General features: G+C 40.1%; 135 protein-coding genes, 20 long non-coding RNA genes, 1 other non-coding gene and 1 pseudogene across 276 annotated transcripts in view; 78 read left to right on the forward strand and 79 right to left on the reverse strand.

Annotated features, from left to right (window-relative positions):
• The window catches only part of LOC116917548 (regulator of G-protein signaling 17), a 24,928-nt gene extending 19,920 nt beyond the window's left edge, over positions 1-5,008 (forward strand). For both annotated transcript variants that reach the window (XM_032923054.2, XM_032923056.2), the window contains exon 5: positions 1,214-5,008. In XM_032923054.2, the coding sequence (XP_032778945.2) occupies positions 1,214-1,408 (195 nt within the window). In that variant the 3' untranslated portion in view covers positions 1,409-5,008. The remainder of the gene's footprint in view (positions 1-1,213) is intronic.
• Positions 5,009-5,753: 745 nt separating this feature from the next.
• On the reverse strand, positions 5,754-7,082 carry LOC116917550 (cytochrome b-c1 complex subunit Rieske, mitochondrial). Its single transcript, XM_032923057.2, has 4 exons — positions 6,789-7,082; positions 6,304-6,632; positions 6,098-6,239; positions 5,754-6,035 (listed from the first exon to the last, which is right to left on the reverse strand). The coding sequence occupies exons 1-4, from the start codon at positions 6,997-6,999 to the stop codon at positions 5,896-5,898; spliced, it is 822 nt and encodes a 273-aa protein (XP_032778948.1). The 5' UTR covers positions 7,000-7,082; the 3' UTR covers positions 5,754-5,895.
• A 647-nt stretch (positions 7,083-7,729) lies between these two features.
• Positions 7,730-9,866, reverse strand: LOC116917551. Its single transcript, XM_032923058.2, has 2 exons — positions 9,775-9,866; positions 7,730-9,620 (listed from the first exon to the last, which is right to left on the reverse strand). The coding sequence occupies exon 2, from the start codon at positions 9,065-9,067 to the stop codon at positions 7,964-7,966; it is 1,104 nt and encodes a 367-aa protein (XP_032778949.2). The 5' UTR covers positions 9,068-9,620; positions 9,775-9,866; the 3' UTR covers positions 7,730-7,963.
• Positions 9,867-12,322: 2,456 nt separating this feature from the next.
• On the forward strand, positions 12,323-12,896 carry LOC123470211. The gene is made up of 2 exons (XR_006643849.1): positions 12,323-12,696; positions 12,792-12,896. It is a non-coding gene; the product is annotated as an uncharacterized LOC123470211 (long non-coding RNA).
• Positions 12,897-14,649: 1,753 nt separating this feature from the next.
• On the forward strand, positions 14,650-15,571 carry LOC116917552. The gene is made up of 4 exons (XM_032923059.2): positions 14,650-14,809; positions 14,889-14,970; positions 15,057-15,133; positions 15,332-15,571. The coding sequence occupies exons 1-4, from the start codon at positions 14,795-14,797 to the stop codon at positions 15,440-15,442; spliced, it is 285 nt and encodes a 94-aa protein (XP_032778950.1). The 5' UTR covers positions 14,650-14,794; the 3' UTR covers positions 15,443-15,571.
• Positions 15,572-17,045: 1,474 nt separating this feature from the next.
• LOC116917554 lies at positions 17,046-17,889 on the forward strand. The gene is given in 5 exon segments (XM_032923062.2): positions 17,046-17,260; positions 17,358-17,428; positions 17,486-17,588; positions 17,651-17,736; positions 17,738-17,889. Coding segments are annotated over 5 exon segments (456 nt in total). The 5' UTR covers positions 17,046-17,164; the 3' UTR covers positions 17,838-17,889.
• Positions 17,890-18,284: 395 nt separating this feature from the next.
• LOC116917553 lies at positions 18,285-18,789 on the reverse strand. Its single transcript, XR_006643850.1, has 3 exons — positions 18,775-18,789; positions 18,433-18,675; positions 18,285-18,337 (listed from the first exon to the last, which is right to left on the reverse strand). It is a non-coding gene; the product is annotated as an uncharacterized LOC116917553 (transcript).
• A 1,306-nt stretch (positions 18,790-20,095) lies between these two features.
• Positions 20,096-20,879, reverse strand: LOC116917555 (keratin-associated protein 19-2). The gene is made up of 4 exons (XM_032923063.2): positions 20,730-20,879; positions 20,535-20,634; positions 20,379-20,461; positions 20,096-20,316 (listed from the first exon to the last, which is right to left on the reverse strand). The coding sequence occupies exons 1-4, from the start codon at positions 20,742-20,744 to the stop codon at positions 20,215-20,217; spliced, it is 300 nt and encodes a 99-aa protein (XP_032778954.2). The 5' UTR covers positions 20,745-20,879; the 3' UTR covers positions 20,096-20,214.
• Positions 20,880-23,096: 2,217 nt separating this feature from the next.
• Positions 23,097-23,887, reverse strand: LOC116917556. Its single transcript, XM_032923064.2, has 5 exons — positions 23,752-23,887; positions 23,583-23,679; positions 23,480-23,515; positions 23,359-23,405; positions 23,097-23,293 (listed from the first exon to the last, which is right to left on the reverse strand). Exons 1-5 carry the CDS (start codon positions 23,764-23,766, stop codon positions 23,264-23,266), a joined length of 225 nt encoding a protein of 74 aa, XP_032778955.1. The 5' UTR covers positions 23,767-23,887; the 3' UTR covers positions 23,097-23,263.
• A 1,721-nt stretch (positions 23,888-25,608) lies between these two features.
• Positions 25,609-27,532, forward strand: LOC116917557 (bridging integrator 3). Its single transcript, XM_032923065.2, has 4 exons — positions 25,609-25,767; positions 25,852-26,488; positions 26,545-26,649; positions 26,716-27,532. The coding sequence occupies exons 2-4, from the start codon at positions 26,481-26,483 to the stop codon at positions 27,410-27,412; spliced, it is 810 nt and encodes a 269-aa protein (XP_032778956.1). The 5' UTR covers positions 25,609-25,767; positions 25,852-26,480; the 3' UTR covers positions 27,413-27,532.
• Positions 27,533-61,434: 33,902 nt separating this feature from the next.
• Positions 61,435-67,278, reverse strand: LOC116917195 (T-box transcription factor TBX20). The gene is given in 8 exon segments (XM_045170325.1): positions 61,435-62,287; positions 62,289-62,520; positions 63,722-63,798; positions 64,046-64,210; positions 65,911-66,220; positions 66,310-66,335; positions 66,337-66,725; positions 66,831-67,278. Coding segments are annotated over 8 exon segments (1,827 nt in total). The 5' UTR covers positions 67,060-67,278; the 3' UTR covers positions 61,435-61,888.
• An 18,546-nt stretch (positions 67,279-85,824) lies between these two features.
• LOC116917194 (T-box transcription factor TBX20) lies at positions 85,825-94,186 on the forward strand. The gene is made up of 6 exons (XM_045170326.1): positions 85,825-86,454; positions 86,585-87,071; positions 88,876-89,323; positions 90,757-90,921; positions 91,157-91,233; positions 92,856-94,186. Exons 1-6 carry the CDS (start codon positions 86,235-86,237, stop codon positions 93,625-93,627), a joined length of 2,169 nt encoding a protein of 722 aa, XP_045026261.1. The 5' UTR covers positions 85,825-86,234; the 3' UTR covers positions 93,628-94,186.
• A 14,880-nt stretch (positions 94,187-109,066) lies between these two features.
• Positions 109,067-109,754, reverse strand: LOC116917198 (uncharacterized protein KIAA1143 homolog). The gene is made up of 2 exons (XM_032922574.2): positions 109,558-109,754; positions 109,067-109,465 (listed from the first exon to the last, which is right to left on the reverse strand). Exons 1-2 carry the CDS (start codon positions 109,666-109,668, stop codon positions 109,106-109,108), a joined length of 471 nt encoding a protein of 156 aa, XP_032778465.2. The 5' UTR covers positions 109,669-109,754; the 3' UTR covers positions 109,067-109,105.
• A 5,332-nt stretch (positions 109,755-115,086) lies between these two features.
• On the forward strand, positions 115,087-117,666 carry LOC116917197 (otolith matrix protein OMM-64). 2 transcript variants are annotated; one of them, XM_045170328.1, is made up of 5 exons: positions 115,087-115,393; positions 115,462-115,753; positions 115,821-116,450; positions 116,514-116,644; positions 116,711-117,666. In XM_045170328.1, the coding sequence occupies exons 1-4, from the start codon at positions 115,232-115,234 to the stop codon at positions 116,591-116,593; spliced, it is 1,164 nt and encodes a 387-aa protein (XP_045026263.1). In that variant the 5' UTR covers positions 115,087-115,231; the 3' UTR covers positions 116,594-116,644; positions 116,711-117,666. The 2 variants fall into 2 exon arrangements, with proteins under 2 accessions (XP_045026263.1, XP_032778464.1); XM_032922573.2 differs by having other exon boundaries at positions 115,088-115,393; positions 116,727-117,666.
• Positions 117,667-139,531: 21,865 nt separating this feature from the next.
• On the reverse strand, positions 139,532-155,437 carry LOC116918038 (homeobox protein aristaless). 5 transcript variants are annotated; one of them, XM_032923696.2, is made up of 6 exons: positions 144,223-144,681; positions 144,009-144,025; positions 142,478-143,000; positions 142,150-142,195; positions 140,616-141,293; positions 139,532-140,381 (listed from the first exon to the last, which is right to left on the reverse strand). In XM_032923696.2, exons 3-6 carry the CDS (start codon positions 142,945-142,947, stop codon positions 140,109-140,111), a joined length of 1,467 nt encoding a protein of 488 aa, XP_032779587.2. In that variant the 5' UTR covers positions 142,948-143,000; positions 144,009-144,025; positions 144,223-144,681; the 3' UTR covers positions 139,532-140,108. The 5 variants fall into 5 exon arrangements, with proteins under 5 accessions (XP_032779587.2, XP_045024761.1, XP_032779584.2 ...); XM_045168826.1 differs by having other exon boundaries at positions 144,009-144,047; XM_032923693.2 differs by lacking the exons at positions 144,009-144,025; positions 144,223-144,681 and adding an exon at positions 155,009-155,437.
• A 4,804-nt stretch (positions 155,438-160,241) lies between these two features.
• LOC116917891 (GPI mannosyltransferase 3) lies at positions 160,242-162,294 on the forward strand. The gene is made up of 7 exons (XM_032923493.2): positions 160,242-160,640; positions 160,702-160,924; positions 160,982-161,123; positions 161,189-161,470; positions 161,527-161,613; positions 161,677-161,850; positions 161,986-162,294. The coding sequence occupies exons 1-7, from the start codon at positions 160,395-160,397 to the stop codon at positions 162,272-162,274; spliced, it is 1,443 nt and encodes a 480-aa protein (XP_032779384.2). The 5' UTR covers positions 160,242-160,394; the 3' UTR covers positions 162,275-162,294.
• A 315-nt stretch (positions 162,295-162,609) lies between these two features.
• Positions 162,610-164,060, reverse strand: LOC116917892 (2,4-dienoyl-CoA reductase [(3E)-enoyl-CoA-producing], mitochondrial). The gene is made up of 4 exons (XM_032923494.2): positions 163,700-164,060; positions 163,284-163,642; positions 163,165-163,224; positions 162,610-163,101 (listed from the first exon to the last, which is right to left on the reverse strand). The coding sequence occupies exons 1-4, from the start codon at positions 163,896-163,898 to the stop codon at positions 162,781-162,783; spliced, it is 939 nt and encodes a 312-aa protein (XP_032779385.1). The 5' UTR covers positions 163,899-164,060; the 3' UTR covers positions 162,610-162,780.
• Positions 164,061-169,470: 5,410 nt separating this feature from the next.
• LOC116917647 (inactive tyrosine-protein kinase transmembrane receptor ROR1) lies at positions 169,471-272,499 on the reverse strand. Of its 2 annotated transcripts, XM_032923197.2 has the most exons (19): positions 272,088-272,499; positions 225,282-225,362; positions 178,708-178,843; positions 178,077-178,138; positions 175,402-175,704; positions 175,216-175,303; positions 173,511-173,728; positions 173,209-173,362; positions 172,923-173,112; positions 172,636-172,735; positions 172,312-172,560; positions 171,846-172,222; positions 171,588-171,779; positions 171,451-171,516; positions 171,239-171,380; positions 170,896-171,164; positions 170,538-170,823; positions 170,357-170,472; positions 169,471-170,289 (listed from the first exon to the last, which is right to left on the reverse strand). In XM_032923197.2, the coding sequence occupies exons 1-19, from the start codon at positions 272,146-272,148 to the stop codon at positions 169,936-169,938; spliced, it is 3,444 nt and encodes a 1,147-aa protein (XP_032779088.2). In that variant the 5' UTR covers positions 272,149-272,499; the 3' UTR covers positions 169,471-169,935. The 2 variants fall into 2 exon arrangements, with proteins under 2 accessions (XP_032779088.2, XP_045025877.1); XM_045169942.1 differs by lacking the exons at positions 225,282-225,362; positions 272,088-272,499 and adding an exon at positions 210,252-211,221.
• Positions 198,579-199,101, forward strand: LOC123470154. The gene is made up of 2 exons (XR_006643674.1): positions 198,579-198,892; positions 198,949-199,101. It is a non-coding gene; the product is annotated as an uncharacterized LOC123470154 (long non-coding RNA).
• On the reverse strand, positions 229,274-247,963 carry LOC116917646. Its single transcript, XM_045169941.1, is given in 3 exon segments — positions 229,274-238,232; positions 238,234-239,528; positions 239,531-247,963. Coding segments are annotated over 3 exon segments (3,771 nt in total). The 5' UTR covers positions 241,217-247,963; the 3' UTR covers positions 229,274-237,442.
• Positions 272,500-275,485: 2,986 nt separating the features above from the next.
• Positions 275,486-276,009, reverse strand: LOC116916226. Its single transcript, XR_004390541.2, has 3 exons — positions 275,846-276,009; positions 275,728-275,786; positions 275,486-275,610 (listed from the first exon to the last, which is right to left on the reverse strand). It is a non-coding gene; the product is annotated as an uncharacterized LOC116916226 (long non-coding RNA).
• A 4,538-nt stretch (positions 276,010-280,547) lies between these two features.
• On the reverse strand, positions 280,548-283,049 carry LOC123470155. Its single transcript, XR_006643679.1, has 3 exons — positions 282,539-283,049; positions 280,969-282,469; positions 280,548-280,913 (listed from the first exon to the last, which is right to left on the reverse strand). It is a non-coding gene; the product is annotated as an uncharacterized LOC123470155 (long non-coding RNA).
• Positions 280,988-306,298, forward strand: LOC116916012. Of its 2 annotated transcripts, none has more exons than XM_032921187.2 (9): positions 280,988-281,359; positions 289,068-291,153; positions 302,137-303,166; positions 303,477-303,716; positions 304,224-304,353; positions 304,448-304,618; positions 304,680-305,234; positions 305,307-305,419; positions 305,491-306,298. In XM_032921187.2, the coding sequence occupies exons 1-9, from the start codon at positions 280,988-280,990 to the stop codon at positions 305,753-305,755; spliced, it is 4,962 nt and encodes a 1,653-aa protein (XP_032777078.2). In that variant the 3' UTR covers positions 305,756-306,298. The 2 variants fall into 2 exon arrangements, with proteins under 2 accessions (XP_032777078.2, XP_045025878.1); XM_045169943.1 differs by lacking the exon at positions 280,988-281,359 and adding an exon at positions 286,538-287,224.
• A 461-nt stretch (positions 306,299-306,759) lies between these two features.
• Positions 306,760-309,763, reverse strand: LOC116916016 (kinesin heavy chain-like). Its single transcript, XM_032921192.2, has 11 exons — positions 309,460-309,763; positions 309,188-309,385; positions 308,918-309,114; positions 308,677-308,848; positions 308,508-308,620; positions 308,304-308,399; positions 307,660-308,220; positions 307,490-307,594; positions 307,246-307,402; positions 306,994-307,177; positions 306,760-306,925 (listed from the first exon to the last, which is right to left on the reverse strand). The coding sequence occupies exons 2-11, from the start codon at positions 309,193-309,195 to the stop codon at positions 306,908-306,910; spliced, it is 1,611 nt and encodes a 536-aa protein (XP_032777083.2). The 5' UTR covers positions 309,196-309,385; positions 309,460-309,763; the 3' UTR covers positions 306,760-306,907.
• Positions 309,764-309,820: 57 nt separating this feature from the next.
• Positions 309,821-311,640, forward strand: LOC123470156. Its single transcript, XR_006643680.1, has 3 exons — positions 309,821-310,418; positions 310,484-310,954; positions 311,018-311,640. It is a non-coding gene; the product is annotated as an uncharacterized LOC123470156 (long non-coding RNA).
• A 283-nt stretch (positions 311,641-311,923) lies between these two features.
• On the forward strand, positions 311,924-315,239 carry LOC116916017 (coatomer subunit delta). Its single transcript, XM_032921193.2, has 11 exons — positions 311,924-312,078; positions 312,583-312,622; positions 312,682-312,917; positions 312,973-313,152; positions 313,218-313,402; positions 313,464-313,646; positions 313,710-313,839; positions 313,904-314,087; positions 314,155-314,266; positions 314,349-314,553; positions 314,628-315,239. Exons 1-11 carry the CDS (start codon positions 312,076-312,078, stop codon positions 314,715-314,717), a joined length of 1,548 nt encoding a protein of 515 aa, XP_032777084.1. The 5' UTR covers positions 311,924-312,075; the 3' UTR covers positions 314,718-315,239.
• A 78-nt stretch (positions 315,240-315,317) lies between these two features.
• LOC116916018 (porphobilinogen deaminase) lies at positions 315,318-317,097 on the reverse strand. Its single transcript, XM_032921194.2, has 8 exons — positions 316,946-317,097; positions 316,785-316,857; positions 316,497-316,680; positions 316,349-316,434; positions 316,200-316,287; positions 315,925-316,143; positions 315,687-315,849; positions 315,318-315,620 (listed from the first exon to the last, which is right to left on the reverse strand). The coding sequence occupies exons 1-8, from the start codon at positions 316,994-316,996 to the stop codon at positions 315,414-315,416; spliced, it is 1,071 nt and encodes a 356-aa protein (XP_032777085.1). The 5' UTR covers positions 316,997-317,097; the 3' UTR covers positions 315,318-315,413.
• Positions 317,098-317,314: 217 nt separating this feature from the next.
• LOC116916014 (vam6/Vps39-like protein) lies at positions 317,315-323,970 on the forward strand. The gene is made up of 19 exons (XM_032921189.2): positions 317,315-317,475; positions 317,613-317,777; positions 317,840-317,940; positions 318,010-318,213; positions 318,282-318,459; positions 318,528-318,775; positions 318,857-318,986; positions 319,074-319,216; positions 319,275-319,641; positions 319,700-320,098; positions 320,154-320,302; positions 320,367-320,525; positions 320,590-320,724; positions 320,795-320,889; positions 322,629-323,029; positions 323,085-323,251; positions 323,332-323,460; positions 323,521-323,637; positions 323,694-323,970. The coding sequence occupies exons 1-19, from the start codon at positions 317,403-317,405 to the stop codon at positions 323,859-323,861; spliced, it is 3,528 nt and encodes a 1,175-aa protein (XP_032777080.2). The 5' UTR covers positions 317,315-317,402; the 3' UTR covers positions 323,862-323,970.
• LOC116916019 (phosphatidylinositol N-acetylglucosaminyltransferase subunit H) lies at positions 321,028-322,003 on the reverse strand. The gene is made up of 4 exons (XM_032921195.2): positions 321,652-322,003; positions 321,432-321,559; positions 321,237-321,317; positions 321,028-321,174 (listed from the first exon to the last, which is right to left on the reverse strand). Exons 1-4 carry the CDS (start codon positions 321,908-321,910, stop codon positions 321,085-321,087), a joined length of 558 nt encoding a protein of 185 aa, XP_032777086.1. The 5' UTR covers positions 321,911-322,003; the 3' UTR covers positions 321,028-321,084.
• A 432-nt stretch (positions 323,971-324,402) lies between the features above and the next one.
• Positions 324,403-325,723, forward strand: LOC116916020 (lactoylglutathione lyase). Of its 3 annotated transcripts, none has more exons than XM_032921197.2 (7): positions 324,403-324,521; positions 324,567-324,689; positions 324,750-324,823; positions 324,879-325,102; positions 325,175-325,242; positions 325,310-325,399; positions 325,467-325,723. In XM_032921197.2, exons 3-7 carry the CDS (start codon positions 324,752-324,754, stop codon positions 325,544-325,546), a joined length of 534 nt encoding a protein of 177 aa, XP_032777088.1. In that variant the 5' UTR covers positions 324,403-324,521; positions 324,567-324,689; positions 324,750-324,751; the 3' UTR covers positions 325,547-325,723. The 3 variants fall into 3 exon arrangements, with proteins under 3 accessions (XP_032777088.1, XP_032777089.1, XP_032777090.1); XM_032921198.2 differs by having other exon boundaries at positions 324,409-324,485; XM_032921199.2 differs by having other exon boundaries at positions 324,411-324,521; positions 324,580-324,689.
• A 323-nt stretch (positions 325,724-326,046) lies between these two features.
• LOC116916013 (zinc finger FYVE domain-containing protein 9) lies at positions 326,047-331,056 on the forward strand. Its single transcript, XM_032921188.2, has 8 exons — positions 326,047-326,752; positions 326,825-328,494; positions 328,554-329,154; positions 329,341-329,597; positions 329,666-329,921; positions 330,008-330,254; positions 330,314-330,605; positions 330,666-331,056. Exons 1-8 carry the CDS (start codon positions 326,695-326,697, stop codon positions 330,816-330,818), a joined length of 3,534 nt encoding a protein of 1,177 aa, XP_032777079.2. The 5' UTR covers positions 326,047-326,694; the 3' UTR covers positions 330,819-331,056.
• A 413-nt stretch (positions 331,057-331,469) lies between these two features.
• LOC116916015 (myb-related protein B) lies at positions 331,470-338,828 on the forward strand. The gene is made up of 14 exons (XM_032921190.2): positions 331,470-331,688; positions 333,377-333,613; positions 333,701-333,850; positions 334,665-334,897; positions 335,051-335,213; positions 335,324-335,631; positions 335,716-335,918; positions 336,479-336,620; positions 336,685-336,841; positions 336,913-337,149; positions 337,215-337,304; positions 337,370-337,636; positions 337,696-337,857; positions 337,922-338,828. The coding sequence occupies exons 2-14, from the start codon at positions 333,389-333,391 to the stop codon at positions 338,054-338,056; spliced, it is 2,472 nt and encodes an 823-aa protein (XP_032777081.2). The 5' UTR covers positions 331,470-331,688; positions 333,377-333,388; the 3' UTR covers positions 338,057-338,828.
• A 758-nt stretch (positions 338,829-339,586) lies between these two features.
• On the reverse strand, positions 339,587-340,081 carry LOC123470157. The gene is made up of 2 exons (XR_006643681.1): positions 340,037-340,081; positions 339,587-339,971 (listed from the first exon to the last, which is right to left on the reverse strand). It is a non-coding gene; the product is annotated as an uncharacterized LOC123470157 (long non-coding RNA).
• A 7,134-nt stretch (positions 340,082-347,215) lies between these two features.
• Positions 347,216-350,933, reverse strand: LOC116916023 (innexin inx1). 3 transcript variants are annotated; one of them, XM_045169948.1, is made up of 8 exons: positions 350,915-350,933; positions 349,437-349,600; positions 349,225-349,363; positions 348,761-348,889; positions 348,424-348,657; positions 348,125-348,353; positions 347,987-348,059; positions 347,216-347,915 (listed from the first exon to the last, which is right to left on the reverse strand). In XM_045169948.1, the coding sequence occupies exons 2-8, from the start codon at positions 349,572-349,574 to the stop codon at positions 347,769-347,771; spliced, it is 1,089 nt and encodes a 362-aa protein (XP_045025883.1). In that variant the 5' UTR covers positions 349,575-349,600; positions 350,915-350,933; the 3' UTR covers positions 347,216-347,768. The 3 variants fall into 3 exon arrangements, with proteins under 3 accessions (XP_045025883.1, XP_032777095.1, XP_032777094.1); XM_032921204.2 differs by lacking the exon at positions 350,915-350,933 and adding an exon at positions 349,863-350,183; XM_032921203.2 differs by lacking the exon at positions 350,915-350,933 and adding an exon at positions 349,973-350,182.
• Positions 350,934-355,400: 4,467 nt separating this feature from the next.
• On the reverse strand, positions 355,401-358,550 carry LOC116916022 (innexin inx2). 4 transcript variants are annotated; one of them, XM_032921202.2, is made up of 5 exons: positions 358,398-358,550; positions 356,594-356,934; positions 356,291-356,528; positions 356,025-356,199; positions 355,401-355,931 (listed from the first exon to the last, which is right to left on the reverse strand). In XM_032921202.2, the coding sequence occupies exons 2-5, from the start codon at positions 356,929-356,931 to the stop codon at positions 355,537-355,539; spliced, it is 1,146 nt and encodes a 381-aa protein (XP_032777093.2). In that variant the 5' UTR covers positions 356,932-356,934; positions 358,398-358,550; the 3' UTR covers positions 355,401-355,536. The 4 variants fall into 4 exon arrangements, with proteins under 4 accessions (XP_032777093.2, XP_045025881.1, XP_045025880.1 ...); XM_045169946.1 differs by having other exon boundaries at positions 356,594-356,937; positions 358,398-358,518; XM_045169945.1 differs by lacking the exon at positions 358,398-358,550 and adding an exon at positions 357,076-357,217.
• LOC116916026 lies at positions 357,375-359,433 on the forward strand. The gene is made up of 2 exons (XR_004390373.2): positions 357,375-358,105; positions 358,262-359,433. It is a non-coding gene; the product is annotated as an uncharacterized LOC116916026 (long non-coding RNA).
• On the reverse strand, positions 359,281-361,620 carry LOC116916025 (innexin inx2). The gene is given in 3 exon segments (XM_032921205.2): positions 359,281-360,624; positions 360,688-360,801; positions 360,803-361,620. Coding segments are annotated over 3 exon segments (1,080 nt in total). The 5' UTR covers positions 361,379-361,620; the 3' UTR covers positions 359,281-360,234.
• Positions 361,621-364,455: 2,835 nt separating this feature from the next.
• Positions 364,456-368,110, reverse strand: LOC116916021 (nuclear cap-binding protein subunit 1). Of its 2 annotated transcripts, none has more exons than XM_045169944.1 (14): positions 367,950-368,110; positions 367,610-367,887; positions 367,354-367,547; positions 367,023-367,194; positions 366,723-366,944; positions 366,540-366,640; positions 366,270-366,441; positions 366,038-366,205; positions 365,714-365,966; positions 365,521-365,654; positions 365,122-365,446; positions 364,913-365,061; positions 364,742-364,855; positions 364,456-364,670 (listed from the first exon to the last, which is right to left on the reverse strand). In XM_045169944.1, the coding sequence occupies exons 1-14, from the start codon at positions 367,978-367,980 to the stop codon at positions 364,557-364,559; spliced, it is 2,427 nt and encodes an 808-aa protein (XP_045025879.1). In that variant the 5' UTR covers positions 367,981-368,110; the 3' UTR covers positions 364,456-364,556. The 2 variants fall into 2 exon arrangements, with proteins under 2 accessions (XP_045025879.1, XP_032777092.2); XM_032921201.2 differs by having other exon boundaries at positions 364,913-365,064.
• A 1,989-nt stretch (positions 368,111-370,099) lies between these two features.
• Positions 370,100-371,034, forward strand: LOC116916033 (protein SYS1 homolog). Of its 2 annotated transcripts, none has more exons than XM_045169949.1 (3): positions 370,100-370,550; positions 370,610-370,654; positions 370,722-371,034. In XM_045169949.1, exons 1-3 carry the CDS (start codon positions 370,366-370,368, stop codon positions 370,960-370,962), a joined length of 471 nt encoding a protein of 156 aa, XP_045025884.1. In that variant the 5' UTR covers positions 370,100-370,365; the 3' UTR covers positions 370,963-371,034. The 2 variants fall into 2 exon arrangements, with proteins under 2 accessions (XP_045025884.1, XP_032777110.1); XM_032921219.2 differs by having other exon boundaries at positions 370,134-370,530; positions 370,587-370,654.
• A 361-nt stretch (positions 371,035-371,395) lies between these two features.
• On the reverse strand, positions 371,396-374,849 carry LOC116916029 (mannosylglucosyl-3-phosphoglycerate phosphatase). Of its 5 annotated transcripts, none has more exons than XM_032921213.2 (15): positions 374,627-374,849; positions 374,307-374,505; positions 374,216-374,233; positions 374,024-374,092; positions 373,637-373,731; positions 373,513-373,566; positions 373,364-373,457; positions 373,148-373,296; positions 372,909-373,080; positions 372,726-372,844; positions 372,515-372,659; positions 372,190-372,440; positions 372,007-372,125; positions 371,840-371,895; positions 371,396-371,767 (listed from the first exon to the last, which is right to left on the reverse strand). In XM_032921213.2, exons 2-15 carry the CDS (start codon positions 374,488-374,490, stop codon positions 371,562-371,564), a joined length of 1,731 nt encoding a protein of 576 aa, XP_032777104.1. In that variant the 5' UTR covers positions 374,491-374,505; positions 374,627-374,849; the 3' UTR covers positions 371,396-371,561. The 5 variants fall into 5 exon arrangements, with proteins under 5 accessions (XP_032777104.1, XP_032777102.1, XP_032777103.1 ...); XM_032921211.2 differs by having other exon boundaries at positions 374,307-374,561; XM_032921212.2 differs by having other exon boundaries at positions 374,579-374,849.
• Positions 374,850-375,004: 155 nt separating this feature from the next.
• On the reverse strand, positions 375,005-379,885 carry LOC116916028 (mannosylglucosyl-3-phosphoglycerate phosphatase). 2 transcript variants are annotated; one of them, XM_032921209.2, is made up of 14 exons: positions 379,837-379,885; positions 377,967-378,164; positions 377,879-377,896; positions 377,692-377,760; positions 377,412-377,508; positions 377,288-377,342; positions 377,134-377,227; positions 376,918-377,066; positions 376,678-376,849; positions 376,496-376,614; positions 376,285-376,429; positions 375,958-376,208; positions 375,769-375,896; positions 375,005-375,628 (listed from the first exon to the last, which is right to left on the reverse strand). In XM_032921209.2, exons 1-14 carry the CDS (start codon positions 379,868-379,870, stop codon positions 375,262-375,264), a joined length of 1,896 nt encoding a protein of 631 aa, XP_032777100.2. In that variant the 5' UTR covers positions 379,871-379,885; the 3' UTR covers positions 375,005-375,261. The 2 variants fall into 2 exon arrangements, with proteins under 2 accessions (XP_032777100.2, XP_032777101.2); XM_032921210.2 differs by lacking the exon at positions 379,837-379,885 and adding an exon at positions 379,438-379,744.
• Positions 375,548-376,258, forward strand: LOC116916034. Its single transcript, XR_004390374.2, has 2 exons — positions 375,548-375,686; positions 375,746-376,258. It is a non-coding gene; the product is annotated as an uncharacterized LOC116916034 (long non-coding RNA).
• Positions 379,886-380,201: 316 nt separating the features above from the next.
• Positions 380,202-382,192, forward strand: LOC116916032 (putative serine protease K12H4.7). The gene is given in 7 exon segments (XM_032921218.2): positions 380,202-380,479; positions 380,541-380,722; positions 380,780-381,012; positions 381,071-381,520; positions 381,606-381,796; positions 381,798-381,906; positions 382,004-382,192. Coding segments are annotated over 7 exon segments (1,440 nt in total). The 5' UTR covers positions 380,202-380,284; the 3' UTR covers positions 382,084-382,192.
• Positions 382,193-383,446: 1,254 nt separating this feature from the next.
• LOC116916030 lies at positions 383,447-386,343 on the forward strand. 2 transcript variants are annotated; one of them, XM_032921216.2, is made up of 8 exons: positions 383,447-383,583; positions 383,955-384,216; positions 384,273-384,427; positions 384,484-384,630; positions 384,702-384,867; positions 384,931-385,134; positions 385,221-385,370; positions 385,430-386,343. In XM_032921216.2, the coding sequence occupies exons 2-8, from the start codon at positions 384,010-384,012 to the stop codon at positions 386,039-386,041; spliced, it is 1,641 nt and encodes a 546-aa protein (XP_032777107.2). In that variant the 5' UTR covers positions 383,447-383,583; positions 383,955-384,009; the 3' UTR covers positions 386,042-386,343. The 2 variants fall into 2 exon arrangements, with proteins under 2 accessions (XP_032777107.2, XP_032777108.2); XM_032921217.2 differs by lacking the exon at positions 383,447-383,583 and adding an exon at positions 383,767-383,785.
• A 109-nt stretch (positions 386,344-386,452) lies between these two features.
• LOC116916027 (A disintegrin and metalloproteinase with thrombospondin motifs 16) lies at positions 386,453-391,803 on the forward strand. 2 transcript variants are annotated; one of them, XM_032921206.2, is made up of 19 exons: positions 386,453-386,604; positions 386,676-386,983; positions 387,059-387,618; positions 387,685-387,845; positions 387,906-387,998; positions 388,060-388,247; positions 388,334-388,387; positions 388,465-388,617; positions 388,741-388,857; positions 388,916-389,048; positions 389,121-389,290; positions 389,355-389,533; positions 389,602-389,723; positions 389,795-389,927; positions 389,995-390,248; positions 390,313-390,596; positions 390,651-390,969; positions 391,033-391,182; positions 391,241-391,803. In XM_032921206.2, exons 1-19 carry the CDS (start codon positions 386,545-386,547, stop codon positions 391,664-391,666), a joined length of 3,864 nt encoding a protein of 1,287 aa, XP_032777097.2. In that variant the 5' UTR covers positions 386,453-386,544; the 3' UTR covers positions 391,667-391,803. The 2 variants fall into 2 exon arrangements, with proteins under 2 accessions (XP_032777097.2, XP_032777099.2); XM_032921208.2 differs by having other exon boundaries at positions 391,244-391,803.
• Positions 391,804-391,894: 91 nt separating this feature from the next.
• Positions 391,895-392,527, forward strand: LOC116934779. Its single transcript, XR_004400942.2, has 2 exons — positions 391,895-392,236; positions 392,299-392,527. It is a non-coding gene; the product is annotated as an uncharacterized LOC116934779 (long non-coding RNA).
• A 1,283-nt stretch (positions 392,528-393,810) lies between these two features.
• Positions 393,811-394,333, forward strand: LOC116916132. Its single transcript, XR_004390442.2, has 2 exons — positions 393,811-394,100; positions 394,175-394,333. It is a non-coding gene; the product is annotated as an uncharacterized LOC116916132 (long non-coding RNA).
• Positions 394,334-394,951: 618 nt separating this feature from the next.
• On the reverse strand, positions 394,952-397,580 carry LOC116916127 (kynureninase). The gene is made up of 9 exons (XM_032921327.2): positions 397,422-397,580; positions 397,201-397,351; positions 397,010-397,133; positions 396,730-396,949; positions 396,478-396,652; positions 396,268-396,413; positions 395,767-395,979; positions 395,466-395,690; positions 394,952-395,404 (listed from the first exon to the last, which is right to left on the reverse strand). Exons 1-9 carry the CDS (start codon positions 397,473-397,475, stop codon positions 395,285-395,287), a joined length of 1,428 nt encoding a protein of 475 aa, XP_032777218.2. The 5' UTR covers positions 397,476-397,580; the 3' UTR covers positions 394,952-395,284.
• A 1,249-nt stretch (positions 397,581-398,829) lies between these two features.
• On the reverse strand, positions 398,830-400,879 carry LOC116916130 (uricase). The gene is made up of 8 exons (XM_032921329.2): positions 400,741-400,879; positions 400,183-400,245; positions 400,002-400,115; positions 399,679-399,945; positions 399,533-399,622; positions 399,380-399,473; positions 399,190-399,313; positions 398,830-399,125 (listed from the first exon to the last, which is right to left on the reverse strand). The coding sequence occupies exons 2-8, from the start codon at positions 400,214-400,216 to the stop codon at positions 398,958-398,960; spliced, it is 891 nt and encodes a 296-aa protein (XP_032777220.1). The 5' UTR covers positions 400,217-400,245; positions 400,741-400,879; the 3' UTR covers positions 398,830-398,957.
• A 228-nt stretch (positions 400,880-401,107) lies between these two features.
• Positions 401,108-406,039, reverse strand: LOC116916128 (protein RRNAD1). 2 transcript variants are annotated; one of them, XM_045169955.1, is made up of 5 exons: positions 405,928-406,039; positions 402,475-402,696; positions 402,185-402,394; positions 401,537-402,113; positions 401,108-401,477 (listed from the first exon to the last, which is right to left on the reverse strand). In XM_045169955.1, exons 2-5 carry the CDS (start codon positions 402,682-402,684, stop codon positions 401,131-401,133), a joined length of 1,344 nt encoding a protein of 447 aa, XP_045025890.1. In that variant the 5' UTR covers positions 402,685-402,696; positions 405,928-406,039; the 3' UTR covers positions 401,108-401,130. The 2 variants fall into 2 exon arrangements, with proteins under 2 accessions (XP_045025890.1, XP_045025889.1); XM_045169954.1 differs by having other exon boundaries at positions 401,108-401,480.
• Positions 402,722-406,003, reverse strand: LOC116916125 (presequence protease, mitochondrial). Its single transcript, XM_032921322.2, has one exon. It carries the CDS (start codon positions 405,886-405,888, stop codon positions 402,832-402,834), a length of 3,057 nt encoding a protein of 1,018 aa, XP_032777213.2. The 5' UTR covers positions 405,889-406,003; the 3' UTR covers positions 402,722-402,831.
• A 188-nt stretch (positions 406,040-406,227) lies between the features above and the next one.
• On the forward strand, positions 406,228-412,581 carry LOC116916124 (E3 ubiquitin-protein ligase HECW2). Of its 2 annotated transcripts, XM_032921321.2 has the most exons (6): positions 406,228-406,451; positions 407,166-407,343; positions 408,895-411,161; positions 411,232-411,345; positions 411,417-412,168; positions 412,237-412,581. In XM_032921321.2, the coding sequence occupies exons 2-6, from the start codon at positions 407,169-407,171 to the stop codon at positions 412,346-412,348; spliced, it is 3,420 nt and encodes a 1,139-aa protein (XP_032777212.2). In that variant the 5' UTR covers positions 406,228-406,451; positions 407,166-407,168; the 3' UTR covers positions 412,349-412,581. The 2 variants fall into 2 exon arrangements, with proteins under 2 accessions (XP_032777212.2, XP_045025885.1); XM_045169950.1 differs by lacking the exons at positions 406,228-406,451; positions 407,166-407,343 and adding an exon at positions 407,388-408,773.
• Positions 412,518-413,600, reverse strand: LOC116916131 (progranulin). The gene is made up of 4 exons (XM_032921330.2): positions 413,312-413,600; positions 413,083-413,237; positions 412,833-412,988; positions 412,518-412,732 (listed from the first exon to the last, which is right to left on the reverse strand). Exons 1-4 carry the CDS (start codon positions 413,469-413,471, stop codon positions 412,616-412,618), a joined length of 588 nt encoding a protein of 195 aa, XP_032777221.2. The 5' UTR covers positions 413,472-413,600; the 3' UTR covers positions 412,518-412,615.
• Positions 413,601-413,765: 165 nt separating this feature from the next.
• On the forward strand, positions 413,766-416,794 carry LOC116916126 (protein ERGIC-53). 2 transcript variants are annotated; one of them, XM_045169952.1, is made up of 11 exons: positions 413,766-414,130; positions 414,207-414,263; positions 414,334-414,431; positions 414,533-414,702; positions 414,772-414,871; positions 414,939-415,062; positions 415,124-415,274; positions 415,346-415,560; positions 415,654-415,774; positions 415,834-416,121; positions 416,189-416,794. In XM_045169952.1, the coding sequence occupies exons 1-11, from the start codon at positions 413,962-413,964 to the stop codon at positions 416,223-416,225; spliced, it is 1,530 nt and encodes a 509-aa protein (XP_045025887.1). In that variant the 5' UTR covers positions 413,766-413,961; the 3' UTR covers positions 416,226-416,794. The 2 variants fall into 2 exon arrangements, with proteins under 2 accessions (XP_045025887.1, XP_045025886.1); XM_045169951.1 differs by having other exon boundaries at positions 413,800-414,130; positions 415,651-415,774.
• A 9,589-nt stretch (positions 416,795-426,383) lies between these two features.
• Positions 426,384-452,392, forward strand: LOC116916133 (talin-2). Its single transcript, XM_045169956.1, is given in 35 exon segments — positions 426,384-426,452; positions 427,485-427,766; positions 434,909-435,122; positions 435,233-435,330; positions 435,400-435,529; positions 435,724-435,894; positions 436,002-436,272; positions 436,350-436,518; positions 436,596-436,853; positions 436,931-437,007; positions 437,099-437,196; positions 437,446-437,534; positions 438,766-438,909; positions 438,979-439,087; positions 439,162-439,223; positions 439,225-439,368; positions 440,867-441,425; positions 441,491-442,701; positions 442,764-443,516; positions 443,608-443,998; positions 444,078-444,460; positions 444,526-444,696; positions 444,765-444,932; positions 444,991-445,089; positions 445,163-445,432; positions 445,499-445,852; positions 445,916-446,041; positions 447,838-447,954; positions 448,029-448,214; positions 448,285-448,507; positions 448,847-448,909; positions 449,851-449,978; positions 450,281-450,406; positions 450,496-450,842; positions 450,925-452,392. Coding segments are annotated over 33 exon segments (8,445 nt in total). The 5' UTR covers positions 426,384-426,452; positions 427,485-427,766; positions 434,909-434,986; the 3' UTR covers positions 451,739-452,392.
• Positions 452,393-452,469: 77 nt separating this feature from the next.
• On the reverse strand, positions 452,470-454,186 carry LOC116916134 (reticulon-4-interacting protein 1, mitochondrial). Its single transcript, XM_032921336.2, has 5 exons — positions 453,730-454,186; positions 453,277-453,671; positions 453,083-453,195; positions 452,741-453,014; positions 452,470-452,656 (listed from the first exon to the last, which is right to left on the reverse strand). Exons 1-5 carry the CDS (start codon positions 453,914-453,916, stop codon positions 452,549-452,551), a joined length of 1,077 nt encoding a protein of 358 aa, XP_032777227.2. The 5' UTR covers positions 453,917-454,186; the 3' UTR covers positions 452,470-452,548.
• Positions 454,187-454,858: 672 nt separating this feature from the next.
• LOC116916136 (zinc finger protein 423) lies at positions 454,859-476,651 on the forward strand. Of its 2 annotated transcripts, XM_032921338.2 has the most exons (7): positions 454,859-455,100; positions 455,856-456,014; positions 472,030-472,232; positions 472,406-472,548; positions 473,001-473,427; positions 473,534-473,765; positions 473,846-476,651. In XM_032921338.2, exons 1-7 carry the CDS (start codon positions 455,052-455,054, stop codon positions 476,473-476,475), a joined length of 3,843 nt encoding a protein of 1,280 aa, XP_032777229.2. In that variant the 5' UTR covers positions 454,859-455,051; the 3' UTR covers positions 476,476-476,651. The 2 variants fall into 2 exon arrangements, with proteins under 2 accessions (XP_032777229.2, XP_032777230.2); XM_032921339.2 differs by lacking the exons at positions 454,859-455,100; positions 455,856-456,014 and adding an exon at positions 470,186-471,942.
• A 684-nt stretch (positions 476,652-477,335) lies between these two features.
• Positions 477,336-479,436, forward strand: LOC116916139 (esterase OVCA2). Of its 2 annotated transcripts, XR_006643686.1 has the most exons (6): positions 477,336-477,673; positions 477,729-478,119; positions 478,174-478,314; positions 478,384-478,479; positions 478,852-479,177; positions 479,240-479,436. XR_006643686.1 is itself a non-coding variant. In XM_032921343.2 (5 exons), exons 1-5 carry the CDS (start codon positions 477,665-477,667, stop codon positions 478,893-478,895), a joined length of 681 nt encoding a protein of 226 aa, XP_032777234.2. In that variant the 5' UTR covers positions 477,336-477,664; the 3' UTR covers positions 478,896-479,436. The 2 variants fall into 2 exon arrangements, 1 of the variants encoding a protein (XP_032777234.2); XM_032921343.2 differs by having other exon boundaries at positions 478,852-479,436.
• Positions 478,486-481,530, reverse strand: LOC116916137 (probable G-protein coupled receptor B0563.6). Of its 2 annotated transcripts, XM_032921340.2 has the most exons (4): positions 480,999-481,530; positions 480,005-480,909; positions 479,708-479,909; positions 478,486-479,639 (listed from the first exon to the last, which is right to left on the reverse strand). In XM_032921340.2, the coding sequence occupies exons 2-4, from the start codon at positions 480,255-480,257 to the stop codon at positions 478,883-478,885; spliced, it is 1,212 nt and encodes a 403-aa protein (XP_032777231.1). In that variant the 5' UTR covers positions 480,258-480,909; positions 480,999-481,530; the 3' UTR covers positions 478,486-478,882. The 2 variants fall into 2 exon arrangements, with proteins under 2 accessions (XP_032777231.1, XP_045025892.1); XM_045169957.1 differs by having other exon boundaries at positions 480,005-481,530.
• Positions 481,531-481,656: 126 nt separating this feature from the next.
• LOC116916140 (protein slowmo) lies at positions 481,657-483,090 on the forward strand. The gene is made up of 5 exons (XM_032921344.2): positions 481,657-481,817; positions 482,004-482,169; positions 482,242-482,328; positions 482,426-482,608; positions 482,677-483,090. Exons 1-5 carry the CDS (start codon positions 481,786-481,788, stop codon positions 482,800-482,802), a joined length of 594 nt encoding a protein of 197 aa, XP_032777235.1. The 5' UTR covers positions 481,657-481,785; the 3' UTR covers positions 482,803-483,090.
• LOC116916138 (haloacid dehalogenase-like hydrolase domain-containing protein 2) lies at positions 482,003-484,569 on the reverse strand. Of its 2 annotated transcripts, none has more exons than XM_045169959.1 (5): positions 484,335-484,569; positions 484,034-484,198; positions 483,837-483,971; positions 483,501-483,770; positions 482,003-483,369 (listed from the first exon to the last, which is right to left on the reverse strand). In XM_045169959.1, the coding sequence occupies exons 1-5, from the start codon at positions 484,442-484,444 to the stop codon at positions 483,198-483,200; spliced, it is 852 nt and encodes a 283-aa protein (XP_045025894.1). In that variant the 5' UTR covers positions 484,445-484,569; the 3' UTR covers positions 482,003-483,197. The 2 variants fall into 2 exon arrangements, with proteins under 2 accessions (XP_045025894.1, XP_032777233.1); XM_032921342.2 differs by having other exon boundaries at positions 483,554-483,770; positions 484,335-484,568.
• A 76-nt stretch (positions 484,570-484,645) lies between these two features.
• Positions 484,646-491,631, forward strand: LOC116916135 (maestro heat-like repeat-containing protein family member 1). Its single transcript, XM_032921337.2, has 12 exons — positions 484,646-484,829; positions 484,999-485,117; positions 485,203-486,680; positions 486,762-487,437; positions 487,510-487,923; positions 487,991-488,062; positions 488,125-488,629; positions 488,694-489,072; positions 489,134-489,457; positions 489,520-489,912; positions 489,980-490,819; positions 490,889-491,631. The coding sequence occupies exons 2-12, from the start codon at positions 485,030-485,032 to the stop codon at positions 491,360-491,362; spliced, it is 5,643 nt and encodes a 1,880-aa protein (XP_032777228.2). The 5' UTR covers positions 484,646-484,829; positions 484,999-485,029; the 3' UTR covers positions 491,363-491,631.
• Positions 491,632-492,076: 445 nt separating this feature from the next.
• On the forward strand, positions 492,077-493,972 carry LOC116916141 (dnaJ homolog subfamily C member 22). Its single transcript, XM_032921345.2, has 7 exons — positions 492,077-492,515; positions 492,591-492,644; positions 492,702-492,795; positions 492,856-493,051; positions 493,131-493,246; positions 493,307-493,458; positions 493,523-493,972. Exons 1-7 carry the CDS (start codon positions 492,276-492,278, stop codon positions 493,730-493,732), a joined length of 1,062 nt encoding a protein of 353 aa, XP_032777236.2. The 5' UTR covers positions 492,077-492,275; the 3' UTR covers positions 493,733-493,972.
• A 455-nt stretch (positions 493,973-494,427) lies between these two features.
• Positions 494,428-496,125, forward strand: LOC116916142 (polyadenylate-binding protein 2). 2 transcript variants are annotated; one of them, XM_032921346.2, is made up of 7 exons: positions 494,428-494,581; positions 494,781-494,916; positions 494,990-495,098; positions 495,169-495,236; positions 495,295-495,489; positions 495,581-495,711; positions 495,787-496,125. In XM_032921346.2, the coding sequence occupies exons 2-7, from the start codon at positions 494,785-494,787 to the stop codon at positions 495,818-495,820; spliced, it is 669 nt and encodes a 222-aa protein (XP_032777237.1). In that variant the 5' UTR covers positions 494,428-494,581; positions 494,781-494,784; the 3' UTR covers positions 495,821-496,125. The 2 variants fall into 2 exon arrangements, with proteins under 2 accessions (XP_032777237.1, XP_032777239.1); XM_032921348.2 differs by having other exon boundaries at positions 494,480-494,581; positions 494,759-494,916.
• A 1,504-nt stretch (positions 496,126-497,629) lies between these two features.
• On the forward strand, positions 497,630-498,631 carry LOC116916144. Its single transcript, XM_032921349.2, has 2 exons — positions 497,630-498,010; positions 498,100-498,631. Exons 1-2 carry the CDS (start codon positions 497,727-497,729, stop codon positions 498,461-498,463), a joined length of 648 nt encoding a protein of 215 aa, XP_032777240.2. The 5' UTR covers positions 497,630-497,726; the 3' UTR covers positions 498,464-498,631.
• A 5,633-nt stretch (positions 498,632-504,264) lies between these two features.
• LOC123469598 (syntaxin-17-like) lies at positions 504,265-505,681 on the forward strand. 2 transcript variants are annotated; one of them, XM_045168621.1, is made up of 4 exons: positions 504,265-504,554; positions 504,617-505,018; positions 505,083-505,474; positions 505,534-505,681. In XM_045168621.1, exons 1-3 carry the CDS (start codon positions 504,432-504,434, stop codon positions 505,452-505,454), a joined length of 897 nt encoding a protein of 298 aa, XP_045024556.1. In that variant the 5' UTR covers positions 504,265-504,431; the 3' UTR covers positions 505,455-505,474; positions 505,534-505,681. The 2 variants fall into 2 exon arrangements, with proteins under 2 accessions (XP_045024556.1, XP_045024555.1); XM_045168620.1 differs by having other exon boundaries at positions 505,083-505,681.
• Positions 505,682-509,185: 3,504 nt separating this feature from the next.
• LOC116916488 lies at positions 509,186-539,689 on the reverse strand. Of its 3 annotated transcripts, none has more exons than XM_045168618.1 (8): positions 538,484-539,689; positions 533,992-534,094; positions 515,650-515,983; positions 514,415-515,528; positions 514,271-514,331; positions 512,135-512,288; positions 510,734-510,873; positions 509,186-510,330 (listed from the first exon to the last, which is right to left on the reverse strand). In XM_045168618.1, exons 3-8 carry the CDS (start codon positions 515,854-515,856, stop codon positions 510,096-510,098), a joined length of 1,911 nt encoding a protein of 636 aa, XP_045024553.1. In that variant the 5' UTR covers positions 515,857-515,983; positions 533,992-534,094; positions 538,484-539,689; the 3' UTR covers positions 509,186-510,095. The 3 variants fall into 3 exon arrangements, with proteins under 3 accessions (XP_045024553.1, XP_045024552.1, XP_045024554.1); XM_045168617.1 differs by having other exon boundaries at positions 533,992-534,097; XM_045168619.1 differs by lacking the exons at positions 533,992-534,094; positions 538,484-539,689 and adding an exon at positions 523,737-524,070.
• Positions 539,690-542,683: 2,994 nt separating this feature from the next.
• LOC116916485 (solute carrier family 12 member 4) lies at positions 542,684-571,460 on the reverse strand. Of its 7 annotated transcripts, XM_045169925.1 has the most exons (20): positions 564,832-564,954; positions 564,576-564,696; positions 552,687-552,772; positions 552,119-552,379; positions 551,415-551,600; positions 551,115-551,350; positions 548,530-548,765; positions 548,295-548,456; positions 548,060-548,216; positions 546,595-546,827; positions 546,298-546,457; positions 546,107-546,226; positions 545,794-546,023; positions 545,587-545,719; positions 545,318-545,510; positions 544,964-545,179; positions 544,788-544,901; positions 544,621-544,632; positions 544,043-544,493; positions 542,684-543,970 (listed from the first exon to the last, which is right to left on the reverse strand). In XM_045169925.1, exons 2-20 carry the CDS (start codon positions 564,685-564,687, stop codon positions 543,879-543,881), a joined length of 3,390 nt encoding a protein of 1,129 aa, XP_045025860.1. In that variant the 5' UTR covers positions 564,688-564,696; positions 564,832-564,954; the 3' UTR covers positions 542,684-543,878. The 7 variants fall into 7 exon arrangements, with proteins under 7 accessions (XP_045025860.1, XP_045025863.1, XP_045025861.1 ...); XM_045169928.1 differs by lacking the exons at positions 564,576-564,696; positions 564,832-564,954 and adding an exon at positions 570,991-571,460; XM_045169926.1 differs by lacking the exon at positions 564,832-564,954 and having other exon boundaries at positions 544,797-544,901; positions 564,576-564,783.
• Positions 571,461-571,602: 142 nt separating this feature from the next.
• On the reverse strand, positions 571,603-573,157 carry LOC116935010 (TBC1 domain family member 31). Its single transcript, XM_045169934.1, has 6 exons — positions 572,770-573,157; positions 572,551-572,695; positions 572,452-572,479; positions 572,224-572,364; positions 571,943-572,156; positions 571,603-571,881 (listed from the first exon to the last, which is right to left on the reverse strand). Exons 1-6 carry the CDS (start codon positions 573,155-573,157, stop codon positions 571,775-571,777), a joined length of 1,023 nt encoding a protein of 340 aa, XP_045025869.1. The 3' UTR covers positions 571,603-571,774.
• A 286-nt stretch (positions 573,158-573,443) lies between these two features.
• On the reverse strand, positions 573,444-578,494 carry LOC116916484 (polycomb protein Asx). Its single transcript, XM_032921733.2, is given in 3 exon segments — positions 573,444-575,698; positions 575,701-578,227; positions 578,301-578,494. Coding segments are annotated over 3 exon segments (3,978 nt in total). The 5' UTR covers positions 578,334-578,494; the 3' UTR covers positions 573,444-574,280.
• Positions 578,495-578,674: 180 nt separating this feature from the next.
• Positions 578,675-581,458, reverse strand: LOC116916490 (zinc transporter 2). Of its 3 annotated transcripts, XM_032921740.2 has the most exons (13): positions 581,369-581,458; positions 581,148-581,289; positions 580,613-581,045; positions 580,495-580,541; positions 580,323-580,427; positions 580,105-580,251; positions 579,994-580,030; positions 579,657-579,934; positions 579,522-579,595; positions 579,347-579,452; positions 579,230-579,286; positions 579,081-579,158; positions 578,675-579,019 (listed from the first exon to the last, which is right to left on the reverse strand). In XM_032921740.2, exons 3-13 carry the CDS (start codon positions 580,939-580,941, stop codon positions 578,874-578,876), a joined length of 1,404 nt encoding a protein of 467 aa, XP_032777631.2. In that variant the 5' UTR covers positions 580,942-581,045; positions 581,148-581,289; positions 581,369-581,458; the 3' UTR covers positions 578,675-578,873. The 3 variants fall into 3 exon arrangements, with proteins under 3 accessions (XP_032777631.2, XP_032777632.2, XP_032777630.2); XM_032921741.2 differs by lacking the exon at positions 581,369-581,458 and having other exon boundaries at positions 581,148-581,307; XM_032921739.2 differs by lacking the exons at positions 581,148-581,289; positions 581,369-581,458 and having other exon boundaries at positions 580,613-581,141.
• A 113-nt stretch (positions 581,459-581,571) lies between these two features.
• On the forward strand, positions 581,572-583,277 carry LOC116916491 (39S ribosomal protein L38, mitochondrial). Its single transcript, XM_032921742.2, has 7 exons — positions 581,572-581,799; positions 581,863-582,215; positions 582,271-582,389; positions 582,453-582,611; positions 582,672-582,808; positions 582,880-582,967; positions 583,029-583,277. Exons 1-7 carry the CDS (start codon positions 581,664-581,666, stop codon positions 583,228-583,230), a joined length of 1,194 nt encoding a protein of 397 aa, XP_032777633.2. The 5' UTR covers positions 581,572-581,663; the 3' UTR covers positions 583,231-583,277.
• Positions 583,278-583,359: 82 nt separating this feature from the next.
• Positions 583,360-588,411, reverse strand: LOC116916486 (FACT complex subunit spt16). Its single transcript, XM_032921735.2, is given in 18 exon segments — positions 583,360-583,764; positions 583,910-584,338; positions 584,398-584,567; positions 584,628-584,759; positions 584,816-584,908; positions 584,910-584,999; positions 585,093-585,474; positions 585,559-585,757; positions 585,824-585,926; positions 585,987-586,079; positions 586,318-586,494; positions 586,564-586,899; positions 586,980-587,094; positions 587,162-587,310; positions 587,367-587,520; positions 587,588-587,736; positions 587,815-588,081; positions 588,155-588,411. Coding segments are annotated over 18 exon segments (3,270 nt in total). The 5' UTR covers positions 588,224-588,411; the 3' UTR covers positions 583,360-583,601.
• Positions 588,412-588,649: 238 nt separating this feature from the next.
• On the forward strand, positions 588,650-589,761 carry LOC116916494 (histidine triad nucleotide-binding protein 3). The gene is made up of 5 exons (XM_032921747.2): positions 588,650-588,861; positions 589,093-589,210; positions 589,274-589,340; positions 589,406-589,532; positions 589,589-589,761. The coding sequence occupies exons 1-5, from the start codon at positions 588,781-588,783 to the stop codon at positions 589,637-589,639; spliced, it is 444 nt and encodes a 147-aa protein (XP_032777638.1). The 5' UTR covers positions 588,650-588,780; the 3' UTR covers positions 589,640-589,761.
• Positions 589,762-589,854: 93 nt separating this feature from the next.
• On the reverse strand, positions 589,855-593,093 carry LOC116916487 (polycomb protein SUZ12). 2 transcript variants are annotated; one of them, XM_032921737.2, is made up of 10 exons: positions 592,651-593,093; positions 592,398-592,444; positions 592,148-592,331; positions 591,990-592,081; positions 591,818-591,931; positions 591,360-591,757; positions 591,017-591,293; positions 590,623-590,912; positions 590,374-590,559; positions 589,855-590,314 (listed from the first exon to the last, which is right to left on the reverse strand). In XM_032921737.2, exons 1-10 carry the CDS (start codon positions 592,778-592,780, stop codon positions 590,041-590,043), a joined length of 1,992 nt encoding a protein of 663 aa, XP_032777628.1. In that variant the 5' UTR covers positions 592,781-593,093; the 3' UTR covers positions 589,855-590,040. The 2 variants fall into 2 exon arrangements, with proteins under 2 accessions (XP_032777628.1, XP_045025865.1); XM_045169930.1 differs by having other exon boundaries at positions 592,398-592,575; positions 592,651-592,792.
• A 112-nt stretch (positions 593,094-593,205) lies between these two features.
• LOC116934534 (uncharacterized protein C16orf52 homolog A) lies at positions 593,206-594,224 on the forward strand. The gene is made up of 4 exons (XM_045169935.1): positions 593,206-593,223; positions 593,294-593,515; positions 593,612-593,824; positions 593,893-594,224. The coding sequence occupies exons 2-4, from the start codon at positions 593,413-593,415 to the stop codon at positions 594,078-594,080; spliced, it is 504 nt and encodes a 167-aa protein (XP_045025870.1). The 5' UTR covers positions 593,206-593,223; positions 593,294-593,412; the 3' UTR covers positions 594,081-594,224.
• Positions 594,203-597,531, reverse strand: LOC116916492 (WSC domain-containing protein 1). Of its 2 annotated transcripts, XM_045169933.1 has the most exons (6): positions 596,683-597,531; positions 595,836-596,373; positions 595,589-595,736; positions 595,361-595,488; positions 594,871-595,259; positions 594,203-594,794 (listed from the first exon to the last, which is right to left on the reverse strand). In XM_045169933.1, exons 2-6 carry the CDS (start codon positions 596,106-596,108, stop codon positions 594,653-594,655), a joined length of 1,080 nt encoding a protein of 359 aa, XP_045025868.1. In that variant the 5' UTR covers positions 596,109-596,373; positions 596,683-597,531; the 3' UTR covers positions 594,203-594,652. The 2 variants fall into 2 exon arrangements, with proteins under 2 accessions (XP_045025868.1, XP_045025867.1); XM_045169932.1 differs by lacking the exon at positions 596,683-597,531 and having other exon boundaries at positions 595,836-596,675.
• A 3,976-nt stretch (positions 597,532-601,507) lies between these two features.
• On the forward strand, positions 601,508-602,296 carry LOC123470175. The gene is made up of 3 exons (XR_006643754.1): positions 601,508-601,700; positions 601,762-601,847; positions 601,931-602,296. It is a non-coding gene; the product is annotated as an uncharacterized LOC123470175 (long non-coding RNA).
• Positions 602,297-605,281: 2,985 nt separating this feature from the next.
• On the forward strand, positions 605,282-607,728 carry LOC123469933. Its single transcript, XM_045169282.1, has 2 exons — positions 605,282-605,638; positions 605,755-607,728. Exons 1-2 carry the CDS (start codon positions 605,282-605,284, stop codon positions 607,726-607,728), a joined length of 2,331 nt encoding a protein of 776 aa, XP_045025217.1.
• Positions 607,729-608,700: 972 nt separating this feature from the next.
• Positions 608,701-610,087, forward strand: LOC123470177. The gene is made up of 2 exons (XR_006643757.1): positions 608,701-608,923; positions 609,869-610,087. It is a non-coding gene; the product is annotated as an uncharacterized LOC123470177 (long non-coding RNA).
• Positions 609,688-611,472, reverse strand: LOC116933415 (WSC domain-containing protein 1). 2 transcript variants are annotated; one of them, XM_045170041.1, is made up of 5 exons: positions 611,044-611,472; positions 610,826-610,973; positions 610,632-610,741; positions 610,089-610,477; positions 609,688-609,990 (listed from the first exon to the last, which is right to left on the reverse strand). In XM_045170041.1, exons 1-5 carry the CDS (start codon positions 611,305-611,307, stop codon positions 609,852-609,854), a joined length of 1,050 nt encoding a protein of 349 aa, XP_045025976.1. In that variant the 5' UTR covers positions 611,308-611,472; the 3' UTR covers positions 609,688-609,851. The 2 variants fall into 2 exon arrangements, with proteins under 2 accessions (XP_045025976.1, XP_032797079.2); XM_032941188.2 differs by having other exon boundaries at positions 610,632-610,747.
• Positions 611,473-612,070: 598 nt separating this feature from the next.
• LOC116916499 (procathepsin L) lies at positions 612,071-614,214 on the forward strand. The gene is made up of 12 exons (XM_032921752.2): positions 612,071-612,232; positions 612,300-612,443; positions 612,513-612,663; positions 612,932-613,019; positions 613,081-613,136; positions 613,223-613,299; positions 613,373-613,484; positions 613,569-613,614; positions 613,683-613,716; positions 613,789-613,860; positions 613,922-613,955; positions 614,020-614,214. The coding sequence occupies exons 1-12, from the start codon at positions 612,116-612,118 to the stop codon at positions 614,094-614,096; spliced, it is 1,008 nt and encodes a 335-aa protein (XP_032777643.1). The 5' UTR covers positions 612,071-612,115; the 3' UTR covers positions 614,097-614,214.
• On the reverse strand, positions 614,185-619,203 carry LOC116916497 (dynein axonemal intermediate chain 1). The gene is made up of 17 exons (XM_045170042.1): positions 618,963-619,203; positions 618,625-618,734; positions 618,399-618,559; positions 618,044-618,330; positions 617,403-617,435; positions 617,244-617,324; positions 617,128-617,187; positions 616,866-617,061; positions 616,488-616,792; positions 616,045-616,420; positions 615,783-615,986; positions 615,442-615,713; positions 615,325-615,353; positions 615,107-615,258; positions 614,822-615,047; positions 614,502-614,735; positions 614,185-614,436 (listed from the first exon to the last, which is right to left on the reverse strand). The coding sequence occupies exons 1-17, from the start codon at positions 619,035-619,037 to the stop codon at positions 614,310-614,312; spliced, it is 2,928 nt and encodes a 975-aa protein (XP_045025977.1). The 5' UTR covers positions 619,038-619,203; the 3' UTR covers positions 614,185-614,309.
• On the forward strand, positions 616,235-618,034 carry LOC123470176. Its single transcript, XR_006643756.1, has 4 exons — positions 616,235-616,367; positions 616,572-616,807; positions 616,881-617,600; positions 617,682-618,034. It is a non-coding gene; the product is annotated as an uncharacterized LOC123470176 (long non-coding RNA).
• Positions 619,204-619,261: 58 nt separating the features above from the next.
• On the forward strand, positions 619,262-630,139 carry LOC116916496 (protein transport protein Sec16A). 4 transcript variants are annotated; one of them, XM_045170038.1, is made up of 14 exons: positions 619,262-619,279; positions 619,865-622,133; positions 622,223-622,481; positions 623,127-623,255; positions 623,639-623,716; positions 623,790-624,354; positions 624,430-624,655; positions 624,732-624,958; positions 625,026-625,305; positions 625,377-626,512; positions 626,690-626,989; positions 628,349-628,633; positions 628,721-628,943; positions 629,036-630,139. In XM_045170038.1, the coding sequence occupies exons 2-14, from the start codon at positions 619,871-619,873 to the stop codon at positions 629,380-629,382; spliced, it is 6,318 nt and encodes a 2,105-aa protein (XP_045025973.1). In that variant the 5' UTR covers positions 619,262-619,279; positions 619,865-619,870; the 3' UTR covers positions 629,383-630,139. The 4 variants fall into 4 exon arrangements, with proteins under 4 accessions (XP_045025973.1, XP_045025972.1, XP_045025975.1 ...); XM_045170037.1 differs by lacking the exon at positions 619,262-619,279 and adding an exon at positions 619,359-619,520; XM_045170040.1 differs by lacking the exons at positions 619,262-619,279; positions 626,690-626,989 and adding an exon at positions 619,359-619,520.
• A 3,842-nt stretch (positions 630,140-633,981) lies between these two features.
• LOC123466463 lies at positions 633,982-639,822 on the forward strand. The gene is made up of 3 exons (XR_006643755.1): positions 633,982-634,887; positions 636,994-637,234; positions 637,312-639,822. It is a non-coding gene; the product is annotated as an uncharacterized LOC123466463 (long non-coding RNA).
• Positions 639,823-642,850: 3,028 nt separating this feature from the next.
• On the forward strand, positions 642,851-652,378 carry LOC116917804 (transforming growth factor beta receptor type 3). Its single transcript, XM_045169283.1, has 13 exons — positions 642,851-642,897; positions 643,371-643,548; positions 643,621-643,922; positions 644,063-644,490; positions 644,888-645,019; positions 645,316-645,563; positions 645,647-645,826; positions 645,907-646,072; positions 646,150-646,313; positions 646,400-646,498; positions 646,568-646,706; positions 646,794-646,988; positions 647,126-652,378. The coding sequence occupies exons 1-13, from the start codon at positions 642,851-642,853 to the stop codon at positions 647,479-647,481; spliced, it is 2,634 nt and encodes an 877-aa protein (XP_045025218.1). The 3' UTR covers positions 647,482-652,378.
• Positions 652,379-668,301: 15,923 nt separating this feature from the next.
• LOC116917815 (nephrin) lies at positions 668,302-708,664 on the forward strand. Of its 7 annotated transcripts, XM_045169535.1 has the most exons (15): positions 668,303-668,793; positions 673,477-673,710; positions 673,781-673,903; positions 689,815-689,950; positions 696,479-696,690; positions 699,303-699,416; positions 700,999-701,202; positions 701,916-702,070; positions 702,251-702,398; positions 705,096-705,226; positions 705,300-705,459; positions 705,536-705,838; positions 705,999-706,325; positions 706,921-707,497; positions 707,564-708,664. In XM_045169535.1, the coding sequence occupies exons 3-14, from the start codon at positions 673,861-673,863 to the stop codon at positions 707,061-707,063; spliced, it is 2,076 nt and encodes a 691-aa protein (XP_045025470.1). In that variant the 5' UTR covers positions 668,303-668,793; positions 673,477-673,710; positions 673,781-673,860; the 3' UTR covers positions 707,064-707,497; positions 707,564-708,664. The 7 variants fall into 7 exon arrangements, with proteins under 7 accessions (XP_032779300.2, XP_045025470.1, XP_045025466.1 ...); XM_032923409.2 differs by having other exon boundaries at positions 668,302-668,793; positions 673,477-673,903; positions 705,999-706,313; XM_045169531.1 differs by having other exon boundaries at positions 673,472-673,903.
• A 7,971-nt stretch (positions 708,665-716,635) lies between these two features.
• LOC116917810 (membrane-bound transcription factor site-1 protease) lies at positions 716,636-721,436 on the reverse strand. The gene is made up of 16 exons (XM_032923405.2): positions 721,039-721,436; positions 720,665-720,984; positions 720,481-720,598; positions 720,192-720,412; positions 719,949-720,133; positions 719,763-719,879; positions 719,665-719,700; positions 719,506-719,607; positions 719,266-719,442; positions 718,960-719,198; positions 718,691-718,887; positions 718,529-718,612; positions 718,024-718,471; positions 717,734-717,961; positions 717,467-717,669; positions 716,636-717,391 (listed from the first exon to the last, which is right to left on the reverse strand). The coding sequence occupies exons 1-16, from the start codon at positions 721,277-721,279 to the stop codon at positions 716,978-716,980; spliced, it is 3,330 nt and encodes a 1,109-aa protein (XP_032779296.2). The 5' UTR covers positions 721,280-721,436; the 3' UTR covers positions 716,636-716,977.
• Positions 721,437-724,627: 3,191 nt separating this feature from the next.
• Positions 724,628-726,640, reverse strand: LOC116917485 (nucleoside diphosphate-linked moiety X motif 19). Of its 3 annotated transcripts, none has more exons than XR_006643448.1 (5): positions 726,415-726,640; positions 725,722-726,357; positions 725,457-725,664; positions 725,236-725,328; positions 724,964-725,047 (listed from the first exon to the last, which is right to left on the reverse strand). XR_006643448.1 is itself a non-coding variant. In XM_032922949.2 (4 exons), exons 1-4 carry the CDS (start codon positions 726,448-726,450, stop codon positions 724,830-724,832), a joined length of 1,098 nt encoding a protein of 365 aa, XP_032778840.1. In that variant the 5' UTR covers positions 726,451-726,640; the 3' UTR covers positions 724,628-724,829. The 3 variants fall into 3 exon arrangements, 1 of the variants encoding a protein (XP_032778840.1); XR_006643447.1 differs by having other exon boundaries at positions 725,388-725,664; XM_032922949.2 differs by lacking the exon at positions 725,236-725,328 and having other exon boundaries at positions 724,628-725,047.
• Positions 726,641-727,268, forward strand: LOC116917486. Its single transcript, XR_004391157.2, has 2 exons — positions 726,641-727,060; positions 727,120-727,268. It is a non-coding gene; the product is annotated as an uncharacterized LOC116917486 (long non-coding RNA).
• Positions 727,269-727,762: 494 nt separating this feature from the next.
• Positions 727,763-730,243, forward strand: LOC116917483 (homocysteine-responsive endoplasmic reticulum-resident ubiquitin-like domain member 2 protein). 2 transcript variants are annotated; one of them, XM_045169537.1, is made up of 4 exons: positions 727,763-727,862; positions 728,185-728,340; positions 728,398-728,568; positions 728,931-730,243. In XM_045169537.1, exons 2-4 carry the CDS (start codon positions 728,212-728,214, stop codon positions 729,783-729,785), a joined length of 1,155 nt encoding a protein of 384 aa, XP_045025472.1. In that variant the 5' UTR covers positions 727,763-727,862; positions 728,185-728,211; the 3' UTR covers positions 729,786-730,243. The 2 variants fall into 2 exon arrangements, with proteins under 2 accessions (XP_045025472.1, XP_032778838.2); XM_032922947.2 differs by having other exon boundaries at positions 727,787-727,947.
• Positions 730,244-730,304: 61 nt separating this feature from the next.
• On the reverse strand, positions 730,305-746,409 carry LOC116917481 (ATP-dependent RNA helicase DHX30). Of its 6 annotated transcripts, none has more exons than XR_006643439.1 (18): positions 746,163-746,406; positions 745,933-746,107; positions 745,650-745,861; positions 745,360-745,582; positions 745,214-745,301; positions 744,507-745,151; positions 744,204-744,434; positions 743,844-744,143; positions 743,641-743,787; positions 743,517-743,566; positions 743,255-743,459; positions 742,716-743,172; positions 742,436-742,655; positions 742,259-742,371; positions 742,046-742,202; positions 741,041-741,975; positions 740,824-740,962; positions 740,411-740,755 (listed from the first exon to the last, which is right to left on the reverse strand). XR_006643439.1 is itself a non-coding variant. In XM_032922946.2 (16 exons), exons 1-16 carry the CDS (start codon positions 746,395-746,397, stop codon positions 741,807-741,809), a joined length of 3,627 nt encoding a protein of 1,208 aa, XP_032778837.2. In that variant the 5' UTR covers positions 746,398-746,406; the 3' UTR covers positions 740,411-741,806. The 6 variants fall into 6 exon arrangements, 1 of the variants encoding a protein (XP_032778837.2); XR_006643441.1 differs by having other exon boundaries at positions 740,824-740,984; XR_006643440.1 differs by having other exon boundaries at positions 740,824-740,991.
• LOC123470029 lies at positions 732,482-734,095 on the reverse strand. The gene is made up of 6 exons (XM_045169541.1): positions 733,862-734,095; positions 733,631-733,806; positions 733,347-733,558; positions 733,057-733,279; positions 732,911-732,998; positions 732,482-732,849 (listed from the first exon to the last, which is right to left on the reverse strand). The coding sequence occupies exons 2-6, from the start codon at positions 733,672-733,674 to the stop codon at positions 732,502-732,504; spliced, it is 915 nt and encodes a 304-aa protein (XP_045025476.1). The 5' UTR covers positions 733,675-733,806; positions 733,862-734,095; the 3' UTR covers positions 732,482-732,501.
• Positions 734,132-748,474, forward strand: LOC116917484 (RAB11-binding protein RELCH homolog). 2 transcript variants are annotated; one of them, XM_045169536.1, is made up of 6 exons: positions 734,132-734,273; positions 734,462-734,509; positions 746,800-746,962; positions 747,070-747,160; positions 747,280-747,635; positions 747,712-748,474. In XM_045169536.1, the coding sequence occupies exons 2-6, from the start codon at positions 734,466-734,468 to the stop codon at positions 748,297-748,299; spliced, it is 1,242 nt and encodes a 413-aa protein (XP_045025471.1). In that variant the 5' UTR covers positions 734,132-734,273; positions 734,462-734,465; the 3' UTR covers positions 748,300-748,474. The 2 variants fall into 2 exon arrangements, with proteins under 2 accessions (XP_045025471.1, XP_032778839.1); XM_032922948.2 differs by lacking the exons at positions 734,132-734,273; positions 734,462-734,509 and adding an exon at positions 746,426-746,575 and having other exon boundaries at positions 746,752-746,962.
• LOC123470028 lies at positions 737,290-739,082 on the forward strand. 3 transcript variants are annotated; one of them, XM_045169539.1, is made up of 5 exons: positions 737,290-737,522; positions 737,590-737,809; positions 737,861-737,932; positions 738,098-738,231; positions 738,294-739,082. In XM_045169539.1, the coding sequence occupies exons 2-5, from the start codon at positions 737,614-737,616 to the stop codon at positions 738,861-738,863; spliced, it is 972 nt and encodes a 323-aa protein (XP_045025474.1). In that variant the 5' UTR covers positions 737,290-737,522; positions 737,590-737,613; the 3' UTR covers positions 738,864-739,082. The 3 variants fall into 3 exon arrangements, with proteins under 3 accessions (XP_045025474.1, XP_045025475.1, XP_045025473.1); XM_045169540.1 differs by having other exon boundaries at positions 737,291-737,522; positions 737,590-737,718; positions 737,861-738,231; XM_045169538.1 differs by having other exon boundaries at positions 737,301-737,522; positions 737,861-738,231.
• Positions 739,499-741,691, forward strand: LOC116936302 (geminin-like). Of its 3 annotated transcripts, none has more exons than XM_045169542.1 (4): positions 739,499-739,559; positions 739,716-740,381; positions 740,441-740,655; positions 740,713-741,691. In XM_045169542.1, exons 2-4 carry the CDS (start codon positions 740,324-740,326, stop codon positions 740,782-740,784), a joined length of 345 nt encoding a protein of 114 aa, XP_045025477.1. In that variant the 5' UTR covers positions 739,499-739,559; positions 739,716-740,323; the 3' UTR covers positions 740,785-741,691. The 3 variants fall into 3 exon arrangements, 2 of the variants coding, with proteins under 2 accessions (XP_045025477.1, XP_045025478.1); XR_006643450.1 differs by lacking the exon at positions 739,499-739,559 and having other exon boundaries at positions 739,652-740,381; positions 740,713-741,088; positions 741,280-741,691; XM_045169543.1 differs by lacking the exon at positions 739,499-739,559 and having other exon boundaries at positions 739,632-740,381; positions 741,475-741,691.
• A 409-nt stretch (positions 748,475-748,883) lies between the features above and the next one.
• LOC116916146 (geminin) lies at positions 748,884-749,909 on the forward strand. Its single transcript, XM_032921350.2, has 4 exons — positions 748,884-749,072; positions 749,145-749,391; positions 749,451-749,644; positions 749,702-749,909. Exons 1-4 carry the CDS (start codon positions 748,977-748,979, stop codon positions 749,771-749,773), a joined length of 609 nt encoding a protein of 202 aa, XP_032777241.1. The 5' UTR covers positions 748,884-748,976; the 3' UTR covers positions 749,774-749,909.
• Positions 749,910-752,138: 2,229 nt separating this feature from the next.
• Positions 752,139-760,898, forward strand: LOC116917873. Its single transcript, XM_032923477.2, has 5 exons — positions 752,139-752,458; positions 753,533-754,144; positions 757,966-759,311; positions 759,388-759,790; positions 759,855-760,898. The coding sequence occupies exons 2-5, from the start codon at positions 753,907-753,909 to the stop codon at positions 760,091-760,093; spliced, it is 2,226 nt and encodes a 741-aa protein (XP_032779368.2). The 5' UTR covers positions 752,139-752,458; positions 753,533-753,906; the 3' UTR covers positions 760,094-760,898.
• Positions 760,899-762,845: 1,947 nt separating this feature from the next.
• LOC116917711 (extracellular signal-regulated kinase 2) lies at positions 762,846-767,854 on the forward strand. 2 transcript variants are annotated; one of them, XM_032923303.2, is made up of 10 exons: positions 762,847-763,038; positions 763,109-763,501; positions 763,933-764,002; positions 764,162-764,311; positions 764,368-764,498; positions 765,041-765,210; positions 765,369-765,508; positions 765,598-766,335; positions 766,398-766,650; positions 766,767-767,854. In XM_032923303.2, the coding sequence occupies exons 2-9, from the start codon at positions 763,430-763,432 to the stop codon at positions 766,610-766,612; spliced, it is 1,686 nt and encodes a 561-aa protein (XP_032779194.2). In that variant the 5' UTR covers positions 762,847-763,038; positions 763,109-763,429; the 3' UTR covers positions 766,613-766,650; positions 766,767-767,854. The 2 variants fall into 2 exon arrangements, 1 of the variants encoding a protein (XP_032779194.2); XR_006643444.1 differs by having other exon boundaries at positions 762,846-763,501; positions 766,398-766,671.
• An 850-nt stretch (positions 767,855-768,704) lies between these two features.
• Positions 768,705-770,904, forward strand: LOC116917712 (ras-related protein Rab-2). Its single transcript, XM_032923304.2, has 5 exons — positions 768,705-768,866; positions 768,936-769,007; positions 769,068-769,135; positions 769,200-769,375; positions 769,432-770,904. The coding sequence occupies exons 1-5, from the start codon at positions 768,821-768,823 to the stop codon at positions 769,706-769,708; spliced, it is 639 nt and encodes a 212-aa protein (XP_032779195.1). The 5' UTR covers positions 768,705-768,820; the 3' UTR covers positions 769,709-770,904.
• Positions 770,905-773,151: 2,247 nt separating this feature from the next.
• On the forward strand, positions 773,152-774,872 carry LOC123470030. Its single transcript, XR_006643452.1, has 2 exons — positions 773,152-773,759; positions 773,837-774,872. It is a non-coding gene; the product is annotated as an uncharacterized LOC123470030 (long non-coding RNA).
• Positions 774,873-790,917: 16,045 nt separating this feature from the next.
• Positions 790,918-794,269, reverse strand: LOC116917980. The gene has a single exon (XM_032923605.2). It carries the CDS (start codon positions 794,125-794,127, stop codon positions 791,719-791,721), a length of 2,409 nt encoding a protein of 802 aa, XP_032779496.2. The 5' UTR covers positions 794,128-794,269; the 3' UTR covers positions 790,918-791,718.
• Positions 794,270-806,404: 12,135 nt separating this feature from the next.
• LOC116917130 (homeobox protein Meis2) lies at positions 806,405-817,412 on the forward strand. 4 transcript variants are annotated; one of them, XM_032922502.2, is made up of 5 exons: positions 808,575-808,699; positions 814,520-814,848; positions 814,929-815,340; positions 815,432-815,568; positions 815,634-817,412. In XM_032922502.2, the coding sequence occupies exons 2-5, from the start codon at positions 814,588-814,590 to the stop codon at positions 815,997-815,999; spliced, it is 1,176 nt and encodes a 391-aa protein (XP_032778393.1). In that variant the 5' UTR covers positions 808,575-808,699; positions 814,520-814,587; the 3' UTR covers positions 816,000-817,412. The 4 variants fall into 4 exon arrangements, 3 of the variants coding, with proteins under 3 accessions (XP_032778393.1, XP_032778392.1, XP_032778391.1); XM_032922501.2 differs by lacking the exon at positions 808,575-808,699 and adding an exon at positions 812,427-812,726; XM_032922500.2 differs by lacking the exon at positions 808,575-808,699 and adding an exon at positions 813,689-814,025.
• A 34-nt stretch (positions 817,413-817,446) lies between these two features.
• Positions 817,447-820,225, reverse strand: LOC116917131. The gene is given in 8 exon segments (XM_032922503.2): positions 817,447-818,064; positions 818,191-818,242; positions 818,301-818,553; positions 818,617-818,841; positions 818,953-819,039; positions 819,104-819,640; positions 819,643-819,886; positions 819,955-820,225. Coding segments are annotated over 8 exon segments (1,689 nt in total). The 5' UTR covers positions 820,042-820,225; the 3' UTR covers positions 817,447-817,860.
• Positions 820,113-824,073, reverse strand: LOC116917129 (RING finger protein B). The gene is given in 9 exon segments (XM_032922499.2): positions 820,113-821,786; positions 821,788-822,329; positions 822,422-822,571; positions 822,636-822,803; positions 822,864-823,017; positions 823,087-823,235; positions 823,309-823,372; positions 823,446-823,553; positions 823,631-824,073. Coding segments are annotated over 9 exon segments (1,965 nt in total). The 5' UTR covers positions 823,823-824,073; the 3' UTR covers positions 820,113-821,348.
• Positions 824,074-825,334: 1,261 nt separating this feature from the next.
• Positions 825,335-828,618, forward strand: LOC116917132 (actin-related protein 3). Its single transcript, XM_032922504.2, has 7 exons — positions 825,335-825,680; positions 825,789-825,975; positions 826,172-826,486; positions 826,562-826,879; positions 826,948-827,166; positions 827,280-827,363; positions 827,449-828,618. Exons 1-7 carry the CDS (start codon positions 825,637-825,639, stop codon positions 827,542-827,544), a joined length of 1,263 nt encoding a protein of 420 aa, XP_032778395.1. The 5' UTR covers positions 825,335-825,636; the 3' UTR covers positions 827,545-828,618.
• A 2,462-nt stretch (positions 828,619-831,080) lies between these two features.
• On the forward strand, positions 831,081-844,190 carry LOC116915327 (Krueppel-like factor 7). Its single transcript, XM_032920406.2, has 4 exons — positions 831,081-832,016; positions 836,633-836,895; positions 837,049-837,740; positions 843,183-844,190. The coding sequence occupies exons 1-4, from the start codon at positions 831,915-831,917 to the stop codon at positions 843,356-843,358; spliced, it is 1,233 nt and encodes a 410-aa protein (XP_032776297.2). The 5' UTR covers positions 831,081-831,914; the 3' UTR covers positions 843,359-844,190.
• Positions 844,191-857,604: 13,414 nt separating this feature from the next.
• On the reverse strand, positions 857,605-860,206 carry LOC116933258 (chitin-binding domain protein cbd-1). The gene is made up of 10 exons (XM_045169870.1): positions 859,906-860,206; positions 859,774-859,841; positions 859,201-859,305; positions 858,906-858,975; positions 858,776-858,820; positions 858,608-858,660; positions 858,467-858,539; positions 858,238-858,389; positions 858,013-858,153; positions 857,605-857,921 (listed from the first exon to the last, which is right to left on the reverse strand). The coding sequence occupies exons 1-10, from the start codon at positions 859,955-859,957 to the stop codon at positions 857,820-857,822; spliced, it is 861 nt and encodes a 286-aa protein (XP_045025805.1). The 5' UTR covers positions 859,958-860,206; the 3' UTR covers positions 857,605-857,819.
• A 141-nt stretch (positions 860,207-860,347) lies between these two features.
• On the reverse strand, positions 860,348-863,856 carry LOC116917076 (chitin-binding domain protein cbd-1). 3 transcript variants are annotated; one of them, XM_045169868.1, is made up of 13 exons: positions 863,289-863,856; positions 863,113-863,198; positions 862,794-863,031; positions 862,569-862,693; positions 862,427-862,502; positions 862,209-862,333; positions 862,023-862,092; positions 861,833-861,927; positions 861,691-861,766; positions 861,447-861,616; positions 861,264-861,341; positions 861,128-861,187; positions 860,348-861,054 (listed from the first exon to the last, which is right to left on the reverse strand). In XM_045169868.1, the coding sequence occupies exons 1-13, from the start codon at positions 863,317-863,319 to the stop codon at positions 860,977-860,979; spliced, it is 1,308 nt and encodes a 435-aa protein (XP_045025803.1). In that variant the 5' UTR covers positions 863,320-863,856; the 3' UTR covers positions 860,348-860,976. The 3 variants fall into 3 exon arrangements, with proteins under 3 accessions (XP_045025803.1, XP_045025802.1, XP_045025804.1); XM_045169867.1 differs by having other exon boundaries at positions 862,569-862,711; XM_045169869.1 differs by lacking the exon at positions 861,128-861,187 and having other exon boundaries at positions 862,569-862,711.
• Positions 863,857-863,994: 138 nt separating this feature from the next.
• Positions 863,995-866,761, reverse strand: LOC116933575 (mucin-2-like). Its single transcript, XM_045169866.1, is given in 13 exon segments — positions 863,995-864,185; positions 864,263-864,312; positions 864,395-864,467; positions 864,561-864,916; positions 865,005-865,077; positions 865,144-865,283; positions 865,348-865,420; positions 865,493-865,617; positions 865,742-865,784; positions 865,786-865,815; positions 865,931-866,041; positions 866,292-866,374; positions 866,457-866,761. Coding segments are annotated over 13 exon segments (1,353 nt in total). The 5' UTR covers positions 866,611-866,761; the 3' UTR covers positions 863,995-864,143.
• A 7-nt stretch (positions 866,762-866,768) lies between these two features.
• Positions 866,769-869,174, reverse strand: LOC116917077 (chitin-binding domain protein cbd-1). The gene is made up of 11 exons (XM_032922441.2): positions 869,013-869,174; positions 868,896-868,942; positions 868,521-868,776; positions 868,301-868,446; positions 868,146-868,224; positions 867,974-868,066; positions 867,850-867,905; positions 867,725-867,791; positions 867,477-867,661; positions 867,307-867,396; positions 866,769-867,021 (listed from the first exon to the last, which is right to left on the reverse strand). The coding sequence occupies exons 1-11, from the start codon at positions 869,059-869,061 to the stop codon at positions 867,007-867,009; spliced, it is 1,083 nt and encodes a 360-aa protein (XP_032778332.2). The 5' UTR covers positions 869,062-869,174; the 3' UTR covers positions 866,769-867,006.
• Positions 869,175-871,141: 1,967 nt separating this feature from the next.
• On the reverse strand, positions 871,142-873,211 carry LOC116917078 (chondroitin proteoglycan 2). The gene is made up of 14 exons (XM_032922442.2): positions 873,056-873,211; positions 872,921-872,988; positions 872,742-872,794; positions 872,631-872,682; positions 872,484-872,559; positions 872,291-872,405; positions 872,159-872,210; positions 872,017-872,086; positions 871,891-871,938; positions 871,757-871,809; positions 871,578-871,647; positions 871,459-871,506; positions 871,336-871,388; positions 871,142-871,248 (listed from the first exon to the last, which is right to left on the reverse strand). Exons 1-14 carry the CDS (start codon positions 873,105-873,107, stop codon positions 871,177-871,179), a joined length of 882 nt encoding a protein of 293 aa, XP_032778333.2. The 5' UTR covers positions 873,108-873,211; the 3' UTR covers positions 871,142-871,176.
• A 168-nt stretch (positions 873,212-873,379) lies between these two features.
• On the reverse strand, positions 873,380-875,186 carry LOC116917080 (probable endochitinase). Its single transcript, XM_045169284.1, has 9 exons — positions 875,093-875,186; positions 874,973-875,010; positions 874,768-874,860; positions 874,607-874,673; positions 874,313-874,527; positions 874,148-874,217; positions 874,019-874,066; positions 873,901-873,953; positions 873,380-873,770 (listed from the first exon to the last, which is right to left on the reverse strand). The coding sequence occupies exons 1-9, from the start codon at positions 875,184-875,186 to the stop codon at positions 873,699-873,701; spliced, it is 750 nt and encodes a 249-aa protein (XP_045025219.1). The 3' UTR covers positions 873,380-873,698.
• Positions 875,187-875,588: 402 nt separating this feature from the next.
• Positions 875,589-878,731, reverse strand: LOC116917075 (chondroitin proteoglycan-2). 3 transcript variants are annotated; one of them, XM_045169865.1, is made up of 16 exons: positions 878,577-878,731; positions 878,143-878,443; positions 878,021-878,070; positions 877,791-877,901; positions 877,647-877,722; positions 877,416-877,555; positions 877,246-877,315; positions 877,112-877,156; positions 876,973-877,025; positions 876,838-876,910; positions 876,531-876,742; positions 876,333-876,440; positions 876,024-876,270; positions 875,847-875,962; positions 875,672-875,767; positions 875,589-875,615 (listed from the first exon to the last, which is right to left on the reverse strand). In XM_045169865.1, exons 2-15 carry the CDS (start codon positions 878,225-878,227, stop codon positions 875,696-875,698), a joined length of 1,458 nt encoding a protein of 485 aa, XP_045025800.1. In that variant the 5' UTR covers positions 878,228-878,443; positions 878,577-878,731; the 3' UTR covers positions 875,589-875,615; positions 875,672-875,695. The 3 variants fall into 3 exon arrangements, with proteins under 3 accessions (XP_045025800.1, XP_032778329.2, XP_045025799.1); XM_032922438.2 differs by having other exon boundaries at positions 875,589-875,767; positions 878,179-878,443; positions 878,577-878,730; XM_045169864.1 differs by having other exon boundaries at positions 875,589-875,767; positions 878,577-878,730.
• A 1,504-nt stretch (positions 878,732-880,235) lies between these two features.
• LOC116917086 lies at positions 880,236-887,310 on the reverse strand. The gene is made up of 32 exons (XM_045169285.1): positions 887,267-887,310; positions 887,150-887,202; positions 887,001-887,073; positions 886,496-886,926; positions 886,357-886,434; positions 886,064-886,262; positions 885,149-885,189; positions 884,961-885,068; positions 884,795-884,867; positions 884,605-884,705; positions 884,446-884,515; positions 884,318-884,365; positions 884,201-884,253; positions 884,028-884,100; positions 883,824-883,931; positions 883,691-883,746; positions 883,519-883,591; positions 883,264-883,424; positions 882,629-882,671; positions 882,476-882,513; positions 882,292-882,366; positions 882,124-882,234; positions 881,854-882,033; positions 881,676-881,745; positions 881,560-881,607; positions 881,437-881,489; positions 881,294-881,366; positions 881,079-881,215; positions 880,899-880,997; positions 880,663-880,815; positions 880,512-880,575; positions 880,236-880,351 (listed from the first exon to the last, which is right to left on the reverse strand). The coding sequence occupies exons 2-31, from the start codon at positions 887,150-887,152 to the stop codon at positions 880,516-880,518; spliced, it is 2,889 nt and encodes a 962-aa protein (XP_045025220.1). The 5' UTR covers positions 887,153-887,202; positions 887,267-887,310; the 3' UTR covers positions 880,236-880,351; positions 880,512-880,515.
• A 24-nt stretch (positions 887,311-887,334) lies between these two features.
• On the reverse strand, positions 887,335-889,493 carry LOC116917085 (peritrophin-48). The gene is made up of 8 exons (XM_032922447.2): positions 889,434-889,493; positions 888,794-889,359; positions 888,384-888,514; positions 888,266-888,303; positions 887,984-888,088; positions 887,792-887,858; positions 887,547-887,635; positions 887,335-887,462 (listed from the first exon to the last, which is right to left on the reverse strand). Exons 3-8 carry the CDS (start codon positions 888,430-888,432, stop codon positions 887,385-887,387), a joined length of 426 nt encoding a protein of 141 aa, XP_032778338.2. The 5' UTR covers positions 888,433-888,514; positions 888,794-889,359; positions 889,434-889,493; the 3' UTR covers positions 887,335-887,384.
• Positions 889,494-891,922: 2,429 nt separating this feature from the next.
• Positions 891,923-896,368, reverse strand: LOC116917082 (DNA topoisomerase 3-alpha). The gene is given in 16 exon segments (XM_032922445.2): positions 891,923-892,146; positions 892,205-892,764; positions 892,832-892,875; positions 892,877-893,302; positions 893,374-893,634; positions 893,697-893,784; positions 893,842-894,119; positions 894,196-894,348; positions 894,406-894,606; positions 894,667-894,825; positions 894,891-894,975; positions 895,044-895,248; positions 895,386-895,536; positions 895,599-895,984; positions 896,047-896,107; positions 896,192-896,368. Coding segments are annotated over 16 exon segments (3,216 nt in total). The 5' UTR covers positions 896,315-896,368; the 3' UTR covers positions 891,923-892,111.
• A 92-nt stretch (positions 896,369-896,460) lies between these two features.
• On the reverse strand, positions 896,461-898,356 carry LOC116917083 (sedoheptulokinase). The gene is made up of 2 exons (XM_032922446.2): positions 896,984-898,356; positions 896,461-896,909 (listed from the first exon to the last, which is right to left on the reverse strand). Exons 1-2 carry the CDS (start codon positions 898,180-898,182, stop codon positions 896,714-896,716), a joined length of 1,395 nt encoding a protein of 464 aa, XP_032778337.2. The 5' UTR covers positions 898,183-898,356; the 3' UTR covers positions 896,461-896,713.
• An 871-nt stretch (positions 898,357-899,227) lies between these two features.
• Positions 899,228-902,129, reverse strand: LOC116917089 (MAPK regulated corepressor interacting protein 2). The gene is made up of 6 exons (XM_032922452.2): positions 901,839-902,129; positions 901,297-901,390; positions 901,032-901,174; positions 900,434-900,481; positions 900,310-900,360; positions 899,228-900,215 (listed from the first exon to the last, which is right to left on the reverse strand). Exons 1-6 carry the CDS (start codon positions 901,888-901,890, stop codon positions 900,145-900,147), a joined length of 459 nt encoding a protein of 152 aa, XP_032778343.1. The 5' UTR covers positions 901,891-902,129; the 3' UTR covers positions 899,228-900,144.
• Positions 902,130-904,520: 2,391 nt separating this feature from the next.
• Positions 904,521-926,566, forward strand: LOC116916918. 2 transcript variants are annotated; one of them, XM_032922224.2, is made up of 19 exons: positions 904,521-904,672; positions 904,736-905,017; positions 916,097-916,789; positions 917,287-917,499; positions 921,400-921,583; positions 921,666-921,845; positions 922,205-922,320; positions 922,484-922,670; positions 922,793-922,909; positions 923,072-923,220; positions 923,875-924,103; positions 924,355-924,480; positions 924,626-924,741; positions 924,819-924,997; positions 925,057-925,209; positions 925,276-925,435; positions 925,502-925,636; positions 925,703-925,850; positions 925,909-926,566. In XM_032922224.2, exons 3-19 carry the CDS (start codon positions 916,561-916,563, stop codon positions 926,159-926,161), a joined length of 2,874 nt encoding a protein of 957 aa, XP_032778115.2. In that variant the 5' UTR covers positions 904,521-904,672; positions 904,736-905,017; positions 916,097-916,560; the 3' UTR covers positions 926,162-926,566. The 2 variants fall into 2 exon arrangements, with proteins under 2 accessions (XP_032778115.2, XP_045025806.1); XM_045169871.1 differs by lacking the exon at positions 904,521-904,672 and having other exon boundaries at positions 904,694-905,017.
• Positions 926,343-929,051, reverse strand: LOC116916919 (COP9 signalosome complex subunit 1). Of its 2 annotated transcripts, none has more exons than XM_032922226.2 (11): positions 928,863-929,051; positions 928,708-928,794; positions 928,422-928,606; positions 928,078-928,363; positions 927,938-928,015; positions 927,629-927,867; positions 927,463-927,568; positions 927,298-927,386; positions 927,096-927,225; positions 926,865-926,999; positions 926,343-926,784 (listed from the first exon to the last, which is right to left on the reverse strand). In XM_032922226.2, the coding sequence occupies exons 1-11, from the start codon at positions 928,893-928,895 to the stop codon at positions 926,707-926,709; spliced, it is 1,446 nt and encodes a 481-aa protein (XP_032778117.1). In that variant the 5' UTR covers positions 928,896-929,051; the 3' UTR covers positions 926,343-926,706. The 2 variants fall into 2 exon arrangements, with proteins under 2 accessions (XP_032778117.1, XP_032778118.1); XM_032922227.2 differs by having other exon boundaries at positions 926,848-926,999.
• A 1,083-nt stretch (positions 929,052-930,134) lies between these two features.
• On the forward strand, positions 930,135-932,594 carry LOC116916921 (parafibromin). Its single transcript, XM_032922228.2, has 9 exons — positions 930,135-930,393; positions 930,449-930,874; positions 930,943-931,195; positions 931,264-931,468; positions 931,532-931,778; positions 931,852-931,950; positions 932,016-932,146; positions 932,222-932,363; positions 932,427-932,594. Exons 1-9 carry the CDS (start codon positions 930,263-930,265, stop codon positions 932,461-932,463), a joined length of 1,671 nt encoding a protein of 556 aa, XP_032778119.1. The 5' UTR covers positions 930,135-930,262; the 3' UTR covers positions 932,464-932,594.
• Positions 932,595-933,859: 1,265 nt separating this feature from the next.
• Positions 933,860-935,795, forward strand: LOC116916922. 7 transcript variants are annotated; one of them, XR_006643634.1, is made up of 7 exons: positions 933,861-934,027; positions 934,110-934,227; positions 934,307-934,470; positions 934,530-934,555; positions 934,640-935,177; positions 935,323-935,577; positions 935,642-935,795. It is a non-coding gene; the product is annotated as an uncharacterized LOC116916922 (long non-coding RNA). The 7 variants fall into 7 exon arrangements; XR_006643635.1 differs by having other exon boundaries at positions 933,863-934,027; positions 934,530-934,849; positions 935,041-935,177; XR_006643637.1 differs by having other exon boundaries at positions 933,860-934,027; positions 934,089-934,227; positions 934,530-935,177.
• Positions 935,796-936,763: 968 nt separating this feature from the next.
• Positions 936,764-938,471, forward strand: LOC116915311 (annotated as a pseudogene).
• Positions 938,472-939,756: 1,285 nt separating this feature from the next.
• LOC116916923 lies at positions 939,757-941,320 on the forward strand. Of its 3 annotated transcripts, none has more exons than XR_004390914.2 (8): positions 939,757-939,810; positions 939,875-939,996; positions 940,063-940,219; positions 940,278-940,402; positions 940,463-940,535; positions 940,596-940,681; positions 940,742-940,818; positions 940,913-941,320. It is a non-coding gene; the product is annotated as an uncharacterized LOC116916923 (long non-coding RNA). The 3 variants fall into 3 exon arrangements; XR_006642797.1 differs by having other exon boundaries at positions 940,316-940,402; XR_006642796.1 differs by having other exon boundaries at positions 940,084-940,219.
• Positions 941,321-941,971: 651 nt separating this feature from the next.
• LOC116916924 lies at positions 941,972-946,437 on the reverse strand. Of its 10 annotated transcripts, none has more exons than XM_045168634.1 (12): positions 946,280-946,437; positions 945,993-946,212; positions 945,870-945,941; positions 945,572-945,705; positions 944,160-945,510; positions 943,899-944,004; positions 943,583-943,832; positions 943,511-943,524; positions 943,395-943,431; positions 943,046-943,328; positions 942,447-942,968; positions 941,972-942,381 (listed from the first exon to the last, which is right to left on the reverse strand). In XM_045168634.1, exons 2-5 carry the CDS (start codon positions 946,186-946,188, stop codon positions 944,722-944,724), a joined length of 1,191 nt encoding a protein of 396 aa, XP_045024569.1. In that variant the 5' UTR covers positions 946,189-946,212; positions 946,280-946,437; the 3' UTR covers positions 941,972-942,381; positions 942,447-942,968; positions 943,046-943,328; positions 943,395-943,431; positions 943,511-943,524; positions 943,583-943,832; positions 943,899-944,004; positions 944,160-944,721. The 10 variants fall into 10 exon arrangements, with proteins under 10 accessions (XP_045024569.1, XP_045024568.1, XP_045024567.1 ...); XM_045168633.1 differs by having other exon boundaries at positions 942,447-942,590; positions 942,902-942,968; positions 943,511-943,832; XM_045168632.1 differs by having other exon boundaries at positions 942,447-942,641; positions 942,902-942,968; positions 943,511-943,832.
• Positions 946,438-946,767: 330 nt separating this feature from the next.
• Positions 946,768-948,408, reverse strand: LOC116925634. The gene is made up of 5 exons (XM_032932380.2): positions 947,897-948,408; positions 947,721-947,825; positions 947,532-947,660; positions 947,056-947,462; positions 946,768-946,984 (listed from the first exon to the last, which is right to left on the reverse strand). Exons 1-5 carry the CDS (start codon positions 948,204-948,206, stop codon positions 946,790-946,792), a joined length of 1,146 nt encoding a protein of 381 aa, XP_032788271.2. The 5' UTR covers positions 948,207-948,408; the 3' UTR covers positions 946,768-946,789.
• Positions 948,409-952,381: 3,973 nt separating this feature from the next.
• LOC116916925 (regulator of nonsense transcripts 1) lies at positions 952,382-957,405 on the reverse strand. The gene is made up of 13 exons (XM_032922230.2): positions 957,086-957,405; positions 956,775-957,026; positions 956,537-956,709; positions 956,072-956,457; positions 955,795-956,002; positions 955,571-955,730; positions 955,227-955,510; positions 954,905-955,163; positions 954,358-954,846; positions 953,935-954,294; positions 953,435-953,872; positions 953,185-953,370; positions 952,382-953,107 (listed from the first exon to the last, which is right to left on the reverse strand). The coding sequence occupies exons 1-13, from the start codon at positions 957,269-957,271 to the stop codon at positions 953,099-953,101; spliced, it is 3,390 nt and encodes a 1,129-aa protein (XP_032778121.1). The 5' UTR covers positions 957,272-957,405; the 3' UTR covers positions 952,382-953,098.
• Positions 957,406-959,349: 1,944 nt separating this feature from the next.
• On the reverse strand, positions 959,350-962,286 carry LOC116934705 (annexin A4). Of its 5 annotated transcripts, XM_045168640.1 has the most exons (12): positions 962,104-962,265; positions 961,989-962,026; positions 961,661-961,813; positions 961,394-961,452; positions 961,194-961,311; positions 960,832-961,039; positions 960,728-960,763; positions 960,619-960,662; positions 960,461-960,548; positions 960,218-960,397; positions 959,969-960,150; positions 959,350-959,810 (listed from the first exon to the last, which is right to left on the reverse strand). In XM_045168640.1, exons 5-12 carry the CDS (start codon positions 961,299-961,301, stop codon positions 959,691-959,693), a joined length of 966 nt encoding a protein of 321 aa, XP_045024575.1. In that variant the 5' UTR covers positions 961,302-961,311; positions 961,394-961,452; positions 961,661-961,813; positions 961,989-962,026; positions 962,104-962,265; the 3' UTR covers positions 959,350-959,690. The 5 variants fall into 5 exon arrangements, with proteins under 5 accessions (XP_045024575.1, XP_045024574.1, XP_045024572.1 ...); XM_045168639.1 differs by lacking the exon at positions 961,661-961,813 and having other exon boundaries at positions 959,350-959,781; positions 962,104-962,283; XM_045168637.1 differs by lacking the exon at positions 961,661-961,813 and having other exon boundaries at positions 962,104-962,266.
• Positions 962,287-962,484: 198 nt separating this feature from the next.
• On the reverse strand, positions 962,485-967,561 carry LOC116916928 (annexin B10). 6 transcript variants are annotated; one of them, XM_032922233.2, is made up of 12 exons: positions 967,420-967,557; positions 967,312-967,343; positions 965,653-965,711; positions 965,424-965,541; positions 964,616-964,645; positions 964,145-964,352; positions 963,999-964,078; positions 963,866-963,935; positions 963,632-963,805; positions 963,383-963,564; positions 963,151-963,165; positions 962,485-962,924 (listed from the first exon to the last, which is right to left on the reverse strand). In XM_032922233.2, coding segments are annotated over exons 1-12 (1,026 nt in total). In that variant the 5' UTR covers positions 967,421-967,557; the 3' UTR covers positions 962,485-962,867. The 6 variants fall into 6 exon arrangements, with proteins under 6 accessions (XP_032778124.2, XP_032778125.2, XP_032778128.2 ...); XM_032922234.2 differs by having other exon boundaries at positions 964,145-964,349; positions 967,420-967,556; XM_032922237.2 differs by lacking the exon at positions 964,616-964,645 and having other exon boundaries at positions 964,145-964,349; positions 967,420-967,561.
• Positions 967,562-967,909: 348 nt separating this feature from the next.
• LOC116916927 (MAU2 chromatid cohesion factor homolog) lies at positions 967,910-971,055 on the reverse strand. The gene is given in 11 exon segments (XM_032922232.2): positions 967,910-968,719; positions 968,787-968,989; positions 969,061-969,266; positions 969,336-969,586; positions 969,643-969,807; positions 969,873-969,984; positions 970,046-970,075; positions 970,077-970,175; positions 970,240-970,362; positions 970,433-970,612; positions 970,674-971,055. Coding segments are annotated over 11 exon segments (1,848 nt in total). The 5' UTR covers positions 970,905-971,055; the 3' UTR covers positions 967,910-968,471.
• A 73-nt stretch (positions 971,056-971,128) lies between these two features.
• Positions 971,129-972,587, forward strand: LOC116916930. Its single transcript, XM_032922240.2, has 5 exons — positions 971,129-971,333; positions 971,455-971,567; positions 971,623-971,758; positions 971,830-972,273; positions 972,342-972,587. Exons 1-5 carry the CDS (start codon positions 971,261-971,263, stop codon positions 972,512-972,514), a joined length of 939 nt encoding a protein of 312 aa, XP_032778131.1. The 5' UTR covers positions 971,129-971,260; the 3' UTR covers positions 972,515-972,587.
• LOC116916931 (AN1-type zinc finger protein 6) lies at positions 972,588-975,650 on the reverse strand. 2 transcript variants are annotated; one of them, XM_032922241.2, is made up of 6 exons: positions 975,493-975,650; positions 974,794-975,325; positions 974,276-974,480; positions 973,996-974,190; positions 973,751-973,910; positions 972,588-973,658 (listed from the first exon to the last, which is right to left on the reverse strand). In XM_032922241.2, the coding sequence occupies exons 3-6, from the start codon at positions 974,381-974,383 to the stop codon at positions 973,510-973,512; spliced, it is 612 nt and encodes a 203-aa protein (XP_032778132.1). In that variant the 5' UTR covers positions 974,384-974,480; positions 974,794-975,325; positions 975,493-975,650; the 3' UTR covers positions 972,588-973,509. The 2 variants fall into 2 exon arrangements, with proteins under 2 accessions (XP_032778132.1, XP_032778133.1); XM_032922242.2 differs by lacking the exon at positions 974,794-975,325 and having other exon boundaries at positions 975,493-975,641.
• A 1,736-nt stretch (positions 975,651-977,386) lies between these two features.
• Positions 977,387-981,722, forward strand: LOC116915978 (sec1 family domain-containing protein 2). Of its 4 annotated transcripts, XM_032921152.2 has the most exons (12): positions 977,387-977,569; positions 978,570-978,653; positions 978,737-978,818; positions 978,887-979,120; positions 979,192-979,338; positions 979,794-980,006; positions 980,063-980,458; positions 980,521-980,643; positions 980,708-980,909; positions 980,973-981,075; positions 981,137-981,292; positions 981,363-981,722. In XM_032921152.2, exons 2-12 carry the CDS (start codon positions 978,616-978,618, stop codon positions 981,571-981,573), a joined length of 1,905 nt encoding a protein of 634 aa, XP_032777043.2. In that variant the 5' UTR covers positions 977,387-977,569; positions 978,570-978,615; the 3' UTR covers positions 981,574-981,722. The 4 variants fall into 4 exon arrangements, with proteins under 4 accessions (XP_032777043.2, XP_045024571.1, XP_032777042.2 ...); XM_045168636.1 differs by lacking the exon at positions 977,387-977,569 and having other exon boundaries at positions 978,384-978,653; positions 980,717-980,909; XM_032921151.2 differs by lacking the exon at positions 977,387-977,569 and having other exon boundaries at positions 978,385-978,653; positions 979,797-980,006.
• A 356-nt stretch (positions 981,723-982,078) lies between these two features.
• Positions 982,079-983,812, forward strand: LOC116915979 (cyanophycinase). Its single transcript, XM_032921153.2, has 5 exons — positions 982,079-982,298; positions 982,357-982,677; positions 982,739-983,038; positions 983,105-983,246; positions 983,339-983,812. Exons 1-5 carry the CDS (start codon positions 982,176-982,178, stop codon positions 983,647-983,649), a joined length of 1,197 nt encoding a protein of 398 aa, XP_032777044.2. The 5' UTR covers positions 982,079-982,175; the 3' UTR covers positions 983,650-983,812.
• A 611-nt stretch (positions 983,813-984,423) lies between these two features.
• LOC116915312 lies at positions 984,424-985,579 on the reverse strand. Its single transcript, XM_045169286.1, has 2 exons — positions 985,134-985,579; positions 984,424-985,081 (listed from the first exon to the last, which is right to left on the reverse strand). Exons 1-2 carry the CDS (start codon positions 985,577-985,579, stop codon positions 984,502-984,504), a joined length of 1,026 nt encoding a protein of 341 aa, XP_045025221.1. The 3' UTR covers positions 984,424-984,501.
• A 597-nt stretch (positions 985,580-986,176) lies between these two features.
• LOC116919527 (zygotic DNA replication licensing factor mcm6) lies at positions 986,177-989,243 on the forward strand. Its single transcript, XM_032925544.2, is given in 11 exon segments — positions 986,177-986,361; positions 986,427-986,570; positions 986,630-986,858; positions 986,860-986,895; positions 986,954-987,102; positions 987,164-987,419; positions 987,488-987,784; positions 987,842-988,726; positions 988,729-988,819; positions 988,893-989,023; positions 989,085-989,243. Coding segments are annotated over 11 exon segments (2,418 nt in total). The 5' UTR covers positions 986,177-986,269; the 3' UTR covers positions 989,193-989,243.
• Positions 989,244-989,739: 496 nt separating this feature from the next.
• On the reverse strand, positions 989,740-992,154 carry LOC116919528 (urea transporter 2). The gene is made up of 9 exons (XM_045168642.1): positions 992,052-992,154; positions 991,888-991,944; positions 991,746-991,832; positions 991,551-991,670; positions 991,293-991,453; positions 990,971-991,217; positions 990,743-990,890; positions 990,489-990,673; positions 989,740-990,372 (listed from the first exon to the last, which is right to left on the reverse strand). Exons 1-9 carry the CDS (start codon positions 992,088-992,090, stop codon positions 990,199-990,201), a joined length of 1,218 nt encoding a protein of 405 aa, XP_045024577.1. The 5' UTR covers positions 992,091-992,154; the 3' UTR covers positions 989,740-990,198.
• A 1,168-nt stretch (positions 992,155-993,322) lies between these two features.
• On the forward strand, positions 993,323-995,294 carry LOC116915984 (protoheme IX farnesyltransferase, mitochondrial). 2 transcript variants are annotated; one of them, XM_045168644.1, is made up of 7 exons: positions 993,323-993,437; positions 993,508-993,680; positions 993,745-994,200; positions 994,264-994,344; positions 994,404-994,579; positions 994,654-994,833; positions 994,891-995,294. In XM_045168644.1, exons 3-7 carry the CDS (start codon positions 993,773-993,775, stop codon positions 995,199-995,201), a joined length of 1,176 nt encoding a protein of 391 aa, XP_045024579.1. In that variant the 5' UTR covers positions 993,323-993,437; positions 993,508-993,680; positions 993,745-993,772; the 3' UTR covers positions 995,202-995,294. The 2 variants fall into 2 exon arrangements, with proteins under 2 accessions (XP_045024579.1, XP_032777049.2); XM_032921158.2 differs by having other exon boundaries at positions 993,346-993,680.
• Positions 995,295-995,972: 678 nt separating this feature from the next.
• On the forward strand, positions 995,973-998,117 carry LOC116915987 (thioredoxin, mitochondrial). 3 transcript variants are annotated; one of them, XM_032921162.2, is made up of 4 exons: positions 995,973-996,398; positions 996,475-996,598; positions 996,683-996,842; positions 996,903-998,117. In XM_032921162.2, the coding sequence occupies exons 1-3, from the start codon at positions 996,226-996,228 to the stop codon at positions 996,797-996,799; spliced, it is 414 nt and encodes a 137-aa protein (XP_032777053.1). In that variant the 5' UTR covers positions 995,973-996,225; the 3' UTR covers positions 996,800-996,842; positions 996,903-998,117. The 3 variants fall into 3 exon arrangements, with proteins under 3 accessions (XP_032777053.1, XP_032777054.1, XP_032777052.1); XM_032921163.2 differs by having other exon boundaries at positions 996,683-996,820; positions 996,891-998,117; XM_032921161.2 differs by lacking the exon at positions 996,903-998,117 and having other exon boundaries at positions 996,683-996,852.
• LOC116915985 (TM2 domain-containing protein almondex) lies at positions 996,840-997,835 on the reverse strand. 2 transcript variants are annotated; one of them, XM_032921160.2, is made up of 4 exons: positions 997,464-997,835; positions 997,186-997,401; positions 997,048-997,122; positions 996,840-996,990 (listed from the first exon to the last, which is right to left on the reverse strand). In XM_032921160.2, exons 1-4 carry the CDS (start codon positions 997,833-997,835, stop codon positions 996,877-996,879), a joined length of 777 nt encoding a protein of 258 aa, XP_032777051.1. In that variant the 3' UTR covers positions 996,840-996,876. The 2 variants fall into 2 exon arrangements, with proteins under 2 accessions (XP_032777051.1, XP_032777050.1); XM_032921159.2 differs by having other exon boundaries at positions 997,048-997,401.
• On the reverse strand, positions 997,872-1,000,758 carry LOC116915982 (sorting nexin-29). 4 transcript variants are annotated; one of them, XM_032921156.2, is made up of 8 exons: positions 1,000,253-1,000,758; positions 1,000,114-1,000,190; positions 999,780-1,000,025; positions 999,205-999,694; positions 998,989-999,145; positions 998,632-998,892; positions 998,296-998,573; positions 997,872-998,114 (listed from the first exon to the last, which is right to left on the reverse strand). In XM_032921156.2, exons 1-8 carry the CDS (start codon positions 1,000,483-1,000,485, stop codon positions 998,081-998,083), a joined length of 1,776 nt encoding a protein of 591 aa, XP_032777047.1. In that variant the 5' UTR covers positions 1,000,486-1,000,758; the 3' UTR covers positions 997,872-998,080. The 4 variants fall into 4 exon arrangements, with proteins under 4 accessions (XP_032777047.1, XP_045024578.1, XP_032777046.1 ...); XM_045168643.1 differs by having other exon boundaries at positions 999,205-999,697; XM_032921155.2 differs by having other exon boundaries at positions 999,205-999,724; positions 1,000,253-1,000,756.
• A 979-nt stretch (positions 1,000,759-1,001,737) lies between these two features.
• LOC116916002 (60S ribosomal protein L10) lies at positions 1,001,738-1,002,988 on the forward strand. Of its 3 annotated transcripts, none has more exons than XM_045168652.1 (6): positions 1,001,738-1,001,840; positions 1,002,000-1,002,030; positions 1,002,094-1,002,292; positions 1,002,354-1,002,460; positions 1,002,522-1,002,684; positions 1,002,741-1,002,988. In XM_045168652.1, the coding sequence occupies exons 2-6, from the start codon at positions 1,002,008-1,002,010 to the stop codon at positions 1,002,906-1,002,908; spliced, it is 660 nt and encodes a 219-aa protein (XP_045024587.1). In that variant the 5' UTR covers positions 1,001,738-1,001,840; positions 1,002,000-1,002,007; the 3' UTR covers positions 1,002,909-1,002,988. The 3 variants fall into 3 exon arrangements, with proteins under 3 accessions (XP_045024587.1, XP_032777071.1, XP_045024588.1); XM_032921180.2 differs by having other exon boundaries at positions 1,001,770-1,001,889; XM_045168653.1 differs by lacking the exon at positions 1,001,738-1,001,840 and adding an exon at positions 1,001,911-1,001,934.
• On the reverse strand, positions 1,002,979-1,006,281 carry LOC116915993 (golgin subfamily A member 2). Of its 2 annotated transcripts, none has more exons than XM_032921171.2 (11): positions 1,006,140-1,006,281; positions 1,005,289-1,006,065; positions 1,005,024-1,005,218; positions 1,004,712-1,004,945; positions 1,004,507-1,004,653; positions 1,004,346-1,004,444; positions 1,004,170-1,004,276; positions 1,004,037-1,004,109; positions 1,003,810-1,003,966; positions 1,003,579-1,003,746; positions 1,002,979-1,003,493 (listed from the first exon to the last, which is right to left on the reverse strand). In XM_032921171.2, the coding sequence occupies exons 1-11, from the start codon at positions 1,006,182-1,006,184 to the stop codon at positions 1,003,057-1,003,059; spliced, it is 2,439 nt and encodes an 812-aa protein (XP_032777062.2). In that variant the 5' UTR covers positions 1,006,185-1,006,281; the 3' UTR covers positions 1,002,979-1,003,056. The 2 variants fall into 2 exon arrangements, with proteins under 2 accessions (XP_032777062.2, XP_032777061.2); XM_032921170.2 differs by having other exon boundaries at positions 1,003,579-1,003,749.
• An 18-nt stretch (positions 1,006,282-1,006,299) lies between these two features.
• LOC116916008 lies at positions 1,006,300-1,011,851 on the forward strand. Its single transcript, XR_006642805.1, has 4 exons — positions 1,006,300-1,006,612; positions 1,007,935-1,008,048; positions 1,009,791-1,009,900; positions 1,011,546-1,011,851. It is a non-coding gene; the product is annotated as an uncharacterized LOC116916008 (long non-coding RNA).
• LOC116915997 lies at positions 1,007,251-1,010,879 on the reverse strand. The gene is made up of 12 exons (XM_032921175.2): positions 1,010,657-1,010,879; positions 1,010,238-1,010,573; positions 1,009,958-1,010,145; positions 1,009,780-1,009,888; positions 1,009,589-1,009,721; positions 1,009,231-1,009,527; positions 1,008,817-1,008,914; positions 1,008,400-1,008,735; positions 1,008,119-1,008,306; positions 1,007,924-1,008,032; positions 1,007,732-1,007,864; positions 1,007,251-1,007,671 (listed from the first exon to the last, which is right to left on the reverse strand). Exons 1-12 carry the CDS (start codon positions 1,010,783-1,010,785, stop codon positions 1,007,361-1,007,363), a joined length of 2,367 nt encoding a protein of 788 aa, XP_032777066.2. The 5' UTR covers positions 1,010,786-1,010,879; the 3' UTR covers positions 1,007,251-1,007,360.
• Positions 1,011,852-1,012,296: 445 nt separating the features above from the next.
• On the reverse strand, positions 1,012,297-1,014,452 carry LOC116916000 (cyanophycinase). The gene is made up of 7 exons (XM_045168651.1): positions 1,014,296-1,014,452; positions 1,013,983-1,014,155; positions 1,013,582-1,013,917; positions 1,013,284-1,013,471; positions 1,013,115-1,013,223; positions 1,012,910-1,013,042; positions 1,012,297-1,012,840 (listed from the first exon to the last, which is right to left on the reverse strand). Exons 3-7 carry the CDS (start codon positions 1,013,834-1,013,836, stop codon positions 1,012,530-1,012,532), a joined length of 996 nt encoding a protein of 331 aa, XP_045024586.1. The 5' UTR covers positions 1,013,837-1,013,917; positions 1,013,983-1,014,155; positions 1,014,296-1,014,452; the 3' UTR covers positions 1,012,297-1,012,529.
• On the forward strand, positions 1,013,115-1,020,494 carry LOC116916007. The gene is made up of 4 exons (XR_006642807.1): positions 1,013,115-1,013,242; positions 1,014,988-1,015,097; positions 1,018,976-1,019,072; positions 1,019,141-1,020,494. It is a non-coding gene; the product is annotated as an uncharacterized LOC116916007 (long non-coding RNA).
• On the reverse strand, positions 1,015,769-1,018,012 carry LOC116915996 (NAD-dependent protein deacetylase Sirt6). The gene is made up of 6 exons (XM_032921174.2): positions 1,017,652-1,018,012; positions 1,017,454-1,017,581; positions 1,017,136-1,017,378; positions 1,016,862-1,017,035; positions 1,016,676-1,016,799; positions 1,015,769-1,016,619 (listed from the first exon to the last, which is right to left on the reverse strand). The coding sequence occupies exons 1-6, from the start codon at positions 1,017,715-1,017,717 to the stop codon at positions 1,016,068-1,016,070; spliced, it is 1,287 nt and encodes a 428-aa protein (XP_032777065.2). The 5' UTR covers positions 1,017,718-1,018,012; the 3' UTR covers positions 1,015,769-1,016,067.
• An 81-nt stretch (positions 1,020,495-1,020,575) lies between the features above and the next one.
• LOC116915994 (protein disulfide-isomerase A5) lies at positions 1,020,576-1,023,868 on the forward strand. The gene is made up of 10 exons (XM_032921172.2): positions 1,020,576-1,020,735; positions 1,020,805-1,021,034; positions 1,021,096-1,021,300; positions 1,021,360-1,021,435; positions 1,021,493-1,021,640; positions 1,021,699-1,021,930; positions 1,022,061-1,022,403; positions 1,022,468-1,022,667; positions 1,022,730-1,022,919; positions 1,022,993-1,023,868. Exons 1-10 carry the CDS (start codon positions 1,020,715-1,020,717, stop codon positions 1,023,250-1,023,252), a joined length of 1,905 nt encoding a protein of 634 aa, XP_032777063.1. The 5' UTR covers positions 1,020,576-1,020,714; the 3' UTR covers positions 1,023,253-1,023,868.
• A 2,158-nt stretch (positions 1,023,869-1,026,026) lies between these two features.
• LOC116915989 (collagen alpha-1(V) chain) lies at positions 1,026,027-1,037,948 on the forward strand. The gene is given in 25 exon segments (XM_045168645.1): positions 1,026,027-1,027,383; positions 1,029,386-1,029,574; positions 1,029,662-1,029,875; positions 1,029,947-1,030,106; positions 1,030,220-1,030,441; positions 1,030,536-1,030,739; positions 1,030,843-1,030,917; positions 1,030,987-1,031,097; positions 1,031,168-1,031,287; positions 1,031,289-1,031,744; positions 1,031,819-1,032,169; positions 1,032,248-1,032,292; positions 1,032,374-1,032,580; positions 1,032,674-1,032,925; positions 1,033,005-1,033,166; positions 1,033,270-1,033,431; positions 1,033,493-1,033,870; positions 1,033,949-1,034,380; positions 1,034,450-1,034,665; positions 1,034,742-1,034,841; positions 1,034,920-1,035,103; positions 1,035,233-1,035,408; positions 1,035,592-1,035,914; positions 1,036,047-1,036,127; positions 1,036,212-1,037,948. Coding segments are annotated over 25 exon segments (5,082 nt in total). The 5' UTR covers positions 1,026,027-1,027,265; the 3' UTR covers positions 1,036,356-1,037,948.
• Positions 1,037,949-1,038,648: 700 nt separating this feature from the next.
• Positions 1,038,649-1,056,685, forward strand: LOC116915990 (nuclear hormone receptor FTZ-F1 beta). 3 transcript variants are annotated; one of them, XM_045168647.1, is made up of 10 exons: positions 1,038,649-1,039,076; positions 1,047,668-1,048,281; positions 1,049,841-1,049,954; positions 1,050,042-1,050,803; positions 1,050,874-1,051,377; positions 1,051,473-1,051,799; positions 1,051,906-1,052,516; positions 1,052,629-1,052,881; positions 1,052,991-1,053,145; positions 1,053,277-1,056,685. In XM_045168647.1, exons 2-10 carry the CDS (start codon positions 1,048,011-1,048,013, stop codon positions 1,053,361-1,053,363), a joined length of 3,084 nt encoding a protein of 1,027 aa, XP_045024582.1. In that variant the 5' UTR covers positions 1,038,649-1,039,076; positions 1,047,668-1,048,010; the 3' UTR covers positions 1,053,364-1,056,685. The 3 variants fall into 3 exon arrangements, with proteins under 3 accessions (XP_045024582.1, XP_045024584.1, XP_045024583.1); XM_045168649.1 differs by lacking the exon at positions 1,038,649-1,039,076 and adding an exon at positions 1,046,165-1,046,300; XM_045168648.1 differs by lacking the exon at positions 1,038,649-1,039,076 and adding an exon at positions 1,046,311-1,046,483.
• Positions 1,056,686-1,057,086: 401 nt separating this feature from the next.
• Positions 1,057,087-1,058,036, reverse strand: LOC116916004. Its single transcript, XM_032921182.2, has 2 exons — positions 1,057,538-1,058,036; positions 1,057,087-1,057,474 (listed from the first exon to the last, which is right to left on the reverse strand). Exons 1-2 carry the CDS (start codon positions 1,058,034-1,058,036, stop codon positions 1,057,335-1,057,337), a joined length of 639 nt encoding a protein of 212 aa, XP_032777073.1. The 3' UTR covers positions 1,057,087-1,057,334.
• Positions 1,058,037-1,058,565: 529 nt separating this feature from the next.
• LOC116916003 lies at positions 1,058,566-1,059,281 on the reverse strand. The gene has a single exon (XM_032921181.2). It carries the CDS (start codon positions 1,059,279-1,059,281, stop codon positions 1,058,640-1,058,642), a length of 642 nt encoding a protein of 213 aa, XP_032777072.2. The 3' UTR covers positions 1,058,566-1,058,639.
• Positions 1,059,282-1,063,467: 4,186 nt separating this feature from the next.
• Positions 1,063,468-1,065,364, forward strand: LOC116916001 (galactosylgalactosylxylosylprotein 3-beta-glucuronosyltransferase I). Its single transcript, XM_032921178.2, has 8 exons — positions 1,063,468-1,063,750; positions 1,063,827-1,063,909; positions 1,063,986-1,064,116; positions 1,064,192-1,064,351; positions 1,064,418-1,064,561; positions 1,064,678-1,064,844; positions 1,064,911-1,065,037; positions 1,065,115-1,065,364. Exons 1-8 carry the CDS (start codon positions 1,063,654-1,063,656, stop codon positions 1,065,208-1,065,210), a joined length of 1,005 nt encoding a protein of 334 aa, XP_032777069.1. The 5' UTR covers positions 1,063,468-1,063,653; the 3' UTR covers positions 1,065,211-1,065,364.
• Positions 1,065,365-1,066,713: 1,349 nt separating this feature from the next.
• The window catches only part of LOC116915991 (homeobox protein prospero), a 40,471-nt gene continuing 11,195 nt past the window's right edge, over positions 1,066,714-1,095,989 (reverse strand). The window contains 5 exon segments of the mRNA XM_045168650.1: positions 1,066,714-1,067,255; positions 1,067,397-1,067,541; positions 1,070,113-1,070,954; positions 1,070,956-1,074,291; positions 1,074,348-1,074,547. Of these exon segments, the coding sequence (XP_045024585.1) occupies positions 1,067,076-1,067,255; positions 1,067,397-1,067,541; positions 1,070,113-1,070,954; positions 1,070,956-1,072,671 (2,883 nt within the window). The 5' untranslated portion in view covers positions 1,072,672-1,074,291; positions 1,074,348-1,074,547 and the 3' untranslated portion in view covers positions 1,066,714-1,067,075.

The following is a 1,095,989-nucleotide window of genomic DNA, read 5'->3' on the forward strand; positions in this document are numbered from 1 at the left end:
GAGATCTAGATAATGTCGGTCGAACTAGAAAAAAGATTGAATCAAGCTACGAGCTAAGGAAGTCGATGAAAAATTAAAGGAGCACGTCCGGAGAAAGGAACGGCAGTTTCCGGTACCTGTCACACCTTGTTATATGGTATTTGGTTATTTTTTGAGCTGAACAAAGTTTTGTAGAAGAGTCAGAGTGAAACCGAAATAAGAAAAATAAAAGCGATAGAGAAGAAAATGGAAGAAGAAAGGGAAAAACGTCAGCACCATCTATCTTGGAACGGTTCGGTAGAATCGATTTTTCCCTTGTCATTTGAGCCAGAAAAGCAGCCAAGCGGGGCAATAATTTTCCAAAAGCATTACGCAGGTCTCTTGCCACCCCGTTTCTCCCCGAACTTCCTTTCCGACATGCCCTTCAACCACACCATTTCCCCCTCTTTTCCCTCCCTCCTCGTCTTCGATCCACATCTTCTCTTTGGCTAGTTTTCCTCATCTTGTTTATTCTATCTTGATCATCAATTTTTATGCCCACAATGATCGCCTTGACTGCTTTCGTACTTGGCTTTGGTGGTTCCGTTCGGGACTTTCTTCCATCGGAACTTTTTGCCCGTCGCGTTGATGTCAGTTGTCCGCGTCGGGCGACGAGTTTTGCTTCGCTCGGGTTGCCATCTATCCCTGCTGGAGCATAACTTTAAAATGCCAGGCAGAAATGGAGAGCAAAGCAAGATGGAAGGTAGTTTATATATATATATATGAAACGGGAGGATCGATGATCCGATTGTGCTGTTTTATTGATTTCGCCCAGCGAAAAGAGAAAGGAAGAAGCAAGGAAGGAAGAAGGGTTTGTAAATGGAAAACAAAAGAAAAGGAAGAGGTCTGTTGCCTCTCTCTCTTCGCATACAAAAAGGGCATACACAGTTTACACAGCCACGGAAAGAAAGAAGAGAGCCAGACGATGGAATTGTTTTATGTTTTTTGTTTGAGATTCTCTTTGGTCTCTTGCTGTCCGTGCCAAAATGGAAACCTGACTCGCGCACTTCTGCGGCTGGCCGGCTCCGGCCAGTGGAACGGACAGCACTTGCGTAGAATAGGCAATGAGACTGCGACAGTACACAGAGCAACCTATTTCATTTGTATATGTGTCATATGTGTTTTTTTGTTGGGAGGGGGGCTTTTTCGTTTAATATATAAAATCTAATTATTTCTTCTCCGCTCATTTTTGCAGGTCAGCCTGGATTCGCGGGTACGCGAAATCGTCAATCGAAATATGGTCGATCCTACACCGCACACGTTTGATGAGGCCCAGCTGCAGATCTACACTCTGATGCACCGAGACTCATATCCGCGTTTCGTCAATTCGACTTACTATAAGAAACTAGCCCAGTTAAGCAGTACCAGCAGGAAGGAGAGCTCCGCTTGAAGGTCCGCCAATGGGGGAGGTCGATTAACGAATTTTGAAGAAAACACGTAAAAGAATATCTAACGATAAAAGACCAACCAACTCCAACCCCATACAGACAAACATGCACACGCTGAAAGAAAAAAAAAAAAAATGCAAACCACACCAGATAAAAAAAAAAAGAAAGAAAAACGATAAAAATTTATTATATAGACGAGAGGGAAAAGCCGAAAGTCGAACGAGCATCAAAGGCCAAAGTGAAACGAAGAAGAAGGGCTGGTCGGTTTGGTGAACGGAAAAGGACGTCAAGTATGAAAGATATACCGCCTAGCAAAACATGGACGAATGATCAAGCAGCGAAAGTCTATCTGCCTGCCCGCCGAAAGTACGATGAAGAAATAGGCCAAGTTTGTTCATTCTCCTCTTCTAGACGACGGCCGTGGAGGCGGTCGGGACGATCGACTGCTGCCGACGCCCACGCCACATTAAGTTGATTTATTATAGGAGGACGTTGAGGGGCCAGAAGAAGGAGGAAATGATGTAGAAAGGGGGGGAGGGGGGTGGTTGTAAGAAGTTCATCTTGTCGAGGTTGGCGAGTTGCCCGGCAGGCTATCGAAGAGAATAGCGCGTGCGCACGCGCGGCTAAACGCGAGGCAGGCAATCGTCCAAAACGAAAATCTCCTTCTTCTCTTTTACAGGCACCGATTTTTTCCACCTCCTCCGTCTCGTGACGTCGCCAACAAACCGTTGTCGTCGCCTTCTTATTCCTTTGCCTATTGGAGTAGTAAATCCTCCTCTCGTCCTTCTTCATCTCTCTCCCCCGCTGGCGCACCATTTTCAAACGAAATCGAAATCAAAGAGCAAAAAACATATAGGACGCTATTGGGAACGAACGGAGATGGGTCGATTGCTTCCTAGATAAATTTTTTTTTTTTTCTTTCTCTCTTTCTCTTGCTATGGTCTTAAGATAAGAAAGCAGATTTGGGTGTGGAAATTAAAAAGAAAAACTAAAGGGAAAGAAAAAAAGGTGCACAAATATTTTCTTCCTTTGTTCTCTACTGTTTTCTGGCTCATTTTCTTCTTCTCTCTTCTCCCTTACGCTCTCAAACTCACTGAATTAAAAAAAATAAAAAAAAATCTCATTGGTGACGTGGAGATGGACTCGATAAACGATGGCACAGCTATTACGCACCGAGCGGTTAAGAAAATAGTCGCAACTCTTTGATCTCAATTCTTTTTTCTATTTTGATACGCAATGTTTTATACGGTTTTATATGATCGGAAGCCAAACACAAAGCAAACGAAACACGAAATCCCTCCTTTTCCCTACCATTCGTACGTTGAAAGAACAAAACTATACGACACGCCATCTGACCCACGTTTTTATGGATAACTCTTGTTCTCTAGTTATCTCATTTATCGAGGAAATTTGAACGAACCTGCACCACCATGTAGTAACAATCCACCTTCTAATAGTTAAGGCCACCCATACGGGATTTCTAGTTAAACGGTTATTCAAATTCAAATTGTTGCGCTAAAAGCACTTTGATTCCGTTTTATCTAAATTTTGCATAATTAACAGAGAGGTAAATATTTTATTCGAAATCTTAATAAAGTTATAATAGGTTAGATTTCATCGAATTCTAAGCCAAAACTTTTAAGCCCGGTTTATTGCACAAAAAGTCGGGCTTATAATTGGGCTTATTTTTTGTTTTTTTTTTGAAGGTCTCAAATTCGGCTTCTCAAGTGGGTGGTGCCTTAATTACTGGAAGGTTAGACTGTCACTAGAAGGTAGTGCAGGATCTCTATAAAATTACCGAACTAATTGGTAACCCAGAGAACAAGGTTTGTCAATAAAAAAGTGGGTCAAATGGCGTTCCGTAACAAACAGGTAACACACAGCTAACAAACTAAAATTTAGAAAACAAGAACAAAACAAACAAGACGAAAGAAAACACGTTTCATTACCAATCAAACAAACGTAGCAAAAGTCTAGTCCAAGGAAAGAACCTATGCCCCTTCTGTTGACGGACGGACGGATGAATCGTTTTATCTTGATAGGACACGGCCTGATTTTTGTGAAAAGCTAACGAATCTGTACACCCCAACCCCCACCATCACAGTTAAAGATTTCCTCACAAGTCAACATTTTGAAATGATTATACGATAAATTTTTTATTTGTATGTGCATTAGGAAACGATGCTCGTCTTTCCCCGGTGTTTCATGCGAGCACGGCTCCGTGATTCTCTTCTTTCAGCTAAAATAAAATCAGTTGATTAATCAACACAATAGTCCCCTCATGCACATCAGCCGTGTGTACACGATGATCCATGAAATCCAGTCCGTCAGTCAACGGATTTTGCTGGGCAAGTGTTGTTGCCGACGAAAGGCGTAGATAGTCAAGGAAAACTCTCGTCACTCCAAATTCATTTTTCGTACACGCACGCACTCACGCACAAAACAAATACATAAACAAAAACTCCCAAACTATCTATCGCATGAAGGTCTTTTTTTTTATTGTTATGATTTTGAAGTGAATAAGAATGTAATGTACTGTCTCAAATGATGAAAAAAAAAAACTTTGGAAAAACAAAAATAATTTCTAAACAAATAAACTTTAGGAAAAGATAATTTATGAATTGAACCGCTTCGATGTAGCGCGTGTTCACCATGAGTCGTTGACGACTTCTCATTTGTTTTGATTTCTTTTTGTTTTTTGACATTTCCTTGTTCGCTGTTTGTTCGATCTTTGTTTTCATATGCGACTGCAATTTTTCAGTCGAAATCTTTCTATTGGCATATGATAGTGAATTAGACGAATGATCGACTGCGTGCGTTTGTCCATGTATAATGTACTGTAAAAATGAAATCAACAAGAAAAAAGCAAAAAAAAAAAAAAAGACACATAAAAACAAACAATACCAGCCACAATTTAGACGACCATGATCTGAAAGTGCTCATCCGTAGAGCGTATGTTCTTTCATTAAATTTACTGTGAGTTATTACCCAATCCACTGAATGTTTCCCTATAATAATTGTTTTTCTCTCGCCTGGTCTCCCCTTGTCCAGCGACATCCCTATTGGTGCACCTGTATTGTTTGTTTTTGTCGGTAACTTTGAAAACTTTTTTCACGCCATTTTTGTATTTACGCTCATCAGAGTGTTGAAGAGTTGTGTCCGTTTTCGACTTCCTTCGTCATCAACTTCTTCTTCCTGCATTCTCATTCTCCAAGTTTCTTTTAAGTCCCACAATCTTGCTCCTAATCCGAATCCGGCTCCTGTTTTTAATGACATGTATCGATGTAAAACCAAGAGATAAATCCTTGGGCGTTTCGAAAAGGAAATCAAGTCTAGAAGTTATCACCGTCTGTTCGACTTGCATCGAACTCTACACATTTTACATCCTTTTTTAACCCTCCCTCTTCGCGTTTTATTTTGATTTCGTTTACATTCACGATGCGTGAAAACCAAAGAAGTGTCTAACCTAGTCAAATGATCTTTCTCTCATCTTCGAGTGTAATACCTGTATCGCTGCTGTGTTCAACCTACTAAGAAAAAGAGCTAAAAAACAAACAAACAAAAAAACAAAACAAAACAAAACAAAAAAACAGACAAACAAACTCATTTTTTACGTGTTCTTTCATTATCACAACATTTAAACGAGAAATAATTACCACGAAAATGCAGATTGTGAACAAATATTCCGTTTGTCCTCTATAATATAGTCCTTATCTTTGCCTTTTGCTGAACAGAAATATTCATACTGGTAGACAATAGGATTCATCAATTTCTTCAGAGAAAGCATTAAACACTGTGGGGATTCAAACTTTAACACAAACAAAAAGTAAGTCTCTAGTAAATGCTTACGTCACTGTCCTACCCCAAAAGTCTTGCTGCAGGACGTTTCCGTGGCGTGATAAACACCACATTTTATTACGCAATATTAACTCTTCTTTCTAATGCTTTTCAACTCTTCTCCTTCAGTGGCTCCGTCTTCTTGCTGTTGGGATTCTATATATGCGTATACCTCTCGTTTTTTTAAAATTATATACAAACGATTAGAACATCCCAGACAACTTGGAATTTCCAGACTGTAGATAAGCAGTACCATCCAGTCACTCGCATAAAATTTTCTAGAATGGTTCACAAAGATAAGAATCCCTTTTTTCCACATCATTTATGCTCTGCCGTGAGGATTGAGGATCTCGTGCAGCCAATCGCAACTGCCGAGGAAGAAGACGATGGTAGAACAGAACAATGAAGATCCAAGTTTCGCTCAGATCCTGATCGCCAAATGCGTGTTAGTCTCCCATGGACCGTTTTTCATTTGTCTAAACCTATACTTAATAAAGACATTTTTAATGGTACATTTACCGAACCCCGTCCCTTTCTCAGCTACAGGGTCGTTTATTTACTGAATCTGTACAAAGGAAGAGGGGGATTGATACTAATAAAGTGTTGATTTTCCTAGAAAGATTTCACCAGAAGTGTTCGTCTTTGAAATGATTTAACCAACTACTAGGGTGTTTTCGTCCACAAAAGTGTGAGTCGGGATCTCCAAGTTCAAGGGAGCCGGACCTTTACGAATGCGACCAGAAGAATCGTAGTGAGAGCCATGGCATGGACAATAATAACCTCCAAAATCGCCTGTGAGAGAAAACAGAACTAGTTGCAGCATACTTTCATCAGAAAAATTTTGAAAAACATACCTGAATTTGCGATAGGTACACAACCCAAATGGGTGCAGACTCCAAGTAAGACCAGCCATTCAGGGCGTTGGGCACGATCTGAGTCTAGTTGTGGATCACGCAATGAAGACAGATCAACGTTACTTTCTGCATCGATTTCGGCCTTTAAAAAATAAAAATAAAGTAGTAGTTACAAAACAGGTAAATCATAAAAGAATAAGTCATACCGCAGTACGATGCCGAATGAACAGAGGCTTTCCACGCCATTTGAAAGTAACGTTCTTTCCCTCAGGGATGTCGTTAAGTTTGACTTCAATTTTGGCCAAAGCTAAAACATCAGCTGACGCACTCATGGAACTAACAAATTCACCAACTACTGATTTGGCAGCATAAGCACCGCCAACTGCTCCACTGCCAACAATGAGGTATGAAAACCCTTGTCGGCTAGCTGCACTAGACCTCGTATCAGCAGTGTTGTCTTTAACACTGCTGCGTCTGTAGGCAGAGAAATCTGGAACTTGGATATCAGTGTGTGCAAATCGCACCTGAATAGGACCTAAAGGAAGGAAAATTAGCAATGGTTTTTATGTTTCTTAACACAGGAATTAAAATAAAAGACATAAAAACATAGGTAATGATATGGTCAAGGGAACTGCAAAATTTGATCTTTAATGATTATTGTTAACCTCCCAATTTTAGAAATATAAATTACCACCAAGCGAAGCAGCGGCTCTTATCGGATTTTTCGGCAAACTAGCCGTTAAGGAGTTGGTCGTTAGTTTTTGGGGTGCTGGTGGAACCAGCGTACGTTCAATTTGGATTGAAACAGCTGGGCACAGAGCTTTAGTGCCATTAGCTACCGTTTGCGTGGCAGCCACGGTTACAGAGGATGCATTCGCCGAACGAGCAACAAAACTCAACATTTTTATGTCTTTAGCCGTATCACGAATTACAAGAATCTGACCAGCAAAATGGACGAAACGGTGTCTGCAGAATGAAGATTTCGGCAGCGTTGCCAATTTGCTAATGGAAACGCAGAAACTATTTTCTTTAAATATGTTTAAATTTTCTATTTTTCCTTTTTCTTTTATCGCATAAAATGTTTAAGCTTATTCTAAGTTTAATCATAAAAAAAATGAAAAAAAATTAACAAAGAGATTTTGTTTCACGTTCAGTAATCGTGGAAAAGGATTATTCTTTCATTCTGTAGTCTAGTGGTAATAATAGGAATCACTATTTTTTCGGTCCCTTTTTTTAATCAATCAATTAAATCAACTTTTCCCATGACATAATTAAGCTAAAAACTAACTAGGTAACTAAGCTTAAAAACACTTGGTAACGTACTGTAGTAATTGTTATGTATACTTAAGTTAAATTTAATGTTGCAAAATAATCAACGAATTTTGACAGTAGTCTACCGCTGACTATATAGGCGATTATTGTTGGTATTACTTATAATTTCCGAATTCTTTCCTCGTACAAGAATAATTTTCCACTCGATCCAAAGTTAGTCTTTGAATTCATTGAAAGAAGAAACAAACAAAGAAAAAAGAACAAAATAGGAAACGAAGTATATACTCGTTGTTAACACCTTTAGTATGAAGGAATAAATTAAATCGCATCAAATCACAATGAAGAAATAGCTGTTTTTATTACAGATTATAACTATGTATTTATTTAGATGAAAAACTACAACCTACAAATTTGCCCATAGTCCACTGAAATCCATGACACAAAGCCTATTGCTAAAAAGCAAAGAGTTAAAGGAAAGCAAGTAATTGTTTAAATTTGCTGTGTTGCTGTTAATCGGTGTCTCCATCCAAATTTAGAATGCGAAACATGGGACATGAATTGACGAGCAGTAATCACGATAAAAGTGCTCTTGTGTTAAGCAAGAGGCTTCGCAGTAGAATCAGAAGCCTGTTCCTCACGTACAGCTGGTGTTTTTTCTTTATTGGGAACGCCATCACGAGCCCTTGCTGCTGAAGCATTTTTGGCACCAGATTTTACGTTTTTAGGACTTGCAGTAGCAAAATTGTTGGATTTGTGTTTTGCTTGATGAATTTTGGCGTGGATCACTTCTTCTGATCCTACCTTCCCCATGTCATCAGACTTCGGTGCAGGTGTCTGCTTGACGGTAACACGAACGTTAGTGCGATTGTTAGCACCACCATTTTGTGCTGCCTTAACAGGAATGTGTCTGCCAACCGTATGTTCTGGTTGTTCATCTTTCTTTTGTGGCTTCGTTTTCTTTTCTTTGCCTTCCTTTTCATCGAGATGTGCTTTTTTTGTTGGAAATCCATGTTTTCGACTAACTCGGTCTTCTTCTGATGTTTTGTTCTTGTGTTCGATGTTTGATTTCTCCTTCCGGGGGACATCAGACTCCGTACTTGCAACCGAACGATCCGAAACAGTTGTAGGCTTACGTTGTTTCTGTTTTTCTGTCCTCTTGTCTATTTTGCTTTCGACCACTGTATCGTGTCGTTTAAGGCGAGCTTGACCAATATTTATCGCTTGGGAAAGACTATCTGTAATTTCCTCATGAGCAACATCATCAGATACTCCAGTGGAGGCAATAGTAGTGGGATCCGCAGGGGTGACAGTAGCGGAATCCGTTGAGCCGACAAGAGCGGAATCTTCAGTAGGGACAGGAGCGAGATTCTCAGAAACGAAAGGAGCAAGATCCTCAGAAGCGACAGTAACGGGATCTGCAGCAGGGGACGGAGGGACGGAATCAGAAATAAAAGATTCCTCAGGAGCATCCGTGATCGGCTCACTTTCTACCGTAGCAGGTTCTACAGGAGCCGATACCTTACGAGGCTTAACGGTAGGTGAATCTTCCGGAACACTTGTGGCAGAATCAGGATCCTCGTCTGATTCTTCTTTTTTATGGTGCTTAGTGATTTTCTTCTTGTGGTTTTCGATTCTGTGATGTTTCCTTTCTCCAGCCTTCTCGATGTTGTGGTTTAGTATCAGCAGGCTTCTCTGCATCAATGGGATCTTCGTCAGAATTTACTTCGTCTTGCACAGCCGTGGCGGTTTTCCGATTGTCCTTCTTTCCATCTTTCCTTCCGTGCTTACTTCTCTCAAGTTTCCGTCTATCGTGAGTGTACTCGGATGTGGATGTATTTTCAAACCGAGGATGTGACACTTTTTTTCTTGGTGTTTTGACCTCTGGTTCTGTGTCGTGCTCTTCCTTTTGTTCAGTAATCGGTGCATCTATTGCGGCCTCCCCATTTGCTTGTTTTTCTTTATCGGCCCAAAGTTTTTCCACAAGTGCATCAATCTCTACTAAACGCGCTTTTTCTTTTTTCTCAACCGAATTTCGTTTAGAGCGGTGCGCTAGTGGCGCTAACACAGCACCCGATGCTTCTCTGACAATTTTGTCTGAGTCCACTTCGTCTCCTTCTTGTTGCATTTCTTCCTCTAGTACGCCGATTTCTTCAAGCAATTCCTTCATTGAGCGGTCTGTGTCGCATTCGCCGTATCGCTTTGGAGGATTGTCAACGGCATAAACAGCCGCAACAATGATCAAAACCAGAACCTAACAAAAAGCAGAAACACCCAAGTGAATGTCAACTAATAAAATAATACTAAAGAGAATCCCAAACAGCTATACATTAAAAAGACAAACACTAATAATTGATGCAAAGGAATACCGTAGAATGAACGGAAATATTTATAGCCATTGAACTTACGAAAGATTTCATTCTGAAGATTCTTGGATACGCAGGCTATAAAGCAGTAGCCTGCGAAAAATTTTTAAAAATATGTAATTGAAGCACCAGCTAAGAAAAACAATTATTTTAATCAAATGGTGTTATAAAAACTAAAACAAGTTGCTTACCTTTTCTTTCTCAGAACTAGAAAGCCACAAACCATAATTCACAGAGTTGCTGTTAATAAAGGTTGATAAAATCACGTGACAAAACGAATTGAACCAATCAAATGTAGTCGCTACGTGGCAATGTTTATTTTTTTTGCAGGTGAGCTCATCAACCAGTTAATATTGTTTTATAATGCGACGCACACAGAAAGGTCAAGTAAGTGGCAGGAAATGGCTAGAAGTTTTTGCAAAATTTTTGGTTCAATTTTTATCACCTGAAATCAATACCTATTGATTTCATTTTGCTGGGGAAAATCAAGTTTTGTGATGACGACGATGAATGAATTTACACGCTAAACGCACGAATAAGTGAATAAAGTTCATATACGATCGTAGAGTTCGGATGAATTATTTCTTTCAATTGCGCTTGGATCACGTAGGTGTCAGGTAATCTCAGGTTTAAGTGGGAAAAGACCGACAAGGCGGACGTGTTTTTTGGTGAAATATTTACTCGTCTTGCAAGATTGCAATCCAGCCGTTTCGACCTTTGTTTTATGAAAACACCGTAGTCTGTCCTGTTTTCGTTTCAAATTTGATGCTATCAACGATTACTGTGTATAACATACTGTATAAACTGAGTTGACGTTTTTTTTCCATCAATAAAAATTAGTAATTTGGATGATCATTTTACATATGGATCCTAAAACATGATTTTTGTTGCAGAGCAAATTATATTCAATTCAGATATTAATCCATTCGTTCAGTCTCTTATCATACCGAGATTTCGAATGCTTTCAGACGCAGTAAGGATGGGGTTTGTGATTCCTGAAGCGGAATGCATTGGCAAGCTATAACGAATGATCTAAAGACTGATCTAATTGTTATATAAAAGAAAACCTTAACAAAGACCATCAAAACTTGCCCTGTTGATTACGGCACCTGTTCTATCGTGTAAACCAGCTCTTTACAAGAAATGCTATTGATGAATTTGAATGAGCAACCCTTTTTGGCCATTAGCCGTGTCTGAACGACGCGGAGACGTTTCCCGAAACGTTAATTTATCTATGGAACTATTGACTTCGCCTTGGGCTGTTGGGTCTTACGCAAAGTCACGTGTCGAATTTTCTATAGCAGGAAGAATCGAAGGTTGCTGTTATGGAACGTTTTGAAACATTGGCTTTTCATACCGAGTTCCAAACCACTAGGCCGAACTTTAAGGTTACCAGCTTTCCTTCGTATTATAGGCTATATGCTCTGATGCAATTCAGGTCTTTTTTTATAACTGGGACAAGGTAAGGACATTTTCAAAATCATTTGATCGTAGCTAATTTTCCGTTGTTCAAATCAACGGACTTGATCTATTTATGACTTCTTTACAGCTGCTGGTGATGTTAAAGACTTGGGTATACTTTGATATACGATTTTCAACTTATTTTTAGGTTAAGGAAAAAGAAAGTGAAACGTTTCTTTTTCTTCCGAAAGTCTTGGCAAGTAAGCGTTTATTTTCCCTGGCCTGTTTCCCTAAAGAGTTCAACCACCGTTTTATGATAGTTGGATATTTCGCATCCTTTCGTTAACTATATATGTTATTATCGTAAGAGGCGTCACGTCAAACTCTCCCTAATACTTAGTTGGGGAGAAAGCGTGTTATTCCCCTTCAGATAAGAATATTTGCAAATTGGCTATCATCGCACACGCCATGCTTGCAACAACGCATCGGGCCCTTGCGATTTCTTTTGGTATTATGAATTTGTTTTATCGGGAAAATTTTGTATATCTACGGGCTTCCCCAGATAATAGACTATATCACGTCACAACATACACAGTGTAGCCTATATACCAAAAGCTAAGAAGCAAACACGAGTAAAAGTGCCCAATTATTGGACTGCAAAGTCCTGGTATTCCTACATAATGTATTTTTCTTTATGACCAGATACTGAACCTTTAAATGTTCTGACGTTAGTTAAAATAACTTTCACCGAAGAAAATAAAAAGCAAAAATACGCTCCCAGGGTTCAGTGGAGTGAAAAACAGTGGTTTTCTTGCTGAGAAAGAAAATCGCAAGATTTGTTTTGTTTGCCATTCAATGATGATTCTTGGCACATTCGGTCATAGTAGATTGAATGAAGCATTTACCTAACCGCCCGACCCCCTCCACCAACAAATGCTGTGGGAAAGATCACTTCCTCTTTTTTTTTACCTGCTTATCGGGTTTACTAGTCGAAACAGTTTTCTGATCCAGTTAGAAAAAAAAAAAAAAAAAGAAAAATCAGCGCTTTTTCGGCCCGAGTGAGGATGACCTAAAAATTGAAAATGTAATAACTCCAAAGTCAAAAGTTTTTCTACCATAAATAGAAAGAAACACTTCCTCATTACTTTTATAATGCGTTCGTGACCGTTCTTTTGGAAAGGATGCAGCAGGTGCAAAATGGATGGCGCCTGTTTTCAGGTCTTCTTATACCAGAAACGCAGAATGAATATAACTATCGCTAATTTAATATAGAGAGTGGTGGCAGCTTGACTACCGCTGGACCGTTGCACTGACCCTCTAACCTCAATATCAGTTAACTTACAAGAGTTACCGTTCGTGTGTTCTAACAATCTAGATTACTGATATTTTTGGTAACAAATAAGTTAAACAAATCTTCACGTCACCTAAAGGCATCTTTCGGAACTTAAGTGGGCCGCCACCATTGGGTTTCATAAGACGCTAAAAGGAGCCTGACTCATTCACTCGCTCATCTTTAAACTTGCAACAACTACGGAAATGCTGGACGTCCATCACCGTGTTCAAGTAAACCTAAAATTTAAAAAAATGAAACTCACTGATTATTAATGTTTTATTCTAAAAATTGGAATAGATTTATTGTAGAATCTTATCTTTTACAGTTTCTTGGTATCGTGACGTTGTTGTTCCTGATGGTGATTTGCGTGATTGTAACGCCCGCATATAGTCAGCAAGGAGTACGTTGACAAGTGGGAGCCTTTTGACATCAAAAATAATCCTCATGTAGATCGATATGAATCAAGCTACAACAAATTCGGAGTGCCTTCGGACTCTCTGGTCGGTACCATTCACCATTTTATCGCTCCCCGTCCAGCCCGTGAAATAAAGCGCAATAAGCTTCATAAGAAATTTCACAATTTCGCATAACCCATGAATTTCTATATGTAACCTGATTCAGATTTTACGTCGCTGTTTAGTGCTTGTTACTTGTCTCGGCGACACTGATCTTGTGTTGAGCAAATGAAGAATAATGAACGAAATGTTTATTAATATGTTTTACTGTAAGAAAAAAGAAACGCTAAAAAATGTTGTACTTGAAATCATGAAATAAAAAGAGAAGAACTAATGTTGTTGCTTTCTTTTTTTATTTTGTCAACTTACAAGTGAGAACGTAGGATAGCATATTGTATTTTCACGACTTTCTCTGCACCTGCCCTCTTCGGCGTCTCTGATTAATGCAATCGGCTTTCACATCGGGACACCGCTGTGTCTCATGCTCAGGGACCCAAACCTCTGAAAAATATCTGTTTCTCTGACCATTCTGTTTCAGATACTTTGAAAACCGAAATTTCTGTTTTTGATTTCGGTTCTCACCTTAACACAAAGAGAATTGGCCGCTTCTTTTCGGATATCGGGGTTTCAGTAGAAGGATAGGAAGAGTGGCGTTTTTTTCATGAAAAGTGGGGGGTAGGGCCTACAACATCCCTGTAAAAAACAATAACAGAAGGCAGAGATAGAGGTAATACGGGCTTGCGGTATATAAGAAAAATAAGGGAGGTATAAGGCAAGATCGTTCCGATGAAGCCGTTTCTTACGCCATTTCCTTAGCCGTTTCTTAAGGTGACGCAATATAGACCTATCCTTAAAAAACAGCTGATAGTATTGTATGAAACAGAAAAAAGGGGTAAAAAACGCTTCTCTTTCTGTGGTCTATTTGCATATTTTTCGATTTTCTGTTTGGGTTTTTCTTTGTGGCCAAAACAGGGGAGCGGGTTAAAATACCGGTATTTTTCTGTTGTTTTTTCATCGTTTTGATACGCTGCTCATGCTAGAAGAGCTGTAAGGAATCCTGGCCCCAGACTGTGATATAGAGAATAGACACAATGGTAGGTCTATACAATCTACGAGACCGTGAAACCAAAGCCAAGATTCAACTTAACACGCTGAACGGTGCAGGGTGTACAACAAGTTTTGTAACCCACAGTATGACGTAAAGCTCACCGATAATGTTTATTGTATTATAGAATATACCCACGTAAAATTTATTTCATATCCTGGCTGGTTGAGTCTCAAAATAAGAAACGTCATGTTTGAAATGTATGTCGTTATTTTCCGCAAATTAACGAAATTAGCAATGCATTTAGTTCTTTTGTTGAACGGTTTGTTATTTTATCCAAGTATGACTAAAGCCCACGGAATAACTTTTAGGAAGTGTGATGGGCTAGAAATTACGACTGAGATGTCTGCATTGCAGAACTTCTGTCAAATTTAACTGAGACGTAAATGCTGAAGAATCCGAACTCATTTGTTTTTTGTCATAAACGAGAACTTTCCCAAAAGCCGTAAGCGAATCAACAGCTGCCAGGAATAACCCTCGAGACTTCATGGACAAACGATTTCGAACTGTATACCCTGAAAGCTGAAAAATGGTAGTAGACCGAGAAGATCTATCTAAATGCTCCCCGTAAATACGGGACACATGAAAAGGAACGCTATTTAAGCACCTAATACGATTTCTTGTGCAATTTCTTCTGAAAAGGAAAGTTAGGGTGTTAGACTGTCGACAGATAAAAAGGCACTCGCTTGTTGCTGTAGCTATCTTACTTTCATCCAACATCGTGAGCCAGTCACAACTCAGTTATTCTTCTTCTTATATCACCAAAAAATGAGCAAGCTTGCTGTAGGTGTAATTCTTTTTCCATTTTCTTATTTAATAAATAATGTAAAAAAATATTAATTTATTTATATTTTACGTATAGGCGACCAGCCTAGTTATCGGAATCATGATTGCACTCTGTTCCGCTTACCCATCGTCGTACGAGAGCTACGGAAAAGGATACGGTAAGTGGATTGCCTTTTCCTTGTATATAACATCAGTCCTTTTGCTAATGTGTACCACATTTTTTGCATTATAACATTGCTAATAGGTTTTGAACCTGCGTATGCACCGCATTTCGGATCTGGATACGATACATATATTTACGGTTCATACGTTGGACATCCGGTATTCGTTACAAACTTTTTCAGTAACTTTTGAACACTGTGTGGTTTTCGGTGGCTTAAGTTTGCCTGAAGGCCTACGTCCAATTACGTTTTACAATTACGTACACAATCTTGGGCGTGATAGATAACATTTTCTTTGATGAAATTCTATACGAAACCGACCAACAGGATTCATTTTCTGTGTCTTTTCTGTTTATAGGGGCCTTATGACTCCTATGGCAAATCTTACAACGATTACAAAGGAGCAAGCTATAACAAAGACTATCACAAGACCCCACACGCTTACGCAGAGTCTTACGGAAGATATTGAATGTGTGTCACATAATTCCAAAACAGATAAATTTCTCTCTACAAGTAACCTCCCGATTTGTTTATTTTTATATTTTTGCTACTTCTTTTTGTGGCTTCAGATTGATAAATATATGCTTTATCAGACCAATTACAGAAGTTTTCTTGATGTTACTCAGTTGTTTTAGATCTAAATGATTTATTTCTGGTTGCAAAAGAAAAAGAAAATGGACAAAAAACAACAGTAGGAAGCATTCTAGGGCAACACAATGTAAGCAATATCCGACCCTCTTGTATTTTGTGCAAAATTCTTTTACAATTCTGTATAATTCCTTCCCAACTGTTAAATTTAGGGATGATAATTAAAATTTTTATCGCAAGTTATGCTATATTTGTGGCTTACTATAGAAGGTTTTTAGGTTCAAGATTCCAAATGCCCCCACTGAGGGCGAACGAAGGAACGATTCGTGTGACGAGGCCGATGTGCCTAGGACAAGTTCCACCTGGTTATATTAGGCTTGCCAAACACATTCCAACAAGAGGTACCGGTTTATACCTTTTGTGTATATTCTAAGTGTGTGTACATGTGGGAGAAAGAGGAGAGAGCTGACGTGATTATAGAACTAGTGGAAAATGAGTAGAAGAGCGGGAATTAAAAATAAAAACAAAAACGAAGGAAAAACAAACAAAGAAAAGGAAACACAAAAAAAGCAAACCATCGGACAGCGAAGGAAGATAACATTTGAGAAACAAGAGCGAGCAAAAGAGGTCCTCTCTTTTGCTTGGTTGTGTATTTGTTTTTATCGCTGATGCTTTTTCTCTGACATGTCGTTATAGACGACAAGCTCTGAAGTATAGTTTTATACCCGTATTTTTATCGCTAGTAGTAGGCCTATAGACGCTAAACGTATAATTTTTGAAATATTCTAAAATGTCAATAACAATTTAGTCAGACCTTACCCCCCTTTGATCAATTCGAGCAATAGCTACATCTTTAACAATGATATTTTTTTGGTGCTAATCAGTTCGAATTATCAAGAACAATAAACTAAATGGCAGTGAACTATTGCTAGTAACGTTGGATGTGCAAGCTGGCGGACTCCTCGGTCAACTAAAGCGAAACTGATGTAGGTCCTACAACAATTCACAAACTATTTTAATTTTTTCTATACGGTAAGTATGAGTGCCAAGTAGATTTCAAGAAAATGGAAACGTTTATCTTTCCGGTTTAGTGAATTAGGTTTGAGACGACGGAAACAAGAGACAGCGTGCATATAACTTTAAATTCATTTAATGGTAGCTGGCGGTAGCTGGTTTACTATTTGCAGCTAATGCATCAGTGCAAAAGTCCCTAGATTATTATTGTCTTCACAATGACACGGCCTTAAAATCTCTTGTCGCACGTAATGTAGGAGACTGATGATGGAACATGAAAAGCATCGCCCGAGAAATGTATAGGCTATAGACGCCTGACTTTTGGATTATTATTATTCTTTATATTTGCAGTTTCAAGCATTTTGTTGTCATTGTTAAAAAATCAAAACAGTGTTTCATCACGTTCATTTACAGTCTGCAGATGGCAGAAAGCAAATCATGCGTAGCCATAGGTGTACACTGTACGTACACAGTACTGTAATTTCCTAAATCAAAAATAGCGGCTGTCGACGCAAGCCGTGATCGAAGTTCTAGGCACTTCTCTAGGTGGCGTTTACCAATTGTTAAGGTAAACACAACTACGGAGAAAATGAACACGGAATCCCTGTTGAATCATAGTCCTCCAAAAAAGGACTACCGACAATTGCACAAGATTCTAAAAAGAAGATGTGAAGAAATTTCTAAGGTTAGATTACCTTTACTTTATTTTTCTGCTGTCTACCAACCTACTTTTATGTTTTCCCTCTTGATTTGCAATTGATGCCGTATGTTACAAAACGTAGGACAACGATGCCCTTTCTTCTCGGCTTATTAATTTGAAGCTTCTCATTTATAAATCTGAAAATCAATGCAGGTATAGTTCACATGTTTAATGCCTTTATGAATTTTAATCCTTATGAATAATTTCCAGAAAGCTGAAAGACCGGCTTGAGTATCATGGAGTTGATTATCATGCAGCTGCTATCGCTGCTGCCAATAATTATACTGAAACTCCTGACTTTTTAAATGAAAAAGTAAAAAATTTCAGTTCACCAATACTTTTAAATCTTATTGTTATCCCGTTACTGTTTAATAGGCAGAAAACAATGGAAAATCACGCCAGAAGCATATCAGGAGGAAACGAAACAAAACAGCTACCCAGAAGAATTCATCAGCTCTTCCTAAATTCTAGTTTGTACTCTATAAAGACATCTACTACAGAATTTGATGCAGAGTTATCAAATGGCTTTACCATTGAAAAAGATAACCTTAATTCATTATGATCTCATTTTGTTGTATTTTCTACCTTAATGTAACATGAAATGTATCAAATTACCACATTTTTTTTTTCTCCAATAAAACATATTAGTTTGAGGGTAATGAAAAAACTTGTGGGGTGGGGTGTCCACAAATTAAAAGTAAGTGATGGGGTCCTCTTTGGTTTTGTTTTCTTCAATGGAATGGACAGAGACTTCACGCTGGAGATTTCTATAAATCCGAGCATGGATGCATTGATCATTACCAACATGAATCTATATAAGTGAAAACAATTAACTAGTTGTTTACAGATGCAGTAAAATAAAGAAGTGTTAAGATTTCTTGCCTTGACAAAATAGTTTCGTCCTGCCACAACTTGTGTCTTGTAGGAGATTGGTTCAAATACATTAAATGATGCATTCATTTTACCAGTAATTTGGTCTTTAACTTCTTCAACCAAGGCCTGGATTTCAGCATTGGCTGGCTCTTCTTTATCTGAGATTCCTCCTGTCATCTTTGACATTTTCTTTAAAGTAACAAAGAATTAAGTAATTTGCTTAATAAAACTTCAGTTAGTTAAAAGATGACAAAGAAATTCCCTATGAGAACAATGTAACTTACACAAGTTAATTAAAATTGCTGCTGAACAACTGATGAAGCTGTTGGCTGTTGGTAAGAATATGAATACGTACTAGAGTTTGCTTGAAAAGCTGATGACGATTCACCAACTGTTCGTCGTCCAACGTTGTGGAACGATGACAGGACAAGCCTAGCAAATATAGCAACAATGAGTCAACCAGCTTTTGTTGTTGTTGACGTATGCTTGATCAGCTTGAACGAAGCTAAGCCTGGATAACGGGAAAACTATAAGCCCGAAAAAAATAAATTTCATCAGCAAAAATAGCTCTCATCGAGAGCTATCCATTTCTGTAGCTCTTTCTGTAAAATGTATCTATTTCATACTTATATTTTTACCGATAAAATATATTGTAATTTCGTTTCGTTACACTGCTTTCTGACCCGATTACCCGACTTTTGCCCCGATTCCTACCCAGAAATTTTATTTAAGTACTAGTCCCAGTAGTCAGTAGTACTCGGCCCCGATCTCAATCTAATCGGGGACAACGCAAACCCTCACCGAAAAAAGAGAATCGGGGACGTTCGGTGCGGTGAATTTTTTTTTTTCGGTGTGGTACGGTGCTATTGTCGGTGCTCACGGGAAGTCTGCGCTTCAACTGACCCTGTTTCAATTGCCCCGAACTCTAGGCCATTGAAACATTTGAAGTTTTTTTACGTATGACGTCTGTTTACCTGTGCGACCCTCCCCTAAAAAAAAAATTATATTTGCATAGCTTAGCTAACTAGCTACAAAACCAAAGATTTTTAAAATCTTACTTTGACAACTTTTTTACTCGGGGGGACACAAATTATTTGTGTGTTCCAACTACCCCCACTCTCCTCTAGCTCTGTGATTGGCGGACTATGCTGAAATAAAAAAAAAAATACAAAATAAACATTTAGAAGATGGGCACGCAACTTTTTGTAAAATTAAAGCATATTTTAACAAATGAAGACGCAATTCTGTGTTCCAGCGGCGGTGTTCTGGCGTAGAGCTAGCAGTGTTCTGGCGTAGAGCTAGCAGTGTTCCTATCTGTGAGCTGCAGACACCCATTAGGCGACAGAGATATCATCAAGTCCAAAACCATAGGTCTATCATCGATTCGAAAAGTATCATTACGGCGCGCGCGGATCATCATTCGATTTGGTCGGTACATTTGGCTTGCCATAGGCTAGTTTATTTCAAGTGAGTATTGGGCATACTCGGGCATAGGATCTACTATAGCATCTACTGAAAAATCAGAATATTTTTAATTTTTCGTTCATGTTTGTGCTAAACGCAACCACAATCGCTGTGTTTTGGTTAGTCTGATTCTCTCCCTAAACCCTTCCAAAGATTTACAGTAAGTGTTGATTAAGCTGAGCTACTATAGTGCTGGTAGCCTATCAGAGAAAAAACCCCGCCAGATTGTCTTTTTATCGAATTCGAATTGTTTAGACTACGTTAATTTCAGCCTTTAATTTTCTTAGCTGTTCGTTTTGTTTTCAACACGGTAGTAAATGGGAATTAACTATTAAAGGAATGGCTAAATTGCCTAGTCAGAATGGGAACAAAAGTTAAAAAACTATACTTTCATTCATGGTGAGTTCCTCAAATCGATGGAGTAGTTCCAAAATCTTAAATAGCAAAAACCCGAATTTGCTAAAAACTATTTCAACAAACGTATCATAGAAAATATGAATTTTATTAAACAAGCTTTTTAACGATATGTCTCTTTTAACTGAAATAGTAGTCTATGTTATCATACATTTACATGCAATTTGCCATATTTATTCTAAGCAAAACTAATATTTTCCGTACGTTTCACCATAACCATATGGTGTTTGGAGGTAGCCTTTGTTTCCTCCGTGATAGCTGTTCAGGATTTTGCTGTAGTCATAGTTTCCCTAGAGATCAAATTGAAAATCACGAAAAAATGTGTAACAATCCAAATCCTATTTTAACTTACCGCATGTCCCTCATAGTTTCCGTAGATATATTTGTTATAGCCGGAACCATATCGAGGAACCTGGTAATCGATAAACCCATATCCTTATGGATTGCAAAATAGTTTAGAATTTGACGAAACAAAATGTCATCAAAACTGAATAGAAATACAAATTACCTCCATACTCTGCTCCAGCATAGTCTTTCCCATAACCATATACTGATGGACGAGCACTGCTCATCACTGCCATCAAGGCAATGACTAGGAAGCTAATAATCTAATATAATGTGACGAATGTGGTTAAATATTAGGATAGCCTAGATTGTTTTTAAGTTTGCTATTCAGTGTCACATAGGCTTTAAATGTTCTTACAGTTATCCTGTCCATGCTAAAGATATGTAGAGTGGAGTGAATGGAAAGAGAAGTGGTTGGCTGAAACTGTCAAAAGAAACTAACCTACCATCTGCAAGTGGTCAGTTCCTTTTATCTGGAACTGAAAGGACGTAACTTTCCATTATTGTAAACAGTCTGGGCGAACGTATGTGTAGTTGTGTACTGTGCCATAACTTACAATCGCGTACACTATCGTAATGTTTTCAAATGTTTTCTCCCGACTAATACCATTTTAAGTTCAGTCATTATTGTTCCGTCGCGTTTCTCGCACAAGCCATTTCAATCGATTTCTCTACTTAGAACAAAGTAAATTAGTCGTTTCACTAATGCCTATTTGGAGGGAAAAGTTTAGTTCTGCTTTGGATTAGTATACTGTAGCATATTCTCATCTTTGTAAAGAAATTAATAATTTAGACTTTCACTACACTCACAATTTTTTAGGGTCACCGAAGGAAGTGGATAGTCGCTTCGGAGACCCTTTCGATGACCATCGCATGCTTCAAAGGCTTCGTAGCACCATGTTCGAGCTTCGAGGCCCTAATTCGTAGATCCCTATGCTTCGAACGACAATCCATTTTGTAAGGTCACCGAAGGAAGTGGATAGTCGCTTCGGGGTTTCGATGACCATCGCATGCGTCGAAGGCTTCTGCCCAGTTCGAGCTTCGAAGGGGGCCTAATTCGTAGACCCCTATGCTTCGAAACGAGCTATTACTTCAAAGTTCGTAGACGTATTCATCGTAGGTCCATTTTATACCACAACAAGTCCGAGCTTGTAGCAATGTTATTGCGAAGCTACAAATTGAAGCTATGCTATAAATAGTTTCATCTGGCAACCAATATGGCTAAAGTATATATTCTTTTCTAATCTAATAAAATCAATTTCTTTATAAAGATGTGGATTTTTTTAATTTCACCTTTTTTTTCAGTTTATAACACGCACCGTTGTCCATTAGATCTTCTTTGTGTGGTGTTTATGATTGGGGGTAGGAAGCGATTGGAAGTGTGTTCGATTTTCGGAAAATTTCGTCCCAACGCCTATCGTCTAATACCATATGATTGTGAAGACAAAATAATATGTCTAGATTAGCGCGTGGATGGTATCCGACTGCGACCCCGTGTTCATACCGTCCTCCAATTTTTTTTCATTCTCCTTCTTCGACAAATGCATCGAAGGGGTCCGATACTATCATCATGTTAGTTGATGGTCTTCAGTCTTCCTTTTCAAGCATACCCTCAATTCACGCCTCTTTTTCATTTCGTCTTCGATGACCCTAAAAAATTGTGTAGAACAGCAGTTTGTGACATGCATAAGTTACAATCATGAAGTAATCGTTGCTTTAGCGCATGTTGTAAGGAGCACGTTCACTGTGCTACCATTTTAATCATGTAGGCTACTGTAAACCTAGAGAATTACCGAGCCTATAAAAAAAAGCATCGTCTTTGTCGTAAGGTTGTTGCTCTCCTTGCCTTCACTTTTTATGTTTGAAAAGGCATCGTTAATTATAACATCTAGATGATTTTGGCGAATATTTGAGAATAGAATGAAGCCGCCAAAACATGTGCTTATAGCTAGCGAGAGATCCTAGACAGCCCATAAGGGATGGCAGCATAAATTCTTAACTGTCGACTCTTTGTCGAAGCCAGTGGCAACAACTTTCCATGTGGGAGCTATCAAATGTGTGTGTAAGTTCCACGTTTGCTACAGACATGACAGCTCTCTCTTCTCTGTCCTACTTATTGTCTCCAACTCTTGCTTAGGGAAAATTCGTCCTCCTACTTAGGCTACACGAAGAGACCTTGCGGAAGACGTAGGCTACGCACGGCGATAAAAATGAAAGTGTTCTAAGTTCCTACATGCGTCTTAACCTTATCTTTCGGTCATCTTTTTTTTTATTTTTGTTGTGTTTGCGTTATACTTTGCTTTCCTTTTTTTTAAAATGTAAGATTTCCCATTGCTGTGAGAATTTGGTTGGCAAAACAGTTAAAATTAAACTTATTTCATAATTATAGCCACAGCCCGTTTATTGTTTCGTTCAGAACTTTTTCACACGCAAAGAATTCGATGAGAAGTAGGGAGCCTTAGGCTAACCGAAAGCGATTGAGTGGTCGATTTTCCATTTTAAGAGGCTACAGCAAAACGAAGTGGTAGGAAGAGAGATTTAAAAAATAAATTTAAACGGATCGTTAAATATCGTGTTATTAAATGGAGAAGTGAAATTAATTAACAGTAGACCCAGCCTAGTCGTATTCACACGAGCACTTTTACTGGTGTCCGTATATAGAGATTTTTTATTTCCGTCAGATCAAAATACTCACCTTATTCGCGTAAATGACAAAAAAGTCGAATTTAATAATATAAATGGGTGTATTCTGTTACTGCTCAAAACCAGAGAGAACCCGAGAGAACCTCAGAACTTTTCGCATCGATGCGTAAAAAGGCATGTTTACAAATCCCGGGTAGTGGTATAGTGTTATCTGAAGATTTATAAAATAAAATTTGCCAGCATAAACCTCTAGTAGCCTTTGGTTTCTTTGTAGAGTCCCTAAGATTTAGTGTAAACCCAAACTTTATTACTGAAAAAATTTACAAAATTCTTTACGAAATTACCGGATGGCCTTCGTATTCCCCGTAAATTGTCTTGTCATACCCAGAGCCTATATTAGAGAGAAAAACAAAATAGAGGCTATAGTTAATATTTGTTTCAACAGTTAGTCAAAGTTGTCTTCACCGTAAACAGGAGCAGGTGAAGCGCTATATTCATAACCTGATTTGAAGAATAGAAAAAAACAATTATACGTTAATGATTCTTTATTATTTTTAACATGTTTTACCCTTAGCGTCTCTTCCTTTCTGGGCATTGTACTCATATGACGATGGATGCGCGAAACTCAGTGCTATCATGGCAAGAACAGTCATCACAGCAATAATCTAAATGTAAAAAACAAATGGAGTAAAAAAGTATGGCAACTACATTTGCAAATTTTCTTGAAGGATACGTACGGCGATTTTAAACATCTTTAAGAGTTAGGGAGAACGGCTTTTGCTGAAATGGATTTCCTGGGAAGTCGCAAGGAACTGTTTATCCAAAAAGAATGAGATCCCCTTTTTATACTTGTCGTATGGAACGGTACGTGCGATTTCACAAGTGTAATTGCACGTCATGTTGAGTTACTTTCGCAAACTTTTCTTTAGATACAGTGAGATTTACAAGTTTTAAATTTGCTCCACTGGTTCCATTCAATCTATAATTCTGTCTGCGTTATCATTTTGAAGGCTTCAAGAAGCATTTATAAAATGGAGTAAGGCCGCACGGAAGAGAAACTTCCAAAGAAAAATTGGAAAACGCCAGTTTCGCAATACTTAGAGGAGAGTGGGCGTAAATGGAATACGGGGCAATTGAAACAAAAATTCTACCTCTTGAGGTATGAGAGGGATTTTGTTAAAAAAATTGGGCTAATAGGAATAAGGTTTAGCTACTTATTTTTAGAAAAATTTTAGACTGTTAAAGTCTTAAAGTTATCCCAAAGAGTTCTTTTTTACTATCCACTTGTAGTTTTTGCCCAGACAATTTTTTTATTTTCACCCCTAAAACGATAGAACGCTAAAACACCTTCCCACTTTTTTCTAAATTTTAGATTTAGTAAAAAAAATACATGATTTTGATTCGTAAATAAACCACAATCACGATGCGCAAGTTCTTTTAACGTGAGGCTTACACTTTTTTAAATAAACGTTGAAAACTGAAGGCAGTGCTGGCGCGCCAGCAACGCGTTGGTCCAATTTATTTCCAAACAGCTAGTTTGATAAGAAAACTAATATTTTTCCGCATTCAGTGATAAGTTTTGATTATGACGTGTAATTTTGAGAAAATTTCAAGAGATTGTTTGAGCAAATTTTGAGAATTAAAAAGTTCAGCCCGACAAAATAAGCCCAACTTTTTTCATTTTCTTTCAAAATACTATAAATTAAGGTCCTTCACTCCGTTCGAGAAGTTCCCGATAGGGTTGGGCTGTAGTTGCTCTTGAATCGCGGCAATCGTATATGCTCTGATTATACTAAACGGCTCCCGCTGTTCGCGAAGTTTTCGATAGCGTCGGAGAAAAAAGAATACACGGTATAATCAAAACTGACCGCTAATTTCGATTAAGTAAATGATTTCCTCGTTAAATTAGCCGATTTTAAAATAAACGAAAATAAAGTATTGTTACCACCCCATCTTTATATTTTGTTGTTTAAGTTAAATTTTAAAAAAAGTATAATGGCCAATTGAAAAATAAACTTGATTTCCGTGATTAGCATTCGATTCTGAATTGAAATGATGTATTTTAATCAAAAGTTGAAATTTGGCCAAAAACGGAAAAGTGGGAAGGGTATACCCTTCCCACTTTTGTAAAAATCTGCGAAAAACGACATCTCATGGAATTCGACAAAAATCACACGGAATAATCCAAATTGAACGCTGAATTCGATTAAGTTGTTGGTTTTCTCGTTAAACCACTGTAAAAAAAAGTGCTGCCCTTTTTAAAACTTTGTTTTGGGGTTTTTCTGATTCCAAGTGTTTGCTACTCTGGATCCGTTTCATCCAAAAATCGATTAATTGAGTGGAAAACTAACATTTTATTCGGAATTAGCTTCTCATTTTGGTTGCAATACGTTAAGTTTTATTGAATTCCAAGTCAAAATTCTAAACCGAATTTTGATACAGTAAGTCGGTCTTAAAATGTCGGGCTTAATTAATGAAGTAAAACTAGATATCTTATCAATAGCTGGCTACACTGTTTAGTGAATCGTCTGCAATAGAAATTCATGGTTCATCAGATGTGGCCTAGTTAGGGATTCAAAATGTGTTCAGGGGGGGGGGATAATAAATGTTCAGTGCGTTCCGTTTTAAACTTTCTTTTGGCTACTGGCTAATACACTAAACTTTGCCATTTTTTCGTACCAACTTAAGGGACAATTGTTTCACACAACCCACGATTGTTTGAAGGTTGATTTTCACTAGACGTCATTTGAACGGTACAGTACAGTGTATTTGCTATTTTGCATGTTACGTCTTTCTGTTTTTATTTGCTGTGTCAGACAATGTTTTCATATCTTTAGGTGCAGTTCCTATCCGCAGGCCTGCAGTGTGCAAAAATATGACCTATCAACAGTAATTTTCTTGTAATGTGGCTTTCACATGCAAATCTATTTTAAGTATATCTATAGAGCGCAAAAACTCCTAAAAAATTCTTGTCTTCTTCTTGTCTGGCTTCCGCCCGGTGGGAGTGCCTCTTGCGGGTGTGTTGTTTCATTCCACGCAGAAAAGGCATTTGTCGACAGATGGCAGTCCGCCCGGGCGGAAAATCACTCATACGCCCCGACCATGCCCCGACCCAAACCATTGTTTTTTTTGTATAGTAATCCCCGCAAGAGGGTACCGCTTTTCTGAGAGAGAAAATAGCCATAGTGGAGGAACCAGGGGTCTATGACTCTGGTAAAACGTATAAAAGATTAATGGAGGACCCCGGGAGAAATCTCAGAAAAAAGTGGGGTCGGTCGATACCTCCCTCCCTATCCTTCAATCGCTATCGGGAAATTCTGACACATCTTGTAGTCATTGAATCATACTTGCACTCACTAGATGGCGGAAAGGATGACAACAATATTTGGATGATAAATTGTTCTCGAATGTTTTAAATTTTTTTAGTTTCAAGATAAGACAATCATTTTGCAATATTATCTTCATCATGAACTGGTAAAAGTCTTCTTAAAGTAATATTGATAATAAATCTAAGACATTTTTATTTGCAGGGGCTTGAAGAGAAATCAACTTCATTCCAGGCCATCCCCTTCAGGTGGGATGTGCACAATAGCTGAGGAGGCTGACATAGATTACGCATTTCTCCGACTTCAAAAGTAATCAAACTAGGTTCCTGCATGCTGATAACTACTACTTAATTTAACATTTTTCTGGTCTTACAGATTAGAGGAAACTAATAGGACTGTTCAAAAAGAGTGCAAGAATTTAAGAGATTCCTTTTCAGCTTTAGCCCGCTCTGAGCAAAAGCTAACTGCAGGTCTATCATCATGCAACCAAGTATATGAAGAAGAAACTTTCAGAGCCCTGGTTGAAGAATATCACTCAGTTGCTAAGCAGATGAGTGATTCATCCAAACAGTTTTCTGATATAGTACAAATAACTGTGAACGATCCCTTAAAAAAACTTGCCACTGAATTTGGAAGTGCTCAAGGAGCTATTAAGAAACGAGATCAAATGATAACTGATTTACTCCCTGTTCGAAGGCAACTAGAAAAGATGAAAGACAAGGAGAGAACAGGGACTAACATTGCAAGAACTGAACAGCTGAAACGTTCCTTAGCCGTAATGGAGGGTGAGTTTAAAGGAACAAACAAGCAGCTATTGAATGATATGAACACCATGTTGGAACTGAGAGCGGATTATATTGAGCCATCTCTGTTGGCGTTAATACGAGCCGAAACTAATTACTACGGGGAGTGCACGAAACTGTTCAATTCTTTGGTCCTACACAGTGATACTAGTCCTTATAGAACTTCTCCAAGAGTGACGAAAAGCGAGCCTGCTGCGTCAGAGCTGGAAGCCCGATTCAATCAAGACATGCAAGCTATACGAGCACTCTCGATCGTTGCTGATAAATAAAATATGTATTCCCTGAAATGTAACGGTCCATCCATTGTATCCGGTATATTAATGTTTCATAGAATTTTAATCTTCAGAGTTGATTATGAAATTGTTTTGAAAATATATAATACGATTGTAGACTTTTCTACATCATTAACCAAATTTACCTAAAAAAACGTTCCTCAACATGTAGCGTTACAGACTGAAACATGAGATTTTTCCATTTTAGTTAACATAGCTTTTAAGCAAATAAAATTACTCCAATAGGTGACCTAAATGAATTCGCTGATAAATAAAGCTCAAATGGGTCTTTTGATTATTTGACTACAAAGCGATGGATATACTTGATTGGGATAGATCTTGCAATTTCCTGATCTCACATAGAAACTTCTCATTGCATGCACTGGTGTATCTTTTCCTTGTTAGATGTCGTTGCAAATATTGAAGGAAAAAAAAAGGATAAAAAATAAAACACTAGAAACCCCGTACTCATTCCCCTCTATGTGAATATTAAATTGTGACATGCAAGTTAATGTTACGAGCGGTGGCGGCAGGAGTGTGATACCAATCTCGTTTCAAATACCAGAGTCGAGATGGGAGAACGAAGAACCTCGTCGCATGTATCTATGAGAAGTGATGTTTGACCCAAAGGGAGGCTCCGGCTTCCTGGCCTGATCGTGCTGGGCAAACTGGCAGTGTGCCGGCCGTCGCATGACGTTTACCACGTTTAAACTCGATATGCAAATGAAAGTCGTGGGGTTTAGAACCAAAAGTTATGACAAGTTTCAAAAGCGTTGCTTCCCTTTGTGCCCATAGCCACTATAGATGACCTCGTCATCTCGCAGCACTTCTTCCTTTCTCGGGAGTTTCGCCTCCGCTATCCATCAAGGCGTGTAAATACAAAATGCTGGTATCATGCCTTCGTACTGTACCCAACTCTCTACAATTTACAATGATTCCCAATGGAAACAATAAATATAGAAATTTTCATGGAATGGAATGAAACAGTAACCTAAAGAAGAAAAATCGACTTAGAATATTAAATAGCATCTTTTTGTCGTTATTTGAATAATTTTGTTTAACGCTAAATGTGGTACATTCGAAATGATTGCCAAAGTTAACCACATCTTATTCTCTAAAGCCTCGCTTACACTAGAGGTTTTTCTTAAGCTTTTAGTTCCTTAATCTTTTAATAATATAATATACTTAAATAATATCTTATAATAAATAACATTACATATATAATATTTTATAATAATACCTTAAATTATTAAAAAAAAAAAAAAAAAAAAAAAAAAAAAAGGTGGGTTAAGATGTAGCAATAATAAAATCTGATCCAAAAATGACACTAATTTTCAGTTTACTCAACGCCTAGAAGATGTAGCATATTAGTGTATGTTTTGATTGAAATGAAACAGCTGCAATAAAAATATTGAGTGTAATTTCCTCCAAGAGGCTATAATAAAGAGGGAACGGTGTAGCGCGGACAATCAAAATAGAGCTGCGCAACTCGTTACTGTCGTGCCAAGCGTTAAAGTGAATCTTTTTAATACGGAACTACGGACTAAAAAAATAAAAAAAAAAAAATGCCGCCGCCTCTGTGCGTTGTTCACTGAACTGTGTTGAACTTTTACCGCCCGCCCCTACTGTAAAGCTGAGCCGTTAACGCGCAAACTGGAAAGAAAAAGAAATGCACGGTTAAAAATGAGAAGGGTGCGCTACTCAACCAAACCTTTAACCGGTGCTCTAGTCACATGTAAGCTACAACTGTAACACACTACTATTCCATCCATATTGTACAGGCGAGTATTGTCTTAACCTCATCATATAGTAGAGCAATCCCAACTGAAGAGTGTGACCGACATTTCGACTCGTTAAAACGTTATACCGTATACCTTCGTAGTCGACATGTGTGTTTGTGTAGACGTCAAGTCATTGCTAAGCAAAGGCTCGATCCACCAATCCGTGTATTCGTTTGAATGTACACGCATGTACGTCTGCGCAAGAGTAACAGGAAGAAAAAGCTTCGCGGATGCAGTTTGAGGTTGTTTATATACGCACTGTAATTTCCGGCCCCCCCTCCCTTTCTTTTCTTACAGCCGCTGTGACCGAACAACACCGGCTTCCGAAAGAGTGTATAGACGCTTGTCTTTACACGGTTTAGAGTTTTTAGTTAGAAGATGAGCGCCTAGCTGTTTCATCGATTGTTTCTATTGATGGATATAAGTGGGGGAGAGGGGGGAGGAGTGATACTAACAATCTGTCAGAAGTGATTAATAACAAGCCCGGTCGTTAGAGTTGAAGTTTTATATTGTTTTACGCAGGTAATAACGCGTATGAATTCTCCGTGCATTTCGGTCAGCTGTCGGCTGTTTATTTTTCCTTTGACATCAGAAACCAGTAGTTGGGTATTAAAAATACTAACCTTTCTATCTGAAAATAAATGGCGAAAAATGTTTTCAAACGGCACGTACTTGCTGGTGAGATTATAATATGTAGGCTAATCCATTATTGTAGAAACTAGAATGCAAATTTTGATTTCAAATCGGTTCTCCATTCCATCGCTTTATGCATCATTTTCCGAATTTTACATATTCAGAAACTACGGAACCAATGCGCTCGGTTTTCTTTCGTGTAAACCATAAAAAAAAACAAAAAAAAAAAAAAAAATATATTATACATTTGCACTTTTATGGCGATACACCTACTTAGCTGGTGAGTTTCAATCCATTTTTTTAAGGATAAAAAGGGAAACAAAATTCACTGGAGAGGCGAGGAATTGTTTGAAATGTTCCTGATATTAAATCGAACAGTCAACGGCGTAATGAACAATAAAGAAAGAAAATGGATGGAAAGGCGAACCAGAAAACGGGGCGTTTACATCGCATATAAAATTCATAAATATTCAGGTAAATTCAATAACGCGGTTATATTCAACAACAGAAAAACACACACACTTTTTGGGGGTTTTTCCTCTTTCCCACCTTATGCAATGTTTACTTAGCTTCTACAACCGCCTTTTATCTAATCCTTCGTTTATATTAGATCAAGAATAAAATTGATTGGAAGTTTTGGGGTTTTTTGTTTCATTTTTCCTCCTCTTCCTTTTTTTATTTCTCGTCTCTTGTTGTTCTCGGTCACTTATAAACGGAACGACGGTGCGACCTTCCGCACGCGCAATAACCCGTTTAAATATAGTGCAGCCGACACACGGGGGTGGAGGCGTGTAGGAGGGGCGGCCTTTTCTGCTTATCAACGAATGAATTACGGCGGATTGGCCTGTCGGCCGGCTCAAATTCATTTGACAGTGTTTTTTATGTGTATTTTTCTAGACTTGTATATTATACCACCGAAACTTGATGGTGCTCCCAAACAGGAAGGACTGTATAGTACGTACAGACCCTATTAGATCGACGCAACTCATTGAGAGTGTGGATCTCGGGGGCGTGTCCGACACGTCTAAATATCTCCCATCCCTTCTGTCTTTCTCCGACAGGAACCAAAACAAAAAAGGGATAGAAGGAAAAAAAATAATAGTATTAAATTTATTTTTAAAAAAAGGGAGGGAAAGAGCGTGTAACTTATTAAAGCGTAGCCTCCGTTGGGTTGCCTGTGAAATCCATGGTCGCCCGATAGACTTGAATCTATATATACTCTTTACCTGATAGGACGTTACGTCTATAAACAAACTTGTTGGGGAAAAAACAAAACAAAAGAAGGACATATATCTCGCCTGTAACATATATTTAAAGAAAACAAAAGGTGATAGTCGTGTTGATGATGCTCGTCTTTCATTTCAAAGTGAATCCTTATAGAAAAGTAGATATACACAGACAGTGAGCCGTTATTGCTTGCACAGCCAGCCGGAAGTAATTACAGAAGCTTTCGAGTAATTAAAAATTAAGAAGAAGAAGAAAAAAAAAATGAGAGAATAGACAAGGAAATAAATAAAAACTCGTAAAAAGAAGAAACAAAAGTTGATATTTTCAAGACAGGTGTATATATAGAAAACAAAAAGATTTGCGCTGTTATAATGTGATGTGTGCTGGCGTGACGTATCCTGTTTGATGAAACTTAATGGTTTTCTCTGCGTTATTGTTTTGGGGGCCTATTGTCGTGGGAAGAGTCGATGGCTTTTCGTACGTGTAGAATCGTAATAGCACGACGTCACGATGATGAACGATACGGGGCACTACGGTCGCGCGTCCTATCGTCATCGCGTGTCGCATTGACATTCCTATTTATTTATCTTTTCATTTCATTTCTTATTTTATTTTCTTTGCTATGTCTGCGGGACAAACGACTATCCTATCGTCCACAATCAGCCCGTTTCATCATTGGTCTTTTTTTTTCTTTCCTCTCTCACTCTCCTTTTGCCCGCCATCACCAAGAGAAAAAGAGGGGCCTAACCACCGCCTGCTGCGCAGCTCAAACCCCGGCTGACTTGTCACACTTTTTCGAAAATGGTCATCGGGAGGGGGTACTGTACATGTATACATCAACGTTTGTATATATATATATATATACCATGTGAGGGTTATATGGTCAACAAAAAGGAAATATAATGTATATACATACTGAGTATTAGCTATATTTTTTCCTTTTAAAATGCAAAAATGAAATGTTTTAAAATGTTTTAAAAGAAAAATGGCGAGAAAAAAAAAATGGAACCATCGATGGTCTAAACGGAGCTCCTCCTGCTGATCTAACCTCTGACCCGGGGGTTCTCTACCATCTATACGAATAACAACAGCTGCTTCTTTGCTGCAAACATCCCTACATATGCAAATGATTATTCAGAACACCTCTGATGCTGGTACTATATAGGAAAAGAATAGACTACATATAGGTAGACTATAATAGCCAATAGAACAACGATTATGGGGGCGTTTTCATTCTTGACCTCCCGTGCTGACTGTTGGCTGCTGTTGTGGTTTTTTAAATTTTTGGTGGTCCACTAGCTATACTCCCATCACACATAACCCCACTCCATATCTCTGTTCCCATGTCTGCTGTACACACAGCACGTAGGAGATTATATAGCCTACGCTATAGGTTAGTGTATTTTTCCTTCCTCATCAGCCTTGTGACAATCCAAAGTTTCGCGCTGGCCCCCTTTTTTCAAATGGCAGGAACCCATGCTGGACCCTGCTGGTGCTCGGCAATTTGTTATTTGATGGCTAACTTTGATACTATACTCTCGTATATGTATATACATAAGCGCCTTGTTGGGAGGGGGGGGGTGACTCGACACATGTGAGACTGCGTGTTTCTCTGTGTTGAACCCAAAGCATCGCGACAGGGCAGCTCATTCCGTCCCCAACAATTTCCATTTTGTTCTACCAGCACCTTTTTTTTTTCTTTTTTCTTCCTTCTTCTTCTTGATTTTGCTGCCCTGCTGGACGGTATAGGGAAAAACATAAGGCAGGAGTATACATCGATAGACTGCTGGAAGGACCAGTAACTGCATGAGGCTGATTGCTACCGAGATTGCAGGCGACATTCCAACAGGATCATGAATAGTTTATAGATGTATCGGCCAGCAGATGCTTTCCCTGTGTTTGTGTCTATGTTTTGTGTACATGTGAGCGAGCCAGTGATTTGTAGTGTGGTTCGTATAGACTGAAAAAAATGAATAGAGTTTGTTGCCTTGTACGACCACATAACAATGACAGCGACACTTTTTTGCCTTATTGTTTGTTGAAGAAAAAAAAATATGTATTTTAAACATTTCGATAAATCTTTTGGCTAAAACTTTTCTTTGTCGTTTTATTTGATATTTTTTTTTTTGCTTTCTAATACGTCCCGCGATGGATTATATGGCAACAGCAGGCGAATAATCAAACGGTTCTTCAAATAAAACGTCAAAGTTTTTTTTTCATTTTTGAATAATAACCACATCTCCCTATCCGGTATTTGAAACGTAAAAGAAAAAAGGGACGTTGGAACTGTGAGAGAAAACGATGACAATCAAAGTTGGCGAAAAAATGAAGATTCGATTTTTGCACATGTGGGTGAAAAAGACGAAAGATGTCTTCGACGAAGGAACCGAATAAAGACTGAAAGAACAAATCATTCACCAACGAAAGATTCTATTCTCGTTTTTATTTTTTCAAGGGGGAAAGAAGCAAATAACTATGACGAGATTCGGTGAAAATTCATTTGACGTTGTCTAAAATCAAAGTAAAATCAACAAAAGGAGATTGGTGACTCTACTGCCATATACAAGTCACACACAAGATGACGAACGAGCAGCGCGTGATGAAGGTTCACCATTCGTGGTCGCAATCTGTGTAACAGCCAGCGCACGCTCTCGTCCAAAATACAAGAGATAAGCCAAAGTGGAGGGGCAAAATAAAACAATTCCAAATAGAAACAAGAAAAGGGCAAAGGAAAAGAGTGTAAAAAATGACACGAAGAAACGTGAAAATGCTAATGGCCGTCAAGTGATAGCCATCAAACATGCTCAGCGTCCGTCTGAATGTATTATCGCTTTCGAACTGACAGAAGAAATGATAATACATGCCCATAACGCAGCATAGAGTATATATATATTTATACACACAATCATACATTGTATAGTCTATAATAAGAGATAGATGAAGATGGAGAGAGAGAAAAACTGTGTACGAATAATAATATCACTTGGGTGGTATAGGCTATATCCACCGAAGGGAAGAAGAAAAAAGAGGACGGTATATATTTTGTATTATAAATCAGCTCTCTCTCTCTTTCTTTATGTAAAGCTAAGAGGAAAATGTTTTTTTTTTTTTTTTTTTTTGCCAATTGTTTGTGACTTGTCTGTGGGTTCAGGAGCAGCAGGAACGAAGGGGGGCAGACGCCTCAGCTGGAAATGTCACAAGGTGCGGTTGGTGATCAGCCCACCGTGACAAGCCAATGAAGTCAACGTCACTCTCATCTCCCTTATTTTTTTTTTTTGCCTTTTATTTTCTCTTCTTGCTCCTTTTTTTTTTTATCATGTTGTTTTTTTACCCTGCTGTGTTTTGTCCCTCCTGGTTGGTTGCTGCTGCATGTCGAGTCGATATCGTTTTCTTATCTCTTTATTTCCCTCTACCAAACACATAACAGTAGGAGGTCAAATGAAATGATTTTTCTTTTCTCTTATTCTTTTCTCCCCCTCTATATATCGAGTGGTGTATAATATTACGCTTTTATTCTCCAATCTCTGCCTTCTGTTTCGTTTAAAACGCCATTTTTTCTTTGGTTAAATACATAGACCTACGTATAGGAAAAAGGGAAGGCCCGATTGTTATTACAAACTTTTTTTTTTTTTTCGATATGGGGGGTGAGATTGTGTTTGTCAGTTAATGTGTAAAGTCTACCAAGTGGACATGGTCGATGGGGCTCAGCAGGAAAATGACCAGTGGCTTTGATACAGTCCATATGTCTACATCTATATAGATAGGCACGATGATACGCTATACACAAACAATGTAGACTATAACCTTGTGGTAAATATAATGCGCTTTGATGTATATATAATAGTACATCTGCAGAAATCGTATTGTATTAGCCTGTCCATTATCATACACTTCTTTTAGAAATCGCTACCCTCTTTTCTTATTATACTGTATATTTTCTTATATAACAAACTGTGAGATTAGCCAATTACTTTTGGGTGGGGGGTTTTTCAGGAAAAAAAAGGAGGGCGCCAGCTTGTCCAGAAGTCTTTTCAGTATCATCAAATGTCTGTGTTGCTTTATTTATACTCGACCGGTGTAATGCAGACAGCAGTAAATAGGCTTCTACTGATGTTATATATAAGTTTCTATATACACGGTGGACTGTGTATGTACGTATATGTAGTGCAATAGACACCGATAGAAATGTTTTGTTTGGGATATTTCTCTCTCTCTTTTTTACGTAATAATAGAGGAGTTTCTCAAGGGGTTGAAGGCTTTAGGAGGTGGTCTATTCTTTGGCTCGTATAGCCGAGGGTGGTCTACCATTTTTATTTCTCATCTATACCTTTTTTTTCCCCCTTTTCTTTCCATGTTTCTCGTTTAACCTTAAACGTATCATGCAGCTCTTCGCGGTTTTTCTTCATCAGTCTGTTGGGTAAACGGTATAACAGTCTATTAGGCTCTCTCTTATAACTCGGCAAAGACGTAATATACGCTTGTATAGGAAAAGTACAGAAGGTCGTGGTTTTAAAAAATCCATCAGAAAAGATGGGCAGATGTTGGGCCGTGCCAATAACATGGACGGCACCACGTCGGCTCTGGCCGTGAAGATGTGCGACCCTCAGAAAAAGAAAAAGGCAACAATCGCCATGAAGAAGCGAATTGAAAATGTGAACAAATTTTAAAAGGCGCGAAATTACTTGGCTTCAATTTAAACAATAGCCTGAAAGTTAAGAGATTTATTGTCTTTCTTGCTTTGATACGTTGTTGTTTTTTTTGTTACAGCGTTTTTACAAAGTGAAACCGAATCCAACAGTCAATTATAAAATTCCCCCCCGCACGATTGAGATCCCCCTGTGGAGACGCCAAGCGCCCGAATGTCTTGTATTATATCTCACGCCCGTTTAAAAATTCCATTTTCCAATTCTCGTAGAGCCTATATTATTGCAACGAAGTTACAAAACTTTCCCACAAGAGTTGTCTATAATATATAGATTGGATCATGAAAAGCCAGCCATTTTCTCTCTTGCCAATGACATTTCCGAGACCAGATGGTGTCCGCGCTCATGTGTTGCCTTGTCAAAAAGAAGGGGCCTACAAACGGAGGAACTCAAAGTTCTTTGATGCTACATAAACACGGCACACACACAGAAGTGTACACAGTTCGTGTTACGATCCAGTCAGCAGGGCAGAAGGTGACGTCCCGAGAGAATCAAAGAGAGAGATCGCTTTTGACTTGACCGAGTTTTCCTATATAGGCCTATGCAATAGATGGGGATTGGGGATGTAATGGTACGTGTATATGTGTAACTTCCTTTTTCCTAGTTTCAATGACAAGGACCCACACTCCATTCATCTGCATCAGCTGGTCGTGTGCGACAGTTGACAAGACCAGACGTTGCAACACCGTGTCGTATATAAATGGCAGCGAGGGTGTCACATGACTTTGAAATTGAATTACATTTATCGATTCGACTAAGTTGTCTTTTATAGGGGAGAAGGCCAACGAAACAGCATTAAGGAAAAATGGTCACTGTACATGAATTGTTTTATTTCTTCGTCTTTTCGTGTAGGCCTGATGTGCATTGTGTATAAGATGAGCCCATTTTGGAAGTAAATTCGGGAATGTATTTGAAAATCCCCCTTTATTTGATCGATCTAAGATGTTTGTGTTGGCAATGCTGTGCAAGGGTCTAATATGCTGGTGTATTAAAAACTCGTAATGGAATCTGCTTGAGTACGTGTGAAACATTTGTTTTTGATTATTTTTAGCAGCTATATAAAACACGCTATCAAACATTCTTTCGCTAGAGCATTCAAAAAATATTTAAAAAAATAAAAAGGGAGGCACGGAATTCCAATGCCGTGTATGTGCTGTGCGACGGCTGCGAGAAAACGAAAACGATGAAACAATCCAACACTCTATAAATCGAGCAGCTCGTTACAAATATAAATATAACTAATGGCCAGCGGTTTGCGTTGAAGAGACGCAAAGAGGTGAGAGAATAGAAGGTATATATGTATATGTTATACAAGCTACAAAAAACAAAAAACAGAAAAATAGAGAGCGAAAAGGCGCCATCGGCTTCATTGCACGTCAAAGGCGACGGTTGCGGGCGGCACTTTGATAAGAAACAACGAAAAAAGAAAGGGGTCGACGGGGCCAAGATTGTTGCTCATCTATCTGCCGTAAATTAAAATGCCGCAAGAGAGGAGAGAAATGAAACCAAAATAAAGAAGAATCTTCTTAAAACAAAAAAAAATAAGAAAAAAAAAAAAATGGTTTCACACCCGCTGACAAGTGGTTAAGTGTGAAGGGGGGGGCCCCTTTGGCGGCGGGTATACGGCGGCAAGCGGCGGCGGCAGCGGCGCATCTCCAAGACCACACCGCCGCCACCGCCGCCACGTAATGAATTGCACCGGCATCATCAGAGCTGGCCGAGATTTATGGATCAAATAAAAACGTTGGCTAAAAATAAAAGGAGGAGAATAAAAATAACAACAACAACAAACTACCAAAAGAATTTCTTTGTATTAGAAGAACAAAAATCAAAACATTCCGGACGATCTTTTGTTTTTACAGACTCTTCTGTTTACATACACTGGGCAGGTATTTTTTGTTTTTTTTTTTTTTTGGTTAGCCTAACTTATTTGGGGCTTGGATTACGCCGTGTTTTTATATATAATCAGTGCATCATCGCGCGGTCCTAACCTCAATTAACGCAGCAAGTCCTTACCCTGCGGGATTGACCATCCGTGTATATGCACACACACACACATACACGCGGATAGAAACACAGACACACCTTTTGGCGGCTTAATGGAAGACAATAAATCATCGCTCGGTCGACAGCGGCGTGACAACACCAATCACTGACGTCATCACCGCTCTGATTTACTAATCGATTTTTGTTCTCTCCCCCCCTTTCCTGGAAACTCTACGTACCCACCATTTTGTGTTTTTGTCTCGTACTACTCTTTTCTTCTTATACCTTTCATTTTGAGAGTCTGTGATGGCGTTGATTCTTTTCCGCCTCCTTTTTTCCTCCCATTTTAACTGGCCACCGGCTCTCTCACTCATCATCCCCCCCCCTTTCCATTTGACGGCTATTGAATGGCTTATATCGCTGTGTTACTCCATCGACACAAAGTCATGCTGACTGAAGGACGGGGGTCCCTACTTTACTCTCATCGGAGAGAGTATAGTCAAAAAACGAAGGAAAGAATGATATAATAAAACAATGGAGTCTATTACAAATCCTCCTTCTAGTAGCCAATTTAATTTTAGTATTTTGTTTTTCGTTTTTGTTTTTTTCTTTTCGAAAAATCTCATTGCTGTAGCTCGCGGTGAGCAGCATATACACACCTTATAATTTGAAAGAAACCGCTGCGGCTTAATCGTCAATTTAACGGCGGGCCCACGGTGCCAAAAAAACGGACAAGTGTAAAACGGGTTTCCAATCTTTTCTTTCTTCTTTTGTGTCTGCCCTTTTCTCTCTCTCTCTCTCTCTATTACCAGTGTGTTAAATACTAGTGATGGGAGAGGCGGAGGAGGGTTGGTTAGTGGTAGACACGAGTACTTTACATCACAAGTTAGATACCTTCTGTGTATATATGTATATGTAGATGCTAGTCTTTTTGTTTTTGTTTTTTCTTTTTAAATAATTGGTTCTTTTTCTTTTTGTGTTTAGCTCGGGGTGTGTATGATGATGTTCATTTTCTTTTCTTTTTGTGCGTTTTTTTTTTAAAAATAAATATTATGTAATAGTGCTTGCATTTCAAGTGAACAAAAGTTAGAACAATCGACACACGTCCACCATTTTGAAACGAAAAGGGAGAACAAGAATAAAAAAAAAAAACTAAAAGGTGAGAAATGTTTACATCCTGTTGTATTTGAGTCTAAACTTCAAATGGAAATCTAAAAAGAAATTGCAGGCAGGAGCAGCAGCAATGTAATATAGTGACGGGAATATAACACAGCAGACTTTAGGTAAAAGTAGATAACAAATAGCCCTCCGGGTTACACCAAAGATAAGACAACAGATCCCCCCCACCCCACCCTCTTTTTCGAAAAAAAAAAAAAAGAAAAGGAAGAAAAGTGTATCGGCAAGTTTGAAAATGATGAAAATTACAGGTCTGGGCGTCATCACTTCACCACACCTCAACTGGCGCAACTTATCGTCGACAGGCCAATTTTATTATTTTTTTTTAAACCCTCCCTCCTCTTTTTCCTCTAATACAATCTAAACGTGTATACACACACACACACAGAGAGAGAGAGCAAGCACACACAACAGTATTGTATATAACAAGAGAAAATGAATGGTTGGGGGGAGTAAGGGATATATACATACATACATACATATATATAGATAACAAACGATTTGTGTTAGATGGAAAGGTGATTGCTCCGGGGGATTTCAATTTGTCTGTTCACCTGCTAATGACTAGGTAACATACACATAGACAACACATATATATATACTACACCACAATAATGTGGCACACGGCAGTCACTTGTTTCTTACCTTTTTATTTATTTATTCTTTTTTTTTTTTTTTTTCAAAGGGATTAGATATACAAAACGAGGGTCTGTCGAGGGTTTTTGCTGGTTTAGTTTGTAGCCGAGATCCGCCCACTATTATTTTATTCCCTTCCCCCCTTTTTTTTTAAATAAAAGAACAAAACGTTGACTTGCTTCTCTTACACCTTTTTGTTTTTCTTTCCCGCACCTATCCACATCGAGGAGTCAGTTGGTTGTCTATCGGGGCCGTCTATATAATGACAGGGCGCTTCGCACGCGGCCATCATCCGCGGCCATCCAATCAAGCCTTCGCCGTTGCGTCGCTGATTATCGATCGTTACGCATATAAACAACCCGTTGTGCCTTATTACATCGTCCAGCCCCCTTTTTTTGGTTCTCTCTTTCTTCTTTTCCATCCTTTCCATGCCCAATTCCATAATTCGCCTTGTCTCCCCCCCCCCATATTTGGCTAAATTGATTTCCTATATATGCTCCTTTCGGAGAAGCAAATTTATACGTTTTCGTGTCTGCCATTCCGCTGGTTTTAGTTCTTGAGGAAAAATTTCGTTTTTAAATCAAATAGAAATTGCAATCGAGTGATGATCTAGCGGTCCCGCAGCGACTCGTTCAATCGTTCCGTGACGATCTTCTTCGAAGCAATCGACGGAAATGGCGGCAGGGAAATGAGCCACAACTTTTTCCTTTGAGGAAAAAAATAAATAAATAAAAATAAATAAATAAAGGGAAAGACAGCCAACGATGTGAACTCGGTTGAATGAATGTTGGACGTAAATCAGCGCTAGTTTAGTACCGGCAGTTGGACTGCGATGATGTGACACATCTGAGAAGGAAAGAAGAAAAAAACTAAATCTAAAAAGGATATCGTTTTTGTTTTTGTTTTTTTTTTTTTGTTTTTTGTGTGGTTCCATCAGAACGAAGAACGGGCACACGCCATCAGCTTTACCTCAAATACCACCATATCGTCCCACAAGCAACAACAACAAAAAACAGTTTGAAAAGAAAAAGGAAAAAAAAAAGGGAAAGAGGCCTGGACAAATGTTTAAATATCTATCGTATAACGTGTCTCTTTCTCTATATCTACCGTGCATCAGCAGTTCTAGACACACACACACCCCAAAGAGGGGGGGGGGATATAATACACGACAGTTTGTATATATATATATATATATAAACAAATAGCTTTGGGTTCTTTATTCTTTAAAACTCTCTTCTTCAATATCTCCAACTGAGATATATATTGCCTCTGAGCGTGTCACATCAGCGAGTGGGCTTGACACTTCAGCAGCCATCAGACCTTTTTTTTTCATCTTCCTTCTGCCGATTTTTTTTTGTTTATTTATTTATTTTCACGGCGTGACACGACCATCAACATATTGGTTTCGAATCTACGTTGTGTCACTGTGGCCCTAGCTACATCTATCTGTTAGATATGCTATGCGTGCAGCTATCACGCTGTGTGTGCATGCCTGTTTATGGAAGGCTCTTTTTGATTTATTCACGTCATTGCTGGCGAAGCAGATTGAAGTTGAGCTATCTATCCATCATCCAGTCGAGTGGAATGTGTCCTTCCATCAGGAACGGAATGAGTGTGTTATTAAACATTGACAAAAGTTTCTATCAACTTTTTGTTTGTTTGTTTGATTGTTCTGATCGTATCGCACAGTGTCATCGTCCTCGACTTTATACCAATAGGTTGGTTGTCTAAAAAGAAATAGTCCGGTCGCATCGATAAAGAATCAATATAAATGTATAAAGAAAAATAACTGTCAATATTGTTGTATATCCATTGGATTCTATTGTTGTTTGATGTGTGTCTTGTAAGAAGCAAAATAAACAGGTACATCAATCGTCAATCGGCTTCACGGACGATGCATAGCTTCCCTCTTTGTCCTGTTCTATACGAGTTAAGGTGTCAAACTCGAGTCATCAACAAGCGTTGCGGCCATCAACAGCGAAATGGTTCAAAGCTATTGGGTACAGGTCCACGTCAGGAGAGCGACATGTAGGACCACTCAATGGCGATCTAATAATTGACATTGTGCAAGTATGGACGGGTCATTTCTCCCAAATTGCTGGGCTTCGTAACCATTCAACAACAAAAAAAAGCAAACCCTCGCGCTGTTGGTTGTCCCAGCTTCTATACTTTAGTCTTTTGAACCTCTCTATCACCTGGTATACACCCCTCCAGAAAGAAACATGATAATATGGTCATGTATTATACAGTTTTGGCATGGATATATACATCTACTGCCTTGCTATATCATTTCAAACCACCTCCTCTGTGTGTTGTGTTACGACTACCATACGAAGGGAGTAGCTTTAACCTCTTGTGTGATGTACAATAAAGAGAAAGACGAAATAAAGAAGGACCCACATTACCACTGGGACTTGGTCCAGAAATTGATATCCCATCTTGGACCTTTTTATTGCCCAGACAGAGACCCCCTCGATTATACACATGGACGTATAGCCTTCGAGCCTATCGCACTGTTTTCTTGTTTGCAATTGTGACAATCTCGCGTTGCGTTAGAGAAATGAAATAGAAAATGAAAAGGCCAGAAGAAAAGAGAGCAAAGAAAAAAAGTTGTTTTTTTATTTTGCACACTCCAACCCAAATGATTGTGGGAAGTAAAAAGAAGAATACACACTTTCGCAGAGTCAATTGTCCTTTCCCCCCCCCCCTCTTCTTGTCCTATAGTCCCTTTATGGGAAAATATGGCCAGGCTTCTATATAGAAACGATTTGACTAACTACCTAAAAGTTTCAAAATTAAGTGTGATAAATGATGAAATAAAGAATGCTTCGCTTTTGTATATATTTGCCTACACAACAAAGAGAGAGAGAGAGAAAAAAAGGGGGAATTTGATGAGTGCGAGACGGAGGAGGTGCCAAAAAATGAAATTATTTTTGACTTTTTACCTGACAGCCTCCCGTCGAGCTATATAGCCAGTCATCTCTCCAACGTGTGCATGTATATATATACCCACTGCTCATGGGATATATACAGACACGCTCAACGACCCCCTCTGACACCTCGCTGGAGGTATTAAACAAAGTAGTCCCACTGTTGTCCATATACCTGTCCTGCCAAAAGACAAATTTTCCAAAGAGGAGAGAAGAAAAAGGGAAGAAAAAGAAGAAAAAGGAAAAGGCCATTAGAAAAAAACGTTGGGCCTTGGAGTGTATGTTGACGTTATAAAATATGACATCCCCACAATCTGTTTTGTTTTGTTTTAATTGGCCCGCAGGTGAGCGATACCTGCACTTTGGCACGTTCAAACGAATTCGAATCTAAACAAATCTGTGTAGATGAACAGCAAATCAGTTTAGATGAAGATGGCGGTTGATTTTTAATTTTGTCTTGATTTTAATTTTACATTTTGGGTTTTGTCGTCCCTTTTATTTATTTTTTTTTTTTTTTGAAGGGAAGTTTGTGGGGTTTACGACTTTGAATGCGAAGAGCCAAAACAAGAGGTATATAGAATTTGTAGGTGGAGTCGTGATAGGAGATTGTCTTAAACTGAGGTGTTTCCAGGGGACTGGGTGTCGGCCTAACCAACTCAATCACCCCGTAAAACAAAACCATCAACTGCAATGGCTATTATACGACCTTTAAACAAAATTGTTTGAGAAATAAAAAAAGAAAGAAAAGAAAAGGTTTCAACCTGTTTTCCTCTTTTGTTGCTGGGCATGTCCACTTCCGATCATTTCTTTCAAAAAACAAACAAAACAAGTAAAGATAAACAACCAGCCTAATCAAAGATGCCATGCAGCATTCACTAACTTGACTTTCAACCTGGTAAACATCAAAAGAAAGTTTGTTTTTAAAGCTCTAATCCGCATTTTCTGTTTGACAAACAAAAGATGTAATCAAATATGATTGGAATGGGCATCCAAATCCCACGCATATTTGATTGAACTTCAATAAAATTATGCCATTGTAGGCTATACATCTATACTTATATAACAAGCCCAGTGAGCCTCTATAGTATATACGAACATGCGAGCTCAATCAACTGTTCCATTGTGTGTATATACACAATACCCACCAGTGAAACGCAATAAATTACAAGCCTATAAGGATAAACACTGAGCGGAGGTCCGAGTTGTCACCAATCGCTTCATTCGTCGATGGCTATATAGGCCCTGATTCTATACATACACACTTACACAGTTATCCCCTTTTATTTATCGCACAACAAGCCGTTTTCCAATGGCCATTCCTTCCTTTTGAAGCTAAACTGCACAGATGAAAAGCGATATTGTGTGTACATCCTCCACACTTTCGCGTGCAGGGACATTTCTTACAGATGAAACAAGCCGTAAAACTTGGCTTGAGAACATGAATGATAGCCATACCTGTTTTATATGCTCGATTCTTTTACAGCGAGGAAATATTTTCGAAGAAAAAAAAATTAAATAATAAAGAAAATGATAATAATAACGTGAATATACACGGGTGTTGTACACGCAGTCTGTCATAGCCGATGCGATGATGGTCAAAGTTCTTTAGAAACGAGAAAAAATGCGGGCCAAAAGAAAAGAAGCCCAATAAAGGATATAGAATGTATTCTAGTTGCAAATGGACTGTGAAAGTGGTGGCCACTTGAATGGAAGCGTATATAATTTGTTTCCATTTTTTTTTTTTTAAAGAGAAACTCTACTTGGCCAGCACAAGAGTTATTGATAGGTATTCCATTGAAGCTTTGAAAAATCTCAGCTTCTTTTCAATGCTACCTTATATTCTTCTCCACTCTGCTGCTGAAATATATGTATATATAGACAGAGAACATAGTCCCAAACTGTATCGTATAGTGGAATTTCAAGCAATGGGAGGAGGCAGGTCAACTTGATTGTAGGAGTCAGAAGATGGGGGAGGGTATAGCAAGGTGTATTTATAGCTCTATAGGTGACAATAGTCTTGATTATATATATATATGTATATACCAGAATGGGTGAAGAAGACCCTGAAAAACTCTGGCGTAGGTGCCCTTTTCGTGCCTCTTTTCTTATAGATATTTTATTTTTACACGTTTTCAGATGTGTGTGTGTATACCTCTTTTGGAAAAACCCTTCACATCCGTCAGTGTCAGACACGATGGCCACCCACAGCACGTCTCCCCTTCCCTCAACGTGTTTCCATTCAAGTAGTTTGGGGTGGCCCTATGCAAAAAAATATTTAAAAAAAGAGAAGAAAACAGGCACGACAAGGATAGGAAAGAAAAAAATATATATACATCACAAGTTTTGGTGTCTATTTATGCTGTGCATATGTATATCGACATGGCTGAATTCGTGTGGGTTATAACTGCTACCCAAAGTGGAGAGATAGAGAGGGGGGCTCCCCTATTGAGCTATATAGTAGTCCTATGGAAATTTTTGGAGTCGTTAAAGGGCTGTGTGTTGTATGAATGCGCCCATGTAGAGCTGGAGCACTCTTCAGGAGCGATTCTTCGACTTCTATTCAGCTGCTGAAGTAGGCGCCCCCCCATCACTTTTCTTCTTCCATTTTTTTTTTTTATATTTTTCTTTCTCCATCTATTTGTGGATTATCCCATTTTTTTTCTCGAGGTGAATGTCTCTCTATGTACGTGTCACACACAAAAAAAAATATAATTTTTTAAAAAGGGGGAGGTTTATGGAATTGCTCATCGAGTATCACTTTGACCTTTCTCCAGTGGTCGGCTTATAGTTGCACATTTCATTTTTTTTTATTGACTCTCCTGGTCGTCCCTGACGGAGCTCATCGGGGTTTCCCGAATCAGAAAAAGTCAAAGAAAAGATTATGGGCCTATACAGTAACGCCATTGTAATTGTGTGTGTAGGCCGTGAATTACAACTATGTCACTGAAAATCCTTGTATTTCTTTTCTAAAGGCCACACCTCGTTATGCGTTTCTTTGCCCTCCGCAGCACATTTTCATCTTCGATTGTTCAAAATCGTGTGTACGGAATTTCATTTTTCAAAAAATTCTAGCGTAATTCATAATTAATATCAACGTACTAGCGTAATGGAAGCGATACCGTATCGTTAATGGTCGTCAAAGATAAATAATAAAACGTTGAGGTGATGGGCGACGGAGGGGGGTGTGGTCAGAGGGGCGGCGGCGTCAGCGTGTTTATGTCATCGCGTTGAACACACCCAATCAAAAAACAGAGGAAAACAGACAGTTAGGGCGATATGGTAAGAAAAAAATAAAATAAAATAGAAGGTGGAGATATGGAAGGGGGAAAAGAGAGAGAGGATGTTATAACTTGACGTCTGTGTGACGGTTTGCCTACACGGACCTCCCCGCTCGTTTCTCATCCGTGTATGCACAGAGACGCATGAGCGCTTTACGCCCTGTCAACTTCCAAATCGATGGACTTGTCCATATGGACATTGAAAATTGAATCACCTTCGTGACTCGTGCCACTTAGAAAACGGCCACCAACTGCTCGTCGTGCTGCCATTACGTCGATATGATGGATTGCAATGACTCGTGGTGTGACCGAATAAAAAAAAATAAATAAATAATAAACAGATATTATTATGCATGGGCTTTTATGATCTGCACGCAGAAATATATATACGACCTATTATACGAAAAATAAAGTTTTTTGGGCCTTGAATCATTTGCTTCGGATGAAGATTGACTTTGTCGTTATCTTATTATGAATTTATGAATTTTCGAGTCTACAAATTGACGCGTTCAATTCAATGGAAAACTTTGTTTAGAACGACCTGCTGCCAAACTGCGCTATAGTCAAATTATATTAGCGCCTTCAGAGATGTGCACGCACTAAACGCTTGAAGTACTGCATATATAGGGTCTTTCATCTGTTTTTGATGCGGTTCGTTCTGTTATCGAATTAGCCGATTCAGATGCTCACACGCGGAACCAGTTGAATAGTGGCCTAAAAAGGAAAATGGCTAGTTCGTTGAATTATCACGCTACCTTTTCGTACAGGATGAATTGTGAAAACGTTTCAGTTCTTTATAGCGCGTTGTTGCAAATGCACTAAAGACTATCGAATTGCCCGTTTGCATTTCTCTATATATGCAACGCACGAAAAAACGAATCATGAAATCAAGCACGACTGAACAACGTGAATCGAGTTAACGATATTTTTGTGATGTATACTACACACAAAAGCTGCCTTCATCAACTTTTGCCAGTCAATTTTTGCCACCTTGTTGTCGCTCTATATGCGTATACACACAATGGCGGGTCTTATGGTGTTGTATATCATACACCCAAAAAGAACGGCCAACTTCCATCAAAATACCTGCATCACTTTGAGCAATTCGTTCTCTTATTATATATATGTACAATATTTTTCATTTTTCATTTTTCGCTATAGCTGAGCCTCTTTGGATCATAAATCAGTTCAGATTTGGCCTATATAGGCCTTTGTTGCATCTGGGCTTGCATTGTGACCATTCTTCGTTGCTCAACAGTTTGATAGCGTCTTGTTAGACACACAATAGCGGCCCTTTTTTTTTATTATCTCTGAGTATATATAAGAAAAGAAAAATACATTAGACCGTATACACATACATCAAGTATCGTATATATATACATAGAAAAGACTAATTTTCAATAGTATTTTTATTCACCCATATAGGTGAGTGCATTTGACAAGAAAAACACACTCCCCCAATCGACTTGTCTATACCCTCCATTTTTATACAGGCGGGCCTTTTCTTTTTAATCGAAAAAAATAAATAAATAAATAAAAGAAGAATGAATTATGATCGGTGGGTTGTGAATGAACGCTTGCTGTCCATGACGAACGATGTCATGCTACACTCTTTTTCGACTGTTTGGAGAGTGCACGGCGAAACGGGGACGCTTGCGTTACATACATTACACACGTACATACACATATCCAATGCTGTTTTGACTCTTTTCAGGGTCTATATAGGCTCTCGAACTGGTAATATATAAGAGAAATTGGTTCGATTTGAAAGTGGGGGAGAGGAGGCCTATAGACGTGCACAAGGCAACGTTTCTTTTTCCAATTATCGATATGGATGTTGGACACGCGTCCTCCCGATGGAGAAAGAGGCGACACTTGGGTTGAATGGTCGAGTGCTCAGGGCGATCCTGTCGCAAATCATCGGAACAGATGAAGGCAGAGACCAAGAAAATTGAAAAAAAGAAAACGCTCTCCAAACGATGAGACTCTGAAGGGAAATAGCCAAAAAGTTTGGACGGCTCTGGCGGGTATATACATAAAGGCCACGCAACTTTCCCGCGGGAATGTGTTGACTGACGGCACTGGATATAAACACATAAAAAAAAAAAAAGAAAAAAGCGCGGACGTCTCGCATGATTGGATACCCTGCAGGGTTTGTTTTTTTGTTTATTTTCTTTCTTACTTTTTATGATCTACTTATGCTGGTTTGCTGTTTATTTATTGATGGCAAACTGCTGCGTTCTGTATGGGTTCCTTTAGAGCTACTCGGGACTAGAACTTATTTATCATATTCGTTCATTTTCTTGCCGTATTCGGTCAGCTTTAAATTAGGAAAGTGAGTTGTTATTGTATCAATATGCGCGTTATATATGAGGCGCATTTGGCTGGAATGGTAGCATCCACAGTTGCGCGCCTTCGTGACCTAACGAGTTATATACGATAATAAGAATCGAAAAACCCCCTGTAGGAAAAATGTGCTCTTTTCAGAAAGGAAATTTCAGAATTTTGATTAAACAACTGTCTGACTGTTCTTTCGGTCGAATAAATCGGAATGTTGAACGAACCCGTTACGAGAAATCCAAGGAATTTCATTCCTTTTTCGCAATCGTCTTCGGAAAATGATGAAATTCTTCATCAATATGCAAAAAAAAATAAAATGTATCGACGCTAAGTTTGTTCACGCTTTGGGACGGCGAAATGAAATATTTAAAAAAAAATGGACGTTTCAAGACCGTCGCTGTGGCATATTCTAATAAGGACTTGACACGGTTGACAGCTAAAGGCAATAGTCCTTGCATGGGGCTCTTTGAATCTTATAGCCAGTTGGGGATATCTTTTTGTACATACACATCCATCTCTAATCACGAACTTCGTAAGCGATGAGTCTTCCGAGGCGTGAGGAAGGATTGCCTATCTCCAACCTAGAATCTTAATTATTATTGACACTGCCGTATGTTCATTGGAGCGCGAGCCAGTCTCGACGTTATTTTAGAAAACGTGAAGAGAAAAGCGAACACGCTACGGATGGCATATCCAATGTTGCATTGCCAATTTGTTTAACTATTTTTAATTCGAAACAAAAAAAACACTAGAAAAGACTTTGGTTAGCTCGTCTCAATTTCCTTATTTCGCTTTGCATAGAAGAGTACATCCCCTCCCCAAAGCAATTGACTGTTGTAAAAAAAATAGAGAGGGGAGTAAAAAAAAAAGAAAGAAAGAAAGGTGTTCTTAACTTCTTATTGCCGGAAAGTGGCGTGGTGTCGGTTATATATGACCAGGACATGCGGAGGGATGGAGGAAATGGACTGTTTTGAAAAGAGATCCTTCCTTAACATCTCCTCGCCACTAAAAGTAATAAGAAAAAACAAAATAAAACAAAAAAAAACATGGAGGCCCCACACACACGCGCCCTATTCGACCATTGCGACCAAAGAAGGACAGTATCTGGTCGACCAATCGACCACGGAGCCAATGCCATTCGGTTTCACTGATGATGGTGACCGTTTGCTGTTAACGCATACGAACAGTTGGGTGGGCTGGAGAAAGACACCCAAACCCACCAGGTCTTTCAATATTAGGTCCATTCCTATATACTCAAATTTGGACTTTTTCTTTTATTTCAGAGGAGTTCAAATGTTGGCCTCTGCCACGATTACATGGGCATGTCGCCAGTCTATAGAAGGGACGCGACAGCGCAGTAGCCAACGCCATCGTTTTTTGGAGGGGGGGCTATTCCATGCAGAACGAGAAGAAGACAACACAAAAACGCAGGCATATCAAGTGGACCATCCCCTTTTTCCCCCCAATCTGATAGGACCATGTATAACTCACCAACTTCCTTCTCTGGGCGTCATCAACGTCAACAGCATTTAAGGCTTTTTTTTGTTTTGTTTTGTTTCGTTTTTTTTCTATAGAGGAAAAGATATGCCCTGTACCCACACGAGCATCTGTATCTTTATTTTATTCCCTATTTTCTCTTTTTTTTTTTTAAAGAAGAAAATCAAGCAGATTAGCATCGAAACTTGTACATAGTTGGAAAATACGGTCCACCACCCTGAAATTTAACTCTTTAAAACTGTAGTTGACGTAACAGTTATAAGAAATAGGTACTACATTTCGGAGCCCAAACTGAAAGGCACAATCATGCGCATTAGCTCGGTGTAGGCTATATAGCCTACGTGGCAGCATTATAATTAGTCGCCTCCCTCCTCCACCAAAATAAGTCATTCACTCTTCTACGCATATATAGCCGAAGAAAAATGGGAAGCATTTAAGGAATATATATTTCCAAGCGATTGCGTCCGACTCTCGGCTCAGCAATTAGATTATGTAGAGTATATATATACACAGCAGCGTTTGCCGTAAATGAAGCCTTTTGTTGTAACAGAAAACGGAATGAAGTCAGCGACGAATATGTGTAAGAAGAAGAGAAAACGGGGAAAATAACAGCGCAAATATAAGGCCGTTAAAGAGAGAAGAACCATTTCATTTTAAGAGTCCCCAATTTATATGCAACAGCGCGCAATTTGAGCAGAGTAGGCTACGTCCTCTGCATGCACAGATCTTACGTCGTGCATCAGAAGCGGCTGCAGTGTAGTTGTGGACTTCAAACTTTTCGTTGGCTCCCGAACTCTCCCCTCTTTTCAACGTTTCACGTTCAGATCTTCTTACGATCCAACACGATTTCTTTTGTTTTGTTTTCCGAGTGCTTATGGGTCTTTTGAAATGACTATGCCAATCAACATGCAAATGGGGCCCTGTTCTCCAATCAAAACACGTCGTGCACGTGCGCCAATTTACCAACTGGGCAGGTCATTTTGCCTTTTGTTTGCATACAATACCTTATTTAGAATCGGCTCAGCTGAAAACGCCCTGCTCTTCAAACAAATCACCGTTTCGTGAAAAGCCGTCTGTCGTTACGGCTTTGATCTGCTGAAGACCTAAATAGCACAACATTTTCAATAGTGTTCGTTCGAATAGAAATCGGTTCTCTTTTTTTTTTTTTCTATTCAAATATCAAATCCCGTAGTCCCGTAGTCTTCGTGATCTTATGTACAGACTGTTGCGTCTTTCTTCCATTTTCATTTTGTTCTTTTTTTACTCAAACGGCACCCAGCGAATGATTCACGAGTGCCGTTTGCTGGGAAAAAGCCCAGCCGGGTTCACATTGGTTCACATTCCTAACGTTCTCCTTTGCATGTTTTTCCTCATAACCAATGGGAAAGTCAAGAAAAATTCCTTTTAGAAGAAAAAAAAATTCTAATAAAAATTCCGGGCAATGTGTGACGTTCAATTTTATTTATTTATTTTTTAACGAGGGAATAAAAGTCATAAATAAAAGCAGGACTGATGGCGTATAGCGGCTATGAGAATACATATAGAGTCGCTACATCACTGCAACGTCCGCGAATTACACGAATTAGATGTATCCATCTATATAGATGGAAGGCTGATGTTTTGGGGCTGTCGGGGGCGAGGCACATCATCACGTCTATATACAATAGACGTGACACGTACTGTATATAGTCAGTACTCGAAAAAAACCAAAATCAAAATAAAAAAGAAAGAGAGAACTAAAGAAAAGTGGTCTATTATGGCGCAAGTCTAAGCGAAGAGGGGGTGATGTTGGTTCAGGACAAAAAAACAAGAATAAGCCACCGTCCTTTTTCATGTATATAAACGGTGGAAGGCCGCAATTCACAGCGCTGATTGTAGCGATGGCAGTTTGACGTCATAAAGTGTTACACGCCATATAGAAGTAAAAAGCTAGAAAGGAGGGACACGCAGAGAGAATAAATAAGAAAAATAGATAAATAATATCGAGTGCGCTAGTGCGTCAATGAGAGAATGAATCAAAAAAGAAAAAGAAAAAGAAAAAAAGGCCAAGGGTAAAAATGGAAACGTGTCAAGAGTGTATACTATATGTACGATGCTATATAGCTGTCACGGGCTGTACATATATGTGTGTGCCGAAGCGCTGACGAAGTCTCCCTTTTTTCTTTGCCTTTTGATGGTATAACGAGCTCTATTCAAAGAAGGGCCGACGGGACGAGTGTGGGACAGGCACGTTTCGGCGTGATGACGGACACCTTTTTTTTCTTTTTCTTTCTTTTTGGGCTAGCGTCAACGGCCAAAAGACCAGCCCAGGTGAGAATATACTACCGATGAAAAGTGGCCATCAAAAGGCGAAAGAAGAATGAACGAATAAAATAAAAAAAAAGAAGAAAATATGAATGAATGGATGATGAATAAAGAAGAGGGACCCTTTTTTTTCTCCTTCCTTATCATACACACGATAACTTACGCTATTCCTTAATAAATTGCACTGTGCTGCTGCTGCTGGCTTCTGGCATCTATACCATTTTTTCTTGGATGGGGGAGGGTCTATTTAGGTGCGTTGCAGGACTGTAACTGCACACTTGCACAGGCAGTAACAGCCGGGACGAACGAGTCAACGAGCCAGCGAGTGACAGTCGAAAAAGATTTTTGTTTTGTTTTGTTTTTTTTTTGTAAGAAAAAGAGAGAAAAAAAGGAGTGAAAGAGAGAGGCACGACAGAGGGCAAAATCACGTGATTACTGGCCTATTCAACAGCCACAAAAACATCTTTCACCAAGTTTTGATACGCAGCTTGACGCACCACTGTCCAACACAAGCGTCCGTCCCTTTAGAAAAAAACAAACAGATGATCTTCTCCAGTCATTTTCTTTCTTTAATTTTCGATTTTCATTTTCTTCTCCTCATTCGTTTGACTGGATATCTCTCGGCTTATTCGGTAATTCCAGCTGGTAGTTTCGTAATACGAAAGGAAACGAATCGTGAAATGACGGGCGCCATGAATTTGAATATTTAAAATTGCCCAATGGCCAAAGTCTCAATATTTCCCCGAAAGCACAAGCCCGTTTTCAGCTTGTGCCTTGAACGAGGCGATAAAAGAGCCTGCGGTGAGTCAACATACTGAAAATCCAGATGTAACTCATGACAGCACTTGAGGTGATCCAGCAGAAAAAGCAAAACATTCTCCATTAGAATTTCAAACACACTAACACAAAATGAAAGGAGAAAAATGTTTTGAAAACAAAAAAAAAATAAGAAATAAATAAATTGGATAAATTGTTTCTTCTGAATTCCTTTTGGCTATACATACGAGGATTGCCATTCTTCTGGTACTGTTTATTGACTTCATTTCGAATTTCGATTGAATATACAAACGTTGAAAGGCGAAGCGTTGAAGTGTTTGAAGCTCGAGCGATAGGCCGCTCCGCCCCAAATGCTCGTCATGTTAAAGAACTTCCAAGATTGGAAATTTAAAAACAAAAAATGGGGCCAGCGCACGCCAGCACCTTCTTTTTTTTTTTTGCTCGCTGACAAAAACGAAAAAAGAGATCCCCTCCAAACAAAAAAAAAACCAAAGAGAAACAGTCAAGTTGATAGACAAGATAAAAAAAAAAAGAAGAAGAAGAAGAAGAAAAGAGACAAAAAGGAGCGTAGTGTGTGCGGTCCTTGAGGTCTGTTTTCTTATGTATTTATTATCGCAACGGAGGGAGGGTTCTGCGTGATGGTCCGCGCGCGCGCGCCCTCACTCCGAATGCAACAGGGTAAAAATGCCGGCCCCAGAAAATGTCTCTCTTTTATTTTTACGATTGACGCCAAGAGGGAGGGGGTCCGTGGCGATAATTCCTTCAGCTAGTGTCAACCGCGCTCGTCTTTATTCTGCAATGCTGGCCTCATAGCCCTATACGCCGAGAGGGCATCTAGTAATAGAAGAGACGAGCCTTTCACTTAATTGGGTCCTCTTCTCTGGACCTCACAGACTCTTTCACCTTTTTTTAGTTATCTTTCTCTTTCTCTCCTTTTTTTTTATTTTTACAACGTAGAGGTGGTGTGTTGTCCAGGCCCAGTTTCTCTTAGAGTTTCATCGAACTGCAGACACACACACACAAAAAAAGGGAATTTGAAACCCCCCACTCACAAAATAAAGGAGATGACCGTGTGGCTCACGTATTGCCCTTTTTTGGGTTGCTCTTCTCTTTATTTCGTGTTCTCTGTCTCTCTGTTGTGCACATAGAGAGAAAAAGAAAGAGAGACACATCCGACTAGTCAAACCATTAACGGGTTGTAAATCAACCGCTCCGCACAACGCACAGGAAAAATCGAACACTATACGGCCTTCTACAAGTTGAAGAGCCCTTCAGCTGTTGATTTAAAAACAAAAAGAAAAAAACAAAAAGAAGTACTACATCGACAGTATATACACACGTTCCATTCTGTGTCCAGGACGTAGACGATGCTATTATATAATAATACAGGCCTATATACAGTACAACGTTATACCCTTAATATAATACGGCCACAAAACAAGGTCATGCTGGCTTTATGTTTCTTATTGTTACTTGACTCGCGCGCGTCCCTCCTTTCGTCAAAGTGAAACCATACGGCCTGTTGGCCGTCTTCTTCTTCTTCTTTTTTCGACAGCATCAGGACGTTTTGAGTGGACATCTCACTTTAGACACTCCATAAGCCGTCATATACTTGTATATATGCCAAAGGGAGACGGAGTTAAAGAAAGAAGATGAATATATACGTCTACTTTTTTTAATGGTCAACATTCCATACTCAGTTCCAAAAGAGTATAAATGAATGGCGGGTTTTAAACGGTAAAAATGCGACAACTCTTGCTAATATATCACAAGTGGGTCTTTATATCTTTTTATTTTTTTATTCAATTTCGAATCATAACGCGTGCATGATTTACAAGCGGACCCAACAGTTCAACGACTAGCCAGAAAATTTTCTTCCTTGTTTCTTTTTTTTTGTTTTGGCTTCTTCCGACGTGCGCCTCCAATAAAAATAAAACTGAAAGCGGCGGATGAAAAAAAGAAACGAATTTTTCAAAAATTGAAACGATCCAATTTGTATAATATATTATAAAAACAGAAAAAAACCGAAAAACCAAAAAGAAAAAAGTACTGGACAAGTTGAGAAGCCGTTAAAGAGAAGTGGCGGTGTCGGCGAAGCCGCACAAGGGCAAAAGAAAGAGGAAATGGACTCGTTAATGTTTCATAACTGCGAGCGCACATTATACACCCACATTGATACACATATACTGTACAATAATATTTATCATTGTATATAGCTTTACGTAATAATGCACTGCTGCGGTGAATATATATATATTTCCGTTTTCAGAGCGCAGACGGTGTCGCCCGGCATATACATACGTATAGACTATATACTGTAGATGGCGGGCAGGAAAGTCACAAGCGCTTATGGCAGCTGCATTCTCAAAAGTGCTGGACATAATATTTCAAGGTGACCGCAACGTCTTTCCCATCACGTATTGCCGGTAAATTTCATGATGTATTGTTCTACAAAAAGGGAATAAAGGCCCGGTTTCGAGCGTGTATATATTTCTCAAAAAACTATGGATGACTGTCGGCGCTTGGCGTAAAAAGAAAACCCATTCCGTTTGCCGAGATTGAGCGTTAAGGGCTACACGTATATAGCGCGGGATTGTGCGTGTTATGCTCCGTACTGCTAATGACTCCATTTTTGTGTGTGTATGTGTTAGTTTTATTATTTTTCAGGGCGATGCCCGTCGCGTTTTCGCTGCGCTCTTCAACAGTTTGCGCCGCCAGAAACTGTGTTTTTGATGTATTAAACGAAAGGTTTCTCATTAAACAGTATAGCCAAAATGGTTTTCGCGAGAATATAATGAAGGGACTAACTTATAATTCTATACACACCATTTAAGGATGATGAGGGGAGGGGGGGGGGGTAGTAAATAAATTTCATCAAAAAAGAAAATCAAAAAATCCTTTTGAATTTTATTTAAATTTTAAAGTGGTTTTGATTTATCGTCACGGTGTAAATACTCTGAATAAATGGATCCCTTTACCGTGTGTGGCCCATAATGTATAGTTTTTGGTAAACTATATACATTAACTCATTTTTTGCGCGTTTTGTGAGCTTTATTAACGATTCCTTTTCCCAATTTAAGAAGACAAAATAAAAATTTGTCTTTTTATACTTTGCACTGCGGAAAAAGCAATTAAAAAACTAGAAATTAAAAAAATAATAATAATAAAAAATAACCGGAATGGAAGAGATAAACGAAAAATCTTTTGGCACGGTTGAGTTGTCCCTAATTGGTTAGGCGTATTTGGTTTCCTGTCTTCTCGTTGGCCGTGAAAGCATGCACCACTCTAGATGATTAAACCCCTCAGCATTATATGTATATATATACTGTATATAGTCTATATACAGTTTGCGGTTTTTAGTTGCACGCATAAAGCCATAGCTCTCAAATAAAACAGCAATAAACAATATATTCATATTCAACCCAAAAACGACGTGCCTACAAGACTCTTTTCTATCTCATTTCGGAGAATCTCTTTCTTTTCTTTTTTTAATTCCAACTCTCCTATATTACAATCGAACCCGGCGTGATTCTATAGTGAAAGATATCCAGCACGATTTTATTTTATTATTTTTAAAAAATAAATATCTAGAGCGAGAGGAACGTTTGTAATAAAAGAAAATCAAAAATAAAGGCGAGCAAAAAAAAAAGCCCGAGCGGCAATTTGTGAGGGCTCAGTCTTCGTTGTTGTGTGAGTTTAATAATCACCACACGCAAAGACGTTGTCGGAGAGAGCCGAAAGAGAATGAGCAGAAAGAAAGAGGAGATAAAAGAGATGGTTGATGAGTGATCAAGGAATTTTTCCATTATATGTGAATATAAGCGGAAGAGCGCCATGTTCTTGTTGCTGCGTTGCCTTTTTGTCAGCGCCATGATATATATATGTATATACATATGTGTGTGTATGTACACCAGCACACAAACTGAAGCCGCCATCTACTATAAGAAATATAAGAGTTTTTATTATTACGTGGCATATCTAAAAGATATAGAAGAAAAAAAGAGGGACGAGGTGCGGCGATGAAAAGTCGATTGGGACTCGCCGGTTTGACACGCCCATCGTGTGATGCGCTACGGAGAAAGAAAACAAAAAGAAAGGAGACACACGAAATAACTCGCCACCTTCCCAATCAAATCGTTGGGTACATATATAAAAACAAAGACGAATATTTAAAAAAATAATTTTGTTTGTTTTGTTTGTTTTTTTTCGCCATCGTTTTGCATGAATAATAGAACTTGGAATAATTTGAAAGACAGTCCACACACACAAAAAAAAAAAAAAATTATTCGCTATTGTATTCGGGTATTTTTTTTTTCCTTTTTTTGCATTTTCTCTGCGATAACTTGTTTCGACTGCCTCCAGCAGGAGCTGTTTCTATTCAACTTCTTATAGTTGTGTGGTGTTTTTTGTTTCACGCAACGCCGCCTGTATTGATCGATGCAAAAAAGCCACAAGGGAGGAACGTTTTCCCTGCTGCTGCAGATTTATATTTTTCGGCAAAATTCCATGTCAAGACACATCGACGCGTTTTGCATATTAGTATACCGTCGCCACCACTACCACCGTCGTTTCGTCCATCTTTTTTCATTTTTTTTTCAAACCAGAAGTTGCAATGAGGGGGGAAGAACCTCTCAGAAAAAAAAAAAGAGCTGGTGTGTGTGGGTTTCTAGTCACGCTAATCAAAGCGCCTCTCTTTTCTCTTTTTTTAATAATAAAGAACGAAAAAAAAAGAAAAGAAAAGAAAAGCTCATTTGCCGGACTAGAAGGAACCTCCCAACTCACTCCCTCCTGGTTCTTAAAAAGCCCACACACGCTCATTTTCTCTCGCTCACTCTCTGTCTTCCCTCTTAAAGTATAACCTATATACATAACACACATGTTAACAGAGCATCCATCACCAACTGGGCTGGCCGGAGCGCAAGTATCGATAGCTCCAGCCCTCAAGGCATCGGCCTCCTTATTAATATTGGAAGGGGGATTGTGTTTTTCTTTACTGTTTCTACACCTGGTTACCTTGTAAGACAGGATTACTTCTATTTCTTTCTTTCTTTTTTTTTTCAGTTATTATTCTTTGCCTTCAATTTTTCGTTGTTGTTGTTGTTGTTCTCCGGCTCATTATGTCCCTGTTTCATTTATGTAATCAAAAGTCGACGGTACCGCCAGCGAAAATCTCGAGAGTGTGTACAGCAGTGTACATGCAAATAAAAAATAGGCCACAGGACTTTCAAAGTGCACTGCTATGTAATCTATACGAGAGCAGCCGTAAGCATGACGCACAATGTTGCTGGCTCTTGATGACATCGGCATTTCGAAATAAAACAAAAGAAAAAGCTAAAGAAAATGTGATCCTCAGGCTGTTTGGGTAGAAGTCAAGAGGGCCGGCATTCGGTTATAATACAGAGTACGACCTCCACTCTAGAAAAGAACAAAAAAAAAGGGACTTGCTATTGATGGATTGGCAAGAGAGCGGCGGCGGTACGTACTGTCGTCGGTGTATCAGGTTGCCCAAACCCAAAAGGGAGAGAGAGAGAGAGCCAAAATAAGAGGAAGGGTCATTCTAAAGTGTCGGAAAGACCACAGTTCTAAAAAAAAATTTTAAACTGTCAAAGTGACCGCTCGTCGACGCCGGATAAGTTTCCTCTTAGATTTCTTTCAAAAATGCTCTGCGCACATATCTGCATAATGTATACGTGCATGGAGAGTGTCGTACACTTTGCAAGTTTGCGTGTAGTACCAATCTATAGGAAAGAGCGGCACAATGCGCTATATGTGATGCGAGCTCATGTATTTTGGGAAAAGAAAAAAAAAAAAGAGAGAAGAGAAACACGAGGGTCCCGTGAACAGGGCGGCGCACTTTGAGAGCAAGTCATCCGAGACTCCGGTTCCGTGCTCCTGCGCTGTTTAAGAGCGTCCGCCCGCCGCCGTCGACGCTTGGCTTTCATTATTCAGTCACCCCTCTCTTCTATTTTTCTAACGAAGCAAAGAAACCAAAAAAGAAACAACAAATGCTGTGTGTATGTGTGTGTATATATGTCAACTAACTTCTCCAATTTCGCGAAGAGGTCAAACTATCTGAGTTCTTGATGTATATAATCTTTCAGATCTTATTCCTATAAAGGGTCTCTTCTGGTGGTTCTCTCCGGCGCTCTCTCTCTCTAACATCAATTGTATGGAAAAATTCAGTCTGCTATAGACATTGGCTGATTTTGTTGTTGTTGTTGTTGTTGTTCCATTTTCCTATATTTTTCTTTTTTTTTTCAGGCGACGTGTGAAGTCCTCCTCTTTTTGTCCTGGGCCAGCACTTTCTATTTTTTTCTTTTTTTGCGTATCTATAGATGTCTGCTCTCTACTTCGAGTCCGGAAGGCTCTTTGCACTCTGGGGCGCACGATCACTTGACGAAGATTGACACTTACGAGTCTAGTCACCATGTTTTTTCTCTTTTTGGTTCCTTTTGGCTGAGTCGATGGTTATATGGACCACTGACGTCTTTACCAGTTTTTCTGCTTACCGATTTTGCGCGTGAATTCCTCTCCACGCATTGATTTTTGTTTTGAAATCGCGCTAACTAACGATTGTTTTGCATCCTTTTTTTCGTTTTCCCTCTCTCCGTCTCTGCTGTCTATTGAAACCTTCGGACAGCCTTCGGACAGCCGGACAGGTTGAAATGCGGATTGATTCGCCCACAATGTCTTCACTCTTCGATGCAAAATGTGCGATAAGAAAGACGACAAGCAAAAACGGTTTGTCTGGCCACAATAACAATGTTTTCATTGCTGTTGATGGTTGATTCTAATTCCATAAGAAAAGAACGACGTTTTGGGAAAGAGAAAAGAAAGGAAAAAAAAAGGCAATTCGTGTTGTATTTTCTCGTGAAGCTGATGACGTTGACGTCGATGACGCGACCAGCGACGACGTCCGCCTCCTTGATCCATCATTACGGCCGCAATATCTTTCTTCGACTATATCGTTAATCTCACAAGTTTTTTTGTTTAGTTTTTTTTTTGCTTTTCCTTCTTTCGATTTTCTCCTCCTCTTCATCAATTTCTATTCATTATTCATCAAACGGGGGTTATATGCCAAGAAAGGCGGGGAAGAAACCCAAAAAAAAATAAAATAAAATGAAAACTAAGAAAAGCAACTTGTAATAACAATTTAAAAATAAAAATGAGACTCTGCCAGTTTCTTGTTGGTGTGTTTGGCTCCAAAATACTATTTAAAAAAAGTCAATGTACAAAGCTTAGCCTACCGTTGTTTTAAACTATTTTGTTTTTTTCAGGGGTGGTTGGTGGCTTTATACGTACAGTCTGACGCGAAAAAAGAAAAAAAGGGGGGCGAGAGAAAAGGGAGGAGGCGGCCTCGACTGATGGCAACTCTCACCTAAAAGCTCATCACCTGTAGCAGTTTTGAAAACACGGCGGAAAACAAAAAGAAGAGAAAAGAATAGAACAAGAAAGAGCAGCAAGCGCGCAAACACACACAGCACAGATTCTATCGAAAGAAAATCACAAGGGTGGCGCGAGAAACGAGAAGCCACAAGATACAAGGAGGAAGATGAACGAGGCTTGTCATTAGGTATGCACCGGCGGCGCCCTCATCTGCGCGCACTGCCGAGAACTTGCGTAATAACAATAATCATGTTAATAACATATATGGCGCGCGGTTTGAACACAAGAGGAAAACCACCGTAAAAAGAAAAAAAAAAGACAGGCGCAAGACAGAGAGAGAGAAGAGAGAAGGTTACACCCCAGCATCCGCGAGATCTCATTTGTTCCAACGCTCAAATAGGCCAACCAGCAGCACTTGTTTCGATACTGAACGTATACACGTAAGACTTTTTTTAGGGGGAGGGAAAGAGGAGATGTGAGGCACCGTTAAAAACATATTCAGTCTCGCTAGATAATGCAGCACTGAGCGCTTCCTTAATTAAAAAGGCAAATTGACAATCAAGCGGCTGATGATATCAATCAGTTTTTTTTTGTGGGGGGTAGTTGAACGTCTAGCAACTGGGAGGGATTCGATTTAAAGGCCACCGAAAAAATAAAAACCGATGAAGGAAACAAGAAGAATCTAAACACTGTGTGCAGTCAATTTTTTTTTTGTTTTTGTTTTTGTTTTTTTTGTGTTATTATTTAGTTTTATTTTTCACGTCGGCCACAAGAACACAGACAAGACCACACGTGCTGTAATTATGCGCGTATACACCGCGCCGCGTCTATATGAATGCAGTACATAAATAAATATCCAGGCAAATTGCGCCGCCGGCACATTCTGGCGCGCTAGACTGTACAGACAATTCAAACTCGCACAGCGCCGGCCCAGAAGGCAATTATGTACGGAGAAGTGATGATAACAAGTCGTTAAAAAGAAAATAACAACAGATATATATATATATACATACATACCCGTATTATGAATAAAAATAGGAGCGAAAGAACATGAAGAGGAGAGCAGAGAACGTGAAGGCACTTCACTCGAGCGTATATAGATAGAGAACTCTTTATAATGCTGTATGTACTAGTTTATACATTTCTTTTTCTTTTCTCGCGGGTGGCCCTCTCTACTTTTTCCTTCCTCTCGCCACACCGACGTTTGTTGTTCCAGCCGCGCCGACTGGCGGAAACATTAATTTCGATCATTTATCTCACCAAAAAAATAAAAACGAAAAGGAGGGGAAAATATTTTTAAAAAAAAGGGTGTTCGAAAATATCGAATAGGGGGGGATGAAAAACAAAAGTAACACAAGCCGCTCATTTGTTATTTCATTGTTGAACATAGTTTATTATGATTTGTTTTCATGCTTTTTTGTCTTTTGTTTTTTGTTTTCTTTGTCGATACATTCAGCGTGATATTCAAATTTCTTAAATCGGACAAAATTCAAATGAAACGAAATCTGTCTAATTGGCAACATAACTGTACATAGTGTTTACTACATCGATTAGCTATAATCGAAAAGTGAGAAGAAAAAAAAACAAAAAATGAAAACGAGAAAAATACTGCTGTAATAGAAGGACGCATATAAACACGGGCAAAAAAAAAAATAGGGTGATTTCATTGAAATGGATAGGACGTGAGGTCGTGCATGGCCAGTCTTTATGTACTATATATGTACAGTTTGACGTATCGAAAGACAATAAACGCGCGTTATGTACAATCGTGAACATGTAGATCGGAAACGATCATTTTCTTCTTTTTCCTTCTCTTAATTCACTTAGGAGATGACGATGGAACGGCCATGGAGACGCTACGTGGCGACGGAGTGCGGAGTTGGCCTTTGGCACCGTTCAAAGGATACGGAGAATAGCGATGGTGTTGCTGCTGTTGGTGACTGAATCCGTTCGGACTGCTGGAAGATGCCGACGATGGAGGTGGTGATCCAGCGCAAGATTCACTTCCGGCGGCAGCCGAAACGGGGAATCCACCGGCTAGGCCGGATAGCAGACCGAGTTGGTGGTTGAGTCCGTAAAATTGCGACCAGAAGTGCGGAGGCGGAATCATTCCGCTGGCCGCTGCCGCCGCTCCGCGCGAGTACAACTGCGACATGGCGGCCGCCGTGGCCGCCGCGGCCGATGGATTCATGAACTGCTGATACGACGATTCTAAGGGGGTTCCTCATGCGCTGCTGTTGCTGTTGCGCCGGATGCTGTTGCGGCTGGCCGTTGGCCGTCCAGAAAGCCGACGGTGGCAAACCGAGCGCGCTGCGGGCCTTTTCCGTTAACATGGCGGCAGCCGCAGAAGAGGCCGTATCCATTTCCGACGAGTCGGGAAACAGCCGTAAAGGATTGTTACGCATGTACTGCTGGTGATGCTCGGCCATGATGCCTTCCATTGAATCTCGGCTATTCAAAAACAAATCAGAAATGGTTAGTCGTCTGGTGAAATGGGTTATTTCAAAAAAAAGGGAAACATTTGTTCAAATGAAAATTTACAATGCCATTAAGGCCTATACACGAAGAAACTGTGTATATACTGTAGATTCCGTGCTTCAGAAGATAACGGACAAGTGCTTAATGTGAAGAAGAAATTGCCGTACGTCTCACTGCGTTCTCCGTAGACTAATAAAAGCGCAAAGCTTCTTCATTTAAAGCTATATGGCCGTTTAAGCTTAATTACTGTTTTCTATGCAAATAATTATCATCTCCATTATTCGGAGGGGGATAAGCAGAAGGGGGAAACGCTCTTTTTCGTCGCTTATTACATAAGCACTAATGTTCACACAGCCGCTGAATAATTCAGCGTTTATTTTTTTATTTTTTTTCTCGAAATAAAAATATTACTTCTCGTTTTTCCTCAACTATAGACAACAACTCGTGATGGTTTTGATTACCTGGCTCTCTTTTTTTTTTAAAGACGCACAAAAAAACAAAACAAAAACAGGGGCGAGAATGAGAAAAGAGAAGAGGGAGGTGAGATTGTTTGGTGGTGGTGAGAGAGAGATGCCCGAGGCCTAATTGCTTGGCTCCGTGTTGGCGGGCGGCGGCGGCAGCGTCATCATCAACGCACGCACATAGCCCTATACGCCAGCTCACAGTCTCATTTGCTTTTTTTTTCTTTAAATTTCCCTTTTTTAAATAAGGAAAATAGCAAAATGAGCAAGACAAAGGTGCCTGCTCATTGTTGTGTAATCGTTTTGTACAGGTATAATATGGCTGCAGCAGGGCACCACTTAGTTGCTCCGTAATGGACTCTGATGTTCACTCCTCGGCAACCGATGCGGCAAAAAAAAAGGCCACACAACCAACCCTCTATATAGTCTTCTTTACCTTCCCATCTACTATATAGTCTTTCTTTTAGGCCTATACTGTATATATAGTCGAGGAAGTATATACCTGTTCCTCTTTGCCGCTTCAGAGCCTCTTCCCGTCGGTGTCATCAAATCACAAATTGAATGCCTGTGGCTATCCCCACCCCCACTTTTTTCTTTTTAAAAATCATATGATTTCCTCCTTCAAACCTATTTGTTGCTTGATATCTAACGCTTAGCTTAATTGTAACATGTCAACATTTTTTGTGTGTGCGCGCGTTATTTATGAAGCTCACCTTTCGAAATCACTGAGCCGAGAAGAGTCACGAAAGCCTTTGGCGAACGGGTTGCTGTCGATCTTTAATTTCGTAATCTGTATCAATTGAGAATAAATCAAAAAGGGAGAAGCAAAACAAAATCAAAAATTAGTATACTGGTTTCTCTTGTTCTTATATTCATTTCTTTAATGTTCTGTCACTTTAAGTCATTGCCACTCAACTATGGTTGAAAGGCAAAGAAACATTTAAAAAAGGAAAAATCCAAAAAAAAACCAGTTCATCCATCTTTTTCTTTTTTCTCTCTCTCTCTCTCAATTCTTTTTTTTAAGGACTCACACTTACCAACTGATTCTGATAGGCTGTCACGGCGGTGAAGACGGTCTCCGGGAAAACGTAGGTGCGGAATTGTTCGCGTTCCAAGTCGACGATTGGCCGAGTCGTGTCACCTTCCATCCGCCTAACGATGTGCACTCGCGGCTGGTAACGATGCATCGAATTCAAGACAATCTGTTTCAAAAAAATAAAATAAAAACAACAATAAAATACACGTATGACAAGAGAGTATTATATTATGCAATTAACCCACGATAGATGGCTTACTAACAGCTATACAAACGATTAATTTATGCGATACACGTCGGCCTGTTTTTTTTTGCGGTCTATAATATTCAATTTGTGACGGGAAAAATGTTCGAGATTTTTTAGAGGACGGAAGAGAATGGAAGGGAGACATATGGTCGATTTGACAAACGATTTGAAACCCGCTGCTGTGGTAAAAACACCAAAGCGAAATAAGAATAAAGAAAAAAAGAGTTGCCGGCGTATTACAAGGATGACCATTATGGTTAATTGAAAAAACAGTGCCGCCGCTGTTGTTTTCGGGGGGGTATATTCGCCTGCTGTCTGCCATCCCTAAGGGAGTCGTCGCACAGGATTCAACGCACGAGCCTTTCAACTAAATCCCGTTGTATCGGTAGGCCTTCGCACGAGCCGCTCCGTGTCTGCGTCTATCTGTTGGCGTGATGGGGACGCGTTAGACGAGTGCCTACGTTGATTGGAGGGGGAACTTAGCCGCCGACACGGCAAAAGCTCATCAACAATCAAACATCTGGGCCCTTTACAAAAGTTCTCGTTTACTCCTGAAACAGCAATTGAACAGACTCGGCATTGTCTGCGCATTCGAGCTGCAGGCTCAGTTTCTAATTAATTACAAAATATTTTCTCCTTTCCTCGTGTAAAAGAGCGTGCATTTGCATATCGGCATTGTATATTAACCCTAATGGGTTGGCAACAAATTGCGACACCGCCAGCGGAAATGTAATCCATACACACGGAAATCTTTTGATTTTCTCTTCTGCTGTGTGGTCTTTCCACTAACGAACGTCTGACCTCTTCGAATTTCCGAGTCAACTTAGCGGACCTCCAGAGTCGAGAAGCGAAAATTTAAAAAAATGTCGTTCTGTTTGTCTTTTGGCAGCAAAACACTTGCAGAAGAGAGGGGCGGAATGCAAAGCGTAACGAACAGTAGTAGACTATCCACTTGCGGATGGCACTCAGATGGATACAACAAACGTCTGGGGTGGTATATGGGTGGGCTGATGGGTTATTCATAGTGACGGCAGAGGATTTAGAAGAGAACTTGAAATGCGAAACCCTCAGCAGCTTCAGAAGGCTCTTATAGTTATATATGGTATATAACATACAGGAGACGGATGCAAACACATGGCGTCCGTATAAAAGTCAGCGCAAAGTTACACGAAGTGAACACCATCAACTTGTCTTTGATTCCACACTCTCACCGACGGCACTTCTCCTTTCCAATTTGCCTAAAGTCTTATATTATATACATATACTGGTCGCTTCGATCAACTTTAAGCTCACAAGTGTAGACCTCTTTTTTTTCTGCTGAAATTCTCTGCGTTTCGAAATCGAGAAACTAATTTGATTAACCCCCTGCGTCTGTCACGTACGCCATCCCAAAAACCAAAAACAAAAAAAAATCCAGCCGCTGAAATCAACTGGGACTGCGCTCCTTACGCGAAGTGCCCGTAACACGATGGAAAAATAAGAAGAGTTTCTAACATATCTGGGTGTATACGTGATGGTGCGCTCATAATAATTAGTGGCAGAAAAGCTGGATGATTACAGTCTACAAGTGCCAATTGAAGTAGCGCCAAGGATGAATGAAAGCTGCTCGGTTTGCTCACCTGTCCTTGTTTGTCCATTTCGTTGTTGGTCAGTTTGACTTTCTCGAAGGAGATCACTTGCTTACGTAGCTGGTCGGGAGTGAAAGGCGAGTCGGGATGAGTGTAGAGACGGGCCGGTGCCGGTGGGTCGGCTTTGCCGGCCACCAGCCACGAAGAGCGATGGTAGGCGTAACGATAGCGTTTGCTATCCACTGGCACAACGTCCAGCAGAACGAAGTAGCGCACTCGATTGGCTCCGTTGTTGCTCACGTCACGATGGTCGCCGAACAGCGAACCGGAGAAGGTGATGCGGACCGTTGGGAACATGCGTCTATAAACATGCCAGTCAAAAAGGATTAACTCAAGAGAACTGGCTTATTGAATATATTTGAAGAGAATTCAAGTTGATGATGAACCGACCTGCCCGTTTTCGTGATGATCATTTCAGGTTCCCAATTCGTGGAACTTGTCCCACAATTCCTTGGTCTCCAATTGGCAGTCGACGGTGGCGAGTTCGTCGCAATTACAGCGCGGCTTGATCAAATGGTTCACCGGTTCTGAGCGGTTCTTCTTCTTGCCGTTTCCGCGAACTGGACGCCCCGATTTGCTCCTGTTTCCGTTGCTGCTCTTGCTCTTGTTGTCTTCCTCATCTTCTTCCTCGTCGGCTTCCTGCTCGTCTTCGCAAGACAGAGCCGACGGCGACGAAGCCGAGACGTTCTCGGCATCAGAGAATTCTTCAACGTCCACATCCTTCTCGATGTCAACATCGGACTCTTCCGATTTGCATATCTGTGTCGTCTCTTGTTTAGGCAACACGGCCTTTGTCGACACCGGATCTGCTAACACCACAGCAGTTGTTTATACTCGTTAACATTTTGATTTGGGAACCAACCCCAACGAACAGAATGAATCAGAATATTTCGCCGAAAATCAAAACTTACCGAAACGGAAAATGGGTTTGCTGTTGGCTGATTCGGGTGATGACGGTTTGACGTAGAACTCGTGATGCGATGTCGGTTTGCTGTTGCTGCTGCTACTACCGATGATGGCTGCGATGGAGAAGTCAGTGGCTTTAATAGCCCGGATGGCGGAAGCTGGCGGAGCGGCCGCAATGTGCTGGTGAAGGCTGATGCGGCAAGTCTCGTCCTCCATGATTCCGGCGGGCAACATTTGTCTCACTTCAAAAACGGCTTCGGAAATGTTCGCAATTCTGCGAAGGAGTTCACACTTTCGTTCGGTCGACACTGTTGTCTTTGATATAAGAAAGTTGAATGAGTCTCAGCTAAATTTTCGGTTTGGTTGTTCTTCTCAATTTGAAACGGGGATGAGCGTTGGAGCACTGCCTTCTTCGCTCGAGTCGAGTAGGCGATCAACTGAACAAGTTGGCCACTTGGACGTTGCATTTGGGTGTTTTGGCTGGCTGCTGCCTCGGCCGTGTCAAAACAGCCGACTCCTCCCCGTTTGGAACTTGGAGGGGCGGAGTCGTTACTCTCGCCAGTGACGAGCGGGGCCAATCCGACCCTCGTCGTGGGCGAGAAAATGGGAGGGAGCTCCTTCACTCTGCCACTCTCTCTCTCTTTTAACTCTCGCACGCATAGTGAAGCTATCTCTCTCTACCGCGTCGTAGCACATTCCCTGCATTCCATCGAATTGATTTTCTTTTTTTTTTCCCTTTTCTTTTTATCTTGTACATTTTTGTTTTCCGCCCTCTAAAAACAAAAATAAATTTCCGGAACAGCTGGAAGTTAAAAAAAAAAGAAAAAAAGAACAAGACTATACAATATAGTTCCACGACATTTATTGTCAAGTATGCATTACATCCGTCGGTAGGTTTGTTTTTAGGCCTATATCAAATAATATGTTCTGTCTTAAAAGTTATTGTCTTTGAAATGAAAGGATTTGCATATTAGCATGTCTCGTTTCCGGCCTATATAGGATCTGTGCGATCCTGTGATGTGTTATGTTTTAAAAAAAGATAGAATTCGGAACGTGTGGGATACGCTACCTGGTGTCCGATATGCATCAGCTCGAAATCAATAGATGGATATCCCCCATATGCATAGCCAAATTTAGATAGTAGAACAATTGTTGACTTGATTTTTGACGAACAGCTGAATGAAGACTGACACGTTGTTTGTGTACCCATCCACCTAAAAAATCTTTTCTTTTCTTTCCTTTCATATTTTGCTTCTCGTTTTTTAAATTTTTTGTTTCCATTTCCACTACGACAAAAAGGGAGAGGAAAGAAAAAAAAAGACCCAGGAGGTCGGCCAAATATTTCGCCAGGTCCCTGAAAAAAAAATTAACCCTTTCCAATTCCGATCCGTTGTCGAGAACTTTTCAAGTTTTGACTTTGTGGTGAAAAGCAACCGGAATATAGAAAGGCACTAAGGAAAAAAGTGAAAAGAAAACAGGCCGATGGAATTAAAAATTGTTCTCTTTTTGACTTGTATATATTTGCTTGTACAATGTCAATGTCACAGCAAAACGGTTTCCATGTATGTCACTATACACAAGACGTGGCTCGTGATTGACGTGGACATGATTGGAAACAAGTTGGAATTCGCTACGCGACTTGCCATCGAGTTATTCATCGCGTTCCCAATATTTTATTTTCGAGTTTTCCTATTGTCCACTAACCGGATGAAGAAACCGCAATGCGGCCGTGTGCAACTGCCCGTCTACGGTTGCCTGACAAGGCCGCGAGTCGTGGCAATCGCCAAGCCATTCAACGGCTCTTGATTGTCTCTTTACGGCTCGAAAAAGAGAAATAATAAAAGTCAGTTGGCCGTTTTCTGGCACGCCTCTTTATTATGCGCATAAGACACAAATATTATTCGTCAATCGTCGAGATAATCGCGAGTTGAAAGATTTCCATCTCCTTCGGACGTGGCCATCAGTGTTTCAACATTTTCGGATTACATCAGTTTTACGACTTTGTAGGGCCGTCCGGTTTATTATGCAGTGTACGGTTGTTTGTTTTTTTCATTTCATTCGTGTTTGTATTTTTAAAAAAACCAAACAAAAAGGGGTGGGGAGGAGGGAATGTGTTTCTACTTCTAAAATAAGAGTCATGAATCAAAGGACTAACGCCTGACGGCCAGCAATCAACGCACCGTGCAGCGTGACATCCGGTGTATATATTATTTATAACTCTACATCCAGTCTACAGATGTTAACAAAAAATATAGGAAGGACAGAAGACACACACACACACACACACAAAAGGAGGAGGGTTTGATTCATGAACAACTATATACTATACGATAACTGCACGCACAGCACAGACCCTATAACCAAATGATGGCCGTGAGGTTCATCAACATCGTCACTAGTCGGCAGCATTTGGTTCGTCATCAGCTGCTCCTGCCGCGCGGATTGGACGACGTGTCAAAGGCGGACTGACAAGCGAGAAAAAAGTCCGACATTTTTTTTTTCTTTTTTAGATTTTTCTTTTAAATAATTTTATTTCATTGTGCGCGTGTATATTTCTACACGTATACGTGTAGTTGTCCTCTGTTCTTCTGTCTGTCTGTCTGTTTTTCTTTTCTCTCTAAGTTGATGCTCCGTCGAGCATCAAGGGGGCGCGGAAGACTTTGACATCGAAGCCTTGCTCGCGCACTGCCTGCTCCTATGAAGAGATGCTGGAACACAGTCACAACCGGAGTCAAGGAGGTTAGGGTGGGTGGGGTGACAAACAAGTCATTGATCCTCTTTTTAAGGACTCTCTTTTTTTTTTTCCTTTTTTTCTTGTTCTCTTCAGCGATGTGCTATGTGTATATGTGTGTGTGTGTTTCTGTATAGCAATGCCCCCATATATAAATACGGGTGTAGGCTGTGACTCCTCCGCCCTCCCCGTGCCCTGTGTAAACCCCCTAGCGAGCCATTGTCCATAATCCGGTCGCGCTTGTTTCTTCTATCTTTTATATTGTGTGTAGTTGAAAGACAACACGGAATGAAAATGGCCTCCAAACAACAATATAACTGTATAGTATTCCCTTTTTTTTTTCTTTTTCTTGTTTCTCATTTTCTCTTTCGTCTTACATGCACCGCCCTCCGAAAATAAGATTCGGCTAAATGAGGAGGCCTCCTCCCGACTTGTATATATAGAATAGGACCTTGTTTGTAGCGGTTGTACGCCTGTGTGTAGTTATTTGATTTTTGTGATGTTCCAGCCTTCTTTTGGTCGGGGGTATATAGCCCCATTGAATTGCACACAAAACAGATATCCTTTAATCGCATTACAAATCCTTGTAATCCATTGGACGTTTCGTCTGCATGCGAAACGCTTGTTCTGTGTGGCTGGGTTATAGTGCTATAACATTTGCCTTGTTGTGTTATCTATATAGGCTCTTTTGAAACGAATGTGGACATTAGATTCAGGAAGTCTGTCTATACATAAGGGGGGGGGGGGCTTTTAATCTATTCGGATGGGCTAATGCCCCGTGATGGAGAGGAAAGCCGGCCATCTTCTTTGGCTTTATAACTGGTGACGAATAGCGACTTCCAGATGGCTGGTGGGGTGCTCTACTTTGATGTCGTCCTCGACATGCAACACTAATACAGTCCAACACTTCCGCCTGTTCACTGGGATATATTTTTTTTTTCTTTTCGGCTGGCTAATTGGGAAACACGACGCGACAGGTTCTTCGCCTCCCAACGTCATATTTTTGGAAAAAGAAAAAGAAAAAAAAAAGATTTTAAATATTATTTATTTATTTTTTTCAAAGTTGATGAATGAACGAGCGTGGTGAAAATAAACGACACGTTAGTTATTTTATATATTTTTTTAAATAATCCTATCTTTGGTAAAGATGTGCAAACAAAAAACGTGATTCTTCCCGGAATCGAGTGTTTTTTTTTGTATTTTTTATACACATAAAAAATGAATCTTGATTTCGTGTAACGATCCAAGAGGTGACGTAAGCCCGTAGCAAGGTGCGACACCTATTTCGCCAAAGAAAATATCAAAACAAATAAGCGAAAATAAAAAGAATAATAAACAAATCAAAGGTGACGTCAGAAACCCAATCTCTTGGCATTGGCAGTTGTTTTGCCGGCTTGTTTTTTTTTTTTTCATTCCGTTCGGTATATTCACAATAAATCGTCTTCGCACACATCCCGTCTCTATCTCGATGATTGAAAACAAAAAGGGCCCGTTTTGAGGGGCCAAACAAAACAGAAACAAAAACAAAAATATAAGAAAACACGAGAGAAAGTTATTATAAACGGCTGTGTAAAGAAGAAGAATGAAATGTACAAATCGTGAGAGACGGGCAAGGTGGCTGCCTCGGCAGCTATAGAAGTCAGAATTTTTGTTTTAAAGACGAAAAAAAAAAAAAAAGAAAGAGATAGGAGGCGAGTTGACATTCCTGACGCTGCAAGTGGCCCTTGCTTGAGCTATATGCCGTCTCAGACGGGCATATATATCCTTATGTTGTACGGTCAACGAGAACTGGCACTGCGGGGAGCTCCTTCTCTGTTTCTCAATCTCAACAGCCACCACAAAACAAAACAAAACAAAAAATCAAAAGAGTAAGAAAAGAAGAAAGAAACAGAGACATACCATCACTCTATTGCAATATGAACTGCCCCCTTCTCAGTGCGTAGACTTGAAGAAATTATAACGATACCGAAATGTAGACAGGCCATTTTCTGTTTCCTTCTGAAGCGGCTCCTCCTCCGGATGCCCTCCCACAACGTGCGACTCTCTACGTCCTAAGTCGTAGGTTAACGAATTCATTACGCATGGATACAGCCATCCACCCCGTCAACAGTTTGACTTGATTTCTTTGTTTTCATATTTAGCGATTTCAGCTGACTGTTTTTTTTTGCATACGATCGAATTGATGCTAATACGAATTATAGAGTCATTATATATTCGCCAGTGGATATAAAAGACCGAAGGCCCGACCTTTTATTCCGATAGGTACAAACAAATAAAAACAAACAAAAACAAATAAGAAACAAACATTTCTCTGGTTTCGTGTTGTACATAAGTTCTAAACACGAACGCGGACAGCGTTTCCAGCCAATGAGGGGGCGAGCAAGAGACACATTGATGGAAAAAAAGAAAAGATGGATTCCTCCAGATAAAAAACCTTTACTAGAAAAGAAATGAATAAGAATAGAAAGAAAGAGGAGTCCTCGATGTCCTGTTGAGCATTTTTTTTTCTTACATGTTTCTTTCATTTCCTCCCTTCATCTGCGCATCTCTCTCTCTCTCTTTCATATACTATATACATATAATACAGTTTTGTCTTGTTGAATCTCTTCTTTCTTCAACTATTTCTTCTTCTTCTCATCCACAATCTGTTCCCACGTGCAGCTCCAGCATCCTGAATCTTCTCAAGAGTTTGCCGCCGCCTTCTTCCATCGCTGCCCTTTTTCTTCTTTTCCCTTCGGAAAAGAAGAGAAGAGAGAGAAACCGCCGCAGCCGGCACGCCACACCAACGACCAACGACATGTTACGGCGACATCTGATTAGCAATGCCGAGTGATGACAGTCCTTCGGCGCATACTACATCATCATACCTTACAGGCTCGCAGCCACACGAACAGACGGCCTTTTCTTTTCCTTTTGGGACATTTTCGAGTAGGGACGGATTTCCTTTTTTCTTATAAAAATCTTGTCGCTGATGGGGCAGCAAGTTGCTCTACGCAGTGGAGACACGCATCGTATAGAGGTGCGTTGGTATATGATCATCGCAGCAGTCGAAGCCACACGTCACGCGACTCTAACACGAGATTTCTGTTTATTATTCTATACGATTCACACAAGAACTCTCAACCGCACCCCCATCTGTTGACTTTCCCTTCGCTTCCCCCCTTTTATTTATTTATTTTATATTTTTTACCGTTGATTGTGTCGCCTACACCTTGGCAGGAGATGGAAAAGGGAAGAAAGTTTGGAAGAAAAAAGAGGGGAAAGATAATGTACCAGAGCAAATGGTTGTATTTTATAGATTTATGAGGTACATACGTATATAATAACTATTTTATTTGGCTTGATTTCCTTTTGATTGAACATTCGACCTGAAGTGCCATACCCATTCAACGCACTCGATGCGATGAGTTGTCATTTCCGCAAAAGCGGATGTTGCGTTCTTTCAAAATTCTAGTGATCAGACTGTGTTTCGTAGTGGATGGCTGGTTGGACGGATGCATTGCAACCTCTTGAAAAAAATGAAAATAAATGAAATTGCCTGAATTATTCATGGAGAAGTTGAGGTCAGCAGCTGTTGACAGGATGACGTCAGCCAACGATATGAGGCATTTTCGTTTCATTTTGTTTCAGTTTTTTTTTAACGCTTTACCTATTTTTTTTTGTGTTGTGTGTTAGATTCTAATCCGGCAACTTGTATATACGCAGACTTTTGTGGGCATGGCGTTAAACAAAAAAAATTTGATGTACGACACATTTTGTTTTTGTTACGTCTAAAATAGGAAAGAAACGAGAGAGGCCATCCAGCAAACCCGCTCACATATACGGGACAACATATACAAGATCGACAAGCTTTTATGAGCTCTGACATGAGGTTGTTCTTCTTTTTTCTTTCTTTCTTTCTTTTGGTCCACCTGAAAGAGATGGGCAGAGAGAAGTTTTCTTTCGGGGGGGGACTTGTGGTGAGGAGATTTGAAGGTGGCAACCATGTGTCGATATAACGGGCTGATAACACACACACACACACACACAGAAAAGAACCTGCTCCGCACTGGAACAACAACAACAACATCCAGAGAAAGAGAAAAGGGAAGGAATAAAAATAAAAAATAACACCTACAACCGAACAAAAAGAAAAAAGAAATCCTTGAATAATGGCGTACAAAGTGCATCCCCACAACCACAAACGGACGAACGCACTGTCCAGCCTTTGCGCTGGCCTCAACAAAAAAAAAAACAACCAACATTCCTCCAAAGTGTTTCTCTTTCGCCCTATTCCCCCCCCCTTTCTTTTTTCTTTTTTTCTTTATCTTATCGGTCCTTTTTGGATGTAGATAAATATGAAAAAATATATTGAGACACCTATACCGAGGCCTAGATAGGTTTACACTTGTACGGGTTGCGAGTAAAGCTGAAAAATCCTGAGATCCTATAAGGCGACATTTAAAGCGGGGAAAGAAGAAGAAGATGGGGAGACTTTGACGTTGTCATGGCAACCGCGTCTAAAGCTTCGGTCTGGACTGTTGTTGCGTCGATCAGATAAAAAAAAAAAGCAAAGGGAAAAAAACTGCTGCGCTGTCAGGTGATCAAGATGCATCGATTGGAGGCAGCAACGGAGCAAACGAATGGGGAAAGACATTCCTCGGAGCGGAGCGCTCGCTAATTGACATCCATCGAAGAGACGAGAGAAGAGAAAAAAAACTAAAAGGAAAGGCAGGAAGAAAAAAAATAAATACGCTCGGATATATTTTATGTAGTCAACTCTTATCTTATATAAATATATAAAGGTTTCGGGTTGTTAAGGACTTGTGGTCGCGTAGGGGTGTGAACTTGACAACCTTGTCAGATCGAACCTTATATTTCTAGCTGTTCTATTCCGAAACACACAAGGGCTGACTAACAGACCATATACATTTTCAACGAGATAGAAGAAGAAGAAGAAGAAAAAATAAAAATAATAATAATAATAAAAACAAAAACAAAAATAAAGAAGAAAAAAAAAGGGGTCCATCCAGAAAGGCGTCAACTTGTCTCCCTTCTCTATGGTCTTTAATGACCGGTGACGCCCGTTATTTTCCACGGTCTTTTTCTCCCTCTCTTTTTCTGATCTCTGTCGCCGATAATCATGTCCCTCCGAGGTCAATTTATTGTCATTTAAGAAAAAAGGGAAATAGCTTTATTAAGAAGCCAACTCGATGCGTCCTTTTGTTTGTGATCCTATTCATCTGATAAAACTGCGCAAGTGCACAGCTACCCGGCCACTATAGTATACCCTAACAGTTTGTCGCAAAATGCGCGTAATGGACTCTGCATTCGGTGAGTAAATACTGCGTAACGTCAAGACAAAGACCGTTGGCGTTATAAGGTCACTGGAGGCGATTGAAGACTGAACAAACACGGACCCAATGCCCTAAATGGCATAGGCGATGGTGTCGCGCACGGTTCTCAATAAAAAACGCCGGTCGTCCCTCAAAAAAAGGAAAAGAAAAAAGCGCTCAACTCAATCAAATTTATCTCGGTCTTTTTATTTTATTTTATTTTTTATTATTGTTTGGCTCCTTGGAAAAAAATATGGGAAAAATTCGAGGACTTCTTTATTTTTCATTTTCCTATTTTTTTTTTAAACCCCTGACGTGCGTGTGCGTGTGTCGACTGAATTTGTTACGTTACGAGGGAATCTCGGACCGATTCCGGATCAAATTTCCTAAAAGAATAGACGGAGAAGAACAAAAAAACAAAGAGAAGCGGCGGCAAACGAAACCGATTCGAAACCGCCGATTTATCAGCGCTCTCTTGACCAGCTCCCATCTGCCCCCCCGCCCCACTCCACACACGAAAACAAAATTCGAAACCGCTCCATATAGGCACGCAGCCCGCGCGATAGCGCATTACGTATGCAGTCGATGCATGCGCACTAATCAACACGTCGTCCTCGGACAGAACGGAAAGGAAAAAGCGCACGCTAAAAAAAGGAAAAAGAAAAATTGAGGTCACATTACAAAGGCTTTCGAATTTCATGTAGTTTACAACTATACGTGCGGTGCTAAATTTCTGGTTGCGACTTTTTTTTTTTAAAAAGAGCCAGTCGTTTTTTTGTTTGGTTTTAATATTTATGTTTCTTTAATATGCTCACCGTGTAGAGTATAAACATACGTACGTATAATATAACGCCAGCCCGGTGCGTATATTTGTTTTGGGCTGCATGTACGACATCTTTTGATAACAAGGCCTATTCTTTTTGTGGCTTAAACAAAATAAAACATAAAAAAAAAAGACTTGATTAGCCGTGTAAGAAAATTGGAAGATGAACCATGAGACGTGGGATATGAGCGTCGTCACGCTGCCATAATAGCCCGATGTCTATAGTTGTAGACAAGAGGCTGTTGGAGTTAGCAAGAGAGAGAGAGTGGCGGTTGAGAACGGAACAACAACAGCAACACACAACAACAAAAAAAAGACGTTGTTGATTCAACGTTTTGAATTCCCCGCCTCGACTGATGGCGAAGCGAGTGCATTATTATTTTAGCCCGACCACCAAGGAAGATATATACGCTGACCATAAATAATGTTATAGTCAGTTCTCTTCTGTTCACCTCTTTTTTTTTTTTTAAACTTTATTTCTATTGCCGTGTTCCAGCGGCATTGTTCATATTGGTGTTGATTAACATTCTTCTCGGGGCGTCACATACATGATTCCCCCCGTGGTTAATAACAGCAGCAGCTATTTAGCGGGAAACGAGTTATTCCAACCTGCGCATTTATGGCCTTTCACTTGCTGTTTGTTTTACAAGAAGTTTCTTTTTTTTTGTTTGTTTTGTTTAAATAACATAATAGGTCTATTATATCGCTATTGCGCCCTATTACCGTTTCATCTTTAACGTCTCGTTGAGGCCGCATTTTAAACCTCTACTCATTTCTTTTTTATCTTTTGGGAAGACGATTTTTTGTGTGTGTCTTGTTTCCGCGTATTATCCCCGCTCCGTTCTGATGGTGGCGGAGAATGAGAAAATGCTGACTCTGCAAAGCCCGCAAGTTGATTTCGAAATGACGGCCGTCGACGTATGTGGAATGCGCCAAGCGAAATGCAGCCGCACAGTTTCTATTCAGAAAAGAAAACGTATGAAAACATTTCTAATTGGCATCCTTTCACTAGCGCCATCCAGAGGTATTGTGTACGAAGCGTAGTACACACACAACACATAGGGAAAAAGAAAAAAGAAAAAAGACACAGGTATATGGAGGCGTTTTCTCTAATATCGACAACTGCAGCCGTACACGGGCGTATATCAAAAAACGTACCACACGGAACTATAGTATTGGCCTAATTGACTGTGACGGTGTGTTGTCAGCCGGATTTGCACGCCACCTTGCCCACCGACAGCGCCATCTATTCAAACAGTCGATTCCTCGCTCCGTTCTATGCTCGCACCTTCTCTTTCATTTCCCTTTTGATTTGTTTGGCCGAAAGGATCCGACTTCTATCCAAGTTCTACCGCCTCTGTGGTGCTGCCACCGCGTGTGTCTAATTCTTTTTCGATTCCCGCAAAGCCGAGGGGGAAAAAAAGAGACGGCCAGTCACAGCATCGATCCCACGACAATTATCAACGCTTCTACATCAAAATATTCCCTTTTTTTTTCGAAGAATTTCGAAGGGGGGGCTTTAATGGCGCTACTTACGCGGACTGCTAGGCCTTAAATTGTTGAGGCCCAACACTTTTCAATTCCGTCCTTTCTTTTTTAAAGAAAATAAATGTCTATTGACTACCGATCCATTCGTTTCCTTGCCTTCGTAGTCCGTTTTTTTCTATATACTTTAATGTTTGCATTGTTGTATTTGATTTTTTTTTTTTACACTTCTTCTTTTCCTGGACGGTCTCCGCGCGGTTGAAGCCTAAAAACTTGTGTACAATCGATTCACACGGCGTCGCCGACTTCATTCATCTTGCGCCACCTGTCCTGATGCTGTCAGGGAAAAGCCAACGCTGGGGATCACCACTCGAGCTGGAACAAGAGGGGAACACAAAAATGGCAACCATCCACTTGTCGCGGCTCGAGACACTTACCATTTGTCACACGCTGCTAGAACCCTCTAGCGGACTACGTGAATCTCCTCTTTTCTCGACTAGTTGCCTGCACCGAAGCGGCAAACAAGAAAAACAGGCTATGTGTGTTAAAAAATAAATAAATAAATAAATAAATAAATAAAAGGGAGAACAAAAAGAAAAGAAAATATAAAAAAGAACGACGAGGGATGTGCATTCTTCTTGTGCCTCTTTCACTATGTACTTTGACAAAGTGAAGATACCTCGGTGGGGAGTCTCCACTCCCATCATAGAGAAAAGAGCAACAGAACCATCGAATCAAAATAGTCTGTCTCTCCTCTTCTTCTTCTTTCGTATGTCCTTAACGGGCGCCGCCATTTTGCGACGGTACATCAAACCGGCCAGCGAAAAGATGAAGAAACTGTATGGGCTTAAAGTGTCAACGACGCCACACACACGCAAACTCGTATGGCGCTATATGTTCCATCACTTTTAAATAGGAGAAGTAGATACACTCGTTCGTCGTGACTTAACATTCAAATACCAACAACATGTTTTGTTTTGTTTTTGTTTCTTTGTCCTTCTTTTACATTGATATGAGCTTGACGTATGTCTTCACAAAGACGAAGAAAACGCTCATGCCTTTATTATTAAGCCATTGTTGATTAACAATTTGGACGTAATGGCCATTTTAAAAAATAAATTGCTGGCGCAATGATGCGTTCCCGGTAATTGCTGTTCGACCCTGTTATGTTGTAATTGTGTTGGTTTAGAAAAAGAAAAAAAAAAAAAGATGGAGAGAAATAATGAATAGGGAAATTGTATAGACATCAGTTTGTATATTATGTATCTACAAACACACAGTGGATGCGTCGAGAAGAAACCACCGGAGAAGCCGGGGATCGTTTAAGCCGTTAAACAAGAATGTGCTCCCATCAGCGAAGACCCCCATTTAGAGGCTCGCTGTTTTCCGAATGGGTTTTTCATACAGGTTAAATACACACGGACGGTTGGAATGAAAAAAAGAAGCAGTTATAGCAGCGCTTACAGGTAAGCCATGCACAGCACAAACATAATACGCTGATGGATCAGTTTCGGTGCGTATCAAGTGTATCTATATATAAGAAAAACACGGTCGTTTTGGCATGGATGGCCAATGTTGTGAAAACATGCAAGTCTTCTTCTACGTTAACCTCTTTTTTTTTTTTTCGCCTGTCAATTGCGATGCTAACGGCAATGATGGTCCGTATTCGTTGTATGGTTCTATGGTGTCCCTATCTCCTGCATCGGAATAGAATGGCAAAGAACGGACATTATGGGAGGTCTGCAAAGATATGCCAACTATACAGGATCCCCTTCCCCCTTTTATATATATATATATATACATGAATATATTGTCTGTTTGTGCTATCCGTGTGAAATGGTAGGAGAGAAAGAAGAGTTTTACCTTATAATATAAGAGAAGGGTTTCCTTTTCGCTCCTGTGAGGTCTTGTAATAATATGTGCTTTTGAATCTAAACAGACAGACGAGGGGGGGTAAGAAAGGAGGAGGAGGGAACGAAGAAGCTCCGGAACAATTAGCTATGGATAACACCTTTTTATCCTGGATCAACGCGTCCCCATTTAAAAAAGAAGAAAGAAAAATCCCTTCTTCCGAGCCACTAGCGCACAGGTGTTGTGTGTGTGTATTCGCATTGTTGTTGATCTCTGACAATCTACCGAGTCAACAACATCCTCCGTTGTGTTGATCGTCTTGTCAGGGTCAGCCATTAAAAGAAATGCGCTTAAACTTTTCGCAGTGGAATTATAACTTTAGAATTTGTTTAAAATGCGGGGATATGTAAACACAATGGTGGCCGAGTTCTGATGTGTCCAGCACGTCGCTTCAACGAGATTTCAATTGATCATTGTAATTCTTTTATTTTTTATTTTATTTTATTTTTTCTCACTTCCTTCGAGATCGTGCTAGATGCTAAGTGTGTGGTCTCTTGTCGTGCACGAAAAAGAAAAAAAGAGAAAAATAAAAATAATAAGGTGTTTGATCGGATTGCCGATTGAACCGTGTTAACATATGCACACACACACACACACACAAACCATGGTTTATACAGACCGGTCCTATTTTTTCTTTTGGTTCGTTTCAAGTGGGATGAGGGAAAACACGAAAAACATTGAAATGTCGTCGGGCTGCGAGTGTTTATCCATCATTGATAACCGCTCGCGCTGGATATCAAGGTATTTGTCCGCGTCTTGTATCGGAGACGTAAATCTCTGGTGAAGCATCGAGTGATATTTTTCTTCTAGTTTTTTTTTTTCCTTTCTGGAATTTCTGCGTGTTTTTCTATTCACTTTCAAAAGTTGACGCGTGAAGCCATCGGTCTCTTCACCATGACCTTGCCAATACGTGAGAAGTTGCTCGCGCTCGCACCTCGAAGACTGATTTCAAATGCTTTCAATAGATTGTTTTTAATTATTTGTCGCGAGTTTATAACAGATGGCATCCTGTACTTCAAGCAACGGGGACAGTGTTCAAATGATAAATGCCAACGAAATTATTTAATCAAACAGCTGTAAAGATGAAGACGACGAAAGAAAAAAAAACAAAACAAAGTCGACGCTACATTGAATGTTTTTGGTAGAATGTCGAAAATTTCTTACCGTGGGTGGCTTTTTTTGATATACAAACTGATAATTTGGAAACTGGTAATAACGAAATAACACACCCGTGTCAGAAAGCAACGCTTCGCGTAAATAATGGATTCTTATACCAGCATATTGACTTTGACATTGACTGTTGTGAAACCCCGTACTTGTTTTCTTTTTTTTTTGGGTGGGGGGATGGATGGTCTGTAGAGTCATTTGAAACATTTGACTGCGGCAGTTGCGGTTATTTAACCGATTTCAAGTGACCAAGTTTCGTCCGTGTTGTCGAGATTCTCAACAAGTTTTATCTGAAATCTTTTTAACGGCGTCCGAGTCAACCAAAATAATCAGATAAAAACCCCCAAAAAATATATGTATACGAGAACCGCTTTGTTGACAAAGTTGTTGAATTTTCCTATAGGCTACGGTGATTTTGGAGTGACCTGACCGATGAGGGTAGAACCCCCCCCCTCCAAAAAAAAAAGAAAAGAAATTACAGCTGACAGTTCCTTGGCCATCGGAGGCTATTCCGGTGCGCATCGTTTTCTTTTTTCGACCTTTATTTTACATGGGACCTTGTGTAAATAAACCAACAAAAGTGTGCGGAGTATATGCTAAAACCCGCGAGAAAAAAGGGCAGAAATAGACTCAGAGAAACAATGACTAATTGATTGCTAATAAATCGCCGAGAGGTCTTACATTTTATTTCATTTTGACCTGGAAGGGCAATGAAAAATTGGAAAGAAACGATTGCCAGAATAATGAGCTGTCACCACCATGGTTGGAGGAGACACTGGGAACAGAAACAAAGCTCAGTGAAATAAGGAAAATAATAAATCGAAGAAAGAAAGAAAGAAAGAAAGAAAGAAAGCGATTGTAGTCGAAATGGGAGAGTGCACGACCATTTAACTTGTCTTTCTGTCCAGTCATTAGAGACAAAGCCGAGGACCTGCGGAGCTCGTAAATCACCATCGGTATACATGTATCTCATGAGAAGAGCGGACGACGACATCGAAGAGAATGAAGAAGAAATATATACAACAAACATCGTCCATGCTGAGAGAAAAAGACGCAGCAGAAAACAAAAAACAAACGCCAACTATTGTCAGCGTGATGATAGGAACTCGTGTCGCGTGAGTCCCACAACTCTGCATGTCACGCACGAGCTCCATCCACGTCTATTCTGAAAAATATCTCGCGTCATATTTGATTTGATTTGTTGGTTGTCGTTTTCATTTTTCGTGTGTGTCTCCTTGCTGTCGATTATATTAAGATGGCCGCGCATCAATCCGCTGCTTGTCTCACGAGCGCATCTTTCCCGACATAACTCACCAACTATTGGCATTTAAAAAACACAAAAACAAAACAAAACAAAAAACAACTAGTGTTTATACTGGTAGGCTTCATAAGCCAAGTTCGAACTATAGCCGTGCCAGGGATATTGGAGGGTTTGTCTTCAGCAGTGAGGGACTGCCGTGAGAAAATCCAACGTCACCTGATCCCAAACTTTCGTGGCATCTAAGCGCAAACGCAGGGGGCAAAAGCTGGCCCAGAAAAATAAAGGTGAAAAATCAAAAAGATAACACGGCATCCATCGCTTGTGAAGAGGACGAAAGAAAGGAAAGAGAAAGATGGAGAATGTAGGCCTGTATATAAGGTCTTGCGTCTAAATGCGCGTCGCGCAACAAGCGGACGGACATTGTGTGTCATCCATTCAACACCTGATATGTCTGCGCGATTCTTCGCTTTTCATATCCATCCAGATTGAATAATAGCGGTGCAACATTGTGAAGGAAGAGGTTCGTAGTACCTCTTCCTTTTCTTCTATGTGATATTCAACTGCTGGTGAATTCAACGTGTGATGCAATGTACCGTGCATTATATAGATTGAGAACGAGAGTCCTGGAAATTTATTGATCTCTTTTGTCCTTTTATCTTTTCTTTATTTCGTTTTCTTAGCTCTTCTGGCCTCTTCCGTCTTCTTCCCTATTTTGTTTTGCTCTTTTGATTTGGCCTTTTTTTTCGGGGGGGTTAGTTTGGGAAGGAAGAAAAGACTGCGTGGCGCCCTCCTGGTGCTTGGGTGATGACAGCCCATTCATTCGTCGTCGCGTCCTCAGGTCGAGCTGATCATCAAACTCCTTTCTCCTCCTTCATATACACACATACCATATCTCTCCACCGTTTTTTCTCGTCCTTTTTCTTCTGTCTGTCTCTCACCCAGAGAAACGCTCTCTTTTGTTTGTGATACAGCCAACTTGTTCAGTCGCATGAGACCTATGAACACATCCTCTTTGATCGGTGAATATGTGTACATGCACCAGAGAAACTCTCCATCATCAGCTTGCTGGCTCGTATAATTCCCCAAAAGAAATATTTTAATAAAGGCCGAGACGAAGAAGAGATTTTCGTTTTAGAAACGTTTTTTTCTCTTAGGCCACAGTCGATTCGAAAAAGCACAAAAAAGAAAAATCACGATTTCAGATATATTCGGGAGATTCACTTTTTACCCCTCTCTTGTATGAAGGAGGATGGTCAGCTTCAGTCCTCGCCCCTCTTACCAAAGACGATTCTTTGTTGAGGATGACATGTATATGCGTAATAGCACCCCACTTTTATTAGATACGTGCAGCCCTCCATGAGACAAACGGCTATCATTCTTGAAAAAATCAGAGCTTTACAAATAGTGGAAAACTATTTTCTACTAGATACATCAAGAACTTTGGATGTAGAGGGTCCTACCCCGAATAAAAATAGGGAGGAAATTTGGGGGTGGGGGGAATGAAAACATCAACAAGCAAGGGCATCGAGGTCGACTAAACATCTAACCAAAAATTGGAAAATTGAACACAAGCGCAACAACAACAAAAAAAAAAAAAAAAATAGAAAAGAACTTTGTAGACTATGGGGAAAGAAATGTGTTCATCCCCATTTTGCCTCCTGCTGATGTGTTTAATAATTCATTTGTTGGGTTGCGAGAGAAAGGGTGAGATAGGCATAGGCCTAGCGATAGAAACAGAGTCATTACATGGGAAATGCCTGACATATTTCCAGACAAATTTCCCACTTTCCAAACGACAAAATCTATGCAAGAAATTTGGCTATTCTCTTTCTGAAATATAAATCACAACAAACAGAGACAAATGTTCACGCATTTACAAATTAGCCCGTAATCTGTACAGTACATTTATACTATACTATTCAACATTTCGACTTAGTCAATTAAAAAGAAATGGATTTAAATTGGCGCTGTCTGTGCAGCGAACTGACCAATGCAATACTCGGAGAGCCACATACGACTTATTTTTATGGCTGTTGTACATTTTGCATCTCGCGGCATATATGATATATTCATGTACTAAAAGTTTGATGGCGACCATTCTCTTGTAGAACGCCCTTAATGCCGAATTGCTGATTGCGCTAGAGTGTAATACCCGCTGGGTATATACATATAAAATGATTCCTGTTGTCTAAGCGAAATAAAATTGGTGATAAGGGGAAAAACGTATTACAGCAGAAGTGTGTGCTGTGCCACACACGGCGAATCTTGTGTCGCTCGTAATGTAATCAAGAACGAAAACAGTTTGTTTTTAAATAAAAAAACAAAACAAAAAACTAACCTGCTCTATAGCATAACAGAAAACAACTATAACGAAGAGAAAACAAGTGGGCACATCACATCAGTGTTTGTTTGTTTTTTATGTGTAGGATAGTTTCGTATAAAATGATGGGCGGGCGGCAACTTCCAACTTTCCAAAATTGATGGCCGTACTACGTCTATTATATAAGGCTATATTATATATGTATAAATACGACGTGCGGAACCGTTGGAGCGTCTCATTACGGCCATAAATCGTGGCGCCCTCATCTTCACGACTTGCAGCTCTTGAAAATCTTTTAATTGACTTAATTGACCGACGCCGTTGGTGGTATATATATACGTTCTGTCTATTTTGCTTTTGTTTGTTTTTGTTCTTTATTCATTTTGGGGTTTTTAAGACAAATTCGGGATAAAACAGCCATCAACCCGTTCTCCCCCAAACAGCTATTAATGCGCTTTTAAATCCCGAACTGTTGGTGTAGGAGTGCGTGAGCGTCTGCTGTTGATTAAGAAACAAGCCAAATGTAATGAGAAAGAAACGTCGCCGCGCAACTGTTGTGTCCAACTAACTATGAAGGCTCAACTAAATTCCATTCTTTAAAAAAACAAAAAAAAAAAAAAAAACGGGGGAATTAAATTTAAAATGGAATTTAAGTAGTTGAAAAACCGCAGGGTGTTAGAAAGTGGAATACGATAATGCTAAGCAGTTGCTAATATATTCAGTTTTATTCTATTCTTCTCGCCTGTTTACTTTGGCCCCTTCAAGTTGAAAAAAATAAAAATAAAATCATAAACTGTAAACGGTTTTCAAGATGAATGAGAAAATCAGCAAACAGTTCGTTTTTGTTGTGGTGCGCTTTTTTCAACGACACCATTGACTGTTCTGCTATATGGAACATTTTAAAAAGCTGGAGCACGATGAATGGGAAAACTATTGAATTCAAGTATTTTCCTTTCTTCTTTTATTCCGCCGAGGATATGGCACTCACACTGACTGACTATGGCGACTCGCCATCCTCCAATCGTTGGCAAGGGATGCCTGCTGCTGCTGTTGATGTTGCTCTTCATAGTGGGTTGCCATCAGACGCGGTGTCATCGGTCATGTGCGATCAAAAGACCCAGTGACGGCAGCATTGACATCCAAACGTCAACCGTTTTATACATAAATAGACGTAGAGAATGAGCATCTTTTTTTTATTTTGATTTTTTCCATGCGGGTGTGTGACCTCCCAATAACATGCCACACACGTTTATATACAACACACGCGCTACACGCCATCAGATGACAAGAAATCAGCTGGCAGTTTTTCCAGTTTCTTTTCTCGACAATTGAAAAACCAATCCTCCTTCCACAAATATATATATACACGTATAGATTTTTAAGTAACGCAGAAAATAGTTGCAGTCTTGTGTGCTGTATGTATTTGCATTTAGACCTCCTACAGTTCCGCGATGGTAGCAAACGCCGAGCGTTGGGATAAGGCGTCAAGGAGACATTCAAATGTCAACGCGCGCCATCTGTTTGCAGCAGTGGAATGTCTTCGAGCTCAACGACGTATACAAATGAGGCACACGACCAGAAATGGACAAAAAAAAAAAAGAAGAAGTGTTTGTGTGTAGACATCAACAGAGATGAAGTATGTATTTTTCGTGCGCTTATATGTATATGGCCGTGCGTGCGGGGTTCGGTACTAGGCGAAGCGAGCGATGGTGGGGGCCGATGCGATAATGCGACGACCGTCATCATTCAGCATCAGCTGGAACGGTGCGGCGCGTCGGTGGCATCGACCTATCACATCATCACTTTAGAGTGTCGGGCTGCCGATTGGTCGACGGCCAAACCCCTCCCATACGAGTCCCGTGCCCACCTACCGTCCGTCACCTTCTACCACCGTTTTTTGTTTTTCTTTTCTTTTTTTACCTCCCCTATGTTCTTCCTCTTACACAGCCCCGCCCATCTTCTCCCTCCTTTCGTCCCTCTTCCCCATTCTCTCCGTGCGAACCTACCTATTTTCAAAGGCTCCCGGACTGGTCCCGCGGACGGCCCAAGCTCAGCAGTCTCGGCTGTCGCAGTAGCCGTGTCAGTTCTGCACGTCGTTCAATCCCGTTGCCCGGTTGTTCGTTCTCTTTCGCTCCGGTTTTAATTGTTTCCCGTTGATTCCTTTCAAGCAAAAGTTGTGTCGCAATTTTCGGGAAAAAAAAGAAAAGGAAAATTGGAATCTTCGCTAGAAATTTGCATAAATTGCTGGCAGGTTTGACGGTTATTCAGCCGTCGTCGCGTGTTAGTCCACCGTTATTGCCTGTGAGACTTCCTCCAGCCGAATTTCAATAGAAGACAAAACGATTAACGATTCAAATAAGAAACAAGGAGAATCTTCGTATTTAAACCGCAACGACATGTTGCCAGTGAGTGCCAACGACGACGTTGGCGGCAGTGCCATTCAGCAACAGCAACAGCAGTTCATGAACGGCCAACATTCGAGGGCAAAGGGTAATTTCTCAATTGCCGCCATTATGGGCCATCACATGACTCACGAATCGCGTCCGTTCGCCATGGAAAAGCTCTCCCCATCGCCACCGCGAAGCATCCGCCGTTCGTCTGTTGATCCATCGCCAGGTAAAGAGAAATAAGCCTACATTTCGGAAATACCTTTAACTCTGATTTTAAGCGATAAAAATTCAAGTTGATCACGACCGTTAACAGACAATTAAAATGATGCAAATACCTGTGGTTTACATTATCACAGATTCGGACAGGGCCATGAAAGAGGACGCGGTCGAGGACGAGGACGGTGAGTCTTCGTTGACGGATCACGAGATCGACGTCGAGGACATTGATGAGGCCGACGATGGTCATCATGTGACGGTAAAAAATGGTGGCGCCCTTCTACATCGTCATCGTCAACAGCAGGGGAGTCATGCGACCATCCGATCGTTCAAAGAGGAAGAAGATGACGACGAAGATGAAGTGTTAGATAAAGACGAGATCATCGACGATGATGACGTTGGAGGTCCACCTCTTGGCGCAGTCAAGTCGAGGAAAAAGTCCGGCAAGAAATCGGGCAAATCGGGTGGAAGCGGTTCTGGCGGATCGTCGTCCAGTTCAAATCCACAAGTGAAACCCAAGTGCAACTGCGAGCAGCTGCAGCACGTCGATTGCCACCTGGAGACCAAAGAATTGTGGGACAAATTCAACGAGCTGGGCACCGAAATGATCATCACCAAAACCGGCAGGTCAGTTCTTGCCCGTCGCATTTAAAACAAAACAAAAACAGACAAAACAAGGACTTAAAAAACCCCAAAAACAATCGCTTTCATGCAACAAGAATTGAGCATTCCGTATCGTTGTTGGGATCGTTAGCGTTATTCTATAGTATGTCGGTCGCGTCATAGAGAAATTTCGCCTCCCCCGACTGTATACGATGTCTGTCTAACTATTTGTTTCCATTGCCCCCTACACACTGTAAATCTCAGAAACCACATGTGTAGCATGCCTCAACGTCACGCTTCGTATTGAGACTGATCGCTTGCTACGGTAAATGTCAACTCGATCAAACTGTCATTTCGGGGGGGAAAAACGCAAACAAACCGGAATGATGTATACGTATAGCCTACTACTAGGAACCTATACACACACATCCGTATCTTGCGCACGACAAATCAAAGAGCTAACCGGATCGAGGCAGCATTCATAGACAAAAAAAAAGTTCAATTACATTTGTTTGGTTTGGTTTGGTTTTTATCAGTTGTTCACTGTGTTATTCTTTTGTTTTTGTTCTGGAGCGAATTTCTGTTGTCTCTCGTCGATTTGGGTTAGAACGCAACGATCGAATAGTTGGCATTCCCGGGATAAATTCAAACATTGCGACGCTCGACCTCTGTAGTCTGATGTACACCCTGACTTGTTATAGCTATAGGAAAGGTATTTGGGGGCCGAGTGCCAGACTGCCAGCACAAAAGGCTCCAACAGCTATACGGCGGCGATGATCTATCTATGATTGATAGCTTTCAAACGGCGTGGTAGGTCTCCAAGTTCCTAGCGGCTAACGAGTAGACAACGGCGTCGTCGGTGTCTCATGTCTGAAGCGCAAACATTTCAGCCGAGCCGGAAAGAAACAAGCATTTCTTCTACATATATTATTACACACGCTGCTGCGTTGCGAGAGCTCGGAGTGCTCCGTCTCTGATGACAACAAGTGTAGAATAAGGTGTATGCGACAAAAGGTCCTCACCTCTCATCCATCGCTCTACAGAGAGGAGAAAGACTCTCCTCTATAGCTATTTCCGCTTGTTGAAAGATGACTGTCGTTGCCAGGTCTACCGGATGATGGCATTCTGTTTAGCCCCGGCAAACCTCCAGACGTGGGGTGAAAAAAAAAAACAAAAACAAAAAATGGGCAATAGTTTATTATTCTTTATTGTGATGGCTTAAATAACTCGGAAACTATGCGCTTGGTGCAAACGTTAGTAGAGTTTCGTGTATAGATATGCGGGGGCTATATAGTCTGAACATCAACCCATCATCTGGTCGTGCCGACACACAGAGACGCAGTGAACTTTTTCGAGAGCTCCAAACTGCACGATAGGTTTGTCGCCAGTCGTTTCGCTCCATCTCCATCCTATTTTGACACCATGCCCAGATCGCACCGTCAACTGCCCACGGTCTATATGGGCCTATTTCTTTTTCTTTTTTTTTCTTGTTTTTTTTGTTTTTTTTAAGAATATATACTGACAGTGTGCAACATACCTCTGAACTGCTACATACAGGTCACCACAAAAAGAAAACGAAAAAGGATCCCCCATTGTTTTGTTTATTTGTGAGCGTCTGTCTCGATGGGTTGGGTTCCTCCAATGGTTGCATTCAACAACACTCAGCAGGGTACGCCACGTATGGCAACACCTCTTATAGGCCCCACCATTAGGAACATGTTTGGCTTTGAAAAAAAAAAAAAAATTCATGTTTATGTCGTAACGAAAAAAACATTTTAATGGTATTTCTCCATATGGGTTTATATCCATGGCGTGACCCGACTAACAGGCGAATGTTCCCGACCGTACGCATCACATTCTCCGGGGCGGTCCTGATGGCGGAAAGCTCACAACTTCAGCAACAACAACAACGTACGACGGCCGATTTGCTAATGACTCATCCGCATCATCCGTTGGCCTATCACCATCATCATATGCAGCAACAGCAGCTCACGGCGTCACAACAGCATTTGCATATACAGCATCAGCAGGTCGGCCATCCGCAGAGTCGGGTGCGCTACTTCGTTCTGCTGGACGTTGTGCCAGTGGATAGCAAACGCTATCGTTACGCCTACCATCGCTCTTCATGGCTAGTGGCCGGCAAAGCCGACCCACCGGCACCGGCCCGTCTCTACACTCATCCTGACTCGCCTTTCACTCCCGACCAGCTACGTAAGCAAGTGATCTCCTTCGAGAAAGTCAAACTGACCAACAACGAAATGGACAAACAAGGACAGGTGAGCAGCGAGTATACATTTCATTCATCTTTGATTCAAACATTCTATGGTATTCGTATAGTTTGGAATTAGATGGCCTACCTTATATAGGCTCATAAAACTGTGACTACGTACAACATCATTTTTACGAGACACGGCACGCGTTACTAGACTAGAATTTAAAAAAAAATGGCCTCTTATATTGAGAAACAAGAGAAGGGAGAAAAGGAAAAGAAAAAAATCCCGCTTTGTATTTCATCAAGTGTAATGAACGTAAAAAATAGAAGGGTGGCAGACTGGAATATACAGGCAGTTGGCCTTTTTTTTTTTCCTTTTGTACAAAATAGATATGCCCATTCAGTAAATTACCGTACATGTATCCAGTCTTGACTGTAAACGAATCCTTTGGCGCGGAAACCTAATAGCTTCAATGGGGTTTGAAAAAAAGAAACTATACTAGTACATAACATGTGGGGGCTGATGGCAACGACGCCCCTAACCGTAAAGCGAAGGGTGGCCCGGAGGAGGTGACGGGAACGGACGGAACGAGCTGAAGTGTCACGTCATCCGGAATTGTCTTACCTCCCCACACAACCCAGCCGAGAAACTCCCTCGTCAGGGGCCACCCTAACTTCCCCTGACGGTCTCACTTCCCTGCTCGTTTATTCTGTTCCTGTCCGACAGCCGAGAGTGTCACAACTTGAAGCCAAAGACACCGGATGATGAAGTGTCACTTCAGCTCAACGGAGAACCTCATTACTGGCGGGGTTCTGTACTCTCGTTTGTAGCCTCTTTTGCAAGGGGAAAAAAAAGGAAAACGCATGAGGTCCAAATGAGAGAAGAAGAGAAAGAGATAAGTTGATGACCGGACACACATTGCAAAGCAGCAAGTGAGCGGAAAATAACGAGCTGGTCTCTTTAACCGGCCGCACAGGGAGACGCCACAACTTCACTAGCACAGCGATATAGTTTCGTGTACATTCTAATGCTTTACAAGTCGCACAGTCAATATATGCATGTGGCTGATGTGGGTGTTTATAAATAGGCCCACCCTGAGCTGCTGGCGCTCTTCAACACGGGTGGTCCTTTCTTTTACGTTCCTTCTCCCATTTTTTTCTTTTTCTTCTTCCCTTCTGTTTCCCCTCTTGGCTATAGCTTTAACCTTTGAACCTCGGCAGCAACTTCATGCCCTGCACGACGGGCTATAGCTGCAACGGCCCCAACAAACTCATTCCTTGTCTCATTCACCAGTTTCTCCCCCTTTTTCTTTGAATTTTAATGTGACAAATTATAGGCAAACCGTTATAGGCCTAATGCGCGTAACTTCCGGTGCTTTTGACGAAACAATTGAACACACACACACACACAATAATAATAATAAATCGAACGACAAACCAAATGCGACGCGTGTAAAAACGATCGTTAATTGGTGTCCGTCTCTCCTTTCGTTTAAGATTGTCTTGAATTCGATGCATCGTTACCAGCCGCGAGTGCATCTCGTCAGACGGATGGAAGGTGACACGACTCGGCCAATCGTCGACTTGGAGCGCGAACAATTCCGCACGTACGTTTTCCCGGAGACGGTGTTCACCGCCGTGACAGCCTATCAGAACCAATTGGTATGTTAGAACCCATTGGCAAACCGGTTTATACTTGGTCATCTGCCATTCTTTTATGCTCGGCTTGTTTGTTATAATATATCTTCACCTTGTTGGGTTTTTTTTCTTTCTTTTTTTTGTGTGTGTGTCCCCCCCCATCCCTCTTTTTTTTTTGCGTATTGACAAAGTCACGAGCTGAAACACGATTCTGTACTAGCATACATATTCAATTGGATATCGTTGGGCGCTATTTCAGATAACCAAGCTGAAGATTGACAGCAACCCGTTCGCCAAAGGCTTTCGCGATTCTTCAAGACTTAGCGACTTTGACCGGTGAGTTTCCCCCTTTTTATATTTGAATTTTTTATCCAGACAACTAGCGACTAATGCTAGACATATTATCGTCTACGCACTTCGTTTTTGTTTTCTTTTTTTTGTTTTTGTTTTCAAAAAGAATTTGAAAGAAAAAAAAACACGAAATGAACACGCACGGCGTCTGATTAAAAGAGAGTGGCTCGCCACCAACGGTCTATATAGTCAAGCGAATCAAATGTACTCAAAGTTCGGCGTTACGAGTAACTGTGTAACGATCGTCCGACACGATACCAATTCATTACCTGTCGCCGCGTGACCCGCTCGGTTTCCGCCACTCATTTTTTGTTTTTTGTTTTTTAGTTTGATTCTAAACTACCCAATAACACTACATCGGTACGTTACTATAAACCTGCATAGATGCTTGTTAGCGTGCCAAACAGCGCCAGTTCGGCGTCTGCGTTATTTAGTTAGACCTAACTGTATATCGTTCGTTTTCGTTTTTTTTTTACGTCGGTCGGTGGTATAGGCTAATGAAGCGGCGGCGATTCGGGTCGCTTCAGCGTCTTGCAATTGCCAGGGCGTTTATGAGTCCCAAGAATTTCAAATGCATCGTGAAACGGCACCCACACCTGCCGCCCCCTGCGTGAGACGTCTACGGTCCGAGCCTTCACAACTCGACCTGGATTATTTTTTTTAACGCATTTCATTCGGTGGATGGCCGGTACGGTTGGGTGTAGGGTCAAGAAGCATAGGTGGTTAATGGTTAATTAATTGAAACCTCCTTCTTTTTTTTTTTTTTTGAACTCGCATTTCAGCTGTTGGAAGGATGAAACAAACAGTCATATTTTTAATAACAAAAATAGGAACACATTTCCTATACGTTATGTATGTGTATATGTGAGATGATGAGCGTAATAAAAAATAAAAAAACATGGGCCAGGAGAAAGAGAAGGCGCGGGAGGTCTGGAACGATGTTATATATAGATAATCGAGCGGCGTGAAGAGAGAGAGGACAAGACGCTTTACACGAGCACCAAACTAAATCGCGAGGTGGGCAGCGATGGAAGAAACGAATAAGATGACGATGGCTATACGACTGTGTGGTGCTGTTAGAAGAAAAAGAAAAAAAAAATGGGCTGTGTGTTGCGGGACCGCCGACACGGAACAGCTCATAAATTTTCATCTCCAACCTAACCCTAAAATCAGAGAATTAACAAAGGAAAGAATAATGAAGGCAAAGGCGAGCAGATTTTTCAATTATTAAAGTAGGCGAGAATTCTGTAGGAGATGCGCCAAACAAATCCAAGTAGCCAAGACACTACCGTCTATAAAAACAGCATATCATCTACGGTGGGGGAGGGGCAGTCGGCAAAGGCGGTTTCACTGCCCTGTAATTAAGTCACACACTGGTAGGGCCATAGATCTTGCTGTGATCATCGCCGCAAAATTAGTTAGAACGTTATAGAGAACAACAGCCTCAATGTCGGCTTCATTTCCTTTTTGTTTTTTTGTTTCTTCTGATGTTGGCGGCATAAAAAGCCTGCATTAAACGTGATTATTCTTAGCTTAATCAGATTTGGAAGTGACGAAAATGCCACTGAAACTTCATTTTTAACTCTATTATTTTCGAATGAAAACAGGGACGGAATGGACGGCATGGCGGACTACATCCGAGCGCCGTCGCGAATGTTCCCCGACGTGTCCGATTTCGAAGCGGCTGGATTTTTGAACAGCGAGAAAATGCGCAGTCTCGGCCTGCATCACGCGCACAATCAGCACCCGTTTGGAGCGTCCATTCACCCGCAAAATTCGAACAATCCTCGCCTACCGCCAATGCCACTGGCCACCATCCAGCAGCATTTGTTCGCCATCCAGCAACGCACCAACGGCTACCCTATCATGCCGTCGCCTTCTTCCGCCGTATCGCCAAACGGGGGCGGAAGTAACAACCAATTATTGCCCATGCCGTTCCCGCATCATTTGCTATCGCAATGGACGCTGGCCGCAGCCGCTGGATTCGGTTTCAATCAGCTGGGATTGTTCGGACTGGGCGGATTACCAAGCGCCGGACTGACAGGTCTACAGCAACCGAGCGTGAATCCTAGTTCGTCAGTATCACCTCCTCACTCGACACGACAGCCGAGCCCGATGGCAACGCCGCCGTCGGTTACGGCCACTGTCACCGGTTCTGTCGCTCACCTGCCTTGCCTGTCTGGCGAGAGGAGCGATCCGCTGACCGTTGCGAAGGGCCACAATTCATCGCATCGCCAACACCACCGATTCAGTCCCTATCCGGCCATCAACATGACTAGCAGCAAGATGATAACGCATGGCAACGGTGTGAACCACACGGATGACCCGTCGGATCGTTCACCTGCCTCGGCCGGTTCTAAACTGACTTTTGAGAAGTGAAAGGGGCGAGAGGGGATATGCAACATTACAGATGCACACCTGCATCAGTGTATTGTATCGCAGATGAATAAACAAAAGGTGGACATTTTATACAGTAACGTGGCATGACAGCACGTCGTTTGCTGATCATCTTCGGACCGGCTTTGCTCGGCTTTTTTTTTTATTTCTGTGACTCGTTGTTTTTATTTATTTTTTATTTTCTTACCATTTTCTTGTATTGGCATATTCTTATACCCTCTATATGACTTTAGTGTTCATTGTTTGTTTGTTTGTTTGGTTTTTTTTTTTTTTCGTTTTGGTTTTGCAAGTTGGACCGCTCCCTGTTGACGCGTATATACACAGTCTAAGTTGAAAATAGAGTATTTTGTCGTGGCATTTTTTTTTTTTTTAAATCTTGTTTGTTGGTTGGATTTCTATAACGTCGTGCTTCCCCACTCCAGTCCCTCACCTTTTTGCTTCCCTTTTTTTTTTTCGTTAGTCTTCCTCGATCTGTTTTTGGCTTTTTTACCTGCAACGCTGTACAGTCCTTAAATACTTTATATACACTGAATGGACCGTCTCGATGTTATTTATTCGAAATATTTATTACTTTGAAAAATCAATAAAAAGATCGAACAATTATTCTTGAAACTATAATGACAGAAAGAAAGAAAAAAAGAAGCCACGTACTCAATCAAATGAAACCAGTCCAATCAATTATAACTCGAAAACTGTGGATCTATAACTAAAACTTTCTATCGTAAAAGAAGAAAACAAAAATGCGACAATAAGAAAATAGGAAATTGTTTCCCTTTCTAATCGCTTTAGTGTGCCCAAAGCCTTTCGTTTTTAGCTCGTATCAAGCGCCGTTGGCCAAGTGAAACTCTCAGTGTTTATTCTCAACCACACGTACACCATTTTTGTTTGATTGCAGAAAGGCAAAAATGGGATTGTTATTACGTTTTCTCACCGTCGTGGTTGCTCTTGCAAAGCCTAATCAAGACATTTTGTGGTTGAATTCCCCGTCTATGAAAGAAAAAGAAAAAGAAAAAAACATAAAATAAAGCAGCTTGGTGATCACAAATCAAAGAACGAAGCGTTTCGATCGCAATGTCATGGGCACACAAAGAAACGTCCGATAGTCACCTCCCTCCGCCATCATTTTCAGAAAGAAAAGGGAGTCGCCTAAATGTATTATTACGCATCGTATATCCATTGTGCATTTGCCATCTCACGAATTGGGGCTCGGCTTCTAGAAAGCCGAGAGATTCGTATATCGATATAGGCGGTGAGTGTCAAGAAAGAAGATTAGAAAATCACAGAAATTTTTAAAACGAAATAAAAAATTAAAAAAAAAAAAAAACATACGCCCAAATGACATGGAGATATTCTATAGTAATTTCATTTGAGTATGTACTGTAGTTGTACGTAAACACACGTATACGTTTGTAGATAAATTGTGTACGATATCTTGCTGTAGGGGTGCGATAGCCTATCACAATTAACCCTGCTATTGTGTTGAAGCGCAAACGCAGCATGCCGGAGCACATCGCCACGATTTTCCGATCCGTTCTCGTGTTGTAAAATACTCGGACAACAACCACAAACATTAGAATCATAGACTGTCATATGTGGGGGGGAACGCGAAAACGAAGAAACATTTCAGCTGATTCACTGTCTAAGCGATATCGCCATGAATCCAACCGCTCCCACCCAGCCCCAGCACACCTACAGCCCTACCAATCAATTACTTCAATCTTCTTTCTATATAGCGTCTATAGCTGCGGGTGCCAATTAGAGCCATTGTTAAAATGTTACAAGAAATTAACCGTGGCATAGGCAATAGAGAAGAGATAGGCGAGGGTTGCGCTTCACTCGGTCGGATCTCATCCGGTAGATAATTTCCGTTGCACTAATACGTGTCTACTGTAAAATGCTGATGGCAAGTATTTGCTACCTACCAGCACTAAACGCCGTCTATTACATATTACAGCAGAGTGCATTGATACAGACGAAATTGTTCGTGGCGATCGACAATATAAAGGATGGAAATGGAGAAGAAAACATGAAGAAAATGAAAATATATTAAGTCTGTAATGGTGTAAACTTTCACCAGAGAACTTTGTGGTATCCATTAACGAACACTGCGGTTGTTGTTGTTGTTTTTTATTTTTTTCTAGCAAGCTTCCCTTACGCTCTGCCACAACAACAACAATCAACTCATCACCACCCAATAAAGCAGCTCGTCCAGTCTCATTACAACGCTTTTGTATACACTAAACAAAATATGAAGTAAAAGTAAAAAAAAAAAAAAATTAACAGAATATACCGACGTGGGTGATAGCTCCAATGTGATGGGATCGACCGTCACGCAGCACTTCCTCAGTCTCGTTCATTTTGTTTAGACCGCCAATTGTGTGTGTGTGTGACAGCACGCACCGGTGTTGATTGTGTTACATACACCTCGGCAATGATTGAAGAGAGAAAATGAAATCATCTGATCCATTGTTGTCGTGTGAGCGTATCATTTATCCGCTCCTTCGTGTTGCTGTAGATTGCGCTGCTCATGGACTCGGTTCGACCCTCCTTCGTCTAATGATCTTTAATAGCGCAGAGGGAGGCGGAAGCTGGTGCTGCGAACTCCGGAAGTCATCCGAAACCTCTTCTTTAAAAAAAAAAAAAAAAACAAAAAATATAAACAAAACACCCACAGTCTCAGTAGGTAAGTAATAGACCGAAAAGAGAGCGGGGGAGAAAGAACACAGAGAGGTATTCAGAGTCGCGCTTGTTCTTGGTATCGCTACAAGAGGAAAAAGAAAAGAAAAGAAAAAAATAGAATAAGTATGTAAATATAGCCCGTTGTGTCGCGCGTGTGTGTGTGGTGGCTTAGACGTCGGCGGTCGGTCGAGTCTTGACACTCTTTGTCAAGCGTGACGCGCGCATATTTTGTCACGCTCACGCCATACCTTCTCATTTTTTGTTGTTGTTTCTTTTTCGTCTTGCTCGGGTATTTCAGCATATATACATATGGAAGCCCTCGACAATCATTCTGTCGCCTAACGGGGAAAGACGACGCCGACATCGCAGTCGCCCAACAAGCGCCCACCCAAATACACAGAGCCAAATCTATGGGAAATTACAGTAATAAATGGATATGTTAAAAATGCGCTATGAATTATGGTGACCACCGATAGCGCCAGGGGAGCCCATTGCCTGATTTGGCCCACATCATCAAGACATGCTCGTTATGGCACGAGCAGCGATGGATAAGGGCCAAACTTAACTGCTTAGAAATGTTAGAGAAAAAGACGTAGAAGACAATCCGAGAGCGTAAAAAATGACGTCACACGCAACAATAATTGAAGAGCGTGTCAAAAGAGAATTGAGGTATTTTTGGGATACCTAAATATTGGTGCTAGATTGAAGGATGAGGAAGCCACCAGCAAGAGAGGGTGCTGGTGTCATTGATTAACAAAAAAAAAAAAGAGGAAACGCCGAGTTGTTGAACGACATCTTCCTGAAACTGGCTGTCTATTTGGCCCTTTCTCTTATCTGCTACTCATGCTGCTCTGCCGTCGTCGCTAACGAACTCTGTGTGTTGGCTGATTACGACCTCCTAGCTGGTCGTATATGCCTTCAACTTGTGTGTCTCATATATAGAAAACAATTCAAGGAAGGAGAAACAAAACTCAGCTCGACTGGTGGCGCGCGGTCGTTAGTCGCCCGATGACAGACAAACGATTCCTAATTACATATCTCTCTGAAAGGCAGGAAGAAATCAAGACGAAAAAGAAGAAGAACAAAAAAAAAAACTAAAAGAATGGCGACAGTAGATCTAAATATGTGCCGGGGTAGGTGGAGGGGCGAAAAAAAAAAAAAAGAGCATTCCTTTACTCGTGTATTTATACATACATATATGCGTGTATAAATATATGTGTATATGCGTGTTGTTTCGGATGCATTGGGTGCCTTCTGGTGTGGCTGCTGCTGACTTTGGCACGTCGCAGGTCGCATGTCGTCAAACTAGCGCTCCGTCTCACACTCGCGGAGAACGCGGTCGCGCCCCAAGCTCGACACGACGACACGACCCAACCGTAGCCATCATCAAGGCATCTTGGTCATTGCCAAGAGAAAGAACCTGTCCAACCATCCACCGTAGATATATAAATATATACGATGCACCATTATTCAAAATTGCGCAGAAGGAACGAGCGCCGACTCGTTCCTCATCCTTGTTGTGGTTTTTTTGTTTTCTTTTTTTTTTTTACAACACTCTTTTCTCAAACAGCTTTGACGTTCGTTAATCAAAAGCATCGAAATGTGTGTTCTTTTCGTTTTCTCTATTTATTTTTATTTATATTTTCTGTTTTGTTTGTTGCTTCTTTCTCTTTCTTCAGTACACACATCATCCGCTCTAGAAGCAGCGGACGTGTAAATCATTGCATCTGATTTATGTGAGCCAATCTAATATTCAAAACTAAGAGAAAAAAAAAGAAACGAAAATAAGAAAACAAACAAATGGATTACAAAACTTTAGGAAATCGGCTGGACAGTTGGAATAGGAGACGTGACTTGTAGTGAACACATGATCTGGCCTTCGTGTCAAGAAATGATTATCTACCAAAGATGAAGGGTGTCGCATCGTAACAGGTGATACGAACACATTCTCGTGACATAAGGTTATCTATTCTTTTATTAAATGAACAGGCAAAATAATTGATCTTGGGAATACCTGCATCCAACAAACAAAAATATGCAACCGAATTCTTCAAAATCCTTTAAGATCGCCAACAGCAGTCCGTCCCGTGTTCTTTATTAATAATTCAAGTTTTCACGTTTTTTATTTCTTTAAATTAGATTTAAACCTTGTTTTGTAAGGCATTTTAAATCGTTAGATGGTCCGCCTTAATCTGATTTACCAGACGCTGAACTGGGAATGATTACAATGTAACGCATAATTGGGGGAACAGGTATGCCGTGTTTGCTCCGCCCGACTACTTTTGCGCTGTTCTTCTCAATCTGAATATTTGTTGTGATGTCTCCGGTTTTTTATTTAAAGCGGAGATTTAAAAACAAAAATGGGGAAAAGAGCTGGCGCTTATTCAAAAAAATGATCCGCTCTGCACTGCCTCTCGCCACCGCCGCAACTCACAATGAGTTCCATTCATTCCTGGCGAGAGATATATATGTATTTATGTCGTCGTCTTCTAAGAGTACGAAACGGAGACCAAAAAAAAAAAAATACAAACATAGTTGATGCTAGCAAGAAGAAGAAGAAGAAGAAAAAAAAGGGCGCATAGCACGGACGTAATTTAAAGAAGAAGAAAAAAAGAAGGAAGAAACGAGACAACAAAAAACATGTAGTTGGAAAGAGTTTTACCAGCAGACGGAAGAGTTAGAATAGCAATGGAAAATAGACGAGGATAAACTCATTTGACAGCGTCGTCACATGTTGATTTAGAACGGTCCTTTTTTTTTGCTTTTTTTTTTTTGCTTTTTCTTCTCGCCATATCCTTTTCGAAAAACCCATTCACAAAATATTTAGATGTACATAAGCGAGACGTGAGACGACGGAAGGGCGGACAACACATTGCCCGTTTGCTGGCACGTGCGGCCGTCACTTTCAAAGCCATTTCGCTCACATATATTTTTTTTTTTGTTCCACTCTTGTCATTTCGTATTTTTCAGCTGCTAGCTCTTCTCCAGAAAGATGAGCACTTCATTCACATTATTTCATACCAAATCGAAACATTTTTTTTTTTTTTGAATTCATTCATTCCGATCGGATATTTTTATAACTCAGGCTCTATCTGGCAGCCATTTAATGAATGAACTCCATTAGTTACGGTGAGCGAATAAGATTGCTGTTTGTATTTTTCCAGCAATAGATACAGTAAATATACTTCTATCTGATGCTTTTCTCGTGGCCATCGGCTTCTGTTCAACAAACCGCCCAACTATGGTACATAAAGCCAACTGTTTTTCCCACAATCAACGACTTGGCCATCAAGTTCATAATGCTGCATTTATAGGCCTGAATTACTGAAGTTCTATGCGCTGGATTCTTTTGAAAGGCGGCAAAACCAATGAGAACGCCCAGGTATTATAATCGCAAAATCCTCCCCCCAAAAAAGCAATTGTAAGAAGCAAACACTGAATTTCGATTCATCGATTTGACCAGCTTGCAATACACTCAAACCATTCAAGCACCGCCCAAAACTTAAAGAACCTAAACAGCATTTTAAAATAAGAAAAGAAAAAAGAAATAGAATAAAAGGCTCTCGATACTTTTCAATGTTTGACAATAGAGGCAGAACTATAAACTGATCCATTGCGATGGATGTGTATACAAACTCTTGAGTTGAGTGTCTCTCTCTCTCATTCTAAAGCGGCCCACGGTGCTCTCCAGCCACGACGGCCAACAATAGGGGCTCACCGCCCCTCTCAGCAAGAGCTAAAGCAGCAGCAGCAGCTAACAGCAGCAACTTTTTAGTAGTTCATGGTGGTATGTGTTGTACCGTACCACGTGTCATGCTGTTGCTTCCCCTTTTTTTTTTGTTTTCGTGTTCTTCTACATCTACTTTATTCTACTTGGGATTCCTCCGGTCGTTCTTTTCTGCTTCTTTTCTCTTCAAAAAAGAAAAAAAAGAGATAAATTGTTGCTGGAGAATGGAGGCCGTGCCGTATTGCTCTCTGCTGGCAAACAACAATAGAGTGTCACGACGAGGGGGCGTTGTTACTGTCTGTTCCAGCAAACGACGAGGAAGCTGCGTGAGGTCGCTCGGCGCCCTCCCAGCTATTCGACGAAGAAGAGAGTGCGAGAGAGAGAAACAGCCCCCACAAAAAAAGACAACATGCACAGCTGGGGTTGGTGGGTCAGGCGCGTGACCTTTAACACCGGCCCGTATACGTATACCTGATATGAATCTCTTCTCTCCCAGCCGTGCGTTTTCTTTTTTTATAAATCTATATTTTACGAGCTATGCGCGTACAAATGTCACCTATACTAAAGCCAATCTCAAAGCAAATTCATGCTATCATCCAACGTCTAGACCAGTTGAAAGGCACACGAGTATTAGCCATTAAAAGACATTCGTCCGTTAATAAACTGAAAAAATGCAGTTGTATTTCAACCGATTTCAAATCAAAACTAAGTAGCAAGCCTAGAGTGTTAAGGTGTGTAAATTAGCACATGTGTCAATTGGTAAGATAAAATGTGTGTACATTCACTTCTTCTTTTTTTTTCCGCCTTCAGCATTCAGTCGATTTGTCGGACACGTTTCAGTTCATTTTTTCAAGAGGAGATAACACTGGATTATGGAATTAATTCTTTGCTGCGTTCATGAACTACCGGACGAAAAGACCCTCATCCGAAATGCCATGGTTGTTGCCATAATACAAAGTGCGGTGCATCCTTCTCGGGGTAGCCTATACATAGTAGACCTCTAAATACCTGTGCGGATTTGTTGGAGTTGACTGCCAATCCATCACCGAAGATGGATGGACGTGGCTCTGATTGTAAAGCTAGTGGGGAGAGAGAAAAGAGAAGAAAGGGGAGATAAAGAGAGACAGAGGGAGACAGAGAAAGCCCTAACGGGCTGATTGGCCCGACCGCGAAACATCCATTAGCTCCGGTAACGGGCAGCCGAGTCGCGGGTGCTGCCTTGTGTCACACAATCATTGATAAATCAGTGACACGGTGCCACTACGGCCGTTCCATCAGTCCCCCCCATCCATGCCCCATTCTAAATATATAGAAAGTTTAGGGCTAGTAATGTACTTTTGTACACACACTGGCCTACACGTTGGGTCATCTAATAATCATGGAACAATTTCCCCCTTGTCTTGTTGCGGTGTTCACACCATCACTCTTTCTACCACTTTTTTTTTTCCTTTTTCTATACCAAACCCTAACTGAAGGGTCAGAAAATTGTACCGTCTCACCCCCTCTCCCCATCACTAAAAGATCGAACGACGTTCCATTATATAAATATTTAGATGTCCAACGCTCTTTTCGGTTATTCCAATCGTTCGTTAGATGTATACATCGTATTACAATAAACGAAGGCGTTCTTTTTGTAACGGACCACCTCAATTGTGATGTCGTCATATCTCGTAAAGATAAACAATATTAAACGTGCGTAAAAATGTTAACTAAACAACAACAACAAAAACAAACAACCGACGTACTGTACGTCATGGTGGTTGTGAAGAATTGCGCACTGCACCAATTCTATTTAGATCGCATGCCATTCTTCTAAGGTTCTAAACATTGGCCTATATATTTTTTAAGGATCGGCTGTAAATGACTATGATTCTAAATTCGTTTTGACAAACGAGAAAGGTGACTGTAGATGAATTATACGGAATGGAATAAGCGTGACAGAAACACTTGGGTCGTCCAATACATTAACGGCAAAGCACTGGTCGACTTGCCACCGTGGTGTAACATATACTGTTACATAAGACTAACTGGTACAACTCTCCATTGGTTAATGGACAAAAGACAAATGGTCGACCCTGACAAATAGGTCCTTGTACGTCGTCTAACATTCTCGTTATACGAAAATATGCCGACAACGATTCGCCTTATGCTTTCCTAATGTCAATCGAAAAGTCCTATCGTGACTGTAGCCGATCGGCAGTTTGAAATTTTCCGCTCTTTTCGAGTTTCAACTTAAATAACGTTGCGTCCCCGTTTATCTATATATGGTTGCATTTAAAAAATACGTAGTAGGTCTACACATAAATCAAGAAGCTATTTTGCTGATAAAATGGAGGCGCGTAAGCACTTCAGACGTGTATATAAGCTTTGCCGATAAACTTCAAGAGTAAAAAGCTTCCGGAACATTAAAAAATACGGGCTGTAACACACATACGATGTACAGTCGGAACAACAAGACATAATAGGAGAGACTCTTTTTTCTTTCTTTCTTTCTTTCTTTCTTTCTTTCTTTCATTTCCATTTTGTGAATGGCTAAGAGATCGGGGTGTGGGTGGAAAGAATGAAGAGGAGGAGGACGCACAAATATTTTTTCCAAGCAACCAGCAAAGAAAAGCGGCTCAGAAATGAAGAAAGGACCAGAAGAGAAGGGAGAGGATAAACGAAAACAAAAATATTTAAAAGAAAAGTGAAAAGAAATAAAGGAGAATTCAGACGGAAAAACGAAAACAGCTCCGTGAGTCGATCGGATAGTTGATGGAAGTTATTTGTCTGTTATCGGGTCGAGAGATCAGGTGCAGCAAGTCGACGCTGTGTACAAGCAAGAGCATCAGAAGTATATAGCCAGTCAGCCAAAAGAAAAGAGCCAGGATGAGCCGTTGCCAAGTCACAGCCATTTGCTCTATAGTGTCGTCCGATGCTATACACAACGTACATGGGGCTACATAAATATATATACGAGATGATAAGTTTCTCTTTCTGACAGGTTGACAGCTGACTGACTTGCTCAGCGTCAGCAACGAGAAGGTGCGGAGTCGACAAGGTGAGCTCGCGCGGGCCAAATCTTCGATGAATATCAACCGTCGTGCCGTCCGTTTGATGCGAGCGAGAAACGTCTTTTATCAGCTGTATGGATGCGAAAGAAATGAAAAAAAAAAGGGGAACAAATCTCTTTTTCTCTCGTTTAACTCGGGATACATTTTCTCCCCTTCCAGTTCGATAATACGCGGCAAGAGTTTCGAAGCGGCCGTATACACACACACATACACTATCTAGGCCCCTATCTGGCATTCCTACAGCTATATGAATATCTGATGGATGGATGTGTACACCAACTTGGTACGTGTTTTTTTTTTTGGTTTTTTTTCTTCTTTCCAGACCGTGTTTCAAGTCACTTTACTTTCTATACCATACGCAGGAGAGTTTATCACTCAGGTGACCTTTATACAAAACTGTTTTACAGGTGCTCGAACCCCTTTACATGGGTTGTTTTGAACACACAGAGCGATATCATACGTAAACTGATAATCCCTGAAATTCCTTAAACTTTATCATCGTATTACGCCTATCCTTACGTATACACATCAACATCAAAAGCCAACGAATGTGAAAGGCCTTCTTAGTTATAGAGGACATCACATTTGTTACACATAACCGTTTTGAATGAGCATTTAAGTTATTATTTGATCAACGCATTTTCATCCAAATCAACTGACTTAGAGAGTAACGACGGAGCTCTTAAAGAGTATAACAGTGCAGTGATTATTGTCATATGTTTGAAGCCGAGGGAAAAGAAAAACTATAGCTGTTGGAAAACTGGCCATGTCAAATGACCGATCGCAAAATGATTTCGTGCACGTCACATATAGAAATGAATGCGTAAACTACGCAAGTTGAAAAAGAGCGAAAAAGGAGATCGCGGAGACGTGAAATGACCAGCAGTTGGGCAGTCGGGCTGTTTCAACATTAAAAGGGAAACCATCATCTCAGTTCAGCGAACCACGTAATGAAGTTTTCGGCCTCTCTTTTACGGTAGTGCCTCCACCCTCTCTAGCTATATTTAATACGTTCTTATATTCTAACGCTAACGGTGGGGGGGCATTTCTGTTCTGCTGTCGACTTGCGAAAGGATCAGCTGCTGATGTGTATCGCTAACATAATGTAACACGCCACGGCAATGCATCAAATAGGAAACATTCTGTGCGGGAATGTCACCGTATTTGAATAAATGGCCAGCACGTTTATACATCCCCTCCAGCTGTACACGCGTGAATGGAATTCAATTAGAATTTATATTGCCCCATAGGCAATACGGTACGATCCGACAGCAGGAGCTGCTGGATAAATGCTTGCGTTGCTGCCGAATACGTTAACGTTTGAAAAAAAACCGCCAAAGATGCTGGCGGGTTGACACGTCGAAGGAAGAATTCATCATCGCTGTTTTTCGTGTTCCATGAAGTTTGGAAGTCTGATGCATACTTGCATAGCCTCTGTCTAAAAAAGAGGCTTATCGTCCCTTGTTCATCACAATCGACTGTTTATCAAGATTGGGGGGGCTGTTCTTTTCTGACAATCGACCTATGACCTCCTCGGTGAAGTCCGCCTCTTCGTCATCCGATTGCTCACCTCAGATAGCCATCGCAAAAAAAGAACCCCTCTATGGATATTACTAATCGATTTATCTAGTCATACCATCTAGAGGAGAAAGGCGGACTGCCTTCAGTCTCGTCCGAGAGAGAGAGAGAGAGAGAGAGAGAGATGCCTTTGAATTGTTTCGACGATCCAGCCAATACTTTGACAAGTCTTCGGGAAGAAGAAATAGACAAATTCTTATGTTTACAAGGCTATTTAACCATCGACGTGAAAAGCAATCATTCAACTTCACCCTTTTATTATGTAGATGATGAGATCGAAGGAGATTATGCGCTGACGTCGCTCAGAGACTGCAACACAACTAAGTAAAAGGTGGGGGGGACAAGAAAACGAGGGAAATAAAAAGGCTCCGCCTAGCAGCAAAAAGCGCCAGTCTCGTATAATTGCAGTTTCCGGAGCCAATTGGCGTGAAATGGACCCGCTGTGTTGCGTGTCGTTTATTTATACAACACCATAATGTATATATCGTCTATATATCCTCGTGAGCATCAGCGCACGCACACACACACACACACACACACACACACACACAACAGCAGGCTCGTAAAAGTCTGCGGGAACAAGGAGGGAGGAAAGAGCTGGAAAGGCTGGATGAGTCCAAACTGAACAGATTTACCAAAGGAAATTACCCAAGGGGAATAGATCGTTTTGTTCAACCATCTCCCTCAGCTCCAGTATACGTTACACTGCACGCCAAGTAGATCGGGGCCGTTCTAGCTGTCGAGGGGATCTACGCGCAAAGATGCGCGACCGTTCAAATCCGGAATAATCCAGCAAAAGTCGACAAGAGAATAAAGTAAATGATACCGTTTAGATGGGCGAAACACACTGGTCGCCTTTTCTCCCTTTCCTCATCGTCGCTAAAGCAATTTGCATTTCAACTTGCTACCAGTTTGAGAGATAGGGCCGTACGCGGGAGTCATGCTCAACACTTTATTAGCATATATATAGATCAGTGAAACTCTCGTTGATCCCCACTGCCGCGCTGGTTCCTACTATTTTGCTGATACTCGCCTCAAGTCACCATAACCCATCGGGCTTTAGTACGGTCGTAATACTTTTTTTTTCTTCTTACGCTATATGCCCAGCAAATCCGTTTTCTATATCCAGGACGTGGCATTTGGATTCAATCAAAAACTCTTTGCATGAACAAAAGAGGCTACTTTTCTTGTTGCCAAGCTATTTTCTAAGCCTTATTTGATTATAAGAGACGATGGCTACGTCTTAATCTCGTCTCTAGCTCACGCTAAAATACGCGTTTTGGAAGTAGAGTTTTTTAAGCAAATCTCTCGTCGACTTTCAAGTGTACTGTACTCGCAATGAGCGTGCGAACTGAATGTATAATACAAATATGGAAGCTTGTCTGTGTCCATATTGATGATGGAAATGTTCTTCTTTGTTCTTTTAATGAAACAATTGATTTTGGCTAAGAATTAACAGATAATGATCAAATTAACGTATCAGAAGCGGAATCACACCAAATTATTGTTCTAGTCTTATTTACAGAGCATCATATACCCACAAGGAGACCATGGTTAATGATGATTATTAAGGTTAATTAAGTTTCGATAAAATCATAAAGAACTTGAAGCTTCTCTATACTTGTCTCGACACCAACATCGTTTATGAAAACACACATACCCAGTTACTCGCTGTGGTGGGAATGCAGCAGCTATTGGATTTGGAAGCAGAGCGAATGGTTAGCGGCGGTGTCGACCGTCGTTCTTTTATAGGGTTGTTTCTTGTGGCGCCGACTGACAAAACATGACCCATGCCATCGTGTTGACTTATAACTGTTGCGACTAATTCAGCAAGAGGGATTGGGGCGACCATAAGCTTGATTACATGATTATCTCTCACATCGCTCCCCTTTCCTTTGTGTGCTGCCAGACTGTACCCTTCACGCTATGATACGCTGTTTGTGTCGGTAGGCGTTGGCGAGTGTAAGTAATACGCGGAAATCCTTTCGTGAGTCTTACTGAGAAACCATGGGGAAAGAATGAGACAGTACAATGCAAGTCTTTCGAATCACCTTCTCCGAGTGGTACAGTAGACAATTATTATTGTCTGTGATGGCGGTTTATGTTAGACGGTATGGTAGAAAGTATTATAACATGGGTTAGCCAATAAAAAGCTCCAGCTGGTGAGTTTGGGTATTAAGTTGTAAAAACACATTTTTTTTTCCAACTAGTCATTAAAAAAAAACACAAAAAAACACAACAAAACAGAAAGAAATGATGAAAAAGAAAAGTGAAAAATTTATGAACGGGTTGAATTTCATGTTGCAGTGCTTTGGTTTGTAAAGCTACGCTTGAACTATCAGCAAACAAAAAAAAATACTTTTTGAGTTTTGCAAGGTCAATGACCGAAGCACAATTCAATACAACTTAGTGTTAACTTTTATGTAAACAATTATGGCCAAAGAACCGCACAGTTAGGCCTGTTTGCAATAGTACTTAAGATACTAAAGTACAGATAAAATCTTGAATGGATTTCAATTCTATGTGAACCGTATGACTAGGTCATCTGGTAAGTCCAGATTCTTCTTACTTAAAAACAAGTTTACAGTTTAGATGAATATCTACTGGCGGCCTGCCGCTCTGACGGCGTCAAATAAAAGAAAAATAGTAAGCACGGCAGAGTTAAGCGTAGTGGAAATGAAAGAATGGAACGAGAGCCACGTGCTGCACTTGAGAAACTCTGCCGGAACTGGATGGTCTCTTTTGTCTTGTATTTCATTGCGATGATATTGAACAGCAGCCAAGTCTTGAAAGAGATTGGACAGCGGGTTTAAAGAGTTGGCATTCGGTTATATCGACGAACTGTGCCCCTCATGGAAAACAGTTGCGCGAAGGCACACGCCGTCGGCTTTTCAATGGATAACAACGGCGCCGCCGACGCCTCTCGTGCTTGCAAACACGCACCGCCTTCACTGTTGATAACGAAATCGCTACGTCAATATCAGGTCAAGTTTCACTCTTTTTCGTAGCATTAGACGAAGTTGTTACATTTCGGAATCTAGAATTATAGGCCTAGACTATTTATGAAGACTTGCCATAGAAGTTGTGTTGAATAATGCGAATTCCGTTTAATGTTTTATCCAAAACATACGCAGCTTCAAATAATGCATTTCTATTAGTTAATTTTCCAACAGTCACCTAACAGATATAATACGCATATATTAGAGCATGAAAAACGTTAATTTTCGACTCGAAAATTGAAAAGCTTTGTACGATCCATAGAAAGCGTAGCTCAGGAAAGGTGTGTGTGTTTTCTTCTGATGTGTATTTATGTGCAAAAAAAAAATTAACCCAGGTCTTTCAAGTTTTTCGTCGTGGGAAGTTTAACGTTTCACACACAAATTTCTGTGTATCAAAGTTTTCTTATGATTCTAAACTTAGAAGAAAAGGATTGAAAAGAAAACTGATTATATGCAAAACAAGTTGGTAATAAACTGGAAGGGTTCATCAAATGGTTTAGGCGCGGACTGCAGAATAAGGATATACTGAAATCCAGTGTTAATTTTATTGCAACCTAATGAAAATATTCAAACACTTCAGCAGTGCAGGATATCGAACTCTTTATGATCTATCGATAATATTCGCCAAATGTGCCATATCGCATATTGTTAAAACTGCCGAAAAAATGCACTATGAAATAAACGAGAAGCGAAATGCGTAAATGTCAGTTGTTTTGCGTGGGAGGACAAGAAAAAATGGCCGGTTTTGACTACTTGAACAATTATTTTTAAAAAACATCTCAGATGATGGTAATACCATGCTGCGGGAAAGTCCCCCTTTTGTGAAACTGTGTCTAGTTCATGTTTCTTCTAGAGAATAGGAATATCCGAAAGTATATCAATGGGGGCATACTAATCTGATTCAAACTTGTTCTTACGCTCGTGTTTCTCCCTGTCTGACAAACTTCCTTTTCCCATGTTATACTGATCTCAATGGGTTTCAGTGCGCACTTTCAGCTCAACTTTGCAGAAGGAGGAGACAAGTTGAGAGCAGACCTGGGTGCCTTCACCCGCCTGCTCTATTTTCGGGCCTGACGTTTTGGCATTTCAACCGGAACAAATCGTCTCTCACTCTCCATCTTTTCCTCCACTCCCTCTCGATCTCTTTCCTTCACTCTAACTCGGCTTCCTAATCTCGGCCTGTCACGCGGATCGTCGCCTCTTCGCGTTTTATGTATAGTGTCGTTCGTCGTAAGACAAACTTTTCATCCGTCCAATTTCAAGATTTCAGTCGATAAACCTTTGTCACTGGCTGGTTTGCCATGGGTTTCGAGATCTAAATCTCTGATTGCAGCTAGCATAGTTAATTTCATCATTTTCCTAGATCAAAAATAAGAAAAAGCATATTTCTAAAAATTCAGTGTATTCATTTTTTTTTTTTTACACTATTGTTCTTCATCTTCTTCTTCATCACAAAAAGAAAGCAAACTAGACTTCTTAGCAGAACTTTGGACACTTTCTTTTTTTTCACTAGGTACAGAATCTTCTTTCTTTGTTTTTTTGCTGTTTGAAAGATCATTGTCACTATGAAGATTTGAGGTGTGAGTTCTTTTTTTCTGTGGCTTGAAAGTTATTTTCCCCTTCTCAATGAGTTCTTTTTCTTCTTCTCGTTTCAGCTCAACCTCTTCCTTTTCTGCCTCTTCGGCAGTTAGGTCACCTGTTCGTAATACCACTACAATTGGCTTTTCATCCTCTTTTTCTTCTGGATATTCATCATCTTCACTATTATCAACATAAGTTTCTCTCTGAAGAATAAATAATTTGAAGTGCAATTGTTCTAAATAGCCAAATGATGATGATGGCATAAGACACTATGAAGAGCTATACCAATATTTACCTTTGTGTCAATATCTGGTCCGTCCCTGTAACCAGCTTCTTGTTTTAGACGCCTTAAGAAGGCTGGTTCATTCGGCTTAATATATGAGACTTGGTTTCTTTTTGGACCCATAATGACTTTCTTAAAAACTTGAGCACACCTAGGAGGCAAACATTTGAAGTGTCAAAACAGCCCACCGTAAAAACACTAGAACTATACAGTTATGCCATCTAGTGAAGATTATTGGAACTCAATGTCGCATGACAAATGGGGTTTCGTATTTTCTGCTGGGAGCTGGTGATAGCCAAACTCTTAACTGCTCTAACCGTAGTTTTAGGCATTTTATTATTCACATAAACATTAATTAAACATTTCAGCATCACCAATGACGACAACGCCTAGAATGCAAAAGATTCCCCGCCTGCTATTTCCTCATGTAATTCTGGCAGAGACCTGAAACGTATCAGGATTTTCCGTCGTAGTTTGCCTGATATGGTTAAGGCGAGATGGAGTTGAATTTTCTCTATGTAAAATTCTCATATCACATCGTTACCGGAGGTGTGACTAGAGGAATATTATTTTATTTATTTGGTTTGACGTTTGATTTATGCATTTGAAGATATTCCTAATCATTTTTAGGCATAATTTACTAGTTTATTTGACAAACCGCGTGAGTATTCACCGACATTTTGATTGGTTTTATACAGTTATAAAAGAAGTAAAAAACTCGTCAGAAACGTCTGAGGTCTGACCGGCGTCAGAGTAATAGATTACATGGTTTGAGTACTCCATGTAAAACGCCTGTAAATAAGCCACACCCCACGTCACCTTTCGCGAACCAGATTTTTTACAACTTGGTCTCCGCGAGACGGTCTCGAAGGGTCGAGACCGTCACCCGTACATCCCAGTGGGACTATCCCGGCCCTCTGATTGGCTCTCTCCCTCTCCTCACCCTATAGCCCCTCAACCCCTTCTGCTTGTGGTGTGTGGCCTGTGGGGCTGTGGCGTGTGTGGAGTAGTCGGGCTGCCGCCTTCATTTGTTTGTTTTTCATGTTTATTTATTTATGATTATTTATGTTTATATTTATTGTTTCTAACTTACTATTTTGTTAATAAACTATTTGTATCTTCATTATATCGTTTTAAATTTTATAGCACAGGAATAAATTAAATATTGGTGTGTTTTCATTATAACTATTGTTAATTGTCATCCATGGGCAATTGGGTTGGTGCGGGTCTGAGAAAAAAGGTTCAAAACCCGATTTTGGGAGAATCGGGAAAACTATATGTCCAAAAGTTTTAATACTTATAGGAATGGATAAATCTTGATAAGGTCTATCCAATTCTGCAAAAATTTTGCTTAAGGTGTACTAATTAGGAAAGTAAACCGCTTCGCCATTTTACGGGTAGGTCGGTGCGGTTTAGCGGGGCTAAGGAACCCCCTCATAAAAATACGTCATATTTCAATAATTTATTGCGGGAAAACTATAAGGAAAAAATTAATAAATTTTGCAGAAATGGATAGCTCTTAGTAAGCGCTATCCATTTCTGTAAAATAATTAACATAATTTTCATAAACAAACAAATTTTGGACAAGACGTTGTTTGTAGTTTTTGCGCTCTAGATATATATACTAGATCCAATAGACTTAAGTAACAATATAAATTTTTTTTAAACTTTTTTGTGTATGAATATTTTTTCGTTATCGTTGGATTTTTGTTTTTAATTTATTAATTTATGCTATTACACTACTTATACCTTTATTAAATCGCTTTTCAATTTATAAAACAGGAATGAATTAAACATCGGTGTGTTTCCATCAGAATTATTGTGAATGAACTCTCATGGGCAACTGGGTTGGTGCGGGCTGGAGAAAAACGGTTTCAACACCCGATTTTGGGACAATCGGGAAAACTATAAGTCCAAAAGTTTTAACAATTATAGGAATGGATATATCTTGATAAGATCTATCCATTTCTGTAAAAATATTGCTCAAAATTTCCTTATTGGAGAAGTAAACCGCTTCGGCATTTTTCAGGTAGGTCGGTGCAGTTTAGCGGGTCTAAGTTAACCCTCATCTCCCAGTAATACGGGAAATTTAAATAATTTTTTTCGGGGAAACTATAGGACCAAAATTAATAAATTTTATATAAATGGAAAGCTCTTGATAAGGGCTATCTATTTCTCTATAATTTATGAAAAAATATTCATACACTAAAAAGTTTCAAAAACAATGAAAATTATTACTTAAGTCTATAGGATCGAGTATATCTCTAGAGCGCAAAAACTACAAAAAAGTTCTTGCCCAAAATTTTTTTGTTTATGAAAATTGTCTTAACTTTTTTACAGAAATGGATAGCTCTTGATAAGAGCTATCCATTTCTGTAAAATTTATTAATTTTGGTCTTATAGTTTTCCCGCAAAAAATTATTTAAATATTAAGTATTATTCGGGGGTGGGGATTACCGGATACCCGCTAAACCGCACCGACCTACCGGAAAAATGGCAAATCGGGTTACTCTTCCAATAAGTAGTTTTTAAGCAATATTTTTGCAGAAATGGACAGATCTTATCCAGATATATCCATTCCTATAAGTTTTTTAAGTTTTGGACTTATAGTTTCCCCGATCATTACAAGATCGGGTTTTGGAACCGCCAACCCAAGGCCCATTGGATGACAATTTACACTTATTTAAGAAAACACACCGGTAATTAATTCAATCTATTATATAAAATGAAAAAAACAATTAATGTAAGTAAAAATATTGTATTTGTAAAACTTAATAAAGAACAAACAATAAATGTAAATAATAAAAATACACGAAAGAAACAAACAAATCAAAGCGGCAGCCCCACGGAAAACCACACTGTGTACATCAGGAAAATGTGGGAGCGGAAAGCAGAAAGACATAGAAGGATGTAAGGGTGAAGAGAGCCAATCAGAGGGCCGGGATAGTCCCACTGGGATGTACGGGTGACGGTCTCGACCCTTCGAGACCGTCTCGCGGAGACCAAGTTGATTTTTTACACCATCAGCATAGGTTCGCTCCCTCCGACAGTGCTGTGGCATGCGGAGACCTAACACACTACAAAGCAAAAGGCTATCCTTTCCCATTCAAAATCCGCTTGGTGCAGCACTTACGGAGGGAGTGAGGTTCGCAAAAAGTGACGACGGGCGTACAGGAGTAGTTTGACCATCTAATCTCAACACAGTCTTCACCAGTGAACTGATACTGATCCGATTCCGTGTCGTTAAAAAACGGATTTTTTGAGGGCCGTAGAACGGATTGGTTTCCGTTCTCTAACGCTAGAGTCGCATGAAGGCAATAACGTTATGCCTACCCCCTAGCGCCTCTAGCTGATTCATAATCGGATTCGTTTCAGTTAACCGATTTTTGACAAAGCAGCGCGTTGTTCAAATCAGTGAGCGGACCCGTTTCCGTTCACAGATCCGTTTCAGTTTATTATCAACTTGTTTTTATAATAAGAAGCGCTAAATAATAAAAACGCTAAATAATTCCCGCCATCGTGCTCGACGGCGATTGGTTGATTAATTTTTACATATTCGGGAAACAAAACCTTATTTCTAACATTTCCGTGGGCATCAGCGTAATCTTTGTGATCTGAGAATCACGAAAATGGTATACTATTTAATTGATTTTATCAAAGATAAGTAATCGAACAGTTAGCTTAAAGTTTGGGTGTGTAAGCTCAGCCCCCCTCCTCTTTAAGTCTGAAAATGGAATAATAATAATCTGAAAAAGAATAAAGCGGTAGGCTGCATAGCATTAGGCCTGTGCGCGTGAAAAAGCGTTCGCGTGAAAAAGCGTTCGCGTGAATCATACGGGCATAGACAGAAAAGTGATTGTTTTTCAATTCATATTCGGATTCAGCGTACAAAGTTGAATACAGACTATAAATTTTAATATTATCGAAGGTAGTTTGTATAGTATAATATGCGTTTGCGTGATAAAGTGTTTGGCGTGAATTACACGTACATGCCTTTATAACGGATTGTTTTTTAATTCAGATATAAATTCAGCGTAAAAAGTTAAATAAATGCTATTAATTTTAATGTTATCGAAGGTAATTTGCATTGAGTAATATGCGCCAGCGTGAAAAAGCGTTCGGCGTGAATTACACGGATATAGATAGAAAAGTGATTGTTTTTGAAATCATATTTGAATTCAGCGTAAAAAGTTGAATATTCAGCATTAATTTCATTGTTTTTGGTGTTAGCGGGGGGAGTTATTCGTTTTTGACAAAATTTTTCATAGAAACCAAACGACCCAATTCTCTTTCCTTATCTAGGCGACTTTTTTCGAGATTTTTTTTCGTCACAAACGGCAAACTCCCGCCAAATTTATGAAACCATTAGATGTACTCAATTTTTTACACTGAATCCGAATCTGAATTCAAAAACAATCACTTTTCTATCTATATCCGTGTAATTCACGCCCGAACGCTTTTTCACGCTGGCGCATATTACTCAATGCTAACTACCTTCGATAACAATAAAATTAATAGCATTTATTCAACTTTTTACGCTGAATTCAAATATGATTTCAAAAACAATCACTTTTCTATCTATATCCGTGTAATTCACGCCGAACGCTTTTTCACGCTGGCGCATATTACTCAATGCAAATTACCTTCGATAACATTAAAATTAATAGCATTTATTTAACTTTTTACGCTGAATTTATATCTGAATTAAAAAACAATCCGTTATAAAGGCATGTACGTGTAATTCACGCCAAACACTTTATCACGCAAACGCATATTATACTATACAAACTACCTTCGATAATATTAAAATTTATAGTCTGTATTCAACTTTGTACGCTGAATCCGAATATGAATTGAAAAACAATCACTTTTCTGTCTATGCCCGTATGATTCACGCGAACGCTTTTTCACGCGAACGCTTTTTCACGCGAACGCTTTTTCACGCGAACGCTTTTTCACGCGCACAGGCCTAATGCTATGCAGCCTACCGCTTTATTCTTTTTCAGATTATTATTATTCCATTTTCAGACTTAAAGAGGAGGGGGGCTGAGCTTACACACCCAAACTTTAAGCTAACTGTTCGATTACTTATCTTTGATAAAATCAATTAAATAGTATACCATTTTCGTGATTCTCAGATCACAAAGATTACGCTGATGCCCACGGAAATGTTAGAAATAAGGTTTTGTTTCCCGAATATGTAAAAATTAATCAACCAATCGCCGTCGAGCACGATGGCGGGAATTATTTAGCGTTTTTATTATTTAGCGCTTCTTATTATAAAAACAAGTTGATAATAAACTGAAACGGATCTGTGAACGGAAACGGGTCCGCTCACTGATTTGAACAACGCGCTGCTTTGTCAAAAATCGGTTAACTGAAACGAATCCGATTATGAATCAGCTAGAGGCGCTAGGGGGTAGGCATAACGTTATTGCCTTCATGCGACTCTAGCGTTAGAGAACGGAAACCAATCCGTTCTACGGCCCTCAAAAAATCCGTTTTTTAACGACACGGAATCGGATCAGTATCAGTTCACTGGTGAAGACTGTGTTGCTAATCTATGACTCTGTCGGCGTCTTTTTCTGTTGGCGCGCCAGAACGTTCTCTTTTCTACTGTTGTTATTGTCGTCTGCATTTTTTAAGCTCGTGATCACGAACTAAAGTTTTTTTTTATTCGCTGGACATGGGGAAAAAACGAGCTCTTAAAGCGTCAAAGGAAAAGGTGGTTGTAGAAAAAACGGTTGTATTTAAATGTAACAAAAAACGTAAAAGATTCAGCCAACCTTTGAAAGAATCGAACAAACCATCAACCGTACGAGACCGTAAAAATTCCCTTACAAAACTGGTATTTTTAAAGCTTTGCTTGTTTTCTTACATAGTATTCCTATGATTATTTTACTTTACTCCCTACAGTTGAAAGCCCTTGAAGCATTTAGTGGAGTCAATGCAATGCTGTTCCTTCACTCACCAAATTGGAAAAAGTCCTCAGTAAGAATCCGAGTTTATGGGAAACTAGGAAGAAAACTGAAGAAGACTCCAGCCTTTAAATTAATCCAAAAGACTTTTTACAAAGAAGTTTCCTTATTCAATAAGACTCGTCCTGCTCCGGCTGCAGATAAAAATGCTCTTTATGTACACACAGAGGATGAACCAGATCAAGTTGAAGATGAAACACTTGCTGAAGATGAAAAAGTTCTTGATGATGGTGAGTTTTGTAATTAAGATTTTCCATTTTGAACAATTTGTAATATTTTTTATTTTTTTTATTTTAGCTCTGCAGGCTATGCCTAGCTACAGAGGTGAACATCTAAATGATGACATACCTAGTGAGTTTGAAAGTGATGATGATGAAGGTGACAAATCAGATGAAGACCTTATCTACATGTCAGATGAAGATGACGACGAAGTTGTTGCCACAACGTCTATTCTCACTCCAGTGAACACCAAGTCTGAGAAGAATCCTATGGTTATCTTGCCTGGATTAAATGCTTTGACCACCTTGCTTAATCTCGCAACGGTTGCTACCTCGACTAGTCCCGCTCCAATTACTACCTCTTCTACTCACACTCCTGTTACTGTCTCGTCTTCTCTCGCCTCAAAGGTCAAATCGTCACCAGCCCATACTCCTGTTGCCACCTCTTCTAGTCTCGATTCTAAGGCTATCACACCAAGTTGTCTTGAAACCGCAACGAAGAAAATGGAAGAAGAAACAATGAAAAAAAGGGAACTATTAAATAAAAAAAGAAGAGAAAAGTATCAAGCCAGCGATAAATTCAAACATGGCAGCCGAACAATATATGCCAGCGATGATGATGAACGTCCGTTGAAAAAGACCAAAACGAGCCATGATAAAAGCGTATCGAATTGTAGGGACGAAATTGGCAGTGCAAGCCCTTCAACAGGTATTGTTTTAAAAAGAACGATTATTCTATTTAAAATGCAGGTATTATAATTGTCGTTATTAGATTTATCTAATGCTTCCAATACAAATGAAAAGCCCGATGAAGTAAGTGTGGCAAAGCGGCTTGAGGCAGAGTGGCAGTGATTGAGCTTTAAAAAGCTCTTGAGTAAAATGAGAAAGACAATGACTATTCAGGTTTGTCAAATTCCTTTGTTATTGCATTAATACCATTCAAACAATATATGTGTGTATTTCATAAAGGTTTTCTGTGAACTAGGAAGTACGTGCCACTTGGGGGGAATGGGGTTGTAAAGGAGGTTTTCAAAGGCTGTGCACGCAAGGAAACGGGAGAGGTGAAACAGCGTGATTTATTTTCTATGGACCAATTGCATCGGTATTGTCGAGTTTGAGGCTTGTGGGTGGGACGTGACACCGAGTGTTGCATGGGATCTCCCCCTGAACTTGCAGCATCTTTCGTAAATGCTTAACACCGGGCAAGCATTAGTCTTCAGGAAAAGAAGCCATTGTTTTATCTTGCTTACAAAACGGCCATTACGAAAGATAATCCTAAACGCGGACTCCTTATGCAACGCTCGTTTGGAAAGCACCTCCAGCCACGAAGCCGGGCATATTTTTTCCAACCACTGAAGCGGGTGAAATAAATTCTTATCGTTCCACAAAGAATTTTGACTCAATTGTATTGAACTCCTAATGGATTCAACACAGAATTCGTATCCGAAGTACACAACAAAAGTTCTAAGGAAGATAATCATTACAACAAATTTGACATCCTGTTCTCGTTTAACGATTCAAGACGTACAACAAAACCTTTTTTACCCAACAGCCTAAACGGCTGGGATAAATAGAGATGTGAGAGAGTGAAAAAAAAAGAAATACTTGAAATTACTTACAGACTACTCGTTAAGAAATTTTTACTGCAATTGGATGTTTAACGAATATCTGAATTCACATCATATTGAATGCTAGAACCGACGCGAGATGGCACCACCACGGTACGGCCGCGATTTCTTTCCCTCTATTCTCTTTGGTTGGCAATGGGACCGTCCCGCGACAAATCCAACCTATTGTGTTATCACGGCCCTGTTTAAAAAAAAATCAATTTCTCTCTGTGATTTTCCCTCAATTTTTCTGTGGCTTTCCTCAGTTTCCCATTGGTTGTCAGTCTGCTCTCGTTTCCAATAAATTAGTAACTTGTGTTTGATTTCTCAATCAATAGACCATTTTCACGTTGCGAAAAGCAGTATTCATGTAGTCCGGCAACCCTGCAAGCCGCCATTTGTAGTTTTACTTAGCCTTGTTTAGGTGGATTTAACATAGGCTAACGACTTTGAGGACTGATTTCTCCCATTAATTTTGCTACCAGGAGCAAAATTATTGTGGCACGTTGTACGTCAGAATATTGCCAACATTTCAAGTGCCAAATTTTCAAGAATTCGCTACAACTAGTACTTGAAATCGTCGTTACAGTGAAGGGCTATCAGCATTTGAAACAATAACAAACAGTCAACAGCAATGGTAACTTTAAAAAATGTGTAATTTTCTTATAAAACTTAAATTTCTTGGTATAATTAGGAATGTAAATGTCTTCTGAGGATGCAGAAGATCTTTTACATGATTCAGTTATTGAATTATTTGACTTATCTGATTATTCTTCAACTTTGCCAAACGATACTAAAGAAAGATATGTTGCTAAGCTTAATGAAGTACAGTGTGACTGTCCTTACGTCATAGAAAATGGCCTACTTAATGGTTAACCTGAATACCTCCTATGGCGGTGTTGCGTTACCGGGCAACAACCAATCAGAGGAAAAAAAAGGGTTACGACCACGCTATCTGGCGCTTGCTACTGCTACTGCTTCGAAAACCTAAATACAAGGTTGAGCAATAACAGGATTCCATGTATTTTTTACTAGGGGCCCTCACTCCGTTCAGGAAGTTCCCGATAGGGTACGGCCTGGTCGCCAATTCGCCATAATATCTCGGAAACCGTTTGCTCTTCCGGCAAAACAGACTCCGTATACATGTCCTATGAGGCGTGCGATGATCATCAACGCCTTCATCCCGCCTTCCCACTTTTGTCAAAATCGGCCAAAAACGACATCTCATGAAATTCTCCAAAAATCAGACGGCATGATCGAAATTGAACGCTGATTTCGATTTAGTCATTGGTTTTCTCGTTAAACTAGCCGTTTTAAAAATTAACGAAAATAGTGCTGTTGGCGCACCAACTTAATTTATGGTTTTTAAGGTTTAAATAAAAAACTAAAAGACCGATAGAAAAATAAACCTGATTTCCGTGATTTTCATTCCATTCTGAATCGAAATCATGTATTTTAAGCAAAATTTGAAATTTGGCAAAAATTGAAAAAGTGGGAAGGCCAATAGGAAAAAACCTGATTTTCGTGATTTTCATTCAATTCTGAATCGAAATTATGTATTTTAAGCAAAATTTGAAATTTGGCCAAAAATGAAAAAGTGGAAAGGGTATAGCCTTTCCACTTTTGTCAAGATCGGCCAAAAATGACATCTCTTGAAATTCTCCAAAAATCAGACAGAGTAATCGAAATTGAACGCTGATTTCGATTGAGTCATTGGTTTTCTCTTTAGACTATCCGTTAAAAAAATTAACGAAAACAGTTCTGTTAGCGCACCAACTTCATTTATGGTTTTTAACATGTAAATGAAAAACTATAAGACCAATAAAAAAATAAACCTGATTTCCGGGATTTTCATTCAATTCTTAATCTAAATCATGTATTTTAAGCCAAATTTGAAATTTGGTCAAAAATGAAAAAGTGGGAAGGGTATAGCCTTTCCACTTTTGTCAAAATCGGCCAAAAAGACATCTCTTGAAATTCTCCAAAACTCAGACGGCATAATGGATATTGAACGCTGATTTCAATTTAGTCATTGGTTTCTCTTTAGACTAGCCGTTTAAAAAATTAACAAAACAGTTCTGTTAGTTAGCGCACCAACTTCATTTATGGTTTTTAACATGTAAATGAAAAACTATAAGACCAATAGAAAAATAAACCTGATTTCCGTGATTTTCATTCAATTCTGAATCTAAATCATGTATTTTAAAATCTAAATCATGTATTTTAAGCCAAATTTGAAATTTGGTCAAAAATGAAAAAGTGGGAAGGGTATAGCCTTTCCACTTTTGTCAAAATGGGCAAAAAACGACATCTCTTGAAATTCTCCAAAAATCAGACGGCATAATGGAAATTGAACGCTGATTTCAATTTAGTCATTGGTTTTCTCTTTAGACTAGCCGTTTAAAAAATTAACGAAAACAGTTCTGTTAGCGCACCAAATTCATTTATGGTTTTTAACATGTAAATGAAAAACTATAAGACCAATAGAAAAATAAACCTGATTTCCGTGATTTTCATTCAATTCTTAATCTAAATCATGTATTTTAAGCCAAATTTGAAAAAATGCCAAATTTGAAATTTGGCAAGTCAAAATGGAAAAAGCTTTGGAAATTCTCAAAATCAGACGGCATAATGGAATTGACGCTGATTTCAATTTAGTCTTGGTTTTTTTTTAGGCCTTTAAAATTCAAGTTTATATAGTAATGAAAACAGTTCTGTTAGCGCACCAACTTCATTTATGGTTTTTAACATGTAAATGAAAAACTATAAGACCAATAAAAAAATAAACCTGATTTCCGGGATTTTCATTCAATTCTTAATCTAAATCATGTATTTTAAGCCAAATTTGAAATTTGGTTGAATTTCAAAAAAGAAAAAAAGTGGGAAGGGTATAGCTTTTCCACTTTTGTCAAAATCGGCCAAAAAGACATCTCTTAAAATTCTCCAAAAATCAGACGGCATAATGGAAATTGAACGCTGATTTCAAATTAGTCATTGGTTTTCTCTTTAGACTAGCCGTTTAAAAAATTAACGAAAACAGTTCTGTTAGCGCACCAAATTCATTTATGGTTTTTAACATGTAAATGAAAAACTATAAGACCAATAGAAAAATAAACCTGATTTCCGTGATTTTCATTCAATTTTGAATCTAAATCATGTATTTTAAGCCAAATTTGAAATTTGGTCAAAAATGAAAAAGTGGGAAGGGTATAGCCTTTCCACTTTTGTCAAAATCGGCCAAAAAGACATCTCTTGAAATTCTCCAAAAATCAGATGGCATAATGGAAATTGAACGCTGATTTCAATTTAGTCATTGGTTTTCTCTTTAGACTAGCCGTTTAAAAAATTAACAAAACAGTTCTGTTAGCGCACCAACTTCATTTATGGTTTTAAACATGTAAATGAAAAACTATAGAACCAATAGAAAAGTAAACCTGATTTCCGTGATTTTCATTTAATTCTGAATCTAAATCATGTATTTTAAGCCAAATTTGAAATTTGGCCAAAAATGAAAAAGTGGGAAGGGTAAAGCCTTTCCACTTTTGTCAAAATCGGCCAAAAAGACATCTCTTGAAATTCTCCAAAAATCAGACGGCATAATGGAAATTGAACGCTGATTTCAATTTAGTCATTGGTTTTTTCTTTAGACTAGCCGTTTAAAAAATAGCTAAAATAGTTCAGTTTTTGTTTACTTTCTGTAGCAGACAAAAACTGGCGGGCTCCCTTATCAGCCCGCCAGTTTCCTCTACAACATCCATTTTTGTCTGCTACAGAAAGTAAACACGTCTACAAAAAAATTAATAATAAATAAAGTACAGTCTATATCGAGGTCAAATAAAAATTACAAGATTACCTGATAACGAAGGAATTTCGTGATCCAATTATGAATGGAAAGAAAGATAATTTCAATGGAAAAAATTAAAACTAAAACTACAACGGGCGAAACTCCGTAAGCCGCCATGCAAGAACTGTTACTAGTTCGTGTCCAATTTTTTTTTCACAATTTTATTGAACTGGCAACTTCGGACGTTAGCCAACTCTATTGGAACGATGAAATCGATAAAAAACTTTAGAGGAAAATCAAAATTGATAGTAATTCTAAATTGGTATTGATAGATGGCGCTGGTGGTTGGTGACTATTTATTTCCAGTAAAAAAAAATGAATGGTGCTTCCAGGGGTGCTGAAAATTTAAGAGGTAATTTGGTGTTCCGTAGGTTTGACGAGAAAACCATTAACTTAAGCAAAACCAGTGTTCAATTTTGATAGTACCGTGTGATTTTTTTTCTCCAAGGCTTTCGGGAACTTCACGAACACAGAGAGCCGTTGAGTCATTCGCCCTACAAAGCCTCCAACAGCAAGCGGCATCTAGTGACATACAAAAAAGATGCAGCAAACCTTGAACTCGGGATTCCGGTGCTTCCTGTTCCTTATGCAAACGAAGTAAGCCGAAAACCAGTGCCCTGTGTCGAAACTTAAGCAATTAAAAGAATGATTGTAGAAAAAGCGTTTTTGTCGCTGTTTTACTTAACAATAGAACGGATGACATTAAAAGCACAGTTAACGTAGCCTAATAGTTTGATATTTGATTGGTAGGTGGGACATACCTAAATTTCACTGACGCTGGTGTATGTCAAGATAATTAAAAATCCCGAATTCTGGCACGGACGGTTCAACTGGCACTTTTACTTAATTTGTTAATTATTTTTTAAACCGAAGAAAAGCCAGTCTAAAACTGATTTCAGTTTTAGACGAACAACAGCTAATTGCCTGGTAACGATACAACTCTGCCCACACGAACAGCAATTATGCGACAAACCATCATCAGAAAGGTAATGCTTACATTTGAATAATTTCACCCGTTGATTAATACACGTTTTCAACGCATGCAACCTTCTGATTTAATTTCTTGATTTCAACTGCGTCTTGATGACTTCCTGCAGTGGGAATGTGGTATTTAACGCAAGTTTCCTAGAATGAGAGAAACAACTGCGCAGCTCGATGAGTAAAGAATTGTGACAGGCAAGATGGATTCAAAATTCTAGCTGTCAACTTGTTTTCTTTCGTCATCTTTCATGTATCATATATGCATCAAAACGACCACCTTTGTGTGATGACGTGCTGATTTCTTACAGACCTGTTTGAGATTATGAGTCAAATTTGAAGCGCTATAGGATTTCGTAGTTAAAAAGTGGGCCAAAGCTTTTTAAGTTAAGCTTCATTACTGTCTTTCTCTTTTTTTTTTATTATTTCTTATTAATATATTTGTTGTCATTTCTTTTCTCTGTGTGTTGCGCAATTTACCTTGAAGCTTTTCGTTTGTCCAACAAGTTTAGTGTTTTTTTAAGTACAAAGATAAACCACTCGATAACAGTAAAACTTTCTTGTGGTGATTAAGATTTTTAAATCAACAAAGCATTGAAATCATGGTTAGGTCAATACCGACGATAACTTTATTTGAACTCAATTGATGCAATAGTCACATCATCACAAGCTTGCAAGGATTCTACGTCAAAAGCAACAAACAATTTTAAAAAGAATATGTATGTTCGTTCACGTTCGTTCATCAAAGCATTGTTGATTTTGTTCCATAAATTTTCTTCAATCAACACACAGTAAAGAGGGATTTCCCCGCTCAAGTCTTTTGGTGACATTGATCAATTACATACTTTTTCATCGCCATCTTTTCCTTCGTTCATTTCTTTCCTTTGACTTCCCTGAAAACAATTGCTTAAAAAAATTTTTTTTTACGGGTTAGCGTATCACGCGCTGATTCCCTTAAAACCTTTTCTAAACATTTTGAAAGCACAGGGACGCGCACACACAAAAAATTGGGGGTGCTTAAAATTTTCTTTTGAGATTAACGTCATTATAAAATAGATCGAACCCTGGGAGTATTATAAGCTTTCCGTCTATGTGTCCAGGAAGATGCGAAATGAAACAATAACAAATCTTTACGTGTTGCTATCGTTAACATATACACAGTATAGTATCGTAATAATGTACCTTTCCACGATGCATGTTTTTTATGCTTAAATGTCGTGGATTATAGTTATTCGTGATTGGTATGTGTGTGTGGCTTTGGAAAAATTAAAAAAAAAATATGCGTTTTAATTCCCTATTATTAAATACGACCCCGGCGTTTAGGGTTAGTTTGCTATACGCACTTAAACAAAAAATGCACTGCTGACTTTATAATTTTCCCGTCCATCTCATTGGTCATCGAACTCTCACGTGCTGTGCGTGCAGCTCGAGAAATGAATGGGCCTAATCTACTGGAGTTCTTTTTTTTTCTGTTTTCTTTCATTTAACGTATCCCTCACTCTCTTGTGTCGACATCTTAAAAAAGGTCACGTGCACCGGACGTGTTATATTCTCCTAGTTAACCTATGTGCGGTTACCTATAGGTTTAACGCATGTTGAACTCAACTCTGACTCTATCCAATCAACCACAATGACGATAAAGTGGCCTAGCTATAGCGGATAAATAGTGAAATGGAATTACGTTGCGGATCTACTGCTTTGCTTAAAAATGAAAAAAAAAATGGCTTTCAGTAAATTCTGAATTTGCATGTAGGTTTGCATTTTCCTTTTTTTTTAAATTCTTAGCGACAGCGGCTCCATATTATTACAGACTACAAATAGATCGAACGGCATCGAGATCAATGGTATAGACCCTAATCATGGCTGGTAAATCCATACTTTAGCCTATAAAAGTTTATAAGACTACGATAAAGTTAATAACAAAACCTCATGTAGACTAGTCTATATTGTCGAAGATTTTGACTGTATGCTAACGAATTAAGTAAAATGGGGAGCTTATATTTATTCATACCGTTTTCTTCTATCTCAGTTAGCTGAATGACTTGCACGACCTTACCTGATGATGTTTATTGGCTGGCACCGCAGGCATCCTGATGAACGAATTTGTTCGGTTTTTACGAAAGCATAGCACACGGCGCTGTACAGCAACAATCTTGTTTTCGGGTCTGTGTGCACAGAGTAGTTGTACAAACCAAACTAGTTTCAAAAAATTCTTCTTCGACGAAATTAAAAAACAACAACAAAAGAAACCATATTTGAATAAATTTATTTGAAGATAATTGCCGTACTACAAATACTTAGCAAATAATAAAACAAGATTTTTAATAGGTATGCGAGCCCTTCGCAAAGAATTTCAAGCAATTTTCTTTATACAGAGAATTATTAAATATAGCAGAGGTGATTAGGTGGTGCTCACACTAACCCTTTCTCCGGAAGGCTAAGCCTTTAGGCATTTAAAACTTTAATCTTCTTGAAATTAAAGGTAAACGTTTAGTTATTTATTTTTTTTTTACAGCCGAAAATAACAATAATTCACTACTTAATAATAGCGTGTTCACCTCCTAATACCACCAGCTGGCTCGTAAACACTAAGTTTTCTCTGTTTCTTTTTTGTCCTTCTATTGTAAGTAGGGCACAATTTTGAAAATTGTTTCTTTCTTTTTTTTTTTTTTTTTTTTGCTTTCTTTCTTTGTTGGTCTTGTAGCAAAATAAAAATAAATGGATACTTTGAATTTGAAAAGAAACACTAATGAGAGAGGTGGGAGGTCGATTATTAATATCGTATAGCTAGAGGCGCTTAATTAGCTTAAGATGGAGTAAACAACAGGTGTAGAAATCGCATTATATAGACTACCTTGATCGGTTGATTAAATCGCAGAGATTGTTTCAGCGACCAATCAAAAGAAGGAAAACGGTGCCAAAAATAAGGTAGACTAATTCTTTTTTGCTTTTCATATTCATTTAAACTTCATTTTTTTTTTTCCATGAAAGAAAGGGGTTTCCGTTCCCAACTGAAGATCGAGGCTTATAGGCTACTATATACACTCGTTTCGTTTAAAGAAACGGTGGACCACGTAGGGAGTTGGAGGCTAATGAAACAGCAAGGGTCAATTAACCTCTCGTCTCGACCGCAACCCCTTCGTGGTCTTCATGCTTCAGGCAGACATTAGTTTTGTTTTTTACCAGTTGTAGATTTACAAGCACGACATAGCCTATATTGACTCTTGAGGAAGGGAGGAGGCATGTAAATGTAAAGAGCAAATAAAACCTCCCTCTGCTGCCCTTAAACCCGTAAGAGAATAACCGCATCTCTGCTATCTTTATGCAAAAGAAATGTGAATAGCAATCGAAAGGAAATTATGCTTGATTTGCATACATTCTACCCGCCCTTTTTCCCTCCTGTAACACAAGACAGGACGTCCTCATTTAATTATAGTGTACAGTAGTATTTCCGAATTTCTTAAACGGATGTATATAATACAATCAGTAGATGTTTAATATATGCAGCATCGACGCATTTCGAAAAGAAAGAAAAAATGAGGTTAACTCTTGTAGTTTGAACGTAATTGCTACCAACAATCTGGTTATTTATAACCTAACAATTTTTTGCTGTCGTTAATTGCAATACCACCTTGAACTATTCGCTACCGATTTACCCTTAAAATGCGCGATTATATATTAGTTGGTCGCATATATGGGTTCGATTTGACAATCAAATCTTGAAACAATATAAGTTAAAATGGTTCACGACACCTTATATAAGAGTTTCACCAGCAATATTATGTTTTATTCCGTTTGATTGACGATCTAAAATCTATACGTATATTTAAAAAAAAAAGTCCTTGTGTACTTTCCGGTTGTTAACTGTTTTACTTTTGTGCTTTTGATGGCAATCAAACTTAATTGGTCACTTCCGAAAGACGGTTCATTGTTTAAACATTTAGTTTCAGTTGCTGCGTTGGTTTCTGTATACAAGAATTGCATCTGTAATGATTGCTGTAAAAAGATTTAGTTAATTTTTTATTTCATTTTTTTATTATTATTGTTTTTTTGTTTTGTTTTTTTTTTTAAATATTTTTTAACCTGGACAATTTCGGCTACCATTGATTGTTGTCAGTTCAATCACAATGGAAATCCTCGTATATTTAAGTCACAAAATCTAATTACCATGCGGGATCAGTAGCTCGATCAAGTTAGTTGAACGCCAGGCGGGACAAAAGGCCATTAAGCCAAGTGTTTTTTTTTTTTTAATACTATAAAAAAAATTACCTGTGCATCTTGATGATTCTTGCTCCATAGTAGTTTTTATTGTTGCTTATCGTTAGAATCAGTTTGCATGACGACCGAAAGGCCTGAAGCCAAACAAAACGCGCTCACTCGTGCACGATTGCGTGAGACAGACTTAATACATTTTCAAGCCCCCCCCCCTCCTTCTTCTCTCTTTTTGATCATGATCTTGTCAAACTCTGGTAAGTCATTCAGCCTTTTATAAAGCAGGAGCAGTGTAGCAATCGAAAATCCTGTTTATGTGTTGTGCGTATCACTGATACGCCCATTTCTTTATGCACGAGACTTGTAATATAATTGAAGTTTTCATTTCATTTATTTTGACTGACGACCGACCAACAGCAGTCCAAACTTCAGCACACGTCTTCTTATATCGTACGTGCACTGACGATTAGATCTATATGCTTATATGTGCAGCTATACAATGTCTTTAAGAGCCAGAGTCATTCTTTCGATATTCTTTCCTCAAATAGTTGTAAAATCTAACGTAATATATATAATATGGCAATGTAATTTTGCTTTCTATTTTAAATAAAAAAGGTGCCTTCCTCAGAGTTTATTCACACATCGATTCAATCAAGAGGTGTAACACACCTGAATAGCTACAACCGTCATTTATCATTCAAAACTAACGGCGTCAAACGCGATTTGATTCGAACGATCCTTTTGAAGAATTAAAGCTTCAACAACAGCATAATAGCTGTACTTCATCCCATCGATTTTTATACAAGCCTATACACTATATTGTCGCACGCTGTTGTTGCAGCAATTCTGTTGAGATTGAAACCCGTCCTGCTCGCGGCAAGAATGAAACGTTTAGACCTTGAACATGAACACTCTTTTCATGCCACTAACGCGAGACAGAAGAAAGCACATCAAATAAAAAAACGGAGGCTAAATTATATGTCATACGACAGGTTAGGAGAAATTAAACATCCCGAGCATCAACGTTGACATCCTACACATTTATTATTTTTTTTCACCTAATGGTGTCAATAGCGGAATCGTGCTAGATTTAGCGTGGTGGTCAAGATACACCTGGGCTGCTATAAAACGTATATAAATGTACACGTATATACACTTTATTCTTTTCTCCTTTTCTATCACTGATCTTTGATGGGACAATAAGCAATCGTTTATTTTATTTTAAGAAGAAACAAAAAAAATGTATCGGGAGAAAAGCCTACAGGATGTGGGAGGAAAATAGGGCGGCGTGGACGAGTTTCTGCTTTTTATATTGTATTATATAGTTGGACTGTGTTTAGCCCCAAGCTGCAACCTGTAATCACTAAGCGATAATCGTAAATCCCTGACGCCCCGTCGTGCATCTGTTATTTCAAGTCGAGCTTTTTTACGACCGACTAAACGCAATAATCATCCTTTGATTAAAAATTTTATTGGATATATACATTGAGAGAGCGAGAGAGAGAGATAGCGCTCAGGGTGCGACGCAGACTGCTGTCATCTAATACGACTATTATTGCGCCCAAATTTTATTCGACTATTTCATTGTGAAGAGAGAAGAAAAAAAAATCTGCGTCAATAAGAGGTAGTTAGCGAAAATTGAAGAAAAATCCACGCAATGAAAAAAAAAAATGGTGATAAATTGTTTTTTGTTTTTGTTTTGTTTTTTTTCTTTTGGTACCACAGTCAGTTGAAGGTCGCATAAAACGACCATTTTTGTTGTAACAGATTTTAATTTTGGATTTGATTTTTTGCGGTCGTTGCCTATAGAATTAAATTGTTTGCTGCCTCCATTTCTTCTGTTTAGAGGCGAAAGGTTGCACACACCCACCAGATAAATGCTTATAGGGCCTAATCTCAATTGCCAGAAGAGAAAACAAGTTTTTTTGATCGGTCAGCTTCTGTGCTGTCGGTTGACTTTCCACTGATTTCTCAGAGTTCAAACAAAAGGAGCTCATTCCGCACACCTGGTCACACCTGGTCAGCATTGCATATATATAGGCAGACGGTAACACAAGCTGACGGACGAATCGAGCAAGAAAGTTTCTTATTTACACGAGAATTACGCGTGCGTTTTTACAATGGCAACTCAAACGGCGTGTCGCATGTTTGGAACAGCGCACGCACAATCCTGTTTTCGTGTAGTGAACAAAGTATAAGGAATGTTCACTAAACCTGGTCCGACCACCCAGAATAATTCATTTTGCCACCAGCAAAATTACAAACAAAATGTTTTCAAGTTGTTTCATGGTATTTTGGTATAATAGGCAAAAAAAAAAATAAATAATAAAAAAAATGAATAAGTTTAGTCAACGTTCTATCAAAAAATGTGTGTTCCACATATATATACAGCCATTCGTGTGTACAATCTGTCTGCTGGGCGGTTGCTGTTTGTATAAATATACATAGTATAGACCTTCGATATCGAGTTATAGAATAGAACTGGAAGCTATACTATACACCGATTTCCACACTGCCATAACTAAGTAATTGGTTATGGAGCGTATTATCACAGGCACAAAAAGTATGTTCACGGCATCCCGCGGCAAACCGCTTTTTAAATAGTTTTTATCGCCATGGGAGGTAAATCAATATCAGGAAGCTAACTTCAGCAGGGGATTGAATAAAAAAACAAAAAAAAAAAAACGAAACAACTATGGCATTCCAATACACACACAAAAAGGGACGGGTTATCGCCTTGAACGTATAATATACACAGATGGCCACTTTGTTATTTTAGCCCATTTCTTATATATACATAGTGCTGTGTAATAATATTCACTTTTAGCGGGGACCTTCAAATCAGCGCAAAGAAAATAATCGCTTGAGGCAGAAAATAATTTTTACACACAAAAATAAAGAGCTTCACCCAACATTTATTAGTTTTTTTTTTCTCTATCTCTTATTGATTGATACAGACAATGGTCTTTGCTTGTAAAAAAAAAAAATGAGAAAACAAAAGGCAAAACGGTGTCTTGCCCATGGGCGAGTTGTATAAGATAGCATGCTGGCCGACGGTTAAAATAAAAATAAAATAAACAGTTCATTTTTTTTTTTTTTTGTTTTATATTTTTCTAAACATTTAAGACGACTGAAGCGAAAACCGCATATGAACACCCGAAAAACGTAAGGTAGGCTATATATATGCTGCTGGAACACATATAATTTTTTTGTTTTGTTTGTTAATTCTCTTTCCGGTGAAATAGCTCCCAACTATTTAGTAAATAGCTTTTGGCCTCCCTTTAGAAACACACCTGCCTCGAGGGTTTCAAATCTGTTTATTATTTTTGTTTTTGTTTTTTTCTAGAGAAATTACGACGAGTGTAACAGCCCAGCTAAACATTTCGTCGGTTGGTATGGTGCGTGTGTATAGACACAGCCCCTAATAGGCGAAGGAAATAACCGGCCTCTGCGGTATATCTACGTATATAACATTTGGCTCCCAGTTTTTATACTTGACACTTAATCGTGAGCCATCAGCATACCGGCACAATTGGAGCAGAGCATTTTTTGTGCTGTGCTTTATTACTTCCCATATATATATTGTTGGATGTGTAGTAGTGTATACATTTAGTTATATAGACGGAGGCGTGGTGGACTTTATGACGAAATACCTATATGGTCTTCCCTGCGTAACGTTCGTGTTTGTATACCACTTCTCACGATGGTTCCATGGGAAGACACGATCCCGCACCTAAAAACTGTACACGAGAATTCTTGTGTGTGTGTGTGTGTGCATAACCCGACTATAGCCGTTCGTCATAATAGATGCTGCATATCTTTGTTGCCTCTTTTGGCTTTTATGTTTGATTGTTTTCGAAAAACTCATTCCTCTTTTTCCCCCCTCCCAATCCGTGCAAGGTGTGAGAATCAACCTAAAACGATTACACTTGTCTCTAGCGCATCATGTAGGTAGTACAGCATACGAAGGCAATCTTGATCACTTGTATATGCGTATATAGTCTAATAATTTTTTTAATCCATTTGCATTGCACAATAATGATGAGTATATATGAATTTTTATTTACAGACATTTAGGACGCCCTCGTTATACTTAACTGGGCTCAAGCAAATTATAATGTTGGTGTCATTGCAAAACACGTCTGTCATTGTAATTGAATACTAATGGACTATAGGCTACACAGGGAGAAAATGATTCATCCCGAATAATATACGAGTCGTTCATGCGTGATGTCATATCGTGTAGCATCTGGTCATTGGTAAAAAAAAATAAAAATGCCTAAGGCAACACAGTCAAATCAGTAGATGACGACATGATCCCGTATATTATAAAATATATACAAAAATTCTGCAAAACCAAAGGGAAAACAAATATTTTATTCGGCACCGGAGTCGAATTTGGTTATCACAAATCAGGTCCAAACAAGCCCGACAAACATATTATAAGCCAGACTTTATCACTCCTGTCAATTTATTTTATTTTTTTATTTTTTCAAAAATCTGGATGGTGATTTCGTAAATAGGCGAATGGATATATTTTGGAGATTGGAATTCTTTCCATTGTTGATGTTTTTTTTTAAACGCTCGTTTTTATTGGCGTCGGTATACATTTCATCATTGTAAACCGGTTTGTATATTGCGGCGATTATTGTCAATCTACTACATCACGAATTCTGTATAGTTGAGAAATAATATCGCCTTAATCGTAGGCTACACATATATAATAGGCACTGAAACAAAGGACAAGCATCATCGGTGTATAAAACATGATTTTATTAAACAAAAACATGCTGTAAAACGAGAGGAATTTCATTCATTTCCGGACTTTCATCGATATTAGCCCGATCGACAGGAATCATTTGATACATTATTCCTTTGTAGCCTCGTAAACACCCGAAATTATCAAATCTAGCAATCTAGCGGATGTTTTTTTTTGTTCGCTTTCTTTTTATGTTAATTAGTTACATACCTTTATCATCGCCCTATACACTTTTTGGGTTTTTTTTTTTTTTTTGTTTTTTTAAGTTTTTCCACCGTTTTATTGCCTATATTTAATGCTGGAATTCTCAATGAGAGTTTTTGCTTCCTGATAATAAATCAGTGGCAGAGCTTCTGGTTTCGAATTCTCCTCGTCTTCATGACAAATAGGAATGCTCATCACCTTTCGCGATCCCATGTTATTTTACGGTTAAGGTCTATCTACATATAGGAATAAATCGACTTGCTTTTATCCTATATTATTATATACAATTTCTTTCGGTCGACAGATTACCGCAGCCATCGCGCCAGGAGTGAGACGGATGTGCGCCTTTTCTCTTTTCTTTTTATCTATACGAGATTCAGCTACTTGCATCTGACACGATCCATCACAGCCCGCGATCTCATCGGGCTCCTGAAGGATTACGCTGGCAGTAGCTTCGAACTTTGAACTATAGCTGTCGACCATTTCGATTGTTTGGAAGGCAAAACCTGTGAGCAAGCGAGGCATCATGAATGGATTTTGAGAGAAAATTGACTCTCAGCCTTGTTGGGGTTCCATCCATTTCTGTGCCACAAGAAAAAGAAAAAAAAAGAAAAAAAAAAGAAAAACTGTGGGAGCATGTCTGCATGCATAATCTTCTAATTCAAATTCAACTGTTTTGCCTGCAGAGAGAAATATAAAGGTTGAACCGGTGGAGGGCCGAACGAGCGCGGGTCAGCCGAGAGGGAGCTAAACGTTGTGTCTAGTGTATAAAGTAGCAGCAACCGCAAGCTACCACCAACCGCGGCAGGTATACAACAGATAAGGAAACGAAGAGAAAAACCAAAAAGAAGAAGTGAGGATAGATGAAGATGAGGGGGGAAAAGAAAAGAAGTTAGGAGTTCTCTCTTTCTCTTTCTCTTCGTCTGTTTATGTGTAGGCCGGTTGCTGCTGTCTATTTCATTAGCCTGATGGACAGTTTCAATTTATTTCATGACTGCTCATGTCCCTCCCCTTAAGCAGTGCTGACACACTAACAGACTGAACGCTTTGTTAGCAACTGCCAGGTACCACACGATGGATTGATCCAATCATTTTTTTTTCTTCTTTTTTTTTTCATTTCTCCGTTTACCAATTTCAGTTTCAAATAAACATTCCTCTGCATTTTTTATTTTATTTTATTTTATTTTTTTCTGTTCTTTTTTTTTTTTTGTTTTTTTAATAATTTTATTCTTGCTTCTCGTTTTGGATGCGTGACTCGTTTTTTTTCCCTTTTCTGAATCAATTTGTGATTTTTATTTCAACTTGTCTTGCACGAAAGCCTCTTTTATACCTCACCTTCGTAGAGTGAATCGTGAAAGACCAAGAAGGGTTTTTTTCTTCATTTAATTTTTTGTTTTTTTCTTGACCCGGAAAAAGTCAAACAAATTCCCATAAATAATGTACTAGAAAAACGCTTCAACTGATTGGATATTTATTGCAAATGAATTATTCATTTCGAAAGAGAAGGGAGCGCAAGGTCACACAGTTCGCTTCTTCAACGCAGCTTATATCTATACTCCTGGAACACACACACAAAAGAAAAAAAAAAAAAAATTTGGATTTTGAAATATACGAACTAGGCCTCTTCTGCTGCAGGCCTTTAGTCATCCTGTAAAAACCAATAAGATCTATGTCTATACGTACGTAAATTAGGGTGGGCTCCCACCAGTCCCACGCTCACCTTTTCTGCATATTATTTACAGCAACCAGCAGGAGAAATCGAAGCGCATATACATTTGTATATGCATTATTTTGCATCACGTGTGAATATCCTGTATAATCAATAGCATCGCCTCTATATACACAGCCAACGATTTTATATATAGGAATTGACTTTCTCATCATTACGTAAGGCACCAACAATAGCAGATAGATGTGGACATATGTATGCGAAGGGTGGATTAATTACGAATTTCTTTGATTGGACGCTGCTGGCTTATCTAATAACGGACACCACCTAATGGAATAATTATATACGTTTGCAAAGCGTATAATAAATGTAATAGGAAAGCTGTATTATAGATACAGCTGGTGGTATGTACAAAAAGGCAGGCTATATGTCAACTCGGATTGCCTCTTGTTTGGTGTTTTTTTTTGCTAGTCAACGTATGTGAACGTGTACAACAGCAAGTTGAATACGAGTTTTGATGATTTATGATGGATCGATGTACTATGGTAGTAGCCAGCTGGATTTAACACATGTAATAATCTATGCTGGTCTAGTCTCTCTCTCCTTTTTCTCTTATAGACCACACCAGTCATTTTAAATAATGCTGAGCCATAGCCAAACGCAATCTCCATTTTTTGTTGTTGTTCTTTTCTGTTTTGTTCGTAATTATTTCGTATTATTGAACTGCTGTGTGATGGTGGTTGCGTCTATACGCTAAAGGTTGGAGTGTATTATATAGTTATTCATATGCGGTGTGTGGGCTCAGCGCATCACAGTAAAGCCCGGGACGGACGCCTTTCTACGTGATTGGTTCGGTAGTTGGGTGGCAAGACTTCTTGGATAGCAGCCCAAGCAAGATGGATGAAGATTGCAAGACATACGAGCCATCTTACCATATTCCAGAAAACATCATCTCCACATCAGGCAACGCTTTATCTAGTGGAATAATCAGGTCTGTCAGAGGAGATTGCACAGCAGATTACCATCCGTGGTTCTCATTCCACGCCTTCCTTTCCTACTGTTCTTCTTCTTCTATTCTTATTCATTTTTGTTTTCTAACGTTCTCGTGTGTGTGTGTGTGTGGTTTTGATGCAAGTCGTCACGGCGTTGAGATTTTGATTCTTCCAAACACGAGACCTTAATGAACACGAATAAGAATGTTGGTATCGGATATATAATGTTGACTATTATATGAAACAATTGTGTATAGCTGCGTCCCAATGGCATTTAGCTACCTGAAAAAAAACAAGAAAACAATTCGAAAAATTGAGAGCCACGTTCGCCTAAAGGCAAGCGTGGCTTTTTCTACTGATTGATTGTGAATTTTCATCAATTCACAGCAGTCGACAGTGATGCGTGTGTGAAAACTATTTCCGTATATAGGTCTATACGTTCCAAATGCTGGAAAACAAGATAAAAATAAAGAAATGTCGTCATTCAGAAACAAATCGTTTTTGTAATGACCTAAAAAAAAAAAGCGCAGAAAAAATGTATTTAAAAAAAAATAAATAAATAACTGAACAATGGAATTACGCTGTAACTTGGCTGAACAATTTTCTTTACGTTATTAGCCGGCAGTAAAATGAAAAAAATAGCATTTATTGAATTATATAGCAACGATTTGACCTGGGCGCATGTAGTAATAAAGAATTACTATACGGCCCTATAGTGAGCGGAGCTCGTTAAGAATATTATTATCAAACAATTTTGTGATGGCATTAGAGCAACTAAATAGTTAGTTTACGATTCGTGCAACGCCGAGTGGCTTGCTGACGTAATTCACTTGGCTAACTAAATAATACTTTCACTTATCTACCTTTGAAAAAACAAAACAAAAAAAAAAACCACTTCCAAAAAATTGTGCTGCCCACCCGTGCGTTTCCTACATATAGCCGTGAGCTTGGCATTCCGTTATAATTTGCAGAGGAAAACAATAAATAGACGAACTGCTGTTCAAACGACGTAATTGTCCCTGGACAACTAAAAAATAAAATAATGTATAAAATAAAATAATTCCGACCTGACTACCGAGAATAGAACAAAAGGACAGTTTATATAGAAAAATGTGTTTCTTCTTTCTTCGTCTTCGAGGTCTGTCCAATTTGCTTCGTTCAAAATAAAAATCGTTATTTCCATTGATTCTATATATACCAATTAAACAACAGCACCGGTTTAAGACAAACTTTCTGTTGCTACACACGCAATCGTTCTAATAATTTCTCTTTAAATGCATCCATTTTCTATATATGTTATATGCGTCATCAACTCGACCAGCCTTTTTTTTTTTTTTCAAAAGGGCGTCCGAAAGATTAACAAACTATAAACTCACATATATATTGCTGCCAATCACGAAATAGCCTTTCATATTTTTTGTTTGACTTTTCTACGATACATTAACGTTGACGCCGGCAATTATTTCAGTTAAATGGTGAGGGGAGTGATGATGTATAATACAGATGACTATTCTAAATAGTCACATAAGCGCTAATCATAGTTATAATGATTATGCACACATAGTTTTTATTTTATATTTTTTTTTTACAGCTGCAACATAATTTCCACATTCCCCCCCCCCCCAAAAAAAAATGCAACGACCAAATGGGGCTCCAAGGGCTTTTTCGCTTCCGTCGGCATTCGAGAGTCCATTTTCAAATGGTCAGACATTAAATGTTATCAATTTAAAAAAAAATAAAATAAAAAAAAAGTTCTTAGTGAATTAGAGTGAACGTCTATAGATTCTATATATACAAGCACTCGAAAAAAAAAAAAAACAAAAACGAATTATTGGAGCGTCTCGTTTTGTCCTGGGTGATGAAAGATATCGGTGTCCTAACGTGCTGTCCTAATGCTTCTGGTGCTATGGCGCATATGGCCATCAGCCCGGTCTGAAAGGGGGGAAAACAAAACAACAACAACCATAAGTTGCTCTTTGTAAGCAATGTATTTTGTTTTTGTTTCTGTATCAAAACTCGTGCCTTTTGTTAGGTGAAGCTCTCAGAATCACTCAAGCGGGATGAAACATCCTAATGGCGCCTGGAAGGCTTGGAATTTTCAAGAAAGCTAAAGCGCTCTCTATCAGCAATTGATAGCCGAAAGTGAAGGTAATGAAGTCAGATAAGGGCCACTTCGAAAAGCATGTATATATTCTAATATTCCCTGCTTCAATGTGTGTATATACCTATATGTGCTGTATATATAGATGGCCGGTGATGTACAGTGATACATCCCGTTAAATGTGTTTAGCTTTCGCTTATTGTATATACAGTTATTATGTATATAAGCTATATAGCAGCTGTTTGTAAGATAGATCAGCCAAAGTGTTATTGATTTAGATAAAGTCTGCAAGCCACTCGCCAAATCTCGGGGACCAGACCGACGTGTCCGAGGTGGTATAAAAAGGATGGAAACACCATTTTTCAATTAAGAATCAGCTATCGTTCCCGTCTTCTTTTTAAATGTTTATATAATTCTTACAGATTAAAAGACTGAATCACAGCACTTTTTTCCTTCCCTCCCCGTTATTCTACTCTAATAGCTTCGCACTTAAAAAGCTATAAACCAAAAAAAAGAAGAAGAAATACCACCTTTAAACCAAAATGTAATTGAGTATAGATGTCCTAATATGCCTTGAACAATAAGGTACAATGTAATTTAAACCCTGTACGAAAAGAAGCCCGTCAACACTGATCGTTCATCACCTGGAAGATATGCCACGTGCTCTATTATAACCATCCTCCCTTATATATATATATATATGTATATACTTGCACTCGTTTTCTTCTTATAGGCTATATAGTTAAGAAGAGCAGGTAAACTCTGTAAAGATGGCCTGAATGCTCTCACATAATCCTCATTCTTCAGCCCCCATTCTTTCTTTCTTTTTCTTTTTATTTTTTTGGCTCATCTTTACCTTTTCGCTCCCCTTTCTTTTTCTCCCGAATCGAAATTTTCCAATTACCCCATCCAATATGAGGTTGGTGGATCGCCGTGGTCAAATTAACAATCAATCAACTCTAAAAAAAAAATGAAGCATCCAGCAGGCTCGTGCATTCCCAAGAGCTATATACTTTTTTTGTTTTTTGTTTTAACACTCGCTTTGTATTCTTCGAAAGTGGGTTCGTTTCATCATCGCATTTTCCTCCCCCCCTTTTTATCACAGTGTGATCTTTCTTTCTGGCAGCAGCTCCACGATTTATTCTTTTTAATGCAGAAAAGAAAAAAAAAATTAATTTTTAAACGTCAAATGTTGTTATCTTTTGTCTTTGTGTGCATCGCCATGAATTTGCGCAGCACAATCAAGATTTTTGATATAATATAAATATAGGAAAAAAGGCATGGCGGAATTATTAATTCACCACGATGCGTGCGCTTATATCAAGCAACACTGTCACCTAACGAGTCCATGAGAATGTTTTGCATAGTCGAGCAAAAAATTTAAAAAAATGGTAATTTAAATCCCCCTTCCTTTTTTTTAAACCAGAATTTTCAAATAGCTAAAAAGAACAGACAACAGGTTTCTTGTCAAGCTCCCGAATTTTTAATTTCTTACGTAACGCTGTGCTCGCGATGTAGACCTACTCGTCTGCAATAGATGCCAAACGAATTTGGACTAGCGTTTTGAGTCGGGTCAAAAAAAAAAAAAATTACAAGACAGACAAGACGAATGAAAAGAGGGCATATATAAACTTAATAAAGTATAGATATACTTTCTTGAAAGAAATAAAAGCCCCCAAACTCTGCGCAAACTCTCCCCCCCTGTGGAGTGACAAAGCGAGCGGCAATCGTTGTAATGAAAAGAGAGAGAGAGCTTTCCGACTTGACTAAGGCAATGAGATGATTGAAGTAAAGTTTTTTTTTAAAGGGGGAAATTGGGAGAGGAAGAAGAAGAAGAAGAAGAAGGAAAAAAAAATGAACCTCGACCTGGAAATTCGACCGCATACTGTGAGCGAATTGAGAGGGACCTTGTATCGCGTATCACAACAAACCAAAGCGTAGTAATAATGAACCTTGGATTTTGTGGATGAAAGAGAAATGTTATTACCTTAAGTCTCCCCCCCCCCTCCCTGAATATCGATTACAATGTATATTAGGAGGGAAGCTTGCAACACTTGGAGAATGCCAATTCGTCTTAAGGAAATCATATAAATATCCCGTACATATACGAATGATTTCATGAATTTATTTTGCATAATGATTATTGCAGAAAAAGATTTCAGATTTCTCTTTTTAAATCAACAATCAATTAAACAATCGCTCAAATGAAAGCATCGGGAAAGAAGAAGAAGAACAAGAAAAAGAAAAAATTTGCGCAAAACCGGTTGCAATTAAGTAACAGGACTAATTAATTATTCAAAGGTCTGATGGTGGCTGATGTCGCAACATTGGACTGCCCGTGTCTGGCTTCAACTTTGGTATGGAACTGCAAACGTTCTTATTAGGCGGAGGTGAACGATAATGAATACTGCTGGAATCTGTCGTGCTGAATTGCCGAATTCGATTGCAAACTGGACAACTCTTTACTTTGCAGGGATAAAAACAATGTGAGAATAAAACGAGTTGGTGACAACACGGTATATATACAAGGAAGTCACTGCGCGAAAGAAAGGTAGACAAAGAGGAGCAATATAAATAATAAAAGCAAAGACAAGCGTAAAAGCTGACAACAAAAAAAAGGCGAAAAAAAGAAAGAAAGAAAGAAAGAAATAGATAAAACAAAACAAAAAGTCGAATAGAAACGGAAAGGAGAGGATAACAGAAAGAAAGAGAACAACCACACACACAAACACACACACACACACACAAAAAAAAGAGATGGCAATGGCGCCGCTTCCATATAATGCCAGACTTCTTTTTTGATAAGGTGAAACGACCGAAACCGGACTTTGGCTACAGCATCAGCAGACACATCCTCGCCGACAAGTGCACGCATCTGCGGCCTTTTATTTCATGCAGTGATGCAGACAAACAGACTTTCTCGGAGGCCAGCAGCGCGCCGTACTTTTTCGTCTCTTCACTCAGCTCTTCACTCAAGTCTGCCCCATCCTATATCAGATCTTCTCTGCGCGCAGACTTCCCATCCTTGTTATTTCATAATTGCATTTCCTCGTTCAAATAATCGAACGACGGCGACGACCCAAGATGCATAAAATACAACTCGATTACTTGTCAGCGAAAACAAACCAAAGAAACACACGCGCAGACATAAAGCAAAACGAAAACAATTCTGAAATAAAATAAATCAATTGAATCCTTAAAATGTTTTTGTGTGTGTGGGGAAGGGGGAGATGACGCCTAGTCATTCCATCAACCCCTTTTGCGTCACTCAAAAAAAAATGAATATGGCCGAACAAACGCCAGTACGCACCGGTGTCGATATGCTCCGTCTCTTTTTTAAAGCGTAGCACATCGAACTTTTTTTTTTCTTTAATCAAGGCAATCAACAGAGTGGCCATTTACCGTTCACTTTCGAGAAAAGGAAAAAAACAAAACAAAATGTATTGAGAAAAACGTTTATCAAAAGGAACATGAGTGGCGAGCAGGAAACGAGACGATGACAAACTTTGAAGAGAAAAAAAAAATTAGAGGAAAGCGCTGCAGCGATTCTAATTCTAATATTCATGTGAAATAAGGTTCAACCGTTAATAACTCGCCTTCTGATTACGAAAATCGGGAAAGGAGACACAACGAGATTTTCTTTTCTATAAAGTCCACTGTACAGGAAGAACACGCGGAAATCGGTAGGAGACACGCAATCGAACACAAAATTATAGTTTCAATTGAAAGAAACACACACACAAGAAAAAGGGACACGAAAAAAATTATAAAAATAGATAAACCAAAAAGCGTAGATTTTTTTTTTTTTTTTTTTAAGGTTTTGAGCTAATTATAATATTTCAAAAATAAAAAAGAAATACTTTAATGGAAAGATTAAATGAAAAAAATGCAACTGTGAGCAAATGGCTTTAGGCGATGCGTAGCTCGTGTCAAAAAGGCGATTTTCAAAATGCTCCCCCCCCCCCAGAAAAAAATAAAAAATAAATTGTGTGTGTGTGTCTTCAGCTGAGCAAGTCTGTGCCGTTCTTCCGCATCATCTCGATGCGGAGTTCGTGCTCCCGGGCTTTGAGACGCAAAGCGGCTATACTGGAAGCCCTGCGATCCAGTTCGCCACCCAGGGGAGAACTGGCTGCTGGCGGCAATTCGACGTTGCCGCCACTGCTGCTGTTACTGTTGCCACAAGCGCTGATACTCTGAGGAACAGGAGAGCAGCTACTGGCGGCAGCGCTCGAAGGGCTAACGGAAGGCGCCGCACCCGCTTGCGCAACCTGTGGCTGTTTCGAGACAAAGAAAAACAAGTGAATACCTTGATCATCTCAAGCGATAAATTATGTCAGACTAGTTTGTCTCCATCAAGCGCGATGTGTTTGCTGACAATCCAAATATTTAATCACTTAACAAACATCACAACTGCGAGTTTGCAATGTTGACAACGTTCCGACTTCATTTCTTAATTTTCCCACGTGCAAAAAGTCAAATGAAAATCAAAATGAAAAAATAAAAATTACCTGCTGAAGAGAAACCGGGTGGTGAGACGGAGGTGAAGCCAACGATGTCAAACCAGTTGGCGACGTTGACTGATGGAGTGTTGACAGTCTGCACAGCAGCGATTGGTAATCGTTGGGACACAATTCGGTGGCTAGTTTTGGTCTTTGATTGGAAAGCGAAGCCAAAAGGGCCTGGAACGAGTGGGCCGCCATCGATGGGTTGGGTTGGCTGTAAACCGAATTCACCAGCGGATGGCGGTAGCCATGAAGCGCCGATCCGAAAAACGGGGAACCGATGCCGGGGGATAAATAGCCCGGAGGCATACCGGACAGGCCGTGCAAATTAGCCATCGTTACCGGAAGGCCGTGCACCATCGGTGAGGTCGGCAAATTGGGTAGACGAGTTAAGAAATCCAACGATTTGCGCGGCATGTACGGATGATTCGAGCCGAGATGAACCGGGAATGGATGCGGCCCGCCAAGCGAAACCGGAAGAGGTAAAGAACTGCTTCCGCCGTTGGAGCCAGAAGCCGAGACACCGGTGCCGAGTTGATGAGAGTGATGGTGATTATGCAAAGTTGGCATTCCATTGGCTCCTCCAGCTCCGCTAGCTGCGCCGCCGTACGGACTGTAAGGATGACCCTGTGGCCCCACTTTCTCCTGTTTCCTCCATTTCGCGCGCCGATTTTGAAACCAAACCTAAATCAGATTTTTGAATATGTTAATTTTAAAAATGATTTTTTGATAGCCTATAAAGAAAAACGTTTATGAATTTGTTAATCAGTGGGCATATGAGGCTCTCTTGAACAGCTGGTGGATTTATAGATACAGAATTCTTATACGCACACACGAAGAAGTTGTTCAGGAAATTATCTACGAGAGTCGACATGAATTAGATCAAACACTATATACATCGCATAGTTGTCTTCCGAGTTCATTGGAACCCCGGTTAGATAAGAGTCGTGTTTGGCTCGTTAAAAACAATCAAATTGGAATGCGTGCGCAGGAGGCTATACCGCAAGAGAGCTATTCTATTTATCTCTTCTATTTGATTACTCCCTTTCGTTTAAAGTGAACAAATTGGTCCTAGAATTTAAAAAACAAAAAACCAAAAAATCACTCCAACCATGACCGCTGTGTTTTAAACCGCGCCTTTTGATAAAACCGGAAAAACAAAAAGTTGCTGATCATGCTGGACCAATTATTAGGCGGATCGCGACGTAAAGCCCTTAGAACATTCCGAAAGTCAATCAAAGTTTTTCTTTCGTCTTTTTTTGTTGTTGTTATTGTCTTAGCATTAAAGAAAGGGAAAAAAAGAACTAAAAATCAAGATGATCGTGAAAATGAAAAAAAAAAAAAAATCCGTATCTTGTTATTCGATATTAAAGCAGCTGCACGTCAGATTGAGAAAGCAAGCGTACATAACGTAAACATCGACTTTTTTTTTTGAAAGTACATTTTACATTAGGGATAACGCAATGGCGATGGTTACATGTAGATAAAAAAAAAATATGTAAAGAGAGACAATAGGAAAATAAAAACAGGCTTTTCTTACCTGAATTCTAGCTTCGGTGAGCCCAATCTTCATCGCTAGTTCTTCCCTGTAACACGAAAAAAAAATGATTAGGTAACCCTTTTTTTTACATACGTCGAGACCAGTAATTCTGTTAATGGTCATGTTTGATTGCCACTTATTAGCCAGCGTCAAAGAGTCAAGTGATCGAATTTCCCATTTATATATAGACGATAGATTGACATGATAATTGACACGCAAACACGACCGGATGGACAATGCCAACTGCCATTTGTGTAAAAAGAGAAAGGCGGAAATAACAAAAACGAAAAAAAAAAAAAAATAAAATAATAATATTAAATTTGCATACCTTGTGAATACATCCGGATAATGAGTGCGAGAAAAGGCCTTTTCAAGTTCCTCTAATTGATAGCTAGTAAAAGTGGTACGGTAGCGTCTCTGCTTCCGCTTAGGTGTAAACTCATCCGGATGATCGCCGTCACTTCCGGCCGCTTCACCATCGCCATCGCCATCCCCGTGGCCCAATCCTCCTTTGCGTGATTCGTGATCAGCGTCGTTGACGTCTTCGTTGGACGCCGTGCTATTCAGATCGTCGCTGGTGACATCGGAGGAAATGTTTCGCTTGCCGGAATTGTTCCTCGACTCTTCCGATTGCAAAGACTGATGTATCCGGCCGTAGCTGGTCGAAGAATGATGAGCCTTGCCGATGAGCCCCGAAACTCCCGACATATCGTCACGCAATCGAAAATCAGGAACTGATTCAGCTCGTACGGCAGAATCTTCCATGGAAGTTGGTGCTGATTTGTCGTAAATTCCCATGTTTCTTGACGAACCGGCTAAAAATGGCCTTTCGCAGCCTTCGTCACTCAAACCTAAACATTTAAAAAAATTTAAAAAAAAATTTACATAAAATTTGCATATTATACGTCAAGATCATCCGCCTTTACAGCCCTTAAAAGTATGTCCACAAACCGCTAACACAACGAGAAATGACATTTAAAAGACGAAGATCGGTATACAAACTAAAAGGGTTTGTAAAACGTAAAAGAGTAACTCAAAGAGCCGTCTAATCAAACAAAATGACCCCACAAAAAATAAAGAAAGAGAAACACGGGGGGGTGAAGAGGCAACGGCCGTGGAAGATTAATGTGGGCCGATGAGGAGAGGAGGAATCAATATCTGTGGCGCCACATCCATTCAAGGCGACATGCTGATAGGTGACGGACTGATGGCCCCCACTTTTGATGGGCCGCTTTAGCCTTAGCTCTTTGATACTATCGCCCATGACGATGGCACCGACCGACACAAGAAGCCTTTTTTCTTTTTCCTTCCCCCGACTGAAAGAGAAAAAAAAAAAACTAAACAACTTAACACATTTGTTAAGCAATAAATCACTTTTCAGCTTCAATTTTTGTTCTTCTCTTGTTCTTTCGAATAACCTACTTTCATTTTACCTTGAAAATGAGGTGCTAATAAAGCGCATGCAACTTGATTATAGGCTCGCTGTTTGCCAAAACTTTCTTTCTCACGTCAACATTAACGATGAAGCAGACCGCAAAATGACAATAAAGCAAAGGCACGTGGCATACTAATCGCTAACCCGGTATATCTCTCATTCGAATGGTTACCACGTTGCACGTAAAAATAAACCCAAAATGGTTTAAGTAGATGCCGCTTTTTGAAATATTCCTTGCAAATCCCCGACACATTTTTTTTTTCTTGATCGTATTGTAGAATACACATTAGGCCCTTTACATTCTGTTCGACACACAACGTCACATTTCGAATAGTATATAATAAATAGTTGGGATTAGGCCTAGGCCCATTTTTTGAATAGAAACACACACAATCAATCTTATTAATGCATTCAATCTAAATACCTGTTTCACGAAACTTGCTGATATTCAACGTAGAACCAACTTGAGAGAGAACACGAACGGGAGTAAATGTAGAATTTAAAAAAATAATAATAATAATAAAAATCAATCGGAAATCGTTCACGTTTCAATTGTCGAGAAGGTTTGCCTCTCACAGAGCTTCGAAAACAAATGCCTATCTGACGGTGGCGAGATACCAAGACGGACTGAAGCTCACCTGAAAAGCTTGCAAAGGTTGCCCGTTCGAACGAGATAAGCCCACAAGACTAAAACGGGCGGAGCTTCCAAAACTCGAGCTGATTGTCGATTGGTTGCGTTCAGCTTGCCTTCGCAGGAGCCAGCCAGGCACTAACACTTATTGGGGACTGCCGAGTTGATGATTGTTTTCCATGTTAAACTCCCCTCCTCCCCCCTCTATTTTTCTTTCTTTCTTTTTTTTTTTGTAACAAGAAAACTATATACACACGAGCGGCGGAAATCCAACAAATGTCTTTTTTTTTTTCTATTTCGGGCTATTACGAAAAAAGTAAGTGACAAAATCTTACGACGACAAATGCTTAAGTATTTGGTAAAAAAATAATAGAGGCGTTTAAGAACCCCCCTTTTTTTTTAAAAGACTTGCACAAAGAAAGCGGGAGGCAAAGAGATGTATGAAGTGTGCTACTGTCGACGGTCAGCGACACAATGACAAAACGGAACTGATGTCTGCCTCGAATTGCGGTAAAAAGGAACGGAGGTAAAGCCAGCAAAAAAAAAACAAACATAAAAACGGTTGACAAAAATCAAATCCAAGGTCGATGAAAGTAGGTAGGACCGGTGAAATTCGTTTCGCAACCCTTTCCTTCGTTGGTCACTAAACCTTAAAAACCAAGCCGTTCCCTCTCTACATAGCCTACTGTATATGCAAACTCAACTCTTTTTTCAAACCTGTATAGACCTATACTGTACAAATTCTTCTTTGATATGATTACGTCATTGTTATTGGCCTGCTCTCCACGACACCTCACTAATGATTTGATTTCCATTCATTCCTACAAGAATATACATTTAAAAAAAAAAATCATTTTCGAAAAATGAATCGCTTTTATAAACTCGTCAGGTGTTGGCCTTCCTTCTTGGGAGGCGTTTTTCTACAATCCTATTAAAGCGATGACCATCAACATGCCCCGTGTTTTTTGTTTTTAAATGCCTATGTTTTAAACGTACTCGATGGCTTCCGTTGATTTCATAATCCTTTTCATAGGCCTTTTTTTTTATTTATTTCATTTTTTATTAAACGTCGTCAATTCGTAAGAACACAACAAAGATGCTGTAAGAGACACCTGTTTGCGAGATAGCCTATGCGTGTGTATTTTCATTCTATCGGCGGCGAACCACATAATAGTTTCGATTGTTAACGAATTTCTGTTGTTGTCGTCGCCGTTGAAAAAAAGGACCGCCTTTTCAAAGAGCAGGTGCAACTTAAGCAGGAGGGAATTTTTCAAAAAAAAAATATATAAAATAATAATACGAAATAAAAAGCCCCCTCCTGGAATCTTGGCCGCTTTTATATAAGAAAAGAACCTAAAGCCAATTACTCAGCAATTATTGTTGCATTAAGGACGAAACACAGAAGTGCTTTGTCCATCTGCCTCTTTGTTGGACGAAGACGCACAATCCTTTAACTTGATTACATCTATTGTGGCCAATCTGTTTGTTGGCTCTTCCATTCAATCGTCTTTGAACTTTTTCCTTTTTTTTGTTTTTTTCCTTTTTTCGCTCTAAATTTGATGTTTTGGAAGCTACGGTATTTCATTATTGCTGTGGGTGTTGGCTCTTAATTTTTCATCTTCTTTCCGGCATAGGGTTTTTACCGAGAATTTGATACTCTTCGGTTAAACGTTCTCCAAATATTATCAAGTTTGAATAGCCTCACTGAACTACGTTGATTCAATTGATTGTCGCATTTTCTTTCTTCTTCTTCTTCTTCTTCTTCTTCTTTTGTGTACCGTATATATAGTTGTTTTAGAAGCGGATCTCAAGCTTATCGGACGGTGGCAACGATTTGCGATTGAAAGCTCTAGTTTGCTGAGTAAGTCAATTGCAGACAACGGTGAGCAGTTAATGATGGAAAGAAAGGGGGGAAAGAACATCGGGCGATTCTTGGTATTTCGCGGGCTGAAATGTTATGCTATTGTAACTATATAACCTTCTTTCCAGGAGAATTGGCTCTCATCAAATCTCAGTATTTACACAAGATTCTTTGATGTTTTGGAACGATCACCTTTTGCGCAATAACCGAAAAGTCTTTTATTCGCTTGACATTTTTTGTTTGTTTTCTAAATTATTTATGCTGTTTCCCTATACAATGCGAAGCTCTACTATATATTTCCACTTTAGATACAATCACCCTGACAAAACTAACAGCAAATAAAACAGGTATGAATTTCAACGCGATTTAAAACATAAAAAAAAGGAATGGCCTCTGAGAAGCTAAAGGGAAAAGGGGGTGAACATGCGCATCACTATAAACAATGGCCGTCCATTTACATAAAGGTGTAAATACTCTGAAGTGCAGCTGACTTGAAAAGATAACCATCGGGTCCAGTCTTTTTGTTTTTACAGTGCGAACCCATCAAAGCGAACAGTTCCACTGTTTATTCATTATCCCCCTTTTAATTCTTTTATTTTTGGGTTCTCAAATGTGATGTTTCACTATAGGCTATATAGTCAAAGAACTAACGAAAAGTATAGTTATTAAGAGACTATATATATAGCAAAGGGTCGTTCATTGGCGACCGTATAAGCCTCACCACTAATACTTGGCATGATATTTGGCAGTGATTGAAAGAATTTTTGTTCGTTTTCCATTCACTCGCCGCATGTTTCATAATTACCCGGTTAAAAATAGCTTACTTAAGGGGCTGGACTGAAGGAAAAGTCATAACTTTTTGTCGAGCCACAATAACAAACACGATACAAGCCCTCGGCTTGGACGCCATCAGTTTGCTCTCTTCTGCAGAGGAATCACGCCGCAAGGGATGTTAGTCTCGCCTTTTGGACCCTTCCATAGCACTGTCCAGACTGGAGAGCTACTTCATGGCGGGCTCCTCCCCATTTTTGTTTTTTTTTCTTTTTCCCTGGCAGTTGAGAATCATCGACCTACTAGGTATAATTCAGTATTTTTTCTTTCTTTTCTTTCTTTCTTTAAGAGAGAAAGGCTAAATGGTGGCTTTCAATGGAAAATATGACTGCTGCGTTTAGTGCGTGCTGTGCCTAGCCCTTTCCATGTCAATAGGGTAATTAGTCGGTTATTATTTCCTACAGCTTTTTTTTCTTTTCCTCTCGAACGCAAAGCAAGCTATTTGGGAATTTCCGTGTTATCCGAACATTGCTTCCCCCCCCTTCTTTGAAGCCATATTCACTATTCATGTCGGTTAACACTTTTTCAAGGAAATTTAGTAATGACAACAGCATATATCAACAATTGTACGCATTAGTTACGGTATAGATATGGGGCATCTTCCTAAACAAAGGCCTGGTTTGTAAAAAAAAAACAAAAACAAACAAAGAAAAACACATAAAATAAAGTACCCTGGAAACCAACACAAAAATGAATAGAGCAACTCTTGATTCATAAATCTTCGTATAACGTGAGTTGTTTTTTTTAACACAGCCTTTTCCTTAATAAGCCAAAACATTTCAACACACACACAAAAAAAATATTTTTTTTTTTAAGAGCACAAAACGGCGATGAATACATCTAAGGTTTTGCCAGCCGGTTATAAAAAATAAAATAAACTAAGTGGAAAAGCAAACACACAAATTATGGGTTGACGTGTTTCGTGTGCAGCAGATTGGGTGTGTCGTATTATGAGCCAAAGTGTTTTCTTCCAAACTTTTTGTTGTTGTTGTTGTTGTTGTTTGAAACTCTTAAATTGTAAAAATATCATTCGCAATATGGTTGGCGCACGAAAGAATGCCTGTTGGCCATTTAGTTGAATCGTTATACGCACACAGATCAACTTATTCAAAAGAACTAACCTTGGAAACGTACTTATAGATATATAAAAATAACAAAAGGATTGGACTTGGTCGTTAGCAAATCAAGTCGTTTAGTAATCTTGTTTGTTTCCATAGTAGAATGTTGATTAGCTAGTGAATCGTGAAAAAAAGGAAAATTCCAAAAACAAAAGGTATATCGGCTCTAAACGCCCCCCATTTTGGTTAGCTCTGTTATTCTTCATTGGTAATATATACGTAATCGTTGGGTTTTTAGTGATGTACCGTGTTGAGCGTGCAGTTTGCCTAGATTACAAATAGCCAGTCTGTCGTTTAGATATCTGTCAGCAAGTTCGGCAAGCGACTCCAATGACATGATAACCACATCAAATAGACATTTGGAAAGAGAGGCAATCACATCACGTCAATTTTTATAGAGGCCCGAAAAAGCAACGAGAGACAAGGCATTATTTTAATAGTATGTATGTATATATATACGCTCGGTCATCGGCTGATAGCGGCAACTCTTTTCCAAAGATTTCTGGCGATTGTTCTCGCTGTATATAGGATATGTAAAAGGGCTATACGACGGATATTATAAAATCCATTTCAATGTAATTAGTTAGGCCTAAGGGTTCATTGATACCGCAACAACAAAAGATTGGAAAGTATGCGTCGTGCAGCAATTGACTTGCCCGTCGGATTGAAATTCCCGATAAATTAAACACAACAGAAAAAAGAAATCAAATTTAAAATGCACACCAACAATTGGCTCTAAATCCGGAAACTCTTTCTCTTTTTTTTTTTTTTTTGATATGCAAATTGTGTAGTCTTAACTTTTTTTGTTTTATATTTACCTGTTAAATAAGAAGCAAAAAAATGCGATTAAAATTTACAACAAATTATAGAATTTTCTAAATACTAAACCCACTTGGAATAAGGGACACATGTAAAGCTTTTTTTAAAATCTAAAGTGGATGTGCTGTGTATTACATGCCGCAATTGCATATAGACTATACCATATACAATTCTTTGGCACAGCTGAAATTTGATCTGACTGAAATAGGCTTCTGAAAGTGCGCTCGTTTCGATCCGTTATCGATGCACAAATATATTCAACTTTCCAATGTTATACACTAGTTGGGCTGAAGCGGCAACGAGCTCTTTGAGGGAGTTAACGAGCCGACACGTTGAAGATAAAAATCTGAATGCATGAATGAAATTACTCATCAGTTTCATTAGAAAAAAAAAAGGTAGGCATCGACAAGGGAAGCAACGCCCGTCGTCCAATGAATAATTTAACTTTGCTTTTTCGGGAAATAAATTCATCAAAAGGCGTTTGTTAACGAAAAAAAAACAAAAAAAAAAGTATCAATTGTATAAATATACATCGACTGGAACAGAGGTATTCAGAGTGTCGCCGTTTGCTTTTTTTTCCCCTGTATTTATATATCGTGACTGCATCTCATTGTTGTATGGTTGTTCAGGTGGTTGTTGAAAAAAAGATGTGCCAACAAATCATCATTGTGTGACAGTTTTGACAGCTAACTCTGCTGAAATTAACTCCCTTTTAATGGGCTCAACGTTGAGGATGAATGGGTCGACTGTTAAAGCGGTATACCGTTCATTTTTCTGAGTCGACGCACAAACTTCCTCGCTCTTTCTCCTCCCCCCTCACCAATTAACAAAAAAAAAAAAAAAAAAACAGAAAAAAAAAAATGTAAATAGAATGGAATGGAACTTGCGAGTGGCTTTCAGCCGTAGAACATAAAACGTAAACGTCCGGCCGTTAATTGCTCACATATAAAGAAATCAGCTAATTAGCAGGGACTTTGTCTACCGCTCGTTCATATAACTATAGTCAGAATACATAATAAGCATCCCATGTCTATTGTTTACTCGTACAGCTTTTTTTTTTCTTCTTCTTTTTTCTGAATCCCTTCGCCACATCCGCTGACGAGAGACTTCTGTAGCTCTCGCACTTGCCTTTTGTTTTTTGTTTTTTTTAAACTCTATATTACATGAATGTTGAACAAGGCCACAGTCATAGATCAAAAACACAATCGCTCGCTACGTCTTCTACCTGCCCTATAGAACGCAGCTGATGATATACATAACAAGGAAAGCTGATTTGCTTTGATGCCAACTGTGGCCATATATACAAGAGGTCAGACCATACAGATCTGCAAGCCAAAGGAATTAATATATAGAAAAATGAATAACAATCGACCAGATATATATAATAATAACTTACAAGGGCAAGGCCTCTTCTTCAGCAGCACTGATTCATTGGCCTCCCTGTTGAGTAGCCAACAGGCCAACAAAAAAAAAAAAATAGTCGCCTGCTGCTTTGGCTTCCGAAACAACTGATACTTGATGGCCCTATAGCTAACAGTGAAAACTTGGAATGAGTCAGCAAAAGGAGCACAAATGCCGACAGCACGGTAAACTGAAAGAGCAATTGCTTTTCGACATCGATTGAAAGAAATTCACGATCTGTTTTAGGGACCAGGGGAGTGAACATTTCCATTGTAATATTCATCAAGTTCATTGACGGGACCATTTCCTTTTCTTTTCTTTTTTTTTACGATTTTCTATTTTGCTTCAAGTATAGACCTATAATAGCTATAAATTAAAATGAATGAAAATATTACATGAACGACGATTTAAAAATGACGGAGGCTACTAGAAATGCGCAGGCTCCATTGCAGCACATTTGAGGCCGACAGAGACAATTGCTTGGTCATCAGACCAACACGATTAGACATAGATAATAAAATATTATACCTGGCTGCTTTGAGACGGTTATACAATAATGCTTGACATTTTTTTGAGAGGTTTACTGGCATACAATCACTAGATATAGAGAACAAAACAAAAAATAAAAAAAGGACTTCCGATGACACAAGCGTTGGTGATTCCGAGACATTTTCTTTATCGGTAGACAGTATATATTAGAGGTCTATGGGAGAAGGGATGTATATACACGGTATATAGGAAGGTGGGCGTACAGCAGGCTTAAAGGTATATATACACCCAAAAGAAAAGGGAAAACTTAACCTATTATTTTGAAATGCTGATATGAGAAACATGGAGAGAATGGCTCGATGATTTTTATGCATCGGTCATCGCACTGACAGAAACCTGTCGTGGATTTTTCTTCGATTTTGATGGTAATAGACCACCCATTATTTCGACTATCGGCTCCTGCATTGAATTCCTTTAGCTTTTTCTTTCGACCCTTAGGCTGCAGCCTTTTTTTTCTTTTTTGCCCTCTGTGGGCCCACAGACCATTGGCGTTCAGTTTCAGATGGGTGAGGAGTTCATCACTCAAATGGATCGAGGGAGTTTATCTATTTGATTTAGACGAGTCATTGTAGCTTTTTTTTTCTCCCATATTCAAAACCACTAAAATGACGTAATCATGTGCCCTCCTCCCCCCACTCCCTCCCCCATTTTTTTTTCTTATATAACGTGACCACATATCGGGTGGTCAAAGGAATCTTCACAAATTCAATTCGTGAGCTCAATGCCTTAATCCATCTGCTTCCTTAATGGGCTCCCAATTACCATAAGTTTTTTTTTTAAATAGTTACTTTCGAATGAATGCAATCTTGCTGGCTTGATTTGTGAAAGAGATATACTCACTCTCCATTGCGTATATCTGCTTTTAAATATATTGCCCGAAGCGCTCACACACACAAAAAAACAAACGTGAAAACAGACTGGTGACGGGATATTAATCTTTTTTTTTCCCATTGGCTCCTCTGGCCGAATTGAAAACGGCAAACGAACACACACTAAAACAACATCTGTAGACTTAAAAAAGTTAATCGAAACCCTTTTCTCCCAAAGTGATATTAGCATAATGGTTACATTTCATCTTATATAGCTTTCCATTTGCTACTCCAAAGTGACTTCACACAATATCAAGGAAATTGATGCTTTTTATCCGAAGTCGTCAACGTCGATAACACATAGCCTATACGATGTATTTTATTTTAACTGTGTCTTGGCTACTGTTGATTGCCATAATATTAGCGGTCCAAAAAAAAAAAAATGGCGACTCCCTCCCCTTTTTTTAAGAGAGAAAAAAAAAGGTGAAATAAAAATCTTTCCAACGAGGGAACCGCGTTCGTTTGACAAAACACCTCGTCGAGTGTAGCAGCGCGTAAAGCTATTCCTTTTTTTTTAAAGATTATGTTCTTCCACTTGTTCTTGTTTGTTAAAAGAAGAGTGGACAACAAGACTTGTGGCTTCTGCTTGTATAAGGATATATATGGCCATCACTCTCTTGATAGCTATAGCTACACTATACAATAGCACCAAAGTACAAAGCACGCAGAACACAAAGAAATTTCTACATTCCGTTTGTAGGAGGATTGTTTCCTACATATGCGGCCATCATTGGTAGGCTATACCCATTTGTAATAGTATAATGCTAAGTCAACTATTAAACAAAACTTTGAGGTAAAAAAAAAGGCGTATACATCTATTAAATGTAACAGCCAGAAAAAGAAAACGGGCTATCGCTGTATAGAGCCATCATTACAAAAAAACGTATGAGCAGATCGCATGAGACACTCGTGTGCCCCCCCTTAACAACAGCCGATGCAGCGAGGGTAGGTTTATTTCAATGTCTAACATGTTTCAGCCATGGCATGACCGATAGCAAAAAAAAAAAAGTCGAGTTGGTGGGTGGTAACGTGGGGGCAGGTTATTAGAGCAGGAAAAAGGTGGGCTCCATGCCTTGTTTATTGAACTATTAGGAACAGTTGGGGCAATGTGACGCGAGGATTGTTATTAAGATGCCAGACGATGATTGGTCTTTTCTTTCATGAGAAATAAGCCAACATACCAAATAAGCAGCACTGTCAAGAAAAGGTGGAAAAAGGGAAAGAAAAAAATAAAGGTATATAAGCATTACAACTTCACCAACGTCAAATATGATATGTTGTTGTGGTTTCTAAAACCATCTTTAGCTCATCACTTGGTCTGACGATCTCCTCGGGAAATGAACAGTGGTGTAACCTATTCTTTTCGCTATTACTTTGTTCCAAACGATAAACTGCGGTCACTTTTTAATCACAAATAAAAAGGCAAATTATACTGCTCCGACAGGCGGATGTATATGCTACTATGCGCTGTTGCTGTAATACACAGAACGATATTTGCTTTTCATGTCTTACAATTTGGGTGCAAGGCAAACTCTGCGATTTATTTACTTGCCTTGCAGTCTATATACGTCACAATTGGGAATATGCACCACGCGTAAAGACCTAATATGCTAACTGCGGATATTTACGATGAGAAATATATACGGTTTCCGGTTATTTCGTCAGGCAAACTATAAATGAAGCACAAAGCGACGTTATGAAAAAGGTGTTTTTTTACTTATAACTTACGGTGAATTCTTTAACTGATAATTGGCGACAATAATGATAGCCGCACCTAAACATCATCCTTGACGATTAAATTCAATTGCTGATGCTTTTGTGCATCTGAATAGGCCTCTAAAGCCTTACGGATATAGCTGCAATCCGACGTTATTGCGTTGATTTATAATAACGGTGGTATATATAATGAAGATAAGCGAAGGCTTTTTAAATGCCTCTCTCCTTCGCATTAGAGTAGGATATAGTCTATCCCTTTCTTTTGCCTCTAAAAAGCTATACAATAACGCAGCTAAATTGATTTAAAAAAATAAGAAAGGCTGTTCCGTGCTGAACGTCTTATTTTCAATCATCATTAGGCTAATAAGAATTCTTCATTCTGGCCGATAAAGCTATACGAGAATTTTTATTTTACACTAATTTAAAACGTAGAAGCATTTTACTTTAACCCGGTTTATATACAGCTCACTGTAAAGACACAGAGCTATTACCGTGGGCCTATAGGTATACTATTTACCAATAATATCAATTTGGAACATAACGTGGTAAATGAAAAGGAATTCCGTGATTAGCTATATCTTATATATTACAGCAGCAAAGAAGTTTATTAGGTAATATTATTTTACTGTGGATTATCGTAACGGATGCACAAATATGCCAATGTTTCATAGAATGCCATCGATTGACGTGGCAGCACGTTTATCTCGTCAGGTTTGCGACATTTTTTTTTTTACTGATAAAGCCATTAGCGTTTCGGCAACCAAGCGTAACTTGCGTAAATCGGAATAGTTTCTTAAATTTTTCTCCAGCTCATGTATCTGATGTAAACAAACTGAAGACAGATCCAGACTGATGGTATTAGGTTCGGAACAACGGGTAGCCTAATACAATAGCTTTTGTAGTGAACATTAGTTCAAAGCAAACAAAAAGGTTAAATCCTATAGGCCTGTCATACATTACTAAACAATAGGCCTATATGTCGCGATTCGGGGTATATTTAAACACGATAAAGCCCTACGTTAAATATTTTATTGGAAAACAGTAGGCTATCTCATTTTCAGTGGTAAAAATAGTAAACGATTATTTTAGTGCTACTGGATTGCCATGTATGGTATCGAGCAGTAAAATAAAATTATAGCCGTCTGGTTTAGGCCATTTCTCTCCGGTATATAATATAGAAGAGAAATGGCAGTAAACTCATTGCACTGTTAACGGCATAGTTATTTCTTTTCGCTGGTGTGATGGCACACAAGTTAACATATATACGATTGCTTCGAATGACACAGCCAAATATGTGCTTCGGTTAAATTACGAATTTAACTAGTGAAAAGGCCGGGTTATTGGAAAAAAACTGTTTGTTATGAACCATCGAAATTGCCCCACATGCTGGAATTTTTTAAAATGTATGACATTATATAGGCAAGATACATCATCTCGGTCAAAATGATGTTGACAAATACGTCTGACGTAATAGGTTGTACTGGTCAATCAAGGCGATTGTTCTTAGACTATAATCATTCCGCTTCCACTCTTTTCACTAAAATTTCAATACCAATACGTTCTGAAAATGATTTGCAAGCTCATGAAACGGAAAACAAAATCTTGATATAGGTGCTGCCTTTGACTCACCCGATGAGGAAGAAACTCCGTTTTTATTCTCTTCAACAATGCTGCGAATTGAGAAGACGGATTTGGCTGCCCGAGGACCGGGAGCGTTGCTCACACTTGGAGAAACATAATTCCCGCCTGTAACACAAAAGTTGTCTCCTGAATGGTGAACCGCGGAAATATCAGGTCGATGAGTTGTAAGATCCATTGCTCAGACGGCTTCAACGGTTATAGTCCACTGGTAAACAATTTCACCGTAAAATATCAACAACAGAAACAGGCAGATTTATTACTGCAATATATAGGCTATATATATATATTTTTTTCAATTTGTACCAACGAGGATCACTACGACGAAGATAACACACCGAGTTGAAGGAAAGAAACAAAAAATCTTCTTGCAAGCGTGAAAACCGTGCGACTCGATTACCAACGTCAAGGAACGAACTGGAGTCTGGTAGACTTGGCAATAACAAGTCGTCGAGCTTACGCTTATCTGCCATGAAAAGCAAAGTAGACTTTTTGGGCGGAGTTCTCTGTAATCCCGCCTCCCCTTGGAAGCGCTATAGGTTAACTATATAACCAATCGCAACTTAGGGACTCTGCAAATTTCGAATCTTATCTGGTAATAAATTAGAAAAACAAATTTAGCCAGTTATATCAGTAATATTAAAGTCGATTCCATTTTACCCATTATGCGTTTATCAGTAGAAATGCCCTTGGGAAATTTGAGGTTGCGTCAGGAATGCAGCAGGCAATGAAGGTTTCAAATTAGATTTCAATGCTAAAATTGTGAGATTTAAATTGTTGTTTAGGCGATGTAAATAAAGTAGCCTATACTTCTGTTTTTCAATATATCAAGTAACACACGTTAGCCAACCTGCTATATGTGTGGTTGAATATTGTTTTAAATTGTATAGACTACCTCGACTAACACGTTCTTATTATAGGCCTATCGATATTCAAATGTGGTTTTTTTGTGTGAAGAAGTAACACTAGACAAAGGAGAAGTGCAAGTTTAAATTTACAATGCTGTGTTTGGCGAGAAAATTTTATCAGTAGATGCTTATCATACAACGGAGCTTATAAGGTTTTACTCATATGTATAGCCTAGACATCTGTGCTGAGCTTCTTAGGGATGCATGTGCAATTGGTATTGGATTTAAATCAGAGATTATTTTGAATTATTAATTGCTGGCCCCCTTTGTAATAGCTGTACTATAGGCCTACTCATCGCTACCACTCCCAGAGCCATGTAGTACATTTTATTAGCTATTTATCATCCAAAGAATACTTGCAGAACAGTAATTTAATAAGGTAATATACGAGTTAACAAAAGATCAAATGAATAAATAAACTGTGGATATGCTGGAGTACACTAAATAAGCGACACCTTTGGCCTTTTCGTGCGCCGGAAAAAACAATATCCGTTTTCTTAAAACTTCGTGACTATACACACAAATGGATTAATATACCTTCCAAAAATCAGGAAATCTAGGTAGCTTACCTCTCCAGCTTAAACGTCTTTTTCAGCTAATCCACATACATCAGACAGTAAATTTGTCCAACCGGCCGTTGGGTTAAGTAACAAACGTTCACATCCGACTTAATATGAACATCGCAAAATCCTGATTGGCATTTTGTCTGCAAAGCAATAGTTTCCCAACATGCCCGTCCTAGTTGCAAAAACTGGATCTAGATAGGTGTAATGGAACATCTAGATTGACCCTCGCCACCCCCCCCCCCTCCTTCCTGTTTTTATATTCAAGAGACTTCGTCAGTAACTATATGTCTTCATTTATAGAACCTTCGCGCAAAAAAAGAATTGTTGCGAGATCCATCGTCATAAATTTTTAAAATTAGACCCAATTAACTTCACAATTATAATTTAAAAAATCTAATATACAAAAAGAAGAATAATGAAGGAATTCCGCTACATCTTTTTTTAAAAATCACGAAATCTTTAGTGAGTACAACATTTAGTTGGCGCGGAACCTGTTTCAGGGGGGAAAAAATATATTTCTTCATAGATGAACACAAAGTACACGGAGCTCACTAATAGTGGGAATCGAAAGCAAACGTCGTGTTCTGTTATTAAGTTTCTTGGAAAATGGTTGACCACAAGTTTCTCCGAAATTCCGTTTCCTATTAGTACACAACCTTGGGTAACTGTTTAGCAATTTCGCAACTTCATGAAAGCTATTGTACGGCGGCATTTGCAACCAATAAGTCAACGACAGTATAGTTGAAACAGAAAGCGCACTCTTTTTCTCATCACCAACACTTAGGTGTATAGAAATGGAAAGATCTTCCAAATCATGAGACCAAGAAAGGAAAGAATATGCAACTGCTATATTAACAGAAAATAAATCTAAACGAACGGCCGGAAAACTCCGTTATCGTACCACCGTCTAGGCTACTACATTCTAAATGAAAACCGTTGTTTGAATGCAATTATTCCACAATTCAATCTACCGAGAGTGGACAATATATACTTCGGGTGTTGATGAGAACGTTCGTGTCCGCTATACTATGCCAATTATCTCAATTACGTTTAGTGGTTGCCTTTTTCTTTGACGAAAGTAAGTTGATTTCGTCCTACGACTTAATATCTGGTTATTCGAATAAGATGCTGCATGTATTCCGTCACTATAATTAATCAGAAGGTGCCACTCATTTCTTAAAAATGTATATATATGACCCATCATGGATTCGGATTATTGTTGCATATTAAGCAACAGATTCAAGAAAATTATAAACGATCACAAAACTTGACGAAAAACGGAATGTATAAGAGCAAACATTCTTTCTGGCAGATCTCGTTAACTGTCGGAATATCTTTATTTTTGGCAAAGAAAAACTCTTTCATTAAAGTCGAAGAAAAGTTTCATACAATTCCAATATGTTATGCATCAGCTAATTTGTCCACATAAGTCAATTGTTGAAATCAAATAAATAAGTAAATACTTGAAATGAAACGTTTTGCATTCCCCCCACCCCCGATTTACTGGCGTGACACACGTATTTATTGTAATTTTTTCAAATGTCTCGTCAGTATCTTCTGGCAGTAGCAGGATTTCGGGTAACCTGGAGGTGAACCCTACACACAAAAGAGGCGATTTTTTAAACAGATAATAATTGTATCTATTAATTGTATCTAATAATTGTAATTGTATATAGTCTACGTTTCGCCAACAAGGTTTAAAGATGGCTGGTTTATTAATCCATAGATTTTTCGTTTCGCTGTGTGATCTCGATCGGCGAGGTGAATTGAGGGTCTTGCTGATGTTGCCATACCAGTGAAGTTATTAAATGAATTAATACGCTTCACTGGAACAGCATTCTGGTAATTACGTATTACGGTTGCTTTCACGACCACCGTGAAAGTTTTTACCGGATTGGCAATGCCTACCAGAGTTGCATTTAACTTAACAAGGCCCAAGCCTCTTAAATAAAATTTACAAATTACCTGATAGGCATTCTGTTTCTCTGACATATCAGGGAATAACATCAGTTTTTTTCGTATAAATCATTCTAAACAATAGACAATGTAATTCCTTGCTATATTTACGTTAGTTTGTATCGCGGTTAGACATGGTGCCTGCCGGTCGGGTAAGATTCAAGTCGAAGAAAAGTTAATACAGCCACTAGAGTAAATGATTGGTGAAGAAAAGCTGGTTGGTCAATGAAAGCCAGGGTCGTATAGGCTGTATTTCGTAACTATGGACTCCCAAGGCATGTTTAAGAACCCAACCAGTGCATAGTAAAATTACACGATGAGTTAACGACGTTTGAAACGAGAAGAGGTAACCCAACACTATAGCTACTGCCCACCAAAATCCTCAAAGCGTTCGTGACCTAGAGCTAAACAATACAAAAAATATGCCAATTGAACTAAAGAGAAATGTGCAGATGTACGTAAAACCTATTGCAATGGACCATGGACCATGGACAAATGGACCATCATGCATAGCCTATAGCCTTATTATTATTGATGGCTGATCTTTTTATGCCCGTGATGCTATAGTTGACTTTCAGTAAAAATCCAATATTATATGATGAAATTAACTCCATTAACTACTGCAGCCCCGTCCAGCGCCAAGAGATAGTCAACGGTCAGTGAATCAATACCATCGAAGGCTTACGTTCGGAGGAGGAATTGTAAATGGATTTTTTCCACATAAGGCAACAAGGCGCTTCGGACATCATCTGTGTATCACTAGGAACCGGAGTAGGGATTGGGCTCTATATATATTTAGGCTTCGACTTTCACTATAGCGTGGTTGATCAGAATAACGTTGGAAAAAATATGCATGAAAAGCTACAACACCTGATGCTGGATGGAGGGCGTCATACATAGCTAAGGATATTTCCCACACAGAAAGTAAGGGATGAAAAACAACATAAATATTTCGCTGTACGCAAGTATAAAACGTCAGGCAAGACCCGGCAAGCAATCGGAGGTATGAACTCCGAGTCTCCGACTATACACGCACACCACCAAAGGTGTTAGCAATTGCGTACCTTGCTGATCACTGAAAGGTTGGATTCCGATAAAAATGATTGCTTTGGACAAGGCAAGCATGCCTGGATAAGACCAGTGCGGTGTCTTCCCTATGACAACAAGCAAAGGAGGAAGCATAAAGATGAATTTCAATTCACCATTCTGTAATATAGTCAGCTGAAGACAGAGAATAAAAAGAATTTCGTATACAACAAAGTACGGTCAACAGTAATAAAAAGTTTGTCAATTCACTGAATGTTTATTGTTCATAACTCGATTGGTAAGAGGCCTAGTACATTTTTCTTCAAAACAAATAGCTTGTTAACAGAATTGCTTAAGCTCAAAATCCATTAAACGAAGATACGAAACTTGAAGCGTCTAGCATTTCATTGAAAGGTGATACCAGAACATAAAGTTGCAAATATGGCTTTATTCGGAAGCATTCAATGTGATTTGATGAGAGACAACGTTATGGTGACAGGTCATAAGGAAAGCTGGAAGAAATGGGGTAAAACCTGCGTAGTAGAACTACTCATAAGAAAGAACTAGTAATTTTTTTTTTTTTTTTTTATATTTTGAGGAATATATTTCATTCACTTCCCGAATTCGGGAAACCTCCTTTAAAAAAAAACCTTCTTCTCCTGCGGTTCGAAATTTTACGCCATCTAGCGACTCATTTGAATTTTAAGCCAGTCCAGGAAAAAATCTGGAACATTCCACAATGTTTTCCACAATTTACAAGAATACCGTATTCACTTACACGATTTACCGGTGTCGTGTTTACATCTACTTTTGAATTGTCAAATTCTGTAACATCCAAGTTTGCTTTAGTTTTGAATCGTTCTTTGGTGAGAGGAATGGTTCATTTTGGTTTACGGATCATCGATGTAGTTTTGAAAAACGATGCGAAATCTAAAGTTTCTCTGTCTATTCCTAATAACTCGGTTAAGCTCAGTTCTCGTGGTTCAAACTTGGTTCGTGCCTGACGAGTACTGGCAAAGTCTTGAAGTTTCTCACAGATTAAGTTTTGGCTATGGGTATTTAACTTGGGAATGGTTTGAAGGGATAAGGTCAATAATCTATCCTGCTGTTTTTTGTATTCCATATAAGATTTTGGCATACTTGGACTTAGATTCTCGGCAAGCATTGGTAAGTTTAATGTTTGATCTTGTGTAACGTAAACTTATACACACTATTTTGTATTTTCAAGATCTATGTTCCCAGAGTCATTCAGGCATTATTCAGTGGATGGGTAGAATGGAGCTTCATGAAAGAAACCAAAAGTGTTCTAAATGGGTCTCAAGTTTCATGGTTTGTGTTGCTGGAACTGGGAAACTATTTCCTGTACTATGTCACATCACGAACTTTGGCCAACACACTTGAAATGAATTTGATCCTATTAGGTATTTCAAACTTTCTCAGCCAGTGTAAAGGTAAACAATTCAGGAAATCAACAAAAGCTTGCAGTAACACCTAAGAATGTGTTTCAGGTTCATTTTTACTGTGTGTGATGATTTCTTGTTACATACGACCTACATCTGCCCCCATATGGCTTCCTTTTCTATTGCACTTCTTCCAGCAAGAAAAGCGTTGGATTTTTTCTAAAACTTTTCTTAAGGTTGTGCTTAAATGGTAAATTTGTGTTTCTTGCATACAAAGCTGATATACCATATTCCTAAACAATCTGCTTCTTCTAGTTCATTAGTTCTAGGTACTGTACTTGGCCTAGACTCATGGTGGTATGGAAAACTGGTTCTTGTACCGGTTCAGTTCTTACTGTTCAATGTAGTGAATGACCTATCCCAGTTTTATGGTGAACATTCATGGCACTGGTATTTTACAAATGCCCTGCCTTCATTAATGGGCCCGACCCTCATCCCTTTAGTGTTCACATTTAGTAATAAAAAAACGTCAAACTTCATTGGAAGCAAAGTCATTACAGTTCAACTCTCTGCTCTTCTTTACATTTTGTGTCACAGGTATTTTACCTCATTAATTTACTTGATGTAGATATCTAATTCGTATTTTTTTTTAGTTTCGTGGGTCATAAAGAGATTAGATTCCTAACTCCAATAATTCCGCTTCTTAATTTTTTGGCAGCGATTAAACTACAAACTTTAAAGTAACCATTAAAATGATTTTGATATGTTTGGATCATGAAAGGCAAAATATTTTCGTGGAATAGGTGGCGGAAAACTTTTCTTGTACTGTTTTGTACTTGGAATATTTCTTTGATGTGGTATTTAAGCGTAAGGCATCAACGTGGTGTGTTGGACGCAACCAATTTTATCGGATTATTCGTCAATCCAGAGGATAAAGTTTTGTATTTAATGCCATGTCATTCTACGCCACTGTACAGGTACTAAATTAATAATTTTATTACCTGGTAGTTATCAGTTTATTCAAAAGGCCTACAAGCTCAAAAGGATCATATCCAGTATCTTTGTTGATTCTCACAATTTACTTTTCTCTCTTAACATTTTTTTCCTACTAGCCATCTACATGTTAACGCATCCCTGCAGTTCCTGACCTGTCCACCAAATTTACAGCACCTAAAGCATTATATTGACGAAGCCGACAGATTCTACGAGAATCCAAGCAAGTGGTTGGTCGACAATCCATCTTGGGCACTTGCGAAATACGTTGTCATTTTTGATGCTTTGCTCGATAGTATTTCATCACATCTCGATTCCAACGGCTTCCACCTTATTCGTAATTTCTTTCACGCGGACATGGACCAGGGACGTGTAGGGCGCCGTGTTCTCGTTTTTAAAAGAGAATAATAAACATTTTCAGCTCAATAGCTAATACACGGACAAATTTATTATGTCATTAAAAGACTGAAAAACATAAGTAAGTAACTGTTAATTTTAACTGCAAACTTCCATATTTCATGACCGGTGATATCGGCTTTATTGTTCATATTTTTCGCTTTTTGGTAACGTATTCTCTGTTCACATTTTTTAGTGGAGTTAATGGCGAATTTACGTAACCATCAGACCATACGTATATGACGCGTGCTACTGGCCTTCTGGGTGTCCAATTTTTGCCTTTCATTTTCACTAAATTTTCAGGGTTGGGTTGATAAACTTAATTTTAAGAATGAACGAATTTAGAGTTTGTCTAACTTAGCTCTCTGTATTTAATTAGCTACACTAATGTAGCCTCGTAAGAAAAATATTTCAGATTTATTGCCGGCATACTTTAAGGCTATATGCTTTCTGACGATAAAGTGGATCATAATAATATCGAGCAACAACAAATTTCTACTGAAACTCGTAAGTTAAAATTACAACTTAGACTTCGATTTTTCATTAGCACCTCGAATAATCTTCTCCATCAAATTCCATTGTTCTTCTTCTACTTGTGTTAAAGCATTAAAATCGCCGGCTGTAAAAGGAAGCTTTCCTCCATCTAGTTGAATTACAGCTCCATTCAGCCAATTGGAAAAATCACTCGTCATATACAAGGCCAAGTTTGCCACTTCTTCTATATCCCCCATTCGCCCCACAGGTATTTGATCCTTCAGCGCGGAACGAAACTGACCAGTCGGATCCAAACGGCTGAAAGCTCCTTCAGTTTCAAAAGGTCCAGGGGATAAGCAATTAAACTGCAAATGAATAGATATAAGTCTGGTGGCAATTGCTTTAGTAAATTGCTTATGTTTACTTACTCTCATTCCATATCTACCCCATTCAGCAGCTAAAGATTTGCTCATGGCTTCTACTCCAGCCTAAACAGAGAAAATTTTATTGTAATTAACAAGTTGCCCATTTTAAACATTTACTTTACCTTTGCTGATGCACTTGGGCAAACAAAGCCTGAACCATGTGTAGTATATGGAGTGGTAACAGCCAAAAATACAGCCCCTTTCCCTGCTTGTATCAGTCTTTTTCCAATATCAAGAGTTACATTAGCTGTACCATTCAGCACAATGTCAATGATTGTTTTCCAAGCATTTGTTGATAGTCTTTCAGTTGGAGATACAAAGTTTCCAGCAGCATTGTTTATTATAATATTTGGAAGTCCAAACTCATTTTGGCAGGTATCCACTGCTTGTTTGACTGAAGCAGGATCCCTAATATCTAGTTGTATAGGAAGAACTCTGTTGCCAGAGGAATTTGAGATTTCCTCAGCAGTTTTCTGAAGAACTATATAATTCAAGATCAAAAATTAAATTTTTTTTGGCTATTTCAATTAATAACTACCTGGAAGTTTTCGACTTGCGATGGCGACCTGTGCTCCTAGAGTACTCAGGTACAGCGCAACACATCTTCCCAGCCCAGTACCTCCACCAGTAATGAATGCAATTTTTCCATCAAATGTTCCAGGCGTAAACATAGGACGTCTAATTGATTTGAAATGTTTGGATTGGGGAGCACTCTGGAAAGCTGAACCGTCCGACATTTTCGTTCCTTTTTCAAATGTGTTCGTTGAAAATGAAAATCCTTTTTTTCCCAAACGTCTGCCTTTTTCTTTAATGCGATGCTTTTGTTTTCTGTTCGCTTTTCAGTTTTTACGTTGACAGTAGGAAGTTCAGCTGTTTCCCGATAGGGATTCTGTCTAGATGAGATTCTAGATGAGATGATAGGGCCAGAATAAAATGCGGACGCGGACCGCGGACTGCGGACAGGAGAAACTGCGGACTTTCACCTGCGGACTGGCCCAGAATTTTTTGACAGATTTTTCGTGGACTTAGGGATAAAATGCGGACCGTTTCGTGCATGGATCGATTGAAAGTGCGGACCGGACAGGATAAACTGCGGACTGGTATCTGCGGACTCCATGCCCATATCTGATATTAAATTTCAAACTAAAAATAGTATTTAAAAGTCAACATATGCATTATTCAAAATATGAAAGTAAAGGACAGTTTATATAACATGGTTACTTCTTAACTAGGTAAACTCTTGGTACAACAATGCAAATAAAACATGTAATAAACTTAAAAGGATTTGGGGTATTTCCAAGGGGTTTTTAAAAACTCCTGACGATTGCTGTAATAGGAATTCAATTTCCCGATAGGGATTCTATCAAAACTCGCATTTCCCAACCCCCTGATACAGGCACCCCTACCCTTCTACAACGACCGGTGGATTCACCGACACTTTTTCTGAGACTTTACCCCAGAGATGGCGCTGATGGCGTGGCGATTTCAGGGGTGTCCGCACTAATCTTTCGTTCGTTTTTTTTTTAGATGCTGTGCCGCTGAGATTGGTTCCATTTGTAAAGGAAATAACGCAGCAGCTCCCGGTCGAGTCCCCGTTTTTATCGGCTGAACGACGAAGGAGTGTGGAGCAGTTTAGTCAGCCAACTCGAGTAGATTTCAGGGTCTCGTACGTATCCTTTATACGTTTTCTTATTTTAGACGCTGCGTCGCAAAACTTAACGTCGTGTTGTAGAGGAGATAACGCGGAGATTAACGAAGGGGTCCTGTCAATTATCGGCTCAACAATAAAGGAATGCGGAGCAATCTAAGAGCGACTCGACATTTCTGGAGATTTTTTTTCAGAGAGATGGCGCGTCGGTCATGAAGATAGGAAAAAATCAGGCCAAGAAGTTATTTTTCAAGGCGAGGCTTTGTGCGTCGCCCGGAAACGGACAGGTTTTTTCACAGGCCGTGTGAGCTCCATTGTTTCGATCATGGTCGTCTACTAGGAGCCCTCACTCCGTTCAGGAAGTTCCCGATAGGGTACGGCCTGGTCGCCAATTCGCCATAATATCTCGGAACCCGTTTGCTCTTCCGGCAAAACAGACTCCGTATACATGTCCTATGAGGCGTGCGCTGATCATCAACGCCTTCATCCCGCCTTCCCACTTTTGTCAAAATCGGCCAAAAACGACATCTCTTGAAATTCTCCAAAAATCAGATGGCATAATCGAAATTGAACGCTGATTTCAATTTAGTCATTGGTTTTCTCTTTAGACTAGCCGTTTAAAAAATTAACGAAAACAGTTCTATTAGCGCACCAACTTCATTTATGGTTTTTAACATGTAAATGAAAAGCTATAAGACCAATAGAAAAATAAACCTGATTTCCGTGATTTTCATTTAATTCTGAATCTAAATCATGTATTTTAAGCCAAATTTGAAATTTGGCCAAAAATGAAAAAGTGGGAAGGGTATAGCCTTTCCACTTTTGTCAAAATCGGCCAAAAATGACATCTCTTAAAATTCTCCAAAAATGAGACGGCATAATCGAAATTGAACTCTGATTTCGATTTAGTCATTGTTTTTCTCTTTAGACTAGCCGTTTAAAAAATTACCGAAAACAGTTCTGTTAGCGCACCAACTTCATTTATGGTTTTTAACATGTAAATGAAAAACTATAAGACCAATAGAAAAATAAACCTGATTTCCGTGATTTTAATTCAATTCTGAATCTAAATCATGTATTTTAAGCCAAATTTGAAATTTGGCCAAAAATGAAAAAGTGGGAAGGGTATAGCCTTTTCACTTTTGTCAAAATCGGCCAAAAATGACATCTCTTGAAATTCTCCAAAAATCAGACAACATAATCGAAATTGAACGCTGATTTCAATTTAGTCATTGGTTTTCTCTTTAGACTAGCCGTTAAAAAAATTAACGAAAACAGTTCTGTTAGCGCACAAACTTCATTTATGGTTTTTAACATGTAAATGAAAAACTATAAGACCAATAGAAAAATAAACCTGATTTCCGTGATTTTCATTCAATTCTGAATCTAATCATGTATTTTAAGCCAAATTTGAAATTTGGCCAAAAATGAAAAAGTGGGAAGGGTATAGCCTTTTCACTTTTGTCAAAATCGGCCAAAAATGACATCTCTTGAAATTCTCCAAAAATCAGACGACATAATCGAAATTGAACGCTGATTTCAATTTAGTCATTGGTTTTCTCTTTAGACTAGCCGTTAAAAAAATTAACGAAAACAGTTCTGTTAGCGCACAAACTTCATTTATGGTTTTTAAAATGTAAATGAAAAACTATAAGACCAATAGAAAAATAAACCTGATTTCCGTGATTTTCATTCAATTCTGAATCTAATCATGAATTTAAAAAAAAAAAAAAATTAAAAAAAAAAAAAAAAGGTTTTTCCAAAAATAAAAAAATGACATCTCTTGAAATTCTCCAAAATCAGACGACATAATCGATTGAACGCTGATTTCAATTTAGTTTGGTTTTTTTTAGACTGCGTTTAAAAATTAACGAACAGTTCTGTTAGCGCACCACTTCTTTATGGTTTTTAACATGTAAATAAAAACTATAAACCAATAGAAAAATAAACCTGATTTCCGTGATTTTCATTCAATTCTGAATCTAAATCATGTATTTTAAGCCAAATTTGAAATTTGGCCAAAAATGAAAAAGGGGGAAGGGAAAAGCCTTTCCACTTTTTTCAAAATCGGCCAAAAATGACATCTCTTGAAATTCTCCAAAAATCAGACGACATAATCGAAATTGAACGCTGATTTCAATTTAGTCATTGGTTTTCTCTTTAGACTAGCCGTTTAAAAAATTAACGAAAACAGTTCTGTTAGCGCACCAACTTCATTTATGGTTTTTAAAATGTAAATGAAAAACTATAAGACCAATAGAAAAATAAACCTGATTTCCGTGATTTTCATTCAATTTTGAATCTAAATCATGTATTTTAAGAAATTTGAAATTTGGCCAAAAATGAAAAGTGGGGGGTTAGCCTTTCCACTTTTGTCAAAATAAAAATGACATCTCTTGAAATTCTCCAAAATCAGACGGCATAATCGAAATTGAACTCTGATTTCGATTTAGTCATTGGTTTTCTCTTTAGACTAGCCGTTAAAAAATTTACAGAAAACAGTTCTGTTAGCGCACCAACTTCATTTATGGTTTTTAACATGTAAATGAAAAACTATAAGACCAATATAAAAATAAACCTGATTTCCGTGATTTTCATTCAATTCTGAATCTAAATCATGTATTTTAAGCCAAATTTGAAATTTGGCCAAAAATGAAAAAGTGGGAAGGGTATAGCCTTTCCACTTTTGTCAAAATCGGCCAAAAATGACATCTCTTGAAATTCTCCAAAAATCAGACGGAATAATCGAAATTGAACGCTGATTTCGATTTAGTCATTGGTTTTCTCTTTAGACTAGCCGTTTAAAAAATTAACGAAAACAGTTCTGTTAGCGCACCAACTTCATTTATGGTTTTTTTAATGTAAATGAAAAACTATAAGACCAATAGAAAAATAAACCTGATTTCCGTGATTTTTATTCAATTCTGAATCTAAATCATGTATTTTAAGCCAAATTTGAAATTTGGCCAAAAATGAAAAAGTGGGAAGGGTATAGCCTTTCCACTTTTGTCAAAATGGGCCAAAAACGACATCTCTTGAAATTCTAAAAAAATCAGACGGCATAATGGAAATTGAACGCTGATTTCAATTTAGTCATTGGTTTTCTCTTTAGACTAGCCGTTTAAAAAATTAACGAAAACAGTTCTGTTAGCGCACAAACTTCATTTATGGTTTATAACATGGAAATGAAAAACTATAAGACCAAAAAAAAAATAAGCCTGATTTCCGTGATTTTCATTCAATTCTGAATCTAAATCATGTATTTTAAGCCAAATTTCAAATTTGTTTGTTCGTTTTTGGCCGATTTTTACAAAAGTGGGATGGCGGGATGAAGGCGTTGATGATCAGCGCGCGCCTCATAGGACATGTATACGGAGTCTGTTTTGCCGGAAGAGCAAACGGTTTCCGAGATATTATGGCGAATGGGCGACCAGGCCGTACCCTATCGGGAACTTCCTGAACGGAGTGAGGGCCCCTACAGGTTAGAGGTGGTTCAGAAATGTTTTTAGACGTTTTGCGTTTTTCCGGTTGTCGTGGAGCCGCTCCCGAACTAGTGTTTTTGCAAAGCTAACATAATGGCAGATTCTCACGTCACGTTTCTTGATTTTAGATGTCTTAGTTACGAAGACCAAGCAAAGAAACTCAGCTTTAGGTTTGCCATGTTTCTGTGCGTCGCCAGGCAGCGTTTAGCTTGAAAACTTTGTCTCACGTAAAGAAACTCTGGTAAGCACCAGTAAGAGCTATAAGAGAAAGAGTTTGTATACCTGTAACATGATTTTACATAACCCATTATTTATTAATGAAATGGTCTGTTGATTGGAAGGGGAAAGGTTTTTATAAATAACTCATCTGTCAACCAAAAAGTCGCCGAAAACATCATTTTGTTTCCGTTTAATACAAAAATAGCTGGTTTGACAAGATAACCACCACTTTATCCAAATCAGCGTTCAATTTTGATTATACTGTGTGACTTTTATCGATTTCCAAGAGATGTCGTTTTTTGCAGATTTTGATAAAAGTGGGAAGGCTATACCCTTCCCACTTTTTCATTTTTTGGCAAAATTTCAATTTCGCTTAAAATACATGATTTCGATTCAGAATTGAATGAAAATCACGGAAATCAAGTTTATTTTTCATATGGCCGTATAGTTTTTTAACTAAACGTAAAAAAACCACAAATTAAGTTGGTGCACTACAGCACTTTATTATATTTTATTTCAAAAACCGCTGATTTAACAAGAAAACATATCATAGATTCGAAATCAGCGATCTATTTGGATTATGCTGGCTAAAATTCCACAATAGTTGTACTGGATGCCGATTTTCAGGATTTAAAAACTATGGGCTCTTACTCCGTTCGTGAAGTTCCCAATAGGGTTCTGTCCTGGTTGCTATTGAAACACGCGGCAACCCTATGCTCCTGATTAGACTCGATGTTTAATTGTTTTGATGCCTTGTTCTACTAGCAATGGGACTTCGCATACTGGTTTTCAAGCAAAATCTGACAAAAAGCCTTAGTTCTGAGTACTCCCGTGGCCTGTGACTTGTCGTCCATAAAATTCCGTGTCACCCTCTATCTGAGTCCAATTTCTGGTTATCTCTGATTAGCGTCTAAGTCTTCAAAACTTATTATTACTATGGTTTGTGTAAAACAAAATAACTTTACAAGAGGGCAATCCCTTTATAGGCTCTTGTGCAATCTATTACAAACATTGGGATCAGCAGTAATTTTACAGCAAATATTACCATAGAACTGAACAGTTTAAACATGGGCAACGCAACGGTCGATAGCCGTTGCAATACACGAACGCATTTTGTTTTTCTTAAGATATGACCGATGTTAGAAAATAAAATAGTAGAACAAGGAGCTGTCGGCACAATAAAGGTAAACAAAGTTCGCATCGATGGCAAAATAAAAATGACAAAAAAAAAGACAAAAACACTTTTAGTCCGTTCTGTACATAAATACGAGTTGATACGCTGCCTTATATTTTCTGCAGTGTTGTTTCCTTCTCTTCAAATAATGTAGGGGACTAGTTCTTTCTTTTCTCCGTAAAACTTGTGCCGAATTCGTCAACGATTCACTGAGACAAGGGTTGGGTCATTTGTTATTTTTCTATTATGGTTTAGAGGTTGCAAATTTTGCCGCCATCAGAGCTTCCGCTGTAAGCCGCGTTAGACGTGTTAAAACGACCCACCCATCCGTTATTGCCATTATTGGAACCGTGAAGTATGACCGATGGCGGTCCGCTTGGTCGAATGCCATTCATTGCTGAATGGAAGCCTGGCACGATGCTCTGGGCATAGCAGACGGGATATTGTTGTTGTTGTTGTTGTTGTTGTGGTGGTGGTTGGTGAGCTGGATGGCAGCCGAGGCTGGACGTAACACTGGATGTGCCTCCGTACGTTGAACTGGCGCTATTTCCGCCAACACTTGGCACGGGACTCATGACAGGTCCTCGAGAATAAGGCGGTCCTGGCTGGTAAAAAAAAACAAACAAAATATTTGATCGGCATCCGAATAGGATTAATATAGCAATAATTTACCTGGTGGTAGAAATTGCCACCACTAATGATCGGATGAACCGAAGCGCCGCTCAAATTGGTCGATCCCGTGTTATTACTTGGGCCGGTGCTCGAATGCTGTGATCCGCTGTGGCTACCTAATAATGCAAGTTTTGGTAAACTTACGATTTTTTAAAATCAATGGAGAAATAAAACAACTGACCTGAATGACTCCGACTGGTGAGCATAGCTCCATTTGTAGGGGGCAGAGTGGCCGGGATTGGAGGTGGCCCTCCCATGGAACTGGTAGGAGCTCCAACTGAAGCCAAACCTTCCCACGAACGCAATCTGTTGTGGACCTCTGTGAATGTGGGTCGTCTAAGAGGAACCTCAGACCAACACTCTACCATCAAGGAATATATCCGTGAAGGACATTCCGATGGACAGGAGAGCAACTGTCTAGAGCGCACCATATCGACGACGTCTTGATTATTGTATCCATAGTACGGCTAGATCATTAAACCATAGTGAACAACAATTAATTCCTGGGAACATAAACAATCAAAACTTTCATTTTATACCTGTAATGCGTAGCTGTATATCTCCCAGAGAACCACACCAAAACTCCAAACGTCCGATTCAATCGTAAATTTACCGTACAAAATGGCTTCTGGTGGCATCCAGCGAACAGGCAACATTGATTTGCCCTGGACACGATAGTAATCAGACGAATAAATGTCCCGTGATAGACCGAAATCAGATATTTTGACGATTAGGTTGTCACTAATTAAACAGTTTCTGGCTGCTAAATCCCGATGGACATAGTGGTGGCTAGCTAAATATTCCATTCCTAAAAAAATAGAAATTGAGCATGTATTTTTCTTAGTTTCCAAGATAACATACGAGAGAATGGTAAATGTATACCTGCAGCGATTTGAATTGCAATGTAAAGGAAATCCGATTGCTCCAGTGTGCTCGTTGTTCCGTCATCACTTCCAGGACCGATTCCGGAAACCGATCCATCCCCGGCCGGTGAGTGAGCCACCAGAAATTCGTGCAAATCTCCCTATAATTGAAACATTAAATTGTTTGACTGAAAATTAAAATGTAACTGGAACATCAAAAGCAAGACTTACCTGCGCCATATATTCAAAAAGCATGCACTGCGGTTGATCGCGCGTTACGACGCCTAACAAACATACCTGAAAGATTTCACACGTAATTGTTTAATTATTCAAAAGGAAATCAACAAAGCAGATCATTTAATATTTACGATATTGGGATGACGCAATTCAGACATAAGTTCTACTTCCCGACGAAAATCTTGTTGAGTCTTGACCGAAGCATTAGCTTTTAGCGTCTTGATCGCAATGGGCATTACACTGCCTGGACTTATGAGGTGATCATTAACATAGCCGCGGTGGGACGATCCCGCCTCGCTGTGCATCAGCTCGCCCTTATATACCTGAAATCAGTGCAAATAAACAATCAGTGATGAAAGACAAATGAAACCAAATAAAGTTTCATTTACTTTGCCGAAAGCTCCTTCACCGAGGTCGTGTTGAAATCGAACAGCGTGTAGAGAAATCTCTGGTACGTGAATGCGGCTAGGCGTGGATTGGCCTTGCAACGTTGACACCATACTGTTGTTGCTGGGCGGCAAGAGCGCGTTCATTTCCATTTGCTGATTTGACTGTCCACCAACACCAGCCAGACGGGCCATGTTGGAACCTGTCCCATTGGGAATAGGTGCGCCACAACTGTAAGGACCTTTGATCATTACTGACGAATTTTTCGCTTTGCATTTCGACCGACGGACGCAGCAAACGACAAGAATTACAATCAGTAGAACTCCGACTGCAGCGGCCGGTACAATTATATACAGCCAGTTGATGTCGTAACCGGCGGCTGTTGAATATTACGCGCATTCATTCATACAAATTAATACATATGTAATTAGTATAGGGGGAACAAAATTAATCTCCATAATATCTTACAGCATTTGGACAAGGAACAGAATTCTCTGCGTGGCCGGGAGTTTGGTCCGTCCACACCGGCAACAAAACACCAGGGCTGAACCTCAACACCGCCAGGGTTACGACAATAGTTATGGCCACCGATTAATTCAGGATGGTCGGCTGTTTTGACTGCCATCTGGCTGTTCCATGGGAGGCATTCATGTTTGCTAGATGTGCGACTGGCTATTCCACGGTAGTCGCGTCCATCCTCGTTATAGCAGCTTTGCTCTAAAATAAAGAAAATCAATGTAACATACACAATCCTTCAGTTTAGTACGTATAGTGTGCTAAAACTATTCCAACCTTCAACAATCTGCGCCATATGAGGAATCCCAATGCGAAAACATGTGTCACTTCCTTTGGATCCGATCGGTGGCAGCTTTTCACAATCAGGAAGCATGACCTGCATCAACAGATTCGTAAAGAAAACAATCATTTACGATGCTGACAAGAAAGACATCAGTTGCATTCCAATAGCAAGCCCGAGAAAAGCTGTTAATTACTACGAAAGGCTACATTTTAGCCAATGGAGACTTGGTGTTACGGGTTTAGTCAACAAATAGAATTTAGACAGTGGAAAACAGTGTTACCTGTTCTCCAATAAGCGGATGCTGCTTGGCAACGGCGTATTCCATTCGGCAGATATCGTTCTCTAAAACCTCGCATTCGTCACGGCAAAGCTGACGGGGTACGGGTTTACCACCTTGGTCATCGCATAGAGGGAATGCAGCAAAGCAAAGCGACGGTACTGCGAATTCAGCACAGCTTTGAGATAGATCCCTGTTTGATTGATTTCAAAAGAAGTTGTTAATGACAGGTTGAATTTGGTGCTGATATATTCATGTAGAACGGCGGTGAAACGTGTATCGTTCTTACCCCGAATGTGCGATGACGGTGAAAGCAGCCGCTAATTTTTCCTCGACGATGCCTTGAGTGAGAGATGACTGGACAAAGATGGTACGATTTGCTAGAAATTTAGAACACGTCGAGCCGCGGTAGACCTGACAAAATCCTTCGAGCGGGGCTTGTCCTATTTAATTGAGCAAAATTCTAGCTGGTGAAATTGAAGTTAAACAGACAAGACAATGCTATCTCGATAGTTTTGTCTGATTTTGTTATTAAAAACCAGAGTCCCTCGGTCAGAAATGTTAGGTGAATAAATCGGTGTAAATGCTTACCGTGTCCAACATTGGTACGCGGCAAAGAACCCGGCATAGACGGAAACGAGTTAGGGTGATCAACATCATCATCGCCCTCTTCGCCGTCACCATGGTCGTCATCTTCGTCTTCATCTTCGTGACCGATCTTAGGGTGAAACTCCTTGTTCGGTTGGAAATCTTTTGGAAGAAGAAGTTTGGGATCTTTGGGCACGAAATCCTTGGGCAAACCGGGCAAACTGCGGAAGACGGATACACATTCAAACTTGAGTTTTCTCTTCATATTCTTTTTTTATATATATATATATATTTTTTATTGCGGCGATCTTATATATACACCAACGAACGAGATGATGGGGTGTGCATGGGGAATAGTCTATGACGAGCCGAGATGGCGCGCAAGATAGCCGAACAGACCTTATATAGGGGGGAGGAAATCGTCCCCCGCAAGTCGGACCGGCCAATGTTCTTTTTTACTTCCTCTTCTCCCGTCCATCGCCTCCTTGACTTCCTCCCCCCGTTTTTGACTGTCGTTGTCGTTGAAAGCCTCGGCCATTTCCGCTCGTATCTCAACAAACAAGAGCCGTATATATAGCAGCCTCTTCGTACTTATCTCTCTGATGGTCTTGTTTCTTTTCTCTTTTTTTTTTTAACGAGACAGTCGGCCGAATGTAAAGCAGTTCGTTGCAACATTATAGCCTACTCTGTGTGTCTAAGAAATACAACAATGAAAGCTTCCGGCCTAATGCTCTGTTAACGTCTTTCAATTGTCGAAGAGGACTGGGTGTCATCGACTCTCAATGAGGAACCTCTTTGGAGTCCCTATGGTGAAATCAGTGCCTATTCCTAGGTCTGAAAGTGGAGAAGGGACCAATGGAGTCCAGTTTGTCTTAGGCTAGCCCTGTCGTTGCAGCATCGCAAAAAAGGATGGAAGAAAAGTTTAAAATGGGTAACAAGAAAAGTGAAGTACGCAGAGGGGAAACATAGAGAGGCTAACTAGTTTCTCGGGGGAGGATGTATACACGTAGGGAATGATATGAAAAAGAAAAAAAACGAAACAAGAGTATGCGTAAAAGGAAACGAAAGAAATAAACCTACGCACACAGTTTATATGGAAAAAAGGGGGAAATTATGCACGTGAGATATCACAGGAATAGGACGAGTGTTGACGCTCGGTCGCATTGCGATTCGATTTGATGATGCGTGAACCTTCGTTCGGCAGTCGGCATGCCGTCTTCTTCTTCAATAGATAAATACATATATTTTTTTTTTCTTTCTTTACTTCCTTGTCTGTCGGTTCTCCCCGCTTTTTTTCCGCTTCAAAGTGAAGGGAATCAGATGAGATCATAAGGAAGTATATGCCCTATGCCTATAGTCAACGACTGCGACTCTGTTCAATTGAAAATCAAGTTTGTTGGAAGACGTCCAACAAAACTACCAACTATAGGGTGGACTTTTGAGCTCTTATTCAACTCGCTCTACTGCATGCGTGCATCTAGCATTTAAAAAAAAAAAGAGTTTTCAACTCGCTTTTGTAAAAGCATTTTCTTTCCTGTAAAAGAATGTACACATCGATGTCTTTTAGCCATTATATGTAGCCATCGACATCGTTCTCACGCAACGGTTGAAAGACACTATGTGGTTTTTAAATTTCGATTTTCCTCCAGATGAATTCATTAAATGTGATATTCGGTCACTTAAAAACTAAAAATTATAAACAACTTACTTGACAGGAAGGCCTCCAAAGGAGGGGAAGGACGGCTGCTGGAAATTGGTGCCAGGTGGAATTGGACCTGATTGGCCGACTGGCGCGCCTGTTGATTAATTATTAGAAAATAGTTGATCATTAATTGTGGGTGAGGCCATATTTCGTCTAACAATACATTTATCTATGCATCAAAACCAAACTTACCCATGCGAACGATGACGATACCAGTGGAATCGACACGATCGACGCCATTGGAAGCTTCGCATTTATAGTAGCCGGTATCGTGCGTGTCGACATCGGAGATGCGTAGTCGACTGCCATGGATGGACGATCCCGTACGGTACTTTCTGACCACAACACGACCTTTCTCCTCCAAGACTGGCGCTTCGTTTTTGTACCAGCGGAAGCGGTTTGGTGGCGGGTCGCCTGACACCTCGCACCGCAGTTTGACACTTTCGCCGCTCTCACGCGTTATGTTGCCCAACGCTTTCAACATCCGCAAGGTACCTGTATTGTTGGGGAGGGGAAAAATTGCGGCAACGTTAAGTCGTTGTTTAAAAAATAAAGCGGCACATTTGAATGAAAATGAAAAGATAAACGCGAGTTTTAAAAGAGTCTAAAGCAACTTGAGAATACATTTGTTTTTGAAAACAAACCACTTTTCGTAACGCCCACAGCTTACACATTCGAAGGATTTGACTGTCTAATCAGTCGCGCAAGGTTTTGAGAAACGGCTATCTGCCTTTTATGATCTCTTCGGAATAAAAAGGAAACCGAGATTTCGAGCTTTGTCTCGTCATAAACAGTTGTTTTTTAAAGCCAAGAGTTGGTTCACCGACAACATCAAAACAAAATTTGCAAGCACGGCTGCACGCCTTTTTCTAGCTTTACTTCGCTAATGGATGGCTCACGTCTTTTGTTTCGTTCCCTGTTTTTTTTTTTTACTCTTAAAACTGTTCACGCGACTGCGGGATCCATAACACACGTAAAATATGCATGAAAAAACAAGTACACCTGGACGATGACGTTTACCGATGTTCATTTGCATCCCGTTCCGAACAAGGAAAACGATAATCTTAGCATCGTTATTATTTTTCAAGATAAAAGGAGTCGGCCGTTCATCGCCACATGACTGGCCGTCGTTCAAGCTCGAACATTACCGTCAAAATGAATCAAAAGAAAAATGATGCCGGAATAGTGGGGGTGCCTTTAGGGACGCGGTGCCACGCGAAGGGCAAATCGATTTGCACGAAGAAGAAAAACAAAAACGAGAGCAAAGGAACCGTTCAAAAAGAATACGAAATGGAGAAACCATTGCAGGAGGGTGAAGCAGAAAAGGAAAAGAAAGAGTTCAACTAGGTCATAAACTTGTGCGATAAAGAGAGTTGGACAAGGCGAACGAAACGTCGAGCATAATAGTCGGTTATAACCTATATCGATTTTTTCTTTGACTTGATATAGACACTCAACAATATCAAACCTTATTGGTCCGTTTGCGTTCTGATCCCCCCCCACGCGTTTCCTCTTTTTATTCCCCTAGCCTAGTCGGTTTATTCTCTATTTTTTAACTCAATTACTCGTGTGTGTGTTTTTTTTTCTGTAACTTTTGTTTGAAACTGGTAAAATTGAAGATTGCATTAAAAGAGGTCAAATGCTTCAGTGACGAGTTGAGGACGTTGAGTAAACGCTTTCTATCGTGCCTGACATTGCCAACTGAGCTGGCATAGAACCTTATCCGTCATGTGTATACAACAGAAAAAGGAAAATATAAAAAAAAGAAATTGCTTGGAAGTACGCACGACTACAACCAAACATAACACGATGCTAAAGGTATATAGAAGAAGACGGAGAAGAGGGAAAAGCCAAAAGAAACACAAAAGCTGAAAATGCGATTTAGCCAAGTAGAGTGGGCGTCGGTACCAAACGGAAACAACGGGGAGACCTGCCGCAGAGAAACATGTTTATCCACAACTTAGCGCAATGGTCGTGGCCGCCAACGGCGATGACACCGAACGGACTATAGAACGACGCCTTTTTTCAGTTTTCATCGCCTTTTAGAATATTTTATCTAATCATTAAGAGCCAGCCCGCCTGATTTTCTTGGATTTTTTCGTTTCACTAGCTTCTTTTGCAGCTGACAAAGGGCGCGTTGCAGTGAAGAAGATTGGCACTTTAATTGCGCCAGTATGTGCCCGTCTCGGAACACAGAGAGAAAAAGAGAGAAGACTTTAAGTTGAAATAAATCGTCGCTATCTTTCTCTCCATTGCGTAGTAGTGTCGTATAAATGTAACGGAAATCCAAAAGCGCATCGCCCAAAACGAACGCTCCTTTTGACCCAACTGCCACTATCTCTTTGACGAACACGACACTTCCATTTCATTTAACGACGTTCTACCGTTCACTTTTCGTTGGATCACGCGCTCAAGCGCCAAGGAAAAAGCGAGTCCCGAAATGCTTGCTGCACTCCATTTGGTGAGTATAAAAGCGCAACTGAGTTCGTGTATGAGTCGAGCTGATCTTGATGGAAGAAAATGGGCTCCGTGACCGATGATAAACAGCTTCTTGAGAAACGAAAGGAGCGTCGGCCACTCACGACACTCTCTTCCGCCTACGTGGGCCACCTGCCACCGCCCTGAAGCTACAAATCCATCTCTTCCATCATGAAGCATCGCAACACTTTAGAGGGGGTAAAAAGAAAGAAAGGGCCTTCTAAACTGACTTCATTGTCGACACGCGAATCACGATCGTAATCAAAAAGAATAAACTTAAGGGCGCACACATACGTAAGGCAGCCTCTATTATTTACATTTACATTTCTTCAGGCTGTCGTGCAGCCGATGCGATCCTTAATAATTGGTTGTGATTTTGAATAATTTACCTGGTTTGCCAGATGGCGTTTCGGTCGTCGAACTACTAGCCAGCGGTCGCGCACTCGTGCTCCTGGTCCCAGACAAAAAGAAATTATTTAAACCAATAGGATATAGGCAAGCGGTTGCATGTACGAATAAATATCAAGTATTGATAAAGGGAGAAGACGGGCTAGTGGCGCAATGGCTGCCAGAATCGATGAGTTGATCGATTGTTATCATCGTAAATAGGAGAACAGCTATACCATAGGTGGACAAGTTGATATAAAAAAAAAAAAAGGCAAAAATAAGGAACTCGATCAATACCATGTAGGCTATACAACACAGAGACTCCCGTATACGGTACATCAACTACATATAAACAAATATACCATGACGTCTGCATCTACTTGAATGTTAGGCCTATGCATCGTATTTTTTTATAGGTCTGCGTTTTCCTTTCATGTGGTAATGGTCAATGGTAAATATTTACTGTTTATGTACATTGTAATATCCATAGAGAGCGTGTAGAAGGGGAAGAAAAAAAGGACACACAGAATGGAAAGGTATTTTTAAAAAATATATATATAAAAAAAAAAAAATGGTGGGGCAACAAGAAAAGAAAAAAAAAAGGAAAGTTTAGTGTCGAACGCAAGAGCATACCTTGTTGAGTTGGTGGTGGCGCTCGTCTTGGGATTGCCGTCGTAATCGTAGCTGGCTTCATAGTCGTAATCCTCGACAGCCGGCGCTCCCCCCGCCGACGAATCCGAATGGCCCGGCACTAAACCTTGCGCCCACACTGTTTGTGTTGCATGTGTGTGTGTTCATCAACGATAACAGCACACGCGGAGCCCGTCGTGTAGTAGAAAGAGATGAGACGAGTTTTGCAGGCATCAACAGTAAGGCCATGTCGGTTGGATCCCAGCAGAAGAACAAATACAAACAAAAAGAGGGAAAGAGAAAAAAAAACAAAACAAAAGAACTTTTAGTTTTTGAGCCGGTCATTTCAGAGGACGAAACATGGCCGTCCATCCTCATATAACTATTGTTACGCGACGACTTATACTACACACATCGCGTATATAGTACTCTATACAATAATGGCATTACGGGCGTAGAAAGAGAGCGGGAAAAGAGAGATATATACTTTGTACGGTCGTGTATATACGCTACGAGAATATATAGGTTTGCTAATAAAAATCCTGAATCCCCTGGTCGGGACCCTCAGGCGGCCACGGCCATTAAGCCTCGACTGTAAAGCATCCAATTAAAAATCGAATAGGTCTTCCTCATCCCGAACACGAAGCAAAACGAAATAAAACACAAAAAATGGGCCCAGCTCGACGCCATATATGGCCTAATGTGATGTGCACGGCTCGAGCCCTGCATTCAAGATAGGCCATTAAGTTGATTGATTCGATTTTTTTTTTTTTTTTTCTCTTTTTTTGGTTGTCTCTTTCGCTCCTTTTTCATTTCGCGTCGTGATGCTGATGCATTTACAGCTATAAAAACTGACGAATGCAAGGATGACGTTGTTCAATTCTTCACCAACGCTTTTGTCTCTTGCAAAAGTCCCTTAAAAGTAGAACGTCAGCCTCTGTAAGAACATCAACCGCCCGAGCGGAAAATGTTGAATCGATGGTGGAATAATTCCGGCCTACGTTTTTTTTTTTTTTTTATAACAGGTCTCGGGAGTCTAACGAAATCGGCAACATAACGTGACTGAACCCCTCTGGACCCTTTTTTGCTATAAAATCGTACAGACAGGAAAAGAGAGGAAAGCAAATGGCCACGGTCAGTCCTGTGTGTATTACGTGTCTTTTCCGACACACACAACAGCACGGCAACTGAGTACATTGTATAGTAAGCCTATATAGTATATATACATGTGCGATGGTCACGCTGTGACGAAAGGTGGGGTTTGGCAGGCCATAATGGTCAAAGCTAAAGTCACGTCAGCCAGTTCCTCTTCCCGTCCACTCTTTTTTTGTCTGTCTCCGCACTGGATACATGCAAATAAGAACACTATACTTCTGTATATCGTGCACGCTTAAACAGTTCTACACAGTAGACGTAATGGCCGGGACAAGCTCGTTATTACGTACCGTCTATATCGCGTTATGACAGGGAACTATACTTGTGTATGCACTAGCGACCTCCATGTCCTCGATATAGCATCGCATATTTCTCTCTATACATAACAAAGGCGTTGTGTGTGTTATATATATTTCTTCCGGCATTGATTGGACTAGCCGAGGAAGTTGATATGGACGACGCGTGAATGATATTCCTCTAGCAACGTGATTGGATGAAACACGTCAACCGTGAATGCAAACCCTCCGTTTTTTCTTTTCTTTTTAGCCTCTTTCCTCCCCTTCTTTGTCTCTCGTAACGCATTACGCCGGTGCGGCTAACATCGGAAATATACTCGGTGCATTGATAGCCAAAAAGAGATGTCGACGCCCCCCAAAAAAAAAAAAAAAAGAAAGAAAAGAAGAAGAGATTGGCAAGATGGGGGGTTGCCATAGTAAATGAAAGGATCCATACGGCCGGACTGCACATGTTCGTAGCGGATTTAGCTCTTTCGGATTGGGTTTTATTAAGCAGCTTGCTTGATTGAATCTCTACGTCCACACGACAACTCATCGCAACACGACAAGCGACGGTACAAAGGCTATATAGGGAAGAAGTTTTACAAGAACACAAGACCCAACCCATTCACTCCTGAATTGATTGCGGTCGTCGGCTCTACTTTTCTCTATTTGCTTCGAGCTCGCATTTATTGACGAAGCGGAGAAACGCTTTGATGTCAATATGAAGCATGCGTCTGCAAAAAAGAGGGGGGGCGGGTATGTCATGCGTCCCAATTCATTACAAACAAACCGGTTTAGGCTCACTTAATACAAAATAGTTTTTTCAAAAAATAAATACGCAGGGACGAAAAGGAAGAGGTAAAAGGTTAAATCCTCCCCCCCTTTTTGTCTCTCTCTCTCTTTCGTTCAATTTGACTGATTTCCTGTGGTTATATTCGGATATGATTCAATTCTATTGATTCAAGTGATGATGTGCATCCGCAGCCGGGGACCCAAAAAGCCACAACCTTACGTCAAAAAGCACAGTCATCCATCTTGGCGCATCATCCCATCGGATGCGAAGGAGAGAAAAGACAACATGTCGCTGTTTGTGTCCCCCGTCCCTCCTTGCGAGTGCATCACTCGGCCGGAGACATCTGTCGCCACCAACCGATGCTTCCTTTAAGAGTAAAAAAACACAAAAAAAATGGCTCAAAAAATTCTACGTGAAGGAGAGAGGGCGGAAACTGTGAACAACCGTCAAGAGGCTGCTCTCAATTTGCCTAGACACGCGCGAGAAAGCTGCCTGTTTGCATTCTCGCCATTGATTCTTGGACATTCTTTTCTCTCAGTTAAAACTGGGCCGTGAACGAAAAAGATGGAACGCGCTAAGACAAGGAGCGGTTCAACCGTTGGAGACATGTTGGCTCTCCTAATTGGCTCAGAAATATTGTAATAATCTCGCAAGGGGGGGACCATGTAACAGCGGGGCTGACGTCTCTCTTTTCTTTTTTTTTTCCTCCCTCGTTCACTCACCCAATAATTTTCATAAAAACGTCCCGCGGGATCGCGGCTTACGCTTCTCGTCAGTCTAACATTCCCCCGGCAGTGCGTGCGTCCCTCTTCGCCTTTTTATTTATTTATTTTTTCTTTTTAAATCTCATGTCTCTTCTTTTCTGGTATGTCTTTGTTTCCCTTTTTTCTTTTTGTGGCATTCTTTGATTACGTAGCCACCGTTCCGCGTGTTACAATGTCTTTTCTGTTGTGATTTTTAGAGCCCTAGAGCGTTCAACCGTTGCACTGGCAAAATAAAAAGAAAATACGCTCACGACCAATTACGATGATATAGTCTCGTTTGAAACCGGCGGTATTTAGGATTCGTTCGACTGGCGAATAAGACAAAAATGCAACGATGCGAACAAGCCAAACGATTCGCCGTCTCTCTCTTTTTTTGACAGCCGTTGGTCATCAAAGAGGAAAGAACATTAAGAACAATGTCTTTCGGGATCGATAGAAGCTAAAAAGAAAATTCTACTGTAGAAGAGAAGCCACTGTGACAGCCAACGAGTAAATGTCTTGCTGATGACGTGACCAATGCCCGTAAGAAAAAGAGGAGGAATCTGACACTTGACCTGCCTTCTATCATTTTTTTCTTTTGGCAGAGCTTGAACCCTTCCTCTCGCCTCACCCCTTTGCGAGAGTACCTTGTCGACTCGATGTAAAACAAGCGACATTACAAATTGGAAAGAAACCTTAGAAACAAAGTGGAAAGACACAACAGCTGACGAACCAAACACGTATCGTAACATCTACACTTCGTAACATTAAAGCGCGGCGAAAAGCACGACCCGTGTCTTTTTCGACGAATTTCGGCTTGGTTGAAGCTTTACCTAGAACATGCGTATATATGTATATATCTATTTTTTCTTTTTTTTTTAACAGAAAGCTTTGCTTGTTATCTCTTCTCTTTTCCACCTAATGCTTATACGCACACACCGTAGGGCTTCGATGTAAATGAAACCTTTCGCCTTCAGCACACACACACACACCGGCTCTCTCTCTTTCTCTCTGCTTTCTCTATATCTTCGCTCGTCTGTTGTCTGTTTCACGTGTGTCATTTACCACCGCAGCGGTAGTTTTTTTTCTGCCCCGACAAAGTCTATTTTTTTTTTGTTTCGTCTGATATCAAGACGCAATAGTGCTAAGCGCACACAAAACACGGGCGGATGCATCCGCTATTTTACGAACGTGCTAAAAGAGAAAAAGAAAATGAAACGATAAAAGAAAAAGAAAAAACGTTTCTGTCGCTACGTCTAAAAAGCCGCCCCCGTCTTTTGCGTGTGCGTGTCAAGGGAACGGTTTTGACTTGAATAGTTGGCAAACACAAACATATAGACACACTGGCCAAACTAGGAAGACGGACGCTAAAGTTGAAGACCTCTTTTTCTTCTATTGAAATTGGGCTATTTCTAGCGGAAATGGTCCGCACTTTCTCGTCCACTGTGTACACACTTGCCAGCACACACACACACCCAGTACGATTATGTATATGTACACGTACAAGAGTCCGCTTCTATTTGAATGCAGTAAGTGTTCCATACACGTACACAAAAAAAAAGGACATGCTGTTATACATACTGGACAATTGGACGGAGCTGAGGGCGAGATCATGGGGAGGGTGTCTGTACAAGTGCGAACTTGCACAGCAAAGAAGGATAAAAAAAAGCAATTGGAACTGACACAAAAGTACATTGTCTGTGAGCCAGTTGGCCGACGAGGGAATGACAACAAGAGCGTTGATTTTGTTTGTTTTGTTCTAATCTTCTTTTCGCCGTAGAGTATCTTCTTTCTTTATTCGACTCAGCTCAAAGGAGTTAACAAAATCACATCACATCCAAAATCGTTATCCAAAGAGGCCGGCACAAGCTTCATGAGAGAGGGCAATGGCAGGAACTATATGGAAGTCCAGTAGACTGGACCAAGTTTTTCTTATTTTGTGTGTGCGTGTGTCTTGCTTTGGCTGTTGTTTTCCATGTTACTGGATGAGGCTGTAAAGAGATTTAGAGAACGGAAGGCGAACGTGATTCGAATGGCTAAAATCGTTTCCTCTCTTAGCTCGTTCCAGCGTTCCTCGTCTGCGTTCGTGCCTCCCTTGTCTCTCTCTCTCTCTCTTTCTATTTTATTTATACAATCAACTGCCAATCACGGGACCTTCCATACGAGTTGATGGAAATAGTTTTTTTTTTCTTTTCTTTTTCCTATAAAAAGATTGCAGCCGCACGTATCCAGCCGCTTGCCAAATAGAAATCGAGTGAGAATGAGAGAATAGGAACAAAAATGAGGCAGCGGTAGCAAAATGTCATCAAAGAGGGATTAGTCTGATATTTGGCGTACGTCACTTAGATCGACGTAGCCTTCCCTGTCCTATGCACCTCCCCTTCACTCAAACTGCCATCAAAAAACGGGACCCAGCCGAAGGGTAGTAGTAAAACTGACAGCCGAATGTGTGCCACCGCATAGAAGGGAATACTACGTCCACAATCAGTGCAAAAGAATAGGGAATTGAAGGGGGAGAAGGCACAGAGAATAGCTCCAAACAGTTTTTCATCACTTGTTCCAACACCGAGGGTGTTAGCTAGTGGGGGGATTCATCGATTGAAAAATAATGTTTAAAAAAAAAAAAATCCTTTCTCCCCTTGTCTTTTAACACTCGAAAATGCGACTACTACTAGCCCCTTGTTACAGTAGTGAATAGACAGCTACGAGCTACCCTATTGGATATAGCGAGTGGCCTACCATCACCCCCTACCATTCGAATGGCTTCGCATCAATATGTACCTATTCATCCGCGCACTGTATTATCTCGAGTGTCGTACACGTAGAAAAGCACAAGAGCACAGATGTGCATTGAGCAGAGTAGACAAACAAAAATGCCTACCCACACATACACATTGGGTCCAGGACGAAAATAAGAACGTCGATAATAAGAATATTGCAAATGGATAAATAGGAAAGAAAAAAAAAAGTTGAGTGAAAAGAGAAGGGGGGAAGTTTGGAGTGACGCCGTGGTATAACGAGCAGACGCCAATGACAGGAAAGGGTAAGTATATGGGGTAGCGGAAATCGTTACGAGCTTGTGACACGGTTTTGTGCCTTTCGAGACGTAAAACGCGTACACATCATCTAAGGCAATCTTTCGCAACAAGTATCCATTAACAAACTTGTATATTCTCACTTTCATTTCTTTGCGGTTTCGTCTTCTTTTTTTGCTACTCGATATCCGCTCATTTCGTTCTATACACTGCGTGATTCGTTTCAGCAACAACAAAAAATTGCAGCACGAAAAAGATGGCCGCGCCCTTTTAACACACACAGCCTTGACGTCTCGAGGTGTTCCAGACGGCTGGCAAGCGCTTTTCAACGCCAACTGGTTATCACTGTAAAAGATATTCCCCCTTCAAAACTGTGGCTGTATATTTTCCAGTCTTATGTGGATAGAGCAGCATATTCATAAACGCAATATTTAGCCTCACGTGGTTCCCTTTTAACAGTCAACGAGCTTTACAAAAGAGGGAGGGCCATAAAAATAAAGAATAAGAGAAGATCAAGTTTAATTATTGGCTCAGCAATAAGATAAGGGGCCGAAAGGGGTTCTTTTTTTTTTTTTTTGTGGAAAGAATATGAGTAGTATACTGTCTTATGGTTATTTAATCCTTACAGTCGGCATTTGATGCGTATGTTGCGCACTAAAAATGAAAAGAAAAAGTCCTGCATATGTAGGAGGATGCCTCGGTTGCCCTTGAGGACAACTGTCGAAGTGACGGAGACGACACAAGTAAGAGTAGTAGAAGCTAGTGAAAGAAGGGGGCAAAAAGAAGAAAAAAACAGCCATCAACTTGTCAACTGTCAACGACAAGCGACTCCGGCACCATCAGGCAACAGCCGAAAAAAGTTGAAACATTTTTATTAAGCGAAAAATAAAGAGAAACGGAAGGGTGGAGGACGTGGGTTGAACGAAGACCTCCGATTATCGTATGAAAATATGTCCAATCCTTTCACTATTTTCGACTGATAAATCATATAGAAAACAGAAAAGAAGAGATGAAGAGAAAGGCTTCTGCTGGACGGGGATGCTGGAAGGGACACATGATTTCCTCCCCCCCCCTGGTCGGTTGTCGCTGTTCTATTATGCGTTATGTATGTGCGATGTGAATAGAGAACGACGGGCTATATGCAATCAGAAATGTGTCAATCAGGCGTTTCGGCCAACGGGTGAACTTTCCATCTATGGAACTCTAAAAGTGCACAGCAGCCCCAACTGATAGAAACGCTCCCGGGTTCTCTCCAATGACCATAATCGACAACATCGCTGTATGCAAATTTTCGTGTTTATATTCAAGTGGTTATTGTATCGTTGAGAAAGCCAACGCTTCGATGATGATGCAAATCGAAATCGACAAGATTAGCGCCAGCCATTTTTTTGTTTGTTTTTTTGTTAGCAAATCGGACAGGCATTATAAGCAAATTGAGTCACGAATTTCACACAGCATCTTAGATGGTAAGACGTGACTTTCTCGTCATTGACATGTCACGACGTTCCGAGGTTGACACTCGAGGCTTCTCGATGTATATACTATCCATCAATCTATCTCTTTCGCAAGAGGGGCGAAATTCGACAAGTATACGCCAAACGTTGAGGCCCTTATTGGCTCGCTGAGTCGTTGATTTAACAGCTGATAGGGGCTATCGCTTTATTTCAATCAATCCATAATTCCGTCGCGTAAGTAAAGCCCAGTATGACCTAGTTCAAGTTTTAAAAATAAAAAATAGTCGATAATCAGCCTCGCTGCTCGTCCTGTTTTGTTTTTTTTTTGGCTGAGCGTGACTGGAAACAATACTTTTTTACTCGTTCCCAGACCATCACTTGAATAAGATTTGAAATCTGATAGAAAAGAATGGACCCCAACAACGACAAGCACATCGGAGAGAACTGATATTGCAAAAACACACTGCAGAACAGAATCGGTGGCACCATTGTACGCACGTTGTGAGTGAGCGTCTAAAGTGCACTCGAATCTATAGTCGCTTATTGAAGACGAAGGATAACGCAGCAACAATACAAGTCGATAAAAATGATATAACGTCCCGTGCTTGGATGACCCTCTCCAATTGTCCGCAGCAGCCAAAGATATTTTTATTTCACGTTTCTAAAAGACCCCCATGGTCGTGTTTATACACACGGACCCAACGCGTTTGAGTTGCATTTTTTTTTTCTAAAAATATCGCAGATCACCAGCGGAATGCGTGTGCATTTTTAATGAAGACTAATGATGTTTGTCTAATGTGCGCACTTGGTTAGTTCAGAAGCGTGAATCAACGGATCTTTTATTCCCCCGTCTTTTCATTGCTTTTTTTTCAGTAAGAGAACATGTCACCGTTCACCTTTTTTTTTCTTAGATTTTATTATTATTGTTACTTCCTTTCCTCCCCTTTTTTTTTTACTAAAAAAAACCATTCAGAAAAAAAAATAGAGATAGAAAATCAAAAGAAGAAAAGCAAATGACTATTATAATCCAGCTGGTTGTCAAAACATAACAAATTCACCATGTCATTCCGTCGTTAAAATAAAATAAAAATGCAGAAGAAATCACGACAACCAAGGCAGCGGCGTGTAGAAGGCCATTACCCTCTCTCCCCATCGTCATAAATCGTGGCTCATTCCGAAAAATGCCTAACCGTTTTTTTTTTTTTTATTTGTTTTTTTTTTTATTTATTTTTTTGCAGTAAAGGGTGCGAGGATGATGGAAAAGGTACTGCTGGCCGCCATCACGCTCATTTAAATACATCACACATCAAATCCTCTTACAAGCGACCCTGTACTCAAGGAATCATGCCCGACTGGGCTTGGCATTATTCTATCGGATGATGGACATTGGTCGTTTTTTTTTTTAAATCTAAGAGAACGCTTTTGAATTTACATTGAACAACCGTTCACATTTTTTTTTCTCCATAGCTAAAAAAAAAATCGAATTGCCAAGTAATTTTTTGTTTTGTTTGTTACTTTTTCACGAATGAGTAGACATGGAAATTTACGTAGGAATTGCTGACGCTACGAGGCCCAGGCGCCAAGTCGGTTCGAATCGACTGTCTGATCTTTTCGGCATTTTCCCGACTATCAAATAATATTTTTTTTTTTTTTTTGGGGGGGGCTAGAAACTAGACGCCAGTTGCCAAGGCAACAGCATATCAACATTTTTCGTGCTACTTTTTTCTCTTTTTTTTCTTCCATTTTCGCTTTAATAAGGAAATATCTGGGGGGCTGAATTTTCTTTCAGTGTAATATGTTTTGAGTCGTGTTTTCTTGTTGTTTTCGTTGTTGATGATGGTGATTGTTGTTTTTTCTAAGACCCTTTTTCGTCTGGCTGTACGAGCGAAGAAAAATAGAAGCGCACGCGCAACAAGAAACAAAAACAAAAACAACATGGACAGCAAGGAAGAGAGATGTGAAAATAAGAGACGGTTCTTGTAAAGCGAGTACAGGTAATAACAGAGCGCAACTTGCTTTAATCAAAGGAGCCAACAACAGTAGTGGTGATGGTTGAACCTCTTTTCCTTTTTACGCTCTTTTTTCCTTCGTTAATCATCCCCCTACTGCGTACATGCTTGACCCAAGCTGCTAATGCAAGACCAATGATGACAACAACAAAAAAATAATATAAAAACTCTTGAAAAATACGATGGTAATAAATTGAGCAATCATATCTCTAGCGGGTACTTGAGCTCTGTGTGCACAGCGCACAACACCTTTGCGCTAGTATTCGTTTTTCTCGGGGTAATCGAAACGAAATTTCGACTAGACACGTATAATCTTCGTTCGAATTTTTGATATAACAACGGTATTTCTCTGAAGCGCTATAAAAAATAAAGATAAATACGTAGACTACATAATTTAAAAGAAAAAAGAAAGATGAAATTTTGCAGAAGGACGAGAGAAAGCAAACTGGTAAATAGAACAATCTGCCCCACGGTGCCAGGTCAAATATGGACTACCTTTAGCTAAAAGTGGGCATGTAAATTGAATTAGAAAGATGGACTTTTAAAAAGATCACGAACTGGCGATATATATACTTAAAAAAAAAAAAAAAGTCTATTCCTTATAAACTTGTACGCCTACTGGAGGTTTAGAAATACATCTGAGCGTTTTTGTTTTTTTGTTCAGTTTTTCTTTTGTTCCGCGAGAACAAACGAGAGACTTAACACGGGCTCTGCTAAGACAGGCAATAAGTAATAACCAAGTGGTTATGGATTGGAGTGGAGAAAAATGTTTATTTTGGCTATTGGCTACTGTCGGTTTCTCCTAAAGCGAAGGTTACAGAAATTCGGCGCAATCATCCGTCATCATCTGTCATTGCAGTTGGCCGAATAGGGCCAAACTGGCGGATGATTGCAGACATCCAATAGAGCCGGAACTCACGACAAGAAAAAAACAAAACAAGAAACAACCAAATGAAACGGCCAATGCATGCCCAAAAAAAAAACAAAAGAAAAGATAGAAGCACAAAACTTTGAGGCGGGTCACGAAGGCGAATCGAATAGATAAACGAGATGCGTGAACCGATGCACCGATTTCTGTTGCTATCTGAAAGATTTACGATCCAACTGACACGAAGATTATAAAAAAAGCTGAGTATAAAAGCAAAGAATGATGGGGGGTAAAGAAGTTCAAGAGCATTGTCTGATGGTCGTTTGGTCAGTACTCAACGGCCCCCCAAGAGTTGGAATAAAACGTGCATCAATTTGAAACGGGACACGCCCAATCTCCCAATATCCTCGTTCGAAAATCAGGCACCAAAAGAAGACAAAATAAAAGGAGAAAAACACAAAAAAAATAAAGAAATAAACGAGCACACCTCGTATAGTGAACGATTCAACGAGCAGTTAATCAACGGAAAAAGTCTTGACGATCTGATCATTGTCTCGTGTCTCTTAATCTTTAGTTTCCTTGTTCAGCCGAGCACCGTCAGCACCTTCACACCGTTCAGTCTGAGTCTCACGTAGATTCAATCCCCTTTCGAAACGCCATTGTTGGATGTATAATATATTACAACATCCCCACAAACTACTGGCGAGAGTGATGGCCGTGCTACTGCTCCGACTCACACCGATTACCGTCGTTACAATGTTCAGAAAAGGAAATCACGATGGTGGATATTTGGGAGTGGTCCAGGGAATCAACAGCTACCAACCAAAGAACAAACTATTACTTGTTATCACTTCTTGTTTCTTCTGTTTTGTTTTTATTTTATGTTTAACAAAATAAAAACTCGCATCCATTCGATGCAACGATGCGCGTGATTTATACATTTCAACGATCAGTTGACATGAAATCTCAACATCTCTCACCATCTGCACAAAGAGGGGGGTAAAAAAAAACAGGAAGAAAGACCAGTTGGAAAACATACGATTGTATCGCCACCGATGAGAACACGACAACAGTAAGAATTATTTCAATTCACTACACTGGCATTTTGATAACACACGCTGTGTAGTCTGGTTATAACGTTGAAAAAGAAAAAAAAAAAGAGAGGGAAAATTCAATCCTCCCCCAATCTTCCACTGATGAAGAAAACCCAGGGAAGGTGGAGGGGAAACAAAATCGAATCAAAAGAATGAAACGATCGTAGCTGTGTCGTGAATTCAGTGATGAAGTTCCAACCCTCCACTAACTTTGGTGATAATATATTCAGGAAGCGAGTTCATCAAGACGAGGAGGGGCAACTACGAAAGGGAGAGAAAGGAGAAACGTTTGTTAGGGACTTTTTTGTCGATAAGCCGATTAACGATTTCGTTCTCGATGATAATACGAGATCGTCAGAGGGGGGTAGCTGATGTTGCTGTCGCTCATGTCGTCTGCACACACAACGAACAAGAAATCGACGGTGGTTAGCGCACGAACGGACGTACACACACACACACCCAAATCAGACATAAGAGAAGAACTAGGGGTCGGGATAAGAAATACGAAGAGACAAGGGTTGGATGTTATCCTACCCCACCAAAAAAATATAGTAGCATATATAAGTATATTCTATATAGTATATACACTAGGTAATGAACTGCTGATTCTTTTTGGCTGAAAAGAAGAGAGTCAGTCAGCTTTGTGCTCGCAACAATAGCGAGGAAGATTGCCAAAGAGGATGCACAAAGAAGGGGGGAAAAGACACATTGGAGAACGCGGGATTCGAACACAAGGACAAGGGGCTATGTGTCTACACGGAGCCGAGATTGGTTATCCCCCCCAACTCTTGGCGGTTTATCAGTTCTCTCCATCTACGTTGATGCATCTTCGAGCGTCACCTGCATGCAGATGTTTTAGATTTATGTACTAGAGTATAGGACTGTATTACCTGGTTGGGCTTTAGTCGTGTCAATCAGCCTCCTCTCCTATCGCTCTCTTTCTTTACTCGTCTGATTTCTCCATCGCCTTGTACGATTTGTGTTAGGCAGTCATGTCATTCTCAGCCAACACCAATATCTTAGATGCTTCACTGTGTCGATCGCTCTCGTGTTTCCAAACTTTTCTTTTTTGTTGTTGTTGTTTATATCTACGAGTCCGATCGTCATATTTTCCATTCGTTTTGTCCAGAAACGCGTTAGAGTGTACACACAAAAAATTCTTTTTTTTCTTTCTCTCTCAAATCCATAGAAGTAAGTTTAATCATCAACAACAACAACAACAAAAAAGTTCCAAAAAGAGAAACATCACGACACAATACCGTGTATATGTGCCCCCCTCTCAAAACTCCACCCAAAAAAGGATTGCAAAATGATCGACACGATTATCAGTTAAACAAAACCCCAAAAAATGAATAAAATAGGTCGATGGTGCTATCGGCAGCTAGTAATTCCTTATCAAAAATGATGGAGTCTACAGCCATAAATAACTTGGCAGCGGGAGGGAAGCAGGCGAGTAACCTGAATCGATTTTGGTAGCTCATTCCGTATCCAGTCGATTTCTATACCCACCGCAAAACGAACTTCTTTTGTTGTTGAAAACGTAACAGGTGGAGGTGAGACTGAATACGTTTGTGACCCCCAACCTGTTTCTTTTTTTTGTTGTCCAACGTCAGATAGAAATTCAAAAGATAAAAAATTCAAATAGAAAAAGGCAAGAGAAATGTTTTTATTTTTAAAAGGCGAGAAAAGAAATCGAAGGAATGAAAGCTGAAAAGATCATCGATCATTGTCAAGTATTGATTATCTCAATGAGTCAATCAGCACGCATCCATCTTGTAATCAGTTGAGTTTCCGATTGGCTATATATGTTGTAGCCTCTCGAAAAAGAAACTAAGAACGAGAAAAAAAAAGAATAAAGAAAGAATAACACTTAATAGAGTTATTATATATTTGTTTTTGTTTTTTTTTTTGCCCCCGTGATTCATTGCATGTTCTTTATAACGATTCTTAAGTGGTTTCTACACATCGTAACGCGATGGCGAGTCTGACGGATGAAAGAACCGCCAGTACTCTACGTGCTGATATGAAGAAGAAGAAAAAAATTATGTAGACGAAAAATGTTAATTGATTGTTTTGAAAGATGATTTAGTAGTTGGGGCTGCTTGAGAAATTTCCCCTGCCTCGACAATCGACGACTACACGCAACACAGACCGTCATCAACCTCCATCCTTCCCTCTCATGACAACAACACAAAACTATTTCTTCAAAAATATATAAATAGATAAAAGCTCTATAATAATATTTAAAAAAAAAAGATGGCAGAGAAAATCCATTAGGGTCCACGCCATCACCAGCACTCCTATATTAGCGTCTTTCTGTCTGTCTGTGTTCTTCTCTTATAGCCTGCGCTATACTCTCCCGTTTCATTGTGAAAAAAAAAAGGGCAAAGCCGCACATCAGGGCCAAACCAAGTTTCATATAGCTACTGATGTTTGGCTGCCGTTTTTTTTTTTGGAAGCGTGAGAACGAACGCAACTAGCGCCCGATACGACCCATCGTCAGTGTGTAGGCACGGCCGCCTCAAACAGACGCCTCTTTAGCGCGCCAGCTCAATCATAATTACTTAACCAAGGGAACGAGAGGGGAAAAAAAAAAAGTTATACATGCGGTGTCTATCGTCTATTAAGACTGTAAATTGATACATTACAGAATGAGTATATATTAGAAGAACTCTGATGAGGACAGAGATAAATAATCGCCTTTTTTTAAATCAAAGAAATGGAAAATGATTTGCTTAATGACTTGTTCAAATCCATCTATAAAAAACGATGATATAAACGCAAAAAAAAAATAAATAATAATAATAAAGACACGAAAAAGAATTACCATGGCGCAGCGTAATCATGCGAGTTACTAATTGAGCTTGGCTAAATGAGGCAGACGAGTGTGAATATGAGTGTGGGAGTGCGTGAGAGTGGTTGAAAAAGAAGAGGTAAGTTAGTAGTCTAATCAAGACCGCCCACCGCTTTGTTCTTACCACCGCATAGAAGAGACTCGTTATTGTTGTTGTCTTTTTCATGTGTGTGTCCTTCTACTCCAGGGACGAGGCTGCTGATGTAAATCGTAATCACACTTGCTTTACAAGTTGCACAACAAGCCCGCCGTGGAGTTGTCCTTTCTTTATTTTCCTTTGCCAAAGCTGATTGCTATTAAAGATTCGTTTCGATTCTCGGGTGGTCCTTAATTTCGCTTGACAAGCCGGAATAACGGCCAACCATTTACGGCGCGCCAGCTTACTTCCATACATGTTACACCAAGAAGTGGAGGATGTGAATAGGCCTTAATCCAATATCATCGCATCGGCCGCATCATCATCAAAAACAGCAAACTACAAAAGCAACACAGGATGCCCTCGTTTCGTTTGAGCCTCCGTAACGAGACACACGAATAGACGAACGCTGACGATGGCAAACCAACATAATGAATCTACCGATGTGAAAAGAAGGCCGCAAGAAAAGGAAATGAGTCGTCTTAGCTTTTATTTTTTGTTACTGACCAACGAACGTTGCCGATGATAGGGAGCATACAAACAAGCCCAAAGTTCGTTGTCAATGCGAGACTATTTCCCTGTCGGACGACGGAGACGACAAGATTTCGGAGCTTTTTTTATATATTTATCTCTTTTGTGTGGCGCGTCTTGTCGTCCGAAAGGGATCGTCAAAAGAACACACAGACAAAAAAAAAAGAACGGAACGCGAGGCGGTTTCTCTTGTCAACACGTTGCCGAGTCTGCGCAATAAAAACTCCCAGGGATGTATACATTTTGACGACTGACAACTAGTCTCACGAAATAGGGGAAACGATAGCATGTAGAACTGCGTTTTGGAGTCGAGCGTCTGTGTGACGGGAGGGCGGCATTCGCCTAATGGAACTGACAGCCTTTTTGACACATACTGTACACACACACACACAAAGTCGAACTGTCAAAGAAAATGAAAATAAGCAGGGGGGTTAAAAAAACAAAAAATCTAGAAAAGTAGACGTGGATTGATATAGTAAATGGCTCAAATTGCAACTGTGAAACGGGTAGATAGACATGCCCGTCTATTACATACGTATCAGTTCTCCTCATTTTGAATTTTTGGTGTGAATCCAATGCTAATGAATTCACGCCGTATCTGACCAAAAAATAAAAAATAAACTTGGAGCTGTTTCAAAGTGGACAGCGAACGATCTTTGGCGGCGTTCACCATCGCATAAGACTTTATTATATGTAAAGAATTTTGACGGAGAATGGGCCGTTTAAACATCCAGCCAAAAAGACGTTTACCGTAGCTCTCAGCATATCTCTTTCGTTGTTGTGCCTATATGTTCGTAAACTATAATGCCGACTTCCAAGTTTATTTTTTTTTTACTGAATAGAATCAAAAGATAAATCTTTTTTTCTTCTTTTCTTCTCCATCTTTTCAACCGAAAAATAAACAAGCCAAAAATAAAAAAACGTATAGATAACAAAACACGGCGGATTCGATGACGCTATCTCACGTATACTGTGTGTTACATGAATCATTGAAAACTGTTGACGGATGAAATGGAGAAGATTCCTCCGCCAAAAGCAAGAAAAACAAATCAAAGAAAGGGAGAACAACATTATACATCAAAAGATAAATTGCATGTGAATATTCAACCGATTCCTCTTGGCTTCCTTTCGTTTGTGATTGTATTTTCGTTTGTTATGGGTGTTTGCCATAGAGTGTGCAAATTGATTGATTTTCACATATCCGTTTTTTTTTTTGTTTTGTTTATTCCTTTCGTTTCCGCCCATTTGTTTCTTTGATGCATTCTTATCATTTTCCTCGCTTCCATGGCTGTGTCAATAAAAGTGTACAGATGATGTGTTGTCAAACGTTTCCTCCCTATACCTGCATAGGCGGTCTGGCACGGTTCCACGGTACCAGCCCTATTTCACGAACAAACAGCCGAATTACACAACACACACACGACGCAGAGAGAGGCGAGTAAAAGGGCAGACTATGTTGTTCGTTGTGTATTTGTTTGACGATGACCTAACAAGGCCAACGGCTATTAGTCTGTCGCACGACGAGCCTCTCTCTCTCTCCAGTTGCGTGGTCCCTGTGTTTACCGACGTAATGTGAAACTTTCCAACAGGATCAGGCGATGCCCTCGTTGAAGACGGAGAGAGTCGTTCATCCGTGGCCGTTTCTTATACAAAAGACTTCAAGATCTAGTTTTCTTTTCGATCTGTATAAGCTATTTCTTAGACTTTCAGCACGGCGCGCGGTGTGTGTACATAGTCTTTTAGTACTACTCCCCCTTTTTTTTTTTCCTTATTCTCTTTCTATTTCTTATTGAAATTGTTAAGTCAGAAAAGAGCGCGTTTTGACACGCTCGATTGACTGGCTTCTCTTTGCTGGGGTCACGTCGGGTGGCACGCCTCACAGAAACAGTTAATAGATACAAGGGGGGGGCGTCGACCCCACCAGTGCGACTCGACGCTACATTAAACCTCATTCTTCCCCTCTTTATCTGTTTTTTTTTTCTTTCTTTCTTTCTTTCTTGAAGTAATAATGTACTATTTTTCTGTCCCCGTCTAAGAAGTTAACAATAAATTATAGGAAATATTTAAAAAAACGAGTACAAGTCTCAGGCAATGGATATTAATGATGCGATTGTTATACACACCGGTTCTTATATGGCTGGCACCTATTTTGCGCTCCCACTTCCCACTTCCCATAAAATAAATATAAAAAAAACGAATCTAATATTAAAAATACCCGTGCCGAGAAACCACGAAGTCGAGCCCAGATAACAAACGAGCCAAGTAAAAAATAAATAAATAAATAAAAATAAAAAAAAAACGCGTTAGATTTGTTGACGTTGTTGTCGCTATTGTTGTTCCTCGTCTTGTTGTCGTTTCCTTTTTCGCTATTGACCATTTATCGCAATTGCTGATGAATTGTGTCAACCAGCGTGACTAAAATGGTCGTGACTGACATTTTGTCGGGAAAAAAGAAAATGTTTTTTTATTTTCAAATTTCATTGACTATTTTTTTCTTTCTTTCCTTCTTTATCGTCGTCTTTCTTTTTCACCTCATTTTTATTTATTTTCAAAATAAAAACGAATCAAAAAATAAAAGGGGGGGGGGAACGATAAAGATGCGGCGAGAGCAGCTCAAAGTCCCTTTTTTCCCGAAAAGACCTATACGATTCTTTCAGATACGATCTATCCTACCATTCTTTATTGCACGCGGTACTATACACTACGTATATTTACACGTACAAAAGAAAATATATAAATACTCTGTGTGTTGTATATCGTTAAAAAAAAAAAGTCCAATACGCCGCCAAGAAAGGGGTGCGGAAGCAAAAAAAAAAACAGGGTTGCGGCTTATTCAAAAACAAAATCTTGAGGGAAAAAAAACAAATGGGCTGATACCGGACGCGCTCACGCAATCCCGACATATCCACACGTACAAGAAGAAACGAAGGGTCGTAAAATAAGAAAAGAAAAAAAAATAGCCTCAAATAAGTTTTCCTACCTACATAACACTTGAATGCTTTGAAAAATGTTGTTTGCCCACCATCATTTGATTTTCATTTTTTTTTTTCGTTCATCTTTTCAACTCTTTTCATCTTTTTCTTTCATCTTTTTTTTTTGCTATGCACTCCCTACTAAACGTATACCGACTTTGTCGGCTCGTCTACAAACTGAGCGCTTATTAGATAATGTAGCAATTAAAAAAAGAAAAAAAAATTTGAAAATAAGGAGCTTTTCAAAGACGTCACGAAAAGAGGAAAACGGTAACGGACTTGAATGTGTGTGTGTGTGTTCTATTGATAGTTTTCAGTGACGCTTTTCGGCGTGTTGAGGTTTAACCTTACAGCCCTGACTCGATGCGCGTTAAATAGAGAGGCAATCTGCGACTTAAAATCCAACTGAAGATGAATGCAAAACAAAATGAAACAAAAATAAAGCCTTCCGTTTGTATCAGCTTGTTATATACGCTTGCAAGCGAACAAATTACATTATTTCGTATATTCAATTCAGAACGAAAAAGAGAAACGTCTGAACGGAAGGCAGCCAAAAAATGAAGCGGACATCGCATTTTGTCTAAATAGCAAGTTGGCTAACTTGCGTTCGGCTGCTAACGAACAAAGATGGCGGTTGTCTGAGAGATAGAGAGATAGAAACGGAAATGAAACGAGACGACACGGCGTATTTATCCCGATCAACATCCGGCTTGAATCGGATACAAACTGCGCCGTCGGGCTAGACGCGCACATGGATAGAAACGAGAGGGACCTATAACAAGATTCCGGGCATGCCGGAATCGTTATACAGTCCATCATCTGTATGTAAGCAGAATAAACGTAGATGGCCAATTGATGACGTGTGGAAGAAGAAGAAACGAGAGTCTATAACCCCCCACCGCCCCCGAACGTTTTGTGCAAACGCAGGAGATTGGATATAAAGAGATTTGCTGTTTGTCGGTTATTGCAACGCCAATAAATAACAAGAAAGACACGTCAGAAAAAAAAAAATGCTCTCGCTGCTTAAATGGCGGATATTGCGTCGTCATCCGCTCCGTCTGCTGGCTGCTGTCGCTGACGTCTTTTAATCGATTTCAATCAAGATAAAAAAAAAATAATATGAAAACGACAGAGTCGAGAGGACGCGAAGATTTTTCTTTGAAAGCGTGTTATTTTTCAGCCACAAATGGCCTGTCCTCTTTTGACTCATTACCGCAAAAGAAATAAGAAAAAGAGAATCCCGTGAAATGAACGTTAGGAGGAGGCACTGACGAATCCTTTTGTCATCCATCAACTGCCTCGTTCTCTCAATGTCTCATTAGGGAACAAATAAGCAACAATAGATTGTCCTCACGAGAGCCATCTTTTTTAGTTTTCCGCTTTCGTGAGCAAGGCCAAGAGCGTCCGTTGTCATCTTTACATTGGGCCTTTATATACTGTGATTGCTCTCGCTCGTTCTTCTCCGCTTTCTTTCTTCGTCTCAGCATCACGTTTTCGCTGGTCTATAGGTCTATATCTATTTCCCTTTTTCTTACGTGCCTGTCTCAAATCTCTTAGCCGTCGAGGAGGCCCATATCTTCCATTCGAAAGGCAACTCGTGACGTCCAGCGGCAAACGGTAAGCACACTCCGGCAAGAAGGACAACGCGGACTGAAGGCGGGTATTTGCAATAAACACGTCAATCGTCAAACTGTTTGAGCTTTCGGCGCGTTAGAGCAGAAAATAATGCCGAGGGCTATTCGATATATTATTTGGAAAAATAATATATAGATCTTGTCAATATTCTGTATGAAAAATAGAAGGCGGGGAAAGAAAAAAACAAAAAACAAAACAAAAAATATTTCCGACACTTCCGGCCGTGTTTGCTTACGGCGCTGTTTGCGAGATGAGGAGCTGCCAAGAGACGAGGAAACGAGGCACTTAAATTGTTCGCAGCTGAGCGATGAGGCCCGTTAAGTTGTCGTCCAACGACGACGACATCGTCTTCTCACTATCTTTTCGCTTGCCTTTCTTTCAACTACTCTCCAGGGCGTCATCATCTTAGCTTTCAGTTAAAGCTCTTTCTTTTCCTTTTTTTCAAATTTCCTATTGTAAATCCAGCTCCATCATTCTTTGTTGTTTCTTCGTTCTCGCATGCCTCTCTCAACAACTCTTTCTCTCTCTTCATTTTTCCAAATAAAGCGTATGTATATGAATCTCACTAATCAGCCGAGAGTTGATTGCTGCACGCTCTAAGCCCCTGGACAGGCCCTGTGGACAGCTTCGGGTGAGTCGTGAAAATAACTTTGAAAAAAAAAAAAAAAAATGATCGCCCATTTAAAGGTCTACTCCTGCCGGGATAATATTCACGCGTGGTGAAATATTTGAAGAGCCTCCCGTGCTGCCTCAATTCCAAAGCGCCTCACCATTAGCTTGATGGAAACACGACCATGATTGCGATGGGCGTAGTCCCGAGCAATATACATATATATACAACTTTATTTTGTTGATATTTTATTTTAAATTTTTTTTTTGCTTCTTTTCCAATTCGAGAGAAAATGAGAGAAAAAAAAAAGTGGAAGGTTCCGGGAAGCCGACATTGAAATTGAGTAAAAGGGCAGTTACTATAAGGTTTTACCTATCGGGGCATATTGGCCTCTTCAACAGCCTATAAAAAAAAAAGTTATATGAATGTTCAGTCGCCGGTTGTTGTTGCTGTCGACGGTACAACGTCTCGTATACCGACTCTTGTTGTTGTTGTCGTCGGGGAAAAAAATAAAATTTAAAAAGGACGCGGCGACCCTTTTTTAAAATTCCTCTATCCTTCCCGCCGAAAAATCTATAGTCTGCTGTAAATATTTTCCCCTTTTTTTTTTCGTGTGACGTGGAAACAACAACAGAACATCCGAGAAAGACACACAATGTTGGCTTTTTTTTTCTTCACCCGACTCGCTGAGCTGCTTTTTTTGCGCCCATTCGTCGAAGGATGACGCGCTACATTGTCGCGCAATCACGGCTGACTACGCACAACGCACAGTGCGTTGTTTGTATTGACGACTGCGTCACGTTCTGCCACGTTCAGCGCATTATTCAAAATAAAATCGTGCCTTCCCCAACAAACTGGGAAGCCGAGAAGCGTTGCAGAAAAAGAAAGAAAAAAAAAACTCGTCAAAATTTGAACGCCATTTTCTATTGGGGCTTCTGTGTGTAATGGGGAGCAGACACTATTGAAAAGAAATGAAAATCAAGTGGTGTGCCAACTCAAAAAAAAAAAAAACGGGGTTCTGGCCAATGAGTGTAGGCTGTGTACAATTTCAAAGCTCTTCGTTCTTAAGAATACATTAACGCTGTTTGAAAATCACTTTGAATGCTTCCCGCGAAGCGAGCCATCACCGCCCCCCCCAGTTCTATCAGCCTCCACCCCCGTCTCGTGAAGTCTGGCGTCAGGGATGTTGATGGTTCTTCAATAGCCATGAGTCATGGAATCAGTAACCCTCCCATCATCCCTTCGTCAATACTATGTAGAACTGTATTTATTCGTATCTCCGAAAACAGTTGCAAAGAGAGCGCGCGGCCGTTCTAGCGCAACGGCGTCTGCTAGCGGCAACCCGACGATGCCGAGTGTAGGGCAAAAGGCGTCGCTCCAGGGGCGCTTTCCCGTCTAACTCCGGAGGGAGCGCGATTTGAGAATACGGAAAAAGGAAGAAAAATAAAAAAACTAGATTTGCACCGACTTGTGTGTGTTATAGTCAACTGTTGTTGAGGACTGATGGATAAACCGGTTAAAGACACAATAGAACTAGTTCCATCTCTGCCGTGGCTCACTTGGCATCAGCGCTTGCACCCCCCTCACGTTTCTTCTTTTATTTTTTTTTTTGCTTTACCAAATCCCAGGATAAATTAGGTCTTGATTGATTTAGAACGAGGAAGGGACGGGGGCTTGGTTGTATCTATTTAGGTTCTTCTCTTGTTAGCTTTGAAGAGATCCGAGTCGTTGCTATTTTGCGCTCATCCGAATGACATTTGAGCATAACAAGACGAAATCAAACGTGATTCCCCCCTAACTTCAAAGAAATACATTTAAAATAAAAATAGATGCATATTAAAAAGCTATAAAAATCCAAACAAAACAAATGGAACAGAAATGCGTCTGTAAATAATAAAATAAGATGAAGAGGCTGAAATAAAAAAAAAAAAAAACTGTTTCAAGTGGGCATCGCGTTTCAGAGCAGAAGCGCTGTCGATTCAAAGAACTATTTGGCTTCCGATAACTTCTCGTTGATGACGGAACAAGAGTCCGCTTTTCTCTATCTCATTTGTTTTGTGTGTGTGTGTGTTTCTTTGGGAGGGGATAGTCTTTCATAGCCTTCATCTATACATTACATTTGTGATTTATTCTTCTTGGCTCTCACATATTAAAATATAGTATCTATACTGCCTGTTCTTCAAATCCATTAACAGGCAATAAAAAACGAACGAAAAATAAATAAAAGCGCAGAATATACATATATTATAGTGAATGCTCTGCTCTTTCAACTCTCTCTCTCTCTCTCGATGTTGCATGTATTTAAAGAGGCAAACCCGCGGAAGGAGCAAGATGCATTGCTTCTCTTTGGCAGTAGGGAAAGGAAAGGGCGGCATATACGAGATTCCTTGTCTTTTCATCTTTGAGAAAAGAAAATAAAAAAAAATCGGAAATGATTTTTAAAAAAATGAGAAGGGAAGAAAAGAAAATATAAGAAACTGTATATACCGTAAGCTATTCAATAAAAACGACTCGTATGTTGAAATATTTGGAAAGGTTTATGGAACGATACGTTTCACCCTTTTTCTTTCTTTGGCTCTCTACAGGAAGGCAAGAAAAAAAGGGGGAAAAAAATGATGAAGGATAACGCAAAAATGGGTTCCAAATGGGCATTCCACTGGTTGGTAGGGGGTCCAACGGGGGCTGCCCGTCTCAGTTGTCGTTTTAGCCCACCAGCCTTTTTTACCAGCCCATCATGCCTACGTCTGGAACTTTGAGTCTTCATAGTGTTCTTCTCTATCCACTGTGCACACATTCTTTTTGATTTATTTATTCTTTTTTTTGTTTTTGTTTCCTTTTCTTTTTCTTTCTATTATTTATCGTATACACTGGCTATTCCGTGAGGACCTCTCTGTACCTTCAGTGGTCGGCCTTCTAAAGATGAGGGCTCACATACATACAACAGCACAAAAAAATGGAGAGAGAGAGAGAGGAATCGAGGGCGAAGATGGACGGTGTACCCTGGAACCGGGGGGGTATATATAAGAAAACATGGGTCAACTTGTGTCTACAACCCCCTACTGTAAATCCGTCAGGTTTCCAGGGCTTCTTATTTCCCCTTGTTTTGTTTTGTTTTTGTTCTTTTCCTCCTCCTTTGCCCTTCGCTTGTTCTTGTTTTCATATTTGTCTGCTATTCAAAGTCTTCCGCATTACATACCCCTCCACTCGTCTCGGGCTGACTGTTCCTGCGTTTACGTTGCGGGGGCTCGTGTGTGTGTGTACTGTACGTTGGACACAGTATGCGTGCGTGCTGTATAGCTTCGTTCTCGTCGTCTGTACAACACCAACAGTCTCAATAAACAAGGAAGACGAGCTACAGCACCTTTCTCTATTATATACGAGGGAAAACTATCCGTCCGACCACACGGGCACACGGGGGAGGCAGAAGAAAAGAAAAACAAAAAAAATATGTGGAAGAGACAAAAGCGGAGGATCGTTGTAATAAATAAACATAACTTTTAGGGCCATATTTTTCTTTTTTTTGCTTCTCATTCCGACCCGGAGAAAAAAATTTAAAATAAAATAAAATAAAACAGATAGTATAGTAGAAAACTTGGCATCAGTGTCACACGACGCGGGGGAAACATCTGCGAAGAATCATTTTGGAAAAAAATATATATATACGTATATATTCATTTAAAAATAAATAAATAGCCAACAGCTTAAAGTCAAATGATAAATTTTGATGAAGTCCACCGGTGGGCCGAGAATTCCGACGATGGACGAATCGTCCGGGAAAAATCGAATTAAATTTTTTTTTTGGAAGGCGGGGGGAATTTTTTGTTCTGTTTAGTTTGTCACCGGGTCGTTTTAAATAAAACGTCGGAAAAAAAAACGTAGAGAGCCTGTTGAGGTCAAAGTGGGTCCGTCGGTTAGTGGCCACAGGACCGCAGTTTTTCTTTTATAATCTTCCGTGTTTTTTTTTTTTTTGGACCCAAAATATTTTCCAGGATTGTAAAACCATAAATTAAAAAGAAAAGAAAAAAAAGAACGGGACAAGGAAAAAATCCAAGAAGATATTCTTCCATAAAAATGTATGCGCAGTGCATGTGGATGGACACCACCGAAAAAGAGGAGCAAAGTTAAACAAAACAAAAAAAACTAATGGAGAAAAGGTGGCTGGGCAAAAAAAAAAAAGCAAAAAGAATTTCGAGGGATTCAACTTGCATAGTCAACAGCAAACACGCACAAAAGAAAACGGTATATACAACGACTTGCGGCTTCCTCGAATTTCTTCTCGATTTTGAGGGACACGTTCACACACACACACATAGTCAGAGGGTACCCCCTCGGTTAGTTGGTGGGGCTCCTTTTTCCGTGGGTTGGAAAGCCATTGAAGACCAAAGACTTGAAGAGTAACACGAAACTGTGGGTCATTGCTTGAAAGACGAGTAAACTTAATCTTCAAGATCCTTCAACTGCAACACACATTTCTTATTCCTTTCTTCTTCTTCTTCTTCTTCCTTTCACTCTTTTTTTCGCCCTCCCTTCACTTGATCGACTGCGTCTCTACGTTTGAGCTTCTTCTTCTTCTACTGGGCACAGCGCGCTCTGTTTAACAAAGAACACGCACGTAAGCCCCCAACAGCCAAACGTTTTTCTTTTGGCTTTTTCTTTTTCTTTTGGATTTTTTTCATCTTTCTTATTTTCTTGTAAGGAAACCTCGGCATGACGATGCCACGGTAATTTACTACTTCTCAACTGGTGGGACACGTTTTCCGGCTGTACTCCGGCACCCGAGCCCCGCTGAAAATAAACGGCTCCAATGCGCGCTGATTGAGATCGTTTTGGAAAAAAATAAAAATAAAAATAATTCTTTCGTTTCTCTTCGTATTTTTGTGTTTGTTTGTTTCCCCGCCGTCTCGTCGCTTTGATGTTTGATTTTAAAAAAAAACTATAACTATATAACTTCTATTTATAATGCGCAGTGCAGTACAGTATATATGTACACATTGTGTTCTGTGTATATATATATTATATATATGGACTAGGATGTATGTATAGATAGACATTCATATACAACATGTCAATAAACAAAACAAAAGAAGGCTGACATTTTTCGAGTATGTTCCTATGTGCATGTCGGGGAAATGTTGGCCTTTGAAATAAAACAGAGTTGTCCAAGGAGAGAGAGAGGGGCCCATTTTCCTTTCCCCAAAATGACTTGATAAGGTGCCTCAAACATTTGACAGGTCAAACCACAAAAAGTCATTAGCCCTGGCAGTAGGAGCTTGATCTTTTTCCAAGAAAAAAAAATACCGTAGGCCTTCAGGAGGGAAACACAAACAAAAACTCAAAAAAAAAAGCCCAAAAGAAAACGAAAAAAAAAAAAGAACTTGAAGCATTTTGACGTTTGCTTCCTGATTGACAGTCATTTTTATGCATTCTTTTTTTGTTTTTTAGCAGCACTTTGCATGGAAATATGCCCGTCATCGTTTGTATTGTTTTCTTGTTATTACAATTCCTTACGTATCCCCCCTTTTATTTCGCCATGGCTCCTCGTTTTCCGACAGGTTACTCGCACGCACATCAAATTTGCATACTACTGGGGCGGACAACCTATTAGACAGAGTGGGTCTTCATCTTTTCCAAAGAGACTTTTCATTTTCTTTCTATTTTGCATTTCTTTGCAAGGTCGACGAGCGAATGGCGCCATTGTTCGAAATGCCAACTCGTAAGTCAGCTGGGCATTGATTGGCCGCCACATCTCTATTGCACAAGTTGATACGAATGAAGAGAGCAAGTTTCGGGTGGAGTGCAGCCCTCCACCGAGTGGCACTGATGGGGAAACAAAAGAGAAACGAGATGAGCAAAGAGAAAAGAGCTCATCTCAGTTTGGTTTTGCTTTACTTCAAAAGTCGCCTATAATATATGTATTGCCATTGCTTCTCTGTTCGGACACGACGTTCATCACGTCATTTGTTTGGACAGAGAGTTGCATGTGTGTGTGTCTCGTTTGCTATTCATTATTCGTGCGGTCTCATCCGCAGAGGATTGAGGATGTAACCAGGACTGAAGGGAACGGATAAGGTGGGAGGGGAGGGATTTTCAGTCGTCGAACGTGACGTCACTACATCCTCGTTACTCGTTAAACCCGTCATTGTCCGACGTGAAAACCATCTGACAAAAGCTTCCCGCTGCCTCGTTTTCTTTTGTATATTGTGTATATCTCTTCCGTGCCTGCGGATGCCAGTCGCGGCCAACTATATCACTCGATACGTGATTGACTCCTCAGTTAACGGAAGAAAAAGAAAAGAAAAGAAAAGCGGATGGGCCATTTTTTAACGTTTCCTTTTTTCGCTGTTCAGAAAATTTCGAAGAAAATGTTCGTCCGTGTTCTAGTGGCATATTTAATGTTTCAATAACAAGAGGTCGCAACGAGCTCTTCTGCCACTTCATCTTGTGCGATGATAGTTTGGATATTTTACGATCGTGTCCGGATAGACAAACCATTCCTTCCCCCCCTCCCTCTCTTGCTATTCATTCATTTTGCTCCACGTCACGTTGTTGTTGTTGTTGTTGTGTTTTTTTCTTCTTGTTCCTTCGTTAGTCTCTTTTTTTGTGTGTGTGTGTTGTTTGTTACCAAAATGGGGCTCTTCGATCGCACCAATTTTTTTTTTGCTTCTTCTTTCCTCTCTCTCACTTGCGCGCACACAAATACACACAACCCAAACTGAGCTGGCAACTCTCTGCTGTGTGTTGACCAAAGGAGATCCATCACAAACATTGACATCCTCTCAGGCCTGTTCGGGGGCTGTATGATGGATCAGGTCTCTCTCTCTCATTCTCTTCGGCATCTCTCTCTCTCTCAGCTCTCTTTTTTATTTCGGTTCTACTTCACCCTGTGTCTGGCTGTTGGGGGAGTTCCCTCCCGTTGATCGGGGCTAAAGCTGACATTGCCCCCCAACCCAATGCACACGGAAACAGCAGCGCCAGTATCCGCCCACTGCGTGTGATATCGAATCGATCGAATCGATGGACGTTCGCGTCTCCCTTCTGTCTCTCTCTCTTTGTGCTGAGCCACAAACTACTTGCAGGGACGCATCGCTCAACCTGAGATGGAAACCCTACATGGCGATTGACACTGCCGACGAAAAGAGTTACCCCCCCCAAATAAAGTAACTTTCGTTAGAGGTTATATCGCATACACTCGTTTGAAATATACGTATGTATTAAAAATAAAAACAAGGCGATGTTGTTATCCTCGATATCTGACGTGAAGCAGCTGAAGAAAGTCGAGTTTCTCAGGTGGACAAAAGAGAGACAAGTCCACGTCAAAAGTTGACGAATGTCGTCCGACTTTTTCAACAAAACTTTCATTAAATGTCAGTGGAGAGACAATGTTTTCTAGTTGCTGCGCAAAACTCGTTATAGAGTAGCCTCCTGTCCCCCCCTTTGAAAACCGGACGACATTGCGGATTCCTATTTTCATTTGGGATGTGAAAAAAATAAAAAAATTTTGTGGGGCGTGGCACGTTGCGGTTAACGTCACCTAGACGCTTCAGCCTTGATGCAATCAAGGAGTTGTAGGCAACAACAAACAAAAAAACAAATTTTTTTTTAGGCTACACAAGAAGAAGAAAGAAAAAAAAAGTACCACGAGAATGGGGCGTCGGGTAACCGCCAACTTCTCGTTCAGCCAATCAATTTCCCGAGGCTAACAAGACGCTCCCGTTCAACACGTACCAACAAGTCCACCTGTTGTTCCCGTTTTCTAACTCGAACTAACCATCAAGGAAAATGAACCCAAAATCAAAGCCCAACTAAACAAACAAAACAAGCAGAGCAAAAAGAAAAAGGGACAGGCAGAAAAAAAAAAGAGTCTGGAACAAGAGTCATTATGGAAAATGGTTTTAGGAATGACGAAATTGGGCGTACGTTCTTGTGTACACAGTTCCACGGATGTGCAACGCGAGAAAAGATGCGCGTGGGTTTCTTTCTTTTTTTTCAAATACACGTAGACAAAAGAGGTCCTCCGCCCCAAGTCCCGTCTTCAGCCTCCGCCTTCTCCTTTTCACTCTCGAAACCCTCCCGACTTTGAAAAATGTTTTCTCCTTCTTTCGTGTGTGTGTGTGTGTACCTTTTTGGCCACTGGGTCGTGCGCGAAGCCCGTCAAATAAAAACAACTGGGTGGACGGAGAAAAAAAAAAGAGGGAATGAGTTTGGTGACTGGCAGTCAGACGCAAATGACGAGCTCGCGTCGAACGCGGGCGTGAAAGAAATGTAAACGAACTCGGGGCAGCAACAGCGCGTTGCAAACACGCGTTCCTATAACGTCTTGCACACGTCTGTGCAAGAAAGAAACCATAGAGGCCGAGTCATCAGACAATATCGGGAAAACACACACAAAAAAAAGGCCTACACGAAAAGGGGGAAAGGAGGGGTTTCTCATTAGTGAACTGATGATAGACTACGTAACAAAATGGTGGGCGATTCCAGCTTACCCCCCCTTCTGTCTCACTCTCTTCGCTGTTGTATACAGACAACGCCAGATGAGTTGCTCGTAATGCTTAGCGGAGGTTTCTCTCAGACTGAATAGCACTTTTTCAATGTTAGCAGGCAAGGAAGGGACGCGCAGAACGACGTTGGCGACGACTGGAACGGCGTGTGTGTAAGAGCCCTCAGTTGGCTATAGCGAGACGGAGAAAAGACCTACGCATCCATAACGGCATCGTTTGCCATGGCGGCCGAAAACCGACGTAGATGAATAACCTTCACACTATCGTCTTGCAGGCAATGGCTCAATGATGGATGCGAATATGGTGAGACGCTCGTTTGCTTAAAATTATTATTGCCGGAGAAATGCATATCTCGACTAAAAGATCTCGAGAAAAAAGAAAAAAAGGAAGGTGTTGTAAATTATTTAAAAAAAAACAACTCGTGGCTAGAAAGAAAATTGTCGTTATCGAAAATCAAAGATTTAAAGAAAGAAAAAAAAATTATATTTTGAGTGGGCGACAGGGTAAGAAGAGTCGAATGGGACAATCCCCGACATGTATACGTGATACTCAAACAAAATCGATACTCAACTAAAATCGGTTGGCAGAATATCACATCGTCAACGGTGAGATATTGGAAGCGATTTGTGAAAGGGGCTTGGCACTGTAGGAGGCCTTCACAATTTACGGCATCCAATAATCAGCTGAGAGGGGCCCAAAGAAATTGTTGTTTTGACTTGGGCTTTAACCGTGATAGAAAATAAATAAAATATTTTAAAAAAAGGAAGGAAAAAAAAATAGAAGTGATTTGATGTCAGAGTCGTCCGTGTCGAGACAAATGCGCAACGCACAATCTCGTAGAGACCGTGACGAACCGTTTTGTCCCGGGACGAGAAAAGAGAGTCAAGGGAGAGAGAGAGAGAATGATCACGCGCTGCGGGCGTTTGGCACGAACGAAACGATCCTTTTCCTCTTCCTAAACTCGAGCCCCCCCCTCTCTCGTGAATAAATAATGACATCAACATTTTTCCTTCTTCTTCTTGTCTTGTTGTCGGTTGCGTGTATTAGATCCCGTGTTTATCCAGTGTAACCGCCCCCTTTCAGGATCGCGTCCGTCTGGTAGCTTTTTCTCGTGAATCAGTAGAAGAAACTAACCAACCAAGTTAACTAAATAACTCACTAACTAACCACACCGTCATAATCAATTCATGTGGCGGACTGGCACCGAGCGAACCCAATCCGTCACAATAACTCTGCGTCAGAAATGTGTCTACTAAACCCCGAGGAACGGAGCACAAAGATCGGCTCTTCCTCCATCTTTGTCCGGGAAACAGACACACAGACACACACACACAAATTAATAACAATGTCAAAGAAAACAAGAGGAAGATTCTCATCTAGGACTAGACAATTGTGTTCGACACTGGAATCGCTTTGTAACGGCTTCCAGCGTCAAAGCTGCTGGGCATTGCTGGAACTGTACCAACAAAAAAAGAAAAGGACGGAAAAGAAAAACTGATTTCACTTCGGAGGAATTGTTTTCTAGCAAGAGGGCAAAACACATACGCCAGTGGTATACAAGACTTTCAAAGATGGAGCTTGTCAGCAGCGAGAAAGATGGAGAGACCTGTCATCATTTCTCTCTCTTTTCCTCTGACTCCACGAGCTGCTTTATTTTTTTCTCTCCAAGCTGGCTCCTCTCCCTGGAGGTTTTTTAATTCCGTCTTTTGTGTGCTGAATGGATACTGTTTTGGAAGGAAAGGAAGGACAGGAAGGAAGGAAAGAAAAAGACAAGAGAGAATTTTCATCGCACCGGAACGGAAAGACATGCCATTTGTTTTCGACCTTCTTTCGTCCTGCCTGATTTTTCAAGTTCCACGCTGGCTATTGCCAATTAACGTGCGCTAGCTTATTATTATTTTTTCTCTTCCTATTTCGACGATGATCAATCCAAAAATTGATCCTTGGCTGTGCTCTTCGTCCAACGCCATCTTTTCTGACAGCTAATATGTATATATATATACAGATAGATAGAGATATATGCAGAAGATACGGAGACATATTCCAGCAGGTCTGTCTACTCGACATTCTTCGTCCATCACAGCCGAAAAATCATATATATACATTCCATAACTTCACAGCAGCCTTTTCTCTCTTTTTCTTTGTCACCTTTTACCAGTGCGATCCAATCGAACGGTTGCCTACATACCATTGCCTTCTGCCCGTTTGACCTTATTAGACCACTGGATCACCAACTTTTTTCGTCGTTCGATATTATGTAATGTATACATCTATATTTCTTTTTTTTTTTGTCCTCGTGTCACCCGTCAGAAACATCGTGCGGTTGTGCCCTTCAGGGCTGACGGGCTTCTCGAGGGCTACTCGATACGTGTGCACACCCAAAAATAGGGAAAATATTTTTACATTTTTGTTCCTAATTTGATTGACAAAATCTCGCTTTTTCTACCCTGCAGGGAAGATCGATCGGCTTCCAATTCACTTGAATTTTTTTGGAAGGGAAAAAAAAAAAAAAAAATCTGGACGCGAACTAGAGGTGCATAAAAGTTGGCCAGTGTAACGCACAGTGGATGAGCTGCACGTCAACAGCCATATCATGCTTTATATGGAGTCAATCCAATTATGGTGCCAAGTAGCCAGCTCTGACCATCTCTCTCTCTTTCTTTTTAGATGCTTTCAAGTTTTGTTCACTCTCTTCCCAATAGCTAATGCTTTTTTCTTCTTCTTTCGTTCGATTGTGAAAGAGAGAAACATCAAAGAGCAGCATATAGAAAAAAAAAAATCAAAAAAAACAAAAAAACAATTTGGCTGCTTATTGGATGACGTACCGTTTGTTGACACTAAGTTTAAAAGGGTCGAGAAGAAGTGTTATGGATTGCTCTTACCGTTTTCGTCGAAAATAGGTACGCCGCCGAAGACGGTGGCAAAGCAACACCAGCGGAAAGCGACCGTGATAAATAAGACGGCGACATAACTGGTTGATATCCTCATTTTATTATTTCTGCTTGGATGGCTATATTTCCTTTTACTTCGTTTTGTTTCCCCTTTTTTTTTCAATTGTTTGTTCACCTTTTGTGGCGTTCGCGACGCAAAGGTGAAAACGTTAAGTACTGGCGTTATTGATTTGTTTGTTCCGTGCCAAGTCGGGAGAACGAAAAAGCAAGGCACAATTCAATTACCCAGTTCAATCAATCACCATCGGTCCACACAGTCACTGTTGCTCCTTCAGGCCCGTGTCAGAGGTCATCGGCAAGTCATTATGACGAGCTTTTCAACGATGGGACTTCTGATCAGCAGCCCACAACAACACTGGCCGTCTGGCTGGAGTCAAATATAAAGATATTCCAAAAAAAAAAGAGCCCTAGACTGTAATGCTCGTTGCGACTATTGTCCTCTTGTTATTGTCAGAGCCGAGAAAAATGGTAATGATGCGACACAGACTCCAGTAAAGCTCGTTAAGAAGCGAGTCAAGCTTTTTGATTGGTTGACGATGACAGAACGCCTAACTTCTTTCTTTCGCCCTTTCGTTTTCGAACTGGCGCTAGTCTGCACAACTGACACTCACCGCTTTTCACGGCCACACTGACTCCTGTTAATCGATCTTTTATTAATAATTTCGCCACTCAAATATATTTATTTACGAAGATTCTTTCTCATCTGTAAGACACGAACGATTCGTTAAACGCTGCTGCAGACACTGTCAACTTTAAAATGAAACCCAAAACAAACAAACAAACATTCGACGAGGTATTTTTCTCACACAGGTAAACACGGAGAGTAAAGAAAAGCGCTGCGAGAGGAGCGCAGCGGTACTTCCACACGGGCCGAGAGGCGAACCCAGACTGTTTCAAATACTGAAACCGTCGAATGGAAAAAGGAGGGGGATAGAAAACCAAAGAGAGAGAGAGAGAGCCAAACTATACACAGTGGAGCCCATCCGCAGCTGTACTACGTATGCGTGTGTGACCGACTCCGCAGGCAACCGCTGGCTCTACCTCCCCCTTCTCTTCTTCATCTCTTCTTTCCTCTTCTGTGCTTCTTCGTAGCTGCACGGTAGGCCTTCTTCGACCAAGAGTGATTCAATTGTAACAACAACTGTCTCCGACAAGAAATTAGAGAAGCCTTTTCTGAACCGACTAATCCTTCCATTTCTTTTTTAATTTTGTACCAGCGCCAAAAACCAAAATGAAATAAAAAAAATTTAAAAAAACAGACTTGAGATGAAGAGAAACCGTAGAAAAATTCAACAGGCAAAAAAAGAAAAGGTGGGCTTCAAAACTGAATGTGAATGGTGGGCGGTTTATTAGAGGTCAACACAAAGTGATACGATCAAAGAGGCGGGGGTCGCAACTTGGCATACACAGTCGCCGATATGCCGTCTGGCTGGAAAAAAAAAAAACAAAATCGTGTGCAACTGTGCACACACGCCCGACAAGGGCGTACCACGCATCAATTTTTTAATCCGATTTTCTAACTTTTATGCTTCGGAAAATAAAATAAAATAAAAATTCAACACAAAAGAAGGACACGAAAGCAATCAAAATCTTACAAGGAGCATTACGAATGGATAGAAATCGACTGCGATTATATCACTCAGCCAACTATTAACGTATTCCCAATTGAATAATGTAATAAACTAGAGGCTAAACGCCCGAGAAGAGAAGAGGGAGGGGACGAAAGAAACAAACAGAAAAGAAAAAACCAGATTGTGGAAAGAAAACATTCTCAGGCTGAGTGAGTGTCGATTGCGCGTGCACCATTTCACCACACAAGGCTCTAACGTGCCAGAATATCAAGATGTAACCTGTTATTTTGATTTTTTCTCTTTTTTTTTCCCCTCTCTTTTCTTGAAAGCTTCTTTTTGGATAGATTTATTTTTTCTCGGCCCTTTCTCTTCAGCTTGGCTGATTCTTTTTTGGGGGATCTGACACGAAGTGTGGAAACCACAAGTAAACAAACAAACGCAACAGAGTTGAGAGAAAGGCAGATCCGTGTGTTTGTAACAGGCCAATGCGACACTATACGAGCTTTCCTTACTTATATAGTAACATACAACTTTTCTGCTGGGAACGAGTTTTTTCAGATCAAAAGAAAAAAACAAAGAAAAATAAAGAAAAGCAAGTCCGGCTGCATTCCAAACTGTCGTGACCGTGCGCGCACACACACGGGGTTCCTCCCTATTTCTGAAAACACGGAAGAGAACGATAACTGAAGCAACTGCCCCGATCTCGAAAGGCCTTGCTCGCCACTACCTGCTCCAGGTACACTAAATATTAAAAAAAAAACAAACAAACAAAACAAACCGGTTGGTGACCAGCGCCATCTCTTAATTAGACGAAATGTTTGTTTTGTTAGTTCAAGGCGCCAACAGATTTCATCGCGATTCAATTCATATTGTCACCTGACGCTCGTGTGGAATCGTTAGTCCTCCTGGCTTAACCTACAGCCCAAACATCCCAATGATTCATTCGTGTATATCCGAGTCTCTTATCTATTCTGTTACTGGGTGGTAGCTGGAATATCGGATAGCATTCTCCTGTGACCGAGGCATTGAGCGCGCTACACAATCAATAAAATTGGGAACAGGTTCGAAGAATAATTCGTTTTCAATTCAAAAAAAGGAAAAAAAAAAATAAATCTGATAAGAGGGACGAAAGAATACAAAAAAAAAAAGAAAAAGAATGGAATGAAAAAAAAAAAAAAAAAGAGAGAGATCGGAGAGCTCACAATCAAAAGGACGGCTACACTACAATCAAACGATATAACGGTTTGATGCATTGTACGCCGCCCGGTGACGTATGGGGAGGGAAGGCGAGCCAACAATGATGACAATAGTGCGGATAAAGAATAAGAAAATAAAAAAAAAATAAAAGGAAAGAAGAGAAACGAGAGAATCATCATAATAATAACCATAAAAAAGTAGGTGGGAGGTGAATATTTTTGTCGCACACACACACAGACAGACGCACAAGCTACGCCCATATGACGCGATGCGGACACACAATAACCAATGGTATGACAAAAGATCTACCAAAAACCACTCGGTCCAAACACATGCTTAACTGAACGTTTGCCTGTTTATAATTGATGACCTCTTTCGGAGTCAGATGACCTTACGTGGCAGTCATCATCGTCCACGATCTTTAAACTCTTGAAAATGAAGTTCATAGGAGAAAGACATCTGCCCTTGTACGATGGCAGGAGATTCTAATTGAACCCACGTTTGCTCCAAGGGCATCTTTACAATCCTGAAGCAGTTTGAAATCAAGACGCATCGTTTCTTTAAACGAATAATAAGCTGTTCATTTCCACCACATGTGCACACATGAGGCATCGTTTTGGAAAGATTCGCTAAACAAACTCCACGTCAACCAAATAAAGGGGACGCTAGAAGTTTGTTTAATCAAGCCGGGCAACAAACCGTAAGAAATGGAGTCACGAACTACCAGATATACGGATGATGTTCTATATATTCATATAATATTTTATTTATTTATTTATTTTTAAAAAATCTGTTTTGAATACCGGTTAAACCTGTTCAAAGGGAATCTCATCAACAGATCTGAATTTTTGATTAAATCCACATTTTGATATCTGCTGCAGATTGAGCGTCTCTGCAAATTCAATCAACCGGTTGCTGAGGAATCCTTGTTTTGTTTTTTGTTTCGCTTATCTCCTATTTCTGCTTCTTCTTTAGTAGAACCAGAAGCGACCGAAAGAATGTGTTAATCCAAACGGAACGAAAACGCTGATCGAAATCATCCAGTCGATGTCACAGTAATAAGAATCGTTGACAGACCAGAGAGAGAGAGAGACTGGTGAACTGATTATATTCGTATAGTAGTATCTTTAGATAGTCTTATCGGATCTTGGGATTCAATCACGTTCTCCGACTTATATATACAAGCTCGTAAGGACATGATATAACGAAAGCAGCAACGCAACAAAGTGAGCAACCGACGATATCCCTTTTGATTTCAACGGGCATTTTTGTTTTATTTTGCTACAAAGGTATACTGTATATATACGTACACACAAGAAGAATGCAACCGATCGTCTTATTGAAAGTTGGATAAAATTTTCCGTTCTGTCAAGGGCGGAAGATTTTGATAAATCGAGCGTGTAAACGGAGCCACGTTAAAACGGACCGAGAAAAGAAAACCATCTAAGAAATGGTAAAGGAAAAAACAAAACAATCCATGTCTTTGTTTCTATTTTTCCATTTTAAAAAATCAACAACTTTTGTCTTCAAAAAAAAAAGGAAAAAGAAAAGGGCGAAACAACTGTTTCCAAGTGGCAGTTCCAGATGAATTCCAGGCTACACACATTCCGTCTCATTATTATTCGCAGCCGGTAAGCTCTCTCTTTCTTTCTTTCTTTCGTCTCTGTTGTATGGCGATAGCTGCTGGTGCTACACACAAGGAAAACATCTCGTTTCTCTCATCAGCACGCACGCCATGTGCGCATAGTGCCACACTGTCGTCTATATTTCTCCCTTTATTTTTTATATATTTTTTGTCGTGTCTTTCTTTCGAGTGAGCTCTTGTTTCCCGATTTCTTATGAACACATTGACAGATATCTTTCTCATATTTTCAGCATTACTTTGGCCAATAGATTCGTCGACGCTGATATTTCTTGTCAGTTCCAAAACAAGTTGTCTATTCAATCGCTCTTGTCGACGGTTTTTCGCTTTTATGGCATTTCGGTCATATACTGTTGACGTTCGATTTTTCCTTTTGTGAGTTCTTGCTCACGCAGACCTGAAGTATGAGCGAAGAAACTGACAAGAAAAAAAAAGAAAGAAAAACGAGAAAGATATGCTAGAAAGCATTTCAATTAAATACATTCTCTCCTCTATTTCTCGTTTCCTTTTCAAAAAGTAAACTTTCAATATCTCCCCCTGCATCCCCCCCCCCCGCTCCTTGTCTGTGACGTGAAGGATTTTTTTATTATTTTTATTGCTTTTCTTTTTTCCTCTGTTCAACGCTGGGGTGGCTTATAGAAACATATGGAAAAAAGAGAGAGACTTGGAAAGAAAAAAGGAGGAGGTCTCGTTGGACCATTGATTGAAAGTGTCTCAGCTGGAGATCGCCAGCGACTTCATCCTCTTCTACTTCTCTGAATATGAGGGTACCGAGGGGGGGGGATGCAATAGGTTATTTCTTGGTCGGCAACACGCCATCTTCAGCTGACTCTTGACACAATAGGGCTTGTGTTCCTATGTAAAACCAATCGTTCATGATCAGTATTCAACAACCGGGCATGTCGTGTTGCTTGTGCATACTCTATCAAGTGTACAAGAACGTCTAGTGGAGACGCAACGTCAACTAGGTGTCGTTGCCTCACAAGAGGAGGAAACCGGAAAAAGAAATGCATATGAGAAGGGTGTCAAGCCTGTGAATGATTGCCGTTAGTCACAACCTCGTTGACGATGGACGCACGGTCTCCCCGATTAACCTTCAAATCAATTCTACGGCAGAGAACTTATTCTTCCGCGGCTTGGCAACTGCAACGTAAAAACTGCAAGTGACGTTCAATTTGTGGAAAACCAGAATTGTTTTGGACGATCTTGAAAAATGAACGAATGCAATGACTCGTTAATGATCGAGTTCATTACTGGTAACGAATTCGGAACGTTGTCCGAAATGATCAATAAAAAAATGCTAATTGGCCTTGCCATTTTATAGGTGACTTTGCAAAAAGCGAAGAGGCCAACAAAAGAAGGGCAAAGGCAATAAAAATAACAAGATGTAAGCGAACAACACAAAAGACGGTGCGGCTTTCGATCGGCGGCTATGAATTCTTAAGGCAATGAAATGCCAAAAATGTAATATCGTTGGTTTGTTGTGGCCTGACAACCCTCCAGGCCCACAAGCCAAACCTACACACATCTATACGGCTGAAAGTAGTATGAGGCACTGCGAGTTCGGACTGAAGATATTTGTGTAAAAAAAATATATATATATATTCTTTATTTCGAACAAGTAAGTCCAACAATGTCCGTTTCTTTCCTATTGCTTTGCTTTCTTCTAGAAATTCCTGTTTAAGATGAATAATCGTTCAGCCTCGTATAGTCGCTTCTTTGATTGTACGTTTTGATTTGTTTTCGCCAACTATATTTAGGCTAACATCGCAGAAACAAATGGAAGCGGCAATCCATTGTTGAAGACAAGCATTAAGTATCCTCATAACTGTCATTCCCCATTTTTCAACGGGTTGTCGGATACGGCAACGAAAACGTAACATTCAGCCCACGTTGTGCAGACTCTATTTGGACGCAAAGAAATAACCGAAATAAAAGATTGAAAATGGTAGCAAGTTTTTGTGATAGTCGGCGTCTCCCAAGACACGTGTCGCACGCTTACCAAATTATGCGATTCGACACAAATAAACTGCATACTGATGTGACGCAATGAATACCAAAGGATATCAAGGGCCAAGGAGAGAACAAAGTTCCTAAACACGAATTCGTCTAAATGGAATGTCTGCGAGGAAATAAGTACAGCGAATACCGCGGTGTTCTCTTATAGGTCTACATTAGCATAATTGCATCAAAGGTTTACAAGCAGCTTATTTTACGACACCAAAAGACGGGCGAAAATCACAACGCACATCGCACGAAACCACGCGGAAACCTGATTGTGACGTACTTTGAAGAAACCCCAGACTTGTCGTTCTTAAATTGCAAATCTCTTTATAGCTACAAAAGGCAATAATATATAATCGTACAAGTTTTCTCTTGGTCTTAAACGGACCGAAAGTTTTCCCCGTTATTCTATCAAATGGATGACAAGTATATAGGCCTTTTCAGCTTAACTCTCGGTCACAGCACGAACGGTCGCGTGACGGATAATTTCCTTAATCGAATTCCGAACGTTCTTTTCTTCTTCTCAGATATACTTATATGTTAATTTACTTTTCAAGACCTAAAGTAAACATTGAAAATTATGGGCATCGCGTAGGGAATGCAAACTGGCAAATAACAATTCGCTACATGCTGCATTCCACAACGATATACTTTTAACGAGAGCTTCAATTAACATAACATTTCTAATTGCGCAAGAACATTCTTTCTGTCACATTTTTTCTGACTACAAGAACGTGATTGAACATTTGGGTCAGGTCAGAAAAGTTATTATAAATATACTCTTATACGTTGAGATCAGGATGCATAGCTTGGGAAGTCCTAGAATGTTAACGTCCGTTTCCCTGGGTAATGAAATGCATCTTACACACGTGATTCTTTAACGGACTATACTCGATTTCTTCCCGCGTTTTCATTACAATATATATATTTTTTTCTTTTACCGTAATAGCATTTTCAATAAGGCAGATCAGTCACAAGACGAACCCGGGAGGGTAGAAAAAAAAATAACAAGTGAATACAGTTGAGACCGTGGCAACAGTTTGACCGGCATGCGGGAAATGAAAGTCATCTATCACGGGAAGAGTCGGCTTTTCTAAACGGACAACTCTACCGATTCTTCGTTTATTCCTTACGTAAAATGCGAGTTTTTTTGTTTTTTTTTATTCACGTTTTGAAGGACGAAAACGGTTTTTCAATAAGCACTGCATTTGTTTGTTGCAGATGGATGTTCCAAACTTTGCGTCATTTGCCTAAAGGAAATTATTTTCTTTTATTTTTTTCTTTAACTTTACCGAAATTAAAAAGTCTTCTTTTCTTTTTTGGCGGCATCGAGTTTTATTATGAAAAGAACCGGAGGACGACCGGAAGGTTGGAGGACAATCTCCACAAATCTTTTTCTTTTTTTTTTTTTTCCCTTTTTTCCCTCGCTTGTTTGGTTCTCACAATCTAAGTTGATGGATGACTTGGTATATTTTTGTGTGGCAGTTGAGGCTCGCGATCAAAATGGCGCCCTGATAGTCACCGCAACTCCAGACACACACACCCATAAATATATTCATTTTAATCCCTGAATCATTCCCGCATTTTGAAATACTACCTATCCGTAAACACTAAAGGACACGTTTCATACGTACAATAAAAACAGTAAAAAAATAAAAAATAAATAAATAAAAAAAGAACAAAGCAAAAGAGAAACCGGATGATCATTCTGTCATACAAGTTGCATATAGTCAGACCCGCATGAATGTCTTTACTACGCACTGCAACATAAACGAAGGGAAATGACCATTAAAAACGAAAAACACATTGAAACCAATTAGGAACTTGCATTACATATAATTACGGTGCACAAAGGACGTACAATGAGCAGCACTCTTGGGGCTAGAAGGCTGGAAATCCCTTTTATCATGCCGGCTCTCGGCTTGGCTGTGGGGGGTACGTGCTGTTATACGACGTTGGCACGGCAAAAGGGAAAAGACTGAATCAACAAATAATGCACCGATGGTTCGCTCTCGATTCGACCGTATGTTTATTGACAGGGCGGCGAACGAGGAGAGAGGGGGAGAGAGACAGATAAAAGAAGGGGGGGAGGAGAGAAAAAAAAGAGAGAACGAAATGTTTAGGTTTGAAATTCCCGCTTATTGTTGATGTCGATCCTATACTGGCCGATCCTGCGTGCGTACATCTTACTTAAGCCATTTAAAAGGGGCACCTCGCTTTGTTCGCTTGCCACCAACGATATTTTTAGGCTACGTTTAATTATAACCTCTTGGTAGATCGGACGCAACAATGTCGTTTCGTTTGCTGTCTTTACCACGTAAGAACAATGCTCGCTTCACCTTGACAGTATACGCGCACGCAATGCGCTATCGCTACCGAATATCGAACAAAAGTCACGTTTACCACAGCAAAACTCTTCTCTGCCAAAAACAAAACAAAACAAACATAACCGAATGAATATTTAATAAATTCCAGTTTGTTCCTCGCGTCAGACAGGTGACAAGATACATACTGACGATTACTTTGTGTTGGCTAAGCCCAGTGGATAAGCAGAACAAGACGAAAATAATGTCTTAAAGATAATTAACATAAGGGGACACGAAATCGATTTTGTATGAGTTTTGTTAACATTGTGAAAGGCATTGGATTCAGGTCCGAATCCGGTATTCATTTTTTGTTTTTTATCCAATCAGCCATTAAGATTAAGGTGCGAAACAAATCGGTTACCAAACTATGACGTGATTGACAGCAGGGTGTAAAAATAGGGAACGGGGCAAAAGAAAACGGAAGGAAAAAAAAAAAAGAAGAAGACAAAAAGAGAAAACGAACGGATATCAAGTAAAGCCCAAGTTGTCAAAAAGCAGCTCCGATTCCGGCGGGCGAGAAAGTTCCGGCCTAGTTCAGACGTGGACCCCTCATTTTGGGGTCTCTTCTCCCCTCCCCCCGCCTCCCCCCACCCCCCCCCTCTAAAAGCGCAAACAAGAGTGGAGGGTGGGGGTGATGGAAGAGAGGTGTCCGGACGCAGCTGTGAAACCCAACAGAGCCGATCCGGCAGAGGTGGCGTAGCAAAGCGCCAGAGACAAATAGACGGCATATAGAGAACTGCGGCCAAGAAGGGGCGGAATGGTGGAAGGATCAACGGAACGTTTGACGGACGGAGAAAAGATTTCGGTTGTGTACATAAAGCGTTGCAGACTACCGGCTGACTGACAGTCGGGTGAGAAAACGAGTGATACGACGAGATAATGGGCAGAGTGAGGAAAACGGTACACTCGGCTCGATGCGTGTCGGCTAGTAGAGAGAAAGACTGTAAAAACAAACGTTTCTTTTGTTCCGTAATTCCAGCAACCATGAAAAAAAAAAAAAAATGCCCAGTCGTCTTTCCAACGCTTCATTGGCTGATTAAAAGGACTGCCGGAAAATGAAACGAATTGTGTCACGTAACATTGCGGATTTCGGATTAAAAATGTGTTGCTATCGTTTACTTCTTCTTCTTCAGTGTGTCCATATGATAAAGAACACCGTTATCTCCGGGAGACGCTTGCAGAGTGTGATTGCGTACACGCTTTATGGATCAAATGGTTTTCTCCGATTCGAGACGGACTCTATAGTCTCTTTGCTACGCACGAATTCGCGTTCGAAGAGCTCAAATAGCAAAGTTGTCGGAATCACCAACCGCTTCTGATTAGACGTTTTCGAAAAAGTGCTGAAGGCGTCCAGGAAATCCTTCGACGCATTATTTACTTTTGCTGAAGAAGACAGACGGGCAAGAGCGAGTGTAAAACTCATTAGAGCTAGTCGAGGGTGAAGAAGGAGAGGACAAGCTCAGAGAAAATGGGAGCAAGGCACGGAGTGAGAGAAGAAGACGGCGACTCGAGAAAAGCATTTCAATTGCAAAATGATCCGATGACATTTCCATCACACACACAGTTGAAAACACATGGCGCCTTCAGACTGGGGAACGAACTGGACACCCACGCCGCCCCGCACACCGTTACTACTAACATACTACAAGCTCTTTGAAAGCAAACAGATTCCCCCCCCCTCTCAAAAAAAAAAAAAGAAAAAAATAGAATGAAAATAGAAAATCCATCCAACAGGCTTCTCGGGATCCTGGTGCAAACTGGAAGTTCGTTTGCCGGGCAAAATGTGCCCAGGAGATCCAACATCGAAAAACACGTAATTTTTGAAGCGATGGAAGATCGTTATATTTTTTTTTTAAACGAGGATCATTTAAGAATGAGGTGGTGTGCCTAGGGGTTCCAGTTCCCACGAATTGACAAAACAAAGCAAAATGACTAGCCTTTTTTTATTTTTAAGTTCCAGTTGATGGCCCAATGGACGCATTTGTGAATTAGAAATGATCTACCTGCTATGGGAGTTAATTGGACAAGAGCCGAAAAGGCAGTGAAAATGGCAGAGAAATGTGTTCCAGGGAAAATTTGAGACTAATCCCTGCGTTTTCTTTTTCTAGAGGATTAAATGGTTCGCTACGAAATTCCAAATAATCCGTTCATTTGTCTATCGTGTTGGCCAAAGCTCTGCCTCCTATATTATTACTTAGGGGAGAGATTGAGTTCTTGCGACCAACGGCAGGCGCCTAGGATCACTACGGATTAAGAGCTGGATATACAAGCCCCGATGGGACTAGGCGGAACCTAAGTCCTATTATTTGATAGCTACCTTAGATTTGCACACCATCGTCAGCTGGCCACTGCTTTTCCTATAGAGAATTGGGCCTAGTCAATCGCTTCCAGAAAACAAATCAATCAATGACACCCTTCCGCTGCCCAAGTGTCTACCGTAAAATTATTTTGGAGGTTGTTAGCAGCAACACAAGTTATAACGCATGTACAGAAAGCCATGTCAATCAAGTGAATTTTCGAACAAAATGTTATATAATATACACAAAAACTCCTAGAAAAATTGACTCCCTCACTAAAAAGAACAAAAATAAAGCCTGCATCCGGAAACTCGCAAACGCAAGTAAGTCGCTTAAATATGTTGGGAGGAATTGCAACGCCACCTATTCTTGAGTTATCAAACTTCTACGGCCCCAGCGGGAAATTTTGTATTTTAAAAAAGTCAGGCTAAAACGCCATCTGACGAATGAGTCCTAAGCTAGAAAAAGCCTTTAAGAAAGTGAGACATCTAACGGGCGGATAAGAAACTAAAAAAGAAAAGAAAAGATCAATCAACAGCAACATCAATCTCAAAGGATAAACCATAAGTGCCAAAATAGAAACCCATACAGTAAAATAAAACAGAATTAAGAAGATAATACAAAATGTCTTTCACTCGATTAATGTAACACTGGAGAAAAAATTTAATACACGACGCTGATGACATCATTCATCAGCTAAAGAAAAAAGAAGAAAGAAGAAAAAAAAAGAGACAGACAGCTTGGCTTGTCTGTTCGTCCGATCAGTCATCACATCGCAACATCAGCTAACAGAGAAGCATAAGCACAGAAAAATGTACCTTAAAAGAGTATTAATACAGATAGAGAAATAGCCTAGATCATTATATGTACTGTGCGGCAAAAGCCTTTTCCATTAAAAGAAAACTGACTGTTCTATTTAGACTATTTAGAATATACTGCATGTTTTTGATGAAACACGTGGTAAGCGATAAAACGGGAAAAAATAAGAAAAGCAGAGACATCCCGACGGGCAGCCAAGTCCCTCATCACCACGAACGCTGGTCATATTTTATCTAAACGCTCACGTCATAGACTACACGCGTATATATACAGCTGTTTGAACCGAAATATTTAGAGCCACTATAAGTAACGGGACGCATGTGAATCCCGGGAGTTTGCAGCAACCAAAAGGTGCTGCACTGCTCAGAGAACACGCTATAAAAAGAAGAAAAATATATAAAAAAAAAAAAAAAGACCGAAAAAAAGGAAGGGACTTCCGTAAATATTTACAATATCTACCGACCACCAGTTCCAAATTGCTGCCTACCCCCATCTCCCTTTTGGTCTTGCTCTACGTCTACCGTCTCTTTTTTTTTTCTTTCTATACTTTGTTTATTCGTGTACGATGACCAAGCACCGTCTAAAGATAGGCCAATCCCCTTTTTTAGTACACTACTCTATATTTTTCGGAATTTTGGTTTTTCTAGTAGAATTAAAGTTTTTTTTTTGTCTGTCGGAATAAGGGACTTTGGAGACTTCAAAGGGAAGTTTTTAGTTTAGCGCCATCTGGGTAGGCAAGTGTTAAGGTATTTCACAAGACTTTAGAATTTCACTAGTCCCGGTCATCGATATGTTTGAGAGATTCCACAAAGCTGATCAGCACCTGACCTTTGCCAATTTAGAATTTACCAATTGTTGATATGGGACATGTAGAGAAAATTCACCAAAGGAGAACATTTACGCAATCAGAAATTTCAGAATAACAAATCAGATTACGTAATGTGCCATACCAGCATCGCTAGTTTTGTACGATCTGTACGATCTGTCTTGATTATATCTCTTTGTAACGACCAAAGTCTTTGAAAAAATTCCTTGTAAGCAGCCTTTATGTTGTCCTTCTTCAACGATATCTCTTTCTCTCACTTTTTTCATTCTTTCTCTTTCTTTCTTCTTCTTCTCTCTCTCTCTTCCTCAAATGTAAGAGAGTGAATTCGGACACACTGACTTTGAAACGACCGACGCAAAGGGCGCCCGTCCATTCAATTCCTTATAATGGATTGGCATCCGGCGGATCGGATAGCAATCCGAACGGAACGGTATCAAATGATTTGGAAATGCAGCAGGGGTGGCAACAGTGGCCGAAGAAACGGTGGTACATCTACACACAATGAGCTGAGCCGCTCCGGTACGCTCGGCTTTTAGCCTCTGCATTCAAGATGAGCAAGGCTCTTTTTTTTTTTTTTTTGTGAAGCTAACTCTTGAATCGACTGATTGAATGGTGGTGCTATCGATAGTATGGCTTGCTCCTTCTTTTTCTTCTTTTGTATTGTGTTGCATGTCGACCGAAAACGATTCGTCTAGATAGTTGAAATTGTAAACTTGAAAGCAGTTAGAGCCTCCTCTCTCCAAGTTCACTGTCTAACTTCAACTTTGAACCCTTGCTCCCCCCCCGCAAGAGCAACGTAAAAAACAGAACCCCCCCTCAACAAATCGACTCTGTCCGTTGATGCAATTACCAGCGATGGATGGCGAGACTTGGCTCGTCGGCCATCACGAACGTCTAGAACGGGCTTTTGAAGAAGTAAGAAACAAGTCAAAGGCAGTCCAATTCGTGACGTGAGGACTGTGCGTCGATCAACGAAGATCGTTTGTCAACCTAACGTAAGAAACCAAGGACGTGGGACGACCATTAGACACGGCACAACGATGGAAGAGCCCATCAGCGTTTCGAGCCCTTCGGCCTTAATGCTGAGTTGAATTGATTTCGGACTGATAGTGGCGGGATTACGGGTGGACGAGGCGAGGTTAGGACGAGGTGGGCAGGCTTAAGATTAATTGGCTGCGTCTCCATTAGGACCGATCACTATTATCACCGCAATGAGACAAGTACTGAGACGACGAATAGACGAAAGAGAATTACATTGCTAACGACGCCTATATATGGATAGGCTAGACGAGTATTGTTACACGAAAAGTTGATGATGCAATCAACGCTTCCCGCTGCTGTGACAGGACTCAACTGGGAGGATAGCGGATGAGATTACTATGCCAAAGGCTTCTAACTGACTTTGGTTGCCACACTATTTCTTTTCTTTCCGTCTAGCCACGTACGATGTACGTACATCATTTAACGAGATAGAATTTAAGTTATACCTATAGTGTTCGTGGTTCTATATACATTCTTTCCGCCCTTCTCCCCACTGTACTGGTGTAGTCTTTCATCTAGAACCCTTGGCTTCTTTTACCGATGGAGATTTAAAAAAATAGGCACAAAAAAGGCAAAAAACAAAAAAAGAAATGAACGAAAATCAGAATCGATCAAGTTTATACCATTCACGTTCGCTTAATTGGTTCCGGCCTCATCAACGCTATCCAGACTTTCCACTTAAGGCAAAAACGTTCGATTACGTCACGAGCTTGCAAATTCTATTTCACCGTTCGCTGTTCATACTTCGAAAACCACAAAACCATACAACGAATAATCATTATACGGACATGAACGTCCGTCTGCGCTAAATGGTAATATCTTCACGTAAAAAGGCTTTTCCCATTTTTAGCTCTTTATTTGTTACTCTTCGATAACCGGATTGGTCCTAACCGGGATTTGGGTCGCGAAGCCTATGCCACTGAATCACGAAAGAGTATTCAATGATCGATGGAAGAAGGCACGGTGCTCTATGTGCGATTGTTCCTACAGCCCCTATTGCAAGCCTGCTGGCAAAAAAAGAGATCTTCAACAAAACAAAAAAAAATGCGGAAAGCTCTGGAATCCATCACTCTTTTCTCTACATGAATCAATCATTGAAAATGGGATTTGCCAAGATGCTGAAGAAAAAGTGAAGCTAAAAATAAACGAAAACAAAAGAAGGACAAAACAAAAACAAACATGCAATGAATAATCTTACCGCTTTCGGTGTCGGACGACGTCGCCGTGTCGAGCGCGGATTTCGAAGCAACAGCATCCGTGGCTCCTTGGGCGGCTATACCTAAAGACGAGATGAGTATTAGTGTAAATATGTGCTGGTATCATTGGGAAGGAAGTCCCGCAAATTCCCGTGTCGTGACCGAAGAAATAAACTCGTGTCTGTACAGTAAATACCCCGTCAAATACAAACTCGGCACAAAAGTTTCCCATCTAAATGGTATAAACGCAGTCTAATACCAAAAGTTCTTCTTTCAATTGTCTTGTACGCTCAACCTTCTTGTACCCCTCCCCCCTTCCTTCCCTGTATAATTGAAAGAGTCAATCAGGACGTCGGGTAGGGTTTTCTAACCCTAATTGAGCTACATTCTTTTGAATCCGTTTGCCATCCAACACACAGCACAGCACACACAAATAAATTAGAGTAGAATCGAACCCGATCAAGTTGAAGAAGACAGTTGAGGATGAGAAAGAAAAAGAAAAAAAACTATAGGTGAAAGGGTCATCAAACGAGTCTGTCTTCGAAAGTTCACTGTTCCGACTGACTTCTTTCTTTGCTGTCTTTCTTTTCTTTCTGCCGTCCTTTCTTGTCTTTTCTTTGTCGAAAACAAAGACGCACACAACGATACCAATCAGTCGAAGCTGCCGGAACTATCCGTTTTAAACAAATCGAATGACAAAAGAAAAAAAAAAAACAAGAAACGAAATCGGTAGAAAACGCAAAAGCAGAAACAGCTCTTCCGAATCCAAATGGCGGAAACAAGCACGCATTTCACAAATCTTGCAATTCTGATTTTCCAACAAGCCACGCTCATCATCTACACCATAACTTTATTAACATGACCAATTGGAAAGAGCACAATTTTTCATGACAAATCAAACGGCGGCGGTTATTCACCACGAGGAAGAAAGTAACCGATTCGAAGCCATGAAAGTCATTTATTAGCGCGTTATAACTCTTGAGCAACATAATTCAATTGCTAGTCGATTTTCTTCGTCACATCATTAGTTGAAAATCCACAAGACTATCTGCACCACCGTGAAGCGAGCAAGCAAAACGAGAATCCCTTTTCGCGACGTGATGGATTACCACTCACGAGTGCATTGAATGTCGTGGCTAGGGCAGCCGAAAACCCCACGGAACAGTCTATAGCTAGAACATGGACGGAGAGGAAAGATAGAATAGAGAGGTGAGCCATGTCTCCTATATCTGTTTCTACTCGACTCTGGCTCCCGCTGTACAACAACGTCTTGGAGAAAGAGAAGGAAAAATAAAAAATAAAAAAGAGGAAACGTATCAGCGTGTGTCGCTGCTGCCTCGTGATCAAAGGGACAAAGCGAAAAGAAAAAGCGACGAGAGACGGAAAAGAGGTTCATTATCGATTACCTACTTCTCTCTTTCTTTTTCACGTCTTTTTCTTTAACTGTTGGGGGTTTCCACGCGAGAAGAAGAAGACCGAAGAAAGAAGAATTTATAAAGAACGAAGCGAGGTCATGTCGGCTACTCTGACTGGGAAAAAGAGACGTGCCACAAAATTGACCAATTGACTATAGCAGTTGGCGGTGTTTTCACGTTCACCGACAAGACTTGTGATTTCTTTTTATCTTGTCTAGCCATCAACGGCAATGAATTATTGCATTTTGGTAAGTGAAAACGATTGGAGCTAAGAGAAAGGTCAAGCGGGGCGTGTCTCGTAGTGAGTGATAAACTGAGAATTGAAACGATGGAAAACAACTCTTTTGACATTTATGTAAGGTCCATAGCCATAGATATTGTCTGGCTGACAAACATTGTCGTTTTTATTCCTTAGGCCAAACACCCACCCGTCCATGCAATTGTGGCTGGAACAAAAAATAGTATCGTCTCTGCGCTCCTCCCACCCGGCGGCGTTCTGACGGCAAGATATTTAGTTCTGATCCCGCGCCAAAACTCGCTAATGAGCTATCAAAACATAAATCTTAAGAATGAAAAATAAAATAAATACGGCACATTCTAAGGCTAAACACGCTATACAGATGCCTGTTGTTTTTTCGAGTCGATTTATTATTATGAACAAGATGAAAGAAAAACGGGAGTTGATTTGTACCGGATTTATCACGGACTATGAGGATGTCCAGGGTCGAAAGAAAATGAAACCATCCAACTGTGTGGTTTCTACACATCCGTAGAATTACTGGGCGTGGCGATCGGGGTCTGGACCCATTCGAAAACATCAACTCGGGACTTCTGGTTCTTGTCGGGACGATTTACGGTTTGTGGCGGAGAAGGTACCCCCCCGCAAAAATGATTTCGTAACGGTGCTGGGGTGAACACTGCCGGCATTGTCTCATCCACGTGTTTGGCATTGACCGTACCCTCTTCTCTTTAGTTTGTACACATGTACACAGAGGCCATCAAACTATTTGAAAAACTTGTCTTTTCTTTTTTTTTTTTTTTTGTTGATCAAAAGTTGAGGCTTTTGTTAGTGTTTATCGTGCCGTATGCCCGGACACGCGGACGTGTGTATATATACAGGCAAAATTGTGTTCATATACAAAGTGGGATTCAGTATGGGCTCCAACCAACAGTCAATGGCATGACGTGGATGGGCTAAAACGAAGAAGAAGATGGCGGAGAATAGAATAGAAATGCTTCTTTCCATTTCGAATATACAAAACATTTCCAAGTTCCCATTGAAGGAAAATACAATGAACAAAAAAAAAAGAAAAGGCTGAATGACACGATTTGAAAAAAAAATAATAATAATATCGCCACTAGTATGACACAGTCACGTTATCCGCTAAACACTAGCAATTCAGGTCTTACGGGAGCGTGAGCTGGCTCGGCGCTGCACGGCATGTGTACGCTGTATTATGCTAGCGTAGCGGCTAAACAAACAAATGGTCCAATTTGGACGTGAGAAAGAGCGTGCTGAAGAGCCTTTAGAAAAACAACGACCGATTGCTTGCCGTTTTTTCTTCGACATCGTTCGCCCGTTTGCTAACAGCCGCCCTTAGACAGCGTCGATCGAACGCAGCTTTATTCCTCTCTCTTTCTCCCGACTCTTTTTCTCTTTCGGCTCTGCCTTCTATATCCATTTGATCGTTGCATCGTCGAACAACATACATATATATATAAAGAGTCGAGAAAGAAAACAGAACTAAAAAAGATAGCGCCAGCAATGGATGACGAAAGCAACAAATTCACGCAGGGCCGAACCTTCAGACCCTCCCCCGTTTTCGGCCAATGTTGTCTGCACTTTGCAGCCGATGTAACAAAATCTAAGTGTTCAGCTCAAACAGGGCAACATCCTATACCTATGGCGCGCTAGAAGAACGTCGAATTCCGCTTAGAATCTAAACACAATGTATTCCATCTTGATTATTTTAAAACGTCTGTCTTGTCTCTCGAGAACGAGCCAATTTTTCCTTTCGTTCTCTCCGTTGCCCCGTCTCGCCAAGCGGGGACGATTCGACGGCAAATATAGTTTTGGCAATGGCCTGTTTGCCTTTCATCGCTCAAGGTATTTTCACGCTTTTTCGAGTGTATGACATCACATAGATGGATTGAAAAACGCGCCCTTTCCCACACCCAGATGGGCCAATTTAACTACTAAAAGTCTATTTCAACATTCGCCCGAACGGCACTTCTATCGCCGCAAAGGGCGTCATCATTCAAACGCGTTTTCCGCTTCGCGTTCGACCTTAACAAACGCATAAATTTTTTTTAAAGATATTTTTATTCTTTCATCGCTGTTTTCTGTGTTATTTTTTTCCCCTCCTTTCTTTGTGGTTTTTTTTTTTTTTGCTATTGACAAACGGAATCGATACAAACAGACTCTTCTATGCCGACGAGAGATGTCGACAAAGTTGTAACTCAATTTCCCTGCAAATAAGCTGATGCCAAGTTCCATGAATTGAAGAGACATTCAACGCCTTCAACGCATCAAGTTGCGTGATTCCGTTAGTCGCTTGTCTGTGTCTATTCGTATTTTATGTTTTTTTTTGTTTTTGTTCTTCTTTTTGAGTTGCCGCTTTTAGTCCGTTTTTTGTTGTACTTCGTGAACAAATCGTTGTCGAATTCTAGTCAGCTAAAATAGGGTCACTTGTCGACAATGTTGAGGCTTCAGTAAAATATGTGCATCTCAATGATTGAACTACGGCGAGTTTTTTTGTTTTGTTTTTTTTTACAAAAAAAAAAGATTAAATTGTGAAAAAAAAGAGTCAACTGCAAGCAACATACATTGGAATGTCGACGCTTGATCTTGTACTTGCTACTCAAATATTTTTGGCCAAAATTCCTGGCGATCACGAGACCAAAGAAACAAAACAAAACTGTCGACAGCGATAACTAAACTTGGAAAAATAAAACGAATCCCACAAAAAAAATTGCAAACAAATTCTTTAGCAGGAAACTGATGAAATGATAAGGTTGACCTCAGACAGGGTACGCGAGTAACTCAGACATTTGTCACGTAACGCATTCCTAGCAGTATATTTTAAGTTCGCATCGGACGGGCGCATTCTAAACGCTGCTTACCTGATTATCTCGCAAACACGGATCTAAGTTTAAAGTTTGGACTCAAAGATATCGAATGAAAGACACTTTCAAGGAAGACTTCCCCCCTCCACCATGTATACATATCCACGCCGTCAAACGACATAAATCCTTCGGTCGTCCGTCATCGAGGACAATCTATGACCAACTCGTTGCCAAGTATCGGAATGGCTGTGTTTACTAGCGCGTTATTACCCGACGCTATCTCATATTCCTGGTCCAAGTCAAGCACATCGTCGACGTCGTTCGGCTGCATCATCACCGTCGTGCAACTCTTTTTTCTTCTTCTTCTTTTTTCCCCCTCGTTTCCTTTCATTTTGGAGTTTAAATCCCCCCCTGAGTGTGAAATAGACGGACCATGGAGCACTAGAATAGCCGGACGTTTCAGCTCAACACTTTGCATAAACAGACTCTGTTCAAAGTTTCTTTCTTACAGACGCTGGAACGACCGACTGCGCTGCGGGCAGAATGTTTAATTCATCTCCACCTCACAGATTGCGCGTTGGGCATTCATGGCCACTCCCTTCTTTTCAAACGTAAATACTTTCGTCAAATAAAACATATTGGGCTCGATAGTGTGATTGGTTAGAAAAGAAACCAGCTCAGTTCGAAATTCTTTGATTCTCCTCGCTCTTGACTTTGTAGTCAACGAAAGAAAAAAAAATGGCGTCGCCATTCTATTTGATCAATAAAACGGCCAACCGCCGTTGCCAATCGCCCAAAGGCTTTGCTTTTTAAGGCTTTAAATCCAGTCATCGTCCTGTGTGCACAAACTGCTCACCAGATCATCGTAATGCATCACGAGTAAACAGTACGCGACTCACGGCTACCCACGCAAATCAATGTGCGGATTTCTTATAATATACAAGCACACACCAAATGTCTCCTTGAAGATTAACGATATGAAGTTTAAACAATTGACTGGATTTCCTGTTAAATACTGCCAGATGCATTGTTGGCCAGCTGTCTCGCTGAATCGCTAACAAAATGAATTTTTTAAGGACTTAATGTTCTTTCCATTCTAGCACGTAATTTGCAGGGAGTGTTACGCTGAAGAACCGGATCGATCGCGGGTGTCCGTTACAAGATGGTATCAAGTGTAAAGCTATATGTAGGTATAAGGTTTACACTTCCGTTCGTCCTTTTGCCGGGCCAGGAAATGCTACCACGACCATTCGGTCCGCATGCATAATATTTGAAATGTCGGCAGTATGTTGAAAAGCCAAGTAGAAAATCTGCATTTTTATTAATTTTTTTGCATTTTTATTTTATTTCGAAAAAAAAAATAATAATCAAAAATACACGCACGCCAATAACTCACTACAGATTATTTGTGTACAACGCAAGTGCATGTATCGCAAACGTCGTGACAAATCAAGGACGTAGGAACGAATGTCAATGGTACTCGGTATCATCGTTAACAGTTGCCTCACTAATACGTATGTAACATGTTATCCATTTGTTGGCACAGAAGTGAGAAAACCAAGTAAAGCTGACATAACTTGGATACGTTACGTCTGATCGCTTCAACGAGGTGCGCAAACTCCTCCAATACGACTCTCATCAGTATATCGCTAATACGAGCGCTTTCGGGGCAACACATCGAAAAGAATAATTGAAACGACAGGGGGGGAGGTGAAGAAAGAAAAGAAAAAAGCAGAAACATTAACGATGGATTTGAATTGTTCCGTTCGCTCTTCCCGAAATCGGCATCCCCGACAAGCGTTCGTGATACGATGAGACGTGAATGGCATGACGAACGGGAATCGCAATAAAGAGGATCGAGTTATCCTGCTCCACCTCTCGTTGCCTTCAATCGAGTGTTATGTGTGTTTGCGCGGACGTCAGTTTGGGATTTGTGAAGATGTGCGAACGTTAGTGAAGGAGAAACGGGTTGGAGCGGGAATGGCGGAACGGCATGTAATTGATGCATTTTTTTGTGTGCCCAGAATGGAGGACTATCCGTCGCCCTGAGATACTCAACGGCTCGAATTGGGACAATGGCGCAACGTCGGAATCTAGGCGGATATTATCCGGCAATAAGTACACAGACCGGCAAAGACCAAGGAGAAGAGACGCGTTGATGACATTAGCAACGTGTGAGCAGCAATCTTGTAACCAGCCCTCCCCTGAGCGTGAGTTTTCGTGCTAGTCGGTGAGTGAGTGTGTGTGTGTGTGTGTGTGTGGGGAAGAGAGGGGTTATGAACTATGAACGCTTGAGTCGAATAACCAGACGGGGAAAATCCATCATACTGGGTTATTTTCCTGCTATTCTGGCATCCACACACGCCCATTCTACGCTCGTTTCTCTCTTTTTTTCTGCCTTACCCCCCCTCCTTTTTTTTTTTTCTCTCTCTTAATTTCTTACCCCTTTTTTTCTTATTCTTTTTGGTTGTAACTCATTTATATATATCAGGAGGGGTTCCTTTTTTGTCGGCGTGACGTTCTGTAGAGTTTGGTAGGATCCACGGACTCGGCTGTTATTCGCGTTCTACTTCTTTTTTTTTTTTTTTTCTGTTTGCCCTTTTATTTTATTTTTTTTATTTTTCCATCTTTTCTTCCTCCACGGTCGACCTTCTTATGGCGAATGGCATTTCCGTTCATGTCTCACCCGTTGACGTCGCACGCCAGCTTTCATTAAAAAGCCAACAGTAGCAAAGAGCAGCGACGCGCGCGGGGATAGAAGAGAGTTAGCATCGGGTTGCTGGCACACACTGTATAATAACTACCTACTACGCTTTACATAGTATAGGGCCTACATCAATTATGTGAAATTGGTGAAACGTCTCAGAATCGATGAGTGATTATTCAAATGAAGTTCGGAGCTCGTTGCCTATTCGATTGGGTGAGAAGCGTTCTTTTGTTCGTGACGAGCACGCCATTATTAGAAACCCGTTTGAAACCAACACGGAAAAAAATCGAATTTCAGTTTATTCCCCCCTTTTTTTTTCGTCTGACATTTCACTCAGACTATAGTAAGCTGTATATAACGTTGACTGCTGATTGAATCGTTTGCCCGAGCCGAAACGATCGATCAAGATGGACCAACGTGGTTGAGTTGACTACAATTGCGATAAAATTTGCGTATAGGCGATAGATAATTAGAATACGTCAAGAAAATAAAATACAAATACATGGAAGCGGAAAACGAATTGACGTGATCAGAATAAGATATCTCGCCCGCTGGATGAACACGTATAGCTGTAAAAAAAATAAAAATGCAACCCCAAAAAATAATATTAAAAAATAATAAAAAGGCGAGAGGTGGGGTGAAACGCGATCGATCGGATGGGCAAAGTCCTGAACAGCCGGCGAACAGGCGGAAGAAGTGACGAGCAAATCGATGGCGACAACAGAACGACATCGAAAGATGTAATAGAAAAAGCGGTGGCCAACATTTCAATCTTGCCACTTTGCATCTGGTTGGCTGTTTGACGACCTTTCGGTCAAAACCTGTGACCATACCAAACTGGATTCGTTTTAAGTGCAGACTCGATTCGGCCGCTGTATAGGTTTGCCATCCGTTTTTCCCGACATTTCGGGCACGTCCTCGCTGCTCTTCTATGTAAATGAAATACGGTGCCATTATTTCACCTAGACGTCATCTGACCAGATCACATCCTTCACTTCCGCCAGATTTTGAATTCACGCTTTCTCGGCTCTGAGTTTTTCTTTTTGCGTGAACATAAAAGGGTTTTTAAAAAGAAAAAAATAAGCTAAGAAAACATGACCAACATCAGGCAATAGAATCGGAACGATCGAAGGAGCGGTCGATTGCGGTTTCTGGGTTCATTTGGATGATATTATCCAATCACGACTAAAGGCTGAACGGAGAGCTTTTTCATAATTTCAGATACTCAACAAGAAAAAACAAAACAAAAAACCCTTGCCAGAATTAACGAGACTATGATTATTGGATTCTTTCAATTTTCAAGATTATTGGTGCATCGACATTTGGTGCGTGCCTTCGCAAAATAAAATTGTACAAAGACAAAGAATATTGCTTTGATAATGTAGGCGGTTGAGACATTAGGCAGAACCAAGATCGTGACTCTATGCGGCACACTTCACTCGCACTTGTCCCTCATCCAGGCTCTAACGCGATTAGCATCGCACACAGCATAATAGGCTTATAGTATCTTATTAGCGAGGGAAAGAGAAAGTGGACTCATGACCATGCGCCGCAAAGACCCAAACAAGCAAGAGAAAGTAATAGAAGGATGAACAAAAAATGTATGTATGTGTTTTTAAAAATGGCCACAAAAATGGGCCATTGGGACCCTATATATCCGACCTATGGGTACCGGTGATATTTAGGCAACCGATACTACTAACTCTAGTAGTGTCTTCTAAGCAGTTTCACGTACCGTTTTCAACAACGGCAACGTCGGAAAGAAATAAAACAAAACAAAAAAATGAAGAAGGAAGGAAAAAAAGTCAAAGAAGAGGGGGGAAAAAGGAAAGAGAAAAAAAAAGACATGATGGGAGTCGAATAAGAATCAATGAAGAAAGGAAAAAAAAATATATAAAAACAGAGACCAAATGGGGGAGATATATTTCATCATGGCCGCGCCAGACCAAAAAAACTGACTTATTGCTGGATGCCTTCCCATTTTCGTTGATGGCAATCTTTGGTCTTTATTTATATTTATATGTTTTTTATTTCTATTCACTCTGTTTTTTTTCTTTTCTTTTCGCTTCTTGAAAGAGTACTTTATAAGCATATACAGTAGATCTTATCTGGAATGTAGATATCGGTACATTTGTGTGTGTGTGTGCCGCTTGTGCGTGCGCTCGCGTATGCGTGTGACATAATCACATGGAACAAGGTAAAGGGGGGGAAGAAAGCACCAAAGGAATCGATGCTCAACAATGGCCATATATAGTGCTGCTACATTCTTTTAACAAATGTATTGTTTGTTTCCGTTTTTATTCGTTTTTGTTTGTTCTGTAATCGATAAAATCAGATCGAAAATTGTCTCAAAAATACAAAAACAAAAAGAGCGAAAACGACATATTTCAGAACTGATTTCGATTTTTTTTTTTAAATCGTTTCATCCTATTCCATGAACATGAGAGGGACATGGTTGATCCATACGAAATTTTAAAACAAGGTAAACAAATAAATAACAAAAAGTTACATATTATGCGTATAGCCACAACGGTGAAGGGGGAAATCAAAAATAAAACGAGATGCGTAAATGGACAGATGGACGCAGATCGTAGGGAGGCGTTCGGCGGACAAACTGTCAAAACACGAATTGAATGTTACCGGATAATCGAAACCACCAGAACCCAATCAAAAAAAAAAAAAACCTTGAGGGGGAGAAGAGGGGAAAATGACAGGAGGAATCATACATCGGCGTATATATATATATACACACACACTCTGATCAAAAACTGACACGTCTAGCACAGTATTTATTTGTAATGTATCAAATACAAAATTTAAAAGAAATGGAAGGGAAAAAAACAAACAAAAGACGGTGTATAGAATATTGAGAGCGAGAGTCACCATTCGAAATGCCAAATCATCGGGGGATGATGGAGTTAGAGATCCATCCACTTAATTTTTCGACTTTTGACGGCTTCGATCTTGAGGGGAAACGTCTACCCGTTTCCTGTCACACTGTACACACTGTATTATAGAAAGTGGACACGCTCTACTGGCTACTAGGTGGGTGTGTCAGCGTTCGTACGCGTTGGGCCCAGCACGGATCAGCTCGTCGGTGCACGCGCATGGAGCGTATGTTTTTAGCTGTGACTGGGGGATGCCAGGCAGCAAAAATGTCTACGCTTTTCAGCCTACTCATATATAGATAAGGAAGTGGAGATGGAAAAGAGGTAGAGCGAGCAAAAATAAAAGGGAGAAAGAGAGAGAGTAGAACACGTTCAATAAATCACGAACCGAATCAAAATCAAATAAAAAAAAAACTTTACAGTTCCAAGTGTATAGAGGTCGCCCAGTAAAACGCCAATAACAAGAGCGCGCAGAGATGATGGCTGAAAAAACAAACAAAAGAAACGGTTGCAAAGAGAGAGTCGCAGAAAAATGCGTCACAATTTTTTGAAGACATTTTCGAGCAACCAAAAAACGAAACGTGAGAGGAGTCAACAGAAGCAAGTTGACTCTTTCGCTTCCACTTGATTCACTTTTGCCTGTTTTCCATCTCTCTCTGTCTTCGCTCGGCATCGTCTTTAAGGACTTCTTTTTCAAGTTTTTAGATATCACACTTAATATGTACAAAGAAAAAAGGCCAGACGATAGATACAAAAGGAGAGGAGAGAGAGGGGGAAAATAAAATAATAATACAAAGCAAACGAAAAGGATTTTCTTTTTTAAAAAAACGAAATTGGGGAAGCCACCGGAGCGGATTACTGCTGGCCCTCTCTTCGAAAATAGTGTTAACGTATGAAAAATAGAGGGAGTTATTTTTTTATTATTTTTATTTTGTATTTGTGTCATCCTCTTGGTCGACTTTGATTTCTTTCAGCCTCTTCCCCCCTTTTGTTTTTGTTCACGTCCTCGGCAGTTGTCCACACGGATAGGATGTTTTGTTGTGTTTTTATACCTTCCATGCGCTTGTCGCTCTTTTCTCGTGCCGTAGCGTGAAATCCGCACGTCTACAATTGAATAGATACACACACACAATTCTCGAATGTCGCTAGAAATGACGTCTTACGGCTGATGCTGTTCGATCTCGAATTTCCGCTGCCTTGTTTATCTGGCTTGGGCTTTTTTGTCTAGACTTTCTTGAAATATGGATGCATCCGACTGGAGAATGAAACTGTCGGATTCAACATGAAATTGCAAGTCAGAAAAGGGATTCGACGGCCGGTGGACTATGTCGACGGTGGCGGCCCGTTCAAAATTCCGTGACACCTGCCACCATTGGGAATTTCACGCTGCGGTGGAATTTGATGGATCCATCCTTTTTTTTTTCTCTCGTTTCTTTTCATGATCATTGGTCGATGTCTTTTTACTGGCCTCGTCCGATCAAAGATGTACTGCTGAATTTTTTTAAAAGGCAGTTTCTTTACATAAGGATGGTCTTTCCTTTTGCTGCTGTACGCACAATTTTTCCCCTCTCCGTCCGCTTCGAGTTGTATATTCCGCTCTCATCCGTTCCTGATAACCATTTTCTTATTTATTTTGATTGATTTTTTTCCCCTCCCTTGCCCCTGTTTATATATATACGTAGATATTTTATTTTAATTTTTTTTCTTTTGCCCGCTTTTGTTGTCGGCTTTTGACGTGTTTGAGTTTTGCCGCCCGATACCCGCCAGAGCGCCACACCAGGCCCTGCTTTCATATTGACTATCCAATCAGCATTCCGCCAGCCAGATGATGGATAAGAGTGTACCACCGTGCCAAAAAAACATTGGAACGCGGGACTCGGTGTGTTTTCATTCGTTTCTATTTGGATCGGTGTGTGTGTGTTCCTTTTGCTTTCCGCCATGGACGTCACATGATTTCGTTCCCGAACTCTCTCTTTCGTTTTCCTCTGGCAAGAATATTGCTCCCTTTTTTTTTTTTCCTCTTAAAAAAAAAAAAATTAAAAACCCAAAAAAAGAGCCGAGTCTGTGCAATAAGAAGTTGGATTGTTTTAGAGACACCCGTTGCCCCAACATCCGCACCAAGGCAGTTCGTTGCTCTTGCGGCTGCTCCGGCTACTCCGGCTGCTGCTTTCGGTCGAATCCCGTCGAACGACGAGCGTCCGTACGCCTTCCTCCGGATTGGCAGCCGACGTGTTTTCGATGACTGTTTCGACGCGGACGACGGGCTTGCGACGCTCCTTATTGACGCGGAAGGTGTCGACTAACGAGAAGCTCCGCGCCGTCTTTTTTGCAGCGGCCAGCCGAAGTCCGTTCTTGCCTTTGGCTTGGCCGCTTTCACCGAATCCGGTCGCTGAGTTGCTTCCGTCATTTCCGCTCTCAGTCGAAGGCTCTTCGCCAGATACGCTCTTTCGTAGGATCCCATTAGACGATGTCGACGTGGATGTTTTCGAATTACTTGGACGACCGGTTCCGGTCCCGGAGTTGATTCGACTTCCGGACGATATGGCTGCCGTCTCGTCAAAGTTGACGGACACACGCGACTTTGGTGGTGATTCGCGATGCACTCGACCTTCAGCCGGTGGCACAGGGGCAGCTGCCGCCACTGGAACGCCCTGTCCAACTGGAGAAGATACAGCGGGCGATTCGTGATGTCGGCATCGATGGATGACCATCGTCTGCGATGTTGAAGGTGGTGCCAGTTGCGGCCTTATCTGTGGCTGTAAACCGGCTGGCGTTGAAAGCGCAGGGGCCGTCTGCTGTTGCTGCTGTTCGCACAACAGGCAATTGGGCGTCGGAGGGACTCGACTGGCCGCAGCCACAGAGGCACGATGGCCCCGGTGACGACGCCGGTTCGTCGTTCAAAAGAGAAGGGACAGGCACTTCAGCCGACATCCTCAAATCAACTCGCAGTTGACTTCTGTACTCGAATGAACGGCCGATTTTCGGCATGTACTTTCGTCCCATTTCCGCCGACGCCGATTGTATAGTTCCGTAATGGCTCTCGGCCGCCATCGCCGACGACGTCCCTGGCTCGGGCGCCGTGGAACTGAAAGCGAAATCCGAGTTCTCCGCATCGTTTTGCGACTCGAGTTGGACGCGTCGGTTCATTCCGGTCGGAAACGATGTGTTGCCGCAACTCGATCCGAAACCGCCGCCACCGGAGTGGTCGCGCTGCGACGCATTCGGTGCCGGCGACATGCGGCGCACTTGAATCCGACAACCTCCGACGGTGATGTGTTTGGGCAACTTGGCGTGCGCTTTCAAACGGAACCGGACGAGCCGCTCGCCGGTGTCGACACCGTGAAAGAAACGACGCTCGACGTCACCTATAATGGTCCCGAAGGCAGCCAAGAGCAACGAGACGGTGGCGTCGCTGATGTAGTGCGGCACACCGCTAAGTGAGACAATCCACGTCTGGGCCGAAACGTCGGTCAGACGGACCCTGTGACCCCTGAGGCGAAACGAATGGCGCAGCAGATATTGGAGTGAGCGGACCGAGTCGAGACTAATAAAGAAAAGCGATCCAGCCAACATGCGGACACCGCGCACATGACAACGAGTCGGATCCAGCTGCTGTTCCAGCTGATCGATCACCTCCTGAACGGTGATGGACCGCGCCGCCGCCACGTCCTTCAAATCGAAGCTGACCGTGTGAGGATCGACGGCGTGGAGGCGGAGCAGCGATGCGGACGCATCGCCGTCCGGCAGTGGGTAGACGCTCAAACAGTTTGCATCGCCAAGGCCTCGGTTCGTTTCGTCCGCTCGCCGTCGGCTCAACGCTCCGCCGAAGGGATGGCCGTGATTGGTCAGCGCCATCGGCGGTTGCAGCGCTCGAGGAACGTCGTAACTGGAAAGGGGCGGCGGAACAGGTAAGACGCGCGGCGGATGAACGATGCGGATGGGTGATGTGCTTTTGCGGCTCGATGTGACGACAATGCCGTCAATGGTCGTCGTCGTCGTCGTCGAGAAACTGGCGGCCGTAACGGCGATGGTTGTATCGGGACCTTGAACGACGCCACCACGCCCCAAATAGCCGCTACTTCCGGCCAATTTCTTATTGTTGTTGATGTTGTGGGTGTTGTTGTTGTTGTTGTTGAGGAAGACGACCGTGCTGGAATGGATGGCCGTCGGGGAGAGCCGGAAGCCGACGACGACGACGAAGATGAAAAGGAATTCCGGCGTTGCGGCATCGACGACCATCCAGCAACTCTTCCGGCCTGTTGTGCGTAGGCTGACGATCCGCCGTTATCGCCAACGCCGATATCCGTCGAACTCGATTCCGCTATGGCTCTTGATGGACGTATTGTGCCTGAGGCCGCATCCATTGCCAACGGGCTGGCCGGCTCTTTTTCGACGATGGCCATCTGCCGAAGTCGCTGCTGTTGCTGCTGTTGCTGCTGATTGCCACCAGAAATGGGCCGACGTTTGATAGTGGCCATTCCACTCGTTCCAGGACTGGAAGAGTAATTGCTACCCGCATCATCCTCGGCCTCCTCCACCAAGACGTCTGGCGTCGACGGCGTCGGTGGCGAGCCCGAACAGGTGGCCACCACCAATCCGCTCTGGTGCAGCTGCTGTTCCTGCTGGAAGCTCCGGACAATATTGACCAGATGATCCAAATTAAATTCCCCATCCTCGCTGGGCGTATCCGGTGGAATGCCTCCTGCCTCGCTGACGTGAGCCGAAGGCTCGTCGTCTGCTTCAACGCCGCTGCTTTCACCTTCCTCAGCCGCCTCCTCCATCCCTTCTCGGCCGTGCACCGGGTGGTGGATGGCCGTCGTGATGATGGTGGTGGTAGCCGGGGACGGAACGGGCGGCGGGGGAGTGTTCGGAGGCATCAAACTCGTACTCGCTTCCATCGAAAAATGATTGGCACACTCGGACGGATGATCGACAGGATGAAGGAAATCACGCAAGTCGACGCGCACCGGATGCGAACAAGCCGCGTATCCGTCCTCGTCTTCCATGCCGCTCGTGCTGTACCGGCTTTTCACCGCCGACAGGCTCTCGTAGCACACCCGACTGCTGGCGTCCACCGGCGACGAAGCGGCCGCCGTCTGAGAAGGTACGTGCGGATGAAAGTGCTGAGTAGCCACGTACACTTTAGCACCGGCCGAACTGCACCGGCGCGGCATTCTTCCGTAAGCTTTCTGATAATTCTCGATGTTGTCCTTGACTGGATTGCCGCACTCGACGTAAACAGCTCCGCTCAGTCCGACCCGATGACGGTCGCAATTAGCCGTAGCCAGCGCGGCTTCATTGCAATAACAAGCGGCATCCAGATCGCAATTGGAAGCTGTCGGAGCTGATGTCGAATGTCGGAAGTCACCTGTCATGGCCGTTTGCGATTTGCTTCGACTTATAGCCATCGCTACTCCTTCGCCCGGCTCCTTTTCGTCCGCATCCCTGTCGTCATCATCGCTAGCTTCCGAATTGCTATGACGACCATTGATACTTGGACTAGCTCGATCATCATCATCACCGTCATCGTCGTCTTCCCTTTCTGTTCCACCTCCGCCCTCACCATCGGACGCATGCTGACTGTGATGATGATCCTCCGATCCTGTGCCGGCCAGATCCAGGTGTTTGATGAGTTTCTCCAGCCGTTCGTACTCGTCGCGCAGAGCCCACATCTCACGCCGAAGATGGTCGTTCTCCCTGCGCAGTTTTTTTATGTCCGTCTGTCCGCGCTCCACTTCGGCGTTGATCTCGATCGTGCGGAGGCGAAGCTCTTCATTCTCGTAGAGCATGCCACGCGACGAACGCTTGTCCAGCTTCCGGTTGGGCTTGATACGCACATCCTTTTTACGGGCGCGTAACATGGTCGATTACAGGAAGCCACGGGGCTTACTGATTAATGATTTTTTGTTTTTGTATTTTTTGGCACAAAAAGGCACGGAAGAAAAAGAGAAAAAAAAGAAACACAATAAAAACTAGCAACGTTTTCAGACACCTCGTAGGGCGGGGGGCTGACTGATGGAATTTTGAGATGGATCTTGGTGGTTTTACATTGTCACTGTTGGATGCATCACCATTTTCTATTGTGGCTCGCGCTTCTATGCTGTTCGAGGAAACATGCCACTGCGATTGAAGATATTATTCCAGTCACGGCGAAGCGTTTTTTATTTTTTTTGTTGTTGTTGTGGACCTCTTTTGTCGTAGATCTTTGCCCACTTGATGGATCTTGATGTATTACACACACACACACACAAAAAAAAATGCGGCAATTCGGATGCCTTTGAAAGGAGAGGTCAGTGTGGTTTTCCCACCGGAGCGCTACTTTAGTGGGGGAAAAGGAAGAATAGGCCGACCTTTGAGTATCGTTGAGTTCTTACGTTCGAGAAAAGACGGAATTTATTTTTCGTGTTTGGCTTCTCTTTTGGCTCCTTGTCCGCATCCTTTCTTCTCAACGAAGAAACTGTTTTCACATATGCAAACGGCGTCTACCCGACATATTGCGTCGTCGGCAAATCGACAGCCGACGTCCTCCGAGATTTCACCTCCTTGATTATTCCAGACGAGGCATTGGCCTATTCATCCGCAGAAAACGACGTGCGACCGCTACCTTCAAAACGAGCGCACCGGAATGAAATCACACATATGTGCGAGGTCAAGAAGAAGAAGAAAGTCAAAGAATGTCGGTCACAGCCATGGGACTAACATATGGAAAACAAGAGAATTTTGCCCAGCAAATGATTTTGTAGGACTGGCGCAGAGATGCGACGAAATATCCAACCGCCACCGCCCCCCGCCAAAGATTCAAACACTTAAGCACGTCCTACAACTTCACGCACATGGAATGCTATTCAATCACTTCCGTGATCGTCCATTGCGAAGGACAAATTGGATCGATTTTTTCGATTTTTCTATTTTGTATGTAAATTATTTTTGGTTTTCTTTCTCAACTCAGGTTTTGTTCAGTAAAGGTGAATAGTAATTATTTCCCAGTTGGTCTGCAGTGGGAAGCGGAAGCGGGTGAGCTGTGGGTTCGTCGTCTTATTATTGCTATTTTTACTTCGATGACGTTTTGAAAAATAGCTCAGATTGACGTAGGATGGTGAGTGGTTGACACAGTCAACACACACAAACACAGGCAACAACAACGCAAGCGGAAAGAGAAGAATAACACACAGCGCGGATGGGTCGGGGGCATCTGGCCCTCCTTTTTTTTTTTTTCGGATGGCGTTTGACTTTTGATGTGGAAACGGCAGCAAAAAAAACTTGCGCAACCCAATGCGTTGGCCGGACTTTAAAGCTCAAAGCTTTCAGAAAACAGTGTCGAAAGCAGACCGGAATTTGAACGAGAAGAACAGACGCAGTTTTTCCCTTTAAAAAACCAAAAGTAAAATAAAGAGACCCACGTCAAATCGATTCGCACATTGGGGGAGAAACACACGCACGCCGCACGCTTTTGTATACATACACACGCACCGGTACACACAGAAGCGTTTAGAATTCTCTACGAACTCGTGTTTGTGCGGCACACGCTCGTCGAGACGATGTCGAACGAATTTCGAGACAGTACCGCCCTAACTATCGGTTCTCCTTCCACGAGATTAAAGACGGCAGCTTTTTTTTTCGTGGTCGAATTCGACCCCCGTTTTCATCCAGCACTCGACGCCATGTTTGTCGACAATATTTTCACTGACACAATCCAAATGTTGTTTCCTCAATCGTCAGCCTTTTTGTTTTCCTTCGATGATTTTAACAGCAGGTCGGTTTAAAACCTCGGCAATGTTTCGTGAAGAACAACTTCCAACGACCTACACCCCCCACCTACACAAAACACATTGGTTCGTTTTGTCGATGTTGGTGTTTGCCCTTTCGTGAATTTTTGGCACGTCGTCTGCCTTCCCTATTTGTTTTTTATCTTCGATTTTTTGGAAGGACTACGGTTTACTTTTTAAAGCTGTGCGGATGGAGTCGCCAGACGCGTCCGCCGTCCGACGAGTCGTCAGTGAAACTGATGCTCATTGCTGGGTGCGTGCCGAACCACATCCCGGGGTGTGAGCTAACCGAGCCAACAGAGATGGACGACGGCAAGAAGTTGGGTGTGTTCAAATGGGAGGCACGGAGGGTGGTGGATCGTCAAGAAAGAAAGAGAGAGAGAGAGAGACATACATATCTAGGCACACACGCACATAGACACACACATTCTGTTGGCCAGATCCGACGCCGACGGTAGGGGCCACCTTTGGGGCGCATCACGCTCCAACGTCTATAGAGGCTTATAACGCCCTCACCTTGAGCGCACATCCGTCAGATGGCGAGTTCGGGCAACCGCTGAGACTTGCGCACCTCTCCAATCGAAGCTCTACATTATTATTTTTTATTTTTTTTGCTCAATCAAATGCGTTTTGCCTGGCTACGGGTTTTTGGCCATACCGACATTTGATAAACAAAAAAGAAAATTGAAAATTGAATTTCAATTCGAATTTGTGTTCACTATGGGACGACTGGATACATGACCGCGTGATCACGTTACCGCACTAATAAAGACAGATGGATATAAAGAGTTAAAGACGTCGATATCGTTTCAAGAATGATGTGAAGACTTTGATGAAATCTAGGCTGTTCGTGTCTCCAGGCGAACGGCAGAGTAACATTCAGTCGCATTCAGTCAATATTTAGAGCCATCCTGTTAAACGTATATATATGTCTACCTCGTCCATCTGCGACTCCATTAAGATAATTGGTCTCCGATGTGGCCTGGCTCTCGTTCTCTTGATTCTTCTTCTCTTGTCGGCCCAATACGTTGGCAGACGTACTCTAGCGCTCTAGGGGGAATTCGCTAATGAATCGAATGAGCGACGAGCGAGCAGAGATGTAACCGCACCCCAACTATTCTCTACATGTCGTATAAACGGCGTAGCACCGCCTCTATTCGTTCGGTAATGGTATATAGCCATTCAATCTGACTGATTGGAACATCGCAATCTCGTAAAACTGAAACGCTTTTGACTGCAACATTATTTGATATGTCATCGCCGATGTGCATGGAACTGACCGAAAATATATCAGCGGATTGTTAATCCAACTATTTGTTCTGCGAAACTGATTTAGAAGAAGAAAAAACGTAATCCATCGTGAGAGGTGAGTTAGAAGTTGGACTTTCGAATCAAAACAGCCGGAAATAAGGAGTAACATCTTCGTAGGTGCGGTAGGGTTAACAGAGGTACGGATCGGAATAGGATTCCGGGAAGGGGCGCTAGATAAAGGAACCTCGACCAAAGAGTAAATATATATATATATGTGGTGTTTCGGTCCTTGCTACGGAACACACGTTTGTCACCATGATAACAAACAGGCACCAACCAAAAAACGACAAAAGGGTGTCTCTCAGTGTCGTATTCAATACAAGAGAGAGAATTCGCAGATGGTTCCGGTTCCGGATCACTCGATTTTTTTTTCTTCTTCTTCTTCTCACACTGATTCACTCAAGACAATGCAACTGGCCTGCCGCGCCGACTCATTTATCCAACCGAAAACAAAACAATAACAGCATCTAACAAAAACAAACACGACCGCTGTACAATGCACACGCATACGTACAGCATATAGCTACCTTATATACGTATACACACAACACGTCTCCACTCCAAAATTAAAACTACCAAAAATTCTAAAGGAATCTGGTCTGGATATTCAATCGGTGTGTAGAAACCACGCCCTTTATCTCGGCAATGGTCTTTTTTATTTGTCGATCTCCATTTTCATTCCCGATTGTCTTTGCTTCCTTATTCGTTTCGAATTGTCTTTGTTATTGCTGCACCTACATGTACCATCTAGCCATCTCTCTTGTAGCCCTTTTCTCCACGGTCTTTGAAAGGCACGAAAGGCAGCGCTGAAGTGGGTCGCGCATGGAGAGAACTGAGGGAGTTGGCACGCAGGGATTCAACTGAAACGCGCGCGCGATTCAAATCAGCCAAAACCGTTGGAGAAGTTACAAAAGAGAGAGAGAGAAAAAAACAAAACACGTTTGACATCATCAAGTAATCGATTTTTAAAGTCATCGCCTGACTGCGAATAGTCGAATTCGATAATATTGCTACGATTGATCGATTTCTTCGATCTGCGCTACGCCGTGCCGGTGGATTGCGACGTGATCGAAGAATGCCGGCGAAACAGGTCGACCAAATCGCGCGCACTCGACACATCGTTCATTCGACTTTCATTCCCCGTTGTCTATCCCTCTTCAGGACAAACAACAAAAAAAGACGTCAGTAAACAGAAACGAAAAAGGCAAAACAATAAACAATCAAAAGGAAGTCAAAAACAAAACAAGAATTCGATCTTTTTATTCAATAAATTGATGATTTCACTCGATAGTTCATCGATATTCCTAATCAACCATCTCCAAACTGAAGCGATTGATACACAAACTATGTCCGCTTGGAGAATCAACTCGAAAGAATACGTTCCAGTAGGACGAAAGTGTTCATTCACCCCACGTCTAAATGAAACAGTTTATTGCCATATTCTTTTTTATTTTATTTTTTTTTTTTTGCTTTGTTTTCTCCTGTTATTGTTTCTCATATCTTGTTGTGCTGGCCATCGTCAAGAAGTGTTTGTTTTTTTCTTACTTTGTTGGAGGCTATATGTCTGCTATATTATCCTCGGCCTTGTATACATTTGAAAGAGGGGGGAGCAAAAGGGGGAGGGCAAAGGAGGTAAGGTGGCCAAGATCTTCGTCCCGTCCGACTATTATTATTTATCCGTGGTAGTTATGGATGTAATGAACATGCGCAGTTTTTTTATGGGCAGAAGAGCCAAAAGTCTCTGGACTGCGGAAGCTTGTCGTCTGATGGCACTTTCCACTTTGAATGACGGAAGACGTAAGAGGCGCTCGTATTGTCAATCATTAAACGAGAGCCAGTCGAAGGGAAAGAGCAGGCGGGGATGAATTGCGAGTACACAGCATAACGGTTGGTTCGCTTTTGTCGTTCTCCTTCCACTCGCCAGGTTCACGAGAACTTGGCGGCCATACCGATCCAGTCATGGGGAAATAAAAAGAGAGCCCGTATACAGCAAAGTAAAAAGAGAAAAACGGGAAGAAAGTGACGACATTAGTGATGTAAAAGAAGCTCAACCATCCGAATGCGGTAATAAATGGATACTTTAGATATACCTACAATAGAGCGCAATTTCATGTTGATTATTATTATTATTTTTTTTTTTTTTTGAACTTTGATTTGAAATTCGTTTTCTTTTGCTTTACTCTGTCGGGGTCTATTTTTGATTTGTGGTCATCATCTAACAGTTCATTCAATAAGAACATTTCTCGATCGACTTATTCATACGTTTTAATTCATTAGAATAAATTTAAGGTTCCATCTCACTTCAAAACAATTTTGGCCTAATCGAAATGACAAAACAAAAAATGCAAACCTTCCTTTTTAATGTATTCCCGATCGTATTGTTGTTGTTTTTCTCTCTATTGAATGTCGATCGTATCTCATTTATTTCAGTGATAGGATTACGTCGCCACAATTACTGAAGCCCATCGATCTGCAAAGCTAATCATCGGATTACGCACACAATATTGATTGCTCATTTTTTTTTTTTTTTCAGGATTTTTTTTTATGCACATCCGTGGACCCTCTTGAAACACATTCCCATCGTTTTCTCTGATTTCTTTTTTATCTTCTCAGGCTTTTGATTTTTATTTCTTTTTGTTTATTATTTTTTTGCTGTGCTTTTTTTTTTTTCCTTCTTCTTGATTTTTTGTTGTTGTTGCTCTTGGCTTCTGCCTTCCCTCCCACTCTTGCCTAGTCTCGATCGTGATTTCGCCGTACGAGGCAGTATGGGCGGTCACGAGATACTGATGTGTTCGGTTGATTTTGTTGAATATTCAGTAAGAAAGCAAACGCATAGTGTAGAAAGCACAGAATTCAATCTATCTATCCATCTCTCTTCCTATTTTTTGTTTTTTGTTTTTGTTTTTTTTCAGGCGGAGGGCTTGCTTTTCTATTGGCTTTCCAACATCCGATATTCTGTTTCCCGATTTTTGTTTTGAACGCCAGGGGAAAACCCGTGTCCTGGTGCCTATATACCGACAGATGATGCCACAGCCTATACCGTATCTCCAGTAGTAGCTTAAAAAAAAAAAATTATAATAAAAAATCAAAAAAATAATAAAAAGCCAACCAACTTGCCGACTCCCACGTATCATTATGCTCCAATGCTTTGCTTTGCTCGCTACGATGATACCTATACTATAGAGCAATGCCGTATAATTCGGTTATTCCTCTCCAGGAGACATGTGATCGCAACAAAGAGTTCCTTCTGCTTATTCTGATGTTGATAAATAGTAACAGTATGCATTTTCACAGCGCATCGGTCATGCAAGCTTTCCTTTTTTTTCCCCCCCGTTGTATGAATCGCATTTTTACGCAGATGTATAAATACATTGGTACAAATTTAGGATCGTCTATATGCCCGGCTGATACGCCGTGTGTCTGCCTGTCTGCGTGTGTGTGTGTGTGAAAAGAAACGATATACCGTTGAGCTGGATAATCTAAGCGTGAAAGATGAAAAAGTGCTCAAGTTTCTTTTTTTTTCTTTCGGAAGGGCCCTTTGCCGCTTGTAGAAAACGTCCCGTTGCTCCCGTTAACCCTTTTCGTATTTTCTTTTTCTGTTTTATTGGGTTGTGCCTCGCGTTTCAAAACAGGAACAACAAGACGTGCTATTATTGAAACCCGGATCCAGCACTGATTACGAAAAAGGTGATTCATCACTAAGTCGACGTATAGTCATATATTTTCCGATATTCGAACGTGCTAATTAGTTGATAGCTCGACCGTTAATTTATGCGTCACCGTTCGACGCAGACGAAAATTGACATATTCAGAATCATGGCAATTTGTTTTTGTTTTTACCGACAATTTAAAGAATAGAGTTGGGACGGGGGGGGCTATGCTGTCGGTTGAGCAGGAACAGCTGCGTGATTCAAAAAGGCGTCAAATATAAAAATAAATGTTTAGTCATCAGAACGAATGAACCGTGACGGCCACTGGAGCGACTAGAAACAGGTGCCCCCCTATATGCAGCATATCTATCTTTCAGTAGGTGAAACTTGCAGTTAATTTCCTGATTAATCATAGCTGTCTTTAATTTTAGCCAGTTCAAATTTTGGTTATTTCAATGACTGTTGAAAAATACCACTCAAATATCTTTTGCTAAATATTTGTTTTGTTTTTTCAAAAATTCTTATTTTTCTGCTCATATAATCACAAGTCTTTCCAGATCGTTACTGTTTTATTATAAGAAACAAAACAAAAAAAAATTGAATTGTTTTAGTTTTCTCGGTTTTCTTGCCATTTTTTTTTTCCCATCCCGAACGGAATTCAGTGCTCTTGCGTTAGAAGAAAAACAAATGCCGTTCAAGAAAAAAGAAGAGGTAAAGGAGAAACCGACTGCCCAATGCCGAAAGAAGTTGGCGCGAGTGATAACCACTACATCTAAGCAACTACACGTGAGGTCTTTGAACAACATTGTTTTTGGACGCAATGAAAAAGTCAATAGCATCAGCAGCAAGCGCAGCCCCCGGTCTTGAATAAATAAACAGAAAGTGAAATACAATGTATTTTGCGCTGTTGGAGCTTTTCTTTTTTTTTTGTGTGTGTCCCGGAATAAACTTTTCTCATTGTGTTTGACAACGTTTTCCGCGCCCTCTCTCCTTGCGTAAATCGCCCCTGTATGTTATGGTTGCAACGAGACGAATCTCCCGGCCCGATGACGTTGTGTCATACACTCCAGCATAGCCTGGCTACGGGAAAACTTAATGGGCCTCGGCGAAGAAAAGGACCTCACCCTCGGATGAAAGAACCGACAAAGATAGTGACGATAGCTGCCTCACACGAAATTGGCTCGGCTACAGCAATAAGCAATCGGGTGTTTGTCTGTTTCTTCGCAAGCCACCAAGAAAAAGAGCTCGAGAAAAGAAGCAGTGGCTTTCGATAGGACGGCGGAAAAGCGCTACGTCACTTTGCCAAGACGACGAGTGAATAGGAGAATAGAACCGATACCCTCCCGTCTCTTCACTGGAACGGCTAATGACGGACGCCATAGATAATACACGGCCATCTCTATGTCGCCAATGGTTGGACTATATATCGAACGCCCTATAGTCTCTTATATAAAAGACCCGCATCTCATTAGACTTTGCGCTGTTGTGTACTTGTTCCACACACAAAAAAGCTGGCGGGCGGGCCAGTAAGATGTCGAGACCTCTTTTGCCAAAGCTAGGGGAGCTGTTGGGATGGTCTTGGAGAGACAATACTGCGAGTAGAGAATGAAAAATATACTATATATCTTTTTTTCTTTTCGATCCAATCTCAACTTAGTTCTCCTCCAGCAGCTCTTTAAATTTTACATGATTCCGATCTTGTTTAAGCCTTTAGCTTTTCACTTCTTCTGAAACCCCCTTTCTGGTCTGTTCTTCTGCCGGCTATATTATAATTACAAGACACTCGCCTCCCCCCACTACTGGCAGTAACGTACTCATCAATTGTATCAATTGGCGCGAGACAAGTTCAACGTCGAGGAATGGCGACAATAACAAGCGAGGCGTGCTCAATCGACATTTGAATCATTTGGAAGGGGGGGAAAAATGCCTTGGCTTTTGTATAGCTGCTCACGCATGAACATCGGAACAAGTTTGGCGTTCCGTTGGCAACCTCGGTACCTTCGTCACCATACTTTATTGGGCAAGGCCAACAATACGGAAACATTTTTTAAAAATTTCAATTTGACATCTGGTTAATGAACGAATAGCCTTGGCCACAAGTTGGATATGTTATAGGTGCATGCCATCCAACAACAGTCTTACACCTTGCACCGTGTGATCCAAGAGGATCGATGAGTGATAGGCGTATAAGATGTACTAGTATCAGTCCCAAGAAAAAAGAAAAAAATGTTTGACTTGCCTGAGTTATATGACACTGAATAACGAAATGCATATCTACGGTACTGTATAGTACATACACTGTCAAAAAAAGATGAGAGGGGAAAAGACGAAGCGCAACTTTCACGGGGGGGAGACAGCCGGCCTGTCGGGGATATGTCAAACTTGTGGTCGCATAGCAAAGTAGAAGGTAGACAATGTACTTTCAATGAGAAAAATAAAAGAGAAGAGGAACTAGAAGAAGTATAAGTTTTATGTCGCATTCATTAACAGCGTTGGCTTATACGTGGCGATAGAAGACTACGGCGGGACAATACACAAGTAATAACTATATCAAGAACAAATAGACAGCTGGTCAACTCTTGTCAACAATCAACCGGCGTGAAAGTACACAGATAAAAAGTTCAACAAAAGAAAAGTTTGAAGAACATAACGAGCTGACAAAGAGGCCCTGGTGACTAGCAAGGTCAGCGTCGTTATTGTGTCATTCAAGACTTTCGAATGGAGTCTGATAATTCCAAGTCCAAGATCCAGGGCATAACATCTTCCATAGTCCCAACTGGATGTAAACCTTAAACTGTAATTGAATCGCTCGACGGGCCGAACGAATCGGCATCATCATTCGACAACACGATGGCAGAATGTCCCACCGGTTACCTCGGACGACAAACGATTGATGATGACGACTATGTTCTTTGCAAAGCATTTCGCCTCACCTTACGGCAACTTGGATCTCTTTTCTCTTTCTCACTATCTCTCTTCGACCCTCTCAGAGTTGTAGAGGACACAAAAAGGACACCAAAAGAGACGGAGAAGAAAGGCCGGAAGGAACGGCCGGAACAAAGAGGCCGGATAAAAAGCAACTCGACGGATAAAAGTGTGAGGTGTATGTGAAAGAGAGAACGGACAAACCACGTCTCCAACTGAAAAAAAAACAAACAAAAACAAAACAAAAAAAGGAAGAGAATAAAAACACAGGAGGGGTCCAGTGGAAGGCAAAAAAAAATCTAGAAAGGATATAACCTCATCACCGCAGCAACACAGCTCGGCCAGCTCAGCCAGCTCGACAACATCTTAGACAATACAACACAAGCGGAAGATTGATTTGGGCATCGGTAGGAGGAGCCCCATGACAACCAGACGTGAAAGGGTGGAGGCAAGCATACTCTCTCTTTCTCTCTATACTAGGCAGACGAACAACAAACAGAAACAGAAGAGAAGAGGAAGAAGACAACAACCAAAAACCAAATACATACACAGAGCGAAAAAAAACAAAAATGGAGATGAAACAAAAAACAAAAACTCAAGTTGGTGAGGCTGCCGCCGCTTCCAAAACATCCAGTGCGCCCTCCCAACAAAATGCCCGACTCTCCGTATATAGGCGCATAGGCGGATGATGGACGCGGGCCAACAAATGGGAGACACGGGCTAGGGAATCTTGCCAGCCTTTGCCAAAAAGTAGAGAGTTTTTAGTCCGGCATCACCAGCGACCCCGAAGTAAAGACGTGGGCAAGACGAAGAAGAAGAACAAAAACAAGACCCAAAGTTCTGGTTACTCTGTAGTATATTCTGTAATTCAGCACCATCCTGGATATAACAAAGATATATATACCAGGACTCTTTTTCCCTTATACATTTCTCTCCTTTCGTCCTTCAACGAACGGACATTCCTTACTTAACATTCTATTTTCTGAACCATACAAGCGAATGGACGGTTATATGGCGAATCGCTGTCTTCCCATTTCTCGAGGAATATTTTGACAGACTGCTTCTTCATTTCCGCCCGCTTTTTGAAAGACGTTCTCATCGAACGTCAGTCGACAAATTGGCTCTTCGCTTTGGTCTTTTTTTTTTTTTTTTTGCCTTTCAATTGGTTAAACATTGTATCGCACAAAATCACATGAAGGAGCCATCAAGTACGCCAAAAAAAAGCCTCAAAAAAAGAGCGATGCTCCCATAATTTCCGCGAAACTAGGCGCTCTGAACCTAATCTGAATGTAGCTTTTCCTTCCGGTTAGAAATGGTACGTCTTGTTTCAAAGGATGAGACTCCATCGCGCCTTGACGTCTTCGTGCCGCATTAACCGATGTAATGGCCCGGCCTTAAGCCACTTGATTTATGGACATCGGAGATCATTTATTTGACCATTTATGACATACCAATATTGAGGCAATATCTTTCCACATATTTATTGGAAGGTATTGTGAGTTATCCTGCCATGTAAGGTGAATTCTCACCATCTCCCTTCTTTATATGTTTTTTTTTTCGGATAAGCACAAGGTCGATCAATGTTGAAGTTTCTTCGTGTCGGAGTAAACGAATCAGGAAGACTAAAAGTTATTGAATCCTATTTCTCCAACCCTTCCGCCATTCTTCTTTCGCCCCCCCTTTTCCTTCCCGGAAGACAATTGCCTACGCAATTGCTTGCTACATTATACTGTGTATACGGTTTGAAGCGGAGGCGGAACTAGTGTTAAATAAAACAAGCCGCAAAAGTCCAAAGTCCAACACTCGATTGGCCGGCTGGTTTAGCCAAAGCAATGTCGTCAAAAAGCCTGGTCAGGACCAAGACAGAGGTCGGCAATGTGGGCCACTATGTATACAGGCATAGAGGGGACTGGGAAGTTGCCATAACGACCTGGATAGGCTCATTTAGATGGCGCAATAGTCATATTTCTTCTCAATCAAAATGGCCGGATTCACCCTCCTTCTTTCGTTGCCGTGCCCTTTGCCTCCGCGGTCGTCATCGGCCATCGAAGCGAACAAACCACATCGTCTCACAGCCGTTAGAAAAGGCAAGACAAGCCGCAAAATCACGGACCTAGAAGTGGCAAATAGTCGACCAAAACGCCAAGCATGCCAAACAACTTTTACGAGCCTGTTTCAACTGATTAACTTGTATTTTCTCTTGTCAATTGCAAAGTCGATTCCATTTATTTCCCGTGCTTTCGTGCCACCTACTTCTTTAGCCATTGCGAAAAATAGTGTTTTGCCTACATTTTTTTTGGTTTTTTTGTTTTAATTTTATTTCATACATCGTGAGTGGTAAAAAAAAAACACATCAAAGCGACAATCGATACGAATCGGGTCACATTCCTATTTCTGGCTCTCTTCTGGCTCTTTCAAAATATACACCATAGAGCTGTTCTGCAGGCCTCCCTCTTGTCACGACTACATACATTTCGTATTGGCGGAGAAAAGAGGGGTCCGGCATCCACCCCGGCATCGAAAGAAAAAAAAAGAAAAAAAAATCGATGAATCAATGTAGACTGCCTATATATAGTATATAGTACTCCGTGTAACATTCTAAAACCGCTATTCGTCCACAGATGGATATATAGCCAACTCTTTGAGACCCTAGTTAAGTGGCCAGTCGTGCTGCGGTGATCGTCATTCAAACATGCCGTCCGCGCATTTCAAATGACACGTAGAAAGCTTCTTAATTTATTTGCCTTTGAAAAGATCCTTAATGGATCCAAAAGCTATTCGCCGCCCGCATTTTATGCCGCATGCGTGTACACTATACGTTTTAGGATTTTTACCTGGAAATAAAAGATGCATTCCAAATGCAGCTATCGATGGGAAAATATTAAGCAACGCCAAATTCCATTTTTGTTTTTTACTCTCTTGATTATCGATTATATTCTATTTTAAATTCTCGTGAATTTCACGGGAAGTCAGAGACTCAAAAGCATCGATAATCGGTAAGTTTCCTTGTCAAAAAAAGGGAAAACAAAATCAAATTCAGCGTTGCCCAGAAATGTATTGGGCTATTGGCTTGCCGCGCAGAGTTACTCTTATGGTACTACTCATCCTGTTGATAAGATAACTGGATGACACTCGGCGACAGGAGACACGTTGAGGGTTTTTCGAGCTTAAACACACACGGCACGCGTGACCTAGCCTCGTAAGATGGGCTTAACATTGTGACTCTTGCTTATACATCTTTTTACTTGGTTGAACTGGGCAAGGGAGAAGAATGACTCCAAAGTGCCTCTTTTTATTTGTATAATATTGGCATATTCTTGGTTTTTTTTTTTTTGTTTTTTTTTTCCCTGATTGTTAAATAAAAGATTACATTTTTGGGGACAGGAAGAAGAAGAAGGCAAAAGAAGTCTAGCAACAGAAAGAAAAAATGGGAAACCTTGTGAGAAAGAGAGAGAGAGAGAGAGAGAGAGAGAGCGAAGGGAAAAGAAGTCTGCTGTGGAAGCGAAACGATAAGACCGTGACGATTCCGGCCAGATGGAGTGATTTGAAATTCCGCCGGATGAAGCGACTCGCATTCAGAGTCGTGCATGGCCACTCGCCGCTGTTTCTTCGGCCAATCTTCGCAGATCCATCTTTATATTAACAGTTAGTCTGTAGGAGACGTTCGAGTCGTGTTTTCGCAGCGTGTGGATAGATAATGTGAAGCAAAATAAAAACCGATAAAAACAAACAAAAAACAAAAAAGTAAGACAATACCAATAGCACAAAGGAAATGAGGGCGTACCTAATAGGCCTACCACCCGGAACAGTAAACAATCAAATCAACAACAGCCCCGCTCTTTATTATTATTATTTTTTCTGTTGCTGTTTCCCTTGGTGGCAATCAGGCATGGGATACGAAACAGATAAGAAAAAGTCGACAAAATAGACGCAAAAAGTTAGATTCCGGCCAGGGGAGGGTGTCCAGAGTTATTTCTCCTTTCGTCTGATTGGTCTCGATCAAATCAGTAGCAACAACACAGGAGCGTCTCCCCCAACGTCTCAATCGAAAGAAGTAGCTAACGGGCTAGCGCCGCTTCGTGTTTGAAGCAATGTCAGAGAGCGTATAATGCGCTTCATTGGTCAATCAGAGCGGCGGTTAGCTATATAGAACAGGCCGTTGTATCGATTGAACGGCAAGGAAAAAGGCAAAAAGCAAAGAGACGCCATGTTCATCTCGGCTGCCAACTCAAACGACAGCGTCCCCAGCGCTGCCCCTGTGGCGCTCCAGGCTTTTTTGGCGTTGACTATTTATAAAACTCTAATTACCATAACGATATTGATGATAATGACCCCTCCTATTCTCTTTTCGTCCCCCTCATCTCTAACAACTACACCCGCTCTTCTTTTTTTTCTTCTCCTTTTGTCGCACTCCCGCAACACTGCAACAATAGTCGTAAAACAAAAGTGACTCGAAGGCCAGTCGACGATGTTTGGAGCCCAGCGGCCTATACATAAAGAGACGGACACTGCACGCATACATACACACGCACATACAAATACGCACGGGGTACATACCAACTCCGTCCAGCTGCCAATGCCAAATGGTCTTTCTTGATCGTAACAATAATCATAATCATAACAATAATTTCTAAACAATGAACACATTTTCCTATTCTTGATCGAATCGATAGGAATTATTATTCTTTTTTATTTATTTTTTTTTGTTTTGTTTTGTTTTAATCACATTCTGGTTGACCTCTAAACAGTATAAACTTTATCTTGTCTGTGTGCGCACATTCAAACTGTTTCGGTAAGCACAAAAGGATCTCGTACTTGGTATACATTGTAGGCCACAATGTGCTGTCGAAGCTTGTCACTATTGCATGGTCCACAATTTTAATGGCTCTTTCAGTGTCCGTCAATTTAAAACCGCCTTTCGGCATAAAAAAGAAACAAGAAGCTGCCATTCGTTTTCAATATTGTTGAACAGCGATTTTAAATATCTGTCCATTTTTTGACTTTCATTTCGAACGGCACTGGAGCGTTTCTGTCCGCCTGAACGCTGAATTGGCAATCGCTAAGAAAGATGTACATGCAAAAACAGTTTAGAAGACTAGCGGGGAAAAAAATTGGGGAAAAAAAAAATGTTTAATAATAAATATTTCCAAGCAATTTTCTTTAGGACAGCAAGACATGTCCATCCTGTTGGGACGTCCACAAAGAATTTCGAAAAAAATTTTAGTTGCCAACGCCATCTAGCGATAGTCACCAGACTACAAAGACATTCGGATGACACCATCCATAGGTGGCTCTAGCGACAAGACCATTTCCCAAACTAACCGACAATGTCTCAAATTTTATCCACCAGCATCCAAAATAGTCATAAATTTCGTCGAGATCGATGCAAGGAATGCTGCGTTCAATTACCTAGAAGACTTGGATAGACGTGAAATTTTCGAGAAAGTACAATGAACAATGCAAAAAAAAAATAAAAGATTCGCCATGTCTTACAGACATGTATCTAGAAGGATAGAAAAAATAGAAGTCATGCTGAGCCCAACCTTTTTTGTAATGACACGGTCAATCCTAGCGAATCGGCATGACGAAACAATACATTCATTTCATTCTTTTACAAGCATGTGAAACGAGCACGCGGGACAAACGGCCAAAAGAATGCCAAACCTTAGCTCTTTCTCTCTTTCTGCGTAAAAATTACTTATGCTTAAATTATACTTCTTCTGGACTTATACAAAAGAAAGAAAATAAATGAACGGAAAGCTATTCCATTATTCTTGTCGACACACCTGCTTTCAACTCCCCGGTCGATGGGCAAGCGTTCGTTGTTGTTTAGCGTGTTGCAATATGTTGTGTGTAACGAAACGAAGTCTCGTTTTAGAAAACAAGGTCCTAACAACTTAACATGACTCGATTGGCCTCTACGCAGCTAAAACATGCGACGATCGACGAAAGCCAAACGAAAATGGTTTTTTTTTCCTCCTCCAGACAAGGACTCGGGGGAGGGTAACGAAAGTCAAAAACTCGACTAACGAAACGCAGCCGATGAATGGGTTCTTTGCATGTCAACGCCATCTTTCACGGCGATCGTATAACAGTCGAGAAGAAGTAGGTGAACAAACCTATAACACACGTCAGACGGCGGCTGAGCAGAAGCACTAACGTAAACTGATATTCAGCGTAGCCAATCGGTTTCCGAAAGTCGCAACCTTTTTGACGGTATAGGACAACGAGTCACGCATCCCATCCAATTTGATGATAGGAACGAATATGTATAAATGACGAAAACTCCCCCCTTTAAAAAGAAAAAAAGAAAACAAGCAGAGTACACTGCGAATGAGTCACTGTTCATGTATGTTCCTTCAAAGACATCCATGAATGGATACTAGTTGGAATATGCCGGTGGAATGGTGTTGATGAATTTGTTCCGAAATAAGCGCCGCCGATTGGCAGCGAATCAAAAATCAAAAGAGTTACTCTTGGAAGATGCAATCCGAGATGAACAATCAAACATCGTCAGCGTTCGTCATTCACGGTATGCGCTCTACAAGTCTCTTCTGAAAAGTCGGAACGAACAAGAGCAACAAAAAAAAAAAAAAAAAAAGAAAGAAAAGTTTTGTTTTTTTGTTTTTTTTTTCGGTTGCAAGAGGCACTCGAAAACACCACGTTCCATTTTATCTGAACTGCAATCAGCATCTCGAAATAGAACAACGACGAGAGCTGGATACGGACGGTCGCCCCGTCGTAGCAAAACAAGAAAAAGAGAAATATAAATAAGAAAATAAATAAAAGCTCAGCAGCAGTTTCCCGAAGGGAGACGAAAGAATTTATAGGGCAGCTTCGGCAACATTCTAATAAAAGAAAATAAAAGTCAGTGGCCCGCAAACTACCGGCGACTTTATTTTATCGATGAGCCGTACCATTCCAGGTTTCTTTTTAAAATTTTGCTCGTTGTTTATTTGTTTAAATTTGACATGAGAAATGTCATATATCAAAGCAGACGAAAGAAGAAGAAAAAAAAAACCGCATGTGAACGCGACGTTTGTTGTGCCGTATATCAACTGGATGTTACCATATGATGTAACTAAAGAATGTAAACCCTTGGCTTGCTCTTTGTACCTCTTGAATTCTTTTCAGTTTTCCCCCTTATTTTATTTAATTAAAAAATTATTATTATTATTTTTTTTTTACTTCACAACAATAAAAAGCCGATAATGATTCGAACAATGTTGAGTAGTTTCCTTGAAACCACGTACAGAGGGGATAGCGAAGCCATAGATAAAGCACATACAGGTCCTATAAAACATGCGGGGCTGGGCACTCGACCAAGAATGGAAATATTAGAAGATAAAGGGTAAAGAGCGTGACGAAATGAAATCAGAATTTATATACGAGCCATTCACACGTCTCGCCAAACCAGCAACTCGATAATGGCAATGGGTTCTTTCCACCATTCATTCTTATAGCTGACTGTCTGGAAATTAAAACTGTGCATCTAAGCACATATTTGAGGACGAAAGAACCCCTACATTTAAAAAACAAAAACAAAAAAAACAGGAAAGAAGAAGAACATTCTTCGTGCCGACTGAGTCAATCGTCGAACGACATTTTCTATTAAAGGCGACATTAATTTCATCTAAAAAAAAAAAAAAAAAAATTAGTCACATCATGAAGGACAAGTGTTGCTCTGGAAACTGTAAGTAACGACAGCCGATGCTAATTCACGGTGTATTTCTATTCATGGAACCGTGATGCTGTGCTCGCGTTTCTCTGCCAAAGCGGGAGGACCTTTTCGTGATCGATCATGAGCTCTGCCACAACCAAAGTAGTAACTCCAGAGGAATTCCCAACAAAAAAACAAAACAAACCCCAACGTCAGGTAGAAACGTGAAAAAAGGAAATATACACACGCAACACAACAGAACATAATGGTAATTATAACAGACCACTATACATGTAATAGTAGAGTTCAATTTTCCAAATATTCGAAACTCGTGCAAGTTAGACAATATGCATGGGAAACGGATAGCATTCCAAGAACAAGTCCATTTTCGGGTAAGCAAGGAGTTGACTTCAAACAACGTCCATGTATAGATGTTCTTGAAACGTATTTGCGCGTGTCGGGTTGCTTTCGTTACGCGCGAACAGCATCTGTCTTTCATTGCAAGGATCGAAACGCAGCCGACCTTCGTGGTTTAATATCCTTAAACGCATAAATCAATCTTATAGTGATGAAATGTGTATAAAACCATGATCCGATTCAACATTTCTCGACCTGGGATCTGGCAAAAGAGATATCGAAACTCTAACAACCGCAATGAGGTTACGCTATTTACAAATACAAGACACTACTTAAATAGAATGCGCAAGTTGAGGGATGAACTAGTTTAAATTCGTTGCGTGAAAAACTCGGATAGGAACACAAGAAATGACGCATCAAATAGAAGAAAGGCCTTCGACTGACATTCACGAAAAACTACTTGACGAATCCATCATTTTTGAGTTTCACCGAAACGCCACAATTTCATCGTGATGTCGAAAATTGAGCCGTTGTTGGCTTCTAACGTAATCCACCCGACCCGATTGCGCTGCTAGGACGAGACGACAGCACCAATCAAAGCGTCATCCAGTGGCTGACGTATAAACTGATGAATATCATTCTCAAATGGCCTTCTGTCTGCCGTGATTTCCATCACACAACCATGACGAAAAACGTGGGACACGTTACGTCACCTTTGATCTTTTTGCTAAATTCGTGTGCTGTTCCGCGCACACGACGTGCCTTCACGTACCAGAAATGACGAGTTCACGCCACCCTTTCTCACACGCCTAGGTTTGCGTTGTGTGAATGTTTGTGATGATTCCGTTTTCCAAAAGTTTGTCTTTGCTTTGTGTCGGAAAAATAATAGAAAAAAACAAAACTGACGAACACCCGAAAACAAAATGGAGTCTTTTACGCATTCATGTTTCTCTTTTCAAAGGAAATGGCGAAACGTGTGTGTGTACCGTTCGTGTTTTTGGGGTCTGCTAACGCGTGACGACCAGCATAAAAGAAAATGAAAGAGCCCGTCCCTTAAAAAAAAAAAAGTGAATAGAAATAAAACGCAATATTCCACTATAGACAGTGTGTTCCGAATAAATACCACCGACATAAATAGAGGATGACCACAAACGAGCAAAAGTCAGTGCTTTGGAAAAACCAGTGCTTTTGGGGGTTACTGGTCTTCCCTTCTATTATTCGGTCGCGTCGCGGTCACTTCCGAAAAAAGTTCTTTAATGAATAATTTCCCTTCATTTTATCTATTTCTAGGAAAAAAAAAAAAAAAAACGCATCCGAAATTTGTTGCTGGGGCGTTACGAGCATAAGATGGTTATTATTCTTTCTTAAAGAGAAGAGCGATATTACGGGCAATGAGCATCAAAAAATGGCTCTTAAATATTTAAAAAGAAAAAGGTGTCCAAACTGTCGTGGCCTTCCGCTCAAGAAGTGTGCTGCAGGGACCGACATCGTCAGGAAACGAAGGAAGTGGTCCATTAAAATGAGAGCGTCACGCTCAATTGATGATCATTTTCGAAACGTTTGCGGCTGCCGGGGCGCGTGACTTTAACGATTGAATCACGAAATGGACACACGGGGGCACAAACAGGGACGTCCACAAAGCAGGGGGGAGGAGGAATAACGTGACAAACCACCAGGTGGCACTGCCAAAAATATTGAGCAGCGGGAGACGACCGGCCCGCGTGTGGCCACACGCGCTCACGTTAAAAGAAGAAGAAAAAAGAGAGAAAAAAAAAAAAAGAAAAGCCGACCGTCGCAATACATTCAAGTTAAAATGCCAATAGCGTAGGATGTGCAAGCGGCGCCATTTTAAACGGTCGTCCTAGTCTTCGCACTCCATTACAATGAGATATATACACACGTTAGTTGAATGTCAGTCGATGTAGCATTGCAGAGATGCTGTTCCGTGTTGCATTTCTTTTCTTTTCTTTCTTGAAATGTTTTATTGCAAGTTTCTCATAAGAAGATAAAGCTCGGCTGGGTACCTATGCAGTTCGGTGTGTTCCAGCATCACCTAGGCCATTATCCGTTGCCCATTTCTCTTATCGATTTTCCAATTCAAATAGCCATTCTTCAGTGTCAGATGTTATAGCTGTCCGGAGGATATCCAATCGACGATGTCCATTACGATTAGGAATTTTTTATTTTTTATTCTTTAAACTTGTAACTGTGCCCTCGAGTGCCACGTTGGCTTGTATATACTAAACAATAAGAAAAAATCGGGGGTTTTGTACGGGTCAAGTTCCGGTTCATGCCCCCAAAAAGAAAAGAGAACATGATCGTTAATAATAGCTAATCATCATTGGTGTCGAGGATAATTTGAAGACCACCTATTACGAGCACACACACACAACAACAGCAAAAACGAGAAAAAATTGGGAAAATACGACGTGTTCTAGAGTTTCTGTCTCACCGAAACCGCGACATTGTCGTCTGTGCCAGTAAAACCGAAAAACACCTTTTCTTTTATACTTGTTTTGTGTTGTTGTTCTGTTGTTTTCGGTTACATACAATATAAGAGTCCTCTTTCCGGATGTTTATATACTGCGCACACACACCGACACTAACAAAAGAAAACAAGAAAAAAACGATCACCGCTGCAGGCTACTCACGTTGAAATTGATGGTAAGGCAGCCTTTGTTTGGGGTTTGCCTCTTTTTTTTCATGTTGACGGCGCTCACGATGTCAAAACATTGAAAAAAAATATGACAATCAAACAATTGGGCCACTTGTAACTACAATCCAACTTTAAACGAGCCCCGACATTCTGCAATCGACGTGAATTCGGATCAGAAATCAACGTGAACGCAGAAGGATGAAAGCCGAAACAATTCAATAAGATAAGCGCACCAATTGAAAACGTTGCATGTCCTTCATTTTTTCCTTAAACGTCTAGAATGAATTTTTCAAAATAAACACGGCCTCTACTACCCGGTCGGTTTTTGGTTTCCCTCCACAAGTTGGGAGACGATGTGGAGGAAATATGAGAGTTCCCGCACGGCGTGCGTGTGTTCAATGCCTCACACATTTAATATTTCACGGCTGAAGACCACCGGACAAGTCACGCGCGTCTTTTCTTTTCTTTTTTTTTTTTTTCTTTTTACACACATTGGTAGGATTTCTACGAGTAATTTTTAACCCGTGTTCACTATGTATATACTTTTAGGCCTTGTGTTGTTAGCGTTGTTTGTTGTTATTGTTGTTGCTGTGTTATTTTGTCTGCGCCAGATTGCCAGTTATTGCAACGGAAATCACAGGAAAAAGCAGAGACCGCGCATTCTCAGGTGCATCAAAGTAGAAAGGGCGTGACTACATCCTTTTACGCCCGAGGCAAAGAGGAATCAAGTTCCGCTTCTCTTGCCCCATCTCCCACCAACCACTTGAGTCTTACAAAACAACAAATATCAAGTTATTCCTTTGATCGTCACGGTGTTACCGTTTGCCACCCTTTGTGACACACACACACACACAAAGTCTGACGATCTGAGTTGGTCGCACAGGGTTTCAAACATCAAACGAAATTTAGGGGAAGGAGTGAGGATATCAAGACACATTAGACGAGTCATGCTCTGCTGCCCGGCTCATTTGGAAAAAATAAAAAAATCAGCCTCAAGAAAAGCCGGCAGTCAAATGGAACTCGATTGCAATTGAAACGAAACGGACGTAGAGCAAAGCTAGGCCTATAGGCTTACTTTTCTTTTCGAAAATATCATATGACTCCTTGCTGCCACCCTAAAGGGATATCAAAAGACTTGACGGGCGGATCTTCCAGCTGTCATGTCCCCCCCTCCGTAGCCACATGAATATACATACAATATATATAAAAAGATAGCCATTTTATCTTTTTCTTTTTTCAGAAAATCTCCCCGTCGAGCTTTTTTTTTTCATCCATAACATGCAGGACACTCTTACGCTTCTTTTTTAAAAGGTAAAGTTTAGGGTACGCACATACACCATTCTTCCCTATCTATGACGCTAACTCTCCCCCCCTTTCAACGGTGTATGTGATGCAATAGCAGCAAATGTGGGGGATTTAGTTTAAATGGTATGTGATGAAACTGTGACAACCGAGACGGACATTCAGTAAGCACATTTCCGTCCAGCCGGCGTGTGTCATTCTTTTTTTCTTTTTGAACGCATGTGTTCCCATTACTTTACTGCGAATCGCGATTCGAGAATATTATGGTTGCCTTTGTAAGCGGCCAGGTATGTAGGACGTTGTGTGCGTGCAACATTATCTCGACAACGACAACAATGGTCAATGCGTGGCATGTTTCTATATCCCCAAATATTGGCAAAAACACAGGTTCCATTTCCCACTAACGCGAAGCCATTGATCGACTCGCATACCACGTCACTTTGCATTCTTCTTGGTATACTTTGGCACGCACCACCTCGGCGCGAACAAAGTATTAACATCGCTATCGAAAGGCCATGAAAAAAGAAAAAAATAATAATAATAATACAATGTCGTCTTCACTTTCACGGCGCTGCCAATGATCTTGTGTTTATATAATATGGCGGCATAAAAGAAGAGGTGCCCCAGCGTTGTTGACTAATCGGATGACAAAATACACGGGACGCCCACTTGGCTCGCTATGTTTATGGCTTCATTAGCTTTTGTCTTCATTGACACAGAACATGTTACGACGCTTCTAGGCCTATCGGGTCAGGTCGCAATCCAGTTAGGACAAAAACTATTTTGTAGTAACCAACACACACACACACAAAAGCCATGGATGAAAAATGAAAAATTTTCATTGACATTTATGGGGCATCAAATTACGAAGAAGGGGATTACAGTTAACTTGAGCGATAACTTTGTGTCTTTTAATTGCCTAGTTTGATTCATTCGTCGAATAGCGCAGCAAGCTTATTAAGCAGTCTTTAAATGGTCAACGCTATTCCAAGTGTGTATGGCTCCATATGAATAACAACATCAGTTCAAGCTACAAGGAAAATATGATCGCGGGAAAGACAACAACAACAAAAAAGAACGACGAGAATGATGATCTCACTTTAGAAAGCAATCCAATTAGGTAAATGCAGCGGACGGGCGCCTAGAGCGCGGGCAGACCACCCCCCCCTTGTTTCCCCTTTGATCGGCCAAGCGTGAGTGAGCAGGATGGGTAAGAAGAGGAATCTTGTTTGACTGGCTTCAACAATATGCTTCGGCTTACTCTCGTTGGCCAGCTCACTCATTACGTCGATTTCACTAAAGGAACACCCCGATTCTGGAACACATCAGGGTTCACTAATTTCTCTATAGCATATGCAGTTGATCAAGAGTGGACGTGACCTGAATCTCTGAGGTATAAACTCTGTCCCATTTAAAAGCAGGAAAAAAAAAATCCTCTTTGTGCCTAATTATAATACGCCGATTGTTGACGGTGAGACATACTAATATATCATTATAGTTAAAACATTTCCCTTTTTTTTTTTCGAGCCATATCACATCCATTATTGAAAGAGAGCTTTGAAAACGGAAACGATAAGGAAGACGTGGGGGTGGGGGGGAGGTCGTTTATTTATTTATTTATTTTTTCGTTATATAGCATCGAAACGACGAGGATAACGAGATGCACGTGTCGTAGAACCTACACCGGCGATACAGAGGCATGACATGTTGCCGGAATCATTAGCTGAGAATTCCGGTCTACATGCTATATGTATTCTATTTATGACACGACTCAATGGAAATCGCTACTAAGGGTGTGTGCGTGTGTGTGGGTGTGTACGAATGTGGAGCACCCACCGCTTTATTCGAATCGAATGTCATAGTCTCATAACGAGGAGCTGTACACGCTTGAACTTGGATATATATCCCCTGATATAATTGTAATGTCACACTAACAACTTGAACTGCGTCCTTTGCTTCATTCTATGCAGAGCTTTCAATGGCAAATCAATAAAACCAGTCAGCAAGGCAATCAATTTCCCCCTTTTTTTTGTTCTCAACAAAGTTGTGTACTCACTGCTCCCTCATTCACACACTTCAGCGGGTATAATATCTGGTAAGTTATTGATGGCAGTTAGTTGTTTAAAAAGAAAAAAAGGCATCTGTCAGAAATTTCTTGAATAGCATTTTAAAAATGGTCAACTATATTCAGGTGCCAGTTTATGCCGTATCGCGGGATTGGCATCGTCTGAATACTTTCACGTGTATGCTAATGCCATCGTTGTTTATCACAACAATAAAACAAACAAAACAAAAAAAAACGTCTACGAAACAGGTCTGTGGCTGTTTTTCTTTTGGCTATCTCGAGTTACCTGTAGGGCGTGATGCTGAAGGAAATAAAAAAAATAAAAAAACATAAACAAAAACAAAAAAAAAAAGTCGTGATACACCATTCCGATCGTGGCACGGGCAATCGAGCATCGCTCAGTCATCCAAACTCGAACCCGCCCGGACGCGATTTACGATGCCGATTTGAGCTCATGTACAACCAGTGGATATGGTCGGCCAACAGGTATTTAAAAAAAAAAAAAAAAAGACGCAATCGAAAAAGTCTAGAAGGAATTAAGAGAAAGCTGTGGCTTTTAAGACTACGGATGCGGCTTTGGTGGTGGCCGCCATCAGCTCCACCACCGCATTTTGAAAATGAAACGCCGAACCCGAAAGGAAGTCTCATCCATCACTTGACACGTTAGCTGTTCCTACTTCAAAAAAGGTTATCAAACGGACTTTTGGTCATACATGGTAAATAGCTATGCGTGAAGAATATGATCAGCCATGCATTCATATTTGTGTGCGTTTCAAAAGCGATCCTGAATGTCGGCCTCATCCATTGCATTGGCATTCGAATCATCGGCATTTTCAAAGAAAGAAGAAAGAAAAGCAATCAACATGAATGGCCAGCTTAATTATCATAGTAGAAATAGAAGCGAAAGCGTCGGTTCTGTACATTAGCTGGGATAAATCAAAGCGATGCAGTGACAGTCCATAAGCAAGATCGGATAGCTATACTCTGTCAATCGTAAAGTGGAAATCCATCGTTCCGGATGAACTGAGAAATCTCGCAAAGGCCGTCTTACTTAGACGGCCCTTTTGGCTGGCACAGCAATTTCCTTTTGTTATGACGACGTGCTGTATTTTCGAACGAGTGTGAAGTGAACATCTGTTGGTCCATCTGGACAGGGCCGAAAAGAGGCCCATCGCACTCCTCCCCATCACTCCATCTCTCATTCGGCGCGTATTACCATCCGCCTTCAACAGCTTTTGCTTGTCAATAGAGTGACGGCCTAACACTATCTGTCTAAAGAGGGCAGGGCGTGAGTTCACTATGCACTGTACGTGGAAACAGAACTGAATACAAAAAAGAAACGAGGGGGGGAGACTGCCAAATATCCGTAAGTCCAGCCGCCCCTATGGTTCGTCAAGTCGTCCATCACAGCGTGTGAAAGTCCCGAGCCGCGCTAAGCATTCTCTTATCTTCGTTACAATACATAGAAGACCCAGCTCGTCATGGGGCTGCCCGGTGTGGCTATTTTGACTATTTAAATTTAGAATTCTCATGTATTGGCTGTAGACAGCGAGCCAGAAAAATAAAAGGGACTCTTTTCGGACTCCTCTTGCCGCTTTGTTTTGTCTGTCACGCACGAACTTGATGATCATTTCTTTTATCCTTTTCTTCTTCTTTTTTCGCCATCAAATTTCTTTTATCAGTTGGAGATGACCTAGTGCTGACGGAACCGTAGAGGCAACTTCCGCGTTCGTTACATCTAGCCATCAACAGCTACTCATTATATATAGAAAGGAAAAACCGTTACTTTGTCAAAATGGTACACCCCCCACCTTTACAAGACGTTAGTTGTTTATTGGGACGCACGTAGACACGGCAGTAGGGGGTAATTCAAATGATTTGACTATTCAAAAAAAAAAAAAATACTAAAGGCGATGAAACTGACACGAGCAAAGAGGAATCCCAAGTTATACGACGTGTCCATCTTTCGACATCTCAGCCAACACCTTGTACACACGAACACGGAATAAAACGGCTGGCAAAATAACTATAAATAATCCTCATGAAAGAATCGTTAAAAGACAAAAAACAAACACCAAGTCTTGTATTGCATTCTTCTTTAAATTGTACGCTACGCGGCGTTCTTTTTCTTTTTTCTTATATATTTAAGATCGTCGCCTTACCCCCCGTGGCACAGCCGTTTCATTTCTCTTTCTCTTTCGCAACAGTTTTTTTCTTTTCTTTCAACATTGGAAAACTGCGTGTTTCGCGTATATTTCGTGTGTGTTGTTAGTCATCGTTGGAAAGTTAAGGATAATTTCTTTTTTTAATTAATTATTGATTTTTCGCGTTTAAAAGTAACGGACACCATGATCATGGCAGCACACTCCAATAAATAAAATAAAACGAACTGATCGATTATTTCCATCAGAGCTTCAAAGTGCGGATCCGATTGCGAGTTTCGAAACAAAAAAAACACAAACGCCAATCGAAGGACATTTCTATTTCATTGGGGGAAAGTTGAGTCAAACGATTGGGAAATCGGTTGGTTTCTTGCACACACACACACACACACACACACACAAACAAAAAGGAGAAACAAAAAACAAAACTTACTAAAACCCCAAGAGAAAAAACAAAACGGTTCACGATTCATTTTTATCTATACTATACAGCGAGTCGTGATATTACATATTGGTTATTGGGCAGCAGCTGCGGGGTAGAAATCGCTCGCTGCTGGAAGCCATCAGTGCACACACACAAGCTAACCCTTTCTTTTTCTTTTACGTTTTTCTTTCTTTTTTTTTTCCATGTCTTCCCTATTTTCCCCGACGATTTACCTGTATCCCATATGTATGTATGTATATAAGATGGTCTTTTCCACGACCATTTATAATGCATGTTAGAGAAATCTCCAGGACCGAAAAGGGGAAAGAAAAACCAAAAGAAGTTGAGGAATTTTTCAGAGTCGGGCTGTCTTTCATCTTATCATACAGCCGACTGCATCGGGCTCCCGTCATCAAGACCCCCTTTTGCCTTTAATATATACACACAAGCAAATCGAGAGAAGAAGAAAAAGAAGAAGAAGAGATGGAGGTTATGTTTATCTTCATATCTTTCCTTCCAAAACAGAACGGACTACCTTATGCTGGATAACTACATGTAGACTGGGCCGATGAAGCACCTGTCAAACAAATGCTGATCAACGAGACGTTAACAAGGTGATGGACCCTTTCCACCCCTCTAACATTCACGCAAGACGCCACCGTTTTTTTTTTGTTGTTTTGTTTAGCTATGCTTGTGTTTTTCTTTTCTTATTGGCTTGTGGAATTTATTTTTATTTTTTTAAAACACGATTTTTTCGTCTGTCGCATCCGAAAAACAAGGGATGGAACTACTTGTTAAGCCATCAATGTAAAACAACAAAAAAACTCGCTGACATAAAAAAAAAAAAGCAAGAATTTTCTATTCAGAAAGCACGATGAATAGAATTCTAAGAAAAAAGGCAGTCCATGAAATCCAACGGGAAATCAGTTTTTTCTTATTATTTCTATTTTCAATTCCCCCCCTCAAGTTCAAAGATGTTACCCCTCTGTACATGCGGTGAGGTGGATTGAATAATTATGCAGGTAGATGTACAACAACAACACGGATGGAAGAAGGTTAAAGAAAGAGAAAAAAAAAATACTTAAAATAATAGTAAAATGACCAGTTGGGCTCCCCCCCCCCTCTAGCGTCCACTCCTTATTAGGCAGTCCTCTTTTGTAGGTAAATGTTTGGCCGTATATACAACATTACCATCTACAGAAAACGGTGCAGGTGGATGATATATACGTATATATGTATTTGGTTTTTCTTTGGGTTCTTCTTATTACCTGCGTGCTGAGCGTCCAGTCGACTGGATAAAAACAACAAGCGATCGGAACGTTTTTCTTCAGAACCTACCGTCACAAAACTTCGAGATCGTATTTTTAAGGTAAACGTGATAGATTAAGACGAGTTTTGCGGTTTATAGTTTCCTATTTTGGCGGTTGCATGCGCAATCGGTTCAATTCGAAAATGTTTCAATTCTTTACAAACCAAAGCTATCTAACTCTCGAAAAGCAAGAACATTCGCCTATCTGATCAGACTGGCGACCTAAATAATTATACCTTTTTCAGATTTTCAGCACTGAATTAACATGTTCCCATTTTTCTCTTTTTCTTTCTTTCTTATATTTCCAGACACGTACGGTGCGATGAGCCCACGCATGTAACAAGCCGTGAGGGTTGTGGAGGAGTAGACCAAAGTAGTTTCCAAACATCTTCATCAGTAGTCGAGGATGGGGTCTAATTGTCTCACTTTCTTCCTACTCGAACTCCCCCCTCACTCTTTTATGTTTGTGAGGTGGCAATAATCATTCTTCCTTCTTCCTCCTCTACCACCCCCCATTCTCGAATCTGAAATCCGTGGGAACCCCACGCGCAAAATAAAAAGGTGGTAACGTCGGGAACAAGCTGACGAGGAGCCCCACAGAACAAGAAAAAAAGGGAAATTCAAATTACGGCATCTTCCAGTCTTAAGGTAATGGGAATAAGAAGACTAGATGAGTTGAAGGGGGGAAAAGAAAACGAAGCTCCAAGTCGAACCCTATAGGCAACATACACAGTGGATGATAAAAAAAGGGGAAAAAAAAAGAACTAGAAGTTGGTAGTGCTATATAAAAGACAATAGAGACATCACTGACAAGCCCTCGGAAAACCATGGAAGCTAATCCGCTAAACACCAAGGTAAAGCGAAGGAGAAGCAGGTAAGAAATTAAAACGAGACTCTTTGCTGGATGGCATTATGTTATGTGTTTTTTTCCCATGCACGCCACACAGGATCTATACGAGACGAAACCGCAAGTTTCTCTTTTACTTTTTTTTGAGCCTGACGTTTAGTTCCTGTTTCTTTTTGACCGTGATCAAGCGGTCATTATTTTTCATTTTGTGTATTTTATTTTTATTTCGTTTTCTTTGTTTATTGTTTTCTTCTTCTTCTTCTCCTTCCAGTACAAAAATGGACTGTTTTGTTCGAAATTCTTTTCCTTCCGTGTAAACAATGGAGTAATTAGGCAACAGCAACAACAACCCCGGAGTCAGTTCATCATTTTTCTGTCCCGTTTTCACGGCTTTTGTGGACAGCAGAAGGAGCGAAGGGGGAGAGAGAGAGAGTCACGTGACTCGAAGTGAGCAACAAGCCAACAACACACACAACACGGGTTACAGGGCGAAAAGAGATGATGGGCAGAACACCGGAGCGTATAGAGCACTCTATCATACAGCGAACGGAAGTGACGGTCAAACACACAGCCCCTCATTCTCTCTCTCTTTTTTCCGTCTCTAACAGTGCGTAGAGAGAAAAATAGAGAGAGTATGCACAGACAGAGAGACAGACAGGCCTGCTGGTGGCAGCTTGGAAAAACATGCGTGCTTATATACAAGATAATTGACATCCGCTCTCGCTAGAAATTACTCCGTCACAATAATTAGTTGCCCCCCCCCCTACTCCCCCGCTAGCGCTAAACATATGTGTAGTCCTATACTGCACTTATATAGTTGGCAATGTAAAAGAACACCAGCACACCGATCGTAATCGCATAATCATCCAAGATATGGTACCAACGAAGAGAGGAATCAATCAAATTTGCCGCCCAATCATGAATCACGCGTCGATAATGTCGAAGCTTTTCAAACATCCATTAAAGATTAGCTGTGACATGAATGTGTTCTTTGGCCTTAATTTATGACCGGAGGACACGCTCGAACTGTCGTTAAAAAATAAACAAACAACAAAAGAAAAGAAAACCGCCAGTGTCAACGTTTTTTTTTCCCGGAGCTTTGGGTGAGGATTACCAGCATCCATCAATGGTTCTTCGGTGCACGGAAGTTTGGAAGAAGAAAGACTGGAAGCATTTTTTTTTTTTTTTTGTATAACCAAGTCGGGAATCCCGCGAGTTGTTGGGCCTGAACGTGACGTTGACAAGTGGCTGTGCAGTTTCCAGCAATGAAACGTTAAGCAAGCGGCTTGTTTGGCTGACATGGAAGAATAGAATGAAAGAGCGAAGACGAACGATCGACAGAGCGGGACGGAATGTTCTGCTACTGCGTGTTTTCAGGTGTTGAGCAGCATGGCTCACTCTATCTCAATTGAAAAGAAATAAATAATCCTTTTAAAGAAAAGAAAAGAAAAAACCAAGATGGGTGGATAAGGACAGACAGATTGAGATAAAGAGATAAAGCGAGAGAGAAAGTGGAAGAAGAAGAAGAAGAACTGGGTGTCAGAAAGGCAACATTTTGTCACGTTCGAATCGTGAGAGCTGATTCACCTGATGGCCATGGGATAAGGACAATCATCCAAACGCGTTTTTACCTTTCACCCCCTCTGTGTTTTCGTTTCTTTAAAAAAAACTTGTGTAAACTTTTTGCACATATTTTGCTTTTATTTCTTCCTTCTGCTTATACGCAGGAATGAAATGTTGCATTCACTTGGCATTCCCTGATTCTTGGCTCCTTCTTTGGTATTCGATTGTTGAGCATTTGATATCAATAACAACAAAAGAGAAATAGCGTGTCAGCACGTAAACCAACCAACAAATCTAATTCTCAACTAGGGCAGTATTTTTGCGTGCCAATAAGAAGTTTGATGATTGTAAAAAAGTTTGTTCTCAAATGGGTTTCAAAAAAAAAACTTGGTTCTAGGCGGAGCAACAAAACAGGCGCCAAACTGATTGCGCAGATTGATTGCTGACGAAAAGGGAAATAACAAAAACCCAAAACAAACAGTGGTAATCAATCAGTGAACCAGGTTGCTTGGTCGGCTTTTGTCTTAGTCAGTAAAAAACGAAAAAACAGTCCAAGAAAAAACGCATTAAACTCTGGCTTCACAAGAAAGAAAACAAATCCGCCATTTGAACGGATTGATTGCATCGTTAGCAAGTCGCCTAGTACTTCAAGCTTCATTAGCATATCACCCCGTGAAGAGATGAATAATACCAAAAGAATAAGGTGGCCAAATAATGAATGATGTTGTGTCCTACCTGATGCGAGGAGGAGAACCACAGCTGCGTATCCGGTAATGAAATAACTGCGACTTTCCATCTCGTCACAGTTAGATTTGTTGTATTTCTTAAAATGAAATACAACTAATTGCTCACGAAACGCACTAAAGGTTAAGAAAATACGTATATAATCCGCCGGAACAATCCAGATGGCAAAATTGAGTAAAAAAAACTCACAACGATAAAAATTGAAAAAAAGAATGATAATTGATCACAAAATCAATACGTTTTCACTTTAGTCAATAATAAAGTCGATCAAGAAAAAAGAACGCATTAGAGAAAAAGCACGTGTCACAAGATTCCGGTTCGGAATGGCGCGCGCGCGCGTGCGAGTTACGAGAGTCGATGAGAACGAGATCCGTCGCCTGATCCGGTCGGCACACAACTGACTGCAATACCAGTCAACGGGTGTTTCCGTACGTTTTGCCTTTCCAACCAACAACCCCCAGCGATTCGCGGCCCTGTAAGGTAGGTAGGTAACGCAGGGAGAGGGAGAGAGAGAGAGAGAAAGAGCATGTTGTTTTCGGGCGGCTGGAAAAACACGTTCGCCTCGGGTGAGTGTATGTACATACGGCGTCCAGCGCAAATCGCAGCGATGGTAATAAGCGGCGTTTGTTTTGCGTGAAATGGGAAACCTAGTACAAGTGTACTGGGTGTTCTTGCTTTGTTTTGAGTCCAAGTATTAAAACTTAGGCTGTTATGTTTGTTGAACCTTCTACTGCCATCTGGCGGTGTAATGTCAATTTCACACATCAGTTCCAAATGGCGGCGTGTTTACAGTGAACTGAACGAATGAGTCAGCTTTTTCTTTTTTGTCTATTCCCTTGGTCCTATTAGAATGCTCTTAGACACTCCGTGTCATCTGAGCCTCTTCAGTCAAAGCCTTAGCAATCAGTGGATGAGTTACCAATCGGCATAAATTTTGCTGACAGTGTCTGATCAAGCCAAACAACGTGTCGTCAGAAACCCTGGGAGATTGCTGATGAAAAGAAAGACGAGAAATTGGGGCTACAGTTATGAAAAATAGATCCAACAACGTAACGACGTAGAAAAGATGATGATATTTCATAGTACGAATGGCGAGCCAACTAGCTGCTTAGTCAGTCTACCAAGATAGGATGATGGCATCTCTCCCATGGCCATTTCGGGCTGGTTTCTAACCGGCAGAGACGATGGGCTAATTTCATTTCCACGGAATTATCAACAACTTGCAAAGTTTACGACAGTGCCGTAAATATTACAACGGGTCTCGTGACACGGTTAGTCCTGAGCTTGCCTTGCGTGAACGCGCGTCAAGCATATATTCTGGTCCAAAGACAGTTTCATATGAACTTTCATTCTACCTGTCAAAATGGCTGCTGGGGTAAACATAGCAGACGACGATAAAAGTAAAATAGCATAAATGATTGCAAGTGGCCACAAGCGGTACTTAAAATGAATCATTTGCTTCCGTCTTCAAGGCAAGACACTTGAAAAACCGTTATTCTTCTGCACATTTTTTTCCTTTCAAATAACAAACTAATAAAAAGCGATAAGAATAAAAATGATTATCAGCGAACAAGTGGAACCGAGTTGAACAAAAACAACGCACGTTTTGAACTGAACCATCGAACTCGGAGTAATTGTAATGGATTTTCTCTTATCATCGAAAATCGGGATCGAAGCAAGCCATCTGACCATTTTCGTCCTTCAAGAATCTCAGCTTTCAAATCATGAAATATTTGTCTTTCCATCCAAGTCTCAGCTCAAACTATTTTCCGATGCTACATTTATTCTTTTTGATTTAAAGTCTTCAATGATGTATTTATTTCATTGGCATAAACGGAGTGAAACCAACTAAAAATAAAAGGAAAGAATTTGAAGAGAGAAAAAAAGAACGGTGCTGTTTGAGGAGAGCGCGATGCGGATGGCTGGCCACCGCTCCATAATTATTCAAATGAGCCACGAGCGACAGATAACCCTTTTCACCGCAGAACCCCATCGTTTGGTCCGCTAAGTTTTCCTCGACATAGAATACGTAATAGGAAATAAGGAAATAAATTAATTAAAGCTCTTTATCTCATCCAGCACATCAATAGAACCACACATAAATTTATATTATTTACCAAAAAAAAAAAGGAATATCAAGAGTCATTTTTTTAAACAGACATGTTAATAAAGGGATCGAAAAAGACAAAGAACAGTCATTGCACGATATATAATAGAGGTAAACTTATATGATCAAGTTATTAGCGTCAACCTAACAGCTACGTAATAACGGCACTATAACTCACTAACCTCACTATTCCATCCTTTACGTTCTAAACTGAATGGAAGCATCAAAACGAAAATGAAAACCAACAAAAACGAGGAAAATGTCGACAGAGCGTGATATTGCGCACGAGCAAACACGGGTACTACAAGCGACCACGTATATACAACCGCTTGTTCTCTCTATACATATTCTTATTGAAAAAATCAATAGGTGAACATTATAGTTGTTGTGTACACAGTGTGTCCGGTGCACGAGAATTTGCTCATAAATTGTCACTGATGGCGAAACTTCAATTGCATCACTGCGTACAAAGGCAGACATTAACCAACAACACCTGCCCAATGCAAAAACATCACCGATGGTCATCGGAAACGGTTTCGGATTTCCCCGCCCTTACGAAAGCTCATATGGTTTATGAGTAAAATTTGGTTGCGCCGATCAGTGTTTGATTGAATGAAGCCATCCGTTACGATGATTCAATAAAAATTTTAAATGTGTTTGGACGAATGGTGTTCGTCACCACGCTTACTGCAAAAGGCTTTTGAGTCTACAAAAACATGGAGCTGCAAACCTTTTATGAAAATTTTAATTCAAATTGGACGTTTTTTCGTCAACCGCTTGATTTAGCATGGATAAAAAGGGGAGATTACTATCTTGTTACACAGCAGATACAAAGAATTAAAGAATGCGAGTGTTTCTAACATCTATATATGTAAGGATTTCAGTTATGAACCATATCACACGCTATGACGAACGCATGGCAAGCGGTATGCGTTCATACCGTTAGGAAACGCTCTGAAACTCGTTCGTGCAGTTGTCACAATCACTGTCAGATGCGTGAAAGACATGGAATGCATATCTCTGGTAATGTGTAACAGAAAATGAGCATATACATCTTTTGATGTATAAAGCCGGTGGATGAATTTTGATTTTGTCTCAACGTTTTCAATTTTGTGACGGCGTTAAAATGGATAAACCACTACGTTTTTGATTACCTGAAGCACTGATGTCAGAGACATGTTGGTATACAAGAATCATTCCGTTCTTGACACATTTAAGCAAACGCATCGGCTCATTGGAACTTTGTTCTTCACTTGCCTCCCGGTTTTAAGCAGAAATCTTCAAAATTTATCGATTTCTTAATATTGCGGAAGTACAATACAGGTGTAAAATGCTCCACAAGTTGTGATCCAATAAGTTATACGCGGCTATCACGCAAATAAAATTGTCCATGAAATCTTGCTCCATCTGGATGACATTTTAGAAAACGATCTTTTAGATTCTACCTTACCATTTCTAAAATATCTTGTTTTTCCCGTATACAGCAAATAACAGGAGGAGGTTATGGAAAATACAATGACATACCATGAAAATTGCACGGATAAGACAAAAAGTTTAAAGAGTGCGAAGCAAAAAAACGCCCCCTGAAATAGTTAAGATTTTTTAAAATGCAAATTTGTTGACGCAAATAAAAAAAGTTAACCGTAAGTGGTTGTTCAAGTAAATACTTGAACAGGTGAAAAAGGAAACAGCACTTTAGCATTTTGGTTTGTTTGCCTGAGACAAAAAGTTCTTAGTCATATACGTCGCTGCATAACGTTTCTCACACTTTTTAAAACGTGCTAAGCAGAAGAAAAATAAGCCAATGCCATCTAGGGCTGATCTAAAGAACGAAAAGAGAACAGAATTTATTTTTGAACAGCTGCTTCTAGATTGAAATTTCCCCACGTGATTGCTGATCTAAAACAAAGTCCAAAATAACGGTAAACGAATATTCTACTGTGATGTAATGGCCATTTGAAAAAGAAAAGCTGAAACGACGATTCAACAAATAATTGGGAAACAAAAGTTTTCCACGTCATACTAATCGATTAAGGAAGGCAAGAAGATGATCGATTCTTACTAAAGTCTAAGGATGGGTGTTCTTCACACATTGAAACGTCCATTTCCATTATCTACCGTGAGGCGATCAGAGATTACTCGTCGCGCACGAGGGGAGCCGTAGCCTGCTGTGTGGCGTTTGGTGGGTTTTCAATTGTTACCCGTTTGGCCGGCAGCTGCAGTCGAGTCTGTTATTGGATCTACGCAAATTTATTTCTGGAAAATTGGAAGGTGATTTTGGCAAAACTGTGAAGGAATCGCAGACTACACGAGCAAAAACAGCCCTCCATCTATTCCTACATTTCTGGTAAGCCCACGTTGTACTTAAATTTGCCCATGATTACGTGAAACTATGAGTCAGATTATGAAACCATGCGGTTTAATTCTCGAGTGAATGAAACTTAACTATGTCCTTATCATAGTAATGGTTTGCAGACAGGAATTATCGTTCGCACGTTACTTGTGATACATTTCTATGACGTTTTGTTGTAAAAATTGAAATCGGGGCAATTGAAACTCCATTAGTCCATTACGGCCACAAGAAAGGCCCAGAAGCAAGGCCCAGAAGCAGTTTGTGCTTCTGCACAAAACATTTGATCGTTTCACAGCTGATTTTTGAACACAGAATATTTTCAATCTTTGAATCCTCTTTGATTTGCTCACTTTTTGAATTCCTAATTAACTGTCGAGATCTTTGTCCACCATACTTCTTGTCGGTAATTTCATCAGGACTAACTCTCGGTTGTAACCACATGACCGTTGTCAGAGAGAGCGTCTGCGTGAGAAAACAACCCAAAGTAGCATAAGGAAAGAGAAAAAGAACCGTGAATTCTCAATACGGTACTTGAAAGGGCGTAGTAAACAGGTGGTTTGTGCTTCTGTTATTGAAATTTGATCTTGATCGAGAAATTGTTCACTCGGAAGGGCGACAAAATCGAGAGTTTGGAAGAATGTTAATTTTTGGATTATCAAATCAGTTTTTAGCTGTTTCGAATGTAACATTTTCTTTTCTCTAAAGATCAATTGTTTCTATCTTCTACAATTTGTTTTAAAAAAACAGTTGTTTTTGAAATTCCGCAGGCCTTCAGCCATTTATCCATTTATATCGAGCACGAAGTAATAATTAGCCCAGTTTTTTTTTCATTCTGCCTAATTGTTTCTTAGAACCTTGGGGTATCACGATAAATGTATTGTACAATTAACGTTATTATGCATTTTTGGCCGAGTCTTCTTTTTTTATTCGCCCAGATGAGCTAATCACGCAGATGATTTCTGGGATCGTGAAAACAATTTTTTTTTCTACTCGGTTTTTTTCCACACAATCTTGTGCGAAGGCTACAGCGTATCAGATTATCACTATGGCAACCTTAGCAAGATGCCTGTTGATTTCTGTAGCCGACTATCAAATTCACGACGAACAAAATAACAAAAATATTTGGGTTAATCCGTCTCCGTCTTGGACTGTTTTTGTTGATTGAGTAGCCTAAATTCACAAGAATTGTTAGCCTTGGAAATTCCGCCTGCCCTTTTTTTTTCTTTCTTTGAATTATTTTGTTTTACCACGTTTTGTACTTGCGCCGTTAAAATCAAACGTAATCCCATTGAAGTAAAGGCCCATTAAAAGAAATCTCAAGTGTTGATGTCGCAAGCTTATAGCTAGTTGTGTCACGTAGTCTTGTTTACGTGGTCGTAGCTAAAAATGCATGACTTTTTCCCTCTTGTCGAATTGATTCACGAATGCGGTAACCTTCAGAAATCGTAATGTTATCGACAGCGTGATAAAACTAGTTTACTCGACACAAGGGTATCGTGCCATTTACCATGACGAAAACCTCACTGTATTTGATTTTGTAATAAAGGGATGTGTATTTATCAAATTAATGATTTCAAACAGTTCGACCTTCCTCTTATCTTTTACGCGGAAACACTTGTGGACTTACGTATTTTGTGTTTATCGTTATTTCTCTGGCTAACCGTTTTAGGTTTGTTCAAGACAAGTTTTGCACGTTTACGCAATGCACGCAAACATGACTAGTAAAAAACGAAGGAAAATGCAAGTAATGCAATTCGATTTCGTAGTTTGTGCAGTTAACCATAGTGGGACTATGTTTTTTTTTTTTTTTTTTCGAAACATCCGTGAGTTTACGGGGTACAACTTAAACGTGCAATACGATACAATGTATTTATTCTGGCGTAGATAAACTGAACGTTATTTACCCAAATAGCAAAAGAGATAAACGAGTTTAGGCGATCCCTCATCTCAGTTATGTCCAATCCCTTTTGTCACGACGATTAACGTTTCACACTACTATCGTACACTGCTAATACTTTGTTGTTAAACGTCTTTGGCTTTGCAAATGCTTTCCGTTATCGAAAAGCTCTCACTACACAGGGAAAAAATTCTCCTACGTACGACATGAAATAAGGCCGTTATTTTAAGGCCAGGAATTTCATATTTTTCGTTATTGTCTTGGTAATATATATACTTTTTTTAATAATGTCTTGTCGGTGATTGCAAATTGTACTCCGGCTCTAGTTACCATCTCGATCTGATGCCTTGTCTTTGAGCAATTTTACTTCGTGGGAGACAGCGTCCGCCGAGTTCTGATAGACGCAATTCAACGTTTCGTAAAAGAAAAATTGCAAGTAGACTGAACTGTTACTACGATCCATTGCAAGCCCGTTATGCAGACTTCTTTTTCCCAGCAACATAGATGATGATTCGTCACGGTAAACAGCTTGCGATGGGTGAAGGTGTGGTAAAGTAAAATTATTATTGTCTCGCCCTCTAAATGACGATACGTCCAAGGGATGGGTGGGTTTTTTCGCAAAGGCGGAATTCAGCCGGCCGTTTGAGTATTCCACTTTGTTTCGGCCACTGCGAAATTGTAACACAATTGTGTACTGCAGTGAACTGCGAACAGAAGTAAAAAGGTGCCATTTTGTGAACACAATAGGTAGCTACTCAAATTTGCGATGCTTCCATTTGATTTTTGCCTTGATTTTTTACACAAGTGTTCACATTATCGGTAAAAATAAAACAAATGCTGCGAGGTAGTCCAATGAACAAGTTATCATTTCCTTTATTTTCTCTTTTCGACCTAGCAATTCAGCTAGTTAGCTTTATTACCCGCCGGGTATCGTTTGCCGCACACATTTTTTGTTTCCTGTTATCGTTTAATGTTTGTTTTTTTTCTAGCCACAAAAAATTGATTTTCCCAGGCCTCTTTGCTCAAGCTCAATCGTGCTTGTTACCGCTTTCTTTTATTGGGTATTCTGATTTTATTTTTTTTTTGTCGTGCAGTAATTCATAGAAGATTGCTGTGACGTCGATATTCGACAAGTATTTAAATGGTGTCATAATTTTCGCCCACTTGCCTCTCAAAATGCTTTTTTTTCTGTGTCTTCGGCCATCTCCATCTAAGATTTTTGAAACTAGAAAGCAATTGATTGCGATCACGAGGTGACTAATTTGTCACCTGGAGATTTCAATGGTTTTGCTCTCTAGCGATTCGTTTACATTGCGGGCAATACTAAGAAATTTCTCAAAGCCGTTAGAGGGTTTGGACAATCACTCGGATTTTTCTTTTTTTTTACTTCTCCGCTTCAGTCACTGCGAAATGGCTGAACGGATGCGTTCCATTTGATTTGAAGAAAAGAGAAAAAATCTTGACCAAAATTGTTTATAATAGGAAAAATACCGTTTTCTGCATAGAACGGGCTCGTGGTGGGAGGGGAGTCGATGACTTCGACCTACTTGACTGGTCAATATTTTTTGTTACGAGTCGATTGAACCCCGACGAGAACCCGATAAATCGCTATCGAATGGCAAACAAATAGATGGTCCTTCTGTCGATGCTTCTAAAGTCCTAACGGAAGAGCTTTTCTTTCTTTTTTCGTTTCACAGCTGTAAAATGCAATGACGAGGGCGAGCACAAGGGAAATTCTTGATTTAATTTTCGTGAATTGTCAGCTCGAGCGCATCGCCATGGAGCTGCAGTGTCTTCCATGTTGCGGACCGATGATTAGCGTTCGGACGCGCTCTCGTTCACTCATCGGCATGTAGCCAGACACATTGGACAAAGTATAAAGCGCGCTCAAAGATCACGTTTAAACTGCCGCTTCAACTATGTCAAATCGTTTATTGGTCTATTTTTTTCGAGGGCTTGGCAATAGTTCTAGATTACTATGTGTGTTAAGGCGATTAGCGCTGTTTTAGCACGTTAAACAACATTGATTGTTTCAAGCATTTACTTACACGACAGTATCCATTCAAATGATCGGGTCCAAAAACAAAAAGTAAATAGGTAAGCAAACCGTTTATTCAGTGCCTCTGCATTCGAATCGGTGCTGAGCTTTGAATAGCCGTTGAGCTATGAACAGACGATCGAGGTCAATCACGATTCGAAGCGCTATAGGATTCGATGATGCAACGATTATTTCTCGTCGGGGTGATCTCCTTTTGTATCCATCCACCCAACGGGAGTCGATTAACGGTTTACTGACGTTCTTTTAAAGGGTTTTTCTTTCGAAGAAGACATTCCTTCGACTCCTCTATAAAATGCTTATGGAACGCCGATCAAAGCCGTCAGTCAAATTCAAGTAACAGTCGAGGGAAATCCACGGTCTTCATCGTACAATCGAGTTTTTTTGTTTGTTTAACTCTTCCACTGCGATTGGCGATTGATTGAATCAAGTGTACATTTCTAGTTTATCATTCTTTACCTTTTATTTCTTACGCGATATGGAGCAATCCTTGCTCGAGGTGTACAGTCTGGAACTGGAAGTCCATGAAGTGTCGGAGACTATGGACAGTGAGGAAGACTACGATGTGTGGCCTATTGAGATGGACGACTATCTCGAGTGGCTTCTCAGTTTTCACAGTTTGTTAGACTCACTTCAGCTGGAAAGCGTAGACACGAACGAACAAGAACTAGAAATCTCTCTGCCACCACTTCAGAGTAGCGAAGACAACTTTGCTTCTTTGACAACGATCACGTCGGATGAAAGTTTCCATAACTGGCTTTCTTCTTTGGACAATAACTCCGAGCTCGGTCAACAGATGGCCGATGGTGAAGTGTTGTTTTGCGATTTCGTTGCGGCGGGAATTGCGGCGGTAAGATTTAAACCGACTCTCTGATTTTTAAATTCATTGTAAAGCTGCATTTTCATCAAAGCTTCAAAATATTCAAGGATTTTCTTCAAAGAATTTAGATCAAAATAGTAGTCAACGTTGACTTTTGAAACTTCGTTTTTATCATCAAATTAAAGTTAGACATCATTGGCTATCTCGTTTACTAGCGGATTTCTCCTACATAGGAGATAAGACTTTATTGTCTAAGATATTATGAGTAGCCAATGGTGTCCAAATTTTGTATATGTTAGCCTACTCTAATTCCGAAAGTGTAATGATACCAAAGATCATTACACCGAATGTAATGCCACTGTTTTTTTGTTTTTTTTTTATCGAGTTCGTTTCGGTTGCAGTTTTCAATAACTTGAAAATGCGTTTTTGTGTCAATAGTCAAAGAAATAAAACTTTGTTTCGCAGTGTTCAATGTTTACGTAGGACGAGAAGGAAAACATTGTTTGATTGTTTAGTACATCTGTGGGAAAGGTTCCGTGTAGAAAGCTGGCGAATGATGGTGTTACGCAGTCAGCTACAGGCGCAATTTTTTTAAAAGATGTCTCATGTTTCGAGCGTGTAACAATCTAGCCCGATTCCGCAACACCTGAGGGGGTAGAACAAAAGCAAAAAATGAATCCCGCCGTCTATTTTTCCTCACCCGATTTCTCCCGTCTTGCACCGTCGTCAAGGGTCAAACCGCACATCAGGCACTTTGGATGCAAAGGGATGTATACACGTTTCTTGCTTCCCGTCTGCCGGTTGAGACTGTCGATTTTCTTGTTCCTGCAACACTTCCCGCGCCCTCAATGCCATTTCCAACAAGACACACACCGAGATGTAAATTACGTCATTTCGCGGTCCGTTGCTGCCTCGATATTTTTGAAACAATGACAGAGCGGGGCTTCCACTGCTGTGATGGGGCTATTACTCGAGACCTCATTTGGCAACATCTTTGTCTTAATTTTGGCCTAAAAAATAGCCGGTTTGCTTGTGATTTCTTTACATAAGTCACCAAATAAAACTGGCAGGAGTTATTCATTTTTTAAAATCCTCTATGATATTATTTGGTAGCACTGTAGTAAACCGTTGACGCCGTGTCTATTTTTTACAGAAACGTTAATTTTTTAAATTCATGTACCAGATAACGAAAGTAAATATTTCGACTACCTTGGTGGAATTTTGAAACTGGCGTTGTATGCATTAGGTGTTCCAATGTTCAGGATATATTTTGTTGTGTGACGCGAGTGATAATCGTTAGAAAGCGAAACAATTTCGTTGGCCGTCCTTGATTGATAAGGCGATTCACGTATCACTCCTATAGAGTCCGCAGCAACAACAACAAAAAAAAAAAGGTATTTGATGACGACAGATTAATGGAAACATGTTGAACAATGGCTGCCCACTTGTTCTCGTTCACTGTTTGCTAGTCGGATTTCGACGCTGCGTATAGTTCATTGAAATATTTCTGCAGCGCCTTTCTCTTGGCTCGATTTATGCTTCCTGACTTTTACGACCTGCAGCTGCGATGCGGACAGGTTGGGCACGCACACGGCTCATTCCTTCCTAATACTGCCCGCCGGGAGGTGGAAAGAGAAGACAGTTGATTGCATTTTCACCTCCTTTCTCTCTCATTTCTCTTTCCCTGCAGCACACAGTGCTTCGCTACTCTAATCAGTTGGTAAACGTCTCTTCTTTTTTTTTCTTCTTCTCTTTGTCTCTGTCTTTTGTCTATTTAACTCACTCTGCATCTTTTGTATTTTTGCCTAATGTTTTTCCCAGACACAGCCCGGTTCTGTGGGATTTGAATGACTTGGCAGACGTTGTTCCAGTGATTGGTTTTCATGCGAATCGTGTTATGTAGATGCTACCGCGAATGAGACCAATTTTTTTTGTTTTGTTTTAAATAGCCACCGAATGCCAGTAGAATTTTTTAAAAAAGATTCGACGCTAAACCAGCAGGGAGGGGGTCTATTTTCTTTGGCCATCTGTTGCGACCTTCTTGCGCAAAAGGCTGGGTCCCTCTTGTTGTTTTTCCACATTTTTAAGCGTAAGATGAAGTAGTATAATGGTTGAAAAGAAACAGTGCACCTCAAAACACAGCGAGAGCCGATACCGCACAACGGCAGCCGATGAGAATCAGGTGAACCAGCAAGGTTTGAATCTATTCTGACCGTAACATGTGACTAAGGAAATAGGCGCTATAACGACGACACACAAAACGTAGAAACAAACGCAGCAACGACTAAACGCAACAAGTTCTACTTGCTGGGTATTTTTTAAAAATCCAGCAGGTGACGTCTTGTGCGAACGCGCGCGCGCGTGGATTGCGGCTACCTGTGACGTCCAGCAAAATGCATTGCTGTTTCCTTATTTCGAATTCTATGTTATTCTTTTTTTCTTTTTCTTTTTTTTTGAATGAAGACCAAGTTTGTTTTGTTTTTTTTTTCCCCTTTTTTCGGCTTATTTTTGTTGTGCGTATTTTGAAGTAGCGCACGCCAGATGGACCGTGAACACCCATTGAGTTGACGGTTAATTAGGAACGATCTGAAAAGTTCTTTTTTTTACATTTGCATTTGATGTCAATATTTGCGGGCTATAAAGTGGGAAAACCAAGCAGATTGTGCGATAGGGAGGAGGGATCGAAATACTTTTCTCATGGAAAGGACTCGCTTGTTTACCTTCTGTCATTTTTTATCGAAAACTCTCGTCCACAGCGGGAATTAACATTCAATATTGTCGAAAGGAAGTCAGTTAATCGGAACGGACTTGTATGTTGTAACGGGAGAGAGACTTGAGATGGAAAAAACTAAAAAAATGGCTGTAATATTCTCATACGTAACATCTCCAACATGAATCTGGTGAGCCATCGAGACGATCAGTGATGCGTATAGACATAATTTTTCTTTTCTCGTTTTTGCACTATCACTAATGGAAAGCAAAAGGAAAGTTGTCTGAACAAGACTTAATAGCTACATTTTCTATAAAGACTGTAAGTTATCCATCAGATCAAATCGCTTCGTAGATGATTGAAACTACAGAGTAGATGGAAGGCGGTGCCATCTTATTGATCATGTGCGTAGAGAAAGTCTGATCAGTTTTCACGGAGGACGGTTACAAAAAATGATCTCGATTCGTGATGCGTTTAATGTCGTTGTGTTTTCTTTTATTGTTACCTCGAGGGCAGTATATATATATTTTTTAAACCAAAGAATTTTGACGAAATGAGACTGTGAGAATTTTAGTAACTGAATGATGGGTCCGACAAGTTGTCTCCTACCACATGGATGATCGGAGACCGTATTACATGAGACGTCATTGTCCTTCTGAATAAATTGAAAAAAAAGAGGAAAAAGAAAGGCAAGTCTGCAATTCTGTGTGCAGATGCTGCGCTAACGGCGGTTGGAAGTAATCAACAAAGCAATCGAAGCCATTTTTCACGGACGCCTAACCCACTTTCCTCTTTTATTCAAAATGATTTTCTCACGGAGCGGCCAAATCGGCTTGGTGCACTGCTTTTGTTTATAACCAACTATATACGAGAGATTGTGTGCTCCTTCTTTTGACTCTGAATCAGCAATTGCCAAATTTGCTTATTCTACTTCGGGTTTTCTTACGTTTTCTATGCCGCTCGTCAATTATTATTTTAAATCGTATCTTCACGCCGATTGGAATTCTCCAATAAAATCCGAGTAGAAAAGTTCAACGTAGAGCGAAGAATATTCTCGTTGTCGTTACGCCACGCCTTTCAAAATATATCGATGGCCTCGTTGACTTCAAAATCGCAAAACATGATCGCTCTCTATTGGTATTTCTTTGAGTTTCATTGGCCACCAGCCACCTGAGGTCATTACTGCGCTACAAAACATCGTCCACGTGCCGTTTGAAGAAAAAAAAAGAACCTGCCCAACAAAAAGCCACTTTAAATGTTTATGGTGTACGTTTCACGTCTTTTCTTTTTCCGGTTTTTATTTATTTAATTGCGCGTGTGTTCTATGAACATTGCGGATGCAACCACTCAGGAAAGAAAAGAGTGGCATCTCCATTCTTTTTGACAACAAGTTTTCCCTAACTGTCGTCACAAACAATGGACGTATTTTTTTTGTTTTGTTTGTTCCAAAGCGTGTGAAACGGGTGCGTATAGTCGCTCCATTTTTCCGCTATGCTGATTTTTTTTTCCTTCTGCCTTTTTTTTTTTTTTATTTTGAAACAAAGTGGTCGAGATTAATTACCGCAACGAACGGCACAATTTTTTTTTAATTATTATTATTTGAATGATGAGAAGCACGATGACCCATCGTCAATAAACTAATGATTATACTGGTTTATACCAATTGACGAGAAAGCCAGCCGTAAGCTGAACAGGCGAAATGCCTTTCTCTCTTCCTTCCTGACTCGCCCCAAAGGCTTTGAATATGCCAGTCGGATGGGTCTGTCTGAACGCGCACTTAATCCTCCAGACTAGGGTAAATACCAATCTCTCGCAATAAGCACATACAACGCGCTTCGATGGTGGTATGGCTGCGTTTAACTTCCGAGGAGAAAGTGCATCGCCCCGGAGGATCGCAACGAAGCGACGTGAGAGAAGCCTCTCTCACAAGTTGAGCGTAAAACGAAGAGAAAGTTCTGCCAAAGATATGATGGAAACAGCTGGAACAGTCAGCGCCATAACTGAGATTTATTTTTCGTTTTATTTTCTTTTCTTCCCGCTCTGCTCTTTCGCTGGCCATTTGCGATCGACACATTTTATACGCGGCCGCTTACAACCACACTGCGCCCCTTCTTTCTCTTGTATTGCTGATGATTGTGGCGTATTCACCAGTGGCTGTGTTGTTACACAGTACCTTTCACTCGATATACAGCCGTTTGTTTGAAGGAACTGGAGCTACTGGGCCGCCCATCGACGGCGAACAAGAAGTGGAGAATTATTAGAGAAGAGACTTGGCGGTGCTCGTACGAAATTGAGCGACCTACTTTTTTCTTTTTTGATTGGGAACTCCCGACTGCTCCCGCCTTTTTTTTTTTCTCTCCCTTTCTGGATGTGCACACTACTATACACATAAAAACTCTCTAGGCCCCGCCTGCCCACTCTTTCCTGCGCATAAGAATGTTTGTTCCAAAGGGGTTAAGTGGAGCTTGCCATCGGTCGGTTGTTCCAGTCACTACGGCGACGTAGAGTAGAGAAAGGCATCAGTTGTAGCGCGTCGTTCGTTCATTTCACCTGTGCATTTTCCACCGTGCGCGTTTCTTACCTGTCCCGTACCGTCTCTTTTGTTAGTCTCGTTGGCGTATATTGTTTTCTTTTTCTTTCATTCTTTTTTTGTTGTTGTTCGAGAGGGAATTCTTTTATTGCTTACTTGTCTTGCTTGATTACCGCGCACACACACATATTGACGGGTGAGTCGATTCACACGGCCGGTATAGAAGAAAACAAGATGGGCCAGGTTGGTTGTTTGTCCGCTGTGCCGTTACCATCGCACCCCACTGTAGCATAGGCTCGTACTCCATTTGAAGCGGTGCTCTGTTGAGCGAGTCGACGACCAACGATCCAACGGGATAGTCATCTTCGTTTTCATTCTCTTTGTAGTGTGTTACGTGCCCAGTTATACCATGACATTGCGTCTAGAAAAAGTGTTTAGTTCAATATCGATCAGCCGATCAGTTTGGTGGATTTAGTTTTTGTTTTCACGACAACCGACTTTGCTTCTCGTTGTTGAAAACTTGACAATATAAAAAAAAAAGAAAAAAGAAACGAATACGATTGACATCATGTCGACAAAGTCCGGCTTAAAGAAAACGTTCTCCTGGCGTTTTGGCCCGTCCAAATTTAGCCGGAAGAGCAAACCGCATTCAGAGGTATGAATTGTATTGACTTTCTATATTACCATTGTATATCTGTGGGCGACCTGGTGATCTTTGGCATCCAATGTGTTGATACTAAAAGGACTGATGTTGCATCGTTCGCTAAAGTTTGGGTTTTTGAATCTTTGGGAACCGGTATTTCCCACAGCACCGACACTTTATTCAATATTTAATGGTGTGTTACCTATTTTTTTTTTTCTATCGCCGAGAAATGTTGGCATTTTGTTACGCAGAACGGGAGAGAAATTGAACTATTTATTTTTTTCTGTGGCCCTAAAAGGAAAGCCACGGCAATAGAATAGTCTTTTTTTTTATCCTTTTCGGTTCCTACTTTACTTTTTTTCGTGTCTTGCTGGTTTGCTCGTGGCAATCATGCCGTGAAGTCATCACATCTGTTCTCCAACTAGAATTAATTGTTCTGAAAAATACCAGCATCATGTAGCCAATTTTCTTGCTGTGTGTTGAGAAGAATCATTTGTCATTCAATTTTGCGACATATATTTCAATTTGTTGTCTAAGCATGTGACAAAGCGACAGTTGCATTCCGCTACGTTTGCGTACCGGTTTTCAAAAAAAAATAAAATATTTATTTGGTCCATTTTGACCGAGAATCGTGTCATGTTTGACGTTCTGTTAGTCAAATAATCCATCATTCATCCCACGTTAGGGTTGAAGAAAGCCGCGCGGATTTTGTAATGTGTCATGTTTGCATGACACTCTTACATTTCTAACTGGAAACTTGACAATAAGCCAGTAATTGACATGCATTTCGCGCTTGCATCCAGCCGGTGTGTAAAAGAGGTAGAACCGTGTACTGACGCGAAAAGGAGGCCATGACGCGGTGTAACTCACTCACCGTCTACTCTGGTGGTTACGATGGGAAGGTTGTTTTGTTTGTTTTTTTTAGGTATTTTTTGGAAAGTCCTTTCGACTGCCAAATTATATGATATAATATGATGCTGTAACCATTCCTTCCATCTGCTTTATTTATTGTTTATTTATTTATTTTTGATATGCTTCAGATGCGCAAAACACCATTCTGGTTTAGTGATCCGGTCAGGTGGTTTGATAGCTAAAGAATCGTAAATGTGAAAGAGATTACGCCTGGAATGATATCGTGGAAATGGTGTAATCCGTCCGTTGAAGAGTTGATTTGTGTTAGTTATGACGGGTTGTGACAACTCGACCCCATTAAGATCAACAGAAGCTGATTTTTCTCTTCTTCTTCTTCTTCTCTCTTTTTCGATAGTTTATTTGGCATTGATTTCTTCTTGCTATGCTGGTATTTGCTTTTTTCTCTTCCCGTTCACGTGCGCTGGTTTTGTTCCACGTGAAAGAAATCGCCGTTTCCTGCCTCAAATCATTACGACAAGTTTCTTCTTTTTTGTGTGCTCATTTTCAAGACGTTTTTTTTGTTATTCAAGTCGATTGCAAAATTTTGCATCGTTAATTTCTTTCTTTATTATTATGGCAATCATAGATATCCATTATGGATATCACTGTACGCGGCACAGCTTCAAAATGAATTAATCATCATTATTAGCAATTATTACGCTGTATCTATTTGGCTACATAACAAAATACGCTACCTTTCCCAATTCGGCTAAAACCAGTTTCTCTCGTTTGTTAAGGAAAACAAGCCTATCACTGTCACATCCCCATTACTCGTCTTTGAGTAGAATGCGTGATTTTCTCTCAGTTTTATCTGGTTGGGAAATAAACTTTGTTCAGTCGGTCAAGAGACGTCGTTCGATTCAGTTGCTCTATTAAGTGTGCTCATAATCACAGTTTCTCATTTATCTGTTACTTTAATTCGTCAATTGTTTTAACTTTTCAGGCAGAGGTTGAAGAACCCGAGAGTCGAAGGCACACGAACGCTTTTGCGTTTCACGGTCAGCTTCAGCAATCCGGCCCCGGCTTAGACGTTGAAAGAGACTCTAACGGCGATAGCAACAGCAGCGGCCCCAGCAGCTCTGTCGGCTTCATTTCTGACATTTTGGACGGTGTGGTCTTCGCGCCGGTTGGTTCGTCTGAACTACCGCGCCCATCACCCGACACTCGATCGCGATCGACTTTGTCTTCGTTCCGCCCAACACCGGAATCTGAAGAGCAACCCAATCACCCGGTAACAGCACCAGCACCGGCAATAAGCAGTGTCAACCAGTTGGAGCCGATCAAATTGATTCGAGCCAAGTCGCCTCCGTTAACGGATCTCGAAACACTATTTCAGCGCGAATTAGCGGCAAAGATCAAGAAGCGCTGTCAAGACACCCAACAGCGCCAACTGGACAAATCTCCAACTTCCCCCGTTAGCGCGTCGACAATTGTACGGTCGCAATCGTCCGCTTTGCCCCCTATTCCGAAAATCATCGAAGATCCAGTCACTTCAGTCGTAGCTGATGTAGTTGTGGCCGAATTTGAAAACCCGCTCTACCAGACGCTGGACGAGTGTTATTCCGGATCACCTACATTACTTCCACCGCCTCCACCGCCGCCACTTCCTCTGCCGTTGCAATCTGATAACGACGAAGAGGCCACCTATGCTGTTATAGAAGAGCGCAACGGGTCTCATTATCAGACAGTAGTCCCTGCCACTTCATCCAGCCATAACGGAGAGGAGCAAAGAGTTTACGCTCAGGTCAACCACAACGACGAGGAAGAGCGAGTCTACGCCCAAGTGGCCGACGGCCTGGTAGAAGAGAAGATCTACGACACGGTGCAGCAATCAGAAGACACCGGCGTTGATCCAAACGCCATCTACGAGAATTTGGAAGAGCTGCAGGAACGCGAGCAAACTTACGCCAATATCTGTCCGCCTTCGGATTGTACCCCACCATCGCATCCGGCCAACGTGCTAACCGCATTAATGTTGGACGTCGAAGCCACCTCCGCTGTCACCCCAGCTTCGTCGATCAGCCGTTCGAGCGACGGTAGCAGTTCGGGCAATTCATCGAGCAGTCCGCAACAATCGACTTCGTCGCCCGAACAGCTTTCGCCCACCGATTCGTTGGCCAACGAAAGCATCGGGTCCGTCCGCAACATCGGCAGCCCCGACTCGGGCGTCTTTGGGCTCCTCCAACCTGCCCATTTTTCATCTGACTTGTCGCCTCCCGCCGACGCGCTGAACAACAACGTGAAAACGGAACGGACATCGGGCGGTCAGCAAGATTTTTTGGATCAAACACTGAAGCAATTTGAAAGACTGGAACAGCTGAGTTCCGGAATTTTTGAGAACTCGCAAAAACAGTCCAACAAGATGGAAGATGACTTGCTGTCGAACGGAATGGAAGAGAAAGTTGCAACCTCCGAGCAGACGACACAACCTGTTTTGCTGCCTGTCGTGATGGCCGAAGATAAGATCTTGCCCATTTCGGAGATACCCATCGAGACACTTTTGGATCTGGTCGGCTCTGTTGAGCCATCTGAAGCTAAACGACCTGAATCTGAATCAGAATCAGACGAGGAACGTGTCGTTCGTCCACCGCAAATGCCGATGTCACCGCCCCCTGGCGAGCCGTTCCGCACGTACGATCCGGCTAATGAGGATGGTCTTTTCCAGGCCTCACTGGTCAGCGTTGATTCGCAAGCGTCATCTTCAATGAAAGAAAGTGACGTCAGCGACATGGAAAGTCTTTCAAAGGAGACTATTCGATCTCCCGAACCAAAAACCAATTTGGGGGCGCAGATCGTTGAGGACGACGTGAAAAGGATGCAGGAGCGAGACCGAGCTCGCAACGAGAAACTCGGCCTGGATAATGTTGGTCCATCATTTGACAGACTCAGCTCGAGCCGCTACGACGTCATTAGTGAAATGACTCCCAAGACCACCAAGCGCAAAAACTGGCTTCCGTCAACAACCGTGGATGCGACTTCTACTGATCAGTTGGAGCCTCCACCGCTAGATGGCAACCGTCGCCTATCTGGTAAGTTCCCAAAGCCCACTCATTCATTCCATTGTTTATTCTTTAACGATGATTTATTCGATAACGCGTAAATCATAACGGGAAGCTTCACACCTGTCGCACCTTCTGGGTGAAATGCGTAACAATACCAGGAAAAAAAAAAAAATTTATTGAACCGGTTTTCAATAGCTTGGTTAGTAGACTATCAATCCTGTTTTTCAAAATTCTGTTCTACAATCGATTAGATGACACAAGGAGCCCGCGCTAGATTTTTCCCTGATTGCATACACAAATACTTTTTTAATCAGTTTCGAGACCACCACGGCAAGTGTTTATTGGCTGTTAATGGTCCAGTTGAACGGAAATCTGCTGACGCGTTGACACGTCGTTAAGAATGTCTGAGCCGACAGGGAAAAAAAGAAATAAAACCTACGTCTTGGCTTGCTTCGTCATTAAAAATGTCGACATTCGTAGGAGGCCGGTGACCTGATAGTGATATCTACAACAAGCTTATCATATGCCGGTTGGAATGTAGAACACTAGTTTTTACTCTTGTTTATTCACCTCAGAGGCGGAGGTAAAAAGACAAGAGAGCAAATGATAGAATAAAAAAAAAGAAAAGAAAACCCTTAAAAGCCCTGATCCCGCTAAGCCCGTAAGCTGTTGACGCCGTACGAGGCCAAATGGAAATTCCTTTCGGGAATGGAAAAGCTGTGCGGGTTGCAGGGCCTAGTTCAAACAGCTATGGCGGTACTCTGCAACAAATTTGGTTATCACTGTCAACAATCTCATAACAATTTTCACCCCCTTTCAATCCCTCTCTAAAAAAAAAAAAACTTTCCCTAGCTTTTTATCTTTACGTAAGTACAGGGGAACGCTTTTCTCTTTACTTCTCGAGGTAATTCACTAGTTTATCTCAAAAGTGACGATGTTTTCATTTCCTTTGACAAACGGGACCAGGGCTAAGTGCGCACCTAGTGACCTGGATGCGCTGGCGCGTCTTTGTTTCAAGCAATGCCTTAGGATTCATTGAAATAATAATGCGAAAAATGTTTGTAAATTGAGCCTCGTTGTTCACCAAGATCATAGCCGTCATTCTAAAAAAAAAAACTGGGGTCGTTTGAATCAGGACAAGGAAAATAATGTGGTGTTATTTTGTTTTGTTTTGTTTTTTTTGGGGGGGGGGAAGGGGGGTATGTTTTGCTGTTGCCCTTGTTAATGTACTGAAGTTGCCGAGACCGGCATTGGCGATTGTAGGTCGTGAGGTCTCTTTGCATACGACTCGACGACCTTTCGTGAGTTGTGTGCCCACGTTCGTCCTCCTTCCCTTTCTCGCATTTTACCAGCCGACGGAAACTATCGCATGGAACCTCGCTGGTTTTATTTTTGTTTGCTTGCTAACGGTGAGCGTAATTTTGTATAGCCGCCGCGCTGTGTGTCGTTTAAAAGTTGAATGACCGCCCATTTTTGAGCGACAATGAAATTCTCCAAAGATGCTGCGTCCGTGTGTGTTAATAGAAATAGTCTTTTCTCGTCGACTTTGATAGCCGAACGGCGCCACGGACTCGTATTTTCCTGCACGGCAAATAGGAGAACTTGTATAGTAAAAATTGATATGACGTTTCGCATTTTTTCAAGTCCTTTTTTTTTTTTATGTTGCACATGGCCCTCCCGTATAAATCAAATCAATTTAATGTAAACACCGTTAAATCAACGTCCACTAAGAATGTTTTGATCCTGCTGGGATTTTTTAAGATGATCAAAAGGCCGTAAAATGAAAAACAGAGGCTTTAGAAGTTACAGGAAAGCCGGGGTGGAGAGCCTACAACATTAATTATACGTACGTTGTTTGTTTTTGTTTCTCATAAACTGGCATTCAATGGCCATCCATAACTATCCCTGAGTCAAACGAATCACGAGACAGCAGGTACATTTTTTTTTTTTCTTTTGGACATGTGATAGCATCGCCTTGGGGGCAATATACTCTTAAGTCGTTCATCCGTGCATCTGAAAATGCGTTTTGCCATCTTGAGTGGTACTGTTCTGCCTTCTTCTTTTCCTATTTTTTTTTTTCTCTCTCTGTTGATCCTTGTCGTGTTTACTTTTGCCCACCCGCTACTAACTGCTGGCCGTCCACATATTTTAACCACCCAACCATCTACCGATCACCGCCTCTAGCGCGCAGCCGATGCCTTTGGACGCTCCGCTCCAGCAACGACGACGTGCATTGATCACGCTGAGTTGCGTTGTCCAAAGTAAAAGAAGAAGAAGAAAAAAAAAAAGAAGGCGCGTCGTCAAGAGCTAAGGAGCGGGCATACTGGTGTGTATCTTGTTATACGCGTGTGTATGCGTGCGTGTGTGTGTCGGCTAAGAGGTCTTTTAAAGCGCGGCCGGGAGAGTCGACCGCAAGTAAGGCTGTAAGAAAGAGACAGAGCGAAACAGTTGAGCTGGAATCGTTCATCGAGGCGGACGTATGCCGTCATCTTTCACGTGCAAGTGCCCCGATAACAGTTGATAATTGCAAGCGTCTTGTACACTATTATTGGGCGCTGAGTTTTTGACCGCGCATTTGTGCAACCGACATCCGCATTTCATCATTCGATTGGAAACTCGCGCGCTTTTTGAGAGACACTTGTAATGACGTCTACGACGGCCGTTGTCTCGGCTTCTTCTTGCTGCGACGTCTATCTGTCCAATAGACACAAGCTTTTCAATGGTTTAACACGCACTTTCAAAGCCGCTAGTACTAGCTGCCTCTTCTACGATGACTCGAGTAAGTCTTTTGTTGGCTATCCGTTTCATCTTTGTGCAGCAAACAAGTCCACAGATAATCATAAGCAAACGAGGAAAAGATAAACGCCGCTAATTTCGGTTGTTCTTCTCAGCGGGTAAGCAGACAAAGCTCATGCAGTCATGACAGGAGGATAGAGCGTTTCTCGTCTGTTGAATAATCAACTATGGCATCGCAAATAAGACGGATGGACAACAACAACAAAAAATGCGCCCTTCTTTTTTTTTTTTTCTCTCTCCTCTTTTGATTCGGGCTGCGGGCAGAGATTCCTTACAGCAAAAGGGTTGGAACCGCTATGTTTTGAAGTTAATGTTTCAACTCCCCATCCGGCTTTCTCGTCTCCATGCCTGAGTTGTTGATCGTGCGCGAATCAGTATTCTTTTTGGGAGCTTTTGGCATCAAATGTCCCGGTGACGTCTCCTCTCCTTTCAAGGAATTCCTGACTCACCATCGTCCCTCGTTTTTGTCCTCTGCGAAATCATGTTGAAAACTCTGTTGCTGTGTCCTTGAGAATCTCACAAAAGACGTGCGTTAACAATAGCACACAATAAATATTTGAAAAAAAAATCAGAACTGGGGTTCATAAGAAAAAGAGATTCGAACAATGTCTATTCGATCGTGACGCGGGGCCCATGATGACGTTCGATCATGCGTGCGTCCACTTGTATTGTTTCTAACGGTACACGATAGGGCGAAGAAGTTCATCCGATGACTGACAGCTCGAAGCGTAGAGTCTTTAGCCGATAGCTACCTGAAATTTAATATTTCTTACCTTTGCGGCGAAACGATTAGATTGAAATTCTTGAGAAAATTGAACGTGATATTTATTTATTCATTTTTTTTTCTTTGTTTTTATTTTTCTTTCTTTATTTTATTTTTTATTTTTTTGCTTCTTCAATGTTTTTGGGGCTCTGTTCGCGGGCAAATGTGAATGAAGCCATAAACAGCCGGACAAATCTGACACACTTGGCTAAAGTCGAGGTCCTTCAGTAGGAGCATCCGGCCCGTTGCGGACTGTTTGCTCGCCAGTCAGGGATTTTTGAGGCGAAGCGAAACCCGTTAAATGTCGATGTCGGCCGTATTCAAGAGAACGACGCGACAAGACGTGCAACAAATAGCAAACCACGTGTCATTTTCCCATTTATCCCTACAGCAGACGAGAAGAACAAAACAAAAACTACGCGTCAGTTTTATACCGTTACTTGTCGATGATTGCATTCTATCCCTAAAGGCTCTCCCCGTTCCCCAGGCGACTAGTTAAAAGAAATATTAACGATATATTATACGACGCGAGGACTTTTTATTTAGGTGAAAATAATGTGTCGAAATGGCTGAACGTTAATAACCCTGTGTCAGGGAGGGACGGCGCTCATTTGGCATGGCTATTATTTACTTGTTTTTGTTTTAGTTTGTTTTTAGTGCGTAAGACTTTTGTGTGTGTGTGTGAAACCTCTTAAGGTGCATAGCTAACAAATTATCCACTAAGTTGCGAGCTAATTATTGTCATTCGAAGGCTCTGCTGTAGTGATTACAAAGAATAACGTACTATTTCGGGTTGACACTTGAATTTCTTTACGATTAAAACCAAAATGCCAATAGTCGAGACGTGGATGTGATGAAAATTAATTCGTGATGTTTATCGAGACTTTTTTTTTTTTTGCCGACGCCGATCGACTTGTCGTTCGGTTGGAGGAAGTTCACGTGGCCCATCGACTATCGGCCATTTCAACCGCACCGAATAAAGGCAAATTTATTTTCTACCGTAACGTGCGTTGTCAATTTTCTTTTTAAGGTGTGGAATTAAGAACACGCATTCTCAATGTAGCTAGAATTATTATTATAAAAAAAAAAAAAAGAGAGATAAAATTGGGGAATAGGAGCGGTTCATTTGCCTTTTTGAACTGACTGGCCTCACTAAAGTAAAATTCGTGCGATATGTAGGCCGCCCGTTATGCAAACTGTATCATTATGTGAAATAAAAGAACAGAATTTTATTCGCGACCCCAACACTATTCTAATTCCAGAGCATTATTCATGCGGTGATGAGATCGATGAACGCTATAAAAAAAAAAAGAAAGAAAAAGAAATGCATGTGCGTTTTTGTGTGTGTGTTTGATAACGATAATTTTTGAAAAAGAAAAAAATCATGGCATTTCGAGGCGAAACGTACAAATTTTCGCCGCACTTAACCTTTGGCTATAATCATATGCGCAAATGTAAGACTGAAGAAAAGAATGGATGGTTTACTTGCCGTTACAAGTCTCGCCACACAGACACACACACACACACACACACACACATAAACAATCACACAGAGACCGCCCCTTCCTTCCATATCGACATTGTCGGAATTCATCAAAGTAGAGAAGGCCGACCCTGGTGACCCACCATTTCCCATGCTATTAAAACAAAAGAAAAATACTAGATAGGAAAGAATCCACCTCGCAAGGAGGTTTTCGGCACATCAAACCATTTGACGTCGTTTTCCAGTGATTCTCATTCTCCTATCACGTTGAATCGTTTTTTTTCCCTTTTTTAAAATCACGTGTTTTGATGTTGTCAGCCGCAATCATTCGATTTTCTCCCCGGCTTGTGAAGAACATGATGACGATGATGTACACGATGTGGGATCGAATAGCTTCTTTTGTTCTCCGTTTCTAATCTCCGCTACGGTCGTAAAAGAAAATAAGGAAAGAAACAAATTCCTTAATCTTTTATTTCATTTCCATGGTGTTGGCCACACGTAACATTCGTATATCGAGTCACTTTGGCTAGCCTGTAGTTAAAGGGAAAGAGGGAAAAAAGAAAACGATTGGTCAGACAATTTATTTTATTTCAAATCGCTTTATCTACCAAAATGGGTGCTCAGTAAGAATCATAAAAATTAAAATTGCCTCGAGTTATTTCGTATACTCGCTAGTGCCGCTCTATTGACGCACAGAAATCCGTTTGATAAAAGACGAATTGAATCAATGCAATGATATATAGACGCAATCGTTCAGACATTTTTTATTTAACTTCTAAAGAAAAAACGTAATTGGGATTCTGTAGCCGGTCCGCTACGATGTTCAACAACCTTGACTTTGTCCCTAACATCTTTTCAATGCAAAATTGCCGTATGACTATTTTGCCTCGCTCTTTTTTCTTTTTAAATTCATTTCGAGCTTGTCGAATAAATGCACGCACGACAATCTAGTACATAGTAAGCCTTGATATCAGTTCAACTATAAATTCCAAACGTCTCGCTTCTGATAGTACATGAATTGTCTCGATAACTGGAGGCGTTGCTCCGTGCGTTTTGTTTCGTTGATTTATCCGTAACTCCCGCAGCTCCCGGCTCCGTTCTTTTCATCTCATCCTTTTTGTTGTTAGATTTTCATTCTCTTCCCTCTCCGCCTTCCTTTTCATCTGATGTCTTGAGTCAAGATGAAGAGGGGTAAGGAGAGAGATCATCGGACTTTATTCTATGCATACTTATATTATACATGCACGCGTGCTGTATATTTTTCTTGTCTTTTGTGTTTGTGTAAATCACGAACGGCATACCCAAGTTGTTGTTTTTGTTCACCTTGTGCCCCCTTTTTTTGCTTTTCTTTGTTTCGATTAATTTTTTTTTTTTTTTTTTGTAATTCATTTCTTTGCTGGGTTGCGACGTCGTTGAACGACGACAACTGGAACGATCTAGCGTCAAGGGCTTGCGTGTTTAGTCCTCTGGGGCGCCATGAACACCCATGAGCGAACGGTGTGAGAAAAAAAAAATCGAGGGCCGAGGTGGACGACCGACCGAAAAGGAGTTGAAAAAGAAAAAGAAGCAAATAGCAAGAAATAGAAGCTCTTGGCGCTACCTTGCGTTTATCGATGTGTGTATACGCTAGTAAAGGACGTTTGCGGCGGGGGTTGATGATGATGATGATGTGGAACCCTGGAAACGAGCTTTTTGCCCAGCGCAAGACCCGGATCCGATTCAATTTTTTTTTTTTTTCCTACCCACGATGCTCAATTAAATCAGCAGGAGGAAAACGCAGAAAAAATGACACGAAAAGAGAATTCAAACGACCCGACCAGTGCGGCAGAAGGAGGTGAAAATCAGATCACGTTCTCTGTCGTTTGGTTTAACAGTTTAGACAATTAAATACGAAAAAGAAAAACGAAGAAAAGTAAACATTTTTCCTTGCTAGTGAAACGGAATGAAGAAAAAAAAAAAAGCGTTGCTCCGACTGCAGCCAGTGCTGCGAGCGTTGACGGAGAGTGTAGGCTCTTCGTGGGATTATAGACTACGTTACATTGCTCTAAGCTCAAGTCTTGGTTCTTAGTTTTCCTTCTTCTCTTGCTCCCCCCCATTCGTTTCGCCCTCCTCCTCTCGCTTCTTTTATGTGTACACCTGGCGGGACTTTCAGGTGAGCAGACTCAGTAACGAAACTTCAGTCGTGCCGGACGGTCTTGTTTGCCATTCCATTCCACTTCGTTAAATTTTTTTTTTACGTACGACATTTGCATACGTTTTTTTTTTCCGCTTTGTTATTAATGTTATTCAACAGTGAGTCACTTTTCGTGTGCAACAGCGATTGAACAACTTTACCGCCAAAAGAATCCCTTTTTTTTTTTGTTTTTGTTTTTGTTTGTTCAATCAAAAAATTTTGATTGTTCGTCAAAAGTTCTTCTCGCCCGGATTTTCTCACACACACTGTTCCAGGTGCATATTCTATATTTTCTCTTCACGTTTTCAGAATGCTCATCACGGGCTCCGGAAGTTGTTCGGGAGGTATAAGGCTTTTATTTTGTTTTGTTTTTAATTTTTACTGCAAATGATTAGTTTCGTTGTCTTTTTATTTCAAGACTTTCTTTTTGTGAAAGGTGCGGCGTGTTGTGTTTTGTTTTTTCTTCTCTCCCTTTCTTGATCGTTTATTTCACAATGTTAGCCAGTGTGTGTCTGTAGTTGTGGGCTAGGTTCAAGACAAAGATCTATCAGTTGTTCTGACCTTCCCATTTGCCATTTTCGCGTAATTATCTCTTTACTAAAAGGGGAAAAAAATGTATAAAAAAATGTTTGGAAGAGGGCAGATGATAACTAGCGAAACATAGTCGAAGGAGCTGAAAAGGTTCTTGGCTTGTGGCCTTTTACGGCATTGCTTTAGGAACGGCCGATGTCGATGTACGAAAGGGAGATGTTGTGTTTTTTTAGTCTGTGGGTGTGTGTTACCATGTCGGCGTGTCCCGACATCACGAAGCAGATGGTTGCGCTCTACTCTTTTTCTACGTAAAAGGGAAAACGTGCGATGGCTTCGAGTATACATTTGTCTTCTGTGCTGACCCGAACTCGGCATGTCTCACTCGATTGCCAGACCCACTCGCTAAACTTGTTTGTTTTGTTGGTTTCTCCTGTCGAAATTGGCCCACATCCTCGTCAAAACTAGGTGATCCTCCCATCTACCAGTTTACCACGACCTCAAAACAATAGAGATTCACTCCATTTGCGCTAACCTTTTCGAATTTGGTTTTTTGGGATTTCGCCCTTCTCCCATTGAGGTTAACATAAGAGATAATGTGGATTTCCTTAGTCTAATTCTAAAAAATTCACGTGTTCCATTTTTGTTTTTCTTCTGTTTATTCGTCGCCCCTTTTTTCGCTGCCAGGGATTTTGGTCTCTGCCGGTCAGAGGAAACGATTTCCTCCTTGTCTCCTGCAATTCATTGACGATGGAATCGTCCTCACCAACCCCCACAGCCCTCCATTAAACAAGTTAAAATAATCGTTCGAGTTCCTCAATCTCCCCCTCCCCCCTGAAAAATAAAGTAATACGCCCTACGCTCATCCGCACTTGAACTGGGGCCTTCCTCCCCCCTCCACTTCCCGGCATCCGTTAGTTACCTTACCACATGTGTTACCTTCTGTAATAAACACAAACAAGAGCAACTGCTAGAGACATGGGGTAGGATGGGTCAAACCAGGTGTTGCTCTCCCCCTCTCTTTACAGAAACCGTCTGGTTCCGGTCCACAAATCGAAATGAATAACGACAATTTTTTGAAGCTGGAACATCAGCCCACCTGTTTATTGTAACCCTCTATTTTTGGGGGTTGGGGGAGAGAACGTGTGCGACCCTTTCAGGTGCTTCATCTGTCGATTGAGTTTCTCGATGACCCGTGTACCACATTCGAAGGTTGCCGTCTGTTTCTTTATGGCGCCCTTGATTCTCTAGTCAAGCCCAGTGATGCCTTTTCCTTGTACAGTATGCCATCCACGAAAAGCTTTCGATTTCGTGTTTTTTTTTTTTTTTTTTTTTTTCGGTTTCATTTCCCTTTTTTAATTCTCTCCCTATTTCCTGTCCTTCGCTGCACACCTTGGCGTCATACGTTTCCGCTGTCGAGAGAACAAAGGCAGATCGCCCTTGTAAGCCGTTTGTGACATCTGCTACTGTCTTTAGACGAATCTGTTTCCCAGCAGATAGTGTACTATGTGTGTTGTACATTTTTCTGACTGCAAACACTAAAGTTGATTGTAGACCACTGAAATTTTTTATTTGATGGCGTGAGCAACGACTAAGAAGACGGTAGGGGTTCCAGTTTTACAATATTTCTTTCGACTTCCCACCGCTCCCGTTTGCCGTCCTGCTTGATCAATCAAGCTCAAACGATCATTGGCTTCCATTTTTTTTTACTTTCTTGGATTGGCCACATACCAGACAATGGCGATGACACTAGAAACCCCAATGGTGTTTCATCGTCTTAGCTTTTATTTCCAGCCGTCTTTCGTTTTCGACAGTGGCCGCTTCGCTCTGTTGCAACGAAAATCCTCGACGACCATTCAGCCGCCTCCGGAATTCGAAAATTTTAGATGAAATGATGTTCAATAGCCAACATTTTCATTTGATTTGTTCGACTTTCTTGCAGCTTTCGCTGTAGCAACAACGTGAAGAAAAACCGTCGGTTTCTAATTTGTTTGAATTCTATTTTTCCGCTCTAAATGAATTGCGTCCTTTTGTTTAATAGGACATTGTAAAAGAAAGAGAGCTACATTATAAAGAAGAGATAAAGACGAAGAATTTGAACTGATATGATTGTCGGTATACAATATAATAAAAGGCGAGGAGGGAAGGGAAAAACAAGGACGGCCTCGTGTAGTTTCCGGGGAAGCTATTTGAACGTCCTGTTTGGCGGATGCGTACACAGGGAACGGCTGAAGTTTCCTTCCTGCTAGTCGCTCATTAAACACAGCCGTTCCCTTGTTGTTCTCCTTTTCTTCTCGAGAAATGAAGACAGCGGCCTTGATTGCGTTTGGTTTTCTTGCAAAAAGTATGTCAGTTCGTGCATCTATTCTGAGTTTTTCGCCACGAAACTATAATGGAAATGGATACGTATGGAAGACGTCAAAATTTAAGACGGCGTAGCCACGTAATTTCCGCTTTAATTTTCAAAAAATCAGTTCACACCGAGTTGCGTCACCGACCATCACGAGCGATTCGCTCTATTTTTATTGAACGTCAGCTGCTTTCCCTTTTTTTTTTTTTTTGCGGTTCTCCGTATTATGTTGCCTCGCATTAGAAACCACGCGTTGTGATAATGAAACATCTCACATTTAGAATCAAATAAAAATAAAAAATCCCGATCAATCTATGCCCTTCATGCAAATATTACCGGTTATATGCTACGATTGTTTTCCGATGTACCGGTAGACCATCTGTTTGGGCTTCTGTTTGGCTTCGTTCAGAAAAAGGGAAAACGGTTTCGGTCAAGCTGTTTTGTTATTTTTCCGTTCACGATGACTTACCTGAATTCTACAGTAAAAAAAAAAAAAAAACACGCACGCTATAGTGAAATGGGATTTGTCAGAGAAATAACATAACCATCTTTATGGAATAACTCGTATCATGCCCTTGGAAGTCGAATCTCCAGTTTTCCGCCCTGAAGGTTCGATTCAACTCTAAGAAGAAACGACAAACCACCAAAGGCCCAAAGTCTTAACAGTTCTCCGTTTCCTAGTTGGTATTTTCGTATTCATTCCCTCCTCCTCCTCCTCCTCGTCTGCCCTCCGTTCTTCCTGCATTCTTACAGTTGGCCGAGTCATGACGGGTAACAAAAGACGGAGCAGGAAAAAATTACGATAAAACTCTTAGAAAGATATCATCAGACAGTATACACCGATAGCTGGAACATTCCTACCCTTACGGCACCTTTGAGTTCTAATACTAAACGTTTTTTGCTTGAATAAATTCTAGGCGGTGTCAATAGCGAGTCTATTCTGGTCAAAAAGGAGGAAACGAAAGCCTTTTGGGAAGGCAAAATGCAGTCCGAAATGGAGGAGCCGATTCTGCTGACACGCAACAACCGGACCAAAACGGAATCGCAACCGCTTCAGCGTCAACAGAATACTCTGTCGCCTCCGCCCGGATTCGACAATGATTTCTTTGACAGCGAACAAAACGAGACGCCTGAACAAGAGGATGAACCTATTTTAAGCAACATGGAATTCACCGACGTGGCTTCCATCACGTTCAAAAGCGACGATTCCGCACTGGATATGAAACCTTTCGTCATTTTTGGCAGTTTCGAAGACGGTGGCTCTATCGATGACGTCGATGCTACCGCACCCACTACGACTGCCATCGCTCCCGCGCCTCTTTCGGTCGCTATCCCCAACGAACTGAAATCTCAGACAAGTCACGACATACGGCCAAAATCGTTGTACTTCGAACCGGACCGTGATTCATCCTGCAGCGACGATGAATTGGAAACGGAAGTCGGTGCAGCATCGTTTTCGGCCAACAAAGGCGTTCATTCCATCAGTCCTCATTCAAATCCAACCGAGACGCTGATCGAGCGGGAAATACGGCTTCAGCGCGAACGCGAAGAGGCCGTGCTTCTCGAACGTCAAAAGGCTCTGCAAATGTTGGAGGCGACGCGCAAACAAGCGAAACTGCCCGAAGCGGCGCCGAGGAAACCTCACATGGCCGAATCCAATAAGAGGGAAGGACACAAAGTAAGCCAGCCTGGTGAAGTCGTCAAAAAGGCGGAGTCGAAGAAACCCATGGAAGTGTTGGTCTCGCCGGCGGAGATCCGCATCTCGGAGGAGATCCGCGAACTAAAGCGACGCGAAGAGGAGCTGCGCCAACTGAGAGAGTCGAACGTTCGCAATGTGCAGAACGGTTGCGAGGATCCTTCGTCGTTCACCACCAATGGCGTTACAGACGACGAAGGACTTTATTCGGATGCCGAGCGTGATGTCAGCAGCAGCGAAACTAACAGCAGGTTTGTGTTGTTTGCGAAATTTTGCGTTGGGTTTTTTTTTTTTCTTCTTCTTCAAGGGACTTGACACCCCCATATTTAGTCATGCGTTTGGGTGTTGTTGCCCTACTTGCAGCATTAAACTCGGTTTTAGACTTGAATCTATCATTTTGAATGAAATATTTCAATGAATTTCATACCCCAATTCCCATTTCATTTTGATTGTTTAAAAACAAAGTAATTTCTCTGTTATTTTTTCTTTTTTTTTTCTTGTTTTGCAATTCATTCTTTTGATTTGATGTGGTTCTCTGATTTTCATTTGCTTTGGACGCAGTCGAGTCGAGAGCCCTGAAGCTGGTCTGATTTCCAGCGAGTATTCGAAATTTCCACACCAGCGGACGCAGTCGATGGATTCGATGAGTTCTGGTCACAGTTCGGGCGATCATGTCTTGACCCACACGACCAATCCGAACAGCAGCACGGAAACAGTGAAGCGGGGTGGTCGTTCCGGCAAGCCAATCGTCATGCCGCTAGACGATCTGTCGGATGAGGATGAAGCCCCAGCTTATCTAAGGTATGCTTCTATTCCAAACGGAGTTTCAATACATTTTTTTACCTGAACAGAAATTCTAAGCAGCTACTACTACGTGGAAAACATTTAATGTCGACCAACTTGGCCGAAATGAATTTCATCAAATATTTGTTTGTTTTTCTTTTCCGGGATCGGTGATTTACCGCTGCATGGTTATGTGTGGCATTGAACCAACTTGCTTTATAATCCGCGCTTTGTTGTCGATTTTTGCACGGGACAAATTAAGCCATAAAAAAAAATATTTGGAAACGAAGTAATTGAATAATTTGACTCGCTACCGAACGGCACTAGGTCAACCTTTGATGAGTCAGTAAGCCATTCAAATGCTATCGACTTTTTCGAGTGCTTCCACGATTCATCGACTGGCTGAAGTGGTTCGGAAAATCGATCGAATTTCTTGCATTTTTTTTTTTTTGTTGGAAGTTGTTTGTTGGGATTCTTTACAATCATACAAATGAATGAACTCGCTTTTTTTAACAAAATATTTAGCAGGTCTAAAGAGACTCCCATTGAACGCGAAATTCGTTTGGGTCGTGAGCGTGAGGAAGCCCTGCGCAGAGAAAAAGGTCTTCAACCCGGAGGGCTGACGGTGTCTGTAGCTAAACAGAATGAGAAAGAGGTCAACTAATTTTTGCCAAATTATTCTTTTTTTTTAAATTATTACTTAATGTTTTTTTAAATGTGAGACCCTTTGACTCTCTTTCCGTTAACAGAATCGCCAGGGTCAGAGGTTCACCAATTTGAACAGCGACAAACGTGACGTCCAGCATCGTTACGCATCGTCCGTCATTCAGCGCGAAATGGACGAGATTGTCGAAAGGGAAAATGAGCTTGTCCGCGATGGAAAAATTCAAACTACGTCTCTCGAGCGAGCTGGTTCCAAGGTTAGCATACCTTTCAATAGTTTGTACCACTGCAGCAAATCTATAAGGACCCGCTTTACAGGCTTCCAGCTTAGCTGATTATTCAAGAAAAAAGGCTGTCATGGGATCAGCTAAGCCCGTGTCATCCATTCAATCCCCTCCCACGGTGGAACTCTCTCTGCAGCGCTCAGAGTCAGTTGTCGAGGATCGAGAATCGCCATCCGAACCGCAGCAAATTAAGAAAACGCCGCAAATGAAGGTGGTGTATGGCAACCGCGGCTACGGCAACACAAACTTAACGAGCGCAGCTGCCAATGGCGGCCAGCCTGCAGCCGCGTCGGCGACGTGGCGCAATTTCAGCAATCCGCAAGGTGGCCAGCGTGGTTTGATGGAAAAGTTTTTCTTGTCGCGCGGACGTTTGAACAGCCCTGCTACTTTCAATGCCCCTACACCTTCGGCATCCACGGCGCTTTCTTCCTCATCACCGTTAACACATCACAGCGTCGTCACCCCAGGATCATCGGCCGGTGATCCTGTTGGTGTGATCAACCAGAGCAATAAAACGACACCGGCTCCTGCCCGTTACGTTGCGCCCGCAGTCAAACCTGTAGAGTCGCAAATAGCACGAAGAGACGAGGTGAATTGTGCCACTGAAAAATTAACATTTATTTAAAAATGAACACTGGGAGATAATTATGTTCGAATACAGGAGGATAAACAAGTACGCGACAAAGTTGGGCCTCCTCGCCGCCACTACGCCACGACAGAGGAGAAAATTCAGCAAGAATTTCGTGAGATGCAAAAACGGGAGGAAGAACTCAAGTAAGAAAAATGTAATTGCGGACGAGAGTTATTGGCTCGACTAACGAAATTGGCTATGTTTGGCTACGTAGATTGAATCGGAGCAAATTTTTTGCCAAATCGCAACCCAATTTGCTTGACATTGACGATCAAGGTGTTTGCGAGCCAGAGCAGCGCTTGGAGGGACAGCTGCGAAGTGCCCACTCCATTTCTGACCTGCTCGCCGATGAGACACAATCAGTGGAAATGAGAGAGGAATTGCCTCCGAAGTCATCTTCCTCAACAGTCAAAGGAGCTCGCCGTAAAAGTGCATTGATTGCCCAGTGGGAAAATAGGATTCACCAGCAAGACTTTTGAAAGATTTGGGCATGATTTTTTTTTTTTTTTTTTTACGAAACAGCTTCCATAATATATGCAACACGCTTCTTCATCTGCAGCCGGAATAACGGACAATTCCAAAAACAGTATATGCCCCTTAAGTTACCCGCATTTTCTCGCCTCTCTTGGAATTCGGTTGTCTGTCGAGATGCTTTCTCCCTTCTTTCAACACATTTTTTTCCCCAATTGTTATGAACGTATTCATGGCCTTAGCACTGTTAGCACAGTGAAACTTTCCCGTCAAGTGCCCTTATGTTGCTTATGAATTTATTTTTGTTTTTTAAATATCTTTTCCTATCTTTTTGTTTCCTTTGTTATACCGTCATCAACTACTTTACCTAAAAAAGTTGAAATATTCAGCGAATCTGTGTGCCAGGCTTGTAGACTGAAATTAGTTAATTAATCGCATTATATCGTATGAAGAATTAAAAACAGATTTTCTCGAACTGGCTTCGATGTATAGCCCATCAACGGAGCAATGCGGTGATTCATGAAAAAAAAATACATGGTTTATCTTGGAAAGAGTACAGCTTTCGTTTTTTTTACTGAGCAGCTTTCTCTAGCTCATTTATTAGAACAATAGTGGCTTTCAGATACACAGATATCGTGACAATAAATTCCTGCCATTTCATGGCTCCTTGTGATGATTATTTCTTCAGCGTGATACCACCCATATGGATGAAATTAAGTTTTTTTTTTCGATTCAAACTTTTGATTTCCCCGAGAACAAAATGAATTATTCTACAATTGGGTTTCAGCGGTGAAGGGAATGAAAAACTATGCTAGATTCGGCAAATAAATAAAAATTCCTTTATACTGCTTAGAAAGTTCATCGTGGCATGCAACACTTTCTGTGCTATCCGTATTGAAGGATTATCTTTCCAAATCAAAAGCACGCTTGTTTCCAGTACCCAAATAATTCCTCTACTTTAGTCCCATTTGCCGACTGTTGGCAACCTCCTAAGTTACGCGTTTAATTGATGTTTTCTGAGTTAAAAAGTTTATTTTAAAAACCAAATGATAATAAAAGAACAAACAAAAAATCAATGTCTTAACCGTATTGCTGCGTTGGATGCTTTAGAAGAAGAAAACCGGAATACTGGCAAAACAAAAACAAGGCATTTTCCGAGATCAATCCAAAAAGTTTACCTGCAAAAAAAAGAACTGATATTAAACAAACATCGAAAGACTTTCAGCGTTCATGACTTTCTTTTTACCTTTAGGAAATTTCCATGAAAATTCTTTCGTAAGCCCGGAACTAGTTTTAGCGTCTCGAGATCATTAAACGACCCATTCAGATTTCGATAAGTAATAATGCTGTGTCCCGCTTTCGGGCCGATGGAGGGTAATTTCTGCATCTGGGATTGTGATGCTCTATTCAAATAGTCTAGCATGTCTTTCCTTTAAGTTCAGAAATTACCTTTAATAACAGGTGATATCAAATTGATAGTTAGAAGTGAATATATTACTTATATTTAGCGATGTTCTGTTCTGATTTTCCTTCAGGAATTGGCAGTGACAAGGTGGATGCACGTTTTACATTTTTTCTGGTACTGGAACTACGTGGTGTCGGAACCACCAATTTCGAATCATTTTCCTTCGTGGTAACGTTGGACAATGTCTGTCCTAGATACATGAAAACAAAAGAAAATAAAAACAAACGTATTAAAGCCAAGTGTTCAGGTAAAATCAATTTCTCTTGCTAAACAATACTTTTCTCAGCCAAACGTGTGCTACGGCGGCGTCCATCGTTTATCTGAGAAATACTATCTGTCAGAACAGAAGTCAAATTCAGCGCATCTGGTTCGCTGCCATAAGCTAATAAATTAAAATATACTGAGTTAAGATAAATAGTCAAATCACTAATACGAAAATAGGCATACATGTAATTTGGTAGGAGTTGCTCCTGGCATTCTCTCCTAGTAGACTCTGGCAACTCAAACGTTGAGAACAGTTAACCAGTAGAGAATGTGCTAGTTTGTCTTTGAATCCTTCTAAGAAACTGTCAACTCTTTCCATTACGGCTTTTTGGATACGATTCTCAATATCCTCCGAATCAGACAGTTTTGATAAATTTCTCTTAAAGGATCCCGACACAAGAACTGATTCATCAAGATTTGGGCACTTTTCGGACATTGCTAATTGTTCCGGAACAGCGAATGATGATCCACCAGGCGTCATCACTTTTCTGTTTCGTTCAATTGTTGCAAAGGGGGTCCTCCACGGAGTACATTTTGGAGTTTTGAAATGCGTTTTGCCCGGAGTTTTGAACTGAACTTGAACCAATGCCGGTTTCAACGGTGTTTTGAACGATGATTGAACTTTTGTTTTAATAGCTCTAGCTTTCGATGCGAACTGCAATGCGGCAGATGTAGTTGGGATGCTCTGAACATCTGCCTTTACGCAGCAAATAAGAACAGTCAAGCTGTTACCTGAAAGCGAATCTATTGGTTTTACCAGACAGAAAACAAGTTTAAAGAAAACTAGAGATAACGTACAATATTAATAGGAACAATTAAATTATTACCTTTTAGGGCACGGGTTAGTACAGATTCACGATGTGGAATATGGGAGACATTTTTGCTATTCAAAGCATTAATCACTTTTCCTAAAGCCAACAAACCTAAGAAAAATTAAATTTCAAAAAGGTGTATAAATAAAATCCTTTAGGGCATCGATATATGTAAATAGAAACCACCTTAACCTTAGAAACAAATGAACCTTAAGATACCTTTATTAATGAAAATTCCTTCATTTTTTATCTCTCCCGTTGTTCCATCCTTAGCCACGGCCTCCGAACCCGCAAGATCAACGATTTTGAAAACTGCATGTCGAATTTCACCACTTTGAAAACAAAACAATCAGAATTACGCGATTCTAAAACAAGCTGCCACTCATACTTTCTCTGAATCTCCAATTTTAGGCTAATTATGGCATGGGATCGGCTCGACGAATCATTTGACTTCGTCTTTTTAACTTGTCGCCTCAAATTCGCCTTCCGTATGAGGTGTAATGCTTTTTCTTGGTTATGAACTTCTACGTCAGTAATGTTTTCCATAATAACATTTTCGACTATAACAAAGAACGTTACCAGATAATCTTATGCATTGTATCTAGATGGTGAGACTTAAAAGATACTACCTTTGTCATTTTTCACTTCAATTTTAGAAACCACAGGGGAAAGCAAATCAAAAATTTCTTCTTTGTATATTTCTAAGAATGATATTTGAACTTTGGAGATCTGGTATTGTTCTTCAGAAACTATCAGTCTTCTTGGAGAAAATCCATGTAACGATTTGAGCCAACAGACCAGCATCATCATGGTTAGAGCACGCAAGCTATGTACAAGATTTTAAATGTCCAAAGATTAGTGGCTTACAACTAGGACTTTTGATTTAAATAAGGTTATACCTCCACATTGGAATTTGCAGTTCCTAGTGTATAACTTTTGCCTGAACCTGTAGGTCCATAAGCCATAACAGTTACATTATAACCAAAAATCAGTTGGTTTAAAAGAGGTAGAGTGCTCTTTTCAAATACTTCTTTCTGGTTACAATTGATATCATAAACATGATCAAAATGGAATTCTTTTTCTTGATTAAATTCAACCTAAAAATTCATGTAATATGTGTGTGAATAAACAATATCAAAAATATTTCCTAAAAAATAATATTATTCTCTACTTTTGTAGACGATAACTTCACAAGGATGGAATCCTCGTCATTTAAAAGGTCGTCATTTGAATATGGAGGCAAATTATTCCATTTTGATGATGGTTTTATACGAACTTGAACTTTCACAGGAGCATCCATTTGCGACTTCTCAATTCTACAATAACACTAAGCAGTACGTCCTAACCTAGAAAGCAATACTAGGGCTGCCAGTAACCATTTTTAGCAACATAAACAACAAAACTTTGAAGAAAAAAAGCTATGCAGTGTTTCGATTTTCAAACATACTCTGTAAAATGTTAGTCTGACGGTTAATAAGAATCGATTTCAAATCGATCAACCAGTCATCGGATAAACGAATAATCGATGCAACATACAGCTCAAACCTAATATTACTCTTTGTCTTATCTTGAATTTCGTTTGGTTTTTTTATAGTTGGTTCCCATATTGTAAAACCCAAGACGACCTCAAGTAGTTGTTTTTATTTTGGTAAGTAGTCGCTTCAGCAGCGGCTGTTGGGTAGACATGCTTGTTCGATTGTTCCTGCCGGTGGAGACGCTCCTAGGGCTCAGCCCCCGCCAATCGGTTGGCTTTTTGGCCGATCGGTTAGGTCGTTCCGGTTTTCGGTGCGGTTCTATCGGGTTTCGGGGGGCCATTTTTCTTGCCCATGGGCATTTGGGTCAGCTTTGGGGTCAAACCGGTGCAAGGGAAAGAAGCCAATCGGTTCCAAGAACCCAGTTCCGTACCCCAATTACATCGCTTTATGGCCCGATTACCCGACTTTTACCCCGATTCTTACAAAGAAATTAGATTAAAATTCAAAATTCGGGTAATTCATTGATTTTTTTTTTAAATTTCGCGCCTTTTATCTGAAACTCACAATTGACCGATGACTTTGAACTAATTTTGATAAGAAGAAGAATTCGCCACCCAGTTGCTCAATTACTCACCAAAAACCATCACTGATTTGGGTAAACCGGCTTACAGATACAACACTTCCCCTATAATTAAAATCAAAATTTAACTTAACATTTAGTCCTCAGGACACTGGATTAATCTGTTACAGAGTTTATGGATGTGATGGAAAAATCATTGTTGGAAAGCTCCGTCTTTGAAGATATTTAAAAAAAAAAATATCTCGAAAGGGGTAGATCTTCTAAGATCAAGATTTTTGAAAAAAATATTACCTATCTGCAGCAAGCTTGAAGTATGCATTATTTTCCAATTTTCAAGAGAAATCATCATCTTAAAACACACAAAAAAAAACATGAAATAATTGAACACCACAACTTCAGTACTCATGTATACATCCATTGTTTGTTTGTAAACTTCAAACAGAGGTTTATGTCTGAGGTGATTTTTAACTTTCCTGACCATGTACTCTTACAGATGCAGCACAAACAACCAAACATAGTGAAAAAGAGCACAAGAAGATTCTCAAAGAAATAGGGAGCATCAAGAATAAATGGAAATAATATATCCATTTATCCATCAATGGATCCAAATGGTATTACATTTTACATTTGATACTTTTCCGATGAATAAATTGTTGTTTTGGGGGAAAATACAGAAAAAGTAGTTTTTAGAGGAAAATTAAAAGAAACAACTGAGACTCACGAAAATCTTAAAGCTGTGGCCTTTGAAATTGAAACTACTTCCCAAAAGATTTTACGGGAAAACAAAACCAAGAGTTTCAAAGAAAATTCATTTTTATCCTTCTTCCTTCTAAATTTTGCGAGGTGTAGAGCTCAGCTAAAGGATGTGCAAGAATCGGCACCTCCGCCATTGACGAAGGACAAAGATAAACTCTACCGCCAAAAAGAAAATGACCTTTTCAAATAAAATTAATATCCGTTCAGACTACTTTTCGTGTCGTGTGGGAAATTATATCTCAATCAATTATCGATCTCCTATTTTTAATTGGTATTTGTCACATGGTCTTCGTTTGCAGGAATTGGGCATATTTGCCATTGCCACAATTATTTGCCAGTGGATTTGCAAATGTCCAAGAAAATGTTTTGAAATCCACAATTGTTTTCTTTTTAAGGAGAGAAAAATTAAATGAAACACATATCAGTTAAAAATAGTCTCCAGTATCTTAGCGCAATTTGTGGACCCAAGAAATAGTTTACGTTACGGGCGACGCACAAGGCGCAACGATCTATTGGGTATCCAGTCTAAACATGAAGCCGTTATGCCCTGTGTCGGGATTCTCATTTGGGCTTACGTATTCAGAGAGTTGAATTGAAGCAACTAATGTGAAATTCTTTTCTTATACAATAGTTGAATCAGAGTCATAGATTACACAAACTTTAATCTATGAAACCATCCTGTGAGTAAATGAGTCTATGACTCTGGGGCCTGGGGTGGGGGGCCAACCGGCCACGGGCCAGCTCTGCTCTACAGAGTACAGATGGTACAGACTACAGCCAGTCAGCCACAGCTCTAGCTTGAAAACCACGCAAAAACTGGCAACGTTGCCCCTCGCTCATTGGAAACACAGGTTGGTCTTGGTCGACCGATCCACGTCATCTTCGCCGTCACTTCTTCGTGTCGTGAATCCTCCCTTTAAAGTTTTGTAAAAAAGTGTCCGATTAAGTCTTTTTGGAGCCTTTAACCTTCGCAATTATGGTATGGTTAGCTAAACTACGTGTTTCTTAAGATGTACGGTAGTGTTTACCATAGCGTCTTTGATGTGCTCATTGGGGGTTGGATAGCCGGCCCATTTGACATTTGGGTTACGTTCGTCTACGTGGATTTTTTATTATGATCGGAATGCGTTTATGAATCGTAGTTGTCAATTTCCATCAACTGAAAGTTAAATATTTTTGGTTTTCATAGTTTTAAAACATGTTTTAAAAAATTGAGACACAACATAAAGATTTAATAAAATAGGAGTTAGCTTGTGTTAAAATCTGGTTTCTTAGTATAGTAGTGTAATAATTGTTTTCAGTTACACATGGTATTGCAGCTGACTAGTGGTTATATTGTTTATCAGAACCATGCTGTCACCATGTCCTTTTGATAATAATATTGGCAAGAGAAATTACTGCATCTTTTTGACATGTTATTGAAAGACTAAAATCCAGCCACACAAGCTTTGACCATTTGTTATTCTCCTTATTTTATTTTCAGGTTCTCATTGCAGCTGCTGTTTGCACCAAGGGTGGTAAAGGTATGAATCTTTACGATTCTTTAAAAGTAAAAAATATGTCTTACAATTTTTGTTGGCAGCCTTGGTGTCAAGACAGTTTGTGGAGATGACAAAATCCAGAATAGAGGGACTCCTAGCTGCATTTCCAAAACTGATGTCTTCAGGAAAAGCAGCCCAACAGCAACACACTTTTGTTGAAACAGAATCAGTGCGCTATGTCTACCAACCTTTAGACAAAGTATATGTATTACTCATAACAACTAGAGCTTCAAATATTTTGGAGGATTTAGAGACTTTACGTCTCTTTGCCCGTGTGGTACAAAATTCGTAGGTTATTCAGTTTCCGTAAGTTAATATTTGTTCCCCCTTAGGTTCCTGAATATTGCCGCACTTTTGAGGAATCGGAAATCCGAGAAAATGCCTTCAATTTGATATTTGCCTTTGACGAAATTGTTGCGCTGGGCTATCGCGAAAACGTTAACTTGGCTCAAATTCGCACCTTTGTCGAAATGGATTCGCACGAAGAAAAAGTTTACCAAGCTGTTCGACAGGTTTGGAATATCTCCTCTAAATTGAAAAAATATGCTTAGACTTATTAGAAATTTTTTCGACACAGACGCAAGAACGAGATGCCAAGATGAAAATGCGAGAAAAAGCCAAAGAATTGCAGAGACAGCGAGTTGAATCTAACAAAAGAGGCATCAAGTCTCCTATGTCATCTTCGGGAGGCTATGGCCCGTCTCCGGTCGCTGCTTCAATTCCCTCCGAGCCCTCTAAGCCAACTTATCAGCCTGCCGTTGTGTAATTTGAAATCTGACTAATTTGCTCATTGATCTGTTAAAACAAATATTTTGGTTTTTAGAAAACCTAATGGTCCAAGCAAAGCCCTCAAACTTGGAGGACGTCTGAAGGATGCCGAAATATTTGTTGATCAGTTAAAATCAGAGGGTGAAAATGTTAACTCGTTTCAGTCCCCAGCTTCCGTTGTTCAGGGCGGCCCAGTGAGCTCTAGCAAACTTCCACCTTCGACCATTGCCACTGAACCGTACAAACCGACCTGTCCAGTACCATCTCAAATTTAATAACCAACTTACTTTCTCCTCTTTAGGGTTCAGCTCCGAATAGAAGAAAAACTTAGCCTTAGCTGTGGCCGTGATGGTGGGCTACACAACTTGGAAATTCATGGGTTACTGACTTTATTTATTACTGACGAGGCTTACGGTCGAGTCCGCGTTCAGGTAAATTGCATACCGCGTGGTTCATTTTTTTGGATAGCTTATTCGTTATTCTGACTTTTGATAGGTTGAAAACCGAGATAACCGTGGGATTCAGATTCAAACCCATCCCAACGTAGATAAGGAACTATTTCGCACTAAGCAACACATTGCATTAAAGAATGCCACGAAGCCGTTCCCATTGAATACGGATGTTGGCGTCCTCAAATGGCGTTTTCAAACGCAGGATGAAAATATGATTCCATTGAACAGTAAGGAATTTCGTTCTTTGGAAATTCACGGAGAAAACATTTTTACGACTTTAAACAATATCAATAGTTAATTGCTGGCCGGCTGAAAACGGCCGTGGAGGCTGTGACGTCAACATTGAATTTGAACTTCAAGATGATCGATTGGAGCTGAACGACGTAGTTATTGTCATTCCATTGCCGTAAGGCTTGATTTTTTTTTATTTATTTTTTTTTCTAATCATATTGCCAACCTGTGGTAGTTAAATTTTATTCATTTTGTAGTCATGGTTGCGGAGCGCCAAATGTTTCCGAGTGTGAGGGCGAGTATCAGTATGAAGCACGGAAAAATCAGTTGACATGGCAACTTCCTGTTGTGGATTCGTCCAATAAGAGTGGAGCCATGGAATTTTCATGTCAAGGACATGCAAATGATTTTTTCCCGATCAATGTCAGCTTTTATTCTAAACGCTCCTATGCTGAAATATCGGTGAGCTTGCTACAATTTACTACTTTCGTTCTTCGCATTTTTATTGAGACGTCCGATTGTAATGCTCATTTCAGGTAAATGACGTCGTGCTAGTAGACGACGGCACATCCGTGAAATATGCGGCAGATTCAAATTTTTTTACGGAGAAGTACGAGATCCTCTGAAGATTTTGCTTCCAAAATCCTTCAAAGTGGCAAAGTGTTCGTTATTTTGTCAGTTACCCCTCCCCCCTATCGTTAGCGTCAACACAAACAAACTGATGAACTCCTTAACTTTCAACTGGGGTAATGAGAAAGAGAAAGATTTTAGGTTGCCATCTGTGGTTTGTATTAAAAGTCGGCGTGCAGATCGTTTTTGCCGTCTTTGAATCGATTAATTTCCTCTAATTCCCTTTTTCTTCACCCACCTTTCATAACAAAGCAATTTAAAGCGCTGAAGTTTGTTAAGCCGCCCAGTAAATATGATCTATTGAAAGATAACTTTTTTTACGTGCATATATCTTTGAATCAGCCGCGGCACTCATATTTGAGCGTATTTCTTTTCTCTTTTCTGTCATCTCCTTTTTTCTCCGTTTGTTTATGTTTTCGATCTGGTAAGAGTTCAGATAGCTCTTATCTTGTGTTGTTCGTTGAACAGTGTACACTGCTGGGGTTGCATGGCATACAGTATATCAAATTACGACTGAATAATTTCAAAATCTTCTTGACTCCTAGTATTTTCTTATCAGCCTAGTTTTTCTTCTGGTATAAACATGAAGAGAAAAATTTTCACCAGGAGGCAAATTCTGTATTTCAAAGCTCACCCAAAATTTTACTCATTATAACTACGAAAGTTTGACTAAAGATGGAATAAATCTGCATCTATTTAGACGGGCGCACGTTAGCAGCAACCAAATTACGCTGCTCCGTTTCCTTCTTGGCTTCATCAAGTATAATCCCTCCCCCTAATGCCACGATTTTACCGGCCAAAGAGACACCCAGCCATTCAGCTAGGGCCAACCGGGAATTGTTCAGGTGAGAACTTACAACAGCGGTATAGGATTGAGCTGGCGGAACATCGTCAATATCCTATTGATCAACAAAAGTAATGCTGCGATAAGAATATTCGTGTAAATGTCCATACATCAAGCTTACAGCAAGTTTGACATCCAAAGACTGGGTGATGCTTCGTTTCCCGTCCAAGCTCCATACACCACCTTTTAGGTAGAGAACATCGTCTAAGAATCGAGATTCCACTGCAACTGGCGCTGAACAGCCTCCCTCAAGCGTTCGAAGAAACGCGCGTTCTGCGACACAACTATAGAGGCATTTTTTTCTTCTTTGTTATAACATATTTTTTGTTGTCCTTTAGTACGTTCACATCTGAACATACCATAGTAGCGTTTCAGCATGGCTGAATGGTGCTAAAAGTTGTCGAGTTGCCATATCGTCTTGGCGACATTCAATTCCCAGTGCGCCTTGGCCGATGGCATACATGCTTACGTCCGTGTTGAGGTGTTCAGAAATCCGTGATTCCCAGTTCATCCGCTTCACTCCAGCAGTTGCTAATATAAGAGCAGCATATGTTCCTTCTTCGTCAAGTTTGCGTAACCTGTTAAAAAAATTCCCTAATTTACGAACAAGTTCTTCGTCTCCAACCTTATTTACCGAGTATTTAAATTGCCTCTAATGTCTTGAATTACAAGATGAGGGAAATGCCGTTTCAACTGTGCTGCTCGGCGTAATGAACTTGTTCCTAGGAAAATATTACATTTTATAATAAAACATTTTGAAATTACATGTTATTGCGAGCTTACCTACGACGCTACCTGTTGGTAACGTTGCTAACGTACATTCAAAAAATTTAGGAGACATGATGACCGCGTCTCTAGGATCTTCTCGCCTAAAACATTACTGTTATATTAAAGGCCGTTTCGTGATTTCTCAACGTTCCTAAAATCTTACTCTAGAATGGCACCGATCACCATCCCTATGGGAAGCGATGTTGGCATGTCTTTAAGTGAATGCACCACTAAATCCACTTTATTATGCTCTAGGGCTACCTCCAATTCACGAGTGAACAAACTCTTTTCACCAATTTGCGACAAAGCTCTGTCAAGAACTTCGTCCCCAATGGTCGTCATCGTTTCTGTTGACGATTAAAATTTCCATTGAATTATTAAAGTGATTTGCCGTCTGGATGACGCGGGAAAACTCGGTAAGAATTGTAAATTTAAGCTAGAAAATAATTACCCAGATGAAAATTTTTGTCCTCATAGCGCTGCGTGAGAAGCTCGAGCACGTGTTTGCTTTGAATAAGTGCAAGCTAAGATAATATTTAATTATTGCATTTTTCAATTCTTAAATTTAAAATTTATTTGCGCTAGCGAATGATAATTTTGTCAAAATGATACCTGACTTTTACGCGACCCAACTCGAATGGTAGGCTTTGTGATTTCCGACATCTTCTTCTTAAAAGAACGCTTCTTTCTTGGAAAGAGAGCTAAGACTAGCAGATCTGATTAGAAATTTGATTATGAATACATGATACGCTTCTTTAGATGACCGAGCAGAGATGGGCCGGCGTTGCATGAAAATAAATATCGTGATTATTAAATTAATTCCCATGGAAAATAATAATAATAAATTTTAATCGCTAGCGGATGTGAACTAAAGTTTTATATAATTTTTAAAAATCTTTAAAACAACCGTTTAAGAAAATATCAAAACCTGTTCTTCGTTGGTTCGTTCTAAACTGCAGACGAAAGCGTTGTTTGTTGTCTGCTAGGAAAAACAACCTCTCCCCCACCCTACGTTATCATCTACGATATGCCAAATTAAATCAGAAACAAACAAATAGTGACCTAAAAAATGTATGACGCCTATGAGGCGTTACCAATTCTGGAAAAATTACCTTTACAAATAGAGTCCATAGCTGCTTACGGTAATGTTACTTGGTTAGAACTTTAAAAAATGTTTCTTCTATTGCAATTGGCAGCCATTGAAAGCATAAATACAACTCCCATTCCTTGTTTGTTTCACCTTGATTTTACATTATAATTTACAAACATTGTGTCATAGATGAGCACTTGCTAGTAGGGACCCATCAGGGGCACCTGTTGATGTACAGTGTTCTGCAAGGGGCAAGCAACGTCCATTTGCTGAGATCCAACAAGTATTTTGCCAAAAAGCCAATACAACAACTAGCTGTTGTTCCTGAGCACCAGATTCTAATTAGTCTTTCTGGTAACATCAATTTCTCCATTACTTAGGAATTCATCAATTAATCACCTTTAATTTCTCTAAAGATTACCTTGTGACTGTTCATGATCTGACAGTCTTTAATTTTCCAGTCATAACATCACTCACAAAATCTAAGGGAGCTACATATTTCACTCTTGATGTCAAAGTAAGCTTTGAGTATCTGCTGCAATGCATAGTGGAAGTAATATAATATATATATATTTCTTTTTTTCAGAGACAAACTTCCTTGACTGGGGAAATATCAGTAGCAGTTAGACTATGTGTTGTAGTGAAGAAAAAACTGCAACTTTTTTATTGGAAAAATCGGGAGTTCCGAGAATTAGGACCTGATTTAGCTCTTTCCGATACTCCTCGAGGTATTGGTTGGTGTAGAGAAACACTGTGCTTAGGTTTTAAAGGAGAGTACTGTTTACTAAAGGTGAGACGTGGGCTTCGTAAAAAATTTATACAAAATTAAGTTAAAATATATCTATCTGTTGCGTATAGCTGGAAGGAGAGCAAAGAGATTTGTTTCCTACCGGAAAACAACCTGAACCTTTGGTTTGCGCCTTGCAAGGTGATAAATTTGCTTTAGGAAGAGATGAACAAACTATTATGATCGACATTGATGGCAATCCGTGTACAAAATATACGCTGACATGGTCAGAGAGACCGCTTCTACTAGGTAAAGCGGTTTTTCCAATGGTTTTTAAAATGGAAAATATGTTAACCCTTTTAGTAACTTTTAAAAAGTCGAGGACTCCCCATACATCCTTGGTGTTTTAACTTCCTGCATTGAAATACGGGCAGCAGAACCTCGGCTACTTGTCCAGCGATTAGAATTGCCAAGAGCTAGGTTCATGACGCCAGTGATATCGAGCAATGGGCAGATATACGTGGCTTCTCCGTCTCACGTTTGGTGCCTACATTTGGTACCTGTGCATTTACAGTTACCTCGCTTGCTGGAAGACAAACATTTTCAGTTAGCCATTCAACTTGCGGTACGTGGAAAACAAACTAGATATTCAATTCATAATTTCAGACCGTATTGCCTTATACAAGAATTTCCTGTGAACATTCAGAACTTGTCCAGCGAGCCACAAGATATCCGGACCCAACAAGTTCAACATATCCAATCATTGTATGCTTTCAGTTTGTTTCAGAAACATAATTTTGACGAATCGTTGCAACTCTTTTTCAAGCTTGCCACTGGTGAGTAAAAGACAGAATATCTCAATCAAATGTACCCTATCTCACAATTATATCTATACAAAAACAAAAAAAATGGTTATATTGCAGATCCTTCTTATGTCATTGGACTTTTTCCTGATCTACTACCTGTGGAATTCAGGAAAAAAGTGGAATATCCTGAAACCGTACCTATTCTGCAGGGCAGAGATCTTGATCTCGCTGTGTTGGCCTTGATAAAATATCTTACTGAGGTTATTAACATTTGATTATTTTTGTAGCTTGCAAAGAACTAATTGTATCTATCCTTAGGTTAGGAATGACCTAATGAGCCAGAATGTAAAAACAGGAACCAACATTATGGATGTTGGATCTAGTTTGAAGTTAAGGCGCCAATTGTTGGAAATAGTTGACACTACCTTGTTGAAGTGCTATTTGCTGACCAACGACGCTCTGGTAGCATCTTTGTTAAGGTTGCGGGATAACCATTGTCATTTAGCTGAGAGCGAACGGGCGTTAAAGCGCCATCACAAACATGCCGAGCTTATAATCCTATACCAAACTCGGGGTCTTCATCGAAAAGCACTTGAATTGCTGAAGAAACACGCCAATAGTCCAGAAGATTTCGGATCCCCACTTGCTCACCATGATCGTACCGTACAATATCTCCAACACCTAGGTATTTCGTGTTTTCTTTTTGCGGAATAAATTTCTAAAGGAAAAATATAATTTCTTAGGTTCGGAACAAGTAGACCTAATTTTTGACTTTGCCTCATGGGTTATACAAAGCCATCCAGAAGACGGACTCAAAATTTTTATTGAAGACTTGCCTGAAGTCGAAGAACTACCACGTGCTAAAGTCTACGATTTTCTTTACAAAAACCACCGTTCTTTAGCTCTATCCTATCTTGAACATGTCGTTTACGAATGGCAAGATTCAAACGCCCTCTTCCATAATGCCTTGGCTGTTCTCTACAAAGATAGAATTCTCCGTTTAGAGACGCAACTGCAAGTCGACAGCAGTGACCCAACACTTCGCTGTGAATACCAAGATTCCAAGGCAAAGCTAAGATCGTTTCTTGAAATTTCGCGGCATTGCTCTCCCGAAGCCATATTGGTTCAATTTCCTTATGACTGTAAGCAGATATTTCTATGGTTTTGTTTCGTTTGTTTTATTTTGTTGTTCTATAGGTTTATTCGAGGAGAGAGCTATACTATTGGGCAAAGTTGGTCGACATGAACAAGCGTTATCAATCTATACGAACATTCTCAAGGATTTACCTGCAGCCGTAGACTATTGTAATGTCTGCTACCGATCTGAATCTTCATCAAATAAAGAGGTTTCCATCGTTAAAAAAAACTTGTTTTGAAAATCTAACGTAGAATGGTATGTATTGGGTTTAGGTCTATTTTTATTTGCTAAAGCTGCTGCTTCGACCTGATGATGCCGTCAAAATTCCTGGTCTAGCATATCCTAATGAGGAACCGCAGCAGCGGCAACCTGATGTCGAAAGAGCTTTGGAAACTTTAGACCGGTACCCTTCGCGTATAGATCCAATCAAGGTAAACGATTATTTGTTGTCTACCTAACTTATTTCTGAAATTTATTGATTGTTTCCTTGAACAGACGTTGCAGATATTACCAGCAAGTATACCGCTGCTTAAACTGAAACGTTTTCTTCAGAGAAGCTTAGAATCTTTTGCATCCCAACGTCGAGAGCTCCAGCTTTTGCGTGGTCTGCTTTATGCGGAACATCTTCAAGTACCTTATATCGATATTAAACGAATACCAGTCTTGCTGTTCTTGACACTGAATTTTCCCCCATTTTTAGGTTCACGAGCAGCGTATTGAATACCAAAACCAGAAAGTCGTGATAACCGAATCAAACATCTGCCACGTCTGTAAAAAACGCTTTGGAAATCAAAGGTGAAGCGTACTTTTTTTTTTTTTACAATATTGACTTCGAATAACTTAACATAACAGATTTTTTTGCAGTGCTTTTGTTCGATGTTCCAGTGGAGAAATCGTCCACTTTTCATGTCAAGAAAAACTCATTTAAAAACATATTTTTAAAAATTTATTTCGGCACAATTCTTTGCGCTTTTGCCCCGTTATAATACATCAATCAATCACTTTGCACTTTGTAGTGGTTACTATTTGGTGAATACTTTTATAAATTTTTCTCAGACAGTCTAGCCTAGGAAGTGTGTGCTGTTTTGATGAAAAAATCCAATATAGTTTCCATAATTTCACAACAAACAACAAATGCTTACTTGGAATATGGGGAGAATTTCTGTTTTTTCACATCCTTGTCCATACTTAAGTAAAATTGCTAAATAAAACAAGACCTGATGCTGCAATAACAAACAAAAATAATAGCATAGAAACAACAGTATTATTTTTTCTTGGCTGTTTTTTTAAATCCTGTTCTTTTGTAAATCTAGAAAAAAAATAGTTTCGATTCATACCATTGTTATGGTTTCATTGATGACAACTCCCTGGACTCTTTCCCATGCAACAAATTTTGCTGACTTTCTTCCTGAGGCAAATATTGTAGTAATCTGCAAGCCAACTGTTTTCATGATGAGCAATGACTCTTAAAAAAATAATAAAAAATCAAAACAAATAAAATTAATAAAATTAATTAATTTTTATACAGAGCTCACAAGTTCAGTTTGCTGCACATACCTTTTTTCACTTTAGTATGTAGTTTAATCAAGGCTAAAATAGCTAATATAAAGCAAAGAATTGACAGGACGTGTGTATGATGATTGTGCAGACCAAGATGCAGAAATATAGCTGTAAAACAAACTGTACAAGATAGCCATCTCTCAAAATGAAATGGTTGGCTATCAATCACATATTCTTCAAAAATAGTTCCACTGTGATATTTAACTTTTAGCTGGTTTCCATAAATGTTCAAATATCTTGTATTATCGTCAATCATTTGAAAAAACAGATCATTTGAAAAAAATTACACTTAACAACTTTGTAGACCATTCAACTTCTTTTTTTCATCTGTTAGTTTTTCAGGAGGTTGAAAGCTGGAAACGTTGCAATATTCTCAAGTATAATTTCAATTAATTATATTCATTCAATATTTTTATTAAATATTTGAATTTATAGCTACGTTTTTAATATAGTAAAATATGAATATACATTTATCAATTTAAAAATTAAACTGCAACAGTGAAAACCTGCTGCTACTATGGGTGCTCTTTAGCTTACACCTTCGAGATAGACATAGAAACCAGAGACTTACGCGACTGCCAGTGAAAGCATTTGGACTGAACCACGTGGAGAGTGCGCAAAGCGTTCTCAATTTTTGGCAATCGAAATATTTTTGAAAAAAATTTTTAATTATGGGTTTTCCAGGTATGTCTTTCTATTGTGTAATCCTTAAGAAATTCGGTTTTTGTATTTTAATATTGTCTACGTAAACCAATTTTCTTTACCGTTAGAAGCTATGTCAATCTGTGTACCATGCTTGTTCTGAAGATTGGTGTACATATTTCCCAGTCATATCAATTCCCATGTTGCCCTAGCTTGTTTAAGATTTCTGACATAAGTATCTAGGAATACTAATACCTACCTGATAAAACAAAACTTGAATTTTCAAACAATTAAATGCCCTTTCAAAATATTTTTTATTTAATAGCATTTAGCCCACGAGGAGGTGGTGGCAGAGGTGCTGGAGGAAGAGGTGGTTCAAGAGGAGGATTTGGTGGAGATCGTGGAGGATTTGGTGATCGTGGAGGATTTGGTGATCGTGGAGGTGGCAGAGGTCGTGGAGGATTTGGTGACCGTGGAGGGTTTGGTGGTCGTGGAAGAGGAGGTGGAGGTGGCAGAGGTCGTGGAGGATTTGGTGATCGTGGTGGTCGTGGAAGAGGAGGCCGAGGTGGCGGTGGCAGGGGAGGTATGGGTGGGGGAAAGAAAGTGTTTGTTGAGCCCCATCGTCATGCTGGAGTATTTATTGCCAGAGGTAAAGAAGATGCTCTAGTCACAAAGAACATGGCTATTGGTGATTCAGTCTATGGAGAAAAAAGAATAGCAGTAGAGGAAGAAGGTAGTAGTAAAAAATCTTTCATATTATGCATGAGTTCTAATGTTCTGAGCTTTAGGAACTGAAAAGATTGAGTATCGTGTCTGGAATCCTTTCCGTTCAAAGTTGGCTGCAGCTATTCTTGGTGGTGTTGATCAAATCCACATGCCTCCTGGAAGCAAAGTGTTGTATTTGGGTGCTGCCTCTGGAACGACAGTCTCCCACGTATCTGATATCGTTGGACCGGTGAAGTTTTTTACCATACTTTGACTTAATATCTGAAAAGAAATTCTAGAGGTTTTTTGTCTGTCATTGATTTTTTGTAGGAAGGACTGGTCTATGCTGTTGAATTTTCTCATCGTTCTGGTCGCGACTTAATTAACGTTGCCAAGAAACGCACCAACATTATTCCAATCATTGAAGATGCACGTCATCCACATAAATACCGGATGCTGGTAATTTGGCATTTTCTTGCTCCGTATTAAACAAAATAACATTTTGTTTAATTTTGTTAGATTGGCATGGTTGACACAATTTTCGCAGATGTTGCCCAACCCGATCAAGCACGTATTGTAGCTCTTAATGCGCAATATTTCCTCAAAAATGGTGGACACTTCGTCATTTCTATTAAGGTATGGTTTGTTAGTTAAATTTGCAACTAAGGAAATTACCACAACAACACATGCAGGCTAATTGCATCGATTCAACTGCTGCGCCGGAAGCTGTTTTCGCTGGTGAAGTAAAAAAAATGCAAGCCGAAAAAATGAAACCCATTGAGCAGTTGACGCTTGAACCATATGAGCGCGATCATGCCGTGGTGGTTGGCATATACAGACCACCAGTAACTAAGAAATGAATTTGTTTTACACAGTAAATTTGACAGAAAAGAATGACTGCAATCTTATGTTTGTATTTTACTGTGAGCATCGTCCGCAATTAATACAGTTGGAACCGTTTTACTTTTACCACCAATTCTTTGAAAACGTAAAGTGAAAGTTAAAAAAAAATACGAATATAGAAGTCGAAATGCGTTTCTTTTACAAAAGCTCGTTATTCTTTTTCAAACTTATAAATAATGAAGAAATGGATTGCCCTAACCAAGAGCTATCCATTTCTGTAAAATTTATTAATTTCGGGCTTATAGTTTTCCTGATAATAAATATTTTAATTTCATATATGACTGGGAGGAGGAGATCACTCACTACCCGTCAAACCGCACCGACCTTCCCTAAAATTGGCTAACCGGTTTACCATTCAAGTAATATCTTTTTAAGCAATATTTTTACAGAAATGGATAGAAATTATCAAGAGCTATCCATTTCGTCAATTTTTTTAAATTGTTGACTAATTTTTTTTCCTGATTATGATTTTTATTGACCTTGTTGCATTTATCGTCGCCGTAGTCTGAATAGAAATTTTGGAATCGATATCGCGCAAGCGATTCAACAGCTACATCAATAATCGTTTTCGCAACGTCAACGTAAGGTCAAGGTCAACATTCAGGGCACAGATTCAGGTTTGTTAACTGATAAGTCCATCGATCTTATTTATTTTTCTGCAGCGGCGTGAAACAGGCAAACAGCAGTCGATTTATATTTTTGACTTGTCTGGAAAACCGATTTTGTCCAAGGAGATTTGAGTCCCTTCTTCAACGAAAGAGAGTAAATCTACTTCCATTGGAAAAGTATTAGAGATTTTTCGTTGATATTGTAAGGTGTAATAACTAATAAGACGTTTTTTAAAGGAATGGCGGAATGTAAACCTCTGAGTCCTGAGGAAGTGAGTGCAGCCTGTGCACAGGCTTCACCTGACACCAAAGTAAAAACCATTTATGTTAGTTTTAAATACACTTACTGCATGATATTTTTTTCAGGACTTTCTTTTTCAACAAACAATGTATCGAATTAAAGATCCTAAAGCCAGCCTAGATTTTTATACCAGAATACTGGGCATGTGCTTACTGAAACAATTTCACTTTGATGAAATGAAATTCTCATTGTTTTTTATGGGATATGAAAACCCAAATGATATACCTGGGGATGAGAAAGATAGAGCTAAGTGGGCTTTATCTAGAAAAGCAACTTTAGAGCTCACACAGTAAGTATCTTTTATAAGTAATATTAGTTAACATAACACTATCTAAATCTGAATCTTAATTTTCTATTTCAGTAACTGGGGAACTGAATCTGATCCAGAATTCAAGTATCATACTGGAAATTCTGAACCTAAGGGATTTGGTACTATGGATAAAGTTAAATTATGCAGTTTGAAAAATGGATTTACTTATGTTATGTTCTGATAAAGGCCACATTGGAATAATGGTACCAGATGTTGATGCTGCATGTGAAAGATTTGCAAGTCTTGGGGTCCAATTTGTCAAAAAACCTAATGATGGTAATGTTTTTGCTCTTTGGGGTGCACTCATAATTGTTTAATAATAATTTTTAAAATCTGTATGTAGGTAAAATGAAGGGCATTGCTTTCATCAAGGACCCTGATGGCTATTGGATTGAGATATTTAATAATAACCTTGATATCTGAATAACTCTCAGCTTTAAGCTGTGGAAACACAGTAAATTATATATCGCGGTTGGTTATTGTGTGAGGATCCATGTATTTAAAGAATATTGAAATGACCAGCATGCAACTGATTTTGTATTTCTTATATGTCTTAATGAAACTCTATATGATAGGCGGAAAATAGAATTTAGAAAGGGATCGCCAAGTACATATCTATGTGAACGCCTCAAAAACTTAACACGTGTGTTATAGGCTACATATAAAATATTAAAAGAAATATCTAACGCGCCCTAAGCTTAATACTGGAAGCCTATGCGCTGGCCCAACAGCCTGCCTTTAGGTATATTTTGGAAACAGAAGTTGCTTGAATGTACGTGAGTGCTAGTCCCCCATTTATAAGTGACTGAAAGTCTTCGCTCAATAAAGTATGACAAAGTGTCATAGAATATTCCATCGATACTGGAAATCTTCATCGTAGTTAACAAGTAAAATGTATTTTATCCACTGCAACAGTAACGATAATTCGATTGCATACTTAAATGCTCTACATTTTCTATGCTTATTTTTCAAGTACTTCCGTTTTTGCTGGAAATTCCAGACGTAACGTAGTTAGATAATCCAGTACGTTGTAAAGTAAGTTGCTAGGCAACGCTCGGTCGCAAAGCTGAATTTCCGATTGTATTTATTCCGCAGTTTGTTGAATTATCTTCACGACAAAAGCAGAGTCATAGATTAGATGGTTCAAGTACCCCATGATAAACACCTGTAAATAAGCTACGCCCCACGTCACTTCGCAAACCAGATTTTTAAGGCTTTTCCATTCTATGACTGACAAAAGTAACAGTTTCGTTCAGTAGCTTCCGCAGATTTATTGTGATTACCCCACATTCCAATTCCCGCGGTTTACCACCATTGTAAACCGTTCCTGTGCGCCGAAAACACCGCACCGATATAGTACGTGACACAAGTTATAATATGAGTGCGCCTGTTTAACACTACCGTCGGATTACGACAGCGAATCGTCCGATCGGGAATCCTTAATTTAATCATGTGCCAGTTACACCGAGAAATGACGTCTACCAATTGAAAATTTTAGTGAAACTTTGAAGAGTTTTTTAAGCTTTCTTGTGGAACGTAGGCTACGTCGTCAACACCCACTTTTTTAAAGTATGGAAAAATTTGCTGTGGATCTAGATAAGGTCTTGGATGACTTTGAATTACAAGAGGGTAAAAATGTTCATTACGGTCTGTCTTTTTAATGAATTTAAAGGAATGTTGTTGTTCTCTTTGTTATTCTAGACCAGGCAGAACAGTTTGTTAAGAATGGTGAAAAACATGATTGCTTGGAAACTGAAGAATCTCGGGAAAATTTTCCTGGATTATTAGATTTTATAACAACAGAACCACTTGCTGATTCTGCCAATCATCAAAAGGAATTTCCCCAGTTCTCAAACCTTGTGGGTTGTGAAGACATCGAATCCAAATCTCCTTCTTCAGATGCCCCACAATTAAAACAGACTGAAACATCTGACTGCCTAATAAAAAATGAACTTCTGGATTTAAAATCTAGTGTGGATGAAACCACCAATGAACATTCCAACCTGAATGAGCTACTTCTTGATTTAAGTGAAGCCTTGGACAGTGTTCTTGTCACAGAAAAATCTGTTAATTTGGAGATTGAAAGTTCTTCTTTGCTGGATCAGTCATTCACAGAGGATGCTGTGGCTCAACCATTGTTATCTAACATTATAAAAGAACAAGCCTTTAATCCATCTCATCCTGATGCTTTAACAGATGATGAACTTGAAAGCTATCTTGCCGAGTTGGAAAAAGAAGATGAAGGGGAAATATCACAGCCCACACTTAAGGCAAAATTAGGTAGTGAAGAAGAAAGTAATCATATACCGAATTGTTCATTGGGAATACTTGAAGCTGACAAAGAAATTGAATGTTCCAATATTGGTGATGTCAATGAAAAAACACTTATGGTTCTGCCTTTGGCAGAAGAAGAGGAAAGTGTACCACTATCTGACAGTGAAGTAACATCAACAGAGGAATCAAACAGCTCATCCTTTAGTGATTCAGATTCTTCAGATGCACATCCTAATTTGCATGAAGACTCATTCAGCACTGAAGAAGAAATGCCTCAGTTGATAGACGATCCTTGTTTATTAAACACTGAAAATGTCGTCGAAACTGTGCTGCCCCAGATCATGGTGGATCAAATAGTCGATGGCGGTGAATCGAATCCTTCTCACATACCAGAGGGCAACCTTGATAAGTCGTCGTCTTGTGAAGTGAATGAACCAGCAGGTGGGGTAGTTATGGAAGATATAACTGCGCCGCCGTTAGATGTTAATACGGAAAACAACGTGACGTCTGTGATGTCGGAATTCTCACATGAAGACAATGCACCTTTAGAGCCTTACAGCAGCTTGACTGAAGATGAACGTCTACTTGGAGTACTGAAGCCTGTTTGGATTCCCGATGAAGAAGCTCCTCAATGCATGAATTGCAGTCAGCGGTTTACAGTCATTAGGCGACGACACCATTGCCGTGCATGCGGAAGAGTCCTCTGCAATAATTGCTGTTCCTCACGTGCTCGTCTTGAGTATATGGAAAGCACTGAGACTCGGGTATGTTTACCATGTCTTCAAGTCCTTAGAAAAGTTGAGGCATACAAAAAATGGGGTAGCGTGACCGAGTCCCAAACATCAACTAATACAGTGGATAGTGGTAGTCAGAGTAGTTTTGACTCTACTCCCACGTCTAGTCCATCCCCACATCTTCCTAATCCTGTTGCCAGAGTCAATGTCAATAATCCTGCTGAGTACTGCTCCACTGTTCCACCTGCACTCCAAATCGCAGCTGCTGCTGCACTGCCGACTCCAACTGTGATGGTCCCAGTTGGAGTCTTGAAGAAAGAAGGAACTCCTTCACATCCACGAACGAAAAGCGAACCCAAGCAGGTTCGTTAATCTAGCTCAACATTAAAATAAGCTTTTATACTACTATATTGGTTTCTCAGGTAATTTTTAGTGATGGAATTCGACCTGGAGGCGACTTGGCTGAATTAGATGCATGGCGTGCCCCAGCAGCTGATTCTCAGTCTGGTATTCATCGGTCGGTGTCGCGTCGAATCCCCAAAAAAGTATCTATTACCACACCCACGCCAGAAAACAGTACTCCTGAAGCGAGTAAAAACCAACAGATGATAAAGCTCGTCCCTTCTCTACCTCCAGTTGTTAACGGACCGGAATCAATCGAGCAGTTACAATGTGCGTTAGCCGATCCCGTTGCTCCTTCAGTGGTCTTTGCTATGCAGCCTAGTCAGCCTGGAGTTGATAGACACTTACTATTGGTGCGAGTAAAACTACTCCAACTTGATTGTTGTGTTCGAAGGAAATGCTGGTCATTTACTACATGTGGAATGCGATGGGTGGCCCAAGACGAAATAGTAATTCTACTAGAACAGCAGTCCGACGCTTCCACAGAAAATAGCGTCATGGACGAATTGTTGCCTCCTGAAGATATATTTTACCACCTTCTTTCCATTTACGAAGAGGCTATGAACAAACATCACGTTATCATCAATCTAGGTCATACAGTCACTCCTGGAACATTTCTCGGTACAAAAAGATTGTATTATAATTTTTACTGTTTAGTCCTTTTTTTGTTTTTTATTTATTGTTTAGTTTTATTTATTTATTTTTTATTTATTTTTTATTTATTTTTTATTTATTTTTTATTTATTTTTTATTTATTTATTGTTTCATACCTTCAATTTAAAAAAATATATTCCACAATTTTATTAGGTTCAACCGAGCATGGTGGTTTCTTGTTCTTCCGTACAACTTTTCAATGTGTACAGCAACTACCCTTACCACCTCCTCCTTATCTGGTTGGAGTGCTACTACAACGTTGGGAGATTCCTTGGGCTAAAGTGTTTCCACTGCGCCTTCTATTACGACTGGGTGCCGAATTTCGTTATTATCCTTGCCCGCTGTTTAGTGTCCGCAAACGCAAGTCAGTTTTTGGCGAAGTTGGACATACTATCGTCAACCTTTTAGCTGTAAGAAAGGTTTGCATCGACATATTAGCAAATATTTATCTTAAATCGTTTATATCTCCGCATTTCAGGACATGAGGAATTTTAGCTACAGTTTACCGGCAGTCGCAGGGCTTGTCGTACATATGGAAGAAAAAGAAACTAACATTTTGCTGCCCAAATCGCGTTATCAGCAAGTGTGCAAAGCATTGGCCCAATCGAATGATCACGTCATTTCACTTGCGGCTTCGTTTAGTCCACAAGCGGATGCCCACCTGGTCTGTCTTCAGTTGGATGACGGATCTTACCAGACTCAAGCTATTAACATACATACACGGCCACGAAAAGGTAATATATATGGTACTCTGCCGTTTAAGTAGGTTTCACCACTTACCTTACCTTCTTTTTTTTCCCCCTTTTTTTTTCTCTCTAAGTTACGGGTGCAAGTTTCTTAGTCCTAAATGGCGCCTTGAAAAGCTCCAGTGGCCTTAGTGGTCGTTCTTCAATCGTCGAAGATGGAGTGATGGTGCAACTTCTTCCTGACATGCTAAGTAATTTAAAACAGGCACTTATTCGGATGGAAAATTATACTATCCAATGTGGAAAAATAATCAACGAACAACCGGAAGAGACGGTTACGCTTAAGTGGGTGGATCAGGAACCTTCTCCTGTCAATTCGGGGTAAATAATTGATTCGGAATGTTAAGGAATATTACTTATTTAGAATCTGTTCGACACAGAGTCCAATCACCAATCGATAGTCGAAGCTTTACCGGGATATCGTCGATCCGTGTCATGCAGCCACGTGATTTTAAGGGCGAGGGGCAAAGACTATTGCGTTGGACGGAACTGTTCATTATTAAAACTGAGGATAGTGCGCACTCATCTTCGAACAGAATAGAGGATAACGGAGACATAACACGTTTTGCTGAAACTGTCGCTAAGGCAGCGTCAATAGCTCTGGCTGCCAAGCTCGCCAGCCTAGATCCTCATACTTTAATTGGGCTACGTGTTTCACTGGATGGAGATTCGGTATAATTTCAAGTTCCCTAAACATCTATTTAATCGATAAATATTTTCTGCGTTGTCTAGGTGGAATATCAAGCCGGAGCTGGTCATGCTCCCCTTCCTAATACGTGTGTCGAGGAACTGGACTCATCGCTTATACCAATCTTGCATCGAGAATCTTCAGGACAAGGTGTTCCGTGTGTAGTGGAACTTTGGTTTCAAGTTGTTCATCCGTAAATGGCGATAGCGATCGCCGATACTGATGCAACAGCTATAATTGAAATGTGATGGCTTTGTAATATTTGTATAACAATCAAGTAGTGGGTCTTCTTGCTGCTGCTACCCAACAAGTTTTGTTACTCTGTTGTTATCACGAAAGGTTCTATATACTGGTTGCCATTCCCCATTTCCTTATCTTTTGAGAGAAAACATTTTCCCTCGTCTAAATACCAATAAACTACGTTTAGTCATCTTATCTTTGCATCTGTAGTGAAGTCGATGTGTTCTATTTCATATTGTTGACCATTGCAAGTTATACGTCATGATTCGAGTCCGTTATTCAGCATACATTCGTGAATTCATGCAAGGCCAAAAAAAAAACTCGACCACTTATCACTATATATTGTTTTTAAGCTCGGGATTGCACTTTGACTTGAATATGCTCGTGTGATTATATACATTTCTAAAGGAAGTCAATTCGGTGGGAAAATATCTTAATTTCTAATCGCTCCATGCCATCTATGGTTAGATTTTTGCATTTGATTCCACATGACCCAATCACAAAGTGGAGTTTGACAGCCAATGGAAAGCCTTTTTCACCCAAGGCTTGGGCGCCATTTTTTTTAAAAAGGGGGAAGGGAACTGACAACAGCTTCCCGCCTCGTGCTGCTAGAGCAGACCACTGTGGCGCTCCCAAAAGACTGTTCATGGTCGCCATTCCCTAGTCGTGCTTCTTGCGTTATGTTCGCTTTCTGAAAACAGTGCTGTATTATTGACGACACAGTTGTGTTCTACGCTTTCTCTGGATTTAATAGCAGTTTTTCACCATGGTGAGATAAAATATCACCTGTCGAATTTGACCTTGTCGACGTCGATTCAATATTATAGGTAAGTCGTGAAGTCTGTTTGCTGTCTTTTTTCCCTCCACAAGTGGTAGTAGACGATTATAGCAACAAAGCAAACTTTTCGAGTCGTCTTTCTAGCATCTGTAGGTTTTTTTTCTTTGCCGTTGTTCCCTTAAAAGAAGGCATTTACAGAGAAATCTTTGAAACATAAAAAACAAAACAAAAAAATAAGTCAGGTCTGTTTTCAACTTTTGACGAATCCCTAGCCCTACAGGTATGTCCCTTTTAAATGTTTGAATTCCCTAATGGAGACACAAGGTTTAGACTCTTGTCTACCTCTCTAAACAATGAGTTTTACCTCCATCAAGCCAAACCGATAGAGGTGTATGGATTCCATTGTTTAGCGTTTGAGTGCAGCGAGAAAAAACACCGATTGAGTATTCCGTGGTTTGAAGTCAAAGATAAGGAAAATGCCGCTTTTCTGCAAAACCATGGCATTTATCTCGAAATCTTTCACTTAAATTCCAAGACTTCTCTCCACGGGGACTGCTTCGTTGTCCGTCGAGAAAATTAAGTCAAGCCATTTCCTTGATTACTCTGCAGTTGGTAAATAACTCTGTGGCAAGTTATGGTTTCGGCATGGAACTTCGTTCTTTGTAATGGCGGAAATGGAAAGCAGGCGACTGTACGTATTTGCTTAAGGCGTTAAAGGTTAGTCGTCATTGTTCATTGTCATCTGGCACGGGTCGTACTTAAACATCGAAAGCACATCTTTCGTGCGGATCATAATTGGTGAATCGGTTCATTTCTGTGCTGACCACCTGCCTGCTAATTGTGTTAGACCTGGTCTCCCCTCATCGTGGGTTGATTTCACCAAGGGGGGAGAGTGACAGCAGCTGCTTGATGGACAAACACAGACACACCCGTATTGTCTTTAGCGCTGGGCAAGTCGGGGCAGCCCCATCGACAAGTTTGAAATTCAAGTTAGGTTCACTGTGGCCTATCAGGAAAAGTGGTCAACAAAACAGAGCAAGCGTCGCCGTCGCATTTTTTTCTTTCTTTCTTTTTTAGGTGGGAGGCGTCGAGATGGCCCCAAAATGGAAGTTGCTCTCTTTTGTCGGAACACGAGGGGTTTGCAGTATCGAAGGGGGGGAATGTTTGAATCGTGAGGGGAGAGGGCTAAATTCAGAAGGGGGCAGCTGTAGCAGATGTTCAATGCCGGCGTGTGTATAGCTCCGTAGTAGTAGACTTCCTCTCTTGCTTTCACTCATGGCCGATTATGAAAGACCTTATGCCTGTCCCACGGTTATCGATCCGTCTCCCTCAGTTCCCTTTCTCTCGGGAGATTCTTCGAGGCTGCAGACCGCGCCACCCACCGTAGGAAAATATTCCTTTATCATCGAAAGAAATGTGAGAACGAATAAGAGCTAGGGTGAATTTGGAGACGGAAGAAAAGATTCAAAGACTTGGTATTGGAGCCAGTCCTTTTTTTATTTTATTCGTCTTTAGTGTGACGGAGCTTGATGTATTCTGGGTCATGCCCCTTGATAATCTCTCATGTAACCCTCGTACCATACACGATCGTGAACTTTCCCTCTTGCTTTTTCCTTCCATTCATTTTCCAGAAACTCTACAATTGAGAATTCGAATGGTGGATCAGGAGCTATCGTTGACGCATACCTGTATCTTAAGACGTGTCATAATAGTCGTAAAATGGTGTGATTCCCATAGGTCTTAAAAAGAATGAACGACTTCGGAATGGACGTTGACAGCAACAGTTGGGGCTCAGATTATGGCGAGGACTTTGGATCAGATTTTTCGGATGTCGAATATCAACCGAACGGTACCTCCAGCAACGCACAACACCACCAAACAAGCTCAACGCCCATCCCCCGGGTTGCTTCCAAAACCAAAGGAGGTTCCCAAGCCCGAAAAATGGTGAACCGCGGGAGGTGGACTAAAGACGAGGTTGGCTTGTCTCCCCCGCCCACTACCTACCCCTTCAACTAACATTCTTCAAGTTTCTTAATGATTTTATATTTTGCTCTTTCTAAGGATGAAAAACTCAAAGGAGTAGTGGAACGCACTGGTGAAGTTTGGGAAAATGTCGCGTCCTTCTTTGAGGATAGATCGGACGTCCAATGCCAACATCGATGGACAAAGGTTGTCAATCCCCAGCTGGTTAAGGGTCCTTGGACCAAGGAGGTAACAAAGGCTACTTGTGTCGCTTTATTTCTCTTTGCAATTTCTTTGCGTGATTCAATGTAGACCTTATTTCCGGCTCATCTGTCTCGCATTTCCGGTTGACGATTACGTTGTCATTGCCAAGAATAGTGTCCTATCGTAGATCGTACGGTCAGATAATTACCACGAATGTTTTAGTTGTTCATGAAAAGAAACGATGTCAACACAAAGAAACGTAAAAAAAAAAATGGAGGGGAAAAATACAAAACGGAGGGAACCCGGCAAGCAGAGAATGCCGGGTGCCAGAGGGGGTAGAAAAGGAGGGTTTCGAAGAGGGAGAAAAGTGTTCTTGAACAGGAAACCAAATTTCTATAGGAGGTGAAACAGCAGGGAATTGTCCAAAGTAAAAGATGAAAAGAGCCGCAAGGGCTTAGGCGGCTGGATGGAATGAAGAAACCCGTGAAATTATAGTCTAAAGTAACCCGAACTTTCCCCTTTCTGTAAAATCTATAATGGTAGGATCTGCTGTTGTTTCGAAACGAAAATACCTTAAAATATCTGTTTAAAACGAAAAGAAGAACAAGAAAAAAACAGTACGAACTATTCTATCGTATTCACACTTCATTCTATACGACTTATATGGCTTTAAAAGTTGTTGTATGTATACCGGCTTTGATATATCTGTGCGCTTTATTTTATTTTCTTTCATTTTGTTTTCTCTAGTCCTAAAAGGTGGGATGCCGTTTGGAAGTTTAGGAGTCCTTTTTTCTTTTGCTTCTAAATCATTAATCTCTTCATGTTTTTGGGTTTTTTTTTTTTTTTTTTCTTGCTACAGGAGGATGACTTGGTGGTCCAACTGGTACATCGCTATGGTCCTAAGAAATGGACGCAGATTGCCAAGCATCTGAACGGTCGCATCGGCAAACAATGTCGAGAACGATGGCACAACCACCTCGATCCCAACATCAACAAGTCACCGTGGACGGAGGAAGAGGACCGGCTGCTAGCTCAAGCCCACGAACAATATGGAAATCAATGGGCAAAAATCGCCAAACTTCTACCTGGAAGGTATTGTGATAAAAAAAAGCTTTTCTGGTTTACGGCAAACCAATCATCCGTCACATGGGGTGTGACAGCAACTTTGACACTTTTCTCTATGATCCTCTTTGACATACCCATACACCCGTTAACTTTTGTTTGAATTCTTTATCCTTCATTCAGAACGGATAATGCCATCAAGAATCACTGGAACTCTGCTATGAAAAAACGGTACGAAACCGATGGATCAAGCATCATTGACACAGGGAAACGGAGGGGCCGGAAACGGGTTCGTCCGCCCGTAGACGACCACCCACAGCATCCTCACCCTCTTGCCTCAACTCCGGTTAGAATTCCATGATAGGTTCAAAGAGAATTTTAACTCAGTTTTCCTTTTTTTTTTTGTTTTTTTGCGTGTTTTTTTGCGTGTTTTTTTTTTTTTTTACTTGAATTTAGCAATCTTGTTCCATCGAGTACGGATTAGAGCATCCATCACCCATGTTCGAGCACCAATTGATGTCAAGGCCGTGTAGTCAAAACAGTCGCATGTCGGTAGAGCTAGTGCCCAACAACTTTGAGCCATCACCAGCATATAGAACCCAACAGCATTCGCACATGGGCATGCAACAGGCTAAACAAAACTGCCCTGATGTCTTCAATGGAGGAAGCTTGTCAAACAACATAGGTGGCAGTGTTGGTAGCCAGTCAAGAGCCCCTTCTGCTTCATCGCCCGAAGACTTTGCAGATATCTTTTCCCCTCTCAAGTATGTTGACAGCAGCTGCTTTCATCGCATCATGGAGAAAAATTGGAACTGACGTTTTGGTTTCTTTGGGTTTCTTTTCAATAGATACGTCAACATGGATGAGATGAGTAACCCGGAGAGTTTGAGCCCCAATCGACTGAACCAAGCTTTGATCAGTGAAACGTTGTCCGAGTTTTCACATTTTGAATTCGGTTCTGCCAGTATGCCAGCACAGCCTGCTGTCAGCCACACAACCGACACTAACGATCCGAGTGAGATGATAGACATCTATGAGACAAACAAACCAGGTACTGTTAATCCAGCAATTTGAGAAAAGCAAATCCAGCGAGTTGGATAATGTTCAGGAATTCCATTGTAACAGCGAACTTGTTCAAAGAATCGGTCAGCATCCTTAGCTTTAAAACTATTTTTCTTCTGGGGTCAGTGAATCGCGGTATAACTTTGATTGCATATAAAGTACCCTGCTTTAGTTTAGGGATCCAACAAAGAGAAGCGTTTCTCTATTTCTTATTCGTTTCTTCCTAAGATAGTTGTTGTTTTGCCGCAATTTCCCAAACGCGGTGCACATCTTTAGTAAGCTCTTTTGCGACGCGAAAGGCATTGGCACGCATTGCTCATTTGTAAGGCATTTTTTGTTTTGTTGTGTGGCCTGAAAATTTTCGCCCCATTCTTTCGTCTGGAAATGCCTGAAAGACAAGCTTTGTTAGCCGACGCCTTGCAAAAGAATATGTCAAATACGTATCAATGCGGCAGACTTAGAAGCGGGACTGAAACTTGATAGGCGAAAGCACGCATTCTTTGGAGCAACTGTTCAACATATTCTAATTACTGCTTTTAATCAATCAAGGAAATACTTCAAAGTACAGTAAAAACGGGTCTTCAGACAACAACACATCGACGATCAGCATAAAACAGGGCACCCCGCCCATACTGAGACGTGGCAGCCGTCGAAGAACAAGAGCCGATTCCAGCGGATACGACGGAACTTCGTAAATTCGTTTTGTTCTTAACCCCTTTGATTACATTTTATTGAACAACTATTACTTTTTATAGTGAATGGATTGGTACTTCTAATGAGGAGGCCGTTCCGTCAGATCTAGATCTGCGCTCAGAATGCGCAAGCCTAAGCAAGCCGTTCCAGGAAATGCATGTCACTCCACGAAAGAATGCCCATACCCCGATGAAAACGCTACCGTTTAGCCCTTCCCAGGTATTTCTGTTTTGCATAGTATTGCAATCTACACCAAAGTTTCACATAGGTTTTTTTTTTATTGTACTTAGTTTCTGAGTAATTCGATGTTAGCGCATACGGAAGCTATCATGTCGACACCAGTTTGCCCCTCAGCTCCCAAACCGTCTGCACTTTTGACTCCAGTGACACGTGGAGGATGCGTTGCAGATTATGTTGCATTACGAACTCCTTCGCGGAGGAATCAAGAACTCATCACTCGTACTCCAACTCCTTTCAAAGATGCTTTGGCAGAAATGGAGAAAAAGGGTGGACCTATAAAATATACTGTGAGTTAATCTATTTAATTTTCCCCTAATTATATGATTTTTACACGTCTTCTTTGGTTTTTCAGTTGAACACTCCTACCAGATTTGACGACTTGAACGACATTATCGGCAAGGATACTGACCCATCCAATTCAGCACTCCATACGCCCGTCCAGGTTTGTCAAAAATTTCTCTTCTTGTTCAGTGCATTATCGCTAACGTTCCTCATGTTCCGTTGTAGAATTTACATCAAGATAGTGGCTATATGACAGATAAGAGACAAAAAACAAGTGGTGACAGCTCGGCACCCAGTATTTCTTCCTCCTCAACTACGGATAAAGAGAATATTCCAGGAACTATACCCGCGGCCCCAGCCACAAATAGTTTAGTACCAAAATCCCCGAGCCGCAGAGCTCGCAAAGCCTTGCATGCTACTTGGAGTACGCCTGGAAATATCCAAGTACCGGGTATTGGTTGCGACTCCATTAGTTTCTTACCCGAAACACCTGTAAGTCATTACAATGTGATTGTTCCAGTACACGCATAATTATTTCCCATTATGTACAGAGTAAATCTTTGATCGGAGATTCGTCGGTCTTGTTTTCTCCTCCGTCCATAATACGGGAAACGCTTCCAGAAACTCAAGATGGTGACGATGCATTTGGACACCCACCACATCGTCCCAATAGCAGCATCGAAAGCACTGGTTCTCGGAGTCCGTCAGACAAGGTTTGTCTTGTGGAACAAAACTGAGATAACAGATCGCAGCAAATCATCGTCTTCTATATGGCAGGTGGACGTGAGATGGGAAATGGTGGCGTGTGGGCGTACCAGAGATCAAGTCGAATTGACGGAACGAGCTCGCTCCTATTTAGTGATGGATCGGCGCGGAGGGCAACTTGCATGCAAAAAGAAATGCACATTTTAACACAATTTCCCGCTAGATGGCTAGTATTTGACACGGTTTTTTTTTTTTTTTTTAGCATTTAAAATTGGATTTTTGGAAATTTAACATTTCCATCGATGTGCATGAAATTCCATTGTATTAATTAGCGAACTCAGCCTATTCCAATTGGGGAAGTTTAGGGTAATGTCTCGTGTAAATTTCTCCGCGAATGATGGAGCATAATCCGTTGAGAGCAAAACCACTCGGCAACGAAAATGACGGCGATCAATTTCGAACATGACTTGAACAGTGACCTGTGCCGTTTAACCCCGGCATTGTTTCTTTTTAACCTCTGGTATAGATTACCACTGCGAACAAAATTTGTGAACGATTTTTTTTAAATGGTACATTTCGCTAATAAGCTTTAAGAACGTGTAATAGCTCCTTGGAAATTTCGATGTTTCGTTTATTTTATTTTATTTTATTTTTTTTTTTTTGCTGAATCCCCCCTCCCTGGTATTATTATTTTTACATTGAACGTCAGATATTAATCGATATATACCAATGCTTGATTCCGTAGCTTAAATAACTATATAATCACAAAATTTTCACAGGAAAAAAAAATCGGCTTTGGTGGAAGAAAAACAAAAATCTGTGTCGAACTGAAATGAAATGTGTCGTATTTATCGTTTATTTTTACCATGTGTTTCCTGTGTAATTTGCTCATTGTCACGACATTTACTCTCAAAATTAATTTTTTTTTTGTCAGTAAAATTCCATGGAAAGTCCAAAAAAATACATTATATTAAAACCATCTGAGTCAAACTGGCAATTCAATTTCCATTTGGCAAATTTCAATGGCAATTTTCAATTCACCCGTGTTATCAGTCACCCAATTGTAACCCAGAAATATGATTAATCCCCCAGATACTGCTATTTGGTAAATGATTAAATCCATTGCTACGATGGGCTGTTGCATGACCGCCAAAACTGAATATTGCCACGACATCTTTCGTGGTATGTATAGAGGCAATTCACATCGCGGTTTCGCTTGTCAATTGTTTCGATGTCCGCCATTTTCTCTGGTTGTTTATGTCATGTTTTGCGTTGTTTGTATTGGCTGAAAGTGTTATTTCCCAATACAAAGTGGATTTTGTGAATCATTGTTCAATTTTTTTAAATTTTTTTTTGTGTCAGGTAATTGCTACGTATCTTGGTTAGTATGTGTAGCAATTTCTGTTTCCAGATCACATTTCTTGTATTTTTAAAAAAATCTTTTCTGTAGGGCTTTCATGGGTTTTCAATATTGTTGTGCCCCGGGTTGCAAAAACAAATAACATTAGAGTTTGTAATGCACATTTTGTTCTAGGTAAGTCTCGACAAATTTATTAATAGTGAATGTGTCTATCTAATTCTTCTATTTGAAATCACACAGGAAAACCTTTTTAGTACACTGGAGAAACACACCCAGACTGGGCCCCATCCCTGAATCTTGACAAAGTGTATGTTAACGCTAAGTCAGCCATGGATAGAGAGTCAAGAAGAGTAATTTTAAATGTTCAAGAGGTAATACAAATTATGAAGTATAATTTATTCATACGTTATGACAACAAAAAGTTATATGTTATAGTAATGTTACAAATAAACAAATGAAGAGTAATAACCTTCGCTTTCATCAACAAATTTTTGTTTAAAAGACTGATTGCACAAAATGATCCAATTCCCCCATCGATAAATCTCTTGTAGGTCTCAAGGCCCTTGTAAGCCTTTAAATTTTCATGCGTGTATGGAGACTTGGAACATAGCAGGTAATTTACCAAATCAAGATTGGTTACCAGTGGCATTTTTCCTGCGATGCTAAGTCCATTGCACCAATACTCTTCGTGAATTGTATAGGGGCAATCACAACCTACTATTAATAGTTTTGCTGCATACTTACGTTTATCTTCTGACAGCCCTACAGAAAAGATTTTTTAAAAAATACAAGAAATGTGATCTGGAAACAGAAATTGCTACACATACTAACTAAGATACCTAGCAATTAACTGACACAAAAAAAAATTGAAAAAAATTAAACACTGATTCACAAAATCCACTTTGTATTGGGAAATAACACTTTCAGCCAATACAGACAACGCAAAACATGACATAAACAACCAGAGAAAATGGCGGACATCGAAACAATTGACACGCGAAACCGCGAGGTGAATTGCCTCTATACCACTGGTTCTTCCCACTTTTGTAAAAAAAAACGACATCTCATAGAATTCGACAAAAATCACACCGAATAATCCAAATTGAAAGTTGATTTCGATCAAGTTGTTGGTTTTCTCGTTAAAAAACCTGTAAAAAAAGGTGCTGCCTTTTTTAAAGAAGGAAACGTCTTATTTTGGTAATTAGGTGCACTGCTGCCATTCTGGCAGCAACTGACCCCACATCGAAGGCTATACCCTTCCCACTTTTTCATTTTTGGCCAAATTTCAAATTTTGCTTAAAATACATGAATTCGATTCAGAATTGAATGAAAATCACGAAAATCAGGTTTATTTTTCTATTGGTTTTATAGTTTTTGATTTAAACGTTAAAAAGCCTAAATTAAGTTGTTGCTCTAACAGCACTGTTTTCGTTAATTTTTGAAACGGCTGGTATAATGAGAAAACCAATCACTAAATCGAAATCAGCGTTTAATTTCGATTATGCCATGTGATTTTTGGATAATTTCAAGAGATGTCGTTTTTGGCCGGTTTTGACAAAAGTGGGAAGGCAATACCCTTCCCACTTTTTCATTTTTGGCCAAATTTCAAATTTTGCTTAAAGTACATGAATTCGATTCAGAATTGAATGAAAATCACGAAAATCAGGTTTATTTTTCTATTGTTCTTATAGTTTTTGATTTAAACGTTAAAAAGCCTAAATTAAGTTGTTGCGCTAACAGCACTGTTTTCGTTAATTTTTGAAACGGGTGGTATAATGAGAAAACCAATCACTAAATCGAAATTAGCGTTTAATTTCGATTATGCCGTATGATTTTTGGATAATTTCAAGAGAAGTCGTTTTTGGCCGATTTTGACAAAAGTGGGAAGGCTATACCCTTCCCACTTTTTCATTTTTGGCCAAATTTCAAATTTTGCTTAAAATACATGAATTCGATTCAGAATTGAATGAAAATCACGAAAATCAGGTTTATTTTTCTATTGGTTTTATAGTTTTTGATTTAAACGTTAAAAAACCTAAATTAAGTTGTTGCGCTAACAGCACTGTTTTCGTTAATTTTTGAAACGGCTGGTATAATGAGAAAACCAATCACTAAATCAAAATCAGCGTTTAATTTCGATTATGCCGTATGATTTTTGGATAATTTCAAGAGATGTCGTTTTTGGCCAATTTTGACAAAAGTGGGAAGGCTATACCCTTCCCACTTTTTCATTTTTGGCCAAATTTCAAATTTTGCTTAAAATACATGAATTCGATTCAGAATTGAATGAAAATCACGAAAATCAGGTTTATTTTTCTATTGGTTTTATAGTTTTTGATTTAAACGTTAAAAAACCTAAATTAAGTTGTTGCGCCAACAGCAATGTTTTCGTTAATTTTTGAAACGGCTGGTATAATGAGAAAACCAATCACTAAATCAAAATCAGCGTTTAATTTCGATTATGCCGTGTGATTTTTCGATAATTTCAAGAGATGTCGTTTTTGGCCGATTTTGACAAAAGTGGGAAGGCTATACCCTTCCCACTTTTTCATTTTTGGCCAAATTTCAAATTTTGCTTAAAGTACATGAATTCGATTCAGAATTGAATGAAAATCACGAAAATCAGGTTTATTTTTCTATTGTTCTTATAGTTTTTGATTTAAACGTTAAAAAGCCTAAATTAAGTGGTTGCGCTAACAGCACTGTTTTCGTTAATTTTTGAAACGGCTGGTATAATGAGAAAACCAATCACTAAATCGAAATTAGCGTTTAATTTCGATTATGCCGTATGATTTTTGGATAATTTCAAGAGATGTCGTTTTTGGCCGATTTTGACAAAAGGGGGAAGGCTATACCCTTCCCACTTTTTCATTTTTGGCCAAATTTCAAATTTTGCTTAAAGTACATGAATTCGATTCAGAATTGAATGAAAATCACGAAAATCAGGTTTATTTTTCTATTGGTTTTATAGTTTTTGATTTAAACGTTAAAAAGCCTAAATTAAGTTGTTGCGCTAACAGCACTGTTTTCGTTAATTTTTGAAACGGCTGGTATAATGAGAAAACCAATCACTAAATCGAAATCAGCGTTTAATTTCGATTATGCCATGTGATTTTTGGATAATTTCAAGAGATGTCGTTTTTGGCCGATTTTGACAAAAGTGGGAAGGCTATACCCTTCCCACTTTTTCATTTTTGGCCAAATTTCAAATTTTGCTTAAAGTACATGAATTCGATTCAGAATTGAATGAAAATCACGAAAATCAGATTTATTTTTCTATTGGTTTTATAGTTTTTGATTTAAACGTTAAAAAGCCTAAATTAAGTTGTTGCGCTAACAGCACTGTTTTCGTTAATTTTTGAAACGGCTGGTATAATGAGAAAACCAATCACTAAATCGAAATCAGCGTTTAATTTCGAATATGCCGTGTGATTTTTCGATAATTTCAAGAGATGTCGTTTTTGGCCGATTTTGACAAAAGTGGGAAGACCAGTCAGCAAAATGTTCGAGAATGCAGCCAATACAGCTCAGAAGAGCAAAGCCAAAGAGGCGGTGATTTCGCTTGTCTCTGGGTACCTGCTTTTCTGAGCTGTGAGACTCTTCTTGATCTCGAAGGCGTCCTCGAACGTTGCACTGCTGACTGGATCCCCAAAGCACAGATTTTAGAAGACCCTAGCCCTGAAAAACCCCGAGGAAACCCTAATGGTAGAAAAAGAAACCAAAACCGGCAGATGCAGAAGGCCCGGCGACAGATCAAGGCGTACGAAGCGAGGAAGATTCAACGGCTCTTCAATATTTACCCAAGAAGAGCCGTTTGAGAGGTGCTCGGAGATCGTTCACCCTCGTACGATGGCACTGTTGAAGCTGCGGAGGAATACCTCGAGAGGACTTACCACCGCTCGAGTCTACCTTCGCAACAGTGCCAGAGTGCGAGGGTACTCTACGACACCTGCGACTGGTCCCATCCATCAAGGGACCAGATGGACTTCGTCAATCGTGCGCCTAGCCAAAAAGAGCTTGAGGCTACACTTCACCGGGCTACATATACATCACCAGGGGTCGATGGCCTAGAATATCGACATCTAAGGGCCCTCGACCCCGACTGCATTTTGCTGAAAATAGTTTGTAGAATGGTTTGGAAGATTGGGATTCCTAACTGTTGGAAAATATCGCGAACAGTCCCCGTCTTTAAGAAAGGGGACACTAGCGATTATTCCAACTTTAGGCTCTTATAATCTTTCCCGTTTATTTTATTTATGTAATTTTAGTAATATTTTAAAATGCAACTACCTCATACATGTTTATTCCCCTTCCGGAAACCCCTCCATAAACTTAACCATATATGCAAAATTCATTACTATTATAGGCATGTTTAGACTGACAAATTATAAAGTGAAATATTTGTTGCTTCCATCATTAGGAAATGAGTTTTGAATAAAATATAGCATTTAATAAATCGACTTTTTGCGCTTTTTGACCAACATACCAGAGGAGAAACATAAATATTATGAGTTTTGACCATTGGACTCCCACATCATAGACAGAGCTTCTTCTTTTTTATGTTAGATATTTTGTATGTAAATGTTGCAGATAATATAAAGGGGTCAAGTTCTCGTATGCTAGACTCATTTGGAAATGTTCCGAGAAAAGCCGTAAAGATTAAACAAAACCGAAGAATTGTATTTTCGTCGAAATTCGTATGTCTAAAGGGGTCAGGTTCTCGTATGCTAGACTCATTTGGAAATGTTCCGAGAAACGTCATAAAAATTAAACAAAAGCGAAGTATATAATTTGCTGTCATGTTAGCCACAGAAAATGAAGAATTTGAAATTTGACTTACTTAGTGGAAAAAATTTGAAATTTGGCCAAAAATGAAAAAGTGGGAAGGGTATAGCCTTCCCACTTTTGTCAAAATCGGCCAAAAACGACATCTCTTGAAATTATCCAAAAATCACATGGCATAATCGAAATTAAACGCTGATTTCGATTTAGTGATTGGTTTTCTCATTATACCAGCTGTTTCAAAAATTAACGAAAACAGTGCTGTTAGCGCAACAACTTAATTTAGGCTTTTTAACGTTTAAATCAAAAACTATAAAACCAATAGAAAAATAAACCTGATTTTCGTGATTTTCATTCAATTCTGAATCGAATTCATGTACTTTAAGCAAAATTTGAAATTTGGCCAAAAATGAAAAAGTGGGAAGGGTATAGCCTTCCCCCTTTTGTCAAAATCGGCCAAAAACGACATCTCTTGAAATTATCCAAAAATCATACGGCATAATCGAAATTAAACGCTAATTTCGATTTAGTGATTGGTTTTCTCATTATACCAGCCGTTTCAAAAATTAACGAAAACAGTGCTGTTAGCGCAACCACTTAATTTAGGCTTTTTAACGTTTAAATCAAAAACTATAAGAACAATAGAAAAATAAACCTGATTTTCGTGATTTTCATTCAATTCTGAATCGAATTCATGTACTTTAAGCAAAATTTGAAATTTGGCCAAAAATGAAAAAGTGGGAAGGGTATAGCCTTCCCACTTTTGTCAAAATCAGCCAAAAACGACATCTCTTGAAATTATCGAAAAATCACACGGCATAATCGAAATTAAACGCTGATTTTGATTTAGTGATTGGTTTTCTCATTATACCAGCCGTTTCAAAAATTAACGAAAACAGTGCTGTTGGCGCAACAACTTAATTTAGGTTTTTTAACGTTTAAATCAAAAACTATAAAACCAATAGAAAAATAAACCTGATTTTCGTGATTTTCATTCAATTCTGAATCGAATTCATGTATTTTAAGCAAAATTTGAAATTTGGCCAAAAATGAAAAAGTGGGAAGGGTATAGCCTTCCCACTTTTGTCAAAATCGGCCAAAAACGACATCTCTTGAAATTATCCAAAAATCATACGGCATAATCGAAATTAAACGCTAATTTCGATTTAGTGATTGGTTTTCTCATTATACCAGCCGTTTCAAAAATTAACGAAAACAGTGCTGTTAGCGCAACAACTTAATTTAGGTTTTTTAACGTTTAAATCAAAAACTATAAAACCAATAGAAAAATAAACCTGATTTTCGTGATTTTCATTCAATTCTGAATCGAATTCATGTATTTTAAGCAAAATTTGAAATTTGGCCAAAAATGAAAAAGTGGGAAGGGTATAGCCTTCCCACTTTTGTCAAAATCGGCCAAAAACGACATCTCTTGAAATTATCCAAAAATCATACGGCATAATCGAAATTAAACGCTAATTTCGATTTAGTGATTGGTTTTCTCATTATACCAGCCGTTTCAAAAATTAACGAAAACAGTGCTGTTAGCGCAACAACTTAATTTAGGTTTTTTAACGTTTAAATCAAAAACTATAAAACCAATAGAAAAATAAACCTGATTTTCGTGATTTTCATTCAATTCTGAATCGAATTCATGTATTTTAAGCAAAATTTGAAATTTGGCCAAAAATGAAAAAGTGGGAAGGCTATACCCTTCCTTCTTCTTCCCTTCCTTCTTTTGCTTAAAGTACATGAATTCGATTCAGAAGTGAATGAAAATCACGAAAATCAGGTTTATTTTTCTATTGTTTTTATAGTTTTTGATTTAAACGTTAAAAAGCCTAAATTAAGTTGTTGCGCTTACAGCACTGTTTTCGTTAATTTTTGAAACGGCTGGTATAATGAGAAAACCAATCACTAAATCGAAATTAGCGTTTAATTTCGATTATGCCATATGATTTTTGGATAATTTCAAGAGATGTCGTTTTTGGCCGATTTTGACAAAAGTGGGAAGGCGGGGTGAAGCGGGGATGATTACTTCACACTTCGTCTTCATCTTACATGGATACGTTGTCAGTTTTGCCGTAAGGACAAACGGTTTCCGAGATTCTATGGCGAATTGGCGACCAGGCCGGACCCTATCGGGATCTTCCTGAACGGAGTGAGGGCCCCTAGTTTAAAAAAACGAACGAGAGATTAGTACCAACACTCCGAAATCGCCGTGCCATCAGCGCCATCTTTGGGATAAAGTCTCAGAAAAAGTGTCGATCGGTCCACAGTTCGTTGTAGAAGGGTAGGGGTAAATGTTGGGTACCAGAAGAGTTTTGATAGAATCCCTATCTGGAAATTCCGTTTTGCAAGAATTCCCTATCGTGGAACTATGAAATTGGTTCGCCACTTAGCGGGAAAAACCGTACCGATAGAGGTCCTTTTATCCAGACAGAATCCCTCTCGGGAAATTCGAATAATTATTGATTGAGACCAACCAATTTCATAGCTATCGGTAAAATTAGTTATCCTGTTTTTCACGGATTTTTTAATTACAAACCCACAAAAATTGCGTTTGCTGTTTTATCTGTGGAAAATGTCTCATTTGCATTAATAATAACAGTGCAAATGTCATTATCCGCTGGGCGTAATCTTTTGATACTTTCTCGGGGAGCTCCATCCACCATTCAAGTTGAGAAATAGCTTTCCTAAGTGGACCATGGTGGTTTTCCGTCTGACGAGAGTTTTGAAGAATTAATTTTTATATTGATGTGAACGTCTACAAGATACACTTCATGTTGTCCTCGCCATAAAGCCAAAGGAGTCCTTTGGGTAATCTGTTTCCTGAAATAGTTGTTCGATAGGATCCTTGTAGGTCGATCTTTCCCTGCTGCATCGCAAAAGTCTCAAGATACAGAAAGAAGCGCAAAAGACGCCTCTTATTAGATAATATATGCTTTGTATGATACTACTATATGCATTAGTATCAGTAGTTGCAGACTTTCAAATTCTGAATGTCACCTTGGCCCTTATTCAACTTGAGAAAACAAAAGAAAAACCTTGAATTTTTATGCTTTTGATTTTTTGTTTTCTATTCTTATCAAATTGCTTGATTCAGACTATTGAGAACTAATGGTCCAGTTGCGTAAGAAACTTCCACGCCAAATTCACAGGAACGGTACAGCCTCAACAGACGATTTCCTTCATGGCTCAAATGTCTTGGCAACTTGATCATATTAGGAAAAGAAGCCGATTTATTGCATCCTCTTGTAAACAAATCTGAACGCAGGACACATCCGCCCACCGATAATTGCAATAAACGCATCGACGATATAAAGAACTAATCCCAAAGATTCAGTCAACGATGATTCGAAAAAGAAAATGATGAAAAAAAAGACAGAAAGTTCACACACAAAAAACAAAAAAAAAAAAAAACTAAAAGTGAGAAGTTGGATGCAGCTTATAAAAATATCGTCAATTGGAAGAATTCAACTCAAAATGAACGCTATGTGCACTCCTTGTGCAATGCAGTTCTGGAAGAAAAACAGATCTGGTCACATTCCGATTGTTTCCGAACCTGATAAAAATTCGTATCGGACATTCTCTACATGGATCATTTTTTTTTTAAGCCTTCATAGGTAATGATATGAAATAGAATTTGAATGGTCAGTGTTGCAAGTGTCCAAGGCCCGACTAAACCAATGTATCTTCAGAAGCCTCAGCCACAGCGGCACGTAGATCTTCATACGGTCCCGTATTAGTGGAGGTGGTTGAGTCGGGGCGTGCTAGTCACGCATTATTACTTTCATTCGTTTCAATCTTCTTGGAAAGCTCAGAAACTACTTCGCGATACACAAGTGGTTCCAGATTGCGTCCGAGCATGTACAGGACCCACCAGTCACCGACCTCCAATTTGCTTGTAATTCCATCAATAACCTGAATATTTGTAATATAAATGATAGCATTACTTTGGTGCCTAGATGTTACAAAGTTGACAATTTATTAACCTCAGAAGGAACAAAGCGATTGCGGGCGTGGAGAATCAATGGCCTAACACGAGGAACTGCTAACAGGATGGCTCTAAAAATATCGGATAATTGGTAACCGAATAAACATTCCACAATTCAAAAAATAATTTGACGTACCTGTAGACGACCAGCAATGAGAGAAGAGTTGCCATGATGATGAACCAAAACCACAAAAAGATGTACGTTTTTTCGTTGATAATGTTTTGGGATAGAACGCACATGGAGTCATGTCGACTAATGGTACCGGACGAACCGAATTTATGGAACGTGCACTTGGTAATGCGAGGGAAGACATAAACCATAGGGTCAAAACGGTCTTCTTGATCAGCATTGGCGAATGATAGAACTGAAGGGAAGTACCATTTAAAGTTATTTTCATTTTAAACAAGGATTTGTGACTAATTAAGATTTCTTACCGTTGAGACCATACGAGAAAAATTCTCCGCCAGTAAAGCGATTCATAAGATAAAGTTGGCCAATAATATTGACAAGGCAGAGGACTTCGCAGAACCAGTAGCGTATGGCGTACATATTATGCTGCTTGAAGTGAAGCAAAAGATAGTCGATCAAAATTCGTTTCTTGATCGTACGCTCTTCAACCGTCTTCAATCCAGAGTTCAAGCCCAGGACAATGGTTTGCATCAAACCGCCTAAAAAGAGAAATAATATCGTTTTTAGGTTGAACCTCATCTATTGATCATGATTTTAAAATATATTTATTTTTATTGAAATTATTGAAATGGTAAATCAAACCTTCCCAAGCAGTCCAGAGCCATCTAGGGATGTAACACAAAATGGCCTGGAAAAATAGGATGAAACAAACCCACTGGTAGTAGGCGTAGTGTTTCTGATCTTTGCCCTCGAACAGTCCAGCACCGAGACCTATGACGTAAACATAACCATAAGTCTTTACACCAAATTTTCATTTCTCACGCAATCATCCGATTTAATTAATTATTTCAATCCAAAAATTGCCAGTTAAACTTTCAATAAATACTCCCACATGATCTACCACAATTATTTTAGATACAGTTGAGGCTTGTACTAGTCTTGGCCCAAATTACACATGCCTAGATTAAACACTCCCCCTTCTGAAATTTAATGTTGCTAAATAAGTGCTAAGGCATCCAGTGTGAAAACTCTTATTTTTGTCTACAAAAGCACTGCGCTTGAAAAAATGGCTTAAATTAGCGTTTTTTGTTTTTGTTTTTTTTTACCTGGGTGAGGAACTTCACTTCCGACCGACCTCATAAATGAAGACGGAATGGTGAAAGTAGTAGAGATCCAGCAGTATGTATTGATAACATGGATAGGAATATCATTATCGTTGATGCACTGAATCGGGTTGCCTACGTACTGCAAATAAATTCAAACGACACAAGTAGGTTTCAGGTAAAATGCATTCTGGGCAATCGTGTTAAGTGTGTACCTGAGTGGCGGTCACAAGTAGCGAAAAGGCGATGAGAAGTACGGTGGTGAAAATATAATGAAGTCGAAAGACAACATTATCCGTTACGATCTCCTGGCGGCGAAAGTATTCCTTCAATCCAGCCAAAATGTTATACATGGCGGAGTCGGAAAGTTATCGACGATCTGTTAACAACAATGACACAATTAAATATACAAGCGATACATTGATTTACGTTGTATATGGTTTAAAAAGCTGAAAATAGGCCTGTGTTTCTAGCTAATTAATTGCAGTAAACTTGAATAAAACATTCTTTTTGAAAAAACGAGTTTTAACCAACGTGAGTTAATGGCTCGTATCCATAAATTATATTCAAAAAGAAGCACGGTGTTATGTTAAAAATCGTCGTTCTGTGCATATGGCTTATTTTTGCGAGCTTCAAATTACCTCAAGGAAAATGAAACGAAAAAGCAACAGGAAGTTCCCAACAGAAGACCACTAACCCCACCTGTGACGCAGATAAAAGAGGCTCATGGCAGAAAGGTTCAAATATTTACCGTGCGTCGATATCACCGAAGAAACAAAACGACACGAGGAACCAGCTAGGCCTAATCTGATAGGAAGCTGATGAATCCTTCCTTGTATAATTGTGGAACTGCGACAGCCGACGGAAATGTACCACAAAAGAATTTGCTATACCAGTAACCAGTGTGTTACGCAGAGCTACGGCAAGCTAGCCTGACTTTGGTAGACTGAGCAGCCACCGACTAGCGACGGCTTCACGTTCCACAAAACCAAGGACTGTTGATGAGCGCCACTTGCGGTATGCACATCAACTACGTCATACAGAAGGAGAAATTGAGCCTTCAATAGAGGTAAGAAAAATTCATTTTTTAAATATCGATGGCTGGAAATTTAAGTTTTTTTTTCTAATTTATTAAGCAGCATTTGAATTTATTCATTGAGCCAGGTTCTTTTGTTGGGAGAAATGAACTAATTTATCAGTTTAATGGATGTTATGACATCTCCAAGAGAGGCACAGGCATTATAAAGTGATATTGTTTTAATGAACTCGCAAAATCAGTTCCATATGAGTTGTGGTATCAAAAATGCGATGGTTTTGGGTTTCGATTTGGCAAAGTGCTTTCCGAATACTGGTAGAAATTCTGAGAAGATTGATAAATTTAAAGAAAAAGAGGGGATAAAGAAGAAAAATCGTCATCCACCCTCTTTGGCGTACGTGGTGGAGCGTGCTGTGCCCTCCAGGAAAAACAACCATTTCCTTTTATTTCCCTAACACTAGAAATCATTTACATTTTTCGAAAAGCTTTCTAATTTTTTTTTCAACCCTTTTATTACATACGAAGTGGTAAACTGAAACGAAGTAAAATATTTAAAAAAAGACGGTGTCACTGACGCAATTCGTTCATGTGTAAAAAATTAAACTTTATATTAATTTATTATATGCTATATCATACTGTGAAAAGAAAACACGTTACCAACAGAAATTCTTCTTGAGATCTTGGTGTATGCAACAATTTCAGGGCCGAGTCAAAATTCTTGGAACTATTGAAAGAAAGATGCGTAGACTTGAAAGAAAGATATCGTCGGCTGTTTTATGCCTTTAGGCAAAAATCTTCTTGTCTGTATACACTCACTACAGGTCGATGGCCTCCTTTTTTTTCTTCCCTCCTCCAGAGACATCCTCTTTTCATATCTAGTCAGCCTCTTCTCGAGTATTTGTCTTCTTTCTTTACATAGATCCATCCAACCGCTAGTTGGCACTAGCTTCCAAGTCACTGTCCCAGACAGTCTGCTAGCCTCCGACTAGGGTAGAAAAATGCTCCGTGGCAAAACAAAACGAAAGCTGAGGGGAGGTAAAGTTGAAAGTCACCTTGGTCTGGTGGTAAGCCAGCCAACACAACACAGATAAAGACGAAATTCCAATATCCCTGGGCTTTTGTTTGCTCGCTTCCCATACTTACTAGCAACAACGAAAACTAACCAAGCCATGTAACGGGATACGACTTCAAGTTATTAATAAGGAAAAGCGTACTATATACACATTGGGCGATTCATACTCTATACGGTTTGAGAACGAGAGGTTTTAATAAAAGAATTACAATGTTACATGAAACGCGATGTATAAACCGTTAACACCGTTTTCCAATTCAAAGTGATGTACGCGATTCGAACAGCAATGCTTGAATCAGATTAAAATTTCTAGGCACGATGAACACATCGTGTTCGTTTTTTTATTCAACAGTTGTTAAAATTCATAGTCAGGCACCATCTCTCGCTGCGGAATCCTTTGTTTCTTGTTTACGTGAGAAAAATGGGGAATTACTGAAACCAAGCTAACTTGCTGACCAAACTGTTGCAAAAAATGGTGACACTATTCTATGTTTCACGTCACAAGTATTTCGTAACCATTTCAGCATAATATTCTCGTTCGGTATCCTACTGGCTGTAATTTATCCATGCTTGCTAAATAGCTGCAAATTAGTGAGTCACTACCTGTGCTATGTTGACTGTGCAATTTTAATCACGTGGTATTTAATACGAGACCTGGTACGAAAATTTCCCTTGCTGTTTGGATGTGAATTACAGACCCAACTAATAAAATAAAGATCGAGTGACGTTTTTATGTGCTTAAGAGAGTAACAGCTTTAATATTTCCAATAAAAACGAATATCAAACGCCCCTACAGAGGACACTGTGTTACGCACAAATGGTAAAGCAAAACACATCCATTTTACGCCAACAAAATACAGCAGCAATGCAAACTTTGTGTTATATAAAATATTGTTGTGACTAGATATGATTTTTACCACACGTTTCGTCCTTCCCAAAATACATTAGTTACTAAAAATACTTTCCATTTGCAGTTGCCCCAAAATTTTAAGCAAGTACCAGGAGGGAAATGTGAGCATTCCCGATGTTAATTGGATTTCCTTTTATTACTAATTCCCACGGCTTATTCAGGGAATGAATTTACCTTGACACCGATTCTTACTCCGACTGAAAATTAAAAATTAACGTAAAATGAAGAAAGGAAATTGAAAGGACACAAGTTTTAAGGGAAGCACAAACTAGTAGCTTTCGATACGTTCTATATAATTTCTTGGCCGGTCAAAAAACCAAACTTTGATCCAGCGTCATTCCATCGGAAAATGAATAAATAAAATTTATGGAAATTGATATAAAGGTAAACAGGACGATGAATTTGTGTAGATGCTACGTACTCGCTGTGCAGAATATTATTTATCACGGAGAATTAACGCTGCTGCCCAATGGGTTGAAAAGTCAAAACAAGTTGTCTGCTTCAAAGTGCATTGTTCGGAAAATCACATAGCCGAAATCGGATTGGAAAAAAAAAGAAAGGTTTTAGACATACTCATTAAATTGCAATCACGATTTTCATGAGAAGAAGTAATGAAACAGACGATCTTCTACATTATTCTTTTCTCTCGTTCCATCGTTATCAGCTTTCACGTCAATTAGTTTTCCAATAATCGAACACATAAAATCCACAGCTGTGTAGAACGTTAAAACTCACCAAGTTGTACTGTAATAGAAATTCGATTCAACTTTATCCCTAAGTTTTAACATTTCGTTATTGTAAAATCAAAATTTTTCTGTCGCTCACCCATCACAAATTCAACTCGTTCGTGAAACAAGCATTTTATCTTTTCATCGTTTCAGCATTGTGTATTGGAAAAGTTAATTCTGGCTATAGCCTTCAAACCCACGTGCTGCATTCAATGCCGTACTTTTTCAACTTGGACGCTTTCTCTTGTATGTAGCTCACGACTTCACGCTGCATGCATTCTTTTTCCTTCGTTGAAATGGGTTCGGCAACGAACACGCCTTTGAACGAGAATAGTGCAGAGTCACCTTTGTGAATAGATCCCTCTACGAAAAAGCGAACGCCCAGGGTTCAAACAAAAGAGAGGCTTATGCAACCTAGGGTTCATTAAACTAGGTTATTTTTCTACCTGCAGGCTAAGTCTATTGCCAGTCAGGTTTGATCTTATCATTCGTTGGAATTATTTGACGAATGCTTTTAATGACTGGTATTCTATTCAAAATAGAGAAATCTGTTTCATTGTAACAAACAACCGACTACACGCAATTATTCGTGAAATGGAGAAACGATAACACGTAATTGATTACGGTTTCAATTGCGTTCCATTTTGCGTTCAAAAAACCGTTGTAGAAAGAGTAAATAAGGACATATCTAAACAGGGCACTCTCCTATCCGTATATGAAACGGCTAGACAGCAATAGGTCCGCTTTTATTACAGATAAATTTGAACATACTCTGCGAGCGTGACACGTTCGCCAATTGATTCTAAATAGTTGAATCAAATTGTGCATTCGTTTTCAAGTCGTTAAATTCTTATTTACCTGGTAATTAAAAATGTGGATTTCCCTACCGATTCGTTTCCATTTAAAGAGTAAACTCTTAATAAAGGAAAATGAATTAAATTATTTAATAAGTGACTTTTGTTACACAACCGGATGTTCTCGTCGTGCAAAAATGTGACAATGCACTTTTGTCATTTAGCTGAATTCCCTCCTTAAAGTTCCATCCTGTCTGGGTAGTTATTAAAGGCAAAGAAAAGGGTCTCGACAAGTTACCGTTAGATTGTAAATAGCTTTGTGTGTACTGTACGTGTGTGCACATTGGACCGGTCGGCATCAATTTATTTTATCGGCAAGTCGGTCAGGTCGGCGGGACTAAGAAAACGAAACTGTAATACAGTATGATTGATCGATTTAAAAAGAAACTAAACGCCGTTTCCTTTTAAGTCAGTCAACCAGTTTTACCCAAAAAGTCGTTGTGAACTAAAAACCAGTTACAAATAGGTGTGGTCATTTTGGCTTAGTAAAAAATATTGGGGTTGAAATAAAGCCCTTGATAACGAATACTAACCCCTGCAACTATCTGTATCCTGAGCTAAAAAGGAAAATGTTTATCGCAGTCTATCGCTTGAATAACGAGTTTTCCGTTTGAAAATAATTTTATAATTTCAGTTACAGATCCATAATTATTGTAAAACAACACGAAAGCAGACGCCTCGTTATAAATCGAAAAATATAAAAATTATTTTAAAAAAACCTCACATAATTCTAACGAATTTAAGTTGAACGAACATTAGTTTGAGGAGGAGGCATTAGGCTAAATGGGGATGCATCTGTCAACTGTAAGAACGGAATGCGGATAAAGTATTCTTTCAACGAACCGTACACAGATGGGCCTTTCACGCAATGATAGGTACCTCTAAAAGTAGCTCAAATTGTCGTTCCCCAGTTGTACACGTGCGTGCAGTTCCCCTCTTCATTACACGTATGGCAGTATGCACAGTATTTCGGAGAGACGTGACGTCGTTTACTTCCGCCAACGATTGTTGGAAATACTCTGCACTGACGTCATGTTTAAAACTGATGCCTGGAATTCGTTTGCATTTGGCCTGAAAAACATTTACTTTCAGACAAATATCCGCCCTTGTTTTTCCGTTTTCAAAGGGCCTTTTTTTGTGAAAATGTTTGATATTCAATCACAATTTTTCCTTGTTAAAACTGAATTGGACTTTTCCTCTTTAACCGGCTCGAAACCGTTGTCAATCAAATTGACGGATGTTGGCACTTGAAACGCTTCTCAAGCGGACAATTTCTCCCCGTCATCAATATGCAGAACTAATCTTAACCTAGGAGGTCATCCAGACTGGTGTACCTCGCTCGTAACGGTCACGAGCCACACCCAAAAGGTTTGAAAAACGATTTTGTTTTTTACTAAAACTGTTTATTGTGTATAAGAAAAAAAATAAAACATGTCACCACACACATAGTCGACCAGTGTTGGTCTTTGCAGGAGAATAAGAAAAGAGTCGCACAAAATAAGTTGATGTGAATTGCTATTGTTCATTCATTATTGTACGCAGTGACTTGAATTCGTTCGTTGACTAAACCACTCAAATCTCAAAGACTGGAAATTTTTTTATTTTTAAATCAAAAACTATGAGTTCTAATACGAGAGACCATGACGAAAGAGCTCACGGTACCCACAATCTTGATTAGAAAAAGAAATCGCTGGAATAAAAAAAAAGGGGGGGATTTAAAAGACTTTTGAATCAGCCCTCATCATTGGAGTTGATTCGCTTATATGCCCGGGATGTCCTCTGCCGTATTCGAGTTCCTTGGCCAATTTGCCGACAACGTTCGAGAAGACCATCGTATCCATGTTCTTGGACAAGAAATCGACGAGGAGCCAATCACCGATAGAGCAGCGTTGTGTTATGACGTCAGCATCGTCCTTCTGAGGGGCTGAAAGGCGGCTCCGCAAAAGAAACATTCTCACGGGAGGCATCATGACGATAACAACTCGAACAAGGAAATCGATGCTGGTGATGATGGCCAATATAATGAACCAAAACCAGAGAAAGGTATAGATTTTCTCATTTATAATATTCAAGGCCAATATGCAAAGGGCGTCGTGTCTCTGAATTGTACCTGTATTGCAAAAGATTATCATACATGACTCAACCGGAAGCAACATCAACGCAATAGGTAAATGAAAGATTAGTAGTAAAAATTATCTTTTACCGGAAGATCCGTACTTGTGAAAGACGCATTTCGTGAGCCTGGGGAAAACCCTTGCCATAGGATCAACACGAGTTTCCGGATCTTGGTCCAAAAATTGAACAACTTCAATGCCGTAACGTAGAAATTCACCACCCAAAAAACGGTTGGTCAGGAAAATTTGGCCAATGACGTTTATCTGAATAGATAATTCATATCTGTTACCGCTATTTTTCCTCAAGGTAGTTATCATTTTTATGGCCATGGGAACTGACAAAAACAATTCTTACCAAATTCATAAGTTCACAGCAAAAAAAGCGAATGGCCCATCCATTGTGTTCGTGAAGATTCCTGACGATGTATTGGGTTAAAATCTCTTCCTTTTCATCTAGGACTTCTACCTTTTCTTTTATGGTGAAAATATGCATTCCCTGGATAATGTTGCGAACTTTGGTCCCTTCCCACATTTTCCATAGATAATACGGCGTGTAAAACATCAGTGCTTGGCCGAACAAGACGAATGGTACCCTACACTTTCACAAAATTATTGATGTAGTCACCGTAGCACAATATATAATACAAATCAGACTTACCATTGATAATATGCGTGATATGTGACGTCGTCTTCTTCAGTGTAAGGACCTAATCCGAAGAGACTAACTTCTCCTTTTGCTATTGGCGTTGTACGAGGAATGGAGAACGTAGACGATATGAAGCAATAATTGTTGAGGATTTTAACTGGCACAGCTACGGCATCTTGTATACATTGAATGTGCTCGCCGATATATTGCCGAGACGTGACCAATATTGAGCAAGTCAGCAAGATGAGGAACGTTAGTCGATAATGCAATGTGAAGACTGGTGTGGTGATTTTGACTGACGTCGTCTTCAGCTTGACGGCAGCCTTCAACTTGGAAAACGTTCCCAACATTTCCTGCTTTGTTCAATAACAATTTAGTCACTGTATATCAAATAACTATTCAAAACGAGCAATCATGCAGAATTTTCAAGTTTAGGCGACAGAATCACACAGCAGACGACATCCGTTGTCGCAACGTCGGAAATAATGAATCACCTTTTGCTAGGTGGCGTAAGTACAGAAGGTAATCGTCGAGATCAAGAAAACCGAGAAAATGTTCTCGGAAGCGTGGAGAAAACACTGGAGTGTACAAAGTAGAGCCAACACTTTGACTGTTGGGTGCTGCAGCCACGCCATGTGCGACTGGGTGACGAATGCCCTTCTTTCTTTCCACCCCCATCTGGTTCTCCCATAACCTTCATCGTCCACAAACATTTTAATTTGTCCTTGCCGATATTAACGGAATTAAACAATTATTTCACTATTCCAAAAAATGAGCTTTAATCTACGTTCGTTAAATTATAGTATTCATTTCTCTTTTGCGTCATCAGGATCTTAATTTCTGCGATCTCAAATGAATTTCCTAACTGAGTCAAATAGTAGCTGGTTGCGATCCTCTTTCAGTAGCTATCACGTCTTTGTTGGATTTCCCTATACACTTAACGCGATGGGAAATGCGTTGCCTGGAACTGCCAGACCCGGGCCTTCAAATCTCCCCCTCGGTTAGTCTCCTCCCCTTTCCTTTCTCTCTCTCTTTCTCTCCATTCCATGCGTATCATCTTTCCTCTCTGTGTTCCCCCCCCATTCGCTTTTTTCTAACATTCGGTTCATCTTAACCAGACAGACATTCTCCATTTTCTCTGTTTCGAATGCTTTTAATTTTAATACGCAGTTTCAACCATTACAACGTGTTCGACACCCGACATTTTTTTTGTTGAATTCGAGGCCTGGAAGGTGCCATAGTAATAAACATGTTCGTGACAGGCAAGTCCGACATTCTCGACTTTAACTGTTATATGGCTTTAAACATGTTATTAAACGATAAATATATTTTTTTTTTGTTTCTCGGCCAAAGTCTAAAAATCAGAGTCGAAGAATTTCCAGGATGTTTTTCATTGACTAAATGAAACATTTTAACGATAACCTCCTTTAATCGACCTCATCAATTGCCCGGACGTTGCCTAGTAAAAACGAACGTTGGACTGCATCACCCGATGCTATTACGTGTACATAAAAACTTCCCAAGGTTTGTTTATTGGAAATTTGATTCGTCGAAACAAAAAACTAAATTTTCCGGCTATTGCTTAATGATAAGAAATTTTCTTCAGTTCGAAGAACAGTCTTGGCTGAGATGACTACATAATTACCCGCAAGTTATGTACACATTTTTTTTTCTATTTAGAAAGCATCGGGGTCGTCACCCAATACACACTGATCGATCCATCAAGGTGTAGTCGAGCTCTTTTTTTTTTTTTTTATAATTTAAGACAGAGAAATGACTCGGTAGAATAGAGTGAGTGAAAGTTTCTTTTTTTTACCTTACGGTGGTAAGTGTTTGCCGACGGGAAAAAGAAAATAAGATTCCAACTTGAAAATGTGTTTCTTTGACTGTGCCCAGACTTTAGACGACTGGAATCACTTTAGATATGTAAAATGATGGGCGTAGTTTTATTTTTTTGCCCCAGAGAAGTGTTATCTTATCTTCTTTTTTCTGTTCGTGTCTTAAATATCTATCTTCCAGTTCCTTGTGTTTCTCTGCCAATCAGCGTAGCGTTTACCTCCCCCCCCCCCACATGGAAATGGAGGTTATCCGAGAACGGACAGAATGGAGGGGGAAACATTTGAAAAATACATCTGTATTTTACCCCTCAAGGGTGTCATTCACCCTCTCAGCTGTTTCGGCAAAATACGTTCTGAAAAAAAAAGAGGGGAGATGGGTGTCTACGTGCTTAAGTAGGGGGTTGAAAACAAGGTCACGGCCTTGTCCGGCTAGCAACTGCATCTCCCCTCTATGTAAAAATCACAAAGGAAATGCAATTTAACATCCACTTGGACCAATTGTTTCTGTTGCCGAGGTCATTTAGCCACCAATATTTGTTTCTGCTTTTGGTCAAGATAATATACCACTTACACAGCATTTATTCTTGTAGCAACGACTCATGTCCCTATCGGGACTAATCAGGTGTTTCTTAATTACTTTGATCTCCTGAGCTTTACTTTTGTTCTTATCCCCTCACTATGACGTACAGCTTGTTACATCGTACATTTAAAAATTATACCGTTGAGACACTAATGCTGATATGCCACGTACAATGTCAAACTGAAAGCCAACAATGAAAATCTTTAAATGATGATACGTCTTATCTCTTATCTTCGTTTTATGTTTGTTGTCTAACTAAAACCCAGAAGTTGGAAATGTTATACAATACAAACTCACTGTATTTTGCCGCCCACGAATCGAGACACGCAGTTTTCGTATAAAAAATAATCAAAGGAAAGAAAACACACACCAGAAAAAAAGGGAGTCTTAAAAAATCACACGCAGAGAATATTTTTTCTCCGTGAACTAATAGTTAAAAAAAAACACACACAATCGTGTAAACAAAATATGCATTTCCGATTCTGGACCTTCATGGAAAGTTTTTTTTTGACAAGCTTGCAGAGAAGTAGAGAATAATCAAACAGAAACGGATCAAACAAAAGGAGAAAAAAAAACTGTCACCCTTAAAATGTGGTGGAGAGAATATTGCAAAGAAAATCAGAAGGTAAAAGAAAAAGTATGCAAATCTAGATTTGGAAATCCGGAAGGAGTGGAAAAGACTATTTCGGGGACTACACACCTGTGAGATGAAACTCATACACTACCAAAAAAACCTAATGAACTCATAAGGAGAAGAGGAGACATTTTTTTTAAAGAAAAACCGTCGGTGTACTTTTTCAGTCCCTGCTTAAAGTATATTCGTCAACAAACAATTCATTCCCCACGGAAAAAATATCTACTGAAAGGCATGTAAGTAGAATACCAGAACGCGCAAATACATGTACGAGGGGAGAACGGTGAGCCCCGCCCGATATCAATTGCAAAAAGGTGTTATTTTATTACCGGCATGGAAGACTGATTGATTTCATTGGTCCCAAAACTCGTATTTCTTAGTTTTGTCTTATTCTATTTTGAGCGCTCTCTAATTGGATTTTTTTGTTTTGTTAGATGAGTGGGCGAAAATGTAGGGAAAATAATCTAATCAAATTTGCTGGGAGAAAGAGATGAGGGGTAATAAAAAAAAAAAGATCGCTAATAACATTGGCCGAAGACAACTCTTATGAGTTCTGATCAAGCTGAAGGGGGTCCCACCAATGGCGTCTTGAATATGCTGGTTAAACTGGTTCTTTTCCTTCGAATCGGCGTGCCAGATCGCAGATCAATTCTTTATAGACGAGAGGGTCAATATTCTTTCCAAGGAGAAGGAGAACAAACCAATCTCCAATCTGACATTTGCGAGCCACCAATTCAACTTCATTGCGAGGTGCCAAGCGGGCCTGAGCTCTCAACAGGTACATGCGGGCTTGAGAACCCAAGACAACAGCTAGACGGTACAGCAGCGCCAAACCGCTCACAACCGCCAACAAGATGAACCAGAACCAGAGGAACACGTAGATCTTTTCGTTGACAATGTTCAGAGGAAGAACGCACAGACCATCGATACGTGTTGTCGTACCGGATGGACCGAATTTGTGGAACGTACATTTGGTTACTTTAGGGAACACCTATGCAACAAAAGAATTATTTAATGTGAGCACAAAAGGTTACACTTGAATAATTATGTTTACCTTGGCCATGGGATCAACACGGTCTTCGGGTTCCATTTCAGTCATGCTGATAACATCTCTGCCGTATGTGGTGAATTCTCCACCGAGGAAGAAATCGACGAAATAAATCTTGACCGATGACGTTGATAAAGTTGAGTACTTCGCAGATAAAGAATCGGATAGCGTAGAAATTGTGGTTGTGCAAGTTAGAGGCGAAGTATTCGACCAATAGTTTTTTTCGTTCATTTTTCGTCTCTACAGCGATGATGGGACAGTTGAGGTCTAGGACAAGCATCTTCATCTTTCCGGCTTCCCATGTCTTCCACAGGTAGCGGGGAATGTAAAACAAAAGGGCCTGGAAGAAGAGGACGAAGCAAACCCACTGGTAGTATTTATGGTATTTGACTTGATCGCCTTCCTGATGAGGACGAACTCCAGGGTGAGGAACATCTTTTCCAATCGTTTCGGATGCCAACCGATTGGGGATGGTGAATGTAGAATGGATCCAGCAGTACGTGTCCATAACATTGCCAGGTACGCCCTCCACGATGCAGTCGATAGGGTCGCCAATGTACTGGCGTGACGTTACCACCAAAGAAAATGCAATCAGCACAATCACCGTCGCTTTGTAATGCAGGCGGAAAATGTTGTTGTCAATATTGACAGAATCGAGCTTTAGCAAGCCCTTCACCGATCCGAAGACGTCAAACATTTTCGACGACTTGGTGGTGTCTTTGTTTCAAAAAAATTTAACTATGCCTTTACAATCGGAAAACAAAAAGTGGCGGAATGAGGTTTTCACGCCACAGCAATTCACTCGTATGCGTTCACCACAAAGGAAAACGAGGCCAGAATTTCACTCGATTTAAACGACGGGTCTAATGTACGACGAGCAACGTGCCACGCGAACCGACACAGCCTACAGCTCAGCTCAGTCTGACAACGATGGCACAGTAAAGCGATTATTCACCGGTAGAGGCGCTATTTACCCTGAGGTTGTCTGCAAGGGGACACGGAAATAAAGTCTCGCCACGGGTAGAAGGAAAAGTCACGTGATCTTGAATTTTACGTCCAAGTCCTATCCCCCATCTCTGAAACAGATGGCGTCAGTGCAACCACCTATTCTCTGGGACTTTCCGAACGAAGCGTCAGATCATGGTTTTTCTTTTCTATCTGGATTGACGCAATACTGTGGCAACCGTAACCTATGCAAATGAAGAAGCGACAGAAATAGGGACGAACCCAAAACATACCTGTTGTTTTTATTTATTTATGTTGGTCTCTAGACGGTATTACCCTATTTGGAAGGCTCGTATCAAAAGATGGTTCAAGACAAACCCTTGAAAAACGAGAAACCGCCATCTTGGCTCTCATTCTGTTTCTTTTTTATTTTATTTCGTTATCGTTCTCCATCGAACGTGACGAAACCTATAAGATTCCCACGTTTTCTATTCTTTGAAGGCTCACGCGGTTGAAATTGTTGGAAACATAAGTACGGTCTTGAGTCGTTAAGACAGGCATTCTTTTTTGACGGAGCCACCACCCAGCGCAAACAAAGAAGAATATTTTGAATTGCCAGTCCTTCATCTTTCACCCCAATAGTTCTTACGAAACTTACAATAACTAATTTTGAAACCATAAAAGGAGATTGTCGTAGTACAAGGCCAACCTCAATCGACGCCAGTAATACAAAATATCGTGGTCGATTCATCGTCATTGGGTTTCCTGCTGTGGCGAAATAATAAATAAAACACTCGAATGCAATCCTTATTAAGTGGGACGGGAACGGAACATAGCTTTGACTACTTTTGTTTTGAAGCTGATAAATTATAGCTTAATCTGAAATTTCCATAAAAATAAAAAATAGATTTCGAATGGCGCCAATCTACAGACGTGGAAAGCTGACGTGGATACTGGGCAAGAAAAACCTGTCGCCAGAAAACGGGTTTCTTCCTATTGATTGTTAACGTTGGGGGCGAGTCCTTAAGCAGGGCCGGGCTTTTCCCGCTAGTGTAATCTTTTAAATACTTCAATAGCCTCGGGGTTGAACTGTTAAACAGCAAGAAGCTAGTGAATTCCTCCAGACACCTGCCGACCATTGACTCTGCAATATTTGAATATGAAGTAAATCACGGCATGAATACAATCGTGATACATGACGGCTTCAGTGCTACGTTGCATCAGAGTTAAAACTAGTACAGAGTTCCAAAGCGAAAGAAACAAACCGAGGGATAAAAGAAAAAAAAGGTGCAACGGTCACACAATCCTATGGCATACGTACCTACATAGCCCGAGGCTTTCAGTCTGTTCGCCCTTCGAATTCTCCCCTCGAGGACGCTCTCGTAAACAAATATAGGAAACAGACGTGAATTCTATGGCATCTGCTGTAAAGTTGGTCACACCATAGAATATTTAGAAGTATAAAACGATGAGGTTGTCGTGGCGTTTAAAGCCATCTTCTTCTGTAGCTTTTTCTACAGGTGAGATCATGATTATATCAAGGTTATTCGTCTCGTTCCATGGAAAATGGTCGACCCCCCTCGTATACGTTAGAAACACAGCCCATGCTCAGTCTAGTAGATGATGGTAGTTCAGCAAAGAAGAATTCTCCACTGACAGAACTCATCTATCAAACGTAAGAAAACAAAAAGCAAAGCAGAGAATGTTAATTTCCTTTTAAAACTTGACTCGCGAGGGAAGGAAACTCGGTTTTCGAGCCCTGTTGGCACAAAACCTGGGTGTGACGTGGCTTTAGCTTAGCCACATCCCCAGTGCGTTTCATTCGACTGTAATTTTTATGTCTCTAGTCGAGAAAATGCAGATTTCAGTACTATTATTTTTCGATGGTCTCAAACAAAAAAAAAAAAAAAACAACAACGATGGAATCATTTTGTGCTGTTGCAAAAAAATGGTTGTAAGAAAATTATCGATTCACTATGCACTGAAAGTGGATTCCAAATTGAGCTTGGAGTAATGTGGACATTTTCAATTTATTTAAGCGTTAGAGCTTTTGAGCGAGTCAAACCCGCTTTTTAAATATCAGAGAACAAAAGAATTTAAAATAATTTCATGCGTCACCGCCATCTAGGTAATAGGTTATATACTTTCGACACTGAAATTCAAAATAAAGAGCAACAATCACAAGGATCTGGGAAACATAATCTTCGAAAGGCGAGATCTTGAATTCAAGTTGGTAACTCTAGAAAGGACAGCAAGCTGTCGGCATAAAATTCATAAAATTAATACTATCATGCTTCACTTGGATCTGTATGTCTTGAGAGCGTTTTGAATTCGTGACCGAGCTGAATTCGTGCTTGTCAAGTGATAAACAATAGAACGATTTTTATCAACCTCTTGTATTCGGACAAAAAGAAAGTTCATGGCTCATTTGCATTAACGCACTCTCATCTTGTGGTACTTGACAAGAAGATTAGAACTGGACAGTTCCCCTTCCATTTCGTCTTTAAGTTAGGATTTACGTTCACCTGTCACTTTACGTTTAACTTTACCATTGGGAAAATTGCACGAACTTTTCAAATGGAGCTACAACCCGTAAATGTAACGTATTCCTATCCTCACCTCGTAAATTGTTGACTGAAATCGTGATCATCATGCTTAACATCGTATCGTAGCGATACATTTTGGTACTCTGCACTTCATCGTTGATAACGAGTAGTAGTATGTTGTTTCGAGTTTTAAGGTAATCCCTATTTCACACCAGTGACCAAGTTAATCAAATTATGGCGTTTTAAGTGTAAATACATTTTTGGAGCAATGTAGAAGACTGGGTCTGGATTACAAATTTGTATTCGCATTTCACAACATGTCAAAATAAAGAAAATCCATTAAGAAAAGCTTCACCATTGGCCACGGCATGAGGGACCTTGTCATTAACTGCGAAGGGCTTGAAACTGCCTGAAAGTGTCGAGAATATTGCTATCCAAATCATGCGTGAAGAGAAGAGTTTCCAACGTCTGACTGTATTTCTCGACCTGTTCATGATGCTATAGGATTTTTCAGCAATCGAATGAATTTTTAGTTGTACACAGAAAGAAAACGGTAAAAAAATATTTACCGCCATAAAAACTTGCTGTAGCCGACCAACGGTCCACTGATACCAAAACGTATTGAAATCCTTGCCGTCTGTATCGCAACGGACGACATGCTCCGACAATATCATGATGAAACGCTATAACATAAAAGATTAATATCAAGACTCACATCAACAGAATATGCCGATACGAACTTGAAAGACGATCAGGAACAAGTTCTTCTGATCGGACTGGGCGGCTTCCAAACGTTCCTCCATGCGTTCAACCATCTCCTCCGTAGGCTGTTCCTCACCATCCTTTGGCGTGTCTTTATTACTGATGGTTCGGCGACGTTTCTCCCCGGCTTCTATAAGTAATAACCATGACGTTATCGGGTCATTAGAATTTCTTCTACGATACGTACCTCTATTTGGATCATCATCAGACGATTCGGAATCAGAAGGAGCAGCTCTAAGCTTGGCGCGTGCATCAGCCACCTCTTTCTCTAAGCGGACAACATGCTTGTTCATTTTGCGAATGGTCAAGTGCAAGATCTCCCAGATATAAGAGCGAGTAAATTCAGGTGCCATGTCTCGTGAAAAAATCCAATTTGCTACAGCACAACATTCGACTATTTGTGTCTTTAGCATCTTATCAACCACTACGCCTAAAAATTGTGGATGGTTTTGCCATAATTCATAGACCTGACGAAGCATACAGATTTGAGCTTCCTCATTCTCGCAGATAGTCTACATAAATTTATGTAAACAAGTTCCGTTTAATTTCCATTAGATGTCTGAGTAAGTTTTTTTGATGAACGCACCTTGAAGACTGAATGATATTTAGCAAGCCCGGCAAATGTATGCGTGAAACTTTTTGATCCTAAATGTAGTAAAGTCTGAACAAATACTTCAATAGCTAGGGGATTGTGTGAAGGCTCCATATCCCCGTCATCGTCTAAAAACAGGAATCGATAACTAAAACTTTCGAATGAAAAGACGATTCATTATTCTCACCTTTAAGGGGATTCGGCAACTGCTGGATTAGCTCAAGTACCTCTTCGGGCGTTGGCTTCTTTCTCAAAAGCTCAGTTAGAGCCTGCACTTGAGTTGCTCCCGGAAGACCGTTTCCTCCTTCAGTTTGGTATTTGAAGTATGGTTCCGGTTTTGGAGGTAATAGTGGTGAATAGCATTCCGGAACCATTTCGTTCACACGTTTATAATATGAGAGTCTCAAACATTTTCCAAATACTTCGGATACGAATTTTGCCTAAAAAGAAATGCTTACTGTTATTGAAAAGTTTTTCTGATTATCAAGTTTTTGGTTTGTTTTGTTTTTACCTTGGGATGATCTTTCTCAAGCGAAAGGCAGTTTTGCCAATCATCCCAACTCCACCGGAATTGAAAATTACTCAGATGGTACGAGAACCAAGAAACGAATCTATCAAAGCATGTAGCATTCATGGTATCAATTCTTTCGTAGAGCAATTCCGTAGCCTGCGCTAAAACCTGGTTAAAATTTAAGAATTAGATTCAGCAATTCAATTGCGTCGGAGAAGCACATATTGCTTACTTGGGGCATAGTACTAGGCTGTAGTTTGCACAGTTCTATCAGTGTGCAGCCATAAGAGATTTCCAAATAACGTGGGGATGGCATATTGAAAAGCTCTGAGAAGAGAACTTCAACGATCATGTATTCTAGGGGGATTTTATTTCTCTGCGGAAATGCCAACAACTGGGTGGCTCTATTAGAAAGAGAAAGACAAAGACAAAGATAAAGACAAAAAAAAAATATATATAAATATTAAAATATGGTCAAATATTTCTTATCAGGGATACTCACAATTCCTTGCGTTCATTATGATGTCGAGTGACGATCTGATGTAAATGCTCCTCAATCAAATACCGCTCCACTGAGTGGGTTCCAGGTAGAAGAGGACCGGCCTAGGATAGAAATATAAAAGCGATTAGCCAACGTTAGGAGCGTATTTAAATGGATAAATATTAATATTAGAGTTTGATCTACCTCTGGGCAGTCTGTGTAATCAAACATTCTGAACACAACCCACGGCAATGGGTATTGAGTACTGGCCGTATGTGGTGGAGGAAGAATAACGGGGAGATTATGTTGCAAAGCTTCAGACAAGATGGAATCAAACGCTAGGTATGGTCGATAAATATGTCTTTCCTGCCATTCATCCGTTCGTAATTTCCGTACTTGTGCCCAAATGCATTCCAAATATTCTTCCTTAAAAAAATAATAGTAGACAAAATAATTATTTCACATGCTTCTAGAGTGTTTGCTTGCTAATTGTTGTTATGTTACCTGTGGGTGCGGAGTGTCGCAATTCCAGACGCGAAGAGCAGCCACGTGAGCAGTATTTCTTCGACGAAGATAACCTTCCATGGCCGCCATGATACGTTCAAGATCATTTTCTTTTTTCTCGAAGAGTTCTCGTCCTACCCACGGAAGCGCCGTTAACAATGCATACATGTACCTGAAGATGCAAATGGTTTTTCACACTTATGCTTTATAGTTAACTAATAAGAAGGAGGCAAGTAAACAAATATATAAAAGCAAAAGATAAAATAAGATAAAATAAAATAAAACAAAATAAAATAATTAAAAAGAAATGAAAATAATAATAATGTGTTACCAGTCCCGTCGAACCTGTGGAACCCCTTGTTCCATGGCAGCATCGATAAAACTGTCATACAGTTGTAGAAGGGATGAAGCAGAAACTATGTGACAGTTGACCATGTCTGATATAAACCGCACAATCAAACGAGCAGATTCCCATTGTCCCTCACGAAGAGCTTCTTTGAGGTTCCTCACCATTTGTTCAACAAACTTGAAACAGAAACAAAAGTATTAAATTTTGTGGCAACCTACAATTAGAATAAATAACAAACCTCTCCTCCAAAATTATAATTTTTTGCATTTAGCAGACCAACTAAGGTGCTGTAAATGGTACATTTTTCTGGCATCTGGATAGGACATTCTGACAAAATACGTAATATTTTGCTTTTGTATGTGTTCATATCAGCTTCCAAAACAGATGCAAGCCCTTCTAAATTGCTTTCTAACGATGACGAAGTTTTGTCTCCAACTCGTATGATGAGCGACTCTAGCCGATCTTCTATTTCAGCCTGTTCCGAGACAACTCTACGTCTTTTACGATAGCCATGCTCTGTAAAATTTTGCAAGAAAACTTATGTAAAATATCAAAAGACGTTGTATTATATCCCTTACCATATCCATCATCACGCTTTCTGCGACTCATTCTAAAATTTTAAAGTTTGGATTTGTCACTTATAAATGAAACCAACTATACTGCAACATAAAACGAAAAACCTTCTTTCCACAAATCATTAGACGTTGCCGGAAAACCTAGAAAAGCCAAAAAACCAAATTCAGTGCCCCGGCAGTAGGGCTCGGCCCCGTGTCCAATGGGTAGGTATTTGGGCGAATGGGTAGGTCTTCTCGGCAAAAAAATTGGATCCGATGGGTAACGGTTCCTAAGACTTTGTGCCCACTACCTACCCGGGTACCATGTGGGTAACACAATTTCGAAAACCGTTTCCATTACCCGGGTTCAAAATCCGGTTATCCCCGATTTCCTACCCGATTACCCGAGTTTTTCCCTGAAATCAAGTGACGCCCTTTGAATTTCCCGCCACAAAAAAATTTTTTTTGCTACCCTCCCTTTTAATTTAACTTGGGGCTTTGCAAGCCGCCATTTTCCAAGATGGCGGTGGGTATACCCGGTTTGCCCATCAAATCCGCCCAGCCTACCCACTTTGGCAAATAGACTGCCCGGATTGCTCATGGGCGACTTTTTTTGGCGACGAACTGCGGATAAACCGGGTTTTCGAGAACCGGGGCCGAGCCCTACCCGGCAGAGTAATAGATAGCAGAGTAATAGCAGAGTAATAGAATACTGGTGTAGCCGCCACGGCCATGTTAACTTCCCCTCTCAGATTTTTTCCCAAAAGTTGTTGCCAATTTCGTGTATCGATTATGAGAAAAAGGGGAAGATATCGATTTAAGTGTCCCATAACCATAATTTCCACCCTGAATTGATTTTTAAGGGTTGTTATTGTTATAACAACCCATATGTTTATACATAAATTTTTTAAAAAAAAAAAAAAAAAATTTTTTTTACTTTGAGTACAACAAAATGAGCGAAAACTAGCGAAAATAATACATCCAAGTTCACAACACAGCCGTGGGTTGGGCAGAAAGACTTTCAGGCCAAAATGGGGCATAGCGTGGCTCACCTATTCTTTACCAGGTAATAGGTTTTACATGGCCGTGGTCACTTTATTACTCTGGTAATAGCTACCACGATGTACAGGAGAGGTGAGCAAACGCAGTAGGGCTTCCCCGCTTAAAACTGTGCCAACTTTCGGTACTTGTTCTCACTTCTGCCGCTAGGTTCTCTAGTGTGAGTGGCCCTCAGATTTGGCGCGAATTATCAGAAGTAAAGCGTCTGCCATCTTGTCGATAGTAGATTCCATTTCGTTGTTTCATTTGATCATTTCGTACTTTAACTTAGGGTAGTAATGTGTTTTTAATAAATTGTGTTGCGAAATGGTTAAATGCTTCGTGGTTGGATGTTCTATGGGATACAAATCAGCCAAAGAAAATGATGCTAAGGTATTTAAACCACCCAAAGAAGAAAGGCAATTCATTTTCTGGGGTAAAAAATTGGAAAGAAGTGACAGAAAATTTTCTAGAAAAGATCATGTGTGTTCTAGACATTTTAAAGAAGAATTCATCATCAAGAACTCTTTAAATGGTGGTGCCCCATTGAGTCGCTGGAAATTGAGAGATGATGCCATAAGGGTGGGCTAAAAAAAGTTACCCAGAATTTTTTTTTTTTAATTTCTTGTGTGGAGAATTTGCTGATTAAACATTTCGATGGAAATGACAGCTATATCAGGGATTCTTTTGAGTCGGTTATTGAAAAGGTGTCAAAATTCAGCTTCTACTCTGTTTGCTGCGAAAAACATCAACGTGTGACGATTCCATTTCTAGTCTATGAATACATTGTCCTTCGTTTTCGCTTTCAAGCTAAGTGGGGAAAAAATGAGATGGATGTGGCCAAAAAGTCGAGTATGCGACACAAGTCAAGAAAACTGTCCAAATTGTGATCAAAATCGTAATTTTTATTGCATTTTTTGTTGTTGTTACATTTCAAAAGTGATAAAAACAAACAAGAATTAACAATTATTCTGAAAAAAACAATAAATTGTAATTGATTTTACGTTATTAGAAACTAGCATTGTGTTAATTTTATTGTTACTGAACTAAAACACCCTTAAACCACGATGCTTTATCCACAATGGTTAGACTTGGCGCCAGATTTGAGGACCACTCACACTAGAGAACCTAGCGGCAGAAGTGAGAATAAGAACTGAAACTTGGCACAGTTCTTTCCTCTGGCGTTTGCCCACCTCTCCTGGTACATCGTGCTCTGGCTGAGGCGCTGACGGCCCTTACGGCTAGCGAACGACCTAAAGGATGTTGTTTAGCACCCAGCTATTAACCTATCACATGAAATGTCATATTTCAGAGCAAACATTATTACGTCACCCACCGTTCCTTTCTGCAACTACGAGTTCCCCTCGATACCTTCTTTTAAACAAATTTGTAACGAAAGAAAATGAGCGGCTCATTTAGAATAGCGATCTGGGATCCTCCATTGATTATATCTCAGATCGTCGCTGTGCAATGCATCATGTATGTTTCTCTTGGACTATGGATCATAATACTCTTAAATGTTCTTGCTGGACACCCTGTTTCTATTGACTATATTTTTAAATATCAGGTATTTTATTTACTTTATCAGTTCAAAACATGTTTTTAATGTCTTAGTTCATTTAGGAAGTAAACGTAAAAGATGTTAGTGGACGTCTTGTTGTTGCTTGTTTCCTGTTAAATTCTCTTATCAGGTAATTTGCTGTTAGAATTATTTCAACAGTCAATTCAGTAAAGCAAATAATGAACCTAATTTTCTAGTGCTACCTCTCTTTGGGCTATTGTTCAAAGGACAAAACTATGCCTGGATTTCAGCATCACAGCATTTTTTGTGCATTTGGTTGCCTCCTTAATTTACAACTCAGGATGGCCTTATTCAGCATCATGGTGGGTCCTTCAGTTTTCCTGTGTAACTATCACATGTGTCCTAGCAGAATTTCTCTGCATGCGCTCTGAAATGAAATCAATTCCTCTGGGGATGTCTGCAAGAGTAGATCTGTAAAAGGAATGGGCAAGGTTGGTCTGACGTAAACTGTAAATCTGTAAATAAATATTTGATGATTTTACACCTTAACATTTGGTGATTACATTCATCCACCACATCTTCGCATACTTAATCTGTTCAACATTGAGCTTGCCCGCGGCAGGAAATTAAAAAGGAGTTCGAGCAATTTAAAAATTTAGATCAACGAGGAAAAGAAAAAGTAAATTGTACTAGGGCAAAAGCAAGAAAAAGAATGGAACTGGTTTTAGAAACAGAATTTTTGTTCAAGGGCAAGATTGTATCGCTGCGAACGGGGGTTACCCGAGGGTGACTGCTGGTTTGGAGTTAGGTATGTGGCAACCATTGAGATGGGAACAATGCAAAATACATCTTATTTTCAATGTAACTCAACAATTTACCAGTGTAGGAAATATAAAATAGGGTTGATAGCTATGTAATCAAATACATTTTATATTGCCCAGCTTAATCGGGTATACATGTGGAATGAAACCTTTAGAAATCAGCCAGATAATTTGCTTAAACAGAACTTAGTCCTTGATGTCAGAGAAAAACGATAGTTAAGGCCAATATCAAAGAGAGAAAAAGAATAAATAGCTTTAAGTAGTCAAAATCTCCCATAACTGACGTTCACTCAGTAATTTGGGAAATGTCTCTTCATTGATAATGACAATCCTACCTTCAATGCGCGGCTCCAGTTGGCAACAAACTTTCTCTATCTCTTCAATACTGGATTGCCGCAGCAATTTAGTTGCTCCCTGCTTGGTGGTGAGGTGCACCATTTCTGCAGTCGCATCCTCTTGGACTAAAAATGAAAAGTAGGCTAACTTATCAGCACCGTACTTCCGGGGGAGAACAGATCAATTTTCCGAAATACCTGAATCGCAAAAATTTGATTCCGGATGCAATTCGTGGTCTATCATGCGCTTCAAACTAAATTTTTTTAAATGAAAAATTTAGAAGTACGTACATGATTTACAAAAAAAATGTTAAATGTTAAAGAAAATTCGGTATTTCCTAGGATAATTAATAATCGCGAACTACCTGCTTGTAAAAGGCATTTGATTTTGTCCATGGTGTCCAGGACGCTTATTTTTAGCACGAAGCTTTTGGAGGTGATTTTGCACTGCAGTCGTGAGTGGCATATTGTCTTCTTGATTGACCTTTGTTCAAACAAAAACATTTAATTAATGTTTTCCCCACCCTAAGATAAGTAATGTGACTAACCAATATCTTCAACTTTTTCAAGACATCGAAACCATGTTTTCCGGCCATCATGTATGCTTTAGTAACCATCCGGTATTTAGAATGTATATCCAAATACCGATTGCCTATACGGACAAATTGTGAGTCTACACGCTGAAAAGGTAGTTTTTTTGGATCAAATGCGAAACTCATCCCGCCAACTTGTAGAAAACGGGCATCCAATTTTGGATACATACAAACCCCGTTCTCCAGCGCGGCGAGTAAATCTTCACCTTCATTAATCAAGTTTAAGACTTTAAAAAATGTAGGCAAAAAGCGAAAGTTCGTTGCGTTGTTTGTTTCTTACCAGAAATTTCAACTACGATGAGGGGATCCAACATAGGAAGAATTTGACTTAAATCGCGTATTTTGAACGGACCGGGTGGATGGATTCTGTCAGAACGCAGAGTTCCTGAATTCAGCAGAGCCAAATCTGAGTCAGTTGCAGCCACCTGGCCTCCATCGAACAATAACAATATTGATATGTACACATAACACGAAACAATTTGATATGTCACCATAACATCACAGATAAAATTTCCTAAATTTGTTTCAGAGGTGCGTAAGGAAGAACAAAGGCCGTCAAGGGGAACACTAAATTCTCCTAATACGTCCTCCATTTTCGTTCCAATCACACCTAATAGTAACAAAAAAACGATGAGTTTAACGATTATGAAAATGTAGTCCAATAAAATGCTAACTTGTAAAGCTATCAAGAGCTAATTTGAGGTCAGCGTCCTCTTCATATTCAGCTGTAACGTCCACTAGTTTCACGCTAATTAACGGTTTTTCCTCCTCGCCCAAAAAGCGAATCGTGATCTTAGAAAATTGGCGAAAATCTGTTCCGCTCTTGATGATGCATCGGTTTTCAACCTAGACGTGTCATTTCACCATGCCTTTAAATAAAATCTAAGATTAACTTTCTTTTACGAACGGTTACCTCAATAAACTTTGAAACATGATCGTGTCCTCCGAGGATCAAATCGATCTCATCTACTTCCTTTGCCAACCTGAGATCATTCGGTATTCGCATATGGGTTAGAGCGATCACAATTTTGCAGCCCTGGATATCCTTCAGGTTCCCCGCAACTGCAAAATAACCACGATAACGTTATGTTGAATCAATAGCATGATAGGAGAATTTCCCCAGTTTTACGTAATCGACCGCATTCGATGTAATCGGTATACGTAACATGCTCAAGATTAACATCCGCAAGAGTAGGCAACCATTCTTTCTCGACGAGTCCAATCTAAGTAGCGTTATATCAATAATCTAGAAATAAATGACGGTTTTTTTTAAAATACCAGTCCAACGCGTATCCCGTGCCAGTCAATAACTAGACTTATTTTTCCGTCTGCCTGAATAAATCAAAATAATATAAATTAAGTCATCGCTGAAGGATCAATAACAATTTTGTTTTGCTAATACTAGAGGGCGTCGTGTCTTGTTGTCGATCACGTTGGACATCAGCCAAGGAAATGTAGTGGCTTGAGCCCTTTGCATCAGTACCTCAATGCCGAAATCTAAAAGGAGATTAAACAAACCAATCTGTTCAACCGCGTTTATTTGCATTATTTTATTTTATTTGCCCCTCAATACCAAAATCTAAAAGAAGTCAGAACTACCGATTCAGAATTGCCGATTAGTAGCCCTTGAGCTGATAGCAGTTCAACCTTTTTTTTTTCCTTTTAATAATGTGCACTTGTATTTGCATAGATTAGACCTTGTTTAGGGATACACAAACCAAATATCGTAGCCGTCAAACGTGGCATGAACATTCTTACCAAGTTCATCGATGAAACAATCGAATCTTACCGAAATCGTGGTTTCCATAGACTGCACAGTGGATTCCGCAGGCGTTCAGGACCGGGACCATGTGCTCGCCTGTTTCAGTTTAAAATGTCTTAGTTCAAATTCATAAATCAAATATGAATTTTGGTAAGTACAACGATAAAATACGTACTACAATGATAAGCCTAAAATTTGATAAGGATAAGTACAACTTACCTTTGGTGAAGGTGCTCACTGATAAATAAAAAAAAATTTCTGATTAAAAAAAAAACATGTTTGTTCTGCCCTAAAATACTGAATTACTCACTGAACGAAGGGGCTAATACGTCGCCGCTAAATAAGATCAGCGGATTCAGGTGAGAAAACGATTTGAGTGCTGTGCTAAAACGAGTGGCTCCACCCACAGGCTCTTTGTCGACCGATTCGATATTGTATACATCGTTGAAATGTAGAATGGTTAAGGTTTTGTTTTCAGTTAAATGTGTCGCCATTTGATGTCACATCACCTAATTTTCAAAGTAAGAAAGTGTATTTTACACTTCTTGAACAATCGAATCCTACTCTGCGAATGAAACGTACTTGATCACAACCGAAAGTTCTGCTAACTGAAACGAAATAAATCCTTACTGCGTTTTACATTTTTGTGTTTCCCATTTAGAGTTCTTGACCTAGATGACAGCCACCCAAATCCTAAAACGAACCAAGGGCACATCAAAATCAAGGCATAAAAGTTGTAGGTGCGAAATTTTAGAACAATCTTTCGATCTGCGATTGATTTGAACACGTAATAACAATAATCTGATTAGTTTGTGGTAAATAAAAGGAAACATTTCGGGGGAAAAAGGAACACCACAGATAGCCAGCATGCGTCTGCTTTCTAGACTAGCAGTCGCTTTTTGAGATAAACCTTAGTCTTATGCTTATTATGTCACATTGCTAGGGAAATCAATTAAATAATCCAGTGAAAAATTTGGAGTTTGGATGTTGATCATTTTATCATAGCAGTTTTAAAAAATGAAAAAGAAAGTGTATTGCTGAGATTAAACAGTTATATATATGGGTTATATGGATGAATCAGCCAGATAATTTCGCTTTGCAAAACTTTGCGTCAACGTTGGAGTTGGAGAATAACGACATTAAAAGCTAGATTTCCAAAGAAGTAAAAGCAACGAGTAGCTTAAACGGTCAAAATTCTTTTAAAGAAACAGTAAATTCATGCTTTGAATTTGATCTACTTATAATGTAAGGCCGTAAAGAAAGCATCAGTTTTCGCTAGACTCCCGTATGGTGTGCACAGCATGAATGTCCCATAATTGACGGTCACTTAGTAACTGGGGCAGCGTCTCTTCGTTGATGACGACAATCCGACCTTCAATGCCCGGCATCAGTTTGCAAGAAGCTTTCTCGACCTCTTCCATACTGGATTGCCGCTGCAGTTTAGGTGCTCTCTGCTTAGTAGTGGGTTGAACAGCTTCTGCAGTCACACTCTCTTCGAATAGCAAAGCAACGTTGGCCGGCTCAACTGTACTGCACTTTCGGAGACGACAAGATCCACATTCCGAAATAGATTTATCGCAGTCAGTTGATTCCGGATGTAGCTCATGGTCTATTGTGCGCGCCAAACTATGTCTGTTTTTTTTTTTTATAAAGTTCGGAATTAGAAATGGAAGCACTTGTAATAAATAAGGTAGACAAAGCGAAAACTAAAATTTCGTACAATTTGTATATAAATACGGATTTTCCTAGGAAAATGGACGATCGAAAATTACCTGCGTGAAAGAGTAACCAGACTTTGTCTGTGGTGTGAGGGACGCTTCGTTTTAGAGCAAAGCTTTTGGATAGCTTGGAAATGATTTTGCACTGCACAGTTAAGTGGTAAGCTGTCTTCTTCATCAACCTTTGCACAAAAGAGATGATTATTTTTGCTCTTCAAACTTAGAACAAGTAACGTGACTAACCAATATCTTTAACTTTTTCAAGACATCAAAGCCATCTTTTCCGGCCATCATGTATGCTTTAGTAACCATCCGGTATTTAGTCTGGAGGTCCAAATACTGATCACCTACACGGACAAATTGCGGGTCCACACGCTGGAGAGGTGGTTTAGTGGGATCAAACGCAAAACTCATCCCGCCTACTTGAAGAAAACGGCCCTCCAGCTTTGGGTACATGCAAACCCCATTCTCCAAGGCGGCGAGTAAATCCTCACCTTCATTAACCAAGCTTTTTACATTTGGAAAATACAGACAAAAGGCGAAAGTTCTTTGCGTTTTGTTTTTTCTTACCGGAAATTTCAACTACGATGAGGGGATCCAACATTGGAAGAATTTGACTCAAATCCCGTATTTTGAATGGACCTGGTGGATGAATTCGATCAGAGCGCAGAGTTCCCGAATTGAGTAAAGCCAAATCTGAGTCAGTTGCTGCCACCTTACGAACATTCAATAATATTATCGCTTATTACACATAAAATACGAAACGACTTGATCTCTTTACCATAACATCACAGATAAAATTTCCTAAATTTGTTTCAGAAGTGCGAATAGAAGCAAAAAGGCCGTCAAGTGGAACGCTAAATTCTCCTAATACTTCTTCCATTTTCTCTCCAATCACACCTTAAAAAAGAAAACATCGTTAAATAAAAAAATTGTAGAATAGTAATTCAATACAGTACTTACTTGTAAAGCTATCAAGAGCTAATTTGAGGTCAGCGTCCTCCTCGTATTCAGATGTGACGTCCACTAGTCTCACGCCAATTAACGGCTTATCTTCCTCGCCTAAGAAGCGCATCGTAATCTCCGAAAATTGGCGGAAATCCGTTCCACTTTTGATGATGCATCGATTTTCAACCTGTGCGTTTCAGTTCAATACTCCATTTAATAAAACCATATCTGAGCCTTCTTTTTAAGGACGGCTACCTCTATGCACTCTGAAACGTGATCATGTCCTCCGAGGATCAAATCGATCTCATCCACTTCCTTTGCCAATCTGAGATCATTCGGTGTTCGCATGTGAGTTAGAGCGATCACAATTCTGCAGCCCTGGATATCCTTCAAATTCCGGGCAACTGAAAAATAACCGGAAACACGCCATGTTTAATCAATATCATGAATGGGAAATTTTCACAGCTTTACGTAAGCGGCCACATTCGACGTAATCGGTATAGGTTACATGCTCGGGATCAACAGCCGCAAGAGTGTCCAGCCATTCTTTCTCGACGAGTCCAACCTAAGAAACCATCGATCAATACCCTAGGTAGGGGCGACGAATTCGATTTTGAAAAAATACCAGTCCGATGCGTATTCCATGCCAGTCAATAACTAGGCTGCATTTTCCATTCCGCCTGAAATATTTAAGATTTAAAAGATTTATTCATTGCTGAATGACAAATAAAAATATCCATTGATAATACCAGAGGACGTCCGTGTCTCGTTGTCGATCACGTTGGACATTAAGCCAAGGAAATGTAGTGGCTTGAGCCCTTTGCATCAGTACCTCAATGCCGAAATCTAAAAGGAGATTAAACAAACCGATCTGTTCTTCCGCGTTTGTTTGCATTATTTTATTTTATTCATATTTTATTATTACTGCATATGCTTTACCCTTTGATTCAGGAGTAAGAAAAGCATACCCATAAAGCTTTGCACAAAACTTTGACTGCAAAGTTTATTAATAAAACTAGGGAATCTTACCAAAATCATGGTTTCCGTAGACTGCACATTGGATTCCGCAGGCGTTCAGAACCGGGACCATTTGCTCGCCTGTCCCAATTAATAATTGTTAAGTTCAAATTTAAAAATAAATTTTCATTGCGATAGGCAACAACGATTTACTGCGTACGTAAACCGTACGTCGTATAGGAAAAACTGTCGTTCTTACCTTTAGTGAACGTGCTCACTATGAAAAAAAAAAAAACGATAAAAAGTTAGTTTCAGTATAAATTCTCAAACAAATTAAATTTACTCACTGAATGAAGGGGCAAATACATCGCCGCTGAATAAAATCAGTGGATGCAGGTGAGAAAACGATTTGAGTGCCGTGCTGAAACGAGCAGCCCCCCCTACGGGTTCCTTGTCGACCGATTCGATATTGTACACATCGTTGAAATGTAAAATGGTAAGGGTTTTCTCTCCAGGTAAATGTGCCGCCGTAGGTGCCATGTCACCTATGTTCAAACAAAGTAATGTATTTTGCACTTCTGGAACGATCGAAGCCTCCACTGCGAATGAGAATTTTGAGAACACGACCGATAGTTCTGCCTAAACAAACAAAATAAACGCTTTCTTCCTTTCGAGAATTTGCCGTAATGGAGAAATTCGATCTACTAGTTTTTAGCCGTTTCAGAATTATTTGTTTTTCTATTCGGGGTTGTTGTCCCAGACAGCCATCCAACCGCTTGCCAGCATCATGTTCGTTCTCGAAAGCGTAAAATTTCGGCAAAAACTTTCTAACTAGGTGGTCGTGATGTTAACTACTTTTTTTCCTTTGTATATGTAATAACAATTATCTAATCTATTTGTGGTAAATAAAACGGGAACATTTCAAGGGAAAAAAGGAACAGCATGAATCAGCTAGTCAGCATGCGTCTGCTTTCTAGACTAGCAGTCGCTTTTTCATATAACCTTGTTCTAAAGCCTATTACGTCACACACCTAAAGGAGGTCAGTTGACATATCCACTTTCTTAGGAAAACTTCAAAAGAAATTATAAGTTTGACAAATTTTCCGTGGCAGCTTCCTGCTATACCGATATTTTATTGCTTGATTGGTCAATTGAAGCCTATTTTTATTACAACTCCCCCCCCCCACCAAGTTAGCAACAAAATTGTAGGGAAATAATAACTGTCGTTCAAGTAGTTAATTTAGTGACTCAACGATTAAGGGAGGAAGAAGACGACAGCAAGATTCACGTACAGTTAGGGGGCAGGCTAACTATCAGCACAGGAGAAGCCACTAACGAGGAAAATCCGTTGATGGCCGACCTAAAGGAAACGGGGTCACAGCTGTTCGCTAGACGGTGTATCGATCCGCAAGTCTAATGCATGAAAATTGGCGGGACACAGCAGTATGGTACAAGAAAAGCGAGGACAGGATGTGCTACATAGTATTAATCGAAAATTCTATATTTAAAAAAAATACTTCTTTTCTTTTTAAACGCAGTTCTTCACATTTGCAATGTTAAGAGACAAGAGGGAAAAAGCCCCACGTCAAATTTTTCAAGCTGGGTCCCGTTTTTTAGATACAGTACTCACATCCTGTCCAAAACAAAAGGCTGGTTCTATTTAAGTCAAATCTATAGCCACCTTATCTTTAGAAGGGTACGGTATGGAAAATAGCGATCTTGTTCCAATGTCCCACACGGTGTCCCACTTACGGAATACTTGCATAACCCACAAAACAAACGGAAAGGAAACCATATTAAAAAAAATACTTTCTCTACCTTGGAAATTGCGGTGATCTCTGTAGAAGAAAAACTTCGCTTTACGCAAGCAGTTTTGTACGACGCTCCTGAACAGTTTTTTTGTTTTATGAGGGCGTTTAAATGTTAACGAAGCAACAAAATTTCAGAAGTGAAGATCAAGCAAGGGCATGTAGCATAGCTTTGTTTGCACCGTGATCAGCCACGGTGTTAGTGCTGAGAAACAGGACAGAACCCGTTCAGTACGTAGCTGAAAACGTAGTGAACGGGACTGCCATTCTACGGCGCATGCGAGTAAAAATATCTATTTGCACGGGATTCGACCTTCAACGGGCGGTACCATCTACCGTTGGGCGTTCAAACACGACAAGCATAGTCTTGTACACGACAACTTTCATGGCATTATCTAGCCTACCCTACCTAAAATTTCGGTGTCCCCAATGGGCTGACACATTTGAAAGTTTTAATCATACAGCTGACCTTGCAGCAAAATTTACATGGACATTCAGACGCAGTTTTGAAGCTCATTCTCGCATTGCAGAGAAAACGTTGCCAAGTGTTATTTAAACATTTTTTTGAAATTTACTTTTATTTATACTTGTTGGGAATTGGGATAGGATAATCATTAATACAGATGGTTTTATGTTTTTTTCCTTTATAATAGCTGTTGGTTTTTCATTTAAAATGGTTTTCTGCACTTCTCAAAATTTGCATATTTGACATTCACATTATGGCAGCATAGGAAAACAGAGTCATCTGGTGTGATAAACAGAAAAAGCCTTTTAAAAAATTTCTTCTGATCCTGTTATCTCGGTTTGTTATTATCGAAAATTCCGCCTTCTGCAACAGAAGTGAAAAAATTTAAGTGATGTGTCGAATTACTTGCATAGTCCTAACCATTTTACTTGCAGTTAATCATGCGGTGGCTTGGAAACATTTTTGGCGAGGAAAATGGATTCAGCGAAAAATCGAGCAAGCGGACAATTCGCATTTTCCGCCTGATCAATGGTTCGAACAAAAACTTGACCACTTTGATGTTGTTAACTCGATAACGTGGAAACAGGTAATAAGGCTGATTCAGTGATTTAGTAATTACTTAGAAAAGCTTGTCCATGCTTTATTAGAGATACCATACCAATGACACCTTCTTTGGAGGAGATGGTCCAGTCTTTCTGATGATTGGAGGTGAGGGTGAGGCAAGCCCTAAATGGATGGTACAAGGCATGTGGATAGAATGGGCTAAGAAATTTAATGCCTTGTGTTTTCAGCTTGAGCATAGATACTATGGCAAAAGTCATCCAACAAAGTATATTTGTTAGAACATAATTCTATTTGGCTTTATATATTTAATTTTACCTCTTAGGAACATGAGCATCAAAAATCTTAAACACTTAAGCAGTGAACAAGCTCTTGCTGATTTGGCCTATTTTATAGAAGCAAAAAAGAAAGAAATGAAGCTACAACATAATAAATGGATTGTGTTTGGTGGTTCCTACCCAGGTTCATTAGCAGCTTGGTTTCGATTAAAATATCCCCATCTTGCTTATGGTGCTGTTGCATCTAGTGCACCTCTCTTTGCAAAAATCAATTTCAAAGGTAATATACCTTCCAATTTTAGAGTAGCACATTAGTAATATCCCCAAAAATTGTGTAGAGTATCTGGGTGTTGTAACCAAGGCGTTGCAGACAACGCAACAAAGCTCGCAATGCACTGGCGCTATTGAGCAAGCAACAACTGCCCTCGAAGATGAAATTCAGTCAACCCGTTGTTGTCAAACAATGGAGAAACTTTTCAGCTTGTGCGATCCACTTGATGTCACAAACAAACTGGATGTCGCAAACTTGTTTGAAACATTGGCTGGTAATTTTGAAGGAGTTGTCCAATACAATAAAGACAATCGTGATTCCAAAGGGGCAAATATCACGATGGACGTCCTTTGTGATACGATGACTGATCCTAAAATCGGTTCTCCCCTTGCACGTTATGCGGCAGTTAATAACATGTTATTGAAGGCTATAGGGGAGAAATGTCTCGACTTCAAGTACAGTAAAATGCTTAGAGACATGCGTTCTACCGACTGGAACAGCTCTGCTTCTGAAGGAGGTAGTGGTTTGATTCATAATCAATATCTTAAATTTTCCTGGAGCTTGTATATGTTCACTAGTCTTGTCAAAAACTTTTACTTTAGGTCGCCAGTGGACATACCAAACCTGCACTGAATTTGGTTATTACCAGTCATCAGACCTTGCAGATCAACCATTTGGGAAACGATTTCCCATCGAATTTTCTATCCGCCAGTGCAGCGATATATTTGGACCGAAATTCAGTTATAACCTTCTTAAAAACGCCATCGCTCGAACCAATTTCATTTACGGTGGACCTGGGTTTGAAACTAGACCGAACTGTTTTTCCTAATGGTTCTGTGGATCCTTGGTCTGCTTTAGGGATCACTAGCAACACAACGGGCAATGTAGCCATCTTTATTCAAGGTAATCATGAAGATTTGAATTACAAAATTAGTCGATTCATTTTCTTACCTAACTTCATGGTTCACTGTACAATGCATATTTTTGTTTCTACATATAGGCACCGCCCATTGTGCTGATATGTATCCGCCGTCACCTAAGGACTCCGCACGAACTTACGGCAGCAAGGAATGTTATTGAAAGCCATCTGAATTCTTGGGTGTCAAATGAAAAGGCTTGAATCTCATAGCTTATCAGTTGTAAGAAGTACCGCTTGATTTCCTGCAAAATAAATCGATTAGTAACCGAACATTTGCGCCCACTATTTTCGAAGACAAAAAAAAATTGTTATTTGCTTAAGCCTTTTCTTCTTAAGCTATCGTGCACACCAAACGGGACCTGTATTTACATTTTTCGACACCATGTCCTCGTCTTTGGGCACGTGCTGTTCCATACTGTTTTCCGTTTACAGTACGAGACCGGCGTACTCCGAAATATTGGATTCACCATAGTCCTAGAAGAAATTGTTTTAAAATGAAGATATTTTCATCCGATTTTCGGGGATATTTACGGGGTAGGGCGCGATGGGTGAATGTGTAAAAATAAAGGATGTAATTTATTTATCCCTTCTCTGATATTAAAATTTCTGTAGAAAGTGAAAATTTACTATACATTTTATTTTTTTAACATTTTTTCTAGTCGAGTAGTAGAGGGGAAAATCTTACACTTAAAGAACTATCGGTCAGCAGTCAGCTGTTCTGCTGATCTAGCCCTTGTATGAAATTTAGCTGACATAGATCCGTTAACGTAGTTAATTGAACCATACATGGGTATTCATTCAAGTTTGTTAGTGATCCAGAAGATCCTGCACAAAACATTACATAGTCATATATGGGTAACTGGGTTATATGTTATACATAACAAGGTTTATTTAACATTATTATTATTATTTAACTATAGATTAGTATTGCCAAGGCTATTCCCCTGGGTATTTTCCCCGCCCTAGGGGGGGAAAAAAAAAAAATTTTTTTTATTTAGTTTTTTTTTTTTTTTATAAAAAATTTTTTTAATTTTTTTTTTTTTTTTTTAAAAAAATACAAAAATTTTATAAAAGGTATTTCCAGGAAACTTTTGAAAGGTACTTGTTTACCTTTCCACAACACCCCCTCCCCGTATTACAACTGTAGACAGAAGCAGACGTTTTTCTAGTAAATTTCTTTTCCTTATGAATAAATCCTTTAGCATAATCAGAAACTTAAAAAAATAATTGAGTCAAATAACTCATTACTGACATCACAAACTACACTACTGTGACATAAAAACGAAAACAGTTTGAACTACGTACTGTCCGTCAATCACTTTACGTCTGCTACGTCTTTATACAATACCTTTCAAAAAGTTTCTTGGAAAATAATTTTGGGAAAAAAATTTTTTTTTTTTTTAAAAAAAAAAGGGAAAAAAAAAAAAATTTAAAAAAAAAAAAAAAAAAAAAAAAAAAATTTTAGAGATAAAAATTTAAAAAAAAAAAAAAAAAGGAAAAATGGGGATTAGTGCTCACTCCATTCCCTTTAATGCTTCTTCTAGCTAGATATGTAACGCCATCTACTTGTCTTCTGAGGTCTTAATTATCTCAGTGGTACGTGACTGAAAACACTTGCTAATCTAATATCACAACATATTGCAAAGATATTTTTCTTATACGTAAGTAGTTTCTGAATTGGTTTCGTTCAATATAAGTATAAAGAATCTCTTATCGTATTACCTATTTTATCTTATTTCCTTTATCTTTTTGTTTTCTATCCTACATAAGAATTTAAATGTCGACCTACTTTCTTTTCCGTCTTGTTTTGGTTTGTTAAACCATGGTTAAACAAGCCATTTCATCAAAACTTACATAACAACAGTAGGCAGTTTCTAATCTTAGTGCATTCATTGATAAAATGTAGTGGCTGAAAGAAATCATCTTTAGCATGTTTGTTTATTCACTAACTGGGAGGATCCTAAATAAGTTCATGGAAATAATTTTACAGTATAGTAAATGGGCTAAAGTTGTTATCCAATATTTCTTCTAGGTGTTCTGCTGGTGATCTGAGTAGGTTTGTTTGTGAATTAGCCACAATACTTAAAATGGCGCAGTCAGTTACTAGCCAAGGAAAATCAGAAACCGTTGAACTAACCAGAGCACTGGAACATATTGAGAGTGCTCTCTCTGGAGTTCTTACCAGAATTCAGCAACTAAATGATGAATCCCAACAGGCCAAAACTGAAATATCTCAAACATTTGGAAGGCAACTGTCTCATCTTCATAGCCGCGAAACTCAACTTCTTAGACAGGTAAGATTCACAGTCAAATTAGCTCTCAACATTTTCTTCATTGAGTTTTTGTGCAGGTGGATGTCATTTTCCGTTCCAGAGGTGAGCTGCTTCAGAAGCAACTAGCCTATTGTTATCGCTTCCTTGGTGCTCTGGAAACATCTAGAAAGTGGTCAGAACAATTGCACAAATATAGCTGTGATTTGGCGATCGATAATAGAGAATTCGAAGAGTAAGTAGAACTAGAAATACTTTTACTTTATGCCGCTAAAAGCAGGTTTTTCTCAGGATGAAAAAGTGGGCGACGTCCATCCCTCTAAACTGGACCCTGGATGAAAACGCTTTAAGCGAAGCAATTGCAAACTTTGGTAATGTAGACATGGATGGGGTTCTCTTGTTACCGAATTCGGAGCAATCTAGTTGTCTTCCGAGCAGGTATAGTAATACAATTTTATGAACTAAACAGCTATTATAATATCATTGTTTATTTATTTTTTACATGAAAGGGTGGAAGAATATTTTGAAGAGGAACACCAGGTTTTAAATAAACCCTTGCATTCGAATGTAATAGACATTAAATTCCCTAAGCTACCCAAAGATTATTCGTATTGGCTCTCTCGCCCAGCACAACAAGAAGAAAAACCAGATTCTGGTTATGGACCATATCGTAAAGTAATTGGCTATTTGAGACATGTTAATTCAAGTCCGATCATAAACCAAAATTTTTATACGTAGGGTACAGACAGCTATAAACCATGTGACGTTCAAACTTGGCTGGGTTGTTTGCAATCCGAAACTGCCCCTGAGCCTATGGATAACGTGTCTGAATCTTCCACCGAGTTAGTTATGCTAGCTGATACTGCATCTTTGAACAGCAAGGACTCCGATAGCATTGAAATAGTGTCAGTTTCTAACATGTGCCTCAAGTTCGCCAATGGCGTAAGCAAACATTTAGTATTCTTCCACCAAACAAATTTTTTAATATATATGTATAAATTTCTGTCTTGGTTTAAAAAAAAAAACAGCACGGGGAAAGCGGTACTGCTTGTCGTCAAGTGTTGGGGGATTTTGAGATCGAAAACTTGGCGGACAACTTTAGCTCCTGCCTAAAAACCGACAAGCAACGCTGGTTGATATCAGAACCAAAAGAAATTCGTGACATTCCAATCGCTAAGGTACAAAAAATATATATTCTTTTTAAAAGAACGTTGTCAGTATTCTTGTTTTCCTATAGGCATGTCGTGCCAACTCCGTGTGCGATTCTTACGACGCATGCATCTGCGAAATCAACTGTCACGATGTGGCTCAAAAGAATCGTGAAGAGAAAGAAAAGCAAGAAAATAAAACAAATGATTATCGCCTTTGGCTACACACAGCCAGTCCGTTGGCAGCTCCTTTGGCAAACAACAATATTCCGCAACTTTCGCTGTTCTCTGACGATGACTATACCATTTGGCTTCATCCCGACTCCTTAGCTTGCATGACCAAACCTGCTTCGAATAAGATTGCCGAATTTCCATCTGTTTTCTCCGAAGAGGATTATCGTAAGTGGTTGCATCCTGAGTCGTTGGCTGGAGCACGTACATCAAAAGATTTCGCCAATTGTTTGTTCAAATATCAAAATCTCAACCCGGACGCTTCGGAAACCGGAGTCAACTTTATGGACGGGATAATGACGACCTCGTCCTCAAATTGCGGCAATGTTTGGTTGGCTAGTAGCTCGGTTAACCAAACATCGACACAACACTCAGGACTATCTGTCAGCGATGCGCTCAACGAAATGAGGCAAACTAGCAATAAGCTAGCACACATACAGAATAACTGGGCCCAATGGTTGAAACGTTAAACCATCTTGCACAAACCCATAACCTGAAAAAGGGAGGGTTAAAAGTTTTGTTGCACTTTTAGTTCGTGCACAATTTTTCATTTGTTTTAAAACCGTTCTCCGCCACTGCATCGGGATGTAGTTGCGGAAGCTTATAAATGCATTATAAACGTAATCTTCATCAAAAGCATTGACGTAGAATTTCAGGGCGTGATGCAACGCCTTTTGGTTAATTCCCTTTGGTTCTTATTGGCTGGTCTACTCGAAAACTTTTGTTTTGACAACTTGTTGAATACATGCGACCGCGTATCGCATTGGCTTTATATCTCTGAATCATATTCTTGTCGGAAAATTCTTGTTCCAGGATCTCACCATTACCTCACCCGGAAAGCCGGAAACTAAACAGATGGCCTCTTCATCAAGACTAAAGTTTGTTTACATAGGGACGGCATGACGTCTTCCCCCTTCTGAACCCAAAACTTGCAGTTATCCTCAAGGTCCGAAGACCAGTAGAACGCAAAAAAATGATTTGCTTCTATAAAACTAGTATAGTGCTGTTTATTGCGGTGTTAGTTATTCAGCAGGTAAGTTTATAAGTGCCATTGGATTGGAAAATTACAGAACTCGATCTTGTTTCCCTATGACGAAAATTCAGAAAATGGTACAGTCGGCTGAAAAATTTCCTGTTCAAGCCTTTTTAGTGCGAGGTGAAACAAAGATTCCTTGGCGATGGGGCACGCATCAGACAATATCCAATAGCTATCAACATCGACGTAAAAGAAATTCGGAACATCCGACTAGTCAGGAATCCATACGGATATCTCTTGATGCATTGCCCAACGCTGTTTGGAATCTGAATTTACGACGTAAGAGCCACCCCGTTACGCCCAACACGATTGTCGAATGGGTGGCGGAAAACGGAGAACGCACCCTCACGCGTGGTATCGATACCGAAAATTGCTGGTACGATCTATTTCTATGTCTGATCATAATATTTTTTTATTTCATCCTAACGTGTATCGAATTGCTTCTATAAAGGTATACGGGTGCAGTAGAGAATGAAACCGATTCCGTCGTCTCGTTGGGTATCTGCCAAGGACTATCAGGATTTATACGCACCAATAACCAAACTATGCTGCTGGAACCCGTTCAGGGCAATCCAGGCCATCCGAATCTAACTCATGTCATTTACCCATGGACGCTTGCCAATAATTCAGGCCAAATTGTGTTGCAAAACGATCAGGATTTTGGTATCGGTCGTAGACACAAACGAAGTCTCATTTCAAATCAAGTCGACTACGACGAAGAAGGCAATGAAGTCATCGATACCATCCGTTTCGAAGAAATGGAAGAATACAGTCAGAGTGTCGATGAAGAAATCGACGAAGAAAATGAACTGAGCAATTCGATTGACGATGATGTTGTGATCTCTGACGTGTATTCGGAAATCGAGGATTATGACGTTCACCTGTCACCAGTGGTGACGGAAGCAAAATCACTGGAAGAGGCCGAAGAAAGCCCTTTAAGTAATCGTACGACTTTGGAACCTGAAAACACAATCGATATTGATGGGTTTTCGGTCGACAAGTTGTGGGAAGGTTTGTTTTTAATATCTTCTTTAGCTTGGCACTCTTTTCAACGCATTTCTTTACAATCGTCATTAGGTGAATCACAAGCTGTCAAACGGAAAAAACCAGTAGCAAAATCAACTTTGGGTGAGGATTCGGCCAAGTTTCTGGAATTAGCATTGGCTGTCGATCACACGGTCATAAAATTTCATGGCAAACAAAGAGTTCAGCAATATGTTTTGACACTTTTGAATATCGTAAGTTGCATGCTAAGTGAGTGTCGTGGACTCCTTGAATTACTCTTTGTGCAATTGCAGGTCAGCGCAATTTATGAAGATACTTCACTAGAAGCAAATCTGCGTCTTGTTGTATCGCGGTTAATCTTTTATGAAGACAGGAAACAAGGCCAGGTAACATCAAAAGTCTCAATAGCTTTGAATGAATCAGCATTTGGACATCTTCATGTTTTAGGTTCGAGAGGGAAATTCCAAACGATCATTAGAGAACGTGAACGCTTGGAATGCTGGGCTTCTGAGAAACGCTGCTTCTGAATGGCCTCACGATATAGCTGTCTGGCTTACCCGTTATGATTTGGGTGGACCTTCAGGCTATGCTCCTGTTGCAGGAGTTTGTGATCCAGATCGTAGCTGCTCTCTCAAGTGTTTTCCTTTCTATATTTACGACTTTCCATGCTTTCTTTTTGGGTTTAAACGTAGTACTTTAATGCGTTTATTTTTAAATGCAGTCGAGACGAAGGTCTCACGTCGGCCTTCATTATTGCTCACGAAGTGGGACACGTGTAAGTTTTTCAAGGGTTAAGTCACGCAAAATGCCAGATCAGCTTTTTCTAATTGCTCGATTGTTTCTGATTCTCAGATTAGGCTTTTCTCATGACGGAGACGTATCAGCTGGGAATGATTGTCACGATGAAGCACTTCAAGGCTCCGTTATGGCACCTATGGTTGCAGCGACTTTCAGTCGTTTTCATTGGTCACGTTGCACTCATTGGGAATACCACTTTAAACAACAGTAATTTGTCACATTCTCGATCCAAACTATAATTCTAAATCCTCCCTTTCTCTTTCGAGAGGGACGATTTTTTTATTCCACTGATAAGTAGGCCCTAGAAAGTTATTTACCTTTATTGTATAGCAATTGGAAGTGTTTGAAAAATCAACCCAGCGTAAATACCAACGCAACGATTGTCCAATCTGCCATCCAGTACAGTTACAGTTTAGACGAACAATGTCGTATGGAATTTGGTGAAGGGTATCATCTTTTCAGTCCGTATTTTGTTATTATGTCATTATCAGCTTATTTCTATCAGGTATTTTCTGTGCCGATCTTTTGCTTTGAGCGATCCGTGCACTCATCTTTGGTGTGGTCACAAGTCGAGCCCTCAGTTGTGCAAAACTAAGAAAGGACCACCACTTGAGGGCACTCCTTGTGGACAGGATAAGGTACAAAATTAATTCCCATTTATGTCTTCGTCCGGCATTTCATTGAGGAAGGCACATTTTATTCTTTCGCAGTGGTGCATTAAAGGCTTTTGCGAGGCGATCGGCAAGCGAAAAAAAGTTGTTGGTCCTGTCGTTAAAAATCCCCGAGACGGCAATTGGAGCGTATGGTCCGATTGGAACACTTGCTCACGAACCTGCGGTGTGGGCGTCCGTTTCCGCACACGTAAATGCAATAATCCCACGTGAGACAGAAATATCAGTTTCTTCTCCACATATGCGTACTTTAATTATTGCTTACAATACTAGACCTGCGAATGGAGGCAAAAATTGTCAAGGAAAGAGCGAAGATTCGGAACTGTGCAACACAAATCCGTGCTCCGAATGGACAGATTTCAGAGGCGAGCAATGTGCTACAATTCCATTATTATTTTCTACAAACGAGTCTCTTTTTTCTATGACTTGGCTTCCATGGGAAGTAAACAATCGTAAGTTCTGAATTCCAAATCATTAACAAATGCATTGGAATTGTTTTTGAATCTTGTGATATTTTTAGAATCCGCTCTTTGTCGTTTGACGTGCGTTGCACGGGAAACGGGAGATATTTTCGAATCTCCGGAGAATGTCGTTGATGGTACGGCTTGCTCTTATGAACGATCTAACGGCATTTGTATACAGGTATTTCTCTTACCAATTACCGAGATTCCTATACTGTGTCCTGTACTACATCTTGATATTTTATTTCAAAGGGCCAATGTCAAATAATGGGCTGCGATAGACGGCTTGGCTCTCCAGCCGTGGAAAATGAGTGTGGCGTGTGTCAAGGCAAACCGGGCGATTGTACAGTAGCCAGTAGACATTACAGTGGGGCTCCACGTCTTCGTAAGAATCACAATGTTAAATTAGAATTTAAAACAAGACAGAGTTTTAAATTATCAATCAATTTCAGCTCATCGAAGGGTAGTGGTGATTCCGCGAGGAGCGAGAAATATCCGCATCAAAGAAGAGCCCAATAGTTCTAATAGACTAGCCATTAAAGCCCGTAACTCACAGAGCTGGATCTTGAATGGAACCTTCCCAATCACGGAAGATGTTGCTACATTTTACGTAATCGCCGCAGGTACTCGTTTTACATACAATTCAGTCTTTGGATTGGAAACGATGCGAGCGAGAGGACCACTTCTATCAGACCTCACGCTTATGGTATATGGTCATTTAAATTCTTTATAGGTTTTTTTGTTCTAAAAATTTGTTTTATCGAATACAGATCGTTCCGGGACCTGTACGAGAACACGCCAACGTAACAGTGACATGGAGTATGCCACCAAAATCTCACCGCAAAAAGAATCCTGGTCCTGATGTTAGCAATCGACAGAACCAACATTTCTGGGAACTGGCCGGCTGGTCATTGTGTTCACGTTCATGCGGTGGAGGAACGCAGACTCAGGTGTGGTATTGCCGTGACCGTCAAACTGGTCACGTTGTTCGACGTAAGCATTGTAACAATCTGAGCGAACCGGAAATTCTGACACGACTTTGCAACACGTTCAGGTACATTCCTATCTAATATTAGATTTTTATTTGCTAATTTTTTTCGTTCTCCAGCTGCGATTTCCGATGGGTAACTGGACCCTGGGAAGGATGTTCGCAAATGTGTGGAACTGATGGCGTACAGATGCGTATGATTTACTGCGTCCGCACCGCCATGGTCACTTCATCGCAAAGCAATAACACAGCAGCAGCCATTTCAAAGCCAGAACTAGAAAAGAATGTTTTGATTGACGAACATCTCAGCGAATTAAGCGGTCCTGTCAATGAAGCTCGAAGACTTCCGGAGGTCACAGACGATGACATTAGTTCCACATCGGATAGCCTTCTCCATCCTACCGTTGATGCCTGGAAAGCGACCATCAAAGATAACAAGGTAGATACGATTAGATGTTTTGGTTTGCTTTCAAATTTCGCCAAGATTCTTTCTTTAATGCAGAAAAAATTGGCTATTGAAAATGAAATCCTTCATTGGAATCCGAATGCTATTACAGACCCGGCTCTATGCAAAGATAAGCCACCGAGTGAAACTCAGCCTTGTTCCAGGATTCCATGCAATGGGACGTGGATAGAGAAAAATTGGACAAAGGTGATAACGTGACATATAATGTAATAGAGATTTATCACATCGATTTTTGGTTTGATAGCAGTGCTCGACTACGTGTGGAATTGGTCGTCAAGAAATGCAATTCATTTGCATGTCATCCAAGAGCAAATCGAAAAAAGAAATGGGAGGCATTTCGGCCTTTCATGAAGAGGCAGCTTTTGTTGAACAAGCCATCGATTACGAAGAAGACTTCCACGAAGGAGCTGCCTATGGTTTCAATAAACGTCAAGCAGAGGGGAAGGGCAACAACAAGTGGAAGAATTTTTTATGCGGACCTAGGCCCACATTAGTCCGTTCGTGCGTGAATCAAGAATGTCCATTGGCTCTTCCGCCGAATGACCAGGACACGGAGAAATGTAAAGATCTGTCCAGGCATTGCAATCTGCCCGTGTTGCAACGTTATTGCGCATTAACTTCGTTCCAGACGTCCTGCTGTCATTCTTGTTCCAATTACTTATCTAAATAACTTAAAAACGTGAAGCAGATATTCTCTTTTCATCTTTAAAATTTCGCATCGATTCATTTTTAGAAAATTGTAAGCTCTTTCTCATCATTTTTGTATTTCAAGTTAAAGAATGCGATTAAATAAAACTTCCAAAACGCGCTTCTCTATTTGACGCGGAATTAAATGTTGCAGATCGTAGTATGTCATAGATGCCGAAAGATGGCCACATCTTCGACGTGATTACTCGTCTTCGGCATGCGCGCCAATTCACGATAGTTTTTCGTCCGTGTGTGCCGTGAGCCGGTTGAAAGGTCGAGGATTCATTCTAGTTTCTTCCTTAGACAAGCAAACATCTTCCACGGCGATTCTTCTGTTCGCAATCAGGATGCAGTGGCGCATTTTATTACTTTTCGCTTTAGCTATCGTTTGTTGTTTCGTGATTGAACCAGGCGAAGCTAATCGTCAACCGATCTTTGTCAAACATCAAACTACTACGCCTCGTTACAATAGGAAGCAAGTAGCCATGGCTCCCAGTCGTAGTTGTCCTACGGGACATTTGTTGGATAAAAACGGCATCTGCAGAATGATATGGTATATAATTCATCTTATATTTCTAGTCTATGCTTTGTGTGTGAAAATAAAACATTGTTTAGGCTTGGGTGAATATAATAAAAAGCGAACAATCAATCAGCCGTCTGCGGCTACGCTCGATTGTTTGAAAAAAAAATGCACACACGCCCTCATGCATAATGAACGCCCGAGACTTTCGCCAATCTAAAAATACCGAAGAGGAAAGACCTACATAATCGTATTGGAAGCTGTTCGTCCTTGATTTTTTTTGCGCAAGTTGAAAATACACGATAAATATACTATTAATAAAAACAAGTTCTTTTGATCTGTCAATCTTCAACTGCGGACGTGCATTTTTTCTCCTCAGCTTTTCAAGTCCAGGAACACAAAACATTTTGTACATTTTGAATTGCTTTTTTTTTTGTGTGTGAAGCAGACCTGCCAAAAAGAGACGTTTTTTTTTTCTTATGATGCGATGAATGATATGGTTTGTAAAACCCATCCAAAACAGATGCGCGTATCTTTCGTTTAGTACGTATACTTTATACGTCGTCGGCAAAGCTCACGCAATAAAAACGAATGGCAGTGATACAGCTACCGCGATTGTTGTAAGCGCAGGCGGTTTCTATATTTAATAGCCCCATTTGTATACCAAACCACCGAGGACGTTTATTTGTTGTTGCTTGTATATACCCACCCTCCCTTTTGTATAAGAAGCACTTCAGGTCTGAATCGTTATTCTTGATTTCTTCCCTTTAACGTTGATACGGAGAGGCAGGGCTATTAACGGGAAATGAAAGGTTGGATAATAAAAACGGAATATGTTCCGTTAAAGTAAAAGTCATCGTACTGTTTGGTGTTACGTGACAATTATTGGTCGCTCGGTACGGCCTCTTATTGGTTTACGAACATGGTGCTGAATCGCTTTCCATAGTTTTTGCTTCGTTAACAGCTAATAATTATATCCTTTCTGAACGAGAAAAAATTGAAAAGAAGGTCCAGTAGATTGAATGTTTAAATCTTAAATACCATTTCAATGAAGATTGTCCACGTTGGATACAGAGCAATAATATTTCAATCACCTACAACAACTAACAAGTTTCTCAGAGAGGTCAGTCCGTCGTCATAGTTTCGTGTTTCACATCGTTAATAGGGCGAGATCATACCTGAATGTTACTGCTCGGAGTTTTGGTTGACTGAATCGTCTTTAAGAGTTTTACCTTGACGTCTTTTGTGTGCTTCACTAGCTGCCTTCTCGCTCATAGTTACCTGACATTTTCTATTGAGGTGAGTAACAAAAGCTATGTTTCCCTTGAACGATTCATCTGCTTATGCAATTACAATAAAAGGATATTTATCCTCACAGGAATAACAGGTTTAATAAGCATCTACTAGATGAAACTTTTACGAAGGTACGTCATTAACAAGAGTAGGTTTCTAGAGAACGAATGGCCAAAAGAGATTATGAAACGTATAATAGGTTGCCTTGAAACCAAACCTATCCGGCGACAAACGATATATGAGAAAAACCACATCCGACTACCACATCCGCATGTTCTCGTTAATGATTTTCAGCCCTCTACAATTGAGTTCATGAATGCTAATTGTCGTTCTTTTTTATTCAGTCTGATTTGTGCTTCAGTTGTACGTTGGAGTCGTTAATCGAACCCGAACCTACAGTGAAATTCATAATGCAATCCCGTTCTGTTTTTAAAATGGTCATCGTCCTGGCTTTCTTGGTCAGCTCCTTTGAGGCCTTAACCACGGAACCTCGTGTACCTAGATATTCAAGTTATTTTAACGCAATAGGTGCAGTTGGGGTACGGCAAAAATGTCCCGAAGGACAAAAGTTCAATTTCATACTTAATCGGTGCTTACTTGTTTGGTAATCTGTCAATCGAAATATGTTTTTGTGCATACGTTTTTTTTTTTACTTAATTTTCCATATTTTATTTTTAGGGGTTAACGTGAAATTTATGCGGGACCGCTAAAAGGTCTTGGTTCTTAATTGTGACATGAGGCTTTGTTATATGGTCGGTAATCCCAACATTATTTACTTTGTGTAGTCTAGTCTTGTCATTCCATAACGAAGAAATAGAACATATGTCACCTTTCTTTTCTTAAGTTTGCCCATTATTTGTATCACGCAGTGAAATGAGACAGCACGGAAAATAATTTCACATTAAATTGTACGTTGCGTCCTATGGTACCCCTTTTTTCTTTTGGCGCTAATTTGGTTTTAAACCGACATTCTGCCAACCCCGAAAGTTGGCGAGCAAATCAAGAAAAAATATGTCATATCCTGCATGGCTCCTCTGGTTGCGTTTGGCTCACTTTTAAATAAATAACGACATGTTTTCTTTTTAACCTTTTAATCTCAAACTCTTTCGGGTAACGTTAGGTACTAGGAAACTTTTGATCAAAATAATAAACTTGTATTGATCTCAGCTGTTATAGAGCACTAAGCCATCAGCAAGATTTATAAGAAATTTATGGAACCCAATGCTAATAGCATAGCAAAGAGCATAGTAAAAAAAAAGAGCCCTGACAATTAAACCAAACTTCTTTTTCCTCAACTCCTTTGGCTACGTAAAGAGGCACTTCAAATAACACAAGTTTGCACTAGTAAAAGATGATATTGGCAGTAATTCACTTATTCAATTCTTCGTTGCCTCGCTGTAGGAATTCAAAGAGTAGTACAATCCTATATGCTCTGGAACTTTGCATTATTAAAAATTTGTAATAGGCTTTATATTATCGTCGCTCGAGTATTTATGGGCTTATTTTTATTCGTTAAAAGGCATGCACAAAAGAGGATTGTAAACATGAAATGAAAAAAAGTTGGAAAAAGTTCAGTAGTTCGTTAAAGCGCATTACGTTTCAATCAAAACACTTTTTGGATCGTCGTTCGTGGACGCGTGTCAAATTTAGATGTCACATTTTTATCAGATTCTTTTTCATTTATTATTATATTTTCTAGTTGTATTACATGTTTTTTTTTTTAAAGAAAGCACAGGCCATAATATTAGTTGCCATGGTTGTCAATGAAGCGAAGTAACGTCACTGGCTTTACATCTTGCACTCTATCATCACCTGCTTGAGTACCGTAAAAAATCGATAAACATCTGTGAACGTGTTGTACGAAGCCGTTGGAGCTAAACGCATGACGCTCGGAAGACGTACATCGCACTGACAGAAATTTAATACTTTATTAAATAAAATTTGATCTAATAAGAATTTTTCTACGTACCACGACTCCTCTTTTTTCCAATCTCTCGTGAATATCTTTCACTGAAAATGGAAACATGACCGACAGCTGAGTGCCTCTTTGTCGTGGATCGCGTGGGGTAATAATCTCGACGAATTTATCCTCTCCTGCGTCAGACAGAGCCAGGTGATCCATTAAATGTTCCAGGTAACCAGTTAGCAAGTATTGTTTAGCCAACAAACGATCCATCCCTGCTTCCTCAAAGATCTGTTTCAAACAGATGTTGTTCATGAACAAACATATATTGTTTTTAATCTATTCCATTTGTTGGTTAATGAACTACCTCAAGACCAGCTATGTGTAATGCAACGAGGGCTGGTGGAGGATTGCACAAACGGTAAGAATCAGCCCCAGCAGCCGCATCGACACTGTGCTGCATTTCGAATCGCGTGTCTTCGCGGTTGCTCCACCATCCGCAAAACTTGGGACGATTGTCGTGATAATGTTTTTGGTGAATAAAAACTCCGGCAATGCCACCCGCCCCTGAATTTAAATACTGTGCACAAAATAAAAAGACATCATAGTAGTTACGTACGAAGCTAATACCATGGATACTACGATCAATAGGGAATGCTATTTCATATACGTAAGCCGTATCGTCTAGTTATATCCGAGATGCTAGCTCCCCTTGACAGTTTTGAAAAGCAGTTGGAAAATCTCTTATCAAAGTTCTAAAATAGAATTGGTTTGAATCTCTGGCTTATTGGGGGAATGAGTGTTTGGTATCAGCACATTTCACAGTAAGGGTTACTTTTTCGAAGAGTATTTATAAACGAGAATATACTTTATAAGTGCACCAGCAAGCGAAATCCACGTTCCAATCGTGAATCTTCAACTCGACATTGCCCACAGCGTGAGCTAAATCCCATCCGACGAGACAACCTTGAGCTTGGCCGCTCTTTGTGATTGTCTCAATATCGAACTTTTGTCCTGGAAAACACAAAAACAAGCTTGGATTACAGAATTAAACAACGCGAATGAATGACATTCTTACCTGTATAGTAATGAACTCCCGATAAGAAGATGACGGCAACATGTTCTCCGTGTTTTTCAATGGATGCTAAAATATCTTCGGTGCGCAGAATGTGTTCACCGGGTCTAGTTTGTAGAATAATTAGTCCGTCCTCCTCCGTATAGCCATGCAAATTCAGTTGCGATACAACTGCGTACTAATCAAACAAAAAATGTATTGATTAAAAAGGTAATTAAATTGGGAAGACCCGTGATTGAAACGTATTGTTAATACTCGATCGGATGGAAAAGCGTGTCCTTCAATCATGATCTTGTAACGAGTGGCTGTCGGTCGGTAGAAAGAAATTAAAAGCAGATGAATGTTGACAGTGAGACCGTTCATGCAAACTACTTCGTCTGTGTTCTCGGCGCCTACCAGTTTCACCAGCGAATCTTTGACAAGTAAATCGCATTTGGCGGCTGGGAAACGACCAGTGAAATGCGTGAAAACACCTCTGTCAAATCACGACAATTATTAAAAGGGTAAAGTGTTAACATATGGATGAGAAACTTACAATTTAGCCCAACTGTTTAAAACTTCTTGTTGGTAAGCATCGGCACGTTTGGGTTTGAGGCCAAGAGAATTGCCACACAGGTAAATGCATTCTTCGTCCGGCTTTTCGATTAACGATAGATCCACTAGCTTTTACCCATCAAATGATTAGAACTTCTCATCGAGGGAAAATGAAAATCCAAACAATTTTACCACACGGTAAATCTTTCATGGTCGGAAAAGTGAAATTGCTTCGAACTTCTCGAAGGGGGTCAGCTAAATCCATTTGAGCAGCGAATTCCGAGCTTTCCAAGGTGACACCGAAACTGTCGGCCCATTTTCGTAGACTATTGGTTAGGTCTATCTGAAAATGTTGCACACAGTAAACAAGTGTCATCAAGAATTTAGAAACACAAACAGAATGAAAAACTTACATCTTGGTCATGTTGTATTCCGTTGGCGATGTCCGAATTGTGAGACTTGTTCATTTCTGTACCAACGAGACACTGTTCTATTCACCTGTAGCCGAAGATTTGATTGCCGCGCATAACAACAACAACTCGTCCTTCGAAAGTCTGGAATACCTTTTCTAGAAGTGAACTACCTCAGGCGAAAATGCAGCGTAGATGAGCATTTCTCTTTCGTTTTTCAAAAATTTCACTACCTACTTTTGCTAACCCTCCCCCCCTGTCCTCTGCGGACCTGCTCCATTCCCTAAAACATTTCAGCTTTTTACGAGCTTGATTTATTCAAATTTCCATAATTTTCTTTCCGTTTTCTGACCCCCCCTCCCAGTGAAATTCGAGATCAACCAAGAAACAATGTGTCACTCTGTAATATCCTGTGGTACATTGTGTATTTACTCGGAAACTGCCATGCCATAATTTTTTTGTTTTTAAAGTGTGTCCCCATATTAGTTCCAAGAATGCCATTAGTTTTCTCAAGGTTACACCAGGGTCAATTTGAACGAAAGAAAACATTTGCCTTTTGGGCAATTTAAAGAAACGATTAAAGAAAACTTCTTTCGCAAAATGTGAAAGAACGTAGAGATCCCTCTGCATAACGTTACCGATAGGATAACAACGATAGGTCACAAAAAGCACTAATGCGGCTCAGCATTAATAAATTTATCCAATTTACCATTTCCTTTGACTATTGGGAAATTAGCCAATAGGTTAAAAAGAACGATCAATCGATAGACGGATGACCGAAAAAGACCGCATTTCCAGATTTGTAAAAATACCCAACGGAAAACGTAGGCGGATCGTCACTTTTAGAATGCCCCATAAAATTCGGGACAAGATTATGTCTTGCTTTTGGCGATGCTTGGGTTAGACTGCTCAAGCGTGTTATTGAAAAAGAAGGGAGGTAGCAAACTGATTGGGATATATAGCCGACCCACGAATCAACTTTTTTAAAGGACTTGCGGACGTATCGATCTGATGGCGGCCTTGCTGTAAAGTTGTTGTACAATCGATTTCTTTTAGCACGATTTTCCGCTGACAATCACAGCCATTCACAGTTGATTGGATGTCAAACAAGTTTTCTTTTTTCGTTCAAAATTGATCAATAAATAGCACGCAAGACCTCCTGTCACTAGGTAGCAGTGCTAGCCGTCAAGTTACCACTCTTTTTCTATGTATGAAGCCAGAAACTTGATAACATATTCTGAGAACCTCTGGACAAGGTATTCACAGCACTTTTAGTCTTAGATCTTTAAAAACGTTCAAAAACTGGTTTAAATATCTCTTTTGCAAAAGAATATAACATGAGGAGCAAAAATGATTTTAATTTCTGAGCAATTAAAGAAACGTATCGTAAGAATAACAAGTAGAATGCGCATTTTGCGATGAACGGAGAGTGTATTGTCCATCGAAACGGCACGACTAACAAGATGCCTTTCAAAATGGCACCACTTTCTTACATTCAATTGAGCTGTTGCGCCCTACGTCACCACAGATTTGTTACGTTTATAATTTAGAGGGCAAAGTGCGAGTCAAAGCAGCTCGAATATTTCCTGATGGCTTATCGAGTGGTTGCAGAACCGTATCGTTGTGTGCAAATCCAACGTTCTTAAATTTCGACAAGTCTACATTGACGTAGTGCTTGTTTGGCAATATCATTTCAATGTAGTTAATCTGAAAACATTGAAAAATTTATTAAATCGACAAAGGTAAAATAAGACATTCGTAGTTGCTGTACCTCAGGGATGGAATCCAGAACTAATTTCTCCGTCAGATGTAAAGTGTTTTGTACTGATGGTGAAAAAATACCTTTATCCGCTGGTCCCGAAAACACTGAAAGGATCGAATCCTTAACTGTGTTCCTGCATGTAACATTGAACATTAGCATAATTGTTTAAAAATAGCTCCGTGTAATCGCAAATTGATACCAAGCTTTGCAGTAGTCGACATTGGTGGTCGAATACACCCAACGCGAAGTAATCACCGTACTGAATACACGATCACTGGCATCAGGCAGGCTGCCTATAAATCAAGGTAGAATTTAAACAAATATTAACTGAGATTTAATCAAATTTATTTACGGTAATCATCGGCAACGAAATTGACAAAAGCCGATTGGGTAGTTTTCAGTACGCGCAGATCTTTTAATCCCGATTCGACAACCGGTACTCCTGCACGAATGTTCAATCAAATATTGAAGGTGAAGAAGCCACAACAATTGACCAACCGTTTCTTTCCATGCGAACAGTGCAAACACGAACGGCAACAGGTGTAAACACGAACGCGTGGTTGTGTTTCTTTCCATCGATTTCCGCCCTCTGCCAAGGGTACAGCTCAATATGGACTTGTACTTTCAGTACGTGATTATACGTGTTGAGGAAATGGCGACTGAGGATAATGGCGAATTCTTCGGGACTGTTGACACCATGTTTCTTAGCCAGCAGGTAGACCGTGTTCTTTTGCGAATCGGTGGCGACGATATCAGAATTATCACCTGCACATTAGTCGTTTCAGAATTCGAAAGATTTAAAATCAGATTCAATTGTTTACCTGTGGTGTAGTCTTTCTTAGAGGACAGCGTCAGCTGAGTATTTACCTCCAATTCACGAATAGAATGGACAGGGCCCTCGCGTTTGATGTGGAGCAATTTCACACCAGACTTACCTATCATGTTAAAAGAATACATTTAAAGTTACATCAATCAACGAAATTGAAGAACAGAGTTCCTTACCGTAGGCGTCATCCACGATTTTGTAAGTCGACATTCTTCAGTGGTTGTATAGCTCGGACTAACCTTCTCAAAACGCAAAGACCGAATAAAGGATAGAGAAACAGTGGTGCTACGTGACTTTTACATAACATTTTATGCAGATGAGAAGCACGTAGGCCGTTGTAAATATTATTAAAAAATTTGGAAAGCTTTACTCGCAATGCTTAATGCAATGTCCCTAAAAGATATCGTTCACCACCTAGGCCTAATATAATTATTACATATTTTCGTCCTAGTATTTTACATATCGATTAAGAAAAAAGAAAAACAGCTGAAGGCCAATGGACTTGACTAAATCACCCATGTATGTTGGTGCCTTGGGGATAAATGAAGGCTGTTGTATGCACTGTCAGAACACTACTAAAAACAACCACACATTTTCTTAAAAAATAAATAAATAAAAAATAAATAAAGTGAGATATTTTAAAGACCAAAAATTATGTCATTCACTCGAGATCGTCAAACATGTGTGTCACTGTCAAACAAAGACATATACGTAGTTTAGTATAATATGTTTACCTTTAAAGGAAAGCAAAGTGAATTCAAATCTGTACTGACAAGTTTAAACAACCACGGTAGAGGTCCAATGGAACTTTAGTTGACAACAAGTGGAAAGTATCTGAGATTCGATCCGATTTCCACTCATTGAACTTTGAAGTTTGTCCTCCCCATAGCCGCAGGAAGAAAAAGGAGAAGAGGTAAGGGCAATATTCCCGTTATCAAGTTCCTTAGTTATTCTTATTCGCATATGAAACGTAGCGCGCGCTAGACGAAACTGGGAGGGGTTTAAAATGGGCTGTAACCTGAAGGTTTCGGCAACCCATTTTACTATTTTCCCTCCGCTTATTAGCCTTACTTTACATGAATATGCGCTTTGAATAAAGAATTAGATTTATGAAAAATTTATGATTATTTTGATTTCTCTGCCAGGGTGACAAAACAACGTGGAGATATGCGATCATCAAATATTTGTTGCAGTGAAGCATCGATTCCGTTCTCTCGTAAATAAACCACTCGATCGACGAGAATCAACGCTTCAGCAACCGGTTGAAGTAGCACTTGCAACACAATAAGAGTCTCCAGTGCCGCTAAAAGATGCGCGTTTGAATGGTAAATGTTTAAAAGTTTCTGTCGATGATCTGCTACTTGTCCTGGTAAGCCGAATCCGTGGATAGCCTGATCGACGTACTCTTCAAAACCATCGGATGTGTTTTGCATTTTGACTGGTTTCCTTTGCTGTTTTAGCAGCTGAATTCCTTCTGAAAGAATCAAGTAACATAATCACGAGCGTGAAGGAATTAATGCAAAATTTAACCTCGATTAGCATAAAGTTGGACTAGAGATCGGTAAAAGGTGTGTTGTGCTTGGCGTTTACAGTTTAAAGTATTCTGCTGCATCCAGTGATTTGGCGTTTCCTGAGCGGCCAAACGGAAGAGATTTTGAATGCCTTCCGGCTCACAATGTTTGCTTTTAAGGCTATTGCTGAGAGGAAATAAGTTATCATCGACCGGCTCCTTTTTCCAATCCATACGATGATAGCAGCACGACACTAGCAGGAGAGAATGGAAGTGCCGGATGTTCATAAATAATTTCATCATGATAGGGCTCAAATCGCCACAGGAATGTAAACCAATCATGCAGAGAGGCGGGGATGGCTCGTGCTCGACTTTGAGTTCACCGAACCAGTTGGCAACAACAGATTCTATTTGGTCTTCTAAAGTATCTTCGGATTTTACTGCCAATTCTTTAAAAATGGCACGACATCGAGTTGGCACATTTTCCGGTGTGTCGGCAGTTGCACGTTGACTGGCCGCCAAAACTCGATAAGCATCTCGTTCCAGTCCTAGGACGTGGAGGTCACAACGATCAGATAGTTCCTTATCTAAATAGCCCTGAAAATCGATATAAGAACGGTGAATTTCTTAACTTTTTTTATGCAAAATCGATCCCTTTTTGAACATACCAGACCAGCTCCAATGTCAACAACATGTTTGATTTCTTTTTCTGCACATTTTTTGCCGATAAGTTGAGAGAAGTTCACGACCTCGTGAATTTTTTTCGGATTAACTTTTTTCCATTTTGAAAGGGCTTCTTCTTTTTGAGCCAAGTTTATTCTTAAAGAAAGACGCCAGCAACTTATCACAAACTTCGTAAGATCCAGCGGCCATGAAAGCTAAGCAAACAAAACGATATGATCTCGAGTAAATTACTTTGCAAATTTGGACGATATACTTGTACAAGTTAGCAAATTACATTGATTTCACCCTTGATGGCCATTTGGATATTTTCAAAGCAATTCAGTTGTAAAATGGGAATCCAATCGGCCGGAATGAAATGTAAAATGCCATCGGCTATAATGTCAGTATTGCGACACTTGTAGATCCAATTAAAGTCTGACAAAAGTTGCATCGTCTCGCGAAAATAGACGTCATCTCGTTCAAACTGCCCATTCAAGAATTCCATGACGAACGATACCTAATAAAAGAATGACAAGATCATGCTCGAACATCAAGAGTTTATTTTGGAACAGTTCTCAAGAATAGAACACAATATACGTTTAAACAAAAAAACTAGGTTATGTTTTCTAATTCAACAAATTTCACTAAGAAACTAAGAGAATTCCACGTTCCACGAGGAATCTCTGGCTGTTGTGTCGTTGGGTGGGCCGATTATGGTGACACCCTGGACGGCTGGTTGACGAAGATACTCTTGGCAAACTCGGACCAGGTCATCTTTGGTTACATTAACCAATTGCTGGCGATGAGCAGCAAATTGCTCGTCACTGATATGACTGAGGAAGAGACGCATTCCTTTGCCAGACGGTGGAGTTGGGGCATCGATTTTTTGGAACACTCGAAGTTTGGCTTCTTTAATGGCTTCATCGTTGTAGTCGGCCTTTATGGCCCATTCGACAGCACGATCGAATGTGTCGATGGTTTCGAAAGATTTCGGATCGCGATACGAATAGAAAGAAAAGAGTCCAGTAGCGGATGCGCTGGCTCCACCTCCGTAAGCTCCACCCTTTTCTCGGATTTCAGGATGCAAGAATTTAGACGACATGATTCCAGCGAGTACCCGGAGCGGAGCGAAATCCGGCGACAAGTACGAAGCACCAGGGAGAACTTTAGAGGTAAAATTCACAGGAACGGGCAATACGTAATGGCTGCGCTGGACACTGGGTTGGAATTCATTATCAACGGTCCACACATCTTGGTCGACAGGTGATCCCTTGACTGAAGACACAAATCCTTCTAATTGCTTAACAGCCTCTTCTCGTGAATCGGACGTCACGTTCAGGGCACATCTCATATTGTTTTTAACTAGTAAATGACTGGCAATGTCACGCATGCATTCGAGCAGCGGTTCAAACTGATTGGTTTCAGCTATGGCTTTTACCCTCCTGATGTACGTCACTCCTTCGTCCAACTCTTTGAGGTGGGCTGTTGGCGTGAGGGAGGATGCAGCGTGAGTCATGGCGTAGTGATGCCCAGAGTGGGTAAGACTATTACCCAAGTCTCCTACTAAATTTCGGATGAGAGTCTCCAATCGATTCTCGTCTACTAGGCGAAGTCGGTTAAACACGGACTGCCATAACTGGAACATGTCGGGAAGATTTCGATCTAGGCAGTGGGACGAAAATTGAATTCCCTGTTCAAAAGAGCGGACGGAGCCAGGCCCTTCAGTTAGGTGCATGCCGAAACAGAGTCCGCCAGTTTTATGTTCGATCTGTTGATCCAGCTGACGATAATCCATATCTCCAGCACCCATTTTTGTGGCAGCCATAGCGAACAAAGGCAAATGAATTTTCAACTTGTCCGGCAAGTCTGCGGTGTTTAACACGCCATGAAAGTATGTTATGCCGTTAGTTGGCTGCACAGCTACTTGAAGAGGAACTCCAAGTATTTTCACATGATCCAACTTCACTTGTTCCGCTTGACTGGAAATATCGCTGAGATGGAGTGTTGGTAAACATTCAGTGTCATTCACTTTGCTCTGCATGGCAAGAAGCTCTTGATTTTTGGTGAAAATGGAAGCCTTGTCTTCATCGGTCAAGGTGCCACATTTGGCCTCGAGTATAGTTTTTTCTTGTTGTTCCAATTTCGTTTCAAAGTCCTTGTCCGGTTGCATAACTGCTACTAGCTTATGCGTGTTGTCGACGAAATACTGGCGGACTTTGTTCTTCAAATAGTCGGGATTGTCACGCAGATTTTGACGGAATTTTTCCACTTTTGAATTGATATACAACGCTTCAACAGGATCACTTCCATGGTTCCAAAGAGGTGTCAGATTCATAGCCATCGAAAGACCAAAGTTTGAAGTTTGGTGCTTCACGGCCAGCTCGATTGAATGAAGAACAGCGTCGATTCGTTCAGCGGGGAAACCAGTTCGGACAACCTCTTCAAATGTAGAGCGGATGATCGCCAATACTTTTTCAACGTCGTTGGTGTGAACGCCCTGCAAGCCAATAGTAAAAGTGGTATCTTTTGTGTGACTGTCAAATCCCGTGACGGGCGAGTAACCCGTACCGATATTCGGCTCAAGCAAATTGCGGTAAAAGGGCGAGTTAGGTCCTCCGGTGAGAAGTTCGCTTAAAATTTGTAACACGAACGTCTCGTACAAATCGTTGATATCTGCAAGAACGTAACTAACAACAGCTGAGGCTTGTTTCTCAGGGTTCGGTGCGAACGGATCTTCTCGTGCGTCGACACTGATTCGCCGAGGTTGGACCCAACGTTTCTCGTTTGGAACTTCTTCGCTGGGTGAGATTTGCTCAAAGCTTTTTAAGTAGTTTTGATTGATGAATTGCAAATGGTCTCTCAGAGGCATGTCACCATAAGTGTAAAACCTAGAGTTGCTGGGGTGGTAATGTTTTGCATGAAAATCTTTTAATTGCTGCCATGTTAAATCCAAGATTTTGAGAGGATCACCTCCAGAGCAATTTCCATAGGTGTGGCTTGGTAGCAGGTTTCTTACAAGATGTTGATTTAGTCCATATGAAGGGTCAGAGAAAGCTCCTTTCATTTCATTAAAGACAACTCCTTTAAATTGTAGAGGGGTATCTTGCGATAGAGGATTCTCATTTTCAAGTCTCCAACCTTCCTGAAGAAAATCCAATTCTCGTAGCTTGGGGTAAAATACAGCATCCAAGTAGACAGACAAAAGGTTCTTGAAATCTTTTGAGTTTTGACTGGAAAATGGGTAAATGGTGTAGTCAGGCCCAGTCATGGCATTCATGAATGTTGACAATGATCTGTTCAACATTTTAAAGAAAGGATCCCTTGCTGGATACTTTTTGCTTCCACACAAAGCTGTGTGCTCAAGGATGTGGGAGACTCCTGTTGAATCTTTAGGGGTAGTTCGAAATCCCACGCAGAAAACATTATTAGAGTCCTCTCTAGCAATGTGCAGGTAATCTGCTCCTGTTTTCTGATGAGTGAGTCGGACAGCAGTCAGGGCAAGATCTTGCACTTCTTGAATTGATTTAACCTCAAAACCTTCATACTCTGAGCCAACTGAAATATCATTTATTCCGACTTTTACTTTGGCTTCATTTGTGTTGGTTAAAACGGAAGAGACGGCTCGCTTGTTTGAGCTAAAACATTTTAATACTCGATTTGCTGGAACTTTGAGACGGTTTAACGAGTTAAGCAAATGACTATAACCCATGTTTAGGTATAATAAGATGGTTAAAGTTTAGTATCTAACCTGTTTCCTCTTAGAAAATGACACGGTAAATTTTTTATTTGTCTGATTGTCTCACGTTTGCTTACAATTAAACTCGTCTGCTTGTAGTTAGCTCCAAAAACTGTAGGCAAGATTGCCGACCGCTTGCGTCATTTCTCATTATTTCTTAACATTTTTGTGTTATCTTCTCAAAATATAAAAAAAATTAAAAAATAAATCTATTTTGATACAAGTAGGCTTTGTTAAAAAAAGAAATAATAAGGAAAAAGTTAACGCAAATTAGCCAAGTTCACTCATGAGTCATGACTCTCCGCCAGATGACTCTTTCGTCAGTTAAAGTTTGGCATCTGAATCTGATTTCTGAATGTTTCGTATTCGACAGTTATTTTCTATTATACTTTGTGCTCACTATTTGTGTTTTGTTTGATTCCAATGTCGTGATACGTTTAGCCAATTCTCTGTTTAAACGAGCCCTGTAGCTGTCAACAACCAATATTTCAAGTTCGTGTCAAAAATCGTAACAGGGTGTGCCAAGACGCCCTTCTGTAAGTTCAAAAGAAACATATTCCTTACAATAACCAGCTTTCCAATAGCTTAAACAAAATAACTTTTTATAATCTCGTTACTTTTTGGCTTTTATTACCCATGTTATAATTCAGAGTTTTTTCCTTGACGTAAAGCTACGCGTTCTAACATCAAATCCTCTTTCGAGATCCTCCCCCTTCTGCGTACAGTCGCCCTCTCCACCATTACCCTCACGTTAAAAGCTTAAAAAAGGGGGTACAAGTGTCCAAACTAGAAAAAAAAATAAGACAAAAAATCTTTTTCAACATTATTTAATCAGCAAGATTTTCTTATCTACTGCTGTGTGCCTGTTGTAACCAGTAGCGCCGTAAATTTTGACAAGATGTAATTTTTAATCACTTTCTTCACATCTTGTAAATCAACTATTAGTATCTTTAAAAGTTATTCATATCATTCATAAAAATCACGATAAATTTTGCTTACATTTATTTATCTACAAAAGAGTTGCATTTTCATGGGTAAACAAGAGAAAAAGAATAATTCAAAAACGTTGACACAAACGAAGATGGAGTGTTATACCTTTAGGATGTGTAGAATTGCCATTTAAGGAAAATTCCTGGCCACTTTCTAATATCGGTGTTTTAGCAATGCTGTTCGTAACGTGACTGGAATTTACGCACGTTGCTAAAGGGGTCATTTCTAAATAATTTTCCTGAATTACGACATTTCAACAGGAAATGATCGAATGCGATGACACGTATTTGAGGATACGATTCTTGGACTACGGTTCGTACCCGCGCATTCGTAATGTTGACCCACCACCGGGCGTTCAGTATAACTTCATGCTTTCGTGGAACATTCACGACCATCATTTAGTCCACGATACTGATTTCATCGCCGTCCACGTTGAAGGTAAAAATATTTTATTTGCTATCGCATCATTCTTTAGCCATATTTCCGCAACATCAATTGTTTTTATTACTATTTTTATTACTCTTCAAGAAGGATGTGGGTTTTTTTGTGTCCGTCACGCATATCTTCTCGTTATATCGGTCATACGGGAACAAGAACTTATTATGGGACTCTGCCCGACATGGGACGTTGACTGTAATGGTTTTTTGCAAGTTAGCCCATCCGTAGATTCTGGAAACTGGGCTGCACCGTATATATAAATAAGATCATTTCCGTTCTCCCTACATAAACAGTAGACAAATTGAACTGGGGAAAACTAAAAGGGAAGTTATTAGTTTCCCTCGACGAAACTTCCGCTGGTCCGGAAGTGTGCTTCTGCGCAGCCGGAAATGGAAACTTCCCGTTTCCACAATACTGCACTGCTTAACACCTGGCCCCCCTGTGCAATGGCCGGTTCTTTCCCTTTCCAAATGCTACCCGTCATTCATGACAAACCCTAGCTTGTCGACCGGAAACGGATTCAGTCGTCAAAAATAGGAAAGAGAAAAAAATGGAGACAAAGCTCTATGATGGGCGAAAGACAGCTACAAAACAATGGATTGTCGACCCGTTTTCTTTTTCCTATTCGCGAAGCAACTTGTCAAGCCATTGTAAAGTCCAATCTCTCCCTCATTAGCGTCGATTTATCGTCTTATTGTTCTTTTTGAAAAAATCGCACCTTCTGGGAGCGTTTTAAGCTTGCCCGCGGATATTTCCTTTCAGTTGTGTTGAAAAGATGGGAAAAACGATTGCCAAATTTTCGGAATTGAGCGTTATCACAGTTTTTGATTATTATTGAACCATAAATGTGTAGCATAAATTTTATAAAAAGTTGTGCTATTATTCGAGAACTGCCCCGCTGTTTCGATTTGACTAAACATATTAAAACCTCTTTTTTTCTTTTCCGAGAGAGGCTAATAGGATTGTAGGGGAAGGAAGCGGATGGAGGGGGGTTGAAAGTGGGAGTGGCTGAGCGGAGGTAGGCACGGAAGAGTTTCCATCTGTTTTTCTTTTACTAGTTCATGGGTGAATATCCCATGTGGTTCTATTCGTCGGTTTCTTTGAAAAGATATGCTTCGTCAACAATCTCAGCTTCCTTTAGTTAAGTTTGAATATCCCCTCCCACAGCAGTGGGCGCTTCAATAACCGTGCCCCCTCGTCCCACCTCCTCCTCCACCGTGTATGTGTGTTGGCAACATTTTTGGGTACGTTTTAAGCCATACTTTTGGAAAGTAGTGTTTAGTCTTCTTCCACCGTTAGCCTGAAGAGCATTCGTATGAAAGGGTACACAGAAGCCCCCCTTTCCAATGTTCTTGTTATTTATTTCGTTTGTTCATCAGTATGCGACCTCAACTTGACAACTAGTCATTGCTGAGTCATTCCACGTTCAGGTAAAACTTGATTCAACTTCCGTTGATAATGGTCAACTTTTGTACCCCGTTTCATTATGTTTGGAATTAAAAGAGACATAGTGTATAATGTATTAAAGATAATTTGATAATTATTCCACAGATGACCTTAAAAGTTTCGACCGAATGAGTTGCCAACAAGCCACACCACGAGGTCACTTGCTGTGGTCCTTCAATGTCAACAAACTGGATCGTGCCGTCCATTCCATCCAATTCTTTTACGTATCCGGAGAGACGAAAAAGCCTCTTGTTGAATCAGAGACTTTATGCATTAGCGATTTTTTTGAATCGATTCAAAGTAATCCGGATGTGGACAAGGAAATGGCTCGCGTGGCTGCCTCGTATCTAGGCGATGACCAACATCTGTATTCACCGTTGTGGATGAAAATCACGGGTGAAAGTGTCTATCATTTCGATCGAAGCGGATGTGAGCCCATTTATGAAACCCTTTATCCGCGTCCGTGTGGTCACCAAGAGACCGTTAATGGTGCTCAGCCTCCGCCTCTTCCGCCTCGCAACACGCCCACCACCACGAACAATTCGCACAAGCCTTTGACTCGAACCAATGCGTTGCTCAGCTACAGTAGCAGTAGTTTGATTCAGAGTAGCAGTGAATCATCATCTCCGCCGACGCAAGCGGAGACTGACGATGTATTCAAATTGGAGGCGATCCAATGCTCGGCTTTTTCTCCCTCGGATGAAGAGCTTGTCAATTTGAGCTCGTGTCCGCCACCACCTCCACCACCTCGAATCAAAACATCAGACACAGATGTGAGTGATAATCAGCCAATCGAAGAAAATCAACATTTACCTCCGCAGTTGCCTGCTCGTTGTGTAAGCCATCAGCTACTTCCTCCAGCCCTTCCGAAACGAATTGCATCCACTAGTCCGGAACTGAGCATTCGTAACAGTCAGAACAGAGCCGCATCGATGACAACGCTGCTCACCGATGCTAGTTCCTCCTCATCGCAGATTGTTCGGCAGCAATTATTGCCGACCATCTCCACTCTTCCGCATCGTACGCGCTTCCAAAAAATTCAATCCAACAGCACGGATGAGGAGCCGTTACCGCCAATGTGGGAGGCTCGTACGGACAGCCACGGAAGAGTGTTTTACATAGACCATCGTACCAAAACGACTTCTTGGCAACGGCCAAAGGCGACCGATGAGTCCACAGTCGCTGAATCAGCTACCGCAGAGGCCAGCAATGATATTTGGCGTCAGCAGCTGGATCGACGATATCAGAGTATCCGCAGGACAATCAATCGACGCCAAAGAGAAGAAACAAATGCAACTCCGGCAGAAGCCGAGCCTCAGCCAAGACCACAAGTGCCAACGGAAACTGCATCCGCTACGGTTGCCGCAGCGGATTTGCCGAATTCGCCGGCATTGCGGTTCGTCACGAGACCGGATTTCTTTTCTCTTTTACATAACAACGAAGAAGCGTTACGACTGTACAATCGCAATCCAGCCATTAGGCAATTATTATCTAAAGTGTGGAGGGATCCCTCGTGCTTTGAACGTTATCAGCATAACCGTGAAATAGTGACGCTATTGAATTTATTCGCCGAGGCTTCACGACCGCTTCCGTCCGGATGGGAAGCTCGACTCGACAAGCACGGTCGACCTTTTTATGTGGATCATCAAAACAAATCGACATGGTATATTGATCCGAGATTGCCGCAATTGATCAGCGCTCCATTGCAGTCTGTGACTGCCGACGATCAATCAGATTCCGGAAGAGCTCCCGTACCACCTCCTCGACCTCCTTTGCCGTTGCCAACAGCCACAGGAAGTCAAGGGGCAGTTGCTACGGCTCCGCCGTTCGAGCCGACCATTCCAACAGCTTATAACGAGAAAGTTGTAGGATTTCTTCGCCAACCAAATATCGGACACATTTTGAAAGAGAGATATCCGGATTTCAGTCGGAACAATCGATTGCGCGATGCTGTCAATCGTGTCAGATCTGAAGGCACGTCGGCATTAGATCGTCTCGTCGGGGAAGATCTTGTCGATCTTACGATTGTTTTGAGTTTGTTTGAAAATGAAATCATGTCTTACGTCCCCCCGAACCCTACGGCCAGCAGCAATCAGGAGATGAACGCAACGAGTTTCAACGGGTCAGCATCTTCTTCACACGACTCTCCTGCCCCCGTTCGTTCTGTTCGACTACCAGCCCGTCAGGGCCAACGTGATTTCGAAGCCAAATTGCGACAGTTTTACCGCAAACTTGAATCAAAAGGCTATGGCCAAGGCCCAAACAAATTCAAAATTCCTGTCAGACGAACTCATCTGTTAGAAGATGCATACACGAAAATTATGTCAGCCTCCAAAAAGGAAATGCAACGATACAAACTTCAAATTAGCTTTGTAAGCAATTCATTTTATTCTTTCGATGAAAAACTCAACTAACATTGGAATTTTTGTTTTTGTTTGATAGCTTGGAGAAGAAGGTCTCGATTACGGTGGACCATCCAGAGAATTTTTCTTTTTAATCTCTCGGCAAATGTTTAATCCTTATTATGGGTTGTTTGAATATTCAGCCAATGATACGGTATGCAAAAACATATTTTGTTCTCATTTTTACAAAAAAAGCACGTCTCATTTTCATTTTTCTTGATACAGTACACTGTGCAGGTGTCGCCGATGTCTACTTTCGTCGAAAATCATCATGAATGGTTTCGATTTTGTGGCCGAATTCTAGGATTGGCTTTAGTTCATCAGTACCTTTTAGACGTATTCTTCACCCGGCCTTTCTACAAGAGTCTTTTGCGATTGCCAGTCGATTTGAGCGACGTGGAATCGCTCGATTCCGAATTCCACCAGTCCCTTCAGTGGATGAAAGAAACAGACCTGAACCATCTTTCGTCTGATCTGGAATTGACGTTTGCAGTTACCGAAGATATTGGTGGGCAACATGTGGAACGCGAGCTAAAAGCCAACGGCCGTAACCTTCCTGTGACGGAGAAGAACAAGAAAGATTACATAGAACGCATGATTCGATGGAGACTAGATCGAGGTGTAGCCGACCAAGTACAATCTCTAGTCCGAGGTTTCTACGAAGTCCTTGACCCTCGGTTAGTTTCAATTTTTGACGCTCGTGAAATGGAACTGGTACTTGCCGGAACAGCGGAAATCGACGTGACGGACTGGCGAAAGAATACCGAGTATCGTTCAGGTTATCACGATCAACACGATGTCATCAAATGGTTCTGGGAAGCCATCGACCGCTTCACCAATGAGCAGAGACTTCGCCTTTTACAGTTTGTAACGGGTACGTCAAGCATTCCATTCGAAGGATTTGCGTCATTGCGTGGAAGTACAGGACCTCGCCAATTTTGCATAGAAAAGTGGGGGCAACCTGTCAGCCTTCCAAGGTAGGGTATTGCAAGAATCAAACCATTCATTTATGGTAGTCTAACTTATGTTTTTCCTCGCTATTTAGGGCTCATACCTGTTTCAATCGATTGGATTTACCTCCATACGAGAGTGCAGAAGTACTGTACGAAAAACTACTCCTCGCAGTTGAAGAGACCAGTTCATTTGGAATTGAATAATAAAGCACATCTGTTCTCCTTACTCCTATTTACGTCCATTTTTGTTTATGTTGTAAATAACATGCAGTGCCAAGACCCAGTACCAACAGCTGTTAGCGATGACCGGTACCGTCCTAGTCAGCGCTCCATGTTTATTTTCGACACCCAAGAAAGTTGTTGAGAAAGCTGGTGTCATTTGAATGATGGATTTATTCCAGTGCCGAAACAATACATTGTGAATTTAAATGCATAAATATGTTCTTGAGTAGGTGTCTTTATTAAACAGATTCAGTTCAGATCATAATTTGGGAATGACATAGTAGAATTGCTACGGATACATGTAGCATCAGAACTACATACAAATCCTTTTGGACAGCAGTGAAGTTCATCAGGACAACACAAAGCCTTGGTTTTTTAAAAATCATAATATATGTTAAAAAGAAACAATGAATACAATTTGAAACATATTGGAAATTAAGAATTAAAAAAAATACTAATTACGTACCTCCTCAAAGGGGCAACACCCATACAACTTTCCACCAGAGAGCTTGCAGCAAGTTGTTTCCAGAGGGCATTGAAACTCATCCCCTGGACAAATGGAACGTTTTGTTTGCTGAATACTGTTTGTGATGATTTCCACCGAGTTTGAAGTTGAAACATCCTGGAACCAGCAGGTATTTTACTCATGAATAAGACAGTTCCTCATAAACTGTCATGTGAAACTTGCTAGTGCATTATTTAAATACATGTCATACTTTTTTGCATCTGCCAGCATCACAGGAAGAACCCTTGGGACAACAATGGATGTGGTCTGTGCAACATACTGCATTTTCATGTGGACAACAAGCATAATCACCAGAAGGGCTCACACAGCAGGTGTACCCATCTGCACAGGTTTGGTTGTTTTCTCCTAAAAATACAAAACACATTAGAAGCAAATTACATATTTGAAAACACTGAAAACACATGTCAGCAAGATTTCACCTGGGCACACAACTCTATTTCTTAAGAAGTCCGTGCTCGCATGTTCCCACCCATTATGCATACCATTGGTTAGGATAAATTCTTTATCGTATGACTGTACGGTCACCGTATAAATCGCGATCAGACAACAAGACAACAAAACACCTAATTTTCTCCCCATGTCAATAATGCTTGTGACAACTGAATGATAACTTTTATCTATCGAATTCCAACTCTGAATGACATTTACTTCTTTTAAAATGTTTCAAGAGAATTTCAAAAACAAGAAGGCGTTGCCAGACAGCGGAAATCGGGATATTCAACAGATCACACGTCATCCGTATAATAGCCAGAAAACAGTAGAAAAGGGAAAAACTTCCCTACTTCTTGAAGCAGCGCGCAAACACCAAAAACTAATTATTTCTGTTTTACATCAAAAGAAATCGCAAAGCCGTTTACAAATTTAAATAAAATTCAAATATTATTTTTCGAAGAAAATATTTTAAACGTTGTTTTAGTCTCATCTTAAAAGAACTTTCTATCTTAAGAAAGGGTCAAGACATCGGTTAGACATTTTTCCCTCTTTCACAGATTCTGAGTCTGGTACCTGTCATTTCGAAGTATCTTTTCGGCTGATCCCGAAGTCTAAGGGGATCTCACCGAGTTCCAACATGGCACTACCGGCCAGATGGAAACTACTTGTTGGTTATGCTGTAATATTTTTAGTTAATTGTATCAATGCTCAAAACCCTTTCCGGAGCTTCCAGTACAAGTATAGTTTCAAGCCGCCTTACTTGGCGCAAAAAGATGGAAGTGTTCCGTTTTGGGAATACTCAGGAAGTAAGACCAGGTTATTTTACCGACGACAATTGTTTTTCACATTTTAATAACTTATTTTGTTTCTAAATGTTTAAAGATGCAATTGCCAATGAGGAAATGGTCAGAATCACGCCATCTCTTAGAAGTCAGAAAGGTATGTGAGTCGAAAACAGCAAACCTGAATCAAATTGAACTCATGTTGAATGTGTATGATCTAAATTTAGGTCAAATTTGGACTAGAACACCAACGGATTTCGATTGGTGGGAGGTTGAACTTGTATTCAGAGTAACTGGTCGTGGCAGAATAGGAGCTGATGGCTTGGTACATTAGTTGTTGCTTGATTTCTAAAATCTCTACTGTGTTAATTGCTATTCCTTCCTTTATTTTCTTTGTTTCTGAACTATATAATTGTTTTTGTATAGGCATTGTGGTATACTGAGAGCAAGGGTGTTGAAGGACCTGTTTTTGGGTCCAATGACAACTGGAAGGGTTTAGGTCTTTTCTTTGACTCATTTGATAATGACAACAAACACAACAACCCCTTTATTATGGCAATGACAAATGATGGCTCTCAAAGCTATGCCCATCAATTGTAAGAAGTGTTACTGTAATTTTCGCGATGATCCTGATATTAATACCATTTTAAAATAATCATTTATAGAGATGGTTCCACACAGCAACTTGCTGGATGTTTGAGAGATTTTCGAAACAAACCTTTCCCTGTGCGGGCCAAGATTGAGTATTACCAAAACACTTTTTCGGTATGAATAACTGTTTTTCTTTTCCGTCATCTTGACACAGTTTTTCTCAACATCGGTCTAAATGCAGGTAATGTTTCACAATGGAATGTCCAACAACGAACAAGATTATGAAATGTGCTTCAGGGTAGAAAACGTTGTTTTGCCAAAGCATGGTTACTTTGGTGTCACAGCCGCCACCGGAGGACTTGCCGGTAATAATCCAATAATAAAGCTGTTAAAACGTTGCGCTGAAAACAAAATATTCTTAAACAGATGACCACGATGCGCTGAAGTTCCTTACTTACAGTTTGCAAAGTCCTGATGCTTCCGCCACAGATGAGGCTCATATAGCCGAAGATGAACGTGCTAAGCTCTCTAAGGAATACCAGGAGTATCAAGATAAATTACAGAAACAAAAAGACGAGTAAGCATTCCTTTGTTTCATTTCACTTTCTGCTTTTCCTGTGATTTTAAGCGATTTTCCGTGACATTCAGATACCGACAAGCCCACCCAGACGAAGCCGACACTGGCAAAATGGAAAATCCAGAGGAGTGGTTTGAAACTGACAACCAGCGGGAACTGGGTCAAATCTTTGCCGGCCAGAGCAAAATGTTTGACGCTTTACGTGATATTCAGCGCAAGATGGATGACCTTGTGGGCCGCCAAGAGCGAACGCTTAGCCTAATGTCAGCTATTCAAACTAACCAAGGTTTATTTTTATTTTCGACACGCTCCCTCTGTCATATCGCTTTGGTCACGTAGTCAAATGAAAATAATGCACAACGTTTATTTCCTGCAGTAGCAGGAACCGTGCAAACGGGTGGAACAGGACCAATTCCAGGCGTAGATACGATTCGTCGTCACGAAGTTGAAACAGCTTTGGCCAATCAGCGTGAAATCGTTGGAGCAGCTCGTGAGATAAAGTAAAATTAAAATGAAATTGTCATCAAGTGGGTTCGCTAACCAGCTTACTGTTTTTCAGAGCTTACGTCACCGAAATTCACCAACGGACTGCAACCATCGTTCAGAATCAGGGCAAACAGGTGGGGGGTTCTGCACAGCCCCTCGGTTACGATCATGTCCAAAACAGTTTGAATGAAGTCAAGGAAGGTCTTAATATGATTAAACGAGATATTAGTGTAACGGCCCAACGCTTGGCCGCGCAACCCGTCACCTCTTGTCCTACCAATCAACCTTGTGTCAGCACTACCATTTTCGCCGTCTTTATGGTCATTCAGATGGTCATTATGATTGGTTATTTCATATACAGGTTTGACTTTAAAGTCTTAATCATGTCTGGTTAACAACTAAAAGTAATTGGATTTTATCTTTTGCAGGGATACTAAGGAGGCTCAGGCCAAAAAATTTTATTAGGAATGAAAGAGAATCACATTTCCAATTGTTAAAAAAAAAGTTTTATGTGGAGACCAATGGTGTGAGGTAGTGGGTTATCCCTCCTGGTGAAACTAAGATGTTGGTAAAAAAATTCCAGCGCAACTATACACATCACTATCTTTTTTTCTTTTTTTTTCTCATTCTTGGGTCCCTTAATGCATAATTTGGTGCACGAATGCAAATAAGTGGCAATACTTAGTTCGCTTAAAAGGATACAAACGGGTTAATTGACTACGTTGATGCATATTTGCTCTCTAATGTCATTTTCCTTGTCCGCAAGAAAAAGCAAAAATCGATTTCTTAAAAAAAAAATCATCTTAATTAAGAAAATTTGATTTTTTTTATGGTTTTCATTTTGTGATGAATGTGTTTTAAATTGCGTAGTGAATGGATGTGTTCTGCCTTAAAGGCGAATATTTCTTTATTTTTCATTTATTTTTATGTCTTGCGGAATCATTATGGTACATATTCCTCCCCCATGAGTTTCACACCCACGATTTTCAAAACAAAAACGTATCAGAGAGAAATACACTGCCTTCGGTACCACATTTCACTGCACTCATCTCCTGAGTATCTTATACTATGTTGAATGAAATCCATGTCTTATTTTATCGCACGATTGACTTCTAGCTGCTCAGACTTAGATTTAAAAAACAGCAAGTCCATGTTTTGCCACCATAGTGTGTGCCATTTAATAGTAGGTTGAATTTGCATATCGATGACCTAACAAGTTCGATCTCCACAAGACTGAGATTATGTTAAGCATTTCAGAAATGCGATTCATAGCTCGAGTTGTCCAGTTTTAACAGAATAGCAGCTAGAGTAAGTCAATTTATGGCTAGACATTTAGGTAGCTGTCGCAATTCAAGAGCCTGAAGCCGAGACCGTACATTTGCATAGACGAGTGTTCATTTATATGTAGTTGTTTATTTTTTAGTCTGTGGTAATAGAATCCTTGTATAATCTGGCTAATAAGGCATTTCTCATAGGAGATATAGATGAGATAAATACTTTGATAGATAAGCCACCATTTTGCAGCCAATCTTTCGAAATTGTTTAATGTTTCATCGTTCTTGTATCGTGCTTTGTCTACTACTATACCATATCAGCCTAGCTAAAACAGAGGAAGGGTGAGATTCTGTGGCGCGAATTCACAATAGAGGTAAGAGATGGTACAGTAAAAGAACAGTGAAAAAAAGCAACTTTGGAAGGTACTTTCGCAGACGACTGTATATCACGAGCCATTAGAATAATATAGTTTATCTCGTGATCACGTTTTGTGTTTTTCAGCAAGTGTTTCTGACTCTCTCTCTGAAACGTTAAACTAGTGCGTAATAACTATTCAAACCGTTTGTTTGTCTTTTTCTTCAAAATCGTGTTCGACGTGGGTGGACTTCGAGAATGCTGAAGGCCATTACTTGGAAATCTGTTCCACTTCAATAACAGGTTAGTGCTGCACTGCAATATTTGCATCCATTTGTCGCCTTAACTGCCTTAACTCTACAATAACGAGGATTTGCTCTTGTCGTTCTGTACATCGCCATAATGGATATTGTGTATTTTAGTGAAACGTTTTTACTTTCCTTTTAAAGTTTGGAAGGGGCTTTGAATGATTTCATTTTTGGAAATCTGTAAATGTTGTCAGTAATCTGTGCTGGTGCAACGCAGCATAAACCTACAGAATCATTTCGGCAGTATTAGCACCAATCACAGTAATTTCACAGTTTTCAAGATAACAAAAAATGTCCCATTTGAAACGACTCGATAAGAATTGCCATACGAAATAACAATATGAAACATGACGTACAATTAAAAATTTTTTTGTGTGCATCAGTTCTGATCTGGCAGAGAAATAATGGTAACATAACTTGGAGGATAAAGTTAAAACTTGACGAGGTGATGGATTGAATGGAATGTACCGATACTGACGGACGTACACTTGAATGATGGACATTTCAATCGATTTACGAACTCGGTACGTTCTTTCTTCTGAACAACAGAGTGCATAAACCTTTTAAAGGAAGGTCGGGCTTTGATCCTTCTTGTTACTTTGGTCAAAATGAATTCCAGTTTTGAATTAAGGCTGGACAGCTGATGAGAGATTCTTCTTTACTACTCCCAACTAAAATTTCTCGTCTTTTGTCAGTTGAGTCGATTCAGACAACTTTTACGGATGATGATTTTTTTTTCTCAGACTGGAAATCAATAGGAATAAAAGGGAAAATTACAAGATCTTTTTTAAAGAAATATTCGACAGAGTTTGGCAGGCAGCGTAGATCGAATTCGGAATAAAAATGGGGTTTCCTGGCTGGCTATATCTAAGCTGTATATGAAAGCATGCTCAATCATTGGGCGAACTGACTTGTCATAACACGTGGAAAGAGGGTGGAACAAGAAAACAATAAATAACCCCCTCCTCAAATAACAAAAACGATAATGGTTCTACTATTCTTTCGCAAGCTCTTTGTTATGTTCGATCATGATGGAAAGCCTCTATCTACTTGCCGAGCACGAAGTAGTAGTAGACTCTAAACTATAAAATTCATGAGGATAAAAAGAAACGTCGTATTCAAATTACCGTGATGAATAGTAAAATAAATACTAATCGTTCAAATTTACCCCCCCCCAAATAAAATGCATTTTTTTCATGAGGAATTGTCATTTGCTTTATAGTGATTAATCAAATTATGTATTTTCTATTTGCTGCCCTTTTGATTCTAGATTTATAATAGAATTCGTGACTAGACCGAGACGCACGTAGTTTATGTAATGCAGTTTGCTCTAATCGTATCGGGTCATACGGCAAGAGTTGTGACACACATAAAAAAAGAGGAGGCGGCTATATAGCAAATCACGGATCACGCAGTCTTTGTTGTCGTCCGTGTTTTATAGCCGAGCTTTTTGTAATCCGATTATGTTCTACACATCCAGTATAGACTATCTATGTGCGTAGCCTTGTATTATATGTGTCTACTTTTCTTGTCGTCCAGGCAAAAGAGTTTGCTACATTTTTCACGATGGGGGTGTTCAGTTTTCTTTTATTCAGTGCAGAGACAGGATGACGGATCAGTGTGAAATGTGAATCTCTTGAACGATATCAAGGTCCCCTCCATAAAAAGGGCTGAATTTTGAAACTGTTCCAGATGTAAGAAAAACGCCCTTCTTATTGATTGGGGACGATTCGCGTGTACAGGCAGAGAAAAAAAAAATGCCGTGTTTAATCGACTGAAAACTTTTAGATTCTTTCATTCGTCCCTAAAATGCGTTCGGTGAACTGAAATAAGAAAATGGTATTCATAGATATGCGGCGACTCGAATCGTATCAGTAGGGGGATCAAAGGGATTGAAATCAAATCGTTGAAATTTGTTTAACGGTCTGGGTGTATTAAATATTTGAAACAGCGAACCGGCACGTTAAAGTCACCGTAGAAATAATTTGACCCTAATCCGTTCAATAAACATCGCCTAACCGGAAGCGCCAAATTCAAATTTTATCTTGAACTTTTATTTCACAAGTATTTCAAGGCGAAAAAGTAATTATCGTAAAATGCCGGTATTCATTGTGATGACGTGAAAATAAAAATATTCACTGTAACGAGACTGGGATGAAATTATCGTCAAACGGTGGATGATAAATCAACGTCACGAATCTTCTCTGTTGATCGAATTATCTATACACTTTTTTCGGAGCACAAGGGGCATATTCCATTTGGTGATATGTACATGTAGAACGGTTAGCTTTGAATGGGTTACACATTAAGTTCATCAACTATACCCGACTATACCCCCTTCCAAGAAAAGGGAATATAATTGACGAGTTGGCCTGAATATTTGTTCTTTTACCAGCTGGGATTTCGTAGGGACGGACCAACAACTCTACTGATGATGGGTCAATCTTGATTGATTGGATTCGGTGACGGACCAACTGGGGCGTTACATCAGCTATTAATCTCCAGTTTTTTTGTTTTTTTTTCCTCGAAAAAAAAAAAGGATGTCAGCTTATACTGCACTTGTTTTGCGAGCATCCATTTAATCACGCTGGCTTTAGATGCCCTTCATAAAGAAATCATTGTGTTCTTATCTCGATCAATATTATCAGCATCAAGTTCTAGGACTTTCCACCCTGACATCTCTATCGATTGTTGCCCAGTTACATCTTGTTCATTTGTCTTAAAAAATTAATAAAAGTTGATTGAAATGTCGAAAGCAAATTTCTTGTGAGCTGTGACTCATTTTTCACAATTTCCTGGCAGAAAACGCAAATGAGAATCAAAGTATATTTTCATTTGCTACAGCCTGGAATTATTCTTTCATCTTTTATTGCGTACACTGAAAAGTGTACCCAACGATCTATATCCAAAGGCTGGCGTCTTGCCTTTTCTTATACAACCAACAAAAACATAGAAAACTAAAGCCAAAAAAAAAAAAAAAGAAAAGAAAAATCAGTGGGCACCAATCAGGATCGAGGGCACAACTTCTACGCAACTGTTTTCTTCTTTCTCTATATACTGCAGGCCATAATAAAGAGATGTGCCTAAAAGATTCCTCTAGAATATACGCTTTGAATGGATATATACTATAGTCATCCAATAGGAATCTAGGATTCATGCGCTCTTTTCACTTTGCTCTTGACTGCGAAAAATATATAATGGCTCGTTCGGAATAAAAAATGACCTTCTCCCCCGCTCGTTGTTATATCCTCCGGATAGACTTTTTATTGCAAACGGACTAAAAAAAAAAAAAAAAAAAGACCCTCACAGCAAATAGCTACCGAGTTCGATCTAGTGTGTAACAGTCAGTATTATTGTCATCCGCTGGGCCAGCGTGCGTCCCTGCGCGTTTTTTGGCGTCCAACTAATAAACATCAATCTGCAAAAGATATTGGAATAAGAAAAAAATATCTTAGTTTATAATAGAGATAGATTTTTATAGAGGCACATCAATTGTGCAGAGATTGCAATCTCCCATTTGTTATGTGGGCCTTCAACAAGAATTATTTCGTACATATAGAGGAAGAACACAAAAGACATCTATAAAGAAGTAGCGATCGGCTGGAAAGATATGTGCCCGCCCTTTTGAGAAATCTTATTAAGAAGGAACACTGTTGTCGTATACATATACATATATTCCATCTACTAAATATAAAAACAAATGCATAACACGCAGTATATAGAGCAGAGCCATCGTACAGAGTGGCAGTTGACAAGACTGTGAGGCTTTGAGCTACTACGTCCCGCCGAGCTTGAACAATCTCGACGATGTGAAAGTCGCGGGCGACTCAATTTGTCATGGAGGAGATGGCCTGTGCAGACAAGGGAATATCTATCACGCTGATGGGAGACTCCCCCCCTCCCATTTTTTCTTTTTCTCTCTGATGTATGCGGGACTAGTATATTCTTTTAGAGCCTCTTTTTCTATTATACACACAAAAGGATCGTTGCACTTTTGTTATTTCGGCGGCCATGACAAACCCCCCGCTTCATATCTACAACGCGATAGTGTGTCATAAATACGCGTCTCTAAAAGAATTCACTCGGTCTAGTATATATTGAGAATCGCTTGCGTTAGAAAATTTGGAAACCCTCCTCTTCTGTGTAAATCAAGAAGAGCTTTTTATTCAACCTTTAACAAAATCGACAGTGACGCACCATTATAATACATTTTCGGGGATATGATGAATTATACAGCTATGAGAGAGACACTCAATTTGCAAGTCGGCAATTAAATCCTTTCTGTGTCTCTCTTAGATCTGATATCAATTTCATTCCTGAATATAGCGATCCACTATTTTTTGTTTCTTTATTCTCATGTCAACATAAACAATCCCGCTGCCAATATCTCCCCTCCTGTGCCAGTGAAATGAGCTGTGCAGTACACAGCAAAAAAATGATTGCTTTTATATCGCATGTCGTTATCTTCTATATATTTATCGAGTTATAGAATAGAGAGGTTCATCCTTTTTTTATATACGCCAGCCAGTATAACGTATGCAAATTGCGAAACATAAATTTTTTTTATTATTATTATTGCTTTCCCCTTTTTAAATACCAATGCACTTGTTTATGTTTTAAAGTAATGAAAAATGAAACTGTTCCCTTAAATTTCAAACGAAACGAAAAAATTGTTGGTGTTCATCATCAAGATTTGTTTCTTACAACCGTAATGGATTGATCAATATACGAGCCATTGCCGTTTGTAAATTATAGCTGAGAGAACTTCTTCGTCATCATTATTAAAGCTAGATTTGGTTTACTAATTATTATCCGATAATCAACATTGCCAACGCTTGTTTCACTCACACAAATTTCATGTCGCTTTCTCATCTATTTTCACATCAACCTTCAGGTTTTATAAATCCGTAAATGAGGAAGATATCGCGTTCCCGTCTTTAATTCGACGCTGCTATCGAATTAAAAATTTCAAAATATACGTCTGACGAAAGAAAAGAAAAATTTAACCATGACCTAGATATTTCCTGTGTTACTCAATATGTGGAATCTGTTGGATACAAGATTATTTGTAAAAGGATTTATAACATTGCGCGCCGAGCATTTACTATTTCAAACTCTCAAATATCCTCGCGTGAACTTTGAAATCCCTTATCTACGTAGCCTAAATATTTTTCTACAATTACTTCATTTCCGGACGGATCTCAACGTGAAATAGATTGGATTATATGTTGAAAGACAGGGCAGATCCAATTGCCAATCCATTTTTTCCCAACAACATCTTTGATGCTTTGAAACAAAGATGGACTTTTTGGCAACGAGTAATTGGAGAATTGGGGAATAGATATACGCTAGAAGTAATTGTCGTGTTGTTCTCGTGCCAATAGAGTTTTTTTTTTTTGTGTCGTTTCTGTTTGTTTTTTTCCTCTCCGCGTATCCAAACTTGCTGCCGGAAGTGATGCATGCTGGCGCTTGGTCTTGTTTTAGTAATACACCAAAAATCGACTGCTTTCTACATCTTGTAAGTAAACAGTAGTAGATAACAGTGAATTACTGTATAGATTTATTATTATTATTTTTTTTTTTACTATATGTGTATATTCTCCATCGTGGGGCAGGAAGATGGAGGTCGGCCGGAAACTCTGCCGACTCCGGAAGGAAAAAGTCTGACTTGCCTTTGCTTGCCATGCAAGTCCCAACCAAAATATAAAAGGGAGATGAAAAACATAGTCGATCTTTTTTTTTATTATTTTGGCTTTGATCGAACTTCCCTCTGCTGATGTTGCCATCCTCCTTCGTCTATATGATCGTTTCATCCTTCACGTATATCCGGCCTGCCTCCGTCAGCGTATCCCTCCCCTCTTCAAGTCGTTTTTGTTTCCTTTTATTTCTCTCCAAAGGATTCGGTTGAGAAAACCCGTTGCACAACAGACTTTAAATTATGGACTTCCAATCAAACCTCGAAATTATTTAACTTTTTTTTTAGCTGCACACGACAGGGGTTAGATTCAAAAATGTATGCAATCCCGTACGCAACTGGCGTGGCTACACATCTAGAGAGATGTGGATTTGCATATATTGACGGATAGAGATCGTCAACGTGATGCATTTCCAAGTCTCGTGCGGAATCTACGGAAGTTGATCAAAGAGACGAGATCAAAAGACAAGAAACGTACATCTCTTTTTGTCTTTCTGTTTGCTACATATATTGATGTCTAAAAAAAAAAATAGAAAGACACACGGGGTGTATAGATCATCCCCGTGATCCCGGAAAAAAACGACCATGTTGATCTTTGGTGACACTAGAAAACAAGGAAGTCTTATTGCCGCCAGAGAATTTTCTATTCGGAACTTTAGTTTTTATTCGATTACGATATATCAGCAGCTAGTATATCGTATACTGTATAAGGTGAAATAATGTATGCAGAATTGCAGTATGTATACATATACTCATTTGGAATGGAAATGAGGACGGAATTTATTATGGCGAATACAAAAGAGAGCAAGCAAAATAATTTCAAAAATATCAAAAGATTGTTCAATTCTTTTCATCTGCATTGCAAGAGAACATGGTGAATACGCAATTCTTCAAATGGAAAAGTCTCGGCAAACGAGCGACTGAAAAGAATAGTCTTTTTCTTTTCTCGGTTCATCGATGATCGCTCTACTACACGCGCCATTAAGTCGGGCAGAGGAGTGCCATCATCAACGAGGAAGAGAGCAGCAGCCAAATAGATTGAGGGTTATCGACTATATAGCAAATATTTCTCTACATGCACAGTCAAACTTGTTCTTCTTCTTCCGCGCCGTTCGTTTCCATCCGCGCAGATCCGGTTCGCTCTCCGCCTTTTATATAATTTTTTTCCCCCTCTTTCCTACATTTTTTGTTATTGTCTTTTTTATGCATTGCTTGTTTGAGAATTTGGTTTCATTCTTAAAATTCATCTAAGATTTTTGGGAAACTTTTAGATTTGTCTAATATTCTTATTGCCTTTGATTCGATGAATGATACGAAGGGAAGCACTGATGACTTAACGCAATCCGGATGAATACTCAAATTTGTTTTTATTTTAAAAAAATAATAAAATCTGTTGGGGTCCCGGATGAGAAAAATCAAACGAGCTCCACTATCGGAACACATTTCCATATCAATTGTTTATATTATAAACAAGATCCACGACATGCACACACAACGTAAACAAGTAAAAAAAAAAAAATGAATGTAACGTGCACATTGACAGCCGATTGGCACCGGATTGGCCCCATAGACTGGGAGGAGGGTGGGTGGATTTCAGCACTCTTTATTATTGTTATGATGATGACTAGAGTGTGGGTATATATGCAGCTGGCTCATTTTCCTTTTCGTCATGTGGATTGTTATTTATCTATTTTATGCCTTCCCGACTCATCGTCCCTACTCCGCTCGAATTTCTTTTTTTTTTTTTTCTTTACGGATATCCGGCAAGTAGAGCTTTATACCCCCCGCGCATTTGGGCCTTGGTCCTCTTGCAGCAATTGCGACAATAGCGGTGACGCATAGGGACTTGGGAAGGGACGAATACAATCACGGGATGGATTCATAACACTCGTCGGAGCAATACCAAAAATACGATACATTGGCTATAAATGTACTATGTATATACATCCCCTCTATGTGTGCAGCGCACAACAATGTCAAGTCGCATATATTCTTCGACTGCTTTTGTACAAGTGGAGGGGTTTATAGAGAGGGGATTGGTGTTTTTTTTCTCTCCTTTTTTGCTCAAGAGGCTCCCTCTTTTTTTTTTTTTTTTTTGACCAGATATTGCGTGTTTAGTGGAAAGAGTCTGGGGTGCCCTTGTTAGTTTTAGATATGTAGGGCTGTTGCCTTTTTGGCTGTCGATTCTACACACAGAAGCTGAAATGGACTCTCAAGGTTCCCTTTTTTTCTATTTTATTTTTCTGAATGTTGATGTGCTCCGCCCTCTCTGCACCACTCACACGCGTTCGCTTACTTTGGTGGCTGTTAAAGTTGAAAACCCTTTTTTCTTTTCTATTTATTTATTTTTTTTTTTCGTCATCGGGAAAGCCGCAGACGATTTGCGTGTTCAAGAGATTCTGTTTAGGCAGCAGACGATTCGCCGAATCAGCTGTTGTCGAACTGAAAAAAAATTCAATTGCGAGAAATACAATTTTCCTGTGGTTTTTAAAACATTTTTCGTTTGTGATCTAGGTCTTATCATAATTGAATGCGTGAAATCTAAGATTTTGCATTAGGACTAAATAATTCTGAGTGTTTTGCTAATTTGCTGGAAGAGCAATAGAACTAAAACAAACAACGTAAGCGGAAATGAGACGGGGAAAACAATGCATTTCTTCCGCAAAAATCCATCAATCACTTACATGCAGACAAACTGGACTTTGAATTGAAACGCGAACAGAGTCTCGTTCACGATTCGGTCGATGGTAGTATGCACTGAACTTAATCATGATAAATGAGAATACATTGTAAACAGTGTAAAGAACTGGGTGTGTTTTGTTATTGGTTTATTTCGCCTGATGCCTGATGTGCAGTATGCCTAGCAGTGCTAATGATGACGAAGTAGTGAAGGAAAAAACAAAAATCGAAATGAAAAAAAAAAATAAATAAAAAAATAGAACAAAACTGAAAAGTAGGTGTTGCCGTTCGCTCAAAAGAATCATATTTGAGTACGGTCTGGCAGCGTAGCTTATTTCAGTATCAACAGGGGCGTGTCGGTGTAAAGTGCTGTCGTTGATTGTAAGTTCTAGTTATTTCGTTCGTTTAGCAGTTAAATCGACGAAATCACGGTCATCGGTGTGTTGCGGGATCCGTTTTTATACATTAGCGTCGCCTACTTGATCGTTTGAAACAATTTAGCTCGTTGATGGGTCGTTGCTGAACAGACGAAAAAACAGCTGTGCGGACTACACACAGGCCCCACCGCATAGTTCTTTCTCTCGCTTTCCCCTAGGCTTCTGCTAGTCTCTTCGTATAATACGCGTATATACACAGCACACCACTAGTTTGCCTTCTCTCTCTCTGTCTAGCTCTCTGTGGGGTACAAACCCGAGCTGGATGCCTTTATAAGGAAGCGAAACGAAGATTTTTTTGCATTTTTTTTTTCTGTTTTTTAGTTGACGCGAAAAAAAAAATTGTCTGAAAACGTTGATTTTTCGTACTAGTTTCGCATTTGTGTCGTTTTCTTCCCTACCGTTCTAGTGTGATCAAAGAATCTCTGGAAATTAACTTATCTGCACATCAGTTGTCCACAGGCATGCCGATTTGTTGTTATTTTGTAATTGTTTTTGTACAGTGTGTGTGTGTGTGTGTATCAGTGTGTTTGGGGATTTAAATCAACCGATCAAATGTCAATAACATTCGAGTGATTGACATCTCGTTTTCGCGTCGTCTGCTTCAATATTTCATAAAAGGGTTAGTCGTCAAGCCGTTCGTTTGCAAACCAGGAGATATAGGCTGGTAATGTCCGAAAATAGCCAAATGATTATTTCGAGAAAAGAGTCCCTTTTTTGCCTAGTGCTGACTAACTAGTTGGGCAACGAGATCCTTGAGCCGAAAATTTGTAGGGCAGCAGTGACGTCATTTCTCCCTTCCTCGATTCGAAACTCCATTATTCAAATCAAAAGAAGTGTAGGCGAAGACACTGACGTTTCGTAGGCTTGTGCTGTTATTTATCTTTTTGTTTTTGTTTTTTTAATATATTCACTTGTATTTGATGTGCAACATTTAATTCAAACAACTCATTGCGTTTTATCCTTTCTCAACGTCTAGGTCTTTTTTGTGTGGTATCTTCACCCCCCGGGTTTGGTGAAGGAACCTCCTTTGGAAACTCCTTTTTTGGCCTTTTGGAAATCATCAGCAAACAAAAGCAGCGACTAGCAAAAACAAAACAAGAAGGAAGATAAGCAAAGGAAAAGGAAACACTTTTCACATACACAGCCTTTGCTCTTTTTATTTTCTCTCTCCTTCTTCCCGTGGACGAAGACGCTGTTGTTGGAAAAACAATCGCCCAAGCAGCTCGACACAACCGCCCACACTCGTGAAGTGAAAGAGGTAAAGCTTCGTCCCTTTCATGTTTTCGTTTTTCTTTAGTTATCCCGAGACTTTGGAGCATAGTGTCGCCCGGGCACGCTCTATAAAATACCTTTTTCTATTTTCGGTTTTCCGATACACAAGCGAAATTAGTCTCTCTGTCGCTGGGCGAACTGTTACTAACGGTACGCCTACGGTTCGTCTCATTTTGGTCACCTTGTCGATTGAAAAAGAAAAGTTTATCGACAAAAACTGAAAGAGATTTCGAAAAGAAAAACACCCTACGGACGGGTACAGGTGCCTTTTTGCTATTCCTAGGTTGTTTTTCTACTAGGGAACGTGTATTGGTCTGTCAGTTTGCTGGTGAAGGCCGCGTCCGTTGGCGCGCAACACATCCATATACATACAGGCAAATGTTACATGGGCGTTAACCGACTTTTTCTCTCTCTCTCTTTCTCGTGAGTTTGAACGTGACACCAAACTACTACTTGCCTGCTCTCTGCCCACTTTCGTATCACCATTTCTGGACATGTTCATACGCACGCACAGCGAAGCAGTGTGTTTCGCCCTTTTTCGTCTTCTTTTTTATTATTTGTTTTTAATTTCTTTTGCGATCTTCCAAGTCGTTGGCCAAGCCCTTGAGGCTAACCAATTGACGTTTCTCCATTGGAGCGGAATTAGAATGAATTTCTTTTCGAGAATCGCCGCCCATGTTTTATTCCTTTGCAAGTGGCTGTTTGTGTGTCATGTCCCATTATTTAAAAAAGAAATAAATAAAGAAGGAGAAGACAAAAAAGTCTTCTCCTTCAAAAGAACTTTAAAGAAAATGATTTTGGATAGAGATTTTCTTTTTTAATGGGCATATCGTTCGTGTTACGAGGGCGCACACAATCCGTCCAATTCCGAATTAGGGTTTTTTTTTTTTGTTGTTTTGTTTGTTTTAGACACGACTACATGCCACCATCTTTGTTCTACTTTTAAGGCTGACCAGTGCCGTATACTTGGGAGATTGACGGGTCGTGTGGGTCAACATGTTTGATCCATTTGGACATGTGACGGAACAAGCGAGACATACTCCCGTTAAATAAGGAATTCATATGCGTGGCACCATGCCGTTCCAAATCACCTGGGTGGGGTCGCCGTCATTTTTCCCCTTTTGCTCATAGCTGACGATACACACGCGATTGTGATGTTTGTGTGCGTGTGCTTTCAAAATTCAACCGGATTATTACGGCATACAGTGTAGGATCAGACCGCCGTGACTGCGGTTTTTTTTTTCTTTCTTTTTTTTTTTGTGGATGTGGGATATCGACCAGGCACTCCGGAAAACAATATCCCCCCCTTTTTTTTATGATAACACAACGGGTTGTTGATTAAAACAAGTGAACATTTTTTTCATCAAGTCTTTGTTGTGTTGATATTTTCCATGAAACTAACAAAAATTTTATTAAAAAGAAGCGAAAAAAAAAAAGAAAAGAAAAAGATTTTTTTTTGAATTTCTACATATCCGGGGGGTGGGGTAAAGAGGGTATCATATTCCGGATGGTTTCTATATTTGTACCACATTTTCATCTCTCTTTTGGATCCCAGAGTCCTTCACTTTCCTATGGTGTACCCCTTTCTTATTTTTTCTCCGCCTGATGCAGCGCAGATGTTGTCATTCACCGCATTACCTTCTCACATTCTCAAGGGGAGTTACTGTGGGTGTCTCTCGTCCACCACTTGTACAAACATCACAGAACACACACAAGCCCTCGAACAAGAGAAAAAAAAAAAATCTTTTCCATTTCCCGCGAATGTAGAAGAAAAGGATGCCGATCCATTTGGGATCCCCCTCCGCCTACTGTCCTCTAACAATCACAAACGAGTTAATGCTCATCAGAAATAAAAAAAAGATTGGCTTTTATACAAACAATCTGATGGAATAGCAGATGACGGGTCGCACAAACATTCACCAATCATTTCCTTCTGCTCCAAAAATAGTGACGATCCTACCCCCCCGATAACGTTCGTCGCATTGCTGACTAATTGTGTTGATATCTTTCCCATTTTCGGCTTTGTTCTGAGAGCGTGTGAAAGCATCGCTTTCAAGTGTCGAGGTGAGAAGGAGCATCGTCGCGCATAACGACGTTTCAAAACTTCTCGGTGGCATTAAGTGTAAAGACTATTGCACTTTGTCGGAGCATTTTGGGCTTTTGTCGGCTTCCGTATTCACATTTCGATGTTTTTGAAATGAAAGAGTTGGGAAGATTTGATGTATTTCGAATGGTGGGGTTGCGTTTCTTTTTTTTTTTTAGAATTCGTCTCTGGTTAGAGTGGTTGGTGCGTTAGTCATCTTATTTTTTCTCATGCAATCGTCTGGTTGGCAATAGAAATGTGGGCTTTGCTTCAAGAATCTTTGGGTGTTGCATCCGCTTGACATTTCCCGGTAATAGTAATCAAGTGTAAAACTAGTTAGCAACGAAGCAGTGACACTTTTATTTTGTGTTATGTTCCCTTCTTTTTGAAGATGAAATGACATGCCAGTAGAAATCGGGTACTCTAGTAAGTTGGGCATCAACACACGACGTGTTTGACGATAGGGGAAAGTAACGGAGAATCTGCAAACGACACCACCGTCTCTGTGAGACACCTGGACGTGATGCTGGGCATTGGTTTTGCGTAGGTTCCCTCTTACTTAGTTTTCTGTTTACACAGTTTTTTTTTTCCTTTCATTCGGAAGTAGGCTATCATCTTTCTGACTTTTTGTTTTAGTATGACACAAAATAAGAGGGGATGTAGAGTGTCAGGTTGGTAGATTGTAAAGGTGTACATTCATCGATCCGACAGTCAGCAGTGGCCATCGATTTCCGGGTGTGGACCCGAAAAAAACAAAAAACACACGCGCCTTTGCTAGTAACGAGCCCCACCCTCATTTCTAAACGTTTGTTCTATACCCTCATTTTTATAGCGAGACCTCATCGAAATTGATTGGATTGATTGCCCTGTCTATTAGTTTGAACGTATTACAAAAACGCTTTTGACTGAATGCAATCGAGTCTCGACTAAATGAATGACTGTATTGATTGGCTCGTGCAACTCGTTGACGTGAATCATCGCGTTCTACAAGTTTTTTGGCAGCAAAACGTTACAATTATAGCAAGGAAAAAAACAAACCCGTGAGTTTCTTACTACTAGTAGTAAGCGGCCATTGGGACGGGCTATGTTTAGATCAGCGGTGCTAGTGTTGCTGTGCTCGGTCCAACACCTACGATGCCGTTCTTTAATGGCCGTATTTGTTTTGTTTTGTTCTCTTTTTTTCATTATGGGTTTAGGGAACGAAGAAAAATGGAAAGAAAACCTCTGTAACTCTCTGACCTAGCGCTATCAAAAAAATTTACACTCCCGACCGCTATATCCGGCACGCTAGCGCGCGCACACCGGAACTCCCGTCTCTCCAACGGTTTTGACTCGCGTCTAGCTTCTCCTATTGGTGTTCTATTTTCAGGCGTGCCTTCTGCTTTTTTTTTTCTATTTTTTTTTTAAAGAACTCATATCTACTGATATGTTTTCTTGAAAAAAAAAAAAAAAAAGATGACTGAATCGTTCAATGAAAAAGAAATTCCAGTCCGTTTGACATTTGACAGGAGATTTTAAAAAAGCTAATTTTCCCACCCACGTTTCTGTCTGCATCGGGGCTTTTGATTTTTATCGCACCCCACTTTTCTTCGTAGAAAAAAAAAAAAAACACGATGACGTCAGACTAGCGTAGATAGTTGCCGATACATCCCCCTCCCACCCCTCATTCAGAAATGTTGTCTCTAAATCACAAACAGCGAAGGCAGAAATGACTAGGGCAATCTATACGGAGAAAATAATGAAAGATAGTCTATCGCTACTCGGCTATTTTACGTATATACTTGTCAAACAGCTCCCCAGATGATACGTCAGTTGGTGGGGGGATACCATTTGGTATAATTTACGAAAGATTGCATCGATTGCGCGGTCTGTCGTAATACTCTATTGCTTGGCCTTGCATCAGAAAATTGGAGGGAATGATATCCGCTAGATACGCCAGTTTCAAACGTGACTTTGAAGCGGAAGAAACGATTGGACACTGTGGGACTCGGAAGGGGGTTAGATACGATCACGAACAATATCTTTGCCCATTCCGTACTACTCGGGAGGGGGGGATAAAATACAAACTCGACGGTTAGTATCGATTCAATGGGATAGACCTTTTTTTTTTAAGTTTCTGATCCAAGTCCGGTAACTTATACAGACGGGCGGGGGTAAAGTCCAGTCAAAAGAAAGTCTACGCCCAATTTTCACCGTTTCTTTTTTCCCTTCAAAGAGCTGACAAAGGGTGAAAGAAAAAAAGTGGGTGTGCATACATGCATACGTAACACGTCTTTTTACCTCCCTGGGCGCTCACGAAGGTTTTCTTTTCCACCTTCTACCACATTCCCCCCTTTCAATCGATTCACTTCTTTTGTCCAACTGCCAAACAAAAGACAAACACCCATTCGTATGTACGATGTTGTTTTTTTTTTTTTATGCCGCTCGTTCCTTCGCTTTACACATACAAATTCAAAACAAAATAATTTTTTTTTTGTGTGCAATAAGTTATGCGCCAGTCCCGAGTTCCGGTGATGACATATCCACCGCAGCTCGGGGTAGGCAATGCACAGTGGTTAAATTTCAAACGCCGGAAAGAAAATTGTTAGTACGTGGAGGAGCATGTCGTCGTGCTATCCAATCGAAAAAAAATAAGGGGGGCCAAGAGTGAAAACCACGCCTTTATCCGATCGATAAATAATTCTTTGTTTCCCCTTCTTCTTCGTTATCTAAACGCACTGCTGGAGCAACTGACTTTACCTATTGCTGCGTCATGCTTGCGTACCCTATCGAACCGCACCGTCGAGTTCCCGTGGTGGTACATGTGAATTTCAAGTTTAAAAAAAAACCTATCGACCGCGCTCGAATATATTTGAAGGGTTTAATGTTAAAAATAAGAATTAAATATGGGGGTCAAACAAAACGCAATCGTCAATTAAATGAACGTATAATTTAATACGTTATGTAGTCGATCTATCAAAATAGCGAAAGAAAAAAGAGTCCGCCCACACGCATGTCATAAAGGCATCATGGGGGGAAAATGATGGCGGCAACATCTACCATGATCAACTACTACACCCTGTATTCAATCTCCCCCCTTTTGTGCGCAAAGGCTTAAGAGAAAAAGGGGGGGGGGGATAAATAACTTTTTTTTTTTCTTTTTACACCTCAAGTTGATGACGAAAAAAAATAAATGGATATAAAGCCGATTTTTTTTTTTTGCCGTAAAGGCCGACTGTAAAGACGTGCCGCTGACGTGTATTTGATTGAATCATTGTAGAAAGGGGAACAAAGAGGCTTTTTTTTTTTATATTTCTTCCTTGTACGCAGGGAACATTATCGTCTTCATCATTGTGTGTGAGTATATGCCGCTAGGGAGAAAATGTGAAGATAGTTTTGTTACAAGTATTCGATTTCCTTGTCTCCGGTAAGCATCAAATAAAAAGCGATTGATTTTTGGAACACGGGCACTGGGAAAGAGAGGCATCATTTTGAAAACATATTTTTCCATCGGTAGAAACCCCTGCATGGGAAGTAAATTCAATCACTATGTTAAGCTTCTGGCAACGCATTATGGTTTCGTTCATGGTAGTGATGCGTAATATTTCTAAAAGTGATTTCTCTTTCCAGTTTTTCTCTATTGCGTCACGGGTACTTGTGTGATATAAGATGATAAAATAAGAACAAATTGCCGTGGTGATTGACTCTTCATGTTCTTCGATGGTTAGAGGATCTCAACTACTGGCAACGTTGCCATCGCCGTTTGTTTTGCTTTGGCTTGCGTTAGCTTGACGGCCGGCAATCAAGCCCCTCGTAGCAAACGAATCGATCCAGCCGTAGAGAAATTGGGCAGGACGAACGAACAGAAATCATTGCGGATGGATCGTTTCTTATCGGTTAGATCATCCAGTAGCATCTCGTTCCTAGTCATTCCGGACTTAAGAATTTATTTTCTTACAGTTTTCCCTCTTGAATTTCTAGGTAATGTTATTTGTTATTTTTAAAGACTAGATTAGGAAGTATCGCAATTCGATTTTTTTCTTCTTGCTCGATGCGAAGCACCAACCGAAAATTGAATTGCTCTATAATTTTTGTTTTTTCCCTTCATCTTTGCGGAGGCAAAAAGCCCACATTCTAATTGAATTAGACCTTATTTACCTCTACGGCGGTCGTCTTTTTCTCTTGCGGTTGATGCCTCGCTGGCAAACATGGAACTGTGTCAATACGACATCCGCAGCAGGGGGGAAAAAAAAAAGGGAAGGAAGACTGGATTCGCAGAGAAAAACCGGGGAACGGAATCGAACACAGAAAGAAAAGGAGGAAATAAAATCAAAAAAGGAGGGGAAAACGAGAGAGAGAGAGAGAAGGAGAGATGTATTGAATGATCTGTATGGGTAAAGAGGTCGAGAGAAGGGTGTACAGCGTTTCTACTTGCGCCTGGGCAAGTGGAACGAGGAAGACGAAACTACAAAAGGAACAAGCACGAGCCGGAATTGACTCGTAGGGAGAGAATGAGGAAAGTTGGAGGAAGAGAAGTTTAGGAGAAAGACGGTGGTGCGCGGCGCATGACTGAGATGAAGGAAGCTGCACCGTCTGTGTACATCGAGCAGAGAGAGAGAGGGGAAAAAAAAAGGATCAAGTCCAGCCGGCTTGGCATTCAGTGACGCGCCAAGTGTTGACCGACTGAGGCCTATGGATCTTTCGGTCCGGTGTCCCATTTTAAGTTTAGACCCGACTGCGAGGAATCTCTTTCGCTTTGCCAGAAAAGACATTTGTCGTTGGCAGAAGCCATTCCACTCGATGGGCGATGACACTCGTCCTGCAAAGGCCACTGATTGGGTCTACGATCCTATCGGGAAGCAGCCACGTACACGCGACGGCCAAGAAAAAAGAAAATGTATATTTTTTTTTCGAGGAAGAGTGAGCGGCCTATTACTACTGTCTTTATTTTTGTTCTTCTCTTCTTTTCTATGGAATTGCGAACTCGTCTTTCTCGTTGACCCATCAATTCGGAGATTGAGCCTCCAACTGATTAACTTTAACCATTTGATTTTGGGTTTTTACAGGAATTGGGTTTCTGGAGAAAAGAGACGAATCGGAAACCGGACGAAAGAAAAAAAAAACACCTTTGAGAATCCGGCGCCATGGCGTCGATATCGCTCAAGATCAGCATCGTCGAGAAAGATGTGGTCAAGACGATGCAGTTCGATCCCAACACGGCCGTCTACGACGCCTGTCGCGTCATTCGAGACAAGATTACCGAAGCTAATCTCGGACAACGTAAGTCCGCGTACATTCTACTTACGTTGTTTGCGCTTTCGCCCGTCTTCTCGGGATGGACCGTTTTTATTATTCATTTTCTGACTTTGAATTTCTTCATTTTATGATAGCCAAAGATTATGGACTTTTCCTCGCTGATGAGGATCCCAAAAAAGGCATTTGGTTAGAACCTGGACGTAATCTAGGCTATTATGTTTTACGCACAGGGGTATGTAAGAGTTTATCCGGTTTTACGCAACATTTTTTAAATATTATTTCATATTCAAAAATTGATTAGGATCTGCTGGAGTACCGACGAAAGATGAGGACTCTGAAAGTGCGCATGTTGGACGGCACAGTGAAAACAATGTTGGTCGACGATAGCCAGCCCGTCACAAATTTAATGGTGGTCATTTGCACCAAAATCGGTACGTTATGACGCATTCCTTCACATTTTTTGATTTTTATTTCATTTCCATTTATTATCCTGGAATTTTTTTGAAAAAAATTATTCCCTCGTCTTATTCGTTACTAAACTCCCTGGAGAGAAAACGTAGCGTCCTACAGCGAGGGCAAGCTGATCCGACACTGAACTCATGTCATTGCCTGTCTGTTTTTGCAGGAATCACCAATCACGACGAGTATTCGTTGGTGCGTGAGAACCAGGAGGAGGAGGCGGCGGAAAACAAACCCAATTTCGGTACGCTGACCCTGCGGCGTAAGAAGGAAGAAAAGGAGCCACGCGATCAGAAGATGGAACAACTCAAGAAGAAAATCAAAACTGACGACGAACGTGAGTGGATTCGTCTTTTTCTTTTTTTTTTTTAGTTTTTAGGCCGTATGTTATTTTCAATTTTTTTTTTTTTTTTCATTTCGTGCATGTGTTCATGACCTGAATAGTGAATTGGGTGGATCATTCAAAGACGCTGCGCGAGCAAGGCATCGACGAAAATGAAACAGTGTTGTTGCGTCGCAAGTACTTTTTCTCCGACGGAAACGTGGACTCGCGCGATCCTGTCCAGCTGAATTTGCTATTTGTCCAAGCGCGTGACTCGATTCTCAATGGCACCCATCCCGTCACGCTGGATAAAGCCTGCGAATTCGCCGGCATCCAGTGCCAGGCCCAATTCGGCGACTACATTGAATCCAAACACAAGCCCGGCTTTTTAGAGTCAGTCGTTGCACGTCTTTTGTTGCCCCTGATTGATTGAGTTTTTCATAACCTATTTTTTCTCTTTATTGGCTTAGCTTGAAAGAATTTCTACCGCAGTCGTACATGAAAGTGAAAGGCGTCGAGAAGAAGGTCTTTGGCGAGCACAAGAAACACAACAGTTTGATGGAACTTGAATCGAAAGTGGCCTACGTCAAGACGGCCCGTTCTTTGAGCACTTACGGTGTCACCTTCTTTTTGGTCAAGGTACCATCAATCGATAATCGATTGTTTTGGTATTTCTTTTTCACAGTTAACCTTGTTTTTATTTTCGGATGTTGTAGGAGAAAATGAAGGGCAAAAACAAATTGGCTCCTCGCCTTCTGGGCGTGACAAAAGACTCTGTCCTGCGCCTCGACGAACGAACGAAAGAGATTCTGAAAGTGTGGCCGTTGACGACTGTACGCCGTTGGGCCGCTTCTCCCAACACGTTCACGCTCGATTTTGGAGACTACTCTGATCAGTACTATTCCGTTCAGACGACCGAAGGTGAACAAATTTCTCAACTGATTGCCGGATATATCGACATTATTCTTAAAAAGGTTTGGTGTTTAGAATTTGACTGTTTGTTTTTTTTTTTAAATTTTCTATTGTTTTATTTGTTTATTTATTTTTACAGAAACAAGCCAAAGATCATTTTGGGATCGAAGGAGACGAAGGATCGAATATTGTGGAAGACAGCGTCTCTCCTTTCAAGTAAACCATTGTGCATATTCGAAAATGATAATTTTTTTTTGTGTGTGACGAATTCCATGAATATCAAATGTAAATCTTTCCCAAAATGTAGAGCGACAATAGTACAACATACAGCCGGTTCCGGCATTAAGAGCGGCAAAGTGCAGACGGAATCCGTGGCCAAACCTGCCATTGTTCGAGCAGCTGATGGTAAGTCCCTTTAAAGCAATTTAAAAAAAAATAGCCTTTTGCTAGCACGTTCGCGCTCCATCTTTTATTTGCGACACCTTTCATTTTCCTCTTACTATTGATGATGGTAAAAAATTTGAATAATTTAAACTTTTTATCATTTTATAATTTGATCTGTTTTTTTTTTTCTTCTCATTTTTCAATCCACAATTTTTTTGTGTTTTTTTTTTTTCTTTTGCCCGTTTTTGCGAATGAATCACGATATCCCAGTGCCCCAAAAATACGGTGTCGGCCAGACACAGGCGCCCCAATTGCCCACATTGCAAGGCCTGGCTACCGTTGCTCACGCACCACCTACGGTGAGTTGTAGTTTTATTCAAGATTATCGCAATTATTGCTTTTTTTTTTTCTTCTCCCTTTCTGTTGTTATTTTTCCCCTTCTGTTCTGATTGCGCCCTCCGTTCTTCTAGAAAAAAAAAGAAAAAAAAAGTCGGTTTTGAGTTTTTTGTTTTTCAAATGAGTAGAAAGTATCGAATTTTTTTTTTCTGGCTTTCAATGTGGCGTGTGGTTGTTGTTCTGCTATGTCCTCGAGTGTTTCATCTCGTTTCTCTCCGTTATCCAATGATGAGAGAGTGTGAGATTTGGACCGACTAATTGGAGTGTGTAACGCTACTATTGTCTCTCTTTCTTCCTTTCACGCGGCTCGCTCTTCTCTGTCCGTGTCTGTTCGTTATTCGCGATCGACTGGATCAATCGCCATTCCTCTTTCCTCCTATTTTTCTAACCGAACCAAACAACAAACAAAGTAGGTATACCCTGCACTTATCCCCCGGGTGTATTTAATTTTACTAGTCCAATCTTTCGTTAGTGTCCTACGTGTGCGCGTAACCCAAAGGCTAGTGCAATAGTCAAGAATGTCCCCCCTTTTCAATTCTATTAATTTTAATACAAAATCGTAGTCGAAATTCAAAAAAAAAAAAAAAAAGAGGGAAAGTGCAACTTGTAAATATGTTTGTCTTTAATCTTCATGTTGCCCTTTCGCTTCTATTAACTGTACATATCATTTCATTGAGGGGAAAGTGTTATATTATACATTATATTATATTTGTAGAAGGTCAATAGTACCCCTGTGAAAGGCTCTCAGAAATGTCTGAAGAGTTGCTCGGCACGCAGGTGAAATGGCCTACTACTACAGCGCCGAAAACACAATCGCTCAATTAAAGAGCTTCAACCTAACAGAGGAGAATGGCAAAAAAAAAAAAAAAAAGGGAAAATGAGAAGTTGCTGATCAGCCATTGTTGTTAATGCTGTCGAGACTGGGGGGAAAAAAGAAAGTGTGTGGAGTATCTGACCTAGTGGGTTCTTGAGTTTAGCGTACAATACAGTTCAGTAGACGACGGGTGGGGGATAAGCCATTGTCGTTAAGGTTACGTGTTTTTTCCTTCTTAAAAAAAAAAAGGGGGAAGGTCTTTTCCCTACCTTTCTCTATCCCAACTTGTGTGCATGTGTGCAGACGACGAGTTGATGACTAGTATTGTCGAATAACCAATTGGATTGTGTTGTGTTTGCGCGGAACTCTTTCAACTATAGGTCCAGCAGCCGAAAGTGACGAGCGTGTTGACGGAGCCCCAACGGGCGCTCATCAGTACCATTAGCGAAGGTCAGAAGGCCGTCGAAGAGGCCGAACACATTCTCGATACGAAACTGCAAGTGCCTGACTTGGGAAGCGATCCGGTAAGTTGTTAAAAAAAGACCCGAAACGAGGAAAGTACTTAACAATTCCCCTTTGCTGTTTGATTGCAGGCCTCCCTGAAGTGGAAACAAAACCAACTGGACACGAACAAGCAAAATGTCTCGTCCCAGATTGCCGCCATGAACGCGGCAACGGCCAGCGTCATTACACTCACTTCGGGTAAGTTATCGAAGAGTTCCCATTCGGGTAGTTCGCGGTTTGTATTCAACCGAATTTTCCGTGAATGTGTGCAGGTCCACCGGAGGACGTCGACCACCAGGCGGTAGGTGCGGCGATTTCGACCATCTCGTCCAACCTTGCCGGAAATGGCCAAAGGCGTCAAACTCATTTCTGCTCTGATGGAGGGCGAGGAACACGACGACCGGCTCATGGATGCCACCCGCCGACTCTGCAAGGCATTCTCCGATCTACTAGATGCCGCCAAGCCGGAGAACAACAATGTGAGTCTATTTCTCACCCGTGTCTCTCTCCGTTTCGCTTTGCCATCCGCTTTATTTTTTAATTGTCACATCTGCGAAAAGCTTCGGGAGCTATATCAGTTGGATGGCTCATTAGGCTCGTCCGTTCGTCATCATCATCAATGTCGGCCTTTCGACAACGTACGATAAAGGAGGGTCGTGTGTTACAGCCCCGTGACTCTGTCGCGTTGGCCAGTCGAGCGTAAACTGTTCGTGTAGGCAATAATTAACTGGTCGCCGTAGTCGGAACCCTGACAGCATTTCCATAACCAGCTGTTCGTGAAACAATCCGATAATCCCATTTTTACATCAACGTCGTATTCTTGATAGCGTAGTTACACGCGACGATTACCGTCTTTGATGAATAGTTGATGTAAACCTACATCCACCCCCCTACATTTAAAGATGATTGAAAATGATGGTAATGGAGTCGCTAGCCAAGCGGAACTCATTAGTCTGGAAATGAGGTGAGCAGAAGGTTGGAATAGCATTCGCTCGGAAGAAGAAAACCTAGGCAATGAAATAGACTTGAAAACGAAATTATTAGTAGTAGTGATGCCGCCGTTATTAAACCTTAAGACGAGTATCGAAAATTGATTTTTTTTTTTTGCATATTTAAAAAATTCATTCTCATTTGACTCGAGGGCATTTTGAAGAATCGCTCCCCCCCATTTAACTACTTTAACTGTAAACAGCGCTCGTGTATCTATGGATTCGGATTTTTTAATGCCACGGTTAAGTTTCATTGGTTAACGATAAATTCTTACGACGCTATAAAAAAAAAAAAAGGGAGAGATCGGTGCGAAGAGTTGCGCGCGCGTTTCGAACGCAATATCGACAATTGTCAGACAAGGAAGAAAACCGAATTGAGCGGACTCGGCTTTGCTAGTGCCACATCGTTGCGAGTGATGTTAACCAATTCCGGCAGCCGGCCGAACAGAAGTGCACTTACCGTTAACCATGATTCCCTACAGAAGCAGAAATTGTACAAGTACCTCTTTTCTTTGTGTGTGCTTTTCTTTACGTCTACTCCGTCGGGTACGACTAGGGACGTGTCAAACATTGTAACGGGGACGAATGGTACTGAGAGACGTAGAAGAGCAACGCGAATAGAATGCGCTGTGAAATCCCAGAGGTTTTATTCGTTCGTTCCGAACGTTATCGTCGAGAGAATCCCACGTCGCACGTAGCAGAAATTGAGAAATGCGCTTTGTCTTTGGTGTCTCTCGTTCCACTATCGATCCCTGTTACGTACTCGCACTGTCGAAACTCGAGTTTTTGAGCGATTTCCTAGAGACATTTGCTTTTTATAGGTGACACAGGGTGGAGGAGGGTTTTTTTTTCCCCCGAACAGCGCGACACTTAGTAAGAGAATTGCGTGCCCGTCTCGTTCATAGTTTGAAGACATGTCAACCCCTCGTTGGTGATTACCATCTTTTATTGATTTCGATTTTTCTCCCTTTGAAAATGGCTGAAACAGATGCGACAAAACTTGCTGTCTGCTGCATCTAAAGTGGGCGAAACAACGTACGACTTGCTGAAACAACTGGGCGAGGCTGACAATTCGAGTCGCGAGCTCCAGGACATGCTTCTCGGATTGGCCAAAGCTGTGGCCAACACGACGGCTGCCTTGGTTTTGAACGCCAAAGCCGTTGCGGCTGCCTGCCCTGACGAGACGGAACGTCAGCAGGTGATCGCCGCAGCGACACAATGCGCCCTGGCCACATCGCAGTTAGTGGCCTGCGCCAAAGTCGTAGCGCCCACTATTAGCGACCCGGCTTGTCAACAGCATCTGGTTGACGCGGCCCGCGAAGTGGCCCGTGCCGTCGAAGGCATTTTAGCTCTTTGTCAGCAAACGTGTCGCGACGAGAAATTGATTACGAATCTGAGGAAAGCGGCCGGAGATGTCGCTTCGGCTCTTAATGATCTGTTGGCCCACATCAAAGAAGGTACAGGCCGCAATCGAGCCACGGAAAGCGTCCACGAAGGAGCCGTTGATAACATTTTGGCCGCTTCGGATCGACTCTTTGCCGCACAAGGTAATTTAGGTCAATCCCGTTTTGTGATTGGATTAGTATAACTTTGATTTCGTTTCGGGGAGCAGGTGATGCTGCTGAAATGGTGCGCCAGGCCCGCGTTCTTGCCCAGGCTACAGCTCAACTGATTCAAGCTATTAAAGGCGAAGCGGAAGCTCTACCCGATTCCGAATTGCAACAGAGACTGTTGGCTGCTGCCCGCTCCTTGGCCGAGGCTACCGCTCGGATGGTGGAGGCCGCTAAAGCTTGCGCCAGCAGCCCCAACGACGCGAATCAACAACAGAAGCTGCGTCAGGCCGCTGAAGAGCTTCGTGGCACTGCCGAATCCGCGGCCGGAGAGGCAATCAAGAAAAAAGTCATTAAACGCTTGGAAACGGCGGCCAAACATGCGGCCGCTACGGCTACCCAATCCATCGCCGCCGCCCAGGCAGCTGGACCTCATAATTCGAATCCAACAAGCCAAGATCAATTGCTCGCCGCTTGTAAAGCTGTGGCTGATCAGATTGCTAAATTGGTTCAAGGTGTCAAAAGTACCCTGGCCAATCCGGAATCACCAGCATCTCAACTGGCACTGATCAGCGCTAGCGAAGAGTTCATTCAAAGTGGAAATCCAATGGTGGCAGCGGCTAAGACGGCCCTACCGACTGTCAATGACCCGTCGTCTTCGATGCAGTTGAACAACAGCTCCAAACAATTCTCGACGGCACTGACGGATCTGCGGACGGCTGTTACCAAAGCCCGTGATACTTGTGGCCCACTTGAACTTGATTCAGCTTTGGATATGCTTTACGGCCTCAAAGAGGAACTGGATGCCTTCAGCGGAGCGGTTGATGCTTCCAAATTGAAACCGTTGCCGGGCGAAACGGCCGAAAGCACGGCCCAGCAGTTTAGCGCTACTTCTAAAGCCGTAGGTTCCAACATGGCGCAGCTGCTGACGGCTGTCAATCAGGGCGATGAGAAACATACGGGCATGGCGGCCCGCAGTACGGCCGTCGCCCTCCAAGATTTGACTGATGCCGTCCGTGGAGTGGCTGCCACTTCGGACCAACCCGAACAGCAACACAAGATAATCGACAGCGCTAAAGAAGTGGTTGAACAAGCCATCACTTTGATTGAGGAGGCAAGATCGGCCGCAACCAATCCGCAAGATGTGGCCACTCAGCAGCGCGTCACTCAGATTGCCCGCGATGTCTCGCAATCGCTGAGCAAATGTGCCGGATGCTTACCTGGACAGAAGGATGTTGACGAAGCCATCCAGTCTATTAATTCGGCTTCCGAGGTGAGTGACAGAGAACTTTAGTTCAATATGTCTGACTAACTGAGCTGTTGTTTCTCCTGCAGATGTTGAATGGTGAACGATATCCCCGCAGTGACAAATCGTATCACGAACTGCAAACGATGCTGGGCTCGGCCGCGGCCGATTTGAACGATGCCGCAGGTGAAGTCGTCGGAACGGCCCGAGAATCGCCCACACGCCTAGCCTGGGCATCCAAGACTTACAGCACTTCATTCTGCTACGTCATGAACGTCGGTATGGAAATGGCTGGCCAGACCAAAGACACGGAAACACGATCGCAAATGATTGTTTCTCTCAAGAACATAACTCTCGTTTCCGGCAAATTGCTTACCGTTGCCAAGACGGCCAACGCTGATCCATCGGCTCCCAATGCAAAGAGCAACTTGACGGCTGCCGCCCGAGCTGTTACCGAAGCCATTAACGGCCTCGTCGATGTCTGCACGGCCAGTGCGCCAGGCCAGAAAGAATGTGACAATGCTGTAAGAGCTATACAGTCAACCCGCTCGCTCCTGGAGAAGCCCAACGAGCCGGTCAACGACATGTCTTACTTTGAATGCCTGGACACTGTTATGGAGAAATCCAAGAGTCTTGGCGATGGTATGACGGGCATCGCTAATAATGCAAAGAAATCTGAACACGAACCGTTTGGTGAGGCCGTTAAAGATGTTTCAAACGCCATCACTGGGCTTGTCGAAGCTGCTGCTCAAGCTGCCTATCTAGTTGGTGCTTCTGATCCATCCAGCGTAGCCGGAAGATCCGGTTTGGTTGATCAGGCGGCCTTCGCCAGAGCATCACAGGTAAAAGAATTTTCCCACTTGTCTAATCTTTGCTCTTTGATTTTGCAATAGGTTTCCGAAAAACCTTTTAAATGATTTATAATTAATGTAGGCCATTCAATCAGCTTGTCAAGCATTGTCCAGCCCGAAAAGCACCCAGCAACAAGTTCTGTCTGCTGCTACCGTTATCGCCAAACACACGAGTTCTCTGTGTAACGCGTGCAGAGTGGCTTCGTCCAAGACGACGAATCCGGTGGCCAAACGACACTTTGTTCAATCGGCTAAGGATGTTGCCAATTCGACTGCCAAATTGGTCAAGGAAATCAAAGCCCTGGATCAGGACTACAGTCAGCGTAATCGCGACAATTGCGCCGCCGCCACACAGCCTCTCATTGAAGCCGTGGAGAACTTGTGCACCTTCGCCAACTCACCTGATTTTGCTTCCATCCCTGCTAAAATTTCGCCAACCGCTCGGCAATCTCAAGAACCCATTACATCCGCTGGTAAAAATCCAAATCTTAATTCCTTTCCGAGACACAATCTTAATCCTCTTTTTTTAAGTTTTTATTATTATTATTTCAGGCAAATCTATTATTGATGGTTCGTGCTCAATGATTTCGGCCGCCAAGTCTCTAGCGCTTAATCCCAAAGATCCGCCCACATGGCAAGCCTTGGCCAATCACAGCAAGAGCGTGTCTGATTCGATTAAGAAACTTGTGTCGTCCATCCGTGACAAGGCGCCTGGACAAAAAGAGTGCGACGATGTTATCTCCATCATGTCGAATTGCGTCCGCCAGCTGGATCAAGCTTCGCTTTCGGCTATTTCGCAGAACCTGAGCCCACGCCGCGAAAAATCTGCACAGGCTTTTGCTGAGCAGACAACCAATTGCGCCATGGAAATCGCGGATCGCATCGATAGCGTCCGCACTGCCGCCAAGGGAGAGGCCGAAAAACTGGGACATGCTGTAAGCGTCTTTCGCATTCCAAAGTTTTAACGCATGACGGATGTATCACCGCATTTCCTGTTTAGGTTACACAAATATCCCACTACTTTGAGCCAATGGTGGTGGCCGCTACCGGATCCGCTTCCTATCTGCTCAATTCCAAACAGCAAATGATGATGCTTGATCAATCCAAGACTGTCACGGAATGTGCTATCCAACTTGTTCTGGTCGCCAAAGAAGCCGGTGGAAATCCTAAGGTAATTTCCATTTATATTTCGCTCTTTCCGATTTTTGTTTAATTATTTGGCTTTCTGTATTAATTTAGGCTGTGCAAGTCCACACGGATCTGGACGAGTCGGCCGAAGCCATGAAAGAGGCCCTGCGAGACTTGTTGTCAACAGTCGAGACGGTTGCTACAGAAGCCGGTGTGGTATCTGGCCTTGTCGATTCAATTACTGCATCCATGAACCAGATGGAAAGCAGAGCACAGACGGTAATTCAATGTCGTCAACCTATCGCACACACATTTCTGCAATCTGATCTCTAATTAGGCCTCTGCTGGGGATGATGCCGATGGTTCAAGTTTCGTGGATTACCAAACACGGATGGTCCAAGCAACGAAAGAGATCGCTCGTCTATCACAGGATATGGTAAACAAACAATTTTCTGAAAAAAAAAAAAAAACGTGAAAAATAAATTATTCTACCACTGGCTTGAAAATAGGTTGCCAAATCTGGTTCGGACAATGTCAGTCAGTTGGGTCAACTTGGTGCTTCCATTACCCATCTGTACACGCAACTGGCGACCGATACCCAAGGTGCTGTGGCTAAAACTTCGAGCGTTGAAATTGCTATGCGCATTAAATCGACTGTCCACGATCTTGGTCGGACCTGTATCGATTTGGTTAAAGCTGGTGGTGCTAGACAGGGTGCCCCTGACGACGTCTTTACCCAGCGGGATCTTTCCGATGCTGCACGTCTAGTTGGAGAAAAGGTGAAGAAGAAAAACGACGCATTACGGAACGTTATTTAATTCTTCAAATGTTATGTCAATTTCCAGGCATCGCAAGTATTAGCCGCTTTGCAGGCCAGCTCACGCGGAACACAGGCATGTATTAATGCCGCCAGTACAGTGTCCGGTATCATCGGCGATTTGGATACTACCATTCTGTTTGCTACGGCCGGTACTTTGCACGCAGAGAACGAAGACGAATCGTTCGCTGATCATCGTGAAAATATCTTGAAAACGGCCAAAGCCTTGGTGGAGGACACGAAAACATTAGTGGCCGGTGCTGCCTCGTCGCAGGAACAGTTGGCTGTGGCCGCTCAAAATGCTGTGGCTACTATTGTCCAGCTGTCCGACGTAGTCAAACTGGGTGCTGCCTCCCTTGGCTCCAACAATCCTGAAGCCCAGGTATTGCAATCTTTGCGTCTTGAGTTCACAGTTTCTGATGGGCTGTTGTTCCAATGTTTGCAGGTGATGTTGATCAATTCTGTCAAAGACGTGGCGTCGGCTCTCGGCGATTTGATCCACGCTACTAAATCAGCTTCGGGCAAGAGCATCAACGATCCGGCGATGATCTACTTGAAAGATTCAGCCAAGGTAAGTTGTTTTACGCGTCCAAATTTGAAAACGAGTCCCTTCTCTTTTCCTCTCCTTTTTTCCTAAATAAAATCCAGACAATTAGCGATCAACAATAGCGAACGAATCGTTTATCGGGTATTTAAATATGACACCCGATGGTTTGTTGATTGTAAACAATCTTGCACCATGCAGTTTCCCTGGCTGGGGTGGACTTTCCCTGTGATTTGATTTTAATGCTTTCATTGTAGTGGTGGTGGTGTTGAGTGGAGGCTGCTTTCTTTGTCTGGAATTTTCGACACTTGCGCCGATGATAAATCACCTATAAAGTCTGCACGCCCCTTTCACTGACTGAGCTGTTTGCCCCTCAACCCTCTCCACTATAGTTGATTTCCATCATCGTATCATTTAGCCTTAGAAGATCGATAGGTTATCTTCTTCCCGCTTTGATGGCTGAAAATGTCAGCTATTAAGTGCACCAAGTCCACCCTGCCTACCTCAGGAAACAGCATAGTCATATCGAAATTCAAAGAATCCAGGCATGGATTTGTTCCGCACATCTGCTCTTACGAGCAGCAACTAACAAAACACAAAACCAATCCTGGATTCTGTTTAGTCTCGTCATTCAATCGATTCAAAACATTTTTAGATCCGTTAAAAGCGGATTTTTTTTTTGCGGTTATGTCTAATCAAATCTGGAACTGTTGCCCTCTTTAAAAAAAAAAAAAAAAGAAAAACGTCTTCGCCTTCTTTCCCTTTTTATTTTCTGAGTGGAAATGAAAAGCTGAGTTTTGTGGTTGTATGTGTGCTCTTCCACAGTATCCAGCGGATGACGTTGAACCCGTGCCTTCGGATTGGCTCATATCCGACCAGGAAGAGGAGCTCATTCGACTCCTCATTATTGACTCGGATTACGCCGAACACTGACAGTTTCGTCATAAAATGAAAAATTATCATAAAGAAAAAACATTTAAAAACAAAACAAAAACGTGAAAACCAAATTTAGTTGGAAGGAAACATGTGCGGCGCGGCCATGTTGAAACACGCCTCCCCAAAAAAAAAAAAAAGAAAAGATCCAGCTACTTTTTTTTTAAAAGACTTCTTTACCTCTTGTTTTGACTTTTTGAAACCCTTTAAATTTTTTTTATTTTATTTGCCTGCCCTCTTTTGATTGATCGCTATCAAAATCAGTAATTTTGGGTTTTGAAAAGAACAAGCCAATCTGTAGTAGTCTACAACCAACTAACCCGGGAAGTATTTATTATTTGAATTGACGTTCGAAAAGGGTCAATAAAACACTTGAAAAGAAAAAGAAAAGAAAAATCAGCAATTCGTTACTACATCGTTTTAGCTCCAGATTTCGAATTCATTTGATTTTTTAGGATTCGCATCTCCCCTTGTTTTGTTTTTTTGCGATTTCGTTTTGGAATGATTCATCCACCTCGTCTAAATTTTCCCCCTTACTATTCGTGCCTGTCCGTATGCATCCGCAATCCATTTTTATACGCATGGTCTATGAATGACGACAAAAGACGAGTCAAATCAGAGACACACAAAACGTCGATGAAATTTTATGTCGTGGACTTCAGATTCCACGAAAACAAAAATTTTCTTGTTTTTGTTTTGTTTTTGTTTTTGATGACGAGACTAACATAGATTGTCTAGTTACCGATATCGATAACGTGTAAACGAGCGTGCTGTTGTCTATTTGAGCCCTATAGTCCTCTTCCTGTGTGCTATTATCCAACAGACTTTGCCTTGCCTGCCATTTCATTTTTCGCCTGTTGTTTTTGTCCGTCCACTTTCTCTGCATCTAGGTGATGGTGACCAACGTGACGTCGCTATTAAAAACCGTGAAAGCGGTCGAAGACGAGCACACAAGAGGAACACGCGCTCTGGAATCGACCATTGAAGCGATTGCGCAGGAAATTCGGGTATGTGCATTTTTCCTACAATCGTTGAAATCAACTCATTGCGAATGTTGATTGCTGATTCTTATTTCCACCAGGCGTTCGATTCGCCGGAAGTGCCACGTGTCAAATACACGCCGGAAGATTTAGTCCGAGTCACTAAACCCATCACGTTGGCAACGGCCAAGGCAGTTGCGGCGGGTAACAGCTGTTTCCAGGACGACGTTATTGTAGCTGCCAATGTCGGTCGCAAGGCAATTTCTGACATGTTAACAACTTGCAAAGTACAGTATTTGATTGAAAATGATTGTACTACCTTTAATTTTATTAATGGATTTCGACTCATTTGTTTAGGGTGCCGCTTATTCGGCGGAGACGAATGACATTCGAGCCAAAACGTTGCAGTCCGGCCGCGAGACGGCCCTGCAGTATCGCGAATTACTTCAACTCGTGTTGCACGTTTTGTCACGACCCAATCCAGCGGCCAACCTCGAAATCAAGAACAACTTCCCGGTTGTTTCACGAAAGATTGCCCAGTGCGTCACCGGCCTCGTATCCATGGCCGAAATCCTTAAAGGTGAGTCCAATTGTTTTGACACTTTCATTGCAAAGTTTTGTTTGATTCTTTGATCTTTGATTGTTTTTCGTCTAATGTCATTTAAAATGATTTGAGTTGATTTTGAGTTTGCTCGTCCCCCACTGCATACGCGAGCATGTGACTAAAAAAACAAAATTCTTGCCGTTTCCATCCTCCTGTTGTTACAAAAAAGCGCCACTTCAATGGTTGCCCTCTAGCAACGAAAGAATTTCACCACACTGTGGAAATCCGCAGTTTTTCTTCTACGATTCTTACGCTGATGATCGTCTCTAATGAAAATCGGTGATTGGCAATTGTTATCTATACTGTACCTTGTAGTGACATCATCGGGTGAAGACGGTTATGGCCCGTGGAGAACGAGCCAGAGTCTTTACAGTCTGGGTGAGTGTGTCGCAGAATGTGTGTAGCTTGGGTGCTGAATAAGGGAATCTACTGAGCCACACATTGTCAACGCGCATCAGTGGGACTTGCACCGCGGGGAATTGTCTTTTTCTTTCTTGTTTCACAACTGTCGGGATTGCGTCTTTTTTGCCGGGGATTCGGGATTGATTACCTATATCGTCATTGTGTTCTACTACTAAGCTAGGGGATTTCGTGCTTTTGATAAGATTTTGGGGGCGGATGGCTCTAGTTTTAACTCCACCGTATTTTCACACTCGGCAGTTCCCCCCTCCAACATGTACTGCATGCTGACGGCATGGAACACGCCACGCTGAGCCAGACTTACGCACCAGTATCATTCGGCCTCCGCATGATGACGCCATTCTTTTCTTACACGTGCATGCATGGATTTTGTTTTTTTTCTTCCCTGCTTTCCACTTTATTTTTTTTTTGTTGTTGTCTTTGTTTGGTTCCTTAAATAATGCATGGGGTTTTCGGGAAATCGGGAGAAGACTGTGTATGGGCATAATGTGTGCGTCGTGTTTACTAGCATTGTGTTATGAGTTGCCGTCCCAGTGTGTAGTTTACCGGCTTGCCGGATATCTCCCGGCTTTCAGTATCCAGTCAATCGATCCGTCGGGCGGGAACTTTCGTATGGGCCTCGGTCGTCGCACGCAATCATAAAGGCCGGGGAACAAAAACACGTACGATCCAAGGAGGGCAAAAAAAGATACACGAGCCTACTGGCATGGTGGAATGTCGCGTCGTATTTTCAGTGTTGTTAATCTAAACATTGTGTGCCTATATATTTGTCTGCGTATAAAGCTTTGTCTTGATTGAACGTTGGGGATGCACTGCTGGCCTTTTGGGTCACCATTGCGATTTTGCTGTTGGGTGTTATCTGACGTTTTTCTTTTTTTTTTTTTTCTACGCGTGAGTAGGAACGGATTGGGAAGATCCCGAAGACCCTACCGTCATTGCGGAAAACGAGCTATTGGGAGCGGCTTCTTCTATAGATGCTGCCGCCAAGAAATTGGCCAACCTACGCCCTCGCATCAGTTCCACAAAAGTAATTCACTTTTTATTTTTTATTGTGTTATTAATTTTGTTTCAAATCGTTGAATCGAACAAACACGTTTCAATTGTTGGATCGACATTTCCTCAAACGCTTGTTGGCTGTAAGATATGTTTGATATTCTTGGTTGTTCCATGTTCAGCCTACAACCAGATGTCAGACATATTATTACAGCTATGAGCCATCACTACATCGCATCACTCACGAAATTCAAAGTGACAAGATATGGTGACATTTTTTAAAAATCTCATTATAGTCGGAACTAATTAGTGTTGTTTCCTCTTTTTCTCGAAAAGGAAACGGATGAAAGTCTAAGCTTCGACGAGATGATTCTTGAAGCCGCAAAATCGATTGCCGCCGCAACGTCAGCACTCGTCAAGGCCGCTTCGGCTGCTCAGCGTGAATTAATTGACATTGGCAAGGTAAGCCTTTTTTTCAAATTCCTTTCAAATGGGGAAAAAATTAGTTCGTATTCATACATCGCTAAACAATTATTGTGTGATCAATATAGATAAGTCGCCGCCCACAAGTGGATTCAGATGATGGTCAATGGTCCGAAGGATTGGTATCGGCTGCCCGTCTTGTAGCAGCAGCCACTCATAGTCTGGTAGAATCGGCCAATGCTCTGGTCCAGGGCCAGTCGTCTGAAGACAAATTAATTTCTGCTGCTAAACAAGTAGCAAGCTCAACCGCCCAGCTTTTGGTAGCGTGCAAAGTGAAAGCAGATCCCGACAGCAAGTCGACTCAGCGCCTTCAGGCGGCCGGCAACGCAGTGAAACGAGCGACCGACAACCTGGTCAAGGCTGCCCAGCAAGCCATCGCTCAAGAAGAAGAGCGTAGTCTAGTGGTTAATCGCAGGTATTTTATTCTGCCCTTTGACTGAGTTATTTATTCATTAAAGAAAATGACACCTTCTCACATCAATGATTCGATTACATAGAATGGTGGGTGGAATAGCGCAAGAGATTGATGCTCGTTCTGAGGTATTGCGAATCGAACGTGAACTGGAGGAAGCCCGCAGTCGATTGACTGCCATCCGGCGTGCCAAATACCGTGGTGAGGGCGATTCGGACGCCGAAGGTTACATGTCCGGCTACGATTCCTCAATGGAGACCTCAGGCTATCGAACAAATCTGAATGGATCCGATATTGAACGTAGTCCTGCTCCACCTCCTCAACAAACGCTGTCGACATTTCAAGCTGAAAGCAGAGTCCGTCAGGTCTATCAGGTTCAACAGTCGAATAGTCCGCATCAATCGAACAGTCCACAGCAGCAAATGTATCAGCACCTCCAACGTGACCAAAGATCTGTTTCACCTGTGCCTCCGCCAAAGAAGCAACCACCCGCTACACCGCCACGTCTGTCTTCGACCCAAAAACCGCAACAGCAACAACAACGTGACAACGAGTCTCCTCTGATGATCCTGCAACGCCAGCGCCATTTACTGGAATCGACAGCCAATAGCGCCAATAATTCGATGGTTGAAGACCACACACCTTCGTTCTCTGAGTCGAGACAAAGATTCAACAACAGCAGCACCTTTAATTCATCAGTATCGATGTCGAGTTTTCAAAGTCCTGTTCATGTACAACATGGAGCTTCTGCCGGTGGAGATGCGTCTTATTACTCGGCTACATCCAGTGTTCGCAGCAGCACGGAGCAAATTCATCACAGCCAGGTGACAACACAGAGATCCGAGAGGGTGAGCATGTCCTCTACGAGCAAAGTCTATCAACAATTGCAAGAAAAATAGGTAAAATCTCGAGAGGTGCCTTAGTGGGAAAAACACAAGACACAAGACACAATATTGGTGCTAAGTTAATTGGTTAATTTGGCCTCACATTTAGATTTGTCGGCCATTTGTTGAATTTTCATATTTCTCTATCTTGATAATTTTTTTTTTTTTTGCACCCATCAGCAATTTTCCGGCTTCGATCAGTAATGTGCCTTTCGCATAACACAATCACAAAGATTAATATCTTAGTTGCCAAGTACATAAAGAGGTACGCGTTTGTTTACATAGGGGAGTTAAGGTTTCGAAATGAAAAAAAAAAACAAAAACAAAAAGAAAAGAAAAGAAAACTTACAATTATAATTGAAAGCTTGAATCGGCGTGTGCGTGTATTGAATATACTATAATCTTGCGTCACATCCTTCTAATTCGCCTCGCCACGTGGTTTCCACTGTTTACTACTTCCAATCGATCGCTGTTACTTCTGCCCATTATTCGCCTTTTCTGAACAAAGTGCCAAAACAAGATGCTCTTCCCCTCCAACAGATATCACACATTTTTTTCCTCTTTTCTTGAAACAAGATTTATTGGAACACTTTTCTTGTTAAAAACATTCTTAATTTTCATCTATATATAATCAGTCTCCTCTAATACACTATCAGTAACTTACTCTGATGCAATTTGTTCTACTACATTGATTTATCAAATATCTTAAAATTATGTGAAAAAAAAAACAAACAAGAAATCAAGACTTTCCCGATAAACACCAGTTTATTTCCTTTTCAAAATAGAATATAAAAAATTTTAACAAATACCGAGAAGGCTTTCACGTTATGCCATCTCAATCACAATTTTACCTCTCGCGTGACCAGACTTCATTTTGTGATAAGCTGCTTTCAGCTGATCGAAAGTGAAAACACTATCAATCAATGGTTTAAGCTGAAAATCAAAATATAGTTAATTAAATAATATTTTAATTTGTTGGAAAAAAGCAAACAATTTAAAGTAAAATGAAAACAAGACCTGGTCGTTCTGAGCGTAGTCACGAAGTTTTCGCAGGGCAGATGAATTCGGTGAAAACAACACCCATCGAAGAGTTTTGAATCTCAGAATAAGTGATGCATTAGCGGCGATCAGATCGTAAATTGTCTTGAAAATTCCACCAATCACGCCATAATCATTTAAATTATTCAATATGGGAGGAACAAGAGTAAGATATTTGGCATTGGCGCAAGTTTTCAACAACTTGTAGTCGTAACCATCCCATTTGCCAGTACAGTCGAGGATGAGATCAAAACTAGACAAGTCATTGGAACATTTGAAATTGAAACAATTGTCCTACTTCTTTAATTTTAATCATCATACCCTCCAAAACTACGCAATGTAGAATCGGCATCTGGGGATTTGTAGTCAACTATGAAATCAGATCCCAAATTTTTGATGAGTGGAACAGCATCAGTGGCACATGTTGCAACAACCTTTAAGACCACAATTATTTAATGAATTAAGGTACTTACAAGCCCCTCTTTAATATTTTGTTGGCTACAATTGAGTTTTACCTTTGACCCCCAAAGTTTACAAAGTTGGGTAGCAAGTGATCCAATTCCACCTGCAGCTCCCATGATGAGGACTTGTTTCCCATTTGAAACTTCACCTAACCCACCCATGCTCCTCAGACCAGACCAAGCAGTCAGCCCAGCATATGGAATCGATGCTGCTTCTATCATTGTTAAGTTTGGTGGTTTCATGACAACTAAGGACTCTGAGACAACCACATACTGAGCATGAGAACCTGTACCAGACTGTGGTGGAACTACACCCATACATTCATCCCCTGGTTTCAACTCGGTCACCCCTTTGCCAACTTCCCTGACGATTCCAGCAAAGTCTCGACCCAAAGTAACAGGTAGGTGAGCCCGAAACAATTGTTCAAACGCCACTTTACCATATCCATCTAGTAATAAAAATAAGGTTATGAAGCATTTGGTAAAAGATCTATATGTCACCCTTACCTGGCATCCAAGCATCTAAAACATTGACAGATGCAGCTTTTATTTCTATTAGTACATCTTTACTTGAAGTAATCTTCGGGATAGGCAAATCTTTCACTAGTTCCAAACTTTCAATTCCGCCATAATCACGAAGTTGCCAAGCTGACATGAGGCCTTCAGTAGAACAAATATCACCGTGACTCGTCATTTCCTGGGAGGGATGAAACTGGAAATATGCGATAGATCTGTAGAATTGTAGGCTGACAGACGTCGATGGATCTCTGATCTGTTGCTCTTATCGAATGACTCTTATTGGATAATATTTTTTTTAGCACAGTTTCCTTCAAGTGCACATCAAGTATGCGGTAATGCAACAATGTAGATAAGATGACCATGCTAAGACTGGAACAGAATTCAAACAGGAAAAACCTGTTTTGGTTTTTAATTTTTCTTTTTCTTTCTTGCTTTGTTGTGACATTAACACCAGACATCTATTGGTGATCATAAGAAATAGTGCACTTCTCGTTCACATTTTTATTTCACGCTAGTAGAGAATCTGCATTGACAGAAAACGTAGGAATTAGCCAGATTGTTGTTCATGATTTAAAGCACGAATGGCAAAAATTGCATCCTGTTTATTTGGAAATTGATGATTAATTCAAATATCTCGATTCGATACATTAAATAGCGAAACCAGTAAGAATTTTTCTGGTTCCACCGTTTTGTGAACTAATTTGATCACCGAAATACTTGTACAATATAATTTGCTACAAATCAAATTTCAATGTCTCTAGACCCCGATTTGGCTTTGAATAGTCAATCTCATTCACTGTGGAATAGATACCGAAATTTCGTTCAAATTTTCCATGATACTATCCAAAACAAAATTCTAACTATTTTGATGCTAAAGAAATAGCCTCGCTTCTGGTACTTACAGCGTAAACTACAGTTAACGTTTAATAAATTGCTTTATATTAATGCAAGTAACTGGATTAAGGCTGCAACAAGTTGGGACGGGGCAGCTTACCTAAACGAAATTCAGTGCGCCTGCGTTAACGACGTGGGTGAGACGAAGGCCACAAACGACCTCGTGGCTGCACGTACAGGCAATTCGCTATTCCGCCTAGTCGAAAACTGTACTACTTCTATATAGACGCGCTTGTTTCCCTCTCTTCATTTGACTTGAGTGGGACGACCATTTCAATTAAGCCCTAATTTTTATTTCAACATTTTCAGGATTTGAGCCGCTCCAAAGCTACATCGAAAAATCTTTATTTCTTTGCTGACCTTGCTGTTCAGATCAATCACGCGCAGAGTGGTGAACGGCGAATTTCCATTTGAAGATGACTCGCCGCAAACAGCCACAACCTCGTCCGTGTTACTTGCACGTTGGTGAGTCATGATTGATGATTAATTCAAACTTCAAATATCACAATTTCAGGCTATTTGTCTAAACGGTACCCGCTGTAGCCGTATCAATCAATAGCGGGACAAAGTCCGTGACGTACAACGCGTCTATCAACAGGGGGAGGGAAAAAAAACGGGAAAAAAATAGCTATAAGAAGATTTTTTTTTTTTTTGGTTTTTTATATATTTCCGTTTCACGTCTTTTTCTCTTGCTCCCGTAGCTATGGAGCGTCCTAGAGAGAAAACGAGGGAGAGAGAGAGAGAAGATATTAGGCGTGTCCCGCGGGAAGGACCCTGCGCTCAAGTCCCGCGATGGGAATTCGACTGCTGCTCATCTATGGCTGCCAAGTCTGGTTGAGGCCCTTTTTTTTTGCCTTTTTTTTTTTTTTTTTACATGGACTCCATAGAGCTGGAGACGTCGACGTCGACGTCGAAACAAGAGTGCAGCAGAGCGACTTTAGGGGTTTGAAATGGGGGACTTTGTTAGACCTTTCTCTCTCGTTTCTCTACTCCTTCCATAACCCTCATGGGAGATTTTCTAAGTTGACTAACAAGAAAACTTGAATCTGCTTGAAGCTGTTCCCTTCTTCTTACACGTAGGGACCTCCCAAAAACCGGCATTCAACTCCAAGAGTCTTGTCACCAACTTTAAACTATCTCTTCTAAATTAAGAAAAAGAAAAAATTAGAAAATTGTATTACAATCTTTATTGATTCTACATTTTTTTTGTGTGTGGTTAGATCCACCTAATGCCAGCGATGATAAAGAAGATGGTGAATTGAGTGACACTTTAAGTGAAGGCAGCGGAAGTTTCACTTCCGAAGAAGGTCTCATTCTTCTGGAACTAGATGAAGTTGACGACGATTTGATGGAACAGGACAATCAGCCATCGACATCAGGTGAGCTCCACCTTTTTTTTTTTCAATAATCCATACGCAGTTGGTTGTTCCAACCCTTTTTATCGCATATACGCATCTCTCGCATCGAGTCGAGATCGTTATCCGACAATCCCTGAAGTCGGCTCGTCAAAAATCTGCCACTTCATTTGTCGAGTCCTATTAGTAAACTTGTCCCCCCCCCCCCCAAACAAAAATGTTTTTTCGACTTTCCCCGAATGCTACAAAAACGATCTTTATCTACGGTCGTAGGTAGAAGCTTTTTCGTTATTAAAGAGTTGCTTAAAAGCCTTAAAGATATTTCCCCGTTAATTCTGGATGGTGAATCCTTAAATCATCCAAGTCTCTTTTTCGCCTCGCTCGATAAAATTAAAGAGGATGATTGATTGGCTAGACGATGAAAAGCTTTTTGAAAAATGAAAATGAGAGAAGCTGCGATTGTACAGGTTCCTTTTTAACTGTCTTGTTTAGACACGGCCAGCATTTAACGATACGATGTGTGTTGCATGACGGACGAGTTCATTAAAAGAGGATTGTTCACACACTCTTATGACGTTCCTTTTGAATGTTTTTTTCTAGTCTGTTTTTTTTTCCTACGAGATGACGCAACTTTTTCGAGAATTAGAGTCGCTAAGAAATGCGTTTGAACATGTCATTCCGTCTGCGATTGGTAGCCTCTTGGAGGTCTTAAATTCAGAGCCATGACTCGTGCAATTTATTGGTCCCTCTCTTTCATTTCTGTGTTTAGATTGTTGTTTGCTTTTGTGTAGGCATTTTGTTGTATCTTTTTTTCTTTTTGACCTTTGACTGTTCGGCATTGTGTGTTGTCTGCTCTTGTGCAACAAGCCACAATAACATTCCGCACAGTTATGTATAGCGCTTACTATACTAGACGAATGCCATTTTCAGTAGGCGTTGATGGTCGCCATATATCTGCGCTTTTCTTTTGTTGACTCAACGGGTGTGGCGTCTATAAAGACATGGACTTTTTTTTTTCAAGTTTTGGTGTTCATGTTGTTGTGATTTTTTTTTTTTTTTTCTTGCTGGCCCCCTTTTCTTTTTCTTAGTGGTACCTTTTATGCGGTGAAGGTGACTTTTCTATACGTGTATAGGAGATGTGAAATCACAGTCGCGATCAAGTCCCGCCAACAAACAGAATGGGGATCTTAAAAAAAAAAAAAATGCCAAGCTTGGAACCCTTGGCATAACACACACTCACAAGCCGTTAAAAGAAATGTTAAGAAAATGAAGGAAAAAACCTTTTTTTTTATTTTCCCTTTACTTTAAATAAAGAGAAAAAAAAAATCTCTTTTAAGAACGTGCGTTATTGACAGTTAAATGCGTTGGGTGACTTGGTTCGTGTCCCCGGTCGTTAAATAAAATCAAATAAGATGGAAAAGACTAGAGGAGTTAAGAAGTAGTAGGAGGAAGAGGTAAAGCCTTTTTTTTTTTCTTTTTGTGAATGTACGTTTGTATTTAAAAAAAAAAGAGGTGCAGTGACACGAGGCGAAAAGATCTTATCCGATTTTAAACGAGACTCCCACCTTTCGTTCTTTTTTTTTCCCTTATTCTTCCGATGTGTGTATTTTGTATCTCCCCGAAGCAAAAGAAAGAAAAAAAAAGCCAGCAGGTCAAAAATGATTGCCATCTCTGGAACAGTGCGAAAAGAACAACCCTCCTCACACACAACTTGCATTAAGAAGAAGAAAAAAATATAAACGAAGGGGGGGAGGAAAGAGATAAATTAGATAGTGGAAGGTTTTCTAAAGGAAATCAAGTAGAAAAAAAAAAAAAAATGAATGAGGGCAGGGCAAAAAAGACATACGGGACAGGTCTGAAGAGCCCGGAAAAGACTATACTCGAAGAACCAATCTACCTCATGCTGCGGACTGAAAACACATAGGCAAAAAATCTATAGGGAAAACAAAAAACAACAGCGAGAGCCACAGGAGAGAAGGTGGGGGGACCACCTTCTGCGACAGGCAAATGCTGGTTTTTGTATTGTGTCCAAGTCGAGCTAAAATCGCTTTAAAAAGCCATTCAACTTTTGTTTTGTTTTTTTCCCTTCGTCTTGCTTCTTTGTTCGTTGACCAACACTCAGGGCCTTAAACACATCTGCATCTTCTGCCCGTTTTTCTACCGAGACATAATCTCACCTTGCGTGTCGTGATCGTTACAGTGTTAGCGCCAATCGAATAAAACGCAAAGGCCCTCATCCTTTATAAGGAAACTGGGGAAAAAAAGAGAGTGTCTAAAGTCTCCTTTTTTTTTTTTAAATGTAAGGACATCAAGCAGAAAGGCAGTGGAAAGAGCATTAGGTATTCTGACAGTTTGTTGCCTTGCTCGTCTCGCGAAGACTGTTGAAGAATGTCTAAATGCAGTACAACCTGTATAGAACAGTTAAAAAGATCCTATTCCATTTCCCCTTTTTTTTTTAAGTCAAAATGTCCTGGCAAAAAGAGTTGACACGGCCCTAAGATCTTGATACAGCCACACACACAAAAAGCCTGTTTAGATTCAAAATGCTCATATCGATGCTTACTTTTTGATGCAACATTGAATAGATTTTAAATGGAAGACAACAATGTTTGAATAAGGGAGGAAGAAGAAGATGCGGGAGAGCATTATTCCCAAGTCTGAGGATCGTCCAGGCCTCTGGAGAATCGAAGGCTGAGCAAGTAAGAGTATAGCATGTAGAACGACTTTGCATTATTGGGTGTGTCTGTCTCAGACGGAAGACTATGTCTACGTTTCTTTCCCTAGACGCCCTATTCCAATTTGCATTCGAAATCGTCCACGACGCGTGCAAGAAAGACTTTCACTTTTTTTTTTTTCGAAAAAAAAAATAAAATGAAAGATAAGCGTTGAGTTGTGTTTCAACTGCAACCTGTTCCGTTCACGTCTAAGGCGTAAAAGCCTCCATTTTGTTTTAAATCGTAAATGCGGTGAATATTGATGACAAGTTTGAACGATTTTGAAATCACGTTATGGCGTCACAATTGACGTGTAAAATGAGAAAAGCGGCCAAAAAAAAGGGGGGAGGGGGGATGAACTAAAAGCTCTTTCAAGTCATCAACTCATCTGTGTAAAGATGCATGCCCTTTTTCTATCCCGTCCGCCATCAGCGCACGACCGAACTCACCAACGGAAGCGGACACCCCCGCGAGATTTGAAAATCTCTAAGAAAGAGAATTAAACAAAAAAAATGGTGGGGAGATGTGAGTTTTTTTTTTAGGAGGGGTTTGAAAATGAAAGCACACACAACGAATGCGATAGAAGTGGATGATGGGAAAGAGGGCGACTGCGTGCAAACTACTTTTGGTTGGATCCTTAAAGTCGCATGCCGTTTGCTCTTGGAGCTTGGCCGCTTCTGCTGCGTGTTGGCACAACCGGGTTTTCTGATGTGCGCGCTCGAGATGTGATTAATATGAAAATTCCCTCGAGTGTTTATAGTGTGTGCGCACCGAGCCCGGAGCAGTCGTAGACTTATGTATATAGAGCAAAGTTGAAACTTTTGCCGGAGTGGCGGGGGCAAAAGAAAAAAACTGTTTTCCGTGTAGACAAGCAAAGTTGTGGCGCCGGCAAGCGGGGGATTCAAAAATGCACGTGAAAGTATTAGATTCTTCGTAAACGCAACGGACGTTGCATTTATATATTTTTCATGTTGCACAACGCACTCTCAGCCTCTCTCTCTCTCTTTTTTTTAAAAGGAATGTTGAGAAAAGAAATTTTACTCGTGGGACAAGGTGGGCCCCGGGTGAACGCACGAAAATGGCGCCTTCATTTAAAAAAAAATGACTAATCTCTGCGTATATATCAACGTCAGCGTTTGACTATTCTCTTTTCTTTTTCTTTTTTTTATTTTGCATGTTTTTATCTGAAGAAAGTGTCCAATTTTGTTTCTAATTATTATGTGCGATGGATGGAGAGACAGGTGCCAAACAAGAGATAATTGGCTGACAATGGGAGCTGGGTATACTCGTGTGTTATCTTGATTCTTATTCGATTTAACTTCTTCACATTTTCGTTGCACAAGTTTTCTTTTTCGTGAGTGCATTTGGACCGAGAGAGTTTCACGTCGCTAGAGGGTTCTCTTTTTTAAGTCCCAAGTGGATGAGAACTATATAGCTCTCTTCCTCCTCGCATCCGCTTTCACGTTGCTGCCAAGTCTTCGTCGTCTCTTCTTATATTCGCTATACTTTCTACTCGATACCTCAGCAGACAGCGCCACTAGATGAGTGGGAGTCAGTGTCGTCCCGAGAAATCCCGCGGACGCTCGAGAGGGTCTGAAAAAAAATAAAAGTTGTTCCTTTCTTCTCCTTATTTTCTAATACCATCCGCTTCCCATACGAACGGCTAGATTCTTTCCAACTTTTTTTTTTTTTTTAAAACCTCCTTTTTCCCGAGTCAGGTTTTTAATAGCCACTAGGGGGCCAGGGGGGTGGTGGTAGTGGTGATGGTGAGGGAGTTTTACTTCTCTTTTTTCCCCCCTATTCGAAGACGGGGGTGCATCAGATTCCCCAGCGTCCCTTTCACCTCTCACCCAAAAACATCTCGGTATAGTTCCCTCTTGATATTAGTGGCCAGCTCTCGGCTGAGTTTCCGCCCGTCCATAAGTCAGACTTGGCCTGGATCTCTCACCGGAGGGAGTCATCGGCGGCTCCGCCCCATTTGGTTTTTCTTTTTTTGTGGGGGGGTAACCCGCAGACTTCGGGAGTCTTTACAATACGACGAGTGTATCTTGAGCCCTTTTCGCCCAAGGTGGATCTCTCCGGGGGAAATGGAATGGACGGACAGATGGACGGAAAATGTATCCACGTGAGACAAGTAAAGAAGAAAAAAAGAGTCGGGAGGATAGAAAGGCTTCCATCTTTGATATGAGTCAAGAGAGTTTCTTGCTCATGTAGTTCAGTGCACGCGGGAAAGAAGAAGAAAAAAAAGGAAAAAAGGAAATGAGTGGACGAAGACGACGTCATCCAGCAGCATCTTTTCTCTAGAGAGAACGTGCGCCCCAAAACTTTGATATTATATCTCTTAACTGCGTTCATGCAATTAACTGGTATGCAGCTCCGAATGGGGGGGAAATACAAAGAGGACGAAAGGAAGAAACGATGAAAAAACTTGGCCATTGCTGGCGATCCAGGCCAATAAGTTTTTCTCCCTGGAGTTTGTGTGTCAATAGACTTCCGAGGAATCTTTTTTTTTTCTTTGCGATTGACAGGTGACATTTCGCTCTAGAGAGATCTATACTACTTAGCGAGCCTCCCAAAACACCTCGGAAGTTAATAGGGGTATAATTATTAAATGATTATTTTCTTCTTTTTTTTTTTAGAAGGGGGGGTGCATTTCCGTTTTTGTATGTCTAAATGTATTGAAAATCAAAAAGAATAGAAAAGGGCGGATTAGTTTGATGGGACCCCCTTTTTTTTTCAACTTGGTGGTTAGTGATCTACTCTTTACCTGTCCACAATGACTTTGTCCATACTACTTCATAATCTATCGACATTTTTTGGGGCTGAAAAAAAAATAAATTAAAGGCTCTTTCTGAATGGCCTAAAAGGAATAAAGAAATGATTGAAAGAATAAGCTTCTTATTCATGTTGTTCAGGGAGGGGGGGACTGGGAATGGAATATTGAAAGGGCAAATGGTTTTGTTTGTCTCTCACACCATCCATCAAAACTAGCAAATAGGTTTGGAAAAAGAAAATGAAAATATTCAAAGCCGGAAGCTTTTTTAAGATGCTCTAATATCATTGACGTTTCCCCGTCTTCAATGCAAAACTGAGAATATTTCCTTCAAAAGCGAATAATCGATCCGTTTTTTTTTTTAAATAAAGAGTACCCGATAACCTTTGGTTCCGCTGCTTATGTAATAAATGAAGATCCTAATAAAGTCTACGGAGGACCCATCCCAAATGGTTTCGTTACGCCATTTGTTTTCTTCCCCTCGCTGCGGCAATGCTCCATTTAAATAAAAAAATCAAAAAAGGAGGAGAGAAATCTGTGATTGAAGGCATGTCTGAATAGGCAAGGAAATGCGTTTTTGTTTTACCATCGAGACATGATATTATCACGCGCTACATTGCCGCACCGAAAACAAAGCCACTCTTGTGTGTGCAGGATCGCAGGGGAGGTTCGGCTAACACAGCAGACAGCGAACAAGAAATCCAAGATTTCCCATTGGGGGACTGTATACATGTCCTCCCCTCCTCTTGTCCCTGTGTGTGGCTAGGCGTTCGTGAAGTAAAAAAAAAAAAAAGCACAGCTGATGCGTTTGGATGTCGTTGCGGAGGAGGAATTTCGAAAGCAACGATTAACTAAACGAAATTGGAAGGCAATGATTTCGGTGATGGTACCCCGAGGAGCGCCATCTCGTTGCGTCAATTACATCGCTGAAGATTTCTTCTTTCTCTCTTACGATTGCGCAATTTTTCTTTTGAAAAATGACGTGCGTTTCACATTTGCGGTTTTGTTCGAATTTAAAATTTAAAAAAGAAACATTAAATAAGGATGACCACGATGTAATGTAACAGATGGCGCGCAATTAGACCTTTTGCCGGACCCTGTTAAATGCGCAACATGTTCCTCGAAGAAAAAAGAAATCGGAGAATTTACTTAATTTCCACGCTCGGTCGTAAAGAGATTGGATTTTCTATCCTCCCCTCGATTCCTGAAAAGAAAAGAAATGGCAGTCTTGAAAGTGTAAAGGGTGGACGGTTGACATCTTGATATTCGATTCCCAATTGAAAAAAATGAAGGAAGAACCCGTTCAGGTGTATGCTGATTGGCCAGGACGTGTATTTTTATATTCTGAATAAAACACGTCCCTTTTCAAAGAGAAGAAAAGGGGCGCCTCATTGAAAGACGATAGGCTACTTATATTATTTTTTATTTGAAAATGTCTTCTTTCTACCACGTCAAAGTCGCATCTTGGTGCTGTTCGCTGTACAGCTGAAGGGATTCGGCCGAGGTATATACAAAATAAAGCTATCGGCCCAGCCCCAAACTCCCCGAGCAAGTTCCAGTACCGATGGGTGGTCGGCTCTAACCTTCGATACCTGGGTGGGCCGCGCCCTCTCTTCTTCTTCTTCTTACCTTTTGCTGCTATCTCGTAGAAACGAGTCCGTTTTTATATCTTTTTCGTCTTCCTTTATTTTCTTCTTCTTTTTTGTGTGTGTGTGTGTGTGTTGATGTTGTTTTCTTTATCGTATAGTAGCAGTCGTACCTTTCTTCCACCTTCTTGAACATCACGATTCGCTCCTCCCCCCTCCATCTGACTCCCCCCTCCAATCATCTCTTCTCCCCATACTTTTCTTTCTGTCTTATTGCCCATTTTTTGTGTGTGTGCGAGTTCTTCTTCCAGGGGTTGCAACAGCAACACCCACTCATTATGCGCGTTGGCCTCATCAAGCCAACGATTATCCGCTTCAGAGTATCCCAACCGGAATGGCTTTTCCCCCCTCCCACGAGGTATCTCTACGTCTATATCTGATCCTTTTTTTTTTTCGTTGTTTCTCTTTTCTCTCTCTCTTTAATGCCTCTCCATTTTTTTTTTGTGTGTGTGCCTGGCTCTCTCCCCCCTTCCCCTCAAGTCCGGTGTTAAAGGTGAACTCGTGTAGCTCGTTCGGAAAATGGCCAGGTGGCGCGCCATTTATTTTTATATATTTTTTTTTTCCCAACTATCTCAAAAACATCTTCATCATCTCCTTTCTTTTCCTTTTGCTCGGCTTTTTTTTCCTTTTTTAAAAGAAAACGACCCCGATGAAGTCGTCAAAGTCTTAAAAAGTTGCGAGGTTTCTGCACCGACTGCGAGGCTTCTGCTAACTGCGACAGGTGTTCGGCCCTTATTATTATCCACGTTTTGTTTTATGCGCGCGTTTTGAAAACGAATAGCCAAGAAAAGAAGAAGACAATTTGTGTTCCTTTTTATTCGCCGTAATTTCTTTCTCTGTTTTGTTTTTGTGTGTCTGTGATCTAGTGTGTGTTGGTGTTCTCACGATCGATGATTGACGAGAAAAAGAATGCGACCAATTTGCTCGTTCGACTGAGCCATTCATCGGCCTACTTTTTAAATGCTTTGTCGCAACCTCCGCACGTAGACGGCCGAGGGGCTTCTTTTTCAAAAGAAATTCCTTTAACGCTGTAAATGGAATGAAAATTTATCGGATGTTCATCCCATAAAAGTGGCGTATCGTCGGTGAGCCTTGAATGAGGGCTCGCGCTCGTTCCTTCCTCTGGACGGCGAGTGAAGGATAACGACACCATTGGGAGTCTGCGAAATAAAGAAAGAAAAAAAATGGGCAGAGAACAAAAGCTCAACAGTTGCGTTTGTGTAGGTTTTCAAATGTGACGGGAGGTGGGTCGAAAACTGGTATTTTTTTTTTCTTCCATCGGACCAGCACCCGAATGGATATCCAGCAACGTCGTGCTCAACACGCGATAGAACGGGCGCGTTTAGTTCATAACAATGGGGAAGAAGAAAGAAAGAAAGAAAGAAAAAAAGAGAAAATGGACGATGTCTCAATTCATTGGGTGGTCCTTCTTATTTTGGGGGTCTCTCTCTCTCTTTTTTTTGTGTGTGTGTTTTCTTGTCCACCTTTTCTTTCCAGGGGTGATTATGAAACTAGGAAAAAGAAACATTCTTCTTCCATCTGACTTGAGAAATGGTACACAAAAAAACATTTTCGGTTTCGTTTCTTTTTTGATCTCTTCTTCTGTTTCTTTTTATCGTCTTCTTTCATCTTTTTTTTTTTCGCCTTCTTCCGATGTGTGTTGAAGTTACACGCAGCGGTAGTTCGGCAACTGTTAACGTATTTCTTCATAACGAGACATTTTCCCATGAAAAAAAAAATGAAGAAGAAGAAGAAAAATGGTGGTAGACGATTCATTCGACTCCGGGGAGGTCTTTTTTAACCAACAGCAACAACAACGATAGAAAATAACCTGAATTTTCTCGGATAAATACCCGCACTGTCGAAATAAGTAAAGAACTTTTCCTAAAAAAAAAAAAATGTTCTTCTAGTTCTGCGTGTGTGCGTGTGGGGTGGTGATTGGTGAAAGGCAGCACACAACCTCGACATTCTTTACCTTCTTATCATTCTTATGGCTGATGACTTGTATTCATGACATCGAGAGAAAAAAAGGAGAGGGGAGAACCTTTCTTTTGAACACCCCTCATCGATCGATATAAAGTAACGCATTTGACATTTGTCGAAAAAGAAAGAAAGAAAAAAAAAATGTCTTCGTTTTCACAGTGTCATTTCCTGTCCAGCTTGTACTTTCGTTGCTCTCTCTCTCTTCGTGTTTTGGTTCAAAGAATTATAAACTCGAATCTGTTCCTTCCCTAAAAAAAAAAACCCTTTCGTTGTCCCCAAAAGAAAACGTGTCCTACGGGCTAACAAATCGGACCTACCAAAATTCGGGGGGGTCGTAGGTCGAGGCACATTATCAGCTTTTAGACGTCAACTGCTTGCCCAGCTTGTCTATCAAGCTACCGGTTCCGACTTTTTACAGGCAGAAAGCAAGTACAAAAGAAAATGGGCAATCCTCCAGTTGTTATTTTTCCGTCGACGACAAGTGCGCAGAGATAACAAACACAGTCAGAAATGTTGAAATAGCAAAAAGAGAGGGAAAGACTTTGGCCCTTTTTTTTCGTGTCCCTTCTTTGCAGTACAGATTGTACTGTGTATAATAAGATTCTTCTTCTTCTTTTCCCTTTTTCTTGTTGTTATTGTCACGGACAATGGGATTTTTCGGGGGGGGGAAACACAATAACAAATGTGGTAGAGGGGGGACTGCTGACTGCATATATCTCTGGCATCTTAGCAGGGCTAGGAGAAAAGAATTTTAAAAATAAAATGTGAGGGACCATCAATATGTTTTTTAGCTCGTTCGTGCCCAACTCGGCCAGTCAACGACTTTATAGTCCTGATTTCTTTTTTTTTTTTACGAGGCCTTGGCATCGCGTACAGAACCCCCCCATTTTTTTTCTTTCTTGCGCGATGATGTGTTGTTGAGTTTCTTCAACTTCAGCCCCGAATGTAAAAAAAAAAAGGAAAAAGACCCTGCCTTGCATGCGCTGTATAGACTTGTAAACAAAAAATGGAGGATACCTAGGCGCGACACGAACTTGGCCTCTCGTCTTCTCAATCAGATCCTCAATCCTATCGGTTTCTTTTTTTTATATTGGCCCTATTGGTTGAAGAAATTCAGTTTTTAAATTTTTATTTTGGCTTTGCCGCCTGACCGAATGATTCCCAGGAGGGTTAAATGGAGTGCGCGAGATGGTACACGGAAAGGTGTATAGCACACCGGTAAAGCGTCACACAGGTGTGTACGTATATCTTTACCACCAATTTGTCGGATTTATTATCGGCTAGCTCGTGTTTTATTGCTTTCAGAAAGGCCATCGATCCCGATCGGCATTTTCTTTTTCGCTTAAAAAAAATCCCTTTTAACCTCGTCATAAAAAAATCAAATCAATGTTTAACTTTGATCAGATTTTTTAAAAGAACACACAACTTTAATTTTGATTTTTGCTACCGTCTCAACTTGCAAATCTGACGAAGCGCAAAGAAAAATGGTGTAGGCCGTCATCTCGAATCTATGCTATACGCGCTGTTCGCTAAAAGGCAGTTGGCTGTAACCACCGCATGAATAGCCTTTTTAAAGGTACAGCATAATCCTCCTTTCTCTGCCCCCACTCGTCCGTGTGTTACACGCTTCATTAAACCTTATAACAACGGCAAAAGGGAGATAAGATGCAAGTGGTACGCCATAAGTGTATAGTCATAGTAACAGTAAATAGCCATTTAGCTCTTATTTCTTTTCGTTCTTTTTTTAAGAAAATCAGTTTGAGAATCTAAGAATTTCGTGTGCCATGAGATATCCATTGGTCGTGATGTCGCTACGACTTGCCTGAGTTTCAAAAAATAACAGAATTTTTTGGGGGAGAAAATGAAGTCATTAAAAAAAAAGGGACCTAGAGCGTCTGGTCTGAGACGACTCTGTTATAAGAGCAACAACAATAACATGAAAAAGTAAAAGAGAGAGAGGGGAGGCAGAAAGATATAGGCAAAACATTTTTTTTTTTTCTTTTCGTATTTCGTTTAAAAAAATAAAATGCTGTCAGACGGAAAAGGAGATAGAGTAGTACGTAGACAAGAATGGGGCGGAGCGGCTCAGCTTGTGACTCCCATCACCGTTTCTCAGCGGGATGTCTTTTCCAGCCCGGCGGAGGAAGAAGAGAGAGGGGGGACTTGTTGCTTTTCTTCCTCCTTTCTGGCTATTATTCTCTGTATATCTTACCTATCTAGCCTTTTATATTTTTCTTACCTTAGCCTACCTAGCAAAAGCTTATGATGAAAAATGAGAGGGTGCTCCACATGTTGCCACCCCACTCTTAGCTCCCCTTGCCCACCCCCTACTGCTTCTCAGACTACAAACATCTTCTTTTTCTTCATGTCGCTTCATAATATCAACCGGCCCGACGGTGGCCGACTGTGAGACCTTTCGAGCTCATTTATTTACAACTTTCATTTATTTTTTATTTTTTAAAATATTTTTCTCTTAAGATTTTTTTTTTGAGATTTTGTCGACGCATCGGCAAGACATTGAAAGTAGTCGCTTAGGATGACTACTATATCTTCAATCCCATCATTCCTCTCTACTCCTCTGATTTTCGGGTTTATTTGTACCGTCCGAGTGGCCCTCGTTTTCTTTCTGAGGGGCAAGTAGATTCTTCTTTGTATCCAATTGTATAAGCCGTCTGTAACCACTGCCGCCACCACCATCATTATGCCCAGGTGCTTCATCTGCGTACACGTCGTGTCGGCCTGCCGGCTTGTCATCAAAGTATTTTGACCTTTCATTTTTTTTAAGGGGGAAGTTGCCCCCTTTTTTTATGTAACGTAGTTAAAGGTACTTATATAATTCTATCAACGGAGGCATATGTATTTGCAAAGACATGACATCTGTGGTCGGCTTATGACGTAAGACATTATTGAGGCGATATTCTACGAACGTATCGACTTGAACTTTGAAGATAATTAATTATTTAAAAATGTCATTTAAAGGCTTCTTTTGGTTTGTTTGTTGTTGTGTATTTTTGATGTGCGGGTAAGACACGGTAAGATAGGAATGTTTTCAGCAATTCAAATATTCATAACTGGGAAGGATGTGTCATTTGCAAGTCAACGTCGTTGGAGATGAGGAGAAAAGAGCGAAGTTGCCAGTGATTTAATTTTAATCGGCTCCGAGGAATCTCGGATTAATGCCGCACTGAAACTTGTCAAATCCTTTTTGTTTTCGTCAATTTCTCCATCGTCCGGGATTAACGACTCGCCTGAGCGATGCGAACGTAAAACTTTTAAGAGACATGTTTGATGAAACATTTCTCCGATCGTCATAGACACACGCAACCGACAAGAAAACAAACAGAAAATAAACTCCCCTTGTGAATAGATTTAATAAAAATAAAGAGAAAAAAAAAAGACATTTTTTTATAAGAACTATGGAAAGCCGCAGGATAAAGGCAAATGAAAATGTTATACCTATAAACAAAGAAAGGAGAAAAATAGAGAAGGATCTTTACGATCCCGATGACGACCACCCGCGCATAAATATTTCCTTTTGTTCTATCGATTTTGGCCGGTTGTGTTGTTTTCGACTTGTTGCGTGATGGAAATATCAACACAACACTATCGAAAGAAAATGGAAGAAGATGTTAAATGTCAAGAATAGGGAAAGATCGCATACATTTAGCGGATCGCCAGCAGAGCGCTAGTCGGGGAAGAAGGGTCCTGCTTTAGGACGACGGCGTTAGACTTACAAACACAACAGAATGTATGTTTTTAATGTCTTTATCTTTTCCACTTTAAAAGTCAAAAATAAAATAAAAATTTCGGTCTCTCCCACGTTTCCAGTTTAGGGAAAAAGAAAAAGGGGTTCCGCGCGCGTAGACAACAGACGCGGCAGCCAGAAAAGAGCAATCACGCGCATTCCCAGTTTTTTTTTTTCTTTCTCTTTTGCTGACAGACAGGCAGATTTTTTTTTTTTTCGAGGGGGGAGGGAGACATGGAGAAAAAAAAAGCGACTCTTGGATGTACCGCGATATGCTGGAACTCCCTCTCATAATAAAAAGAAAAGAGCATTTCTATTTTGCCGCTCTCTCTGAAGGCAGAAGAAGAGCCAAAGAGAAATGGTAATAATAATAAAAAGAAAAATATTTAGATATAGTTGTAGTACATGTGTGGTGCGTACAAGAGAGCGGACGAGAGAGATTGTCGGTGTATAACAAAGAGGCTACAAAAATATGGAAGATGGAGGCGAAAGAGGAGGAACTTTAGATGAGTTGGAAGGAGGGTCTATTTTCTTTTATACGTGCATATAGATGTGTGTGAGTAGTATATTCATTTTTCTTCTTCTTCTTGTCCCGAGACGAGCTAATCTAGATGACCCACAGGTTCTTTTTCGAAATGCCCGCAGACCTTTTATTTTTTATTTTTTGCCCCTCTTCATTTTCTTTCTGTTTTTTGTTTTTTTTTTTACTCTATACATCTTATTTCATTTTCCTGGCCCTCTCGTCGGGTCTCTTTTTCAAACTGCAGTCCTATCGGACTGTGTGATGTCTTCATCATCGCTCCTCTCCGCCTCTTCTTTCTTTTTTTGGTGTTGTTAGTCGACGTGGGGGGAAAGGTAGTTTTCAACCGGTTTTTTTTTTTTTTCTTTCGAATAAATTTATCTCCGTTGTTTTCTTTTTTTTTTTTATATTATTATTATTATTTAAAGCTTTTTCCTTAAAGGAATGAAATTGCGGCCCGCCGCGTCTCACACAAACAATCGGGTTCTCCCATTTTCATCGGTCCTTGGTTCAACGTGTTGTATATCTTTTGCTCGCCGCCCTGTGGTTTTGTTTTTGTTTGTTTGGATGCTGAAAGATTCTCTCAGATGTGCAACGACCAACTTCATCATACGTTTGTTTTATTAAGTGCGCGCTCGACGGCGATATGCTCCTTAACATTCCTGGCCGATCATGTGAATTTAGCTCCCCAAAAAAAAACGGATAGGACCACCTCTACCTCTGAGGGAAAGTAAATGATTCAACAGTTTTCAAACGTGCAATTTTTAGTTCCCACTTAAAAAAAAAAAAAATTCTGTTTTCCATTCAGATATTTCGTTTTTATTAAACCCAACACGAAAAATGAAATATCGGGTGAGGACGTTATAACAAGATAGCGAAAAACACATTTTTGCATGCACACCTATTAATATTAAATAATCATCGATTAAAAAGAAACTGTTTTCACCTTTCACTTGTGCCGTTACATTTCTAACGCTCCCATCATGAAAACGAACAAGTTTTTTTAAAAAAAGAAAAGAAAAGAAAAGAACGACAAAGGTATAGACTAAGATGGAGTGGAATATACGAATATAGAGATGCAGGAGCGCGCGGTGTTTCTTTTATAATGTCAAAAAGGAAGATGTCTGGGTGTTTTTCGCTGCTGCACTGGTCTACGACTTATATAGTAGTTTGTATGTGAGTAGATGGCTCTATCTTAGTTCTATTCCTTGACTCAGGTATCTCCGCTCATTAAAGCCACGCGTTTTTTTTCCCTCTCTCTCTTTTCTTTTTTGACTCTCTTCATTTGAATGGTTGATGTCTTGTTTCCAGTCCTGGAACCGAGGGGAGCACACACAAATTTCAACAACAAAATAAAAAAATGTGGTTGAAAGAGAGAGAGAGAGAGAGGACTCCCCCTGGGCTTATTTGAACCTTCTTCTCTTCTATTTTCTTCTTCAATTCTTGGCCCTCTTTTCGATTCCGTAGTCCCGCCCAGCTATACTATACTCTGACTGGGCACGCTAGCGTGTGTAGGTTTTTATAATAGCCGAGAAGGAAGAGATGAAGGAACCCGACCGCTTTGGTCATCGTCCGCTTGGCTTGCCGACGAAATTGTGCGAGATCTTGTTGAATCACTCTTTCAACAACGGAATCAAAAGCCATTTTGAGGACGTCACAGCCGTACATGGACCTTTACACACATTGAATACGGTTAAATACATAACCGGAATGGCCGAAAGATGTGGAGGAATCATGTTTGCCTCGAGTGACTTTCACAGTCGGTGCTATTCAACAAGTGGGCAGACTTTGAAAATCATCAGTTGGATTCTTCAAAAATAAGAAAAGAAGGAAAAAATGTTTTTTTTTTTATTCTGATTGAGTGTTCGAGCGAGAACGCGAGCTGAGGGTGCCTGGCATGATGTCTTGGGTGGGGGTCTTTTCTTTCAAAAAAGTTCTTCTTCGATTTTTTCTTCTACTTCTTCCTTTCTTCTCTTATCTGATATGGCCACTCCTTCGCCACCCATCCGTTTCTCGGTGGAGTAGGTGGAGGAGGAGCACAAGGAGGAGAGAAAGGTTCCCCGTCGAGATTGAAAACTTCTCCCAAGCCACCACAACACAGTGGACGAGCAGCCAACAAGTGAGAGAAGGAAAACGAAGCAAAAGAGAAAGAGAGACGGAACATAGAAGAGACCACAAGACGACTCAACTCGGTCGAGTCAACACGTACCGTGAAACGGCAAGAGTCTTTTGCGCTAGACACTCGGTTGCCCTTTTGATGACTTCTCCTCCATCTCGAGTTACACGACATCTGTTTCTTCTCCGGCTTGATTCCAGTGTGTGTTTGTGTTTTAACTACAACATCTTTCGGCTCGAAACTGAACGATTCCAAAGGATTATTTGACACATTCCACACCTACCCCCCCCGTCCCTCAAAAGAGCCTCAATTAGCCAACACTTGTGGTTTAGTGTACACGGCTATTTTACAAATCAAGTGGACAGTGTTTCTGACTAATCGTTTTTGTATTTGACTCAAACTTGTTTGTGCAGTGGTTTCGTTTGTTTTGTTTTTGCTCGTGAATTACGTTGTCGGTAATGATAAGAATTTTGTCTTTGGTTTTTTTTCTGTATTAAATAATCGACAACAATTGAATTAAACAGTTCATTATGCATTGATAGAATTGCGGCGACAAGAGGAATTCGATAAGATGCCGCCTACCGACGGCCAAGTTGTCCTGTCGGCGCCTCCGACCAGCACCAACGGCCCACCTGGCGATTCCAACGCCGCGTTAGCCGCCAACTCTGCCCTTTCCGTCCCGTTCACGTGCAATTTTTGCCAGCGATCATTTCCGCGGTTATCTCTCCTCAAAAAACACGAACAGGTATTTAATTACCCTTTTCGTATGTTGTTGTTGTTGCTCAGTACTTAATCTTCGGTATCAATTCATTCGTCAATGTCAACGCGAAATCGTTTTGATCTTTCAAATTCATCGCGACGAGAGCCAAAAAACGAGAACGAGAATAATTGATTTTCCTCTCTTAATTGGTCAAACAGGCTCATAGTGACGAGATGCCCTTTCGCTGCGATTTCTGCTTGCGACTCTTCAAGCACAAAAGATCTCGTGATCGTCACGTCAAACTCCACACGGGCGATAAAAAATATCGGTGCCAACATTGCGAGGCCGCCTTTTCTCGAAGGTCAGTTCCTTTCCGTTTCTGTCTCTTCAAATACCTGATCCACACACATTTCTTGTCGCCTGATGATTTCATCAACATGTTCGAACTCCATAAAGCTGGTCATTTTTTTGGGGGGGGGAAATCAGTTTTGACTTGACGAATTATTCCGGTTCTGTCACGACTATCTCCTTAGTTGTATCTGAAATCTTATTCCAACTTTTTCTTTGTTGGCCCGTTTTGGTTAACGCGTTTGACGGCCAACCCATTGGAAATCACATTTCAACGTTGTATCAGATTTTGAAAAATTGAATATCCACGTTGAATAATTATTGGGTCACCTTATTCGGGCGAAAGAACTTGGTCCCTTTGAAAGTCAAAAAAAGAAAAGAAATATTAGCATTTTATTTTGAAGGAAAACAAAAATATATTTTTTTTTAAATCAATCAAACAACGATTTTGTGTCTGTTTTGCAGTGATCATTTAAAAATCCATGTCAAGACGCACGACACCCGCAAGCCATTCCAATGCAGCGTCTGTCAACGCGGTTACAGCACGGCGGCAGCTCTGACGTCGCACATGTTAAACCATCGACGTGAATCCGGATCACGTTGCGGATCGCTTTGTTCGTCAACTTCCAGCGTTTCGGCAGCTTCAACCACCTGCTCGTCTGCCACACCCAATCACGGCCGTAGCACGTCATCCAACGCGTCGACGCCTTGCCCGACATCGTTGCCGTCATCGTCACCTGTTTCACCGCCACCGACGCCAACAAACGACGCTCCAAGCGTTCGAACGATGAGCCCATCGACGGCTATCAAACAGCATCCGCCTCCATCGTCTGTCACTCCGCCCATGGAACTGCCCAACAGTCCAGCCAGTCCACCCATTTCGCAGTACCAGGTAAGGAATCCGACATATTGCCACCTGACCTTTCCTTCCAAAACGGAGAATTATTTCAAAATGCACATGGATTTTTAATTTTCCTTTCTTTTTTTTAAAAAACCAGAATCAGCAGCAAACATCACCGGAAATGGACAAGTCGACTGTAATCCGACCGGCTTTGCAACTTGCGGTTTCAGAAATGGCCAGTCCTTTGTCGAAATCAGACGCGGTTGTCAAAGAGGACGACGTGATGGCCACTGCCAAAGTTTCACCTATCGCCCTCCAGTGCCCTTACTGTGCAAAAGAATCTTTTTCTTCATTGGCCGCGCTCAGCCTTCACGTCCAAACTCTTCACGGTAAATTATCCGCCTTTAATAAAAATGGCCCTCTTTTATTTTAAGGCCGTCACGGATTCATCATTCGCTGTTCTTTTTAGGGCCCTTGAGTCGCCGCGATGGCCAACATGGCGGCGCTGATGCTGGACAACAAGGACTACTCTACGCTTGTCAGTTGTGCACGTTGCGATTCGGCAATTTGCCCGCTCTACAGCAACACACTTTATCGGCTCATAGTCTGGCTGATCTTCTACAACTTTATTGTCCAGCACCGGCGGCCAAAATTGGACCACCTGGCGAACAGTCGGACGCGCAAAACTTCCCCACCGATCTGAGTTGCCCCAAGAAACGGAACGAAGTGGAAGAAGAAATCGAAGGCCGCTTTTCTTGCCCGCAATGTCCGTCGGAATTTAAACAATCGGAAATCGAAGCGTTTCAGGCACACGTGGCTGGCCATTTGATGTCCAGCTGGAACGAGTATGGCTGCTCGTCGTGCGTTAAGAGCTTCACTACACCCGACGAACTTCAGAAACATTTGCTGGACATGCACGCTCATCATCTCTATCGATGCGCCCTCTGTAAAGAAACGTTTGATTCAAAAGTTTCCATCCAAGTTCATCTGGCCGTTCAGCACAGCAGCGAATCGAAATTGTACCGATGCACGGGCTGCCCGGCGTCGGATGAAACGTCTTCCGTTTTCCGAACCGAAGCGGAGTTCAACACGCACGTCGTGGTGGCGCACACTTCACGAATTCCGCCTGTTAAGCAACAACCTGTGGCCCTCCTCAAATGTCCACTTTGCCCGCAGTCCTTTGCGGTGGAATTCTTGCTGGAACGGCACATGCATCTAACTCATCATGGCCATCGATTACCTTCTTCAAGCGACGCACCGTTGACGGCTATGACTAGCGAGAGTTCAACTCCGGCCAAAGTGGAAAAGACGGACAAGTCTGAAAATAACTCGACAACATCCACGGTGCTGAACCTGAGCCTCAATTGCGCTTATTGCGGCGAAACGTGCAAATCGAGATCGGAGCTGGAGGCTCACATGAAGAATGCCCATCATCCGCCAAGTAGCAATGGTCCGTCTAGCTCTAATTTACTTCCATCGCCGGCTGCAAATGGCCGAATCAAATGCAACATTTGCGATGAGATTTTTTCTTCGGCTTCGATCTTGGCCGAACACAAATTGTCTCATTGCAAAGTGTCCGGCGCTGCTGTTTGCGCCCAGTGCCGCGTCCCTCTACCGACCGAGGAAGCTTACTATGCCCACCTGCAAGCCCCGCCTCACGGCCCTAGCGCTACGCCTCCCCTGACGTGTTTAGTATGCCGGCAGACGCTCAATTTACCCCTGGAAGTCGGTTTGCATGCTCGCTTCCACACTGCCGGCCAGTCGGCCGGCCCTCCACAACCGGAACCATCCCTGTATCCGTGTTCCTTCTGCCACCGTCATCTGGAATCTACCAATTTGATTGCCAATGGAATGGCTTTAAACGGGCAGCAAACTTACATTTGCAAAGATTGCCTTCACGCTCACAATCAGATGATGGTCCACCAACAGACGGCCCTCTTCCCACTGCCCCAGCCGCCGCCCAGGAGCTATCAGTGTATCAAGTGCCAGGAGATCTTCGCCACTGAAGCAGAAATTCAATCTCACGTGGCCAGCCATCTAGTGTCGGAGGGATGTCTGCATCCGTGTCGCCTCTGTGCACGCCAGTTCGACACGCCTCTCAAACTGCAGGCCCATTTGATTGAACACACGTTTGCTGGCTGTCCAGCCTTCGCTTGCTACCTGTGCGGATGTCTGTTCACCGCCGCCGCCAATTTGCAACGCCACATGTTTGACCAGCATGGTGGCGCTGTCGGATTGAGACCCTACGATTGCTCTCGTTGTCATCTCAAGTTCTTCTTCCGGGCCGAGTTGGAGAATCATTTGCTCAGTCACATTGAACCGCAACCTGCCGGTGGATCGGCACAACACCCGTCGACAATGGAACAGGATAAAGCGACGGATGTGCCGGAAGAATCGAGGAGTTTCAACGACGAAGAAGAGGAAGAATTGAATGACGAAGATGATAACATCTCTGTGACATCTTCATCGCACGCGTCCGAGATCACACTGTCGGATGCTCAAAAGGCGGCCAATGCCATACCGGAAGAGATTTCGGAAGAAAGGAACGGCAAAGATTCTGAGATGTCCGACAGCTCAGATTCTTCTTCTCTCTTTTCGTCAGCTTGTTCCAGTTCATCCTCTGTAACGCGGAAAGAGCAACCGGAATCTTCAGCGACGAGTTCATTCCGGTGCGACCGCTGTGACCAATCGTTTCCGTGCCTCAGCAACTTGCAGGGCCACGTTCGCATCCACACGCAAAGCCGTCGATTCACCTGCCCAGAGGCCAGTTGCGGCAAAGAGTTTGCACTACGCCGGAATCTTCACATTCACATGCGGTCACACACCGGTGACCGTCCCTACTCCTGCCCGATGTGCCCGAAGCGATTCGCCCGGAAGGAGAATCGCAAAGCTCATCTCAAGTTGCACAGCGGAGTGAAACCTTTCAGCTGTTCCATTTGTTCCAAGACCTTCGCCCGCAAAAGCCATTTGAGTGAACACGGCCGTACCCATTCCTCTGCAGCCGATCATTCACCATCAGTTAACAGTAGTGCCAAAATGCCTGTTGCGGCAGCAGAACCGAACGGGACTGCCACGGAAAACTCCGTTGATATCAACTAGCCAAAAAATTGTTTGCGTACATATAGTTTATGTGATGGTTCGTTTTTTTTTTTTTTTTTAAGATTACTCTCACAATCTTGAATGAGTTTCGGCTTATATAATAATTGTTTTCTTTGATATTGCTCAGTGTGCGTGTCGGTTAAAGTTTGAACGAAATCGATTTTCTGTTACTTCCATTTCTTGTTACTAGTGCAGAGTGAGACGAAAAATTGAATAATAATCGAGGAACACGTAACGTTATAAAAAGAAAAAAATTTAATACCCAAATTGTGAATTTTGAGTATTGTGTAGTCGAAAAGGACAAAGTTTGTGACGAAAAGACATATATGTAAAGAAAGGTATTTACAGTATGTACAAGGCAAAATCAAACAAGAAAGATCAATGTATAAAAAACTCAAACTGTGAATTTTGTGGTTTGTTGGATCGAAAAAACAATTTAGTGAATAAGACATAAAGAAGATATTTACAATATGTACTGTACGTACAAAATGAAACCAAACATGCGTAGCTCTCTCCATACCAAGACGGGTTGACTCATTTGAGGAGGAAATCCCCCCGTAAAGGAAGCCGAACCACTGCCACGGAAGTGAAGACAATCTGCCATCACCACGAGAAAATCAGGTGGCGTTCCTCTTCCGGCGGCTACAGGCATGCGTAAGATGCAGTAAGCACTTAAAAAAAAATACAAGTGCTATACCGCCTTCCCATCACATGCATGCAAATTCGTGCTGCGAAGAAGACAATCGCAACAAAGTTGACAAAAGTCCCCACACGCGAAGGTGGCCAAACTACGTTTACGGGTTCCCGACCAATCTCTTTGGCTGTTGCCAAGAGAGATGGCGTCAAGAAGGAAAATTTAGACTTTTTGCATTTTCTGCTCGTTGAACAGACGCTGACAATTACCTAATTTCCCACGCAAAACGCATTTGTTGTCCGATCCAACCTCGACAATGTCCAAAAAATACATCTTGACATAATTTCTTTTCTTCGTTGAGGGGTCAGTAATCCCAGCGAGCCAACACAAATTTCGACCATGTTCAGGACGTATGCAAAACATTGCCATTTTAAATTTTGTACCGTTGTCGTAAAAAAATTTTAATTCGAAATTAATGTAAAATGTTGCTGTCTGCTATGGCAGACGAAGTTTCCCATTGGATTATTGGATGAGCTGTTTATTTTCTGTTCTGCCATGCGAAAGGTAAAACGATTATAGTTTTTTTTATGTATTTCGCCGCCCATCTTTTTTCTTACAGATTCTGTGTTTACATGGATATCGCCAAAGTGCACAAGTTTTCAAAGATAAAACCGGCTCACTCAGAAAACTTCTGAAGAAGCATGCAGAATTAGTGTACATTAGTGCACCTCATCTTATTCCAGCCAGTTCAGCCATCCAAGATGAAAGCATGGAAACTTTACAGGCAGTTCCTGCAAATGGAAAAGTTGAAGAGCAGAGAGGTTGGTATTTCAGCACAGAACAGTTGACATTCAATTCACATGATGAAACAGACTTCAGCTGGGGACTGCAAGAGTCCATTAATGTTGTCAGTAAAGCATTTGAAGAGCTCGGACCATTTGATGGAATTTTGGGCTTCTCTCAAGGAGCTGCTCTTGGCTCAATTCTATGTTACATGCTTGAAAAAGGAGGTGAACAATATCAAACAAACATTTCAGAACTTAAATCTCAAATCATTGTTTTAGAATTAAATTTTTCATTTAGGTTTGCCATTCTTGTGTCTGGTTTCCGTTCCAGATTAAGCCCTCATACATACTTTTATAAAACCAAACAAACCATTGCCACTCTACATGTAATAGGAGAAACAGACAGAATTGTGGAAAAAGGTAGAAAGCTCTACAGTAAATCTTGTACCTACTATGGAATATGATTTAGAAAGTTTTCTTTTGTACCAGAAATGAGTGAGGAGTTGACTACCTATTTTGAATCACCTCACATTATGTGTCATTCTGGAGGCCACTATGTACCAGCAACATCAAAGGAGAAGGAAGGTTATATTAACTTTCTGGAACAGTTCTAATGTAATACTGAATAAAGGAAGAAGGAAAACACTACATACATTGACCACATGTATCACTTCTTTTCCAATCTTTTTGTTTCATTATTTGTAACTAGTATTTAACCAAGACTACTATATTTATTTAATTTTTATTACATAGCCACAAATAATTAACAGGAAGCGTGCCCATGAAACCCAAATTGAAATTGAAATCGTTTCGAACGATAGCCAATAGTGGTGAAGACAATTCTAGTTTTATGTATATAGTATATTAGGACTTACACATATTATAAGTATACTTGTCGAGAATGCCACAGCAGGTGATTCTAACGCCATTCTCCCGGTAATGGTGTCTTCTTTGTAGATACTGTCACATTCGTTAGACGTTTGCCTAATCAAGAAGGATGATGATTGTTAAGTGACCCTGATAACACTACTGGACATGTCTGAGGATTTGAAGACTGACTATTGGAAGTGGAGGACAAGATGAAAAATTTCGAAAACCCGCATTGCGGCATGGCTTTATACAGCATTTTACGGAACTCCTTGCTGCACAGGAAGTACATGCAGAAATTTAGTGCGAAGTTGCTCATTTCCAACAAGTTTGCCACAGCGCGAAACACTTGAAAGCTGTGAAATGATTCCAGTTCTTGATCGTAAATAATTGACAAAACTGCTGATGGAATATTGGTGATAAAAAACAATACTATTATCGATAACAAAAGAGTTAACAATTTTCGTTCCTGTTCAAGGTTGCGATTCGGGCGTCCACTACCTTGCAAGTCTGCATTTGGTTGCCCTTGCCGCATTTGCCTACGCGTTTTGACCACCCCATGGTATTTGATCAAAATTAACATGTTGAGTGTAGCCAAAATTAGACCGGGGAGAAAGCGGACTAGACTCTCTCCCAGCCATACATATGCCGTCCAGAGGGGATGAGCTGTCACAATCTTGTTCTCCAAGTACTCGTAGCGACACTTGATAGAATCTCTTGTAGACTTTTCTTCTTCGTTATGAACCACCACGTACTTGAGGATACAAAGTGGTAAGCTGACGATAAGCGCTAGAAGAAAAGAGATAGCAACTGCCATTTTGGCCCTCAAAGGAGTGTGAATCTTCGGGAATTGACCTGCCAAACATACGGATGTATACCTATACGGAAAGCCATTTGATGGGTTAATTGAAATTAAACACATGGTGCTTTCAATTCGTCATCGTACCTTTCAACAGTCAGGGCAACAACGTTGAAAATGGATGCCGCCATAAACGTATTGAGAATGAATAATTCCAGATGGCCATAGTAAAATGCGCTCCAATGGCTACAGGCGACTTTTTGAGCCAACCGGATCCATAAGGGAATAGATGATAACAGGGCGCCCATATCTGACAGAGCGAGCGCCGACAAGTAGACTGGAATCGCACCTATTTTTGGACCAAATAGCAGGCATTAAACAGTTTATGATTCCGACCACACCATTGCTCAAAGTAAACTTTTCTTTTAGACTATCGCATCTCACCTTCCATCCGCGATCGCCCTACCACGAAAAGAATCAGAATATTGCCAATCAAACCGAAGGTTACAATCGTAGGACCGACAACACCGTAAATGAATGCAAAAGCGTCGGCGGCGTCACTGTCTACGCCGGGCACTGGACTGTTTGAATCCGAAGTTTCAATATGTATCCTTCGGGATCCTAAACCCTTCGTGGCTGCTGTAGTTGTTTTCGTATTGCTCTCCAGTTCCAAAAAATGCAGGGCCAAGATCTCCATATTTGTCCTGTGGAACAGCCGATAACTGAGAAATCCAAAGGGGTTATGAAACTGAGAATCCAATTTCGTTTTTAGAAACGCATCGGCAGGCAAAACGGAGCAATAACCGTCAAATAACGCCGTCTTCTCCAATCAATCAGAACCTACTACATGCCCCCTTCTGCTCCCGTTCTTCCTTTGTAAGCCAGTTTATGTAGACCGAGGATAAAATTCTCTCGCTGGACGCTTAGCTGTGAAGGAAGAGGAATCCAGAGGATAACCAGCCGCCGAATGTTCCAAGGCGCATGATCGTTGAGCCGATTCTGCAACATGAGCAACACGTATTTTCCCACTTCCATCTCCTCCCTCCCCTTTTAAGACTTGGCAGCGTAATCTAAACAATTGCGTGGATTTTTGTTTACACCAAATGAATAAGAATAACTTCTCCAAATCTCTGAACTAAAAGTTCGTTCCTACTCCAGTCGCCCCACGTTTTTCGGAATCATATAGTACGATCCAGTAGTTGAGCGTTAAAATGGGATGGCTGCTACACGTAAAAGATGTGACACTATCAACAGTTTAATTTCTCGATAAAATTCTCCTTGCATCCGGTAATATTGTTTGGATTGGCTCGTACAGTGGAAGTAAATAAGCTCTCGAGAAAGGAGAGTATCTGGAAATACACATACACATTCAAACTACGCAATAGCAAACCTTAGATTCACACCAAGGGTACGAACAAAAATAAATTCTGATGTGTACTGAATGTTAGCGTTGCTGAGGGTCTCATCTTGCCCATAAGGAACAGCAAGAAATCCCTGAAGCAGCACTACATGGATCATGTAGTCTCAATTCGCCGTCGTTGAAAGGAAAAACCCTGGACAGATGACGTATTTAAGGGAAATCCATCTACACATTTCTTTCACTGTTTTCTACGTTCTCATTTTGCTTTTATCTATCACGCCATGGGCATCTCGAAGATATTATTCCTTTTTCCATCAACAGAAATCCCTCTCGCGCAACAGAGCGTACGTGTAAAACGATCTGCAAAGGATCAATATTATCTTCGGGGATGGATTCGTAAGACGGGAGAATAAGAAATGTTTGATCGTCTGAGTAGGCAATCAAAGGGCTACGATGCAATATCAGATCACCGTAAGACGGAAAATGGTTATGCTGGTGTATGCCAAAGTTGTCATCGATCCATGGCCGTTTTTTTATGAATACTTATTTCATTTGTAGTGAATTTGGACTGCTTCACATTTTAAAAACTTTTTGTGTCTTTATATTTAATACTGACATAAATTTTACGTAATTTCTTGCACAAATGTGTAAACCTAATTGGCTGACAAGGGGTACAGTATATTATTTACTACGGAAATGGTGCTTCTAGCGAATTCTACGCCCTACTCCTTCAGTCCTTCCTTCCTTTTAGCAGACTTCTTTACATTAGTCTCGCTCTTTTCCGCCAGGTCACAGTTCCCGTGAGTTTGGAAAAGTTAAATATCCCGATAATTTCGTGGATATTTACACAAATTTCGATCTCAAAATGAAAATATGGACATCAGAACACATCTTTTGGTAAGCACTCTCAATTGATGGCAATAGTTGGAAGTGAAACGTGAAAAAAAAGAGATATTGTGTTGCTTAGGGAAGTCGTAGCTCAAACTTGTATCAATGTTACATAACTCGTTCTTCTTTTAATGTTTGAGACGTATTAAATGGCAAGTCTTCCTGTAAATAAATTTTCTGTTTTTGTGTTGACAGTCACCCATGGGAAACTGTGGCCCAAGCTTCGTGGAGAAAATATCCAAATCCCATGAACCCAAATGTGGTGGCCATTGATGTCCTTGAAAGGGATGTTAAAAATGGAATTTTACATTCAAGAAGATTACTTAGTTCCAAATGGGTTTTTCCAGGATGGGCTAGAAAGGTATGATAAATTTTCCACTATGAAAAAACAAACAAACAAAAATTGCATCTTAAATGTAAATATAATTTCCAGATATTGGGCAGTGAAAGAATTTGTTATGCCAAAGAGAATTCAACCGTGGATCCTACAAATAGAATTATGACCCTTTTCACCCAAAATGTATGGTATCTGTAGTTAATAAATTAGTATTAAAATATTAGCTTTAATAGATTAGTTAAATTTTGTTGTCTAACTTTTTGTGGAATTTTACTTTCAGCTGACATTCTGCCATTTAATGTCAATTGATGAACGTTTGAGTTACACTGCACATCCTGAAGACCCTTCCAAAACATTGCTCACTCAAGAAGCTGTAGTGACGGTGAGGGGAGTTCCACTTTCATCATACCTAGAAGGATTTCTAACTAATACCATATCTCTGAATGCCAACAAAGGAAGACAGGTATAGAATCACCATGTAAAGAAAATCAATTGAACAAAACTTTAATACCTTCCATTATAAAATGTAAGGCAATGGAATGGGTGATCGGAAAACTTAATGCCGAGGTTCATGACCTTACCACCACTGCGGCCAAAAATTTACATGTTCTGACATCCCCGCCGACGGTCCAAGCATCAAGTTTGCCGGAATGCTAGCACCCTTTTCAATTTAGTCCAAGTAATAAAGGATATTTTCAAATGAAATGTCTTCATTAGATCCGCAAAAAAAAAAAAAAAAAAAAACGAGAAGAAAAAAAAAAAGAAACATTCGATGCAAGCAGATCTAAAATTAGAACTATTTTCAAATACCCATCGCATTTTTTACAAATCGATTTATAAGAGTTGTAAACATGTTTGTCAGGGTTTCTTTGGTTACTTAAATATCTTTGGTAACTGGAATTGGTGAGTTGTAATACAATCTGTAAATAGGTTTGAAATGGGAAATGGAAAAACTAATGTATTTCCGATATTTGTGGATAGTAGCCTAGTTAACAAGCTATTACATTTTGAAGAAATTATCAAATTAAGATCAAAGTTTCGCTACTGGTTACTCAATTTGTATGCTTAACGCAGTATGTAATCAACTGCAGCTGCAAAGTTCTCACAAACTGCAGTTGGCGGGATACTGGAACGGTTTTCATCTCCTGGCCGAAATTTTCCAGTGCGCACCAAAATAGCCTTAAATCCGGCCAGAAGTGCCCCTTCAATATCGTCACGTACATCCTGTCAGGGAATACAGACGATTCATCAAAATTTGTGCAACATTATTACTTAGTGCTATAAAGCTATTGTCCTCGTCCGTGCGTCCAAATTTTGCTGACTCTTGTTACCAAACTTTAATTTATGACATCTACCTCGCGGGGACGACTAGCGATCGTTTTGCAATAACTCTCTGGTTTAAACTCACATCGCCAATCATTAGGGCCTCATGAGGCTCGCAGTTCAATCCCGTTAATGCAGAAAGGAAGAAATTTTTTTCTGGCTTGCCCATCACTGTAGCAGTCCTTCCAGTTGCAAATTCTAATGCTGAAACAAACGGTCCAGGACCAAGAGCCAGCCCGTCACCGCGAGAATAATAACGACCCTTGTGGATAGCAATTAAATCCGCTCCATTCATCAAAACCCTTTTTCAGATAAACATTTAAAATATTCAAATAAAAAACCCTTTTAAGTAGGAAAGTAAAACCCACCTAAAAGCATGATTCATGGATTCATACTCAAACTTGCTAGGGGCCAATCCTACCACTACTGCATTTATTTCTTCAGCATTCCTTGAAATCCCTTCAAAATCTTCCAATGCTGCATCCTCAAGCAGTAGCAATGGGCTATGCAAGACAGACAGTATGATAATTGGTTTAAATTTATCTTTTTTCTTTAATCTATTTACTTCAGATGATGATTTTCGATGTATTGACGGGAAACAGTTAAAGAAGTAAATATGTCGTTTTTCTTCAAACAAAATCCACATTTGGTAAGTCTTTCATGTAAATAGTTTTTACTCTCTTTAGTTGTATTGGTGAGAAATCTCACAAATATACCAGAGCTTTTCAACCTAAACAAATACCATTAGTACGGTGAGAACTCGAAGGGTCATAAGTTAGAGGATGACGGCTTTTGTAATCAATTTCAAGCAACTGTTACATAACAAAACCATCATGTTAATAACTAAGATTTGATTATGACTTAACCGTTCTAAAGCTTCGACTGCTCCAGGAGTCGCTTCATTTTCTATGTGAAGAGTTCCACTTAAATCCACCAGCACAGCTTTTATGTCTCCGCGGTTTAACCGTAATGCCATCGAAGTTCTTTAAGATTTGTCGTTAATGACAAGAAGAAAATTTATTGATTATTGTATTATGTTTTTGCTGTGTTCCATATTTTTATGAAGCATACGACACAGTTGCTGGGAGTACAGCGTTGCCGCCAATCCAACATCCGCCGAATTCTAGTATTTGTTGTTTATTTGTTACCTACAGCAGACGTAGAACGATAGTTCACGTCAGTGAGTCACTGTAGTGGTTGCAGGTCTTACACAGGCTTACGTTCGTATATGTCGCAACCGATTCAAGAGTACGACATACAATCGAGATTCGAAATCAAGGCGTCATTACGTACAATACCTACATAGGCAATCTACGAGCCTCTGTAATTACACGATACAAACGTATAATTCACCGTTCTTGGTATGTCAATATAAGATATGTCTTATGGCAATTGGTTTTTTCCCCTTCGTGATTTTGTACTACACACCCAAAATAAAGAATTTATTTTGTTTGTGAGGGGTGGATCCTGATTTTAAATAGAAAAAAACCAGAACTCCAATAATAATTTAGGCTAATAATGTGTTTGCAGAATGAAAATCAGCATTTGATTTTACTGGAAAATGGAACCGAATAGCTTAGAAAATTCAAACTTACCTGATAAAGCCAAGGATGGTGTTCTCCCTTTGGTAGAGAAACCATGCAACCAAAGTATGGATTACAAGTTTATGAATGTTCTACATTCATTTCAAAGCATTAAACCATTTTCATTTCAATTTATCTTTTCCAATTATAGGTCACAAAAGTTTAGCAGAATTAAACCTCCAAGATGTGGTGAATGAAGATACAACCATCAGTAACAGCCAAGAACATGGAGATGAGCAGGACCTCAATGGATCCAAAGTCAGTGCCAATTTAGATGTAGCTGAAGTGGAGAAGCAAAATGATGATCTTTCGGCAGATTCAGAAGATCTTCAGAATTTTCTCCTTAAACAGACAGAAGTTGGAGAAGATGCAGTATTGAATGGTGTAGATAGTGACACTTTAGAGGCAACTAAGCAAGCTGCCAGAAATGGAAGTGAAGTCATTGGTGATGAAACTGATAATCTAAATGTGGTGTTTAGATTTCCCGGATCTGTAGATGAAAATGAAGTATTCAGCTTAAAAACATCCAACAAGGAACCATTATATCTACATTCTAAACGTCTCAGCAGTAGTATTGTTGACATTGACCAACTTGCCAGGTGTCAACACACAGCTGAAGATGTTGCAGAAGTAAAGAGCTTTTCCATAGCTTTATTGGAACTTGCGTTTGAGAAACAAACAGACATATCCTCAAATGCTGTTGCTACTATACAACAGCTGGGTCGCAAACACCCGTCAACTGTTCTCAGGACGCTCCAGACGTACCTGAGCGCGTCCGAGAGCCAAACATCAACCCGGGTTCTTTCTACTATTCTGACGATTATGGATACTACAATTAATCCTGCTATAGAAGCGGGGCATTTAGACCATAGTTTGGCTACAGCGCTGGTGAACTTGGCACTGAATGAAATGATTAAAAATCCTGAACCTATACCGGATATACAACTACCAGCCTCTAATGTTTTGGTTACTGTGGGAACCGTTTACTGTAAAGATGTCATCGAACTTCTTTGTAGTCGCCTTCAAAATGGCATACCTCATTCGTCTATCTTAGTAAGCTTGGCTTCATTGGCCACGTTAAACATCTATGGAACTGTGCTTCATTTAAAAAACGTACTTAACATGGTGGTGGCGTTATTGAGCACTGGTCAGATAAAGAACAGCCTTCTGCGATGTAGTTTCGCTACCGCATTGGCCAAATTTAGCGAGGCTCTGTTGTTCTACCTGGCTAATATGGAGCGCGCTCCAGATGTTTCTGTCCAGCGTGATTGGTTTTACGAAGACATTTCAGCAGCCTTCGAAATTCTGTTTCTGCAATGGTTACCCTGCAAGGCAACAACGACTTGTCAAGAGATTCTCGAAGCTCTAGGGCAAATGTCACAACTATTGTCCGAAGAACGCCTAGAGCATATGGCTCCGAAGCTTCTTCCGTCATTGATACAGAGCTACCGGGGACCAGTAGAACCATTGTATGTAAGCCGCTGTCTAGCTCTCTTTCTCGATGCGTTTTTCTACAACGGATCGGAACTTCCCGATGCAACCGTTCACGAGTTGCTTCAGGCGCTTTTTCAACAGATGACGATACAGCCAGATTACAGCCAGCCGTCTACGGTTAAGAACAACTATGAGGTACTGTTTAAAGCTACGTTCTATTATGTTGAAAACTAACGCATACGCTAATGTAACGATTGCGATTTTGCTGTATTTTAGGTATTAAGATGTTTGGAACGCTTGGCGCGGGTCCATTTGGAAAAAGTGGTGGGATTTCTGCTTAGCAAAGTTGAGCAAGGTGCTGAGCAAGTACGAGTAGCTGCACTGACAGTGCTTAAGCATTTGATCAATTCTCTCAAAGAACAACTGGAACCGCACGTCGCGGCCATCGGAGCCCAATTGAAGTTACTTTGCACGAGCGATGCAAATTCACTATCGAATAATGTAAAAAAAGTACTTGTTCAAGTCATCGTGGCTATGGCAGTACAGGGGCATCTTCTAGCTTCAGATACAATTCATTCTGGCAGACATATTCAACTGATTGCCTTCTTGTTGAAGTTATGCACATTAGTACCAGGATCTGAAGTGGTACCAAATTCACCGTCGTCTGGATTGGATGTTTTTCTGCATCCACTCAATAAAGCATCGAGCTTTAGAGGGAGTATCAGCTCGATTCCGGCCAATGTTGTATCTAACGATGAATTAAGGCAAATGTGCGAAAACGTTATACATTTGCTAGTGACCACCCAATCGCAAATGGAAGACCTATTTTGGCCTGTATTACTTCGGTACGCTTTGGATCCCGAACACAATAGAGCCTTCGGTGTTATTGCAAGAGCGCTAGCACACTTGGTTACCAAAAAGCGCCAAGAGCCTGGTGGTACGATTATTATAGGTAAAGAGAGAGCAATATTTGTTTTAGTATTTTCATTTTCCTGACTCTTGATCTTAAAAAAAAATATTATAGATGAACCTACTTCGACCGCTATTGTCGCCCGTTTCTTTGTCCTAGCCAGGTCACCTGTGCCATACGAAAAGTGTTCTGCCATTTTAACATTCTTGCAACACTTCTCCGCGATTGTTCATCCGACTCTGGCTCAACTTTGGCAAGTAGAACTACCTCAGCTTGCCAGTCAACTCAAAGGTAACGTAATGAACCAACCAGACAATCAGAATGGATGGTTGCTTTCGTTGGAGAAACTGGCGGACGTGACACTAGCAAGAATCAAACTTGCAGCACCCGAGTGGACTCGTCTATTTGCCACTGATCTACTTGATCAAGTTGGCCTTTATGGACAGCAGCCGCTGGAGCGAGGTTTCTTGCTTCATCTCATCGGTATTTCCGTCTATCATGGGATTATTCCGCAAGGACCAAGCTATGGTAATTCAATACTTATTAACTTTTAAAAATCTTGTTTAATCATTTGGTATTTAAAAATCAAATGCAGCTATGGATTTCATTATGACGTCAGTTCGTCACCAAATGATTGAGGAAAGCATTGGATGTGCATCTGCAATGGGTATATCATCAGACTACACCGTATTACGTCAGTAAAAGTTAACCAAATTTAATTGTGCTAAGGTTGGTGTGCTCGTGGACATCTAGACGTGGCACTACTAAGATTGCAAAACTTGGAACGTAACGACTATGGCCGCAAGTCAAGTGGTTTCTTAGGATTCATGAAAGAAAATCGTAGCGAAGTAGAATCAGACATGTTGAAATCTACTGCAGCCCGATGTTATGCCCGTATCGTGGCCGATGCCCCGGCAACTGAACTGTTGTTAAAAGTTGACAAGCATGTGATTCGAGCCATTATTCACATTCTTCAGTCCACCAAAGACCGTCTAGTCCGTCAAGAAGGGTTGGATGCTGTGGCATCGGTTGCTCAGGCACTTTGGCCAGAACGTCTCCAAGAAAGATACGTTTTAGCCAAGCGTCCAGATTTGCTAAAAGAGACTCTAGTCCAACTCAAATCCGTTTCACTTGCAGACCTGAGTAGTCAAGCAGGATCTCCTTCTGAACTTAAAAGATTAGTGGAAATTTCCCGTTTCACAGTCCGAGCCTTGGATGCCTTGTCTGCTCTTATGTAAGCCAGCATACGTCCGAAGGCAATGTCAGGATGTAATTCTCATTATCCTTGATTTTTTCAGTCGGCTCCCACCTGTCTTGGGCCCGGATGATCAATCGACAGTGCTAGAAACTGGGCTTGAGCGTGGAATACCGCTGTATGCTCAACTTTGTCAGTTTGCAATGGAAGAATGGGGGATGGTTGATGCCTCCTTGGCAGCCAATCAACTACTAATAGCCCTTGAGAACCTTACGCTCCAATTTCTTCGGTCATCTCTCGATCCAGCTATGGTTGATATAATATTTTCTCAGCTTCAGTCTTGGGCGCGAGGACAAGAGGGGCCCATGCGCCGGGCTGCCCTTACTTTACTAAAACTGACGCTGGCTACGTTTTTTCGGGAGGTGGAATTTGAACCAGGTGCACCAACACGCTTTGGTCAAGGTCATATTATGATTGCGAAGGTAAATTGATTGCTTCAAATCAAGTGAGTGAACTTGTTGATTTTAATTTGATTCTTCGTAGATTATACCACGTTGTACGGATCCGGAAAGCGCTGTACGGGATTTGGCCATAGATTGCTTGTCTTTAGTCCTCAACATAATTTCCAAGTATTTGGGATACAGCGGGGAATACGAAAAAAATTCACTTGAAAAATTAGAATCATTGAAAACCGATCTGGGCTCTGCTGACCCCACCGCGCCGTTAATTGAGCTAGCGAATCTTTTGAATTCGAAAACGCCTACTAGCGATGTATGGGCGTTCCTCGAATCAGCAGCCAGTGGCTTGAATGATCCTTTTGCGACTAGCTCTAGTGGCGTATCTTTCGTTATTTGTTTGGTGTTAAAGGTAATGTTACGACCAAAGAAAAAAGAAATTTTTTTTTTGTAATAACTGGTTTTTAAACGCAGGTTCGGGGAGGCGAAATCCATTTGCGAACTAAGGAGTTATTGGACATGCTCTTATTCCGCTTAAAGAACGTGGAATGCCCACAAACGCGGCGATCTATTTTGAATGGTGTTTGCCTATTATCGTCGCACCAGCGAGACGTTGTAACGTCAGCATTATTGTCGCATTCACTTCCTCACAACGAAGACATATCAGATTGCTGGAAAGCGTTGGCAGCAGATTCGACGCAAGCAACAGCTGTTCTGGATCATTTAATTGACATACTGACCTACGCTGCACCCTATGAAGAACGTGGTCCACATGCTAATGAAGCCATTGTTTCGTTTCGTCTACTTTCCACGATCTCGGCCCTGAAATCCATGTGCTTAGTGTCACAAATTTCCAGTTGTCTACAGGTAAAATATCGTTGTTTACAAGCTCACAGGCTCCGAAATTAATAACTTGTCCAATCCGATTTCATAGGCTCGCTTTCCTCATGTGTTCTGCCTTCTTATTTTGGCGCAGAGTTGTATGCTCGGTGCATCACCACCGATTCATTTCCCGTCTAATGGCGCTGATCAGCTCTCCTTCGTTCCTGTTAATCGCGAGGCATATCGCTTGAATCCTTATCAGATGTGCGCTGATACTTTTAAATCTGTAATTGTCTCCGTTCAACTTGATCCTCTTATGGAACCTCTGACAGAGCACCGTCACTGGACAAACTCCGGAGATCTGAACGCCTTTTGCGCCTTGGTAGCAAGTATGACAGCGCTGTGCACCGTTTTTACAGCTGCCCACTTACCTTACATGATAGTCTCTTTCAGCAATGCGCTTAAGAGTAGCCATCAACGCCATAGACTAGCTGCAGTTGCATTTTATGCCGAGTTAATTCATCAAAGGGCTGTCGGTAGGGATCTCGATGTAGTTATTCGTGGTCTGACTTCGTCTCTTCCGGATTCGTCATTGTTGATCCGCCGTATTGCTTTGAAGGGATTGGGTTCATTAGGGGATTGTGATCCACGTCAGTTAGAAATACAAGCGCCTTCTGTTTTGAATGCCCTCATGGAAGGTCTAGAAGAAGATGGTCGTGAACCCCATGATGGAAATTGTGGCACGGTGAAAGAAGCGCTTGAAGGATTGCTGCGCTTGGTTCCTGTAGTCTCTGTGCCCGAAGTAGAGCGACTAGCTTCTCGCTTAGCTCTGCGTGTCCGCCCATTTTTTGAACATGAATTGCCTCAAGTGCGACAAGCAGCAATTTCTCTACTTGCCCAGTTGTTCATTGCTGGATCTACGTCATCTGCAAGCGATCGTTTAGCCGAACAGGTTGGTACATAATTTTTTTACTGAAATCTTTTGAGATTAATGCATTCGTATTTGCCATTTTTAATTCAGGTGCATGCTACATTGACTAGTCTTCTACTTCATCTGAACGAAGGTGACCCTAGTGTTGTTCGAGCGTGTAAGTTGGCATTGCGCGAAGCTGGTCCTCTTTTGGACCGAAACATCGAAGAAGGTACAGTCAGCATCGGCAGAGTTAGCTCAATGTTTCAAACGCATTTGCCCGAGGAAGGTCGCCTTAACTACCTCACTTTCTTGACTGATTTGGTTAAACTTATTGCCGTTGACTGCGAGGAATGGATAACCAGTAATTATCTACCAGCGGCAACTTCGTATTTCAAAAGCCCAGCACCTGAATTGCGGGCAAACGCCGCCTTGTTTGTCGGTTTGCTCTGTGGAGCAAGTCGGTCAACTATTATTGCCACTCAGCAACGAAACGTTTCGCTGAGTTTAATACGTTTGCTTCACGATCCGGTGAAATCGGTTCGCCTTCAAGCGATGAATGCCATCAGCTTGATGTTTGGATGAATTTGAAGGGGTCGTAAATTTGCCCACCTTTCATTGCTGGTCCGTAGTCTTCAATGAAGTTATGCTATAAACATTCGAAATACGATTAGACGCATTCCCTCACTTTTCTGACATTTCTGAATTTTGTTTTTCAAGTTTCTTTCATATTTAGTTTATGTTCTATAAACGTGCCTTTTGCAAGTTACGCATATTTATTAAACTTTGCCATTCAGAACGAAAGTTTATAGGTTCGTTATTTGTTGATAAATACACTGGCAGATTGAACGTTAGCGCATTCCCTGAGTCTTTTTAACAATCAAGTTCGACATGCCTCCCGATGGCAGATCTCTCTTTTCCTCCAAAGCCATAAAATATCAGATTACTTTATAATCTCTAATAATATCGAAAACGGGAATACTCAATGACGTCTCAAAAATAACGGCGTTTTCTGCCTTCAAAACTTAACAGCTTTTCGGTGGACAGATACAAAAACGTTATTCTAGCGCTCCCGATAAAGTCTTCGAGCCATCTATCATGAAAACCAAAAAAAGTAATAAATAAATAGAGTCAAATAAAATATGAGCAATTTTATTGCTGGAATTCAACGGTACAACGGCCACGCATAGACCCCCATATTCTTCTTTTCCTTGCATATACATATATATGCAGTATATGCAAGGCATCAACTTCAGGTGTTTGCCGCTGAGTTGAAACTACCAGATAACATGCATTTGTCACGAACCTCGCCCTTCCACAGCAAGCAGCCATACACGAAGCACCACGTTAAATCCTCAGCACATTCGCTTCTACAAGAAGAGGCTTCCTCACGTTGCTTCGCACCAACAGGTGGGGAAAAGTCAGTATGAAAACAAGTCAGGTTCGAGTTGGATCGTCAAAACTTTGGTAGGAGTTTTCCTACCTGTAATTACCTCGGATGGCTGAAAAGAGTGTATGTGTAACTTACTTGCTGTGGTTGATGGGAGGCTGGTTTGGTCTCCACCAGATCTATTTACGCCGAGATAGGCATGCGTTTTTAATCTGGTCTTCGGCAGCAGGCTATTTAGGGTTTGGTTTGCTCAGAGATTTATGGAGGATTCCTGAATATGTCAAAGATGCCAATGAAGATCCCAGATACATTGAAGAACTGATAAAAAATATGAAGAAAAAAAAGAAGGTGAAATATTAATTATTAAAACAAAAAATACATAAAAGAATTTTCTGTAAAAAATTTTATTTCCTCTTTTAATAGCCTCCATACAATATTTTCAGGCAATTTGGAGGAGTTGTTGTCGGAAATCTATGGGTATTCCGAGAAAAGTGAATATTTATGTCATTGTAGTTTCTCAATTTATATAAACAGGGTTGGATTTTCCAATTAGCTATTCCAGAAGAAAAAGTGTTTGGCATTGATTTCAGCTTTCTTGAATTCTTCATCCCAGTTGCAATTGCTTTGGGTTGTGTAAATACCATTACTTCTTAAAAGAGATTGTTAATACTTGTTTGCTATTTACTAGGGGTGCATGCTGTTGGAAATGTTGGAAGAATACAGGGATCTTTTCTCTATCCATTAATAGGAGCTTCATCTCTATTAATCCTGAAATTTTTGGATGTTGAAGGAATATCAATTGCAGCTTTTCTTTCTTCTGCATTGTTTGAAGCCAAAGCTGCCCAGTGGAGAAGGAAACCAAGGCCTAAACATAGTTTATGCAGGTGAAGCACTGTGAAAGCGCTGAAAAACAGCAATCGGATGATGATTATCGCCTTACAAACAAAATATTTCTTTTAACAGGAGGATGTCTATGCTGGGCCTATGTGTGCTCCTGTACTCTAGTCTTTGGTTATCGTATCTGTACTTCAATGCCGAGATGACAGACTCTTCCGGTGAATCCATAAAATTCCGCGATGGTAAACTAGCATATAGATTAATTAAGAAAATTTTCAACTGTAATGATTGAGGAAATAAAGGAGTTGCAAATTTCCTGACCTCGCCGCTATGGACGGATTTCAAGCGTACTTTCCACACGTTAATTAGCTCGCTGTGGCATCGAGGATGGCAAGAAACCTGGAAACAATTTATGGATGACTTGGACCCATTTGGTGAACACCAAGCATTAAAGGTGAGCTTATTTTGGTACATCACACGCCATTTATATTACTAAATTCTGTCGCTTTCTAATAAAGGTCTTGGGGCTTGAAAATAATGCAACACAATTAGAAATCACTGCCAAATGGCGGAAGCTATCCAAAGAATGGCACCCTGATCGTTACGTAGATGCCGATAAGAAACTGGAAGCCCAGGAAAAATTCATGGAGTTCAGCGCTGCATATGAAACAATTTCGAAAATTAAAACTCGGCGCGCTAGGAAGAACAACTCTTTCCAAGACTACTAAGAAGCCAATTCTAATAACAATTAATCAAATTCTTTTTGTTTCTCGGCCAGATAGCACTATCTGAACTCTCAGTCACGTCAGGTCTGATAACACTTAATTTATGTCTCCTTTTTTAGCGTTATTATTTGTTGCTTTGGAACCATCAGTCTATGACCAGAGTACGTTCCATCTATCCGTCCGCATTGAAGGAATTGTAACAGCCTTTTTTTGTCTATACACACTTGAAGATGTAACGTTAAACTGAATGATTTTTATTATTTATCTTTATTTTGTTTCCAAATCTCAAAGTGAAATAGAAAAATGATTCTATCTGGGACATACATTAACAGTCATTTTCTTATACTATAATAACACATTGATTTGCAAATTTTAATACATAGAAAGGAATAAGAAACTAAAGGGAAAGTGTTGTTCGTCTTTAGAAAGAAGTCCTGAGACCTGACTGAGAAAGGAATGATTTGCTTTCTCAAACGAAGTGGGTATCGGATATTCAAATCAACGCCATCTGCTGCTGGGATTGTCAACTAAACGTAGGAACTGTCAGGCTGAACTTGAAGCCAGAAAAAATTTCGGCTTTTATGAAATAAAAAGATGCGCACATATTTCAAACGTAAATCCTTAAGGCAATGCAAATCATAATAAATAAATGCTTTAAATTAATTACACACTGTAAGAACTACAGATAAAAGAAAATTCATTTCATTAATGAATTTTAAACAAAATACCCAAGGCAACCCCGCCTGCAGCATGGCGTCAACGCCGAAATAAATCTCTTAAACATTTTGGAACCGGCGTGAAAGTTATATTGGTTAAATACATCATTTAGTAGACAACTTGGCGAGAGAAAAGGTAAAGATCTTTAATTAAGTAATTAGTGGGAGAATGGCTATTTAAATTTTCCACTAAATCCTCGTGTACGAGTTGTTTACAGTTTTTCACGCTCGTCTGGATGAAATGCGTGGTCTACTTTAATGCAGCTTTTGAAACTACAACACGTCAAAACAAACCTTATGTATTTATTCTTAGCTGTTTTACTTATTTAATATAGAGCCATGGCGGGAGTTGATCAACTAAAGATGGAAGAACTAGACCATGAAGCATATGAATCAGAAAACCTTCAAGACACCAATGACTTTACAGGAGATAATGGTGCTGGAGACACTGATTCCATGATGGAAGATCCCGTGAGTGTTAAGATGTCTCAGAGAGTGGAAAAAACTGTGTTCTAATCTTGGTTCTAATCTTGCACTTCTTCAGGAACTGGAAGCCATCAAGGCTCGCGTAAGGGAAATGGAAGAAGAAGCTGAGAAGCTGAAGATGCTGCAATCAGAGGTGGAAAAGCAAATTAACAGTCCAACGGGTGTTGGTAAGTCTTTACATAGCATCTCTCTAGAATGATTTATTCATTCCAATCTGGTTTCTTTCTTACATTTCAGCAAGTTCACCCAATATGTCAGTCGAAGAAAAGATAGAAGTGGATGGCCGATCAGTCTTTGTTGGAAATGTAAGCTAAAAATTGACACTCTTTAAAAGGTTGTTAATGAATGATAAAATTGATCCAGGTTGACTATGGGGCAACAGCAGAAGAATTAGAACAGCATTTCCATGGCTGTGGTTCCATTAACAGGGTTACCATTTTATGTAACAAATGGGATGGCCAGCCAAAGGGGTTCGCATATATTGAGTTTGGAGACAAAGATTCTGTTCAAACTGCCATGGCGCTGGATGAATCTCTCTTTCGGGGCCGACAGATCAAAGTATGTAGACATGGCTTCAGGCAACTGCATTAAAATTATATACATATGAATTTATTACTTATACTTATATATTAATAAATTTTCTCCTTAGGTCATGTTAAAACGTACCAACAAGCCAGGAATTAGTTCTAGCAACAGACCTCCAAGGGGTGCTAGAGGTCGTGGAGCGAGGGGAACTCGTGCGTTTCCTTCTTTCGGGTTCAGACCAATGAGAAGACCTAGGTATGTTGGTGGGCCACTTGGCTAAATATTTTAAAATCCTGATTTTTTACGAGTTTTTTTTTATATTTTCGACAGAGGTAGGAGGGCAGCATTTTTCGCACCTTATTAAACAAGACTTGCCGTCGTATTTTTTTTTTTTTTGTCTGCCCAAGATTTAACAAAGTTTCGTTTGAAAGCTGATGAGATGGGGAAGGGGTATGATTCGTGAAAAATCAGTTCACCCGGGCTCCATTTTTAAGGAAATTCTGATGCTGCTGATGTCTCTTTTGTTGAAATGGACTGAAGTGAGAACTGTTTTTAAAGGAATTCTGCGTTCTGTACTTGACTGCTCGTTGGGATCACGTGCGATTGACAGAATGGATTAATACAACTGTGGACAACTGTCAAAACATTAAAGTCCATTTTGACGAAAAATATTCTTCCATGTTTTCGTAACAGTGGGCAAGGGTTGATGGATGGCCAGATGATGGACCCATGGGAAATATGGTATGTAACGAGACGTGCACAACTCGACACTTACCGTTTCCAATGCATCCTGCATGATTGTTATAACGGTGAGGTATAATATTTTGCTGTGGAGAATTTTGCTAACTTCATAGATCACCTAGGTCTTCCGAATGCAAATTTATCGAAACTTTCGGTAAGCGTAAATAGTGGCGTTGTATTTCGGTCTTATGAGTCGCTTGTTTCGATAATCGAGAATCAATCGCATTGCAACAACATTTGGCATTACCCTTCTATCAGGTTTTTTTACATTTTATAATTTTGGCTTAAAATTACATTTTCTTTTTCTTGTCGGAATCTCAGTAACGCAAATCGCCGTTATGTTTCCATAAGAAACAGGGTGTAATCAGTTTTAGATCGCCCTTAGTAAACTAAGGTGTACGTTAGGTCTAAAACAGATGTAACTAACTGCATGTTTATATACCTTGAGGTATATAAGTAAGACAAAAAGTAGGTACCAAAGCTTACCTTAACTTTAATAAGCGAGATCCATGTGTTGCGTTCGTTTCGAAATACTTCATTGAGGTTGAATTAAGGCAGAGTTCAGATCTTCCTGTAAGGTTTAGCGCGAAATCATTCCTATCCGGTCTGCTTGATCTGTCCGTCTTTGTTCACATTTTAGGGTATTCTTTCATTTTGACACTCAGAATTTTCTGCCGTTCTACGATTTGTATATAGTTGAACTGAAGCATTCCTGAATCACCTTAGCTACCACCGCCCTCTTTCAAACTGATTAGTTCAATGTCTTTCTTTTTGTTATTCCTTTTAGTAATAAAGGGATGTGTTTGAAGATCTGTTCCCGGGCGTTGAACTTGCGGCTAGATAAGAAAATTCACTTTTAAAGTTTCTAATCCAAGCAAGTGCTTAGTCCGTACCAAAAATATCGCTACCGAAGCTAACGTTTCAAATTCTTTAGTTAAAATTATTTTTTATTATATAAAAAATTACTAAGTGCAATGACCCTTCGATATCCTGCCCAATTCCCATTTTTTTATGCGAACAATTTAAGGAAAATACCAAACAATAGGGCTACTCGCAACTACAAGGTCACCTTTTTATCGTTTCTTGTCCACCTGGCCCTGACAATTGAGGCGGTCCACTAAATAACATTATTTTGTTGTTTCTGGCTTAGCGCTGGACGATGATGGCAAGAAACATGACCTTCTTGATCATGACATTGTTGTCTGGATCCAACTCCCAGGTTACAAGCTATTTAACATGAATGTTTTCAAGAGCGCAGTCATCTTCTTTTCTTTCATAAATTCGTTTCGAATGATATAGCAAATTCAGTCGCCGAAATGAGTTTCCGTCATTTTTCCAATTTAGCGATTAGTTTTCTATAGCTACGAATTCTTGTCCGATCATCGGCGTTCGTTCAACCAAAATTCAGTGGACTGGATTGGTATAAAAGGGCTGTGTAAGGCTGTTTGCTCAACAGTTTGCGAACAGCTCGTTTTTAAGCAATTGGCTCGATCTGATTCGTCTAAGTGAACATTACTTTGAAGTAAGAAATGCGTCTCATTTTATCCGTCGTAATTTTCTTTGCTGCTTGCGCGGACATGAGAAAAGCAGAAAACTACAGGTATAATGCCGTAGACGCAAGACTTCTATTCAAACCAAAGATTTCCTTGGCGACTCAAACGACAACGACTACGTCAACCTTCACTGTTTCTTGTACAAAATCCACTACGGCTTGTGCGGCTCCTGCTCCTGAAGGTGGAATGGTTTTTCGTGGTCGAAGAGACAAAAGTGAAAACGAAGAACAATTTCCTGCTGACCCCACTCCTGTCCAAGGGTAACTAGTTTTCCTCATTTATTATTCAGTCGTTATGCGAAACAAAAGCTGTAATAAACGTATTTTTTTTTTTTTTCTGGTGATAAAAGAGTTGAAGCTACCCAAGTGCCAAATCGAGAGGCACGCGCTGCAGATCCACAGTACGTCATGTCTCCGCTTTCGTATTATGCTCAAGAGATCCAATCTGGCATAAATAGCAACCCATTCAACTATCACTCGATTTCCCTCCGCGACGACTCATATCCACAACCTGCAGTTGGCCAACAACGAATTTTTGGCGTCAACCTTAATGGAAATCAAGCAGGTTCTTTCTTCGGAAGCCCGAATTTGTTTCCTGCACTTCCAGGAGTTGTGTACACGTTTACGTCGACATTTACCATAACGAGCTTTACGGTCACTACGTCAACTTCGACCCCAGCTTGTTCTGCGCCGGGGATGTTACAGTGTCCATAAGAAAAGCTAATTGTGACATCGGACATGAGATTGTCAAAACGGATTAATATGCGGAACATTAATTAGCTCCACATAAAAAAAAATATATACATTAACCAATGCTTTAGTCTCTAGGACGTAAGCTGCAACATTGTAACGTTGTTAATTTTAATACATTTCATAACAGATTATTGTCTTTCAGTATTCTATGGTATAGCAGTAGTTTCGGGAATTTTTTGGAGATCCAGCACTGACATCAAATGACAACACCGTCCTTCTACCCTCAACAAACCCCTACCCCATCCAAATAAGCTAATTAAGCTCGTGCAAAAGAAATATAAAGGGTAATGAAAAAAAATATATATTTAACAAAAACACTGATTTATCCAAATCAGCGTTCCCAAAATGGGAAGGCAATACCCTTCCCACTTTTTCATTTTTGGCTAAATTTTAAATCTAGTTTAAAATACATGATTCCGATTCAAAATTAAACGAAAATCACAAATATGGCGTTTATTTTTTCATAGAACTCATAGTTTTTGAATAAACCGTAAAAAACAAAATTATGTCCACTAACAGCATTTTGATTCCGTTTATTCAAAAAACGCTATGTTGACGAGAAAACAAACAACTTAATCTAAATCAGCGTTTAATTTTGATCATACTGTATGATTTTTATAGAATTCCAACAGATGTCGATTTTGGCTGATTTCGACAAAAATGGGAAGGCTATACCCTTCCCACTTTTTCATTTTTGGCTAAATTTTAAATCTAGTTTAAAATACATGATTCCGATTCATAATTAAACGAAAATCACAAATATGGCGTTTATTTTTTCATAGGGCTCATAGTTTTTGAATAAATCGTAAAAAACAAAATTATGTCCACTAACAGCATTTTGATTCCGTTTATTCAAAAAACGCTATGTTGACGAGAAAACAAACAACTTAATCTAAATCAGCGTTTAATTTTGATCATACTGTATGATTTTTATAGAATTCCAACAGATGTCGATTTTGGCTGATTTCGACAAAAATGGGAAGGCTATACCCTTCCCACTTTTTCATTTTTGGCTAAATTTTAAATCTAGTTTAAAATACATGATTCCGATTCATAATTAAACGAAAATCACAAATATGGCGTTTATTTTTTCATAGGGCTCATAGTTTTTGAATAAATCGTAAAAAACAAAATTATGTCCACTAACAGCATTTTGATTCCGTTTATTCAAAAAACGCTATGTTGACGAGAAAACAAACAACTTAATCTAAATGAGCGTTTAATTTTGATCATACTGTATGATTTTTATAGAATTCCAACAGATGTCGATTTTGGCTGATTTCGACAAAAATGGGAAGGCTATACCCTTCCCACTTTTTCATTTTTGGCTAAATTTTAAATCTAGTTTAAAATACATGATTCCGATTCATAATTAAACGAAAATCACAAATATGGCGTTTATTTTTTCATAGGGCTCATAGTTTTTGAATAAATCGTAAAAAACAAAATTATGTCCACTAACAGCATTTTGATTCCGTTTATTCAAAAAACGCTATGTTGACGAGAAAACAAACAACTTAATCTAAATCAGCGTTTAATTTTGATCATACTGTATGATTTTTATAGAATTCCAACAGATGTCGATTTTGGCTGATTTCGACAAATATGGGAAGGCTATACCCTTCCCACTTTTTCATTTTTGGCTAAATTTTAAATCTAGTTTAAAATACATGATTCCGATTCATAATTAAACGAAAATCACAAATATGGCGTTTATTTTTTCATAGGGCTCATAGTTTTTGAATAAATCGTAAAAAACAAAATTATGTCCACTAACAGCATTTTGATTCCGTTTATTCAAAAAACGCTATGTTGACGAGAAAACAAACAACTTAATCTAAATCAGCGTTTAATTTTGATCATACTGTATGATTTTTATAGAATTCCAACAGATGTCGATTTTGGCTGATTTCGACAAAAATGGGAAGGCTATACCCTTCCCACTTTTTCATTTTTGGCTAAATTTTAAATCTAGTTTAAAATACATGATTCCGATTCATAATTAAACGAAAATCACAAATATGGCGTTTATTTTTTCATAGGGCTCATAGTTTTTGAATAAATCGTAAAAAACAAAATTATGTCCACTAACAGCATTTTGATTCCGTTTATTCAAAAAACGCTATGTTGACGAGAAAACAAACAACTTAATCTAAATGAGCGTTTAATTTTGATCATACTGTATGATTTTTATAGAATTCCAACAGATGTCGATTTTGGCTGATTTCGACAAAAATGGGAAGGCTATACCCTTCCCACTTTTTCATTTTTGGCTAAATTTTAAATCTAGTTTAAAATACATGATTCCGATTCATAATTAAACGAAAATCACAAATATGGCGTTTATTTTTTCATAGGGCTCATAGTTTTTGAATAAATCGTAAAAAACAAAATTATGTCCACTAACAGCATTTTGATTCCGTTTATTCAAAAAACGCTATGTTGACGAGAAAACAAACAACTTAATCTAAATGAGCGTTTAATTTTGATCATACTGTATGATTTTTATAGAATTCCAACAGATGTCGATTTTGGCTGATTTCGACAAAAATGGGAAGGCTATACCCTTCCCACTTTTTCATTTTTGGCTAAATTTTAAATCTAGTTTAAAATACATGATTCCGATTCATAATTAAACGAAAATCACAAATATGGCGTTTATTTTTTCATAGGGCTCATAGTTTTTGAATAAATCGTAAAAAACAAAATTATGTCCACTAACAGCATTTTGATTCCGTTTATTCAAAAAACGCTATGTTGACGAGAAAACAAACAACTTAATCTAAATCAGCGTTTAATTTTGATCATACTGTATGATTTTTATAGAATTCCAACAGATGTCGATTTTGGCTGATTTCGACAAAAATGGGAAGGCTATACCCTTCCCACTTTTTCATTTTTGGCTAAATTTTAAATCTAGTTTAAAATACATGATTCCGATTCATAATTAAACGAAAATCACAAATATGGCGTTTATTTTTTCATAGGGCTCATAGTTTTTGAATAAATCGTAAAAAACAAAATTATGTCCACTAACAGCATTTTGATTCCGTTTATTCAAAAAACGCTATGTTGACGAGAAAACAAACAACTTAATCTAAATCAGCGTTTAATTTTGATCATACTGTATGATTTTTATAGAATTCCAACAGATGTCGATTTTGGCTGATTTCGACAAAAATGGGAAGGCTATACCCTTCCCACTTTTTCATTTTTGGCTAAATTTTAAATCTAGTTTAAAATACATGATTCCGATTCATAATTAAACGAAAATCACAAATATGGCGTTTATTTTTTCATAGGGCTCATAGTTTTTGAATAAATCGTAAAAAACAAAATTATGTCCACTAACAGCATTTTGATTCCGTTTATTCAAAAAACGCTATGTTGACGAGAAAACAAACAACTTAATCTAAATCAGCGTTTAATTTTGATCATACTGTATGATTTTTATAGAATTCCAACAGATGTCGATTTTGGCTGATTTCGACAAATATGGGAAGGCTATACCCTTCCCACTTTTTCATTTTTGGCTAAATTTTAAATCTAGTTTAAAATACATGATTCCGATTCATAATTAAACGAAAATCACAAATATGGCGTTTATTTTTTCATAGGGCTCATAGTTTTTGAATAAATCGTAAAAAACAAAATTATGTCCACTAACAGCATTTTGATTCCGTTTATTCAAAAAACGCTATGTTGACGAGAAAACAAACAACTTAATCTAAATCAGCGTTTAATTTTGATCATACTGTATGATTTTTATAGAATTCCAACAGATGTCGATTTTGGCTGATTTCGACAAAAATGGGAAGGCTATACCCTTCCCACTTTTTCATTTTTGGCTAAATTTTAAATCTAGTTTAAAATACATGATTCCGATTCATAATTAAACGAAAATCACAAATATGGCGTTTATTTTTTCATAGGGCTCATAGTTTTTGAATAAATCGTAAAAAACAAAATTATGTCCACTAACAGCATTTTGATTCCGTTTATTCAAAAAACGCTATGTTGACGAGAAAACAAACAACTTAATCTAAATGAGCGTTTAATTTTGATCATACTGTATGATTTTTATAGAATTCCAACAGATGTCGATTTTGGCTGATTTCGACAAAAATGGGAAGGCTATACCCTTCCCACTTTTTCATTTTTGGCTAAATTTTAAATCTAGTTTAAAATACATGATTCCGATTCATAATTAAACGAAAATCACAAATATGGCGTTTATTTTTTCATAGGGCTCATAGTTTTTGAATAAATCGTAAAAAACAAAATTATGTCCACTAACAGCATTTTGATTCCGTTTATTCAAAAAACGCTATGTTGACGAGAAAACAAACAACTTAATCTAAATCAGCGTTTAATTTTGATCATACTGTATGATTTTTATAGAATTCCAACAGATGTCGATTTTGGCTGATTTCGACAAAAATGGGAAGGCTATACCCTTCCCACTTTTTCATTTTTGGCTAAATTTTAAATCTAGTTTAAAATACATGATTCCGATTCATAATTAAACGAAAATCACAAATATGGCGTTTATTTTTTCATAGGGCTCATAGTTTTTGAATAAATCGTAAAAAACAAAATTATGTCCACTAACAGCATTTTGATTCCGTTTATTCAAAAAACGCTATGTTGACGAGAAAACAAACAACTTAATCTAAATGAGCGTTTAATTTTGATCATACTGTATGATTTTTATAGAATTCCAACAGATGTCGATTTTGGCTGATTTCGACAAAAATGGGAAGGCTATACCCTTCCCACTTTTTCATTTTTGGCTAAATTTTAAATCTAGTTTAAAATACATGATTCCGATTCATAATTAAACGAAAATCACAAATATGGCGTTTATTTTTTCATAGGGCTCATAGTTTTTGAATAAATCGTAAAAAACAAAATTATGTCCACTAACAGCATTTTGATTCCGTTTATTCAAAAAACGCTATGTTGACGAGAAAACAAACAACTTAATCTAAATCAGCGTTTAATTTTGATCATACTGTATGATTTTTATAGAATTCCAACAGATGTCGATTTTGGCTGATTTCGACAAAAATGGGAAGGCTATACCCTTCCCACTTTTTCATTTTTGGCTAAATTTTAAATCTAGTTTAAAATACATGATTCCGATTCATAATTAAACGAAAATCACAAATATGGCGTTTATTTTTTCATAGGGTTCATAGTTTTTTTGGCGATTTCTGCAGTGGACGAGAAAACAAACTTTTTCTAAATCAGCGTTTTTACGAGATATTCAAAAACTATGATTCCTATGAAAAAATAAACGCCATATTTGTAATTTTCGTTTAATCTTGAATCGGAATCATGTATTTTAAACTAGATTTAGATTTTAGAATTTCCCACTTTTTTCAAATTCTGCTTAGACGATATGTCTTGAAATTCAACAAAAATCAATAACTCAATCAAAATTGAACACTATTTTCGATTGAGTTATTGATTTTCTCGTTAAACCAGCGATTTTACCTTTAAAATTACCTGGTTTAGCACAATCACCATACCACCACGGTATAATAGGTTATACTGGTAACCTATTATACCATGATACCACCGGCACCTAGTATCCTCTGGGCAAGAGATTTTACCTTGTTCCGTACCAAAGCGCCAGTGCACAACATCAGTGTGTAACATCAATTACTGGAGCACTCTGGCGGTCCAAAACATGTAAAATACCGAAACGTACTAGCAATTTAGTATTGAAACAGCCAACGCCATCTCTGGAGTTTATACGCATAGCTCATGTGGTTTACTCCTCTACTCTATACATCATGACATAAACAAAGAGAAAATAATAATAATCTTCAGTGTCGTAGTAAGATAAAGAAGCCATTTCAATGTTGAAAAAGAAATAGAATTCGTGTTGTATACAAAATTATTGATGTTCTAGTGATAAAATATGTCGAAGATTAACACATCTTTCAGAGTAAAAATATATGATTTACCTCTGAATCGTTTTGCAAATGTAGCCTTACCACAGTATCTTCAGCAACTTCAACAACATCAAGACAACCTACACAAAGTATAAATTAGACAGTTTGTGTTACTCAACTTGGAATTATTAACTAAATTATTTTTTTACAGTATAAAAGCAACAGAGATTGGAAAAAAGTAAGAACAGAGCAGTTAAAAGGACAACAGGTTGCATCCCAATTAGAAGCTGCATTACAGGAGTTAGAAGGAGTTTCACAACATCTGACCTCAGATGATGAGATAGAGTTCGAAAAGAAAGTCAGGCCATATAAAAATCAAGCTCTTAATGCAATCAGAATTTTTAAACAAAACTCAGATAATTTCAACAATGTCTTTGAGTCACACACATCCGAGGAAGATCAAAAGAAACAGATTGAGTTAATTGAAGAAATTGTTATACCAGAAGAAATTGAAGTTGAGCAATGCAAAGCTCAATTTGAGACATATCAAAACTTGCAAAAAGATATAGAAGAGTTGCACGACCTATTTTCAGAGTTTTCACATCAAGTCAATGTTAGTATAATCCTTATGTTGCATACTAGAATCAGTATACAACTGATGTCAATTTTCCACATAGACTCAAGAGACGACAGTTTCCAACATTGAAGAGAATGTGGAGGCAGCTCTAGAAGATGTTAAAGAAGGACAGCAGAATTTGGCCAAGGCTGCAAGGTTTAAAACAACTCTTTACCCATTAACAGGAGCGCTAATTGGAACGTGCATTGGTGGTCCTATTGGGCTTCTTGCGGGTCTCAAAATTGGGGGTCTTGCTGCACTCGGAGGAACGGCACTAGGCTTTGCTAGTGGTCGTGGTCTGATGAGGTGGCAAGAATCGGCAGTCAACGAATCAGCAAATAACTTAACCAGAAGTCAATCAACCCCTACGAATTTAGGAAATAGTACCCAGTCTGGAAAGCTTCCATACTCTGTCAGCTTCAAAGAAGATTGAGGCCTTTCAATTTGCTTCTAGTACTGATTTTCATACAGATTTGATAAAAAACATTGTGTCAATATACATACATTTTCAGGTTAACAGAGACAAAACGAAGTATATTCTACCTTTGATGACCGACTGCATCGTAATTATTATAAATGTCATGAATTATTATTTTATTTCTCTGTAATATGTTAAGAAATTTTCAAGCACCTTCACGAATAAAATTTTGTACAATATGATTTTCCGTTAGGGAACCTGACAGCAGAAAAATTTTATTACAAGACTACAAACTACGTGGGCGATAGTAAAAACACATAGGATACAAGCCTATAACAGCTGCATCTTTATTACTATTCTTTTTGTTTTCCTGATTAGGCAATAGTATTCCTTAGTTTGAATGGAAGAGTAAATAAAACTAATATCGTCTGTGCGCAGTTGCACTTCTATCAAAATCGGTACAGTGCGGTACCCATCCCTGCAGACAACATGTGGGATTTTGAAATAAATGAGACACAAAATCAGCGTGGAGGATAGGTGACCATTTTCAGGAAGGACGGGGATAAAGGTATTTTTTTCGTCGAGAAAGGTTGATTTCCTACCGAAAGATCCCCATAAATAAATTAGGTTTATCAATAAAAAAGCAATTATTATCAGTCCTACTTAAAAGAGCAATTTTTTTCTTTTTTCCTTCCGTTTAACGACTAATCGGACAACTGTCAATTTCAGCAGAGCAATAACGCAAAACAAAAAAAAAGTTTGCAATGTGTTACCTGACTTCAAATCAGCGGGATGAGACGGACTTTCTCCCCTTCACTGTAAAAAGAGCACCAACTGGCTCTTGAATCAAACTTTAAAATCACTCACATTGCAAAAGTTCGACGAAATGTTTCATTGCTAGATTTGTAGAAAAATTCAAAAACAGGAAGAAAAAAAAACATTGCGGTGGGTAACTGGCGGAAAGTCGCCGTTCTTCGGAGTCACCCGTTTTCGACTTGTGACGACATTTTTTTCGTGTGGCAATGTGGTCGTGTAGGGAAGTTGTCTACCAAGATGTTTTCAAAATTTCGGTTTCTCTTTGTGAGAACATCTCTACGATAGCGTATTTGAAAGGTAGTTTAGTCTGTCGCCATCCTGCTGCGTACTCGTGAACCAGTAGAGTCACATACCTTCTTTACTAAAGAGACAGTTCTTTTTATTTCCGTCTAACTAATGATGAGGGAAGGGAGAAATCGAGAAAGAGAGAGAAGATTTCGGTACCTGCCGCAATTATTTTTCTGCTTTTGTACATTGCCTTTTCGTTACATTTTCTCAAATTTTCTCTTGTCTTTTCAACGTTTTTGACTTGGCCCTGCAAAATTTTTGAAGTGCCGCATTCTTCGTTTCTGGCACTAGTATGGCATCCAATCATCTCTCCATGAAATCTGTTACAAAGGTCTTTAGCAGTTAAATTATGTCACTCATGCATTACGTAACTGGAAAATCTAAAAGAAGCTATAGAGGGCAGTTTTCTATATCGTTGTCCAAGTCACGGGCAGCTTACATTGAAACAATAAGAAACGGTTGGGGCACACATCACAACTACATAATAGTATTAGAATTATTTAATCATAGTCGCACTCATTTTACATTACCATTTGTCGAAATCATTTTTGTATACATGTTGAGTGAAACATGCACAATTTTACGTTTTTTGGATTAGTTGTTTTCTGTATTACATGAATGAAAATTCAAACGTAACGATGGCAACCATTGATGAACCACGGATGACTTTGATGATCTTCGCCATCTATCATGATATCTGTGTCGATGGAGGGGCGTCTACAATGAATATCAATAAAATTATAGGGAACCTGTTAACCCACCCCAAGACATCCATCCTCACCAACTCATTGACTAAGATTCAAAAGGGGTAGTTTTCAGTTTTACATTCTATCCCACTAGTACTATATCCCTCAATTCAGTGTTGTATTTTTTTAACCCCATCGCCTGAACTTGCAACTTTGGAATGTTCAGCTGTACAACTAACGCTATTTTTCTTTAAAAATTTCAAACCCAGGGCATCTACCACACAGTGGTGGTATTAGACTGATATTTAACGGACAGGAGGGTTCCGAGTACCATTGCGCATATTCTAGGTCACTGCATACTGGATCTGCAAGGTTATTCGTGTGGTGAAGAACGGCCTATGGACTGCCAATTCAATACTAAGTTAGCAGGTTCGATTTTTACGCAACAGTGTACGGTACCACGGGGCTGAGATCGCAGCATTAGTAATATGTCACGTCGTTGTGTGGGCGTCATAAATCTAATTTTGTTACGGATGTGGTAGTATCTGTGTTTTCTTTTATCTGTACTGAGACATGACTCTTCATGCACGTCCAACGTAGTACATCTTCAAATTCCATTTGTCTTTTAAGGAACTCTGTATAGTTAGACAGCAGGCATTAAGAATTATATTATTTATACTAAAATATTACAGGTAAAATTGCGTTACCTATGACAACTTAATGCGTCGAGCATGTCCCTTGAGGTAGGAACTTTCTCTGTAGAATCCTACTTTTCAATTTTAATAGGGACCAGTTGTACGAACTCAATCGAAAAAGGGTCTGCGTTTCAACAGGTGCTTCCTTTGCTCCTTCGTTACATGCATCTTCTTGTAAGCTTTAAACAAACGGCGACACCCACACAATTTTAGCCGAAAGTTTACTGATGGCGTGTAGACGACATGCGATGAAGACGTACGTACCGTACAACCTGTTCCGCTTATTTTTTGCTGTTCCTTTCGTTGAAATCTAATGACACGGTTGACTTGGGATGACAAACCGGGAATGAGCGGTGTATACTCTTTTCCCTATGTTTTTTTTTTCTCTGTGAAAAGGTCAATAACTTGATATTCTTACCTAAATTCTTGCTGGAGAAAATGAATGTCTTCACCGACATCCGAGTTGGATTGGATTCCAACTATTACTACTCGTCAAGTTGTCAGAGCTTCACAATCTCACAGACACATATAAGAAAAACAATACAAGTATTGCTGGACGAATCTTATCCGGGCAAGGAAAAAACATCAGAAAAAAAGCAGAAAGTTCTCAGATGTCTGTTGTAATAGACGTAAAACAACCACTGTTCTTGTGTTAGATTGATTGAACAGTGGAAATTCGGCAGTATCATAGCCCCGTGAGAATGCCGGCAGGTGAGCTGGTCGTGCCTATATCTATTCTTTCTCTCGCTTTAGGGACCCCCAGAATTTATCTTAGAACAATGTCATCATGGTCCAAAAATGCCGTGGAAATGAAATAAGCGACTGGAATTACACAGCAAATAACGGGAAACTTGAAGCCAGCAGGTTTGTTTGATGCACCTGAATAATTTCTGTAGGGCACCTGGTAATATAAAAAATTCTGACACAATTTAGGAAGAATAGCTCGAATTTTCTCTTCCTTTATAGGTTTCATTAACTATAAAACGATTCGTAAACAATGTCCGAGTTTGCTAAAGCAGTTCTTTATGCGCTAGCTAGGTCCAGTCTATAAAACTAAGGCGATAACTGGGCCCTCGACTAGATTGATTGACCATTTGTTTAAGACACGAACATCGGAAAAAGCCGATGGCAGCAATGCTTCTCTATAAATCGGCTAGTGAGGCAGATCGATCCGGAACTACGCATAGCCGCATCCGATACAACGCACTGCGTTACAAAATAAACAATAGAAGAAAGAAAGACGTAAAGAAAAGATCGAAGAAAGATTGAAACGTTTCTTGTATTTATATCGAAAGATAGTATTGGTTTTTCGTCTTTCACGCGGGACGAGAGGAAATAAACTGCATCGGCACGACGCGGGATTTCTTTTTTGTTTTTGTAATGTGTGTGTGTGTAGGAAGAGTTTAAAAAAATGATGTTTTGGTAGTTGGATTCAACACATAGGTATGTTATGAAATGCTCCCCTATATAAGAAGAATGTTACATTGCCGTTATATCTTCACGTTATGTAAAATGTAAATGTAAAAAAGAGCGTAAAAGGCCGTGGACCTAAGAAGATGAATGGTGAATAACAATAAGAACAAATTAAAAAAAAATAACAAACTGACGAAATATAAGACACAAAAAAAAAGATTGTGATGTTATTTAGGAACTAGAAAAGAGGATAGAATAGACTTGAAACGACGATCAAAGTTAAACTTCGTCATAGCGCAGAAAACCGTAAAAAGAAAAAACGTATTTTTTTTCTTCGCATCATGAAAATGAAAGTCATTTGCATTTTTTTTGTCCAATAGAATAAAAGTGACATCAAAAAAGTTTAAACGTGTGCCCTTTGACATGTGCAGCACGCACACATTTACATAAATAGAACTTTTCTTTTTCCTCCCACTTTTTTTTTTTTTTTTAACTCCTCGTTTCGTTGATATGATTAAACAAGATGAAACGAGTTCTATACCGCGTCAATGAAATGGAACGAAACGAGAAAAAAGTTCGACAGAGATGGAAAAGAGAGAAAAAAATGCATTAACCGCATTAACCGTGCGGTGGCAAGTACAAACACACCGGGCAGCAGTTTAGGTGTCAGACTTGAACTATTAAAAATGGCGAGTGATGCAAATGGAGGAAAACCAAAAGCGGAAATGATATAGTAAAGGACAACGAGTGAACGTCATTTACGCGTATTCCGTGTCAGACGACTCCTCACGGCGGGCGAAAAAATCGCGTGAATGCGAATGGTCCCGATGCGGCGGATACTCGCCGTTGGCCGACGACGAAGGCGTGTTGTCGTCGGACGGACCTTGCGGCTGAACACCATTGCGAGCCTGGGCCATGGCCAGGCTTCGCTGGTAACTAAAAAGTTGCCTCTCCAAACTGTAGTTTTCCGATTGCAATGCGGTTATTTCTTTCCTGCGAGAAGAAATGGCACACGAATAAATGGCAAAGGTGAAACGGTACGCAGTTTGGATTTCAAGTCGAACTTTCTTAATTACTTATGAGGTTTTGATATCCCCCTTTTAACTACGCCAGAGCTATTAGGTTCTATATGTTGCACTTTATTAGTGTGTTACGCGTTTCCCAGACACACCCTACCACTTCAGGGACCAAGCTAAAGTGTGCTGGGCGGCATATCAGCTATCCGGTTCTTTAATTTCTTGGCATTAAGGCATTCCGTCATTACCGAAGCCATTTCGATCGCAAATGTGTTCGTATGTTAAGCCATAACACTTTTTTTTTTTTTTTCATTTCTCTACTATAATATACAGTAGTTTAAAAGAATAAAGAAGAAAGCTAACGAAAATAACGGACCAACCTCATTTGGTAGTTGTGAATGCGTCCAACATCGTCGTACTTGTGATAGGTTGCTTGGAACAACAGGAGTGTCTCGTCCCACTCTACCTGGACTCGAAGCTGCTGCTTGTCGTTGACGTAACCGTTGGCCACCTTCAATAACTGTGCGTTGTATATACATATTTTAGACATTAATTCACAGAACAATATAACTGTTGCGCAGTTCAACAATAGCACCACCTCATTTCACGCAGCAAAAATTCGAGAACCGTATCAATTACGGCTTATCAACCAGAGCCATTTCTTACCACCTCTGATCTTGAGTAACACACAGGGAGAAAACCATCGTTCTACTTCTACATTTCTTTTTTTTTCTGTTAGTTTTCTTACATGGGTTACTATCAGATTATTTTTTGAATATTAAAGAATAGAATGAGCGAGAACAAATATTCAGAATAACATAAATTGATGTCAGCCCATCTTTAAGCTATGAATAATCCAATAGTCATAGGAAAGTTGGTGAGGGAGAGAGATCGGTGGATTTTGAAAACATTGGATCGGATCAATGCGGATTCGTGAATGCCACAGGTTTTTGCTACACACCGGCAAATATTCAAGCAGCTGGTGGGTAATCAATCAGTGGCTCGGCTTTCACTAACAGCTAAAGAACCCAACTCATCTAAGAACTCTATTGCCTAATTTAGCTGGAAGACGAGGCTGTAAGTCTTTTGCAACAGCGCGATTCGTATTATTTCAACGCAATACGCTTCACTAAACTATTAAAACTTATTGATAAAGTTCCCTATTTAGCGGATATAAGAACAGTCAGATTCATGTGCAAAACCCTAACGAGGAACAAAGATGTCTGTAAATCGACCTACAACTACGGATTTGCCAATGCGTCTAGCCACGCGGAAATGAATCATTAAATAAAAAAAAATAAATGTAACACGGTTTCCTTCGACATAACTACGAAAAGTTTATCGATCACGTCGAGTAAACTACGATAGATCTTGGAAGCCATAGCTATGGACCGACAACGGATTACATCTTTTGGGCGAAGTATGTCATCGCGCACACATCCTCACACCGGACATTTGGGAACTTTCGATTGAAAAGAGCAAAGCCAGTCGGGATTCTCATCCATTCTTAACTCACCGCCCCTTTCCCCCAACCAACTCCTCCTTTTCTCCCACTTTGGTCGAGTCTCTATTGATCATCCAGCTAACGTACACGTAGTACATGACTTTAGAAATATTTCCGCATCTTGAACGCTACAAGCCCGTCCCCTCTTATCTGGCGAAACACATCAGTATGTCATTATTTAGAAAGTAGCCTGGTTAAAAGCAACATGTTCGATGACTAACCAAAAAAAAATGTGGGAAGAGGTAAAGAAACTAGAGAAAATGCGAGAGAATCTTACGTCTTTTACGGGCACTGAAGATTCCATGACGACGCCGTCATCAGCCTCCTCTTGAACGTAGTAGTTGGAGTAGTGCGTGCTGGAGAACGGTACAGCGTCACACTGGCTGACTTTATTGTTCGGTCGGAGCATGGCCGCCTGCCAACTCACGTACCTGCATGATCAATTTAAAATTCATTGGATAAATAGAGAAGCACAGCTCAAGTCTTAATTCATTTACGCTCTGCAGCGTTGTTCACAGTGGAACGTGACACAGTCAACCAAAGCAACAGACGAATCAGCCACGCATACATTTCTCAGTTGATGCAAGAGAATTAATAAAAGGAATTCATAAAGAAGATCACATTCGTACTAAAACTACGGGAGGGGGGGATGCAGCTTAGAATAATCTGATACTAACTGTACGACATTGTGCACAACTCCCAGTGATGTCCCTATGTTTCAAGCACCAAACAATGCGGCCAAAGTTTGAAAGCTGATTGCCAATTGACTAGGTAATGCCACAATTGAACAATGACGTCAGATAATGGCTATAATATGTGACTTCTTTTTTGCCTCTATTGTCAAATTCTTTTCATCAAAGCCCCTTTTGTATTTGACTGGTCAGAATGAATAAGCAACCTGTTAATCTGTTCAACGAGGGCACAGCAAAAACCACGAACGGACGTTGGTTTCACAGCGTTGTTCGCTAAAATCAATAGTACACACGCATCCACGAGGATCGATACTAACAACGCAGTAAAAGTACACGATATAAGCTGTAAAAGTTACGCAGGGGTCAATGGAAAAAAAAAAAAAAAAACCCAAAAAGGTAGAGGCACAATAGGTAGTTCGTGGCTTCGTCCAGTTCCAAGTCATTACGGGCCTTTTCCCGGAATAAGACGAAAGTAACGTCTATAAAGTGTCCTTATTTTCTGGTCGTTATGGTTGAGACTTTAATCCGACCAAAAGAAAGAAAATAAATAAATAACATTGTAACGCCTTCCACAAAAAAAAGGGACCGTCGAAAATGATGGGGGACAAAACTGGGTATTAGGGAACTATTAGGAACGAGAGCGTTTTGATCGTAAACAAGAAAACTCCATCTGCTATTGCGAACTAAAGAAGCAACACAAAAAGACATAAAAAAAAACATAAATAATAAAACTTTAAAATAAAAAAAGAGAGAAACGGGTTGATGTCATTTGGTTAGCCCTTCCCTGCTATATGTCAGTATTGAACTGGTGGACGCCATATGTTGTTTAAGGCCCCGATAGCGTGTTGATGTTCCGGTTAAAATGGCAAATGCGTGACCTTATCCTCTTTTTGTTTTTGTTTTCCACCTTTTGTCATTTTCGATGTTGACTGTACAGACCGATCGGTTGGCATGGCAATGCGGTCGAAAAGACACACAGTCTTACATGTACCAGGTTGACCTCAGCGTGACTGATTGATACACTATCAGAAGTACAACCGATGCGAGCCGCTTACAGAAAATCCCTTCAAATATTCAATTAACTCGTCGTTCGTTTACGTCCACATTTTTAACGAATCCCAAACGGATGAACGCACATCAATAACGAATAAAGGACTGGCCTTTTACGGTTCTCCTTCGTGTACCCAATGTAATCCCTAGAGCCAACGTGCGTGTTTCGAAAGAAAACAAAAAATTATTTCGTCTAATTCTTTTTTCTTTTTTAGCTGCTACGCTACCGAGACGACACTTGCACCGACAAGAAATTGTAGTAGACCATTTTCTCTGCTTCTCCCTCTCTTACTTTTCCCATCGTTATTTTCCTCCGATAAGCGAATAGAAGGCAATCAAAAGAAAGAAGAGAAAGAAGAAGAGAACAATGAAGAAAGCAGACAATCGATCACGACTCCAAGTGTATCAAGTTGTTGCGCTAGACGTATTGCGGAATCCACTCATTTCTTATTGATATAAAAAACCGGTTGCTGCCATCTGGGAGTGTTAAAAGGCTCGGAGAGCTCAGCCTCTCTTTTATCATGCCATATAAAACTACCAACACACACAAAGGGGTAGGCAATACGATCCACATCCATCAAAGGAGGTCATTTGTCATTTTCCCAGGTATTGGTCTAGAACTGTAACATTTCCAATTGAACAAGACTCATTGTACACACCCTCGTATTTACCTGATATGATTGCGCGGCACGTTGCGGACGTCGCGGTAGACAACGCGAACTCTCAGGGTGGCTGTTAGACAAAAATAAAACAAAAATAGATGTAATGTAATTAAACAAATTCAAGAAAATGGGCAATGGATAAAAAGATCGAACCATTTTCCGAATGAGTGTCTGCTTCGAAAGACCAGGCTTGTTTATCGCGGTCGTAGCAGGTACCGGCCGACAGGCCCCCGATTCCGCCTGGAGTGCCTGTCACTTGATTGTTGGGCGCCAACGTGATGAGCGCATCGCTGAGAGTGTTGGCAGAAACAAGTTCGACCATGAGTCGGAGCACTCCTTTAGGTGCAACGTCCTGCAACCGCACTCGAGGACACCAAACAGATCCGGCTCCTTCAGCATCGGATATATCGTCCATGAGCCCGGAAGAGAGCCGTCGGTCACCCTCGCCCACCGAAATGTAGTAGCGTGACCGACTGCGATGGTCGACGCCCGTCAATCGCCTCAAACGAAGGGCCAGCGTTCCATTGCCCACGTGATCACTCAAGACTCCCGCTATAGAAGCCGGAACTGGATCAACGCCACCGGCCAACAATTGACAGTTTCTGCTTCTGTGCGATGGGCTTTCTCTATCGGGGTTGCCGGCCAGTTGAGCGGCCAGGTTGAGCGTGAGACCAGCTGCAGATGTGGCGGCAGTCACCGAATAAGGCTCCATCACGACCGACAAGTTCCAATCGAATCCGCCAAACGCAAAATACGTCGTCTCCATTTTCATCGTTTTCGGCAACTGCGTCGCGTTGTGGTGATGGCCGTGAAGATGAAGAGAGCCATGATGACCACTGTTGTGGTGGGAAACGTGATTCTGTTGCTGGACCAACGTCGACAGGTTGCCCGTGCTTCCGCCGAGGTGATGGTGGTGATGTTGTTGGTGTTGATGGTGCGAAGGCAGAGGCGAAGCGGAACGCTGATGACCGCCGCCTGTTGCCAACGAAGTCGTTGACGACGAAGACGAGCCGGGCGAGCCCAGCGGAAGTCTCAGATCCGTTTCGTAAAGAGTTCGCGGATTGGCCACCGTCAATTCGAGCTGAAACTCGCCATTGGCATCCGTGAAATTGCGCTCGTACAGGTCGTCGACGGGGATATAGCGCCGGTTGCCTTGGGCCGGCGAATCGAACGTGAACTTGATCTGCCGACCACTGAACGTCTCATTGGAGCTGAAATGCTCCCGATTGAGCAACGTGAACGAAAAATCGATGTACACTCGCATCCCCTAAAGGCCAAAATCAGAAGGAAAGCAAAACGTGGCAGTAAAAAGCAAAGGGGAATAATTCATTAATCGATACAGACTTGCGGAAACGGAAAAATGCAATCCATTTTGGTTGCTTTCTCACCTCGGACGGGTTGCGCCAGACGAGGTAGACGCCGAGAACTTTGCCGGCCCGCGAGAATGTTATCGCCCACCTGTGGTAGCCGTAGCTGAACTCTTTAGAAGTCACGTCGCGATGCAGGTCCCGCGTGACCGAACGCGTCACAACGAACGTGAACACGTGCGTGTTGGCACGATCCGGAAGGCGGATGAAGCGCGTTAGCAGCGCCATGTTTTTTGCCGCCCAGTCTTCAGAGCGCGCTGCAGCACCGCAAATTCAATAGCAACAATTTATTCCGTTCACGTCGATGATTTTCGGCGGACCTTATTTCTCCACAAACTTTTTTATTCTTTTCTTCCTGAATTAGTAAAAAAAAAAAAAAGAGAAACTGGTTACGAAAAAAAAAAAAAAAATCTGCAGGTGAATTGACAGCAAAAGATCGATAGGAGGAAGGCCCGCCCACGACGCCCCCACACCATCACAGCTACTTAGAAAATCTAAATTTTCAATCAAAAAAAGTTGAAGGAGCTCTTCCCGTTTCGTGCTTCAACTTGGTGACGGTGTGTTGCTGATGTAAATTCATGGCATCGCTTCTCCAACCATGGAAACGTTCGCTTTCCGGGCTTGTCTACGAAAACTGTCGTTTCCAGGTGCGTCCAGAAAAAGCGGATTTCGCGCGGGTATCGAGCGAAAATGATTAAACTGAAAACGGGAGCTCCTTCTTATTGACATTTTCACTCTCTAATTAAGAGAGCCCCGAGTCAAAGTGTATCAAACTGGAAAACCTAGCCAAGTTTGTATGTTATCAATTACAACAACTTTCATTGCAAAGTCTTGGATTTCAAGTTTTCTTTTTTTTTCTTCAATTTTTGCTGCTCAATGTAGCGTATCAAAATTAAATAAGTAAACACCTGATTTTATTTCCCAATTTAGTGGGCTTCAAATGTGTTGGAGTTTCGTGAAGAGAAGACAGAAAACAAATTGAATGACGACAATGGCCAAAATGAACTTGTTGCCGGCCAAAACAATTGAATACGTGCCAGCCAATGACTGTCTCGATCCATTTTTGCACAAAGTTGTACGGTGAAGACAATGTTACTAAAGTGCTTTTATATTCCAACACGTTATGAAGAAGAAGAAGAAGAGAAAAAAAAAAAAATAAAAATAAATTGAGAATCCTCGTTACAAGCTCTACAGAAACAGAAATAAACGAAATACAAGGAATTGAAAGAAAGGAGCTTTTTTTGAAATGTTCGTGGCTCTTGTTCACGCTCCTCATCTATATCCTTTATTCTCTGCTTCGTTCGTGAGTGAAAGAATGAAAAGAATAAGGCTCGAGCTCGTCTCCCTCCCGCAGTATTGTTTAAAAAAATAGGGGGGGGGGAGGAGAAGCAAAAGATGAGGAGAGTACAAAGGCGAAAATCCTCCTCTTCAAAAAAATAAAAGCCTTATTCAACATTGCCTTTATTCACCTTCAGACTTGTGTCGAAAGTTTTTCTTGTAGAAGCATCGACAGAAATTCCCCCCCTTTCCTCTCCTTCTCTCTCTTTCTCCTCCCCCACCCCCCCACCCCCCTTCAGCGTATCATCCGGTTGGGGAACAGCAGCCGGGCGGATCGATGATTATGGTTTCTGTTGGCGGTCGTGTCGGGCTATATATTCAACACATGATACCCGACTGTTGAAAAGCCTCATCTATTGTTTTGCCATCATTTTTCTTCTTTCTTGGTGGTGGATCCTTGAGAGTTCCAAGGATTCCTCAGCAATGCTTGGTCTTGTCGCATCTAGCTGGAAAACAAGAAGGCATTTCACGCATCCAGCACATCGTGTCCATCAACCGCGCGTAACGTGAGCAAATGAAGAAATAGGCTCCTTCAACTGAGACTGCGTGCTAACAGCAACTACTCGACTTCTGTCTGAAAGACGCCCAATGATCGCCATCAACAGATACCATCTCTAGAGAGGACGAAATGGCGGTCGATAGAGACCTTACGAAACAAGAAAGAAAAGAGAGAGAGTCTCTACGAAGAGTCAAAGTAACGATGGGCTCATTTCTCATCAAAATGGGCCCGGAGCTTCAATAATAGAAAAGAAACAAAAAATAAAATGGGGCTTCCCTTGTTGTCAAGCAACGAAACTTGCGAATGAGACGGCAATGCTGCATCGTGTCCGTTCTTTCATAGGCAAACCACTAATCTTAAAAGCCATTTCGTTGAAGTTATACGAGTAAGGAAGGCAGCGGTCGGCAACAGCTTCATTATAAAACCAATCTTGGCTTTGCGATGTTATTTGACATTGTCAAATAGGAAAACGAGATTGAATTGTCGCTTCTTTGTTCATTTAATGACGATATGACATTATGACAAGATGCCCCTTAATGAGACAAACAGAGAGCTTGATGAAGACACAAAGGGCAGCGGGCCAGGCTACTTTGATTAGCATCCTCGGTCCTTAACTTTCATCATCGCAGTACAGGCTTCACCCTTGAGGTGGTCGTCGCCTGTTTGGCTACATAAATGAGATCCAGAACATCCGTTTCAAAACTATTGAGGCGAAACAAAAAACAAAACCACGGAGAACAAGAAAAAGAGTGATCCCAGACGGATCAATTTCATTTTCCAGGTACTCCAGGCCTTTCGCTCGTCTCATAATAACAGCTAGATTAATCCATAAAAAATATGAATGTGTAGAAAAGGTTGAAAATGACAGAAACATCTGTCGTCAAAAAAGAAGGAATGGTAAAACAAAAGATAGGGAAAACAATGCGATTTGATGTAGATTGTGTTCACGCTCAATGGTTTAGCCATCAGCTGTGACGCGGTGCATCTCAAATTCTCAGCAACAAATATTTACTCTGCTATCTTCATCACGATTAAAAAATGATTTCAAGAACAGACAGATCGGTAAACGCAACAGCGCGACTCATTGCTACGATCCGCTACAACGTCGAAACTAATTAATCAGTTCGTGTACATTATAAATGTGAACATGGCGGCATGAAGGGTTTTGTTTCCTCCCATCTACTCACCCAACAAATTTAATATTATCAGATCTGGAGTCTCTTTTCTCCCAACAATGGAGATTCGTCATCAATTCAGAGACATTTTGCAATTCAACACATTTTACCAGGGGCTATCCATAATTCCGGCTATTTTGGTCCACCCGCAAATGTCACCGGTTCACCACCTTAATTTCTGTTATTGCCGATGTGCGAGAATATCATTAAGCTCTATGTGGTGTTTGTTCGGCGGTCAAGCAAAGATCGCATTCCCCGCATCTCGAGTAGTATTGAACATGCCACTTGTGCAGCTGGCAACATTCCCTACTACTTCAACGGCTTCTCCCCGTCGACACAATAGACTCTCTGTCGACGGAACAGTTTATCTTTCGCTTTTCACCCATCGATATGGCCGTCATTCATTTTCTGAAGCAACAAGGAGAACGCCGGCTTGTTGTGCGACATTGAGGGCAAACGACTCAGTCGATTTTTGCGGTCGTGTTCGTCTACTTCGGCCAGAGGCAGCCGACGGAGGGTAAGATTGATTTATTACACTGTACCGGAATCTTTGCTTCACGAGGTTGTAAATTGTAGCGAATGCCTTATATTAAAGCTATTTCTCTCTTTGCCATAATAGCCTTTTATGCCATCCATTTTCCATCAACTAATGAGACCGGGATCCAAGTTTCTCATGATGAATTTCTCTCGTTTACCGTGCACACACAGCCGTGGCACATTACAGTTTATGTAAGAATAAACTCAACGGACCTGTCTACCGTCTCCGTTCTTTTGTCATTTACTTGCGGGGGTACGTCGTCGTCGCCAGAAAAGAGGGTCGGCTTGAAGAGAGTGGAATTTCCCATTGTATCGCGTCGCATTTCTACTTATGGATAGAACTTTGCGCATTTTCCTGGCGAAACTTAAATATTTTCATTACTATTCATTTATGAAATTTCCTATTTTATTGTGACAGACGTGCCATCATCCTTCCCATATATTCAGCACTTTATCATCCCACATGGCGGAAAATAAAATTAGAATTTAAGCCATGGCCAGAAACGAAAAACTACAAAAGAGGCCACGTATTTACGTCTCTTCTCCACAACTGCGAGACTAGGGGAAAGACACAAGCTGCATCTAATATTAAAGGAAACGCTGCGCCGCTGCCCTTGCGCTTCAAAGATTCGTATCTTATTTATTTATTCTTCTAGTCATGAACGCACGCATTGCGGTCGTCTACTGCACGTAGCAGTCAAGCGACATAGGAGTCGTCTCTCGCTTTGTCCTCCTTTCCCTGGTCGATCGGCATCCGCCCACCTTCTCGTGCATCCGGAATCAAATAAGGAAACGAGGGCGAAAACGCAGCAAACATCACAGACTAACCCTTTCTTTGTACACTGAATATTTCTTCGGTAGCAATATTTTTTGTTGTTGCATACTTTGAAAAATGAAAACCACGCCTTGCGTATCGCTCGTTTTGATATTGCGAACTGCAGTATCCATAAATATGTAAATACACTTACGTGCCAAAGCCAACGCCGTGTATACACACACGCGCGCTCGGCCATACACTCAAAACACAGAGACAACAGCAATAGCCGTGAACTGTATAGACAAACTAGTGGTACACAACGTCAAAGAAGGGGCCACGCATGAGGGGCATTCCAAATTGGGATGTGGGTGGCTAAAAACGTGATCGATGTAGCGTAAAGCACATTCATGGGGGCGTTCCGAAACCGTCAAGAGATTTCCGTAGCGGTTGTCGAATATATGCATGGCAGCCTTATTTTAGATACACAAAAAGGGATCATCGCAACTTCTACTACCATATTCAAACACGCTATCTACGCAGTGCATATTCAACAGATTTCCTTATTGTAGTGCCTATTGAGCCGCCGCCGACGGATCAACCAGTAACGTCTTGTTTTGTTGCTTTCGCTCTAGGCGGCAAAGCAATTTGTTGATGCAACATCGCTGACAGTCAAAGGGCGGCACACGTCCTGCCTATCTGGCGCACGTCATCAACTAGACGATGAATAGAGAGCGAACAAGCAACGCGTCTATACACACAACCCAGTCTATATTTGCTAATACGCCCGGCAAGTTGGAGGGGGAAAAAAAAAAAATTGAACTTTTTCAGGGATTAAAGCAGCACGTGTCTTTATGGCCGTCGGGGTTTTCTTTTTCGTTCTCTATCCAACGTCCTTTAGTCCCAAAGTGGCAACACTATTGAGAGATTAATAGAAATCTGTCGTGATTTTGTCCGCTTGATCAAATGAAACTCTGCGTTGGTGTGTACAAGTGTTAGGAAAATATCGACAGTGCCACTTGACATCGAATAAAAGAAGGATGAGGACGCTTTATAGTTGACGGCAAAAGAAAATCGAGGGATTCTGTGGACACCGCAATAGCAAATACCAAATCGGATAAGGACAAAGTCAAACTAATGGCACAAACTATGTTTACCGTTTCCCGAGTAGAACTACTCACGCGGGGTAGATAAGAAACCGAGAGCAAAGACAAGACATACGGATAGAAACGACACGATTTTGGGTTTAAAAAAATTTTCTTTAGCTTAAAGTAGAACATAGAATAAAAAAAAATGAAATAAAAATAACCCAACGTGCTGTGTCCAGTGCTCCCTTTGCCGCATCAGGTAATCATCGTGAAGAATGGCGCGCAGATGACTATGGTTTGATGAGAAATATTTTTAAAAAATAAGGGACTGATCCTAACCATCAACCCATCGTTGGGCATTCTACTACAGTATGGTATGTTGGTAGTAAACCGTATTACAAGGTTCGATACGCTCGTAGATCGATACGCTTTATTCTATAGCTACAACGATTCTTTGATGCGGTATTATTTGCTGCAGTACTTTTTCCCTCTTCCCCTTCGATCGAGATCTTCCTGCATCCCCCCAAAAAATAAAATAGAATGATAAAAAATGACAACAACGGGGAAGGAAACGAAACTACGAAAGAGAGTCATGTAGGCCGACGTTAACAACAAACCGAGACCAATCAGCTTTCCTCGGGGCAGATGAATGGTTAACCCTCCAGTCTGGGGAACAGTGCACAAAAGAGATGACTTCATCCTTCTCTGAATCTACATTATTATTTTGTTCCGTTCTCGGAAATAATCTCGGAGAAAAATGGAGAGCGCAGCCGGGAAGAAACTTTATCTCCTTTTCAAAAATTAGACAATATTACATTCGTACGTAAATAGCAAATATGCAAGTACGTATATCGTAGGTCGTAATACGGGCGAATAATTTCATTTTTAAATGTCATGTTTCACCGTGCCGCTGCTTTTTCCTTATTACACTTTTGCCGCATCCTGTTCATACCGGCCCAATATAGCTGCTAGAAATAGGGAAAATTCAACAACAAAAAAAAGGCGTGGGATGAATAAATTTAAATAACTAGTTTTAACTCTTTAAAGCTGGTCATTATTCCGCAATTTTTGCAAAGGGAAACATAAGAGACATCTAACCTTTGCTCGTCTTATAACAGTTACGTTGTTGCGCAAGCTACGCCTCAATGACGTTGCTCGACACGGCCAATACAATAGTTGCCAAGGTGACGCCGGACGTGACCGTCTGTTGCGAGGTGTATACGATATACGCACGCACGTTGGCTTTCACGTTTGTTTTCTATTGAGCGTCTATAGAAATAATATTCTATCTAAAAAAAAATAAAAACAAATATTGATCCGACGAATCGTTAGTTGCCCGAGAGACCGCCTGAAAGAAGACTTTGACAGAAAGAGAAAGAGATTGCCTCTTCTTGCGAGCGCCAGTTATGGCTTTGATGCACACAAACGAAATAAAGCCAACACGTACAACTGATGTGGCTACAACGGACAGACAAAAATACGAGAAAGGAGACTCTGTAGGCTAGTCTATGATTTGCTATTCCCAGAATCGTTCACTAATTGATGATGCGGCCGTTCACTAACTCAGTGCGTCCATAGCAAGTGCAGATGCTTTACTCTATACCGTTCCGTAATAAACTTCATTATAACTCTGTGCGTCAACGTGACAGCTGGCGGGCTGCTAACACTTTTCAATTTCGAACCTCTGTCGCTTGAGGCCTTGTGTTGTCATACGAAGGCCTGAGAAAATAAAAAGAAAACGATGGCTGAACGGACAGGAAAAAATATCTAAATCAATCCCCAGCGTGATGACCAGTGATTCGCAAAATTTCAATTACACTTTTGGACACTTCTGATGAAAGAATAAATCTTGCGTTTAGTAAACGACAGGGCGATGTCCTGAAAAAAAAAAGGCCTTCGGACTCGAAATTTTTCAATTATCATAAAGGCAAACAATGGCCATCGTGGTAGCTTAACACACACGACTTGAACGTGATGTTTGAATTGCGTTTAAGAACCGTAAAGAAGGGTTGACTTCTTGAATTCTACTTGGAAAAAAAAAAGCTTTCTATCGGTGAAGAACTCTTGGTCGTCAATCAAGCGAGCAAAAGATGAGACGTTGATCTCTCGACGTCAACGACGAGTAGGGCCTTTTTTTTTCCTCCGTGCTTGCTGTACTTTTAAATCTGGACCGTTAAGCCCCTATATATCGCTGAATGGAAAACAACAATGTCCGACGGGGGATTGTAAAAGAATAAAAAAGCAGATGAAATAAGGTTTTCTACTATCGCTAATGCTCGCTGCAAGATGCGGGATTTGCCCGCAGCTTTTTTGAAACATCTAGATAATAATAAATCCTGGATCGGCCCACGCCCAGTCTCTGCGGATGACGCTGACAAACTGGAAGTCACTTCGGCTAACTGGCATCAAACACACGGAAAAGGGGAAAGGGGGGGGGTTGCAAATGGAATACATAAATGTATCAGTTAGGTTAAAAGATCAATAGCCAAATATTCTGGTCAGAGATGCGAATGAAAAAGAAAAGGTAACATTGAAGTTGGAGCGATTGTTAGAAAGAGAACCGTTTGGAAGTGCGCTGCAATGATTAAAAAAAAATATTCTTATCACATCAAAAGGAAAGCGCAGATAGAGACAAACTGTACATATGGTACCCCTTGCGCCCCACAATGTGAAAACTGTAATTGTTTTTGATGCTGCTATAATACTAATAATATTACCTAAAGGTCACTGGCGGTCAAAGTGTCAACATGTTGTCCTTTGTTAATGTTCAGTAGCACGAAGACGCGATGATCGGGTAGACGGAGAAAGTCTCACGATGCACTAGAAAACGTGTTCAAAGTGTTGATTCATTCGAATTGAATCGCCCATCTGTGTTTTTCAATCGCCAAAAATGCTTTCCAGTTAAATTATTATTTTTTTTTTAATCCAAAGATCAAATTTTTCTTCTTCTTCGTAAAATCGAAAGAAAACATCGACGTTGTTTTTTTCCTGTCGCATGTAATTCGACGGTTAGATTGTCTAGTCGCCGACAGACGTCAACACACTAGACCTCGATTCCCATGGATGCGGGGATGTCCTTTTGCCACTCGGGACCAGACCGACCCTCCAACACGCATGTGTACTTGCTCCTTTCAGCTTTGCACTCACGCGGACCGCCTTCCACTCACGGTTACTCCACTATCACCTACTGTTTGTATGTTTCCTTCATTTTTCATTTGAATTATTACATCTCGAATATTATTTCTATTTTGTACGAATTACCAGTTCGCTTCATGCTATCGTGTCTCGTATTCCGCAATAAAAGCTGGATCACTGGAGTGGCGCTATCAGTGCTAAATCGACGCATCTCATGAACTAACTTGATGATTTATGAAAATGTCAATAGCCAACTTCTTAATTCACAACCTCGCCGCTCTTTGGCAAACGAAAAGCAGCGAGTTTTACTGGTGGGGGTTTGGCCTACTGGGACTGACATGTTCCAAAAACGATTTTTCATCCGCCAGGCGAAAAGAATAGTTTCAAAACAAAGGAAACGAAATCAAAACAATCTTTAAAAGGTGAAACCTTTTGGGGCGAATGCCGGAACGGTTCCAATCTTCTGCCCACCGAAATAGAATGTGTAATCTATTCAACAAGAGAAGGGTAGATACAAAGCCATGGCGACATCATGTTTAAATACAGCCAGCGATGCCCCCCCCCCACCCCCGATAGGGTTATTTTCGTCGGTTCTAGATAAACTCATCAGTGGTGGTCGGATTCCCCGAACAAACGACAACACACGCCAAAGGAAAACGTTCAGATTGGATTCAATTGATTTTTTTTTTTTTTATTATTTTTTTTTTCCATCACGCCCCTCAAAGGGATAGTGGCGATAAAAAAAAGGGGGAGAAAGTCTTTCACGATTGTTGATTCAATCGATCGGGAATATCAAAAGCCGTGAAAATAGAGGCAAATACGTCAACGAACCCGTATGGCCTATACACACAAAAAAGTGAGTATTTTCGAGGCTGCTGTGGCACGCAACAATAGGTTTAAAGCGACTTTAGAAAGCTGAAACGGCCACCAAGAATTCTAATGTTCTAAGGTTATGCTGCGAATTAATGAAGAGGGGAGCGAGAATTGCCGGCCGGCAGAATCTAATGACACGGCACGTCTACATCAAACAAAACTAATATGGCATGGTATTTCTGTACTGGTTAGACCATTGAGACCACGTCTCTTACGTGTTTTGACGGAAAAGAAAAGTACCCATCAAATAGGATGTCTACGAATCGTGTGGGGCCGTCTTCTATGAAAGATATGGAGAACAAAAAAGAAATACACAGAAAGCAAACAGGAAAAAATCACCTATCTCTTCCGGTTCACTTGTTTAGTCAGACATTGACGAACAGGGCAAAACACACAAAAAATAAAGGTCGAAAATGTCTGCGAAATTCGTTTCAGCTGTGACTCAATGACATTCCCAGAAGTTACACACACACTTCTATACTGAATTACATAGAAACACGGACTAGTCTTTTATTCAAAAGGCAATAAAATATTCATTGAAGTTCCACTTCGTTCGTCTGAATAAAAAGAAATCCGCAAACCAACGTCCGGAATTAAAAAAAAAAAAAAAAAAAGACAAAGAAGGGAAATGAAAGGAGAAGAAACATTTCAACATAATCCGAATAGGATATATAATACAAAGGCGAAAAAAAAAATCGATTTTTAGAGAGACACGACTGGTAGGTAAAGGAGCGGAACGTGGACGAACGGGTGGGAGTGTCGACGACAACGTGCGTCATTCACTGGAAGACGTGCTGTTTCAGCAATAACAGAAAGCGAAGGGGCAACAGTAGTCCCGAAGGGGAGGGAACCACCATCATTCAGCACCTTGTTTGCACCGACGCCATAGATAAATAGAGAAGAACACGAAAGAAGCCGAGAAAAAGACCGAAAAGAAAGAAAAAATAAGAGATAACTCGATAAATGCAATTATTTCTTTTCTTATTCACGAGTTGAATCGTCCACCATATTGGATCGGCGCTTCCATCGGATTCATTTATCAGCATCACCATCAACAAGCCTCTCAACAAAGCCGAGTAGCCTATTACGCACACAACGTTATATAGACTTCGCTACAGCAGCTAATAGAATGTGAAATATTTATCGCTTTTCATTTCAATGCCATTCGAGTAAAAAGATTCAAGGCGAGTGGGCGTGAAAAAAAAAAGGGAAATCGGATAGCAGACATGCCAAGAGTGTAGATTTCGTATTATATGGTTGTCACTTCAAAGAGCGTGGCAATGGATGATGGTGGAAATGACGTCATGAAACCAATCGACGCGGCTCATTCCGTCAATCTCACGCCAGCCTTGTCCTATCAAAGAAAAGACGGGCAGTCCGCGATTAACAAAGTGGCAGCTTGCGCGTATGTATACGACTGTGTGGCCTCTATTTATTGTTGTCGTCTAAGATTACGACTGCTAGAACGAACGAAAGAATAGTAACGTCCGTCAAACCAGAGCAGGCCAAGATTTCGTTTACCGGTCCGTAGACATGGAACAAGATCTAGAATGAAGACTCTTCTTTGTTCATTTATCAGCCCATTCATCTCCTTCAGGGGTGGCTACACTGAAAACATGAACCCTAGAAATGCAAGTCGATGCTGAGAGAAACTTGTTACTCAAATCCTTGCGTCTACATCCATCTCATTTTAACAATCACGTACTAGGGCAAAATGACAAACTAGTGGCCCACTAACTTTCTCAATACGAATGATGCAGAAACAAACGAAAAATGAAAGATGAATTCTTTCAGCTTTTTTAAAGGAGGGAGCTGAAAACCTTACAGCTGCACTCGGAAGGGAACCAACTATTCATATACAACGAAACGTGCAGGAAAAGAAATCTCATCAGCATTACTTATGAAATTTCCTGGAATTTCCTATTCAAGTGTGAGCCCACTGGCAGGTTCTTTTCCCCCGTTCACCTAGGCAAGGATACATCGACAGTCGGTATTACGTCACTCGCCCAAGGAGACAATGGAAATAATAAAAACACAAAAAGAAAGGGACACGTAAATACGATAGTTTCGTCTTCGTGATAAAAAGCGAGATGAAGAAACACGATACATTTGACGATGGAATTTCGTGAGCTGAATTCGATTGTTTTTGTCGTTAACGTAGGTCTCTATTTGACGTAAAACGTCGATACAAAACACGACGTCAGTGCCCTAAGCAAGAATAATACAATCCTATTTCTACCTCTATTTTTACTGTAACGTGCCTTAGTTTGACAGGTCAGGCAGTCCATCCTATCCATTCCCCTAGAGGGCGGCAGTGAAAATCACACATTGCATACGGACAACCATTCGATTTTTTTTTCCCCGAGCAATTCTTGTCCGTCTGCAGCCAATTCACTTCGAGAGTCCTGACTTGATTTAGAAAGTTTTTTTTTTTTTTAAACCTATTTTTATTTGACGTACACAAGTCTGCTGTTACATAAAGTTTAGAGTTGTCCCCTGCACCCCGGTCGATTTTCTAATCCTAGTCGAAAACTTTTGCATCGATCGATTCAAATGTACGTGCCTTACCACCTGTGTGTCACGAACACAAAGCCTAAACGCGGGCCTTACTAATCAATCGGGGACCACAGGTCTGTAAGCTGTATTTTTGAAACCCACAATTTCTCAGGCATAACAATTTAATTCTTTTGGTTGTTACGACAAGGGCTATAAAGAGGATCACATTTGACGAGATCGAAGCTCTTGGCAAACGAGACAAAATTTAAAAAAAAAAAAGGCTATACGTGATTTACACTGTGGCTTAAAGGTCCGGCAAGGATGAGAGCTAATACCACACGATTAGTATGTATACAACATAGTTGGGTATTAGCAGTTGTAGGTCACACGGTACCTCTCACATTGGACCATAACCTAGACTTGAACCCACTCATCTAGGATTACAGAAAGCCATCCCCGCCGCACCGCGTCAAATGTGCAGATTCGCATTTGAAGACTCAAAAGGTTTACCGAGAATCGTGAACCCCTGGTTTTTATAGTTCACGCAGCCATGTGCATATTTGCTGATTAACAAACCAGAGATAGTTCGTTTCTCCTATTATCAAACATCAAGGGGGAGACCTAAAGAATGCGTGACTCTTGGTGCCAAGCGACTTATGTCGAGTTCAAACTACAGAACGCAGAAAAATGCTTCTTCAATGAATTCACATCGTACAAGTTTACGGGGAACATGAAGCCTATGGATTAGAACATCATGTAAATGGAAGTCGGGATATGATGAGGGTTACGAAGGGAAGTCGGACCGGAATTGGGTACAGAGCTTTTAGCAATTCGCTGGCATTTCTACGTTAAGCTGAAAAGCAAAGACTTGCGCGTACAAATCAACTTACCGAGTTTCAATGCGCGACAATTCAATGATGGAATGAACAACACGTCTTGATTAATGTTTGGAACTTTGCATAAATGCAATCAAGACTTTATTGAAGAGTTTCATCCTCCGTTATAATCGGATATAACGTGCGATAGATATAAAAGCTTGCGCGCAATGCGGAGTAGTTGCTTTTTTGGAATGCTTTTTACGTTTATCGGCTTCCAAACAGCAACATTCGTCTGTAAAATTTCCCAAGTAAAACCTCTTTCCAACTACAGACACAAAAATAAAATAAGGTCCAGTTAAAATGGAAAAATCGCGTGAGAAAATGGGGACAAAAAAACGTCTGAATCGCCAAGTTGTTATGGTACTTGCCGAACTGCAAACGGTGCAACTTGTTCAGCCGTGACAAAGCCGGATTACGTCAAAACCGAAGAAGATAAAAATCTTGTCCCTGTCTGTTAAAGCATGGAATAGCACATGATGCGTGGTGTTGATCTGAAACGCGCAAAATAATCTGCGACAGGGAAGCCTCTTAACCACACCTTCGTCCTCAACATTTGCAACGACAAATAAAAACGTTTTAAATGCGCAGTTTGTTGTTTACTTTACTTTTTTCAAAATTCCGATTGAGTTCAAAAAAAAAAATTGGGGAGAAAAACATCAGAGAAAGGTATAAATATCAGAGATTATCAGAAGATTGGGAGGCAAAAATAAATAAATATTTCCACTTTGCGTGCAAGATTTCATTCGCTGGACGAGCTGTCATTCATTCAATCAAAATAGCGCTTTGTCTAATAAAATGCCGTTGAAGTTAATCAAGAAAAATCGTGCCTACAGAAATTGGATCTCTCCTTTTGCCGCGCAGAGGAAAACCCAAATATTGAAAAAAAAAAAATCTAAACTAGTAATTAACGTGCATAGTGAATTAGGAGTGCCACGCAGAAGAGCGAAGTTAAAAAAAAAAAAGAATCTTGTGAAAAGTCAAAAGACTAATTAAAAAGCTTGATAAGCAGAGAAGCACACTGTTTCAGCTCTTTTCACTCACCGACCGACGAGGTGGCATAATGCATGTTGGCAGAGTAGCCTACCAATTTATTCGCGACGGCACGCCCTTTTTTTGTTTAACGAAGCAGCCGCTGGGCTTTTGATCAAATTGACGGCTATACTGCCAAACTGAATTGAGTCAAAAAGCAAGAAAAGTTTGGCGGCTTCAAATATGTTTTTCGTTACTGCACAAAACTCACATTGAAAAAACAAAAAAGTACCTACAAAAACAAAAACAAAATGATTTTGATCAGAATTTTAGCGAAATCCCGTCTAATATAGTTGACAAACCATTGCAAGAAAAAAGAAAGAAAGGAAGGACAGATAGACGCCGTAACGTAAAAAAAATAAATTACGCAGCACCTATATAGGCAAAATCAATTTAGAGCACAATAGACACAATTGAAAATGATGGCCAAAAACAGACGATGTTATCAAGATCGCGCAACCGTGGACAATCGATTGTGCCAGTTGGTTGCCTTTCGATTTATGATACAGCAATTTATTAATGTGCACACGTTCGACCAAGTGCTGCGCATATATCGTCTTTCGTTACAACAAAACAGGAACAGAACGAATTATAAATTCCTTGCTTCCATAATGACCAACACTAAACGCATCGCCCACCCGGGGACTAACGAGAATTGTTAGATAGTTACGTGCACACGTGAGCTGTTTTTCTATTTTGCAGGCAGAAAACAGTACACAAGTATAACTTGATTACCCAGTATATAGTACGCAATTAAAACGAAAGAAACAAGGGAAAAGATATAGCCAAACACGGGCAATCATGGGGCTAATGCCAGCTTAAATGATGGTTTAAAAAATTCGTTTTTTTTTTTTTAATGACAAATGAACGAACGGAGCTATTGAGGTTGCGTGCCGAGCTCTTTTTATTACAACTATGGGTCGACCTTAAAGCGAAGAAAAAAATTGTGTACAAAAAAGCGAGCAGTTATTGCCACGACAAAGACTTTTACCTACAAAAAAAAAGGGGGGGGGGGAGAAACTTTATTTTCTTTGCCCGGAACGGTCGTCGCGTGCTGTAAGGCAGCGCGATGATTGGTGGCATTGATCTAGGCATTCACAACAAGCAGCCGAAAGTTATTGCTGCCGCTTTCTACGCACTTATAAGTTATGGCGACGGGAAAGCAGCAGCAGGAGCAGCGATTCAACTATTCACTTTGATGTGCAAGTGTGCATAATACTGTTCAGGCTGCACCAGAACGGTATTTAATAAACAGAGGACAGCCGTTCGCAGATATCATCAAAGTTTTGTCCAACCGTGCTATTTTGCAGTCTACCTGCTGAGCTTCTCTTACGTTTGCGGGCGCTATATACTTGCTGTCGGAAACTGCCTTTTCGTGCGCACTGGCTTTATTATTCGTTTCTCTTTGCAATCGATTTGCGCTCAGAAAATGTTTAAATTTCCCTCCCTTTGTACTGTAGCTATTGACCCACATTCAGCTCGCTTTCCTTTTCCATTACGCGGACAAAGAGGTCAGGTGGCGATTGTACTTGCTAGTTACCTGTCCAACTTTGTATCACATTGGACGTCTGAGACGGAGGATCTTTTTCGCTAATAATAATTTGGCAACAAGGGAACCTATGAATATGTTAACAAGGTAGCTTTTAAGCTTCAAGATGGCCCGACGGTATTCTCGAGTTTACTTTGTTACAATCTTGTTAAATTTATAATTAAAAAAAAAAAAAAAAAATGCAAAGATGAGAGGCCGTGTTTAAAAGGGTTTAGCGCTGATGTTGACACAGTCAATGAGATCAGAGAACAGCTGTGCGGCAGCTGGCAGATGAAAAGATAATAGTGCCTTTCATATCAACCGACAGATCCCATATCAGCAAGGTCTTGGCATTCCCTTTTTTTTTTTTTTTCGCCAAACGATTTATATAGGAACGCACTGGATTGCATGCACACAGGGGAAATCTGATCAAGTTCGCAGACTTCATTTGGTATAATTACATATTAGACCGAACGGACATCGAGACGATAAACGAAAAAGTCTTTTCTTTAAACATTATACCAGTTGATTGAGGCTCTTCGCCTTCAATCTGCTTAAGCATTTGACCTTTATTTTCCTCGCAAAACATGGACAACTTTGGGGCCTAATTAAAGAAGAAGATAAAAATAAACTGGCTTACTTCGACACTCAGGAAATTAAGTCACTTTCCACATTTAACGATAAATCATTCATTTTCATGGCTGTTGGAAATACTATACCCTATGTCATAAAAATCGGTTGAGGAAATTTCATCGTTTAATATCACGAATCGATCTCGATGATGTTACTTTGGGGGGGTGGTAATATCGATCGTTTCATCAATTTCAGTCCGAAATTCAATCTCCACAGAATTGATTCTGTTGCGGCCGGGAGTTGATGGCTCTTGACTGATCAAGTACCACACCCCGGTATACCACACTGTGAAAAGTCGTCATCTTGGCACAGCTGTTTGGGATGATCCCTCCCATAAAAAAAAAAAGCCGATCGGTTCATTTGTTCGTTTCGATTTAGCTGTCATGAAAAGAAGTGTAGCAGACGTCTCACGACAAGAAAAAAACATGTTGTAACGAGGCCGTTACAACATTGTCGAAACTTTATCAACGACGGCGTGAAAGACTATAATAATTAAGGAAAAACATTCACAAGAAAATGATGTCACGTTACTAACGCAAGATAGCGCGGGAAATGAAAGAGACGAGCAAAAATTCGAATTGGTTGGATGAAAATTGCGAGAAAGTTAGCAATGAACGTAAGGTACAACGTAAACACACAACTGTTGGCGTAACAAGACGACTGGAATGATCAGCCAGTGTTTTCACACCATTACGGCATTCCTCGTGCCTGACATACAAGATCGTTCTTGTCATTTCTTCCATTCTTGACACTCGTCAGGATCAATTGAATTACATGCGCATCGTTCTCGCGACTCAAAATTGTTCGGCTGAAAGAAAAAGACAAATGTAGGGAAATGGATCAAAGGCACGCGATGATACGGTGAAAAAAAAAAAAAAATCTTTAAAGGCGCAATGACCCAGCACAGAGGAACAAATTCAGACGGTAAAGGTGAGCGAACGTCAATGGAGAAAACAAAATCATGTTCCGCGCATGTCGAGCTGCACTTACAAACAAACTGATCGGCTTGATGTGATCGTATCACGTTATCATTATTCTACTATCAACAAATGTTACGTTCATCCTCGTTTTCCTTTTTCACTGCAGGCGTGATTGCGGAATTTAAAAAAAAAGAAACGACATTTTCCATCCCAATCGCTTCCATCATATTTGGACAAGAGCTGCGCTCAGCACGTTCAATCAATAAACGGGGGCGGTGTTTTTAGATTATTCGATTCAAGTTGTAGATTTCAAATAATAATAATAAAAAGAGGCGTGACTTTAAGTTCCCAGAAGAAGAGAAAAGTGCGTTGGCAACAAACAGTAGCATTATCCAAGCATACTTCAAAAATGGTTGCCATGGCGATGCCAGTACTTGAGATTGCTTTTGCATACACGAAATGGAATACCGTAGTCGGATGTAACTAAAATATTGAACCGTTACGTGTCAATTGCCACGGGGAGTTTAAAAAAATCGACAGGGAAAAAGTAACAAGAAATCGATTTTGCAGAGATAAAAAAAAATGGGGAGGGGAAGTTATCCGACTCGAACGACGAGACGGCTGAACCGCGAAATTTGAAACATCACGCGTTCGTGCGTAGACAGTATTTATTACCATTTGTAACACAAGTTCACGCGATCAAACTGGCCCTATAACCCCACACAGCCGTAAAACAAACAACATCAATGACCGTCTCTCCGGTGGCGAAAAAAGTCTTAAACGTCACGTCCGGCCACTTGGTTTGACGCTTTCAATCTTGTTGGAGTTTTTTAAAGTCGACCTTGCGTGTGTCTGACTGAGATGGTTGGCTCCCCCGGCACTTACGTGATGTTTGAATTATGCAACCTTCTTTTACCGACTCGTATGCTTGAGCTCTGTAGACTCTGTTTTGAATGCTCCTCTGTTTTGCTGAACCCTTTTTCTTTTCTTGTTTCCAGCCGATCAAACAGGAAATTGACGTCAACGACGATCTCAATGTTGACCAAGAGTTCTTGCCTTGTAGAGCCTACTTTTCAGCCTTGAATTAAATTTGACCCTTAAGCCCTGAGACGTTCGAGAAGAAGACCGTTGAGAAATAAAGTCTAGTGCCTCGAATGATGGAAATGAGCTTTAGCCGTATGTTTGTTCAATTGCCTACCCTAGATCCAGAACGATGGCGAGACGTGAGTAGTACTTCGACAACAAAAACACGAGTTTGTTAGGGGGAAAAAAAAGCCCATCTTTCTCAAATTTCGCTTTTCAAGACGTTTTAAGCAACTCTGTTTAAACTTAAGGAAAATCAACTTTTCGCTTGGTTTGATACAGCGAGCCGTAATGCGAAAAGAAGCAAAGAAAAAATAAATACGATCGATTGACTGAAACTAATGCGAACGCCAAACTTTTCTCAAGAGATAGAATCAATTTTAAAATGGTCACTAACCTGAACGTCATGGCCAGTTGAACGTCACCCCGACGAAACTTGACCACAGCGACCGGATGAGGACGAGCACGATCCGGATGGATGAAACTTGGCGCATCGCCTACTGCTATTGAATCATTCAAAAACATTTCATTAAGTTTAAGCTTAGATTTTGAGTCAACAAATTTATCGTCAATCAAATCGGTGGATAAACAAGTCAACAAAACAAAAGAGGCTATTTTCTAACCAGAATGAAATTGCTCGATAAACAGATCGGTGCCATCAGATCGTATTGACAGAGATGAGCACACGCTCTCTTTACCCGATGTGGTAACGTCTTTTAACTCCTGGAACCGACCCACCAGCACGTACGTATACACTTTAGTCATTTGGCACTCACTCCAGTGGCCTTCACATCCTGCCACCGATCGTACACTATCACCCACAGACTGTTGTCTTTCTCTTTAGACGACGCAAATTAAGTTTCCTTCGTCCTTAGTTTAATATATATTTTTTGAAGGCAATATCAGTGTTAGCTTTCACACTCACCCGCCGTGATTTATGGAAATGCTAATAGACGAATTCCTCAAAAGAAAAGACAAAACCTTTACTAGTGAATGGTGCGACTGAGAATGACTCGTTTTAAAAAACGATTTTTCATCCCTTTAACATTAACGGAGTGAAGAAAACATAAAAAGAGTCTCCACGTGGAAAGGGATAGTCTTTGTCAAGGGAGAACGTGTAATCCATTCAACAATAGAACGGATCGAACAAAATCATTGCACCGTGATATCTGAGCCTGGTCGCGAAGGGTTATTAATGTCGCGAAAAATAGTAGTATGCAAATTTCCAATTTCTAGGCAAGAATAAATATTATCCGCATCGAATTTAATTCAAAATCTTTTTTTTTCCCTTCACGCGTTCAAGAAGTAACATCTAAAGGAGAAGCTGTACGGTTGTTTAATCGATTGAAATAACGACGAACGTGTGTACACGATACACAAATTGTGACGGTGGGAATTGAATGTTCAACAATAAACGAAAACCACACACAGGAAAATAGGAAATCGTTCGTAAATCTACTAGAATAATCGACTTAAATAAAAGTATAGCATTTCAAGTTTGAAAAAAGAGACGACCAATTATGCATTGTGTTTCATAAAGAAGCGAAACGCAGCAAGTGGAATAAACTCGAATGCACAACAAGAGAAATAACGAGCCACTCGGGGAGAAGGCGTATTTTACATCTACCAACTTCAACCGAGGAAAAAAACAAATATTTATTGCAAACATTTCGTTGTGAGAGCTTTACGTTATATACAAGCGAAATAGATCATTAACGCAAAAGTGTCCCGCAAAAAGACCAGGTCATGCGAGGATTTACGGGGGCGTCTATATCATACTGTTTGACGTTGAACAGAAGCCATGATAAGAACAACTATCACGCTCTACCTCCGTACGTCTGATCCAGCAAAGAATATAACAAAAAATAACTCGAAAATTCTCAAATGGCTGCGATTTTCGTCGAATCGTAAACAAATGGTGTTGAAAAATCGGAACCCTTCGCTTTCTATCTTATTTTGCAATTCTCTTTAGTGAAAGAGAAACGTGATATTAACTTCGGGTGAGTGCTTTTCTAGAGAAAAACAAAACAAAAAACGATAGCAATGGCGTGAAGTGCATCATAGGCGCAATATGTTTGAACCAACCCGATGTCTAAATAAATACGAGAATACAAGAAGCAGAATAAGAGTTGCCTTTCCTCTGTCCGATTCAAGAAATCATTTTTACTATTCTTTGCCATTTTCTAACGTCTTTGCAACTTCGGTGCATCACCAGTTAATAAAAAACGGTGGTAGGAAAAAGTTTTTTATCAAATAAAAAGCGAAGACAAATGAAACTGTAAAAGCCGAAGAACATAAAGAATCCCGTGTCACACAGACTGCACTGAAGAGTGCCAAAAACAAAAGACTGATAACGTGGCACAAACCAACTGACAACCCCAAATCCCCCCCCCCCCAAACAAAAAAGAATAAAAATATCTGCAACAGTTCGATTTTCTATCGTTTTTGGAGTTCGTACCTGTGGAACGATCGAATTCTACAACGAATCCCTCAGAGATGGACTGCCCGCTTTATATGGAGACGATGATTAGTCTGCACGAAAGAGATATGCACCGTGACGACAGCAGCATAGAACAAGACGCATAATGAAATTCGGCCTCTTCTTTGTTCTCTCCATATTCATCTCGTTTTAAGACTGTTTGACGAGCGTGAGCGGAGAAAGAGAAAAAAAAAAGTCGGCAAAACTCTAGCGGATTACGAATGAAAGTAGGATCTGGTACCGTCTAATGTCTAATCCTCATCAGAAGACATGAACGCGAAAAACAAAAAAGAACGTGGATTTTCTTTTAATACTTTCTCATCTCGTCATCGTCAAGAAGAGACGTACTTTTGCATTCTAATTCCCCCCCCCCCATTGAACTGATGCCCGAAACAAACAAACACAAAAAAAAAAAGATGGGAATGATGAAAATTCTGAGCAAAAACTAAACGGGAAACCCTTTCACAAAAAGAAAAACAGATCCATAGAGAAGAAAAAAATTGGCAAAAGAAAGAGGAGAATAAAAGAATGAATAACAAGCCCAGTCTAGTAATAATGATCTCTTGATCCTAGACGACACTGTTCCCCAATTCTGCTGACATTGCCTTATCTGAGCCATCAGCATCTAGAAAAGACATTAGACCTGTACCATCCAGAAGAGTTCACGACAAACACACACACACACACACGCAAAAGGAGAAAGAGATATGTTCACAAAATCCCGCCTTTTGTTCTGCGTCTTTTCTTTTCTCAGGGGAGGAATCAGAAAAGAAATAGATTGGGACACAATGGATGAAGACAAGTATGGACTATCTTATTTGCCTATCTAATTTGGCGGGCTGAATATTATTGGACCAGTAAAAAGAATCAGACTTCAAGATGCGGCAATGTTCAAGAAGTTCCGACAATGCAAAGCAGCTAAAAAAAGTATATTTCCTTATTTTTTTGTTTTAAATCCACGTGCAGCACGTCATTGAAAAGCAAAAAACCGTGAATTCTCTTACGCAGGAATCCACTTGATATTCTGACCGCTACGTACCGAACAGAAGAGCGGTTTTCGTGTAGACCTTTTTTAAATGTCCCTAGTCTTATCCGTCGTTCAATTCAATTTCACAGGCACATTGATGTTCTGACAAGTTTGCCCTTGTAAAAAGTTATATCGAAGGTTTCTCGATATTCATTTTGCTGGGCACTGGACCTCGTAAAAAATAGGATATGGTCTTTATCAAATTTATCCGAAAACAGCAACTGTAGTGACAAAAGTGGAAGTCCTAGTTCTCAGTTGACTTGCATAACCCTAAAATGTTTAAGATAAACTGATGGAATTGTTTTTTTTTTTATACTGACAATCTAATGTCTCTGCGGAAATAGAATCCGACAGTTTGGGCAGTGTATGTCTACCAGCCGGATACGTTTCCGATAAAAACTGTAGCTCCGACAGCTAGAAAATAAGCGAATCCGATAGAGAGCCTACAGGGTTTCGAGTTCAATCTATTCGTAGAGAAATATGCATTTACATTTGGAAAATCAATTAGAAACTGACTCGTCTTTGCCAGTATATTAAAGACGCGTGTTTACAAAACTATACGAGTCCCCTTCAGAAAGATTAAATGCAGATGTAGCGTGCATTATTCGATGTAACAATCAAGCAAATTTAGGCCTAGAGATTTGCCGGCCTAAGAGATTTTTTAGCTCATGATTATACAAGATGAACAGTCATGGGCTTAATGAACTTGACGTTCCAGACGATTTCCAATGCAATGAAAAATGGAAAAATAAGTAAAAGGAAACTAAATTTGTTCAACTTATGTCAACGTTTCTGTCTTAAATCAGTTTTTCCTCATTTGAGCAAGATGGGGGTACGCAATCACCAAAGTCGAGAACAAAGCAACAATAAAGAATACGCCCATTTTGAATTACAATTTTACAATTACGATTATATGGATGGAATAAAGAATTTTAAAAATGGATCTCGCAACACGTTTAAAAGTTTTCCTGTTTTCTAACAGAATCCAGTGTCATCATGCCAGCACATAATGGGGTGGGCAGGGTATACAAAGAATTCCGTAAGGGATGAGAGGGAATTGACCTTGAAGCTGTTTAGTTTTGGGCGAAAAGTACTAAAAAACTTCAGAAAATTTACCTAATAATTTTAAACTACATTTGGATTAACTCTCGAAAATCGAAAGTAATCGTTAAAAAAATATCGACGAAACAACGTCCTTAACATAAGAAATTGAACGCTGGGAAACGCCAATCATTTGTACAAAATTTGGACAATAATGGCGGCCTACATGATCCGACACGAGATCGAACACGAGGTCTGCAAAGTGTCACACTTTATTTGACAAACGTACGACTATATCAATTGGAAAATCAACTAAATAAGCTGAATAGAATACGAGCTTACCTGTGATTAGTTTGGTAGACACATTTTGGTCCATTCTTGAATAGCACTGGTGTGACAGTGTCCGGAACATAACTGTCCCATCACGACGTCTGATTTGGCTTTGGCCCAAGGAGTTTTTCCCCTGGTAAAATTACCAAAGGGTTTCGTTGCAAAAGTGGGACACACAAAGAAGAGGGAAATAAAACTTCGGTTGGAGAAGTTCATTTTCCCACTGTACATTTTGCACGTTCAAAACGCTGCGGTGGAATGTTTCTTTGTTTTGGAGATAAATGTGGTTTCAATAAAGTTCCGTCAGGTGGCAGGTACTCACGGTGCTAGTCGTAGGGAAGGGATTCCGTAATGTTTCCAGAGACAGTGGTACCAAACAATGGAAATCACAGATTTTCAGCTTAGATCACACGGATTAAAATGTTTGCCGAAAGCATGGTGTAAAAGGGAGGTGTACCAACTCTTCAGTTAAGAAGGGTATCTCAGCTGAAGCCTCTTCGTGGTACAAGGTTATCTATCGTCAGAGACGCCTGGTGGCCGATCTTGAACTAAATGAAAAACCCACTTGAAAAATATTCTAAGTCCAAAACAGTGGATCCATCCCTATCGGCATTCGCTACGGCCAATGGCAATAAGATGGCATTTCAAAATTAATGTTATTATCTTTCTTGTTTGGAAAAAAAAATATTTCAAGTACTGTATGATCACACAATAAAGGACAACACAATACCCACATACCTAGAAGAAGTGTTGGCTTAGCTCCTTTTTAAGGCGTCTTCGTTCCTGGTGGACAAATTCTTGTCCAATCATTTTCCCCTTAACGATGTCTTCCTCAGCAAAATGCTTCCAGCATAGACGGGAAGTTTGCAAAAGTGTTTTCTCTGGAAAAATCTTTTTCCATTCGTCGAAAGAATCCTTAGGTGGACGAAAGAATGTGGCAGGGCCATTTTCTTGATCACTTCGAGTTTGACAACCATCGACGAAGCACAATTTATTCACCATTTTTGGAAAGACGCTATCAAGGCGTCAACCAAACGACGCCATAAATGTGTTCAAACTTTCAGTACGACTAATGGAAAACCGTTGACGACTGATCCGAAGGTAACATTTGCTCACAAGCTCAAGAGATGGCGTTTACTATATATAACCTAGCAATGCCTACTGGTACCACAAAGAGGCTTCACAAGAGATACCCTTCTTAACTGAAGAGTTGGTACACCTCCCTTTTACACCATGCCGAAAGTGTCAGTGACCAGTAGATTCTAAGAATTGTTCAAATTTCATACACTCCAGGTCCAGCAGAATTATTGGCTAGCAGCAGTTTGGTGACGAAAGTGCATCGTCTGCTTCGACAATTCTAGTCTGCTAATGTGGCTGGCGGCTTCATCACGTTCGATCTGACGGAGCTTTTGATGCAATCTTATTTGAATTCGACTACTGGGCAGCTTAAACACCCGTAGGATTCTCACGCCAAGCCCTCGTGCTTAGAGCATTATAAGCTGTCAATGAATGAACAAAAATTCAGTGCCAAAAAGTTTAGTTATTAAAGAAAACTTAAGGAACAATCGTTTAAGCTATGATAAGCTTTGATTAAGCTACATAAACAAGTAAAAAACAACTGTGCTTAAACTTACTTTATTCGCTACAAATGATAATGGGCAATAGCATATGACTGATAACGAAAATGAAGCAAATCGTAAAAAAACAACCCAGCTCGTTGGGCGCGAGATTCAAGTCACGATCTGTCTCAACTTGATTGAGTTGAAAGGCAAGCGAGGAGTAAGTTCTTGAATTTTGACTGCTCATTTCCATTACAATAAAAAAAAAAGGAAAAGAAATAATGTTGACGTCAAAGTGTCGTTCCAGTAAATTGCCAACGATCCACTGATGACTCATATACAAATAAAAAATGGATGTTAACATTTGTGTATCTAGTCACGTAGGCTTCTGATTAAACACGCCTAGAATGTTCATCATTTCAGACTATACCACTAGACACATATGAATCGTTCCATTATATACAGTATATGACGCACCGACCATGGAAGCAGTTTATGCTTCCCCATTAGACAAATTGTGCTTCCTGTACAACAAAAAATAGCATGATGTGTCACTGTTACATTAGCTGAACATTTTTTTCTTTCTTTGTAGTCCCATGTCAAGGCATTCCTTCAAAGAACACGAATCACCCAGAATTGATTCCGGCTGTTTCATTGCGGCATGGCTTTTCAAATGGATAAAACTGGCACATACGAACCAACTTTTATGTTGCCTTCTATATGTATGAACCTTATAGTTTTATTTAGCAGGGAAAATGTACCGTTTTTATGTACAAAGTTATCGCTGTCGGTCTAGTAGACTGGTTTTACACGGTATCGACTGTCAGTCGTCCAGTGCAAATGGACAGCCATTGATAATGCAACTACGGTCGTCAATGTGTGTAATACGCTTTTAGCGGCGGGCAGTCTAGTCTGATATCACGCTGTTTGCAACAGCGCGTGACCAAACAAGCGACACAACCGTCAAACACGGGACTGCCATTTTTTATTAACTCCGTATCAGCTATTGGCAACCCGGTCGTCTGAAAGGAAATGGACCCTGCCACTGTCACGTGCAACTTTTTCGCAGTGTCACGGGCACTTGCCTTTTGGACAAGTCCCAGAGAATAAAGAAAATCGAACAAAACACGGAAGGCTAGCGTGTCACGCTGCTTTGGGCCGGGTTTATTTCCCGACTTTCTTCTGCGTGTTGTACACTATACATGGCGACGGTGCGATATGGAAGACATCGATCTCCTACTCTGAAAAAGAGCCCGAAAAAGTTAGTATTCCTTTTCTGTTGCAATACATCTCGAAAGAAATAAGACCAAGAGAACGCAACTATTCGCTTTGCATATATCACAACCCATTGAAGTTGCATGCAATAAAAACGGTCCATAATACTCGAGCAATATAGCAAAAAATATATATTGAAGTAGATACATACGTACACCTGAACTGCTACTTCCTTTGCTTGTATTCTCTGTCTAACAGGGCAATTTGTACGCTGACGTCATCTATTTTCGCCAGGCAGCCTCCTTGAAATTGCACGCTGGCGTACCGATCTGGCATTTTTCGCTTTGGCCATCCATCTTCTATTACGTCCGTTTTTTTGCAAAAACTTTAGATAAGATTTCGCACCAAAGGAATAACTTTGACACTTCAGAATTGCATTATGCCATATACTGGATTTTTACTGCGTAAATGATTGATTGCAAAACGAAAGGCAGATCGTGTTGGCTAAATAATATCCCACTAAAAATGTATGTAGCAGCAAAACCGAGCAAAACTGCATGAAAGGAATTTTTCTCGGCTTCATTGCTCTTCCTACTCAACTTGGTTTATGGCAAAATGTTACGGTCTTGTTAAATTTCTAACTGAAAATGATGTTGGCAATAGCATACTAGTGCGAGGTTGACGTACAGTTAATGAAATCAAACAGCTTCGGTGACTGCACATGAAAATATGATCATTACTTTCGCATTAGCCAATTGGAATACCGAAAGAAAAGGTTTTTGGCTCTGTAGATTTGGTAGAGAAGCAAAATGGGAAACCATAAACATCCGGAGACGACAGCCATAAAACTGGGTATCTACAAAAATGCGAACCCGTTTGCTGGTAACGTTAAGACATGTTAAACGAAATTGCTTGATATTTAATATTTATAACATACCATTAATTTAATACTTACCAGTAGATGGCAATAATAAAGTCCTGTGGTATAGCAAGTTTCGATCGGATTTTACGGTGCGGAGGCTCACAATTTCTCGATGGATGTCAACAGAGGATACAAAAAAAAATCATTCCTTATTGGAGATTTTTTTTTTTACATTGTATTAATTAAGTCGTTCTACATAACGTCTGAAAATGGTGAATGGATGTTTTTTTTTCTTCTTTCTTAAAAACAAATTAATTCAAACTCGTCATGGCAAGACAAGGAAAAGCTTGAAACAAAATGATTGGAATCAGGTGTTTTGGTTTTGACGATGAGGTGCCTTCAGGCAATGAAGGTAAAAAAAATATTAATTGAGAAAAAACACACATTAACATCTGAAGAAAGAGAAAATGGCTCGGGGAAAGTGAATTCTTGTTTGTACATGACTACATTATGTGTGTTGGGATGGTAGGACTAGGTATTCCCTTCTGAAAAAAAAGAAAAGAACAACAATTCTAATAGAGTGAAACACAATTTTCTTTAAATGTATTAACTGCTATTAATTTTCTGTAATTTTTTAAATTTGAAATGGCGTTTCCCTAGCGTACCGACGAATGCAGATGTATCCTTGTTGCCGGGGCCTCGTCACCAAGTGCGTGACGGATCGTGCAAGAGTGAGAAAAAAAAAAAAATCGTCTTCTTCCAAGTCATAAATTACCCTTTATCTAAGTCCTAAACTACTTTTTATATTAGATGGAGAACAAAGAAGAGAATAATGCAATGGTATTTTTCTTTTCTTGCCCACGGCAGTCTCTAAGTCTGGTTGTGGATGGCTACGTCAGTTCACGCTACCACATCTCTCTCTCGAGAAAAAGATTGTCCAATCGAACATTTTCATGATAGATCATCATCGGAAGGGTTTAATTATTTTTTTTTAACGACACGTGAAGCTCAGCATTTTTGCCTAACTCTGAAATATTTGGGTTGGTTTTGCTTCCTAATGTAGAAGAATCAATTCGATGAAGTGTTTTCATCCTATTATGCCTTTACAGTTTCGAAACGATCAACCTATTTTCATGTTAAAAAGTAACGAAATGAAACATGAATTTCCTTTTTGCCCAATGGAAATGTTTTCCACGAAAATTCTTATAACAATAGACCATTAGTATAAGTCCAACTAACGACTCAGAGAGTTAATGATCCTAGTAATGTCGATGTAAAAAAGAAAAAAGAAAAAGAAAACAAATGATTCACCGTAACAAATACCGGTGGAGAAAAAGCAACCAGTGTCCAATAATAATCCCCAAAAACCCTATGCCCCGTAATGCGCAATTGGCAAATGAATTAGCAATGGACATAAAAGAAGAATCACCGAAACAATGCCGCACACGCATTCACGCAAACACACAAAATTGGATAAATAAATAAATAGTGAACGTCGAAGTCGACGATGAGAAAGAAACCTTGGAACGTAAAGATTTCAAGATAGTGAAAGAAAAAAACCGAAATAAAAAAAAACAAAACACAAAAACGGCAAAGTCGAGCGTGAATTCGCCAAACAATGGTGAGAATTGCGGAGAAATGGAGATGAGGCATCAGCAAGCGACATGTCAAAGTGCATTCGTTCGATCCATTTGTTTCCAATGAGAACAGAAATCTGTCTAGCACTTGACGCTTTGTGTTGGAGCACGCTCCCCTCGATGCTTCTGCGATTCTAAGAATAGATAGTAACAACTTCTCGCCCGCATCCTTTCACCATGAGGACTCGGTCTAGACCCTCTGTTAAAACTTCTAAAAACTCCATGTCTACAGAAGAAGAAAAGAATCAAAGACTCGTACCAAAATTGAACCGCAGAAAAAGACGCAATTGATACTTACAATTTGAACCTCCTCCTTGGCGGTTTTGTTTCGGTGGTGATGGCAAATTGAGCACGACTAGTTTGGCATCGTGCGATCTCTGCATAATGACCTCATTGAGCTTGACGGCTGTATGCATCCGTCGGACGTTTTCCACATCCGGCTCTTGTAGAGTTTCTTTCTTGCTCTTAGCAACCGGAATGGGATGTTGCTGTTCAACTCGTTCGGAAGACGTTGGACTTGGTGGTGGAGCTTCAACCGAAACGGTTGGAATAACGACAGTATTTTTCTGGGCGGAATTATCCCCGGCTGGTAAAGCATCGCCAGATGGAGTCACTGCTGCGGCTGATTCAGCTAACTGTTCGACTTTAACTTCCTTAACACTTTCCGCCTCAGGTTGATGTTGTACAGCTGTTTCATCTTGGAATCGAACCTTGACATTGTGCCGGTGCTGATCCACTACGGCTTGTACCTACACCGGACGGACAAAGAATAAATATATCAGTTTTCATGGTTAGACTTCAACATGAGAGAATCCTTTGATAGCACATTCGGGGGGGTTACGATTTGGGATGTAATGATCCAGAGATTGAACTTACCTCACCGACCTCCTTTGAGAAGGAGAGAGCAAAATTCAAGAGAAACAGTAAAGAGAAGGTTGTTTGTTAGGAAAGAGCACAAAATACGATATTTTGCCAAGCAGAGGTTTCTTATCTCTTTGCAGGATTTTCGAACGTGAACGGAACAATAAGACATTGAAACTCACAGCACTCACGCCAGATGGATCTCTTTTGTTGAATTGCATCTCTTTCAGCATCTGATTGCGCTGTTCCATCACCAGCGTCCGTTCGTAAGTATAGGCTGAAATGTCACTATCCATCTAGTAATGGAAAAAAAAAGTTAATCTAATGATGCGTTGTTAAAAATTGGGAGATGACGAACCATTTCGACGACTTCAACTTCGGCGTCGATACGCAGGTTGTAAAGCGATGTCTTTAGATCTTTCTTCATTTGAATGGAATTATCTTCGAGCTGGGCGACCGTGAAGAGACGCATCTTGCAGTGACGCCACGTGCGATGCTGACGTAACAAGAAGGGCAGCAACATCAGCAAACCACCATCATGAACGACCCACCAAACGTCGATGTGGCCGTATATCTGTAGGGATTTATCGAATCAGAGATTATAGAAATCATTATGAAATCAGGATGTAATCATCAATTTTTGATTCGTTCAGCTAAATCATGATAGGGAGGCTAAAAACATTTGGGTATGAAGATGGATATGGAATGGCACCTTCTCGTTGGAGTCGGGGAAGGAAGCGATTCCTTTGGGCACAATCAGCGCCATCTTGTTGGCCGCTGCGGTGTGAATCGCGTCGACAAAGACGCGCCACGATCGATCCTCTTCTATCGACTGGCGCCAACTGTTTGGCCATCCAAAGATAACCGTGTTTGGTTTCAATCCCCCCAAACCGGTCGACTGGATCCTGTAAAAATTTCAGATAATTTGTCAAGATTTGTTGCCAACAACCAAATGATTACAATTTTGGCGATAGCACTTACAGATGAACGATGCCTTGGCCAACATCCTTGGCAACGAGTACATTAGCAAATCCTTTCACTTTTTCATCATCCATGGCTTTGCGCAAGTTTTGCCTGGCAGTCGTTGCTTCTTCGGTGCACAAAGCGATGTCACCTGATTGGAGGAGATTGGATTGCGCATTAAAAAATTACCAGGAAAAGAGAAGGCAGTCGATAACGGTAATTTACCTTGGAGGATGGAAGAGGCGACAGCCAATCCCTTGCCAGCTTTCAACTGCGAAGCGAGGGCCAACAGTTTGCGTTGTTTCGGTGTGTGATAGGCATTCATTTTGCATAAAGTCAGGATCTGTGGACGCCAATTTTTTATGTGGGGCGGTCCCTCCTCCAGTCGGAGTAAACTGAATCGAGCCGCACTGAGAGCCAGGCCGCTTATTCCGTCTCCCCACTCCTTCTCGGCTCTATCAAGTAAAAGATGCACAACATCATTAAGTATTTCAAAGGCTGGCCAGCGCCGTTCACGTGATTGAATTTTCTGGTTTACCCGCGATATTCGATGTACTTGTATATGATACTGGCAAGAACAATGGCGATGAGGGCGTAGATCCAACTAGACATGAACATAACAGCCACGCAAAGTGAAGCTCCAATAAAAGACAACGACCTAAGAAATATTAATTTACATCAAAGGACGTCTACTAAGAGATAATTGTGCTTTTTTCCCCCCCAGGATACCAATGATAGTATTTGAATCGAGGTCTCCAATTGGGCGTTCTCAACAACGTCTGCAGGGCACACGCCAGATTGATGAATCCATAGAGCATCAGGAAAAACATGGAGAGCAGCGGTGCTAGAATATCGACGTTGCCCAGGAGGACCCCAAACTGGCAAATGGCTAGTTAAAAAATAAAAAAATAAATAATGAATTTTTGTTAGCAGACAATTTCTCATCGATCATTAAGTTCATGGGGCTCGACTGATATACAAACATGTTGAATTTAAAAAAAAAAAAAATTATTTTCATTTATTTACCCAGAGTGAGCATGAGGGCACGAGTAGGTTCGCCAGAAGCCGATAGGGTTGAGAACGGGTTAAGCATGGGCACCAAATTATCTTTGGAAATGGCATAAAGGAGCCGAGGTGCCGAAATAAGACTTTGCAGGCCAGCTCCCGTTGTGGCCATAAAACTGCCGATCAGAATGACCCATTCATTAGGCCACGCTAAATTGGCTACCACCAAACTGCCTCCGACACTTTGTCCAAACCTATGGAGGAACAAATTCAACAAAAAAGAAAAGAAAATAATAATCAAAACATGAATCACGATTTTAAATGTGCATTGTCGTCATGAATAATATAGCGGAAAAGGCCCTAGACTATCGATCAAATGGCGATGATATGGTGAAGTAATCGATGAATGTTCGGCCTAGTCATCGATCGGTTTTCTTCGACGACATTGATTGCAAACAGTGTTATGATTTGTTGTCGAATTTCAAAAGAAACTCCATTACTGGAATCGTAACATGACCTCTTATCTATTTGTCTTTGTCTTTGGTAATCTCCTCTTTCGTGACTTAGTGATTTATAACGATCGGTTAAGGGTCGTTGGGTTGGGAGCCTCGGGTTAAAATATCGATCACCCTCGTGACATAACGGCCTTCAACCTCCAAGTCTACATGCAAACATTTTCATATTCTAACCACAAAAAGAGGGGGGGGGGAGGTATTGAACAAATCACTGCCACTGTGAATATGAAAATGCCGTCAGCTGTCGCTAGCAGTTTCTTTTACAACACTCTCAATTGGCTCCAATTTTGGCCACGTAGCAGAGATGATTGCAACCCATCATTCTGCACGAGTTATTTTGCATTTTGACTTTGGTCGTTCTGACGAGATTCAAGGCATTGCAGATGACAAGACCGTCGTTTCACGAACCGACGGTGGATCAAAAAACTTGTGAATGCACAAGTATTCCTCCTTCTTGACGTTCTTTCTGTATCCATGCGTGTTCTAATGGGACTTTTTTACATCTTATCACAGGGAAAATTTGTGCACATCAAAGTGGATTTCTTTTTTTAGCATCGGCATTTTTCATCTTGCTATTTTATTTTTGATCTCCCCGGTTATTATCCCACCCGACTGACTAGTTCCTGACTCTTCGTTGTGGTTCACCGCATCATCTCCATCAAACGGAGTACAGCGTTGACAATTTTCTAAATATTCGATAAGTCGACAAGACGAGAAATACATAACGACAACCTTTCAAATAAAAGAATAAAAGTGAGCCGGAACTTCAACCAACTGCATGCGATAATTCAATTCAATTTGAGCTGAAACCTGCACGAGCATCTGCACTCGATTCACCGTGCGACCATGGAAAGTCACTTATCGATACTGATATAGACAGAGAAATAAAATGGCCGACTCTTACAGGGCTACAATACGGATAGTGGATGTATACATAAAAAAAAAAAAAAAATAAGTGAATTACGACGTACTTGTCTCTCATGAGGAGGCCGTCAAAAGAGGCCCCGAATAAGAAAACGGCGCTGATGTAGACGAAACTTGTTGTCAAAATGGCACCAATGGTTCCAATGGGGATTGATCGTTGGGCATCGGCCAAATCTCCCGAACGGTTGCAGCCGGCCATGATACCTAACCAAGAAATGCATTATATATTATGTTTGTTTATTGCCTTCCATCAACATAAATCAGAGTATAAAGTTTTCATACCGGTGACACTAGGAAAGTAAATGCCAACCAATAAGGTGAACGTTGTGGAAATATCGGCTAACACCTGATTGTAAGTTGGCTGGTCCAGGGTCTCAATGTCCACTGGGTTCATGGTTCGTGCCACTACCTGCCCCTCTCCCAAATGCCATGCCCCAAGATTTTCTAGCAGAAACACGAAAAGTATAAAGCTATTACTTAGTGAATGTTGGATTAAAGCACAAGGAAGAATAGGTACCCATGAAAACTCCGCTGGCCAATCCACGGATGCCTGGAACGAGCGAGGTGTTGTGCGAAAGGAAGTAAGGATCGCATTTCACCGCTCTGCTGGTCAGATTGGCACCGATAGTTGTGACACCTTCAACCAATTCGTCTTGATATTTGCAGTAGAGGTTCCATAATGCCGATCCTTCCTCTTTCGTACAATTGCCAGAATGTTCTTGAGATAGCAATCGATTGCCCAGCAAACACATCCTGCAAAAACCAACAAAAAATCCAATAAATTAAATTTCTTTTGAACCTAACCGATTGTGAAGTCACAGTATCTTGCATCACTGTGCAGACGACATTTGCATAGCCAATTGTCTGAATCAATTGAATTCATGAGAGAGTAAGAAGCTCCGTCACGTCCAGGCATCCACGGCTATAGACTGTTGCCGAAGATTTACGATGCTGAGCGTTACGTTCCTTTATCGAGTTACAATTCAAATATAGAGTGTATCTCCCAGAAGCAACTCGTCGTCAGGGACGTTTGCCTGTTGGTTTGTAAGCTTACATATATCCAAAGCAATCGACGAAAATAGGGAAGGATATACCAGGCGATGTAAACATGGCTAAACAAGACAAATGGATTTTCTGCTTCGTATACCACGAAGCCATTACTATAGGCTAAAATGGGTTTGCGGTGAATACATAAAGTCGTCGAACTGCACACCCGTAGCAATGGCGACGTCTGAATACAAATGCGTCGTATCAATAGGAAAACAATTCGACTTCCATGAATGAGGACGAGTTGAATAAAACTCGACGAGCTCCAAGGGCAAACATTGCGTAAATGCATTTCATCGATCTATATTGCATATTTTCGTATTTCACCGAAAGATGCATGTAATCTGTACTTTTCTTTCATCTTCTTCCATAGCCTTATCTTTTTTTTTTTAGCTTGGCTTTCACTTCTTTTTACAGTAGCCACTAGCTATTCCCCCCGAAAAATAAGGCTAACGCGGCGTCAGTGGGATTTATCGATCCGGCTGGAACGATATGTCCTAAATGTGTAAAGTGTGTAAAGAGAGCTAAACGGATACAGTGGAAGATATAGCCGATCCGACGGGCTTTTCAACTCGCATGACCTGTCTTCATCCTAATACGAACGGATCTGCTAAGGCACACAAAAGGGTGTGGCAGCAGGAAGTTAGAAAAAAAAAACTGTTTCCGTTCATTTTCCTCGCCAATAAAGCGGTCTCAAGTGTTTTCGATCGCGGACCAACGTAGAACTTCCCAATCGGCTTCTTTACACAACCCATAAGATTTTATATAGCCAATGATTTTCATCCTATATAAGATCTTATTGCATTGACACGCAGAAAACCAATATGAAAGCCGTTTTTTTTCCTGCCCGTTCACTGGGCGAGGAAAGAACATCGGAATACCAAAAACATTGGCGTACCATCCTAACCATAGGCAACTGCCACCAGAATTTTTAATCAGTTCTATTTTTTTTTCTTTCATCAAAATCATAAAGATCTCAAAAAGAATAACACAAACACGGAGGACGCAAGAATACCCAGGATGCCATTGACCATGTTCATAAAGGATGCCTCAAAATGCTGTCATTGTCAAGATGGTTGATTGTAATGCAGCAAATTCCGAAACGGAGGAACGCAACTGAAATATCGGAATAGGAAATGGCGATCACGTGAGTGCCCTATATTGTCGACAGTTGGATGAATAGAGAAAAGACCGAATAGCACACATACACACACACACCAAGTTGATGTGTTCCACAGAACAAAGAGAAAGGACCGAAAACTTTCGACTAATTAAAAAACTTTTTCTCACCGGGTGTGTCTGCATGGTTTATTCAACAACTTTTCAGGGAGTTTACTCGTATTAGTCCATCGTCGAATAAAAAGACACCCCCCCCCGGCCATCTACGTAATACCCCTTTCACATTTCCCTGCGGGTTTTTATATTTGCCAATTGCTTCTAAAAGTAGGCAAAGTTCATCCTTTCTTTGGTGAACTATTAAACGACCCTTCTAACAGATATCAGGAATTTCCATGGGAAAATGTTTTTCTTTTTTCTTCAACTTCAATTTTTTGTTTTCGATCTGGAACTATTTAAAGTGACCTCTACTCGCCAACTACGAAAGAAAATCCTATTTTGAAACGCATCTTTTATAGAATCCAACTGGGTAGCAACCAGCCGAAATGGCATTTCACATTGAAAAAAAAAGATTCGTTTCCTGAAGCTTAAAAAAAAGAAAAACGTTTCTTATCACACGGTCACGCAAAGGACAATATATACATTTTTTTCACGCTGCTAGGTTTAAGCGACAACATGATATATATTCAGCATCCCCCTCCCCACTATTTACGGGGACGCCCTGCTGACAGGATAGACTCTGCCAGCGAGGACAATAGATCGCACAAGAGTTGAAAAATGATCCCTTATTTTTTGTTGGGGACGGAAAGAACCAATCTGTTCCGGTTGTCACGAGTCCCTCGGACTTGTCTAAGACGGGCAAAAGACCCGAGTAACAAAAAACAAAAATAGACGCGTATGTGCTGAAGAGAACGGATCAAATAAAGAAGAAAAACTTACCACAGCTTATCAGAACCGTTCCAGTTGAGGCCGATGCCAACGTAGATGGAGATGATGGAGAGGATGACGCAGAGTAAGACCAGTGGGGCAGCCTTGCTGACGGGCTTGACGCCGATGAACACCACAATGCCCATGATGGCCAATAAGGCCGTGCCATAGAGCCGTAAATTGTTGTAAAGAACTTCCGGGTCCTTGGCCGGATCACCGAACAGAGCTATTTGAGGCGCTATATAATTCTTGAAATCAAGCAGAATCGCGTTAGAAAATGTCGCAAAAAAATGAATGACGGGTCAAACTTACCACCAGAATTTCGATGCCACCGACGATGTACATTGAGGCGGCAAATGTGGTTCCGATGAAAAACAAAAGGCCTATTGCGCCGCCGAATTCGGGACCCAAATTACGGGAGATCATAAAGTACGGACCCCCCGCCGGCACAACGCCGTTAGTTGCTATGGCACTCATACTAATGGCTGTCAACATGGTCTGGACAGGGTGGAGAAACGGCGAAACAAATAAAACATCACCAGCCATCATTCCGGATGACGTGGAAGCGGGATGCACGAAAACAAACCAGGGTCCAGTGAGCCGGAGAATAGAAGAAGAAAAGAATGAAAAATGAATTCAATGAGAAAAACGTCCAATCCCATTCTCGTCCCATCGTAGACACAAAAAGAATCCCACACGATTTTTGTTAACTTCTTCTAAAAAAAAAAAAGTCATGAAACGTTTGTTGGATAAAGTCAATCGTCTTAAACTCTCTTATTCTTCCATGTGATTCGACTTTTATTTGGCCCGCCTTTTCTCATCTTATTTTTCTTTTCAATTCAACGAAGGTCCAAGAAAATCAATCGAAACGTATATCTCTTTTTTAAATGTTCCATCTCTCGGAACTTGGATTCATTCCATTGGAAGACGGCCAACATAACCGGACAGGACCCATCAACAGCATTGATTTCAACTGACATATATTCACAGTTTGAACCGTCCGATCGGTCACTTACGCAAGTGCAGCACATGGTGATGATGCAGAATCCCTGGACAACGCCCGCCGTTCCGATGATCCACGTCATTCGAATGAATAGGATAACGCCGAAAATGTTTTGCATGCATGGGAAGTAGACACCGGCCAGTGTGCCCAGTTTGGGCGAGCTCTTTGGCTTGTCCGGTGCATCCGGATCGGTGGGCGCCTGGACGGTGGCGCTGTAATTGGCCAACGAGCTGACCAGCGTCGCAACTCGTGGACGGCCTTCTTCGCTCTCCTCCTGCCCGAACGCGCAAGCAATTGAGATTTAAAAAAGAAAAACAGAAATAGACGGGTCAATACACTGAACCAGGCAAAAGATGCAATCAGATTAAGAGAAGCCAAGAGCTTCGCTTTTCTCTCTATTCGATTCTCAGCTGCTGAGCCGCGTAGATTTCGTGTACGTATACGTTTCTTTAATACCAAAGGTTTCTCTTCATTCATTTTTATTTTCTCGAGTTTTTCGGTTCTATTATGGTTTCAACAACAAAAAATGCTAACACGTCTCGAATCTGAAACGAAACACATTTATTTTAGCTGTTACTTACATGGTAGAGGTAGAGATTGCGCTCGTAGCCGCTCAGGTCATTCTCCTTTTTGTCGGTAACAAAAGGCTGCTCTTCGTGACCGTCTCCTGTTGCGAGGGAAGCCGTGACGGACCAAAGATAAAATAGAAGAAGAAAAAAGAAATGCGTTTAGGTTCGCAGAGTATGAAACATTCCACGTAGAGTCATTTTCTCGTTCTTTTCGCCGAAATATAGTCGCGTAATGAAAATGGAAATCAGTTGAAGCTAGAAGAAAAAGACCAAGTTTAGCAGAGCTGGACACTGTAATACTGGGTTGTCATCAGCGAAAAGAAGATAAATAAACCGACCCAAATTGATCTGGGGACGAGATTGCCCTGATCCCGACTCACATACGAGAAAAGGGTTGTCTAGCACAAGGCAATAAGTCGCCGAGAACATCGTAAAATATGTGACGTAAAAAGCAATAAATATAATAAAAAGAAAACAGAGCGTCGTCGCCAGGAATTCACGAAAAGGACAACAGAAAAATGTTGCATCGTTCCGTTTTCGCGATCATTATTTTAGAGAATCAAATTTGACATTTCTCTCTAATTTGCATGAAAAATAATCGATATGGAACGAATAGGAAAATGTTTTTTCTTTAACTTTTTTTTTGTTTCACGCTTGATGATGCGCCATAGTCATCCATCTTATTGGCACTTTTTTAGCCTCTTTCTTTTTTTTTCGATCCGCCATTTTTTTGTTGTTGTTGCATACGTAAAAAGAACGTCTACAGCTATCGAGCTGCGAATCCTTTCACGTGTTTCGACTCGAGTTTTTCAACAAAAAAAGCTTTCGTGATAGGTTACCCCGATTTTTTCATACCGGTATTATGAACGTCTTTTGCGTAAAGGATTATGAAACAAATATTCAAACTTTGATCCTGATTTATCCAAGCTCAAATCAAATATTCCATTACAGCTAATCTTTTTTTTTTTTAAATTTTTTATCACCCTTTTTCATTGGTCTTTTTGAGATATCAATAATCAGGCTCTTATTCGCCAGCTGATACCTTTTAGAAAAAGAAAGAAGTAAAATAATATCTGTACAAGGAATAAAAACAACTGGGGGGGAAAGAAAATAGAAATATGATAAAAATCAGATGGGCAGATGGATTTTGGCTAACATCCAGCTGCCTCCATCCTTTTACCTCTCTTTTGTTTTGATCGCTCGTAAAGAAGTTGGCCAACGGGGGCGTATCAATCGATCAACAAGAATGAAAATCTTATCCGCATAATCTAGACATAGAGAATCGGGCAGAAGAGATTGGCACAAAAGGGCGGACCCTCTCTAGAAACGGATCCAGTAAAAAAATAAACACAAAATGAAAACTTTGCCGAGATGATTTTTCTTTCGTATCTTTTTGTTAATCAACCCAGAAGAGAAATAAAAACAATAAGAAATGTTCGATAGTTGTGCGCAACTGGAAACATTAGGTTCAAGTTTCATTTCCAAATGACGCCGAAATAAAAACATATCGAATCATAAATTGCGTTTCAAAAGTTGCGCGGTCTTTTTAAAACCAAGATTATTGATCGCCATTTTCGTCTCTAGACCAGTTCTCAAATCCAGGCTAGTCGAACAAGAAATCAAACTTTTCGTTGATCAAAGAACAATCCTCAAAAGTTATGGAACCTTCGATTTAAAAAATAAAAAATACAGCAAACTGGAACCTTTTAAAATTAGTTTGTGTTTGGTTTAGATATAAAACAATGTGCAATAATGTCACATGCGGAAAGGATACGTAAGCCGATTATCAGAAATCATATACATATCGTTATACTATACACAGTTGCATGAGTTAACCGATAGAAGTATCAACCCCCTTCTATTATAAATCGATTTCTTTTTAAATTTTTTTTTAAATTCATGTGGTGAATAAAAAAATAAAAAAATTGGTGGGCCAAAGTCAGCTGATGTTGACACATGTACAAAAACATTGTTACAAACATCAGTAGAGTTTCCTCTCGTCGTTACGCTCTTCCGGCGGAAAAATTCATCTCCGACACATTCGCAGTTTCCAAGCCAACAGCGACGAATCGTTAGGGAGTCACACAAAAGCGTGGGAAAAAAAAATCTTGTCATCTTCTCTTTCTATAATTTAAAGTAAAAAAAAAAAAAATCTCTTCAACAGGATTTAAAAAAAAAAAAAAAGGAGGGAAGACGATTGCGGCAAAAGATCTAAACTGACAAGATGAAAATGGTAGGATCGATCACAAAACAAACCAAAAAATAGGCGCCGATGTTCAAATAACTCTACCCAATCTTTAGAAAAAAGAAAATCCCTTTCTTTTTAAAAAATTTAGCTTTTCCTTCAAAAAAAAAAAAAAAAAGCCAAACAAAGTTTAATGTTTCGCCCTGTCGAGCAGTGCGTTCCCCTAAAAAAAAAAATGTCAAGCTTTATATTGATTTCCCATGACCATTTGGTACAAACGAAGAAACGAGAAAAGAAGCGGAATGGAAATAAACCATGGCCCTATCGAAACGCTAGAATCAATTTGATCATGTTTCAATAGGCAGCTAGAAAAAAGAAAGAAAGTAAACTCTGCTTTTCGTTCAAAAGAACTAAAGAAGGTACTCAATGCCAGCGTGGACTTTTATTCGTCGAGGAGGGCCCCTCTGTAACGAAAAAGCCAAACGCAGGGTCCGTTCACGAAAATGGAACGCAGCTATTGGTCTTCGTGAAAAAGGCTCTTAGTGTTTGATTAGCACAAGGAATTGAATGCGACTTTTGAATGTATCCAGCAGTTAATTCAATCAAGATAAAGTGGGTCCATTTACATGAGATATTCGGTGACTCTTCCATTTAAAAACTTAACATCTTCGGGGGCTTCTCGCTGATGAATCTTACAATTCCGGATGAGAAGGCAAAGACTCTCTTGTACATGTTGCACACAGCGAAAACAGACACAACATGCGGTCATTAGTGGCTCTATACGGATGAATAATAATAATAATACAGCAAACAGAGTGATGGGTTGGCGAGGGGTGGAGAGGGTCAAGATAAGAACACGTTACACCGACTGTTTGTTGATGGACAGACGCGGTGTTCCACTCACGCGTGAAAGACTTACTCTCCAAGTCTACATCCTAATGCCATCGTTATACAGCACGTAATGAATTCAATTAGTGTCAGCCATTCCACGTTACTGTCATCGTCCAGTTGATTATTCTTTAAAGAATATCAAGTTGCGTAAATAAGACCGAAAAAAAAAATGGCTGCCCGTCTTTCCATCCATCGGCCTTGATTACAAATTGTGTCTACACTCTTGAAACTGGTTCAGCATAAAGCAAGTCGTTAGTGACTTAATATAATGCTTATTTATTGCTCATTACCGAGAACGTCGCATAAAAATGAAAAGACGATGACGTCACTTAGATATTAAAAAGAAAAAGAAAATGACGGAACTGTTCCCTTCGAAAAGTACACAAGATAAAACAATTCAAGAGGCAAACTTCGATGAAAGCAACGGTATTGTGCACAAACGCAACACACATGAGCGCGTTAAACTTGGTCATCTATTTCGTGCGGTTCACATCAAGGCGGATTAGAAGCTCGTTAAGACGAAACTCGTCATTAAAAAATAAATTAAAACAAAAAAAAAGACGACGCCTTTCATGTGAAATCAAAAGAGTACGAGGCTCCAATTCTTATCTGAAAACTTTGATCGTGTAACCACTTGCATAGAGTGTGAAGATGTTGCGCAACGAACTGCGGTAATGAGAATTCTCGTGTTGACAGCTAGTTTAACTTCGCCTATTAATAGGGAACGAACAAATACATTCATCAATCAAAACCCATTGTTTTGTTCCTTTTTTGCGAGAGGAAAGTTCATGTTCATTTCGAGCGTATTTCATTTTTTTAGAAAACAATTACAAACGCCATTTTTGTGCATCATTAATTAAAAAAAAAAAAATCTATACATCAAATGAGTTAATGAAAATACGTGAACTAGATGCCACCATTAAAGCGATTCCGATTTGCAGTAAGAACGCGTTCGCTATATATGTAGGGATTGAACGCGTGAGAACATGCGCGCTCCGTGTAAACCGGTCAAGCAAATAAAAGTTTTGAGCGCAATAATTGCTCCAGCAGTATAACCATTAGGCCTTCCGTCGGGACCAGAGCCATTAGGTGATCAGTAATAAAAGAAAAAAGGCATAGGCAGCAACTAAAGCGGATGAAAGGCAACGGATGGATGCGAACAAAACAAAAAAATGGGAGTAACGATGATGTCGGAATACCCCCCTCTCTAGTCGTCGGTGATTACTCGACATCTCGTGACTGGTATCAACAATCTCAGCAAGTCCAGGCAACAGAGCCCTATGTTACGCTCTCTCGTATAATTTTCGACGGTTAAACGCCTTAAAGAAACGATGGCGCTATTTCTTCCGTATAAACGATGGGGTTGCGGAGAAACCGTGTGTCTAAGACATAATTCAATCATCGGATATATATAGTACAGTTGGATACAACCAGCCGGTTCCGAGATCAGACACGTACTGTAAAGAGTACAAAGTGCATCCCACTATATAATACATATCATCGCCTTTGATCCTTCTCTCAACTGAGTCTTCAAATATCTATTTTATCTCCTTTCCCTTTTTTTTTTTTTTTTCAGCCAGTAGCCTCATCTTGTATTTTTCACCAAACAAAAGATACAAGACTACGTGTTTGTCTTTTTTTTTTTTTTTGGAAATAAAGGAGAATGAAAACTGAGAATCCCAGCATCAGGGGGAATAATAATAATAAAAAAAAAGTCCCGCGCTATGTACAGCTGCTGGAACGCTTTAGGGCAGCCGGATCGATCCGTATAGGAACCATCCAGAGCTGCCAGTGTACTCGCTATGTAGCTCACAAACTTTTATTTGTTTTTTTCCTTTCCCTTAGACTGTATAGCTGTGTGTGTGTAGCAGCATACATTAAAGAAAACAGAGCTGGTGGCCCAAGCTTTTAGGAGGGCAAAAAAACAAAAAGGCTTCCGCACACACACACACACACGCGCGCAGCATCCTGTTGTTGTGCTGTTGCTGTCTTTTGGGTGTGTGTGTGTAATTCTATAGGCTTTAATCTGTAGATGTTTTTGGCTAGCAAGCGATCCAATAACCGCAGAGGATTTATCACCCGCCGAGCAGAAAGAAGAAAATGAAAATCTCCGAACGCGCACACGCCAAACGTGCGGCAAATAAATGGGGTTCCAGCAATGAAAGCCAAAAGAAATGGCTTGTTTTAAACGAAGCCGATCGTTGTCCTAGTGACGACATAACACGCAAATGTTTTTCTTTTTTTTTATTATTTTAAGAAAAAAAAAAAACGTGCCCTCTGCATTTATTGAAAAAGGGACATTTTCAATTGTTCTGGGCTAACGATTTGTGCGGGCAAGGTATGACAGCAAATGAATCGCTATGGATAGATCAATCGAAACTCTTAAAACATTTTTCTTTTGCTCATTCAAACGAACGCGTTCTATTCCCGCAGGATAAATGTATGCCCGGAAGAAAGTTGCGTACTTGACTGATAAAGTCTCGACAAGGATTACTGACCATATAGCTTTGTCCGCGTTTTCTTTCGGACTCGGCACAGTTACAGGGAAAGAGCCCCGGGAGGATCACCCAATAACGCAGGGGGACCACAAAAAAAAATGAGGAGACATCTTTTGGATCACGAAGATGGATCGATCTTCGGTGGCATACTTGGTATAAGGCTAAAAGGTTTTTTAGATATTAGAAGCAATAAAAAGATTCTTGCTTTTTTTTTTTGGTCTTGATCAAGTCGTTCTGTGGCTTTGCTTCTGCGAAAACGAAACATTTTTCTTTTATTCTTCAATTCCATTTGTCTTTGCGAATTTGAATTCGGCCATTGTTTCGCTTTTGTCACGATACAAAGCAATTCCAATGGAAGAAAAACAAGTTGATCGAGTCTAAAGTTAAAGCCTTTGTTTGTCTTGTTTTTTCAAAACAGAAATTGCTAAGACTTCTAATTCCAAAGCCCCTTTAAATTTAGACTTGTCTCAGAATTTTGGGCTTTTACAAAAATAAATTCGGTCAACTGCACGACATCCAAGATATCCATTTTGAACCTCAAACGAATTGAAATCGATACGCGATGCGAATGTAAGGGAAACGTGATGATATTGGAAAAACAAAGAAGAAATACCTATATCCTGTTTGTCTGTCGAGGATGTATGATACCCTCTCTTTTGTTATTCTTGTTTTAGAAGAATTTGAATGGAGGGGTTTCGGCAGACTGCGTTACTTGTGCATCTTCTTTTCAACACTTGTACGTATTCATTTCATTCTGTTATATCCGCCAACCCCACCAACTGAAACGTAATCGAGCATTTTCCCTTTCATACAAGAAACTCAAATAAATAATCAATAGATGCAGCGTGTTTGATGAGCTGTGGGCAAAACGCCCCCCTCAAAAGAAATTATTAATAGACTATATAGCATCACACAGCCAACCTGCCCAGGAATTGGTCAAAAAGAATTTAAAAAACAAAAACAAAACGTGAGTATGTCATTTTTAATGCAGCAGGCAAATGATCTTCTAGTCTCGCGCTCGAGGAAATGCTTATAAGGATTACGTGAAAAAGACGTTAGCCCTCCCGAGGTACTAGAAGGGCTTGGAGGGAGGGCTAAAGCAGCAAAGTTAACTCGTTGCCGTGCCCCCCTTTGTTTTTTTTTAAGACGAGCACGTCTGACACAACGAAAAAATTTATCCTTGCCATATTGTGTATGTATAACATTATAGCAAATGCGTAGCCCGGGTAACCTTCCGCCAGCTCGTAGGTGACAGAAGGAAAAATATTTAAACGAAAATGAGGAAGACTTACCAATGAGACCCTGAGAATTAGCGGCGATGGCTTGGCAATCGTGATCGATGTCAACTTTTTCAGTAGTGAAGCGCGAACGATCTACCGTCGCGGCCATTATTCTTATTCCTACCGTTTAATTTCCGTTTAAATAATCAAAACCGATAATGAAAACGAGATAATTTTCTGTTTCGATGCTTTTCTTTACTAATTGCCGGATCCGACTGTGCGTACCGCACAATTTATCTCTGGATTTGTTCGAAATGAAATCGCCACTGGCAAGCGACACTCGTTCAAGTTACACACACTCACTCGAGACACACATCAACCCGGCGGACATTGGCCAACACACTGGAACACGCAACGCTAAACACAAATCTCTGACCCAACTCTCACTCACGCACACACATAGATATGAAGCTCCCCCCTTTCCTTTTCTTGCCCTCCCACCACTTCTTCTTTTTTTGGAGGGGGTGTGTGTGTGTTATCCCCCAGCTCGTGTGTTCCGTACCTCACGCAGTTCTTCTATCCTCCTCGTTCTCCCGATCGATATTTTTATGCTCGCAAGTTGTCAAAACGGCCGATGACACCGATCATTCAAGCGACGGGCAAACGATCATTGCAATTCCTGCGTGTATGTTGCAGAAGAGGAAGAAAATTCAAGGGTCACAACGTCGATGATGACAATGAAACCCAAGAGACAAAGAAGAAAAATAAAAAGACGAGACGTGCGGAAGAGCGAACGACGAGAACGGAACTGACAACGGGCGGGAAAAAAAGGGGAAGTACGGACGACACCGAAAAATAAAATTTTTTTCTTTCTTTTCTTGTGTCCAGCTCGTCGGTCGGAGAGAAACTTTGTGTTGAGGAGCTGCTGCTGTGCGAGCCGTTCGCTCTCTCTCGACGCACTCTCTTCGTTCAGCTTCGACTGCCTTGCCTTTATCGACCTAAAACGCCCAACCACCCACACACTAGGACGAGTAGAGTCACCTCTTCCACCCTGCGATGCCTCCTCCTCCTTTTGCTCTCTTCCCAACAACTCCCGCTGCTACTCTCTTCCTCCATTACAGTGTACCCGCCTACCCCCCTACCTTCTGGGACAGCCCCCCGTTTTTTTTATCTGGCCGGCGCTCATGAACAATTCATTCCCCTAAATTTTTTTTTTTACTTGATCTTTTGTTGTCTCTTTTTTCTTAAAATTCTCTAATCAACACATCCGAAAATGGCTACATTTTTTTGTTCTTTACAAAAGAAATGGGAGGGATTATTTTGTTTCATCCAAAAAAAAGGGGCTGTTTTGCATTTCCTTGATGAGATCGATTGTTTTCTCGTTTACCATCTTTTTCTCCCTTTGTTCGCCATTTCTTTTCATTTCAAATTCTGCTATTTTTCACACAAACACCTAGAACCCTAAAGTACAAGGGGGGGATTGAATGATGTGACCTCCCCCCCCTAGAGGGACATCATTGAGGCGTCATCGGTTCCCAACGCGTTTTGCCGAAATGGAGGATTTACAAAATAAAGATACACGCCCTTTTTGACATTAGTGTCTAGCACAAAACTGTAACGTGTGTACAGCTGCACATATCGATCCATCGGATGATGTGACGTGTACCTACCACTCACAAGTCTCTAGATTTCCATAAGAGTATGTGTGCCGGGCTGCACAGGGCTGCCATTTCGGCACGTCAACTACACTCTGTGTGTGTGTGTGTGTGCCATACCAGGAATAGAAATGTTTTCTATTGGCGGATAGTTAAAATAAAAAAGGAGCTATTCGGTCGATATATCGATATCATCATCCAATAGAGCTGTAAGTAAAGAGATAAGACATGACTCGACAAGTAACGGGAACTGAATCAATAAAAAAAAAAGAATTTTGCAAACAAATGTAAACAAATTCTCATAGTCTCATGAATAAATTACTGCCAGTTGTTATTGGCTGGAATCTCGTACAGACCGTTCTTGGTTTTTCAACCTGTACAGCTCATCGACATTAAAAAAATGTGACAAGATAATTTCAACAAAAAAAAAAATGACATCGTGACTAGATCCACGATGAGCAGAGGCTGATGATGTGTCGGGAGCAGATAACCACACCACGAAAAAAAAAATTATTCGTTTGAAAAAAAGTTCGTTCGACAAGAGTGTGGAGTCTCTAGTGTTTTCTCTTTGAAAGCTGCGTGACTTTTCTGCTGATAGAGTCAGCCCCCCCATTCGTTAGTCTTTGGAGGGTGGCATAGGCTGAGCACAAGACGAGCTTATTCGAGAGGAAAGAGTCAAGAGAGACCCGACAAGTTCCACCGGCTGCAAACACGGACGGGTCGATTCGTATCGGAGAGACATCCCCCCCCCCCCACGTATATGACGGGGGGGGGGGGAAGAAGTACACATTGCAAGCAGGACGGAGGCAATCAGAAATCCCCAGAAAAAAAAAGGGTGGGGAAAATGATATAAAGCCACTAGAGCATGTCGGTGATATAGAACGAGCACGTAATACAGAAGGATATTCTTTCAATCAAAATAAGAATAAGAAAAAAAATTGTGATGCGCGTCTCAATCAGTAGAAGATGCACTAACTTTCTTTTTATTTTGCTGGCCTCTCATTTGTTACGATAATCAATGTGCAGTCGTCTAGACCAAATTTCGTGTAGCGGTTTACACAAGACAGGATCTACTCTGATGCGGCGGAGTTATTATTGAAACGAAAATGAATCGAGACTCCACTACAGTCAGCAAAAAGACAGGAATGTGCGCAATAACATTGACAGTACAGTTCAATGCCCTCAAGAAATATTAGCGCTATATTAGATTTTTCGTTTTTTTTTGTTATTGTTATGTTTACACCTTTTTTGGGTTCAAACGTTTGATAGAGGCCGTCATCGAAGAGGATTGGTATAAGCATTTCACTGTCTGCTGGGCACTGATTCTGTCCTGTTGTTTTCATTTCTCGTCCAGAGGAGCAGGGAAATAAAATAAACAAGTCGGAAAACCAATGGCGAGATTTGCAAAGGAAGAAAATAACAAGCCAAAATGGATGTCTAGCAAGGAATTCGATGGCCAACGACATGACCATGAAAAACAGACTAGTTTGAAAAGGAAAAAAACAAAGCTGACTCGTCGCCACACAAAGCGCCAATAAAATAGGTCAAATGCTTGGATCTGGTATAACCATATGCCCTTCTTTCTTTGGTGGCCATTCAAGTCTAAGGAGTCGCAACGGAGACGAGCGTAAACACGAAATCAAATTGTCAGCGCGCGCAAACATCTCTAGCCTTCAAACAAATAGCAAGAAATTGAGTTAAGCGATAGACAATGTCTTTTATTGAAACTAGCGCTTAAATTGTTCATCCTTTCTTTTCTCCATGATTGAATCGGAACATATATATTTTTTTTAAAGAAAACAATTCATTATTTCCTTTTCTTGAGGGACATTTTTTTTTTAAAGAGTCCGAGCTTCGACGCGTAAAAATATGAACAGTTTACGTGCTCCTGAATCAAAACGACCTTCAGCTATCTGGACTTGGTGGGACATTTACCTCTATTTAGCTCCATATATATGGACAATGTATTCCCAATCGGAACGGAATGGCATGTCGGGCCGATTGAGTGTAAAAACAGGTCCGTAAATCGACACTTTTATCCCGTCACGCACACGAAAACACACGTCGTCAATTAAAGAAAGAAAAAAACAGGCGTTAGTCAATGATAGACGTCTGTTCTCAACCTTGTTGCACACAGGCATCACTTTGTCTGCTAATAGTCATTTGTTTCTTAAAAACTTGACAGGAGTGAGAGGGTAAGTTTCAAAAGATTTTTTTTTTAGACGGACAAGGGAAGAGAAAATAAGGAAATCAAACAAAAGAAGAACGGGGATGTGTTTTTTTTTTCTCTCGTGAATTTATAATGACATCGGCTTCATTATTTTTTTAAACGACATTCAACAGCCAAACTTGAATTGAGCTCGTGTTTAGACAGTCAACAAATCCGCCTCATGGTTCCATCTCCTGTCAAAGTTGGGCACATATTTGCGCAAGCCCACGGATGAAATTGAACGATTTTCATTAAAAAAAACAATTAAAAAATAAATCTATCAAACGAAACATGTTTCTCCTGTCTGATTTATTTCTAATTCAAACGGGATTTTTAGAAGAAAATTGCAAATTATCAACAAGGCTAGCCCAGCACCTAATGAATTTCTCTTAAATGCGCGTTAAAACATTTTCTACAAAAGAATATCGTTTTGCAGGTAATCGAACATTTTTCGTTTTCCTCCGAGTGACGGAAGAAACTTGTTAATAAACAGTCGGTATCAATTGAAATTGGCAGTGGCATAAAAGACGAGGTGGAAAAATGCAGAAAACGTCACTTTTGAAGCTCCTTTGAAAAGACTCTGATTAGATCACGTCGAGTCTTAAGAAACTGACGATGAAAGGTTTTAGTAATCTATTCGGCAGAAGCTTCTTAGTCAAGAGGTATAGGATAATCAGTTAAGTAGAACTGATTCAAAGAACGAGCAAAATGATTGGACACACGTCTGTTGCTCTCTGAAAATCCAATCAAAGGCAAAAGATACTGAACTTATTTACCATTTCAAAACGAAATATCATCGGGAATGTCATTCGCATTAGAAATATTCTTGTGACATGCTGAGATATCTTCAACAATAAACATAGTAAGCCAGTGACTGGGTCACTGTGTACAAAATAAATGTGTAAAATCCTCGTCATCGTATGTGTGTTTGCCATGGCTGTTTCCCGGACGATTATTCAACAACAAACTATAAATAAAACCAAGTTGGAGGGACAATTTTAGCAGTAAAAACATGCGATCCGAAAATTAGGGTGAACCGTAGCGAAATACGTGACCTAGGGCTCGTAACTTGACGCATACAACCAACAACAAAAAATGTTAAAATAAAAAGCGTAAAAACTGGGCCACTTTTCGATTCAACATGGAAGAGTTTTCTTATTCTAACATAACATAGAAATAATCATAATAACAGAATCGATCTCTAGAAAAAGACGTTAGGGGGGGTATATGTTGAGCAAATCACCTGTCCAATCGTGACAAGAATCGCTGTTGGTCATGGTTGAAGCGTTGGCATGCAAGACGGTTGTGCCATGCTCGAGAGCCGCTGCCAATCTGTCCTCATCCGCCGTCTCCATTTCTCGTTCCTACGAAGGGGACGAGCACTCAACCTTAGAATTTCCGTAGTAAATAAAATGCTTTGCTTGGCTGCAATTTAACTCCGCACCTGCGTCCACTTTGCATTCAAACACACAGAACTATACTTTCAAAAATTAACCAACCTCTTTAATTTTTTTTTTCCTCAAAAAAATGTTGTTCTTTTTTTTTTGTGAAAAAGCTACGAAGTAACGATTTATTCACGTCAGCCGCCACCACCCACCTATCGACCGGGAGCTCGGCTGATGGTCAACTATGAGCTTTGAGGCCGTTCCACTAATGCAACGACGACGTCTAGCTCCTACCGGTATAACCCAAACGAAAAGCCAATAGCGGATACGACACTAACGTGTCATGGATCGGATTTTTTTTTTTGCTCTTTTTTTTCTCCCCTCTCTCTTTTTTTGTTGTTGTTCATAGTCATCACTAGCGCCACTTTTGCTCTTCCGCCTTATACATGGGGTGGGGGAGACCAGTTCTAGAAACTCTGTTACGCGTCTAGCTTGGAATTCTCGGAGAAACCTTACTAGTGATGAAGTTTCAGGGTAAAACATACAGAACTCTAGACAAATATCAGACTTGAACAACCCTATACGCATACATAAGTCGAAGGACTAAGTTTTTGGCAAGAGGAGGGACGAAGCACTTGAACTGTTCACTCTTATACGTGCACGGTGCCAGCTTGATGCCATTATCACGCAAACTGAATATACACATCTTCCAGTAAAAACTATTGTCATAGGTAGATGCCTAGCTTAGCCTCGGATAGCCGTGCATGATGGAGGAGAACTAAAACATTTCAAAGAAGTCCTTGCTCTTTGGTGGGAGACAAACTTGAACGAATTGCAATCACGAAGCCATCCGTGCAAAATGAAATCGATTTGAGAAAAGAAAGAGATTAAAGAAATCAAGAAGAAACAGCTCAGGTGCAAAATAAATGTTGGAGTATATTATGCCTACCAAAAGACGAATAGCTGTCTACGTCCATGCCAGCACCTCCGCAAGAATACCGGGCCGGATCACGGCCGCGAGTTCAAAGAAATGTTTGCAACACACCACAAAAACCCAAAAAAAACAAAAAGAAAAACCAAAACAAGAAAATAGTAACAGCACAAATCGATAGAATTCCTTTATCCTTTTCGGATGTCTTATTCACTTAAATAAAATTCGAAATACTTTTACGCATAAATGGCTGAAAATGTTTAACGCGGTTTTGATTTTAGATCGACTTGCTCGACGGATGACCGACAACTGCCTCGTCGTGGTCGTGCTGGACACGAACGATTGCGACTGGCCAGCCATAACTTTCAGCCAAAAACAAGGAAAGGGGGGAACAGGGGGAAAAGGCCAACAGCCACAACAACCACACACACACACACACACGAAAAAGTAAACTAAAAAAAACTAAACAAATAAAAGCAATCACGAGGGCGGAAAAGTAGTTGCCCAACACGAAACAACCAATGCAATAAAACAAAAGCGAATAGAAAAAAAGGAAGAACCCCCTGAAGAAAGCGGCAAAACAAATAATAAAATAAAGAATAAAATATTTAAAAAACAAAAAAACGTCACCGAATGATACATCGAACGCCTATAGTGTTTTCGCAGACGCAGTTTGAGTGATTGTGTCTATAAATACATGGTGATTCTATTGAGCTCCGTGTTGGTCTGAACGATTGTTGTCGAGTTATATTCGGCGGCCCTCGAGATTGACCTTTTAATGGCCTCTCTCACGTGATTTCATTCGTTCTTTGGGACAACACTCTCCTGCTTATGTAACGTAAGAAATGTTTTTATTTATTATTCGCGTTCTACACAATTTACTAGTGACGTCATCAACGATTACGTATACGTCGAGGTTATAGAACAGCATTAACCCCGAAGAAAAAAACGTAGTAAAAAATAGAATAGGCAGCTCAATGTCCTCCTCTTTTGTACTGTGTAGATTCACTGGTGGGTGCGAAAAAGAAACTCGTGTGTCAGATCAGTGTGTGTTTAGAAAACTGGGGGCTATATATGATTCCTTTTGATTACGAGCCAACTGAAGCCGCCTCCTTCAACAAGGGCCAACAAAAGAATTGATCACAATTCCATTATTGTCGACTTGGTGACAACAAAAGATGAGAAAAATCAATGCGGCATGAAAAACAGGAGTTCGTTCATCATCCCATTCGGTCCAAAAATGTCAAATCGAGATGCAAGAGAGTCGACCCTTTTCTTAAAACACGGACGATTACATCTAAGCCCGCAGCATATGCTGCTGGCCGTGCCTTGATTGAATCTATACATTTAAAAGAGGGGACTGAAAGAAAAGAGTACTCTCGTGTGTACATCGCAAGGAAACAAGAAGTAGATTTTATAAAAAGATCAAACACGGACGGTTCTCTTTACCCCTTTTTTGTTGGCGCCTGCAGCACTTTAGCCGGCAGTTATGCAGTCAAACCCTAAAGTAGATTTACTTTGACATTGCTTTCGAGTGTACTCCTACCAACGAACACAAATGTACCTCTTTTTCAGCTCTTTTACATATGCAACCTCTTTATCAACAGTGTAAAAAGCCAATTGACTACGTGAATCCATCAAATAGCGAAATAAAAAGAAGAAAAAAAACTCACTGTTGAATGTTTTACGCCTTTAAAAAACGTGTTCGAATTAAATTTAAAATAATTACTTCCTGTAGACGTTTGGGCTTCCGGCTGAATCAGACTTGAGTACTCATCTCCGGGCTAGCAGGAGCCGGAAGCGAAAACCCAAGGCTAAATAGGTTAAGGCCAGCAAGCGCTCAAACGGCATGTCGTTTACTACTCTCTTTTCCTTTTTTGTTGGCAAAAAAAAATTTGTTTACATTGGGCTATATCCTTTTCGTTCCGTAAGACAACAACCATTGTGTTTGCAGCACATGAAAAAACCATTTATCCCCCCTCCCGCAATCTGCAGGCAGGCTACATAGCAACAAACAAATGAAAAAAGCGGGAGTTTCATTCTGTTTTTAAAAACAATTTTATTTATCGTTTTTTTGTCTTGTTTCTTTCTAGGAAAAAAAAAACAAAACAAGGAAATCCCAGAACGTTTTGAATGCCAGGATTGCATTGAAAAAAAGGGGGGGGGGGAGGCATGAAGTTTCAATAAACAATTGCTAGCCGATTGCTGCATGGACTTTTTCGCAAAAAAAAAGGACAGTTAAAACAAGTGAATTTTTGGCTGTAAGAATAATTTATTATTCATTCTGTGGGCCCGTAGAATTTAAATGTAAATCATTCAAACCCCTCCAAAAGGGAATCATCGATTCATTGTACACCGATTGAAACCAGACAACCAGATAATTTCGCCCATTATAGAGGACTCAAGCTCTTGAATGTGTCCTTTCGTCGAAGAGATTATACACAGCTCGACGACAGGTGGATGACCGATAGCTTAGACAGCAGCAATCGATCTTCACATTCAAACACAAATTATTCGCGTGAATAAAATTCAATTGGAAATTCAGATTTAAAAGGAAATGTAAAAATACATTCTTTTGAAGGCATCTCATTTCCCATTCGAGTAAATGCATTGGTGAGTCAGTAAAAATAAAAGTTTGCGCCAAAAAAACCGGGCCCTTTACGTGTGTAAAAAGCATTCCTATGTTACATGTTGAAGTAGATACAGCATGTCATCAGAGAATGGGTCTTTGAATATCGTCAGCAAAACAGCAACGACCTTTTCGAGCTGTCTCCACTGCAATACCAACATAAGCAGATTTACAATTGTGGAAGGGCAAGAATTTAAATAAAACATGAAAAAAAAAGGGATCGAATCTGCCTGTTACTAGGTATTACAGCATTTCTAAGCAAGAGATACTATCGTTTTAAAAAAAAGAATCACAAAACCTGCATCACGTGAGGCGAACAAATAAATTAGAGAGTCGCATCCTCGATCGATATGCATTCTTCTTCATTAGCCTTTATTATGTTCATATATGCTGCTGGCTCTTCAATATCTGACTAATAATGCTGATCTCTCCATCTACAACCATTTCTTGCTTTGCTACACAAAGTGGATCGATAGTTTCAACATTTGTACGACCAAGGCCGTAAACGTGAAAACAATAAAAATCAAATAGATACAACCCAAGCAAAAATGGACTCTTTTATACTTTTGTCAGCAAACTGCACGCAGTTCCCTGTGCACAAGATCAGTCGTAAATCACGTTACCCGCCATGATGGTAATTGATTTATACATCACTGGATGGCTCTTCACGATCTCAAAGCTCCGTAACACGGGGCAGAACAGTCGGCGAAAATTGCCTTCAGTTCATATTTAAGTCTTTTTGATGCACGTCAATCTGTCTCTATGCCTTTCTCTTCCTAGCGACGAATGTGCATTTCACTAAGCAAAGCATAGCTTCGTGACACGTCCATTAGAGTTTCTCCGTCAGCACCTTGTCAAGACGAGCCCGCAGAGAACGACAACACCCAACCTTTCGTTGCCTGATTATTGATCCATACATGTCTCCCAGCCCTCCATCTTTTTTCTTCTTCTTCTACGAACTCGCCCTTCCTTCCCTGGCACGTGCTGTTTCTACAGTTATGAAAAGATCTTATATTTCTATACGAACAAAATGCAGCGAGCGATAAAAAGAAAAATCAAGAGTGATGTAATGGAAATGAAGTGGAATATTGAAGTTAGGATTTTTGATAAGAGCTGTCTACTATCCTAAATTTCCTTGTCAAGAAAAGCTCTTCATCAGCCAGAATTAATTTCGTAGACGTGATACGAGAAAGTTTGAAATCAAAATGAGAAAACATTTTTTTTTCACGTGACAAATGGAGACGGATGAGATTTGTTTTGGAAATACAAAATTCCAGTTGCTTCGAAATCTCCTTAAATTTCAGATGTAGTTGTATACAGACCAAATAGTACGATCAAGTTGTACAAAGGCACTGGAGGAAGGCTGTGCGGAAAGACAACAAAGAGAATTCCCCAGCGAAACATTAAATGCATTCCGCAAGATTCTTTGGCTATCTAAACTAACTTTGACAACTATTACGTGTCTTTACAAAAATGTGGTGGCTGACTCTTCTAGGAAAAAACAAAAATATATGATTGTTTGCGCCAAAATGTTTTGCAGAGACGAGCATTCGGTCCCGCGTGAATGACAAATTTAAAAGAGAGCCGAAATACTCAAACAATCTGATGAAGGAGGTCAAGAGGTTTTTACAAGAGACAACCAACGTTAAAAAAAAAGAACTAAAATTCAAAAAACCAAGTGGTGTTCAGATATTCATTTAGAAATCAAAATTGAGTCATCGGTGAGAATGAATTAAAAAAACTTCCACGTAAACTCACGATGTGAAAACAATAGCAAGATCTTTTATTTACTCGACAAAGAAAAATCTTGGCGACTAAGGTTATCATCCATCACCCCCCCCCCCTTGTTTCCTGATTTACACCAAAAATGCCCCCCTTTTTTTTTTTGTCCGTACCCCAATCTATTTTCCTGTCATCCTTTTGCGCTCCAGTCGGCGCCTGTGAGCTATGACAGGTGGTAACAGCATCCCATTCTTCCTTGTGTCATTTATACGATAATTTTCAACACATATTTTTATACGTTTTCTTGTTTTTAGAAGCTGCAAACCAATGAAAATCCGTGATTAAAATAGCGTACGAAAAATTGAATTATAGTTTTGTAATACATGTGCTTTAAAGACTGAATTGGTTTTCCTCCGACCGGAATGAAAATGCGAATTAGTGGGATCGATTTTTAGATTTTCACCTTCATCACATTCCCCCCCCCCCTACCAGCCGGAATGGAATTGCTATTATTTATCGACGATGTTCTCCGACAGTCAGGGCAGAGGCCACCCCAATTCAACATCGTTAGAAAGGCAGAAAAAAATTATAATAACAATAACATGGCCGAAGATGATTTTTTTTTTTTTTTTTACTAAATGCAGTTGCAAACGACAGCCATTATAAAGTCTTTCCCAATCTGCAGTACCGGAAATGGCGAAATGTTTGCAACCAAAAAGAAAAAGGAGGTGAACTCTGCATTTCGTTATGAATAGGAATTGTAGTTACTACGTCTAAAATAGGGTAAAACGGAGAAAAATGGATGTAATCAAATGTGACTATGCATGTTGCAGAAAAGAAAGAAAAAAAAGAAAGTGGACATGTTTCCGAATCCATCTGGTGATGAAATGATCAAACAACGATTTTCGCGGTGGAATCGAAGGGGAACAATGGATGAAACATGGAGCGATGAACGACACAATGGACTAAAAAAGCAAAATATAGCACTAACCTGGATCGTTGTTGGTTTTATCGGAATTGGTGTTAGCAGTTCCGTAGCTGCGGACGACGAAACGACCTTTTCCTATGATGGTGGATCCAGTTGCCATGGCACTAGTGGTCAGAAGAACTAGCAAATTCTGAGTGTGAGAAGTTTTTTTCAGTCAGGAAGATCAACCAGAACGCTTATATATAGCCGACAATGGATGCCCTCCAAAGGCTAAACAAAGGGTGTAGGGGCCTACAACACTGCTGGCAGGACTTTTTTTAAAGTTTTGTTCTGATTTCACATTTATGAAAGTGGTGCAACAAAGAGAATCACCTCCCTTTAACAATGCCCTCTGATTTGGCACCAGAAGATGCCAATAATTTTCCCTACTGTATTTCTTCTGCAAATATTTCTGTCCTTTGTGTCCACAACACATGCCGACAAACGGCTCACATATTCGAGCTCACAAGGCACAGCCTCACATCACGTGCACTGTCTTTGAAAACCTATTTTTATCCAAAGGAAGACAGTGTTGCCAAACACTAATATATTCTACGTAATATGGGAAACTTTTTTAAAAATAAAAAACCGGAATACATCATTTTAGGCAACTGAGCTGTTAATAAAGTATAGATATTTTTTAATTGCGATTTTTTATTTATTTACAATTTAATTTGGATAATGCGTTTGATAGATATGAACAAAAGTACAGCTTTTCAAGCTGGTTACAGACAGTCAGATAAAGTGAGCCTTTGAATTCAAAAGTGAGGATTTTTTTTTTTACAATCCATCAACTTTTTTAACAAAATTAAGGTAGAATGAACAGCTTATCTTGTTGATTCATAATCCATCTTCGTAATGCCATACCGTCCTTGATGACGTTTTCCACCTCAGCTGCCGTTTCTTGAACTTTTTCTAAAGTGGGTTTATCCTTAATATTACAGGTCTTAAAACTTAATTATGGGACATTAGCTACCAAGAAGTTGATTAAGATTGCCCAGGTCACTATTTTCTGTTGAATGAAAGGTGATCAAATCAGTGGGATTCAATGTTGGATAGTAACCAGGAATCAATGGATGAAAATGATGCATTTGACTGAGCTGTAGTTCCACAGGTGTTGCATCACACATTTTGTAGGCTTCTTTCAATAAGGAATTTGCATCAAGAGGTATTGTGCTGTGAAGCATTTCCTGAATTACATTATGTTCTTTAAGCTTAAATTCTAATTTTCATGTGACTTTTTCAACATTAAGCAACCATTATTTCACTGTGGGTTGAAAGCTCCATTAGGTCTCTACTTTGAAGTTTGCAAGCAGCCAAAGGAATGAAATACATAAAATTGGGTTCATTGACCAATATGTGATCCCAAACTATTAGCCATTCCTGAGGATCAACTATCTATTGGGTATAAAAAAATCACAATTATTCTTTTAAAAGTTGCCTTTCTAACTGTTTGAGATGTTTAAAATTTAACTGAATTCTTACAGTTTTGAAAGAAGTACTCAGCCATCTCCTATAAATAAAAAGAAGTGGTAAGTTTCATGTTAACAATTGATCAAATTTAACTTTTTACAAAGCACTTACCAAGCATAGTCAATAGCTCTGATACCTAGATTTGAAAGATGTTTATAAAGCTCAGGATGGTTTTTTAGGAATATAATATCCAGCATTGACAAGAGTGTGTAAGGTGGTAAAGGGATATGATCAAACCAATGTTGGCACCAATTCACTGAATTTAAACACTTTAATTTTAGATTATTATATAAACACAACCAAATTTGGCAAAAATAAAACAAAACTTACCAAGAATTGTTAGCATGACCTCAAAATATATTAATTCATGAGATACTAAAAGACCAGAAAAAGGTTCCACAAAATCAGCCAAGTTAAAGTGATTGAACTGCCTAAGTGATGAACAATGTGCAAACAAGCTTTTAAGTACTTGATTGCAAACTTTTGCTTCATTTCCAATTTTGTCATCTTCTAGTAACTTCACGCTGGAATCTAATTTCTGCCCTGCTTTTCTCAACTTCAAATACTGGGTCTTGTTGTTGGGCAATTGGAGTATGGCAGTCATCCATAATTTCAGTCTATGATCTTCTGGAATTACCTCAAAATTACCTAAAATAATTTTCAAAGACTCTCTTGAAATAGCTGGATTGGTAAAATATGCCATTCTTCCAGATAACATTTAAAGAAATGTGTGTCGTTGTTCTTTAATTATACAAAAATAGGTACGAAGTTATCACTGTTTTTTCACTTTTTTTATCCGTCACATTATTCACTCCATTCAGCCTAAATTTACTTTCATGGTCAGATCGTAAGCAACCAACAAACAGTTACTATTTTTCCCATTTGTGTTGTGTTTCCCGAGCTATCATCATTCAACTGTCAAATTCAAATTTGTCAACAGCGCAAGGTTGCCATTAAGTTACCATTATTTAGAAGAAAAGAAAAAAATTCAGGAACTACGTAAATTTAACATCTTGTACAAAACCATTATGTTGTATTGAAACTTTGAAAGAACGTATTCCCCTCTACTGGATCAATTAGGGAGACAGAATATTTTAAAAAATCATAGCTGGATCGACACGGATGGTATAACAAAAACGTGCCGGGGACGTAATCATTAGAGGCACATTTTCTGATTTTCCTTCTAAAAATCAGCAATTACTTCGACTCACCACCATAAGGTATCTAAGGTATAACAAGGATCATCAATCAAACGTGAAAAATAAACGTCATTGCTATACGACATATCAAAAGTGATGATAGAAACCACCAACGGAAAAAAGCCGGCAGTTTTATGGGTAAAGATATTGGAAATAGAGTGATCAGACTAGGAGTGGGTAGGTGTGCAAAAAAAAGAAAAATAATTGCCCCATTCTCGGAACATAAAAGGAAAAAAAAAGGAAAAGAAATATGGAAACCTTTTTTTTTTTTTTTTTTACAGCAGGGCAAGGTATTGAGGAGGATGAGATGTTTTTCTGGTAATGGAAAATGAAAGTTCGGTAGCACAACTTTGACAATTACGTTAAACAAAGTCATTAGTAAATGCTCAAATATGAAGGTAATACACTTTAAAGCTATTACCCCCATATAAGCTCTCGAAATAATTAGTTGAGATGACGAGGCTTCTAAATTCCATTCACTGCACAAAGAATGAATGAAATCCACACAGCAACGAAGGGAACGCATGAATTGTGTTGGCTACCGAATACTGGATTAAGTGTCGACCGATTTTTTTATTTTTTTTTTTTTTGCACGAAAGGAAAAAATACGAACAGAAAATAGAGATATGGGGAAAATGCAGTTCATGGAATAATACAGGTAAAGCAGAGCTGAGTTGGGCCGATGCAATCATCGTGACAGAATGCGCCACACCGCTGGCACATAACCATTGCTTTAAGTTGGCAATCGCAGTCGGTTGTTTGTGGGGCTTTTTCAATCACTTCCTCGTTCGAACTGTCCGTAGAATTTCCGGTAATAGCAGGATCTGCGTTGATAGGCAACTGTGGAGTAATGCTGCTACCGTTTCCGGGAACTTGGGCTCTCATCGACATGCCCATACTCACGAGCTGGACGTCATTTTGTACAAAGGGAGGTGTCTGCGGCGTAGCCACCGGATTTCGCGACGGAACAACAGACGACGCATTAATGTTTATCTGCTTTTGTTGTTGCACCGATGGACCTGCCCACGACTGGCGCGTCCCTTGCTGTTGTTGATTCGGCGGCTTCTGTAATTGTTGCATTGTCATCGGCTGTAAGTTGATTTGGACGCTCGAAGAAGAAGCATATTGCTGGGTCTGAATTGTGACAGTTGAAGATTGTCTGGCATTAACTGGTTGCTGAGTTCTTTGTGCCACTGGGGTTTGCTGTTGGACAGTTTGTTCTTGAATAAAAGAATTGCTGCTCGTTTGCTGGAGATTGTTGTAAACTTGCTGGGTATGTGTTCCAGTTCGGACGGTAGCTGGGGCTATTGCCTTGGGAGTGTTTCTGTCTTGCTGTTGCGGCGGTCGTTGTTGCGGCCAATTATTGAAAGGGAGGTAGGTAACTTGTTGACCGGCGGTAATAGTACTAGGTTGTTGTTGCTGGTAACATTGAGCCGTTGTCGTTGATTGTTGAGCCTGTTGAGGGGCATTAGGGAACACTAATGGTCTTGGCTGTGGAGGAGTCGATGCTGGTCTCAGCTGTTGCGGAATCACTCCTATTGTCCGGTTCCCGCCAAGGTTTGCGGAAGGTGTCTTAGAAGACGGATGATTAACTGCCTCTGAAGCATTTGGTGTGGTGCAAACAACTTGCTGCCTCGGAAGTTGAACGGGGGACGGAGCAACCACTTTGTTGGTGACGACCGATTGTTGATCAGCAACTCCCATATTGGCGGTTCCCGGGTGCACGAGAATAACGCCGGGCGGAGACGTAGCGCCTAAAGATTGTGGAGCTACTTTGACATCACCAACACCTTGCTGATTTGCTATCTTCCCAGCCGCGGTTCCTTTGCATGGTTTTGTGGCCAAATTATTTTTAGCCCCATTTTTACTGATGTTTGACCGGTTGGCGCTAGACGCAGCAACGTTGCCCGTGACTGGGGAGCTCGACGGTAAGACCACAACGCTGCTGGAGAAAGCGGAAGGTGGACGCAGCTGTGCCTTGAGTTGCTCACAATTTGGGCTGTTTTCAATAACTGCCTGGCAAATACGATACGATCGTTCGAGATTAACCGTTCCAGGGGAGCTCTAGATGGTTGGCTTTGCTTGCCAGATCCGTTACGAGGGGCAATCAAACCACTGGTCGTCGAGGATGAAGTTCCAGCAACTGCGACCGGGTTACTAGTCGGTTGAGTACTTCGCGGAAGTATTCGAGATGGAGAGGATGATGTAGAAGCTATCCGCGGTTTGTTGGGTGCAATCGGTGTCAAAGATGTCACGGATGAAATTGTTTTACCCACTTCTGCCGTTGTGCAGGTATTGCTTGTGCGTAGTCCCACTAACGAAGAGGGATCCGAAACGACCAGCGTAGTACCCGGTGGAAGGGAAATGGGCAAAGTAAGAGGCAAATTCAGAGGCAGTGTCACTGGAAATGGCAGAGTTAGGGTCACAGTGGTTGGTTGTTGAATAGGTGTCTCAATTTTTGTGGCACTCTGTTTCTCGGATATAATAGTAGACGTTTCAGCATTGCTGACTTGTGGAAGTGCGATTGCTGGTGCTTCAAGTTTGACGGAAACATTTGTCGACACAACACGATCGTTTTTATGGCAAGTATCATCTGCCTTGGTTTCCACGGACTTCTCTGCTGTCGCAATGGGCGGTAATTCATGCTGCTTTGGAACAGGGGTCATGGAAGAATCAAGTTCTGCTGCTGAATCCTGTTTGGCAGGTGGTTCCATCGTCTGCCCTTCATTTTGGGAAGATTTGCTATTTTCAGCTAAATCTATTTCATCTCGTTGGTCGGTTGACACATTTTCAGTTGTGGTTGGCGTAATGGTTTGCTGTTCTATTGCCAAAGGAGCTGAATCTTCCCTGTCATGAATATCTCTTAATAATTCTAGGGCTTCTGTCACTTGATGACTTTGGAAATAATCTTCAGGTGATGAATCTTCCTGGACAAAATGTCCTACACTGCTAGTGAGAAAATCTTTCATTTCGCTCAATGCACGTCCATTGTCAATTTGCATCTGGCAATTATTCGCACTTTCATCCTTCGATATTTTTTCTTCGTCACAGTCTGATGAAGGGAGAGAATCCTTAATAGCAGTAGCGGGATGAGAACTATTGAGATATAAACCATCGTCTTCCTCGGATGCAGTCATGCCAGTGGACGTGTCCTGAACGTCAGTGTTTTTATTTCCCTCAGTTTGGGTTTCCGATTCCTCTGACGGACTTTTGCTACTTTCTTGTAGCGTGTCAACTAATTTATCGTTTTCTAGATCAATTTCCCTTTGTGGCGATTCAATGAACAACGGATCTTCCAGACGATCCACCATTTCCATAGAGTCATTACCAGATGTCCCTTGACAAGCTAGGGAATGCGGGTCTGAATCGTTTTCTTGCGTTGGATGTGAGGTTGACGCCATTTCTTTTTCTACATTTAACGTGTCCATAAATTCGATCCCGGGACTATTTTCAGTTTCATCAATGCCTATAGAGGGGTGAATAGCACTAATCTCTTCAGGCATTTCTACTGGCTGTGTCTCAGCGGGTTTGACAGATGTCGCATCTTTGGTAACAACTTCTTCGTATATCAAAGGAGTATCTTCTGAGGTAGCCTGGTTTTTGTCTTCACTATCCAAGTGGGTAACAATTTTCCTAATAGATTTTTTTCTTTTCATTTTCCTTCTTCCGATTTTCCGGCTGATTATACGCTTCTTAGGTGGAGTATCATCCTCTGCTAGCCCAGAAAGAACTGTTTTCCTTTTGGATGCTACACTAGAACAAGTTTTACTAGTCGGAGCAACTGCAGTGGGAGGTTCTGAAGAAGAGGATTCCCCTCTAGATCCCCAAAAAGGTTCGAAATGTTTGACTTTCCATGGATCTAACTTGCCTTTGTCTCGTTCGGCCTCGGCTCGAATTTTCTGTTGGAATTCTGGAGTAAATTCACCTGAAGCAAGGCGATCTCTCCACTTTTGGCAGGCACGACCAAAAAATTCGTTGCTAAGGGCAGTACTGCTTAATTTTGAACTGCCATCTGGACATCTATCAACTTCTGGTAACAACTGTATGAGTTTGTGCTGATATAATGGGGGTAAGCTTCCAAATGAATGTTTGTTAAGGATTCCACGAAGGTTTGCCTTAGCCAGAATAGAAGAGGGGTTTTGAAGATCAACACAACCCTCTTGAGCTCTCTGTATTTGTGCTGCAGCAGACAAGTTTCTTGTAGTTCTTTTTGTTGTTTTAAATCCAGGAATGGATGCTAACACTTCCCTCATGGTTGTTTGTGTTGGTAGACTTGTAGCATTTCTCTGAGATACAACTTGAACTTCATCTGCTTCTGATTCACTGACTTCATTCACTTTTGTTGGTTCATTTAAAGGCAATGGAGGTAACACTTTTACAATTACTCGTGGAATGGGTGGCATTCCATTCAAATTTCCTTGTGTAGCTATGCTGGTATTTCTCCTTCTACGTTTGGCCTGCTGCTTCAAGGCTAACTGCAATGTGGGCCGCTTCAGCATCCGAGGTTCAGGACTTATTGAATCCGCCACATTGACGTCAATGGAAAAACTTTCCGACATTTCTTTTTTTCGAAATAAAAATATTGATGTCTAAATGCAAAAAAACAAACAAACAATGAACCATATCAACTCGTCACCGAAAGCCGAAAGTTTTACAGTTCACCTCACACCAGAAAAAATCAAGCTGTTTTATCATTAAAGTATGCACTTTTCTCGCACTTTTCTCACTCTAGTTGAACTTTTATATCGTTGATACATTTCAACATCATGAAATTATAATTAATATCACCACCAATTAAAACACCTTCATTTACACCCAACAAACTTCCGCCATGTTTCTCTTTTGTTGGTGTTCGTGATGTTCTGCCTAGATGGCGTTGCAGATTGTAAACACATGAAAACTAGTCACTTAATTGCCCCTTGCCAGGGCTTTTAACATTTACGTGGATACTTGTATAAGAAAAAGAAAAAAGAAAAAAGAAAAAAGAAAAAAGAAAAAAAAAAGCTTACAACTACGGTCGAAAAAACAAACAAACAGTAGATTCATTTTTTATTTCGCTTATCGTACGGGTAAGAAAAAGAGACAACACTGGACAAATGGCCATCTCTGCTGTGTAGGGTTTTCAAAGATCTTTAAGGTCGACTCAGTGACGGATCTTTACAGATTGAAATTTTGAGCTTGAATTGCAAATTTGAGATTGGAAAACTTTCCGTAACTTCATTCAAAATAAGGCGATTAATCTAAAGGGTCTTGGCATTGGACGCAATCTTCCATCCCAGCTTCAAATTCTTCAATTTGCAGCGTCATCTCGTAGACATCAAATTGAGAACGCACCAATCGCGATGCTTGCAACAACACTTCTTGTGTCCGTGCGTCAGGACCTGCAAAATGATAAACGTTAAATTCAACGAGTTTAGAAGAATGCTTAATACTGGTGTTTACGAATAGCCAAATGCGCAGCTAATGCTACTTTGTCCATTGTGAGAGCCCATATGCGAAGATTGTGTACACGAATCACACCTTGTTCAAAAGCGAAAATTAAAAGATAAAATTATAAGCACCACAATATAATTTAAAATAAGTATAATTACCATCTATCAACAAAAAAGTTTCCTGCACTCTATTAAAATCTAGTCCGCGTGGCAAACCTATGGACATTTTTGTGTTACAAAAACATAAATGGGATCGATAGATTATTCATATATTACCCTCCATCAATACGGTCAACGCATCTTTTAAGATTGTGATCGTTGTGAATAGAACTAAGATGCTAAATAAAAATGTGCAGATAGGATCGATTATTACCCAATCCGGCTGCAAAACAAAGCAAATTATAAAACTGATTCATGTAATTATGCAATGAACTACTACCAACCCATTTACCTTAAAAAAAATTATGATGGCGGCTATGAAAACTCCAAGACTTTGAACAAAATCTCCAACAACATGAATAAAGGCTGATGAAAGGAATAAATCAAGCCCGTGGATTTACCTACTCTTCGAATTCTAATAGAATACCTGCTCGGACATTGATATTCTCCACATCATCATGCGTATGCCCACCGTGACTATGGCTGAGTAAAGGTTGGCTTTCGGTGTCATGGCTGTGGGCCGAGTGGCTATGTTGATTGTTGTTCCCTCCATGGCTATGTCCATGCTGGTGGAGCGTGCAACCCATTACTAAGTTGATGGCTACTCCTATTCCCGATGTTATTAACATGATTTTGGCATCAATATCGAAGTCTTTGTTAACAAGTCTTTGAATAGCCAAGTAAACTAAAATCCCTGTTACAACCCTAAATATGTCTTTAGTTAAATAAATACTACTTGCACGTGTAATAATATACAAGTATACCATATCATCAATACCGATGTCAGTGCTCCAATAACTTCTACAATAGAGAAATAATGACGATGGAAATTAGGTGATGGGAATAGGTTCCAGGAATGATAACACACGGCATACCTGCGCGGTGCCAACCAAAACTCATCCGCTTAGTTGGAGGTCTTGACGCAAGCCACAAACTAAACAATGATATCATGAATGAAGCAAAATCTGTTAGAAGGTGAGCTGCATCTGTGGCTATTGCCAAGCTATTTGCAAGGTAACCTCCTGCAATGATTGATAAAATAATCACATTGCAAGTAAGTTCAAAAATTTGTGAATAGAAAGGCAAAGAATACCTACAACTTCTCCTACCATGAAGACTAAACATAGAACACTTGCTATTATAAGCTTTTTCTTAGCCTTTGAATCTACAGTTGACACTCTTGCCCTATGGCAGTGATCTATAACAAGTATTGTAAATATAATTAATGAAATCAATGACACTGTAGTTGAAAAATGTAAAGTCACCCAAAAGAGGAGTTTCCCCACTGGATGCACATGACTCATATTCCAAACTGTGATACAAATGAACAGCTGAAATAGTTGGTAAACATATAAGACTATACATGAATGGACATAAACTAACTGTGAAGTAGCAACTGGTTGTAGTTCAGTCCCAGGGATTCTCTTGATATTTTGACTCCTTGGACTGTGATTGGTTATGGGAGTTCTGCTTTGTCTCACATCATTCTCCTTGCAAGCACTTGATGGTATATTTTGTCCGCAATTAATGCATTTGTCTGCAACAGGTGTTAGAGTACCACCATCATTTGAGGAGGAAACTTCTTCTAGACAAGGTACTTCCGAGATGTCAAAATTATTTTCGTGTAGGGATACGCTATAAGCTTTTTTCCGTCGTTGGGTAGATCCCGGGATTGAAAGGCCACCAGCTGAATTTGCATCGACCATATCCATAGCGACAATTGAATATGTTTTATGTTACAAGAAGAAAGTTACGAAACCTAGGAAGACACTATACGCTCTCATACATCGAGAAATCTCGGTATATGTCGAGGAATCTAAAATTAACGGACGTGTCAAAAATTAGTGAGAAGAAAAAGTATTCAGCAATTCCCCACCCCACAAACACATCTAAAAAAATTTTATCTTGTTCGTCTCACCGATTATTCGTTGTCAACTCTTCTTACAACAAAGACCAGGCCATAACGATATTCTTCATGCAAAACAGTTGTCCGATTCTCCGCTGTCCGCTCTCCGGTGTCGCGGTGTGTTTGTGGTATGGTTTGTGGATAAAGAACACTTCTACAATGGCAGATAAAAATGGCGAAATAATAAAGATAAACTACCCCCCGTGTTTTTGCAGTGTGATTTGTGTATTTACTTTATTTTAAACGTATCCTTATCTCGTCGTTATTACAAGTTTTTGCATCCCTTGGCCGGTTCACCTGGCACATAAAAGGATATGGTAAGCAGCTCACCAGCGGGATAGTGAATACAATTTATTCCCTCGTATGTCAACAAAACTACGAGGGCCAAGGGCCTGTAATATTAGATATTGTTACTCAAATTACCACCCTTATTTTAACACAACTAATAGATGGCGTTCACCTTTGTCAACACGTGAAGAAAACCGCTGGCCTAGTGTGGTAGAAGTCGTATAAAACTGAAAAAGAGAAATGTCTCTACTAATAAATCAAGTAAAATTAGGCCGTAATTTATTATCATTAACCCAGCCGCTATTCTTACAGCCCAACCGTGAACTCAGAGGAAAAGCTCCGGATGTTGCAAGATCGCTTAAGCAGCGACTAGATGGTGGGCATTTTGATAGGTCATTTAATTGTATGACTAAACTAATGAATAAATCTGGTTTTAAAGAAATTTCTAGGGCCAAAAGAGATCCTAATCTCCATTTCAAAGTCAATATAGGTTTACCTCACCTAAAACCATCAAGAGGAGAAGAATATTCTTGTAGGCAGAAAATATTACGGTCACGAAAAGGACTTCAGTCATTGCCCAATGAACAAATATCATTAGAAGAAATCAGAAAAGAGTGGCTCAAAACATCTGCTCCTTTCCATATAAGAGCTGTAGCTGAGCATTACAACATCTTTGAAGATCTATTTGGAGAAGCTTTCTTCTTACCAAGAATTCCACTCTCCATCAAATATGAACAGCCTGATGGCTCAAATTTACCAGTTTACTTTGGGAACCAGATAAAACCAAAAGAGGTGAAATCCCCTAAATTTAGCTATAACTTACTAATTGATGTATTTGGAAATTCAGGCTGCTGTAGCCCCTAGTGTAGTGTTTGAAGGAGATCCTTCTTCACTTTGGTCACTAGTTCTGACAAATCCAGATGGCCACCTCAGTGAAAAAGATGCTGAATGTGTACACTGGTTCATGTGAGTGTGAATTTTCACAAGATTTGTAAAACATATATCTATTAGTTATTACTTACATTTCAGTGGAAATATTCCTGGCAATGACATCAAGAAAGGAGAGGAAATTGTTAGTTATTTACAACCTTTTCCGCCAAGAGGAACTGGAAATCAGAGACTTGTATTTGTATTGTACAAGCAAGAGAAAATCATTGATTTTAGTTCATATAGGAAAAGTGCACCATGGTAAAAATGCTGGTTTGTGTTACAGTATTTTGGCCTGCTCATTCTTTATTCATTCTTCAGCTTAGAGTTAGCTAACAGGACATTTCATATGAAGAGATTTTATAGAGAAATGCAAGATTCTATCACGCCTGCAGGCCTATCTTTTTTCCAAAGTGACTGGGATGATTCATTAACCGAATTTTTCCACAAAACACTCAGTAAGACCCGCGTAATTTCTCGTTTCTGCTTTTAGCCAGCACAGCCATGTAATTATTTCATTGAATTGTAGATATGAAAGAACCAATTTATGACTTCGATTTTCCTGAGCCATATAAGAAGCCGCCAGTATGGTTTCCAAAGAAAGCAGCATTCAATTTGTATGGAATTAACTAAGATTATAAAGTAGGATGCAGCATTTCTAGTTTTCTTTTATTTTAGGTACCTAGACAAACATCGTGACCCGAAACAAATATCCAAGGAATTACTTCTGAAACGGATGAAGACAGTCGATCCTTTTGAACCCAAAAAGCCTGAGCCCAAATATCCGAATGCACTACCTGAGGACAACAAATTACCTTCATGGGTTCGGGTGGAAATTCGGAAACAAAGATTGAAATGGGGTCGTTATAGCGATATGTAAACGAATGCAATGTGTTAGAAAACAATAAACTGTACTCGAAACTGAAATATCTGCCACGCATGAGCATCTGTTGGATTCGATTTGTACCATAAACAATATATTGTTTGAACACTTAACATCTCTGCAATATTTTAGTTCATGAATGGTGTATTTTAACTTGGTTGAAGAACGGATACCATTTGAAACAAGAAGCAAGTGGTACTATTCAAATGTTCGTAACACTTGGTTACTGACCGACCTTTACGAAAGGATTCCAGTTAAATAAGGATCATAAAAAAGGATCCATAATGGAAAGAAATTAAAAAAATTTGTGAAAGGAAGGATAGGGTAAAACAGTTTTCAGTACGGTAGACGTGCCAATTCTTCAAAGTTTATTTCCTCGATTTCTTCGGTGATTTTCTGTGACGGTCGCCACTGGAGGATTCCCGACTTCTCTTATGCCCACCTGATGATCTGCTTGATGACGGTTTGCTTGATGACGGTTTGCTTGATGATGGTTTGCTTGATGACGGTTTGCTTGATGAATGCTCTCTGCTAGGCAAGAAGAACATGGCACATTAGTAAGAATATAAAGTATGGCTACAATGCAAGATATTTCATTTAATATTGGATTGTTTCTTCGTAATAGGAATTCGTAGCCTCGCCATCTTGTCATCGAAAACATGCACAAATACCCTACCTTTTAGAGGTTGGAGGTGCAGCTCCTTTACCTCCACGGCTTCTGGAGTACTCGTCCTCGAAGTTTACATTTTCTCGGTCGGCTTCCGCAGCTTCACGCTCAAGATCAGACCAATCTTTTCCTGATTCATCCGAGCTACCACCACCACCATCCTCACTGCCAGAGTCACTGTCTTCTGACATATCGGACGAATCCGCTTCTGAATATTCACTGTCAGATTCGTCATCTTCTTCATCATCGACGTCCGTCGGTGCATATTCATCTTCCTCAGATTCTTCATCTGAACCACCATGTTCACTGCCGGATTCGGGATCAAGGAAAGTCCATCCACCGGTCTCAAAGAATGCCTCTGGATCGTCGGTAATGGTTTTCATAATTTTAGACCAATTCAAGGATTGTACGCCTTCTGTATAACGAATGTCGCAGGAGCTGCAAACAGAACAATTTGTTACGTATACCGAATTCAGATTGCTACTTTCTTGTGTTACTTTAGCCATTCCTTGACGTGGTCGAGCATATTCATGGGTACGGCATTCACCATGGCAACTTTACGATGATAATTTTTGAAAACGAAGACCATATCGAAGTTCTTCAAGTGAAACTGGACACGTTCGAAATGAACTAATTCCATGTCTTCCAGTGAAATTACGAAAGGGGGCTAAAAATAAAATGTCATTAGAATATCACGGTATATGGCTTACACATTTAGACACTTTACCCATTCTACTAAATTGACGAGGCATCCGGAGGTGGGTTGAAGGAGAACAGTGCTGCGGAATGGCACACCAGGGAAACCTAATTCCCGGAAAGGGGCATCAAATTCCACCTCATTCCTCGTCATAGTCTCAACCTTAAACAAATTCATTAAGGTACCTTTAAAATAAATTTTTCATAATTAGAACATACTTTTTCACAGAAGGTTTTGAAAGCTGTTTTCAATTTATGCCTCAGTTCTCGTTCAGCCTGTTCGGCGGCTAAATCATCGCGGTCGTGCATATGCTTGGTGCTTGCCGAGATCGGTTGTGATTTCACCTACTTCAGTGTAAAACTGGACATCATTGTGCTTTTTCTTGCCAAACATAATAGCGTTCTGGAATTTTCGTAAAAAAATAAAACGTTATTTTGGTTCAAAAATGAATAAATAAAATAAATAAATAAACAATGTAAGTAAATCCTGGCATACCTTTAAATGGAAGTGTAAAAGAATAATCATCTCGCCATCACAGGGTTGGAAAATAGCATGTTTGATGTTGTTGTAAAGGATGTCTACTTTGTCTCCTCTTACAGATGTATAACGGAATCCATTGGTATGGGCTTCTAGCGAACCCAAGATTCGTTTTTGAGCCACATTCGGTCGAATATAGAGGTCTTTCAGTTTAGGATTGGCTTTGTTCTGAGAAAGAAGCAACGTATCTTGCTTGACCAAATCTTCTTTTTCTTTTTCTTCAGCCTCGCGGGTTTTAAATCGCTTTTGCACTTCTTTGATCAATCGGAACGCTGTGTTAAGGTTCGACGACGGTGACGACAGTTCACCGGGTTCTTTAATGTTTGTGCTTCGGTATGTACTAATAAATCATTGCATGCCACACAAAAAAAGGTAAGTGTGAGCGGTAATAAACAAGTAAAACAAAAAGAATAAATTTACTTACATTTCTTTAAGGAATGTGGCTTCAGGATTTGGAAATGCCGCCGTTTCAGCTCTTCCCATAGCTGCTCCCGGATGGAAAAAATTTATACGCAAATAAGTGTAGTCTCCTTCAACACTTTGACTGATATTCTTGATTGTCGAAATGTGAAAGGGAACCGGAATGCCGTAAATAGGCATGATGACCGTTTCATACTTACGATCTAAAAATTTAAATACGGTTATTTCTCTGTTGGAAACAATAACTTAGAATCATGCAATAACGTTACCAACATATAACTTCAATTCTTTTACTTCGTCTTCTTTTGGCAAGTCTTTCCCGGATTTATACGACACGGTAGATTTCCTAACTTTCTCACTATCCAAGCGACCCTAAACCCGAAACTATGTTTTAAAATTTCTTACTCTTTTACGTTTCCTTTTTTCCATTACCTTCTGCTGCGCCAATCGAAGTTTAGCTTCTTCATTAAGGTGAGACGCCAGTTCCTTCTGATGTTGTTTTCGTTTTTCTTCAGTGGAGGTTTCCTAACAAACAATTTGAAAAACGAGATGTTACCTATCTTTTAATATCATAAAAGATTTCACGATTGCATTCAAATTAACGAAATACACATTTAATCATCTACAACAAATAACAAAGATCTAAACAACAAGCCCGACTTTAATATTTTTAACACACAAAAAAAAAAATAATTAAATAAATATAAAAAAGTAAAACTGAAGAACTTTGCAAAAGAAAACAAGAAGAAATTTAGAATCTTACCCTGAGCTTCGAATCAAGAATTGCAGTTCTTTTGCCACGACCTAAATTTTGAGGCTGTCGTGATGGCTTTTCATCGTCCTCCTCTTCTTCTTCCTCTTCATCACCCGATTCATCTTTAAGAAAAATTCCAATGTTCTTGATCCTTTTCTTTGACGCCGTTAGTACGGTTGCAGGCCCCTAAATGATTTTTTATTTGTAAATTACAAGGAAAGAAAAAAGTAAACGAGTAGTTTTGTAGCAGCTCACCTGGGATACAACGACAGTGTCGCTCAAAAACAAAGCATATTTTTTATAGCTTTCATCTGTGCTATCAGGATTTTCAAGATCAGCAAAACCCAGGTTAACGTTGAATACCATTCCCTTTTTTATAACTGCGTTATTCTTTGGTCCAATTACTAAAGAGCTTTCACGAAATTCAATTCCGGTAACAAAGCCTAGGGTTTTTGTCATTTTATCCAGTAGTTCAGGTTTTTCTTTTTTTACATATGCCTCAGCAGCATTGTAGACATCGCTTAGCTTCGCTCCTTCGACCAAAGATTTTAAAATTTCGTCCTCAACCGACAACAGGAAATTGTACGTATCCTACAGTAAAAATTAAAATAATTATTATTATTACTAAAAAAAAGGAGATAGACTAGATCGCGAAACTTTCTGGTTTTTACCTGCATCTTTTCAGTAGGGTTGACAAGTAGGGTTCGTCCAATATTGGAGCAATAGGATTTGTAGCGTGCACCTAAAAGACAAACGATGGCTCCGAAATGAAGAGGTTTATCATCGCTGGAAAGTGCAAAAAATAATAATAATAAAATAAGTATAACGGCAGGTAAAAAACGATTTTGAGTACCTGACTGCGCTAAATTTCAGGCTATAATTTCCTCCACTCTGGATGATGGCTGGGTAGCACATATCGACTTGGCCTGTATCGACACCTGAGACGTATTTCTTGTCCGTTGCTGCGTTCTCCACACCCTCTGCTAATTTAGAGTGTTTGACCTTGAAGAAAGTATTACAATAATCCTTTTACATTAAGTTGTCTTTGTATGTCACACCTTTTTATCTGCATCAACAATTTCCATAACTTGCTCCTTGAGATATTTGTTGAATAAATCAACTGACACTTGACAAGCTTTCTTAATAACCATAAGTTCAGACTCTTCTTTGGGAGCCATCATATAAGCTGCACCAGAACTTATGTCAATTGTTCTGCAAAAAGAATTTTAAGGGTCACAGATCTCAATTACCTACAAACAATTTTAGTAGATTTTCTTACTCAAATTTTTCTTTTTTGATTGCAGTATTCCATGCATCCATAAACTCCCCGTGAAAGCTATCTTTTGAAAAAACACCTAGTTTCTTTCCTTTCTTTGATTTTTTCAATGCTTCAATTAATTTCACAAAATTTGCCTTATCTTTGTCACTCTGAAAATTTTAAACAAGAAAAAGAACTCTGTAAAGAAAATAAAACATTAAATGGTATGTATGATTTAAAATACTTACTTTATCTCGAACCAAGAGTTTAACGGCAGGCAAGCCTTTCTCTTCTTTAACAGCTTCCAGAGGCCTTAAAAAGTCTATTTTTTTCTTGCTTGCAAGAAAATAGATGGAATCTTCACATAATGCCATTACTGTATCAGTTAATTCATATCCAAGAAGCCATGATTGTAGAGCAGATGTCTTGCTATACACAACTTCTTCGTCCGCCCCCAGAGCTGTAACCAGGGCATCCATATCTGCAAACCCAATATCAGCATTTGATTCACCATTCTGAGATAGTGAATAATTAGGTAGTATAAGAAGATTCAACTGTCATGGCTGCTAGATGCTAATTGTAATTTACTTTCCAAGATGAATAAAACCGTTTTATCCTCCTAAAGAAAACCTCTTTGTCAGCTGCGAGACTTCCCATGGTTAGCAGGAAACGGGAAGCATCCAAGTAAAATCCGTACTAGCGTGTTAACTTTTACGTTTAGAACTCGAAAAAATAGATTAGCGCCGAATAATGCTACAAATACTTCTCAAACCCGAGTCGAAATAATTCACAACGTAGAACGCACGCACGTTTTCCCTCCACAATTTCTGCTTTTTTTCAGAAACAATAACGCCAAAGTTGCCAATATTTTTTATTGTGTTTCCGCCATAGTTTTTAAATAAATTATAAAAAAAAAAAACTTTCGGTGTTAGGTGCTAGAAAAGATGCAATGATTGTAACATTTTAAAAATAGTTCATGAATGCAAAAAAATATGAAAAAATCAATGTATTCTTTAGTTTACTTCACATTTTGACTCTTGAGATATGAATCTGAATAATCTGATCAACCTGTATAATTTTGAATCGGACTTCGGATGCGGTTCTAGTTTTACTAGCAGACTGCTCGAATTGTCAAATGTCAAACAACCAAAGATAAAAACGCTTAAGTAATTTTACCGGGTTACCGGCGCTCTTTACTGCATTTTCATAAAAATATGTCTGTGGTGCAACAGTCGTTAAAATGTGTTTTTTGTCAGATTTGTCAAGGCCTAGCTCCAGCAAGTATCGTCCATCAGGTTTGCTCTTGCTCCCTCCGTTAGCTTTCCTTGTTAAGTTACATATACCACATGAGACGTATTACTTAGATTGAATTCTGATTTTTCTAGTTGCCTCTATCGGTAAAAAAATATATCACTCGCATGTAATGGAGTTCAAAAATTTTACAAAGTATTGCTTTCCTAAAAAACACCAGCAATTATGTAAAATTATAACATGCTTTATCACTTATCCATTATTTGTGTACCTAGGATCTTAAATATTTGGCATTTCGTGACATCAAACCAGCTTCAAAGAACCATCTTCTAATCATACCTAGAGAACATATCACAGATGTAAAAAGTCTTACTGTAGAAACTGTCAAGATTGGTAAAATAGCCTTTTAGTTACCTATTATAATGAATTTACAAAGTTAGCTCCCTGATTTATAAGTTGAGGAGATGGTTGAAATAGGACAACAGCTTGTGAAAGAACATTTAGGAACCTTAGTTGATTACAGGTATTTCATGTTGTAATTTTGTGGTGTGGAAAAAGAGGCTACACAAAACTTGATTAAAACTGCAGAATGGGATTTCATTGGCCACCTTTCAACTCTGTCAAACATCTGCATCTCCATGTGATTTTTCCGGAGCAGAGTATGAGTTTTATAGGCCGTCAAGTATTTCGTCCTGGAACCTTTTATTTTGCAACGGTATATATTTTCGCTACCAGTAAACTGGTAGAAATAACAAGTGTACTCTTTTTCAGCCGGAAACAACAATCGATTGGATCAAAAAGCATCGCTCTTCGTCTCTGTAGCAGATGACTTTCTTGTCTTCAAAATTTTGACCTACAGTCGAAAATTTAAAATTCTGATAATTGGATACTGCCTAAGACATTTAAGTTGCATAGTTGATAAAAATACATGACTTGATCAAAGATTGATTGTTTGCCTGACACCCATCAATAGCATTTCATATTTGCGCGGAAAGGAACGAAAATAAACAAAGATAATAAATATTCATATATTCGAATTAATTCAAAATCATTTGTATTTCCAAAAAAATGAAGACTAATAGCGGATTTACGATAAATGAAAGAAATACATAATGAGCGCGACCGATACGTGATCAATTGCAAGAAAAAAAATTCATTAACTTCAGAAGTATGACCCAAACGGGAAAAAGTAATTGGCAATCCATATTATGGAAACTAACCAGCTAGGTAGAAGTAACGGTGGTTACTTCTTGTTTGCTAAACAATTGGCCTAGCCAAGCTTGCTTTAAAATTTCCTGATGCTCAGGACTTCGCTGTAGAATAAGTTGCAGAGAGCTGATCGTTCTAAGCACCGTTGCAGGTGCAATTATTCCAAAATCATACAAGTTGGACAGATGAAGTATAAAATTTCGATACAAATTTCTTTTTAGTAGTTCCTGGCCATGTGCATCCAGGAACATTTGCAAAGCCACACCCATCTGGCAGTCTCCAACGTAACTGAGCAACCAATGTAACAGTTGTAATATTTATTTAACACGATCATTCTACGGTCTTACTTGTGTTTGAGAACATGGAGATTCCACAGTTTCATCAGCTCTTTTTCTCCTTCGTTCACGTCAGTGAATTCGTCAATCATCATGCAGGTTTTCGCCCGAAGCCATTCGGGATCTGTTTCGTTTTCGCTATCCACGTCTAACTCTTTAGCTTGTATGGGAAGACAGGTCGATGTGTGATGATATAGTCTAACTCAATTAGTAATATAAAAAAAAGTGTTTGCATTGAAAAGAAAACTTTTATATTCCTACCTGTTATGTCCAGTAATAAAAGGTCGCTGAGTTTCACATACTTCATAGCCGTCATCACCTTCCGCTTGTAGGGGATCCTGGCCGGATGCCCGCATACGGCGTGGTCGCCAAACCAATGTGGCGGTGATCGGAGTTCGCCGAGTTGGACCTTGCCGACCGAAAGCGGCACCACCCGATGAAGCCCCCAAAGCTAAAGGCTGAGCTATGAGATCGTGTGGGTTGCCTGAATAGGATCCATCATAGGCATCATTCACACTGATGTCAATTCTAACATGACCCTTTTCCGTCCCCTATATTAAATAATAAAACAAAAAAAAAAAAAAAAAAAAATTAATTAGTTGCAGTTTTAGAACCCAGTTAATCAGAATTCTACTATAATAGGAAGTATACGCACAACATGACTAAAATTAAACCTCGAGTGACACAATCTCAAGTGTTTTAGAAGAGCTGGTAGTTGAAGGCAGTGTAGCGAGCACCACGGACAACGAAAGTCACTCCTAGTTTCCGTCTGCTGTCGTCTACTTGCGTTATACAAGAACTGGTAGCGTACAACCGTCGGTTCATCTACACTGTTAATTTGACTCTTTTCCACGCTGCTGCTACTACTACTTGTGCTGCTGCTACTCTTGTCAGTGGTCTGTGTAGAGGCCGACGCAACGTACGGCTTCGGTCTGTCAGAGTAAAATACCGAAACAAGATAACAGGGATTTGAAAGCATGTTGACTTGATGTACTTACCGGTCAACAAGCGCTGAAATAGGATCATTTGCCCATTCCAAACGGAATTTAAGCATCGGGCCATGAATTAAAATATTTAATGGAGGAGCGGTATGTGAGGAATCTACAGTGCTCCAGGAGGCGTTTGCCAAACGCAAGGATTTGTCTGAACCACCGGGAGACGTCCCATTTGATTCCGGTGAAGTTATCTCTTTCATTGCAAGTTCATAGTCGCCATCGATCAAAAGACAACGAGAATGGCGATCGTATACAACCAGTTCGGCACCAAAAAGCCGCGTTGTTTCTTCCAACATTCCAGTAGTTAGTGATGCGTCACTGAGACGACGGCGTTTAGGCTGTGGTTCACTTTCTGATATTATTGGCGCAGAAACTCGCAATAGCAATACGTATGAATTGCCCTGCAATCATTTTATTAAATGGATTGTTGTTACGCTTTAGTGGTTTTTCAAAAATACTACCTGTTGGCCATTGCGTAAACTAAGATCTTCGGTAGCGATCGAGACCGTCGGAGCTTTCGGAGGGGGTGAATCTTCATTGGGATTTATACAAACTTCAGTTGTGCCAACACTTATCTATCAATGAAAAATGCTTTGTCCAGATACTTTTCCAATTTTAAAAATTTTGACCCACTTGCATAATTGGCGAGGAGACGTCTTTTCTTTTTTTATGTCCAATTTGTAATAGAAGGGTTTCGACCTTCACCGGTTCCCGACAGCCGTTTACTGTGACATACGTAACAATAAAAAAAAAATGTTTTCAACTCATAAAAGTAACCATAGAGCTTTTACCTTTTGGATCATAGAATCCAAGAAAAGTCAATGTCATGAATTTAGACCGAGTATTTACATCATTCTGAGAATTTTTTTGAACTTTGCTGTCTAGCAAATTCACCAGTTTGCAAGTTTTTCTGTTTTGATGGTTTCTGGTGCACCTTCCATTCATGTAGCTCAGAGTACGGTGAAGGAAGATAGGCTATTGAAGAAGAAAAATGTTGCCCCAATTCAATTTCAACTTTATCAAACATTTAATAAATACTACCGATAGAAAGTGGCGTGTGCGAAGATATCTATAGATCTGGGTAGGTTCTGAAAACAGCATGTGTGAGTATTAGGGGAAAACAAATTAGAAAGAAGAATAAAAAGGGAAATTAGATAATAATACTAAGAAAATTGCATGATTGAACATTCTTGTGGACATTTTTTTATGACTGGAACACCTGTTGCAGTTTAGGACAAGCCTAAATCAGTTAATAAAAATGTAACTTCACATAAGATATAAATTTGTCACTTACTTTCAAAAGCTTGAAGAAAGAGTTCATGATCTGCTTGAACGGAATCAGCAACACGACCGTTATTAGTGGTGTTTCCTCCTTTGGATGACGACGAGTGATCGGTGTCTCTTTCCTTTTTTTTAGGCCCCATGATGTTTGTTAATATAGAACCAAAAACTTCCTTCACATACAGGCTTAGTTTGTCGAAATAAAACCGACTAAAACTAAAACACTAAATGACAGTTTAAAAAAAAACCATTAATTTTTTTTATCGAAGGACCCCAAACAACAATCAGCCGCGAATATAATTGTACCACATTTCACAGCGGGTTGCCAAATTTCTTTTATTTTCAAGTTTTTGAAAGCGTAAAAAAGTAACAGTTGATTTTTGGGTTTCAAAAATTACTATCAAATGTTTTGCTCTGAATGGTGCAATCCAATTATCTACAGCATTTTTTATTGATTGGAAATCTGCGTCATTGCGTGTACAAATGCGAGTTTCCGAGATCAGAGATGCGAGATGCGAGCATGCGACTACGATTCTACAACTACTAGTCCCCACCCCCAGAACCTGAGGAAGCTCAGCTGCCGGAGGCAATATAATGTGTTTTTTTTCGTCTGCACTCTGCTTTACTTTTGTCGTTATAAATATTGTTTGTTTTAGAGCGAGTTTGACATTCGGTTAAGTTTTGGACATTGCCATTCAAATTTTGCCTCGGAGTCAATAAGGATTCACATTTTGGCTGAATATTAAAGAAAATAACCTTTTCGCTGTGGAAAGAAATGGAAAAATTAACATTGATTTCCGGGGCATTATTTCTTACAGCCGATATATTTGCCATTGTTGCACTTGCCTTACCATTTTGGATTGTAACTGACGTAGGAGGTATGAAAATTAGAACAATTTTATGTTTTGTGTGATGGCTAACTTCAGAAACTCTTTGTTTTTAATATATGCAATGTATCATGGACATACCAACAGGAGAAACTTCTTTGGGATTAATGTGGACTTGCACCACTCTATATAATCGGCCAAAAGTATGCTTCTCTCCTGATCTCACTCCCGAATGGATGATGGCACTTGTTTGCATTTTTATTGGTTGTGTGTGCATAACAACAACTGTTGTGTTACTAATCTCGAGTCATTGGGATTACAATGTTGTACCATATGCAAGATGGGTTGGATTTGCTGCAAGTAAAAGAAATTCTTATTCAAATTATTTTAACTATTTTATTTACCTATTTATTTTTGTTCTTATGCAGTGGTTTTATTCTGCTTAGCTGCTGTTATCTTTCCTCTTGGATTTTCTATGTCTGAAATTGGAGGAGAACCATACCAGCTACCAAATAGTTTCCAAGTTGGGCTTTCTTACATATTTTTTGTTCTTGCATTATGGATTACAGTCATCTCAGAACTGTTTGCTGGGAAAGTATGTTTACCACATTTTTGATAATTTCTGTACTCTTTTCTGATTTTTTCTGAGAGCGATGATCCTAAACTATTGTAAAACCCATTGACAGCAGATTGTATTTGCGTAATCTTCGAGGTGGTATTTTTTACTAACGGATCTCATTACAAATTTCATTTTTTTGTATTTCCCTTTTCCTTCTTGGATATGAAACAATTTACTGCAAAAAAAAATCATAAATAATGTGAAACCTAACGGAGAAGCTTCAATTTTAGTTCGCCCTGGTATTATGTATGCAATTGTAGTCAACTCGTTGATATCAACACGAATTTAAGAGAGTGATTCATCGCAGAGTGTATCAAGTTGAACATGCTACGATTTGTTGAAGCCTACAACCATTCTCCAGCCAGATCAAAAGAATAGCCGGAGGTACAAAACGTATATCGAATTATAATCACAGGTGCGCTTGTGAGTAGATATCTTCTGATGGATTGGTCGAATGTGTATGATTAACCACATGTAATCAGCAAACCTTTACTTGGTTTGGGTGTGTCGAGTAACCTCGGCACACGGAAGTCTGCGATGCTCGTATAGAGAATTTCTAGTGCTTTGAATCAAAGGATGGTTTGATTATAAAGGCCATGAAGGTCGTACAGATGTACAGGAAGCTGTGGCCAGTTTCGCCGTCGAAGGCTTTGTTGGACTCGATGGATTGATTCTATAAATAATAGCCTTTGCTCTTCCTCCAACGGCATCCTACATGGATACAATGAATATCCAAAAAGATTCGTTATTTTAAGATTTCATGCCTTGTATAGTGTGGTTCTCTTACCAACTCTTGTTCAACCTCTTATGGTCGGCGCGATCTCTGTGATCCAGCGTGCATCGCATTCGGTCCGGATCTAGCGGTCTCGGCTTGAAATCCATAGCGTCAAAAAGTCGCTCCAATTCTGTAGATGCGTTGCGACCAAGTAACTGCTCGTAAAATATGACAGTTCCCTTCTCGATTTGCTCTATCCAGCGGATGGCATGGTCCGCCCAAGCGTAGGCAACAAATTTTACGACTTTATTCCATTGTGGTCCCCGGAAAGCTTCTTGGGGAGCCTTCCCTACTTTCCCTGCTAGCTGCCAATGCCGATACGTGAAAACAACATCCATCGGGTTTCGCAGTAGAAGAACACCTCGGTAGTCATATACATTTCGAAGTATATCCGAATAGCCCTAAAATTCAGATTAATTTCTCAAACAAGGCCCAACGTAAACGAGCAAGGTACCAACAATTGTTGTAAGTTTGGGTTTTAAAAAAGATTTTCTATAATCACCTCGATGTAAAGTAGTCGAAAATAATCAACCATTCCATCTACAGTGATTGTTGCTTCATGATCCTTGTCAATTATAGTGCATCCACAAAAAGGATCGTCTCTAATACCGAGTTGATCAAGGCCTACTCCTGCATAAAATCAATTTAAAGGATATGTTAAGTTCAACAATTAAGCTATCGTAAAACACGTTCTTTGGCAACTCGAGAAATAAAAAAAAAATCCACATACCTTCCAATTGTACTGGAGGAGGATCCTGTTCATGAATTGAGCCTGTGTAAATACCTGTAATACCTTCAATCATCTGCCTCGTCCAGGTGACGCCGCTACCGGGAAATGATGTCAACGCCCATTTAGGAAGGCTATCTCTATCTGCCAACTAAATAGCAAAAAAAGTTTCAAAATACCAATTGCCACCCTTTAGTTTTGTGGACATTGGAAATTACGAGAAATCATACCATTCAAGATATTCGATTACCTGAACAGTAAATTTTTTGCAAGTTGGATCATCCTTCCAAGGATAACTCACAAGTTTGTCATGCTCGTTAGCTTTAGGACGAACTTGTTTGATACTGTTTCCCAGAGACTCAATAAGTGTCTTAGAGGTCAAGGCAACAATTGGTAAAGGTAAATTTTGATTATTGATAATTGGCGAAACATTCGCCAGAATTAGAAAACGAAAGGTGTACGCACAAACTGCCGCTGTGCCGATGACGAAGACACGTTGACAAAAAGTTTTCTTACGCACCATTTTTATAGTCAAAAGCCTAACGCCAAATACTTTCTTTTACACCCACGATTCTTCGAAATAATGTTTAACTATTGCGTTTTTGGAAGCGACAAATCTCAACTTCTTCCCTTGTTGGAAAACTGTATAAGACTAACTGTGCACACCTGCTAACGAATTTTGAATTGTTTGATTCCTCTAGGCACAGCCTTCCAGTCAATTGCTGGTCGGTTGAACGTGATAATTCAAGGCTGTTTCTTTGTTAAGTCTCCTGGAAATATCTGTAAAACTTTTTCAAATACAGAAACTTAAAATACGTCACGAACATTCTTAAGATTGGTTCAAACTTTGTCTTCAGCAAGAAACCAAGTTTTGAAAATTTTCGGTGAATGTGTGGTGTAACAGAGTAAACAGTAATGTTGTACTAATTAGCCGAAATAACATTTACATAACGCATTTATATTTTGTATGCAAAAGTTGGAGTAAATTTTTTTTTTTTTACCGGCAATTCGGCTGAAAAACGGTTTTCTAATCAGTCACAGGTCGAGATTTTCAAGGCTGACTAAAAAAACTATTGAACATTGGTTGTTTATTTTACCTGCTGCAATGGGTAGTTGGGATTGTGGCACGTCTCGGTCGGGCGATCCCTTGGCACGATAGGCTGAACGAACCGATGAACAGGTCACGTTGTTACTGGGTGATGTTGGCAGAGAGGCGTTAACGATGGCGAACCAAATCAGCAACAGGAGCCATCGGTGAGGAAAGAAAACTAAAGGGGAAGCCATTTTCACTTTGTGGGGGCAAAGTTGGTGAAAACTTGTTGCTCTTTTTTCGAGTTTTGGCACGATGCGCCGCGAATGGCGTGGCGAGGCAGAGAAGAATGGCCGCTGTCTTTTTTAGTTTTAAATATTAAAATAGAAGAACCACAGAGAAATCTGTATTTTAAACTTTTTTTTTTCTTTTCTAATTTTCTTCCCCACTTTTTTTTCGACGGCCTTGGAATGTTTTCGAGATGGAAATTTATACAAATCACTCCCGACTGCCGGACGAATGAATCACCCATCGTTGTTTTGTTGTTTTTGGAACTTTTCGATGGCTCTCTCTATCTCTCTCTCAAACTGACCCAGAATGAAACACACGAGCGGTTGAAATTGATAAGTGAATTTTGCACACTGCCGACCAAAACGGAAACGATTGAAAAAAAATTTCTTGTCAAAACTTGGCTTGCAGCAACGAGGATGGGAAACGGAATATGAACAAGCGAGGAGAGACAGGACGCGGCAGGACGCACACGCGAACCGATCGTTACTTGACTCTCGACTAATTCGACTAGGAACTTTTGGAGGGAAACGAGAAATTCCCTCTAACCCTTTGCCTTCGTCGCTATCAAAATGACAACAGCACCAAACAGACTGCGCACGTCAATGGCGCCAGGCTTTGATACCTCAACGGTTTGGAGGGGAGTAGGCAAAATATACGAAGAAATTGAAGCGTTTACGCCATCTAGTGGTCATATTTTAAGCCGTTTTCTGCCATGTATATTTTATTTTTACATAAAAAACCGTCAGGTTTTGACAAGATTTTATATTTCTTGATTCTGCGGTTAATGTAGAACCTACAACGATTCAGAATACAAACTCTGTATCACCCCAATCAAGACTTTTATGAGTGTTTTTCGTTGGATTAATAATTTCCCAAAAAATCTACCTGTACGCTATTTGTTCATTTTGCTTTTGCGGGAAAACCATAACAACGAGCTTGCATCTCGCTATTATTGTAAAAATCCTCACGACAATCCTTGCAATCGTATTCTCTATTATACTGAACTTGCTTGCTGCTTGCTTCATGATGACAACTAATTTGAATTTCAGCTTGCCAGCAATTCAGCTTGACTACAAGCAAACAGCATGATCAACAAGTGGCCGGCCGGAACATTGGCGTCTCGATAACCGACTTTGAGTTGGTCATTTCCATAATATTTTCTGCTTTTACACGGAATATAAAAACAATTAGTGCCTGAATTGTATGTGAAAAAAAATACTGAGCGAGAAAACATAAAAGATAATGCCACAATTTTAAAATTGAATTTTGGAAATTAAAATTTCGAGTTGGAATGATACATGCTAAAAAGCTTGTCTGCGATAGATGAATATAGGCAGCCGCATAGCTAATCTGAATTGATCGATATTTCCCTGACTTTTAAGTTCGTCATCAGCGACTAACAAGTTATCGAAAATGCCTATCAATATTTCATTTCCGAGTCCCAAACTTTTCCCAGGAAAGAAGAAAGATTTTCCAAGTGTATCAGCGCGGATCAATTCTTTCGGTGACCGCAAAGCTGTTTCCAAATTACCGGATCCCAGTGTTTCTGGTGCTCCTGAAAAACCCAGCAATGGTTCCAAACCTGCCAACGCGCGAGCCACGGTTCGCACGACAATTAAGAAAGAACCTCAACAACCGGCCAAGAAAGACGCGGCCAAACCACCGCAGCCAGAAAAGACGAAACCCGTACCTTTCCGTGCTCGACCTGTTCCTGCTAGCACATACAAGCCACCTTTCCAACCTACGGTGCGCAAAATCAACAAGGCCGTTATCGAAAAGGAGCAAGCCCCCGTGGCAATCATAAAAGAGCCCACAATCGCCAATGAAAAGGAGCAAGCCCCCGTGGAAATCGTAAAGGAGCCCACAATCGCCAATGAAAAGGAGCAAGCCCTCCGTGGAAATCGTAAATCAGCCCACACTCGCCATCGATGTAGAAATTGCTGAGCCGACCCATGAAGCTGCTAGCTGCGAACCTCCGAAGGTTAATGAACCGAATGGCACTAACGAAGACGTTTGTAGTCCCATTGAATCGGTGAATGAACCGGCTGAGGCAAGCAGCGCGACTGAAGGCGCTCGTGCGTTATTACCTGATCACCCGCAAGGGCCGGGCATTCCCCCATTTTTGCCAATGGTATTTATCAAGGATTGCATAAGACCTTATGTCCCTCAACAATGGAGCCATTACACTAACCCACCTGATTACGGCAATCTCTACGATGCAAATGGCGCATACTTTTGGGATAGATCCATGGCCAGCTACCATTGTGTTCGTATGTCACAAGAATGTTTCTATCAACATTTCCCTGAACATCGTGTTGGTGATGGAGCCTTGCCACGATATGATACCCAAGGCTATGGGGATCAATCAGCTAACGTTCGTGTCCGCAATGTCTGGACGAGAAAACCACATAAGGCTGAGTGGAATGCGTCCTACCAACGTAGATTGGCCAGGAGAGCGAATGAGAGAGCCGAAAGAGCTGCAGTGATAGCACAAAGGGAGGCGGCTGAGGCTGCAGGACCCCAAGTGCCTCAGTGAGTCTTTATTTCCCTTTTTCAACACAGTGTGTATCAAAATTCTTACGTTTAACCTTCTTTCGGCTTTCCTCTAATTCTAAACTTGCGAAGATGTCCTTCCCCAATACCAAACCAAAGGAACTGGGCGGTGAACCCTTAAACGGAGTTGTTCGTTGTTGTATGTGGGGACTAACCAATTCATGTTTCCTTTCTGTTTCAATTGTTTTCTTCACGGCACAAGCTTGCGCTGCAAGTGATGGGATGGTGAGCAATATTGCCATCTCTCACTAGCACGCACTCGCCGGAAGAAGACCATCACGAGAGTTGATTGTCTCGTGGTGATGGCAGAGTTTACAGGTTGTCCTCACCTCTGCGACAATGCGCAATTACCTTTAGGGGGGAGTTTTTCCTTAAATGAGCCAACCAGTTCTGGAAGTGCGCTATTGGCGAGACATCTAAGCAAGTATTCTTCTCTTTTTTTTCCCCTTTTCTTATTATTTTTTTTATTGTTCTTGTTCGGCTTGTCTTAATTAATTTACTGTTCTGTCAGTTTATTACAAACAAAATTTTAAACCATTTTGATTACCCTTTTTTTCTTTATTACTAATCGGATTTCAATCCTGTCCGTGCGTTATTCAGAGTTATTCTCAAAGTAACTCTAACCTGTAAACTATTACACTTATTCAGTAAGCAACTCCACAATTATAGACAAAACCAATTTTGAATAAAAAAAAAAAAGGCAAACCCGCACAAACATTAAATTAACAGTATACGCTATACATTATTCAGTTTCACGATACAAATAATGTCGAAACAAATATCCGGCAAATATCAAGCGCTTACTGGTTGCGCCACCAGAAAAACAAGATGTTTTCTTGCAGATTTTATGTACGTTGTTTCATAAACGACGGTAATTTTTTAGGCTTCAGACATTCTGTTTTTTACTCCCATCTTCATTTCGACTCCAGTTTCTTTTGCCTTCTAAGCTACGATAGAATAATATAATCGAGGGCCTGATGGGATCGTGGTTCGTAGGTTTGATTTAGTGCGATAGCAAACCTAATGAAATTTTATCGAATTCACTTTTTGTTCAAGATGTGCAGTGTATTGAAAAGAACTAATTCTAATAACAACTAAAAATAAAAACTGATCTACAAGCTATATATGGAAGACTTGGCACACGTACAGTTCATCAAGAACAATTTGGATCTCCCACCGTCCATCGATTAGTATTGGATATCATATGTAGAATTGTCTTTTCAGTTACTCAGCAGTTTAATCGGTAACAGTGCCTTCGGTCGTTTTTTTTTTTTGGGGGGAGTTGGTTTTGTTTTAGTTTCCCTCGCTTTGTAAGCCAGGTTTGGATAATCGTGGGCCTAAATTTGTTTGAACGAATTTTGTTCGATAGCATATCTAATGAAATTCAAGGTGTCTATCGAATTCAAGGTGAGCAGTGTATTGACAACAACTAATTCTAATAAACAACTAACAAAAGATTAATCTACAAACTATGGAAAACTTGCAACACGTTTAGACTACAGTTCATCAAGAACGATTCGGATCTCCCATCAATTAGTATTGGGTATATTTATGCCAACCTTCAAGTTAAGCAAACTACGCGGCTTTTAGGATATAACGGAGTTGCCCTTCTAGTTACTCAATTTAACGTCAGTGCCTACGGTTATAACCTTTGCGAAATCGAATGTGTTTGCTCAGGCATAGGGGAGAGTGGGGCTAGTTGGCAGGAGGGCAAGTTTGCAATTCTTAATTTAGACGAATTGTGTGAAAGAGGTTTTATTGAAATAATTCATAGTCAAAGATGTTTATCGTGCGTACATTTGTGCAAAGTTTTATAAATTTATCCCAAATAGTTTAGGAAATAGAAAATAACAAAATTTTTTGCGTCAAATCCACAACAGTTGCGTGCTTGGTATTCATCAATTTGATCTTTTCTTGGTATGCATATAATTTTTAAAAAATATTAGTTTTATAGAAAATTGTGTTGCGGATCACGACCCGCCACCTGACGGACAATTAACTAGGTCGGGCCGACTAGTTCGCAAGCCCACTATTTTTGATTTATAGTATGTGTAAGGCCGCCAGGGGTGCTGTGTTCAGCGTCTTCTTGGTGGCCGATCTCGGTTAATGTTCTTTCTTCGCAATTGTTCAACAAGGTAGAGCAGACGCTATTATAAGTTGTGTCAGAGTCTGAATAAAAGCTAGAGAATCAGCAACAATTTACCTGAGTCAAGTGTCTTCAAATCAGTAATTACTTATCAGGTATTATCAGTAAGAGTAATTATTGTCAATGGTCCTTCGAAACTAACTAGTTTTTAAACAGAATTCTGTACAACTCGATTAAGTAACACTGCTAATAGGTCAAGCCACGCTACAGTCGTGTCAAAGAAAGAGTGTTGAGCACCTTGCGTAAGCATTAGTTTTAATATACTTGATAATTTACACTTATTTAAGTATTGTCGTCCTAACTATCACTCCCTTTTTGAAAGAAGTTAGTCTAAAAGCTGAATTCAGCCACTCCAGGGATGTACCCGAGAAGAACTCCAATTAGTCATGAAGTATCTCAGCGTATCAATGTAATCTAAGTTACAAGATAGTTCTAAGTTAGTGTGTTAATCCTTCTGCAAACAGTATCTCAACAGAATCAGAAGACTTGGGGCATATCATGCTCGCATCAAATTTGGTGAATTTGGCCCAAGTCTCACCGAACCTGTAGAACCTGAATACAGGCCATTGCCCCACGGTGTAACAATTGATGCAAAACTAGGTGCCTACGAAGAAGGTTTCTATAGCATTGCCATCAAGTATCTTCCCCGTGACGAAGCTGTTGCCATCACCAACATCAGAGTGAATGCTGACTATAGAAGATACCTAAACTTCCTGAGAGGATTACCGACTCGTGAGCCAACGCCAAGAGAACAAATTCATCCAGAGATTCCCTTGCCAGCTGTGCTCCAGCACCCAACACCACGTGAACCAGACTACGGAAGCACTCCGATTGCAAGGTTTTACGGGTACCAAGGACCTAGAAGCCATCCGAGGTCGCGTGGTCAATCTACCGTTGCAGAGCAGTCAACATCTCTAGCAACCAGGAACGTGGTCGTTCGCAGCCTTCTCGAAAACGAAAGAAGAAGAGAGGCTGAGGTTATTGAACAAGAAGTCGGTGCAGAAGAAACTGAAGACATCACTGAAGTGGAGACCAATTTTTCGATCAGAACAAACGATTCTGAGACTATCATTCAAGAAGAAAGTGAAGTAGAGGAGACAGTGAAAGGAGAGAGTGAAGAAAGCGGTTCGACCACATCTGAGGAATTCATCTTGTCCATCAACGAACGAGAATTTTGAAAAACCTCAGCGAATTCGCTCAAGAAGAGGCTTCATTTTTTGTTTTAAATTCCCTTCGTGTTATGTTAAACTAAGATCTTAGCCATCTAGTGGTAACAAACAAATTTTTTGTAACTCGACGAATACGTCAATAGACTGGTTTTCAACAAGCATATTTTCTTGTTGCTTTCTCAGAATTTAAAATACTGCCTTGAACAACTTTAATTTCCTTTTCCTCAAGATCGATTCTCAAATTCGTAGATTACTGAAATCAGTGTAATTCCAAACAATGGCGACCGCAAACAAAAAGCAACAGGCGCAGACTTTAACGCTCTTAACAATAGAGACATTGGAAAGGGAATTACACAAGAATTTGAAAAGTTATGATGAAGCTTGCAGAGACAATTTGTTGGAAGCAGCAGAAACAGCTTACGAACTAGCTGATGACAGAGCGCTAAGGCTTCTTAAGCATTATAGAGATGTCATACCCCAACTAGACGCCGAGATGCAAGCAAGATATGTCGACAAACACGAAGAGTTTGTAGACCGTCATCATACAATGGTTATCGATTGGAAAAGAAGAAGGCCAACTGCACCTTCGGAAAGAGAACCCTCTGAACATTCGGAAAATTCGGAGGAAGAGGAGACAACTCCGACAACAACAGGAAACGTTGCGCAAGCAACAGGTGTACAAGCAACCAATACAGTTGCACTGCAACAACAGCAAAACTTCATGAGCATTGCTCATCTGCTACCAAGAATTGAATTAGCCAAATTTGAAGGGGATTCAAACAAATGGAGAGATTGGTGGGCGATTTTTCGAACACTTATCCACGAAAATCCATCACTACGACCCATCGAAAAATTCAGCAGATTGAAGATGCACATGAGCGAAGACGCTGCTGGTGCAATATCATACCTGGACTTAACAGAAGAAAATTACACCAAGGCAATCGACATTTTAAATGGGAAATACAACAGGCCGAGATCAGCAAGAGCAGACCACTACATCGCAATTACGGAATTGCCTAGGGTAGATCGAGTAGAAGACTACAAGGCAATGAGGAAGTTGCACGACAGAGCAATGGGTCACGCCTTGAATCTTGGCGACTTGGAAAAGAATTCTGCACAAAATGAAGCAATTTCAGAGATAATTACAAGAAAACTACCTCTTGAATTAGTTTCAAGATGGCATGGGGAAACAAGAAGATCCCGTAAAACGTTAAAAGATCTCTTTACCTTCATCGACAGTGTAGCAGAAGATTGGGAATATGCGTTCTCGACTGAAAAGAACGAGAAGAAAAAACCTAAGCAAGAGGCTACTGAAAAAGCAAATCGAGTTACATTTGCATCCACACCAACGGCAGCGGAATTAGCAGTGACAGGAACTACAACAATACATCCGAAAGATCGAAAAGAGAAGACCTCAACAACAATAAAAAGACCATGTTTGTTCTGCAAAGACAAACACCCCACGTACAAATGCGAAGTCGCAATAGAGAAGAAACTAGAGCAAGTTCGGAAGGAGAAAAGGTGTTGGAGGTGCCTCGGACAGAGTCACCAAGTGAGAGCCTGTTGGAAGACAAGCAATTGCGCCAAATGTGGCAAGGGTCACCATACAGCCATCTGTAATCAGACAGTTCGGGCGAAAACAGTGACAGCTACGGTAGCAGCGTCCCCAATGTTAAAGGCAGCAGATGACGCTCCACTCTCAATAGAAGCACGCCTATTCGGTGGCGTGTACGTCCAAACAGCAACTGTTATAGTGGAAGGGCCAAACGGTTGGCACAAAGCTATAGCGTACATTGATCAAGGATCAAATGCAACACTGATCCGAAGCGAACTCGCTCAAACTCTAGGACTTCAGGAAGTGGGAAAAATCAAATTGAAACTTCAGGCAGTGGGTCATCTACACCCAGAAAAGGAACGAAGTGTAAGAAAGTTACGACTACGCGGGATAATTCCGGATGCCGAATCAATTGATTTAGAGGCGATTGAGCAACCCGAAATAGGAAAGGTTGCTGGATCGACAAAGACCGAATTCGTCAGTGAACTCTGGAACCAAGGTTACAAGTTGGCTGATGATAGAGATTTTGAGCGGGACAGCAGGACCTTGCCAAATAGACATTTTGATTGGAGCCAATCAAGTCTGGAAGGTACTAGGCTCAAAACAGATCGTTTCGAAGACTGGAATTAGAGCCATCGAAAGCAAATTGGGTTGGTTACTACTTGGGCAGGATGAGACAGTTGCGATTTCCACCACTACGGCGATCGGCTTCCTCCTAAAGGCAAAAGAAGGAACACCACAATACCCAATGCAAGGCCCGAATTCGAACAGAAACGATGAAATTGATTTTGCGAAGTGGTGGAAATTAGAAAGTCTAGATCCACTAGAAAATGTGCCACTTTCGGATCGCTGGAAATCTTATACAGACTCCATCAAACAAGACGAAGATGGACATTATGTCGCACCGCTCCCATGGAACGGGAACAAAAAATACCTCAGCAAGAATGACGCCATGGCAGAAGGTCAGGCAAGGGCGCTGATGAAAAGGATGGAGAAGGATAACGAGATGAAGACTTCATACGAAGCTGAGTTCAGAAAACTGAAAGAACTTAGATTCATCTCTAAAGCAGACACCAATTTTAAGGGTATCTACACGATTCTACCCCATCACCCAGTTGTCCGTAAAGACAAAATCACCAGCAAAGTGAGACCTGTTTTCAATGGTTCTGCGAAGCCGAAAACAGGATTCAGCGCCAACGACTGTCTCGAAGAAGGACCCAATCTGAATCCTGACATTCTTGATGTTATCCTGACGTTTAGGCTAAATCCAATTGCCTGGACAGCTGATATCCGACAAGCATTTTTAATGGTAAAATTGCTAAACGAGGACGCGGAAGCGTTAAGGTTCCTTTTAGAAGACGAAAACGTCCCAGGAACGCTGCAGACCTACAAATGGAATAGACTACCATTTGGGCTAACATGTAGCCCGGCAGTGCTCAGGACCGTCCTAAAGAAACACCTCGAGTCATACAAAGGCGAACTAGCAGTAAGCAGTCGCCAAATGTTACGGCATCTATATGTAGACGACTACTTGTCAAATGCGCCTACATTAGAAGCAGCAAAGACCGTAATCGGTACGGTACTCAAACTTTTTCAGAGGCAAAGATGGAATTGAGAAAATGGGTAACAAACGACCCGCAGCTGCGAGAGTATCTACAACAGAGCAATTTGACAGACGACTCATCCGATTCGTACTCGTGTCTTAATTTAGACCCACAAAAGGTACTAGGAGTGAGGTGGAATACCAGCACAGATTGCTTCTATTTCAAGTCTGACGTAATCGTAGATGTAGCCGCAAAAGTAAAAGTGCTAACAAAAAGATCGTTTGCTAAAATCTCGACCAAGCTTTTCGACCCCCTTGGATTCATTGGACCCATAACACTACAGTTCAAGCTACTCTTCCAGGAATTGTGGCAAGAAAAAATCGGATGGGATGACAATGTGAATTCACAAACGGAGAGTCGATTCAGAGCTATAGTGGAAGATTTGAAAGGTATAGACAGAATCCAAATACCTCGCATGATCTCAACAGCACCGACAGATGTAATTCAAGAATTACATGTATTCTGCGACGCTTCAACAAAAGCGTACGGAGCTGTAGCATACGCCAAGTCAAGAAATCCTGGATTCATCCGACTTGTTTGCTGTAAAACTAGGGCAGCACCACTCCCGAAAAACGAAGTTTCACTACCAAGGCTAGAACTGCTTAGCGCCGAACTCGGCAGTGTCTTAGCTGAACGAATCGTAAACGCAATTGACAAAGTGAAGTGGGAAGTGACACTATGGACTGACTCTATGGCAGCGTTAGGTTGGATCAAAGGAGATCCAGGGCGATGGAAACTATTCGTATGGAATAGAGTAGAGACAATTCAGAAGAGATTCAAACCAGAACACTGGAAACACTGTCCTGGAAAAGACAACCCAGCGGATTTCGCATCTCGAAGTTGCTCCGTCAAGAAGTTGACAGAGGCTTTTTCCTGGTGGGGAGGTCCCTCCTGGCTGAAACAAGAATCGTCTGAATGGCCTCAGCAAGACAACCCAACTTCGGATGACCTACAATTAATGGAAGTCGAAACGAAATCCAAACAGAGAATGCAAATTCTAGCAGTTTTCAACATGCCAGATTGGTTGGATTCACTGGTTTTGAGAGTAAGCAGTTATCTGCGATTACTGAGAACAATAGCCTGGATGTACAGACTCATGAAGAAGTTACCGCCCGGTAAGGCAATAGAAACAGTCGGAGTAGCAGAAATTCGTTGCCTCTCTGTCTGCGAAATCAGCACCGCCGAGAACTTCATTCTAAGGACTATTCAACAGAAAGCGTTCCCAGAAATTTATGGATCCCTTAAAGAAGGAAAATCCAACAAGAAACTGCTACGCGATCTCGACACATTACGACCAATTTGGGACGAAAAACAACAACTGATACGAGTGACAGGTAGAGTAGGTCCAGCCTTAAGAGATCTACTTATTGAACCGCCGATACTTCTCCCTGCAAATGAGAGAATAGTCGACTTGCTGATCCACCATCATCATGTCAAACGGAAACACACCGGTGTTCAATCAACATTAACCTATCTCCGTAATCGGTTCTGGATTATTCGTGCTCGACAACGCATCAAGAGTGTCATCAAGCATTGTGGAAAATGCCAACGAGCTCAATCGCGCCCTTTCGACGAAGAAGCCGCTTCCATGCCTTTGGATCGTACCAAGAAGGCACAGCCATTCGAAATCATTGGAATTGATTATTTCGGGCCGATGTACGTTTTGGAAGAGGTCCTTTTGATTGAGAAAGACAAGGAAGGGAACGATGTCGAGAAAACTCGAATTGGTGAAAAAAGGTGCACGCGTGTTTATTCACTTGTGCCGTCACAAGAGCTGTACATCTTGAGCTCGTGACAGACCTTACCACGAAAACGTTCATGCTCGCTCTACGCAGAATGATGTCCAGAAGAGAAGATTGTAAGACAATCTATAGCGATAACGCATCAACATTCACATGCGCCGCTAAACTTGTAACAGAAGACCCTACTTTAGCAAATTGGCTATCAAGTAAAGGGAATTGAGTGGAAATTCTCTCCGAGCTTGGCACCCTGGTGGGGCGGGTTTTGGGAGAGAATGGTGCGTTCGGTAAAGGAGCCGTTACGCAAGGTATTAGGGAAAATGAAGGTGAGCTACGATCAACTTCACACCATCCTGGTGGAAATTGAAGCAATCGTGAACTCACGACCTCTCACATATGTTTCCGGAGACGCACAAGCGTATGAAGTGCTATCTCCACAAAGACTTTTGACTGGAAGACAGCCTGGCGCCACGACGGAGACTTCCGAGCTGACCACAATGAGCCGCAACGAGCTGATCGACTTAGATAAGCAACGTAGCGAACACGCTCTAACTTGGTGGAGGCTATGGCAAGAATCTTACTTGTCCGACTTAAAAAGATTCCATTGTCGCAAGGGAAAGGGTACTAGAATCCCCCGCGTTGGCGAAATCGTCCTGCTAAAGGAGCCAAATATCAAGCGTGTTTCGTGGCCTACGGCCATTATAACGGAATTGATTCCCGGCTATGACGGCAAGATACGAGCTGTAAAGTTACGTCTTCGTTCAGAAAAGGAAACAACACGAGGTCTCCAGACCATTTATCCATTGGAAATTCAACATGACGTGGATCCGCCCGTCAATGTTTCCGTAGACGGATCTAGAGGAGCCGAGGCTGGCCAAGAAGAAGGAGGTGCATCCGCGCCTAAGAAGAAACCCCCCCGCAAGAAGAAAAAGGAATCGCCGAGGAGGACTCGCGATTCCGGTGGGGGAGGATGTTGCGGATCACGACCCGCCACCTGACGGACAATTAACTAGGTCGGGCCGACTAGTTCGCAAGCCCACTATTTTTGATTTATAGTATGTGTAAGGCCGCCAGGGGTGCTGTGTTCAGCGTCTTCTTGGTGGCCGATCTCGGTTAATGTTCTTTCTTCGCAATTGTTCAACAAGGTAGAGCAGACGCTATTATAAGTTGTGTCAGAGTCTGAATAAAAGCTAGAGAATCAGCAACAATTTACCTGAGTCAAGTGTCTTCAAATCAGTAATTACTTATCAGGTATTATCAGTAAGAGTAATTATTGTCAAATTGTGTCCTCTATCGAACTGTAACAATGGATTTGTTTTAATCAATTATAAAGGAGTAATAAAAATTTTTATTTGAATAAACCCCGGGTTGGGGCAAGTTGATACATTGCAACATGGGGCATGTCGGCATAGGCATTATACATGCATATGTATAGAGTACATGGCCTGTCAAAATGTCAGGGAATTGTAAGTCAAATTTTTGCTAGATATGACTTATGGTGAACAGTGGTATGCATAAGAGGCCAAAATTTGGCAAATTTTAAGTGTTTCACTTTATACGATGTTCACCTGTGAAATGTTTGCCTGAATTATGTATATTTTTTTTAATTTTTTGCATTTAAGGCTATTAATCTTTATGTAAGTTATCACAACTTATTTCTGAGTTTCCCACTCTAAAATAACTATAGGATTTTTGTTTATTGTAATGTTATTCTAGTTTGTTTACAACATCAACATTTCACTGAAATACGTATTTGAAATACATGGGGCCAACTTACCCCACTACCACTGCCAACTTACCCCGTTAGTGGGGCATGTAGGCAAATTTTTTTTAGCTTTTTGAACGTTGATTTCGATATGAATTCTTCAACGTAGATCAAATAAAAAAATAGCACGAGAAAGCTGGTTATTTGAGCTTTCTTTTACAATTTTTTGGGTGTCAAAATATCAAAAATTAAAGAAACCAGAGAAGAAATAAAAAAAATTGTACCAACTAGCCCCACCCTCCCCTACTTCCCATGACATAGTTTGCCAGCAGTTTTTCTCCTCTTCATTTGAATTATTTTCGGGTTTCTCTGAATATGCGTTGATTTTAACCTGGACATATCTTAGTAAGTCTTCCAGGTGTTGTGTATCTTCATCCTGTTTTTTATCCAAATATTCTTTTGACAAGGTAGTTGCTAAAATTTTTCTTCAGGAGGGAAGTGCATATCGTACAAGGAAACAGGAAGCTGTGGCCACTTCCGTTGGCGCAAGCTACGCTGCACCGTGTGGATGGATTGCAACAGCTTTTGACGATGACCTTCTTCAAGTACAAATCTTGAAGTAATACGAAATGATCGAAGATATAGCGAATGAAATTGTGTCAAAACTAAACTTCGAGTGAAAAACCAAATAGATTGCTTTTAAAAACCCACCTTGTTTTGTTGCTCCTCTTGTATTCGCTTTGATTTCGATGAATCAAAAGACATCTCATACGCTCCGGATCTAAATGCTGCGGCTTGAAGTTCATGGCATTTAATAAACGTTCTAGTTCATGCTGTGCGTTGTCACCAAGGAAATTTTCATAGAATATGGCTGTGCCCTGCTTCATCTGCTTTATCCAACGTATTGCGTGATCTGCCCAGGCAAATGCCACCGCGTCTACCAGTTCGTCCCATATCGGTCCGCGAAACGCGTCCTCCGGAGCTTCGTTAAATTTACCAACCAACAAGTGATTCTGGTGGGCAAATACCACGTCCATTGGATTCCGTAACAGTAAAATTCCCCGGTAATTGTAAGTTGTGTTGATTATGTTTGAATAATCCTGATTTCAGATTGATTCTCTCTTCATTAATTCCTTCCATTTAAACATTTAAAAAATGTGATATGAGGAGAACAGAATGCTTTCCTCACATATTCTTCTATCTCTATTGAATGGGAAATACATTTCCTATTGTCTTGCAAAGAAGAATTTTTACCTTCAAACGCTGCAGATAAAATTTTCGTTTATAAACTCCCTCTGTTGCCTCGTGATCTTTGTCAATGATTGTGCATCCACAAAATGGATCATCGGTAATCCCCATGTTGTCTTCATCATAAATTCCGTAAGAAAAATATCAAGTTTAATTTTTTTTTTTTAAATAAATATTTGAAAAATTATCAATAAAATCACTGTGGTCTCTGAAAGGAAGTGGATCTCCTTTATGGATACTGCCAGTATAGATTCCAGTTAAGCTTTCAATCATCTGCCGAAGCCAAGTGACTCCACTGCCGGGAAATGATGTTAATGCCCATTTCGGTAAGCTATTTCGTTGGGCCATCTAGAATTATGAGACGTCATTTGCTTTTACGTACTCTCAAAGACTCTCACATCATAGGGATATCATTAACCTGTATTGTGAAGTGTTGACAAGACGGGTCACCCCTCCACGGGTAAGTTATACGTGGATTATAAGAAGCATCAATGGATGATATATTACTCTGCTTTTCGTCGTTAGAAATGAATGCAATTGCATTCTTAACACCCAGCTGGGATGACACTGAACTATTGTTTTGTTTAATTGGCGCTTTGAATATGCCTAATCCTAACAGCGAAACTGAAATCACCGTACACGTAATGACACGAACAAACCAGCGGCGTTTTTCTATCAGCATATTTCTTTAGCGATTTACTTGTTTTTATTGCACCTCGCCCGTGTTGCTGGAAGCTGCAAGACTAGACATCACACACTGAAGCAAGCTTTAACAGTTCATTGTAGTTTTTATAAGCCGGAAGAGAACTGATGTAAGAGCGGATAAGAATAACAGATAAAAGAGGTTGAAGTCTACGGGTATAGGTAGCAAACATTGCAGCAATGAAGTCACGCGAGATATTCCTCGAGTTGCATAATAACGCTCGTTGTAGTAAACTGGTTTTGCTTCTCCTCTGCCAATATTTTTCTTTTTTTTTTATCTGATGAAATTTGGGAACCCAGAGGGTTTTCAAGTAAAAGATCATCACATAGAGATTCAATGCCAAAAATGTTTTCCACCTTCGGCTATATAAACACACCAACCATTTTCTAGCTCTCTGTGACCCTTCATCTCATGAATTGTAACTGTTTTTAAGTTGGAAACCCACCAATCAGTTTGTTATACATAATAATTCTTACATGTTATACCGGTCGTTTAAAATACCTAACACAGACGATCACCCATTGCATATTAATTAGGCTACAGGTGTGTGGATATCTCTGAAGCAGATGTGTTGACGGACCTGTAAATCGAATGCGTTTACTCTGTAGCATACAGAAGGGCAGCATAATTATTTTATAGCAGCTGATTAAACATAAAGCGAATCCCAGCCGTTAGTAGCAATAGCTCTTAATCAAATTTGCCACGATAGTCCCCCCCCCCCTGTCGACAATGAGGCTACCTATTTTCATCAACGTTGTACCCAAAGTTCATCAGAACGATTCCTGTCATGAAGCTACAAGTACTCGTTTTATTCGCCACTTTGGCTGTTGCTGTGGCCCAAGATTTTCTTCAGGAAGATGAAAATCGAGACTCCACAGACGATGCTGATTGGGAGCGCTTTAAGGTTTTTATCCATTTACCATTTTGAAATAGCAATGTGACCTCCTTAACCGACACCTTTTCATGTACAGTCTAAGCACAAGAAGAAGTTTAAGAACAAAGATCGTGAAAGAATCCGCAAAAATACGTTCGTGCAACACAACAGGCAAATCAAGAAACATAATCAAATTGGGAAATCAAGCTACAAGCTACAAGCAAATCAGTTCGCTGATTGGGTAGGCATTGCTTCTCTCACGTAAGTAACCTCTGTATGTAACGTGCATATTTCCCTGTCAACAATCAAGTCAAATGCCGAACTTGAGCAATTGAAAGGAGAAATCGATACGGACAATGAAATTCCCGGACCGGTCGTCAGTACTGATATACTTCGACAATCTGTTCCCGACGCTGTCGATCTGAGAAAAAGTTCTTGCATGCCAGGTGTTAAGTATCAAGGTAATTCATCGACTTTCCTAGTGTCTTAGAGCTATGAACAATGCCGTACCACTCTGAAGAAAGAAATCAAAATTTCACTGGAGGCATTTAGACTTTGTTAAGTCATTTTTGGGTTGGATGACTTTGCTTTCTTTAGTGAAGAATATCACTATTCATTCCGTCTGTCTCTAGCTACGTATTTTTGAATGCGCAGTCAGTAGTTTTGAAAATCTTTAGCCTTCAGGTTGAATTGAGATTGAGGGGTTAATGATGATGATGTAATTTCAAGGTGGTTGTGGTTCGTGCTATTCTTTCGCTGCCACGACTCCAATCGAATTCCAACGCTGTCTGAAAACTGGAAAACTGGTTACCTTGAGGTAAGTCTTTGATGCATAGAAACAATTTGTTGCAGAGTTTGTCTAATCGCGTTCCATGAAGTGAGGAGAACATCCTTGACTGTAGTCAGAAATATGGTAATGCCGGCTGCAATGGAGGTACGATTAAATTTGATAGAATATACGGGATAAAACGAATTCTATTTTACTATTATTGGTTATCGTATTTTGTTTATCGGCTAAAGGTCTGGCCTTGCGCGCTTGGAATTATGTAAAAGATATCGGCATCAATACCGAACAGGCTTATCCCTATCAAGGCGAAGTATGCAAACGGAAATGATTTGAACTTCATCAAATACTATTGTTTTTTTTCGTTGAATTAAAATATTAAAAAGGAAACCTTGTGCGAGTATTCTGCAAGCAACTACGGAGGCAATGTCACCAGTTGGGCGTATGCGACCAGGAGCAATGATGAGGAGGTTATGAAGGCTGTCGTTGCAAACTACGGTAATTAGACTACCACATGATTTTTTCTTGTAAATGAATTTTAGTCAAACTTGAAAAATTTAATATATTTATGTTAATCTGAAGGCCCCTTGGCAGTGTCGATTGACGCCAACGACTGGGAGTTTTACAGGTAAAAATTTAGAAAAACGGACAAAAGATTATAAGAAAGTCGTTTTATGTCATTTAATTTCCGAAAAGTTCTGGAGTGTTCTCAACCCCTACGTGCTCGAATGTAAGTACTGATCAAATATCTTTTGCATGTTGCTATTTTGATAAAAAATTTGACCATTCATTCTGTTTGCAGACCAGTACAAATCACGCTGTCGTCATAGTGGGTTATGGAACGGATGAAAGTTCCAAAAAACCTTACTGGATTGTAATAGTTTAATTTAATTTATTGTCATGTCATACAATTAATCTGATTCACCTTTCCATAGGTCCGTAATTCATGGGGATCCGAATGGGGCCAAGGTAAATAATAGAATAACAAATTGTTATGCGTCATATCTTGTGGATGAATATTTTTGTTTCACAGACGGCTACATTTACCTCGAACGCGGTGTGAACATGTGTGCTGTTTCTAAGCGTGCTGTATTTCCAACAGCTCATTAATGAAGACATATCTGTATTACGTTAACTGATGCACAGTGACATTGCTCTGGAAATCAATTGCATAGAATCAATGGCAAAATATACGAAATATAGCTGGTGGTAGTGTATTGCAAATTAACTTGACGAGAATTTTTTTTTAATCCAAACCAGCAAGGCAGAGAGAGATTGCAAAGAAGAAAAAAACAATGGAAGAAAAAACATGAAAATCCAACACTATCTTTTCATTAAGGTAATGACACGTTCGAGCTTATCCATTTCGACTTCGATGGTCCTGGAGCTCTCGGGAACTCGGCTAACTTTCCTTAGGTTAGGGGACAATTTGAGACACGTCACGTGACCCCTTTAAAAAAAAAGACATTTCTAATAAGTAAATTCAATTATCGATTTATTAGTGCATTAATTTACTTGTCATCACCAACCAAAATGACTGGATGGAAAGGTGCAAAGCTCAAAATGGTCGGTTGTGCTCTTCTTTGTGGGGTGATCCGCTGGCTACACAAAGGTTTGTGCAGGCAAATATTCAAATCGTAGATAAGCACTTTTCCATTGCTCGACATGCAAGCAAAAGCTGTCGAGCTAAACGGAGAGAAAGCACAATGTTCGACGAACGATCCCAAACTGATCACCACCAGCGCTTCCCTGCGTCCATTTCAAGTATGAAACGAAATTATATGTTAATTCCCCTCAAACCGTATAGCTCATCAAACCGTAGAATCGCAACTCACTTCTCCCGCTGGTCCCATATTTTAACTAGCCAGTCGGTACCGCAGGTAATAAAAACCTGATGGTGAAATGGATTCCACTGCACGGTGTAAATCGGACCTTGGTGGGCGTTCACAGGTCCCCAGTTGAGAACTTCGCCTTCGTTGCTAACTGGCCACAGCTGGCCTTGATCCGTTCCAACCAAAACCATTGTGTGATTTGGATGTATGGCCATACAACTGCAGGAAGCTACATGTCGTTTCCGTTGGTTGCAGCAATAATTGCGTCATTTAAACTTTCGTTATTACCTGTCAAGGCCATGGCTCCTAAGTTGTTATCTTGCAATCGATTGTCGCCTTGGAAGGGCAATGTAGTTAATTCTGTGGGATAGAGTTCACCCTGCACAAAGAGCCACAAGCAAAGGCAGCCGTCCATCGAGATGGAAAACAGTCGTAAATTGCTGTTTCATTCAAAGGGATTTAATTAAGTAAATCCTTGTTGACATTTTAGATTAAACAAGATTTACCCGTCACTCATGTCTCCATGCCAGCTCACCTACGAATTGAGTCATCCATGCAAAATATAAAAGGAAAAGCAGATAATGTACTGATTAGACTTTTAAACATCAAGTTAAATTTGCCACCTGAGTAATGGGCACTGTCCGTTTTCCCCTCATTGCTGAACTTCGATAGGTAATCAAATTAGTAATAGAAAAAGTTTCGAGATCCTTGCGCACAGTCAAATCAATAACGGCGACATGGCCATCATGCATGCCGACGGCCAAGAGCTGCCAGAATTCCGGATGAAAATCCAAACTTGAAACACCAGCTTGGAGTTGGACAGAGCGTTCCGGATGAGTGGGACTTTTAAGCGAAAACACACAGACCAATCCCGACTCGGCTGTCATATTGTCTCCTTTTTGAAAACCGAAAGAGCGTGAAGCAAAACAATAGCGCTACAACAACTATAGTTCACTATACGTACGAGATCCAAGACCGATGGCAAAGAGATCCTTGTAGTGCGGATTCCAACAAATTGCGGTGATGTGACTAGGCACTGCGTTACGCATCGAGCCGTTCTCTTCAAACATACGTAATAGCGTGGCCGGTGGAGTGAAACGCCATAGTGGCATTAGAGTTCCTTCAGGTTCACGATATTCATCTGCTGCATCCTCCCAATACTTGAAATCTGTCATCGAACATTCTGCATAATTTGGGAGTTGATTGGAATTACAAAAAAAAATCACCTTGGGCGATATCGTCATAAGTATTTTGGTTCAGCATTCGTTCAATGACGTGAGCGGTTGCATCGAGGCGAGAGACACCTGCTGGACTCAAAGCTGTTTCACCAGTCGGTTGAAAAATAACGGGTGGTGCTGCTGATGGGGTGGTGATGGTTACAGAGATGTCTGAAGCAGAACCTATTGGAACTGTGGACGAAGAAGTGGTGGATGGTACTCCACCTTTATTGACAGCCTCCACAGCATTGTTAATTAATGCTTGTTGCTGAATCTTCTGCTGCTGTGCAGCAAGATCTTGACGATACGCGTCGTGAATAATCCATGCATTGGTAAGCGCAGTAAACGAGACACGTGGAGGAGCTTCCGTCTGTATCGCGTGTGACTAAGCGAATTTTAAAAGCAATTATTTCGTTACTTTGTATTTCAATTAAACGTTTTCTTATTCTTACTCTTATGGGTGGAACAGTTGTCTGCGTGGCACGATCACAGTAACTGAAATGATTGATTCCTTTTGCTCCTTTACGTTTAACTAGCGATTTAGCTCCAGTCAGCAATTCCAGTGGATCCTCTTCCCTTTCCGTCATTGCTCCATGATCACTTCGGCTACTGTCTAAAGCTGCATTGCTCGTATTATTGGCTCCAGCAGCACCTGATGCAGCAGCCGTGTCGATCGAACGATCCCCATCATAAGCTTCACTGACTGTATCGTCAGCGTCCGATGTTCCAGCATCTACTTCCTGTCGAATTTCTGCAACTGCATTTCGTTATAGTAAGAAAATTGTACTAACGTAATTGAACTACAAAATGTGAATGTTAGTGCTACTAACGGGGGTTGAATGCAGTGTCAGAAACGTTAGTTGGCTCGACGTAAACCGATGACGACGTTTGATCAAAGAGTTCAACTGAGGAATTTTCTGGAATCAGTGGGATGAAACAGCGATCTGGGATGCTGTACACCACCTGATTCTTTGTTCGCTGCGGATCAGCTGCACTCAGAACGATTCTTACCGTTCCCGGAATTTCCTGCCGAACAGTTCCTTTCTGTTAGAGATTGTACATGTAAAATCATAACAATCCAGTCATTCTTGCCTCGTCGTCGTCAACGTTCCAGGTGTAATGTTGTGCTTCCCAACGACGATCATTTGGTTTCTGTAAAAGTTTTAGAACATAGCATTTGTTGCTAAATCAAAAATGTTTCGATTTACCTTTCCCTGCGCTTCATGTTGCTTTGCATCGGCAGCACGAATTCTGTTAACGAGGAGCTTGTGATGCAAATTACTGATGCGCTGTAGACGAAAAAGGAAAAGAACTGTATAATGCAAGCAGTATGCAAAAGAAAATGTGAAATAAATAATTTCAAATACTTTTTGAAGTAGTTTAGGACCCATTTTTAAACGCTGGTGATGGTTCTAGAATTGAAGATTGACAATAACGATTCAACACGGTTTGGTCGCTAAGCGCTGGAGTCGTCGTGGTGAGGGCACAGATAATCTTGATCGATACACCGCTTGCTTAGCAATTACAATATCTACAGAGTTTGCTTGCCAAAAAAAAACATGTAGGTATGTATGTGTAAACCCCGCTGTTTATAGATACATATTTTCCAATATTACTTTGATCTCTGTGCACTTTGCCTGTTGCAGATATACTACGATGAATTGGTGATTCGTGCCAATGACGTGGCAAAGATTCCCCAGTGTGATTTGCTGAAAGTAACAGGAATCTATCGAGTCAAGGCATATAACAAATGTATTGAGTTGGATGTTTTTTCATGTACAAACATGGCTTTCGTAAAAAAAAAGGCACACACTGAATGCGTGCAAATAATAAACTAGAAATTTTTTCGATAGATCGCCATGTACCAACAGTGCAAAAGCCCAAGGGGGGGAAAAAAACAGCTCATGTCTAAGGCTAGATAGGTACCCTCTGGTTGGGCTAGGGATAAAGTTCACGTGCGACTTGGAACCAAAATGAAGGACGAAGCTAGGCGTCAAAATTACAGAACCCAAAAATAAAGGACAAAAACAAGCAAAACTATGGCCGCAGCACCAATTTTTGCATATGTCGATTGCATGTTCAAGTTTCTGGCGTCTTTCTTGTACCGTTGCGAACTGAGTGACAACGTCTGTGCTTTATTATCCAGATCTGAAAGTAGGCTACCTCGCTGTAGGACATCGTCGATGTTGCGAACCATAATCCTTTGAACGTCTTGAAGCTCTGTGTTGATAGCGGTTAAGTTACGTCTAGTTCTAGAATCCATAAACGATCTTCTTGCCTTCTGAATGTAGGTATCTGATATGGAACAAATGAAATGACATTCATTATGTGGATTACAAATGAGGTAAAACACAGAGCATAACCAAATTCAATGAAGCTGTATGGGCGATTTACACTCTGAACCTTTTTCCCATAGAGAGAACTGAACTCCTGAGCTAGATCTTCTAGAAAAGAAAATGCAAGCTTCTTAGAGTAGCTTTGTTCACAGAGCACTAGGTAGCAGACATCTTGATGAATTAAATAACTAGAATTGCCATGAAAGAATAGTTTAATATACTGCAGTGAATTTTGTTTACAATTGCAACTTACTGGAAGAAATGTTGTCCAGTTTCAATCGTGCATTTGGAAGGACTCTGCTGATTCATTTTCCTGAAGAGCATCTTGGCCTGGTTTTGGTAATCCAGCACTCCTCTCCCCGACTGATTTGTCCCCCAACCATTATTAGTTATAAAAAACATATTTCAATCACATAGTAATTACTAGTAAAACTTTTTGCATTCAGTGTCATCATCCATATTTGTTTTTGGAATGCAAAGTTCAAGTAATATAGGCAAACAATAAAACAAAAAGTTTTTTTAGTTCAATGGGTTCTAAGAATATTCTTTGCTGATGACACCAAAACAGAACGGTTACAGATGTAAACAAACCTCCTCATCTTCGGGAATTGATGCGGCAAGAGGTAAACCATCCCCTACTCTAGCAATCCATGTCATGAACAACATCGTAGGCGAATTTATTTAAATGAATTTATGCTAGCTAATTTAAACAACACTATCACTTTGACCACCCGCCAATAGGTTTATTTTTCTTGAGGCTGCCGGTTTTGATCCCCCCTTTTTTTTTGTTAAACTTTTGACAGCAAAGCATTACGTGGCCCTAACTTAGACGTTGCCAGTTGAAAGCAAATATTCCATATGAATCAGGTGTTTCACTGACAAAATCTTCCTAATTTGCCTCTTTCAGTGTATGTAAATTAAATATAAAATTCTTCAGTTGAATTTTTTGAAAAATCTTACATGAAGTAGGGATTCAATAGTATTTTAAGCTTTTAATAAAGGATAAAAGTATGCTTTGCTAGTTTCCTGGGCAGACGTCACACAGTGGTGTTTATCGGTGAAAGCAACTCTCTAGTAAACCGAATCAACATTTTTTGTGTGTTTTAATTGATTCTTTGCTTATGTAGCTTATATTTTTACTAAACCCAGGTTAGTTCTAAAACCTATTTTCGTATTATTCCTATTTAGATACCAAATGGCTAAAACGTTTCTTTTCAATGGTCGATAATACGTGCCTTGTAAATGAGCCGAAAGTAGAGGTGGCAACAACATGAATATTTACCCGTTCTAGTTTTAATTATTGCGAGTGTTTAGTCAGTTTTTTGTATCGAAAAATTGTTTTCCTTTAAGCTTGATTTCTGATCAGTGATTTCTCCTAGGTTCTAGTAGGCTCGGGCATAAGACAATCAATTACAGAAACTATGTTCCTCAACAAACATTATTTGGATAAAACTTGTAGTACTTCCAGTAACAACCTAACATAATTTGTATAGGTGAAAATGAATCCGCCTAGGCCCAGTCGGCAAGATCCTGCTCTCTACCAACCAAGCAGGAATCCTCCACCAGCCAAACCATCTGCTCCAGGCAATGTGATGATGTACAACCCAAATCAGTATAATGCAGGATACCCTCCTTCAAATGGTTCTTGGGGACCACCAAGGCAACAGCCACCGTTACAGCAGCAGCAACAACAACAAGCTCCACTGCCAACTAACCAAGAATCGTGGAACTGGGATGAGAATGTGAACAATTTCCAAAATTATACAGAAGCTAGCCAAACAGCAGCTATGGTACCGAAACTTCAGAATGCTCCCCCTGCCAATCCCCCAACCATGTATAATGTGCCAGATTACTCCTTGACTCAGCAAGTGCCCAATTATCAACCTGAACATGCTGTCAACAACAATCAGTATGATAGTCAAGCTCCAAGCAGTAATCAAAACTGGGGTTGGAATGAAGGAGAAGATTGGGGATGGGGCAATGAGTTCCAGCAGCAAAATACTCAGCAGCCCCAATTGTCTCAGCCGCCTCTACCAGCCGGCCCAGTCGAAAATCCACAGCCAACCAACTTTCCAAACATGCCACCCTTACCCGGTAATAGTGGTCTGGAAACGGGTTTTAGCACCATGTCGCTGTCTAACCAAGAGCGAGAAGAAACCCAAGGCGAACAACAGGAGCAGCCTGCTTGGTCACAACCTCAACATCCAACTCCAACACTGCCAGAAGAATCAAATGCGGCATCGTGGTCTCGAGTACCAACTTGGGGATCAGCCCTGGATCATGAAAGTCCCTATGAACCTGGGCCTGAATCTTCCTATCCACGAGAGCTGGGCGAAAGAAACACTTTTGCTGATGGAGCGTCATTTACTGATCCATCTCAGTCTCTACCGCCGGCGCCCGCATCTCTCAGCAACGATCAGATGTATGCACCAACAGGAGTAGTTCAACCTGCCCCACCTGAACAGCAACAGCCATTGTACTCTGGTGGTCGATTGATGCATCCTCCACCATCGACGTTAAACTTAGGTACAGAATTGACTCGAGTCTCACCTACTCCCCAAATTGGGTCCAACATGGAGAAAACTGAAACAGGTGCCGATTTGGCTGCTCCTCTTGAGTCTGAGACGTCTCCCTCTATATCCATGAACCGAATCAATCCTAGCCTGTCATACGGATCGATGACAGAGGGATTCAACAAAGGACCACAAGGAATGCCGTTCACTGGTGCTGAATTTCCTGGAGCACCTCCTGTTGGTGGATTGCCGATATCTACCATTGACTTGTCCATCGGCAATCGTTTGCCGGGAAGTGGAAGTCGTTCTCAGTCTGGCACGCCATCGATGGAGCGTGAGAGTGAGCGACCTGATGCAGAAGGTGGTTACGAAAACGACCAACCAACTCCGCTCTTTTCTCAGCCACCTACAGCTTCATATGGAGCCATGGCTGAACGCAAGGTGGCACAAGAGTCACCTGTTGGAAGCCGACCTTCTTCGCGCCTAGCTGGATCGACTCCTTCCACAGAGACACCAATCGCCAACCCTTCTCCCTACCACTTACCAGGGGATGGTAATGCCTTTGTTCGGCCCAAACCAGTATCGAGCACTGGAAGTTTTTATCCAGTTGCCACCACCTCTCATGTTACAGCAGCGCCAACTCCGTTGGCGACCCCAGCTATCGCACGAGGTTCGCAGGAAGCGGTGGGCAGCGAATTCGGCCCTCCTATTTCAGCCGTGTCTCTTTCCAGGGCTGATAATTTGGCAACATCGTCGTCCATGTTGCCTCCAAGCTCCCAGCGTATGATTCCGGGCAGTGGATCGCATCCGCATTCACTACCGATGGTTGCTACTCCGCAACCACAACAATCACAGCCTCTACCACAGCCTCGACCACCCGGTACGGTAACTCCCGTTACCGAACAGAGAATTGTCACTGGATTCGCGAAAAACGATCCAGTACCTGTACCTCCTGTCGGTCCAGGGGCACCGCTTCTTGCTACAACTCCTCAGGGCCCTCCGCCGTTGCAACCGGTTGAAGAAGTGCGAACTCAGTCGCTCAGTCGTTCACCTCCGCCACCACATCGAAGCGAAACTATCGGATCGGAAAATCCGCGGGCCAACCCCAATTCCGGCATAACGCCAACAGGTGGGACGGCTGCCGGGAACGGATCAGTGGATCGATCAGACGATCGCATTTCGAATGACCGCGATCGTGATCGCGAGACAAAACCGCATGACCGAGGTTCTCGGGTGGAACGCGAACGAGGTAAATCTTTTATTTTTAAAAAACTACTTCATCTATGGCAATAAAACATTCGCATTGTCTTTTATGTTTTCTCCTGGTATTGTTTTTAGATCGTGACGATTACGACCGTGAAGGTCGCAACCGCTATCCGGATGATGACGAAGATGAAAGATTTTCGACAACGTATCGCGAAAGAGATCGTCGCTATGATAATGAAAGGGATCGAGAACGCGATCACCGTGACCCGCGTCGCTATGACGACCGTGATCGCGCTTACAACCGCCAGGATTATGACGATGACCGTCGTAGCGGTTATGGACCTCCTGACAGAGACCGTGCCCGCGATTCTCGGCGACGCGATACCCGACGGTTCGTTCTTTTATTTTTTATTCTTGACGATTGGTTGAGCATTTTTTTGTTTCGTAAAATATCCCGTGGACAATTTCGTACCATTTCCCCGAACCATTTCTTAAGATACGAGCCAATTGCTTAATCCATTGTGTCGACTTTCGAGAGACAAATGCCCGTGGATTGAATAGCAATGGAACCGAAATCCAAAATTCAGTGGATTGGAAAAAGAAAAGTCATAAAACGAATGATTATTACGGCTTTAATGTTGGGTGTGTTTAGAAGGGAAATATTTTAAGGAAAAAAGAAACGACGGAAAGTTAAACCATCACGTCCGTAAGGTGCTTGGTTTTCTTGCACTCATTTTATTTTGAAAAATCCCATTCCCCTTCTGAGTTTCTTTGCATTGCACAACAGTTTCTGTTAATTTATTTAGTTATCATTTATTTTTAAATCCACCTCAAAATAAGAATGAAAATTAAAAATGGGGTGATGGCATGGTGAATGGTTTCCATTAATTGAATTGGATTTGGAAAAGTATATTTATTTGATTTTTTCGTTCTCGCCTATCGAAAAGAATTTTGTTGTTGGTTTTCGTTTATCTTTGCCCAGCCCCGAAATATTGTTTGTTTGGCCTGTTTTGTGCTGACTTGGTAGTTGCTTTAGGTCGGAATATTATTTGACGGAAGCCGAAATGTACGAGCGCTCAGGTGGTCGCAGGAGCTCACTCTACGAAGGTGACAACGATCCGGCTGGCGAATTCAATCGCTCAGCTTACGGGTTCAACACTTCCAGGTCGGTTTTTTCTTTTCGTGTGTGTGTGTGTGTGTGTGCGTGCGTGATGAAATGAAACCAAACGTTTAAAGCAAAACAAAACGTTGGGACGGTGGTCTTTTCACACCTGATTGATTGCCACAATTGCTTTGTTCGTTTTTGTCTTCTCTGTTCACGATATCCGTGCTGCCTTGCTTTGCTTTTTAACAAAGAGTTGATGCCAGTTTTAGTGCACGCCCGTTTTTTTTTTATGTTTCCGGGTAGTTTCTATGTTCCCTGACCCTCCCGTTCGAGCTCTCTTTCGCCCAACGTGCAATTTTATCAGCCGTGCTCCACATTTCGATAGGACACACTGTCGACTTTGAACTTGTTTCAATTTACAGTTCATTTCTCCATTTGAGTAGGGACGGCCGACGTCGTGATAACGACCGTTCGAGAATTGATGATCGCTACTATCAAAGCTCGAGAGATGTCAGTGCAAGGTAATTCATTTTCACGTCACACATATTCCAAAAGGGAGATGTTAATTGTGCCCATTTTTTTGTTTTCATACAGAGCTGGTGCTGATGTTTCGGAACGAGCCCATTCCGAACGTGATTATCGCCATTCTGTTTCATCGGCCTCTGCCGGAAGACGCCGAGATCCACGTGATCTCTATTATCAACAGGATCCGCGTTATTACGGCTATGCCGCTCGCGATGCGGCTTACGATCCGTACCGCACTGGTGGATACCACCATTCGGCCGCCGCAGCCGCCGCCGCAGCCGCCGCCTACAATCAGCAGATGATGAACTACAACCAACAAATTAACCACGCCCTGAAATATAACTACGCGTTGTTCGAGGAGTTGCGTTTAAAAAATCCAGCCGCTTACAGCGAGTGGTACCGCAGCAACTATGCCCAGCGTTACACACCGACAGTCGTGACGGGCGGCACTGTCACGGCCCTAGGAAGTATCGCCGCTTCCGAGGCGGATCGAGCTAGCGTCCATTCGGGACGCAGCTCTGTCAATGAGGACCATCCTTCGATGTTGCCTAACCACTCTATCTCACAGCAGCTGATACGCGGTTCGACCACGGGGCTGGATCAGTCTCACGCTTATGATTATAGTCTTTATCAAGTACGTAGCAACCCTTTCGATCACTGCCATGGAATTTCCTGTAATAATTGATGGGTGGGTGTCATATCGTTGAAGGATGAAGATAATCTCCCGCTGACCACACAGATTCGGCCAACGCAGGACATGACACCTCATAAGTTTTCCTGCCCACACGTCATCGCCCGCTTCTCGCCAGGAGGTGTTCTCTTGCGTGTTTTACCCAACAGCCCCAAAGATGGCGTGGCGGCTCACATTGAACTTCACGATTTGAATGCCCTACTTGGCGATCTGCCCGCAGCTCAAGAAATGAAATTCTTTCCCGGTACATTTCCATTTATTTGTTTATTTTAAGTAGAGAAATTTTTGAAATCGAAAATTCATGTGTTTGTGCGAAACAGGGCCTTTGGTACCGGGCCAGACCCATAAACAGCAAGTGGCCGTCTTTTGCCAGCAAAAGATCCGCAGGGCGACGGAAGATGCCAACCAGTTGGTCGATCGACAATCGTACATTCTCTTGTGGGAGCTTTTGTTGCTCCTCCTCAGGCAGAATGGAACGATCGTCGGTACCGATATTGCTGAACTCCTCTTGAAGGATCACGAAATCCTCAAAGAGCCCATTGTTCAGGTAAAGAGGGTGTTCTTTGATCGATCGATGTACGTAGATGCAATATTTTTCCATGTTCATTTGATAGGAAGTGCCGGAAAGCGGCACGGAGGTGGCAATGGTGGCGGCAGATAGGACCCTCGTTTCGCGCCAAACGGAAGCGTCGGTGACGAAAAAGTTTCGTGAGTTGCTTCTGTTTGGTAACAAGAAAGAGGCTCTTGAATGGGCCATGACGCAGGGCCTGTGGGGTCACGCCCTCTTCTTGGCCTCAAAGATGGATCAAAGGACTTATTCGAGCGTCATGATTCGTTTTGCTAATGGATTGGCATTGACGGATCCACTCCAAACTCTTTATCAGCTCATGTCAGGTTGGACTATACGCCCTTTAAAAACATAATTCTTTCAAAACGTCGTTAAACGCAATCGACGACGTGTTTAGGTCGGCAGCCGACGGCAGTGACGAGCTGTGGCGATGACAAATGGGGTGACTGGCGTCCTCATCTAGCGATGATCCTTTCCAATTCGACATCCAAGTCGGGCAGCAATTCGTCTGAATTAGACAAGAAATCGATTGTGACGTTGGGTGACACGCTCTCGGCTCGCGGTTTCCTATTGGCTGCCCATTTTTGCTACTTGGTGGCCCAAGTTGAGTTTGGGAATTATTCAAACAAGGCGTCCAAGTTGGTTTTACTCTCTTCATCCAGCTCGTTGTCCTTTGACGGCTTTGCGACTAACGAAGCGATTCAGTGCACCGAGGTCTACGAATACGCTCGTCAGCTGGCTGCTCCGGAATTTACGATACCGTCCTTCCAATCGTACAAGTTTCTTTACGCCACTCGGCTGGCCGAGCATGGCCGGCCTGTTGAAGCCTTGCAATACTGTGAGGCTGTTGGCAACGTTCTAGTTAAATATGCGTCCACCTACTCACCGTCTCTCATCGACCAAGTCTATCAGCTCGGCTCGATGCTTAAATACAGCGACCCGCAATTTCTAACGGAGAATGACGGCACTTCATTAGGCGATCCATCTTGGCTGACGGCTTTGGAAGCGGCCGCCAAGACAGCCCAAGCCGATTATTCACCCACGATTAGCGGTGAAAAGTTGACTCCAGAGCAGCAAACGACTGAACCAGAGTCCCTTCCACCTAGTACCGATTATTCGTCCTATCAACAGCAGCCAAATGGGCCACAGTACGGTGAACAACAACAGAATACCCAGCAGCAGCAGCAGCAGCAGCCACAGCAGCAATTCTACCAGCCAACAAATGCGCAGCAGCCGGCTTACTATGATCAGCAGTCCGGTGGACAGCAACAACAACAACAACAACAGAATTATAGCGAAGACAGCAGTGTCCATCAACAGCAGCAGCAACAAGCAAACGAACAGCAGAGCAATCCGTACTCGTCTATGACCGGACAGGATTTGAATTCTTACGGCTCGTCTCAGTATAATCCCAGCTACAGTTGGCAGCAGCCTCAACAACAACAACAACAACAGCCGTGGAGTTACGGAGAAACGAGTGCAGCCAATGGAGCGCCTCAAACGGATTACTGGAACCCATCAAGTAACAATTTGGTGAGTGAATCTTCCGGATGTCTGTCCTTCTTTTTAGTCGGCCACGGCTTTTTCGCAATTTCCAGGTCGACCAGGGAAAGATCTGTGGAACAAGTTTTTTTCTTTTCTCGCATTTTGTCTGTGTGTGTATGTGTTGGATTTAACATTCGAAAGAGGGGGGTTGATATTTGAATGCAGAAGGATTCAAATCGGAGTGTTGCGGTGAAATCTGTTCGACGACAAGAGTCGAGAGATTCGGCTCATTCCGACGATGAGCACGAGGATCAAATTGATGAGACGGTGGAAAAACCAGTGGATCCGATGGCGACAGCTAAACGAGTCGTTTTCGGCGGGACTTATCCCATCGACCGACCGCTAACGCTTAAGTTTGGCGCCGCCGGAGCCGCTTCGTCTCGCCGACAACAGATGAATTTAACTCTCAAGACGCCGCGCACGTTCGCCATTGACGAACCCATCCGAGAAGATAATTCGGTCGAGGTCAGGAGCGTTCGGTCGATTGCCGATCGACTCACTTTTGACTTATCAGCATCCAATCTCGTCGTTTCCTTTTTATTTTCACATTTTCAACATTCCGCAACTAGTTGATCTTTGATTTCCTCTTTTTCTGTTCGAGCTCGTTCGGTTAATCTATTATTTTCATCGACCATTGTAGGTAGTAGCAAGTAATCTGATCTGTTGTTGTTGTTGTTGTGTGTGAATCCGAGTCGATATCTATATAGGGCTTGAATGCCGTTTTTTTTTTTTTCTTTTTTCCCTATCGCTTTTCTATTTTCTTTTCTTTTGAATTGTATTTTTGGTTTTGGTATGTTGCGATGCTATCGTCCACACACAACAAAAAGGAGCGACAACCGATGGGCGGAAAAAAAACAAAACAACAACAGAGGAATGAATAACCCTCCGTAACGGAGTTCTACCACTTGAATAGAGATATTTCTTCTACTACTATATTTATTTGTGGGTTCGAACATGGTGCGTACACACACACAGGGCAACATGGTTTGATGCTGACATTTTTTGACACAGCTTTTTATTCTTAGCCCGATGGCGATCACCGTGACAACACTCCCACCCGTCGTCTTCTTCTGTCGAAATCAAAGAGAGAAAATGCGTTTTCTGACATTTTTTTTTTTCTACTTTTCTTTTCTGATAAAAGAAAAGAAATCGAGTCGAAAAAGGACGAGAAAAAGATCTAGAAAAGTTTTGAATGTCAGCTCGTTTCCATAGCGTCCATGGATTGTTATGGTGATTACAATCCGAGTCCCGAAAGGTCGCGATGATTTGGATGATAAAGTTCTCTCTTTTTCGTTCTCTCCCCCGTTTTGTCAGAATGCGTATGAGAGGAACCCAAAAAAGAATTGTTTTTTTTTTTGACGAAAACTTATTTGTCTTTCTTTTACTCTTTAGAGAGAAAAAAGAACGTGGACAAGTAACGAAAAGTTTGATGGTCAAGTAGACCGCGAAAATGTGGACGGTTGCCAACCGTAATAATTGGCTGTATTTTCTTCTTTTTGTTTGCTTACGTCGTTAACGCTCCGCCTGTTTTATACTTTATTACTCGATCCCATTATTTTTCTCTTTATTCTTCTTAATATCAAGTAGTTTTGTGCTAGATTGCATACGGCTTTTATTTTTTCCTTTCTTCAAAAATTCCGCATCTGTTGCCGCTTTTGTTTGACATTCGTTTATCGTGTTTTGACACAAAGATTTTTTTTAATTTTTTTAAGTTGATATTAAGTCAACTAATTTTCTTTTTCTTTTTAAATTGTTTTCGAAACCTTTTTTAATTTATTCAATTTTTTTTAATTTTTACGTTTGTGTCACTAAATGGTGTTGCAGAGCGTGACGTCAGCTGATGAAGACGCCGGACCTAGTTCGTTCACAGATCCGTCTTATTTCAATCCGTCGGCGTCTTCTTCTCTGGGACCATCGGCAGATTCAAAACACACCGCGGACGACAAGCAGAGTGGCAAACAGGAGGGCGGCCAAAGTAATAACAGCAGTAAAGCTGCAGCAGCCGCTAGGGCTCAACAGGCCGGAAGCGGAGGCAGCTGGTTGGGTGGATTCTTCAGCAAGTTTAAACCCAAGACCCAAATGAAATTGCCCGACGATAAGAACCCGACCGTACGTGCATAATAATACTTGTATTAAAAACAAAAACGAGTTGGGTTTGACGTTCGTGTTCTTTCCCCGTGTGTCACGTTCGAGCAGATCGTTTGGGATCCGAAGAAGAATCAGTGGGTCGACACGGGCAAGGATAGCGAGGATGAAGCAGCCACTTTAGCACCTCCCCCGAAAGATGCCAGTTTCCAGTCGTTGCCACCCATGCCAATGACGCCGGCATTTTCTTCGCCCGCTCCGTCCTCTTTCACCGCAGCTCCTGCAGCCGCCAACAACAACAACAACGAAGGCAATAGATTTGGATTAAACAAAGGTAATTCGTTCTCGTTTTTTTTTGTTGTTTTTTTCTTGCCTAACATTTTAGATCATCTTTTAATTTTTGTGGCTTTGTTTTAACGTTAATAGGGCGAATAGGTCGAGCTGGAAGAAATGCTTACGTCAACCCGTCCAACATCAAAATCAGTGCGGTCAATAGCCCCTCGCCGTTGCTGGATCCATTTCCGGCTTCAACTCCATCGTTATCTGCCGCACCGCAGCAATTTTTCGTTCCGTCACCGGCCATGATAGATCCATCATCTGCACCAGTTGATTTTGTTTCATCACCCGCCCAACCCGACGGTCCGACCACCGCCACGCAAGGGCAGGCCGATTCCGGTGAACGATTCCTGTACAATCCGACCCAGTTGGTTCCACCGGCGGCTGTTGCTAGTGGAAGGCCTGGCCTTGCCAGTCGAGGACGATATCCGCGCTGAAAACGCGAAAGACCTTACAAAAACTAATTTGACGAGTTTGAAATAGAAGAAAATGAGGACGTATCCCACAACAACAAAAAAATAATACTTTAGATTTAAATGTTCATTCAGCAAATGAGTAGAATTAAAAAATGTCGACGTGAGCATCATCTCTCATCGGCCCGGACGTGTTTCCCTTACATTTTTTTTTTTGTTCCAAGTTACCTTTTGTTTGTTTTGTTTCCTTTTATTTTCTTCCTTTTTCACGTGGTGAAGGGCCGAACATTTCGCCGAGGGTCGACAGACTTCTCTTTTTGTAAAATTCTTTTTCCACTTCTTTCCTTCCAGTTTTTTTTTTCTGTGGTTCTCTGGTTTGCAATAGAACATCCGTTTATTATGTATTGATCATGGGTTCCCCCGCCTATCCCCCCTCACCACTCCCGATGCGTTACCGCGCCCAAACGGGTTGGATTCTTCTCTCTCCATTTCTATATCGGGTGGGAATTGAAAATCGTGACGCGCATTGGAAATTTCTTCTTCTTTTATTACTTTTTTTTTTGTCTTTGGCGGAGGGATGATACTTTATTTGTGTCAGATGAAAACAACAAAACATACAACTTGAATTCTTTATTTTTCCTTATATATTTGTGTATAATTTTTTTTTTCCCCAATAATTTCATTTTTTTTTTTATTCTATCTGTTTTGTCCAATGTCCACACTATTATTATTCTCTTCCCCGTTTGGTGATAGACTGATGAAATAAAATCCACACAAGCGATCCCATATCAGTCAATGGTAATCGTGTCCTTGAGGTATGATGATGTAAAGGGCAAACCAAACAGGTGCTGGTGGAATTTGACTGAAACGAAATGTAAAGAGGACTCCCACAATCTAGTGGTCGTAAAGACAAGGCAACAGATAGCGAAATAAACGGAAATATATTTACAGGGTCCACCAGGTAGAGAGGAGCGACTGAAACAACCGTGTCGAATTATTTTTATGATGGTCACTTTTGGTAGACTCAACAGTCAGCGGGATTACGATTACCTGTTAAGCACGTAAGACAATGTACCTGTCAGTGTACACAATTTTTTATCTCTGCGGATCCGTTGGATTTATGAGTTCTTATCTCTTTTTACACGCTCAACCAATGCAAAGTTAAAATCAATAGGACATTGTTCAAACTACATGATTCTTGGTTTTCGTTTACAACTGAGCACGTTGACAATGTTGTGTGTGAAAATGCGGTTGACAGAACTAGGAAATGATGGTCTGTCTACGAATGACCGAAATTATTTCGTTTTTTTTTTATTGTCGCCCTTGTATTCGTTTTTCGCTTGAAACTACACCGGAAATCGCTTAGGCAATAATGATAAAAATTCTCTTGACAAAATCGTGCAACGTCGTACAATTTTTCCTAGTCAATAATTTTACATTTCTTTTTTTTTTTAAGTCCTGGGTAAGCTTAAAGCCGGGGTGTTTGTACTCTTGAGCTGGTATACCCGACAACCTTTTGCGTAGTTTTACGGTCATTAAAAGCTCAAAAAACTAGTTACTCGATTCTTTCGAAAGTAATGTTGAAACAACAAACTTTTTACGTGTACAGCATTGCCCATAATAGACACACGCTTTTATGTCGTCTGCTTTGACATGTGTCTTTTTACTAGCTAGAAGTGCGCCCAGTGCCATACTTGAATCGTTTTCCTTTTGAAGGCTCGAAAAAAACAAACAAAAAGAAATCGTTAACCAACAACAACAACAACACGCGAGAGAATCCGTATGCTCTTGTTCTTTATCTCTTCTCTCGTAAAATCAAATACCGAGGAATAAGCCAACGTCGGTGACGACTTGGGGAGACACTGGTTTTTGTTTTGTTTTAGTTGGCTAGAGGTATGCGTAAATCATTTCGAAACAGGATATGCCATAAGTTTCTTTTTTTCCTTTAGGTTGAGAAAAAAAAATGCAATTTTATTATTTTTGTTGTTGTTGTTATGTGTTGTTGGAATTCTCTCCCTTTTTGTCATCTCGAGTCTTGACGGCACCTGCGGCGGCGGTGACAACAAACAATTCACGTAAGAAAATTTTATTCTTTTTCTCCATTTGGAACCGTTTTGGTTAGTTTCTTTTTCTTTTTCTTTTTTTTTTTTTTTTTTGTTGTTGAAGAGAGTTGATTACATTATACTTCCAGACGTATTTAGTATTTTTGGCAGGTACAGAGGGGACAACAGGTAATAACGTTTCATCAACGTTTTTTCCCAAACAATGTGTAGCAAACACAGTTAATAGTTGATTAAATTTTAATCCTAATATTTTTGGCGCTATGTAAACACATAAATATGGTGTAGCATCAATTTATTTGACTAGAATGGATATTATTCTCGTGGTTGCATAACTCGAATTTTTCAGTGGCCTGAAAACGTGTCATTTTTTTGGAGGGGTAGGTAGGAAAAAAAAAACGTCCAAATATTAATTCCAGTTTCCGTTCTATTTTTGGAAATGCAAGAAAGATTTCGCTCGCGTGAGTGCGACGCATTTTCCCCTGCGATCCAACAAAAAATTGGGTGCAAACGGTGTGTAACGATATTGAAACTAGAAAAAAAAAAAAACACATTTCATAAATTATGATAATGATGACGATGTGTTTTTTTTTCCCATTGATTTACACGTGAACTGATGCCGTGTTTGTAGTACGTTCCGGGTCTTTTCTTTCAGATTTCGAGTACTTTCCTATTAGATGTGTGTGTGTGTGTGTTGTCCGTCTCCACGTATCGTTCACGCTTCACGAAAGCTTTTTTTAAAAGGAGAAAATTTCTCTTTGTTTATTCGTTAAATTGAGGTTTTCGCCCTCCACACAGTACAACAAAATGATACAATGGCGGTATCAAGGCCTATCATGTGCTATAAAAGTCATGTCGTTCATCATTTTCTGCGTGTTACGGGGCGTCGAATAACCTTAACATTTTTCGGTACAATTTTTTCTCATCGTAAGACGAAAACGGAATTTGCGCTGATAACAGGAATCGTTGGTTTGAATTGACCATTTTTCTCTAGTACAAAACGCACGAAAGACAAGTGTAAAAATTGCGCTGCAATTAGTTTTTCTTGTTTGAAATTTCGAGGTATTTTTTCATCTGTGAAAATGCGACATTGTTCGAAAACTGATGGGCATGAAATAAATTTTAATTGGGCTTCCGTCCTACCTTTCTTTCGTTGGGGGAGGGTGTTTCCGTGTGTACCGTTGGATATATTTAAAGAGATCCTCAATTTGTCTTTTTTTTTTATGACAAAGATGGTCAATGTTTACAATTGTGGTTGGTTGCAGATGGTCTATAGTTTCTTCTCTTTTTTATGGAGGTGTGAAAAAGCAGATAAAGTCATCATCGTCATTACTACTATCAGCCGTCCTAGTTTCCAACGCTGATTGACGCCGAATATTCAAGAGGGCAATATTTAACAACAACAATAACAAAAAAAAAGGACATAAAAATGAGTTTGAATTTCAAAACCATGAAAACAGGGGTGGGCACTTAACTATTTTTACGATCCTCTTTCCTTCCTCCGCTTTTTGTTTGTGTCGTACGCACACAACATTTTGGGGAGGATATTTTGAAAAGCGCGCGCTGTGTATTACTGTAGCAAGTGTGTTTACACCGACAGGAGGAGTTATGGTCTGTTGGATTGTTCGTCCATTACGGGCCATGACAACACCAAAATTCTCGTCTTCCGTTTCCCTTCACATCATTTTTTTTTCCACAGTCATTTGTGATTCACTTAGAGTTTTGTAACAATTCAGGGAAAACTTTAATGAAAATATTTTAAGTGATCCGACAGCGTTGCAGTAAATGAATAATGGAACGACGATACGGGCGGAATCGGGTCTAATGAGAAGAATTTCCATTTTATTTCGAAAAAAAAGACAGAAAAAAACAACAACTAAAATTTGAATTTTGTTGTTGTACGTTTTTTTATGAGATATCCTATGGTAAGCCGCAGATGGCGTCGCATTTGGTTGTAACTTTTTAGATATTGGTGTGCGTGTGTCAAACCAAACAGCTGTCGTACGTCTTTCATGGCGTCCCTCCTCCTTCTTCTTTTCCAACTATTTCCGGTCCACATGGCCCCCTCCTCTTCTGACATTTTTTTTTTTTTCAAAGACGAAAATTGTATTTTCTCTCAGTCATCTCTCAAAAACGATCGCCTAGAGGCTCAAGAAAAGATGGCCGTTCCATCTTCTTCCCCCTCTCTGTGTAGGCACCTCATTCCTATCTCATGTTTTAATGGCTTTTGGACGACTCCACCCGAGAACTCTCATCCTCCTTCCTCCAGTCCTTTCATGCGTAGAAAAGAAAAAGGTATAGAAATTCTACACACACACAAAAAGGCTTTGAGATTCCAGTGTGATCATGCCTATACTTGTGACGAAGATTAGAGAGAGAAAGAGAGAGAGATTCACTAGGGTATTTGAAAGGAGGTGTACCAATTCAAAGAAGAAGAAAACTCCCGAAAAGTCATGAACGTAATGGTTAGACAAGGCTTCGTTCGTTTCGTTCTAGAATGTAGAGAACGAAGCGTTTGGGAAAGGTACAACTGTGATGAATACGAAGAGAAAGAGGGAAGAGAGAGAGAGGAAAACGACGCCGATTGGCTGGTGGCCGACGCCTTTCGTCATTCCTACCACTAGATGACAGCACAATCGTTGCCTTGGCCTTCTTTTGCCTTCTCGCCTGATGCCTATGTAGTTCCACCTCCACCATAACAGAGAAAAGAGTCGTCGCCCATTTAGTTGGTTGCTGTGTGCGTTTCGCGTCTCTTCCGTTTTTGTGTGTGGGGCCCATTTTCGTTTGACTCGAAAGTCATTCACATGCAGATTCGCCATTCTCGTGCATTCTCTCTCGAGTGTTTAGATGATTGTGCAACTTGTACACTGCTAATCCCGTTCACATACCAAACATCTCGTTTTTTTCAAAATATTCAAACCAAAATAACATCAGGGAAGCAAACTCGGCTGTTCTGAGTGCATGTGAGACTGCTGCGTTCTTTTTTTTCAAAGCCTAACCCGTGTGTGCGTCGTTGATGACGTCAGAATTTCTAGGCTTTGATCGACAGTGTTGTGAGTGAGGAAAAGAACACATCACTTTGTTTATTGTGGTACTGAGATTCCCTTTTTTTTTCATCGACAAGACATTAAAGAAAAAAGGAGGGAAAGCCTTGACGTTGGTGTTTTGTTGTTTGGCATCCGCGCGCGCGCGCCATTTTTCTTTTTGACAACAACAACGTAGTGAGTGAGCCTGTGGTGTATATCCAAGCCCCCCCCCGTCCCCCTCCTCCCAACAACAACAACCCCTCTACAATAGAGTGTTTCGAACAGTTTTCTTTTTGTTTTATTTTTCAGTCGTCCGAAATGGGTGCTTTATGGCCGCACGTTTCATCCGCCATTGTCCACTCGTTTGGATTCCAACGTACCATAGGATACAGAATTAGATAATTTCCGCCAAAAAAAAAGAAGCAAAAGAAAAGAAAAACAAGGTACGTGTTGTTCATTAATTTTTTTCCTTCTTCTCTATCCGCCGTGTGTGAACCTGACGTGAAAATTGAATCGTTTTCTAGATGCAATTTCCGCTTGAAATTGGCCCAATGGACTATGTGTGTGGTCTCGCTCTTATTTTTTCTCTCGTTTCTTTTTCCGTACATGTGTTGGGTTGTAGAACTCCACGATGATGAATGGGTTCTCTTTTTCTTTATATACACATAAATGAAGATATGCCTTTATCACATTCTCTATCTGAGCCTTGAAAAGAAGAATTGAAACCGCAATGACGTACGTTATGGCGTTTGTTGAATCGAGACATTTTTATTTATTATTATTATTTTTTTGTGGGTGGAAATATGTGACCATCTCGTTACACACACCCTTGTGGAAACCGATTCAATCATTTGTCATTCGACGTCGATCGAGCCCCTCCCCCTTCCCCTAAAAGAAGTGATCGTTGATAGTGTACGTTATAGTAGCGGTGGGATTATCTTTCATTGACAAATTTTCAACTGATAAGAAAGAAAAAAATACCCTACATGCATATTTTTGAGAAAGAAATGTGACAGTCACGTGATCGGCTCGTACGAATGTCGGTCATGGAATGCATCGAAGATGAGTAGGTTGGTTTGAACGGGGGAGGAGTCCTATTTAAAAGCATTCCGAAATAATCCAATTATTTTTCAAATGCAAAAATGAAAACAGAAATCATACAATTATTTAAATGGAGGGGGGGAGTGAGCATCCGATGTCCTAATTGTAAAAAACAAATTGAATTCCTCTCACTTTAACATTAATCAGATTTCGTTGTCTTTTTTATTCTTTCAGAGAAAACAAATCTTGTGAGGTAATCAGTAGACATGAACGTCATTTTTTGCGTGAAAATCACATATCAACAAACTTGAAAAGATAGCCATTAAAGAGCCTCTCTGCTGGTGGGAATGTAGCAATTCTAGTAGAATTTAAACCCTTCTTTTTTTTTTTTTTTTTTTTTTTTGAGCGTTCCGAAAACGGGAAACCAGTCCGCCGGCCATCTGTTGGTTAATCTCTTTTCCCTTTAAATTGAAGACTCAGATTTTTCTGTGTGTGTTTAATTTTCACACACACCGGCGCGTCTCATCAAAGAGCGCACAGTTAATAATAACGGAGTGTTAAAAGAAAAGAAATCTACTTCTTTATTGCCAACTTAATGAAAAAAAGAGAGGAGTTTGACACTGACTCGTCAAACAAAATTTTTTTACTCACAAGAAAAATGAGGAAAGGATGTCCGGTTTCCCACCGCTGAGTTTTTCATTGAAATTCACAATTTACTGTAATACCTTTTCACAAAAAAAATGAATTCATTCATTTAAAACGTAAAAAAAAAGTTTGAATTCATTCAGAAATTTTTACAAGGACAGACCTTTCGTAATTCTTGTGAAGCAATCAAGACTAATAATCGATAGATAGCAGGTACGGATTTTTCATTGATTACTCCGGTTGGCACAAAGGTGAGTTCACACAGAATGAGCACGTTCATTGAGCGTTTGATAAGAGAACGGGATATTAAGTGTAGGCGGTCCAAAACTGCACCAGAAATGTTTTATGTTTCCTATTTGACGTGGGAAATTGTTTCGAATTATCCATCAGATAAAGCCCCTTCTTTTTTTCACTTGATACACATGTGCCCTTTGAAATGAAAGACTAATGAGTCTACAAGAAATGAAATAACAGGTGGATGGTTAGATGTTAAGACCTAATAGTAAGAAGCAGTTAATAGTTTTGGTCGAGTACTTGTCTAGTGCGGATCTTTCTTTTTTTTTTTTTTTTTCATAAGAGGAATGGATTACGAATGGTTACACACTCGAGAGAAGAGTTGTCTGTTAACCAACACACGACAGGTTGTTTGTTGTTCGGAGGGGGGATAACAATCGAGGCCAACAACATTTCCTGTCGTCATTTGATGGATGCCAACCGAGTTCTCACCTGGAATTTTTCTTCTTCTTCATTGCATGGCGTCAGCTGCCCCTTTCTATTTTGTTTAGATTGGATTCTCATTTTTTTTTCTTTCTTCAACGTTTTAAAATGTTTTTTTTTTTTTCTTTTTATTTCGTGTACAACAGGTTTTTCTTTCTTTTTTTTTTCGCCCTCTGGTTTGTTTGTGCGCTTGGAGATTGCAGTGAAGCAGAAGGCAAACAAAACGAGCCAGAAAAGTGGTTGAGGAAAAGAAACCGAAGAAGAAGAAGAAAATGGTGATGGCACGCATAGTTGGCCGCTGTTGCCTTTTGGCGTTGGTTGCCGCCATCGTGATGAGTTGCTGGACGACATCCACGGCCAGTCCCGTGGCCCGCACCGATGCCTTCGGTAAAAAAAAAATTATTATTCACATATTATTTTTTTCTTTCTAAAAAGTCGTAAACGAGTCCATTTTTTTTTTCAAGAATGTTTTACGGCCACTCCCTCTCCCCCCTTTTATTTCTTTCCCGAGTCCGTCCCAGATCTGCCATGTTACAGAATTGTGGATTTTCTTCTTGACTGACCGCCGTTTATTCAATGACAAACGGGGGTCACTATTTATTTATTTTTTTTTTTTTTACGGTTTGTTCTCAACGAGAAAACATGTATATTGATGCCCGTGTTTTGTTTGCTGAAGCCGCGGTAAACTGGCACGTTATGTGTTACTAACAAACACGCTGAATAAGGTATTTTTTTGTGTGTGACGAAACCCAATAGCTTTTGCAAATATTTGAAGTTGCAGGAGAGGTTTTTCTTTTGGTTTCCATTTCCCAGGTGTATTTACCTGGTTCGTTGAGACCAGGGACTTTGAATGTTTGACCATTTGAGGTGAATCAGCCTTTTTTGTATTTTTCATTCTGTTAAAAACAAAAGCTGGCGGGCGAAACAAAAAAATCTACATCCATGGCGTCATTCCAACAGTATGGACCAGTCCAATTGTCAATAATTTTAAAAGACAAATCGAATGAGGAAAAACAAAACACATAGATTTTTTTTTTTTATCTGACGAGGAGGGTCGCATGGATATTTAATCCGTTTTTGGTAATGGGATAGGATTGAGTGCCGCCCCCGTGACCCATTACATGACGTCAGGACTTTGGCACTGAGCTTTATGTGTTTTTATTTTGAAAAAAAAACGGGGCAACAAACAAAACACCGATTCACTTGATCTATTGTACATGACGAAGCGTTGCTTGATGGAGAGAAGAGAAGAGAAAACGGGGGGGAACTAACTCACATGTGTTTTCCAATTCGTTTTGTTATTGGTCTGGTTAGTTGACGTCATCGATTCATCATGTAAAAATAAGGGCGGAGTTCAGGAACGTAGTCTTTAAAGGGACGCCCTCTTTGATGTTTTAATAATTGACGCGTTGTATTTGAACGAAAATCGTTCATGGACCACCGAGCAGCTCCATCCGCCATTTTTTTTTAAAAGTATTTGTCGATGAGAAACTAGTAGGGAAACGCTTATCAAAATCTGTTGCATGACCGGGTCATCAAAAGAGAAAAAAAAAAACCTTCCGGATTCCGAGGTCATTTTTCTCGCTTGAGTGAAAGAATCGTATTCAAATTGGCGAAAAGGTGTTGGATGTGATGGACGGCCAAGCGAAAGAAAAAAGAAAGGGCAAACAAAGAGAAAATGTAACCCACATTTTCACTTCGATGCAAAGTTTTCGTGAAAGGTTTCGCCAGTTGGGTTTCTACATCCGCATGGAAGCCAAATAAGGAGGAATGAAGCACTGAGAAGTCGACCCCTTCTCTCTCTCTCTCTCTCTCTCAAAGACAACAGTTTCTTTTTCTTTGAATGTGTTTCACATTTTTCTCTTTACTCTAAACTTCCCCCTTTTTTTTTTTCTTCTTTCACGGGGTTTGGGTGGGATATTATTATTTTAAAATGAAAGTAAAGAAGCTCTATAACAAACGCCACGGGCCATGTTTGTGTTCATTTTTTTTTTGTGCGCATAACAGCCAAACAAAAACAAAAAATGAAATTCCAGAGATGCGAAACGCTACGTGAATGTTATTATTTTAAGGTAGTAGCCACCGACTGCTGTTTGAAATGGTCGTAAGCTGGGGGAAAAATGCGCTTAAGAACGACTTGTAGGGATTAAAAAAAAAAACTATTTACTCCACTGTTGTTGTTGTTGACGCTTGAGGGCGCATTCTAGTTGTTGTTTTTTTTTTCTTCATTCACGCCCGAACGAATTACGTTGCGTGTCTGATGGCCGAAAAACAAAAATATGCGTTTCGTGTTGCGCGCGCTCTTTGCAAACGTCAGATATTAAAAGGAATTATTAAGAAAAAATAAAATAAAAACAACAACGGAAAGCTGGTGCGTGTTGTTCTTTAAAAAAAAAAAGTACCCGGTGACTCATCAAATGATGGAATGAATACAGAAGAAAAGATGACAGCGATAAGCGGGAGGGGGGTAGAGAGAGGACTGAATGAATACCAAAGAAGGTGAGAATATCGTTGGCAGTAAATAAAAGCAGAAAATGTGACAAGTCTGAAAGAGTTGAACGAGTCCGTCCCTTTTTCTCGCTTATGTTTTTTTCTCCCCGTCAGTTTTGAACTCTACGACCGGTTAATGTTAAAACGTCCGATTTGGAAATGCTTCTTTTGCTGTAAGATGACCTCCCCGAGATTCATAAAAAAAAAAATGGAGAAGAAATCGGCAGTCGCATTCCTTTGCCCGCTGTATTGTCAGCATAGCCGAATTACATGGACCCAGTCATTTTTGTTTTTGTGGGGAAAAAAAAGAAAGATGTTGGTCACGCCCATTCCCGAGCGGATCGATTGCACGACCGTTAAAAATGGAATCTGCCTAGCGGTCAGACCTTCTTAACCTCCACCCTATTCTAGCCGGACATTAATAATAACTAGCTGAACTAACCCACCGTCAGATCAATAGTAGTTTGTTTTTGTTTTTTCCCCCCAAAAGATTGCGCCTATCGAACGAGAAAAATGAAATGAAGACGACAAGTGCGTCGCGGCAACCTTGCTGTGACGTCAATAGAGAAATCGGCTTTGATGGGAGGAGCTTAGCGTATTGAATCATGTGTGTGAACGCGCCTACGGCGCTGGCCACGTTCCGCATTTACAACTCTTGACGGGAAAGGAGAGGAAGAAGAAGGGAAAAAAAAAAAATCAAATATTTTCTTGTTTCCTTTGCACCAATCATCGAGTTGAGTTGCCATTCACTGGAAACTCTCCAGTGTCTTCTTCTTTTAAAACAAATTTCTTGGTAGCGAAGGAGGAGGAGTTTTCGCTCGAATAGCTGGCGCCCGGAAGTGATGGAAGAAGGCTACCACTACCGATGTGTAATAGTAGACGCATCCGGTCGCCACACACACACACACACACACCAATTTTTCACTTATCTTTTTCTCTGGACCGTCGTCCGTCAATGGCCATTGGATTTTGGTTCAATCGAGAAAAACAGTTGGACGAAATGGATCCCTCGTTTTATTTTGGTTGTTTTGGGGAAAATGAAAACGAGTTGGCGCCAGATTCAATTCCCCATGCGTTTAGAAGCTATTTTTTGATTAACAATTTGGAAAATAGAAAACGAAAAAATCCAAAGTGTAACGCAGATGTTGTTTGGTTATTCACGCCCGAGGGGCACGCTGCGGGTCCCGTTAACCACCATCAACACACACACTACTTTCTGTGTATGATGCAATGTTTCAATTTGTTTTTGACGAAGCGAAACTTACCGAGCGATAATTATTTAACATGTTGTTTGGTTTTTTACGAAAACAATTGACGAACATTTCTGTTTTTGCTAATTTCGCTGAAATTTGATCTGAAACGGACCTTCCAAACATTTTAAATACCTAGTTGAAATGTTTTTGTTTGTTTTTTTCTTACATTCATTTGCAGCAACAAAAAGTTTTTTCCTCGTTTAAAGAAGAATAAAAAAAAAATGATAAACCGGTTCGATTTTGTGGTATCTGGTGATTGTTTCTTTACAAGGAAATCGCTAATGATTTGACATTTTTCTTGCGTAAACCCTTTTCTTTTTCCGAACCAAACCAGATCTGCGTTGATATTTTTTCGTGGAAATCTATTTCACTTGTTTGTTTTTTTTCGTATTCGCATCAGAGTTGGCTCCAATTATTCGTACTCGACATTTTTCGAAGCAAAGAATTAAAAAACAAAAAAAAAAAAAAAACGATGAATTCGGACGAAAAAAATTGTATAATGAGAATGTTGATTTATTTGCATTTCCTTCCCCGAAAAAAAAAATATATGTATATAAATGTAAATCATTATTATTTTCTCGGGAGCAGGAAGCGGTTAGATAACCTACTAGTGGGGTAGTCGAGCGTCAAGAAGAGAAGGGGGCAGGTTTAAATGTATAGAGAAAAGAAAGTAGGAAGCTGTCAGATATTTACCATTTCTCTTTCTGGTGTGTATATGCGCGCATCGGTTTGAAATGAATACCATTATTATATTAAATGTGTTGTATGTGTATTTTTTTTTCTTCTTTCTCGTCTATTACTATTTTTTTTTTCTCGGTCGGTCCTCACCCACCGCACACCGGGTACCACCTATGATTATGGTTATTACCGATGCGCGCAGCACACACTCGTCGTCATTAAACATGGAGGATTCCAACTTTAAAAGAAAAAAAGAAAGAACCAAACTTTTTTTTTTTTTTTGTTTTCGTCTTCCGCCCATGGACGCTTCTTCATTGGTTCTCACATGGTTCTATGTTTACCCTGTTTGGTGTTGTTGTTTGTTATGGGACAACCAGAATTTTACAAAAATCATTTTCTATTTTATATTTACAGTAGTGTTAGAAGAGAATGGGCCTCGTCAAAATGTGGTTTCTTCTCACGCCCGACTTCTCTCTTAAAAAAAAAATTATTCCTATGGATGATGACTGAATTGAAGTTGTTAATTTTAATTTGTTGGATTGTACCGACGTCCACTATAAGAATAACATAAAGAGAACAATAGTAACTAATGCAATGTTTTTCTTTTGAAAAAGGAGCTGGACCGGACTTGTGTGTCGTGCAAACGCCTCTAGTGACCCGCCATTTCCAGGCCTGGCGCCAGGCCGAGGAGGCCGTACCGACACGAGGCTGTTCGAACCGGTCAGGAATAGTCACCACTCACGAGGTAAAACAAAACATATGCACACACACAAATAAAAAAAAAAAAGAAAATTCATGGAACACAAAATTTTATTTTGAAAGATTTTTGTGTTTATTTTGAAGTCGTTATTGTCGTTATCTCATATTTTTTTGGATTGTTTCGGTTTTGGTTTAATGGATCTTCCGTGAAAAGTTCAATAAGGAAGAAGATAGTAGCGGTAAATTGTTGGTTAAAAGGATTGGTGGGTGGGGAGGGGGAGGGGAATGGGTGGTTTGTTTTTCGTCGACGTTCATTTCGAATGCTTGCCATAAGACATGAGACACACAAACGTCTGTCTCCATGTCTTGGTTTGTTTGATTGCTCAATTCCGGGGCCGTGTGTGTGTGTGTGTGTGTCGCGCTCGTATACGTATGGCGTCAGCTGTTTGAATTCTGGGAGGTCGCGCCTTAGTCGTTTGTATTTTATTTTTTTCTCGTTCCACGAACGTGCGCCGGCTTCACGTTAACAGATTAACACAACCTCGCCTTCGATCTTTCATAGAAAAAATTCTTTGAAAAGAAAAATTACACCACATTTTTTTGTTTCTTTTCTTTTTCAAGAGAATTGTTATCACCTTAGAAATGGGGGCGAAAAAAAGGGAGGTTTGGTCTGCCGTTTTCGTATTGATTATATACAATGTAACTTCTTTAAACAGTCACCCTTTTTTTTCAGTTTCGACATACACGTGAAGACGAAAGAGGCGGATGGGGAGGTCATGGAAACCTGTCGTTTGTCGATAATTACGTCTTAGGACAGCGAAATCTCGTTTGGGAATGTGTGTGTTTGAGGAAGCCAAATGATGTTGCCATGGCTTGGAAAATAATGAGATTGGCCAGCAGTAGTAGTAGTAGCAGTACTACTACTACTGCGTAGTTTTCCTGGAAAATAGTAATATATGGACTTGTCACCTTTTACCGTAATGATGCGGTTTGAGAAAGACACTATAATCGGCGAGGGGAAAAAGGAGGGAGTACGGGGCATCAATGTAATTAGATTTTTTTTTTTTCTTCTTGTTTTCAGGACATGGCTATAATGTTAACGGTAGTAGTAGTAGTAGTAGACGTAGTAGTAGTAGTGGTAAGATATGAATAGGAGTGTAAATAGTAATAATCTTCGGCGGTGAATCGTAGAAGCCAAACACATCACAAACGCCATCTAGTGCCAACTGGCAGCACTTCATGCTATGCTTCCCCCCTTCGCGCCCTCCATTTTCCCCACCGAAACAATCGACGTTTATAACAATTCAAATAAGAAAAGGTTTTATCGTAACGTGTCACATTCGCCGATTGCTTAAACAATAATAATAATAATAATTATTAAAAACAAAAAACATCTTGTGTAGGTCCACCTCATACGACTTGACGAATGCTGGAAACTCGGTTCTGTTGGAGGTGAACGGGACGGACAAGCCGGCCAATGCGCGCTTAGCCCTCATTCTCGATGCTGACACAAATGTGAAATGGACGGTTCGGCTCGTCGGCAGAAGCGTCGATTCTAACTCGCAAGAAAGCACAATAATTGTAAGTTGTGAATGAATCATAATGATTGCGTAATGCCTCATTAACGTTTTTTTGTTTGTTTGTCATGCACAGGTGACCGGTAATTCCGTGCTGGATCTGTCTGAATTGAAAGCAAGCGTTACCAACCGTCCGAAGGAGGGCCGGAATGCTCTGCTGCGTTTCATCGAACGCCGCTTCAAAGCTCTCCACTCGTTCAGTCAAGTGGATGCTGGTGGTAGTCAACTACGACTTCGTTTGACTCTGGCCGCCGGATCTGACGCCTCCCTGTGCGACTACGAGACAACCAATACAAGTCCCGTCTTGCAAGCAAGTCGAATGGAGCCACAATCGGTGGAAGGCTGTTTCCATACGGAACAAGCGGGCAGCTATCCAAAGTACGGTGACCCGTTAAAGTAGAATTTCCTTTTTTTTTTTTTGTGATGACTTTGCTTTGTTGTTGTTGTTGTTGCTGCTACAGTCGTCAGGAAGGCAGTGAGCCTTAATTTGTTTTTGCCTTTTTCCCCCCAACCAACAGGGACGTTCACGTGATTGATTTGGATAACGGCCAAGCAGAAGAGGCTAAGAATAAAAACAAGAGCAGCGTGCACATTCACTTAGCGGCTAGTGGATGGGCGGACGAGGAGATGACTCAGCCACGCAACGTGGCACTCGTTCTCAAATCGGTTCAACCTGTCCGTTGGACCATCTCGTCCGCTCCCGTCTTGTCCGGTTCGCTCCTAATCCTGGCAGAACACCAGGTGGATGTTGGCGGCCTTTCCGCCCGGCAACTGGCTGACGTGCGCAGCAATCAAAATCTACCCGAAGATTTCGCCCTTTTAATCGTGAAAGTGACGGCCGATCTCGGACCGCCCGTCTCCTATGTCAAAGCGCCGCTGGCCGCCAATAGCATCGAAATTGTTATTGGCAGAAAACAGCAGCAGCAACTCCGCCTTCCATCGTCGAGTAAGAGAATGTCGTCCATTTGTAGTTGTCGTTTCCCTCTCATCCGTCCGTCCTATCTTCTTCTTTCTTCTCGTCTCCCCTCATCAAGTCTCCCATCTTCACTTTTTTTTCCTATCTGCTCAATTCGCTGGAAAACAGCTGCTTCTCGTCCATCATGACGCCTGACAAGTCAGAGCTAATTAAAACGTCTTTCCTCCCCCCCCCTTCTTCCCTTCTCTCCTCTCCTCTGTGGGATGTGAAGGGAAAGATTGAATGCGCAGTTAAGAAAGAAAGAAAGAAAACATATTTTGAGTAACTCAAAAACTGAACGAATTTTCTTGTAATTAACGTGAATTTTTTGTTTCTTCATTTTTCATGGAATCCGCCCTGTTGTATTCCTGTCTTGAACTCACTGAAGATGTGGCCAAACAACAAGTCGAGAACCTAAACGGAGCAGCTAGCCACAGTTCGCCATCTACGGAGATGGCCTTACGTAGTTTGGGTCGCAGTGGCAGTGTAGGCTACAGCCAACAGAACACGCCCAATCGAGGTACATAAAAATGCAGTTTTATGGAGGATGTAACAAATAACAATTGAACATGAACAGCAATGATTCAGCCCACTTTTTTTTTTCGTTTTTTCGTTTGATGTGGCTGTACGATATCGAAATGTCCATTATTCGTTTGACGACGTTATCATGACCTTTTTTTTTTATCGTTGAAGGGCGGAGGGCGTTAGCTATAAAGTGGCCAGTGTTTTGTTTATTTTTTCAAATTATGCTAATGCACCGCTTAAATCGTGTTTTACCTACACCAACTGAAGCCCATTTTTGTTATTTTCAAATAGGTACCGGAACGCAGCGGAGTGTGGCCTGGACATTGCAACAGTCTGTACGGATCCAATGCGGATCGAATTATTTGACAGCCGCCCTGCCCAGGAACATGGCTGAAGCGTTGGGCGTTAACGGACTCTTTCTTAACGACCGTGGCTGCTCAGGGAAACGTAATGCGACCCATTGGATGGTCAGGACCCACGTCACGTCCTGTGGCAGCACGTCACGCATCGATGGAAAACTGACCACCTACTCGAATGCGGTAAAACTCAAAACTTTGCAGCACGTATCCGTTTACCCATTCCGTTCATGTAATTATTTGATTTGATTTTTTTTGCTCAACAGGTTCATATCCAATTGCGGGCTGTCCAGCCACAACAGAACGACGATGAAGATTTCGAAGGCTCTGGAGTGGATGGATATCCATCATCTGCTGCCCGTCAGGTGACCATTCCAATCCAGTGTCATTCAGAGCCCAATTTCCCTGTTGGATTCGGTGACAAGTTGGATGACGACAACGTCATGGTACTGATCTGAAAAATGTTGCATTTTGTGGAATCATTTGTTGATGATCTTTTTATGTTGAAATTTATTGCGTTTAAAAGGATACCGATGTGGATTTGCCAGTGGGCCAGACGGACCTTTACCATATGGAGATCCATCGCAACAAGGAGTGGACTGTTCCGGTTGTCACTGGACCTATGAATGAGGCCAGCAAAGCCGAAGTGGTCTTTGATGAAACCCTGCACGTCCGTACATGGATCGACGGAGGTACGTGCATCATAAAAAGCTACCATTTTTTACTTAATTATGTTTCAACCCCGTCACGTCTTTGATTGGCGTTCCAGTGTCTTACATTCAAATCGTGACGGAGAAATGCTGGGTGTCCAACAGCTCCGACAGTGAACAACCACCTCGGTTGATTCTCATCCGTAATACTTGCCCAGCCGATTTGTCTGTCCAAATGCGTCAAATTGAACGAGGTGACACGGATGGAGGTTTCAGTTTCCACGTAAGTTGGCAATCATTTTTTATGTGTTTTTTTGTACGAATGTTTAAAGCTTTGCATTTTGAAAAAAATAAATTAAAAATAAACAGGTTTCCAAGGATTACGCTGATTTAGGACAGCTTTACATTCACTGCAAATTGGGCCTTTGCTCGAACCAACCCAGCAAAGTGCAGGGCAACCTGAAAATGGTATAAATGGAACTTTTTGTTTTGTTTTTCCGATGATTATTTACTAAATTTATTTGGCTGCGTGTCCAGTGTATCGATCCATCCCAATACTGTAGCGGACGCCATGTATTAAAACCTTTTCTGGACGAATCAGTATCAACAGCGCAGCAAATCCTGGTCCGCGGACCTCTTCGTATGGTCGCCAAAGCCACTTTTGCGCAGCAGAACAGTACGTACACAAATGTCAAAAGAAATATAAGAAGCTGAGCCTTTTTCATGTGCCTCAATTGTTATGTGATTTTCTAATAAAAATTAGAAATCGGTGCGTCTGGAGACGTAACAACATCGCCCGGTTCGCTCGTCACGTCTGGTCAGAACAACGGAGTGGCCGGCACGCAGCAAGTGATTCTCGTGGGCGTTTCAACTGAAGTAACGGTGGGCATCGCCCTGGCCTCGTTTGTCATCGGAGTCGGATTGACTGCCATTCTGTGGTGCATCCACATGAGAACAGGTACACACAGATCTCAATTCACAGCTGACTAAATCAAGTTTTCTTTTCCCTTTTTTCTTTTTTTTTCTTTTGTATTTTCTATTATTTCTTGTGTAGCGAAGCTTAAAAAAAGACGATTGCTTTTTCTTGAACAACAGATCCGTATCGGCGAGTTATGAACCGGAAGACTCGGTCGAGTCGAAGTAACAACCGTTGCCAGGCGATCGGAGCCAAGTGTTCGCCCATGATTCGGCCCCGCTCTGGCGTGGACCATCATCGTACGTCGTTGCAACAGGTTCCAATTGGAACCCAGCAGCAACAGCAACAGCTGATTGCTGCCCAACCAGCCAGTGACTCGATGGACAAGCAACCGCAGCAATTGCAGCATCAATTCACGTACGATTATGACGTTTCATCGTCGCAGTCGAACAGTAGTGGGAGTCAGTGTAGTCGTGAGGATTCGTCCCCTACACCCAATTCGCAGACGCCCATGAATGTGACATCTGCTCGTTGAGTTGGTGTAGGAGGGAACCGTAAGGCTTGGCGTCGAAATCGCTATGCAAAAAGAGTCTCCCTCTTATCCTGAGATAAATCCGTAGCCGGAATTTTATTTTTATTTTTTTTTTATTCCGCTTAGTGGATTACTCTCTGCCACATACAACACACGCACCGTTCTCAGGGCTTTTTCCTCCATCCTTTATGCCGCCGTATTTTTTTTTTCCCCTTTTTTTTCTTCTTATCTTTACATACCTCCTCCGACGATCCCTCGTTCCCCACTTTTCAAACAAATAATCATTAATTATATATTCAAATATTTTTTCATGTCGTATTTGCGTGCGCGCCCTCCGATCCCATTCTACCTCCGATTGCACTCCATCGTCGACTGGTGTACAAAACAAACAGAAATTCACACAACACCTTAATCTCTCTTTCTCTCTCTCTCTTTATCTATACTCTCTGAAAGAACTCCTCGCTCACCACCTCAAACCGTTTATTATTTACTAGTTTCCTTATTGCTGTATTATCATTGCCTTTTTTGAATAAGGGGGGTCTATTTTTGTTTTGTTTTATTTTTTAATTCAGTAGCAGTTGTAGTTTTTGTTATCACAGTTCGTAACTACCTCTCTGTCCCACTATGGTCCCGCGCATCAAGACTCGTGACCTTCCATCATTCCGGTCGGGATTTTTTTCTCCTTTATTACTCGACCGTTTCGGCCTAAAACAAAACAACAACAAAAAAACAAACAAACAAATAATTCAAAAAAAAAAAAAAAAGCCTCGCGCTGGAACACTCGTCTCAGGAAGAACGTGATCCCGTTCACAATGTACAAAGTGATTCGGGTTCAAGCTCTAATTGCCCCCCCTCCCTTTTTTTTCCTCGCTGTTCAGTTCATTGCTGAATAATCTTTTTCATCATTTCTTAATTATTATTCAATCGCTCAGTATATAACAACCGCGCTGTCGTGGGTCTCCGAAATGAGTCGCTTATAGCAGAAGAGAAACGATGATCTTTAATCCTTTTTTTCATCCAATTATTGTTGATCTCTTCTCGTTAAAGTGGCACATCGATCAAATCTAGATTTAACCCAGTCTTTTTCTTTTTTTCATATCACAATTACCTACTCATTTCCCATTTTGCCCCACCAAGTTTTTTTTTTTTTTTTTATTTTTTGCCCGTCAATCACTGGTTCGCTTCTACTACCCTTCCGATATGACAACATTATTTTTCGCCGTATTTTTGATCGTTATTGAATGATTTCGTTTGCTTTCCTCTTTCAAAGAGAAATAGCGATTCGTCTTTGGCTTGTGGATGGGGATAATTGTCGACGTTTACCTGTTCTTTCTTTTGCGTGGATGCCATTTTTCATTGAGACGGGTTTTGAATCAGTACAAAAACAAGCAAACAACAGAATATTTCAATAGCAAACAGCAAATTCACTTGACATAAAGGAAATGCCCATTTTCCTTTTCGTTTACTTCTGTTTGTTTGTTTGATTTTTTACATTTGCAGCTTTTTTTTCTCTTTCTTCGTCGCTTTGGCTTGTGAGAGATCGAGTGTGAAACGAATTTTGATTAGAAACGCTCGGGTATGAATGAGAAAATAATTTTGTTTTGTTTCGATTGTTCGATGAGTTTGCTGACGATGCCAACATTTGCTCGTGTAAACAGGGTAGAAGAACTCATATTGGTGTGCGTGTGTGTCTCGCGATTCTCTTTTAGAATTGGATAGTGGAAATCCCCTCGCTGATTGACTAAATCAAAGAGAGAGTCTACATTTTTAAAAAAATTCCGACCAGGCTGTAAATTATATCCGCTATCCCTCCCTCCACTCCATTCAGTAGTTGATTTCTTTCGTCCTCATTCGATCGAGAAAGAAAAAGAAAAAGAAACACAACAAACAAAATCTTTTTGAGGGTCTCTTCATTTAACAGATGACGATATCGATCACAGTTTCTTTTCCTCGTCTCTAAAAAAAACGCAGCATTTCTTTTTTTCTTTTCTCCGTGTTTTTTTCTCGTCCAAACATTTTCCACGTGGACACTTAAATATCCTTACGATAGTTGGTCTTCTTCCCCGTTTTGGAGAGCTTCTCCCCGTTTCGATGAACCGTAAAAATCAAACATTGCGCTACGAATCAATTTTTGACATCCAACAAAAAGTACAACCCAAGGATGCATATTTATATATATATTTATATTTTGCAAATAATAAAAAAAAAAAATGGCAGCCTTTTTCTCAAAGGAAACAAAAATAAAAAATAAAAAATAAAATGTACTGCCGTCCAGGCCTCTGTCCGGCTCAACTAGAAACTGTCTCGGGCCTATTTTATACACGGAAAAGAAAATATATATATATACACATCCTGCTACTTCTAGAAAGTACCTTTTTTTTTAAATAAGGAAAAGAAAAAGAAAAAACTGCTTTTGTTTTTCTCTCTCTGCAATCTCCCCCCTCAGCTCCGCTTGCCTCTTAATTCTGTGCTGTAAGTAAAGTACATAGACACATCCATCAATAGATTAGACTCTTGCGTGTACCGTGTCACAAAACAAGACTACCACCCACCCACTCTCGCTCTCTCTGTTTTCGCTAGATCGTTTTCGTTTTTTTTATATATTTTCGGTTACCGAGTGAGCCTCACCCCCCGTCTTCTACGTCTCCATCTTTACGAGGAATTCTTTATTCTGTCTCCATTTTTTAAATTTTTTTTTGCGATTCTTTTCACTCGGAGAAATAATTTCTTTTTCTTTAATTCGAAATCCTTCATTTAACGTGAGTCCCGAAGGAAATAAACGATAAAAAGTTGGAGAGGAACATGAAATGTCTCTTCAGTGACGCTGACTTTCGACGTCAATGATGATGACCCTAGAGACGTTTTTCTTGGCTAGGACGACGTATGTCGAGAAAGACTTTTCAATCCCGTTTACTTTTTCCTACGTTTCGTTATCTTTCTTTGCCGAGCATCCCTCCAATTTTTCAGTCGCCTTCTCTTTCAAATATTAGATTTTTTTTTTTTTGTTCCTGTTCTTTAGTATTGTTTTGTTTTTTACTTCTCTCTTTTCTACCTCTTTCAAATATCTACCCAAGTGGATGCAGCGGACAGGGCCATCAGCCCGCCCCAGGAGTTTTCGCTTTTTTTTTTCTCCATTTTTGTTGGTTGATCTAAACAAAAAAAAATATGGGAATGAAACTACGTCTACCTCAATATCGTCGCATTCATCCTATTTATCGAAAAAAAAAAAAGAAACATTCAATTTCATCTTTTCCTTTTTTTCTTTTCTTTCGTTAGCCAAAAGTTATTTGTTTGTTTTGTTTTTTTTTCACAGAGAAGAAATAAGAATTAAAGTTTAGTGTTTTTTTTTAATTATTATTAAAAAGAACAAGCTGTTTCTTCGTCGTAGGGAGTCCCCCTTCTTTTCCCCCGAAGCTTCCAGTGGTGGGCAAAAGTAATTCTGTTTTTATTTTCTTCTTCTTCTTCTTCCTCTTCCATATTCATTTATCCAACTTTTCTCTCTTCATTTGAATAAGCAGGAAAAACAAAAGAAGAAACCTAACCCATATGCTTAAGTACCTCGAACATTTTTTATTTTTCGGTCTATATATTCCCCCCCGTTGGGCATAAATTAATAAATACGCGTAGTACAATAAGATTTCGTGCTTTCTGTCCGTTTAGTTTTTGTTTTGTTTTTTTTTCTTCTGCGTGAAAAGAAATGATTATTACCTCGTAAAAAGAAATGTTGTCGTATATTCGCAGTAGAAATAGATTCAATTAGTTTTTAGATGATTTATCGTTTAAAAAGAAAACGTCGATTCTACTAGAATAACCTCGTCTATGGGGGATAACAAAAATCTGTTTGTCCCGATTATTTATTGTTTTCTTGAACCTGTCACAATTTCTCACCTTTGAGCGCAATTTGTGCATTTATCGTTCCCATTATTTCGAATTAGAAAAACAAGAGAACCTACAAAAGGGTTTTTTTTTTACATCAAATTATTATTAATGTAATGCAGGTCGTCGTACACCTTACAGACACATCTACCTACCCTCATCCTATTTTGCTACTAATTGATTGCAACGCATCACATACGGGTTCTTTTTTACAATAGAGTAATAGCAATCAAGACATGTAATGTTTGTAAATCGTCAACGCGAATGAAAATTGTTGGATGAAAAATTTGTTTTCCCCGCGTATTATCGTTTCGTGCTTTTTTCCCCCGTTTCAAACAATCGCGGTTTGAATCAACGTATTAACTCCCATCTGTCCCTCGATTCAGTTCCGTCGAAAAACAAAATTTCCGACAAATAGTTTGGATCCGCTTTTTTTTCCTCTAGAGTTATATACCTCTGCTCATTTCCATATATTCAATTCGAAAAATAAATTTAAATAAAGAAAAAAGAGCACCACCTCCGCCATAAGAATTTATCTGACCTGACACTCTATCCTTCCATCGAGCGCGCGCGCATCCCATCACTAAAGCATTACCCCTCGTGTTGTGCAGTGTCTTTTTGCCCCTCCAATAAGTGGTCCGTGTTGTATTTCTTTCTTATGTGGTCCTCGATTTGTATCCTCCTTTCATTCATTATTCATCTTTCGAGAAACCTATCCGGATATAAGAAAACCAGTATGCTCCAACTTTGTTTAATGTTGTATGTCTTTTTTTTTTTTTTCCACTTTCTCCGCAACCTGATTACAATTTTCGAGAAAAACATTATTTTTTGCTTAGATATCGTAGAGGCCCTGTCTGCAAATCCCAATCTGTACGTGTAATAACCCAAAATCAACCTCTTATTACAAACAAAACACACAAAAAAAAAGAACAAAGAGGGAGATGACTTGTACAATTTGCAGTCGTTTAAGCCTATATACATCATGCAGTACAAATAAAAATACACTATATCTTTGTATTCGGAATATTTGATTGTGTCTTGTATTTTTCATTGGCAGGCCATCGTTTGTAATTGTTATTTGGAAGAAAACTGCTGTAGCATCGAGATCTTGGCTTTGCATGGCTGCCGGTACCTATACTGGAATAATACCAAGCAATAATATAATATTGGACAAAAGAGTACCTCTTAACGTGTTCTTCTCTATTCTGTGACACATCAAGAATGATTGAGAATAGTTCTTAATTTTGTTGAATTTTTTCACGTTTATAATGTGTTGAATAAGTTTTAGAGAGAAATTATCGAGTGGGAATGTCAGCAAGTTAGTTGAATTTCTTTGCTTGCTTAAAACGACGCACATCCCTCGTAGTATAATAATTCTTAGTTTTTATTAAGATTTAAATAGGAAAGAGTGGTTTTATTTTTTTGTATTGATCATATTTGTGGAAGTTATCCAATATAAAATACGCATTGATGGTCGAGGAGAGATAGTTCCCGAACACTGATAATGAGGGGCGAAGCTTTAAATAATCAGACATTCAAAACATTTGTATTTGCCAAAAATATACATATGTCTTTTCGAAATTTGACTGTGATGCCTGAGCTCTTTTCTGACCAATGATGTAATACTCCACAGCCCCTCCAGCAAAAATCGAGCCCGACTTTTAAGCCCAACTGTTTGTGTAAAATATCTGGCTTAAAAATTGACTTGAAATGCGAGCAAAACCAACCTGTTGTAACCAAATTAAAGGCTGATTTCCGGGATAAAATATTTGTTTTCTCGTCAATCGAGCTGTGTGTAAATAGGAACGAACGCGCTGCTGGCGCGCCAGCCAATATCATTGTTTTCTACTTTTACTAAAAAAACTACAAGTCCGTCTTAAAAATAAACTTTATTTTTGTGATTGTCGTTCAATTTTTGAATAAAAATAATGTGTTTTCAAGGAAATCTAAAATTTGTCCAAAAATGAAAAAGTGGGAAGGGTATAGCCTTCTCACTTTCGTCAAAATCTTCAAAAAACGACATCTCTTGGAATTCCACGAAAATCACAGGGCATAATCAAAATTAAACATTGATTTCGATTAAGTTAATAGTTTTCTCGATAAACCAGCCGTTTTTGTAATAAATGGAACGAACGCGCTGCTGTCGCATTTAGATTATCATCGGTTTTTCCATTTATTAAAAAAATTATAAGCCTAACGTAAAAATTAACTTGATTTTTGTGATTGTCTTTTAATTTTGAATAAATCTGTTTTGAATATAAAATTTATCCAAAAAGAAAAAGGAAAGCCCCCCCCCAAAATCCACAAAAATGCCAACTCTTGGAATTCAATAAAAATCACAGTTTTTACTCAAAATTCAACACTAATTTCGGCTGCCGTATTATTTTTCCCATTTATTATGCTGTTCCCTAAATAAAACGCAATAGTTCTAGGCTATTAGCGGTTGTAGCGCAATCACCTTTTAAATTGTAACTAAAAAACTAGAAGTCCCAATGTATTTATTCATGTATTTATTTAAATTACTTAGGTTAGAAAAAATTCGTCAATAAATGGGCGAAAAAGTCTGGCTTATTTTGTCGGGCTCAATTCACGATTAAGTCCGGTATAAAAATTCCATCTTGTAATATTTGACCTTAAATTTGATTAAACATAACCTGCTATAACCTAAATTAAACGCTGATTTCAGGAAATATGTCTGTTTTCTCGTCAAACCAGCCGTTTTTTAAATAAATAGAACCAACGACCTGCTGATGCGCCAGCATCTATCATCCATTTTCTCCCATTTATTTGAAAAACTATAAGCCCAATGTAAAAATAAACTAGATTTTTGTGATTTTCGTTCAATTTTGAATCAGAACCATGTATTTTAAATCAAATCTAAATTTAAGCCAAAAATGAAAAAGTGGGAAGGGTATAGCCTTCCCATTTTTGTCAAAATCTGCAAAACGGACATGTCTTGGAATTCCATAAAAACTCTATATTATACACAAAATTGAACGCTGATTTTGTCTATATTATTAGTTTTCTTGTCGGCTTAGTAATTTTTGAAATTTACCGAAGAAAAGTGCTTGGAAGTTTATCTCCGTTTTACTAAATTTCAAATTAGTCCTGCAAATAACCTTGTTTCATGATTCTCTTCATTTTGAATAAATCATGTCTTTTTTTTAAATTTAAAATTTAAAAAAAAAAAAAAAAAGGGCTATCCCCTTTTGTCAAAATCGGCCAAAAATGACAACTCTTGGAATTCGACAAAAATGACACAGTATAAATCAAAATTGAACGTTCATTCCGAAAAAAGCATTCGTTTTTGGGTCAAACTAGCCATTTTTAAAATAAACGGAAGAAAAATGCCTGTAGTAGTGCCCCAAATTCGTTTATCGTTTTTTACGTTTATTTCAAAAACTATAGGCTCAACATAAAAACAAACTTGATATTACAAAAATTTGGGCTCAAAAATTGAATTGGAATTCGAGTAAAGCTAACCTGCTATAACCAAAATTAAATCGTCAAAAACGAGTTCGAGAAAATCATTGGTTTGGCTCCTGGATATGGTATCACAGAATAAAAACCTGTGGACTTCCGACCGAATAAGGGACAATTTGAAGTTAAGTTAGGCGATGTACCGGGTCTAGGGTTTTCTTTTTTCTCCAAAAGGGTGGAAAAAAGGGGTAAGAAAAACTGAAATTCGGCAGCGCCGCAGTAATTTCGTTTCTTAGCCTTTGACTTTCTCTCGTTAAATCGTTAATTGTGCAGTTTCGCTCCAATTCTGTTAAGTGGTCGTCGAAGCAAGAACTGCTCAGTGACTGTGCAGGCACATACACTCGTAAAGCAGAATCAAACCTTTGCGAGAGAAGTTTGGGTCCGCTGTGCCGATGAAAAGAAAGAAAAAAATCGTTTGCGTGTATGTATTCTTGAATGTGCGCCAAATTATTTTGCTGGCTGGTTTCACGAGAGTTTCAAGAACCTTGAGTTTTGGGGACGCGATCGCAAAGTTCAAAATCATTTGGCTTGTCAGCCATAAATCATCACCCAAATTCATTGAATTTATTTTTAGTTTTCGCGGTATGCAATCATTCATATTTGCAGCGTTGTTAACAATCAACTATAATGCAAAACGCGAATTCAAGTAATGATTTAAACGTCATGAAGATTGCGACGTCCAGTTTTGTCGGTGCGGATGTTATTCTTATTGTTGTTACGTTCTTCTTTCGCATCACGTTCCACTGGCGTCCAGAAAAGAAAAAAATGTGTTTGTTATTGCATTTGATTGCCTATTTTTTTCGAATGATTGGCTTTTGGGAAATGGTGTCATCCGCTCGTTAGTAAGTGTGGCACATAAAGAACGCCAGCATCTTGTCGTCCTCACCAGACTTCGTGCAATTCCCGTCAGAAATCTACCCACCGACCCTTTTCATTTCCACTTGATCGAGTTTGCAAATAAAAGAAATGATTCACGTGGCAAGAAACTTGGCTTCTTTCACACCCTTTCTCTTATTAAATATCATTAGCAAGAAGCATCCGAACGTGTCGGTACGGTTCACCGGAAACTCTTTCGCTCACAAGCGGTGCATTTTCCGATGGCAAACGGAGCGTTAAAATTGCAATAACTTAAAACGAAAACGGTTGGCGGACCGGATGTCCTTTAATTTTGTAAGCAACGACAGTAACTTTACAGTAACAATTATTTACACCATTGATTACATTCTGAATAAATCAAATCGAAACCAGAAGAAAACTTCGTTGATATTCAAACGAAATATCACAGCAAAGTTCATGATGTACGCAAAATTAATCCATTTTTTGTTTAAAAAATCAATGGGAACGCTATGAAGTAGGCTTCCTAGGATACAGACGAAATGAGTCCCGTGATTCGTGCTCAATCACCAAGCAAGGCCTAATCGGTTGGCTGATATACAGGGATAGATTATATACCATTTTGTAATTAGTGTATAGTATAGCGCTTTCCCCGTGAATAAAAGTCCAACTGTACATTTTTTCCCCCCTCTTTTTTAGTGATGGTTGAACGCGTCTCGGCGACTAATAACGTGCTATACTCGGCATGATTACATCAGGCATGGTGGCCAAACGAGCATCCACCATGCAAATCTCCCTCCCTCCCCTTTTTAGAAATCTTTTCCCTGTTTCCCAGTCCCCTTTTATATCTTCGTTGTTGTTTGGTGGCGTGACAATTAAATATCCATCGATTCTTTTTTTTAATGTTTGTGAAATGTGCACAGGAAATCTGAAACGTTCCGCCGTTATATAGATGCCCTCCAAGTTATTTTGCGATCAATTATGAAAGACGCTGGCACAAACTGCAACTAACCGATAAGTGGCGCATACCCACGAAAATTAGCATACAAGCATAGGTCATTTGCATTGCCCAACGATGCAACTGAAAATGCCGACGACAGAAAAGAATAATAATAATAGTTCAACCGAAAAGCGAGAAAGTGTGCTCGAGTGTCAATGGTGGTTTTTACGATTTTTATATTAGAAAAAAAAAAAAAATGCAAAGTTTGTGTTGCTAATACATTTTTTTTAGAACGGGTGTACGTATACGGTCTGTACCACTTTCAAGGGATTTCAGAATCGAGGGGGTAACGAACGAATTATAAATTCAAATGTGCGTTGATGGCGCAAATGCATAACGACACGAATAAATCCACGTTGGCGGGTCACCTTCAGACTGTAATAGACACTGCTTGTGAGTGTGGTGTATATAACTTTGCTTTTAGGTGCAAGATTGCCGTTAGAGTGTACTTATAGTACAATGGTCATAGAGAAAATTAATATAATATTCATATGTAAAAACGCTTTTATTAATTTCATTGCATCGAACTTGATCCCCCGACGACATCCCACCATGACTTTTATCAAAACAGAAGAAAAAATAATTAAGTTTTTTTTTTTTTTTTAAAGATAAAATCGATGTTGGTATTCTAACGGAGGAAAGTAACTCGAGCAGTGCAGACAAAGGTGCTTGTACATTACTTGGTGAACTCGCCCGTTTTATTGACATCACCTGCTTCTTCCTTTTGTTTTTATTCGGTGCTCCAATGCGCAGGACGACCCCCCCTATTGTCTTGAATAATTCACTATATACAAAAGAATCTTCCATAGAAATCGTCGATGGAGATTGCCAATATAAGAGTCGCACCCACTTCTTCCGCTAAGCGGATGTTATACCCGTGCATATATTCACCAACCTCCAGGCCAACGTTTGTATAAGATGGCAAGGAAAGTAATCAAACTGGTCAATCGCTTTGTTCGAGTCTTCTTGATCAATGATTACAACTTCGTACACTGAAAGCGGAAAGATAAACGTCACGTGTGGAAAAAAACGGACGATTGTTTGACCTTGTATATATCTTCTTCATTATTTCAGTCTGCGAAAAGAGAAGGGCCTATAATGCTATTCAATATAGATGGTAATGATCCATGCTGCGATATATATGGATTCTTTAACTTTGACAAATATAGAAATCTTTCATGTTTTAGAAGAAAAGTTTGACAACACGAACGGATTTGTTGTACGTGCACCAATCGGTATATTACACGAACATCACGGATTTGTTTTACATTATTTTTTGTGGTGTCTATAGGCACAAACTGCAATGTTGAGGGCCAGCTCAAATAGACGATGTACCTTTCGAACATATCGATCGCTTTCCGGAATACCAGGAACAACTTGTACGAACAATATAATTTTTTTTAATTTATACCTTCCTTTTTTCTTTTCACTTTTACGATTTTCCGGAAAAGATTATATATATTTTTTCTGATAATAATCCACTTCGTAGTTATTGGGATGGAACGCATCGCAACAACTTGGTTTGTCAAATTTTGCCGTTGTTCAATTTGATATTCACGAGTGATTCTATATGGTGTAGGCATCTATGTCTAATGCTGCATAATAGTAGTGCCTATTACAAATGATGTTCTTTTCAAATCGATTATATAGGATTCCGTATGCAAAACAGAAAGCCCGTCTCAATTTCAATTGTTGAGGCATTCTAAAAAATTCATTTTCTGATGGCCGACTGATGAGCGATCCACGTCTAAAGGATTCACTCTACAACTAGACTTCTATAGTTTTCTTATTTCCTATTTAACACAATTACCTTGCGCTCCTCCTCCAACAGCGTTTGTCACTCTCGACTTCATTCTTAGTTTACTTCTTGGCATTTGTTTGTTCCGTTGCATCTTCCTCATTTGTTATAGACGCCTCCAGTGTGCAGCAGAGAGAGGACTTACATAAACCCAATTATCTTGGGCGGTAAAAATTCAACTTTCAAATGCAGCTGCTTATATATTCCAAGGTTTTCTTTTTATTCTGGCTAATTCGATTGCTGTTTGCTGCTGCTTCCGCTTCATCCACGAAGACATTTGCCTAATTCGTAGCTGGCATCGCCTGTTGGCACATTCAAAGCTACATATACACACCAGACTGAAAACATCTCGAGCATCAATCCGAAAAAAAAAAATTCTGTATACAAACTAGTCCCAATTTTGCACGTCTGAAATATAAGCCCTTGTATCCATTTTTCTTTAGCGACAAGAGAAGAAAAATAAAATCCTATGTATTTGCATGTTTACTACATAAACATCCCGTCCATGCGTCATTGCATTTGAGGTTGTTTTCGTCTAATAAATAAAATTTCTAAGACACTTTGCAAAAGACGGTGGGCTAAAATATATACCGTCAAAAAAACAAAAAAAAAACAGGGAGGAAGGTGTGCTGGTGCGTGTTTCTTCTATACATCGTGAGAAAAATCTATGCTGGGCTTAAACTATATATATATACTACGTACGTGTATAGTTTGGTGTGCGGGATGCTGTGCACAGCGTCGACAGTTACTAACGTCTATACAAGCTAGTATATGTATATGTTCGGAGACGCTCTACTGGATATAGGTGGAAATGGATTGAGGGGAAAAAAGCACTCCGGCGGGTTCACGATCGATACCATTGAAAGTGGCTGAATTCAAAATATCATCCAGGGTAGTCGTGGAGCGTTGTGAAAGCATCGAATGAAAGAATATAAATAAAATAAAATAAAATAAAATAAATAAGAATATTTTTCTGCTTTTTATTCCGTGGATCTCACCGAGACAGTCTGTCCAAAATTGGTTGAGTTGAGCAAACAATAAATGTACCCACCTGGAACTTTTTCCTCTTACGAAATATCTCCGCATTTAGTATATACGAGTGTGTGTATATCCGACAGACAGGAAGCCTCGGGGCACCGTGACATCCCGGTGAGTTAGAATATACTTTCCCGCTGGTTACTAAGATTATACGTACGTTTATGCATATATGTATACTGTATATATACTGTTGACAATTTCCTTTTTCATCACACTGTGCGCGTTTTTCTCATCGCAGCCCACGTCTCGTTATCATTGTGACGTGTCCCACTGCATGATTGAATCCTTGTTTTTCCTGGAATGCGTCCGATCGCACTGTCAGATATGCTCCTCGTCAGCACTTGTCCCAACTTTGTAACAGATAGTTTGCTGTGGTTACTAAAATTTCCTTTGGCCAACGGCAAGCACCAAACAATCAAGTGTCAGCTCACTGCGTTTAAACGTCTTTCTCTGAAGTTCGTGCACGTATCTCTTTCTTATTTGGCTGAGAATGATAATAGCCTTAGCCTACCCCATGGTTTGATTCAAATCTTTATGAACGTCAGATTGATGTATCGTTTCAATTTTTGAAGATTCCAGTCGAGAATCGTCAGGCAGTAGGGCTTGCATATTAACAGGTCGCCTCAGATGTAATCGTGGGTATGCCTACTTTGGCTGGAGTGCTCTATCAATAAGTTAACGCTCTTCCAAATGCTTATACGACATCGAGTATTCTGAAGTTCTTTGATATGACGTGAAATGCTGGGTTGAAACAATGTATAATGCCACACCTTTTAGACGGTTGGTATATCTATTTTGATAAGGTTGAGGTAAAAAAGAGAGTTCAATCGATATTTGGCTGTTCCATCACTCGCGATTTAAATCGAGAGTGCTTCTTTTTCTTTGAAATAAAAAAACATTCGCTCCTCTTTCCATTTTTGTTTTTGCTTTACCTATTCTTTCTCTCTTACCTGTCTCTTGTATTTTTAACATCTCGCTTTCTATTTGAAGCCTTACAGATAGACCATAAGAACCTTTCGATTTTGGACGAGCGACATATAGTGGAGTGGTTTGTGCCACTCCGAGGTGACGTTACTGCCATTTGACAAATGAAATGGAAGTACAATTTATCTTTCGCCCTTTCCTCTTGTTCTTTTCTCGATTGAAACAGTCGCATTTCATTTCATTCAAGTTGATTCTTCTACGCCGTTTTTCGCCAAGGCGCTCTATACCGCGAATCCAATCGTCAAATGTTCTAAAATTTTAAAGCTTCTCCCTTATTTGTTTATACCATGACGTCATTACGTCACAGTCCAGTCAAATAACAGCACCAACAACTGATATTTCATACCTGCTTAGTGATTCGATAGCCTTTTTACATTGTCGACTCTATATTAACGATTTAAAAAATACCTTCAGCTTTCTATCCAATTTGTATTTAATACCAAACTGAGTAACGACGTAACTTTTGACACAGCGAGACCACTGTTAGAGACAGTTGGCGATAGCTAAAGGTGATTGTACATGTCCAATGGCTGTTGACAAACATCGGGTTGGGAAAATGATAAATGTTGCATCAGAGAGCCAAATGATAGTAAAATATGAATACAAGAGCAATATCCGAAGTGCGATCAAAGGACGCCCCCCTCACTTTGTAATTACGTGAGTCACGATCTGATCGCAAAGCCAATTGCCGTGCACGTCGAATTGTACTACATATATCTTTTGCTGTCCGCCACGTCTACATGTTTTATCAGAGGTTGAGGCGCAGTTATTTTGGATGACAAAAGACGACCCCTTTTTATTTCTTCCTAACTGCGTCATGCAGTGTGGGATAACTCCGAGAAAGCAATTATGATATAACCTACGTAGTACATACTCTATGTAGCTACTATATATATCACGTTGCCAATAGAGGCCAGGACTGGGGACGTGTGGCCGTGCGCGGGAGTCAAGATGTTCCAGCATTTCTTGTTATTTCTATTTTTTTTTTCCTTTTCCTATCGGCATTAATTTGACGTAGGCGTGGTACTTATTGTACAAGGCTCTCGTGTCCCTTGAAAATGGGAAGGGTTGATACAGCCATAGAAAACGGAGATGTAAGTATTCTTTTTTTTTGCGCCCGTTGGGACGTCAACGACGTGCCAGATTCGAGCAAAAGGTCGCAGTACAGCACATCCGTTTTCTTTTTTTTCCTTTTCCATTTCGATATCACTCTTTTTGTAAAAGGAAAACCAGCGGGGCCCCTCCTTTAGTCTTTCGTTGGGGGATTTCACCGTTGAGAAACAAGGATGAGGTCATACGAGACGTGAATATAGTTCGCAATTGACGACAATCGAAAACCAATTTTTCTCTTTTCGCAGATGTATACTTCATTTTTTAAAAAGCGTAGACTCTTTTTTAAAATATTTTTTCAAATGCTCTACTCAAAGGTGATGGGAGTAACATTGTCCCATTCCTTTGTTGGCAATGTCATTGTCCACATAGAGAAAAAAGGTTCTTGTAACGATCAAAGAGGTAAGAAGCGTGAATTACTATATAGAGATATGTGTATATAATGGGACAATGACGACAAGAGGCTTTTCATTATAGGCACAGTCAACTCGCCACACTTTCTTTTTGGATCTTACATATGTTTTTGATGTCTTCTGACTTGTGTTTGCCTGGCCGCGCACAGCACCTCAACACTCGTTTTATATATTCTTGAAAGACTCTCCGTTTGTTACACTTCGGTCAGCCGACGTGATCTGTAGATTTGATGAGTATATACTCGGTCATCTTTTTACTTTTGTTGTTTGAACAATTGTCTCGACGAGTTTGAAAAAGATTGTATACGCACAGGTAATAGCTTGGATATAGTACTCGATGTAATATCTGCGCGTTAAAAGCATGAAACGTGTCATCGACAGCTGCAAAGACGCGTTCACACCCGCCGAGTTTTTGATTGGTTTTTTTCGCCAATTGTTGGGGGTAAGAAAAGAAAAATAAGGAATGTATACATAGAAGATGAGAAGAAGAAGAAGAAAAAAAAAAGGAGGAAATCCCATCAACTGGAGGGTATATACACAGAGTCGAACGGTTCAATAGAGACGAATGAGACGTCAAATTCAGGGCGGGCCGCATAGAAAAACCACAAAATGTGGAAGGAAAAATGAGAGAATATAAACGAAGGCAGAAATCTGTGTGGTGCGGATGTCCACAACATCGACAGTCGTGACCAAACAGTATGTCTTTGTTAAATTCATTCTTTTTTGGTTTCTTCATTTGAGGCTCGAGATTTCGTGTAGATAGGCAAAGAGAAAAATGGAAGAGGGTAGTATTTTCTATTTAAAAAAAAAAGGGACGGAATAAAAAGAGCAGAGAGGCAATGATGCGTTGCTTTCATCGGCTTGACTGGTCCATCCATCTTTCTTTTTTTTTTCAAAATCCTTCCAGCTCATCCTCCACACCCCGTCCATCCAACTTTTGCTGGAATCTCAACTCGTTTTTTTTTTCCATAGTGCGCTCCTACAAAAGAGGCAAGAAAATTGAGAATGGAAGAAAACAAGAGTATGGCAAGGAAAAAGGCAAACTGAAAATGCTGGATCGGCGACAATTTGGCAATGGCGCTAGTGCATAACTCAATCCCGCCGTTGCTCGGCTTCTACGATCAAACGGACGCGTTGGACTGCATTTTTTTTTCTTCTTCTTTAGATTCTAGCTGCGTGGCTGAACTGTATAGAAGGCTGTTGGAAAAGCCGAATATAAATCTCTATCATCACCGTCGAGGGAGAACTTGTCTGCCGGAATAGTGGCCGGTAGTTTTGCATTAGAGAAAAACATTTTCCCTCTTTTTTTTAATTTCTTTATCGTCCTTTTTTATATTCATTTAAAAAAAATTTCGGTAAAGTTAATTCTGCCTTACAACATTGGACTGGCGTGTTCATCATTTGAAAATTTCCCGCCTTCTTCGACTTGCTTGAGCGGATCGATTCCAGTCCGTGCAGCATTGACGCTGTTTATTTATTTTCAAGAGGAAATTGGAAATTTTCTTCCTGCACTGTGTGTTTGTGCGTGTTTCTCTGTTGCCTTTGCGGGCAGCCAACGATGTATAGGCAAATGACGGGACGCATCACAAGTTCAATGTCTCTTTGTTCAGCTCTTGCCAAAGGTTAACCCCCATGCTGGGGTCTTATCTTTTTCTACTTTATAATCTATAATCACGAAAAAAGAAAAAAGGAAGGAAGCCATGAGCTAATCCTTTTGTTTTCTTTCTGTATAATCTTGACTAGGGGGTTAAATAACGATCGAGAGAACTAAGGCCCTGTATGATTACCATAGAGCCTTCTTATATAGCCTCTAGCCAATTGAGGGCTCACTGGAATTTCCGCTGGAAAATAAAGAAAACGGAATGAAAGCTTGATTTCTCGGTAGATAGGCTACCGATTCACCACTTAACGTTACACCCAGTAGCCTATACTGTAGAGTCCGCGTTCGTGTGTCTTTCTGCCTAATTAAGTTGAAACGGGATCTTTTCCCTCTCTTTTTTCTCTATAGCCTGTCTGTCTTCCTAGAGTCAAATGACACGCGAGAGTGCCGCTTATTTATTGATCTGTTTTTTTGTTTTTTTTAGAATTTTATTTTCGTCTGCACTTGGGAAACATTCCAAAGAATAAAGAAAAACAAAATATATTTGTTCAAGCAATGGAATAGAGAGAGAAACCATTAGGGAACGAGTTTCAATCTCATTAGTGTGTGCTGCATCAACTTTTCTTCTGTGTGCTCCAGCAAGATCGAATACTATGCCGTCTCACGTTCATTGAAATATAACGAGAGTTTTTTTTTTTAAACCCGAAATGTTTCGCATATTTTTGAATACAACATTTCCATCTGTCTGAACAGATTAGGGCTGAAAAAAGGGTTGTCGAAAATACGTGCGATGTATAGACTTGCAAAATCCTGTCGCTCCAAGGCTAGATGACTCTTTCACTTACCTATTGGTTGTGTTGAATGTCACAACAAGCAACACGACCAACGCCCACCATCTTTTCAGCTACGATGACAGCCTCACCGATGAGATTTTTCTTCTTTTTTTCTCTCTCTCTCTCTCTCTCCGAGTTTGTATATATCTACGCAGAGTGGCCTGACGAGTAGTATTGCACATTCCGTTAGGTCGTCTGCTGGATTACCCATCTCGATAAACAACAGACAACGACCTACAAGTGTACTGTGTATACAAACAACAACAAAAAAATGTGAAAATGAAAATAAGCGTGCGTGTTTGTACTTTGCTCCCGGCGTGCGTGTTTTTTTTTTTTTTCCCGCACCGTCGGAGCTCTACTTAATTTATGATTAGAGTTACCTATACTAGTTTCCTTTTCATCCATGCCCCGACCTGCCTTCCCTTTCGTGACAGTTTCGATGAGAACGGATGGGCATTTTAAACGTGAAAAACCTATATACAGACCAGCGTATATAATATACTGTTTACAAAATAGAACCGATCTCTTTTGCGCAAGCTTTTTGCTGACATTCTTCCCTCTTTATCCTCACTGTGTAAATTTAGGAATACGTTGGAAGGACCGTACTGCAATCAGTTGCGTGTTTGCTCACTTTTTTAGTTTCCTCCCTTTTTTCCATTGTGCGTGTAACAGAAAGAGAATGCAGGCGCGGTTATATCTCTCTTTTCACGCTTGTCTTTCGCTTGTATATACGCTTTTCTTATAACGTTAGACAAATGAGTTTTCATTAATAGCCGGGGCACCATTTGGTGAGGAAAAAAAAAAATAAATAAAAAGTGATCCTGAAATGCCCCTGTGCGTTCCAGGGCGGGTGAGTGAAGACTTGAGACACGGGTATATACAAGTCGTGAGCCTCCCCTTTGGTTATATAAGTCGTCGCTCCTGATTGCCGGCAAAGTGGCGGCCAGGGTGGTGTCGGTCTAATCGGTCAGATTGATGTTCTGCTTGCTGTCCACCGCCCTCACATGTGTGTTTAGATATACGCGCTGCTGCGATCTCAATTTCTCTTTCTCTTTGTATATACGACAATAGAAAGGCTAATTTGTTCGACTTGTTCCGTGACGCTCCACCGTTGCAGAGTTTCTATATACTATAGGCCTTCTAGCTCTTATATGGATGTATATTTATTTGCTGCGTTATATCCTCTCGCGTTGAACAAATGATTGTTGATGGTGGCTGCGTCACGCCAATTGATGAAAACATAACAAAATCTTGGTCAGTAGCTATTACAATGGATTATTTTTTGTTTTTTTTTTTGTTTTTGCTGTTTAATTAATGATACGGAGAGTATCATTAAGAGGCTGTATCATTAATTTAAATGATCGCCTCTGGTGATGACGTGCGAATGGTTTACCAAACTGTTGGCTTTGATTCTTTATACTTTTTTTGTTTCTATAGTATCATGAAACGTGAACGGAATTTTCTTTATTCAGTTATCCCCACTTATTTTTTAGTAGCTTTTTTGAGAGGATATTTATCTATTTATTTTTTACTATTTCAGATCTTTTTGGCTGTGTAATCTCTTTGCGCGTATTGGAATCTCGGTCCAGAGCCTCCCACAGGCAAGGCAATTTCATGTTTCTACGTCGCATCAACTATGCAGTGGTTTTCTGTTCGCTCTTCTTAAATCGTTTCTTCCATTTTTGATCATCAAGTCATGGAGCATTCATCACCAATGCATTACTACTCACTATATTCAATGATTATATTTCCAAAGCACTAATAACAGTTGCTTGTTTATAGTAATAAGAGAAAGATGCCCGTTAAATCCTCAACAATTTATTGAAAAAGGTAGCCTACTACAAAGATTGAATTCAACCTCTTTTTTTTATGATTCAAGTGATTTAGAAAAAAAAGAAGATACAATTCTTGACAATGGAAACCTTCAAACTTCAGCGAAAAACAGTTTTTGACCTTTACTTAAGCATCGACCTTTATGAATTGCGATTCATTTTCAAAAAGAAACTGTTCAACACAGCAGTTATATCATATCAAATAAAGATATTGATTGAATAACCATCTTAAGGTCGTTTTAAAGACAGATTCGCTCACGTAATCAACTGTCAAGATATTTTCCAATGGATCAATGATTTTCAAGTGTACCGATGTTTCAAGAGGAACGAAGCCAGACGTTAATAACGTCGTTACTAAAGCAGCTTGAAGAAAATGTCGGCTGTTTGATGAAGGTACAAAGAGTCACAAGTTTTAGCTACTCTTAAGTTTGTCATTAGCCTGCGTCTGTACGAGTACATGTATAGGACGACGAACATTGCCAAGACTTGTAAAAGTCAGGGCCCATTCCCATCATACAGTGACGGTTCATGCCTCGCGTTGGTAACCAATTAGGAGTTGGCGATCCAGGTAAAAAATAAAAAGAGTTTTCATCTCAGGGAGCTTCTGCAGTCGACATCTTGAAGTCGAAATGTTATAACGGTCCAGTGCACGACCAAAACTCCTCTACGTTAACCAACTTACACATCAATTAGCAAAGTTAATCAAGAAATCATGACAGGTGCGATTCTTTTTTTTTGTTCGAACACATTTCGTTGGTTGACCAATAATCTATCGATCATTTAATGGATTTGATTTATCTTTTACTTCAAAAGAAAATGAATTGTGTTGATTAATGTAGTCATTGCTTGTTTATAACTGGCTATCATATAGCACATCAGCAAAAGTTAGCACATGTGATGTATGTATAAATAGCATATTCTTAAGTCCATTTTGGTGGCAAGCAAAGTTAAATGTAGATTCAGTATAAGCAGTTTTTGTTACATCCCTTTTTGTTGTTGTTTTGCTTCTATATTATTTGCTGTCCGAAACGGGCAGAGATTTTACAGCCAGTAGGATTTTTTTTATTGCTATCTGATGGCAGCCAGTCGAGTGTGAATTTATCTTATGCGTAGTATCTTTCTCCGTATTTCTCTGGACCTCCCCCCCCCCCTTTTTTTTCTTCCCCTCCACCCTTCATGCTATACATCTGGCTGCTTTACGCCTACACACGGTCCGCTTCTTTTTCTTATTCTTTATTTTCTTGTGGAAAAATAAATAAATAATCATATATATATATATTGTGTTCGTGTTTGTGTGTGTATTATATATTTCTTTATTAGTTTTATTTTTATTTCCGTGTGGCCTTCAAGTAGCCCAGACTGGCCAAGTGTTCAGCATTCGCTATCGATTGGCAACCGTATATCATGGCATCTTCTCACTCTCTCTCTCTCTTGCAATTCTCACTTTCATTCTCGCCTTGCACATTAAGCTCCATTCTGTCTCTATTTCGACTTGCTCTCTCTTTTGGCGTCCCTATCAGGGAATTGGACGACGACTTCACCAAAACGCCGAAGATCAATCGCCGTTTTCGACGAACGCATTGAAGCTCACATCCGAATTGCTCGATGGTCACAAGATTCTGTCAACTGTGAACCGTTCAAATACAAAGAAAACGGAAAGTGAAGGGGCAAAGACGTGCAACTTTTAACAGCGCCAGTCCCCCAGTCATCCGTGATTTCCACGCGCACTGCTCAATGTCCGTCCTTTTTAATTGATCATTTGAAAATTTTGCATAACGTTAATTATTTTTAAAAAAACGTGTAGAGCCACTCGAGAAATGTGTTATTTTTTTAAATATATATTCCTCCGTGCTGAGTTTTAGTTGAAACTGCGCATGTGGAGTTGTCGAATGAACATGGGTGTTGGTTCCGGAGGACGCGGTGAACAAACCCGATGATGACGAGGAGGCCATGCTCCGGCACAAGTTTCCGCCAACACTCCACCCACTCTCTTTGACTAGCCAGAGCAGAGAGAGAGAGAGCGGCGTGCGCGTCCGTGAGTTTGGTCGTCAAGTAGAGAAGCCCGCCGTCACAGACATCGACAGAGGGACGTCAGAAGTGAACGTGGCTCATCCAGGAGCAGTTGCCTCGGTGAACTTTGTGCTCACCCGCTCATTTTTATAACTCAACTTTGTATATGTTTTTTAACCTCAACTTGTTTGATCAACGAAAAACAACAGACGGAGGCAAAAGTGGCACGTCCAACTCATCCAATCACAACAACAACAAAAAACGAAATTTTGCTGCTCTTTCGATTGGAATGAGAGAGACGGTGTAAGTGACAGCTGATTTTTGAAGGGGATAGTGGTCTTGTATGAAACGCGCAAAGTGACGGTGATTGTATACATGTAAAGCCAGAAGAAAGTGGAAGTTCATTTCGAGCGTTGGACAATTGTCGAAAAGTCCGCACAGTGGCTTTTATTTAAAGATAAAAAAAACTAAACAAAATATGATCCACCGATGGTGTCCCTATTTCAGGTACTGGCCGCGCACCTTTTATTTTTCTTCTTTACTCCGGTGTCTTTCTTTCTTCGTTGCAATCATTGTCAGCTTATTCCATCTGGTTGAATTCTTCACTTGCTCATTTTCGCTTATCTTTTTCCCTTCTTTTTACGTTGATTTTTGTTTGCGCTGCAAGTTCCAAACACATATAGTGAAAATCATTTTCAATGTCCTCAAGTCACTTTTCTGCCAGACTGACCGGCGGCAATAACGGTTCGTTAGTGCCGACCTGGACTTTTTTCTCTCTCTCTCTCCAGTCATCCTTTTTATTATATTCTCTCGTCTCTGTATGTTTTCTCCCGTTTGCCTTGTATTCTACTGAGCTCGTTACACGAGCAAATCTCGCATCTATATAGGAATCTCTTTGCTTTGTGCTCTTGTATCCTATAAATAGCCTTTTTTTTTTTTTTATACATTCGCTATCCCGAAACGTATATATAGGATGGACGACGGGAAAAGGGAGAGCGAACCAAATGAAAATTTAGAGAGCGTATTGATCTTGTAATTTCCGTTTCTTTTTCGCTTTAAGAAAGAGAGTAACAGACGTCTTAATCAGACAATACGTGACGTCCTGGAAATAAACAGACAATTGATTGCAACGAGGAAAGATACATGCGTGAAAAACTAGATGTCATATATGGCTCATTAATTGGGGAAACTGTTAAGCCCGTGGGCGTTTCGTTTGACACTTGGCATTACTAATTAGAAAGCGCGGAACGATTGGGACTCAAATTAAGGATTCCATTATTTCACTTGTATTTTCAATGTTGAAACGTTTTTTTCTTGTTTTCTTATTTAATAGTTTACGAACAAAAGAAAGAAAAGAATTTAATAGATTTTAATCACGTTTTTTCGGTTTTCCCGCTCATTTTCTTGCGAGGATTTTCCAAGCCCTTGGAGGACTGGCCCTTACGTAGACCGATCGCCATTTTACTTTCCCCATTTCCTCCTTTTTTTTTACCGCAATTTGAATTGATTCCGTCCATCTGTTCACCCCTTCCTTACCGGAATTGCATTTCTAGCGAAATATCATTCAAGATGAGTTGTTGCACATCTTATAGCAATTCCAAAGTCGAGGCTAATGGGACCCGATTGCGTATGCAAGCCCATAACGCACTATTCAATTATTTATTATGAATGCCCTTTTGATTGCTAATGGGTTTGCTCTGCAAGTGCGAGTGATGCACGAACTCGTCTTGCTACCAAACACAATGAGAGAGATTAGACTTGAGCTATACATACCACGTATAACATAAATATTAAAAACCTTTAGTTCCCTACTGTCCGTTACCTCTTCCGGCCATCCGCTTCCGCTTGGTATGCTTGACTGACGTTCCTCCCTTACTAGAGGAAACCTTAATTGGGCGACACTTGCAATCGTTGCGGGACTCGACAGGGGGGTGTGTGGCAGCCCGTCTGCGTACCAATTGAGTATCAAAAATAAATACGGTAAATAAATTGAACGGGACAATCGTTACTTGCTGATTCAGTGGCTACACAAGCGCAATCTTGCTGCGATAAGTGATAAACTATTCAACTGAGAAACCCAGTTGGGAAATGATGATTGTCGTCCACTGGCTTTCCATTGGTGGACTAAATAGCTAATTTTTCCCCCCGATTATATTACAAGGTTGAAATGGTGTGGTAGTTAACGTAGATAATGTGTAATTGTATATGAAACGATGAGAATGTCAATTTCTATAGCACCTTTAGTGAGGCGCATGTAGTTTCCGTTCAGGGAGCACGGTGATAGTATATAAAGACCAAATGCGGTCCAATTATTTCGTTTTTTTTTTTCCAAAATGTTCTCGATTGGTTAGGCCAACTATTGCCAATGCGCCGTGTGCACACACTCAACTTATTTCCCTTAGGATATCAGATTTGCTCCGCTTTCCTAATACATCTTTTTTTTCTTTCTTTCTCTCTCCTTTTTGTGTGGCTGAGTACAATAGAACATGTCGCCACCATCTTCGGCAGTACTTTGCCTCTTTGTGCCCAGTCCCTTAGTGACGTACTTGCACTTAAAGACATTGGCATTGTCACGATAATACCATGAAATCAAATCTCCCATTTATTGTTGATTTATACATGTACTTTTTCAATATTGATTTACAAGAACTTTCCAATCTCATTGGATTTTTTTTATTAGTACCACCCACCTGCTGGTAATTGCTATACACACTGCTGTTATTAAATTTTCTATAGAGTTGATTTTTACCGAAGATTGGTGTGACAGGGAACAGAGGGATTATTTATTTTCTTATTTGTACTACCCTAAATCCAACATCGGACGTCAGAGATGTTTCTGGAACAATAGTCAACGACATCTGTGATATTGAAAAATCATTTCACGCATTCTTGACTTTCTCCTAGTGGGTGTTGTGGGAAACTATGGCAATTTAATACCAAAGTATGTTCGTCTGTTGTAGCTGCTTACCTCACGATAGAGACTGTGCATCGTTCGTTCAGTTGTGTTTTTCACTCTGTATTTCCAGTACAGTGAATGGAACATGGAAGATAATCACAAATCCATTGTGAGAGGACAAACAAGTGCCAGTTTCGATTCCATGTTTATTTGCAATAATTGTAAGGGGTGCCAGATGCTAGACAACGTCAGAAAAAAAAGAGGTAATTGTCCTAGGTTTTGGCCTTCTGCCAGAATTTTGCCTGTGGTTTATGACATGGGTTTATGAATAATGTCGTAATTTAACGTTGTTGACTTCGTTTCATTTTTTTGCTATGGTGAACGTTTTGGAAGAAACTTGTTTTTCATCTAAAAGCCATCAACAGTATTGTTCACTGGAGCATGTTTCCATGGATCTTATTTTAGTTAGATATCCAAGGACAAACTTTTGAATCGGAAAAAAACTTTACCCACAGTTTCTTGGATTGGTGCAATCTCCCTTGTAATTAGCATTTGTGCATAAATACTTGCCTTAATGTTGTCTCTTCTTTTTTTTAAACATTTCCTCAACCTTTTTAATAGCCCTGCTAAACTAACAAGAAGCACAACGAATATAATTGGTTTACTCACTTTATTGGAAATGGCAATCGGCGAAAAAGCAAACTCGGATGAGCTGTAAAAAGTTCGGACTCTTGGTACACTTTCCAAGCCCACAAAAGAACGATCAAAATTGAAAAAGAGAGTTTGCTTGAGTAGCAAATGGGATGACGCAAAAACTGGAGCAATGAAGAAGAATCGTGACCAAAAAAATCGTAGTTTGACGCTCGTTGATCGATGCCTGAAATTGTGATTCACCAATGGCGGCTACTTTTTTGGCACAAAAGATAAAACAGACATGAAGATCATCCGTCATGGTCACCGACTTGATGGTGGCCGCTTCCATCGCTAATAGAAAAGAAAAGAAAAAAATGCAAGCTCCAAAAAAATAAGAAACACAGAAGAAGCCATTGGAAAAGGGACAGTGAGATTCGAAGGACAACAATGACCGCAAGCTGCAACACTATTTCCACCCCAAGTTTCTGTTTGATGTCGTCTTCTTTGACGTTGTATTCAAACAAAAACAAGAATTGAGCACACACGACGAGGGCCACTGTTGTCTTATGTTTAAGCCGTCCCCGCGTCTCGGACTTCGCATTTGCTTTCTCAAACTTGGTCCCAGATCGATAGCACAGAGCTGCTAGAAGTTGTGTTTCCAAGAGGCAGAAAACCAGAAGGTCTCTTACTCGTGTAAAAAGAAAAGTAGTTTACACACAGACACACACACATACACGTGAAGACTGAGAAAGAGGAGAGAGTAGACAATATCCGTGTGTGTGTGTGTGTATTATGTCCATTTCAATTGATACTAGATAATAAATGTATACGTATGTGTACATCCTTTTAGTGCAATTCTAGTAGGTTATCTTCTAGAATTTACTCTTGCCAGTGGGGAGTCCTCTTTGTCTGGACTTTGTGTCTTGCTCTTGTTCGTTACTCGAGAAAGCTGGGCACGTCCCTTCAGTTACTAAGCACACTACTCGAATTCCCGACAGCCGAGCTGGACTTTTCTATTTTTCTTTTTGCCTCTTTCGTTTGTTTCATCTTTTTTCCCTTTTCTTGACGTCCACATCAAGTGTTAAGGCGGGCCCGACATCATCATAACCTTTTATACGTATGCATTACACAGTATATACCTAATGCGTAATACGTGTCCATTCGACTTCTTTTTTTCCTCACCACCAACATCATCAACGATTTCAATCTTAATTTTCTTCTCGTGTAAAAAACCACGAACGTATTTTTTTCCTCCCCTCTTGTGTCATGGCCGGTGTGCGCGTAAAGCTCACAACAGAGGCAGCTATGGCTAATCTATTATTCGTGTCACGCTTCAGTCGACACGACAACACGGTTTGACTCTTTACACACTGGCCCCGGTGAAAATGTGCGTGTGCGTCATGCTGATGTTTAAGAACACGCTCCGCCTTTTTTCTTTGCCACCACCTTATTATATCGTCGTTGCACCGAGTGCGAAAGCAGTGCCGCAAACTGTTCAACAAAAGGAAAGAAGCCATCAAAAGTTCTGTCTCTGTTAGTGTGACCATGTTTTCTTGTTAGACGCTTCATCTTCCCTCTTTTTTTCCTTCTTCTGTTGTTGTTGATGTTATAACGTTTATCATTACATGTTTGATTTGCTTTTGTCTGTTTGTCCAGAACAGGCGGCGTCCGGTGATGATGATGAAACTTTGCGACGCCAGCAGTTGCCGTCACGGGTTGATGTCGGATTAAAGAGCCGCGTTCATCACAGACACATCCGGCATCCCCAGAAAATTATTGCGCTTCAACTGAAGGGAGGGCAACAATAGCCACCCTCCCAATTTCTTGACTTGAGCTGAGGAAGGAAAACAAAACAAAAACGACTGGGGTTTGTGTTGTGGCGTGTGTGCGTGCGTGTGAGTGAACAAGTCACGAAACAACAGTTATTCTTCTTTCTTTCCCTCAAAGATCTTGTTTGCTGTATAGATAACGATGATCTGTTCGCACAACAAGCTGCTATTAATGGAGCTCTTCTTTTTCTCTCCGTTTGGCGGCTACTGCTGTTCATGCCATGGCCGTCTTCAGCTCAAGGACTGGCCAGCAAATCGAGTGAGTACACTATTCATCATCCGTCTTTTTTTTTTTTTCTTCCACACATTTGTTGTTTGTTATTGCCACCGGAACCCACGCTCAGTCATCCGTTTGACACATCATATCATTTCTCTGTCCTGATTAATGGCCGTACTTCTTTTTTCAAAAGTCTTTGGTTTGTTTGCATTCATGGATATTAGCGATCGATAGTATCAACACGATCATCGTGAGAAAAAAAGGCGTCGACAAAACAAATGACAGGTCGATAAGTGTGGTGAGAGGGGGAAAAAAAACTATTGATTTGTTTTTGTAACATTAAGCCAACTGTTAACCTCTTTGTGTCGGTTGGCTCGTGTTTCTTCTCCAGTCGCTACGGGTTCGTGAACGAAAAAAGAAAGCGCATCGGCGGGAAAACGCACATGACGTGCGCATTTTGCCTTCTCCGATTTCGCCCATGTTCTTTGAGACTCTTCGCTTCAAAAAATAAGACGATGGCTGCCATCTACTTGATGTACGGATAGAGAGAGGGATGTGCATTGACTGATCATCTAGTAATAGCACGAAACTCTGCCATTAGTCGTTAGTCCCTCGCGAATAAAGAGCAAAAGTTGGGCGAGAGGTAAACTATTGGCAGACTGGTGCGTGCAACGTATAAGGGCGTCGCTTTTTATTTATTCATTTTCATCAATTGAGAATCAATTACGCGTTAGATCCAAACTTGAAAGAGCAATGAGTAGCCTGAAGGTGGATCGGTGCCGCTATATGCGTAATGCGGTTACAATAAACACAAAATAAGCTGATCCATTATAGTTGCCTTTCTTTGCGCGTCGTCCATGAGAGGCCCTATAACCCCAAGGCTTATATGTACGTGTTTACGATACTTACAGCATTTCCGCATATAAATTTTTAAAAGAAAATGTGCTTGTTTGCCGGGTTCATCGAGTACGTAGATAAATAATTTTAAAATTCTGAGTTAGAAAAGGTCAGTTTTGTACTCTAAACGCGTGCAAGGATTGTTCCTTGCTACGGAAGGGTTTCCTCTTTTGAGGACAACCTGAATTCAATGTGAAATTCCGCTTTGCATAGACGAGGTGAAATCAATTGTTTAACTCTTTCTTTCCTTATCAAATCGTAACAATTCTGGCCCGTTTGGCTCAATGAATGATTTCATATCCCGCCTTTTTTGTTTTTGCTTTAATATTATCGTTGGGTTTAAGAAAAAAACAAAACAAATAATGAACGCAATCAAGGAGTTTGGAGAAGGAAAACGAACTCGACAGATTATCCTTTAACACAATTTCGAGAGAAAACAAAACAAGTCTACGTAGAAAAATCAAATTGGGGAGGTTGATCCTGTTTTCGATTCATCGAATTTCCTGCTCCGCTTTTATCTTTGCGTATATTTGAGTTTCCGTGTAACGAAGGATCGCAACTATAGTTGCCGGGCACCCGGAAACAGGGGAAAGAAAATCTCATTTTAAGTCTAGAAATGGTTGCCATACCAATCGATTCCATTTCACAACAAAAAGAAACGTTTAGTAAAGACAAAGTGCTGCATGGTAGACGTTCGGACTCAACAATCTTGTAATCCAGCTTGGGATTTTTTGTTGTGATTATGTTTAGGACATGTGTTTGCACTTTTCAGTTATCGGGGACAATCCTTAAAGAATTCAAGACTTGCGTCACGGCACTGTTGTTATATTGCGCCCCATTTAATCTGTTTGCTGTGGGATCCATAGTGTTTTGTTCATTTTTTTTGGTTTAAACTCCGCCCTCCGCCGCCCGTTGGCAGAGTCCGTTTTGCATGCAACTTTTGGCTTTTTATTCCTTGTTATGTTTTTTGTTAATTGGCCTGAAATGTGAAGGCTTCTCATTAGTTTATTCCTAATTGCCGGTTTCATCCGAGTATAATTTTCACTCGTCCGCCCGAAGCTTACTTTTGTAACAATCTCTTTGCATTATTTTGCAGCACTTAACAGAAAACATTATTAGAGACTCGGTAGCGTAGAATAAAAGTCCTAGTTAAATTGACAAATTACACCTATAATTTGAATGGGTTAAAAAAAAATTCGGATAGAATTTGGCAAAACAAATGATCGCAATAGTGGACTCTCGCATGTTTCTTGGGCGTTAACATCTCGTCAATTTCCATTAAGTTCCAGCTGTCACTTTCCCTTTGTTTTCCCCCCTTCGGCCAATGGATACTCTACATTCGGGTCACATGGTCCCTTGTTGATCCGCACGAGCCAGCCGACAGACGGGGACTTGCGACCTTGTTCCTTATTTTTTGCACAAAGGTTTCCGTTTCTAATCCGGATTTCTTCTATAATGTTCTTCTATTGACTGCACTTTGACGGCCCTTTGTTATTGATCACCCATGTCAACTCTGGACATCCAAAAGGATGCAGTTCAAGACATTTTCTTGTTGTTTTTTTGTCTTTTTTTGCTGTCCATTTTTTTCTTTCTTTCTTCAACTTGTACGTGAAATCCCGAGACTATTAAATGTCTTCTTTTTCTTTGCCGGGCTAACCACAAGAAATATAAGGTTCATAAACACACGGGGTCGTACGCTCTTTGCTCCTTCTCGTATTTTCATTATGCGAATTGCGGCCAACCAAGTGGATTAGCTCGGCGTGCTCCATCAGGTTCTTTGGACATCCGCACACAGTCCCCTGATGCCATATATACGTCTCGAAGGAGCGATTTATTCCAGTCCTGACGTGAAAACCGGCTGGCCAAGAGCCAGTGCGGGGACTTCGGTACACACTCGTACCATATTACACAGAGACACACGAGAAAGAGGCCAGTTCGTCTTTAAACAGCCGAGATAAGAGTCTTTATGCAGAGCCGCTAAGTCAGCCACGTCGGATGAAAACTTACGTTGGAATTGAAGTTAGGAAACAGTTATAGATCGTCAAGAAAAGAAGATAGGGAAAATCACAGGTAGAAACACGATGTGTACGTACAATAAAAAGAAGAAAAACGAGACCTACCCGAGCGATATAACGAACGTCTATTCCCAATCTGCGTGTAGCCGCTAGGATGTCGCCTAGAGCTTTTGTATAGCAGTGATGCCACAGCAACCATGTCATGTTCAGTGTATTACATATGTCTTATATAAATGTTGTATACTCAAGGAATCTGTACTGGCGTTGGTCTAAGCTGTATGTTGCCATAGGCCAATAATAACAATGAAGTCTATTTAGAAATAGAATGATATCTATGTGTTACCATCATTCAGGCTACGAATCAAGGGTTTGACTGGCTGTATTTCATTTGAAAAATTCAATATCCCAAAATTAAGGAATAAGATTGTATTGAAGAGAAAAGAACAACCACGTCCAATCTTCATTATTATTATTTTTTAAATTTAAATGATGTGAAACGTTAACAACTCTTTCATGCTCTCATTTGTTATGCAGTTGGTGCCGGGAGGGTCGCAACGACAGTGTAGGACAATTGAGCCATATTTTTCCGTATGCTGCAAATTTTACAGAGTAGTTGAAGAGAGTAGGAAATGATGCAAGTTGCACATCAAAAGATGAAAAGATAAAACAGCAGGCGAAAGGAAAGAGTAAAATAATTGTCTTGGATTATTATGCAAAACTTTGACGACGACACGGCCTGTCTCTGTTTCTTCTTACCAATGTCCGGAGAGGTCATAGTCTAAAGAAGAAGTGAGCTGTCTATAAGGTCATTAAGCCTCGAAAGTTGGCTTTCTGGGTTGTTTTTTTTCCTTTGTATTTTTTTTTGCTCTCTTTTGAGGTTCGTCAACGAGTTCTACGATGGTCCGCATTGCGTCTTTGTTAAACTTGAAATGGAAACGGGCCTAATTAGTACGTACCGGAATGTCTAGTCACGGGAAATTGGCAGACTGTAGGTATATAGTTGATTGTATGTTCCTATAACTGTACTGAGTATAATTCTTGTTACCCTCATTGTTATCGCAATTTTTTATTTCACCTTTTCTTCATTTCTTTCGCCTTATAGTGCTTTTTAAGTTGGAAATTCAAGGGCTAATTGAAAGCAGGGACTTTTCTTTTTTTGTTTGTTGAGAACTTCTTTTGTTTGTCCTTTCCTTTGAAAAAAACAAAAATACAAACAAACAACTTTCAAATTCATTATTCCAAGAAAACGTACAGTGTCGTTTGAACAACAGCTTAAAATAATCCTACATTGACCTAATTTGAAATTATATCTTATGTCATCGTCGGAACGGTGGAAACAATCTAACGTGAAGTTGTAGAAAAGCATCGGTAAATCGATGAAAGGAAAAGCACATTCTTCTATCGTTCGTGAATGGACTAGTGCCGGTCACGTTACCAATAACTGTTTACTACAGGCCCTTGAAGATTTAATTGTTTCTTTTCTCCGATCTCGCGAGAAGAATAGGAGATACGTGAATTGCTAACTAAAACAAACTAATTATAGACAACCTATAGGACGACAGCAGCACGCCCTTTTCTAAGCCCTTACCCTTTACCTCAATTCGTGTAGAATGGTTACACTATTTCACGGACAAACTTTCAAACAATATCTAAGCTGCATTAAGTAGTCACCCTATATTGTCTTTAAGGTTTAGACGGCTCTATACAATCAATTTTCCTTTCGTGTCTACTATCTATATGTATACAATAGGAAAATGCGAATCCCGCGCCGCAGGCAGATCCGGATCATTTGTGTGTGGATACGTTCCAAAGTTTACTTTGTTTTGGATATGGCGTGTGCCAGCTGAGAACAACAGGGCATTCCAGATTTTTCTTTTACAAACTTTAAAAAAATAAATAAATAAATAAAATTTGACGTTCCAAGAAAGAAAGTAAACTTCAATAAGGCTCGAGACGCGTATGTTTTATATGTTCGACAGGATGAGATCGCTGTGCCTTTCGAGATTGAATAACACGAGCGCGATTTGCTTATATACGCGTTGGCGAAAGCTAATTAAAACCGTTGCGAAGCCTCTACTGTTTACGAGCTTGATACGCATTTTTTTCCTGCCTCGTTGTTGTGGGTCTATGCGCTTTTACGACGGAACAGCAATTGGTAATTCGTTTTTTTTTTTTGTTTTTATGCCGTTTGCTTTATGGTCTAAGCTCCTAGCGATAAGACTGTATATAGCGAAAGGCTATATGTGTGCGTCTCAAATGTTATCTTTCTTTTGTTTTTGTTATGTTTTGTTTATTTTTCCTCTCCTTGTCGCTGTTGCATTTTAGTTTAAAAAAAATAATGGTTTTGATTATTGTAATTTCCCTAACAAGAATTTCGTTAGCCTCAAGTCTATCGTTAAGAATTTGACCCTTTGTAATTAGCGGCTACGCTATACACAGTTAGCTGAAGCAGATTCTTAATTTGAGTTTGGTCATGCTTGTTTTGTTTTTTCCCCCTTCCCTTTCTTTTTTTTTTCAGTGCGTGGCTTGCTCTCTACTAATAAAAAGAAGAAAAACAGGGAACAAAAAAGGCTTGTTTTCTACTATAACCGAGCAGTAGCAACGAGCTGGGAAAGAAAACATCCACTTTCGTGATCAGTTTGCTTGAAATGTCTGACCGTGACTCGCCAAAGGGAAACTGGTCATATAGGGAAAAGGTTATTTTGATGGGGATTCTTTGCCAGAGACTAGCGGCGATATTGCCTCTCTTAGATGTAACGATGCAGTCACTCGACGAGATTGACATACACTTTTCTTTTCTTTTTTGCTCTCCTCATTTATTACCTCATCGGAAATTAGTCTGAAAGGAATACACCAACAAGTTCTGAAATGTTTTATGAATATGGAATGATCCCAGTAATTAAATGCCATTCATTAGATATGTCCTTAATAAAAAAAGATTTCTCTGCTAATGTTGAATGTCGCAGAACGGCTCATCACTTTGATTTTGGGTTTCCTGCTTGGATTTGATTTACAAACTTGTCTCTCTCTATACTCGATGCTGGCTGCTATGCATTTCAATGTCAACTGTGCGCAAACTGCAATTGGATTGAAGATAGACGCATAGTCGGTTCAGTCGCAAAGATAGTCGATCGATATTACGCTCCTCGCAATGGCAAGGTCAACTTCGTGTGTCAACACGAAGAGGAAAAAGAAAAAAAGACTAAGACGGCGCAGATCTATTTCTCCTCATTCGTTTGTTTTTCGTTCTTCCTATATATCTATCCACTAGTTGTCAAGTGCGAGGAAGGACTGATCCTAATCTCATATAGTTATATATTCGGCCAACTCTTATATAGCGTGCGAAGCCAAGAGATAAGACACATTCACTGTTATTCCTCGTCCCCCAAGAGGAGCAAACTTATTCTATTATTTACACACATCGTCAAAATACTTAAGCTATTTTGACATCGGCGTACGCACTTGCTATTCACCTCATAGTCCGCTTTCTTCCCGGCTATAGAGGGGTAGATTAGTATAACCATTTTTTATTCGACGCCCTTGCGTTTAACCTTCATATACGTAGAATGACCGTTAACAAATACGGCACGTCACTGATGTTAGTTGCTTACATTAGTTTGATAGACGTTCACAAAGCAGCCGGAAGCAGTCTCATTCCCAGAAGAGAAAATAAAAAATAAAAACAAATAAGATCAGTGAAATTACATCGGAATATACAAGACACCAGAAGGTTTAGATGATGCAGTCCGTCTATATTCGGTGTACACGTTCCCAAGACGTTGTTCCAATATATTTACGCTGAATATATACATATACACATATATATTTTTTGTTTTGCCCTCCTCTTTTCTTCTCATTTATTCTTTTTCCTTGCTAACCGAGCCCTCTAATCAACTTAGCGTTGATCAATCACCTGTCCGGCACGGGACTTTGCCATTAAGTTCAGGAAGAAGATGTCTCGTTGTTCCCGATGACCAATTAAGGAAGTGGCTGCACGCTGTCGGTTGATTCTGTTGCACACGGGGCAGATCGAGTTAGGGTGTGTTAACATACATATTCCCTGTTTTTGGTGTTTGATGTTATATAACAGCTTACACACGCAAGTACATCGTCGGTTAAAGTTATGGCCCAATTTTCGCTCCTCGTTTTCATCGCTCGGCAACTAGGGAAATGGTCGTTGCTTAGGTGAACAACTCATTCCACATTGCTGTGTTTGAAACGTCGAAGAGTTAGTAACATCCTCGTTTACCTCGTGCTGCATTGCAATTCAACTGTGCGATGTGAACACGTCCGCTGTTCTCACCGCTTTCTCATTAACAGCCACCGTAACTGAAATAATATTGGCTATGCCATATCGTCCTTCTATTGTTGCTCGCCCTTATTTTCTATTTCGTTCATTACTTTTCACGTTGTATTAGGTATATCTTACTGTACATTGTAACATTTCTAGTGCGGTAAGGATAAGAACTTGACACTTTTGGAAATTCCTTTTGTTCGTTCACTTCTGTTTGAACAACTTTAACAACAAAAACCAGTTTTTTTCACGCTAACCGACGACGATAATGGCGTGCGTGCTGATTGTAGACGATATCACACATTTTGGGTTTTCTAAAATCGAGACGAATGGGATCGGATAGTTGGGCTAATATTCGGAAAACAACGCAAGAAAAAATCGAATTCCGCAATCTGGCCGCTATAAAAAGCTGGATGACTGTGAAAGCACGGAAACTGCTAGACATGATGATGAATTTTTATAACTGTGAAGACTCAAAGTACTGTTTTGAATATTCAAGAGTATATTTTCAAATGCAGCTTACCCAGACCCTTCAACTGGATATTTTCATTCCAGTAGTGGATTTACTACTCCTCCAATATGTAACAAGTAAAAGTGCAAAGTCTCCTTGCTCGAGTAACATTACAATTTAATATTCTTTTCTTTGTTTATTCTATTACTAATGTCTAAGATTCAAAGAACACTTTGAGAGAACGAGTCTGGTGAGAAACCACGCACCTTGCTCGTTACTTCTTTACTAGGCGCTGCGATGGAATACGAGTGGGCGACAGCCCAATAGCGAGGGATATGGCGGGCATTTCAACGCACATAACCTAGCATCATTCATTTTAGAATGCAAATGTGTACTCGTCGAAAGAGGAGTCGTCCGACGTGTTTGGTCGGAATGTACGTAGGGAGGGCCGGCGTGAGTGACGGAGCAGTTTTATACGTCGCCTTTTTACGGAACGACGCGTCCAGCCGGCTGCACAGCGTGTGCAAATTTTCTGGGCTGTTGGCAGTTGATGTTTTTCTTTCCTCCAGGGGAGTCACATAAACAGCAGCATGAATAAGAAATTTATGCGTCAAATGAAGAGCGGCGGAAGGGCGGAAGAAAACGATGATGTGTACGTAGCGAAATCCGGAGCAACGGCCAGATCTCCATGCCTGACAAGAACTGATATGACGTTTAGACGACCTTTGAATTTTCAGCTGTACATAAAAAAACGAACATCTATACGTGCCGCATTTCGAGTTAACTTCAATTTCAATTTCAAACGAAAAACGTTCCAAATTGATGTCGGAACTAAATTGTTTTCGTGCTGTGTATAGTCATCGAAGGGTAGATGCGTTTATTGACAGAGAGAAATACGAAAATAAATATTTTTAGTTCTTTTGTTTGTTTGGATATACACGCTTCTGTTTGTCTATCTGTCTCCTTCTTTCCGTCCAGTCCTCGCGGTCCACCGGATTACCCACAGCGCCATGCTCCGTTTAATCTCCGGGAAGCGGAGAACTCAGTCAGTTTCCCGTTGTTCTTCCCTTTTTTTTCTGTTTTCAGATTCAGCCTCCGAGAGTCGGACAATAAAAGGATCAAGTGGCCCGTTAGATTCTTTAATGCGAGTGCCTTTTATACCGTTCGCAATGATTAAATGGAAACACGACGCTATCAACTTTGGTAAAATAAAGAGACAAAAAAAAAAAAATTTCCTATCCATCACGTAGTGCTTTTAATGATTGATGGTAAATCTTCATAGTTCGCACTCGAACGTCTCTTTCTTTCCAAAAATGGCTAATGCGTTTGGTGTTATTTATCGAGTTCCCTGGAGGAGAGAGTCGGACTGCGCAAAAGAGTTATAGTGAGAATCTCATATGCAGTGCACGGATTGGAGAGATACGTTCATTAATCAAGTGGAAGATGGGAGCTCAACAAGGTCGATATCTTTATTTTAGCGTGCCAGGGGTTTTTCAACGATTGCCCCACAGTCTTGTTGAATAGGTGATGTTTCCCGCACGCGGATCTGCGTTGATCATTTTGCGCAGGCTGGCAATGCTTGTCGAGAAATAGGAAGAGGATAGTTCGTGTAACGAGGCGAATCTATTGTTTTCTCAGGCCATATAGAATCGCAAACGCAGGGCTTCGTTTTGAAAAGCACATCAGCTTACATCGAATTTTGTATTGACTAAAATGTAATTCCTTCTTTCTATCAACGACGGTTGGCTATTGATTTTTCATCATCAACACGGTGACATCGGCTAGTGCGTCGTGTTAATAATGATGATGATGAGAACGATTATTTTCATGTCATTTATTCTTTTGTTTTTCTTTTGTCCGTTACTACGAAATGACTAGTTACAGCTGACGACAGGGCTTGGTCATTATTCAACAAGTCGTAGAAGTACATGGTTTCATTCATAAGGCTACCATTATACAGCAGCTGTTGGTCGTGGCTTTTTGTTCTCCTGGGTAACTAAATTAGAAGCTGAATTCTAAGGAAATGTGTTTTAAACAAAGGGCATTTCATTTTTCTATCCTATTGCTTTTAAATACAACAGACTGTCTGGTCTTTAAACGAAATATTTCTAAATGTTTTAGGTCCGCAATCTCCAATGTTCACATGCTAAAATCAAGTCAGTAAATGAGGGAAAAAATGGTGTGTGATGGGCAATCCAGCTGGATTCATCAACGTTGACGTCTTAATTTGTTTTTTAAAGTGAATTATGATGACGAGCGATGTCTTGTTAGGAGGGCGATGTATCATCTCCGTTATGTAATCTGGTGTATAGCTGTGCTGCATGTCGCTCTTTCTAGATTTTCACGAGACGAGCCGGAATTGTTTTGCTCAGATTTGAAGAAAAGTTGGGCAATAAAAGGATATTACAAAAGTATTTATTTGACGTTATCAGGTAAACAAGTTTCAAAGGATCAAAACGTTGAATAATAAATCAAGTTCAGATCTTTTGGCTTTCCTTTATCTCGTATACGCGACGAATGAATCTACACCACTATTCTCATACTCCAAATATTCTTGTTTCTCTTTGATATTGTCAATTCGGTTAACTTCGTTATTGTCGGCCGGAAGTGAAGAAAACATCGTTTAGACTTGTCTAGTACGATTTAGTCTGTTTGTGCGTGTCACACCTTTACGTTTCGAATTTACGCCACCATTTTCCGCACATTCTGACAGAATTTCCTCTCGACTTCACCAAACGACGTGTTCAGCCTCGAACCTCGTTTTGCTCGTAGATTGTTAACCGTAACATTTTTAGTCCTTTGAATCTAATTTGATACGTCCTCACGAACGCACCGTGTTTGCTTATACCACATGACTGAATAATCGGCCAAGGATTTGGTTCGCGTATAGGCCGTCTGCACTCCAATACATGGAATAGAATTTCCGAGAATGCAATAAAGCCTTTATCGATATTTCTCATATCCTTCCATCGGGCAGAATCATTGGCAAGCTTCATTCCTTTTTGTTTTCATTTGGAACCTTTTTTTTTTACTTTCTTAACTGTCTATACCCCGCTGGAAAAAAAGGGGGTGGCGTGAGTTGCGAACAATCTTTTCACGCTCGATTGGCCAAAAAGACTGTGACCGATTTGTCGATTGACTAGAACGCAATTCTATTATATGCTTTACAAGGAGAATAGGGTGAGATGCTGGTCAGCCCAACCGCAACGATATTATAGTTCCCTAGACTGTTAAATGTACAGTAACCAGCACGTCCTTCTCGTATATTATGACTTCCGTAACTCATTCGGCTAGTGGTCCCTTACTTCCTCCCTTCAGTCGTGTTATTGATTTCTCTCTTCGTCCGACTAAATCCTCTGTTTCCCAGCTTCGCAATGATATCTCTCATTTAGAGCTACGTCTTCTCCTTCTTCTTCTTACTTAACGCCATGTTTCTTACGTCCCTTTCAACGAAATTTATTGATGATGTCATTTAAAGCCAACTTCTTTTAAAAGCTGATGGTTTCAGCAACCGGAACGTGTCACGCACAGACGGATAAAGAGCACCAATGCTGGAAGGGTTTTAAAAAATGATGCCGACGCAACGATGCAATATCGGTCAAAGAATAGGTGTGACAGTTGAATGAAATTTGGTATACGATCCCGATACCAACTGACACTTGCGGTTCTTACGAATTTAATGATGTCCCATTCTAGAGTATAGCGCTGCCAATGTGTTTGGATTGATACACAATCTCTTCAGGTGGCCCTTTGTAATTTCCAGCACACTGTTGGGGTTAGATATATGATTCCTAACGCGCGACTGACCTAACTGGAGACAGCCGCCTGAGAGTGGAAATTCCTTTCCCTTTATATATAGGATTCCGTGCCCGGAATCTAAAACGTGATCGCTGACAGCGTTTGATCTTTGGAAAACGTCATCTCTATATAGCTCTGCGATACACAGAAAAAAACCTAGACAGGATATCCTCTTTCACTCTGTACACCATGTCATTTTGACTGTGTATGCCGACATAGATTTCGCAAAGAGATGCCAATTATATGCAGTCGAATCATTCGAAATGTCAATCCTAAATGAATTACGATAGCAAGTGGTGCGACATGAATATAATCACGAGCTGCGGTCTTTTTTCCTTTCTTTTGGGTTATTACGAAAAGCGAAGAGGCAGCAGCGCAGAGAATTGAGTGCAAAAAAAAAAGACAGAGAACTTTTATGCAATATAATAGGGCTCTTTTCTCTTAGAAAATGGCAGAGGAAATCAAATTTTTGATTGGCTGATTCGAGTGGAACCATCCGGCACAATAAGTCTCTGGCATCTTCTTTTTTTCTATCGTCTCCACCGTCATCAATCGTTGATTATTTTTCGCCTTTTTCTCAGCGTCTGGCTTCTATCGATTCTAATAGCTCGTCGTCTCTTTGGAAAATAAGTGGTTAGCGAGTGTTACACCCCACTCCCGTTAACTTTTGATTTTACCAATGAAAAAAAAAAAAGGAAAACCCGAACCCGACGCAAGCTGCGTCCTGCTTCACTTCACTGGATTCTCGAGTTCGCTAGGTAATTATATTCAGAACTTGGGGAATTTTCCAGGTACTATCAATGGATGTTTGTTGTCTACTGCGATGAACGCAAAGGTTTCACACGTATATTTGTTGGCATCGCTTGCATAACTATCGATTGAATAATTCTTCCTCCAATTCGGCAAAAATTCAAAGCACGGGGAAAGGAGAAATCATAAGATTATCACAACATTTTTATTATATTGCAATTCAAGTGCCCTTCTGATTCTCCGCGTTCATCAAAAACGTATATATACAGGCCAACAGATTGGTTTAATAATCCAAGGCTTTATGGCGATATCTTTTCTTCAACGTGGAATATTTCAAGACGAACTCGAAAAAACAGTAGGCCTATTTTTGGTTTATGCAAAGCAGCGCATAACGGGCTCCTTAATAAAGGAAAAAACAAATAGATGGTCGTGGATATACGTGCGAGCATTTACGGTTCCTTTTCGTGTTCTGCTTCCATACAGGAGTGAGTTCCAACATATACAAGAGGTTGTGCATTGCTTATGGCCCATCACTGTCATCACCACCACGAACGAATATACACCCAACGTCCATGAATTGTCGTGATTAATGGGCATCCACTGTACCACTTGAGATTGCGCCCGGGTTGAATTGATCCACAGCGGCTTTTGTTGGATTATTATTACTGAAGCATTTCATCGCAAAATGCTGCGCAAGCGGGAACTATATCTTCCTAATTCCTGAATTTCTACGCTGAGCTAAAGATGCGTTAATAACTTGTGCGTAACTAAATGTGCGCAAAAGAAGTAGTGAAACAGAAAGTTTTAATTTGTCTTCATCGAATTATTGAGTCCTATATCGTAACATCTCAGATCCTGACTTCAGCTTGAAGCTGGAACGTTAGAGAAGAGTCATGATTTATTCCCGAACCATCTGCCCTGGTTAAATGAGTGATTACGTGCCAGCTATTGACGTGTAATGACGAACCGGATTAACGGGTCAGTAAAACAAAAGGAGCTAGTAAGGCAAAACTAAATGTCTTCTACTCAGCCTGTTAACTTACTGGCGTTTGTCCTTGTCTTCAACACATGTTACTAGCACCAGTCCAAAGTCGAGTTTTTAGTTTGATATTGGATTCTTCTTTAATTTCTTTAAGTCTTGATGTAAGGTTAGAAGAAAGGTTCTGCAGACAGTTATGAACTACGTCCCTTGTTTATTACAAGAGCCGTAGATAAGAAATGAACAGACTTTCCAGATTGTTCTTCACTTCTTTGCCTAGTATTTTATTTCTTTCAGTGCTCACAAATATTGCCACTGTGGAAAAGTGGAAATGGAAAAGTTCATTGATTAACATTTGTTATGGTCGAGCTTTATTAATCCCGTCTTGACGTGATGGAAATGTTGTTTAATAAATTTCTTGGGACCTCTGAAAGTTTGAAGTTCTTGAGAGCTGAAAACTTTGCTCTAAAAAACGAATGTGACATGGATAATATCGCCATAATGCAACTACGAAGGAGATTGGTATCCCCTTTCTTTAATCGATATACCAAAAATATCAATAGCTACTGATGTTTACAGTTAAAGTAACTTCAAAGTTGAAGTGGCCTTTAAGAAGATCACAGGCTCTTGTGATTGTCAACAAATTTACTTTGTCTGTGGTTTCTTTTTGACATAAATAACTGTATGTAGTGTAACGCAGCTTTGTTGAAATACTAGTGCTTACAGCACGTCTTATGTAAAAACGAGATTTAATGCTAAGATATTACGTAAGTTTGGCACAAGACGGACTTACCATTTTTCATCGAAAAAAGTCCAGCTTACTTTTTACAATCGTTTCTTATTTATTTTTAAGCCGGCAGTCGATACTTTTCTTTTTTTTACTTTGTTGGGAGTGGGCAAGCTGTCACTTGTGCCACACAATATCTACCTGATATAGATGCAGTTTGTATTTTAAGCTTTTAACGCCCCCATCTTGCAACTAGAGTTATAGTTGCGTAAACCTACATATGGGATGGCTGTGCTCGGGTTATTCTTTTGTTTTTTTTTCATGGGGGTGCTGTTTTTCCTCTCTTAAGAATGACAGCTGATGTTATTTTAAAAACGTGTGTGTGTTCCCTTTATCTTTTGAGACAACAACCATTACAGTGCTTTTCTCTTCCATTAACAAGGTAACTAATAAATTAATAAATAGGTATAATATTTAGTATTAGTTATCAGCTGTCTATATTAGCCATGTCATGTTTCAAGACAGTACAGACAGATCAGAGGTGGTATTGATGAGTGTTGCCAGGCAATATTTCTGGGTATTTGATTTCATTTTGCTTCAGTATCCACACCAAGACCTTCTGATAGTAACAAATTAGACTGAGGCTGATCTACTTGACTGGAGATCCACACATTAACCGAAAATGCTGAGCTAGAAAATTTTAGTCACAACACAATTTAAATTTTTTTCTTTTCAGGATTCGTTTAATTGAACTGATGAGAATTATTTACTTTTGAAAGTGAATCAACCATGCATTTTGCTTGAATGAGGGAAAATTAAAAACAAAAACTCAACTAATAATGGTGTGTAAGTCTAAAAATAAGGCCAATAGACAGTATCAGTCAATAGATTCAGTTCTTAATCAGCGTTCATTGTCCCAAGATGCAATCACTCCACAGAATGAAAGTCTGTATAGGCTAGTCAGAAAACAAGAGGGGGCCGTGTAACTGATTTTGCTGCATCGCCTAGCTCCGTGTTGACCGATCGATAAAAGACATCACTCGGATAGCTTCCAGCATTTTTTTTTTTGGGGGGGGGCACTACTTGGCCCATTGTGTTGTGTATTACCGCTAGGTTGCAGTGGCGATAAGAGCTCTTGTATTCTCCTGACGTTTTATTCACCGTGTCTCATATCCCCCCTTTTTTTTTCGTCCTACGCGTGGATCAGCAGATCCCAAAGGCCAAAGGATGCTAATAGGTAATGCGACAAACCGGGGAAGAGGATCAAACGAATGCAATTCTTCCGGACGGTGCTTCCAAATAATGTCGAAAGTTTTGATGTGTTTATAACATCATCGTTTCTAGACGAATTGCAGAACGTTGAATATAGAAGAACGAGATCCTTCTTTTCTTTCCTTTAGTGTTAGCAATAAATTGAACCTTCATTTCTCTTTTGAAAAAAAGTGAGGCTGGAAATACTTGACGAGGTGAGGCTAGTGCAGCTCGGCCGCTGGCTTGCCGCTTTGACATGTTGTGCATGCAGATTCGATTAGAGAAGAAGGGAGACATAGGAGATGTCCTTTGACAGATGAGTGCGAAAGCCGTGGCGTCAGCACTTTGGTGTCGCATGGCAGCTGTCACAATCGCAGACGAAAGGAAATAGGGTAACGGAAAAAAGGGGGGCAAAAGCAATTCAGTCAACGTCTCTGGCATAGGATCAGTCTTAGCAAAAGAAAACATTCTTCGTAGAAAAAAAAAAGATAATTGTTGGTTTGGCTTTTCTTTGGCGTAATCCTCGTCTTGAATGTTGCCGCCTCTTTGTTGATTTGGTATCCTCCACGAAAAAAAGGAAGAAACGATCCCACTCTTTCGCATTCTCGAAGCGATCCTCTTTGTCCATTCTTCTAAAAAAGAAGAAATGAGAAGGACATTGCGGATGTCGGCCGGCTAATGTGACACTCATTGAAAGATTGCCGGACAGGCCGTGTGGCCTGTAAGGAATATTGAATGAGATTGTGTATATTCAATTGACCCATTTTCCTTTTTTTTCTTCCACCATACAGATGTTCCGCTACGTAATCTGGTCGTGCTCGCTAACAGTACAGCAGAGTTAACCTGCGACACGGCTCCTCCCGACAGACACGACGAGGTCATCCTTGTTCTCTGGTTCCGCGAGAATGTCGGCACGCCCATTTTCAGGTTAGTGTGTCATATTTCTTTGATTATCAATCAGATGGGCGGCGCTCCGGTAATGTGAATAGACACCGTTAATGTTCGTGAATTTGAAATGGAAAGAGAGAAGAAAAAGACGTGTTTAATATGTAGTGACGGTAAGCGCCTGTCTTGTTTCAATCGATCGGTTTGGCTAGTGGCGACTGACGTGACTTTTGACCACAAGCGCCGTCGCTTGTCGATAAGAATAAAAGATAAATTCAGTTTTCGTGCAACAGCAGTTTTTTTTTTCCCCAATAAAAATCCCTTTTTTTTTCGTGACGCGCACATCCGCACTTCTACATCTGTCAAGTCTCCGCCGCAAGTGCGTCTTCACCCGTTGGGGTAGACCTTTGAATGGTTCAAGTGTTCGAGGAGTTCCATAGCAATTATCGTGTAAATACTTGAAGCGACGAGCAGCTTTCAATTTGTCCTCGTTTTCTTTTTTTTTTTTCCTAACCAGTTCGCGTTTTACTCTGTCGGTTGAAGCGTGAACTACGCTTCGTATTAATAAGGCAAACTTGTAGACCCGATGTTTGAGGTTATATCGTTTTCAAACGCCCCATCGGAACGACGGAGGCAATTTTGTTCTGTTTGGCGTTACGTCCACTGGCTATAACAGCTTGATAAAAATCCCCCGATTTTTGGGGGTCGTGTAGCAAAACAAATTCAACCGGCTCCATTACTCTCAAAATTCTAGAGCTTGTGATGGGTCGTAGGGCTCAGATTTGTAGTGTTTAGTCAGTACATATTCCACTTTTTTTTTTTTTTTGCCGAACATGTTTCTACTAAACCCTTCATTGCTCTTGTGCATACACTTCTTTTGTGTCTATATACGTACGCATGACTGAAGGCGGTTTTTGAGATTCCCGTTTTTTTTTTGTTATTGTGTAAAGACTCGTAGATGGATCGTCAAACGAGAGAGGGGAAAAAAAGAGTACATAATAGGACGAGTGCAACGAGTGAAAGCCTTTGGTTGACAGTCTCGATTTTCTCTTTTTTTTTATCATATTCTTCTTGACTTATTCTTATCCTAACTCCATTTTTATTCTGCCGGCTGTGCCACCGACTCCTCTCACTGCATGGAAAATGAGTTTTTGCTATTTCATTTCAAGTTATACAGCCTTTCAAAATCTTTTATAGTCTTGACTCTTTTGGCCCAGGCTACTCATTTTGTCTTTTGTCTTATTCATTCTTCCCCCCCGCCTCGTTTATTTGCCTTTTTGGTTCTGTCGTCAAGCCCCAGCCTGGCTTCATTCGGCCAGCCTAACTGGAACACAGATTTGGTTGTGACTGAACGTTTCGTGTCAGGCCTCTTTTGTTTTTTTTATTTTTTTTGTCTCCGTTGCTATTTTCTTTTGGGATTGCCCTCTCTGGGAAATGGGGAGACATGACTCGGTCGTCCACTGCGATATGACTCGCTCCATCTCATTTTTGTTTTCCCCTTTTTTGTTTTGGTTTTATTTTTGTTCCGACGCCTTTTATATTAAGTCTTCCTGGGTTTATGTCGTTTCCCAAGTCGACGGAAGATCAAGTTCCTATGGCCGTTTGGAGAACGATAAAAGAAACTGCACACAAAAAAATCATTGGACGTGTAACAGGCTTTTGATTATTCTGGAATATCAAAGGTTTTTTTTTTTGGGGGGGGGCTGTCAGAAAATGAGCAACTTTTATTTTCTGTGATACAAAAAAAAAATAATCTCGCTTAATCCAAAGAGTGTCCATGACAGCGTGAGATGTCGTGATAGCCTAAAAATGGGTCTCTTTAATTATCGAAGAGAAACTGATGTCGACTAATTATAGTGCCAGTCGCAGCCAGCTGTTATGACTACCCAATTACATGTCAATAATGTGTGTCGACATTTTTGCCCTTTTTTGGGGGGGGAAGGGGGGGAGTAGGACTCAATCACGTGACATTCCATCGAGGCTTTGTTATTTATATGCGAATAGGCTCATTCTTATTGGATCTCCTCTTTTTTGGTCTTGTAAGAAGCATTTCTGCTTTATTAGAATGTAACACAGAACTAAGCCAAAGGCCACTTTGCTGTGCATGCCGCATTATATAGAGTAGTATAGTGCGTTGATCTTGTTTCAGCGTATAGCACTTTGAGGGGCTTCAGTCAACACGATCACCGACAGCGAAATGGTTAAATACGCATCAAATCTGTTGATGATAAATAATCCGCTTTCGTTATCTTTATCCATCGTCCAATAGGATCAGTTCTGAAATCCTTAGACTTACATTCTGAAAAACACCTGAACGGTAGCTAATATTTTAGGCCCAAATGATCATTAAATTTTTTTTTTATCCAGCTCTTTTTCTGAAAAAACCCCTCTGAATGATTTAAATAGCATAAAAATAGAAATGATTACTGCGTCTTTTGACGTTCTACGTATTTACAGATTGTCCCATTATTCGATTTCTCTGGAGAATTTATGCACGCGTTCCTCTCGGTGAGCGCAAGTTAAATCGAATTCGTGAAAAGGATATCTGAACAACCCATTGTTTAACCTCAAGTTTACCGTAGATGCTAATGACGTGCAACGCTCGTCTAATCAATACATCTGCCCCAGAGAAATAAAAAAAAGGTTCCGTATTAGTGTGTGGTAAAGTGCAAAGCGTTGTCGGCCTATTACCGTTACATTGGGGAACGCATAATAATACGGGATTACTTGAATTCAGCTTATTGATTTGCAACACTGGGATCATCGTAGTACGTGGGTGTCGTGAACGAAGGGTTTCGAATGGAACCCACGTTGCACCGTATTGCCGACCTGATCTCCGAACTGTCGTACGCGTGTATAGGTGCCGAGAAAGAAACAAAATGCTCCGCGAAATTGCTTATTTTTCACATTGCCAATTGAAGTAAAAATAAACGGAAGAAAAAGGGCCATTGATAAGTGAATTTCGATTCGACCTCTCGGCCCTTTTTTCTGTTCCCCCAGAGTTGTCGAGATCACTTACTGGATGTTTGTGCCTTCTTTTTCGGTTACTTTCTTTCCTGACCCAACTGTCCTCTAAGTCAGTCACCGTATCCACTTTATACGCTCGCTAAGAGGATACTACAAACATTCTACTGTGCAGCTCTGTTGTTTTTGTTATGCCTTTTTTCTTTCTCTCTTTCGTTTCTTCGATCCCCAAATTCCATTTTTGCTTGTTGGCCTTTGCGCGTCTAACTCGATTCGAAGACATTGATTGTTGAACGGACGAGGAAAAGTGAATCAGACGACCTTATATTTTACAATTGCTCACGAAAGATGATCGTCACTTGCCTGTAGGATGAATTGTTTGTTTTTGCAATCGATTGTTTGAATGAAATTTTTTCATTTTAGCTCCCATGTCAATTCTACTCTTTTTTTTCTTTTTCGCTTTTATTTGAATGGATAGAGTCATGACGTTAAGGCAAAGAATTCTCTAATGACGTCGAGATCTATAGAAAAAATGTTCCATCCCGAATGATGATGATGATAGACTTTTGTGAGAAGATGAAAGTCGCAACGGGAATCTGCCACTACATTTCACGAAAGAAACTTTTCGTATTTCATTTTTTTTTTAATTCGTTTTCACGTTCCTTTTATGCATAGACAGTGGGGTAGAACGCAACGGACCTCAGACTGCACTGTAATCAACATCAAAGTGTGTGAGTGTTGTATTTGTTAATTGGGATGTCCCACAAAGAAGAAAGTTTTTGACGTCGGAAATAACATTGTCGTTCATCTTTGGCCGCCGAAAACTTTCTCCTTCTATACGCGCCTCATAAGTTGTACATCATTGTTAACATTTCCAATTAAACAAAATGAAAAAACAAAAAACAAAACGAAAAGGGTTTGAAAATAGAGCGTAACACGACGTCCAATTCCCCTTCGAATAATTGCGTCACATTTGTCTGGAACGTAAAAAGCCAGAGCTACGAAACTTACACGATGGACGTTGGCAAAATTCAGGTATTGCTTACTAGCAATCGAATTTCGATTTAAAGATCTGGAAGGTGTTTCCTAGCAAAGTGGGGCGTTGTACAGGAAATTGGATACATCATTGATTTTGTTGTTGTTGTTGTTGTTGTGTACTTTATCTCTTTACAAGATTGAGATTATTTGAAAGCAGAATACATCATCGCTTTTGTGTGGGAGCCATTTCATCGAGGAATGTCCTGTCAGAGAGTTTTTCGGGTTAAGTTTGTTTCGTATAACTTTTCAACGCTGATGCAACAAATCCCCGGATAAAAGAGATGGAATATCGTTTTTATGAATGAAAAAACGAAAGGGGAGTTTTGATCGATGTCCTTTTTCGTTTTTCATCTCCGTCCGGCATAATCCGGTCGGTAACCGAGCGCTCGTTGCGGATGTTGTCTGCAACAACCTGCTGTGTGTGTGTGTGGTTGTGTGTAACGTACGTGTTTTGATCGATCGGTTTGACGGAGGTCTCCTTTCCCACTTTCTCTCTCTCTTTTTCCTATCTGCTTCTTAGAATCCTCGACGACGACAGTTAGTTACCCACACTTGCATATCGATGACGACTGGAGAATGATGTTTCTTCTGATTTGTGAAGCTGTCTCAACGTGCGTTCTGTTTGGTGCGGCAGAAGATGTTGTCAGATGTTTACCTGTATTCGTTTGGAGAGTAGAAGAAAGAGACGTGGGCGGAAAGGGAAGAAAATGATTCTTTGATAGATGTTGTAACTCAGACGCTTCGATTCAATATCTAATTTATATGCGACGCAGACAACGGAAACTGCTAGTTGTGCGAATTTTTTTTCCCCCCTTGAATTCTGATTGTGTAGCGACGGCAGTCGACGTCCGATTCCGGCGGTTTCTCTATTCTATATAGCGTCTCGATCTTTTCCAGAACCTCGGTTCTCTCTCTCTGTGTTTGTGTATATCAGTTGACACATCAAGAGCTTCCATTCCATCCTCTTCATGTACCGTGTATATTCTCCGTTTTTTTTTTTTTTCCATTCTTTTCATTCTGTTTATATGTATGTGCTTTCTGTGATCTCTTTTGCGTCTTGTATATGCTCTTTCTTTATCACCGAGCTTTCTTTCTTTTTTCTTTTCCCCCGTTCTTCCTATATATATATAGCATTGCACAATCTGAGTAACGACGATTTTTTTTGTTGTTGCTCTGGCGGAAAAAAAAGAGGAAAGAGGACGTATATATATATTTGTTTTCAAGCTTCGTTTAGCGCTGGTAGAAAATGAAAACGAACGAGAAAGAGGCAAAAGCGAAACAGAAAAAAATTGGCAAAAGAAAACGCAGATGTATGGGAGGAATATCCGAGTCGTCGACAATCGCCATCTGTAATTCTATCGTATTTGTTTTCGGGTTTTTTTTAATCCTTACAGGATGAGGGTTTTATCGCGGAAGTAGTAGTCATTAACAATCGATTTAAATGTTTTAATTACTTTTGCAGTAAAGAAGATGGGTATCATTCGTGACATGTCCCTAAGAGTTTGACTCCGCACTTGTTTTTTTCTTTTCTTTTTTTTTTTCTAGAGAGAAAATACAAGAAAAAGGATAAGAATAAAATGAAAGAGAAATGCATTACTTAATGAAGGAAGAAACATCCGAATCGGAAATTGTTACGGCAATGGAGGGAATCAGTTTGCATGCACGGGCGAAGGCTTCTGAATCGATACCCAACGCCGCCCTTTCTCTACGTATAATTTTCCTATTTCTCTACTCAACGGTTGTACATCATCTTTGCATACTTCTCTTGTAGCTCATTTATGAGTTAACTATAGCCTAAGATCGCCGACTTTCCATCTCGTCAACTAAATCGATTCCACCGTTCGTTCTTAGTGACTCGGTATTTATGAGGCAAACGATATATCTTGATTGGTTTAACATTAGATGCAGCCAAGAGAACGAAGATATTAAACTGTGGCACACACAAAAAAAAAGGTATAGTGGTTCTTGCTTTCTCTTCAGCGTTTCTTTTCAACGAACTCGTGAAGCAACTCCCGGTGAATATATTGGCTGGCGCAAATTGCATGCTTTCAATAATTCTTTTTTCCATCTCTCCATTATTCTGTTTCTGTGTGTGTGCGCGCGTGTGTTTGTGTATTTGGAATAGTTTCATGATTTCGAGGCAAGGCTTGGCTGAATTGTTAAAGCAAACGATTGTGACAGCTCAGTGATACAGTAAGCCATTCGCATTGAAATGGCATGACTTTAAAGGCGCACGGGCTTTCAAGCCCTTGTTCCCAAAAGAATAAAAGTCAATTCAAACTAGAAATAAATAAAATCAAGAAAACATTGTTTTGTTTTGTTTTTGACGAGAAAAGAATGAGCAGATCTAGGCCGACGAAAGAGAGAACGCCCTTCTTTGAAGCTGTAAGGCTGCATATAGTCCAGCTTTGTTGTTCAACATCTCCTATACTGTATAACAGATTGTCTGTTGATGGAAGTTGACATTCTTTTCACTAACTTTATTTTCAATCTTCTTTTTCTTTTTATACATTTATATATATATTTTCCTCCGGCTGTTTGCGACACATGGTGTAACACGTACTGCAGTGCGGATGCTCGAGAAGTTGCGTTATCACAAGCTGGCGTCTGGTTTGACGAAGACATCCTAAAGAAGAGAGCCACCTTCCGGGGCCGGGTCAGCGAGCCATCCATCCTGGCCATCAGCAACGTTAGTTTGACCGACCAATCCGTCTATCGGTGTCGAGTTGATTTTCGCGAAGCCAAATCGCGCAATTCGCGCATCAATCTCACAGTCATCGGTAAGAAAATCTTTTCGGCTGGATCTTTTTGTTCCTTAGCAAATATTATTCAGCCTTCCTTCTCGTTTGAACAGTTCAATTCGTTCCTCTGTGTAACGTAGTGTGTGCTATTCTGTGGAATTGTGCGCTCGGTAAAAAATCGCGGGTCATTAAATCACTTGCGATGTGCAGAATTGGATGAAAACGAGCAACTTCCTGCATCGCCATTCATATCTCTCTTCTATAACTGGAGCTGACTTGATGCTGATAAACTTGCATCGCACCATTAAACCATCCGGCGGATGATGCAAGACGTTAATGTTTTTGCTTTAAGTTTTCTTGTGTAGACTCGATGACTGCTGTGCCTGGTCGTCGGATATGGGCAGCGGAAAACCTTTAAGAAGGAAGGGAAAGACCGGGGAATTCGGTGCTGATTGGAGTATCTCATTAGTTTTGGGGAGGGTTTTTTTTTCCCCCCCAGCAAAAGCCCAGCACGAACCGTTGACGGCATTATCGTAAATTGGGCACTTGTGCGTTCACCATCCCGGTAGACGGAAAGGATTCCGTTTGCTCGTCATCCTTTTTTATTTTTTGGTGATCCTCTTCATCACCCAACTTGCGTCATTTCTATTGCAATAGATGTCGTGATCGAAGCCAGCGGTTATTTGCATTCGTACTTGGTTTACGTTCCTAAAGGCGGAGGAGAGGTCAATAATGGAGAAGTAAAAAGTCGTTGGAAACAGATGCACTGTGCGTCGTTCAATAACAACCGAATGCCATTAGTTTCAACAATTGCTGGTTGTGTCGGCAGCGTGATTCTTTTTTCTTTCTTTCAACACCGCCTAAAACGTACCCCATAGCTGTGGCCCCAACGGATGTGGGGATCTGAGCGCCAACGGAAACGAAATGGATGGAGTCAAAAATGGCGAATGAAGTAGGTCTATAGTAAGCGAAAACTATTACTTTTCGTTTGCTGCTCTCTGTACCCTCCTTCCGGGGATTCTGCCATGGCCTGTAATCGTACGACCTTAGTTTATCCAGGGAAACCCAAGACCGGATTATGAACGTCTTTCCTTGTGCGGAGACGTCAAAGATCCACAGCGTCCCGAAAATCCATTGAGATTCCTCGCGGTTGAATTATTGCCATTCTCATTTTCTGTATGCGCTTAGGTACACGACGCGTAACGAACAGACATTTCCCTAATACTTGTTCGTTATGCTGCGTAAGCAGTACCTTTTGGATAGTTTAGAAGGTGGAAAATGAGTTGATGCAAAACAGCGAAAGAAAATAAAAACAAGTAAAAGGCAATAAGACTTGTGGATTTCGCTTGGCTGTTTCGCAATTCAACTTCCCAGACCAACCGTTGACCCTTTGGCGTATAGCTTATGCTAACCCGAGTAATCTGAGTTATCAATTAAAAAGGGTAAGCTGCGAGAATTCGCTGTCATGCAAATTTCAAACATATAATATGAGTCCTGGATAAAAGCGCCGGGTTCAGCGAGTCTTGTTTCCGTTCGTTCTATGTAGTAGCCACTGTACGGCAGGTTTAATCACGTCCATTCTCTGCAACACAATATCTATTCCATACGTAGCTTACTCGTTTATTTTCGCTTGTGATACGCGCCCTTCTAATCATCCGCTGTTGTTGAAAGCTCCGCCAATCGTCTGAAACGATAGTTCCATTCTCACGGTCTTTTCAACTTGAAAAAAAAGGGGATGAATTGGTCATTCCATGGGGACTGGAAAAGGTGGCGGTTGGACGCGAATAAAAGATGACTCGACTAATTTATATTTTACGCACAACTCGATCCTTCCAAGTTGGCGACGTTGGTTTCTTTTGACAATTTGATTAGCAATCGCCTGCACAAACGACGGTCTGATTCATCAAGGATACGGAGAAATGTGATTGATTGAGGGCTTTTCTGACGGCTCTTAAATTTGTCATTGATTTCGCCAACGTAGTAGCAGACATACTAACGATTCCCATTGAAAGAAAACAGTATAAAGTCCCATAGGAAACCAGTAAATACAAGTAATAAATGTAACCGTGCTCAAATGGCACCTAGATCCGTTTTCGAAAGAAATACGCAAGTCCCAGTCACTGCGCATGTTTTGTTTCTTCTCGTCCCGAAAACGCCGTTACCATAATCCGGCATTGAAAGAGGAAAAAAGGAAATCATGCGTGAAAGTGTTGAGTGTGTACTTTTGATTGCAAAAGATCTTTTACTGGGCAGAATGGATGTTTTCATCGACATCTGCTAGTCCCAAGTTTCGGCTGCCGTTGTATATGCCCGTATGGTCTGGAACATCAGCCGTGATGGCCAAACTAGTCGGATGATGAGCCAATTCGAGTTGATGGCTCTTCTTTTTACGCTCCCGACGGACGTTAACACCCAACGAGAAAGTTTTTCAAACAACATAGAAGCTCTTCTTTTTATAGCTGATGTAGCAAAATTTTTGTTCTTCTCTTTCTTCTGGATGTTACATGGCCATAACTTGAATCGCCTATTCAGCTCCAGCAGTGCGGAAAAATGTTCGTCGATACGCTACTTTTAAGGGCACATCGTACGGTGAAGGCAACTCGCAGTTTTACTGCAATTAACGGTTATCTTTTTTTTTTTATTTATTTCAGAACCGCCGAAATCATTGACGATCAACGCCGAATTCAGCCAGACTCGCATCTCTACTGTGGTCGGGCCGTTTCGGATCGGAGACCGGCCCAAGTTCACGTGCACCGTCGAAGGAGGTAAAACACAACAATGTCCGTTTCCACCATTTTCTAAGTACGTACTACGTAGGTTTGCAATTTGAATTGATTATGCAATCACGAGGTATCGTTCAGGTATCGTCTAACTCGAACGCTTTAAACAGCATTCGTGTAATCATCTTAGATGTAGCGAAGCGAGCAGAATTCAATAAAGCATTGTGAATGGACCGGTGGATATGATGTGGTCTATCAAAGGATTTCAAGAGGCGTAGAAGTTTCTTCGTCGACGAAGAAGGAATGAAGCGAAGCGTGGGCTTTACGTCACGTCTTTCAGGGCAACACAGGCCGCTGAATTTCAATCAAGAACTTTAAAACCATCTCTCCCCTTCTTCTTTTTGTGTGCGTTGACGAGACTTTTAAGTGATGAAAAAGAAAGCAAGGGCTGAGACAAATTTCCTAATTCAGAACAAAAATGGCGGAGAAAATGGGGGAAAAAAAATAATCGGGAAATGAAAGCGTTATCGACATGCCGCCAAGTATGGGGAACTACGGGCACCAAGTTCTATTTATATATAACCCTGCCCTGCATCAAGAGTTTGAGCTCGACCGAGTGGCAAATTCAAATCTCGAACACGTCTAGGAAAAACAAGGCGGCTGCCATCGCTACGATTGTCTTTTGTTTTTGCATACCAACACTTAAGTAACAAACACGATTAGGAGCGTCTACACACTAAAACGGGGTATCAAAGGCCATGTATACAGGAAAAATTTCGCATTAAATAGTAAAAGAATAAAGCTTATTGACATTTATATAGAGCGTTATCCGATTTATAGGTACAAGTATTTGAGCCAGTTACGCAATACCGTGACAACATCAATAGAAAGAGTTCTCCGAATTCAAAATAAAGCGATCGATATCTCATTTTCAAAGTGTGTGTTACCACTGACCCTTGTTCGGGAGATATTCCCGAGTCTTTTTATTTTTATTTTTTCTTTTGAATTCCGTAAAATTTTGATGTCGTTCGCTTGGTACAGTTTCTACAAAGAGTCTTTAGTCCCCCCCCCCTTTTTTTTTTTGTCACAATTAAATGATCCTATTCATTTTAAAGCAATTTGTTGACGAGTAAACGGAGGCGTGTGTTGGCATCATTTTGTTTTGGCACCCGATCAAGGTTTTCCCTTTTATCCACGTCAGGCTCTTGATCAATCAATCAGTCGGTGGGATGTGTATAGTTCCAATGGAGCAAGCTTACAAAAGAGAATGGCTTGTAACTCGTCGAGGAAATGAGTCGTCCCTCATTCGGACGTGTTTTCACGGCTTCTGGTTATTTCACCATCGTTCGAGTGTTTCGATCGTTATCACAACATCGTGAGAAAAAAAAAATTTTTGTTTTAAAAAATAAAAGTCGAGAGCAAAGTACGTGTTCTGATCAGGACTTTTTTCCCCTTCCTTTTCCGTGTCCCAATTAACATAATTCTATCAAAGACATCCGTCTCCGTACTTGAAGGAAGTTCGGAATCAATAAGAATCTTTAAATGTCTCCTTCGGTTATTAATTAATTATTTGATTTAAAAAAATAATAATAAATGATAATAATAAAATATGATTGTTTTGATGCAGGTTTGCCCATTCCCGTCATCACTTGGCGTCGCAATCGCATCACGGTGCCCGGCCAGATGGAATCTAGTGAGCCGGAACGAATTCGTAGCACTCTTCTTCTTCCTCCATTAAAGCGCTCTGATTGGCCCATGACGTTGAGCTGCTCAGCGTCCAACTCGGAACGCGGCCGGCCACTGGAGCAGTCGTTTGACGTCGATATGGAACGTAAGTCTGTCTGAACCTCTTATGCTCCCTAATACACCGACGCTGTTACTGGAAAAATAAAACAATCTCTCGAGACATGACGCAATTATCGCGTCACCGTTTCAGTTTGTCCGTCCAGCACGTCCAATGGTACTCAGAAAAAACTTAGGTCCAGTGATGTTTCGCTGGACAGTGAAACGAAAGAGTCCAATGAAAGAGCCAACGATGGGTGCCCGTTGATGTGGGTGATGTGTGAACACAACCGCATTCAATTGAATCACGCGGCCGAGATGGTTCAGACTGGGCAAACAAGGGAAGACGGCGACAATATTTAATCGAAAACTGGCCAGCAGTCTCTCCTTTTTTTTTTTCACCAAAGAGTATGGACGATTCGTTTACTGGGACGTTGTGCACGGCGAGGAACTCAGTTTGCGCTCGACCGAGTGGATAATGCGGCCCTTGTTGTCTGCCCAATGTTTTCCTACTGTGTTCCAGACTTTCAATGTTTCCCGTGTCCCGAATCTTTGGGGACGTCTTTATTCTCTCGACTTTTCTGGCCGTGTATACCTTTAGACCAACTTAAGTATAACCAATAATTGCATCGGCCTTTGGGCCCTGTGCAAACTTTAACCATCATCCGTCTTCGCTGTTGGTTGGACTAGGATCGACTTTTATTTTTTTCTTTCCCCCTAATTATTCGCCTGATGTTCTTCTTTATTATTGAAATGGAATAGTTCCACCGCTGTCGGTATCCATCGTGATTGGTGAGAGGAATCCAGCGGTGGGGAAACCGTTTTCGTTGCCGTGTCACGTCACCGGCTCCCGTCCTATCCCGAAAATTACATGGTGGAAAAACGATGTGCTGTTGGATCCTTCTGCTTACAACCAGGTATAACGACTGTTCTCTTTTCGGCTTATTTTGACAGTAAATGACACTGCAATTGTCAACAATGAAGACGAATCGATCGACTCTGTCCGTGTGTTGAATGTCAATATCCCAGTTGAAATGATTGAACGATATGTTACCTCTTCTTTTTCATTCTTTCCCAATGTTACTATCGCGATGTAGACCTTATCGATCAATGGCAGCGTGGCTATTAGCGTGCTGGACCTAATGCTGGCCAAGACAGAGACGAACAGCCGAATCACATGCCGTGCCATTAACCCATACCTGGACACCATCGTCATGGAGGACACGTGGAACGTCAATTTGAGCTGTAAGTCCATTAGATTTGTCGCCAACCTTCCTGCTAAACAGATAATCCTATTTCCAATTCTTCTCGTATCCACTACGTTACGTAACCACTACGTTTTCATCAGGTCTTTCGTACCCATTGTTAAACCTTTTCCCTTTACTGTTTTCCATTTTCTCCTGTTTTGCACGATTGCGGTTGTCACCGTTCGTCCAGATTCGCATCCTTTTCGACGCTATTGACGTCTTACGAAAACGACGTTAGGTAGTACTACATTAACTTGTCGCTTGGAAGCGGTGCCTCTACCGAAGGATATACGCACGTAGATATGCGCAAACATTTCAGGGCAAAACTTGTTCTGGTTCTGAGTGCAATTCTCTCTGAATTCTCATTTTAGTCGTGAATTTCTTTCTCTCTTTTATTTTGCCGCACGTGTTGCCGGCCGAGATGAAAGTGAGTGCACAATAGGCGAGTACACATCCTCGGCAGAACACGCACAAAAAGAAATACGATGGAGGCAGAAAGAGAGTGAAATAACGACACGTCTGATTTCCGCATCAGCCGTCTTGTCGGTTGAATAAAAATACGTTGAATCGTAGTAAAAACTCGTAGACTGTAGAACACCATCATCTCAAGCGAAAAGAGAAAAAAAAAGTTCCATCCGTCGTTGCTTTTTTAAATCTTTCTTTACAGGATTTTATTCGCTAATGGTCTCGTTCCACTGAATGCGGCGATAGAGAAAGAAGAAGAAGAAGAAGAAAAAAAGGGAATGAACAAGCCAAGGAACTTTGATTGAAATACTTTGGCTCTTGTGCAAGATGTTGAGCTTCATCGATCATATTTGAATCTGAGCGTGAAAGCTCCGGGTTAGCGTACACGCACCTTTTTTTTCCTGTCCTTGCCTTTATTTCATAGAAATGCTCACGAGCAGCACGTGCGAGTCAAAGTTTTTTTTTTTTTTTCGAAAAATGGTTTCGTCCTCAACGATTTGACGTAACTTTATGAAATATGACGGAGACTAAACGAGAGATTCCAAGAGAGGCAAACGGATCAATGGCGTAGACAATAGCGAACCAGTAGAACCCGAATGATTCTGAATTCCAGGGAAATTTGTTTTTTCCAAGTACAGCAGAGGGTCCCTTTATCAAGGAAGAAACAAGTTACACTGTTCCCTTTGATAGTAGTATCAGGTCGTTGAGAAGGACGCACTGTCCACTATCTGGATAACTTTATCTAATAGCAAATTGTCTAGTCAAGTCACGTTTTCTTTCAATTCAAGAGCGAAGGAAGGATTTTGCAATCAATATCTATCTTACCTTTCACATTTGCCTTGATATAGTTCGTTCATTAAATATCTGCAATGAACATTTGTTATTTTTGGAATCGTTCCACGAGATTTTTAGAGGCCGAGTTTCTTGACGTCTTTAAATCATCGTCTTTTTTAGTGGATCGAATAAATATTTTTATAGCTGGAATAATGAGCCGATCGATAATAGTCTTTTGGTTTCTGAACGTCGATTTTCAGTTCTGAATAGGAAAACGTATAGAACAAAAATAAAAACACGAATAACAGATTGAAGAGGAAAATTTAGTTTAGTATTCAAACTTTTTCCAAACGTCTCCGTTCTTTTATGGTTTGAGGTTTGCAGTCATATCGATCCATCTCCGCACCGACTTGCATTTTTTTCTTTTTACAATTGCCTTTATTGTTAAGCGTACGGTTCTATCGTCTGCCACTTGATCCGGCTATATTTTCGTCGTCCACTTTTTCAATGTCTCCTGTCGTGCTGTAAGTCAATGTTCCAGCAGTTCGAAAAGAACGATGCTCATCTATTTTGCGTTGCAATCTCGTTTAAAACGTAAATTCGCTTGTGCTGTTTATATACACTAGCTGCCTTAAATAAATGGAACATGTGTATGTATATGGCACTATACGTATATGTCGTATACATATGTATCCATCAGTATGGAACTGGCGAATTCCGGTCGTGCACTGCAGAGGGAAAAAATAAATAAATATGGAAAAAGAAGGGAATTGGGCGTCGAGGGGGCGGTACAGCAAGGGCAATTTTGGAGCTCTTCGGGACATTCCCTAAAGATCCAACGTGTGTCATCTTCGTTTGCCTTTGAAGATTTTCTTTTTGTATTTTTCCTTCTTATTTAAATTCTCCTTACTTTTTTTTTCCCCGGTTTTTATCGTATGTTGACTGTGTGTACAGAACGGCTGTGCACGTTTATTTCTTTGGCTGTTCAATGCCAAAGCTTAAAGGGAAAAGAAAAGTCTGTGGGTCTGGGAAAAAGGCTTAGGGAGGTTAGCTTTAAACAGCTCAACATGGACCTCGTGGACTATGGGGATGGAAGAATAGTTTCTTTCTTTTTTATTGTATGTTAAAGTGAGGGTGGGATCTAAAAGAAGAAAAGTTGATCTACTTGGGTTTCCCGATGAAAAAAAAAAAATTGTGGGTAAACTTGGATTCCATGAACGCGGCTGTCAAAACTTGAAGAAAAAAAAAAGGGAACTCGAGCAAAATGTATATGTAGACGAAGAAAAATCTTTGGAAAGACCATTGATTTTTTTTTTCTCTTCTTAGTTTATTTTTCTCGTTTACTTCCTCTTGAGTTTGACTTTTTTGTTGTTGTGATTTTCGTCCTCGTGGTGGCTGCATTGCAGCTGATACATAATAGACTGATCCGCAGGATGTGTGTGCGATTCGATTACAGATCCACCAAACGTGAGCCTAGCCATGGGACGATCATTGAATGCTGAGGGAATCAAAGCCGGTGATGACGTCTACTTTGACTGTCACGTTGATGCACGCCCGACTGCCAACCGCATCGAATGGAGACGAGATGTATTTGAAATTGAACTATTATTTTTTTTTCTGCCTGTCAGTCATCACGTCCTCATTTATTTTTCTTGTTTAGGGCATTAAATTAGTGCACAACACATCGGCTAATGTCATCATCACCAATCAGAGTCTAGTATTGCAGAATGTCGGTCGTTCCATGGCCGGAAACATTTCGTGTCACGCGTCCAACGTTGAAGGCCAAGCAGAAAGCCAGCGCATCTTCCTCGATATCAAATGCAAGTTTAAATAATTATTCAATTTAAACAAAAATCCAATTTCCATCTCTTCGTGATCAAATGATTAATAAAACAGATGCACCCGTATGTAAACCGGGACTGACGCGCTATTTCGGCGTGTCTCGGGCCGAGAATGTTGAAATCATTTGTCAGGTAGAAGCCAACCCGAACACGGAACTGAGCTACAAATGGTTCTTCAACAATTCAGCGGAAACGATCGAAGTACCGCGTAGTCGGTACAACAACAGCAGCCCGTCGGGAGCCAGCGTCCTCACCTACAAGCCGTTGGCTTCGCTCGACTACGGCACGCTCCTCTGCTTTGCTACGAACGCGGCCGGTAGTCAAAGCGAGCCATGCGTCTTCCACATTCTGACCGCAGGTGCGTGACCGTAGAACACGACGTTAAACATAGTATGTTTTCTAAGATGTATACGCAAACATTTTGCGCCGGGATGCCCTCGAGCAAAGTTTGTCATCATTTGCTATTCGTCCCATAGTCTAGATCGTATACTGTATTCACGCGTAATTGTTTGTATCAGGTCCGCCGGAACCGGTTTTCAACTGCACGGTATCAAACCACTCGAGCGATGCCTTCCTGATCGCCTGCCAGCCGGGTTTTCACGGTGGATTGCCACAGAATTTCTCGCTCCACTTCTTCGAGGAGAGCAACTCGTCAGGTCGACTCGTCATCCACCAGATATTCACCGAGCCCATCTTCTTGCTGTCAAGTCTCAAGACGAACATGCGCTACAAGGCGACCATCGCTTCCGTCAATGCCAAGGGCAAAAGTGATGATGTGGTCGTCGAAATATCTACGCAAAAAGAGCCGGAGAGACAGCTGGAGGTCAAACCAGGCAAGTCGACAGGTTCGATTACTTTTTCTTATTCTTTACCAGTTTTTTTTTTGTGTGTGTGTGCCGGGTGTCGGTGCCTTATTGATGGAATTGCTGATGTAATAAGTCGGCAAGTTTGCCTCTACTTGTTGTTATTCTTCCCCATTTTTTGCCTTCTTGTCCCCCCTACCGAGAAGAAATGCGGAATTGACTGTCGCCCCCAGTGTGCACTGCCACGAAAGCTAAATGTATAACCATAGACACACATTGTGGAGAGCCGATTCGATCCCGCGGGATTGTGTGGGGACTCTGTTCACACATCCGTATGCGCACAGGGCCCACCTATCACATCCTGCAACTTCTTTCGTTTCCCATTCCACCGTGTTCCTTGGTCTTTGTGGCTTTCCCTTCAGATGATTCAATTCTTTCATATGCCGATCTAGACCGTTCTAATTGTGTAGCGTGAGTTGACGACACTTTTTAAAGCTAACTGCCGTTCGAGAATCATTCCCGTGCCAACATCCTTTTTATTAAAAGAACTGGCATCATTTGGTGTTAATAATAATTGAATTTAAGTTCATTTCTGACGTCGTGTTACTCGGTTTTTCTTTACTTGTTTTCTTAACAGAACCGCGTCCCAGTAGCTCAATACTGACACCAACGCTGGGGATTCTGAGCGGCGTCGTCATATTGCTTTGCATTGCTGGCGTCATAGTGGTGGTATTCTTGCGACGCCAGTGCCTGCGAGAGGCGCCAGGCGGCCGCCAATAATGATGGCACAGCCAACGGAATTCTACTCCGTTCTGAAGCGACCAACAATCAAACGAATGGGGCAGCAGGCGGTGCATCGACTATCTCAAAATCAGCACGAGGCGGAGGTGTGAATCCTCGATCGCAATCGCTCAAACCGTTGATGGATAACGTCGACTGCAACATCGACGCCGGTGGCCCTATGTTTGTCTCTAGAATCGAACCGGATCACTGGAAGAATCAAATGTTCTGCCACACCAGCTTGACGCAACTCGGCTGGCCAGTTGGCGAACCTCCACCATCTCATTCGCCAATTCTTCCTCCCCCTCCGCCTCCGCCAAACATGTTGATGACGCAGCAACAGTCAATCAAAGCTGGGCTCATCACACCACCGTACACGACAGATAGTTCGTTAGATCTACGTAGTCCTGATATTATTCCTCCTCCCGTTATCGGTACGACGTCACATTTCACGTTTCAACGAAATACGATTAACGAGAAATTCGTTTTCTTCTCAACAGGGTCGTGTGATTTCGGACCTGCAACTCTCCCGCGGTCGTACAAAGGTTTCGGTATGGGATCCTCATCGACGTTAGCTGCTGCTGCTGCGACGCCAGTTGAAACGAAAAAACCGCACGTTATGTGGAGCGATACGATGCCCAAAGCCTTCCGCCAATCGCACGATTTTCTTCGACGAGAAACGTCTAGTCACTCGGCAGGTGCCAACAAGCGTGAAAGTGTCGTGTAAAGTTATAGAAAAAGAATAAAAACACTTTAAACGATATTGTCTTTTCCCAACATCCACCACATCCTCTCTCTGTGTACGTTTCTTGCCTATTTTGTTGTTGTTGTTAATCCTTTTTTCCTCCTGTTTCTCAACGATCTCACCTTTCAGAATCTTGGTACGTGTTTCACAATTACCAAGTCTCAAGTTTGACATTTGTACCTGTCAACTTTCTCAATACAACTGTCAGCCGATGTAGCGCGAAAAAAGGAATGACGTCAGGTATTGTTTGTGTATCGTCAAACTCTCAATGATTGCGTGCAAGAGGTATGTACACAAATACATTATCATATTCGAATATTGAAAGGCGATTGTTAAACTTTCTGATTCCATCGTTTTCTTTTGTAACTCTTGCATCTTAAAATACGGGATAATAGACAAAGAGGTAAGTATAAAATTACACATGCATAGCGTATGTCACCCAAAGTCTTTTGCACCAAGTCAGCAGCCCACCAAAAGTTTTTCTTTTGTCAAAGTTAAGTGTAAAAAGTCCGTAAAATCGCGTCAAACGTAAAGTCGTGCCCATCAAAAGTCAAGAGGAAAAGTTTTAAAAGACAGAAGAAAAAGAAGATTGATCTCATTTTTTTTTTAAATCCCTGTTTCAAAATGAATGTGACCACCGTGTTGTTATGATGGTAAAACAATTGAGTATATAGTATATATACATCGATCTTTTTACTATGTAATTCCTTGTTTCCCTGTTTTTGTTTCTTGTGTACTACGGACTGTACGACGACTGTGCGGCTTGTACATAAACACATCATGTTCAATCCTTGGTATGTAAAATTTTCCACGGGCTGCGTGAAAATCAGTAATAAAAAAAAACATTCAAAAAGGATTCTTCAGTTTCTATTTTGAAATTTCTTCAAGTGTAAACTTTATTTCACTGTTCAACCTTCTCCTTCCTGTCAAGCCAAGAGCTCGTATCACTCGTTAGATTTCTGTAAGTATTGAACTCTAAAAATTTCACGTTATGTTTTTTAATTTGTTGAGCAGCGATATAAGAAGTATAAAAATATTGAAGGTTAAAAAGCTGTGACAGTACATTTTATTCCGAGAAAACGGAAAATAAGCTTTCTGCCCACAAAGTTGCAAAATAGGGGAAACTGTGTACTGCAATAATTGGCTAGCGTCAAATTGATAAAGCAATAAAGAGGAAAGGGAAACCCGCTGCAACTGAGACAAGCCACCGAACAAAAAGATTAGGGTGAAACGCTTTTAAATCACCACAAGAAATGCAAATAGGATTTGACCGATCGCGACACGGGACACTTCATTTTCAATGCACGCAAACTGGTCCATCCGGATGAACGTTTAACTACAGCATAAATCGATAATGCTGGATTCTATCCCGTTTCTGGTACGCTAAGCAGCATCTCGTAACTAGCAAAAGTGGCCCGGAAGTTGTGTGCCTTCGGATGAACTGGAACTTTTTCTTTCCCTTCTTCTTTCTTGTTGCTATAGAATACAAAAGGACAGATAGCGACTATATGGGAGGAGTAAAAAAGGGCGGTTCATTTCCGGACGATACATATCCTCTCCAAGCCAGACTGACCAAAATGAGGGACCACACACTGAAGGGAAAAAAAAAAAGCAACAACACAGGCATACACACACTAAGTAAGGATCAGCGGGGGAGAAAATGTGTAGAAGAAAAGAGGATAAAGTTGGTGGAATATTCCGTGTTTTTGTATGATGTTTCTGTTGTGTTTGGTGGCGGCCTGAAATCGTACTTCCGACCAAAAGGAAAATAGACCAGAGTTTTTCTTATCGATCCACCATTTCAGTAGCAACGACCAGTGTGTACTGTGCACGAACGGGATCGGTCGATACAACGAAACCCGTTCAGAGCAGCAAAAAAGAAAAAAACGGACAACTTTATGTTGCGAAAATGCAAAAAACGGGACTCCATCGTCTGAATTACAAAACATTTTTATGGCAATTTAAATGTACGTTGTTTGGAAATCTAATCGTTTTGTTCTTTTACTTAAAAAGCTTTTTGATTGTAAAGTTGTACTTTTGGAAACGAAAATTTCGTTCTTAAGAATATCGTAAATTGTTATATCCACTGTAATTATTACACGAGCATTTCCAAGAGTTAGGCAGAAAACGTAATTTGTCTCCTTTCAGTCTTACTGAAGGTCTACGGATTCTTTATTTTGCGATGCCTTATCGTGGAGTGTCTTTTCATTGGTCGGAAAATGCCCCAGACAACACATTCAGAGCTAGAACAATCGATGACGACATGATTCCGTTTTATTAAAATTCTGTAAATCTAACAGGAAAAGCAAAATTTTATTCAGAATATGCGTACACATTTGGCTATAACAGGTCAAGTTTTATCGAATTCAATGTCAAATACTTAGTTCAATTTTTTAGTGAAAAAGTCAGATTTAAAATTAAGCCCGACAAAATTAAGCCCGACTTTTCTGCTGATTTTATTTTAATTTCCAACACCTAGATATAGCTACTGAAGTACATGTTTTTGATTCCAAATTTAAAGAGGATAAAAAAAATTAACTTCGTTTTTGCGTGGGACTTTTAGTTTTTGAATTATGATTTAAATAGCGGTTTTGCTATAGCCATTAGTATATTGCGTTTTATTCAAAAACTGCATAACTAATGGGGAAAATAATACGATATCCGGAATCAGTGTTGAATTTTGAGTATAAACCGTGATTTTTATCGAATTCCAACAAATATGGTTTTTTGCGGATTTTGACAAAAGTAGGAAGGGTATAGCCTTCCCACTTTTTCATTTTTCGATAAATTTTATATTTCCTTAAAAATGCATGATTTTTATTCAAAATTGAAAGACAAACACAAAAATCAAGTTAATTTTTACGTTAGGCTTATAGTTTTTTTAATAAATGGAAAACACGGATGATAGTCTAAATGCTAGCGCAAAAGCAGCGCATTGGTTCCATTTATTACTAAAACGGCTGGTTTATCAAGAAAACCATTAACTTAATCGATATCAGTGTTGAATTTTGATTATGCCCTGCGATTTTCGTTGAATTCCAAGAGATATCGTTTTTTGCAGATTTTGACAAAAGTGAGAAGGCTATACCCTTCCCACTTTTTCATTTTTGGCTAAATTCTAAATCTAATTAAAAATACATGATTTCCATTCAAAATTGAACGAGGATCACGAAAATCAAGATTATTTTTGCCTAGAACTTGTAGTTTTTTAAATTTAGTAGAAAACGGGAGATAAAAGTTGTTGCGCCTATAGCACTTTTCTTCCGTAAATTAAAAAAATTACTAAGCTGACAAGAAAAATAATAATATAATCAAAATCAGCGTTTAATTTGGTGTAAAATGTGTAATTTTTATGGAATTCCAAGACATGTCCGTTTTTGCAGATTTTGACAAAAGTGGGAAGGCTATACCCTTCCCACTTTTTCATTTTTGGCTAAAATTTAGATTTGATTTAAAATACATGGTTCTGATTCAAAATTAAACAAAAATCACAAAAATCAAGTTTATTTTTACATTGGGCTTATAGTTTTTCAAATAAATGGAAGAAAATGGATGATAGATGCTGGCGCGCCAGCAGGTCGTTGGTTCTATTTATTTAAAAAACGGCTGGTTTGAAACAGAATGCGGCTGGCTGAAAACAGATATATTTATTTCCTGAATTCAGCGTTTAATTTTAGGTTATAGTTGGTTTTGTTTAATCAAATTTAATGTCAAAATTACAAGACGGAATTTTTATATCGGACTTAAAATTAAGCCCGACAAATAAGCCCGACTTTTTCGCCCATTTAAAGAATTTTTTCTAACTAAATAAATACATGATTTAGATTCCAAATTAACGAGGATCATAAAAATTTACGTTTTTACGTGGGACTTCTAATTTTCTAGTTACAATTTAAAAGGCGATTGCGCTATAACCACCAATAGCCTAGACCTATTGCGTTTTATTTAGGGAACAGCATAATACATGGGAAAAATAATACGACAGCCGAAATCAGTGTTGAATTTTGAGTAAAAACTGTGATTTTTATCGAATTCCAAGAGTTGGCATTTTTTGTGGATTTTGACAAAAGTGAGAAGGGCCTTCCCACTTTTTAATTTTTCGATAAATTTTAAATTTCCTTAAAAACGCATGATTTTTATTCAAAATCTAAAGACAATCACAAAAATCAAGTTAATTTTTACGTTAGGCTTATAGTTTTTCAAATAAATTGAAAAACCGATGATAGTCTAAATGCAACAGCAGCGCGTTGGTTCCATGTATTTAAAAAACGGCTGGTTTAACGAGAAAATTATTAACTCAATCGAAATCAGTGTTTAATTTGGATTATGCCCTGTGATTTTCGTGGAATTCCAAGGGATGTCGTTTTTTGAAGGTTTTGGCAAAAGTGGGAAGGGTATAGCCTTCCCACTTTTTCATTTTTGGACAAATTTTAGATTTCTTTACAAACACGTGATTTTTGTTCAAAATTTAACGGCAATTACAAAAATTAAGTTTATTTTTACGTTGGGCTTATAGTTTTAAAATAAATTAAGAAAACGTTTGATAAATGATGGCGCGCCAGCAGGTCGTGGATCCATTTATTGCAAAATCGGCTGGTTTGACGAGAAAACAAATACTTTTCCTTAAACCAGGTTTTGTTTGATCAAATTTAATGTAAAATTACAAAACAAAATTTTAAACAAAACGAACGGCATTAAAATTAAGCCCGACAAAATAAGCCCGACTTTTTCGGCAATTTAATTTGTTAATTCTAATAGAGAAATAACTATTAAAATACATGATTTAGATTCCAAATTTTACGAGAATCACATAAATTTACTTCGTTTTTACGTGGGACTTCTAGTTTTTTTTAGTTATAATTTAAACAGCGGTTTTTCTATAGCCATTAGTATATTGCGTTTTATTCAAAAACTGCATAATTAATGGGGAAATTAATACGATATCCGGAATCAGTGTTGAATTTTGAGTATAAACCGTGATTTTGATCGAATTCCAACAGTTATGGTTTTTCGCGGATTTTGACAAAAGTAGGAAGGGTATAGCCTTCCCACTTTTTCATTATTCGATAAAATTTAGATCTGGGTAAAAATACATTATTCTGATTTACAATCAAGCGAAAATCATAAAAACCAAGTTTGTTTTTATCTTGGACTTGTAGTTTATGAAATAATTGTACAAAACGGATGAAAAAATCTGTTGCGCAATTGGCACTTTCGCTCCATTTTCTCAAAATCAGCTTGTTTGAGGAAAAAATAAATGACTTTTATAAAATAAGCGTTCAATTTTGATTATACTTTGTGGTTTTTAACGAATTCCAAGAGATGTCGTTTTTTGAAGATTTTGACAAAAGTGGGAAGGCTATACCCTTCCCACTTTTTCATTTTTGGACAAATTTTAGATCTGGGCAAAAATACATTATTCTGATTCACAATCAAGCGAAAATCATGAAAACCAAATTTGTTTTTATCTTGGACTTGTAGTTTATGAAATAAATGTAAAAAACAGATGAATAAATATGTTGCGCTATTGGCATTATTGTTCTGTTTATTTCAAGAACAGCTTGTTTGAGGATAAAATAAATTACGTTTATGAAATAAGCGTTCAATTTTGATTCTACTGTGCGATTTTTAACGAATTACAAGAGTTATGGTTTTTTGCGGATTCTGACAAAAGTGGGAAGGGTATAGCCTTCCCACTTCTTCATTTTTTGACAAATTTTAGATTTCCATAAAAACACATGAATTTTATTCAAAATTGAAAGAGGATCACAAAAATCAGGTTTATTTTTACGTTGGGTTTATAGTTTTTTAAATAAATGGAGAAAACGAATGATAAATGCTGACGCGCCAGCAAAGCGTTGTTTCCATTTATTTAAAAAAACTGCTGATTTGACGAGAAAACAAAAATTTTTCCTGAAAACAGTGTTTAATTTTAGGTTATAGCAGGTTATGTTTAATCAAATTTAATGTCAAAATTACAAGATCAAATTTCTATGAAATAGTCGGGGGGGGGGGGATAAGATCTACAGGGCGTCCTTGTGTGATGCTTCTTTATTTATATTTAAAAAATCCAATCAAATCGTCGTTTGAACAAGCAAAGGTGACCCACGAACATGGATTTATTAATGACAGCGTTGAACGACGATAGCGAAAAACGAATGACAAAGAGCGGCGCAAAAGATTCACGAAAAAAAAATGTAAAGGCAAACAGTAGACGTCTATGACTTAGAGCGATTATACAAGATCATTCTGGAATAAGCTCATTCCCTTTTTTTTTTTCCTGGATATCGACCGAAAAGTATATAGCCAAACAAGCCAAAAGAGAAAAAGAGGGGGGTTCTTTTGAATGCTTACCAAAAAGATATATGGCTCATCTAGCGGCACAATACGTCCCTCTTGAGATTCCCAGCAGAGAACTTAATGTTGCGAAAAAAGAAAGTACTTGGAGGAACAGCGTCTTCAGCCGCATGAGACCAGTTCTGAGCTAGAATATAGCTTTGCTGTAGGAGGCAAGACGTACGTGCAATAGTGTTATTCCTAGAATACGGGACAGTCGCACATCCAGTTGATATATATTTAGTGGTCCTCGAGAATTGATTGAAAAGAATACAAATGTACTTGAATGGGAGCATAATTTTTCTCTACCAGAACTATGGAGACTACAGTAATATGGAAAAATAGTACCTAATCACCAATTAATTTAGCAAGAACTTGGTTTCTTAGTTCTTCAATGGCATAGAAACGAAGATTATCACGACACAGCTGTCTGATGAGACCACTCGAGGCAGACCTTAACATGGACTCATTTAATAAGAAACAAGCACTTTGTTTCTCTGCATAATAGAATCTATTCACAAAAGAAAGTCTAAATACGGTTTGATCTCAAATTCATTTTTCAATATATTAAGAAGTAAGATAGTATGGCGTAACATAATCCCATGTTCCGTGAAAATTCCGAGAAATGCCTTCGAGCGGACTTGCTATATAGATGTGCCTAACACAAGAAAAAAGTGGAACAAAGCGCGACGGACGAAAGAACATACAATGAACGCACAATGAAAAGTCGGTCTAAATGCATGGCTTCCGGCACATCGTTTGCAGTTGTGCATCCCTGGGATTTGCATTGCCAAACAATTGCCAACCAACTACCAAATTGGCAAGTTTTGGCTGCACCGAAATTGCATAGGGAGTTGCCTTTCGGCTCCTCCTTAGCCTTTGGGTCCGAAAATTGGGAACTACAAGCTAGCACCACTCTGACTCTGACTGTCTTTTATTCCGGTCTTTGCATCCGTAAGTAGAATAACGGTTTACTCTGCGAAGGCGACTCACATTCACGATGAGACATCGAGCACAGAGCCCTTATGTCAACTGACACATACTAGAAACGTAAAATCCATTTTCTTGTGGAAAAGCATACAACAACAATAGAGTACAGACCAATCCTAGTAAAAATAAAATTCGTCTCAAACATTCATGTCTACTGCACCTCGTTAATTTTTTTAGATGAAATTTACAGCTCCGCTGTCCTATCCCGTATGGTGTAGTAGGCAGAATATCGCGCTGACGTATATTAAAGACGTCAAACTTGTTTGGACGTCCCAAAGAAAAATCTGGTTCTTACGTCTATAGCCGGGTCTCAACTATTGTAACCCTATTATTAAGTAAAATGTAAAAACAAAACAAAAACCTTTTGCGTTGTTTTGCAAACCGCGTTTTTTGTTTTACTCGTGAGAATATGAAGGATTAGAATTGACGTTAGAAACAAATGATCTTCATCATACACTCATTTTTGTGTGCATTATCATACACTGCGACCTGAAGAACAGGTAATAGTTTATGAATATGCGAAAGTTTGTTTACTTTCCAACTATGATTTTTTGTGCAAGCAATTTGATTCTATGAATAAAGCCTGTCAAAACGCGTTAAATAAATGACTACATGGTACAGACATGCATAACGGGCTTTTTTTTAAATGCAAATGCGGTGGCCTTTTCATTGTTTTGAGCTTATCAAAGTTTGTTGGTAACCCGAGTCGACTTGCCGCGGAAAAGGTATAACCGTCAACATGACTTTCGTCGCCTTTCTCAAGTGAAGACTAAATTGATTACTCGGTAGAAGCCCCAAAGTGCGACAAGAAGACGAAGTGCAACCCAATGCGCTTTACAACTTCTGTTTTATAAGCTTCACAAATTCAAATATATTCTTTTAGAGTCACCATCAATGTTCTTCAGTTTCTTCGCGCAACCACACAGTTACCGAATAGAATGTGAGGAACAAGAAATGCACAGGAAGCTGGTTCTGCCAGTAGGTCTATATATACACATGTAGCTTTGTTTCCCTGCGAAAATGTATAGCTGTCATGTTCACCCTCTTATCAATTCCTGCCCTTCCACCACCCATTATGTAATGGAGAACATAAAGCTCAGCGTCGCCGCTCGATCCCGTCCATCATCCTTCCAAACCTTAATTGAATTTCGGAGAGTACCCGAGCTGCGAGAATTCTTATTAGATGTCCAATGATTTTACTGTTGCCAGACGCACACGACAGGTTCTTTTTAATATTTTCTCGCAAACATCAGCCTTGGATGCAAGTGGTGTCTACGTTGTAAAATACATAAAATCTTCACACAAACGAAAATGCAGCCTCTCAAATCTCGTTCGGTAATTCAATTAACAATATGAAGACTTGCACTCATTTTTAATTTTTAGACTTGTGATGGAACCCGAGAGGATTAACTACTTGACGAGTCTATAGAAGAAATCTATTGCCGTAACTAAATCAGTTAGTTGGTGGAAGTAAATGATGCCATCTTGTAAGAAAGCGCGATCGGATTTGTCCGTGATTTATTTGCAACCTCGCTCTTCATACCGCAAGCAGAAAATTTCATTGCCCTATCTGAGCTGTGATTCAAAAAACAATTCATTGACAGAACATACATACGAATTCGGTGAACATTGTAAAGGCTTATTCGGAAAAAGCGCAAGCGGAGGACGCATTCGCTTCTTACACTGAAACAGCGATAGAACATTTTCGATAAAAACAAACACAAATAGATTTAACGGGAGGCCTAGTCTGCGATACCCGGCTTTCGTCTTCCATTTTTAAAAAGCTCAGTCCCAAAATCCATTTGATTTAAAAAACAAACAAACAAAAGATTAAACTTACACGTTAGACACTTGGCGCTTTGATGGTAGGTGAAAGATTTGGTGAAGAAACTCCGGCACGTTTAAATCTAGGGGATTTTCTCGTACGACGTGGTCGGTTTCGATTGCGATAGAATTGGTAAAAAAGAACGAGGGCTGCCATTGTCATCAAGGCGAGGGCTGCTTTGGTAGAGGAAGGCCAATCGCTATGCGAGCGATAGCCACTAGGCAGATCATCCGTTATCTGCTCAACATCTAAGGATGACAATGCTTGGAAAGGATTGTGAAGTAGTCTATCCTGGACCGGTAGCATGGGTAAAGAAGAATCGATGCTGACAGAAAGCAGTTTCTGAGACTGATAGAGGTTCGTGGGGGCTGATTTATTCAACGGGACAGGAGGCGAAAACACCAGTTGCGGGCATGTTGGAAGAGGCCGAGCCTTTAACGATCACATTTACAATCAATAAGTAAACTGTTTTGGTATAACATACCATAAAGAAAGAACGCAACTTACCTGTGGCTGCGCAGCGTCTAGTTGGCCCGATGATTCCAACACTTTCGAATATCTATGAAGCTGATTGCCTTCCATTCGTCTGGGAGGAAGTCCTCCATTTGACAATTCCGAATCGAAACCGTCTGGATTTTCCTGGAATGCCAACGGTACTTCACCGCCAGTAACTGCATAGTCCAAAACCGCATCCAACATCCAGAAGCAATCTATTACGCATTTTAAAAGGAATGTTGTTTACGAAACCTAGCAGTGTGATCCGGAAGAAAGTACCTTTCTGCATGTGGCTGTTGTCCGCGCAATTTGAATCTCCATAAACAACGATTCTTCCAGAAGACGCAAGAGTGGGCCGCAGAGTTATGTCGTCTTCTTGACTTATGGAATTGCGAATAAGTGCTTCATGTGAAGTCGCAAATTCATTGGAGCTCTGAGTTTGGTAAAATCCCATTAAGGCTACCAGTTCCCCGCCGCCGGTAGATTCGCCTTCTAAAACTTCTTGACCTAAGAATATAACAAATATTTAAAAACCATACTTCAACAACCGTATTAACAACACGGCAAACCTTGATCTTTCAGTGTACGCCACACTTTGACACCGTCGGCAGGGAATTTTGTAAGTGTCGTACCCGAAGCGAAGTACATGTTATGTCCCCCTAGCGTGAAATCTCCTTCCCAGATGCGGTCACCAAGAAGTATTCCCCAATAAGTCAAAAGATCGTTCAAGGCCGGGATGTTAGCTCCTCCCGTATCCGGCATCCACCACTGCCTCGTGTTTTCATCGTAAAATTTTACTTTTTTCATTACTGTGGTATTATACCAATCGGCCATGACAATCAGTGAAAGACCAAGCTCTTCGACATCTTTTCTTAGTTTTAATGTTTCTTCCGGAAAAAATTCTTCTTCGGGATCAACAATTAAAAGGGCGCCATAATTTCGGGCGTCAAAGCATGTAAACGGCCACCCAAGAACTTCAACGTAATAACCGCTGGATCTCAAGTGTTGGTACATGTCCTTAAACAAGAAAAATATTAACTTAAAACTGTTACCTCAACCGCAATGAAAATATACCTTGAAATTAGTGTGAATGTGGTCGCCGTTCCAATCGAGCGGGTCGTTTTTCATGCGCAGATTATCACGTGGAAAGTAGCCAGGCTGCAAATGAAATTGCTCTCTGATTATTTTGGCAACGCAATATCAGTATAAGCTCAACGTTAATCTATTGTTTGTTACCGGGTAACGAAGGTTGTGAAATTGATCCCATAGAATCCGCTTGGCTCTAGGAGGTGTTGCGACCACTCTAACTTTGATTGGTAAGTTAACAGTAGAGCGTCTAGGCTCATCTTCACCCTCACCAGGGGGTGATTCGACTGTGAAAGTTACGTGACCCTGGGCCAAGCCTTCCCACTGTGCAGCTTCCCCGGAAACAGCTAATCGAAACATATCGTGATTAAATAGGATAATGGAATAATAATAATTACAACTTTAAATCCTCCTCTTACTTATCGAAACGGCCAAATAGCCTGACCATGGCCACAGCAAATCCGAATAAGTCAATGCAAGATTAAGGTATTCACCATACTGAGGTGTGTAGGGATGCCATGTCGGTTTATCGATTATCCGGCCGGCTACGCCCATACCATTTAAAATTGTTACATTAACTATAATAGGCATTCCTCCATGATAGGCTGGTTGTGTACAATAGGGCCACATATACTGGCATTCCGTCAGATCAATATAACTAGAAAATATGCAATAAAGATTAAGTTTGTTAGCCTATGGCAGCCTTCTCAAACAACCGATACAACCTGGGACTGAGAGAGACATGCGGACGATAATTCGAAAGTAAATGATAAGCTCGAACTAGATCCAGTTTGCCATGCCCTTGTTCGAACATATTAACGCCAGGAAGGCGTCGTGCTGAAGCCATCAAAGATTGTTTCACACTTGCAGGATTTACTATACCTCCGGATTGAATCACTCCACTGGAACAGAAAACGACTTTTCAAAGAAGATATGTAGGTGGAAGGATAGATGTAGCAAAATACCTAGCTAGAAGGGTGATGGCCCCAGCAACAACTGGAGAAGCGACACTTGTTCCAGATAAAGAGCGGCATCCTCCCTGAATAGAAGATCCGCGGACAGCAGAACTTTGAACGAAAGCAACTTAGTAAACAAGCATGAATATGGAATTATTTCAATCTAACCCATAAGTTACGATGTCCGGTTTTACTCTTCCATATCTTGACGTAAAAAATTATTCGTTACTTATTTTTTTAAAGCGTGTAATGTATATAATACGTACCCTCCGGGTAGTTCCCAAGTAGTCATGCCTCTAGATGAAAAACGGGCTATCTGATCCTCAAAGTTGATGCCACCGACCCCTATCACATCCATTTGATCAGCTGGGTTATTTAGTGTTCTGAAAAGATGAAAAGTAAGACATAAAATTGTTAATTTAAAATCGTGTTATTTTTTTTTTCACGCGTACCCGTAGAGCGGCCCATCATTGCCAATCGCCGATACCATAATGACATTATTTGCAGTTAATTCCCAAACTTTATCTATAAATGGTTGATCCATAAAATCCGGACCACCGATGCTTAGATTCAGAACATCAATTTTCTTCAAGATCGCATAGTTGAAGGCATCCAAAAACCAAGAAGTATAGGAAACCTAAAATAATTGAGTAGTACATTTGTTTGAATTACAGAGGGAAATTCTGCAGCTTTACTTGATTGTTTGTAAAAACGCGAAAGATATGCAACTCTGAATCCGGTGCAAAACCCAGGCACTGCTTACTTGACGCAATGAGTCCAGCAACGAACGTTCCATGACCTAAGCCATCTTCGAATGTTTTCTCATTAGTCCAGTTGCTACGCTCGCGAATTTTTCGGAAATGCGGGTGACTCTTAGCTAGTCCGGTATCAAAGACGGCTACTTTCACACCAGCCCCTTTAAAAGTAAAGCACAAGAAACTAGTTCTAATCTTGGCAAAGGTTCTGCTATGCAACAATTCATACCAGTAAAACCCATGTTCCAAAGCGCATCAGCCTGCAATACTGAAGTAATTTGCCTTGGAATAGCTCTTAAGAGACGGCGACTTGAATATCGACCCGTAGAATGCCAGAAGGTGTTGCCCTATTCCCCCAAAAAAGGGAAATAGTAAGAAATATTAGGTTTCAATGAAAAAGATAATTTACACACCAAAGATAAACTGGAACGGCCAGTAAATCGGCGAAACTCTTTGGATTCGTCAGAGTAAGATTCATTTGTATACTTCAGTGTCCTGAACACTTGGCGTTGTGGAGTCACTCGTTTAATCAGAGGATGATTTCTCAGAGCAGACAAACCATCATTTTCAATCTGTTCTGGAATCCTTATTAAATCAAAATCACTTGGATAGTCAGCAGCTAAGTTGTTCCGATCAACAATTTTCCAGCCTGAACTAAAACGTTTGAGGGCAGCTGCAATGAAGCTTGCCCTGGCTGCTGACGTGTGGTAGCCATTGTATGCAACAATATATTCTAAATTCAAAGAGTCATCAGATGGTTAATTACTGATTCCAAAATATAACATACCATTGTTGATGACTTTGGACGAGAATTCAAACTGTAGTTCTTGTGTAGGAGAGTTTTGTTCTATTTCTCCACAGTCTTTTTGGTCGAAGGGTAACGTTTCATTAACATATTTAGTATGCACAGTAATGACGGCGATACATATAGTGAGCACGCTCATGTAGAGATTTCTTGGTTGTCGCTGCCTCGAATCCTTCCATTGATAACCGTTTCTGCATCTCAGCAACCGAAAACCAAATCCCATTTTTCCTAAACACGTCAGAATTCACCCTAAGTCAGATTTTTTCTAGGTGAACTCCATGTTTCGCATGGTTAACATTTCTTGAAAGATATAACTGTCAAAATACTCTGAACGTGCAATACAAGTGTTCCGAATCAGTTGTTTAGACTAAGAAAGCAGACGACACACATGTCCAACTTTCTCACGCGCTCACTTTCAAAATCGAAACCACTTCTCTGTCTATACCATAAACAGATACCTGGAGATACCAACTTACCAAATACCAAGTTACCAACCATGAAAAATGCGCAGTTCAACATCTTTGTGAAACATGAAGACTTTACTTTAGTTAAAGAAGAATGGTATAAGCTGGGGATTAACGGTACCTCGATGGCTGTAGTTATCGACGTAGAAAATAAAGATCCTTCATGTTTTCCCCTGAATGCAATCTTAGAACCTGTAGAAGCGTTGCCGAACATAACAGCTTAATAACTTCTACAAATATTTCCTGTTGCGATACCAGCTATAAGCCACCGCTTCTCGACTGTTTGTACCTGCTGAAAGTTCTGCTAGTGAACGAGACTGTACATCAACATCTAGGTTAAAAATTCTATTAATACCACCTTTCTTTCTAAACTAGCATTTAGGTCTTGTTCGAACTTTGCAGACTGAATTAGTTTCGAAATAGAAAGAGTGAATTTCGAAATAACCCTTGTATTGCCTATTCGTTGCTGTTGAATTTTGCTACAGGTACATACGGACAAGGTTATAGAATAGCAAGCAAATAGAAAGTTGATACTCAATACCATTATTGCCATCTTTTACAAAAGCAGAAACTGGGCATGAAGCACTATTCACGTAACGCAAATTTGTTTAAGGTAAGCACATAGTAGATGATTGTCAGTTTAGGTCTTAAAATTATACACACAATTTTACTTATTATTCTCAAATCTGAAACGAAAAATTAGCGGCATGCGATCGTAAGAATGAGGAAATTGGAGGTTATGTCTGTGTACTCTATAAGGAGACTATTGGCATGCTATTAAGAAGAAAAGCCCGAAGAAAAGTATTCCTCAAAAGAACAGACATATGTCTGTTCTTTCATGTCATGTCATGATATATAATATCACGATAAAGGGGAATCCGGAATAATGTGAAGATGCAACATGATGCGAATTCATGCTGGACATTGTATGGGAACAGAGGGATGTGCACTTAAGAAAGTGTCCGATCACTAATCAAAATTGTTGTTCAGAATAAATCGCTTGGAATCGCAATAAAAAGTGTAGCTTCCAAAACTGTTCTGTTAGAAAGCCTTCGTTTGAAATAGCAAATGTGCTGGAATTAAAAGATATTGAAAAACAGCTCTTGCGTAATTTTTTTTTTTCAACGAGTGATTAAATACAAAGTGGAAGGAACTTTAAAAGTCTATTGAAATCAAATTAAGTTGGGCGCTCATAGCCTAGTGGTTATGGCGTCTGTTGATCATCAATGACCCTAGATGAGGCTTAGAGGGATTGAAGTAATGTACATGGAAACATGGGACATGGAACCTGAACTTGGGGCGCGAGTCTACGGTCGATGATCAACTTTTGCCGAATGAACAACATGCGAAAAATTAAATCAAACAACACAAACAGCAAAATGTAAAATTAGTAATTAGACGTAATTATGTTATTAATAATTAACAATAGCTTCCGGTGAGTTGCAACATGATATCCGTCCAGGCGATCACCAATGTCAAAGGTTCGAATCGTGATCCGCCAAAAACTTTTTTCAGCTTCAATTTTCGATTTGACTAGATTTTTAGGTTCGCTCAATGTTTGCGATTCAGAGAATGTGCTTTTTAGATTTTTTTGTCACTTAAAAACTAATTTAAACGAGAGTTAAAAGATACAAGATACGTGCTCGTCCTTTCACGGGTGCAGCACATACTGCCGTTGTCTGCTCTGTCAGTTACATAATTAAATCAAAACATTTTCCCGGAATTTTAAAAAGTCTTGTGGTCCCTTTAATACTTTTCGTAGCGTTATTATATATCTTGTCCGAATATTTGAGTATTTCCTTAAAATATAAATTTTCAGGTTGAAACTAGGAAAAAGCCATTAGCGGTGGAAATACAAACTGAAAAATATTTCGCTACGCCATGCTACTCAATTAAATCATATGTCATCATGTCATATATATGACATTCGAAACAAAATCTGGTTTTTCACCCATTACGAGCCCAAGGGAAAATTCAACTGGAACAAGGTTCGTATAAGCGAGTCAGGAAATGTCACAGACAATGAAGGCAAGTCTAATAAGCAATAAGGTTGTATTAGCAATAGGTATTCAATACGGAATGAAAAAGAAAGTGAAAGGGAATTCTAATATCTAAGACCAAAACATTAAAGACAAAGCGCCGGGAGGAAATGTAAAGAAACCTTTACCCTTGTGGCTTGTCATCATGATAGTACACTTGTACATTCTACTGTGGTGTCTTCATTTCTTGGAAATCGAGAGATGGCAGCTGCGTTTACAACTACGAGTCTGAATAGAAAGTGTAGCCGAATAAACATCCATAACAAACATCGTTTCGAAATCTGGTGTGAACCGCATAGGCCATGCTTTCGGCTGACCCATTACCCATGCAACCCAAGACCCCGTATTCACGACCAGAACGAATTTCATCTAAGGCTTTGATTTCGCCATAACCTAAATTTTTCAAATTTTTTATGTCCAAGCCAGGGTGTATATAGTCGATGTTATGTAACATAAGTTTGATTTCCTATTGAAATTATGACGATTTCAGTAGATTATCAACCTAAAACCGCGAAACAACCAAGGTGGCACAGTCTACAGTTTCCTTTTGATTTAAATGCAAACAGCTTTTCTTCTATTTACTTATTTTCTTGACAATGAGGTTACAATATAATAGGCTATACCTGTTGGGAATCGAGAAAAAAACTGGTATTAATCTACATATTTTTTTAACGTTTCTTACGTATTAAAAAGAAATCGGGTTACAGTGTCGATGAACCGCTGTGTCATCTATCAAACACAACAAAAAAACATCACTATTGGTGGACTGCCTTTTCTCTATGAAGACACCAAAACCAGTTTGAACCACTCTTTAGGTTATCCGCTTATCATAAGACCAAAAAAAGTTGAATGTGAAGAATCACCCAATGGGTCACTGACTCTAATCCTAACTGGAAAGTTAGGTCGCATTGACTCCTAAGGCTCCGCACAGGTAGGCGGAGTCCGATAACTATCGGATATACAGTATTGTGTACGTTATACGTGTCTGCGAGACCTGTGAGTAAAAGATCTCCCACAGTGCACAGTAGAATTCGTGAAAGTGTGTTTCAATATACCACAATAGCCACATAAATTTCGCAACTTCTTGCATAATAGTTTCATGAAAATGAAAACAAACAATCCCAACACTACAACACGATTAAGAAATTTTGCATTTAAAGGACAGTGACAAAACATAATACCTTTTTCGAAGCTCACTTTGATAACGAATAATGTCTTCAATTGCTTAAGTTTTATGTTCTCTTGCTTTTGTTCTTTATCGACAAGAAATCTACATCTTCGACTGATGTATGTTCTCAGTCATTTCGTCGACCAAATTTCTGGGTTGCTTATGACCATGGGGATCGATGACATTACAAACTATCCGGAAGAGATTTGGGCTTGTGAAGCAAATCCTATTTTTTAATATTTCCGTATGTTTTGTGCTTAATTGTCTATCTTCGATGTTTGGGGTGTTGGTATCTTTGGGTACCGGGTACAGCGAGTCACCTGCATAAGGGTTAGAAATACAAACATGTAGCCATACAGTAAAAGGGAAAGTAAATCCTAACATAAAAAAAAAATGCTTCATCAAATACAATGATGGAAAGTTCTTAGCAAGCCTAGCCTTCACGTGGTAACTTTCCCTTTCGACTACTCCACTAAAATGAGGTCAAGTGCACTGTTAAACAACATGCCTGTGGCTTCCAAAGAAGTTTCGAAGGGATAGCCTACTGTACAATACTGCAACACGTAATTACACAGTAGGTTCTTCGGCTAGAAACTTTCGCCTGAACAAGAAAAAAACCCTATATCTAGAATATTTGTTTTTGTTGACGGATTTTCATACCTGTACGTACAGAATTTCTCCATACAGTAATATTCCCATGACACGTAAGAAGTAGTTCTGAGAACTTACCCGGAAGTATGGTCGTATATCCTTCCTCGGACTGAGAGCGGATGGGAAGCCAACGCTCTATCCCTTTTTGTTGTCTACTCTTACAAAATATTTTCAGGTCTTCAACAGTATCGATCTGTGCGAATCGACACAGTTCATACAGCTGAGGAGGCGCCAACCAAATATGACCTTGCACGTGTTTTAAAATGGCATTGTACGGATCGGTCCACTATAAAATAAAAAAAAATGTATTTCTCTTTTTCTTTCAACTACACCAATCCTTTACCAGAACTTGCGTGATCTCCTTTCCATCAATTCGGACATCCGGGATGTTGTCTATGACACAGACATAAAACATGGTATCATATCGCTTAGGACCCATATTGGTAGGAGTAAGCCAGTTAGACCATTCATATAATGACCAGAGGTCAGGGAGCAAAAAATATTTTTTGCACAAGATGAGAAACTCTTCAGGATTATGATGAATGCGTTTTTGCCATTCTATCAAATCATCAGCTTTAAGGATGCTATTGGACTGTCCATGAATTTGGGCCGGTTTGCAAAATAGGACCCCAGTTTCCTCAAATGTTTCTCTAATGGCACTGATACGGTAACCAACTTCAGGGATGCAGTCTGAATTTGGAATATCAGCATACAGAGGAACTTTATCTTGCTGGGATACAACAAACTGTGACGCTAACTTTTCTCGATTGAAGCCATGTTCATCAAAATGCTCCAGCCAAGATGGAGAAAAATCTGCAACTTCTGTGGCTCCTCCAGGAAAGACAAAAGCATTAGCAAAGAATTTACTTTGGGAACTACGTTTCAGCAACATGCAGCTATAGTCAGGAAGCAGTTTTTGCACATCATTGTTTTTGTTATTGATAACAGCCTGGCTGAGGCGATTTCTAGCTAATACAATCTGATGAAGAAAAAAAATTACATTTTATTTGCCTTTTTCTTTACGCTACAGATATACCAATGTTGATGCATTCTTCCATGACACTGGCCCCATGACTGTAAGGAAATGTAAAACAAATTAAATGGTTGTTGTACTTTGCATTTCCACCTTTCCTATCTAAGTAAAATCCTTCAAACTGAATATTTATGTTAAGTTATTTTGGTCTGCCATCAAACGAGAAAACAATTTACGCATGACCTTGGAAACAAGTAATATTGATGTTCATGATACATCTTGCGTTTATGGACTTCTCCCATCAATACATGGACGCCTCTGTTGGCCGATGAAGCAACCGTCGCAAGTTAAGTGCAGGCACTGGCGCAGTAATCTAGTTCTAAAGTTTTCAACAGCAAACAGTTTTCACGATTAATTTAGGAAATATTTGAAAAGAAATGCCTGATGTTTAGTGATTAACGAGAGGATGTGCTGCACAATCAAAATTTTTTATATGTAACACTTTATTCAATCATTTTAAAATATGAATTCGGAAAAGATTAATGATGGCTCAACATCACCGACTGGCGCTGCGGATCGGAAACTGTAATGAATTGATTTGTTTGATTACGTCGACCAATCCCGTTATGCCTGAGCATCGTTACAATCTACCAATCCGGTTGTGACGAATAAACTGGATTGCAATAATGTTCTGACGTGCGATAATCTGGTATTTACTAACAACTGCTTGCCACGTATTGCATGACGATCACCCTTACGTTTTTGCAGGAAAAATGGCCAACAGGGAAAGGCTTTTAAATATTTGCCCAAGATGTTGCACAGTCATCATGATAGGACTGTTTTCTCTTTTCTACTCAGGAGACGTACTCTAATCGTAAAATACCAAAGTTGCAATAAATTAAATTATTGTCAAAACTTATGCTATCTACATTTTGGATCGCCATTCGAAACAATAAAAAATTAAAGTGTGAACTACCCGACATTCAGAGCGTCATCGTCGAAGAGAATGTTTTATTTCTTTGCTAAGTTTCTTCAATAAATTATAATTTATGAAAGTACAGGTCTTAACGTTGTCAAGTCTTAGGTCCTCGTAGGGAACTCCAAGCTCGAAATAAGCCAGGCGAATTTGTTGTTCCTCGATTGTTTACGTATTTGCGTCGCCTAAAACCAAAAGAGTTTTTAGAGGCGGAGATAGCCATTTTCCCAAATATCTTTCGTAGCATGCACACCCAAAAGCAGGAGCCTCAAGGTTTACTTAGCAGTTGCATATATTGTGTCAGGGCCTTACGGGCAGATGACTTTCGTTTTTGTGTTTTGCTCGAGCTTCGTTTTTGATCCGCTCTCACATAACTCTATCTCCCAGACTCGCCTGGGGATTTGTTTTTTGTTTGCTCGCTCACCCAGCGGCCGCAAAAAGCTGTCGAAGCAGCACTGTGGTCTGCTGCTAAGCAGTTGCGTCATTTCGTTTCAGCTGTGCGCGGCGACAAGAAGTGTTTTGTTGTGCTCGCTCAGTAAGCTCGTAAATACTGAATTTATCTCGAACTATTAGTGTTTGAGGCTTGGCTGTAATCTAAATTCCTTGAGCTTCATTAGTTGGTACGTTGTGCGCATTTCATTTGCAAATTGTAGGCGTAGAGATTAGGAGTTCAAGTGGGCTTATTTTTATAAGCTATCTGGTTTTCTAATTTCTAGATTCACACATAGGATCTGGTTTCATGCTGAAACCAGTTCCATTTTGTAGTGCACATACTAGGAAGAAGATTTGGCCCCATTGTGTCCAATAAGACAGTTTCTAATCTAGTATTTTAATTGGGTTGCAATATAACATTTCAGATTCAACAGTGTTCAAAATTCAGCATTATGCCACCAGTTACCCTGGTAATAAAAACTCCCAGCCTGAAGCTATCAGATGTACTGTATAGCTGTGAATCAACGAGTAGTGTCAATCAACTCAAGATTTTCCTTCAGAACCAATATCCATCAAAACCAGTAAGACATCCTGTCATATTAGGCTTTTCAGCTACTCATAAACACTGTCTTTTCTAGAATCCTGAAGAACAACGACTAATTTATCAGGGTAAACTTCTGAGGGATAATGAAATCTTTCAGGATTTTCTAAGAGATCTTGACCATGAACAGAGACATACACTACACTTGGTGTACACCCTAAAAAGAACTCCATCAGCTGAAAACCGTCAACAAGTTGACATACCAAATGTAAGTACATGTTATTTGTCTTCTAGATTACTGATAGGATTGTCTGGAAAATCTTGCATTTACTCTCCCTCCACAAATTACTATATTTATGTCAACATAGAATTCTTATGGTTTGCTGGGGCATTCTTATCATATAAAGGTCAGGGGGAGGATCATTTAAAAGTGAAATGGAAAACATAGAATTTTAAAAATATATATATTGTTTTGCATGGGCACTTTATAACACATAAAAATAGAATCAACAGTGATGGTGTAAAAGAAATCAAGAATTTCCATTTTCTGCATAACATAATTCACCTCTCTTCCATTGTCTTATTTAGTGTGAATGTTGGCTATTACATTCACTTATTTTAAATTTTAAGGTTGACAATTCTAATATTGCGGACGATGGATTACGACTTCGCCACACGGCTAATACTCCGCCCCCCATGATGACCCCCGGGATGCAACAACCTCAACCAGAGTGGGATTTAACCAACGGACAGTTCACTGTGTGGGGCAACCAAGCACCTGGTGCTGATCCAGTCACACAACAATTTCTGTGGTGGCAACAAACTTATGCCCAACAATATTGGGCACAATATTTGCACCATGTCAGCAACAGTCATCAGTATTTGACTCCCAATCCTCCTCCCGTTTCTCCGCCTGTTGTTTCTCCTCATCCACCTCCACCTCCTGCAGCCCCTGTCGAAATCAATCGACCTCAACAAGAGCCACAGAGACGCCCGCCACTACCCCAAGTTGGTGGAGTCGCACAAGATGACGACGAAGACGGTGCTCGACAGGCCCGTGATTGGCTTGATTGGGTTTATATAACGTCAAGATTGGCCATCCTTCTTGGAGTTATGTACTACTATTCATCATTGCCTCGCTTTATGTTGGTTACCCTAATCGTCGCTGGCATTTACTTCTACCAGAAAGCTCTTCATCAAAGACGAAATGCTATTAGTCGCAACAGGGAAATCATCGACAACGCAGCCGCACCTAACAGAGAAGTCATTCATAACCCTGAACATGTGGCTGGAATTGACGTTGCCGATGCGGCTCCAAATAATCCTGTGGATGTTCAAGGAGAAGCACGTCTAGCCACCACGGTGACTGAAAGAGTTCAGCCACCACCTGCTACTGTGAGTGGTTTCAACGTGGCAGTAAACCTGTTGATCGGATTTTTCACGTCACTTATACCCGAAGTTCCTGCTCCAGAAGCTCTTAATTGAAGTAAAATCAATAGTTGCGAGCCCATTGTAAAAAGGGTTCCTTAGACATGTAAAGTACTACACCGCAATTTTTGTTATCAAGAATTTATAAGTAACTTTTAAGTCTGAGGTTTTGTTATTGGCATTAGAAACGAAGGCATAGTATCCGCTTGTGTGAGATGTGAATCTAAGGAGTATGGCGCTAAAGTATTCCCGCACATTTCAAGACCCTTCACGTGGTCTTCGCTGTGCTCGTGGACACTACCAGTAGATTACCGACTACATTGTTTTTTTTCCTTTTTTTTTTTTTTTGTAAGCATCTAATCCCGTTTCCCTCATTTGATGTGTTTTGTTTGGGTGTGTCTTTCCGGCTAAATGGCCACACATTAGCAATTTTCAACGCTTTAATTCCTTCTTTGAGTTACTGATGTACATATTTTGTTTAGGACCATGTACGTGAATAAACATTTAAAGTCTGATTCATCTTTAAGCACATAGCTGCTTTGGCTTGGTTTTGATTAACTTTACTTAGATTGCAAGTTGATAACAAAACTGACGTTTATTGTTAAATTATCATTATCTAATCACTTTTACCTAGTTGTTTTTTGTTGATAACAAACGAGCTAGCATGTCAACTTGTCGACCATGGAATTTGCCTACGACTGACGTAAGCTCATTCATTTGACGTAATCCTGCAGTCCGCAGCAGAAAATCACAGGTATCAGACAACGACTCTCGAAGTTCCATTAGTAACCGCGTTTCTCTGTCAATAGTGTTGAACATCAAGATTTTATCAGGCTGCTCAAGGCGTAATCAAAAAATAAATAAACTACCTTGGGGAACAAGCGAATTGTAAATTTTCACTCTCGTCGATGGTAATACTTGCAGAAGAACTGTCGCTAACTTCGTCCAACTGACTCCCTGCAGTGAATGATCTTCCAGCCGTTAACACGGCAGTCATATTTGAAATCTGGGTTGTATCTCTTACAACTATAACCAGCATGTTGGATTAGCTTTTAAGAGAACACTAAATAAATCAATATTACCGAAAGCTTTTCGTTCCGTTGAAAAAATCCCGTTGAAGTAGATCATGACATCGGATTTGATTTTACCGTCTGCGTTGACTGAATCAGGCACTATGTGAACGGGACCGTGTTTCCTGTAATATAAATTTTATTAAACTTGAAGGAATTTAAAGATTAGTTAGCAGATGATGCACGTACTCGCTTAAAATGACTAATTCGTTAGATTTGATAATCCCCTTGACAATCTTCCCCCTACGCACTCGGAGAATGCGATCACCAAACCCCATGACGAGAGCCGCTTTTATCATTTCTTCATTGTCTGCATGTTGATTCACCGGATGACGAATGGAATCGGCATGTGATCTATCACCGAGTAAATTCGCATCCTTCAAATGGTCAACTAACAAGCTCCTCACACCTAAATTATAGACAAGAAACATTAGCGTCAACTTTTCTATCTTGGCTAGCCATACAATACCTTTGAGGAAGTAAAGTGATTTCACATTAGCTTGAAATTTTCGCAGAATTCATCGACCTCATACCGACCACGTTGATTTCGAAATTGCCTCATCAAACTGGCCAAAGCCAAGTGATCGCTCGTGGGATGGAATCGATATTTCGCTTGTCGAATAATTTGTCTTTGGTTGTCAACTGTCGATTCCACCGACCAGCCCTCACGTGCTGAGCTGAGTCCTGCCACTATAGATGCCACTGGGTCCAAACAGCGAAAAAAAGTAGCAAACACGAGTGATTTGGCCAAACGGGGATGTGTTGAAAACTGAGCAATACGACGTCCCAGTGGTGTAAGTCGTTCATGCTCATCCAATGCACCTATCGACTCTAGTTCTCGGATTGCAACTCGGATTGCTCGGTGTGAAGGAGGCTCTAGCGTCCGGCTTAAGAAATCAATCGACTTCAAATTTTCATTATACGCCTTAATTAATGGAAATGGTAGCCTGTTATTAATTCTCGAATTCAAATTGCCAATACAGTAAATGTAGGCTATGAGTTTTTACTTTAATATCCATGACAACCTTCTCCAGAGGTATTCGAAGAATTTCTGCCTGCGGAAACCGCTCCATTTCTTCATGCTTCTCTTCGGAGTAGAGATGGAATGCTTCTCCTGGTTGAACACGTCCGGCACGTCCAGCTCGTTGTTGTGCATTAGCTTTTGCTATCCATTGATTTTCCATTACAGCAGAACCCCGTTGTGAATTGTACCTAAACATAATTCTATTTTGTAACCAATACAATAAAATTGTGTTTTCGTTGTCAAACCTTAGTTCTTTATGAACACCAGGATCGATCACGTAGACGCAATCATTGATCTGCGAGGTTTTCACAATATGTGTTCGAATAAAATCAAAACCAATCTTTATGTACACTATAATAAATTTTCTACCGTCAAGCTAGTTTCAGCTATATTGGTTGCTAGAACGATTTTCCGGACACCCTCAGGTGGGCGATCAAATATTCGCTCTTGCTCAACCTGTGAAAGTCGGGAATGCACCGGTAATATCCAATGAGTTTCATCACTAGGATAAAATTCCTGTTGCGAAGCGAAGTTAGTCAATTGTATAAGTAAAAGAATCTTTGAATACATACCTTTAACTTAGAGTGAAGGCTTTTAATTTCTGCCCAACCAGGTAGAAAAATTAAAATGGAACCTTGTGATGGTTTGTTTATGTCGATACAACGAACTAGTTTCACTACTAAAGCTTGATCTCCGCAGAGCTTAGCGGTAGGACTTTACGTCCGGTAATTGGATCAACTGATGATTCATCATCTTTATTGTATCCATATTCATTACTTGACGATGTAGGTATATTGTCAACGGATTCATCCACGTCACGTTCCTCGTCAATCTCCTCCATCATCTTTTCATCTTCTGAAATCAAGCTATTTGCGGCTGCAGTTTCTCGTTCAAAGAACATTCGATCCTCATCCATTAACGGCTTTATTTTTTTGAAATCATTCAGAATTTCGTCAAGCTCATTCACCAATGCTGGAGGTAATTTGACAATAGCAGGACTTGTTACAGCGCTTTTCATTTTACTGAGCTAGAAGAAAAACAGATGTCAAATTAATATGAATGAGTAGTCACTTTAAATTAAAATCTACCTCTTCATTGGAATATAAAATAGGATAGCCATTATGATGCAAGAAATTATTTTCCGTCAACCAATGAAGTGCAGAGAGAATCGCTAATCTAAAAAATGATTTTTGGTTGATTTGGTTGATAGAATTTCATTAATGAGCTTTCTCACTTTTCAGCTTCAGCCCGATTTGTTCCGATTCCTGAAAATTCCTTTGGCTCAGGCCATTTCAAGCTATAGCTTGCTTGCCAGTCGGAAATTGATCCATTTTTCACACGCTTGAAAGCCGGTCGAGCGATAAAATTGGCGTTCTTCATGTGATTTGAAACCTTCATAAAACAATTAAGCAAGGTTGATTTAAAATTGGGAAATTTTGCCTCAATCGCTGCCATTTCTGTGAAAAAATATAAACTATTATGCAACTTCATAATATTGGGAGCACAAATGAAATGTTCAAATACCCTCTTGTTTAATACAAGATCCACTAGCATCTGCTGTTGCATCATCATTGATAATAGTTAGTTTATCTGTTGACTGAAGAGTCCTATGTGTGCTTAGTTCACACAACAACTTTCCACTAGGTGAAATAATCTTGGAATCATGCAGAACAGTCAAAGCTTGTTGGGCAACAAGTTCTTCTGCCTCTTTTTTATTCCTGCCTATTGCTTCAAAACTTTAAAAGAATGTTATGAAAATCTTTTAAGCTATGAAGAATTGTTGGCATGTACATAACCTTACAGTATACCTTAGTTTTTCTGGCCATCTAAGAGTTAATACAGTCTTCCACATGGAGTTTCCTTTGCCATGGATTGGAACTGTAGTGTAAACTGGCTTTAAGCGAAGGAAGTTTCAGTTTATGTGAAACTGAAACAAATGTTTGATTGATGATAGCTCTTGCTTGGACAGGATGCAAATTTCTCCCTAAATGTAAACTGCTGCTGACTGCTGTTACAAACTAGGAAATAATTGGTATTACCGGTTCCTTGGGCTCCGTGATGAACGACTGTTTCAGCAGGTGCTGTATGGCAAAAACTTATTTGGTAATACTTAAGACTGGATAGGGTAAACCTCTGAGAAGCTACATTTTGATTATTTAATGTTCTTAACACATCGGTGAAACAAAGACGAAACATCGCGAATACAATATTTGTAACGAAGGCGACGAAGGCTAGACAAATTACATCATTTTCTTCGTTGCGTGTAAACAGCATGCAGTGCAGAATCGTCTGCTATAGTATAACACAAATAGGTGGAGCTCCGTCTCATCAGCTGTTCTGTGTTTCATGCATGAGGCTTTAAAACTCTGTTTTGCTGTTTAAAAAATTCACGAATATTTATTACTTCATATTCGTATCTGAAGCGACACGCCAAACTTAAGTTGCTGACAGGTAATTTTCAGTAATTTTTTGTATTCGCGTAGTTAGAGCACGTCAGCTAGTTGTTGGGTGATTCACTATCATGGTGTACTCTGTTGTAACATGAGAACTTGGATTTGAAATGTCATATAACAGCATGACAAAGTTAGGTACTTAAGGTTAAAGCTTCATTTTAAGCTAAATTTATTTGAATTTTCCAGAGAAATGTCAACCAAAAGCCTGGATTTAAGCCTGCCACTGAGCAGCAGGCAGCAATTCAGCGGGTGTTCCTAAACGGCGGAGGCGGAATGGCGGATTGGCGGAACCTAAACGGCGGAATAGTAGGCGGAATGGGCATCAAAATATGGCTGCGGAATACGCCTAATTGGCGGAACGGCGGAATGTCCACATTAATTTACTTTTGAACCTATATTTAACGATTTCTATAGTGATATTTAATTGATTATAATGTCAGAAATAAAAAACTGGTTAAATTGAATTTTTTAAGTTAAAAAAGAGTTATATTTCTTTGTAAAACATGTTTCCGGGAAAATAAATTACATATATTTTCCGCTAATTAGCACACTTGTAACAACGCCACACTGCGCGTTTTTCATTCAAACATCCGATGGAATAATTTCGCACTGGGGATGATACCACCTCTTACAATTAATGCAGCCCACTACCGTTCGAAACCTTTCAGGCATACCGCAGCATCGAATGGCACTTCACTTAGCACTGGAACTGATTCGTCTTCAAATAAATCCATCACATCAGAAAATGGGTTAGTCATTTTTAAACTAAGCCGTATAAGAAAGCACACTGCGAGGGTGAAAAGTGGCCGATGACTAACCTTCAACGGTTTAATGGGGTTTGGGTTTCAGCAACTGACCTTGGAGACTAAATCAGTTATTTAGCTGTGCTAAAGTTCTAGCTCAGTACATGGCATTCCATTTCTTTGAAGCTGAAGTTAAAATAATGAACAATTTTACTCTCTTTATTTTATGTATTTTACCATTATTTATTTAGTTATACATTATTTACATACGTATTTAAAATACATAAGCATTCGCCACTGTAGTGTTCTGTGAACTTATTCCTCCAATCCGTTCCGCCATTTAGACCTAGCATAGGTATACAAGGAGCAGGCTGGTAGCCGGAGAAATAGGACCCAGACAAATAGGACCCGGAGAAATAGGACCCAAAAAAAGGCCATGGAGAAATAGGACCCGGTGAAATAGGACCCCTTTTTCTGACTTTCTTTTTAGGGTCCTATTTCTCCGCTAGATGGGTCCTATTTCTCCCTCCTATCATTAATGGCTGCCTATGTTTCTACAACAGCGTTGCTAAACTAATTTTTTAAAATATAAAGGTTTCGTGGGTTAGGTTAGGTTAGGTTAGGTTAGGTTAGGTTAGGGTAATTCAGTTAATTATATTTAAAAAAATTAGTTTAGCAACGCTGTGAAACATAGGCAGCCATTAATGACAGGAGGGAGAACTCAAAAAATTTTAAAAATTACCAAAACAGAAGAAAAAAAACTTCTTAGTGAAAAAAAAAAAAAACTTTAGTGGCCAATTTGTCTATTTCTACCGTAATACCAAAGCCACCAATCTTTTCAGAATTGTTAATTACTACATCTTCCGAAACTTCACAGCAAAAATTGTACCAATCAATGGGAGTTCCATGAGCTAAGAAAAAAAATATTAACGAATAGTCTAGTCTAGTATAGTCTAGTATAGTCTAGTCTAGTCTAGTCTAGTCTAGTCTAGTATAGTATAGTATAGTATAGTATAGTATAGTATAGTATAGTATAGTATAGTATAGTATAGTATAAAATAACACTACAGTATAATCATATTCGGTATACAAAAACAATTAAAGTACAGAATAAGACAACATACCAGTAATGAACTATATTCCTTTTTTTGCATTTCAAATAAAACTTTTCAAGCATTTCACTATAGACCAAGATCGGATGCTGAGTTGCCAAGGCTGAATTCCGACCTGGGGTATTTTTCCTCTCGGGCCCTATAGGAGGGAAATGAAAAATAATATATTTAATTAAGTTGTAGTTAGCTACTCCAAAAAAGCTGTTATTTTTCCAGGAAACTTTTTGAAAGGTACTTGTTTACAATGTACCGTAGCAGACGTAAAGTGATTGACTGTGACTAGTGACTGTAGTGTCAAACTGTTTTCGTTTTTTATGTCATGAGTAGTGTAGTTTGTGATGTCAGTAATGAGTTATTTGACACAATTAGTCTTTTTAAGTTATCTGATTATGCTAAAGGATTTATTCATAAGGAAAAAGAAATTTACTTAGAAAAACGTCTGTTTCTTGTTCTACAGTTGTAATACGGGGAGGGGGGGGGGTGTTGTGGAAAGGTAAACAAGTACCTTTCAAAAAGTTTCCTGGAAAAATAACAGCTTTTTTGGAGATAAAATTTTGTGTATTATATCAGCACAGAGGTATAGTACACGATTCCAAAAGATTTTGTAATAAAACTAACTACAACTTAATTAAATATATTATTTTTCATTTCCCTCCTATAGGACCCGAGAGGAAAAATACCCCAGGTCGGAATTCAGCCTTGGCAACTCAGCATCCGATCTTGGTCTATTACTCTTAATAATATCACTTGAGGAACTCATGAAAATAGATACATTAGTAGCCATAACTAAATCAATACTAATATTAAGTAACAACACACCCCTAAATATTAATTAATTAAGTATAGTAAAACCTTTTCTAACTTAATTATCATAGACCTACTTTTTACTTTTATTATAGAATACTTTTTAAAATGTCGTAATACTAATAACGAAATCACTTTATCAACTAAATAACCATTTGAATATTCTAAATACTAAACATTTAATATTAAATATATAACCAACAACTAGATTTGAACCTAGATCCTTTCTCTTAAAAATCCAGTGCTATACCACTGAGCTAGCAGAGTAATAACTCAATGTAAATATTTTGCAATACCAATATACGTATTTAATCTATATCATGGTGTAAAAGGGAGGTGTACCAACTCTTCAGTTAAGAAGGGTATCTCTTGTGAAGCCTCTTTGTGGTACCAGTAGGCATTGTTTGGTTCTCTATAGTAAACGCCATCTCTTGAGCTTGTGAGAAAATGTTACCTTCGGATCAGTCGTCAACGGTTTTCCATTAGTCGTACTGAAAGTTTGAACACATTAATGGCGTCGTTTGGTTGACGCCTTGATAGCGTCTTTCCAAAAATGGTGAATAAATTGTGCTTCAAAAAATTGCTCAGGTTGTAAATGTGCTTAAAGTATACTTAAGCAAATGGAGACTAATACTTTCCTTTTTATGTTTCTCAGTTTGCCGGGCACACTGTCTACCACATGTTCTATCAGAGAGTATTTGAGCATCAAAGGTTGCTTGGTTTGAAATTGGTTCCCAAGTTAAAACTTGCTCACATTTGGCCATCAACCTGGCAGAGAATGACGGTAAGCTTGGCCACACAGCTGTACTCCAAACATATGGCCATGGCTTTAAAATTTTTAAGAGAAGACAAAAAAACAGCGCATTTATTCAATGGTACCTTATTAAATCTTCCAAATTTATAAATCTAACTCATTATTTTATTAGGATCGGAAGCTACAGAAAAGCTTACAAAGCTTATTAATGACACATTTGACATTATGAATGGACGACACAAGGGTGAGTCAATTAATGGGAACAACTGGAATAATTTAGTCGAAATGGAGGGAAAGGTAACAAAGGGGAAAAAATCTGTACTCGAAGACATGCTAAAAATAATAGAGTTAACTGAGGAGTGCCATCGCAATCCTGGAAAACGTCCAATAATGGCCGCATTTGCGTCAGATACGACTCTAGATGGCTGGCGCTTGTCTATCCGTAGCACCATTGACTTGACAGAAGAGTTATTGAATCCAAAAAACCCTTTAGAGAAATACGATTTCGTACTGACAGCAAAATGGAACCAAGACGCCTTAGAGGTATATATTTGTAAAAAAAAATGCAAATAATCGTTTAATGAACTATCCTTTTTTGCCTATAGATGACTTTTGGGCGCATACGTTCAGTCGATACACATCCAACGGCTGCAAGTTTTCTACATATTATCAGGATGATGTCATTGTACACACCCGCGAAGATACTATTGCGGAACGCAAATGTAGAAAATGATGACCATATTAGGGTGCTCGTCGATTTTAAGGAGTGTCTCATTAAAAAATTCCCCAACAATGCTAAGGCTGCTACTGATTTAAGGGTAGCAATGAAAGATGATTTAATGGAAGAGCTGGGAAAGCGTTACGTGAACGAGTTGCCCTTGTCCAAAGAAGATAGAATCGGTAACTTTCTCATATACGATGTAGCAGGTTACATGGTGAAAACGAGAGAAAACCTTTTCGAGTGTGAGGCATGCAGACAGACCGTAATTACCAAAGAAGCAGATCTACCAGGGATTTTGACGCAGATGCATACACGAGAGCTCGAACCAAAGGTGGACTGGTGTTTGTCACCCTGTCAATGTACCAAACTTTGTGCGCAATTGAAAAAGTTGTCTCAAACCACTTTAAGTCACTTAATCATATTTATATCACTGATACATTCCAAGAGTGTATAGCAAAAGTTAAATTAACCTATGTACTGCCCCTTTTTTGTGATACTCATCGCCATTGTAATATGGAAACTTTAATAATGGAGTATGTAAAAGTGAGATATTATTTTGAATCTAAACGTTTGAAAGATGTTTTATTGTCCAAAGAACAAACAACAGTCCAGGCGAGTTTCAAACTGGCCAAAAATGCCCATACAAGAAATTTAATACAAAGTAATACTTAAACTATCTTTTAATTTCTTTTTAAAAATTGAGTGTGATCATACAGTACTTGAAATATTTTTTTTTCCAAACAAGAAAGATAATAACATTAATTTTGAAATGCCATCTTATTGCCATAGGCCGTAGCGAATGCCGATAGGGAATTAGGGATGGATCCACTGTTTTGGACTTAGAATATTTTTCAAGTGGGTTTTTCATTTAGTTCAAGATCGGCCACCAGGCGTCTCTGACGATAGATTACCTTGTACCACGAAGAGGCTTCAGCTGAGATACCCTTCTTAACTGAAGAGTTGGTACACCTCCCTTTTACACCATGTCTATATTACCAATTAATGACGGCAACATTGCATTCCAACAATTGGCAACATTGTAATTTAAGCACAACATTTATTCAGTTTACAAGTAAATACAGATCAGTTCAGTATACTTGCTTCTCTGAATTCAGTAAAAGTAAAGTAACAATAAAGTAAATTTGGTCGGGTAAAATAGACTTTATCCTTTTTTTTCACTAAAAAGTTTATTCTTTTTAAACATATATATAGATTTTAAAAATACAAACACAAATACAACTCACTTAAAAACCAAATAAAAAAAAACAAAAACAATAAACATATTTGTTTGTTTGACTATGTTTAGAGTGCCTCCACTGCGGGAATACCGTCACGGATACGGGTCTTCTGATGAAGGCCACAAAAAGCACTGGCGATGAAACAAAAAACATAACTTTTTGACAGCTGTAAGTGTCCATTCTGTCAGCTGACGATAGGCGTCGTCTGGACGATAAGTGTCTCTCCCTATTGGCCAAAAGTGACGGCGCAGCTTTGCCATAGGCTTCGTCTAGGCGTGCGCGACCATGTTGACATTGGCGTATTTATCGTCTGCACGTTAAGACGCCGTCTCAGAGACCTTGTTGAAAAAATTAGATAGTCGCCAACACTAATAGTCGCCAACACTACTATGTACTATTTTTAACTCATAGTAGAAGTTGAGTAGTTGAGTGAACACCATGGCCGACCGAAAGGAAGCCACGGCGAATGAACGAAACCCAATTTTGGCACGCAGACTCCCAAGCAGATTTCGCGTGGGAGGACCCTTATTTCTAACGATCGATCAGATTGAACTCCAGTCTCCATGTCCAAGCATCAAAGTTAGTTGGCATTTAAAGAGAATCAAAACAGAAAACTCAAGGCAAGATCCAGGTCTTTGAAGACAAGACAAGCAATACTGCACAAAAGAAGATCACGATGGAGGACCGTGGAGTCCAAACTGATCCTGTAGTAATGGAAGGGTCTACCACCAGTGGTATTTCATTTTATGAAATGGATTCTAAATCAACCATACAATTGTTGTATTTTTTCCAGCTGAGAATGACGTTGAATATTACAGTACCAAGGCCGAAACAAGAAGAGTTGCCCTTGCCGAAGCATTAGAGGAAAATGAGAAACTGCATCTTGAACGGGATACCCTCATAAGTGAGGTAAATACCCTCAAAAGTGAGGTAAATACCCTTAAAACTGAAAACAGTATGCTCAAACCTCTAGCTGATGAAGCTGAATATCTGGCTGGTGTTTTAGAGGTAAACAATTGCAAGATCATTTTGGGCAGGCTTGTTATTCTCTTTTTAACTTTATAGGGCCTTTTGGGCAGTCCAGAGGATGAGGAACCAAATGAAGGTGCTGAAAATGCAAGCACAAGTGATAGTTGACGCTTATCGACCTGAAGTCATTTCAAAATTGCCACGCACCTCACATTTAACTTTATAGACCTTTTTAAGATTCCTCGGTGTAAGCAGAGCGAAAAGTCGTGCGGCTAGTCGACTAGTGCGCACCATGGCGGGGGATAGCCGTAACTAGCTGCAGACTTGGCTTGATTCTTCGAATCACCTTGTTGTTCGGCTCTATGTTACTGTAGTCTGCCTTACTTTAAGGGATGAAAACTATGAGAATTACAATAATAACTACCTGAGACAAAGTGATGTGAACACACAAAATAGTTGCAACTTCTTCCATGTAAGTTTTTTTCTACAAGTTGCATCCAAAGTCTTCTTCTTTTTTCAATGAGAACTTTGTCACCATCAGAAAACCTATCACATTTAGTGTACTCTGGTATTTTGTAGAACTTCCGTCCTTTTCCTAATTTAGATTGTTGAGTAAAAAAACATATAAGACACTTGGCATTAACCATTTCCTAACTTTTCGAGAAATCAACGCAATAGGTTTGACATACAACACAGAGTGCCAGACTACAGTAACATAGAGCCGAACAACAAGGTGATTCGGAGAATCAAGCCAAGTCTGCAGCTAGTTACGGCTATCCCCCGCCATGGTGCGCACTAGTCGACTAGCCGCACGACTTTTCGCTCTGCTTACACCGAGGAATCTTAAAAAGGTCTATAGGCCTTTTGGGCAGTCCAGAGGATGAGGAACCATATATCCGCTTGTGTGAGATGTGAATCTAAGGAGTATGGCGCTAAAGTATTCCCGCACATTTCAAGACCCTTCACGTGGTCTTCGCTGTCCTCGTGGACACTACCAGTAGATTACTGACTACATTGTTTTTTTTTTATTTTTTTTATTTTAGGACCATGTATGGAATAAACATTTAAAGTCTGATTCATCTTTAAGCACATAGCTGCTTTGGCTTGGTTTTGATTCACTTAACTTAGATTGCAAGTTGATAACAAAACTGACGTTTATTGTTAAATTATCATTATCTAATCACTTTTACCTAGTTGTTTTTTGTTGATAACAAACGAGCTAGCATGTCAACTTGTCGACCATGGAATTTGCCTACGACTGACGTAAGCTCATTCGTTTGACGTAATCCTGCAGTCCGCAGCAGAAAATCACAGGTATCAGACAACGACTCTCGAAGTTCCATTAGTAACCGCGTTTCTCTGTCAATAGTGTTGAACATCAAGATTTTATCAGGCTGCTCAAGGCGTAATCAAAAAATAAATAAACTACCTTGGGGAACAAGCGAATTGTAAATTTTCACTCTCGTCGATTGTAATACTTGCAGAAGAACTGTCGCTAACTTCGTCCAACTGACTCCCTGCAGTGAATGATCTTCCAGCCGTTAACACGGCAGTCATATTTGAAATCTGGGTTGTATCTCTTACAACTATAACCAGCATGTTGGATTAGCTTTTAAGAGAACACTAAATAAATCTATATTACCGAAAGCTTTCCGTTCCGTTGAAAAAATCCCGTTGAAGTAGATCATGAAATCGGATTTGATTTTACCGTCTGCGTTGACTGAATCAGGCACTATGTGAACGGGACCGTGTTTCCTGTAATATAAATTTTATTAAACTTGAAGGAATTTAAAGATTAGTTAGCAGATGATGCACGTACTCGCTTAAAATGACTAATTCGTTAGATTTGATAATCCCCTTGACAATCTTCCCCCTACGCACTCGGAGAATGCGATCACCAAACCCCATGACGAGAGCCGCTTTTATCATTTCTTCATTGTCTGCATGTTGATTCACCGGATGACGAATGGAATCGGCATGCGATCTATCACCGAGTAAATTCGCATCCTTCAAATGGTCAACTAACAAGCTCCTCACACCTAAATTATAGACAAGAAACATTAGCGTCAACTTTTCTATCTTGGCTAGCCATACAATACCTTTGAGGAAGTAAAGTGATTTCACATTAGCTTGGAAATTTTCGCAGAATTCATCGACCTCATACCGACCACGTTGATTTCGAAATTGCCTCATCAAACTGGCCAAAGCCAAGTGATCGCTCGTGGGATGGAATCGATATTTCGCTTGTCGAATAATTTGTCTTTGGTTGTCAACTGTCGATTCCACCGACCAGCCCTCACGTGCTGAGCTGAGTCCTGCCACTATAGATGCCACTGGGTCCAAACAGCGAAAAAGAGTAGCAAACACGAGTGATTTGGCCAAACGGGGATGTGTTGAAAACTGAGCAATACGACGTCCCAGTGGTGTAAGTCGTTCATGCTCATCCAATGCACCTATCGACTCTAGTTCTCGGATTGCAACTCGGATTGCTCGGTGTGAAGGAGGCTCTAGCGTTCGGCTTAAGAAATCAATCGACTTCAAATTTTCATTATACGCCTTAATTAATGGAAATGGTAGCCTGTTATTAATTCTCGAATTCAAATTGCCAATACAGTAAATGTAGGCTATGAGTTTTTACCTTAATATCCATGACAACCTTCTCCAGAGGTATTCGAAGAATTTCTGCCTGCGGAAACCGCTCCATTTCTTCATGCTTCTCTTCGGAGTAGAGATGGAATGCTTCTCCTGGTTGAACACGTCCGGCACGTCCAGCTCGTTGTTGTGCATTAGCTTTTGCTATCCATTGATTTTCCATTACAGCAGAACCCCGTTGTGAATTGTACCTAAACATAATTCTATTTTGTAACCAATACAATAAAATTGTGTTTTCGTTGTCAAACCTTAGTTCTTTATGAACACCAGGATCGATCACGTAGACGCAATCATTGATCTGCGAGGTTTTCACAATATGTGTTCGAATAAAATCAAAACCAATCTTTATGTACACTATAATAAATTTTCTACCGTCAAGCTAGTTTCAGCTATATTGGTTGCTAGAACGATTTTCCGGACACCCTCAGGTGGGCGATCAAATATTCGCTCTTGCTCAACCTGTGAAAGTCGGGAATGCACCGGTAATATCCAATGAGTTTCATCACTAGGATAAAATTCCTGTTGCGAAGCGAAGTTAGTCAATTGTATAAGTAAAAGAATCTTTGAATACATACCTTTAACTTAGAGTGAAGGCTTTTAATTTCTGCCCAACCAGGTAGAAAAATTAAAATGGAACCTTGTGATGGTTTGTTTATGTCGATATAACGAACTAGTTTCACTACTAAAGCTTGATCAACCATTGGTTTGATATTCGTGGTATTATTTCTTTCTCCAAAACCTCTGGTCAAACTTTGGACTTCAGGTAAAAAAATTCTCTGAACAGGAAACGTTCTTCCTTCAACGTGGATCAGCGGAGCCGAATCAAAATAACGTGACAGCAGATCCGTATTTAGAGAGGCACTCATCAGGATGACCTAAGATATAGTTATTGAATTATTTTTAACAAGTACAAATATAGCACTAACAATGCTCACCTTTAACAAGGGGTTCGATTGCAAAAGATCTTTAAGAATAACTAGCGTAAAATCGGTCAAACAGTCGCGTTCGTGCACTTCATCGATTATTAGGTGGGATACGCCCGACATGTCTGGACAAGCTTGAAGTCTTCGCAAAAGAATTCCGGTTGAACAGAAGAGTATACGACCCAGTGGATGCCTCGGTAGTACGGAATTCAGTCGCACCTGGTAGCCAACACTCTCACCTATCTAGAAACCAACGCACAAAGAAAATCAACTAAATATCAACGTAAAGTAAATTTCAAGATGTCTTTCACTCACTTTTTCTCCTCGATAATTGGCAACAGTTTGAGCTAAAGAAAGCGCAGCCAACCGACGAGGCTGTGTAACGATTATATTACATTCAGTGCCACGATGTTTCAGCGCATAAGAATCCAGTAAATACTGGGGCATTTGTGTACTCTTGCCACATCCGGTACCACCACTCAGCACAACAACCCTATTTTGTTCGATTAAATCTAAAATGGCTTCGCGCTTTTCCGCGATTGGTAGAAAAGGAATGACTGGACCACCTTTCTCTATTATCCTCGTTTGTGCACTGAGAAATAACTCATTGGATCTTTTTTCGATCTCCGCAGAGCTTAGCGGTAGGACTTTACGTCCGGTAATTGGATCAACTGATGATTCATCATCTTTATTGTATCCATATTCATTACTTGACGATGTAGGTATATTGTCAATGGATTCTTCCACGTCACGTTCCTCGTCAATCTCCTCCATCATCTTTTCATCTTCTGAAATCAAGCTATTTGCGGCTGCAGTTTCTCGTTCAAAGAACATTTGATCCTCATCCATTAACGGCTTTATTTTTTTGAAATCATTCAGAATTTCGTCAAGCTCATTCACCAATGCTGGAGGTAATTTGACAATAGCAGGACTTGTTACAGCGCTTTTCATTTTACTGAGCTAGAAGAAAAACAGATGTCAAATTAATATGAATGAGTAGGTACTTTTAAATTAAAATCTACCTCTTCATTGGAATATAAAATAGGATAGCCATTTTGATGCAAGAAATTATTTTCCGTCAACCAATGAAGTGCAGAGAGAATCGCTAATCTAAAAAATGATTTTTGGTTGATTTGGTTGATAGAATTTCATAAATAAGCTTTCTCACTTTTCAGCTTCAGCCCGATTTGTTCCGATTCCTGAAAATTCCTTCGGCTCAGGCCATTTCAAGCTATAGCTTGCTTGCCAGTCGGAAATTGATCCATTTTTCACACGCTTGAAAGCCGGTCGAGCGATAAAATTGGCGTTCTTCATGTGATTTGAAACCTTCATAAAACAATTAAGCAAGGTTGATTTAAAATTGGGAAATTTTGCCTCAATTGCTGCCATTTCTGTGAAAAAATATAAACTATTATGCAACTTCATAATATTGGGAGCACAAATGAAATGTTCAAATACCCTCTTGTTTAATACAAGAGCCACTAGCATCTGCTGTTGCATCATCATTGATAATAGTTAGTTTATCTGTTGACTGAAGAGTCCTATGTGTGCTTAGTTCACACAACAACTTTCCACTAGGTGAAATAATCTTGGAATCATGCAGAACAGTCAAAGCTTGTTGGGCAACAAGTTCTTCTGCCTCTTTTTTATTCCTGCCGATTGCTTCAAAACTTTAAAAGAATGTTATAAAAATCTTTTAGCTATGAAGAATTGTTGGCATGTACATAACCTTACAGTATACCTTAGTTTTTCTGGCCATCTAAGAGTTAATACAGTCTTCCACATGGAGTTTCCTTTGCCATGGATTGGAACTGTAGTGTAAACTGGCTTAAGCGAAGGAAGTTTCAGTTTATGTGAAACTGAAACAAATGTTTGATTGATGATAGCTCTTGCTTGGACAGGATGCAAATTTCTCCCTAAATGTAAACTGCTGCTGACTGCTGTTACAAACTAGGAAATAATTGGTATTACCGGTTCCTTGGGCTCCGTGATGAACGACTGTTTCAGCAGGTGCTGTATGGCAAAAACTTATTTGGTAATACTTAAGACTGGATAGGGTAAACCTCTGAGAAGCCACATTTTGATTATTTAATGTTCTTAACACATCGGTGAAACAAAGACGAAACATCGCGAATACAATATTTGTAACGAAGGCGAAGAAGGCTAGACAAATTACATCATTTTCTTCGTTGCGTGTAAACAGCATGCAGTGCAGAATCGTCTGCTATAGTATAACACAAATAGGTGGAGGCTCCGTCTCATCAGCTGTTCTGTGTTTCATGCATGAGGCTTTGAAACTCTGTTTTGCTGTTAAAAAAATTCACGAATATTTATTACTTCATATTCGTATCTGTAGCGACACGCCAAACTTAAGTTGCTGACAGGTAATTTGCAGTAATTTTTTGTATTCGCGTAGTTAGAGCACGTCAGCTAGTTGTTGGGTGATTCACTATCATGGTAACATGAGAACTTGGATTTGAAATGTCATATAAGAGCATGACAAAGTTAGGTACTTCAGGTTAAAGCTTCATTTTAAGCTAAATTTATTTGAATTTTCCAGAGAAATGTCAACCAAAAGCCTGGATTTAAGCCTGCCACTGAGCAGCAGGCAGCAATTCAGCAATAATGATGAATTGTCTTCTCTCCTACTAACAAAGGAGCATCTAAAATCAAAGCTTGATTTCAGCAAAATCCAATGTTATGAGGAACTTGGAGCAAAATTGATTGAAGATAGACTATTACTAACAGCCCTTGAGCTTTATGCTGAACTGGTAGGTGTTGAGTAAAGTAAAATACCCATATTCATTTTTGTGGGTGTATAATAGAAGCTGTTTTGTTCCTTTATTGAATTATTGATCAATTGTGTTGTTACTAATAGGGTGAAGCAGGCCATGAAATAGTATGCCTTAAGCAATTCTTCTCAAATCCGGGAAATTTTGAAAAATCTGCAAAAGCTTCTGGAATGCTTGGTAAACACCTAGTTTTGCTGTGTTAATTTTTTACATTTAAAACTAATAATTTTTTTTTTTTTTTTTTACTTTATTTTATAAATTTTTAAAATAAATGATGAATGTATACCTATTTTTAGTGAGATCCATGAGCCAAACAACCCTTGATTCCTTGGACTTTCAACCGATATCAGAAGATGGTGACAGAGCGGGTGGAGATCGCGTCGCCGTTCTAGAATTCGAGCTACGGAAAGCTAAGGAAACCATCACGGCTCTGAGGGAAAATCTAACACAACAAGTTGAGCTTGAGAATGCTAGCACTCGAAGCGAAACAGAGAGTATAAGCAGCCAAAATAATCCTGTCGCTCACCAGAGTACACCAGAACCCATGAAAGCTTATGAACAACGAGCCATTAACTTTCTAGTTCACGAATATTTACTCACTTATGGCTATCGGCTAACATCTATTACGTTTGCAGATGAAAATACTGATCAGGTAATGATTTTTGAAAACATAAATCGCAATTTCAGATAGTTTGACAGTCTAAAGTTTCTTTTTTACTTATAACAAGGATTTTGAGTATTGGGACGATGTTGGATTGAATGTGGAGCGTCCTGCAGATTTATTAACAATTTACCGCCATCGTTTTAGACCTGCAGGCCAGATTCATATAGTTCAAACGGAAAACACAGAGACACAGACGGAAGATGCTGCTAACGAATCGTCAGACCTAACGATGCAGTTAGGCGGAAGTGCAGAAGAAAGCGTTAATAACAGTTATGATGTCTCGTCAGTCCCATCAACGACAAAAACTGAAGTCAGAGTTGCTTCCGTATCAGCCTATGATATTCGCGAGTCCATGATAACCAATGTCCAAAAACCCACTTCAGCTGTAACCACTTTGCCAATGCCTGTCGTGAGCACGCGTTTTGAAAGTCATCATATTTCACCTGTTTTTCCTCAACAAGCTCAGCTACAAAACTCAGCTCGAGCCCTTAAAGAGGAATTACAGCAGGGCGTAGAAGATGTCTGTCAAAAATTAAATAGTTTTTTCAATAAACCTCCTTCTTTATCGGGTGGCTCTCTAAACAAGCCGATGGGCTTTAGCCACGTTAAACCACCTGATCGTTCATCATTTTCGCTCTTTAATAGTAAATAATTAAATTTGCGCTAGTTTAATTTTTGTAATGAAACTGCTCAATGAAACTTTTTTTATAATGCCAAATAATGCTGTTGAATGCCGTATGATTACGAGTTTCCTTTTGTTTCTGTAAAAATAAAATGTGATCAAATATGTTTGCATCGGCTTGAGAATACAAAAATGCCAGTGTTCATTGATAGCACGTTGTGATGTTCTGGAAGCGAAGGCTTCTTATTAAAATAAAAAATGAAACAGTGACTTTCAAAATATTTCCGAAACCAACCAAAAGTAGAGAGATAAAAGTCCATAATTTCTTTTCAATATTGTTTTAATAACAAAGACGTTAGCGAGCTGTAAGCCTGTAGGAGTCAGGCATTTCTTACTACAGTGTAAATCATTTCTAAATTGTAAATCATTTAAATTATTACTTTTCTTATCTTAAACTAACATAAGTTAAACACGTAAAGAAAAAATTTAAGACATTATCGTTCATCCTGTTTATTGTTCTTCATTTATTATTTATTATTTGTTCGATTTGTTCACCTTTAACGCGCTTGATCGATTAATTTCGGAAGTATGGCAACTCGCAGATTTTGCGCGCGCCATTATTCCTTGTAGCTCCTAGGCTGTCACATTAGTAAGAGTCTAGTTAGTTACTTATTTCTAACGATCGATCAGATTGAACTCCAGTCTCCATGTCCAAGCATCAAAGTTCGTTGGCATTTAAAGAGAATAGTTTCCCAAAGGGAATCCCACCCTTAACAATTGACCAAAGTTCCAACATGGATGAGGTATCTTTCTAGTTTTTCTTGCAAGATGGATTCTGGTGGGAAAATGTTATAGCAATTTGCTCTCTTCCACAGATTGTAGCAGCACAACGAGTTACTTTGCAAACCTTGCAACCATCGGCCAGAACTAAGGGCCTTGTAGGCTCTCATGGTCAAATTGTTCACCATGGCAAAGATTCCAAATCAAAACAGAAAACTCAAGGCAAGATCCAGGTCTTTGAAGACAAGACAAGCAATACTGCACAAAAGAAGATCATGATGGAGGACCGTGGAGTCCAAACTGATCCTGTAGTAATGGAAGGGTCTAAGTCTACCACCAGTGGTATTTCATTTTATGAAATGGATTCTAAATCAACCATACAACTGTTGTATTTTTTCCAGCTGAGATTGACGTTGAATATTACAGTACCATGGCCGAAAGAAGAAGAGTTGCCCTTGCCGAAGCATTAGAGGAAAATGAGCAACTGCATCTTGAACTTGATAGCCTCAAAAGTGAGGTAAATACCCTTAAAACTGAAAACAGTATGCTCAAACCTCTAGCTGATGAAGCTGAATATCTGGCTGGTGTTTTAAAGGTAATCAATTGCAAGATCATTTTGGGCAGGCTTGTTATTCTCTTTTTAACTTTATAGGGTCTTTTGGGCAGTCCAGAGGATGAGGAACCAAATGAAGGTGCTGAAAATGCAAGCACAAGTGATAGTTGACGCTTATCGACCTGAAGTCATTTCAAAATTGCCACGATACCTCACATTTGCATTTTTTTTTAAATTTCATGTCAACTGTAATCGGACTTGTAAAAAAAAAAAAACGGTTTCAATACAAAATTTCGAAGTTTTATAATATAAAGGAAGCATTAATTTAGGAGGGGCTTTTTTTAAAATACATAGGGCTTGTCCGAAGCGGATTCAGTGTTTCCTCTAATACGACTATGATGGGTAAGTGTTGAATAGGTCGGTCAACCGGACATCCGTTTTTTGCGCGAAGCGAGTGGTCAATAATGGTAGCCGGTTTTCATGTTAAGTTGAAAATCGAACGGTCCGATGACCATAAATGAAGCTGACGCATGAACTTCATAATGAAGAGAAAAGAGAACCTGAAACAAGTTTTGTTTCCTAGCAGCATTGTCCCATTTGGAAAGTGGCTGATCACCATTTCACGTTGATTTTACTCTTGCGTCCACGACATACAGTCAACTCGGGTCAATCTACCATTTTAGATTATAACGTGATTTCTGAGTTAGAACAGGATTATCAAGTCGTTTGATAATATGCCGTTACTGTCGAACGAGCATTTTTTTTTCTGGAAACTACACCTGTTTAGCCATTGCTCCTACACACGTAGCACGAGCGCTAAACATGGGTTAACCTGGGTTTCTCTTTTCGCTTCAAAAACATTTTCGCATTAATTGTGGTCTGGGTCGTTCGAAGACACACGCCATTGAAGCCTAACGTTTCCTTTTCAACTAGAGTGCATTGCATTATAATGCAGAGTAATTTTGGTCTTCTTTGAAAAGGTCTTTATACTAATATCCGTCACGCGATATACCGCTACCGATGCTGCCTGATGTTGCGTAAAAACCACGGTGGCTCCAAGAAATGCGAGTGTGTAAGGTACGCGGGCAATAGTCTCTTTTACTAGTAAATGAAAACGACAACAAAAAATGTCACGGTTACCTGCCCACCTGTTGACGACAACAAAATGGCGAAAAACTATCGCACGGTTTGATTCGACAAAACGACTCGTGAAGCGCGAATATATTCGCTTGGCCATTGTTCTCGCCTGATGTCTAAAGTAAATGCAACTAGTCTAAAGTCAAGAGATGAAGTGACAAAAGATTTGAAGCCTTTATATATCGCTCTGATAATGAGACACTAGACCTACTTTTTTTAGGGTGAGTGTTAAGATGGCGGCTGCTGTGTGAGCAGAGCCCTCTTCTCATTTCAACTTCTTTTTCTTTTTGAGGAATTATTCACTTGATTGAATTGTTTGTAAATGAGCAACCTGAAAAAGATTGTTTTGAGTGATAAAACTACGAAGCAGAGGAGAGAGAGAGAGAGAGAGAAGGGGAGAAGCTAGACTGAGAGAGATGGATAATTAGTATTAGAAACCCAGAGAGAAACCCTGAGGCAGCGAATCGTTCTCGTCGCTCTCTTCTCGTTTCCTCGTCGTCTTCAACAAACAGGGCAAAGATAAAAAAGAAAAATAATAATAAAATAGAGAAAAACTTCAGTGTTGTGTTTGTCTGTGCTTTTTGCATCCAGCAGCGAAGAGAGTCATTGTTTGTCATCTCTCCCCCCTACCGGCACAGCGATCGGTCTCGAAAACCAGTTAACCGTTACTGTCTTACTGAAATCATGTTTCCCTGTCCTCTCTGTAGTGACTCGATTTCCCGTACACGGTGCACGATTCCATATTATTTGATTAGTCAGCCACGAGTAAATTAATTTCCATCATCTTTTTTAAAATGTCTTTGAATTTCCTTCCTATTCTTTATTGCCTCTTAAATGAGTGATTAACCTTTCCCCCTTGCCTCATTCACGCTGTTGATCGGATTGCGTGAACATTCCAACCGTAAAATAAAATATAAGACGAAACCCGTTGGTAGGCGGAGGGGAGGCCATTACATATTAATACGTCGCACGATGGATGCTCGCACGAGTGTGCCATTTTGAGGTCAGGAATCAGGACTGTGAGGAATCGAATCGTGGCCTCCGGCGCTGGAGCCTTTTTAGCGATGCATCATCGCCAACTTTTTTCTTTGCAGGTTTTGGCTAAAAATATACCTAACCATTTGAAGACAATTGGATATGAAAAAAAAAAGACTCTTATTAGGAAAAGAGCTTTTGCGGGAAGTTTGGAGGGAAAAATAAACAAAACAAAAAAGATTGTCTCGTCTCAGTCTAGAGCTTAGTAGGCCGAGCTGAATAAAAAAAAAATCAAAGAAGAAGTTGCCATTTCCCACCACCAGGACGGCGTTTCTTTTTGTTTTGTTTTTTTGATTTATTTATGTTTTTTTTGTTTTTTTCATTTTCATCCTGTCGCTCTTTCTGACTGGCTAGGTTTTTCAATATTATTGTATCCTCAAGTCTTCTCTTTCTCTCTCTCTCTTTTACTTCTTCTGTTCGTACTCGGCGCCCAACACAGGTACTACTAGAGACCTCGTGGTCGAACTTTTGTGTGCAGTCTACTGTTGTAAACCGACTACGTAAGTCGTACTAGTTAGGTCTCTCTCTCGTAAAGCTTTCCCTGTTTACCGGTAGCCCGAGCAGCTGAAAGGGGAAAAAATATATTTTATATCACAAATTCGTTTAGTTGTTTGGATCCCCTCTTTTTGATATTTTCAACCCTCATCTGATTTTATTCGTGACGCGTTCCATCGTCGAAAGCAGGTAAGCTGATGATTATTCTTCGTGTCTTCTTTTTTTTTATGTCGGCCTGTGTTTGTTATTTCTTTAAGACGACGAATTTGGAAACCTTCCCAAGTCGTCTGCCCTGTTTAATGACGCGTGATCTTTTATCCATCCAAATTGTGTAAGATGTTTATATATTGAAAGGTCGAAAGGGTCGTTTTTGTTCCTTTCAAGGGGGAAATATTGTTTGGTTTGTTGTCGTGACGACTCCTTTCGTTGGTAGGCTTCAGGCTTTATGGACTCCTACTTCAATTGCATTATATGATTTGACTCCAGTGAACGAAAGAATCCCACTCTTGTCTTAAGTTGTAAGCAATGCTGTGACTTACGTGACTACTCCCGAGCAACAGCATTTTATGGACGAGCCACCCTTTTGTTATTAGTCTAGATTTGACCAGATTGTAGTAGCCAGTCCTTGGTGATATTTTTACGAGACGATTTCTCCGCTTGTCTGCGAAGCAAAACAGTACGCCTGCAACAATCAGCCGTGCATGTCGCCATTATCGAATACAAGTTACGAGTATTGTCATCACGGTTACTGCGTTTAAGTAGTAACGCTTGTTTCATCCTGTTTCGTTTTTGTTTCTTCTGGACTTGGTCCTTTTTTTCTCTCCACTTAATTGTGGTGAAAAGAAACGTGTGACTTCACGGCCATGGCTTTCTAATGATTTTAATGAAGTTTGCGTGCCAAAAATTCCAATTGACTGCCTTTTCGCCCTTGTTTTTGCGACGTGCGACTAGCGTGTTTTGAATGACGTGAGTTCACGATCCCATCATTAAAATATACAACTTGAAAGTTGTCTTCTTTTCACGAGCATCATGTGTTTGTCTTTCACTTCATTCCAAGATGACGCCTTGCCTTGACACGTAAAATAAAACAAAAACAAAGAGCGTGTTTGTTGGGTGAGATTGTACCGTGGTCTTTTCCCGAAAAGAGTATCGTGTTGCCTTAATTCTAGTACGACAATAGCCAAATTGTATTGAGATTTATTTAGGCATTTCTTATTTATTCTTGAACGTGTAAAAATTCTTCTTGTCTCGCTCCACACACAGATGGGATTGCCCTTTCCGAAATGGATGGATGATGTGATTAAGCCATCGCGGTCGCTCCAGATCCTGGAAGCTTTGGGATCAACAGAAATATAGAAGAAAAGAAGACTTGGACTAAATAAACGAGTTGCTGGCAATCCTCGAGAGTCAACGGTATGGCGTTGGTGGGATCAACTGTGACCCAACGATCGGTCGGACCAGTTGCAAGAACTTTATCAAACGTGCCCACCGCTTCTCAATAGACTCAGCGGCCCCCAAACACCATAAGATCTATTAGTCAAGATTTCGGGTAAAAGGCAGTTGCCCTAGAAGAAAGAAAGTGGACGAGAAAGGTGCCAAAAAAGAGAAAAGATACGGTACCCCCATAAAAGGAAAGAATGACCTTACCAAAAGAAGACGAAGACGATGAGTTGAATAAGGAAAGAAAAAATCAAGTCATTTATTGCAACAAAACAACACATAAAAGACTACACGCCCCCATGATGATGTCGACGACGCATGCGTCCACCGTCCTGCCAGCGTCTAGTCTTGCACGACCACTGCGGACGCTCAATAATATCAACTCCGCTTCTCACGTGATCCAGCTGCATCCGAACAACTCTCCCAAACTCTCGGGTAAATATTCAAATTTTGTTTTTCTTTTCTTTTTTTTAAATATCGTGTGCAAAAAAAAAACCGAAATCTGATTTCGCTTTCACCGTGTCTCATCTCTGCATGACTCAACTTTTTCGTTCGCCGTGACGGCGCTTAGAATTATAATCGTGTGCCTGATCAAAAAAGTGCCTGTCACAGGAGTCAATTACAAGTTGATGGGTGTAGGAAGAAAAAATAGGAACAACAGGGTTCCAAAAAGATTTTGCGTTGGTGTTGTGCGGCGGCCCTTTTAAAACATTTTTCGCTAAACATGTACACGAAAAACGAACTGTTCTCCAATCTATACGTTTAGCGAGTTTGAACCTCCGACCTTTCAAAATCTTCTTATCGAAACCCTACAGATGTAAACATGGGAAACAGTGCTATTTCGATCTGCCCGCCTCTGCCAAGAGTTGTTGCTTGTTGTGGATGTTTTTCTTGTATTGGCGAAACTCCTTGTCAAACATACGCTGGGATAAGATAGGCAAGCGGGGGGGGTACAAAAAAGCTGAAGCTGCAAGAAGGAGTCTCTCACGGTTGTTATTGATTGATTCCTTCAACCCGTTCTGGCGTTCTCACTCTGTCTCGTCGTGAAATACTCACGATTTGGCGGGAGTACTAAGTCTTTTCGGGACGTGCGCATGAACCAGGGCGACATGGAGAGAGAGAGAGAGAGCAAACGCTGATCGATGAAGACGGGTACGGAGAGGAGGACGATGAAAAGTCCACAAGCTGAAGGAGTAAGATAACCTAAACCGGCAAGACAGAGTCATCCGATGTACACTATACAAGCACACAGCTCACGCGGTTAAGCCGCTTTGTTCTCCCTCTCCTTCAATTTTCTTCTTGCTTCGTTCGCAATTGAATTCATCCTTGCCACAAGACGTGACTCCGAGGACTATTGAAAAATAGGCGCGGTTTTCCCGATAAAAAGCTTAGATTGTACATAATCAAGTACGTATAAGGGCAGAATGGAACATGTAAACAAGGCGAACATTTTTTTTTTCTCTATCAATGTAGCCGTGATTTGCTTTGTATTTACATTGGGGCTTTTTGAAAATGAAAATGAGGAAGAACTTTTTACGGTGAAATGCATTCCCGATCGACCTGTCCCGGTCCTAATGATGATGACTTTTTCAAGATTCGCTAGGAGATGCCATTATTCTTTCTCATTTTGATTATTTTTTTGAAATCCTTGGCTTTTCTTGGGCTTTGTATTCTTGTTATTCGATGCCACATAGAGAAAGTCACCCGACAACCTGATTACTCTATACCAAAAACTGTTTCCAGGTCGTCACCAGGGATTTCTTTCGCATTTCTATTGTCATTTCGACCGCGACTCGTCTTTCTTTTTTTTTTTTCGTACATGCGGATACTCTCATTTCCTACGTGCGTATCTTTAACCTTTTTTCGTCTCCCCCCCCCCCCTTTTTTTCGACGATTCTAATCGATGATTAACATCCGGTCGTGAAATTTTTATTAGCGTCGTTGCCGGAACCGCAACGCCAGCTGACGTTCGCCGCGTAAGCCACGGTGGCCTTTGAAAAGGAACTCAAAAACAAAAAAAAACAAATAGAGAAAATCAAACGAGAGAAACAAAATAAAAATAGAACAGCGAGGGAGTGATCCGATCGCAGTCGGTGCACTATTGCCTCTCTCTCTCTGCATTCATCACGCTTGTTTGTTGGGGTTCCATATGCGCAGTCCCGCCGGGCAGCTCCGAAAAACGTCGGGTGGTCGTGGCGCGGCCGCGTCACGGGAGATCCTTAAAATAAAATTTAAAAAGGAGAGGAGAAAAAAAATGCTGTATGTATTTGAAAATACGTGACATGGACACCTTTTTATCTTTTCCGAAAAAGGGGAATCGTTCAGCATTTTATGTACATTTTTCCATCGTTCGTTCACGTACGGAGGGGGGGGGGTACTTTTTGTTTTGTTTCAAAAGTTTTTTAAGGGTTTTTTTTTGTTGCCCCATCTTTCCTAACTTGATGGATGTGAGAATGTTCCCGACACAGCACCATCGATGTAGAATAGTCCCGCGAGAGCTCTACCCGAACGACTACTTTTTCTTTTTCTTTCTCCGTTTAAATCGATTGCTGTGGTGGTGGGGTAGAAAATAGATGTGCTACGAAAAGTTGCACACAGATGTACAGCACACAAGTCTTTCCCAAACCACAGAAAAAAAAAACTTCACGCTACATTATTCACGCTTCACTTGTTTTGGGTTTTTATTTATTCTTCTTAATTTTAGTTCTTTATTTTTTTACGTTATTTTCTCTTCTCATGGTTGAATATATTTTCCAAAATTTGCTTCGAGTGGGTAGGCGGACGTGCACGAGAGGGTAGCCACTAGATCGATTGACCCTTTTCTCGTTATCTCTCTCTTTGCCTCTATTTTCTTTTTTCTCTCTCTGGTTTTCTCTTTGTTTTTATGTTTGCCCTATACAAAGGGAAGCAAAGCCTACCTCTTCCATCACACCCGATATCGCTAGCGATATCGGCCGCCCGAGCCGATAAAGAAATGAAAAGAAACACGCCAGTTTTTCTATCCCTTTCCTATTTAAAGTAAATAAAATTGTCGACACTTGAAAGAAAGGGAGACCTTTTTTTTTTTTTTGAGTGGAAAGAGATAAGCTATTTTTCCATCTTATTCTCTGTTTTTCTTAGAAGCATTAAAAAAAAAGTGTGTTCTCTTAGATGCGATTAGCGTCAAATTTTTATATTTTTGAAAGGTTTCGGCACGGAAGCTCTTTCACCTCCCCCATTTCATCATCCGAGTCTACTACTGTTTCTTGAGATTCCCGTTACCACAGAAGCAGTAAAAAACAAAACAAACAAAAATTGTCGATTTTGTTGTGCGCAGTTGCTTAAAATTAAATTTTTGAACAAAAAAAAGTAGATCGCGGCATGGAGGGTCGGCGATGGCTGCACGCGCATAAGTTATGGTGAAAAAATTGGCCTTTGCATGTCTCAACATAAATTTGTTTCGTGATCATTACAGGTGCGCTAAGGCACTAGCACACCGGGAAACAGGAAAGGAAAAAGAGAGCAGGACATGGGTAAAAGGGGAGAAAAGTCAGAACGAGAAAGAGACAATGGCACCCATTAGTTTCAAGTCGACGGTCTGTAAAGAAAACCGAGGGAAATATTTTTTTATCCTTTTTTTTCCTTTTTTTTTTTTCTAAAGAAAAAGGAGGTAAAATAAATAACAAGAACTGTCTTATATATCCCCTTTTAAAAAAGAAGAAAAAAAAAAGGGGAATTTGGCGGGTTTCTTGTGGAGGTGAAACACCTCTGACGTGCTCTTACGTAAGAAGCACAAGTCCGGAAGGAAGCGAGAAAAGCAATGGGAAGAAGGCCGCAGTGTGGGTTTTTGATGTACCTAAGTAGTGGAAGCGTGAGACACCTGTCAAAACGGAAGCGGGGCATCGACACTGCTCGTTCGTTCGTCAGCTGACATTGAGGTTTCTGGGCGGGGTTGGAAAAGGGAGGGGCAGTTCGGTGTACGAAACTATAAGGGGGAAGCTGGCACTGGAATATATATATTTTTTCTCTCCTCGGGTAAAGATTCAGCCTCTTTTTGTTGTTGGTTGTTGTTGCTTTTTTTATTATTATGGCTGCGTGAGATTTTTTCCGCCCTCGATTGAACGCGGTTTCCGATCCCTTGTCAATCCGCTGTGAAACCCAGTGGGCAAAATACACTATCGCTGCCATCTATCGGAGAGATCACGAACCAAATATAAAATACAAATAAAAAATCATGAATAAATCAAATAATCAAACTGGATCTTGTATTGAAACAGGAAAACGCAAGACGGCCGTTGAGTTGCTCGAAGAGTCGAAGGCATTTTACGTCAAAACGGAGCGGATACTGGATCGTAAACAGGAGCTGCCGCACTACAGTCCGGGCGACCGGCTGCTATTGCTGCAGCACCATCCCAACCGTTCACCCATGCTAAGTTTACCGTCATCCCGCATTCGGGAACATCACGTCTTCCCTGCTGTGACGGCGGCTGTAGCGACAGCCACCACTTTTCTCCCACACCATCAGCTCCAGCAACAGGAGAATACCAACAGTGAAACAACAGGAACTTATGGGAACGGAGGAGTCGGCTTTTCTAGAGGCCGCGAAGGCTACTACGCGACACCGCCAGTGGAGAAAAGACGTTTATCTATACGCAAAGACAATCCAATTCCATTGAATGTTACGGCCGTTAAACGCTTTCTCAGCCGGCCCGGATCTACGGAAGAGAACCTTCAAGTTCGCAAGCTCGTGCCTTCGAAAAGCACATGCCGTTTGATAGGATTCTTCGAATCGTCGGCTGGAAAGACGGGCACAATGACATCACCTTCCAGCGGAGGAGGAGGCGGTGGAGGTGTCAGCCCCAATAACAAGAAAATGAGGACGCGCATCACCTTTTCGGAAGTGTTGCCGTGTATCTGTCAAAGTAATCAACCGCCCGAGTTGCCACATCGCATGAATAAAAACAATCCATCACCTCCTCCACCCATTCCACCCAAAAGTCCGGCCCTTAACGCTAAGCTTCGGCTACTAAGTCAAGAACAAAGTCAACATCACCAACCGCCGATTGGACGAGCGGTCCATCCATCACCCGTTTCCAGCCGGAAACCCCCGCGTCAGCCGTTCCAGCCACAGCAATCGACTCCATCACAAGCCACTGGATTAAAGTCTCAGGCTGCCGTCTTCCGTCGCATCCAAAGTGAAGAAGCTCCGACGAGCATCACAATCCTCCCGGTATCGGAATCGATCCAAGCGCAACGCAATTTATTCCTGCGTAATCCCATTTTGCACAAGTCTCTCCCGGATTTGAATTCACCTAAAAATGCGAAACGTGGACGCGGTGGCGGAGTAAAAGGTGGCAAAATCCGCTCAGCATCCACCGATTTGGAGAGCTGTAGTGATGGAGGTAGCAGTCGAATTAGTCGTAGCAGTAGCGTCCACTTGGACACACGATCCAATAGTTCGGGATCGGATGAGTCTTCCAATGACCAGAGCGAAACTCCATTCAGCCGGCCTGGAGCCGGCGGTCGAGGAAGTATGGGAGCCAACAGATGTGAACGGGCCACCACTTCCGATTATGCGAGTCGTTCGCCCAGTTTCAAATATGAAACAACCAGTCTTGTCCAGGTAAAAACGGAATCCATCAATTGAAAGTTACGTACGAATTTACTAAACATTTTATTTTTTTCTGATCGGCTTTTAGACTAGTCAGCCCTGGACTTTGCCTCCACCGTGGCAGGATGACAGTGGGGTCGATCCATCAGCCGCGGAAAGTTCTACCGTTGAACCGGACCAAGTGAGACGCAAAGCCATTTTGCGTTCCAAATCGGATGTCGGTCCGTCTCGATTTGCTCCCGACTTGCTACCAGCCGTTCCACCAGAATTCACCGGCGACGTTCCACTGGACCTGGACCAATTTTTCGATACAATCGGCCAGCATGGAAAATGTCCCGATATGATGATCAACACATCAGGTCGTTCGTCACCTGTCTATTTTTCAAGCGTTAGTTCAGTCGATTCTTGTTGCAAACGACGTCACGTCGACAACATGTACGAGAGCAGCGATTCTGAAGACATGGCCGCCACACTCCAGCGACGTTTGTTAGGTATAACGTCCTTCAATCTTTCAAGAAATAAATCATTTTATTGACTTCATATTCTGGCCGTTAGGAAGTCAACCGGGAATGGGTGAACCATCCATCGTGGAACGTAATGCTCGAATCATTAAATGGTTGATAAAGTGTCGGAACGTGCCGGTCTCGTCATCAATTCCTACTTCCGGTTCAACTGGTCAGCTGGCTAAATTAGCTGGTGCATCGCCATCGATGCTGCCACCTCGCAGTAGTAGCACCCATATCCCGAAGCCGGCCACAACGACTGCCTATTACGGACAGAGCACACGATTGTAATTGTACCAACTTGTGCGGTGGTGGTGATGATGGTTGGTGGTGGTCATTTGTCTCTGTCCTTTTTACACTTTCTTTTTTGTTATTGTTTTGTGACTTTTTCTTGTTTTATTTGATTAATTTTTTTTTTTCACGTTGACATTCGAAAGCGACAGTAGACGGATCGAAGGTCACGCGGACTCCATTCCACCCCCGTACGTCGTTTCTAGTAATCGATCTGTATATTCTTCATTCGGTGTTTTGTCTCTCCGTTTGTCGGTGGAAAACTAGTCGTTGACATGGCAACTCCAGCCCCAAGTGCATCACATTCACACACACACACACATCCCTTCCTACATTTCCGCTTCTGTCTTTTTCAACGTTTCATGACCCTCATTCTACCTTAACCTGAGCCTAAAGTCTTTACGTCTACATTGTCAGCGTGTGTGTGTGTGTGCGTGTCAGTCATTCAGTCAAAGACTATGCAAATTATGGCTATGTCGTTCACCCATTGGATCCAAAACTCTTTTTCTGACAATGCGTACTACGGCACGTAATAATCTACTATCCAATGTTTGTATACGTGTGCTGTTGTACATATACTGAATAACGAATTTGAGCTTTTTTTGACAGTCAAAAAACCGAAACAAAGAAGAGTATGTAGGCCTTAAATAATTGCTCTTTCTTCTTCTTTTGAATTTTTATTTTGACCCCATTGTTCGTTTTCTTTCTCCAGTTAAAGCTTAAAAATTGGGATATACAAGTCTACTCTATTTCTCACTCGCTGTCGGAATACATCGTCATGAAAGCGGCGGCAGGGCAATCCAAATTGGGCCTCATCATTTTCATATTACTCGACTGTGTACACGCGGTTTTATGACCAATAATGATGATGATGATTATTACATTAGAGCATATCAGCGGGTTCCTTCGTAACTATGGCCAGGGGGCGATCATTTTCATATGGCGTAGACGCACTTTATTGCCATATCCCAGTGTGTATGGCAGTTGACAAAGAATAAAAACACAATTGAAATAAAAAGACGTAGCAGAAACTTAAGGACATATAAAAGTCATTAATTTTTCTTTTGTTTATTTTCATTTTATCAAACCCCTTGTTTTATTGGTCATCCCAGCAAAAAAAAAAACCAAAAAAACATTACATATCGGGACACTTTGAAAGTATACACAAGTCGGTCGCCATGGTGATCCTATATTTCTACGTGAAAAATACACAAACATCACGGGACACAGGAAGAATACATTGATTCTAACCAAGCTTATGGATAGGTTGTCTTATTTTCTTATGTCCTTGGCTATGTTTTCTCGTTCGTGTATCATCGTGCCGCTTGTAGATTGACTCGCCTGATGATGGACAAATTTCACGATACAACTCATTCCCAAAGTGCAATACGTGCGTTACTCATTATTTCATTTTTTATTTTCTCTGTCTTGTTCATGTTTATGCGCATCGTTTGCCGGAATCGTTGACCACCTATAACGTCTACTGGATATGTACACGTAGGATTACACGCGCTGTTGTTGTTGTGCGCCTTACGATATTATACCTAACGCTGATGCACGAACGCAAGTCTGGAGTTTCGATGCAAACTTCAAATAACTTTCCGGAAGTTTGTAAATTGCAGGGACCGTGACGGAACTTCCGCATATATAGGCGCGCATCGATTGCCATTTTTTAAAATTCCTTATTGTACGCAAGTTTTTCGACCAAACCCCTGCAGTTAGGCACTCCTTCAATACGTATCACCTAATAGCTACATATTCTATTGTTCTCGTGCACGATATATGGATTTAATATTGCGATTGCTCCTTTGCAATATCCGATTGTTAAACAATAATGCCAGAAAAACGACTGAGATTTTTGACCCATGAAAATAAACAAGAAATGTATGATGGTCGAAAATGATTTAAAAAAATAGTTATAGAAGAAAAAGGATAGTTCTATCTGAGTTGACATGTAAAACGAAAACGGATCGAGCCCTGGAATTGCCGTGCAATAGACATTTGACACGCAGATCAGACCAACTGTCAAATGACATACAACCTTCAAAACCCGCCAGGTGTCGGGAAGTAAATGTAAGGCACAAAATGTAGCACTTTCTTCCTATACACGTTTTTGTGTAATGTGCAACTTAAACAACATTCCCAGCCGGCTGGAAACAAATGAAACACACTATTATAGGCCATCTTGCACACCTATTATATTGCATCCTCTCTTTAAAAAAATATATATATGCCTTTTGATGGATCACCATCCTTCGTCCGCTTCGGGATTCTTTCCATAACACTTTGTTCAGCTCCCATTGTTGTTTAGAAAGTCTTTGATTTTGACGCTTTTGAAAAATATTTTCTTCTACCTTTGGAGAGAGAGAGAGAAAAAAATGCTAACAAAAACACACGTGAAAGAAAAAATATCTGTGGGCGAAAGAGTGAAGAAAGGAATATTCAAAGATGGAAGGAGAATGCTGGACCGAAAAAAAAGGGAGCCTCAGGTGTATACATGTATGCATTTCTTACTGGAAAATTGCCTTGGGGAGAGTCTACCTGAATATCCCCCCTTCTCCTTCCTTCATCATCGCACCACTCTCTCTCTTTCATTTTTTTTTCTTTTACCTTTTGATACACCCCCACCGTTCCGCACACAGCCCAGGTATACAACACCCGATCCCAGCCCACCTATAGTCGCGCACACTCAAAGAGAAGGGAGGTGGGAGGGATGGCTACACAAGAACAAGTTCAGCACTAAACTCGTCAGTCTGACATTCCTCCTAGTCGCAACTGGAGGCTCTTTTTTTCTTCTTCTTTACTTGTTTTCTATTTTGTGCTTTTTTTTTTTTCAATTTCATTTCTCCACGTTTTTTCGTTACGCTCACTCTTGTGAGTCTGTTTTTCTCCTGGATATTTAAACAAGAAAAATCAACAACTAAAAGGATGTGACATTGTCGAAAGTACGTTGGTAAACGCTCTGTTTTTGTTATCTAATCAGTTTTCCTCTTTTTGTTTCGGCTAACCCCACAGGTCCATCGACAAAGGTTAGAAAAGAAAAACAAGCGAGAAAGTTTTGCACGATTCTTTCTTGTTGTCTGCAGACACAACAAGCGGCCAGTCGTTTTCCGCTTAACACTTTAGTGGCTGACCTCGTGGGCCATCAACCTCTTCGAGCTATTCCAGTTGCCTTTTCAATTGCTTCTATGCCTATGGAAAACGTGTGCCACGGCAGGTCGAGCCCCCTCCTCCGGTTGACATAGATACTTACCTGCCAGGTAGACGGGGGCACGTCTAATAGCTGAGAACAAAGACCAGAAGCAAATATAAAAAAAAAAAAAAGACGCCAAGGCAATGGCTGACATTTGCGAAGTGGATACGCACATCAGCAAACGTTACGATGTTAAGAAACGGCTCGGCAAAGGCGTAAGAAATGTTTTGCTTTCTTTCATTTTCTTTTGTTTGCATCGGGAGGTGGGGTTCACTTTCTTTATTATGTAAAATGCCTGTTCTATTTCGTTACGGCCTCGTTACCCATTTTTGGCTGCGTTCGAATTTGATTGTTTTGTCGAAAAAGGCGAAACGAAATCCGAAACGGAATTTTGTTTCGTCAGTTTTAAAAATTCAGAAGTATAGAAGTGAAAGGGGGGAAACGTGTGTTTTTGTTGTCATATGCAAGTCTAATCGTCTTCGGATAATATTGACGGACGAGCGGGAATAACGTCACGCCAAACACGCATCTCTTCATCTTTGTGTCCGTCTCCGTTTTCCGCCTCGTCCGTCGAAAAAGTTTTCTGCCTTTTCTAATCGGGAAAACACGTGTCATTCCTATCTATTTGTTTGACGTGAATTATTAGGCGTACGGCATCGTCTGGAAGGCCATGGATAAAAAGACGGGCGGCGTCGTGGCCGTCAAGAAAATATTCGGTAAATTATTATTTATTTTCCTCGACTTTGTTTTTACTTGCGGTTCACAAGCGGCCGATTGGATTGTAACGTGATTGTTTACACGACCATCCGCTCTTTTCGTGACTGATTGGCCTTGCCCGAAACTCATGTTTGATGTCTTGGTCTATGTGTACGTAGATGCGTTCCGAAATCAAACAGACGCCCAGCGAACATTTCGTGAAATTATGTTCCTGCAACATTTTGGCGATCATCCTAACATTATCCGATTGCTGGACGTCCATCGAGCCGACAACGATAAAGACATCTACCTCGTATTCGAGTATATGGGTAAGAGAATCGATCAATCTTGTTTTTGGTCTAATCTAAATTTGCCATTTTGGTAGACACGGACTTGCACAACGTCATCAAACGTGGTAACATCCTCAAGGAAGTGCACAAGCAATACATTTTGTATCAGCTGTTTCGGGCCACCAAGTACCTGCATTCTGGCAACGTGATTCATCGTGATCAAAAGGTTTTTCGTTTTTTTTTTTGCATATCTTCTTATCTACCAACTCAATTCGACTGGTTCGCCATCCGCTGCATTAGTATTCAATTTGAAAACGTGCTGGCTTTAACCATCAGGACACCTTTTTTTTTGTATACATTCACCTTGGCAACGCTATCAACTTCTTGCCCATTGCTAAATTCAATGGGGAAAAAAAGGAATAACAAAACACAGACAGCCATATGTCTCAAAAAGGCAGCTGTGTTTTGTTCAAACTTTAAAACTACATTAACATGATGTTCTTTACAATTTTTTAAAACGAACTTTTGCTGGCAAAAAAGTTAAACGCAATTATAACTTAGCGGGTGGTTATAGTCGAAACAAAGGTGATTTACGATGCGACACCTTTTTTTTTAAATATTTGGTATTAAAAAACATTCATCACGATGTCGTAACGATGTGTTTCTATTTGAGGAGAAAACAGTGAGGATAATTTGTGAAATGTCTTTTGTGCACTTAAATGTTGGAATGTGTTTTGATATTGAAACGTATGGAATTTTTAATTTTAGCCTTCGAATATCCTGTTGGACGCTGACTGCCGATGTAAGATAGCCGATTTTGGTCTGGCCCGCTCTTTGGTCCAGGACGTCTCTGAAGATGGCCAAACAGACAATGTGATGACCGACTATGTGGCAACCAGATGGTATCGGGCGCCGGAGATCCTGCTGGCTTCCAAACGGTAATAACGACGCTCTTTTGGTCTTTCTTTTCCAGGCAACTAAACCCTCTCAAAATGGTCCGTTCATGCCATTTTCTAGAAAGCAAAAATGAAAAAAAAAGTCCAGAGAAATATTTTGGCTTTAAAATGTTGAATAATGTCCTCTTTTATTTTTTTAGGTACACAAAAGGAGTGGACATGTGGAGTTTAGGATGTATTTTAGGAGAAATCCTATTGGGCCAGCCGCTCTTTCCTGGCACTTCTACGCTCAATCAATTGGAGAAAATTATGGCGTCGATTCCTCCACCTTCCAAAGAAGGCAAGTTTTCCATCTAAATGGCTTGTGTGAACGTAAAAATGACTGCTTTAGATACAGAAGATTAAATTTACTTTCCTCTTGCAACACAGATATACAATCGCTTAGCTCTGGCTATGCGTCTACCTTGCTGGAGAAATCAATGATGGTACCCAAACAGCCGCTTCGAACCATTTTGGCTGCTGCTCCTGTGGACGCCATCGATCTCCTGGAAAAGCTGCTAGTCCTCAATCCGCACAAACGTTTAACGGCTGAACAAGCGCTGGAACATCCGTACGTCCGTGCGTTCCACAAACCTGAAAGAGAGCCAGCGCTGGATCACGACGTTGTGCCAACATTAAGCGATGCCATTCAGCTAACGGTGGACGAATATCGGACTAAACTTTACGAAGTCATCGCCTATCAAAAGCGGCAGGAAATCCGCGAGCTTTCGCCTTTCAAATTCATCCGGGATTCCAACACGGATTCATCTTCGCCCAAGAACTCACCGAAAGAAACGAGTAAAACGATTCCGAAAACAAAATCCAGCGTGGATTCATCATCCGAGTCTCGCGTTCAACAATCGAAGATGAAGTACAGTAGCATTCCGACCGATTCATCCGGTGGTTCGTCAGGAAACAACCGATCGGTTGATATCCCCCGTCCTCCGGATCGTAAATTGGTGAGCAGACATTCGGATGATGTGATGCGGAGTAGGGAAAAATCAGCAAAAGTGTTGAGCACCAACAAATTATCTTCGCCATCCACCGCAATTCCACGATCGCATTCTGGTCATTGCTTAGTCAAATACCATCAGACCAACTCGTCAACTGACTCGGAACCCAGCAAAAGTATGAACCTCGTAATCTCCTAATGTTTTTATGAATAAATAAATTATTTTTGCGGGCATCAGGTTCTCCGTTAAAGACGAGTTGTTCGGCCAGCCATTTGCTCGCCACCAGCATGGAACAAAATTGCAATATTAGTAACACTAGTTGTCGGGCAACTGTTAGCAACGCACAACCTCCACTTCGTTCGGCCTGTGAATTCCAGCAACGTCGCAAACCAGCACGACAGCGTCGAGATTTGCTGGCCGCTATGGGAAAAACCTATTCAGCCGAAGTTTAGACAATCCCGTCATTACACGGACGGTGACTATCCCACGGGTAATAATCCCGTTATGTACTGTGAGCTTCTAATTACGCCATAAGCATATCTTTGACAAATCATAAAATTGTTTATACTGTCCATCTGAATGAGACGAACGGTTGTATTGGTATAGGCCACTTCGGCGGAAAAGGCGCTTGGCAGCACAACGACGGGCGTCGTCCGTGACAATAAAATCCCTCGGCCAGCACCGACGTTTGGCAAGAGGCAATTCACTTCGTTGAACAACGTCTCTAACTTGACGACCAGTGCTGGAGCAGCTAACGTAGGCGGAATTACGGGAACGAGCAAGTTCGTGTCGTCGCATGGCACCATCACGGCATCGGCTTTGCAAGAACTGCGTCAAAGTATCAAATGATAACGAACATAATTTGAATCATTTTTAAAAAGAAAAAGCAATTTCTAATGGGTGATATCTCTTTCCCTAAAGCTATTTTTTTTTTGTCGTTACATTTGCAACACTTGCCATACGAACAAAATAACTGTTCTTTGATACGAGACTCTAGTCTACACTTTCCAGATACCCCACCCAATTTCTTTAAGTTTTTTTTTTTATTTTCTAGAAATATCATATTTTGGTATGACCAGGTATCTCAGGTTCCCTTTAATATTTTGCCAGTGAGGAAGACGAATCGGGCAGATTTCATTATTCCTCATCGTTAATGCTTGTCAAGATGACGCGAATTGTATGATAAAATATTAAGGGATATGATTTAGTCGTAAACTAGATAGCAATTGCTCACGCAACACGACGGTCGTGTTTGGTCGATGATTCAATCGACTGATGTATTTGGATAAAAACGACAACAATTTCACTTTTGTGTGTGTGTGGGTGTCTAGTTCCTTTCCCCTGTATCCACCCTCTCTGTATACTCCCCTCGTTATCTACTGCGGAAGTGATGCGTTTCCATTTCAGGAAATATCCGAACCTTCCGCATGCGAAATTACGACGCCCATCAGATACGACATAGGGTGGGGTAGACGCTCATTCACCCTATGCTGACATTGTTCCTTTTGTGTATTTTGGAGAGAAACAATGCGATTTCAATCACTGGCTGAACGAAATTTTTCGAATCGATTACTTAAACATTTGCGCATATTAAACTTTGTAGTTTCAATCGTGTATTGTATACCAACCCACGATGGACGTATTTTTCGAGAGTAACATTGAGAGAGTCGAGCCATAATATAATATCAAAACGACATTCCCTTTGTTTGTTTATCCTTTATTTTTTAAATTGTTATTTTCTCATTTCGACGACCCTGGTCTTTGGTTTATTACTTTAGTTTCCGTTGACCTTTTATATAGCCTCAAGTTTTTATTCAGCTCTCGTGTGGGCCACCCATTCAGTGAAGCGGCGTAGACGAGGATTATCGATTACACGAGCTAGCAAATAAGGCCAATAATACGGAAGTAGCGTAGCTTTTTCTCACGTAGAATGACGGGACTTTTCATTGATCAATTCAAAGACTGGAGAACGAAGAATGTCATCAGTGACGTAAGACTCGGTCGATTAAACCAGGTGTCATTCAGTTCCGTCCCATTAAACAGTACAGCCTATGGGGCATGACGTGAAAGCCTGGTGTGTAGGGAAATGCTTTATTGGTCGGTTTTTACCAGAGCGTGATATTCTCTCCAAAAAAATATGGTAATTCTGAACAATAAAGTAGAAATCTTTGCCTATACGGAAAATAAACAAGATACATATTATGACGTAGTGCTTGTTCATGGTGGCATTGATTTCATTGTTTATGTTGAATGTTCGGATTATCGCATGACAACAGGATATAAAAATAATGGTTACGTTCAATGTGCAAGCCAGATATTTTGATTGCAACAGACATTATTTCTTGTTGATTAATCCGGTAATAAATTAAATTACGCTTTTTCGGGATCAGATTACCTCGGAAAGTGACCATCACCTGCACCACCGATTATATGGTTTAACGTAATCAAAATGTTTGCAGGCATTCGTGCACCGTCGTGTCGGTTTGTCGTGAATTTTTTTTTTTTTGTCGATCGTCGATGACGATGTGGTTGAATTTTGAGCTTTAGGGCAACCGCACTTGTGTGTCATTAGTCGCAACATAAGACATCTGTTTCATCAAAATCACACGCAGTAGCTCTTTTCTCTTGCTGTTTTTCTTTATCTACCCTAAAAACACAAAATGTCTTATGCATATCTTTTCAAGTATATCATTATTGGAGATACTGGTAAGTTAGCTATTAATTTTTCATATCTGTATGATCTCAAAAGGTTTTCAACCACGTATTTGCTAACAGGTGTCGGGAAATCTTGCCTTTTGTTGCAGTTCACGGACAAACGATTTCAGCCTGTTCACGATTTGACGATTGGCAAGCAATTTCGTTTGTGATAATCTTTGATTTCTCTTTAATAGCCCTTGTAAATTATAGGGGTCGAGTTTGGAGCTCGCATGATTACTATTGATGGAAAGCAAATCAAACTGCAGATCTGGGACACAGTAAGCACAGGACAAAGAAAGATTTATGCTAATGTTTTTACAATGTCATGGTTATGAATTTCAGGCTGGACAAGAGGCTTTCCGCTCAATTACCCGGTCTTACTACCGTGGCGCTGCTGGTGCACTGCTTGTCTATGATATTACAAGGAGAGATACTTTTAACCATTTGACTACTTGGTTGGAAGATGCCCGTCAGCACTCCAACTCTAATATGGTGATCATGCTTATTGGAAACAAAAGGTAACGCTATCACAATTCTTGGGATGCACAAAAACTTATCGTTGCCATCTTGGTAGTGATTTGGAGTCTCGACGAGAAGTAAAGAAAGAGGAAGGGGAGGCTTTTGCTAGAGAACATGGCCTGGTATTCATGGAAACGTCAGCTAAAACTGCAGCAAATGTGGAAGAAGCTTTTATCAATACGGCCAGAGAGATTTACGAAAAGATTCAGGAAGGAGTATTTGATATTAATAATGAAGCCAATGGAATTAAATTGGGTCCTCAACATTTGCCTAGCAATGCTAACACCCCATCAGGTGGTGCAAGTGCCAGCCAAGGAGGATCCTGTTGTTAAAGTAAAACAAAAAGAAACGCTGAACACCCCAACACTCCAGACTTAAGAAAAAACTCTCGGCGTTATATTTATTTACAACTGGCTCTTCTTTCCTATTCTTCTGTTTCCTTACCTAGCTTCTTCTTTTGTTTCGTTCGCTTCTAATCCTTTGTTGGTTTTTTTTTTCTGTTTTTTGTTTATTTTTTTTTCGTTTAAAGATCTTGATATTTCATTTTGCCTTCGAGAATATTTAGAGATAAAAATCTTCGGTATAGTGCACGTTTAATTAGTAGTCTTAGCTCTCCAAATGCCGCACTTCTTTTCGTCTCCACTTGTTTCGGTGTGTTGAGAAAAACCCGCGCCATGATGGATTACTTTAACCTGTCAATCGTAAACTCAGGAACCCGTGTTTAGAAGAGAAAAAAAAGGAAAAGTTTAGATCTACAGGGCCACAAAAAAAGGGAAAGAGAGAAAATTAAAAATAGCTGCAGCGATAAATATCGCTATCATGCAAAAATCATGATGGGTCGTGGAACCTTTTTGTCATCGTGCGAGGGACGCAAGAGTGAAGGATCCAGACAAGTCGTTCCATCTGAGGGAGGCATTGATGTTATCATCCTTGTTGGCATTTGCTCTCTTTTCAGAAAGAAAAAAAAAAAAACGAGTTGATATTCCAGGCTTTTTATCCATGGCGCGTGGGTCTTCATTAAATATTCTCCTCCTCCTCTATTTTTCCATAAATGATGTGTGCTGTGTTCTTTCCTGTTTTGATGTCGAGAAGAGATTGAGGAGCGTATGTAGGTGGTTCTCAGTTAGCTCTCCCTCCCCCCTCCATTTTTCGCCTCTAATTGAAATTCATGCTAGTCGTGTCTCATCTCGATGACAACTTCTTTCCTTACTATTTTTTCATTTCATTATGTCGAGGGGGAAAAATTCTTAAGTAATGAAACTGAATTCGCCGGCTATTCATTCCAAATGGCGAGTTGTTGCATCGCCATTTTTTTTTTTTTCATTTTCATATCCAGGTGCGAATATGTGTGCGTGTCTCTTCACGATTTTTATCAAATGCCCTTCTTTTTCCTTCTGTTTGTGTGTATGCCCCTACTCCTCTCTCTCGTTCTTGTGTTTAGTTTCGATGTAACTGTCGTTCTCTCTTTCTTTCAATCCGCAGCAAAAAAAAAAAAATGAATTCGAATTACACGATTTGCAAGGCCAAACAACTCCCAAATTCAGGTAGTCCTAAGTCGATCATGCTTTCGATGATGATCGTGATTAAACGTGGGTGTTGCAGACCTTTCTTGACTGTAGAGACCTTGAAGTTCAATGTGTTGTACGTATTGCCCTCTCTCTGAAAATGATGCAGCACCGTTTCTTTTCTTTTTTTTCTCCGGGTGCCTGGTACGCGAACAGATGTCATAATCGGACCCGGATGTGGGTTCTATACTCCCCCCCTCTTGCGCCAACCCTCTTTTGGTCGAACGCATCGCATGTGTTAAGGATCAGAGTGCGTTCCTTTTCTTCTTTTTTAAATTCCGCGTGCCGTTTGTTATTTACAGGGGAAAAACAAAAAAGACAAATAACATTGGGGTGACGCAAGCGAATCGCCTCATTCGATAAAAAATTTTTTTTTACATTTCCTCTGGGGCGAGCGAAGGGGAAAAAAGTAGGTCAACTCGTCGGCCGTTTTCTAACTCAATCGCTCCCTGACTTGAGATTCGTTCGGCATCGTTTACAGCTAATTCTATCACGTTATGCTTATATAGTATGTGTTTTGTGGAAGAGCGTGAATGCATCGTTGCGTGATATGGTTAGCATTTTTTTTTTTCTCTTTGGCCTTTGAAATGAAGAATCCATTTCGTTTTGGCAAAACAAAAAATCAGTGACATGATTTCAGGACGATCATCATTTTGATGGAGGGCCTGAAGCGTATACGTGTCGGGACTTTAACCTGCTTGTATATGTCTCATCTCTTTTCATTAGATGAAAATAAGCGAGAAAATGTGAGTCACGCGTGTTGCATTCTTCACTTAGAAAACCCAAAACAAAAAGAAAAATGATAAAAATGAAGACGATAAGTAGAATGTGGAGCGCAAGTCCGATTGCAGTGGAGCAGCTATCCGTAAACACTCGGTTGGCTGTGTCTGTGGAGCATCGTGAATAATGCCTTTATGCTCATTTGCATTTTGAACTGGACGCAAGAACGAAGGCGTCACACTTTGAAAGCGAGAAAAAGACAAGAAAATGAAGAAGAAAATTACCATTCGTTGTAGGGGAGAGAAAGAACTGGTCTTTAATAAGCGTTGTGAGAAATCCTGCATATATTTAAATACCCTGTTTCCAGTTTTTCGTGTTTAATGCAGTTGCTCACGTCAGATGCATCTGTCGTCACAAGCGAGTCGTTCCCTCCTCACGTCGACAACCCGCTGCTATAAAAAGAAGAGCCAGACGTTGACCGTGAACGCGCGTTTCTTACACGTTTTCTTTTTTTCTTTACTTCGTTGTACGAGTTCGGTATTTCTTGCCTTCACTCAGTTTCTTGTCATTGTTCATTTTGTTTGATGAGACTACGGGACGCTGGTACCGTAAATCCCGAGAACTCATTTTCGGGATTCTTCTTTCTCCTCCGGCAAAATAAAATCAGGGATGTCTGGGTGGCAACAGATGATCAGATGTACAGGTTCTTTTTACAATAAATAAACGCCGCAAAATCACGTTCCAGTCGGGCGAGAGTTATGACAAGTTGTAGTTTCAGATGTTTGCCCATTGTTCACGGTCATCCCACAAATACCGTTGGCGGGATACATTCGTGGAGAAATCGTTCATCCTACATTTCAAACATGTCCGTCAAGTTGGTTGATGGCGGTCATTCACGCGATCGGCGGTTGCCTTTTTCACGCTGCAATACAACCCAAAAATTTAAATGTAAATTAACCTTTTTTTTTTTCAAATCATCGGCGTGCAAACTGCACGATAATAATCACGGTCCATTATTTGTTGTTCATTTTATTTAACGGTTATGGGAGCATTTAGTTTGAACTCTTTAGCGGGCAAAGGGCGGGAGGCCTGCGTTCGTTTCCTCGTGAACGCGGATGATGGCGAGTCACTTGCGAGAGTTAGAAAAAAACCAAAAACAAGAAGAGGCACGCGTTTCCGCCTTATATGCAAATGGTTGCAGGCGCGATGAGAGATTAGTGAGGTGGGAGAAATGGTCACGCTAATAATGATGATGATGGCGAGCGAACGAGCGTGTGCATTGCGTCAGACGCGCCTGATTGCAATTGTCCTCCAGCTGGACGTTGCAGAAGTCGGTCGATGACGAACATTACGCCGCTTCATCTCAAGGTAAAATGCCGTACATATATACCTTGTGAGAAATTTTGTTTCAATTTTCTCATCTTTTCATTTTTGTTTCTTGTTGTTGCAGTTGTTGCCTTCCGGCCATGAAAACAACGGTAATCCTAAGAAGGAGGAAAGAAACTGTTTTTGGTTTCTTCCTATTTTTTTTTTTTTTTATGTTTAAAGGGACGAAAATTGGTTAAAAGGCATGGAGACTTGACCCGAATTGACCACTTCTTTTTTTTTTCCTTTTTCAAGAAGGGAAAAATTCCAAAACGAGAATTTGAATCAGCCGCTTGCCTGCACACAAATCTGCTGCCTGTTCCTGACCGTCTGTCCACAATAGCCATTTGAGGCTGTCAGCTGGTCTTGTTTACGATATTACATGCAACAGACAACCCTTTTCTTTTCCTTTCTTGTACGTGTGTCCATTTAACTGTGTTGTCCTGAATTCCGGTCCTATCTCTAAAAAAGGGTATATATACTATGTATTATATACATGGACAACAACAACAACACACACACAAAAATGGCTTTTTTTTTTCCATCCTTTTATTCCGGGCGACCCCGATGGGTCCAAGAAAAAGGTAAAGCCAATGATCTTTCGAACCCTTAGACACAGGAAAAAAAAACGTGGAAAAAGTAGGGATCATGAACCTTATACCATCTGTCGCTGCGTATGCTGATGAAGTGTGTCAGTGACTTGATTACACAACCGCACTAACATTTGATTGAGGTAAAAAAAACAAAAACAAAAAAAGCATTTTTTTAAAAGTAATAATTCATTAATTTTTTTTTTTTTTTGGTGTGAAGGTGGGATTAATTTCCGTTCGTTCCGCAGTGGCTTATACCAGTTATGCAACAGTGCCGGCTTCTCTCCACGTGAAAAAGAGTTTCCGTGTGTGCGTTTTAATGATTTATAGTTCGTTAGATGCTGCAAATTGCGGCGCAATCAGCCGGCCGGATAACGGAAAGTCTCGGTATCCCAATTTTATTTATTTTTTTTTTACATTCTTATTTCATTTTTTTCCTTCTTTCTCTTTATCGTTTCGCTTGTTATTGCTTAACAAATATCCCCGAACAAAGTTTCTCGTTTTTCTGCGGAGACATTCAAGAAAAATCCACTTTCTTTTCCTGCCGATTTCACACGCAGACATGGATGCAACATTTCGGGATTTCCGTCATGTCCACTGAAAAATGTCAAGGACGCACCACCAACTTAACGGGGGTGAGGCTCATCTCGACTTATTTATATAAGATGACTACCCAGGCTTCCCAGTGCGGGAGACCTCTGGATTCACGCGGACGCACCTCGGCAACAATCAAAGACAATAAAGAACGCACTAACAATAGCGACGCGGTACCTTAAAGTCGATGAGTGGCGTTTTAGTTTTAAAGAAAAACTGCGTGACGCCCGTCGACTAAAAGAAAAAATAGTTAACCACAATTTGTTTTTGTTTCGAGGAAAATAAAAGGGGAGAATTTGTGTGGAAACACTTGCGCGCCGCTCATTGTCCCGGAAATGACATTTAATATCGTTTCAACTAAATTGAATTTCCTTACTGACCTCATGGCGCTGTCTCACATGTACACATTCTTTCATCTTCAATTTTTATTCAAATGTTCACGGTCCGTTGTTTTTCCTCTTCAACTTGCCCATAGATTGTTGTCGTGTAATTGGTTACAGTCCACAGTTGTTATATTAGGTAGGGTAGCCGAATCCTGTGTTGTGTTATTTATCGTTGCTGTTATCATCTCTTGTTTTCCTCCCGTTTGCATACGTAGTCGATCTAGCTCTACCGAATAGAAAGGAAAAATTTGAATATAAGCAAATGCCGATCGATTCTGACCTGTTGTCCGACTTTCCCAATTATCGTTCACACAAGATCGACACCCCATTCAATTCGAGTCTTTATCACTTTGTACCACGCCAAAAACGCTTCAATTTCTGTGCAATCGGGTTGGGCAACCAATTAACATAGCCCGTTTTCTTCTATCCGTAACAGCTGTCACGAAATCTAGGACTACCCAAAAAACTTTTTGTAATTTAATGCCCCCCCCCTGTTTTTTTTCAACATTATTAAACCCATCGCTAGCGGGTTGCTGAAACCAGTTTGGATATAATGCACACGGCCGTAGTTGAGTATTTTCATTTTTCCCATAATCACAAATATCGTTGGTGAGGAATTGGTAGACAGGACTGGGTTGATTGGCAGTCAACTAGCCCAAGCTCAAAAAAAAAAAAAAATTATGGAACAAAAACCTTGAAATTTTTTTTTTCAATTTTTATTTTTTTCAAAACCTGATTAGATTAAAAAAAAAAAAAATAGAAGAAGAACAAACACTAAGAAAACGAGCGTAGAAATTTAACGCGGACGCGCGCCACCCTTGTCGCCCGTCGGTCGTGACATTTGATTTTGCTGGCCAGACGTGCACACACGGCCGCCGCCGTTGAACCGAAAAAAAACTTAACATTCATAGAAGAATGTTGAAAAAGCTCTGCATTATGAGAGATGACGGATAAGATAATGACAACGAAAAGAAAAAAAGAGGGAAAGACGAAATAGAAAAAAAACAAAAAACGATTTAAAAAGAAAAAAAAGGAGAACAAAATGAAGAGGGAGGAATTATAAAATCTTTCACCTTGAAGCACCAAATTTGGTGGTCGAGGAAAACATTGTTTTTCTCCCATGTGATAAGGCTTTCCAACAGGTACGGTAATAGGCTTTTTCTTCTTCTTCTATACGGCCACTCTTCCACCCTTAGATTTGTTTTAAAAAGGGGATAACTTAAATGCTGTAACGTTTGGAAGGCCGAGAGCCATGGAAACCTACATATACGTACAGGCCGTGCTATAAATATTCATGACTATAAACATAATGCCCTGTGTGTTATTATATCTCCTGCGCTCTTCTTTCCATCGTAGATTAAGCGACGACGAGCGGGAGCGACTTGCTACCTCAGTCGTGTGTAGAAGAAATTTGAAAAAAAGGGGGAAGAAGCCGAAATAGTTGAACTCAATCATTGAAAAAATAAAATAAAATAATAATAATAAAAATTCAAAGCCCAAGGCAGTCGAGCGCAACGTATCATTTCCTGAATTGAATCACAACAATCGAAGGCTTTTTTTATTTCCTTTGATCGCGAAGAAGCGTTCGCTTTTGTTTGCAGTGTCTTCTCTCTCACAGAAAATCGTGAAGGCTTAGACGTTTTCTGTGCTATATATAATAAGTAACCCAACAAAGTTTTTTTTTTTGGTGTAGTGAATAGCAACACTGATGTAGAGTGGCCGAGTCATCGTCAGTGACGCAAAAACACATTTTCAGCCTCTTATTTATTTTATTTCCGTGTACATCTTTAATGTGGCAGTAGTAGATTTTTAAATATTCAGATTGCCCAACACCGTGCTATTGTTGCACATTCTTTCATTTCTTTTTTTTTCTTAAATGTATTTATGCATATTTTAAGTTCTTTAGAAATGTGCGGCTAGACGCCATCTGCTCGTGTCAGCGGATCACACCTGTATCACGTCAGCTGTATTTTCAGGTACGCGATGGCTCCCCCCCCCCTTTTTTTAAAGGTTTCCAGTTCCAAGAGTCTTGAACAATACATGATTTAGATTTTAAATTGAACGAGGATCACGAATATTCACTTCATTTTTACGTGAGACTTGTAGTGTTTTTTTTTATTTTTAGTTATTTGAATTTTAAGTGGTTGCGCTAAAACAAATTGGATTTGCGTTTATTTCAAAAATTACATAAAAACCGGGAAAACTGATATTTTATTCGTAACCAGTATTTAATTTTGGTTATAGAAGTTTAGGTTTAATTGATTTTCAAAGTCAAAATGTTTCACGAAAAGTGTCGGGCTTAAAAAATAAGCCATTCATAATTTAAAATATAGCTATAAACGTTGGAAATAAAATGAGGATCATGAATATTGAATTTGTTTTATCGTGGAATTTAAGGTTTTTAAGTTATTTGAATTCAGTGGTTCAATTGGTTGCGCTAATTTGTTGTAGCATGACGCATTATTCTACTCATAACTCAATAACCAATTCGACTACGCCAAATCTAATCAGATTTTCAGAATTCCCGTTTAATTTCGATCAGAATAACTTAGTTTCATGGAATTCTGAGACGTGTCCCAAATCCACAAAATTTGAAAAACAGCAAAGGGTATAGCCTTCCCAATTTTGCGATTTTTGGCCAAATTCCAACTATGGCTGAAAACAATCGATTCATACGTAAAATTAAACGAGGATCACAAAAATCGGCGTTGTTTTGAAGTGGCGCTTGTAGTTTTTGAGTTATTTTAATTCAAGGTGGTTGCCCTAATCTATTGTAGGGTGACACATTATTCTACTCGCATCATTCTACTCATAACTCAATAATTAATTCAACTACGCTAAATCTAATCAGATTTTCAGATTTCTCGTTCAATTTTGATCAGAATAGCTTAGTTTCATGGAATTCTGAGACGTGTCCCAAATCCACAAAATTTGAAAAACAGCAAAGGGTATAGCCTTCCCACTTTTGCGATTTTTGGCCAAATTCCAACTATGGCTGAAAACAATCGATTCCCACGTGAAATTGAACGAGGATCACAAAAATTGACTTCATTTTGAAGTGGCACTTGTAGTTTTTGAGTTATTTCAATTCAAAGTGTATTTGTCGTTCACGCTGTTGACACGTTTCAAGTTATGTCATTGACTATCCTCAAAATGACGATCAATGCAATAGAAAAAATCCATTTATGAAATGCTTTTGTATTAGGTTGACTCTATTAGCTGCGGGTTGTAACATCGTGATTTTGCCGAGCAACGGTTTTTTGTTCTCTTGAACGAAAACAACAACGAAAATGATGTGACGAAAAGCGCCGCCCATCACCGAGAAATTATTTTTATTCCACCCCCTGGTTTTCACATTTCCGTACGGTTGAAAACAACAGTTGTTGTTCTTTTTCTCGCAGAATAAGAAAAATCATCTCTTTCCTTTATTATGTTTTACTGGAAATAATTTCGTTTTTATCGGCACTTAGTGAACTGTGGACGATGTCAATAATGGCAGACAATCAAGTTTTCTTCCATATAGTCTTTCCAATATATGAAACGTTCTTGTGTCTCTCTCTCCGATTACCTGATGTTAGTGCAAAAGAAGATTGGTCTTTTTATAATTCAACATTTCGTGTGTTTTTTTTTTTGTTTTGTTTTTTCTTAATATCCAGACTATTTTGATGTCGTCTGTCTATGCGCTTCATTGTCTGTTGTTTTTATTCATCTTCTGTTTTTTTTACGGGTTCACCTGTTTTTTTGTTTGTTTTTTAACGACACGATGGAATCAAGGAAGTCGCCTGTGTTTTTATACAGCCATCATTTTGTCGCCCGGACGAGATATTTCGCACAGACGCAACGCATTTTTGATGGCGTGCCAGTCGTGTCAGCCACCGCCAACAGGGAAGAAACTCAGCCAACCAAAAGTCGTTTACAGCATCGATTTGAGACGAACAAGTAAATTGGATGCAAGACAAATAATTAGAAAGATTAAGCTATTTATCTATAAAGTCATATCATCTGTCACACTTTCGTTGAATTTTTTAAATAGGAACCAACACACACACAAAAAATGATCCCATTTCTGACTTAATGATTTCCTAAAATTCTTAAAAATCAGAGCCAACGCCCTTTTATTTTTCGACGTAATGAATCATCAACTTTTGTGTGTGTGTTGTTCTTCCATTTTCCATTACCCTATTTCATTCTATTCGTGTGTACATATAGGATGCTGACCTGCCTTTCGATGGCCTTTGAATCTTCTTATTGTTACACGGCCAGGTTGAATGATGAGGATAAATGGCCGGCAAAGCACAAACGAACACCAGTGAAAGTCCATAGGGGTGAAGAGACCTTCAACACAGTTCTAACCTTAGGTAAACTTTAACTTGTCCATCGGGGGGGTGTGTGTTAGACGGCTGTTAGACGCACACGAGTCGTCGCTAGTTCTTTTTCCCTTTCAAAAGAAAGCTTTGATGGATATACGGTAAATGTTGTATTTCTCTTCTTCTTTTCGGCTTGCCACACAGTCCTTTACCCTGGGTAAATTACACCTGGAAAATGGTGGGGGGAGAATCAAACGAAAAGGAAGGAAGAAAAGGAGAATCTGTGGGGCCCCGCTATGGCCGTGACCCCGACCGCCGAAAGGTCTTTGCCTCGTGAACGGGCGTGCGCGTACAACGGGGAGAAAAGAAAAGACGGGAAAGAAAAAATAAAGAAACGAAAAGGTAGAAGAGAGAGAGAGAGAGATCAGTGTGGAAGAAAAATGTTATAGCTACGATGAAAATTCGAAATAAAAAGGAAGAAACAAAAAACAAAAAACAAAAGGGACAAAATAGAAACAAAAAAATAAAATTTTTCTTTTTATTCCTCATTCCAACTTTTATGGATTTTAATAGCTAGCACTCGCTATCGAAAAAGTCACGTTATTACACGTTATACAATGGATCAAAAGTGATTTTCCTTTTTCTTTTCAACTTGAAAACAACAGCCGATCAACAAATTATTAATTCCAGAATAAAGCAAAATAAAATGTTCTTTAGTTGCAGAAAATAGTTTAAAAGCAAGCAAGCAAAAAACTAGAAAAGGTAACAAAGAAAAAAAAAAACATGTAGGGGGGGAGAATACGCAACAGCGAAACATCCCAGTTTAAAAGTATTACACAGCACGAGACGGCCCGTCGCGAGCTCACTATACATTTCGAGAATTTTTTTTTTTAGATTATTTATTTATTTCTTAGAAGGTGGAACCCCAAAATTTCAACTGTGTTATGTTAATCCATGCCTCTATATTTTTCTTTCCTTCGTCCGTCGAAGATAAGCGCATCCAACTGCATAACTGATGGACCTTTTAGAACCATAAAATAAGAATTCCCCATAGAAAATCGTCCGATGGCTGAATGGTTTCTTTTCGTGTGTGCAATCGCTCCAGCTCTCGAACAGACGTGGGATTATATAAGATCTCTTCCATAAATACCGCTCCCCATTTCACTATTGAGCTGCAAAAAAAAAAACCCTAAACATAAATGATTGAATGAAATGATCATTTCTCTTTCCCATCTCTTGTTATCATTTATCAGAAAAAAAGGAAAAAGGAAGGCGCCTGCCATTTCCAAGAAACGTGGCTTATATTCTTTTGTATTTAAGTTTTTAATGATATTACCGAGAGGAGCGTGCTGAAATGTTGTAGGGCTCGTCGCGAGCGAAACGAATCCGCCGAACCGGAATTTTGTAACCCTGAAAAAGAGGAGCCTTGTCCACTTATTATATCATCCCTCCTCTTTTTCTTCGGACAAAATCAAATAAGGAAGCCTCTTCCTGCTGCAGTCCGCGAGATAAAAAGAACAACTCGTCCACTTTGGCTGTTCGTATCGATTTTTTCTTGGAAACATTATTTTTGTTTTCCCCTCCAAAAATCAACAAAACGTGAAAATGGGCCGTGTGAAATGATGGACAATGTCTTTCCTTGCCCGGGGAAGTAACGCATTTAAATATTTGAAAAAAAAAAAAAAAAAATCCGTTTCATTTCTCGTAAAGTGTAGGCGCAGTTTGATGAGACAAACGGGCCCAGACACTTTCGTAAAAAAAAAAATAACTGACAAAAGAAAGGTAAAAAGATTGGCATTCCAGTGTAACCGAGGAAATATTGCCCAGCGTGTTTCCTTAATATTAACAACGCCACCCTCGAGGGTCCCGGTGTAGGGGGATTTTCCTTATCCGAAAAGAATCTCTTTCGTCAGTCGTCCCCTTCTTTTCTATTTTTTTCGAGGGATGTTTTTACGTCTTGCCTCTTTTTATTTTTATGTAGCCACTAGCGAGAAAACAAATGACTGCAGAGGCCATGTAAATATATATTCGACCCTGTACACACTCTGCTGGTGTGTGAAAGACATAAAGAGGAGAGGAAAAAAATCGAAAACTAATTAAAATATACGTTTTTTAAGGATTTAAAGTCTGCTCACGTGTCGTATAAAATTTCCGGCGGTACGTTGACGATATTGAGTTAGTCCCGCGATGAATCTGACCGAGCGCTCAGCGGTCGGCCATTGAATTTTGAAGACCGTGAAATGCAGCATTGTATCCGATGGTAATCGAGAATCTTATTAGAGGAAGAGAAGCGTATGTTAAATTTTACCTCGACTCGCATTGTCTTTTTTTTGTTTTTTTGCGTGTGTGTGTGTGTGTCGGTTTGACTTTCTCGTGAAACGGAAATTGAAGATTTTGCGTCAAGGGCGAAATAAACGCCCACAACGACCAGTGCGGATTCTGCAGATTTTTTCCTTAAAAGGTCGTCATTGTGTCTACTCACGCAAAAGATGAAATTGAGAGCCATCCAATGATATCGATCTCTCGCTGGAATCTTTAAAAAAAAAAAAGGGGGGGGGATATAATGACGCCATTTGCTTTCGCCTTTTTTTCCGAATGGATGAAAACGAGTAAAAATTCATCGGTTTGATTCACACAAGAGACACAGCGTGGTGTACATATTCGAGTCTGGAGGAGGTCGCCAGCCGCAATCATCCGACCTCTTCCATGACCTCTTTATATGCATTCCTCTTGATCGGTTCTTTAAAAAATACAGAACCATATCCAGCATGGGAACTATGATTATAATATAGAAATCTTTCTGTATAGACTACTCGTTTTTTTTATTTTTTTTTTTCGATTCTTTGATTACACGTTTTTTTCTTCTTCTTCTTACAATTCAGAACAGATTGAAGTATAACCGATAACGACTCTGGAACAACTGATTTTTTTTGTTTTTTCAGAAGCCCGTTCTCTTCTTCGTTTCAAACGATCTGCAGTTCAATTAAAGCGTATCATTGCAACGAATTTTATTGATCGTGGTATACAGTGCTGCGTCAGCATGTCGATAACAAGTGAAATAACACGACACGTAACTGAAATCTTGTTGGAAATTGATTTCGAAGAAGTCAATGGAACCGTTGGCTGTATATATTATATCTAACTGCACTTTTTCTTTAACTCTCTTCGTGAAATGCGGGTTAACATAGAGGATATTTCTTCTTTTTTTTTTTGACGGGTGGGTGATGATGCTGTTGCGCACTTTGGGCGATCAAAAGAAACAAAACCGCACGCCAAAGAGAAAACCCGTTCGTTTTCTCCTGGTTTTAAAAGAAAAAAAAAAAAAAGCCAGAAACTTAGAAAAAATGATATAAGATTCAAACATGGTTATTATCATTTAGCCTGTAGGCTGTGAATATTCATGAAAAAAGATGACGGAAGAAAAACAGACATATATTTATTTTTTAAAATAATATTCGAGATAAGACGCTGCGTGTATATACAAGAGGACAAACAGGTGGCGGTCGGGGCCAGCATCTGATGCCAGCAGCAAGTAGATCTCTGGCTACATGAACGGCGTGAGTTTTTTTTTTTAGGCCATCCATCACGCGTCTAATTGAAGCCCATTGTATGTATACACATACATATACTGTTTGTGTGCGCATGTAAAAGGAACTCGTCGACTTGCACGCGTTCCCAGTAGGAGAACAAGGAATCACGACACCTTCGAAACGTCTACCCTTTTTGTTATAATTATTTAACTCACTATAGAATTTCTTGTATGCTATCGTATAATGTACGAACACTATCAGAACATCCATCTCTACGTGTGCATGTGTGTGTTATAGAGTCTTGGAGGATATGTTACCTCCATTCTTTTTATGCACAATTACAGCAATTAAGATTGCACGGTTTCTTTCTGGAGAGCGTTACGGCGATGCCGTTTGAAAAACTGCTATCCGTCATAAAGAAAAAAGAAAAGGTCGTGAAAAAAGGTGAAGCAATCTGCAAGAGGCCAGTCTAATTGAAAAGAGGCTGCGTGTGTGTGTTAAGAGACTTATTAAAGTAAGAAAAGAAAACGTTTTATACGTGCAGGGCTTTTTTTTAGTTTTGTTTTACCGAACAGCTGAGCGCTCAAATCGATTCGCCATGGCACGAACATTTTTGTTGTTTTATTTTAAAGGTAATAAATCAATAAATTTACGATATAGGAGGTATGGACAGGTATATACTCAGTCCCTCATACAACGGTGTCTTTATTCAAAACATTAAAAAAAAACAAAAAAATTATTTCACGTCCTTTTTTGATTGTCCATTACACGCAGCGGATTGTTATTACCGTTAGATGATTTTCTTGTTTTTTTTAATGTCATCGTCTTCGTTTGGACCGTTCCATTTTCAATTTGTTCCCTTTTATTTTATTTTGTTTTTGAAGTTTTCCTGTGTGTCTTATATGCACCAGTCCATTTTAACTGTCCGGCCATTTACCCCAAACTTTTTGGGGATGTTGGTCCGATCCTCTTGTTTTGTTTTTTAAAAGTCAGAGGCGAATGTCGTGAATCCTGCTACGGGATGAAACGGCACTATTAATTGAAATGACTAGCCCCAAAAATGGTGAATTAGACAATAGCGAAAAGAACCAGCCATTCCAGTGTCCAGCGGTTCTATTCAGGTCTTCTCTTTCCCATTGTCCAACGATTCAATTATTAAAAATTTTCCCTTTATTTTTTTCCAAGAACATTTTTTTAAAATGGCAACTATCAGAATTGAACACGGTGGATATTCCAGGACACCCCGCTATTTTTAAAATCTCCGTTTCGTTCTCGTTTTTATTGATATCATTCATTGATAGCATTACTGTAAAGCAACACAAAGATAGGAAATGAAGCGTGCAGTCAAACGTTAGGCACAAAGAGACAAATATATAAAAGATGGCGATCACTTTGGTATATATTTATATATATAAAAAAAAAAAACTTTGTTGATCGATGACAACCGATTTAGCTCCTTGTCTGTCCCGTGTGTCCCGATACGCGGAACAATGGGCCGCCCAACGGGATCCGTAGCGGGTGACCAACAATCAATGGACACTTATTATCTATTTTAGAATGTTTCCTCTCCATTTAGCCTAAGAAAAAGGATAATGAAATGTCGAGAAACATAATAAACATCATCGTGTAGCTGTTGAAAGAAAAACAGAGTATAGGAACCCCCAAAAAGAATACGAAATATTTGCCAGTTTCATACAGCGACAAGGAGATAAATTATTTCTTTTTTTTTTCTTGTGAATAGAAGAAGACAAGAACTAACAAGAAAAATTACATGAAAAAAAACTAACGCTACTGTTATGGATCCCTAACAGGACTTTTAGCCGGTCAGCCGTGAATTGGCACTTTGGGAATAGATCGGGAGGGGGGGGAGAGAATAACACCGGGCAAAGATAAAACTTGACTTCAATCTCATTTCTCCACCATCCGACACAGTTAGTTTTTTCGAGTTTGGGGGACTGTATATGGAGATGCAGTACGTGAAGACGGTGAACTCCGTGAAGTTTCACGAATTGTTTTTTTTTTCCATCCGTTTCACGAACGGTTCTGGTCCAGTTATTCCCGTCAGATGTTGTATACATACACAAGAGACTTGAAGGCACGAACAGGTTTTACAATCTCATGTGTGGCTCTTCCGCAAGTTTATGAATTCATACATGAAAAAAAAATAGCGTTCAGCAATTAGCTATATTTGGGGAATAAAACGAGATTTAAACGGGGAGTAGAAAGAATAAAACTAAAAAAAAAAAAAAGGATGAAGGTTGATTGAAGCTGGAGGCGATGTTTCCGCTTGAGTTCATCGCAGCAAACTGAGCTGGTGGAAGGAGCGCTCAGTCAAGAGTGAGAAATATAGAGAAGAAGAATAAAGGGGCGTATTGCATTATTACAGCTCCTTTCGCCGGGATTGTCATCATCACGCGGCTGAAAAAAAAAAGGAAAACGGGAACTTGACGCGCCGATGAGTTATAAAGCAACAGAAGGTCAATTACACTCCTCCTAGGAAAACTATTCAACCCGTTGATTTCGTCGCCTTTCTCTGTTCATCGTCCAACGTTGAACAGAGATCTCTTTCGACAGCCGGATACGAAGCAAACCAGCGGAAGACTATGTCGGTCGTCTACCTAACAACAACAACAACAACAAAAAAAGGCACAAAACCTTAAGAATATTCGAAGAGAAGAAACCGAATGGAGACACCCATACTCTTGCCCACCGAGTCCTATTCATTATTCGGTTGGTGAGACCTTTTTTTCTCTTTTTAGAAGTTTAAAAAATCGGCAGACACAATAGGAAATGCGGTCGACAGGAACGATTATTGTGGTTGGTCTAAATTTTTTTTTTTTTTTTTATTTGATGATCCTCGTTTATATGTAGGCTGGTCCGTGACTCTTCGTGAAAACTTAATATTTCGCTTTCTATGCCTGAAAACATTTTCATTTTTCTTTTTTGATTTTCTATTTTGTGTGTGTCGCTTTTCACTGCACGATCGGGGCCCCAACAACGAAAAAAAAACAAATGATAATCGACGCTCATGAAAAGGGTTGAGATTACGTATGCATTACGGTCGAAGGTGAATTTGCGTCTTTTTTTTTCTCTTTCAATTCAAAAAAAAAATTCATAATTCTGTGAGGGTCGTAAAAACAGAGACGAGCGACCGAAAGGGTTTTTTTAAAAATCCTTTTTAATATGTTTTCAACTGATATTAGGAACGCCGGTGCTCTCTCATCGCAGCCTATATGCGTAGAGCAGGTAAACACGAACTTAAAAAAGGAGGAATTGAGGTTGAAGACCCTCGTGTGTTCCACTTTCGACCTCTGTGGCATCGTAGGAACTTAGGAAGAAGAAAAGAAAAAGGGAAGAAAACCCCTTTGGTATTGTTTATTCTATTTTTTTGTACAGAAAAGCAGCACCCACGAACCGAAACAAGGAATGCGTGTCACACAGATCGTATCTGCAGAGTATCTCTTTTTTTCGAGCGAAAAATTCGAAAAAAAAAAACTAACTGAAATCTGACACGTTTATTTTACTTGGAAATCATCCTCGATGCACACAAGGGGTTTCTGTCTACTTCACTCACATTGAATACGAAACGTTTTGTTTAGGGATACCAACAATTGATGGATGTCGCCACGCAAACATCGCGCATGGAAACGATTCAATATCTGACTGAACACGTTACGAAAAATCTGTGCACGATTTTTTTTCTTTCTCTCTTGTCCTTTCACGAGGAACACTTTGTATGTCGTGCAAAGAGCAAAAAAAAAAATACCCGGAAGAAGAAGAAGAAGAACGTGATAGGAAAAATGCGTTGCTTATTACCGGCTGTATATTTCGTGTGTGTCTCTTGACAGAAAAAAAAAATGAAATAAAATAAATTTACACGCACAACTAGCTGATGATTCTCGTATAGACACACACATACGTACAGCAGGAAGAAAAAAAAAATGTGCTCGGCATTGACATCATCACGCAATGGCTAATTAAACATGTCTGCGAGGGTAGTTTGGTTTTTTTTAACGGTGCCCTTTATATTTTTTCTTGTTCATTTCTTTTGGCCCGTTGTTGTTGGCTTTTTGCGCGTACATAAATTGTGCCTCTGTTGCAACGGAAATCATGTGCCTCAACTGTGTACAACAACACTATAAAAACAAAAGAGAAAAGTACAAGACGAAAGAAGAACCATTCGATTTTTTAAAGAGCAGTCACAACCTCTTTGCAGGTAAACCCATCGCACGTTTTACATGTGCCTATACACACATTGCCTGGGAACCGATAAAAACAGAATTCTCCAAGAATAAAAGCGACAAGCAATTATCGTGAAAGACAACAATAGATTGATATCTCCATAAAAACGTTTTCTTGTTCCCTTGTCATCGTTGAAACTGTAATGCATTGTGTACGTGTTACGTATGCACACACACACATATATTATAAGAGAGCGTCTTTGTACACACCGTTGCAAGTGTATGAATCGATTCCGTATGTCTATATTGTTCCAGCTGGGGGAATTCTGATGTTTGCTATGAAAACGGAAGAACTTTATTGTTTTCGTTCTTATATCGCAGCCTTTTTGAGAACTTTTTCTTGTATTTCACATCGCTCAATTTTTGGCTATAGCTAAAGGTCTTGTGCGTGTACCGTTACCTTATAATGCGCGTCTTCTTCGCCCTGTTTTTTTTTTTTCTACCATAGGAAGAAAAGGGGCCGCCTCCTAAAAAAGGAGCTCCTCTATTTCCTTTCTCATGAGAAAACGTCTGTGACCGAGATTTGTTGACGTCATCATCACAGACCCGGAGACACGAGCAAGACAAACAATAACACGATTTTGGACACAGTTCGATGTTGCTGAATTTTTTTCAATTCAATTCTAGGTGAACTCGCACGACGACATGACGATCAAAAGGAATTATCGTGATGGCTATAACGACTACCGGACCAGACAATTTCACGAATGAATTCTATCTAGTCTGTTATTATAACGAGAAGATGAGGATAGGCTGTAAATGGCCGATTGCTGTTTATCCTCATTCTTCACCAGTGAATCGAGTCCATATCGAAATGCAGAGGGGGAAGCCAACATTTTCATATCAATTTGAATATTTTGTGTGTGGCTTTGCCAGTCAATGCAGGAGAAACCTGTTTCCGCGTGTGGTCTTTTGGTGTTACTCGAAATACCTCGGGTTGAATAGGAACAAGAGAACCTTTTTTTTTTGTTTGCCAATCTCAAAAGAAAACAAACAAAATGGCGTCCAACCATTCGAGGTTTCAATAATATTACGTTAGTCATATTTCAGGAATTTTTTCTTCTCATCTACACAGCTGTGCAGACACGTTTACATTCTACTCGAATCATTCCTTCATTCACTTCGATGCTGATGTGTGTTCTTTTTTATTTCTCCGGTCCCTGGAAATTCGCCAAAAGACGCCGAGTCACGCACCTATCCCAGTTTTAGGATGTCTATAGGAAGAAGAAACCCGCCGGTTCTTGTTTTTTTCCATCACACGTTGCGAGGCCATCGGTCAGCTGATGTATGTACACACGCTGTGTAACACATGTGTCTCCAATTCTTTTTTTTTTTCTTTTCTGGTATTGTCAATTCTCGTTTTGGAGTCGATCTGCGTTGAAGGGACAGAAAAGGACGACGCCCTTTTCGTCTCTTTCACGCCCCTTTTGTATACATTTTTATGGAAGAGCCAACTTCTTTCGGTCGTTCATTAAAAACCATTATTGGGAAACTTCACCATACAAGGCGATGTGGCTGTTTTCATTAGCCTCGTGACCGGCTAGCGCATACAACAGGAGGAAGATTTTGTTGTTTCTCCCGTTGAAAAATGCTGGCCTTCTTCCACTGATGGAAGATTTCTTTTTTTTCTTTATATCATCATTCGATAATAACTAGGCTCTTTCACGGCCCCTATTATACAATCGAGTTGGATCAAAAAATGTGTACAGGTAAAAGAACAAACAAGGAAATCCAGCATTTTGCTGTTCGTTTTTTCTTTCTATTTTTTTAAATCCTTTTATGCCACTTACTGGCATTCGCCTTTTCCCTTTTACGTGAGCTTTCTTCCCTTCATCAGTCGCTTCCTTTTCCCCTTTGTCTATTTACCGTATTATAACTTGAGTTTCTTACATATACATACGACCCGCTGTTGAATGTATTAGAAGAAGCCGCTTTAATACTCCCACGGTCGGAGCCGACGGTGGGATTTACCTGGGCTCTCATCAAAAATTAAGCAAACGACCTTGTGTGTAGCTCACTGCTTTTGCGACGCCCACACCATTTCAGAGGAACGCAGGGCCAACTCACGCTCAAAAATCTAGAGGATTCTCGGTTGTCTCTCTTTCTTTCTCCTTTTTTTGGAGAATAAAAATGTACTTGCAATTGAAACGCGTACAATACCAGCTGTGCACACCCTCATTCCCGTGCGTGACAAGGCAGCGACCGCCTCTCGTTCGACCTAGGGGCAAACTGATTGCGCCAAGGCCCGCCACATTTTCGGTCATCTGCACGTCATTTGTGAATTTCGCCATCCAAAAAAAAAATATGATTTTTTTTTTGAAAGACTTCAAACCTTCCACCTGCTAAGATATAATAAGATTCTTCACTTTGAGCAGAGAGAATTGAAGAAAAGAGAGAGAGAAATGTGTGTGGCTGACGTCATCAGCGTAGATGAGTGTCTCATTACAATTCATGCATTCACTCGCGCATTTCTGGCATTGACTTATTGTTTTTTTTAGGGCCATTCTCGTGTACATCTTCAATATGTTGCCGCAGTTGCAACACTAAACAAAAGACAATACACATAGTTAAAAAAAAGATGATGTTTACTGCCATTTTGTTTTTCTTTAGGATGATCTCGCCATCCGGGTTTGTCTTGCGGTTGAAGGACGTTGTATTATGTGCATAACTATTTAAGATGCGACTAATGCTAAATAAAAAGGGTAGCTACACGTCAGGTGTTTCTTTTTGTTTTGTTTAAAGCTAGCAGAAGCTGGGGATGTATTAGACAGCCATGAAAAAGAACATTATGAGAACCGAAAAGAAAATTGTCTTTGTACACAAGATGAACAGAAAACATGGAGAAGATGATGCGCCACTCGAATGTCTTCTGGGCATACGAGCTGCTGGCGAGTCATTGGAAAATGTTCAAAACAAAAGAGAATTTTTTTTTTTAATGAGTCTTCACCCCCATCGTTTCCCCCGTATATGTAGAACTGGAACAAGCGGCCTGTGCAATAAACCAACAACGGTGGAGGCAATCAACCCCTTTTGGGGGCTTCTCGAGAAAAACATGGTTACACCCTCGATTTCTCCTGGACTGCCCCGAGCATGTACCTTTAATTGTTTCCAGGAAAAAAAAAAAATTGAAGGAGGTTCTTTATCATTTCCATATACGCACGCAAAATACGTCCGCGTCCAAAAACATTCAAGTTGTTTTGCATTGATTCTTAAACAAATGATTTCCAGGCTGGTTTTGTGTTACAGCCGTCACCTCTTCTTCGTGTTCAAACGAGTCTACCCCCGAAAATTGCGAGAGTCTTAAACTACATTCCTTTTTCTTTCTCTCCATTTTCATCCTCTTGTTTGCATATCCATCTTTTGCCAGCGTTCCTCTAGCCTGGCATCGTGTCTTGCACGCCCGGGAAACGCACGCTTTACAAGGAATGGAATGAGGTGACCTACTCGGCTCCCTCAACTCATCCTTCATTTACATTGTAGTTGAAAAAGAATTGAACCTGCTTTGAATGTCGAGTTTGAAACGCGCTTAAGTTCCAGGGACACGTATACACGCTCAGTATATAGGGTTGTTGTGTATATAGGAAATCAAACGAAACATCGTGGAACTTAATAACAATCAAGTATTTAGATGTAAGGTGTGTACACTTGTAAAACAGAATCAAAGAGAAACGATATATATATATCTAGATGTTTTGTGTGTTGGTAAGACGAGACTGGCATACATAAGCTGTTATGGGTGTGTATACGTATAGGTTAAAGAAAACAGTTCTCCAACAGCTGTGGCTATTTGATACAGGACTATTCACATTTTGTTCTTTGTGTTACTTATTCTTCTTTAGCGGCCGTAAGCCGTGACAGTTTCTTTGCTGGTTAAATGTGTGTCACCTGTAGTCCTATGGCGGAAGACTTGATGGAAGCGGTGGAACAAAATAAAATAAGGAGGACGATGGATGTACCAAGTGTCAAAAGGGAATTTCTTTTCTTCACCCCACTAAAAGAAAATTGTAGTTTCCCCCTCTCTGATTTTTCAAACATGTTTCTAATCTTTTCCTATCTAAATTTATCTTTTTCTTGATATTTTTCCTTCCCACCGCACCCAAACGTATAAGATAAGATAAGTAAAAGGAAAAACGAGAGCCAATCTCCTATGAAGACGGAGTACCCTGTTTTGTTTAGAAATTTTGTTTTAAGGCACTTGATCAGTTTTTTTTTTCTGTGCATGTTGAAATGGGCTATTTGCATATAGTCGAAATCGAATTCAAATTTATTTTTTATTTTTGTGGTTGTTGCAAATGCGAAGTTATTACAAAGACACCCAAGGAGACAAGGAAACAAACGGCGGAAAGATACAAACATTGGAGAAAAAAAACAAAAAACAAAACAAACAAAATTCTCTGGCAAAATAAACACGCGTCGAAGAAAAGTAAAAACACAACGATAGACGCTCGCGTTATAGTTAATTAAATTAAGTACAAATTTACTTTTCTCTTGTTGCGATTCCACTTTCATTTTCCCTTTCTGTTTTTCTTCTTAATTTCTTTATTTTTAGATTTCACTTTCTCGTAATCTACAAGTTGACATTTGACTCTGACGTGGATGCATTAAAAAAACAAATTCGAAAAAAAAAAAAAAAAATTAAAATATCAAGAATAACCTTTCCTCTTTAGAAAGGATTGACAATTTGCATATGTGTGGCATTTCGTTAAGGACAAGTGATTTTTTTTTTTTTATAGCGCTGGTAAATTTTGTGTGTTGGGGAGGGGGAGGAATTCCAAAAGGAAAAATTCAAGCTGGAACACCGAATAAAACAAAACAGGTGGGAATAGAAGAAAAACAAGAAATAACAACCCCGGAACATAAAAAAAAAACAACAAAAAATGGTGGAAGATGATGAAGCAAACCAAATGAAATTAAACAGCGCCTTACACACACAGAGAGAGAGACACACACGGAACAGTAGAAACAAAAAAACCAAACAAAAAAGTACAAGGTCAGGCAAGAAAAGAAGAAGGCATATGTGTTGTTGTTGTTGTTGTTGTTGTTGTTATTACAAGTGGTAGAAGATGGTGTGTTTCTTAGTGGTTGTGTGGCTGCTACTGGATCCGTTTCCGGCGGCTGTATTGAGCAGGTGGTGGTTAGATCCTGAATGTCGTCGACGTCCGATGACCTCCCTTTTCGGTCCAGACGTTCGACTGGAACTCGACGGGATGACATCGGCCACCACAGTCGGATGCAATTGAATTTTCAAAGGCGATTTGGTGTTAGCCGACCGATTGTTGCGCTGATTTTCGCTGTTGCGGCCCCACAGCAAATCAGTCAACGACCGCGGCCGATGGAGCTGGAAGAGTCGGTGTTGCGACACTGGAGGAGCCGACACTTGCCTCGTGTAGTGTTGCTTCTGCGCATGATGGTGAAGTCGCTGTTGGTTGGAGTGATGAGGCGATCTGACGGCCGCCGATCCGGCCGACCCACCCGAACATCTTCCGCCACTTTGGCTCGATCCTAACGTATCCGAATCGGCCGCCGAGTTGGCCAATAAAAGGTTCGTCATCGACTTGTAACGGATGTTGAAAAGAGGCGACGGAGTCAGCGATTGCTTACTCTCAGCCGGGCTGAGCATGCCGGGCGAACGGTGTATCACTACGGCCGGATTTTTGCTGTAAAGCCGCTGGACGGCAGCCGATGGAGCGGCGCCTCCGGTCAGGGCGCTGCGCTGTCTGTACATGCGCGGTTTGGCAACGGGTTCGGGCGACGAAGCGCCTTGGTTCACCGTGATGCTCGTCACTGCCGAATGATTGTTGTGCACTTGCTCCTCCTTGTCCACGGCCAGCGGAACGGAGCCCGGAACGGCCACCGGACTGCTGACGACCTCTTTACTGTGGCTGTTGATGCGGTTGCGGTGAGTTGGAATCGTCTCCAGCGGAGGCGGGGCCGGTTTGCATTTGTGACTGGCGTTGACTGGCATCTTCTGCTGGTGACTGTACTCCGACGTGTTTTGATTGCCGCTGACCACTTTATTGTAGAGATTGCGACGTTGCTCCGACTTGCGGTTGCTGACCAGACGACTGGATTCGTTGAAGATGTCGTACGTCGACGACGTCTTCAAGTTCTTGGGCAGCGGAGCAAATCCTCGGATGTAGTCGTAGATCTGATCGATCTCGTCGTACTCGGCCGGCAGCTCGTCCTGTCCGCCGTCCTCGTCCGCTTCGACCAGCTCTTCCGTCGTCAGGGACTGTAAGACGTTCATCGAACTCTCCGGCGAGTGTTTCCTGTTGCCGCCGTGGCCGGTGATCGATTGGATCAGATCGGACGTGCTGCGTCTGAGCGGAGCTAAGAGCAGCGGGACGGGCACTCGCCAATGCTGGCCATCGAAGCGCAAATTCTTGCTGAAATGGGCGTCGTACACTTGAATGCGATCGGACAGCAGGCCGTATTGGTGAAGGCAACGTTCCGTCATGCGTGCGAATTCCTTGGTAGCCTTCAGGCTCTGTCGGTTAACGGGCAATTGCAGTTTGAGCGAAACGGTCGGCGGGATGATGACTACTCCCGGCCCGTCGGCCAACGTTTTGCCCTGGTTGACACCCAGCGGCATGGCCACGATCATCTCCTCTCGAAAGCTGGCCAACAGTCTCATCTCGTAGCAGAATTGCTGGCCGATTTTGAGTCCGGCAGGCGGGCTGCCCGACACCATTCTCACGGTCAACGGTAGCCGCTTGTTGAGCAGCGCCCGGATGCGATGCACGCCACTGATGCCCTGCTGATTGTCCTCTTTGGCCACGACACTGAACTTGGCCCGCATGTCCAGCGGTAGGTAAACGTGATCGCCTCTAGAGTCGAGGCAACGTAAGAACCGTTGGCCAGCGCCGGACGGCGACAGGCCTCCGCTGCTCACTTCGCCCACCAACACGAGCAGCTCGCCGGCGTTCAGCGTCCGCGAGCGCTCGGTGATGTTGTGGCAGACGTGCTGCTGATCGGCCGATTTGCCATTGCTGTCCGTCGATTGCTGGTAAAAGACTTTGATATTCTGACGGACGAGGCACGAGTCGGGGAATTTGCGAGTCAATTCGGCTACCGACTCGATGCCCCGAACGGCCCGTCCGTCCTCGTTCAGAATTTCAAAATAGCCGTCGAACGTTTCGGGTATGGCCAGTTTAGGTCCGACGTTGACCGTCTTGTGATTGTCTTTGAATTTGAGACACTGGACGGCCAGTCGGAGACTGGCACCAGCCGAGGCCACTAGGGCCGTCGACGACAGGGACGGATTGGGTAAAGAGGGAGCACCCAGGCCCAGGTAAGAGCCCTTGACAATGCGAACCAGTTGCGGCATCTCGCCCGATTTGACAACATCGTGAAGGTAAACGTGGGGCGAGTCCTCCGACTGGCCTGAGGAGCCACTCCCGCTACTACCAGTCCACCTGGCTGTCGTCAGCAGGATGGCTCCGTCTGATCCGGCCATCTTTTTTTCTTCTTTTTTCCACTCGATGAGAATTAAATGTTTTTTTTTTCTTGAAAAAAGAAAAACTTAATTCTTGTGTTTCCTTTTTGTCGACAATCACCTCCACCGTTTTTCTTCTTTTTTTTTTTTTTTTGGGGGGCTGCGGCCGCACGATCTCACGAGTTCAACGACTCGTCACCATGCGGCTTTTTTTTTTTTTTGCGTGCCCTGTCGGAGTAATCGATCACACACCAAACACAAGGATTTCAATCTTCATTGCACAAAAAAAAAAAAAATTGTCTTTTAAAATCGTTGCAAAATTCTTTCAGTTTTCCTTTCCGGAAAGAAAGAAAACAAAACAACAAAAAAGTCACAACATTTTTGGGATTTTTCAACGAAAACACGGAACTTGTTGAATATTTTCCGGCCACTTGTTTGTATCGCTGACACTGAAAACTGTTTTTTTTTTTTTAAAGAGTCCGTCGACTCTCGAACACGCGTTTAAAAAAAAAAAATGGACAGGTGAGAGGAGTAAAGATGAAAAAAAAAAAAAAAAAAAAAATATGGTGGATTGGAGAGACACAACTTTCGTGGAGGACGGCCGGCAGCCAACTAACGGACTAACCGCGACCGAGGCCAGCTATATACTGCAGTTGTGTAGCGCAATAAACATTCGAGTTCTCTTCTCTCCGCCAGGTAGTTCTGTGTTCTTTTTTTTTTTTCTGTCTGTGCGTGTGTGTGTGTGTGTGCTCTTTCTCATACACACTGGAAAAAAAAAAGAGGGGGGAAGGAAGGAGGGGAGAGAAAAAAAAAATGCGTACAGACAGGTAGATTTAGCTCGAGGCGGCATTGAAGCCCGAGCACCTCCATCACGGTCATCCGCCCCTTGCGGGGCCCTCCCTTCTCTTTCTCTCCCGCCATTCCTTTTTTTTTTTTTTTTCAACCTTTGCGCCCACAAGAGAACATAAAAGTCGTCAGCATTAGATGCTAGTTAACGTTTACGTATTTATAAGTTAGAAAAAAAAAAGAAAGAGACTGTCGTTTGTCGTTGGCAAAAGATCGAAATCCGATGAATCCCAACAGCCGACCTTGCAATGCGCTGATGTTTTATTTCCCGAATCGATGGTAATTGTTATTATTATTTTTTTTAAAGAAACCACGGCTGAGAAAAAAAAGAAAAAAAAAAAGGGTCAGTCTAAAAAAGCCGCAATCCGGCAATGGGACTGGACCTTACCGGAGGACGTTTCGCTCCAAGACTCACGCAATACTTCAATGCTCTTCGCCCTCCTGGTCAAAAATAAGAAATAGCCCATCGAGAAGATCCCTCTGAGTATAATGTATAAAACAACAGTCAGATGGTTAGGATCGAGTCATTTGCCAGATTGTCAATGTGTTTTTAAAGAAAATAATTATTTAAAAAAAAAATAAAGAATTTTAAATTAGAACTAACGCAAAATGTTCCGTTTTCTTGAACTTGCGTTTTGAGGCAAATGACCTGCGCCATGTGCGGCTGTTAGGACTTTTATTTTTTTTAAAGAGAAGACTTAAGTGCGTCGTGTTGCGAAAACAAAAAAACAAAACAAAATTGATCGTCATGATATAAAGGACGGCTACCTGCGAATGTGCCCTTGTTCTTTTTCCCAGCGCCTCCCGATTAATGAATATCGGAGGCCCCTCGTTTGAAATACTAATAAGGTAAAACGATGAATTTTTGGGGTTTTGTTTTCGCGATACCTGCCATTGTTTAACACCTGTGATGAGGACATGTTTGGTCCACCATTAAAAAATAAATAAATAAATGACGAGACATTAAAAAAATAGAAGAATACGTAATCTCATTGTAATGGGCGAGAAGTAAGGCGACGTTTTCGGGCTATGAGATAAACAATAACAAATAAAGGCAGACATCACTTTAAGACAACTTATAAAAACGTGGCAATTTTAATTTGTTTGCCTCTTCTTTCCCGCGGCTGCCGAAAAAAAAAGAGAGCCATGCAAATGGGGGGCAGTTCGTGTATGTAGAACGGCTGTCGGGATAAGAAAAAAAAAAACGTGACCGCGATTGGGAGCTAGATGATATTACTCACTTGCCATTCTGGTACCATTTCCTACTTGTTGCTTCATTGTCTTCTTTTGCCGAAAGATTCACGAGGGCCAATTTTTTCTTTTATTTCATATTTGATGTGTTACGTGACGGCTGCAAAAAACAAAAAACAAAAAAAACTGGTTCAGCAATCACACGAAGTATATGCAATCCAGTTCTTGTCTATTTTTTGCTCGTTCATATTTTTACAGCTTTTGTTTTTGGTGTAAGCGAAGGAGCAGCGGTTGCGAATTCCATGAAATCTGTCACAACACTTGAACGTTGTTTGTCATTTGGTTTTGACTATTTACAAGTACACTTAACAGTGTTGCCGCAGTCGTTAATGCGGCAATTGTTTTGTCTTGTTTTTCTCTCTCTTTCACCTTGTCAAGGTTTATTCCCACCATTCACGATGTGCGGACACACCTATCGTTCGCGGGGAAACCAACCGAATTAAACTGAATGAAAAAAAAAATACATTTATTTTCTGTGGCCAGCAAAAATATCAGGTACAAGGTTACCTGGCGCTCTATGGCACAATAAAAAAATGTGATTTTCGGAGGCCGATATGATATACCAGCACTGATGTGTAGAAGCTTATACGTGTATGTAGTGGCCATCATTACAGAAACACAAGTACTTGATATGTTGTAACCGTTGTGTGTGTGTGTGTAACTGCGGGCAAGTTAATAATCACAAGCCTTTGGACCGTTGTCGGCACACGCGTCTCACTTTTTTTGTTTCGTTTTTTCGTACGTACCCTTCCATTTTTCTTTTTCTTGTATGTCGGCGTTGTGTATACCAGCACGCGCTTCGCAGTCCGTATAGCGTATATGCGATTATAAGAAAATAGATGTGTAATAGTAGACTGTGCTTGTATATACATTCCGGGGCCAGAGATGGATGCGAATTGTAAGGAAAGGAGCGTCATTATTTATGCTGGAAAATCCTCGTCTTCGTTCGCGGGCGCAACGAATTATGCGCCAAAACCTTTCGGCGAGTGCAGGGGCCTTGAACGCGCTAGGCAAACTATTTGAAGAACGCGCCCAAAATATGGCTGCGAGTCCAACAGAAAATAGTATACGGACGTAACAAAGAAAAATGAAAAAAAAAAAGAAATAAATAAAAGGAATGGGATGATGAACTATTGCCGTGCGAATTACAATTTAAGCTTTGGTCGTAGATGTAAGAGACGAGTGTCGTGTTTTCCGGCTCGTCAGTGTGCGGCCATCGTAAAATAACGACGCACTTCCATCATGACAATGGCTGCAAAAATGTCAAAACTGACCATTGCATTTGTTATTTGCCTTTTCTTTGTTTTATTTTTATTTTATTCTTTTTTTTTTGCTTTTTCTGAAATGTTTATTGTTTTTTCTTACGTTTTGACGTTTTCACAAACGGGACTTTGTTTTGTTTGAAATGTGTTGATTTCGTTAGGTTTTTTCCTTTCTTTCGTCAAATCTTTTCTTTTTTTTTTCGCTTGTGCAATTTGACTGCACGTTCCTGCATTCCGGATGCGGATGCTCCTGTATTTACTGGTCATGCTGCGTATGTGTCCTTTTTATTTTATGTTATTGTTCTACTCTCCTTTAAAATAAAAAGATACAGGTTCTTTTTTTGGGGTGGGGGATTTGATTTGACTTCCTTTTTTTTTTATTTTGTGAAAAAAAAAAAAGATTTTTAATTCCTACACGTCCCCGTTCGTCCGGTCGTTCTCCGGGTTGCCGGATGTTCCACAATGTTTGCGCTATTTGCCTCTGAAAGCGGCCGCACACAAACCCCAGGACAAGAACTTTCTTTTCCTCTTTTTATTTGCCACTTTTTTTTTTCTCTCTTTCCAAATGTTACAACGTTTTGATTTCAGAAAAAAAAAGCGGGAATTGCATGTTTTTTTTTGTTGAATTGATGATCGGATGGGTGAACCAATGACCTACTTTGGCATAGTCCACCGGGAGTGGGATACATGATACTAGAATCATATACAGGAACGGGGAAAATCGCAGTCGGGAATCACGAAATCTCTTCGGCACATGGAGTAGGTCACAACGTGAAGAGACTAGTTAAAAAAAAAGGGCGCGTAACTATAAAATACAAATAATAAAGATGGAATAAAAAAAAAACGATTAAACACCATGTTTATTCTTTGTTTATAAGGAGAGACTGTTTTTTTCTTTTATTTATGCTATATATATATATACTACAACAAGTTATTAGATTATACCCTCCAAACTTGACCGGCCATCACGCCTTCAATTCCGTATTTGGATGCGTATAAATAATTGAGGAATATAGAAAAGCCGGAAGGGATTTTTGTGCATACTCTCTTTGTTCTGTTCGTATATATTTTTTAAAGCGTCAATCAAGATAGCCGCTTGCAAATATGCGCAGCCGCTAGCGATAACCGGTAACCTGCAAACACGGCACCAGCGGCCAATAGCATGCCACGCCTTTCAATCTACTGCCTGGCTGTACACGTGCACTGAAAAAGGAAAGAAAGAATCCCATCTTGATTTCAAATTCAAATTCAAAACAAATAGAATCACAGGTTCATGGCCGATATATGCTGGAATAGTGCCGGAACTATATACGTTATTGGGAAAGGACCTTTCATGTGCTATTCCAGTTATTGCACAACGATCTGCAACGAATTGAAAGAGGCCGCTATACATGAAATTTGTCGTCATCAGTGACCGTCTTCAAAAGCGACAACGTAAAGCTCGTCCTCTTATTCTAAATAAAACAAACAAAAAAACTCATCACAAAGAAAACTATGTTGGACATTAAGTGCAAAGCGTTGCCACAGCCAATCGCACGATGATGAGTTTATCGTTCACAAAGAAATGTCAGGGTTATAGTCTACACACTGGAAGAACGTGCGTTCAACGAACCGTCAATATCGTCGTAAAAACAAAAACAAAAACTCTTACGAAATGCGTTGATTTTTCTTATCTACTGTATAAGCACCACCAGTTGGGTTATTATTATATATTTCTCAAAATTAATGCATGCATCGTTTTCCCATTAATTCCGGATGTTTTCCTATTTTACGTCTAAATGTATATAGTATATTATAGACAGCCGGTTTTTTTTTCTTTGCGTCGGCGGACTGATGTTGTCTGATTAAAATAAAAACCGGGGAAGACGAGCATTTTAAAAGCACGACAATAAATGCGGGGGAAAGAAAAAAAGTGGATGATGAGATTATTGTGAAAATTGTGTAATGGACTTTTGCTGTGCTTCTTCCCAAGCTATTCGCTACTCGTCTTTATAATTTCTGGTTTTATTTTTGATCTGAAAGGGCCATGCTTTTATCAGTTGATGTGATTTCCTATTCTATAGTTCTCTTTTTTTCGCGCAGTCCGCCATTTCACGTTGTACCCTTTTCACATAATTAGATCCCGCAGAGGCATTCGTCATCCCCATCCGACTGCTTAACAGCAACGCAGTAGGGAGCTGTTGCAGCGAAGCAATTACGATTTTTATATACTGACGAGAAAGAATAATAACGAAAAGAATTAAAAAAAAAGGAAAAAAAAATGAGAAATCATTTCATGGATGGCTGCCTGTTTTGCTCCTTGTGATATCCAAACTGTTGGTGATTGGATGAAGTCCGTTAACGAGACTCGAAGAAATCGAAAAAGTATTTAACTTTTCTTTTTTTATTTTGGTAATTAAAGCGCAACTGGCCTTGACTTTCACTCATTTTTCCGGATTCAGTTGAGTCAGTCGGCCATTTTTGTAAGTTTCGTCAAAAGAAAGAAAAAAACATAAAATTTTTTCTTTCATTCACTGGCTTTTTCTAGTTCGGATTTTTGTTTTTGCGCAACATTAATTTTTTATTTTCATTCCGAAACAAATGAATGTTGCGTTACCGGGAGACTGATTTCGCTTTGACTTGAAATGCCAGAAAAGTAAAACAAAAATCAGAGAATGACAACTGGCTCACAAATCTGTGGACAGACGGAATAGAAGCAAATAAAAAATAGAAAATGAAAAATGTGTTTATTCATTCCTTGCGGCCATCGTACTCTGCATCTCTCGGTCAGAGATTTTGAATGCCACTCACAAAAATGATATTCATTTTCTTACCTGTCTGGTTCATGAATTTTCTTTTTTTTTTCTTTCCATCTTTCTCTCTCTCTACTCTGTTTCGTTGCTAATTTCTGTTCGTACACACATCTACATGTTATAAGGCAAGGAGCGTGAGGTACACGGAAGAGCGCGAGTTGGTGCTGCATTTTGGCCATATTGAGTGAATCGGGAGCTAAAGAACCAACACAGTTGCACGATGTTGAACTCTGTCATGAACGACAGGATAAAACGCAAGGCGTGTCTCTCTGTGCTCATGCTAGCGTATGTATGTATATGTATATATCACAAACGGCTGAAAAGATAATGGAGACCAACGTAGACATCCGTACGTGTGTAGAGTCTGTTATAATAAATTGTCTGAAAGGATTTTTTTATTTTTAAAATAAAATTGTGGAATGAATCACGTGCTGCGCAGTTCTTCATTCCGACTGCACTTGTTCAACTTTCCCTTCTTGTCGTGTAACTCTTGCAGGTGCTTCCGCACAGGAACACCAACAAAATAATAATGTCCTTATAATGGCAATAAAAAAATGTTTAAAAAATGTTGATTTTTTTTTGTTCAAAGGAAGAGACTGAACGATTTTCCCCCCCCATTTTTTGAGTTTCTCATATAATTGCGTTACATTTTAGACCGGGTTATTACAGACTTTTATTACAGTTCGTCTTCAATGCTCCTCTTTGGATTTGACAATGAACTGTGAAACCGGTTTGATGGCGCCGAATCACGCGTTCGTTTTTTTTTTAGTTGGACAATCAGAAAAACGAAAACAAAAAAAAAACTCATGGGAATCGTATTTACTTTCTCTTAAAGTTTATTTTTTGATTTTTTTCTCATGAAGAAGATGTTCATTTTAAAGTAGACAAAACACTTTTGTTATAGATAATAACCATAGGTATTTGTATATAGTTTCCGTTTATTTATTCCGCATTTTCAAACCCTTTCCCTTTTCTGTGCATTGACAGTTGTTTGTTTTGTTTTCTTTCTTTCTTCCAGACGGCATAATGGAGAGTCAATCTACAGTGTAACACCGGAACAAGCAGAACAGAACGTACAGTGTATAGTAAAAAGCAAATACACCTTTCTATCCCCCTCTTCCGCTCTAACTTTGCTATATTACACGTTCACTTTCTTCATTCAATCATTTGAAGGGGAGAGTTGTGTAGGGAAAAGAATAAAGAACTGAATGATGTATAAAAAAATAAAATGATTCGAAACGTGAAAGCGGTCCGGCTTATACATAACTGTGACGACGTCAATTCATGGTACGGTTCTCCAGGTGAGTAGGACCGACAGGTGACCATGGACGAGGCCATCTACTATCTCTTTTTATGTTTGTGGGGGAGACTATAAAGAAGTTATTCAAATCAGAATACTCGGTAATGTCTAAAAGAATGTTAAGGACAAATCGAATATATTGTGAACGGGTATAGACTAATGCAAATGTCTTAATAGCCAAGAAATCGGTTGCTGAATAATCCACTGGTTTTCGCACGACTTCTGTAAACTATAAGGTCAACTTATTTATTAGCGATTCCAAGGCAATCAACTGGCAACAATTTTGGGTTGTCATTCTCTCTCTCTCTAGTATATTTATTAACTCCCTCCTTTTTGTTTCTTTGATGGATCTTCAGTCCCATGCCGAAAGCGCTTTCAAAAATATATCAGGACCCGATTAGCATATAGATATACACGCAATGGTGAATCTCGTTTTTCGGTTTCCCATCAGACCGATTCCTTTCCATCATCTGTGGAGCTACACTCGTATTCGTTTGCTGCGACACAGCGACAGGTTTGTTTTTGATTTTATACATTTTGTTGCAGTCGTTGGTAGATTCAACCACAAGAGTTTTATCGGTCACCTATTGCGCAAAATCATTTTGGGGCGAACCAAATGCGTAACATGTTTTCCTTTTTTCGCTGCTCTTTTTCCTTTTTTTTTTAAAAACGTCTTTCTTATAAAGCTCTGAGTGATGTGATACTAATTATCTGGATACAATCAACAAGTTTCGGAGGCAACCTTTTCTCGTTTGCCTCGTCGTATGTATAGTCAAAAGATTTCAAACACGGCGAAGCGATGCCAAATGGCATTCACATAGTTACAAGGAAGCAATAGCAATTACAAAATTCCTATTAAGTCCTGAGAAATCGACGATTTATTTATTTGTTTCTGTTGTTTTTTTAAAAAAGAACAAAAACTAAAAAGAAATAACTTGTCCTTTTGGAACGTCCCCTCGAGACAATCGAATAGACGTCCACACTCTGCTGGACAATAATTTATTCCTCCGCAGAGGAAGAAAGAAAACACACTGATTTCATGTTGTCGTCGAAGCTCACGAAAACTCTATAAAACACTTTTCTTTTTCCGCTTCTCTTCTCACGCTGGCCGAAAAATGGCTGTCCGCTCACGCTTTGTTGGACGCTCAAAATGCTTCAACAGAAAACTATTCGGCTGACCGAATTGCATAGTCCATCATGCGGTGTGCACATATACCGTCCTCAGATTGAGAAAAAAATAAATAAATGAAATTTGAATAAGTCGAGTGAGTCTTCCTGTCTAATTCTAACGATTTCCCGAATTTTCAAATTCCTTTTTCTTTACCTACTAATCTCGCTTGAATATTTGAACACATTCTTGTTTGTACGATCTGTTTTCTTCTTGAAATTCCTGAATGAAAAATTGATTTCCAGAACGACTTGGAACGAAAGGAAAGAACTTCGTGAATGGCTTCATGGCCCATTGTTTTCCACTGTTCTGTCTAAAATAAACATGTACATCGTTTGTTTGTTGTTCTCTGACTTTCTTTGGTGTCACAATTGGATAACTATTGAACCGAGAAGGGTATGAAACAATAGACGCATCCAACTGTGTCGTATAGTTAATCCGGTTAGCGTTGGACTATTCTTCCAGGTGGAAAACGGGTGTCCAAAAAACCCAGGGCTTTTCAGTTTAAAAAAAACGAAATGCAAATGTTATTACTTTCATATAGAGGGACTTATCTAAGGCTAGTTTAAAAAAAATAATATTAATTCCCTTTACGGATGATGGAGTTATACACACTCGACAAAACCAGTAACCAGGTGTGTTCCGTTTTCTGGCACACACAGACGAGGGTTTAAATGTCCAGTTCGACACACACACACACAGGGAACGAAAAGGGCGTATAATAGAGCTTGTGGATATATAGCGTGGAGAGTGGTGTATGTATCCGGCACGTCTGCGGATGCAGCACACACACTGTCGAAGGAGGGGAAGGGATGTATAACAAACACAGACACACACACGAAACGACCCTAATTTCCGACGATCGAGGGGTCTGTTTAGTTTGCTGGCTGGAATAGTGCACGACAATGAATCAGCCACTCTCACTTTTATTTGATTTGTTATACGTACAACAAAATCACCCACGCCATTTCCCGGAGAGTTTGTTTCCAGCAGAGAAATAGCCCAATAGAAAAAACGAACGATGAAAATAAAGATACGTTTAGTTTCAAATCAAACGAATCTGTTGCGTATATACTATACATGGTAAATGGCTATTTTCTTGGTACGTTATTGTTATACCCTCTTCCTTTGAAGGGAGAAAGACGCGCAACAGCTGTATATATATACGTATGGCTTGATGAACAACACATTGTTCCAGCCTATCTGCTACTTCTGAACACTGCTTTCCCCCCTCTAAAAATAACTATAGAAACACATCGTTGCACATAATATAGGTAAGAATAAATATAGTAACTCCACAGGGCAAAATTGAGGAATCATTACAACAGCTTTGGGTGGCTCTCTTGCTGTATCCCTCTGGTTTCCCCCCTGTTGCCACGTTCTTCTCGCAATTGTTTAACAGGGACGAAGAAGTCTAGGTATAATCGCCTGCGGACGTGCGACAATAACACCCTCGAGCTGCCGTCATCAACCGGAGCCAGGAGCTAGAGGTCGCTTTCCTACATACTGTTCAGTTTGTTGTTGTCCCCGACGAAACTTTATTTTGACAAAACTAATATTTATAAGATTCATTTTTTATTCGATTCAGCTTCTCATCTGTGTTTGGCATTCTTGTTATCAACGAATGCCTAATTTGCTCTTTACCTTCCAGCTTGTTTTCTTCCCACGTATTGAATGCCTCGTCATCATAAAACTAATTCACTTAGTAGGTAATAGACCTTGACTGGTAAGTTCGTCAACTAGCAGCGACGTATGATCGTTAAACATCCATAACTTCAACAGCTATTTCTTCTTTTCACGCCAAAACGTGAAACTGAGAGTCACCTGTGAATTATCGATGGAGGTCACACACACACACACACAAAAAAAAGCTTCTTAAATCATCATTGAATTGAATAATTTATTTAATACTATACTACGCAAGTCCCCTTTGCTTTTCTGTTTTCACAAAATGGAAAGTTTCTTCAATGTGCCGCGCTTGATTCACCATCACCTGACACTGTAAATGAGCCCATTCCACTCCATTTAATCCTGTGCAGTATCACCGTCTTCCTCTCTGTCGTTTACGAGTGTCGTTTACGGTAAATCACGCAGAGCGCAACACAAGGTAATCTCACCATTTTTTTTTTGTTGTGTTTTGTTTAACGTTTTGACCCTCGAGCGCAAGAGGAACGACTGGCGACAGAGCTGATTGTACCGATTATTCACGTTTGAACGAGCCACTCTTTTTCCTTCTCCATCATCATCATCATCGCTTTCACTCGGTTGGAAAAGGAGACAGAAAAAAGTAGAGGTTCTTTTGTTTTTGAAAATAAATAGAAAGAAGAAAAAGGGAGTCAAGGGAAATTACTTTTCTTTGATTTACTTTCTTTCTTCTTCAAATGGCTACCTGGCGGGCTGCACTTGGTTGATTATCTCATCGTGTTGGTTTTTGACTTGATCTCGGTATTTTTTTTATTGGCTTTGATTATTTCCTATACTGCGGCGTGCGAACCAAGAAAAGAAACATTTCGGGGGGGAGAACATCACCTGTCGTTTGAATTCCTTTACGGAGATTGATGACGCTCTTAGTTTTTAATATTTGTTTTCATCTGTTGATATTGACCGCATTTACATATTCAGACTTTCCCTCGGTATATATGATCTCGTTCTGATAGCGCATGAATCACGAACGGATACGATCAAGTCCCGCTTCTCCATTTTTTGCCCTTGGCATGATTCATTGCTGATTAGCCGTTATTGTTTTTCGTGACAGAACGGCAATATTTACGAAGAAACTGTAACCACCGTGGACTGCCGGCAGGCCGTGCTGCTCACATATTTGATATGTCGATTTATAATAACGGACGCGGAGAGATCACAGATGAAATAAGGCGGAGAAAGGAAACAAAGGCGGAGAATGTTTGCGGCGTAGTTTTTTTTGCTGCTGGCCGGCTGCAACTTTCGCACCCGCAGAGGATGGAATAAATAACCACCAATCCGTTATTACCTAGACACACATGTTTAGTGGTTGAACGCAAAAAATAAAGATCGAACGGAATTTCTCAATCATCGCTCAGTTCAGTAAAATCATCAAATCGGAAAGCGCTGCGGAGACGCGGAGGAGAGAAAATCACGACCGTCAACACCAAACCACCAATTGAAGAGTTTTTTTTTCTTTTGAACACTTTGTGCATATTTTGAGAAAGTGCGCGTGATTAGCCGCCGTTCCCATGTGTCTTCGGGACTACCGGGTGTATACGAGGAAAAATGGCACGATGGCGCCGATATGAAGTGCGAGTCGTAAAATAAATTGCGAGAGAGCAGAGCAGCAAAAAATGCCAAAAGCGCATAATAAGGTTTCCAAGTTCAGTTAAAAAGGTGCAAGGGGGCAAATGGCGGGACAAGAATTGTTGATCAAGTGCTCCCGCACTACGCTATTGGTGTATAGGTTCGACGGTAATTGCGCAATAGAGCCCGCACGGCTGCAATGCTATTTTTGTCTATTTTCGTTTTTTTTTTGTTTTGTTTTTGTTTTTGTTTTTTACTCGTTCAAAAAATTTTTTTTAGAGGGAATGGGCGAAGGTCGTTGGCACGCAATAGAGCCATCGCCTGCACCACCACTCTCGATCGCCCGCCAATTACGCATTCCGATAATTTTTGCTTTCCCATAGCGGCGCCGAAACCTTCGTGAGGCAGTATATACACAAAGCTTCGTTTTTTGTTTTTCTACGGCCTCATCGTAAAGATAGGATTTGTTACAAATCTATTTTGGTTTTTTATTTCATTTTCTCAAGGACATCTAGCCGCATCTAGCGGTGGCAATAACAGCTTAGACGACAACACGCGAGGTTTTCGTTTTTTCTCCTTCTGCTTTGATTTGGAGAGGAAAACCTGAAATCACTGCGGATGCCAATTTATGGCTTGCGCGACTGCATTACGGCCACATAATTGGCGTATATATTGAAAGAAAAAAAAAAACGAGACCTATTCTTTACGCGGTTGAATTTCTCGTTCTTGGTCGTTTACTTTCGAAACTAGACTATGTGTGACAATGAAGAAGACGCCACAGTATTGTTGACAGCTGGAGGACAAGAAAGCTTGAACGATGATTTACAAATAGCAAGCAACAATCAACAACAACGATTATCGAACAATGGACCAGCAATATCCAAGCCAAATTCCAATGTCTTTCTTTTTTGCTCGGCCAGTATGGCAGCCTTGGGTGGCTTACTGTTTGGCTATGACATTGGAATAATTTCAACTGCCCTGCCTCAAATCAAAGTTGAATTCTCGCTGACTTGCTTTCAGCAGGAAATGGTTGTCAGCCTAATGCTTGTTGGCGCTCTTTTTGCATCCCTTGTTGGAGGTAGCAATTTTGCGATGATCACATTTTCATCTGCTCCACATTTGAATTTCTAGATCCTAATTATTTTTAATGCTTAGGTGTCTGCATTGACAAAATCGGTAGCAGAATGGCCATTATTGTAAATGCTTTGGTATTTATAGCAGGAGCACTTCTTTTGGCATTTTCCAACAGTTATGGCTGGCTGCTTGTTGGCAGATTTATTGTGGGTTTTGCTGTGGCCTTGTCTGCTGTCAGCGAATGCATTTATATATCAGAGATATCCACCCCTCACAACAGAGGCATGCTGGTATCCCTAAATGAAGTAGCCATCACCGTTGGGTTCCTTTTGGCCTACGTAGTCGGCTTAATATTCATTGACCGGTCGGAAGGCTGGAGATACATGTTTGGATTAAGCGCGGTACCTGCAGCTGGGCAACTGCTTGGCATGTTCAAACTGCCCAATAGTCCACATTTTTTGGTTTTGAAACATCGCGATGAAGAGGCCGAGAGTGCCGTCAGGAATTTACGCCAATTGAAGAGTACTGACCAAGTACGCCAAGAATTGACCCACATCCGTTTGTCGCTAGAGGCCGGTCGTTCGCAGAGCTGCTGGTCCTTGTGTTCCAGCGCCGACGGCTTGCGCGCAGCAATGTTGATTGCTTTTGGATTGGTTATGGGACAGCAATTGACCGGCCAACCAAACGTTCTCAACTATGCGTCAACCATTTTCGAGCAAGTCGGTTTTTGCGGTCGGGATCCGGTCAGTGCCACGTTTCCCACCGTCGGCCTTGGAGTCGTCAAGGTTTTTAAAATTCCATGTCACCCATTTAATTACATTTTCATTGGTCTGTATTGATTGGATTCATTCTTTTCCAGTTGGCGGCCACTTTGGTTTCACTGTTACTTGTCGATCGGATGGGCCGACGAAAAACCTTGCTGCTGGGCGCTCTCATCATGGCGGTCAGCTTGATTTGTCTCGGTGTCTTTGCTCTTGTCCAGCAGCAAGGTAGCAGCGTCATTAGACCTACCTGCACGGATAGCCAGCCTTCGAATCATTCAGCGAATGCCACTCTATTCGTCTGCGGTTCATCATCCTCCTCCGACGTTAATCCAGGGCTGCGCTATATGGCGCTAGCGGCCCTTATGGCCTACGTTGCGGCCTATTCTTTCAGTTTTGGGCCCGTCACTTGGCTGTTGCTCAGTGAGATTTTCCCGGCTGCCATTAAAGGTCGTGCTATGGCCGTTTCGACGTCAGTCAACTGGGCCACCAATTTAGTCATATCGGCTACTTTCCTCCGCACTGTGCAGCTCTTTTCGCTGGGTGGCGTGTTTTTCGGCTACGCCATTCTGACATTTTTGTCCATAATATTCATCTTCTTGGTCGTGCCTGAAACGAGGAACAAAACGCTCCATCGGATCACCAAGGAATTGCAGACGACGACCTTCGCTGGCCGTATGGCCCAACACGCTCGCCAATTTCCGTGCTTCACTGATTCGTCGTGGCTACTGAAACTCGGCGGCAATTATTCCCAGCTGGCCAACAATAGTCGAGACGTCGCTATGGAGATGGCCGTATCTTAAACGGCCATTCGAGTTGCCCTACATCTCTGTGATTCCCATTCCGCAAACCCCAATCAAATGAATGAGGTACATTTTATTTTTTATTTTTTTTTAATAAGTGGAACTATTATGCAATAATAACTCTCGCTCAACATGGCACCAGAGTTTGTTCCAAGTCAATTGTTTTTTTTTTTTTTTATTTTTTATATTTTATTTTGTTGCCGTTTCATCTTTTTGTACGTCATGGTGATGGTTTCCGCCAACATTTCATTTCCGCTCTTAAATGTCGTTGTGCTGCGGAATTCCGTACAGAGGCAACTGCCAACTATTTTATGCATTCCCTGTTGTCGCTCTTTCAAAATAGCCTCGAACCGTCATAATTTTTTCTAATTATTATTACTTTCTTTTATCCTCCGTGGATGAGGCTCGTGAATATTGTGTGCTGTAATCTAGCGGTGGTTACGTTAACTTTGTGCAAGACGTCACGATTATTCTAGGTCGAGGTGATCTAATGATTACTACTATTGCGTAAAAAAGTATTTTTCGAAAGATATCGGAACCGTGTCCTTCAATTACGTTCACCTGGACCGCAAATCCTTAGTGAAAGGGAGGCATACGGTTGAAATTGAGCCCAACTTAGAAACCCGAGATAATCTGTCAACAAATACTTAAAACTCTTTGCAATATTAGGTGTCATCAAAAATCATGTTCTGGAACTGACTATTCTCTTTGCTTTTTACGCGACCGTTTCTGTTTTGTTCCGCAATGATAATCCCCCCTCTCTCACGACCCGTTTTCTAAAACCATGGACTGTAGGACATGGCCCAAGAGGTAGATAACACCTTTCGCATACACATGTGCGATCGTTGACGGAAGCCACGAATGGAACGAAAAATCATCATGTGCCGTTTAACGGAATGTCAGGGTTTTTCCTGGCGGACAATCTATGTTTCTAGGCCCCGCAAACTGCGATAGCAAACGATACAACAACAACAACAAAAAAAAAGCAACGGGTAGGCTACGCCTATTGCGTCCTTGATCGCCCGTTACTTAATTATACTTCCCGACGCCCTTTTGCTCACGTTCACCACGACGGGAAAACTAGAAATAAGCAGAGACGGGAAAGTGCGTAAGTTATGCTTGTCGAACGTAATAACCTTTGGCTCTCTCTTTTTCTTGGGCATCCATTCAAAGTCACGTTACGTCCACTCCCCCCCCGCGTTTTGCCTTTTCTTTTGTTTTACTTCCATCCCGATTGTAAACAGACTCTCAAGTTCTCTTGTCATTCTACGACGATGCAAACAGCGCAAAAAGGTCAGAGATGTTACCTACAACAGTTTAGGTTTTTCCCCCTACTTGGAATGGGGCGGGATGAAAGTTATCCCAACGCACTCTGAATTCAGCGCTTGGTTGTTGGCGACGTTCGTGCCGTGTTGGCTTATATAGATTTGGCCCATCTTTCGGATGTCTAATCATCTTGTTATCCACTTTTTTTCCATTTTTTTTTTTTTATAATTGTTTTGGATTCAACCTCCGTCCTGAATATTTGTATATCCTCTATCTCGTATTTTTTGTTTAAGTTGACGTGACTCGTCCGTGCGATACACGAATCGCGTGTCTTGTACATTATTATCTACCATCATTTTCACTAAAAGAAATTGGGAAAATGAGAGGGAGAAAAGTCAAGAAACCACAGGATCCAAAGTCTTTCTTTTCTTTCTTTTTTTCATTTTTCCCTTTTTTCCCTATCATCTAAAAAAAAGATTTAAAAGGAAAAAAAAAAAACGAGCGCGTGAGTGGCATAGAGCACGTGACGCGTTTGACATCCCAGCAACCGAGAAGCAGAAGAATATTTCCGTCCACTGCCTCCTCCTTTCATTCCACAAGTCACGCAGCGAAAGTTTGTTCTACCTCTAGGCTGCTGCCAAATAAGAGCGTTGGAAAATGTAAGAAAAATTTAAAACAAAACACAAAACAACAACAAAATTGGAGGCTGCTGTTTGCACGCAGTATCCGCTCTCCTTTTTTTGTGTGTTGTCTTTAATGTCTCGTATGTTTTAAACGTCCCTCCCTATTTTCTCTAGCCAGGAAAAAAAAATCCTTTCTATCCTCGTTCATACATGTTTGAAAGGAGTATCTTATACAAGCGAAAGAAGAAACGAATACCGCTCACGAAGCTATTAATAGGTGTGGCAAAAGTCCTCGACGTCGGTTTCGGTCCTACCGGGAAGGAAAAAGATCCCGCGCGCCTCACTTTCACGTGATGCTTCCATCGGGTCTGGACGTTGAATCGACGTACCAGACTTGATGCCAAAAAAATTGGACAAACTATTTCCGACATCCACGACGAGAAGGCACAAGGAACGCGTGCGCTTACCGATAGACGTCAGCTGTTTTCATTATAAAAACAAAAGAAATGCGGTTCAATAGAGAGACGTCATGTGAGATCGACTTTTGTGACGCAATCGAAAAAAATAAAAGAACTCTTTTTTAAGTCAAGTCCCAGGTAAAAGTTGTAAATAAAGGCGGGGCTCAATGCCCAAAATACGTAGCGTTGACATTTCATACATGTTAGTAACTGCGTGCGTGAACGATACAAGGTTGATTGCTTGGCTGTGGAGCTGGCCCTAACTGGACAGCCGTCAAAAGCTGATCCGAGTGTTTTTAAAATATATTTATACAGTCCTCCTTTTTTCTTCGACAACTTTTCGCTTTGTGACTCGGTTGTCCACAAAGATATTTTCGTTTATTCCTTAGCCTTAAATGGAAGTCGGTGAGTGGGACACCGGCTGGCTATATTAGCGACACTCACCAGATAGAAAGAACGCAGAGAGAGAAATTGCGTTCACCGTGTCTAGGTCAATTCCTATCTTCTCGTGTGCCTGGAAACCCAAGACACTAACGTAGACGTGCAACGTCACCAACAATAAAACTGAAAACTCTTAACCATGTTGTTCGTAGTAACCTCATTTCCCTGGGCCAGCATAATAAGAGTAGCGCATTTCCCGCGCGCTCCTTTTTCTCTTCTTCAAATTGTTTCAATTGCTATGCAGTTTCGTTGGTGATGACTTTGCTTCTAGCATCATCTCCAAGGCGAAAAGTCCTCCAAAAAGCTCTATGCTCGAAGAAAGTAGTCTAATAGTTGTAAGGACTTTGCCACGATCTTGACAACCGTAAACAACGCAACGTCATCATCCTACTCACGTCTTGGAGATGGGAGGCCGTATGTACTTGAAAATGCGAGTCGCTAGGCGGAGCAGCACAGGAGAAAGGACTAACGGAATCGAAAGTAGGCCTCGGATAAACATAGCCTGTTTGTATAGGCCTTTTTGGCACGTACGGAAAAATTCTTCTGGAACAGATAGAAACTGGGGTGGCAAGCGTGAAGGGAAAACCGCGGGTCGACTTTTATCAACAGTCCCGAACAGTAAATCTTTCTCATTTCGGGGCCGTCCTGCAACACCAGGGAAGAGAACCGTTAATCTATTACATTTTCTCGTATCGACGTGAGTTGCACCATGAGAAAAGGCCTTCTTGGTGACATGCAACTACCGCCACCTGGAATGAAACTTTTATCCATTTCTAAAATTACAACTGAAAACTCATGACAAGGGAATATAAAGAGATACATGCGTGATATTCAACAGCAAGATTGATCGATTACATGGTTGCAAAAGTCGATCTGATAAGAGAAAAAGTTCATTGGGTGGTTTACGAAAATTTAACTCGTTAGATGGCGTTGAGATTTTGACAGCGCGCCAAAGTGCCAAGCGGACACCATGGGCGGGCCTCAGTAAGTAGATTTGGTACAGTCTCTCTCTCTTCCAATGCAAGCTTCATAGTAGCCATAGCAAGAGGGGGTTAGGAGAAGAGAGAGAGAGAGAAGGCCCTAGAGGGAAGAGTGTGGACTTGTCAGTTTGAAACGCATGGCCAACGTGACTGAAAGTGCCTCCAATGTCTCGTCACCGTCGTTTGTTCACCACTTTCCAATGACGTTGTGTCGTTGATATTGTCTTATTCTCACAAAGCACGTCGTTTTTAACTAGGGGAACTATCGTGAAAAGGATTATTACTTACCAATTGGTACACACGTCAAGAATGCTCAGACTCAACGGTAAGCTCTTTCTTTGACTCGTCTCCCACTGAGTGAGTGTGGTGTTCCCTCGTTTTTCTGTGTGTGTGTCGAAAATGCATGTGGCTGTGTGCTCTCCTGTCTTGCAATGGCGCCCACGTGGTGACAAGTACAACATAGGCTTACCCAATTGTCAACATTTTTCGACCTAGTTTCGATAGTACAGTTATTTGACAGTTTATTCGAAACTCGTTGCTGTTTTGTGTATGTGTTTTTTCTCTTCGTGGAATCTAGTTTCGAGTAGTAAAGCACGTGGCCTTCGAGTTGCAAACAAGTTGAGCCCCCTTCAGAAATATCTAGGAACTCGTTTCATTAACTCTCTCCCGTGAGAGATAGTCTATATAAAAAAAAAAATTAAAAGGGGCTCGATAGCCCAACGTTTGTCTTCATTTGAGCATATCGACGTTGCTTTGGGATATTTTTGTCGTTTGCAACTGTCAAAAAGGTAAAAAAAAAAATGCAGTGACAGATCGACCTTGGCGCGTTGCTTTGTTTGCGAGAGAAAAGCACATTCGTCGTGACGTAACGGAAAAGTTTGTGATGTGGGTCATTGCCTAGTTAAAAAAAAGTACTTTTTCTTCTTTAAAAGTCATCGTCGATGGCTGGTTGGGTTGTTTCGCTTTCGAAAATAAAAATTTCTCTTTGCTTTGGTGATTTGCACGGCTTTTGTTGTTGCTCTAATACCCTGAAGGCACACACATCTTTTACTTAGATTTCGCCCTCCTCCCGTTTTGTAAATTGAGAACATTTTCTTAAGCCCAGTCACGATTCGAACCGCTTAACGGGGGGGGTTCAGATTGGTGGAATATAGAGAAGACAGGTTGACGTTTTGGAGGTAGACAAAAAAGGGGGGTGGGAAAGAAAATAAGAGGTGGTAAGAAAATGGCCGAATTATTTTTGGGTTGTGCTACTCTGAGCTCGAATTGGGCTCGAGTCCAGGTCGTAAGATGGTCGTGGGACATGCACCCGGGCTTGCAGAGCTGCTGTAAAAAGCTGCGTGTGTGGAAGACGATCCTGAACGTTAGTGACGTCATTTCGGTCAGTGAGCCTCGACCAAAGCGCTCTCGTGCGTCTCCATATTGCAACTTACTCCTTTTTGTTTTCTTGTTGTCCCAAGGAAAGAAGAAGAGCACGACTAGGTTTGTGTGAGTGTGAGTGTGTGTGTGTAGTTTTTACGCAGACTGTGAAATTCGAGCGATCGTCATCCAATCTGACATTTCCATAACACGCCGGATATAATGTCCAGCAAAAGGTGGCGCTGTTTGGATGAAAATCACAACGGTGAATATAGGGGACTGAGTCCGCGTACTTTCCAAAAACATTTTGTTGTTGAACAAAATAAAAAATAAAATAACAGTTTTATTTGCCTGTTGGGATTGTTGTTCAGTGATTTGTTTGAATTTCCTACCGATTTGTCTGCCTGTCTAACGTACGCCCCGTGTCTGACTTTCTCTAGTGTTGTGCTCGCTACCACTTTTCCATACCATTTTAGTGAGTTGAGTTTGATGATGGGGGTCTCGGGACTGAAAATAGCCGAGCTAACCAACCTCCGTGGTATTAACTTTGACAGGTTTCCCACTTAACTGCCTGAGTTTCATTTATCAAATCAGAGATGGCGTCTAGTGTCACGAGGTTGGAATTAAGCCCACCAACCGTGTAAAAAGCTATCTCGCTTATTTTTTTTTTTTTTTTATCTGACTTGTTATTGTTACAAACTTGCATATTTGTGATATCTGCGATTTTCTAATTTTTTTTTGCGTTTCATTTTGTTATAGATCGAGAGAGACGCCGTTCGACGGAAGATGTGGAGCACTCGTCGTCGGACGGCGAAGATTACGGCGCAATGGATTCTGTCATGTCCGGAGGCGAAGAAACTTCAGAAGCTGGACCAGCGGGAGCCAGTGGCTCTGGTTCACGAGCATCAAGCATCCATCATCAGCGTTCCAGGCAGCAGGCAGCTGCTGATAAAAGACGTCGAGGCAACCTGCCTAAAGAGTCTGTTCGATTGCTCAAGAAATGGCTTTACGATCATCGTTACAATGCTTATCCTAGCGACAATGAAAAAGCCATCCTGGCCAAAGAAGCCGGACTCACCGTGCTCCAGGTAAAAATATCCTCTATTAAAATTTAAGTTTTTGTCGTACGATTTTAATGTCAACGTTTTTTCCATTAAAAAAAATGCAGGTTTGCAATTGGTTCATCAATGCTCGAAGGCGAGTTTTGCCAGAATTGATTCGACGTGAAGGCAACGATCCACAGCGCTATACGATTTCTAGGCGAGGGAAGAAACAAGGTGGAAGTCCGTCGAAACGACCGCCAACGTCATCAAGTTGGTCTGAACAAGAGAATGAAAATGAGCATGATGTTGAATCTCACAGAGAGCAACGTGGCATCGGTAGCGATGGTGTTGCTTCGATTGGTCAGAGTAGTAGTGGGGGTGGAGCAGGTGGAGATTGGTCACCGGAGTCCCAAAGTTGCGGCGACCACGACTACTTTGAAGATCACCCGTCCAGTGGATTTGGAGTCGAATTAGAAGTGGAAAATGCCGAGTTGGAAACACATCATCATCATCCGTCCCACACAGCCAGTGCCAAACGTAAAGATATACATTTATACTCTTGTCTGTTTTCGTCATCAAGTTTTGGCTAAACATGTTTTCATTTATTTTTTGTGGGGGAAAAAAATAGGCCGATCGGGACAAACGATACAACCAACCTCACCAACACCTTGTTCGTCTCCAGCCGTTGTTTGTCCTTGCGGTTGCGGTGACGAGGAAGTAGAACACCGAGAAAACTACGTAGTCAGAAAAGCTCAAACTCAAATGGTAAACACACATTATTACATTTGTGTTGAAACGATAACGGTCGACTAAAACAGTTTATGCTACAGGAATCTCTATGCGAAATATCGCGCTGGTTCCGAGAGGAGCAGCAAAAGTCTAATAAGAAACAAGACGATGGCGAAGAAACGATGGAAGAAGATGACGATGAAAAACAATATTGTACGCGGACAGAGAGTTGCGCTGATTCTTCAACGAGTTCACGGGACACGTGGACGCCCGTCCATGTCGAGCCGACATATGGACCTTGCCAACGTTGTTATCCGCGCAACCTGAAATTTGCTCCGCATAGCAGCAATCACGTCACTCCGCCGCCAACGCCTCCCGACGAAAGAGACAAGTTTGAATGTCTTTACTTGCTGGTCGATACGGCCATTAGCCGCATGGAGAGAGAACGAGGTAGACCTTGGAAGTAAACAAAACAATGAAGATTTCTGAGTAGAAAGCAGCCAACGCAGCAGACAACAGTAGTAGTACAAAAAGAAGAAAACAAAAGGAAAAGTCAAAATAACGCTCTATTCTCCGGTTCCGAGTCTCCATGACATTTGTCGACATCCTACAACCGATAAGTACAACTCGATATGAAAAGCACGTCGACAGAGGAAGAGACGCACATTTAGGTCAATTTGAATTTTCCCTTACCGAGCGGATCGCATCGGATAAAAGTAGTCCAAAATTATTTTTTTTTCTTCTATGTTTTAATACTATTCTCCTGTTTTTCATCCTCTTCATCTCTTTTTTGCATTTAGAATTCAATCGACAAATTTATTTTAAATAGCACAAAATCGCACGCACGGCTCTTGAAACTCGTTCCTCGAGTTTTGAGCAAGTCCCCGGTCGCGAGAGAGGCCATTTCCCTTTAAAAAAAAAATCGTTGTCCTGCAGTCGGTCCGTGCCCTTCATTCTTCTGTCCTGAAGTTCCAGTATCACTTTTTCCCACCGCCCCAATTTTTGCGTCTGAGATTTACCTGGTAGAGTTGTAGTAAATTGCGTAATGGTATATAGAGTTACTTCAGGTCGTTGGTGTTTCTTTTGGGTTTGCTGAAGGAAAGGAGGCTATCGTCCGAGCATTCTTTACAATATATGCGCAGTTACTTAGAAATAATTTGTGGTTAAAAAACATAATTTAGTGCCATTTTTTTGTGTCACATTTTTTTTTTTTTTTTCTCGTCCCCGTAGAAAATTCACAGAGAAACCATACACCAAGCTGGCCCATCCTTTGTTGTCTTTCGGGACGCAAAATCTATCATTTCGTTGAAATAATCATAATATCCTATGTCTGTGCGTTGGTACGAATGTGGACGAGGGGTGGATGGGAATGAATTTGGCGACAACTATTGCTCAAACTCAAATTGAAAATACATGCGAGATAGAGCTTTTGTATACCTGTAGGCTCGGAGAAACCGGTAGAGCGGATTATGAGAGCGAAACCCGAAAAACAAAAACCAAATTATTTTGCGCGCACTTTTTTGTTGTTGTTAATTTACCGTGTGTGCCTTATCACCTCGACAAATTTATTTGGTGTATCTTTGTATCTCTCTCAGCTTCTTAATATGATCCTCTATCGTTTTCACGTTGACGTGTTGCCTTTTCTCTCGCTGTGTATTTGGCAGTTTGCGCCAGACCCACCTCATCCCCCCTTCTGAAAGAAACTTAATCCTGAGTTTAGTGCGTGTTATATATAACCTTTTGTGTGCGTGTGTGTGTTGCCCGCCAGCCCTCCTCTCAGCAAAAATGCATCAACTCAGATTAAAAAAGAAAAAACATAGTCCTGGAACTGACGCATCCAGAGAAAATCTGTCAATATATTTTTAGTACGCGGAAAGAAACACAATGAACATTCTCCAATTTATTATTCCAAGCTCATGTTTTAAAGTAACGTTTGTATTTTTAGAATCACAAATTTCTGGATTACATAAAGATAACTATTCTACGCCAATAGAAGGTGATGTATGCCAAAGGATTGGTAAGAAGGTACAAGCAAAAACACGCTATTCGATTACGCCAATTCAAAGAAAATCACAAAAACTGACTTTTAGGCTGCATTTTTTTTTTTTTTTTTTTTTTTTTTTTTTCAAGCTATCATAAAGCGTACCATCTCATATGAGATTATTTATTCTGGATTCCCTGGAACACTGCCACCGTAGGATATCAGTCCCTCTTCCGTAAATACGTACTACCATTCAAGAATCAAATGAGAAGAAAAAAGGAAAGAACATAGAATTGTTAAAAGTATTACAAAGTGCAAAGCTTTAATATATTGTTCGCTGGCGAAAATCACGGCTCGATCAGCTCAGCGATAACTCGATCCATGTCGCCGTTGTGACGTACTAATAGAGTTGCATTGAGGCCATGGTCGAGAAAACCCATTTCGAATAGTTTCTGTTCTTTTTCAGCCATCTCCACGCGGTATGCTGGCTGGATCCGAACTGGGCTGTTTCTGGGCTGCGGGTTTGTGGCGACAGCCTGAGCAGCAACACCCTGCAAATTTAAAGATGGTAACTCATTAGCATTGGGGAACTCAAATATTCTAATTTAATAAATGTTTTATCGGTATTATTCATTCATGTTTAGACTGTGCTATATACAACTGGATATATATCATACAGGAACGAATGTGTCGGCCAAGGTTCCAACAGCTGATTTAGCTGCATTATAACTAAAGAAAAAAGAACGGGTAAGCAAATTGCGAATAGTATAAATCTGAACGCATTTACGTCTGAGCAGCAACAGTCAGCGCTTCATCCCAAAGAGATTCTGGGAGATTATCTACACGATAAGTCGAGTCTCGTTGATTTTGCTGAGACGGTTGAGAAACTTTTGGGACTTGTGTTTGTTGTTGCGGAGCTTGCGGTGGTGCTTGTTTTGGCTCTTCTAACGGAACGTGGCTGTATGGCTTACGATCACGCAGGAACTCTGATGGCAGCGGCTGGTTGTGAACTATTTCCTGGCTGTTGATATTTTCGACATCTGCAAACCGAAGATTCGTATGGTGTAGAACTTAAGACAAATGAATACAAGAACTGTAGCAACCTTCTGGTGGGACGCAGTACGGAGACCTTTCTCGTTCAATTTCTATGACCGTCGACTTCACTGCAACGGCGCCATCAGTAGAGCACGATGAAACGTAACCATCTAAAAGTGTAGAGGTCGTTGACGATAAGAGCGAAAGCGACATCTTTTTAAGCTCCAAGTCTGGATACAGCGAGCCACCCGGTTGAAGATTGCTGGAAACATCGAGCGACGGCTGTTTGCAGTCTGTTCTCAAAAGTTAAAAATAGCCTGAGTGCTGATTTCAGTATTTAGCTGATTTTGCAATAGCAAAATCAATTAAAGTAGAATTAATGAATTATAATTAAAATTTTGTACCTTTAAATTCATGCTCGGTTTCAGAATCAAAACCGTCACTGCTGCTGTCATCATAGTCTGACATCAATGCAGACGTGTCCCCCGGCACTTAATAAAATCCACAAACCAATGATTACATTTGTAGTCAAAGCAGTCTTGCATGGTTACTTACGTGGAGTATATTTTGAGCCCGATGTAATGTTGTGGGGCATTGAAATCACCTCAAATTCACTGTCTGATGGACTGAACACAGTTTCAACGGCTTCGGAGACGGGATTTGCCTGATTGTTCAACTTTTCTTCGTTCAAGCTTTCTTTCGTTTCTCCTTGCGACGTGGCAAACTCATTCTGGCCGTCTGTTGACAGCTGGAACTGGAAAGTACGCTCTTCAATGTTCAACGTTTCTACAGATCCATTTATAAGTTCTTGTCGATCCATATTCAACCCGTCTGTTAGATGTACTAGAAGTTCCGTGTTACGTGAAATCTCGTCACTTAGCTGACTCAAGGTATCAGAAGGAGAGGAAACAGGAGAAGTAACAGAAGTCTTCTTTGGGCTCGTCTTTCTGGGAGGCACAGGTGGTGCCTTTGTTGGATCATACTTCTGTGCAGGTATTGGATGAGTTACTGTGGTAAAACTAGCCTCTGTATTTTTCTCATTATCTGTATCTGATTCGCTAACATTCTTCTGCTGCTTATTGATCTTTTTTCTTCTTTCTTTGCTCTCTTCAGTCGTTTTTTCTCTTCTTTTGTCATCACATGATGTGATGCACATAGCACTGCATATTTATCTTTGCACATTTCTCTTGCGTCAACTTCTTGGCAAAAACAAACATCTTTTATTGGCACCTGGAGGGACTGCAAAGACAATTTCAGATCTTCATGAAATTGGTCAAGCATGATTCTCATACTGTAAGCCACTTTAGCATGAACTTCAGCGCATATTTCAGCCTTCATCTATAAGTACATTAAGGATATATTATACAAAATTGTAGTCAATTTTACAAGAAAAAACTATGAGTTGCCTTTTCAAATAATGAAGTAGCCCATGGAGGAATGTCATCGTCCGACAACTCGAATTTTTTCGATAATTCTTCCTTTGTCAAATCCATTGGTGCTTAGTTTTTTTAACGTCCTACAATCACATGAATCTATAGAAGATTAGGAACTTTTTTCTGTTTTAGTGTGTGCTAAAACAATGCTATATATGCCTTCAAGACTTTCGCAACCGATATATAGAGATTGTAGACCACCACCGTATCTTCCAATGGTGATTAATATCGTTTCATGAAACTGCGACGTAAGAATAACGAAAACAACATGTGAGTCGTGTAGGTAGGGTAGTATACCTTGCCCAAGCAAAACTTGCAGTAAGAAAGCGTATCGCTGAGTCACAACTCCCACAGCTCCCAATTCACAACAAGCAAAAGCAAAGCAAAAGCACAGATAATAGATAAAGACAATCTGTGGGACTGTGGCAAAAGCAAGCAAAGCCAACAGATGTACGTTACATTCGTTAAGCAAGCTTTAGCAAACTTGAGTGAAGAAACAAACATGTGGGTTTCTTATCTTATTAGACTTATTACTTCTTTTTGTGAAATACGTTTGAAGGTTTCCAGAGTCCAGAGCTCTAGACCAGTCCAAATTCACATGTAAATGGCAACATGAATGTGCACTAGCTTATGCTTGAATTAGATGAAAAGTATAGATGAATATGATTGTTAATGGCGAGGTATATTGAATTGTTGATGTGATACTGCGATAGGAATTTAGTTTCTTATTCAACAATTCTTAGGTTATTATGCTTTTGACTAATCCTTCAAATGACTTGATCACAACATCATCACTTTGCTAAATATTCGTCTATTATGAAAATAGTTCACATTCGAGAATCATTTACACCAGACCGTGTTGGCAAATTGGACCCGAATATGGCAGACATGGTAAATTTACAGAATATTTTAAAATCACTAGTACTAGAATTATCTGTGAGACTTCTGTAACATAGTCAACATTTTACAATTTAGTTAATTTTCTCTACTATTCAAGTTGTTACAGTTATACATTGTTTAATGACAGAATAATGGAATTAGAAGTTAGGAAAAGATTGATATAGTTTTAATTTAGCAAATTACTGCAGTATTCAGTTCTCGTACCGAAATTACGATTTAGGATATCATACTTATGTCTCACTCGCATATTGACAAAGAAAGGCCATAAATTACTATTGGACTGTGTCACATATCAATACTGAGAAAGTCCAAAACGATCGACCTATTTTATCGGCCAAAATATGCAGCATAAGAATAATATCCTTTCGTTACCGCCTAAGCTATCACACACGAACGATTTTTAATCAAACAACATCCTACATATGTATGATACTCCTCTATAAACATGGGATGGGTTGAGTCAAAATTTATAGCCGGAACATCCAAATTGAAAGAGGTCGATCGAAAGTCGTGAGTTGGACTGGTTCTCTGCCACCTAACAATAAAATGGACCAGCCTTCTTCATTGGGAGCTAAAGAATTAACACCATGCTTTGTATCCGAACTATTATTATCAGAAGCATTTGGAAACGTTGTGTTTTGAACTCGCCGTTCGTTCACAATATGATGCAAGCGATGTAACTGATTCAGGACATCATTTCGCAACCGAGTAGTACGGGAATTTTTAGAAAAGAGGGATGGGTTCAACGCCTGAGCAAAACTGCGATGCTCGCCTTCCAGAAAATCGTCTGCTACGCAGGAAGAAAACTCTGTGTAAACTGGGTTCGAGATTCCGATGAATGCAGTAGGGAACGGCTCATCTATTTCGCTAGCGTAATCAGAAGTTGTGATGTCAAAAGTTTCGTCCTCTCTGAACGCGACTTATTTCCTTGTTGGGATCGAACGGGTTAAAGCGAACTGTTGTCAAAGAACGCGGAATCGAAGAGCGAGCAGCAGACGCAAAATTTTGAACACTTTCACTGCGAGCTTGACCTGGACGGCGAGATGAGCAGACATTGTTGTCTAGTTTAACCATATTTTGCGCTCTATCCTCTAGCTCTGACATGAAACTGTCAGTGCTCACATTGCTGAGCAATGAATACGTGCTGCTTTTCGTCAGCCAAGCTGTGGGGTTCGAGCAATCTATTTCTTCATCTTTTCTATTGACCGGCTGGTAACCGTGATTCCGGCTGAAAAGAGGACGTGACTTGTTTGCGGCGTTGATAACAGTTGAGCATTCGGTAGGCACGCTGTCTTCAATATTAGGTCCCGTTAATGAAGGGCGCTCTTCCAAATAGATTGGTTCATCATTAGAAGCGAAGAAAGATCCATTTAGGGCGATGGTCGTTAACTGAGTACGAGCCGTCGGTCTGGGATTTCGGGTTTCTAGACGTTCCCAGGTTTCCGTAGCTGAAAAGATTTGAGTGCGAATGTTAGAACAATATCTATGGCTTCAAATGTTTGTGTAACATGTCTATGTTTTTAAAGGTTAACTTAATTACTGAAGTGAAACCGCCAGACTTCATCGGATAAGTTGCCCTGCTTTTCGCCACCAATTACGAGCATGTGAGAGCGGACCCTCACTGCCGAGTGTCCATGAAGGGGTCCTGGACCTAACGGCTTACATTTGACCGAACTCCATCTCATGGTAACTATGCAATGATTGATAACACAATTATTAAAATACACTCGAGAAATAAACTAAAATATATTTACCTAGGTCTAACCTCCACAAATCCGATCTTTCCACCAAATCAGTCATCCCCCCATAGATCCACATTCCTTGATCGAAAACAACTGCTGCGTGACTGTGTCTTCCAGGTGGAATCGCTTCGGAGGATTTAGTTGCTCGACTACCATGGATCATTTTCCACGAAAGGGTATCTAACATCAGAAATGCAATAGCTTTCATTTTAAATGGATCTTTAGCAATGATTATTTTACCAAAAGAGAATTGCCATAGTTCTCCGAGTGATCCTCGCATATCTTGATATCCTCCATAAACAAGCATACGATCCTCGTAGACGACGGCTGTATGGCCTTTCCTGGAAATAGGAGCACAGCTTTTGCTTGACTGCCACTTGCTCCAAGTGTTATCCTAACAAATGAAAAGGTATGTCACATTATATTTAAAAATGTTCCATCTGAAAAATGCTTGGTGGCTTACGGAGATGGTATACGTCCATAAAGGACATTCGTCAGCTGGTGCAAAGATCCCGCCAAACACATAGACGCAGTCCTTCCAGTAGACCATTGAATGCTCTTGAACATTTAACGGTGCTCCTTTGCAACCAAGTGACGTCCATATACCAGTGTCTACCAAACCATCGCAATATTTAAATTTATGGTAATAGATCGGAAGTTTTAAATGAAAGATGATATAACTCACCGAGATCCATAACCCAGAAATCTTTCAAAGGAATATTAGAAGAGCGTCCACCGAGCAAGTATACCTACGGAATATAAAAGAGTTTGTTGAGACATTGTAAGAAAGAAAGAAAAAAAAAAGGGGGGGAACTGATATACCACTCGTCTCACGGGATCTACACAACTGGCGTGTTTGAAGCGTGTTCTAGGTACGGGTCCCGTTTCATTTTTTGTTGAATGTACCACTGGGCTCCACATTTTCTCGTTCTAAAAATAGAAATTGACAGGCCGAATAATATTTAAACTGAAAAGTGCTTTAACTTTTCAATCACGTAGACACATACCTGATATTGCTGACGTTTTCTCTCCAGTACAGGGAACAGACGTTCAAACGGACGAAGCTTGTCGTTAAAACTGGAAGCTTTTGATGGTTGTCTCCCTTCGCCCGGATTGAAAGCGTCGGATCGGACGTAATGCGCGCGCATCAGCTTTTCTTTTTCACCCGTGTGCCCCCAAAAATCTTCACCCTCTATCATCCATATTTGGTTTGTCTTGCTTTTTTCGCTGAAGAGTTACGTTTCGTTGGACAAACGTGAGCACGCGCGAAGTCTGAACTAAGTATTGATCGGATTGATGAGACGAATATTCAAACACCAAACGACGTCGGCTACCTTAGACAGTACATTGGACTATTCGATTATGAATAATTCAATCAGAACAAAAATCTGTTACCCCTAAAAAATCTGAATGATTGCAACAAGGAAATAAGCCATGTCTTTTGATGTTAGCAATAACTTTGATTGTACGTTGCACAGGTAATATGATGAAAGCGTACTGGTTAATGTAGAGCTCCTACTATTGCATGAATTTAACTTATACTAGCTAAAGCGGTAAGCCTTTAGGACGCATAATCTGACGTTTTGTCTTAAAAATTTAGTCTAATGTTGTCTAGTTGGTATATAGTAAAGTGACAGCTAGTTTTGCTCAGTAAGTTACAAATGATTGACAGAAGGAATGCTATTTACCCGTAACATAGCTAGTTATGTGGTAAGTAATAGTTATCTACTTTTACTTGAAAATTCACATAGTTCCTGCGAACTTTCCCCATTATTAGAAGAGAAAAAAAAACGATTGGAAAGATATTGCACATATAAGGTGAGAAATTTCTCATAGTACTCTGCCGTTGTTGTATTTATATTAAATTAACAATATATTTGATCGTCGGAGACCTCGTGCTATCGTGTAACATTCGTATGAAGACAAAAAGAAGCTAGTCGTTTACGTTAACAAAATTGTTTAAAACAAAACTAATATGCTTTATTGCTTGCAGGAAAACTGAAAGTTTAATCGCCCCGAGCAACGTTGGCGCAGCCATGTGCATATAATACGCTGATACATAATTATGTACACAGTGCTAACTTTGAAGCGAAACCGTTGGAGGCAAATCGGGCAAAAGAATAAAAGGCGATGCCAGGTAAAGTAAAGGGTTGTTTGTTAGAAAAGAGACTTTTCGGTGTCAGGATGTGACAGTCTCAATTCTCTTGAAATGGCGTGTCACGTAAAAAAATAAAAGACGTAGTCTTGTGTAAATGTATGCGTCCCTGTAAATTTACCGCCTTGGTTAAATTAGCATATGGTGGTTGATGTGTACGATAGGGAGTCGACTTGCAATCCGCATTGCTCAGTCAGTTACAGTGGACTATGTAGCCCATCAATCAATTTTAATGTCCTAGGACAGGAAGCAAAAATTGCTTTTCTTTTAAAACTTTTTTTAAAATTCAGGCTTGATTTAACCCAGTCGAAAAAGTTACAAGATGTCCCATTCAAGAGAATGGGGATCCTGATTAGAAAAATATTTTCTCATACAATCATAAACTGATTTTATTGTTTCTTAAAATAATTTTTTATTGCCCTTTTAACTGTTCTTGTTGCACATATGGCTGTATGGTTGTTCGGTTGGGCGCTTTTTCCTAAGTGTAAACTAAACACGCTAGATGTCTTTATTGTGAAATTAGTCTGCCGCAATTCATTTCTTTTTCTTTACTTCGTAGTCACTTGAGATAGCTGGAAAGTGACCTTATACCCGTGTAAATTATCTTATTCCCATACACACAAGATAACCTAAATGTAGGCTTTTATGCATTTTCAATATCCTTATCTGTCATAGGAAGTGTTTTCGCCACCTGGTGGCCATTGAGAAACACTGCCAGGGGTGGGGATTGAACACTCATCGCTCTAGACGCTGCCGGTGTTTCGAATTAAGCTAATTTCTTTGACAATTTCAGTGTCTAATCACAATAAGGGATAACCAACAGAAACAGTGTTCAAAGTTTTAAGGAAATTGTGTGAAATGACCGGAAGATTGCCGGCTTGTGTGATCGACATCGGGACTGGGTAAGGTTTTACTTGGTTGGCCTTGTCAGGAAGCAATCTGATCTCAGTTTGTGCTCTGGATAGGTTGTTAACACTTAAAACATATGTATGTATAAAATTTCTTTTTAGGTATTCCAAGCTTGGTTATGCTGGCAATAAAGAGCCTCAATACATCATTCCCTCAGCCATAGCAATTAAAGAAACAGCAAAGGTTGGTGACCAAGCTGCGAGAAGGTTAGGTAAAGGAATTGAAGATCTTGACTTCTTTATTGGTGATGAAGCCCTGGAAGCAGGAAATGGAGGATATTCAGTTAAAGTAAGCTTTTTAAAATCAACATTTGTTCTTAGTACTTAACAAGTAAACCTTTAATTGAAGCAAAGTTTGTTTACTTGGCTGATAGATGTTGTGCAGTAGCAAGTTTTGTGCTATTGTTTGTGAACTTTTGTCAGTTCAGCTTTCTAATTTCAATGAAAAAATTTCTAAAACTGTTTTGCCATGTTTATTGTTTTAGTATCCTGTACGACATGGAATTGTGGAAGATTGGGACCTCATGGAACGGTTTTTGGAACAGAGCATATTCAAATATCTGCGGGCAGAACCAGAAGACCACCACTTTCTGCTCACAGAACCCCCTCTAAACACACCAGAAAACAGGGAGTACACTGCTGAGATTATGTTTGAATCTTTCAATGTTCCTGGCCTGTACATAGCTGTTCAAGCAGTCCTAGCTCTGGCAGCCTCTTGGACTTCGAGGCAGTTAGGTGAAAGAACCTTGACTGGTATCGTGATTGATAGTGGTGATGGAGTAACACATGTGATCCCAGTGGTAAGCTGAATTTCTTTGCAACATGTTTCTTTTTGAGTACTTTTTATCTAACCCATTACCAAATTGCTTTGGTAGGCTGAAGGATATGTTATTGGTAGTTGCATAAAGCATATCCCAATTGCTGGTCGCAACATTACATATTTCATTCAATCCCTTCTGCGTGAAAGGGAAATTGGCATTCCACCCGAGCAATCGCTTGAGACAGCCAAGGCCGTTAAAGAGCGTTACTGTTACATTTGTCCAGATATCGCAAAAGAGTTTGCCAAGTATGATGCTGAACCTAATAAGTGGATGCAGAAATTTGAAGGCCTCAATTCTGTCACCAAGCAGCCATTTGGCGTTGACGTAGGCTATGAACGTTTCTTAGGACCAGAAATTTTCTTTCACCCAGAGGTAATCAAAATCATTTGGTATCGAAATGTTCATTTTAATTGACTTGCATTGCATTTAAACAACTGCAGTTTGCCAACCCCGATTTCACAACACCTATTTCAGAAGTTGTGGACACAGTCATTCAGAACTGCCCCATTGACGTTAGAAGGCCATTGTATAAGAATATCGTACTGTCAGGTGGATCGACCATGTTTAAAGATTTTGGTCGGCGGTTGCAACGAGATATCAAGCGTGTTAGTGACGCTCGGCTCAAAATCAGTGAACAGTTGAGTGGAGGCAAACTGACGGTGAGTCGAGCAATTATTTGTGGTCGAATGGGTTGGCTGAACGGGATACGTTGTTCCCACATCCAGGATTGGCGTAATAGTTGTAATTGAATATTTTTGTTCTTGGTTTACAGCCGAAACCTATTGACGTCCAAGTCGTATCACACCACATGCAACGCTATGCGGTATGGTTCGGTGGAAGTCTACTTGCTTCAACGGTATGTGATAACGTTAAATTACGCAAGAAAGGAAATAGTTTAACTTTGCTATCTTTTTTCATCCACTTTCTTGGGTGGTTTGCAGCCCGAGTTTTATCAAGTTTGTCATACTAAAGCTGCGTATGAAGAATATGGGCCGAGCATTTGTAGGCACAATCCAGTGTTTGGAACTATGACATAAATCTACCTATAGAACAAAAACAAATCAAGGTACAGCGCGCAAAAAGGAAGCGCCTTAAGGCATCGATCAGATCGAGGTTTCCTCTGTAATAATTCAATGTGTAAGGAGGGCCGTATCAAATGTAATTATCATTTCACAGAGAGGAAAGTGAACAAGTTTTTTTCCGTTTATTTTTCTCCCTTTTCTTTCCTCAACTGACCCTCCAATTTATCCTACTAGCATTTGTTTTTGCATCCAGCTTACCGCTGCTGCTGTTTCCCTGACACCATGCCTACACTCTACTCCCCTCTCCCAAGTTGACTTGTCTTCCCCGTTTTACTGAGAGAAATGATGGTGCTTGTTTGTTTTCCTCTTCCCTCTGGTCTTACTTTATTTTTTCTTTCCCCTTTTTCTACATACTTTCCAATTTTAAGTTCTTGGGTGATTTAGGGTGAGCAACTTGAGTTGATTGGTAGAACCGGATTTGTTCAAGTGCCTGTTGTTTGTTGGCTTTTCAACGATTTTCCGTCTCTACTAAAGTTTTCCGTCTTTGCTCTGTGCGAGTGTCTGTTTACCGGAATAATTAACTGGGTTTCATTATCATTCTTAATTTTATTAAGTGATTCACCATTTACTGGATTTTTGGAGTAACAGTCATTCCTTGTCTATTTGTTTTCAAGGCCAAGTGCTTGGGTGGAAGCGTAACTGAAAATGAAAAATTTAATTTGATGCAAATGCAATGAAGTCGTTGAACTGTAATAGTCGTCAATAGGTCCCCCCCTAGTGGTGATATTGGGTCGTAAATGCAAAATAACCTGTCGATTATGAGTGATCCCTGCGTATTGGATGTTGCAACACGCCAACTGCTATTCTCACTAGTATTCTGACGTCGTTACTGTCGCATCAAACGCAATCAAACAACTAACGTTCGCTCATCCACAATCAGTCCCCTGTTCACCCTTTTCTTCCTCTTCTATATCTTTTTCCTACACCCACTCTCATCGTTTGAAATTGTTACACGAAGAAAGAAAAAAAATAATTGAATTCTTGTCACTGGCATGTCATGGATTTAGATAATACATTACCCGAAATACATTCACTTTGGCTATTCGTTTGGTCATGGCGTGAATGTCTTATTTTTTGTGTGTTTCAGACCCGTAACAAAGCGTACACTCTATCCTACATTTATTCAAATCTTTCATTTTTATCAAGTAAACAGGTGATCGCGTGAGTGTGATGTGACGTCATGGAGCCTTCAGCAGTATGATGGCATTGATGGCCGTAGGTGGTTTTTCTACACATGTGAAATTGTCTTGCATGGAATTTTAAGGTAAGGGGATGAAAATTGCTTGGTTTGCATTCCACACCAGATGACGTGATTCCAGATTGTTATCCGTTTTTTCTTTTCTTTTTGCCTACAACAGGACCATTTGTTTTTTTTTAAACAACTAGCGAAGCCGATACATGGCTAGTGTTAAGCAGTTTTGCATTGGTAATGAGGCCGGAAAAAAAAAACTTTTTTAAGTTGCCAAGAAAAGTAAATTGCCGATTCCTGTTTTCCCTGTTTGGCTGATGGGTTTTCAGAGGGAAACAGGTAGTCATTATAACCGGCAGGATTTCCGATGGAGTGCGGGTTTTTTCAAACATTTCCTACCTCCTGTAAATGGAATGGAAACTTCCTCCCACGAATATGTTGATTTTCCCTTTCGGTCCATGATCTCATGCTTGGCGACTAGGATTTCATCCACCCACCATCAGCAGACGAAGGGCGAAAGAGGCACGTAATTTTTTTCCCACTTTCCTTCTCGGTTACGTGTTTTAATTAACCATTTAAGGCATTTGCATGTTTGAATATTAGCACGTGGGGTTCAATGAAAAGCTGCATCTGCACAAAGCCCTGTTATTTGCATTTGTTGCGAAGAAATCACAATATGAAGATTGGAAAACACTTTGAGAAATACTAACAATATCCACCAAAATAAACATAAACAGAAAACGAGTTGTGTCTTTCTTAGGTGAGGGAAGAAGACGACTGTGTAATAGTTAAAAAAAAAGAAGTGGCTGTAAAAAGAAAAAAAAGGAAAAAGAGAAAGGAAAAGAAAAAAGTTAACAAGCCCGTTCGCTGTTGGATATACACACGGTGCATTTGAGATTCTTTTTCAATGCATCTTGAGTACAGCCACTTTAGTTTCCCTATAAATCCTCCTTGCCACTTGAAAATTTTCTTTTAACGTCTTTCTGTATAAATATTGATGTCGATACTCGGATGAACATGCGAGTATAAAGTCTCGTAGAATATACATGGTCTACACACAGTAAAGATCTGTGCGAACGTGTAGTGTGTGTGTGCTTATGCGTGGTGAGAACTCTGCAAGGTCTCGGCAATTCTCAGTTCTCACAGCGATCGATTATCATAGAACACTTGGCTGCTTATAAGCACCAAGCAGAGAAAACACTTGACTAAACCTTCTCTTCTATTTTTTTCTTCATTTTAAGATTTTTTTTTTTTATTGAACTATTTCACAAGTTCTCCCATTTCAATGTAATGGTAAAACAGAAATATCAATATGGCATTATTCGTAATTTATATATCCTGGTTGGGGGACGCAAGAGGTTAGTGTGTGCTGTCTCTGTATTTTTTTTGTGTGAAAGACGATCAACACATTACTCGGAGTCCTTTCTGTATAAATATAAACACGTCCGAAGCGATAAGACAAACACGAGGCACATTCCAAGACGCTTTTTTGCCTGTTTGACTCGTCCGGTTCCGTACTGTCGCATTTAGATCTTAAGCCTCTAGGAAAAAGAAGAAATATTTTAAAAGTATGTAAGCAACAGTGTTGCGATTGATGGCACAATATGGGTCGATGACTTCATTCATTCCTTTCTTATTTCTTTCTCTTTTGTAGTTGGCACGTTCAACTGATGATGACACCGATGACACATTGCGAATTGATCAAACGCTAGATGGCATGCTCGTAGCATCGGCACTCTGGCCTTTTTTTTTATTATTATTGCCATTTCGCTTTGTTGTCCTGTCCATCCAGTGCGTTTGAATACGTTTGAATATCTCCCCACGCCAACGGGGAAACCATTTGCTGTGCCCAAAAAGAACAGAGACAACACTTCATTCGTGAAATATTTCACATTCTTTGTGCTCCCGTCTCGAGGTTCCTATGTTGCTTTTTCGAAATGGAATTCGAATAGCCCATGCACGTATACACAAAACAAAAAAAGACAACACACACGCGTAAAAATGTTTCCTTTGGGAAAGACTATGAAGAGAAGGGTGAATGGGGAAGAGACGAGTCGGATGAAAACAGAGAAGAACGGCAATGTAAAAGAAAAAAAAAATACAAAAACCCGAAAAACTTTTCCCTCACTCCCCACCCAAATACAGAAAAATGAACTAGCGGGGTATCGCCACGCGGTGGATTCTCGACAAGCGGTGGCGCTGCTAACCGCCTTGCTACTATAGTGGGAGTACACTCGATGGACACCATTTTAAGACGTACAAAGTACGTACGTGCTTGGGCATGCCATCATTCTAAATATTCTCTCTCCCTCAGTTCCGTCAGTCGGCACGAAACATTCGTCCCGTGTGGATGTTAACCGCGTAAAGCAAGTAGTGCATATTTTGATGAGTTACACTCTGTCGGCTCTAACCTCGGTGTTTGTGTATTCCATAAAGTGCGTGTATATGTGTGTGTGTGTGGCTAGACAACGACAGTTTGTTTATTTTTTTAACGAGAAATTTTTCCTTTTCTTGTTCGGAAGGAAAAAGTAAAGACAAAAGAAAAAGAAAAGTTTGTTTGCATCGTGTGGTTGTGTGCACCTTTTTCAGTGAGTGTGTCGCCATCTTGAAGATTCCTGTTTTTTTTTTTTCTTTTCCCGCCATTATTCCCCAACCGACCGGTGTAAACGAGTGACGACGGTTGGGTAAGGTGCTGCGGGCAACAGTTTGAAACAAAAACAAAAAAGGTGGTAATTGAAAACAAAAAATAAATTCACTCCCCCACTCCCCCCCCCAAAAAAAAACTAGTTGGGAAATATAAGAAGAACTGGCTTTGTGATCTCGTGAGCTTTTTTTAGTTTTCGAGCATTTCCCCTTCGACAAAGTCATTGGACGAAAAGGAAAGTAGTGTCTGTGGTGCAAAAAATAAAAAGGAAAAAGAATCGAGCAATAAAAAAAAGTTTGTTTACGTGAGAGAGCGGAACATGCGCTCAACGTGATTCCGGTCGATGATGTCATCGTTGGCATGATTCACCCCTTGCAAGCTGTTCCTTTTATCCAACATTTGAGCGTCACGCTGCTTTTGAAATAGTGAAGAAAATTCATCATCTGGTGGAATACATTGGACAAAAACACAAACTTTTCTTTCCTCCTCGAAATGGATATCTTACCAAGTGGAAATATTTTTCGCGAATTGCAAGTCGTTCACGACACTGGATACCTGTCGGCACAGACGTCACTCGAAGATCACTGGGAACAGGTGAATTACCTTTTTCTTTTCGAACTTTTTTTCTTGGTGTGCATTTGCCAATGATTTGGGAATTTCGGTGGAAAATGAGCCTTCAATTGACTGTGACCTGAATGAATCACAACTCTCATTACAACGGGAGTAGCTAGTCGTGTGGACCTTCTCACGCTCACGTGGGGGCGCCTCATTGTCTGTTGTGAAGTCGAGAAAGACAAAAACCTATTTTATTTTGTTGTATCTATGCGGCTGAAAATGAATTTCATTTTAACATTTTCTCGATGGCGGGAAGGAAATGGAGGAAACCACGGAATTAGTTCTCATGCACCTTTTTCTTCCTTTTCGACTAACAAAAACCAACAAAAATTATCGATCCACTAGCACGATTGTCTTATCATTCCATCACATCCGATACGCTCCTTGTTCTCTTTTTTCCTACTTTGTAAAAGAAGATTGGGCCGATTTCATCACCGGAAAGATTACGTTCGAATTAGATGGAATCTCGATATTCCTGGAAATTTTTTGAAAGACGATCTGCGCATTAATGCTATTTTGAAATAAAAAATAAAAGACTATTTTCGTCAAATTACCACCCAAGCAGATGTCTGCATGTCCCGAAATGGCTACTTAAAAAAAAAAAAGGGTTTGTCGTGATTTTTTTCTTAAACAAGCTTATCAAAAAACAAACAAATTCCATCGAGACTCGGACAAAAAACAAAGGATTAACCCGTTTTTCCACCTGGTCGTTTGTAACAACACAGGTTGGTTCAGTACTGGTTAATACTTTTTTTTTTTTAAACTCTCCAAACAGGAGAAACCATTCAAAAAAATCGAACGCGTAACAAGCTTAACTTTTTGTTTAGCAAAAAAAAACAGAAACAGATGGCCCGAAAAAAGAGACCAGGGTTTGTTGAGATTCTCCCGCCATTTTTATTTAAATATTTTCATTCCCTTTCTGTTTTTTTGTTATCTACTTGAGTGGTTCAAGATAACGAATCATTCTCAACTGGTTAGTCAACTTGTGACACGCCATCAAAATGGCCGTCTGTCGGAGAACGTACAAAACGTATCCATCCAACGGAAGACGGGGTAGGGTCAACGTGAATGGGGTCACTGTCTCACGAACGTTGGCGTGTGTGTGTGTGTACATACACATGAATGTGTTTCTAGTTGGAGCCGCCATGTTTGCCATGACAGATCCGGCCAACTTTTTTTTTTTGGTGTGGTTTCTTTTCCTTTTTTTTTGCAACACGAACATTCCCGGCTAATGTCTGAAAGGCAACCGAATGTCTGGAATCTTCACCTTGGAAAAGAAATTGACCAAAGACAGGTGTGCAGAGACTCTCAGTGGGCCAACTCACGTGTAGCCAAATAACCGACTGACCGTTCGCATCACCGACTTCTAAACCGCAAAGGAAATTTGTGTTGTTTTTTTTTTTTTTCACGTCTTTTCAGGGGGGGAGGTTTGTATTTCAAATTACTCTACACAAAAAAATTTAGTATAATTTTTTTTTAAAGAATTCTGCGGTCGACGTCTTATTTGAATTTAAAAGAAATTCCATGGTGCGTTTGACACCACACGTACGGAAGAGTTTATTTCCCCCCTCTTTTTGTTGTTGTTGTTATAACCCTCATTTGGTTGAAACCTGACAGGTAGTAGTAGTACATTCATTTTACAATCCCTCATTCTCTCTCTGTCTTTTTTTTTTTAAAATGAAACTCGCTATTGTGGTGGGACATTGGGGGGTTAACTATTTTTCTCCCTGTTTTAACAAAACATTTTTTTTTTTTTTTTTCAAATGCGGGGATGGTTCATCTTTACCAGTAGGCTAAAGTCACGCTTGAATGTTTTTAGGGCCTAGCTTTTACAATGAACCTTGCGGAAACGATCCTCTCGTCCCAACTAGACAATTGAATTGTTTTGTTGTTTGTTGCCATTTCCTGAAAGTTTTTTTTTTTTTTCAACTAATCTACCGCCAACCGGTTTATACTGGTTTAAAGATGGCGCTGTACGTTTGAATTTTCTGTATTTTTATTTATTTTTTTTTCACCTGATATCCCTGCGGCGATGAAACTCCTTCCCCTACACCTTACAACGCTCGTGTGTTTAAAAAAATCCGAGAGGGGAAAAGAAATGTTGTAGCCGCAGGATACGAGATAAAAGGAAAAAAAAAGTTAAACCTGGAATGTTTTCTTATTCTTTTTTTAAAGGAAAAAATAAAAGATTGTGGGAGGTAGGTGGGATCGCCACGGGTGGTGCTATGAGATAAGAGCCTTAGTTATGCCCACCTTTCTACTTTTTATTTATTTTTTTTTTTCAAAAGGAAAGAAACCCCCCCACCTGAAAATTGGGGTTGGGTCTCCACCCCTTTTTGACTGCCCAGCCACAGAGACAAGTTTTTTTTTCCTGCATCAAAGGAAAAAAAAAAAATGAACGAAAAAGGATCCTGCCATCATTAGCACTAAGACGGCCCAGTCGATTAGGGAGAATGGATGGGTTTTCTTTTTCTTTTCTTTTCTTTATTTTTTTTTCAATGTGGAAATTTTTGATTTATTTTTGAAACAAGAAGTAAAAAATTAATTTATGGCATACTGCCCAAAAATTCCAATTGCGAACGAATCTGAAACTAAAGAATGTAACGAAAAAAAAAAATAACAATGAAAGAATTTCAACAAGTTATTGGAGACGGTTGAAAGAGTTTCAAATGTTGCCTTAAAGGCTTTAAAAAAAAAAACGATGGTGACTCTCGAAAAACATATTCTCTTTTCAACGAGTCAATCTTTTTGGTGTTTAGCCAATCGTCTTGCCCATTAGGAACCAATGTCAACTTGGCCCGACAAGCTGCTAACGAGCTCGTCGCAAAAGCTTTTTCCCTTTTAATCTTGTCGCGGTATCCAATCGAAACCGCAAAGTCGTGCTTTGTGCCACCCTTTTCTTTTTCTATTATCAGCGTAAACCCCGTGATTTTTTTGTTGAATTATTTTATTTTTTTTCCCGCAGGTATCCCGCTGTGTTCGTTATCGGTCCGTTAGTTTCTTTGGCGGGCATGTTTATATATATACACACACACATACACACACGGGTCATTTTAATGTTTTGAGAGTGAAGAAAATGAAACAATCGAGGAGAAAGAAAAAAAAAACAGCTGGTCCCGATGGTATGACCATTGAGGATCATAACAATGTTTTGATGCATGGAAAAATACGTTGGAGCGTAACGAGTGTGTAGTCTAGACTACACACACGTACACGCACCAATAGAGAGAGGAGACTTCCGGTTCGATGCCGCATTTCCCGTCTGCTATTCTTCTTGTTCACGCTACATTGATTTTTCTTTCCCCCCTTTTTTTTTTGTTTTGTTTTTAATATTTGATTGTCTAACTGAATTCTCGGGTGTAAGATTTTTTTTTTTTCACGCCCGTTTGGTTAGAAGAAAATGACGTCAGTGTGTTGATGTCAGACAAGAGTTTATTACCACTGCCCTTTTTGTATTTTGAATATTGGGCGGATTAAGTTATTATTATTGCAGTCTGCCCTTTTTTTTTTCTCCCTCCGCCAAAAAAGAAAGAGAGGGTTACGCCCTTTAAGGGTTAGGTCGGTTCGAAGGGTGCGGTCATAGTTCACGTGTATAGCAATAATAAAAAAAAAACTAATAAATTTGTTATTATTTTTCTCTGTTAAAAAACGAGCACAAACGAACATAAATGGCAACCTGTCTGTGCCACACTGTAAATGAAAAGAGGAATGATGCACTTCATTTATTTTTTTTTTTTGGTTATCTGTCTGATTGGCAGTGTGTATTAAACAAACCTAGATTAGAATTGGGTACTATGGGCCCCTTAAGAGATTGAATAACGTTGAGATGGATCGATGTGCGGAGGGCGGAGGGAACATAGCGTGCGTGCGCAAAGATCAATACTACTAAAAGGCCGGAAGGGAGTAAATAGAGGAGCCCGAAAAAAGTTTTTTTTTTTTTGGCAGACAAACTTTTTTCTTTTTCTTTTTGAAGTGCACTATTGTGGCACTGATAATATATATACTAACGTTAATGTCCAGGAAGGTAGGGCGATATTCGCTGTTACGTTCAATTCCCTTTTGTGCAAAGGCTTTTGTTTTGTTTAGTTTTTTTCTTATTTTTTCGGGAGAGGGGGGAGGGTGAGTGTTACGAAGGAGATTGTAGTTTTTGCACCCAATGGATGGTTAATATCAACATTATAAAAGTTGTCGTTCACATGTTGTGGATTTCGTCGGATTTGCCGTAATGAAGCGTGTCGTTCGTGAAAGGGGTGATTTTGGAGGGGACGCAGACTCGAAAGCGAGACGCAGGCAAAAGCAATATTGATTAAATGCGGTGCGGATGTCTTCCACGCTGTCGTCTGTTATTGCATTAGTCGCGTGATTAAGCGGAATTATTCCAGCTCGTCTCCTCTTTTTTTTTTTTTTTTTAAATTGCCGGTCCGGTGAGGGGAGGCTTCCATTGACGAGGTTGCAACATCGATCGATTGCATCCGGTTTCAAATATCTCTTTTCCCCCCTCTTTTCCTCTATTATTTTTACAAATTTATTTATTTTGAAAAATGTGTTTTCAACTTAAATTTCATTTATTTTTTATTGTTTATTTTTTTATGTAGACGTGTTACGAGATGGAACGGTATTTGAAAGACGAGCCGCAACAGACATCATCATCGCCGTTTTGCTCGTCATCGGCCGTCCGTCGAGCTGAATCCTTCGACATGTTGTCTTCCATCCAACCGGCCGGCTATTTGGCTCCCGATTCGGTCAACTCTCCCATGTGGCCGTGGTCGTTCAAACAAGAACCAGTCGATCCAGACACGGATCTCGATGACGGATGCCAACTCCTGCGCGCCCACAAACACCACCAGATCGCTCTTCGGTATGTATTTTGTTTATTTTTTTTATTATTTTCGTGTTATTTGAATCCGCTATTGATTCCATCTAGCGGATGAAGATCATCTTTCGGTTCAATTTTCTTTGTTTTTCTCGTTCGTGTGTCATTTGAATATTTAATTTTTTCTTCGATGTGCAGGTTGGGATTCAAATTGCGGGATGGTGAAACGTACGCTGGCGAATCGACGGAAGCGGATGAAAGTGATCGCGAATTGGAAGGGGAGGAGGAAGAAGAAGAAGAAGAAGAAGAAGAAAGAAAAGGCGGAAGAGCTTTGGATGCGGTGAGCTTAAGCTCGGCTAGTTCACGATCGAGTCGCGGCTCATGGGACTGCCTGGGCGACCTGGATTTGCGAATTCATTCGTACAATTGCAGTTCGACAAGTTCTCACAGTAGTTCGAGTAGTCATCATCATCGGTCCAATCATCGAGGCGCTGTCAGACTTTATCAACATCACCACAAGACGCCCCGATCGGGTCAACTTCTTACTCCGCCTTCCAGTCCTGAATCCATCCGCGTCTCAATGGTTCCGGCACTCAAGTCGGTCAACCGGAACGCTGCCAACAATGGCAAACATACCTCTTTGATCAACAACAGCGTCGCTGCGTCTGACAACGCTGTCACTACCACCACTGCCTCTGAACTGAACGGACAGACGAACCGGAACACGGCCGCCGCTGCCGTGCGGACGTTGACGGCGTTGGGTTTGACGCCGGCCACGTCGCGGGGCGGAGTTGCCGAACGTCGCCGCATCCACAAGTGCCAATTTCCCGGATGCAAAAAAGTCTACACCAAAAGTTCTCATCTCAAGGCCCACCAGAGGACCCATACAGGTAAGAAATCAATCAGCCATTTGTTTGTTGTTGTTGTTCTTCTTCTTTTTAGTTATAGACTGAGGGGATTCGGATTTTGTTTGTTTGGCTGTCGAATGGGACATCCCATTGATCTGTTGTTTTCTTTTCAACTTAAAGAGATTGTCGGTGACAGTTGCGGCTGTTGAAAGAAAAAGGGAGATTGCTCCTTTTGTTTTCATAAAGTCTGGTTGCAGTTACGATGCGCTTTATCGATCGGGTCGGCATGTTTTTTCGCGTGCGCGTGTAACTTTTGTCGAAAAACACACACACACACACAAAAAGAGGAGTCACCTAAAAATGTTGAAAACCAACCTCTTCGGCCCGTTGGTTGCTCTTTTTGTTGACTATCCAAGTCCGTGACAGGAGACACGTGCTGTTGCACGCCTCAATGGAAGCGGCTTCTCCTATCCGCATCGATGTGCTAGAAAGGAAAGACACACGGTTAGACTATTGGAGGAGGAGAAGGAGGGTGTTAAGATTTGGAACATGTGTGTCCACGTGTCCGTTTCTTCTTTTGATTTCATGTGGTGAAAGAAATATATATATATATACTGTATATATTGGTGTGTACCCTTGAAGTTGTTGCAACCAGCCGGAAGGGACCTCCCCCTTCCTCTGCCCCGGAAGCTTTAGCCCTAAAGTCGATCAAGAAACAAGAGAGGTAACAAAGAAGGAGGGGGAGAGGGTGGGGTGGGGGGGTTCTGGATGTAAGAACATCTTGAGTTAGAGGGGGGATACGCGCGCATACACACACACAACTTGATTTATAAATACCATGGCCGCCCGTGGCAAAAGCAGCCGGGACTTTTCCCATCTGTTTAGATGTTTTTGTTTTCGTATTTTTTTTTTTTCCTTTTTTCCCTTTCACTTATTTTTAGTCTAGCCAATGTCTGGTCGGTGTTACACAGTATCGAAATAGACTGCGCACGGTTTGAGGGTTAGGTCGGGGCAGCCCGATTCCCGTTTTGTCCGTGATCAAAAAACATTTTTTTGGCACGATTTTTTGCGGATGGATAAAAACGGGATGACACACGACGAAAATGCTGCAACAAAAGATCAATAAAACCGGAGTAAATAATTTTTTTAAAAGGAGGAGGGGGGGGGGTGAAGTAAACGAACGTTCCGCGTCGTTAAACGTCGTTCGTGATGCATTTTTTTTAACGATTGAAAGGAAGTTGGAAATGACTTGAATATTTTATTGATAAAAAAAAAAAAGGTAAAAGAAAAATGTTTTCAGAGTTCCGCCTATTTGAATTAAAGGAATCAAAGTTTATCCGAAGAATGTTCGATCAATTGTTTGTAATTCAATACGACAAAGAGGGAGGAATCGATTGCTTCTCCCAGCCTTCTTTCTTTCTTTTTTTTCCCAGCTCGTAACTCGATCTTTCCATCTCACTCAACTTGCTACTCCACGACGCACTTACCAGTTTTACGAACCGATCCATGCATTTGACCCTCCCTCCACTTTAATACCGTCTTTCCCCCCCTCTCCCCGCCCCCTTTTTTTTTTTTTTGCAATGATATCAAAATGGGAAATGCATTCCATTCGATCAATGAATAAAAATGCATCAGGATCTACAGCGATAAATGATCTATTGAAAACATAGAATTCCCATTTTTTTTTTATTTATTTCTTCTCATCTTTGCAAATCATTTTTTCCCTTTAAATATTTAATAATAATAATAATAAAAAAAAAGAAAAAAGAAAAAGGGAGCATAGAAAGGACATCTGTCCGCTAGGAGTGTGTGGGCGCTCGTCGAGTCCCGTGACAGACTTTGGTAATAGATGATGCATACTTACATTTTTTTTACGACCGTTAGGGAGGGAAAAAAAAAAAAAAATGAAATCGGTTTGGGGGGGCTTTTGGCCGAATTGGAAGGTTTCTGGTGGTCGTCTAGTGCCCCTCTTTTTCTTTTCATATATTGAAGAACACGTGACCAGAATGACTCATGCTTTCCCCTCCCCCCTTTTCTTTTATTATATATTTGATTTCAAATGGTTGCCATAGATCTATGATTTTTAATTGCTAAGGGGGAAGGTTACGTGCAGAAATGACAATTTTTCATTTCGTACAAATTCTTTGTTGTTTTGTCCAGTGTTATTTATACAACACACTTTCTGTCATTTTCGAATTATCTGCATTTTTATCACGAGTTTAACCATTTCCGTTTTGAGCAATAAAAACAAAAAAACCCATCCTGATAAACGGAAAAAGGAAAAGATAATCGTTTACTTTTAAGTTTTCAAGTTTTTTTTTTTAATACTGCTCATTTGCTCCTCCCTTTTTGTTTTGTTTTTTGAAGAAAACAAAAGTTGGGGGTTACCATTAGTTCGCCTACCCGGCCCATTAAGTTTTACTGCAAGTTACAACATCACTAAAACCCAACTACAACAATAGCATTTGTAAAAAAAAAAAAAAAAAAACTAAACAAAAAACCTCTTTTTATTTTTCGAAAGTTTTGCTTAACCAAAGAAAATTGCTTCATTAACTTGAGTCGCTTTTTTTGTTTGTTTTTCTTAATAATGTCGAAGCTTAACTCCCGAAAATCCCTACCCTGAAAAAAAAAAATGCTGCATGTAATTTGAGTGTAGGGAAATGAAAAAGCAAGGGGGGGGAGGATAGAGGTCGTCTCCTTCTCGAATACGAGCGCGTGCGGGATGGTTTTCCGGAGAAAAAGAGAGAAATTACCATCATTATTTATAGACTGCTACCCAGAGAGGAAGTTTTTTTTTTCTTTCTTTTTTTATGATAACCAACAACCCCCTCCTCCGTTCGTATCATAAAAGTCTTGGAATGAACGGGGATTGTGATTGAGTCGATTTATCAAACATCTGACTCAGTTTTTTACCCCTCCATCTATTTTTATTTTATTTTTTTTGCACACATACAAAAATGTTCCATTAAAGATATCCCCCCCCCTTTTATTATAAAGTCGGTGGACTAGTAAAATAAAAAAATATAAAATATATCCCTGAGTTAGTCACGTCATGCAAGGTGACATTGAATCAATGCGATTCAGACTTTGGACCGGGACTTTTTTTTATCCACTCGTTTCGTCATCGTTCCACAACCCCATGAAAAGTTTACACAGTGGCAAGTTGATCAAGTGAGTACACAGCACACAGAGAGAGAGAGGGAACTATCGATTTCTTGTTGCTCCTTTTCCGCCCCCCCCCCCCTTTTTTTTTCTCTTTCTCTTTCATGAACTTGTCGTTTTATTTGAATAAAGGATAAGACACATTTCTATGTCGGGTGTTGTTCGCAGTCGGGAGAGAACATCGGGTCACTGTCACACTCCCGTGAAATGAAAATATGGGGGGGGGGACTGAATAGCTCGACTCGGATTACATCAGAGAAAACAAAAAAAAAAAATGTACACAAAGAAGAAGGGAGAAAAAAAAAGTAGAGTGGCCACTGGACCCTTATTTTGATTCACGAAAATATGCCGGGTGGAGTGGGGGGCTCGTGCCTTTCGGCTAGATCCATTTTCCCTATATACAATAGTTCGTCATCTTATCACATGTGGTGCATCTCGTACTCTGCCGACCAAACCACAGCTGGAAATTCTTTCTGCATGTGTCATGCATTCGGTTTTTCCTTTTTTCTTTTTTGATTGGCCAAAGGCGATCGATATCCTTTTACAGCCGGAGAGAGTCATAGCTCGGGCATGTCGGGACTAATAGCCTAGCTGATTAGTTGTCCTCTTGTTTAACATTTGTAGCCTCTTTGACGCTGTCGTAGTTAAAAATGTCGTCTGCGTCCTTCGTGTTTTCTTGCAGCTATTGATTAGTCGGGGACACACACATAAAAAGAAAAAAAAAAGCTGTGAAACAATTGGGCAGAATGATTTAAAAAAAAAAAAAGAAACTAACCTCTTACGATCGTGCGAATTAGCCATTTTGAAAAGAGAGAAGAAAAAGGGAATGGTGAGACTAAAGTGGATACCAAGGACGAAGTGTACAGCTGGTAGCACGAGATTCTTGGCAAAGATCAAAGTGGAAGTAGATTGGCCGTATCCTTTTATTTTTGCTGAGAAATAAAAAAGAAAACGCTGTTAGATGTCGCTGGGGTGACTTTTTTTTTTTTTTTATTATTATTCGACCCAGACGCGATCGATCCTCGACGCCCCGCCGGAGTCGACGCCGAGACTCCAACTTGACGGTATATACCCTGCGGATTCATTCGCTAGGAAATGGGGCAACGCAGACTAAGATGATTTGCATACTCTTGAAATGCGGATTTTTTCCCATTCGAAATCGACACACAAAGAGCAAATCTATTTCGACTATAGTTTTGATGGTTAGCGCATTTCCCGGTAATCGATATGATTACTCATCGCCGTACTTCACGTCTCTTCTCTATTTAGATTTAAAAGACAGGACCGGCTGTTATTTGATGGACTGAAGTGCTCTTTTTTTCTTACTCCTCTGTTTTGAATTGACGATACGGGCAAAGGACGTGTCGTCCTTTGCCCATCTGCAGCCAATCCGACCGGGCCAGCCGACAATGAACTGACGGGAATGTGGTTTTGGCAAGACGCCCGATCACGTATATATTTACTGCGTGTAATCAGTCGGCCCGGCTTGTTTCTTTCGTCCTTCACACTAAAAGTATTGAGGCCGCTGTCCCTTTTTTTTTTTGTTTTTTTTTTTTCTTTTCTTCAATCATCTTTTTGCTGCTGTCTAGAAAGAAAGCGCATATCTTTTAACGCGCGTTAAGAAAACGATATGAAAACTAGTAGTTGTACACGGACTAAATGGCATAACTCATTCCACGCGCTCAGTTATTTATAGCGGTGGCGTTCACCGTCTCAGCTGCTGGATGCAAGTTTCGCTTTTTAAAACAGAATGCCGTTAAAAAAGGGGGGGAAACAAACGAGAGAAAGGGTTTTATTTTATTTTTTTTTTTTTTCAAAATAAGAAATGAAGAGGATGAAAACTGCACGATTTTCATGTGCATGACGGTAGCTCATCTGAAGGTTGCATCTGGCGTGCTGGAGTTTTTTTTGAATTTTTTTTTATCGTGATTTCTCGTTTTCGTGATTTGATTGGCTGAGAATTAGTCGTAGACAAGGAGGGGGTTATGAAACTGAAAGAAATTTGGAATTTAAAAAAAAATGCCTTGTTAACTTGTTTCTTTTTTCTTCTTCTTCTTCTTCCTCCATTCTATAAATAATTCAAAATTTTCATTTCCGGTGTGTTTTTTGTGTGTCAACCGAATGCGTCGTCACGTTACGAAACACGATTTTTGTTGTTGTTGTTGCTGCTGTTGTTGGGTGTTACTTTTTAAAGAAGTATCGGATGGCGTTAACGTACTTGATGAAAAGAAATTTTTATTTATGGCTATTTTTTTTTCCTAAAAAAAAAAACTTTCTTTAATTCGAATGTTTTTTTTTGTTTTTTTCTATTTTTGTAAATAGGAGAAAAGCCGTACCAATGCTCTTGGGAGGGGTGTCAATGGCGTTTCGCCCGTTCTGATGAATTGACCCGCCATTACCGCAAACACACAGGCGCCAAACCGTTCAAGTGCGTCCATTGCGAACGCAGTTTCTCCCGCTCTGACCATTTGGCCCTCCACCTCAAACGCCACCAGTGAAGACCGGCGTGAATTTTCTTTTTTTCTTTTTTTATATTTTTGGTGGATGCTTGTACACACCGCATAGTTTTTTTGTGTTTTTTTCTTTCTTGTTACACCTTTTAATTTTTTTTTTTCTAAATTGAAATTAAGGGTAATTTCCCCTGCGACTTTTTTTTTTCTGTTTTTGTTATTGAACAAAAAATTTTTTCACGCGTCTGCGGCCACCGCACATCGAACAAGGAAAACAACCAAAATTGGGCAAAACGGAGCAATTTTTTAAAAAATGTGGCAATGATTTTTCTATTTAAAGCAACAAAAAAACAACAAAAAAAAACCAAAAAAAAATTATGATGTTTCAGTCGTTCACCCCCTCTCCCATGCTTGACGTGAGCTTGTAGCTGACATTAAAACAAAATATATATAACATATTTTTTTGAATTTTTAAACCATCATAGTTTGAAGCTTTGACGTTGTTGCGCAATGGCGATTTCGTTATACTCGTCGTGTATACCTCTCTCCTTCCAAAGCTTTTCACTTTTGATTATCATGGGTTCTGTTATTTCTTCTTACAGTGCCCCTATCTTCCAATGAACAAAACAAGAAGATTTTTTTTTTTTTTTATGGCTTTTACAGAGTCTCCACTTTTTTATTTTTTATTGAACCGTTCAGCCAAGTGTGATGATCTTTTAAAATGCATTTCATTTTTTGCCCCACTGAAACTGGATAAACTAAAATTCTTTTGAAATTCCGTTCCCATCTTTTTCCTTCTGCTTCCTTCCTTTTAATATCTCCATCTTTTAAAGGACGGGCCAAAAAAAAAAGGATTCTGCTTGATAGAGAAATAAATAAAAATTCCGGTTTAGGGCAAAGAATAAAAGCTTATAAACCGTTCAACATCAACAACAACAACAAAAAATCCTTTTTCTGAATAATTTTGCGACGCCATGCATTATTTTTTTTTCTTCGTTTATCTTTTGAATTTCGGTATTTTTTTTTTTATAAGAAAAAAAAATGAATAAAACAATTCAAGTGGGGGGGGGGTCGAAAAAAAAAAGAAAAGAAAAGTAAATATATATTATATATAAATTTTGTGGTGGACCGCGTGTTTTTTTAAATGTGTAAACGAATTTTCATTTCTTTTTTTTTCGCTGATGCTTTTCACGCTGTCCCGATGATAGGGGGGAAATATATCTTCTTTGATCCCACGTGACTTGTATTTTTCCATCCCATTTTTTTATTTTTATTTTTCGTTTCCGAGAAGAAAAAAAAAAAGAAAATCTTCTATCCACCCCGATCAAAAGACTGAAACACAAATTGACTTCCAGCACAAACAAATGCGTTCTTCTTTTATTTTTGATTAAATAAAAACCTTCTCTTCCATTTTTGCTCCCAACACAAATTTAGTTTTTTTTTTCGCGTAACGTTGACAAGCAAAAAGAAAAATATTTTGCGTCGATTGTGTTCACTTCCGTTTTTTTTTCTTCTTTTTTTATATCTTGTCCTCGCATTTTTTTTTTTTTCTTTTAAAAATAATATCGATCTTTATTATTATTATTTTTACCCGCGTTTGTTTCTCCTCTGTATTCATATTAAAATGGATTTTTTTTTTTTAATGGCTTCATTTGTTTCTTTTGTATTACCCCCCCCAAAATACATACCTTCCTCTTCGGTGTGTACACATCGTTGACCATGTTGTGTGTATGTGTCGCAGTCGTGATTCTTCTCCTCTCGATCTTGATCCTCGGAAAAAAAAAAGAAAGGGCTTGCAATTAATTTCCTCTTTAAAAAAAATAAAAATAAAAAGAACGAGAGAGAGAAACGAATCTGCAAAGATAAACGCGACAAAAATGCTATACAATGTTCCAATGAAAAAAAACCAAAAAAAACAAACAAAAAAAACAAAAAAAAACCAAAAAAAATTAAGATGAAAAAAAATATATCTTACAAAAATTCGAAAAAAAAATTCATTTTATCTCCTTTTTTTTTGGGTTTAAGCGTTTAAACAAATTTCTCGTTGTGTGGACGTGACGTGATGGCAACTTCAAAGTGGTTACAAAACATTCACGTTCATTTGGTATTCACGCAACGGCTTGCTCAGTTTGTTTTGTTTTGATTATTTTTTTTTTTTACAAGAAACGAAACGCAACGCGGAATAATTTGGAAGGTCGGGAGATGTGCTGAAACCTCCCGGAGTTTTCAAATAAAAACATGTGGCCGTAAATGGGTCCCGCAGACTTCGGGAATGTCGTGAATGCCTTAAAAAGAAGATTTTTTTTTTTTTTCTAAATAATCCAATGCGTTTCTTATTGTTAATAATGTCAACAGCTCTAGACGCGTGTGAGATGATTGGAATCAGGGCTTTTGACGCCAATCATTGGGTTATTTTTGGCGTTTCCCCCTTTTTTTTTTTTGTCTGACCCTTTCAAAATAACGGACTCATTTTTGTGTGTTGCTCTAATCCCCTTCGACACACCGTCGTTCACTAATGAGGGTCGACGTTCATCTTAAAGAGCTCATCAGGGTGCGCGTGTGTTGTTTATTACAAAACATAACAAATCTCCAGGATTTTTTTGTTTTTCCCAGGGCTAAAAAAAAACAAAATGGTGGAGGCTCTTTGATGAAAAATGGCCTCTCCCAATAACTTTGGCTTCATCAAATACTTTTTCGTCGGTTTTTATTTGTATGACGTCTTTTTATTTCCTTCCTACGTTCCAAGAAAAACGGTATATACATTTCTCTCTTTTGTGTTATTTTCTTTTAATTTTCTTCAATATATTCCTCCTCCTGCCTTTTTCCAGTCTTCACTTTTTCTTTCACGTATACGACCTCCCCCCCTCCTCCTGGGCTCGGTTTTTTTTTTTTTTGTTGGCCGTCGTCCAACTGCGTCGCAAACGTCCTTCCTTTTTTGCTTTTTTGCTCCGGGAAAGAAGACAAAGCCCATCACTTTCATCCATATGTGCGTCTTATTATATTATGCATTCAATTTCTCTTTTCTCTCTCTCTCTCTCTTTTGTTATTTTGCTGAAGACGCCAAAATTTGTTTTTGTGGATCTAAAGATATTCGAGACGTTAAGTAGATTGTTTAAAAAAGAAAAAAAACTGTCGTGTGAGCTGGAAAGAACATTCCAATCAGCGGGAGTCATTTCATTCATAATCTTCATCCTCGTTTTAAAAATTCAGTCGTGCAAGTTTTTGTTTTCTCATTTCGGTTTTTTTTGTTTTTTTGTGTTTGGGGCGAACCGTAAAGGAATTGATTCGATTTTGATAGCCGACAAAACTTTCGATTAGAATTTCTGAATTTCCTTTTGTTAATTGACGGTTAAATGTGGCGGCGAGGGCGCCGACTATTAAACAAGAATGTATAGCCTTTCATATTTTTTCTTTTTGGTTTGATTTTCGTTATAACCTCCACAACAAAGCAACAATCGGCTTATTATTCATCATTCCCAAAACAAAACAAAAAATGGGGTCAAACCGGATCTCAAAAAATAAAAATCCTGGTGTGAGAGAGAAAGGGTTAATCAACATCGAATAATATTCCCAGTCAGGACACGCCTAGATTACATAAATTTTTTGTTGTTTAATATTTAGACGTGCAAAGAAAATGTTACGAACATTAGGGAGGCTACTGACTCACGTTGCGAGGGTGGGAGGCCAACGGATCAAAAATGGTTGCCCTAGCTCGTAAAATGCGGAAATGTAATATCGGACACACAGAGCGGGTTATAGACACGTCGTGATATCTAATATGCATTCCTATAACCAGTCGCCAGGGTTCTGGTTAAAAGATGGCCGGTGCTGGTCGATGTAAATCAAACACTCATCAATTCCGCTGGGTTGTGCGGGGAAAAGGAGGGGGGGGGGACTGTATACTCTCGGTTACACCCAAATATGATTTGTTTTCTTTTAAAGGGGGATGCAATTCAGGTTTCAGACGGTTCAACCGACGACGGGGTTGTGTGTTTACAAGGAAAATGGAAACCCGACGAATAGCTGATTATTCATGCCCATTCATCGACTTTTGCTCTCCGTCTCGCATTACGCACAAACGTGAATTTTTTTTTTAAAACCCGTTGCGTTGTCGTCTGTACCAATGTCACTTTTGTTTTGCAAGTTTTGTTTGTTTTGTTTTTTTTCATTTTTTTCAATAGAATATTTTGCATTCCGGTTTTTCTGGCCTGTGTCCATTTTCGGAAGAGTTTTTTTCACGTTCAGAAATTTGATGTTTTAAGCACTAGCCACCGTGTTTGGTCCAGCCAATAGAAAGTCTCGCTATATGCCACCCGAAAGAAGAAAATTGAAGTCCAGTTAACTAGAAAGATCCAAATCCAATCTTTCATTCTGCTTTGATGGCCGCCATTTTTCTTCCTCATCTTCGGCATTTTCTATAGGCCCCGCGACGACGCGCGACTTTCAGAAAAGCCTTTTTTTTTTTTTTTCTTCTTCTCATTTCACGTTCTATAAACATATGGTCAAATGTAGTAAAATAAAATGAAATAAATGCGGCATATAAGGAAATAAGCGACTGCCGACGCGCCACCGCTGCACGGACGTGATTGAAATTCTTGAGCTGCGTAGAAAATGGAGGCTGCCTTTCAGACATACGACAAAAAAAAAAGGGGGGGATGTCACGTGATCACTAGCGAAAAACCTTGGACATATAACGTGAATAGAACAGAGAGCGAAAGTTTGCTTACGGTTATCTTTTATACGTTACTGGATTCCCTCGTTTTAGTCTGGAAGAGTTTCCACCATTCAGTTCGGTTATACATACGAAGAAAATATGTGGCCCCCACTGTCTGTTTTTCAATGCGTTTGCTGCTGGTTGGCAAACGGTGAGTGAAAACCAACTTTGATTTGTCTATTTTATTTCTTTTTTTGTTTTTGTTGACATGTTGCCGCTTACATTCCCGCACAGCGTGATGTCATTTCCTAATGAAACCCGAAAATGGAGACCAACCGTGCCGGTCGACAATATATACCCTCGTCATTGTCCAATCAATGATTCGTTAATTAGCGTGTTGAAAGGATTCCAATTGGGATGATTGAATTTGTTTGACAGCAATTTAGTTTTCTCCACATACGTCAATCTCAATAACGGCCATCAAGGACTACATTGTTTTTTGTTTTTTTGTGTGTCTAACCACCGAAATTTCTCACGATCATATTTAGGTCAAGTGTTTCTTGCTAAGATTTATGTGAAATGCTTCGTCGTAAATTGGTTCGCAGTGGAGCATTGTGTCGCAACAAAAGAATTTCTCCGCATTTCCAGATGCTCATCCATTTTTGTTTTTTTTTGAAATTGTTTTTGGTAACCAAATTTGTTTTGAAACCGATGAAAAATTTCATTACATGTCCAACAGAGATAATGGAATAACAACTTAAAAAAATAAAATAGCATTTCCAATTGGGAAGAGGGTCCATTGGCCGCGGACGTTCTGCATAAGGCAATGAATTTTTTCTTTAAAGAAAAGATTTATGCAACATGGCTGCCGAAAAAAAGAGAGAGACGACAACGAATTTTTGTTTTTTGGATATTACGACTCAGCAGACGTGCAGAGGATGTTCTCTTTATTATTCGGGAAAAGAAAAAAAAAAAAGTCATTGTTCCATTCGCTTTTTTTTTTTGTATAATAAGATGCAACATATTTTTATCTGAAATCTTTTTGTTATTATTGTCGTAATATAACTCCGTGACGTTCTGCCGCACTCGAATTGTAGAACGTCTGTTCCTTTTTGTGTAACACACGTCGCCAAGATTTTTTTTTGTTGCTTTTTTTTATCGTTGCGGAAGTAAGAGAGATCCTTTTGCCAAGCACAGAGAGAAAAACACGCGATGGATGCGGAGGAAACAAAGAATTTTTCTATCGGCGGGGACTGTGTGTCATCGTATCATTTCGGGCTGGGTGAGAAACGTTAGCTGAATGCCAGACATTTGGTAATAATAAACACGGCGACGCTTGTTACACGGAAACTTTCACAACTGTATCGTCGTCATCCGTCTTTTTTAAATCCCCACCTTCCGGTGCAGCTCCGTGAGGATGGGAGTTTTTTTCTTCAATCCTAAATATAAAAATTTCGTGGAAATTCACGCCACCTATACTTCTTTATCTAACCGCTATTAATCTCTTCCTTTTCTTATGTAAATTAAAGGAAATGGAATAATGTAATCTACTTGTACAACATTTCATCACAAATGCGGTAGTTGCCAATCACAGCCGAGGCGGTTTGAATCAACACATTTTTAAACAAACAAACTTCATTTGAATAAAATAGACAATGTCGCTTTGAAAGGAATTCTCTTTTTTATTAACATCATCTTCAAAAATATGGCAGCAGTTGTCACGTTCATTTAGTATTTTCTCCTTCTTTTTATTTGCCTCGGGGGCTCGTGACGAACGGCGTGAAACACGTAAATAAATACGGACAGATGACCTTTTTAAAACGGACTCGCATGTAACCGATGAATTGCGCTCTGGGCATTTACACATCACATACGGTAGACTCCACTAAATAAAAATATACACGAAGCAAAAAGGAATACATATAGCGTGTGAAATGTCCTTTTTTCCTCGTTCATTCGCTCTCCCCCACCCTGTTTTGTGACGTGCCCTTTTCTCGGGAAAAGGGACTGGAGGGGGGGGGGGACACAGGAGGTGGCGGGTTGTATATGTACATTAAACAATCCTGATGTGTCTACACTCTCCTTGCCCTTTTTTTTTTTTTCGTTTTGCTCTCCTCATTCTGGCCATAACTTTTACGGCACGAAATATACAACCCCCCCCTCTTCGCCCTGGTGGCCGGCCAGGGACCATATGGGCCGAGTGCGCGTGTGCGCGCACTAGGCTGCGCCCAACCGTTTTATTTTTGGGTACATACGAAAACACGTATCCCCCCTCTCTTTTCTGTATGTGTTCACGAGTTTGGCCGTCCACACTAATTCCCTTTAGTACACACACACACACACACACACAAACGACCCCTCTGCCCAGCTTCTATATATTCCCCGGATGAGGGTGAAGAGGATATATATGTGTGTGGTGAAAGTGGGGTTAGGGGAAACCAACTTCCGCAACATCTGCAATGTTTTAATTTGAGTCCTCCCGTCGTCGTCTTCTCCCCCTTCATTTCTGCAATGTGTTGTTGTTTTTACAATAACAGAAACCGAACGTGTCTCCGCAGCCAAATGTTTTTATTTTTTCTGTGCTGGTTTCACAATTGCAACATTTTGACTCAAACAAAAAACTAAAAAAAAACAAATGGCGTATTTTTATTCTTGAACTCGAGCAGCAAAATAAAGTCGCTGCCCTTCGGTTCGTTCAAACGGAACGGCGGGTAATTGCCCAGCATTTTTGAACGGTCGAGATAAGAGCAGTGAAAAGCAGGTGAAACGGGAAGTGCTTAACGAAACAACACCCTCAAGCCGCACTGTACAATAACTATACCTATCAAGAGAATAATAATAAAAGGCCATATAGATAACAGCAACAAAGAATTTATTCTTATGACGATCGAACAGTTTTGAAAGCAAAAAAAAAATATGTTATATCCTATCTATTTTTTGTTCTCTCTCCAATTTACTTCTTTTCAACATTTTTTTCCTTTTTCCCACCAATTATTTTCTCCTCGAAAAGAAAAAAAAAACCGACTCACACCGGTCGTTTGGTTTGGGAGCTTCCGCAAACTGCGGTGAGCTCATCCGGTCACTATAGAAGACGTGTCTATGCGTTCGTCCGAAGGGTACATACATTCTTACATTTTATCGACATTTCTATTTCAGAAAAGAAACACAAAAAATCAAGAAAAAAAAAATACGTGATTGATGTCGTGTTCACGAAGAGGGCAATTTTTATTTCGGGATTGGGGGGAGGGGATTGATCGTCAAAATGTATGAAGTGTGTCTATACATTTGTTATGTGTGTGTGTGCACTGTCTGTTTCGTTTTTCGTAGCCCAGAATCACGCAACATTTCCTCAGGGGTGTTTCTCGCTTTGTATATATTTCCCTTCTTTTCCCTTTGACCGCAAATTCCCGCTACTCCCGAAGGGCAATCCCCCTTCCTTTTTTTTCCGCCCTCTGTCGTATCGTCTCAGTGGTTTCTTCTTTTTTTTTCTTTCTCCCTCTTCTGTTTTCATCCAATTTTCGTCTTTTTTTTTTTTCTCAACTCCTTTTCATCCAGCGGAACACTGTCGGCCATACTCGAAAAGAATACAGACGTGAGTAGCTTCAACGACTCCTTGATGTTGTCGAGCTTTTTTTTTTTCTTCTTCTTTGAAAGGAAAAAAAAAAAACGATAAGTGTCACGATGATTTTCTTCCTCGTAACGCGGCACAAGTTGCTGGGAATGGAGACAGCGATCAGCGAAAGTATTCGCTGTGTAATAGTGAACGACATGTCGTTAAAAAATAAAAATGGCGTTCTACTAGAGAGACTACGTAGAAGCTCATTGACACACTGGTTATGTTGACAAATGGCCATCAGTACAAATGGTGCGTCCGCATTGAGTTTCAGCGCAACGCCAGGGATTATACGTATATGTGGAACACTTTGATATGTTGTGCGCATAGGGGTAAATGTCCGTGATAGTCTGCATGAGACAGGAGTACTTATTATCAATTAAATGTATATTAAACAACGTAGAGAGAGAAAGAGAGGGGGGGAGAGACTTAGCCCGCAGCACTCACCGCCAGGGCCCACACGCTCGCTATTAAATGTTGCCATCATTCGATGATTGAATCATCAATTATCGTGTAGATGCCAGAGCGGCCGGAAAAGTCTCATTGACTGGGGGAAGAAAAAAAAAGAAGGGAGGGGGGCAAAAAGAAATCAGGAAAAGAGTCATCTCTCTTTCGTCTTTTCTTTTATTGGCGGCTGCCTGCGTGTATAGTTAACTCGCTGACTAACTTGCTGAAAAGAAGGAACTCCGCCCCGTCCAAATAACAAAGAAAGAAAGAAAAAAAGTGACGCATGATTTTTTTGTTTTTTGAAGAATATTAAAGAAATGATAAACAAAATGACAGCGCTTTTTTTTTTTTTCTTTTTTTGGTTTAGATGATTCGTGCAAAGATTGGCGTGACTCGACTAGAAAAATATAAGCGCACGATAGATGCGCGCTAATGATGTGATCCCGGTGGGGGGGAAAGGGTATATCGTTTTCTTCTTTTTCTTCATTTGTTCATTCGTTTCTTCCTTTTTGTTTGATGTATCGACTCTCTCTCTCCCGCGGGACTAACCAGAGAGTCACTAGAAAAAGGAAAAAAAAAGTCAATGGGACTCACGACGGTGGAACGGTCGTTTGGGATTTATGACCCGAGCGTCCCTGAAAGCGATTAGATTATCGGTTCTCTGTTGTGTTCCGTTCAATTCCCGCGTGATGTCTCTGGCGTGCGTGACGCCAGCACTAAGCGTATCGCCTTTTTTTTTCTTTTCTTTTATCAAGCGAAGGACGAACATGTATTCTCTCTACGTAAGCAATGTTACGTGAGAGCCGTAGATCACACGCAGCGGACAACGGTGCCCAGCCAATTGTTTTCGTGCACCTGCGAGAAACCCCGCCATCAGCGTGAAAGAATCCCGAAAAAAAAAATCTAGAATTTTGTTGTTAATTTCCAAAATCTTATTTTTGGCGTATATTTTTAAAGACGGCAAGAGTCTACTGGTCATTGGTTGGGTCCAGGTTGCCGTTTACTTCTTTCATCACCACACGTCGCGACGATGTAGAGGGACAGTTTAAAAAAGCTGCGCCTATCTGCCAAAAGGGGTCAAATGATTACCATTTCCTCCTCCGAAGTTAATTGGAAATGCTCGTCACGGCAGGCCTGAGAGAGTTGGGACGCAACCCAACCCTTTTGTTGAAAGATATTTCTCTTTTTAAACATTTACTATCCGATGTGAAAAAGATTTCCAACATTTTTTTTTTTTTCGAAAAAGGAAAAATATCTTCCCTTCTCCTTTCTTTTTCGCCCCCCATCTTAGGACTTCCTTTGAGGGCAGAGATGGATAGGGGCTAGTAGTGAAAGTCATCCGAGAATAGTGTGTACATTTTCCCGTATAGGAGCAAATAGCATATAGAGACAGAGTCGCCTTGCTGCAGCAAAGTTATTCAACCCTCAGGGGCGACGACGTGGACAAGAAGAAGAAGAAGAAGAAGAAGAAGAAGAAGAAGCTGAAACAACATCCGCCGGCCCAAAAAGACGCGCAGCAGCCGCACGGCGCGCATATAGCCACACACCAGGCATATGTGTATATGTTATTTCTTCCAAACGGCCATATGGGATGGAAATCGGCTGCTAATTGAAGGGGTGACGTCGCTCAGCCGGCCACGACTGGCCAAACAGTTTGTTGCATCAACAATGGCACGATGCCTACGGCCACGGATCGCCACCCGTAGCGGATGGTTCGCAATTCGCGTAGATGACGCACAGAAGTTGCCCAAATGGGAAACTATTTGTAATCAGAGTTCGTCCGGGGGATTGAAGACAAGTCCAGCGGCACGCACCCGGGTTCTCCTTTGGCCATTTCACGTCGTTTATTACCTCACCTGTGAAGTATGTACGAAGGCGACATCCAAAAAATTCGTTGGAAGTATGTAAAAAAAAAAAAAAAAAAAAAACGTGAGACAATCCGGTTGTCAAAAGAAAAAATTGTCATCCCGCCAACGCGAGAATATCACGTCATTCCGCCTGCGCCATGTCGAAATATATCGGTGACTGAATCACCAAACTGTCCAACTGTTGGCGGGGAAAACATTTGAATAAATTACCCAATGGCACGGCCTTTATTTTCTTCAATTCTTACGTTTTTATTTTGAATATCTAATCTTTTCTTACGACAGTCCCAAGTCCCGACGGAAGTTCAAACTTCAAAAGCAGAGAATTTTCAAATTTTACACCCTAGCTCTTGAAAGATGAAGGAGATTTCCCCGGCAACACGTCACTCCCCAAAATGAATGGTTTTTAAATTAGAACACATTGTGTCGGGTAATGAGTAAGGCATATCGAGTTTTACGTGACTTGCTGCTTCAGTTTGCGGGAATGAATATTCAAATAATGAAATGGAATCGTTATTTGCCGCAATTTCTCCGTGGTCGAAGGCAACTTACTCGCCATCTAGCGATCGCTACTTCAATTATAGTCGAAATATTTTCGTCGTCATCGCAACCAGACACCTCGGCGTCTGAGAGATTCCTGGGTTCGAATGAGTAAACACAACATATGCAGGGAAATTTTTGAACAAGTTTTAGTGTTTGTAAACTATTAATTATTAAAACTGTTGTAGGCTGGTTTGTTGCATGTTTATTACAGGATGAACGGGTGTGGTCTATGCAGCTGCCAGTTCTGACGGTATGACATGAATGTCATTCAACACCATTCTTTTTTGTTCTGGTTTGTTAGTATGAGATTAATAAAGCAAAGAACCAAAGTGTATCACTGTGTCTAGGGCGTCGTTGCATCATTGAGGTTTCAGAGCCCTCCTTCTCTGTTTTAGAGGGTGATGCAGTGGAGCTTGTATAAAAATCGTGATTGAATGGTTAGAGCTGGTTGAATTTGATGCGACAACGGCGGCGTTTGCGCTTTGAATATCAATTCAAATGCTGGCCCAGTAATGGCAATGGTGAAAGTAGCTAAGACTTTCTTCTCGCCATAGTTTGACTGATATTAGAGCCCGAATGGAACGAAGGGGAAAACACCGATGAAAGATAATGCCGGGTTGTGGGGTTGATTTCGGGGTATTCTTTATATGGGCAGAATTGAAGTAGGAAACGTCATATTTTACCGCATGTTTTCAAGGATCTAGGTTTTCCTTGGGGTTTCTAAATAGCAGTCTGTGCATGACGATGAGACCTTCTGGGCACAGTGGATCATGTGTTGGATGATATGTCTTCGTACGTGAGTAGTGAAGCCGTATAGTTCTATGGTATCATATTGATACTCTAGATTGTAGTTTGTACTAATGTGAACTGTCTCACATTGCATTTAGATTCATCGAGGTATGCAGTATCCTAAACGTACCATTATCTTCGCTGCAAATCGAAAATCTTGTCGCTGATTTTATGCAATCAAGCAAACGCAAATAAATGCACGACGGACTAGCTGGGCAACTTCCGACCCAGCCATCGACCGACACGAGTAGCCTTGATTGTCATCGAATTAATCACAATTGGTTTGGGAAAAAATTAACGTGATTACTTATGGTTCTCCCAGCAACAATATGCTTGGTACAAAACTAGCATCTCGTCCCTGCATCACTGAGGGCATCTGGTGAGGTAAACAGGAATTCCATGTCAATTACGTGTCAACGCACCCACCGCCTGTCATTTTCCTAACGGTTGGGCTGTAGTTGCTCCTGAATCGCGGCAACCGTATATGCTCTGATTACACTAAACGGCTCCCGCTGTTCGCGAATTTTTCGATAGCGTTGGAGAAAAAGGAATCACAAAGTGTAATAAAAACTGACCGTTAATTTTGATTAAGTAAATGGTTTCCTCGCCAAATTAGCCGATTTTAAAATAAACGAAAATAAAGTATTGTTACCACCCCAACGTATATGTATTGTTGTTTACGTTACGTTTATACAAAGTATAAGCCACACTAAAAAAAAAACTTGATTTCCGTGATTTGCATTCAATTCTGAATTGAAATCATGTGCTCATTTTGCTTAAAATATATGATTTCCATTAAGAATTCAGTGAAAATAACGAAAATCTGGTTTTTTTTTCTATTGGTCTTATAGTTTTTTATTTGAACGTTAAAAACCATAAATTAAGGTGATGCGCTAACAGCACTGTTTTCGTTAATTTTTAAAACGGCTGGTTTAACGAGAAAACCAATGACTAAATCGAAATCAGCGTTCAATTTCGATTATGCCGTGTGATTTTTGGAGAATTTCAAGAGATGTCGTTTTTTGCCGATTTTGACAAAAGTGGGAAGGCTATACCCTTCCCACTTTATCAATTTTGGCCAAATTTCAAATTTTGCTTAAAATACACGATTTCCATTCAGAATTCAATGAAAATCACGAAAATCAGGTTTATTTTTCTATTGGTCTTATAGTTTTTTATTTAAACGTTAAAAACCATAAATTAAGCTGGTGCGCTTACAGCACTGTTTTTGTTCATTTTTAAAACGGCTGGTTTAACGAGAAAACCATTGACTAAATCGAAATCAGCGTTCAATTTCGATTATGCCGTGTGATTTTTGGAGAATTTCAAGAGATGTCGTTTTTTGCCGATTTTGACAAAAGTGGGAAGGCTATACCCTTCCCACTTTATCAATTTTGGCCAAATTTCAAATTTTGCTTAAAATACACGATTTCCATTCAGAATTCAATGAAAATCACGAAAATCAGGTTTATTTTTCTATTGGTCTTATAGTTTTTTATTTGAACGTTAAAAACCATAAATTAAGCTGGTGCGCTAACAGCACTATTTTCGTTAATTTTTAAAACGGCTGGTTTAACGAGAAAACCAATGACTAAATCGAAATCAGCGTTCAATTTCGATTATGCCGTGTGATTTTTGGAGAATTTCAAGAGATGTCGTTTTTTGCCGATTTTGACAAAAGTGGGAAGGCTATACCCTTCCCACTTTATCAATTTTGGCCAAATTTCAAATTTTGCTTAAAATACACGATTTCCATTCAGAATTCAATGAAAATCACGAAAATCAGGTTTATTTTTCTATTGGTCTTATAGTTTTTTATTTGAACGTTAAAAACCATAAATTAGGTTGGTGCGCTAACAGCACTGTTTTCGTTAATTTTTAAAACGGCTGGTTTAACGAGAAAACCAATGACTAAATCGAAATCAGCGTTCAATTTCGATTATGCCGTGTGATTTTTGGAGAATTTCAAGAAGGGGAGGCTATACCCTTCCCACTTTATCAATTTTGGCCAAATTTCAAATTTTGCTTAAAATACACGATTTCCATTCAGAATTCAATGAAAATCACGAAAATCAGGTTTATTTTTCTATTGGTCTTTTAGTTTTTTATTTAAACGTTAAAAACCATAAATTAAGCTGGTGCGCTAACAGCACTGTTTTCGTTAATTTTTAAAACGGCTGGTTTAACGAGAAAACCAATGACTAAATCGAAATCAGCGTTCAATTTCGATTATGCCGTGTGATTTTTGGAGAATTTCAAGAGATGTCGTTTTTTGCCGATTTTGACAAAAGTGGGAAGGCTATACCCTTCCCACTTTATCAATTTTGGCCAAATTTCAAATTTTGCTTAAAATACACGATTTCCATTCAGAATTCAATGAAAATCACGAAAATCAGGTTTATTTTTCTATTGGTCTTATAGTTTTTTATTTAAACGTTAAAAACCATAAATTAGGTTGGTGCGGTAACAGCACTGTTTTCGTTATATTAAACCAAATTAAGACACATCTTTCTTACGCATTTGCAACTATGCCATCTCTGCGGAGTTCCAGTTCAGTGGGAATGGCTGCCCTCTACCTTGGCTGGCATACTCGCAAAGCTAGGGGCAGGTGTTTTCAGAATAACAAGGATCGTTGTCGTAAAGGTAAGCGCAGGTCGGTAAAGACCCAAGCAAACGAATGCCGGTGCATTTGGGGCAGCTCTAAAATTACAGTGGAAAGCAGAATAAATCAGTTGAGCAGCTGTGGAATGAACTATTGAAGTATATCAATATCATGTACCATAACACTTACTCGTAGGTACGGCACACCAGCTATACATTCGTAGTATGTGGTACAGGTATTTGCGTAAAGCCCATGTTGATCACTGGGGCAAGTAAATTTGGTTGATGTCAACATCTTATATGGCTGTAACGGTTCCATAATAAAGAAGATCTAGGTGAAAAAAATAATGCTGGTTATAGTTTCATCTGTAATAAACACCCTAAACATTGGCGCTTTAAGTATAGTCGTTGCTACCTCAGTTGGCACCTCAGTTTCAGTCGTTGGCACCTCAGCTTCAGTCGTTGGCTCCTCAGCTTCAGTCGTTGGCGCCTCAGTTTCAGTTGTTGGCGCCTCAGCTTCAGTCGTTGGCGTCTCAGTTACAGTTGTGGGTAATTCTGTGGTAGTGGCTGTACCATTAACAATATTTCAGACGTGATTGATTGATATAGCGAATCCAAGTAACCAAACTTTGCTAGTAACATACGCGAACAAGATGCACTTCCCTTTGGCACGCACTTCAGAGTTATCGGATCGAAAACAAAGTTTTCGGGACAATACTAAAAGTTGAAAAAAGGCCATTATTACTTCTTTTACGCCGTATCTTTGAATTTATACAGTACAGTACCTCAATATAAAACTGTCCACCACTGCATATATAATACAAGTTGGTACAGGCATCTGAAAACATTGTCATGTTTAAAAATGGATGTAGCATGAAAGTTAACCGCCTATGGTGATTGACCATTTAGGTCACGATGGAATCTTATTGTATGACATGATTAATTTGTCTTACCAGGGTATGGAAATATGCCGTCAGAAGGGCAGTCGAATTCTTGATCTAGAAAAATGGTTATGACACTTTAGTTTATAGATTCAGGGCAGACGTATTGAAACGTGGATGAATAAGAAAATCGAAAACTAACTGCATGAAGCTTGATTAGAAGTAATGCAAACGAAAGTGACCGGGTCGAACACTTCACCTTCTGGACATGTCTGGATTTTAAAGAAAAAAAAATCAATAAAAATAAGTCATGTACATTATAGCCTGCTATTTCAAACCAGGCCTTCATCAGATCTTATATCAAATTACTCGTTAGACTACTAGGGTATTGCTAGCAACAACAACAAAATTTAAAGCACTGCTGCAATACCGCTAAGCCTTGGGAAAACGGTACGAGTTGATTAACAATAATTTGATCTGTCATTACTGGTCATTACCTGAGCTTCAGCAAGGCCATTTTCACAATAGTAGTACACATTCGTGCATTCGCCAGGGGATGCATAGTAGCCGTCACCTCCTGAGCAGGTAAATTCCTTGCGTTGCTAAGATAAAAAGAGGAATGAGGGAAGTAAAATCAGTTTGCACGGTGAAATTCTTATAAACCCACAAAATAAGCAAAAAATAAATAAATAATAATAATAATAATAAAAAATTGAATTAAACCCAAGATTTACACAGAAAAGAATGGTTCAACTAACATTAACTGTCAAACTTGCACCTTAACTTTGGCATGTTTAGTGGGCTTCGACCAGATTTTGTAAAATTATACAGCTACACACCTCCACTACTTTGTTCGACAAGAGTGTGCCAAAAAAAAAATGAAAAATTTACGAGGGTTATTCCTATGGTGGGCAATCTTTCATCAAAAGGCATAGCGAGAAAAAAAAATCCCGTCGTGGGAAGCTATGGGGGGACGGGGGAAAAAATGTTCTAACCTCCCATCAGGGGCAGTCTTTTAGCTTACCAGGTATATAGTTAGCTATCAGCAGATTTTGAAAAACGTGACTTACCTCCGAATAAACTATCCCCCCTGGTGCTATTCTTTTCCCCGATTGTTTGACGACACCGCAATTTCCAACTAAAAAAAGAAAAAAAAGTTAGAAGCTTGATAAGCAACATTTGTTACCAAAAGCGTAATTTACCCTGAAAGAGGCTGATGGTTAGCGCAAGAGCGACTAACAAGTACTTTTCCATCTTTTCTCTTGCGATCGTTGCAGTATTCTAACAAGGAAACTGCATCACATTTCCAATGGAGCTGTGCCACATAAGATTTTCATCACTTCATAGATAAGCTGTACAAGTCTTGACAAACAAATCACTTTTTATGCCGATAACGATGTCTATAGCCTATACGGGTGTTACCGACACCTGAAAGAACCCGAGGTAAAGCACCAGATGAGCTTTAGACATCAGCCAACAGGCACATGGCAGGGTAGATATTATCATAGTAAGGCTGAGCTATTGCCTTGCACAATGTTTGGATTACAATGTGAGGTATGAGCAAGAGGTTTATAACTTGGTAGTCCTTTACAATGTGCATTTTAAATCCTCATCAAACAGTGTGAAGAAGATGGTGAATCTTACTAATTTGGTCAGAGCATACTCAGCTAGTTTAATTGAGTCTTCAGAACTGTTATTGCATTGAAGTTTTATAGCAAAAAAAAGCTATATCTTCTGCCTTGGATAGCAAACTCAAAAGTGACAAGCCTTCACTTTTTTTCAATTACTGGAAAAATTAGACTTTTGTCACAAAACAAAATGGCCCAAAGGTGAACAAGCTCAATGTCAGTTTTGTGAAGGAGTTGTAGTTGTTTTGTTTAGCTGGAACTACAAGTTGATTTTCATTCAAAAGTTTTTTTTTTTCTGGTATCAGCTATTGAAGTAAATAATGGATCATAGAAATTCTTGCAAAATTAAGATGGAGTAACTCAATAGATACCGCCTGTGTAACCAGGTATCCGTTGATAGGTTTTAGTGACTCGTTGTTTTCAATAACTAACAAGACTCACATGTCAAATTCATCCATATTTCAATTCAGGTTCGTTTCTTGAGATTTTTTCCGGTCATTTTGTATGGTGCGAAGAAACCACTGCACTTTCTTATCTTAATCCCACTATCTGACACATATTCCCAATGAAGAATGAACTCATAATCTCATATTCACATCCTAAACTTAAATACTCTGACGGAATTCCATGGGTCTTCAACGACCTTCACGCCTTTCCTGTCAATGTCAGTTTGGCACGTAGTTGACGAAGTGCATCTACCATCTTACGGCGCATCTCAACACTCTGTGTAAGGAATAAATTAGAGACATAAGCTGGCAATTATGTTACAGCAATAAACTATAGATAGGCTTTATACATGTCGGCTAATCTCCAAGTTCCAGGCAGCCATTAGCTCTATGGAACGTAATGACACATCCTAGAACGCATAGTTTTCTTTTAATTCTCTTTGTTTTTCGTTAAGATATACCTCCCAGTCTTATAATTGGACTTACTTCTTGACATGACGGAACGTTGTCAAGATAATCGCAGTATATTGTTTCCGGATTGAAGTATAACCCGTCTGGACACGACTAAATAGAAGAAAATAAAAGCGCGGAAATAATCGTCAAAATTTCCAGTATCCCAAATTTTTTTTTGTTAATTGTTTTAAAATTCTATCACAATTGGTAACTCACTTTGAGGTAGGGTTTGCCACCAGTACATTGGTAAAATGTTGTACAGTTTTCTGGATTAGGATAGAATCCATAATCTTCTGGACAAACGAATTCAACGGGAGGCTGAACCGTTGTAGCTGAAATGGTTTGTCTCTGAGTTGTTTCAGTGGTTTTGCTGTTCGTCGTCGAACCTGACCACACAACACAGTTAAAGTTAGTAACTATAATTTCTTACTTAATTATTCTGAGTTTGGATAAACAATACTTTGATAACAATCCACTGTCTCCGGTGCAGCGCAGATACCTCTTACAGGGTCAAAGATGAAATCTCCAGGACAAAACTATAGGTACAAAAGAACATTGATGGCTATGTCCTCATTTTCCTTCCAACCACATAAATTACTTACATTCTCGTTTGCCACGCCTTGAACGCATGAATAAAACCGATTAGAACACTCATCCGGAAAACCATACAAACCGTCTTGGGCTGGGCATATGAATCCTATTTTTGTTTTTAAATTATTATTATTTGCAATCAGGTAGATGATCAAGTTTTATTATAAGAGTCAATTTCAAATTTGAATTAGATTAGATTACCACAAACGGTTGCGTCAGCAGATACACAAATCCTCTGTACGGGATCAAACACTCCGTCTCCTGGACAAGTCTATAGGTGCGAAAATTCAAATTAGTAATCAAGTACTTAATTTTCTCTCTCCTAATTTTATAGCCTATCATTCTGGCCTCCCATGGCATTATACAGAAAACATACGGGAAACGTACATTAACATACGCCACGCCTGCGAAGCAGTTGATGTAGCTCGTTGAACACGCATTCGGACTAAATGGGTAGAATCCATCTTCCGTGCACAAATAGGGGACAATAGGATTTGGTATTGTCGTCATAGCTGCGGAAACAAAAAATTGCACCACAAACTGATTAGTTACTCGGCTCTATAAGCAATTAGAAAACTTACTAATGAGTAAGGCAAATCACTTACTTTGCATGCATAGAGCATGATCCGGAGCAACGCAGGTACTTTGACTTGGCTCAAATATACCGTTTCCAGGGCAAGTCTAAAACGTAAAGCACATCGGACATAGCCAATGAAAATGATGGTACTCTCAGGTCGTATTCAATACCTGAAGATACGCAATGCCCTCCACGCAATTGAAGAACTCTATTGAACAAGCGTTCGGACTAATAGGAAAGAATCCATCATCCGGGCATATGAAGCTGGGCTCCGTAGCAGTGGGGGAACTTGCAACTATGTCAAAGAAATTGGCTGCGTTATTGCATTTAATTAAATGCATGATGCACTCGTAATGTGGAAAAGAAAGGAGTTAATATAGGAGCATGATACTCACTAATGCCCGATCGTACGCGGTCGCCACAGATTGTTAGCGATGGAAGATTACAACTTCCGTGAAGTAAGTCATAAAGAAGGCCATCTCTGCACTTCCAGAGGTATGCGGGGTTGTCCAGGTAGCAAGTGTAGTAGAGGTTACATTGAAATGGGTGGGGCCACACGCCATCGCTTGGGCACCGAAAATGCGGATCAGGACGAATCAGGTTATCCCTTACCTCGCCAGATGAGCGGCCGTTCTAATAGAAAAAAGTAAAACAAGTTACATTTGAAGATATTGCCCAAAAAGGCAGTAAAGAGTGATCACAAAAATGTTTTACGTTGACAGCCGGAACATGCTGCCAAGATAAGAGATCAGCAGAGTCCGGTTGGTCGGATAGGGCCGTCATGGTATTCACAAGAAGAACTGTATTCATAAAAAAAAATACTAGAAAATGCTACGTACATGTATTTAAAGCTAAAATCCAAATACGTAAATCTGCATTTAATCAATTACCTATCAGTAAAAATGGAGTTTCAGTTCCCATTTTCAATGCCCGGAAGAAGTCAAGACGAAATGGATGACGAACAAATCCGAGTGCCACTCTTTTGCCGAGCTAACGAAAACCTCGTAATTTATGGCCGTCTTTAATCTTCTTATCAGTTATTCTTATTTGGTGCAACTGATAACCGAAGTAGCTCTTTTTCATCATTAAAAATTACGTAATAATGTCAATAAAAAGACCAGAATCCAATAGTTGTTTCACTTCAGTCATTTTTTAATTATCACTAACGGAGAAGAAAACCTTTTAGTTATGCACAAATAAAGCACAGATTTTAATATGGAACTTGTTACACTCTAGCTGCTCCTTACAACACTAAAATATTTTTTGCGTGGTGCTCAAAGGCATTCACTGCGTTCGCTTTAGCTTTCTAATGCACCTTCCTGATTGCGGTTTTGACATAACCACGAGTATTTAAATGAGAAACATTTCTTCACGAATCCTGTTTCCTGTAAATGGCTCTTGATCTTTAGTAGTACTTATTTGAATCTTTTAAACTATTAGTTCTTTTTTCGTATTTCAAACGAAGCAAAATTTTCAAACAAACGGATATGAATATATTTACACAAATTTTAAGGAAATTTAAGTTGGATCGGACAGAAGAGAAATGGCATGAAACCAGCTGGAACTTTACGGACTAGAATAACATTTTACTCATCATTTTCGTGCTGTATTACTAAGATTTATTCCAGAATATATGAACCTGAAATATTGTATAACGATCTTGTAAACTGTATTGCTAACGAAATTGTTGGTAAAAAAACGGAATTTCAGAAGGCCGACCACATCATTCAAACTTCCCTTCGCTATCATGAGCTAGGGATGGAATCCAGATTAGTGTCTTGCTTCATCTAGTCCAAAAAAAATTAATTGATAGAAGTTTGAACTGAATAAGTCCACCTACAAAGTGGTTATAATGCCCACTTACCAAATCGAAACATATTCGAGCTATGGCGATGGCAAAGCTGGTGGTAGTCTCTGAAGTCAGATTAACCATTTGTCAATATTTCGGACCTCAGAAACCTTTATAAATAGTAACAAAACTAAATAAGATACTTACTAGAGCACGATGCGTTACTTGGTCCTGTGCATCCACCAAGTACGGGGTCAAAAACGTTAGGGAAAGGACAACTCTGTACCCAGACAAGAAAAAAAAACATGTTACAAAATACTTGCACTTTACTTACTGCAGAATTAATATTAGAAAATAGTTTTTGATTTCATACCTGAGGATACAATGATCCATTGAAGCAAGAATAATAATCTTGTATACAAATATCGGGGCGTAAAGGTTGGTAACACGTGTTAGTACCATTTTCACAGATACAGGCTGGATTTGGGGTCTCGGCGGTCGGAGTCTCGGCGGTCGGAGTCTCGGCGGTCGGAGTCTCGGCGGTCGGAGTCTCGGCGGTCGGAGTCTCGGCGGTCGGGGTCTCGGCGGTCGGAGTCTCGGCGGTCGGGGTCTCGGCGGTCGGAGTCTCGGCGGTCGGAGTCTCGGCGGTTGGGGTCTCGGCGGTCGGAGTTTCGGCGGTTGGGGTCTCGGGGGTTGGGGTCTCGGGGGTTGGAAGTTCAGTAGTCAAAACTGCAAATTATTTGTGCATCAATTTGAAAAATAAAGCGTCAAGTTGGCTAATAAAAGAATAAAATGGCTAAAGAAGCTTGAAACTTACAACAGGTAGTGTCTTCTGGTCGTTTGCAAGCTGAAGTGGGTGGTCCCACAAAAATGCCAGTTCCTGGACAGGTCTATCAGCCAAGTTGTGATAATTAAATTTCTATTGTCTGTAGATTAGCGTTCTAATCGAATTTTACCTCTGGGTATTCAACTCCCCCAATGCAAATGTAATACGTCTGCATGCAAGGGGCAATTTCATAAAATCCATCAGCTGTGCAGGTAAATGGTGGCAGAGTAGTGGTCGTTGTCGTAGTAGTCGTTGACGTCGTTGTTGTGGCTGCCAAACGTCAAAAAAATATCATGAAGTCAAAGCCTTATATCGAACAATGGAATTCAAATACCTCTGCATGGCGCTGTATCCACGGAGACGCAGGTCAATAATGAAGGTTCAAAAACACCTCCTCCAGGGCACATCTAAGATTTCATGCAAGATGGTCTACTTTGTTGGTATTAACATAAAATTTTAAAATCTTCTCCTTAACAGACCTGTGGATAAACATCAGTGCCTATGCATATGTAATAGCTAGAACTGCACGCGGCAACTGGATAGTAGCCATCAGTTGGACAGCTGAAAGGCTTTATAGTCGTCGTGGTAGTTGGAGGGATGGTGGCTGATCAATAAAAATAAGTGATTAAGAAAAACATTCCTGCAAGAGCTGGAGGATTTTTTTTGCATGTAATATTAAAGCCATCAAACAAAAAGGGATTCTCAAAGAAGACAAGAAAAGCAATTACTTAAGCATGAAGCTGTATCAGGGGATACACATTTAAGAAGAGTCCGGATCAAAGATGCCTCCGCTTGGGCAAACCTATAGATTTCGAGACAGTTTAAGATAGTGAAATTGTTGAAAAAAAAAAAATTAAATTAACAAAAAAAAAAATTAAATATAAAATAACGATTTTGTCCGATTTTGTCCCGATTACCTGGGGGTAGTAGGTCTGCTCGATACATGCGTAGTAATTCCCAGTGCAGCCTTCAATCGGGTAGAAGCCATCGGCTTGCCCAGCGCACAACGCGTCACTCCTGTGATCAGGCTAAATAAATAAAAGATGTATTAGTGATTGCGTGAATGAGTGATGTTAACGTGAATCCAAGGACATTCTTGTACACAAATAGAAGAAATCGCACCAAAAAAATGAAGATTATCTTTTAAAAAACAGGAAAAGAACGCAAAGAAAAAAAATGCCCTTGGTTTCCACAGTTAACAAGTATACGCTACAGAATATTAACAAAGGATATCAAAATGGGAAAAAAGAAAAAAACTAGAGAAAAAGCTGGGTTTACCTCATGATTGAGCGTTGTGTCTGCAAGCCAGAACGACTTGAAGGACTGCTGTGGCATTGCCGATGCTACACTCCACACGTACCCTGTATTTGCATTCATTTGAAACTCGTTAAATTTTTTCCAAAAGGATGGCACGGAAATTTTTAAATGTTAAAGTAAACTTACCATTAAGGCACACGAGAACTACGACTACTAACAGAGGTTTCGTCATTAAGAAATACAAGTTTTTAGGAACGTCGCGTTTGGTACACTTACTCGCTCGGTTAAGTTTTTTAAAATGTGAAACCACAAAAGAATTGCGTACATATAAGGTTGGCATAAATCCAGTATGTTCCTTTATCGTTCAGTCGTCCACAACAATCAAATGGAGTTCCTATTTTTCGTGATTGTGAAACTATCCTGGATTAACATTATCAGGAGAATAAAGGGAGAGATACCAGAATCCTTTCATATCCTCTTTATGAATTTCTGGCTGACTAGCGTAATGAATTTGGTTTATTGCTACGGCATTTCTTAAATATGCCTCTATGCCCTTACACAACCGTTGAACGGAAATTCAATATTACGTACATAGTAGTGTCACAATTAGGGAAGGATTATCTACTTATTGTTGTCTTGACAGCTCTATAGAAGAAGTAAGGGTTTTCCATGATGATGTTATTTAACCTTAGCAGCTCTACGGACAGAGAGGTTAGTGTTTCGTCCAGTTCCTTCTTTACTGTTTACCGACCTGTGATTGAGATAAGTTTGGTTATGCATGTTTTTCTGGACTTGTTGGCATTGAAAAAATGGGAGCTGATCTTCTCTAGATTGTGTGCAACAAGCTTACATTTTGACATCGTTAGTATTGATATGCGGTTGAAGTGTATGTTAAAAGCGTGTCAACACATTCAAATCATATATCAACATTAGACTAAGGAAAAAACGTTACCTGCAATGTTGACATTGAAACAATGCTTTGTTATACCTACGTCATTGGGAGGGGGGGAGGGGAGGGGGGGAGGATTTGACTAACCTTAACCAATGACGGCTCACAGCCTGGTACGTTATAAGGCCAATCACACTGGGAAATTACCGGGTTGAAAACCAGTCCACCCGGACACACCTGAAAACAAACAAACAAAAGAGTAGGTTTTTAATACGGCTAAATTACTTTACCTACAAATGGCTATGGTCAATGTTTACAAATAGGTTCGGAACGCCGTTAGAGCATTGATAGTACTGGGTGCAGGAATTCGGATCGGCAAAATAGCCGTTTTGCTCTGGACAGGTAAACGGTCCAGAAGGGGGAGTAGTAGTCGATACTGGAGGTAACAATGTAGTTGTTCGCAAGGTCGTTGAAGCAGAACCAGCCGATGTTGTTAATGTGCCTGATTCAATTAGATAAATTGTCAATAAATTCAAATATATTGATAAAATATTATAGTACATACCACAGTAAGAACTATTAGTGGTACACACTTTGTCCACTGGGTCAAACACACTACTTCCTCGACAGGTCTAAATGACCAAAATAAAATACTATTATAAATGTAACATAACAGATATCAAACATTACCTCCACATACGCGATTCCGTCAACACATGAATAATAGTTGACACTACAAGTTAATTCTATCAAACATTTTAAATTGTAGAACAGTGATTGTTTATGTTGCTTAAATTATTGTTTGAAAGCAAACCCTTTATTGGATAGAAGCCATCTTCAGCTGGGCACTGAAAGCCTGGTGGTGCACTAGTTGTTGGTTTTTGAGTAGTTGACACACGGGGGGTTGCTTGAAAAAAAAATTAAAGTTTAGTATTATATAAAGTTGTTTAAAGGTGAGGTTAAAGTCAAGCAATCAGAATGTTTACTGTATTGTGTGCAAGCCGGTGAATCAGGTGAAACGCATACTTGAGCAACAGGATCAAAAACGCCGTAAGCTGCGCATTGCTGTATAGTAGGGCATTGGAAACAAAAGAGCTTTAATAAATAGATTATGGTAACTCAAAGAGAATTACGTGATTACCATCAGATAAGCAACTCCATCAAGGCACTCGTAGAAAACTGAGGAACAGTAATCTGGATAAGCGGCAAAGAAACCGTTGGGCTCGGGGCATGTAAAATTTACAGAGGGTGCTTGTGTAGATGTCACTGCCTGCGTAGATGTCGTCACTGTTTGACGATAGGCAAATACAACCTAATCTACTGTCTGATGTGAGACGTAAAAATCTAAATCAGCAGCTTACCTTGATCAGGAGGAATGCGATCCCCACAGTCAACTTGTTCTTTCCAGTTGCATCCATTGTAAACAAGGTCAAATAGCAAATCACTGTTACACTGCCATAAGTAGGTGGGTTGACCTCCGTAACAAGTATAGTAACGATTACATTGAATATCAGGGTAAATAACGTAGCCAGGTGGGCATTGGAAATCGCTGACGCCCAGATTAATGTCCCTTGCCTCTGCAGCTACAAATTTTGGGGCAGTATGTACTTCTTGTTGCTTAATAGAAAGAAAAAAATGAACTGGGCATTATACTGTGACGAAACAGTGAAATGTCATCTGTATCGATAAGGAAACGTTGCATGATCTCCGTAAAGCCAGAAGGATTATGGAATTACCATTCGATTGACATTGAGGGCTCCTAAATCTTGTTTCGCAATGCATACTGGTCCACGGCAATTAAAAAAATATGTAGTTTTAGGGACAATAAAGCGTTTTAAGATAACAAATTTTACCTTGAATGCAACCAAGCAGCAAAACTGATGCAACTGACAAACTTAACATTTTCGATAAAATTCTAGTTTTTTTGTGGTTTTTTTGTTTCAAGTTCTTCAGATTGCTGCACAAAGTTACAGAAACACAGAAGCAAATAATTTTTTAAGGATCCCAAACGCTTGTCAAAATGTTTTTAGTGCTATCTCCTTTGTTAGTTTGTTATCCGAGCTCGTCAACGGTTATGATGTAAGATCTAAGGCATTCGTAATCAACAAGAGACTTTTTGCGTTACTCACGTCAGTTAAGCATACGCAATTATCGTAAATCATTACAATTAGTTGTTAAATTGTATTTTTTATCTAAGAATGGGCTGCACATCCTTAATTATGTAAGATAAATCAGAAGAGAAAAAAGAAATACAAAAATGTGTTCTACAACATTTTTTGTAGAACAAAAAAAAAAGAAAAGCATAGGCAAGGCAACCAGATAACGAGCGAGAAAATAATCTGTTCACTCGAGGCCTAAATCGTTGCAACATGCATAGGTGAAAAACATTTATTGAAATGTGTGTGTGTGTGAACAGTACTCAACCATCAAAGATCAACATGCAAGTAAGTTTTAACGCCTTTAAACCTTTCCAAAAGAACTTTAGTCTACGTGTCTCTTGTATTATCGATAGCAATAGATTATATAGCACAAGACGAAAGCCGAAGTGTCATAAACAATGGGCCTGAAAGGTCAATCGTGTTTTTAGAACGATAAAGTTTTGTGATAATCCTCGAATCAAGTTGACCGAAAATTAAACATGAAAATGTGAAGATTAATCCAATCTGAATGGCATACACGAGTTCTGAACTATAGCCAAAACAGAAAGGAAAGCCAATAGTTCAAGAATCTGTGTTTAATAATTCAAGTAGGTGTTTCATACGACAGTTTTTGCTTTGATCGAAGATAAATATCAATTTTAGTCGCTGGATTCGAACGAAACGAAAAGTTTCAATTCATATCGTATATCATTCACGCCTTTACGTAGGGACTAGGTCTACGTTCCCCACCACCTCTTCAGTTTCTTTGATCATAGTTTGACGCACCGTAAGAGACAAATATTTGATGTCGCATTTTATCAACGCCTATTAATCCGCACGTCAATCGTTGCGCTTGCGTAAAACCCACATGCGTCACCTTATCGCAATATCTTCCAGAACAATCAAAATGAGGCGCAACCGGATACACGTACGATGGTAGTTCTATAGCCTGCGATTCGCTTTCGCTTTCATTCTGTTTGTACAAAGAAGGTTGATAGTTAAGACCAACTTACGAGCATCTTGCCCTATGCTGCCCCCCCCCCTCCAAAAGAAATTGAGAATTTCACCTTAAGCTAACGGTCCTTACTACCCACTCATAATTAAGATGTACGTATATTGTGCTGTCAGTTTAATTTGGCACATGTTTGAATATGAAAATTGTTCAGAGAAATCTAAGAGTTAAGTATACCTTTTTCCCCAGCCAATAGTTGGGCGTCCGTCATGGATCAGTAAACTGGATTTTACCCAGCATTAGTCCCTATAGCTTGATGGATGAAAAAATGCATATCCGGGCCAAGGGGAAAACGATAAGACATCATGCATAACGATAAATCCATGCAGTAAATCTTCTTGACATTTCTTGAAGCTTTTACGTCCTCCCGTGACCCCATTTTCTTGAACATTTTGGATCCCGTTGTTGGACTTCAAAACTACATACCTACTTAAGCGCAGTCTAGTCATACGCTGAAGGATTACGTTAGCGCTCCTGCTTGTTTTAATATAACTACTTTAATCACACTTTGGTTCGAAGGCCAAAAACAATCTCGAATTTCATCACAGTTACTTAAAAAAGGGGACAGTAGATCATAGCGACATAATTTGGAAAGCAAACCTGGTTTCAAATCACAGTTTTCGTTTATCAAATATATTTGTCTTTTGCCTTAAAAAAAAGAGAAAACAATAAATTCACAATCAGAGGGAAACCCGGCATTGGTTGGTCCAGTCTAATTTGCCAACTATTTTTAAATAGTCAGATAAGACAGGTTTGATTTTTTATCTGAATCATTACAACTTCTTTAATTGACTAAACATAAATAATTTATCTGCTAGATATACTAGTATACCTCTTATAACGGGTGAACTTGTACGATCCGAACATTCAGCACAAGTCATTTTCTTCCATGATACAAGACAGCAGGGTAGGGCTAAAGATGGTAGCTCCCGGACAAGTCTGAATGGACATTGAAAGAGCAAAAAAAAATTACCAGTTTATCCCAAGAAGGACGTAACATATAGCGCTACTGTTTTAATGCCTCACCATTGAATAGGGATGGAAAGCAATGCATGAATAATAATTTTTGTTGCAAGCGCCTGTCAAATACCGAATGGTTAACATTACTGTAAAAAGAAAACGTTTAATTATAGTGAACAATTCGTTTACCCGTAACAGTGAAGTAGCCTTCCGACGAGGGGCAAGTAAACACTACCGCTAAAAACAATTCAGTATTCAACATTAATTCGCCTCAAAGTTCTCTTCTTTCTGTAAAAATTAGTCCTTACAGCATGAAGCTTCATCAGGGGGTGTACATATGAGCGTTTCTGGATCAAAAATATTTCCGTTTGGACATGTCTGTTTGCAAGAGTCATGCAAAAATCATAAAGGTATGTTTGAGAAAATAAGCAATGAAAGGCTATATAGATCTGGAGTGATTTGCAAGTAAGCGATTGGAATAAATTACCGAAACGTAGGGAGATCCTGACACGCATACATAAAAATCACTGGAGCAGGTGCCTGAAGTAATAAATCAGTTAGTCATTCACTAGAATTCAAGACGAAAGTAATTTTGCAAAATTTGACTGTTGTTAGACATACCCGGTATTGGGTAAAAGCCTTCTGGAGTAGGACAGGTGAATGTTTGAACTAAAGAACAAGGGACACGGACCCACGATTAGTTTTTAAATACTTTCCATCAAAATGCAAATGGTTTTTTTAAATTACAGCATGAGGCATCACCAGGTGCCACACATTTTAAGGTTTCTGGGTCAAAAATAGTATCTCCGGGACAATTCTACAAAATTACGAGACAGGTGAGATAGCCGTTAGGTCACTAAATCATTGACATGTTTTCATAGAGTCTTACTGTTAGGGTTGGATTTCCTCCTACGCAGATATAATATTCACTGTCACATGTCCTTTTAATGAGCAAGTTGAAACAATAAAACTGGTATAAAATATTGAATTGAAACTCATTCATTTTCATTTCTATATCTACCCGGGTATGGGGAAAAATCCATCGGGAGCCGGACAAGTAAATTCACCCGGCGCGCTGGTCGTGGTCCTTGAAGTTGTAGGAGTAGTTGTAGTGGTCGTTGGTGTAGTAGTCTGACCTAAACCGAGACCAATTATGTTTCACTTGACTTTGAGTCACTAGAATACTTGTTCCTCATAGTACAAAAATGGTTTACCATTGTTACAGGAAGCGTCTGCGTAAGGAACACACTTTTTAATCTCTGGGTCGAAAACTTCCGTTCCTGAACATTGCTGCATGGCAAATAATGTATAAATTTGAAAAATTTCGATTCAGAAGACTCTAAATAATATAAACTGAGTACTTGAAGAATCGCTGTTCCTCCCACACAAGCGTAGTACGATGAACTGCACTCTCTAATAATTTCAACAGTTAAAATCCACCGAAAACCAACACGACAGAATTATGTTTTTACCCTGGGATTCCGTAGAATCCATCCTCAGGTGGACAACTAAATTCGCGGCTTTGCTATTAAAATAAAAAGTAATTAAAATAAGTCTTAAAACATGCGACCTATTTCAAAATCAAATGTTTAACCTATCCGTCAAGTTATTCAACCAATGAACATGCATATGGTATACTTGTACTACTTGCCTTTTGCCGGAACGCTGATAACGGCGATAAATCGTGTTCCAATCTGGATCCCACAGCGCAATTGCCCGCTTGAAAAATATTGATGTTAATCAACACAATTTGTTAGAGATAATTTGCGATAGAAATCAAGTTTACCTTGAACAAGGCTAAACACTAGCAAAAGAGCTATTAGCGCGTATTTCTCCATCCTGCTCGTTACCAAGTTATTGCTGGAGAACAAACTGACATGCTATGTGACACGCATCAGTTTTTATAATGCATAGTGTAGATAAGGTATCGACAGAAACCCTTGTTCAAAACGTCGGTCAAAAGCATTCCGCCAGAGATTGGTTATCACAAATAAACGACAAGCTACGTGTACACAAACAATTCGGAAACCTTAGTAACCTATGTGTTAGTAACCATATGAACTTCATTTTCCCGGGGAGAAGGGGATTTTTTTTTAAAGAGAATCTTTGATCATGAACAATGACTTTATTATACTGGCAAATAGTCAACTCTAGTCAGTTATCAGCAAAAAATTGCGAAATCATAAATCGAACTATAAAGAATACATAGACTCTTTGAAGAGCTTACACCTGCCGTTTACATTTCAAAGCTAATTCAAAAGGTGTTGGAATTTATTCTTCATACCTTAAGCCGCGGAAGGAGGAGCAATCCATATAATCGTAGACAATAATTGATATACAGAATATTTAGTAAGAGCATCGTGTTGCGTCAGCTGTCATAATAATCATCAGGAAAACTGACTTTCCTTTTTCAGGCTAAATAGCACTACTTAGCAAGACGCGTTTTCCTCTGGAACACACTTCAAGGTAATCGGATCAAAGATGTAGCCTGTAGGACAGTTCTTCACGGGTCATGGAATTGATTTTCGCCAGAATGGTGGACGAATAAACATAGTGTCACATCAGTAATTCTCATCAACTACAGTATATGGAAAAATATTTTCAAACTGAATATTTGAAAAGAGACTTTACCTGTTCGTAGGGTTTGCCAGAGATGCATGTATAGAATACGGAAGTACATTCTCCTGAGGATCGAGGAAAAGATTATGCATGCAATGATCGTTTTCCAATTATATCCAAATATGTTTACCTGGTACGGGAAATGAACCGTTATCGGCTGGACACTCGAATTCTTGGGCTGTAAAATTTAAAAACATTGTACCCACTGAAACAAAGAAAAGCACTTATTAAATTGGAAAATTGGACATTTGATGCTTACAACAGGAAGCCGAATCAGCCGAGACGCATATCAATGTCACTGGGTCAAAAACAGAACCTTCTGGACAATACTGCATAGCAATTTTTATAAAAATTATTTATCCATTGCAAACGGGGACATTGCTTAAAGTAGAACGGAGTGGGCTGGAAAATTGCACAAACTCACCGATAAGTAGGAAATTCCACTTATGCAAGTATAGTAAGAAGCTGAACACGGCATTTCTGGATTAGGAAAGAATCCGTTAGATTCCGGACAGACGAATCCAGGTGGGGTAGGAGAGGATGTCGTGGAAGATCGCGTAGTTGTTGTCGTAGACGCTACAGTTGTCGTTGGGCGTTCAGTAGTCACGGTGGAGGCAACTGTTGGTTGCGTAGGAGGATCTAGAAGAAAAATGTCAACATTTAGGACGTGAACTTTACTTTGAATCTGTCTAATGGTTAGCAATAACGAAATGCGTACTTTGGCAGGAGCCGTATAAAATACACACTTGCGTTGTAGGGTCATAGACTGAATCGCCTGGACAGTGCTATTATAGTACAAGGATAAAAAATACAATAAAATAAAATACATTAAAACTGTCTTGTTAGGTAATGATTAAAGTATCAACTACCTGAAGGTACGCTCACTCCATCTACGCACAGGTAATAGTCTGTGCAAATTTCACTTGGAAATACTCCGTCTGGTTGAGGACATACGAAGTTCTCAAAGACTTGCTGCACAAAATAAATAAAGCATCATTAAACATTATAGGAACACCTTCTCAACATGTGCATTACTATTTTTAATGTAGGAGAGTCAGTCAAATTAGATCCGTTTGAAACTTACCTTACGCAAGGATGGTAAAACACCTAAACCAGAAGTGACTGTGATAACAGAAAACAAATGTAGAACAAAATCGAGTCAGCAAATTGCTTCTGACTATTCTAAAAATCTAGAAAGCTATACCTTGCGAAAAAATTAAAACCAATGCTGTAGCAAGAATAGTTTTCATTTCAAAATGTGGAGCAGAAGTTCTCTGCGCTTGAAAAGTCTGGAACATTCAGCCGAATTTACAGCCGACAAATTCAAACCTCAAAAACTTGGTCAACAATAAAATGTGATATCAGGTAGCAAGTGACCTATAGTTGTTTCACCACTTGTTTGTTCGTTATCGCATAGAAACCTTTCACCCATCTTTGGACGTTTGCATTTCATAGCTGATGACCCCTAAACTTTTCAAATCAACATTGCACTAATCCCGAACGTTTCAAAGTTTTGTTTCCTTATGCCCATTTTCCCCGCCCCTCCAAACATTCACTGTTCGTTTCCGAAAACTGAGCAATTGTATCTCGTTTACTCCATCAGAGCTCCTCAAATGCAGTTTGTTTTCCCTGTAAGCGCGCGAACTTTGAATTCCTGACATTATCAAGTCTTCTTGGGATAAAGAAACGCCAGAGTGCCGTTTGTGTGTGGTAATATTTTAATTAAGCTACGGTAAATTGAAAACTTAAATGTAAGAATTAATTAGCTCTCGTTATGTACTACCGGTATAAGTGATGTGTTCAAAATTTAACAGGGAAGCAGATAAGCTTGTGTGCAAATTTGCGAGGTCCCATCAAAAACACCATTGGCCGGACATTCCTAATAGCAAAATTTTGATTAAGAAAACCCAGAAATCAGGTGGATAGAATGATAAATTTTGTTAAAGTTTAAAACTGACCTTAGAATAAGCAACGCCCTCAATGCAAGTGACGTAAGTCGAACTACACTTATCAACGCCCACGGAGAAAAAGCCGTCCGCCTGGCATTTAAACGTTTCTACAACTGCCTCAGCAGCTGTTGTGCAGAAAATAATTATAGAAATTGAAATTATCCTTCGTTAATAAAGCAGAATTACTGGAATTGGGACGAATACGATCGCCGCAGTCTGTTAGCTCGGGATAATTGCACTTTCCGTCAGACGACTGAAACAAAAGATCGCCCCGACATTCCCAAAGATAAGCAGGCTCTTCGTAGTAGCACGTGTAATACCAATCACAATACAAAGGATGCGGATGTGTGCCATAACTAGGGCACTCAAAGTCAGTGTCAATTCCAATTAAAATGTCTTTACTGTCAACTTCCATTTTTCCCTGAATTTGTAGCTGACAAATAGTAAAACTAGGATTTATAGTATGGATTTAACTGTCGGGTAAATTTTATTTACCTGATCGTGATTTACGACATCATATTTCATAGAATAACAGCCTGCAACATTGCTGTAATAATCGCAAGTGTTTAAAGCCGGATTGAAAACCAAATTTGATGGACAACACTGAAAAGTTTAGACCAAATAAAGAAAAAATTAGCGAAAATCGTTGGAGTGAATTAAAGGGGTTTTCAAGAATGCGAGAAATTGTGTTACCTGAAGATACGGGTAGTTGTTTGAACATTGCCAATACAGCGAAGAGCAATCATCGTAAGGGTATAGCCCATTTCCAGGACAAACAAAGGTGTATATTGTTGTAAATTCCCCACAAGTATTTGGTAACCTTGTTGTAGTGGGTGTTATCGTTGTCGGAGTTGTTGTCGTTGTCGGAGTTGTTGTCGTTGTCGGAGTAGTTGTGTAAGGACCAACTGCGCCATTAGGAAAATTTATCAAACATTTGGTTAACGTAATATTGTGCTATTCTATAACTGTTCGTGAGAATAGTATAAATTGATAGACATACGTGTGCAAGATGCATTCTCAATTGTCTCGCACTGGCTCGTAACTGGATCGTACACCGAGTTTTCAGGACAGAACTTGAAAACAAAAGAATAATTCAGTTAAGAAACTGTCGGAATATACTTCTGTGGCTACCTACCATTATGGAAGACTGACCAGAGACACAAACGTAATAAAAGGGTGCGCAACCATCTACGATAAAAAAAAAAAAAAAGTTTCTTAGAATTTACAAAACCTTCCACTTAACATTAACTCGGGTCAAATGTATGTTTACTTACCAGGATAAGGGTAAGAGCCATCTGCAGGACAATCAAATGGTTGATCTGCAGAAACACAAATTGCATAAATTCAATCAGATTTAATTAGAAAAGGCACAAAAAATTCAAAAGATGACAAAATTAAAGAGCATAACTGCATGAAGCTTCCGCAGAAGGTGTGCACACCAAAGTGACTGGGTCGAAAACTTCGTCATCAGGACATGTCTGAAGATTTCAATGAACAGGTGAAAATTCAATTCATGGTTTTACCTTATTAACTCGGTAATCTATTTGCAACGCTTTGGCCACAATGAAAATGATTTACTTGAAGAAACGGCAATCCTTCGAGACAAGTGAAGTATTCACTACTACAAGTTCCAGAAATTGGGTATGAACCGTCTGTTGCTGGACAGAGTAAGGGTATTTCAGTGGTCACCGTGGAATCTGTTGTTGTCGGTGATGGATCTGTACATTTTTTTTAAAATGCCACGCATTAGAGATTGATTCCTGATATTTAATCAACATCGAAGTGTTATGAAGTGTTTATAAAACAAACCTGTGCAATTATTTTCATCGACGCATGATGGTCCGTTTGGTTGGTAGGGATCGAATACGGTGCCTGGGGGACATACCTGGTATACAAAGACGTTGAGCGACACATCCATTTCATGAAATTAACCAATTTATGTATATGGATTACCAATTGATATGGAACGCCTTCCGCAGTACAATAATAGTAGTACTGGGTGCAGACTTCGGTCCAGAACCATCCCTCTTGTCCGGGCGGACAGACGAAATCGTTTGCGCGTTCCTGAGTTCAATCACAGTTTATCGAGTTGGTACAATTGTGCGGCGCAGAAAAAAGTGTTATCAACTTGACTTCTTTAATTTTTAAACTGATAATTTTTTTTTAAATAATTATGCATATACTTGCAATGGAATCCAAGCTGAACGCTGTTTCTCCGAACACAAACCCACACCTGAATGATAAAGAAAAGGTGAAAACATGACGAGTGTTGATTAATTCTAACATCCTGATTCACTAACGATACCCAAGCTACAGACGATTAAAATGGCGAAACACTTACAAAGAAACGAGCACAACACAACTAGGATTAATGCAACTTGGTTCTTCATGGTTGATCGTTTGCTTTAGAAAACCATGCAATTTTTAAAAAACTCGTCGCTGACGTTGAATTTGTGGGAGCTGCAATCTGCTGATCGACAACGTAAGTCTGTTTCGGCATTGTACGTAGCAGTAGACATTTATACGAGTCACGTGGAATCGCACGAGGGCTGGCCGATATGGTGCATCAACGCCTTCGTTAATACCATTGGTAAGACTTATCTCACCTGTTGGAAAATGTTAAAGGAGATTTTGTGATTAACAGCAGTCTCACCATGTTGGGAATGCAGATATACGCCTAAGCCCTACACATTTTTTAAAGCGTCACAACAAAAATCATTACAGCCCTTATGCCCTTACTTTACACAAGCAACGAAACAGCAATCTTTCTTTTATCCATAAATAAATTTATCGATTAACTCCACGCTAAGCTGTCGGGCTGCGATAAAGAAAGTGAAGACGTAGAAAACGGGAGCTACATTTCGATTTGATCCGCTCTGTCAGGACGAATGGGGCAGAATGAATTGGGCCAATCATATGCAGCTTTACTTCTGTCTTAGGGCTATATAGACTATGCCGAGAAAAACTACGTGGCATGGGAGGTAGGGAGAGAATCGAAACTACCCTTTCTGCAAATGGTTTGCTTACCGTCACTCTACAATTTCCTATAAAGATAAAACATACAAGGCCAAAAATGGACATAAAGATTTAGTTAATCGACATGTCTAGAGATTTCTGTGGGAGACCATTGCTATGCAGCGTGAAAAGGGCAGCCAAGCAAAATCGGGTGCCAAGCCCCTTTGTCTGATTGGAAAGATAACATAATGTTTTTACTATGTTGATTCTTATTAGCAGCCATGGCTGTAATATACACAATATTGATGGGTCACGCATGTTCTGCGGCAGCTGCACGCCAGTTCTGCGGCTATAATTCGTTGTATGTGCAAAATGGTTTGCGGGTATCGAAGAGGGTAATTGCTCGATAATTAGCTGCCTAACCCACCTTGTTGGAGGCGGAAGATTAACCAACAACCTACAAGCTACCAGTTCTCTACCAAGTTAGCGGGTTTGATCTTTATGTGGTGTAGTGAACGGTAATATAGATCGAGGATCGTATGTAAACGTGTCGAGTTGTTGTTTAGGTGTCATACGTGTAGTATTGTTTGGTTTTTTTAGTGTGGTATTGGCTGCGTATTATTTGTAGCTATCAGGCCTTTATAATTAAGCGCCGCATCGTTGATTGAAGCAAATCTATTAAAGATCTTGATTTGATCTCACGCAGTGCTTGATGCTTGAGTTGAGCGATGAAGTTAGGTGCTGTAGTAGCTTGTTGCTATGAAGATGTTTAGCGATGGGTAGTTGATGGATATTCCGAAGAAAATGAATCCTTTTTGAGTTGAAGACGCAACATATTGGGAAACATTGGGTGGAACGGGAGGTATGGGGCGAGCTGGGAGGGGAGGGAATGGAAATCGGGAGTTGGCGGGAATTGAACGTGGGGAAACGAATTACAAGAGGAGGGTTATAACCACTGTGTCAGGACCACACATTTCAAATAAAATTGCCTTTGATGATCACCTGTTATAGTATGGATATTAACACATCTAATCTATAACGCCGTGTCAAAGTTCGGGACTACCACGCGGTTTTCACAAGTTCAAATCTCTTCGTCTCCGTCTTTGTAAGATTTTCTCGTTTACCTCCTAGGCAATTACTAAATATCCCTTTGTTTCGACAGTTCCGAGAAGTTGCAAATACGTTAGGTAGACAATTCGTCAGCGCATAGGAACTCGAGAAATGAGTGATAGAAAGATCATAATGGCCGCTTGTGTTTTCTTTTAATAAAAAAAAAAATCATACGTACGTTTTGCTTATCATTTACAGTATTTGACATCATAGTACTTTGAAGTTGGTCGGACATCTGCATCGAAGTTATTAGCTTGCATGTCTGTCGCTCGCATAATCAGTGACATTTAAAGATGACTTGGTTCACGCAAAAAACCATTTTTACTCTCAACATACACGTATCCATTGTATTCAATTCAAAAGCCAAATATATCCGATTACACTCATTTCAAGCCAGTCGAGGATCAAATGCGAATTTCTGTTGTGGACGTTACGGGGTTTCTGCAGCTCTGAAAACAAAAGTTGCCTTGATTATTCCCAGAATTATTCTTTACCATACGAGTAGTTTATTGTTTAATGAGCTCCATTATTTTTTTTCATTCAGAAACAAATGCTTCCAGATATTGCAATGCATAAATTTTTCTTTGACGAGTACAATTTAAAGCTTACCATTTTAGGCAATCAATGCGCACGATAACTTCACGGAATCAAATTCAGTCATTCCCGGGCATACCTTGGAATATTTTTGATAAGTCATTTCAATTTTACCAGTTCTTCTTAGAAAGAATTAATTTTAAAGAATCCCAGTCTTTTGTATTACCTTGGGGTAAGCAATTCCTCCAACGCAGTCAAAATAAAATCGGGAATAGCTTCCATCGGATTTGAGGGGATAGACTCCATCTTCGTTCTTACAACTGAATCCATCACCTGGATGATCTTGTTTTGCGATACTAAGTCTTACGTTTCTGCCCACCTGTATAAATAATCCGGTGAATGTACTAAACATAGAATGTAATGATAACATGCCACTCCATTTTTTTAAAGAAATAATATTACCATTAATTCAAAGGCAGCTGTGGCGCTACATTCCGGAACATTTTCTGGATAGTCACAAAGCGAAGTATCCGGATTGAAAACTAGTCCGTTAGGACACGGCTAACAAATAGATGAAAAAGAAAGGCCGGAATTGAATATTAGGCAAGATGGCAAAATGGCACTGAAGGTTTAATTACTTACAACAGTCAGAGGTGTCTCTCCAGCACCTCTACAGATATAATAAATAGAACAATTATCAGGGATGGGGAAGTAGCCTTCTTCGAGACACACAAACACGTCTTCTGTCGTGGTCGATAACTCCGTCGTTGTCGCTCCAGCTAATGGGAGTGTTCCACGCAAAGCAAGAGTGTATAGATAAAAATTTATTATACGATGTAATTGGATAGTTAACTTACGTGAACAAGAAGCATAAGCGGTTGTAACACAGCTGGAAACTGCCGGATCAAAAACAGTGCCTGTAGGGCAGTACTGTAGCCGACATTTATGCAAGGATAATTGAAAAGTGAAGATGCAATTATTTGTGTCAGAATCGATTTACCTGTACAGTATCCTGTCCGTTTGTACAATTGTAATAAATGCTACTGCACGCATCTTTCAGGGAACAAACAAATTAAAGATTCCTTTACATTTTGTTTATTCGCACTTGCAATTTAGCGTTTACCTGGGTACGGGAAAACGCCATCCGTTGAAGGACAGCTAAAGGGTTGTTCTGAAAGAGAATTAAGAAAAATTATTGAACAAACATCGCGAAATAAAAAGGCAAAAATTTAAATCTACTGCATGAAGTATATTCAGGTGGTTCACAATCTCCGGTGACGGGATCGAATAGCGCGCCCAACGGGCATTCCTGCGTTGGCCATTTGTTTTTTAAATTCATGTCGACGGATCATAGGTTTTAAATAGGTAATAACGCAACTTATTGGTGGTTAAAAATCAAACACAATATTGAGCTTACGTAAGTTTCGTATTGACCGTCGACGCAAACATAGTAACCGCTTGAACATGTTCCAGGCACCGGGAAGAATCCGTTTGGATCGGACGCTGGGCACGTGAAGTAACAAGCGCAACATTCGAGTGGACGACAAGTTTTAGTGGCTGGATCAAACGCAGTAATTCCTTGAGTACCGGGACATTCCTATAAGATAAATACCAATTTTCAGGAAAATAACTAAAGTGAGACATATCCATCAAAGAAAAAAAGAGTTGCATTCGATTAGCTTCTTACCTGAGGATAAGCAATTCCGTCCTCACAAGTATAATAAAATTCAGAGCAGAAGGGGTCGGCGGGAAAAAAATCTGTGTTGCTGTTTGGGCATTGGAATTCCCCTTCTCGTCCCTAATCAATACAATTTGAATTTATTTAATAAAAATTCATCATCTGTTTCCTTTATACCTGTTTGTTGGGAATCCTCAAACTTAACGTAGCCAAATGGGTTGAAGGATCAAAAATAGTCGGATAATTGCAATCCTATGAAAAAGAGACAAAAATAATGTAACCCCAATTCAATCAAGTGTCCCATTTGAGACGCCACACATTTCCAGCACCCTATAAATAAATTACTTAATATGTTTATTACCTCTCTTGCAAATCCTCTGAAACTTTTGCCGAAGCTGCCTGCAACACAAATTGGTATCTCAATTATTTTGACAACTTGTGAAGCAGCCGTGATTTTCAGCATCGGTCAAGAAACATTAGAACACCACCAAAAAGAATTGTCGTAATAGTTTACCTTCACAGAAACCTAAAAGGAGCAAAGACAATAAGGCAAACTTCTTCATTTTAACGTTGGTTGAGATAAACGTAGGTGCCAGTAGTCAGGCGGAAAGTATTCGGTTAGAGAAATCAATAACAATTCAACAGGGTTACAGACGCAATGGAAATTGATTATTCTTCCTTATCAAGGGACCATGTAACAATTGTTTGATTAAATAAATGGACTCTAACGCCTGTTATCGAATCACTGACAATCCAACAGACAAAAGAAACTTCGAGCTCTTTATTGCGTACAACGCGGCCTCAAATGTAACCTAGAATTATCGAACAAAGTCCGCGTCGTTATGCTACATGTTTCTATGCGTTCCGAAACGAAAAATGCGATCAATGTTTAGAAGTGGGCACAACTTGTGGATACAACGAACATTTTATTATAATTTGCGATACACATTTTCGAAATATCGTTGATTAAAGAAAAAGACATATGCCTGTAAAAATGGCATTTGACATTAGCGTTACCATTCCAGTGGATAACTGCAAGCACCAAGAGTAGAGTCGAATGCCATGCCAGATGGGCAACTCTGTAAAAAAGAATTTAAACATAATACCGGTTAATTCATTGCCATCATGTTTGGGAGTTTAAAAAATTACCTGAAGATCTGCGAGTCCGTTTACGCAAACCCAAAATTTCAAACGATTTCCGGTAGACTTGAAGTTACCATTGGGAGTTGGGCAAACAAAATGAATCGACGAAGCGGCTGGGTAATTTGCATCAGGAACCCAGGCAGGTGTGGCAGCACGCCACTGACCAGCTAAAGTTATTCAATCGTGTTTAAAGATGCATTTTACTTGTATGCCAACAAGATTTTGATTCAAAGGTTCAAAGCTCTAGGCTAAAACTCTTACGTGCGCAAGTGGTGTATGCGGACAAGACGCAACTTGAGTACTCCGGAACGAAAATCATACCCTCAGGGCAGGACTACAATCACGTTGAACAATATGTAATGTAGTGAAGAGTGGCTTTGTTGTTGAGGTTGCAGTTGACCTTACACAGGTAATAAAGGAAAAGAGACATTACCTCTTCGCTGTGTTGGCCAAGTGTGCAGTTGTAGAAGGTGGAACTGCATGGTACACCTATGAAATTGAAAGATGATGGTTTTGAGAGAAGTGCAACACCTTGATTACCCAATGTTTTCAGAATATTATATTACCTATAGAGTAGTAACCATCACCAGGACAGACAAAAGGGGTAGGTGTCGTCGACGTTGATGTTGGAGTTGGAGCTAAAGTTGTTTTTGGCGTAGCTGTTCCTCCTCCATCTAAGGTAAATGCAATTTGCATTCACCAGCAGACGTTCAAATAGGAATTAGGAGGTCGTTAAATAGTTACTGTAATGGTAATAAACTGAATCTTACTTGAGCAACTGGCTTCTTCAGCCAATACACAGCTCAGAGTTTCTGGATCAAAATAATATCCAGCAGAACAATACTGAAGACGCAAATTTCAAAATCATCAAACACCTATGGAATGTAAACTGCGTGGCACATCCAAGTCATGTGCCACGCAGTTCGTTATAGGGACTATTTACCTGTAGGGTGCTTTGGCCGCCAGCGCAATTGTAATAAATTCCGCAACAAGCATCTTAAAAAGGGGCTCGTTAAAAAATATTTCGGCATTGAGTAATGGCTATGTTTTGAAATTTTACCTGGGTATGGAAAAAGGCCATCTGGGGATGGACAGTCAAACGGTTGATCTAAAAGAGAACGCCCAAATCTAATTAAAATGTAAACTTAAGGGTTGTATACAAGTGAAAATGAGAGCAAAGAAACTTACTGCATGAAGCTTCATCAGCCGGAACGCAATCAAAAGTGACAGGATCAAATATTGCCTCAAACGGACAGTTCTGTTAAGCACATGGTTTTATTATGCCGTCAGTCGCGAGTCCAATTCAATCGAATCCATTGTTGGCAGTTAACTGAATTTTTTTCTTACCGTGAGCGTAGCGACTCCGCTAACGCAGACGTAATAGTTACTTTCGCAAGCCCCAGGTACCGGGAAAAATCCTTCCGTTGATGGACACGTGAACGGAGACACTTCATCCGCACAAAGAAGACACAAAACGCGACATGTACAAGATTAGTTCGTTTTGTTTAAATGCACTCGTAGTATACTTGGAATTTACCGTAACAAGAGGCCACTTCCAGATCAACACACAGTTCGCTCACTGGATCAAAGACAGTAATACCAGGACATTGCTACAAAAATTGAAAAACGCTGCTGTTTTATGGTGAGAAATGAATGAAATACGACTGGAATTTTCCAGAAACTGTTAAAAACGTTTCGTTTACCTGAGGATAAGCAACTCCGTTTACACAAGTGAAATAAGAACCAGTGCAGATATTTTCATCGTCGGGATAATAGCCAGTTTCTTGGTTTGGACAAACGAATTCCTTTTCCTAGTAAAGTAACTTCACATTAATAATCGAAATTCAGCCGTGGTTTTTTAAGGCATTAAAAGGGTGTCGGACTTACCAAAATTCCCAATCCTCCTGTCAATTGAAACGAAACGAAACAAAAGAAAGTTAACACGAAATCGAATTCGTCAAGGCATTAAACTTAAACACTGCTTACCTTTCAAGGAATTAAAAAGAAACAACAAAGGTAAGATATTCTTCATCATTTCGTCGCTATGGAAGCCAATCATAAAAATGCTGTAGGTTAGAGTGAATGTTTTCTCATTTGAAAAGGTGCAAGTGGGGATTAGAAATGGAGTTTGGTATTCCTTGAGAGTCAACAATTACGTGATTGATTGCCTACGCTTATCGCAGACGTCATTCAGCGTTTGTTTGTCACGAAAGCCTTTGTGCAGAGAACATTTTATCACCGCAACAACTAATACAAACACCAACCATTGGACCAACTAACGGACAAAGGTTGTGGCTTGTATAGGTTCTCGAAAATTCAGATTTTTATTTCCATATCTCGCTGTTGAAAAAATTAAGTAAATTTATGTAGCATAGCGCGAAAGGAATCAGAAAACTAGCATTGGTAGCTACTATGAGGAATGTCTCATAATACAGTAAATGTTTGTGGTTACTGACCATCAGATCAAATAGTTCAGAGTCGAGAAAAATAATGCATTTTAAAAACACGCGAAAGCCGTTTATCTAAGTATAAAATTTTAAGGTTAAAATGGAATTATCGTAATATTTTTCATATGCACAAATAATTTTATTTCTATTTGGTCACCTTATTAATACATTCGCACGATTGATGCTGCTGCCTTTATGGGAAATCCATCCAATTGCAAGCAAAAATTGTTCTAGGCTAGTACTGTGAACGAAAACAGCAATTTAATGTCACCACTGGGACGTGCATTTCAGAAAAATGCGCACGAATTTTAAAGTTTACATACTTGATCGGAGACGATCGCCACAATCAGTAATTTTCCAATATTTGCATCGACGGGATCGGACGTCGTAGATAAAATTCTTTCTGCACTGCCAAACCTGCGCTCTCCTAGTAATACCTTTTCCGTAGCAAGAATAGTAATACTCGCATAGAGCATGGGGCCAATTGCCGTCGCCGGGGCATTGAAAATTGGAATCATTGATTAGCAAATGGTCCTTTTCATCGTCATCAACTGTAACCTAGAAAGCGCAAAACGCCGTGTAAATTTACAGCCTTAGTTTTCTTAGAAGGACGTGGAAGTCTTTCTAGGATAAAATTAAAACCAATAATTACAACGGCACATCCGGGAACGTTAAAAGAAAAATCGCATGCGCCAACCAAAGGATTGAAAGCTGTTCCGGGTTGGCAATTCTATAAATGAGCGGATGATTAGGTATTAGAGACCAAAGTTTAGTTTTGAAATCACACTTACTTGAACAGTATATTCTCCATTTGTGCAATTGTAGAAAGAAGTACAATTGCCAGGAATCTCGAAATTTCCGTTAGGTGCCGGACAAACAAAGCCAGGAGCAACCGTTGTGGTCGGGGTGGTTGTAGTTGTTGGAGTGGTGGTGGATGGGGTAGTGGTAGTGGTTGGAGTGGTGGTAGTTGTTGGAGTAGTTAGAGTTGTTGGGGTAGTGGTAGTTGTTGGGGTAGTGGTAGTGGTCGGAGTGGTGGTAGTGGTTGGTGTGGTAGTTGTTGGTGTGGTAGTTGTTGGTGTGGTAGTTGTAGGTGGGGTAGTTGTGGGTGTGGTAGTTGTGGGTGTGGTAGTTGTGGGTGTGGTAGTTGTGGGTGTGGTAGTTGTGGGTGTGGTTGTTGTAGGTGTGGTAGTCGATGGTGTAGTTGTCGTCGTCTTCGGCCCAGCTGAACAAATAGAAAACAAAATTATGATGGCGAATTCAAGAAGAACAGTTTACACTTTTAAATGGTAGACTTACGCGTGCATGAGGCAGATTCTAACGGCACGCAAGTCGAAGTACTTGCCTCAAAAACCGTATCTGATGGGCAATACTAGACGATTGATGTGATTTTAGAAAAACACCGAATGACAAGTGAAAACGCTTCGAAATATTAAAAATGAAATTACCATCGTAAAGCTTTCGCCTTCAACACAGAGAAAATACAACCCGCTACATTCTCCTGCCAATTTTTGACACATTATTTAACAATCGCGGAGTTAAGAGTTTTTATTTACAATACATACCTGGATATGGAAGATAACCGTTTCCACTGCATTCATATGGCTGCCGCTGAAATAAAGTGGGAATAAACAGCAAAATGTTACAAAGATCTACAGGCTTTGATGAATTGAAGTCGAAAAGTTATTTACCACATGAAACTTGGTCCGCCGGAGTACACTCATACGTCACTGGATCAAAAATATTACCGACAGGACAGGTCTGAATTTCACATGTAATTCATAAACAAATGGTAACTTTCGTTTAGAATAAAGATTACACAAGAAAAGACAAGAGTCTCAATACCAACTTTTCCACCACTCCACTGGTACATTGATAATATTCGTCTGTGCAGCTTTGGGGGACAGGATGTATTCCATCTTCAGGAGGACAATCTATAAAAAAACAAAACAAAAACAAACATTAACGTTCCAATTTTCGATGATGGGATTTGATGTAGGTATTCGGAGTTTGGAATATACGTGACGCACAAACATAAATTCAAAACGAGGGTTGGCGAGATTTAAAAAATGCGTTATGCAAAAATTTACCGAAACAAGACGCTGAGTTGACGCAGGTTTTCAAAAATGGATCAAAAACGTCTGGTTCCGGGCATTGCTATTAATGTCAAGGTTACCCATGATAAAAGTTTGATTTTAAATTAGTTGTGATATCAATTTGCTGTTTTTAACCAAGTAAATTGCAGCCAATATCTTCTACAGCATATTATCCATATGACTTACCTGTTCGTACAAGAAAACTCCGCCTTGGCAGTAGTGGTACTCACTTGTGCACTGATTATTCACTGTGAAGAAGCCGTCTTCTTCCGGGCAACTAGGTTCATCAAACTACCCAAGGATAAAAAAATAAAAAAAAAACAAAAAAAACATGAACAATTGATCTCAATGAAAGCAACAAAGTTAACAGAAGCCCAACGATGAATTCGACTATAAAGATGTAACACAAACGAAGTTGCGTTTCATTGCGGAAATCGTTTCTTTATGGCAAGCAAATACATAGCTTACAACTTTTGGTACTCCGTTCCAGACTCTGCACGAATAGCCTGGCGTTAATGGAATAAACAAATTGTAGTTAACGATTAATTGAATCAATGGGAAGACAATGTCAGGGATAAAATCTTACCTTGGACGACAAGAAAAACCAATAAGAACTGCATCCACCGCTCCATCATCTTTTTCTTATAGAACAGATGGCGACGAGCAGGCGTGAAGCAACACGTACACCGTGCGAACACCAGTTAGCGATTGATCTTACTGGAAAATGAAAGTTGATTTTAACTGCTGCATCTGCATATCGTTGGAGGTCACTAGAATCACGCTTTGAAATAAACTTTGAACTAAGGTGTTATCGTCCGATCAAAACAATATTTTCGGAGGGGGAGGGGAGAAGTTGTACCTTAATCAGATATGAGACCAAACGAAACATTGTTTAAAGAAGCTCAGTAACATGAGATGGCTATATTACGAAAAAAACAAAAAAACAAAAACACATAGCTGTGGCTGATATAAGGTGTATCAATAGAGCACCTGCACCTGTAAGCAATAAAAAACTGTTCAGCTGGTATCCCGTCAATCTCAGCAGCTCATTCCTTTATGTAACATGTTGTTTGCTCTCTTTACTACAGGTAGTGCGGAAGCATACTTAAACTATCTTCTGTGTTAAATGGCCCTGTCTCCATTGGCAAAAAACAAAAAAAAAATGGGTAGGTCGCTGGTCAGGACCGCGAAAGACTAAAATACAAATTAAAATAATCAATTTCAATCACATTCGTTTCCGCATGATGAATGTGGGAGGATGACAATCCGTAATCTATACATACGTAGGGAAATGAATGCTACAATTTGGATTAGTTGCATAAATGGAAGTTACTTGAACGGTTCGTGCATTTGTAAAAAGAAGTACAGTTGTAAGAAATCGCAAATTAACGATTGGCGTCGGAAAACTAAAGTCAAGGAACCGTTACAGTAGCAACAGCGGGCGTGGTAAGAGCTCTCGTGGCGGTTGGATACTTGTAGGGATAGGGGATGTGGAAGTGATTAGGGTCGTAGTGGTGGTTGTGATTGGTGTAGTGGTGTAGTGGTCGTCGTCTTCGGCCCAGCTGATCATATAGAAAACAAAATTGTGATGGCGAATTCAAGAAGAACAGTTTACACTTTTAAATGGTAGACTTACGCGTGCATGACACCGATTCTAACGGCACGCAAGTCGAAGTACTTGGGTCAAAAACCGTATCAGGTGGACAAATACTAAACGAATTGATGAGCATTTTAGAAACAAACGTATGACAAGTGCTAAACGGCTTCGAAATGATTATAAGTTAAGTTTATCAATTACCTCGGAAAAACTATTGCCTCCGATACAGAGGAAATACAACGCGCTACATACTCCTGTAGAATTTTGACACATTATTCAAAAATTGCAGAAGTTACAATTTCTTTTATAAGGCACCTGGATATGGGTAATAGCCCTCTTCACTGCATTGCAAGGGCATCACTGAAAGATGACGAAAATATTACAAAGAAAAATGAACGATATTGGCTCTGATGACAACGTGAAGTTCAAGAAGAACATACGTACCGCATGTACCTTGCTGGGACTGGGTGCATTCATAAGTCACTGGATCAAAAATGTTACCAACAGAACACATCTACGTTTTAGTACAGGATAATAAATAGAAATTCCGTTTTAAACTATAGATTATAGAAGAAAAAAAAACATTCATCTAAATACCAATTTTACCGGTAATCCATTAGCGCATTGTAAATATTCGCTGGTGCATTCTTGGGGTACGGGATGTACCCCATCTTCGGGAGGGCAGTCTGTGGAAAATATCAAATACACAATAAGCACAGGGAAACAAAGGATTCAAACAATCTAAAACTAATGAAAAATAATCTTTCTAAGATCTGCTGATATTGGTTTACGCAAAATTTTACCAAAACAATTCGCCGGGCTAACACACGTCTTCAAGTATGGATCAAACTCATCTATTTGATTCTTGGCATTGCTATAATCGTCGAAAATTTCCATTATAAATTTGTTTAACCTAGTTGTGTATAAGCAGTCTTATGTTTTCCATACGTGGGTTGATCGTAAAAAGCATGTGTGTGTTTGTGACTTACTTGTTCGTAAATAACCACTCCACCTAGGCAGTAATAGTATTCTCTTGTGCACTGGTTGTTTACAGTGTGGAAGCCGTCTTCGTCTAGACAACTAGGTTCGGTAGACTGCTTACAGAGTAAAAACAAAAAATCTATGAAATAAAGTTGTTACAGCAAAATAATTTCTTTATTGCAAAGAAACAAATGGCTTACCACTTGCGATAATCCTTTCCACACTCTGCACGAGTAGCTTGATGGAACCTGGTAAAAAAATAAATAAAAAATTAGACAAATTTAGCTACTGACTAGGTGATGCAGCGGGAAGATAATATCAAGGATAAAAACGTACCTTTAACGACGAGAAAGACGAACAATAACTGCACCCACCGCCCCATCATTTTTTTTCTCATAGAACAAATGAGGACGAACAGGATTTAAACAACATGTGCACCGTGAGTACACAAGTTAGCGATTGATCTTACTGGACAAAGAAACATTGATATTAACTACCATACGCAAGTATCATTGGGTGTCACTAAAATCACGTTTAGAAATCATCCTTTGAACTAACGTGTTATCTGTTGTTCAAAACAATACTTTTGAGGGCGGGGGCATTGAATAAAAGAACACAATTATCAGGTGAAATGCCTAGGACAACAATGTCTGTAATGAATTGAATCTACAGACGAGAAGTCTTTAAGTCACCGTAAGATCCACTATGTCGACTTCTCCGACCTGTTCTTTAGTATGGAGCCCATAACTAATTACAGTACTATTTTTAAAGGAAAAAGGTTCTGTCACATGCTCGTCGGCATAACGGGCATCTTTGTGAGTTGAGGACGAAGTTTTGGGAATCCTACTTCAATAGTTACAAAATCAATAAACAAAACGGATTTGGGGAGACCCGTTACCGTAGCGGGTGGGGTGGCAGGCAGATGGAGAAGTTATGGTAGCATACGCCCCAGTTAACGACTGAATCAAATGGAAGTACACAAAGCATTAACATAAACTAGTACTTACGGGCCCAAGATGCATTTTCGGTAGGATCACATGTCCTCTGTAAACGGGCCAAAAACGGACAATGACAGGAAGCACTACGAAGACAAAGGAACAGGGACATTAGAACGATATCGAGTTACGTAAATAATAGAAGACCATATGTTATAACAATTTGCCTGCTATATTTCACATTCTATAACTCTGACTTCCAACACACAAGTGCTATACAACAGCTGCCCGCATCTGGACAATTGTAATTGACGTCAGTAATTAATGTTATGGAATTAAATGATTTGTCATCAGTTAGTTAACCTGAATAGGGGTAGTAACCGTCGGAACTGAATTCATCGTTTGATCACATTGCAAATCGTCGGGGAAAAGATTTAAACATTAGCAAATAAAGTACACTCATAAGAGTGATGCATTTTAACAACCAAAAATATTTAGCTAAATACTTCATTCTTGTCAGTGTCGCATTATGTTTATGCAATTTCTAAGAATGCAAAGCAATTCGCTCATTTCCAACCATAACTTACGTTCAAAACGATATAAATCTTGTCATGTTTTTCTTCTTTTGTAATAGCACATTAGGATAACGCCACACCTCCCATCAACAAATAATCGGAATTTAAAAAAATTAAAACGAACAAAAAACGTTTCTTGATCTTATGGCTGCAAAACCTATGTCATGCTTCCAATGAAACAATTTCTGTTTTATTAAATCGGCCGGTAGGACGATTAAAAGTGATATTATTCGATATCAGGACAACGATTCCTGGTATGGCCTGCAATTAAAAGTTGACACGTGAAAACGCGAACAGAAAAAGAAAAAAACAACTGTACCTTCTTGACCGCAATTCCCGCATTTTCTTGTTTTTCTTTCTCCGGTGGCGGACGATTCATTTGAGCTTCCACGGCCGCGCCCTCTTCCTCGCCCTCTGGAACTAATGGTACCCCGGCTGGATCCTGCTCCTCCTCTACCGAATGCTTCTTGAGGGCCTTGATCGAATCCACCTCCACTAGCGCCGTTGTCGTCCACCCACTCGAAAAACTTGCACTGCACTTCACGGGGTTTGCCACAACAATAAAACTGACGTCCACAATTCGGGCCTGGTTTTTGCGTGGTTCTTATCGTGGCAGGTTCGCGACCACCATCGCAATAACAGCACGTCTCGGAGTCACCACCATCAGGCGGTTGATTCCGGACAGCTGGTTGGCGGAATGTCGCCTCTCCGGCTTCACTGCTAGAAGGAACCGGGGCAGGAGTATCGGCCCACAGGAAGAAGTTACAGCCATCCTGTTGTTTTGCACATTTATAAAACTGCCGTCCTGTGTTGGGTCCTTCTTTTCGAACCGTCAATAGCATAGCGTCTTGGCTACAATTACACACAATCACGGTATCACTAAGTTCAAAAATGTAAGTTAGAATATAACTGACGTGAGTTCACCCAAATAAAAATTCTTAATTACCTGTTGTTTTCAGGCCTCTGTGGCAGAGGCATGGGTTGACGGAAAATACGGCTGTGATGAAGCATTTGATTGGTTAGCTGCGGGGGCCGCTGGTGGAGCTGGTTGTCTTGTATTTCTGTTACTAGAACCGGATACAATTCGAGTATTACTGGAAGTTGCTGGACGAGGCTGGGCTTGAGGTCTGGGAGGCGGAATTCCCACGCCAGAGGAACGTGTGCTATTTGCTGAAGAAGCAAAGCTTTGCGATCCTGATGCGTAACCAGAAGAATTTCGCGATTCGTTTGCTGTTCTCGTGTTATTTGACTGAGGGTTATTTTGGTTCCGTGGCTGCGATACCAGTGGACGAATACCCAGAAGCTCCATAAAATTGGGATCACACCCACCAATACAACAGCGATGAGTATCAGGATAAAACGGAGCGTAAGCGCCTGGGTTGAATTTAAAACGCACCAGAGGCGGATGAGATGGGCACTAAACGAAATTGTGTTAATCAAGGCAAATAAATAGTTGCAAGAGATGAAAAGAAAAATAATATTACTGACCGCTGTACACGTTTGCGCATCGATTTCTACTTGCTGTACAGTAGTTGGTAACCATATGGCATTTTTACACTGAGGATACCCCATACAAGAGAAAAAGAACCCATTATTATCCTTTTTTCGTCGCAAAGTGATGTCCAAGTTGCAAGATGGACATTTGCAGTAACTTGTGTTTCCATCCAGACCCGTGTCAGGATAAGGAGCTGGCGCTTCTTGTCGTTCTTCGTCGAAGAATGTCGAAAGGGCTTCATCGATTTTTGTCACCTAGTATGTTAGTTTGTACATCTTTCAGTTAAGCAGACTGGTAGATATGAAACCAAACAAACCTGCTCCATGGCTTGCACAAAGACCTGTCGGTATCTATCAATCTGCTCTCTCAGAACTTCATTCGGACTTCTTTCTCCGTCACACACCCTGTAAATACGACGACAATCAAAAGGACTCAGTATAACATTTTAATACTGAAAGAACCTTTTCAAATCAGCTTCTAGTTCAGCTCTAAGATTTGGCTTCGAAAGAGCGATGCCCATGGCGTCATAACCTTGTACGAGCCCCATACCCAAGGAACAGGGTAAGAAGCGTCCATCGGCTTGCACACCAGCGTACTGTCGTGCTTTGATCGTCTCAATATGATCGGCGTGAGTGGCGTCTGTACCAATACCATGTTTTTCCATCAGCGAAATCAGGTCAGCTTCGCTTAGCAGTTGAGGTGCACAAGTCGCGCCCTCCTCCATGGTTATCGATGTTGGCTAAGAAAATTTGAAAATGAAATTTATCATTAAAATTCTGTTTTTTCAAACTTTCTCGAAAACATTGGTAGAATACAGTGAATTGTTCGCCTTGGTTGAGCAGAGGAAGACTACGATCACTCCATCGCTCGTAGGGATATACTTCCAAATAGTTTCTTGCAACTATTTGCAATCCGCTGGCAACAAAACCTTCTTCTTGAATTTGAATTTCTGCAACCGTTTCATAACCCTACAGAGATATATTTATACAGACAGCGAAAAAGTGATAAAATAGGAGATATTTTACTTGGGCATCTTTGCTGACGCAGGCTAAGAAATGGCGGACGATAAACTCGTAAAGTTTACGTTCGTTCTCGTTAGCCAAATTTCCTGCATATTTTGTCGGATGGATCGGAGGATGGGCCTGATCAGATTTTTTGCCTTGGCGAGGATTCAATCCTTCGTCCAGTACACGTTGTGCGAATCCTCCCCATGACGGATCAACCGTCTAAATACAGGACATTTTAACGTAATCAAGTTGTTCTAGCTAAAAAGGATTTGTAATTACCTGACATTGAACCAGGGGATTGAGATCTAATTCTTTGGGAAATATATTTGTTTCAGTACGGGGATAACTGATGTACCCTTGAGTGTACAGTTTTTCAGCAATCTTCATGGTTTCTTTGGCGTTGATCCGCAATTTCCTGGACGCTAGCTTTTCAAGTTCCTGTATTATGTATATTTTTAGATGTGCGAAACCAAAAGGTTAAATCAGATGGAAGCTTTACGTACAACAGTATCCAATGGTAACGGTCTCCATTTGCTTTTGTTCTTTGTTTGAACCTTGACGATGTCAGCTTCAGGATTCTCCAGACACCTTATGGATAGTGACATAAAACCAACATATAACACGCTTGATTTGTGAGAAGTTTTTGGTAGTAATACTTTTCAAGAAGAATTTGCACAACTGTCTGGTTGAATAAATGGTGTCTTTTCCAGAGAAATTCCACGCGTTCTTCTTCGTTGAGTTCCCAGACAACCTTCAGTTTCCAAAATTTCTCATCGACAAAGTCCTCAATGGCTCTGTAGCGCTCGACGATAAAACCTAATGTAGGGAACTGACAAGATCCGTAACTTATCATGGATTGTCCTAAAAATTTGTAGGAAAACAATATAAAGTATTAACTATATATATATATATATATATATAAAGAAGAAAAAAAGAAAGATTTTTTTTAAAATGAAAATTGATATAAAAGGAACACATAAATAAAAGTAATAATCTACCAAGACTGTTGGGGAAAACTTTTTGAAGTCTGAGAGTCTGAAACCTTGTGAAAGCAGCTCCAATTCTAAGATCAAGCTCAATTCTTACATCAACGGCATCACTGACATTTTTATTAGGAGGGCCCAAATTCTGCAGAGCCCGTGCTACTGACTAAAATAAACTGAAAATGGGTACAAGATTTTATTGTGAAAAAAAATTTGACAGGATGTTACCTGATATGTAATTTCAGAAAACTTTGCTCTAAACACCCCAATATTGGGCTTAATTGCTTGACACACTTGGATTATTTCATAGCCAATGTTCTCACCTTCTCTATCACAATCTGTCCAAATAATCAAATATTTACTCTTTTTGGTTTCATCTTCTAAGGTTCTTTTAATATTTTGATAATCTTCAGAACAAAATTTGTGGATTGGTGCTTCAAACAGGGCAACGGGATTTATCCCTTGCCATTTCTTGTAATTTCCAACAAAGTCTGAAGACAACAGATGGCCAGATACCGAGGTGACTACCATTTTTACAGCTTGGTTAAAAAGATTATGTTCAAACTCATAGATTTTGTTGAATTTGCTTTTTCCTTCTCTGCGGTTCATGCGACCTGACAAAACAACTATTTAGCTATACCTGGTCACCCAAAAAAATTTATGTTTAACTATTTACCGCGAGAAAGTAGTTCTGCAATATTTTTGGCAGCATCATTTTTCTCTGCGACATTAAGCACCTTTAGAGATCAATCGGTTTATATTTCGAAACACATTTTCTGGTAATAAAAATATTAACGTCCCCATGATGTTTCAGCACATACCTGAACCATCTTACAAGTGTTTGCCAATTTGGCATACGTTTCACAACATCTAGTAAACACTACAACATTAAACTGAACTTGTTTACTCCGTGGAAACAATTTCAAACGAGGAAATAATAACATTACTTCACAAGCTCTTGCGAGCACAAGGTGAATGGGCTTCCCGCCAAGATGGCAATGTTTCGAAGCCTTTTCTGTCTTCCAGTATTTATTATCGTTTGTTCGTTTAATTTTTCATAATCATAAATTCATAACTCGTTGGCAAAAAATCTAGACAGACGCATTTATTGTTAAGAGCAAAAAAATTTACAGCAAAAAAACACCAACATAGTCTGATAATACTAAACGCAATTTAATACCAAGTTTTTGGCGAGTGCAGCTGAGTCGAAGTTGCGCGTGAATGACTTAGTGCGAAGCTAATTTATGCTAGATTATTCTAGTAATATCTGTTAGTTATTTTGGCAAAGAATGGCAAGTAGAGTATGTCAAGAAGGACTAAGGGAAATTTTTTATACGATTCTATCAATTTGGGGACATTGGCGTCAACGTTGCCAATGCGGCTCCGTAAGATGCATCTCCTTCTTGCACAGTTTTAAACGGAATGTTCTTATACTGAGCAGCTACTTGTTGTTGAAGAGGTTGATTACGACTAAGCGCAGATCCTGTCCCAACTAACTGAGTCACTCCATATTGCTCCAACAGAGTGGTAGACATCATGCTATTAAACGATAAAAAGGAATCAGATTCTACATATACAAAAAGATATGAAAACACGTTAAGAAAAATTATTACTTGTGTAAGTTGGTGACAAGTCCTTCAAAGAGTGCTTTCGCTACATTACCAAGGCTAATATTCCCAGAATTTATGTTGAACACTTCAGCAGCTGGCAACGCAGAAAGATGACGTTCACCAAATAGGGTGGGGATAATAGTCATGCCCTGTTCCGCTGAATTAGCGTGCTTTACCAGCGTCAACATTTTATCCCATATTAAGCTTTGAGGAACTCCAAAACCCAAATCTTGCATCCAAGATTGTAACATGCGAACAAAGGCTGCCATAACGTTACCGCCATTAAGAGAAGCAGCAACCGCAAGATAGCGATCGTCAAAATACGGAAAATATTCAATAGCGGACTGAGTATTTGGTGGGGTGAAATCGGCTGGCATGCGAAAAGATAATTGAGCAGAGGTCGAGATGTTCAACACGGCTGTGCATGATATCTCGTTAGCAAGCGTGGATAATACCGAGCATTGCATGTCTCCTAGAGCGGTCAACACTTGCGTTCCACGAGGAATGCCGCACCAGGCTTTCGACAAGGATCCCGCCACTGATCCAGGGTTTACTACTTTTGGAAGAAGATGGATGGGGAAGTCAACTGTTTTCAAGATTTCTAGATTCCATGTCTTTTCTTGGGTATTAAAGTAACCCCAACTTGCAGCATTTTGAACAGACATAACTGGGTAGTCGAGGTCACACAGCATAGAGACAAGAAAGTCTTGTATGGTCCCTGCACAGCTGTAAAGGGAAAGTTCTTCTGGTTCATGTTTCAACTTCCAAAAAAGTGTGGCACATCCATATCCTGATGCAATTCTTAAATGAGAGTCAGGTTTGGGTATTTCACTTAGGAATTCCAATGTGCACCTTGAATCTTGCCATGTATACAATGAGGTAATTTGACCCTTACCCAGCTCAAAGCGGTCACTTGTAGTAGATGTGTTCCATGCAGTTTCTCGATTCCACAGTAAAACACCATGCATCTGGCCACAAACACCAATACTTGTAACATTTTTTAGTAAATCTCTAGGAATCCGTCCAATGCAATTATGAACGGCCGATATTATTTTCGAAACGTCCTGTTCTGCTCCTTCGCCGGCCTGCGTATCCTTACTTTGTTTGGCAACCACTTTGCGCGATTGGATATCTACAACGCACACTTTTACCGAAGTCGTTCCTAAATCCAGACCGAGGACGAAATTGGCTCCTGTAGCCATGTCTAACGTTTCTTCAACGATCTGTTCGTTTGCCAGTTGATATTTTGAAGTTGTTTATTTGTCAGGATCTCGTTATGCACTGCTCCGTCCCGAGGTCCAAAGGTTTGTTTTGATTTCTATTTTTCAACCAACGGCTGTCTGCAAAGTTCATCTATCGGCCATTTTCAGAACTAGAGTTTTTTTTTCGTGTGGTAACTTATAAAAATGTCTATTACGTATTCAGTGTAAGAAAATATATTCCCCAAAACAAAAATGACAGATATTAAAAAGAGTTAAGGTTAAATCCAAATATGCTCAAAAGATGTTTTGATTTGGGCTTTGTGCCCTAAAGCAATCCGTAAGCGCTTCAAGCAGGTAAAAACCGGTTGAAAAATATAAAAAGTAAATGCTTTAAGGGCATCGTTAGTCCAGCAGCAAGCTACTCCCTTGGGTTTGTTTTCCTTACCAGTCAAGTTTTTTTTTTTTTTTAATAAAGAAGATCGCCTTCCGAGTCCGTACCTTCACAGGTTAACGTAGGGGGATTGGTCTTCATGCATTAAACGAGATGTTGCCATGCCCTTTTCTCCCCTCAACTTCACTATCTTTTCCTAAAATCACAAAGGTCGATATACCTAACGTTCCCTAAAAAATATATATATATAATAAAACAAAAACTGGCTAACTGATAGAAGTCCTTCAGTTAACATATGGAAAATGAAACGACAAGTTCCTTTTTTTTTGGTATAGATATAGCATTTCTTATATTGTCAACTGAACAATTGCGACTACAATCGAGGTGATCGAAGGTGGGAGGGAGATGAGACGGAAATTGATTTATGGGTTTTTCTTTCATCCTTTTAAAACTGATCAACGAACGGCACACACCACGTGAAGTGCGAGATTCCTAATCGTAGTCTTACGGTCTTCTGGTGCGGATCAAATAGTGAACAGCGATCATAATACACCCGTCATCCGTAAGGCTTCGATAGGTGGGCTGGATACCTTCACTAGGGGATACCTCACACACCTGAACATTTTCTGATTACATTGGGAGAGGGGCATCAGGTCACATGTTTTCCCTTAATATTTCATTATCATTAACTACAATTTTTCTTATCAACTATTCATCAGACCAACATGCTTTCAGACATTCATTCAGAAACAAAAATCATTGATTCAAAATAAAATCAAAACAAAACAATTAGGTCGAAAGGGTAAGTCAAAATGACGGCTGGTTGAAACATGTGGTCCTTCTTCTGTTCATACAAAAAGAAACCTGATATCTAGAAGACAAAGGACCGGGGCCAAGAAAGCAGGGCACAAAGATGTGACCGCTGTGCGTTTGACTTTTAATTTTACAACCCGCCTTGTTTCAACTACACATTTACGTTTTTTTTTCCTACTACACAATGTTCTGTCTCTTCCACTCTCCCCCAACAAGTATCACATTCTTCTAATGAGTTCCGACCAACAACCAACAACCAAAAAAAAAAAAAAAAAAAACTGGGGTGGAAAATGAACTTTGGAACAAATAGAAAAAAATAATGGGACCTCCCCTATTCTACCCTCACTCGTTTCCGATTTATTTAAAAACTAACCCGGGCAAACCAGTAACGTGAGCAGTTTTTAAGTGGATCGAATTTTTCGAGAAGAGGGGAAAGACACGGAGGGCTTCTACCAGACTTGGCGACTAAATAAACGAAATATGGCAGCTACTGATTCCGATTCACCTGAATTTTGTTTTCTTTCCTGTTCCCACTAGCTTTTTTTCTTTCTCTCTTAATGTGAGGCATTTAATAATCAATTCACGAAAGGAATCATCAATTTCTACGGCTTCGTCCAGGTGCCCCTGGCAGGATTTCTAAGAGGCTTATCTCGTTATATTTTCCTTTTTTGTTGCTTTTTGCTTCGAGGTAAAAGAATGAATTTCTTTTCACAGGTCATCCGAACTTTTTAAGAGACCTCCTGACAACCCGTTGGCTTTCAAATCGATTGAGTCAGTGTGTGGTACAAACGACGGCCCCACCAGCCCTCGAGGTCAAAAGGTTCAAAATCTGTAAACAATAAACAAGATAGTTAAGTTATTATGACAGTTTTTCCTTTTTCGACCAGCCAATATAAAGAGATAGAGATGAAAACATGTCCCACCTTGCAGGGCTGGATTAGGACTGGCATCCTGATAATAAGTCACTGAGGTACCTGAGGTGTGGACGATAAACACATCAATTTATTACCAAATATATCAAATAAGTGAAACTATTACGAAACATACCCTCGGCAGCTGGCAATGTTGTCAATTCTCGGTTCACTCGCTGCCATCCTGCAATAGAATTCAAAAGAAAAGAAAAAAAAAGAAAATAAATACATATCTGGCAACTCACGTGCATGAGGATGGGCGGTGGGTGGAAGAGGTTTCAGTTAAAAAGGGGGGGAACTAGAAATAGCGTATTTTTTTTCCTCATGGCCCAGAGAAACTAAATGAATCGATATCTGAGGCGTGCTCGTAAAGGATCGATCATACAGTGCGTGAGAAGGAGCCAGGATAAAAGGTTGCCATAGCAACAAAGAATAATAAAGAAAACCGTAACGTTTTTATTCTTCTATGGCAAGCACACCTCTCGTATCCAGCACGATTATTGGCCAGTTTTACCGGGTTTGCTTTGACGTCAAAAGAGGCCTTGGGGAAGGACGGAAGCGCGTGTGTTCCATTTCGTTCGCAAGTCCAAGTAACGTATCGATATATAAGCTACGGTATTTGTTATGTCTTAAATAAATTTTGAAAACATTTGTTTTTGTTACTGTGAGGCTGAGACGAAACGATGGCACCAGTAAAGAATAGTTGTGAGAAAGAAAAAAAAAAAAAAACTTACTGTCGTAGACGTATTTGATTAATTCTTGTTGACTCCTCGTGAGGATTTCTGGTTGTTGGTGATGGTGATTATGTCTACTGCTTGAACTGTGAAGGTGTCGTTTATTCGTCGTGCTCACCGCTTGGAATACAGGTCTTGGTGGGCTAGCCAAATAAATGAAAAAAAAAAAAAAAAGATGCATGTATTCACTATGTTAAAGTAAGCAGGACGATGACCCATAATGCAATTGTAGACGTTCCAGTTTTTGGCTATAAGAAAAATATACCTCATGGAGCCGAGGGATTCCACTTCATCCGAATCTGAATTCTTTCTCGTCATGTCGCGAATTGTGTCCAGACTTTCCAGTTTTTGTGCCAATCCTGAAACAAAGAAAAAATAACATCGTTAAAACTTCGTTTTGCTGCACCACAAGGTTACGTAACTTTATGGACTCCAAAGAAAAGAGAAGATTTTTTCCGTGAAAGCCAACTGACCATTCTTTTAACAATTGGAATGTCGCCAAAATGTGTTTTCAACTAGTTCAGCTTTTTTCTTTTGATCCAAGCAAAGGGAAGCCGTAAGGCAAAAACCACGTTTTTGAGACATATTTTGGTTAACAATCAAAAGGCACAAAATGCTGAACTATCTTTTCCTTCCTGCATTCAACCACACAATGTACCTGTGCTTTTTGACCTGTAGTCGCTAGCAACGTGATTATTTTACCCACACGCATTCACGTCGCAATACGAAATCGAGAAAATAACATATCCTAGGAATAACCCTTGACAAGAAAGTTTCTAGAAATACTAGAGATAATATGGACCTTACCTCGCCGGGTTTTGGCAACAATTTGACTAGGTCCTTTGGAAATGGTGTACATCCTTGCAAATAGATTTTCGCAATTTCAACAAAAGACAAATTGTTAAGAAGTACGGTAGTGACCAAGAATCTGAATTCTTATTGACGATGAAAGAGCAGAATTCGTTTCGGCTCCCTCGGCAGTTGTTACAACAGTGAAAGTTCAGATGGGTCCAAAAGGCTAGTGCAGCAAAATTCGAGAGATAGTGGAATAGCGGGATCTCGACGTTTCACTAGTACAGCCTTGCTAGCTTGACTGTAGTACGAGAAGGAAAAAGATGGGAGGAGCTAATTCCAAAAACCATTTTGCTTTCCAGAAGTCTTCTACGCCATCTATGAGCAAATTTCTAAAACACTTCGAGGAAATCCAGTAAACTCATCGATTTTTGTCGGGGGAAAAAGTGGGCTGCTCCGGTCCATTAACTCATTCGAATCGATCGTCAAAAATTCCTCCAGGGCCTGCATTCGTAGGTGAAAAAGTGCTGAATGCCACAAATATCAATAAGCCTGCCAAACGTTTTCTCAAATCAATTTGTCATTGGCCAATTTGTTCCCCACTTCGAGCAAAGAAAAATTGAATGATCATAATGTCGGGACATGTATAGTTTGACCAAAGTTGGTTCGTTTGATCGGTATCCAATTTATCCCAATTTGATGGGTGCATATCTGTCCAAAATAGCTAGCCTATTTATCAACTAAAAGTGCTCATAAAAAACAATTCGACTGAAAAATGAGTTGACTGCTCGTCTCCTGGCAAGACTCTCCCGAATATTAGTCACGAAGTCTCTGCATAAAAAACCTTGAAGAAAAAATTGGATTGTAGAACTTTCTTCTTACACTCACGTCAAACTGGCGACACCTTTACAAATGACGTCGACTTTGTTCAACGTTGGAGCCTCTTCATCATCCCGTATACCGCAGGAAGATTGGCCGTGCAAAGGCAGCGTGAGCCGGTGTGTGAGCTTCATTATGACCAGCCTTTCAAGGATAATCAATTCAGAAGCTATCATTCTCGAACCTTTTGCTGAACGCAACATATGAGAATATACCGGTATATTTTATAATCCACTCACGGGGATTTAATATTAATAGATGTAGCTACGCAACAATCAGACTCCCGATAGCAATAAGCCTGGAAAGGTTTTCTTTTTGGGGCCATCGCCGTGGAGCGTACAGATGGAGGCGTACAGCAATCGCAACTAAAGAAAAAATGTTATAAATGATTGGCTCTTACTTCTATGTATATATATATATTTTTTTTGCCGGAAAACTTGGTTGAAGGTGCAGCTTTTCCACAACAACGCGCCAATTATACGAATGCGATGCTTCCCGTACATCCGTAGTTGTATTTCTTTATCCGGTAAGTTGTTATACCTCAGAATAAAAAAATTCGTTCGCAAGTTTGAGAAAAATACAACGAACTGCCGTCTCATAAAATCATGTGCATATGTCAGCCACATGAAAAATTTATCAATTGTTATAAATGCCCGCCATTTTCATGTGTACGCATTAAGCGTGTCTAGTATAACGTGACACCAATCCTTGTAAAGGGATTTAATCCGAAGCCGCTGAGTAAATAAGCGGACAAGCGCTGGGAAAAACAACCATAAACTACGCGGATGAATAAATCTGTCAACGTTTCACCGAAACTATTTCTATAGGAGACGAACAAAAAAGTTCTAAAAACTAACACAAATTTTCTCCGAACAAAATTTCAAATTCGTACACGTTCAATCCTCTCTCTATAGCTGGCAGTATAAACTAACCAGTAGGCCTAACCACTTTAGGCCTTTGTTTGTTACTGCTTCGATTGAAAAAGAATTTTCTTGTTATCAACGTGATTGACCGTGAATGGTATATCTTCTCTTAAAAAAGACTTTTCCCCCTCGCAATTCTGCTGTGGTACAGAGGGCGATACTTTCACTTTTGTTGGTCGTCAGGTGGAATCTTCTTTTTTGCAGTTGAATCGATTCTTCAGTTAGAGCAGCTGAAAAGGAGGGGAAAAAAGGAAATGCGTGATAAAGAGACGGCAGGTATATATACAAAGCGATGAATAATGGATGGCATTATTCAACGCTTTCTGTGTAACTCAACTCGTTCGCAATGGCAGTTCATATAGGATGACAGGATCAGAGAGTCAAGTGGAGTCCGTGATCGATTTCGTCGTTCAACGCACACGCAGAGATCACACACATTGCGACCAAACACAGCACACGCAGATAATAGAAGCCTCTCTCTCTGTCTCTCTGTGTGAAGCAGACCTGTATAAAAGTTTTTGTGGAGAAGGGAAGAAAATAGAAAAAGTCACGTTTTTGTTATGCGGGCTTCTTATTATTATCAACTGCCGTCCCAGCAATCATATTGACTTATTGAATTTTACCCTTTACCAGATTTCTTTTTTAATCTGCATTCTTTTGTGCGTTCAATCGAGGCTTCAAATGCGTAAATGAATTGATTATTCATAAAATAATCGGATAAATATTATTAACTTCCGATTATTAATGTCATTTCTCTAAGAATTGCTTGTTAATACTATTATGTAGACCTATGCACAGTTTTATAACACATTGATGTCTCTTTTTTTTTTTTTTGTAAATTTTATTTTGTTTTGATGATGTTTGTATGTTCATCCTGTAGATGGTAGCCGTTCTTCCGCCTGTGGGGGATGCAATTCTACGCCAAAGAAATCAATTGCGCAAGCGCCGACTCGCCTGGGGCTAGTAGGCCCCCGGGCAGACTTCAACAGAGCCCAGCTTGCCAGCATCGGCTCTACTTGTAAAGAACCAACACATGTGACGGGATAGGTAGGCAAAAAAAAAAAATAATAAATACATAAATAAATAAGGAATCTGATATATAACTTGCAGTCAGCGGCGTGTGTAGATGCCGGAACAGTGACAGTCGTTCGACGATTCCGGTGCGGAGCGCACGCGTACCGTTTCCGTCTGTGTGTTTCCACAATTGAGAATTACATACCGCAGCAGTGGATGGGGAACATTAAACTCGCAGTTCTTCTTGACAATTGCTTCATATATTAACGTTCAAATTTCATCTAACCTGAAGAATCAACTGTGCATAAAATTTAAAAAAGGACACATTTTATTTGCTGATCCGCAAGAGAGGGCAGAGATTTGTTAGGAGTCGAAAAGGTAAGTCTACATTCTGGAGTGTTATATTCCTTTTGATCTTTTCTCTCTTTCATTTTTTTTAATTTTTTTGTTTCTTGAGTGTGCACTGCGTTTGCTGTTTGAATTATGAGGTGGATGAGCTTTGACAACTTCAAACCCGCCAACGTTGTCTCAAGTTTTTAATTCGATTACGCAGTATATAAGACAATCATCTCTGGGAAGCATAAAAGATTCCTACCTTTGTGTGTGTGTGTGTGTGTGTGAATCTGGTGTCTTATAGAGATTTGCCTGTTTTTAGAAATTGCTTTTTTGATGAAGGCATCACTATATGCAAAAAATCTCTTTCATCAATTTGTAAGGGACCTCACGATTTTTTATTACTCCCGCCGCACGTGTTCGAATGACGTTGGTGTCTTTATACGAAATTACATTAAAACACATTTTCCACATGGTTTCACACTAATTATACATACAGCTGCGTGATAGAAACAAGTAAAACCACAGTGTTAGAGTCTACACTTTGTGCTTTGAGTATATAGGCTATATAGATAACTATATACAAGAAGACTGTAAATATTTAAAAGCTTCTTTCTTTTTGTGTGTAAATAGCAACGGCTGATTCAAACATTTTTCAGAGAAACACTTTTCTCCTGTCTTAAATTCAACTTCTTTCTTATATCTATTCTTTACTTCCGCTTCCTTCCTCTTACATGTCTGCCTTGGCAGGAAACAATAACAAGAAGATCTTTTCGTTCTCTCTAAAAAGAAAAAAAAAAGAAAATAAATACACCCAAATAAAAAAAAGAAGGGGGAAACAGAAAAAAAGACCAAACGGTTCCAAATATATACAAGTCCATATCATCCAATGTTATATACTCACTCGACTGTATATATACATACTTTACAGCAGAAGGCGTATGTAATAATATAAAGAGAAACGGGAGCCAAGATTTTCTTTTTTTTTTCTCCCTCATTTTCAAGTGGAGTAAACGATGCGACGGATGAGAGGCCCACAACTGGGTTGAGGTTATGACCTTACTGGGTCCAATTGTCGATATAGGGGGATTCGTGCTGGTCGACAATAAGCTACTCGGCCCTTAATAATGGGCTATTGCAGCCACAGCAAAAAAACAAAAACAAAAACAAAAAGTACTGACATCAAGTCTGAATGTCTTTTGTTTTCTATATAATTCTATGAGCTTTCCGATTGATTTCATATCAACTGTTTTTTTTTTTTTTTTTTTTAGATATCTAAGACGATAGGATAAGAAAGAAAAAAAAACAGGAAATAAGTCTATTGTTGCCTGGGTGCTCGTGATGGACGTTGGCGTTCGCTTGCGTTATTCCGCGTGATGCATATGAGACGTGGATGTTCCGCTGGCCCAGCAACCGCCTCTCGTTCTCTTCTTCTGTTTTTATAATGGATAATAAAATAAAATAAATACGGGGTGATGGACTATATATGGATATTAGACTGATATATGTATACATATAAAACAAATGAATCGTGAGTCTATATACTTTTCTTTGTTGCATGTTTCGTTTCTCCTCCGAAAAATCTTTAAAGCATTTTTTTTTTTTTTTTTTATTCGGTTAGTCACTAGATTTGCAGCTGTAATAGACAGAGAGAGGGATAAGCCTAAGTTTAGTTTTATATATTATATTTAGGTTATATAGCCATGAACTGGATGACTCCAATTTGGTTTTGTGTGTCCGAGTTAATCTGGGCGGAATTATATAATCCTGCCAAAACCCCACCGATTTTCGCTTTTTCTTTTTGTTCTGCGTTTTATTTTTACATGTTAAAGAAATAGACGTCCTACGATGAAATCTTTATCCTCAGCATTGATCCGATTGCTGTGCATTTATATATATATACATATAAATAAACATGAAATCATCCTGGATGAACTGCGGGGAAATTGAATGTGGGCGGGCAAACAATCGAGGCGAAAGCAACCCTCTTTTTTTCTTTTTTTTTTTTTTGTTTGGCTTCTACATAGAGAATGAGAGAATCCCATCAGCCAAACAACCGGAACCGCCCCTATTAGACTAGATAGCCTTTTTTTTTTTTAACAAAAAGAAATTGTCAAGGTAAAAATGTCAAGAAAAAAAAAGGGATTAAAAACAACTCGAAAATGAATAAAATAAATATTTAGAATGGCAACGTTCCCAGTTAGGAATAAAGTTTCTACGTTCAAGCAAATTAGATTTATGTCTATCAATACGCAGCACAGCACAAGAAAATTAACAAAAGGAATAAAAATAATGGGACATTTAAAAGACAAAAAGGCATCGCAAAATAGCACACGTAATATTTGATATAGATTTATCGGTAACGCGGGACTAAATCAAATGCATCACCTCATCGTCTGCAGTCCTTTTTTCCAGCACAGTAGCTGCATAAGGCTATATATTGACGAAAGACAGTATATAGTCTACAGCAGCAGTAATATTTATAAGGCCTATATTATATAAAGCGTCCCCAAGTGTGTATATATACGCACAGTGACCATTTGGTTTTTATGTTCCAGTTGGGGGGGGGAGGGTATACCATATCAGTCCCTTATTTTTATGGCGAGTTCGGGCTTAATCGAAAATTCCAGCAGCTTGTGCCTTATATACAGCATTTATTGAGTTTGATATGGAAATACAAGAAATTGGGGGGAAAGTTTTTATTGTTATCTGTACGCACACGATGTGCATTATACATCGATAGGCAAATATAGCAACGAGCTCAGCAGTCCTTTCGTAATACACAGGACAACGACGATAGCCAAATGTGAGCATATACAGTATATATCTAATAAATAAATATTTTTTCTTTTTATGGTTGTCTTCGTAAATGTCTGAGGCTTGTTTATTAGGGACTGACAATATGTCGTACAAATTGTGATATGGCATAAAAGATATTGACATCCATATATAAACAAAACAGGCAATAAGTAAACATATCTGCCTAAAAAAGCGACTATTACTCGTTTATTTTGTTTTTTTCCTCTGAAGAAATTGCTGGCTAAACCGGTTGCAGTAACATAGTAGATTATTGAGTCGACAAAATAATTGTTTTCACACAAAAGAAAAAAACTTTTATTTCTTTCGGTGATATTGAAACGTCTGGCCAAACATTTAAAAATTTATTTTTATTTTGTTTGCTTTTTGGCTGATCGACTTTGCATATACAGACATCCAGATACGACATCTTTGTCAATAATTTAGGACTTAATATATATTTGCAGTTCGCACAACAGCACAGGACGACAAAATGAAAAAAAAAGGACAAACTTTACATATCGAAAACTTTCGCCGCCATAGTTTAACGTTTTCCTCCTGCGCGGGCATTTCTTTTCTATTGAAATAATAAAAAGGAGAGAGAGAGTTGCTCTATAAAGTAACAATGTGCATCGTCGAGAGCCTCTATATAAAATTGTAGTCTAGCCTACTAAATAAAGAAACATCTTTATACGAAGAAAGCCAAACTTAAATTTGTTCACGCAGTCAAATATATAATGTGATATAACAAAATACACAAGGTCTTATGCTTTCAGATATATGGGGGGAAGCAGATCTGGGTGTCGCGAACGTGATGAGACGTGAAAATCTGTATGGTAGATCCTTCTTGTTCCGTTAACACATCCGCCATTCAAAAGCGCAACGATGACAGCTATCCCCGAATTTTGATGACAGACACGTAGCTCTACATCAAACTTAAAAAGACAACCTATATATTTATGAGATGTCAACAAGCACCATCCATTTTGTTTGTTTATATATTCGCAGATTTCAAACTTCAGTCTTGTCTTTACGAGAACCTTCAGGGCGTAATTAGTTTGAGTATAATAAATGCGTGTAGGTTCGATCAACAAACGATAAAAATAAAAATAAATTTTAATCTAAGAAATTGCATCACATATAATTCTTACACGTAATAATAGGCTAGCCTACATAACAAAAATGCCCAACAGCGAATAAGAGACTTTAATATAATGATGATGCAAGATCCTTTTTGCATTTGGGGGAATAGCTCTTTTTTGTGTGATGTGTGAACAAAGTCAGATGATCGATCGTGTCCATCAAGAGCGCACTGATGGCGACACGTTCACGCATCAGTTAGACGAAGAAATATATGGACAATACATTTACATATCGTATAGGCTAGCCTATCTAGATAGATTGGGAGACTTGATCCACATATCAAACAGTTCGTGCATCATGTCATGCGTGTCGCCCTTTTTGTATACTGTTTTATGCGATATATTTCTAAAAGTCCAATTAATGCGTGTTAATAAAGATTTATTTAGTATAGGGGAGGGTGGGGCTAGTTGGTACAATTTTTTTCATTTCTTCTCTGGTTTTTTAATTTTTTATATTTTGACACCAAAATTGTAAAGAAAGCTCAGATAACCAGCTTTCTCGTGCAATTTTTTAATTTGATCTACGTTGAGAATTCATATCGAAATCAACGTTCAAAAGCTAAAAAATTTGCCTACATGCCCCACTAACGGGGTAAGTTGGCCCCATGTATTTCAAATACGGTTTCAGTGAAATTTTGATGTTGTAAACAAGCTAGAATAACATTACAATAAACAAAAATCCTATAGTTATTTTAGAGTGGGAAACTCAGAAATAAGTTGTGATAACTTACATAAAGATAAATAGCCTTAAATGCAAAAATAAAAATAATATACATAATTCAGGCAAACATTTCACAGATGACATCGTTAAAGTGAACACCTAAATGTGCCAAGTTTGGCCTCTAATGCATCCACTGTTCCCATAAGTCTATCTAGCAAAATTCGACTTCATTCCTGACATTTTGACAGGCCATGTACTTACTATGCTGTATATGCCTATGCCGCTGCCCCTGTTGCAATTTTCAACCCGGGGTTAATTCAATAAAAATTTTTATCTCCTTTTATTGATTAAACAATCCATTGTTCAGTTCATAGATTTTCTATAAAACTAGTATTTTTAAAAATTATATGTGCCAAGAAAGGTAAAATTGACGATACCAGCCGCAACTATTGTGGTTTGGAAAATTTCGTTATTTTCTTTTCCTAAACTATTTGGGTAAATTGATAAACTTTGCCAATGTGCGTACGATAAACTCTTTGACCATGATTATTTCATAAATTCTTTCCCATTCTTCTAATTGGAATTGCAACTTGCCCTCCTGCCAACTCCCCCTCTCCCCTACCAGACGGTATACAACCAATCGAAGAAAAAACGGGTATAGGTCTATGAAATTTGCCTAAATTCAAATGCCCTTTTTAAAATTGTGATGGAGTCGATAAAATGCATTTGGGTATATCCTCCAGCGGATCGATCCACAGCCAATTTGATATATCTATAATAATATTCAAGGGAATTTTTCAAGGACTTGACGTTGATCGATTGCTCAGACTTAACTTTATGCACCCAGACAGCTGTTTGAAAAGAGACGTTGCTCGAACAGTGAGAATCAGTATATATAAACATATATACGATATATGCGTGTAGTAGAGAGTTCATCACAGAAGCGGCATTTAACATATGCTATAGCACAACTGAATATATCGATTTCTTTACGGCTGGCAAAAGCGTATAGACCTACTGCAAAAGTTTCAGACGGATGCTGCTGTACACGAAGCTATTATGCAACCATCCACGCGGCTCGGTCTAAATAATAGGCTCATTACCTTCTTATAGAACTGTTGCAACTATATACACACACTTTTGATATAATCTAGACCTATCTAATTTCATTTGTGCTGCGTTGCCTCACGCAGGCAAGTTGTCAAGCAATAAATTGTAAATTATTTGGAAAAATTAGAGTTATAAATGTTGTAAGCGTTAGTGCGTGCACAAATCCAGCATTGGTAGCCTAAGTAGTCTATATATATAGTTGCGTCTTGCACGGAATAACGCAATAACGAAAGAGATTATTCAAACATGCTGACTTGTGATGCTGTATAGCTTCGTATATATATAGTGCTCATTTACCATTCATTTATTCGACCAAGTTGCACCCCGTTGAAAAGCTCTTTTCAGAATCATTTGAGTAGATCTTTGATAACGAATTATAGCAATTTTGTGAATATATACAAATTCGTGTTATATATACGAACCTCGGCTTTCATGTTCAGATATGATTTCATAAAAAGAGGGCAAATTAACAGACATCAAACAATTTTCCACTCATACATAATATAAGGGGATAGATTCGACAATACGGGTAATTAGATTAAAAACGGGTCCACTTTGCTCTGTAGGCTACCTAATTCAAATATCTATTCAGAGTTGAAAATATAATTATTTTTTGAAGTATAATACGAGTCGATCAGTTCTTTCACTTTCACATGCTGGAATAAAAATGAATTCCTAATTTCTTTATATACTGTATGAACAAATTTACTGGAAATTGATTTGTGATCCATGATGTGACCATCAAGTCTGTACAATATTAAATATAAATGTGTAGCCTATTCTACGTCAGCTGAGCCCCGATGGAAGAAGGTCGTCGAAATGTCAGAGAAATAAAATCAGTACCGTAGTATGACCCGTCGAAAATGAATACAATAGACCCGGGTTCGAATCCCGTCATGAGCCTTTTCTTATTTCCTTTTTGTCTTCCTTTTCGTCTTTGTTTTCCCACTTTAAAAGATATTTAATGCCACAGGTGTAGCGGTACACTATTTCGTGGACACTATCACCTAATATAGGTGTGGACTTTTTAAAAAGCTATGGGGAAATCCTTTTCACTATTTCTCCATCCAAACGCACCAATAAATTGAGAAAAGGATATGGAGAAAGACTTGTCTTCGTATAAAAGCTCTATAACTATAGTGTCTCCTCCTATATATATCCGAATTTCTCTTTTGTACTTGCATGTCTATAGACACCTTTTCTCGTAGCCCATATGTGCAGATAGGAACGTCGCAACGGGTACGTTGTCTGGCCGATTGATATAGGTCTATACGCGCAGCTTTATCCATATACAGAATATCCATTTGTGTGTGTGTGTGTGTGTGTGTACATAGGGGGATTGGTTACTGTGCTCTATAGAGGATCGAAAGACGTGCCGCTGGATGTCCGGAAAAATGTAGGCTAACAATAAGGGAGCGAGAGAACGCTGTCTTTCAGAAATAGTGGACCCCTGCGTGATGGCACGTCCCTCAGGCTACATTGAACCATCGAATAATAGAAAGAACAGCATTCTTTTTATTTCTTATAGATAACACGTTCGGTGTAAGTGGATATCATATCACCAGACTCGTCATTGAAAAGGCAAACGATATACTCCACACTGTTGCCGTTACGTTTTTTTCTTTTTCTTACCACTTTATTCTTTTTGATGTCTGTATCAAGAACGGAGTCTATTCACGATACATTAAAGTTGTCGAATGTATCGTGATTTATACGTCTTTTTATGTGGCTACATTGTTGGGAAAAAGACATATGCGGATTATACATCCGGAGGCATTTCTCGACTCCGCTGCTGTCAGACCATCACTATTGAGTGTTTAGAATCCACATCAAAACGTTCATTGGCTCGCAGGAAGAAGCTTATTCGCATAAATTACCCGACGTATGCAAATAAGAATGATAGAGAGAATCATCAGCGCCACGAAAGAATCGTTGGGGTGCTATTGTCGGTTACACTTCATAGCTGTAAACTTTATTGGTAAGATATACATTATTATTGTTCATGAAATATGGCGTCATATTTGCACGCAAATGACGCCTTATAATAAGGCTTTTGGTGTGTGGTGCATTGGTCTGATAAAATGCAAAGGAAATTGCTTGAATTTTCATTATTTAATGAGCGCATTTTACTCTCAAGATAAAGATGTTGACTGGATGAGTATCCGTCTGTATAGTAGATGCTGTAGGGCTGTATAATTCTCTCCGTCATTTTCATTCATCCGCCCTTTTGACGTTTAATTTGCAGCCGACCATTCTTTTGTACATGCCTGACGTCAATGCCGACAATACGCGATCCATATATAGTCTTAAAAGGCACAAATGCGTGGAAAAATTGACAACAAAATTTTATTTTAAAGACGCACCGAAACTCGTAGGGATCGATCCGTCCGTCCCCGTCGCTTTTTTTGTAGGAGACAAGTGTGCGGCGTTGCCACAGACGCACGGAGGGAAAACATGTCTCGTCGATCCTTTGATATCAATTCAATTTTTTCAGTTTCGTACACGAAAAAGAAAAATTGAAAATCGATGATTTACTGCTGTTCTTAAATGACGATATGCAAATTGAGAGGAAACATATAAGACTTGTAGCAGATTGGAAGATATGTGTACACACCTTCAGTACATAAAGGATGTAAAGATTATTATTCACGAAAAAAGAATGTATGAAAAGCAAGTCGGATTACACTTTCCCTTCTTTTCAAACTTTTGAGCTTTTGATCGCCCAGTTTTTTTTTTTTTTCTACTTTGAGACATGGGATTTCGTTTTGATTCAGATCCTTTTTTTTTTCTTCAAAAGAGAATTTTTTAAAAGGATGATTTTCTTTTGTTTTTATGTCCTGTGATGATCTTCTTTCTGCCGTAGCCCTACGTCATAAAAACATCAGAAAAAGGCGATGAGTCGTCCATAAAACATAGACCGCAATGTCATATTTTATATAACCATTGGATTCACGTATATATAGCCTAGGCCTATATAGTCCAGAGGAAAACGATTCTAATATTTGAATTGTTTATATTATTCTTGCCATTATAACAAACGTGAATAAAGATCTTTAAATATTCACAATCTTTTATTTATCGCTGAAATATAATGTTATTATAGGCATTATAGGCTATAGACTTATATACAATAACATTCTACTTCAAACACGTAACACAGAATGTCGGACCTCGTTTTAGCAGCAGTTCGTTAAGAGAATTTATGTGGAAAACGATGACAATGAAAAAAAAAAAAAAAATTTTGGCTGTGCCTATATTTATTTAGCCCCGCCGAGGACGGCACGTGACGTGAGTATGAGCAGCTCTCTCACGTCTGTTAGCTTTTCCATATACCTCGTGCTGCTGTATGGTTATTACATTAAAGGCCCTACAGATAAAGTTGCTGAGCACAGCCAAGTAGCCCTTCGTTCTTTATATTTACACAGGGAGATTAAGTCTTAAAAAAAAATGTGGGAGGAAAAAAAATGACGGGTGTATATCCAGCACGTTATTATAACAGACAAAAAAAAAAGTCAAGTGGCAAAGAGTTTTTCTTTTATTAGTACAACATCATTTTCTTTTATTGCGATAATAAACTTTAAATTTCACACAGGAGGGCATAAGAAAAGAAAAGAAAAAAGAAACGAGGAACATAAAAAAAAAAAAATTCAACTAAGAAGCTCGTGGCTAATAAACCAGAATCCCCTAGGGTTCATTAATTGGTCTATGCATATATGGGCTAGTCTATATCCTTTATGCCCGTATAAGGAAGCATATGAGGCCGAAAGAATTAGAACATTAGAAATACCGCAGCGGTTTGATATATTAGGGCAGCCTGGGCTTGTTTTCATCCTGATATCTTAGTGAATAAATACGAAATGAAATAGTTGAATAGAATATAGTCTCTATACTGTGTAGGTTAATAGAACGCGTCTTAGTAAACTGAAAAAAAAAAGAGGAAACTGCAAAGTGATTCATCGGCATGTAAACGGATCGCACGAAAGTCATGCTGCTGTATATATAATCACGTCAATGGCCGTTCCCCACCTATCTAATTAACGATTTATCGATTTTTTAAAATTCGGTACGTTATATACTCTATTTTAGTTTTCCCTTTTCGATTGATAGCCACGTCTTTTATTATACATCGAAAGGTGATGAATAATGTGGTTACATCAGCAATATCAGCATATGATGTTCTGCTATATAAAAGAGGCGGAGTTTCCTAATAGAACAAGGCCATTAACCCACGCATGTATAGGCTAATAGAAAATCTATTCTATCTGGGATCCAGTTGGCGAGTTTGCTACAAATATATAAAAAGATATAAACCATTTAGAGCGTGCAATGCAATATAGATATAAGGATTTATGTGAAATCAATACATATTTCCTTGCTTTGATGGGATAGATGTTCATATGGCTTATTCTCTGGAGCTCTATTGAAAAGTGTATCGTCTTTTATTAATTACATAGCGTATAATTCAAATTGCATCGAAACGATAAATTAGATTTTAGTCGTTCTAGTTGATGTCCCATTATTTATAGCATCCGAGGATTTGAGAGGACAACTTTTGTTTTGCTGTGTCGACCAGCATATCATTTGCATCTCATAAATTCGATGTATCCTTTTTGCGTTTTCACAGACAAGTCTCAACTTGTCAGATTATCGTGGCACACATAGTTAGCATGTTTCAAAATCTGCATCAAAACAACTGTGGTTTTATACAGATCCAAATCGATCACATCAAATTGAATGGAATTATTTCATGCTTTTCGGTTATGTCGTTCGAGACCCAGATGGTGCTGCACATAGTCGCGGTGACAGTTGTGTTATATATGCGCTAATATACATATTTTAAAAATGTACAAACATTTTAAAAAGAGAAAAAGAAAAACAATATTGGTTGACTTATATTGTTTGTTCCGCCATTTTTTAAAGGGATCGATCCAACCGCTTCCTTTCATGGTTTCCCCTCATCCTCTAGAGAGAATGATGTTTCTCTTTCTCTCTCTCTCTCTATAATATATATACGTATATATACGTATTTTTTTCTTTTCTCTTTTCGGCTTAGAGTTCTCTTTTTGCGTGCTGGGTGCAAACAAATAATAACCCGCCCTAAAGGCTTTCTGTTTGTGTATACAGACGGCCGTCTAATCGTCTCTGAAAAACATACATTTGTCCTTTTATTTTTTTTTTTTTTACCCACTTTATTGGCAGAAAATTCGCTCTATACATACGTGGCCACAGCTATATAATATGCGTACCTATATAATATTCTATAGAAATTTCATATTTTCCTTTTATTCTGATTAATTTAATTATGAATTCATTTTTTTGCTTTGCTATTAATATATAGAAAAAATCGTCGGGCTTTGAAATCATCGTAATTTCGCACTTTTGTTTTGTTTTTTGTTTCCCTTATTTCTAATTCAGAACCGAAAGAAAAAGGACGCTATACGGAGAACTAAAAGAACAATTCCACAAAAAGCGGTTGATCGCGTAAAGTGCAAAGCGGTGGAGACCAATACCAAGAAAAAAGGCCGAGTATATAAGAGATTCGTGACAAACGGCCGGATGGCGGACTTATAGACTGCAGCAGAACTCTTAAACTATTGAAACACGAAAAGGGGAGAAAGAAAAACAATCCGAACGTGAAAAAGGACGTGTACAGCAAAGCAACGATCGCGTTCGCTCGTGTTTTCTGCTAAAACTCCCACCAGACAGCGCGTTCAGTTGCGGGCGTGACCAAGATCTGTCCAGACTCGTGTAGCTCTGAATGGCCAAACAGCCTAAACAGCTGTTTATTAGTATAGCGCGCAACAATACAGCGAATTATTCTGCGTGTGATCTTTGCAGAAAAATTGGATCCTGCGCCAGAGAAAATCGATTGTGTCGACATGAATTATAAATTCCTACACCCAACAACCGGCCGATGCGAACAGTCAACTTTCAGACGGGCAACGTTTGATTATTCATTCGAGTGCTTCGCCAAAATGCCTACATTTTTCATCGTCTTCTTCATCGTGACGGTCAGTCTATTTCCGGTGGGCAACACTTCCGGTTCAGCCGGAGATTTCGTCGATTCGGGACATCTCGTTTGGACGACGATTGGAATCACAGCCCGAAGTGAGTCTTTATTTCCTTTCAAAACTCCGATTTCATGTGTTGGATTTATTTACTTGTTTTTATATTTTTATATTCCGCCCTATATATTTGACGTGATTAATAACGAACATTCTTTGGTCGAAAAGAATTTTGATGAGCAGCCCCATCTTTTCTTGTGTTTGACTTTTCTTTCTTTTGCAACAAAGACAATAAAGACACTGGGGGATAAGGAGACTCTCTGGCCGCAAGAAGGAATGGGAAATCAAGCGGGCGGAAGTAATAACGACAATCGTCAGAATAACAATAAAGAACAAAAAAGAACTATATGAGGGCAGGGACTGAATACCCATCATATATATTATATGTAAAAGACTATAACGCATATACAGGCAATTAAATATGCATTAAAAAACTATTTCAGTTCCCCTTTATTTTTTTTCAAAATTATTGAAATTGTAGCTATATACCATTGTGGGCTATATACAATTGAAATATTAAATGCGATTCAACATAAATAGGTGAAGTGGACATGTGGACAAAGACGAGTAGCGGATGCGCCTGTTCTAGTCAAGATCATCACCTTCAGTCACAGATGGGCGTCGCTGGGGGTAGTAAAGGCAACAAGGGCATGAAGACGTGCGCCTGCTGTGCCCACGCAGGAGCTTGCCAGTGTGGCATTAAAGTGCCCTACCGCTGTGCCCAATGTGGACTCGAACAACAATGCGACCAAAGTAAGTGTCCCCCTTTTTCCCCCATCCTGTGTCAAGTAACCAATTAACTCTTATCGATCTCCTTCGTGACTATATATACAAAGCTCTCAATAGCTGTTCCCTTTAGCCACACTATTGTAGTAAGAAAATAGCTATATACTGTATATAAGGTTTATTTTAACATCGAATATAACGCGTATAAAAGATTTTATTTCTTTAGTTGTAGAGAAATTTCTTTTTTCCATCTATTAGTATACATTGAATTCAATTGGGTGGATTGGAAAACACGAAAAAGAAGCAATTGCGTTACAGCTGTGGTGGTTGCTAGGCAACGTGAGCTCCTTAGATGCAATTGAATAAGTTAAGGTCATATATATGTTATTGTAGCTACCTCTATAAATCTACCTTTTGCCTTGTACAGTACATCTTCTAGATATAGAACGTGTAGTCTGTTGCAAAACATAAGACATGCTCATTTCACGAACGTAATCATTTCTAGCGTCTGCAGAATCAAAAAATTATTCAAATATATTGCAATGCAAGACCCGATATAGATTCTTTGAAAGGGTGGCCATATACACCGGAGGGAGAGCAATCACTTTTCGGAGATGAGGGAGTAGACTGTATCAGAAATTTAAGAGCATTCGCAACATCGCAGCAACTTCCCGCCCACGGTTTCAGGAAACGGATGTAATTCCACGTCGGAAAACAAAAACAAAATTGATTGGCAATCGTATATAGGGGAGAGTGGGGGTAATTGATACACTTTTTGGTTTTTTGTATTTCTTGAAAAAAAAACTGAAAAATTTAATATAAAAATTATATAGAATTGTAGCTTATTATCTCAGCTACTAAAGGATATTTTTTTTATGAGAAAAGATTAATTTTAATAGAAGTAAATTGTAAAAAACTGAGGTCGCTTCGAGTGTTTCAATTGCCATGGTAGCAGGGCAATTGAAACGGTGTGTCGATGTAATTGCAACGTGGGTTTTCCCATAAGGAAGCTTCTTCATACCCACATAAAATGAAAATCACGATATCTCAGCAGCCACAACTGCTAGTGTGATCAAATTTTACCATTAGGTACAATGCGATATACAGATTTTGAAAATATACTTAAAGTAGATCGTAATTTAGTTTAAAATATTTAAATAATTAAATTAAAAAAAAACCATTAAGCAACATGCTTTTTAAAATAAATCCAAAACAGGGAATACAAGTATTGTAGTTGTGTTAACATGATGATTTACATTTGTTTAAATGAATTACGTGAAATACTTGCAAAAAAAATGCAACCAGGGAATATAAACAAAGTGTTTCAATTGCCCTGCAATAGGGTCATCGTTACATTTAATTATTTAAAATTATTTAAGAGTGCAGGGAAAAATTAAATGGCATTAAATTGTAGAAAAATGAATTGCAAATCATCTGAAACTAATTTTATTACTAAAATGTAGCGTTTTAGGGGTTAAAACAAAAAAATTGAAAACGCAAATTTAACAGACGGAGAACAAAAAACAGTTTTTTCGGGATATCTTAAAAATTATTTAATAAAAAAACTCGTAAATTTTTCTAAACTTGTAAACCCCCTCATTCTATTAACCCTAATTTTTTCAAGAAAATTCCTCTTATACGGCGAGAGAAACAATTTTTGTTTCAATTACCCTGTGTCTCAATTACCCCCACTCTCCTCTATACGTTCCTATATTGGAACATTAGCTATATACGTTTTGGTGACGAACTGAATGCGATTTTATAGTTTTCTTCTAAAACATTTGACATTCTTCAGGAGTAGCTTTAAACTAACAAGTTCATCGTTAGCGATTCCGCTCGATTAGTGAAAAAATCATTGTCGATCGTTTACGTGGATACGTGACATGCCTTGGCACGTTGGATCTTTATCGATCGTCTGATTGAAGAAACTCTCGTTTATCGACTTGTGATAAATAATTTTCTTTCGATTGTACGCATAAAGCCTGTTTTCTATTCTCGAATACATTTCAAGAGACTTAAATCAATCCATTCAATTACTCAAGTGACCTTTTTGCTCTATCCAGTTTGAGTAAGCTATAGCGTTGTATATAACACTAAAGTTCAAGTCGTTTAGAAAAGAAATGCGTTGTGTTGCGCTCACGTTCCTTCAATTGTCCATTTGATGAAAGACATTCGTCAGCAGAATATAAATAGGATTTAAAAAAAAAACGGCGAACTGACAGATGACTGAATGTTTGGCTGCCAAAAAAAGGCAACATCTGAAAATGTTATATATCAAACAAAAATAGGCAGTTCCATTTTCTATTGCGTTATGGTGAGCTTGACATTTGAACCTTACGACACCTTTACGAATATCGCACAAGCATTTCTTTTTCCTGTTTAACATATTTTTTTATTTATTTTTTTAGTTTATTGAACGGACCGCACGTTATTCAGAGTGAATAGTGCGTTACCAGTTTATTGCTCAAGACATTACTCGGGGGAATGTCTGCGTGCATCACGACGTGTGTGTCGTCTGCATAAATGGCGTTCAAAAAAGAAAATGCTCCGTTTTATCGGGTTCCACACGGAGGCGACAGAAATCTTTCTCTTATAAAAGAACAAACTATTTTTGTGTTCGTCTCTTTAAATAGTCGATCGAATAACTGATTGGGACGTGAATAGACTCAACTAGCCTATATTGCCTAGTTTTTTGTATAGGGTAAAGAAATTCAACAAAATGCCTATTCGATATATATGTTTTTTTTCCCATTTGTTTGTTTTTGATGCGTCGGTTATTGTTTAGCTTGTTGGCGGCGAACACGGTCGTCAGCTGCTGATTGAATCACCCGCTTCTTTTGATTTCTCCCCTTCAACTATAACACAATGCCAAGCATTATTTTTTTTCTTTTCTTTCTGGAACCGCTTGTCAAGCGAAATAATAAATCTGAACTAAACAGGCGATGCATACACGCATATAAATCAACAGACCTGCCCCGGAAGCGCTTTAAGGCGGAAGCGCAGCTGTTCCGTTTATTGTCAAGACTTTTGACGGGTATTGTTTTTTCTTTTGTTTTATGTAAGAGCACTTTTGGCAAACGAGCACCTCTCTTTATTCAAGTGTTTCGATACAAAAGAAAACATTTTTTTTTTATCTTGTCATCTTTTCCTGTTTAGAAATTAGGTGAAATGTTGACTCATCGTCGGATTATCGCTATATAGCTGTCTTGTCGATTATCGATCCCACGCGAATTAAGAAGACATATAAAAAAGACAAGTTAAAATCTTATAGACGCTACAGGGTTGATGTCTGCAAAGCAGAAAAATGAATAATCTTTATAGAATAGATCCTACATGCAAGTATCGATTTCACATTTTCTTAAGGAAACGACATGACGTCATTTGTTGTCTAACCTTATTTATATGCAACTCGAAAGCATGCAGGGATTAAATGTCTGTGTTAGACAGCAGCATTTTCCAGTTAAGTAAAAGGGTATGTGCTGTACGTTGGCTGGCGTTCGCACGAAGCATTTTGTCCAAGGCACGTCAAATTACCTTTTCCTACGGTATGTTGCGTTTATACTGTATATACACAATATAGTGGCTTCAGCGTTGTTTACGTTGCTGGTTGAATTATTGATCAAGATTATGTCTGAGGAAAGTTGCACGCCATAAACCTCCTCTGCAAAAAACAGACATGCCACTGTCCCTTATCCAGTTTTTGATGTATTGAAGACACGTCGATAATACATCATTAAATAAACATCAGCAATTTCGCTGCCCGAAAATCTATTATGGATAATTAAGAAAACATAGTCCTCCTATTGAGCCGTTTCTCATTAGACGCTATCCATCATCGAATAACCGATTGGTCTGTTTCATAAGCTTCCCACGACGATGTCTGCACGAATTATCATTTATTTCTTTTTTGTTTTATGGTTCCAACAGTGTGCAACGTTACTTTGGATGCCAGCCAATTGTATTCATCTTCTCGTCTACGCTACGGTCAAATCAAATCGCTTGAACTTCACGAACATCAGCACTGCTGGTACAGACTCGTTCCCGAGCCTGGCTATCGTATCGAACTTCAAATCTATCGACTGGTCGATACTGGTCATCTCAACCAATCAAAGTATTTCCTTATTTTCATTTATTAATAATTATAGAAAAGAAATCAATCAATATTTTCTGTTTGTTTTTTTCGGGGAAAAAAGGTGCACCGGAGGCCAGCTTGAGTGGTTGACGAATAGTGGCGTTAGTAGTATTGAAAGCGCCGTTTCCGGTTCGCCACCGCAGCAGCACTCGTGGACATTATGCGGCGCTAATGAACGCTATTCACCACCGGCTTTGCTCTTCTCGGATGATGACATTTCGCCAGCCACACTTGTGCTCAAGTTAGTTCTTTTTTTTTCTTCGCCTCATTTATTTTTTGAAGACACCTCGACGCTATGTAAATGTATGGGCGCGGTCTATTTTGCTATTGATCGTAAACATCACGTACGGATACATAAATTTCCACTCGATCAATGTCATCGAATGTTTGAGACTCGATCAATGAAAGCCCTCATTTTCGTGTCATAACAACATCATCGTTTAATGATTGATGAATGTGTTTGTATCTCACGCAAAACAGAATCTCGATATTTTCAAATGTGTTTTGATTTACTTCACTTCATTTCTTTTCGTTAAACTGTGTACACACACATCTGCTGCTCGTGATGTAATACTCTTTTTTTCGTCTTGAAAATTGCAGATCTGGAGAATTCACCAGACGTGGCAAACTGTTGGCTCATTTCAGTTTCACGCCCATCGGGCATTCAGCGCAGCTGGGACTGCAAACAATCGGAGGCACGCCCGTTCACGGTTCAGGTCATTTATATGTGCATAATTTGCTTTTCACAGCATTTTCCTCCCTTTTGAGACTAAGTACTCTAAATTGACACACCCGTCCTCGTTTCTATAATACAACTCCATTTAATTAACGAAGAGATTTCAAATTTCGATTATTAATTCGTGACTGGGACGTTTGCAGTTTGCGACTGGCATTATCAGCAATCGGACTGCGTGACGGAGGGTCGTTACAACAACACGTGTAGGATGGCCAGTCCAGGTTACCCTGGATTGTACCCACCCAACCGAACCTGTCGATTTCATGTCGCCCTGCAGTCGCCCTTCCAGCCATTAACGCTGCACTTCATTTCAGTCCAACTACCTGCTCAGTAAGAATATCGTAATTGTGCATTTCCCTTCCCCCTTGCACGAGGCAATGAGCTTTCAGTCAAAGTGTGGTGGCGAAATTGAATTGAATATTTCATTTTCGTGGAACCTAACATTTATACAGACGCTGTAAAACGGACTTCGTACGGATTTTAATCAATGGACGCGTTCATACTACTCTGTGCGGACAGGAGACAGCCCAGTTAACCACTTATGGTCCTGACATCACTGTGGAATTCAAGTTAGTTTGAATTGTATATATGCTCTTAGCAGGATTAGGAGATAGAGAGAGACGTGTGGAGCTTCTTTTTTTTATGTTTGCGGAATGAAACCACATTGCAAAGCGCCAGCCCTTTTGTTCATTTGTTCTGTTTTCTACCGTTGTGCTGTTCGTCGGACGCAGCTCGGGGGCTCTATTACCACCGTACGTGTTCAATGGATTCCTGGCCCAGTTAACTTTTCGTGAGATGGACGGACAGCCACCGCAATTGCACAGCCGTGGCACTCATTTGAAAAATCAACTGAATCCTCATCAACCAGAAGGCATTCCAAGTATTAAAAAGAATAAAAACTTTTTATTTATTTTTTTGTCTTTTTTAAAAAATGAATAACTAATTAGAATGTCATAGTATCTATCCCACATCAGGGGCTTTATTATGGCATGCAAAAGTTGTGACCATGGAGCGTATAGCCTATTTCTAACAGATAAGCTTCTTTTGCCTAGGTCCTGTAATAATGAATGGCAGTCCCGTAAACTCTCGCTTTCCAAGTTTGTCTGTCGAATTTTCGAGAGATTCTTATGCATAGGCAGTATACAAATGCCTCGAGTGTAAAAAGGGTGCGGAATGGAGGCTTTTGAGCTAATTGAAGTTGTTGCTCATATATATTAGCAGCCAAACTGGATTGATCTTAGTTTAATTTTTGAACTCTTCACTTTTTCTGTGTTCTCTTCTCATCTTCACTTTTCAATTTTTTATAGATTCTTTCTTTTTTTTTTTTTTTTTTGCTCGTCTGCACAAGGGAAATATTTTCATCATTTAACAATCGATTAGAAAACGTTGCCATGGAAAGATTTTATTGATTGATTTTATTTGGTCTACAGAATTCAAAAGCACATTTTCGAGGTTTCTTTTCATAGACTTTCATGTTTGTTTAATAAGTGAAAAAAAAAAATATGTTTTTGATTCGGTGGTTGTGTCAATATAGACGGTGCCTTCCGCGCCGTGGAGAGACAAGCCCACGCAGTTTGCGACTACGTAATCCGGCCGAACGCGACAAACAGCGGCGTAGGAGGCGAGACGATGATGAATCGTTGGTCGGGCTTCTTCAGCACGTCCACAACGGCGTGGAAAGTTTGGCCAGCTCCATGTTCCTTCACTTTCCCAGTTCAACCTGGACAGAGCGTTCAAATCAATTTGCTGGCGTTCAACATCACGTAAGTTATATGCACATAAGCCCATCTGCTCTTCTATGTACAGTACATATTTCTCTCTCCATGTCTCTTTCTATGCATGTGTGTATTATAAAGAGCCGCTCAACTGCGTCGAGAAAGTTTTCAGTTGTTGTCGATCAAACGGCAGAGGCGCTCTCTGTTTGGAGAGAAAAGTTGAGAGTCTCCTTATATAAGAATAGTCGACTAATACGTATCCACGTGCATTGATCTTATTATTTATAATATGCTTAAAGGGGAACCGACTGTATTTCGTTCATGGAAATTCACGAAGGAGCTCTTGACGTCAGATGGAGTTTGTCTTCACCTCGACAAAAGATTTGCAGCCCGGCGTGGAAGAAATCCAGGAACTCTTACACAAGGTTTCTTGAGAAATCTCTTAGAATTTTAATGGCAGTTGTCAAACTTTTAATCGTCGATCGTCTTTGACAACGCCAAGTTTTGAAACTAAAGTCGTCCGTTAAAAAGTTAACAAAGAAAATGTTGATGTTTGTTTACATCTAATAGATTTAATCAGCCGTATCTGATCCACTCCAACAACGCTAGTCTTTCCATTCGCTTCCGTATGGATCCTGTCACAGGAGATGATCAGGTTATCGAAGGAGCTTTTGCCTATTTTAATGGTAAAGTTTTTTTTTTTCGTCTTCGTGTTAATGAACAATTAAAAGGTGACACGATAGAATTTTTATTTTTCGAGCAGAGCTGGAAGGTTTCAGACTCCCTGGAACTTTATGCGACGCTCATTTTGACGCTACTGTGAACCCGTCCAACGGCCGTTTGTCAAATTCTTTCGATTCGACCATTTTCTGGTCAGTTGTCGGCCCGTTTAACTGTACGTCCACATTCGATCCCGAAGAAAGGAAATCTGTCACGCTCACCGTATGATAAACATTTAAAACGAAGGAAAAGATTTATCATTTGAAATTGAAATGTTTTAGGTGACCGCCAGTCAAATGAAAAACGACGGTCGTTGTTACACGGAATGCGATCGTCAGGGCTGTCACTGCAGGACGAATGATACTAATATCATTAACCACATCACTCTGGTTATGTCCAACAGGTCTACCGTTTGTCTTTGCGGTGATATCCAGGTAAATTGTGCAACATGTGCCATAGACAAATGAATATTAGTAAATTTTTTTCATGTCATTTTCAAGGCCTTTCTGCCCGTTAGTTTGTCGTCCAATACTCGTATATCCGTCCATCATCACGTGATTGAATTCAGTTTTGGCCAGCCTGATTTAGCTATTGATTTGAGCTACCGTTTCTCGACACGATATGAATGCGGATCGGAATCTTACCTCGAATCACCGACTGGTTTTAATTTTACTCTTTCATGGTGATTGTATTCAATCAAACGTTGATGACACAATTGTAAAACAGGCTCCATATCGTCGCCTCTGTTTGGCCAGAAGGAGAAATCTACCAATGATGGATATCATCACACCGACTGTCTATGGATTGCAATGGTGAAACCGACGGAATTATGGACTGCCACTATTTACACACCCGATCAAGGTACATATCCAGGCTCTTCTAATTAGTTAATTAGATACTACAACATACTTCCTGATGATGACACAGGAGACTGTCAAGAATGGAATTTGACGTTGCTCTATTACGACGAGAAGTGGCCAAATCAGCTGGGCTCCGTTATCGACGTTCTGTGTCCAGACAGCAACGAGAAACACGTCTTTGCTATGCCAAGTGGTCTGAACGCAATGGCCATCAGGTAAGAGTCTTGAGTTAAACAAGGCTTTTGAATCCGACATCTGAATTTTGAAATTTAGGCTTCAAGCTTGGAATACCGTACCTGTTCATTATCGTCTAGTCTGGCAAACATCTTCGCTGTCTAGTCCTGCACCTGGAGTGCAACGCTCACTATCTTCCCTCATCACTACCACGTCGCCAGATCAACAGCAGCTAGACACTGTCGCGAAAACTTCGAGTTCGTCCAGCCTGCCGCCAACATCGTCCATTTCTTGTACATTTCTATTCATCGGATTTGCCATGCTTCGAACGAGATTCATTCCGCGATTGTAATTATCAATGTCGTATCATTAAGAGTTTGTACCCCCAGAACGCTTGTTCTTTTTCTAATTTACGTAACAAATCCTGTAATATAAAAATATTTACATAAATATATATATGAAAGTGTTAGACTATGTTTCAAATGCTGTGTAACATATACTACAAAAATAGACACATCCTAATATCATTAAAATGTTATAAACAATCTGTATTGTGTTTCCGTTTGCTGGTTTCATCTCAAAAGACAAGACTAATTACGATGCCACAAATAAGAAAGATTCCTCATTCCTTCCCTGATAAGTTAAAAAAAATTAAAATAAAAAAAAAAACAGGGAGCAGAAAAAACACACAACACAGCTTGTTATCAAACCAAGAGACCGTAACAACTGACGTCTCTCACGACCAGAAGAGAGTGAAGAAAAAAAAAAAAAGAGTGTAGTGGAGGATAATTCAACAATTTTACACAATTGAAAAAGAGGGACGAAAAAAAGAACAACACACCCAGATTGACAAGGATTCAAGTGCTTCGCAAAGCAGACTGGTTGCTAAAGGATATCTCAGTTGCGGGGCGACGAGCCACTGGATGATGGAATAGCAACTTCGGTTGTTTGGCCTCCACTATCTCTAGGTGAACTCTGCAACCAAAAAATCATCAAAAAACGAGGAAAAGATTCAACAGCCTGAGCATTGGTATATACCATGAAACTCAAATTACTTTGACATGTATCTGATTGCGCAACACGGCAGCTCGGATAACGAGCAAACGAGTTCTTCTCTTGAATTCTTCGCCCAGATTTAGCGATTTCTCAAAAGTGGAACTGCGTTGATCGGCATCTTTGGCGAACAAGATCTGTAAAAAAAAACAAAAAAAAAATGGAGAACAAATGAATTAGGGAAACTAGTTTGCTGTGAAAAATAAACAGAACGAAAGAATTAAGAATGGTACTTTATTATGGGAATCTATTCGCGCCTGGATTTGTCCGTCGAGAATCAATTGCATGAGCTCGTCTTCCAAGGCTGCAACACTGGTATTAAACGCTTCTGCCATCCGCCTCATATCTGCTGACATGTAAGGGCTGCAGACGAGAATTAAAGTAAAAATTAGATGCCTTCAATCATTCGAAATAAAATGGATATGTTTTGCCTACCTGAAATACTGAATCAAAGCTCGATTTCGGATTTTAGTGTACAAAGCAGGCACATGGGGCGCGAGATACATGTCCAGCAACAAGTTATCCTAAGACAAAACAGACGAATGGAAATTTTTTTTTTCGGTTTGATCGCTTGTCTTCAATATCGTCGCCATTCCGTACCTTCATTTCCTCTAGTAGCTTTAGACAAGAGGCATATTTGGATTCGTAGAATTTGTGGATAATGTCTCTCAATTGCGGTTCCAATTCCAGGAAAAGTTTAAAAGAACTGGACAACAAGATTTTCATGATTAGAAGGAGTAAGCGCATCCCAGCTCAGGCGATGTACCTGCTAGAAATCACGTGTTTCTGAAGTTCAGCTCTGTCGTATGTGGCGAGGGCACACAATCCTCCGAACACGGCAACATTTGATGGCGAAAGCAATTCCGGAAGGTCACAGTGATCAATATTGGCTTGAAGAAAATGTCGAGCTGCGCACTTGTATTTCTTGGTTGCAAGTTCAGCGAGACCCGCTGCACATTGTAAATGAGTTACCAAAGCTTGGCCACCGTCTTTGCTATTTGAAGACTGAAACCGATACACAACACAAGATTTAAAAACATATAGTGTTTGAATCCAACACAACTAGAAATTTTACCTCGGCAAAATCCGGTGTTGATTCGGCTTTGTTAACGTAACTGAGAACATGGGACCAGTTTTGTAGATAAACACTGACCTGTATGTTAGATAAATCAGTATTCTGGGATCACAAATTCTTAACTAAGCAGCATACTTTACCTTAATAACATTGAGGCACATATGGATTACATGCTTGCTGCTTGTGCAGTAATCTCTGGCCCTTGAGTAGCATTTCAGAGCATTCGACATGTCTCCATAGTCTAAGTAATGATCTCCCAAGTCATCGTGGCCGCGACGAATGCTCTCTTTAATGGAATTAGCTTTATAATTTTTCAGATCAGTATCAAGTTTTTCCAACTTCAGAGCAGCTTTTTTCATCTTGCTTTCTGCCCAAGCTACATCATAATTTGGAAGTTCCAGGGCTTGAATTTGGGCAGGTGCAAGTCTAAACCAAAATCACAATTGGAAATATAACATTTTTCTTTGACATATGCAGGCTTTACCCAGATATTGCTTCCTGGAGTTTCCTGTGAAGCTGTTGATATAATGTGACATTATATGTCTCCTGAACTGCTGCAATTGCCATTTTCAGTGTTTCAATTCTGAGAGATGGGCAATGATCGGCAATAAACATTAGACGGGACAACTTGGCCATTCCATGGTAGCTACTTGTGTAGGTTTCTATGTCCTAAACACAAAATGATCCTTGTTTGAAAGAAATTCACAGCAAAAACGAGGACTACAACTGATGCTAAAAATTTAAATTCACAATGTCATAAATTCCTTTACCAAAGTGGGGTTTTCCACTATGTATGGTTCTTCTTCTGCATTTTCATTCTCTTCAGATACATCCACTTGCATTGGCTCGACAGCATTCTAAAACGAAAAACAAAATATTCGGAATACATAGGTTCACGGAGCCGGTGTTATAATTTCGTCTGTACCTGGTGGTTCAGCGGCAAGGCCGGCATGGGCATGTTGCACAAATCAACCAGTATATTGAACTATTGTCACTTGAGTTAAAATCCCTTGTCTATAATTAACAATTGTTCACAAGAGCTTTAAACTTCTAGTTGCAAGAGGACGGCTCTAAACCTTTCGTCCTAAACCGAGCAACCATTTGTAATACAACATTGTCGCCTTTGAGAAATTTTTCATCTTCTGATTTCCAGTTTCCAGATAGGGCTCGGCCCCGATCACATTCTAATCGGGGACACCGCTAAGCTTCCCCGATTAAAATGAATCGGGAAAGTTCGGTGCGGGGATTTCTTTTTTCCGTGCGTAACGGTGCTATAATCGGTGCTGCACCGATAGCACCGCTTCAGCCATAGGGGGTCAGTCTTACCAGTGACCTTGAGTTCTGATAGGCCAATGAGAATCACGTGACTAGGGTTACATTTTTTTTGTTCTTGTTGGCCGCAGGGCAACTGCCAATTTAGATCACTATTCATTGATAATCGGGGAAGGCACCGATCACCGATATAACCGCACCGAGCACCGAAATCACTTCCCCGATTTAGATTATCCCCGCACCGGATCGACTAAAAAGCTCCCCGATTGGCGCGGGGCCGAGCGCTATTTCCAGAATTCCAGTAATACCAGAGTCATAAAGGGGAATAGAGAATAATAGATCTATCTATCTATCTATCCAGAATAATCCCCTCTATGACTCTGGTAATACCAGCAGAGCAGAGTCATGGTTTCCATGACTATGATACCAGTATTCCTATTCCAGAATCCAGAGACCAGAATCCAGAATCCAGATTCCAGTTTCCATTTCCAAATCCACTTTCCAGTAATCCAGTTTCCACTTTCCAGATTCCAGGCGAAGAATTAGCAAACGAAAATTAGGATTCCAAGATATATGCGTCAACTAAAAACTAAGCATTTTAATAACATTTTCTTAATTATAGAAAACTCGTAGTCATACTCGTAGTATCTCTCTCTATTACATTCAATTTTATTGTAATCTATGACTCTGGATCTGGAACAGCCACGGAAACGGAAGGAGCCCAAAAGGAAAAAGTAGGAAAACCATAAATAATGATATTGCATATTGCTATTGGTAAGAGAGTGCTTGTTTCGGATGCTATTTTTTTTAAATCAAATTTCTTTTCCTTTCGTTTTTTTACTGATAAGAAACTTTATCTTAAAAGAAAAAAACAATTTGTTTTCCTGTTAATAAATTTAATAATACAAATTTGGCAACAAGCAGACGACACAAATGCTTTGCATATGTTGTTTCCGAAATAAGTCTGTTCCCGACCTGAAAATAGAGTTTCAGTTTCACAAATATCTTACATGATTGTTTAAGATATCAAAAGTTGCTATTAATACGTGAAGAATGGCGGATCCCCTGAGTTTACTGCGTCAATTCAATGTGAATAAAAAAGAAATTATCGAGCGTGAGGGTCAAATCATTTTCGGTGAATTCTCTTGGCCGAAAACCGTCAAGACAAACTATCTCATTTACGGGCAAGTTGTTCATTGTGGCAGTATATTTAAAGCTTTATTAATACATTTTTTATAGTTCCGGAAAAGATGGCGCCCCCAGGGATTACTATACACTGGAGTGTCTCCTATTTCTCCTTAAAAATGTTCAACTTCAGCACCCTGTATATGTGCGTCAAGCTGCTGCTGATAGCATTCCAGTTGTAAGACGTCCAGATCGTAAAGATCTTCTGGCATACCTAAATGGAGAGACAGCTGCTTCCGCCTCCATAGATAAGGCTGCCCCTATTGAAATTCCAATTCAAGTTCGTAGAATTGCAGGAACTGCCCAAGCTGGAGGTTCAGGGCTAGGTATAGGAAGTGGAATTGGTGTTGATGATAATGAAGTTCCGGCAAGCAAGAAACCACGCTTGGAAGACCAACAGATGCAACGAGTGAAGGAAGTATTGGCTGCCCGTCTAGAAGCTCCACGCCAAGACAGCCTGATTAATGTGAACAAAATCCAGTAAATATTAAAATATTGTTTAAATAAAATTATAAAATGTCACATATTTTATTCATTGAATTTGCTAGGTCATTGTCAGAGGCTATGTCAATTGAAACAATTGCTTCCCTCAAAGCCAAGCGTATTGCCAATAAACGAAAAACCATCAAAGGGGACAGTGAAGATATGGGTTTGGGGCTTGGATCGTCCCTTGGTTTGGCAGGAAGTTCGTCGTCAGAACTTAGAGGAATGCTTGATTATGATTTTGATGTTACGAAGGATATCTTAAATCGCGAGAGGCAATGGAGGAATCGAACTTCGGTCCTACAGAGCTCTGGCAAAGTAAGCGAGCGTATGATCAATTGAATTTCCACTTAAAGTATTTCAGTTTTTTCCTAACTTATCGATAGGTTTTCTCGAAAAACATTTTTGCCATTCTGCAAAGTCTTAAAGCTCGAGAAGATGGTAAGTTAAGGGGTCACAGCTCAGTAGCCCCAGGAGCTGGGCGGACCGTTCTCCCACCAGGCGGCGGCCCTTCTGGAATGGGACCCCCGGTTCAACAACAAGGTCCAGTTTACAGTCGTTACGACCAAGAAAGATTCCGAGGAAAAGAAGGTACTTACCAAAAGTTTAATGCAGTTAAATAATCAATTCATTCATGCCCTCTCTTTGTATTAGAAACGGAGGGTTTCAAGATCGATACCACTGGCACATATCATGGCATGACGCTGAAGTCGGTTACTGAAGGAACACAACCTCGCAAGGCAGCGGCACCGACTGCGGCTACCCCGGCAGCAGTCGCCCAACCACGCCCTTCAACTGGCCCAACCAAGCGAGTGTCTCGAACACCGATTATTATCATTCCATCTGCCAACTCCTCTCTTATAACCATGTTCAACGCAAAGGACGTCTTACAAGATCTAAAGTAAAACAGCTCTCACACGTTTTTTTATTTTCTTCGCGATTTGTAAACTTATTTTCGTCTACGCCCTCAACAGGTTTTTTAGCACAGAAGAGAAAAGGCAGCAGGGTTGTAGAAGAGACAATGAGATTCTACTTCAGCGACGCAAAGAAGGAAATCTAACAGTGCCATATCGGTATCTGCTCTTTTTAATGCTTTCTGCAGAGTTGGAATAACTTTGTTTGATATTTTCAACTGCAGGGTAATCGACAGCCCTCAAAAACTAGCTCCTGGCGATTGGGATCGAGTCGTAGCTGTCTTTGTTATGGGTCCTGCCTGGCAATTTAAAGGTTGGCCGTGGTCTGGAAATCCTGTAGAGATCTTCGTTCAAGGTAGGACCACTGCTGCAAGATGTATTGCATTTTCAAAATCATTTCCCTCTCTGTTTTTATTTTTCAAATAAAAAGTCTGCGCCTTCCACGTTAAGTGGGATGATATACCGTTGGATCAAAACGTAGCAAAATGGGCCGTTAATGTGATTTCGCTTTCAAGGACTAAACGGCATCTCGATCGCGCTGCCCTAATGACGTTCTGGGAGAAGCTCGACAAGTAAAAATTTAAATTTATCAAATCCTTCGTATTAACGATACTTTCTTCACCTTTAATTTACAGGCATATGTTAAAAAATAAACAACATCTTCGTTTTTGATACCTGCTTTCCCATGTATACGGTATCAAAATTTTTCTAACTAGAGCGCGTTATCTTTTCAAAAATTTGTTGGTACCTTCTGTAATGTCTTTACACTTTGATTTTGTGATACACCAACCTGTTCACATACAGTCTGATTATTGATTATTTGCAGATTTTTCGGAAATGTTGCTGGTGTCTTGATTGTCACATTTCCGTTTTCTAACTGTTCCTTTTAAGCATCTTCGTGTTAAAGTTGATTTAAGGATGAACAGGAGCTCTGTAGCGGAGTTTCCCTTTAATAGTTGTGTCTATCCCACTCCTTGATAAAGCTTCTCTCATTCTCCCCGGTTTCGGCTGTAGGAAGCGCAGAGGGAGCACCTTATCTAAAAAGTAAAAATAAAATCCCAGAATCACTCTTCGATTGGAGGCCATCTATGTATGACGTCTAACAGTTTTTTACGTTGTTTGGTTCTTCTACCCACTTCTCTTTCTCATCATACAACGTGACATAGTGTCGCGCTCTCCGCGATTATAATGTAAGAATTCGGAGGCCCCCTCCCCCTTTTCCAGATAAAAATTATAACCCTCTTCGGGATTATCGTAAATCCGCTTTCGTGGGTTAGCTTCAATCTTGAATAACGACTGCTTGTGAGTATGGTAACATTCGTAACATATGAACGAAAATCATGAAATTCAAGTTTCTTTTTACGTGGGGATTTTGAAATAATCGTCAAATAAAAATTCGGAACTCCATGTGACCCACCTTTAAATAACAACTCCTGTTCTCTAGTTAACTGTTTATTTCGGTAAATTTGTAGAGTATCTGCATCGCCAAGTGACAATCCATCTTCAAATAATCTGCAAATAATTAAAGCACTATGGACCATCTGTAAAGATGGAGCGGAGCTAATGGATGTACTTTGTGTTTGATTTCGAAATCGATTATTATGATGATAATCGGGGAGTTCGCCCCGGTTGCCCCGATAAAAACCCGACCCAAATTCATAGTTTGAATTCTGGCGCCATTTTTGCAAATGGCGTCGGGGCAAGCGGGTTAACCTTGATTTTTGCCCCGCCCCGCCCTGGCTGACGAAATCGCACCCCGATTCAGCCCTGATTGCCTTTTCCCGGGGCGGGGCGGGGCGGTTAACCCGATTATGGCTAATCGGGGCCGATCCCTAGACTTTCATGTAACTGTCTTTCCTTTTCCAACCAAAAAGACATCAGGGGAAAATAAGAGATAAATTACTGATAAATTATAATTAAAATATTTACTGTAATGAATAATTGGTAAACTAAACGTAATTGAAATATTAACATTTCGCGCTTTTGCCAGCCATCCAGCAGCATTCTGTTTCGCAACGCTGTTTCGCACTTTAGCATGGGAATGAAAGTATGAAACGCCATTCAGCGGCTAAACCGCATAACAATTTAACAAACCATCTTGATTTGCACGGCGTTTCCCGTTATAGACGTTCGTCGTCTCTCGCATTTCGCTTTTGCGTTTTAGGCACACCCGTTTAGGCTTTTGGGGTGGTTCAGAAATGTTTAACACGTTTTGCAACTAGACTTCATTTGAATGGTACAGTACAGTATACTTGCTAATTTGTATGCTATTCCTTTCAGTTATTATTTGCTGTCAGACAATGTTTCCATATCTTTAGGTGCAGTTCCTATCTGCAGCCCTGCAGTGTGCAAAAATAGATGGTGGAAAAATCTGCTCACCATGCTGATCTGCACAATGCCAGCTTCATTAAGCAATCTTGAAATGACCTATGAACAGTAACTTTGTTTTATATTTGGCTTTCACATGGAAATCTGTGACAAATATTTATAATAGCTAAACTGTCATTGAACATAGGACTACACAGTATTAAAAGACTCTTCCATTGAGGAAATTTGTAGCCGTGGACTGTCTTTAGATGACTCTTCTATCAAATATTTTCCTGCTTTTTGGAGCAAGGAACATAGCATGTCTTGACGCCAACCAAGTGTCCTTGGAAAGATTGTAAAAAAATGTTTAAGGTATTTGACAAATCTGTAATCATTTTAATAACATGATTTTTTTGGTATTCTTAAATTAGCAGGAAATACCTAAAGTTGGAGTATGGTAAATTTTTTATTTCCCGTTACTAGTTTTGTAAAACAAATGGTAAATTGGTGAAATGAAACAACACATGACCTATTCCTTTAGATCAATTGTTTTCACAAGTGGAGATTGATTCCACAATCTTCAGCTTCCCAGGCAGACACTGATCCACAAAGCCATGGCTGATAATGATATAAAAAATTTATTAATAAAAAAATTTATATTTTATGTTATTGATTGCAGAGTCAGAGAACAATGTGTAAAACCTGATATTCTAGCCCTCAAAACCCCAGCTGCCCTTTTGCTTCAACAAGGGTATAAAGCTATTATAATTTTAGGAGTTAAACATTGAAACCAAAAACAAATCAGACATATTTTAGTTGGCTTATTTGCTTAATGATATTGTTACACTTAACTTTAGAAAACCTGGAAGTGTATACATAGATTCAGGGTCAAGTTAATGAAATGGTTGAGCCGAAAATGAATTTTACATTACTTTTGAACAGGTCCCAACTCAGTTTGCGCAGCGGAGGCCCCTAATATACGACCCAGCAATCTTTACTTGCGGTCTTCCAGTGCCGGGAATTTGTTATGCTCTTATGCATGCAATTGCTCAACAAGGAATTAGGGAACCAATTCTGTTGTATATAAATTTTTTATTATTCAACTTATTTCACAGCAGCATTTAACTTGTCATAAAATAATAAGAACGTTTTTTAAAATTTTTTTGAATTTTATTTTTATTTATTTTTATTTTATTTATTTATTTAGTTTTTTGTTTTGTTAAGGTGGAACGCTGAAGAGAAGAAATGTTCGCGAAGATGGGCAATTCGAGATCCAAGAAGAAAAGGAGTGCCCATTGTTTAAAGGCTTAGAGACTCGGCAACTGGTATTGCTGACCCGTGGTGACAGCGTCGAATAGGTTGAAGAAGGGTTGCGTTGCATCGCAAAATATTCGCGTCATGTTATTTCCGCCATAGTTGATACTGAACGCCATCTTAACGGAGTCCAGTTCCTTCCTGAAGTTGATTTTACTGAAAAAGGTATGTTGGTTTCCTTTCCATTGAGTGCGAAACATTGATTTTAATGGCTGGTGTAAAATTACAGGACGAAAAATGTTGCATAACTTCTTGTTCGACATCTGTGAGTTGCAAGGAGTTTTCACATTGGAGAAATGCGAGCAGCAGTGTATCCATACGTCCGGCCACAGACTAAGAGGTAAAGACTACGATCTGCTATAAACCCCTTGAAAAAATACACCCCCTTTCCTTTTTGGGGGGGCTCATAAAAAAAAAAAAAAAAAAATATTTTTTTTCTTCCCCCCCCCCCCCATTTTACTAAACACAAAAATTTTTTTTAAAAAAAAATAAAAAAAAAAAAAAATTTTTTTTTTAAAAAAAAAATAAATATTAAATATTTAATAATAATTTTAAAATTTTTTTTTTTTATAAAAAAAAAAAAAAAAAAAAAAATAAATTAACTCTTTTCCTTTTTTTTTTTCTCTTTTCTTTTTTTCCCCTTTTTTTTAAAAAAAAAAAAAAAAAAAAAAAAAAAAAAAAAAAAAAAAAAAAAAAAAAAAAAAAAAAAAAAAAAAAAAAAAAAAAAAAAAAAAAAAAAAAAAAAAAAAAAAAAAAAAAAAAAAAAAAAAAAAAAAAAAAAAAAAAAAAAAAAAAAAAAAAAAAATTTTTTTAAAAAAAAAAAAAAAAAAAAAAAAAAAAAAAAAAAAATAATTTAATAAAATATCATTTAAAAATAAATAAATAATTTTTTTAATATTTTTTTTTTTTTTTTTTTTTTTTTTTTTTTTTTTTTTGTCGGACGTAATAAGCTCGGGCTCAACTGGTAAGCGGTGGATTCGATTCCGCCGTTTGTCCTGCCCTTCTCCATAAAGCACTTCTACAGAGTGACAACTCATCGCGAGTGCATGACATCCATATCGATAACGGTTTCCTGCGTAAAGACGAATCCGAGTAAGTCGTCACTAGTTTACAGCAACTTGGGCTCAATCTTCGGGTAATTTAAGATACTTTTCTGGACCGTTTAGAATCTTATAATTGGCCGAAATTTTTTTTTTTTTTAATTTAAATTTTTTTAAATTTTTACGAGATTAAGTGATACGTCGTCCTGTCACATCTCAAATTCTATGGTTTAACATTCTTGTTCTATGACCGAGTTCTTTTCCAGACAGGGGCTTCTCATTTCTATTGTCGTACCAGCGATCAGATTTGATGCTTCGAATTATTTTGGGTTGTTAAAGCAAGACTGACTTTCTACGTTTCCACCAACCTGCTTGGTCGCCAAACTTTGTCATTGTGTCGGACTGTAAATCCGGAAGAAGAACGTCGAATTATTGGCGATATGTTTGTCAAAGGGGTAGATAGAATGGCTAACGATTTAAATGTCACTTGGGATAATCTACTTCTCGGATAAGGTATCAAACTTCTCTTTTTTGTTGTTGCATGTATTATATTGCCTAATATTCATTGTCATCATATATGAAAATATTACAGTTGCTTTGATACCGGATTTAATTGAGTCCGCTTCGCATATGGCTTTTTCGCGCGCTGATGCCATAAAGACTCATCAGAACGATTCCGAAATGGTTCGTCAGTTGCTCATTTACGGCCGTGTAGTAGAACCTCTTAAAGGTAATTGCGTTGTGGTATTCCAGTAAGATCTTTACTCTTTTTGCAATTTTTCCCAACAGACATCCATATAGATGAAGTAAGGTCTTAGGTCGCGAGCTGGGTCTGTCCACAGAATTACTGGAACGTCACCCGGTTTGTCAATTCGAATCATTTATGCCGAAGAACTGTTTACGGAAGCTTATTTCGTCAAGACGCAAGTGCTGATTCGTTTTATGGTCGATTATGCTAACATGGCAGCTAAGGAACATGTCTTGCTCAATCGGTTTGAGATCGTGACGTCGGAAGAAGAGTGTCTTGTTCTAGAGGAACGGTCCAGACGCAACCGGTATGTTGCCACGCTACTGCCTATTCGCATTTACGGTGTTAAGGTACAAGAGCTTCGCAATTTAGACGTTTTGTTGGCGGAGTTGGTTGGTTGACCATCTCCCTGCAAGGAAGATGGTTCTCTTCCTTGCAGGGAGATTGCCGAACTTATAGCTATTGCGTAGAACTGAGCTCTGATCAGACACAACCAAACTGGAATGATCTAGCCACCTAGGCCCGCTTAACACAGCGTTGTGCCATAGTGCCAATCGTGTTTGCTACATATTCGGAAAGGCTGTGCGTGAATCGGTGATAGACGTTACACCTAGCTACTTAACGAGTGACATTTTGGTGATCTTGAGGGAAGCGAATTATTTGTCAAATAAAATATTACGGGATTCGGGTTGCTATAAGAAGCTAGCGCAGATGCCAATCGTCTTGATCCTTTTCACTTTGATCGCGATTCGAGTCAACGCATTCCATCATGCCAGTGATCAGTCGTTTTTCAATCATTCTTTTAACAGGATTTTATGACTGGACTTCCTGCAATTCCTGATACCCATTTGCCCCAAGAGGTACGTAAAAAGTGGGTACAATTTTAAACAGATCTTGCTGTAAACATGGATACCGCTTATTAGGTTGTAGACAAGATGGTTGAAGCCGTCTTAACTGTTCCAGGAATTTTCAGGGTCTTGTATGATCTGACAGCGAAACCACAATGGACAACGGAGTGGGAATGATTTGATTTACGAACGTTGCTTAGGCAAATGATCTCCGCCACTCTTTACAGGACACGGATGCGGAATTGTATCACTGACCAGATTTAGATAGGATATATTATAATAGTGGATTCAGTATAGACTTTTGAAATTGAAAAATTAATCAGCTTTTTCGTCTCGTGAAAATCTCTTAAACTCGCTTCTTAGGAAAAATTCACGTGATGACTTATTGAGTATTCCTTAATATACATGCACACTTGTCGGAAATAATGGGTGCATTTGGTTTTCGTCAAACAAATTAAACATTCTTTATGTGCAGCTAGGTGGGTTGTTGTTGCTCTCCGAAGGCTATTCAAGGCGTTATGCCATTTCCTGAAATTGAACATTCAGAAAATATGGTTTATGTTCGCAAATTGTTGAAATCTATTCAGGGTGGTACCATAAAGTATGACTGCAGGAAAGGGTACTTAGGCTTCTAAAAGCTAAGACGTCTTTGGTAGTGGAAGAGGTACTGCTTATTGAAGTGTCAGATGATGGTCTTAAGAATTGACTTTTTCCTTTGCTTTGCCCAATGAATTTGTGCTTGGAACTGGCAGGTGGCGTTTAGCAGTGGCACCCAATCTTTATTCTTAAAACCCAGAGGTGATCTTCACTTTTCTGGGGGATTGATTGATTGATACTTTTTGGTTAAACCAAGAAGAATACCAATAGATGGATGAGTGGAGGGTGAGCTGAGGAACCATTGAAAGAGTCCTGCGCAGTCTAGCTGCATCCAGCCAGATACTAGTAGAACCCGAAACTTTGTTTTGACAAGTACTGTCATATTTCGGTTGCAGGCTTTCACTAAATACCAAGTAAGTAAGTGGTATAATCGTCTTAAATATATGATTTTTCGATTCAAGTCTATTTAGGTGTCAGAACTGAAATCGTACTTCTAGAACTTTTAAAACACCGCATAACTTATATTAACTGCAGTTTAATTTTACAACTATCAAAATCGTGTTAACCATTTAAAGGAGAACAAAGTTCATTTTTTAGATTTCCAGAATTTCAACTTCCGGTTTTAAAATGCCAATTAACTCCTTATTTGTTGGTCTGTCAGAAAAAAGATTCACATTTTCGTGATCCTCGTCAAATTTGGGGTCGACTCCAAGTATCAACTCAAAATACCCCAAAATCGTCAAAAATCGCAAATTTTCCTGAAAAATCTTGATTTTTGTCAAATCCAACTTTTGGCTGAAAACAAGTCATTCCCAACCCAAATTTAATAAGGATCACGACAATCCTACTCGTTTTGTTATGGGATCACTATTTCCGGAGAAATTGGCTACTTCCGGTTACTTCCGGAAAATTTTCGTGACAATCTGACAAAAATAAAAAATGAGCTGTATTATTCTAACAATTTCAAATACTTTTTTTCACATGCGTTAGTGTATGGTAGCTATTATTCCGTGTTTTTCTTGCTTTCAACACTACAGGCTGATCCTACGAGCTACGACAGTTTTACCTACAAATGTTTAGCGTTTCGTGCTGCAACTAATAGTTGATATTCTAGGATGTTATGCCTGAAATTGGAATTCAGCTATCAGAGATTAGCAAAATTCAAGTACTTAAAAGCAAGTATTGTACTTATTTCAACATTCAAAGTAAAATATAATTTTTGGTTCTAGGCGGAAACTCTAGATGGCGTTGATGTGGGTCTATGATGAAGTTTATGAGTAACAAGTTAAATGGGTGTTTGTTAAGTTACCCTGTTATGTGTTTCAACAGATTTTTCTTCAGAAAATTTACGGTATGTGGTTATCTATTCAGTATTGCTATCGTTGGGTATGTATTGAAAAGGAAACCCTTGAAATAGATTGCTTTTCGTATGTGGTAGTGTTTCGCCTTGTCAGCTATGCCAGCTGCTGAACCAGCACCCAGCAGCCTGCATTCCTGCTATCAATATACCACAAGAGATCCAGACACTTTAAGAAGGCCACTATTGCTTACATGAAGATCACCATCCAGTTCAAGTACTGTTAATGGACCTCAAGCCTTTTGTTTAAGCTTAGTGATGTGTTCTCTTGTCAGTCAACAACAGGAGTCTTCTTCTACTTTGTGTTCCTAAGCATCAGCCCTCAGCATCCCAGGTATCCAGATTTCCAAGTTTCTCTGATTAGCCAACCATCATCCATACCCTTCAGCTCTTCATTGTGGTATTTCAGAACATTAATTATCTTCCATTACACACGTCTGTAACAATTTTCTCTACACAGGCTTCTCTTCATCCCTTCTTAGTCTGCTGAATGCCAACATTGAATTAAGGTTCATTGACATTGCCTTTCCATGGTAGATAATTTGGTGGATTATCTGGATTTCTCATTTTTAATAAATCTTTGTTGTATAAAGGGAAAATCTTCACTGTTAATCCTGCTGTTCTTCTCACCGGTACTTAGTCAGCTCACATGGATAGGCTTTAACATCTCCATTTTTTGGTATTTTAAGTTTCTATGTTATGGAGCATTGCTGTGTTGTAAGAAAAATTTCTGTGATAGGACTGCAAATATCTTCCTTCGGTACAACACTGCCGTTTTGACAATTTCGGTAGTTTCGCCCCCAGTGGACCACACGCGTAAGTTCTTTGTCTTTTTCATCGTTTTATCAGACGAATTCCCTTTTCCGCTCAAAATCACTTACTTCTTTTTTTTCTGATTTAATCTATTTAGAACTACATTTTCTTCGTCTTCCTATCGTTGTTGTCTACGACTTCACCTCATCGCTGTCTTCGTTGACGTCTTCGCCTTCATCTCCGTCTCGTCGTCTTGGTTCTCTTCGCTTTCATCTCCGTCTCGTCGTCTTAGTCGTCTTCGCCTTCATCTCCGTTTCGTCGTCTTGGTCGTCTTCGCCTTCGTCTCCGTTTCGTCCTCTTGGTCGTCTTCGCCTTTATCTCCGTCTCGTCGTTTTCGCCTTTTTTGTCTACCTGGTCGCCGTGGATCGTCGATCTGGTATTGTTTCATTTTGCATTGTTATGTTTAAGTTAACCCGTTGGCTGCCACCCCGTTTGCGTCCCATTTTTTTTGTAGCTTGTAGGGACCGGCCGCAATGGCCTTCGCCGCAAGGCGCCTTAGGCAATGCACCAGTAGGGACTTCTCTTTGTCGATGCGGTGGCGGATTCCTGAGGGTGTGCATTCCCTGTAATGGATTCCGTCACCGTGTCAGCCCGGACTTGTCTTCGGACAAGTCTCACCTTGTTCGCGATCCTTAAGACGTGATGCTTAGTTACTGTAGTTTAAGCAACCTACGGGTTGCGTGGCCTGGCAGCCAACGGGTTAACTTAGTTAAGTTTATGTATATTTGTGTAAATATTTGTGTGCATATTTACTATTATGTAAAATAGTGGTGGAATTGTTGGGAGGAGGTGGGACAATAAAAACAATTTCAATTTCAATTTATTCTTTGTGTTTATTTCATTTCACCTTATTCAAATTTATGCAAATCAAAGATAAACTTAGATTATTTGTTTTCCCAACATATTTCACTCTAAGTCCAGCCATCTCACTAGTACTTATTTCAATAGATTTCACAATCAGTGAAACACCAGTGAATAAATTCTTTTCTTTGTTCCATTTTACTTCAAATTTTTATGTCACTTTGCACAAAACAAAGGGAAAAAATGACTGAAACAAACTAACTTCACATGGTGGCATCACAAAAGGAATTAATCATTACCTTCTTGAACTCCTTTGTTTCCATTGAATGATGTCATAATTCAACTAACACAAGAATGATACTGGATATGTTTTATTTACGCTAACAACATTAGTGGCATTCTCTTCAGTAACCGAGTGACTCCAACTTCAATAAAACACATCAGGTGCCTCCTGGCTCTTAGCAAATTAAAACAGTAAATAACTATTGAAAAAACCAAGACCTGGATTGAACAAAGTCATTGAATGATTTTGCAGCCACCACAGTACATCAGATACATCCCTAAGACTTGAAAGCATGATTTAAAAAACTTAAACTATTAACAATAAATTCTAAAATCACCTGATGACACCTCCAAGAATCTAAGAGATTTAGATAGAGAACAAGATTATAAAGAACTACTCTTTTCACGTATCACCTTTGAAACAAAATGGGTATATCAGACTAACGAAGATGAAAAACGTGCAAGCATAGCCAAGCTATATTCCTACTTTAAAAATTTAAAATATAAGTAATACGATGTTTCTTTTACATGAATTTTTGCCATAATACCTTGAACAACTCTGCATTGATTGAATTCACAAGATGCAACTCAAAACACACGGAATCGGTGGTAAAATTTCAAGAAGAGAGACGTTCGTTTCAGCAACCATCCTCAGTCCGAAGCCACGCGAAATGAAACAGCTGACGCAACAGCTGGCATACCCATAAAAATTCTACGGAGTTAGTTATTTCACCCCTAGATGTCTTAAAAATATGCGGGAAATGTCAATAAAGTTCTCCAATAAAGCCAACCTACTAAATGTAGCTGGTTCTAGAAAAGAAAGGTTGTGTCAGTACAACTATCTGAAACCTTTCACAATAGACTTTCAACATTCTTAGAACAAAATACATATCAGCTATGTCATTTTCCCATGGATGTTGGGCAATCTTCTGACCTCATTATGCTACCTATGCATCACATTCCATTTTCATTCTTTTTCACATGTGAAGTATGGAGACATTACCTTAGTGCCATAGGTTGCATATCCAAAAATATGTTTTTAAGATGTCTATATGGTGGCTGCAGGAGTGCTGTTAAAACATTTAAAAAAAAATAAATCCGAAATTATTATTGCATTAGAAGCAAAAGTCTCTTCTAAACTTTTTACCTGTGTCCATTAATTTTCAATTGGAGTAATAGTGTCTAGCCTGAGGCATCCTTCTTTGAATAGGTTTGATGTAAAGAGTTGAATGACTTTGTATCACGTTGGCGACACCGAGTCACTGACTGACCGAGATTTTATTACAGTGCGGTACTAATGCGGTTGGCAACTGTAAAATTTACTTTTCCGTGCATTGTTTTTTCTATATTCCGGGCAATCATCGATTAGGAACCGGGTAGAGGTAATAGGTTTCCTTGTGGTCTTTGAGACGTTAATGGTTTCGTTTATCCTGAAAGTTGATGAGAAACTAAGTCATTTATCTCAGTATCGATATTGAAGAAAATTCCTTTCATACATAGAAGCTCCCTGTTTGATGCTTACTGGTTCCATACCTGCAAAATGATAAATCTTTAGAGTCGTTTATCTAAATGTCGCACCCCAAACAGTTTTCCACTGTAAAAAGTGGCCAACCTTCTATGTAGTAGCTACATTAAAAAAATCTTTGTAATGGATTGCCATGATCATCTCCCTGGGACAAGTTACTTTAATGGACACTTCTCAGATTTGCTTTTCAATGCTTCCTTAGCCATATTTACTCAATAAATTTGTCATCTTGTCACTGAGATGAACAGACAAGCATGTTTTGCAGATTGGTTGCAGCACAGTTATTACTGCCTTGGTGTAACTAACATGACAAATTGTATGTTCCCATCTACATATAACTGAAGGGGTCCACACATTCTATCAGGCCTTTTACACATGTCTCACATTTGGCATCTTTTACATTAATTTGCTAGAAAAAAAATATAAATAAATGTGAATAAGAAGGTTGATTGATATTTATGGGATGTTACTGTACCATTCAACTGACAAGCATTTCAAAGTGCATAGGTGTTTGGGAAGCAACGCAGCTGTACAAGTTTCTTCAAGTTCAACAAGTTTGTTCAAGCTGTACGACAGTTCACCTACATCAAATACAATAAAATATATTGGGAAAAGAGAAGGACAACACTAGTTCTCTGCAAGTAATCAGGTCTTCTTAGAGGTACACTGCTCATGGATAATGCAGCACAAATTGTCATCATAATAAAAAGAAGGAACAAGTGGACTTCAGGCATACCATGCAACCTGATGCAACTTCATTTGTGAAACAAATCTATCATCTTTCAGGCAAAAGATGGAGCACTCCAGACCTTCGACCATAGAACTTCGTTGTCTATGGTACCAGGAATCCTTTGCTTAAATTTAATCACAGACTACGAAGTAAAGACCGCTATCCCCTATCTCACCGTGTAGGCGAAGCTTAGTCTTACCGCTAGGGGCGCGGGAGTATACTTTATGAAATTTTTTTACTTTTTCTAATGTTAGCATGGTGTAAAAGGGAGGTGTACCAACTCTTCAGTTAAGAAGGGTATCTCAGCTGAAGCCTCTTCGTGGTACAAGGTTATCAATCGTCAGAGACGCCTGGTGGCCGATCTTGAACTAAATGAAAAACCCACTTGAAAAATATTCTAAGTCCAAAACAGTGGATCCATCCCTATCGGCATTCGCTACGGGCCTACGGCCCATGGCAATAAGATGGCATTTCAAAATTAATGTTATTATCTTTCTTGTTTGGAAAAAAAAATATTTCAAGTACTGTATGATCACACTCTATATTTAAAAAGAAATTAAAAGATAGTTTAAGTATTACTTTGTATTAAATTTCTTGGATGGGCATTTTTGGCCAGTTTGAAACTCGCCTGGACTGTTGTTTGTTCTTTGGACAATAAAACATCTTTCAAACGTTTAGATTCAAAATAATATCTCACTTTTACATACTCCATTATTAAAGTTCCCATATTACAATGGCGATGAGTATCACAAAAAAGGGGCAGTACATTGGTTAATTTAACTTTTGCTATACACTCTTGGAATGTATCAGTGATATAAATATGATTAAGTGACTTAAAGTGGTTTGAGACAACTTTTTCAATTGCGCACAAAGTTTGGTACATTGACAGGGTGACAAACACCAGTCCACCTTTGGTTCGAGCTCTCGTGTATGCATCTGCGTCAAAATCACTTGGTAGATCTGCTTCTTTGGTAATTACGGTCTGTCTGCATGCCTCACACTCGAAAAGGTTTTCTCTCGTTTTCACCATGTAACCTGCTACATCGTATATGAGAAAGTTACCGATTCTATTTTCTTTGGACAAGGGCAACTCGTTCACGTAACGCTTTCCCAGCTCTTCCATTAAATCATCTTTCATTGCTACCCTTAAATCAGCAGCAGCCTTAGCATTGTCGCGGAATTTTTTAATGAGACACTCCTTAAAATCGACGAGCACCCTAAAATGGTCATCATTTTCTACATTTGCGTTCCGCAATAGTATCTTCGCGGGTGTGTACAATGACATCATCCTGATAATATGTAGAAAACTTGTAGCCGTTGGATGTGTATCGACTGAACGTATGCGCCCAAAAGTCATCTATAGGCAAAAAAGGATAGTTCATTAAACGATTATTTGCATTTTTTTTACAAATATATACCTCTAAGGCGTCTTGGTTCCATTTTGCTGTCAGTACGAAATCGTATTTCTCTAAAGGGTTTTTTGGATTCAATAACTCTTCTGTCAAGTCAATGGTGCTACGGATAGACAAGCGCCAGCCATCTAGAGTCGTATCTGACGCAAATGCGGCCATTATTGGACGTTTTCCAGGATTGCGATGGCACTCCTCAGTTAACTCTATTATTTTTAGCATGTCTTGAGTACAGATTTTTTCCCCTTTGTTACCTTTCCCTCCATTTCGACTAAATTATTCCAGTTGTTCCCATTAATTGACTCACCCTTGTGTCGTCCATTCATAATGTCAAATGTGTCATTAATAAGCTTTGTAAGCTTTTCTGTAGCTTCCGATCCTAATAAAATAATGAGTTAGATTTAGAAATCTGGAAGATTTAATAAGGTACCATTGAATAAATGCGCTGTTTTTTTGTCTTCTCTTAAAAATTTTAAAGCCATGGCCATATGTTTGGAGTACAGCTGTGTGGCCAAGCTTACCGTCATTCTCTGCCAGGTTGATGGCCAAATGTGAGCAAGTTTTAACTTGGGAACCAATTTCAAACCAAGCAACCTTTGATGCTCAAATACTCTCTGATAGAACATGTGGTAGACAGTGTGCCCGGCAATCTGAGAAACATAAAAAGGAAAGTATTAGTCTCCATTTGCTTAAGTATACTTTAAGCACATTTACAACCTGAGCAATTTTTTGAAGCACAATTTATTCACCATTTTTGGAAAGACGCTATCAAGGCGTCAACCAAACGACGCCATTGATGTGTTCAAACTTTCAGTACGACTAATGGAAAACCGTTGACGACTGATCCGAAGGTAACATTTTCTCACAAGCTCAAGAGATGGCGTTTACTATAGAGAACCAAACAATGCCTACTGGCATGGTGTATTAGTATGGTGGGGGAACTGATGGTTGGAATCGGCTATCTCGGCTGAAGCCAGTGGTCACCTATGATCAGCGCTGCCTGGTGGACAATTGGGTGAACTATGAGCTAAAAACCCCCTTGAATGCTGTCAACGGTTTGAAAATTCTCTAAGTCCGATTGCATTGCTTGTGTACTTAGTAACCTATAATATCCTATTTTGATTGTTATTAGACTAAGTAGATTTGTGTTATATTAAAATTGTATGAAATAACCAAAAATATGAAAATAAATTGAAGCAAAGAAATTTAATTGAGATTACTTTGTATTTACATGCGCTGTAGTTCCGAGTTTGAAACTTTTTTGAACACTAGCTTTTTCTTTTGATAGCATGCATCATTTTCAACATTTGCGTTTCTAAGCATTGTCTTAGCGGGCGTGTAAAGAGACATCATTCGAATGATGTGAAGGAAACTCGTTGCAGTTGGATGGGTGTCGAATGCACGAATTTGTCCAAAGAGGCGCTAAGATAAAAGAAATGAAAAATTAATTAAAATGTAATGTTAAGATACTAGATCCATTTAAAATTATTTACCTCCAAAGGATCCTGGTTCCATCTGGCAGTGAGGACAAAGTCGTACTTCTCAGTTGGGTCGATAGGGTACAATAACTCCTCTGTAAGACCAATTGTACTCAAAATGGTAAGGCGCCAGCCTTCTAGAGTTGTCTGTGACGCACTGGTATTTTGAATTTTAGGTTGTGTTCTGACTGCATCTGATCTGCTGCACAAAAAATTCTGACGAGGATCTTTTGTCCGAGTGGCCGATTCGGTCGGAATAACAGCCACTCCTTTATGGCTCTCGGACATAGAAGACACTTCAATAGACACTTTAGATTGCAACAGAACTGAGTTATCTGGACTTGTTATAAAGGAAGGATCGTTGTCTGTTTCATAATTAGAAGAATGTTTATGTACTTTCACGTTGACCTCGTAAGTTTTCTCTGTGCAACCATTCATGAAAAAAAGCAGTTAATTAACCTAAACTAATAATTTATTCTGTAATTTCTTACCCGTTCTGGAGTTATAAATACCATCGTTTAATATGCGTGCATTCTTTTCTAGCATGGTAACAGGAGTATCCAATATCAGGTCTGTAGATCCATACGACCGTAAAGAAAGACTAGACTTAGCTCTCTCATCTAAAGAAACGAAGCACAATTTTGAAAGAAATTATACAATACATTTTAATCGAAGTATACTTTCTGCGTCGAAGAGATCTCGATTTGGCCAATCCAAAGATTTGTCTAATCTTACATCGGTGGAAGATTGATGCCTGTGACGCCTCGAGTTATTTTCGTGTTTATCTAGAAAATTAAAAAATGTATGGCTTTAGGGATGAATTAAGTTAAAGATATATTTATGACATTTTCTTTACATGAATTTCTGTCTTGGTTTGACATTTCCCTTGATCGTTTTGGTGTCCAATGATGATCAAAGTCTGAAAGATGTTTTCTTAATTCACTGTGTGTCTCGAATTGATGTGAGCAAACTTTACAACTGAATCCCAAAAATACTCGTTTCCGGCTTGGAAAATGCTGATCATTTTCAGGTAGAGTGGCTCTTGAAAGAGATCTTAAATGTTGGGCAGCATGCAAATGGGAATTCAGTTCCCTCTTACTCTGATAAGTGTTCAAACAAACTCTGCATTCAAAAGTCAACTGTGCTGTTTTGTTTAGCTGGACCATTTTCTTGGTCTCTTCCAGTACAACAATCTTCTATAAAACACCGTTTCACCATTTTTCGATAACTTTCAAATCACACATCACTGAAACGGTTACATCGCATTCATACGTAATGGCCGTATTCGAACGAACGAGAACCGAAATTTCTAAATTATGAAAGAAGTTAGTATTTTGGTTCATAGAGGGCACCGACAATTGGTGACCAGCCCTGCAATTGGCTGTTAGGAATTTCGACTTTTGCACTAAGCTCCGCCTCTTGTCCGGGAACTGGCTTCATTCGAGATAGCCGATTCCAACAAAAGTTCCCCCACCATACTAATACACCATGCTACTGGTACCACAAAGAGGCTTCACAAGAGATACCCTTCTTAACTGAAGAGTTGGTACACCTCCCTTTTACACCATGATGTTAGTACTGAATACGTGCTTCACAGTTCACACACACGTATTGGACTATTGGCGGGAATTGTATTTAACTTTACGTCATCAACTGTACACCTTAATTTTCTAGATCCCCTTCCTGTACCCCGTGAATTATTTCAAAATTTTATTCTAATTCTTTGGTATGGTAATAAAATTATACGTTTACCCCCTCTTTTCCCTATTTTTCAGATCGTGAAACCCTGCACGATGGGCTCTATACATCTGAAAAATAGGGAAAAGAGGCCTAAAATACACGACGCGAACCTGGTGGCAGTTACGAGCATCGCCCAGGAGCATCCTCTTCAGTCTTATGGGGCTGATCGAGTTTTTCACTTCGTTGTCTGTGCCCTAGGTCTGTGTCCAACACAAACTTCAACTGTTCACGGACTATGTTCCGATCTCGCTGTCGTCTAAATCGGACCTTCTAGCGGGAAAAATCGGATCTATGTCCGATTTTTCCACAAGATGCCATTTTATATTCTTTCACTAGACGGCTCTAGTGATCGGACGTACATCCGTTCTCCAAAAATTTCGAATTCAAAATCAATGGGCATTATTGAACGGGCATTGATCCGTTCACGGAAACGCTAATTCGTCAACAACCGGTCCGTGGCGGGCGTTCCAATTTTGTGTGATTGTCATTATTTACGTTTATTGTTTTTGTTTTTTCTTTTTATTTGTTGTATTTGTGTTTGTTTTTTTAAATCTGTATATATGTTTAAAGAATACAATTTTTTAGTGAAAAAAATTGCTGTATCCTGTATTTTATTTCTTTTAGAACCACGAAACAAATTTTACATTACAACAGAAGTAAGAATATATTATTATTTGATAGGTAATATTAATGAATTTCTTACCATTTAACGAATTTTATTTAGGATTAGTGAAATGCATAAAATTTTTACAGTCTTACTCAGCCAAAGCTTTAAATTTGCATTCAGTGTGTTGGCTGCGTTTTCCATCCACGTTGGGAAGTACACTTTTTATTAAGAAGGTAATCTATTGTGGCATTGTAAAAAAATTAACACACTTATCAAACAGGTAACTTATTTCAAAAAATTGTAATGTTATAGCCCTGACATCACTCTTTTATTTTCCCTTTTCCAGGTATCGGAATCCCACTAGGTTGACCGGGGCAACAACAAACAATTGAATAGTCAATTAGAAAGCAACCTTCTAAGCCTAGCATCAATAACTAAGAATAAACCATTAAAGCTAATTAGGTATTTTTTTATGTAAAAATGTAATTAAATAATGAAATAATCAAAACAATTTGTTCGTGTCACTCTTCACTCATTGTATTTGCTTTATGTTCTTTATGAATAAAACACTGTATGCTTACTCTTTAAAACAAATTGAGTTTTTATTTAAAATGTATTTGTGTTAACATACATTCTTGGTAATTTAAAACGTTGGAATAATAATAATGAGAAGTTAGAATTCAAATTTGAATTACGCGCGTCATCAAAATGGCCGCACCGGGAAGGGGCCAAGGGGGTACATTTTATTGTAATTTGCGGTTCTTAAACTATAAAAATCGAAGTAAATATCACATCAAAACATGCTAGAGATAATAAAGAATCTCAATAATATATTTTCTGTTTATTTTGGTGTATATTAGAAACCAAACAACGTACCCAAAAATATCTGTTTTTGGCCCCTCCCCCTCCCCTAAAATGTCATAAAATAAAATAATTAATTACGAGCTAAGTTTTCAGCGAATTTTCGTAAGTTTTACGGCAATCGATAGGTATTTAAAAGCGCTATCTATTTGGTGAATTTCATCAAAAAATATTGAATAGGAAAAAAATTCTAAATGAAATAAATTTTTTTGCGTTTTGTCGCTTAGGTCCAATACTGCGCTTGATCGATTAAATGAAAAAAATTTTATTCATTTCGAATTTTTTTCCTTTTCAATATTTTTTGATGAAATTCACCAAATAGATAGCGCTTTTAAATACCTATCGATTGCCGTAAAACTTACGAAAATTCGCTGAAAACTTAGCTCGTAATTAATTATTTTATTTTATGACATTTTAGGGGGGGGGGGAGGGGCCAAAAACAGATATTTTTGGGTACGTTGTTTGGTTTCTAATATACACCAAAATAAACAGAAAATATATTATTGAGATTCTTTATTATCTCTAGCATGTTTTGATGTGATATTTACTTCGATTTTTATAGTTTAAGAACCGCAAATTACAATAAATGTACCCCTTTGCCCCCCCCCATCCATTGCGGCGGCCATTTTGATGACGCGCGTAATTCAAATTTGAATTCTAACTTCTCATTATTATTATTCCAACGTTTTAAATTACCAAGAATGTATGTTAACACAAATACATTTTAAATAAAAACTCAATTTGTTTTAAAGAGTAAGCATACAGTGTTTTATTCATAAAGAACATAAAGCAAATACAATGAGTGAAGAGTGACACGAACAAATTGTTTTGATTATTTCATTATTTAATTACATTTTTACATAAAAAAATACCTAATTAGCTTTAATGGTTTATTCTTAGTTATTGATGCTAGGCTTAGAAGGTTGCTTTCTAATTGACTATTCAATTGTTTGTTGTTGCCCCGGTCAACCTAGTGGGATTCCGATACCTGGAAAAGGGAAAATAAAAGAGTGATGTCAGGGCTATAACATTACAATTTTTTGAAATAAGTTACCTGTTTGATAAGTGTGTTAATTTTTTTACAATGCCACAATAGATTACCTTCTTAATAAAAAAGTGTACTTCCCAACGTGGATGGAAAACGCAGCCAACACACTGAATGCAAATTTAAAGCTTTGGCTGAGTAAGACTGTAAAAATTTTATCATTTCACTAATCCTAAATAAAATTCGTTAAATGGTAAGAAATTCATTAATATTACCTATCAAATAATAATATATTCTTACTTCTGTTGTAATGTAAAATTTGTTTCGTGGTTCTAAAAGAAATAAAATACAGGATACAGCAATTTTTTTCACTAAAAAATTGTATTCTTTTAAACATATATACAGATTTAAAAAAACAAACACAAATACAACAAATAAAAAGAAAAAACAAAAACAATAAACGTAAATAATGACAATCACACAAAATTGGAACGCCCGCCACGGACCGGTTGTTGACGAATTAGCGTTTCCGTGAACGGATCAATGCCCGTTCAATAATGCCCATTGATTTTGAATTCGAAATTTTTGGAGAACGGATGTACGTCCGATCACTAGAGCCGTCTAGTGAAAGAATATAAAATGGCATCTTGTGGAAAAATCGGACATAGATCCGATTTTTCCCGCTAGAAGGTCCGATTTAGACGACAGCGAGATCGGAACATAGTCCGTGAACAGTTGAAGTTTGTGTTGCTGTGTCTCTGTCTCTCTGATAATGCTAAGATAAAAAAAAAAAAAACACTTTTTCTCAAGAGGGCCTTATGGGACTAAAACACCAGATGGGGTTGGGCTGAATTGCGAGATCGAGCAACTCAGCATCCGCTGAAGGTCTATTAACATGATTCATGGCTTAATTGTTGAACATTGGCCCGTTGAGCTGAAGGTATAGGTTATACAAATATATCATATATCGGTAGTAACAAATGAGTAAATACAAATTGGGATTGCTTAACAACTTTAGTTATCATAAAGTGAAAATCCACTACTTTTGTCAATCGTTTCCACTTGTTTCCATTACCCATTATAGCTTATTTCCTTTGAAAACCAAAATTATGTCCGGCATTGAATCCCATTAATAAAAGGGTACTGAATTCCCATGAAACAAAGTGTATTCTGTTGTGAATTTGTTTCCTACAAAAAGAGCGCTAAGAGCTCAGCAATAGCAAATAGTAGACATCCAGTAACCCACACTTAGACCTCGCGAAATGAATAGACAACTAAATTTGCATGTAAAAGTATAGGTAAAGAAAGCCGAAGAGTCTGAAAAGAAACAGAGAAAGCATCGGTCGACTGGAGAGAAAACAAACAAGAGAAATAAACCATCAAAAAAATCAGTTCACTAAGCTTTAAACGCGTTATCAACTGAGGGGTCCTACAAAAGAAGCATTCTAATTTTGGGTGACGTTTTGTCGGAGAAAAAACATCACTTTGTCGAAGGGTTGGCTTCCAACCCACTAGAAACAGACTTAGGTAGGGTCCACTACTGTGTTAGGTGGTATGGGCGTAGCAGCTGTTTCCCGTATTTTTCGACATTAATTTGTGAAGCCCATCAGCTCCATTATCGGCTCGTTCGTCTCGACACCGCTCTCTTGCTTCAACGGCATATTGCTAGTGCTGCTTGTGGTGTGAGGTTAAAGGCCATTTGATAGATGGGCATTGGTCTCTCGAGCTGTCAGTTGATGAACGTTGGATTTCCCCTTTCCTCTTATCTTTAACTGCAAGATGAATTTCAAATACGGTCGGCTGCCGCCAGGCGTCGTCATCGTCAATTTTCTAGGTCTTCTTTTTACTGCAACGCCTTACAGTTTTCAGTATGGCTACAAGAACAAAATGAAAATTTTAAAATGACACATACAGCGTTAAAAAATGGTCACTATTCTTTCTGCCAGCCTACCTGCGTGAATTGGGAGCCATGGCGGAAGAACGCCGAACGCCCTCCTTGGTACGTCGAATCTTGGGAGAGCAACCCATCCATTTGTGACTGATAATCTGACGACAGGTATGGGTCTTGTGAAGGATCTAACTGAGATAGACCCGACTGCGATAGGGCGCCGAAACCCGAAACTGTCTGCGACATACCCTGTACGACAACTAAAGATTTAGAAACGAGATGGACGAAAACGGTAAGCGCCTCGGTTTAATACCTGGGACATTCCTTGGGTCAACGCCATGCCTCCCTGGCTAAAAGGCTGAGTAGAAACATCCTGGGTATTCTGCGAAAGCGATTGTGTGAACAACGAAGAACCCCCTTTGCTTGAAACTTTTCCAGCGCGAGGTCCACTTGCACGGGCACTTTCTTTTGGCCTTTGATTAGGCTTCGAATTACTATGCAATCCTTGTGGTTGCTGACCATGGAATCTAGGAGGGACGTGTGTCATATTCATAAAGACGCCTAGCGGAACGGGCATTGCAGAGAGGGCGGCCTGTGCCCTCTCGGGAGCAATGTAGCCAATTGGATCATGTAGACGGCTGTAAGGATCTCCAACATTGGCTGTCGCTCGAGGTATATAGGTGCTTATACCGTTGTTGTTCGGTGGTTGACCTCCACCCGATCGATCGTAGACGGAACCAGGTACCATAGCCTTTTAACGAAACCGATCGATAATGTAAAAGAAAAACTTTTTCTTGTCCAAGTGTTAAATACCTGACGTGCGTCGTAAACGGCCGTAGACATAAAGTGTTGACCAGGGTTAAAACTGTTAATAGGTTTCTTTGGCTTGGGAAACTGCATCATCGATTCTTTCAGGTTGTTGAGAGCTCCCTCTGTGAGCACATGATTTTCCTTGTAAAAATGAAGCAGGTGATTCCATACAGGTTGCTTGGCCAAAACTTTTGGATTGCCAACAATAATGATTCCATAACGTGCACGAGTCATAGCAACGTTCAAACGACGAGGATCATTGAGAAAACCGATCCCTTGATTTTCGTTGGAGCGAACACACGACATGATAATAATGTCCTTTTCTCGACCCTGAAAGGCATCTACGCTAGCAATTTCGATATCCTACGAGACAAAACAAAATATATTATACAGCTCTTGAATTTCACGAACGTTATTTGTTTTTACTTGATATAATTTCGCATGGAGTGATCCTTGGTGTTGCATATATTGAACAAGATAAGCTCTTTGACCTTCATAGGGTGTGATGATGCCAATTTGTTCTGGCTTGACTCCGGAACGGAGAAAGCGTGTGGCTATTTTCTCCACATTTGATGCTTCTGTTCTATTCAAATACGACGTGCCGGAGCCAGCAATTTCTTCCTGGCCCAACGTGACGTAGAAGAACATGGGTCTGTCTGGCATTGGCCAGGGGAAATCTACACCGCGAAGAATTCGATCCTCAGCGCAAACACCGTTCTGCAGTGAGCCCTCATAAAAGAAATTCGATGGAAACTCAGATAGCCGTGGATGCATACGGTACTGCACTTCCAACCGAAAGGGTCGGATGCCAAGCACTACTAATCGTTCGAAAAGTGATTGCGAGAGACCAGCTTTAGCAGCTGGTTTACACATCACAACTGGTCCCAACTGACAATGATCCCCAACAAGAATGAGCTAGAAACAAATGAAAAAGTTGAAATAAAGCAATTTCACCAAGTTATAAATTCTATACCTGTCTAGCCCCCAGAACAACAGGAACCATGCATTCAGGTTCGGTGGCTTGCATAGATTCGTCAATCAAGATAGAAGCAAATTTTATTCGGGCCAGGCGAACATCACCAGCACCAACGCAGGTGCAAGCCAAAACATCCGCTGCCTCAAGTAGCTCTCGTTCTGCTTGCCGCTTCAGCATACGGTATCGCTTTTCATCTCCTTGTGACAGTTCACCGACTTCTTCTTTTAGCTGAACCAACTTCCGTAATTCGGAAGCCCTGCAATAAATTCAAGCGGTAAATTATCCCTGTGACGAAAGGCATCGTCAAATTACTGTTTACCCTTCGAGGCACCGCACTTGATTATGTAAGGCCAAGAACGATACGGGTGAATCAATAGCCTCTCTCGATTTGGCGCACAAACGGACCACTTTTAAACCAGTTCTATGAATTTTTTCGGTCAGTTGATCTACAGCGATATTTGACGGCGCGCAAACTAATACTGGTCCCGAACCTAATTTGGCCAAATGGTACACGATGGTGGCCGATGTAACCGTCTTTCCAGTGCCAGGAGGTCCTTGAATTAATGTTAATGGGCGTTGAACTGCTTGTTTCACGGCAAAAACCTGCAATAATAAATACATGAAAATAAAAAATGTACGGACTTCGTATTCGCAGTGTATTACCTGAGATCGATTAAGCTCAGGCAGGTCAGGAGCCGAAAAATGTTTGGGAAGATGAAGGCGGAAGACGACATCTTCAACCTCGTGGCCGAGCAAACGATGATAAATGTAAGCTGATACACTGCTTTCATCAACTGCAAATTTCCTCAAAGCTGATTGCATCCTGTAAAAGTTTTCTTGCATTAGCAAAAATGTCTACTTGAAGTATTCAGTTAATGGGACGTTACCTATCAAACGACGTGGACTTCCAGACAAAATCTACAACAAAATTAGTAGAACATTCTGTCGGAGCTCCGTTTGAATTCTTTAATTCAATTCCGACTTCTTCGCCATAGTTGTCAGGGAGTTTTATCACGTGGCCTAAACCAGTCCATGGTTTGTGTAATTCTCCAAGGTAACGCAATCTGAGCTCGTCACCATGCATCAGTTTCATATCTGATTTAAAAGAAATGTGAAACAGAATGAAAAAATGGCATATTAACCATGAAAATGTTACGACATTACCACTGTCTGTCTTTTGAAGACTAAAGTAAGCAACCGTCTTTTTATTGAGACCAACATCCCAACGAACGTGAACGTTATCTTGGGTTTGGGCTTCTTTGACTCGTCGATCGTAGTCAGCTTCAAGTTTCACTAGCGGGCCAAATATATTCTGATATTGGTAGCCATCCTCGTATCGAAGCAACACATGTTGCGGTTCTTCGTCAACACCAGGACGTTCAAGGTCTTCAAAGCTAGCTTCAGGTTTCTCTTTCCACATTTCTTCTAAACGGTTCAACTGCTGGGCCGTCAATTGACGAGCTCTCATCTGTTCAGCCTCTGAAGGGCTTCGGACAAGCCAACTGAGGAAACAACGGTCGGCTATAAGAGGTTTCCATTGTTCAATGTCCCTAATGAGGAAAAAAACAAAAATAAAGTAAACAAAATATTAGAAGAGGCATTCAAGATCTCCCTGATGAACAAGCTTACCAGTTCATATCTTTTAGTGATGACTGAGCAGCACAAGGTTGGCGACAGAGCAGCACAACAACTGAATCAGCCTTAGCTGGTATAAAGCCCAAGACGAAAACATTTCTGACTCCACAGGAATAACATTCCAGAACTGTTTCACCCAAAGGTCCATCTCGGTGTAGAGTAACCTCCTGAAGAAAAGTTTGAAGAGATATAATTTTTGAAATGATTTGCATCAGCTTCAAGCAAGGTTTACCTTATGTTTTGCTCGGACCAGATGGTTAACAATATGGGAACCAGAAGTATTTCCTTTGCCGTTGCAGAACCATTTCTTACAAATGTTGCACATCACAACACAACCAGGATCGTGAATACCACAATACTTGCAAGCATGTGGTGGCAAATCTTTGCTGTAATAGCCTTCTTCATCCTCTTCTTCAAATTGTAGATCATTCAAATTTTTCATCGCGGAAGCAAGCTGGGAATCAATCGACTCCAACCCATTAGCCTGCAAGTAAACTTATGTTATTGAAAGTTTCCAACCAAAACATATGTTTGAGATTTTACCTGGTGCTTTCCCATTGATTTGTGAAGGCTAGCATGATCAATTTGTGAAGCCTGGGTCTGACTCGGCAAGGTAAAATCGCGAAAGTCGAAATCGGTTCCCTGAGTGTCTGCCCCAAGAAGATCATTTTCCTCAGTGTCAAGGAAAGTGAGCGTTTGCGAATTGGGTCCAAAAGTGTCCACACTCATTTTGCCAAGATGGAATAGCAATTAATGACGTTACAACCGTAAAAACTCGCATGTGTTTTTAACGCTCTGCCAATTTCCTTTTACTTCATTTCAGCGCCATCTCCTGGTTCGGTGTATGCTGCAACCGCCCTCTTGCGCAATCTTTTGAAATGTAGTGGGCTAATCGCGGGAGGTACGAAGTAGTGTATGTGCGCTGGATGGGCCTGTCAAAACCTTATTAAACTGGTACTGTAGCAGAATGAGATAATTCTACCATGGATAACAAATTCTTGTGGTGTATCGCGATTCGCGAGATATTAAATTATGTAACGTGCTGCTCGCTTCCGTTGAGAACTGCCTGTGGCATGGTTACACAATTTATAAACAATTATAAGGCAGTACAATTTTTGTAACAGACCTGTTTCACGTGGGATCGAGCTCTGTTTTCTTAAACGACAATTGAAATACCGCAAGCATGCCGCAAGAATGACATATTCGAGAACTTGTGTTCAATAACTAGCTTTTGAGCATGCACTTATTATTATGCAGGTGTACCAGCCTAACATCACGAAATAATCCACACTTTTTTTTGTATTTTTAACTGTACCGGTAAATGTTATTCTGAACAAAACTGAAGATAGAACTTCATTTGATTGTCTTACAAAATTCCACTAACAATCGAAATCGTTAGGTATCGCCCGGGTATCGCAGAAAAAACTGGCTTCCCGAGATTTGTAGACCAACATCAATCCAGAGAGGAATGGGTTTTTGTCCATGGATATTTGGATACCTAAGATTTGTTTTTCTGTTATTTGCTGAATTTAAATAACAATGCGTTAAAGAGTTCAACAGAATGACAGATTAACTGAAATGGAAATATAACGTGGCTATAATTTTACAACCGAAGACGAAAGGTAACCCAGTTCCGAGTTCCTAGATAAACTATATCTTCACGAGTAAACACACGATGAGTGCCAAGTACGAGTCACAAAACGCTAAGAAGTAAAAATATGTGTCTTTAACCATAAGCGCTATAACTGCCATTAAATTAACACGGCTTGAAATTGAACGTAAAAAATATGATTTTTTTTTTTTTTGTACTTTCTAGCTTAATTCTTTAATTGCCTGGCCTGGGTTTTCAAATGTGATAACCATGACGCATTTTAAAGTTTTCATTCCACGTTCTTTTCGGGTAAATGCTTTAGACTGGGTCGTCTTCATTGGCTATTTTAGCGAATAAACCGATGTTAAATATGTCTCTGTTATTAGCTGACAAACCGATCCCGCATCTTATCTTATATCACCTTGTTATTAGCGGCTCCAACCGCTAATAGTCAAATTTTATTAGCTGTTGGAGTCGCTAATAACAAGGCGATATCATACAAATATTCTTAGATACTTGAACCTATTTGCTGTTCCAACCGCTAAAAAAATGTATTTATTAGCTGATGGAGTCGCTAATAACAAGGTGATAAGGTAATAACAAGCTAATAACAAGCTAATAACGGCCGTATAAGGCCGTTTTCCTTGTTTATTTCAGTGCTTTCACGCTATAGCGTTCACGAGGAAGGAAATGATTTAACTTTTGTACGACATACGGTACGGTGTCTCGCGCCGTGTGGCGCTTCGACCGTGCTCGGAAGGGGCTGCGTTAACGTCGCCCCGGGGGCCCCGACGTTAAACGCAAGCGCCCTCCTCGTGAACGCTAAAGCGAGAAAGCCAGAAAAACAAGAAAACGGACCTTTCTGGCCCTCTGATTGGCTTGGAAGCAGTCAAAACCGTCTTTGTTAGCGGTTGAACGCAATAGATTCGATCTAGAATATTTGTATGATATCGCCTTGTTATTAGCGACTCAACAGCTAATAAATTATTGGGTTGGAACAGCAAATAGGTTCAGTTCTAAAATATTTATATTATATCGCCTTGTTATTGCGACTCCAACGCTAATAATTTGACATTAGGATTGGGCCGCTATAACAAGGTGATTAGATAGATGCGGGTCGGTTTGTCGTATACAGGACTATTTAACATCTTTTTCCTAAATAGCTAAAGAAGAAACCCCCTTTAGACTCCTTCAGTTATTGAATCGGAAGCTTAGATTCTTTTAAATTGAACTCTTTTCTCACATAGGAGGTGAATTTTCTTTAAGATACACTTTAGTATTTATCTGATTCACTTTAAACTTAGCAATGTGTCCACAGCTTATTTTAACGCAGTGATTCAATAAATTACGGAATAATAACGTACTGTGAGTGGCAAGGATTCACATTTACGGAGCGAAAACATGTGGGACTCCTGAGAGAACTCCTAACTGGATTCTCATTGAGTTGTCCAATGGACCAGCATTATGAGGGTTTAGTAGCGATTATTATTTGTTTAAAATTTCTTCTTCCTTCCAATTGATGAATGGTGCCACAGAGCAATGAGGACTAGTGTTTTTTTAAGGCGTAATTCCGCAAGAAACAGTACACGAAGAACAGAAAGATGAACTCAATCGAACCAGTGGCTCAATTCCAAGGAGAGTGAGAAGACTGCGTCGGTAATAACCAGAAGTATCTTCCTATAGTGTCGAGAATTAACATATCAGAATGGGTATAGACCTTATTAAGTCCAAGGTACCCCCTGCGGTGCGTTTCGTGAAGGGTGCCTGAACGCCGCTAGGTAGGCTTGACCCTACCTTTGTTTAATATCTATGTATGCTAGCAGAAAAGAACTTACTTTTACGGCATCAAACAGAGATTTGCCATACATGCGTTTGTACTCGTACATAATGTTGGTTAAATCAATTTCACAGCGACTAAGAATGATGCGAATTAATGTATCATTATCTGTTCCCCAACCACTTATGGCAATTTTCAACCGTTCGGCAAAATAAGCTGGTCGATTGCGGATTGTTTTCACTGACAAGATAACATAACCGATTTGAGATAACATTTCGTAGTTGACGTATTTTTAAAAGAAACATACCTGTTGTTAGTAGACCATTTAATACTGCACCAGATACTTTTGATTTCATTAGGTGTTCTATAGTTTTCCCTGAAATCTTTTCGTATTCGTGGAAAATTATGGTAACTTGTCGACGGCGTTGAACGGCAAAACCGAAAATGTCGAGAAAAACATTTACATCTGTTTCTATTTTTCGCTCACCTATTACACGTTGTTGATTATAGACTACATTTTAAAAAATCGTACCTTTAATTTTACAATTACCAGCTTTGTAGAGAATTTTGGCCTGGTCTTTTGCCTTAACTGGATCGTAAGCCCAATCGCCATAGCCATTACTCTGGTCCGTCATTTTCTACAAGTGTAAACGGTTTCTCATTTTAAAATTTTCATTAGGAAAACTTATTGCCATGAAAAGTTTTAACCTGGAGAGTCATGATGAGCAATTGTCGAAATGTTCCAGAAGTTCCTTTTAAACAATTGTAACTACATTAAAATTTTATGTGTTTGTCTCTACAACTGAAATAATTATACCTTTTCTGACATCTTCTATTAGCGTGGTGCCATACACTATTTTAATTATTACAAAAAAGACACGATAAAAATTGAGTAAAATTCATTTGAAATCTATACTTTACATGATTGGTAAGCAGCAGCAATCTTTTCTATTTCTTCATAAGATCGGGAGCAGAGGATTTCTACCAAAACATCCTCCTTGATTCTAACAATGCCTTTCATGGCTTTGTGCAATTGTTTGGCGCAGTAGTGATTCGTCGGAAACATCAGGCCGATGATAACATTCTTGAAATTTCCGCTCAGTTCGCTTTTGAGATCAGCAATTAAGGGCTACATAAGTTAAGGGTAAGATTAGTTTACACAGTGGTTTCTCTTGGCGGATGCAGTTAGACATTACAAATGCCTTAGTCGAGGATTCCCGTAGCAGAGTAATTGGAATTTGTGCAAAAAATTTTGATAGTTTTAGAAAAAATTTTATTTTTACCCGAGCAACAATGCGGCCATAGTGTTCCATAATCGACTGACGCTGGTCATTGGATCGTTGGCAAAGAATGTCAATGAGGGCTTGTTCATCTGTGCCAAAGCCTCTCATGGCAGCTCGTCTGAAAAAAAAAAAAACCGTGTAATAACGTCCCAGTTAGACGAGATAATAATGGACGTAAAAATAATCACAATAATATTTACAATTCTCTAACGTCATATTGGGGGTCGAAATGGGGGGCAGGCAGCACAGATGGAAATTCCTGTTGAGTATTGTAAAATAAATTGATCCGTTAAACATTAAAAACTTAAATTAAATAGCTGACATTAATCTTCCATGGGCTTAACGAGTGAATGTACTTATGCAGGTAATTTTTTGCATTGGTTAAATACTGCCTGATGATGTCGTTATGGAACCAGTCTGGGATAGCTATTTCATCATTGTTTTAAGCTCGAGGAGAATCTCAATACCTTCGAAGTTAGTAAGAAGTTGAAAATAATTCCCTCCAAATAATTGCTCAATCCGGCAGAGAGCAAGGTCCTAATCACAGCCGGATATTTGCAAAGAATTTGGCTCTAACACCTTTTTGAACATATCCCATGCGGACGATCACTGGCAATCGCCTGGAGAAAAATCACAAGTAGGCCAAGCAAAGCAAGCATGCACGACTGTTAACTATGGAATGTAATTTCAGATGAGCCGTAGGGGCTTCTGTTGGATCCTTTCCCCGTAAATGAATTTATCTTTACTTTTAAATTCCTCCATTTTTCTAATGCTACTAAAAAAAACGTAACATACCTTGACAGTTTCGTTGTCGCCAAACCAGGACACCGACACTGTGAGAGAAAACCAATTCGTTAATCTACCAACATCAAATGTCACAAAAGATTTGCTGAAGCACTTTAAAACTTACTTCGCAGATTAGTTAAATAGTTTGATGTCTTCCAAAAGTAAACGAAATGCACGTCTGTTTACTACGAACGAAACCATATTATTAAGGAATCTGGACGGACTGATCTTGACACGAAGAGCACCAAACCGTAAAGGAGGTGCTCACCAGGCAACTGGAAACCACATTCGCTATCAAAAAACCAGTTTCCCTTTACCGAAAGTGAAAGTGTGTTTGACGACCCCCAAAACGAAAGGAAAACCCAAAAAAGAAAGAAACATTCCGGTATTTTGATAACACACACATACGTCACTCGTTTCCATTTGGCTCGAAGACAAGGATACTTGAGATATAAATAAACCTGTTTGACATACTGTACTTCCGTCGTTGATTTTTTAGAGCAAGTCGACAGTAATAACTGATGTATTCAAAGCTTGCCAAATCAGATACAGAAGCACATTGAAATGGCGAGTAAATGTGAAGAAAATGTTGACCATTCGGCAATGGTGGATGCTCGGAAGAAAATTGAGTAGACAGCTCATAGGGTACGGAAACTACCACCATCATCGAAAGTTAAAAAAAAAAATGGATTGGTGTACTTCTGGCGGACGTAAAGAGCGCTGCAAAGCCCCATAGATAACCAATAAACCAGTTTACCAAAGTGATAAAAGAAAAATCACGAAGATAACACGTAAACACGAATAAGGGTGACTACAATTCTGGATATACTGGAAGAGGGTTTCGCCAGTGTGCTCGAAGGCCCGGATTATGAAGTTGAATCGGCAAATTCAAGCAGATCCGATGAGGGCAAGAAGAGCGTTACGATAATCGCCTGAAGTTTCGCCCTAATATTGAGAAAAGAGAATGTCATTCGACATTTTACCACCACATTTCATGGAAGATCATCCAAAGCAAACGGATTTAGAAGAAAAGGAAAATACTTTAGCATAGATTATTAGGTTGTAAATCTAATCTGAGAAGGTACAAACATCAAAGTGCTTAATAGACTAATAGATCGAAGACACGAAAGTGCACGATGGACTCTAATCCTGGAAGAAGGTCTCAACTTACCGCTTCTTCCTCGCTCTGCACCGATTTAGATGTAGTCGGACACATTTGGGTAGGGTCAAACATCATCACACAAAATGCAAAAGGGGCAAGCAAAACATTCAGTTACAAAAAGTCAATTCATTTTAAAGTTCATTCGTTAGTCGAATTAACGAATAATTAAATGCGTATCAAGGACCGGTCGAATGTACAAGAAAGTTTAAAAAAAATTGAAAGATAATTCAAGTTAATTTACCTTGACTGCGCTAAGTAGCGTTTTGCCGTGCATACGTTCATACTCAAATTTGATGTTGGCCAAATCGATTTCACAGCGACTGACGATGATGCGGATCAAGGCATCGTCATCCGTGCCCAAACCTTTCATGGCAGCTTCTAAACGTTCAGCAAAGTATGCTGGTCGGTTGTGAACAGTTTTCACTGAAATCATCGAAGATGTCATTACCTTCTCAATGTTTATTAATGTGTGAATTAGCGATAGACATACCCATGGCTAAGAGGCCATGAAGGAGCTCCCCAGACATTTCGGATTCCATCGCCTGTTCAATGGTTTTTCCAGAAATCTTCTTATATTCCTGGAAAATCAGGTAAGCATGACGCTGGCCAGCGTGACCCAAAATTTCCACAAAAGCGTTTTCGTCCGTACCGACGGTTCCCTCACCTGGAAAATCGGATGTTTTATTGCATTTTAAACGTACAACTTTTTATTTTTAAATTTTACCCGCGTTATAGAGAATCTGGGCTTGCTCTTCAGCCTTGGCTGGATCATAAGCGTAATTATCTCTAAGTCCCTATAAAAATAAATTGTGTTAAATTGGAATAGATGTTACGGGCGTATTAAAACTTTTTCAAACCTGGAGGGCCATAACGAGCAGGCGCTGAAATGGTCCGGATGTATCTCCCTGAATGTCCGCCTCCAGTGAGGAACCATACACTGTGACACAAATAAAAAAGAATTTAAACCAAATCCAGTAAAATTCAATTAGAAAGTAAATATTACGCTTTTCGTAAGCAGCGGCGATTTGAACAATTTCATCATATGGTCGGGAGCAGAGGATTTCCACCAAGACATCATCGCTGGTTCCAATACCCTTCATGGCTTTGTACAGTTGCTTGGCGCAATATTCATCGGTAGGCAACATCAGACCAATGATGACATTCTCGAAATTGCCACCCAATTCGCTCTTCAGATCGGCAATCAAATCCTGCTTAAATAATGTCAATAATGGACAGGATGATGACTGTGGTCTGCCTTAATTCTACAACTTGAGCTGATCCGTTGCGAAATAACAAAAGAAAAGAAAACAAAAAACGGACGCCATCAGCAAACGGTGAGATACTTGACAATGTGATGATAAACTATAAAAATTGCGGAATTATTTCTTTTTCGTATGGAAAATTGACTGCCGAGGAGGGAAAGGAAGCGCGATCGGACGCATTCGGTAGTGGTAGATGGTTCTGACTCATTTACCCTGGGTTTTTTGTTGCTCCCCTCTTCGACCTGGAAAGAGGAGAGACGAACACTTAGCACATGTTCGATTTTACAACATAACAAGAACACGGTTTCCCAACACAAATTGGAAGCTAATAAACACACACTATGAAATGGATGGAATGAAAGTTAAGGGAAGATCAAAGCCACCACCCTCTATTATTTTTTTCCCTGTTTATCATGCATCGTAGTTAAACGCTTACAAGCAAGCGGGGCGCGTTATTGTGAAATGGCGGAATCGATTCAATAAAAAAAAAATCCTTTTTTGTTCCTGGTATTCTATGACAAACGTTTAGTTTCAACGACATTAAGAGATAACAATTTTGCCGTGTTCGCGTTCGTGCCAGTTACGATGTAATTGAAACTTTGGGGGATCGATTCGCAATTTTTGTGCCATTAACAACACGCACATTTTGGATGAAATTTCTATTATGACTTATGGAAACTAGTTAATCTCGCAAAATTAAAAACGAATATGAATCGACGATTCTTTTGGGGGATCATCAACAGACAAGAACTGAAAAATAATCGACTTCGTTTAAATAAACCGAGAAAAACGGAAACAACTTGCCAAGGACGGATCAGGAAAGAAAAAAAAACGCAAATATAATGAAATTATTGCAAACTGCATATTCCGTAATGCTTGTTTACGAGCGATATCTACGATAATTTTCTTTTTTAAACAAGCGTAGCTACACGGGGAAAAAATAAGGTTGTTTCGTGCGATAGAAAAAGGCGTGGGTAATGGAACCCTTCCGGCGTGAATGTGTAACGGAAAATGCATTACCCGACCGAATTCCTTCTTGTAAGCTTCGGTGATGGCTTGGCGTTGGGCGTTGGATCGCAGGCACAGAATGTCGATGATGACTTGTTCATCCGTACCAAATCCTTTCATAGCAGCTCGCCTTTATTAAAGGTAAAACAAAATAGATATTAAATTAGAAAACGCAACAATATCCATGTTGTACAGTCATAAAAACGGGGACAGGGAAATAGAAAAAAAAAAAAATATTTACAATGCATGGGCGTCGGCGACCGCATCGAAATTAGCTGCTGGCACCACAGTTGGAACTTCCTAAACATTAATATTTATTAATCAGAATTTACTTAATTAAAAAATGATTTAGGTTGAGTTCTGAAATAATTCTGTTTTCGATTTCAATTTTTGTCGTCGCCAATCTTCCTGACGACAAAAATTCGTGCAGGTAATTTCTTTTTTTATTGTCCGCAATACAAAATTCTTTTATTATTTGTTTTCTTCAATTTCATTCAACGTAGATAAACAAAAAGCTCTCAACGTCGAATAATATTAAAATATCGCCTTTCACGTAGACCGTGGTAAAGCGTACAACATGTGCGTTCGGCGGTTGGTACGTTGACGCGTACACACATGGAAGGGTGCTAACGAGTCATAGACACAACTGTATTGATTCCAGACGGCCTCGACGCCGCTACACACGCGACCTGCTTTCGGTTACGGGGCCATCGCATGCTCGTCTGCGGCTGGCCTGGATAAGGCTATTGCTCAAGGTTTTCACACAAAATGGAAAACCCTTATGCGATAGGATTTCGCTTTAGGATGCGTGTTTCTTTTTCTCCGTCCATCTTGGAGGCTGAATAAAGAAGAATTTGACTATAGAGAAGGGCGATCGATCACGCTGTACTTTTTTCTCTTTGGCTGGCGTGGGAACAAACCCTTGGTTCACGTTGATTGTACGGTCGTTGAACCCACACATCAAAGTTTACCTAAAGATATATCAAGTTACGGATCTTTGAAATACCACTCACTGCACCTCTCAATACGCATTCGTTTGTTTTTAGTATATCAATATTGAATGTGAAAACAGAAATTTGATCAAACCGCAAGTCTCACACCGCAGACGTGCTGCCGAGCATGATTACCCTTACCACAAAAGGTTCTGGACGCTCCTTTCTTTTTTTGACAGTCACAGAAGTAAAAAAAAATGGGACGTCAGAAAATGGAAAACAAGAATTTTAATGGAAAAATTGGAATTTCACGGAATGTCGGTCGAGAACGTGGCTACAGCAGCGAAAAAAATATTGTGAGGAACGAAGAAGTCATGAATCAAACCCAGTTTGCGGCCGTTTCCCGTTCGTTTACAACATCGGCCAAGCGCTTTCTAATCCGCCGCTGGTATGTATGGACTATTACCGGCATCATCCCCAACTCCACCATATTCTTTTGTTCTTATTGAATGTTTTAAAAAAAATTTGATTAACTACAACAAATTTTAGTTCCTCCATTTTTCATTTGACATTCAAATGTATGTGTAGGAGGGCCACTCGTAGTGCTAGGCTTGCAATACGTATTATGTGTCAGATCTGAAAATTCGTGAAAGACCATGTCATGCTTCGCAAGGTCTTTGTCTAGTTGCAACTTTCCTTCCCATTTTGTGTCAAAGCAATAAAAAAACGAAGGATATAATCGTTATAAAACTGGCCATCTGACCAGCATTAGATGTAAATCCATCATTTTTTTTTATCACAATACTTCGTCACGGATTTATCTCTTACGGAGCACCAAACTTCAGTTAACTAGTCCTTGAAAACGTTTCTTTTTTCCTCATTTCAAGGAGGAAGGCACGGCTTGCAAAAATGACGTCATGGGCACATTTTGGAGAATGCAAAATGATAGTTGAAAGAAATAAACTTACCGCGTACTCTTCCATATCGCCAGACAGAGACACTAGAATCGAAACAAATCAAATTCGTTAGAAAAGATGATAGAAATAAAGAACAAATCAAAAGAATTTTCAACTTACTTTTGCTAGTTTACGGTGGATATTTAGGTCCTTTAAAAAGAGTGAACGAAACACACGTCTGTTTAGCAACAGCGACAACGCCCGACTGAAACTTCTCCCTCCGGCCCGGTGCCAGCAAGCATGGCCGCCTCTGTGCCGCAGACCGATCTGTTCGTAGGCGTACGCTTCTCTTCTTTTCCATCATGCACTAAAAAGTTCTTTTTTACGAAATCAACAGTAACAAAAACTAAACACATCCTGAATCTGTTTTCCTTTTTCTTTTTTTTTTTTGCTCTGTATATCTGGTTGGTGTAGGATTAAACATTGCCAAGTTTTTCCAGTTTGATTCCATGTTCTTTTTCATACTTTTTCCCAACGATGAACGTGTGTTGCAAGAACGGCCAGAAAGTAGCAGGTCCCTACAAGCCTAAAAATAAATTGACTGCAGGAGACTACAGTAATATTAGAAGCCAGTCTCTTTTGACGAAAAATTTGTACGGGGAAAATTTAGTTTTGTTAAAAAAAGGAAAATCCGCGCACGCGGCTGTGTGTGTATTCCGAGTTATTCTGTACACAACGCATTTTCTCGGTTTTGTATGGTACAACGTAGGGGGCCGGAGGGAAGGGTTGATAAAATTTCAATTTCCTATCGGATACATCGTGAGGGAATTTCGAGACGCGGGAGAACGAATGCGTCTGTGAGAGAGACGGTAAAATGACGGTAAAATCAAGACGGAGTAGAATAACTTTGGCCTCGACATAAAGAAACTCAATAAACGCGCTATTAAGTTAACGGGTTTGGCTTCGAAAAAATTGCCCGAGATTATTTACAATAGTCGTTCCTATTTAGAAAAAATGCTAATAGACGGATTCAGCACTTTTGCAGATGACTATGACCATCTCTGCGGAACATTAAATCCATTTCACATAATGAAATGTTTAGCGCAAAAACGGAAGAGAGACCGCCAAACGCCCCGAGCAAGGGAGTGAAAAGGAATGAGACAGACTATGACATCATGTACAGAGCTTTCGGAGTTTGAGAAATTGTAGTTCTGGCGTACCTGCGTTTAATTTTACATGAGAGAAGATGAACCGGGTGTGGGCATGATCATGTTGGATGTACTCGGTGCACCTAAGTTATTGACATTACTCGTGCCAAGCTGGAGGAAAGACGTAAGTGGCTGTTCTATCCACGTAATCAGTGCATGTTCTGGAGATTGGTGAGAGGCATAATTGTCCTTCATAAGTAGTTGAGAAAAGTTGGCGTGGGTTTGGTATGCTTCGGCTTCCCGACTTCCGTCACCGCACATTCGATACAAATCTTGGTTCAAAAGTATTAGTCAGCATTGACACCAATGAGTTTCAAGGTTGTTTTATGAATAAGCTACCTTTCAGGATGGCTGACGCCCACAGCTGTATGTGAACATCCGGAATTTTCGAGGCCAGTTGCATTGCCGGCGTGACCATGTTCATTGCCTCACGACTGTTGCCCAACGAGAGGAAAATATGACCGAGTAATACAAGGGAGCAGGAAGTAAGTCGGTTTAGGTCTTCGGCGTTCGCCATTTTCAATGTTTCCCTTAAATACCGCCTAGATTCCATTAAAAAAGAGGAAAAACAATGCTTACAAATATTTCAAACGAGATTTACAGCTTTACGTACTTGGCTTCGTTGTATCGAGCTTGAAAGAAACACTGAAGTCCTTGAACATAGAAAGCAGCTGCTCGCAAGCTGTGCGAGTGCGACGGCAACGTTTCGGGGTTGATATTTTCAATTAATTTATTAAAATCACCTTCGCGTTTCATTCTTAAGTAAACAATGGCAAGATTCAAGTTCGCGAATGTCCACAGCTCACGATCCGTAGTGCTCTAAAATGGGAGGCAATTTCGAAATATAAATTAAGTGATAACTATAGGACATCATTCTGTTTAGCATACTCTAAGTGCAACATTTAGTTGGGCTTCTGCAGCTTCCATGGAGTTCATGCTCATTGCATAGAGACCCAAAAGCGTGTGCAACTGTGCCGAATGAGCAGCGAGCAAACGGGGCGGACCGGCTGCACACAATTGAGCCGCTGTGGCTACTTCCCGTATTGCTTGACCTTTTTGACCCATGACCAGCCGACACAGAATCAAATGTTCCAACAGAAGAATGTGGAAGGAGGTGAGGATACTTCGATTGTCGGACACTGGAAATTCAATTAACATTAATCATAAGCTTCGTGTGATTGCAACAGCTACTTACATTTAAGTTTTTCGATTTGCAGGAACGCTTTCTCTGTATATTTCTGGGCTTTATCCATGTATCCTGCTTGCATCGAGTGCATAACTGTCACGACATAAACTAAAACGCACAGGTGTTCCTTCGACATCCACACAAACATATCACCAGAATTCCCAGCCGATACATCTAGATGCAGAATTGATGGTGAGATAATCAAAGAACTTGAACGACGGATTTCCATGTAAAATTACCTTCATCGCTTGGCATTAAATTGGGTTGCGTAATAGTTTGAATACTTTGTTGCAATTGTTTTAAGTATGGCTTAACACTTTTGACCTGTCCAGACATCAAGCACTGACATACCTATGAAACAAACAATGGAAATTTAGCGATGTTTTATAAAGCAATATCAATCAAAATTTACCTGCAGGACTAAAAAAAATATTTTTAAATACTTCTTTTTGTTGAAGAGAGCCCTGCCAATTATCAATGATTGGTCCCACTTGAGCTAATAGGGGGTGAAGTTCATTGAACTTCTTATCAATCAACAGCAACTTTATAGGTATACAAAATAAATAAATGTCTTTAGCCATAAAAGAGTCATTGTGACAGGAATACCATGCATTTGCTTAAGGTGAACAGGAGTCTAGAATACTGAGCTCCAGAGATGTGTGCGTAGTCAGCACCAACTCCCAAAAGACCACAGGCTGACAGATAATCTCTTTCATTGGAATGAATTTGCTGGGGAAAACAACAAAATTAAATAAGAAAATCAATCAAAAATAGAATTTTAATAATTGTATATGATTACAGCTAGCTGGAAGAGTAATCTGCAATGCCAGAAAACATTTTGCTGGGACATCTCTATCGTTTTTCTAAGCAGAGGTTTAGCCAGGTTGGTCTGGTTTTGTTGCTCGTAAAGTTCTGCAAGCAAACTTGCAGATTCATATTTGATATCATCAAACGCAGCAATATTCTGTGATAAAGACCACTACAAGACAAAGGAATCACAGTTAGAAAGAGTTAAATGGTTCAAATTAGATATTGCTTACAGCTTGTTCCAAGTGAGAACGGGCCAAATCAACATTTTTCGTGTAGAGTACAAGAATATTTCCTAACTGAAGATGTGTCCTAGCTTCCACACGTGGCGGGGGTTTAAAAGTAAATACAGTTTGAAGACACTGGACACACATGCGAATATTCGGGGGCGTCGAAACCCGAAAATGTTCAGCCAACCCTAATAGGGCGAGGTACCAAGCGTCCTGTGAAGAAGTTGACGCCATCACTCCACTGCTTTGCCACCGGAAGAAGTGGTGGACTTAAAGGTTCACGTTCTCAGACACACAATCCAGCTAGATATCCAGAGTTTCGTTTTGGTATATAAAGAAAAAAAATTCGAGCAATTTGGACTCGAACTGATTCTTGGGTATACCAAATAGTCGATAGACATGCAAACTTCCGATTTACGTAGAAATCGATTACTTTTCGTTTCGTCTGCTAGTCATTCTAAAAATTATAAATTATCATGCCGCTCATATCCTCATAATAAAAAGAAAGATCGTCCGCAATCGCCTATATTCCCCAGATATGAATCGAATGTGTCATTGCAAGGGAGATTGTTGCTTCCGGGGTTACTGAAATGCAGTCCTGTTATTCATTCAGGAGTGTTCTTCTATTATTTCTTGTTAATTTTGCTCTCCACAGATCAAACGGTGAGTTTCTCAAAGCGGGTTCTATAATGTATCTGGAACCACTATGAATAAGTGGGTACTTTGATTACCTGCGGTAAAATGCATACGTACTAAAAAGTTGCAATTTTTTTAATTCTTGCAGGATGCTCGGAAATTCAACAATTAATTCATTCCTTACCTTATTTAAGTTTGACTGACACAAAATGTCTAATAGGGAATAATTGTTCTTCTCTACAATGCACATCAACAGCTGAAGTAAAAATTTTTTTTTACATTGTTTGATAATAAATAATACTTTTCCTTATCATAGAAGACAAAATTTTCTGTTGGTTTTGCTGTGACATGTGATAATGATCCAGCTATAGAAATAAATGCCAATATTCCTACCTCAGGAATTATTTCATGGCATGCAACATTTAATGATCAAACAGAAAAAGTGATTCCTGGTTGGTGAAACAGAGCATGTTATATTACAAAACCAATCTTCTAGCAACCTTTGTATTTAATATTCCCCTAGGCTATTTTTTTCCTACATCCCAAAACCACACCGTTCAAAGACAAGGCTATCTGAAAGTTAGTTTAAAGAAGTCTTCTGATAGAGATTCATTTGTGTTACTGAGCCTAACACTCAAGGGTTGTGAAAACATCCAGGAGAATCAGGGAATTGACTATTCCTGCACTCAAAAACAAATAATTAACAGTCAACAACTTGCATGTGGAAAAGGAAAATTAAACAATCAACAGAAATTATGTTCCTTGTTTCGACCGTTCGAATGTGGTGCAAAAGAAACATGTTCACAAATTGATAAATCCGATCATGGCGAATGCCAATGCTTCAAGGGATATGCAAGAGATGAAGATGGGACTTGCTCTACAATAATAGCTCACCCTCAAGTTTCAACTGTTTCACCTAACAAACAAAAATCTAACGAAACGGACGTGTCGGAGTCGACGAAAGACCGTAAGTCTTGAAGTGCTTTATCCCCATCCGATTTTCAAATTCACAAGTTTTTCATTATGCTTCTCTAGCTGCCGCGTTTGCAGTGAATATAGTGGTCCCACTTCTTATGCTAATACTGGTCACAGCTTTACTGTACGCAGCATATAAACACGGATTAATCCATCAGTGTCTGGTTAGTTGGTGCGGGAGAACTACTGAAACTGTTTTGCTCACAGATGATGATGATTCACCCTTGGCTTGAGATTGCTTGGATATAACCTCGGATCATGAAAAAACTGGAAAGTTAGAAATACATATACATATTATAAAGACAATGACAAGAAAAACTAGTGTATTATCATTGAATCACTTCCGAAATACAACTGCAGGGAGAAAACGGTAGTACAATACAACGAAGCGAAATATCCACAGCACAGGAAATAAGAGGGGTGAAATGAAGAATCAACTATTGATTGCGATCTAATTCTCATTCTACTCCGGTAGAAAGTGCTGCTTCTGCTTTGGTAGATACATACACACCACACACACTCGAACGCATACACACACACGATGGATAAGTTCAATCCCATTTACGATGTTTAAAAATGTGGTTAAATGGAAGTGCATTAACATTTCCTTAGTCAAAAAGCGACGCAACACTAGCAACATACAAACACATTTTTCTGTTGAAAAACTCCCATTTCGTCCCTATGAATGTTAAAAATTTTGTGATACCCAATTATACTCTTAAACTCAAACGGAGAGAAGGAAAAATAATAAGATCGGGATCGAATATATTCCGGGGTGATACAAACGCAATAAAGAAACCAAAAAAAGACTGAAAAGTGGGTGGATTTAAGTAAATTTAGGGGAGGAGAAGGGGGGAGTACTCTACCCAAGTCATTGACCAAGATGTTGAAGACTGATTTCAAAACTGTTGTCTCAACCCCCTGCAAAAGTGTAGGAAAGACGTAGCGATGAAAAAAGGAAAACAAATGAAGTTGAACGGAATAAGCCAAGTTATTTTGTCCTAAATTTGTACAATAGAAGTGAAAGATGCTCTAAATTAGCTTTCATAAGCAACCCTCTTCCAGTATAACAACGGAACTATGTGCAGCACAAAAGAAAAAAAAATAATAATAAAAAAAAAAAACGAATTTCTTTACTTGGTATTAAAAAATAATTAAAAAAAATTGGTTAATGAAGAGGACATGGAGGATTGATGGTGGTATAGGACAAATAGTCAAACGTGGTGCCTCAAATTTTCTGAATTTTCTGTCCAACCACTACCGGATTGTTTCGGCGGATTTCTTCTGCTCCAAGTTCACGATAATTAAACGAGCATTCATGTTTGTCTGAATATCGATGCACAGAACAGTAAAGGCCTCCGCAACGGCATTCGAAACCTGTTCATGATGAAAAATGATGAAATCTTAAGAAAGCTGCAATGCGATAGAGGCACGACCACCGGATAGGCCTAAGTTCGACGGACTCATACCTGTTAATCCAACCTTCTTACGACAAGTAGCACAACGGTTTTTCTTCTTCTTTCCATCTTTATCCAGGGCTTCTGCAGCATCACTGTCTCCTTCAGCTACTGAACTGCTCAGACTGCTACTACTGGTTGCAGCAGATAGGGTGGAAGTGGCTGCCCCAATCTTGTTAATTAATATTTGAGATTGAAAATTAGTGAAAATGCACAACAACAAAAAAACTAAAATAATAATAATTTTCTAGCCATACTTCTTTGTTTTCAGAGGAAGGTACAGGTATTGCGGGTGATGCAACAGGAAGGGAGGTTCCTGTTGTGATCAAGGATGTTGAGCTATTAGAGGCCACAGCGGTTATGGAAGTGGGGCTGCTACGGCCAGGGCTAGTTGTATTCTGGCTGCTGTTGCTAGTTGGAGAAGGGGGTTGCTGCTGCTTCTTTTTTACAGCCTAGATATGGATATGTTCAACAGTTACTTTGAATGCTTCAAGAATGTACAGAAAGAAATAGCCTTTAAAAAACATGAAGACACACCTCTTTGAAACACACTGAACACATCCCATCAGTGGCAGGATTTCCATAGAAGCCACAACCTGATCTGCAAAGGGTTGGAGGAGCTTGCATGTTGGATTCCTGTTCCATATTTTTAGGATGAGAGGTTCTGAGGTTGTCTGTTTCAACTCTTTGCAGATTACAAAACTGCAGAGCCACTCAGCTGAAGATGAGAAAGCTGTCTAACCTGGTTAAACCAAAACGAAAAGAAAAAAAAAACCCGTCAGTATTGACTATACTTTCAAGAAAAAAAAAAAAAAAAGGAAAAAAATCGTGATGATCTGATTGAAGGAGAAATAAGAAAACACAAGCTCTAATAAGTTGAGCCTTGACTTGGCCTTGACGACCCCCCTTGGTTCTCTTATCCTTCCGTGGTTCTTGGCACACACACACACGTATCACAACCCATTTTAACAAAAAAAAACACGATATTCTCGCACTCAATGATCACTGGTTAAGCTGAAATACAATATCAACCGATTGCATAAAAGATGATTCACCTGTAAGTTGTAGAAATGACGAAAATGGAACAAAGAAAAACCAGAGCTTGCAAAGAGGAGGAGAAAAGGCGTAGTGCACGTAGTTTAGTGAACAGAAAGAGTGAGGGCGCTCGAGATGGGGATGTGATGAACCAGCTGGGAAAAAAGGGAAAAGTTTTTTCCCTTCCTTTTCTCGCGTCGGCGACGTTGCCTTTTGCTTTTAATTCGAGCGAAGCTACTAATCAAAATCAAACAAATCTTGCGTATTTTTACCAATTATTTTTCTCTTAATAAGCTGGAAAATGTATTTTAAATTTTTCTGATGGAAGATCACGGGCTGAATCCGTCTTGCTTGCTGTTTTTTGGTTCTCTAGTTCAAAAAGAGAGAAAACTTGTTTGATGACGTCAGAACAGCTGATCGCCTTTCTCTGCCTTTCTTTTGGTTCGATTTCCTTTCTGATTCCCCACGCGCTCGCATAAACACAAACCGAAGTCTACAAATCCGTGCAAAAGCAGAATACGTTGAGAAGTTTCTCACTGTGGGTAATCTATGCTGTAATATCAGAGAAAAAGAGGGGGAAAAAACGAAGTTGTTAATCAAATCCGTCTTTCGACTGTGACAAACTACGTGGTCTAATCCAAGAATAGCTACAAGCACTAAACACGATTTCACTCAAACAATAACACAACTACGCAGATTGGTGAACAAGTCCAGCCTACCACGTAAAAGAGAACTATCCGCGGCAGAACACGTAAGGCGAACGATTCGCAACTGACTCGACGAACTGAATATTACAAAAATAAAAGACGCAATGGAGAGCTTGTTCCTGCGTTGTGTGGCAAGGGGAGATTTCCCAATATATACGATTTTTTATAAAAGCTTAAAGTAAAAGAAACAGCACCAATGGTCCTGTACCATAAATTGGGGCTCGAGGTGGTATAGACGGAGGAGGCGGAGCTCCTCTTCCGTATCCGCCCAAATGTGCGACAGGGAGGGAGGTCAACGAAGAGGACCCTGATAGCTCTCGAGTGGCGAAGCATACAGCTAGTGGGGTTGTATCTGTGTTACGTCATTTCTACTCCTTCGATTCCATGTCACTATACAGGCCCAACGAGGCCATACGTGACTTGGCAATTTTTAGGAAATGTTAGAGGATTTGTCAACGCCATCTACCGCCTTCGGGCATCGTGATTCAAAAAATTTAAAGAAACAAAACTATGAGTGACAACTTTGACTTTTCGGAGGAAAATTTTTTAAAGCTAAGTGAAAAAATGATATTCGGCAATTGAATTTTATCGGAAAACTATCGATCTTCCTCGATGACTGGCTAATTCGTTAAGATTTTCCGCCAGATTCGCTGCTGACATGTCGCATTTTAAAGACGTCAGTGTTACAATTCTCATGTTGGTAAATCCAGTATATTTTCTTACGGTTCCTCTGGCAAAATCCACCTGACGTATGTCTAGTTGTAGACGGGCGGAAGTCAGGAAGGAAAACAATATATCATGAATTTTTGTCATACCCTGATTGTGTGAACATATTCGACCTCCAAATGAAACATGGAAAACGAAACGATGATTCGCGAAGGAGGAAACGCAATGTGCCTTGGCCGTCAGCGAAAAGAGGAAATGTGCGCAATCAGCAAATAGAAATTGAAAAGAAAGACACGTTCAATTTCCAAGGTAACCGAGGCCATATATTGTATCTAAATCGTTGACGTCACAAGACCTAAAGTTTGTTCGAGAGTGACCTCCATTCCTTCATTGTAGAGTACTTTCAACAAATGTTAAGCTACAGCTCCATCCAACTACTTTTTTAAATTACTTTCTGGGGAAATAGTGGGACAATCTTCCTATTTTAAACAAATTATGACTAGCTGCTCATTCTTCTCATGTCGACGAAACACGAGGTCTTGTGTAATCACCATTATCGCTCCACTGTCATTTTTTTACATCAAAGATATCTTGTGACTGAAGTGCATTTGCACATTTATTATCTTAGATTTCTTTTTTCGTTTCTGATCAAGGACTTAGCAATGACCAGACGATTCAACTATCGAACTGTCTAGAGTCATCCTGGAAAAAAATAATCTTTGTGAATAGATAAACAATTCACAGGGTCCTCACTTTTCCTTGTTACCTCAAGCAACAAAATATATATATATACATAAAATAAAATATATACTGTATATAATAATTATTATTATTATCATGAAAAATGAAATAAATAAATTTGTAAAAAAAAATATCTGAAAATAAGAAAATATCATCAAAATCGTGATGACTCATGCGATGAGAATGATAGGCAGCATTTGGAGGGGGGAGGAGATAGACCTGGGAAAGGACTGCCGTCATGTTTACGATTTCTGGAAGGGCATTCAAAGAAGCTTTTTTTCGTCAGCTTCAATTTTGAGATTCGTCATCCGGATTTCATAATCGTGTTTCAAAAGAATCAACAGAAGGAGTCCTACCCACCGTGACCAGGTGAAGCAGAAAATTTTAGATGTACATTACGTTTGCGTTGGCTTGTTGTGGATTTTTCGTCATTAAATTAAAGGCACGTCCGCCTTCGTTCTCAGTGAGTATTCTGGCTCTTTGCCGAAGATGCAACGAATGGCGTCGTATAGCTTCAAAATCTAGAGGACGAACAAAAACACATGTGAATGGAGCTGACGAAGGCCAACTCTCACTCATATATGTTTTTGGTCCAAACGCAGTCATAGTCATTTAGCCTTCGAGACATTTCGTCTTACAGTTTTTTACATAAGACTGAAGCCAGCCATCTCCACGGATTCGTGTAAGACGAAAACTAAACTTAAAATTCTTTATGCACACTTTTACATTAGATCACATTGATACGTTATATGGGGACATTAATTCGGAGATAAAGGGCTTATTATCTGTATTAATCGACGACTCGTGACCATGACCATGAGTTATTGAGTTCCTGGTCGCTGCTAGCTGGTCTTTACTTCTAAGTCCATGCTGCTAAAGACTTAAAGAGTAGGCCTACAGGGTACAGAGCTACAGAAGTACAGACTATAAACTAAGACTACATTCTCTACCAGAGTCATGACTCTACAGAGGAAGAGAAAGAAAGACCCTAGAGCCTAAATCCTAGATGAGATCGCCTCTGCGGTGCTGCGTGCTACCTACATACTTAGGGCTCGGCCCCGCGGCGATCGGGTAGGTAATTTTGATTTTCGGTGCGGATCTGACAGATCGCAGATCGTCCATTTTCTTACCCATGGGTAAACAGATCCAAACCGGTTCCAAACAAAAAAAGTATCCTAGAACCAGTTCCTGGACCCGGTTCTAAGAAAAAGTTCCCAAACCCGGTTCTAAAAACTGGTGTAACCAGTTTTTTACCCATTTACCCGGACTGTTTACCCGTTTACCCGGACATTTTACCCGACTTCTTTTAAGCGCGCCATCTTAAAAAATGGTGGCAGATCTAACCGATCGCACTGAAGAACCACACCGGAACCGATCTGTTTCTGGAGAACCCGAACCAATCTCAACAGATAGATCATTTTTCGTGTAGATCAGATCGGTTTACCCGATCTCGGCCAATCGGGGCCGAGCCCTATACATACTAGATACTACCAAACTAGGGATGTTGTTTAGACTTTGATCGTTTTCTTGTTTACTTTCACGCATGGAAATTCCTTAGCCGACTGGCATTTCTCTGCAGATTGGCTGTATCGAAAAAAAATTACAAAATTTGTTTAATAAGCTTTATCTATAGTGTTAGGAAGTTTGTTGTAAGATTAAAGTTAACAAGTTGAAATGTTAAGGTGGCAGGAGTTTGGCCAAGCCTGGTGGGCTGAGGCCAGAAAAAAAATGAAAAATGCCGCCGTCTTTTTAGATGCATTAGCATGGTATACCTACGTAATTGTCCTTTTTCTATTTGAAGTAAGACTAATATTTCTGTGTATCAATTTTATATAAACAATCAATAAAGTGAATGTCTTCATTGGAATGGAGGTGCTCCATCTATTCTGGATGCGGGAGCTACCTGCATCAAGGAACTGTCAGCATTTGAGGTAGTTTATTGCAAACTAAAATCAAAAGACTGGCATATTTTTGCTAGACTAACAAGAATTTTTAACAGGCTGTTCCTAAAAATGTAAAGAAGGGTGTATTTATTTCCAGCACTGCCTGGCATGGCACAAATTACAAAATTTTAGAAACTCTAATTCGAAACAGCAATTTAGAATATTGTGTGATTATAACATCAGCACACCTATCTGTGCATCACCTTTTTCTATGGGGCAGTAGAGAAGGTAATGAATCTGAAGTGTTGCAAAAAATAGAAGAGGATGTTTTAGAATGGATGGGGAATTTGGTAAATGCATTTACATAAACAAATTCACTGTTGGTTTTTATATCATTAAATATTTTTTTCCTGTTTTAAAGAACTATACAGTGGAAGTTTTCAGCTACCCTTTGAGCACCCTACATCCTACAAGAGAGACAATCTTGATTCCCTCAGCCCGGCTAACAGAACCATTGCTTACCAGTGACTTAGGATATCTCAATGAGCAGCTTCTACTTTTTAGCAAGGTAATACATAATAGTGGCTTAAGCTGTGTTGGTTGTACACTTGTTGACAAAAACATCTATTGCAAGCTCGTTGTAAAAGAAATGAAGAGAAAGCTAACATGTTCAATGTCAGTAATATGTCTGTTTGTGATTTCATCCTTTGCCTTTTTCTTCTGAAGGACATAATTACTTGTGAGAAAAAGTTTCTCTCTAGAGATATTTTCATTATTTTACGGACAATGGTGTTCTTGCAAATACTTTAACGTCAACAAGTGTACAAAAAGCTTTTTCATAGTCTATATTGAAATGCAAATGATGTAAGCAAGCCAAATCTGAAGCGATTCGGCGTTGTATGCTTTGAGTGCCATGTTGAAAACTCGAGCCCGAGTTAGCGAAACTATGCTGAGCATTTAGATAACCCATCCTTTTTTTATTTTAAAAAAGGTATTGCCAGTATAATAATCTCTGTTTTGCAGCAGGTGGATGCCCCAACAGTTCGTTCAATAAATGAGCTGACTTACGCAAATTTGCCATTGGAATCCCAAGTTCAAGTCCGTCAGCTAGTTAACAACCTTAATCAATTGATACAGCATATAAACGGAAAAGACGACATCTTCACAGTGGGTCCTTTCAGTAGGATACTTGGCACTGAGCTTGATGCTTTAACTGCCGCAAAAACTCGAAGAAAAGTACGAAAATTGAATTATTTATTATTCTTAAAATAACATACTTTTCGTATTGGCAGACGGCTACCAACAAAGTGTCTGTTATCTTAGTTGATCGGCTTCTTGATCTAGCTTCAGCTACCGAGTCCTCCAGTGACAATTTGTATGATAGACTACTCCATACTCTCGGCCGGCTTCATGAATACTCGAATGATGTTGAAATTAACATGACGACAGAACCGCAAGGAGATCTAACTACAGCGCCGGGCTGTCTAGCACCCCAAATGGATTGGAATGAAGGATTGGAAATGATGGATCATTTGTTTCACGATTCCCAAGAACAAGCCATGGAATGGTTTACGACAATGCTAAAAGATAGCTTAGAAGATACAAATGATCTTGATAAACTGGGTGATTTGATTAGCCATTGCAACAAGAACTGGGATTACATAGAAAGGTTCACTCATTTATACCAGGTAAATTACTTCGTTTGTTTTTATCCCATTAATAGTGTGATTGAAATTTCCGTAACTGACAGATAGGATACGCATTGTGGCGAACACAGGAGAATCACAAAGCAACACGAATGAACGTTTTAGAGGGAATCCGAAAGTCGCTGATTGAGGCATTTGATGGCGAATCTCCTTCTCCTCTCATACAGGTTTTTGTTAACATTTAATTTCTGTCTATTTAAGTAGGGTGAAACTGTTGTGACTTGAAAATAGGTCTTGCAGCTGTTAAAAACTAGAAAGGATTCGAATTTGTCTTTGGATGACATCCTAGTTTTATTAGTTCACATATACTCTTTAGCAGGTGAAAAACGTGAAATCCTCTTTCCTTTGGATTTGGAAGATCGTTTAAAGAGTATAATAGCAGAAATTTTCGTAAACGAATGTGATAGCCTATCAAATACGCTTCAAGACTTTGGTATAAAAGGCTATCGCTTTCAAATGAAAAGAAAATTCTGATATCAACTACCATTTCTTTTAGTGGGTATGCCCGTAGATGAAGTTAGAGCACACCGTGCCGCTCAAAAGATCGTTGAGCAACTTCATTGCATTAGTGGATACCGCAGTCATATGAAAAGATACAAGTATTGATACATGGAGTTTAAAAGGAATTATTGTTTACTAATTCTTTTTGTAATCCAATAGAAATCTTTATCAGAGGAAAAACTCTGCCATGCCTGTAGAGTGTACCAGCTTTCTTCAGCAACTGGTAGAAGATCTTTTTGATCCTTCTTTGGGCGACAATCCAGATTTGGAACACAAATCGGGAGGTTTGAAAGATTTGCTGAAAACAGGTTTCAGGTATGGATTTGATCGTTCGGGAAAAAAAGAGTTAATTAATCTGCCTCTAATACGCTGATTACGTCTCTAGTTTGTTCGTCAATGTACGTAAGCCAAAACCGGTGGACAATCCTATTGTAATATTGTATGTATGCGGGGGCATACGCCCTGACGAAGTAAAGCTCATCCGTGATCTATTTCGCCAAAAATCGCCTTCCCATAAAGTACTGATAGCTTCGAGCCACTTCATATCCGCCCATGATGCAATACATCACATCCTCAAGAAAACCGTTTCAAATTAAGCTGAACCATAAAAAATCATCAATCTTTATACCGCTGCAATGGAAGATTCTTGCCTACCTGTTATTGATCATACAACATTTATGACCTGCGTGGCCGTTGACAAATGGAAAACAGATGGTATTTTCATTACAGCTCTTCTTTCATTTTATAAATTTTTTTTACATTCGCTCAAGTCAGGAAATAGGATGAACGTAATAAAAGTTAACAGGAAGTTCAGTAAAACTAGGGTACAACACGGTATTCCCCAACATCTGAATTCAAAGCTGTCACAGTTGAAGTAGAACAAAATTCATTAAAAGAAGAAATTGACTTAATATCCACAGGTCAAATTTACATAACCAGATGCTTCTGGCGTATTTTGAGCACCGGTTCTTGGTCGGCTTTATGCGTTCTCTTGGCAGGTCGACACATTTCCCTTCACATAACCATGGCCGTTGGCGTTATTTCAATTCGCCTTTTTTTTTTTCCTCACCCAACCCTTGTTTGGTGAGGTGAGAATATAGCCTAAGGCACGTGAACACCATGCCCACCTTTAGTAGAACGTATATGGAAAAGATTCGAGCATTTTCAGTTTTTGCGGATTGTTTGGTGAAGCAGTGACATGTATTTTTTAGCGTTTATTTTCCTCCTACCAGGTGTTGCTATTGCGCAAAATTTGGTACTCATAGGTGGAAATCTAAAGGATGACAATGCTGGCATTTGGACAATGATGGTTGAAAAAGCTGTAGGGGTTTTACGGTTTAAAATTTCAAATTTTTTCCACTAATAATTTATTTTTAAAGGGAGGGCCAGGTATAGCTAATATAGGAGTCGTATTGGCGTCCCCAAACAATGGCACGGAAGGAGCTAAAGCCGTTGATAACTTCGTCCGAATATATGGAGCTAAAGCAGCCTCCATCATCTCCTTGGCAAAGGCTGATTCTGCATCTCAAGAGGTAGCCGAACGAGTAAGGAGCTACACAGGCATTTTTTTGGTTGATGACTCGGAGAAGTCCAATTTGGTTAACGCACTCCGTCCTTCCGGGGTAGATAGTTTGGTATTAAAAGCCATCAAATCTGTCCTGAGTAACGGAGGAATGGTAGCCGGAAACAGCGCAATTATGGTATGTTATAAAATACTGTAAACTTATTTTTGAAAATTCACGTGTATTTGATTTTAAATAGGGAAATTCGGTGGTAATTCACAGTGGTGATTCCATGAATGCCCTGGTACAGGGCACTAAATATGAGGAATCTTTATCGGGGAAACGGTTTCCACTCGCTTATTGCAAATACGGTGGATTGGGTTTCTTAAATAATTACGTATTGGATAGCCATTTCAGCGATAAAGGACACGAAATGCGATTGATTCGTACTCTACTGGATTCAAGGGATCTACCAGACATTGGCACACCGAAAGGGCTCGGTGTTGACGAAAATACGGCCTTAGTAATTTCTAATCCGTTGTCTAAACCGGTCGGAAAAGTATGTCTTTATCGTGTTGCATTTGATTTGGAAGTCTCATTTGTCAAATTATCCTTCTTTTTTCAGGTGATAACTGCCGAAGTATCATTAAGTGGTGTGTTTTTCGTTGACGTTTCAACTGTGCCTGCTGAATCTAGTTCCAAAGCGACCTATGAAAAAATTCCATTCTCTTTCTTTACTGTAAATGATACCATCGATCTTACTTCAGGTAAACAGTTAAATTTTTTTAGAGATAAAGTTGAAAATAGCTTGAAATGGTGATGATGCATCTATGCTTTCTCCTGACTACTGTATTAACAGGAGAGGTCACTTATGCCAGCTGGAAGATCCCAATAGCTGGCGAAGAATGGTTCGAAGATGCCATTCCATCCTCAGATATTTTTTCAGCTGAGACACCATCAGAATGGCGTCAGACAAACCGACGTTTGATTGACTGCAAGGAGGTCAACGTCACATGTACATCTTTGTCATCTGTGCTTCCTCGTTTCCAAGTGTTTTTTGACCGGCTGGAAGCTGTCGGATTTGGAGCAGATATCCCAAATGATCCGAAGAAAACTTACGTAGCCTCCTATCGTAACATGCTGGCTACTATAAAACCTCTCGAAGCTTGATCTGATAAATCAAAAAGAGAAATCTGAATATTAAAGTTTGGCAACAATATATAGTGGAACACACCGTGAGCAGTTACTGTACCTAATATGGAAACAATTGCATATCGCGTTGTGTGTAGATTTCTACAGTTAATTTACTGTGAATATAACCCAGTTCTGACTGCCTGAAGAAAGGTAATAATTTGATTTGCCGACAAACTAAGGATGGCGAAAGGTATTATCATCATCGTATCTCCAAATTTAACAAAATTTTTGTATTACATAACACACTAGCTCCTAATAGAAGTACAGAAGTATATCAGTACAGCTAAAGCGTCAGCATGATGCAACAGCTATATAAATTGCACGCGTGTCGTGAGTTCGCCTCCGAGTACGGAGTAATAATGCTAACACAGTCCCAGCTCCGTTCTAATATCGACATTGTTAGTAAACGGCGTTCGGCCTATGGCCATCTGTGGAAATCAGTCAGTTATGTGCGATAGCCTATACTCCAGTTGAATGTAGTGCTACGTATACACTGGAACATTCTTTTTTTTCCGTTTAATAGGAATAACGTATTACTAATACAGTATGTTATTCCTTTCCGAGCTCTAATACCGTATTAGGGCCCGATTAATTTCAAAGGCTTATATAGTTCACCAAAGGATTCTTTGAAAAAAAAAAAGTATAGCCATTGATTGGCAACTATTCGTTCTTTTCAATGCTTTTTTCAAATTAATAAATTATAGTTACAACAATATTAGAAATGAATCATAGAGGATTCTATTTAATCAATCTTACCAAACCTTATTCAGGTACGGCATACAAAATTTTGTGCTTTATTTAAGTGAAATCAAATTTTGCTTTCTTGACCTATTCAAAGACAGGTGCCTCGTATGGTCGGACGCAATCCTTGACAAATACCAACGGCAGGAAAGGTGGATAGCCTGGCCCCTGAGGATGGATTGGTCTCTGTTCTATTCCTTCTTTGGTGGTGGGCATGGTGAATGGACCAAGAATGGGTTCATCAGGAAAATATTCAGTCATACAGTTTGGCGACGGCAAAGAAACAAAAGGTACATGCGGATAAATCCAATCCTCTGCGGAACTTGATTCTGGAAGAACAATCTGATTGGCGCGTAAGCGTTGGCCGTTCACGTAAAGTTTAAGATAAATAAGACGACCCTTTAGAACTGTTCCATTGCAGCAAACTAGAGCTTTTTGAGCGTCTCTGGGATGGCGGAAAACTATTACAGCTTTACCGCACAAGAAGCTTTTGTCATTAAGGTACATACCGACGGATTTAACCGGCCCTGCCATCTTCTCAAAAAATTCTAGCAGCTGTTCTCCTTTGACAGAATATTGCAAGTTAGAAACAAGCAAGCAGTAGTAGTCATCATTTACCCTAGAGCTATCGGATGGTGGGTATGGCCTTCTCCAAATTAGGATCGTCCTGTGATTTTTCGAATGATTCAACTTCTACCTTATCTTCTTCTGGAAGAAACATGTCTGTTCCTTCACAACTGGACTGGTCAAAGTTCGTATCATTTGGAAAATCCCGGGTAATGTCATCTGGTAAAAGTCGCTCCTCTAAAACAACTGGCAAGCGGTTGACTGAGCCAGGGAACACGATTTGTTCGGGGTGAATTTGACGTCCGTCCACAAGGAGTTTTAGAACCATTTGACGACCATCAAACTGTGTTCCGTCGTAGAGTAGGAGAGCTCTGCGGGCGTCCTCTGCGCGATGGAAAATAATTTCAGCTTTGCATAAGAAATCGGCGCCCTTGTCCAAGTACATGGCGAAAAACTCAATCGGCCCTACCAGTTGTTCAAAATAGTCGACAATTTCTTGAGTAGTTGTGGCATACGATAAGTTATACACCCATAAGTATTCAACAGTTTGCTTTACTTCGTAGAATTCGCGAGAAAAAATGGATATTTGGTCTGCCATTTTGGAGTAGATGTATATCGGGAGAAGTCCCAAGAAAACTTGATTAATTTTCATATGTTCTTGAAGGCGTATATACTCTACATGATGCCGACTAGGCTCGGCAATCACTTCTGTAGTTTAAAAATTCTTGTTATGCATTGCTTGCTGTTGTTAATAAAAAAAGTTTCTTATTGTTCTGAAATTCTAGTATAATTAAGCACATTTTTCAGTTAAGTGGAACACAACAATTTTGTAATAAAGAAAATAACAACAGCTTTTGTCAGCTTTTTTTTATAGACATGCGTTCCAGTTCCACTGCGTTTGCTTCCCGCGCCTAACTTACATCAAGGTATCCACAGTTCCAACCGGTAATGTTATTTAGCGGTTGGGAAGTCTCATAAAATATGTTGCGATATTTTCCTCATTTTTCGAATTTATCGTCACTGCCCGCTTTTTGTTGCTCTAGTAACAACATTTGAGGGGGAAAAAGCTTACACTACCTTGATATTTTGCGGCCGGGCGGGCGCGCCATGGATGGCAAAGCAAACGTGGAAAAATAGAACGTGGCAATGCTGTGACAGGAAAACTCTCCTAGTATTTTTTTCGCGCCACAATTTCGTTGTCTGCCCTGTGTCCACAGCCGTTCTTGCACAAGCACAACTAGTACAGTCCCTTGAACTTGGTTCCCAAAGTTTTTTCGATTTCAGAAGTATGGATGTTGCTGGTGCTCAACAAGTTCAAAATAAAGTAAAGGATGATGTGGGCCAAAGGTGTCAGAAGCTTTTCTTGGATTTCCTAGAAGGGTAAAGGTTTCATGATTCAGAATCCATATGGTTTCTACTGTGACTAAAAAGCCTTAATTCGACAGTTTTGAAGTTGACAATGAAGTTAAGTATTTGGAAAAGGCTAAAGAACTAGTAAAACCAGAACGCAACACCCTCCAAGTAAGCTTTCAGGATGTAGAAAAATATAACAGCAATTTGGCAGTCACCATAGTAGCGGAATACTACAGGTACTTTATTTGAGTTTCTAACTAAAAAACAGTAAAATATAAAATATTTTTTCTCTTAGAGTTTACCCTTTTCTCTGCCAAGCTGTATACAGCTATGTGAAAGACAAGGCAGAGTTCAATGTTGAAAAAGAACTATACATAAGCTTTGTTGATGTTAGCTCAAAATACAAGGTCAGAGATTTAAAGACAGCTAGCATTGGCTCTCTCTTCCAGATCTCTGGCCAGGTGATTCGTACTCACCCAGTTCATCCAGAATTAGTCAGTGCTACCTTTGTTTGTCTTGACTGTCCAAACTGTCATAAGAGATGTTGAACAACAATTTAAGGTAAAGTGCAGAAAACACATCACAGTTGTTCTTCTAAACACAACAATTTGTCTTGCAGTATACACAGCCTTCAATCTGTAGGAATCCAGTGTGCTTTAACAGAAGCAGATTCATGCTAAATGTTAACAAATCCCGGTTTGTTGATTTTCAAAAAGTCCGAATTCAGGAAACCCAAGCCGAACTACCGCGAGGTTGTATTCCACGAAGGTAAACTCAGTAACGTCACATTTAAAGTTTTCGGATGATTAATGACCTGTAAATTCTTTAGCGTTGAGGTCATTTTACGAGCCGAAGCCGTGGAAACAGCACAGGCTGGCGATAAATGTGATTTCACGGGAACGCTTATCGTTGTCCCCGACGTCGGATCAATTTCTCTACCTGGCGCCCGAGCGGAAAGTTCGGCACGAAAACCCGGCGAAGGTCCGGAATCCGAAGGTGTCCGTGGTCTTAAGAACTTGGGTGTTCGTGATCTTAATTATCGATTGGCTTTCCTGGCCTGCAGTGTTACCCAAAGCAATCCTATGGTAGGCCATATGACGTCCACTTCACTATTTTCTAATAACTAGCCACGTCTTGATGTTTTCTTTATTAGTTTGGTGGCAAGGACTTACATCAAGAGGAAATGACAGCTGTAGATATCAAGAATCAAATGTCAGAACAAGATTGGAATCGTATTTACAACATGACCCAGGACGTCAACTTGTATGATAACTTGATTAAAAGTTTGTTTGCCACAATTTACGGCAACGACGAAATCAAGCGAGGTATTCTTCTTATGCTTTTTGGGGGTGTGCCGAAGAAAACTGTTGAGCACACCACGTTGCGTGGAGACACCAACGTCTGCATCGTCGGGGACCCCAGTACAGCAAAGTCACAATTTCTCAAACAGGTGATTTCTATAACAACTTCTTAATAATTTTGTCTTTATCGTTCTTTGTAAACACAGGTTGCTGAATTCACTCCTCGTGCCGTTTACACTTCAGGAAAAGCGTCTAGTGCAGCTGGTTTGACCGCTGCTGTGGTACGAGACGAAGAATCATACGAATTTGTTATTGAAGCTGGAGCACTTATGTTAGCAGACAATGGTGTATGCTGCATCGATGAATTTGACAAGATGGATCCTCGGGACCAGGTTGCTATTCACGAAGCCATGGAACAGCAAACAATCTCGATCACCAAGGCGGGAGTTAAGGCGACACTTAATGCCCGAGCTTCGATCTTGGCAGCTGCTAATCCTATTGGAGGCCGATATGACCGCACAAAATCATTGAAGCAGAACGTGATGATGACGGCGCCTATTATGTCTCGTTTTGATCTCTTCTTCATCTTAGTGGATGAGTGTAACGAGGTGGTTGACTATTCTATCGCCCGCAGCATCGTTGATCTTCACAGGAGGAACGTTGAATCAATCCAGCGTGTGTATCAAACCGAAGATATCCGACGCTACATTACGTTTGCCCGAAAATTCCAGCCGAAGCTCAGTAAAGAGGCTTCTGAATATCTTGTTAATGCATACCGGCAGTTACGTCAACGTGATGGTGGTTCTACATCGTCAGCCTCAAGAATTACCGTACGTCAGCTTGAGAGCTTAATTCGACTATCAGAGGCAATGGCGCGTATGTACTGCGTTAGCCTAGTCACAAAGGACCACGTTAAAGAAGCATATCGTTTACTAAACAAGTCCATTATTCGTGTTGAAGAACCCGACATTGACTTGGAAGACGCTGAGCAGGCAAACATTTCAGTTGAACAAGACGAAACTAATGGCGTGCCTTCAAGTGAAGACACTGATAAACAAACAGCTAGCGATGCAACTTCTGATTCGGCAGTGCAAAAAAAAAGATTTCTATCACTTACGAGAGCTATAAAGCCATTTCCAATTTACTCGTCATGTACTTGCGACGACAAGAGGCTTTGGATGAAAGTAAGTTAAATTTTTTCTCTTTTTTGAATTCGCGATTGACTTATTTTATGAAACGTTGTTTTATTTTCAATAGCCGAAAGTTCACGTAAAAGTGCTCTTATTAATTGGTATTTGAACGAAATCGCCGATGAGATTGAAACGGAACAGGAATTGACTGAACGGAAACTGCTGGTTGAACGTGTAGTCAGTCGCCTTATTTACCAGGTGAATGCTAAACTGAGATGCGAATTGACTAATTTATTAATGTGTATTTATTTTATTTTAGGATCAAGTTATTATTCCATTGAGCCGAACTGGATTAGCTGGTAAGGAAGAAGTAACGGAAGATGAGGATCCTCTCCTTGTTGTGCATCCCAATTTTGTTCTTGAATAAGTATTCCTTTTCTTTTTTACGTCTACCTGCGCATACATTATATTTACTTAACGACTGAATTTTCATGTGCGTTAATTTTAAAAGATTCAATGATTGACCTACAGAGGTATATGTCAAGAGTGCATTTTAATCGAGAGAATTAATAGCGTATAGATTAGCTATCAATTGGGGAAAGCTTCTTTGAAAATGACGGCATTGTTACTGTATTCGCGATACCATAGTTTTCTAAAATCTCTTGAACTGACGGAACTAGTACTACCAGACGTTGTTAGCAAACATCATTGGGGCTGGGGTCCAGCTTTTTTTTTTTTTTTTTCCTTCTACAAAGTTGAAAATAAGCATTTTCACCCAACTTATGCCCTACCAACGACTACGATCGATAGATTTTGGTATACTGTGTGTTATTGTTTTGTTCGTCTAGCCATCTAAATATTAGTATATGCCATTTCTTGGTCGGTAACAAATTAGAGCGATTAAAACGACCTTATTCTTTTGCCAACTTGTTCACTTTCACCGGTAGTCCTGTGAGCCAAAAGGATAGAACTGATTCTTGACTGAATTCATTTTATTATCTGAAACAGACTTGTCATGCACGCGTTTTGATTTTAAACAGTGATGCGTTTCAATATTTTCGTACGCTTAGTATCTAGAAATGTTTTTTTCCCCTCTAAACTGGAATCTTTTCGGATACTTACTTTTCCAAGATACCCAGATTGAAACTGCGCGTACAGTTTGGTTATCAGTTAGTGGTCGGTCACCGAATATTTCAAAATGCGTCCTATACTACTTATCACGATTCTCACTTATGATTAGAATTCATTAGGTACCATCGACAGGATTAGCAATTTTAATTGCAATAATGCCTTCTGTGTTTTTTTTTTTAAAGGGGATAAAGTAGATTTCATCGTCGAATTAATGTTTTGTCCAATTAGTTTTCTGTCCTTGTTTTCCTTATTAACCGTACGTGTTTGGACTTAAATCAATTACCACCACTAACAATGGTAATTTAAACATCACATGCTTCGCTCTGAATAGTCGACTTTTTGTATCTTCTTCGCTGATGTTCTGGAGGCCTTCCGTCGGGAGCCTTGATTAATCTCTCAAATCCGGCTCCGCTTGTGACGGCTAAAAACATTGAACTAGTAACCACGAAGGGAATTGTCAAAATAGGTAATCCAGCCTAAACGAAAAGTGCTCATATGTTCATGGGTTCTCTCGTAACATTCCACAATTGTTAAAAATGGTAAGTTTTGTTTCAAAAATTCAAATAATAACTAAAAAAATAGTGTTACGTACCGGTGCCAGTACCAGACCAAATGCGCGCTGGGCAGCCGCTGTGAAAACGATAGCCATAGCCGCATTAAAAACTGATAGCAAAGTGGGAATGTAAAAGGTGACTGCGATAGCTCCTGCAGTTAGCGCCGAATTGTAACCCCAAAGTCCGGAATAAATTGCGCCATAATTGTCGGTAAGCCCAAGTGCTACGTTGCCAAAATACGGATTATTTTTCTATTCTTTGGTAATTGAACAACTTCTTAATCTTAACTTACCACAGACTGAAGCTAAAAGTGAACCCCCGAACAGAGCAATCGAAAGCATCGGAGAAAACATGGTTATACCCATGTACATGATGATTGAACAAACTATGCTTTCGACCGCGTAGACTTGTCCCATTGACACTAAACTACCGCGTAATACCTTTAAAATTATATTGATGAAAAAACTGTTCGCTGAATACTCTATATAGTTTGCAGGTCAAAATCAAAATCGCTACTTACCATTATCCAATCCAGCTCTAATTCCGTGATTACAGGCACCGTAGCATTCAGGACTATCACACTGTCATTATTAGACGCAGCCAAATTAAATGTGGTAGCATTCTGCGCTGAGACAGTAGGTGCAAGATGCGTCAGAGCCGACGGTAGACAAATGAATAGCAAGAGGTCTATGAGATTGAAGGGAACCGTCATCGGCGGAAGTGATGCGCCTTTACACAAATTTGCCATGCCGGAGGTGACTAAAGCACTGATAATGCAATTTAACTATTATACAACATTATTCAAACCGACATACTGCCAAATAGGAAAAATTCACTAGTACCTCATTACTCCACCGAATCCTATTAAACACCAAGAAAGGTAAGCAGGTCCATTAGTTGCCACCACGATAGGTGGGCAAATGCTGGCTGTAACAGTTCCAACCAACACGCCGTTGTAGGTCACCAAGCCATTACTGATTGAGCTCCAAGGTTGGTTGAATACCTAAGGATGAATAATTCGATTTGGAATTGTTTTGGTTTGATAGGCCATTTCTTTAAATCAAAAGAAATGGAAGCTAAACTTCTTTCCAAGATTATACCGATGCCGTTACAGTTGCTAAGGTAGCAGCTAATAGTCCAGCTGCACAAACGGAAATATCGGCCACGCCCAAGCCAATAATAACGAAAAGTCCACTTAAGGTATTATTGGCAAAAACTACCTAGATCAGCAAATTATAAAATTCATAATACTCTTAGAGTTTTTGAGAGAAAAGTAGTCATTGACTGCGATTCACTTGAGAGAATCCTCGGAATACACCATCGAGAAGTTTCAGCAGCAGCCACACGGACTTATCTGATTTGCTTTCCAGCCATCTGTGCACCTGGCCAAATTAGGATTAGTTTTTTGCGTAAAGAAACAAGCACTGGAATACCCACTAGGCGACATTCTCCGATAATCTCAAAAAAAGGGTTCGATTTGGTAATCGCGTCAACCTGGGGATAAATTTATGGTAACGTGTCAATTGCTTTTTAGTTTTGCTAGTTCTGCTAGTTTTTTTTAGGATTGAAAATTAAAAAATAGTTGTATTCTAATAAATTACTTTAGCGAGGCTGTTTGCGCGTCGGTCTTTGGTGGCCATGGTTTCTCGAAGAATGTCTTTCTTGATTACTCATTTCTTCTTTTTATCACAAATTTCTTACCTCGCAAGTTATACAACGAATTTCTGTTTAGAATCCTTGTCACGCGTTCACCATTAGCAGCCCACGGTTACCTGCTATAATCCTCGATCGTGATCACGTGCATTTATCGCTTGGCTGCATCCTACATTTTTTCTAATAGAAAAATTTGTTTGACTTGACTTTTGTTATCGTATTCGACGATAAAATCTGAATTTTAAATGCACGATGCCAATTTCAGATTCAACTAATGAAAAATATGACAAAGTTAGAGGAAACGCGTGTTAACTAATACTATCTGTTGTCTTATTTTTCCTGTTGTTACCTAGGATTATATCCCTTTGACATTGGCTGGCCTTTTGGTAAGCGACCACTCCTTCTCAAAGGAAATCCCGCTATTTTGTATTTACTTGTATCTCGTCATTGAGTTGCATAACTTCAAAGGCTGGTGAACATGACGGCAAATGACAAAATTTTGCATGCGTATATTGTTATTATTTATTTATATTTTATTTTATTGTATTTTATTATTTATAAATTTTTTATGCCTATAGTTTTCAACAAGGTTATTAGATATGGCCCCTATACATGGATTATTGGGTCCAAATGACACCCGAGAATAAAAACCAAAATGGTTTATTGTGAATTGTGATTCATTAAATTCGGAACATGAAATTGACCTATTTGGATCACCATGGTTCATTGATCTCTAATTTACATTTAATATTAACAAGTTAGTCAGGCAAAAAAATAATAAATAATACAAAGACACACGCTGATGTATATTGCAGCCTTTTCTTTTGTTCATTATTTGAACAAGCGATTGACTGAATATTGATTTCACACAATACAGATTTTTATTTTCAAGATACTATCCGCCAATTCCATGTACGCTGTTCCAAAATTGAGTTCTTTTCTGGCTGTAAGGATCAAATGAGGTAAGAGAATTTCTAGTTCTAGAATCGGGGGGGGAGGGACCTTTAATCGGATTGAAAAGTTGTAGTGACGGAATTGTCAAAAATTCCCATTCTTTCTCCATTGACTTTGGTTGCGCCAGAGTCATAGAATCCCAGAGTCATAGGGTTCAATGACTCTGACTTTGGTATACAGAGTAATAGAATACTATTACTCTGCTTTGGTTGCGCGCTGGCGTATAAATTGATCTCCAATTCTCCATGCCCGTGTATGAAAACAGGCAACAACGTATTCGTGAAGTTTTGTCTGCTATGGTTGGTGAAATGTGTCTGCTGATTGTAATGACCGTCTATACCCCTTCTGTGTGTGTAAAAAGTGCCGACAAATTTGTATAAGTATGTATTAAAATGACAGTATCGAACAAATATTGTTTTCTGTGTGTGTTTATGTAAGTGAAAAATCTAGGAACATATTCAGCTATAATTTAGCTGGGAAAAAGCGTTGGAAAAAGTCAAATGTAGATAGGATTCTTCCACACTCGATTACGTGACATAAAAAGTTTAGAGCTCCGCATAGTACAGTAGGGTTATTAGATAACTTAAAAACGTATGTAGCTAATAAATCACAAACCTAATCAGGTAAAGCATTTTTCTTATACAATTTAGAGAATATAATAACCCGTGGTTTTTTTTGTGAAAACAGAAGTAGCCGATAATTCATAGACTTCAAAATGATACGTGCCAGTTCCTTACTATTAACTTCTGGAAGCTGTTTACATCTGCAGAAAAGCATTGTTCATCGCCATGTTATGAGGGCAGCAGCGTCCAAGAAGCTTGAAGTACCAGGGATTGAAGAGATTACAAAGAAAAAACCAGTAGTTCTCACAACAGTTACACAAAATAGCCCCAGTCCTTTGGTCAATCAAGATACACTGCTTAAGGTTGCCAGTGAAGAAATCACAAAAAATGCAAATTCACCTCAATCAATGACACCAGCCAAGCTGACAAACCATTACAGTTCTCTAGCAAAATTTCGGTTAACCGGCCTTGTCGTATGCTCCGCCGTAACTGGATATGCTATGGCACCATTGCCAACTAACTTCACCACGTTGGGTCTTTGTCTTCTGGGTACAGCCTTGACGTCTGCCTCTGCAAATACGTATTTATTGCTAGCCTACAAATGTCTTGATTTATTTTTCAATAACTATGAATTTCTGCACAGTATTAACCAGTTTTTCGAAGTACCTTTCGACTCGCAAATGGCTAGGACGAGCAATCGTGTATTGGTTCGAGGACTTCTAAGGTAAGCTTTCACATTCCGTTTAAATGAGAGAAATATTTTTAACATTCTTTTCCGCGCAGCCCTTTACATGCCGTATCATTTGCGGCCGTGAGCGGTACAACTGGTTTGATAATATTGAACTATGGGGTTAACGGAGTATGTGCGTCGTTGGGTGCTCTCACGTTGGCGCTGTACACATTGGTATATACCCCAATGAAGCGGTCAAGCATAGCTAATACATGGGTAGGATCCATAGGTACGTAATGCTGTCCCTATCAATGTTAAGAGTCGCATATGTAACATGTAATATGTTAATAATTTAACTGTTAGTTGGTGCTCTTCCACCACTAATGGGTTACGCCGGTTGTACGGGATATCTCGATGCCGGAGCAATGGTGTTGGGAGGAGTGTTATATGCCTGGCAGTTTCCTCATTTCAATGCGTTATCCTGGAATCTAAGATCCGATTATTCGCGTGCTGGCTACAGAATGATGGCTGTCACAAATCCAGGTGGGATAAGACTCTATGCTATTGCAGTCCTCATTTAACCAGAAATAATTGTTTTAGATCTCTGCCGGAGAACAACCCTGCGACATACCGCTGCTTTGATAGGAATATGTTCGACTGCACCACTTATCGGGTTAACAACGTGGACATTTGCTCTGGACTCGTTGCCTGTAAACTTGTATTTTTTAATTTTAGCGTGGCGTTTTTACCGCCATTCAGATAGCTCTAGCTCTCGAAAGCTTTTTCGAATGTCTTTGGCACATTTGCCCATTATTATGATCCTCATGCTCGTACACAAAAAGAAAGAGGACAGCGAAGACTGGCTGCTTAAAACAATTCGTGGTCTTTTTCCTGCTCCTTACCACAGCTGATGCTCCTTGCAAGTAGAACTTAATAAAAAGTTTACTAGTCGGACCAGTGTAAATACGCAGTATAACAAAGGAATAAATGACCGATGAAATAAACTACCCTAAATGAAACTATTTCATTTCCACGAGTTCATACAAAATATATTTCTTTCAAATTTAAATCTTAAACATTCAAGAAAAGAGCTTTCGTCCTTTAAAGGAGCTCTTTTTTGAAATTGTGACTTCAGGACTAGCCTTTTCTTGCGAGTGTACCGCGTTTAGGTGGGCTTCGAGCGCTGTTTCCGTCAGCTGCGTAAGTGTTCGATTAGTGAAGTGAAAACCTTTTGTTTAATGTAATATACTTACCATATTAAGTAAAAGATCTGCTTGAATTTTCAGCCAGTTGTTTTCTTCTTCCAGTTTGTGGATAATAGTATTTGGCTTGGTTTTGATTATCGGCACAGAACTAGTTGGCACCCATTTCCCGTCTTCGGAATTGAACTCAAATTGTAAATTTTCTCCAAGATTGAGCTTCACTTTGTCTACTTTAATGCTGAATTCTTCCTCTAACTGTAAGGCATCCATATTTCGTCTTAAATTTGAAACGGTGGATGTTTTTCTTGCTGGACATTTTTTTGGTTGGAATTTACTACGAAAAAGAGGCATGCTAAACTTGTTTTAATATTCCAGTTTGAACTGCGTTGTTTGAAATCTGGTTTCCAAGGTGATTATTAAAGGGTTTTCTTATCAAGGCCTCTCGTAAAAGTGAGGTTGCGTAACCCTATTTCTAAAAGTATCATACGTAAAGTACGCGTATACTCTTTAATATTTCCATTTGATTTCAATAACGTTCTCATTTTGTAGTCGAAACCGTATCGATACAGGAACTTGTCTATCTCTGTGTTAATCGCTTTCATTATAAACCAAAAAGAATTTCAGATGAGATAACCGAAACCTGCTTATTCTTATTTCCTTAAACATCGAAAAGGGGCAACGTTGTTTTGGTTCTTACAACAGAAGTTATAACGTCACTGAAAAGTTGTAAAGAATGCAGCGTGTAATTAAACTAAATCTAATCAACGAAACTAGTTCGGTTTTTCGACGGTCTTTATCCATCGGTCGAACAGCTAGTTTTCAATCTTTCAATGTGCAAGATCAAGAAGATTTCCAGAAAAGAGTTTTAAACGTATCCACGCCAGTCCTTGTTGACTTTCACGCCAAGTACGTCGCATTAACTTTTTTTTTTCACTTTTTTGTTATTAGTTATTCCGTCCTAAGTGCTTTAATGTCATACCAGATGGTGTGGGCCATGCAAGACGCTAGGACCTAGGCTGGAAGCCTTAGCTGCTGAAAAGTTAGATAAATTTCATCTTGCCAAGGTTGACATTGATAATGTCCCGGAGCTGGCTGAAGAATATAACGTAAGTTGTACCAGGATGCCTATTTGTGTAGCTTCTGTAATTAAATAAACAGCCTTGCATAATACCTTACTATTTATGTCATAGGTCACAGCTGTACCATCAGTCATTGCAATTAAGGGAGGAAAAGTGGAAGGATCATTTGTTGGAGTTTTGGATGATGACAAACTCAGAGCATTTGTCAATAAATTGATTGGAGAATGATCTTTGCTTCTTTTGTATGATGTAGGGGGAAATTACACAGTTTGTATGTCAAATTTGTTTATTCCTTAATTCCACATTTATATATACACAGATCCATCTGCAGGTTTGAGATAACCCACAAAAACTAGTATCACATCCACCAGAGTCCAAACACCAGCTCCTCCAAAGCTAAACAACTTGCCTATTCCTTCCTAAAAGACAAAGAAAAATTGGTTGTTGTTTGTAACTGATTCTCTAAACAGACTTACCTGCCAGTGCCCAAGATAGAACCTATCTGCTCCAAACCCACCTAAAGTGATGCTCAACAATAGTGTTGTGCTCCACTTGTATCCAGAATGAATTATTAGTTCCAAAGCAGATGCTGATATGATACAAGAAACTATTACTTTGTATCCAGAAGTCCAGTTGCATCTAATATTTTTGAAAAAAATTCTCTGTCCCAAACAAAGAACATGTGACTTAACAGTGCAATTGGACCTATACTTCTGAACTGGATTGGCAGCCGAATTACAGTAGCTGCCTGTTGCATTGCAAGAATGATCTTCTGGCAAAGTTTGGTAACAATACTGACATTTCATTACTTTCTCAAAGACCTTAGGACCCTGTTAAATTTTAAGATTACCATCCACACAAAACTGTGCATATCTACTATATCAAATAATACCTCACACTGGGGAATAGCTTGACAAGTGACATTTACAAGTCCACCGTAGACACAAGTGAAGTTGAACTTGCAAATCATGCAGTCAACAGGTAATAAATGACATGCCGTCCCAACAGGGCATAAAGAATTCGAAGTTTCCCATGACATTTCTTTTTCGCTGGAAATTTCGATCGTTCGCTCATACGGATAAATGTTTCCAGAATCCACGTCTGTGATGTTACCTTTGGTCATTACTTCACATGATTCCTGCAGACAAGCTCCTTCTGTTTGGTTAATTGCACTCGAGTTCAAGAAATCATTTTCTGCTTGAATTGGGATAAGAATGAAGCAAACTATCAAGTATAGTAAGAAACGAAATTTAACATTTGACATTTTTTTTTTTTACTATACGGCAAATGCTTGTTGGGATACAGCGGCGCTAATGTATTTTATTACATATCACGACAATATTTGTCAAGTTGACATTTCACAATTCACATTTGACACATGACAGTTAACAAACACTTTCAGTTGAAACATAGTCAAAATAACGTGTTTAGAATTAAAATAACTTTGATAATCTCACGTAACTTTTGTCGTATGGTCATCAGATGGACTCGACGGGAATGGATCCCTGTTTATGTAAGCTGAGGGGTTGGATTTGGTTGCTCACTACACATTTAGAAGGAAAACTTATATTATTGTAGAAGCAAATGCTAACCAAGCCCTATTCCGAAAAAAGAATTTGCTCAATAGTTTTTTCAATATAATTCGTACTAATCGCAATCTTGGTTCGGAATTTGACAACTTGTTTAATTAATCTTAGGCCTACTGAAATTAATATAATATTTACCTAAAAAAAGAAAAAAGACCAACAAAGGTGGTCTGATTTAAACTCGTCATAAATGTCTCGTTTCTCATCCACAGATTAAGAAACCGCCGAAGAAATTCCTGCAATTTTCGCCGACGGTCTTCCACAGTTTTTTCTTCGCGATATCCAAATTTTTTTTTTGGTGGAAAGTGAATCTCTGCAGTAAAGGGATATCGCTTCAGCATTTCCTTACGAAATTTATACATTTGAGAATATCTCTTGAAAATGGTCCATTCAGTATCACCTATCCGAATGTAAACCTGAATTTGAAATTTTTTTAAAAAAGGAAACGAGATATTGGCTACTCGACGGCAAAACCTGGTACACATGATGTGAGTCGACTGCTCCTTGAACCAAAAATGTGGACGGAATCCAAATATGAATCCAGGGGCTTTCGGTAGATGATGCCAGGTTACAGATACGGGTGTTTTCGTCGTTACACGCAGCATAATCGGAAGGTAGAGGGCCACGTAAATGAACCAGCTCGGTTCTTAAACGGTCAGCAAATCTCTCGGCTGCTTTCAAACTACACTGAAGGTGAGAGTTAAATTCCATTAATTCGCCATGCATTTCGGCAACCTAAAGAAGAAAAAATATATATATAAATAACCACGAATAAGAAATAAGTTCTTTATTAACTGCTTTGCACATACGTTTATGTTTATGCCGATATACCTGAATTAGTTTTTCTTCAAAATGATTAGCTTCTTGGTGGTAGTCGGGAGGTACGGAAAGTGATGTTGGCGTGATAACCGCATTGCTGGTAGAATTCTTTAACATCTGAACAGCCCCCATATAGTGCTTTAGCTGTTCCTTAAGAATAGTATTCTCCCTATGGCACAATTTCATGTTAAGCCAAAATTGTATAATGTGATCTTAAATGGAAATTACCTCAACAACTCCATATTCTGCTGTTCAGCTGTTTTTAAACGATCCTGAATATCCTGCTTCTCAAGCTGCACGCCATGCAGTTGCAACTGCAGTGACGATTTGGAGTCCTCCAACTGAATTTTCTTTTCCGTGAGATCAAGAAGCATTTGCTTCATTTCTGATAAGTTCATGGTGGAACGCTTTGATTCTGTCAACTGTGCATCATGTGAGTCTATTGACTTTATGCTTGGGCTACTTCCTGTATGTTGAAATATTAAGGATGGTGTACTTCCACTCTGTGGAATCGTAATTGCTGCAGTGTTAAACGATTTTGCTGGTTTTTCAACTTCACCATCACTTTCTAAGTCAACAACCCGAACTTTCGATTTCTTTTTTGGTTTAACCTGTTCTTGTTCTGTAATTGCCATCTTAACTGCTTGGGGTTCTGGCCGTAGACTTTGTATCATCAATTTCTTGGATTCATCGACGAGGTCCAACTCCTTCCGGTCAACTACTAGAGCAAATATCACAGAGCGTAGATCTAGAGTTTAAAAACGTTATTCGACGGATAAGTAAGAATTTTAAAGTTTTTGAACCTTTTGCTGAAGTAAGCAGGCATTCTCTTGAGCAGGTATCATTCATTAAAGCTGAAGGTTCATAATAGTTTGAAATGAGATTTTCATCTGAGAAAAGCATCCTGAGGTAGCGATCAAGTGAATGTTCATTTATAGCTGAACGTAGCCATGCTCTTCCCCTTCCATAGTCTGTAGTTATGTTCTGAATATGATAGTATCTTTCTTGTTCATGTCTTGTTAGATGGTTGCGCACAAAGTGCCAAAACACTAGTTTTAAAATAGGGTTTGCAAATTTAAGGAAAAAAAAGAAAACTTTTACAATGGTGAAACAAAAATCAAAGCCCAAATCCTATACCTGGTAAATTTTGATCTGATTGTCCAATAGGGTTCATAACCATGTTTATTCCATTTGACACTAATTCAGTAACATGTCTGCACATAATGAAAAATACAGTATTATTTTTAAGCATCTCTAACAAACTACTGTGAAATACCTAAGGCTGAAACTGTTCACATTTAGGTTGATACTTTTTAGATTCACCCCATTTTTAACTTTCAGGCCATCTTGTAGAATTAGTTCAAAGCCATTTATTACTCTTATTACTGACTGCTCAGCCTCTGTAGCTAATAAAGTTTTTCCTCCAAATTTTTTTTCGCAATTCTGAACATTTTCACGAATGATTTTGATTAGCTCATCTCGGTACTGCATGCTTCCACTTTCACACATTATGGTTTTCCCAATAGTTTTGGGAGGGCGGGTTTGTTTACAACATGAATCACTGTCCACGAGATCACACTAATTTCTCCGAAACTGGCGGAGAGTCGTTGCCAGCCATGCTATTGCTAACAGTCCCTTATATCATATGCCACTAGAAACAACCACGATATTACTACTTTTACTATTAGACACTTTTTTCCACAACTTTTTAGGCTGATCCCCATGTAAACGTAAAATAAAAATGTAAACATGAAAATTTTGGGTACGGTTACGGTACGGCACTGGTGGCAGATAATATATTTTACAAATTTTATTCTATGTCATATGTCATCACACGAATTTACGATGATATAACAGTATTTTTAAAATTATGTTTTTACGATTATCTGGAAAGAGAAAAATTGTGCATTAACAAGGTGGATTTATAGATTTTAATAATTCATCGGTACGGGCGCGGGCCGGCGGGCGGCATGTAGCGCTCGGCCCCGCACCAATCGGGGAGCTTTTTAGTCGATCCGGTGCGGGGATAATCTTAATCGGGGAAGTGATTTCGGTGCTTGGTGCGGGGATATCGGTGATCGGTGCCTTCCCGATTATCAATGAATAGTGATCTAAATTGGTCGTTGCCCTGCGGCCAACAAGTAAAAAAATGTGACCCTAGTCTCTTCTCGTTGGCCTATCAGAACGCAAGGTCACTGGTAAGACTAAGCCCCTATGGCTGAAGCGGTGCTATCGGTGCAGCACCGATTTTAGCACCGTTCCGCACCAAAAAAAGAAATCCCCGCACCGAACATCCCCGATTCATCCTAATCAGGGAAGCCTAGCGGTGTCCCCGATTAGAATGTGATCGGGACCGAGCCCCCAGCGGCAGAGTAATAAAATATTGGGGGAACCCCCCCCCTTTTTACCCCCCCCCTTTTTTTTTTCAAAAATTTTTGAAATTTTTTTTTTTTAATTTTAAAAAAAAAAAAAAAAAAAAAAATTTTTTTATTTTTTAAAACAAAAAAAAATTTATTTTTTAAATTTTTTATTTTTTTTTTTTTTTTTTTTTTTTTTTTTTTTTTTTTTTTTTTTTTTTTTTAAAATTTTTTTTTTTTTTTTAAAAAAAAAAAAAAAAAAAAAAAAAAAAAAAAAAAAAAAAAAAAAAAAAAAAAAAAAAAAAAAAAAACACCCTCTGTTTTTTTAAAAAAAAAAAAAAAAAAAAAAAAAAAAAAAAAAGGAAAGGGGAGGGCAAAAAAAAAAATAAATAAATTTTTTTTTTCTAGCGGCATGAGTTGGCAAAATATTCAGACTTAAAAGTTAGAACTGACAACCTTGGACAGTCCATTCCTCTCCACAGCTCTTTCTTTTTTCTGGAGACCAAGGTAAGATTTCTTTGCTTGTTATCTGCAGTCATCGACGAAACTATATTTTGTACGTGTTCGCCATTGGATTCTCTTAAACATTAAATAACATTTAGTACGTAAACGAAGTTTTCTGTGTTAGTCATCTGTTGTCTCTTTTTTTGTATTTACTTCGTTTAGGCATCAAGATGGGTCGCCGTCCGGCTCGTTGGTGAGTAACCTCAAATGTGTTCGTCTGTTGTTACTTGCCTTTTTGACATTTCTTTTTAAACAGTTATCGGTATTGCAAAAACAAGCCATACCCTAAATCGCGTTTCTGTCGAGGTGTCCCCGATGCCAAGATTAGGATTTTCGACTTGGGCAGGAAAAAGGCTAGCGTAGAAGATTTCCCACTCTGCGTCCATTTGGTTTCCGATGAATACGAGCAGTTGTCTTCAGAAGCCCTGGAAGCTGGCCGTATTTGCGCTAACAAGGTAAGTTTAGTCTCGGATGTTGATAAGATTTCAACTAAATTAAATTTCCGTTTGTATTTAGTACTTGGTGAAGCACTGTGGCAAAGATGCCTTCCACATTAGAATGCGAGTTCACCCTTTCCATGTCATTCGCATCAACAAGATGTTAAGTTGTGCCGGAGCTGATAGGTATGTTCATTCAAGTTACGGTGTTTCCTGAATGATGTTCTTATGTGATTTTTATATTCAGGCTCCAAACTGGAATGCGTGGTGCCTTTGGTAAACCACAAGGAACAGTAGCCAGGGTGAACATTGGACAGCCAATCATGAGCATCCGTTCCTCTGACAAATATAAGGCTGCCGTCATCGAATCCCTCCGCCGAGCGAAGTTTAAGTTCCCTGGTCGCCAAAAGGTACTGTTTATTTCCGTATATATTTGAAGAAAACTAGCTTATCCTTTATTTGTTAGATTTACGTATCAAAGAAATGGGGATTCACCAAGTTCGAACGTGGCGTTTATGAAACCATGAAAGAAAACGCTCAACTTGAACCTGATGGCGCAAACGTAAAGTATCGCCCTGATCACGGTCCCCTAGCTGCGTGGTATAAATGGCGTACGATTTTCAGCCAACAATAATATGTTGCCCAATTCATCTTGTTTTTCTATTACCATCTTTGAACTTGTTCAAACAGAATAAACAATGATGAAATCATTTATTTCTGTGTATTTCAATGGAAATGTTTATAAAGTAGCTTTGAAAAGGCACATTGATAATTCCAAATATTCAAATATTGATGATTCTTCCTGAATACATAGGCCAGCATGGATGGAAATTTTCGTTTGGGTTACGAATTCGGTCTTCCAACGGATAAAGGTCAGGCTGCGCGAGAGTTTCGCTAGTTGGCAATGTGCAGTTGGTGATTTCTAACAAAACATCGATGATTTGGGAAACTGTGTGTTCCAAGGAAGGGTCCACGTCACACAAAGCTTCTGTTTCGTCACGAATGGTAACACTTAAACCATCTTCTGAATTGGCTATCATTTCCGGTTCGGGCTGCAATTGCAACCATTCTGGCGACTTCTTCAATTGGGGTGCCAAGCAAGGTAAAAGAATCGTCAACTTCAAAATCCTCTCCTTCAGTTTCTGACGCTCAGCCGATAACTGTTCGGCTCGCCTACTCAATTGGCCACGCTGCACTTGGTAAAGACTAACATATTCACCTGGAAAATTTGATTGAAAAAAAATTTTTTTAAAATCATTTTCCGCCCTGAAACCCATTTATAATTTGTTGCAAGTACAACTGACCAATGGTTTCGGTTTCACTTTGAAGTTGTAGAACCAAGTGTTCTAGTTTTTGCTTTTCTTCTGTCAAAGTTGATACAGTAGCTATTGAACGTTCTAGTCGCTGTTCTAATTGACCGAAGTGAAAGAGGAGTTTCTGATGTTCTTCAGCAGGAATCCAGTCACTGTCTCCTTCTCGACATTGTTACGTAAATTACAAAATAGCCCAAGTGTCTCAAAGAAAAAGAGTTTTACCATTTTCAGACGAGGAATGTGAATCTGAACGGTCCTCGTTGATCTCTTCGTTGTTACGCCGCTGTTTACGACTGCCTCGGACAGGTGTTTGATTCAAATTCCAAATGACACGTTTTTTCAGTTCTGCATTCTGATGCGACAGTGCCTGGATTCTTTCCTGAAAAAAAAAAAAATGGGTCACTACGAAGTACTAAACGAAGTAATAACCAGAACATGACGCTAAATACGTGAGCTTCCTCTAACTCCTGTCTCCAATAAATTGTGGCGTTTCGCTGACCAGCCAAATCGTCAACCTGCTGTCTATAATAATAAAAAAAAAAGGTTTACAACGTTCCAATCCAGCGCCATTAATAGCCGAACCTTAACTGGACAACCTCCGGCTCTAAAAGCAGTAATTTTTCGCTCATTTCCTTATTTTGTCGAGCCATTGTCTGAGATTCCTCCGTGAGCACAAGTTTGTCATTACTCTAAATGGGTTTAACAAATCAATGAAAAATGGCCCTTTTGATTAAAAAGATAACCAAAGCATATCTTACAAGTTGGATAAAAGCCTTTTCCAGTTCTTCCAGTTGTAGTTTCAGTTGACGATTCTGGGCAATAGCGCGGGAGGCTGTAGATTTGTCACTTTGCATAACCTTTCAATTTGCAAGAATTTCGTCAAATAACTGGATAAAAATAACGAATCAAAGCACGGTACTTGAAGAAGTTTCTCCCTTTCGCCATGATCCTGATTGGTGGTTGAAACGTTCAACTCACTTTGCATGCGATCTATACGGATTTCCAGCTCCTGAATCCGTGATTCCTTCTCCAATGCCAGTTTAACCAGTTCTTCTTTATTGAAATTCTGTTGTACAAAAGGTCATTAAAACCGAATGAGTAATTAAGCAGGTAGAAATTCAAACCAATTCCGCAATTTGCGTTTTCATCATGGCAATTTCTTCCTTAATCTGGGACTCGAGTTGTGGAGAGGGATATGTTTCGCTAGGCACAGCCAATTCATCAGATATGTGAGACAAGGGCACAGTTTGTTGCTCCATTTTCAGGGCCGCAATTGTCGCCTCGAGCTCTGCCAATTCATCCTTCTTGGTTTCCAAGGTAGCCTCTAAATTCCTTTTTTCAATGGCCAAGGACTCTGCCTACAATAATTCTTTAATGTTAGTCTCTTATATACTTGTTGATGCTTTGCTTTGAGACACTACGCTTTGATAAAATACCTGGGAACTAATGGTGCGAATTTGCCCGTTCAGGCGAAGAATGTATTGTTGATACTGTTGCGATAGAACATCTTTTTCTATACTTTGCGTCTTTAACTGCTCCCGTAAATCCGTTATTTCTTCTTGTAACTTATCATTTTCTTTTTGCATTTTTTCAAGGCTTTGATCGACCGTTGGGGGCCCTGCATTTTTCAACTAAAAGCAACGTGATAAATAGGAGGTGTCCATAAAAGACGTTTGTGCAATTTACAGTGAATATATTTACCTGTTGCATATTCACGTTGAGCAACTCGATTTGAAGATTGAGTTCATTGATAATGTTCTCTCTGCGATTGAGTTCAGCCGCTTGATTGTTTTGACGCATTTGAAGCTCTTTGAGTTCCTCATTTACTTCATTGTAAAGCTGATCTTTCAAATTTAGTTCTTGGCTAACTGTTTCAAGATCTTTAGTTAATTTAGATAAATTAGATTGCAGTTTTGCAGTTTCTTCAGTAGCAGAAGATTGCAATAATGAAAGGGAAATTTTTGTGGCTTCCAATTCTTTTTCGTGGCCAATTTTTAGTTCTTCTAGTTTTTTAATTTTCCCTTCATTTTGGGCATTAGCTACAACCAGCTCATTTTTTTCTTCTATCAAAATTGAAACAGTATTTTTCAATTCTTCTTCATGTACACTTTGAGTTGAAATGGTTTCAAAGACTTGGGTGGATTTTTCTTTTTCTTCTTTTAACAATTGTCTCTCCTGGTTTAATTTAAGTTGAAGTTGTTCAACTAAATCTTTTGATTTCATGTAAGATAAAAGAATGTCATTTTTCTCTTTGCTCAAAGTTTCAATGACCTGCTGCAGTTCAATCTCTCTGGCATTATCATAACTATGTTTCTCTTCTTGCTGGATTTCCAAGTTTACCTTTGGTTCTTCAGGCTCATTATGGAGAATGTTAGTTCCTTCTGATGATGGCTGATTAACTTCACTTTGCTGATGCAAGTTCAGCTGGCCACCATTTGGAGCTCCTTTTGAACCTCCTTTTTGTTGGAATTGTTTTAACTATTAATAAATTAAGAATACGAGCTTTAGTTTCTACAACTTATTTTATCGGAAGCAAAGCGTGCATTCTATACTTTTTTTTTCGCTGCGGCGAGCTTTTCTGCCTTGCTGGCATCCATTGCGGTAAACACGGAAATCTTCGGGTATTGTGTCAAAACAAATAGTTGATTACGTTTTTTCAAGTACCACTAGGTGGCGTTTATGGGGGAGGGGGAATTAAAATGTTTCTTTTTCAGCCGGCAACCGGGTAAATTCAGTTGTCCATGTGACTTTTGTAAATTCACACAGCTCTGTTTGCTGATAAAACTCTGATAACTTTCACAGAAGAAATAAGACAACTTGTGTGATTACCAATGAAGTAATAATGTAGAGTTCAACCACAAGATAATTTATTTGGGATGAAATGCATATCGTACAGAAAAGTAGGCAAATCTACGATAAATTCCAAAATGAAGTTTCCGCAATTTGCAAAACACAAAACAGAACTTTCGAAGAACCTTCCCCTTTAACACATCCCACGACATCTGCACTTCATTAACTATTAAAGGTAATTCGTTCTTGCATTACTTTTCTTATCTTTTCAAACAAAAATATGTAATATTGTAAGCCATCCCATTGTTGCAAAACTGGCATGGTACTTTTTGTTTTCTACCTGAAAGAACATTATTGGGCAGTTCCTTGGCTTTGAATCAACTAGTTTCAGAAATTTATTCTAGCTGAAAGTGTAGTCTTTATCAAAATGGCATGGCCACCACATATTTTTCTAGTAGAACTATTGAACTTGCTTTGGCTAAATCAATTGAAAGATAGCCTACATCTCACAGATAGCAATTTCAGGATGAGTATCAATAGTGTTTTCATCACAAATTCCTTCCCAGTTTCAACGAAATCTTTCGGTTACGTATACATGTCTTTTGAATATTAAGCAGTTGCAGCTATTTGCTAATCGTTTTCTATCCGTTTTGCTCGCTCATCTATGTTGTAATCCCATCCCATTATGTTTCAGTCATGTGAGTTTTTTGCACTCAACTTAATATTGTGGTTGAAAATATCGTAAGTGTTCAAAACGTAAAAAATCAAGAGTGTGAAATTCAAATTTTACAAATGAAACTTAAATTTTTGCGGTTTTTACAGCCATGCAATTGCGTTACTCCCAGAATTTTGATTGCAAATCAAGCCAGAGAATTTGAATGCCATTTCTATATTTCTAACCAAATATTGTGCATAAAAAGCAATTTCATGAACAAAATTGTAAAACCACCATTAGCAGTATCATTTTGATCCTTATGGCGCCGTTACACAGCAATACTTTCCCTTATTCCAACTTGAAGATTTTCGTGAGACACAACGAAGGTCAAGGGATCGCTTGGAAGAGGTCCCCTGTAACCAGCTCCGCTTAAACGGTTAAAAGTGACTTCAAAAGTCGGGTTTTTTTCAAAAGAAAAATGGATGACGGTGTCATCTAATTGGTTGTCAAAAAACTGCGCTGCTGCAGAGGCCCATGAACGACTTCGCTTTGAAGACAAGATGTCATTTGAGATTTCAGCGTTGGCGTACTGTTCGTTGCCCTTCAGTGGAGTTTTCCAGCTGGCGAATGTAACGTTACCTGTTACATCAGTTTAAAAATTTATGCAACTAGAATTACATGTAAACTTGATTATTTTACCAGTGGTAAGATCGATAGTGTCATCTTGAGTAAGGTAATGGGCAGATACTCCTTCATAGTTCGTAGTTGTCGAAGGTGTAACAATAGTATTTGTGACATCAGCTACAAACATTCCCCCACTAATACCAATTACCTGTTAGCCAAAAGCAACATTTATCATAGAAATAGTAAAATGTGCATTAATGTGATTACTTTTCCAACAGGTCTTGTGTAGAGATCAGTGACAACAAGAGCCATATCTTCATCCAAGCCGAAGCCCAAAGGTGTCCCAATGTCGCGGTACCGTGTGTCTTGCAGCAGCCTGTTTTTTAAATAAGGTACCGTATATTTTTATTTTTTTTTTTTGCATTACTTGTTTAAATCAGGAATTCGTATTTACGAACCAACCTAATAAGACGTGCTTCTCGTCCCCGTTCGCTGAAATGGGTGTCGGGAACCCAACCAGCTAGGAATCCTAAACCTCCATGTTCATCATAAGATAAATCTCCTGGGTTATTCGAGTTGGGTCCTCCACTAAAAGCTCCGTAGATCAACGCATCGTAGCTTGAACCTCCCGTAATCATGACAGTGTTGCTCTAAATGTGATGGGGTAAAGTTAGTTAGAAATTACTCACGATACCAGGTGTTTAAATTTCTCTCCTCAATTTATAGTATTTAAATAGCTTTACCAAACAAGCAGCTCCCGCACTTGTTCCGCCAACGGTTGCTCCAGCTTTTACCATTTCTGTTAAAGCAGCTAGAACAAGCGTTTCCCTGCCGGCGGGACGAATTGCATTCAAAATTCTCAGTTGATCGCCACCACCAAAGAAAAATCCCGTTTGTTGTCTTACTAAATCAACCATGGCAGGATCGTCGGCATTATTACTTGTTTCCGTGATTGGAATATAGGTTGCACTTGCTGCCCCGTATACATTCACGAGCATGTCAATATAGTAGGCCGCCGATCCTTCAGGATCTGCCGACGCAGTAGTGAAAATGCCGAATTTGGCTACACCTTTTCCGCCCTTTTAAAAGAATGCAATATATTAGGGCAAGAAAAATTTGAATGGTATAGTTTAATTGCTTTTTAAAGTAATGGCACCTACCGCAAGCGCGACCACTGTGTCCCAAATTGGTGCATTTCCATCACTTAAATTTCCGCCAATGAATACGGCGCTTTGCGACGCAGCAAGGCCAACAAGAGCTGTTAGGAAGGTGAGAGACAAAAGACCCATCACGATTGTCCTGGTAGAAATATCTCGCTGCCACTCGTTTAGCGTGTGAATTTACGATTCTACGTTTTCTTGGCGTTGCCGTGAGGTTTTATACGTAAAAGAATTTCAGCGAGTAATGTTGACAAGAGATATAACGGTTTATTTTTGAAGTTATGTTTTATAACCTTTGAAAGGTTTTAGTCCTACTCTGATCAGACAGGGAGTCAACAATACGATGTTTATTCATACACAGTAAGATAACAAACTCGAAACTTTAATCCTTATGGCGCCTTTAAACTGCAATACTTTCCCGGATTCCAACTTGAAGATTTTCGTGAGACACAACGAAGGTTAAGGGATCGTTAGGAAGAGGCCCCCTGTAACCAGCTCCACTCAGACGGTTAAAAGAGACCTCAAAAGTCGGGTTTTTTTCAAAAGAAAAATGGGTGACGGTGTCATCTAATTGGTTGTCAAAAAATTGCGCTGCTGCAGAGGCCCATGAACGACTTCGCTTTGAAGACAAGATGTCATTTGAGATTTCAGCGTTGGCGTACTGTTCGTTGCCCTTCAGTGGAGTTTTCCAACTGGCAAATGTAACGTTACCTGTCGCATAAGTTTAAAAAAATTTAGCAACTAGATTTACATGTAAACTTGATTATTTTACCAGTGGTAAGGTCAATAGTGTCATCTTGAGTAAGATAATGGGCAGATACTCCTTCATAGTTTGTAGTAGTCGAAGGTGTAACAACAGTATTTGTTACATCAGCTATAAACACTCCCCCACTTGTTCCAATTACCTGCTCGCAACAGCAATATTAATTACTGAAACAGTGAAATGTGAGCTAATTTCATTACTTTTCCAACAGGTCTTGTGTAGAGATCAGTAACTACAAGAGCCATATCTTCATCTAAACCGAAGCCCCAAGGTGTTCCAATGTCGCGGTACCGTGAGTCTTGGAGCAGCCTGTTTCATAAGGTACAGTCAGCTTTTGGATTATTTGTTTACATCAGGAATTGGCATATGTGGACCAACCTAATAAGACGTGCTTCTCGACCTCGCTCGCTGAAATGGGTATCTGGAACCCAGCCAGCTAAAAATCCCAAACCACCATGTTCATCGTAAGACAGGTCTCCTGGATTATTGGAGTTGGGTCCTCCACTGAAAGCTCCATAGATCAACCCGTCGTAGCTTGAACCTCCCGTAATCATGACAGTGTCACTCTAAATGGAACACGGGAAGTTTTCGTTAAAAATTACATTTGATCTTAGTTGGGTTTTTTTCTCCATAATTTATAGTATTTTAAAATTTTTACCAAACAAGCAGCGCCCGCACTTGTACCGCCAACCATTGCTCCCGCTTTTACCATTTCCTTCATAGCAGTTAGAACAAGTGTTTCTCTGCCGGCGGGACGAATTGCATTCAAAATTCTCAGTTGATCGCCACCGCCAAAGAAAAATGCAGTTTGTTGTCTTACTAGATCAACCATGGCAGGATCGTCGGCATTGTTACTTGTTTCCGTGATTGGGATATAGGTTGCACTTGCTGCCCCGTATACATTTATGAGCATGTCAATATAGTAGGCTGCCGATCCTTCAGGATCTGACGAAGCAGTTCCGAAAATACCAAATTTGGCTACACCTTTACCTCCCTTTTTAAAGGATTGAAAAATATTAGGTCAAATAATTTTAAATAATACTGTAAAATTTCTTTTTTTAAAGAAATGTCACTTACCGCAAGTTCGATCACTTTGTCCCAAAGTGGCACATTTTCTTCGCTTTCATTTCCGCCAATGAATACGGCGCTTTGCGACGCAGCAAGTCCGACAAGAGCTGTTAGGAAGGTGAGAGATAAAAGTCCCATCACAGTTGTTCAGGTGGAAATAGCTCAATCACTACCGCTCGTTTAGCGTGTGGATTTACGATTCTACGTTTTATTGGCGTTGTTCTGATGTTTTATACTTAGAAGAATTTCAACGAGTAGTATTGACAATAAAGAGATAACGGTCTATTTTTGAGGTAATGTTTTATAACCTTTGAGAGGTTTTAATCCTACTCTGATCAGACAAGGAGTCAATATGATGTCTGTCAACAAAACGATGTTTATGCTTACGCAATAAGATAACAAATTCGAAACTTTAATCCTTATGGTGCCTTCAAACAGCAATACTTTCCCGAATTCCAACTTTAAGATTTTCGTGAAACTCAACCAAGATCAGGGGATCGCTAGGAAGAGGCCCCCTGTAACCAGCTCCGCTTAGACGGTTAAAAGTGACTTCAAAAGTCGGGGTTTTTTTTTCTAAAGAAAATTGGGTGACGACGTCATCTAATTGGTTGTAAAAAAAACTGCGCTGCTGCAGTTGCGCATTAGTTGAAAAACTTAAGCAAATAGGATTACATGTAAACTTTATCACTTTACCAGTGGTAAGATAGATAGTGTCATCTTCAGTAAGGTAATAGACAGATACTCATTCATATAGCTTGTAGTAGTTGAAGGTGTAACAATAGTATTTGTGACATCAGCGATAAATACTCCTCCCCTTGTATCAATTACCAATTGTAATAAAGCAACATTTTAAGTAGAAATTTTGAACTGTGAGATAATCTGATTACTTTTCCAACAGGTCTTGTGTAAAGGGCAGTAACTACAAGAGCCATATCTTCATCAAATCCGAAGCCCCAAGGTGTTCCAATGTCGCGGTTCCGTGTGTCTTGCAGCAGCCTGTTCTCACGAGGTAAAGTCAGCTTATGCTTTACTTGTTTAAATCAGGAATTTGAATTTCGAACCAACCTAATCATACGTGCTTCTCGTCCCAGCTCGCTAAAATGGCTTTCGGGAAACCAATTACCTAGGAATCCCAAACCCCCATGTTCATCATAAGATAAATGTCCTGGGTTATTCGAATTGAGTCCCTCCACTAAAAGCTCCGTAGCTCAACGATTCGTTAATTGAACCTCCAGTAATCATGACAGTATCACTCTAAATGGGATACTGGTACGGATCTTATACGTATAAGATTTTCAGTCAGTAGTGTTGACAATAGTTATATAACGTTGGAATTATGTTTTAGAACCTTTGAGAGATATCAATCTTACTGTAATCTGACAGGGAGTCAACAGTACGGTATGATGCTTGCTCATGTAGGCAGTAAGATAACTCGAAAATTCACTAGTCACGTTTATTTGTACACATGCGATGAAACAATAATAAAGCAAAGTCCATATTTACTGAGTACTCAGTAAATGTGGGATCGGTGAGTGACACGTGTCACTCACTCGCCGACCTCAGAGCTTATCGTGTTAAGTTCATAACTATACTATTTGAGTAGCTTTCATTTTAACTGGTTTTCTATTTACATGACTCAAATATCAATAGACAAGTGAAAAACTGTTTATTTTTTTGGTAGAGTTGTGTAGAAATTTCGAAACTAATTATTTTGAAAGTCTATTCTTTGAAACTAGCCCTCGTTCCTGCACAAAATATTGTGACAATATAGATGTTACAATAAGAAATTTTTTGCATTTAATTGTATTTAGGGACAAACTAAACCCGATCCCGCTATAGACCATTTTGATGCTTTTCAGGAAATGCAACAACCCAATACAATTTATGCAATTGTGTTTTCATGAATTGCAACCTGAAGGTTTTCGTAGGACACGGCGAATTTGTTGGCATTGTTAGGAAAATATCCTCCATATCCGACCCCCGACAAACGATCAAAAATGACTTCATATCGTGGGTTTCTTTCGAAAGACAAATGAGCTATAGAATCGTCTCTTCTGTTATAAAAAAACTGGTCAGCAGCAACCGCCCATCGACGGTTCATCGTTGCAGATAAAATGTCAGTTGATACCTCAGCGTTCAGATAGTATTCATTGCCTTTTAAGGCAGATTTCCAGGTAGCAAATGTGATGTTTCCTGCGTAATGAATTATTCATTTATCCTCAATCAAGCTATAGCTGTGAGGAAAAGTTACACAAATCTTACCAGTTGTAAGATCAATCCAATCATCTTGAGTCAGGTAGTGTGCAGAAACTCCTGTGTAGAAAGTATTTGGGGAAGGAACCACAATAGTTTTTGAAACGTCAGCAAAAAACACGCCCCCACTTGAACCAATAACCTGTTAGTTAAATTTTAAAAATTTTGATTATGCAAATTCCCGAAAACTAAAAATATATTTTTTTTGCAATACAGTTCCGACAGGTCGTGTGTAAAGATCCGTCACCACGAGAGCCATGTCTTCATCCACTCCAAAGCCTCGAGTCGTCCCAATGTTACGATCTCGAGTATCCTGCAGCAACCTGATTGGATAAAAATAAGGTATGGCGATTTAATTTGATTAAGTTTTCATAGCGACCAACCGAATTAGGCGACCCTCTCGACCGCGCTCACTAAAGTGGGTATCAGTAACCCAACCAGTTAGTAAACCTAGACCGCCATTTTCATCATAAGTTAGATAGTCTGGATTGAGTGGTTTAGGTCCACCACTGAAAGCACCATAGGTCAAAGCATTCCAGCTAGATCCACTTGTAATCATAACAGCAGCACTCTAAAATAAAGGGAGATTTTCCTTAGTTTTTCCCTGTTGAGTAATTCCCTTTGTAATGAAAATCCAAGGAAGTCGATAGCAAATGGAGCAACATTCAACTTTTTGAATACCTGACAAGCCGTTCCAGCACTTGTTCCTCCTACCACTGCGCCAGATTTTAACATGTCTTTCAGTGCCGCAAGGACAAGCGTATCTCTGCCGTCGGGTCGAAGGGCCGTTAGAATCCTCAGTTGATCGCCTCCACCGAAGAAAAACCCAGTCTGTTGTCTTACCAGTTCGACTACGGATTGGTCGTCGGCATTGTTACTGTTCTCTGTTACTGGAATGTACGTTGCGCTGGCTGCTCCGTAGGTATTTACGAACATATCAACATAATACGCTGCTGCCCCTATAGGATCCGAAGAGGCCGTAGTGAAAACGCCTATCCTTGCCACGCCTGGCCCTCCCTTTAAAAGAAGTAAAAGCATGAACTAATCCTAAATCGAATATGTGTGGATTAGACTGTTCGTACCGCTAGTTCAATCACTTTGTTCCAGACGTCAGCATTCCCGTCAGTTAAACCACCGCCAACCAATACCAAACTCTGTGATGCAGCAAGTCCCACAAGTGATGTTAAGAAAAGCGAAAACTAGCAGACCCATCTTGATTTAAAGGGATGGATGTTCCGTTCACTTCGTCAATTCCCTACCAAAGATTGTAGTTTTAAACATAACCAAACCTGGCAACAACTTAGACTACTCGCACAAGTAGAGACTGTCGCTCATTTAAATAGAAAAAGTCGTTGACTGTTAACATAAAATTGTTACCAAATGGTGCCATCTTACCTAATCGTGTATTCCTTACTAGCAACAGCAAAGTAAGCACATCGAATAAAAGACTAAAGTAAAGTTTCGTGATAAAAGTCAGTGCAAACGCTATGACGATGGGCAGCTCGAAATGTAAAACATCAACTGCTGATAATTAATCTGGAGCTTGATACATAAGAGTAGATACCAAAGGGAACAAATAAATGAAGCAAAAATGAAAGATAAGTTGTGAACTTCGATGTAAAAAACCAGAAGTGTAAGTGAAATTCCCGTTCAGTTTTTATGAAATTTAAATGAGAATGCTCATCTAACTTGGCTGAAAACTCCTTAACTGGCCCATAATTTTCACACATCCCTACGATAATTATGTCATTTATTTTCGTTACCGGAAACGTACTAAAATTCAGCTATTCAAATAAGGAAAGGAACTCTTTCTTTTTTTTCACAAAGTTCAGTAGGGAGATTTTGACAGGGGATAAACAAATTTTTCCGATTCAACATAGGAAGAAAGCCTTCGTATCTTTGCGCTAGATGTGCAGTCAAACGCAACTTCAAATTGAAAATATAGAAGAAAAACAACTGAGTTCGCTACATCAGCAATCCAATTTTTTTCACTTTTGCTTAACTCCTATATTCATATAAAGTCAAAGTTTTCTCTAGAAATCCAGAGAGGTTGCCATACATATATTAAATGAATAACATTCTAATAGGTATTACGTAGATATGTACCGACCTGTGACTGCAAGGCGACGACAAATCATCGAGTCTTCCCAATATCGTGATCCCTGGTATCCTGGAGGGACTCTGGTGTTCCAATAAGGTAGGATGATCTTACATCATTTAGTGAAGACCTGTACTGGATAAAAATGTTTACCGAATAAGACACCGTTCATGACTGTTCGCCTGCGTACGTTTGGAACCCATTCTGCTAGTAATCCCACCATATTCGTTGTAATGTATGTCCTAAACTATTTAGATCTAGTCGGTTGGCTTATTTTTCTATGAAAGAGTGTTGGTGAAGGCATCAAAGCTGTAACCTGCTCTTCCTGTGGTCACGATATTGCCCTTAAATAGGGTTGTATGCCAAAGAAAGGGGAGTTAACATGTGTCTAAGTTTAAGCTATTACCAGAGGAGTAATTCCGGCACTTGTTTTTCGTCGTCATGTCTTTTAAAGCAGTTAAGACGAGTGTGTATAGGTAGTTTTTTCATAGGTTACTGATCGCAAGCTAAATAGTTTTTCCGCAAACTAATACTTCTCTGTAAGGCAACAAGGCCATGCAGGGTACTTCACAGAGTAAAAGCTAAACACAACGTAATTTCAACAATAGTGTCACCGTAAATTTGTTAATTCACTTCTCCATTTTATTACTGGGCTTCTGGGTAGTTGTTTTTGTACCACCACACACAGGATTGTCATTAGTAAGATTAAGTAAAATCAATCTGTTGTTAAAAGTCCACTAAGAGTAAAGGAAACAAGTATAACAGACCAATTTTCCTTCTATTTAGTTTATTGGTAGAAAAAGTAATCGTAAAAGAATCAGAACAACGTGATGTGTGGCGACAGATCTAATATCAACAGAACAACGTTCTAGGCAAGTTGTAGAGTCCGAAATTGACTTGTTGCCTTTCAGCCAACCAGAGGACAAATACGACAATTACAACGAAAACAAAGACAATAAAACAAACGAAGTAGTCTAGAAATAACACGAATGGTTAGAGAGGGAGGGATTCCACATCGAATGAGACCATGTTTGAAATGCATTATAACCCGCTTTCCTTTGTCAGAACCTTAAAACGTAGATAATTTATTATAAAGCCCATTTCCACCATAATTTGTGGTGGATTGAACTTCCCCATTCTCGCTTTGCATATGGAGGGTTTCTTGTTTTAATTTCTTCCCTGTGATCTTCTCAGTAACTATTACATAGTCATCTTGTTGTTCATCTTTCAATCCATTGCACTGTTCTTCAGCTAGCTCAACTTTGACGGGTTCTACCATATCAAGTTGTTTACTGCCTTCGCCTTGACAACCAGAGTTACCTGGACTATTTAATTGACTGGGAGACGGTTCCTCTTGATGTTTTTGCTTCATCTTCTTCGGCTTTGGCTGAGCTTTAGTTTCTAGGTGGGAGAGTCGTTTACGTGTCGTGTTGACAACACGTGGTGCTAGCGTCCATTCTCGTTTAGTAAATTCTTCTTGCCACATTTCTTTTTCGCTAAGTGGCTGCCGAGTAGGATCGCATTTAGGATCGTAAGGCAGGAAGGGAGTGTTCAATTCTTTGAGCAATAGTTTCATAACGTCGTCGACATAAGTATTGATAACAAGATCTGCTTTTTTATCCTAGAAAAAGAAAGCAATACAATCGTTATAGCTGTGTAATAGCATGTGGTAAATACCCATTTTGTTGGCTGTAAATTTATGATGACTAGGCGGCCACCTTTACGCTTCGTCGCTAACGGCAATGTACCACTGGGAACTATTTGTAATGTGGTACCCAAACAAATACTCAAATCCGCAACACTTGTTAAAATATTGAAATTACTAGCATACCATCAAATTATAATACAGCACACATTACTAACTTTGAATGGATATCGGCCAAACCTAAATCTCTGACTGGTAGTTCATGTTCCCAGTCAAGTATTGTGTCATGTAACTTCCCTCTGCATGACAGTTTCCCTCCTTTCAAGGCAGGACAGTCAACAGGCAATTCTCGTTGACCTACAGATGTTACAGCTTTTCGCCGAATGTACTGCCTTGAAAGTAAATAAAAGGTTAGTTAAACAAGTAAGGTATTTTCTTACTGAAAGGATGTTGTTTATCCTTCTTGACTGGTAGATTTTGATCTCCGCTTACCTAGAACAAAGGCTGCATTGGCCAATGAACATATTTCCATGCAACTCAGAAAGTTTTGACCTATCTAATCCTGATTTTAGGTGAAGACCATCAATATTTTGACTAACTACATAGTGAAGAAAGTTTTTCTGGAATAGGGCAATAATCGCCATATGTGTGAATGTTGGTTCTGCATCATCGAATGAGACATTTATTTGGGGTTTCAAGCCTTTTTTCTCCAATGTCCAAACTCCTTTTGGACCCCTGTTAAACAATTTATTTACATACACTGTTATTTCCTTTAACAACAAAATGTCCACCATTATCTTGTTGATGTACCTGAAATCTGGGATTCCTGCTGGCGTACTTATCCCAGCACCAGTATGCATAACTACATGCTTAGCTTCTTTAATCCATTTAGATAAAGTTAAGATTTTTTCAGCAACTTCTTCCAAGCTGTCAAATTTCTATTAATGGCAAAATACTTACTTAATATGAAAATCATTGAAAATTTAACATGTATGGAATTTGAAATACCTCTGGTATTCCAAGTTTTCCTTTATCCTCATAGGGTGATAGACCATCAGCATAATTACATGACATGTTTGATGTCACACTTCACTTTTTTCGTAAATGGTCAAGTTGAAGCTTCACTTGTAAACGTCAACAATCAGTACGGATTCCAACAAAACAAACTGCCGTCGTTCAAGTCAAATTAGAGTATAGATGTAGACGATAGAGGGTAGACCACATGCACCAATTTTCTGTTGAAATATTTTTTAAACTTTGTTTTATTTACAAGTTATTTGTTCATTCTTTATCATAATTAGAACTTCAAGGCATAATGCGACTCGCTAACTGATAAACATGAAGAAACTAGAAAAGCCGCCTTAGCCTGGAAAAGCCTTCAAAATTGAGAATTAGGAAATGTTACTATCTGGCATCTATGTGACTCTGTCAAACTTACCGTATTCGGATGGATGCGGGAAATATTGAAAGAATCATTCGCATTTCGCAGGTCTGCAACCTGAAATTACTTGTCAACGTCTTGTTTGTTGTTCTTTAATGAAAGTATTCAAAGCAAAGCTGTATCTTCTGTTTAGATTAACCGGTCGTTACTTAAAGATTTTAATAAGCTAAAACACCTCGTTACGTTAACAGAAAGCTGGAGGGGGAAAAATGTGATTGATCACGGTACGGTATCCTCAAATCAAGGAATTTGAAAGCCATTGTTTTTTTTTTTTGTTTTTTTTTTTCGTTTTTTGTTACTTGCTGACAAAATAATAGTATATAGCGGTACATTTTTCTCGAATAACTCCAAAAAAGCAAAATTAAGAGAGGCAATGCAGTTAAAACAAACATCCCCGTGGCATGATGATTCGGCCTAGTTCTCTATATTTTTACGCTGTGTACAAAGTGGAATGCACTTAATTACGTAAAAAGTACCATGTAAAACATGCGAATTCATGCAATAGAGATTTTTTCCAAACTGGCCATGCAATATCGGGATACCAATTTTGTTTTTCAAAAACCAAATGTTAAACACACAGAAGGATAGTATAAGTAAAATGCGAATAGTAGTTCTAGTGATGTGTTCGCTAAGCATCATTTGAAGCTTCGAGATTTGGCGTGTTCTGTGTCCTTTTTTTAGAAATCCGTAACTCTGCTACTTCGAATCAGGCCCTGGAACACATTTGTTAAAAATAAAACTATAGTTTTAGTCAATTTTGATCGCAAAGCCATTATCAATTTAGAAATCCATTATTTTTACATAAGATTTTTCGAAATTATTTTTCCTTGCGTGATTCCATCTGTCGATGAATGACGGATAAGCCCTCTAAAATTTTGCTTTTTTTATCAGTTCTTTGCAGTACATCCAAGCAGCCGTCGAAATATGCGGAAGTGAAGCAATCCTTACTGTCGAAGTAAAAACGCAGCAAAAATATAAAATAAATACGGTAAATCTCATCAATGTATTTGCCTAGCTATTTTAATTTTATTAAAATTATTCTGCTCTTAATGATAGGATAAAGTGCAAATTTCTTACCGACACCCGCGATAAATTTCCGGTTCACGATAGAGATTGTAACAATCCCAGCATATTTCAGTGAATTCGGCATAAATATTCATGTCGTAAACACCACCACATTTGCTGATCTCGGTAAAAGAGTGCTTCGAAAGCGGATGCGGAAAGATGGAAAGCCCTGATGGAGGCTCGGCAGTACCAAGAGCTGCCATAGCCAGGACCAGCAGTCCAACGGCGGTGAGTTGATTTGATAATTTAAAAGTCATCACAATATTTGGATTTCAGAGCAACGTCGTACCTACGTTTCACAAATAACAAATATTAGCTATTCTTTAACCTTTTTTAAAGTCAAATTTTAAGTAACCTGATTCCGTTAAGAAACTCAGGTGGTATTACCTTTTGTAATTGTAAATTGGAAGTACCTTTCTTCGCCAAGATGCTCGAAACTTCTACGGTAAAACGAAACTCGATAGCAGCTTTTATAGTAGAGATCCGCCTCTGTAAAAACTAGCGTCGTTGTACAAGAAAATTGCCATACTTAACATAAGTTGCTTATTTTAGAATGCCCACCTATTCTTTCGTTTTCAATGGTGTACTTGATTTGTCAATTATTATAATCTGGAAGAAATTTAGTATTTAGGATGACCCTCCGTAGCCATCTCATCCTCGACTTCCTGCTGTTTACAAACGAAAATCTATTTGAAGACTAAGTGGGGGATCTTACTTGAAATATAGCTTTGAGCCACAAAAAAAAGAAACATCATTTCAAATCTTCATAGACGACAAGTAGACTAATTTAGTTGCTGACGAGCTTGATGAACCCAATTTAAAGTTCTTAACGAAACTGATTTGCAATTGTCTATTCGTGTTACTAAACGTTGCTAATAATTGGTTGATGGACGTTTTTCGCCAAAAACGCTCAATACGCCTCCGTAATATTTACCCTTTCACGTTACCAAAATACCGTGATATTTTTTTTTTTTTTTTTTTTTTTTGCACCTTGGTTTAATATTTGTTCTGTATGCAGCCATTGGTACGTTTACCATAAAGACTGGTATTATGGAACACGCTCTCCAATTCCACGAAGTAATTAAAATTTTACCTTGTCCAAAAAAGAGACATTTTTTAAATTCACCGGTTATCTAGCACCCATTTACTATGGGTTTTTATACTAACCTTTTGTGCCCGAAGTAAAGTACAGAAATGTCCAGTAAGATTCTGCTTATTATGGATAATAGGAAAAGTAAAGCCTGTGATCTTGATTCGACATTGGAATGAAATGAAGTTTTCTTTCGTTCAGCGAATTTTGAAGTCGAGCATCAATGCTTCGTTTTCTTCTTATTATTTTTTTATTTTTTATCTTTTCATCAGGATCACCATGTTTTAATTTTGCAATTTGCGCCAGAGTTCGCTGTTGCCGGAGTACTGCAAGTGCAAATTTCATCCGCCAGGTGGATCTTTCCACATGTGTAGCCGGGTTCTTTGACTGATGAGTGACCTGGGGTTTGAAGGATGACGTCTATCTAACAGATTTTTCGAAAAGTTTTTTCAGTTCAATCTAAAGTCGCTATAATATGAAGATCGCTGTGTTTTTTGTAAGCATTTATCCCTGATAATTTCTAATTTACGTGGGCTAATTTAATCATGGATATATTCGTAAATAGGTGTTTTGCATGTTGTTCTTTTGCTGTTGCGGGAAAAAAGCCGGGCAGAAATCCGCCCTCGATGAGATCTCTGACTTGAAAGAGTTCAAAAAACTTCTAAAAACACGAACAAGTGTATTAGTTTGCTTTACAAAATCTCTAAAAGAGTCTTCCAATGTCATTAAACAATTAGCTGAAGTGTCTGAGGCAGTTCGTGGAACTGGGACAATTGTAACGGTTGATTGTGGAGGGTAACAGTGGCACCTTGGGTTTAGTTATAATTGTTTCTAATTATAATTTTTTATTGCACAGTGAAGGAAAAAAACTTTGCAAGAGTTTGAAGATAAAACCAGAACCTTATATACTGAAACATTACAAGGATGGGGAATATCATAAAGATTATGATAGGAAAGAGATGGTCACCTCATTCATTGCCTTTATGAAAGACCCAACAGGTGATGCCCCATGGGAAGAAGAAGATTCATCGCAAGATGTCTTTCATCTAGCCAACCCCTCCGTATGTAGAATATTTTTACCCCTTTAATAAATTCTAATTGATGATCTATTCTGTTATAGAGCCTAGCAAAAATGTTACGAAAAGAAGAGAAGAAAGGCATTATGGTTATGTTCTATGCACCTTGGTGTGGATACTGTAAGTAAATCCTAAGAGCAACTTTCTGATGCTTTGAGTTTACTTTGAAATTCCTAGGTAAGAAAATGAAGCCAGATTATGCTCAAGCGGCTGCAGAGCTTAAGGGCCAGGCAATTCTTGCTGCCATTGATGTAAACCGGCCAGAGAATTCTGTTGTTAGAAAACAATACAACATCACAGGATTTCCCACCCTTTTATACTTCAAGTTAGTAGATAACTTTTTATTTACTTAAGAGTTTCAGCAAATTTGTCGCTAATTACAGGAATGGAGCAATGCAGTTCACTTACGAAGGGGACAACAATAGAGACAGCATCGTGAGCTTCATGCGAAATCCCTCAAAACCCACTGAAAAGCCAAAAGAACCCGAATGGTCCGAAATGGAGAGCGACGTCGTTCACTTGACGACGTCTACCTTTGATGACTTCTTAAAAAGCGAACCGTCAGCGCTTGTGATGTTCTATGCCCCTTGGTGTGGCCACTGTAAAAAGATAAAGGTAAAATATTTTCATCAACTCGATTCACATTTTTAAAAAAACTGTTTTCCTTCTCTTACTGTACCCGCTTTACCGCTGTCATTATTATTCATCGATTTACATATCCATGATATTATTTGAAATAACATAGCCCGAGTACATGGCCGCAGCCACCAAACTCAAAGAAATCGGAGTTTCTGGCAAACTTGTTGCCGTTGATGCTCAAAAAGAGAGCAGCCTCGGTAGCCGCTTTGGGATTCGCGGATACCCCTCACTCAAATATTTTAAGAATGGTGAAGTGGCGTTCGACGTTTCCCTGAGAGAAGAGGGTCCTATCGTCGACTTCATGAAAGATCCTAAGGAACCACCTCCACCTCCTCCCCCAGAGAAGCCTTGGAGTGAAGAGCCTTCAGATGTTGTTCATTTAAACGACGAAAACTTCAAACCGACCCTTAAGAAAACTAAACATGCTTTGGTCATGTTTTATGCTCCATGTAAGTTCCAAGATAATTTTTATGGCAATTATATGATAAAAGTCTTCTGTTGCGTTCGTCTTAGGGTGCGGACATTGTAAACGGGCCAAGCCTGAATATACAGCAGCTGCCGCACGTTTAAAAGACGATTACAAAGTCGTCTTGGCTGCAGTCGATTGCACGATCCAACAGGCGTTATGCAAAGTTTACGACGTCAAAGGATTTCCTAGCTTCATTTATTTCAATTACTTAAAGAACAGCCGACCTTACAGCGGAGGGAGAACGGTAATTGTTCCTAATGTGTGTTTCAGCGTAACAAATTTATCTTATATGTCATTACGTTCTAGGAATCCGAATTTGTTTCTTTCATGGAGGATCCTGATAATCCGAAAAATGGTTTGCCACCAGCACCTCCTAGCCCAGAGGAAGAGTGGGCTGGCCTGGATGGTTCGAAATATTTGCACCATTTGACAGATAGTAACTTTGACGAGTTCGTCAAAAAGAAAGATTCCGTGCTTGTTATGTTTTACGCTCCTTGTAAGTGTGGAGATAAGAATATCATGAAACATTGTCTATTTCAAATCATTTTACGTTTCATTTCTGATTACAGGGTGTGGTCACTGCAAGTCCATGAAGTCGGACTACGCATTGGCAGCCAAGAAGATGAAAGAGATGAATATTGCTGGTGAGTTAGTCACCGTTGACGCCACAGCTCAAACTGGTCTTCAAACGCGCTTCGAAATTCGTGGATTCCCAACCATCCGTTATTTCTACAAAGGCTCCAATTTATCGGCCTACGAGAGAAAGCGAAAAGCAGACGATATTGTCGATTACATGCGAAATCCTCCTCGCTCAAAGGATGAGTTGTAACCGGATGTCAAATTTAGACTCGTTTACTGAACTACTTTGGTAATGAAGCGTTCAGTTCAACATTTCCCTTTTCCCGATTGCTGAATCAGTTTATTCCAATGGATTGAATTGTCTCTCGAAATTTCTCGTTCGTACAGCCTTAACCTCATCCACACAGCAATTCTCGTTTTTCATCAAATAACTCTTCGTATTAGGCCAACCCCAAGTGGCAGCAGTGTTTCGCTAACCATATGTGATGTCGCATTCAGCGTTTGTTGTTGGTTTTATGGTTTAAGCCCTTACAGATCGCGTGCCCAAGTTATAAAATCGAGTTTGACATGTCGGTATTTATTGCCCTGTGTCTGTATAACTTGCTGGGCTGGCCGTCTTAAAGTGCCTTCAAAAAATGGAGCCATGGAAGTGCGGCACATGGATTAATAATAAGGAATGGTAAGTGGCTTTTTTTTCTCTCTCACCCTATGCTATCTATTTGTCACGCATGGTTTCTCTTTTTCTCACTTCCGTCTTTCTCTGTCGTGCAATAACGAGAAAGATAGAATCAATCTATGACTGCGCCGTTTGAATAAAAATAATCTTTGTTTTTTGGGTTGAATAATAATGGCATTCCAGATGATGACTGGCCGTCTTGTGACTACTATCCGTTCTAATGAAGGGAGAGTGATGTGTCGAGAGGAAAACTCCTTGTGAAGGACGTCTGCGAGATGAAAAGCAGGAGCAGCCCTATCTAATGATAAAATCAGATACTTGTCGGTCGATCCTTTTTTAATGAATTCGGGGCCATCTCTTTTTTTTTCTCGTCTCAATCTTCCCATAGTGCCGAGTCGAGGTTTCATGCAACAGTCAGTTAAATAGAAAAAATTCTCCATGGGTTTTTGTCTGCTCGCCTCTTGAGGACGAGTGTGCGTGTATGTGTGTTTGTTTGTCGAATGATGGTATGAACTGTGGCAGACCTCTTGCTAGAACGATGGCTGGCCGGCATAGCGCGCAATATTAATGTGGCGGGTTGGCGGATGGAAGGCAAAGGCGGGCTGTAACTGAAATCAAGGCGAGTATGGGCTGCCCCATCTTCTGGCGTTCGGTTGAGGATAACCTTCGCGACCTACCAGTACGATTACATGGTGGGCACACATAACCCCATCAGCTCTCCTTCCATCCACGCCGCGCCTTAAATCCCCCTATTCCTTCCTCCCGTCAACAAAACAAAAAAGGAAAAAAAAGAAAAACGGCGGCCTGGCTTTGGTTACGTCTGCAATGTCCTGCACTACTTTTAACTGTGAGTATGTATATATATATATTATATATGTATGTGTGTGTATATACTTCCTTTCTCGTTTTCTTTTTTTTTTTTTTGTCTTTTTTTTCCCCTTCTTTTCAAAACTCTTGTTTGTTTAAATCTGACGACTTTTTCTTCTATTATTTTCTTTTTAGTTGACGTCATTGGCGTTATAGCTAGTCTGTTAAACAGATTTCAGTTACTGTTGATTATTTCCCCCTACACACTTTCCACCAGTTAATCGCAACGCGGCCGGGAGGAGATCAACTTGGAAAAATAAATTGCGCTTGCATCTCTTAAACTTGTTCAATGAAAAATCATCGTTTTGCAATAACACCCGCCAGATGATGCCGGATTTCCAAATCAGGGTAACCATTTTATTTTTGATGACTTCTAACTTAAATCTGTCAATGAAATGTTTTTTTAAGAGACAGCGTTAAGGCGGCTAGTGAGATGTGCGCGAAATTTCATAAATTTATCAGAATCTTTCAAGAACTCTCTTCACCCGATTTGGCCGCAGATTTCGATCGGGGAACATCTGCTTGGATTCTAATGGCTCCTTTTTCTCGTTGGTCGTCGCGCTATCAACACATGGTCCATCCACGTCCAGTATTGTGTGTGTGTGGTTAAGTATCGCGTTACCCTGAAAAAAAATTTTTTTTTTTGAAAAGAAAGTCCGTCTGGATGTTGCTGCTACAGTTACTCGGTTTTCGGTTGTGGCATTGAAGAACGAAAGAAAAGGCGGAGAGCTGATTGAATTGAGTTTTGATAAACAATCGAACGAACAGTCTCGCAAAATGACGAATCAACTTTCGTAGTCGATGAATGTAGGGTAGCCGCAAAAATTTAAACCGTCCCAGATCGAAGATGGAACATTGTCCGAGGGCCAGTCATTGCGCCAATCAAAGAAGTACAACATTTTTTTGCAAGGAAAAATGAAAAGAAGAAAAGCATTTGATGCGGTATCTAAAATTGTTTCAAAAAACGATGAGATCGATTCTTTCATTTCAATGACCCGGCCCAAATTCAATCAAGGATCGTCGTTATCGTTAATTCTGCCGCAGCCATTTATGTCCGTCCCTCCGCTTGGCATTTCTCTTCTACATCTGTGTATCGTCAACAACGACATGAATTTTGAGCCTTGCACACCGAATCAAGACTCCTGGCCGAAATAGAAGTCGATTTTTGCGGCCATCTTTTGCTTGAATCTACCAAGAATCGTTGTATGGTGGTAGGAGGAGCAGTGTGATGGACAAAGTTCAAGCAGCACAACGCCAAGCGTTCTGGCTTGCAGCCTCGAAGATACGATAGCTGTCGGGATTCAATTCATTTCTGTACAGAGATAAGAGATCCGCAACTTCTTATGGGTCTCTTCGGTTCGTCCGCATTTGGCTGATGATGAGGGTCGCTAAAAAGCTCTCAACTCTTTTAAGACGATCTCTGCTTAGCTCATTAATGGACAAGGCCAGAGGCAGCTGCTTCGTTGATCATTGCGTTGGACCATATTCCTAATATTTCATGTCTATTCATTTCTACCATCCATAAAGCTGTGTCTCGTAGATCAGCCGCCGACCGGGATTTCTGGTAATCATTTCAACGACCTATCGTGGGTGGTGCAACCGACTTTAGAGGCTGGAAAACCAAAAAAAAAAAAAAGTGTACGAGTTGAATGGCCTAAGAAAGGATTTTGTGTGTGTTGCCGATAGGTTGACGGTGATGGGACTGGAGGCGACCCCGTCGGCCTATTTGAGGATTTCACCTCCGAAAAGCGATTGTACGAGAAGGCGAGGGCAGAAGATGAGAATATCGAGACGACGAAAGACGTAGCACGAAAGAAGAGAGGGGAGATGAATTTGGAAGTTGAAAAGGAAAAAAATAGAAACAGACGAAAAGAAAAAACAGGGAAAGAGTTCCAGCTTTTTAGAGAATAGAGGACGGAATCGAGTGGCAGTTGTTTCACCGATGGTGCCAGTGTTGGATGTTGCTGCGGCACTTGACAAAAGTTGCCACCACTGTTGCTGCTTCTAGTGCTGCTGTGGACGCGGGGCTACAGTGTGACCGATTGGTCCTTGACCAGAACACCCCAGACTAACATTCGTCTTTCCTCTTCTTGTTCTTCCTCGTCTTCGTCTTTTTCTTCTTCATATTCTCCTCCTCCCCGCTCCTCCTTCCTCTCGTGGTGTTGTGTCCTGTCGCATTTCGGGGGTTGCTGTGAGGGGTCTAGTATCCGATCCGCTCATTGATCAAGTCCAAGTCGCTCAGTCGCGTCCGTTGCGTCTGTGGCGGGCGGCTGACCAGTTCGCGCGTTGCGTCGTGAATATTTCAAAAAATACTTTGAAAAAGTCGTTTTCGGCGGTTAAGCGCCTTCAGTGTTCAGGCTTCCATCGAGCCCGGGATATCGTCGAGGGAGTCTCTCTCGCTCCAATCCTATCCTCTACTAACATCTCTTGTCTGTCTACCTAACAATCTATCTCTCTATTGGATCGAATTTGACCGATTGGTTAGTGTTTGGTTGGACCTTCCGTTGTTGCTGTTTGTCGTTTGTTTTTTTTTTTCGTTTTTTTTTTTTTCGCGGTTTAAAAAATTTCGTCCGAAGGCTGGAATCCCTTTCAGTTGAATTAGAAATATACGAACCACACAGTTCTGACGTGCCACAGCTATAGTCTCTTTTAGTGGGGGACTGGAGTCAACAGGACTTTAATCGCATTGAAGTCCCTCCTACCCGATTGAGGTACGGAGAATGGGAACCGGATCGCGGAGTGCAGGCCGCGATCCTTGGCCCACGCTGGCATCCATCGCGGCCATCATCTGCTGGATTAGCTGGATACCTTTGACTGTTCACTCCGCCCTGCCGCCTGGTATGAAAAAATCTTTTTACCTTTTTTAAAAATGTCTTTTGTTTTTTGCACAAATGTCTATTTAATTTTCGGCCCCATTACGCGATAATCGCAACACAAAAGAGGGTTGTTTTCTTGGCTCGTGGCTCGCGAGAGCTCGAATGTTGTCACGAAAGTGAATGAAAAACAGGGGACAATAATAAATTTGAGTCAAACGGTGTAAGCCCTAACGAGAAGGGCCGAAAAGATGTTAGTTTTAAGGCTCTCTCTATTTTTAGTCGGGCGTGAATATGTCCCCTCCGTGTCAAACGGTCGTTGCTTAACACAGCCAGATGTCGACTCGTCGTTTCACTCGTCCATGCTTTTTCTTTGCGTCTTCTACTTCAATACTGTTTTTGGTAACTCCCAGAATTGTCTTGCAGCTATGACGCCGAAATAGCTCTCGACACCCTCACCGATTCTCTTTGGAGGCTTTTTCTTTCTTTTTTTCACCCTCGTTTCGCCTTTTGTTTAGAAAGTCTTCAGAAAAATTCCCGTCGTGACGTGAAACCTGACGGATCACTTTATTGGGTCGTTTTGTCATTTAATTCTTTGGCTTTTCATCCTCTGATGTCCTAGTTAAACGATGACTTTTTAATGGCCGATTCTTTCTTGACCGTTTGGTGTTTTCAATTTTTGTGTTGAGACGCCGTTTTGATTTGTCTCGCGTCTGTTTATACGGTCGTGAAGGATCGTGAAAGACAAGAGGCGCCATTGATCAGCCATCATAAGCCGTTCACGTCTAGACGGAGATGACCTCTGACCTACCCGAAAGTCTCCAAGTTTCTCTCTTTCTCTCATTCCCTCTGAGCTGCGGATGAAAGGAACAAAAACAAAACTAGAAAAACAAAACAAAACAAACGAGACCAAACCAAACCAAAAAAAAAAAAATATTATAATGTTGCAGAGTGCAGCAGCGAACGAGCGTGATTATCGCGCCCATAGAGACGTTTCTCCTCCTCCTCCTGTCTTCCATCGGCCTCGAACATGTTCACAACATGTCCGGAACTTTGTGTTTCTTTTGCCGGGTAACTCTATCCGCTCTACTTTTTTTTTTTTTTTCTTCTTCTTCTTCTTATTTGTTTAATTTCCCTAACACCACTAACATATTAAGAGATTAATGTTTTCTTCTGGCCTCCTTCTTTCTCTTCTTGTTCATCACTTTTCTCCTTCTTCGTGTTTTGTTTGTGTTGTATCGTTGGTTCAGCTGGTCGATGATGGTGTAGGACTTGTAGTGGCTGTCGTTTGTTGGTACTGGTCCTGCTAAGTTTCTCGTGAAACAGTCGGTTGATAGTTTGTTTACCGAAGAGCTAAGGGCACAGGGATGAGAAAGACGAGACGGGAGTGAGTTCGAGAAATCTCTCTGCGCTCCCAAAAAGATGAGCGATGATTGAAAGCGTCTACATAAATATGTAACGAATCTCAGCTCAGCGGCACTAGTCAGCAAGGACCTTGGCCTCCTATCTCACATCGCACCCCACCTCCTCTCTGCTCTTAGCGCCCTTTTATTTTGGTTTCTCGCATCAACATCCCATCATCATCGTGATGCCGTGATCGTCCTATATCGTCCTCATCAGCAGCTCTTCAAATCAGGACATATCATCGTTATCCGTTCGTCCCCCCCTTTTTTTTATTCATAAAATTTCCGCTGGTGATGTAGTCGCTTTTTAACGTACTTGTTAACTCTCACGGAAAACGTGAAAGTGAAATGACAGATGATAATGATGATGACGGCTGTTAAAATAGGAACTATCTCGTTCAGCAAGACAGTAAGAACAACACACATGTTCAGGCTGAAGCAGACATCACCCAAAACCATATATACAATACAGGACATGTGTAAATGCTGCAAGTAGACTGCTGAAACTTAACAAGTTGTTTGTCAGCTAGCGTATCAGTTAAATTGTACAAATGCCATGTATCCCGCTCGAGAACGTTTCTTGTTATCAACATGTCTCACAGTAATTTGATGCCGTTGAAACAGATGCGGCAGATTTGTTGGAAGCTGTGGGCATTAGCCAACTACCCTTGGGTGTAGTAAATACTACGGGTATTTGCGATCAGAGGGCGGTAGCTATCGATGACGGAATTCCCGTCTACGGACGAGCTGATCAAGCCTATCGGCTCACCCAGAGAGCCGTTCTCACCGTTTCCACCGCTCAAGTCTTCCAAGGTAGGCTGTTGGATTTTCTTTTTCTTACAAAAACAAATTCCCCAATTTGGAAGAAGGAGAAATGAACAAATTGCATTGCACCGACAGAGGGATTCCCCGATGATCTGAGCATCGTTGCCACGTTGAGACCGGCCCAGGGTATCAATTCTGTTCTGTTTGCCGTCTACAGCGACGCCGGTGATGAACAGTTGGTCGTTTCGGTTGGCAAAACCGTGACGCTAACCTATCAAGAAGGCGATGATGAAGGCAACAGAAGTCCACCTCTCCAAGTCGATTTTGGAGTTCGGATGAACGACGGAAAGTCAGTTCATTTCCATTGAAGTTTTGAACGCTCTCTTATTATCACCTCTTTTTTTATTTGTTAATCCACAGGTGGCATCGCCTGGGCATTAGCATTAAAGGTAATGTCGTCACCCTCATCAAAGACTGTGAGCAGCAAGTGACAAGGCCGTTGCCAAGGCAAGGGCAGAAGTTGAGCAGCTCAGGCATTATCCTCATTGGGCAACAACTCTTGGATGAAAGTTTCTATTCGGTACGTGAGTGGGAAGTTTCTGTGTGCGCACGCAGTTGCATATTATAACATTTGCGGACACATGTTTGTATACCAAGATCGATTGCCATTTAATCATTCAATTTTTATTACAGGGAGATTTACAACAATTGATTTTGGTACCATCACCCGAATCAGCTTACGAAGTTTGCAAACAGTTTATGCCAGACTGCAGCAAACCTGTTGGCAAAGTGGGCGATTCAGGCCGTAACGGCGCATCATCTTCCAACACAAAACGGCAACTTCCTCTGAGTGTAACAGCCTCCGCTGGAGCCGAGACCCTGGTTTACGCCCAAGCTCCAAATGGAAGCTTCGTGGTGAGTTGAAATTTGTGCTAGATGATGAACATCGATCAACTGATTGCGATTTATTTTGATTCGTCAATGATTGATGTCAATCTTTGCTTGCTAGGAGAATGAAGGATCTGGGGATGGTGTTGGTATCGGCGGAAACAATGGCGGCAATTATTATTTGCCAGGACCACCAGGACCAAGAGGTTATGCTGGGCCTCAAGGTCCGCTTGGTCCTCGTGGTCAAAAGGGTGAGCCCGGACGCGATGGATTGAATGGCAATTTAGGAATCCAGGGACCACCAGGCCACGTTTTCATGATTCCGGTTTGTGATTCTATTTTTTCTTTTTCTCCTAAAAACTTCTTTTCATTTTCATGGCTCATTTTATTTTATTTTTTTTTAAATACGCTTTCAAATTTTTACACAGTTGAGTCTTCAAGGCAACGAAAAGGGACCGGATGCCCAAGCTGAACAATTTCGCCAGATGCTCTCGCAACACATGGTTTCGAAACAAATGACTTTGCTAACTCTGAAAATGTCTTTTAACAACTGTCTTTCCTTCTACTAACAGATGGCCATGCAAGGCTCTCCTGGACCGCAAGGTATGACTGGTATTCACGGCCCCACTGGCCCACCCGGATCGGAAGGTCAGAAAGGAGAGCCAGGAGATACAGGAGAACCGGTAATTTGTGTTGTTGTTTCCTAATGTTCTTTCGATCAAATACATTTCCCTTTTATTTTTTTGCATTAAGGGTCCTCGAGGTCTTCGTGGTATGATGGGTCTACCAGGCCGGGAAGGAAAACGAGGGCGACCTGGACGTGATGGTGAGCGTGGTTCCACTGGTCCACCAGGAGTCAAAGGCGAGCAAGGCAATCCAGGGACTTCTTGGTTTGCCCGGCGAGAAAGGAGATCGAGGTGAGATCGGTAACACCGGAGATGTCGGTCAGCCCGGACACGACGGCCAACAAGGTGAAGACGGACCGGCAGGTTTGCCTGGTATGCCCGGTGAAATGGGTCCACGAGGATTCCCCGGACAGAGAGGTTTTCCTGGTCTTCCTGGACCTCCAGGAATTCCTGGTAGTGAAGGTATTACTGGTCCTAAGGGAAACACTGGTCCGTCTGGAGGACCCGGAGCTCCAGGTCAAACCGGACCCAATGGTCCTATTGGCCCACCTGGACCGCAAGGAGTTCTAGGACCACCTGGAACAGCTGGTCCTAGAGGAAAACCCGGTTTGCCAGGTTTACCCGGAGCTGATGGTCTGCCAGGACCGTCTGGCAATCCTGGAAATCCCGGATCTAAAGGTGACACTGGAAGCACTGGAGCTCAGGTAAAACATCGAACATCATCTGCTCATTTCTGTAAACGGTTTTTGCTTAACCCATTTATTTAATATTCGTCCAGGGTCCAGTTGGCTTCCCTGGTGTTCGAGGACCAAAAGGTGACCAAGGTGCGCGCGGACCATTGGGAGAGAAAGGTGACAAAGGCGACAAGGGACATGACGGTGAGAAAGGTGATGTGGGTCAGAAAGGCGAACGAGGACCGCAAGGCCTTCAGGGTACTGCCGGTTTGGAAGGACCTGAAGGACCCAAAGGTTTCGAAGGCCCGCGAGGTGAAGCTGGACCACCTGGCCCGACGGGAGAGAAAGGAAAATTAGGCGTTCCAGGTTTCCCTGGATATCCCGGACCACCTGGCGAAAAAGGAGACAAAGGCACACCAGGACGGCCTGGCACACCGGGCGATAAAGGAGACCGAGTATATTCTCCGAATGGCTGATTGTTACTTTCTTGTTACAAATGATTGGCTTATTATCTTAACTGATCTGTTCCATAGGGCAACACTGGAACTCCAGGAGAACGTGGAGAACAGGGTCCGCGTGTGAGTTCAAATTCAAAATGAAATTGAATCAGTTGAAAACATCAAAGTCTGACCAACTATCCAAACAAAAAAAAACTACAGGGTTTCAGAGGATCCCGCGGCCGTACGGGCAAACAAGGCGTCACAGGACCTAAAGGTGACACTGGACAGCCCGGCCCACCAGGCACACAGGGAGAGCGAGGTCTACCCGGAGCGGAAGGAGTCCGTGGACTTACCGGACAACAGGGTCTTCCTGGAATTCATGGCAAAGATGGCGTAGCAGGACCACCGGGCGAGCGTGGACCACCAGTAAATCAACGAATATTCTTCAATTGAAATCTCCTTCTCGTTAGTGTTTGGACTACCTTATACTGTGTCCTGTCGTTTTTCCTTTCCAATTAGGGTCAACCAGGTGCTGATGGGCCAATTGGAGCTCCCGGAGTAGTTGGATTACCGGGTCAAACGGGTGAGGGAGGTCCCACTGGAGAACCTGGTGAAGCAGGTCCTCCTGGTGCCCCTGGTGAGCCTGGACATTCGGGTGATGCCGGTAAAGAAGGCCCACAAGGACCCCCTGGTCCCCAAGGCAAGCAAGGTCCCATTGGTCCATCCGGATTGCCAGGTTTCCCCGGCGAACGAGGTCTCGCGGGATTACCAGTGAGTTTAAATAGCGTTTAATCAATAAGAAAGGGATGTACTGATTCAAAATTACTTTGTTCACCTTGGTGCGATGTAGGGTATGCCCGGACTTAAAGGAGAAATGGGTCCTGTTGGACCAGCTGGCCCTGCAGGAGACAAAGGTCAGCAAGGCGAATCTGGAAAAGAAGGACCCCCTGGTCCTGAAGGAAGAGCAGGTCAACAGGGAGCTGTTGGACCTTCGGGTGCCAAAGGTGACACCGTAAGTAATCGATTCCAAAACTTCCTTTGCTTGAACCGATAATAAGTTGTTGCATCTGATATCGTTTATCAATTTTATTCTTATTTCATCCATGAACCGATAGGGAGACCCTGGAATTCCCGGTCCAACTGGAAGAGATGGACTTCCGGGACAACGCGGTCTGCCAGGTCCACCAGGACCCATGGGTCCGCCGGGTGAAGACGGTGACAAGGGAGAACCAGGCAAACCCGGTGAGAAAGGATTTAAAGGAGGAAAAGGAGATTCTGTAAGTTGCCACAAAATCTATGTCAACTGTCTGTGTCTTTTACTTTTCTTGTATTTATTAGGGACCTCCTGGTCCAAACGGCAATCCCGGTTTACGCGGAGAAGTGGGACCTATCGGTCCACCCGGAGAAAGGGGACCCCCTGGTGACATTGGACGACGAGGTGGCAAAGGAGAGGACGGACCTCAAGGCCCTGGTGGACCACCTGGTCCTATTGGTAATCAAGGTCTTCCCGGCCCGGGTGGAACTAAAGGAGAGAAGGGTGATTTTGGTCAGAAGGGACCAGTCGGACCTCCTGGTACCCCCGGTGAACAAGGAGCTACTGGTACAAAAGGTGTTCAAGGTTTACCTGGCGCCACGGGACCAGAAGGTCCTCAAGGACCTAAGGGTGAAACTGGAAATACTGGACCACCAGGTCCTCCTGGTCAAGATGGAGCTCACGTAAAACATTATTTTCGAAAGCATTCGGCGAATCCTAAAAAAACCCAAACACAAACTGATTTTAACTGAACTGGTTAGGGTAAACGTGGACCAGCTGGACCTAAAGGCGAAGAAGGCAAACCAGGTATACAAGGCTCACCCGGACCGCGAGGTGTCGCTGGTCCCGAAGGACCCAAAGGAAGCCCTGGCAATCCAGGCTTCCCTGGACCGAATGGTGAGGCTGGTGAGCAAGGACCAAAGGGAGAACCAGGCAAAGATGGTTTGGACGGCAAAGCGGGCGAAACGGGTCTTCCAGGAGAAGCCGGTGCTCCGGGCAAAATGGGTTTGCCAGGCTCACCGGGCAAGCCTGGACCGGAAGGTCCTGCCGGTGTTCAAGGCAACACTGGCCAACCTGGTGACAAGGGTGACATCGGCCTTCAGGGCTTACCTGGACCCCAGGGTTCGCCAGGAGATCAGGGTGTTCACGGCCCACAAGGACCTCCAGGACTCCGAGGATCTCCCGGACCCGCGGTACGTTACCACCCATTAAAAAAAAAAAACCTGATTTGATCATTTAACCAAATTTTGTTTTAATATTAGGGTGACGTTGGACCTCCAGGCAAACCCGGCAAAGCCGGTAATCCTGGACCCAATGGTGAAGCTGGTATAAGAGGCGAAAAGGGTGATCGCGGCCGACGAGGACCTAAAGGACATCGCGGAGAACTTGGAGCTGCTGGACGTAAGGGAGAAGTGGGAGAGAAGGGTGAGGCTGGTGAACGCGGAACTCAAGGTCCCGTTGGACCGAAAGGAGAAGCGGTAATCTTCTTAAACTTTGATTAGTTCGTAGATTTAACGTGGAATGCTCAAATCCTATTTTGATGTGGACGTGTAGGGACCACTTGGTCCGATGGGTCAAAAAGGAAATGACGGACCACAGGGCTTGCCCGGTCTTGAAGGACCACCAGGACCTAAAGGAGCCGAAGGACAAACTGGTAATTTTGTGCATCCAATTTTCACGATTTAATTTGGTCTTTAAAAAAAAAAAAAATTATTATTATTCAATAATTCAGGACCCAAGGGAGATTCTGGACCTTCCGGACCTCCTGGACCTCCTGGTCCACCAGGAGAGCTGCCTCTTCTGCCTCCAGAATTACTCTTCCAACGAGATAGTCCAGCGACACCTGCCGGACGCAGGAAACGTGACTCAGCCGACGGAGAAGAAGAGTTCGACGATCGCTATAAGCGCGCAGTTGGGTAATGAACGTCCATTTTGGAATGTTTGCATAATTTTTTGTTTCTTTGTTTTAAAAAATAAGAAAAAGAGCAAAGAAAAACTTGTTTTGCTGACAAGTTCCCTATTGAATGATTGATATTTCCTGATAGTGGCAAGCCGGACGACGGACCGAAAGAGGATTTGAACGGCAAACTGTTGGACATGTACAGTTCGATCTACACGATGCGACAGGACTTGGAGCGCATCAAGAAACCGCAAGGCTCCAAAGAGAATCCGGTTCGGTCGTGCAAAGATTTGTACTTTGGCCATCCTCAATTCAAAGACGGTAATGATGAAGAACACCAAACAATTTCAGCATTGCCCTTCTCTCGCTGAACATAAAATGTTGATCTTGTATGACAATTTCAACATGGCAAAACAATGCCGACAAGGGCCCGAAAAGCGAGACAAAAAAAAAATGCATAAAACAAAAGAAAACACTTTTAATTGAATACAAACTGGTTGGCAGGTTGGTACTGGATCGATCCCAACTTGGGCATGCCGGACGATGCCATTTACGTCTTTTGTAACATGACTGGCTCGGGCGAAACTTGCGTCTACCCGGACCTTCAGTCGTCCAAAATGCCCAACATTCCTTGGCGCAAGGAGGTCGGCGGCAAAGAAGAGTGGTACTCGAACATGCGCGGCGCTTCCAAAGTGACGTACGAAACGGTGGGCGTGGTCCAGATGACCTTCTTGCGCCTGTTGAGTCAAAAGGCTCATCAGAATTTCACCTTCACCTGTGTCAACTCGGCCGCATGGTACAATCAACGTACCTTTAATTACGATCAGGTATGTTAAAGGCATTCATTTTGTTTTTCCTTGTCCATCTTCTTCTTTTGTCTTTATTGAATGTGGCTCGTCATTTCGTGACCGGTGTATATTAAACAACTTGATTCCATCCATATCTGTTGTCACGAACAGGCCATCAAGCTGCTGGGCGATAACGAACAGGAATTCAGCGCCAAAGGAGTCAGACCCAATGTCATTTTAGACGGGTGCAAAGTACCGTTTTTTTTTTTGTTTTCTTATTTTATTCTTTTTCGAATCATTTTACTTTGATTGTTGTCCACTTTGACGTCCATCTAGAATCGCAAGGGCAGCAGTAAAACTGTGTTCGAGATCCGCAGCGACAAGCTGGGCCAGTTGCCCATCATCGACTTCTTCCCGGTCGATTACGGTCAACCTCACCAGGCCTTTGGTTTCGAAGTCGGTCCCGTCTGTTTCAAATGATCGCATTCGTTCGAATTTCGCAGCGAATCAACGCCCATCAACTTAATCCAACCATCACCAACAACAATAAGCTAAACGACAAAGTAACGACGGGCCAAAATGACGACGACGACACACACATGCACACACACACACACAGAAATATTTACAAACCATACAAACCCAGTGGAAGAAAACCAAACAAAAAAAAAAAAATGTTTTTCTCACACACAAATCAACCGGCGCAAGATGATAAACCATTCGGATTTATGGTCGGTTCTTTATCTCTCTGATTTTTTTTTTCTTTTTCCTCGCCGGTTTTTCATTTCTTTTCTTTTTTCTTCTTCCATTATTTTTATTTTTTAATATTTTTATTTTTTTTCCCCTTTATAAATATTCGTAAAAACGCTTTGAAAACACACAAACATCCTTTCTGGTTCCCGATTCCGGATGACTGTTGACTGACTGACGTTCATTGACCGAAAGAAACACACACACACACGTAGATCCAACCAAACATACGCTCTCAATCAACTGCGGCCTTGATGGTTTTCTTTTTCTTCAGAAATTCTCACGACATGAACGAAGAGAAAAGCTTTTTACAACACGGACACAAAAACACCTTCTTTCCATTAAATTTTCGCATTCTCTCTTTGACGATTCGATGTGCCACCGTTCTCTCTTTTTTTTTTCACAGTCTTTCCTTTCTCTCATTTTTTGTTTTGTTTTTTATTTTTATTTTTTCACTTTCTCTCTCAATGACTTTGTCTCTTTTTTAGATTTTCATGGATTGACCACACCTTGTTTTATTGTTTTTATTATTATTTTTTTTTTCGCTATCAAAAAATCAACACATACATTACAAAAAACCGAGTGATTTCAAATGACACATTTATAGATAGGTCGGGCTATTTTAGTGGAAACCACAATGTCACTCACAAAACCCATAAAAAAAAAAACAAAAAAAAAACAAAAATATTTTCAAAAAAGAAATTACTTGATGGAATCTGTAGATGTGTACAACCTAAGCGAAAAGATTTCAATTTTTTCCTCTCTCTTTTTCTCTCTGTTTCTCATATTATACTTTTGGCGTGGGGGGTCTGACGACAGCGCAACAACACTTTCAAAAGAAAAGAGAGAAAAAAAAAAAAAAGAAAATCACTGCCACAAAATATATTTTAAAAATTTGTTTTGTTTTGCCACACACATTTTGTAGAGCCCGCCGCAGAGCAGACGACCAATTCTTTTTTACTATTCTCTCTTTCTATTACGTTTCGCCCTTTTTACATCCTTCATTTTTATTTTTAAAAAATTTGTTAATGGATGCCAATCATGTATCGTGTTTATTCTCTCTCTCTCTCTCTCTCTATCTCTCTGTGGCTGCGAGCATTTGATTTGAATTTGATTTTTTTTGCAACAACAACAACCAATAACAAGCTGTGTCTCATTGTTCTCGTAAATTTTTTCTCTCTCTCATCTAGGGGGTTCAAGGTGGAAAGGAAAAATTATATGATTTGCGCTTTTTGTCAAAAAAAAAAATGTGTCTGGTCTGATGAAACAATCTTTTTATATACATTTTCTGTTTTTTTGCCTTATATACACAGCCTAACTCTACACACACATTACCCATAATAATAGTACTATATGCTACTATGCTGAGTACAGCATTTTCGCCTTTGATTTTGCCGCTAGGAAATAGGTGATTAAAAAAAAAAAAACGAATTATTTTTCGCGTTCGATTGTAGATGTAATATTTTCGAGACTTTCTTCTGTCTACTTGCTGCCCTTATCGTATTTCCCACCTTCTCTGTTTCGTAAGAAAGAGTGGAAGCCCACTCTTAATTGCGTAACAGTGTTCCTTTCAGCTGATAATGCCAATGTATTGTATAGCCATGACGTCATCCTTGTTGAAAAAATTATCCTTGCAAAGGATTCTTTTTGTTTTTTTCCGTAGGTACTGGAACTTCTCTCTCTCTCTCTCTCTCGGGTCATAACTAGAGGCTCGCGCAGGGCATTAGAAGAGACCACACGGCCATTATTACTTAGCGAGATGTAAGCATACTAAGGGCGTTGGTCGTCTTGTTTTTATTTGATACATGTTCCAGTGTTACAGGAGCGTTCAATTTGAAGGGGAGTGGAAAGAGAACACGCCAGGAGGGATCGATTTTCAAAACGGGAGGCAAAAACTAGCCAACCTACACCTTGTTGCAAGCGCGCGCTGTCGATTTTTTAAAAGCAACTTGGCAACGTTTCAGGTAAGCATTAGCCCGCACAGCCTTAGGGAACAGCAGGGAGAAAAGAAAAACCTTTGCCTTGGCTCGAGCAGACAGCAGCAGACAGCTCACAAGAGAGAAGCTTAGTGGTGGTGTGTGCTTGATGTGTGTCTGTGGTTTGTTTCACTGATTGCTGTAGTTTTTTTTCTTCTTTTATCATTGTGTATTGTTTGGTGTTTATTGTGTTGTGTCTGTCGAATTGACGAACACGTTGAAAAAGGAGCAATCAGACGACAAACAAGTTCAAACTCGAAATTGAAAAGAAGAATGTCTCCTCGGTGTGAACGTTGAAAACACAAAACAAAACAAAAGCCAATGAGCGTCGGTGTGTGTTCTTTGTCAATCCGTTGACCGCTTCAACAGACACAGAGACCACAGTTGACTTTTTCGGCCCGACACTTGACAGAAAAAAAAGAAAAGTCGACAAAGTGGAAGAAGTTTTGGATGACGCCATTGGACTGTTTTGCAGGTGAGTTATCACCCTTTTTGTCAACCTTTTTTTTATTTTATTTCTCTCTTGTTTGGCTTCCCCAAAAGAAGAACAAACAGCAACGCAAACTCTGTTGCAACGAAATTTTGCAATCGTTTGCGTGTGTGCCGTTTTTGAGCAACATTTTCGCTTGTTCGTTGTGCCATTTACCGGGACTGCATTTTTTCTGGTTTTGAACTGTGTGCAACGAAAAGCAAAGCTGAAGTGAATGGTTGTTAATTAACTTTCCATAACGAGCGTCTCGCGTTTCCTGGTGTCATGGGTGGCCATCAGCTATTAATGACGACAGAGACCATTAACAACAAGGGCTCGGACATGACGAAGAAGGTGAAGGTTTTTCCTTTTTTTTTTTTTTTTCACTGTCCACCATTCTCCCCTGTTATCGGTTGATGAGCTTTCAATGGTGTGTGCCATGCCGTACAATGTCACCAAACTATCAACGAAAAAGCAGGAGGGGCCAACACGTCCTTGGCAAGGTTAAGAAGCCACACACAATCTTCTGGCCTCCCCCATTTTCTTAGCAAAATAGAAACGAAAAATAACAGTCGGTGAAATGTCAAACGTCATCAACTTTCTTTTTCTTTTTTAAAGGTCGTAATTCTTTTTTTAAATGATTTTATTTTGTTTTGCAAAGAAAGCCTGTGGTTTGCCCGTTATTTCTTTTTAGAGAAATCATTCAAACAGACAGACGGGCAAGACTCGGCGTGATTTTCTTTTTGAGGTGAAAAAGATAAGTTGTTCTTCTTCCTGGTTTGGGTTCAACCGTTGCCACCTCCTTCCTTTTCTCTACACACACATGTTTGCCCGTGCCGAGAAGCGAATGTGAGAGAGAAAGAGGATAGACGCGTGAAAAAGGGAAGAGAAGAGGGGAGCCAGTGGGGTGGGCTGGTGGTAGTGACGGCCGTGTATTCGGGAAGCGACCTTGACGACGACCTTCATCGTCCTTGTGCTTTTCCTAATCCATTCCGACTCTCCCGACAAAAAAAAAAAAACGAAAGAGAAAATATCAACACACGCACTCTCACGAAAAGATGAAAGAATTTTGTGTCTTGTTTTTTTTTTTTTTTTTTCGTTTTGACAAAAAAAATATAGGAAGAATCAAATATGTTGTAGTCGAATACCTCATCGAACAAACACCCCATCACCCAACTATTACCAGTTAGTGGGTGTGTCTTGTGTATGTAATTCAATCAAACCGGCGTTGTTTTGAGTAAAAGTTTTTTTTTTTTTTGCTTTTTAGCGTCGTTCGTTTCGTCTGTCGATCAGACAAACACGTTTTTGTTGGTAGAACAGCACACCTTTCCAATCGTGTTTTTTTTGTGGTTTTATTTCGTACTGTCGCGACCCTCAGTTAACGATCTTTTCGTATTTGGGTAAACAATTTTCAATTCATTATTATTTGTCATGCTGGAACTAAGAGAAAAGACAAATGGTGGATTGTCTCGTTCACTCGACAGATGGCAGTGCATGACATGCCTTTAATCAGCCTGGGAAAAAAATGGTTAATAATAAATCGAGGGGATAAATAATAGTTAGTGACTGGTAAATGTGGCCTTCGCTCCCACTGACGAAATAATAAAAAAAAACCCATTCTATCAAGTTGATCAATATTTGCGAATGGAATTCTTAAATATTTGGAGTGATAATGCAAAATAGGAAAATGGAGGACTTGTGCATACTCAACGAATGCCATTGTTACTTGCTATATAACTATAGATATGATTTATGAAGGTGATTGTTGGCGGCATGGAGCACAGGTGTGCAACCCTCTGGCTCTTTCTTTAATAATCACTCTCGAGAAAAACAAAAAAAAAAAGAAGAAAACCTTCAGTTCGTTCGCGGTACGAGTGTTGGGAACCCGCTACTATTCCAGTACTATAGATGTCTGTTTGGGGAAGCTTAGAACACACCGCCTTCTCTTTCTCCTCCAGTTCGGTCACTATTATTTCGCCAAAGCTGTGTGGGCCCTCCAGTCATTGTTATCCTTTTTAAAGATTATTATTTATTATTGCCTAGTGGAATGGTAAGAAAGAAAAAGAATGCATTGATTTTCTGTCGTTTCTTTTTTTTTCATGTGGATATAAAAAGAATCAACTCGAGGAGAGCTACATATTGAGATTAGCCAACTAGCCAATGGAGAGTGGTTTCACCTTGGTAACCAGGTTACCACATTTTTCTCTCTTTTTTCTTTCCCAATTCCATCTGTTTTTTTTTTTCTTTCTTTCTTTTCAAAACACACAGAGAAAAAAAAAATCTTATTGCGTGTGTTTTTTTGTTTTGTTTGTTTGTTGCCTTTTTGGCGTGGGCTTGTTAATCAACAGACGGTCAGGAATCTCGTTCGTTCGTGCGAGATTCTTTTCTTTCGTAAACCTGAAAGAAGAAAAGAAAAAAGTCGTCGCTCTTGCTACACCTGTGTCTGCAAGCAAAAGAGAAGGAATCATTTGATTTCAACAAGCACACCTTTGGTGGTCTTTTTCCTTTCCCTCCTTGTCTCGTGAAAGGGGGGGTTCGAGAAGGAGAAAACATAGAAAACACATCGAAACAACATTTTTTCAGTCTTTTTGTTCGTCTCGTTTCTTTCCTTTTTGTTGTTTTATCTTTGGCATCTGTCATCTTCCCAACTGTGCTCCTCTTCTTTTGTCTTTCTACTTGTCCGGTTGAGCCACACATTCCTCTTCGTGCAAGAGCTCAATGGCCGTCCCGTGAAGAGTCACGTGTACGCACCAACATCTTGAGAGAGAAATGTTCGATTATCGATTGAATCCCCCCCTTTCTTTTTCAACGTTGATTGACGGATTTTTTATTTTAATTGCAGACCAGGCCAATGACGATTGTTTTTTTTTTTATAATAATTTTCCTCCGTGGTCGGAATGAGAGACCCGATTTTTCTTTTTTTTCCACATGGCGCTGGGCCAGGGCCCCACACACACGCACTGTCGGTTGCGTTGTTATACGTGTTGCGTCACAACACAAGGTCGGATGAACGAGCTCCATGTGATACGCTGTGTCGAATCGGCCTTGGGGTTTTTTCTTTTTGTCTGCACCAGTGTGTGTAAGCTAAGAAGAAGAAGAAAAAAGAAATAGAATTTCCTTTTTGTTTGTCGAAGTTTCGTTTTAAAGGCAATTTTTTTCCTTTTAAATATGTCATCCGGATACGATGAATTGTATTTTTTGTTGTTTTCAAATATGGCTTTAATTGGTGTTATTGGATGATGACGTGATGATGATAGTTCCAGAGACTCATTTTTTTTCTTTCTGTGTGTGTGTGAAGGGGGTTATGATTATTGTTTTTATAATAATACCTTATCATATCGTGTTGATCATGGCCATCATCCAGCTGTGTGTACGGCTGGACGAGTTCCAAGAAGGCGTGAAATGCGCAAAGAAACTTGAAAATCGACTTATGCGATGCTGAGATGGTTGGCCGATCTGATCGAAATGCTCGTCGCGTTGGTTTAATAATTTTCTCCATTTTCCCGCTAGTTGACGAAATGTCGTTCAGCGTGATTGTTACGCATTGACGTTTTTTGTTTGTTCAATTCTCACGAACAGTGAAGAAAATAAAACAGTTTTTTTTTTTTTTTCGTTTTGCGTGAATTTTCGTTACTGCCTTGCCTGCTGGCAGTTCACGTCCTCGTCGCGTCCTTGTCCGAGGTTTCGTCTTTGTGGACAGACGGCGCCGGCGGTCGGTGACTGTCGTGATCGACGGACGCACGGCCTGACTCATTTCTCACTCGCAAAACATTGTTTGTTTTTCTATTTTGGCCTTCCTTGTTCGTTTTTGATGCATTTTTTTTTGGGGGGGATCGCTGTTTGAAGCGATTTGCCGAAAATGTAGCTGATTTTTTGTTTGTTGGCCGTGACTCGATTAGTGTGTTGTGATATCGGCAGACGCCTTCATGCTGGGCTCGAGACAATAGCAATGAATGCAAGGTCGATTATCTCCCGCGGTCGCAATTTTTTTCGTTCTTTTTCTTGAAAGGCCGGGCTTAACTACACACCGTAACTAGCTCAGGACACCTGGTCAGGCATCATCATCGTTTGGCCACCTGCGAAATCATAATAACAACACGTACCGATGGGGCGTTTCTCTGTTTTCTTCGTCCATTCCCGAAACCGTCCCCCTTTTCTTCTTTCCCTTTTTTTTTTTTTGTTTGCTGAATGGCGGCGTTGAACGAAGCAAATAGAAGAATGGAGGAACGGGGAAAGACGAGAAAAAAAAAATGGCCATCACGAATGTGAACGAGGCCATTGATGGGGTCCACTTTTTTTTGTTGTTGTTGAATGGTACCTAAAGCGACAAGAGAAGAAGAAAAAAAAAAAAGATCTCATTTTTTTTTTTGCGAAAAAATAAATCGAGAAATAACTTTCGGGATTTTTGATGAACAAAAAAGAAAACGAGTTATGTAGGAGGGCTATTCACGCAACAATGGCGTCTTCTCCCTGTATTTTATTTTTTTATTTTTATTTTTTTTTTTTTGAATATATCAACCTGTCTACTTGTAGTATCTCCCGCTGGTCCTTTTAAAAGAAAAGAAATACCCCCCTCTTAGTCGGACGAAATGCATTTTGATTCTTTTCTTGTTGCCGGACCCTATATCACCACTGTGATGCGATTCTAACCCTTTCCATCTTCTTGTTGTTATTTGTTCTTTTTTTTTTTTTTTTTTGACTCAATAAGGAGCTCCGAGTATAGTGGACTTTTTAAAGCGGCGGACAGTTTTGGTAAAAGGCGCCAAGATTGCCATGCCCATCATTTTGTGTCGCGTCGTTGTTGTTGTTCCTTGTTTTACTTGTTTTCGGGCAGACGGCCGAACCCACGATCTTTGATTTGCTTTTTTATCTGTAGACTTTGGGTTTTTTTTTTTTTTAATTCAATTTTCCCCCGTTCCTTTCAGGGGAGGGTGGAAGGGGGGTTTAAATTTCAATCTGCCGGGATATAGATGCCTTTAGGCGGATTAGATTCCCGCATGAATAGCAAAGCAGTAGGCCTCTATCAAAAATGTCCCATCGTGAAAACAAAAGAAGAACATATTTTTTCTTTTCATTTGTTCACCACTTTTGGGTCCAATGTCCATTAGTCCTTTCATGTCCGAGTCCATTTGGTGTGTAACTCTGCAACCTTGAAGTCGATTTGAGGGATTTCTGTGAGAAGAGTGATTCGACCTTGTGTCCAACGACTTGATGAGGCGACAGTAAAAAGGAAAGAGAACACACGAAACAAACGCAAGGGAAAAATTAAAGCTTTAAACACACAATGAGTTTCTTTGAAAATTTGTGCAGCGTGAAGAAATTTTCTTTTTCGGTGAAAAAAAAAATATATTGAAATGTATTTCTCTCGTGAACATGTCAGGCGTATAGTAACGGGAAATTCACGCATCAAGAGAAATAAAAAAATTAATGAAATACATACATATTTTTTTAAAACAATAAATGTAATTTATTTCAAGTTTGGCAAAGTAGAAATGAAAAAGAAGAGGGAATTGCTTGTAACGGATGATGCAATCTTTGTGCACCGAACGAACCCGAGAGGATTTTTTTTTTACCTGTCGCCTCGTGTGTGTCGGGAGGCTCCCGGTTCCGCCATCTTTCCGTTTAACCTTTCGCATTTATTAAAATTCTTCTTGTTCGATTATTTATAGTTGAAATGCAAATGGTACGTCCACGATATTAAACGTTTTTTCATTTTTTTTTATTTTGCTCTTGTCGTTTTATGTTTGCGGGCTGCACCGCCACTAGAGTTGCGCTACGTGATGAATGAGAGAAGTGAACAAACAAAAAACAAAATTTCAGCTAGCATTGACGTTTATTCATTTCTTGTCTGCTTTTCGTATTTTTTTTTACGACTTTCTGGGACGGCGAGATTACGTGTGGTTTGAAAAAAAAAATGCTTTATCTCTTTTGTTTCAAAAGTCAAAGTGGCTCTCGATACGAGCAATTCACGTTGTTTTCTTTGTTGCGAAACTATGCGGTTTATTTTATAGTTGCGATTTTTCTTCATTTTTTGCGCTTTGCCCGTCCAATCTACGTCCGTGTTGTTTTTCTTTTTTTTTTTTGCTCGCAAGGGAGGATGGTACGAAAAACGGATGAATGAATGAGCGAATGAATGAATGAAAAAAATGCAATTTTTTTTTTGATTATTTTGAGAAAAAAAGGAAGAAAAATGAAATGCAAATTTTAGTATTTTTTTTTTTTTTATTCTCTTCTTCTTGGGGTTTGGTGTACGGTTTTTTTGATTGAACGATCAACAATATTATGTGGTTGCCAATTTTTTGTTGTTGTTGTTTGCATATTTCGATTTTTCTGTTAGGTAGTAAGAGGGGAGGTTGGAGAGAGAGATTGTTGCTTTGTCGAAAGTTCGTGAGTCCCATGAGTCCCGCGTGCGTGTGGAGGAGAGTCGTACCCTGAGGGTGCCGACAGATTTTTTTTATATTTCTTTCTCTTCTATTTTGTTTTTAATTTTTTTTTTTTTTTTTTTACTAAAAATTTATTCTCTATTTCGTCTATTTCCTTTCGTGGAAAAAGGGCGGCCCGATCTTTGGAACGACGGCGCTCGTGGTAAAAAAGAAACGGGAATGAAAGAAGAAGACGAAGTGGATAAGAATCACGCAACGTCTCTCCAGACTTTTGACACCCGAGGGTATTCTCTCTCTCTCTTTCTTTCTTTCTTTCGTCTTCTTCTTCTTCTTCTTCTTCTTCTTCTTACCTGGTCGAGGTTTCCTCCCAACCCCACCACCTCGTTCCCATCTGCGGATGGTGTTTAGCTTTTTCTTTCGGTGGACCTGCTGGCACTGTGTGGTAGTGGTTGGTAGAAAACGGCGTTTGTTGTTTCGCCTTCGGGACTACATTTTTTTTTTTTTTCTTTTTTTTCTTCCCCCCCCCCTCTCCTTCATTGTCTCTTAGTTTTCATCACGTCCCCCTTATGCTCCTTTCTTTCTCTCCCGTTCTGATTCCTCCGACTCGCTGATGGGCCGGGGCTGAATGCCGCACCACCAGTTCAGTCTCAGCCAGTCCTTGGTCGTCCACCGTGCAACCAGGTGCGTGCGTGTGTGTGTGTGCGTGTGTGTGCGTGTTATACGTGTGTATATATGTTTTTTTTTTTTTCCATAAGACGTTTCTAACTTCTCCCCTCTTGTGTTGCGTATGTCAGTTTGTTGCGCCAGTCCCCCTCTCTCTCTTAAATGCAAGAGGAGAGAGAGAGAGGTAAAGAAATGATTGACACACACCTTGACCGCCTTTATTAACGTTGCTAAATCTTCTATGCCAATAGTCCGCGGAATGTTTATTTTTATTTGATTGAATTTTTTTCCTTTTTTTTAAACGGCAATTTTCTTTTGAATGTTTGCGTTACATCAGAATAACGTGTTCTGCGTGTGGTGGTGTCAAGTGAGTTTGTTTCTTTTCTTTTTTTGGTATGTCTGGCTGGACCGTTGAACTCGTCTGTTGGTTCTTTTTTTTTTTTTTGGCAAGAGAGGCGTATTGTGTGACGGTCATTTTGGCGACAACATTTTAACTTGTTACGCTAATATATTTATTTTTTTTTGTTTACCTGCGTGAATTGCAAGTGATGGGCGAAAACCAAAGTTTCTTGTTTTGTTTTTTTTTCTAATCCCGTTGGATTTTTTTGGAAGCGAGGGGTTTGCCCCCTTTTTTTCTTGTTAATTTTGACGCACACAATGTTTGTGACCCGTTTTCCAAACGATGAGTCATTCTTACGGGTTTTCTGATTTTGGATTGGATACTATTTGTAGAAATTTGTCTAGTCCGTTGTTCTTCAAATTTCATCCCGATCGTCACTCAGACAAGAGACGCAGACACACAAATATCCCTTTTTTGTTGTTTTAAATTATGGACTAGATGAGGAGGGAAGATACATTTTAATTATTTGGGTATTTATTCCGATTTTTTTTTTAAAGTCGTTATTCACGGAATAGTTTTTTTTTTTTTTTTAACTCCCGCCACCTGTGCCAAGAGCGCGGTCTCTCTTCAAGAAGAAGAAGAAGAAAGAAGAAGAAAATTCTTTCCAAAATGGCTAACGGGCACAAAAGTCGAAGAAGGAGAAGAAAAGAAAAGGAGGGGGATATAGGGCGGGGCCGGCTCGGACCACACACGCATGCACGCACGCACCACTGATATGTGTGTAGTTTTGCCCGTCTTTTTTTCTTTCTTCTTAGGGAGGGGGAAGGGGGAGGGGATTGCTCAAAAGAAAAGAAAAAAATGTTACCCAAACCCGATTTCCACTTGTCCGCTTTTGATGAACATGTCTAGTTGTTTCGCTGTTTTAGTTTTTTTTTTTTTCACCTGAGGGGCCAGCAGCCCGCCATCACACGCAGAACCGGTGCGTGTGTCTGTTTGCATGTGCGATTTTTCTTTTATTTATTTAATTTCTTTTTTAGTTGTTGTTGTGTGTGGCCATGTGCTAGAACGCAAGTAGGTGGGGTTCGGGGTGGAAGGGGGGCGGGATTGTTTTATTGGTTTCCCTTGTAACATGATGGACGATTGAATTAGTGACGTGTGAAAATGAATTGAGATTTAATGAATCTATGTGAATTGTTTTGTGTGTGCGGCAGGTAATGGAATGGTGACGCGAATTGGGTGTCGGAAGTGCTGGACTCCGACCGGACAACGGGAACTAACAGAGCCGCTGATGGATCGAACGATGCCGCTCCTCACGCAATTGAAACGATAACAAACAATTTCAAACAAACAAAAAATAACAGAAACTTAGCGCAAAAAAAACGGGAGAGGGAACAGGTGGTGATAATAAGAAGAAACGCAGAAGGAAAAAACGAAATAAATAAAAAAAAAAATTGAAGTATCAAAACTACTTGAGGAAAAGTTTAGGCGTTTTTTTAGTGCCAGTTCGCGTGTGTGTGCACGTAAGTGTCGTCTCGTCACAAAGTGCGGTGGGGAATGAATGACCGGCCGTCGTCGTCATCACCCGGCGACGCCGGCATTGCTCCTGCACCTGCTGCCGCCGAAGGATGGGGTGCGATGCTGCAAGATTCGAACGGACCGGCTGGACCGGACACGATCCAGCATCACGACCAATCACCTTTCGTGACCCATAATAGTAATAGGAATAACGGCAGCAGCCAATATCATCACCACCACCACCATCACCACCACCACCAAAACAACCTTCTTTATCACCATCACCAACAGCCTCCTCACTTTATGAAAGGTTTTTGCATTTCTTCTTTCATGTTGATCATTACTAATCGGGCAGGGCTTGTTATTATAAACGCTTGTTATAAATGGATGCATAGGAAGAAAGAAAAAAAAGAGAGGGGGGGTTTGAACGGGACCTGCGGGGCGTGTGTGGAATCTCTTCGCGGGAATGGCCCTGTCGTTAACTGTACAAATAAAATTTTTTTTTTTTGCGAAATAAGCAACAGCGCTAGAAATGCATTTGAGCAAAATTAAAAAAAAAAAAAAAGAAAAAGTTTTTATTTTTGGATGGCCGCCAAAGCTGAGCGCAGGTGGTGTTGATTGCCTTATTTTCGTTCTTTTTTTTTTTTTTCGAAAGTTTTTTTTTAAAAAGAGAGAGAGAGAGAGAGAGAGTCTGGTGAGCAGTAGAAACAGCGAAAGAGAAAAGTGTTTGGGCTATTGACCCGCCGTCTCACGCGCTGACGGTAGATGGAGATGCGACTCTCCGGCCAAATGGGAAAACAGAAATGGGACGGGAGTGAAAGAGGGGGGGAAGAAGAAGGCACTGGCCTTCACGCCACACCGTGGCTCACGCACGGTGCACCTTGGCGAAGCTCCTCCCTAGGACATTGCCTCCTCCTTAACTTTATTTGATTTTTCTTTTCGTTGTAGGCTCTTTAAGGTTCGTTTCATGTCACCCACCTCAGCCCCTCTCTCCTCCCCCCCCCATCATTCGCAAAGAGTGGTGGCCATGTCGAAGTGATCAACAGACAAGACAAGACTTGTTACGTGTCCTTAACTGTAAATAGCGTCTGTGGGGGGGGGCATTCACCATCATCTCCAGTGGAGGGGGGGCGTTTCACGTCGAGTATCACAACCCCAATCGATGCCAACTCTCTCTCTCGACGCCACTGTTGAACCGTCCAGGTTTTTCGCTGAGAAAAAGGTGCGGCCATGGCGAGGTCTTTGAACGCACGCTACCACCAACTAACCACTCTCTCCCTTTATTTCTTCTTCTTCTTCTTTTTTTTAGTTTTTTATTTTTTTTGAAATTCCACAGACACACAGAGAGAGAGAGAGAGCGAAAGTCTTCCCTTTGGTTATTTTCTTTTTTTGTCCTATTTGGTTAATAACAAGAAGAAAGAAAAAAAAATGTCCATGGGCGAAAAAGAAAAAAAAGAATTACAACGAAATTTCTCTGTAAATATATTTTTTGTTTTTCACTATCCCGTTCATTCCGAAATGGACGATGGAGGTGGAATTATTTCTGCCGGTGGGTAATTACAACAAGGTGTACATAATACTGGTTTGATATTTCTCCCAGCACTGCGGTGGCTGCTGTTTTTTTGTGTTTTTTTAATATACGGGCAAAATAAAAACCACATCATCACACGTCATTGCACAACAAAAGACGGCAGCTGATTCCATCCATCTTACCCACTCCCCCTCAATTCCGTCCTTGTGGAAGAAAACAAAAAAATGGTTGACTTGAGAAATCGTAATATCTGGGTCGTCGAAAAATAAAGATGCTTAAGTTAAATCCCGTGTTTTGTAATCAAATGCTAACGAGAACAAAATGATGACAATTGACAGGCGCAATGGTGAATGGATTGAGCGGTGGGGATGAGCCGTCCCAACAGCATTTTCACCACCACCACGAGGCCGAATCGGATGCAGATGAAGAAGTCAGAAGCCTCGACTTGCCCGGTAAGCAAATTACACGAATGAATCCTGATTGTTTTAAACAGCAGAACTATTGTTATCATTTAAAAAAAATGTCCATTGTCCTCTCAGCTCAAGTTGGCATCGATCTGCGGAGTAAGCGGGTCGGTTCGACCGAAGCGCTGGATAGGGAACGGCCCATGTCGTGGGAGGGCGAGCTGTCGGACCAAGAGGTCAGCCAAATGGATCAGGAACTAGCGGCAGCTTCTTCCACCTGTCCGACGGAATCGACATCGCAGGCAACGGGCGGACCTAGCCCACCTCAGCAACCGCCGCCTCCGCTTCCAGCTCAGAGCGTCATGGCAACGCTCAAGACTGAGCCCATTCACGAAGAAGAGGCGGAAGAGGAGCTGGACGAGGATGAGCACGAAATGGAAGGGATCCAATCGGCAGGGCCGGGCAGTCCGCAGCCGATGTGCACCAACGCTGGAGACGAGACGCTGCGGCCCGATGGAAATGTCGGACAACATCCGCAACATCACGCCATGCCTCCGCCGTCGTCGCTGTCGTTTCATCATCACCATGCGCAGCATCAGCATCACGCAGCGGCGCCTCCGGCCGAGATCAAAACGGAACTACCGTGGAATGCGGAATGCGGGCCCAAGGCGGAGTCGGTTGCAGGAGTCCGTCCGAGTCCGCCATTGACGTCATCGGCCGCCCCGGCGGCAGTGACCAGTAGTTTCAACACGACGACGGCCACGGCTTCCAATTCCGGATTCACTCCATCAGCTGTTCCGAGGCCGACCTTCGGCGAAGCTTTCACCGGTCACACTCCGCTGGCCAGTCCGCTGACGAATCGCCACCCTATTCGGCTGCCATTATCAGCCGCTTCCGGTAAGATAACTCCCCCCTCTCCTTTCCGTGATCCGGTTCACCTTTTTAAATGTCGATTTCTTTCAATCAGGTCTTCCACATCCGCCAACGCCTTCGCCAGACTCGGCTATCCATTCTGCCTACTACTCACCGACGGCCAGTCCAGGCCAATCGCGACACCGCTCTGGTAGCGGTTTGAGCTCGCCTTATTCGCACCGGGCCAGCCCGTCTCTATCGCGCAATAATTCGGACGCTTCGCAATACTCTGTCCATTCGCAGTACGGCGGATCGCAGTACAGTTACAGTTCGGCGCCTTCGCCACTCAGCCCGTCACCTGCTCAATCGCCCGTTCAGCCCAGGCACATGGCCATGTTGTCTGCCGCAGGTTACGGCCTGCCCGGCAGATCTGGGGGCGGACTGGCCGGCAACGGAGAATTCCCACCGTCGCCGCTCCTCTACCGACACGGACTTCCAGCCCCGTTTCCTGGTGCCACACCGGCCGGATCTCTTCCCGGCGTCCGCGATTTGGAGATCAAAACGGAACCGGCCGGCGCGGCTGGCCATCCTCCCGGACTGTCCACTACAGATACGAACGGTACGTTCTGTCGCCGTCTGTTTCCTTTTTCTAATCTGATCTTTTAATCACATTTTGGGTGTGGTCCGTGCGTGTGTGTGTTTTTCTTTCATTAGATGACAGCCGGGAAGGATCGGGCGAGGAGAAGAGTTTGAATCCGTCGGATTTAGCGCAGCACACGGCGTCACTGGCGGCCCAGGCCGGCATTTCCCGCCAGCAGCTGATCAACAGCCCTTGTCCCATTTGCGGCGACAAGATTTCCGGCTTCCATTACGGCATCTTTTCGTGCGAGAGTTGCAAGGGCTTCTTCAAGCGAACCGTCCAGAATAAGAAGAACTACGTGTGCCTGAGAGGCGCCGCCTGTCCCGTCACCATCGCCACACGTAAAAAGTGTCCGGCCTGTCGATTCGAGAAGTGCCTTAATACCGGCATGAAACTGGAAGGTTTGTTTCGTTTTCGTTTTTTAAATTGTTAATTAAGTTCATTCAATTGGTTTTCGTGGCTGTTGGAACGCGTTTGTATTGAGATGTTATCGACTCCAATTCGTAGCCATCCGCGAGGATCGAACTCGAGGCGGACGGAGCACTTACCAGTGTACATATGCCGTGCCCAGCGGATCATCGGGAACGCCGACGGGCGTTGCTGGCGGTGATTCGTCGGTGGGCGGATCTTCATCGAACGGCGGTGGCAAATTGTTGCTGACGCCCAACGGAGATAGCAGCAGTTCCAGGTCGATGGATTCATCCGAATGGAGCTCGTCGCCTCCGTCGGCCACGCCAGGTGGCGGTCACCACCATCACAACCACCACGGCCACCACAATCCTCATCTGCTCCATCATCAGCATCCGCACCATCCGAGCAACACTTCGGCGGCCGTGCCGCAGCTCTTGCTCGAAATCATGAACGTGGAACATTTGTGGCATTGCAACGAATCGGACGGCAGTGCTCAGCAGCATCGCAGCAGCACCGCCAGCTCCTCTTCGTCGTCGTCGAGCAGAGCGACGTCGAATAAAGCGGGCGCCGATAGCGGCAGCAATCACAATCATGGAGGCACGGCCGCCGAAGGCGATTCCGTCTCCAGTTTGTGCAGCATCGCCGATCACCGGCTCTACAAGATCGTCAAATGGTGCAAGAGTCTTCCGTTGTTTAAAAACATCCAGGTTAGCTTTTGTTTGGTTTGGTTGGGTTGGGTTTTGTTCCATCTGTGAGCAATTTATGGAACTTTTATTTGAAATCGATTTGATTTTTGATTTTTGATATTTTCATTTGTAGATTGACGATCAAATTTCCCTGTTGATCAACACGTGGTGCGAGCTGTTGCTGTTTGCCTGTTGCTTCCGTTCGGTGGCCACGCCGGGCGAGATACGTATTTCGCACGGTAAATCCATCACGCTGGAACAGGCTCGCGCGCTTGGCCTCAGCTCGTGCATCGAGCGTATGATCCATTTCACCGATCATTTGCGGCGACTTCGTGTCGATCAATTTGAATACGCTGCCATGAAGGTCATCATCCTATTGTCTTCCGGTAATTCTTTTTGGTTTTCTTTCTTTCTTCTTCCATTTCACGTCTCGTGTTTCATTATTTGTTCGGCTATTTTTTATTTATTTATTTATTTATTTTTTTTTGTCTATAGACACGAGTGGACTGAAAGAATCAGAGAGCGTGCGTAGCTCGCAGGAATCAGTGCTCAAAGCCTTGCAGCAATACACGCTTTCGCACTATCCAGACGTGCCGTCTAAGTTTGGAGAACTTTTGCTCCGGATACCCGAACTGGAACGCACCTGTCAGGTAACGGCAAATCACAATCAAATCAAACAGTTTTCTTTATTATTATTATTATTATTATTGGTTAATGCTTTTTTTTGTTTTTTTTTTTACATTTTACATTTCCTTTGATTGAATCGATAATGAATCGATAGGTTGGCAAAGATATGCTGACCGTCAAACGCGAAGGAGACGGCCAAGGATTCAATCTGTTGATGGAACTCCTTCGTGGAGATCATTAGCGATTGTTGACGCACAAGAATCATCACGAAAAACAAAAAAATGTTTTTTTTTTTTTTCTTTCTTTTTGACTTGACAAAAAATAATTTCGGATTTTTTTGGTTTTTTTTTCGCGTGTCGTTCGTACACGATTTTTGACTGTGATGGAAGCTTCACGCGGAAATGGATTCGCATTGGCTTTGCAACTTGATTCTTCGTCACGCAACCGATTCCTTCCATTAGAAAAAAGAAAAAGAAAAATGGTGAAGAAAAAAAAAAAAAGTTTTTGTTTTGGAACAAAAATGTAAAGAAGAAGAAGAAAAAAAAAAACAAGAGAAATTGGAAACCAGTAACCCATTCCACGGAATTGAACCGATCCCCAGTGAAAGAATAAGTAATGATATGTTAAGTAGTGCTGCGTGCTCTAGTGAAGGAAAACCCATTGCAACAAAGTTGGTTGTCTATGCAAAAATAAAACAAAAAACAAACGGAAAAAACTGTGCAAAAGAAAACAAAGAAAAAGGACCGGAAAAGCCACAAGAAAGTAACAGAGATTATTCTTATTCCTCCTCCCTTTTCTTCTTCCTGTTCGGTCGATGACGGATCGAAGTGGAGCCGCAATAAAAATTGAAGTAATGTTTTATTTTTTATTCATATTATTATTTTTGTGACGTTTTGGACCGTTGTTTGTCACCTCCCCCCTTTTGGGGTCATTATCCCTGCCGTTTAGGGTTTTTATATTTGCTCCTCTGGTTCCACTTATGAGTGCAATCCAACCCCGTTTCCCCCCGCCCAGCTTGTCTGTCCAAAAAAATGTCTGTTATCTCTCCAGTTTATTTGATTGAATTCTTTCTCCTTTTGGCCGTCGACATTTGACGGCTGAAAGAAAAGAAGAAGAAACCCATGAGGCTATTTAATTCCTTTTGTAAACTAGGTGCTCTCTATCTTTTTCTTCCTCTCTCTCTCTCTCTCTGTCTCTCTCTCTGTCTTCTATTTTATCATTTTTCCCTTTTGGCATAGCAAGCGGGAGAGAGAGAGAGAGAGAGAGAATATATGAACGTGGTCAACCAACCGTCACATCCAAAGTATTATGCTGCGAATTGGGACGAGGGAAAATGTCGCAACGTTTTCTTATTTTGGGCAGGTGTTCTTCTTTTAATTTATCTTATTGCCATCCACACTCCTTTAAATGAAAGCCGGTGATTTTTTGTTGCTATCGTTTCGAACAAATTGAAATGGGGGAGGGAAAACAAATTAGCCGCTTGGAAAATCCGCAACCCAGTGATGCCAGGCAGAAATATATATATATTTTTTTATTTTACTTTTTAATTTAATGTTTTTGTTTTTTTGAATTTTAAATTTCTGAACAGAATCTCTCTTTTTTTTTTGGGGGGGGTATTTCGTCGTTCAATAAGAAAAAAGAGGCAACTACTTGGCAATAATAATCATTTTAAAAGGTTTATATTGGTTAATGTTTATTGTCGGGATATTTTGTTTTCGGTCATTTTTTATGCAACTGGAATTGACTCACCGGATGATTCCCTACTCCCAAAGCCGCACAGTGTCACGTTCATTCATAACTTTCGGTTTTTCTTTTTTATTTGTTTTTCTTTTTTTCAAGGCGGTTATCTCCTGCTTTTACTTAGTTTAGTTCTTTTTCAACATCTATGTTCTTGTTATTTTTCTATAAATTTTAAATTTGAAGTCCTAATTTTCTTCTTTCTTCTTTTGCTCTCCGATTTCAATTCCTCTGCTGTCTCTATCTATTTTTTTCATTACACCTTTAAAAAAATAATTGTCAACAAACTAGAATGATGTATGGGAGGGACTTTGCAATCGTATGGGGTTCCCAAATATGTGCCATTTTTTTTTTTTACGAAAAAAGGAAAGAAAAAAGACGATAAACATTTGATCAAAGGGCGACTAGTGTGGAAAACAAGAGAATCCCCGTCTTTTTTGTATCAAAGTACGAAAGAGCAACATTTCGAGTGCCTTGACATTGTTTTCTCTCGAATCCTTTTTCTTTTTCTTTCATATCAAATTTCGTAAATTTTAAAGTTCCGGTGGTCTTGATCGTTGCTCGATTCCAACCTATCACACGCAAACACACACAATCGTGCATAGTTCTTTTTTGCCCTATTTCCTTCTTTGTTTAGTTTGATAGCTTATTATATTTCTAATTTTCTCTCTCGGGTTTATTGCCGGAAAACTATTAAGGAATTTGTGTTAACATTTGCCCCCCTTTTTTTTTTCCTCCTCTTTTAATCAGAATTTCATTTCAATTGCATTTTTTATCGATGCCGTTTGGGAGGTTTCAGGTGCAATGGTTTAATTTCCTTTTTTAATTCACTTGATTTTTATATTTGCTGGGATGGGTAGACGAGAAAAAAATGAAGGTCTTCTCTCCCCTTTTAATTTTATTTTCCAATAAACTAATCTCTGCTAGAAATTTGCCGCTCTATAATAATATTCTTCTTTTTTTTTATTTTATTTTATTTTTTTTATTTTTCCTGCTCTTTTCCTTTAAAAACAACTCCCGCACCCCTAAGAATAGTAAGAAATAAGAATTGTTTTGTTTTGTTTTATACATAAATATGGGTTGGAAACAGTGTACATATCACAATAATGTACCGTGACTGACTTATCCCTGTTTTTTTTGGGGAGGGGGAGATCTTGTGTGTGTGCGCGTCCCGTTTGAAGTAAAGAAAAGTTCGCCGTTCGCTCGAGAGTGAGAAACTAAATAATCTTGTGAACCCAAATCATTTCATTTGCCCATCCCTGGTTTTTCTCTTCCCATTTGAAAACGTGTCTGTTGACTTGACCTTCTCCGTGTTGTGATTTTAGCCATAGTGATGTGCAGCCAAACCCACCGTATGTTTCCCCCTTTCCATTATTATTATTATTATTATTTTTGGTTTTTTAATTTTATTTTCGCCCCGTCAAAAAACGAAGAACCACCGAACGCACCACCACAATCTTCCGATCCATCCGTCTGACCCCGCCCTCCCCGATCGAATTGCTCAGCCAGTTTTATTTTGCATCGGCTAAACTGAGCTCTCTTATATTATTTTTCTCAATCCGCAGCTCCTTAAGAAATTCCCCGACTTTCTTCTCTGAAAACATTCTCTCTTGCTAAATTATAATCACAACATTTTTATGGGGATTTTTCATGTTCGTTTATATGTTCATTTGTTCGTTGGTTTCCGTCCGCCTTTTCGAGGCGGAGATGAAAAATTAGAGGTGAAGAAGAAGTAATAATAATATGATGCATTTTTCTCTCTCTCTCTGTGTGTGTGTGTGTGTGTGTTTGATGCAAACGTGGAAATAAAATTCACCAGGTTGTTATCCGTCGCGCCCCATTGCTGTATGTAATTGTGCAGACCTCATTGGTCCTCCCCCTCTCCCCAATTTTTTTTTTTTTCTTTTTTCTGTCTGTAAACCTTGGACGAAAAAGAAAGACGAAGGAAAATATGACCGCGGGATTTTTCGATTCGTGCAATTTTGTTGTCAGCCAGTATCTGTCTTGTTTTGCCAGCCACATTTTTATTCATGTATTCAAGCCGAGAGGTGCGAAAGCAGAAAGGAATGTTGCAACCGAAAATTGTGGAATAACGAGGCTGTTTATGGCGAGTCATCCGTATCAAACCAGCTCTTAATGCCAATCTTCGTAATGTCTGTATATTGCGCTGTTGCTGAGCCAATGATTGACTTGTGCTGCTTGGAAAATAAGTAGGAAAAGTCATACGCAAGCGGAAATTCCTTTTGGATGTATTTGGCCACATTTTAATTATCTGGGCGAGATAGTGCAGCTATAATTTTCCTTGTTTCTATTCATTTGGCAATGTTAGGTCCTGTGCCGCTGCACGCGTCCTTGTTTTTACAAGCAGCTTTAATTGGCAACTAGTACGTGCGATTTTCAGAAGCGTGTTTGGCAATAACGATTGGGAAATTTTGGAAGTGAAAAAATTTCAATTTGAACGCAAATATCATATTTCTAGATTTTCTTGATGCAGAGTCGAGTTATATCGTCTGATTTGGCGTTCCGGAAAACGGATTTGCCCTCCACTTGATAATCGACCAACTTCATCTCGTTGATCGTCTCAAAGCCGAGGGATTCAAAAAGATGGCAAGTGACTACCGAAATAAAAATTAATCAATATCCTTTTAGAGATTCAATTTTTGCTTTGGAATGTTTACCAGGAGTGGACGGATTGCTTTTGATGAATGGTATTTCAAGCCGACGGGCCGTCGCAATGGTTTCTTCCGTTAATCGCCGCGCCAACCCTTGGCCAGTGTACGCCTGGTGGACGCAAAGGAACACCAATTCCATTCCACGATCGGCTTGAAATTGCTGGAAAACATCGTAGCCAGTTTCAAGGTAATCGAGAAATCTCCAGATAGATGAATCTTCTTCCTCCATGCAACTGTAGTCGTTGTCGAATAGGACTTCTGATTTATTCAAGAAACAGGTCAAAGCACCCGCCACTATCTGATTGGATTGCGAATCAATAACGACTAGGGAAACGCCTTGTTTCATCCATTCTATAAATGTTTCGATTGTTTTCGGATTAGTTTTGCCTGCCAGACCGGAAGCTAAAGCTAACGGTTCACGAGGAAAGAATTCACGATAAATGAATTGGATAAATTCTTGGTGCCGGTTCTCAGACAAAGGTTCGATGGCTAAACAAGTTTTCATTGTGGAAACGTGACGACCTAATTCACTCCGTGAAGTTGAACTACCCCAAGAAGAACGGGCAACTGGACACGACTGAGGACACTGACTTTCTAAACTCTTGCGTTTGACCGAACAGGAAAAGGTGAATCAAGTAAAGAAACTTTCTCCGCCCACTGCGTTCCAATCACTGAGACTGCTGTTTCCATGCAACCATTGAACAACAATTCAAGTGATAAGAAGCTGTATCCGTCGCCCTATCAATCTGTACTTTACCAAATTTTTACTATTTTAGTTTTCCTTTTTTTTTTATACATATGTTTTTCTATAGAACCATTTCAGGTACGCTTTGAGCAAAAAACAAGAAACAGACGAAACAAAAAACAAAACAAAACAAAAAAATTGAATTTTTCTTTAACGAACGCCACTGAATTTTAAATCCGAGTTCACACGTAGCCCACTAGAAGGCATCGTTTCGAAAAATTGATGCAGACGAATATCTTAGTCGTCAGATGCGAAATAATTATTAACATGGATTTATTTTTTCACACTCTTAAGCTATATTTCGTTTATTGACATGTATCTACCGATATGGATTCCAAATAACGACAACTGGTTTACAATCTCTTAACTGTAAATCTTGCCTTGTCTAAAGGGTGTTGCATCTGGAAACCCAGGCATTTGGTCATCCATAATAAATTCTTGAAATTTCATCTCAGATTTTGTTTCAAAGCCCATGTTTTCAAACAGGTGCACGGTTTCGGCAGAGGAAGCAACACTGCTGATGAATGACATGTTATGCTGTTGAGCCAATTCAATTGATTTCTCAGTCAATCTCCTAGCAAATCCTTTTCCACAGTGAATCTGCTTTACGCCAAGCATCCACAGATATAAACCTTGACCACTACATTCTTTGGTAATATCATGTCCCTCCTTGAGATGTTTGACAAACTTCATAATAGCTTGTCTGCTTCTAGGGAAGTTAGAGATCTCCAAGTCAGTGTCATCCTTAGCTTTCACATTTATGGCTACACCAACTATTGTTCCTGGGTCCTTGTTGTCTACAGTAATGAGGGTTAGGCCTTCCTGTAAGGCACTTATTATCTCACCACTAGTGTTGTTTGTCATATCAAGACCTTTTTCTGCCATTTCAGCAGATAGCCCAGAAGTAACACAGCACCTTTCACGTTGTAAGTAATCTTCAAAAAGGAAATTTCCAATAGCTTCATAATGAGTTTCATTGGGTACAGAAATTGTATAATTATCCATATCTATGCAGACACAAAACAAAAGAGGATATTCTTTGTAGTGTGTCAATCTTGTAATGATTAATTACAAACAGTTGATCTTACCAAAGCTGATAATGTATCAAGTTCGCTTTCACGGGGTGGATACTGCTAGACAGTTTGGTATTTGTGTTGTCAATCAGAACGTCACGAAAATGTCAAGAAAGAGCTGGCTTTAACTCTGGCAGAGGGCACTGTTTTCGCGACACTGAGCCGAACAGGCTGTGAACAAGCCAATACGAAGAATCGTCATCAAGTGATGGATATGCCAAACATGCAGTACATATACATACATTCAACGACTCACGCTGTACGTGAAGTTCCCGATAGCCAAAAGGATACTTAAATAATATGGAATCACGTTAACGACTTTTTTCGTCGAGTTAAAACTAGGGTCTAAAAATGAAGCCCGACTTTTTCTATTATTATTATTTTTTTTTAAAACCTAGATATTGCTATAAAAATACAATTAATCAGCGTTTAATTTTGGTTATAGCAAGTAAGGTTTCAACGAATTCCTAGTCAAAATTTTTTAGCCATCTTTCTGTACAAAAAGTCGAGATTAAAATCTATGGAATTTGCTGCGCACGGAACGCCAAATGACCCCTATTTATTATTTTTCTATTTCAGGTAAAATATTTGTTTTTTCATCAAACCAGCTGTTTTGAAATAAATGGAACCAAAGCCCTTGCTGGCGCGCCAGCATTTATCATCCGTTTTTTCCATTTATTAAAAAACCTTTAAGCCCAAAGTAAAAATGAACTAGATTTTTGTGATTATCGTTGAATTTTGAATAAAAATCATGTGTTTTTAAGGAAATTTCCCGATAGGGATTCTTGCAAAACGGAATGGCATACTACATCTCTCCTCATGAATCATGTCGACCGACCCCACATTTTTTTTCTGAGATTTCTCCCGATAGATGGTGCTATTTTTTCCGCAAAGGTTCCTCCATTAATCTTTTAAACGTTTTATCACCATCTAAGTTAGAACGCGGACAATGGTATCGTCTTGTATAGAAGATAAAGCTACAGTCCTAAGTCGTGCTCCCGTAATTTTGGGCTGAACGGTGGGAGATTGCCAAGCAATTTAGACGGCCGACCCGAGTTTCGAGTAAAATTTTTTTGACAACAGATGAATTTCAAAAGATGTCGTTTTTTGCCGATTTTGACAAAAGTGGGAAGCCTATACCCTTCCCACTTTTTCATTTTTGGCCAAATTTCAAATTTTGCTTAAACTACATGATTCCGATTCAAAATTCAATAAAAATCACGAAAATCTGGTTTATTTTTCTATTTGTCTTACAGTTTTTGATTTAAACGTTAAAAACCATAAATTAAGTTGGTGCGCTAACAGCACTGTTTTCGTTAATTTTTAAAACGGCTGGTTTAACGAGAAAACCAATGACTAAATCGAAATCAGCGTTCAATTTTGATTATGCCGTGTGATTTTTGGAGAATTTCAAGAGATGTCGTTTTTTGCCGATTTTGACAAAAGTGGGAAGGCTATACCCTTCCCACTTTTTCATTTTTGGCCAAATTTCAAATTTTGCTTAAACTACATGATTCCGATTCAAAATTCAATAAAAATCACGAAAATCTGGTTTATTTTTCTATTAGTCTTACAGTTTTTGATTTAAACGTTAAAAACCATAAATTAAGTTGGTGCGCTAACAGCACTGTTTTCGTTAATTTTTAAAACGGCTGATTATACGAGAAAACCAATGACTAAATCGAAATCAGCGTTCAATTTTGATTATGCCGTGTGATTTTTGGAGAATTTCAAGAGATGTCGTTTTTTGCCGATTTTGACAAAAAGTGGGAAGGCTATACCCTTCCCACTTTTTCATTTTTGGCCAAATTTCAAATTTTGCTTAAACTACATGATTCCGATTCAAAATTCAATAAAAATCACGAAAATCTGGTTTATTTTTCTATTAGTCTTACAGTTTTTGATTTAAACGTTAAAAACCATAAATTAAGTTGGTGCGCTAACAGCACTGTTTTCGTTAATTTTTAAAACGGCTGGTTTAACGAGAAAACCAATGACTAAATCGAAATCAGCGTTCAATTTTGATTATGCCGTGTGATTTTTGGAGAATTTCAAGAGATGTCGTTTTTTGCCGATTTTGACAAAAGTGGGAAGGCTATACCCTTCCCACTTTTTCATTTTTGGCCAAATTTCAAATTTTACTTAAACTACATGATTCCGATTCAAAATTCAATAAAAATCACGAAAATCTGGTTTATTTTTCTATTGGTTTCATAGTTTTTGATGTAAACGTTAAAAACCATATATTAAGTTCGTGCCGCACGCTTCATGGTTCATGGATGCGGAGTCAGTTTTGCCGGAAGAGCAAACGGTTTCTGATATTCTATGGCGAATTGGCGAACAGGTCGGACCCTATCGGGGACTTCATGAACGGAGTGAGAGCCCTAGCATAAAATTTATCTAAAATGACAAAATTTGGAATGCTATACCCTTCCCACTTTTGTCAAAATCCGCAAAAAGTGACATCTCTTGAATTCGTTAAAAATCATAGAGTATAATCAAAATTGAATGCTTATTCCATAAAAGTCATTTATATTTTACTCAAACAAGCTGTTTATTCAGTAAACGGAACAAAAGTGCCAATAGCGCAACATATTTATTCGCCGGATTTTTACAATTATTTCATAAACTACAAGTCCAAGATGAAAACAAACTTGGTTTTCATGATTTTTGCTGGATTCTTAATTAAAAATAATGTATTTTACCGAGATCCTTAATTTATTGAAAAAAATGAAGTCAAAATACGCAAAAAACGAAATGTCTTGAATTGGTTAAAAATCTTATGTTATAGAGTTTTAGAATGTGGCCTGGTATGTGCCTAGCGTAAAGAGGTGGAATTATTCTATCTGATTTATATACAAAACCTTTTCCCTACCAATCAACAGAGCATTATAATTTATCAAATTGGTTTAATGGATTTAATAAAACACGTATGATTTACTTAGACTCGTTCTCTTTTAGCTGTCCATGGTACCATGGTTACAATGTTTTCAAGTTAAACGTTATCTGGCGGCGGCAACGAACAACGTGACGCCCAACATTCGGCAAACCTAAAGTTGGGCGTGATTGCTGTGTCCTCCCTAATTAAAACAGTTAAAAATCGGAAAACGTGACATTTTACGCAGCCGCTATGTCAGTTACACCATGACTACACACAAAAAAACTGTTTGACAGACAATTACGTAAACGCCATCTGTTGAGATAAATATCGTAAAAAACGGGGTCGATGGTGTACTATATCAGTCGGCAGAATCCCTATGGGGAAATTTGGTTCAGCTTGTAGACGGCGTATAACGATACGAACCATTGCCGGAATTTCGTGACCATGAATTCAACGGGAAGTGATAGCTGATTGGTTTAACGAATTTAGACGAATTCTGCGACAACAGCGTCATCTAGATTTCCTACCTGCAACATTTTTTCGGCGATGTTACTCTTTCCGATAGGTAGCGTTCGTGCAACCTATAACAGTTTGATCTGTTATTCACTAACTTTGAATTCAGATTACTTGAAAACTAAAGGTTCCACGTAAAAATGAAATTGATTTTCATGATTACTGTTCAATTTGGATCAAAACCATGTGTTTTTGGCCAGATGTAGAATTTAATCAAAAATGAAAAAGTGGGAAGGCCCTTCTCAAAATAAATAACTGTAAAGGGGAAACAAAGTAAACTTCCAAAAATGTGAGTTGGAGACTACCATGAAAAACCTAATGACCTGTCGCATTACTGTCGAGATGAACCGCACAATAAGTTTTCAACAATTATTTCATGGTTGAAAATTTCGTGAAAGTGTAACCAAATTCTTAAAACAAGCAAGTCATGTCCCTATGTCCAGACTCCGGACTTTTTTCTGAAACCAACTGAAAAAAAGCTCTCTTGTTTAAACAAGTTTGTACTAGGTAGAAAATAGGTAAAAATATCTTACAGTTTTGACAACCTGTTTTCCGCTCGGTTTCAGGAGAAGAAAGCTCTTGCTTGAAACAAAATGTTGCACATCATGGACCTATCTAGAACCACATGTGTGCTGTGTGACTGTGCATGGTATGTGTACAAGTGTATCTGACGTAGTTTGGGTAATAGACGCTTGGAGCAAAACAAAAATCGTCTGCAGCTAGTCATGGCCTGAAGGTATTGAGACAACAAATAGCCTTGCAGCGATGATGAAAGTTGAATTCCAGAAGTAATTGTCTTCTTTCAGTTTATTTTCTTCGTCTTGTAAGTCGTAGTGAATTCACTGTGCTCTGCAGTGGCTAATGTAGCAAGAGAGGTGAAAATACGTGGTAGTTATTTAGTGTAGCAGAAATGTTGTCGCCAAGATCTGTCAATATTAAATCGGTTCGTTTCCTTGTATTCACCGCACTCGTAATATTCTGTGTCATGCTGGGACTGAAGCTCATGGGTAAGACACAGATTACAATAAAAAGAAAAAACCAAAGAAAACTAATATAGTTTGTTTTGATAAATTTCTTTTATAGTGAACCTACCTGATCCTGGTATTTATTCAGCATTAGATGATAGCAAGGTTGTATCAACACAGTTGAGGCAGCTCCGAGCTCAGGTAACTCTTTATACAAGTTTAGATGGTTTGAAATATTCAGAGTAATATTGTTTCATTATTCTATTTGATTTTTCAGGTTGGTAGACTAAAGATTCTATTGGCTAAGAATGGAATTGCTAACCCATATGAAAACCTTGAGAGTTTGCCAACCATTTTCGCAATTACCCCTACTCATACTAGACCACTTCAAAAAGCAGAGCTTACCAGGTATGTTTATTAAAGAAAGCAGTCAACTGAGTGTAGCTTACACTCCATGTGGAAATTTCCCTTGTGTTCATACAGGATATCTCAAACATTTCTTCTCATTCCAAACTTTCACTGGATTATTGTTGAGGATGCGGAAATCAGAACTCCTTTAGTCACTAACTTGCTGGCCCAATCAGGCCTTTCCTATACTCATCTTAATGCAGAGACGCCAAAAGAATGGAAACTGCTTTTGGAAGTAATTGAAATACGATTTCGGAATCGAGGTGTGCTGCCCGCTATGACAAAACATTATTGTTTGTAGGACCCACAGTGGAAGAAACCTCGCGGAGTCAAACAACGAAATGCGGCTCTCCAATGGCTTCGGAATCACGCGGATCCACGGAAACCAGCCGTTGTCTTTTTTGCCGATGATGATAACACTTACAGTCTAGAACTTTTTGAAGAGGTATTCATAAATGTTTATTCACTATGCCAAATTACGAGAACAAATTGTTTTTCAGTTTCTTCTTTCCAGTTTATAATATTTTATGTAAATAACTAGTGTTTTCGTCTAACATTTAGATGCGAAACACCAAGACAGTCTCCGTTTGGCCTGTTGGTCTTGTGGGAAATGTGCGCTTTGAAAGGCCGATACTCGACGAGCATGATAAAGTGGCTAATTGGTCAACAGGCTGGAGACCTGAACGGCCATTTGCCATTGATATGGCGGGTTTCGCCATCAATTTAAAGTGCGACTTTACTTTCTATGCTTATCGGGTTTCCTCCCTTACCAGTCTTTTTTATTTTTTATTTAGGTTATTGCTCGACAATCCTGATGCAGAGTTTTCTTTTGACGCACCGAGAGGCTACCAAGAATCCACTATCCTGGGGGCGGTTGTTACAAAAGAGAACCTTGAACCCAAAGCCAGCAAGTGCACCAAGGTAAACTACTTCCATCTAGTAACCGGTTTCGCGTTCAAAATATGTTTGACTTACTTAGTTTTCTCTCGTGATTCCAGGTGTACGTTTGGCATACTCGTACCGAAAACCCGAAACTAAACGATGTGAAGGGGAAAGTTCCTGGCATGGTCGTCGATTGGACGGTCGAAGTTTGAGATGAGATTTGTTTGTACTTGTTGAACTTTGCCAATTCCGGATCCGCTAGGATTTGCCTTTCTTATTTTGACAACCCAAATGTATTATTTTTTTTTTAACTGGAAAATTCTTATGAGACCTATTCCAATAATAAAAAGAAGAATGACTACTTAACTTCCAATTATATAATAAGGTGTATTTGTTATTCAGGAAATATTTGGGAGAATGAGAGTGAAAGAGAAAAAAGAAATACCATCGGTATTACGAGAGACGACAAAATTGTGCACAGTGCTATAAGAAACATGTAAATTTAATCATTGAAAAAAAAAAAAAATTCAAATAAAAAACGGGGTGGTCTGAAGGAAAAAAAAAAAGTTTTTTTTCCAATGTCATGGAATGGAAGATTCCAAGGATGTTTCAGGGCAGAAAGATAACAAGCCAAGTGCAGCAATTTTTCCTCCTACAGACATTCAAAACGGAAACCATATTTTTTAAAAAAGAAGTGCGATTCGAATCAAGATATCGTTTCTTTTTTTTTTTTCCGTGACGTACCAGTTGGGCTATTTGCAACTGTCAACGTGATTCTAAGTCGAGTGCGATATTTTGGGTAATAGTAGTTTTAGTGGGAGTTGGGCAACTATAAAAGTGGGGGGTGGGATATTTTAGAGTGTGACTAGGGATGACTCAGAGACAGAGTGTGAGGTGGTTATGAGAAAATGTTTTCAAAACAAAAAAAAGAAAAGTCCGATAGAATAAAAAAAAAAATACACGCACACATACATACAAGTACAAGGTGATTACTACTAAGAATTGGAAACTTAAACAACGTACGGAATAGACACACGGTATATCGTCGAAAAAGGCAACATCATCATCAGATTGGGTTTGGTGAGGGCATATAGAATTGGAGTACGTTCGTGAAATATGATTACAAAATTCGGGCAGTTTTCTTAGGGGACAACAAAGATTTCTAGGAAGACACACAGTGGCAAAGAACATCTGTGTACCACATGCGCCCAAAGAATTCTATAAATCATTGCATAAATAATGGAATGCTTTTTCTTTCTTTTATCAACTTTTCTAGTGCTACATGTTTCTTTTTTTTTCTCCTTCTTCTTCGTCTTCTTTTTAGAGGCGTCTGGCACCTGCAAAAATAACGGGAGCGAAACTATAGCAATAGACGCACAGAGAACTGTCACTTTTGTTTCGTCCTCTCTCTTTCTCTCTCTCTCTCTCTCTCTCTTTTTTTTTTTTTTTTTTTTTCAAATATTGAAGAGGATTTTGACACACGCCATAAATGTTCTTTTCTTCTCTACGAGTTTGTTTGGGTTTTTTTGTTTGTTTGTTTCTTCTTTTTCGAAGAAAGGATTAATAAGGAATGACGCTGATATGACTCCGTTAAGCAGAAGAATGAAAAGAAGGAACGGGGGGGGGGGAAGCAAAGGGAAATTATATATATGGCTTGCAAAAGGCAGCCGGCCAAGGCACAGGATTGGGGTTTTTTTTTTTTTTTTTTTTAAATCAAATCAAATCAAATCTATCCGTCGATCGGCCATTAATTAACGAGAGATTTGGGTTTTTTTTTTAAGGGGGAAAGGGAGAGATTTGCCAAAGTTTTGGTTTGGGAATAGAGCCTCGGAAACAACACGTCTACACGTTTGTTAAAAGGCTTTTCTTTGTTTGGGTTGTCGACAATCAAAGCGAAAAAAGAAAAAAAAGAACGAATGAAAATGGCCGTCTTATTTGTTGTTTGTTGTGTTCGCTATACTTTGTACAGAGGCCAGCTATAATATATGTTGTAGTTGGTGTACGCTAGCAGTAGTAGCACACTAGTAGTCCGATGTCTGATATCTTATTCACGCAAAAGACAGACTTTCAATAAGTTTTACTCCAAGTGCTCGAGGAAGTTGGGCGTCCGGAAGTACTCTGGAACTTGTTCGTCCAGACGGGCGATGATCTTATAGATGGCTTTCTTCCAGCTAGGCTCCGAGTCCTTTCCGGCTTGGATTGCCTTGAAGAATTCACGCAACGTTTCCGAAACGACGAAAACAAAAGGCGACGGAACCTTTTTGAATTAAAAAAAGGAAAGAGAAAATTTGCGATTAAAAACTTACGTTCCACCAGGTAAAACAATATCTGAATTTAAATGATGTCAACTAATTGATGTTAAATTCCTACAATAGGCTTTTAAAAAAAAGAATCTTACCTCGATGTGGTTGTTGCGATTGTAGTGGAGGTTGAGAGCGCGGAAGAGTTCCGAGTCGGGTGACACGTGGATGTCATCAGCATTGACCACCCCTTCGCTTAACAATTGGCGGCTGTACTTCTCCATTTGGATGTAATAGAATTCCCTGTGGATATGCAAATGAGCAAAATTGCAATTATAATCGCGCAAATGGTCAAGTTCATAATAGGAAACGACGAATGCATGCTACTCCCCCAACTCTACACGATACGTACACACACAAAAAAACACAGGCCTCTACCACGGTTTGTATGCCATTGTCCCTCGGCTCTGTCACTTAGCAATGCAGAGGAATATAGCAGAGAAGCACATGCAAAAGAGGAAGAAAAGAGAAACAAGCGTGCCAGCTGTGCTAATTGCTACCGACATCCACCTAACCCTCCTACACTTAGTCCTGTCCGCCTATGCGGAAAGGTAAACCTAATGCCGGCGGGCTGTCCATTGCATAATGCAAATGGCACTTTATTCCCTAGTCATGGGGATGTGTACACCCAATCTGAAGCTGCACACACTCACAACGCTTGGTTTTCCTATCCATTTTGCACACGCATTCGTTCATGCAACGATGGTTTATGCAAAACAAGAAGAAGAAGGGGAAAACCAAAATATAAAAAAACGGATGTCGATGTAATGGCCAAGTTACAAGTGAGTGAAATCCCAGCAAAACTCGGCCCCCATTCGCTTTCAAATTTGCAAGCAGATCGGGAACCACTGCCGTTGTCTACAAGTACATCTCGCGGATTATATGAAATATTACCACCAAACCCCAGTCCTAACCCGATAACATTTCCAAATAAATTCATTAGGGACTGGTGGAGTGCTGTGTGGGACCCTTCTTCACAAGTTTTGGTATGCGTACGTAATAAACGCCTGGTTTTTCTTTAGTTCCTTTTTCGGAAAAAGGGAAATGAGAACGCGGTTCTATAGTTTTATTTTGTTCCTGTACCCGCAATCTTTTCGGCACGGGATTATCTAATTAGATTACCCTTTCCCATTAACCACTCCTCGAGTGAGTCCCTTAAAGGCGGGCATTTCGAATGCAAAAGTGAAGGCGTTAAAAGTTGGGCCTGCGCACACCTAATCGACAGGTTAAAAAAACTACATTACAAACATTAAAATAAAAAAAATAAAAAATAAAATAATAACGAACCAACTTAATGAATAAAGAGATTCTTACAAAACAAAGTACAGCACCTACGCGAATGGAGTCATCAATCAAAACGTTTCTTTTTCAATTCCATTTTCTTCTTTCACGAAAGGGAACGCAATGATTCACCTCAACTCCGCCCTTTACATACAGACAGTGTACGTTTATGCGTCGGTCTTCTTCGAATTTCCTCAAGTTGAAACGCAAGGAAAGACGAACCCCCTCCTTGAAAGCCCAAAAGTTTGTGTTTTCAAGCGTTTAAACATGATGGAGAACACAATAAATAATCGAAATATGTGCACGCAGCCACGGTTGATTTACGCCGCAACCTTTCGGCTTTTTGCGTCTTATACGAAGCGAGCGGCAAATAAATCCGCTGATTTTTTGTTTGTTTGTTTTCAATCTTAATTTCAGACGCTTAAATGCCCATGGCTTTGGCAAGTAGTTGAGTATAGTAAGAGAAGGTATTTGGCTGGTCGGGTTGCTTTAAAGCTCAATTATGAAGTTTGAGGGATTCGCGACTTCTGGCAGTTTGTGCACAGGGAGAAATCGAATATAGAGCAAGAAGAGGAAGCGTTTGTCCATTAGCTCAAGAGAGAATAAGAGAGCGAAGGGGACCGGGCAGCATTCAACGCTCATTCAGAGCAGCAAGAGATACAGAGAAAAAAGAAGAAAAGGAGCCACACGAGAGACACACGCTGCTTGACAGTGCATAATGTTCTAATGAACGTGTGCTGATTCCCCCCGAGATGTTGGTCAAGCAACGCGAAGAGCCAAGAGGGATGGATATATAGCTGTCCTTGCTCTCTGGTTGTTTTTGTTTTGTTTTGTTTTCCCCTCGGCACATACAGTGCATGTACGTATATATCCGTGCGGATTGCATCAATCTCCGCTTGTTGGCCAATGGGTTACCTACCATCCCTTGTGCTACTGATTAACATGTACACCATCGTTGAGGGACGGATAGGAGCTCGTGTCCCGACAGTCAAGACAACGAGCTTTGAGCTAAACAAGAAAACTCTTTTGCTCTTGTTTTTCATTAACTGTTGAAATGAAATCGGTCACAACGTTTCAGTCTCCAACTCGCTTTTTCTCCCCTGCTTTTTTTTTTTTTTTTTGTATTATCATTTTCCTTCTTGCACACGCACACCCCCCTCCACCTCTTTTCCCGTCTTCTGTGCGCATCAAATGCAAACAGAAGCAGCTGGGCTCCGGTTACTCAATGCGATTCTTATCGCGACGCCCGCATGGACGCAACATCCGCTCAAGATTTTTAATTTTTCTTTTTTTTTTTACCGAAATATCGTGCGAAAAAAGACAACAAAATTGTGGAAAAACTCAAGCGGCAGTCCCTAAAGAGAATCGAAGGCTTTTCGACAGGAAATTTCATCGTGGACGGAAATCCACAACAACAAAAAAAGGCGAACAATAAAAAGAAGAAGAAGAAGAAGAAGAAGAAGCGATAAAAATATAGAGGCTGTCTAAAATGATTATCATCGTCAAACTAAAAGAGACTGGAACAAGACTCACCGGAAGTTGGAGAACCACTTGACGAGCTGCGCGGTATTGTTCTTGTTGAAATTCACGTCGGGGAAGAACGTCTTGAGGACGGACGAGCTGGGATAGCGGCACCAAAAGAACATCAATTTAGCCTTGCGCAGATGCATAGGCGTCAGCGTCGACGATTGGTGGAGGCTTCCGTACGGGCTGGCTCCATCCGACGACTCAGAATGGCGATCCGTATTGTCGTGCTGATGGTGTCCACCACCACTGTGGTGGTGACTGCGATGATGATGATGGCTGTGATGACTGGCCAACAAGGCCGGATGCAGAAGTGATGCCGATGTCGACGCAGACGTCAGATCCAACTCGGGGCTCTTGCAGCTCCGTTGAGACGATGATCCAGCGGCAGCTTGGGCGGCCTGAGCCTGTTGGGCTCCGGCGGCGGCGGCCGCAGCCGCAGCGGCGAAATAGGCCGAATAATTGGAGAAGAGACTTGGATGGTGGAGCAAAGGCGGCGGTCCACCAGCAGCGGCCGACGTCTGTTGAGCTGCCGGAACAGGGTAGCGCTGTTGTTGTTGGCTAGGCGGCGTCGGGCTGCGCGACGGCGGAGGAGAATGGGCGCTCGAACTGTGATTAATCAGAGAAATCTCTAACGGCGAGAGGCGGGTCTCAACGTTCTGATGGTTTCCAGGCGCAGGGCTCGAGTTCCTCTCAGACGAGGCCGTTTTGTTGTTGTTATTGGCAGCAGCGGCGGTGGTAAAGCGACGCTTCTTGGGGGAGACGACCAGACTGAGGGCTTCATTCTGTTCGGCAGCATCGGCGTCGATGGCGTCTTGTTCCTCCTGTTGTTGCTGTTGCTGCTTGCTGCTGCTGCTGTTGCTGAGCGAATTGGCCCATATTGGCCAAACCGGCAGCAGCGGCGGCCGCGGCGGCCGCTGCCGCAGCCGGATGAATACCTGCTCCAATAGAGTTGACGATGTGGTTCAACGCCGAATTGGGAGACTGCTGTTGAGGGAAGAGGTGATGAGGAAGCGGGCCGTAAGGCGTCCGCAAAAATGGCGAGTTGGTCAAACCAAGAGCGGCCAAATCGCCGTTGCGCAGTCCGCGGTCAATGACGCGGCCGCGTTGCAATTTGCTCAGTTCCGATTCATCAGCAGATATCGAATTGGCCGATGATTTCTGGTTGTTAACAATGACATGGCGACGCTGCTGCTGCTGGGCTGCGGCGAAGCGAGACAGAGTGCTGTCCACCAGCTGGGCCAATGAAGAAGCCAATTCGGATTTCAACATTTCGGCTAAACCTTCCAGTTCGCTGTTGGATGACACTGGCTCTTTGGTGTTCAGCGGCTGGGCTGGTTGCTGGACGTTGCTGACGGGCAATTGCTGTGGCGGTTGAACGTGTTGGCTTTTGCTAGGCGCCTGTTGGCGCTGCTGTTCCATCAACATCCGACGGGTAGCGTCCAGGTAGGCGGCATGAGCCTGGCTAACGTGACTCAAATCGCCACTGGGCAAATTGGAACGCATACCGAACGTCATCGGTTGATGATGTTGAAGCGCGTTGCGAGTACGTCCAGCGTCGTCCCGCACCGGCCGTCTGATCTGCGGTTGCTGCTGTTGCTGGACAGGCTCGTTGTTCATTTTCTCCGACCTTTGCTGTTGCTGTTGGAGCGCGGCGAAACGCTGCTGGTGTAGGGAAGCGATGCGCTCCTGAAGGGATCGAATAGGATCGTGTGGTTGCGTTTGCTGCATCTGCATCACCTCGCGCTGTTGTTGCTGCTGCTGGGCAGAGCTGGAACGCGAAGAAGCCTGAGCACGAGCCATACTCAGCTCGTGTTGCTCCTCTGAAAGCGAATCGTTGCGTTCGTCCGTCGTTTCGTCTTCCTCTTCTTCGCCCTCCGATGTGAACTTGTGTCCGTGCTGCTGCGGCTGGTACAGTTTGCGCTTCTTGCAGCCGTTAATAGCGGCCGGTGTGGACGTGCGCATCGTCGAAACAATCGACTCGACGCGCGTCCGTTTGCTCTTTTCTTCTTCCTCTTCGTCTTCCGAATGGTTGATGGATTCTTTTTTCAATTCATCAATCTCCTCGTCCTCGTCGTCCAGTTCCACCTGATCGGCAGCCGAAGCTTCGACGTCGGATGCGCTGGAATCGTGTCGAGGTCGGCGGATGCCACGGGCCGGAGACGTGGCCGGAGTTAAGGGCGTAGCCGATCCTTGATGTTCGCCAGTCTGATGATGTTGTTGCTGTTGCTGTTGCTGTTGAAGGACGTGACGAAGGAACCAGGCAGAGTCCTCGTTGCCACTGTCTGGGCTGTCCGGACTTCGCCGGATGACAGAGGTGGCCACGGCCACGGACTGTGCGCTACTGCCACCTCCACCGGACGTCGATGAGGAAGGGGAGTGGCTGAGAGCCACTTTGCCCGTCACTTGAATGCTGTCGTGTCCGACCACATGTGACAGCTCAGAGCTGCTGCGCTGCTGATCTAACAGGTCGCCCACCATGGCCGACGATGGATTATTGTTGGCCGCTTTGGCCAGGAATGAGAGCGAATAACCTCCTTGCGAGGAGGGATGCTCCAGCAGCGCCATCAAATTCTTTCTTTTTTTGTCTATTAAATGCAACTCACGGTTTTCGGATCCTTTGTCCGCTCTAAGTTGAAGTTCCAGTTGAATTCCAGTTGGTGCCTCGTTGTCGACCACGAAAATTCAATTCACTTCACCGGATTTTCAAATCAAATCGGTGCGCGCGCAACTTAAATTCTTTTCTTTTTTTTTTTTTAAAGGAAAGAATGTTTCAAAGTCTTCCAAATTCAAACGAATTCGAATAAGGGACTAAATGTCAAATGCGGGAGAGTTGGGAATTCGTCAGAGTCCGATGGCACACAAAAATAAATTGTTGGTTTTTCAAAGTCGAAATAGTTTCAGAGTGTCAGAGAGTCGGATCGTCTCGACGACAGACCTCTCGAGACGAAGCCTTGGCAGTGACTGAAGTCGTTTGCCTTGAGTCGCTCCACTAAAAAGGGCTGCCCAGCACGTAGAGGAAAAGGCAGGAGGAGTAAAGGAGGTGGTTGGGTAGTCGTCGGGTGAGGCGGCGGAGGGAAGAAAGGGAGGATTGAGATGGCCTGACTATAATCAAGAGAGGGACGGGCCAAGAGGGGAGGAGGGGTTCTAGAATAAAGAGAAAAGAGAGAGGGGAGAGAGAGAGAGAGACAAGCGGGCAGCTGGCGTCGCCAGGTGAAGGCAAAAGGCTACAGAAGGGAGAGGAGCGCGCCAACGGGATGGCAAGGAAGGCGGCGACCGACTGAAGGTTTCAACTGCGTCTGTAGGAGAGTGGCTTATCTTATCGAGGATAGCGAGAGAGAGAGAGAGGAGGGAAGAGGGCGAGCACAATGCCAAGCCAAGCGTCTCCAAGCCCAGCCTACTATACTATGCTTTGACGACTAACCAACCACCCAGCATTGCCACCCTCTTAACATGCAAGCATCGATGTTTTTTTTTATTCCTATCTGTGTCTGACTTGGACGGAGTTAGCACAACCACCTTCTCGCGCAAGACCACCCAACCCACCCCAAACAGGAGTGAGGTGCATCAAAGAGATTTTAAAAAATAATAAATAATAATAATTTTTTTTTTTTTTAAATAAAAATCACTTTGTTAATAAATAAACAGGTCGGGGCGGCTCCGCCCGTTGACAGGATGCCGTAAGATATATACAAGGTCCCCTCGGCGTTGCTGCCATTGGGTCTCGAAAGCTCGTAAGGAGGTGGGCAAAGTCACGCTCAGATGCTTTCGCTCCCGTGAACGACTAAGGTGCGTCAACCCGTCCAGCCACGTACTATAAGGAAGGCGGGCGCTGTGCTCTGTGTTACGTGTGTTATGTACAGTACAGTCTATAAAGGTAAACGACACGCATCCAACATGTGGCCGTCGCTGTGTGTGGATCCGTTATCCGTTTCTTTCCTTCAGATTCAAACTAAAAAATGAGGAAGCGAAAAGACTTTTCTTTTTACCAATCATTCATTGTTGCTTCGACATTGTTACTCGCAACTACACCCAACTACCTGGACGACATAGAGTATGCCATCAACGTCGAAACTAGCCGCCGGTCCGATAGTCTCTACTTTGTCGTAGACTCTTCTCATCGAAAATGAATGAACTTTTCCTTGCCCTCAACGAAAAGTCGGGGCACGGAAAAGCCCAATGGAAAACCTATTCTTTGCAAGACAGAAAGTGGACATTGAAAACAATACGGGGGGAGAGTATACCTCTGGCGTGGTGACATTAAGAGAGAAATGTCGCTCCTTGTTTTCCCCTTCACAAGATTTTCGTCCACTTCATCACCATTTCAAGAGTAAAGATTCAGATCCGTCCCCAGATTTCTCCTCTCTTTCGCCTGGCCAGCGTCCCTCTCGTCGATGTCTTCATTGGCCATTAATGAACACGCTGGCCGGCACGACATTGCAACCTGAAGAAAAAAAAAAACAAATAAATAGAAAAGTATAGGTGGATTTAGAAGCTATAGAAAAGAAAAATCAAGAGTCGGAGAGAGAATGAAGAAGAAAGAAAAAAAAAATTAATCATGATCACGTTAAATGATTGATTAAGGTCTAGCCAAGCACGGAGCAGCGTTTGTTTTTTTTGGGGGAGGGAGGGAGAGGAGGGTGGATAACTGTCGTCAGTCTGACTATGTTCTATCATCGTCTACAATAGGTCGAACAGGGAAAACTCACGGTCGGGGTATTGCTCATTTTGCGCTCTGCTGATGGGAAATTGAATGACTAACGAAGTCAGATGGTCAACGAAACAATGCCAAGTGGACGTTGTGACGGACTTGTGTGTTGGCCATCGCGAGCTTCCTACACGTTTGTGCGATGATATAAGCTAGTTCCAATAGACCGATCCATAAATCGACGGACAAAAAAAGGGAGGAGCCCACGCGACCACGCCAAAAATAGTAAGAGAAGAATCCCGGGGAAAATCAGAGGCAATGAGAAGGGGAGATTTCGTACGAGTGAAAGAGAAGAAGAAGAAGAAGAAGAAATAAGAAAAATGGAGAAAAGTGTAATGTATTCAATAGAAATGGCGAGAATCGAAGAGGACACACACTGCCAGGAGGGTTAGAACACGGGGGTAAGGATATGGATGGATTGGGGGGGAGGAAATAAGAAATGAGCGTACGAAGGTTTTGAATGTCATGGCGAGAGGGTAGGGAATATTTTCCATCTCGCAACGACGTCGAACGACGTGTGCCAGAACGACGTCCAAACCACCCTCACTATTCTCTTTTCATGCTACTACCCTCTGGCCTTAGCTTAGATGTAGTCTCTTCTTTGACTGTACATTTTGTATAGGACGTACACACCATACCTTTTTTTTTCCCTCTCTCTCTGTGTGTTGTCCTTCTTATTCCTTTTCTCTCATCATTCTTTGCGCCCTACTACACCCTCACTACTCCTCCTACTCTCTTTTTTTTTTATTCTTTTCGGTTTGACGACAACGTCGACACACGGTCAGATAGAGACACGTGCCGCGACGCCAATGAGTTCTCCGTTTTTCTTTTTTCTTTGATACTTTTTTATTTTTTTCAAGCTCCCCCCTTTTTTTTTTCGTGCGATGTTATACGTCCAAACGTTGAGGTTGTCAAACTAAAGGACAACAACGGTAACAAAATATTTAAATTTAACACAAAGAAGAATAATAAGAAAGAAAAAAAAAATCCCATGTTTAATGTTGTTGATGTTTGGGTCGCCATCGATGTGAAATACGGTTTGAAAATGGAGCAGGTTTGTTGGTGGCTTGGCTCCGCCTCTCTTTCAGACATGTGTGTGTATATCTCTAATCAAGTGACGCGCCCTGGCCGACTGCTTAGAAGCTGACGGTGACTCATCGACGACTGTATCAAGAGAAAGAGAGAGGGTTGCGCAAAAGGACAAAAGGGAGGGAGCGTCGCGACGCCCCCCTCCCTGTAAAATATATCGAAAGAAAGAAAGAGAAAAAATTTACTCGGGGCTCCTTTGAGAATGGGTCCGCCTTTATTTTCATTTTTTGTGTGTGTGTGTGTACGTTCCCCTCAAGTCTGTGTGTTTCCAGTTACAAACGCCCCAGCCGCCGCATAAAAAGTCTCCAATGTTGCCACTTGAAATAAGTTGCTTGTTACACAATATTACATAGTTCCGTGATCTCAAAAAAAAAAATCCGTAATTTTCCGTGTGATGTGTTGCACACATCCCTCGACCACGGAACTCTGCCCACGGCTATAAATAGCGCTCCAACATTTCAATGAAAACCACTTGATCCTGCAAGAGGACAAACAAGAAAGAAAAAACAAGTTCATACAATCAAGAGGAACTACTACAAGATTCCTATTATATTTTACTTGAGAAAGAATTGAAAAAAATATTACTTATTGTTAAAAGAAAGGTAACATTGCCCGATTCCCATGGATTATCATGCGCCTTCGTGGCTTTATTATTCACTTTCGTCTAGTACGTCCCTTCTTTTTCCAAATCGACGAGCCTTATTAATGATCTAATATCAAAGATGCAACAAGCTAACAAACAAAAGCTAAAAAAATGGGCACTGTACGTCAGTAGCTTAAACGGCAGTTCCCATCATTTGGCCATTGTTGATTCTTATAACATTACACATCATCGAGTGGCATTCATTTTTTGGGGGGGGGTTTCCTCTCTCTAGTTCCGACCTATTTTGTACCGATATGCGCCGATGCGAGCAGCGGAAACGACGGAAACACATCATGTGTGTACGTGTGTGCATACAAGGCGTATAGCAGACGTGTATACACACATGCACTCGGTAATGAAATGAAGTGGAATCGATACAATAATAAAGAACCAATGGGGAGAAGGTTTGTCTTTTTTCCCTTTTTTCTGCTTCATCTTGTCCAATTCCTTTCTGCTTTTTACTTCGCGTATTGTTTGAATGTTCGCAATTGACAATGGGATATATACAAAATGTAGTCATCCTAGCAAACGATTTGTTTTTTGAACGGAAAAAATAAAAATTAATAAATAAATAATATATATCCATTTTCCCAGGGAAAGATAGGCCGCATGATGAGCACTAGGCGATACTTGCATGGTGTAACATACACATCTATTTTACACGCTCCTTTATCTGAGTTTGTATAATACACAAGACACACGGCAGAAAAAGTTTTCCCGCTCGCTGTGAGTTATTCTGTAATAACCGGTACGGGTCGGTCCCTCTATAAGTATATAATGACGATAAGCAATTGTTAAGGAAGAGGAGAAGGAGGGTAGGTAATAAAAGCCTTTTGTTCACCTGTCCCTTTTTTCTTTTCTTAGATGGCCGGAGAGTAGCCAATCTACGTCATGTTAACAAACACTTAACTCTCCTTTTCCTCAAGGTTTTTTGCAAAATCAGATTAACAAATAAAACTTTGTCTTGTCAGAAAGAGTTTGAAATTGAAGGCGGAAATGTGTGGAGAAAGTCCAACGCGGGTTACGGGATTCTCTTAACAGAATTGCACGCGGCGCTTTTGTTTTCCCCACTCCCGACTGGAATTTACGTTGAATGCAAATGTTGAGAATAGAAACAAAAACAACATCGTACAGAGACGGGGCTAGAAAGGCAAACTGTTAAGGTTCTTGACCTTTTTAAGAATCTAATACGATAGGTGTGGGTTTTAATTTCGAGATTGGGGGGGGATGGATCCGCAGGTCTTGCATGCGTGAATCAACACCTGGCCCCTCATGATGTTTGGATTTGATTCCAAACATCTCCCGTTGTTTTCTTTATGTCGACTTCTGTTTCAAATGTTTCAAATCCATTTGTTGTGCAATATCTTCTTCATTTCATAGGGTTTTTCTGTCCGTTGTTGCGTGCAATTTGCACCGATAACTCGACTGTCCTCTTCTTTTGTTCAGTATATCAACCGACAATCGATAGAATCAATTAAAAATGCATGCAAGATTGAAACGGAGAGGCTCCCCCCCCACCCTCTCTCCGAGAGACGGAGAGACAAGGTTTTCGGAGTTATGCATTGTTGATGAAAGATGCCGGACGCTCGTTGTGAGATATTCTCACTGATTTGCACTGTTTGCTCGCTGCTTCCGTCTTTTGTTTTTTTTGTCTCCCCCCCCACCCCTCAAAAGAAAACAAAAATAAAATAATAAATTAAAAAGAAAGAAGAAGAAAACAAAAGAAAACAAAAACATCTCCGTTCAGCTCTTTTTACAGGCAAAGATGATTTTCGACTCGGATTCTTCTTTGCTCGCATATCGTCGGTCAATATCCTTTCCGTCCTCTTGACGTGTCAGCCAGGAAACAACCCGCATCTTGGTTTCTTCCTGTTTCTTTTCGTTTTGAAATTACAGCCCAGTTCAGTGTGGGGGATCCTTATCTTCTCTATTATAAGGACGAGCTCTCAACAATAATAAAAACAAAACAAAACGCTCTTGGATATCTTGCAACCCGCCGAATACGTAAGACATGTTCAGCTGCTTCAGCTTCATTATGCATGCACACATGCCTACTTCTTCTTATTCCTCGAATTAACTCATCAATTCAAGTTGCAATATCGCCTGTACGTTACACGTCTTCCATTCACACACGTCTCGAATGCTCCAAAGTTGACAGTTATCCCCCCATCCTCTCCAACAAAAGATTCCTCTTTGCGTTTTCATTCAATTCGTAAAAAAAAAAAAAAAAAATGTGTTTTGAATCTGCCGCCATTTTGATGGACAGCCTAGGCGATGGCCAACCAAACAGATCTCAAAAGACTATCCAATTTCCATTGATAAGCCAAGGTGAAATTGTCCGTGCGCTATTCCACGCGGTTGAGGACACTGGAATTTTACCTCCCTCACAGTCTTCCCAATACAAGGAAACATGTGAATGAACCCACGAAAGAGCATCATCCAGCCCCTCCCACACCCACCCAGAGATTTCTACTTTTTTTGCAAAGACTTGTTGTTGCCGATGAACATTGGTGTATATACATATAAGAAAGACAGTTCATATCCAGGTGCTTGCCATCCTCCCCCCACACACACACATCTTCCTTCTCTCTTTATTATTTTTTTTTTTCGAGGGTGGTGTGTACGCCCCATTGTCCGTGCTTATTGTGTGTGACATGCTGTGTGGCTATATAATAAGAGAGAGAAAAGAAGAAGAAGCTGTTAACACGTTGCGGACCATTGAGTACGAGAGGCCAGCAGTCAATCGGCCACTCCTCGTTCCTTTTTTTCTTCTTCTTCATATTTGGACTTGATGGGGGACACATAACGTGGGAGGTTGATAATATATGTACGGAAGGACTTGCATATAGGCGATACAAGGGAGTTGGAAGTCTTCCTTCTGCGGCCCTTTTTTATTTTCAACTAGAGGTAACCACCCACCAGAGGTAGCGAATGGATGCACAGCGCATTGAAGCGGCTGGCGCGCGCGCAATACAAACCCTAAAAACGAGATAAGCCCTCCCACGGAGCCAAATAGATATGACCATCGTCCGTCTTTTCTATTGTGCGTCGTAACTCCTCTGTAAAAATGAATGGGGGAGAAGAAAGAAAGAAAGAAAGAAATCTGGCCAAAAGAAAAAATATATTAAGGACATTGCCGAACTCCAACTGCGATCATTTACCGGCTTCATCAATTTGAGAGAATAATTAAGAGATTTATGTTATGCCTCTGTTTAGGAGGAATAGATTTTGCTTAGATTTTCGGCGAGATGTTATCATTTTTTAAGGAAGAAAAGTGAAACCAACAACTTGACGGAAATCCAATTATGTCGCTCGGAAAAAAGAAAAAGAATTCGATCCAGTACATCCGGAAAGCGGGTCCATGAAAAAAAAAAAAGAGGGAAGCCCGCATCAATTTCAAAATATTTATCCCTTTCTTATTACGACACTCTTCCCCCCCCAAAAAAATAAACCAAGAAGAACAGAAAGAAAAACCCAATAACAAAAATCAAATACATTTTTCAAAGAAAATGGCGTCAAACGGAGAGGTTTTGTAAAATAAAAAATAAAAAATAAAAAATAAGGGAAAATAGCCTCGTCAGTGTAACCAGTAATCAAGGCGGAGAGTGACCAGCACCACACGTTAGCTACACACTGTTTTCAAAGCTTATCTGAGTCATCGCAAGCAAAGCTATAAGCAGCACGTAGGTAGCGATGGTTATTCCGAGTATAAGCGACGACGACTCTCGGCATCAAGAAAAAAGCAAAGGCGCGCTCTTTAACCGGGGCAGGTGTCCATTTCCTTCTTTTTACCTATAACTCCCCCCCCCTCTCTCCACTTAACCCTCCTGTTCACCTCACGGCCAAAGTTCCCTCACCGTCACATCTGCTCATTTCTTTTCTCTTTCTCTCTCTCTCTCTTAGAGCACACCAAATACCATAACAACCAGCCACGTTGACCGATAACCTTTTCTTTCAAACAGTGTCTATGTATATACATATTTTTTTCATTCTTTTTTTTTTAGGGGGTGCGGGGGAGGTGAATGGATTGGTCCAATGATTGCAGTTGAAACCAGACGCGCGCCTTTTTGTATGTGTGTGTGTGTGTGTATGCCATCCAACCCTTTTTAAGGGAGGCGCGGTGCCTTATTTTTACACCCTCTTATGTACTACTTGGACCTTTGGAATCATTTCGTCTGCTCAAGTTAGACAAGCAGCAGCTAGAGAAACAGCAGGAAATGAAAGTTTTCCGGTGTCCGCGCATACCTCTAAGGTCAACCCCCCCCTAACAACGCCATCAGGTCAAAATCAGATCTGCATATAACCCTCCCGCCGTTTGCGGTCGTATGAACGTACACAAACCTCAAATGAATGGCTCGTGCCATCTGCTATACAAAAGAATAGGATTTTATCATTTCATTTTTTTTTATTTTTTATTCCAGATATTTAAACCCCACCACAAAAAACAACATTCCATAAAAAAAAAATTCAGAATCGATTAACACCTTTACGATCGATTGGCTTCGATCAAAAGACCCTGGCCAAACAGACATAATAAAGAAGCTCTTTCTTAAGAAGGTGGGGGGGAGTGAATCGTAAGCTTTCCCTTGCAGAGTGAAGTAGAGTGTGTGTAAATGTGATAACACGCACGGCTACCATAATATTCCTCCTGCTGTTTTCGCTCCAGATTTTGTTCAAACCGCAAAAAAAAAAAACTGCAGGTATGAAAAAAAAAAAAGGAAAGAAGGAGGGAGAGAAAGATGGCCCCATTTTAGCCCAGGTGTTGAACTTAAAAGATCCTCAACACTGCTCTATATAGCTCTTAAAGTTCCAGACCACTTTCTCGACCATGGGATGAATCAAGTGAAAGGGGTTCGTATATAGAAGAAGAAAGTTATTGACTCAATTCAGGTGGAAAGGAAAGGTCACAGTCAGGTGATTCTGGGTCACAAAAAAAAAAAAATAAATAATTTTTCATTTTTTTTAAATAGCAGCCGACTGCTGGCATTTTCGTAGCAAGTCTCGCTCACATGATTGAGTGGAAGTGCGCGGCAATGTATGCACGTCATGAAAAGGGTATCGAGGGACGATGAAGAGCAGCTGTTGGTTGTTGCAGGAAAGGGGAAGAAAAGCAAAAAAAAAAATTTGATCACAACAACATTTGCACACGGCAGCGCACCTTTCCAAGTTTTGCCAGCCCATAGCAACACGCACATGTTGCTATAACTCTATATGAATATCTGTATCACTCTTTTTTGAGAGAAGACAAATAAATGTGTGTGTGGGGGGGGGATCATTTTCTTTTGGGTTGAATCGAACGACCGTACTCTTATTACACCTTCTAACAAAAAGGAAAAGATTGAGGACTATAAGAAAAAATCCCCCTCCTTTCAAAAAGGGGGTTGGTCGACGTGGTTTTCGAAACAAACATGAACCCAACACCTTTTTATTTCTTCTTTAATTCTTGGCGAATGTTCAAACTGTTGTCAACACGATTGCACCCTCTTTAAAGTCGTCTCCTTATGCAAAAACGAATAAAAAGAGATTCAACAACACATTGTAAATGATCCGCGCGGATCCGTGTTTTCACAATGCCGGATTCATCTATGCTGAAAGAAAGAGACCCAACACAATTTGAATGGCCAAATCTGTTCCGCATTTCTCGAAGCGGATAAAGAGAATAAGGGCAATATCACAAACAAAACAAGAAAACCCTTTTCAACATGTAAAAGATTGACGGCCAAAAAGAAAGAAACTGTGGATGATTTCATAAGAGTTTGAAACTTGAGATTCTTACTCTATTTAGGCCTTTGAGTATCAAGTAGCTTTTCACTACACTCCTTTTTTTTTAACGTGTATTCTCTTAACGCATGGAGGACCAAATGGACCAGGTTTATGGATGGATGTTACGTTCCCCCTAACGAGAGGAGTTTGGTGAAAAGAGCCAGTCTTTTTTTTATCTATAAGAGGAAATAATCGCAGCAGAAGGAGGAAAAAAAAGTATTAGAACTCGTTACTTTATATTTGATTCGTTATTTCTCTTAGAGTTTTTCGGCGACCCCCCCCCTTTTTTTTTCTCTATTCACATCGAGAGCTACAACATCTAGATGGATACAAACTCTATATAGATGACTGTGTAAGGGGGAGCGTAGAGGAGGAACTAGCCCCCTTTTCTTCCTTCTTCCTTCCTGGCTTCTTCTATCCCTAAGTATTGCTCCACCACTGCTTTCCCCCACGTTTAATAACGCGTCCATCTGCCACTTTTCTTTTTTAGAAAGAAAACGCACCCCTCTCTCAGTTTTGGTAGACCGGTAGCCTCTACACGATGGGGTTGATCGCAAACAAGAGCCAGCTTCTCTTATACGCCTTTTATCTTGTTTTTTTTTTAAATTATTATTATTTCAGATTTGTGTGATTTAATACAAAAAAAAAAAAAAGAAGAAAAATGATTTCATAAATTAAAATAAATGTTTTTTATTGTCCGCGTTGTTCCTTTCGGAGATTTCGATTTAATTCGACCGTCACACGGAGCCCCCCCCCAAAAAAGACGAGTGTAATGATACATTTGCATAGAGTACGTGTCGTTAATGTTTCAACAAAAGAGGTTCAAGCTCATTTGCATCCACCATTTGATGGCGCGATATCAAGAGGCACAAAAGACATTGGACGGTGCGAGTCGAGCTTCAATTACAAGAAAATTCACAGCTGCTCTATCCATTTAAAAGTTCTTTAAAAACCATACTTAGTCGACAGCCTAATAAAATCTGCGAGATGTGCTCAAAGAACCTCTTGTAACAAGACGCTCTACGGAACGTCCCCCCCTGAATGATTGGATCGACTGGTCCAGGTTCTCTTCTAATTGCCCTGCTCGTCTCATGATTCGATATTGCCCGTCTTTTGTGTGTACTTTTAACACGTACACATACACACACACAGACGCAGAGATTCATTTAACGACCAGAGTTACATGTCTTATAGAACCATAGAGAACATCTATATCTAAATTGAGTGTTACACTTTGTCTGTCTCTCCCTGGGTTCCGAATTAATTGGCCAGGAGTGCTCGGCACCCTCCTTGTCTACACGTTTCTTTTTTTGTTTTTTAAACCTTGAATTGCTTTATAGTTTTAGACATCAACACAGACATCTCTTTGTATCAGATTGAGTGACACGGGCGCTTTAGTTAAAATGATGTCAAATTTAATAATGCAAACCGAGATTAACTCGAGGGACCTTGTAGCCTTTAAATAGCACGACCTTTTCGTGCATGCTGAACGTTCATTGTTTTGATTTAGGGGAAAAAAAAAGAGAGAGAGAAATTAACCTTTAAATAAACATAGGGATCTCGTTACGCATTTGTGTGTGTGTGCGTAAATACAATAAGAGTATACGCATAGTTTTCTGGACAAGTTTTTAGGAGCTTGGTTGGAACAAAAGGTTCCAATTAGGTTTTCCAAGTCTGAGCTTTTTCTTCGTGGCGATGATCCAATCAAAAACCCAACCATTTTAGCCCGTGGAACTCGTACAGACACGCACTCTTTCCGCTCTTTATCTTCCGGCTTCCGCCTTACCTCCCGCCCTCCTATCCGCGCCCAAAGCGGCGCAACAGGCAACTTCAAATATAGTCAGACATGGACCAACAACTAATCGGGACCGATGGTTACGAACATTTTCAGGCTCTTTTGAATTGAAAAACAAAAGAAGGGAGGGAAAAAAGTTGAAAGATAAAGTTATCAAAAAGAAATTAGAAAATGATGGTTTTAATCAAACAACGGCTTTGGCCTTCGCACGACTTGACGACGTCGAGGAAAAGCTTATTTTTTTGTTGTTGTTGTTGGCTAATTAACCTGTGAGCTAGCCCTCATTACCGTTTGAAAACATTTGAAAAAATAAAATAAAACTTTTGTCTGGAACACGCCGAGCGAGAGAAAAGAGCACCGCAGTTTGTGCACAACTGGTTCGAGAGAGTTGTTCTTCTCCGCACATCGTGTCTTTATTTAGTTTTCTTTTTGTTTTTTGTTTAACGGGATAAACGTCCAACATCGTAGCGCGTGCGACTCCCGGTGTGTCCCGATGCATAATGAGTAAGCCAACCGACGCTAATTTAAAAGTTAACTCTTTTTTTTTTTTTTTTTTTATTTATATTTCTCTCTTCTATCCCACTATATTTAATTTGCATAGGTCAAAATAATTTTGAACAGCAAGAAATGCATAATCATCATAGTTTGTAACGACAGAAGGGGGTGGAAAAATGAAACAGCCCACCATTTGGCCAGTGACCTACGTATTTGCAAAAAAGTCTTTTGCATCAATTTTTTTCTTTAAATACTTTTCTTGGAGAGGGGAGATTGAAAAAGGGGGGAGGTAGGCGGATGTTTGTCACCTTATCCACAAGACAATTTATTTTTTAAGGTTATTTAAGAAAGAAAAAAAAATAAATAATAATAATAAACGGAACGTTCATTTCTTTGGTAAAGGACGTTAGCTTGTTTAGATCCAAGGTCAAGATCGTCTTTTGTTATTGCCCATTCGAATGTTGGCCGGAGCAACTATGGAGACATGTACGTATACACACAGATGGACATATGTGAAGTTGTGTGTCTCTCTGCCTCACAATCGTACCGACCAGAGAGGCAGATGGTTTCGGGTGACTTGTTATTTACCTGTGTACAACCTCCTTACCTACCCCCCCTTTCATACCTCCCCCCCCCCCTCTACATATTTTTCTTCAACTGCTTCATATGTTTTGTTTGGAGAAAGAAAAAAGTAGAGTTATTATATGCATCGAGCGAGTTCCGGGTTATAATTAAATAACTTGGCACACACATACACACACACACAAATCTAGCAAGAAAAATAAAAGAAAACGGAGATTTTTTAGTGGATCGTTCTCCCTCTTTCGACAATAGCCGGAATTCCGGATTACTCCGCAGTAGACAAACAAAAACAAGGAGCTACGAAATCTTGAGACACGATCGTTTTGAAGCATCGCATATCGAAGAAAAGACACAAAACAAAACCCAAAAAAAAACGACAGATTGTCTTGATGTTATGAACATATGGGCTAATAAGAGGTTAAACAATAACGGGACCCACAAGTGGAGGGGGGAGTGAATAGAGTCGCATTACCCTGTAGCTACACACACACAGACTGGAGCCGCTCCAATTATTTCTTAAGTAGCACCTGAAGATGTTTATTTAAGTGGTACGCAGACCCTCCCGTCTCTGTTGAACGTCGCATATAAAATGTAGCCCAAAACCAGATGATCATCCGCTAGCGGATGGGCAAAGCAGTCTGATCCCTCCCTACATATATTTATTTTTATTCTTTAATTTTTTTTTGCTTTACACACTTGGCTATTCCAGAAAACGCGGCTGGGTTATAGCTGAGGATTCATTGACATGTCGAAAGGTTTGGTCTTCTTGGTATACAACCCATTGAGAATGTGTTGCAGAGAAGAGGACCTACACTGCTGAAGGAGCTTCACTCTCTCAATTTTGCAATCTGTGTGGACGTAACCTCTTGAAAGATTAGATGCCCTCTCTCGCATGATACACACAAACACACAGATGGCCATCACGGATTGTGTTGCGGTGGAAACCCCAAGTCACGCGATCAGCATCTGCCTTTCCATTTATTACGCTATATAAAACATCACTATAGGTCTGTGTGTGTCCTCACGCCCGGCGGATGCAAACGTACGACCCGGCCGAGTTGAAGTTTGTTACAGGTAAACACAAAACTGGAGAGGAACTGGAAACGAGCGGTCAAAAGAATAACGACAGAGTTTTCAAAGTATTTCATCTAACCGAGAGGGTCTGCGTCCAGTTTCTTTTGGGGTGGGCTGTTGATTCGAGACTCTCCTGGGCCTGTAGGGTCGTCCAGGGGGGTAAGCGATACAAATGACGTTGTGTCACGAAAACGCATTCAACGCGCAAAACTCGCATTGATGAACGAAGTCCTCGCTAATTTCATTAGACAAACAAAAGACTTTCCGTTTGACGGTAGACTATAAAGTTAAGTTATTAAAGCTCTCCCCACAAAAAAAAAAACTTTTCTGCAAGACCCCATCGAGGCTGAGGGATTCCAGGAGCAGGATGATTGTCACACTAAAAAAAAAACACATAATGTCAGTCAATGTTTTCTTCCCCGTACTCCTCTTCTTCTAATTCACATGCAATCATAATAATCTCCCTCCCCCTTTAGTCCAGGTAGTTCAAATTAAACACAGACAAACACACACACACAAAAAGAATTAACTGGGCCATTGAGAGTTAGTCCTTTTCGCTTTTTACAGTCAATGTCATCCCCAGGTTTTTTTGCTTTTAAGAGATGGACCGTGTAAAGATAAAAATGCTGGTCAAACACAACAAGAGAAACAGAAGCCTACAGGACCTAGAGATAGAGAAGAGGCTGGCGATTGGTGTAACAAAGATGAGCTCTCATTTTTTTTGTGTGTGTGGAACCATTCACAAGCGTCGGGCACGTGTCATTTCAAATAACTACCCTCTCTTTATTTATATATTTTTTTTCTTATTTTTGATATGTTCCTGGGCACGGCTCTTATTCTTGTACGCTGCGTGTGTTGTGCGGTGCTATCGTCCAAACAAAACACACCCTCAATGACGTTGAAAGAACACGGAGGGGGTTAAAAAGGACGCGCGCGATGTTGGGAGCTCGTGCCCGATAAGTTGGGGTGGCAGGAGGGATTGGAAAGAGGAGAAAAAAGAAAAAAGAAAAACGAGCGAAATAACATAGGGACACATTACTGCATCTGCTCTACTCGATGTGTGTGTATACGACAGCATCTGCATCCGCTGCTGTGTATAGCTTTGCGGCTAAGTTGTACAGTTCCATCTCAACCCATCCGCGAAATCAAACGGGAGGGGGTTGTACCACCTTTTTTTATTTTGTTGAGGGACCTTTTGATAATTTCTCGCTCTCTTTTCTCTATCAGTACACTAGATATACAGTAGGCATTTTGCATAAACAGCAGTCGACTCTTGGACGAGGGCGGCTGCTATTTTCTAAGTAACAAACACACATAGGGAGACAAACAAAAATGGCAGGAATACAATTTCAAACCTGTCGCTAATGTTGTGGAAATATTTAAACAGCCGCAATGGGGGGAGAACGGGGTGGTTTTCTTTGAAATTTCATTCCACACGATCATATGGTTATTTTTTTGTTTTCTGATATTTGTGCAAAGTGTCGATAGATTATTATACAATAAATCATTTTTATTTTTAATCGGGGCTAGAGTCGTGTTATGACTTGAAACTGACTAATGTTGTAACCCACAACAAACATCAGGAAAAAAAAAATGGGGATGTCGGAGAAAATCCAAAGCTTTGGAACCCCCCCCCCCCCTTGTTCCAGGATGTAAAGCGCATGAACCGAGAAATCTTGAGCGTTTGAATGTCGGAGGCGGATAATAAAATAGTAGATTACATCGTATAAAACACATTTTTTTTTTAAACCACCAAACCAATTTATCAATCTTTTAAATGCTCAGATAAATGACCGATCATATCAACTTGTGCCCGTTAACAACAAATGCCCCGATGAAATCAATAGGAAAAATAAAAAATAATTTTTTTGTTTGTTACAGAACAGAACGAAAACGTTGAAAGTCGATCCGGCTCGTAACAGTTCACGTTTCTCTATTTATTATGTATAGTTCAAAGATACAATACACAAAACGTCCCTCTATACATAAACTTTAAGTATTTAGAAACCCGCCCCCGTCACATCGACGTTTGATATCAGAGGGTTAACCAACAAAGTCCAAAGGGGGGTCTTTATACTCCATCATATATGAAATAATAAAAAATAAAATTCTTTCTTTTTCTTTCTCTCTTCCAATGACAGACGCTAAGCCCTACCTGTAATTTCCCGGCACGCGTCTCTCATGTATAGCGTCGTCGCCATCCCTCCCTGTCGAGCCCTCAACAACCATCGGCTTGACCGCCGTGTGCTATGCCCATAACATCCCCCCCCCTCCTCTTCCTCCCACACACACAGCGTTTTTTTTTTCACCTGGACATTAGGCGTCAAGAACAACAACAAATGAACACACACAAAAAGGGTGGGGGGGGAGCTGATCAAATATGCAATCGACAAGATTTTTAATAGCCGTTTCCAACAGACACGTTCTTTATCGTCTGTTTTCACGTATGCTCGTCTTGGTAGCTCAACTTCGAGACCCTCCCACCCTAGGGAGGGTTGGGAGAGGTTTTCGCGTGTCTGCGATGCGTTCATTCGTTGACATTACATCACAGAAGGGGGACACCGACGATTGTCTATTGATGGATATCGACTTGTCTACCAGCTTATAACCTTGGATAACGATCAATATCAGACAGCAAATTGTATTTGAGCTTTGTAATCGACTCTCGTCTGTTGTGTTGTCCGTATTTTTGTTTTTTTCTTTGTTTTAAACAAATGAAGATCAACTTTGTTTAGGAATTCAAATGTCATCAGCGCGGATGTCAGCCAAAATGCGCGGGACGATGTACACACACAAACGTATCGAAAGTTTTTGCCAGGAATCGCAGAGTCGAACAACTTTCACCCAATCCCTCCGAAAAACAAAACAAAAACGTTCTAAAAAAAAGGCATTTGAAAGTTACGTCCGTTTTAAGTTGAATCCAACACATCTCACGTTGCTCTTCTATTTTTTTCGTGGTTTTACTCAATTTAAAGGCCTCTCTTTTAGTGTGTGTGTGTGTGTGGCATTCATCGTACGAGCAGGAAGCGTTCATCGAAATCAAAAGAGATACAAGGAATTCGGGCGGTGGCGCTCAATGAGCCCGTTACGATATAAAATAGCGCAAGGGGGGGAGTGGGGTGGGAGTTGGTAACAATACAATCAAGTCGTCGCTATATACGCATCGTGTGTGTATAGATGGATGTATATACGAATGGCATTGTGCATAAAGGATGTTGTATACAGCTTAAGAGGAAACGATCTGAATAATAAGGGCGTTGGTCAGTTTGACGAAACAGGATTTCGAGGAAACGGCTCAAGGGAGGTAACCGCCCCGTTCCTCTGCGTGTCCCTCACTTTCGCTGAAATGAAACATCACAGACAAAAAAAAAAAATAAAATAAAATAAAGGTCACATTTTTTTGTTGTTGATGTTGTTTATAGTCTTTCAGTGTTTAATAGCGGCTCGTTCTGGCGTGTACAACCAGAGATAGATACACACGTTTGGGTTGTGTCGGACCTAATAATGGAGTAGTAGAAGGGCGTGTGCTCAATCGGCCAATGCATTCCCCCCTCTTTTCCTCTTCGCTCTATTCCTCCCGAAAATAATAGTAAAAAAAAAAAAAAAAAGAGCTTCGTATTTCCTCTTCCGACCTGGCCAACTTCCCACTACATCCCCCTTGTCGTTTGTTTTCTCTTCCGAAAATGAAAGGGGAAGCAAAAAGAGGAACTGGACGACGCTGACGAGGATGTGTTCAGGGTTGACTGGGTTATTATCTACATAGGTAACACGTAGCGTATTTTTTTAAAAAGAGAGAGAGAGAGAGAAAGGAGATGTTAGATGGGGCCAGAAAAAAAAAGGTGCACGGTATGATGTTGTAATGACGTATAGCGTCGGGAAACAACTTCCGAATCGGAAACAGGAAGCTGCTTCCGCAAGCTGTTCCGGCATCCTCCTGCTGTCACGCCACCAAGCTCAGCAGTTCCTTCCTATCTATCTCATTTGTGTGTCCCACCTTTTTTATTTCCCATTGACCTACCGCCAGACTGCGCACCTGAGCGACACACACAACTCGAATATGACATGAAATATTTTATATACACCGTATAAAAATAAAAATATTTTTTTTTTGAAGTTTATATAGCGATAGATCTTTGCCTTCAACGCCCAAGCTTTTTCGTCGCCCGTTTTCGAAACGCTATTAAATAATTTGTGGCAGACGGACCATCCGTCCACCCAGTCTGACCTTCGTACCCCCCTCCCGAACGTCAACTTATAGGAGTGGGGGGTGGTTGGGGACCTCACCCTTCGAAAACTACGCACACCCAAAGGAGAGAAAGGTGACATTCGTGCGTTAGTTGTATATAGGCCTATTACGACAGCGCATCTGCATATACCTGTAATATTTATCAGCTCTTTATCAACTGTCCAAACTGTTTTTGTTTTTAACTTTCTATTATGTACGAACGCCGTCAAGGAATCTGCGGTGATAAACCGCACAACAAACGGCCCTCAGATTATTATTATTTTTTTGTAATAAAAAAGTAACAATCGCCAACGTTCGAAGAAACTTCAAAACAAAGTGATGGATAAATCGGGGAAAGAAAAGAATAAAAGGAAGAATAAGAAAATATGAAGCTGAGTGTTTTGTGTGTACACGCATCATCTGGGCGCCGGCATAATTGGATCAGCCACACATGCAAAATAGACGCAGGTGAGTTGCCATGGCGCCCCCCCCCCCGTCCGACGCTCGCAAGCTGTTCAAATCTTGCTGTGTTGTCTGACCGAACTTGGGACGCACATCGAAGAAATTCGTGTCCTTCTATATTCGTTTTCGTTTCCCCAATGATTTTATTCTGATCAAACACGAATAAGAGCTATAGCCAGTAATTAAGAGCAGATGACACAGGTGGGCCATTCTTTTATTGACATGACTCACAACGACAATCCCAACGCATTACGTACACATCTGCTAATACTGTCTGACTGAAAGGGACTGTTCGCACTGCATCCTAATCAAACAAAACATCTCTCTCTCTCTCTTTTTTCTAGATACATTCCGTTTCTGCAGTCAAACTGTCCCGCTTAGAAACACATTCCAGTGACTTTTTTTCGTGCGTGATGTTCGTCCGTGAGCAGCTGTTTTTTTTTTATTCGAAAAATAGTAAATAAAAACAGTTGTCTCCAAATGGAAAATGGCCACGTACGCCTAGATTCGAATCGTTTTCATTGAGAAAATCTAATCGACCGTTGGAGGTGGGTATGGCTTGTCGGCACGTGATACGCCCTAGGCAACCATATGCTTTTAAGTTTTTCGAACCAATCAAAATAAGATTTGCCTTTCAATTTGTTTCGTTCAGTGCTACAATCTCAAGTAGAAATTCAGTTTTAAAAAAAAAGGTTCGATAAACGGGATTAATAAAAACAAGAGCAGATATTCATAACACGAACGTCAGGTAATTTAAACAAATAAATCTCTAGGGAAGCTTTAAACATATCCGGCAGTATAGCCGGAACAAGGTGGGGGGGGGGACAGCCGGAGATTGAACGAACTCTTCTCCAATTTTGATTCACTTTACTTTGTTCCTTGCCATTATCTTTTGTACGTGTGTGTGTGTGTGTCGATTTGTTGGCGGAACGGACGAAAGTGACCACGCCCTACGTGTCTATACAGGTACTGATGTACTATAATACCGCATTGAACTGCAATACTACTCCCCAAGCTCATGTCCTATCCGTGTCACATGCGTTATATTCTCTCCGTGCAGAAAAAAAAAGAGAAAAACAATGGCCACCGGCTTTGTCATTACTCTCATTACCGTAGCGCACGGCTTTTATGAGATATAATAATCAACTTCCCTGACGACGACGACGACCAGACATTTGCGTTGCGAGTTCATTTTTACCGATCGTCATGACGATTAAAGAAACAAAAATAGACAGTCCTTTTTCTTCAAACCTCCCCCTTTCCCCCCTTGTTTTATAAGGTCAATTGTACAAGATGGGCGATCGTAACGTTAGACAATCAATCAGCTTTGAACGCATTAGCCAAATGAAACGAGAAAGAAGAGGGGGAAAAAAACAGTAAAGAAAAGAAACAAAAACAAAACAAAACAGGCCGATGTACTAGGCTATATTATATAAATGAACGTGTGTTATCTCACAAGCCATGTATATTGTAAACGGTAGTTAGTATAGGACGATGACCACATATGAAAAGGTGACCCAAATTTTGTGTGTGGGTTCATGATTGTTGTCGACACACAGCTCATATCCGTACGTCTGTGTGTGAGTGTGTGTGAGTGTGTATACACTGTGGCAAAATAGTGCCGGATGCGACTATAGGTTGAATTATTGATAATATACAGCGCACACACACACACAATATTGGCCAGTTAAAAAAAGGAAAATGGGATCAATGGATACACAAAACCTTAGAAAGAGAAGCGATACGGTGGGGGGCGTATTCGACTTGGACACATGCATTTATTTATTTTAACAATCTTGCAGGCGCAAAACGACTTGCATGGCCGGATGGTATTGCGCCATTTGATCCCATCCCGCAGTTGCAGAGACGCCCACCTGTGACGTCATCATCTGCCAGTCTCTCACGTCATTCGAAATTCATTTTTATTTTTTTTAACGTTTACACTTTCATTTGAATTATCTAAAAACGAGAGATATCAACGACTTTGTTGGGTGTTCAGGTGTTGCCATCTGTTTAGGTGATAAGTGAGGACCCAAACTGATTGCGATTCAAAAAAGGCGGCGGGAATTTAAGTTGACAGTTGCGTCAGTCACAAGATGTGGAACACCGACGAGAAAGGAGATTCTACAATCATCGGACTAAAGCAGCTGTTATGTCGCCGTGTTGCAGAGGCTGTCGGAAACGGGCACATCATAAAAATGAAAAAAAGGAAGACAGAAAAAAAAAAAAATGCCATGGAAATGAGGACGTCTAACAAACACACGGTAGCTGCTCTTTTCATTATTAAAATATGAAGAAGTTGCTCTATACAAGCGTATAAAATATAATAACAATAATAATAAAACAAAAAGTGAGTGACAAGAAGGAGAGAGTAGAGCAAAGAGCAGATTGCTCCAAGAAAATGGTCGCGTGCGTCCGAACCACTGAAGCCGAGGCATCATTCATTTCCGCCGGTCTTTTTCCTTCCCCCCCCCCCACGTTCACCTTACGTCTACGTACCGCAAAAACAAAACAAAAAAAAAGGGGACCTCCAGTACGACCAAAAAGCATAACCGTCTTTACTAAATAATGCCAGTGAGGGGACGAGTTGTATATACACGACACACACGAAAGTCGAAGATAGAGTATAGAGACCCTCAACTTCCTGGCTTTTTACCTTTGGCCAATGTAACAAACTCTCGGAGACAAGGGGGAAACGAAAATAAAAACATAAGGAAAAAAAAAAAAGAACAGGTCGAGCTGCATGTATCATGAGGATCCTATATAGTGGGGAGATGTATATATATATATATATATAAACCATTGTCATTATACATATCAAAGAGACAAGGTATGGCCACAACGAAACACACCAGAGGCCCCTGATGGTGGTGATGTACTCGCTCTTCAGATCTATATGGCCCAGCTCGACTCTTAGGTGTATGTTATTTCCACACAAAAAAATGAGAAAATTTTCAAATAGAGGAAATATCACCGGTTACGTTGGGTCTTCCGTCAGCCCACCATATGGCGCGCGCAATTGCCTTCTGGTTGGTTTCTTTTTTGGAGAGAATTAAGTACACACAAGCCCAGGAAAACAAACAAACAATCGGGCGTCGGATCTTGATCGTTAGACATGAACCCCCCTCCCCCTTATTGCGTCTTGCATTTTATTTTATTTTTCTTCTAGAAAATGGGAAGGAAAAAGAAAAAAAAAAAAATAGAAGAGAAAACAGACATCCGGGGACGGGATGTATGGACTTGTTAGATAAGAAAATTCATGTCATCTTGGCAATTGTGATGTTGCCATTTATCGAACGGGAAGTGTCTGCGATTTCAAGTGAGGTCAAGATCGGCACAAAATTCATAAGAAATTGCTTGAACCAAATTTGTTCTTTTTTATCTTTAGAAAATAATAATAAATGACTTTGACGGAAATAACAGGCCGGATGGTCGAAATTGAATTGCACAGTAACAGCCGTATGGTTTGTTTTGATATAATTGAATGCTATTCCTATACATCCCTACACTGTTGATTAGTGACTCGCTCTTCATTTTTATTTTTTGTTTTTTACTTCACCTTTTGAAACGGTTGTGTCGGTGGGGAGGAAGTGGATGTCTAACGTTTCAGGTAAAGACGTAAGCACTGCACACGCTCTGTATACTATAACATACATACAGGGTGAAACAATACCAAAATTATGGCTACATATTCAAGTAGCTCTTACATTTAATAAATAGGAGGGAAAGAAGGAGAGGCAAAAACGACCTTCTCGGTAACGCCTTCTAACTTCCTCGGGTTCAATTGGGGTCACCCCGTTTTATTTATTTTTTTTTACAGGTGATTGATGAGCGCACCTTTTCTTTTCCCCCACACACAAAGTTTTCTTCTTGGTGATGAAGACTTTTTTAAGACGCAAAAAATAAAATAAAATACCCCCCTGTTTGTTCAATTCTCGTAACTCTTCGACATAAGCACATAACGCATGAATGGGAATATAATTGCTTTCGAAAAGCGTTTGTAACCAGTAGGACAGCCTGCTGCTATAACTCAATCCAATTCCGAAACGTCTTGCAGGTGAAGCTCTTTCAAATTTTAAAAAATGCCTTTAGGATTTCAATAACAAACTACTTCCCGTTTTGTTTTTCTTTCCTCTGCAGATTCAAAACGGTAAAACAAAAACAAAACAAACCTAGGGGAGTATTAGAGTCCTACGTCTAGTGCAATTCAGAAATGTGCTGTGTCCTGCGGTCGTTTTCGTGTACCCTGCGCCACATTGGCCCACCTTTTGATGTATGCGATATAGAGGGAGCTGTTGGCGAGACACAACCGGAAATCGGAAACGGCCAACATCCGCATGACAAGTCCGGTTTGTCCTCAAGTGCTGCCACCGTATTACCTCTTTTTTCTTTCCTCTCTCCCTCGACATATTACACACCGTTAATGCCACTGTGCAGCGACGAAGGGATGGTCCTTCTACACGCATGGACTTTCTCTTATAGCCAAACACAACTTCCGAATACTTTTCCAACGACACGCCCAACACTCCAAACAGAAAAAAAACAAAAACAAAAAACAAATAGACAAAAAATAGACTCGACAGAGAGAGAAATCCAATGACTCTACTACAACTTCTGTATTAGGACGGCGATAGAGCTTCCCTCCTTTCCATCGTCGGTGTCTTACCTGACGATGGCATAAATCCGATCAGACAGATAGGCAACAACAACAACAACAACAAAAAATCCCTGGTTTTCCCTGCGATTGTAACCCCCCCCAAGTGACATAGCACACGGATGAACCTGGACGGAAGAAGAAGCTAAAGAGAAAGGCCAATAAACCAGAAAAGAGCAGTACGCGGCTTATCCCTTTAGACCTTTAGCTATCCCACGTCTTGTGTTCTTGCTTATCTATTTAGCAAAAGAAGAATTCATTTTGTTTTGTTTGTTTTTTTCTTTTTCAATATTTGAAAGGCAAATCATTTCTGCTTCATGCGAAGCGAATGATTTATAAAAAGGCAAAAAATGTGGATCTTAATGGTTCAAACAAAGGCCCCCGAAAATTGGTAGA

Source organism: Daphnia magna, linkage group LG2 (assembly GCF_020631705.1).
Source record: "Daphnia magna isolate NIES linkage group LG2, ASM2063170v1.1, whole genome shotgun sequence".
NCBI classification, from domain to species: domain Eukaryota; kingdom Metazoa; phylum Arthropoda; class Branchiopoda; order Diplostraca; family Daphniidae; genus Daphnia; species Daphnia magna.

Bases quoted from the DNA above. Each gene is read 5' to 3' on its own strand.
- LOC123469598 (XM_045168620.1), top strand. From the start codon at position 504,432: ATGTCGAAGATTAACACATCTTTCAGAGTAAAAATATATGATTTACCT. The intron at 504,555-504,616 runs GTATAAATTAGA...ATTTTTTTACAG, and splicing joins ATCAAGACAACCTACACAAA to TATAAAAGCAACAGAGATTG. The intron at 505,019-505,082 runs GTTAGTATAATC...TTTTCCACATAG, and splicing joins AGTTTTCACATCAAGTCAAT to ACTCAAGAGACGACAGTTTC.
- LOC116916126 (XM_045169951.1), top strand. From the start codon at position 413,962: ATGGCACTACCGGCCAGATGGAAACTACTTGTTGGTTATGCTGTAATA. The intron at 414,432-414,532 runs GTACATTAGTTG...GTTTTTGTATAG, and splicing joins GAATAGGAGCTGATGGCTTG to GCATTGTGGTATACTGAGAG. The intron at 415,063-415,123 runs GTAATAATCCAA...ATTCTTAAACAG, and splicing joins CGCCACCGGAGGACTTGCCG to ATGACCACGATGCGCTGAAG.
- LOC116916494 (XM_032921747.2), top strand. From the start codon at position 588,781: ATGTCTGTGGTGCAACAGTCGTTAAAATGTGTTTTTTGTCAGATTTGT. The intron at 588,862-589,092 runs GTTTGCTCTTGC...TTGTGTACCTAG, and splicing joins CAGCAAGTATCGTCCATCAG to GATCTTAAATATTTGGCATT. The intron at 589,533-589,588 runs GTATATATTTTC...ACTCTTTTTCAG, and splicing joins GAACCTTTTATTTTGCAACG to CCGGAAACAACAATCGATTG.
- LOC116916146 (XM_032921350.2), top strand. From the start codon at position 748,977: ATGTCCAAGCATCAAAGTTCGTTGGCATTTAAAGAGAATAGTTTCCCA. The intron at 749,073-749,144 runs GTATCTTTCTAG...TCTCTTCCACAG, and splicing joins AAAGTTCCAACATGGATGAG to ATTGTAGCAGCACAACGAGT. The intron at 749,392-749,450 runs GTATTTCATTTT...TATTTTTTCCAG, and splicing joins GTCTAAGTCTACCACCAGTG to CTGAGATTGACGTTGAATAT.
- LOC116916930 (XM_032922240.2), top strand. From the start codon at position 971,261: ATGCAGTCCTGTTATTCATTCAGGAGTGTTCTTCTATTATTTCTTGTT. The intron at 971,334-971,454 runs GTGAGTTTCTCA...TAATTCTTGCAG, and splicing joins TGCTCTCCACAGATCAAACG to GATGCTCGGAAATTCAACAA. The intron at 972,274-972,341 runs GTAAGTCTTGAA...ATGCTTCTCTAG, and splicing joins GTCGGAGTCGACGAAAGACC to CTGCCGCGTTTGCAGTGAAT.
- LOC116916139 (XM_032921343.2), top strand. The intron at 478,315-478,383 runs GTAGAAAGCTCT...CTTTTGTACCAG, and splicing joins AGACAGAATTGTGGAAAAAG to AAATGAGTGAGGAGTTGACT. The intron at 478,480-478,851 runs GTTATATTAACT...TCTTCTTTGTAG, and splicing joins AACATCAAAGGAGAAGGAAG to ATACTGTCACATTCGTTAGA.
- LOC116915982 (XM_032921155.2), bottom strand. From the start codon at position 1,000,485: ATGTGTGAAAGTGGAAGCATGCAGTACCGAGATGAGCTAATCAAAATC. The intron at 1,000,191-1,000,252 runs GTATTTCACAGT...CATTATGTGCAG, and splicing joins GTGAACAGTTTCAGCCTTAG to ACATGTTACTGAATTAGTGT. The intron at 998,115-998,295 runs GTAAATATTATA...CTAAATGTGTAG, and splicing joins GGTCTTTTTTCTTTTTTTAG to TGAGCAACCAAATCCAACCC.
- LOC116916017 (XM_032921193.2), top strand. The intron at 314,267-314,348 runs GTAAGGCTTGAT...TTCATTTTGTAG, and splicing joins GTTATTGTCATTCCATTGCC to TCATGGTTGCGGAGCGCCAA. The intron at 314,554-314,627 runs GTGAGCTTGCTA...TGCTCATTTCAG, and splicing joins GCTCCTATGCTGAAATATCG to GTAAATGACGTCGTGCTAGT.
- LOC116916130 (XM_032921329.2), bottom strand. From the start codon at position 400,216: ATGTCGACTTACAAAATCGTGGATGACGCCTACG. The intron at 399,946-400,001 runs GTAAACAATTGA...ACTAATGTGCAG, and splicing joins TAAGAAAGACTACACCACAG to GTGATAATTCTGATATCGTC. The intron at 399,623-399,678 runs GTTGGTCAATTG...ACATTCGTGCAG, and splicing joins TGTTCGCATGGAAAGAAACG to GAGTACCGGTTGTCGAATCG.
- LOC116915979 (XM_032921153.2), top strand. From the start codon at position 982,176: ATGTATTTTTTAGCGTTTATTTTCCTCCTACCAGGTGTTGCTATTGCG. The intron at 982,299-982,356 runs GTAGGGGTTTTA...TTATTTTTAAAG, and splicing joins CAATGATGGTTGAAAAAGCT to GGAGGGCCAGGTATAGCTAA. The intron at 983,247-983,338 runs GTAAACAGTTAA...CTGTATTAACAG, and splicing joins TACCATCGATCTTACTTCAG to GAGAGGTCACTTATGCCAGC.
- LOC116916004 (XM_032921182.2), bottom strand. From the start codon at position 1,058,036: ATGAAAACTTGTTTAGCCATCGAACCTTTGTCTGAGAACCGGCACCAA. The intron at 1,057,475-1,057,537 runs GTAAACATTCCA...TTATTTCGGTAG, and splicing joins AAGCAATCCGTCCACTCCTG to TCACTTGCCATCTTTTTGAA.
- LOC116916496 (XM_045170038.1), top strand. From the start codon at position 619,871: ATGAATCCGCCTAGGCCCAGTCGGCAAGATCCTGCTCTCTACCAACCA. The intron at 625,306-625,376 runs GTTGGACTATAC...CGACGTGTTTAG, and splicing joins TCTTTATCAGCTCATGTCAG to GTCGGCAGCCGACGGCAGTG. The intron at 626,990-628,348 runs GTCAGGAGCGTT...ATGGTGTTGCAG, and splicing joins GAGAAGATAATTCGGTCGAG to AGCGTGACGTCAGCTGATGA.
- LOC116917557 (XM_032923065.2), top strand. The intron at 26,650-26,715 runs GTAATCAAACTA...CTGGTCTTACAG, and splicing joins GCATTTCTCCGACTTCAAAA to ATTAGAGGAAACTAATAGGA.
- LOC116916016 (XM_032921192.2), bottom strand. The intron at 307,595-307,659 runs GTATGCCTATTT...TTAATTTATTAG, and splicing joins CAACTCCTACCAAATTACAT to CTTATGGCAGCGAACCAGAT. The intron at 307,403-307,489 runs GTATTGTTTAGC...TCATGTATCTAG, and splicing joins CACACGTTTGGCTGAGAAAA to GACAGACATTGTCCAACGTT.
- LOC116916003 (XM_032921181.2), bottom strand. From the start codon at position 1,059,281: ATGGATAATTATACAATTTCTGTACCCAATGAAACTCATTATGAAGCT.
- LOC116916027 (XM_032921206.2), top strand. From the start codon at position 386,545: ATGATTTGCTTCTATAAAACTAGTATAGTGCTGTTTATTGCGGTGTTA. The intron at 386,605-386,675 runs GTAAGTTTATAA...ACGAAAATTCAG, and splicing joins CGGTGTTAGTTATTCAGCAG to AAAATGGTACAGTCGGCTGA. The intron at 390,970-391,032 runs GTAGATACGATT...TCTTTAATGCAG, and splicing joins CGACCATCAAAGATAACAAG to AAAAAATTGGCTATTGAAAA.
- LOC116916002 (XM_045168652.1), top strand. From the start codon at position 1,002,008: ATGGGTCGCCGTCCGGCTCGTTG. The intron at 1,002,031-1,002,093 runs GTGAGTAACCTC...CTTTTTAAACAG, and splicing joins GGTCGCCGTCCGGCTCGTTG to TTATCGGTATTGCAAAAACA. The intron at 1,002,293-1,002,353 runs GTAAGTTTAGTC...GTTTGTATTTAG, and splicing joins GCCGTATTTGCGCTAACAAG to TACTTGGTGAAGCACTGTGG.
- LOC116934705 (XM_045168637.1), bottom strand. The intron at 960,549-960,618 runs GTTAAAACTTTT...TTACACTTGTAG, and splicing joins TGCTCATCATGACTCTCCAG to AAAATGACGGACCAGAGTAA. The intron at 959,811-959,968 runs GTAAGTTCTTTT...TCGACACTATAG, and splicing joins CTCTGTTTGATGCCGTAAAA to GAAGATACTTCTGGTTATTA.
- LOC116916012 (XM_032921187.2), top strand. From the start codon at position 280,988: ATGGAGCAATCCTTGCTCGAGGTGTACAGTCTGGAACTGGAAGTCCAT. The intron at 303,167-303,476 runs GTTTGTGTTGTT...CTTTGGACGCAG, and splicing joins AGCAGCGAAACTAACAGCAG to TCGAGTCGAGAGCCCTGAAG. The intron at 304,619-304,679 runs GTTAGCATACCT...CCCGCTTTACAG, and splicing joins TCGAGCGAGCTGGTTCCAAG to GCTTCCAGCTTAGCTGATTA.
- LOC116916001 (XM_032921178.2), top strand. From the start codon at position 1,063,654: ATGTTGTCGCCAAGATCTGTCAATATTAAATCGGTTCGTTTCCTTGTA. The intron at 1,064,352-1,064,417 runs GTAATTGAAATA...TATTGTTTGTAG, and splicing joins AATGGAAACTGCTTTTGGAA to GACCCACAGTGGAAGAAACC. The intron at 1,064,845-1,064,910 runs GTGCGACTTTAC...TTTTTTATTTAG, and splicing joins GGTTTCGCCATCAATTTAAA to GTTATTGCTCGACAATCCTG.
- LOC116917198 (XM_032922574.2), bottom strand. From the start codon at position 109,668: ATGGGTCCAAAAAGAAACCAAGTCTCATATATTAAGCCGAATGAACCA. The intron at 109,466-109,557 runs GTAAATATTGGT...TTTATTCTTCAG, and splicing joins GACCAGATATTGACACAAAG to AGAGAAACTTATGTTGATAA.
- LOC116917484 (XM_045169536.1), top strand. From the start codon at position 734,466: ATGTCAACCAAAAGCCTGGATTTAAGCCTGCCACTGAGCAGCAG. The intron at 734,510-746,799 runs GCAGCAATTCAG...ACTGAGCAGCAG, and splicing joins AGCCTGCCACTGAGCAGCAG to GCAGCAATTCAGCAATAATG. The intron at 747,636-747,711 runs GTAATGATTTTT...ACTTATAACAAG, and splicing joins CAGATGAAAATACTGATCAG to GATTTTGAGTATTGGGACGA.
- LOC116916485 (XM_045169925.1), bottom strand. From the start codon at position 564,687: ATGGAGACGGCGGATGAGGACAGATTGGCAGCGGCTCTCGAGCATGGC. The intron at 552,773-564,575 runs GTGATTTGCTCA...CCCTCGCAACAG, and splicing joins TTCTTGTCACGATTGGACAG to GAGACGGTCACGAAGAGCAG. The intron at 546,024-546,106 runs GTAAACCAGAAA...TTTACTTGATAG, and splicing joins AAGTACATCGAATATCGCGG to AGCCGAGAAGGAGTGGGGAG.
- LOC116917194 (XM_045170326.1), top strand. From the start codon at position 86,235: ATGTTGCCAGTGAGTGCCAACGACGACGTTGGCGGCAGTGCCATTCAG. The intron at 87,072-88,875 runs GTCAGTTCTTGC...CCCGACTAACAG, and splicing joins ATCATCACCAAAACCGGCAG to GCGAATGTTCCCGACCGTAC. The intron at 91,234-92,855 runs GTGAGTTTCCCC...GAATGAAAACAG, and splicing joins AGACTTAGCGACTTTGACCG to GGACGGAATGGACGGCATGG.
- LOC116916023 (XM_045169948.1), bottom strand. From the start codon at position 349,574: ATGTATAACATTTTGGCTGGATTGAAGGAATACTTTCGCCGCCAGGAG. The intron at 348,354-348,423 runs GTAAGAAATCTT...ACTTCCCTTCAG, and splicing joins TTTCTCGTATGGTCTCAACG to TTCTATCATTCGCCAATGCT. The intron at 348,060-348,124 runs GTACGTCAAATT...CGATATTTTTAG, and splicing joins TCATTGCTGGTCGTCTACAG to AGCCATCCTGTTAGCAGTTC.
- LOC116915984 (XM_045168644.1), top strand. From the start codon at position 993,773: ATGATACGTGCCAGTTCCTTACTATTAACTTCTGGAAGCTGTTTACAT. The intron at 994,580-994,653 runs GTACGTAATGCT...TTTAACTGTTAG, and splicing joins TACATGGGTAGGATCCATAG to TTGGTGCTCTTCCACCACTA. The intron at 994,834-994,890 runs GTGGGATAAGAC...TAATTGTTTTAG, and splicing joins GATGGCTGTCACAAATCCAG to ATCTCTGCCGGAGAACAACC.
- LOC116916014 (XM_032921189.2), top strand. From the start codon at position 317,403: ATGTATGACGCCTATGAGGCGTTACCAATTCTGGAAAAATTACCTTTA. The intron at 318,214-318,281 runs GTGAGACGTGGG...TGTTGCGTATAG, and splicing joins GAGAGTACTGTTTACTAAAG to CTGGAAGGAGAGCAAAGAGA. The intron at 320,890-322,628 runs GTGAAGCGTACT...AATAGCATTTAG, and splicing joins AAACGCTTTGGAAATCAAAG to CCCACGAGGAGGTGGTGGCA.
- LOC116917130 (XM_032922500.2), top strand. From the start codon at position 813,983: ATGTCCAGCAAAAGGTGGCGCTGTTTGGATGAAAATCACAACG. The intron at 814,026-814,519 runs GTGAATATAGGG...ATTTTGTTATAG, and splicing joins TTTGGATGAAAATCACAACG to ATCGAGAGAGACGCCGTTCG. The intron at 815,569-815,633 runs GTAAACACACAT...TTTATGCTACAG, and splicing joins GAAAAGCTCAAACTCAAATG to GAATCTCTATGCGAAATATC.
- LOC116916138 (XM_045169959.1), bottom strand. From the start codon at position 484,444: ATGGCATTACGGTTAAACCGCGGAGACATAAAAGCTGTGCTGGTGGAT. The intron at 484,199-484,334 runs GTTAAGTCATAA...GTATTTGTTTAG, and splicing joins GCAGTCGAAGCTTTAGAACG to GTTGAAAAGCTCTGGTATAT. The intron at 483,972-484,033 runs GTAAATAGATTA...TGTCTTGCATAG, and splicing joins ATCGAAAATCATCATCTGAA to CCCATTGCTACTGCTTGAGG.
- LOC116916490 (XM_032921740.2), bottom strand. From the start codon at position 580,941: ATGGATATGGTCGATGCAAATTCAGCTGGTGGCCTTTCAATCCCGGGA. The intron at 580,542-580,612 runs GTTAGTTTATGT...TTTGTATCACAG, and splicing joins CAACCAGTTGCTACTTCACA to TTTGGAATATGAGTCATGTG. The intron at 579,020-579,080 runs GTAAACACCAGT...ATCATTTTGCAG, and splicing joins AGCTGCGCATTTGGCTATTC to GTCCTGACGCACGGACACAA.
- LOC116916918 (XM_032922224.2), top strand. From the start codon at position 916,561: ATGAATTATAAATTCCTACACCCAACAACCGGCCGATGCGAACAGTCA. The intron at 916,790-917,286 runs GTGAGTCTTTAT...CAACATAAATAG, and splicing joins GATTGGAATCACAGCCCGAA to GTGAAGTGGACATGTGGACA. The intron at 922,321-922,483 runs GTCATTTATATG...GGACGTTTGCAG, and splicing joins CACGCCCGTTCACGGTTCAG to TTTGCGACTGGCATTATCAG.
- LOC116917086 (XM_045169285.1), bottom strand. The intron at 884,868-884,960 runs GTAAACGAAACG...CAATTTTTGTAG, and splicing joins ACGGAGTTGCTTATCCTCAG to CAATGTCCTGGTATTACTGT. The intron at 882,367-882,475 runs GTAATAAACATA...TCTTTTTCATAG, and splicing joins TCAGAGGATTTGCAAGAGAG to GATTGCAATTATCCGACTAT.
- LOC116917550 (XM_032923057.2), bottom strand. From the start codon at position 6,999: ATGTTGAGTTTTGTTGCTCGTTCGGCGAATGCATCCTCTGTAACCGTG. The intron at 6,240-6,303 runs GTATGACTTATT...TATTTTTTAAAG, and splicing joins TCATTCGGCATCGTACTGCG to GCCGAAATCGATGCAGAAAG. The intron at 6,036-6,097 runs GTATGTTTTTCA...TTTCTCTCACAG, and splicing joins TGTACCTATCGCAAATTCAG to GCGATTTTGGAGGTTATTAT.
- LOC116917555 (XM_032923063.2), bottom strand. The intron at 20,462-20,534 runs GTAATTTGTATT...GCAATCCATAAG, and splicing joins TGCTGGAGCAGAGTATGGAG to GATATGGGTTTATCGATTAC. The intron at 20,317-20,378 runs GTAAGTTAAAAT...TTTGATCTCTAG, and splicing joins GAAACTATGAGGGACATGCG to GGAAACTATGACTACAGCAA.
- LOC116936302 (XM_045169542.1), top strand. From the start codon at position 740,324: ATGGAGGACCGTGGAGTCCAAACTGATCCTGTAGTAATGGAAGGGTCT. The intron at 740,382-740,440 runs GTATTTCATTTT...TATTTTTTCCAG, and splicing joins GGAAGGGTCTACCACCAGTG to CTGAGAATGACGTTGAATAT. The intron at 740,656-740,712 runs GTAAACAATTGC...TTAACTTTATAG, and splicing joins ATCTGGCTGGTGTTTTAGAG to GGCCTTTTGGGCAGTCCAGA.
- LOC116915978 (XM_032921150.2), top strand. From the start codon at position 978,562: ATGTTAAGGTGGCAGGAGTTTGGCCAAGCCTGGTGGGCTGAGGCCAGA. The intron at 978,819-978,886 runs GTAGTTTATTGC...AATTTTTAACAG, and splicing joins AGGAACTGTCAGCATTTGAG to GCTGTTCCTAAAAATGTAAA. The intron at 980,007-980,062 runs GTACGAAAATTG...TCGTATTGGCAG, and splicing joins CCGCAAAAACTCGAAGAAAA to ACGGCTACCAACAAAGTGTC.
- LOC116915996 (XM_032921174.2), bottom strand. From the start codon at position 1,017,717: ATGTCATGTAATTATGCTGATGGTCTATCACCCTATGAGGATAAAGGA. The intron at 1,017,036-1,017,135 runs GTAAGCGGAGAT...TTTACTTTCAAG, and splicing joins CAATGCAGCCTTTGTTCTAG to GCAGTACATTCGGCGAAAAG. The intron at 1,016,620-1,016,675 runs GTATTTACCACA...TTCTTTTTCTAG, and splicing joins ATTTACAGCCAACAAAATGG to GATAAAAAAGCAGATCTTGT.
- LOC116917815 (XM_045169531.1), top strand. From the start codon at position 673,861: ATGCCATGGCCGTCTTCAGCTCAAGGACTGGCCAGCAAATCGA. The intron at 673,904-689,814 runs GTGAGTACACTA...TCCACCATACAG, and splicing joins AGGACTGGCCAGCAAATCGA to ATGTTCCGCTACGTAATCTG. The intron at 702,071-702,250 runs GTATAACGACTG...ATCGCGATGTAG, and splicing joins ATCCTTCTGCTTACAACCAG to ACCTTATCGATCAATGGCAG.
- LOC116917891 (XM_032923493.2), top strand. From the start codon at position 160,395: ATGCGAAATCTAAAGTTTCTCTGTCTATTCCTAATAACTCGGTTAAGC. The intron at 160,925-160,981 runs GTAAACAATTCA...AATGTGTTTCAG, and splicing joins CTTTCTCAGCCAGTGTAAAG to GTTCATTTTTACTGTGTGTG. The intron at 161,614-161,676 runs GTAACCATTAAA...TTCGTGGAATAG, and splicing joins ATTAAACTACAAACTTTAAA to GTGGCGGAAAACTTTTCTTG.
- LOC116916019 (XM_032921195.2), bottom strand. From the start codon at position 321,910: ATGATTGACGATAATACAAGATATTTGAACATTTATGGAAACCAGCTA. The intron at 321,560-321,651 runs GTATGTGCAGCA...TATTTTTTTAAG, and splicing joins ACATACTAAAGTGAAAAAAG to AGTCATTGCTCATCATGAAA. The intron at 321,175-321,236 runs GTAAGCATTTGT...TCATCAAAACAG, and splicing joins AAATTCTCCCCATATTCCAA to CACACACTTCCTAGGCTAGA.
- LOC116916491 (XM_032921742.2), top strand. From the start codon at position 581,664: ATGTCTCTACTAATAAATCAAGTAAAATTAGGCCGTAATTTATTATCA. The intron at 582,809-582,879 runs GTAAGACCCGCG...ATTGAATTGTAG, and splicing joins ATTTTTCCACAAAACACTCA to ATATGAAAGAACCAATTTAT. The intron at 582,968-583,028 runs GTATGGAATTAA...CTTTTATTTTAG, and splicing joins AAGAAAGCAGCATTCAATTT to GTACCTAGACAAACATCGTG.
- LOC116917804 (XM_045169283.1), top strand. From the start codon at position 642,851: ATGAGATTGGCCAGCAGTAGTAGTAGTAGCAGTACTACTACTACTGC. The intron at 643,549-643,620 runs GTAAGTTGTGAA...TGTCATGCACAG, and splicing joins CGCAAGAAAGCACAATAATT to GTGACCGGTAATTCCGTGCT. The intron at 646,707-646,793 runs GTACGTACACAA...AATAAAAATTAG, and splicing joins CACTTTTGCGCAGCAGAACA to AAATCGGTGCGTCTGGAGAC.
- LOC116916013 (XM_032921188.2), top strand. From the start codon at position 326,695: ATGGAAAAATTTGCTGTGGATCTAGATAAGGTCTTGGATGACTTTGAA. The intron at 329,598-329,665 runs GTAAGAAAGGTT...TCCGCATTTCAG, and splicing joins CTATCGTCAACCTTTTAGCT to GACATGAGGAATTTTAGCTA. The intron at 329,922-330,007 runs GTAATATATATG...TTTCTCTCTAAG, and splicing joins ACATACACGGCCACGAAAAG to TTACGGGTGCAAGTTTCTTA.
- LOC116916919 (XM_032922226.2), bottom strand. From the start codon at position 928,895: ATGCCCATGCCGGCCTTGCCGCTGAACCACCAG. The intron at 928,364-928,421 runs GTAAAGCCTGCA...ATTTTGGTTTAG, and splicing joins CTCCAGGAAGCAATATCTGG to ACTTGCACCTGCCCAAATTC. The intron at 927,387-927,462 runs GTACGGAATGGC...GTTTTGTCTTAG, and splicing joins AGCTACTAGAGGAAATGAAG to GATAACTTGTTGCTGGACAT.
- LOC116916128 (XM_045169954.1), bottom strand. From the start codon at position 402,684: ATGGAATTCTTGAATGGGCAGTTTGAACGAGATGACGTCTATTTTCGC. The intron at 402,395-402,474 runs GTAATTTGCTAA...TTGTTTGCTTAG, and splicing joins CCATCAAGGGTGAAATCAAT to CTTTCATGGCCGCTGGATCT. The intron at 402,114-402,184 runs GTATGTTCAAAA...ATCGATTTTCAG, and splicing joins TTGACATTGGAGCTGGTCTG to GGCTATTTAGATAAGGAACT.
- LOC116915987 (XM_032921162.2), top strand. From the start codon at position 996,226: ATGCAGCGTGTAATTAAACTAAATCTAATCAACGAAACTAGTTCGGTT. The intron at 996,399-996,474 runs GTACGTCGCATT...ATGTCATACCAG, and splicing joins CTTGTTGACTTTCACGCCAA to ATGGTGTGGGCCATGCAAGA. The intron at 996,599-996,682 runs GTAAGTTGTACC...TTTATGTCATAG, and splicing joins AGCTGGCTGAAGAATATAAC to GTCACAGCTGTACCATCAGT.
- LOC116916021 (XM_032921201.2), bottom strand. From the start codon at position 367,980: ATGAGTCGCAGAAAGCGTGATGATGGATATG. The intron at 366,442-366,539 runs GTGAGTATCCCT...TCTTTCTAATAG, and splicing joins CATAATGAACGCAAGGAATT to AGCCACCCAGTTGTTGGCAT. The intron at 365,655-365,713 runs GTGAGAATAATG...TCCTGTTTTTAG, and splicing joins GTTGCCGAATCCCCTTAAAG to ACGATGACGGGGATATGGAG.
- LOC116917552 (XM_032923059.2), top strand. The intron at 14,971-15,056 runs GTAAGTGGATTG...CATTGCTAATAG, and splicing joins GAGCTACGGAAAAGGATACG to GTTTTGAACCTGCGTATGCA. The intron at 15,134-15,331 runs GTATTCGTTACA...TTCTGTTTATAG, and splicing joins GTTCATACGTTGGACATCCG to GGGCCTTATGACTCCTATGG.
- LOC116917077 (XM_032922441.2), bottom strand. From the start codon at position 869,061: ATGTTAAGTTTGTCAGTTGCATCAGTTTTGCTGCTTGGTTGCATTCAA. The intron at 868,067-868,145 runs GTAAACATTCTG...TTTTTTTTCAAG, and splicing joins ACCGGCTTGCACACAATACA to CAACCCCCCGTGTGTCAACT. The intron at 867,662-867,724 runs GTATGTACTATA...TAATTGAATCAG, and splicing joins CACTAATAGTTCTTACTGTG to GCACATTAACAACATCGGCT.
- LOC116916033 (XM_032921219.2), top strand. From the start codon at position 370,366: ATGAGCGGCTCATTTAGAATAGCGATCTGGGATCCTCCATTGATTATA. The intron at 370,531-370,586 runs GTATTTTATTTA...TAGTTCATTTAG, and splicing joins ACTATATTTTTAAATATCAG to GAAGTAAACGTAAAAGATGT. The intron at 370,655-370,721 runs GTAATTTGCTGT...CTAATTTTCTAG, and splicing joins CTGTTAAATTCTCTTATCAG to TGCTACCTCTCTTTGGGCTA.
- LOC116915997 (XM_032921175.2), bottom strand. From the start codon at position 1,010,785: ATGGGACTTTTATCTCTCACCTTCCTAACAGCTCTTGTCGGACTTGCT. The intron at 1,009,722-1,009,779 runs GTAATGAAATTA...TGTTGCGAGCAG, and splicing joins ACACAAGACCTGTTGGAAAA to GTAATTGGAACAAGTGGGGG. The intron at 1,008,307-1,008,399 runs GTAAAGCTATTT...CATCACATTTAG, and splicing joins GTGCGGGAGCTGCTTGTTTG to AGCAACACTGTCATGATTAC.
- LOC116915312 (XM_045169286.1), bottom strand. From the start codon at position 985,579: ATGGCAGACCAAATATCCATTTTTTCTCGCGAATTCTACGAAGTAAAG. The intron at 985,082-985,133 runs GTTTCTTCCAGA...GAAAAATCACAG, and splicing joins AGTTGTGAAGGAACAGACAT to GACGATCCTAATTTGGAGAA.
- LOC116916497 (XM_045170042.1), bottom strand. From the start codon at position 619,037: ATGTTGTTCATGACATGGATTGCTAGAGTAGGGGATGGTTTACCTCTT. The intron at 618,560-618,624 runs GTAAGTTGCAAT...TGGCAATTCTAG, and splicing joins ACTGGACAACATTTCTTCCA to TTATTTAATTCATCAAGATG. The intron at 614,437-614,501 runs GTAAATTAATGC...TTTTTTTTAAAG, and splicing joins ATTTTGGTTGGTGATGACAA to GGGTCACGTGACGTGTCTCA.
- LOC116916135 (XM_032921337.2), top strand. From the start codon at position 485,030: ATGGAACCGAATAGCTTAGAAAATTCAAACTTACCTGATAAAGCCAAG. The intron at 488,630-488,693 runs GTAAGCCAGCAT...TGATTTTTTCAG, and splicing joins GATGCCTTGTCTGCTCTTAT to TCGGCTCCCACCTGTCTTGG. The intron at 489,458-489,519 runs GTAATGTTACGA...TTTTAAACGCAG, and splicing joins TTATTTGTTTGGTGTTAAAG to GTTCGGGGAGGCGAAATCCA.
- LOC116917980 (XM_032923605.2), bottom strand. From the start codon at position 794,127: ATGGCCGGATCAGACGGAGCCATCCTGCTGACGACAGCCAGGTGGACT.
- LOC116915327 (XM_032920406.2), top strand. From the start codon at position 831,915: ATGGATATCTTACCAAGTGGAAATATTTTTCGCGAATTGCAAGTCGTT. The intron at 832,017-836,632 runs GTGAATTACCTT...TTTTTTATGTAG, and splicing joins TCGAAGATCACTGGGAACAG to ACGTGTTACGAGATGGAACG. The intron at 837,741-843,182 runs GTAAGAAATCAA...TTTTGTAAATAG, and splicing joins CCACCAGAGGACCCATACAG to GAGAAAAGCCGTACCAATGC.
- LOC116917080 (XM_045169284.1), bottom strand. From the start codon at position 875,186: ATGTTCCAGACTTTTCAAGCGCAGAGAACTTCTGCTCCACATTTTGAA. The intron at 875,011-875,092 runs GTATAGCTTTCT...CTGTTATCACAG, and splicing joins GGTTTTAATTTTTTCGCAAG to TCACTTCTGGTTTAGGTGTT. The intron at 874,674-874,767 runs GTACCTTCAGGT...GTACTATAATAG, and splicing joins TGTGCGTAGATGGAGTGAGC to CACTGTCCAGGCGATTCAGT.
- LOC116918038 (XM_032923693.2), bottom strand. From the start codon at position 155,195: ATGGATCTTACAACTCATCGACCTGATATTTCCGCGGTTCACCATTCA. The intron at 143,001-155,008 runs GTGAGTCAAAGG...TTAAATGTTTAG, and splicing joins CGGAGTTTCTTCCTCATCGG to GTTTGAGTGACGAAGGCTGC. The intron at 140,382-140,615 runs GTAATTTTTATT...GTCTCGAAACAG, and splicing joins ACCCGGTTTCTCTTCAGCAG to CCACAGGTTGCGCAAGCGGG.
- LOC116925634 (XM_032932380.2), bottom strand. From the start codon at position 948,206: ATGGTCCAGCTAAACAAAACAGCACAGTTGACTTTTGAATGCAGAGTT. The intron at 947,826-947,896 runs GTAAAGAAAATG...TTAATTTTCTAG, and splicing joins AAACCAAGACAGAAATTCAT to ATAAACACGAAAATAACTCG. The intron at 947,661-947,720 runs GTATACTTCGAT...TCGTTTCTTTAG, and splicing joins AGATCTCTTCGACGCAGAAA to ATGAGAGAGCTAAGTCTAGT.
- LOC116919528 (XM_045168642.1), bottom strand. From the start codon at position 992,090: ATGGCCACCAAAGACCGACGCGCAAACAGCCTCGCTAAA. The intron at 991,945-992,051 runs GTAATTTATTAG...ATTTATCCCCAG, and splicing joins GCGCAAACAGCCTCGCTAAA to GTTGACGCGATTACCAAATC. The intron at 991,454-991,550 runs GTATAATCTTGG...ATTCATCCTTAG, and splicing joins TAGCAACTGTAACGGCATCG to GTATTCAACCAACCTTGGAG.
- LOC116917873 (XM_032923477.2), top strand. From the start codon at position 753,907: ATGACCTTACCAAAAGAAGACGAAGACGATGAGTTGAATAAGGAAAGA. The intron at 754,145-757,965 runs GTAAATATTCAA...GTATTGAAACAG, and splicing joins CAACTCTCCCAAACTCTCGG to GAAAACGCAAGACGGCCGTT. The intron at 759,791-759,854 runs GTATAACGTCCT...TCTGGCCGTTAG, and splicing joins ACTCCAGCGACGTTTGTTAG to GAAGTCAACCGGGAATGGGT.
- LOC116916015 (XM_032921190.2), top strand. From the start codon at position 333,389: ATGAACGACTTCGGAATGGACGTTGACAGCAACAGTTGGGGCTCAGAT. The intron at 334,898-335,050 runs GTATTGTGATAA...TCCTTCATTCAG, and splicing joins GCCAAACTTCTACCTGGAAG to AACGGATAATGCCATCAAGA. The intron at 335,632-335,715 runs GTATGTTGACAG...TCTTTTCAATAG, and splicing joins GATATCTTTTCCCCTCTCAA to ATACGTCAACATGGATGAGA.
- LOC116916022 (XM_032921202.2), bottom strand. From the start codon at position 356,931: ATGTTGGGAACGTTTTCCAAGTTGAAGGCTGCCGTCAAGCTGAAGACG. The intron at 356,529-356,593 runs GTAAGTCTGATT...GTGAAAGTGTAG, and splicing joins TATCACGCATATTATCAATG to GGTACCATTCGTCTTGTTCG. The intron at 356,200-356,290 runs GTAAGAATTGTT...TTATCTATTCAG, and splicing joins GCTGTGAACTTATGAATTTG to ATAAACGTCATTGGCCAAAT.
- LOC116916925 (XM_032922230.2), bottom strand. From the start codon at position 957,271: ATGAGTGTGGACACTTTTGGACCCAATTCGCAAACGCTCACTTTCCTT. The intron at 957,027-957,085 runs GTAAAATCTCAA...GTTTACTTGCAG, and splicing joins AATCAATGGGAAAGCACCAG to GCTAATGGGTTGGAGTCGAT. The intron at 956,458-956,536 runs GTAAGCTTGTTC...TTTCCTCATTAG, and splicing joins TCACTAAAAGATATGAACTG to GGACATTGAACAATGGAAAC.
- LOC116916125 (XM_032921322.2), bottom strand. From the start codon at position 405,888: ATGGGTTATAGTCATTTGCTTAACTCGTTAAACCGTCTCAAAGTTCCA.
- LOC116916924 (XM_045168635.1), bottom strand. From the start codon at position 946,188: ATGTTCTATCAGAGAGTATTTGAGCATCAAAGGTTGCTTGGTTTGAAA. The intron at 945,706-945,869 runs GTGAGTCAATTA...CATTTGCGTCAG, and splicing joins TATGAATGGACGACACAAGG to ATACGACTCTAGATGGCTGG. The intron at 945,511-945,571 runs GTATATATTTGT...TTTTGCCTATAG, and splicing joins GGAACCAAGACGCCTTAGAG to ATGACTTTTGGGCGCATACG.
- LOC116917078 (XM_032922442.2), bottom strand. From the start codon at position 873,107: ATGGAGAAATACGCGCTAATAGCTCTTTTGCTAGTGTTTAGCCTTGTT. The intron at 872,087-872,158 runs GTAAGACTCTAT...GTAATTTTGTAG, and splicing joins GAGGAAATCCAACCCTAACA to AATTGTCCCGGAGATACTAT. The intron at 871,249-871,335 runs GTGAGGCATTAA...ATGTCCATTCAG, and splicing joins CTTTCCATCCCTATTCAATG to ACTTGTCCGGGAGCTACCAT.
- LOC116916134 (XM_032921336.2), bottom strand. From the start codon at position 453,916: ATGACGAGTCACGGTGATATTTGTTCTACTGAAGGCCTCATGTCAGCT. The intron at 453,196-453,276 runs GTAAAACTCAAT...GTGGTCTTAAAG, and splicing joins GTAAACTTTGGGGGTCAAAG to GTTGTTGCAACATGTGCCAC. The intron at 453,015-453,082 runs GTATGATGATTA...TGACTTGTCTAG, and splicing joins ACATTGCGTAGTTTTGGAGG to TTTTGATCTCATCCTCGACT.
- LOC116916020 (XM_032921197.2), top strand. From the start codon at position 324,752: ATGGCGGAATGTAAACCTCTGAGTCCTGAGGAAGTGAGTGCAGCCTGT. The intron at 325,103-325,174 runs GTAAGTATCTTT...TTTCTATTTCAG, and splicing joins GCAACTTTAGAGCTCACACA to TAACTGGGGAACTGAATCTG. The intron at 325,400-325,466 runs GTAATGTTTTTG...ATCTGTATGTAG, and splicing joins TGTCAAAAAACCTAATGATG to GTAAAATGAAGGGCATTGCT.
- LOC116917556 (XM_032923064.2), bottom strand. The intron at 23,406-23,479 runs GTGAAGACAACT...TCTCTAATATAG, and splicing joins TTCACCTGCTCCTGTTTACG to GCTCTGGGTATGACAAGACA. The intron at 23,294-23,358 runs GTAATTTCGTAA...ACTAAATCTTAG, and splicing joins GGGAATACGAAGGCCATCCG to GGACTCTACAAAGAAACCAA.
- LOC116916931 (XM_032922241.2), bottom strand. From the start codon at position 974,383: ATGGAACAGGAATCCAACATGCAAGCTCCTCCAACCCTTTGCAGATCA. The intron at 974,191-974,275 runs GTGTGTCTTCAT...ATCCATATCTAG, and splicing joins GTTCAGTGTGTTTCAAAGAG to GCTGTAAAAAAGAAGCAGCA. The intron at 973,911-973,995 runs GTATGGCTAGAA...TTAATTAACAAG, and splicing joins CTTCCTCTGAAAACAAAGAA to ATTGGGGCAGCCACTTCCAC.
- LOC116935010 (XM_045169934.1), bottom strand. From the start codon at position 573,157: ATGTTATCTGGAAGAATGGCATATTTTACCAATCCAGCTATTTCAAGA. The intron at 572,480-572,550 runs GTAAGTGCTTTG...TTTTATTTATAG, and splicing joins AGAGCTATTGACTATGCTTG to GAGATGGCTGAGTACTTCTT. The intron at 572,157-572,223 runs GTTGCTTAATGT...AATGTAATTCAG, and splicing joins CAACCCACAGTGAAATAATG to GAAATGCTTCACAGCACAAT.
- LOC116917197 (XM_045170328.1), top strand. From the start codon at position 115,232: ATGGGGAAAAAACGAGCTCTTAAAGCGTCAAAGGAAAAGGTGGTTGTA. The intron at 115,394-115,461 runs GTATTTTTAAAG...TACTCCCTACAG, and splicing joins AAAATTCCCTTACAAAACTG to TTGAAAGCCCTTGAAGCATT. The intron at 116,451-116,513 runs GTATTGTTTTAA...TGTCGTTATTAG, and splicing joins CAGTGCAAGCCCTTCAACAG to ATTTATCTAATGCTTCCAAT.
- LOC116917089 (XM_032922452.2), bottom strand. From the start codon at position 901,890: ATGTACACCATTTCCAAAGGACCTAGTCAAATTGTTGCCAAAACCCGG. The intron at 901,175-901,296 runs GTATATTTTTCT...TTATTTGGCTAG, and splicing joins GAATCCCTCGGCTCCATGAG to CCCACCAAGACCTGTATTCC. The intron at 900,482-901,031 runs GTAAGTTTTTTT...ATTCTATTGCAG, and splicing joins AATCAAATACGTCTACGACA to GATGGCAGCGAGTGAACCGA.
- LOC123470028 (XM_045169538.1), top strand. From the start codon at position 737,614: ATGTTCTATCAGAGAGTATTTGAGCATCAAAGGTTGCTTGGTTTGAAA. The intron at 737,810-737,860 runs GTACCTTATTAA...TTATTTTATTAG, and splicing joins AACAGCGCATTTATTCAATG to GATCGGAAGCTACAGAAAAG. The intron at 738,232-738,293 runs GTATATATTTGT...TTTTGCCTATAG, and splicing joins GGAACCAAGACGCCTTAGAG to ATGACTTTTGGGCGCATACG.
- LOC116915994 (XM_032921172.2), top strand. From the start codon at position 1,020,715: ATGAAGATCGCTGTGTTTTTT. The intron at 1,022,668-1,022,729 runs GTAATTGTTCCT...ATTACGTTCTAG, and splicing joins CTTACAGCGGAGGGAGAACG to GAATCCGAATTTGTTTCTTT. The intron at 1,022,920-1,022,992 runs GTAAGTGTGGAG...TTCTGATTACAG, and splicing joins TGTTATGTTTTACGCTCCTT to GGTGTGGTCACTGCAAGTCC.
- LOC116916136 (XM_032921338.2), top strand. From the start codon at position 455,052: ATGACTCGCCGCAAACAGCCACAACCTCGTCCGTGTTACTTGCACGTT. The intron at 456,015-472,029 runs GTGAGCTCCACC...ATGCATTGATAG, and splicing joins CAATCAGCCATCGACATCAG to AATTGCGGCGACAAGAGGAA. The intron at 472,233-472,405 runs GTATTTAATTAC...TTGGTCAAACAG, and splicing joins TCCTCAAAAAACACGAACAG to GCTCATAGTGACGAGATGCC.
- LOC116917711 (XM_032923303.2), top strand. From the start codon at position 763,430: ATGGCTGACATTTGCGAAGTGGATACGCACATCAGCAAACGTTACGAT. The intron at 763,502-763,932 runs GTAAGAAATGTT...GTGAATTATTAG, and splicing joins AGAAACGGCTCGGCAAAGGC to GCGTACGGCATCGTCTGGAA. The intron at 764,003-764,161 runs GTAAATTATTAT...ATGTGTACGTAG, and splicing joins GGCCGTCAAGAAAATATTCG to ATGCGTTCCGAAATCAAACA.
- LOC116917483 (XM_045169537.1), top strand. From the start codon at position 728,212: ATGCCACCAGTTACCCTGGTAATAAAAACTCCCAGCCTGAAGCTATCA. The intron at 728,341-728,397 runs GTAAGACATCCT...TGTCTTTTCTAG, and splicing joins ACCAATATCCATCAAAACCA to AATCCTGAAGAACAACGACT. The intron at 728,569-728,930 runs GTAAGTACATGT...TTAAATTTTAAG, and splicing joins AACAAGTTGACATACCAAAT to GTTGACAATTCTAATATTGC.
- LOC116917810 (XM_032923405.2), bottom strand. From the start codon at position 721,279: ATGGGATTTGGTTTTCGGTTGCTGAGATGCAGAAACGGTTATCAATGG. The intron at 720,985-721,038 runs GTATGTTATATT...CTTTGAATTTAG, and splicing joins GTCCAAAGTCATCAACAATG to AATATATTGTTGCATACAAT. The intron at 720,134-720,191 runs GTAAAGCTGCAG...CAATTATTTTAG, and splicing joins GCGTTTTTACAAACAATCAA to GTTTCCTATACTTCTTGGTT.
- LOC116917647 (XM_032923197.2), bottom strand. From the start codon at position 272,148: ATGGAAAGTCGCAGTTATTTCATTACCGGATACGCAGCTGTGGTTCTC. The intron at 172,223-172,311 runs GTAAGATATTAT...AATATTCAACAG, and splicing joins CTGTTCCTTGTCCAAATGCT to CCGCCGGTTACGACATCAAC. The intron at 170,824-170,895 runs GTATAAAATGAA...TTAATGATCTAG, and splicing joins TATACAGCTACGCATTACAG to CCGTACTATGGATACAATAA.
- LOC123470029 (XM_045169541.1), bottom strand. From the start codon at position 733,674: ATGTGGAAGACTGTATTAACTCTTAGATGGCCAGAAAAACTAAG. The intron at 733,559-733,630 runs GTATACTGTAAG...ATTCTTTTAAAG, and splicing joins AGATGGCCAGAAAAACTAAG to TTTTGAAGCAATAGGCAGGA. The intron at 732,999-733,056 runs GTGAGAAAGCTC...ATCATTTTTTAG, and splicing joins AATCGGGCTGAAGCTGAAAA to ATTAGCGATTCTCTCTGCAC.
- LOC116917083 (XM_032922446.2), bottom strand. From the start codon at position 898,182: ATGGCTACAGGAGCCAATTTCGTCCTCGGTCTGGATTTAGGAACGACT. The intron at 896,910-896,983 runs GTAATAATTTTT...ATCGTTTAATAG, and splicing joins CTTGTCACCAACTTACACAA to CATGATGTCTACCACTCTGT.
- LOC116916492 (XM_045169933.1), bottom strand. From the start codon at position 596,108: ATGGTGCGTAAGAAAACTTTTTGTCAACGTGTCTTCGTCATCGGCACA. The intron at 595,489-595,588 runs GTATGTGGATTT...GATTTTATGCAG, and splicing joins TCCTCCAGTACAATTGGAAG to GAGTAGGCCTTGATCAACTC. The intron at 594,795-594,870 runs GTAAGAGAACCA...GTATCCATGTAG, and splicing joins AAGAGGTTGAACAAGAGTTG to GATGCCGTTGGAGGAAGAGC.
- LOC116915990 (XM_045168647.1), top strand. From the start codon at position 1,048,011: ATGAATGACCGGCCGTCGTCGTCATCACCCGGCGACGCCGGCATTGCT. The intron at 1,051,378-1,051,472 runs GTACGTTCTGTC...TTCTTTCATTAG, and splicing joins GTCCACTACAGATACGAACG to ATGACAGCCGGGAAGGATCG. The intron at 1,053,146-1,053,276 runs GTAACGGCAAAT...ATGAATCGATAG, and splicing joins AACTGGAACGCACCTGTCAG to GTTGGCAAAGATATGCTGAC.
- LOC116916030 (XM_032921216.2), top strand. From the start codon at position 384,010: ATGGCGCAGTCAGTTACTAGCCAAGGAAAATCAGAAACCGTTGAACTA. The intron at 384,217-384,272 runs GTAAGATTCACA...GTTTTTGTGCAG, and splicing joins AAACTCAACTTCTTAGACAG to GTGGATGTCATTTTCCGTTC. The intron at 384,631-384,701 runs GTATAGTAATAC...TTTACATGAAAG, and splicing joins TCTAGTTGTCTTCCGAGCAG to GGTGGAAGAATATTTTGAAG.
- LOC116916488 (XM_045168618.1), bottom strand. From the start codon at position 515,856: ATGGCGCTGCTAACGCGCTTCATCCGCCTTCCGGATCGTGCCAACACG. The intron at 512,289-514,270 runs GTAAATACGAGG...TTGATCATGCAG, and splicing joins GTGCCGCGCAATCATATCAG to GTACGTGAGTTGGCAGGCGG. The intron at 510,874-512,134 runs GTAAGATTCTCT...TACAACGCACAG, and splicing joins CTTCAGTGCCCGTAAAAGAC to TTATTGAAGGTGGCCAACGG.
- LOC116917712 (XM_032923304.2), top strand. From the start codon at position 768,821: ATGTCTTATGCATATCTTTTCAAGTATATCATTATTGGAGATACTG. The intron at 769,008-769,067 runs GCAAGCAATTTC...TGTAAATTATAG, and splicing joins TGTTCACGATTTGACGATTG to GGGTCGAGTTTGGAGCTCGC. The intron at 769,376-769,431 runs GTAACGCTATCA...CCATCTTGGTAG, and splicing joins ATGCTTATTGGAAACAAAAG to TGATTTGGAGTCTCGACGAG.
- LOC116916141 (XM_032921345.2), top strand. From the start codon at position 492,276: ATGGCTGAAAAGAGTGTATGTGTAACTTACTTGCTGTGGTTGATGGGA. The intron at 493,052-493,130 runs GTGAAGCACTGT...TTCTTTTAACAG, and splicing joins CCTAAACATAGTTTATGCAG to GAGGATGTCTATGCTGGGCC. The intron at 493,247-493,306 runs GTAAACTAGCAT...GAGGAAATAAAG, and splicing joins ATCCATAAAATTCCGCGATG to GAGTTGCAAATTTCCTGACC.
- LOC116916137 (XM_032921340.2), bottom strand. From the start codon at position 480,257: ATGGAGATCTTGGCCCTGCATTTTTTGGAACTGGAGAGCAATACGAAA. The intron at 479,910-480,004 runs GTGAGATGCGAT...GTCCAAAAATAG, and splicing joins AGGGCGATCGCGGATGGAAG to GTGCGATTCCAGTCTACTTG. The intron at 479,640-479,707 runs GTACGATGACGA...CTTTCCGTATAG, and splicing joins GTTGCCCTGACTGTTGAAAG to GTATACATCCGTATGTTTGG.
- LOC116933258 (XM_045169870.1), bottom strand. From the start codon at position 859,957: ATGGAAAAGTACTTGTTAGTCGCTCTTGCGCTAACCATCAGCCTCTTT. The intron at 858,821-858,905 runs GTTAGTTTTCGA...CCATTTTTCTAG, and splicing joins TTCTAATCAAGCTTCATGCA to ATCAAGAATTCGACTGCCCT. The intron at 858,540-858,607 runs GTACTGTACTGT...TTCAACTTTTAG, and splicing joins GTGGACAGTTTTATATTGAG to TATTGTCCCGAAAACTTTGT.
- LOC116916127 (XM_032921327.2), bottom strand. From the start codon at position 397,475: ATGAACAAGTCTCACAATTCGGACATCGCCAACGGAATACAACATGAC. The intron at 396,414-396,477 runs GTAAGAATGTCA...TGTGTTTTCCAG, and splicing joins GGGAGTTCATTACTATACAG to GACAAAAGTTCGATATTGAG. The intron at 395,980-396,267 runs GTATATTCTCGT...TTTTGTGCACAG, and splicing joins CTTGCTGGTGCACTTATAAA to TATTTAAATTCAGGGGCGGG.
- LOC116917551 (XM_032923058.2), bottom strand. From the start codon at position 9,067: ATGCAGAGAAGCCTGCTGATACTAAACCACAACATCGAGAAGGCTGGA.
- LOC123469933 (XM_045169282.1), top strand. From the start codon at position 605,282: ATGGCAGAAGGTCAGGCAAGGGCGCTGATGAAAAGGATGGAGAAGGAT. The intron at 605,639-605,754 runs GTAAAATTGCTA...GCTAACATGTAG, and splicing joins TCCGACAAGCATTTTTAATG to CCCGGCAGTGCTCAGGACCG.
- LOC116917892 (XM_032923494.2), bottom strand. From the start codon at position 163,898: ATGTCGGACGGTTCAGCTTTCCAGAGTGCTCCCCAATCCAAACATTTC. The intron at 163,225-163,283 runs GTAAAGTAAATG...TTCTCTGTTTAG, and splicing joins GCCCAAGTGCATCAGCAAAG to GCTGGAGTAGAAGCCATGAG. The intron at 163,102-163,164 runs GTAAGTAAACAT...ATTCATTTGCAG, and splicing joins GGGGTAGATATGGAATGAGA to TTTAATTGCTTATCCCCTGG.
- LOC116916142 (XM_032921346.2), top strand. From the start codon at position 494,785: ATGGCGGGAGTTGATCAACTAAAGATGGAAGAACTAGACCATGAAGCA. The intron at 494,917-494,989 runs GTGAGTGTTAAG...GCACTTCTTCAG, and splicing joins ATTCCATGATGGAAGATCCC to GAACTGGAAGCCATCAAGGC. The intron at 495,237-495,294 runs GTAAGCTAAAAA...AAATTGATCCAG, and splicing joins GATCAGTCTTTGTTGGAAAT to GTTGACTATGGGGCAACAGC.
- LOC116916000 (XM_045168651.1), bottom strand. From the start codon at position 1,013,836: ATGTTCGTAAATACCTACGGAGCAGCCAGCGCAACGTACATTCCAGTA. The intron at 1,013,472-1,013,581 runs GTATTCAAAAAG...CCTTTATTTTAG, and splicing joins GTGCTGGAACGGCTTGTCAG to AGTGCTGCTGTTATGATTAC. The intron at 1,013,043-1,013,114 runs GTATTGCAAAAA...TTTAACTAACAG, and splicing joins ACACACGACCTGTCGGAACT to GTTATTGGTTCAAGTGGGGG.
- LOC116916499 (XM_032921752.2), top strand. From the start codon at position 612,116: ATGAAGCTACAAGTACTCGTTTTATTCGCCACTTTGGCTGTTGCTGTG. The intron at 613,615-613,682 runs GTAAAAATTTAG...ATTTCCGAAAAG, and splicing joins AACGACTGGGAGTTTTACAG to TTCTGGAGTGTTCTCAACCC. The intron at 613,861-613,921 runs GTAATAGTTTAA...ACCTTTCCATAG, and splicing joins CCAAAAAACCTTACTGGATT to GTCCGTAATTCATGGGGATC.
- LOC116916131 (XM_032921330.2), bottom strand. From the start codon at position 413,471: ATGGGGAGAAAATTAGGTGTTTTGTTGTCTTGTTGTCTGATCGCGATT. The intron at 412,989-413,082 runs GTATGACATGTA...TGCTGGTTCCAG, and splicing joins ATGCTGGCAGATGCAAAAAA to GATGTTTCAACTTCAAACTC. The intron at 412,733-412,832 runs GTACGTAATTAG...TAAAAAACCAAG, and splicing joins GGTGTTGCCCCTTTGAGGAG to GCTTTGTGTTGTCCTGATGA.
- LOC116917085 (XM_032922447.2), bottom strand. From the start codon at position 888,432: ATGATGGAGCGGTGGATGCAGTTCTTATTGGTTTTTCTTGTCGTCCAA. The intron at 888,089-888,265 runs GTAAGCTATGTA...ATCCTTGGGTAG, and splicing joins GGAACGGAGTACCAAAAGTT to TTTGATGAACCTAGTTGCCC. The intron at 887,636-887,791 runs GTAAATTTTTGC...GTTTTTTTATAG, and splicing joins CAACTCAGCGTCTTGTTTCG to ATTGTCCTCCTGAAGATGGA.
- LOC116916028 (XM_032921209.2), bottom strand. From the start codon at position 379,870: ATGTGTCAGCCCATTGGGGACACCGAAATTTTAG. The intron at 375,897-375,957 runs GTTAGTCACGTT...TTTTGTGCAAAG, and splicing joins TGAAAAAGTTAAAGATATTG to GTTGATGAAGAAGACAGCTT. The intron at 375,629-375,768 runs GTAATTTTCGAT...AAAAAAAAACAG, and splicing joins CTGGTTACTCTTTCACGCAG to ACATAGTTTGGCGCGCACAA.
- LOC116916140 (XM_032921344.2), top strand. From the start codon at position 481,786: ATGAAAATATGGACATCAGAACACATCTTTTG. The intron at 482,329-482,425 runs GTATGGTATCTG...TTTTACTTTCAG, and splicing joins TGACCCTTTTCACCCAAAAT to CTGACATTCTGCCATTTAAT. The intron at 482,609-482,676 runs GTATAGAATCAC...ATAAAATGTAAG, and splicing joins ATGCCAACAAAGGAAGACAG to GCAATGGAATGGGTGATCGG.
- LOC116917132 (XM_032922504.2), top strand. From the start codon at position 825,637: ATGACCGGAAGATTGCCGGCTTGTGTGATCGACATCGGGACTGG. The intron at 825,681-825,788 runs GTAAGGTTTTAC...ATTTCTTTTTAG, and splicing joins GTGATCGACATCGGGACTGG to GTATTCCAAGCTTGGTTATG. The intron at 826,487-826,561 runs GTAAGCTGAATT...TTGCTTTGGTAG, and splicing joins TAACACATGTGATCCCAGTG to GCTGAAGGATATGTTATTGG.
- LOC116917075 (XM_045169865.1), bottom strand. From the start codon at position 878,227: ATGAAGAACCAAGTTGCATTAATCCTAGTTGTGTTGTGCTCGTTTCTT. The intron at 877,902-878,020 runs GTATATGCATAA...GATTGAACTCAG, and splicing joins CAGCTTGGATTCCATTGCAA to GAACGCGCAAACGATTTCGT. The intron at 877,556-877,646 runs GTTTGTTTTATA...AAAAATGTACAG, and splicing joins CGATGAAAATAATTGCACAG to ATCCATCACCGACAACAACA.
- LOC116933415 (XM_032941188.2), bottom strand. From the start codon at position 611,307: ATGCTGATAGAAAAACGCCGCTGGTTTGTTCGTGTCATTACGTGTACG. The intron at 610,748-610,825 runs GTGATTTTATTG...ACGGAATTTATG, and splicing joins ACTTCCTTTCAGAGACCACA to ATGAAGACAACATGGGGATT. The intron at 610,478-610,631 runs GTAAAAATTCTT...ATCTGAAATCAG, and splicing joins TTTATCTGCAGCGTTTGAAG to GATTATTCAAACATAATCAA.
- LOC116916921 (XM_032922228.2), top strand. From the start codon at position 930,263: ATGGCGGATCCCCTGAGTTTACTGCGTCAATTCAATGTGAATAAAAAA. The intron at 930,394-930,448 runs GCAAGTTGTTCA...CATTTTTTATAG, and splicing joins ACAAACTATCTCATTTACGG to TTCCGGAAAAGATGGCGCCC. The intron at 931,779-931,851 runs GTAAAACAGCTC...CGCCCTCAACAG, and splicing joins GACGTCTTACAAGATCTAAA to GTTTTTTAGCACAGAAGAGA.
- LOC116916124 (XM_032921321.2), top strand. From the start codon at position 407,169: ATGATCGAATGCGATGACACGTATTTGAGGATACGATTCTTGGACTAC. The intron at 411,346-411,416 runs GTATGCAAAAAC...TTCTTGATACAG, and splicing joins AATATTCAGCCAATGATACG to TACACTGTGCAGGTGTCGCC. The intron at 412,169-412,236 runs GTAGGGTATTGC...CTCGCTATTTAG, and splicing joins CAACCTGTCAGCCTTCCAAG to GGCTCATACCTGTTTCAATC.
- LOC116917076 (XM_045169867.1), bottom strand. From the start codon at position 863,319: ATGGGAACTGAAACTCCATTTTTACTGATAG. The intron at 863,199-863,288 runs GTAATTGATTAA...TTATGAATACAG, and splicing joins AACTCCATTTTTACTGATAG to TTCTTCTTGTGAATACCATG. The intron at 861,928-862,022 runs GTAATCTAATCT...AAACAAAAATAG, and splicing joins TGCTGACGCAACCGTTTGTG to GATTCATATGCCCAGCCCAA.
- LOC116916487 (XM_032921737.2), bottom strand. From the start codon at position 592,780: ATGGGGCCTAAAAAAAAGGAAAGAGACACCGATCACTCGTCGTCATCC. The intron at 592,445-592,650 runs GTAAGTGACAAA...TGCTGTTTTCAG, and splicing joins CTTTCTTCAAGCTTTTGAAA to AACCTACCCAGATCTATAGA. The intron at 591,294-591,359 runs GTAAGTACATCA...TTACTCTGACAG, and splicing joins ATTTCAGCGCTTGTTGACCG to ACCGAAGCCGTACGTTGCGT.
- LOC116916144 (XM_032921349.2), top strand. From the start codon at position 497,727: ATGCGTCTCATTTTATCCGTCGTAATTTTCTTTGCTGCTTGCGCGGAC. The intron at 498,011-498,099 runs GTAACTAGTTTT...TGGTGATAAAAG, and splicing joins GACCCCACTCCTGTCCAAGG to AGTTGAAGCTACCCAAGTGC.
- LOC116916928 (XM_032922233.2), bottom strand. The intron at 965,542-965,652 runs GTAAATATTTTT...CCTTTAATAAAG, and splicing joins GTCGCCGACGCCCATGCATT to GCGAGCTGCTATGAAAGGAT. The intron at 964,646-965,423 runs GTAATGCATTTT...TCCTCTTTCCAG, and splicing joins ACAAGAAGGAATTCGGTCGG to GTCGAAGAGGGGAGCAACAA.
- LOC116916018 (XM_032921194.2), bottom strand. From the start codon at position 316,996: ATGTCGGAAATCACAAAGCCTACCATTCGAGTTGGGTCGCGTAAAAGT. The intron at 316,288-316,348 runs GTAAGCTCGCAA...ATATTTTCCTAG, and splicing joins ACCAACAGGTAGCGTCGTAG to GAACAAGTTCATTACGCCGA. The intron at 315,621-315,686 runs GTAAGCTTGATG...GTTGATCAATAG, and splicing joins CTTTGGATGTCAAACTTGCT to GATATTGACGATGTTCCGCC.
- LOC116917485 (XM_032922949.2), bottom strand. From the start codon at position 726,450: ATGGGGCCAGTGTCATGGAAGAATGCATCAACATTG. The intron at 725,665-725,721 runs GTAAAGGATTGG...TTTATTTTATAG, and splicing joins AGGAGATCACGCAAGTTCTG to TGGACCGATCCGTACAATGC. The intron at 725,048-725,456 runs GTAAGTTCTCAG...ACCCTTATGCAG, and splicing joins ATATACGACCATACTTCCGG to GTGACTCGCTGTACCCGGTA.
- LOC116934534 (XM_045169935.1), top strand. From the start codon at position 593,413: ATGGAAAAATTAACATTGATTTCCGGGGCATTATTTCTTACAGCCGAT. The intron at 593,516-593,611 runs GTATGAAAATTA...ACATACCAACAG, and splicing joins GATTGTAACTGACGTAGGAG to GAGAAACTTCTTTGGGATTA. The intron at 593,825-593,892 runs GTAAAAGAAATT...GTTCTTATGCAG, and splicing joins ATGGGTTGGATTTGCTGCAA to TGGTTTTATTCTGCTTAGCT.
- LOC116916029 (XM_032921213.2), bottom strand. From the start codon at position 374,490: ATGGCGACACATTTAACTGAAAACAAAACCTTAACCATTCTACATTTC. The intron at 373,732-374,023 runs GTAAGATTCGAT...ATCTCCTTTTAG, and splicing joins CTATGGAAACCACGATTTCG to ATTTCGGCATTGAGGTACTG. The intron at 373,297-373,363 runs GTAAAACTGGGG...GTTATTTTGCAG, and splicing joins CATCGAATGCGGTCGATTAC to TTGCGGGGAACCTGAAGGAT.
- LOC116917481 (XM_032922946.2), bottom strand. From the start codon at position 746,397: ATGCTGTTTACACGCAACGAAGAAAATGATGTAATTTGTCTAGCCTTC. The intron at 745,862-745,932 runs GTATACTGTAAG...ATTCTTTTAAAG, and splicing joins AGATGGCCAGAAAAACTAAG to TTTTGAAGCAATCGGCAGGA. The intron at 741,976-742,045 runs GTAGTTTATTTA...CACTATTGACAG, and splicing joins CAATTCGCTTGTTCCCCAAG to AGAAACGCGGTTACTAATGG.
- LOC116915993 (XM_032921170.2), bottom strand. From the start codon at position 1,006,184: ATGGATGCCAGCAAGGCAGAAAAGCTCGCCGCAGCGAAAAAAAAA. The intron at 1,004,445-1,004,506 runs GTACCGTGCTTT...GCAAATTGAAAG, and splicing joins AAAGGGAGAAACTTCTTCAA to GTTATGCAAAGTGACAAATC. The intron at 1,003,494-1,003,578 runs GTCAGTTGTACT...CAAATTTTCCAG, and splicing joins AAGTGAAACCGAAACCATTG to GTGAATATGTTAGTCTTTAC.
- LOC116915985 (XM_032921159.2), bottom strand. From the start codon at position 997,835: ATGTCAAATGTTAAATTTCGTTTCTTACTATACTTGATAGTTTGCTTC. The intron at 997,402-997,463 runs GTATTATTTGAT...AAAATTTAACAG, and splicing joins AAGCTATTCCCCAGTGTGAG to GGTCCTAAGGTCTTTGAGAA. The intron at 996,991-997,047 runs GTAAGTCTGTTT...TTTGTCTTTTAG, and splicing joins TCTATCTTGGGCACTGGCAG to GAAGGAATAGGCAAGTTGTT.